General features: G+C 39.0%; 26 protein-coding genes and 2 long non-coding RNA genes across 54 annotated transcripts; 12 read left to right on the top strand and 16 right to left on the bottom strand.

Moving 5' to 3' along the window:
* The first annotated feature begins 5859 nt into the window (after positions 1-5859).
* On the top strand, positions 5860-7001 carry LOC131682696 (calcium and integrin-binding protein 1-like). Its single transcript, XM_058964381.1, has 5 exons — positions 5860-6102; positions 6167-6411; positions 6471-6580; positions 6640-6731; positions 6785-7001. The coding sequence occupies exons 1-5, from the start codon at positions 6017-6019 to the stop codon at positions 6804-6806; spliced, it is 555 nt and encodes a 184-aa protein (XP_058820364.1). The 5' UTR covers positions 5860-6016; the 3' UTR covers positions 6807-7001.
* Positions 6905-7646, bottom strand: LOC131682697 (putative oligosaccharyltransferase complex subunit CG9662). Its single transcript, XM_058964382.1, has 3 exons — positions 7405-7646; positions 7279-7352; positions 6905-7222 (listed from the first exon to the last, which is right to left on the bottom strand). Exons 1-3 carry the CDS (start codon positions 7541-7543, stop codon positions 6986-6988), a joined length of 450 nt encoding a protein of 149 aa, XP_058820365.1. The 5' UTR covers positions 7544-7646; the 3' UTR covers positions 6905-6985.
* Positions 7647-10911: 3265 nt separating this feature from the next.
* On the top strand, positions 10912-23148 carry LOC131678550 (casein kinase I). Its single transcript, XM_058958764.1, has 3 exons — positions 10912-11093; positions 12120-12689; positions 20737-23148. The coding sequence occupies exon 3, from the start codon at positions 20842-20844 to the stop codon at positions 22129-22131; it is 1290 nt and encodes a 429-aa protein (XP_058814747.1). The 5' UTR covers positions 10912-11093; positions 12120-12689; positions 20737-20841; the 3' UTR covers positions 22132-23148.
* An 18166-nt stretch (positions 23149-41314) lies between these two features.
* Positions 41315-43004, bottom strand: LOC131680989 (ribonuclease P protein subunit p30). Its single transcript, XM_058961697.1, has 4 exons — positions 42827-43004; positions 42552-42658; positions 42067-42485; positions 41315-42008 (listed from the first exon to the last, which is right to left on the bottom strand). Exons 1-4 carry the CDS (start codon positions 42915-42917, stop codon positions 41726-41728), a joined length of 900 nt encoding a protein of 299 aa, XP_058817680.1. The 5' UTR covers positions 42918-43004; the 3' UTR covers positions 41315-41725.
* A 4524-nt stretch (positions 43005-47528) lies between these two features.
* On the top strand, positions 47529-151742 carry LOC131681325 (uncharacterized). 11 transcript variants are annotated; one of them, XM_058962070.1, is made up of 19 exons: positions 47529-47612; positions 102042-102239; positions 102505-102822; positions 102967-104201; positions 104327-108045; positions 114993-118150; positions 118210-118297; positions 118503-118656; positions 118724-118979; positions 119037-119126; positions 129149-129355; positions 129853-129956; positions 130058-130239; positions 142627-143022; positions 143247-143422; positions 143480-144732; positions 144790-145341; positions 145935-146166; positions 146229-151742. In XM_058962070.1, coding segments are annotated over exons 2-19 (16665 nt in total). In that variant the 5' UTR covers positions 47529-47612; positions 102042-102237; the 3' UTR covers positions 150772-151742. The 11 variants fall into 11 exon arrangements, with proteins under 11 accessions (XP_058818053.1, XP_058818055.1, XP_058818058.1 ...); XM_058962072.1 differs by lacking the exon at positions 47529-47612 and adding an exon at positions 47619-47776; XM_058962075.1 differs by lacking the exon at positions 47529-47612 and adding an exon at positions 47619-48258 and having other exon boundaries at positions 101839-102239; positions 118820-118979.
* A 7737-nt stretch (positions 151743-159479) lies between these two features.
* Positions 159480-470298, bottom strand: LOC131682974 (tRNA-dihydrouridine(16/17) synthase [NAD(P)(+)]-like). Of its 2 annotated transcripts, XM_058964803.1 has the most exons (11): positions 470077-470298; positions 437231-437269; positions 315667-315702; positions 251140-251175; positions 178184-178783; positions 177332-177502; positions 176823-176982; positions 160673-160868; positions 160361-160609; positions 159827-160301; positions 159480-159773 (listed from the first exon to the last, which is right to left on the bottom strand). In XM_058964803.1, exons 5-11 carry the CDS (start codon positions 178292-178294, stop codon positions 159567-159569), a joined length of 1569 nt encoding a protein of 522 aa, XP_058820786.1. In that variant the 5' UTR covers positions 178295-178783; positions 251140-251175; positions 315667-315702; positions 437231-437269; positions 470077-470298; the 3' UTR covers positions 159480-159566. The 2 variants fall into 2 exon arrangements, with proteins under 2 accessions (XP_058820786.1, XP_058820787.1); XM_058964804.1 differs by lacking the exon at positions 315667-315702.
* LOC131682975 (uncharacterized) lies at positions 189620-190623 on the bottom strand. The gene is made up of 3 exons (XM_058964805.1): positions 190415-190623; positions 189953-190348; positions 189620-189883 (listed from the first exon to the last, which is right to left on the bottom strand). Exons 1-3 carry the CDS (start codon positions 190589-190591, stop codon positions 189692-189694), a joined length of 765 nt encoding a protein of 254 aa, XP_058820788.1. The 5' UTR covers positions 190592-190623; the 3' UTR covers positions 189620-189691.
* LOC131678468 (uncharacterized) lies at positions 296194-331744 on the top strand. The gene is made up of 4 exons (XM_058958645.1): positions 296194-296200; positions 296269-296970; positions 297167-298207; positions 331614-331744. Exons 1-4 carry the CDS (start codon positions 296194-296196, stop codon positions 331742-331744), a joined length of 1881 nt encoding a protein of 626 aa, XP_058814628.1.
* On the bottom strand, positions 332125-388257 carry LOC131678467 (uncharacterized). The gene is made up of 4 exons (XM_058958644.1): positions 382831-388257; positions 382559-382775; positions 382393-382486; positions 332125-332308 (listed from the first exon to the last, which is right to left on the bottom strand). The coding sequence occupies exons 1-4, from the start codon at positions 388255-388257 to the stop codon at positions 332125-332127; spliced, it is 5922 nt and encodes a 1973-aa protein (XP_058814627.1).
* LOC131682973 (uncharacterized) lies at positions 411432-416275 on the bottom strand. Its single transcript, XM_058964802.1, has 2 exons — positions 416170-416275; positions 411432-416113 (listed from the first exon to the last, which is right to left on the bottom strand). Exon 2 carries the CDS (start codon positions 414808-414810, stop codon positions 411970-411972), a length of 2841 nt encoding a protein of 946 aa, XP_058820785.1. The 5' UTR covers positions 414811-416113; positions 416170-416275; the 3' UTR covers positions 411432-411969.
* A 10738-nt stretch (positions 470299-481036) lies between the features above and the next one.
* LOC131683824 (signal-induced proliferation-associated 1-like protein 1) lies at positions 481037-707042 on the bottom strand. Of its 5 annotated transcripts, XM_058966157.1 has the most exons (4): positions 705644-707042; positions 655171-655247; positions 492363-496922; positions 481037-482622 (listed from the first exon to the last, which is right to left on the bottom strand). In XM_058966157.1, the coding sequence occupies exons 2-4, from the start codon at positions 655225-655227 to the stop codon at positions 482137-482139; spliced, it is 5103 nt and encodes a 1700-aa protein (XP_058822140.1). In that variant the 5' UTR covers positions 655228-655247; positions 705644-707042; the 3' UTR covers positions 481037-482136. The 5 variants fall into 5 exon arrangements, with proteins under 5 accessions (XP_058822140.1, XP_058822143.1, XP_058822142.1 ...); XM_058966160.1 differs by lacking the exon at positions 655171-655247; XM_058966159.1 differs by lacking the exons at positions 655171-655247; positions 705644-707042 and adding an exon at positions 561491-561548.
* A 7282-nt stretch (positions 707043-714324) lies between these two features.
* LOC131684290 (protein fuzzy homolog) lies at positions 714325-716225 on the top strand. Of its 4 annotated transcripts, none has more exons than XM_058967019.1 (4): positions 714325-714551; positions 714745-714787; positions 714849-715897; positions 716073-716225. In XM_058967019.1, the coding sequence occupies exons 3-4, from the start codon at positions 714888-714890 to the stop codon at positions 716128-716130; spliced, it is 1068 nt and encodes a 355-aa protein (XP_058823002.1). In that variant the 5' UTR covers positions 714325-714551; positions 714745-714787; positions 714849-714887; the 3' UTR covers positions 716131-716225. The 4 variants fall into 4 exon arrangements, with proteins under 4 accessions (XP_058823002.1, XP_058823000.1, XP_058822999.1 ...); XM_058967016.1 differs by lacking the exon at positions 714745-714787 and having other exon boundaries at positions 714341-714380; positions 714448-714551; XM_058967018.1 differs by having other exon boundaries at positions 714362-714380; positions 714448-714787.
* An 8852-nt stretch (positions 716226-725077) lies between these two features.
* On the bottom strand, positions 725078-788569 carry LOC131684289 (proton-coupled amino acid transporter-like protein CG1139). 6 transcript variants are annotated; one of them, XM_058967014.1, is made up of 6 exons: positions 788089-788568; positions 787670-787775; positions 787526-787602; positions 726456-727206; positions 726089-726398; positions 725078-726028 (listed from the first exon to the last, which is right to left on the bottom strand). In XM_058967014.1, the coding sequence occupies exons 4-6, from the start codon at positions 727192-727194 to the stop codon at positions 725611-725613; spliced, it is 1467 nt and encodes a 488-aa protein (XP_058822997.1). In that variant the 5' UTR covers positions 727195-727206; positions 787526-787602; positions 787670-787775; positions 788089-788568; the 3' UTR covers positions 725078-725610. The 6 variants fall into 6 exon arrangements, 5 of the variants coding, with proteins under 5 accessions (XP_058822997.1, XP_058822996.1, XP_058822998.1 ...); XM_058967013.1 differs by having other exon boundaries at positions 787526-787775; XM_058967015.1 differs by lacking the exons at positions 787526-787602; positions 787670-787775; positions 788089-788568 and adding exons at positions 777510-777633; positions 777697-778243.
* Positions 784238-786373, bottom strand: LOC131684292 (uncharacterized). The gene is made up of 3 exons (XM_058967020.1): positions 785812-786373; positions 785625-785748; positions 784238-785566 (listed from the first exon to the last, which is right to left on the bottom strand). The coding sequence occupies exon 3, from the start codon at positions 785466-785468 to the stop codon at positions 784779-784781; it is 690 nt and encodes a 229-aa protein (XP_058823003.1). The 5' UTR covers positions 785469-785566; positions 785625-785748; positions 785812-786373; the 3' UTR covers positions 784238-784778.
* A 2590-nt stretch (positions 788570-791159) lies between the features above and the next one.
* LOC131681275 (dolichyl-diphosphooligosaccharide--protein glycosyltransferase subunit DAD1) lies at positions 791160-791861 on the top strand. Its single transcript, XM_058961991.1, has 2 exons — positions 791160-791494; positions 791683-791861. Exons 1-2 carry the CDS (start codon positions 791287-791289, stop codon positions 791811-791813), a joined length of 339 nt encoding a protein of 112 aa, XP_058817974.1. The 5' UTR covers positions 791160-791286; the 3' UTR covers positions 791814-791861.
* A 9808-nt stretch (positions 791862-801669) lies between these two features.
* Positions 801670-803707, top strand: LOC131681782 (uncharacterized). Its single transcript, XM_058962813.1, has 3 exons — positions 801670-802616; positions 802667-803492; positions 803552-803707. The coding sequence occupies exons 1-3, from the start codon at positions 801775-801777 to the stop codon at positions 803660-803662; spliced, it is 1779 nt and encodes a 592-aa protein (XP_058818796.1). The 5' UTR covers positions 801670-801774; the 3' UTR covers positions 803663-803707.
* On the bottom strand, positions 803652-804481 carry LOC131681784 (pyroglutamyl-peptidase 1). Its single transcript, XM_058962814.1, has 2 exons — positions 804232-804481; positions 803652-804168 (listed from the first exon to the last, which is right to left on the bottom strand). The coding sequence occupies exons 1-2, from the start codon at positions 804430-804432 to the stop codon at positions 803764-803766; spliced, it is 606 nt and encodes a 201-aa protein (XP_058818797.1). The 5' UTR covers positions 804433-804481; the 3' UTR covers positions 803652-803763.
* Positions 804482-806949: 2468 nt separating this feature from the next.
* On the bottom strand, positions 806950-812640 carry LOC131678935 (palmitoyltransferase ZDHHC3-A). Of its 2 annotated transcripts, XM_058959389.1 has the most exons (3): positions 811862-812640; positions 810907-811608; positions 806950-810829 (listed from the first exon to the last, which is right to left on the bottom strand). In XM_058959389.1, the coding sequence occupies exons 1-2, from the start codon at positions 811975-811977 to the stop codon at positions 810915-810917; spliced, it is 810 nt and encodes a 269-aa protein (XP_058815372.1). In that variant the 5' UTR covers positions 811978-812640; the 3' UTR covers positions 806950-810829; positions 810907-810914. The 2 variants fall into 2 exon arrangements, with proteins under 2 accessions (XP_058815372.1, XP_058815371.1); XM_058959388.1 differs by having other exon boundaries at positions 806950-811608.
* A 3522-nt stretch (positions 812641-816162) lies between these two features.
* On the top strand, positions 816163-847333 carry LOC131678419 (signal transducing adapter molecule 1). The gene is made up of 6 exons (XM_058958571.1): positions 816163-816678; positions 831168-831328; positions 831400-831516; positions 831583-831894; positions 831949-832005; positions 844951-847333. Exons 1-6 carry the CDS (start codon positions 816639-816641, stop codon positions 846502-846504), a joined length of 2241 nt encoding a protein of 746 aa, XP_058814554.1. The 5' UTR covers positions 816163-816638; the 3' UTR covers positions 846505-847333.
* LOC131678420 (uncharacterized) lies at positions 818005-819458 on the bottom strand. Its single transcript, XR_009303655.1, has 3 exons — positions 818825-819458; positions 818687-818765; positions 818005-818628 (listed from the first exon to the last, which is right to left on the bottom strand). It is a non-coding gene; the product is annotated as an uncharacterized LOC131678420 (long non-coding RNA).
* A 15024-nt stretch (positions 847334-862357) lies between the features above and the next one.
* On the bottom strand, positions 862358-864288 carry LOC131683037 (uncharacterized). The gene is made up of 2 exons (XM_058964858.1): positions 862825-864288; positions 862358-862767 (listed from the first exon to the last, which is right to left on the bottom strand). The coding sequence occupies exons 1-2, from the start codon at positions 864208-864210 to the stop codon at positions 862522-862524; spliced, it is 1632 nt and encodes a 543-aa protein (XP_058820841.1). The 5' UTR covers positions 864211-864288; the 3' UTR covers positions 862358-862521.
* Positions 864289-872760: 8472 nt separating this feature from the next.
* LOC131681839 (zinc finger protein 799-like) lies at positions 872761-875515 on the top strand. The gene is made up of 5 exons (XM_058962893.1): positions 872761-872955; positions 873016-873153; positions 873216-874957; positions 875025-875143; positions 875205-875515. Exons 1-5 carry the CDS (start codon positions 872885-872887, stop codon positions 875352-875354), a joined length of 2220 nt encoding a protein of 739 aa, XP_058818876.1. The 5' UTR covers positions 872761-872884; the 3' UTR covers positions 875355-875515.
* A 5935-nt stretch (positions 875516-881450) lies between these two features.
* On the top strand, positions 881451-882410 carry LOC131683029 (uncharacterized). The gene is made up of 2 exons (XR_009304329.1): positions 881451-881876; positions 881936-882410. It is a non-coding gene; the product is annotated as an uncharacterized LOC131683029 (long non-coding RNA).
* A 6186-nt stretch (positions 882411-888596) lies between these two features.
* LOC131681732 (uncharacterized) lies at positions 888597-889277 on the top strand. Of its 2 annotated transcripts, none has more exons than XM_058962715.1 (2): positions 888597-888812; positions 888992-889277. In XM_058962715.1, exon 2 carries the CDS (start codon positions 888993-888995, stop codon positions 889218-889220), a length of 228 nt encoding a protein of 75 aa, XP_058818698.1. In that variant the 5' UTR covers positions 888597-888812; position 888992; the 3' UTR covers positions 889221-889277. The 2 variants fall into 2 exon arrangements, with proteins under 2 accessions (XP_058818698.1, XP_058818697.1); XM_058962714.1 differs by having other exon boundaries at positions 888620-888812; positions 888988-889277.
* On the bottom strand, positions 889256-890961 carry LOC131681731 (coiled-coil domain-containing protein 28A). 2 transcript variants are annotated; one of them, XM_058962712.1, is made up of 4 exons: positions 890626-890961; positions 890382-890547; positions 889821-890123; positions 889256-889734 (listed from the first exon to the last, which is right to left on the bottom strand). In XM_058962712.1, the coding sequence occupies exons 1-4, from the start codon at positions 890767-890769 to the stop codon at positions 889511-889513; spliced, it is 837 nt and encodes a 278-aa protein (XP_058818695.1). In that variant the 5' UTR covers positions 890770-890961; the 3' UTR covers positions 889256-889510. The 2 variants fall into 2 exon arrangements, with proteins under 2 accessions (XP_058818695.1, XP_058818696.1); XM_058962713.1 differs by having other exon boundaries at positions 889821-889898; positions 890626-890960.
* Positions 890962-906525: 15564 nt separating this feature from the next.
* LOC131682971 (vesicle transport protein SFT2C) lies at positions 906526-907772 on the bottom strand. The gene is made up of 3 exons (XM_058964800.1): positions 907262-907772; positions 907033-907184; positions 906526-906974 (listed from the first exon to the last, which is right to left on the bottom strand). The coding sequence occupies exons 1-3, from the start codon at positions 907454-907456 to the stop codon at positions 906704-906706; spliced, it is 618 nt and encodes a 205-aa protein (XP_058820783.1). The 5' UTR covers positions 907457-907772; the 3' UTR covers positions 906526-906703.
* A 5897-nt stretch (positions 907773-913669) lies between these two features.
* On the top strand, positions 913670-918563 carry LOC131679593 (major facilitator superfamily domain-containing protein 1-like). The gene is made up of 7 exons (XM_058960332.1): positions 913670-913827; positions 914308-914587; positions 914704-914980; positions 915039-915773; positions 915834-915946; positions 916015-916114; positions 917373-918563. The coding sequence occupies exons 2-7, from the start codon at positions 914365-914367 to the stop codon at positions 917584-917586; spliced, it is 1662 nt and encodes a 553-aa protein (XP_058816315.1). The 5' UTR covers positions 913670-913827; positions 914308-914364; the 3' UTR covers positions 917587-918563.
* A 16403-nt stretch (positions 918564-934966) lies between these two features.
* LOC131681813 (KIF-binding protein) lies at positions 934967-936985 on the bottom strand. Its single transcript, XM_058962866.1, has 2 exons — positions 935523-936985; positions 934967-935466 (listed from the first exon to the last, which is right to left on the bottom strand). The coding sequence occupies exons 1-2, from the start codon at positions 936836-936838 to the stop codon at positions 935001-935003; spliced, it is 1782 nt and encodes a 593-aa protein (XP_058818849.1). The 5' UTR covers positions 936839-936985; the 3' UTR covers positions 934967-935000.
* Between the last annotated feature and the right edge of the window lie 154303 nt (positions 936986-1091288).

Genomic DNA, 1091288 nt, shown 5'->3' with positions numbered 1-1091288 from the left:
AGTTGGGTTTCGTCGGGGAACAATTTTCGTCTCTATATTAATAGCTATAGGATAATCTGTGTAAATATGGAAATTTGAAACTACCAACTAATCGACTCCGTCCTCGTCAGTCAGCTCCAAAAATCGATTAGCATCTCATACCTGTAAGTTTCCTTTAATTAGCTTTTTTTTTGCTTCTAAAAACATTAAAGCTCATTTTATGAAACCCATATTTTTCAAAATTTTGAGCACTATTACAAAAATCTTTAAATGTTCTGCATACAAGTAAAACACTGTGTTCTAGATAATTCAACTTTCAATCATCGTAATAGAATATGCTATACAGAAAAAGAATAAGGAAGTATTTCACTATTTTGTTTCAGGTTACTGAAATTACTGGATGAATCTTACACGGAGTGGGAGTTGTCCGCGGCGAGCTGCTGCGCGAGAATGTCTATACATTTCAGAGCTTAAAAAATTAATATCCCTATGTGAGCTTGAAAGAAAACGAAATTCAATTGGGTCATTAAATGAGAAAAAAAAAGTCGTTTTTTATTACTTACATCGATAAAGCTGATTTTCGTGATTGCAACAATGTTTTTTCCAACTCAGGAAACGTGAAAATAATATTAAAATTTAAAATAAAGAAATATGTTGACAGTCTGGATTTGACACTATAGGAAGGATTTGATATATCGAATTTCACGACAAATGATGCCCTGTCAGAAAAAATTAGGGCATGTTTTCTCGGTTTTCCCGGAGGGTTATTGTTATTTGACATAAACACCAGAGTGTATGTAAGGAGAGTGACGACAACTGTCATGATTATCCGTCAGTGATATTCCAAATGAACAAACGAGCTGTCAAAATACATGAATTTGACTCGTTTGGAATGACACTGACAAATAATAATTGTTCCAATTTTGACTGTGTCGTCACTCTCCTTATATGCACTCAGATAAACACCATCCATTGCACATAGTTTTTTTTTTTTCATTTTGGGTGTTGTCCTGATAGGAGATGTAAACAACCGCAGTTTTCCTATGTATGGTTGCCAAGTTTACATAAGATTTATTAAAAAAAACAAAAAAATCGTTTTTACGTATTACAACGATTTTTTTTTTGAAATAATCTTATATTATGTAGGGTGATGAGCCTATTTGCACCATGTTTCTATTATCACCCTACCCATTTGAAGCTGTTGGTTAGAGCAGTGTCTGCCATCTTTGTTCAACGCATTGAGTCAAATGGTAGCGCAACAATAGGGGCACTCGATTCGAGTTTTCATTGTGCTCAAACACGAGAATTTTACTGTTTTCAACGCATTTGTGTTATTGTATTGGTTCTTAACAACGAAGCAAAGCGGTTCATGTCAATTTTTACGCATTCCATTGATTGTAAGGCAAGAAATTACCGAATTAGTGAGGCACCTTGCATAGTATGGTGAAAATAGGCTCATCACCCTATATTGGACCTAAAATTTATCGAATGGAACGGAAAACTATATATAGCTTAATGACCCAATTCATGCCCGCTGCGATGAATGAATTTTTTTGGTTCATTTCCCTCGTAATTCGTTCTCCCGATGCAGCGCATTCAAGTTCGGACATGTTCTGTTTCAGAAGCAAAATGAATTTTGTTTCGACGATAGCTCTGAGAGATTACGCAGTTCACTTATGCTCGATAATGTAGAAGAGGCTAACTTCTGCCTTCAAATTGTCCACATAATAACAAATGAATGCTTTGGTTGGTGAATGAATTTATATTTCCTCTGCACTCAAGCATTCGATTCTGAAAAAATTCAGTCAGTTGGAAAGCGAATGAATGAGGGAGCCGTTGAATCTGAATGTCGGTTTCGGTAAATGCAAGCAGAAATAGGTAGCTGATTTTGAAATTTCGTGGCACTGATACATTGATTTATTTTGACATTAAAAAAATTGATTGTGGAGTAAATATATGTTTAAAAACACGCATTTTTTCTCTTGTTGTTTTCATGTTCAAAAAATTCCAAAAGCTCCTGTTTCTGAGCCACTGATGAGGGGACCCCTTAATTGGTAGAAGCAGACCGATTTGAACAGATTTCGTCGGTGATATTTTATCGGTTTTCTCATTGGCAGACGCCAATGCAAAACTCTCATAAGAATCGTTGCAACAATCGACCGGTGGTTAATTGGCTGCATAGTCGACCGACTGTATCGATGCAAGGTGATTTATTCGGTGGTAAAATCAAGAGGATTTTTATGGGGCATGTTCAGACCTAATAGAGAAGAGAAGACAACCGAATTCTTACTCTTCTTAATTTTATTTTCTCTACTAGACCCTTCCAAACATCTGAAGACAACAAGCGACTAGAAAAACCAGAAAATAATCTGTCTCGAGCACATTCATGATGTTATTAAAACCTAACCCTTTTTTCCGATTTTCTAAATTTAGACAATTCAGTTTACAAACTGGCGATTTCTTTTTCAAAAAGTTCGATCTGCTGACATGCGCGTATCCTATGGGAAGATCACTCTAGGAATGTATAATACATTTGCATCAAATTAGAAAAAAATGCATTTAATTAAGTCATTATATGAGAAAAAAATCTTTTTTTATTACACACATCGATAAAGCAACATCGTGCTTACAACAATGTTTTTTTTTCAACTCAGGAAACATGAAAATAAAATTTAAATTTAAAATAAAGAAATATGTTAACAGTCTTTATTTGATACTATCATAAACGTTTGACATATCGAATTTCACGACAAATGATGCCCTGTCAGAAAAAATTAATACATGTTTTCCCGCAGGGTTATTTTTATTTGACATAAACACCATCCAATACATATAGTGTTTTTCATTTTGGGTGTTGTCTTGATGGGCCGGATGTAAACAACCGCAGTTTTCCAATGCATGGTTGTTTATGTTTACATAAGAATTATTTTAAAAACCAAAAACAAATCGTTTTTATCAATTACTACGATTTTTTTGAAATAAAGGTATATTATGTATATTGGACTAGGGGCAGATCACTTGTGATGCATTTTTAAAAATCAGTGAAATTAAATGGATTTCTTTCCATCAAAATAGAAATTCGTAATGTATTTTGCGTTGCGTGCAATGTATTTTACGTTGCGTGTAAGACGTCAAAACTCTACAAAAAACATTCAACCAAACATCGAACAAAGTGGATCAGTGTATGACGATTGTTAAGTGGTCTTTTCTGCGAGGGAGTGCAAAGTAGATGCAAAAATGGAAATTAAATGCATTTTTTCTAAGTTGATGCAAATTTGTTATACATTCCTAGAGTGATCTGCCCCTAGATATTGGACCTAAAATTTATCGAATGGAACAGAAAACTATATAAAGCTTAATGACCCAATTTCAATTTTTGAATCAACTTTGCAATCCCTCGCTGAGAAGATTGTTTAACAAACGTCCTACGCTTATCCACTTTGTTCGACGTTTAGTTGAATGTGGGAGAAGACTACAGATTAAGAAGACTGATATCTCTTTACTTCCCCCATACAAACTAGAAGCGACAGGAGTTACAACGCCTCTCTTGGACGAAGGTAGGAAGCTTAATGTAAAAATGTATATGCGTGTGTGCATCACTATGAGACGTACCACCTTTACCCGCAAGTGGAGTTGCTGTTGCGTCTCAAGATTCTGAACAGAGTTACCAGTCTTCCTGATGTGCAGTCTTCGATGTGGGGCTAGTTTTTTGTAGAGTTTTGACGTCTTAAGCGGACCCTACGCGAGCAGAAATATTGACAATAAATCATATATTGATCAATATATTGATGGTGTAAGGTCATTTTGAAAATATTGATTTAAGCAGTCTTGTTAATATATTTATTGACAATATTTCTGTCTCGTGTAGGGTCCGCTTTACACGTAACGCAAAACACATTGAACGCAATGCACTGCAATCCTTAATCTGTTTGCAATAGCAATGATGATGTTTGCCTACTATAGTGACTCTGACAAGACAGCCTTATGTATGTTAAGTCTTATGGGTTTTGGACATGTATGTTATTTTCCTAAAATGGTAATCGTTTTTACTCCTTTTTTTTTGTATTTTTTCCGCTTTTGAAAATAAAAAAAAGATATTTTTTCTTGAAATAATAATATTTACTAGAAAATACAATAGTCTACATATCTTCAAAGGTCTGTATTAAAGTGCGAATAAGATTGCTGTGTTGTTCGCAAATATTTCCAATACAGTCATAAACTAGAATAAAAGTTTCTTCTTAAATTTCAATTCCAAAATAGGGGAACATGGGGTGACTTGACCAGGTTTTCAGCTAAAACTGCATAAATCTCTAAAAAAGCCTTCAATCCCTCAAAAGTCATTCAGATATAATGCGCAAAGCTATAGGGATCTTTAGGAGTGTGCGGGTTAAGGCATATTCTGATGCAGATTAGTACCGTGAGTTAATATCTCAGTCCTTTTTCAATTTTTTGGCCCGAAACTATTGAAAAAAACATTTTTTAGTTTGTTTCCTTTTAGGACAATAACACATCCAAACCCATGCGACTTGCACGACCCTATAGGTTGCCTTATCAGATCTACCATAGTTTGCAGATGAAACTTGGGATAGCAGGTTGCTAGCGGATTGACAAAGTACCAGATCATACTGTGTGGGGTGCTGTCCCGGTTAACAATGAGGCGAACGAGATATTTGCAGATACATCATTTAGTAGGACAACTGTCAGTTTGCTGGTTGAGTTTAATTTGGTTTTTTTAAATTTAAAAATCATAAAAGAATAATTAAGGTTTAAGAATGATATGACTGTACTCGTAAGGACACCCGCTACCAATACATATGAAAAACTTGCACAATTTTTCCAAATTAAAGATCCCTATTGCGCGTCTTCATGATTTTTTGCAGAATTTTTAATTTAATTTTTGAAAAGTTACCAAAGTTTTTCTGTTATCGTTTTTTCTGGTCAAGTCTCCCCATTGCGGGGAGACTTGACCATGGCGTGGGGAGACTTGACCAAGAGAATTTTGAAAAATCCTAACCAAAAAGTAATGGCATAAAACATACTGTAATTATTTTTTCCTATTGTCGAGATCCTTAAGTAGCAGTAAAAAATATGAAAGAGTTGCACTTGATAAATTTTGATTTTTTTAATGCATTTCTTTTTAAGGATTAACTGTATTGCTTGCATTGCATGTTCACACGTCACGAAATCAGTCCTACTGTTGCTAACTTTGTTTACAAATATTAAAATATAAAGACTTATGTTTGGGGTGGGATTTTTTTATGGCGTGACTAACATTAACAGTAGATACCAAAGCATAATAAATATCAGGAATTTTGTATCTTTCTTCAGCTGATCGCTACTTGGTCAAGTCTCCCCATAAAATCTTGGTAAATTCTCCCCAACATTAGTTATTGCGTTCAATATCATGCAAATTCTAGTAATAACTATTCCAATGTTCCAGTTTATGTTAAATCATTTCACTGCTTCACAAGGATTAAGATGGTATATTAGTACATTAATAGTAATTAGTAGTCGAGTAGATATGCCCATACAAAGTTTGATAAAAAATTACATCATTTAATGTAAATTTATTAATCACGTAATATTTTCTGCAAGGAAAGGATTTTTCACTCCAAACTTTTAAAATTACCTTAAGAGATCGAAATAAGTATAAAAATATTTTTGAAAAAAATTTAAGAATCGAATAGAAGACGCCATAGGGGAAAATAGAATTTTGCGCTTGGTCAAGTCTCCCCATGTTCCCCTATCTAGAAAATGGAACGAAAAATTAAATTTAGTAGGTCTTAGATTCCCGGGAGAAAGTACCAATTAAAAGTGTACAGGTTGAATGTCAAAACTATTTCATGACACTTTCATATAACTACAATAAAAAATCTTACCGTGACAGTAGTAAACTGTGGCACGTAATAAGAATTTAAAAACAAATTTTTCATCTAAATTTATTTGTGTCAAAAAATCATCAATCGCTGCTCAAATTCTCTTCCTATATCAACTGATGTTCTATCCACGACAATAACCACCGACTAAACGTTCCAGAATGGGTCAAGTTAAAAGCCAATTCACCGAGGAGGAATTACAAGACTACGAAGATCTGACATACTTCACCAAAAAGGAAATTCTCTAGTAAGTTGCACCACTCCCTTCGACACACTAATTATTAACATACTAGTTTCGATTGATCTTACAGTGCCCACAAAAAGTTCAAAAGTCTCGCCCCAGAAAAAGTAGGACATAATAAAAACGCTCGTCTGTCGATGAACAAGATTCTCCAGTATCCGGAGCTGAGGGTTAATCCATTCGGCGATCGGATCTGCAAAGTATTTAGTTCTAACAATGGGGAGGTTTCGTTTGAGGACTTTCTCGATATGATGTCTGTGTTTTCGGATGCGGCCCCTAAATCAGTCAAGGCGGAGCATGCCTTCAGGATATTTGGTTCGTTAGAAAAGTATGTCGCAAGATAAAATGAAAATAATCTATTAAAACCTTTGCAGATTTTGATGGCGATGATATGATTGGTAAAAGTGATCTCAAGCAGGTGATACAAAGATTGACGGGGTACAATAACGCTCTCAGTGATGGTGATATCGAACAACTGATAACGGTAAAGCACATGTTGATAGAAACTCGTAAGCAAAACTTTACCCCCTAAAATTATTTTAGAACATACTGGAAGAAGCCGATTTGGATGATGACGGAGCGCTTTCTTTCGCCGAGTTTGAGCATATTATTGACAAGTCCTCCGATTTTACAAAGTAATTGCAACCACATATTTTGCGGCAAGTAACTAACAATTCCATCATTTCAGCTCCTTTCGCATTCGGTTGTAAATGTGTATCGCAAATATCCATCAACTTTAGTTCCAAAAAATCAGCAATCTCTTTTCACTTGGATAGTGAAACATCTCATTAGAAAATGTACTCGAATATTTAGAAAATTGTTTTATTACTGTCCATTGTGTAATGTGTTATTTTAAATAAATGCTAATATTTTGCGTAAATGCCATTTTCTAAGGCTGTAAATAACCAGGCAGTTTCATTCGCATGAAAATCCATGTAGTGAAAAACGACACCAGAATGAAGATGAATCCCATTGCAATGAGTAGGATTTTGTTCAGTTTAGGTTTACCCGGGGTGTGTGTTTGGTCCATGATTATAAAGCCCAGACCGCCAATGGTAAACAGGAAACTGCTTGCAAGTCCCTCCATGATATATTGACCGTTAACACGATACGGCATGAAGGCGACCTGCCAATAGAAAATCAATTACAATTTAGTACCGATATAAAATAAAAAGTACTTACTGGTCGCGAGTGGCCATGTTCATCAGTTGTAGATCCGACACTTGGAGGTTCCACAATCACGTCATATATAATACCTATAGAAATAACATACTTTTACAAGAATTTCAGAAATCGATACAAGTCTACCTCCGGTAACCAGGAAATAAGACAGCAGCACGAACGAAAACACTGTCATCGCCGAAGGTTGCTGAAACCACGACGGCCTTTTAAGTTTCAGGTTCGGAACTTCGAAAAGCATAAAAGGAAGACTGTACAACGATTCCATCGTAATTTCCTATGTTGGAAAGTTATTTATCAGCAAATAATCTCGAAAAAAAACCTAGAAAATTGAAACTCGCTGTTTATTTCTGCGTTAGCTTTATAGTGACGTGCCGCAAACGAGAAACGTAAATAATGCTGGCAGTACAAGGCTGGCAGTTTCATATGAGTCGATTGACAACCTTCTAAGAAAATCGGTACAGATCTTTCATTGGGGCTCAAGTCGCAATGTACTCAAATGGTGAAAAATCAATTTGAATATTCGATTATGCTTTTCTACCTGGTACCTGGAAAGAATTTTACAATAGCATTTACCCTACAAACAATCATAAAACAATAAATATTATAGTTATTACTGGTTCAACATTGTTCTATGCCAAGTTCTCACAGTGGATTTACAATAACATTTCATGTAACAATAAATTTCACTGTTCAGCAAAAAACTGATACAGTGCATTTACAATAAATTTTACTGTTTTCGAGCAAAAGATGTATGGAGAAAAATTGATTTTTTAAATGTTAAGATACATAACCACCCCCCTCCCCCCTTTTCACTGTAAAAGTCTATTTTACATTGAAATTTACTGTAAAAACGTTAAAGTTTATTGTTTTTGTATTGTAGCATAACACTAAAACTTACTGTAAATTATTGTAAAATTACTGTACAGTCACAGTGAAAATCATGGTTTTGTTACTGTACATTTCTGTTCGGGTATGTTCAGGAGAGTTTCAGTTAAAGATGTACAATGTTGACAGTTCTATAATATAAAACTAAAAAATTTAAAACTAGAATTTGCTGTCCCCAGCAGTAGTTTTACCGGGTGATCAATAGAAGTTTAAAATTCTTGTCCCGCCATGCCTTCAGAGTTACTGCATTAAGAATTATTTTTCCCCCAGTCTATCGGATCTAAGTGTCTGTGCTGTGCTGAGTACTCTCCATGTATTTAAAACACAGTTAAAAATAACAAATAGAACGGCGTCGTATAACAATTTTAAAACAAAACTGTTCGAAATTGTAAAAAAACGCTCTGCTGGGGATGTGAATGTTTCAGTTTTACCCAAATGAAGATACAGTACCAAATACAAATACAGTACGAGTACAGCAACCAACAGTCCTATGGAAACATTAATAACTACCGCACACTATTTAATACGTTAACTGCCAGTGTGGCTCCGTAAAACAGCGGCAATGATAACAGCCCAGCCTTGAGCGGGTTTCTGGCATTCAAAACATTACCAACATTTTTTTCAAACAAACTGGAACTTTTCTTGAAAATAACTGGATTCTCGAAAAAAAACTTACTTTACCCTTGTAATGTTTAAGTCAACGATTCAATTAACGTAATTTTAAGTAAACACGTATGCTCCATACCTTTTACTGAAAATTTGAATCGGTTTTTTGATATTGCTGTCCAAATTTTTAAATTTTTTTAAAACATTCAAATTTGATTGTAGTTGTAATAGTTACAGTCGAATTTTACGGTTTGAATCTACGCATGCACAAAATCCTAAATTTTAGACCATTTGCTAAAATTGAGGATGCACTTAAAACTTTCTTACGATACCACTATAACAACTAGTTGAGAATTCAACTAATGTTCTTCAAAATATTTGATATAATGATTAAGTAAAATTTATTTGAAATCGAATCAAAATGTACATTCCCGAACCGTTTTACTTACAAATGGTATCAAAAGAATTCAGGTTACGGTAGATTAAAATCTTATTCTGGGGCACTCTGAATCATCTCATCGCTTGCTTGAAACACAGCTTGAAAGTTCTTTGAATCAAGTTACAATTTGTGAGAAAAAATTAAATAAATGAATATTTAAAAAAAACTGGATAAAACTGGCTCAAACTAGGGGCAGATCACTTGTGATGCATTTTTAAAAATCAGCGAAATTAAATGCATTTATTTCCATCAAAATAGAAATTCATAATGTATTTTGCGTTGCGTGCAATGTTTTTGCGTTGCGTGTAAGACGTCAAAACCCTAAAAAAAACTAGCCCTACATTTAACAAAACGTCGAACAAAGTGGATCAGCGTAGGACGTTTGTTAAACAAACTTTTCTGCGAGGGAGTGCAAAGCTGATGCAAAAATGGAAAATAAATGCATTTTTTCTAATTTGATGCAATTTTTGTAATACATTCTTAGAGTGATCTGCCCCTAGGGCTCAAATTTAAAAAAAACTGGAAGATTTTTTTGATTGTCTGTTTGACTGGATGTTGTAAAAAAAACTGAAAGAATCCAGTTTTGTCTGTCATAGAGTAGTATTATTATTAATCAATTAATTTGGCTGAAGAATAGACTTTCGGTTAAAATGGAGTAAAAGCGGAACCATAAAACTTCTCCTTTGTGTACATTTTCAATCGAAATATTAATTTGTTATTTGGTAACAATATACAATAGAAATATACAGTAACAAAACCATGATTTTCACTGTGACAGTACAGTAATTTTACAATAATTTACAGTAAGTTTTAGTGTTATGCTACAATACAAAAACAATAAACTTTAACGTTTTTACAGTAAATTTCAATGTAAAATAGACTTTTACAGTAAAAAAGGGGGGTGGTTATGTATCTTAACATTTAAAAAAATCAATTTTTCCCAGCATTTTTTTCTCGAAAACAGTAAAATTTAATGTGAATAGTGCATATAGTATCAGTATTTTGCTTAACAGTGAAATTTGTTACATGAAATTTTATTGTAAATCTACTGTGAGAACTTGGCATCTAACAATGTTGAAACAGTAATAACTATAATATTTATTGTTTTATGATTGTTTGTAGGGTAAATGCTATTGTAAAATTCTATCTGGGTATGACGCAATAATAAAAGTGCTTGTTTTTTTCGCAAAGCATCGCTTCAGTTTATTACTAGGCTGTCACTCTGATGGCGAACCGAGTTCATCGAGGGGTCGTATTTTCTTGGTGCTTAGACTTATCCAGCTGCATTTGTTTGAATTGGGAGGAAAACAAATCGTTTACACGGTGAATTGGGAGGAAAACAAACCGCTTCTGGGCTTAAGGGGAGGGATGTAGTATAAAAATGCGAGACCTCAGTGTGTGTAATTTAAACGTCAGATATCTCAATGGTAAATCTCTTACCACTCTATCTTGAGTATATCTTTGATATTGCTTCAATACGTCAATCCCATTTGAAATGTACATCGTCAATACAACTTTTTTCCAGCCCGCTTTATGAAAGTGCGCAATACTCAAAAATTGACAATGCGCTACCCTTTATTTGGGACTCCTTTATATACCGTCTTGGTTTTCTATCTTGTGCAACTATTATAAATGTGTGCGTGAAACATCCAGTTGGTTACCAAATTTCCCAACGTGTGTATGTATATCAATGCAAAGTGAACTACTCAGTCAGCCTCAGCAGTGAAGCAGCTCGTGTTTTTCAAAGGTTTTTTTTCCTGTTCGTCGTGACGGAGTGTCGTATTTTCGCTAGAAACTGTCGCGGAAGCGTTCGAAATGGTTAAAATTCAGTGCATGAGTATTCGCAGATTGTGATTCCGGTGGATTTGGGCACATTTGCGTCTAGGTAAGCAGATATTTTTCCTATTTTGCTAGGTCCTCCAAACTCGAATGGGGTGCTCGTGGTGTTCTTTTCTTCGCCATCAAGTTGTGCCTGTAGCGAACGTCAGCCATCATAGCTCGCTCGTAACACACGCATACTGGTATGTTTAAGGGCACTTGGGTGTGATATTGACAGTATAGCCAAGATTGTAGAATATGGAATACTGATAAAATTATTGGTCCTTTACTCCTTTCTCCTTTGTTTTTCAATTGGCGAAAATGAGACGGAGAACACTGTTCTGGTTAGGAGGTTAGGGTCCTTGTACCAACACTATAATGAAAAGTTCTCTTTACGTACCTGTCAAAGTATGAACGTACACCGTGGAAAGGTTTCCTTTGTGAGTTTTCACCGCGGTGGGCGTTCTGTATACTTTTTCACGAAAAAGTTTGCAAAATACCAATAGGGCAATTAAAACCCGTGTTGTTTTGGTCTTTTCCAATGCAATGCAGCTGATGTTATCGTGCTCAATTAAACTGTCTAAAAAATTAATACTTTAAAAAGACTAGAGATTGTTAAAAATATTTTTTTTGCTTGTTAATTTGCTGCGCAGTGGAATTTCATAGAAAATTCACGTTAATTCGCACAGTTACCCTTCGTAGTAATTGCACATTTTTGTTTCTAAATTATTACTAGTGAAGAGGAACCAGCTAAACAAAAGTTTGTTTACAGTTTATACTAATTTCATCTGTAAAGAACCGAAATAGATAAAAATAGAGTGAATACCAGATTTGGCCAGCCTCATGGAAATTAGTGTGGTTTAGTCGACGACCAAGTCAAATCTGAGTGAATCCTAAATACTTAAAGGAGATAAAAACGGGTTTTTACTGTATAGTTATGTTTCTATTCTGACAGCTAAAACAGTAACTATTGGTTTAAAAATATTTTTTATTGAATTTAAGATGTATTTTAAGTACTCATCAGCATGATACTGAAGAATTTGTTTAACACCTTTCTTATCTCTTATCGTTTTTTTTTTCTTTTCCACTACAGGAACTCCCGCATCATTGTGGCAGCGCTGGAATCGAATGGTAGTAGTGCGCCCCGTTTGGTAGCAAGAGGTTTGCGTTTGTGTGCGGTATCGTCATTAGTTTTTGCTGTCGTCGTCTCGTCGGTCGTTCGATACGTGCACTGCAAAAGAAGACGGTTCACAACCGCACAAGGAATATAGATCGAGAGCGAGACGATTTTCAGCAGAGCAAACTTTGAAATTGAAATTACCTTCGAATCAACCAAATAATTTATCCATTGGAGAGTGGCGACCAGCGAAATTTATGCAGCAGACCGACAGCTATTGAACGAACGCAAGAAAGGCTCCACTTTACGGAGGCCAACCAAAACTGGGGCTTGCTTTTTAGCTTCGCTGGACAAGTTGATTTGACGAGGGGCAATAGCAGCTGGAGTGAATTGCGAAAGGAAACTCGAAACTATCGGGGCAAATTCTTTACCGTCAAGGAGACGTAACAGAAGCAAGAAAGGCTACTTCTCCTGCGTGTTGTGAATCGACGAAGCGCTAGAACTAAAGAAGGCGAATTGGTTCAGAAAAATAGCCCTGAGTACGAGGTAAGTGTTTGCGTGCGTGTGCCCTTCTAGCGAAATTAGTACTGAAGGAATATATATTTTTTCACTCGAGTCCGTTCCTAAATCCATTAGGACGAGTCAAAAAGGCTGTTTCTTGCTGCTGGATGAAACAGCGTAGCAGACGAAGTAAAGCTGCATGTCTAGTATTGGCGCAGACCTAATGTCACTTTTGTGAGCGAGATTGTACAAATGAGGGGCTCCCTTCTGTCGCAATTGTCGACTTTTGGGCTCCGTTTTTTTTGCGCTCTCCATTTTTCAGTTTCCTTTGTTTTGAAGCTAATTCTGTTATGTATTACACTGATTATTTCAATCTGCTACACCACCACTGTCAGGGAGTTTATTTTTGGTTTTTACTACGTATCAGTTATGTTGATTACATATGTCGCTCTTCATACTGATAGAGAAAATTGTACTGCATGGACATTTTCATCGTCCTAATGAAGGACAGGTTAAAGCTGGAGTTTGATGTCTGCAGGATTGTCACTAGAAAATTTCATTTCTATTTATTTATGAGGTTGTGGCTTCGCTCGATTCCTCTTGCATCGTTGATAATTTATTGGTATCGCATAATACGTTGCTTCTAGCTGCGCTTGGCGGTACATGTAGTTTCCGATTTGGTTAGGTCTCTCTGTGTCAGCGGTCTAATGTAACATCCTTCTCGGCACGATGATCGCAGCTGATGCGGATACAGCTGAATATGGGTGCTACGCGACGTAGGAGTGGAATTTACACTGAGGAAAACGGAACACCAAAGGGATCCCTCCTGGCTCCATATTTGCCACACCGACGACACAGTGGTGGTTGTGATGGGAAGGACCAAGGGCGAGGGGCAAGCGCTAAATATTCGATGCGACGCAGTGCCAAAAGTCGTACTTAATTATTTACTTTAAGTACCAGAAAGTACGTAAATTACCGCCAATATTTAAAAAGTACGTGTTAAATTTATTGTAATTTAATTACAGCAAATATTTTAAGTACAGCGTATTCTAACTTTAAATGCGCAAAATATTTTAATTATTGCCAATATGTACTTTAAATACTTTAGGTACTTGCACATTAATTACATTAAGTATCTTATTAGGTACAACAGAAACGCTTTTAAATACTTCCATTGATTAATTTCTTATATAAAAAATTCGTCGGTATTTTCAATACGACGCTCTGAAGGCTGCTAGTGCTGGCCTCTCGACCAAAGGTCGAACTTGCATCAAGCTACAAACCGCAGTCAACGCCATCTTCAAATGGGCAACCTCAGTCGGCTTCTGGTTATCCACCTCTAAAAGCTTCTACACCCACCTTCGCATCACCTTCCATCCATCCCCCGACCGGCCGATCAAAATAGCCGATTCACCAATAGCTTACAAAAAGGATAACTTCTTTTGCCCCCCCACTTTCGGCGGGAGAGGATCGAATGCGTCAACCGCAATAGACTAGTACAAACCGTATGTGGCCGGCACCAGAAGTACAATAGGAATACTACACTCCAAATAAGTGAAGCACTAATGCATAAACGGATATATTATAGAATCAAGCTCTGCGGAAAATATCACAGAAGGAATTAACAACTTCCTGTCACATCCTCTACCATGGGTCCATACGGACCGTATCGAAGTTACTGCCGGCGTCCAACAATTCCGCTGGAAAATCGCCCTAGTGATCCTCCGGTGTGTGCTGAACATCCTCAAAGGGACGGACGGTGACGAATCTGCACAAGATGAAAACAGCTCAAGAATTATACGCGGAATTCGCAGGAAGAAACTACGACCACGATATTCACGGATTCCCTCTGAATATTCCGCGCGCTCGAGAGCAGCCAGTCCCGACGCATCTCTATCCAGACAACAAAGATCGAAGCTGATTCCCTCACCACACTTTATTGGATCCCCTTTTATCTTGCAGATTAACGACCATCTGTTATACGAAGATTTAGGTGTGGGTGACGCTCTGTTAAGGTTGCACAGAGAATGCGCAAAATTCGCAAACGAAAAAAGCAGTTTTTTTCTACACCGTATGTCAGATCTTCATAAAAATCAATCAGCAGTACTGTAACAACATTTTACATACGCTGATTCATTTTTATGAAGATCTAACATACGGTGTGGAAAAAAACTGCTTTTTTCGTTTGCGAATTTTGCGCATTCTCTGTGCAACCTTAACGTCAATTTTCCAAGATTGGAGAGATTAGGCCAGGCATCTTCATCTCGTCGAAGCGATTTTGGACCAAGGAACCAATGATTGCTCGTTGTAAAATCAGGAACTCGAGAAGATTTAGTTTCGTAATCGCTAAGTCTCGCACTAGTCGTTTTGATTTCAAGATTTCACTGGCACGGAATACTACAAACTGTCGGATTTCAGCCACCATAATACATCTTTGGAATCTGTCCAGTAGTATCGCTTACGAATGGCGAATAGAGCCGCTTAGCTTTATAATATGCAGGAATTTCGGGTGCTCTACTCTGGCTTTTGCTTCCAGTAATGGGCATTGGATTACACCCCTTCGTGTAATTTAAGATATTTGATTGCTGCAATGCCGTTCTCGTTTGCAGTCGCGAACGCCGTCATCTCTGCGTTAGGTTTGACCGGAGTCAATGTCCGGTGACATCGTGGAACTTCAACCAATCCCATCTTGGAGAAGCCAGTTTTGTCAGTCACTTCTCGAGCGGAGCGGCTTTGACAAGGTCATCCCATCACCAGAAGTTACAGAAACATTAATAGATGCACAATCAACCCCAAAGGATCGAATATCAGCATCAGTATAGGGAAAACATCTCAGTCCGTTGCCCATCGACTATTTGATAACAAAGCTTGATCGTAGTGAGACAAAACTTTGTATGTCAAACGATCGATTGAAGTATTCCATCACATTCCGAGCGCCTTTTTCTCCTCCGTCTTTACGTTCTTCAGTGTAACCATAATCGTATCACTATCAGTGCTAGATATCCATTTGCTTATTTCGATGTCAGCTTGCTCATGGATTTTTTTCACATTCTGAACCAATTTAACTGCATCTTCTTCCGTTGCCATGCTTACGAACATGTCATCAACATTGTGTTGCTTGATGATAGAATCCACTACTTCTGGATACCTGAACGACGTACACGTTGGTCTCACACTCATTGGTGTTTATTTATTTGTTGTATTAACACTAACAGACCCAATGGTGGTTCTTAGCCTAGTTACATTTAAGGATGGACGAATACTTCTTTGTAATCGTATTGTCCAAGTTGAAGTCAAATCCTGTGGCAACTCGATTGAAGCTTCACTGCAGTCCGGCAACAGCGCAGTACATATAGTTGAGGATAATTATGTTATATTGTTTGAAGTAGGCAACTCTATTTTATATTCTTCTTAATGAAAATTAACGATGAAATGTCTACTTGTTCAATAATGAAAAAATAATTAGAATCGGTCATCAAACCATTGAGATATGGCCTTTTGAAGTAAACATTCCAACTTTTATCCATTTTTTTAAATTTACACATTATATTTAACGTTTGGTAGACAACACACAATCTACTGGACGGATCTAGCTTCGTGCCACCATTCAAATGTTATCCTGGAGTGGTACGAAGCCAATGAGGTCACTATCGTCCCAAGGACATGAATCCCCCCCCCCCCCCCCCCGCCACAGGAAGTTAGACGTACGATACGTACGGGGGTCTATCATTGACATCACGTTCTGCAGTCCTTCACCGAGGACGAACATGGACTGGACTTCAGCAAAGACTTCTTCGTGGAGGCCTTTCGTCCAAACAGCAGGACCAGGAACGTTGATGCGACTGATCTAACAAGTATGATGGCCTGTGGCGCCATAATGCCACAAAAAATAGAGCCACGCAGTAGACGACGTCCAGCTTACTGAGCGAACGAGACGCTCAGTAAGCTACGCACTGTCTGCCTCAGGCGGACTCAGAGAGCAGTATCGGAATCAAATAGAAAGGAGTGCAAGGTGGCGTTTCAAAAAGCTTGCTTTGAAACGATATCAAGCTTAGCAATGCAGATTTGCCATAAGAGGCTGTGCTGAGAAGAAGACGCCAATCCCTGAAGGAACGCGTGCGGTATCGTGACGGTAAAGATCAAGCGCCCGTCGATGCCAGCCGAGCTGTGCCCGGTTAAGCTGAAGATAATCGTTGAGGGTCTCTTCCCGATGCACGATCCAACGACCTGGTCACCGACACCGTACGGCAAAAAAGACAGAGCAGACGATTGAAACTGTACAGAAGCTGGAGTTGCTTTCAAAGCCAGGGAAGCCATCGGGTGATCCGGCCTCGTCTAGGCCTATATGTTTGCTGGATACACTAGGAAAACTCCTGGAAAGAATCAACAAGCTGGTGAAATGCACGGAGGGTAAGCGCGGACTGTCCAAGATGCAGGTCGGATTTTGCAAAACAGTATCGACAGTTGAGGTAATTCGGACAGTGCTAGAGGTGCCGAAAAGGCATCTAAACAGAAGCGAAGAGTAAATCGATACTGCGCTGTGATCACAATAGATGTGAAGAACGCATTTAACAGCGCCAATTGGGAAACCATCGCTGAAAAGTTACTTCCAGAGAAACGAACGAAGGGCAAAAATCAACGCGAGTGACAACGAGTGTCCCTCCGAGCTCCAGCTCTTTTAGACGGGATGTACGGTGAGGTCTTGACATTGCGGCTGTCCAGAAAAGTGAAAATCGTGACTTTCGCGGACGACGTATCACTAACGATGATGCGTGAGACACTTGCAGAAGTGGAGTGTCTGTGTCGAAGACAATAGACGCGATCTAGATCTGGATGCACTTAACCCCGTGCAAATAGCTCAACATAAGACGACATCCCCCAGAAGTAATACCGAGAGGTAGTTCCTGGGAGGAATGATGGCGGAGCCCAATGGAGTTTAGTCGGTATTAATGGCTGGTCACCATTCGAGTCCGACACGCCCCCAGTGCACCCCGTGTGGTAGATTGGACCCTACCGTTAGCACGTGTACTGGGCTAGGACATAAAGGTCTTCTCCATTGTAAAAAAAAAAAAAAAAAGACGGAGGTGTTGTTGGTCAGCAAGTGCAAAATCGCTCAGCGGATGCAGATCGACGTCGGAGGGCACGTGATTGCATCGAAGCGAGCATTGCAGTAATTGGGTTGAGCTTCAACAATCACGTCGCCTACGCTTGTGAAAAGTCGACGAAGGCAACGAACGCAATAGCGAGAATCAGCCAAATGTCGGCGGCCCGAGAAGCAGCACAAGACGTCTCACGGTGCTCCTAAAACCATAAATTTATCATACGGCATTCGAAAGATACAGTATTTAAGCATCTTCTCAGTGAATTTCAAAATGATCCATCGAGAGATTTATGACACGTTTCATAAGGCTACCAGCAAACACCCACGGGTTTGGTCCTATCTCTATAAACAAAAAATATTTGTCAACTTATTTAATACATGGCATTCGAAAGATATAGTAATCAAGTATATCCCCTTCAAGTTTGAAAATATTTCATGGACGGAATCGAAATTTATAACGGTTTGGATGCGGTATGCGGTCATAGATGGGTTTTCTACCAGACTTCAAGCGTGAATCCATGTTTGTTCATTGACTATTTAGATCGTTTATACGTGTCGCGGTTTTTAAAGGACAACCTTACCATTTAATTACATAAATATAATGTACAAAAGGTATTATTTATATGGAACACTGAAAAAATATGAAAATAGGGTTGTCTACCAAACGTATTGCTTCAACAGAGGAAGCAGACGCTTCTGTAGCTGCTGTAATCACGAACGGCGTACTCCGTTTGCCACATGAGCAGATCGCTTAGCAAACTTTGAAAGTTTCCAGCCCGCGACTTTCCCCCGTACCTTTGCCGTTCGTCACGATTTGGAGCCTGCTGAAGTTTGTACGTATACAGTCCCTCCCGATCCTTGGTTCTCTGGAGGAAAGACTTAAACAGATTCAACTTTTTGACCACATCCCTGAGCGAAGCATTGGGATTCCGCTTAAACGCTTTTCCTACACGTTTGTAGTCCTGATCAGAGTTAAAAATATTCAAATTCATTGAATGAAAATTGATCATATTCAGCCGCATTCATTTTCAATATTCAGCGACGCAGCTGAAAACGTCAAACGAACAAACCGCCCATTCATCCATGCAGATTTTCATTCGTTTCCGATTATTACACGAAGCGACCGTGCAGTAACGAATCAAACGCATCAAAGTAGGCCCTGGCACAATGTAAGCGATGATGATTGTTGTTTCAGTTGCTTTACCGGCATTTGAAAACATTTTCCTAGATAATTAGTGAATGAATATATTGTACGATATTCAACTGAATGATTAACATGGATATTTGAATGAATATTTTTTCTATTCACCGCGAGTCGCATCAGGTTCATTTTCAGTCGTCAAAAAACAGATTCGATTATTTTTAACTCTGGTCCTGATCACTAATTGAACAATCATTTTGATCGCTTTTCTATTTCCGTTTGATGCTCAGCAGGCATTGTAATTCTCTCTTACTCACGCGAAAAGAAGCTTATCCGATGTCCAACTTTTCCGAGATAAGATGAGTCGCAAAATTCTCCGTCTCCACAAATGGCGTGAGAAATAATTTTCCGCATAAAATTTATTTGATTTTTTCCTTCTCACCGGAGAAGGTGATAATATTTTAATTTCGTGGAAATCAATAAAAGCGTCAAAATATACATTCAATTTTAAAGAAAGGCGGCAAAGAAGTACGATAGACTTGTTCTTTCGTGTTTTGGAATAGTGACAGCAAGGCAGCAAGCGCCAAAAGGATACCGTGATTAACTCATTCGCTCATTCTCCGGCTGTTTTATTTATCCGGAGAAATAACACGTTGTATTTATCCGGAGAAGTTGTGTGAGTGCCAATAACTTTTCGTGTGAAAATGTGAGTTTTTAATGTCGCAGTAGCAAATTATCTGGACGCATTTACTCATATGAGCGATAAATGCAATGCCCGATGCTCAGAGTTTGCTAGTAACGTTTAGTCGCACGACTCACCATTGATTGCACGATTCCGAGTTGTTTTCCGATGTCCCAATGAGAGAGTTGAGGATTTTCTAGATGCTTACGCAAAATCAATTCGTGACGTTGCTTTTTGGATGACTTCCAAACTTCCTTTATGACCATACGCACTGTAACTGTGTTTGTGTCCTAGACATCGAACAAGTCAATTTGAAGTTGGAATCCCCGGGAATTATTTCGCAGAGTTTAATGTTAAAGCGATCCTTGCCGCGAATTTTAATGCTCATGCACGCTTAATTGTTATAGCGCGTTTTGAAGATTCACTCATACGCATAAATTATATTGATAACATTCATTGCATAAAGACTAACGTAACGTTTATCAGGGGCGACGCAGCGGCAGTTGGTGGGGCGTAAGAGTCGTGGTCAACAGACTTCATCAGCAATACTCCGCAACAAATATCACAATCGTTTGTCCAGGACGGTGATAGAATAATAAGCGTTGAATATGCAGGAAAAATACGCACCGTTTAGTTCAAGCGGAATGATGGCAAATCTTTCATGTTTAAACATAGGCAATGTTTCGGCCATTGACTACATACGTCCATCATAGGGACAAAAACACATGTTTTTATAAAATACGAACATTACCAATAGTTGATGTTGCTGGTTGGTGTTAAGCCTGTGGCTTTCGACTGGTATTCTGGTTGGTTCAGATGCCATCTTGTCTGGCTGGTGGATGTGAATTACTATCACTTCTTTGTTCGAGTCTAATGCCCAACTAGTTCAAATGGATTTATTTCGATGGATTCGTCGTCTTTGGGGGCAGACGCGAATATAACTCACGTATCTAAAGGATGAAGAATCGGGAATGGCCTAGTTCTACATCAGGTTTTGTCATGAACTTTACCAGCATAGTTCATAACTGGTAAATTTTGTTTTTAAATCGATTTCCGAAGGAATGACTTCCACGGGTACCTTTAATACTAAACTTGTAAATTTAATGTTTCTATCATTGAAAAAATGTACAATGTTAATGAAATGATTGTCACATTTCTTCCGTTTCAGCTTCATTGGGATTGGCTTCAAGAGCCTCGCTACTGGCGGTGATACTGGTGGCAACAGAGGGGCATCTGACTGACTGACTGACGATAGACCGATATATAATCGACAATGGAATTGCGCGTGGGCAACAAATACCGGCTGGGTCGTAAAATCGGTTCCGGCTCGTTTGGAGACATCTATTTGGGGACAAACATTTCCACCGGCGAGGAGGTTGCCATAAAACTCGAATGTATCAAAACCAAACATCCACAGCTGCATATTGAGAGCAAATTCTATCGGATGCTCCAGGGCGCTGTGGGCATTCCGACCATCAAGTGGTGCGGTTCGGAGGGTGACTATAATGTGATGGTAATGGAGCTGTTAGGGCCTTCGCTGGAAGATTTGTTCAATTTTTGCTCAAGACGATTCACACTCAAGACTGTGCTGCTCCTTGCTGATCAGATGATTTCCCGTATCGATTTCATACACTCGAGAAGTTTCATCCATCGGGACATTAAACCGGACAACTTCCTTATGGGACTGGGGAAGAAGGGGAACCTAGTGTACATAATTGATTTCGGTCTGGCGAAAAAATATAAAGATTCCAAAACCATGCAACACATTCCTTACCGGGAAAATAAGAACCTGACCGGTACGGCGCGCTACGCTTCAATTAACACACATTTAGGCATCGAGCAGAGCCGTCGAGATGATCTAGAATCGCTGGGATATGTGCTAATGTATTTCAATTTGGGCACGCTGCCATGGCAAGGACTGAAAGCGGCCAACAAACGACAAAAATATGAAAGGATCTCTGAGAAAAAACTTTCGACTCCAATCGAAGATCTGTGTAAGGGTTTCCCACCCGAATTCGGTTCTTATTTATCTTACTGTCGCCAGATGGACTTCATACAACGTCCCGATTACTGCTACCTGCGGAAGGTGTTCCGAACTTTGTTTGCCCGACAAGGATACACGTATGACTACGTGTTCGATTGGAATATGCTAAAGTTCGGAGGTTCCTCCCGTCACAACAACACAAACGATCGGACCAAAGCCGGTGCTGTCGTTCAGGCAAACGATTCCACGCCCATCAATACCAGCATGGTAGTCACCGGTGGAACCGGTGTTGTACCGACTGCAACCGGAACAAATGCATCCTTAGCGAAAAATGATTCCTGTAAACAGCTCGCCAACAGACTGGTCCAGATGATGGCACAAACCCGACCGGGAGTCGATGGACAGCAGGTTCCTGTACCCGGAGCACCTCAGCAGCAGCAGCCGCAACCGACTCACAACAACAACGCCGGCGGTGCAAATCCTGAACCGATTGCGACCTTCTCTCGACACGACACACCGGAGCGCCGTTCGTCCATTCGCTTGCGTGGCCAAAATCTAGACTCACGAAATATTGAATAATATTAAATTCTTTGCTTAAGTTTTTATTTACATATATAATTTTAAATATTATATACGTGAAAATCAGTCTCCCCCGGTAAGGTGAATTGCAGGTGAAAGATAGATCTAGAGACAGCTTGGAATGTTTTGCAATTGGAAGGTTAACCTGTAACTGCAAAAAAACATAGTATTGATCCTTCTTATTTTTTTTTTACTCAACAAAGAAGGATTACTACAACATTATACATAGACTAGCTAGAGTGAAAATTTACACACAAAGCAAAGCCGGGATGAAATGATGAAATAGGCAGAGAAACAGTTTATTATATGTTTAAGTGTCGGCCTGGCCACTCACTAAGGGGGTGGGTTGCTGAAGGAGAAACACTATATGAAAGTTTAGCTATAATTGAATTATTAATTAATTAATCAATTAATTAATGATAATGAGAAATGTAGTAAGTGAAGCTCGAAAAAGGAGAACATAATACAAAATGGAAGCAGATGAAATTGGCAGTTTAACAGTCCCTCACTTTAACAAAAATCGCTGAATAAACAGTCACAGACTGTACACGAAACTACACTATTGTATGTTTGTATTCATACAAGTTCAATATACGCGTGGGAGAAAATGCAAAGTTGGCCGCCAGCTCTCGTAAAAGAGAACATAGTAGAACTATAAGCATATTTAGAGATTAAATCAACAAACAAAACAAAAAAAAAACGGTAACACTTAACGACTTAGTCTTAGGCTACAGTACATCTACTTCCACTAACTGCAGCATAACGACGTGGGAATCCTAAAACAATCCAACACATCATACCAGCTTACTTTTTCTTTTAGCTGGCATTAAATTGATAAAATGTTTTCTGTTGGGCCAATTACAGACATTACAATAAACAGAAATTAGTTAAATGTAATAACCTTGATACAATTGTGACATCCGACGTATGTTTGGTTCATTTTATTAGCATCTACTATTTGGATTGTATATACAAACTTGACAAACACCGTGGCCTAATACACGAAAAAATAACAAACTTTTGTTGTCCTTCGCAAAAATGTACAGCTGATAAAACGTTCTGGATTCGGGTGACGTGTTTGGAGTTCGAAATAAAACGAAAATCCATGACCTTATCGTGTGTAAGAGTTGGGGAAGCTAAAATAAAATCCAGTATGGGGTTGAAATGGGAGTATGCTTGTTTGGAGTGTCTGTGAAATTGTAGAGATTTTGTTTAACCATGCACGCTTAAGTTTATCCTTTCCTGGAGTTGCATGAATGTGAACGTATTGCAGCTTTCTGCCGTAGATTCAAGGTGAATAAAAAGCCGAAGTTATCATTTAAAAGTGGTAGAGGAAGAATTCAACTATTAAGAATAAAAACAATGATTTATTGCTAATCACATACAACTAAGAGTAAATAAGAAATACCTACCAATCGTGATAGTAGAGAAGTAACGAAACAAAACGAACATGCGGAACTGTTTGAAACAACAAAACAAAAAAATACATTTGGGAATGGTGCTGCCAGATCAGCTCGCATCGCAAATATAAGCTACAGAAAACAAACAACCTTTTCAATTGTAAAAATAACAAGAAAAATTGCGAGAAATTGAATAATGTAACTTTTTCTTTCCTCAGCGAAGAAGAAAACACATTTCCGACAAAGTTCTGTATGTTTGAAATCAATATTAATTCATATTGTCATTTAAATAACTGCAAAAAAACAGTAGAAATTTCATCCACTTTTTGAGATAAGGGTAAAAGGTCAGACGGCGGGAGTAAGCGAAGAATAATTAAAAGGAAATCAAAGCTTCTGCGTCTAACTAATAGCGATGTTTACTGATAAAAGAAACAATACCTATAAACATAGTACATTATATAAAACAAAATGATATAATGAAATAATTCTAGAAAAAAAAATACATTGTTTAATGGTAATCTTGCGAATGAATGAAACAGCACTAGCAAACAAAGCAAGCGAAAAGAATGATACATTTTTAGATGGTAACAGTAATTATTGCCGTACATATAGAAAAAATCAACTACAAAAAAACAATGAATGAAAATAAAAATGAGAAAATTCTTTTCTGTTTTATTTTTTCATTTTCATTAATAAATAATTTAACAAAAACAACAGAGTGTTAAACAGTTATGATATATCACAATCCGCATAACTTTCCTCTATGTAACAGCAACTTGTTTGTATATTCCGGGTGTTTCGGAAAAGTTTTCCATGATTTGAAGGTCCATTAAGCGATAAAGCGGATTACTAAAGGTAAGGTGACGAAATGCTTTCGCTGGTTGGGCCGGTAGGTTGGTGCAACCGGCAAGGCAGTCAAAAAGCATTTGGCCAACATGAACATCGTCATGAAGCTCAAACAGCCACCAGGGCCGGCAGAATACGTGGGTAGTATGGGTAGTACTACCCACTCGAAAATTACGGAGGGGGGAATTACCCAGGTAACCAACAAGCATTAGTGTATGCAGTAAAGTAGCGTAAAATTTGCATTTCGGATGCTTCTTGCAGTACGATAGCATTCCTTATGCATAACTGTTGTTAATCAGCATTCAAAAAACTGGTTAAAAACTTCTTGCCAGTAAGCAGCATTCTGAATGCACAACAGCAGTAAAAAAGCATTTTCATGGCACAGCAGTAATGTAGCCGTATATTTTGCCAAAAGCGACTTTTAAATAGCATTTAAAAAGACTTAAGTGCATATCAAGTAGCCATTAAGACGCATTCAGCATGCTTATTGGTTACCTGGGTACCCACTCGAAAGTTTGGAACAAATCAAAACCTGAGATTAACCACGTATGTGTCTCGCGCACAAAACTTTGCGTCTGATATTCTCAATGTATAACAATTTTATATTTTTATTCAGATGCAAATTTATTTGTTTTACAAATTAAATTTCTTGAGAATATGGGATAATAATCTGGATTTGTTTGAAATTTAGAATTATTTTTTTATATTTAAGCTCATGGGAATACATTTTGACACATCTACATCATAAAACAAGGAGTTCAACTATCATAATCCACTTTGAATGGAAATTCCGGACAAACCGTTACATGCCTATCACAGATGTTGGTAGTAAACGAAAGAGAAAAGTTTTCTCTTTCATAAACTGTTGTAAACTGTGTTCAGCTAGTAACGGTTTGTCCGGAATTTCCATTAAAAGTGGATTTTGGCAGTTGGCTTTTAGGCCGTAATCATATGTTTGTCGAGAATTTTACTCAGGCTGGGATGCATTCATGTTCATTTTTTCTGACAAGGCATCATTTGTCGTGAAATTCGAAATGTCAAATCCTTCCGATAGTGTCAAATCCAGACTGTCAACATATTTCTTTATTTTAAATTTAAATTTTATTTTCACGTTTCCTGAGTTGGAAAAATACATTGTTGCAATCACGAAAATCAGCTTTATCGATGTATGTAATAAAAAGAGTTCTTTCTCATTTAATGACCCAATTAGCATAGAAGCTGTTCATAGCTCTCATCATCTGACGAACGTTACGGTGATATGCGCACTACATTGCTCAGCGCGAGCATCTTTGCTGTCAGATAAATTTGTATGTTTTAAGAACAATTTTTACGTTTATATACATTATTATATGTAATTTCATCGCGAAACGTCTATCGTTTGAATGTGAATCTACGTGGAATGCTGTTGTCGCCGATAAATGATTCTTAGTTCCGTGTATTCCGATCAAATGTTTAATCGAGTACACAACGTAGGGCCTAGCTACCAGGCGAAATATTATTTCTCTCGTTAATACGTCGACGAAGCGATGCCAATAACCGCGTTTTTTAACTTTCATCATGTTTTTAGTTTGCGTTTCTAACGTCGCGTATATTCGGAAAAATTTGGGCGATCCTCATACGATCTTTTCGCAAACAATTCTGAGCACTTTTTGCCCACAACGAAGTAGAAAACTGTCCACCGTTGTTTGTGCCTGGTATTCGTGTCGTCTGACCTATAATCGGAGTGTAGAGTATCAAGCCAGTCAAAACGTTGTACAATTCCATCGGAGGAATTTATTATTTTGATTCAATTGTTTCGGATATAGTTGACGCGTAACTCTTTCAAGCAATGGACACACTAATTGTAACGAGATTGAGTACAACGATAAATCTAACGCGCTGGTGGAGTAGGCATTCGTGTCATTTTCACTGTATTCAAGATGGTCATATTGAAATTGTTGGGAATATCATGCAGTAAGATAGATCGGTTATCAGAATGAAGACAACCCCACGGCATACCGTGAGAGTTGAAGTATTCTAGAACCAGCTGAGATACGATGTATATGGAAACAAAAGCAAATCTTTGACTATTAATTGAAACGGTAAACATACTAGCAGTATTTGTCGATTGTATAACATTTCCCCGAAAACCATTCCCCAGAAGAAAAAATACCGAAGCTTTTTCCCCAGAAACACATATTCCAGAAAGCACTAATTCCCAGAAAAATGATTCCCAGAAAGTACCAAAGCCCAGAAAACTTTCACCCAGAAAGAACCATAACCCAGAAAACTGTTCCGCAGAAAGTACCAAAACCCATAAAATTATATTACCGAAAAATTTTTTTCTTCTATTTTTTCAATAAACAATTCGTTACATTCAGATCATGTGTACTTAAATACTTGTTATAAGTTTGCTATTCACAGTATTTTTTTATTATTTACGCATTGTGCTTAAATTTAAACGCTTTAAAAAAGATGGAAATATCTACGGGTGATGATTATATGTAAAATGAAAGCTTTCGATTCCTATTTGATAAAAAAATATTATAATTGGTTTTGAACTATTTTTTGCATTTAAAACCGCTTGCTCCGCATGAGGCAATAGTGGCGCAATTGCTAATTCCGGTTCCTATAGATGCATAACCCATTGATTACTTTTGGAGAATGCAACTCTAGGTACATTTGGCCCACTATAGCTGCAAAGGAGATTAAAAATCAAGGAAAACTCACTATTTCAGTTGTTTTTTAGCAAATTTCTATAATAAAACTTGTGTTACTTTGCGAGTTTAGTGCGAACTACAAAGCAAAAAATAATTAACGGCGGTTGGCATTTTAATCAAGCGTTTAGCTTACTACTGCAACTAGTAGTACACCGCGACTATTGGAGCACCCACCCTATTGTTTGTTAAATATTCAACAATCGTCGATTTTCGATATTTGCGGCATCGCGCCGCGGAAATATCCCAAAACTCTATAATACATTTGAGTTGCAAACACATGTAATATTACCTGAAGATCTAGAAACATAAAAAGAACTCCATTAGGTTAAATACCTAATAGGACATCTCAAATCTATCGCTTTGCGTGCCATTGACGGTTAATGATTGAGCACAAAGCTTTGGCTGCCTAGAGCTAAAAACTAATTTTTTTTTCGATTTCTTGGTACAATGGCAAGCGACGTAGGATTTTGTGAAATGGTGCACTTGTTCAGTGATGGCATTTCACCCTAGTGATGCACTGGCGCGTAAGTGTGATGCCTACACAGAGGATACAATGATCACACACCACAGAAAAAAGCAGAACGCTCTTTCTTTCGGAGCTGTATAGACCGATTTCAAGTGTGCGCTGGTGTTGAGGTAGTTGGGTGCGAGATAACCGTGCTCTCTTGCTCTTTAAATTCTCTGTGGCGCGCTCAGATAAAGTCACCACCGCGCGCGCCCCAGTGTCGCTGTGGTGTATTCACTGGCGTGGTTTCACTGGCGTGTATTCACTGGCGTGTGATCTTTGGTTTGTTTTCGTCTTACAAGCGACATTGCGAGTGAGATTGATTTGATTTGCACAGGTTGTTGCGTTGTATTGTGTGGATGGTGGTGGTTTATTTCAAGCTTATATTATTTTCTACTGAAGATTTCATACAAGTTGCTTGGTAAATCGAACGAGTTTATAAAATATTGTTACACTACCTGCAAAACTAAAAGTACTCGGTCCTCGGAGCAAATTGGGAAAGCTTTTTACGTATCATCGTTTAGAGAGTTTTATAATGACCAGAGGCACCTGATATGCAAACTCGTGTTATAAGTATTAATAGTTTTATTATAACTTAATCCTACAAGTTTAAACGAAATCTTAGATTTCGTCGACAGGCTTGACATATTCAGTAAAATTAGGTATACTTAATTTACATACAACATCACAATTACACCGTTATGCATTTGTTTATTTGTCTATTATTTTGCGTGGAAATCGTTTAAACAGCAGGCGAAAGCGAATGTTTCAAGAGCATAGGAGCTAGGACCGGGAGTCTGCGCGTCAATGAGCGAAATAAATTGGCTCAGTTTCGGGGTCAAGAAAAAAGGCCACTAGTGCTCACGCTTATTTTAAATGAACAATGAATCTTGTGTTCCATAAAAGTATGTTATAAATGGGTCAGCAGCAACAATGTTTATTATACGTATTCTAGATTTTTGCGTCAGTTAGTATTTTAGACCGTAATTATAATGCACGGATTCATTGCACGTAACATCAACAGCAAAACAAAATATTAGGTATCTGGTAGTATCTGTCGGAATCTCTGTCAATCTCTATGAAATTTTCGTATTTTCAAGTAACAAGGTGTTTCCTCAAGTTTAAACAAGCGATTTTTGTGTGATAAATTATTCCTCATTATAACTTTCTTGAATGAGGTGTTTTATCAAAAAGGTAGTGTTGGGAAAATATCAAAATATCAATGTTCACAACAGAATCTTTTCATCGCCGATTTTCTAATAAAAAGTTCACTGATATAAAATATCGCTACGGAAAAAATCGTCAGTGAACTTCAAGAGTGCCGATGTTTGGGAACATTATTCGGTTCAAGAAAATATCGGAAGAAGAAAAGATCGCTTGCGAACTTTTATATCAACGAATATATAGAAAAAAATTCGCCTTATGAAAACATCTTGCACGATCTTCGAACAGGGGATTTCCGAGGGATTTTCAAAGATTCCAAAAACCTGTAGATTAACATGATATAAAAAACTACGTTCTATAATATTACGGCGATAGCTCAATAGGATAAAGCGTCAGGCTACTTTAGTGTCAACGAAGCTTTCTTCAGAAGCCATCGTATAAAAAAAAATTCATCAATCGACAGAATTAAAATGGGAAAGAATTAAAATGGTGCTTGAATGGTATGTTGTCAAAATATATACATGGAAAAAAGCAGATTCTGGTATGGTGGCCGGTTCTTAACAACCCGTTGTTTGTATGACCGAGTATGAAAGTTATATATAGTTGAGCTAATGTATCTATAGTTGCATGTCCCATAGGAGCCGTAATTAGCAATGGCTATATTAATGATACATGGTAGTGGTAATGGTACAAGAAGTTTCACATACATAAATTGGTTAATAAACAATCTTAACATTTTTTATCATTTTTGGGATTAAACGTTTAATATATTGACATCGCCCATAGAACTTTTCATCGATTTTTTAGCAGAATTTTCACTCAAATATTCTAGTTCTTTGCACACATACCAAAGATACGTTGAACGATTTCCCATATTTGCAATTAAAATTCTAGAGCAGTTCATAAGACACGTAGAACAACTTTCAACATTCTGCTTTTATTGCACTATATTATTAGTCTAACTAATGCTATCGTTGTAATGCAGTACAAGTGCAGATTTTCAAAAATTTTATATTAGAATTAGAACGAAATATTTTTTTGTATCTCTACGTCGCTCGAGAATAGCCAAAAAAGCGTAAAATATTTGGCTTTTACTGACCCAAGCATGACTAAAATGCGACTTACAGCTTAAGTGCGGAACTATTAAACTAATATGTATTTACTTTGTTAGCATTACTAGAGCATTCGAAATTGATAAATTTTGAGAAGAATATGGAATATGTTGAGGATAATTAGTATTGTCTGATATAATATTACTAAATATCCATAAAAACTTATTTCATCAGGAATCAAATCCTATATTTCTGCATATCATAAAATTTTAATCACCTAATTGGACTAAGAATAAATATCACGGAAGTGTACTCGATTCGAAGTGTATGTATGAATACTTACAGGTGAATTGATTAATATATGTATAGAATACGAAGTTTACGTTAATTTTTGGGATAAACGTAGATCGTATTCCTTTTTCGGATCGAAATGAAAACAAAAGCACATCCTCATGTCACGAAATCAACTATAGGTTCAAGGTTTACACAAGAAGATTTTTATTCGGTGGGGTCATAAACATCCTCTGATACATAAACTAAATATTATAAGTTTTACAAATTATAAAATCACGGCAAACAGATAAACGTTCTTTGGAACAATTTAGTATGTACTGCAAAGACGGTGGATTTGCCATTTTGAACTTCTTTGCTATACTCGTACCCGAACATGTTAGGTTTCAATTTTAATTCTCTCTCTTATTATACCATCGCATGGAAATTCGAGAGAAAACCAGCTAATTTATTTAAATGATGACACAGAAGAAAAATGCCGTCAAATGATTCCAGAACTAATTATTGAGGGGTTACACTACTATAGAGCACGAAAAATAGGCATATTTCGGGAATTTATCTTGACGCAATAATGAGATGAATCGAGATCTTGTTTAACTTTCCGGCAGTGCACGCTGCTCTGAAAATCTAGCGAACCCGTCTTAAAGCATCAGCGGCTGCTCGTTCAGTGGGCCATAAGCGCGACTTCCAGAGGGTTAATGAGATATATAACATTACTTTATTGCAAAAAAATGATTTATTCGAGTAATTTCGTCACAAGATGGCGGATGTGCAGCACTTTCCCGTCGGGGATTTTTTTTGGAAAGGGTCCACGGCCGGAGCTCCATGTCCCGTAATTTTTGATCCAGAGCCAAAACCAAAGCTTTTTAAACTTCTTAGAACGACAGCAAACAGTATACGTAAGATTTTTTCTATGTCTTGATTTTTCGCGAAATGGCACATTTTTAGTCGAAAAACGCTAAAAATGTGTTAAAAGTGTCGATTTTTAAAATTTGCATATTAAGAAATTATGCAATGAAAAAAATAAATCCCACGTACATCGCTGGAGAAAGTAATCTTGAACATGCTGTAAAAATTTTAGGCTGATCAAAAATCATTTGTTCGAGTCACATTTCCGGCCAGATTAAAAAAAATTATTTCGAGAAAAACACGGTTAACGTTTTCAGTATACTCGAGGTATACATAAGAGGCGTTGCGAAAAAACTTGAATATTTATTTAATGTTTTCGCGATTCATTTTTTGGAATATCATTTTCAGCATCCTAAAGCACCAGTAAACAAAATTCAACTAATAAATAAAAATTAAATGCTTTAAAAAATCTACAGTGCTGTAACCCCTTGAAAGCACTGTACCGGTCAAATAGAAGCGCTTCTAAATTGGCACGTCATTATTTTTAATAACGCGCTACAGAAAAAACGCTTTTAATCCACCTAACAGTGTGATGAGACATTTCTTATAACTCTTATCACTCGCTTCGGATATTATATCGTTTGAGAACATTTAGAACTTGATGCTTCGCGATGTTTATGATAACACATACTACATGGCATAGTGGCAGGACTCAGAGAATCGCTCAAATCAGCATAGGACAACATCAGTGCTAGAAATCTCAAACCAAATCAATAGGAAAGCGAAAAAATGGCCCATAAAATAGACATACCATCGAATTATTGTTAATGCTCTGTTAATAAAATATCTATATTGTGGTGGGAAACTGAATTTTCCTAAAGGGATTATTTATTAATCATTCGCATGTATGTAAAAAGCCTTATGTTTACATTTGTGAGTATCGCCCTTTTCACAAAAAAGCGTTGAAATGAAATCGCAGCTCCTGCTATCACGCTATCTCTGAAGTGCATGCGTGCATAGTTCCAAATTTTACTTCGACATCGACTTTTTCTAAAGGTGACTTCCCAGTAGTATCCTTGATTTGAATTATTATCGTTAATCCTAATGCCAAAGAACAAATAAAAACCTCTCGAAAACGAACCGTTTGGGGAAATCATCATCATTACTGGAATTTTCATTTTCACGAAACTTTTCGATAGCCTTCCGTCACTTGCGTTAATGCACTGGGTGCACAGTGCTCCGAAAATCTAGCGAAATCGTCTTAGGGCACCAGCGGGTCTAATTCAGAGCTATCTGCGCGGCGAGTTAAATCTGTAAAGAACACTAAAAATTAATTTCTATTATTAATTTTCAGTTCAGCAATTCGAGAGATCGTGCTCACCGCAAGCCATGAAAAATAGACTACGTTGTGAAGCGATGGTCACTATTTATTAAAAAATCACGGTTAAATAAAAAATTAAAGTATTAAAAAATTTCAAATAGTTTATAATTTTCACAAACTTATTAGGAAAAATTATTTAATAAGCTTTCGTAATAGTGTGTAGGAAAAAAGCTGAAAATTTCAGTGTTTTCTCTATCTGCAACATATAAACCCTTAAGTATTCCAATTAATTGGTATACGAATTGGAATAGGTTCGCCAAATTTTGGAAGAAGTCTATAAAATAACCCCTTGAAAGCTACCTAAAAATTGTTGTAGTTCGATGCAATAAAAAATCATATTTGGCAATTCATATTTGGCTGATAAAATTGGGGTGTCAATGTATTATAATAGATATTCAGCATTCGAAGAAGTTTCTTGTGAACGAGTGTAGAACGACTTTGTTTCTACTTACTTGAAGTCAGCGGCGTAGCCAGAAATTCGGTTTGGTGAAAATCGATCTTACTGTCCAAACGGCATAATTCCGAAACCATAATTTTTAAAGTTTTAAAATTATGCAGAATTATTTTCCAGAAAATAGTAACAAGGTTCGTGTCTTTAGAGAACTTGTTGAGACTTTATTGTAGTCATGAATATTAACCTGAGAAAATTCACCATAAATACTTCTTGGACGATATAACGTCAAAATTATTTTATCAAATGATGCGCTGTTTAACGTTTGTAAAACTCATTGAAGATACTAAACTTCCGAAATTGACGGTTTCAAAATGATGCTATCTTGACCTTAAATTACTGTTTTTAAACATTTGAATTATACTTATAATTGGTCATACAACAAAAATCAAACGCTTATCAAAATTGATCAGAACCTGCTAGAGTCGAATGGAAATCGTCATTTTTCATAAATTTCTCTCTACATTCGGAAAGTGTTATCCTCGTTATTAATCATATTACGTTTTCGTCTCAACTCGACGCATTCCCAAAATAAAAACCTGTTTTAATCCACCTAGTGGTGCAATTGTGCTTTTCTCATTTGTCCAAACTACGATTCCATGGCTGGTTATGTTCAATACAATGGTGGAAATGAATATTACATGTTCAGTACGATTTGCACATACATACAATGGATCGACAGCCACGATCTTGAGATACTATGTGATACTGAAACATCGCTTGAAACCAGCGGCGGATCATGGAGAAAGATCCGGGAGGTCCAGGTCCTGCCGAAAATTTTCAACTTGTTAAGAAATTTTAAACTAGTTTTAATTTTAAAGTAGCAACCCCTCACTGCATACTCCCTCCGGGCTGGTATGATTGACGATTTTTAGAGTAATTGCATAACTGTTCTATATGAGAAAGGCAAAACTGTACTAAAGTCCAAAAAAGTCCATTTTTGCCAAACTTCTCAATGTTTCATGAATTTTAAAGGCTTTTGGAATCAAAAATACAAATTTGATTTGAAAATTTTTCATTTCAGTTTATATGGGAATTTGCTGTGTGATTGCACTTTTCAACTCGTAACTCCGGAACCGGAAGTCCAATCAATAAAAAATTCAATAGCAGCCGATGGGAAGGTTGTACCTTTCATTTGAGACTAACTTTGTGCAAATCGGTCCAGCCATCTCTGAGAAACAGAGGTCACATTTTTTCCACATACACACATACATACACACAGAGACATTTTCCGATCTCGACGAACTCAGTCGATTGGCATATGACACTCGGCCCTCCGGGACGGGATTAGATTGACGAATTTTAGAGTGAATGAGAAAGGCAAAAACATTTTTAGAAAATGTTGAAAGTTATGCATTTTTTTGGTGAGCAGTACTATGTTTCATTAAATCAATTTTAACTTCGCTTCCTATTAAATAAAGACCCTTATTATAGTACATCTCTACAAAAACGAGCTCAATTTGAAAATTAATCTGAGGATTATGATTGATTACAGAACTCTGGAATTTTCTATTGGAATGTTTTCAGGCAAGAATTTGATATTGATGCTATTAGACAACTGTGAAATCAAGACCAATAGATCAGTTACATATCAGGACCCCATTCCGACAATTTATCAAAAGTCCTCATGATGTTTACAACAACAGGTTATCAATCTACGGATCAGATAATTGTTATTGTAATATTGAATTAAATCAGTCAGCATCAATAAATTTTCAACTTCAATCCAATTTTTTTTGTTGGGTGTGGTGGGGGGGGGGGTGTTGTATGGTGGTAAACCCCAAAACTTTCTCTTGGCTATGCCGTTGCTTGTAGCTATTTATTTCGCTTTTTATTTTCCGATATTTTTCAGATCGATCCGATGGTTATAAGTTAGAAAAATTGCAGTCAGAAGGTTCGTACAAATGAACATTTTTGCACTGATAAGTTATCAAGTTCCTTCCAGACAACTTGGAAGTGTTCGGTGATTATTTCTAGCGGTTGTAGATAGAAAAATGAAATACAAAATTTGTTTTATTGAAATAATGTTTGGCTTAGTTAAATGGATTATTACTATATTGAACAATAAATAGGCGACAAAGAGTAATCCACAAACAACAAGCCATAACTTTCAAAGTATTCAAAATAGATATTTGAAGTCTTCAGTAAAGTTATTCGCAAAAGTAAGAGCTACAAATTTGCTGAAGACATCATTTCGATATAATCACTTCCAAGAAAATTTGTGAAAATATCTCACTCATAGGGGGATTAATCAGCAAAAGCACAATACCAAAAGAAAGGGCATATTGCCTTCATTAAATTCTCCGAAGATACTATTGACCTAAAATAAGCCGTTTTGGCGTTAATAATAGATTACATGTTTTTGGTCATATTTCTGGCAATGGGAAATGATAAAAATCTTTCGCCCGCATTTTATGTTAAATATCTCTTTTGATAATAGTTCGATTTCAACAATCTATAGCTTTTTCTAAAGGTATTCGATAAAGCTGTCAAAAAACATATAAATTGTTAATCTATATTGTCAATTTCGGCAGATAATTAAAAAAAAACTGCAAAAAACGCCATTTTTACGCATTCAAACATTCATATCTTGGAAACTAAACATCAGAATCAAAAACAAATTAATAGCGTTCATACTGTTTTTTAGTTCTTTCATTTAAAATTGGTTTGGATAAGATCGGTTCAGCCATTGCTGAGAAACTCGAATGAGAATTTGTCCGTTACATACACACACACACACACACACACACACACACACACACACACACACAGAGACATTGTCTCAAATCGTCGAGCTGAGTCGATTGGTTTATAAGACTCGGCCCTCCGGGCCTCGGAAAAAATCTTGAAAGTTTGAGCGAATTCTATACATTTCTTTTATAAGAAATGTAAAAAACAAGTAACAATGTGAATTCTCGTGAACGTTATCTTGTTTTATGTGGACTTTTTCTCGGAAAAGTTGGACATCGGATAAGCCTTTTCTCGCCTGAGTGAGAGAGAATTACAATGCCTGCGTATGATAATAATCGAAAACGTGTGTAATACCAGGACATTACTTGTAATGGATCACTTTACTTTTTGGCGTCGCCAAATTCGCAATCAAAATAAGTTAACTTACCATTGAGTTATTCAGTCGAACAAAAAATAGGCCGTACCTAATGTGGATGTACAAATCCCGTCTTACATCTGTTATACGATTAATCTGATACTACAGATCATTATAAAACTTTGTTTATACCAGCCGATACATTGATACGTAAAACGTTTTCCTTGTTTGCCCCTAGGCTCGAATACTTCAGGTTTCCCACGGTAGTGTAACAACACTCTATAAACTCGCAAGCTTTACCAAGCAACTATGAAATCTTCAGTAGAAAATCATATAAGCTTGAAATAAGCCACCGACATCCACACAATACAACGCAACAACCTGTGTAAATCAAATCAATCTCACTCGCAATGTCGCTTGTAAGACGAAAACAAACCAAAGATCACACGCCAGTGAATACACGCCAGTGAAACCACGCCAGTGAATACACCACAACGACTCTGGGGCGCGCGCTGTGGCGAATTTATCTGAGCGCGCCACAGAGAATTTCAAGAGCTCTTCTCCACACTCTAGCTCGTTCCAGTGTTGGGTGTATGAAAATTTACCTCTGCCATCAACGTGCGCTTACACATATCAAATACGGTGGTGTATATGAACGAAAGAGAAGCGCTCTCGTTTTGCTTGCCAGAGTGTGGGGAGTAATTTCAATTTCTCTTTACTGCACAGAGGATAGGGACATCACTGCACTTGTTAATGAAAAAGCGCTGTAAAAGTCATTAAAATCGACGCAAATTTAAAAAAAACTATGTGATAAAGATATAAAATCCTACGTACGTCGCTGCAGATAGCAATTCTGAATACACTGCAAATTTCAAAACGATCCAAAAAGAGTTGTTTGACTTACATTTCTGACCAGCTAAAAAGTGGTTTCGAAAAAAAAATCGTTTTTAAAGTTTTCAGTACGTTCGGGGTATACATAAGAGGCGCTTCGGCGACATATCATTTTCAAAACTATTTAAGCACATTTTCAGCCATTGAAATTTTTTTCGATTTTTTGAAAATTCTAGTAATGTCACCCCTTAATAACTCGATATTTTCAACAACAGAGTACTTAGCATAGATCAATAACAACGTTTTCTAGCTTAATACTACTTCATTGATTGCATAGTTTCAATTTATTAAAAACTGTTGCATACGGACAGTTTTTAGAAGAAATGAAACACTTTTTTGGTAATGGCTTTCGAATTTCACTTTTGAAGACGAAAACCCCATTAGTCGAAATTTTACTCCCATGTAATTTAAACATCAAAGTCACAAATGACGTTTCAAGGTCGCAGAGATGTTTGTTTTCGTCGTTTAAAGTTAAATTGAAAGGCCGAAACATGTATCTTCAAAATAAAAAAAAAACAAGATCCATTCAGTAGATCTTTCGCAAATTATTCCCAAAAAACACCTCAATTTTAGGCCTCGAGAGTAGAGGACCCCTTGAAATTTCGATGGTAGATGATGCAACAAACATCGAAGAATGTTATAAAAAATCTTTAATATGATAGTTCGAATATGTTTTTCCTATTTTAGCCAACTTTTTGCTCCAGCTATTCCATAGTGTGCTGGAAAGAATGAATCAACCCCTATGTTTGAGAAAACCGGTCAGACGAGTGGATAACAAGTTTCATTCCGAGGGCTATTTGGCATATATATTCAAAGAGTTGCTCATGTTTAAAAGAAGGAGTCAACTCCTATGTTCGATTAAACCGAGCATACGTGTTGATCACAGGTCATGCCCTTATTGATTCATCTGCTACATAAACGTTCCTGCCCTTAGTACACATGCTCCTTCCAGATAAATCAGAATTTAAATACAAAAAAGCTCTAGAACTGATAAAAACCACAGCAACCAACAACAATATTATATTTAATCCGTCGATTGTATTGACAGGTTTTAAAACCGCTGAGATAAACGCTATAGCAAGGATTGTTCCCAATTCTTCATGATATGGTTGCTTTTTCCACCTAACGAAACATTGGTGGAAACGGATCCAAAAATTGGGATTATCTAGAATTTATTTGAAAAGCGTGCAAATGCAGATCTCTTTCAGACAAACCCAGGCCTTGGACTTTTTGAAACCTCAAGATGTACCTGAAGGCTTGGGTATTGTCCGTGCTTTAGCTCCGGAATAAATGTATTTCGATTACATAAAAATACGTTTTGGGGAAGCGATGGGTTGGAAAACACTGCGCACAGGCACAGGCCAGATTTTCCCCTGTATTATGGACCATGCGATACAACACCCTCAATGACATACCCAGAACCTCAAACGCAATAGAAGGGTATCACAACCAATTAAATGTACTCTTAAAAGGTACCAGTGACCTTAAACTTTATGCGGTTGTGAAAGCATTCAAAGAGGAAGAGCAGTGCACGTCGGCGGAATATATGCGATATCTGTAAGGAGATATGATAAACCGGCGTCGCTGTAAAAAACAGGCAGGAGACAAAAAATTAAAAGAAGTTCTAATTGCAGGCCAGGAAGATGGTACAACATTAAAAGATACCATTTTAGCAATAGCTCTTATATTACAAAACCAAACCTGAACATTAATGCTAATAAATAAGTCATCTTCAGTTAAAATACCTCAATTTCTGGGAAATGGTTTTTTCTGGGGTATGAACTTCTGGGTATTTGTTCATTCTGGGTAACGGTTATCTGGGCAAAAATACTTTCTGGGAAAAGGTTTTCTGGTGATTGGTACTTTCGACGGAATGGTTTTCTGGAGAATGGTTATTTCTGGGGGAAAAACTTCGGTGTTTTAGTTTCTGGGGAATGGTTTTCGGGGGAAAGTCGTACAACCGTATTTGTCCTTACTCGCGAATACTTTTCCTTCAATGTGCTGTTTCTCCCCTATCTTATAACATAACTCGATTATCCCTGTTCTAGTCAATATACATATTCATTACATTGTGGACCAGGTAAACCCTTAATTTTTCTATTATTATTATCCTGAGTAGCTATACCAGTGAAGGTATTTTAGGATTTCGCAAAAAGAATCTCTGCCAATAAAGGCGTAAGAAATATTTATCCATTATTAATCATAAAGTTTGCTCGAACCGAATGTCCGCCTGGTTCCACTCGAATAGACCACACCGACCCGAAAGGGTTGCTTATCATTTCTGAGAGCCGGTGTGCTTGATCGAGTTTAGTAATCATAAGAACAAGTCCTGAATAATTAACTATCCCTTAGGTGCCAGTCCTGCACTCCTTTCCTGAACTAGCCTCATATTCACGATCAAAAGGGTCGACAACTAGTAGGATCCACATGTCCCCCACCCAAGCGAATTGATCAACTTGCTAGTAGGAGCACATATCTACCAACCAGCCAAGAAGACTTCCGAATCAATGAGAATGGACCATGCCAGTCGAAGGACACAGGCCCAGCGCCATCTCGTACAGTGTCATTGTCATTTCTCAAGATGAGAACCTACAAAGCCTAACTGTTCGTATGCGCTAATCCGTATAAATTTTGGTTTGCTGAAACGAAACAAGAAAAGCAAAACAATTGTGATTAGAATCGTAGCTATAATAAATAAATAAACGATTTCTCCTCTGTTGTCGATTTCCCTGTTCGCAGTCCTCCCTCCTGTTCCTGATCTGCTTGGGCCACTGGCTTTCCGTTTCCTTGGCCGTCCCGCTCTCCCGCACCGATCCGCACACATCGTAGCAGGAGAAACAAATGAAAAGACAAAACAAAACAAAATGAAAATAAATGGACGTCTGCTATCTGTGCCTAAATTGATGTTGCTTCTCAGTTTTGCACGACCCAGGGGGGACTTGGCCTTGATCCCAATGCTCTGTCACCGATGTTACGTGATATTCGTTATGGAATATTCTTTGTTTGGGGGCCATTCATAAACAATGTTGTACGTTTTTTTTATCCCTGATCCGCTGATACGTCTAAAATTCATTTTTAGTTTTTATCTCGTTACGTGACGCTATTCCCCTATTGTCAATAGCCAACATCATTTATGAATGGTCCCCTGGTGATATATTTAGAGCAGACAATCCAATGAAAAATAGGATTGACAGGATTTGAGTGCGCTCTTGGCGCCTTGTGTCACATCTTTATGTTTGTTATACATACTAAGAATACCAAAGCATGCGATGTGATGACCGGAAGATTAGAGAAGCAACTCCTTTCCTCCGACCCACACCAAGCCCCCCCCCCCCCCCCACCCCACCATAAGGATAATGAAGCTAGTATTGATGCTTTAATGAAGTGAAACTAGGGGGTTTCGATTTAGCAAAAAGATTTCACTTGTGAGCTAATTTGATCCAGTCCAGTACGCTTTTAATCGTTTTTTAATCGCCAGCATTTGTAAAATTTATGAAAAAGTTGCGAACACAGCATTATCCGGGCATTGCTACCTTGTAATTTTTATGAATTCCACTTTTCATTCAAATTGTTTAATGGTGTATTTACTCAACTAGAAAAAAAACATTTTTGGTTTAGTGTATCCTCGAGGTATAAGTAACTAGTCCTGGATACATTTTTTAATTGCTTTCTCGGCTGTGAGATATAACATGAGTATTGAAAAAGGTTGTACCCCGCGTATTTGACTGCGCTCATACACACGCGCTAAACATTGAAATCTTGTTTTTTATGGAAGCCTTTTCGTGGGATTTTATTTTTTTTTTTTCTATTCTTGGAGCTATTTGAGAGTTTTTTTTTCGTTTTTATATTACTAATCAACCGATTTCGACAATTTTCATTATCATTATTCCAGAGAGCGAGTACAGGAGCTATAACCTTGGCAGGTCTAATAACCTCTGCCCCATCCCAGGAACTTAGGACCAAAGGAGTGGCATTGACCCTCTTAGCCAAGTCACGCCCAACGATTTATCAAACCCCTATCAAATTGAAACGGTTGTGTACGGTTGTCCACGTTTCTTCCTTTTTCAAGGTTCAAAATGATTCGTTGATCAAATTCTTCATTAAATGAATGATTTGATTGCCGTATTATTTTGAATCATTTTCATTTTATACGCTGCACAGTTGGCCTGCCCGCTTCAATGTTTGTGTCACATAGTATATGAACCACAAACATTAATATTGACAAGAAAAATTGTAGGCGAATGTTTGCAATTTTCCAGGATCCCTACATGTATTGACTGTGTATGTATAGACTAGACTAGACGTGGTGAATTTGGTATACTCAATCTGCACAAAACGTTGAATAACGCAGGCTGATTTTTGGAACAACTTATGGCCCTTCGTTATGCAGTGGTTTTTACATCGTTTTCTTTCATCCGTCCGATAATTATTGTCTTTTTTGCATGTCTCGTATGAAAAAGGCTATACAATCACTCCAAAATTCGACTTTACAACACAGACCTGGAGGGCCAAGTGTTATATACCATTCAACTCAGTTCGTCAAGATCGAGAAATATGTGTTTTAAGCGTATTTCAAACGAACGGTATAACGCTCACATAAGCTACAATTGTATTTTAAGTTGACTTCCGGTTCTGTAGTTAACGGTTGAATAGTGCGGTCATACAGATATATGAACTAGCACCGCCAAGATATCCAAATGATGCAATACATATATATTAGATGCAACGTTACTTAGATTTGCGGGTATAGATCGCTAATGACCAACCAAACTAGCTTTGACCACATTGGACACCATTGATGGTTATTGATGCCTCTGGAGAACTTATAAAGTTCTCAAGTTATTGTCACACCTACGTCTCAGTGAATTCGTGACCGATTTTTACAAACATCATTTCAAATGAAAGATCCAAGCCTCTAATTGACTGTTATTAAATTTCAATCAGAGCTTACGGGTCTGTGATACAGCTACTTCTATGCAAATGAATTGTGTAATAAAGTAACAATTTGAATAACAAACTTCAAAGTTTATCATGTTTAGCCATCTTCCTTGGTGGTTCGACCGTGGCTTCATCTGGCATTGGCTCATCTTCGTCACCTGATTCTTCCTCCTCCTCATTATCATCTATTTCTTCCGACAACTCCGAATCAGAATAGTCGTCGCTGTCAACTCCACTCTTGCGGTAACTAATAGTAAGACCTGCCTTACCGAGTCTTCGTGCTTCAGCCGCAATAAGAATCTTTCTAGGTGCTCCCAAGATGGCGTTCTTCGATTGTTCCTCGCTAAGACCAAAAATAAGACCCCTGAAAGAATAAGTTTGTGCCAAGTAACTATTTTATAAATGAGCGTCCGTGTTCTTACAAATTGGCTACATCATAGGGTCCCCTAACATGAAACCGACTTTTTGCTTCGCTGGTGATAATGACGTTTTTCGATTTACCATATGAGTGGTACCGGTGAGCTCGATTGATGGCATCTTTTCGGTCGTTGGAATTAACGATTGCCGGTCCGTACTTAATCTCGAACATTATGTTCCTACTCACGGCCAGGAAATAAAACTTTCGGCTCATCTTACCCCGCACGGTGTCAGAGTTGTATGAGACGATGTCACAGTGCATCGTTTGGCAGGCATGCTGGAAAGCATCTACCGTGGTGGGTATAACGGACACCAGATTATACCGTCGGAGATTTGCTGAACGATTCGTGACCAGCGTTACGCTACTATCGGCGTATATAATGGTTAGTCGGTTCAGTAACCGAAGATGCCCTTTGAGGTCCTTCTAAAAATGAATGTAATATTATTTTAATTGTGGCCAGGAGGAAAGTAGTCTTAATCATGAAATTACGTTGAATATATTCAAATCTGCTGCTACAGGAATAGGGTCGTTTTTCTTATCGCCAGGATGATTTACATGATCGTACACTTGCTCGATTGCTACATTTTTGTATCCTACTGGAAAAGCGTAGGCGGTTTTGATTAGAACTTAGCTGGAATAATTGATTTTTGTTGTCTGTTATAATGAATATTTTACAAATTATTTAACTGTATCGAAACGTTTGATTATTAAATTTTAACCTCTATCCGCTAGTGACTGAAACACACGTTGAATTTCATACTTACATTCTTGAAGCTCTTTCAGAATTTCCTTCATATCTTTCACTGAACTAGTGAACGGCACACACAAATCGCTGAATCCAGAATATTTGTTCATTATTTGCCAAATTATAACAATTCTAAAATATTAATTATTTTTAATTATTCTCATTGGCAATGCCGGGACTGGTTTGTTTACAAGATCAACAGTATTGCACACAGTAAAAAATTGTCTGTGTCTCATCCAAGTGATATTTCACTTGTCAATTTGTCACAGGGCTGCCAAAAACAATATAATCCCCAAAAATGTATAATCTGTGCTTATACTTTCCGAAAAATCTATGTCGATATCTCCCACACTAAGAAAAATTATATAGTAACACTTACCATATGAGGAGGTTAATTAGACTTTGCGAGTATAGTGGTTTTTAACCGACTATAGCATTAGCTCACCTTAACTATATTCATGCTCACGTTCACTATACTCGAGGTTTGTACCATAATAGTAATATTGAACATTCTATTGCAAGCATGACTATTGTGAGTGGAATGTTCAGTGTAACAATATGCGTAGTTATGTTGACCTAACGTTTTATCATAATAGTGAAATTGAACACTATGTTGTCAAAATGACCATTATAAGTGGGCTGCTTGGTATAACAATAAGCGTAGTAACCGTGACCTAGGCCTGTTTGTAATAACTAAAATATTGGGACTTTGACATTTGTTGACTAGTTATTTTGAGAAAGGATATTGTTATTCTGGAAATGACGCCTGTTAATATAACTAGATGGATGGTAAGGGTGAATTAAAGCGTTCCGTATATTTTTTATTAAAATAATAATTTAGATAATAATCACAGCGGCAATTTACTGGTAGACAATAGATTGTGCCCAAATACCGCTCGACCGAGGATGGCAGAACCATCAATGGTGCTTGCCTTCTGGTGAGCCTAAAGCAAGGCTTCAAAATCCTGCTGCTCTGATCGACGAATGATACGACCCAAATACATTTTCTCCAAAATAGAATACGCAGGAAGATATTGACAGCGCTCATCTTTGAAAAGAGTAGCCAGCATGCGCGATTTTTGTTGACCAGCCGAATATTAGTATTTGCTTTCACCCTCTTCCACAATAGATCGGTAGGACAGTTCATTGTAGCATTGGACAGCTTCGATAAACTTACGACGATCTAATCTAATAATCCTCGCTGATGATCTTAAAAAAGCCCTTTTTAGTCTTCATTTTTCTGCAGTCACGCTAAAAAAATAAATCGAAAAATGTATGGTTTGAGAACGTTACAGTTCATTATCATATCAAATTTTAGTATTTACTCACCTGGTGCAATACTGATGAGTAAAGCAAACTCCTGGTACTGCATTCCGTTGTGACTTTCTGTTTCGTCAGACTTAGAAGCCGGTTCTTAGTGTAGAGACCTTTAAGGCTAGTGTTAACTCCTATTTGGTCACTAAGAACCCTTCCAGGCTAGGACTCGATTATGCGACGGTTTATACGGCCATCGCCTGACCGAATTATTGTAATCGTAAAAAAAATCGAAAAGTCTTTAAAGCACGCCCGTATGTTATGTATACGGTTTTTCACTGTAATGGCCGCGACATGTAGAAATACATTTGGGAACGCCTAAATTAACCAGTTGATAATAATTCAAAGTATAGTCAGCTGAAAAGCACTATATGCAAATGGTGCTTACGACATGGGTCTCGTCCAAATAAACGATGTATTTAGTTAATTCAACCTTTGTGTTTTCATAACAACTATACATTGTCTTCGGGACTTATTAATGCATTGTGCAGAGAACAATGACACAAAAAGTAGTTATAACAATGACAATGATTATATTGAAGATGCTCATAATTTCATTTTAACTTTATTTTAATAGTGATTCAGACTATTCCATGATCATTTTTAAGATGATAAATTTTGTTGGAGTGACCAGGATCAAATTGTCATAAATACCAACATTATAGTTGAGCGGTAATCGATTTTTCTAGTATTGTTTACGATACAGAAGTTTAGTATTACCGATCTCATGGTCATTCCTAATTTTTGGCAAATAGTCAAAACAACCATAAAAGTCTGGTCATATATACTATAGATTTTATCTCAGTGCAGTAAAGAAAATGGCGACTAGACGGGTTAAAATACATGCCGGCGAACGGCAGACTATTGAAACATTGTTCTAGGTAACCCGCCGTAGCTCGCCGGCAATAACACTCCGTAATAGTATGGGCTGTATCGAAACAATTGGGTAATTAAACTTAATACGACAACACGTCCCGGATTCCCAGTGAGCAAATTTTCTGGCAGAGACCGCTCTACTAGATTTCTGCAAGTCTTGGTTTGGCAGCCCTGTCAGATTTCTGCGCGTATCCTGTCGGGTTAGTTGAGCTAGGGCGAACTCGGTTTCGCTCGCGTTTTCTGGCAAATTTTGACAGGAACCGAGCTAAACCCTGGCATAACTCGGACATAAACTGTGCAAAGATCCAGGCAATTCCTACCTGGTAGAATTTAGCACGAATCGAGCAAAACATCTGACAAAGATGTGGCAGAAAGCGTGCAGAGATCTTGGCCGTACATTTCTGACTGGATTCTGGATAAAAGTGAGCAGCATCGGTTGGTTTAACCGCTTCTGTCGGAAACGGTTGTTGCATTTAAGGGAATTCGTTGCAAGAATTCACACACAAATCGCGCAAAATGCTCGCAGAAACTCTGCCAGCATCAATTTCGCTTTGCTCAAGTTTTGCTAACTTTCTGCTTGCCACGCTGACCGGGTTAGACGGGACATTCTTGGATTTAAAGAACTCGTCTCGCTTGACTAAACGTCCCGGAAAGTTTCACACATTTTCCAAAATTATTGAATAAAAAGCATTTTTATTCCAAAATAGCCCAAGAACATTTATATTGTTCGAAGCGCTCATAAAAGGATTCGAGCCGTGGTACATAGTCGCCGTGGGTAACGTACAAGTTAAGCCAATTTATTCTGCTTTCAACGTTACCTTTATCGACTACTAGTAGACTCTAAAATCTCTGCGAATAGTTTGGCTATCTAACTAAAGTTGGACACAAAACTGTTCAAGGGTAATTTAGTAGTGTAAATGTATCTCCCTGATATGCCTACATTTACTCTTGTCACTTGGTTTGTTATAGTAAACTTGTCCTGAGATTTTGACATTCGGGTGGTTTTTACTTGAGCTATGGTCCAACAAGCAGAAGCCTAACTAAATGCGATCTAGTCGAATCCCAGCGACTCTTTAGTTTAGTTCTGAAAATTCTTAGGTCAATTATTCAAATCACCTTCCAAAATAAAAACCTTCATTATAGATTTATCATGTTTGAGTGAAACTTCGTGTTTCGTTAAACAAAATTTTCGTTGAAGTAATAAATAAGCCAATACCGTTGAATATATCGCGCAGAGATCGATTCAATGCAGTCGGAGTGCAGCACGGATTTCCAACGGTTAGCAATTTGAAAGTTTACACAAGTTTTTAGGAAATTTTGTTCTAACCTAAATGTCTGTTATCTGTGGGCAAACCAATAATCTAATATACTTAAATGCCTTACAGTGTTCTTTTAGCTAAACAATCCAAAGACTCCTTTCGGGTCGGAGACCAATTCAAAATTATTGTGTTATTGTATAGATAATGTTAAAAAAGAGTATATAAGCTAGTACAGTTTATTACCGAGTTTATTACATAGTCTCTCCAACCATAACTCTATGTGATGTCTCGGTTTAGCTTAGCTACTTATAGGTTTTCAGTAGATGCAGGATATACGTTGGTGGCGTGGCCAACAATGACAGCCGCCGAGAACAGCTAATCAATAGCGGTCCTTACATGTTCAATATATTGACGGATTGATGGAATCCCCATCAATAGTTATTTTCACTCTAATGGTTCAATTTAACCACAAGAGCGATCCATTCCAAATGTTGACAGATGGCTTATTATTTGGAATTTATAGCTGTAAAACAACAACACGATGCAATTTTCAAATTCGATTTTTCCACAAACGTTTGGCTATGATGCATCAAATTGGTGCAGAGTTGTCTGAGAAAGAAGTAAATTTTATCGTTTATTTTTCGTTTATTTATATTTTTAATTGGTTGAACAAAAACTACGAGTAAAAATATAATGCTGAAAATTTGAAGTTTCTAAAAAAATGTAATATTTGGCGAATTTTAAGACGACCCAAAAAGTACCACAAGCTGATAATCCTAAGTTTATTCTAAATTTCATCCATACAAACCTACCCTTAGTTAAGTTGTGCAAAGAGTTCTAATGCTTATTAAATTGTAATTTCAGGGTAAAATACAAGGTAAAATATGAATGCTTTCCAATGTATCGATTGTAAATCGAAAAAGTATATTTTATATTTTCAACCCCACACAAAGACCTTTCAAAAAACTAAACAGAATTGGACTTTATCAAGTTAACCCAGAGTTGGAGGTATTTTAAGATATTGACCTATTTTTTCGGACAAATTTTCAATGCCCGTTTTGTCCCCCTTCCAGTCAAAGTAGAATATTATTTTACCGAAGTCCATCCCATTATATTCACAAACAAACTTCGTTCCTTTCAGTGCAGGATCCGTCAGGGTGCGGCGGTTGAACCCCTCGGTTTTGGATTGTCAAACGTCACATTTTCAGTAACGGGTTGTGCGTCTGCCATCAGTGCGGGTGCGTGTGTGTGAGTAGTATGCTGTGAGATTTTATCCGCTTTGCATGAAGACTAGCCGACATCAGGCTAAAAGAAAACTAGAATGTGTGTGAAACAAAATGGAGGTGTTTTATAATGGTGCGTAGATTTTCTCCTTTTATCGCTAAGTAGTGTCGGAAAAACGATTCAAACCCGGTCAAAAATTGTGTTAATTTGTTAAGAATGAAACGTGGATCATTTTGCTGGTGTTTGTAGCTACAATTGGACAATTTTAAAGGCATAAAGTTGATTTTGAAAATGGGGTGAAAAGTTTTTCTTTTTTTTAATGCTACGTTTGGGGCTTCGGGTTCAGTGGAAAATAGAAAAAGAAGATAGCCATTGCTCTCAGAGTGAAGTACATGAAAAGAGAGCGAAGGATGTGGAAAGACAACGAAATAGAAACTGATTAGCAAAGTTTTGTCTTGCAAAAACATTTTTATTCGTTGTTAATGTTATGAAAAAAGTACTCTTGTGAAGTCTATTAGCTTTTTTCTAATATTTTTGACCGATGGTTGATCAGTGTTTGCATAAGATAAGAAATTCAATGAATGAAAGTTCGTGTTAGTGGTAGGATTAGCTGGTGACGGAAGTTTTGTCAAGATGGTGTCTGACACGGACTTAAAACTTTAGATTCGATAATGAACAAAAATAGAAGAGAATAAGTGCTGTTGTACTCTGCGTTGTCATAAAACGTTCTGCAGATACAGTACTTGTACGTCAGTTGCGCCATTCTCCCGTTGAACCGGTAAGTAATTAAACCAATATACGAATGTAGCGAAACATTGGTAATCAAAATATAACTTATTAAACAATAAAATACGTCTTCCATTGGCAGTACACAAGAAACAAGTTTCGATGAAATTTTGTAAAAAATACAAGTTTCTGCATAGCACAATTTAGTGAAATATTGGAAAATTTGGTAATAATTGTTTACTTTGGCTACTTTTCCCTCTGTAAGTGGAAAACGTGTTTTTCTTTCGTGAATATGCTATTTTAGTGTTGTAGATTCATAAAAGAGGCGGAAAGCGAAAATTTTTAATAATTCATTAATTAGCTTTAAAGTAAGGGTTATTGTGCTCCCGAAAGTAAGGTTTTTGGCGAAGCTAGCTTAATGTGGCTATGCCGCATAGCCGTAGTCCTCATACTCGTCATCGGAAACGTAAGCGAACCTGTGATCCACTCGTTTACCCGGTATACTCAAACATAGGGCTATCCCTACACCGAGATAAAATAGCTATCGAAATCCATAACAACTACTTATGAATTTGCGCCACAAGGATCCCATATAGAAATCATAAACGTGTCTTATGATTTAGAGGGGAAGTTGGTCATTGGATCACTTACGAATTTCATAAACCATACTTATGAAATTCTGACTATGCTCTTATGTTTTTCATGCCATTATACTTATATTATTCATCATGGTAAGAGATTGTAAATAAGAACACCTTTTATATTTCTTTTTTCTGGTCATATATTTTTAAAATCATTAAACATAATTTACATACGTTTTCAAACAAGTCTCCAGTTCACCTACTTGCCCTTAGTTTCTGAAGCACTATGGTTCGTCTAAGTATCCATTGTAAAAGTTTCAGTCATGCCACAATATTGCTTAGGTGCTGTCAAATATATACAAAGAATATGACACAATAGTCAATGAACACAAAATAAATACTCACATTTACTTTCCATTCGTTTGAAACAGCTAGTTCAGTTCAATTGCAACACACCTAACTTGAAGCTAATTCCACCAATTTTGTTTTAACTTGTGACATTTTCACAATACTAATGTTTATAATAATCTTAAGACTCGTCTATGGATTCAATAATGCGAACTTATGAAATTCATGTATTCGCTTGTGGAATATTTTTTTTTTTTTTTTTTTTTTTTTTTTATTTCAATTATAGAGGTTTTAACCTTAAGGTCATTCGCCTCTTCGGGTTAGAAAAATCTCTTAGGAAAAATTTCTAACCCTATGTGCGGGGTCGGGACCCGAACCCAGGTGCGCTGCGTACAAGGCAATCGATTTACCAATACGCTACGCCCACTCCCCCGCTTGTGGAATACATAAGCGTCTAATGAAATCACAATTGCGCAGGTTCATAAGTCGTGATTTATGAAATTCTTAAGTGTTTTTTCCTCAGTGTAGTTTGAGCGGTAGCGAAGACGGACAGCATGAGTTGCTGATGACAATTGCAAGGAAGGCTCGTCCAGCGGATCCTCAGCGGCTTTGCGCCGCTTCGGATCCTTGGATTCGGCTATGCGGCGGAGCCGCATTAAACTAGCTTCGCCAAAACCTTACTTTCGGGAGTACAATAACCCTATGTGCAAGGTTAGTAGGTAAAACTTATTTTTAGTCTCATAAATGAATTATTAAAAATTTTCGCTTTCCGCCTCTTTTTTATGAATCTACAACACTAAACTAGCATATTCATGAAAGAAAAAACATATTTCCACTTAGAGGGGGAAAAGTAGCTAAAGTAAACAATTACCGAAAATTTCACTGACTGACGGCGTTCTGTACTTAATATTGTATTTGGGCAAATTAATATTTTTTGAGTTCATCTCATTCTTATACCGCAAGCGAAGTATTAAATTATGAAAAGAAAAAAACATATTTCAGTTTATAGTTTTATTGACTTTTACATTCTATCAATTTATACTACATATCATAAAAAACTTCCAAATTAGCTAGCTTATGCGAGTAGCTGGTTTAGATCTTTCAATCTATTAATTAATTTGAATGTTCGATTAATTTGAAGTGTAAATGTTTAACCGCTTGAATATTTGCATTTTTTCAATTCTTTTATTTTTGAAGTTTTGCGTTTTTCGATCATTAAATGTTGCTATACTTCCAGCCCATCACTTCATTTCAAGAGTGGCGATTTAAATGGTCCTAAGTGATAAAGCTAAATAAACTAAGTTATTTGCAGCACAGCACGTTATCATTGCGTAACTAACGTATACCGAAAACGTGATTCAAATATACAGATCAAATTGATTATCCGGGAATTTATAAAAATTTCAAATGCATTCAAGAGTAAAATTGAAATAAAATAGCGTGAATGTTCAGGCCCGGTATATGTAAATGTACCTATTTCGGCTTTAATTGATGTTTCAGAATTCTAAAATGCGATTTATATTTTCAGTTAATTTTCATTTAGTTTATATATTGCTAACGGGTTCATGACACACGGTGATGACCTATTTTTGTCAGACCCATGGTGTGCTTTAGACTACAAAATGGGAACATTGTTTCGTTCTTTTTGTTTAACCAAATCTGCAAAAATATTCTTTAGACACTAGACATTGCCTCATAACTCTGTATTAATACTTAGTATAAATTTTACTTACGGGATTTTTCAGCGCAAAAGAAGAAACTTTTTTATTTTTGTATATTGATACATGAAAGAATTTACTGGAATTTAGATTGCTCGGGTAGTTCTGATTCTTGAGCGTATAATTGTGACAACCGAATAGATGAAATGGGCGATTGAAAATTATGCTCTGTATAAGTCTCCGGGAAAAGAAATCGTTCCAGATTTTACGTGTAGTCTTGCAACAGGATACATTTCATCAGCATGGCGGAAAAATAATTCAAAGTATTCTTTCGTAAGGGTGGCTGCGTTTCCCATGATGATGCTAAGAGCTGTGGATCGATCAGTCTACCCTCTTTCCTTCTCAAATCAGTGGAACGTTTAATCGTCCACTACATTCGGGACATTGACTTGAGTGTTTGCCCGTTTCATACAATGCAACATGCATATCTGCGGAGAAGTCTATTACCACCCTGTTACACAATGTTGTCTAACAAAAACTGTTCGAAAAAAGCAATTAACTTTAGAACTTGACACTGAAGGTGCTTTTGACAACGTGTCTTTTGATGTGGCACCTTTATATATCATGAACTGGATACACGCAATACTTAGCAACCGACATCTATTGGGATAAGTAGAGGTATGGAAACATAGTGTCTGCGGATGTCCTGAAGGTTATGTGCCATCACTGCTTTTTGGGGAACATTGTCGCCGATGGCTGGTTGAGGAAACTGAATTAGCCTTGGTTTCCGACATATGGTTTCACCGTTGATTATTATGTAATGAAAACCGGTATTTGCATTAACATACTTTTTGATATCAAATCAAGCCTTATTTGTTAATAGGCAATAGTGTCTTCATGTTGGACTATCAGTTTATCTAAATAAAACATCCATGGAGTTTTTCATGCAATGACGGATTACAACCGGAGCTCGTTTGGCTTGCAGCTCTTTTACTCTGAAATTACTGTTGCAGATCAAGTTAAGTACGTTGGGTCCTCGGCATGATACCGTGCCTTGACGTGGTCTGGGGGCTTTTCACTAAAGCTGTATTACAGTGATTATATCGCAAAGCAACTTACTACGACGATTTTCTCTTTAGTTAAGCTGCATTACGATCAGATTTAGTACTTAACCTGGCGACCTTAACAACCCACATATACCATGGTCGAAATTATGTACAAAAAGAGTTTAGGGCCAAGTTCTCTCTGGATGAGCCCTGGGTTTGGCAATTAGCCCTGGTTCGGGACACTTTTAAACTTGGGTGTGTCGCATGTTAGGACTCTCGAGGATGAAAATATACCAGATGATCTTTGACAGTGCTTCGCGATCATCCACGCTCGCGATATCGCAAACTTGATAACACACTGGTGATAAAATGAACGTTTTTGCACTTATACATTTACAAACGTGGTATCAAACATGAACCTACGACGAAGAGGACGTAATTTGGCAATGCAACCCCGGCCAAAGGCACCCGATAAGAGACTGAGTAGACATCTGATTTTGTACCGTCATTTGTGAATGATCATGAATGCAATTGCTTGTAATGCAAAATCTTTACTGACTAGAGCCGGGAGTCTTTGAAACAACCAAACTCCAGCAGATCCAAGCATGTCAAACTCAAATCGGTGACTAAGTCATTTATCTCTACTCTGTCATCAACTTGGGTTATACTGGAAACCTCAACCCCGAACTCATTTGAGCGAACTTTCGGTCACGGTCGAATATCGTTCCGTCAGTTCATAGCATGTTCACACGTTGCGAAATTGGGCATATTATAGCTAACTTTGATTACTAGTACTAAAAGATATAGACTGATGTTTTAGGTGGGATATTTGTGTGACGTGATTAACACAAACAGTAGGTACTACCAAGGATGCAAAATGCCTACCTTTTCTGCGGCTGTATTTTTTCTGCCTACATTCTCATTTCTCTTTTGACGCTGCCGTCGTTTGCTATTGCAGGACGCCCAGCGCTGTACGGCAGTCTGTAAGCAAAGCAGTAACATGACAAAGAAATACTGCCCCCAGTACAGCCACCAGACGCGAGCGGTACAGCTTCTCTTTCCTTATTTTACACTTTTTAATATTTTTAATTTATTCAATATTTTCAATCACAAACTCCGGCAATAAATGCGATTCGTTTACGCCACGACCGGCATCATCGCTTTCATGTGCGGGGATCTCCCTTTGACTACGCAGAGAAAAGTGTACAAAGCGAGAGAACAAACTTTACTACGCCACACTCTCACCGAGCAGTCGGAGTACAGCAGCAAAACAAAAATATATTCCACTGCTCTACGGGAAAATGTACTCGGTTTGGCTACCGTTCTGGCAAGAGCTGTAGCGATGCGTCGCTGTAGCGGGCTGTACGGCTTGTGCAAATGTAAATATACCGAAAAAATGTAGTTTACCAGTACCTTTGGCATCCCTGGGTACTACAGCGTAAAAATATCGGAAATTTTGCATCTTTCTTCAGCTTATTGCCACTTGGTCAAGTCTCCCCAACATTAGTTCTTACGTTCAATGTCGTGCAAAATTTAGTAATAAGTTTTCCAATGTTCCGATTAATGTAAAAATATATCACTACTTCATAAGGAATAAGATATGATATAAGTACTTTAAAATTATTAGTCAAGTAGATATGTCCATACAAAGCTTGATAAAAAATTACACCATTTAAATCAATATTATTTACGGAATATTTTCCATACGGAAACGATTGTTCATTTTAAACTTTTAAAGGTACCTTAAGGGATCGAAAGTATAAAAACATTTTTGAATTTTTTTTAACAATCTTATAGAACACGTCATAACCAATAATAAAATTCTGCGCTTGGTCAAGTCTCCCCATGTTCCTTTTTAATCCATAATTAACATGGTCTCAAGTGCGGATAAATAAACGCTCATTTCGACGCGTTCCTACGCTCGCACATCTGAACCGTACACACAATATCACAATCAGAATCACAACCCGCTGCAATTGGCCTTAAGCGGTGTTTTAGTGGATGACATTTCCCGTCTCGTCTGCAATTGTAGTGAGCAACTCTGACGAGGAGCCCTCCCGAAAACCCAGTAGTACAACTCTAAAAAAACTGATATTAACACAATCTATAACCACATCTGTCTCTTACATATAATTCTACATAATGTACAGTATACAACAAATATTCCCAGGATAAAATATTTAAAAAATTTGCTTATATGAGGCATTGGAGGTCGACGGGTCCATTGGCAGGTATTAGAGCTTCCAAAAAAAAAAAAAAAAAAATTCCTGGGAAATTCCGGGAATTTGGGAATAAGAAAAATACAATGGGGAATGAGAAAAATACAAAGAATGACTTGTTTCCTTGAAAAGGAAAGAATGAATTTAAAAGTTTTCAAACCTGATTGATTGCATGTGTATCTGTCCTAAAACAGTTGTCAGAAGATGTCGATTTTACGGACTACACAGCATTGAATCGTTTGATAACTCGTCACTCAGTTTATACAATATCAACTTCTTTTGAATGATTTTTTTGGGTCAACTTTGGATAACCTAAATTTTGGCAATGACGATTATGATTGCGAAGATATTCTGAACGTAGCTACTGGGTTTACACTAACGCTACTGTGAAGAAATACTTCGCTGTAATAAATGGCGATTGATTTTGACATGAAAACATGAACATTCTTTAGCAAAGATTTGCGCAAGGTTTACCTTAAAAAATCACAAAAAAATGTCTTCATATTACCAAGTTCAAAGATATATCGCCCATTGATCCGCGAACCAATTACTACCCACTCTCAAGTGTTTGTCAGTCGAGATATTGCCTGCAGAATTTTTTCGGCCAAAGAATTTTATGGCATAAATTCAAAAATTCTTTTCCCGGGATTCCCGAATCCCAGTAATGAGAAAACACAATTTCCGGGATTCGGGAATCTCGGGAAAGCCAAAAATTCCGGACTCACGTCGAAACAAAGAAATATAAGTCAGGATCAATTGATAATCCGATTCCAAATTCAAATCAAACAGATGCACACGGTCTTGACACTCTACACAACTTTGCTGAAGCTGCGAATTTTCTGGTAAATCAGGATTACCAGATGCAACATGTCCAATAATATGTTATTGGTAGTATCACATATACGCTAGCGCCTCGTGTTGACAGAGTTCCGAGTTAAAATGTTATATGCATGGACATGATCTTTTGAATGATTTTTCTGAAGACACCAACCTTCTACGAGGTTAGAAAAACGAGATAAAACGATCTGCAGTGTACAACTTTAACTGTACACTAGCACCATGTAGTGACAGCATTCCAAACTAAAAATTGCACCTGCCGGAACCTTTGGTCTAAAGAACCACTTTACTGAAGAGATCAAATATGTAACTAATCAGGATTTCGAGATAAAACATCATGAATTCACCATTTCCTAGGCGATGCTAATCTTTTTTGGAAGGGTGTTGCAATATTTAATACGGATGCTGCAATACTTATTGAAGCGATTCCGAAATTATGACGGATGACGGATACTATACAACTCAGAATATTCTATGCACAAATTTTTCAATAATTCTGGCAAAGTAAGTTTTTGTTTTGATTTGTTTTTGTTTTCCACAGAATTAAAGATCACACCTTTTGTAAATATAAGAATAAATTCAACAGTAATAAGACAAAAAATCACACCCGGTACTAATATGTTCGTGTGTGTGTTAACCTTCCTATCTCCCACTAGCTGGTAGTGATTTACAGAAAAAAGATGTTTGCATGTATTTAAACATTCATGCAAATAACTTGGTTCACGGATTTAGGAAGGTGTTAGCTCAATTGACTTTCCGATGACCCATTTCGTGTACAGTGCCAGACATGTTCCGAGGTCATCGTTCCATCAACTAGCCCCGCCTTACTGTAATGTTTGTATCAATTGGATTGTAACATTACAGTAAAACTTTCGATTCCATTTAAGCAGGAAATCGACGCGTATTTATTATAATGGTTCAATTTGTATATATAACATAACACATGTGTACTAGAACTTACCATTTTTTCAGTTTTCTACCTTCATTCCTATCTCCCATTTATGTCTCCTTTAACTCTCATCCACATTTTTTGAATCCCTGCTTATTTAAGAAAGAAAAGGGGAAATAATAAAAAAGAACCGATAGACTCCGTGTTTTCCTCAGCTCTTCCGTTTCTCCTAGTCTGGTGTCACTGCCTGTTGGACTTGTGTAAGTTGTTCCATTGGAGATCTCCAAGGAGCTGTAATTGGAGGAAGATCTGACTTCTATCCAGAAGTATCAGTTTTTCACATTAATAGATTATATGTGTACACTACAAAACATTCCCGTGTATAATGCAACCATTTTTTGAACATTTATATGTACATATACACACATAAACACATACACACATGTATACATAAAACCGATTTAATCGACCCATCAGTGGGATGAGACACCTCTCATATATATATATAACTGTTGTATTATTCATTAAATTGCCAAACGCACGCAAAGCTGGCAAGCAACTATATGTGAGACAAGCACAGCCTCGAGTCCTGCACGTATAACACGTATAATAAACTGAATAAATTAAAAAACAATAACAAAACAAACCAAAAATCAAAACAATTATGAAGCAAAAAAAGTTATTCATAAAATGGATGGAATGATCCATATAAATCAAATTAATAAAACAAATCAAATTAGCTCAAATGAAAATCAGACAATATTAGAAAAGTTATGAAATTAAGAGAGTAAACTAAATTGTTTCAAGCTAACTAACTCTCATCCAATAACAAAAAGAACTGACTAAGCCGAATTAATAAAATGAAGAAACTGAACAATATATGAACTGGGAAAAACTAACAATTTAATAAAATGATTAAAACAAATGAAACAAATAACATGAATAAAACAATAAAACAGTTATTGAATTAATAAGATAAATAATATGAATAATGTGGATAACACTAACCGCCATGTTTGAAAAATGCAAAAACAACCAAGTCCATTGCAGCCGCCAGAAAATTTGTCGTCTAAGTATTGAAATTGCCTTTAAATCGCATTCGCAAATAGCATTTGTTCCTAAGGGCAATTAGCACAGGCGAGTTGAGTCAAACGTCAAACTATTTAAATCGCCTGACGATCTTCGTCCGCATTTTTTTTGACCGGGTACTGACTCCATTCAGATATCCGAACCGGTTCCGGAATGAGTTTAACTGGGAATCAGTGAAATCGTTGCATCAACTAGTCAAGTTCAGATGGCGCTGTCGATGCTAAGTGGAAACATTTTTTTGGTAGCTCGCTCAAGTCGCGCACATACATAGTAAAATAATTGTGATGTGACGATAAAATCACTACGTCAAATTACACTATTCCAACGATATTTTTGCCTACCAACACATAACACAACAGGAGAAACGACCTACCGAGCGATTAACTTCGATTTCCTATTAAATATGGGTCATTCCATGCGAAGTGATCAAGGCACGTGTAATCGACCTCCACGGATTTGAACAAAATTTAGAGGAATTGTTCATCTAGGGCCAATATATAAAAACCCAAATTTTTGTGACAATTGAACCACCCCTCGGGTCATGGGAGCACCCCCCGTTTTGGCAAATTGTCAAAACCCTTGATTTTCTTTTGATCATATCTCCGGTTCTATTTACTCTAGAATCAAACCACAGGATGGCTTTTGAAGAAAATTGTTCAAGGAGTCTATAAAAAATATTATTTTTCGCCGACAGTGTTGCCAAGTATGCAATTTTATCAGTTAAATATTGAAACTTAATTTTTCTCAAAATACGCATATTTTAATTTTGAAAATTTTAATGCCATCGCGTTCCCCAGACATTTTTACATAAAAAACACTTATCATCTCAATATAATATGAGCGCATCTTGAGATACACCGTTTTGAAGAGAAAAAACCGCAATTTCCCATATAAAATCGCAAGCGCACAACACTAAAAAACCAATTTGAGTATTCTGAGTTCAAACATAATTTTTCGTGAAGTAGACGAGAAATAATAAAAAACTACGTATTTGGTTTGCTTTGATCAGGGTCGATTTTTATGACAGTTTGAAGATTTTCTCAATTTTGGCCAATAAAAATGGATTTTTATATGAGAAAATCGGAGTTTTTCCCTTCAAAACGGTATATCTCAGGATGCGCTCATATTATATTGGGATGATAAGTGTTTTTTATGTAAAAATGTCTGAGGAACGCGATGGCATTAAAATTTTCAAAATTAAAATATACGTATTTTGAGAAAAATTAACTTTTAATATTTAACTGAAAAAATTGCATAGTTGGCAACACTGTCGGCAAAAAATAATATTTTTTATAGTCTCCTTGAACAATTTTCTTCAAAAGCCATCTTGTGGTTTGATTCTAGATTCAATAGAACCGGAGATATGATCAAAAAAAAATCAAGGGTTTTGACAATTTGCCAAAACGGGGGGTGCTCCCATGACCCGAGGGGTGGCTCAATTGACACAAAAATTTGGGTTTTTATATAATGGCCCTAGATGAACAATTCCTCCAAATTTTGTTCAAATCCGTGAAGGTCGATTTCAAGTTTGCATCTTTTTTTGATCACTTCGCGTGGAATGACCCATATACTATATTTCACTGCAAAATTTTGTAAACTATGGGAGGAACACAAAATCACTTCCGAGAGATTCGGCAGTGCTGCCACTCTTCACACCCGGTACTAATATGTTCGTATTGAAATATTTATTATGTTTGTTCAAATAGAATGGTCATTTATCTCAGTAACGCTTTCAACCAAATAGCTTTCGGACTTAAATCATTTGGATTCATGACTTATACACCCAGATGACATTCGGCGAAACGTCATTCAGTCAAACGCCATTCGACCTAATGACATTCAACCAATTTGCCCCATTTGGTCTATTGAACTATTGATATTCGCTCAATAGGCATTTTTCTAAGTGACCGGATAGCCTCTGAGAACATTGTGTGTGAAACTTCTCTTATTGTTTACAGATTCGTATCAGTTCTCTCGTGCTTAGCTGACAATCAAGCATGCCAAAATTCGTTGAAAGTAATGATGTTTTTGCATTAAGTTGTAGACTGGTGTGAATTTCAGAATTCAAGAAAATGCTGTATTTGGAAACTTCCACCAAAATGATTTTTTTTGAATATTTGGCATATCACGAAGTTTTTCGTGGTGAAGCCAGTTTCTCTTCTTTCATGGCAGAAGGATAATTAAATTAAATGTTTCACAATATCGCCTAGATGTCAAAGAGAAAGTTGCAGGAAAGTTTACGGACCTTTTGAAAAACCTATTATTGTTGATGGAGAAACGCGACTAATTTATGAAAAGGTCGTAATAAAACAAAATAATTGTGTTGTTAAAACAAAAGTTAAAATCTCTCGAGAACTGCCACATTTTAGAAAATTTTTGTTAAGAGCATTTCGATTTAGAATGGCGTTTAGAATCATATTCAAAAAGAAAATTGTATTTTTGACCGCAAATAGTAAGAATTATAAAAATATGTCAAAAGTTGTTGTTAGGAAAACTTTTTTGTTGAAAGCTTCTCCATGATCCAAATACACTTAAAAAGTTGCTTTTACGTCTTTAAAACGATTAACATTAAATTTTTCACATTTTATGATGGGGTAACGCGAATAACTTTTAAAAAGAGCATAATTACACGAATTAATTGTTTTGAAGTAGCAAAATTTCAAATATCTCAAAAACTATCGCATTTTGGAAGATTTTTGTTAAATGCTTTTTGATTGTAAATGGTGCTTAGAATTATATTCTGTAATAAAATTACAATTTTGTATGTCAATTAGTATGAAATTTAAAAACATGTACGAAGTTATTGTTAGAAAAACTTTTTTACCGATTTTTTCTCTATCATGCAATCACATTCAAAATGTTTCTTTTCTCTTTAGGTTTTTGGTAACAAAATATAAAAAATTACAAAAAATGGGTTTTTTCGCAATTTAAATTTTTATCATAAATTTTTGTTTTTTTTTGAAAAATGACAAAATTTTTTCAGTGTATTTTTTTTTTCAGACAGAAGTATTCATTCCCTGTAACTCGTTCTTCGATAGTTTTGCTGTATGAAATATAGTAATCGAACAAAAAAATTTTGAAATTCATACATGTAGAACCGTTTACGCCCTTTTGAAAAGTTGCTCTTGAGTCAAAATAATCTTATTACCTGTGGAAAATATTTAATCTTCCATGTCGGTGAAACGTGCAAAGTTTCATTGGAATCTAAGATGGTCGGTCACGATTTTAATGATTTTCGGACGGATCTTCGTGGAATTCCTCAATAGAAACATGGCGAAAATGAGCTCATCACCCTATCTATAAATTTAAAGACAAACACTGCTTCTGATATGTGACCAACAATACGCTCTTTTATGCAAAGCGCTTTATTTTGCACAAACTACTCAAAAGAAATAAATTGAAAACTCCCTAAACTAGCCCCAGGCTCTCGTAATTCCTGAGTATGGCGTTCCAAAAAAGCGTTTCATTCCAAAAAATAACGGAAATCTAACCAAATTTCTATAGTTTTTAATAAACTAAGTATCCTTTTTCCCCAATCAACCAGAAAGGCAATATAAATAATTGACATTACCAAATCAATGGTCTCGTTAATATTCATTTATGTCAGCCTGCCATCCATTCATCCATCCACTAGTTTCTCTATCACATTTATATTCCTCGTTCGACCAGTGATTCTACATGATTTGTATTTGTTCGATAACGTAAGCGGTTCATGGCGATTGCACTTATACTTATGTGCCCGCAAAATGCTCTAGATGAACAGCAGCGAAAACTTCCTGCTTGCTTCACATATCTGCCAAATAGGGAAAGAGATTCGGCAAAAGTATAGTCGGTCATTAAATACCTAATGTTGCCATCTTCGGTAGGCGAATTTTACCAAAAACAGGTTTTGTTTTTCATGTATTTCTTAAAGTTAGACTGGATTTATTAGTACCCAATAAACATAAATATGCTGATAAGTAGTACCAATGAGAAACTTCGCAACCATTTATAAGATGCGAACAGGCTTCATTGAACCATAAGAAAACTAATTGTTTGGTTTTAAAATATTCGATTTTTTTTTAAATTTAATTAGATTCTTGGAATTCTTAGAATTTATTCCTGGAATCACATGTTTGGTCTTTTATAATGGAAGAAAGTTTTAACATTATTTTTTATCAAAAGCCTGGATGACAGTATTTGTTATAATACCATTCGAATAGATTCAGAAAGAATGTTTTCTGTACTCTACTGTCGCACTACGCTTAATTGACCTATTGATAAACGGAATTTTAAAGAATACGAGATGGTTCTGTGTATGCCGGAATTTGTAGTTTATTCAATGGTCTTTAATTTATCCCAAAGCTGAATCATTTTTTTGTTTCTTCGATAAAAATATGTCATTTCAAAATTTAGCTCCCTTATTTGGCATAATTTATACCCCCTTTTCCCCTAAAAACGTGAAATACTTCGGATTGCGATGTCAAATAAATTCAAAATTTGAATCACCCTACAATCTAGCAGGTGCGAAATTAGATAAAAAAAATGTGATGATTGAAAATGTGAGGCTCATTTTTTGGCATTTCCAAGAGTACAATAACCCCTACCGGAAAACGACTTTTGAGACAGCGTCCATTAATGTTACATGAGTTATCATCGCGCATCAGTCAATAATTGCTTACTATTACTTTTTCTTCCTCGATTGTCCCAATCCGGTGACGATAGGAGTTTGGTGAGTCCGGGATGAACAATAAATGAAGCGATTTAGTAGCGGCTATAGTGAACCCAGTTTGACATAACACCACACCAATACCGCGCATGAATCTACCTGTGAGTGTATGAGTGTGAGGGTTTGTCTGCTGGCCGTCGATTGCTGATATCCGATGCAAATATTGTACGACCACAGGCACACTTTTCCGCATATTCTCAATGGAGCTACCGACAAGAGTCTGTTCAACCGTGGACACACCAACACAGCTGCAATAGGCCAGTGCCCGTGTGTTGGCAGCCCTCTTTGGTCGGATAATAATTATTGAATTGAAAGTTTTTTTTTCGCCACACTCGTCTCTCAAAGAGGTACAGAGAAACAATGATGTCGGCGTATGTTTTAATTTTAATTGTGAGTTCAATCTTTAATCAATCTTTTGCGAAGTGAAGTCGTGCAAATTCGGCCAAAAATATTGTAAAACGATAACTGAGTGGTTCCCGAATAGTCTAACGATGGATTTTGCCCGATTACAGACCGATTTGGATCGAAAAAGTGATGATGAAAATTAATCAATGAGACAAGTCGAGTGCTCTTCTCGTTCGCCATGATTCGGGTATGTTAATGGTGGAGCAAAGGCAATGGAAGAAAAAATCTGTTCATTTGTTCCGAATGTGAAATCGAATTTCTGTGCTGTTGTGTAGTCGCCCTGTCCGGAATCGTCATTGATTTTTCACGACATGGGGGTTTGGTTATGATGTGCGCTGTAAATTTTGATTGATATTAAAAACCACTTTTAGACTGCATTATTATTCAATACTGCTATTGTGATTGGTTTATTTAAATTTGAGTAACTTGCTTCAGGTATAGGTGTACAAATATGATATATAAAATTTTATTTTTTCTGACTGGTGAGCACTTTTGTTGTTATTGGTTATTTACTAAAAAAATCGTAGAAAAAATGTGCGGAAACAGTGAAGAAAAATTTCATAATCACGCAAGAAAATCGATTGCATGCGGGTGACATTTTTAATTGGAAAAGTGAGTTTTGAGGTTAGAATCATCCAGAAGTGTTTTGAGAGTGTTGGCAACAGCAGAAGTAGCGACACGAAGCGCAAGAGAGAAAAGTGTGCTTTCGAAAATCATCATAAACTTTTATACGTCGTCTCTGTTCGCCGTTGGTTGGTACTACATGGCAGAAGGGCAGCAATAACACCAACAAGAAGCATCCAGGGAAACCTAGCAGCAGTCCGTCCCGAGGCGGTATGGGAAAGGTGGAACAAGATGAAGAAGCCTTTAGAAGGCAGAAAAAATATATCGTATAAATGAGTGAACTCCAGAGACGACGCGCGGCTATGAACCGGAGTATTCTTTGTCAGTGATTGTGTGTAGTGACGAAGTTGAGTTCTAGCTTTGGCCGTGTAAGAAATGCAAAATAAGAAGAGTGTAGCGACAGCACAAGCTCAACTGTCCGAACAAAATAACAACAAAACTACTATTGAAATGATGAAAACACGAAATTGATACCTAGTTCGAGGTGATTTTAAATCTGGAGTTTCATATCGTTCATGGTTGTGACTGCTTGATATTTTTCATAACAAGAACCTTTTTTTGAGTTAGTTTTTATCGATCGAGATTTTTCACCTAAGTATTTCCTATAATTTCTCATTAGTGATACAACTCAGTTTGATTATAAAATTAATTTAGAAACCCTGATTTGTGGAATGAACATTCAAAGCAAAAGTCGCGAAGGACAGGAAGTGCACAAATGGCAAAGAAAACAAGAAACATTGTGTTGAAGAAGCACAACAATAACCAACTGCAATGCTAAAACCGAAACATGGAATCATCACTCGCGGATGTTTGGAGATAATTGTACAAGCAATCATGGCGAAGGAGTTTCCATTTTATTAATTTCTATATATATGGAATAACGGAGGGCAACTGTTGATGTGTGCGTCTGCAAATGAGAGCTTGACACGTTCGGATTGTAGACCTAGAAAAAATGACTCATTTCGTAATCATATTGTTATTGTTGATGAATTTGTCAATCACTCAGGTGACGTTATACACCTTTAGAATGGAGACGAAATCGTCGCGGTGATGTCTTGTTACGTTTAATTTGATGTCCCGCTTGAGAAGCGTACAGAACATAGGTCGTTGTTGATTAGTATCTGGAAAGAATTTCACGTCATACGCATTTCAGAATTGTTTTGTTGAGGGTTGATTTTCGTTTGACTTGAAAATTAGCATTTGAATTAAATTTTTGTTATCAAATATCATTGAAATGATTGAAACAGAATAAACATTCTATTCTTTGAACGGATTTGGAGTTTATAATCAACTTTTCAGCCACATTTTGAAATTCTAATGGAAAATTAATGTCTTGATCTATACTGTGTTATATATCTACACTTCATAAGATTTTCTAGCTGCCAGCTACATTATTCTTTTTTTTGCGTAAGACTTCGCTGCCGTTATAAACTTAATTGCCCCATGTTCTATGGGATTCCCTATATGCATGTGACAATTATGCGTAAAACTCAACGTTTGTTTTCTCAACGCAAACCTGTTTGTTTATCCAAAAAATTCGCTGAAGAGTACGGAAGAATTTTGAAACACTTCTTAGCGTATTATTTCAACCAGAAATCCGAACAAACATTGATAGTAAACTTAAAATTTAACTTGATGTTGTGGGTAATGGTTAAGGTTGTAATCGTGTTTGTCATTTTAATGGTTAAAAGATAAATTCGTGCGTAAACAATATTTTCTTACATCAAAATTATTTCTACCCTTTGAATAATACTGTGAAGACCCGATTTTATCAGCCCCCGATTTTATCTACCGCCGATTTTATCAACTTTTTGACCCGATTTTATCAGCTTCATATGAAAATTGATAGTTGGTAGTGTGATGGGCTCTAGCAGACAAACCAAGTTGAATTCGAGTAAATCCTTTCTTGAGCATATTTTTCTTGTCTTAGAGATCCGAAAAATGCAAAAAAAATTAAATTTTGCCCTGCGTTACTTGCAAGAATTTTTTTCTTATCACGAAGCCCAACTACAAATTTTTTTTCAAGCCAAAAAAAAATTGGGCACTAGTAGATACGTATCCTCTGCGTTGAAAGGACGATTAGTGTATTTATTTTACCATTCAAAATATTTGATTCAATCAAAACTGAAGAGCAAGCACATTCCACATTACATTCCAATTAGCCAAAAAAATTACCTAATAAATTGTTTTAAATCGATTGGCAGAAAGACATGTGCAACGCTCTCATAACTAGCTGAGAAAATATTATTAATGACCGTAATACGTGAAGATGAGAATCTAATCCCAAGTCAAACATCAAAATTACAACAAATTGAAATAATATTTTGATGTCAGCATTAAATTGAAATCTTAGTGTGACTCAATTTATGGTTTTCAACTGTTGATACAGTAAAGACCCGTTTTTATCAGCCCCCTGGTGAATTTTAGGCTGATAAAATCGGGACATATATTTTTTTCTTTCTTTTTATAAAACCGAAGCTCTCTTCTTTAATCCCTAGATATCGCCCCATAACTTTTCCTGATTATTTAGCTTAAACTTCCCTCAAGGGGGTCTGACAGGTACATTAAAACCTTAAAATAAGTAAACAGCCTACAGGCGGTGTTGGGCACCTGAGCGAACAAAAAACAATTTTTTCTTCTAGTTACTTCAACATAAGCGAATACAGATGGTTGCTTATATTTTAGACTTCCTCAAAACGCCAATTTCTTAAACTGTGAGGAGTATTTCTCTAGTGCTGTGGATGTTTAATTCATGACTTATAATTCCAGGGCCTGCTGGATGGTTTCACTTATGTTTGCATTATTGAGTGATTCATTACTCTTAGAATCTGTAACAAACTGAAGCTAATGATTCTTAATTTTCCATGCCTAATTCGCTCTATTTTTCAGAAATGCCTCTTCCTTTGCAATTGAGAGTGCTTTCAAACGTCTGTTTTACTTAGAATGAAGTGATCAAACTTTTTGGGTTTGATTCATTGAATTTTGTAGAGATTTCAAGGTATCGTTCCCATTTATTTTCAAGAGACTGATTCCCTTGAAAACAAAAATAACCAGCTTTGGTTTTTGTAAATGGTAAAATTCTGAAAATAAAGGGAGAAGAGAAAGTTTTATTTTAAATATAATTTTAAATGAACGGAGAATTTTTTGTGTTCTGGAAAACTACATTTAACAAATTATTCACCGTTTTATTCGACAATCTTTTTCTATCTATTAAACGAAAAAAGATGGGTGAGTAATGTCAGAGGCATACCCGGAGTGAAGTAGAATACACTTTAGCCTGTTAATACGAATGCTACAATTTTGACTATCTTCTGACAGGTGGCATTTGAAGCAGTTATTTCGTTATTTCTAACGGAAATACCGAAATACTGGTACTCGTACATCGAAATCTGAAATATTCGAACATATTCATCCTTATACACGGTGTATTTATTAGAACAATTTTATGCAAAAAAATTCAGCATCTCTGAAACTTCGGAATATGAAAGAATGGGCTTTCCCCTTTCATTTGAAACTAAGATCAAAATAATCCGTCGGGGGGTCCAGAGCAACTTTTTTTTTTGAAGTTTTTTTCGTAACAATATAAGTTTTACTACTGGAGATAGTTCATATTTCTGTCCCTAGATGGTGCTTTATATATTCAAACAACACTAAAAGTGAGCATTGTATAGAAAATTTAATTGTCTACAAGTTTGTTGACCACTAAAAATTGATCTGAAATCATCCGGAAAAGTTGTTTAAGATTTTAACAAAGTTATATCTAAGATAGTTTCACACGAGGCCTAGTGGTCTCGCACTTATTATATTACAAAAAAAAATAATTGGGTTTAGTGGCATAAAAATATTAGACGGGATTCATTACGTTGACAATTCTAATTGAACTTCTGAAAATTAGGATGTTTGACAGAGTCAGAAAACTATTTGTGCTTTTGGTTTGTAATCTTTCCCGATAGGTTCAAAGGGACTACCATTCATCGGAAGGTATTGCTTGCTTACAAGGGTTTGCTTACATTTATGTTTTGTTACGCTGGTGTTTTAGAAAGGACCATACATCGTATAATTTAGGTTATGATCGCTTAAGTCAGCTATTATAATTCCGTTCAAGACGAAATGTTGGGACACACCGTTTCTAGTTTAACGCAAACCACAGCAGTAACTGTCCAAATTAGTGGCTAGTGTGAAATGATTTATTCAAATTTTCTCCGCAAAGCATATTGTGGCAGTTGGATTTTACGGCCATTTCCTATCAATTATGCGAGATATCGTTACTAAATTGATCCTAGATTATGCGATATGTATTACTTTTGAAAACAAAATATGATTTGAGCACAACAATAACCTTATATACATAAAAGTCCTAGAATATATCCCAAAAAAAAATTATCTTGATCCAAAAACTCAAAGTTTTTTGTTCACTGTTTGTCACATTGAGTTAATTTTGAAAACGGATAATCAGCGTTTTGAACCAAGCGTTGCAATGAAATCCGCGAAATATTGCAATGGTGCGTTAAAAGTTTCATTGAGTTTGTTCAAATATAAAGGTTGAAGTTCAGGACAAGTCAATTTTATACGAAGATGCTAACAGAGTAGGAGATTCATGTAAGAATAGTTATCAGTCATCCCTGAGAACAATCGAAAAAATGAAAAAGATGGCATACATAATTGAAAAGGCTGTTTCTGCGGGAGGAATCACTTACCATCATGAAAAAGAATATTAATATCATACTAGTTTGGCCAACACTTATCTAAAACTTCTCATCCCAAAAATATGAATGGTGCCCTGTATCAGGGAATTATAATTTTCAGCTAAAAGATGACTTTCCAAGCTCTCAAATTCCGCTGAATTCATTATTGAACTAAACACAACTATTTGGCAAATAAAAAAAGTGCTTGTGAATTAACAAACCACTAGGTCTTCTGTGAAACTAACTTAGACTTAGAATTCGTTAAAATATTAAACTACTTTTCGGGATAATTTCAAATCGGTTTTTAGTTGGTAACAAAGTTGTAGACAATTAAATAATCTATCAGATTCTCACTTTTAGTGTTGTTCGAATGTCTAAAACACCATCTAGGGGCAGAAATATGAACTAGTTCCATTGTAAAATCTATGTTTTCACGAAAAAAAAAACTTCAAAAAAAAAAGTTGCTCTAGACCCCCCGACGGATTATTTTGATTTTGGTTTCAAATGAAAGGGAAAAGCCCATTCTTTCATAGCCTGAAGTTTCAGAGATGCTGAATTTTTTTGCATAAAGTTGTTAAAAAAAGACACCGTGTATATCCTTAACCCTGAATAAAGCATTTAATGAGAGCGAAACAATTCATCTGGCAACAGCAGAGAATCGGATATACTTGTACCGTTATTTCGCTATTTTCATTAGAAATACCGAAATAACTTATTTTAACAAAACTCCAGAAATTAGTAAAAATTGTAGCATTCCTATTAACAGCCTAAAGTGTATGCTACTTCATTTCGGTAATGTCTCTGACATTGCCTACCCATCTTTCTAATCAAAAACAGAAAACCTAATAATTGCATAACCAATTTAAAGCTACAAATTTGTGAAATCCCGACAGAAAAAAAATTTCAACGAGCTTTCTGTCCCACTGTTGTGAATTATGCCCCCTTGTTGTGGTGAAGTTTACCCCCGCGCAAGTGCGTTTTGCCCTGGCAATTTTTCAAAATGTAATTTATAATGATTTAGAAATATTACATACTTTACATGTTTTTGAACATTTTGCAAAGCGTTATGATTGCGATTACAGGGGAAAATATTGGTTGAATGATATTTATCAAATTCCCCCAATTAATGTTCTATAGCTAAGCTATAATCATATTTCGTTAGGGTGCGCGTTTTACCTCGAACTAGATATTAATATGTAAACACCTTAGCCAAGTAGGTTTCTTAGGGTGGATTTTTTTGCGATAACCCTGCCATCATCACGTATGATAATCGACAACGAATGCAGTACCAGGACATGATTGTTAATGGAGCTTTTCACTTGTTCGCAAACAAAATAAGTAAAATGCACATTGCGTCGTCTAGCCGCACATAAACTAAGCCGGTCTTAATGTGGATGTAAAAATACCGTCAAGCATAAACCTCTGGTTTTACGGATCCTTATTTAACTGTGTTGAAACATTGATGATACGTAAAACTTTTTCCCAGTTTGCCCCGAGAACCGAGTATTTTAAGTCTCCCCTGGTAGTGTACAAAAGCCCTATAAACTCGTAAATAAGCTTTACGAAGTAACTCGTATCAAATCATCAAGAGAAATTCATATCAACATCCATTAAACCAACACCATCTCCTTTATATCACGAAATAACCAGTGCTAATCTATTCGTCAATCAAACCCGCACTACCGCTTGCCAGAGGAAAACGAAGCACAGAGCCACTCTGGAACGCGCAACGCGGTGAATTTATATGAACCCGCACCTGACGCCAAATATAAATTAAAAAGCAAGAGAGCGCGGTTCCCTCGCACCAAACCACCTCATCCATTTATTCAGCTCCAAAAAGAGCTTTCAGTTTTTTTCTGGGGTATTTTTGTATCTTCTGTGTATGCATGAAACTGACACGCCAGTGCATCATTAGAATGAAATGCTATTAGCGCCTGGCTGCAGTCATGGGATGTACAGTGGAGACCCGATTTTATCAGCTTTTTGAACCGATTTTAACAGCTTCATATGAAAATTGATAGTTTGATGAGCTCTAGCAGACGAACCAAGTTGAATTCGAGTAAATCTTTTCTTGAGCATATATTTCTAATCTTAGAGATCCAAATAATGCAAAAATAAAAATATAAATTTTTAAAAATTTTGCGCTGTCACACCCCCTTAAGGGGAATCTAAACTAAATAATCAGAAAAGGTTGTGAGGCTATATCTAAAGACCAATGAAGAATATTTTAGCTTCAGTTTATTTAAAAAAAGAAGAAAAATATATGTCCCAATTTTGTCAATGTCACCGTTTTATCAGCTTAAAATTCGCAAAGGGGCTGATAAAAACGGGTCTTCACTGTATTGCCTACCACCGAAGAATGTGAGGCATATGGGGGGAGGGGGAGTTTCAAAATATCTTACAAATTCTTCTGAGGGGGAGGGAGGGTTTGTCCTTTCTTACGTAATATAATAAAACAAGTGTGGGTGGGCGTAGCGTATTGGTAAATCGATTAGCTTGTACGCAGCGCACCTGGGTTCGAGTCCCAACCCCGCACATAGGGTTAGACATTTTTCATAAGAGATTTTTCTAACCCGAAGAGGCGAATGACCTTAAGGTTAAAACCTCTATAATCGAAATAAAAAAAAATAAAACAAATTTAAAAAATTAAATCCATAAGGAAAATATTCTTTTTAATAAGAAAAGGGAACTATTTTTTGATTCGAAAAGTAGGCTTTGCCTCAAGCGGCTGTGAAGATTTTGAGGCTGTCACAATTGTTGAAGAATTTTTAAACCGTAGCTTAAAAAGAATTTTTAAAAGGTTCATTTGCGAAAAGTTGAGTGCTAAATTTCATCGTGATGAAGGATTATTTGTTTAATCTTTCTGGAAGAGGTAACAGATTTTACCCAAGCTGGAAGAGGAACTTCAAAAGATCCGGTAGGATTACTTCAGTGTTTCGATTACCCCTTTTCGGCGGACGGGAAACGCAGTCCGCTCGGCTTAACTATAAAAAAACAGCTGTTTCGAATAAACTTTTGTATCGAAATGTACCACTAATATTGCTAAGTATCTGTACCGTTTTTATTATATATGAGTTTTTATTGATACCATATTTAAATAACGTACGTTATGGCACCGGAAAGAGCAACGACTTGTCCATCTCAGAGTCAGTTGTATTTTGTATATCTCCTTCATCATTTGCCCTTGATTCCTTTGTAAGAGTTTATATTACGGTATTCGATCACTACACCGCCATAGTGCGACAAAGTTGGAAAACAATATGTTTTTCGAATTAACGTGTAAAATTAATGAACCGACACAGAACTCCATATTTTTGCGATCTTTTTGATAGTGTAGTCGATGTGTTAATAATATTGTTGAAATAGTAAGATGAGGAGTGAGGAGGGGCTCCTGATTGCCTGAGATGCCAATAACTTAGGTCATTTCCAACCGATTTTGATACTTTTTGGTGTTTTGGGTTCGGATGAGTTACTTTTATACTTGGTAAAAATGAATCGGATTACTTCATTTGGTTCCCGGGAGTCCGGATTTCCGGAAGCATGTTCCAGTGCTGGGATAGTGTTTGTGAATTTCAGTGGAATACTAGCGGTATGGGTGTCACAATTCTTGGAATTGCATCAGTAGGCTATACCTCGTGGTTTTGGAACCATTTGGTGATTTGACCCCGGAACGGACATTCCGGACATTTTTTAAACTGCCATAGGGTCCCGTAAAAACAAATAACAGACTTTCGAGAAAATTTGAGTTTTGATACTCATGTTGCTGGGATATTATTGAAATTTACGGATCATGCCCTAGTACTGGAACAATGCTCCGGAAAGTCCGGATTACCGGGAGCCGGATCCATTCATCCGGTTCAATATTACAGAATCAAAAAGTGAGTTCCTGAATCCAGAACATCTGAAGGTGTCCAAATCTGTTAAAGGAAGCTATAGTTATGAACATTTTAGTTTGTGGGTGCCCGGGTGTCCTCGTTGGCCTGTTAAAGGTGTTTTTATTTTTTTTTGTTGGACACATAACTGTTAATTTTACTGACACGTTCTAACACATTATTATCCAACTTAAAATTAACCCAATCACTGTTCATTGAGTTTTTCTCAATCAATAAATTTTAGCCAAGAACTCAAACTTCCTAGATCACTATTCAGTTTTTCAGCAGCAGCAGTAGCATTGTTGCAGGCAATAAATATACAGATTAGGGTACGTAGATTGGTGTCCCTAGTCAGAATAATATTTGCAATGACTTCCTAATTCTGAGGAATTATGTAGTTATTGCTAATATTCCCAGAGCGAGTAAAGGCGCTTTAACCTAGGTTCTTTAGCCAGGGCAAGGTGTACGGTTGTCCTCGTTTCTTCGTAGGCCTGGCCGTTTTAATATTTGCGACATATTATAATATGCTTCAAATATTAATGTTGACAAGAAAAACACTAATGAATAACGGCAGTGTTTTCCAGGATGCTTTTCAATGCTGGCTGTGCATGGGTTAGAATAGAATAGCGAATATAATAGAGAAAAGGTAAATATTTTCATTTGTACCATATAATCCTTGTGTATCAAACAATATGAGTAATTTTTTGGCTCTTGGTTGTACATTGTTCTGTTCGGGAAGTGGAGTCACAATATGCCTAACAAGTTAAGAAGTGTTGATACCCTTCGTGTTGTTAGACCGACTTTGTTCTTTTCAAACGTTCGATTCAAACCCGCAAGGTATCTGGAGAATGTTTTCTAACATGCGATTGTCAAAGACCTTTAATGTCGAATATTTCCAGAGTGTGAACTGTATTTTAATTCAAGAAAATTCGAAGATGGTTAACTCGGAGCTATGCGTACGATAAGCGTCACAGCTGGAACTCAGAATAAATTCATGCCAGAAGAGGTTATAAACTCTTTTAAATTCTGCATCACAAGAAAATAGATTCAAAGGAAGTGGAATATAGCAAAGCAGATCATGTGGACCAAATTGGAGTTACTGAATATCTGACAACAGTTATTCTTTCTACTGGCCGAGATTGACATGCAGTTAAAATTCTGCAGATGATACAGGTTAATTTTGTCATGAGTTTTCTTGTAATAATTCTATAGGGGAACCCGGGGCTATTCGGACCTACTTAAGCAAATCGCCCTTTTAGGTGGATAGGTGTGAAAAAAGTTGCCAGACAAAAGTCCTATTTGTTAGTTTGAAACCTCAGCTACATTTTGGTGCCATAAAAGGTCCATTTGCACCACTCAATGGCAGCGCTAGGCGACGATTTGCAAATCTCTACGTTTTTCCATCCATTTACAATGTAGGGGTAGGGACCTCCTTACGGGGCAATTCAGACCGCAATTTTTCTTTAATTTTTTTTTTATAATGGAATTATGTTTACCTAGTTACAAGAGACACTCCTTAAGAAGCAAAAAAATAAATAAATTGTTTTACAAAAACTTCATCTGGTATATCACAGCTGTCGATTGGCGGCCCATGTATTTTCTTTGCTGTGGCGTGTGCAATGGTGTGCGCAGCCGCAAGCCGCTGAACTGTGGTTGACGGAATAGGGGGTCCGAATAGCCCCGTACGCTCATATCGCACAAAAGTGGTGAGCGTCTCGAAAATATATCTGTTTTCACCCAAACAAAAATCATTCCATGAAAAACGAGCCTCAAGCTTTTTAAAACACTTATCTTTTATTTTTTCACTTTTATTTGTTGCTTTAATCACGGTTTTTCCATTATAATGATTTTTGTTTCGAGAATTGCAAAACAACGAAACACGTTGTATCTCCTTTCTACAAAGAATCAACTTCAGCTCTCAAAATTAATGTTTCAGAATAGCGGTTCCACGAATATGTACGATAGTCAGAAAGTCTTGCCATTTTCTGAAAAATCGAGGGGGTCCGAATTACCCCCACTGTCTTAATAGCTCCGGGCTCCCCTACATATCGTTTTCGCTATCTTATTATTTGATAAATTAAAAATTCGATTTTTTTATTACGATAATCATGATAAGATCTTATGTAGGGGGAGGGGGAGTTCACCAAAATCTTACGAACTCTTATCTGGGGGGATGGGAAGGTTGAAAAGCTCTAAAAAGTCTTGCGTAATTAGTGTACGGCCGCTTAAAGGTTTTGTGCTCTTCACGCGCAAAGATGGTTTTAAACAATTTTCTCCTTAATGGAGAAAAAATAGTTTTTACCAAAATTGTTCTCCACTAAGAAGAAATATAGCATAGTGCATCTTGCATTGGCCTGCTAAACCAATCCAAATGTTTCGATTTCATTAGTTCTTATCAGCTTAAAAATGAGCTCCTTCTCTTGCGGGACATTACCCTTGCCCAAGAACACAAATAATGTCTCCGTTTTTTGGAGCTAGCGTCAATCCGGAGCTAGCTTAGTCTGTTAACTAAGCTAGTGTCGGATTCTGATGAGACGAAGTCGAAACGAAAATTCCATAACTAATTCAGTGTTAGCCAGATTGAAATGTTAATATCGTACATATAACCGGGTTATTTGTGTGCCCCGAATTTAAAGCATGCGACACTTTGAACTGACTACATTAATGGCCGCCAATCGTTGGTATCGGCATCGTTTGGCATAATGTAACATATAGCGCACATTCAGCAGGGCATCCGAAAGGCAGGAGAGTAAAAATGTACACGTAGATAAAAATCGTATAATCCAACAAACATGGTCGCACAGACATCATTTTCGGTGAGCATAATATCTGCTTCGAACAAAAACCCAAGCGCGGAGAGAAATCGGAGGGAGAATGAGCAAAAGTATCACACGGTTTGAAGACAATTGGGAAAGAGCGCACTGTAAGACGTACCCTCCCACTCCCCTTGGCGTTTGGTCCTACCTACTTTCATAGTCAAAGGTTTGATTCCATTTTCTCATTTCGTTTTTGTGTGTTCGAAATCTAGTTACCACATGTACACACTACACTGATGACGGCGACTAATCGAACCTCCAGCCAAACGGATCGATGAAGATGGATTCGACTTTTCCCTTTAGCTTTTTTAACGTATGTACAGTGAAACAGTTACGGCTGTGGCTGGCGAGATATGTGAGGTAATACCATTTTCTCATACTACCAGTTTTGCATTTTGCCTGTGCCTTTAGTCTAAATATGTATTTGTGATGGGTTCTTTTTGTGCCGTTGGTATGACTGGCAATTAGCTGCTATGTTGCGGACACGATTTCTCGAACATGCTCTGCATCAAATTAGAAGCTAATATGTTTCCGTTAGATTTAATGCAACAACTGTCGTTTCTGCAACTTCTAGCGAAAAATTTTGCAACCAGAACCACCTAGCCGGTAATATCTGTTTTGTTTGAGTGATGGTCATAAAGTTTTCCATCCACATTTCGAGTACAGTTATGTCATTTAAACTCCCGTTTGGCAGCATTATTCTGATTTTTGTTTAGCTTGTTTTACTCTCGTATACATACTGTCACATACCGACGTCCATTTTAGGGCCGCTGGTTAACTGAAGCACATTAATTTCATCCATCGCGCATCACCTCGCACTGAATGAAAAAAAAATGACGATTCTGGCGACATGTCGCTTCATATCGCTGTTGCTCAGTTTCGCTCTATACCAGGTGCGGTGTGGCGTGGACGTGTCGCGTGCTCAAATCTTCGCAAACACCGAACTTTGAGGTCGTTGCCATTCTCTTTTTCTTCTTTTTTTATATTGTTGCCCATGCCGGTTTCTGGTTGAACGGTGAACGAAAGGCAAACAAACTCGCTTAAGCATCGAAGCAACCAATCAAATGCGTAGGCAGCCATCTTGGCTTCATCAACGCTCAATACACCTGCTGTGGTGTTTGCTTACCGCTTGGTCTGTTGTCTACAATCCAGTCTGTTCCTAGCATAATTTTCAATCAGTTACCATCTCCTGCCCTGTATATGTCATCCAGGCGACCTGACATGACTCGCCCTACATCCACCCAAATGCATGGGTGGTTCAAGTCGCGTGTACTCAGCGCTCAGCTGATTCTTCATCGACTGGTACAGTTGTAGCAGAACAGCGGTTGCACGAGACCTGAACACAACACCAGCGCCATCGTAGACGTTATTATCGCTTCTACCGCTCATCGTGCAAACTCCTCCTCTCCGCCACCCCAATTTCCAGACACAACCGAACAGCCAACGTCCTGCATCGGTGGCGGCGACGGCAACGGCGGCACGTTGCTGCGTCGTTGTGGATCCTGACTGATGATACGCGGGTAGTTGGATGCGGCCCCCTGGCATGACTTCCAGCAGCGGGTCTGCGGTCACCACCTTGCGCCACTGATCTGCCGGTCCTCCTCCGGTGTTTTGTTGGAAAAATTTCAAAAAGTGGAAGTTGTTTTCTCGCCAGCTGCTTTACTACCATCATCATCGCCTCATCGTTTATTGCTGTTCGCTTTTGTACGACGCTGAACGGGCGTCGAGGGTGGGTGCTCTGTTTCCGCTTCGCGCCTGCTATCATCTCCTCGTCTCTACCGAAACGCTGTCAGTAAAGGTTATAGCTGTTCCTCGTGTTTAATACACGTATAGAGAGGTGCATACTCTGGCGTTGTACGTATACATAATGGTTGCCTGCCTGTTTGGTAGTCGTCGTCGTCCTCGTCTTCATGCAAGCAGCGCAACGCCACACATATTTTCTGAAATTTTGTTTTTATTCCGCATCGAATGAAGCCGGTGCCGGCACTGGTTGGCTTTGCTCTGCTACAAGCGGACGATAGGACCGACCGACCGACTGGCTGACTGACTAGGACGGGTGAGTTTTGTTGGTTGGGCCTGTTGGTTGGTTGGTTGGTTGGTTGGTTCGTTGGCTTGCAGAATGACTAAACGGCAGTGACGTCAGTTGAATCGTGTCAGGGAATCTCCCGGCGTCGTCGACGTCGTCATCAACGTGTGTTGTTTGGCTGGTTGGTTGGTTAGTTGGTGGGTTTGTTTTTGTTTTGTTGCTTCTGCTACTCTGACGTTTTGTGTGTACTACCGGAGGGAACAGTTTGCGTAGGGGTGGTAACGTGCTACCGCCGCTATTGATGACAGGCCAGCCGGAGGACTGTGAGGTCGGAACGGAATCCAGGGAGAGTTCTCGAGCACAGTAGCGTGCAGCGGCGTTTCATGCGTGTACGATGGCTAAGGTCAAGGACGTTTCAGGTCGTTGAGCTTGGATTGTTTTTTTTGGTCGACAAACTTTTGGAAATAATCATGCTTTCGAGGATTTCAGAATGATTTGGAAATATTTGCAATTTGAGCGAAACTACGCGCGCTCTAGGTGGTTTACTTTTAGAGCTTCAAACGTCACTCACACCATTTGTGTTTGACTCTTGGAAACCGCCGAGGATGGTAGAAACGACGTCGATGTTGTTGATGATGATGGTTTTTCGTTCGATATAGCAAAGTGAAGCATTGGTACCACCACACACATATACCTTTCGAATGAGAAACAGCGCAGAGAGCACTGAGTGTACGAGTGCGAATTAAAATGGAGGAAATGAAAGTTTACGTTCGTGTTTAAAATGTTTTTACATTTCGCGAACACACAGCCGGGTTTGCCACTGCGCTTCTACAGGGTTGGGTGTCAGCTTTTGACTGATGCTGTCGTATCGATATGAACTGGTGGTCCCACCCTGTGACCGACCGATCAATTCTGCTGGTTTTGCGTTACGTAAATTGTAGCAAGTCGAAAGTAATGGCTGCTTTCAGCTATGTACTTCGGATCTGTGCCATTCTAATCGCAGATTATTACGTTTGCGTTGCATGAGAAAAGAAAGATGTAATGATCGCGGTAATAAATAACACACTAGTCAAGTCGAAAACGTTCGAACTGGCATTTCCAATGAATTGAGTTGAAACATTTTTATTGATTTGGCTTTTAGCAATTGTTCCCTTCTCGAGTGTTTTAGTGTTGCCACATAACATTTTTGCCTCTTCCTCATATACTCTCGGCTCGTTAGCCTCAACCCAGCAAATAAAACACACACCACAGCATTGTGACTGTTAGAGCATGTTTTTTTTTTCGCTTGCTACCTTCCTTATTTCTGATTTGGATGCAATGCTCTCCGCGCACACGGAATGGGAGGCTCACGGAGTGGACTGAAAATGGATTTTGGGCGTTCGATTAGGGTTGCCAATCCGAATTGTTGGTGGCATCGTTTGCGAGAGAAGGGCTATGATGAATCAAAGGCGAATCTGAGCTCCTCTGCCCTAATTTCACGGAAAGACAAGTCGTCCCCATGCCTTCCTCTTTTCATCAACCCTCGTCCTGAGGTTAGAGAAATACTAGGGCAAGTGTGGCGGCGTCGTTGTCTCTTTCGGAACACTCGGGTATCGAAGTTGAGCAATGTCGATGATTGTTATTTGTTCTGAGCCCTGCTAGCGCTGCTGGCAATTCAGGAATGTTCAACCCATATCGGTGATAATTCACCCCTTCGATTAAATTGTGTATTATATTTACGTGTTGGGGGGTGGTGACACTTATTTTGTGATGCCTACTCCTTGGGAAACGGTTTTATGGACCGGTCTGTTTTTCTGTCCTGATTTTATAAGGAAGATGAGAAATCGAATCCTGGATGGGATTTTTGTATCTGAGCAGAGGACACAAATGAATAATTGTGTTGTTAATTTTAAGCATGCGCATCAGTATCTTCTTACCTCCCTTGTGCTGTAGTTTGAGGTAGTGTAATGTTATAACCCAGCACCGCCGTCTACGGGATGTCCGGAAAGCAGTCGGTAAAAAATCGAAATCCTGTTAGGTTTAAAAAATTATAAATGGTGTGTTGTTAGTGCTAATATGATCATTGCATTGTAGAGAATTGTTTGTGTAAAATGGAAGGTGAAAAGGGATTGTAATAGCAAGGATTTACACTTTGACAAATGTATATTTATGTGGCTGATATGATTTGCGTACTTATTATTGGAAACATATTCGTTACTCTAAAAAAAATTAGAAAATGTTAGTTTATCGTCCCGAAATGCTTCTGTACCTATCCCTGTTTTTGGAAGTACGCTATTCTTCTGATGCCTTTTTCGTAGTCGACCAGATGCAACAGGGCTTTACTGCTCGTCATCGAAAATCAGTAGGGGAATTATGGTTAAAACCGACACTTTAAGCTTAACACTTTTTCTAAGTTGCCACAAAAACAATAAAATTATAATGATTCTTCTTCAGAAAATTCTTAACAATACTTAATTTTTTTAGCGCTTCAAAAAATTAATTTCATTAAAAATTATTGGTTGTAAAACTTGGAAAACAAAGTGACTTTTTGTAGGTACTGCGGGTAAACCGACACCCCATAGGGGTAAGATCGACACCCCCTTTAATTTATTTTCTCTCCACTTTATTAAAATCTTTATCTTTATTAAAAATGAGATATATGCGTGATTAATAAAGTGTGAGTATGTATGATGCAAATATGTGCGTTTTTATTGCTTCATCATGTAGTGAGAGGAAGAAAGTTCGAAAGTGTAGTCTATAAATAAGAGTATGTTATGCTATAGGATTATTTCTTGATATCAGTATTTCCAAATATTCCTTGCGCACATCATTGCAAACTTCAGTATCATTTTATTTCGTAAGAGAAGATTTGCAAGCGTTATACGTTCTGTTAATTGGATTCATACACTTCTTAGTAAAACTATCTTTTTCAGGTTTGATTTTTCGGACTCTGATCATCAACGATCTATTTGGGTATACATAAGATCATTGTCTCATTGTGATAAAGTTCGTCTATGACAAACCAAGAGAACACTAGAAATTTCGTTTGATGAGCTTTTTGCAGAAATAGCAAAAGCTTCGATAGAATCAAGTAAGCAAAATTCCATTTTTTGATTTTTGAAGAGACTTACAAGAAATAAACACAATAAAAGTATTTCTGTGTATTTCTGCTAATACTATAGTGTTCTAATAGGCTAATTGAAGTGTCACAAAGATCCCCAGCATTTTGTAATGTATCGCAAGTATACACAACCATCTTGAAAGCGTGTCGGTTTTACCCCAACAGCGCACATTTTTTTATAAAAGCAATTAAAAATATTGAATTTCTCAAACTCCTTCAATGCACCTAGTTGATCATAGGAAAGGCCGATAATAATAGGTACTGAAATTGTGGTGATTTGAAAAGCTTTTGTTCGGTTAAAACCTTAAAATCTACCAACGAAATTTAACATCCAGACGAGTATGAATGCTGCTGTCGTATGTTTTATTTATTTTTATGACATTCGGCGCACTAACGTAAATCCAATTTTTCTTCAAATGCTCTACATAAACGTACTAATAATAATGTGTAATTATGAAATGAATAAAAATTTGATTTCTAGGAAAGTTGTGGGGTGTCGGTTTTACCCACAGTGTCGGTTTTTCCCACAATTTCCCTACCATGTGACATTTCAGCACTTTCGAGATACATGTGGTAGGTTTTATAAAGTGCAACCTATTTGCATGATAATATCTTCATGAAGAAAATATGTTCTATGAAAAAGCTAAAAATTATCCAGTCAGTTTAGCTATTTTTGTTCATTAAAGATAATTCAACCCTCCTTCTTTGCTCGAATTTTTAACGACATTCATTTAGCTAGAGATTATTAAGTAGGGAATGCTATGAATTTTTTTAGAGCCATAGTACTCAAGTAAGAGCAAGGATGTGATGTATACAGATCGGAAAACTAGAAGTGGCAGGATCATTAGAGACAGGCCTTAAATCTTACGGGCTAATCTTTTGTCTTCTGTTGGCAGGAGTCCAGCTCAGGCAGTGTTACTACGAATCGCTAAAGTGTACCAACTTGTCTCACGTCAAAGAACAGACTTGGCCCTCTTTACAATGAGTCCCATTGCGTAAATACGGACCAAGATCTTTATTTTCTCACAGACCTGTTTTTATTTTAAGATACAATCACATTGGCTTAGTCACATGCGTAGTTGTCGAAAGGTGATTTTCGGAACTACAAAGTAAGGAGTTACTATACCAAGGCATGTCATAGACATCGATGATTCGCATTTGATAAAAATGACAAATTATCCCGTCAAAGGGTTTGATCGTCGAGAAACCGTAAGCGTCTTCATATGATCCTTTTCCACACATAAACTGGATGTTTTATTCAAAATTTTGCTTTTGCCTGAGTATTATGGTTTCAAACAAAATTTTCAATTTATTCACGAAACCCTTAAAACATAAATTAGCAATGGAATTTGCGTTTCGCCAATACAAGATGCACTATGCTATATTCCTCTGTAGTGGAGAAGAATTTGGGCAAAAACTAATTTTTCTCCATTAAGGAGCTTAGTCTCGTCACTAAGTTACTAACGGATTCTGATGAGAGGAAGTCGAAATGCAAGTTTCATAAATAATTTTGTTATAGGTTTTGTGCCCTTAACACGCAAATGTTGCGTTAAACAAATTTCTTCCTAATGGAGTTTAGTTCTTACCCAAATTTTTCTCCACTTGAGCTTGAGCTTGTGCGGCCACCCCTGGCTGCTACTCCGTTATAGATCTGGACTGGTTGTAGCTGCCCAGAGATAATAGATAATTGTGCTTGGGAATAGCGAAACATCTTTCAGTGTGACCCTCCTGGTAATCCCAAAGTGTTCATTGATCAATACTGGCGCCGGCCAGGCTCGAACGTAGATCGTGGAAGGGAAGGGAATGAATGTTAGTCCGATCCTAGCTTTTGCTAGAGACCGTATATTTGGATATTTGTTAGTGAGGAGGAGGACATTTGTTACTAAGTATAGGCGCTCGCCACTAGCAGACTTTTTTTTAATCAGTTCGATTATTTGATAGGCGTTAGCTTGGCGGTGCGTATTTTCATTTTTCTACATTTGAAGTACCTTTAAACTAGGAAATAACCATTTTGAAAAAGCTTTCAATGTTTGCCAATTTAATGATTTAAGAGGAAAGGTTTTACAGCTATCTTAAACTAGGAGTACAGTTTGATATACAGGAAGGTGAACACTTGATTTTTATTAGGAGAAAGTGGGGCAGGGGTACTTTTTAAGACTAGTAGTTTAGGTTTTAATCAAGATATCTTAGAACCAGGAAAATACAATCACGTTTGCTTTTTGGACCGAAGGTTTATGCTTGGCAAGATATTAACTAACCTACCGATAACAGCTATCATATCAGGAACAGCGGAGAGAAGGTGGGCAGTGACGACAGGGATGGACTCAAACTTGCAACATTAGAATAAACGGAAGGTCAGCGACGTGAATTACTGCCTCGGCTTGTCTTGACATCATAAACCGGGTTAGCGCGGTGTACTCTTCAAACCCGCCTAATTTTTCTTTACTAAGCGGAAATATAGCATAGTGCCGCAATTTACCACGATCTTTTCGGCACCATTGGAGAATTTTTAACGTTCCCGGACAATAAGTCTGCTTACTGGATTGTCGTTTTTATTCATACTATCATCATTAGCTATTGCACTGAATATCACAGATGCTAGTTTTTATTTCGATTTCCACTTGTTGACTATGGTTGTGAAATCGTCCTCCTTGTGGTCTGTATTCTTTTTGGTGGTGTTTGTTGTTGCTACAAGAATCATCCTTAACGGAGACCAATTCTCCGCTTTGCAACATTAATCTGAAGATCAGGTTACGTGAAGCAAGATTGTTCTGTCATACCTAATCTGAACTATGCTCAATGTACACCGGAAACTTGACCATATCGTTATCAATATTCATATTGTTAAGGTTCAGAAAATAATTTACTTTTGGTTTATTCTCGAAACATACCAGTACCACATTTCGTACATGTTGAAATTGAATAAGCAAGGGATAGAAAAAAAAACTCCTGGACATTTCGACTTTCCGTTATAGTTCTCATAAGCTTGAGGGTTTCCGGTGCGTATGATCAAGGAAGCCATTTCTTTAGGAATCATACACCCGGAGTAGCATCAACACTGTGAACCAAAGTATGATAATGCAGCTTTCATAGATCAGAGGAAAGAGCATCCGGAAAATTTCTCTTTGAGTAAAGACAGTCGAAAGCTTTTTCCATTAAAAGTTCAATTTTCTTATGTCAGACTTATGTCTCTTGCTGTCGGTTTCGAAATTTGTAGTGTTAACTTCTGGAAAGAAATTTGAAAATATATTGCAAATTTCATTACTATTATTCCCTGTAGAGTAAGGTGGGGCAAAAGTGCGCACCTAACAGTTTTCGTAAAATAACTATTGGTAGAAAAGCACTAGAAAATCGGCATGATTACAAATTAATACTCTCATCACACATCTTCAAAACGTAATACTAGATATCTCTTGGTTTTGCTTGTAATCCGAGAAATAGTTATTTTCTTATAAATACTCAAATGCACACTTTTGCCCCATGGTCGGGGCAAGAGTGCGCATAGCACGGGGCAAAAGTGCCCACAGCTTAAATAGCCGATTTATTTCCGCCCATAAATTAAACTAATCAATTTTAGGATATCCATCTCCTCTTACTCTTCCTTCATAACTAAAAAGTACCCCTCCCTCTGCCTCTGTTGATGTTGTTCAGTTTTCCATTATGTTGAAAAAACTTGGATGTTTCATCTTTTAGACAATGTGGTTCATGATCAAATTGTCACCCCTGGTAACATCATTATTTGTCATAGTTGGGTAGATCACTACAAGAATTCTTGCGAATATGCTATTTATATTTATATTGTATTTATATTTATATTTATATTTATATTTATATTTATATTTATATTTATATTTATATAGCATAGTATTTATATTGGAAATACATCTTTATTCACATATTCATAGTTTTTTGACTCCTTTTTAATTATTCTGAGCTGTCGGCACTCTATATTTTTCTTTGGAACCAGTTATGCTGATGCTTTTGTTCCTAAACCGCTCATATCACTCGTGATTTGACCGGTGAGCTCGCAGTTATTGAAGATGCTAGTCCCTTCTTTAAATCATGGAAGAATTAGTTCAATTTTTATATAAAAAGCTTCACTCGCATCTTTTGATTTGGGGCGGATATGCTATGCGGACTTTTACCCCACTGTCAGTTTTTTAACTTATTCAATTGTTACGAAAATTACTGATTTTTTTCATCAAATCAAATATATCTCGCAACGAACCATATGTTGAAGATTTTTAGGGTACTGTAGTTTTATAGATCCTGATTTATTCAAACAGCCAATTTATGATTCCCAAAATTCAAAAAATAATATCAAATCAGCGAAAAATAGCCCTTCCCCCTTAATTTCAAGCCACTATATTACAACCTTTCATGCTTATATGTGCGATTAGTTGACTTAACGATACACTAAATCCATACAGAGTTGCCAGGTTCTAGCGCTTCTGTGCTTCTAAAAGTCCTATGCGCACTTTTGCCCCACGCGCACTTTTACCCCACCTTACTCTATACTTGTCAAACCACATTTGTAAAGGGATATATTGGTACCTCTGCCGTACATGTTCGAATTCTTTATATTGTTTTTTTTTTTAATTTCTTGGGAAGTAACGCCTGTATTAACGGCTATGAAGACTCCACCTACAGCCTTTTTTCTGAGAGAGAATTAGGTTACGGTCATGCCAGAATACATCAAAATGACTTCTAACCTTTCTTCATTTCTCACACTTTCATCCTAGCAGCTTTCGGTTCCAAGAGTAAAACTAAATGATTTTTTTTGTTGGACCTCTTTCATTTTAGTGGAGCTGCGATTGAAATTCTGCCAATATATCCGGAGGGTATACGAGCCCTTATTCATCTTTTTAGTCAGAATGCCACACTATTTCGTTGATAGCTCGACTTACAGTGATTGGATAGCGGTTGAATAGGTGTCATACTCTTTGTTCGTTCCTAAGAGCACCCTTGTTTATCCTAGCATTTGAGCTAATGCGATGAATAGAGATAGCAGACTGCTCTAACTAATGTGATAGGATGAATAGAGGTGCTGAGATGAATTGAGACGCAGTAATCCTATTTATACTCACATTATCATATTTTTCCTCTGCTTTATATGATGAAAGAGGAAACACATGTCGTCGCTGTTGTGCTATCTTATGACAAGCGCCATTTAGCACATTTCGAGAAAAACGATTTTTAAAGTTTGAGATTGAATATTTTGAAACTTATAAATGGTATAAACAATCCAAAGTAGACAATTGATGCTTCTATCTATTCTACATTAATCTCTCAAATATTACGAAGATCGGTTGACTATGTTGCGAGTTTTTACTATGAATGTAAACAAAAGTCGCACTCACACGTGTCATAGGCGTGTACTGATGACAAAATTTGTAGGACGTGTCATAATCGTGCATGGAAAATTTTCCATAGAAAAAAATCATCAATTTTTAACTTTTATTCATATCTTTGCGTTCATATGGTCTATAAACAATCGGTGAATTGCATTTTGAAGGAAATGGGTCAGGGAATCTAGAAAAAAATGTTATTTTTGATTACAGTGTTGCCAAATATGCTTTATTACCAGTTTAAAACTAAAACTGTGTTTTTCTCACAACTCGTGTAATTTTCTTTTGAAAATGTTTATGCCATTGTGTTCCTCAGACATTTTCACACATAAAAACATCTAAAACTTCAATATAACTTGAGCAAATCCCTAGATACAGTGATTTGAAATTAAAAAAACTCACAATTTCTCATCAAGTTTCTCGCTATATCTAACTAACCAAGCAGAATTTCAAAATTCTGAAAACGCCACTTTGTAGAGATTTTTCAAACAAGTAATGTGGCATACCTAACTCAGTTTACCCCAAAATGGCGTTTGTCATAAGATAGCACAACAGCGACGATGTATGTATGATATGATAGATGGTTAATGTTCTTTTATAACCTGCACGCCGCCCAGATCTAAACCTAATAGAAAATCTGTGGAACGGCGTGGAAAACACGCCAAAGCGAAGAAATCCAAGAATTTGAATGATATCTGGGTCTCAAAGAATATGAATGATCATGGTTGGGAGTTAGAGAGCTGTTAATTCTAATAGAGCAATTTTGTAAGCTGGTTGAAAGCGTTGTCTAGAGACTGTGCTCAAGCAAAAATATTTCCCGACTAAATACTAAGCTAAACTTGTTGATTTTTCGCGGTGAAAATGAAACAGCAAATTTTCTCATTTTTACACGTAACGTTTCGGCTTACTATTCTTCAGCCATCGTCGGACGCATAAACTTATATCACGCATCTCCATTAACTCGTACTATCGTTCACTCTCCACCGCTAGGCGGGCGATCACTCTTCGACTGTCTGCGTTCCTCGCTATTCCAACACTAGGTAGATCAAAATTTACAGCAATTTTTAAATATGTGCTAGTTCCGTGTCCAAGCCCCATTTAACTTTCTTGTTAATTTCATTCATATAATTACACATATCGTCTAATACCATGTTATACGATTTATTTTCATATACCCACTAACAGTACACTACATCTCTTGAAACAACTAGGTAATTATCTATTTGATTTTATTACGTTATTCGTTCTATAGGTATTGGCGGTATGATTGTGCTAATTCTGTCTACCACTGTACCTTTCCAAAAATGCAAAGAAAAAAATCGTTTTTTTTTCTAATTTTGAATGAGAACCTGCACTTAACGCGTATTGTACAGTGAAGTGTATGGATTACATACTACGCTGTAATATTCCAGTACTGGTCTGAAGTGTATATTACTTGTTTTAGACTTTTCAAAAGTATAGCGGAAGCGTTTAATAAAGCCCAGCATTCTGTTTGCTGCATTTATTATTGTATTGTTTGAAGTCTAATATTGCGCTTAGATCCCGCAATATTTTACATTTTCCTTCATTTCCAATTCCTAAGTATATTTTTAAGGGATGAATGTTGTTTTTATGTTTAAGGTATTCTGGCATCGGGGTGAGTTGGCAAGATGTCCGTGTCATATGTTCATATCTAAGAAAAATAAATTGTAAAGCATTTTTGGTGAAAAAAATATCGCAACAAAAAAAATTCTTTGACGATACAGAAAATGTTAGCCTATTTAGTCAATTTTCATGCAATAATACTACACTTGAAAATTTTCCCACATTTCCATTGCGAAATCTTGAAAATTGGGCGCAGTGAACAGTGAATCTTCACGAAAAATTTCAGTGCATACCATAACTCAAAATGTCCTCTTATAATCATTCTAAAATTTTGCACAGTTCTTCGCATCATTGCTCGGCTAACTACGCAAGCTTTTTAAAAAAATGTTATTAATATTTTTACAATAACAACCGCTTTTTTAGCGAAGATCGGGTTTCAAAGCGCTACAAAAGGTTCCAAAATCGGGGAAAATATAAAAAGAAATATTGTATTGATTGACGATTGATCTAGTAGATTTTGAGTTATAACGTACAAGTTTTCGAAAAGGCGTCTCCGGAGATTTTCTGTCACTCGTTCAATTTTCAGTATTTTGCAATGAAATTTTTAAAATTGTTCAATTGTGGCACTATTATATAGAAACTGGATTAATTAGCGGACATACTCTGCATCGCCACGATTTAAAAAAAATCTTTTGCCGATTCAACCTCGCATTGTAAAGACAATGTATCAAACATTTAGATTAACTTCTGTGATATAGCAAACAGTCTGCCCTTTCATATGCCTATGATAAGTCAAGGACCTCGTGTCTTCTGAATATAACGCAATCGAAGTACGACTGCATAATCTGTCTCCACATGCACATAATGACACTAATCACCAATTAATGTCTCACTACGGTGAAGTGCTCACCAGTGGAGATTACAAACGAAGGAACGTCTTCACAGACATCTACATCGGTGTTGGAGATGTCCTATTACTTTCTTCCTGACTCTGCGAACTGGCCCTAATGATGCTCGAACCACTCTGTGTACTTATGACGATCAATCTCCTAACTGTTAGTGCTGCAAACAATGTGAACACTACGTGAAACCCTGTGCGGGATTACCTAAGGAAAAAAAACACCTACAACAATGAAAACAAATACAGCGGCCTTTTATATTCAGTTAATTCACAAATTGCTGCCCAACCACCCTCACTTGGTAATACCCAACCGAGATGACAATCAAACACCACGGCTACAGTAAGAGCGCGCAAGTTGTATATAACAGCGATTCTCGAGCGGGGGTCCTCGGACCCCTAGGGGGCCGTGAAGTCGTTGCTGGGGGTCCGCGAAGAGGAAAATCTTTTCCGGACGTAAATTGAAACTTCAAGTATTTTTTATCGTATCAGACTGAAAATTTCGGGTAGGGTAATTTCGAAGGGGTCCGCGACTGCCCAGGATAATTTTGAAGGGGTCCGCGATGACCCAAGGTGATTTCGAAGGGGTCCGCGAAGCAAACAAGGTTGAGAACCGCTGGTATATAACATTGTTGATAACGTCATAATAGACGATTGAACATATGGCAAGGCGGTTATCAAGTACCTCCCAGGTCCAGAGTTTTATACGGCTACCAGAAAAGGGGGAAGGTTAAAGACGAGCTTAAGAAGAAAAAGCCAAAATTTTCCGTTTGACAGGCGATTTACTCATTGCAAGGTGAAATTTTCGTAACAACTGACATGATAAGAAGGTATGATTACGCCAAGGAATGTTAGAGAAATGCTTGTTTTTTTTTAAGAAATACAGTTGTTTCGTGATCTTTTAACCAGCCCACCAAATTCGCCAGCGTTGTGCTCAATTGAAAAATATTGTCCATTCGTTAGACGGAAGTTTAAGAAAACTCAGAAAATAGTTGGAAATGAGGAACAATTCAAAGCAAATTAGCGTTTGGCATTATGAAGTGGACACAATAGCAGTGCAAAAGCAGGTGTGAAACGTAAAGTCCGACAATTTGCAATGTGGACATCGGAAGCTTATTTTTTGTACTTTGTAGCCACTGAACTTTGCAATGAAATATAGTTTGTCCATATGTATAACAACCTAATTAGCGTGCGCGCAGTCATATTTGACCAATAGTTGACCATTCCACTCTTTATTTCCAGAATTATAGAAAATTGTTCACGAACTATAGGTGGTGTCCTGCTTTCTAAATATTATCAAAAACTATCGCTACTGTCTGTGGTGGTTTTTGCAACATTAAGTTGTCTTTTCTTTTAGTCGTTTTCTGTCCGTCACACAAAATAAAATCTGCACTTACGCCATAATAAAAAAAAGTTTATAATCGTTAAGTGGTTGTAGGAATTGTGATACGAATACATCGGCGTTTTTGGTAATCCATCAGAATTCTTATTTATGAAATTTTAGAATAGTACAACAAGGAGTGGTTAAATCTATTAATCATCTTTATTTTTGTTGTTTTTTATTCTAATTGAAAAGTCTACGAACTGTACTAGGAATAGAGACAACACACACGTCACTAATCCAAGCAAGATTATGGTAAGCAGTTTAATAGGTTCAAAGTAATAAAAAACTACTGCAGCTTAGTATTGGTGATTGACACCAGTCGAACAAACGAATGACTAGACAATCCAATGAACGTAAAAATGAAAAAGAAATATGGCGAATTACCGTTCGTTCGGCAGCGCCAGCTTTACCAACCACTGTGGCTGGAAGGATTCCTGCACTGCCAAAGATCATGACTAGCTTGTCATTTATGGAATGGCGAGTGAAGAGATAACAAAGCTCGCGTTCATCAGTTCGCGATTATGAAGCGACAACCGACAGTTTTGGACTACGTGTCCTATCTATTGCCATTCTCAACTCCGGACTATAATATAAAAACAATACATAGATAGATACTGTATTGTACACACAAATGACTAACTGAACACTGTACGGCTATTAAAATGACAAATACTTGAAGCGCGACTCAAGATGGAGAAATTCAAACGCAAAAGGTAGCCGAAGATGAGAAACAAGCGGGAAGAAAACTGGAACGCAAACCGCACCAGCTCAGGCTGGCTGTACTTTTTCAGCCTTTTGTCGTCTTTAATTTAAACTACTGATATGATTGGATGGAAAACAAATTGAGTTATAAGAAATGGTATTTGGATTTTTTTGCGTTTAGGCGGCTTTTGTTACATGGGATTCCAACGTGTTGTATGATCTTTTAAAATCCGATGATTCAAATAAATTAATGAGAAACAACTTTTTTTTATATATTGTAAACTACACAACAACATACATGAACTTCTATCACTTGTTATGCTTTCATTTTACATAGCAGCTCTTCTCGAAAGTAACTAAAAGCTTTTAAAACCGCGTTCAATGTCGATGTCAATGAACGTTTACGCACGAAGGAGAAAATGGCCAAACCGAATGTGATTGCATGGCGAGTTTGTTGCCTACTACAACAGTTCAATCTAATTACATAAGCGTAACGTTGAAGGAGTGCACTCGTTTTTGACTGCCAAACAAACAAAATCGAATACTTCATAGAATTAGATAATGGTTTTATTTGAACCTACGAAAATCACAGAAACCTACGAAAAATATTCACAGTAATTTAACAGATTGTTCAAAGTTTCGAGTTGCAGTGGATTTTTTTTTGTTAAGAACCTAACTAATCATTGCAGGAAACTATGGGATTTATAAGTGAGAATACGAGCAAAAAAAATACAGTAGCGATAACATTGTTTTCTAATTATAATATAATGCTTTGATATCGTTATTATTGTAAAACATATTATTATAAAGCTTTTAAAACAGCCTATGATACAACATAAATATTTTGTATAAAAAACTTAACCTATCATTTGTTTCAAATGTAGTATGCTTTCATACCGAGTTCATTGTGAATGATCGGTGTGTTCACAAATATTAATTATTCGTTCTCCACTTCTCGGCCTATGATCGCATATCAGTCCCATAAAGATAGGAAATCCCATAGAAAACGGGACAACTATGCGTTCGTGGGTAGTTCAAAATATTACATTTTTGATTTCAAGTCCCGGGGACGTGACAGCAGCTCACGAAACCAACCATAATAGAAACGAAAAAACAATAGTCAACTAGCTAACGAGCAAAGCTTGAAAATGTTGAATATCAAGTGTAACAAAATAAAAACTAAACAACAATGCCACGAGATCCCACGCTTAAAAAAAGCTTTGACACACAAAACCTAGCACTTCACATCCTGGCAAACTCTGAAGGGGGAATTCCTGTACGCTCTATGTAGAATTTTAGCAATCCATAAGCGTATAGCTTTTCCCATTCAGCGTTTGTCGCTATCTCATCGAATAATCGAAGGACGACGGCACAATACTATCATGTCACCAATGGATTCCAGTAGCAGCAGCAACAGTGTCATAGAAGAATGAAAAATTGAGACCGTGTAGTAGTAGTGGTTTTTGTATAAGTTTTTATTTGGTGCTTTATTACATTCCACTGACTTTTGTGCGAAAGCAACAGAAAAAACGTTATTAATCCACCTAACAGTGTGATGAGACATTTCTTATAACTCTTATCACTCTCTTCGGATATTATATCGTTTGAGAACATTTAGAACTTGATGCTTCGCGATGTTTTTGATAACACATACTACATGGGATAGTGGCAGGACTCAGAGAATCACTCAAATCAGCATAGGACAACATCAGTGCTAGAAATCTCAAACCAAATCAATGGGAAGGCGAAAAAATGGCCCATAAAATAGACATACAAACGAATTATTGCTAATGCTCTGTTAATAAAATATCTAAATTCCTCAATCAATGCATTGTGGTGGGAAAACTGATTTTTCTAAAGGGGTTATGTATATTGTACTGAACCAAAAAAAATCGATTTGTTTTAATCGATTTAAAGTTTATACTTTACTCAAATTTCCAACGCGACTGAGAATTAAGAAATCAACGCTTTTTCTTGAAAAAACCCACCATTCAAAGAAAATCAACAGTGCATATTTTTAGACTTGGTTTTATTTCCTATTTAAGAACTATTGTGTTTTTTACATCCTAGATTGCATGATTCAGTGATCGAAACCCAAAACTTCATGAAGTATTTGAAATTATTAAATTAAAATTTGTGTTTGCTATTGAAATTGACAAAATGATTGTATATATAGTATATAGTCCCTTTGGCGATTGTTTACTTTTTTGGTCCCACCTATCAGCATTGAAGTATCGCCCTTACGTTTTTTTACAATACCAATTTTACAATTGGTGGGGGTTTGGTGAAAATCGATCTTAATGTCTAAACGGCATAATTCCGAAACCGTAATTTTTGAAATTTTAAAATTATGCAGAATTAATTTTTCAGAAAATAGTAACAAGCAAAAAAGTACCAAAGTCCAAAAAAATCAATTTTTGTCACACGTAATTTTTTCGAGTTTACATCAAATCTCAATGTTTCATGCATTATAATGTCATTTGGCATCAAAAATACAAATTTGATTTTGAAAATTTTTCATTTCAGTTTATATTGGAATTTGCTGTGTGATTGCACTCTTCAACTCGTAACTCCGGATCCGGAAGTCCAATCAATAAAAAAAAATCAATTACAGCCGATGGGAAGATTGTACCTTTCATTTGAGACTAACTTTGTGCAAATCGATCCAGCCATCTCTGATTAACAGAGGTCATATTTTTTTTCCACATACACACATACTCACACATACATACAGACATGCATACACACACAGACATTTTCCGATCTCGACGAACTGAGTCGATTAGCATATGACACTCGGCCCTCCCGGTCGGGATTAGATCGACGAATTTTAGAGTGAATGAGAAAGGCAAAAACATTTTTAGCAAATGTTGAAATTTATGCATTTTTTGGTGAGCAGTTCTATGTTTCATAGACATTAAATCAATTTTAACTTCGCTTCCTATTAAATAAAGACCCTTATTACAGTACATCTCTACAAAAACGAGATCAATTTGAAAATAAATCTGAGGATTATGATTGATTACAGAACTCTGGAATTTTCTATTGGAATGTTTTCAGGCAGAAATTTCATATTGATGCTATTAGATAACTGTGAAATCAAGACCAAGAGATCAGTTACATATCAGGACCCCATTTCGACAATTTATCAAAAGTGCTCATGATGTTTACAACAACAGGCTATCAATCTACGGATCAGATAATTGTTATTGTAATATTGAATTAAATCAGTCTGCATCAATAAATTTTCAACTTCAATCCAATATTTTTTTTGGGTGTGGTGGAGGGGGGAGGGGGGTTGTATGGTGTTAAACCCCAAAACCTTCTCTTGGCTACGCCGTTGCTTGGAGTTATTTATTTCGCTTTTCATTTTCCGATATGTTTCAGATCGCTCCGATGGTTATAAGTTGGAAAAATTACAGTCAGAAGGTTCGCACAAATGAACATTTTTGTACTGATAAGTTATCAAGTTCCTTCCAGACAACTTGGAAGTGTTCGGTGATTATTTCTAGCGGTTGTAGATAGTAAAATGAAATACAAAATTCGTTTTATCGAAATAATGTTTGGCTTATTTCAATGGATTATTACTATATTGAACAATAAATAGGCGACAAAGAGTAATCAACAAACAACAAGCCATAACTTTTAAAGTATTCAAAATAGATATTTGAAGTCTGCAGTAAAGTTATTCGCAAAAGTGAGAGCTACAAATTTGCTGAAGGCATCATTTCGATATAATCACTTCCAAAAAAATTTTTGTGAAAATATCTCACTCATAGGGGGATTAATCAGCAAAAGCACAATACCAAAAGAAAGGGCATATTGCCTCCATTAAATTCTCCGAAGATACTATTGACCTAAAATAAGCCGTTTTGTCGTTAATAATAGATTACATGTTTTTGGTCATATTTCTGGCTATGGGAAATGATAAAAATCTTTCGTCCGCATTTAATGTTAAATATCTCTTTTGATAATAGTCCGATTTCAACAATCTATAGCTTGTTCGAAAGGTATTCGTTAAAGCTGTCTAAAAACATATAAATTGTTAATCTATATTGTCAATTTCGGCAGATAATTCAAAAAAACTGCAAAAAACGCCATTTTTGCGCATTCAAACATTCATATCTTGGAAACTAAACATCAGAATCAAAAACAAATTAATAGCGTTCATACTGTTTTTTAGTTCTTTCATTTAAAATTGGTTTGGATAAGATCGGTTCAGCCATTGCTGAGAAACACGAATGAGAATTTGTCCGTTACATACACACACAGACACACACACACACACACAGACATTGTCCCAAATCGTCGAGCTGAGTCGATTGGTATATAAGACTCGGCCCTCCGGGCCTCGGAAAAAATCTTGAAAGTTTGAGCGAATTCTATACATTTCTTTTATAAGAAATGTAAAAATCTATAAATTCAATTTAATCGCTCCTTTAGTTTCATTCACATTCAATATACGAGAGACTATTAGTTCACTTGTATTTTTAACCGATATTCACAGAAAACAAATTTAACAAGATATCGACACAATTTCCTTTTGCTTTTTTTTGTAATCCAGATCAGACCACAGAAACCAAATGTGAGTGTCAAAATGTTATCCCATAGATTGTGTGGTTGAAATATTGCTTGTTGGGCAATGGTCGGCACATGCTCAATCGAAGCTACTGTTCCGTATTGTTATAATTTGGTTACACATTGTGTAACCAAGAGTCGCATAATCAAGAAATTCGACCTGCTCCTCCAATGTCTAGCCCATGATTGTGGAAACCCATTTCATGTCCTCTTGAACCGTTGTTTTATCTAAGTGCAAGACTTAATGATTACTAATGTGTAAGTGCTTCCAACGGAATGCAAAATTAGTTATTTTCTCTTTTTACTTTCGTTAAATATTTATTCTCGTTAAATTTTTATGAACAAAATGAGTATAGAACACATCAATCGCATTTACATTGAAATACAAAAAAATTATATTTGAACTTCGAAAAATTATCGACAAAACAATACGATCAATTTACAACACTACTGCAAAACAAAGAATTAAATGAGTTAGTGGTCTCATCTGCAGATTCTATTATTAGTATTTTGTAGTAAAGTCACTATTTTTAATTAATTCGGATGGTGGGTCATACTTCTTGGATATTTCTCCGTTATTCTTCCTTTTCTCGTGGTTTTCACAAACAATTTATTTTTTAACGATCTGTCATAATTTATTTGGAATAAGAACCGGAAATTGAGCCAGCCACAACATTACGTAGATGTTATAATCATCCAAGCACTGTTTAACGGTTCGTGTGGTATTTCGTCGGTTTATTATCTTGCATAAATTGACACATCGTAAATATTTACCACTCAGCATATAGAGGTATGGATTCTCTAAACATTTTTGCATTAAGATATTGCCCTATAATACCTTTGATCCAGTAAATTGGACCAACTCCGTACTAAGAGAAAAAACCCTCAACCACAATATTCACTCCTCCATGTTTGAATGTATTGTGACTAACAGTCAGAGATTTTTTGAATTTCGAATCAATCGTTTCCCATCAAATCTAACCTTTTTACAACTTTTTCCCATCAAACCCTAGGATGTTCTACTATTTTTTAATTTTTCGGAACCATATCGCTTTTGTTGTTCTTTGGCGAACTACACACGCGTCTCCATGGTCTAGTAGGACTTCCCTGGGACCCCCACCAACATGTTTATGCTCCACAAGTCTCCACTGAAGAGTGTGACGATGATTATTTCAGATCTTGTATACCGGTTGGAATGTATCCTTAGTGAATATCTTCAAAGCCGGTAGTTTCCTGTGTGTGTCCAGCCATTACACGTGGTTTCGAATTACGGAGAACATTGAAAACATGTTATCGGTCTTTCTAGAACATGAAAGCAATATCTTGCTGCGATTTTCTTCCTTCATCAGTTTTTTTATCAAAATCTTTTCCGAAAAGTATACTTTAAACCACTCTCTATAATATTGCAACAAAGTCGCTAGAAATAGACTTTAAATACAATTTTCAATGCTTCTCCTACTATTTAAAATATTATTTAAATTGCAAAAAAATTGAAGATAACGAAATTCTGATCAGTTACGCAATGTGGTTCTATTTTTATGTTGCGTGGATTTTATGGCATCCCTGTTCAAATGTCAAATCTATTTGCATCACATAACTTTTTCATGCCACAAAGTTGGTAACATTTGCCCGTAAGTATATAGGGTAAAGTGCCCATTTCACCATACTAAGCAAGATGCCTCACTAATTCGTTAATTTCTCGCCCTACAATCAATGGAATGCGTGAAAATTGACATCAACAGCTTAGCTTCGTTGTTAAGAACCAATATAATAACACAAATGCGCTGAAAACAGTAAAATTCTAGTGTTTGAGCGCAACGAAAACTCGAATTGAGTGCCCCTATTGTTGCGCTACCATTTGATTCAATGCGTTGAACAAAGATGGCAGACACTGTTCTGACCAACGGCTTCAAATGGGTAGGATGTTATTAGAAACATGGCGCAAATGGGCTCACCACAACCCTACTGAATTTTTGTCGGTGTTCACTATTCATAGTGCTTCCAAAACATTAGCCATAAATTCTATAGACTTGCAATTTTAAAGGGTTGGTACTGAAATGGTCAATACGGTTTTGTTCTAATTTTTTGTATATCAATTCGAGTCATTGGTTTATGTAAAACTATCATATGCGACTGTACGCTTATCTCCGGAGCAGAAACTTTGATCTAAATAAAATTTAATAACTGTCGATGGGGATAACCAGCCAAAGAATTTAATGTTTTCACAGATTTAAAAAAAAATAAAGCAATCAAATATCTTCAAAGATACTATCTACGCATTCTACAATTCACTCATGTTGTAACTATTATACAATTATTTTAAAGACTTTTGAAAAACTCGTTCAGTTGGTATAAGAGTCCGTCCCTATACCACGTGGACAGTTTAAGGGAGGGTAGAGGGTACGAAAAAGTCCACGCTTGTCCACGGAGAGGGGGTGGTTGTATGTGAATTGTTCACGTGTACTATTGATTTTTTTTTCATTTTTTAGAATGTAAAACAAATTTGCACCGTCATTGGCGTAAGCGGTTGCTTTTTTCCTTCCTTTTTTCCAATAGTAGGACATTTTCAAATCGCACATGAAGTTCTGTAACTGACTTCTTTAACCCTCCGGAAGTCGCGCAAAAGGCTCACTGAACGAGCAGCCGCAGTTGCTCTAAGACGATTTCGCTAGATTTTCAGAGCAGCGTGCACTAGCGCGAAGGTTAAGAACGGCAGAAGAATTTTCTCAAGACTCTCCTGGTACATTGTTGATTGATGGCCAGACCGCTCGACTTGAATCACGGCTTTGAAATTCCTCTGTCCGATATGGCGATGTACAGCATAACGGTTGCATACCATTTCCCCGAAAGCCATTTCCCATAAAATCATTCCCCAGAAAGACATTTCCCAGAATGTACCAATCCCTAGAAAACCATTATCCAGAATTCCCCATTCCCCAGAAAAGTTAAAATTTTATTTCATTATTTGTGGTTAAGCCAAAGGTTTGCGCATACCTAGTTCAAGGAACTTATGCGGTGTTAAGCAGCTGAGGACGTACCGTCGAAAGCGGCGGCCTCTCGCAAGCAAAACTGTTATCCTCTCGTATAACCGGTTTACTCGAACATAGGACTTGGTTCCTTCTTTCAAACATGAGTAGTTCTTTGAATGTATACGCCAAGTGACTCTCGCATGCAAACTTGTGATCTTTTCGTCTGCCCGGTTTATTCAAACATATATGTTGATTCCTTCTTTGGAGCTTTGGTTGAATCCATATTAAAATCGAAATGAATGCATGTTTTGACAAATGGTTTCGTGGGTTTTTAGAGCATTTATCTTTCTTTTGTATTGGGAATGTTTCGTACGCAAATGTACGATCCACCCGTTTGCTCGGTTTACTCAAACAGGTTGCACTAAATACATTCGAAAGTATTTGCATACCTTACGCCAAATGGTACTTATACCACAGAGTTACAGACATAATATTCGACAACAATTATTCGTCAATGTTAGCGGTCATTTTGAATTGAATATATTTTTAGTTGGGACTGTTATCGCATTTGCGATTATGGCGCCACTGACATATGCGCAAGTATACGGGGAATATACCAATTGTTCCTGGGCCTGAGGGTTACCTAATTTGTAAATGAGTGGTTGGAACCGTGTATAAAAGCAATGTCGTATATACAGGTCTGGCAAAGATGGCCCTTTGGTATTCGTAAGATGAATCTTACATGAGTGGTGTGAGTGATCACAGTATAAATCGACTTGCTTTCGTCATAGCGGTCGTTCCGCTCCCATTGAATCGTGTGACCGCTATGACGTCGACCCGTTGTGCTTCTGGATTGTTTACATATTTTTGGTTGCCACCACTAGCAAACCGTGGGTTCTGCCACACCTATATATACCTCATTGGTATAAAAGGTGTGCTTTGTCCGAATTGGTGCAACGATATTTTTGCGAGGAGCCGCCGCTTTCGACGGCTTATCCTTACCAGCTTAACATCATGCATCAGTTCCTTGACTTGGGTAATGTACAAAGTTTTGGTTTCGTCACATAACCTTACTTACATAACACTGTTTCATTCTTTTGGATCCTAGCAAGGGGGCTACCGCTTTCTATAGTTGTTGCCAAATGGCACTGAAAAACACAACTTGTACTGAATTTTGCGATTTGTCCTATATGTATGTTTATATTACAGTAAGATTCCGTTTTTGGCAACAAATGGGTTCCGGCTTTGGCAACATTAATTTTGTTCATAGTAAATCTTTTGAAAAATGCTCAATAATCATTTTGTTGTAATAATGGATATCGCTTTTGACTTTATTTCCAAACATAGGAGTGATATTCACTATATTTTATGGAGGCGGGCAGTAGTGGAATGAGTAGTGAACGTTTGAAAAGATCAAATCAATAAAAAAGTTAAACTTTTCTGGGGAATGACTTTCTGGTAGATGGTGCATTCTGGCGTATGGAATTCTGGGGAACGGCACATTCTGGGAAATGACTTTCTGGGGAATAGTATACTCTGGGGGATGATATTCTGGGGAGTGGAATTTTGGGGAATGATTTTCGAGGGAATATTACACAATCCAGCATAGCTATCTTTTCAAATTTCTGTTTAAACTTATATTTTACATCGAGTCGTGTGGCCGATTCATTTACACAGATCTTGAAATTTACGCGGTTTTCATTTACGCGGATTTTGAAATTTACGCGGATTTTCAAATTTACGCTGTTTTCATTTATGGGAATTTTGAAATTTACACGATCATCATTTACGCGGATTTTGAAATTTACGCGGTTTTTGAAATTACGCGGTTTTCATTTACGCGGTTTTCATTTACGAGGCCTGTATCCCCCGCGTAAAAAAAACTTGAGTGTACTTAAAACGTATGTCATAGCAAAGAATTCGTAATTGCAAGAATGAACAAGCAGAAAATTTTCAAAAATGAAACTCGAAAGAACTGCTCATATTTAAAAGAAGGTAACAACAGTTATAAAATGTTAAAGATTCACTCGAAATATAATCAATATTAGGTAATAGATAACACATTATTATTATTATTGCTTAGTGAAGCTTTAACCCTATGGGTCATTCACCAGATAGACTGCACATTCGTATGTTATGCCAAATGGCTTTCAGTGAGATCACTTAGCAAAATGATGCCAAATGTCGTTTTTCCAAATGTCCATTATGCCAAATGTCCGTTATGCCAAATGACCGTTATGCCAAATGTCTGTTATGCCAAATGACCTTCAGTGTGATCAATTCTCAAAATTATGCCAAATGATCATTATGTCAAATGATCATTATGCCAAATAACCGTTATGCCAAATGTCCATTATGCCAAATGACCTTCACTGTGATCAATTCTCCAAATTATGCCAAATAACCGTTATGCCAAATCCCATTCTGCCAAATGACCTTATGCCAAATGAGCGACCGAAAATAAAAGTCGCAAGGACTGAACATGCTTCGTAAAACCCGTTTCAAATATATTAGAATATAAGAATCGGAAATAAACTTCAAGCATAAAAATCGGACTGGGACATTTCTTTGTAACAGTCGGATAAAAAAATCTTCAGTAAAAGAACCGGAAATAAATATATCCGATTCTTACAAAGTAGCTTTTTTTAGCCGACTTTTAATCTTGAACATCAAGATATACGGATGCTCCTACGAGCGATTTATTTATTTTAAAACGATTTTTATACTGACGGTTCATCCTTGCCGAGTTTTATGGGTGAAAACTTTTTAAGCGATTCTTATGCTGAAGAATTTCTGTCCGATTTTTTTGATTGAAGTTTATTTCCGATTTTTATATTTTAATATGTTTAAAACGGGTTTTGCGAAGTATGTTCTATCCTTGCGACTTTTATTTTCAGTCGCTCAAATGACTATGCCAAATGGCCCGCTCCCGTTTTTGTATATCTGAAAATTCATGTTCAAAAAATAAAGCGAGGTGAAATTTCAACAGAATACCCGACTTGTTGGTAATTCTGAGAGACATCCATAATTTACTTGATGGACCCTAGATAATCAACCACTACCATGCGTCTCCTTTAGACTTATCGTTGAAAATTGCATTTTTATAGTTTGGAGCAAAAAGAGGCAAAACAAGATATTCATTTGCAGTGTAATACTTTTCGATTTTTGCAGACTAACTCATGAGAAGTGCAATATTTCTACGATCACATAATTAAACTGGATACAATTTGTCCACATCGGTTTCAAAGTTTTGTTTGAACCAATTTACTCGAGCTTAAATGCAAAATATAACATTCTCATTGACTGCTATTGAATTTAAATTTTTCCCTACTTCCTGTTCCGGAGTTATGGGATGCTAAAGTGATAACATGAAAAGTGACGATAAAAACAAGTATCACCAAGCTGCTTAAAAGGTAAAAATCACATCCATCGACTACGTAAGTCCCGAGTGTAGTATCCAAGTTCCTGAATTATTTTCACATCCGTTTCTCAGAGACGGCTATACCGATTTGCTTATGATTATAAAAAGGTGCATTACCAACATACGATCCTACTCAATGTCATTTGAATTGAATTTCCGGTTCCGTAGGTACGGTAACCCACATTTTTCATTTGTATAGGAAATGGGAAAAACTTCTACATTTCTAGCTTAAACTGTTTTTTTGTAAAACTACTTTAATTTATTAGTAGTCCATTGGCCCGTTTTCCAGAAAAAAATAAAATCATTGCATGTACAACTTTCCATTTAACAAACATGTTCGTAATTCGGGGGTACCTAGCTTCCAAAAGGGGCAACCTCACAAATTATGGAGTCCTTTCCTTATTTATCGCTAAGGCTGCGCTCTTAACTTTTTAATGATACAAGCTAGGAAGACATTGATTTCGACAAAATTGTCGGACGTAATTTTTTAATATATCTTTTAAAATACAAGCTTTGTAAGTCGAGGTGGGGCTCATTTTTTAAAAGCTTCAAGTACAATTTTCGTCTAAAACATGCTTAGTTTTAGTCTGATCGGGTATCATTGTTCAGCATATTTCTTTACTACATAATTTTAATGTACTGTAAGTTACACGTTCATGGTGGAAATTATTTAATATAAATCTCTTAACTCGTTAGCGTTTGAGGACCGTAAAAGAGTTGCATTATATTTCGGGAATTGAACATGCATTAGAGAGTTGTTCAGCAACCTGAGAACGTAGATTCAGAAGAAGTTTGTGCTGGAAGAAGGCGTAAAAAATATTCGAATTTTATGATTTTTTAATTAGAAATATGTTCTTCCTACACTATTTTAATTCAAAGTTGTTCCCATAACACTCTAATCTATTCTTCCGGATCTAGTGGAGTAATAACAAATATATAGGACCTATAATGTTCGTATCTTCAGAATATAGATCCATAATAAAACAACCTAAAACTTTGCCAAGGACACACCATCTTTCTATTTAGCTGCAAAAACAAGTTAATGACAGCGGGGTTTCTCGGAGATGTCGGTGCGGTTCTACACAAACTTAGGCTCAAATGAGAGATGTAATGTCTCCATAATCTCTGACATTAAATTTTGTTCGGATCGGAGCAGGTTGCGGAAATATAGATTTCTTATTTCGAATAAACCGGCCTGATCAAATTATATATCAAATTGTTTGAATTCGCAGACTTACATTCAAATCAAAATCTGACCATTTTGTCAACTTTCGTCGGCTCTAGAAATGCCAGTAATGCGAAGAACTCGCCAAAAATTAAGATTGGCGTATGATTTAATTAAATAGTGATCAGGTATTGAAAAATCTGTGAATAAAACTTTCCACGCTGGGCACTATTCACCGTACCGTATAATTTCTGGTCTAAGCGCCCTATGACTGATGAACGCCAGAAAAACTTTGAAGCAGACGATTTCGCAATGAGAATGCTGTACATATTTAGAAAGCTGCGGTACTGATAACTGTAACCGATGTGATCGAATGTTGCGTCCCAGAAAGAATGAGTGGGCGGAAGGTGGGCTCGATTATAATAAAAAGAAAAGCACTACTGCGCATATCACCCCAACTGCATTTATTTTTCATTTCATCACTACACCATACAGCATCAGAGCCAAAACAGCTCATTTCTCTTCCTTTTCACACATTCCCTCTAGTAATGTGCCCTGTAAATGTCCCAACCCATCTCACTACAATGCCGAAAGGATATTTTTGTCTGTGTGCTTTCCGTACCGATGTAAATTTTGTCAATTTAATTACTTTTTTTCTCTTTCTCTGTTATTCATTTCAGACTTCAAAGTCCGTCACCAGCACAGCAAAAACGTGATTTTCTAGAAAACGCAATTCATTACTAATGTTGAGAAGTTTGATTTACTTCGAAAAGCTTGAAACAGCTGGAAATGCAATGTTCTGCTATCAAACAACGAATTTAGAACAATACGTTTAAACTGAAACATGTGTTACATATATTTTGCAAATCGATTTTCTACACAGGAAAAGCACCGACATCAGCAAATGAGTCAGTCAGACGCAGCAAGTGAAACCGCTAGCATTTTTTCATTAAATTGCTAAACGTGTTGTACGTCGCGACAAAAAACGGCAGAATAATCTGCTAAGTGAAAGTAGTGTTAAAAGTTAGGACAAGTCGTTGATTGGTCGTCCGGTGTCCAACGTTTTTGCCACTTGAAAAATGTAAGTATCTGAATAGGAAAAAAAAAGCCAGCAATAATTTTTCCACGCTTCTAGTTGAAACCGGAGCGCTTGTTACGAAACAATTCGGACGAAATTGAGCAATTTTAACCTATTTATAGTCGGATCGATTGTTGGTAGATTTCATCCTCGCCTATATGTGGTCATTCTAAAAATACCGTTATATTGTCACGTTCGTCCATGAATCAATGTCTTTAGTCTGACGCTAACGTGCTTTTTGATTTCCATTTTATTTCCAACCTACTAGGGACGCCTACTATCGATATGATCCGACTGCTCCGCGAGGTATGGGGCCACCAGGCAATGCGGGTGGCCCGTACGCACGGCATAGGGCACCTCATCCGATGCAGCAGCAGCAAGCACAATCTCAGTACCCCTCCTACCAGCCTGCCACGGCAGACAATATGTATTCTATGCCGGATCACAACACCGGCATGGCTGGTATGAGTGATGCACTGTGGGGTACTCAACCGCCGCCACCACCTCAGGCCAACCCTTATGCTGCTCCGATGGGCTATGGTCATCCCCAAGCACCGCAGCCGACGCAACGGCAGGCTCCTACTAGGTATGTTCTGTGGTTGTGTTCATAAAGTTAACAGTTTCCACGGAGGATAATTTTACATTTGCTGTTATTATTATCTAAAAATACAGAGCTTACAATTTCGAGTCCTTCCATTTTTTCAACTTATTATTTCTAAATTCTATCCAGCTATCGGCAGCACATGACCGGCTATCCTCAGCAGGATTCATCAAAGCTGCAGTACCCCACACAGCAAGCGATGATGAGTGGCATGATGCCACAGCAAGGTTACGGGTCGTTAAGCCAACCCCAGCAGCCAACTCAGCAGCAACAACAGCCGCAGCAACCCCAGCAGCAGCAACAGCAACGTGTTTCACAGCACTACCCGCAGGCTGGCCATTCAATGTATCCAGGTGCACCGGTGGTTCAGCCCCAATCTGCAACGGCTCAGGCTGGATATGCGTCATATGCCCCCACAATGCAGCAGCATGCCAGTCGATCGAGCCAGCATGTATACACCCAACATCAGCTCGATCAATCGGCTTATGGACAGCATATGGGAGCCGGCCAGGTACCCACGAGTCATCATCAGATGAGTACTCCACAGCAACAACCACCTGGTCAACTTCCACAGCACCCACCCCAGTCCCATTTGCCATTACCTGGCCAATCTCCCCAATCACAGCAACAAATGCATGCTAGCCAGATGCAACCTGTTCAACAGCAGCAAAGTCAACAACCCACTCATGGCAGTCAACCCACTCATCCACAAAGTCATCCGCAGCAACATCCCGGGCTGGCGGGATTGAGCCAGCAGCAAAGCCAACAGCTTGCGAATCAACATCCTGGCATGATTCATTCGCAGCAACCGAACAGTGGAGGTTTGATGCATGGAAGCAGTGCTTTAGGTTCAGCAATGTCACAACCTCAAGCAAGTCAGCAACCAGGAAGTCATCACAGTACTAACACACTGGGTGGACATCAAATGTCTCACGCTGCACTGTCGAGTGTACCCGGTTATGGTGCGAGTGCCCCACAGCAGCAATCGTATCTGCCGAACGCAACAAAGCAGCAACCACAGCAACATGGTAGTAGTCCCCAGTATCGGGCGCCTTTTCCCCAGTTGTCTCCACAAATGTCGCCACGACCACCCCAAATGTCTCCCCACACACAGATGTCACCTCGGCCAGTAATGTCACCCGCGAAACCACCGAGTAGTGTTACATCGCAAGCACCCCAGACGACGCTTCCGACTACAATGTCGCCTCATCAGCATATAGCGAGTTCAGGTGGCAGTATTCAAAGTCCGCGGCCGCAACAGTCTATGCCTGTTACGAAATTGACAACGTCTTCAGCCAGTGGTCCAGTCAACACTCTGCAAGCGCTCGAACAGATGGTGATGCCTCCGTCTGCCTCCGCCACTGGTAAGTGCATTTAATATGAACTGTGAAAAATAATATTCGATGTTAACCGCGTATCATTTTGTAAGAGTAATTGCGATTCCGATTAACTGTAGTCAATCCCAATTATATGCATTGTTTTTCGATAGGTTTAGAATACTCGCAGGCTGCAGCTTATCGAGGGCCACCGCATCAGCAACAAATGCAAAACAATCCCCTGTCTCCGCTCGGACCACGACTGCCGATGTCTCCACAGCACCATCAGCAGTGGCCACCGATGGTTCAGCGGCCAGGCAGTGGGGGAATAAACGGAAACGCTCATCACGGATTGTCACAACAATCTCCACAACAACAGCAGCAGCAGCTGGGCAATCAGCATTTGCCACCAATGCATTCTCATGCACCGCATTTACATGTGTCACAAGCGTCCCATCCACCTCCACCGCACGCTCAGCAGATCTCACAGTTGAACGATATCTCCAGTCTTATACCACCTGTGTCGCAAACGATGTCTGTGATACCGCCGACACAAGGCCCTCCATCCGGGCTGCAGTACAGCAATCTAGACGATAAGAGCCTCGTGGAATCAGTTCCACAGCCACAGCAATCCCAACAGCAGCAATCACAACCTGTACATAGTCTGCATCAGCCCCACCTGTCACAACCGCAACAACAACAACAACAACAGTCGCCACAACAACTTCCATCGATGCATCAACCGCATCAACACCCTCCCCAACATCAGGCACAACAGCCGCCAATGTTGACGCAGCTTCAACCCCCAATGCATCTGCAGCAGCTTCACTCACAGCAGCCACAGCAACCCTCTCAACATCAGTCTCATTTGTCATCGTTACTACCATCGATGGCTCCCCAGCAACCACCTCAAACTCCTTCTGTTCCTTCCTCACATTCGATTTCTCAGCAGCTGCACTCTCCGTCATTTAATGACGAAATGATGATGTCGCCAAGCGGCCAACCACAGCAGCAGCATCAGCAACAACAACAACAACAGCAACAAGTTCAACAACACATACCTAGTATCCCCGCACCCATACCTACATCAGCTCCATCACCAATCGCACCACCAGCAGCGGTGCTACATCAAATACCAATCTCACAAGCGTCGCAGATGAATGATCTTCAAACGATGCAATCTTCTACAACAACGCCATCCATTCATCAACCACAACAACCAAAATCTCATCATAGCCAACCACCACAGCAACATCAAAGCTTGGCTTCATCGATCGAGCTTCCACCTATTTCAACACTTACGGTCGTCGAACCAACTGCCAACAGCGTAGAAAGCGTACCGCCACCCGCCAGTATCGAGTCTCAACAACCGTCGACCGATCTTAGCCTGATCGATAGTCTGACATCGACTAACGCGAACGAAGCGCCATCGAGTTTAGGTGCCGCTGGGTCGATCCCCGAATCAGCAATCAGCGAAACTGATAGTCTACAACAGCGGCACTCTGCTTCAGAACAGAACAGTAGCAACGAAGAATCACGAGATAGTATAGTTCCAGCCCCTGCGGAGTCCAACACCGACGAGAGTAAGTCATCGAGTTCATTAATGTCCGGTACAGATTTCGAAAATATGAATCAAACCAATACCGGGACGAGTGGTTCATTACTGAATCCTGACACTGGAATGGATGAAACAATTCGAGAAGGCCAAACACTTGCCTTGGACAGTATCCCAACGGAACCGTGCGAAAAGCGGGATGATATGTATCATTCGGACAATTCGAATCAAGCGCCAGCTATTGAAGCTAAAAAGACTGAAGTTACAGAAGAATCTGCGACCGTTCCCGATCCGGTTACTTCGGTTGCACTGACTGAACTACAGGAACCAGAAGTGACAACTGCGACAAACACAAGTCCAGAGCAAACACATTCTGTTCCTACGTCTACAACAACACCAACGATTCCAACGACGGCATTGCCATCCTATCCTAATCAAATGACTCCGGAACAAATGCCTGGTGAACCGGTCATTTCAACAAGTACACCCGCCACAACGATTCCCACTAACACCGCACAGATTCCACCTCTGCAGCATTCCCAAATGCACCCACAAATTCATCCCCAGTACGGACAAATAGGAGCCCCAGGAATGCCGCCAGGACAAGGCCAACCACCGCCGATGTACGGAATGCATATACCACCTGGTGCACCGATGCTACATGGTCCCCATGGCCCGGGCATGCATGGTATGATGGGCTCCGATATGATGAACCCATATCAAACACCGTACCAATCGCATGCTCAGGAACGAACTGCTATCCAACAGCAGTTACAGGATATGTACAAACTTCCGATGGCAGACAATCAGGAAAAGATCATGCGAATGCAGGAACGAATCGCTATGCTTCAACAGCATGAAACAACCGACGGATGTCAGGGTGGACCACAGTGTATAATGCAGAATCACTCAATGTATTCGTCCGCAATGATCGATAGTCCTCAGGTTACAAGCACAACTGGTCGCCGGGGACGAGCTCCTTCCAACAAACCGCGGAAACCTCGTTTGAAGAAATCGGAAAAACTAGCGCAGGAAGCAGCAGCGGCTGCTGCGGCCGCAGTGACTACTCCTGTTCCTGGACAGCAACCCCCTCCGCAACAATCTCAGATCACATCCGGCGATGAAACGTCCCAAACACAGACACCCGTAACGACATTGCCCGTTTCGGAGGATGCGGTTACTGCCGGTACTGGCTTGTCGGAAGTTACCTCGGAAAGTTTCAATGAAACTCTGAACGAAACTGAATCTCAAGACAACCCCTCAATTGGTGACTTGGATACATCAACCGATGCTAGCGGTAAAAAGCTGAAGAAACCACGAAAGCCAAGGGAGCCGAAGGAGAAGAAACCTAAAGAAGTAAAAGAACCGAAAGAAAAGAAGGAACCTAAGAAGAAGGAACCGAAAGAGTCGACCAAAACGAAGAAAAAGAGCGGTAAGAAGAATTTGAACACATCCGAAGGGGACAACTCGATATCTATGGATAACACAAGCCAAGATCATGATCAAGATCATTCGAAAGCGACGAGCGAGGCAGATGAAAATCAGACCCTGGCTTCGTTGATGCACTCCCAGAACTCAACCGATGCAACTGCTGCTCCAGAGAAGGATTCCAAAGTGGAGGGTTCTATCGATGGCGAAGTGACTGATTTTGACGACATTCCGGTGTCGAAAATTCCTATTAAGAATTTGCTGGAGGAGAATGATAAAAAAGAACACGAAAATGGTGAAAGTACTGGTGAGGGCATTGAGACTGAGGGAGAAACCCCCAAAAAGAAGAAGAGCAGTAAGAAAAAGGAACCAGGAAGTGGTGAGAGTAAGAAGAAAAGCTCTTCCTCTAGTACTTCCAAAAGTAAAAAATCTTTTGGTAGCTCAAAAAGCAGCCGAACCCGTTACCGACCAAGAATGATGGATGAGTCCGATGGGGAGGGAGATGATTTGATGAGCACTCCGCCACCATCTCCTCCACCTGATGCAGAAATTGACAGCTCCAAGCGAAGGTCTGCACGAAACACTCAGCGCAAAAAATACGTTGACGATGTTATGCTACGGTTTTCCGACGATGAATCGGGAATTATTTCACCAATGCCAACTACCACCCGTAGGGAGAAGAAAACGGAAGCCGATAAGAAAGATGCCGACAGCAGCGGAGAAGGTTCGGCTGCTGTTGCACCTGCGGAAGGCGATGGTGCTGTGGCAAGTTCAAGTACTGCTGGAGTAGAAGGTGAGGAAAAAGTGACCACTACGGACGAGAAGATGGACGTCAGTGCCGAGTTGAAGTTGGACGATGTTAACAAACCTAACTACGTGTATGTGAACACCGGTGATGAGGATTCTATGGTAAGTACCTCTTTGTGTAGTAATGGCAAAATGTTTTGCAAAGAAATTCATGGATTTCTCTTTAGCATAAACTACATTTGACATAACAGAGATTTATCATTATTTTGAAAAGTGATCATATTGCAAGGTCGTTTGTTTCAATCATTTATATCTCAAAGTAAACGGCTATTTGGCAATCATTTTTTACGGAAAAATATTATTCAATATCAATTTTAACTCTATTTAAAAAAGCGGAATTATTGACATATTTAATTATTCTCAAACAATAGGGTCATTGTAATTAAACTGGTTGGATAGAACGATTGTGACTTGTCTTGAGAACTCGATTCAAATATAGAATTAAAAATTGTCAGTATGCAAAAAATATTGAGAATCTTTTTTTCCTGGTGCAAATCTATTTTCCGCTTCGCATTCCAATTTGAACGATATAAAAATACGGATTTGCTTCCAGCTTATGCTTAAAAGAAGGAACAATACCTAATGTGGTGCTTTGGATTACCTGATGTTGATTACCATTGGCGTGAATACACGTCACCTGTTGCTCTCTTTCAAGCTATTTTGAACGCCCTTTTTTATATTATTGTTGCATCTGTAAGGAAAAATAACATTAAATATTCGTTCGCTTGTCGCTTTGCAAAACCAACATCGAACAGAGAAAAAAGCTTGCGATCCATGCTAACCATAGCACTATCTTAATTATCAGAGAGACGGAGAGTGAACTAGCGCAACATTTCAAGAATGTCGAAGCTTGCTCTACCTTTATCTTACCTCCGAAATTCGGGTTCCTGGACGGAAAAAGGATTTTTTTCTTTTCGGCTGCCATCGCCACGAGCTCGTGCTGGATTAGCTCTAAATTTTGTACATCGTGTTTTACTCCCCTAGTTGACGGTTAGCTCCCAACTAAATTACGGTCATTATTAGAATAGATGATCTCGGATCTCCTCCGTAACAACACGAAGCGCATTATTGCGGCAAGGAATGCTCCCGTGTATTGATTTGCCACCACTTTGTAAGCACGGTATATTTCGTAGATTGCAGACTGGTGATTCGCATTCCCATAAAGACTACTTGAAGACCAATGTTTGAGAATAATAATTATCCCAGTCCAAGCGAGAACTTGACCTGAGCGTCACTATTGCGGACCACGACCATCATTACCGTAACTTGGGATATTAGAAAGGAAGTGTTGATGTGGTACTGACTTAACGAAAGGTCCCGACTCAGTGACTCTCTCATAAGTACTACGAATTGGGTAGTGGGTAGGTATTTAGTCAGAATTCATTTCAAGCAAGCGATACGACTGAGAATACAATTTTGTGTTGTAGAAGTTTTGAATTTCTTGACTCTGGATAACCGATTATCGAGAGTAATCTAGATTTGAATTTTTCCTTACTCATGACTGATTTTCGATCAACTAGTCATTTGTACGGTAGTGCTTTCACGCCTATATTCGTTAACATTATACTACTATCGGCAGTTAGCACCTACTTGTGTACGCCCTAAGGACCAAATATCATCAATAGACTTAGACTCACGTGGAGGCACGACCTAGTCGATTTAGATGAGATTTGGTCGAGCAGAAACCGAAACACGTCTTCTCGCGTTAACTATGCTATTCCTAAAGCTTTGATGAAGCCATGATCATATGTATTTTCCCTATTAAAAATTCGGCTTGAATATCTTGTATGACACTGGGATCATTCACCCAGTGTCATACATCATACATCCTCATACATACATTATTAGCTGGGTGGTCTTATCAGATGATACACTGGAGCCACGAATCATAATGTATCGCCAAGTTCGCGTCCACCGTTATCACTTTATCATTGCAGGGCAGATTAAGAGGTAATCCAAATAGATCATTCTATCATTTCTGTGCATCTTTGCTAGTAGAATGGGGGGTTGGCCAGTTCGATTTTCCATGGGACCTCCACATCGTCGGCCTCGAATTTAATGCTCGTCTGGGCGTATAAAAATGAAAGGACGATGGTTGGATGTAGTTGCATTCTGAAGGCATCGTGGCGAGTTTTCAGATTTAATTTTCTTCGAAGTATTGGCCTCAAAATCCGAGATTACAGTTGTGCATAAGAAAGCCCTAGAGTAAGAGCCGCATCCTCCGTTGTACATTCTACTTAACTTCTATAATTCAACAGGTACCTGATTTGTTACCTAATGGGTACTCATTTTATGGTTATCTCGGCTATTGACGTCTTGTAGTTATTGAGGACTACTTGTTGAGGCTTGAACAGCCGGTTCTGTTGCTGATTTCTTTTCCTGAGTAGTGCTCTTCGGGTAGAGTAGGGTATGATGCGGTTTACCACACTCGGGACATTTTCTCTTTGACTGGAATTTTAACACTACTTAGCCCCCGGTCAATACCAAAATGAGATGACTTAGTCAAAGCATGCTACTACCGCCTTACGAGTCTTATGCTCGACAAATTTTGAATGACAGGCGGACTTTTTTCAAGTTCTTCTATACACTCGATCGTGGAATAGACACGGTTCTCTCCTCAATTTCGGAGGCCGTATCCATATCCAAACGAGCCTTAGCAAGGCTTATTACCAAGCCTTTTGCTACACAGTCAAATTACGGAGCTTGTTCGTTTTGGAATTGTTTGGCTCCATGGACAGTGGTGTCTTCTGCATCAATAAGTGCCATGTTTGCTGTACCATTCAATGTGCTTATTTTCTTGAATCTTAGCAATTTTGAAGAATGTTTCTCGTAGAATATATGCTTTTTATTGGAACGCATATCCAATTTGCTGCTTCGGCAAAGTTGGAAGAAATTCCAAGAGTTTCAAATTTATACCGTCCCGGCTGGTAGTGTTCTCAGCAGTCGAAGAGAAACGGGAATTTATCTGTGTCCTCCCCAATCGTAGCGATAGGCCCTTTATACGCCAATTATTCCGTTGGCGATCCGTTAAATCAACTCGTAGCAAGTAATCCGACTATTTGCTTGCAGTTGGAACATTTGTCCCGTCACGTACATGTTGTTTTCGTTATCACTGCCCGATCCGTCAACGGTCCACTCCAATTTCAGGGCGGTCGTGTAGGCTTGCTCATACTGGGAAGCAACGCAGTTGATTCGGGATGCCTTGAATCTCCCACCACAGTCGACCAAACGACTGTCAGTCGTGGGATTGACGAAAGGACCTTCAAATCGGCAACATGGCTTCGCTCTCTGCCGAACCTGATTCATCCTCCAACAACATCGAGGTATACTAGCAGAATGTTGGTGGCTTAAATTCATTAACGGATAGCTATTTGCTCGCGACCATGGGCTGCTTTTATCACGTCATCACCTTGACCGTGACGCCGCTCGACAACCGTACTCTGTCCGCCATGTGCTTGTGAAACACATTCGATGTTCAATAGCCATAAGACATCAGGTGGTGGTCTTATTGCCGTACGCCATAAAACCCGAGTAATCAACGATGACCGGTGGGCGACCTCCTAGCAAGTGTGGCTATCAGTGAAACTTGCCGATCGTAATCCGTGTATTTTTCATTTGATAGAATTCGCGATTCCAATTTGATCGATGTATATCTTTCCTCCGTTTTCGTCAACCCCATCCATCTTGTATGTCAGTCAATGGAGTTTTAGGTACTGATACCAAAGAAATTTGCCAACTGTTCTCCGACAAATTTGCTAGCGTTTTTTTTTCCGACGAGCGTCCTCTACTATAGCAAAGTCGCATTATTGCTGTCATTTTTGCTGCAAAATTCTAGCTGAAACCATCTAGTTCCCCGGGCCCAGATGGCATTCTCTCGATTTTTGTCAAAAAGTAAATCAGCAGCCTTTTTGAACTACTTCGGTAAGTCTTCAAGCTATACTCATTACTGGAATATTCCCTTCCTACTGGTAAGCAGCTCACATGTTTCCAGGTCATAATAAGGAAAATAAATCGAACATTGATAATTATTGGAGAATCTCGTGTTAGAGTGCCGCATCAAAGCTATTCAAGGTGGTCATTTTAGACCCCATTTTCTTTCACTGCAAACACTATATTGCAGACTTACCAACACGGTTTTATGCCTAAACGATAGACGGTGACCAACCTGCTTTCGTTCACAACATATATACTCGATGGATTTGCTGAAGGATTGCAAACCGATGCTATTTACATGGATCTATCTGCGGCCTTCAACAAAATTAACCATGCTATTGGAAAAGCGAAGCTGGACAAACTCGATATTCATGTACAACTTCTGCGCAGGTTTCGTTCCTACCTCGATGTAAGGCAATTCCAAATCAGCAATAAGGTCTGTCTATCTGCACCTTTTTTACTACATCCGGCATCCCGCAAGGAAGTCATCTCGATCCAGTAATATTCCTCCTCTACTTTACTGACGCCAGTATCAAATTATTAGGACCCCGCCTGTCTTTCGTCGACGACATGGATTTTTTTCGAAAAATACGGGATGAAACCAATGCCGAGTTTCTTCAGAGTGAGCCCTAAACAGAATGGTTTGAAACCCGAGTAAATGCTCAATCGGGCAGGTTCATACGGAAACATTGTTCGATTCGATTCACTATCATTTGTTCGACTCCAGCATTCGAAGGCACTCTCACGTCAAGGATCTCAGAGTCATCATGGATTCGGCACTAACGTTCATACCACATACTTCAAACATCGTGGATAAGGCGTCAATAAATTATAGGGGGGTTTACTGTCTAAAATCGTTTTATAGCGTATTGGCTCGCTCAACACTATTCTATTGTTTGGAATCCCTACCAGAACGACGTTTACAGTATCGAGGCTGTCCAACACCTGTTCGTACGCCTTGACCTTCGATATCTCCCATGGCGAAACCGATTTAAACTGCCGAAAACCTTTACCAGTTAATACACCTCGATATACTCTGCATCCGGAGGGATTACCCTCGAACCCCTTTCGTACTAACTGTGTGCCAGAGTGAATTGCTCTATAATTCTCGAATGCCTGGATCTGCAAGCTCGCATTCGAGAACTATATAGTAACACTCCTGCAAAGAGGGTCTCAGGAGAACCAACTATGGTCGTCATGGTTTTCAAAAGAATTATCTCAGCATGTGGCTTCCACTTTTTACGAAATACGATTAAAGCTAAGTTTTTGTCTATAATTAAGTGTAGCTAGGTTAAATCACCACATTGGGACCAAGGAGTCCGCTGATGCAGATACAGCAAAACAGACAAATCTCTGATGAATTGATTTTCTCTTCTGATCGTGTTAACTGTCGTTTTCTCGGTGTTTTCTCTTGATTGTTTTCATACCGCCTTCCATTGCGGCTGGCGTGTTCTTCATCACATTTAAGAGTTCATGATTACATCAAACTTTTACGAGCAGTCATGTCGGTGCTTCCTACTTTGCCTATTTTGCCGACGCTGCACGTTAATTTGGAAGAGCAATTGGGCCCGAGCCACATCGTACCACTCATCAAGCGCACATTCTGTGCTGTCGAGCTTGTATTTGTTGGTGACCGTCGTTTTGTAACACCAAGCCACCGCAAGTAAGGCATTAACAGCCGCAACAAGAACCGATCAACCGAAGCAAGTGACATTCAGGGATCCGTTGCTTACTTTTCAACCGAATAAAGTTTTTTAGTTTCCTGCTCTAGCATCAGTCCTTTATAGAGTCAGCAATATAGTATTCAAGGGTACCTTTTGGAAGTGATAGAGGTGGTGTACTCGTCAAGCACTACATGCTGCTATCTTTTTTATTGTGGACATATAATGGTACTAGGTTTAGCATTGCTTTCAAGCCAATTGCTAGATCCGGTTTTATTGCACCCATGATTGTCAGACAAGCCACTTTTTGATCTTTTGATAGTTACAGACAAGTCTTGTTGCTTTCCACTTTGGATTACCAAACCATTGAAATATATGCTATCATTGACCTTATAACTAAAGTGTCATTTCGGGTTTCAAACCCCATTTTGCGCAAAAGAGGCTTGGACAAACCATCATGCAGTTTGGACTGTTCCGTAGATCTCTTCATATGTTGGTTCCAGACCAGTTTACTATCTATTATTTCTCCAATATACTTTACTTCCGTAGCCAATTCCATAGTGGTCCCATTAAGGATATGGCGAATTGTAACCGATTTTCTTTTGCCTGGTATATGTGGAGATTTTTTGAGGATGCTCGGTTAATATTGTTTCTTTTACATTATTGTCATGTCACCATGAAAGCAACTTGAATATATTCCAAATTCGAATTTTTATCATTGCCTCTAACTATGATGACAATGTCGTCTGCGTAATCCTTTACTTCGAATTCCAGAGTCTATCCCCTACCAGAAACCACAGAAGGGGTGACAGCAATCCTCTTCGAGGACAGCCTCTAGTAGTTCTTATGGTTATGATCTCGCCAGCAACCACGCTATCACAATCAGGCAACAAAACATTTCAGTAATCTATTTGGCAATTGATTGTTTACCCCCTTTCATTCAGTTGATTTCTCATGCCAAATGATAGTTAAATCAATGTTGTATATGCAGGTGGGGCTAAGATGGCATTGATATGAGTGGTGTGTATGGTATCAGAATTAATCGATTTGCTTAAGTCATACCGTTCGTTCAGCTCCCGTTGAATCGTGTGAACGCTATGGCGTAGACCCGTTGTGCTTTTGGTTTGTTTAGTTTTGATTTCAAACATTAGAAAATCGTGTGTTCTACCACACCTATTTATACCACATTGATGCCAACAGCTCATTTTCATGAACATTGCTCAAACCTACACATATATAGTTTCGTCGTTAGAAATCATCCAAAATGACAAAATAAAAATAATGATTATGCCTCAAAAGACCTTAAATACAGTCACTTCTCAAAATTAAGAAAAATGTCCTTATGTAACCGTTATGCCAAATGTATGTTATACGAAGAAACATTCTGCCAAATTCCACAGATCTTAAGCAAACTGCTGATATTTATTGATAATATAATAATTATTCATTCAATAGGTGGTACAATACGTACTAGCCGTACGCATGGGCAGACGAGAACTGAAACCAGATCCACCCCCACCACCACCAAAGGAGAAAACTCCTGAACCGGTGGTAAAACCGGAATCGGAAGAAGGTGAGGAAGGTGCCGAGAAGAAGACCGATCTGGAAGTGGATGCAGAACCAAAGTCAGATGATCAGAATGAGATGAGTGAATCTACGACCGAGGAAAAATCTGCCGACGATGACGCAAAGAAGGAAGAAGATGAGGAGAATAAAGAAGCTAAGCAGGAAGAAAACGAAAAAGAAGAAGAAGAGGAGAAATCCGATCTAGATGAGACAACCGAACAAGATGAAAAGAAAACTTCTGTAAAAATCCAAAAATCTGATCCAGAAAAGAGAGGAACTAAGCAAGAAGTGGAAAAAATGGAAACAGACGAGGCTGAAGAAGAAAAAACGACATGTGAAGTAAATGATTCTCAAGAGGATACTATAGATGACAAACCGGAGGAAGAAGAAGATGAAGAAGAGGCAGCATCAAGTAAGAAGGAGGACGTAAAACAGAAGACGGATACTACTAAAAGCGAGAATGTTGTAGACAGTGAACCCAAGGTGAAGATTTCCAAAGAAGCAGAAACGCCAGCGGAAAAGAAAGAACCGGTATTCATCGACGTCGAAGAATATTTCGTCAAGTATCGTAACTTTTCCTATCTGCACTGCGAATGGCGAACAGAAGATGAACTTTTCAAAGGAGACAAACGAGTTGGTAACAAAATCAAACGTTTTCTGCAAAAGCAACAACAACACCTTAACATATTCGAAAGCTTGGATGAAGAATCTTTTAACCCGGACTTTGTAGAAGTAGATCGAGTTTTGGATGTTTCCGAGCATACGGATGATGATGGTAAAACGGTGAAACACTATCTGGTTAAATGGAAGAGTTTGCCTTACGAAGACAGCACGTGGGAACTGGAAGATGATGTCGATCTTCCCAAAATTGATCAGTACTATCGATTCAACAAAATTCCTCCCAAGAGTGAGTGGAAGACCAAGAAACGACCTCATCCGGATCAGTGGAAACCCCTGCCGGAGTCTCCGATTTACAAAGGAGGAAACAGTTTGCGCCCGTATCAGTTGGAAGGTCTGAACTGGTTACGGTACTCGTGGTACAAGGGAAACAATTGTATTCTGGCAGATGAAATGGGTCTCGGTAAAACTATTCAGAGCTTAACGTTTGTCCATTCCGTATTTGAGTATGGCATTCGAGGACCGTTCCTTGTGATTGCCCCGCTCTCCACAATTCCCAACTGGCAACGTGAATTCGAAGGTTGGACCGACATGAATGTGATTGTCTACCACGGTTCAGCCACCAGCCGACAGATGATTCAAGATTACGAAGTGTACTACCGTTATGAAAACGGCAAATATATCAAGGAAATAAACAAGTTTAACGTACTTATCACGACATTCGAAATGATCGTGACTGACTATCAGGATCTGAAGCCGTACAACTGGAGGGGTTGTGTCATTGACGAAGCCCATCGATTGAAAAATCGAAACTGTAAACTACTGGAAGGACTTCGGCAACTTAATCTAGAACATAGGGTTTTACTTTCGGGAACTCCACTGCAGAACAACGTTAACGAGTTGTTCTCGTTGCTGAATTTCCTTGAGCCTAGTCAGTTCTCCTCGAACGACGAGTTCCTGCGAGAATTCGGAAGTTTGAAGACTGAAAGTGAAGTGCTCAAGTTACAGGCGTTGTTGAAGCCAATGATGCTCAGACGATTGAAGGACGACGTGGAAAAGTCTCTGGCTCCGAAGGAGGAAACTATTGTTGAAGTGGAACTTACCAACATCCAGAAAAAGTATTATCGTGGTATTTTGGAGCAAAACTTTTCATTCCTGATGAAAGGAACAACGTCCGCTAATATACCGAACCTTATGAATACGATGATGGAACTGCGTAAATGCTGTATCCATCCATACTTGCTTAATGGAGCTGAAGATCAAATTCAGTACGATTATAGGCAACAGCATGGTGAGGACGCGGAAGCGTACTACAAAAATTTGATCGTGTCTTCGGGTAAAATGGTTCTGATTGACAAACTTCTACCGAAACTGAAGGCCAATGGACATCGTGTACTGATTTTCAGTCAAATGGTTCGTTGTTTAGATATCCTAGAGGATTATCTTATTTACAGAAAATATCCATTTGAACGTATCGATGGGCGTATTCGGGGAAATCTTCGTCAGGCAGCCATCGATCGTTATTCGAAGCCAGATTCGGATCGATTTGTGTTTCTATTGTGTACGAAAGCTGGTGGTTTGGGTATTAATTTAACAGCCGCTGACACTGTCATCATTTACGACAGTGATTGGAATCCACAGAATGATTTACAAGCTCAAGCTCGTTGCCATCGTATCGGGCAGCAGAAAATGGTGAAGATTTATCGATTGCTTTGTCGTAACACATACGAGCGAGAGATGTTCGACAAGGCTTCGTTGAAGTTGGGCTTGGATAAGGCTATTTTGCAGAGCATGAATACATCACAAGGAAAGGAAGGAACCAACAAGCAGCTGTCGAAAAAAGAAATCGAGGACTTGCTGAAGAAAGGAGCGTACGGTGCAGTTATGGACGATGATGCCGGTGATAAGTTCTGTGAAGAGGACATTGATTCGATTTTGCTTCGTCGCACACAGATTATTACGATGGAAAGTGAGAAGGGATCAACTTTTTCCAAAGCATCATTTGCTGCCGCGGCTAACCGTAGTGACATCAATATAGATGATCCAGATTTTTGGAACAAATGGGCCAAACGGGCTGAAATAGATCCAGCGGCTTGCGAAAAGGACGAGACGGAGGATTTGGTTATTGCGGAACCGAGGAAGCGTACTCAGATTAAACGATATGGCCACGACGACGGCGTTATGGATATGTCTGATGAATCCTCTGGTGAGCATGGCAGTGAAAATGAAGAAGGAGGTATGGGATTGAAAACTAGAAGTAAACGAAATCGTGGAAAGGATAACAAGAACAAGAAGCAGCAAGTCGAGCGGGATGACTACATACCACGAGATCGGGATACACTCGCAGCGCTCGGTTTCGACGAAGTTCAGTATGGGAATTGGGCTCGATCTGAGTGCTTCAAGGTTGAGAAAGGACTGTTGTCCCATGGGTACGTTGCTGAATGTAGTGACTGCAAAAGCTGTAGCTAATATTATTTGATCATTTTAGATGGGCCCGCTGGACCGAGATTCTGGAACAAGGACAATTTAAACGAGGCTGGAGAGAACAAGATGTCGAAGATTGTGCACGTGTCATTGTAAGTATGCGCTCTACGTAAACTAAATATCAGTAAAAGATTCATATAACATGATGATTGCTATGCTAATATTGAGGAAACTTTAGGTTTTCGCTGAGTAAAACAAAGTTAACTTCTCGACTTTAAACTGACGAATGCTCAGAGCAAATATCTACAACTGCTTAGAAAATTGTTTATACGAATCCAAACCCCTTCTTGCTTACAGCTCCTATACTGTCTGGATCGCTACCAGGGCGATGAAAAAATTAAAAATTTCATATGGGATCTAATAGCACCGTCGGAAGGTGGCGAACAACGTGAGATTGCACGCAACCACAGTGGTCTGCACAATTTGGTTCCCAGAGGAAGGAACGCTAAAGGTACGTAAAGCAATTGGATCATTGAAGGATTGGTTGTTTTATTTATGTATCATTTCACATCTGATAGGTCGTAAATCAACCAATCCAGCTTCGGCTTCTGCAACGCCTCGGCGTGAAGGAAGCATTACGGAAGTTAATGAAGATGCTTCGTCAAACTCTTCAGGAACACCGAAGGAAGTGAAGACTACTAAATCCGGTTCAGATACTGGTGGTTCTAATACACCAACCAGTGATCCTCATCACTGGAGCAAGGACGAGAAGTACGACGCAGATAACTTACTGGACATTAACTACAAGAAACATCTGACGAGACATGCTAACAAGTAGGTTTCCATCTATTGTTAAAGTATAAATTATGATGATCATTTTCTCGTTTGCAGAGTGTTACTGCGCGTCCGAATGTTGTACTACATCAGACACGAGGTCCTTGGTGACTTGGTGACGCAGATTCACGAAGGTGCCAATGCGAGGTATTTGTCCCATGGATTGCTTATTTTTCATCCGATTCTTATTGCTAATCGTTACTTCAATCTCAGATTCATTCTTCATTTTCGTGCGCTCTCTTTTTTTCCTTGTTCTAATTGTGTTCCTTTACTATAAGAAAAAGTACTCTGTTTGTTGCAAATAACTGTTTTTATTCATTGACTGTGGTTCAAATATATTTACACTGTGTCATATCAGCATTCAGGCAGCGTTTTGCAGCGAGAGTAAACCAATACAACTAACCCACACGGTAGTAGCTCATTTCACCTGACCTGTCGTTTCATCACAACAAAAATATACACTCAAAACTACATGCCGCCACCATTCAATTCTTGCAGAGAAGTGAATTGGCTAGTACATACATCTACACTTCTCTAGCCTCTCGTGCATCTGTCTTTCTTGGTAATATTTTCGTGTTCCTTTAACTAGTTTCGGCCTTTTTGTCATACAATTTTCGATGTACATTTTAGAGGAATCTTTGAGGTGACTAATATTGATTTGAATTCTAGATTTTAGATGTATGTACCTACATTTTTCATTTTTTGTGTTTTCTCAAACTCTGAACCATATAATGGCGTGTCGGTGGTTGGATGGGATCAAAACATTCTATGGCTGATAGTGCCTTCTCGTTTTGTATAAAAGTATTAGAAAGAAAACTGCAATGATCTGTGATCGATCAACGTTCGTTCGATTTTCCTGTTACTTCTTAAAAATAGACAAAACGATAAGTATACTGAGGTATACAGATACCTCAGAGGGCATTATAATTACTGTTCCGTTGAGCAAAAGTAGTGATATGCAATATTTTCTTTCTCGAGTTAATGGGATTATGATTGTTTTGGTACAGGCCCTTTTTTACACAATAAAGGTGATAGAACTCCACTTTGAGGACATCCTTTAGTTGTTTTCATAGTCAGTGTCGTGTTTCCACGCGTGCTAGTAATTTCAAGGTGTATAAGAATTGAGTGGGTCCAATTTATTGTGTAAATATCAAACCTTTTGTTTTCTCATAGCATTCCACATTGAACTATGAGATACATTTTCAAAAACTCCTTCCATTTCGAGTAAAGCCGCAAGTGAGATTTGTTTCAATAGAATTCTGTAGTTTTTCAAGCCACATGTTGAAATTCTCTAAGTGGAGAATATTGCAAGTACCTTTCTTTAATGTGTAAATCTATGTTTTTCTCCATTATTTTCAGAAATATAGAGGTTAAGCTAAAGGATTTTGGAAGTAGTTTATCGTTTTTCCTTTATTTTGGAAGTGATTTATCGTGCTTCCTAGATTTTGATGTAAATGTTACTCTTGTTTGTCTCAAGTATGTAGGTATATAGTTTAGGGCAAGCCTAATGCTAAAGGTTTTGGTCAGATATGGAATGACATTATTGGCAGTATTCCATCCATCCCCGGCACTTTGAACGGTTTAAAGGAGTCGATCACCCATTCTACCTTTGCGTCTGTAAATATAGCACTGACACTAGAAAGTAGACCTGTACAGCTTATGGGCCTGTGTGAGATAGTTTCGAAGAAAAAAAACAACGCCATCTTAAAATGTCACAGTTCTCGCGAATTTGAAATCTTCACGATTTTTTGGGAAAGATTGGAGTGAACGTGGAGGGCAACAAGTTTAGCCTCCAGAAGCTGAACAACAAAGGCCACGTGGGACGCCCTCAAAGACCATCACTAGAAGGAAACTCGCACCTATAAAGTGTCGCCATTGAAGCAAACCTGCGACAAGCGTTTCGCGGATGACGAGAACGTGGCAAAACATGTATACGCAATGGGGGAATTATTCGAGAGGTTGTCGATGATTCTGAGAAGCCTGCCAACTTCTTACGATACACTAACAACTGCACACAGCTGTGTATCTCCAAAATATTCTCCCGACAAAATCGGTGAAATCATCGTCGAATAAAAACCAATTGTGGAAACTTGAAGATTTTCGGAACCAGTACTTGTGCCGAAAGAATAAATAAAAAAAGCTCTCGGCTACTGCTGAAGCACTTATCGTTGTTGGCTGCTTTTCGAAGTAGAAAATTTATTGTTTTCTGGACAACGAAGCTGGTGATCATTAGACTCGACGCGAAGTTCATCGAGAAGACGCCGAAAACACGAACCAGGGATGTTGGTCAGAAAAAATAAACCGGATATTGTCCCCAACAAAGAAAAGACAATAATATTCGACTAGATTCTGAAGAAAAGCGTCTGCGAAAAACGAGAACAAATAGAATCCAAGTGCGCGACAAACAGAAACGACGTCCGCAATAAACCGGAATCTCAAGGAGATGAGACCTTTCGTTCTGCGCAGTCCGAGGATGCGGACTTTGATGGTTTTACTGACAGCGAGCTAGTGAATTAGGTATACTTGATAGTATACCGAGAAAATCTGGACGAGCAACGAAGAGAATACCGTCGGTACGATTCAAAGAGGTAACAAGCGTAACTAATCGTTGCTTCAACGAGCCACGATCATACGATGGGGAAGTTCAAAGCCCCAAGAAAGCTGCCTGTGCGGTAGCCATGTAAGAAGAGATTGACTCACACACAGAGAACCAGACCTGGGAACTGGCGCTATTGCTGCTAGAAAAAACACGGTAAGCTGTAAGTCGACCTTCAAAACGAAGGAAGACGAAAACGGTCACGTCGTGCAAGAAATTCGAGAATTCTCACAGCGATACGGCACTGATTATGACAAAGTGTTCGCACCAGTAGCCAAGTAAAGAACTCTTCGGACGCTGCTGACGATCGCGGATAGAGACGGTATGATAGCAAAACACCTGAACCTGAAAGGCGCCTACCTCTACGCGGACCTTGACGAAGTCATATTAATGAAGCAGCCTCCTGGGTTTGAGTCAGACTCCAATTTGGTGGGCAAACTACAGTTCAGCCTTCACGTCTTAAAACAGTTCGCACGAGTTTGGAACGCCACAATCGACACCATCACTAAATGGGTTTTCATCCAGGGAAAACGGATTCGTGCCTGTACGTGAAGAGGAACAAGAGTGGACCATGCTTGATGCTGATTTACGTGGATGACATAGTTATTTTTTGCCACGCGCAAACGGATTTCAAAGCTATCCACTTTGGGAGACCATCGTCAATTCCTCGGGATCCATATAGCAACAATAGATGGTCATTTTTCCACGAATCAGATCGACAAGTTTGTCGGGCGGTTCGGACACGAGAACGCGAAACCCTCAAAGGTCCTGCTCGATACAGCCTATGTTAAACAAAAAGAGGAGACAGATCAAATATCGTTCCCTGGGGGAGCACGTCGTTTGGCATAAGTTCGTTTGGCATAACTTCATTTGGCATAACTTCATTTGGCATAATGTTCATTTGTCATAATGTTCATTTGGCATAACAGTAGGTGACACATACGTTCATTTGGCATAATGTTCATTTGGCATAATGGTCATTTGGCATAATGGTCGTTTGGCATAATTTAAATAATACATTGAATTTTCTGTTACTAGTCGTTGACGCCTAATGTGGCTACGCCACATCGCTTTAAACCTGGCGCTGTCCGACATCGCTCCGCTCCGTCGGACTTGAACTAGTTGATATCCCCTATGTTTGAGTAATACGGGCAAACGAGTGGATCACAGGTTTGCTCGCGAGGGGCCGCCGACGCACCATCGGAACCCGGCGGATCCCGCTTCGGATCCTTGGTCTCAGTTATGCAACGATGCCAAGGGTTAATTGGTATATAGGTTCAAATAACTGTTCATATTTGAAAGAAGAATCAACCCTTATGTTTAAGTAATCCGGACAAACGAGTAAATCAACACTTTGCTAGCGAACTTGTTAAACATGCAGATTAAAAGAGCTGTTCATTTTTGAAAGAAGGAGTCAACCCCTAATTTTGGGTAAAACGGGCAAACGAGTATATCACCAGTTTACTTGCGAGGGCCATTTGGTATGCAAATTTAAAGAACAGCTCATGACTGAAAGAAGGAATCAACCCTTATGTTTCTGGCAAATATACACAAATATATTTGCCAGAAACAAGGATTGATTCCTTCTTTAAGACATGAGCAGTTCTTTGAATTTGTATAGCAAATAGCGCTCGCAAGTAAACTGGTGATCCACTCGTTAGCTGAAACTTAGGGGTTGATTCCTTCTTTCAATCATGAGCAGTTCTTTGAATCAATATACCAAATAGCCCAAATAGGGGTCAAGGTGGTCATTGACCCGCCGTCAGAAGCGGCTACCTCTCACCAGCAACCCACTCGTTTGCCCGGGTTGCTCAAGCATAGGAGCTATCAACTAGTTTAACCACCATACTTAAAGTGATGTGGCGTAGCCACATTAGGCGTCAACATTAAATATAACAGAGATTTCAATGTATATTTCAAATTATGCCAAACGACCATTATGCCAAATGACCATTATGCCAAATGAACATTATGCCAAACGAAAGCATGTGTCACCTGCTGTTATGCCAAATGAACTTATGCCAAACGAACTTATGCCAAACGACGTGATCCCGTTCCCTGGTAGGTAGTTTGCTATAACGTCGCAGTATTTCTGGTATGGTATTTCCATTCCGGATATCTCCGCCGCAACTACGCTGCTGTGCCTGAAGGTCTCGAACCTGACCGACCATGACTAGGCAGAAGCCAAACACATGCTGAGGTACCTCAAGGGGACCTTGGGACTCCGCCTACATCTGGGTGAGAGGACCGAGGGTTCCGAGACAATTCATTTCCCATTGTTGTATTGAAAAACAATCAGTCCGGTATTAAAATGGCAAATTCGGATCGCATCGAGGGTCGATCCAAACACAGACATCAAACATGCGTGCACATACATAAACGGAAACTCATAGATTTTCGTTATCTATCAACGCAACAGTTGATTGCGGACATCTTGACAAAGTCACTCGAGAGGGTTAGGCTGCAACAGCATCGCGACTCAAGCGGTGTGAAGGAAACTTCTATAAACTGAGGAGGAGTGTTGGCAACCTTGTTAGATGACATTTTGTTTCAGTGCAACATATAGCAAATTCACATGTTTGTAGAGGAACTGCGTATGTTCTTCCGCCATAATGAACTGCTTATTTGTTTTCCTACAGTAGCCAACTAACTTAGTCACTTCCTATGGAGGGACATCATCTGATTCCCCTGGAAAGTAAGCAGTAGACATCTATTTTACTGTATATTACTATATTCCTTTTAATAAACTCGGTTTCCTGGTGTAAAGTTAGCATTTGGACTTACCAGAATAGCCACACGTGTCATATCCACCGAGTTGAATTGTTATGGCACCAGTTTGTGGAGATATTCGTGGTATAGGGTTTTATAAAGCCCATGGTTCTTGGATTGAAGCTACGTCTATATTTTTTGCTGTGAATCTGGATTCCAGTTGCGCCTTTTTCATGATGCAGTTTCGCTTGGATTTTTTTTTAATTCTGTGAATCATCATTTGAGTCCCAAAACTTGCGAATAAACAAATCGTTCATTGTGTCAGAATTCGCTTTACACAGTACGGGGCAAAGCCCATGACACCCCGTTCGCGACTGGCATACTTTATCCTCGCCAGCCATTCAGTGCTCGACACCGATATAGATCTTGATTTGAGGACTCTGTTTTCAGTCGCCTCGTACGACCTGGGAGCAGGATCCATTTTTGGCTTAGATACTTCAACCCGCCGGATGCCACACGACCTATAGGCTGTTGTTTCCAAAGAAAGATAATAGACTTTCCAACCTCAGAGGATCACAGCTCCCATGACAGGTTCGTCCGTACACACCGAAATTTGATGACTAAAACCCTGTTAAAAATTTCACAACTTTTTCAAGGTTCAAGACACTGGTGTACTGCCCATAACAGCATAAGAGTCCCATGTTGAAAAACAGCAAGCCGAGAAAGACGCTGTTCAAGATTGTCCCATCCATTGAGCCAAATGGATGGGACAACCATGTTTTGGTATTTTTTTGATATTTTCTGAACAAACCCGGTAATCTTATTTGTGCAGTGTGATTCAGTGGTGATACAGAATACAATCCAACGGATAACTCATTTTCGACAAAAATCCACATGGGACTCTTATGCGTTTATGGGCAGTGTAGGAGTTCACATGAAAACAACACAATTCTTTTTTGAAATAACTTTCAACAATGGAGAGTAAATTTTAGTTTCATTTGTTCAGCCGACAAAAATCTTTCTTTTTTTCATTGGAACGAGGGTCTGCAATTTCATTTCATTAAGCATATTAATTTGAATCAACCTGTCCGTTTAAGCACTGAAAACTCACTGGTTCCTGAGCAGTAAGTGCACCGCCATTTAAAACTTTTTATACTCTCGGTGATAGATGAATATAATATTTCAACCCTATCAAAATCATTTATTGTTATTGATTTTATACTATTCCCCCGAAAATTGTTCCCAAGAAAGCCATTCCCCAGAATTCCATCCCCCAGAATGCACCATTTCCCAGAAAGTAATTCCCTAGAGAAGCTTCACTTTTTTAGTTCATTTGATCCTTTCAAACGTATTACTCGTTGCCACTTCCATCGAACGACATTCTTCGTTTTCGATTCGGTTATATTTGAAATGATTTGCATTGTGCTGGAACCGGAAGTTAGGATAACATTATGTATTCCGAATTGAAATAAAGAATTTGCTAATTTTTGTTGTGTTGCGGTAAAGATTTGGTTATACAGGTATACCTCGATAGTACGTACACCTACCAACATTTTTTTTCGCTTGATTTTGTAAACTTCAACAAAATGCGACACATTTTATAGAAGTTTCACGGGTTCCATGTTACTTCTGCATACTTTAGAGAGGTTATGTCAAGAGTTCTGTGCTACTCAGAGTAGTTCTGCAAACTCCAGCAAAGTATTCCAAAGTTTAAGTAAACCATAAATGCATCATGAAATTCTACTTAGTATGAAAAGAATCCTACGAGTTTTAGGGACGTCCTACAAGTATCTTGAAAGTCTTATAAAATTTTGGGAGCTTGCTAACTTACAAGGAAATCCTTAGAACTACAAACAATTTGTACGATATTCCTATCATTCATAGTTTTTTTTGTCAAACATCAGAGAATCTCAATGAACTTTAAGGATGACAATTCGCCGGTTGTATAAAATTTAGGAAAATACCTACTTCAGATTATTTTCATGCACTCAAACATTTTACATAAACAGCAGAGTGTTCACGATATTCACTCATTTTTTACCAAACTCGGAGTAATTCTGCAAACTTCAAAAAATTTTATGATCTTGATCGAAATCTTTAGAACTTCTGGAAAGTTTACGAAATTTCAAGAGTATTTAAAGGATTTATGGAAAAAGAAATTCAAACATCAAGGGGTGTCTTCAAGCTTTACAATATTACTTCAAACAAATAAATTACAACGAACCTCAAGTAAATTTCTAAAACTCACAGTTAACTTCACAAAATTATGAAAGTTTGACCAAAAACTTTTGCATGCTTTATGTACGGTGTCTCACAAGTATCAGAGAAGTATTACTAACTTCGGAGTAACCGGTAAAATTCAAAGAAATTTTTCTGAAGACCAAAAATGATTTTAGTAACTTTTAAGGTATACTATCTAGAGCAATGATAACACGATTTTTGCTAATTGATTTTCAAAATTTATGCACATAAAATGTGAGTGCTGAACTCATTACATTCTAGGAGATACTAGGTTTTGAATGGAATGGGTAAGATTCGGATCAAGTACGCTCAGCGAATTTGATGGAGACTAATATGACTTACAGATCTGGACAAACACAGCTAAACGAGCCTTTTCCCTCTATACTTCTTTTGTGAAACTTGTGCGAGCAATTAAAGGAAGTATTCAACATATTGGCATGGTTCAAGGATTAAGGTATGACAGGGAACTATGCTTTATATATCTGTAAGCTCATATGTTGTCATAAAATATATTTAAAATTTAATCTCCATTGCAAATATATTTAAATATCCGTTTTGCGATCAAAAAAATAAAGGAATAGAAAAACAATATGTTGTTAATGGCATAGCACTCGCGGAAATGCTAACAAATTCAAAGAATTTATCAATAACTCTCGAATATCTCACAATATTCAGAGGCATCTTATTCCTTTCGGTTTTTATTACAAATTCAGAATACTTTATGCGAAATTCAGACAAATCGTACGTAGTCAAGGAACTGAATAAGTCCTAGAAATGCTTTTACATGCCATTTTCAACCATTCTGATTGTAGCAAACCGTTCTTCTAAAACCATGTACACAGTGATTGAACAGTTTATCACTAATGTGGGGATTAATTCAGTGATAAATCTTATTTTTGTAAGTTTTCATGCAATATTAAACATAAAAAGTAATATATTGAAATTTATTTTTGTGATTCGATAGTACGTACGTTTCGATAATACGTACACTAAACGAAGCGAAGGTGTACGTGCTATCGAGGTATACCTGTACGACTTTTCCCTGAAAATCACTCCCCAGAAACTAAAACACCGATGTGTTTTCCCCATAGCCATTTCCCAGACATTTTGGTAAGATGGGGAAAGCACCTATATTGCTTATAATTGGGAAAAATCTTGATGAAAATCAAAAGTCTTATTCAAAATGTTGGTCATTTTACTCCCCTCGAAGAGTGCACTGTTAGCAGCAGTTGTTTTTTACATTTCTTTTAATAAGACATTATACGGTAGTTGGCCATTTAACATAACAGTGGTGTAGTATAAGCATAGACTAACAGACATACACACTTAGTTGACCTCGGCAATTTCCCGCGCATCCGAGTAAATCGGTTATACGAGTGGATAACAGGTTTGCTTGCGAGGGGTCGCCCCTTTCGACGGCACATCCCCAGCAACTTTACACCGCATTAGTTCCTTAAATTAGGTAATGCGCAAAACCTTTGGCTTTACCACAAAAATCAATAAAAAAAATTAACTTTTTTGGAGATGGGGGCATTCTGGGGAATGGTTTTCTAGGGAATGGTAGATTCTGGGAAATGGGTTTGTGGAGAATGGTATGGAATCATATTCGAACCAACAATCGTACAAAATCATTTCCGTCGCACTAATATACTGTGCTCGTCTACGCAATAAAACTGTACATTTTTTTTTAATCTGTTTGCGAATAGCGCGAATCGCATTTTTTTATATTTTATTCCAAAGACAATGTTTTGCATGTCTGTTCTTTTCCCACACTTCAAAGTTTCTACCCTATCACATACTCGGATAGTGTATTTTGCGCTTTAACAAAAATCAAAAATAGTTCTGAGTTCCCTGTCAGCGAATACACTGAGTTTATTATTTTAGTCAGTATTTCTAAAAAAAATAGTTTGATTAGATGGATACGAATCGGTGGTTGAGTTTCCAATTTTTGACCTATTCTCGTTTCATATCCAATTGACCCCTCAAATTAAATTGATTCCCTAAAAACATGTGTATAGTTTTTTCCTCTGAATTAAAAAATGTGAATAGAATGTTCTGAGTTAACAAGACCGAATATTTGCGAGAATCTTCGAACATTTTTTTGACCACATGTGTTTGGAAGGATGTTTCCATAATATGGAAAAGCGTCGCAATGAGTATGAGTTTCCGCTATGATGCGTTTTAAACTAGATAATCATATCTTTTGTATGAACCTTTAATTTCACCTTTCTTCACCAATGAGCAAAAGCAGATGGCGAATCGAGGCGTTCCGTGCTATAAATTCAAAATTATTTGAATGACATGATTACATAAAAACTGATTCGGCCAGTCTTCGCTATATTTTGTGTTGGTGTCTCTTTGAGTTTTTCCCATAAGATAGGGTACAAGCTTTCTTTAATACTGTTGCCAATCTCTTCTCTTACTATGTGCTACTTTATCAGGCAATTTAAGTTCTTTTAACCTATTGATTGAAAAAACGATTAGCAAAATTATTTTGATTACCCTAGAAACAAAACTGATTACCCACATCAATCCCTCTATTTTTTCTCTATTTCTCTCGGCACGAAAAAAAAAAACAAATCGAACGCTCTGTTTCTTCTTCCCCCTCATCCACCGAGTGTAGCGATCTCCCAATTCGTCCACCGCCGACGCCCGACCAGCTGCCGTGCTCATGGTGGAATCCTAATTGTTGCGATCGCAGCCTGTTAGTCGGCACTTACAAACATGGCTGCGAAAACTACCGTGTGATGCGAGCGGATCCAATGCTTTGCTTCCAGATTCACTGTGGTCCTGGCGACGGAGCCGTCGAGGAGACAACGATTGTCAAAGAGTAAGTCAAAATTTTTCACTACCTTCACTCTCTCTATCTTTTTGTCAGTTGCTCCTCGTTACTATCAGTCCTTTTTGCTAACGGATTGATCTGTTTCACTCTAAAGTTCTTGGCTAGAATGTGTGTTAAGATTCGTTCAATTTAAGTGTTCTGAATGTGAGTATCCTGGCATATAAGATCCTCTGAACCTGTACAAATAGAAGATTTAATAGAGTAAGTATACTTCCCAAAGGATTTCCTCCAGTGATTTCGGTTTTGCATGGAGCTTCTCAGTTAACAAAGTGATGACTAATATAAATCATTGCATAATCATGAAACTTCCGCGTGAATTCATTCAATTTTAACAAACATTGAGACTTCCTCTATTATCAAAGCTTTGTCACATTCACATTGAAAACATTCACACACATACATTCCAGCCCTTTTTCGATAAAATTTTATGAACCCACCTATCTGAGAGTCCACATTCGAATAATCTGTTTGTCTGTTCCCCGTAGAACTGATGACGATGCTAACTCAAAGCAAGGTGACAATGAGGACGATCCAGAGGACGGTCCATCGGAGGCCCGTTCCTCGTCCGCTGGTGTTGATTCGAAAGATGGTAAGTTGTTCCCACCCTTTTCCTCCCATCCGATAGAACATATCGTAGTCCTTGTAGTAGGTTTGTTTTGATAACCACTTGCTCAATAAACACTAATCTAGATGATGAAGAATCCACAGCTGGCACCACGCCCAGTGCCGCTCCGACACCGGCCCCTTCCGATACCAATCCGGAACTGATATGGCCCACTATGCAAGATCTCAACACAAGGCTGCGGCGGGTTATCACCTCCTACCAGCGAAATTACAAGAAGGAAGAACTGAAGCAGCAGCAAAAGGCGAAGGTTAGCATTTGTTCCCTAGCTAACGCAATCATCTTGATCATCTGCGATCATCTGTATTGCATTCTTATTTGCATGTAATTTCACCATAACTCATTACACAAATAGTTCAGAGCATGGTAAATGTAATTGTTGATCTTGTCCAGTTTACTTTTGTGTCTCGTCCGTAAAGTAAATGTTGGTGTTTTGTCCTGTAGCGTTTTAACGTTTTATTTTTTATTTTGAGGAATATAGTTATAGTACTTTTTAGCGCCATTAAATTAGTACTACTCTCTATTGTACTTTTAGATAATTACTAAACTGGTACATTTTTGAGCACCATTCATGCACTTTGAACAAGCACATGTTAAATATGAACACGTGCAATAGGTTACACATCCTAACGCAACTTGTTTCTTAGCCGATTAGCTACTAATTTATAATCAAAATAAATATTGGCATTAGACAGATGATTAGAATCTATAATGCTGGGAGGTATAGATCGACAGACTGCAACGATCAACCCTACTTTTGTATGTGTATTTTGTTGATCGCATGTAATTTTCTCGCAATATTTTTCGATTGGTCGCCGCAAAAACTCATGGAAGTGGTGAACTGAACTGAGGCGACTTCGTTTAGCCTCCAGTCATAACACATAAGAGTATACCAAAACATAACTCGTACTGACTATTTTTCCCTAAAATGTACTTGAGTTGAGCCAACAATTCCTGGAAGCAATTGATCTGTTCGCCTTCCCATTAACCGTAGCGACAATTCAGGTTTTGGAGATAAAGATCAATAAGTAATTTTATTATTACCATTTGATTTTCCATTCATTAAGTAGTTTTTAATCGGTTTCATCATCTGGAATTATATTTCTTAGCTTGGTGTGCTTCATTTCGAGTTTATTATACACAAAAACTGCACAAGTTAGTTACTATTGACATCGACCAAGCGAGCTGGATACTGGGAAAGTTACCTGCGACGAGTTTTTGGATTAGTTATGGAATTGGAGTTTTGACTTCATCTCATCAGAATCCGACACTAACTTAGTGACAGGACTAAGCTAGCGCCGGATTGAACCTAGCTCCAAAACCAATTGTGCTCCTGAGCAGAACCCTAGTCAAGCGTGATGTCACATGAAAAGAAGCTCATTTTAAATTGGTGAGAACTAGTGAAACCGAAACGTTTTTTTTGTTGTCTGACATTCCGACGGCATGCACAGTCCTGTGCTACGGAAACGATGTGTGGTTTTCTTCTCCGAGTACGTATCTGCTGGTGTTATTGTTTACAGTCAGCAGAACCCAGATGCAATCCATCGACCCACTCGATATCCTTCGATTCGCTTAGTCCCATATATGCCGGGTATAATTCTAGGTCCGCCATCTTCTCCAAGTTTAGGATTCAGAATAAATTAACTGAAATGACACGTTCCTCGTATACAGTCGGGGTTCGTGCCACTCATGACAAACATCGCCTGTAGTACTCCAGTTATCAACTGGTAGATGGAGATTCTTCCATTCAATCATTCGTAGTCTACAGACTAATCGACTCGATTATCGGTATGCACATTACCTCCCGGCATATCAAGGTGTTAATGTAGCCGTTGACAAATTTTCTACTTTTAGATTGAGGAAGTAAGCATCAAAATCGCAATGAATAATTGTAGAAGAATACAGTAACTTTCTTTTTAGTCTGGTGGGCGAGATTTCGTACGTGTTTTAACGTCACTTCATGCGAATTAAACCCTTTCTATGGCACGAAAATGCATAGAAATGGTTGATTAAGTAACAGCCATTGGCTCGACATGTATTTTTTGTAGAGTCGTATCGTCGTTGTCCAGCCATTCATGGTCCTCAACCTGGTTAGATTTTTACGCTTTTTCTCGTTTAGGTTAACCCATTATAACCCAGCTATGTTAAAACTTTTGGTAATTTATGAAATACTTCGTGAGCTCTCATATTATGCCGAATTAAGTATGGGAAAAATAAAATAACCACTTTGGACCGTTTCGTTGCGAAAAAAACTAACGTATGAAATTTCATACGCTGGGCTGATAGGGTATCAAAAAATCATTACAGAGAAAATTCGGCTAAAATCTTTATACTCAGCATAAAATCGAATAATATCTTCAACCTTGCGAGATCATTCATTTAGCAGCTTTTTTGAATGATTTTAACACTACTCTCCTCTCTCGTGCCGTTTCGTCTCATGATTGGTTCGTTGCATCAAACCATCTTTCCCTCAAACTTAGTAATTATTTTAAGAAAAAGAACATTTTCTTACGAGAATTTACATAAAAAATATTCCGGGTAGAACCAGGTATGATTTGCTACGTATTAAGCATTTGTTAGCCTTGAATGTACTGATTCAACTTTAAAATCAGCGAGAAAGTTGTAAATCTCCTTCTAATCCTAAAGAGGAAATAATTTTGCCTTGCGAAAAAAGATATCGGTTCAGCCTAGCGTGTGAAATTTCATACGTTGAACTACCAGCAGAATGTTTGCAATTGTTTCACCAATTTCTTCCGATTTTTCGCACTGAGCCACATCTTTCACATCTCTTATGGCCATTCGTTCACAATCCGAAACAAGAATTAGTGATTTAGAAGAGAAAATTAATAATATGTATTGTTCACATTTTGGTTTGAATTTTATCCAACTTTGACATTCGAAAACACAATGGAATTTAATAAAAAATGATTATTGAGCATACACATTATAAACTATAGGGTATTAGTTAACATTCACAGAAGACCAGAAGTTTGAAAACGGTTTTATTGTATAACAAGTATGATCCAGAAATGTGTTGTTTTGCGTATGAAATTTCGTACGCTAGGACATAATGGGTTAAAATTGGTGCGACGAAATCAATCCCTACACGTTGTCTCTGCTAAATTACCATACAGCTTATGCTAGCATTTCATGCGATTTGGTTTTTTCGCCAAAAACGTGCGAAAAATTATTCACGTGAAAACGGTAAAGCGTACCACAATTATGTCTTCTGGGATGTTCTATGATAATCCAAGACCTTTATTTGGACGATATAGTCATAGTGATTAATCCCCCTTGAGATGAGATATTTTCTACAAAAAATGAAAAACAAGATAAAGTATTAAAGAAATGCCAAAAAACTTGTTTTTACGAACATCTTTACTGAAGACCAAAAATCTCTATTTATAGTACACTCTAAGTTATTGACCGTTGTTCGTGAATGACCCCTTAAAAGCTTTTATTCGACATAACTTCAGAAATATCGTTGATAAAGCTTCAGCATGTTCAAGAAAGTTGTTCGTTTTATCAAGATGCATATCTTTCCAGAAGAGATCATCAGTCAAAGTCTAGCGACTTAGAAGTTATTGGATATTTTTTGGTAGAATTAGTAAAAGTTTTAAAAGCAATAACTTTTGAACGGGCAGCCAGCACTTATTGCAATTAAAAATGCTATATCAGCACTATAAAATTTACCAGACTTCACTTGTCTCTCGTTGTCTCCGTAGAGTTATAGATGATTTGATAAAACTATTGTTTTTCAAAAAATGTTAAATATCTTCGAAAATACTCGAGATAAGAAAAATTACTCGTTAATAAAAATTGTTTATTTTGACTATTGAAATAACTTTGTGAAATATATGAAACCCGTAGGAATGATAATAGAAAAGATTAAACAAAAATATGTTTGGGGGTCATCCAAATATAACGAGCTATAACTTCTTAAGCATTTAAAAAAGAGACTTCTTGTATTCAGCAAAGATATTCGTGAAGGCATCTATACAACTTTTACCAAAAACGTTAGATCATTTCTTCCACAAAAATTTTTTTTGTTGAAAAATGACCAGCAAATGATAAACCTTGCTATTTTTGTTGAGTAGTCCGAAAACACTATTGACGTAATCTTAGCACTTTATTTTTTCCAAATATGCCAAATCACTTTAAAAATACACGAGATAAATCATTGTTGTAATATAGAAAGTTTTTCAATTTGACAATTCAAAGCCTTTTACTAGCTTGGTCTACAACTTTGCCAGAGACATCATTTTAATATATGTACTTGCCAGAAAGTTGACAAATATATCTCATTTTTAGGGAGTTAATCATTGAAATAACACCACCATATGAAAGGGCTTATAGTGTCAACAAATTCCTCCGAAGACGGCATTGATCCAAATTCAACGGTTTAGACGTAATTAATGGATCGCACGATTTTGGCAAAAAAAAACCCGCTGTGACCTGGTCGGGTGGTTCAGAGGGTACGGCGCTGATCTCACAAGCCGGTCGTCGTATGTTCTAGTCTTAATCTGGAAGAATTCTTAGTATTAATAGGATCGAAACACTAGCTATGTAATGTCCAGTACACTATGAATCGGCAGCGAAGTCTGTCGAAAAAGAAGGTCAAGTTCCGCTACAGAATGTAGTACCACGGCTTTACTTTTTTGTTAGGGTTTCAAAACAATTTTGCTCTAAAACTGTTGGAGTTAAAAAACACAAAAAACAGTGCTATAAGAATGAATTGGATCGAAGAATTTTGACAACCAACTCGATCAAATGGGCCCTTGAAAGATTTATTCCGTATTAGTCCTCGGTACAAGATAGAATCATTGCAGTTCTACTTGAAAGAGGGTATGAACATTTCAAGCTTATTTTTGAAAAAATTCTTACTTTTAGTCTTGCATTAGGGTACATACCATTAGTGTGGCGAAATATAATTGTAAAATTCATTTCCAAAGGTGACGTCACCTATGAGCGACCACCACTGGCTGCTACTCCGTGATCGATCTGGACTAGCTGAAGTTGCACAGGAAATCAGTAAACAATTATGCTTGGGAGTAGCGAAACATCTTTCAAGTGTTTATTGAGCAATACTGGCGCCGACCAGGCCCGAACGTAGATCGCGGAAGGAAAGGGAAAGAATGTTAGTCCGATAGTTACTTTTGCTGGAGGCCGTATATACTACTGCGTACTCCACAAGTATCACGGGAGGAGGATATTTGACCTGCGTTAAGCCAAACCGAACTGAGCGCCATATTTTTTTCCTGGTATTTTTATTGCCAAAATTCATTTTTCGATAATTTACTATTATCATAGAAAGTTTAGGGGTTTGCTCATTTGCTTTCGATTACTATTTGAGTTCTCAGAAATAAATTGACGTAGTTGTTTCTAATGCTACATTGGAATCGACAGCGATTTGTAGGCAGGTACCCCCAAATGGCGCTTGGTCCTCTTTGGCTTAACACAGGCCATTTGTTAGTAAGTATGGAAGTTCTATTCTACTTCTTCATAGACAAAGACCAGAAAGATGACTCCACTATCTGGACTAGATATCGATCCATCTACTCATGCACCGGGAACCAATGGCTTTGCTTTCCTTCCGAAGGAAGGCGTGAACGTGACCACAGATTTTTTTCATCTCAAAAAAATCCCAACGACCTTGGCAGGGAATGAAACCAGATCAACTGGACTGAGTGGCGCCCTCCCAAAGGTGACGTTACCTATGAGGAGACAAAGAGCTTTAGACCGATCAGTCTAATATCCTACCTTCTCAAATCAGTGGAACGTTCAATCGACCACAACATTCGGGGTATTAGTTAGAGCGAGCACCCGCTATAACATTGAAATAAGTTTTTCGCAAAAGCTTAGGAGTTTTTCTTGACATTGAAGATGCTTGTGACATCGTGTCTTTCGAGCCCATTTTGGTAGCAGCAAGCACAAGGTAATTCAATACTCTTATACAGGGTTGGGCACTCAAAGTGTTACTAACTTCAGATCGTTCACGCAGCTGTTCTACTGGCATCAGCTGAATATAAACTGGTTGAATGACAGTTCGGAGTATTGTTTACAAGCGTAAAAAGCATTTTGCCAGTGCGAACGTGAACGAAAAAATGTGACCTATGATAGAATTCAAAAGAAATAGTGTCATTATTTTATATTTAGCTGAAATCACAACCAGCGATTGTTCGTGAGCTCAAACATCTAAATGTTAATAAAGTTTTTGTTTATCGCACCATAACTCGTTACAATAAAACTGGAAGCATCGCAAAACGCCATGGAGGTGATCCGAACGCAGCATTCGACGCATAAAAATGATCTCAAGGTCAAGCCTTACAAGGTCCAAAAGGCCCATAATCTCACACCGAAGTTAGAGTTAGAGCTTCGTTTGACTGAAAGCGGTAAAATTTCGAACATCGTATTTACTAACAATTTTTTTTATTGATATTGAGCAATTCGTAAACCCGCAAAACGATAGGGTTTACTTGACCTACCGTTCATCTGAGAATTTGAATCATCGGTTGGCCACCAGGTGACAACACCCGCCACAAATAATGGTTTGGGTCGCTGTAACCGCAGATGGGCACGCTCCAATCGTTTTAATCGAGTATGGTGTCAGAGTAAATGCGACATATTATCAGGAAAGTGTTCTGAAGGCTGCTTTGAAGTCGTGGGCAAACATTTCGATCGCAAACCATGGACATTTCAACAAGACTCGGTTACCATCTCACAAAGTAAATCAAGACTGGCTGAAGAGCAACATTCCGAGCGTCACTTCGACCACACAAGGGCTCTCGAATTCACCAGATGCGAATCGACCCCAATGGATTATTCTTTCTGGGCCATTTTGGAGAGAAAGGTCCGAAGTATAAAATACACCACTCTCGAGATGCTGAAGAAATCTATTGTTCGTGAATGGTTCGAAATACCGACAAGTCATATTGGGACAGCTTGCGATTCGTTTTTTGAACGTCTCAAGGCCATAATCAAGGTGATCATATCGTACAAAAGTGAACTATTTCTGAATTTTTGATTACTTTCACACATTCTGCACTTTAACGTAAGAAAAATAATTTCCAACCTAAATTTATGGCCTTTTCAATTGGTTACACTTCGAGTGCCGGAATATGTATATTACGCATGGCTTAGCAATTGATATCAGTGCTCATCGTTGAGACAAGTATAGATTAGGGAAGCGATTGTCTGCGAATGTCCTTAAGGTGGTGTGCTGTCACCATTTCTATGGACCTTGTCACCGATGGCTTGTTGAGGAAACTTAATGAGCTTTGGTTTCCGACATATGGTTTCGCCGATGATTATAAATGATCACCGCATTAGCATTAGCACACTTTTTTAATTTGATGCAGCAAGCCTTGTGTATTGTTGAGCAATGGTGTTAGTTAATCAAAATAAAACATCAACGGTGCTTTTAACGCAACGAAGTATTTCAACCGGAGCTCGTCCCTTGACTCTGGCATTATTGTCGCAGGTCAAGTTAAGTACTTTTAGATAATTTAGATAATTCTTTACTCAATTGTTCTGCTTACATCAATTTCAGAATCAAGAACACTTGCATGGCCATCGGCGAAACGATTGATAGGCTTTTCAAAAGATTCGGCCATTTTTTTAAACGCTACCAAAAATGATTATGATTGAGTGGTCGCATGTTTCTCACTGTAGGATTCAATGCATTCCAAAGAAGCTCGCTTGAATTTAGATCAGGTGATTGAGCTGGACAGATTATATTACCAGCATTTCCTGCTGCTCGAAATCATTAATATACCCCTGATAGGAGTGGTTTCTGGAATACTAAATAAAACAAGCTCTAAACGGTCATTATTTTACATGTACAATTGTGCATCATGGCTATAGAGATGCCACGATCTAATTGGGCCGATAGAGAAACGAGATAATTCAAGTTAAAATACTCAACCTCACATTCACACTAGCGCCCCGTAGTGACAAAATTCAAATCCAAACCGTTCATTTACCGAAGCCTCTTGGCTTTTAGAACAACTTTGCTGAAGAGATTCGCTCAGGATTTCGGGATATAGCATCCCGAATTTACTCTTTGAAGAGTAATGTGTGTTACAATACTTAGTGGAGTGATTCCAAACTTTTCAACTACCCTTCAAAAGTTTGGAATCACTTCCTAGTTTTCCTTTTAAAATTTTCAATGTAAGAATTCCTCCTCGCGAGGAATGGCTGCCGCCTGGCTGTATGAAGCGAGAATGTGTAGAATACGTAGTTTGTTACACTCATGGTTCTTTGTTAGAGGGCCTAGCCGGTGCTGGTGTCTATTGTCGTGAAATGAGATTAGACCAATTCCATTCGCTTGGTAGATACTGTATCGTATTGCAAGCAGAAATCTTCGCGATTATGCCTGGCGTGTAATCTTCAACAGAGAATTTCTTGGAAAAGAATTTGCTCTGACAGTCAGGAGGCCTTAAAAGCTCTTAGTTCGGCAGATTCCAGATCGAAATTAGTAAAACGCATGTAGAACTCAAATTGAAAAATTTAGCGTTTCAAATGCTACCTACATTTTATCGGTACCCGGAAATTCCGGTATTACTTAAAATGAATATGCAGATCTTAGAGGCAGGCTAGAGCGGACGCAGCGACTGATAGTTGAAGCACAAGATTTTTCTGCCGGATGTCAGTGCAAAAATGTCAAAGAATTTGCTACATTTTTCCAAGCACAATTGCAGTATTCTATCCAGAGCATTGGGCATTGCAAACTCAAATGTCACATGGCTACTGTTCAGTATACTGAGTATTATTCGTGTGACCTTTGTGAATCCAACTACGGGCCCTAATATTATTTGACATATAACTACCCGACAGTAATGCAATTGCGTATCCAGATTTTTGGTTGTCCATATATAGATGAACCTATGTACACGGAGCTAAAACTCAAGGATATGCTACTGTTCCTAACCCAGTGCGGCAAAGAGCTATATGCCTCATCAGTAGGGTACATAATTTCTTTGGTAGTGAAGCATTCAGGCTGTTTTTTCTTGTGATTGTACTGTGTTGTTATTTTTTTTCTTTCCCTACCTTTTTATTTCAAATTCCATTTCCCTTCCTATTTGGAAAATGATGAGAAAACATGACAAGGTACAAATCTCCAAATAACACTGGGAACGTGTCAATCGAGCCAATATATTCTGATTCCTGAGACGTTCGACTGTTTTTGTATAAACGATGTGAATTTCGCTATAAATATAATTTGATACGAGATCGCGAAAAACCGTCCAAGATGTACATAGTCGGTCAAGCTTTCAGAAGTTTTTTTTGCTGATCGGTTGACACATTTCAAAGTTATGCCATATACTTGCTTATTTTGAGCGATTTTTATTTATTCACCATAAAGTTCTACATATCAAAAAGAGCTTTTCATTTCACAATTCAAAAGTAAGTAAAAACCGGATAGGATTATCCTTGAATTCACTTCCCAGCCAACCAAAAGTTCGTGAAAGAGAGCCGCATAAGTTTCTCGTTTTAAGTAATTTTACTATACTACAATGTGTCCCACATTTTTTCTGGATAACTTTTTCTTTGTTTGAATAAACTGCACCAAATTTTCCTCAGCGTTTGTTTTAAAACTTAATAAGCTATGTTTCTCGAAATTTCGAAGCTCTGGTGCGTTTCATTCGTTTGTTTTGGCAACTTGAGTGAAAAAAGTGGTGTCGCACATTTATACGTTCACCCTACTATTTTTTGGACGATTTTTTTTCTTTTTACGCAAACTGCTCCAGATTTTCAACGTTTGTTTTACAGCTTAATCAACGATTTTTTTTTTTTCGAAGTTTGGGAACCCTGGTGCATCTTGTTCGTTTGTTATGGCAATTTAAGTGAAAAATGAGGCCCTTATTTATCCGTTCACCCTATTTTCTCAGAATAATTTTCTTCACCATTTTTCTAAGTTTATTTTAAAGTTTAATTTATGATGTTTCTCATTTTTGAATATAAGTTTCATTCGCTTCGGCATTTAATTATTACGATTTTTTATATTTCTTGCTCTGAGTTTGTTTTAGAATGATTTGATTGCTTTCTTGAACTTTGCAACTGACGAATACTGCTTCGCGTTGTTATACACATCGGAGGTACTTCAAATATCGCTTTCTCCGGACGTTATCCCGATTGAAAATGTGATGGTTTGTGATGCATATGACAACGCGAAGCAGTATTCGTTAGTTGCAAAGTTCAAGAAAGCAATCTAATAATTCTAAAACAAGCTCAGAGCAAGAAATACAAACAAAATCGTAATAATTAAATGCCAAAGCATTTTTTGGGAAAAAAACTATGTTTTTTCTTAGTAAACGTATTAATACAATAACAACTTTTTTCACTTAAACTACAATAACAAACGAACGAAATGCACCAAAGCTTCGAAATTTTGAGAAACATCGTAAATTAGGCTTTAAAATAAACTTCGAGAAGTTAGTGCAGTACGCTTCAATGAAAAAAAAATATTCTGGGAAAATAGGGAGAACGGATAAATGGTTGGTGTTAAGTCAGACCGGACCAAGTCGCAAAACATTCAACAATGAGTTAATGATAGCACTGGATAAAGAATTTCATCATCTACATTCCACTTTTACCAGATTTGAAATATGAAACAATAAACAAGAATTATGGTAATAATTATTTTCCAATTATAATGTAAAAGATGCTGCGATTCAAACTTTAAACGCGTTTTTCTCGAAATCGATGCACTGTTACTTAGTCCGGTCTGACCTAACACCGACCAAATAAGAGCCACATTTTTCACTTAAATTGCCATAATAAACGAACAAGATGCACCAGGGTTTCTAAACTTTGAGAAAAATCGTTGATTAAGTTTTAAAATAAGCGCTGAAAATCTGGAGCAGTTTGTGTGAATAAAAAAAAAGTTATCCAAAAAATAGTAGGGTGAACGTATAAATGCGGGACACCACTTTTTTCACCTAAACTGCCATAACAAACAAACGAAACGCACTAGAGCTTCAAAATTTCGAGAAACATACTTATTACGTTTAAAAAACGCTGAAAATTTGGTGCAGTTTGTTCGAAAGAAAAAAGAATTATCCTGAAAAAATGGGGTGAACGTATAAATGTGGGACACTGTATAGTTTTATGTTCTAATAGTGGCTTAAGCAGCTTTCAAATTCCATTATAGCTTAAGCAGCTTGAAAGTTCGCTAGAAACTTTTTATGAACTTTAAAGTGTGCTTTTAAGTATTATCCGAACTTCTGGTTGATTGGGTTCCTTTGTACAAAATCGATAAGAAATGAGTCGTACTTTTACGCGGGAGCATTTATAAACAATATGGTAAAATATCCAAAAATGTAAATTTCATTTAAATTTATCTGAAATTAACCTATTTTTTAATATACCTCAACCATTTCAAGTGTAGGGGACGACTGAGAATTGTGAACATTAGACTGGTTCAATTTTTGACTTTTAGCTCCACCAGGCTCTACTGATTCCTTTTATGGCCCTTAGTAATTGTGCAAATTTTGGTACCGATCGGTTGCGTCTACGGACCCTCCAAAAATTTCAAAGTTTATATGGAAATTAGTATGGAAAATCGGTTAAAGTTGAAAAAAAAAATCATATCATCAATCAATTCATGAGAACACTATATATTTCTAAAGGTATTCTTCTACTGAACACATTCGTGGAAGATTGTAAGTTTGTAAAAATTCGCCGAGAAAAGTTATTAACTAAAGAAGCAGCATGACTTCAAAACAAATGGATTTTATTATTAATCATAGCAACACTGTTTGGCCTGGTGGAGCTAAAAGTCAAAAATTGAACCAGTTTAGTGGACATAGTGTTATTTTCGGGGCATAACTACCATAAACATTGGTCGATTTTCAATATTAGAACTGGTCGGTGTTAAGTCAGACCGGACTAAGTGACAAAATATTGATTTCGAGAAAAACGGGTTTAAAGTTTAAAACGCAGCTTCCTTTACGTTATAATTGGAAAATATGTTTTGCCATAATTCTTGTTTATAGTTACATATTTCAAATCTGACAAGAGTCGAATGTAGCTGAAAAAATTCTTTACCCAGTGTTATCATTATCTCATTTTTTATGTTTTGCGACTTAGTCCGGTCTGACTCCTTAACACACCGTGAAGTATTGTATAAAGCTCATCACTGTTCACGGTTATGAGTCGTTCTTGTTTAGCTTTCAATTTTGTTTGTTGAGTTTTGCTTCTCCGGTCAATCGCAGGGAATCAGAAAGCACCAACCACACTCGCCGTGGAGAATAAGCCGAACAAATACTGCACTATTAACCGTCATGGAGAGCAGAGAAGGTAGAACTTCAGCATCTTAAAGGGCAATTAAATTTTCCGTACAGTCATTTATTAAAAAGGCAACTGAAAAAGATAAAGGGATACAGAGAGAAAAAGCTGTTCTGTTATTGTTTTATATTTATGTCATTTTCAGTATATTTAGTATGCTCTGAAATATTTGTTGTGCTCGCTCACTATCGTTACCATGTACCCATTCATGCTACATTCCCATGCGTACTTCTTCACTCTTCATCATATTTAAATGCTGAAAACAATTACGATCAAATCTCCTTTATCCCCGTCTCCGCCGGTGCAAATTCGTTAAAATCACCCTCCATACGCACAATCGCATATTTAGCTCCAAGCAATCGTTCCACCGGTTTCGGCCCTTGGCGGCCAATCGTCGTCATCGCCATCGACACCGTCGACCACACCCGGACCGATTCTAAGCGGTAGCATGACGCCGCAACATCAGCAGCAGCAACAGCCTGGTCAGCTGGGTGTACAGCAGCAGCAGCAGCAGGGCGGTATCAGCATGTCCGGACTCGGCATGGGCAACGCTTCTACGTCGTACGCCGGCACTAGCGGACTGAGTAAAAGCCAACAGCAGCAAGCATCGGCCGGAGCTACCCCAACCGGGGGCATGCCGACGGCTGCCGATTTCAGTCTCATGTTGAGCTTGGGTCTGGGCCTCAATCCGGCCGATGCTTCGCAGCTGGCCAATCTCGATCTGCAGAAGTTGGCCATGTACTTGGTTAGTATGAAATGGTGGGATCGGACCATTGTTCGTATTGTATTTTTTTTGTTTTCTAATCGGTAAAAGTATTCTTAGTTTGTTTTCCTATCACTTCGGTGCTGGTTATTTTAGTTCCTTGTTTCTGGTAGTAGACAGTTCAAATTACTTTTCGAATTTTTGTTTCAAACTAATAATAATACGAATCCAGCAGAGCATCCAATCTAACGCACATTTAATTGTAGAAAATGGAACGACGCGAAAAGACTGAGCAGGTTATGCGCGAACGAGAACGTGTCCGCCTGGAACAGATCCCTAAAAGGTGGACTCGACGTGAAGAGAACGAGTTTATTCGTGTTCTCACTGGATATGGAATCGATCTGATACCGAATACAACCGTTCCAACGCCTGATTGGTCGAGGTAAGTTTTCGAAAAAAAATGAACCCATAATATCTTAACACCATTTCGACATTGCAGGTTCAAAGCATTTGCCAAGCTGGACAAGAAAACCGACGAAAATTTAAGCGACTTCTACAAGGTGTTTATTGCGATGTGCAAACGCCAGGCCGGTGTCAAACTGAACGACGACGAGAAGATTCTGGAAGGGCTGGTAGATGACGTTACCGAGGATCACGCCAAGCTGATTCTCGATCGTCTGGAACTTCTTTCAAAGGCCCGTGAAATAATCAAACATCCGAAACTGGAAGAGAATATCAAACTGTGTGAGAACAATCTGGACACTCCGGATTGGTGGATTTCCGGTAAACACGACAGAGAACTGCTACGGGCGGTGCTGAAATATGGTATCTACCGATCGGAACAGCTGATTCTGGCCGATCCGGAATTTCCCTTTTACGAGTCTGCTAAAAAGTACCTGCAACATTTGGAAATTCAGATCCAACTACAAAATCAGCAGCTAATGAAGATGCAGGCTGCCAAAGAGGAAGCGGCTGAGAAAGCCGAACTTGCGGTGAAACTCGAACAGGGCGATGATTCTACTGTTAAAATTGAGAAGTTGTCTGTAAAGAAAGAATCCGCAGCAATCGATGAGCTTGATAGAGATAAGTTGGACACGGGAAGGGCAAATGAAGAGGGAGTTTTGGTGAAAGAAGAATCTGTTAAAATGGAAGGTGTAGAACTCAAAAGCGAACCTGAGAAGACGGATGAAGCAGAAGGAGAAGTTAAACCGGAGCGTAAAGAGGATGGTTCGGATGAGGATAAACATAGAATGGAAATAGATCAGGATGCTGAAAAGGCTTCAGCTGAAACTACAGATGATGTAGATGAGAATGCTTTAAAGATTTGCGAAGAATCCAAGAGAACGGATGAGGATGGTGGCGTATCTATGGAGGTGGATAGTGAAAATAAGCCTGACGAGGAAGCAGTTGAACAAGATATTGCTAAGCCAGAAGAGGGAAACAAGTCCACAGAAGCTTCGGGAATAGAAGAGAAACAAACAACTGGCGTCGAAGAAAAGGATACAACTCTTACCAGCAAGGATGAATTGGAATCTTCCAAGAAATCCGAGGTAGATCGTGATTCTTCCCCAGACCTAATTATCCTGGACGAACAGAAGATTGCGGATGTGAAACCAAAATCTCTGAGTGAAGAAGAGAAATGTTCGAAACAAGCGGCGGAGCTCAAAGCCCGCTTCCCCGATCTTGAAGTTTTCCAGCCCCTTATGAAGCTGAAGCAATTGGACAACAGTGTTTCTAAAGAGGATTTCAAAAGTGAGTCGCAGTATTATTGTTGTGATTATTAATCGCTTATGGTTTCTATTTTTTCAGATATAAGCAAATTCGCCAGCATGATCGATACATCGATGATCGTCAAGTGGTTCCGCGATTTCGCTCTAGAGCGCCGAGTGGGCCACATCATCTATTGCATTGAACACGGCGAATGGCCAGTCGGCAAATCATACTCTGCCTACACTGGCTGTTTGGGAATTGATTTGGACATTCCCTTGCACGAGACAATTAAACGCATCATTCCGATGGACGGAGATCCGCGGCGATCGACGTCAAGCACACCGGACGTGATTACGATCACGACCGATCACGCCGGTGCTAAGCAGATCAGCCAGGCAGCCATGTCCGCTCAGACGGCGGCTGCTGCAGTGGCTGCTCTGAACGCCGTCGGTCTCGGGGGTAGTGGGTCAGGGATGAGCGGAACGCAAGGCTTGACTCAGAATCAGATGGCTGCTGCAGCTGCTGCGGCCGCGGCTGCAGCTGCCGGTGTTTCGCTCTCTTCAAGTAAGAAACGCAAGAGACACATTGCTATTGATGTTGAAACTGAAAGGGCCAAATTGCATGCTTTGTTGAATAATACTCAGAGTCCAGGTAAACATAATCAATTGGCTTACATTTTTTGTTTGTTTTTTTTTATTCTTAAGTTGACAGTTTAGAGAACCGGTCAGGTTTGGGTGCAAAACCGCAGTTTGTTTTACAGTCATGTGTGCGAACATGCACCATTCAGCTACAGTATGCCGGATATACGGGAACCCATCGGCACCAACCAATTTTAATTATCTTGGTATTTTTGAAATCTGATTCACATTTTTTTTGTGTTTTCGAATAATTAAAATTTGAGTAAAATTAAAATACTAGCTTGTTACGAAAGTAGTTTCTCAGGAGCAATGTCTGATTTGTTTTGCAACAAACCTGACCAGGGCGCGACATGCAAAATTCTCAAATTAGCTGCTTATTTTGTATTATGTGAAAATCAAAATTCGATTGTTGTCGTGTAACTCCTAGCAAATATCGATGTGACCTGAAAAATTATTGTAAAAGTCGCGATATCCACGAACTTGTATCTCTAGACACTACAGCGGATTGACGTTGTGAAGTTGACTTTTGCAGTAATCAGTAGATATATTATCCTCAAAATGATGACACAAAATTGTATAAATACCAACCACTAACCTCAATTTCAGTGGCAACATCAAGTCCAAAAGCGCAAACATCTTCCCTGCAGTCAGCCAGTAACCTATCGTGGAACGAAGACGAGATTGTCGATGCACGCCGAAGCACTTCTAGTTCCACCTCTAATTCGTTACAGCCACCGCCAGCCCATCAGCATGGTGCGCGCAATCAAATGTCCTATACGAAACCGACCCTTATTCCAGGCACTTCCAGCACCCTAACGCCAATCGATTTGTCAGCCAGGTAAAATGTGTATTTTTTTCTCGATTGAATAATTTTAATAACGTATTCTCCTTAAATTACAGCTACAGCCTACCGAAGGTCAACATGGCTGACATATTAAAGAGCCCGATGGATCTAAGCGAAGTGCAGGACTTTTCAATCGGAAAGAAAAACAAAGGTATGGACCCTGGACGAGGTCTATCGGGTACCAGTATCAGTATTACGAGTGCTGTCGGAGGAAACAGTTCAATGCCATCTCCATCAGCAGCGGTAGCAGCTGCTGCGGCAGCCGGCAAAGGTAAACTCAACGATATGCTGTCAAAACTAATGAAGAAAAACAATGTCAGTGTTCCGATCGAGGAACCTCAGCTGGGAAAGGAAAAGAAACGAAGGAAGTTAGATGAAATAGTACTGGGCTTATCTGCTGCGAAGGAGCAAAAGTCAATCTTTGGGGATCCGACCCCTCCGGGAGGCAGTTTCTCTGGTAGTTCGATGAAGAAGCCACAGATTCCACCCAGCGTGTCTGTTACACCAGCCAGTGCTCCGTCTTCTGTCAGTCAGCAGCCACCACAGAAACCGTTCACTATTACGGTTACCAGCGTCCCGGGTACGTCAAAGAGTGGTCAGAGTTCATCAAGTTCTAGCTCTGCTACTGGACTGGCCGCCTTGCAGAACATGTCCGGTATGGGAGCTCTCACATCCAAGGACAGTTTGAGTGCCTTGTTTGCACAGGCAGAACAGGCAGCGTATCTGAAGCAGCAACAGAAGCTCATACAAACGTTGCCAGCTAATTCTCCCCAACGAAAAGCTTACGAAGCTATGCTAGCTGATATGAAACAAGCGGCTGAATTAAGTTCGAAACTAGGTCAGTACGGTTCATCTCATGATGCGAAGGTCAATAAGTGGCTTGCAGAGCAGACTGCTGCTCTGACGGAACATGCCATGAGTCTAGATTACCTTTCACGATCGTCAAGGCGCTCATCTTCATCCACCTCGCAGTCTCAAGCAACGACATCGACTTCCTCTAGGGCGACGAGAAACTCCAATACTCTCCAGCAGCAACAACAACAGCATCATCATGCTCAGCAATTGCAGCAGCAGCAACAGCAACAACAACAACAGCAACAACAACAGCAGCAACAGCAACAACAACAACAGCAGCAGCAACAACAACAACAGCAGCAACAACAACAGCAAGCGGATAGTAAATCGGCCGCATTTAATTGGAACAATTTGACCGGCGAAGAATACGTATCAGTTATCAACAAGATCAACGGTAAACGATTGACCGGTAACAAAGCACCCCAGCTAAAACGACTAACCCAGTGGTTGACGGACAACCCGGCCTATGAGATCGATCCCAAGTGGGCTGAATCTATTACTTTGCCGGGACAATCATCGAAACAATCGGACTCGGGTAGTCCATCGTCGGCTTCTTCGAAACAGATGCGCTCCTCGGTATCCGCTTCCTCATCTATGGCGGCTTCCCAGAGTGGCTTAGCTAACCAGTATGGCAGTAGTAGCAGTAGTGGTGGCCAGCAGTCTTCCTCGACACCGTCGAAGAAGCATAGTAGCAGTAGCAGCAGTGCGGCCAATATGCAATTCCCTGGTCTTGCTGGACTAAACCCGAATCTGTTGTCCAGCCTTTCTGGGCTAGGAAATTTCGATCCGAAGAACAATCCGTTGCTAATGCCGTTTGGTGGAATGCCTGGATTGGCGGGCTTAGGTGGACTGGGAAATCTAAACAACATGAGTTTGTTCGCCAGTTTAGCTGGTCTTCCTGGTCTTTCCGGAATGGACGCACAAAGTCTGGCAGCAATGATGGCAGCGGCTGGGTTAGATCCGTCAGCTGCTTTGGCAGCGGCAACAGGTGGTACCCCAACGAAAAGTGGTGGCGGTAATGCTGGCAAGTCGAGAAAATCAGCAAATGAATCGGGTGGTAACTCGTCATCACAGCAGAGCTCAAGCAAGACTGCAAATCAGCAGCAGGCAGCCGCTGCCGCTGCAGCAGCTGCGGCTGCCAATAGCCAATTCCCATTCTTTTTCCCCAATCCAAGCCTGCTGTACACGCCGCTCGGTTTGGGAGGTCTTAATCCGTACGGAATTCCTGGTGCCGGTTTAGGAACAAGTGGTGTTACGACAAGCACTTCTTCGTCTACCACCACCTCGAGACAGTCCCAGTCTAAACAGAGCAGTTCGCGCGGCATGAGTGGAGGAAGCCAACAATCATCAGCTTCACCCAGCAGTAAATCAAATAGAAATTCTAGTTTATCAAGTCAACAAGCAGCAGCACAGCAAGCCGCTTTAGAAGCTGCACAGTTACAGCAACTACTATTACCACACGACAAACACCTACTGGACTCGTTGACTCGGTCCGCTGGATTAGACATCACTCAGAGTTTGAGAGGTAGCGGTTCAAACTCTTCTGATAAACGAGCTCGGGAAAGTGCAGCTGCTCAGCAAGCCAATAAACAGGCTTTTGAAAAAATTGAACGCGAAAGAAGGAAACTGCTCGAACAGTTACAGCAGGGTGCTTTTCCATCAGAACTAGCAGCTATACAAGCCTTTACTACCGGCAAAATGCCCGGAATGTCATCCGCTTCCTCTTCTGGGCATGGATCATCGTCGAAGAGTAGCAGTAGTAGCAGTGCAGCAGCAGCTGCAAATGCTTCAGCAGCTGCTGCTGCGGCGGCGGCTGCCATGAGCGCTAAAGACCTGCAACTGCCACTACCACCAGAGTTTAGTCAGGCCTTACTTGCCGAAATGACTGCACATGCTCTTTCCGCAAATGCAGCAGCCGGAGCAAGCTCGTCATCGTCTTCTTCGACGTCGAAAAAATCTCGTGAACAGGAGCTTAAAGAAGCATTCGATCAGCTTAGTAAAAATCCGATAGAACTACTGGCACGAAGTTTAGGTGTGGGTCCAGCGATCTCCCTGATTCCAACATCTTCGTCATCGACCTCATCAACACCAGACTCAAAGAGAACTTCGTCCTCTTCCCGACATGACCTTCAACAGCAGCAGGCGCAACAACTGCAACATCACCTGTCCAAATTGGACCCAAAAACGCTGATGTTGGGAGCCTCTCAGCAAGAAGAAATGAAAAGCCCTAGAACGAGATCGTCTACCGATTCTTTGGCCAGTTTGGATAAAGTCACATTGACCCCAGTGGCAGCTTCAAGCATAGCTGCATCTTTGCCGTCGCAAACAACAATATCTTTGGCTTCGCCAATTGGAATGCCGGCTGCTTCATCGAGCGGTTCACTAAATCTTAGCGCTAAGAGCCCGGCATTGTCCACGTCTTCAACTAGCAGTATCGGTGAGCGAGAACGGGAACGAGACCGGGAGAGAGATCGTAGCGAAAGAGTTGAGCGACAGGAACGATTAGAACGTACAGAGCGTGCAGAACGAAGTGAAAGAAGCCTTCGATCGTCAGATATGGCAGCAGACTTAAGCCGAAGCTCATCGAGTTCGGTTTCTGCTACGGTAACGGCAACTGTCGTTTCTACTTCCGCTCCTCAGAATCTCTCAACCTCTACACCATCGCCCAGTTCGGTAGCACCATCGGCCTCCGTAACTGTGGTAGATACCACTCACAATCAAGAGATGGACCTAGAAGATTTGATAGCACCATCGAAACTGTCCAAATCGGGTAACGTTCTAAGCGACGAAGATGACCCTCAAAAACAGATTATGCTACTAAAGCAGAAACAAAAACTGCTACAGCAAGAGCAGATGAAAAAATTACAGGAGGCACAGGAAGCTCAGCGATTACTTGAACAACAGAGAATAGCCGAGCAGAAAAAACTCTTGGAAGAACAACAACAGCAGCAGCAACAGTTGGAGCACGAACAGGAACAAGCCCAAGCGCGCGAGTTGCGACATAAACGACGTAGAGAACGGGAAGACTCGGAGCGTGAAAGCAAACGGCAAGAACTCGAACGAGCAGCTGCTAGTCAAAGCGAATCCGTTCATCGCCAGGACCTTGCCGAACGGCAAGAACTACCAGAAGCAGAGCAAGCTGGATTAGCTGCCAGTGCGTATCAACTTCACGAACATGACTTATCGCGGCAGGAAGATGAGAGTGATCATCATCTCCACCAAGTGCAACAACAGCACGAACAACAACTAGAAGAACTCGAACGACACGAACGACGAGCCTCACGGCGAAGTCATCATACTAGCGAACAGCAGCAGCATATCCAGCAAGAAGATTCGAGTAAATCCGATTTGGAAAAGACACCGGAGTCATCGGTAGCAGCACCGATGCGGAAATCAACCCGTTCTAGCACGGACGCAGCCAATTCATCGGGTGGTGAATCAAATAGTGCACCGCCGACAACACCCTCCACGGGTGGGGGAGGCCGCAGAACTACTCGGTCCAAGAGACGTCGCAGCGGAGATGAGCATGAATCATCGTCGCTAGGTATGCCGGAGCGGAAACGAGAGCTACGTTCCAGTGCCGGACGACAGGCGGCAGCTGCGGCGGCTCGAATGGCAGCGGAAGCCAAAGCGGCCGCAGCCGCAGCTGCAGCAGCTGCTGCCGCTCAGTCATCCTCCGAAGGGTCACTCAATTTGTCCAAGGATCACGAACACTCCGATAGGGACGAATCGCAACCGATTTGACTAAAAATGAGTAAATGACGCTTATAAGTTTAGGTTGAAAGTTACATTTTTCGTTTTGCGTGTAGCAGTTTTAGGCGGTTGATATTAGGAAAGCTATGCATAGAAAATGAGCACCCAACGGGGGCGGAAAGCGAAGTAAATTATACGTTAAGAAGACCGATTAGTGGTAGCGCAAGGATACAAAAAAAAATCAAGAAAAACAAATCAATTCAGAACCAAGAATTTTTTAACTTGCTGAAACTGGTTTGCCCTAAAGAGGTGCTTTTGAGGGCGATCTGATGTTTATTGCTGTGCTGTGGAACATCAGTGGGGGATCGCTTTCAAGACCAAATCTCTTGTCGGTGAGTTTTAACAGGTTCAAAAATTTTTGAGTTCTTTGAAGAAAAAAGATCTATTAAAACAACGCTGTTATATGTGTACTATAATCCCTTGTCTTAGAAGTAGATATGATAGACTACCACTGAAGTTAAGGATACAGTCTAAGTTGTGTAAATTGAATAATTGTCGGATTAGTAGAGAAAATTCGCGACATTGTTTTTTATCAGTTTCTATAATAATAATTGTAAGTAATTGCAAAAACTATTGTACTATCAGTAGAAGTAGACATTGCTAAATCACGATCAGCCCTTTTTATGTTGAAGCACTATCCGCTCTGGATACAGCTCTGCTGCAGAGGCAACGGTCGTTGCTGGGTGTGTGATTCATTAGGTATAGAGATCTATACATACAAAATTAACACTAGATATCAAAACTTGTGGGCAAATGTTTAGCGTATCTAAATAGCATCTAAAACTAAATCAAACTATCTAATTTATTCTCAGTTTTTCGTCATTAGAAACAACATGTACATAGTAAAAGATATTTTTAAAGGATAGACTCTCACTAGCAATCGGCCAATATCGGTGGACAATGGAAAATCCTAATAAAGAAAGATAATAAACACGAAGAAAAAAAAATGCAAACAAAGTAAATCTGTCTTTCTTCGTTAATTTTCGCATTTACAAAGACCATTGAACGAGAAAACAAAGCGACACAAAGAAGAAACTGTTGTTGTAGGCACTTGTGCTGACTGTTGTGGGTTGCTAAAAAAATATCGCTATTGAATGAAGCTCGCCCCTCTTCCTCCGTTGATTGAAACGGAAAATGGGTGACGAAACTTATGAACAACCGTTTTCCAACTATAGGAAATTCAACAAAAAACATTAGATGTGTTGAGCTAGATGAATGAACACGAGATAGACTGAAATTTGAAAATCTTCACTAGAAAGTTTAGTTCCAAATAGATCCCTCCTGATCGATAAAATGAAAGGAGAGCAACAATTATAGCATCCTAGTAAATCGGTAGAGGTTAAACCTGTGTTTCTGGAAAAGTCGACTTGTTTCAGTTTGAAACAAAACAGCAACTATTGTTCATTTCATTACACTATGTAGCAAAATTGTGTAGTGCCGCCCAGCACGCACGATGCTATCTATACATCCCCTATCCTCAAACATTATCTCACAAACACACACATACACCTTCAAAACGCATTAACAAAACCTGGCGTTGTTTTGATTGTAATTGTAAATCGGGATAGATTTCTATACATTACGCTGTTGTTTTAGATGGTGAAAAGTGACGTGGAGGGTGAAGAAGACAGTAGCAACTGCGCATCCAAACATTTTGTGCGAAAACTCTTTTGGTGGCCAAGGGGGAAACTCGCATAGCTGGCTTCTGTCTTTCTCTCATACTTTCTTTAATTTAGAAGTCAGACAGCACCCGTATTCTGGAGTTCGAACGGATGGCTGCATCGATCGAATTGTAGACAATCCCGTTTCGATGTTGCTGTGCGGAACGAGAATACAGTTCAGTTTCGATCGAAGGTGAAATCCGATGGAAATTCAGAATAGGGATAATAAGCCTATCGGGGAGGATAGAGAATAGAACGGTGACTACTTGGAGATCATAAAACAACAAAACAGATAAGTGAAATCTAGAAGTAATAGTAATTTATCTCCCAATACAAAGTTTACAAAAGTATAAATATTATAAACTAGCAAGAAAAGAAAAACTCGTGACAATTATAAATAAAAAATCTGCAAAAAAATCACATAAATATTGAAAAATATAATCAAAGTTTTTTATACTAGATTGAATGTATCCGAAAGCCAGGAAATCATTAGCAGAACGATGTGCTTATTGTTATTGTAATTTACCAGTGTTGTCTCATCAACCAATTACTTCAACCTATGTGCATTAACTGTACACCTACCTTGCTGCCGCTGCACTCGTTGATATGTGCAGTGCTTTATGGTACAGCCTGTATGACCGCGTACCAGACATTACATTACTACTTTGTCCAATCCTACATGTACCATTCTCCTGCCATTGCAATAAAGTAACCGTCATAACCGAAAAAAAACGAATTCGCTGCTGTCTTGTTTTTGGTCTTTTTTTGTCGTTTTCTAGATCTGAAGCGTGTTACAAATTAATTTGTAAATTTCTATGCAAATTGTAAGTCTTTGTCACCATGATTAAGCACTTTTTGAACGTTCCCTCGCCTCGGCGCTGACATTTTTGCAGTATACTTGCTTGAAAATTGTGCCCACCAACAAATTTTATGCAAAATATATAAACCACAGAGAACAGAGTCCATCTTCAGCATTCAACTTGTGTAAAATCTCTAACGGTTTCGAAGGTAGTTTGGATATCTAAACCAGGTGCACTACTGTCGTCATGTTTTTTGGAGGCTGAGTTCGACAGAATTGACAGCGGTTATTCCTCTACCCAGTCAAACTAGTCCGGAACCGATTCGGACTTCCAGCATAAATTCCAGCTCAAATGCGTCAACCGATAGAGTCGGAATCGGTTGTTTTCTTTGAGCTAGATTCCATGCTGAATCCATCCAGGATTTTGAGCCGGTTCCGGAATCGATTTGACGGATAGTTGGGATAGGTTGGTGTGGCGGCGCTAGTGTTTTTCGTATATTAATTCAAATGTTTACACACGTTTTTTAAATATTTTTGTTCGATCATGGATGTCTGTTCTCTATGGTCAAACTTTTTAAATCGCCTGACCATGTTCGTCCGCATTTTTTTGATAGGGGTACTATCCCTTAGTACAGCACTGTTAGCAGTTGTAGATCGCAAAGAGAGTGGCTTCGAGAGTTTCGGCATAGGGTTAAGCTCTGGAACAGAGAAAAGAGTGCGGCATTCAAATATAAGTCCTTGATGTGAATAGACGCAGAATATACGGTGATTCGTTGAACAGTTCAAATGTCTGAGCTATTGTGATCTGGCAGGGCCCTCGAGAGCCACCTCGGGCCCAAGGCTAGTATTGCTGCAGGGTCCTTTTAACAAGACTAATTTGAATCTTGATTAGAGGGATTGTATGCATTCAACTATTCAAATCAAACTGTGTTTGATCTGTTGCTGTTTCTGGTGATCAGAGGCTTATTATATATTATAGAAATGAACAAATTCAAGGAACAAAAACCTGTGACTGCAGAACATTAGCAGAGCAGTGATCAATTTCAGGAACTTTACAAATAGGCAAAAACGAGATCGAAATTGTTTTGACCACAAAAAATGACTTTTGAGCTTAGTGTCCTCAGCAAAGTTTGCTTAAAAAATATTTCTTCTACAAGTATGAATTAGGTGATTAAACTCCCAAAATCTGAGAAGCAATTTTTTGTTTGGTCATTTATGAAAATAAAAAAAAACTATTCAGCAAAGTTGTAGGGAATATAATAAGAAACAACTTTGATGAATAGACTATGTGTCTATTTGTGGGTTTTAATAGACATTTAATGATAACCCCTGAAAGTCACTTTTTTCAACATAACATTTGTTGGTGATATTTTAGAATTTCAAAATATTCTAAGATTTGACCAGCATAAGAAAATATACAATGCAAGTTTTTTTTCTATCTCTTACATCTATGGAGCTATCGAAAGTGTTAGTGTCAAACAGCAACATTTTGACATGAAATAACATTTTAATCTGCAAATTCCCACAGACAAAGCCATATTCAGCCAGGCAAAAAGATTGCCTTGCATGTTGTTACATAGTGGAGAAGAGGAAGGTGAAGCTTTAACATACTGCCTTGAACCATCTCAAAGATATTCCGTTAAAACTTTTAATATAGGAACCATCGAAATATGCATATAGTTACTAAGAAACATATAACATAACATGCTGTTCAAAATAAACAACCGATAACTAGTTACCAGAGAAAACAACACACATCAAAGAATAGCATAGCATGCTCGATTATCAGGGACCCTCTAGTTCAGCATAAGTAAGTAGCTCTTGAGCCATCATCACGTTTTTGTGTCTTTCGTTTGTAATTATGAACATTATGCATAAAAATAATAAATAGGAAAAGGTTGAACTAAATTCTTCTATGCACTTTGTAGGACTTTAATCAAAGAATTTAAATCCACTTACGTTTATTATGCAATCACTTTAATAATCAGAAATATCCTGTAGTCAATGATGCACAAAAGTCAAATCAAAAGTTGTAAAAACACACTTTTTGTCGTTTGAGCATCTCAATGTAGACTAATGAAATGCTGTCATACCACCATAATGATTATTTTCGATGCTCTACACGACAACATTGATATTAGTTCGCGTAGTGCTTCTGATTTTCGGTAACAGAGAGAGGTCGGGTTTACCCAACGGTCGAATTTGCCCCACCTTATCCTACATATTTTTTTATTTCGTCATTAGGGTGTCGCTTTCCACGTTAGACTGGTTCAAAATATCGTGATTCTTCGAAAGTTGAATTTTTTAAAAATTCATAACTTATGAACCGCTGAACCGATTTTCATGGATTATAGGTCAAATGAAAGATATTTAAGTGTAGTTAAATTGTTAACTTTAAAAAAATTGAGTTTTGTACGAACAAAATACGCATTAAATGATTTTTCTTGATTTCTACTGCGAGGGTCCTTGAATACTCCATACTTTTATATTTTTATTTGAAAGATCATACAATTCTACACAACATCTCCAAACATATTCTTGAGTCAGATTTAGAGGTTTCGGAGAAATATTTTTTTTGAAAATAAAAAATCTATGTACACACCCCACATGCATGGAAACGATGAAACCGCATGGTAGTTAACCATACACCTCCAGCGAGTCACAGTAGCTGTGTATAAAGACATCTATGATTTACCTACAAGCTGGGTGCAACATTCGTTTCAACCTGGGAGCTGTCCATTAACCACGTAGAATAAAAATACAAACATTGCAGACCCTCGCGTTCAAAATATTTTTACCGAGCGTCATCTTTGGTTAGAAATTCCACTTCAATAAAAATCCTGGTGGTTTTAAAAGGGTCATATTTCGGCATTATTTATTTTTGTATCACAAATCCAGAAGAAGCACGAATAGAAATAAGTAAAACATTTTTTATTTTTCACAAGGCATTTCATTTCACACATATTTCTTCCGTCGAAAATGAATACCGTTTGACAATAATATAGTTTTCATTTTGAGGCTTAAGACTATGGAACGACTGTGTTCCCGAAATTTGCTTTACACGTGCACAACGATTTTTTTAACTTTTTTTCCATTGATTGTATTCGGATTCCGAAAAAAGTGTATTTTTGAATCTGGCTTAGAAATGACCTTGCAAACTCACTTTCGCAGCATTTCGTTGCAATACTCCTCGTAAAGCATCACAAGGACCCTTTCCATGACAGGTTGCAAAAAAAAAATCCCTACACGTGCAGAAATATTGTCAATAAATCGATTATTGATCAATATATTGATAGTGTAAGGGTATCTTGAAAATATTGATCATGTAGAAACCAAATGGGATTGACGTATTGAAGCAGTCTTGACAATATTTTTATTGACAATATTTTTATTGACAATATTCTTGTCCCGTGTAGGGTCCGCTTATCACCCGTGCGCACGCCATTGCATCGTATGCCACAAGGCGACACAAGCGGCCTTATTCTGTGCGGCGTGTGTCGTAAGGTAACTAAACTCATCTCACTTTACGTGACTTTTTTCACTCGATTCTTATGAGATTTTCGATTGATGTGCACCGGTGTAGTGGAGCGCACTGGTTTTGCACTTTCTAGCAAAAGTGTTATTGGAACGGTTTTCTGCACTTTTGCTAGAAAGTGCAAAAATGGTACAGTTCCAGTGCACTCCACTACACCGAAGTCAATCAATCGAAAATCCCATTAGAGTCGACTCGGGTGAGGTGAGATTCTCCATTGCGGTTAGATGGGCGTCTCACGTCACCCGAAGTGACTCTTCAGAATTAGGTGAGAAAAGTCACGTAGAGTGAGGTGAGATTAGTCGTCTCACGTCACAAGCCGCCCAGAATAGGGCCGAAGAACTTTTGTTAGGGAGTTAAAGGGTACGATCGAGTTTGTGTAGAGGAAGCGTGCTTTAGGGAAATTTGCGGCCTTTCCCCAAGTACACTCTGAAGGGTTGTATACCATTCCCCCAAAAGCCATTTCCCAGAAAGCCATTCCCAATGTACCATACCCCAGCAAAACATTTCCCATACTGTACCATTGCCTAGAAAGCCATTATTCAGAATGCCCCATTCCCCAGAAAAGTTAATGTTTTGTTCATTTTTTGTGATGATGCCAAAGGTTTGTGCATTACCTCAGTCAAGGAACTGATGCGGTGTAAAGCTGCGGAGGATGAAAACGGCGGCCTCACAACCAGGTCAACCAGGAACGTGTCCTTGATATAGTCGTCATATGAATATGACCAATGAAATGCATCAAATAAGAAACTTCGATCGTAGTCACTATCTCGAAAGACCTTAAAAAACATTGCGTAACTTCAAAAGTGTAGCAAAACAAATATTCCAAAATCTGAAAGTCAAAGGAAGAGATGGGAAGCTCTTTTAGGAAATGTATTCAAATGAAAAATAACACTTTAAACGTTGTTCTAGCTTCTGAAAAAGATTACCCTGCTTGACACAAAGCCATTTGGCGTAACATCGCTTGACATGAAACATTATATGGTAAAAGTACCTTTCGAGTGTATTTAGTGCCACATGTTTGAGTAAACCGAGCAATCGGGTGGATCGTACGAAACATTCCAATGCAAAAGAAGGATAAATACTCTAAAAACACATCAAACCGTTTGTCAAAATGTGCATTCATTTCGATTTTTACATAGATTCAGGGAAAGCTAGAAAGAAGGAACCAACACCTATGTTTAAATAAACCGGGTAGACAAAAAGATCAAAAGTTTGCGTGCAAGAGTTATTTGGCATAAAGATATAAAGAACTGTTCATGTTTGAAACAAGGAAACAATTCCTATGTTCGTGTAAATCGGGTATGCGAATGGATAACTGCCTTGTTTGCCAGGAGCCGCCGCTTTCGACGGCTTATCCTCAGCAGCTTAACACTGTATCAGTTCCTTGACTTAGGTAATGTACAAAATTTTGGTTTCGCCAAATAACCTTACTTTCATTCTTTGTGATCCTAGGAAGGGGGCTACCGCTTTCTATGGTTGTTACCAAATGGCTCTCAAAAACACACCTGTACTGAATATTGCGATCTGTCCTATATGTATGTTTATACTATTAAAATGAATGTAAAAATATTGCTTTTGTCTAATGCTGGTAGCAGTGCACTCTTCGAGGGAGCAATATGGCCAACATTCTGATTTTCATCAAGTTTTTTTTCCATTTCAAAAATATCGTCTGGAAAATGGTTATATCGGTGTAACTTCTGAGCATTGGTTCATTCTGGATGTGGTTTTCTGGAGAATAGTTCATTCTGGGGAAACACTTCGGAATTTTAGTTTCTGTGGAATGGTTTTTGGGGAAAATCAGCAAATTCTTTATTTTAATTCGGAATAAATAATGTCCTAATTTTCGGTTTCAACACAATGCAAATCATTTCAAATGTGATCGAATCGAAAGCGAAGAATGTCGCTCGATAGAAGTGGGAAGGAAATAAAAAAATTTCTAGGGAATGACTTTCTGGGAAATGGTGCATTCTGGGGTATGGAATTCTGGGGAATGGTACATTCTGGGGAATGATTTTCGGGGGAATAGTATACAATCCTCTGTAGCCTCATACGGAACAATTTTCTTCAGCCGCCAGACAATATTTAGCTAGAAAAATTGGAAAGGTTCGAACGTGACTGGGCTAGCTCGGAATGCTACATAGCGGATACGTGGGTGATTCGTGCGATCAAGCCAGTTGACGATTGCGTGACGCTGACGTCAACAAAAAATCAGTTGAGCGCGCACACTATTTTCTATTCCCAATTTGAGTCATTGCCTAGGATGCCTGATTTGGTGATTTCATTTCTTTGATTTGGGTTATCAAAGCCACATTTAATTATTGAAAACCGGTAAACTACTGTTGAGAACAAAAGGCACTTGATGATTACGGGAACGTTCGGGATGTTGATGAGAATCACGTCTAGTCGTATGTACGGTTGTAATAGGAATGAAAGTTCGAGTATTTTCGATCTCCTTGCTACGCTTGGAAACACCAATACTGGAGCCATTAGAAAGTCTCATCAGCTTCGGAAGGACAGTTCAGTTCGGTGTGATCAACTAGAAGCCGAGAACCTGCAGAGTCATCTGACGCTGCTAGACCTTGTTGCCGACCGCAATCAAGCTTGACAGGGTTCTACTCAAGCAAGCATTCATCCATTGTTACATTGAGATGAGACAGATGATTGGGAATGTTACGTTCGGTTCAGATAAACACACATATTTGAATTTGGTTTGAAAATACACTTTTCTAATGATCAATTCAAATAATTAACCAAAAATTAACAATTCACATTTACCTATATGAATCCGATATCAACTTTCAGTTACAACATCTGCCTGAGGTAGTTGTTGGCGATCGTCATTATTGCTGCCTTCTCGCTCTTTCTCTGCAGCAGTAAGTGCTATCGCCTTATTTCGCCGCGATTTAATAAATAGTTTATGGCCAACGCAATCTAAGTTCTCGTGAAAACATCGATTTTTGCAGCAGACTCGGCACAGTTTCTCGTCACACTTTAAACCCTAAAATATATTCAGTCATAATTAGTGACCAACGTCTGATAAATCAATCTTACCATTGGATTAGTGCACTCGATTTTCCCGTTTTTGCAAAGCTCATCAAACCTTCGGCCGGGTTCTCGTTCCGGGTCCCCCGGCAGTAGGCCGGCTCGGTTTGGCCTACGCTGCACGCGTCGCATTTTCTTCATCTTTTTGCGTGATATTTCGTTACCTTCCTGATCGTAGAATGCTCTTTTTTCACGATTCGGATCAGCCGCTAGCCGAGATGCTTCCTCTAACTTCTGCCGGTGTACCTCCGGAGCAGCCCGGATGTACGGTTGGCACAGCCACGGTGGTAACGAGAGGTTGCTGTCCAATTTTGGCGGTGTTTCTATCGACGGCAGGTTAGATGCTTCGCCGGTCCATTTCTGGCGGCCTTCATGGAAGGGAAGATATTTTTGTTCTAGAAGTTTAACGATGGCCCGGAATTCGGGTACGTTGTGACAGATGGCCATTTCCTCCCGCAGGGCTGCATTGGATGTTAGATTCATCCTGAAAAGTAGATTGAAATGGTTCATAAAAGGGATCAAAAGACAAATAGGTGTTCTTACAAATGATGAAACACTTTGAAGAGATGCCCCCGGATATAGGAGATTGGAGCTGGATACTTTTCTACGATATCTAGATACTCGTAGGCTACGCTCCAGGCGGTTGGATTGACTCCTTCAAACAAAAAAGGATTGAACAAATTTCCTTCGGCGGTCATTACTCCGTTGACACCCGTTTCTTCCAGACAGCGGTGAATATCCTCCACTGACATGATATTTCCGTTCGATAGAAGTGGTATTTTCAAAACTTCCCTGTTTAAAAAAAAAATCTCAATTTGTAATCTGACCGTATTTTTCAAATGGAAGAAAACGTACCTCAATTTTTTCACATAACTCCATTCAGCCACTCCGGTTAGCGGTCCCTTCTGCTCTCGAGTTCTCCCGTGGACTGTCAACATTTGGCAACCGGCTGCTTCCAGCATTTTAGCGTAGCGGATTGTTTTGTCAATGTCTTCGAATATACGAATTTTACAGGTTACCGGTACGCTCAGATGCTTGTGCAGGGTGGCCACTGCAAATAGAAAAAAAAAAAACGCGCATGGTTCGTGAGAAAATCTGAGTGGGTCTCAGCTAGTCGCTGTTGTGGTATCTTATGACAAGCGCCATATAGCACATTTCGAGGAAAACGATTTTTAAAGTTTCAGATTGAATATCTTGAAACATATAAATGGTATAAACAATCCAAAGAAGACAATAGGTGCTTCTATGTATTCTGTATTAATCTCTCAAATATTACGAAGATCGGTTGACTATGTTGCGAGTTTTTACTATGAATGTAAACAAAAGTCGCACTCACACGTGTCATAGACGTGTATTGAGGACAAAATTTGTATGACGTGTCATAATCATGCATGGAAAATTTTCCATAGAAAAAAATCATCAATTTTCAATTTTTATTCATATCTTTGGTTTAATTTGGTCTATAAAAATCGGTTAGATGCATTTTGAAGGAAATGAATCAGGGAATCTGTAAAAATAGTAACTTTTGGTTACAGTGTTGCCAAATAGGCTATATTTCCAATTTAAAACTTAAAATGTGTTTTTTCCGCAACTCGTGCATTTTTCTTTGGAAAATTTTTATGCCATTGTGTTCCTCAGATATTTTCACATAATATCTAAAACTTGAATATAGTTTGAGCGAATCCCAAGATACAGTGATTTGAAGCAAAAAACTCGTAAATTCTCAGCATGTTTCTCGCTATATCTTAGTAACGAAGTAGAATTTCAAAATTCTGAAACCGCCACTTTGTAGAGATTTTTCAGACAAGTAATTTGGCATATCTAACTCAGTTTGCCCCAAAATGGCGTTTGTCATAAGCACAACAGCGACGAGCTATTAAACGTCGTATTTACTGAGATCTCAACAAAAATTAGTTTGCTGAGTTCTCAGTTGTTGAGATATCGACCAAAGAAACAAAAAGCTAAGATTCGGCAGAATAAATTAATGCCAATTTTGGTTTTAGAATCGAGTCGTTCAAATTACAAAAACCATATAAAATGACTGTTTCGAGTGAACATAGAGCTACTCTGATCTAAAAACGAAATAAGTGTCATTCACAACAGTTATGCACGAAAAGGCTTGCTTTGACCATTTATTTCATTTTCAATCTGTGAAGCGTGAATTAAGACGTAGTATTAAGACGGCCAAATATAAAAACTATTGAAAAGTTTGGTTAAACTATTTTGTTTCATTTCTGTGCCGAGGAAGCATTGTACAAAGCCAAATAGTTTTGGGTTTATCAATAATGTGAGTCCACATCTTTTGAAAAGTTTACAATCATAGTACTGTTAGCCAATAAATATTGTTTTATGGGAAAAGTCATACTCTTCACTACCCCTTCTAAAAGTTAAATGCATTAACTCTATTGGCTATATTGAACACTTTAACATTGCCTCTCATATCAGTCATGTTCTACACTTCCAGTGGGTATGTAAAACACATCTCAAATGACAATATCGTCATAGTCAGGCGTCAGCTCTAACTTTTCACATCAACCGTTCCTAGCACATGACGATGATCAACAGGTTGAAGAAGGATGAGAGTTGCTCCACTTTTTCACACCGTAATAAAATTCGATTTATTGTCTCAAACTTTCTTCGTCATACTCCATCGAAGAATGGGCATCTGTGGTTTCCTATGCTACCATGTTGCAGGCGTATGCTGTATACTGGTCAGGAAAATGAAGCCACCTTCTGCTATAGTTTATCTGCCATGCTTAACCTGGCAATACAACTTGTTTTTTTCCTTTTATTTTATCACGTGTTCCAACTTTATTTCGTAATTCCAAACGAGATTGTCACCACCACTCCTGTATTTGTTTGAACACTTCTTTTATTGCACTTCTAGGTTTTCAATTTAATGTGCACTATCATTTATAACTTTACTATTGCACAGGGTGGCAACAAATAAGTGTATACATACTTGTTGAAATACCGCAAGGTAAGGGGGATAATTTTATTTGATTCTAGTTCGTCAAGTTATATAATGCTAATATGTTCCATTATCGATTGATATATTTCATACACTATTAAGGCGGTCTTTTGCTTGTAATGGATTGCAAACAAACTACTCACGATATTTTACGCGTTTTTTAATTTTGTTAGTCAACTCTTCTTTTTACAACTCTACACCGCAACTCCGCATAAAATTGCACCAGACTTTGTGGCAAGTTTTCTCCGGTTCGAATAGTTGAAACTGGCAAAGAGCAATCTTTCTATAATTGTTATTCCATTGGATATAGCCCGACACGAGCTTTTTGTCAAAAAAAATATTTCGCAGAATTTTAAATGTCCAAACAAAAAGAATCACCCATTAACCTAAAAAGGCTGTTCAAAAGAAAAAAAATCCCAAAAAGCTCAAGTCCGGACATAGCGACACTTCTGTTGAATAAATGAAAACTCATCAACACCTGAAATTCTAAATATTTTGACTTGAGCTTGCCAACACTAACGAAAAATACGATGCGCGAAAAGACCGAAAGTGGCCATTAATGGCTCCACATGTCTCGAGAACTAACAGGTTTTGATCACATCCTTTGTAGTAACGTGTAGATTCCAATCGGGCTGTCTCAACAACCTATTTCTGCAACCGTTGCATCTGTCAGTGTGTACAGTGCTTTATGGTTACACCTATGATCACGCACCCGGCTTCCCATAAGCGTTTTGGCGGCTCAGAGGCTAACCTATTATGTTGCTCAGGGATGCATTGCTCCTATACACATCCACACATACAGGCATACATTCATGGATATTCATACATCAGGAATCAGGAATCGGTTGCGTTTGGCTCAAATGGCACGTTCCCCATGTTGATCTGAGATTTGTGCCTTGCCCAGAATTGTCTTTTCATCATTTCTTGATGGAAAGGATTGGGGAAGTGGTAAGGTTAGTGGTAAGGAAAATAACGACACAGAACAATTAAAACAGACCATTCTGCACCCCCGGAGTGACTCTGAACGATCTGCAGGTGCTACAATAGCAGTAATAAACTTCCAACCCCCGGAGGGATTTAGAATATTTATTTAAGCAGTGAGCAGATATATCAACCCCCAAGGGGATATTGAGCTAACAGAACGACAACACCCCCGAAGAGGTATTGTCATTCAAATACGGCTAAAACTATAGCTGTTTGCCACACTGGGTTAGGAACAATAGCATATCCTTCAGTTTCAGCTCTCTGTACATAGGTTCATCTATGTATGGAGAACCAAAAATCCGGATACGTAATTGCACTACTACAGGGCAGTTGCATATCAAATGATATGATGTTCCGTAATCGGATTCACAAAGATCACATCAATAATGCTCAGTGCGCTGAATAGTAGCCATGATGTCCACTGTGTCAGAGATTCGCTTAACACAGCAAGGGTAAGACCCACTACACTCCGTGCGCGACTGGCATATTTTAGTCCTGTCTGCCATTCAGTCCTCGGCACGGTGAAACACCTTGACTTGAGGACTCCTGTTTTCAGTCGCCTCTTATTTTTGGTTGAGATACTTCAACCCGCCGGCTGGTTTTTTTCCGGAGAAAGATAATAAACTGTTATCAACCTCCTAGTCCACCACAGCCGGTTGCGTTTTGGAGTCCAATATAGACTTGAAACAAATAGAATAAAATTGTGCCCAGCTGATAGAAAGCAGTCAGAGGTTCGAGCAGCAAATATAAGATCTAACTTGTGGATCCTCGAATATCTTTATTGATTTGATGATGCACGGAAAGATATCGACAATTAAAATTCATTACAGATTGACAATTCGTGTTCATGTAATAGTTTACAGATGCTGCCGATCGATTACATTTTTATATTCCAGTTCATACTGTCACGTGAAAAATCCGATACTAAACTTAAGAAAAATTACGAAAATCTTGACAATGCTCGTGGTATCATTTGTATTTGTATTTATTTGTTTATTTAACGGACTTTCGCAGTCTTATTGAAAACTTAAAACTAATGTGAGCACTTTAAATTTACAGGAAGCATAAATACAATATTTACAAAAAGAATTCACATGAAATACTCAATCAGTCACATTTTTTAACACTGAAACAATTCACACAACAATAAATAGAGATCAACTTAAGATCTAGAAGAATCCACTCGAACGGTTGGTATCCAGGGTACATCATGGCGAAGATCCCGAAATTACCTGAATCGTGCTTTTTCAAACTAGTGTCTGGCTCCACTTTAAATGAAACGTAGTCTAACGTCTTGCCTACTCGAAACGAGTTTTTTCACCTTTACAGAACCATTTACGCTTAAGCATTCTATTACAAGAACCGAAATTTCTTGCTCACTGACGTCGTTTTTGATATTTTTTGGAAAAAAATAGCGTAAAACTATCGTTCGCAGCTCCTTTAGTATACATTGTTTCTGAGCAGTTTGCTGTTATTGGAGAAGAATGTTGGGGTTTCGCATTGACAATGGCACTTTCGCTGTGTTGCAAAGAAGAAATCGGTTTTATGCAATCTATAAGTTTAGTCGTGGTAGAATTCAATGACTCGATACTTTGCATTAAACATCCAATCTCATCATCGCACTGTTTCACTCGTATCTCATAGGCAGATTTAACCGAGCTGATCGAATTACGAAATTTTGCGTCTTCCAGAAGGCTACGGCAATCGTCACACATCCATAGCACATTCGAGCCGCTACAAGCGGATAATTTATCTTCCGTTAGGCTGGTGCAGTGTTTGTGAAAATAACGAAATCCATCGCACACGGCTGGGTCAGATTTACCCAATGCAATTCTACACTTTCCGCATGGTTTATCTACTAACTGGTTCATGATCACGAAATAGTATTTCCAACACAGTATGACGAAACAATGGAGAATTTGTTCTCGGCGGCGAGATTAAATTGAATTATTTTGGTTGAGCAACAATTTTGCGAAGCAGCTAATAGAGGCAGTCAAAACGTTGATAGTACAACTACGATTTGGTAGAGTTTAGTGAACGAAGTAAACGGTTTTACAGCGAGATCAAAGTAATTTAGTCGGAACACACAGATTTGCGACGAAGCGATACGAATCACACAAACAACAAAAACTTGAACATGAGTCTCATAATTAAGCATGTTAAATTCGAAAACAAATTCATGGATCAAATAAACGAAAATTATAACTAAACTCCTGAAATCAAGAGCATTGTTTAATTTAAAGTAGATTTGTGTGCTTCGAACTCTCCTCATAAGTAAGCTTGAAGCAGTTAGGCGCTAAATCCAAAAAGCCATATTTCACCCCTCTTCACTTGGGGTTTCGTTTCATAACATTTTTTCTCATTTTCAGAACACTTTTTCAAATGCACTTTAATCACACATCACTGAAAAAATATCCGCGAAACTTTAATCGTTTACTAACTAAACTTCAAATTTTCTGCCAATGTGCAGATGACCGAAGGAAAATGTCCGAAAACTCATTTGTGCGTTTGAATTTTCACTTCGAATTCCATTTTTTCTCAATGTAAACAAGCGCGTCGGTGCCTAGCAACAAGCGTGCGTTCCTGGCTTCCACATATCTTCACCTTAAGTTAGATTTTCGTGTTGCGAATTCATCTCAATATCTAGTGCCAGTTAGACGATAAATCCAAGTCGTCACACATCTTACCTATACTAACAGGTTGACCCAGTCTATTTTCTACTTTTGCCGTAGACCTACAATCGAGCCCAGTGAAGATTCGTTATCGAGACTTGGTGATCGTAGTAGCCAGGCGTTAAGGAAGCAATAAAGTTTCGCTGCCATCATTTCTTAGTTTTTACAATTTTTTTGGTTTATTCCGGATTTTATAAACATACTGCTGATGAAAATTGAAAAAGTGGTTACCATTTAGATGTCTGTTCTTAGAAACAATGTGGCTGTGAATCCGGCTGCAAGCCTGAACTCCAAACATCGTGATACGATCAGGACACCAGGACTTATTAATGACATGGTAAGACAGCAGTGTCTTTCGAAGAAAGTGCAAATTCTCGATGTCCGTCATTCTCGCGCGGACTCTTTAAGTCGGTCGCTTTTCCAAGACAACTCGTCGCTTCCATGATACCTTCCCGAGAACTTCGGCATTTTACTCAGATGAGGCAGGACTAAAAGGCGTGCCATTTTTTAGAAAACATAGTTGAGATATGGAGAAATAGCTATCCAGTTACCCGCAATTTCTGACGCCGTATTTATTCCTGTGTATTTGGAAATTGTTATTGAAACCTATAACGAAAATAACAAAGATCTATGGCAGAATGAATGTGGTGGGACGGTGGTTCCTGAAGCTTGTTCCGGTTGCAGTGTATTCAAGAAAAAATCGGTGAGATCAACCCAGTTTATTGTTATTTCATAGTTAGTGAAGATTGTGTGGGTTCCCCGTATCTTCTAAAGTAGGTATTCAACTAACATTCCCTTCCCATTAGCGATCGTAAGGACATGGCCAGGTGTGCAGTATCACTGTATCAGCCACCCATGATGAGTGCGATCGTTTTTGCAATGCTATGCTATGCTAGACCTACAATCGAGCCAAGTGAACAATGGACGTCTCGTTCCGAGAACAAAGGAAAAATAGGATTATTCTTGTTGTCATGAGTAAAGTTGACGAAAAAACTCTTCTTCAACCCAGCGCCACGTTCGTTTATTTTAAATTTTGTTCAATACAACCGAGTTTTTGTGAAGTAAAATACCAGTGAAAATGCAGTTTAAACTTGTGGAAGTCACGTACCTTCAGTATCATTACCTTCACAATGCGGTATTAATATCATTCAACACGTCAACCAAAGCCGAGCGCTTTGTTTTGCAAAACAATTTAAAACACGTGGTTGAAAGTGACAACGTTGGAATTAAGATTCTCCTTTATATAGAAAATGACTAAAAAGATGTGAAGCTACATGACCTATCACCTCGTATCCCTCTTGAGCCAATTGCAAAATGCATGTCGCAATACGAAGAAGTAGAATCCGTTACACCTCATACTTCGAGAAACATCTTTCCGGGTATTCTTAACGGCGGTTTTGTAGTGAAGATACCGTTCGAAAGACCTATTCCCTCGTACTTGACTATAAAACTCAAAACTCGCGGAACTACAATTAAACAAACTACGCTACGCACCCATGAGGGGCAAACACCTACGTGCAAGTACTGCAATCAGACAGCACATCATGAACAAGATGTGCCGATGATGCAGAAAAGATATCTCAACCGATTGCCAACTCATCTACGGCAAACCTTCCTAATACATATTTTTGAATCATAAACGTTGGCCAAATTTGTGGCAGCTGTTCAGACCATAATGACAACCACAAAAAGCATCCAGTACCCCGAACTAAACTGTAGTCTACATAGACAAGGAAGGTAATAACAATCACGACGACGGGTTTACCCTGGTCAACCTCAAGTGCAAGAAGCAGGGAAGAATATCTGCTCGTGGGCACCAAGACAACTTCAACGATGATGAACAACAAGAGGGAATTAAATGACCTCCCTGAGGCAGTACGCGAGCAGACAAATGTTGCACGCACGAGATCCAACGGATAAATAATATTTGTTTGAATTGTTATTTTTTACATATTGTAAATCTATAAAAGGTCCATGACTCCGTTAAGCTACCGCTACGAGTCCTTTCAAATAAAGGAATTAAAAAAAACTGGCTGATCCCGAGTGAGGCCTCGGGAAGCAAGGACAGAATGTCTGATTTGCAAACGAGAAAGTGAAAACGATCTTTCTTTTGGTTTGAAAACCTTGTTTGAATGCATTGCATTATCAAAAAATTGCACCCAAAAAGGAAAAAAATCGATTAACCAATTTGTGCAGAAAGGCACTAATTTAAATAGAATTTTAGTGTTTGAAATTCATCCTTTTCAGTTAAAACTATTATTTGGAAATGTACCAAGAATTTAATTGATTTTCAGTGTAAATATTATTTTCAATATGTGGTTTAATAAGAAAGTTTTCTATGAGAATGGTTTTAGATTTTTATTAATATCAATTGAGAGGCTGAGAGCAAGTGTGGGTTAAAAATTCGCTGCGAGCAAAAGCGGTATACGTTTTATGTAGAGCAAAACCGGTTTAAGTACCAGTCAGAGCAGAAATGGGATAAAAAAAACCTTAGCGCAAAAGTGGGTTAAAAAGATATACCACTTTTGCCCTGAGAGGATATATATATATTCCATTTTTATTCTAAGAATGTTTTCAAAAATGATTTATCACCAATCAGGGAAAACCATCATCAATATGGGTATCATTTGAAAGGAGGTGGTTAGTAGATATGGGAAATCGATAATTACGCCATTTTGAATTGAGGAGACATTGAAAATTGACCATTACCGCCATTCTGAATTCCAAGATGGCGACTTCCGGTTACCACAAAATAGTGAGAACCACCATCAATATGGGTGTCATTTGAAAGGGGATGGTGAGCAGACACCGAAAATTGACCACCACCGCCATTTTGAAATCCAAGATGGCGACTTCCGGTTACCACAAAATAGTGAGAACCACCATCAATATGGGTGTCATTTGAAAGGAGGTGGTTAGCAGACACCGAATATTGATCATTACCGCCATTTTGAAATCCAAGATGGCGACTTCCGGTTACCACAATATAGTGAGAACCACCATCAATATGGGTGTCATTTTAAAAGAGGTGTCAGTAGATATCGGAAATTGATTATTACGTAATTTTGAAATCCAAGATGGCGACTTTCAGTTACCACAAAATAGTGAGAACCACCATTAATATGGGTGTCATTTAAAAATGGGTCAGTAGACATCGGAAATCGATTGTTACGCCATTTTGAAATCTAAGATGGCGACTTCCGGTAACCACAAAGTAGAGAGAACCATCATCAATATGGGTATAATTTGAAAGCGAGTGTCAGTAAATATCGGAAATTGATTATTACGTCATTTTGAAATCCAAGATGGCGATTTCCGGTTACCACAAAATAGTGAGAACCACCATCAATATGGGTGTCATTTGAAAGGGGTGGTCAGTAGACATCGGAAATCGACAATTAGGCTATTTTGAAATCCAATATGGTCACTTCCGGTTACCAGAAAATAGTGAGAACCATCATAAACATGGGTAACGTTCGAAAGGGGGTGTTCAGTAGTAGCCGTTTTAGATCCGATTTTCTTTCACTGCAAACATTACATTGCAACAACACGGTTTTATGCCTAAATGATCGACAACGACCAACCTGCTCTCGTTTACAACATATGTACTCGATGGATTTACTGACGGATTGCGAACCGATGCTATTCACATGGATCGGTTCGGCCTTCGACAAAATCAACCATGATGTCGCAATAGCGAAGCTGGACAAACTCGGTATTCATGGACAACTTCTGCGTTGGTTCCTCGATGGAAGGCAATTCCAAATCAGCATTAAGGACTGCCTATCTGCACCATTCTTCACTACATCCGGCATCTCAATAGGTAGCCATCTCGGTCCATTAATTTTCCTCCTCTACTTTAATGACATCAATATTAAATTACAAGGGCCCCGCCTTTCATTCGCCCATGATATGAAAATTTTTCGACAAATACGGGATAAAACCGATTCCGAGTTTCTTCAGAGTGAACTGGAGAGCTTTAGTACGTGGTGTGACCTAAACAGAATGGTTTTACATCCGAGTAAATGCTCAATCGTTACGTTCACTCGGAAACGCTATCCGATTCAGTTTAACTACCATTTATTCGACTCGAGCATTCCAAGACACTCTCACGTCAAGGGTGGTGGAGTCATCATGGATGCAGCACCACACACTTCATACTTCGTGGATGAGGCATGAAGACAATAAAGATAAAACAACCCAATGCAAGAGCATGGGAGGTATGAGCCTAGAAGCGCAAGAGCATGGGAGGTATGAGCCTAGAAGCGACCGGGCCCACTATATGTTGGATACTGTCAACGTCTGTACATCAACATACGGATGCCACCCCCTGGATAAGAATGATCGACCCGCGCGAAATTAAAATTTTGTGATTTGTTTCTCGCATCAATAAAAATATTATATATGCTACTCCATATTAATTTTAGTGGTTTTAAAATAGGTTATATGAGGAAAAAAGCGAAAAAATGCTAATTTTCAATAAAATTGCTTTTGGTTCAGTTCAATCCATTTTTGGGTTTATTAATATTCCTTGGATCTTCAAATTTTAAAGGTGTATGAAATGACACCCATACTGATGGTGGTTCTCACTATTTTGTGGTAACCGGAAGTCGCCATCTTGGAATTCAAAATAGCGGTAATGGTCAATTTTCGGTGTCTGCTGATCATCCTCTTTCAAATGACACCCATATTGATGGTGGTTCTCACTATTTTGTGGTAACCGGAAGTCGCCATCTTGGATTTCAAAATGGCGGTGAAAGTCAATTTTCGATGTCTACTCACCATTCCCTTTCAAATGACACCCATATTGATGGTGGTTCTCACTATTTTGTGGTAACCGGAAGTCGCCATCTTGGATTTCAAAATGGCGGTGAAGGTCAATTTTCGATGTCTGCTCACCATCCTCTTTCAAATGACACCCATATTGATGGTGGTTCTCACTATTTTGTGGTAACCGGAAGTCGCCATCTTGGATTTCAAAATGGCGGTGAAAGTCAATTTTCGATGTCTACTCACCATTCCCTTTCAAATGACACCCATATTGATGGTGGTTCTCACTATTTTGTGGTAACCGGAAGTCGCCATCTTGGATTTCAAAATGGCGGTGAAAGTCAATTTTCGATGTCTACTCACCATTCCCTTTCAAATGACACCCATATTGATGGTGGTTCTCACTATTTTGTGGTAACCGGAAGTCGCCATCTTGGATTTCAAAATGGCGGTGAAAGTCAATTTTCGATGTCTACTCACCATTCCCTTTCAAATGACACCCATATTGATGGTGGTTCTCACTATTTTGTGGTAACCGGAAGTCGCCATCTTGGATTTCAAAATGGCGGTGAAAGTCAATTTTCGATGTCTGCTCACTATTCCCTTTCAAATGACACCCATATTGATGGTGGTTCTCACTATTTTGTGGTAACCGGAAGTCGCCATCTTGGAATTCAAAATGGCGGTAATGGTCAATTTTCGGTGTCTGCTGATCATCCTCTTTCAAATGACACCCATATTGATGGTGGTTCTCACTATTTTGTGGTAACCGGAAGTCGCCATCTTAGATTTCAAAATGGCGGTGGTGGTCAATTTTCGGTGTCTGCTCACCATCCCCTTTCAAATGACACCCATATTGATGGTGGTTCTCACTATTTTGTGGTAACCGGAAGTCGCCATCTTGGATTTCAAAATGGCGGTGAAAGTCAATTTTCGATGTCTACTCACCATTCCCTTTCAAATGACACCCATATTGATGGTGGTTCTCACTATTTTGTGGTAACCGGAAGTCGCCATCTTGGATTTCAAAATGGCGGTGAAAGTCAATTTTCGATGTCTACTCACCATTCCCTTTCAAATGACACCCATATTGATGGTGGTTCTCACTATTTTGTGGTAACCGGAAGTCGCCATCTTGGATTTCAAAATGGCGGTGAAAGTCAATTTTCGATGTCTACTCACCATTCCCTTTCAAATGACACCCATATTGATGGTGGTTCTCACTATTTTGTGGTAACCGGAAGTCGCCATCTTGGATTTCAAAATGGCGGTGAAAGTCAATTTTCGATGTCTACTCACCATTCCCTTTCAAATGACACCCATATTGATGGTGGTTCTCACTATTTTGTGGTAACCGGAAGTCGCCATCTTGGATTTCAAAATGGCGGTGAAAGTCAATTTTCGATGTCTGCTCACCATTCCCTTTCAAATGACACCCATATTGATGGTGGTTCTCACTATTTTGTGGTAACCGGAAGTCGCCATCTTGGATTTCAAAATGGCGGAAATGGTCAATTTTTGGTGTCTGCTGATCATCCTCTTTCAAATGACACCCATATTGATGGTGGTTCTCACTATTTTGTGGTAACCGGAAGTCGCCATCTTGGATTTAAAAATGGCGGTGAAGGTCAATTTTCGATGTCTGCCCACCATCCCCTTTCAAATGACACCCATATTGATGGTGGTTCTCACTACTTTGTGGGAACCGGAAGTCGCCATCTTGGATTTCAAAATGGCGGCAATCGTCAATTTCCGATGCCTATTGACCTATACGGATCCTATATTACACGATTTCTAAGGCATCGAAAAATTTAATAAAATTTCGTTTCCCACAAGTCCGAATAAGAAAATTCTGATTCTTTTCTTAGCGCAAAAATGGGTTAATATTCTATACCAGTCTTGCCCTGAAAATTTTGTCGAACCATTTTTGCGCGAATTAATATTTGATCCACTTTTGCCTGAGGTGTGATGACTATACCATTTCTGATCTAACAGAATATTTTAACCCACTTTTGCTCTGAACAAAATTTTAACCCACTCTTACTCTCAGCCTCTCAATTACAATTACAAAATTTCTGAGTTTTTGGCATATTGAGAAGTGGTTTTCAAGAAGCAATGTACTAATACTTCCGGAAAAAACTTTAATATCCGGGAATATAGTTCCAAATAGAGGTGTGCGCCGATGCATTTTTAATCGGCGGCGGCGTAAGCGACATATTTGGCCGGCGGCGGCGGCGTCACGCCGTTGGACCCTATCGGCGGCGGCGCGCCGGCGTGTGTCGGCGTGACGAATATTGACGCCTATGTAACTAAAAACAATTCTAAGCAGTAAAATTCCTTTCCCAAATTGGTAACAGATTTCGCAGCACATACAAACAGACGTTACCAGCTTGAAGAAAATTCTAAAAAAAATCATCGCTCACGATGTACTAGCGACATCTGTTGAACACATTGCACAAAATGGAATTCTCGCAATCATATCAAGTAATTTTTTTTCAACTGAAGCCCCAATAGTGCCCACCTAGGGGCAGATCACTTTCAGAATGTATTACAAATTTGCTACAAATTAGAAAAAATGCATTTAATTTCCATTTTTGCAACAACTTTGCACTCCTTCGCAGAAAAGATTGTTTAACAATCGTCCTACGCTGATCCACTTTGTTAGATGTTTTGTTGCATGTAGGGCTAGTTTTTGTAGGGTTTTGACGTCTTACTTGCAACGCAAAATGCATTATGAATTTCTATTTTGATGGAAAGAAATGCATTTAATTTCGCTGATGCGTCACAAGTGCCCACCCTGCTTGCCAAATGCAAGATAATAAATGAATGGCGGGACTATTTTACAGTTGCAAAATTTAAAGAACGAAATAGAAAAAATGTCGATGTCGCATACTACGACTTCGCATGAAATAATGATTGCAATGGACAAATTTAAAGAATGCAGAGTAACGACTGTATTTCAATAACCCATAATAATTATTTATAGTTCTATGTTTGGGAAATTAAAACGGTAAAATAAAATTAATTAATTCTTGTTGTCGTTTCATTGTTTTTTGTTTCATTTCAGTCTTCTTTACCGTCGCTCTTTAAGAGTCCCACAGATATCGGGTACCCTAACACGAGGCGTTACTAATGGCATTAATTACATTACTGCGCAGAAATGTCACTTTTAATGGTCATGTAAGGACCTTTTACTTCATTTTTCTGGTTGGCATTTACTTTTACTTCTTGTAGGTACAAAATAACGCATACGATTCCGTGACACCACATTTTCTTTCAACTTAAGATTTGCTTCTCTCTAGAGTGCAAAGTATGCTCGATGTGCTGGAGTCATACAGATCTACACCATAACGAAACCTAAATATACAGTTACCATCATTCATAATAATTCCACGACTTGATGTTGGGTTGAAACTGATTACTAAACAAGTCTGATTGAAAATGGTCTGAGCGTATCTCTAGTTTTCGTAGCACCTGCACTCCGCCAATTGCTCCAGCAGATCCGGGGACCAACAAATTCGAATCCATTGCATACATCTAGTCAGATTCGATACACCGAATCAATTAAATTACTAACATCCTATTAAGTGCTTACTCGGCGATCGGCATCGTGTTGTAACTTAAGAAATAATTGTGAAAAACTCCCGCCTTGGGCACTTCGACAAGAATGAATCTCACATTTCCGGCCCATTTTGTTTATTTTGGTTTGCATGAGATTAAAAAGACGGCAACGCTTTTGGGTGGGTGCGGAAACTAAGTAACGCATTTAGCTCTGTGTCAAAATCTCTTCACTAACACCACGCTCGCTGATATGGCGCATTTTTTGTAATGTAAAACGACCGTTTTTTCTACGAGTGATGAAAATTCATCTCGTGTTACGTCTTTTTTGTCTGTGATACCGGGTTGATGCAACTGACACTGAAAATCTTTTTTTGGCTAGATCACACGATGAATAATTTTGAGACCAGAAATCTTACCCTCTGCATCGCCACATCAGTGCACCAGCGTCGCGAAAAGTCAAGATCATTCTGTCCAACTATTCTTCGAGAAAATTTTTTTAAAATAGGTCACGATTCAATCAATGATAAGTAAACCTCGCATTGAAAATAATTTTTGTGTTTTCAAAAAACTAGTTCGCGCAAAAAATATGGCATTATACTCAAATGTTTAGTAGGTGGTTGTGTCTGAATATGCTTAATATTTTTATGATTCTAGTTCATGACTTGATGATACATTAATTTCTATTAACTTTATTGACTAAAAAAGTCAAGAATTGAATGATGTGCAACGATTTTCGTAAATTCTCTTCGTGTTAACGTGATGTTTTAGTCTTGAGTTTATCGTCGGATTTTTTACACAGAGTCACGTGTCTTATAGTTTTCTTAATTATTTCACGGATTTGAATTGTGGCTAAGTAATGTATTTTTGATGCTTAGTGCAGTTTCATTTAATTCCGAACATTACACTGAATCTTAACAAAAGAATAACAGGGTTACAGGTCCTGGTAGTTTCCTTGTATCTAATGCTCGCGCCTATGAGACTGGTTGCTAGCATTTGTACACAATATCTCACATAGAAATTTCAAAACCAAAGAGCATAGCGAATAATCCATGAATAATAGTCTGAGTTCCTTGAAATTGTTTTCGTAAGTATATTAAGATTATGTGGAAAATTAATTACTTCATGAACTATATCATGAACAGTTTCACGAGCTCGACGGGTAATCGTGTCTAGCATACTATAATGAATCGGTTAAAAAATCGATGAATAATACACTGTATTCCAGTGAAATTGATTACGTGCAAAGATTAAGATCAGGCAAATTATCGTAAATTTCATTACTTATATCTTGAAAGTGGAAGTGTTTTTTTTTATTTGTGGACATTTCCACGCGCACGAATGGTGAATTGTAACTTATATGCTCGCAATCATAACCAGTTGACGAAGCAAGAATGGATCCATGAATTGTATTCCGAGTGTCGTGTAATGATTTGCGAGAAAATATCAAGACTTTGCTAATGTTGTGATCTAATTCACAACCACTAATACCAAATAAACATCAATATATGATTAATCATGAATCAGTTAACGTCGTATATTCGGACCATAGACAATGTTTCTAGATTTGTGGTTAAAATTTTGAGCCAACGATTGTCGAGTTCGCGAATTGTCGGCGTGGGAAAAAAGCATCGGCGGCGCGCCGCCGGTCTACCTTTCGGCGTCGGCGTTTGTTAAAATTTACCGGCGGCGGCGGCGTGGCGTGGCGGCGCACAGGTTCCAAATGCTTGCCTTCTATGAGTGTGTTTAGCTTTCTGTTAATGCCTTCATAAATCACACAAAGCATAAACATCCACATCAATAACCATTATTAACTTCAATCTTGAATTCAATTCAATTGCACAGGTCTCTGAACGACTCCCATTCCATCTAATTTGTTTCTGTTGATTGAACTACCTTACGGGGAAGGCGGAATGAGCAGCATGTCGAAGTGGTTGTTCATTTTCCACAACCTAGCTAGCTTCATCAAATGCTAGGGAGTAGAGTTTGCTCTCTCCGTTTGTCGGTATCGACCGCACCATAAACTAGCTAAATCGAATTTTACGCTTACCGATTTCCTTAAGTAGATCCCATTCGTCCTGTAGAAAAGCACCGTAATGGCCTCGTTTGGCAATCGCCTGTGGGCAACCAAGATTGATATCGATGGCGTCGCAGTGGTCCTGGGCGAGCAGTGCGGCTTCTAGCAGCACCTTTGGGTCGTTACCGCAAAACTGTGATGAAGGAAACGACAACGAGTTAAATAAAAAAGTTAGGGGTGTTACGGGGCTACATAGCAGAACGATAACAGAGACAGGTAATTGGCTCTGCGAATAGGTTTTGCACGGCGAGGTAACTTCTTTCAACTTGCTGCTGATTGCTATTCATATTTGTTCTTGGTATTACGAAAAGTTTTCCCGCAAATTTAGTCACGTGCGGTGCCATAATCCTCGCCATAGTCACGTGTTTGTATACGGAAATGGCAATTATACCTCTACCGGTCCAAAACATACCGCAGGGATTTGTTTCTATATTATAAAGGTAGGCGTCTGACAGGGACGCACCGTGATCTATATAACATACCTGTATGATGAGTGGTCGATCTTCCGGACAGCTCTGCAGTGAGTCTTTCCGATACTTGTGGTCCTTAGTGAAGCAGCTGCTGTGGAACATGGGTGAGTAGCACAGCTGGGCTCCGTGTCGACGGCTCAATAGCCTCCAAGCCAGTTCACTAGCGTCCACCATAGGGGCCACCTGTAAGAGTGATGGCGGTTACAAAAGAGTTTAAGTGGGATTTGAGTATCACTTTAGCACCTCTGAATTTCTATAACTGTCTTAGAGGTAGCGATGAAAGGTCTCTGATTAATAGCTATCGTGTTTAATCGGTGTTTGATTGCATGGCATTGAAATAAGTAAAAAATGTAATTCTAATCTTTTTCATTCTAAATAGCTTTTTTCGTATTTTTTAAGAATTTGAGGGTTCCTCGTATCGCGCAATAGATGCACGAACGTGAAAACCTGAAAAAATGCGTTGACAAAGGAAAGTCCGGGATAGGAAAATTACGTAAAGCGATGAGCAACTGAATTGCTAAAATCTCACACAAACCTACTAAACAAAAGACATTGCTTTCATTTATCCAAAAAAACCCTTTCATGTAACAAGTGCCTATTATAGTAAGAAAGAACTTATGGAAAAAGTAATATCAATTGGATTGTAGAGATATGCTTATCATTATAAAAAAGACTTTGATTACTATGGTATGAGATTTTAGCTACATGCAATAAACATTCAATTTTAACCGAGTTAACAGGGATAAAACCCTGTAAATTGATGTTATAAATCTAAAAACAAACTGATAACAAGGTGGCTAAAAGCAGAAAATCTGATATTTTTTTCTCTTTCCCTAACCTGTTTCCATTTCAATTTCAACCTACCACATATTTTGGTGAGCCCAAAACTTTCTCGTAGAAGGCAAACCCTGCCAGCTTCGGCCTACAGCAACCGGAATTGCTAGTAGCTTTTGCTGTCCCAACACCGGTCAACATTATTGGTAAAGGTGTTACCGGTTCACCGCTGATGACACCCGACAATGACGACGACGACTACGAAGATGACGTGTGGAATGGCGAAGATGTCACTGTGCCTGTTGAACCGGGCGTCGAAGATACTCTATTCGTAGTGTCTATCTGTGTCGCGGTAGGCTATGCTGCGGATGGCGATGATGGTGATGGTGTCGGTGACAGTGATGCTAAACTTGTTCGATGTTCCTCTGGATGCCGGCTGTTGTCGTTTTTTGTGACCATAATCTATTGCTCCGTTGGGGCCTGTCGTGCTTTAGGTCTGGGTTTTGCCGGAAATCCTTTTCCGGGGGAAAACGTGTTATGAACAACTTTCGGAAAAATAGGGCTGTGGTTTGTCTACAGGTGCAAAGTTTAACGTTGGTAGTTTCCCGGATGTTCAGCAAGCTCGGTTGCCATGTGACGCTACTGTGATCGATGTTTGCCACATTCACGTGAAAAGTTGGAGTTGTAAATCTGGAAGATAGCAAGAAAGTATAGCATTATTGACCGTACTTGAAAACATTCAATTACAAAAGTTGTTCAGAAGCGTAAAACTGCCTAGAACATTGAAATGGGTGTACTTAAATAGCAAGCGTTGGGTTTGTTTATAATTGAACTAGCAGCGACTGAATTAATGGCATATTCGTTTTTGACAGTGCACTACACCGGTGTAGTCGGTGCTACACTCATACACAAACTTGGGTGTAATCAGTCTATCTCTTTCTTTGCACTACACCAGTGTAGCACCAAGAAAAAACGAAAACGCCATAAGCAAGACGCCCCGAGTGTATTATTAATATATCAGAAGACAGATATATGCCAAATAAACTATTGTCCACCATAAGAAACCCAGCCGGTGTGAAGCGAGCGACAAATAAAGTTACTATTATATTGTGTTCCTTGTCTGAAGAACAAAGGAAACTTCTACTATACTATGCCCTAGTAATCTGTCGAGATGAGTGAGTCGCAGAAGCAAGAAGTGATGCACCGGTGATTCGCATAAGACCGAGTATTTGTGATGAGGAATATTTTCTGAAGGTGAAAATGGAGGCTATACTTACGATATCCACCTTTATTGAGTTCTACCACCTCAGGTATTCTGCGCTCATAGCGTTCAACAAATTAGATCAGGCGAAATCATTGATTTTGAATGATTTAAAGCCATTAAATTTTAATGTTTGTGTGTGATAATGCTGTAATTAAGACTTTCATATAAATGGACGGTGAGAGAATCAATGTTCGGTTACTAGATCGGATACCGCTTACTTGCAGATGCATATCACATATGGGAGAAATGCAGAACAAAACATAATGCGATAGTACAATTATACATAGTAATCTTTGCACATATCAAAGGCAAATTAGTACGTTCCAGTTCTGTGACAGAACGTACCATTACGATTTATTTACCGCTGAACACAAACAATTACCAAATATGTGGCACATGTTCAGGTAATATTGACAACGGAAAAAGCTGCGTCAATATCTCAAAATCTACAGCAAGCACAATCATTGAGGAAATTCACAATCATAAAGGCAACAAGCAAGCATGTTTGCGAACATAAAGGCAGCAATCACGATTATGACACGGAAGTGTTCAATAGCGGGATAGATATGAACGACTCCCTATACGCAGTTGGTGAGGAAAAAATATTTCCCTGCTTCGTAAACAGGTGCAATGGTTAAGAGCTTGCGAGAGATCTGTTGGACAACCAGTAAAACTCATTTTATTATTTTTATTGTTGGAAATAGAGATAACTAGATAACAGAACCACTGTTTCGATTGGCTAAAGCGTTGAACCGAGTTCACTTATGAATTATTTAAAAAAAATAGTATTAGAAGTTTAATGGACAGCTGAGTACTAAAACACTCCAAAAGGGAACGCATCATCGCAAGTGATTGTCCCGTTTAACAAAACTCATATGTAATATTCGATATTGGCAACTCTATTTTAAATTTAAACAACAGGTTTTTGAATTTTACTCAATTTGAATTACTGTATTAGATCTGGGCACTCTGTACTCTTAGTATAAATACTAGCCATCACATTCAAGCGTACTATGCAAAAAAAAAGAATTAAAGCTTTCTTCAAGAAGTCATGCAACTCTTCCAATCTTGATTATGATTTTGAAAAACTTGAGCTAATTAAAAACGAACCAATTACTGAATCGATTGTTTGAATTGACTTAGAAAGTGTAACTGTAAGCATCTTCGCATCACGAAAACTGCCGCTGACAAAAAATTTTGCAAAAGATTCACAGAAATCGGATAAAATACAAAAATTTAAAAACATAGAAATCTGAAAGAAAGTCTCTTCGGTACAGGAGAAGCAAGTGCGAAGTGTTATCTTTGATTTGTCAGAAGCAAGCGTGATGCTAAAAATATTTAGCTCACCCATATTTATAGTTTCGAGTAATTCTAGTGCTGTCATCAATGTTACATTCAGTGCTTCGAAATTTCAAAATCGGTTAACTATTTCTGCTTATCGAAACTGACATTCAGATTCAACGTCTCGGTCATTCATTAACTTTCCAACTGACTGAAATTTCATGCAGAATCGAATGTTTGAGTGTAGAGGAAATATAAATTCCTTCATCAACCAAAGCATTCATTTGTTATTATGTAAACAGTTCGAGCAGTAGTGAGCTGCGTAATCTATGTCTAGTACATTTTCGCTCAATAATCCCTCTCAGAGCTAGCATAGAAACAAAATTCAGTTTGCTTCTGGAACCGAACATATGCGAACCCGAGTGCATTATGTCGGGAGAATGAATGATGAGGGAAACGAACCAAACAATTCATTCATCGCCGCGGGCAGGAATTGAATTTCGGTTCTCTTTCAAGTTCACGCAGGGATGTCAATTTTTTTAAGCTCTGGTTACATTTAACAAAATTTACGTAAATTGCTACAGTAATCAGGGGATTTCCTTTCGATTAGTGAACAGTCCTATAGTAGATAAAATTTCGGCTAGTTTAGTAAATTAATTCATTGAAACATCTCTTTTGTATTGTCCAAAAATCCATGAATTCCAAAATGAAACCTGTAAGCTTCGTGTGCTCAAATATAATATTTGCTTTATCTATGTAAATACAGCTATAGTTCTTATTTGTGCTTTGTAGAGAAATCAGTAGTATTTTTTGTACACTTTTTACATTACAACAAACAAAATTACTGGTCTGTCTTTCGCCATAGTTTCAAGGATCTTGTAGAAGAATTGCCTAGAAAAATAAGCCTGTCTAATGATATAAAAAGTATCAATTTCATAAAAGAACAGGATATGAGAAAAATCTATATACTTACATAGATAAATAATTAGTTGTTCTCACTTGTCTGAAAATAGTCTTTAATGTATCATCATTTAAATTGAAAATTATTATAAATTTGAATTGAATAGGAGTTTTTTTATTCAATTCGTTTATTTGATAAGGCACGTTGTGTTAGCTTAAAGGTGCCAATTTTGTTTTGTTTTACATTTTAAATTGCTTAAAACTAGGGGATTACATATTGTTTTTTTTTTAAATGAAACTAATGCGATTTTATAGCTTATAGCTATCTTAAAAGTAGGAATAACTAGAGGGCATGATTGAATTTTGTAAAGATTAGTAATTAGAGTTATTTTTTGTGGGTAGTAGAGTTGGACATTTTCAACGAGATTATATAATATAATAGTTAAAACTAGAAGAGACAAAATGAGCTAAATGCTTCGTGAAGATATTTGCGGGAGGGGGGGGGGGGGGGTAGGGGTGTTGCTTCTGGGTATAAGAGTCAGGGGAGGGAGGGTAGACAAAGATGGCAGGGAGAGAAAATTATTTCAGTTTCAGGCATCGTGAGATCAACGGATGAATTACAAACTCGGGTGGCCTTCATCAGGAGAAATCATGTACTGGGACGCCGGGTGGTCCTCCTCAGGATGGCAGGGGTTTTTCCAGACGATTTCGTCGTACGGCTCAGATGTGGATCGGCTACATTTCGAGTTAAGCGTGTTATGTTCGTGCTGTAGGTCCCGTGTTTGTTGGCTCATTCGATACAGATGCTTTGATACAGGTGGAAGAGGGTTCTGAGAATGATAAGGAAAATAAGAAGGGGCAGTTAAACTTTTATATTGATGGTTTTCACAAAGGTGTATATAAGGGACATATAGAGGACATCGCGGCTTTCCAGCACATCTCGAACCGGGACGTTGGTTGGTCTTCCTCGGGCCCGCAGGGTGTCCATTAGCCGAGACCTGCCCGAGCAAATACTCATGGGTTCAAACACCACATAGCCCCTTGAAAAGACCTTAAACATGGTCTGTGACAAAATTCACAACCATCAAGACACCATAAAATGGTCTCAATAACCCATAAATACACCAACATATGGTATTTTATATGGGATCTACCGGACCATGGTGATGATGTTTTCATGGTTTGAACCTATTTCAAACACCCATGTCAAACCCCATCACCATGGGGGTATTATGGGCTTTTCGTTCGCTCGGGTGGCGGAACTGTACTCGGTACACGCCCAGACAATGTTCTCGATGTCGTGATAGCCGTCACCACAAGCGCAGATACCACTATCCACGAGCCCAATACGCCGGAGATGTGCATCCAGCGTGTAATGGTTTGTCATGAGTCGGGACATCACACGATGGAAGTCACGACTCACATCCATCCCCTTGAACCAAGGTTTCGTCGATACCTTAGGGATTATCGAATGTAGCCACCTTCCTAGCTCCCCACTGCTCCACGAAGTTTGCCAACTTTCAAGGGTTCTCTGATGAGTAATACTGAAAAATTCGCTGAAGCAAATTGGTCTTTCGTAAACATCACCTTCTAAGGCACCCACCTTAGCTAAGGAGTCTGCCTTCTCATTGCCCGGAATGGACAGCTTTGGGTCCCGTAACAGACACCACGCCATCGTCTGCAAGTTGCCTTAACGTGCAGGAGTTGTCAAGACATTCATCAATGTCGTTGACATAGAAATTGTATAAAAGGGGGCTTAGACATGAGCCCTGGGGAAGGCCCATGTAGCTAAATCGTGATGTCGATAAGTCACCATGCGAAAAATGCATGTGCTTTTCCGACAACAGGTTTAGTAAAAAGTTGTTTAAAGTCGCTGAAAGACCATGCTGGTGCAGCTTCTCTGAAAGAATGTTGATCGAAACTGAATCAAAAGCCCCCTTAATATCTAGGAACACTGATGCCATCTGCTCTTTGCTAGCATAGGCCATTTGAATTTCAGTTGAGAGCAACGCAAGACAATCGTTCGTCCCTTTGCCTTTGCGAAAGCCAAATTGTGTATCTGACAGTAAGCCATTTGCTTCATTTGCCATTTGAACAACTTCCGAATACAGGATAGCATTGCGATCGGTCGATACGAATTGTGGTCGGAGGCTGGGTTTCCTGGTTTTTGGATGGCGATCACCTTCACTTGCCTCCAATCGTGTGGGACAATGTTAGCCTCAAGAAACTTATTAAATAAGTTCAACAAGCGTCTCTTGGCAGAGTCTGGCAGATTCTCTCACAAGTTGAATTTGATTCTGTCTGGCCCTGGAGCTTTATTGTTACACGACAAGAGAGCAAGTGAGAACTCCACCATCGAAAAAGGTGTTTCGTTCGCGTTATCGTGAGGGGACGCGGAGCGGTAGATCTTCTGTGCCGGGGCGGAATCCAGACAAACCTTCTTGGCGAAATCGAATATACAACGGATTGAATATTCCACGCTCTCATTGATACTGTTTCGGTTTCACATACGTCGGGCTGTTTCCCAAAGAGTGCTCATAGATGTTTCCCTCGTTAATCCGTCGACGAACCGGTGCCAATAGCCGCGTTTCTTGGCTTTCATCAAACTCTTCATTCGCTTGTCTAACGTCGCGTACTGTCGAAAACTAGCGGGTAACCCGTCGTTCCGGAAGGTCTTAAACGCGCCGGCCTTCTCCGCGTACACGTCTGAGCACTCTTTATCCCACCAGGGATTGGGAGAACGTTTTTGTATGTTCGCGCCGGGTACTGGTTTAGTCTGAGCTTGATTTACACTGTCGAGAATCAAGCCAGCCAAAAAGCTGTACTCTTCCTCCGGAGGAAGTTCTTGGGTAGATTCGATGTTGTCGGATATCGCGGCCGGATAGCTCTTCCAATCGATATTTCGTGTGAGGTCATACGAAATATGGATTGATTCCAATGGTCTTGAGCTGTTGGTGATCGAGACTACGATCGGCAGATGGTCGCTACCGTGGGGATCAGGGAAAATAGCAAGCGTTGGATTTGTTTATAATTGAACTAGCATCGACTGTTCCGTATACAGAATTAAGCAAGACGCCCCGAGTGTATTATTAATATATCAGAAGACAAATATATGCCAAACAAACTATTGTCCACCATAAGAAACTAGAGCCCAATGGTAAACGATATTCATGTTTTCATGGCAAAATATATCTATGTCCTAGCTAGGACATGCAATTATTTTTTGCGAAAACTTCCTACTGGGCACGGTTCATTCGTAAATCGTAGCGAGAAGTTGAGTAAATCATAGTAGACATCCGTGTTAAAAAACGAAAGTAAAAAAATATCCGAAATAAAACTTTTCGGAACATTCTGTAATTTTTGCATGCAAAAATTTCGACAAGCGACTCTGTAATGAAGCTTTTTGTAGAACGTCTCTGGAAAAAACACGATTTGCGGTGTTAACTGCCATTCAAAAGCTTAACCGATTTATTTCAAACTTAGCATACGCATTCCATGTTTAAAATACCTAACCCCTACGTTGAGTTTTTGAGTTTTTAATGGCTGGTAACACCGCAAGTCATGTTTTTCTAGAGACGTTCTACAAAAAGCTTCGTCCCCAAGTCGTTTGTCGATACTTTGGCATAGAAAAAATACAGCATTTTATTGAAATGATACACTATAATGTAAAAAAAGTTTTGATCAATTCGCTTCACGCAAAGTTCTAAAAACTTGCAAAAAAAACTTAGTCTCAAATGAAAGGTACAACGTTCCCATAGGCTGCTATTGAATTTCATTAAATTCCGACATCCGGTTCCGGAGTTACGGGTTGAAGAGTGCGGACACACAGCAAATTCACATTTTTTTGCCTTTCTCCTATAGAAAGGTTATGCAATCACTCTGAACATCGTCAATTTAATCCCGGAGGACCAATTTTTTTTAACTTACATAGGTTTTCTGTATTTTAACAGGGTCGTAGCTAGGGGGATACAGTGAGCCCACTCCCCCCCACATTACTCACCACCCTTCAGTAAACCGCTCTTCCCTCATCAAGTACCCGTCCACGCGAAAAAAAATTCTAATTCCTCTAGAATAAATTTTCCTAGTTGGTCTGAAAAACCAGTGCAAAATTTGTTTTGAAATGATTTTGAGTTGAGAAACTAATTTAAAATTTCATAACAAGTTGAAAATTTTTGGCGGGGTCCAAATCCCCGAACCCTCCTCCTAGATTTGCCGCTGGTTTCAAGTGATTCAGCGTCGACATATAGCGACTCAAGTTCGTAGCTGTCGATTCATTCTACGTATGTGTAAATCGCATTGAATATTTAATCGACATTTCCACCATTATATTAAACATAACCAGCCATAGAATCGTAGTTTGGACAAATGAGAATGGTACAATTGCGCCACTAGGTGGTGCAATTGTGCCTAAACGGGTTTTTAACCTTATCGCAGGGTACTAAAATCTCCGGATGAAGGCCTGATCATAGGCCCCTGAAGGTAATCTACAGCGATTTAAAACTAATTTTTTTTGATCTTGGTAAAATTAGAACCACACTAACGGTTACTAACAAAAGGAATGGGCTTACATATTACGAAAACTCATCCAAAGACTAAATTGTTTAGTTTTAGTAAAAAGTTAACATTACTGCTAAATTTGTATTCTGGACCCCTGTGCGTTGTGGCACCCTCAACAACACTCTCCAAAGCAATAAGAGTTAAAAAATTGCAACGCTCTTGACGTTTATCGTGAATGTGCCGCCCCTAATCTTGGCGCTCGGGGCGACAGCCTCCTTTGCCCTCTATATCGCCGACACTGTATATGAATATGTCAATCAATTGTCAATTCTGTCGTATGTAAACTCATCTACAAACTACCAGAAATCCGCTTGTATAAAACTATTCCGTAGGTAGTGGTGAATAACTAATGCTATTTTCGGTTTTAGAGTCGAGTCACCCTAGGTTCGCTCTAATGTTTACAATATCCATACAAAAGTGACAGTTCCGAGCGAACCTAGAGCAACTCTGATCCAGTGGTGCAAACTTTCATTTTCAAATCCAAACTTTCAGTTCAATCAAACCCAACCATGATTCAAATTCAAAGCCTCGCTCAATTTTAAGTTGGCGGGATTTTTATGACTAGAGTAGAGTAGAGGCCAGTTTAGTTTAAATGTTGACATGTTTTGCGTGTTCAAGCTTACATGAACAGTAAGAAGTATGTTCGGAGTAGTTTTTCTTGTAAAACCTAGTCAATACCCCAGTAGAGAGATATTCACAGGGTCAATGAAATTGAAAATGAATAGAATGCAGGTCGGCTGTTTGAATGAATGATGCAAACCAACAACTGCGAATTGAACATAGTAAAGCAGAATTTGAGATTTGTTCTTTCTTTAAGTTCAAAACAACGCGTTGAAAATTTGCAGCTCTGCTCTGATCTAAAAACGAAATCAGCATAAGATATAATAAAGTTACCGTTGCAACTAATTTTGAGGCAAGGTGTTTGGAATGTTAATGGAAACTAAAGCAAAACAAAAAGAATCCCTCCTTATTTCTTACGTCCTATCGGTGGAAATTCACTTCAAAAATATGCACTGTTTGCTCGTCGTTTTTTTAATGTAGAATACTTTTAAGGTTTCAATATAGGGGTCCCGTTTCAAAATATCGGCTGCGGTGCCGCGTCAGATTTTGAACGTTAATAACTTTTATCATACTTAACAGAATGATTTGATTTTTAGGCCAATTTGTTGCAAATATGTTCCTCTATGCTGTATTAAAATTTGAAGTATGTATAACATGTACTAATAACAAAAAAAATGTGTTTTGAAAAATCTTTCGAAAACGACTCGGAAAAGTGAAAATTTTCAGCCCATCCCGCACAGAGCCGTCGTTATGGTAGACCAACCGAACAATAAAATAATGAAAAGTTTATATATAGGTCCACTACATGTTTGTTCGTATGGTTATTCGCATTGGGTTGCTTGACGAGAGCACTTGGTGGGGGAAAGACTGCATATTCCTTTGGTTAGGCCATTAGAAGCCGGACGGAAAGGAAAGGCTCATGCACGGCACGAGAACGAGCGAGAAAGCGATAGTAGTGCATATTAGCGCGATTATATAAATATCTGTCGGTCGGTTTTTCTCATCATTCGTATTCGTTCAAGCACTAGCAAGCAGCCAGTCCATCGAAGAAAAGCAGTGGGCGATGACGACGGCGGAAAAAGTGCCCCAGCTACTGGTGACTCATCGCAACCCGATCAGGAACTGTCGCCCTGCAAGAATTTCGCCCCAACTAAAGGGCAACAGAGTAGGCTATCGTTCCAGCGTCTGGGTCGTGAGATTGTGCAGGACTGCAAAGTCGAGCTACGCTTACAAAGCTCAGTCGTAATGATGCCCCGAGAAGCCAACGATGCCTTCTTGGTCGGTTTGTTCGAGAATGCAAAATAGTGCTTTCTAGCTCACCGTGTCCGCGGGGAGTGCGTCTGAATTATGCTCCCGCAATAAAACAATAAACGGTTCTTTACAGAACCAATTAATTGTGTTCTGATAAGAGTTAAACTGAAATTTACATTTTATGGTGTATAACAAATAATTTTCAGAAAGCAATATAAGAAATACGATGTGTGGAAAGAAAGAAAGAGAATTTAAATTATCCTCTCTCGCTCGTTTTCGTGCACTGCTTTTCCATTCCTTTCTGCTGCTAATACCATCATAACTAAAACGAATGTGCGTGTTCCCCCACCATCTCATGGCCAGTGTTGCCACAATTGCATGTCGCTATTACAATTTGAATTATTTTATTGATCCTCTCTAGTATTGATAAAATATAGAACGTGCAAAGTACACTAGTCGCTTGCTTTTATTCGAACTTTTTGGCAGCCTCCTTTGATTAACTGCATAAATCATTAGATTTAAATTAACGTCTCGAAGTGAAGTCACGATGCTCCGGTTATGTTACAGACATTACCCACCCATCTTTTTTTTTAGTTTAGTAGAGCGAATACGAACTATTATCGCTCTCTCGCTTGCTCGTTTTCGGGCCATGCGCCTTTTCTTTCTTTTCTGCTACTAATACTAGCATAATCAAAACGAATGTGCGTCTTCCCACCATCCATTTAGTGAGCAGTGTTGCCAAACGCATTTTCAGTTTTTCATCAATAACATTTCAACAATATTTTCAAAGAATGCTGTAGATTCGAAAAAAGAAAAATAGTTGGTGATGGAAAAGAATTTCCAATTAGAATTTTTAACCATAATTATAACGAATCATTTGAAAATTTCACATGCAAACGTAATTTCGTTGCATATCATTAGATTTGGATTAACGTCACAAGTGTAGTTACGACACTCCGGTTATGTCGCAGACATTACCCACCCATCTTTTTTATTGTGACCACGACTAACGGTTTAATATAGACACCCCATTTCAATATTTCTGAAGGAACAGAAGGTCGAGTTTGGAAAGTTTGTAACTTTCATTGTACTTAACCAAATTACACAATGTTCGCACTAATGATTCAGAAATATGACCAGGAATCTTCTATTAGATTTGTAAGTATGTATAATTTACATGAATAAAGAAAAATTGATTTTCAGGAATCAATTATTATCTGTTCTTCCATTGGCCAGTACTACGCGACTTCCTCATGCTAACAATTAATTTCATCGTTAGCCATCTCCCTCACCAAGGCCAACAACGCCAACAAAACCGGTCCTTTTCAGGACCACCATCATTTTTGTAAAGAATAATTTGAAATATTCCTCGCCCAAATCACCTTTTGTCCGAAAATTCCAATGAGTATCAACATATTTGAAGAACGTGTTCTTTATGTATTCTACATCTCTCCGGTTATGTCGCAGACATTACCCACCCATCTTTTTATACACAGAAATTTATACAGAAATGTTTGCCCACCACTTAATCAAGCTTTCTAACAGCACTTGTGCTGTTTAAGTATTCAAGCTTGCGGCAGCCGCATCGGCACTGGACCTCTCCAGTAGCGAGTAAAATTTCGTTGAAGGTGTTTTCTATCTCGTGCAAAGTGTGATATCAAATTGAAAACTAAATTTGATGTTGTGTTGTTACAGGTAATGATTATTCGTGATAAGATAATTATTTCAGGGAGACTCATTGAGATCTTGGAATCGCTTGTTAATGACAATTTAAACAAAAAATCTCAGAAACTAAAAATATGAAAGCACAGCAAAATGAGGCCAATTTTGATGTCAATTTTGACAATCATTAACTGAGATGGAAATAAGATGAAATTTTGATATTTAACTTTACTCGGGCTCCCAACCACTTGAGCTGATGGTGAAAGATCCGGTGATGTTTTCCACACAGCGATAACGTCACGATCAGATTCTAACTGGAAAGTTTGCTTTTATTTTCAATACGAAATTTCTGAAAACTGTCTTTTTGGTTGAGCAAGTTTTACCGTTCGGTCCGTGGCGACCGCCCACAGTGCTTCCGGTTTCACGCCGAAGGGATTCGCATCGGGTGCACACAGGTACTGATACTTTGGCATCGCTAATTTTTTCGTTCGGTAGCTAGATCGAGGCAGGAGGATTTTTTTGCTGACGCACATGACGTTCTTTTTGGGAAAACAACGAACCACTTCATGATAGTCGAGTTTGGGTCGGCATAGCATTTTGATTCTTCTGGTTGGAACGTAATGGATGGCATCCGGATGAATCCCGCGGATGGGATCGGCGACGTGGCAGTGACATTTGCTCGATGGCAGATGACAGGCGTGCGGTGTGTTGATTGTTTTCGGTTGTGCCAGGGTGTTCATTCGTGGTTTCAGCTGGTTGAGTGGAACTTTTCGTGGAACCTGAAATGTTATCCGACGGTTAGTCATTGAGGCAGACACTAAAAGTGATCAACTGGCTAGACAAACCGGGGTCTTGTAAAAATTTTCTAGCGCGAAATCCTTCTTAGGAACTGACAATTGGGTCAGATAGTGGCCGTGAATTTTCCATTCATCTTGTGTCCAAGCTTTCTGGGTTGGTTTTGGTTTGCATTTTGGTGATGATGGGGGACAAGATTTTTTGGATTTTTTGCCGAAACAGCCCATGATGATATTTTTTGGCTCGATGCCGATTTTGAATTTGGATGCCAACTGACCGAACGTTACGTCAGTAACGTTTTCATAGGCTACTGAGGGTCAACTCGATCAACTTGATTAATATAATCTACAAAATTGGATTGTTTTTTGATGCGATGTAGTGTATATGTCTCAAGTAACTCGTAATTAGGCCGTAAAAACCAACTGTAAAAACGCTATCAGAGGAACTTCGCCAAATACAGTTGTTGAAAGCTCATAAATGAGATATTATTTTTGTCTGCGATGTGATCTCTGCTCTGCTTCCTTAATATAGTGAAAACAGGCACGGTTCATCGTTCCTGGTACGACTGACAAAATTAACTTTCACAGACAAGAGATAATTTATTTTTCACAATGATTAAGGTCCGCGTAGGTTCAACATTCCCCAGATATATCATTGTGTTGTTGCATGACTACAGAAACGACCGCGTTGTTAGTACTCTTCTTCAACGAATTGATTCTGCTGGAAATCGCTTGCCTGTTCACGAATGTGAAAAAAGTGCAAATATGAACAATGAGTAACATCAATCACCAAACGAAGAATGAAACTGTGTGCGTTATTGCCAACAAAGTATGGTATGTGGCACACAGGCAGAAATGATGAATGGGGTACCTTTAACTGAGCAGATAACTTATGACCCTTAGACCGAGGAAATGTAAGTATGTATCTGTATTTTATTCGAAGAAAGAAAGATTAATCGGTCTATGGTAATCCGTTATCAGGCACGCAATCTGACGAAAAGCTAAAAGAATACACATCACTTGAGCAGTTCTATGATTGAATACAGTGATATACCAAAAGATACATATGAGGAATTCCATGAGAAAGTAGAGTATAGAATGCGACGACACGATTCAATAAAAGTGATAAAAGTGAGTAGATCGAATTGATAATTCGATATTCATTCTATTTAATAAAATTTGTAGCAACCAATAAGCACCAATAACCCTGTTCTTTTGTTGCAGAAATATTAACTTCAATCACCCATCAGTGCAAAACGCTTATCAATCTTCAGGACAATCAGATGTTTTAATGTTCCCTACAAAAGTACATTCTTAGTCGTACTTATTGTATGAATAAATAGATAAAATTAGTTGAGGACTCATAGCATTTCTCTTGCTCAGAGTAAATTTTGTACCTAAGAGCATCAAACCGCTAGGTGTCAATTCTGTGGAGTGAATCTTCTTAAAAACAAAGACATAATGAGCATCGTGGCCGAACAATCCTGCTGTTATCAATCATTACAGAATGTATTGCATAATTCCAGGTTGCATGATATTGGGCCGTCACCCTTGAGGTTCTTCTACCATGATTTCATGTAATCAGCAAGTGCGGAATCGTCCTCGACGTTCGAGATTCTCAGTTAAAAATTTCTATGGCGAGTAAATTGATTTAACTTTGGTCGGAAAAGCTTTATTATTGTGCAACATGAGGCTAAACTATGTCGCCATTCTCCTCTGATACAGAACTCCTATCCCTTACCTCCAAACGGCGCCAACTGGGGTACGAGACACCATATGCCGTTTTCGGCTTGGACCCAGGGTTGGGTCGGGTTCTGCCTCAACCGCTACCAGTTCATACATTTTGACAGCGGTTGGGGTTGGATTCTGGCTCAGTTTCACTTCGGACAAGAACTGAATTACTGACGATCTGTGGGTTGTGTGCTGACAGGAAGGGGCGCGCGTTGAACTATTAATGTATCCGTAATACAAAGTAAAGTTTTCCGTACAGTTAGTGCTCATTTTGGCCCGCTCAAAATTATTACTTATTCTCTTCACATCTAAGACCTAGTTGTCTGGTGTAGCTACGGTTTGTTTACTACCCTAACTTAAATTTTTTCGGGACTATTTCATTCTTGTCATTTGCTAGTTTTCCTTCTGTAAAAATATTTAAAAAAAATATCGATTGAGAAGACTCAAGACATTTTCTCATTGATCGAATCTAAATTACCGGGCTTCTCGTATAACACCTACCCTCAGTTTCTGTGCAACGACCTAGTCCGTTTTGTTTGCCGCAGTTTTTCTTCAACATTTTCTCGCATCCAACAGTTTTTGAGTCTTCTTGATGTTCCTTTTGACGAAGACCTCAGCTCTGGCATGTTGGGAGGGTTTCGTTGGCATCACCTGCACGTTGTTGGCGGCAAACGGCTCAATGGCTTTCTCAGTAATGGCAAGATGACAAATCCAGCCGAAACAGAACGGAGTAATCGTGTTGTTTCAGGAATATGAGTAAACGCTTTTCCAGACACTCGTTCACTAAACTTGCGTGATTGGCGGGGCCGGTTGCAATGAAAAAGTTGCTTTACAAGCCACATGTACAGACAGCCTGCCAACTAGATATTTCTTAGCGAACTTCGACAGTTTCTTATACTTGAAAATGTCGACTCCCTTTCTTCTTCCGGTTGCCTATAAAACTTCTTCTCAGGAAGCTGTTTGAAGTTTATCTTGACGTAGGTTTCGTCGTCAATTACCACGCAATCTAATTTGTTATTATCATCGTGTACAGCTATCGAAGTCACTTTTTTGGTCATCTTGTTTTGATTATTGCAGTGGTTTGGTGCCACTGACTTCTCCTAAGTCGACAGTCTGGATTGTTTTAGCTCAATGTACTGTTGTATGCTTGTTTGCGAAATTTCGGACGGAGAAGTTAAGGTATCGCTGGCCTCTCTTTTTGTAGTAGCGGCATTTGGCTTTCGATTTTCCTACGATCCAAACTTTGTGCTTTTATTACGTTAACGATTTTGCCACATTAATCGAAATAAAATAGAAGCAACATTTAGTTCTTACACACCTACAATGCTAGGGGTGTTCGGGTTTTGAGAATGCACGAATTAAATGAATGCGTCAAATTTAGGTCAACTTCTGTGTTGCTTGTTTCAAGATATTTGACTTAGTCAATAACCTCGTACCGAACTTTCCACATCGCAACCAACATAGTTCCAACTGCCTCTTTCTACAATATACCAACCACCATGTCTTATTATAGTTGATTGTCAGTCAGCCTCTTTTTGCCTTTCTCATATAGAAAGGTTATGCAATCACTCTGAAAAACGTCAACCTAATCCCGGCCCGGAGGGCCGAGTGTCATATCCCATTCGACTCAGTTCGTCGAGATCGGAAAAAGTCTGTATGTGTGTGTGTATGTATGTGCGTATGTGTCAAATAATGTCACTCATTTTTCTGAGAGATGGCTGGACCGATTTGCCCAAACTTAGTCTCAAATGAAAGGTGCAACCTTCCCATCGGCTGCTATTGAATTTTGGATCGATCGGAACTCTGGTTCCGGAATTACGGGTTTCAGAGTGCGGCCACACAGAAATTTCTCATATAAACTATAGGAAAAATTAAAAATAGAATTTTTATTTTTGCTGCTAAATGTGTTCAAGGTGCATGAAACGTCCAGATTTGATGCAAACTCGAAAAAAAATTGACGACAATTCACTATTTTGGATTTTGGCACATTTTTGCCTTTCTCATATAGAAAGGCTATGCAATCACTCTGAAAAACGTCAACCTAATCCCGGCCAATTTTTTTTCGACTCTCATAAGGTTTCTGGATTTTAACAGGGGCGTAGTTGATGATTTACGGAGAGGGGTTACATCCCCCCTCTATTGTTCACTCCCCTCCTTTAAAAATCTCCTTAAATCACCCCTCAGACCACCACCCCATCCAGCCCTCATACCCCTCCCTTTCAACCCCATCATCTTTAAACCACCACTATATCACAAAGCATACCAATTTAAGCTGGGGAGTCGTTCGTTCATGGGACTTTCGCCCTCCTCACATACCCACCCCCGCATGACAAAATGAGTTAGAAAGCAGATAACATTGATCTAATGCTGATTAGGCTAATGAAGTATGATATTTTTTTGTTTCAAGTGTTTCACCGTCGACACGTAGCTCATCAAGTTCGTGGCTGGCATGCCATTGTGTATAAGTGCAAAGTGTACTAAGAATGTAATGGTTCTTTTCCACAATTATGTTGAACATAAAAAGCCTGCCATAGTTTAGAGAAATGAGAAAGGCACAATTGCACCGCTAGGTGGATTAAAACAGGTTTTTAAATGGCACAATCGCCTCTATCAAGGTTGTTACGAAAGACAACAAAATATAAACGCGCCAAATCAACGCGAGGTTTCGCGCGGTTCTTAAACCAAATAAATTTTGCATAAACATCTTCAAAACTTGTAATAGATTTTATTTGCAAATCCTAAGAACTTCTTAGTCCGCCTGAACATTTTATTAATAGGCAATAAAAATAGTGTCTTGTTACTTGAAAATAACTCTGAAGGCTTATTTTGAAATATTAAAATCAACTTTGCATATAACCCCTTAACGAATGTAATTTGCATCGAATCTGACACCAGTTTGATTGTGCTATCGTTATTGAGAATGCAAATCTCTTTCGTGCTAAAAGGCGTTCCGTCATTTTAATTACCTTCTTCTTACCGCACTGTCTGACCGCGTACCCACATGCTTCTCATTCGATTAGCGAACGACGAATTAAGCATTTAGTACAAAAATGGATGCGGGACTTACTTCGCTTCCTAATATTGTATTGGGTATCTTAGGCGCACCATATTGACGGCTCTGTCTGAAATAGATATACAAATTTCGAGTTTTTCGCGTCACTTTCGAAAGTTTTTGCGTTATTCATAGAAGTCATATTTTGAAATACAAAATTGATTAATATTTTTTCAACTGATTAGTGCAAATATAATGTAATTCCATTCAGTACAATGAAAGTTACTAACGTTTCTCTTCTGTTTCTTCCACTTCTTTTTGAAAGGTAAGCGACATGACAAAATAATATGAAAAATTTAGATCAGATTCCCTACATTACAAGTTATTAGTAATGGTTGCGTTATTTTAAATATATGCATGGTTCTTGTTAATTCAGTTGACTACAGCTTCGTTGATTGCACAGGAATCCATACACTTAGAGCACATATTCCAGGTTAACCAACTTCCACCTACAAGGTTAATAAGTTGTGAATAGCTCTAATTCAAATTATTGGGCTCCGATCTTGGGATCTTGGGCTCCGAATGTAACCGTGTATCGTCAATTGTGGTCAAACGACATTCGGATATAATTTGGTTAAAAAAATTTCGAGGATGAGCTCGCAAAAAATTATGATTTAGCAAGGCATTTGTTTCTGTAGCAAAAAAACCACCATTTTCGTGAGAGATACCACTATGAATTCGGAAAGTAATGAAAGTTCCCTTCAAGTCAAAGTATGGTCCGTTATGTTTTGGACAGAATAATCCAACTTCCATTACAGCGAGGATGTGCTATAGTAATGCGACAATGGCAGAACCACCAAATTGTCTCCAGCTCCTTTCAATAGCAAAGTGTTGGGCGATAATAAAGCAGAAACTGAAGATGGAACAGTAATTTGTCGTTTCAGGAAAATGAGAAAACGTTTTTTCAGACACTCGTTCACTAAACTTGCGTTGCAATGAAAAAGTTGCTTTACAAACCACATGCACAGACAGCCTGCCAAACTAGATATTTCTTAGCGAACTTCGACAGTTTCTTATACTGAAGATGAAGAGCACATCCGATATTGATGGCAGTGTGTGAACTTCAGTGCTTTTGCATTGGCCTACTAAGCCAAAACAAGTTTCTCTGTGTCTCATCGGCTGAACAGAACTTTTAGTCTAATGGGACACTACGTTTGCCCAGTCGTTCGATTGAAAACATAAACAGTGTTTCCGTTTTGGGATTTGGCGGAAAGCCGGCGCTAAACTACTCCGACGATAAGTTAGTGTCGGTTTCTGATGAGACGAAGACGAAACGCACCCATTATTATTAAGTTAGGATTTTTGATCTTCACGTAGGATTTGTTAGGATTTGTGCCCTTCGCGTACAAAGAGTGATTCCACCAAAAATTTTCGCCTTTGGGAAAAAGATTGGTGTTTATCCAATTTTTCCTGCTTAGGGAGGATTAGCATAGACCATTTCGATGCTTCTTCGATAAACTTTATATTAATTTACAAGTGATTTTACACGTCAGGTTGGGGTCCACTAGGAGGCTGATAACAGTTTATTATCTTTCTCTGGACAAAACCAGTTTAGAGGCCGTGTGGCATCCGGCGGGTTGAAGTTTCTCAACCAAAAATTGATCCACTGGGTCCCTGCTCCCATGTCGTATGGGCCGACTTAAAACGGGAGTCCTCAAGTTAAGCTGTTTCTCCGCGCCGAGGACTGAATGGCTGGCAGGACTAAAATATGTCAGCCACGCACGGAGTGTAGTGGGTCTTACCCTTACTGTGTTAAGTGAATCTTTGACACAATGGACGTTTGTTTCTTCGAAAATTGTGTGATTCAAATGGTGGTCATGTCCCTAATACCAATTTCGGGGTTCGCTATAGACGATTATAAGCCAACGTGTTTGATATCTTCTAGCTACTGTACAACAAATGCTGATGATGAAATGTGTAGTTCTGGGATCGAATATGGTTAGAGCAGCACAAATTAATCTTCAGCATAAACGTACAGCAACTATGAATCCATTCCACCTTATGCAGAAAAGGAAAATCTTCTATAGCTTTGGCTCAAGAAGCGTATTTCCGTAAAGGAGAGTTCTATGTTGGAAAGCTACTTAATCCCGTCTTCGCAGCTTTTAACAAAAATGGCATGACAAATCCTCGTGAAATGCCTCGTGCATGTATTCTTGCGAATAGTGCTATCGACGCATGTCTTATATCCGATCTCACAACTCGCGATATTTGTGCTGTCACAGTCAATATGACTGTGGATAACATTAACAATAAATACGTCTATTGTTCGGCATATTTGCCACATAACGAACCATCACCTTCTGATGATTTCAAAGGCAGAAATGGATTTCCCCTCATAATCGGCAGTGATGCAAATGTCCACCACATAATTTGGGGCAGCTCAGATATCAATTCGAGAGGCGCCGAATTAATGGAATACTTATGCAGTACAAATCTGCGCTTACTTAGTGTAGGAAATCGCTCAACATTTGCACGAGCTGGCAGTGAAGAGGTGTTAGATGTAACTCTCTGCTCTGTCAGTATGGGTTGGCAAACTGGCTCGTGCCGAACGAGCTCGAACCGTCGTTATCTGATTATAAGTACATCGTCTTTGATCATTTAAACGTCTCGCTAGATATCGTCACATATTTCAGGGGTATCTTCCGACGTTTGAATCTCCACGTGACTTGGATGAGGTCGTGGATAAAACAAACACACTCGTAGTAGCAGCATAACAACAGGCTTGCCCGCTTGGTGGAATACCGAACTTGTTCGAATCAAATTATTAATCGCATGTCGAACTCAAGTCGAAGAACTATCTATGCTATCCACCTTCTATGGGTCGTTCCGGTATTACTGGAAATGAATGGGCGGACGAATTGGCTAGAGCGGGCGCTTCGACTGACTACGTTGGTCCAGAACCAATTTTACTACTTTTGATAAGTTCGATAAAGCACAAGATATTGGCTGCATTTTCCCAAGTACAATTGCAGTATTCTAGTCAGGGCACTGACTGGACATTGCAAACTCAATTATCACATGGCTACCATTCAGCGTGCTGAGTATTATTCGTGTGATCTTTGTGAATCCGATTACGGAATTTCTTATCATTTGATATGTAACTGCCCAGCAGTAATGCAATTGCGTATCCGGATTTTTGGTTTCTCCATGAACTTATGTACAGAGAGCTGAAACTGAAGAATATGCTATTGTTCCTAACCCAGTGTGGTAAACAGCTATAGTTTTAGCCGTATTTGAATGACAATATCTCCTTGGGGGTCTTGTCGTTGTGTTATCTCAATATCCCCTCGGGGGTGTTGATATATCTGCTCATGAAATGCAGATCAAGGCAAGGCACAAATCTCCGATCAACATGGGGAACGTGCCATTTGAGCCAGTCGCTACTGAACAGACATATAAGCTAGAACAAACTTTCCCGAAAAACCTGTGTAAACATTTAAAAGAAAATACGTTGAAAATCACCACCGCATACATGTTTGCATGCGTGAGTCACCATTGTATCCAAGTTTGCACACATGTGCAGTATAGCGATTGCTGGCCGATCACAGCGCCGGCCAGTGGCAAGTTGCTACTTGCAGTTGTCATTTCAAATCGACAGTTATATTTCTCACACAGTTTAAAACTTTACTTGTATGTCAGTTCTCAGTGTTCTTTGTGCGTAATTTACTAAAGCGTGCTGAGCTTCTTTTCCGTGGGGGTTTACTCGATCCGCTTCCTTGGTTATCACGTTCGTTCGTGCTATCGGCACTGTTGCTGTCTAGGGGAATGTTGAATGCTTTGATTTGTTTCTTCGATTTGCGGTTCGTCTTCTTGTCGATGGAGCTGATAGTTTTATCGAAAGCAGTGGATGGTGACGCCGCTGATTTGACGTGTACTGATGGTTTCACAAACGTTACTGGTTGGATAACAATTTGTGCTTGCATCTCCGAATTTGTTTTCGTTGTGGTAAATGTTTTTGTTATTGGGTACTCTCACGAAGTGTTTTCCGTAGAGTGAAGATAATGTTACAGTATTGACACGCGGGAGACTGATCCTCTTAAGTACACAGCGTGGTCTGAGAATATGCAGATCCAGGGTCACGAATGGAATGGAGTATCTCCAACGCATTTTCGCCACTCGAGCACCGTTGAGAATCGACATGAATTTGATAATAACGGCATTGAATGAATTATCTTCCACATACACGGAGTTTCTGACTCTAGCGTTGTTGCATCATTTCATGATGGCGTAACGTAAAACAAAGGTTTCTGGTACAACTGAACTGTTGAATTCTACCTGGCGTCCCTGCATCTAACGCGGTCATCATTCAGTGCGTGTGATGATGTTGATGATGATAATGACGACGAGCGCTCATCGGTAGCGACGGTATGCTTGTTTACTCTCGCTTTCACGTATCGTCTTGCTTGTCAATATTTCGTGTCGTTGCGGCAAATGGAAGGAAGGGTGAGTCGACTGAATTTATGAATGTTGGTTTTGTTCTCGCGAACGTAACAATATCATCAGGACACCAGTTCGTTTATGGCGGAATTGAATTGAGCACCTATCCACTTCTCTATCGGCAGGTCTAATTTTGCAGCTCCAGTAAATCTACAATCGTCGTACAGATGCGCCACAGGGAAAAATCATCTTAGTCACAGAAAGTCATCTGAGTCGATGGGTAAACTATTCGAATTTTTGGGTGTAAAATATCATCTGAGATATTGTTTTGCCCGTTGTTACTGAAAGCCCGAAGCAAGCAAGTGCGATTGTTTGCGACAGATTATCATATCTTTATCCCTGCTTATGGCGTAGAGGTAAATGGTGTAATTTCCAAGGTCGCCCTCATCCGTGATGATCTACTGATAAATTCCAGTTGTGAAGGTGCTAGATTGCACGAAATTGCACTTTATCGCAATAAAGAACGACAAAAAAGACCATGTCAATTCGAACTCGTTTCGTATGACCGTCATGACTACATCTTTTGCCATATAAAATTACTGTGTATGAATGATGTATGATGAATGTGACCAAATACAAAAAGGACAACTTGTATTTTCAAGAATTTTTATACCTATATTAATGTATTTCCGAACCCGTTTAAAGCAGTTTTTGTGGTCACGGACACTGTTGACGACCATGTATTTAATATTTAAGTTAGTGTCGAATTCTGACGAGAGAAGCTCTAAACGCATCTTTATAAATAATTTAAATATAGAAATTGTGCCCTTCACGCGAAATGCGGTTTTAAACAATTTTCTTCTTTTTATCCAAATTTGCTGAGCCTAAGCCAAACCAAGTTTTGGTTTCAATAATTCTCATCGGCTTAAGGGGTTACACCACTGTAGAGCACAAAAATAGGTATATTTCGAGAATTTTCCTTTACGCAATAAAAAGTTAAATGGGATTTTTAAATAAGTACATAATGGATAAAAAGAAATGATTTTGAATAATTCCACCACAAGATGGCGTCTGTGCAGCATTGCTCCCCATGAGCGGTCCACGGCCAAAAATCTAATTTATGCCTAAACGTCCATTATACCAATCGTCCATTATTCCTAACGTCTCTTGTGTCTAACGTTAATTACGCCTATCGTCTTTATGCCTAACGGCAACTATGCCTAACGTCCGTATGCCTAATGGGGTATACCCCATCAAAACGTACTAGAGAAACACGAAAACGCCATTCTTTGTCATTTTCTTTCTATTTTCTAATAAACAATTTTCCCACTGATTGTGCGTGTTTTTTTGCGTGAGAAAATCACAAGATTGTTGTTATGACACGATACGTTAACGCATACGTAATGCAGTGATATTTTAGGGCGCTTTCCTAGTAAAACTCTCTGTTATAAGCATATAAGCAATGCGGTAGCTCATTTCACAGCAGCTGGCACACGGCGACTGACAGCCGATGCGATATCATTATACTCAATCCAAGACTTTTTATTATTCGAAACACATTTTTCTTCCGCCCTCCGCTAGCACGTAGACAGGCATGTCTCGTGTGCCTCCTTGTGCGGAACGGCGAATTTCCAATGCTAGGAAGATACGATTCATATAAACAGATAAAATGGAACATTTCTTTCAACCCTGAATGTTTTCCGCAGCGACCTCACAACGAGTGACGGCAATAGTTTCATTCCCTTTCTGATGGTGCCATCAGAGAAGTTTGTGAACCGACACAGCTGCTTGAAAAAAAGATGAAAATCTTGAGGTGTATAATGAAATCGCTGGAATAAAAACATAACATATTTTTCAATTACAATATTACAGTCAACTGTTGCTAATGCTTCATTAGCAGATGAACTTGTTTTAATTTTTGGGAATCATTAGAAGCCCTAAAAGAGTGACCCATAGAAAAGTCTCAATAGACCTGCCCTCTAATCAACAAGAGGAAAATGATCGTAAAATTAGCTATAATTTCGGATATCCTTCGAAAAGATTTTAGTACTTTTAAATTGTTCTTCTTCTTTACTTGGGTTCTTTGCCAGTTCGAGCGCTTGGTATTACATTTTTATGGCGCGATAATGGGGAGAAGAGACTTCCAATGAAAGCCTGATGCCTACATTAGGGAATCGGGCGGAAAATTCTATCGCCTGAAAATGAAGATGACTGTGCTTAACCAAGCGGTGGCTTCGCATTGCCTTGATTTTCTCATGTGTGTGTTAAAACGAAATGCAGAAATAAATATAATACCATTCGCGGATGACGTAATTTATTGGGAAAGAGTTTACCCACGCGTCTCTTTCTTTCGAACTATTTTTTAGATTTCTATACGGTACTGCAGTTCACAGTTGGAACATGACCTTTATCATAAGGTTATAGAAATTTCATAGCAACACTACAGATCTTTTACTACGCATTTTATAGTTTTGTGTAACGAGTATAGAGTAATCAAGAATATTCTCACAATCCACCCGAAACGATTCTTGTCCTTTAATTCAGAAGAAAAGTAATGAGTGTTTTCGGAATCATTTTACTTATTCCAGTCTAGCTACACACTTTACATCTTACATCCAATATCCTTTTATGTCTATATATACTGCTCAACTAAACAGACTAACTGCCAAACCCGACTTTTCGTTATGATGTTTTAAAGTTTATCGTTTGCAGCTGTATATAAAGTATCATCTTCTATCACTACAAAACTACCACCCATCTCATAGCACAGCTCAATCAAAGCTATCCAAAATGTCCCCCCCCCCCTATCTATGTCCAGCTTTTCGTCGTCTACTTGTCACATCTAAAATCTCGATGTTTTTTTTTTTTCTCTCTCTCTCTCTCTCTCTCTCTCTCTCCAGTAGATGACTAGAAAAAGTTAATCGACGAAGTAGGATAACAGACTCAAAGCGTAAAGTCAACGGCAATGACTGACAACAGTGTACTGACGAAAAGTCCGGAAACTGGACGACCGCATCAGCACTTGAATGAGCTTTCTCGTTTCCCTTCAATCTATAGCAGTTCCACTGTTTCGGTGGCGTAGCTAGAAATTTTTTTAGATGTGGCTATTTAAAGATTATCCATATCACATGAAGTATTCCATTTTAGGTCTGAATTGAACGCCGAGTAAAATTTAGTAAATAAATTTTTTTGGAACATTGTAAAATCTTAATATTTCAATTTTGTGTTACGATTACGAAAGTTGTGCAGGAATGATAAATGTTAACGTAGGGGAATTGTGGGAAAAACCGACACTGTGGGTAAAACCGACACCCCACAACTTTGCCTAGAAATCAAATTTTTATTCATTTCATAATGATGCATTATTATTAGTACGTTTATCTAGAGCATTTGAATAAAAATTGGATTTACGTTAGTGCGCCGAATATCAGAAAAATAAACAAAACATACGACAGCAGCGTTCATACTCGTCTGGATGTAAAATTTCGTTGGTAGATTTTAAGGTTTTAACCGAACAAAAGCTTTTCAAATCACCCCATTTTTCTGTACCTATTATTATCGGCCTTTCCTATGATCAATTAGATGCATTGAAGACGAGTTTGAGAAATTCAATATTTTTAATTGCTTTTATAAAAAAATGTGCGCTGTTGGGGTAAAACCGACACCCTTTGGTTAGGGTAAAACCGACACACTGTTAAGATGGTTGTGTTTACTTGCGATTCATTACAAAAGGCTGGGGATCTTTGTGACACTTCAATTACACTATTAGCACACTATAGTAATAGCTGAAATACACAGAAATACTTTTATTGTGTTTATTTCTTATAAGTCTCTTTAAAAATCAAAAATTGGAGTTTTTGTTTATCTAATTCTATCGAAGCTTTTGCTATTTCTCCAAAAAGCTCATCAAACCGAATTTCTAGTGTTTTCTTGGTTTGTCATAAACGAACTTTATCACAATGAGACAATGATATTATGTATACCCCAATAGATCGTTGATAATCAGAGTCCGAAAAATCAAATCTGAAAAAGATAGTTTTACTAAGAAATGTGTGTGTCACTTATAAGTGAATGAATCCAATTAGAACGTAGAACGCTTGCAAATCTTCTCTTACGAAATAAAATGACACTGGAAGTTGCAGTGATGTGCGCAAGGATTATTTGGAAATACTCATATCAATAAATAATCCTATAGCATAAAATACTCTTATTTATAGTACTACGCTTTCGAACTATCTTCCCCTCACTACATGATGAAGCAATAAAAAGCACATTTTTTGCATCATACATACTCACACTTTATTAATCACGCATATATCTAATTTTTAATAAAGATAAAGATTTTAATAAAGTGGAGAGAAAATAAATTAAAGGGGGTGTCGATCTTACCCCTATAGGGTGTCGGTTTTACCCGCAGTGCCTACAAAAAGTCACTTTGTTTTCCAAGTTTTACAACCAATAATTTTTAATGAAATTAATTTTTCGAAGCGCTGAAAAAATTAAGTCTTGTTAAGAATTTTCTGAAGAAGAATTGTGCATTAAAATTATAATTTTATTGGTTTTGTGGCAACTTAGAAAAAGTGTTAAGCTTAAGGTGTCGGTTTTAACCATAATTCCCCTAAATGTCTCCACATATTGATGTAGCTGTATGTAGGTCATTTCCTTCCGAATGGAGCATCATTATCTCTTCTAGTAACTGCTCCACCTCATGCACTGAACTGCCTATAATCGCATATTTGACCCATGTTCTATGGGATTCTCTATCTTCATGGGATTGACTTGCTATTATGGGCACTGCCGAATGGGCAGTGTACGTCAAAGACGATTTTGTTTGAAATACTGCTAGTGGAGTGGATAAATAACAAAGTGTTACTTGGATTTAGTGCTTGCTTTACTGATAGCTAAAGCGAAGCGATTAATAGCTTCTGTATGAGATGAAAAGGTAGTTACTTTTGCTCTGTTCGTTCTCGTGAACTAATAGATTTCTCGAGAATAATATGGTTTAGAGCTAGAATTACATATTTTTCAGCCTGTTTTTAACCATCGAAAACAACGGTACCAATACGCAGTCCAATTTCTGCTTTACATCGAGCCAATATCCTACGAACGATAAAAACAGTTACCTTTATCTTGAGTACATTGCCCAAATAACAAAGAAAACCGTTATTTTTATTCTTGGCGTGATGATATATCGAGATGAGCAAGTCTCAGCAGCAAAACGTTATGTTCCGACCAGGTACGGTATTAGAGCGATTATTCAAACTGTGGGCACATATTGACGATGAAACTGAACCTTAGCCTATATTCAACTGCATAATATCAACATCACAATACTAATAACGTTCAAAAATTGACCCAGTTAATGAGGTAACCTAAAACGCATGATTCAGTAAAAGCGTTCGAACTAAAAATCCATTTGTGTATGGAGAATGGATGTACAGCTATATGATCATGATTCATGTCGCAATTGGGAGAAGTGGAAACGGAGTTACGGAGTATCTGTGGTGTTTTGTCTTGAGAATAAGGTTAGATTAACTTATTACTTCCTACCTGGCGCTGGAATACAAAACACAACGCGGTACTGTTGGACAGACCACTATTTGTCCATATACAATACAAATCAATACATGGTAGTTCTGTAATCAAACAGCACATTGCACATTGATCAGTAACCGCTGAAGAAAACGCTAAGATAGTAGCCAAAGTCGTGATTGCTTTTTAGGTTATAATAACAACTGTAAAAGCTGTGTCCAGTATCTCAAAATCAACAGCCAGCACCATCAGCGAGGAAGCAATTGCGAAAAAACGACGAGTTCACATTCATGATCCGTAAATGTAAGAAGCAACGCGAGTATCATGGTAGCGTGGGAAAGCGTATTTTGTTCAACCGAATGGTTTTCGAAGCCGTACTACCATTATGTGCTAGAACACGTCTCTGAATTTCTCTGCTTTTTATGTATATGTGTGCAGCAACAGCAGCTTGTTGTTTAATTTTGATATTAGCTCTTTAGTTGTGAAAATGGAATCAAATCAAGAAGAGCAACGGTGTAAAATTTTGCTCGAGCATTGCGAACATTCGAGTTGGCGAAATTGTCGAATGTGGCCAGATGAACTTCCACAAACCTAATAAAAGTGTTCGGAAAAAGCTTGTCGACAGCAAGAAAGACTAAATCGGAGAAAAATCGAAAGCCGCAAAAACGACGAAAAGATTAGCCAGCTGTTTCAAGCGGAAACATAACCTTTCCATCCAAGATGTCCCTAGCAAGCTACGAGTGTCATCTACAAGCTAAAAACGAACCAAACTTTCGATTCCAAATCGTGACGATAAACAAAACAAGTCGGTCAGAGAACAATCGTGGAAGCTGTATATGAAGATACTGTCGAAGTTGGGTGGTACAGCCTAGGATGACGAAACCTACGCCAAGGCATACTTTAAACAACTTCCTGAACAGGAATATCATAAGGAAAGCAAAGGCGGCAGAGATTTTCAAACACATAAAGCTGTCGAAGTTCGCAAAAAAAATATCTCGTGTGACAGGTCATCTGTTCCTGCGGATTGAAGAGCGACATTTACATCGCAACTGGGACCATCAACCAGGAAATTTATGTGCAGAAGCGCATGGAAAAACGTTTGTTGCTTTTAATCAAGTAACACAATTGTTCCTATCTGTTTAACCAGATTTACCATCACGGAAAAGGCCATGGAGTGGTATCCCGTGAACAACGTTCAGGCAGTGCTCAAGAACATGGACCAACACACCAGATCTCCGCCCAATAGAAAAATTTTGGGAAATCAGCTAGCAAAGCCTCAAGAAACGAAAGACAGTGGTCAGCGAGATGCAGTTTAAGGTAAACAGTTCTGCGGCAAAAAAAATGATCGGAAACTCGCATTCGTTAAACAGGAAGCTTGAGTGAATATTTTTCCTTTATTCTGTATGAATTGTCTAACTGACAGCAAGTTAGTACCCATTACTGACGAGTGGAACACGAAACATTCTAATACAACTTTTCCCCGTTAGGTCTAGGGCTCTGCTGCGCAAATTAATTCTTCCATTTTTTCCTTTGGAAAAAATATTGCATATTCGCAGGCATTTGGTTCTAATGCCAAAAGACAGTTCGTGTCCCTATACTCGTCAGCAACCCAGAGCTTCTGTGCTTGGCTAACCAAGAAATCACTCGATACCAGCCCGTTGCTTTAGGCGTTCATACATGTTGTGTGAATTGTTAGGATTTAGTGTCTTACTGGCGCCAATTTTGGTGTTAGTGTGGATATATTGTATAATTGGCAGCAAGTTGGTGACAGTTACTGACGAGTGGAACACGAAATATTGAAATCTAACTTTTCTAACAATGTAGGGTTGCCAAATTCAAAGCTATCTACCTTGAATAACATTTTCGAATTCGAGGTATACACTCTTTTTGAAATATCCACTCGCGAGGCATTTCGGCATTTTCGAACAGTTAAACAATAATATGAATGTTACAGATGGACAAAAATCACATTTTCGAAAGTGTGGCAATTATTTTTAATCATACGGAATATTCTCGCTTTGCTGTAAATTGATTTATCGCATCTACTAATTATCTCTCTATCGACTTCAGTTCAGCCCAATGTAGTCCACTGCGACCTTATGTAGCAGCATGACTCGTCTGCATATATCATTCGCGCAATTATAGCACATTTCTGGTTCCTGCTCACCAGCAAATGTGAATGTCATGTCATTCGAAGCGAGTGATAAATGATAGGCAATTTTTGTGTGACATAATGTATGTGAATGGTCAATAAGTCGGTGTTAATAGTCAATCGAATGGACGGAAATCAATAAAATCGTCACTTTAGAAAGTTTGTATGAAAATCAATTTTAACATTATTATTGCTAGATGAACATATTTCAAAATTCAAAAAAATGTTGCAATTACATTCGATCAAATGGTGCAAATTATTAATTCGCGAGTTGTAGACATTAATATTACACACCGAATTTAGAACGGTCTCTTATATTGAAGAAAATTTAAATCTTATTTTCACCCAAAGATTTGCTTTTGCATTTCAGAACCGATTTTTTGATTTCAACAATTGGTCGATATTCCCGGTATTTTCGGTCGTACCATACCACAGCTATACCTGCTAATCAATTATTCTATTATTTACACTTCACAGCTAATTGGGGGGTGGTGGGGTTGAACAAGCATAATAGTATCATTTTTAGCACAAATATTTTGATTTTCTTCTTAGATTTTGTTTTACATTTTAATGACATTCAATTAGCTAGAGATTACTGGGTAGGGAAAGTTATGAAAATTAGAGCCATAGTAGTCAATTGAGAGCAAGGATGTGAAGTATACAGATTGGAAAACTAGAAGTGGCAGGGTCAATAGAACAGGCTTAATCTCTTACGGGCTTAACTTTTGTCTTCTGCTGATGAGGGTCAAGCTTAGGCAGCATAACTACCAGAGGCGTCGCCACGTTCCACCATCAACCTTCAATATACCACAAAGACCATGAAAACGTCATATTTATCTCTAGGACCAATGAAAGATGTTCATTGACGGGTTATTCTGTACGCAAGAGCTGAGCAAAACAAATTTGTTGTCAAAACCAACCGAAGAATTGTCAACCAAACGTCTGGTAGAATGCTTAAAAGAGCAAAAAGTACACTGAGAGAATATATTCGTAAATGTGCTACAAATAGGTTTCGTGCGGTAAACTTTCGTAAACTATACGAATTTTTCGTACACATGATGAATGATTCGTATTTTTACGTAAACGTTTCTATTTTCATTACGATTTTTTTTAACAACCACGAAACGATTTTCGTAGGTTTATTACATTTCATTATTCAAACGAATTGTTTGATAAAATACACGAACGTCTTTATATTTACGAGCATCTTTCGAACCTTTTTTCCCGAAGAATCCCCAAAATAAATATGCACCAAAATTCGTATCGATGAATGAATTTATTTGTAAATCTGCTAAAAATAGATTAGATGCTTTCATTTCGTGAACTACCTAAATATATGGCGACTTGATGAACGAAAATTTCCGTAATTTTAAATGTTTAGTGTATATTGCACGAATTTCACCATAGAAAACGAGACTACGATAATTTCGTGAAAACTTATAAATAATGGTATGATATGAATTAACTTGAAATGTAGAAGCTTATGTTCCACACAGCAAGAAATAATCGCTTGTAAGAAAGATTGAAATATTTGTCAACCAGTTAAAAGTCCCTCAATTCTTTCAAATGATATAGAAATTTGAATGTTCCTCATGCAATTCATTGAATTCAGAAAAAAAAATTCCTCGTAAAATATCGTAGGCATGAGATATTGAACGTCAACCCGTTCATTATTAGAATAGAACGCATGATCATTCGAACAACCCCTGGTTTGAGTTTACGTCCATTTTACAATCTCACCCAGTCAAACCCATTCCAGAGCCGGTTCTGATTTTTGAATGGAGTCAGTATGGATTCCAACTCAATCGGTTTCGGAATAGGTTGTTGCATTTGAGCTGGAATCTTTACTGACTCCATTCAGGACTCCAATATTTGACTTGAACCGGTGCAAAAGGAATGAGAAAAGCCATCGCCTATCACACTCACGCTGCTGTTTAACGCATCGCTCATACAGCTAATCTATTCAGAGCATGTGGTGAGTATGAGATGCGTGCATGTTTGAGGTTGAACTGGTCATGGGAAAACAGAAAATTTTTGAAATTTACTCGCTTGATATGATAGGTTGGTTTATCGTTCGGATCAAATTGTCGAACTTCAAGGTTCAAACTTTCAGTTTAAACTTTCAGTTAAATCAATTTTCGTGCTGCTGCTGATGTTAATTCTAAGTGAAGATAAGTTTGAGGTCGTCAGATTTTGCTTACCTGTTCAATGAACAGGTTGAACGTACCGAGGCGTCGCCTCTGATAACTACGAATCACTCGAGTTCACCAGCATGTGTCTTGGCATAGACAGACTTGTCCATCTTTACCGTGACAACCGACAAAAGAAAAGCCACGCAAGATCACTACTGAAAACCTGTCGACGATTACCATCAATCAATGATGATTGCTGCTGTTCATCTCTGTTTGCCTTTCGAATGCCGGGATAGATTTTTGTTAGACTATTGTCACTGCGCTTACAGTTGTGGCGGGTTTGCTACATTGTGTAAGGTGGTGGCTGTGTCTACAGCGGCTACCCACCGCTGCCGATCTTCTGAGAAAAATTAAGAAAAGTGTAACGCATTGAGCTGATTAGAAGTCAGAACTTCTGTTCTGAGTGTCTTTTGTTGAGATAAGTCACCTGTATCATCTAGGTAGCGACAGCGCAATTTTCAGCTTACTATATCACAGTTTCCACATTTCAGATTACTGCCATTAGACGAGGCTAGTGAGCATGTATTTTTTGACCTGGTGTATCTCATGTTTCTGATTCATTGTAAGGTCGTTATTCTCTATTTTTTTCGAATTAAATCCGAAAATGGTGAACATCTTTAAGGGAAAGAATAAATCAGTGATATTCCGAACATAAGTTCAATAATAATCTTATTGAACTAAACAGAGTAATTGTTTTAACAGTGAGACAATGTTCAAGAAATTATATGTTTTCATGATTTTAGAACATGCATACAGAGGAATTTGGATTATTCATTCACTCGTCTAAAAGGACCTAATCTGCTGCCTAAGTTTGCAGAAAGACAGCAGTGTTCCAAATGATCAGGATCATAAGGTATTCTAAAGGGAAGCGATAAAACTATCTGTGTTGTACAAAATACAATGCGCGAGTTATTATTTCCTGGAATTTGATGTTCGAAATTTGGTTAGAAAAATCGAATTTTGGAACATTAAACCGTTCGAAGTTTCATGTGTGTTTAATTTTATTTTACGTCGATTACTGCGTTGTAGTGACAATTAAAGAAGTAGGGAGCTATTCGGACTTACCCAAGAAAATCGTCTTTTCAGGTTGGTAAATGGGAAAGAATTTAGTATTGGTCAAATGACATTCTTAATCTCTACTTTAGAGGGTATTCATCCTGCGAGATTGTAAACATCTAGACAAGTTGTAGTCAATAACTAATATTTTTCGGGTCAGGACTTGAGTTTTTGAGAGTTAGAAGAGATCTGGGAGCAGTGCAGTAAAATTTCAGTTCCTTCAATCGAAACTGAAGGGACGCAGCTAATCAGTCGGATATGGCAAGATTCATATTCACAGCAACACATCGGTTGCTATTAAACTGATGTTCAGTTCATGGCTCCTCATTCGCCGCCGCTTTCAAATGATTCGCAGTTGATATTCGACCTCCTTCGCTTGATCCTATCAAATGAAAGGATATCGCTTTTAATTGACCCAGTGAACGCCAGTCAAATGAGAATGGGGTAAAAAGTCGAAATCGTCCAAGGTTCAAGGTGATAGCCTATGGAGATAAGTAAAGGAAGTGATTAAAGCCATTTTGAAATCCAAGATGACGGCAATATGGATACCATTTGGAAAATCGTGGTCAGTAGATGGCGGAAATTCATTATTGAGACCATTTTGAAATTCAAGATGGCGGCTTCCGGCTACCACAAATCAGTGAGAACTACCATCAACATGGATATCATTTGAAATAGGCTTGTCAGGATATGACGAAAAAGAATGATTGATGCCATTTTGAAATCCTAGATGGTGGTTTCTGGTAAGCACGAAACAGTGCAAAACATCAAAATTGGTTTCATTTGAAAGGTTGTGGTCAGTACATGCCGGAAATTCATAAGATTGCTGCTTCGGGTTCCCATAAAACAGAGAAAATTACCATCAATATGGATATCATTTGAAAGGAGTTGGTCAGAAAAAAGAAAGAGAAGAAAGAGGATAACGAAAATCGATGTTTAAAGTCATTTAGAATATTAAGATAACGATGTTTGATTCCATGATCGTATAGTTCTCGGCAATTAATTTGGTGTAGCCGCTCTAATTATGTTCAAAGTAGTACATATACAAATTAATAACATTCACTTCATACAATAATTATAAAAAAATATGAAAAAGTATTTTTTTTTTGCATACAGCGCAACGAATAACAACTTAGGTAAATGTTTTGGAGTCAGATACATACAAATTAACATACGAATACGATATCAAATTATCAGACTTATTCTGCATTACGACAGATTGATTTTTCGAACGGATGTGATTCGATCGAATCAGACTTCCGTTTGATTTTGGTATTGTTATTGAGAATACAAATCACATTCATTCGAAAAATCGCTCCGTCATAATGTAGAATAAGGTGCTGATTACCTAACAAATCATGACCTTTCCAATCACGATCATGCACAAGACCTAATTTTTGACCATCTCGTGATAGAATTATAAAACTTTAAGGGGAGGCATCGGAATACGTTCAGCAAAGATTGAGAATATACTCATTCTCAAGAAATAATGGGTAATAAAGTATGATACTTACAGGCATCGTTCTATAGAAAACCTTCTTTCCAATTTCTGTTCAACTATTAATGTGGGTGTATACAGTATGATAATCAAAAGTTGTTACTTTAAATTTACAAATAAAAATTTCCGTCCACTACACACCACCCGATTTTTATTATATATTAATGAGCGTTCTAAAGATTTGCAGGAAAATCACCAATTATGACATCTCCCTTATAAAAACATGAGTTTTGAGTAATGTCTTAAGTGTTGTGTGGTTATTGAAATTTACGATTTTAATAATTCATAATGGACGGACTCATCATTTTCCCTCATCTAATCAAGATTCCCTCTTCAAATAACACCCATAATTACCCAAATTAATATAGTGACGACCAGTTTTCATCGGCCCTGAATTTGTTAGATCGTTTTAATCCGATTTTATTATACTAACTAATTCGACCAAATTTGATGTTCATAAAGTATCAAAACTTCTCAATTTTTTAAAATTGGGGTGAATATAACTATTTTTTCGGAATCCAAAGAGTAGTTCGGGGTTTTATATGGATCATCCATAAACTAAGAAAAAATTTAAATAAGGAGTGTTATTGAGGATTTTTCTCAAGATTGTGGTGGTGTTTTACAGATATCGGAAGCCACCATATTGGATTAATCCATTAATTTTAATTTCGTTAATTTCGTTGCATTAATTTTCCATACCCTGCGATAGATCTGCGATTTGGTGGATACTCAAGCCCGCATGACAATGTTGACTAATGGGAAGGTATTTCCGTCGACCGACATTCTCTCGGGAATAATGGGGGACGATTTGAATATCGAAGGCAAAAATAATGCAGATTAATCTACTTTTCAATACAAACCTACCGGACCAAAGATAAGCCATCCAAACATCATCGATATATCATGTGATCTACCTAAACAACACTCGGACGTGTACGAAAAAGTATTTTGTCTACGTATCCGCCCGGGAAGTAGAGATTGATGGTGTAGTCTCCGAGAAAGGCTTACTTGCGAAATAAGGGGTTAGCTCCTTCGCTTCGCTTTAGGCAGTGGAAATTATATGTGTACAATATATAATATAATATAATATAATATAATATAATATAATATAATATAATATAATATAATATAATATAATATAATATAATATAATATAATATAATATAATATAATATAATATAATATAATATAATATAATATAATATAATATAATATAATATAATATAATATAATATAATATAATATAATATAATATAATATAATATAATATATAATTTTGGGGGACGGGCATAGCATAGTTGGTAAATCGATCACCTTGTACGGCAAAGTTTCAATTTTCAGCTATGGATAAAACATTGGAATTTTATCATTTGTACCCGGGTACCCGTCGGACACATAACGGTTAAAGGTCAGACGAAACGAGTGCCCGGCGCGAACAACCGTGGACGGCCTGTCACTCTGTTGTAGGCAGAGAGTGCTCAGAATTGTACGCGAAAAACTCCTATAAGGACTTTTTGAACGTCGGATCGCCCGAATTTTTCCGAATATACGCGACGTTAAGAACGCAAATGAAAAATTTTATGAAAGCTGAAAAAGCGGTTATTGGCACCGGTTCGTCAGCGGATCAAGGAGAGAAACAATATTTCGACTGGTCACTAGGGCCTACATTGTATGTTCGATTCATCCTTTGATCGGAATACACGGAACCAAGAATATTTTTTCGGCGACAATAGAATTCCATGTAGATCACCATTCTAAAGATAGACGTTTCGCCATGAAATGATAATACTGTATATAAACGTAATGATTGTTCTTGAAACACAAAATAAAATTATCTGACAGCAAAGATGTTCACGCTAAACATCGTAGTGGGAATATCACCGTAACGTTCGTCAGATGATGAGAGCTATGAATAGCTTCTCTGCTAATTATTATGGCAGTAGTGGTGAGGGTGATAATAAACGAAGCTGTGCTGCAAACATTCACCCCCATTTCATTTTTAGTATTTCTTGTCAGAAGACGCTCGAAAATTGGCTAATTTCGTGGGACAATGAAAGTTTAGGAATCCCAAATCTTGGTTAAAGAGGATGGATGAAGGTCGTGACTTCATTCGGGTCTTGTCCAATCATTATACGTTTAATGTGCATCTTCGGAGTATTGGGGTCGTGGAGAGTGGTCGCTTGTGGTGACAGTTATCGCGACATTAAACATGTTGTCTGGTCACGCGGCTAGTGTTATTGCACCAGATCTCCGTTAAACGAATCGTTTCGGCCTCGTTCCAGTCCGAGATGTGCTGGTTATCCTCGATCTCTCATATACATATTTTTAAACACGATAGATGTCCTAATTTCATTATCTTTACTATTTTGGTGGACATGCTAACATCTACCTGAAAATCTGATCCCAAGAGTTCTCAGCGTATTCAAGCAGGTCAGCCACCGATCCGGTTCATGATGTACTGACAGTGATTTCCTGTTTGCGTTGCGTTGCGTTGTGACGATGATTTTGGCGGATTGCACACTGACTTCATCATGTTTGACTGCTGATTATCTAATTAGAGTTGCTTAGGAAATGGTAAGTAGGAATTCATACCAATCCGACCCATATTAAAACCTCAACAGCATGATAGCCATCATTGCCGGCCGCCCCCATCTCCATCGTTCACGGGGAAGGATAAAGGATAAGGTAGACAGGAAGTGTTAATGCTCCACCTACTTAACGGAAGTACGACGATTCATCAGACTCTTGCATAGGTGTCGCGGAGTTGGTAGTTTGGAAGGGTATCAGGTCTAGGATTCGCTCCAAATAAGCGATGCGACCTGTAAAGCATATTTTATTAGCTAGTTGTTTAGTTAGTCTTCGAGTGTACGATCACTCGAAAAAGAAAAGATCTTGTTTAGTTTTTGGTTCTTTTTAAACTCTGGGCAGCCGGCTACCGAGAGTATACTATGTTCCCTAAACAAAAGCAATTTGAACTCCACACAGCCGACCGTGGGAGTATTGCCTAGAAAAGCTAATCTTATCTGTGTAATGTGTATTGCAACAATATTTAGACAGAATTCACATTATATAGGCAAACATAGCGCGAGGTGTTATAAATCAAGGAAAGTATTTCTTATTTCCATATCGGATTGTTTGTGGAATACAAGTATACGAGCGATAATAGCAAATACTGAAGGGAAATATACAGGATTGTTAACCTGATGCACGAGCTGGTTAGCAATAACGGAGCTTGAAATTAGGTTCAAAAAACAGACGCGGCGAATTTTCAATACGTATTGACCCGTGATCATAGATACTAGTCAGATTAGTCGTATTGGGGCTAATTTCCGATCAACTATTGATTTTTACGGCAACGTTTTCTCGACTAAATCTGTTCGCACCCTCTCATTCTGCTACTATCGGCAGAATTCCAGTCGTCGCGGGTCTAAGGACCAAATGTCATCAATAGACTTAGACTCGCGTGGAGGCATGAGATAGGAAACTTGTGAGAATTTTGTTATCCCACCGTTTGACGACCGTACTGACAGTTGTGGGAACTTACCAGAGCTCGCAAAGTAGTCTAACGGTAACGCACTGTTCACGTCGCTAGTTGGATATTGACTGCTTGACGATCGCGTCTTGCCCAGCGTATATACAACTGCCCAAAGGTATGGCAATTCATCGCATGCGTGTATGTGTTCGTCTATCACATCCCGTTTTCCCTCAAGAAATAGTTTTTTCTCTTTGTGGCCACTTATTATTTTATATTTTGTTTTCCCATTAAAACATCAACAATTTTCAGGTACTTATCTCAACGGACTAAATTTAATCGTAGGTTTTGGAGTTCTTTTTGAACGTCGAACAGCTGCTGGCTCCGATGTATTAGCGAATGAGGCTGATCCTATATCCGGGTTGATCTCACTAGGTCCCGAGGCATCGGCTAACTCATCGTTGGTTGACGGAGACACAGTTAGCCCTTCACTTTGACCTTCACGGTTAAGTAGACTATCTACTTCTACCGGAGATACTGCAGGAATAACCTTCAAATGTGAACTATTCCGATCGTATTTGCGGCCTGTGTCATTAGACTGAACAGTTATGTTTGGTCCTTGTCTGTCTGTGACTGTAAATTTCTCTCTCAAGAAATTTGTTGACAGTTTGTTTGTCAGTAATAAATTTCGCATGAGGACTGTATCACCCACGGACATATCACACACCTTCGCTCTACGTCTTACATCCTCTCTCTCTCTTTTCCCAGCATCTTTTTTCGTGATCCCGGTCTCGAAAGTCGGAGCTCGGAGGAATCGTTTCCACATCGTCTATCTGTGGAAGTTTTGAGCGCAGTTTTCGGCTTTGTAGAAGTTCACAAGGCGCTTTACCCGTGATGCTATGCGGGGTACCGTTGTATAGCTCCACATAATGATCAAGTTCCGCTTTCCAATCGTCATACAGCGCATTGGCAATTTTCATCCTCTTCAAAAGAGATCTGTTCTGCCTCTCAACCTCGCCGTTTGCCTGAGGCCAGTAGGGAGAGCTATGGTTAAGATGAATGCCGTTTGTTTTGCAGTATTCCTCGAACTCAACGGAAATGAATTGTTTCGCGTTATCCAGCGTAATTGTTCTAGGTGGTCCCGAAATTCTGAAAATTCGTTTTAGGCGTTTTATTGTTTCTTCCGCAGTTATTCTCGTCATGATTTCCAGCTGCATGTAACGACTATAGTAGTCTATGACTACCAAAATGTATTCCCCAGTAGGCATTGGTCCTAAGAAATCGATGGCTATATCGATCCAAGGCTTCTCAGGTAATCGTCTGCGTATCATAGGCTCAGGGGGATCCGGGATCTGCACCAAACGGCAACCTTCACACGATTCACAGGTTGATATGGCATCTTGGTCCATACCTGGCCACCAGCATCGTTCTCGTAGTCTTCGTTTCATCATCGATTGACCCGGATGACCTTCATGAGCAAGTTGACACATTCGGTGGCGTAAGATCTTTGGTATGACTAATTTTGAGCCTCTCATAATAAGGTTGTTTGCGTATGTATATACTGATTTAAACACTGAATATTGCTTCAGATCATCGCGGGTCCAATTATCGGCCATGATGGCCTCTTTGAACTTTTGCAATTCAATATCTTCGGAGGTGGCTTTTATTACCTCAGAGATATCAATTGCGACGCACTCTTGAACAACTCGTATGACCACCTCGGTGTCTGAATCAAACTGCTGACAATCATTTTCGATGATGAGCGAGGATAATGCTTCAACTGCTGCATGTCTAATAAACACCTCCGATTCCTCTGACCACCCCTGATCATCTACGTGTGAAGCTAGCCTCGACAGCGAGTCGGCCAGATTGGCTGAGCCTTTTCGGTAAACTACCTTAAACTTGAATGCTTGAATTCGCAAGAGCCACCGTTCAATTCTGGCTGTCGGTCGTGAAGTGGCGGCAAATAGAGTTTCCAGGGGGCGATGGTCTGTTTCGAGTTCGAACGTTATACCCAGCAGATATATTTTGAATCTTTCAACGGCCCAAACGATGCCGAGCGCTTCTTTCTCAATAGGCGGATACGTTTTCTCTGTATCGGATAGACTTTTCGACGCATAACTAATTATTCGTGGCTTATTTCCTTTAAATTGTATCAATACCGCTCCTAGGCCCATCCCGGAAGCATCAGTCACCACCAATGTTCGATCTTTGGGATCGTAGTACCCTAAGTACTGTACAGAGCCAATCAGTCTTTTGATCCGATCAAAAGATTGTTGATGTTCATTTGTCCACGCAAATAATTCATTATGTTTCAGAACATCTCTCATCGGTTGACTAACGGTGGCCAAATTAGGAATAAATCTCGAAACCTAGGTCACTAGACCTAGGAAACTTCTTATTCTTCCTTATTTCGAGACGCTCTACACTGTAAAATCGATTCAACTTTTCCGTTTGCTGGCAGCACTCCTTTACCGGAAAGGCAGTGTCCCAAAAAATAGTTTCCTGTTGTTTAAATTTGCATTTATGATCGTTTAATAGAATGTCGTATTGCTTCATAACGATTAATGTTTTCTTAACAGCTGCATCGTGTTCTACTTCCGTCGATCCGAACACCACAATATCATCGATGAAAATTACGGTATTGGCACATTCCGCTAGAATGCTTTCCATCAAGTTCTGGAATAGTTCAGGTGCACAATTGACTCCAAATAATAATCTCTTGTAACGGAAGAGGCCCCAGTTCGTAATAAACGTTGTAATATCACGACAATCTTCTATCAGCTCCACTTGGTGAAATGCTTGTTTAATGTCTAAAGTAGTGAAAAAACGGGCATTTCGAAATCTGGGGAGTAAATCGTCGAAGATGGGCAAAGGATGGTTTAATCTCTGAATGGCTTGATTTGCCCTTCTCATATCCACACATAGTCGAAGTTCTCCATTTTCCTTAAGTATTGGCACAAGTGGAGAAACCCAAGATGTTGGATGTTTTACTCTTTCGATGATGTCCGCATCCAACAACTCGTCTAGCTTTAATTTCACCTTTTCTAAAAGCGGTATTGGACTCCTGCGCAGAGGTTGTATAATTGGATGGACATTCCTATCGATGGGTAGTCTTAGCTTGATTCCTTTTATTTTTGGGAACGCCTTTCGATTATCATCGATATGATTAACGATGCTTTGTTGAAAACTGGGTAAACCGATTCTTAATACTCCGATTTGCTGAGCGGTTATTTTGCCAAGTAATGGCTGTTGACCTTTCTCAATGACGTAGAATGATGTACATGTTTTTAAAGAATTTCCTCCGTCATTAATTTCTAATTCCGCATCAAAAGCCGTGACCAATTTCAATGGAATTCGCCCGTAAGCCAAAAACCGTTTTGCCTTATCGTATCGTTCATTGCTAATTCTTACGTCACGTAACTTCATGAGTTCCCAAGTAGTATCATCAATCAAATTATGTTTAGATCCTGAGTCTATCAGCATAACCACATCAACTCCACCTATTCTACAGGTTATTAATTCGTCGTCGTTTTCTCCTACATTATATACTGGCAAGTTCTCTTCGTCGGATGCCGGATCTTCATCCTGTTTACTTTCCTCGATATTATAAACAGTCCTGAACCGTTTAGCAGGACGTGGTGTATCATCATCAGTAACAAACACTGGTTGCCGCTTTCGATCATTAAAACCCTAGAATTTATGTAACTGTTATTATTTTTCTTCATTTTCTCAGATATACTTACCCCCGTCGAAGGTTTGGTCTTGCATACTGATTGAAAGTGTCCAACTCTCTTGCATCTCAAACAGGTTCTGTTTACAGCTGGGCAGCGATCGCCTTCCCGGTGCCTGCTAAATCCACAGCGTAAACAACGCGATTTTGTCAAAGGCGGTGTGCTAGACTCATATAGACGATTAACGATGCTTCCGGGAACTCGGGGTGCCATTTTCGCAGACTGGTATTTAACAGATTGGTGCGCGTTAATAATCTTGATTGCATCATCTAGTGTCAGCGTTTCTCTCTCCAATAATCTTTGCCGCAAGTCTTCCGATGTATATTGTATAATTTTGTCCATGATAGCGATGTGTCGGCTCTGCCGTTCTGTTTTCCCGAAGAAACACTTATCTGCCTTCTGTTGAACTTTCAAAATAAACTTTTCAACAGGCTCGCCTTCCTCTGGGACCATTGTCCAAAAAAGAAACCTTTCGAAGCTGTCGTGATGTTTCGGTGAAAAGTGTTGGGTAAGTTTTTCTCTCGCATCTAAATAGGGATCAACGCTAGGATTTCAATCATTCTCTGCACCAGGTATTCCATAAAATGCACTTTGTAGCTCAAGGCCACCCATCGCTAGCAGCTGCATTTTTCTGTTGGAACCGTCAACAATGTTGGCTGCTGCCATAACACTTTCAAACCAACGGATCCAAGAATTCCAAGCATTTCGAATTTCAGGTGGTGGCAAATGCTTAAATTTGAAGTGTGGTAAATTGTAGGATGCCGGACTGAAGAACGAAACACTTTGATGAACCACCGATACATTTTGTTCATCTGCACTTTGCCCTTGATCCTGATTGCTCTCCATGTTGAATACTGTCGAATACAATTGTTCACAATATCGTTAGGCAATACAAAACATAAACAAGCAAAACATAAATTTTCTTAAGTATAGTTAATCTCACGTATGTTGCTTATTTCGCTATTTACCTTCGTCAAAAAAAAAACATCGCATTATGTATATATACCATTCATTTTTTTCTTGTCACAACTACATTTGTAGCTCAATGCACATTTACTCTAATCGCAACATCCAAGAGCGAACAACCGAAATTGAATCGGCATTTTCTGGAAAATCTAACTTTTTTCTTTCTCGTCACAACTACATTTGTAACTCAAGGCACATTTGATCAAATCGCAACATCCAAGAGCGAACAACCGAAATTGAATCGGTATTTTCTGATAAATTAATCATTCATGAGCGACATATTCATCTTTTTCTAAAATAGTTTCTTTTTTTTCCGAAATCGAACCGAACTCATTTTCTACAAAATGGACGTCTTTCATTTTGATTTTTTTTCACACATTGTTTCCCAGAAACAGCAATATTTATAATCGTAGTCAACACAACAATAAACAAAATTTGCTTTAAATAATTCTTTTCCCGAGAAAATAATTCATAATGTTAACGTTTCTTCTATTAGGATGATTTAGATCCCATCCTCGTCGCCATTATGTGGGAACTTACCAGAGCTCGCAAAGTAGTCTAACGGTAACGCACTGTTCACGTCGCTAGTTGGATATTGACTGCTTGACGATCGCGTCTTGCCCAGCGTATATACAACTGCCCAAAGGTATGGCAATTCATCGCATGCGTGTATGTGTTCGTCTATCACAACAGTGATTTCCTGTTTGTCAAAATACTGCAAGTTTAATTTTCTTTCTTTCCTGTCATTGTTGTACGCCTCCTCACCTCTACTTATACGGTCTTTTTTACTGATGTTGGAATCAATCCCTCTTGTGTGTGTCTTTTGTCTTCCTTATGAAAAAGCCTACAACGCAACGGTTTCTCCTTGTTTCAATTTCCAATCAAATAATTGTTCTTGTCAAAAAATTACAAATTGTGTATCTAGCCTTTAAAAATATTTCTAACTGCATTAGTCTGAATAAAACTGATTTTTTTTGTATGTCGATCTGAACTTCTTGTTTTAAGATGTAGATATGTCAAAATGTATTCCCTTTAGTATAAATATAAAATAGTAACTAATACCCGTCGCGCGTTGCTGCGACTTTCAACGAAGTAAAAGATAATTTGTTTCGAAGCGCCATCTGGCGGGCAGAAAATTCCCAACCAATAACACACAAACACGCTCCATAACAAATGCCTACTAGGGTTACTGTGCCCTAATTCATCTTAGCACCTCTATTCATCCCACCCATTTAAACACATCAGTTAGAGCAGTATCTGCTATCTCTATTCAACGCGTTAGCTCAAATGGTAGGATGAATAAGGGTGTGTTGTACTCGACTTTTCGCTTTGCTCTACGCGAGTATTTTACATTTTACAAGCCATATTTTTTACTGATCTGCTTCTTAAAAACGAAGCTAAGATGTTGATATCTATTTAAGCCAAATCCAATCAGTGTAAGCCGAGTTGTCAGCGAAATAGTGTGACATCGTGACTAATGAGATGAATAAGGGCACGTCTACCCTATGTGTAAATTTTGACGGCAATCGGTCAAGCCGTTTGGGAATCCATAAATCACATACATACAAACATTGACTTTTATATAGGTTTTGGTTTGCTCCAAACTTTCGAGTGGGTAATTCCCCCCTTGGCAATTTTCGAGTGGGTAGTACTACCCACACTACCCACGTATTCCGCCGACCCTGCTGACAGTTTGTTTACCGTGCATGACTCGCGGTTTCACTTGCAACTCATATTTTCGTTTAAAATTGACATTTTACCGTACTATCTAGGACACTGAAAAAGAAAATCCCTTTATGTATAACAAAATCTCCTATTTTCTAAACTTCTTCAAACCATTTTTCTCAACAATTAATTTTACAGCGATAAATTTTCTAAATTGTTTACTTGTTATATTGAATGATAATAGAAAATATCTTGCTGATAATATGTTTCTAGTGCAAGCCTAGACGATTTCCATCCTCTGTAGTCAAATTCCTAGCTACGCCAGTAGGTGCCACATTTTGTTACTGCAGTATAAATAAACTGCTATCAAATGGTGATAGATGGCTAGACTCGAGATTATTTGAGCTCGATTTACTTGCTGCCGCCGCTGGTTTTCCACCCCCTGATGGAGAACCGGGATGGAAAAAATGCAAGGTAAACACTCCAATCCGGATTGCAATTGCACTAGCTTTCGGTTTGCTTTTTTTTCTCTGCTCCAATACTGTGTACTCAACTAGGTCACTCGGATACGATCCGAGAATCAAAGTTTAGACAACTGACTTTTGGTCCGATAGATACCGAGATTTCAGCTTAATCCAGGATATCAACAAAGAAGTCGATTTCAGTTAAAAAAGTAGGTAATTAAAAATGGAATTCATAACATTTACATTATATTCATTGAATACAAGTGAGTGGCGTTAATTTTTGCCTCCTTCAAAGCTGTCGATCAAATGCCCATCAAAAATAGCAGTTTTAAGTGATCTTAAAATTGCCAATCAAGGAAGCAATTAGAGTTGAAAGTACCAACGATTCTAACGAAGACTTTCCTTTCCTCGCTCCGTTTTGCCAGTTCTACCCCTTCTTTATCCAGTGCTAGCAAATTCCGCACTAAATATTTTATAGGTTATATTGATTCTACGCTATCTCGCTTGAACTCTGCCCGGCCATTCGATTTAACTTGGAACATCGATTTAATTGCTGGCAATAAATTCCAATTTTATCTAGCAATTTCTCAACCAGCACTGCATTTCACTGCCTTCGAAGGTTTTCCGCATTGTGCGATGTGGGATAGTGGCAGGGTAAGAGATGGCAGTGCTAAAGTTTCCACTCTATAATTTAAATCGATCCCGCAGCGGGTAAGTGTTATTGAATCCGAGCTAATATTTCGCAGCATAATAATGAACAAGACCAGACAACTTTATGCGATAATTTTGGGTTAACAACATGTAGCTATTTATTGGTTCACTGTTATGAATGTTGTTTTCGTTGGTGAACATGTGAATATTAAGTCTGTTGTCCATAAGTCGACATGTGATAGAATATCATGCAAGACATAAATGTGGGATGTCATACAACGGATCGAATAAACGAGTTAAAATACTATAAAATCTATACTTACAAACTAGCGAAGATGCGTTTTTTGACCAAGCGAACTGTTAAAAAGCGCATTAAATGAATATGCACATGGAAAGCTTATGTGTTCTGCCGGGATGCCAGTAATTTTCATGGTTGCTAGTTTTACTGTTTTTACCATCATCTATATTTAATTCTAAATTTAGAATGGAAATACATTTGAATACTAATATACTAATCAAGCTCTGTTGGTTTTAAACCATTTTGACGTTCGAATTTGGAGGCAAGCAAACCATTTCTTGGCGTAAGCGGAGTGCGGTAGTATATAAATGCGAGACTTCAGTGTGCGTAGTATAAACATCAGTCATTTGAATACATTAATTCATTCAGACAATTCTAGAATTGTAGCTAATAATTGTTTTGATAACATAGATCTATCATTTACTGAGCATAATCATTGCTATAAGACAGAATGACTCATATTCTTGTGTAAATCCTGCAAAAGTATGTGAATCCGTATAACAAAATTCCATCATTATAATGAACTGTTGTTACCGCCATTGCCATTGGAAAGCACCAGCCTACTGGCACTAACCAAAAGAGATCTACTCAAATCAATGAATATCACATAACATAATACAAAAGAACGAACCAACCCTGCTTAACCACATTTTTCCGTGCTGGACTTTCAACAGATAAGGAAAAAGGCTACGGCCGACAAAGGAAAACCACAAGCTTGTCGAATGAATGCCGACTAACGCCCTGGTTAGCGAAGAAATGTGGCGTTTTTTTTTCTTTTCTGCAAGAAGCCTGAACAAAGAGCCACCACAGAGATGTGAGCAATCCGCTTCAAGATGTTTCCTAGATTGCTAAACTTGGGCACATCGAGAAAGCTTGCGGCGGTCGTTCAAACGCATCGGGTTTCAGTTCTGTGCGGAAGCAGGACTGAGAAAAGTTGAACTGAATAAACACAAAGGGTTATGAATTGAAGATATGGCCAGTAGCGGAACCGAAAAGGAAAATCATTTCCCCATTCTACTGGGGTGTCTTTTAACTGGCGCTGATGTTTCGCTGCGGCCGACTTCGCCAGCCGGAAAAAGCACAACGTACTGGGTTTGGTTTTCCGCAGACAGAAGGTTTTTTGTTGAGGTTTATTTATTCTGAGCAGTTTGCAGTTCCAACATTTTGCTATGTAGTTGTGTTAGAACATTTAGTAGCGCAGACTACTAATTACTGTCGTTGAGCCCTATTTATGCTGATTTCGGTTTGAAATAGGAGTCGATCTAGGTTAGGTTCGCTCTAATGTTTACAAAATCCATATAAAATGACTGCTTCGAACGAATCTAGAGCGACTTCAATCTAAAAATGAAATTAGTATTAAACAAAGTGAACGAATTGTAGTTAATGTCATCCACAAATGTTTTCGGTATAAGCACCTGGTTTTTAAAATTTACACAATCACTTAAAATATCAAACAAATCATTTTAGGATTTTCGGAACAACAACATTGCAGAAAAAAATATTCACGTGAGAGGAATTCATTGAACAAATATGATAATAATCCTCATGATTAAACTAAAATGTATATTCTTACGAAATAACACAAAATATTTTGTAAGAAAAAAAGAAAATATCAATTTTTGGAAAGAAGTGTTTGATCTGGCTGGCAATTTGCTAATGTGGTGAAACGCTACATCAATACTGGGACGAAAACCGGTAAAATACACTGGAAAGATCGTTTGCTGAAGAGTAGGTAGGAGTGAAAACCGATTTGATATCGATATAGATATTAGAATGTGTTACTTTATAATGACAATTTTTCGTAACAAGTTGTGTTAATAATATGGTCTCGTTAATGGTTAAAGTAACAGAAAATATAATATAGATTCCACTAGTACAAATCAAATATTTAGCAATCGATGACAGGCTTCTATCAGCATTATACCAAGTTTTAAATTCTCCCATGATCAATAGCTTGCATTACTCACTGTATAATATCAACGATTTAAGCGTGCATGTATACAAATAGAATTTCAGCAGAATATAGCATACATTAGAACGTTTTTAGTTTGGAAACAAAAAAACTTCACGACGCAAAAGCTTTTCATTGCTTATTCAAGAGTATTGAAATGCTCAATGACAGCCAAGATGTGTCCTTGACACAAAACAAAGGTTGAACTGGAGTTAAAGATGTCTGCGAACTTGTTCCCCAAGGAACTCAAGCTAGCTTTTTATGCGCCACCTCCGAAGACGACCGCTTATCAGGTGTAATTGCCCGGCAAGAGCCCTAACTCTCAGGCCGGATTCACGTAAAGGAACCCAAAATTAGGCAGACCTGGCCAATCATCCAGTGACTTCGGCTCGGACCGAATAGCGCGGAAAAGAAGACTAGGAGAATTCCGTCGTTCAGTCAGTTAAGAAATACCACCAGTCCCGTGCCTCAAATCAATTTTTAAAAGAGGAGTAGAGAGAAAGTAAATGTCTGGAAAGTGCTTGGATATTTACATTACGAACACCAAACGACGTTATTCTTTTGTGAAGATATAATTGATATGCTGCTTGTTCATCGCGAAAAACTCGGACATCTTTGATACAATTAGCTCTGTCAATTGCGGATCCTTCAAGACAGTATTCGATTCGATTTGGCGTTTTTTTTCCTGCAGAAACTAATGATCGTGCATTTTTTAGGATTGAGGGTCATTCGGTTGATTTCACACCTTTCCGAAAACATTGTCAGTTGAGGTTGAAGAAAATTAGCGTCGTCAATATTTCGGATTTCCTTCAAAACAAAAATTGACGTTGAAATACAGGAGAAATATCCAAGGACCAAGAAGGCTGCCTTGCGCAATACCAGATGAAGCTAAGAACTCTTCGGATACACAGTCAAACAGCTAAAGCACGATTATACGATTGCATTCAAAGGACAGCAGTGGTAGAGTAGAAAAGGGTAAAATAGGTATAGGGCATTATCTCGGTTATGTTATTGCAGAGGTCGCTTGTGTTGCGTGAATTGGATACACGGTAGCGAACATAGTTGACGATTGTCGTTTCGGCTGTTACCGTGGACCGTCTGAATTAGTTACGGCGTCGTATATGTTATCGCGTTTTGTTCTACGAACACGCATTGTCTTTCGTCCTCAGTTCGGTACATTTAATCAATGTAAAAAATATCAAATGAGGTTTTTCCTTACGTAAAAATTATGCTGAACACGAATTTTGTGTTGGTTTTTCGATATTTTTGTTTTTGAAAAAAAAATACGGACATCAACATGAAACATACGCTTGGAGGCACGACAGCTCAGGGACGCTATAGGTCACTACTATAATGCATGTTTGAATGATTTTGATAGGAAAATGATAGGTAATTTTATGCGAAATACTCCAAAACAAAGTGAAGAGGATATAAAGAACGTAATTGCATCTGTTCAAAATGGCGCCAGTATTCCATCAGCCTCTAAACAATTCAAGATTCCGTTCGAAGCATCACGTGCTCGTGTAAAAGAAAAGTGCTTGTCATCAATGAAAGCGCGCCAAATATTTCGCGTGAGTTAACAATATAATAATTTAAGGTGTTGTTGAAGCAGATAATCGAAGAAACATGATCGAAAAAGAGAAGGAAAAAGGAATCAAAATTGCCCCGAAGCTCAAACGTGATCCCTGCATAGCTAAGCAACCACGTGAGCCGGAATGCACAACTTCAATTCCACACTCTGGCGACGACGAGGACACTGAAGAAGTCATTCACAAGTACAAAGCCAGACGCAGCTGCTGAAAAACACGTTTTTTCAACATTTCACGATTTTTCACTTCATTTACCTTTCCAACGAGTACCTGTTTGTCAAAATCAGTGCAAACATACCATTGCACGAGCTCGCCAAAGAAAACTGATCTACTGGACCCCACTCTACTCTATCAAAGCAAAGTCTATCCAACTTTGCCGCTGAAATAGCGTGATTATTCTCGTCGATAACAGTTGAAAGGTTCGCATAGATTACGTTAGTTTGAAGGCCGTCAGGCATGGCATCTGTCACATAGGTCGTCAGCGACAGAAGATTCATAGATGTTGACTCATAAAATGGCGGAATTTTCCATGAAAAATAGTAATATTTATTAATTGAAAAATTATCTCAAAAATCAAGGTAGGGTATTTTTTTACATAGAATGTGTATACAAAGTTTGTAATAAATCGGTTAAGTAGTTTTGAATGGCAGTTAACACCGCAAATCGAGACTTTCTACAAAATCGCAAAAAAGTGTTTTTACGCTGAAATCCATAAACCACCCTCCATGCCTCAAGAATAATTGCTGATACAAGAAAAAAGTAAATCTCAGGCAAAAGTTTGTTGCTTGAGATTCGGTATTTTATTCAAATAATCGCTGGGAACACAGACACAACAGACACCATGAGAAACTCGTCGCGAGATAAACAATTGAACGATATCGATTTAGCTAAATATAAGTAACACTCCTCCTAGGCGGCTATTCGGCGTTCAAGTTGCTTATTTCACAAATCTTATTAATACAACAAATGATAAATTTCCAGATTCTCGGCAGCCGGCTGCCCAGAGCAATTATAACATGATCATGATATTGACACACTCATTCCTTCCTTCCTCAGAAGATCGGCATTCGGACGTGGCCGGCGATACACAATCGCACAATCATGTTATTCCCAAGCATGTTAGTCCAATGAACTATTTTCCATACGGCTACCACCATACTTCCACAGGTTTGGTCTGTTCTTTATGAACAAAGAAATATTTGTCTAATTATTTGGTAGTTGGCATTGCAAAGATATAGTATCTAAGTATATTGCCTGCAAATTTGAAAATATTTCATAGGCGGAATCGAAAGTTATAGCGATTGGAATTTGTATGTGGCCATCGATGGGTTTTCTAACAGACTTCAAGCGCGAATCCACGTTTGTTAATTATTTCGAGTACTTGTACGTGTTACGGTTTAAAACAAATACCTTGCCATTTATTTACATAAATATAATGTGCAAAAGGTGTTATTTATATTCAACATTTATAGCAATATGAAAATAGGGTTTTCTATCTAACGTTATAGTTAAACACGTAAATTAAAACAAAATTAGCAAAAATTGGAATTTTTACTTCTAAAGGTCATATCTCAGCGGTTTGTTGACTGATTCTAATATTTTTTTCATTATTGAACAGGTAGACATTGCATTAAAAAAAATTCATGGAGAAAAATATAAAATAGAGTTGTCTACCTCAAACAACGTAGATTACCATGGTATGCTCGTGAACAGATAGTTCATGGTCACCATAAACAGTGTGACGGCAAGGACTGGTCCCTGGTTATAGTTTGGCGTATCCCTTCCCAAAATCTGTCGGAGTCGCATGCCCAAACAACATGCTCGGTGTCGTGATAACCAAATACGCCGCAAATACGCATCTACTGTATAGTGTTTGACCATGAGCCGGTACCTTGTACGAATGAAAGCTCCACGCACATCGCTCTCTCTCTCTGAACCAAGGCTTTGTCGATACTTTCGGGATAATAGTATGTAGTTAGTGTCCAAGGGTCATCCAACGGTGACAGCGATAACATGATTCTCACAAGTTCCCTATCTTATGCCACCAGGCGATCGATGACATTTGATCCTTAGTAGAAATGATCGGGTTCGGGCCTTGGGACCCGAAACCCGGACCCGACTCGAACCCGACGGGTTTCGGGTCGGGTTCTGTAAATTTAAACTTCTCGGGTTCGGGTCGGGCAGATCACACCCAACGTTTTCTTGACGCTGTTTACGTCTATACACAACACCAAGTCTCCGTTTGTAGTATTCAACTTTACTTCATGATACGAATGGATGATACATATAACCGTATTAAATTTTACCACCTTTGAATCGCTAGAATTTGTCATATTTTCTGATGCTCAAATATTGTATTTTTATTCATGTTTAAAATTCTTCTCTTCAGATTCGCAAACTGCCCGAATTATTTTATTCTTTAAACGAGCACTCATGAGCGAGCATTCAACAATAAGTGTTTCGCATCTAAAATTTTTACGCGATTTATTTTTCATAATAATCATTAATAAACCAAGTCAAAGTAAATTTGTCGGAAAATATTGGTTCAAGCGAGTAGAGACAATCTATCAACGATGGTAATGGAGTTCCTTCATGAAAATACATTAATTTCCACGATGTTAAGAAATTTGATCGTAAAAATATTGTGTGTTCTGTTCAAGCCATGAGCAGATTTGTAGAAATTTGAAGTCGTTTCAAGAACTTCATTGGAGATGTGGAAGTATCTACTGGCGCACATACCGTACTAGCTAATAATGTGTTTTCAAGAACGCGCCAGAGAATTTTGATTGACACCTTTCGACACAAGTTTGACTGTACCAAACAATAACGCGGGTGACGTCGTGTAAACTGTCGAATACGAATTGTTAATTGACATAGCTTAAATGAATACATAAAATAAACTATACAAAACTGCTCTTACAGGAATGGTTTTCGATTAAAAATTAGAAATTTTGGTACGACGAGCAGGGTTGTTTGAATCTGTCATCATTACGCCTCTTGTTTCCCCATTATCCTACTTTCCGGTTAAGATATCCACGATTTATAAGTTTCTTAAAACATTACAAATTCGACGTTCTATAATAGCAAAAATAAATGCCAATACCTCTCGCCAGTAATTTGTTTTGCCATAGGCAGATATAATTGGACGTGTATGGTGCTACTTCAGGTTCGAGCCTTGGATGATTCTTTTGGATGAGTCTGGGACCCAATAAATTAAAAATCTTCAGGATCTTTGGTTGATTCTTCGTTTTAACAAGTCCGGTTCAGATCAGGCTCCTCAAATTATAAATTTTCTAGTTCGGGTCGGGTTCGGGTCGGGCTCAGGTTTTACAAAATTTTCATTCTTGAGTTCAGGTTTTGCAATTTTAAAATGTTCGAGCTCGAGTCGGGTTTGGGTCGAGTTCGGGTTTAAAAAAATTTAAACCCGACCATCTCTAGTCCTTAGACCGGTGACGACTGGATGCTATCAACCTTCTGCCGATAGTAGCATAATGAGAGGGTGAGAATGGTCCTAGGCGTGAAAACACGACCGTAGAAATGAATAGTTCATCGAAGATCAGTTCCAATACAACTTTAATCTGATTAGTATTGATAATCGCGGGTCGATTGGTACTGAGGTTTCGCCGCGCCTACATTTTTTAATCTAATTTCAAGTCCCGTTATTGCTAGCAAGGTTAGCAATTCCTTGCAGTTCCCTTCGATGGTCATTATTATTGCTCGAATTCGCGTATTCTACAATTCCATATAAAAAATGAGAAATACTTGCCTTGATCTACAACACTTGACGCTATCATAACTATTTGTCCATATTACGTTTTAATCATTTAGATTCCTAACAAATACACTGTTTGTTGAATCAATAAAAATTAAATTAGTAACAACACTCCCGATGGCCGGCTGTCCGAAGTTCAAGTTCGTTCTGACGGAATGTTTTTTTTTCCATAATTGGTTACCCCGAGTCAAAATATTTTGCATAGATCGGTATATATTTATTCTAATCAATCAATAAACTGTTCGGACATAATTAAATACAAAACTTCTACAATACAAAATTATATTTTCAGTCGCAGCGCTTGCTTAAAGTGATATCTGGATAAATACCTTCCCACTACACAATCCGTAGTACCTATGAGAGTATTACTGAGTCGGGGCCAACCGTTAAGTAAGTACCACAACAGCACTTTCTTTCTAATATACGAACATACGGTAAAGATAGTCGTGACCCGCAACGGTGACTCACAGAGCTAGTTCTCGCTTGAACTGGGTTGATTGTTATCCCCAAACATTGTTTCTCAAGTAAAGACTACTTGAGAAACAATGTTTGGGAATAACAATCAACCCAGTGGGAATGCTTATGCAATGTGAACCAGAGCTCAAATGCCTGGATTCCTTTTATTGCTCGTCTACATACATTCAGAATGTTTTAGAATAGGATTTATTTTGTTCTTTTTCCAAAAAGTGATATAGGTTAGTTTTCAATCTACACAAAACAAAACAATTTTGAAACGTCGCTATACAAAGTCGAACAAAAAAACAACAAATGCGTTACCGATTGTTGTCATTCGCATTTTTTTTCAACAAGGTAAACATGCTCTTCTTAAATGATCATTAGTATCTGTCTCATTTGAAGAAAATAGACAGGAAGAGAATATACCAAAGCCCAATTTTTAACGCGAACAAAATGCTCAAACAGTCGCGAGAATCCTCAATAAATAAGAGCCTCGAATAAAAAGTAGTTAATGGTATTAGCCAAACATGGAAAAAGTCAGGGCAATAAAATGTCCATCAACGCCAAACAGAAGCAAAAAGTGGTACAGAAACTGTAGCATTCGGCCTTTGTCATCGCAGTCGTTGTCATCGTCTTTTTCTTCTTCGTCTTTCTTCTCATCACCGCCGTTGTTGTTCACTTCTTTTTATGAGCCCTAGACTCAACCATGGGTGAAAAGGGCCACTTAAATGATTATACATAATAAATCAAACAAAGTAAGTGTCACTCTTCTTAGCCGCGAGTGGAAACTGAAGTAGCCGGGAACTGGGGTAGTTCCTTCTTCTTCCCAATCTCTCGATGGCTCTCTTTAATGAGCTTTTTATTCATATCGCTATCCATAATCTGCCATTGCTACCTTGAATATAATACAATACAGTAAGAGCCTTTGGCAGCACGTTCAGTGTGGTGAGGGAAAACTGTGAATTTTCGCGCGATGGGTTTATGTTTGCAAGTGAAAAACCTGTTTTAATCCTCCTGGAGGTGCAATTCTGCCTTTCTCATTCATTGTCATTAGGATACCATGATGTGCTACATCCATAAATATTAGAAAAAAAAATTGTATATTGAAGCATACCCGGATACCCGGGTGCCGATAACCATAGAGAATGAGATAGGTTATATTGATAACTTTGTAGAAAATAAAATGTTGGAGGCACACAATTCTGATTTCGTTGATTTACAGAGCTTTGTTCCGAGCAACCTCAAACTCCATATCTTAATTTAACCGGATCCATCTACAAAATCCCAGATTAACGATTATACATAAAGTAACCTCTCAAGTAACTCTACCGGAATTTGACAGCGAACAGAGTAAGTAGTCAGCAGTATGGAGGAAACATTATTTGTCGAGAACACGGTGCCTACACATCTAATGTCTTTGCACGGTTGCGATGTTGTGAGTAGTGACATGGGATTAATGAGATACGAAATTTCCACACGGATGAACGCATCACGGAAACAATGGTTGAACTAATTAGCAACTATTTTGGGGCAGACATTGCCTCGTGTTAGCTACTGACGGGGAGTTTCGAAGGAAGGGGGTCCATCAGAACACGTGTTACCGATCAGCTATAACCATTTTCGGAGCGGATCAACATAAACAAGAAAATAAACCGAAAGCATTAAAGCATCCATTTTCTTTAGGGGGCGGTTATCTGTTTGCTGTCTACGTGAAAATCCTAAACATCGTCTGAACCCGAAATTCGTTCCCCCACCCGCATCGTTTGTCCACACAGGAAAACATTCCATTTCCGCTACATTGAACATTTTTCCTGCAGCCCAAAACCGAAGAAACACGACCCACAAATCTAGCATATTATGGTTGTAGGTCATACGTTGAACAAATTGCTATTGAGTGAAGGGGCCGCCAAAAGTGGAGAAGAAGTAGGAGGGCAGAAGACTCGATTTGGCGAAATTAATTTTCAACTAATTCGATACTTTGTTTCAGGGGAACGATTTTCCTGCACTTGCTGACATTGGCAAACGACCAAATGGGTTATAATTTCATACCCTCCCCCTGATGTTGTTGCCGGAAGCGTGTGTATTGTTTAAAGTTTTATGCTGTGTTTTCAATGGAAATCGGAATGAGATTTGGCCTTTGGGAAGCGAAACAGTTTCATTTGCACAACAATAGGTCATAGAATGTTTGTGACATATAAAACAGGTATCGCGGAAGCTTTTTCTTTGTTTTGTTTATTTGACGTGGTTCAGTGCACTTGACTGGGTCTTTTATTAGTTATGGAATTTGCGTTTCGACTTCGTCTCATCTGAATCCGACACTAGCTTAGTGACAGGACTAATTGACACCGGATTGACGCTGGCTCCAAAAAAAAACGAAAACTTCAAATTGTTAGCTTCAAATTAATTAATTCCCAGCAGTTTAATCAGAACTCCTTTTCTTGCGGGGCATACGCAGGACTATGAGTTTGCTCTGAAAGACAAAGTGTTTTCGTTTCTTAGGGCTAGCGTGAATCCGGAGCTGGCTTAATCCAGTCACTAAGTTAGTGTCGGATTCTGATGAGACGAAGTCGAAACGTAAATTCCATAACAAATTTAGTTATAGGTTTTGTATTCTTCATACGCAAAGATGGTTTTAAACAATTTTCTATTTAATGGAGAAAAACAGTTTTTATCCAAAAGTTGTGTCCACTAAGGAGAAATATAGCATAGTGCGTCTTTTATGTTTTCACAATAAGCAGAAAACAAAAAAAATGAAGTCTATGGTCGCAGTTTGCTACTGCAGGTTGGGATCCTATTTCGAGGCAACACTGTCCACTGCAACTTGAATTATAATTTGTCACGTACATGTGATCGTAACTATTGATTTCTTGGTGTTATCGATTGGAAGATATTACCTTTATGGATTGCTGTTGTTTATACATCTGCTTTGGTATTTGTGGACATTGTTAGCTTTTGGATTTTGGTTGGGTTAGAGTAATAGAGATAGTGAAGTTCCTTTCAGATGAAATTCAGAAAAGGAGAAAGATGAGCGAGGAAGTATAATTGGAGGGGTGGGAAAAATAACAGCACAAAATCGAACAGCAGGTAAGATAAACTCACAAGTAGTTCGAATCGTCTGCGAAAAAGCCTAGGGCTTGTTACCGCACTGGATTAAAAACTTGGTATGATATTAAATTTCAATCGCAATTGCGTTGCGTAGTCGGATTTACAACGATCACATGAAAATAACTCAGCGCGAGCAATGATTAGCATGTGATAATTGAGTTTGCAGTGTTTTTTAAAATCTGTTTCGAGATCACTGGGTGAGATTTTTCCGAAAAAGCTTTTGTTTGACGACAAGATGGATTTATGGATTGCACCAATAGTTGCCCAGGACCGAATCTTTTCTCTTATTCAACTTGTTGAAATGTTCTCAAGGGTGTCCAGTCATTTGGCCAAATGCTGTTTGGCCGAACTCTATTTGGCTGACTGCCACTTGGCCAAAAGGCCCAATTGGCCGAATGCATCATTGGCCAAATACCTATTGGTGGAATGGGCCATTTTGCCGAACGGGTCGTTTGGCCGAATGCTGTTTGGTCGAAGGTCATTTTTCCTAGTTACATTGAGCCGACTGGTTCAAGAGTTATTTAGCCGAAGTATTGATAAACATTTCGAGATTATTAGCATAGTGTTCTAAAAAATGTTTATCCATTATAATGTTATGCAATTGTTATGCGCATTTCCATATAATGGATTCACATCTGATAAATTATTTAGATGCATTTCGAGTTCAGAATCAGAATCCGACACTAATATAATGCCAGGACTAAGCTAGTGTCGGATTGGCGCTACTAGTAATTAATCATGCGTGATGTCCCACAAGATAAGAAGTTTTGTTAAAACTGATATGACCGGTGAAACGAAAACGAACATGGTTCATTGCTAAGCCAATCCAAAATGCAATATATCTTTGCAATGGAATATAAGGGGTATGAATGAGCTTTGTAAATTTGATCAAATCTTGCAAACATTGGATCGTTGCAATAAATTAATTGATGTGCTTGTTATCGGGGAAACGTGGATCAAGTCGGGCAATGAAGATATCTTTAAAATTAGGGGCTATAATGGGATTTTTTCCTGTAGAGAACAATCGAACGGTGGAGTAGCTATCTACGTCAGGAAAAATATTTCTCATAGAGTAGTGCTGAACACTGTTGTTAACGGCTTTCATCATGCTCACATCGAACTCTGCATAATGCAACATTATTTCGATGTGCATTGTTTTTATCGCCCTCCATCTTACGATATTGGTCAATTCCTTGCCAAGCTTGAAAGTGTTCTCGCTTCCGCTTCAAACTCGCGCCCCTGTTTCATTGTAGGAGATCTCAATATACCGGTTAACCTATCGAATAACAATGTCGTCTCACGTTATAAAACTCTCCTGGAATCGTATGGTTTCATATGTACGAACACATTTCCGACTCGCCCAGCTAGTTCAAATATTCTTGATCACGTTGTTTGTAGACTGGAGGATGCTGCTCGCTTACGAAACGACACGGTTTACACCATAGTTAGTGATCACGTTCAAATTATATCTTCATATAAACTTGCAGTAAAAAGAGAACCCGTTAATTTGACGAAATCAATAATCAATCATGAAAAACTCAATAACGACTTCCAAAATTTCATAGAAAACATCGAATTGATTGATGATGTAGATGTATGTCTTACAAATATCATCACAACCTACAATTCTTTACTTGCGGAAAACACTAGAACGGTCTCCAAAACTTTTAAATGTAAAGGCGTTTTTTGCCCCTGGATCAATTTCGATTTGTGGACACTGATTAAAATCAAAAGTAATTATCTGAAACGAGTAAAAAATAACCCCAATGATGAAAACCTCAAAGCTCTTCTGCAACACATAACTAAAAAAGTTAATGTAATGAAAAAGCGGTGCAAAAAGGCCTACTTTGAAAACCTTCTATCCAACACAACTCATTCAAAACTTTGGAAAAATATTAATACCATTTTTGGTCATTCAAAGTCGGATGTTCCCATCAGCCTAATTTCCAATGATATCAGAGTCACTGAGACTAAAGAAGTATGTAATGTTTTCAACGAATATTTCTCTAGTATTGGCAAAAATTTGTCTGACAATATTCCCACGAGTCCCAACTCAAATCCTATTACAAATATACAACACGTCCAAGAAACAATCTTCTTGCGTCCTGCAACCATAAACGAAGTGATCTTTTTGATTAAAGGCCTCGAAAAAAATAACAGTTGTGGTCCTGATAAGATCCCCGCTAGTGTTCTTAAGAGTAACTCTACCACTTTTGCAAATATCCTAACCAAAGCTTTTAATTTAATAATTCAAACCGGGAGGTACCCAGACTGTTTAAAAATAGCCCGAGTAATTCCAATTTTCAAAGCTGGTGATCCAAACCAACCTTCCAACTATAGACCAATTTCAACATTGTGCGTTTTCAATAAAATTCTTGAGAAATTGCTCATCACTCGACTACTCGAGTTTTTGAACAAACACAACATAATTTACAACTACCAGTATGGGTTCAGACAGGGCTGCAGTACTTTAATTGCAATGACCGAACTAATTGACTCCATCATTAGTCAAATTGATAGCAAAAGAATTGTTGGTGCCCTTTTTCTGGACCTAAAAAAAGCATTCGATACTCTGGATCACTCAATCCTGCTTAAGAAGTTAGAATGCTATGGTATCAGGGGATTAGCAAATCATATTATTCGTAGCTATCTGTCGCATAGGAACCAATTCGTATCTATTGGAGACTCGTGTAGCTCTTGTAGACCAATAGAAATAGGAGTGCCCCAAGGCAGTAATATTGGGCCACTGTTATTTTTATTGTATATCAATGACCTAGGTAGACTCGGGTTAAAAGGGACTCCTCGTCTATTCGCGGATGACACCGCGTTGTTCTACCCGAACAACAACTGCCTGGATATTGTACGCGACATTGAATCGGATTTAAAAACACTAACGACGTATTTCAACGAAAACCTTCTTTCCTTGAACCTATCAAAAACTAAATATATGCTGTTTCGTTCATCTAGAAGAGCTATAGGCGTGCATCCAGACCCAAGAATGGGACAGTCTGTAATTCAGGAAACTAACTGCTTCAAATATTTAGGACTTCACTTAGACCCCACACTCTCCTGGATTGAGCATATAACATCTATAGAGAGAAAAGTTGCATCGTTATGTGGGGCTATGCGTAAAGTATGCTCTTTTGTTCCCCAGCATGTACTTCTAAAATTTTATTATGCGCACATCCACTCATTGCTGAACTACCTTGTATCTGTGTGGGGCCGTGCCAGTATTTCGAATCTGAAAAAGCTACAAACGCTTCAAAACAGATGTCTTAAAATTATTTATAAAAAACCATTTATGTACCCTACTATTTTGTTATACAATAATAATGCCCATAACATTTTACCTTTGCTTGGGTTGACTAACTACCAAACAATAATGTATATCCACAATGCTTTGCATAATACTATTGCTCATAATAATCTAGAATTTACGACAGGAATTCGAGCTCACAGCACCAGACAAGCCAATCATTTATTATACTCCAGAGTATCCACGAACCTTGGTCAAAGACGCATTACTTTCATCGGACCTAAGTTATTCAACCAGCTTCCTACTGATTTAAAGCAAATAACATGTCGCACTCGTTTCCAAGCAAAATTGAAACTAATTTTAAAAAATAAAATAGGAGAATTTTTAATATAAACTTCGTTCACCACCAATCGAGCTTATTCCTTTAGCTATAATTGGTTAACATTTTTTAAATAAAAACAATTGATAAATGCATTTTTTATAGCAACAAGTAATAAATAAATTAAAATTATTATGAGCTTCCTGCAAAGCTACGATGGGACCCTTAAAAGGATTCTTTTCCGCTGGGTACTCGCCGTAGCTTCTTGTCAAATTTTGTGTTTTGTCGGTCTCGTATTGTTACATTTCTTATAAAAGAAATGTATAGAATTCGCTCAAACTTTCAAGATTTTTTCCGAGGCCCGGAGGGCCGAGTCTTATATACCAATCGACTCAGCTCGACGATTTGGGACAATGTCTGTGTGTGTGTGTGTGTCTGTGTGTGTGTGTGTATGTAACGGACAAATTCTCATTCGTGTTTCTCAGCAATGGCTGAACCGATCTTATCCAAACCAATTTTAAACGAAAGAACTAAAAAACAGTATGAACGCTATTAATTTGTTTTTGATTCTGATGTTTAGTTTCCAAGATATGAATGTTTGAATGTGTAAAAATGGCGTTCTTTGCAGTTTTTTAGAATTATCTGCCGAAATTGACAATATAGATTAACAATTTATATGTTTTTATACAGCTTTAACGAATACCTTTCGAACAAGCTATAGATTGTTGAAATCGGACTATTATCAAAAGAGATATTTAACATTAAATGCGGACGAAAGATTTTTATCATTTCCCATTGCCAGAAATATGACCAAAAACATGTAATCTATTATTAACGCCAAAACGGCTTATTTTAGGTCAATAGTATCTTCTGAGAATTTAATGGAGGACATATGCCCTTTCTTTTGGTATTGTGCTTTTGCTGATTAATCCCCCTATGAGTGAGACGTTTTCACAAATTTTCTTGGAAGTGATTATATCGAAATGATGCCTTCAGCAAATTTGTAGCTCTTACTTTTGCGAATAACTTTACTGAAGACTTCAAATATCTATTTTGAATACTTTAAAAGTTATGGCTTGTTGTTTGTGGATTACTCTTTGTCGCCTATTTATTGTTCAATATAGAAATAATCCATTGAAATAAGCCAAACATTATTACGACAAATCGAATTTTGTATTTCATTTTTCTGTCTACAACCGCTAGAAATAATCACCGAACACTTCCAAGTTGTCTGGAAGGAACTTGATAACTTATCAGTGCAAAAATGTTCATTTGTGCGAACCTTCTGACTGCAATTTTTCTAACTAATGACCATCGGATCGATCTGAAACATATCGGAAAATGAAAAGCGAAATAAATAACTCCAAGCAACGGCGTAGCCCAGAGAAGGTTTTGGGGTTTAAGACCATACAACGAGCCCCCACCCCCCCCCCCCCACCACACCCAAAAAAAATATTGGATTAAAGTTGAAAATTTATTGATGCAGACTGATTTAATTCAATATTACAATAACAATTATCTGTTCCGTAGATTGATAACCTGTTGTTGTAAACATCATGAGGACTTTTGATAAATTGTCGAAATGGGGTCCTGATATGTAACTGATCTATTGGTCTTGATTTCACAGTTGTCTAATAGCATCAATATCAAATTCCTACCTGAAAACATTCCAATAGAAAATTCCAGAGTTCTGTAATCAATCATAGTCCTCAGATTTATTTTCAAATTGATCTCGTTTTTGTAGAGATGTACTGTAATAAGGGTCTTTATTTAATAGGAAGAGAAATTAAAATTGATTTAATGTCTATGAAACATAGAACTGCTTACCAACAAAATGCATAACTTTCAACATTTGCTAAAAATGTTCTTGCCTTTCTCATTCACTCTAAAATTCGTCAATCTAATCCCGACCCGGAGGGCCGAGTGTCATATGCCAATCGACTGAGTTCGTCGAGATCGGAAAATGTCTGTGTGTGTATGTATGTGTGTATGTGGAAAAAATGTGACCTCTGTTTCTCAGAGATGGCTGGACCGATTTGCACAAAGTTAGTCTCAAATGAAAGGTACAACCTTCCCATCGGCTGCTATTGAATTTTTTATTGATTGGACTTCCGGTTCCGGAGTTACGAGTTGAAGAGTGCAATCACACAGCAAATTCCCATATAAACTGAAATGAAAAATTTTCAAAATCAAATTTGTATTTTTGATGCCAAATGACTTTAAAATGCATGAAACATTGAGATGTTTGACAAAAATTGACTTTTTTTGACTTTGGTACATTTTTGTCTTTCTCATATAGAAAGGTTATGCAATCACTCTAAAAATCGACAATCATACCGGCCCGGAGGGAGTATGCAGTGACGGGTTGCTACTTTAAAATTAAAACTAGTTTAAAATTTCTTAACAAGTTGAAAATTTTCGGCAGGATCTGGACCTCCCGGACCTTTCTCCATAATCCGCCGCTGGTTTCTAGCGATGTTTCAGTATCACATAGTATCTCAATATCGTGGCTGTCGATCCATTGTATGTATGTGCAAATCGTACTGAACATGTAATATTCATTTCCACCATTGTATTGAACATAACCAGCCATGGAATCGTAGTCTGGACAAATGAGACAAGCACAATTGCACCACTAGATGGATTAAGACAGGTTTTTTTTGGGAATGCATCGAGTTGAGACGAAAACGTAATATGATTAATAACGAGGATAACACTTTCCGAATGTAGAGAGAAATTTATGAAAAATAACGATTTCCATTCGATTCTAGCAGGTTCTGATCGATTTTGATGAGCATTTGATTTTTGTTGTATGACCAATTATATGTATAGGTCAAATGTTTAAAATCAGTAATTTAAGGTCAAGATAGCATCATTTTGAAACCGCCAACTTCAGAGGTTTAGTATCTTCGATGAGTTTTACAAACGTTAAACAGCGCATCATTTGATAAAATAATTTTGACGGTATATCGTCCAAGAAGTATTTATGGTGATTTTTCTCAGGTTAATATTCAAGACTATAATAAATTCTCAACAAATTCGCTAAAGACACGAACTCTGATTTTCTGAAAAATTAATTCTGCATAATTTTAAAACTTCAAAAATTACGGTTTCGGAATTATGCCGTTTGGACAGTATGATCGATTTTCACCAAACCCCCACCAAACCGAATTTCTGGCTACGCTGCTGACTTCAAGTAAGTAGAAACAAAGTCGTTCTACACTCGTTCACGAGAAACTTCTTCGAATGCTGAATATCTATTATAATACATTGAAACCCTGATTTTATCAGCCAAATATGAACATATGTTTGATGGGCTCTAGCAGACGAACAAGACTGAATTCGAGTAAATCCTTTCTTAAGCATGTTTTCCTTATCATGAAGATGGAAATATGCAAAAATAAAAAGTTCATCATAATCAGAAATAGTTAACAGACTACATCAAGGGACGGGAAGAATATTTTAGCAGCTTCAGTTTATTATAAAGAAAAAAAAATTGCTCGATTTAGTCAATGTCCCCATTTTGTCAGCCTAAAATACACCATGAGACTGATAAAAATGGGTCTTTATTGTATGTATTATTCACTGTGTTTTACATTAATAGGTACATTTCATTTTTGGGGATTTTTTATTGTATCGAACTACAACAATTTTTAGGTAATTTTCAAGGGGTTTTTTATAGACTTCTTCCAAAATTTGGCGAACCTATTCCAATTCGTATACCAATTAATTGGTATACTTAGGGGTTAATATGTTACAGATAGAGAACATACTGAAATTTTCAGCTTTTTTCCTACACAATATTACGAAAGATTATTAAACAATTTTTCTTAATAAGTTTGTGAAAATTATAAACTATTTGAAATTTTTTAATAGTATAATTTTTTTTTATTTAACCGTGATTTTTTAATAAATAGTGACCATCGCTTCACAACGTAGTCTATTTTTCATGGCTTGCGGTGAGCACGATCTCTCGAATTGCTGAACTGAAAATTATGGAATAGAAATTATTTTTTAGTATTCTTTACTTTACTCGCCGCGCAGATAGCTCTGAATTAGACCCGCTGGTGCCCTAAGACGATTTCGCTAGATTTTCAGAGCACTGTGCACACAGTGCATTAACGCAAGTGACGGAAGGTTATCGAAAAGTTTCGTGAAAATGAAAATTCCAGTAATGATGATGATTTTCCCAAACGGTTAGTTTTCGAGAGGTTTTTATTTGTTCTTTGGCATTAGGATTAGCGATAATAATTCAAATCAAGGATACTACTGGGAAGTCACCTTTAGAAAAAGTCGATGTCGAAGTAAAATTTGGAACTATGCACGCATGCACTTCAGAGATAGCGTGATATCAGGAGCTGCGATTTCATTTCAACCCTTTTTTGTGAAAATGGCGATACTTACAAATGTAAACATAAGGCTTTTTTCATACATGCGAATGAGGGCTTTGAAACGCAACCAATTAACCTAAAAATTTTGATTCTACGATATTGCTTTCTTAAACTACAGCAAAAAATACAACGGGCGAAACTGTATTTTTGTTTGTTTATTTAAAGTTTCGCCCTCCACGCTCCATGCAAACAAACAGGGCGATACTTTTTTTGCTAGCAGTTTAGAAGCGAAACTGTCATTTTCGTATTTTTTTGAGGATTATCAAGCTGATACCAGCTGTAAATAGTAACAATGATCGCTATTGAAAAAAACCCGGACGAAATCGGTGGTGTAGAACGGTAGTTATTGTAAAAAAACGTAAGAACGATACTTCAATGCTGATAGATGGGACCGAAAAAGTAAACAATCGCCAAAGGGGCGATACTATCATTTTGTAAATTTCAATAGCAAAAACAAATTTTAATTTAATAATTTCAAATACTTTATGAAGTTTTGGGTTTCGATCACTGAATCATGCAATCTAGGATATAAAAAACACAATAGTTCTTAAATAGGAAATAAAAGTCTGGAAATATTCACTGTTGATTTTCTTTGAATGGTGTCACTGCTAGTATCGCCCTTTTCAAGAAAAAGCGTTGATTTCTTAGTTCTCAGTCGCGTTGGTAATTTGAGTAAAGTATAAACTTCAAATCTATTCAAAAAATGCGATTTTTTTGGCTCAGTACAATATATAACCCCTTTAGGAAAATTCAGTTTTCCCAGCACAATTTAGATATTTTATTAACAGAGCATTAACAATAATTCGTAGCTATGTCTATTTTATGGGCCATTTTTTCGCTTCCCATTGATTTGATTTGAGATTTCTAGCAATGATGTTGTCCTATGCTGATTTGAGCGATTCTCTGAGTCCTGCCACTTTCCCATGTAGTATGTGTTATCAAAAACATCGCGAAGCATCAAGTTCTAAATGTTCTCAAACGATATAATATCCGAAGAGAGTGATAAGAGTTATAAGAAATGTCCCATCACACTGTTAGGTGGATTAAAAGCGTTTTTTTTTTGTTCTCAGCGTTTCCGCGATTCGTAACTTTGTTTTGTTGTGCTGACCTTTTTTTTTGTACGCTGAGAACTGATGTGTCCACTACCAGGGGGCTCCGTTTGTGAGCTTTTTGGTGTGGGGGTAAGAGGCGGGCTATTAAAAAAAAAAAAAAAAAAAAAAAAATTGGTTGAAATCATATTTGCACGTGATGGACACAAAAACCTATAACTAATGAGTTGGGGAGGTGCGTTTCAAGTTCCTCTCATCAATCCGGCGTTGGCTTAGTCATGGCACTAATTTAGTGTCGGATTTTGATGAGAGGAACTTTTTGCAGCCTCTACGTGCAAACGTGATTTCAACCAATTTTCTCCTTTGGGAGGAAAATTGATTTTCACCCAAAATTTTCTCCTTAGGGAGCAATTAAATCTGGCAATTTTCATTCTTTTAAATCTTAATGAGAATCACCTAGGGATATTAAAATCGCATTGAATACGACGAGTTTCGATCGCTTATTAAATAGGTAACATGCTGTGAACATTCGATTGTAGTCGTTCACTTTAACGAGTCGTGGCATACCGGTGCGTGGTAGTAAGCTGATAATGGTGCCCAATTTGGAGGTGTTTAAAGTTTATCGTAAAATTGATTTCGATTGGAGCGATGGTATCTCGCACAGCGAACAGATATAATTAACATAATGACTGTTGGTGCACTCTTTAATGGTGTTGTGACAGGATGGATTATGGATGTGAAAATTAATTGCCAATTGAGAGGATTGGTTCGGTAATCCGTTTGTAATAAAAATAAGCAAAATTTCATCCCTCTGTCCATGGGGCAATTTGTTCAGTTGCCATGGTTATTCAAAAAATCATAACTTCAAGATAAATAATGATTTTAAGCGTACTGGAGAATTTTTAAGTTCTTTGATAGAAAGTATCTCGCGACTGTTTTGTCTAGAATCAGGAATATTGGCTCGATTGACACGTTCGCCTTGTTATTCGGATATGCCATACCATGCAATTTCAACACAAAACAAGCGGTTGAATTGTTCACTCCCGATGGAATAATGAAACCTACTGCTAAAGCCTATAGTTCTTTACCACATTGAGTTAGTAACAATAAGATATCCATGAGTTTAAGCTCTCTGTGTGGTCAGCAGAAGACGGAAATTGATGATTGACGCCATTGTGAATAGAAAAATGGTGGCACCACAAAGCAGTCAAAATCATCGTAGTAAAGGGGTTCGATTTAGAAATGAAGGTTCACCTAAGTAGCAGTTTTTATTTCAGCAACTATTTCATAGTCAGTTGGCAACCAAAATTATGTGCTGTTGTGACTGTTACCTGACTTTCTTAGTGACTCAAAAAGTGCAATTTTGGGCTGATTTTCAATATAGTTATGATTGAGCAAAACGTTAAAAACTTGTTCCCGTTCCGTAGTAATAACGAGGCGAGAATAGCCGAATGAAATCATATTGTTGTCAAAATTTCACAACAAAATTAGTTTGTTATAGCAGCGCTATAGCTGATTATATTTAAATTAAACACATCTTAAAAGTAACTAATTCCATTCAAAGATGTTTAGATTATGTTCCCAGTGGATATGAAAAAGAGGAACAAGTCCAAATAGATGGTGCTTTTAAATATGAACAGAATTGTAATTCTTCATATCACCATCGTACAGTTGAACGCCTGTATAACACCAAGAACACTCTAGTCTTTGCTATGCGGGGGATACGTATCGCATCAAAAACTGCATTACTTTAAAATCCGCATAAAACAATCGCATCGCTTTGAAATGCATGAGCATGAGCATGATGACCGTACAATTCGTAGTTGCTACTCCGTGATTGACTAGAACAAGCAAAATTGCACAGAGTATCCACGAATGGGGCCTGGGAGTAGCTATCCATTCTCAATGTGCACGTTTCGAGAGTTCTATATTTTTAAATGCCAATAACGGCGCCGGCCACGTCCTTACAGTCGTCGGGGAAGGAAAGGAATGTTAGTGTAACAAACAAGGATGCAAAATGCCTACCTTTTCTCCGGCTGTAATATTTTTGCCTACATTCTCCTTTCTTCTTCGACGCTGCTGCCGTTCGCTACTGCAGGACGCTCAGCACTGTATGACAGCCTGTGTGCAAAGCAGTAACACGATAAAAAATACCGCCCCTAGTACAGGCACCAGACGCGAGCGGTACAGTTTCTCTTTCCTTATATTACACTTTTTAATATTTTTAATCTATTTAATATTTTTAACAACAAACAACGACAATGAATGCGGTTCATTTACGCCACGACCGGCATCAAAGCTGTTGTGTGCGGTCCTCTCTCTTTGAATTGGCAGAGAAGAGTGTACAAACCGAGAGGCCAAACTTTACTGCACACACTCCCACCAAGCAGTCGCAGTACAGCAGCAAAACAAAAATGTATTTTACTGCTGTACGGAAAACTGTACTCGGTCTGGCTACCGTTCTGGCAACAGCAGCAGTGATGCGCCGCTGTAGCGAGCTATCCGGCTTGTGAAAATGTAAATATACCGGAAAATATGTAGTTTATCGGTACCGTTCGCATCCCTGGTAACAAATGTTGTAATGAGGTCCGTGTATACCTCTGCATAATCGCATCGCTTTGAAATGCCGCATATTAAAAACCAGCAAAATTTTGAAAATCCGCATGACAAAACCGCAATATTTTTTTTCACTATGCTATATTTCTCCTTAGCGGAGAAAAGTTTTGGTAAAAACTATGTTTTCTCGATTAAGGAGAAAATTGTTTAAAACCATCTTTGCGCGTGGAGAGCCAAAAACCTATAACTAAATTAGTTATTGAATTTGCGTTTCGACTTCGTCTCATCAGAATACGATTTCATTAGTTCTCATCAGCTTAAAATGGACTTCTTTTCTTGCGGGACATCACGCTTGCCTAGGGGTTTGCTCAGTAACACAAATTGTGTCTCCGTTTTTTGGAGTTAGCGTCAATCCGGCGCTAGCTTAGTCCGTTAACTAAGTTAGTGTCGGATTCTGATGAGACGAAGTCGATACGCAAATTCAATAACTAATTTAATATTTTATTCATTTAATTTATTTTATTTATCTTATTCATTTTATTCGATTTGTTGTTTTTTTTTAATTTTTTTTCTACACTTTATCCGAGGTTTTTGTCGCGAAGGACTGGAGCCTGCATACTACCCTTTTCTAATTGGGTGTGAATTTTGCGTTAATTCCTGAAAATAACAAGTTATATAAAAACGGATTTATTTTACTGCTAGGTGAATTGAGTTAGGTTTTCATATTCATATTTTATCCTTTAAAATCGTGATTGTACTCATCACCCTGTTATTCCTGTTATTTATTGGAAATAGGTTCGATAAAAAAATTCAATGGCGGTCGATGGGAAATTTCTACTAATACAATGTACAGTGGTCCAGAATGCAAATTTGGCAGGAATTTTGAGATTTTATTGAAACTAAACAACATAGCCTTATAAAGTCTTTGGAGAAGTTTTCTTAGTTTGTGAGCCCCTTCTTTTTGTTAAAACTACACTTAGGGTGGTTCTAGTTTTACCAAGATCTAAAAATGTACTTTTTAATGATTCTAGCTAGAGCCAAACGACCTTCAGCGAAGTTGTAGAACGACAAATTTTGGAAAAGTTTGCTGAAGACATGTAAGCTCTATCTATCACATTTTTCATTTTACAACAATTTTGAAATCGAAGGTTAGGGTGTTTCTTAGCGTTTCTAGAAAAACTGTTTTATTCAAATAACTTTTGCGGTATTGATTTAAAAGTGAAGTAGTCTTCCGATAGCTTTAAGATTGTTTTAAGGCGAATAATTTGTTTCATGGCACCACGTGTCTATTTTCCTTCAAAAGTTATGAACACGTTTTCGCCAAATATAGGGGTTCTTTAGAATAACAATATCACTCATTGGGGCAAACAAAAATAATTCTTTTTCAACTATAAATAAGGTCATAATTAAAGTTATAATTGAGCAAACAATGGCGAATACGATATTTTATAAAATTTCATGAAATTGATTTGAAAAAATCTGTTTTTGATACATTAAGTTCTTATATCTTTTTAATATTAGAAGCTAGAGTTTTGATGCTTTAGAAGAAAATGTTCGTCTTCAAAAACTTCTGAAGGGTAGGTTGGGAAAAAAATGAAAACTGAAAAAGTTATATTAAAAATTTGGTTTTTCATGAATTGACCCTTTGTAACACGTTTAAATTACTTTCACGGTTCAATACAAAAAAATTAGTTTCGTTTTCATGATAAAATATTGCGCTTTACAATAATTTTATATTATTTCAAATAGTGGGTAGGGTGGCTCCATTTTTTTTAAATAGAAAAATTAGCTTTTTAATGGTTCGAGATAGAGTCTCGCTGTCCTTCAGAAAATTGTCGAAGACATTGGAGCTCTCTGTCTTGTATTTTTCATTTTACAAGAAATTTACCAAAAAAAATAGGGGTTGTCTTTATATAACTTTTGCAGTTTTGATTTTTCATTAAGATGACTTTAGACATACTTTCATATAATTTGAAGGGGAAACTTTGTCTCAACATATCGAACCTCTAGTTATATATACTTTTTACTAGAAATTAACTATTTTTTGAGTGAATATTGCAAGACATAAAAAAATGTCGTATGTTTAATTTTTGGTGATCTATAATACAAAGCATGCTTTTTCATATGACAGCAACGGTATTTAATGTTAAGTGCCCTAATCGAAGATATTGCTATTTGAAAAAGTTATATTTTTTATATAAAAGTACTCATAACTTTGAAACGGAAAGAGTTTAGTAGTTGAGGTTTTAAAGAAAATTATGAGCCCTAGAATAATCTTCAAGTGTAAAACAAAACCTACAAAAGTTATAGAAATAAAACCATTTTTTCAAGGAGCACCCCAAAGCTCTCATTTGGATTTCTCGTGCAATGGAAAGTATAAAAGCTAGAGCAAATTTGTCCAAAATGTGTTGCTCTACAACTTCATCGAAGACAGTCAAGCTCTATCTTGAACCATTAAAAAGTTCAATTTTAAATATTGCTAAAATCGCTGGCTTCTGTTTAAACAAAAAGAAGAGCGTTGCAAAGTACAACAACTTTGCCAGGATATTGTAAGGCTGAGTCATTTAATTTTAGCAAATAGTTAAAATTCCTACTAAACTCACATTCTGGACCATTGTGCAATGTTGTGCAATAAACTTTCTCAGAAATCGAAAATGCATTGAAAAATAAAATTTACTTGGGGACAATTCTTGAAAATCATTCTGGGACATCGATTTTTTTATTCACAAATTTTCCAAACGAACTGAACTGCGGAACAGAACAAAACCAAAAATTACCAGCGGCTTAGGGTTTCTACTAAATTGTTGTGAAGAAAAAATGTCCACACAAACTTTGGTTTTAAATAATGAAGCCACGTTTCGATTTTTTTAAATTTTTTTGATTATAGAGGTTTTAACCTCTTTTTCGGGTTGGAAAAATCTTTTCGCAAAAATCTCTAACCCTATGTGCGGGTTTGGGAATCGAACACAGGTGAGCTGCGTAAAAAGCAATACGCTATGCCCGCCTATTTTTTTAAATCACATCATCTAGGATTTTAGCATCCCCAAACTTCGGCTAATTTTCATTTGCATTCGCCTCAAAAAAATGTTTAAATTTGGTTTCGGGGAAGGGCGCCTGGCTGTTTAAGTCCTTGCTTGACGCGTTATTTTACAGCGCTCATACACGTTATAAACTCTTAAATTCACTGGAGAACAGTAGCGCTTGTTGAAAGATATAATGTGTATTGCCGATAACCGCTAGAGGTTAGTTCTGTAAACAATCAACACACTATGGCAAATCGTTCAATGCCACCCGCAAGAAAAAAAAATTAACCAGAAACAAAACAAATATCCAGACTTCAACACCATACCGTTTTATGATTATCTACCATATATAAGAAGGGCGGGCATAGCGTAGTTGGTAAATCGATTGCCTTATACACAGCTCACCTGGGTTCGATTCCGAACCCCGCACATATGGTTAGATTTTTATAACGAAATTTCTCGAACCGGAAAAAGAGGCGAATGACCCTAAGATTAAAATCCCTATAATATTAACAAAAAAATACCAAATAATTGAAAATAATCATATTTTTCCACAAACACGCTACTCATGAAACAAATAAGGGAGAGTCCTAGCACGTTTAAATAAAAGTTTGATTATGAAAACACATTTTTGAAAAGAATAAAAAACAATCACGTGAATTTCTCCGCTTTTGCTTAGTTGTTTTGTAAAAAAACTAAGATGGATTGGAAATTATGTTAGTTTCTTTTACTTCGAGCAACCCACCAACTGCAGGGGTGCTTACTGATTCGTCAATTTTGTGATTTTTGTCAAACGATTACATATTATTTGAACTTTTCAAATATGTGTAGGAGGACCCAGGGCTATTAAGAAAGTGGGGGTAGTTCGGACCCCCTCGATTCCTTAGAAAATCGTAAGACTTTCTGAATATCTTACATATTCGTGGAACTGCTATTCTAAAACATTAAATTGAACAGATGAATCTAGTATCCCTAGTTTTAAGATATCTGTGAAATTTCTCATAAATATTTGTTCCCCCTTTTGTGTACGAAACTAAATTGTTAGTTTAGTAAAATATTTCGTAAAATACTATTACTCCCCCTCTTGTATATCAAACTGAATCCCTTGTTTTAAAATTTTTCATAAAAAAATCTTTTGGCCCTCTCTTGTATATTGAATCTTATTTCTAGTCTTAAGATAGCTGTAAACTTTCTTTTCTTTTTTTTAAAAAAAAATATTTCGACATTGTAACCTCCTAGTTTTAAGATATTCAAAATATAAAAACAAAAGAATTTGGCACCGCCAAGCTAACGCATTTGTGCCTATCAAATAAACGAAATGAATAAGAAAAAAAAAACAGATGAATCTAATTCTTTGTGTTTTTTAGAAAAGAGGTATAACGTGTTTCATTTTTTGTCATCCTCAAAACAAAAATCATTATAATGGTAAAACCGTGATTAAGGCAACGAATAATAGTGAAAAAAATAACAGGTAAGTGTTTTGGAAAGCTTGAGGCTCTTATTTTATGAAATGCTTTTTGTTTGGGTGAAAACATAGATATTTTCAAGAAGCTCACCACTTTTGCGCGAAATGAGCGTACGGGGCTATTCGGACCCCCTATTCCATCAACCGCCGTTCAGCGGCTTGCGGCTACGAACACGATTGCAGACGTCATAGCAAAGAAAATACACGATGCAGCAATCGACAGCTGTGACTAACCAGATTAAGTTTTTGTAACGCAATTTATTTATTTTTTGCTTCTTAAGGAGTTTCTCTAATAAATATTTCATAGGCAAATAAAATATCACGTAGAAAAAATTTAAAAAAAATGACGGTCTGAATTGCCCCGTAAGGAGGTCCGAGTTACCCCTTTGTAAAAGGATGGAAATACGTAGAGACATTAAAATGTAGCTGAGGTTTCAAACTAACAATTAGGACCATTGACCGGTATTTTTTTTCGCATCACCAAAAAGGCGATTTGCTTAGGTAGGTCCGAATAGCCCTGAAGCTGGGTTATTCCTTCTCTTCTGCAAAAATCGCCAAAAATCAGATTATGTTTTGCTTCCTAAAGCAGGGTTGTGTTCGATAGCAATATACACGGGATGCAAGGTGACTGATATGTGCATAATTCACAAATATATTCCAGATTTCAAACAGTAAAAGTTTGATTTTCGCAGAAAGTACCGTATACATAGCCTAAAACAATCTGCTGCATTTCACTAATTGAAACAAATCACACCACACGCATTCTGCGGTATATTGTGGCACACGTGCATTAGCATATTTGATTTTCGGCTTGCGGTTGTTAAATTAACAGCAGCTCAGTCGTTTCAATCAATTGTCGGAACTGCATCGACCTGATAACGGTGATGGTGCAATCAATAAATTTGTATAATATCATCCGCAAACAGTATATATTACCAACTATGATTATGCAGTAGGTCAAGCGAACTCAACACTACGCACATTTAATTATTTTGATCACTTACCGAGGTAATCGGAAAACGTTTGATAATCGAAGCCAACTAGAAAAGAGATAAAAAACAGTAATTAGAATTAATTAATAAACGATAGAAAACTAGGAAACTTGCACGTGGTTGCTCAAGGTTCGTTGTTCACACGAAGTCCTAAAAACAGACTATAAATTTTGTTTGATGCCGTACTACCCTAATGAAAGTAATTTTTGTGTCCCATTCAGTGGTAAAAGTTTCCCAAACATATTCAACTGCAATTATCTCCACCATTATTCCAGCATCCTGTTGATCGCAATTTTCCCCATTTATGAATCTTTAAGTGCTGCATAAATTCCCCCGCACACAATAGTGAGCACAAAAAAAAGGTAAATGACACTTATCCTATGCTCACATTTTTGTTTCCTATTCAAACCCACTTATTCGTCAGTTATCATAAAAGTAGTAAGTATATATACCATGCGCATGCAAAAGCGCAGATAGAGCAGACGATAATGGTAGACGACAGCCCTGCCAGGTGCTTCAACTTGTGCACAACACGTTGCAATAGAACAACCACTTGACTTTTCCAACCACTTCGCTAGCTTCTGCTCGTTCTAGTTGTAACCGTTTTTTTCCCACGAGTGCCGCCGCTATGGCAAGCAAGCAACCGACCGGGCAAAAAGACGGGTGGATGAACTTTACACTTTCCCGCGTGGGAAACCTAGCCTTGCCTAGCCCCCCGTCGGGCGATTGGGGCAATGATGACAAATTTGAAGTCGTTTTTCTTTTACTTCGAGACGATCCCTTAGGAAACCCCTTTGTTCTTATCTTGTTGTTCTAAAGGAGGTGTGCAGGGGGGGGGGGGGGATATGCATAAGCTCTCCGAAGGGAAATTATAAATTTGTAATGGCTTAGTGTTTTGCCGTTATCGTAGCAGCTACAGTTGGGATTTTCTAGTGCAGAGCGCAGTGGAATGAATGTTGCACTATGGGCAAGCCAGAAGAATGGTATCTAATGAGATGTTAAGCGAGAATGGATGTGTCGGTTTACATGTGTACGATGATCATGTGCAGATGGTAGAGATTTCAACAACACCAACATTCGATGCAGCGCTAGAGATATCGTCTTTATGTTGCCGTCAGATAAAGCAATCTAAATAAGAGGTCCAGTCCACTGTATTTGGCAACGAGCGTGCTACGAAATGAACAGTGTTAGTTTGGCGCGAAGCCAGAAGCAATAAGCAAAGGGCACAAATGCCTACAATTTTATTATACTAGATAACGCTTAGAATTGAAATGCAGAATTTAATAAAATAAATCCTTTTGCGTTAAATAAATATGCTCAATATGACCGCAAGTGCGCAAATGTGAGACATTTGGTCAAGTTGTTCCAATATGAATGTGTCCCACTGATTATCTCGTCACAAACTTCTACTTAGGGACCATCCATAAATGACGTAGCATTATATGGGGGAGGGGGGAGTTTTGTATTTTGTGATGATGTGTGACGACAGGGGGGTAGGGGGTCATGTCATGCTACGTAGCTTTTTTAAAGGGGAATAGGGGTTGACCTGATGTCACAACAATCTTACCCGTTTCATCTAACTAACATCGTTTTTGACTTTTTTTTAAATCTTTTACGGGGACAAGGAGGGGGGTGAGGGTTACCGTCAAGCTACGTAATTATCAGGGGGGGTATATGGAATTTTGTGACGAAAACTACTGTGACTACGATGGGGGAGGGGGGTGTTAAAAATCACTCAAAAAATGCTACGTCATTTATGGATCATCCCTTAAGAAACTGAAGTTGATTCTGCATTACTATGGATCGCTTTGGTGAAGGAAAGTGTTTCTTCGAAAAATGTCGTCAGAATGTAAAAGTAATTAAATTTTACCAAATCAGTCTTGCAGTTAAACTTCCTTAGTTAGCCTAGCATATGTTAACTGTTAACCTTGTAAAGATGACCACATTTTTAAGGCGAACATTATGTTTAAAGACGCCAAACCTACTTTTGTTTGATTATTTTTGATGAACTGTTATGAACACTTATCGCCCAAAACATAGCAAATCGTTGGATACAACAATACTTTTTCGAAAATTTCTTTCTCTGCTGTCATAGGTTTCTTAACGACAAGTTACTTGTTGTCCTGTCGTCAATAACATTAGAAAATATATACAAATTCCCAAATGGGAAAATTTTTGGACTGTACCAAATTTTTTGTGCATAAGGACACAATACCTTACATAAAGTATGGTTTTTGCCTTTCTCATATAGAAAGGTTATGCAATCACTCTAAAAAACGTCAACCTAATCCCGGCCCGGAGGGCCGAGTGTCATATCCCATTCGACTCAGTTCGTCGAGATCGGAAAAAGTCTGTATGTGTGTGTGTATGTATGTATGTGTGTGTGTATGTGTGTGTGTATGTGTGTGTGTATGTGTGTGTGTGTGTATGTATGTGCGTATGTGTCAAATAATGTCACTCATTTTTCTCAGAGATGGCTGGACCGATTTGCCCAAACTTAGTCTCAAATGAAAGGTGCAACCTTCCCATCGGCTGCTATTGAATTTTGGATTGATCGGTATTCTGGTTCCGGAATTACGGGTTTCAGAGTGCGGCCACACAGAAATTTCTCATATAAACTATAGGAAAAATAAAAAACTGAATTTTTATTTTTGATGCTAAATGTGTTCAAGGTGCATGAAACGTCGAGATTTGATGCAAACTCGAAAAAAAATTTGACTACGATTCACTTTTTTGGATTTTGGCACATTTTTGCCTTTCTCATATAGAAAGGTTATGCAATCACTCTGAAAAACGTCAACCTAATCCCGGCCCGGAGGGCCGAGTGTCATATCCCATTCGACTCAGTTCGTCGAGATCGGAAAAAGTCTGTATGTGTGTGTGTATGTATGTATGTGTGTGTGTATGCGTGTGTGTATGTGTGTGTGTGTGTGTATGTATGTGCGTATGTGTCAAATAATGTCACTCATTTTTCTCAGAGATGGCTGGACCGATTTGCCCAAACTTAGTCTCAAATGAAAGGTGCAACCTTCCCATCGGCTGCTATTGAATTTTGGATTGATCGGTATTCTGGTTCCGGAATTACGGGTTTCAGAGTGCGGCCACACAGAAATTTCTCATATAAACTATAGGAAAAATTAAAAACTGAATTTTTATTTTTGATGCTAAATGTGTTCAAGGTGCATGAAACGTCGAGATTTGATGCAAACTCGAAAAAAAATTTGACTACGATTCACTTTTTTGGATTTTGGCACATTTTTGCCTTTCTCATATAGTTTAGGGTTTCTGGATTTTAACAGGGGCGTAGTTGATGGTTTACGGAGAGGGGTTACACCCCCCCCCCCCTCTACTGTTCGCGCCCCTCCTTTAAAAATCTCCTTAAATCACCCCTCAGACCACCACCCCATCCAGCCCTCATACCCCTCCCTTTCAACCCCATCATCTTTAAACCACCACTATATCACAAAGCATACCAATTTAAGCTGGGGAGTCGTTCGTTCATGGGACTTTCGCCCTCCTCACATACCCACCCCCGCATGACAAAATGAGTTAGCAAGCAGATAACATTGATCTAATGCTGATTAGGCTAATGAAGTATGATATTTTTTGTTTCAAGTGTTTCACCGTCGACACGTAGCTCATCAAGTTCGTGGCTGGCATGCCATTGTGTATAAGTGCAAAGTGTACTAAGAATGTAATGGACATTTCCACGATTATGTTGAACATAAAAAGTCTCCGTGCGATAGTTTAGAGAAATGAGAAAGGCACAATTGCACCGCTAGGTGGATTAAAACAGGTTTGTTTTTGTTTTAGTGTTTCGGATTCTCCTCGTCAGTAACTAGCACCAACTGGGTGTCTAGTTAGACGATGTATCTAAACTAGTACCCAAATTAGCACTAGTTAACTATGGGAATACCATAACAACTCCCCGAGAGTTATATAACTGGGCAGTTGAACAAACTGATAAATCACAATAAATATCACAAATTTCTGCTACATATTCACTGAACAGTACAACAAAACGTCAGAAGAACTCGAAGAGCTGTACAATAAAGCCAAAGCAATAGTTTTAAGACAAATATAATATATAAAAATAAATAAATAATTATGTAAAATTCAATACATAATGTTGAGGTGGTTATTCTTTCTCTGGTTCTTCCTCAGCACAAAACAAGAAAATAAAAAAGTAATAATAGAATATTTGTTTAAGCATGAGCATGATGACCGCACAATTCGTAGTTGCTACTCCGTGATTGACCAGAACAAGCGAAATTGCACAGAGAACCAACGAATGGGGCCTGGGAGTAGCTATCCATTCTCAATGTGCACGTTTCGAGAGTTCAACATTTTGAAGTGTCGATAACGGCGCCGGCCACGTCCTTACAGTCATCGGGGAAGGGAAGGAATGTTAGTGTAACAACCGTTGTTATGGAGACCGTGTATACCTCCGCATCTCCACGGTTGCCACGGGAAGGTGGTTTTGTTAGTGGGATGGGATAAATAGTTACATAAATCGGGATTCACCTTGATAAGTGATATGATCTACGCAACTATCGTAAATTTTATCATGTGTTAATTGCTCTGGGCAGCCGGCTGCAGAGAATTTTTTTTAAGATTTATCGTTTGTTTTATTATTTGGAAACTCGGTATGAAATATGCAATTCAAACTCCGGACAGCCGACCGTCGGGAGTGTTGCTTATATTTAATTCAGCAATATTTGTAAAAGATAGGGGACCGGCAAAGCTCATCAATTCTAGAACAATAAAATAGAATGTCATGAAATTGTCTTTACTAGCTCGAGATATCCATTGTAATGGAATTGTTAATACTTCATTGAATCTTACTATTCTGGTATCTTAGTGTGATTATCGTGATCAAAACGTGTTAATTATATGCTTTCTCCATAAACGAATTTGTAACATGCCGACTCTTTTGCTCTCAATATCCGCGCGCGACATTATGAAATCTCTAAACGAATTGCGTTGATGATAATAAACCAACCGAGGTGATAGCATTGCCATATAAAACGGCTCTCGGCAGCCGGCCGCCGAGAATCTGGGAAATTTATGCCTTGTTGTATTAATATGATTGGCGAAATAAGCAACAAGAGCTAACCGACTATAAGTAGCATTGCTTATATTTTAATCGATATCGTTTAATTTTCAATCGCGCGGCGAATTCTCGTAGTTTTTATCAGTCGTTAATTTTTCCCGGAATCGTCCAAATAAAATGCCATACACTATATAACATATATTCGTGTAAAATTAATTCATTTCTCAAGTCAGGTACTATAGCTAGAATTGAACACAAATAATGGTTTCGTATTAAGAGGAGGACTTTTACTAATACTGGAACGTAAAAATAATAAGAAAATAATGAGCAACCGTGTTACTTCCACGGCAGATGGATGTGTGAATAGAATGTCGATTCTAAGCAGTGGCTTCCGCACGAATAATTTACTATTATGCAAACTACTAGTTATGATAAGGACGTACGTGCAAAACATAAGTGAAACTCGGCCTGGCCACTGAGACACAGCGAGAAATGTGATGAGACACTTTGAGTTTCCCGCTCCAAACCACTTGATCTTGAGATTGGCCCAAGTTACATTGAAATCAGAAATGTTTCTCTATTTAAGAATATCGGAGGAACACAATGACCTGCAAGCAACAACACACGAATTGCGATAAAAATTCAGTTTAGGCCTTAGTAATAATAGAATATTTGTTAAACTCTTTTCAATGGGATTCTTGATTAAGGGGTTACATACCTTTCAGTGATAAAAATGTCAAGAAAGTTTGAATTTACATAAAGGAATAAAGCATTGATTTCATTACATCAAACTTATAATATTTTGGTAGTACATTTTTATTGAAATAAAGTAGCATAAGTTTACAAAAATAAATTAATAATTGGCGGAGTTATGGCTTTTTCCCCGAAATCCTTTTTTATTTAAGAGGTTTGCGGTGATCACGATTGAAGACCAATAGATCATCTAACATCCTAAAATTCAAAAAATTAAATTATTATATGAGTATTCCTCGTACCTTAACGATTAGTTGAATAAATAATATTTTTTTCCTGCATTCGAGAACGTTTTTAGTAAAAAAGAATCGCTGCTTTGAGCTCTAAAAATTTTATTAAAAATTCATATCCATGAAACAAAAATTTATGAATAAAAAAAGAATCGTTATAGTACGAGAAAAATTAATTACGATCAATTGAAAAAAAAATTTAAGAAAATTGATGGAGTAGTTTTTCGGCAATCGTGAGCACGGAAAAACCATTTTTAGTAAGACGACATTTCGAGATAATCGAGTTTAAAATTTCAAATTACCAAAAAAAATGGAAAAACCATTTTTAGTAAGCAGACATTTCGAGATAATCGAGTTTAAAATTTCAAATCGTCGCTGTTGTGCTATCTTATGACAAGCGCCATTTAGCACATTTCGAGAAAAACGATTTTTAAAGTTTGAGATTGAATATCTTGAAACTTATAAATGGTATAAACAATCCAAAGAAGACAATTGATGCTTCTATCTATTCTGCATTAATCTCTCAAATATTATGAAGATCGGTTGACTATGTTGCGAGTTTTTACTATGAATGTAAACAAAAGTCGCACTCATACGTGTCATAGGCGTGTATTGATGACAAAATTTGTATGACGTGTCATAATCGTGCATGGAAAATTTTCCATAGAAAAAAATAACCATTTTTTACTTTTATTCATATCTTTGCGTTCATATGGTCTATAAACAATCGGTGAAATGCATTTCGAAGGAAATGAGTCAGGGAATCTATAAAAAATTGTTATTTTTGATTACAGTGTTGCCAAATATGCTTTATTTCCAGTTTAAAACTAAAACTGTGTTTTTCTCACAACTCGTGTAATTTTCTGTTGAAATGGTTATGCCATTTGGTTCCTCAGACATTTTCACACATGAAAACATCTAAAACTTGAATATAACTTGAGCAAATCTCTAGATACAGTGATTTGAAGCAAAAAACTAACAATTTATCATCATGTTTCTCACTATATCTAAGTAACCAAGTAGAATTTCAAAATTCTGAAAATGCCACTTTGTAGAGATTTTTCAAAGAAGTAATGTGGCATATCTAACTCAGTTCACCCCAAAATGGCGTTTGTCATAAGATAGCACAACAGCGACGAAATTACTGCTGCTCTTGGTAGACGAAGCGCGCTTGGAAGCGCTGTAACTTTCGATCTATTTCTCGGATCTCTATAAAAATTTGAGAAAACATTCTCAAGGAGTTTTACTTTCAGATAAAGTAATAAAAAAATTCGATTTTAGGAAAAATGAAAAAGTATTAACCCCTTAATAAAAGTATGCTTAGTTGCTAAATTTAACAGTATCTTCTCAAAAACTAAGTTTTATTGGATTCTGAGATGATTATGACTTTCATTGGTTTAGTTTTCTATAGAAATACACTGAAGAAAAAAATTCAGTTTGGACAAGGAAAAGTTTTTTTTCATTTTCAAATAACTTTTTTTCCTTGAAAGTGCCCAACTTGAATTTTTGACGGTAGGTAGGGAACATAATTATCTATCTTGGTATTTTTGTTGTAAATCGACTTTTTAAAATCGATTTTTTTAGTGTAGGAGTCAATGAAGATTTTTTTCAATATTTTTATTCGAAAATTTGACTAATTTTGTGAAAACCACTCCTACAACATTTTTGTAAGATTTGTCATTTTTAGACAACAGCTATTTGAAAAAGAATTGGTAATAAAAGTTTGGCCCTTTTCAAAAGACAGTCTAGATCATTTTTGGAAAAACAAAGTATGCAAAGTGGCTTTTTGTGACAAAGTCTTCATGTACAGAAAGTTTCATTAAAATCTGAGAGGGTGCTGCCAACTCTGAATACGATTGAGCGCGAAATCCGTCAATTAATAATTTAAAGCGACCTCTCGAGTTGATGGCCACTGGCCAGCTCAGTACCAAAATTGACATACACGGCATCGATATTTTCTCTCTGTATTTGTTCCCGAAATTTTAAAGAGAGTTGGTTCGAATTCTTTGTTATGAATTCTCTATTAAATAACTGTTAACTGTTGGTTTAGTCTACCTCCCCATCTAGCTCAAAGCGTAAACTAAAAATCGTTCCGTAAGTATTAGCAAAGTAAGTTGTATATACCTACCCCTTTGTTGCTATCCACTACACACAAAGTTCAACACAATATCCTTGACTCTACCTACTCCGTGAAATAGAGATGAGTGTCGAACTACAGACACAATTAGCTCAACTGCAGGGGAATTGTGGTGTTATTAAGTTTTCGAAATAAAACCAGCTATTCGGGAAGTAAATCAATTACTAATGTGGTTTTTGTTTGAGGCGAAACTGAGTCAGTTTCTAACCCAGCAGTTACTGTCAAAATGTATGAACTGACTGCGGTTGGGGTTAGAACCTGACTCAGTTTCAGGTTCAAGCAAAATCGCCATAAAAGTGCAAATGGAGCTTAACCTGACAGAAGTTCTCACTTGAGATTTTCACCGCATCAGGCAAAGTGTGTTGATTACATTTCCCAGGTAGCGCCATGTCCTTGGGTACCGCGTCGGCTTCCTAGCACTCCAGGACAATATTTGAATAGTGACACGAAGCTAGATCCGGTCAAAAGATCGTAGGGCCCCTGTGTTGCTTCCACCGTATTTTTTCGTTCGTCACGATTTCACAGTATTTTAAAACGTCGTTTTCGTGCTCAAAATTATTAGCGTCTAAACCGTTAACTTAAGAAGTATAGTTAGTTGGGAGAAGTTGTTGTTCTTATGATAATGCATCCACAGGAGTATACCGTTATTCACCTATAAGTGATATACGAAATTTATTTTCCGAACTAATTAAGATAGAAACTTTGTGTCTTCAGCAAAGTTGTAGCAAATGTTACTACTACTAAAAACTAATTTTAAGGGGTCTTCCATATAATATGTTCCATAACTTGTAAACTATTAAAGCTAGATATATGGTGCCTTCAGCAATTTCTTTTGTAGTAACATTTGCTACAACTTTGCTGAAGACACAAAGTCTCTATCTTAATTAGTTCGGAAAATAAATTTCGTATACCACTTACAGGTGAATTAATCACTGAACGGTATACACCTGTGGATGCGCACTCATAAGAACAACAACTTCTCCGAACAAACTATACTTCTAATGTTAACGGTTTAGACGCTATTAATTTTGAACACGAATACGACGTTTTAAAATACTGTGGATTTGGAGCCTTCTGCACTTAAGCGTGTGCAGTTTCTTCCGGTGCTTGGCTCTCTGAACAAAAGACTTGAACAGATTGAACTTTTTGGCCACATCCCTAACCGAAGCTTTGGGATTCTGCTTAAACACTACACGCTTGTGATCCTGATCACTAAAAGAACATCCATTCTGACCGCATTTCTCTTTCCGCTAGATGTTCAGAGTTTGGTAAAGACGTTTAATTACACGGCTCACCGTTGACTGCACGATTCCAAGTTGTTTTCCGATGCCCGATGAGTAAATTGATGATTTTCCAGGTGCTTTTTCCAATCTTCAAATAACTGACAGCGATAAAAATACAGTATAAACAATACACTCTAAACTACTTCTTCCCAAATTTTCAAGAGAAAATACCCAATTGATTATTTTCTACAACGTTTTTTTCCGCAAAGAAATTTGATGTGGGACACCCTTTACATGATTTCATGTATCCAAATATTTACAGCGAATACGGTAATGCACAATATATCACTCTATCACAATTGCACATTATAAAACAACGCATTATCACAACCAAGGCAATAGAAGACAAAGCAATACATATTGTCTATTGATGTCTGTTTGCTGTATCGTTGCACCGTTTTCAAATTTACATGCGACATTCATTGGTAGTCATCAAAAGCGACTAAAATGCTAGTGCTGGTTGCAACATTAAATTCAAAATTTTTCGGATGTTTTAGTACGAAACGCATTGCTCTCATAAAAGCGAAATTAAGTATAAACAAAATGCTATAAGCGGCGGAAGAAGTGTAGTTGTTAAATCGAGTGTCTTGTAAGCGCTCACCTGTGTTCGATACCCAATCCCGCACATAGAGTTAAAGATTTCTCAAAAGAGAAAAGAGGTGCATGCAAAAATGCTATTGCGTTAAAATGACGCGAAAACAAAAACTGTTTTCTCGGCTGTATTGTTTTCAGTAAATTATTTTTTTGGTGTTTATACTAATAGTACAGTGTATTTATTTAATACAGAAATTCAAATTAGGTTCAATTAGAAAACATGTCCATTAAATAATAACCTTTATTCTGGTTAACATCTGGCAGTATATCCTAGTTTTTATAAACGTGACAATCACTGGCGATAAAGGGCTCATTTTTTTAAATGTTTTAGTACTAAGTTTTCTATACAATTTCTTCTACTTATTCATTATGAAATTCGTTTATTTGACTCGGGTAAATGCTTTAGGTAAATGGAGTTTGTATCTTTTATATATTTAGATGACAAAAATAATCAAAATAGTAAAACGAATGGTAATGTTTCTCCGGCAGATCTCGTGCGAGCGAATAACCTAACTTTTTTCTCTCACCAACTGCGTCTTGGAGTTCGTTCATTTCTGTCTCATCATTGGACACTTCCGTATCTTCATCGTGTTTGCTACCTTCATGTTCACGATCAGATGTTCTTCTATGCTCCGTGCACGTACGGGTCACGGGTGTGGGCTTCATCACTGAAGGTACTGGCTGTTGATTTTGAGGTACTTGACGCAGCTTTTACAGTTGTCTGTATTATCTGGACAGCTGCACAAATTTTGGGTTGCAGACTGTGTACTGTAATTTATTTCCTTATATGAGCTATCCTCAGCGAATTTCTGAGAAGGGTAGCCCGCGATGTGCCGTCTTTTCACAGAGCTGGCACGTATTAATTTATTCTTGATATGCCTGACATGGTCAACATTTTTACCTTCAGCAAATGTTTCACGAATGTTCGGTCTTATGCTGAAAGTCCGGAAGTCAATGGCCACCGTATTTGGCCGGAGCACTAATCTTGCTTCTGCGATTCACTCATCTCGACAGATCATCACGTCAAGAACTTAAATAATAGTTTCTTTTGTTCTTCAGACAACATACACAATTTAAATGAAACTGAGTGATGTGACCTGGTGGTTGGAAATAGAAATCTTCTTCAACATAGTCTCATCAGTTGGTTTGACCAAAGGAGATACAATTTTTTAAAGAGTCACTGGAAATCGTGTTTTTTCTTGAATCCATGTTTAAAAATTTTCGGAGTGGGGGGCGGGCGGTAAACACTGTTTGAGTAAAATACTTGCCCGAAAAATTCTCGAAAGCATATGAAAATCGAAAATTTGTCGAGTTGCCAGAAAAAAACAGATAAAGAAGCAATCGTTTGATGATCCGAGAATAGGAAGTTGAACAAAGATTGTTATGTATCTCTGCATGTACGTTTGCTCGGTTTGGCTGAGCGTAATTCGCATAACCAATGTGGGAAACTTTGATACAGTCGCAAATTTATTTCCCCAATCAAAGAGAAAAACACGCCTTCTTTTGACTTTCGGAAAACTTCTATCCTTGCTTGATCCGATGTGAAATTTTCCGCCTCGGCTAGAAGTGGAGGGGAAAGCAGTTGCGAATAAGCAGCATTCACAAGCTTCTGAACCTTGAAGAAGCACATCAAACCAGACATAGTGTAGAACTTGATTCACGTTGCCGAGCTTACTCCGCTCGCTGGCCGGAAGGAAGGGCGGAGTTGGGCTGTCTTTTGTTCATAGCAAATTGCGCTTCGATCGTTCTTGAAGAGGCTTGCGATGACACAGACGCAAACGATGACGAGAGAGAGAGACTGCTTGGCGGAAATGTATGCATAAGAGTTCCGGTGGCAGTGGTGTGCTGCTGGTAACAACGGAAGAACAGTAGGGTGAAAGGTGCGAAAACCTTCAAGTGTCGACAGGTAAGGCGGCAAATTTGAAGGGAAAACGTTTTGCACCGGTGGCATATGGTTGACACCTGTGCGATATTTGATGTAATGGGAACTTCTGGCTGTAGGTGCAAGGCAGTTGTTATTACAAGGATCTTTTGTGTAAATTTGAATGGATTGGTTCTGGGGAAATGATAGCCTGTCTAAAGGCAGGGACTGATCCGTAGTTTTGAGCTGTGTCGGAATATGGTTACCCGAAATTGTATTTTAACAGAAGGCCCCCTTGAAGTACTCAGGCCCTTGGAAAACCAGCTGAAGAAATTAATTGAAACGTATACAATTCCATATTTGGGTTATTTGCTATCTTACAAATGCAGTATTCGCGCCCCTTGCCACCTGTGTGATTAGACTATTTCTGTTCATATTGTATTGAAAAACTATGTGGTAGATTTACTTTTACTATTTTTTTAAAATTGTGCAATTCGCTTCGAATGCAACTGTAATTGATTTGAGGGAATTCTAAGAAATTACGCACTCGTCGGGTGACCCATCGAATTAACTTATCTTGGACTAGACCAACTATGTTTGCTTTGTTCGTTTAGGTTTTATTTTACCAACTAGGGTCCTGATCTAAGTTACGTTGAATATGCGAAGAAAATACGCATTGTTTAGTCTGAGTGGAATGTTATGTTCGATATTTGCATTAAATAAAAAAAAACGTTAAAATAGATTAGGCCTTCATTCCACGTGTTCATAATTGTTTCATTTTGAGTAATATCTTCTATTGTCTAGAGAATATAAGACTATTCTGTTGATCCGAGAAGAAGTTATATATAAATTGGTCATAAAAAATTCGGATCAAAATAACTATGTATAATGTAAATGGACGGTCCTACTAGTATAGAACGGCACAGCTCCCATGGGCCAACTGAGGTACCTTCGCTTGCCTCAACTGTTGAACAGAAACAAAAAAGGCCACCGCTTCAAAAAAACGGTCAAACTTGCAAATTAAAAAAACGAATCCCAAATGGAACATTTCCATGGCGGTGGTGTGATCCATCGCCGGATTCCAAACGTATACAATTGCCGTGCGCTGCAAAGGATCACATTGTAGGATGACACCAAAGGTCGAACAATACGGAAGCAACAGCATATACGGCAAAAAAGGGATCTGCATACAATCAAAAAGCGAAAAAATACCAACTATGTACATATAGGCAATCTGAAAATTCATGCCCGGCGCAACGAGAAAGAGTGGAACGGATGCGGTTGTTCCGGCGGTGATTTATGACACAATGAAGTGGGGCCAGTACACGGTTTGGGTCGGATAAATTACTCTACTGGTGTAATAATAGCGAGCGGTGGTTGAGGAATTAAATTTTGGTTCGCTCGATGAATGGGAATCAAGGTTTGCATCGGCTGTTTTGGTTGAACTAGAGGAGGATGAAAATTTCTAATCATCCCAATATTTTAGGGGATCCGGTGCATCAGATGGGCTCTTTTATGTGATATATTACCCAATACAATGATTTTTTGGACGCATCAGCCCAATTTTTTTTTATCTCCTGCGTATTTCCAGCTGTTATACTAGTTTATTTGAAGATACTCTTCGCAGTCGCCCAGTTACATTCGATGGGTCGAAGCTGAGGACAATTTGCTGGATTGATGTTTTCTCAACGAAATCTACACCCTTTTCCGTAAGCCAATTGAGAACTGTTTGGTGTAAGAATACTATGCTCCTCATACAAAGGAAATTGCCTCTTCTATACACACTTAGATCGATAGACTTTCGCATTATAAGTTCAAGTAGTGCAAAAATTATAGATTTCAAACCGCAGGTACATATTGCTTGCCATACCAGAAATTTCAACCCGATTTCTCCATTTTAATCGACCTGTCAACATCGCTTTTCCGGGCCCTTGTTGCAGGTTACGTTGAAGATATCATTTTCTAGTCCAAATTCGGGGTGGACCCTTTCTGGCAATTAATTCAAATGATTGTGTTCTCCAACTCTTCACCTAGCCATGTGTTCAATATCTTAATTTTCACCTCATTTTCAATGCGTGACGTTTTGGGAACGAACAATTTAAACCGTACAAAAAAGTAAACAACGATGAGCACATCAAAATCGTCACAAATACGTGGGTACAACGCAAATGCATGTGGTTGGTTTATTTCCGATACAGCGCTTAGGGAGCATCATAAATTACGTAACGCTTTTAGCGGAGGGGGAGGGGGGTTGTTGGTACGACAAATTATGACATTATTTGATCTATGGGAGAGGGAGTAAGATAGAACTTTACATAACACGCACTTTTACTGAAGCAAAAAAACAATTTTTTAAATAATTTGTTATGTAATAGGGGAGAGAGGATAGAAAAAATCGTAACAATTTTTGGGCCATTTTCGCGTTATGTAATTAGTGAATGGTCCATTATGCTCTATTCATCATCATCATTGCGGACAGGTAATCCGAAACATGACCAAATGTGTTTTAGATTTCCAGGTTACTCGATCTTCGACTGCCAGTCTTCAGCGTCCTTTAATCCCTTTCCGCACGCGCATCTTCCTCGATTTCACACAGCTAGTGAGTGCAAAGTCTGTCCCGCGGTCGACTACCAAAAAAAACCGTTAATAAAGTCATGCAAAAAATCACGATTTTGTGAACTGACCGATTTACGAAAATCGTAATAAAGTTCCGAAAATTATGAATAATAAACCTCGCATTCATGAAGCTATTTATGTTTCAAAAATACCAGAACGCGCCAAAAATTTTCATGGCGGTATGATTCTTGTTCATACTTTGGGGACACACTAGTTTGTAAAAACTACACCAACTAAAAGAACCGGCAGTGATTTCAGAGACTTTCGTTATTTCTCATAAAGATACCGTTATATTTTATTCATGAGTTTGCTATTGGATTTTTCTGATGCGGTAGCGTGGTTTGTGTTCATGATTTCAAGATTTTAGTGACGGTTTTCGAAATTTCTATTCACGTTATCGTGATATTTCAATCACGAGTATAGTGATTTATGCACATGATTTCAGGATCCGATTTTTGAAATTTTAGTCATGATTAGTATTAATTGATTCGTGTTCATGATTTCAGGATTTTGGTCACAATTTTGAATATTTTAGTCGCGAGTAGTGTGGTTTATGCTCCTGATTTAAGGTCACGCTTTTCGTAATTTCTTTTTTCTTTATCGTGATATTTTGGTCACGAGTGGACTGATTTTTTTTCATGATTTCAAGATCTTAGTCATGATTTTCGCAATTTATATGCACGATATCGCGATATTTTTTTCCTGAGTTTACTTTCTAATTCGACACGTGGAATAATGTCACGAGTCATGCTCATTATACAGTGAAGGCCCGTTTTTATCAGTCCCGAATTTTGTTAGCTTTTTGATTTAATTTTGTCAGCCAGCCAGGTCTTCGGATTAAAGAAGCACATTTTTACAGAATCGGCGGTTTATTAAAAGAAATAAATAAATATGTTTTGTCATTGTTTCGATTCTGTCGACATAAAATACACCAAAGGAGCTGATAAAAACGAGTTTTCACTGTATCAATAGTTTTATGATGATATTCGTAATTTCTCTTCGCCTTATAGCGATATATTATTACACATTGTCAGTCAGTGAGTAATTTTTTTATTATATTGTGAATTATTTCACAAGCACGGCTATTGAATAGTGCCTAAAGGTAAGAAATCATGAATTGAAAGGATTCATGAATAATGTTCCGAGCTTCCTGAAATAGCTCACAACCACGAAAATCAGATCATGATCAAGATGTAATAAATCATGAATCAGTTCATGTCCTATAGTTGAAATTTGAACAATGTCGCTAGGTCTATGAATCAAATCACGAATCAACTTATGGTTTAATGAATATTTTCGAGAGTTGTCCTACTGGAGCTGTAGAGCTAGGTTCTCGGAAGGGCTCCCCGTCAGAATTAAGCACTACTGTTGCAGACGCGACGGGAAATGTCACCTACTAAAACACTGATTAAGGCTAATTATAGCGGACCGTGATTCTGCATGCGATATTCATTGTACGGTTCAGATATGTGTGGGCGTAGGAACTCACGATCGCATGTATCACCGCGAACGGCTCGAGCGTTTGTACATTAAAGTGTTCGATCGCGTGGACGTTTGTATGTCGGGCGCGCTAGCGTGTATGTAACTTGGCGTGTATAAATTCGATTTTATAACAGTGGGGTCATTTGCATATTCGTTTGTTCTTGGGTGATTTTTCGGTGTACAGTTCAGATTCTAGAAGAGAGTGAGTTCTTCCCCATCATTACAGTTCCCGGTTATGTCGCCATGGAACGTGTTGTCTAGTGTATATGAGCGTCATTGTTTCTATTGGTTTAATTGAAGGTATGGACCTAGACTGTTGGGGCCGAGGGTAGGGACTTCCCGACGCAACCGATTCATGATCGCGTGAACACGGGCGTTGGTAGGCTCACTCTTGAGACCGCGTTTGTGAATTTATAAGTACTAAAACGTTTACTTAGTCGCCGGGGTGTGTTTCCCCATATTATTAGCTCCCAGTCATGTCGTCATGGAACGTGCTGTTTAGTGAGTATGAGCGTCATTTTATTATTGGTCCAGCTTCGCCTTCAGCTAAGCTAAGACCGAAGGAGAGAATGTTGGACGTGAACGATGCGTCATCGCGAGAATATGGGCGTTTTCACTTGAGACCGCGTTTACAAGTTTATTAGTACTAAAACATTCACTCAATCACCAAGGTTTTTTTCATGTTTACGAGACCGGGATGTGGAGTGCTGGAAAAGAATGGGATTCCCCATATCACTAAAGTTCCCGATTATGTCGCTGTTGAACGTAGGTATGAGCTCCATTTTTTCGATTGGTTCAACTGAAGGCATGGACCTATGCTACTAGGGCCGAGGGTAAGGAATGTCCGGACGTGACCGATTTATGATTGCGCGAACACATGTGTTTGTAGATCCGCGCTCGAGATCTTGTTTATGAGTTTATAAGTGCTAAAACGTTCACTCAATCATTGGGATGTTGTCATATTTGTGAGATCGTGGACGAAGCTCAAGCATTTGTATGTTAACGTGTATGTCGTGTCTGCTAGCGTATATGTAACTCCGGGTGGATGTTCTTGAATGATCGCGTGGTTCGTGAATTTGATGCTCAAGTTTAAGTGTATGGTTCAGATACTAGAAGAGAGACACAGCTAGACTAGACCAGCTAAGACCGAAAGTTGAGAATTACGGACCGATTCATGATCGCGCAACTGGTGGGTTAATGCTTGAGACTGATTAATTATGGCGAGATCGCGTGCGTAAGTATGTGTGGATGATTCCAATTGCATGTTTGAGTTTGTGATCAGGTTAATGTTATCGCGAATGCCGCGGGCGTTTGTATGTTTGGAATGGGAGAGATTGTGCGGATATATGAGAGAATGTGCAATTGATTGTGTTAGTGAGTGAGTATGAACATAATTTAAGATATACATAGAAGGAGACATAACATGCCGAATAATGAAAAAAGATGCAAAGAAATTAAATTAAAGTGTATTAATTGACCGACAATATTTTTTTGCATATTTCGGATCTCTAAGATAAGAAAAATAAGCTCAAGCAAGAATTTACTCGAACTCAACTGATTCGTCTGCTAGAGCCCATCAAACTACCAATTATCAATTTTCATATGAGGCTGATAATATCGAGTCAAAGAGCTGATAAAATCGGGTACTGATAAAATCGGGTACTGATAAAATCGGGTCTTCACAGTAAATAAGGAGTAGAAAAGCAAATACAAGTACAACAAAAACAGACTAATGAAGTAGAAGAAAAGAACACATGTAACATACAATCAAACTACTTGAACTAGTCTAAATGTCAGCAAATGATATTTGTTTACCATAAACAACAGTTGCATTCTGTTAGAATTTTATCATGCTATGCCGACTGGGAATGGATAATTCACGTGCGTTGGCAAATTAATATTACCTTAATTTATCCAATCCGATCTTCCCGCATGAATCGAATCGAATGCACGAATTGAACACCGGAAAAAATGGCCAACGAATTATAGGAAGGAGTACCGACTATTCTATCGTATACGTCAGTTCTGCATCCATTCCCTGACCCAGCTGTCACAAATACTCAGATGAACACATACACAGATAGACATACGACTAGCACAAAACAATTATGTACAGTACTAAAAACTACAATTATTAATTGTGCACGATGACGAAGCCGACCAATAAATCGACCCACAATGACCCCTTCTGCGAGCCGTTTCCACCAATACTGCAATTGGCACAATGTCTACAAACCCAGCAAGAGTCAATCTACGTCGACCCGCCAGTCGGCCGCGCCAGCGTGCACTTGCTAATGGTTGATCGTTGGTTGGTGCAAAGTATGAAAAAACACAAAAAATCGAGGTGTAATGCAATAACGATCTTAAAGCAATTGTCTGTCAGGGGTACTCTAAAACTGATGTACGAAGTATGCTTGCTGATGTTCGTAATACCGTCAAACCCATCAACCTAGGGGAGGGTTAAACAAAAAGAAATAAAATTTGATACAAAAAGTGGCCTGATCAGAAGAGCTCTGCCGATCAGTTGACTGACTGACGGTCATGAACGTTCGCCACGTGATTCTGCAGTGCAGAAAATTTGAAGGCTCTAGAAGAAAAGGCAACCTCTACCACAGTGGTTATCAACCGGGGGTGAATTCACCCCCAGGGATAAATTAGATTATTGTAAGGGGTGAATTGTGCGGGACAAATTTTGACTTCTTATCCTAACATACCCCTCGGATATTCGTCTTTTTATATTGTTTCAGTGTATCAAAAATTGAGATGATTTCTGAAAGTGCTCAGGAACAGGTTCCTGATTGTAAAATGATTTTTTTCTGACAGGATAATGTTGGTAGCCAATTTTCAGAAAGGGGTACATCATGAGGATCAATATTCGGAAAGGGGTACATGGGACGAAAAAGGTTGAAAACCACTGCTCTACCATATGTGCGGCATTGTGCAATGATGTAGACAGCGAAAAACATCTGCTTGATTTCCTGTGAGAAGCTGATCTATAACGAAGATTATAAAAAAGGGAAGATGGACACGAAGTAGAAGAAAAAAAAGGCACGATGGAAAAACCATAGGAAAAACCATGCAGACGACGAGGATTGCGGGAAGTCTGAAAAATGGCAAGGAAACTGAAGAATATACCAAAAGCGCGGATGCATAATAAGAAATTGATAGAGAAGAAGTTTAAACAAAAGAGGCAAACATTATAAATGCAGCAGCTACAAATAAAGCGAACGAGATATGGAGTACTAAAAGTGCTTAAGAATGCGAAGAAAAATCGCAAAAAGCAAATGAAGTGGACTGAATAGAAAGAACAACACAAAAGAAGTACAGAAAACAAGTAAAACTGATTTCGAAATATATAAATGATTGAGAAAATTAGAGATGGCATGCGTACGAATAAAGTGCAAGAATAAAAAAGAGCGAAAAGCAGCGACACCAAACAGATAAGTACAAGTTTTGATTTAATGTTATGTTAAAATGTAATACACTTTTTTGCGTGTAAAGTGTCGTTAATAAAGTTAAAAAAAGAAAAAAAAACTACAAAATCAATTTAGTTTCACCAAAAAATTGCACTTTGGGAAAAATTTTGGTGTTTACCAATTTGTTTCTCTTTAGGGGACAAATATAGCATAGTGCTTTCGCATTGATCTGATAAGCCAAACCAAATTTTTGGGTTTGCTGTGTCTCGTCGGCAAAACAGAACTTCTACTCTAACGGGATATCACGTTTGGACAGTTGTTCGATTTGAAATACAAATTGTGCTTCCGTTCTGGATCTAGCGTCAATCTGGCGCTAAATTATTCCGGCTCTCAGGTAGTGTCGGATTCTGAAGAGACGAAGTCGAACGAAAACCCATGACTATTAAGTTAGAATTTGTAGCCTTCACGCGCAAAGAGTGGTTTCACCAAAAATGTTCAACTAAGGGAGAAATACTGTTGTTTACCCATTTTTCTCCTCAGTGGAGAAATATAATATATTACAAAATCGCTGTATTTGCTTATAAAACCAGATTTTCATCCACATCTACACGAATTCCTTGGGCAAAAATTATGTTTACTTCCGTCGATGCCGCTAGAGCCTATAAAGGTGTGTGACACATATCCTTCCTATGGAAGTGCTTCAGTCTACCACTATCACAAAAAGCATTCCTCCAAAAAAGCATATGCATTATATTTCCAAAAGTTTTAAATTGTTGTAGGGTGTATCTGAACGAATGTCTACGTTACATTCAACATAAAAAGTTGACTAAAAACTGCTCTATAAAATCTTTTATCCGGTTTTTATACTGGAGGTTAATTTAATAAACTCTTGCATCAAAGAATCCTAGTCAGAATACCACGCTTGCATTTTACAGCCGACTTTTATATTCTAATATAATTAACGGATTTCTATGAAGCACGATTTATCCTTCCGTCGGCCAAAAATATCAGTGCCCTTATTCTATTTCCCACGAGATAGGTAATTTCGATGCTCCACGATTATTTTCGTATTACCATACTCAACAGGACTGGTGTTGTGGAGAAGTTCAAGGCTGGAGCTAAAAATAAACCCTCAACACGTTCGTCAGAAGCCCGCGGTATGGTCCTGGTGTACACATGGAAAACCCACGAGTGACCTATGGTGGTGCCATAGGGCATACACCACCCACCGTACACTGCCGTAAATGTGCTCTGCTGGATGGGTTAATTTATTCCATACATCACAGAAAGGACAAGGAAATGAAAAAAAAAAGAATAAATAACGAACGCCATTGGAGCAAGCTGTTGCCTCGTTTCACGAAACACCGGAACTAGTTGCTATCGAATATAGGTTACGAGTGATGAAATTTGCAGAAAATCCATAGGGGACTTTACTTGGTTGGTGGACACGTTTTGTTGCATAATGGAACTGTCAGCGTACATAGGAACAGTTATTTTCAATAGTTATCAATTTTGATCAAATTTAATAGAAACTGGAAGCGAGCAAGACCAACCCAATCCAATGGGAATCAACTATCGCTGCGTCGCCCATTGCATTAATTTGCAATGTAAATTTTTCATATTTACGTATGAAATGTAACTGGTGGAAGTCACGCTACGTTAAACATGGAAGGTTACTGAAAGAATAAGCATAGACTGGTTTTCAAACATTACGATAAAATAATAGTAAAATTTATTTTGTCGAATAAAATGTAAATTCTATAGCGATTGACCAAAGTTTGGAATTCATCTCTACCACCAAAAATCAAAATATGTCCCAGCTAAGGAAATTCAAATAATTGAGCAATGTTGTTTGTTTGGTACTATTTTAGAGGCAAAGTATATGCATAGCTTTTAATACCACGATCGCTTCATTTCTTTAAGTGGTACCAGATCATGTAACTGCACCTCGAGATTCTCATTGTCAATATATATGGGGATTCTTGCGTTGGTTACCGCACAGAATCGCGTGTTTCGTTGCGCATAATGAATCTTTTCGCTTGGGTTAATTTGTTGAACGTTATCAGCACTGAATGCCTGACAAGGTTGAATTGGTAAAGCCGATTTCCGATAGCCTAAGCTAAATTGTTACCTTCAGGAAACTTTCCACAATACTAATGCTCGATCTTACTGGAAAGGAAAGAACGTCAGTGTTTGCCCGAAGTAGCACTGACTCACTCATCTCGATAGATTGCACGGCAAGAATTAAGGAATTAACTAACCTTCATTACTCTTCAGACAATCTATACAAGAAAAATGTAACGGCCTTTGTCGTTCGCTTCGTATTGGCTCGGGCAGAAACAGAAAGCACACTGCTTATCGTGGCCGTTTTTTGGTGGTTGAAAATAAACTGTATCTAATTGAATGGTTCGGTGAGTAAAAAATGATGACCTTTTGATTTTGCACCCAAAAAAACTGTTCCTAAATTCGTAAATGAATTACCAGGAATTTTGGAACAATTCCTTTTGTTACGTTATGAAAAAGGACCGTGAACAAAAATCATTGTCTAAAATTTTTGTTCCGTAACATCTGCATAATGCTTTCACTAGACTATTATTCAAGGATTCGTGAACTGGTTCTTGATCTATAGTATATTATCCACGAATTTGGAAGATACCCCTAATAATCTTCTTTTTCATAATCTCATTCATAGTGCAAGCAACTCAGATCATAATGTAGGTTTCAGATTTATAGTGCATTCCTCGTGATCTGATCTTCGTGCTCGTGAATCGGTTCACAAAACTATCATACGCAGTGCATGTGCATTATTCTTAACTATTTTAAGAAATTCGATATATGATCATAAAATATGCGTGAACAATTTCACAGAACTTAGAATATTATTCATGGAAGCATGCTTGCATCGTGAGCTGGTTCTTGAATAATAGCATATTATTCACGATTTTTCTTCCATGCTCAAGCATTTAGAAAGTATTACTAATAATTTTTACTTTCATGCGTCTCTGGTTCATGAGCAGTCATAAGGTAAAACATATTAGGACCTCGAACATTTGATAAGATTCAGTGTGATTTCCGGCAAGAAGAATTTGCTGAGTGTAAAAAATACAGAGTCACCAATCGTATTCCTGAAATAGTTCACAAAACAAGATAACACTCTCAGGGTTGTTACGAAAGACGACAAAATAAAAACGAGCCAAATCCGCGCGAGATTTGGCGCGATTCTCAGGCCATGTTTATTTAGCTTAAAAACCCCTATACATCTCCAAAACTTTAAATAGTTCTTAAAATTAGTGGAAACTTCTCATGGATTGTGCACCTGAATCTTTTTAGGGTTAAACAAATCGTGTCTTGTCAGTTTAAAAAATTTCTAACTTTCAGAGTTATTTTGACCTATTAAAATTGAAAATACCTTCGACAAAATGTTATAATTGATGTATTAACGAATCTTATTATTTTCTCGAGACAATGTTTCAGCCTTCTTCTCACCGTGCATCATTCGACTAGCGAACGATGAAAGAAGCAATTAGCATAAAAATGCATGCGGGACTCATATAACTTCCCAGTATCCGATTAGGTTACTTAGATGCATCATATTGACGGCTTCGCCAGTTTCTGCACTAGATGCTGACGAAATTCGATGAAAGTGTTTTAATTGTTGATGAGACTTATGCGATAGCCGATTTCAAATAAATTCCGTGCCTGAAATTTTTCGCCAACAAGTTCGCGAAAAAATATGATTAGGCAAGGAATCTGTTCCTGTGGCAAGAAAACCAGCGTTTTCGTGACAGATAGCACTATAAATTCGGATTTAAAGGAAGTTTCTCAACAAAACAGATGTTACCCTTTATTAAGTCTCATGATGGTCCGGTAAATTCTGGATAGACCTAGCCCGCTGCCATTACAATAGGGACGTCCTACAATGATACAACGACAATGGAGTCCAGTTTATATCAAAAGAGCAGAATCCACCACATTGTCCCCAACTCCGTCCAATTGTGAAGTGTTGGGCGATAATGAAGCGGAAACTAAAGATGAAGAGCACAGTCTCCAGCGACACTGCGGGTTGCGGGGTTTGAAATTTTCTGATGATGTCTGACGATATGTGGAATAAAAATATGTGTGATGAACTGCTTGTCGTAAAAACGAGCGTCAATTGCAAACTCTGGTAGGTTGCGAAGAAAATATAAGTCTTCCGGTCACACCTGTAGATTTCCTGCCAGATCATCAACTTACCGGTGAAGTTATTCACAAAAACAAATTGATATTTGTTGGGAGCATTCCAGCGATCCCTGGCAACATAAAGCTTCTGTCTCGAAAAAGCAGCAAAATAAATTTGCGCGTGGCAATTCGAGAAAATCATCCTTGTTAAAAAAAATTTGCGCGAGATAAAAATTTTGTGAACGGATTGCTGTCAAAAGCATTTATAATCGACCACTACGATCACTTCACCGGTCCAAAGAATAGCACCGATTCTAAATATGCATAGCTTTTTTGTTCGATCCAAAGCAAAAGAAAACGCAGCACATTGAGTGCACCAATGGCAATATGGATCATGTTTCAACATTTTCAAATGAATTGGGATATCAAAAATTGTAACTGGAACCTTCTTAAATAATATTCGTAAATTGAGAACATAAAACGCGCTACGTCCGCGAATTCCGCCTAATCCGTGCCACCCATATTTTCATGTACCAGCTCATGTTGTCACGTTACTCCACGTAAAAATGCGATAGTAGGCTCATAGAAAAAATATAACGATAACGTGCATAGAAAATACAAACATCGTGATTAAGTTAAAAAAAATACGAATTAGAATCATATTACTCCGCGCGGAAAATGCAAGCGTGAACTCAATATAAAATACCACGATGGCACACTTATTAATGGAGAAAAATTTAGGTAAAAACTATTTTTCTCCGATAAAGAAAAAAATGTTCAAAGCCAAAATCAAGCATAAAGCATCTTGCATTGGCTTTTTTTTTCTTGCGGGACATCACGCTTGACTAGGGGTTTGCTCAGGAGCACAAATTATATCTCCGTTTTTGGAAATGCGTCAATCCGTGTCTAGCTTAGTCCTGTCACTAAGTTAATGTCGGATTCTGACGAAACGAAGTCGAAACGCAAATTCATTAATCATGACTTGCCTCCAGAAATCATGGATGTCATTTAATTCTAGGGTCTTTTAGTCGATATAGTTAACACAAATCAGTTTGTCCCCTAATTTTAAACCAGATTTCTAAAAAACTAACTAAATATACTCAGAGAACAACCACAGTACTCCAATCAAAGATGCGACTTTAGCGCCATGTAATTTTTGACATGAGCTAGTTTTATAGTAATACAAATAATCTTACGAAGGTTATTTATTTACAATTTTTTCCGTGTGGCGTATTTTATCTGTATTTTGTTCAACGATTTCATAGACATACTTCCGTTTGGAGAGCAATCTATTCAAAAAGTTACTAGTCGTTCCTTTCAATAAAATGTATTTCACACTCTTTGAAAAAGCAACCATGTGCCCATTTCCGTTTAGTGTTCCATCAGAATTCAGCCGTTTCCCATGAATTAAAACTACCGACCATTTCCCAGACTTAATTCCTAAGGATGTCCCGATTTTTCAACAGACGTAAATCTCTTGGATTTATCTGTTCTGATTTTACCTGATGATGACCAAAGTGAACTGAAACTTTTATGGATATTACGTTAACATGGCAACATGCTTCTATACCACCGGGACATCAGTGCAGTGCTGACCAGTTTTACAATGTACACGTAAGTTGCGTGTGATTTTTAAAATTTTAGTATTTAGTGGGCGATCCAGTCAGCCGTTAGCCGTTATTGACGAGAAGAATCCGAAACATACAAAATACCTAGTTTTAGATAGCTTCATGCTAACAAAATTTAAAAAAAAATCTAAACGGCGGATGAATAAGGAAACTAAAATTCTTCTTCGCGGAACATTTTTGAATTTTAGTTGAATGCATGAACTATTAAAAGTTGTCAAAGTTAAGCATTTAAACCACCATCATCATCATAATGGAAGAACGATCCGGGTACCCCGAGTAAGGAACGAATATATTTTCGAGTTTTTCAGGTTACTCGATCTTGGGTCACCAGAATTCCAGTTTCTTTGAACGTCCGAGGTACGTGAATCTTCCTCAATTGCGCAACGCTAGCGAGTGCGGAGTCTGCCTTGAAGTCTACGACCTCTTCCAGGTTCTCTGCTGAGCATAACTTTAGCTGGTCTATATTCCAGCAATCGCACTACCTGTCCAGCCCACTGTAGTCTACCATGCTTGATTAGCCTTCCAATCTCAGCATGTATACTGAGTACAGCTCTTGTTTCATGCGTATGCACCATTCTTCAATTTCAATTGAGCCACCGAGTATTGAACGCAGATTTCTGCACCCACGCCTCATTGCTTACATAGCAACAGGGAATATCAGCGATTTGTATAGATCAAGTTTTGCGAGTGCTACCGGACTTTAGCTGATCACGTAAACCGTAGAAAGTTCTATTCGCTGCCGCAACGCGTGTTTTTACCTCACGGGTCACAGCTTACCGTATCGATCATCGATTTCCACCTCGGAACTAAGATCGTTCGGACTGCCTCGTTCTCTACCAGCTACCATGTACTATGTCTTGTCAGTGTTTATAGTCAGTTCGGTGCTCGCAGCCTCCCTTTTAAAATGCACAAATGCCTCTACCACTGTTCTGCGATCAACGCCGATGATGTCGATGTCGTCCGCGAAGCGATCTTCGGATCGCACCTTCGAGCGCTATGTTGAACAATAGATTAGAGAACTCCAACAAACGAGTCTCTGTTTGTTTCGTTTCACTGAATCGTATGCTACCTTGGAATCCACAAACAGTTCTGTTGCTTTTTTGTTTATGTGGTTTTATTACGCATTTACTTTCTAAGGTAAATGCGTAATAAAACCACATAAACAAAAAGCAAAATTTTTTAACTAACAATGTTTAAAAACATTTCTCAATCATGTTTCAGCATTTTTAGATAGCGAAATGAATTTGTTGGTAAACTCCACCACCTTCTTAAAAAAGTTGCGTGTTTTGACGCTTTTTCCCACTATGTTACGTCTCTTTGTAACGTTGCTTTGTCAACAATTCTAATATCAATATAAAATTATGCAACTGGAAAGGATCGAATATTTGCGCCGAAGTAAATTCAATTGATAAACATAATGATCCATCAACAGGAATATGCTGTTCCGATTGATGTCACATGTATTTCGCGGTTGATTGACGAATGTCTGCTCTGCATACATGCCTCTATTAATTTGAATATTCCACCCTCTCACGCACCCATGGGCACTAGTGCAAACTACAAATTTGCCTTTTCTGTCAGACCCGGTGGTAGTGGTCCTTTGTGTGGGAACAATTCAATTGTTGACGAATCGTTTATTGTGTACAATGCAAAACTGGCCAGAGACATTGCCAATCGTTTCGAGCTGATGAACTAATCCGTTGTCATTGCTCGGGGATGTGGATATATGTCAGCTGAAATTCGCTTTAAATGGCAATTGCGCCGTCCAGTTTGGATTCTACATCGTGCTATGATGCACGGTCGACCGAAACCAGCACGGATGTGTGACTGCCATCATGACAAGTTCTAAACCATAGCTGTTGCTCCCGTACCCATGGGTCCAATCAATATCGTTGAAGCGAAAGGCGACGAGGTGAACGAGGTATCTATGTATAGCATGTATAGTCGGGGACAATTTTCTGGCACACCTGTAAACGGCAATCGCTGGAGGGACGAAGCGTAAGCTCGCGGTCGTTGAAGAAATTTATTGCTGCTCGATTCAGGGTGAATGTGATTTCAGAAACTCCGGTCCGCTGCGGGGCTGAAGTTCATTCTATCATGGAGAGCGTTGGAGAATTGGATTCGCGGAAGTAATTTATACGCATTCGCACGACTCAAAGCGTGCATGGATACGCTGTAAAGTTTGGCAGAATTGCGAGAGCACAATGAAAAGATTTATTACTCCCACCCCACAGATTATATTCCCGTTCGACGTGGGCGCAGTGCGGAAACGACAAATCAATTAGAATGCGAGGAATTGGGATGTTTAGTTTTTTTTCGTTGTTCAACCTTTCTTAGAAATACGTCACGATTTTGAAAATGTTCGATTTCTAATAGAAATTTATTTGTTTAGATGTAAATAAATCCAACGGTCCAGAGTAACCCTATTTCAGAATAAATGTATAAACTTTTTCTCACCTGTCGGTTGGGATAGATTTACAGTTACGTATGTTCAATATTTTAGGTTCCGCTGTTTTATATGTGATTCTTTGGAGCAACTATGTTGTTCTTGAACTGAAACAATTCGATTTACTGGAAAGCTCCAGGAAACAATCGTTTTCGTTACATTTCCCCCATTTCGAAAGAACAGAAAAATGTCATAAAAATGATTGACTGACTCATGAATTATTCACTAGCTAATATATAACGCACCATTAGTATCACGTCCTAAAATATGTACCCAGAGCCGATTTGAAGATTAATATTTATGTGTTCCCGCAGCCGGAGAAAGATGGCGATGTTCTAATTTTAACTCCATGCTGTCGTGTGGTAGACCAGCATATCTCTCATATCTGGAATTTTCTAGTCGCATAGCTTAACTTTTTAATTCCTCCTTCACCATAAATTTGCTCGCTACACTCAACATTCGAAATGAAATTTAATCAAATCACTGAGGTAGCTCCCCGCGTACCTTTCGATTTCTTCGAATGGCAAGCTGCGCTGGAGTGCTTTCGACTGGGCGGGTTTAGATTGCTAAATTCCTCGAAAACGCGCCAGTTTATGACCTGTCCCATTATTTCAACTGATTCATGGTCCCAGCAAATATATCATGGGATGCGTGAAAATGTGCGGGTGTATGCAGATATGGAAGGCGCACGTATTATAGAACCGCGTGGGACCAACGCTAGGAGTAATGAATAATGATGAAATTATAATCTAACGTCCTGTAGTGTACAATCGGATGAGTAATGATGTATGTACAGCTGTTTCAAGTGGCATTAATGATTCTGCTCGTGCAATGTTTGAACAATTAGACAGATGAATTTTAGCATTGCAAGCGTTGTCACGAAATTTATTATTATGAATACTGGGTGGTTGGAAAGAGAGACATAACAAAAACGCACCAGAAATAATTTACAAACTTTTGAAACACTTCAAAATAAATGGTCCTATTATTTACGAGTCATTATATCAAAAGCTTTTAGCATCAACTTCCATTTCAACATTAAGAGTTATTCTACACATTTGTTTGGGAAGACCATTGTTTAAGAAAATTTCATGCAGCCAATAGCACATTGATGGTGGGGGACGACGGTGGGTTGTGAACCTCGTGGTGAATGGTAAACTATTCCAGGATCTCTGCTGAGCATAAGCTTACTGTTAATTGGCATTTGTTGCATCAAACAGTGATTCAAGTGATTTTGCAAATAACAGCTAAAAATAAAGAATCACGAAAAAAAAAATTTTTTTATTTGTTTTTGTAGAAATTTGAGTGCGAGTTTACAATCAATTTAAAAGAAAGTTAGTGCAGAAAACATAGAGAAAATATTTGGGTCGCAAATGTGTGCCCCATGCATTGTAAACCGTACATGATTCGGGACGACAGACAGTAGCGCTAGCATACTATGGTATGAACACCAGAAAGCAGAGAGCAAACAAAAGTGTATATCCATTAACATATCTAAACTGACCAACTCTGACGAAAAAAACGGACTGTGTGCTTGACCGTGGTGAACGATCGCGCTGCAGAATGTTGTACGGACTTTTTCACCAGAGTTGGTCAGGTTAAACATATCTCTAGTAAGTACCTAATACGCTAGTGTGCTGCGGGAAGAATGATACTCAACTAGACTGAGCGACTCAACTAGAGTAACCCTAGTATAATACTTGCCCACGGTACGAATACTGATTGCATTGTCGCGAATGATTTATTTATTTATTCATTTGCCTCTCATTTATTTCAAAAATATCTCAGTTTGCACTTTTTGTTGTACTCGTTTTTCGAAGGTGTTATATCTCGCTCATAATCCACCACGCACTTCCTTCAATTTCACTCTCATTTTCAATCAAGGAGGCGCATGGTTGATTATTAACAAAAATAAAAACGGTTTACGGTACTGAAACGCCCATCAGAGATCTACGCCGGCTCTGAGAAAGGGTAGCGTTGGAGTAACTCTTTCTGGCGGCAAGGCTCCCATAAGTTGCTCAAGATTCGGCAACAAAAGTAGTTTATGCAAGAATGCACCACGGAATCGCATAAGCGAAGTGGCCAAAACTTTTCCCGGACGCATGCTACGAGAAGCTGAGATCCGGCGTGGAAATAGCTTTGACGATAGTGTATTATGATAGCTTTAGTCAGCGAATGTCGTGCTGGCAGGATCATCGGATGTTTCCAATTTCCGGAAATGGTTGCATGTCTTTGTTGACCACGAATGCGCAGAACTCCAGTGTTGGAGCATGGTTTTTCAAACCGATTTTTGGTCCAACCTGGCCCTTGGTTTTTACTGCGATAATATCTTTAGAGAGGGTTCAGACTGTACTAATCGAACCAATATTTTGACGGCTTCATCAACATTTTTTTTAAAAATCAAAACTTTTCGAGCGACATAGTGGAATGTCACAATTAACTCGCTTGAGACAGATGTCTTCCGTTGAATTCCATTATAATAATAATGGAAAACAGTTTCTTTTCACCATCAAAAAACAAAACTAGCATTTTTTTAACTATGACGTATACTACCCATGATCACATAGTTGTTCTGTTTTCTATTGGATTTCCTATCTTTACTGATTACTGATATGCGATCATGGGCAGTATAGTCTTCTTCAGTGTTCATATCTGTCCGAAAAAATCCCATTGCAGCAACCATTTATACAGAAGGCAGGTAGAAAAGGAACGGTAGGTACCTAGATGCGTGAAACTGGTCGTTTTTGCGTTTTTTTTTTATCTCGATTGAGTAATGACAAAGGGGATTGTTTAAAAATTTCCAAGCTTCCAGGGATTACACATTTTCGTTGATTTTTTATATCTTCAGTAGTTGGGTCATGTTTTTTTTCTAAAAAAAGCGACTTTCGCTACCTTAGATTTAAAGTGAAACCTTTATCCGATTCCCTAGAAGCTTTAGGGATTTCTGTGATGTGCTCCTTAAACCGAATTTCAAATGGTCTCTTGGTTTGTTCAATACAAATTTTATCGCAATGAGAACATGATGTTTTGTATATCCCAGATTTGCTTAGTGTCTATTGAATCGTCTATTGACCCTTGTATTGATTTTAGTTGGATATTTCTACTACTGAAAACAAGATCCATACTAAACATTTTTATTTTGTAATGAATGGATAAGCCGTATTTTTGTTGAAATCTAACGCTATCCTTTTTAAACTTTCAGTTGTTGTGGTTAAGGTTGTAAGAGCTTTCGATTATAGAGGTTTTAACCTTAAGGTCATTCACCCCTTCGGGTTAGAAAATCTCTTATGAAAAATTTCTAACCCTATGAGCGGAGACGGGAATCGAACCCAGGTGCGCTGCGTACAAGGCAATCGATTTACCAACTGCGCTACGCCCACCCCCATTGTAAGAGCTTGTTTGTTGATTTTTTATGAATTATTGATTGGATGGTTTACTTTAGATACCCGTTGAGTCATCCTATTCTGAAAATAAATTTTGTTTCTTTGATTTTTGACTTTTCCTCTGGAGGTAACCTTTTTATTTTGGTTCAGTGTATCCTCACCGATTGGTTGTTTACATCAATCGTTCCAGCTATTTTTAATTTTGGACGATATTTGCGAAGCTTTATCATAATTTGTCGTATCAAATGACAGGGAATTTCGTTTTTAAAGTTGTGCAGTGTAAAAGCGTCTCCTGTTTGCTTTTGTATTGTGAAAAAACCAGCAAAGAACGCAATCGAAAGAACTTCTGTGATTTAACCACCAAAATATTCCACCGAGCGCAGCGCCATCTATATCTCATTGTGTGCATTCTCAGATTGGCACGCATTATGGCAAGTGCATGCGATCACTGCGCGAAAACCGTCAAATCGGATGACGACTTTATCGAATGTGTATGGAAAATATCGAAAAATTTGGAATATTATTTTAAATTCAACAGATAAGAAGTAACTATGTTCGGCAAAAATATGTGCTTTAATACCGCAAATAACTTTGTAGAAGATTCTAAAAAGAGAGGAGAGTGTCTAAAAAAGTTATCATGAAAAAACTAATTTTAAGGGGTCATTCATATAATATGTTCCTTAACTTGTAAACTATTAAAGTTAGATATATGGTGTCTTCAGCAATTTCTTTTGTAGTAACATTTGCTACAACTTTGCACAAAGTCTCTATCTTAATTAGTTCTGAAAATAAATTTCGTATATCACTTATAGGTGATAATCACTGAACAGTTTACTCCTGTGGATGCACAATCATAAGAATAACAACTTCTCCGAACAAACTATACTTCTAAATTTAACGGTTTAGACGCTATTAATTTTGAGCACGAAAACGACGTTTTAAAACACTGTGCTATGGTACTACCGGTACAGTCGAGCCCTTGCCGCCAGACTTCAGCAGTCGTCCCGGTCCTTTTTTGACCTATAAAGGCTCAGGTAGGAGTATGCAATGAGGGGTTGCTATTTTAAAATTAAAACCAGTTTAAAATTTCTTAACAAGTTGAAAATTTTCGGCAGGGACCGGACCCCCTGAATCTTCCTCCTTGATCCGCCGCTGGTTTCAGGCGATGTTTCAGTGTCGACACATAGTATTTCAAGATCCTGGCTGTCGATCCATTGTATGTATGTGCAAATCGTACTGAATATGTGATATACATTTCCATCATTGTATTGAACATAACCAGCCATGGAATCGTAGTTTGGACAAATGAGAAAGGCACTACACTACTAGGTGGATTAAAACAGTTTTTTTTAAAAGGAGATACAACATGTTTCATTTTTTGCAATCCTCACAAAAAAAATCATTATAATGGTAAAACCGTGATTAAAGCAACAAATAAAAGTGAAAAAATAACATGCATGTGTTTTGGAAAGCTTAATGGAATGATTTTTGTTTTTGTATGGAACTATTCGGACCCCCTATTCCATCAACCACCGTTCAGCCGCTTGCAGCTATACAACCGGTTTTACACGCCACAGCAAAGAAAATACATGATGCGTCAATCGATAGCTGTGACTAAGATTAAGTTTTTGTAGCGTAATGGTTTTTTTGCTTCATAAGGAGTTCTCCAATAAATATTTAATAGGTAAACATAAATCAATTGTAAAAAAACCATGGCGCAATTGTGCCTTTCTCATTTGCCCAAACTACGATTCTATGGCTGGTTATGTTCGATATAATAGTGGAAATGTATATTACATATTCAGTACGATATGCACATACATACAATGGATCGACAGCCACCAACTTGAGATGCTATGTGTTGGCGCTGAAACACTTGAAACCAGCGGCGTATTCCGGAGGAGGGTCCGAGGGGTCTGTATAATATTTAATTAGCTCAATTAGTAGTAGCTCGAAGTTGTTTTTCGGAAAACTTATTATATCGTGTGTGTGTGTGTGTGTGTGTGTGTGTGTGTGTGTGTGTGTGAAAGGGATGAATAACCCACAACCGAACCACCCCCCAGCCTATCCAGCCTATAATACCTATATTAGGACCTTTGAGCAATAAATTCTTTCACATATATCCACCTAAAAGGGCGATTTGCTTAGGTCCGAATAGCGGGTTCCCTTACCAATCAACACCCTCCCCGGCAATCAACCGTCCTTAGACGATTAAAAACTGCCAAGCGAGCTGCATTTAAAAAAATCTCGAAGCATAAGATACTTGCATTAAGAAACCACTACTTCCAACTAAACCATAAATACAAACAGCAAAGCAGAAGTACCTTTTTCAGATACCAGCGAAACATCAAGTATCAACTGAAAAAAAGTATCCGGCTTACTATCTTGTATGTCATTCAATGGAGCATTAGACTCCTCACTACTGGAACATTCCCTTCCTGCTGAAAAGCAGCGCACATGTTTCCAGTTTACAAAAAATGAAACAAATCGAGCGTTAATAATTATCGGGGAATCTCGTGTTTAAGTGCCGCGTCAAAACTATTCGAGCTGGTTGCATGGATTCGCGGACGGATCGCGAACCGATGCTATTTACATGGATCTATCTGTGGCCTTCGACAAAATCAACCATATGATATCGCAATAGCGAAGCTGGACAAACTCGGTATTCATGGACAACTCCTGTGCTGGTTTCGTTCCTACCTCAATGGCAGTATTAAGGATTTTCTATCTGCATAATTCTTGGCTCCATTCGGCATCTCACAAGGAAGCCATCTCGGTCCAGTGTTATTTCTCCTCTACTCTAATGACATCAATATCAAATTAAAAGGACCCACCCTTTCTTCCGATGACGTGAAACTTTTTCGATAGATACTGGATACTGAGTTAACTGAGATACTGAGTTTCTTCAGAGTGAGCTGGAGAGCTTTAGTACGTGGTGTGACCTAAACAGAATGGTTTTAAACCCGAGTAAATGGTCAATCGTTACGTTCACGTTACGTTTTTGGTGCGAGTTTTTTGGAAACACGAAAAGTTTCATGAATACGAGGTTTATTACTCATAATTTCAGGAATGATTTTCGTCAATAGTTCAGTTCGCGCAATCGTAATTTGTTGTTCATGTATTTATGAACGGATTTTTCGTCTTTCGTGTGTAGTTCATGTTTTCACAGCAGCTCATAACCGGACAAAACGCCCTTCTAGATTCTGGATAGTGTACCTCATTATTCGCCAAACCTGTAAAGCCACGATTTAGGCTTTAAATAATAGGAATACATTTTTTTAGGTGAATAGTTTCCCTACATTGTTTAACCTTCTGGAGCATGATTAAAAATTCAATAATTCGATTAAGACGTGTAACCCCATAGTTGTGGGACATACTCACCGATTGTTGTGGGAAATACCATTTTTTATGTGGGGCATATATTACACTGGAACTGAGGAATTTTGTTTTGGGTGAGGAAAGAAACTGGCATTTAAGCATCATTTAAAAATGTGTAATAATAACCCCAAGCCCAAAAAAGGTTAAGCGGAGCACCAATGCGCGAAAATAGTCGTTACGCTAATTTGAATTGCTGTATCTCCACTATTTCCCAACACATCCTACAGATTATAACACCCATAGACAGGGCCGCAGAGAGAAAATACGGGTCCGGGGGGTCCAACGTACCGGCCCCCACCACTATGTATTGCCTGAGTACAAAAAAGTTAATGTTTGAAATCCATTGGAGTTCACTGATATTATGTATAATACACTGAAATTTTATATTTATGTACCAGGTTTTAGTTCTAGTTGTTTGAAGTGCCAATGAAGGAAAAAAAAGAACGTAGAGTTTTTTATACTTTGGGAGTTTTTTAATACCTCTTCGACAGTATTGGCGACTTTGAAAAGCACCATTTTTGTCAATAGTATTTATAAAAGTAAGGAAATGGAAAGATTAAAAATGTAGCAATTAAAAAAATTAAAAATATCTAAGCGGAGATGAACAGCAAAAGATAAAAACAATAGGAAAATAAATATTAAAAGAATGTACAAATTTGCTAAAAACAACAAAATCAACTAAATAAACAAATTAATTTCAATTGTCAAAAAATGTTAAATCGAGAAAAACCAAAATAAAACCTATAAAAAATTGATAAAAGAAAACAGGAAACTAGAAAAACATATTGCGAAGATTAAAGAAGTCGAACATTGAACAAATGGTGAAAATAATGAAAAATCGATAGGAAAGTAGGAAAATTTTTAAGAATCAATGTCAATGAAAAAAAAAACTACTGAAAAGAATACAAGCATTAATATAAAAAATGCATAAAACTGAATAACTCGATAAATCAAGAATAATAAAATTTATTTACCATTAAAACAAGTAATATTTAAAACAATAGAAAAGTAAATAAATCTATAAGAATGCATAAAATTAAAGAAGCATATATAAAAGACAAGAATAAAATAATCATTGAGAAATTTAAAAAAATGGACTAGCCGAAAAAATTTTAAAAACTGGAAAATTGGAATGATGAAAAGACGAAAAAGTAAAGAAAATTGGAAATATTAAACAAAAACGGAGCAAACAGACAAAGTGGAAAACAAAAAATAGTAGAAAAAGCCGACATCATATACTATACAATCAAAAAAATGGAACATTAACACGAAGAAAATGAATAAAATGGATTAAATTATTTAAAGAACATAAAAAACACTAGAATTTAAATTTGAAACAAATTCAAACAACGAACTAAATGTAAAGTGAAGAACAAGTGCGTATAGTGGCAAAAAAGATAAATCAAATGTTTTTTTTAGGAAAATAAAAAAATTCAATGTAAACGTATAGGAAAATGGTCAACAAAAAAGTACTTTCAAAATAGGTTAAATGGAAACAATGAAGAAATAACAATAACGAATTAAATATGAAGATATTTAAGGTATATAAACAATAAAAAAATATATTAAATGGACAATGGGCAAAAAATAAAGCTACGAAAAACGAAAAGATAAAAACTAGAAATAAGGAAGAAAATAGGAGAAAGGTAAAAAATTAAACAATAAGACAAATTTTGGAATTGATTTGAATAAGTGAAATTGCTTTTGGAAATGTGAAAAATATAAAAAAGGAAATAGAAAAAGGCTATGATAAAAATAAATGTAGTAAACAAACAAATTCTAAAAATTAGATGGTATGACAAAAGAAACAAATAAAAAAGCATGGTATTAAAATATGAAACAATAAGAAAAATAAAATAAAGAAAGAAGAATTTTCTCGAAAAATTGCGAATAAAATGAAATAACAAAGAGAGAACTATAAATTAAAGTAAGTGATAATGATAGCAATAGAAAAAAAAGCAAAAGTAAGGAACGTGAAAAGATGGATAAGATAAAAGTATAAGAAAGGCAGAATCTTGCAATTGTAGAAAAACAAATATAATCCACAACTTGAAAAAATAGATCAATGAAATTTTAACAAAATAAAAAAAATCCATGTAGCAATTAAAAATGGAAAAAAAATGAGAAACATGGATCAAATTTCAAATAAGGGTTGTGGTTGGATTTTACGGTATGCTGGTTTCAAAAACATTCATAATCCTATAAAAACAGGAAAAATCTTTCATTTGTGTTGGTGTGCACACTTTAAAATATATTACAAGAATGTTGTAACTAATTTCTAGTAAATAGATCAAAAACAAAAATAAGATCGGTACGTTCAGGAAGCGACGTTCAAAATCTCACGCCACTCCTCAGTAAACAAACACAGGGTGTGAAATCACACTCCAGTTTCTTTCGAGAATCTTTGTAAAGAACATTGATCCATTGAAGAGAAGGTCCTTAACAATTACAGCCTGCAACCCGAGGATGATGTTTACGAGGACTGGGTGCTGGACGATTCCTGGTATAGAGAAAAGGGCATCCAGGGCAGGGTTGTTAATCGATAATTAATTGTCATCGTCGATAACGTTAACCACCCGTCAACGTCATCGGAAACTCCGTTAACGATAATTTATCGTCGGATTCATCGTCATCGTCGATAATTCATCGGTGGTTATCGCGATACATTTTGCGTTACTTTCCCGTTTATTGGAGTTGAAGTTGATGCGGTTAACTTTCAATTGTTTTGAAATAAATAACTATTGGAGGACATGTTGTTGGGAGTTGAAAATCAATAGTTTTGGACATTTTCTATGCACAGGGGGGTCCTACGATGTGTCAAAATGGAATTTTTTGTCAACTTTTCGGGAGAGTTTTATATTGAAGGGAAAGTTATTGGGAGTTGACAATCAATAGTTTTGGACATTTTCAATACACAGGGGGTTCGACGATGTGTCAAAATGGATTTTTTCAACTTTTAGGTAAAGTTTATTATATTGAAGAAGTTATTGGTAAGTGAAAATTAATAGTTTTGGGCATTTTCAATGTACCGTCGGTGTGTCAAAATAGAAATTTTTTCAACTTTTCGCGAACTTTTTATATTGAAGGGCAGGTTGTTGGCAGTTGAAAATCGATAGTTTTGGACATTTTCAATTCACAGGAGGATCCACCAGTGCACAGTGTTTCCAAAGTGGCAAAAAGGTGAAAGAAATTCTTTGAACCACGAAAAACATTTTTTAACAAAGTTTATTTATATTTTTTGCATTTAAAAAGTATTAGTTGGGTGATTAATCCCTCTAAAGCTGAGCAGCAAGTTTTTGTTTGGTCATTTATGAAAATAAAAAAAACTTTCTTTGGCAAAGTTGTTGAGAATATCTTAAGTATTAACTTCGCTGAAGAGACTATGTGTCTATTTGTCGATTTTAAATTACATTTGTGGAGATTTCTTTGATATACCCCTGAGAATTGCTTTTTAAAAATACTTTTCCTGGTAATTTTGTAGAATTTCAAAATGTTCCAAGATTTTGTTCAGCATAAGAAAATACAGAATTTTTGTAATGTAAGTTTATTTGTATCTCTTACAACTTAGAAGTTATCGAATGTTTTAGTGCCCAAAAAGCAATATTTTGGTATGGAAGCCGCAAATTTCCGCAGATCAATACGAATACCAATACGAATCTGTAAAACAAACACTATCAAAATCGTTTGGTGAGCTCTAGCCTACGTTCAAGTCAAATTCGAGTAAATTCCTTCTTTAGCATATTTTTCTTATCTTACAGATGCCAAATATACAAAAATAATAATACTGTACTGTAAGACCTCCTTAAGGGAAGTTTTTACTAAATGATCAGAACGGGTTATGAGGCTTTGTCGAGGGACTAAAGAAGAATATTTTAACCGCTCAGATTTATTAAAAAGAAATAAAAATATGTTAGTCCAGTTGTTTGCGTTTCGACTTCGTCTCTTCAGAACCAGAAAAAATATGCGCCGATTTTGCCAATGTCATCGTTTTGTCAACTTAAAATTCGCCAAGGGGTTGATAAAAACGGGTCTTCACTGTATTCAAAAAACGACTAAAACTCTATTATGAGGCCGTTCATAAATTACACTACATATTTAAGGGTAAAAGAAGGAAGAATGAAGCATCTTGTTACATAGTGTAGAGAAGAAACGGAGGAGGGGGCTAAAAGCTTCCTAACTAGAAAAGGTAATTAGATATATCTATATTGTCTTCGAATTAAGAATTTTCCGTACAGACTGAAATACTATACTAACTTAAACCTATTTTCAATTTGAACATTTCTCTACTTAAATTAAAGTCAAAATGATGAAAAACGCTATTGAAGAGCTGACAGCAAACATCTACCGGGTTATTCTGGCCGTACTGCGTGCGATGAGTAGATCGCCGAAAGAAGTCAATTATCCGCAGAGATCTACCAGGAACGTTGAAGTCCAGCTTAGCGAGAAGCAGAGGGCAGTCAATGTTGTCAACGAGAAATCAAACATTGGAAATATGTATGTAAATTCTCTTTTTTTAAATCCGAAATCTTCTAGTTTAAATTAAAATTATAATAAAATCTGTTAATCACCACACCACTAAAATGTGTAGTGTAATTTGTGAATGGCCTAATAATAGTAGTTTAGAAGTTTTTTTTCAATACACTACAATTTTGCGTCCTATAAATTACTAATTACACAATAGCTCAAAATTTGTTTTTTTCATGGTCAAAACAATTTTGATCAGCTTTTGCCGCTTGGAAACACTGTGCGCCTGGGACTCTTCTGTGCACAAACTTACTCGAAAAGTTGAAAAATTCAATTTTGACACATCGTCGGACCCTTCTGCGTATTGAAATGTCCAAAATTATTGTTTTACAATTGCCAACTTTCCTTTCAATATAATACACTTTCCCGAAAAGTTTAAATAATTTCATTTTGACGCATCGTTGGACCCCGCTGTGCATAGAAAATGTCCAAAACTATTGATTATCAACTGCCAACAACATGTCCTTCAATAGGTATTTATTTCTAAACAATTGAACAAGTTAACCGGATCAACTTCAACTCCAATAAATGGGAAAGTAACGCAAAATGTATCGCGATAACCGATGAACCGACGATGACGATGAAAACGACGATACAATTATCGACGATGACGATGAAGGCGACGATACATTATAGTTGACGGAGTTTCCGATGACGATACATTATCGTTAACGAGTAACGCCGATAAATTATCGTGAAAAATGTATCGTATTAACAACCCTGATCCAGGCGAATTCGGATTTACCTGAACGAAGACGGAGTTCGCCCCCAAAAACCGCTGTGGCAACCCTAAGCAGGGTTTTTTCTTTCAATAATTACTGTCGATTCTAATCCAGCGCTTTCGAAGATTGGAAATTGAATAGATAAAAAAAATCGATTTCATGTTGGCGAAATTTGAAGACAACTTCATGACTTCTAATCAAACCATTTAATTGTTTAACTCTTACAAGTCTGATCATATTTTTGTTTCGATTATAGACATTTTAACCTTAAGGTCATTCGCTTCTTCATTCAGATTATGAATCTTTCTATAAAAAATCTTTTCCTGTGTTGGGATTCGAACCTAGGTGAGCTGCGTACATGACATTCAATGTACAAATTTCGCTATGCCCGCTCGAGACTGATCTCGTTTCGATGCGAGAATTAGGTTGGGATAAACATAGTTGATACCAAATATGCAGTAGTTTAGAACTTTCGCTAATCTAGTTACCTCATACACAAGATATTGAAGTTTTAATTGCATTCTCAAATAAATTTTGGTCGAAAAAGTATTTGTCAAAATTTTAGTTTCTGGTAAAAATCCGGGCCCCCTTCAGAACTCCGGGCCCGGGGGGAAACACCCCGGTCCCCCGCCTCTCGGCGGCCCTGCCCATGGATAACCCCAAGTTTGTGGATTGAAAATCGGTTGATGATTAGCATGAAAATTCTATTTTCCCGTGACCAGTTGTTAATTTTGGACACAAAATGTCCTGTATTCATGCAATGCACAAAAGATTTTTTTCAGCATTGCCAATGTCCCAGCGGAACATGGGAATTGCATACATGCAGTACTTTTTGTTCGGGTAAAAAAAAACTTGTCACAGGAAAATTCCAGTAAATTATAAACCTTTATAAACCTTTTTTCAATCTTGTGGAATCTAAAAACATTTACAAACTTGGTATTATCCATGGGTGTTATAATTTTCAGGATCCGTCGAATAACAGTGGAGATATAGCACTTAAAATTAGCGTTACGATTAATTTTGAGGTTTGGTGTTAAAAAAACATTAAGGTGATATTTATCGGCACTCATCGACCACTGGAGCGGCGGTGTCTTCATCGGTGATGCTGGGAAAGGTAGTGGCAGTGTTGGTTTTTCCAATTTGTTTTATTACTTCTTCCTTTTTATTTTTATCTCATAATGTCTATAAATGAACAATTGCGAAAGTGGATACAAAGTGCATGCCGTCCTACTATAACCACTTAACACTACCTAGGTCTGTTAAGATTATTCAGCTACAGTTTAACAACTTACAGATTACTTTTGTTCTAACCATGAAACATCTCACACATGGCTTACCCAAAGAACCCTGTGTCATTGTGGAAACGGTTACCAAGATATCGATCCTATCGTTTGGTCATGCTTAGAGCCTGATTCTGATTACAGGAAAACCAAAGCAAAACTTTATGAAATTTTCTAGGCGCAGGGATGCCACTGACGAATATATACTACTGCGATTGAAATCGAATTCCCGCTTTCTCCGAGTTTTTGGTCCTTGTTCGTGTTTTTTTTCTCTTCAGCTACTGTAGCTAGCTGGTTGTGCGACCTTCGCTGTGTATGCGACTACCGCTAATAGCGGAACTTGTCGATATATGAACCAACCCGGAGAAATCGACCAATTTAATTCACATCTCTTCATTTTCCATTTGACGACATTGAAACGAATTTTTACTCAGCTACTGAATTCAACATCCACTCTTCCTTTAGAATCAAGATTGATAATTTCTCTAATCAAGCGAACTGAAGCTCAACAATTAATGAGGCTATGAACAAATATAATTTTCACTCTGGAAAGCCAACGCGTGAGTCGACACTAAACAGTAATTCATCGATTTGTTCACGGGCCAGTGACCATGATGCTCACCTTGGTAAAGCAGGCAATAGTTCGAAGTCCGAACGGGCGAGATTCGCGTGACACAATCCAGCAATGTACATGCTCCGATAAAGTAACTCGGCGACACCAATATCAACAAAAGTCACCAGCTTTCATCCGATAAGTCCAAACCATTGCCATCGCATTAGGATAAGCATCAGTAGGGTAGCATTCCAGATTGGTGGCATATTGTGATGAACTTACTATGCGGTTCAACAATAAGATAAATTACCTTTATTCTGTTCTTATTTAGTATCGTAGAAGAATGGCGGAAAAATCATGTAGTCGATGGAAAAGACTCAAATTTACTTAAAGCAAGTAGCAAAAGATCTCTCTGTTAGACTCAGTTCAGCAGTAGTATACAACATTTTCATTCTGATCAGTCTATGAATGTTGTTATTTAAAAGGAACTAGTCACTATTAGAGAATTCCAGTAAGCAATTAGTCGCAAACCCTTAACGTATAATATTGCTCTAATTCTAAACTTACTAGTCGAACCATGATTCGATTTCGTTACGATCTTATCAGTACCCATAATTACTGTGCATACGGGGCATTATGTGTTTGTGAACATAACAATTATTCTTTTTGGATTCAACGTCTATGTGGTGGCCAAGTCGGCTGTCATATACTGATGAGACTAATTCGAGGCGTTAATCATAACATACATAACATATAAACCATTATGAGCTAATCGACGGAACTTTCTTCGTTGATTCGATACATTCCTTTTTGTAGCGATAATGGTGGGCATGATATTTCTATAATTAATGCACTGATTAATTGGTTCTTTTCTTAACATATTCGCGTTAATTCGCGAATGAAGGATAATTTGGGTAAAAATTGTATTTTTTATGCCAATTTTTGGTAACAAAAGGGTGAATTAGTGACCAAAGCTTGGTTCATTTTCACAATATTCATGTAATATCATGTAACAAATGATTTAGTTTCGTCCAAAACTGTTGAGATTTTCGCGTTTCGTAATTTGTGCAGGCAGGGTACGATCACCGTCGCCAGTGGGATAATCATATGTTCTTTCTGGGATGTCGCCATACCCAGGGATAGCATAAGGGTTAGTGCATTGGGCCGGAGTCTCAAAGGTTGCGAGTTCGAGTCTCGCCTCTGGGGGAAATTTTTTTCACATGATTGCTTAGCTTCACTCACCATTTCCGATCGTTTTTCCCGTTGAATACCACCAGTCCTAAATAAGGTATTGGCACTTAAGTCAAAAAAAACAATTTGAATTATTAGGAGAAAAATTGTAATCGTAAAAAAAACTAAAATTAAATTTTTTTCCGCTAAGGAGAAATATAGAATAGTGTTTAATTCATCCTGATGGATAATCTCAGCACAATTGAAGCACTACGATCAATGAGTGTTGATAATCACGATCCGTTCATTTTGAGGAAGATACGGGAATATCTGAGTAACCTAACACGAAAATGCTATCATTTTACCTTAGTATGGGTCTCCACCCATTGCACTATTTCGAGCAATGAGAAAACTGATAATTTAGCCAAGATTGGTGGTTAAATAGATGACTGACCTATCACTTTCAATGAATGTTATAGCGCTTCTCGTCAGAAGACGCTTGCAAGTTAGCAAACATCTTCTGACAATGGAAATCTTGAATGGTGACTACACTCAATTATCCCTAAAGTATCTACGAAGGCGTAATTCCCAAATTTGGATGTAAGCCGGGACTTCATCCGTGTGATGTCTAGGCAGGTCATTTCCAGTCATTATACGTTGGATACACGACTCCGCCGTATTTTGCTCGCAGAGGGTAATTATTGTACTTGTGGAGAGTGTTCCCACGACATTGAGTATGTTGTTTGGTCGTGCACTGAATGTCGTGCAGTCAGATTCCAATTAGTAGATTAATTACAACTCTGAGGAAGCCCAATCAATGTTCCTGTTAGGAACATTCAGGCTTACCGCGATCCTCTATACATGTCTTATCACATAATAAAAACAGTGTCTATCAAAATTTAATTACATTTATCCTCTTATGCTTACATCCTAGACTAATCACACATCAATTAGATTTTCCTAAAATATCAGATTTGATTAAAATTCAGTTAACAGCAGAAAAAATGTGAATAAATATACTCAAAAATATTAGATCGAAATGAAATACAAGAATCTAAGAAAAAGTGAACTTTAAAACGATGATGATTATGAACGTGCTATGTAAACAAGAAACTTCGGCGTAAAAATACCTACCTACAATATTAGAAAAAAATCAGTTTTTCACAAATCGCCATCTCGTTTGATAGGTCGTACTGGTGTGCTCTGATATTAACATGTTTATGCTTATGCGCGATAAACTTTGGCGAAGTATAAGCTTCTCATATTAAGGGGATGAGGCGTAAACAGGGTTGCCACATATACAGATTATTCTGTATTTTACAGATTTTCTCGAATATTTATTGACACAGAATCTGTATATACAGATTACAGATTTTTATCCAAAATACAGATTTTACAGATTTTTCTAAACCTCAATCGAAATAAAATTCATGAGAAAAGTTTATGACTACCCGTAGGCCGTAACATAATTTTTATTATCCATCCTAATGTCAGGACCAGCTCAGCTCAGCTACTCGCCGCCACGCTGTTGGCTGCCGTACCCAGTAAACAAAAATGACGGATGATTTAAATGCTATCCAGCGATAGGCTATTGGAAATTTGTTCTAGGCTATCCGCCGCAACCGTAACATGCCGTTTACTGTAAAACAGTGTGGGTAGTTTTGATACGTCAAATTCATCTTGTCCAGACCTTTACTAGAGGAACATTGCTGGCGTTGTTGTTTCGTTTGTATTGGTTGTGCCTGTTCGTGCGAAAGTCGATTACTTTGTGAGTTGCAATTTCACGTACTTCCTCCAAAATTCCAAACATTAAAATGGCGAAAAAAACACTCGATGCTTATTTTTTCAAAGGTAGGTTCTGATAATTAAAAATGTTTAAGGCTTTAAATTTTCATCAAATATAATTCACAACCGATGCAACAATAGTTGATGGCAGTACAGTTTCGATTCCATCGATGTCATCAGTTCCAGTTGGAAGAACAATCAGTTCAAACTCCTTAACTCCTCCTCTTTATGTAAATATTACATTTGTAACTTCATTACTGTAACATATATCCATTTTTGGATTTTCGTTTTAGCAACTTTCGATGTCAGTACAGAAGTGCCTGTAAATCCTACTAAGACGACGGTTTCAGTTCCCAGCAAAATATCTTACGAATCTAACGGTATTTTTGACTAACGAAGATGTTCTTAACTCAAAACTGATGTAGAACTATTTCTTTCAGTGGAAGCTTTTGACAGTGCTTCAGAAGATTCAGTGACAGCAAAAATTATGGGCAGAAGAAGCCTGAAAAGAAAAAGAGGCAGAACAACAAAAGAACCAAAAGCAAAGGTACGTCAACGTTTTTCTTTGAAGTGGATTGATTCGCCAGATCTTGTATGTTTTGAGGCATATCGAAATGATCCGTACCACGCCTATTGCAAAACCTGCCTAACAAAAATTGGCATCGCTCGAGGTGGGAAATCGAATCTAGGCACACATATCGCCACGAAACGGCATCGGGACGCAGCAAGTAAAGCGGAAGAGGGATTTGAATCCGAATCGAAGATAGATGATTCCTCTCTACAAGACAATGTAAATGAGGCTGAACTTAAAATCTGCGCATGGGCTTTGGAAAACAACGTGTATTTTACTGCAGTTGACAAGCTCACTGACCTGTTGAGAGGACTCACCATAGATTCTAAGCTCTTGCAAAAGCTAAAGTTGGGAAGAACCAAAACGGCGTCAGTTGTTGAGTCGGTTATTGCTGCGACTCAATATGATGAACTGGTCGAACAAACGAGAAGTGATATTTTCTCCATTATCGTCGATGAGTCTACCGATTTTAGCAGCAATAAAACGCTTGCAATTGTTGTCCGGGTAATGGATAAGGTATCTTTTTGTGCCAAAGACCGATTTTACACTGCGATAGAAATTGAGTGTGCAGACCATACGACACTGCATTCGGTTATAGTTTCGGAGTTTGAGAGAGACAACATCAATTACAAAAAGAATCTTAGAGGATTTGCATCAGACGGAGCATCTGTTATGATGGGTCGGAACAACTCAGTGATGCGTTTGTTCAAAAAAGAATGCCCGAACATGATATCTATAAAGTGTACCTGCCATTCACTTGCCTTGTGTGCTAGCTATGCTTGCGAAAAGGTTCCATCATACGATGAACAACTGATGCGTGATATATATATATATATATATATATATATATATATATATATATATATATATATATATATATATATATATATATATATATATATATATATATATATATATATATATATATATATATATATATATATATATATATATATATATATATATATATATATATATATATATATATATATATATATATATATATATATATATATATATATATAACTATTTATCAAGCAGTACTAAACGATCAAAAGAGTTTAAAAAAATACAGGATATTGTAGACCTCAAACCGTTGAAGGTTCTTCATCCATCCGCCACTAGATGGCTTTCTTTGGAAGCTGTCATTAATCGAAACATGGAAAGATTCGACGAACTAAAGTTTTTCTTCTCGTTCCAAGTAAAATATAACCACAACCCAACGGCAAATCGCATTTTAACTCATCTCAATGATCCTATGACGAAACCGATTATGCTTTTCCTTAATTATATATTACCACTCATCAACAACGCTAACCGAACTTTTCAGTCAGATAATTGTCAGTTTTTTGAAATATACGAGACAAAAACTATGTTGGCTTTGATTTTGGGCAACTTGTGTAAAGAGAATTATGTTCAGCGGTTTACTGGCGATGATGTGGATGTTACTGATTTTGAATTATTTTTGAAAAAACCTGAAGACGTTTACGTCGGTATTAACGCCGAGGAAGCAGAGGAAGCTTTGGGAAATGCTGTTCAATTAACATTTAAATCAATTTGTCGCGATTTTTATATCGAGTTGACCAAACAGATTTTAAAACGATTTGACTTCAAGGATCCTGTAATTAAAACAGCCGCATTAATAAACCCTGGAACTTTCATTAAGCTACCAAACCTAAACGGATTAATGCGGCAATTTCCAAGCTTTCTCGAGGGGATTGATAGGCAAGAATTGGACAATGAATTTAGACGACTGAAAATCAATCTCACACAAGATAAAACGATGGAGATGAATACAACCTGGCCTCAGTTATTGGATACTAAAAGACGCGATGGTTTGTTCTTATATCCAATGTTACGATGCTTCGTGCGAATATTTTTGATTATTCCACATTCTTCGGCATGTGTGGAGAGAATTTTTTCGCCATACAACGCTAACAAATCGAAAGCTAGAAACCGATTGGCTTCCCATACGATGGATGCAATTCTGAAGGCAAAAACCTATGTTATGAACCAAGGAGGTGCAAATAACATAAAACTTACAAAATCAATGAAAGGTAAGTTCAATAAAACAATGTATAAACATCACACAGAAGAAAATTTGAATAAATAATAATTATTTTACATGCTCATAATAAAATGTAAAATCTTCATTGATTTGCACTATTCATTTGTATTGCGTATTTTAATTTATTTGGAATACGCCCCAACAATCGCACGCTCCTCTATTTTTACACGAGTTCCAAATCGAAATATTAAAAAAAACAACTTATGGAACATTTAACGGATTTTTACAGCATTCACAATCCTATAAGTTTGGATGAACCATATGTTTATAAATAGCCCGACATTATCAATTTTAACAAAAACAAAGGCAATCAGTCAAAAATCTGCACTTGGCTATCAACGACTTCGACAAAACTAAATTTTCCGAATTTTCCTTGGAAAGGCATCGAAAATGACCGACATAAATTTACAATCATTCCATTTACCAAATTGTAAAAGAATGGTATAAATATCTGTTGAACAGTTATACCAAAATATTTGTTTCACCGAATAATTAAGATTTTATTTAAGATTATAGCTAAATTATTCATACAGATTTTTAATACAGATTTTTAGTTCAGCGATACAGATTCACAGATTTTCTAACGAAAAAATACAGATTTCAATGTGGCAACCCTGGGCGTAAAACGAAAATAAAAATGTATTCTAGTGAATAGGTCCAAATTTAAAAAAAAACTCTAATTCTGCTCAAACTTGTATGGATGAGTTTTAGGGTACTTTTTGGGTCTATGATATTAACCTAATCTGTTAGGTGTCTTTTGAAATTCGCAAAATAACGCGTTTTTCAGAAACCGTTTTTCGAAACAGAATTGTAACTAAATTCTAAATTCTATCATTGTTGGATTACTCAGACAATTTAAAGATCATCTATTTGAGACTGTCCCCTTAAGCAAAATTCGTTAATAATATTTTTTTCTTTTAAACTTTTTAAAAAATATTTTGCACTAGCTTAGGTGACTTGTTGTCTTTTTTATACTTACAATTCTTCAATATAAAAAAATGTGCTTGTTGAAAACAGCTTGGGATGTTGCATTCGATTTGTTATTTCATGTGGAGACCATCTTACTCTTACACCTAGTCAAGTTTGATGGCCCGCAAGAAAAGATATTCTATTTAAGCTGATGAGAACTCAGGAATACAAATAGGGTTTCCGTATTCGGAATCAAGCGTAAATCCAGCGCAAGCTTAGTCCTAGCACTATGTAAGTGGCAAATTCTGAAAAGTGGTTTTACCCAATTTGGTCCTTAGTAAAAAAACTTGGTTACCTTCCTAATTTTGCTCCTTAGAGATAAATATAGCATAGAATCGCCCAAAACAGCGTGCTCACTGTTTCTGTTTTGTGAGCTCGCAATCTCATACCCAAAAGCAATTCTTTTTGAACATGGATCTATTCCGGCACAGTTTTAGCCCTCGGGAAAAAATCGATGACTCACACTAACACACAAAAAAGGCTTTGTTAATATTTGGTTTCATATGATCGTATCACCCTTCACACGCAATGTTACCATTGCTGTACTATATTTTAGTTTGTTCTACTCACTTCTCCGCTGCAATGAACAACTCATGACCTAAAATTTCTAGAAAAAAAAATCGGCCATCAGATTCCTAAATTAGAACCGACGAACATCTACTCGCTAAAACACCTCTTTATTATCCGTACTATGACGACATGGCGTAAAATCGTGAAATGGCATATACAATCTTCACATTCATGTGATGATTTCGTTTGCCTCCCCGTCTCCGGCCTTCCAGGATTGTCATTGACGTATTTTGATTTATACCATTTTCCTACTGTTATTAATATCCAGTTTGTATGTAATTGTTGGGAACTAAGCCTCACCAGAAAAACATATTATGATTAGTAGCACTTCGAATGAGCTATATATACTTCTCATCGTTGACACAGCGATCATAAGAGGGACAGCATGAAGGCGTTGGTATGTGTTATATAAGTTATATCTGCACTATGTAGCCAACAGCGTGTAGCTATGGGGTTCGATATTGTATTGCACAAGTATGAGGTTGGTTGAACATTAACGAATCATTTGAGAGCTTGTCGCTCTCAGTTCGAGAGTGAAAAAACAGTTGCATTAACGCTCCCGACGATTCGTTTTAGGTGATATGATGACCCGCTTATAAAAATAGCGTATTATCTCGCTACCATCAGATAAGGACAAAAACTCGCTATTATTCTATTTTGTTTCGACACAGCTAACTCCTGCAAGCATGACTGTTAGGTGAATTTGTATCAAGTGGTTTCACATTTTCGTTCTCTGCACTGCTTCTGTTCGTCGTTGGACTTTACATATTGGTGCTCGATTCGTGTACTTGATAAAAGAGCAAATTAAACACCTCCCAATGGGACGGTGGTACCACCGAACCTATCCTATCGTACCGTTTTTGTGCGCAACAATCCCGGTCGTGTCGATGACTGCCGGCGGCGGCGTGGTTGCAGTAAGGGTGTACGGAGAGAACCGATATTCTGGGATATTCCACAATTAGGCTCTCGTGTTTTCACCCACCCGGGGTTTATTTACAAACGGAAATGATAAACGATGACAGTCAACAGATGCAACTGTAGTCGTAATGGATGCATCGGTTTTTGTTGTTGCAGTTGACGAATCGTGTTCGTTTTGTTATACCAACTGTTACGCGCAATTGTTCTGAAATAATAGTTGATTCGTGATTAGTGCTAATGTTGGAATCAGTTGTATTATTTTTTTTTTTTTCGTAACACAGCTTTGTGTGCGCATTTATTTAGACAATCTCTTTCCCATTACCGTGATTGCTATTGGGCACCCTAACGCTTTAATTAAAGCTTCAACCAAAGCCTATTAGTTCAAGAGACTCATGCTATTTTCCCGCTGTATCGTTCCCAGGGGAGAACTTTTGAATACTGTGGCCACTTTGGACACGTCTGCTGCTATTAAAATACCCAAGGGAACGGGTATCACACTTTCGTCGCCCTACAGGGGACGTTTGATGCTTGCTAGCTCCTTGTCGGTTCACTTGATTTGGCAGCTTAACGGTTTTCATAAAACATTCAGTTGATGACGGGTTATCAGAGTCACCCTTTCACTCTAGGTGGTAGTGGCTGGTGTATGTAGAGAAAACAAGGCACTGCTTTAAAGGCAAATCGAGATTGGATTAGGAGCCCAGTTTAAATCCGCATAAACACGGTACGGTGTGACAGAACTCAGCTGGGGGTTGTTGTCGGATGTTGATGATTACCTCTTATTATGGGTTCGTGGGAGGGGAGGGCAGCGTAGCCGCAATCAGTTCACCGTTGGAGATGAGATGGCTGCCGCAGTGAGTTCTTTGCTTGCATATTGAATGAACTTTCACGGACGGACGCTAAGGAAAGCGGGAAGTTTTGCCATTAAGCTATTTACTATGGTTGCTGGTACACACAGCTTAGGACGCTGCTATTTTTCAATTTCAAACTGCTTTACGGTATCGTGCTGGAATGCCATTTCAGTTTATAGGATAGAGGACGTCTTGCACAGAGTGTAAATAAAATGTAAATGTGTAAATGAGTACTCAGGATGTACCATGATAAAATAATCCAACAAACAAAGTAGTAACGTACTAAGAACGGTGAATCATCCTAAAGCATAATCGCGCAAGAGATATTTAAATTTAATTTACTTATAAATGTTGAAATATAATTCTCTTGACTTGCCGGTTCAGATAACAGAAAAAAATGTTTTATTGAATCAGCTTCGACGTTTCGGTTATTTATTTCAATTTTTTCAAGGAATAGAAACTAGGTCTTTATGTTTTGTGTGTATGTAACTTGATGTTATAGCTTGGGAATCCAACATGTGAGAAACGAACACATAAAAAAAATAATTAAAGCATACCATCTATTTTTGGTGCCTCATACCACATTTAAATTAGAACAGTATAGCTCATGAAGTATTAGAATCAGTCTGCTTTCTCATCTAGTATAGATCAGAAGTAAAAAAAGCACCGCTTGAGAACAGCACGCCAACAACCTGCACCGCCCCGCTATAGTGTGTACGTGATACTATAGAAACAGCAAAGTCCCGTTTCCCCTTCGAGTGAAATGAGTAAGTCACAAAATAAATTTCGCCCATTACGGGAGAACACAATCGCGAATGACTGTATGCAGAACTGTCGTAGACAGTGTCGTGCACGAAAAGGAACATTTGATCAAGATGAAAATGGAACTTGTGCTTACGGAAGTGCCTTACATACAACTACATCATAGGAGACAAGCAGTACTAAAAACGTCTAACTGCTTAGCCGAGGCAGAATCATTCGTAGTGAAAAACAACATGAAACACGGTGTTAAATATGAAACGTCAAAACCAATATCCACGTGAATATGGACCTTGATCTGGCAGTACTAGTACGGGTTATATTAAAAGATTCATGTCAAAATAAGGAGAAATGGAATCCGTCAGAATTACAAACGACATTTGGAGAAAATTTTTCCCTGGCATTCTTAACGGTGTTTGGGTGGTGCGAATGCGGCTGAACTAATCTATACCGGTTTCCTTGACTTTCGAGGGCAGGTCATCTCAAGGTGTTAACTACATACAATGAATTTTGTCTACATACCATAGGCAGATTCCCTCGTACCAGTTCAGTAACCAGCACACTACGGTAAGCTATGCGGCAAAGCAACTAAAAAAACTCATCTACATTTAACACCATCGAACAGTCTTCGACATCTGCTGATACACTACAAACAGCAGGCCAAAAATAAATGCTGAATAAACAATATTCCACGGTATCCCCAAGCCAATAGCTAGCATACCTAGGAAGAAATAAACAAGAAAGGCTATTCCAAAGTCACTTGGAAGCACAAAAAGCACCAAACATCTAACAGCGAAAATCAAAACTACTGTAGCAATGACGACATGGATGCAAACATGAGCGAAGGAAAAGACAGACGGACTGATCAGCAAGGACAAACGGTGTATTTGACCATAGCTGACCATAGACAGAAAATTAATACAAGATGTGGAGAGCCGTGCGCCCAGAATAGACGATGGTAAAAATATTTGATTTTTTCTATTACTTTGATGAATTGAAATTTCTTATTTCCTTGGAACTGTATATTATTCCTAAAGAGGCGAATGACCCTGGGGGTTGAAAGGTCAATAAATAAACATTAAATACTAGAAGTAGAAGTTTTGTTTCTTCAGAAAAAAAACTATCACAATAAAAATTTTTTTACAATTTTGAAAAACATTGCGCAGGTTGATATCAAATATCAAAAATGTTTTTATTCGCGTACAACTTTAAAAAAATTAAAAATTCCAGCAACATCCTCTAACAATTGTTTCTCACACATTGTTATATTTCTCCAGAAGAAGAAAAAAAATGGCGAAAACAATTTTTTTCTTCATGGGCAGAGAATTTGGTAACAACAAATTCAAGTTAGATTCCGCGTATAAGTTCGCGTAAAATTTTATGATTTGACAAGGAATCTGTCACTATGGTAAGAAATCAAACGTTTTCGTGGTGGATATGACAATAAACTCGAAAGTATACACAAAAGGATTGACTCAACACATACATAGATTTTACCCATAATTAAGTCCCACGATGATCCAGTTACGTTTCGGTCAGATCTACCCAACTGATATTACAATAAGCACGTTCTTCAACGGTACAACAACCGAGTTCATAGCAAAAGAACTGAATCCACGGAATTGTCTCCAGTTCCGTCCAAAAGAGGAGCACTAGACGAAAATAAAGCAAACCAGTTCACGAGTAACATTGGTCGAATGAAGAATTGGTGGAATCAGCCGCGACTGAAGAAGATGGACGCCGGCTAATAAGCACCATCATGAGCTGAAAAGTGCAATAATTTCTTTGAAATAATGATGAATCATTTGTCAGTTATATTTACAAAATAAAACCTCAGCAAGAATTTCGATTGAAAGAAAGGTTAATAAAAATACATGCATTAGAAATTGCTCAATTTCTAGTTGATCTAGTCTTTAGTTTTGATATTATTTCACACATCACCAATTGTTAAAAACAAATTGTTAAAAAAACTCTACAAACAAATAATAAAGCAATCAATCGTAATTAACAGTTTAAAAATTCTGGAAAATCGTGAATGATTACTTGGACGAGACTCAAGAAAGTCGAAAGCTGAAGCAACCAACTAAAGATCCTTTGTAGGTCTGGGATTTACGTTCTGGTACCGGTAGTACCGATACCGAAAATCTCGGGAATACCGGCCCATTTTTGATACCGAAATGCCGGCACTGACTAAAAATCAGTACGTTTTAAAATGTCGGCATTATATGTTTAACATTTATAACTATTGCTGCACTGAAAGGGTTATTTTAACTTTTTGTTCAAAAATAATTGTAACGATATTGTATTAAATTTGCATCTACAACCAGTAAAAAATAACAGATAATATGATTTTTGTTTAAACGAAGCTCGGATTAGTTCCATTCATTCACGTCTGTATTACTATTAAATCTTTATCTATAAAAGAACGAACACCGATTTAATACCAGTAACCTAATCATTTTGGCAGGCGCATACATCGTTTCGAATGGCGCCATTTGTGATTTGGTTACGGGCGGAAAAGATAGCAGCTTGCAATAAGAGCTGGTGGACCTGAGGAAGGAGCCACGGTCGATGGTAGAAGAAAGATTCATTCTTTTTAACATCTACCAGCGATCAAATTGGAAGGAAGTCGCACTGGTAAATAGTAATCGACGTAGAAAGCAGCCTAAGAATCAAAGAAAGTACCGCATCAGAATTTTTTGTCAATATGTATATATTGTTTATATTGTTCCAAGTAACATATTAAACATGCTTTGTTGATCAGAGTACTGATTAAACGTGTCAAGTTGATCACTAAAATGATGGTTTTGAAGATTTAATTTCACGCTGGAGTATTTCTGGCTCTTCAGATTCAGATACCTGTATTTGATCTTTACTTCCGGTACTTAGGACATCAATATCGTGAAACCGATTCTCACCAAAAAAGATCGGTACTAGGAACCCTACGTGGGATGGCTTAATACATACTACAATTAGTGTGTCAAAATGGTAATCGGAGCTTCGCTACGCTTTGTGAGGCGCAACATCAATGTTAATCTGTTCCAAAATAGCAGGTCAACCCAGATGACTGTACCATATCGTATTCCTTCGCAAAAACAATCTTGAAAGCATTCGCGAAGGGCAGTGGTGGAGTCTTAAGCACTAGATGTACACCATTGAAGCACAGCAGAAACATCAACAGTTCCAAGTGGCTTCCTTGGAGTAGTCGTGATGATGCCCGTCCATTGGACTGAAGACCATATGGCCGAATTGACATTAGACCGAATTGACGTTAGGCCTAATGGATATTAGACCGAATGGACGTTATGTCGAATAGTCAGTAGGCCGAATGGACATTAGGCCGAATGGGAAATAGGTCGAATGGACATTGGGTCGAATTCTCAGTAGGCCGAATACACCAAAGTGAGAACCAAATAGGGCAGTGGAAACTGAATACATGATTTAAAACATTGAGTAGTTTTAAATAAAGAATGATGCAGCGATTTTTTAAATTTCGAAACGAGATGTTTAGCAAATAGTTTGTTCGCCATTAATATATATTTATATTCACGCGGCAAGCAAACCAAAACTAATTAGTTTATTATTCTTTAAGAATTTGTGATATAGGCGGAATGGAATAAATAAATAAAGTTATCGCCTAATGCGGTTACGGCACATCGCTTCTTGTCGTTTGCTGTCTGACATCGCTGCCGATCTGTCGAATTTATAGATTAATGTTTGAGTAATTCGAGCAAACGGGTGGATCATAGATTTGCTTGCGAGGGGCCGCCGCTTCCGGCGGCGCGTCGAACTTCTTTTAGTCCTCATAGTTCAACAATCGGCTTTTTGACCTTCGGCCCAAAGTCCATTCGCCCTAATGTCTATTCGACCCAATAACCCTGCATTAGTCCTGATTAATGCGGGAGGTTGACCCTTGACAATCATTATTCCTCAGCCTGTGAGATAGAACTGAAACCACTGAACATACTTCCGTTCATTCCAAATTTCTCCATTGGGAATATTGTTTTACCGTACCGAAAGCAGTAGATAAGTGGTTGTAAATAAAATCAAGTTGAGCGTGACGTTCCATACTCTCCATTATATAGGGATAGACACAGTACAGAATCAAATTGCATCACTTTCAAATAGCTGTTACTTTTTCCAGAAGCTGTTTTATATTGATATTTTGGGTGAAATTCATTCAATGTTCACATTGTGTAAGTTTCACTAGCATTTTTGCAACCGTTGCGATTAAAGCAAAATATTTCTGCAAAATTAAAAAACGTACAAAGTCCAAAGACCACTGAATCGTGTTGAAAGGCAGAATACAGTGGAGAAATCACGAGTGCTGGAGCTGTTGACGAAACCGTATTGTCTCCTCATGGATAACGATACTTAAGTGAAAGCAGCTTTTCGATAGCTTCCTATGATCCTTTTCTTCACTGCTCGTCATAAGTTCGGCATCCCTGAGGAAGCTAGAAAACAGATTATGTCTAAGTTTGCTAAACAATACATGGTTTGGCAAGCAATTTGCTCGCGTGGAAAGCGGAGCACCCCATTTGTGACATCCGGAACGGCCAATGAGCAGATATACTACAAAGGTGTCTATTTCCTCTCCCGAGGTCTTACAATAGCTTTTCTGGGCGAATTTAGCCTCGTGTCATTTGAGGGGTTCTCCACTCAAAATTAAAATTTAAAAGTCATAAAATGTAACTTTAAAATAAAAATTCAAAATCTACTGAATAGATACTTTGCAATTTATTACCTATAACAACTCAATTTTGGGCCACGAGTGTATAGCATCCCTTTCATCGAAAGATGTTTTGAAGTGGTACAAGACTAAGGTGGTCAATTTCGTGCCAAATGATCTTAATACCCCGAAAGCACTGGAATTGTGGCATCTTGAGGTAGTGAAGTCGTGAGCAAAAGGCAGTGAAAGTAGTGAAGTAAAAATGTGGTAAAAATGGATCTCCACAAAAAACAAGTTGGCCCAAACGACGTACAAGACTTTTTAAGCAGTGTTAAGAGGAAGATTCGTAAATTTGGATATTGTAAAAAATGCACATAAAAAAAGCCAAAATAAAATCCGACCGCTTTCAATCGGAAGTGTCTCAGAATTTTTTTTGATTTATAACGTTATGAGAAGAAATGTTACATATTTATTGTGGTTCAAAGATGCAATATGGCTTTTGCGATTTTTTTCCCTCGAATGAAAATTCAAAGTTTGGATACGGCACGTAACAAGCCATAAACTGCTACACAAGTTGCTAGTCCAATTTTTACAGTTTAGCTTTGATGATACCCCAATAGCTGAGACTGAGGAGACTTGATCCCCGGGGAGACTTGATCCCATCATTGTAACTCAAAGGCGGATCAGAATACATTAATCGAATATACTATAAAGTTGCGTAGTTTTATCTAAACATAAATTTCATTAACACAGAAAAAGAAATTGGACTTTTGTGTAACCGAATTTTTACCGATTTAAAAAAAAGTCTCAGAAGAACTGAAGAAGATTTATTTTTCAAATTTTCAAACTTTTATAAAATTGATCAAATCACCCGCTACATACTCTACTTTTGCATACAGAATTACAGGAGAATGTCAATTATATGAATACGTTATGATTGAGCTGATTCTTTTGTTCAATTATATTTTTACTAAAGTTTGCTGAAATAGATGCTATGGGTTCACTTGATCCCTTCAAATTCGTGGAGATTTGATCCCCTTCGCCATACTTCATACACACCACTGAAAATAACCAAATTCACACCAGAACAATTTGAGTCATTGCACAGTGGTTCCATTCCTTAAGAGAGGCGGTCATAAATATATTTAATACAAATTTTGATACAAAACTGCATTTCTATAGTAAATTTGGGTCGCAGAATTCAAATTTCGTAATAAAAAATCGGTTATATCCACCTAACGGTGTAATACGGCTTTTCTTATTACATTAAGATTCACATTTACTTTTTTTGTTCCAGAATTTTTTTAGTATCGAATAGTACAAGTTGTGCTGCGCTGGTAAAAAAATGAATAGTTATTCATTGAAAGTTCTCTAAATTGTAGCTTCTGCACCTGAACGCAAATATTATAATATCGTCTTCGGTGAGCATAATATCTCGAATTTTAAATAAATCGTGTATTTTTTTCCTTTAAAATGATGGTTTTCGTGAACAAACAATGTGTTTTCCGACAATAAAAATTATCCCATGATAAAAAAAAAACTACGAGTGCCAGCTATTTTAAAATGGAGAAACACTACTTGTACTTGAGAACGTAGTTGTAATACGAAGTGGAGTGAGACATTTGCCTCGTACATCGAATATTCCGTAGTGACATGTGTTTCAAAGAGACGCGTCAAATAAATCGATATAACTCAAGTTCTAATGATCCGATCGATAAGAAATTTTGGGAAAATAACAAAGGATCTTTATAATTTCGAGATCAGTAGTAATTATTATCGTAATATAATTTGACAATCTAATATAAAGTTTTTCGTCTTGCATTATCCCGTTAAACATGTACAACATCTTAGATTTTCTAGGCATTCTGGGCGCAGAGATGCGCAGCTGAAGCCTAGTTTAAGTGGAAGTGGAACGTCTGACGACCATTTTAAAAAGAAGTTCGGGAAGGATATCGAGGGACAAAATTAGTTAAAGTCATGTTGAAAATTTTTAGGTTAATTTTTCTATTACATATACAAATAAATCCATATTTCTGCTCTCTTTACACTCCAAAAACTGAAAATTATCATTTAATATAAAGCTAATAGTAGTGTTAACTGAAAAAAAATGAATAATGAAAATTACAGATCGACAAAAACATTTTTCTGGCGAGCAATCGATTATCGATATTATTTACATTATCGGTAAATAACGAGCCACCCTATGCATTCTTCTATATACTAAGAAAACCAGTTCAGTATTGACGAAATTAATTATGAAACTATAAAATATACATACAGAACGATTTAATCGCAAGATAAAAACACGCCTTCGCCGAAATATTTTTTTTTATATTATTGGCCTATGGGGGAACCACTGTGCATTGTTGTCATAAAAAAATGTCAAAAATGAACGCTTCATCGTAAAGAAACATATCTGTAATTGTTTACTACAGCATACGTAGCAACCATTCATCTCACATTTGACGTTCCTCAACCATAATAAAGACAGCTTTCAAATAATTGCACGGAGATTTGGGGAATTCGTAAAAAAATCAGGTGAGAGATGCGTAATATGTAGTAACAAAAATAACAATATCTAATCATAACAATTTAATCAATACTACAATCCATTTATAAAATTGAATAGGGTAATGTACCCGTTTTGCCCTATTAAAAAGGGTACCATTATTACTACAATAATTTTATTATTTCAGCTTCTTTGATTTGTTATTAAGGTCAATTTTTTATTTCGATTATAGAGGTTTTAACGTTAAGGTCATTCGCCTCTTATTAAGAGCCAATATAATAACAAAATTGTCTTGAGAATGGTGAAAATCTTCTGTTTGAGCGCAGCAAAATCTCTAATCGAGTACCCCCATTATCGCAATACCATTTGAGTCAATGCGTTGAGCAAAGATGGCAGACGCTGCTCTAACCAAAGGCTTCAGATGGGTAGGATGATAGTAGAAACAGGGCAAAAATAGGCTTATTACCCTACATGCTGTTTTAAACACGTTTTCATAAAGGAATCAAGTGTCCCCAAATTAGGGATCGAGTCTCCACTAATCTAAGAATTTTCCATTTTTTTGTTGTTTTCCAGAAATGCTCATAGCTCATGTCCAGTATAATATTTCCATGTAATTTTTTTATGATTATTAGTCATCCCTAGAAACAATATAAAACTACAAAAAAATACATAGTTTTTTATCATTCCACGGAGTTGGACTGAAAAATAAAAAAGGGGATCAAGTCTCCTCAGTCTCCCCTACACTGCTGTGAATGCCAGTAAAAATTTCTTCAATTATCGTTCACCACAGATTCCACTTCGCCGTATTCGGATATGAATTTTTAACGTGTTCGTCTAGTCTAGTATGATTTTAACGTCTTCCACATATACCGGGATCCTGGTCTGAACGTTGTCGCCGTGTTGCTTGTTATTCTTCACAATGAAGTTTTCTGCCTGGGCTAAACTTCTAAACGCTATCAATACACTGTTTCTCACGTGGCGTAGCTTTATGCAAGTGGCTTCCTCGAGATTATGTTCCATTTCCACGTTTAGTGGCTGTTACACATCGTACACTGTTGACCGAAGATAATTCCGCGAAAAGTAGTACGGGAACTTTTGTTTTCTGTGGCTATGACACTGTTTGTGCAGTGGATAAGTAGCAAAACGATAAATAAATTGATTGGTTGCGTTACTGATACAGCTACACACTTAATTTACCCTACCGAATCTCAGTTTGTTTCGCATCGAGATCTACACAATCAAGCAGAAAGCAACCAAAGATTGCAGTCGATTATAATTACATTCTGATCCAGTAACGATCCAATGCGATGTTCCATGCTTTATTACTCCCTCCACCAAACCCTGCTCTGTTTTTGCGCTCACAAACTGTTAGTGAAACGCTCTCAAATGATTTGATAGTGTTCCCTCACACTCATACTTCCACAGTACAGTATCAAAGCATTTCACTTTTCAAATCGTGTGCGAATCGCTCCATATTCAAAAAGGATTTCTTTTGGGCATAAGATCGTGAGTGAAAAACTGAAAAATGCAAGCGCGTTGCTTTGGGTCTAGGGAGAAAATTGGACAAAAATAATTTGTGTGCGTGAAGGTTATATAATATTCTTCGTTTTATCAGTATTTGACACCGACTTCGCACTATTTCTTCGAGCTGTAATAACTTTTATAGCCAAAATATCAGCAAAGTCTAATACAATGCATAATTTGAAACATCCTAGATCATTCAATTTCAACTCTGGGAACTCAATTACTATCTTATGTAGTATTTTCCCAATGAATGTGTGCTATCTCATTCATTCCATTCCATTATCTACATTTCTCTTCGGAACGTTAAACTCAATCAAAATATCTTACAAACGTTTCTTGAACAATTTCAGTGGTTTGGCTCACAAGCTAAAAGAAAAGAGATCATTTTCGCTTTTTCATCGGCAGAAAAAAATCTTCTATGATTGTTTAGTTACACGAGATATCACTCGGAACCAACCTGTTTCTTTTGGCGCTCACATATGTTGCTTGAACTGTTTGGAATTAGTATCTAACTGGCGCCAATTTTGATGCTAATTTGGCTTTATTGTTTAACTGGCCCTAAGTTGGTGTCAGTTACTGACGAGCCGAATTCGAAACACCGAAATCCAACTTTTCTAAGCTAGGTGTTGTGCCCTCATAAACTAGTTGGTTCCTTCAATTTGTTCCTTATAGGGCGTAAACAAAATTTTACTATTGTAATATTGGCGATCTAACAACATCGGTCTATCTCTACAAAATCTAGCTGGACATTTGGTAAATGTCCAGCAAAATTTGCCCCCTTGTTCAATTTTTTCGTAGCTGATTAGCAGAAAAGTATCGTACCAAGAAAGTTTCCTCGGAGTAAATCGTATAAATTTGCTCTGAATATTTTCAGTTCATATCGCAGCCGTTCATGCATGGCAGGGTATAAACCGACGAAGATTGTTTCAGAGATTACTCATGTGCTGAAATTACCACACACTAAAGACTAATCTTATTATATTTTACCCAAGGAAATAGAAGAGAGCATTTTTAATATTCCAGAGCAAAAAAAAAAACAATATTCGAATCATTTCATCAGTACGCCCTCTTGAAATTTTTACAACCTGTTAACTCTAGGATTTATATTTGACTACCGCCCGTCCGGCAGCATCGTAACGAACCAATGAAAACTTATTGTCAATTTGCTCGTTTTCTCTGCGAACACTTACGCAACAAAGCGGTTGTGTTCACGGACACGGTATAATTTGCTCACCGGAAAGCTACACTACGAATTTCGGATGGTTCTACCGCATAAATCAGACTGGCAAAGGGGTGGAAGGAAGAGTTTGGTAAATAATTCACACGATTTCTTTTGTTATACGAAATTTACGTCCGAAAGATTCTTCGCGAGAACTCCTGCATATTGCCTTTGAACATTATGCAATTTTGTTTATTGCTGCATAGAAAGCTGGTGCTCAAATTATTGACCTAAATTTTTGAAACTGCAGCTTAAATAGAACAATATTCAAATTGAAGTGGTTTATTTTATCAACCGTATTAAAGGGTTCCACACCTTTTTGCGAGAGAAATTTGAAGAAAAGTTGAATTCATGTATTAAGTTCATAAATTATTAGTTTACAATAGAAATATAGCATACTGAATCTTACATTGGCTTGCTAAGCCAAACCAAATGTTTCAATTTCATTATTCTCGTCAGCTTAAAATGAGTTTCTTTTCTTGCGGGACATCACGCGTAACTCAGGTGCTCAGGTTAATGCTGTAGAATTCAATAGGATGACTGTTTATATCTTTCTGTATTTATAAATCTATCGATATCTTATTTCTGTACTTCTTTATATCCCAGAAGCTCGTGGCAAAGAACGATATTACATACTAGTTGAAATGTTTCTATTTAATAGCCCACAAATCACTATCATTTGCATATGTTTCGATCTCAACACAAGCAAAACTATATATGTATATGGGAGAAGACTTTTCGTGAGAACCAGCTGCAGCAGCGGCTAACGAATGTCGGTGGTGTTGCGACGCAATATGTCATGAACAGTTCTTCGCCATACAGCCAGAAAACTGCAGCTGACACTTTTCACAGGAAAACATAGACACTGTGTACTGCCCGGAAGGCTTGTTGTTCATTTTCCATCCTCGGTCGCTTTCTACCACTATGTGCTAGCTGTTTGTCAGTTAGTTTTCTTCGTGAACCGGAAATTTTACTAGCGCGCATTAAGCCCGCAAGTGATTTGTTGGGAACGCGTTTCCAGTTTGCTCCGGAGACCGGACAGGGGACAGCGGATTTCAAAAGTTTACTTGCCAGTTTGGAGGTAGACAGCTCTAACGTTTTCGGAAATTGTTCTGACACGAAGAACGAGACGTGGATGGTGGCACATTAATATGGAAAGTGGAGCAACTATTTTCTTGGAATGCTGGCTGGCCGTCTTTTCAGAAGTTCAGAATTCTCAAAATACTCACAAATGATATGTAGACTATCTTGTTTTGTTTATGCCTCAACAATAGGGTTTCGTAATAACCGATTTGCTGCAGTACTGCAACTCGTTTATTAAATTTCACTGTGGTGGGATGAGGAAGCTACATTTTCGAAACTTCATAATGGACAACATAAGAAAATTCCTGTTAGGAACCGATATAACGGATATTATTTATTGTGCTTGTGAATGCAAAAATAATTTTTTTTATTTCGATTAACCTTAAGGTTTTAACCTTAAGCTGCACCTCTTCGGGTTAGAATCTCTTATGAAAAATTTCTAATCCTATGCGCGGGGTCGGGACTCGAACCCAGGTGCGCTGCGTACAAGGCAATCGATTTATCAACTACGCTACGCCCACCCCCTGAATAAGAATTCTTCACTTCCATCGACTTCCACTGCGAATCCGGATACATAAAACCAGATGTTTCAGTTCTTATTTTATCTCAATGTGATTTAGTGAAAATAAAAATATTTTACTGTCCTGTAATAAAAAAAAATATGAAAATAACTCCGACGGCATACGGATGAACTGGCGAACTTTCGTTGCGATTCTCTCTATCATCTGCCTTATCTGGTCAACTGATCAAACTCAGCGGCCATTTTTCCAACATCAATCCATCTTCTTTGCAGCATATTGAGTCATCTTTCCTGCATTGAGTCATCTGCCGTTTGATAATTGTCCAATTCTGTTCGTTTGGACGGTAATATAGGCTATTGGACTGATTGACATCCTTGTCATGGAAATCCAAATTATTGTGGCGGTACCACTACAGAATCTTCTGACTGTAGTGGCAGCATGACAAATCTACCCAACATTCCACTGGAGCATTAATGGAAGGTAATATACATTTCTTCAGGCTCTCTTGATTATATAGATTGAAATTCCTAATTTTATTGATGATGAAAAGCTTGGTTTAGAGTCCGCAGCTGCAAATTCCTTGCCAGATCATTCGTTTCCTGGCGAATTTTATGGCGAAAACAAACATGAATTTGCTGCGAAGATCACCACGCGCAGTGATCAAATAAAACGGGAGCCTACCTGAAAGCCATCACAGTATTATCTGCTGAATAATCCATCGAGTTAAAATTTGGTGAATTCGTTGCCCACTCCAAGCAGGAAAATAATCTTGAAAAGTGCTCAATATAATCCAGAGTTGATCTAGTTTATGTTGCTCTGCAGAGTCCTTTGCCTGAATAAAATCACAGCGCCTTTTGCTTAAACATATTTTGAAGATACCATTTGGTTTAGGCAAGAATCGAAGTAAACCAAAAAGTGAAAAGAGATGACCTGATTGCGTTATGTGTATAACATTGTAGTGGTGATTGATATGCTGTAGCAATTGAATCGCCGGACCCTGTACAACTCCGCGCAACAGATTATGTGGAATAAATTTGATGATGTCGTAGTTTGTCTTCATGAGTTTTTTCAAACCAGCAAAACAATAAAAAAACAGTTAAATCGCGAAATCTTTATTATTACTCAAAAGAACATTCTTTGCCATTTATCGTTTGAAAACAATTTCTTTTAAATGTTGCCCATAGCAGTTGAGGTGATTCATTAGAGTGATTCAAATTTTGTGGACGCGGTCTAACATTTCAAGTGGTATTCGGATAATTACTCGAGTAATGTTGGCTTCCAATGTTTCAATCGTTACAGACATAGCCACATAGACTTTTGACTTTACATAGCCCCAGTAGAAAAAAAAAGTCTAGAGGTGTGATATCGCACGATCTTGGCGGCCAATTGACAGGTCTTCGGCGAGAAATTAAAAGCTTAAGCAATAGCTCCATTATTTGTGTGACACATGTTGCCGTCCTGCTGGAACCAAATTTTCGGGCAGTAACCAGTCAATTAACATGGCGTAACGATAACGGGGGTTATTCACAGTAACGTTGCTCTCACTTGAGTACTATGGCTCTAAATTCTCATAACTTTCTCTACCCAGTAATCTCTAGCTAATTGAATGTCGTTGAAATGTAAAAAAGAAAATGTGACTACATATAGTCGAAATAAAGAAGGAAAAAACTATATTTGCACCAATGGTTCAGGTGTTACTGAATTTTGATTTTTGAAACAGAAATGCCAGAAATGTTGATTATTTTCAATAAATCGCATATAAACAGTTATATTATAATGATTTTGGCGTGGGAGGTGGTATGTAATAGTAATCAATCAAAATCAAGTGGCGTTTTTTTGTGGAAATAATAATAACTTACCTATTTCGCGCTATGTAGTTCAGAAAATGTTGTGTCCTGTAAATGCAAAAAAAAATAATTTTAACGACTTTCACAATTTTTTTTTTCAAATTTCAATCAGATAAAGAAAAACAATACCTAGTGACTTCAACCAAATGTTTTTCTTTGTGAAAATATATTAAAAAATGCTGAAAACACCGATACAATAAGTAATAAACAATAAGAAATAATCTCAGCATCTAATTTTTGGTCGAGGGGTGATCGATTGGGATGGAAATGGATCAATATTTATTTTTTATTGTGATGTAATGGAAAACAAATAACTTGCAACGTGACAGTGAAAATTTAAAAAAGTTTTTAGACGTCTGTGCATTGAATGTATAACCTATATTTGTCACTACTTTGTGTCTACTTTTAGAAACGATATTTTGAAAATAGTTAACTTATATCAATTATGGCGAAAAAAAACTATTATATTTATGTAACAGAGCAGATATTTTGTGCTGTAGAACAGTTCCAGCAAGATTGACCCAATTACGTCAAAAATGGTGACCAATTCCGATTCTGATGAAACTTTACGTGTCATCTGTATAGGAGACTAAGTATTTTCCACATGCAAACAAACCATTTTTATTCGAGAGTAATTTTATAAAAAAGGCTGATAAGATTTTGCATGCACTACTTTCAAAAAAGTATTGTTCGAGAGTCTCCGTTTGAATAGAAAAACCGATTTAATTCACCTAGCAGTAAGAAGAGACATTTCTTACACATTTCACTGTTGAATCATTTATTAGTTAGCAGAATTCATGAAAAGTAGGCGCCCAACTAGAGGTGGAATGAAAACAGTTTCGAGTTCTGCACGAATAAAACCTCTAAAAAACTGAATAAATTATAAAAAAATCAATAAAAGAAATGGATTTAAAAAAAATTAAAAAGAATGACAAAAATTTATCAGATTCATAAAATAATTAGAATGATTAATATAGATCAAATTAATAAAATGAAGGAACCAAAAAATAATTAAGCTCATTAAACGTGAAATCAATAAGTATTAAAAAAAGTGTTACAATTAATAGAGAAAATTAAACTGTCTCCAACAAACGAATTAGAAGAAACGAATAAAAGGAATCACTGAACAGAATGAATAAAATTAATACTATGAACAAAAACCAACTTAATCCACCTAGCAGTGAGATGAGACATTGCTTACACATGTCACTGTTGGATCATTCATTAATTTGCAGAACTCTTTTATTAGTTTGCAGTTTCTGGTCCTGCACGAATAAAACTTCAAATAAACTGAATGGAATTAGAAAATCAATAAAACAAACCAAATAAAAAATAAAGCTAAAAATGCAAAACAAAATGTTTTCAAATTCATTAAATGAGTACAATGATTTGTATAAATCATATTAATAAAATAGATAAATTGGATTAGCTCATTAAATGAAAAATTGGTCATTATTTAAAAATAGTTATAAAATTAATTAAATAAATTAAATTGACTCAAACTAACAAATTGAGTAAAATAAATTAGTGGAATGACTGATTATGAAATATTAAAATTGAAGAAATGAACAAAATGAATCAAATGAATCAAATGAATCAAACGAATCCTATGAAACAAATCAAATGGATAGAACGAATTTAATGAATCCAGTGGAAACAATGAATCAAATGAATGAAATGTATAAATTGAATAAAATAATTGGAATTAATGAAAAGAATAAAACTAATGAAAGAGTAAATGAATTGAATAAAATGAAAAAAAAAACAAACGAATCAAATAAACAAAACGAATGGAATTGATTAAATGAATAAAAAGAAGAAGAAAATGAATTGATCAAAATGAAAAATAAGGCGATGTTCAAAAGTTATAGATTGCTTGCAAAAAAATAGTGTCAAATAAATAATTTGGATGAAATGAATAAATCTGAAATATAGTGAAATTATTAAAATGAAGAAACTCAAGACATGTATGAACTGGAAAAAACAAAGAGAATGCATAGAAGGAAAACAATGAATAAAATAAGTTAAATGAATGATATGAATAAAATGTACATAAAATAAACAGATCAGAGTGAATCCAAAGAATGAAATGAATAGAATAGATTAAATGAACCCAAATGAACAAAATGAATCAAAAGAATGCTGAATGAAATAAATCATTAAAATGCAAAAATCATATACTGAAAACTAGTCAAATATTAAAAATGAATAAAATAAACAAGACGAATAAAATCCATCAAATGAAGAAACTAAAAAAATGACTATTTAGAATGAAATTAAAAACAATTTTTGAATAAAGTAAATGAATAAACCGAATTGTACGAATTTGAGAACTATTGTTTCAGAAAGTTATAAACTGTTTTTGATAATCCCATCATCTGAAAAATGGCTAATTAATATGCAACCAACTTTCTAAAGTTTTCATTCTTTTTTGTTTTCGTTGTTCTTTTTTTGGCGGCGTCGTTTTTGCGATTATCTGATATTTCTACTTTATTGATGAACCTTAATTAGTTATCAGGAACCTGAAACGTTCAATTTGTTTTGAAATTCAAAGTTGTCATTTTGATTAAATATTCCCAAAAAAGATTTTTCTGCAGAATACGTAAATATGCACAACTGGAAATAGTAATGTAAGACAAAGTCACATATGCTTTCAAACCCCTTAAACTGAGAGCGACAGAGAAAGAATGCGATTCGTGAACGAGACAGGAAGAATTTTCAAAATTTTCATTTACATTTATGTAAATAGTGTGAAGTTTCTAGGCTATGTCGATAGCACAAAAGCCGTGCATTCAGTAGATAATAATGTACTCTCTTTCAAGTCATCCTTATAGTGTGTATATTGTTTCGTTCGGAATTCTTGTTCCGGAAATATGGATAAATGAGTCCTATACAAACCAATACTACGAAAAAGAAATGGTTCTACTTTTCAGGATAAGTATTTAATTTGTTGGAAACGCAAGCGCCATTGAAAGTGTCACTTGATATAAAACTGCTCTAGATGAATAGGCTTGATTGACATTAAAAGCATTAATTTTCTGCGAATAAATACGTTTCTTAGTGTTCATTTGTTGTTACACAGTAATGTGTATGACAAAAATGTAGATCAAACGTTTCAGTACACAATATATCCAAAGCCTCTCTTATAATTGTGACTGAAACATCAATTGATTTACTTAGTATAGAGCAAAAATGGGCAACGATAAGTTAGAAGAAACATTGTACTTGTATCACCCATCGAGAATGGGGTCTTTAGGCGACTTATTTTCGCGGATCTAATTCGTGGATATTTTTGGGCTTTGATCCGTTATTCTTCATAATAGTTCATACCAATGCAATGAATATATATTTTCAATAATATCATCACAAAAAGGATATTCTTACTTTCACATGACATATTTGAGCATATGATTCATTTAAAATTCAATTCAGATACGAAAAGTTTAAATAACGCATGTGGAATGTCTCTTCTTAAAATTTTCATCTTCAAACATCCATATTACCCAGTAAAATTAAATATTTTTCTAGAGAGCCATGAATTTCCTTAATTATAGTGTATATAAAAGCTCTGAATAGAACTGAATTAAATTGGAGTTGATGTAGTTTACGAATTTTGGTCGCCTACCAACTCATAGTTTAACGTTTCGGAGGGATACACCTTTCATCTTGAGGGTGTGAACATTTGAAAATAGTTGTAGTTTTCTCATAATACAAACGTTTTGCAAATTTTATCAGGACTATAAAATAATTTACTTACCAAATAGGATGTAATATTAAGTTTTTTTTCATACACTATAATGCAAAAATCTATTTACAGAGTAACGGCAGACAAAAAATATTATTCTCTTCTCAAACCTTCAAAATTACATCGCACACATGATTGAACATTAATAAATGTTTCAGGTTATCAGAAGATCTTATCACACAACATAGAAATGGATTGAGAAACAGCAAGAAATATATGAGTCGTGACAGTTACCAGGAACACGAATGAAGGGAGAGAGAGAGTGAGAGAGAGAGTGAGTGGGAGTGAGAGAGGGAGAGGGGCGTGTGAGAAATGGAAAATGATGTTTAGTGCCGTGACCTTATATTTAAAGGTATATTATGCGATATATTGATTCCTTACATCCTTATTATAAATAACGTAAGTAGTAATTTATATGCCATGACCTGTATAAACAACCTAAATCTTGCAAAAGAGCTAAATTTTCGCTAGAGTTTTGGTATTCAAAAATACAATTGCTTTCGGTGATGTCGCGAGTATAATTATATGAGAAATCTTTTATCTCATTACTAGGTGAATTACTTGATGATCTATGTATTAATATACCATCAACATTTACCTCACGATTGAATGCAACGCCTAATCCAAGGGATAATTAAATGAACTCTAGAAGAAAATTCACTATGAACGCATTATTTTGTCTTTGAAATGAACTTACATATTAATTTTTGAGAAGTAGTTCATTTATTATAGAGGTAATTCACTTTTTTTTTTCAATATCGAATTCCTTGAATCACGTAGATGTGTTTTCATACCCCGATATTCAAAATCGGTTTAGTTTTGCCCCTAAAACACCAGTAAAGCAACACTCTGTATGAAAAGGTCTCCTTTTTAATTAGTGAAAATTAGTAAGGGAGGAATAAAAAATGTTTAATATCTCCGCCGCTCGTAAACTGATTTTGACAATCTATAGCTTGTTAGAAAGGTATTTTCATAAGCTTTTTACTTCTACCTAGTGCATGTGATCGCTTTGTTCGAAAGTTATTCGCTTAAAACCCGTCTTGTTTTGACAAGATCTCAGAAAGTAAACAACATATCGAAAAACAAAAACAATAATGTCAAATGGTACCGTTAGGCCTTTCATTTGAAACTAGTTTCGTTAACATCGGTTCAGCCATTGCTGATATAATTACATGAAATTTTGTACATACACATATACACACACGTACAGACATTATCTCAATTTGTCGAGCTGAATCGATAGGTATATGAGACTCGGCCCACCGGACCTCGGAAAAAGTTTTCAAAGTTTGCGCGAATCCTATACATTTCTTTTGTAAGAAATATAAAACTAAATAAAATATAAGCTGGAAAAATGAATACATGAATAAAACGAATAAAAATGCATGCAATAAAATTCAAAAATAAATAATGATAATAAAATGAATAAATGAAATTAAAACAAAAAAATAAAAATAAAATGAACTATACCGATAACATTAACCTCTTCACAACCTTCCCATTAATCATACAAATACATTGTTTGCATTTTGAAGTTGAATACATTCAACGTTGAAAGTTTAAAATTTGAGGAAAACGAGAGAAAAAAATGTGTGTGGCAGTGTAATATAATTATGTTGTGAACGATTCTGAAATAAAAGTTATTGGCAATAAAATCTTGACTCGTAAAATGGCCATTTTTGAGAGTTAAATGAAAAATCCGTAGCTTTCGTTAGCTGGCATATTTTTCGGCTTTCTCATCACAAAAACTAGTTACAATAGTATTTTTGAGCAAAACAAAAATTTGGGTAGCAGAGGGTTAATAAAATCAATAAAATAAATAGAATGAATTAAGTAAACAATATAAATAGTATTTCCAAACTTAATAAAAAGTAACAAAACAAGAAAAAAGATTAAAAAAATGATTTAAATGAAAACCCAAACGACACTAAAAAAGTTTTAAAATTAATAGAATAAATTAAATTGTGGCAAATTTATAATCAGGATGAAAAAAAAATGAATGACTCGAAAAATTAGTCAGACTATTAAAATGAAGTAACTGAATAAGATGTATAAACTGGAAAAAAATAAAATGCATAAAACGAAAACAGTGAACAAAGTAAGTTAAATGAAAGATATGCATAATCAAAATGAATCCAAAGAATAAAACGAACAAAATAGATAAAATCAACCCAAATGTAGAAAATGAATGAAAATAATGCTGAATGAAATAAATGATAAACATTAAATGATCATATATTCAAAATTAGCCAAATATTCAAAATGAATAAAACTGAAAAAATGGACTAAAACCCATTGTTTTAGAAAGCTCTGACATGTTCGTTATTTGAAAAATGGCTAATCAATATACAATGCACTTCCAAGTGTTTCCATTCTTTTTTGTAGTCATCTATTCGTTTTCGTGCTTCTTTTCTTGACGGCGTCGTTCAAGATTATCTGGCATTTCTACTTTATTGATGGATCTCAATTAGTTATTAGGAAATTGGAATTCAACAATGTCTTTTTCAGATTTCTGAAAAACAAATATTTTTGTGTAGAATAGAAAAAAATGTTTATATTTCATGAAATGCACCAAATATAAATAATGAATGCAAAGCATAAAATGAATAAAATGTGCAAAACAATAAAATGAGTACCATGAACAGAATATTTGTAATAAACAAAATTGAAATACTCGAATGAAATGAATATAGTGCACAAAACGAATAAAGCGAACGCAATGCATTATTGTATCGAAATAAAGAAAATGAACAAGACAAGAAAACGGAGAATGTTTTTAAAATACGTCAAATAAACAAAATAAACAAAAAAATCAAATAAATAATGATAAATGAATAACATTAGTAAACTTGATTATTAATTTGATTAATTAATAAAATAAATGAATAAAGTCAATAACTGAACACAGTCAATGCAATAAAAAAATATATAAAATAAAATCAGTGATTTAAATAAAATAATATATTAAATGAATGAAAAAATGAACAAAATAAAAATAAAATAAAGAAAATAAATTAAAGTAAATAAATAAAATAAATGAACTCAAAAATATGAAGGGCTTGAACATAAATACTTTGCTCCGCACTAAAATGATCAAACTATTAATAAGAAAACATCTAAAGACTAAAAGAGAGTGCGAGAGAGAGAAAGAGAGAGAGAGAGGGAGAAAAAGGAGCTCGGCAGCTAATAATCATCATTGCGTGACCTTCATTTTTGTTTTCTTTTGCATATGTTAATAACTCAGCCGTTTCTGTACGGATTTTGCAATCTTTGGCTTATTAGAAAAGTATTTTTATAGGGTTTTTAAGTCATTGTACTGTCTAAATATTAATTGTCTAAAACGCGTCGTGCTTAGACAAAAAAAACTAATATCGTAGGAACTACAAAACATAACCAAAATCATATTAATAGCGTTAAATTGTCGCATTAGGCGTTTCGTTTGAAACTAGTTGCGCACAGCCATTACTGAGATGAATACACAATAGAATGGGACATGGTTATATGAAAAAAATAAAATTTCGCTCCGAGTAACTTTTTGGGTCCCATTTAGCTCCCAGAACAACTCTGCAAATTTTTAGTTCGATCGGTGAAACTATATTTTTGCGCCCACAGTTTAAAGTTTACATGGGATTTCGTATGGGGAAAACGTCGTTTGCAAATTAATTCTTCCGAGACTCGCCCGTTACCTCCTAAAAATAAATAGATGTCTGATTTTTATGGGAAATTTGTCAAGGAAACAAAATCTACAAGACCACGAAACGATCTAATGCTTGTGGAAAAAGTTATTAAGCAAAAACCGATTGATGCCCTGAAGATTAATGAAAATTTTAATTTTCATGGCATCACTGCTGCTGACGATCGAATTATACACAAAATCTTTAATTTTCTCTTATTATGTACAAAAATTTATCCCTCAAAACTTTTGCGAAGTGGCCAATCAGTATAAGTAAATGATTTAGACACATTAAGAGAAGATCAAAACAAAATTGCATATAATTGGACAATTAACAACAGTGGTGCTAGAAAAAATGAATATTTTATCAATCGGTTTCAGCTTAATAACTTTTTTCTCGAGCGTCAGATCGTTTCGTAGTTTTCGAGATTTTATTTCTTTGTTAAATTTCCTACAAAAGCCACATAACGGTTTATTGTTAAGAAGCAATGGGCGACACGTGGAGGAATTATTTTGTGAAAGTTAATTTTCCCATATAAAATCCCATGTAAACTTTAAACAGTGGGCGCAAAAATATAGTTTCAGGGATCAAGCTAAGAATTTGCACAGGTGTTCTAGGACCCAAATGGTACCCCCAAAAAGTTGCTCGGAGCTGGAATCTATTTTTTGTCCCACCCTAATACACATACAGCTATTGTTCCGATTTGTCGAGCACTTGAAAAATTTTGAACGAGTTCTATACATTTCCATCATAATAAATGCAAAAAATATAATGGCCGGACGAGGATTTTCTATACTAAAATCGAAGATTTTCTTTGAACTGAAAGATAGTAATTCATTGCATAGCTTAACCGAAATTTGTCTATTGCCAGAAGTGAAAGGATAAACGGAAGCCAATTGACGACAAAGTGAAATAACTTTGAGCTCCCTCGTCTACAAGTCTAGCTGAAATTCCCATCAATATAATTACCAAGCCGATTTTTTTTGCTATATCTTATTTTATGACCGAAAAACAACATATTTCTTCTCGGAATTCTTATCCCAGCAGTCCACCTCTCGTGAATTCGGATAGCCTGGGTCGTTTCCGTAACTATTCAACTAAAATGTACAACATGATCCAAGCAAAGGTTAAAGTTTAATTAGAAACTAAAAACTTATTTTCCCGAATCACCGATTTCTCACTCTTCATGCCAGTATAAGCCAAGGTCCCAACCCCATACATCTGATCCGAGCAACACTATATACACACATTTTGCACTTGTTCGAATAGTGGAGAGATGTTATTTCAATCGGATTGAAGCAATTTTCGTCCGTTTTCCATTTTCGAGCTGTTCGTGAAAAATGAGCCGCTCTTGTCTCGGGAGGGGTTCGAACACTTTTCAAGTGCACCACTTCGTACAATGCGATTTTGTGGTAGGTATGCTGTTTGAGCTGAGAGGGATTCATTCATCTTTCAAATGGAAAATTTAACAGCTTCCAGTATCGCTTTCCCCCATCCATTCAGCGTTAGATTGTGGCATTCTGGTATGAATACAACAATTCACGTGAATTCAATGATGAAACACATCGTATCCGATAAAGGGAAGAGATGCTGAAAGCTAGCTGAAAGCCGACAAGATATCCTCTCTTCAACATATTGTGTATTTATACGTACACAAACACACTGTTGCTGCTTCTGCCATGATTATTTAATTTTCCGGAATGACGTCAATCGGACGACTAGGCGTTGGCGAGAAATAATTAAGCTTAACCTTATAGCTTCTGGCTGTCAACACAGAAACAGAATTCGTAATTGTTACGAATTTCATTAGTAATTAAAAATTGATAAAACTACACTTCTTGTAAAATACTGCTAATCACAGGTTTCACACTATCTGATACTTTTAGACAAACTATATATAAACATGAGCACTAGAGGGTTAATTAGCTACTGCGACGCATTGTTTCGCTTCGACCCGGCTTTCTTGAATACATAAACAACCATCCCAAGATGTTATTCATTTGATTGTCCTTTTTGCTGCTCTCGGATCACATCGCTAAGGAACCACCGTATGCTGCTTCTCCACCATACAACCATTCTCAACAAAAAAAAACAAACAAACAAAAACATACAAACACCAGTGACATAATTTACACTCCGCGCACTTCCGGCCGGAGACCCCCTTTTGCCATCTGTTGGAGGTCTCGACCCTAGGCGGGCGGAGGTTGGAGGTAATTTGTAGTAATGTCGTATATCTTGGCACGCCGCCGCACCGTATCCAGCTTCCTTCACATAGCTATTCCAGAGCTGGGCAGCTTCCTTCACATAGCCATGCCAGAGCTGGGCACAAGAGTTTACGAGGGGGCTCGTAGCCGCTCGTGAGATGAGTGTTATCCCCTCCAGGGTAGAAAAGTGCCGGAAAAAAGAAAAGTCATCGTTAGAGTAGGAGTGGAAAAGTGCTTCGTTTGCAATGGCGTGTGTAATTAACTCCGAGATTTAATGAGGTGTGCACTCTTTGCTAACGATTTGTACACATGCTGTGCCTAAGAGAGAATGGCTGGGGTAGAAAGCAGGTACAGGATGAGGTTAAAAGGATGTCCGTCGAGCGATCGCTGTTGCTCTTTCAACGCGCTAACAATGTTTGCTACATTTTGATTTCCAGCCTTTTCCGGGGAGTGTGAGGTACGAAACAAAAAAATATGTTGAAAGGCTGAAAACATTAGCCAGGATTCTTGTTGGAGACTATTCCAAGCTTGCTGGTAGTTTTTGTATAATGATTTAATTACATTCGGTGATGGTATAATAGCCCATTAGCTTGCTTTCTCTTTCACACGACTCGGTAGGGGAGGAGCGGGGTCGGGTAGACCAATAACATTTTGTTTAATTGAATTTGGCACAGGTTCTTAATCGGCAGGTGGGTAGTGAAAGTTTTGTCATCAACAGGTGAGAGAATTTGCTAAAGTTAATTTTAAATATTTTTCCTGAATGCCACAGGAACAGATGAACAAAATTCGGTTTGATGCATGTAAGTGAAAACATGTTACCATCATACTTTGCATATGACATATTCTCGAGCATGTTTCGTGAACGAGAGGAATTGTATTTAATGGAAATTTGAAACGAAATTTTCGTTGTGTGCCATCGTTTTCTAGGTATGTATTTTTGTCTTAGCCAAGAGTAACAACCAATGATATTTGGCCGAAAAGGCATTGTGAACAAAATAGATTTTCATTATTACAAGTAATACGAGCCGTATTTTTCTATTTTTCAATTGTAACGATATTGACGAAAACTGAAATGGTATCTGGAACACGAAAAAAGAGCCAGGTGGTTAAATGACATATGATTATTTATTTATCGTTTGTTGTATTCATACGGAAATATTCGAATCGCAAAATAGGCAACTCAAACTACAAACAGCCGACTATAAGAAGTGCTGCTTATATTGGATTTGAGCATGAGCATGAGCATCAGCATGATGACTGTACAATTCGTAGTTGCTACTCCGAGATTGATCAGACTAAGCAATATTACACAAAGAATCAACAAATGGGACCTGGGAGTCGCTATCCATCATCAATGTGCACGTTTCGAGTTCTATACTTTGAAATGCCAATAACGGCGCCGGCCATGCTCTTACAGCCATCGGGGAAGGAAAGGAATGTAAGTGTAATGAACGTTGTTAAGGAGACCGTGTATGCCTTTGCATCTCCGCCGGAAGGAGTTTTTGTTAGTAGAATGATGTAAAGAGTTACAGTGATTTGTGTAACTCTTTAGCATTTAATCAATTTTAAACAACTTTTTGCTAAACTTGTTGTCGGAACAGCACATGTATTTTTCATACTCCCGCAAGTGGTTCCTAACATTTTTTTATAATAAATTGTGAGAAGTCAACAGCTGTAAGGTGTCTTATATTGACGGATCAAATCTAAAAGGGTCCACCGGTATTTCCAATCAAAAGTTCACTGATTTCTACAAACTCAGTGACCATGCTCCAGTTTATGCCACAGAACTAGGTATTATTCAGTATACTCTTGGAGTCATTGACACATTAACCGCGGACCATTACTTCATCGGTTCGGATAGCCTCAGTTCCATTTTGGTTATTCGCTTGATTAATAACTGCAAGCACTCTACGTATTTTTTTTTGAGAAAACACGGGAGCTACTGAGTGCTTTATCTGAAAAATCTTTCCAGATTCTCTTGGTTTGGATCCGTTTTCATTGCTTCATCTCGAGTAACAAGAGGGCGGACTCTTTAGCTAAGGTGGATGCTTTAGAAGGTGAAATATGTGAACGACCAATTTGCTTCAACGAATTGTTTACTATTACTCATCAGAGAATTCTCAAAAAACATGCTTCGTGCAGTAATGGGAAACTAGGAAGCTGGCTACATACGATACTCCCGAAGAATCTATGACAAAAGGTCGAAAGACAAAAGGTCGAAGGACAAAAGGTCGAAGACAAAAGGTCCAAAGACAAATCCGTCAGCCGGATCGATAGCATCCGTATTTTGTTTCTGGTACGCTCCCCGGAGATCCAACACTACCAGTAGTTACCAAAATTCAAGCTAGGACCTTAACAACACCCTCGGCGCTAGGCAGCGCAAAACAGCCGTATCGTCGTCGAATAGCTTTCATTAAACTTGGCGCAAGAAGCGCGGTACCAGCAGTCGTCAACATTTTAAAGGTTTGAGTGCGCATCAAAAGCAGCAGCGTGAGATGATCGGGTCCCTGCCCGGGTGACGAAAGCTCAAGCCGAATATTAAAAATTAGAGCGTAGAATAGATTCTTCACCCGCACATGCTAGGGCCCCAAACCGGAAAAAGAAGAAAAAATGTTAGAAGAAGAATTATGTTCTTTTTGTAAAATAAACCTTCAATATAGATTGCATGCCCCATTATTCAATGTTAAGGTGTTTGAAGTGATATTTCTGTAGATTTGTTTAGTTGAAGGGTCTCATGTTAAGATTCCTGTAAGACTGACTGCTCGGAAAAACAGTCTCCATTCTGGTTTCGGAAGCTGGCTTATTATTGGTAGTTATCAGCCCAAGTAACAATTTCAGTTTTATAGCACGCTACAAGTGCAATCTAGGTTTTATCAGTAGCTACAAAACTGCCATAAAACCTCAATTGTTACTAGGGAGGGACTCTGCCAGTGATGATAACCTGGAGTTGGTAGTTTAGTCGCGATCTTTTGATTACTGTTTGGTATCGTCCCGCGAGATGGAGTACCCCCGAAATATAGTAAAAGTAACCCACCAGACTGACTCTCTCGTCGGGCAACTTTGAACGTGACCTCGTAAGAGATGGCGCTTAAACCACTTGTTCAGTAATCCGGGAAACGCTAAAGCAGACAAATTGTTTATAATATATTAAGAATTATATGTTTTTCTGTATATTATAGTGGAACAAAACAAATGTTTAGCAATATTATATATAGAATTAAAAATGTCGCATACCAATCATAGTTAGTTCATCATTTTTAAAGCAGAAGAGTAAAATAAATAAATAAATCGACATTGCCGCCTAATGTGGCTACGCCACATCACTTTACTACGTGTGCTGTCCGACGTCGCTCCGCTCAGTCGGACTTAAACTGATTTATCGACCCTATGGTTGAGTAAGCCGGGCAAATTAGTGGATCACAGGTTTGCTTGCGAGGGGCCGCCGCTTCCGACGGCGGGTCGACGGCCACCTCAGCTTGCGCCGCTTCGGTTCCTTGGCCTCGGTTATGCGGTTACACCGCATTACGCTGGCAATATGGTCAACTTCGAAGCAGTTTCGTCCTAGCTTCATCGAACATATTTTGTGCCTGCTAGATTGGGTAAAATTTGGACATTTTTCAGTATTATTTTCTGTATAATTAATCGCGACAGCGATTCAAATATGATGTGTTGTATCCCAAATCTCAAATCATCACTGAGAGAGGAATCATCATACACGTCAATCATCATATAAAGAACAGCTCATGTTATAAAGAAGGAAAAACTCCAATAAAAATTCAATTTGTTGTATTTTATAATTAGATATTTTTGGGGAAATTCAAGTTCATGGTAGGCTTGATTATTTGTTTAGCATTAACATATAAGTTGAAATCGGCTTTCAGTAACTTGAAGAACATAGCTTTATTCAGATTATTTTTATATTTAAAAATAGCCAATTGTTCTACGCCAAGACCAATGCAGGTTTCAAAGTTGAGAAAATACTACCCGAAGAGAGTATCATTAGAATAAGCTGCAATGACATATAACAGACGGTAACAAAGCAGTTAACACAGGTTTCCTATCTAATTGAAAGCTCCCAAATCACCATGAAAACAGAACAACACACAGTCAATAGTAGTCAGAGAAGGCAAACATAAAGAGAAATAGTCTACTCCACTAAAACACAGGACAATCACGAACTCAGCAAACCAAACGACATGGTTATTAATGCAATGCAATTGTAAAACAAAAGACAGTAGCAACAGTAATCGATCGTCTTGGTTGTTTACCCTTAGTTATGCTTCTAATCAAAAAACTATGTTAGGAAATACTGCGATGGAATAAGAAACCGCGTGTAAAACGTTTTGTCCCTATCGACGTTTTGTCCATTTCGGCCTTTTGTTTATTTCGACCTTTTGACCTTCGACTTTTTATCTCTTTCGACTATTTGGCCTTTCGACCTTGTGTCTTTCGACATTTTGTCCCTAAACCACTCCCGAATGAATCGACGAACTTTGGTTCAAGGATATGGATGTGGGTCACGATTTCATGTGATGTTCCAATTCCGACTCCGACGTATTGGGCTCGTAGATAATGGTGTCTGCGCTTGTGGCGAAGACTATCACGATATCGAGCACATTGTCTGGGCGCACACCGAGTATAGCTCCGCCAGGTCTCGGCTAATGGATACCTTTTGGACCCAAGGAAGACCACTCAATGCTCCGATTAGAGATGTAATGGCAAGCCGCGATTTTCGCGTTCTCAGAAGTCTGCTTTTGTGGTGCCGACTCGCACCAGAGCGCTACTATGTGATCGTCATCATTCTCACCACTGTGCTATTCATGACATGGCGACTCTTCATTAAATTCTAATGAATAATGGAGCATTCGTTTCGGCTCACATTCGAAAAAAGGAAAACAATTGATCTTGATAGATTTACAATTAAGAAAAAGAATGAAGAATGCATTGCATTTATTGTATTAATCGAGGTCAACTTTCTAAATGTAGCCAAATAAATTTACACTTGAAAAAAATAAGAATTATAATTAATTTTCTACGACATTATAAATAGAGCCGTGTTTAATACAATCTGTCTTACTTGGGCCAAAGGGCTTGAAATTAAACATGATTGATAATGATTGATAATGATATCAGCGAACTGCTTGAACAGTTCTTCAGTACTACAGATGGAATTCTATCGGGGCCAGAGTTTGACGATGACTTTATCTTAGAACACGCTGTGCTTACCATGTCATATATAATAATAGGATGGGGTCCAATTGCAAAACCAACAGGGACGTTTCTGTCAGCGTCAGAACCCTGTTTACTGGTTAATGTTTCCTCAGTGAAAACACTGCTGAAGCAGTGAACACTGCTTTCGGAATAAGCTGTATATGTCGCGAAAAGTTCCCTATGAGCCACCATGTAACTCACGAAACACTCCGATTCTCGTATTTAAAATGAAAAAAAGGCTTTATAATGTTAGTGTCGTCCACGAAAGCCAGGAGCATGATAAATTACGTGATCATGATTCTGGTCCTTTGACCACCAGATCATTGGACGGCGCACGGCGTCCATATTTCCATCTAACGTTCTAAACAAGTCGGATGTTATTTTGACTAACCTTGCACTTGATTTTGACCAACGCACCGAATAAGCATCAGCTTTGTCAGAAACCCATGTTCTAACATTACCTACACCAGTTCGTTTCATATTACTGAATCATACGCTACATTAAAATCAACAAACAGAACTTGGGTCCGCATGTTGTGTTGCTGAAATTCTGCTAAATAGAATACAAGATATCCTATAGACGGTAGTGAAGGGCATAATGCCCTTATAGTAGTCATAGTCGAGTCGTTGATTCTTCATATGACTTTGGTAAATGAGGCCATCAAATAATCCCAGATCATCAAAATAGCATATCTAATTTGTTTCAGACTTGACAAAGTTCGAAGTCTCACTTCGTCTAACGTATGCGGATCCATCAGCTTGTCCATCATCCTTATTCTTTATATCGTTTGCATCTTTCCTGCAACCTGGCAGCCTGTACTATTCATCAACAGATTCCTGTCCTGGCAATTGATCACAACCGGTGGTTACCAAATAAAATGAGGATTGTCACGCAGGGGTATAAAAATTTCTGCATGAAAATGGAAAAGACAGCGGATTTTCGAAGTTTCAGAAAACCCATTCATGCTTCGGTAAGGAAGTCGATTTTCAGACTGATTGTATATAGGCGTCAATTGCGTGCCTGAATATTCAAGTGTGTCCGTAAAATGCCAAACCTTCCCTTCGCTTACCCTTCGTTTTATAGATCATTAAGCCAACTGTTTGATTTTGAAATTCGCTTTTCAGTTGTGAAAATGGTATCGGAGCAAAAGGAGCAACAGAGCACAATTTTACTCAGGCATCGCGAAAATCCAAACTACTTACACGCCAAGTTGGCGAAATTGTTGAATATGATCAAATCGATGCGGGGTCATTAGGCCGAAGGTCATTCGGCCGAAGGACATTAGACCGAATGTACAATAGGCCGAATGGACATTAGGCTGAATGGTCATTAGGCTGAATGGTCAGTATGCCGAATGGTCATTAGATCGAATGGTCATTCATCCGAATGCAAAAGGCTGAATGGCCATTAGACCGAATAAGCCAAAGAGAGTGATAGATGAAGTGGTTGAAACGGAATAGAATGATCAGTTTTCAATGAAGGGTGATTTATTTAGATTTTTTTAACTTATAATTATAACGTTTAGCATATTTACATCCCATTTCTCGCTACTAATTTATTGACTGCATGGAATGAAAAATAAAATGGACGCCTAATGTGGCTACGCTTCAAACCGCTTCGTCGGACTTAAACTATTTAATTGATTGCCCATATATTTGAATAATCCGGGCAAACGGGTGGATTACAGGTTCGCTTGCGAGGGGCCGCCGCTTCCAACGGTGGGTCGATGGCCGCATCGTTCGGCGGATCCTCAGCAGCTTTACGCTGCTTCGGATCCTTGGGCTCGGTTATGCGGTAAAGCCGCATCACGCAGGCTTCGCTGCATGCGGTAGAAAGTTAAAAAATTAAATAATTAAATAAATAAATAAATATGCGTGTTTCTGGTGAAATATTTGACACGACAGTGTTTTTGTTCGTGTCTTCTAAAAAAAATAAAATTGGTAGCTTAGTGTACAATGACAACTTCTAGAATAAGTCGTGAGCTTTAATTCCCATAATCGAAATAAAAAGAATGAACTTTAGTAAAAGTTGTATTATATGTTTCATGTATGTGAATTATCATCTAGGTCACTTCCATAATTTGACTGGCTGGATAAAAGTAGTGAAATTCACAGGATATATTTTAATGAACAGCTCATATTAAAAAGAAGGATAAAACATCAATGATTTAAATTAATTGAGTTAGGGATATAATTAGAGATTTTGTGAGAGAATGTAGAATAAAATATAAAGGTAAGAGAAAGTGGACAAGAGTGAGACAAAATGGTAGAGAAGGAATATGAAAGAAGAAAATTAGATTGTTTCCATTCCACAAGACTTTATAGTGTATGATTGATTAAATTGTCACAGAACAGATTATTTTGATTACAGATAGATTTTATGTGCGTAGCATCCTTCTGCCTAACTACCTGATGGTCGGACATTGTTGCTGACGCGATGTAAAAAATAAATTGTATTAGTTCCCAACGGCTATCCCTCATCGCTTCAATATGTGTGCTTGTACCCCAAAAGAAATAAAATATTTGTCATATTCACACAATGAAAACAATACGAGATTCGTTCAATCGAGATACGAAAATTTAGCTCATACCAAGAAGCCCCGGAAGCTGTGCAGGATAAGCTTCGATTCCCTTTCCCTCCTCTGAATTAAGCATCCGACCTAAAGCCCATTCGGCCTAATGTCCATCCGGCCTAATGACCATTCAGCCTAACGACCATTCTGCCTAATGTCCTTCGGCTTAGTGACCTTCGGCTTAACGGCCTTCGGCCTAATGGCCGGACACCGATCAAATGAACTGTCACCAACGTAATAAAAGTGTTCGTAAGCCCTTTGAAGGAAATCGAAAGCCAAAAGCTGTAAAAACGATGAGAAGACTGGCAAGCGGAACCCCAACGTCTCCGAGATGTCGCAAACAAGCTGGTAGTGTCGTGTATAACCGTACATCGAACTAAAAAACAAGCGGGACAGAAGTTGTACATGAAGATTCTGATGAAGTTTGATAGCGTGGTACAGGATAACGAAACCTATGTCAAGGCAGACTTTAAACAGTTTCCTGATTCGTCGGCTAAAAGAGGGAAGGTGGCAAAGATTTTCAAACAAATTAAATTGTCGAAGTTCGCAAAGAAATATTTCGTGTGGCAGGCCATCTGTACCTGTGGCTTGAAGAGCAACATTTAAATCACAACCGGGACCATCAATCAGGAAATATATGTTCTGAAGTACCTGGAAGAACGTCTGTTGTCTCCAAAAACGTCAGAGTTTCCCCCAATAGAAAAATATTAGACAATCGTAAAGCGGAACCTCAAGAAATCGTTGTCAGTGCGATGCAGTTCAAGGCAAACTGACGTTTTGCGGTGCGGAAAGCAACCAAGGAGACTGTGCCAAACATGATGAAAGAAGTCAAACGAAAGGCCCGGCAATTCGTATTCGCTAAAAAAAGCTTCAGTGATTTTTTTTTATTCTATAAGAATTGAACTTTCAAAAGAAACATTGTTAGGTTCATTAATAAACCGATTTATACACATACTTGTTTGAACAATTTTTGGCCGATTTATAAGCCATATAATCAATTTTCAGTCAGAAAGAACAACAAAATAGTCCTGTCAGAACATGATTTTATGGACATCTCTCAAAGCTTACTTTACCTCGACGATTGAACTTAAATCTATGCATTCTCACCAGCTTCCCGTTCATTTATCGCTACACTTTATTCTTTCGAACGCGATCAGAACAAATAGGCTGGTCGCTAGTCGCCGCGTCCTATCGTTCGGAAGGAAACAATTTTCACTCCATTTGTTATGCACGTCGAAGCCACATATCCCGACTCGTTTGTCTAGTCCACGACCGGCAGCGTAACTCCTCCACAATGTAGGTCGGTGGTGGCTGGTAAAGCTGCTGAATGTTTTATTCCCACACATGTACATCCTCTATCTTTCCCACGACAATTGGATGCGCAATTGGGCATGCATATAGTTCCTAGTCAGTCACGTCAGCAGCCTGCTGATGATTCTGCTTCTCCGCAAGCACCGTATCCGGTGCTGGAGCATCTGGTCGGCATACAAGTTTTATGAACGTTTTCTCCAGCCATTCATTCTCGTGTTATTTGGTTCATGCATAATTTATCGCTTCTTTGGAAAACGTCATTTGAGATTATCCGCCATCTATGCGTAACAGGAAAGGATTTATCGAGGGCTGTCATGTGCGGGGTACCAATACACTATTATTCATTCAATCTGCCGAACCCAATCTGACATTGATGAGGATGTACACGAATTTCGTCGTTGGCTAACCACCATTTAGGGGAGGTGATGTGCTGTGGTAAGCTGCTTCAAACAAGCAACAGCCAGCTGAAGCTGAACACGTTTCGGAAAATACAAACATTGGTTTAAGGTGGAAGGGGGATATGTTGATAACGGTAAGTAATGGTGCAAATTGAAACATCATATTTGATGATACGTAGTTGTGTTTTAAGCACTGAAGCATTACTGGAGATGGACTAAGAAAGCGTTTATTTTATACCGGAGTGTGCCTGGAATTGAATCTCATCTTATTGCGAAATACGTGAACACCTTTATGTTCTACATTCCTGGAGTCGAAGAAAATTGTTCATAAATTTATTTTGTAACTGTGCTTAAAAATCATAAAAAGTTTCTTTCAGTAACACATCCTGGCTAGCAACGCAGGGTATAATCAAAGCCGATGATTGCAGAGTTCGACCTTTCCGAAAGCAACGGCATATCCCGAATCAAACCGATATAGCACTGAGCCGGATTTAGTTACCCTCGAACTAACCCGCCCCAAGAGCATACGTGCTAATGTTCACATACTGGCCGTTTTTCATATCGCTCAAACATCACAGGCACAACGTTGGAGAACACGTTCGACTTCCTCGTGTTCGCTAGCAATATTTATGTTGATCCGCTCGCTGCTGCAGGTTCACTTCGATGGCACTAGCTCGCACACAGATGACCAACGCGACGGGGTGAGAGCGGACGAAACGAGAAGGAAATTTTTTTATTACACTTCCACCGGACGAATTTGTGCAAAGATTAATTTCGAGCCACATTTTTGCACTCCAACATTCCATTCATCTTCGCCACCGGGACCGTTGAGAAGGTCGAGAACGAATCTGTTAGAAGATGAAACGTTGTAACTGTAGAAGCAGGAAAGGACCTAAACCGAGTGAACGGATGCGAAAATTAAGAGGGACATTAAATGCTAAACGATGTGCGCTTTTTAATGCTCAAGTGTGAAAACCTTCCAGCGTTTAGAGCTGTGGGTGCTATTTGATGGAAACATTTATTGCGTTCTTTCTTGGTATCAGGCAGTCTATCGCTCGAATATCTACGAAGAATGGAGTAGCATGGTGGTCCGTTAAAAATTCGCCTCTAATCATTCTGAGGCAAGGACCACGGATCAACAACAACCACCTAGACTAGGTAAGCAAAATTATACCCATTGATCCTTATGCTAAATAACAACCGGTTTCCCGAGTGCTTTTGGAAAACGCTTCGGATAACCAACCACAGCAAGGAAATGCACAGTGGTCCAGAATGTGAATTTCGCAGAAATTTTAACTCTTTGCCAGGGCAGGAAAAGTTCGAAAAATGAATTGATTGCTGTTCGAAGCTACACGAAGCACCTTCTCAAGCATACCACATGCAATCGATGAGTTTGACACAATCGCTGCGAACATTTAGGGGTAAAACTTATCTCTGCTCGGACGAAGCGAGCTTCGCATCTAGTTCGCTCTTTACAATGTTCGAAAAAGTTCACATTAACCTTAGAAGCACACATCGTCGAACACGAGGTAAGCTCGTGGCTCGTGGTTTTTGCGTTTTTGGAACATTTCCACAGAGTTTCGAAGCGATATTCGGTGAACACATATAAAGCGAATACCTCGTTTATTTGAGAATCGCGAACATCGAAGTTTTATATCGCTTCAAGCATCAGCATCATGAGGCCACCGCGAACATGTTCGCTACGTGACTATCTGTCTTAAAAGCATAAACTGTAAATCTTATTTTGAGTATAAATAAAATGGATTATTTTAAGATTATAATTTAGGATTTAGGGATTAGGTGCGTCGCATACCTTACCAATTTATGAGCCACGAGTTTGAATGAGCGTATTGGTAGTGAAATTCAAATTCTTTTTTTCGGAATACAATTATGTTTACTAGCTACTTTGATTGCAAACTCGTCTTTTCTTCTTCAATCGGAGTATATTTTCCCTGCCAAGGAGTTTAGGTGAAGATGTATAAAGTATGTTTAAGGGGGTAAGGGTTTCAGCGTGAAATTTATTTTTTTTGTGAAATGACTCTTTTGGATGAAATGATACAATATAATGTACAAAAGTTTTGATCAATTCTCTTCGCCCAAATTTTAATAAAATTAAATTTTCTTAATAATCTACCTATCTAAAACAAATTCTTCCTAAAAAGAACAATTTTCGGATGGAATCTCACAGCTGACGTCTGAGTTCAGTTAGACGGCGAACTTCAGTTATTTGCATCCACTGAGGGGTAGTTAGGCGTAGTCCATTGGCCTTTGTTTTCAACTTGTTGCGATTTCTAACGTTCTTGCGCAACATTCCTAAATCGGCTAGTCATATTCACTCAATAATATGCGATGATTTGTGTGTTAAACGTTATTTTTAATTTTACCAAATGAATTTATTAACCTAGTACCTACATACTTGAATCCATTATTATTGTCATTAGTTGAATTATAATGTTGCATTCCAGGCACCTGTACCAAACCAAGAGGAAAGCTTCCAAATGATTTTTATAATATTGTTTTATAAGTTTATTGGTTGATTACCTAATCACAAGAGACAAAATATTTATTTTCAAACATTTTCGACAGAATCTGTTCACTTAATAAATGAAGTGTTAAACTTATTACATGTTCCACTTTTATGAAATTTATTTCCTGACTCCTGTACATGTGTTTTGTTATAAATAATGAAAAGGATATTCCAAATTGTTTGTATTGTATTTGTTAACTAATTACTGATGGAGAAACGCAAAAAACTTACAATGTTCTAGTGATTTTTTTTTTGTTGGAAATCCAAAAACAATTCTGAAAAGGACAAAATTTGGTTTATCTTCTTTATGATGTAATCTTTCCTTATTTGACTTTTACTAATAAAAAATAAATGAAAGAAATACTTAGGGCCCCCTGTATTTTTTTTGACTCAGTTATAGCCGAAATGCTTTATGTAAGGGAAATCTCGGAAAATGAGAAGCGAAATAAATAACTCCAAGTAGAATGAAAGTCGTTCTAAACTCGAACTTTTTCGAATACTGTCTTTCCATTATTATTCGCTTTTTGCCGCATTCCATATTTTGATATATTATATTGAAGACCCATATTTTAGATCAATACAATAGTAATTCTTCAAAAGGGCTAATGAGACTTTTGTAAACAAACTTATTTCGCTCATTTTTCCGCTACAGAGTTGAATTTTATGAAAAATACACATGAATCAACATCTTTGCCCTTGGTAGAATCGATTTCAAATGTTTTCTGTGTTGAAATGATAACAAATTAATGGCGACTTCGCTTGAACCTGAAACTGAGTCAGGTTCTAACCCCAACCGCTGTCAGTTCATACATTTTGACAGCAGTTGGGGTTAGGAACTGACTCAGTTTCGCCTCAAACAAAAACCACATAAGAGAAATCAGCAAAACAAAAGTTTGTTCACAAATCTTATTAGCCCTATTCAAATGTTGATATGGAATAATAAAATCAATCAAGATCAATTTCGATTTTTTTTTTAATTTTGCGGTGGTGTAATCCCTTAAGTGGTTGATTTAACGGCTTCTTTCAAAATTTATCGAACCTACTCCCATTCGTTCATTCGTTAGAGTAGTTTATGTTAAAGAGAGTGTACTAAATTAATGGGAACACTTAAATTTAGGAAGTTATGACCCTCGCTCCACAATGCAGTTTACGACAGAATTGCTCAACTGAAAATTATTAAATGAAATGAATGAAAACAAACATTAGACTATAGCATTTTGTACGCATGCACTTCAGAGGTCCAAGAGTTACAATTTCTGTTCTAGTTCTCGGATCGCCAACACATTTTTTTCGATTTTTTGGCCCAGTTCTCAAGGGAAATCCAGTTTTTAACTTTTTGCATACATATTGCATTGAATAAAGAACTTAGATAATGTATTCATAAAGTATTAGTAATAATTCAATTGTCCGTTCATTTTAAAAGGCTATTTTCTATAACTTTACAACTGATTGAATTTCACTTTCAAAATTTCTCGAAATATCATGTTCTAAAAGTTCTCAACCGATATAATATTCGAAAACAGTTATAAAAACCTGTTTTAATCCACCTAGCGGTGCAATTGTGCCTTTCTCATTTCTCTAAACTATGGCACGGAGGCTTTTTATGTTCAACATAATTGTGGAAATGTCCATTACATTCTTAGTACACTTTGCACTTATACACAATGGCATGCCAGCCACGAACTTGAGTTGACGGTGAAACACTTGAAATAAAAAAATATAATACTCCATTAGCCTAATCAGCATTAGATCAATGTTATCTGCTTGCTAACTCATTTTGTCATGCGGGGATGGGTATGTGAGGAGGGCGAAAGTCCCATGAACGAACGACTCCCGAGCTTAAATTGGTATGCTTTGTGATATAGTGGTGGTTTAAAGATGATGGGGTTGAAAGGGAGGGGTATGAGGGCTGGATGGGGAGGTGGTCTGAGGGGTGATTTAAGGAGATTTTTAAAGGAGGGAAGTGAACAGTAGAGGGGGGGGGGTGTAACCCCTCTCCGTAAACAATCAACTACGCCCCTGTTAAAATCCAGAAACCTTATGAGAGTCGAAAAAAAATTTGGCCAGGATTAGGTTGACGTTTTTCAGAGTGATTGCATAACCTTTCTATATGAGAAAGGCAAAAATGTGCCATACATACACACACACATACACACACACATACACACACATGCACACACACACATACATACATACACACACACATACAGACTTTTTCCGATCTCGACGAACTGAGTCGAATGGGATATGACACTCGGCCCTCCGGGCCGGGATTGGGTTAACGTTTTTCAGAGTGATTGCATAACCTTTCTATATGAGAAAGGCAAAAATGTCTCATCACACTGGTAGATGGATTCAATGCGTTTTTTTTAAATAAGTGCACGAAAAAACATGCGCCCTTCTAAAACATACTTCTGAATCAAAATGGTTTTACTGTTAGTCGAAAACAAGATTTACAAAACGACCAGAACTGCCAAATATGAATCGGGAATGGTCGAGTTTATTGACATTCCCTATTTATTTCTAGGATTAATCATACACATCATGACGTTATTTATTTAACTGATAATCGATTTTTTCCTTTGAATGGATATCGATATCTTTATCCTCAAGAAACTGACATAACTGGTAGGTGACTATAGGAACATGACTAAGATAAGCGAGCCACTCAATACGTTGTGTACATTGCATTTAACTTCATTTTCTAGCCCTAATTTATTTCATTTGAAAATTTATCCCCGCCCTGTAGCGAAATCTTGATTTTATCCCTACTGGTAATATATCAGTAGGGTATCTTAAATAAACTTGTTACGTCACTTTTCAGTTAACCCCAGCATTCATAAGCTACACATTGTCACAATTATTTTTCACCTATTCCATTCTTAATACAAGGCCTCTGTCTAGAATATACTTTTTTTGCATAGCTAGTAGGTAGGTATTTGAATAAAGAAAACTAATATCGTCCGGCGAACATGTTAACGATGGCCCTCGCGATGCTAAATTGATATAATCTTTCGATGTTCGTGATTCTGAAATACTTCGAGGTAATCTTATTTTCTGTGTTCGCGAATATCGTTTCGAAGCTCCATGTAAATGTTTCAAAAATATCGATCACACGAACCAAGAGCTTAGCTCGTGTTCGTCGAAAACTACGCAAAAGCTTTTACATATCTTTCCGAACATCAATGAAATGAACAAGAAGCTTCATTTGTCCTCGCCGAAGAGCATGCAAAAGTATCGCCCAAATGTCCGCAATTACGATGGTAAGCGATTGTGATGCGAAGCTTGTGTATACGAACCAATAACGCAAAGCTTCGTGCTTTGAAAGTATTCGAACATAGGTTCGGTTCGAATATTTCCTGCCCTGCTCTTTGCTCAAACCTTTCAACTTTTTTTTAGTCTTATAATATGTCAAGGAAAGTTGTGGTGCTGTTCATAGCCCTTCTCGTCGTATAAATAGCAGCTAGAGTAGTTCTAATTTTAGTAACATCTAAAATTGAACTTTTTAACGGTTCGAGATAGGACTGGAATGTCTTCAATTAAGTTGTAGAACAAAATATTCTAGAAAAAAAAAACTGAAAATACAGAAAGTCTATCTTTCATACTTTCCATTCCACGGGAAATTTAAATGTAAGCTTTAGGGTGTTCCTCAAAACCGGTTTTATTTAAATAACTTTTGTAGGTTTTACTTTACACTAAAGTAACGTTGCGACAACTTGAAGATAATATCACGGCGTATAGTTTATTCAACTATTACAAAAAATAGAACTTCCTCAAATATCATCATCTTCGATTAGGGCTCTTAAAATTAAATACCATTTCTACCATAATTTTAGTTTTTAGCTGTAAAGCTGAGTTCTCGGAAGGGCTCCCTGTCCCCTCACTACAATTGCAGACGAGACGGGAAATGTTACCCACTAAAACACTGTTTAAGGTCAATTGCATGCGGATCGTGATTCTGATTTTGATATTCAGTGTGACTTTACGCAGTGACTTTACTATCGCGTGGGCATGAGCGTTTATTTGTACGCGCTGAAGACCGCGTTAATCAGCTTATAAGTGTTATAGCCTTCACTAAATCGTTGAGGCGTTGTTGTGTTTGCGAAATCTTGGACGTAGTTATGCATGGATGATCGCGATTGCATGGCTTTGTGTATTATCGTTAAGGACGCGGGCGTTTGTGCGTAAGCGTGTTAGATCACGTGGGCGTTTGTATGTCGCGTGTGCTAGTGTGTATGTTACTTCGGATGTATAAATTCTATATTATAACCGTATGTTCATTCGCATGTTTTTGGATAATCGCGCGCGAACCATAAATCTGATACTTAGTTTTCGGTGTACGGTTCAAATGCTAGAAGAAAGTGAGTTCTTCCACAGTACTAAAGTTTCCGGTCATGTCACCATGGAACGTTTTGTCTAGTGGATATGAGCATCATTTTTTGATTGGTTCAACTGACGGCATGGGCCTAAGCTGCTAGAACCTAGAGTAGGGATTTTCGGACGTAACCGATACATGATCGCGCGAACACGGGCGTTTGTACGTTCACTGTTGAGATGGCGTTTGCTAAAAAGTTCACTTAGTCATCGGGGCGTTATCTTGTTCGTGAGACCGCGGGCGCAGGTGTGCGTGGAGGATCGCAAAAGGCTCGAGCATTTATATGATAACTTGTCTGTCGCGCGTGATCGCGTGTATGTAACTTTACGTGCTTAAATTCAATTTTTTAACCCTGTGGCCATTTGCATAATCGCGCGTATCCTTGAATGATCGCTCCGGACCGTGTATGCGATACTATATGGTTCAGATACTATAAGAGAGTAAGATCCCCCTAACCGGTCATGTCGCCATGATACGTATTGTCTAGTGGATATGAGCGTCGTTTTTTATTGGTCCAACTGCACGTATGGATCTAGGCTTCTAAATCCGGAGATAGAGATTTCCGGAAGTAACCAAAGCAATATCGCGCGAACATGAGCGTTTGCTGGTTCCCGCTTGAGGCCGCGATTATAAGTTTATTAGTGCTAAAATATTCACCTAATCACCGGGGTGTTTTCATGTTTGCGAGACCGCGGGCTTCGGTGTCCGTGAATGATCGAGAAGGTCTTAAGCGTTTGTATGTTAACGTGCTGATCGCTATAAGACAGTCAGTTCTCACATAGCACTAGAGTTCCCGGTTATGTTGCCATGGAATGTGTTGTTGAGTAGATATGAGCGTCATTCTTTTCCGATTGGTTTAACTGAAGGCATGAACCTAGCCTGCTACGGCCGAGTTTTTTTATTCATTTCGTTTATTTGATAGGCACAAATGCGTTAGCTTGGCGGTGCCAAATTCTTTTGCTTTTACATTTTGGATATCTTAAAACTAGGAGGTTACAATGTTGAATTTTTTTTATAAAAGAGAAAAAATTTACAGCTATTTAAAGACTAGAAATAAGATTCTATATACAAGAGGGGGGGCAAAAGATTTTTTTTTGTTAAAAATTTTAAAACAAGGAATTCAGTTTGATATACAAGAGGGGGAGTAGTTTTTTACGAATTTTTTTACAGTTATCTTAAAACTAACAATATAGTTTGGCACATAAAAGGAGGAACAAATATTTATGAGAAATTTCACAGATGTCTTAAAACTAGGGATACAATTCTATTTACAAGATGGAGGACAATAGTTTTAATAAAGAGTAAAAATTACAGCTATCTTAAAACTAGGTACAGATACAAATTTGATTTTTTTAACGAAGACTTATGCTTGGTCAAGATATTCAGAGGGGAGCTTATTTACGGCCGAGAGTTGTAACCGATTCAAACACGGGCCTTGGTAGGTTTACTCTTCAGACCGCGTTTGTAAATTTATATGTGTTAGAACGTTCACTTAGTCACCGGGGTGTTATACTGTTTGCGAGAACGCGAACTTAGATTTGCGTGGATAATGGCGAAGGGCTCGAGCGTTTGTATGTTAACCTGTTTGTCGCGTCTGCTAGCGTGTATGTAACTTCGCGTGTAAAAATTCGATTTTATAACCGTGTGGCCATTAACATATTCGTTTGTGTTCTTGAACGATCGCGCGGACCGTGAATCTAATGCTAAATTTTCCGTGCACGGTTCAGATACTAGAAGAGAGTTCCCGCATATCACTAGAGTTCCCGATCATGTTACCATTGAACGTATTGTCTAGTGGATATGTTTGAAATGGCTGTGTTGGAATCCATCTCCAGCCACTGCAAACAGTATATCTCCGAGACTCAGCATGGATTTATGCCGAAACGTTCAACATCTACGAATCTTCTGTCGTTCACAACATATGTTACAGATGCCATGTCGGACGGCCTTCAAACTGACGTTATCCACACGGACCTTTCAGCTACTTTTGACAAGATTAATCACGCTATTGCAGTGACAAAGTTGGATAGACTTGGCTTTGGTACTAATATTCTCCGTTGGATGCAATCGTATCTCAGTGATCGTCGTCTAGCAGTCAAGATAGGTGATTGTGTGTCCGAAGAGTTCTTTGCTTCATCTGGTATTCCGCAAGGCAGCCATCTTGGTCCATTGATTTTTCTTCTATATTTCAACGACGTCAATTTCTGTTTAGAAGGTCTTTCGCTGACGACCTCAAGTTATACCACAGAATCCGGAATACTGTTGATGCAGCTTTCCTTCAACGCCAACTGGTAACCTTTGCAGAATGGTGCGAAATCAACCGAATGACCCTAAATCTCAAGAAATGCACGGTCATTGCGTTTTCCAGGAAAAAAAATGCCAATTCGTTTCGAATACTGTCTAGCAGAATCCACGATTGACAGAGCGAATTGTTTCAAAGATCTTGGAGTTTTTCTCGATGAACAACTGACGTTTAAACAGCATATCAGCTATATTGTCGCAAGGCATCACGCTGTTTGGGGTTCATAATGAGAATATCTAAGCACTTTTCAGATATTTACTGCTTGAAATCTCTCTATTGCTCACTCGTTCGATCAATTCTGGAATATTGTTCAGTTGTGTGGAACCCTCACTATCTTAACGGTGTCCATCGAATTGAGACAGTACAGCGCAGATTTGTTCGGTTTGCCCTTCGTCGATTGCCTTGGAGCAACCCTCACCAGCTGCCAAGTTACAAAAACCGGGGTTTGCTTATTAGACTCGATACATTGCAAGTGCGGCGGGATCTATTCCGTGCTATGACGTTTTCGGATATTTTGCAAGATCGAATTGACTGCCCCGAGCTTCTCAGTGCGATAAATATGAATATGTTCGCCCTCGCGCCCTTCGCAATAATTTATTCCTCCGATTACCTCTTCGCCGGACTAACTATGGAGTAAACGGTGCCATCGTTGGTTTACAGCGGACCTTCAACAGAGTGTCATTCGAGTTCGATCTTCACATTCCACGTAGCAGATTACAATTTGACTTTTTAAATAGATTAAGAAATTATCATTAGGACCACACTGTGTCTGTTGATATCAATTATAAATAAATAAATATGAGCCCCATTTTTTATTGGTCCATCTGAAAATATGGCTGCTAGGACCGAAAGTAGCGACTTTCGGATATAACCGATTCATGATCGCGCGAGCGGTAGGTTAATGCTTGAGATCGCGTTTGTTTTTGTTTGCAATTGGTTTTGTTAGTGAATGTTAGTATGAATCTAATTTAAGATATAGTAAAACGATAACAACATGCCTAATAAAGGTAAAAAGATGCAAAGAGATTAAGTAGAAGCGTATAAAATGACCGATATTATTGTTGGTACACATGAGTAGTAGAAAAGCAAACAAACAAAGTTTTCTTGTTGCTAATTATTATAACATGTTTTAACTCTGTAGTGTGAACGTAGTATAACAAGAGCAGACTGTAGAAGAAAAGAACACATGTAACATGCAATAAAACTACTTGAACTCGTCTAAATGCTAGCAAATGACTTTTATTTATCATTAACGACAATTGCATTCTGCTAGAATTTTGTCATATCATACTGACAGGGAATAGATGATACACATGTTTCGGTAAATTAATCGTACCTTAATTTATCCAATCCAATCTTCCTGAATGAATCGAATCGAATACTCGAATTGAACACCGGAAAAATGTGACCAACGAATCGCAGGAAGGAAAAAATTCGTGCGAGGCAATAAAGTACCCACTATTCTATCATTTACGCCAGTTCTGCATCCATTCCCTGGCTCAGCTGTCACAGAAACTCAGACGAACACGTAGACAGATAGCCATATGACTAGCACATAGCAATTGTAAACTGATACTAAAAACTACAATTATTGCTACTCTAATACTAATAAGTTTCTACTATTACATTTCAATGGTTGATCGTTAGTTTGGGCTGGTGCAAAGTATGAAAAAGCACAAAACATAAAAAGCCCATAAGCCCTCTCGGTCTGCTCGATGCACCCCTATCGAGACGTAATGCAATAATCATCTTAAGGCAATTGTCTGTCAGAGGTTCTTTAAAACTGCTGCTCGAAATACGCTTGATGATGTTTGCAATGCCGTTAAACCCATCAACCTAGGGAAGAGGAAATTATTTTATATCTTGCAAAACTTATTAAAAAATAATTTAATTTTAGAAAAAAGCAAACTGAACTATAGAACTATAATAACTGTAGAAACTAGAGGTTCGGTATATTGAGACAAACTTTTCTGCTTCAAAATATATTAAAGTATTTCGAAATAATCTCAACGAGAAATCAAATGTTCCAAAGCTACATTAATAAACAATTTTTTAAGAAACCCCCCAATTTGTTCAGTGAATTTCTTGTAAAGTGAAAAGTACAAGACATAGTTTTTTTAAAATTTGATTTTCTTCAGTTTTCTGAAAGGCTGCACAAATCTATCTCGAAACATTTAAAAGTTAATCTGACACTTTTCACTGCATCTCAATAAAAAGTAATAAGAAAGGTTGCCAGACTAACAAGTAGATTTCATAAGATTGGAATACTTCTCACTTCGTATTCCTGCATTATGAACGAAACGAAAAGGTGGCAATATAGTTGCCACTGCCTTATAAAGGGTTAAAGTTGTCTGAAGACTACTTCAATTTTAAATCAATACTACAAAAGTTATTTAAATAAAACAGCATAACTGAGAAACACTAAGAAACACCATAACCTTTGATTTTAAATTTGTTGTAAAATTAAAAGTGTGACAGATAGAGCTTACATGTTTTCAGCAAACTTTTCTAAAATTTGTCTATAATTTCTTACAAAATTCAAAACTTTTTGAGCGACTTAGTGGAATTTGTCGTTCTACAACTTCACATATGGTTTTATCTAGAATTATTAAACAGTAAATTTTTTGATCTTGGTAAAATTAGAGCAACCCTAACTGTAATTTTAACAAAAAGAAGGGGCTCACAAAACTATGAAACCTTTACTAAAGACATAGTAAGACTAATTTGTTAAGTTTTAGTAAAAACGTAAAATCCTAACTAAATTTAAATTCAGGACCACTGTGCAACGTGATGGATGAAAAGGGGGTGGCTTAATTTTTCGTGCAGCTTTTCTACTCCAGATATTTTCAAAAGCATCCAACGATACACGAGTGCAAGAGCTAATGGCAAATATTCGCTTTATCCCTAATAGGATGCCGTGCGCCGTTAGAGTGAATTCAAACCATTTTTTTCCTCTTAAATATTTACTCAACTGTGAAGCTAAGCGCAGCACGAGAGAGAGCGGTAGTGCTTCAACAGGAACAAGCTCGTGTTCGCATAGAAGTAGGTAGACGTTAATTCACTTAATGGAAATGTAATCGTCGGCATATGCATTGTTGGAGTAGCTGAAGTTAGCTTAAATCGAGCGTACCATTTCCTTTCTTTTCGTTCAACAGTTCCGGTGTATGGGGAATTGCGAAATAAAAAAACTCTTGCTTAACCCACAAATTTACACTCGTGGAACATATGATGTCGTAAACCCTGGCGGACATTAGTTGAATAAAAAAAATATTTAATCGTGTAGCGAACTTTTGCTTGAAAAGAATTTTTTTAGTTGGGCGAGCGAAATTTACCAAACATACGAGACTAATTCGTTTTCGTTATAAAATGGTTCTCACAAGTCTCCTACGTCATGTCTCCACGCGCGTCGAATGCTTGATGATATTTGGTCACTGGACAGGCGACGACTGGGTGCTATCAGCCTTCTGCCGATAGTATCAGAATGGGATGTGCGAACGGATCTAGGCGTGAAAACACTACCAAAAACCTGTTTTAATCCACCTAGTGGTGCAATTGTGCCTTTCTCTTTTCTCCAAACTATGAGTCTATGGCTGGTTATGTTCGTTTCAATTACGGAAATATCTAATACATTCCTAGTACACTTTACACCAGACACCAACCTGATGAGCTACGTGTCGACGGTGAGACACTTGAAACAAAAAATATCATACGTTATTAGCCTAATCAGCGATAGTTCAATGTTGTCTTCCTGCTAATTTTGTCATGCGAGGGTAGGTGGGTGGGGAGGGTGAAAAACCTGCGAACGAACCACTCCCCAGCTTAATTTGGGATGCCTTGTGTTATAGCGGTGGTATCAAGATGATGGGGTTGAGAGGGGGAGGGGTATAAGTGTATAAAACCTGCGAACGAACCACTCCCCAGCTTAATTTGGGATGCCTTGTGTTATAGCGGTGGTATCAAGATGATGGGGTTGAGAGGGGGAGGGGTATAAGTGATGGATGGGTGGTCGTCTGAGGGGCGATCTAAGGGAAATTTAAATTTGTGGTGAGGGGGAGGGGGGAGGTGTAACCCTATGGTAAACATATATATGAAAAATAATATATACTTTCCTAGATCTACAATACTTGAAGAATAGCTTAATTTGTCCATATTACGTGTTATCATCACGAGTAATGAAAAATACAAATCCAGATTCCTGAGAAATATACACTCCCGATGGCCGACTGTTGATTCTGTATATATTTATTTTAGTCAATATCAGTAAACTGTTCAGACATAAGTGAATACAAAACTTTTGCAAGACTAATTATATTGTCAGTCGAATAGCTTGCTTGGAGTGAATCCTGACTACGTACCCGCTACGCAATCCGTAGTACTTATGGAAGTGTCACTGAGTCGGGGTCTTCCGTTAAGTAAGTACCACATCAAAACTTCCTTTCAAATATCCCAAGCTACGCAACAAAACGCAATACACCAATAATACAATACACTTTAGTTTTTTCAATATTTACTAACAGACGCGCTTTTATTAGTTTTATTATACTTTTGACATTTGTAGAGCCATGTCTTTTAACCATGTTGCATATGTCTTTGGTCATTTTTCTTAACACTGTTTACCAAGACAAACAAAACACTTCAAGGGTCGATAAAAATAATTGGAGGCTCGTAAAATAAAACTGCTCGACAAACCAGAAAATTTTAAGTGTGCTGAGATCACATACCGATTTTCGGAAAGAAGAAAAAAGATGATGAAAAGTGGCGTTTTCCGTTTGTTTCTAGTATGTCAGGATCGGTTTTTATGAGCATTTGAAGATTTTTGTGTCTTTAAAAAAGTTGTTTTTAATATCATTATCAACAACTTTACCGAAGATAACCAGCCTCTAAATAATATCTTAAGTTTATTCTCCGTAATTATATCCAAGAGGATTAATTACCAAAATTATTTTTTAGGATGCTCTGTATTCTATTGTATTATTTCTTTGAAAACATTGAACCTTCTTGCTAAATAATGTGATCTTGGCCGTGAAAAAAACTGATTTCGAACCTTTATTTCAGAATTCTTTACATAAAAGGTGCATAACTTGAGAACGGGGCCTTGTGTACTAATAACGCCATATAAACCGTTAGTGCTAGACTTTCAGTGTCTTTGGAATAAATTATCTACAATAAGTTCCAAAACAAAATTAAGGTGGCCCTCTCAATTTTTGAAATAAAAAAATTATCTCCTGAATGGAAAAAGATAGGAGAATACAACCTTCTAAAGAAATATAGAGAAATCAACTCTGAGTAACTTTGCTGTATCGATTTTGTTGGCTATTTTCGGCAAATTTGAGACTAAGAGAAACGAAAGCAATGACATTAAAAGACGGATAGGTATTCTAGAGCGAATCAGTTATAAACTTAGAACGGAAAACTAGAACTAGGCAGGCTCATATGGGCATGATCGAAAGGAAATGTGAAGAATTCTTTGCCTTCTGCAGAGTAGGAGTTGGGCGTTGCACCCAAGTCTACCGCATGGTCTATGGCAGAACATAACTCATCATCATATTTTACCGCCAACGCCGGCGGTAGAAGTTGGGTGCAACGCCCAACTCCTACTCTGCAGAAGACAAAGAATTCTTCACATTTCCTTTCGATCATGCCCATATGAGCCTGCCTAGTTCTAGTTTTCCGTTCTAAGTTTATAACTGATTCGCTCTAGAATACCTATCCGTCTTTCAATTTCATTGCTTTTGTTTCTCTTAGTCTCAAATTTGCCGAAAATAGCCAACAAAATCGATACAGTAGAACCTTGCGGCAATTAAAACATAGAAACATATAAATCTAACATATAACTTTGTTGAAAACTTTGTTGAAAATGTCGAAACTTTATCTTCAACGGTATTTATTTTACAGCGGTTTCACTTGTTTCGATTAGGCTGACTCTTAAAAAATCAGTTTTTTTGATATAAAATCTTTGACGATGATTTCTCGTGAATGTCGACCTTTTAAGTTAGCTCTTACAAATGCGCACTTTTCTTCTTCAGGTACCAACTCATTAACTTTTACATAAACAGAGTTATTGACGATTTTCTGCTCAAAATTCGACATTTTCTAAGGTAAATAACTTCGAAGGTGGCAAAACGTGACAACCAATGTTATGACCATCTGATAGTACTTTAAAACGCTACAAAATAAGGGACACATCGTTTGTCTCCTAGCTACTCCTTACGTGAAATGGTTGCATATAAACTATCTTTGTCCAAGGGTCAAAAGTCGATTTTTTGTTGAAGATCCAGTTCTTATACCCCGTAAGTACTAGACATTCAGTGTCTTCAAATGAATTTCTTCACAATTTTTATTTCGGTGTAAAAAATAGGGTTGTCTCAACATTTTTGAAATAAAAATAATTTTTTCTGAACAATAAAAATAGAAGTATAAAGCCCTTCTGAAAATTAAAAAGTGATCGTGTTTGGGTAATTTTATTGACAATTCCCAAACTATTGTCAGTGGCTTTTATTTTACGGCGATTTCCTTTATTTGGTTTGCGTGACTCTTAAAAAAATATAAAAATAGTTTTGAAGTGAATTTCCCAAATAAATTGAAATTTTCTTCTGATAAGTACCAATTTTTTCTTTAGAGACCAACTTATTACCAATTTTATGAACAAGATATTGATTTTTTCAGTAGCAATATTTTTTCTACACGCAGAAATTTATTTATGTATCGATAGCATACTTTTCTATCTGCCTCTCGTTTCTTCTGCTGTAAATTTTATGTATTGGACATATTCGGTCTATCCACTCATTGAATGCTTACTAGAAGTATATTCATGAAAATGCATAAAAATCACAGCAGAAGAAAAGAGACGGAAATAGAAAGTATGCTAACTATGCATATTTTTGTGTGTCGGTGTACGTTTCAACAATTTCTACACTGCTAAAAAAAAGTACCTATTAATGCGTAGAAATTTTAATAAAAGTGAAATAACTCACTTAATGGGTGAAGAGCTTGTACGTCAATCTGGATACGTTTTACCCATTATTTCTTGTAGAAGACTTACAACGCATTGCGTAAAAATAATGAAATTCGGTTTTTCGGAACCGATAATGTGCAGGTTCCGGAACGATTTCTAATGTGTAGGTTATCTCGCTTGAAGTAATTCATAAAGATCCCATTATTAGTCACTTATTATTTGTCTCAATATACCCATTGGCATAGCCTCATCGAAATGATTAAGAAGTACCCAGTATTAGAAACAAAAAAGTACCCACGTTTTTGCCACCTGGAAAAACTTCTGCAAATGAGCAATTCATGATCATAAAATTGGTAAAGTTTTTTTGACGTGTAAGGAAAATAATTACGAAGAAGACAGTCAATCTCATATCCGTTTGATAATACTACAAAATACTATTTAATGAGAGCTGAACAGCTTGTCTTCCAACGTATGTTCACGTGGAATTTTTTATTGTTAATTTCCTCAGCTTGGGTTAAAGCCAAGGCTAGAAATGGCATTTTGGAAAACTATTAGGACAAATAGCAGAGAACTGAAACAGAGGAGATAATATGATTAATAAAAGACAACCAAATCATCAATGCTAAACAATGGGTGCTTTCTATACCGTAAACCTGAGCTTTCAAAATATTGTAATATGTTGATAATAATTCTTCATTTGCCATTCGAATAAAACGCCATGAATATGCCAAACACTCAAAACATTTATTTTGTAAACAGTAGTCTGAAAATCACATGTTTTATGTACAATTTGTCTCCACGAAAGAAGTTTAAAATGTCTGACAAGAATTCTCATCATTTTCACAAACAAAATACAGAAACGATTTTGGTTTGAACGAGACACATCTCCAATGAGTATCATCAAATTTGATTTGCATTCGAGATCCGGATATGTATGTATAAATGAACGGCGACTATGATTAATTTATATTTTAATTTAGATGAATACTGCATAAATTCTTAATAACAGAGGGAGTTTACAAGCAACCATTTCACGTGAAGAGTCGCTAGGAGACAAACCACTTGCCCCTTATTTTGTATAGTTTTTAAAATATTACCAGATGGTCATAACATTGATTGCCACTTTTTGCCACCTTAGAAAATGTCGATAGCTCTGTTTCTGTAACAGTTAATGATTTGGTACCTGAAGAAAAAATGTGCGCATTTGTAAGAGCTAACTGGTGTTCACGAGAAATCATCGTCAAAGATTAAAAAAAAACTACAAGGGGCAGTCCTATGGGGTTGCACGAGCTTTTCTTAGTACATTTATAGTAATAATAAATCAAATATATTTCTTACATATGGTTCAATCACAACCAATCAACATCGAATATTACATATTGAACCAAATCTTGGTGATCAGGTCCTTTCATTTGTAGTAGGTGATCAAATCCGATTAAACTTATTTAAGAAAATCTGAAGAAAGAAGATAGAAAACTGTGACCGGACTAATATCTGGAATCTTTATAGCATAAGATTAGCTTGTAAAAACTTTTCGATTGTGTGTGGTAAAAAACCCAGACCAGTGAAAAATCAAATTTTAGGCAATATAAACACATTTGATGAATAGACCAAGCATTCTAGTTATATTTTACTATTATTGTAACTTGCCTAAAGTACGCATACAAATATAACGAATGCAGTGATCTTAATCATATACCGAAACTATAAATATACAAGAATCGAAAATAATTTTGTATATGGACAAGATGCGTTTTTGCAACGGTTTTTCAAGTGGCAGTGTATTCATTCATAAATAGGCTTTGTAGCATGTACCTATTAGTAGAATCAAAATACTATAGGCTGAGTGAAAATGATTCACGTGAAGGGGAGATGAATTAATGAATTGATCGAACGTAAATAATAAACTTTCGTTGTGCGATTTAGTAACAAATTAGATCTACCTGCCTACACATTCGCCTCAAACATTAAACCCAAGCGCACAAAGCAAAATGAATGAACGCTGATGATGGGTAGAGCGAAAGAGACAACTAATACCACGACACTGTGTTAACCGTGTTTGCAAATGGAGCTCGCATGTACAAAATATTTTGTGTACGAATCAAGAGGGTGACGTGACGTCATATTTTCTTAGCCAACATAAGAACTTTGCTTGTAACAAAATGAACGAAATTAATTTTAAATACGAACGAGGAGCACTTTAGTTTACATAAAATCAGTTAAAGTGTTCATTGTTTTCTTTTGTTTACTGCTACTATTGTTTGTTGATGACATTTTAAGCGATTTTGACGGTGTCAAACTGACTCCCATCGATCGGTGGAAAAACGATGTTGCCTATTGTAAAACTCTGTATGTAGAGATAGGGATGCCAGTTACCTGGTACGAATACATGAAAGAGTGCTGGAAACGAGCACAACATAAATAATAGCATATTGTTTGAACGGACAAGCTCAGTCACATTCACTGGGTAGCGTACCTCCACAGGCAATGTAACGGACTTCTAACACAGTTACACTGGCTGTGAAATCACACGGCGCAGTGATCTGCTTCGCTTGCCGCTCAACAAGCAACTGAGCGTGTTTGGCGAAATCCGTCCGTTTAAATAGTCGATGATGACGTCATTCATAGAAGCGTAGCGCGCTAGGTACACAAATCTGTCGTGCTGGACTAGGGAAGCCCTATCTTCTGTGTGGAAATGCGCGATATTTTGACTAGGTTGTTCATTATTTAAATTTTTAATGCCATTATATCAAAAATCTTTGGGAAATCTATTCTTAGAAGTATTTTGAGACGATATGCGCAAAAAAATTGAAAATTTATCGTGAGATGGCCGAATTATATGCGTTTAAAATTGGACCACGTTACATACCATTTTTATAGAATTTGCAACGTGCACCCCCATATCGAAAACAAAGACGTAGTCCTACGTCAAAACTGATTTTTTAAGAGTCACCCTAAACGAAACAAGAGAAATCGCTGTAAAATAAAAACCGTTGAAGATAAAGTTTCGTCATTTTCAACAAAGTTACTTAAAATTGAGAGAGAGCCACCCTAATTTTGTTTTCCCCAAAATGAAGGGCACATATTGCAGATAATTTGTTCCAAAGACACGGAAAGTCTAGCACTAACGGTTTATAAGTTCTGGATTTTCGATCAAAAAATCGATTTATGGCCCATGGTGCGTGTGACTATTTTTATAATTGATGATACAAAAAATCTTGAAATGCTCTTAAAAACCTATTCTGACATACTAGAGATAAACGGATATCGCCATTTTTCATCATTTTCCTTTTTCTCTCTCCGAAAAACATTATGCAGTCTCAACCCACTCAAGCTTTTATTGAAAAGTAACGTTGTAAATGTTAAACTAAAATGAATTTTAGAAATGCGATAAATGGGTGATTTTTTCATTATTGAAAGTCTCTGATATCAGTATGAATTAATGATATTTCAAAAAAAGTAAATAAAACTTTTATATCGAATTCAAGAAGTGTGCAAAGTAGCCCCAGCTAGCCCCACATAATATTTTTAAACACCATATGAACAACTTTTCTATTTGTGAACCAATTATGTTCATATTCAGCATAAATAATACATACACGATGACGATAAATCTGTGCTGATATGATACAAATCCATCGATTATTAAAGAAGTTACAATTCGTCAAAATTGAAAAATTTATAAAAAGTGCGCAAAGATACGCACCGTTTATTGAACAACGGAGTGGCTAAGAACACTAGTACACTAGTAGATCAAATTCTTTCTAGGGTTTCCAAAAACTGCGCTCTGTCAATGAACAATGCAGTGATTAAATAGGTAGTGTGTTTTATTCATACATCAAGAAATCTTTACGAGCTTTGCGAGGCTATGCGACAAACATTCACGAGTGAAGATTTAACGCTGTTCATAGAATTTCAAGCTTCATCGTTTTTTATGATTCACAGTTAGAAGCAGTCGCACGAGTGCATGAATTTTCCCATGCCTGCTCACAAATGTTCTAATATTCAAACTTGTCGAAACGTGAACTGATCTAGAGACTTCCTTACCAACTTAACTTACATCCCTATCCAACCACCCTAGCAAGGTTTCTTCCTTGGTTTCTTCCACGACTTGTTTCTAGAGTGGTCGAACTCGAATGACATGTTATGTGTCAAAACGGCTCGCAGTATTTTTTTCCTGAACGGGAAGTTAATAAAATTTCAAAAAATATTCAAAACCTTTATGGGAGGGGTTTGAACCGTACTCCGTGTGGCCATGTACCGGATGAAAAAGCGTGTTTTTTCAATATTTTGATATTTGATAAAAATAACGTAAAACTATCGTTCGCAGCTCCTTCAGTGTACATTGTTTCAGAGAGGTTTACTGTTATTGGAGAAGAATGTTGAGGTTTCGCATTGACAATGGCATTTTCGCTACGTTGCAAAGTAGAATTCGGTTTTGTGCAATCTATAAGTTTAGTCATGGTAGACTTCAATGACTCGATACTTTGCCTTAAACATCCAATCTCATCATCGCGCTGCTTCACTCGCATCTCATAGGCGGCTGATCGAATTACGAAATTTTGCGTCTCCCAGAAGGCTACGGCAATCGTCACACATCCACAGCACCCGAGCCGCTACAAGCAGATAATTCATCTTCCGATAGGCCGGTGCAGTGTTTGTGAAAATAACGAAATCCATAGCCGAAGCCATCGCACACGGCTGATTCAGATTTACCCAGTGCCATTCTACACTTTCCGTATGGTTTATCCACTAGCTGGTTCATGATCACGAAGTAGTATTTCCAACACAGTATGACGAAAAATGGAGAATTTGTTTTCGGCGGCGAGGTAAAATCGAATTATTTAGGTTGCGCACAATTTTGCAAAACATGCAGTCAAAAAGTTGATAGTACAACTACGATTTGTTAGAGTTTATTGAACAAAGTAAACGGTTTTACAGCGAGATCAGAGTAATTTAACGCACAGATTTGCAACGCGGCGATTTATGATAATAACAGAAAATAGAAGACCGTGTCCTGAGGATCGCCAGCGTTTTCAATTGGGCAGCTTTGACTTTGGTACCGCTACGTGCCACTGGTAGCAATCTATCCATCTTCACGATAAAATATGCTACAGCATCATACGCCATCTCATCGTCTATGAAGACGTAAATTTGAAAACGAATTTCTTTTTATAAAAAATTTTACATAAATTTCTCTGATCTGATTGTAACGATGAAACGTCTTTCAATTTAGTTTAGATCGAAATTTTTGTTCCTGATATTGATATTATTGATATTGGTACTATATTGAGTGGTTTTCCGAAAAAATGGTAAGATTTGCGATGGTCTAATATTTATTATTTGTAGATTCAGTTCATGTAGAATAAGAAATTATCTTCAAGCAGTTTTTTTTCTCATGTGAAGTACTGTTGTTATATCGTATAGGGTGAAGTGCCTATTTTCACTATACTAAGGAGGGCGCCTCACTGAATCATTAATTACTCGGCCTACAAACAATGGAATGCGTACAAATTGGCATCAACAGCTTTGCTTCGTTGTTGAGTACCAAGATAATAACATACATGCGCTGAAAACAGTGAAATTCTTGTGTTTGAGCGCAACGAAAACACGAATCGAGTGCCCCTATTGTTGCGCTACCATTCGACTCAATGCGTTAAACAAAGATGGCAGACACTGCTCTAACCAAAGGCTTCAAATGGATAGCGTGATAATAGAAACATAGCAATAAAGCGCTCATCACCCTATGTCTTGCTTCACAGCCGAAACATCGAACACAATTAGCTCGTTTTATCAGAGCTGCAACTTTTCATGCTTACTTTGCACGGAATGCCACCAGAATGTGTCTGTCTGTTTCTCGAGAAGTCGTAAAACTTGGAAAACAACAGCAAATATTCTTTATTAAAACATGTAGTCAAGTGAAAGTTTCTTACCGCTAGTTTGCTACGCAGAGTGAGAGACAGAAGAAAACTTCAGCACTTATAAATGTTTAATCTTATCCCAGAAGTTGTCACTCCCAAAGCTACACCTTGATGATTGGTACAGGCAGATGTGCTCTCTCTCTCTCTCTCTCTCTAGGCAAACACTGACAGACAGCTTAAGGAGTGCCTAACTGATGATAAACATCTTGCCTTTTCGATATGAACCAGATTTCTGCAGACTTTCCTTAACGTGGGAGTCTGCATTTCCGCGCCAAGAGGGCAGCAAATCGGTACCTTTTTGCCTTAATCACGCAATATCTTTGGAAATAGACCAAAAATTAAAAACAAAAATGGTATCCAGTAAACTAGGATAATTACCGAAGACATTGGCGAAAAATTTATTTCAAATTTCCAATTACTTCCAAAGTGATCGGTAGTTTTAGTAGAGAAAATCGCGAAAATTTCGAATCCTTTATGATTCCGCTCCCGAAAACAAAATTGCCTCTCCCATTTCTCTGCATTCTCTGGTTTCCACCCCACCAAAACCAGTGTTGTATCAACAAGGATTCCGTCCTATTCCTTCGTAGTATATTACAAGTTCATTTATGGATTATAACTGTTTGTAATCATGTGGATTACCAAAAGATGCAGAATGCGATTTTTGCATTGTTATGCGTTGAATAAAATACATTCAACGCTTGCAAATACATCTATTGATCGAGAATTTCTTTATTTGCGGAAGCGCACGCTACTACGCAGTTACACCACTGTTAGCGCGCCTGGGTCAACGTGCATGTGTATGTGAAAACCTCGGCTTCCTTGCTGCTACCTATAGCACGTGGATACATCTATAGCTATAGCAGCACGTGGATGATCGGAGTAATGAGTGAAATGGACAACTGTTATTTCTAATTACCAAAATAATCTCTCATACTAGTTCCAAAAAGTTTCAAAGGTTCAGGTTTTCCATACTATCGCAACATATTAATTTGCGCCTGAGATATTGAGGCACAGGTTCTGTATTAGGAAGTTATTTGTCGTCTATATAAAGGCTAAAAGAGGACATCATTGTAATTTTTTCTGTATCTGTATTTTCCGGAGGCCATTGTCTGCGAAAATTTTCGGAAACTCAAATGTACATAGTAATAGGACATATTCGAATGAGCTTTTCTCGGAATATGTTTAGTACTGTAAACTAATATCTTAGCTGACATGTTGAAAACAGGCGCACAACTAATTCGTGATCCTGCGACTATAGCGAAAATGTTTTCTAATCTGAAATATAAAAAGTATTCGAATTGATCGAAAATGGAAGCGGTGATGTTTATTGAACAACTCAGGAAATCCTGAGATTGACTCTAAATTCAATTTTCTTGTGCGTATTCTAATATGTTCCAGTTTACGGAGTGTAAAGATATTCTTTCCCGACACTTTGCGCAATTGCACTTTGAGAAAAAAAAATTTATGGGTTAAGCATGCGAATTCATGACAATACGTTTTTTTTTTTAATTGAGAACAATTTTACGTTCAATAAAACCAATTCAACCCGGCTACCATTTTGACCATCTATCCGAAGTTTGGATTACTCAGTACGATGTACCATTCGACTCAGTTCGACGAGATATGGCATGTGTGTTTGAGTAAGCATTTTTGAATATAATTATGGGATGATGAATAAGTATAAATTTCATAACCTATTTGAATGGATATAAATTACTTTGATTTGGTGGTCTAGAACATTGTAGATTAAAAATAGTTTTATTTACTACAAGGTCACTGCTGCCGGCTTCGATTTCTCAGAGGAAGTGAATGAAAATTTGCTCATTCCAAAATATTCAACGGAATATCGACTGACTGTCTGGTATAACGCAGATAGCTGCAATTCAATTAGTACATTGAATGAGACGATTTTTTTAAACATCTAACAATCACAGGAGCGTGGTTCGAAAATATCTTTTCAGTTGAACGAAATTCGGAACACAGTTTTAGAAAAGTCGATTTTCTCACATTTTATCACAAGTACCTGTTGTGGCATCTTGTTCAAGTGGTTTTCGATTCTTCGATTTTGTCTGAGTTACTTGACGTCAAAACCCTAAGTAATATAATTATTGGTAGTTTTCATAGTAATTCATATCATGTTTACCTTATGATGATATTCAAAGCATCTATTGTGCTACGCATCCGCATATTTGTCTACATTTCGACAAACAAATCACTAGAATGTGCCAAATTGCGCTTATATAGTTTGACGGATAATTTCACTTGTAAACAAAATTTGGTTAGTTTGCTAACATCGAACATTTGTTTGCACATTTATATTATGCACAATAAATACTAACTCTTAGTTTGATTTAAGCTACTCAATACTGTCCCAATTACTACTAGTTATAGAAAGCGGGTATTCATGGTATTATGACTAAGCCGGCTATTCCCCACATTTTCCTCTTGTCTGAAAATGCGAATACAGTCCAACCCTAATTCGACGATATCTTTCGACGGAACCATAAAAATATAAAACCTCAGAATGCGAAGCTTTTGAAATACGCAAATGAGCCACCGAGGAAGAATTCATAATCTAATAAGAACTCAATCGTTCTTCGTTAGGATTCGAACACTCAGATTGGGGGAACAGTATCATAATTCCTGTATCATCAGAATTGACAATAGAATTTTATATACGAATTGCTACTACTTTTCGCGATTGCTAGTTTAAAGATTAGCAAAGAACAAAAACAACAGACTCATAGTGTAGATCAGAAACAAATCAACGGCCAAACATCGATTTGTTTCGTTTCAGACACTGGAAGGTTCTTTTATTCTTTATCTATAATGGAGGTTACCAAATGAGTGTTGGAAGTAAATGACGAAAACCACATGCATGGTTGAGCTTTCGTAATATGTAACATAGTTAGATATTTTGTGATAAAATTCCATTTTTAATTGTGCAAGTACTTTTTTCTTAAATTGTTTACGTTCTTTTTAACTTTTTGGTGATATGATTTCGTTTTGATGAATAATAGTGCATTTCAGCTCGACGTTATTCCTGGAAATTGCTAGTTCTAACGGAATTGTGAAACAGAAGGATGAACTAAGGTTTTATTTTAATCAAGGATATAGTTGCTCGGCCAGATAAGTTTCTCGATTTCTTCTATACATGATCTTATTAAAAAAATTTAAACTATATCATTCGACTACAATAAAAGCTTTGATTGGAAATACAATGTCGCTCGATAGATCTCTGATACTTAACAGGATGGGTAAAATTGCAGATTTTTTTTTATTCATTTCGTTTATTTGATAGGCACAAATGCGTTAGCTTGGCGGTGCCAAATTCTTTTGTTTCTACATTTTGGATATCTTAAAACTAGGAGGTTACAATGTTGAAATATTTTTTTTACAAAGGAAAAGAAAGTTTACAGCTATCTTAAGACTAGAAATAAGATTCAATATACAAGAGAGGGCCAAAAGATATTTTTATGAAAAATTTTAAAACAAGGGATTCAGTTTGATATATAAGAGGGGGAGTAATAGTAAAATTGCAGATTGATTTGAGTTACATAAGCAAAGTACAGTTCATCATTTACAATGATTGCAGTCACAAAAATTAGAATTATGTCCTGCTAAGCTCGAAATAAACATTCTCGAGTTTATCTGATACAGTGCAAGATGCAAAATGAATGTTGATGAAGGTGTGACAAAATTGCTAGATGCTTGTGAGCGCTCAGACATGTACACGGAGATGGCCAACGGGCTACCAGCCAGCTGCCGAGAGTACGCGATGGCAGAAACGCACATGAAGAATTTGATGAAAGCCAAAAAACGTAGCTATTGGTGCCGGTTCGTCGACGGGTTAACGAGATAAATGTCGATGAGCACTCTTTGGGGCATGGCCCAGCGCTTACGAAACCCAAACAGTACTTGCTCTCTTGTCATGTAACAATAAAGCCCCAGGGCCAGATAGATTCAAATTTAACTTGTTAAAGAATCTGCCAGATTCTGCCAAGGGACGCTTGTTGAATTTATTTAATAATTTTCTTGAGGGTAATATTGTCCCTCATGACTGGAGGCAAGTGAAGGTCATCACCATCCAAAAACCAGGAAAACCAGCCTCCGACCACAACTTGTATCGACCTTTTGCAAAGCTGACCTGTTTCTGATGATGATCTTGTTTCGCCTCGGCAATTGGGTTGAAGCAAATGGCTTTCTGCCAGATACACAATTTGGTTTCCCCAAAGACAAAGGCCCGAACGACTATCTTGACTTGCTCTCAAGAGAAATACAAATGGCTTTAAAAACAGGGGGGCTTTTGATTCAGTTTCTATCCAAATTCCTTTCTGCACCAGCATGGTCTTTCACGGACTCTAAACAAATTTTTGCTAAACTTGCTGTCTGAAAAACACATGCATTTTTCGCATGGTGATTTGTCGAAATTACGAATTAGCTACATGAATCTTCCCCAGGGCTCATGTCTAAGCCCCCTTCACTACAACTTTTGCGTGAATGACATTGAAGAATGTCTTGTCAATTCCTGCACGCAAAGTCAGCTTGCAGATAACGATGTGGTCTTTGTTACATTTGTCTGCTTTGGCCCTCCAGCTGGGTATCGAGTTCTCCACGGAGAAAACTGAGCTAGTCGTATTTTCAAGGAAGCATGAACCAGCGCAACTACAGCTTCAATTAATGGATCAAACTATTGCTCAGGTTTCAACTTACAAATATCTCGGGGTCTGGTTGGACTCTAAAGGTACCTGGGGTGTCACATTAGGTATCTGAAACAGAAGTGCCAACAAAGGATCGACTTTCTCCATACAATAACCGGAACATGCTGGGGTGCCCACCTAAGAGACCTGATCAGGCTGTACTAAACAACGATATTGTCGGTGATGGAGTACGGGATTTACTGTTTCCGCTTCGCTACGAACATACATTTCATCAAACTAGAGCGAGTCCAATATTGTTGTTTGCGTACTATTTTGGGTTACATGCACTCGACTCATAAGATGAGTCTAAAAATGCTAGCAGGTGTCCTTGCGCTGAAAATGGATTTTGGGACCTCTCATATCGATTGCTCATCCGATGCGATATCTTGAACCCGTTAGTAATTGCAAATTTCGAGAGGCTTGTCATACTCAATTCTCAAACCCGATTTATATCCTTGTACTTCGATTACATGGCACAAAATACCAATCGTTCTTCATATTATCCCAATCGTGTCAATCTCCCCCATGCTTCTGATTCAAGCGTATTCTTCGACACATCCATAAAGTGCGAGATTCGATAAATCCTGAATCACATACATCCGCAAGTGATCTCATGTATCTTTTATAGTAAATTTCGAGAAGTCGACTGCAACAAGATGTTTCACACCGACGGGTCAAGCCTCGACGGCTCCACTGGCTTCGGTATATTCAATCAAAACCTCACAGCCTCATTCAAACTCAACGATCCTGCTTCAGTTTTCGTCGCCGAACTTGCTGCTATTCAGTATACCCTTGGGATCATTGATACTTTGCCCACCGATCATTACTTTATTGTGTCGGATAGCCTCAGCTCAATCGAGGGTCTCCTTTCAATGAAACCTAGAAAGCACATTCCATATTTTCTGAAGAAAATCTGGGAGCGCCTGCATGCTTTGTCTGTAAGATCGTACAAGATTGCCTTAGTTTGGGTTCCCTCGCATTGCCCCATTCCATGTAATGAAGAAGCGAAATCTTTAGCTAAGGCGGACGCTTTAGAAGGTGATATATATATATATATATATATATATATATATATATATATATATATATATATATATATATATATATATATATATATATATATATATATATATATATATATATATATATATATATATATATATATATATATATATATATATATATATATATATATATATATATATATATATATATATATATATATATATATATATATATATATATATATATATATATATATATATATATATATATATATATATATATATATATATATATATATATATATATATATATATATATATATATATATATATATATATATATATATATATATATATATATATATATATATATATATATATATATATATATATATATATATATATATATATATATATATATATATATATATATATATATATATATATATATATATATATATATATATATATATATATATATATATATATATATATATATATATATATATATATATATATATATATATATATATATATATATATATGAAAGACCAATCAGCTTCAGCGAATTTTTCAGTATTACTCATCAGAGAACCCTCGAAAGTTGGCAATCTTCATGGAGTAATGGAGAACTTAGAAGGTGGCTATATTCGATAATCCCTAAGGTATCGAAGAAACCATGGATGTGGGTCGGAATTTCATTCATGTGATATCTCGGCTCATGTCCAATCACTACACTGGGCTCGCAAAAAGCGGTATCTGCGCCTGTGGTAACGGTTATCACGATATCGAACATATTGTCTGGGCATGCGCCGAGTACTGTTCTGCCAGATCTCAACTATTGGATCCCCTTTGGGCTCGAGGAAGATCACTCAATATCCCGGTTCGAGATATACTGGCAAGCCGCGATCTGCTCTATATGTCCCTCGTATATATCTTCCTAAAAACCATCAATATTCAAATTTATTTGCCCCTATTATTTTTCAGATCATTCTAAGAAGTGCCCTCTTCCGCCTACCGTACTGCAACGATGGTTTGATGCGACTCCAAGACAACACAAAATATCTCTGTCGAATGACCCAACAAACACGAGACCTACAGCACAACATCACACGCGCAATGCGCTGTGTTGCCGATCTGCATCTGAGCCGTACTACGAAATCGTCTGGAGAAACCCCTACCGGCTCGAGGAAGACCGCCCGGCGTCCCCATATGGGAACTGTGGGTAAGACGGACAGGTGGGGTAGGACAGACACATGGTTATTTTAGGGATATAACATTAAAACTTCAATTGTATTGTATGTGTACTCTATCATTATGGGTAACCTTGAATTATGAAACACTTAGTAGGCCTTGAATACTGCTAAACGAATACAATTTAAGCAAATATTGATAATCGGTAGTGCTGTTTTGTGCGGATGTAATTTAAAAGTTTCCGATTTTAAGGTTTATCGATGAAAAAATCAATTCTTTCGCGGAGTTTTTCCTTTGTTTCGATAAAGTAACTTTTAAGTGACATCTTCGTGGAAAATAAAAGGTAAGTTTATTTATGCGTGAATAGGTACAAACGTTTAAAAAATATGTATACTGGTGGGGCAAGACGGAGTCTTGATTAATTCTATTGATTCATCCTTATATGAATGTCTCGCCCGTAGAAACGAAATACTAGAAGTCAAACGTGGAGAACCATCCAGTTAGCTGAAGTCTCACATGCAGTAGGCTGCAGGATGTACGTTAATGTGACCGAGGTTCAATACGGGATTCCTAGAAGTCTCATACTCTAGCTGTGTGATCGAGGAACTGATGTTACCAATTACGCATTTAATATATAACCTTCCAGTTTTGTATAATTGATTGTGACTTATCAAATGATCCAATGTTGGAACTGATTGTGTTGCTCTCTTTATGACAACCGCAAAAACGATATTAGAAAATACATCATTTGCTTCAACTCTAAATCGAACCCCAAAACGTCGTTTTTCACCTCGAATTGAACATATATATTAAGAAGAACCACAATCTATTCAAAACATCCGCTCAATATTTTGCATTGTGATCCTTTCTGCCACATGTCCGTCTTACCCCTACTATATGTCCGTTTCACCCGCAGTATGGAAAAAGTGCAGATATTTCTTCGTTTTCCAGTTCTTTAAAAACTGATACAAAATGATTTTTGTAAAATAATCCCCCTGGGCACTCGAAAGCCAACATAAGGAGCTAGAACATAGAGTATTACATGGTGACAAAAACATGCTCTTACCATGTTATATTTAAGTATATCCTTAATATGTCCGTCTTACCCCCAGTTCCCCTACATGATGCATTCGTCCGAATATGTAATCCTTACCGTTGATTCCCGATGCCCGATATCTACCCCCAGCTTTGTCCAAAGAAAAGGCAAACGTGCCTTATCAAATAAACGAATTGAATAATAAAATAAATAAAGAGATTCATAGGCTTCAAATACCTAGAGCAGGAAAACACAGAAGTGATACAAGTATTCAACAAGGAGTGGCTAATGTGGTGAAAAAGGTGCCTGGAGCGGATAGAATCCCTAACGTCGCACTGATAGTGGTAGTCCCGGCATTTCCGAACATGTTTAAACTAGTAATAAGAAAATTACTAAATGAGGGGCCCTTCTCTGATCGATGCCGAAGCTAGTGTTATTGTCAAAGCGGGTAAGCCGCCTGAGAATCGCTTACTGGGTACTTTCAGAAAACTCTTGGAAAGGCACATCCTGAACAGGCTGACACCATTTATGGAGAGCGATTATAGGTTGTTGTAGAAACAACACAGAAGTTACGATCGGGGAGCATTCCGTAATCTCGAAGCAAGCGCTGAAACAACACGAAGTGACGATCGACTGAATTTCAACATCCTATGTCGATTATATCTGTGAGAAGGCGGTCAAAGCTATGAACGCATTAAACAGAAATATGCCGAACAGCGATGAAGCAAACAGTAGCAAGAGGCGCCTTCCGACTAGTGTATCATCATCTATTCTGATGTATGGAATTTCTGTCAGGGTCACGGTGCTGGGGACACAGCGTAATCGAATGAAACCAAGCAGTACATTTAGGCTCAAAACCATGCGAATCACGATCGTGTACATAACTATTTCATCGGATGCAGTCTGTGTCGTCGCCGGAATAATCACTATCTGCATCATTCTAGTGGAGGATAGCGAGTGTTATATATAGAAGGAAACTACGGAAAACACTGATATCTAACTCGATGACCAAGTGTAAACAAGAAGGGGATTTGGCGGATGATTGTTGATGAACACACAGACTCATACCGGTTATCCCGATCTGGCTGAATATGAATTGGATATAAGTAACCTTCTAACTCAGCGATTCTCAACCTGGGGTCCACGGACCCCTAGGGGGCCGTCAAGTCGTTGCTGGGGGTCAGCGAAGAGATCTTTTCCGGACGAATATTGAAACTTCAAGTTTTTTTATCGTATCAGACTGAAAATAATATATACAGCATATAAATCGATGTTAAGCCGTGGGGATCCGCAACCGCTCAGGGTAATTTTGAAGGGGTCCGCGACCGCCCAGGATAATTTCGAAGGGGTCCGCGATAACCCAAGGTGATTTCGAAGGGGTCCGCGGAGCAAACAAGGTACAATTCCTGGTTGGTCATGATCGATTCAGATCGTACCTACGATCAGCAAGTTAGCAATACTAATGAACCGATGGATGTGGATGAATGTTGGAGACGTGGACATCCCTACAACTCAATAGGAATTGCTGGGCTCACTGGTGGTAGAACGCCTGTCACTCAGTTGACGCATCGAACAACATCCGGTTAGCTAATCAGAATATAATAGAGTTCAGTAGCAGTAACACGCGTTTTTATCACTCTGTTTTGTCCGCGTTATATTTTAATAAAGTATATATGTTTTAACGTATGGGTCGTGTAATCTTCTCTATCGATCACCTCCGAACACGGCCCACAATAATGAATAACTCCAACTCGGTTAAAAATCCTGCGAGGTTTACGGTACGAACGAAATGAGAGAGTGCCACAATCAGCGTAAAACCCTCGTAATTCCACATACATGCGCCTATAGACACATATTCCCGCAGATACACACAGAGAAGTAGCCTTGGAAGTAGAGCTAGAGATTACAATGCGGAAGGGCTGGGGTTACAATGAGAGCTTATGCATTGGACAGATAGATGATCTGACTACATTAATGCCATTCACATACTGTATAGCAACAAACCCCACTAATTTACAAGGTACCGTTTTTATGGTTAACGGGACCAAAAATTCATTTATTTGCAAATGACTGGAACGATATATCGCCAACATAACCTAGACTTTACACACTTCTCTATGCAAATTAATACTTTTAAATATATACTTACCTGTCTCATTCACGAATTGCATTCTCTCTCTGACGCACTGTGTTTGATGGGTTTGAAAGTTCATGTGACCGTATCTCTCTGTTTTTCAATTGTACGTTAAAATAATGGACCTGAAAATTCTATTCTGCGCGAAATTTTTTTTTCCGGTTTTTAAATAACTAATTGAAGTCCATCAATTAAGCAAAAACATCAGGTAATCTCAAATGACGCCGCCAAGGAAAGACGAACGATAAGGTCAAAATAAAAAAGGATGGAAACACTAGAAAGTGCGTTGTATATTAATTGTCATTTTCAAATAATGGATTTTTTTTAAATATTTTAGAACTTTCCGAAGCAATGTTTCTCAAACTCGTACAATTCGTTTTACTTATTCATTTTATTATGATTGAATTTTAAAAAATGATTTATTCAGGAAATATGAACCAGTTCACGAATACATGAATAAATCATTTTTTTAAATTCAATATTTTATTCATTTCATGGATTTTATTTGTTTTGTTTATTTTATTTATTTTGAATACTTGACTAATTTTAAATATATGATCATTTCATTTCAATCATTTATGTGATTTAGCATTCCTTTTGTTCATTTTGATCATTTTGGTTCATTTTATCTATTAATTCGATTCCTACTTTGGATTCATTCTGATCAGTTTATTAACTTCATGAGTTTATTCATATCATTAATTTAAATTATTTTATGCACTCTTTTTATTCTATGTATTATATTTATTTTTGCCTTGTATTGATGAAACTATTTGTACAGTCGAACGATATTCATGATTTCGTGATATTTTAAATATGATTATCGTGATATTTTAAATATGAGTAGAGTGATTCCCTTTCATGATTTCAGGATTTTAGTCACTATTTTTTAATATTTTAGTCATGAGTATTGTGATTTATGTTCAATATTTCAGGAACTTTTCCATTATTTTCATAGTTTGAATTCACGTTGTCGTGATATTATTGTCACGAGTAGAAATTTATGTTTATTAATATTCATGATTTCAGTATTCTAGTCATGATATTTTTGTCACGAGTGTGATTTATGTTCATGATTTGAGGATCTTAATCACTATTTGCGTAATTTCTTCCAGAGCTTACTTTCGAATTTGACACGTAGAGTGATGTGACGTATATTTATGATATCAGCAGTTTTATCATGGTATTGGCAATTTTTCTGTCTTATCGCGATCTAATGTTTTGCCTTTCTCATATAGAAAGGTTATGCAATCACTCTGAAAAACGTCAACCTAATCCCGGCCCGGAGGGCCGAGTGTCATATCCCATTCGACTCAGTTCGTCGAGATCGGAAAAAGTCTGTATGTGTGTGTATGTGTGTATGTATGTGTGTGTATGTGTGTGTGTATGTGTGTGTGTGTATGTATGTGCGTATGTGTCAAATAATGTCACTCATTTTTCTCAGAGCTGGCTGGACCGATTTGCCCAAACTTAGTCTCAAATGAAAGGTGCAACCTTCCCATCGGCTGCTATTGAATTTTGGATCGATCGGAATTCTGGTTCCGGAATTACGGGTTTCAGAGTGCGGCCACACAGAAATTTTTCATAAAAACTATAGGAAAAATTAAAAATAGAATTTTTATTTTTGATGCTAAATGTATTCAAGGTGCATAAAACGTCGAGATTTGATGCAAACACGAAATAAATTTGACGAAGATTCACTTTTTTGGATTTTGCACATTTTTGCCTTTCTCATATAGAAAGGTTATGCAATCACTCTGAAAAACGTCAACCTAATCCCGGAGGGCCAAATTTTTTTTTCGACTCGCATAAGGTTTCTGGATTTTAACAGGGGCGTAGTTGATGGTTTACGGAGAGGGGTTACACCCCCCCCCCCTCTACTGTTCACTCCCCTCCTTTAAAAATCTCCTTAAATCACCCCTCCGACCACCACCTCATACCCCTCCCCTTCAACACCATCTTTAAACCACCACTATATCACAAAGCATACCAATTTAAGCTGGGGAGTCGTTCGTTCATGGAACTTTCGCCCTCCTCACATACCCACCCCCGCATGACAAAATGAGTTAGCAAGCAGATAACATTGATCTAATGCTGATTAGGCTAATGAAGTACTATATTTTTTTGATTCAAGTGTTTCACCGTCGACACGTAGCTCATCAAGTTCGTGACTGGCAAGCCATTGTGTATAAGTGCAAAGTGTACTAAGAATGTAACGGACATTTCCACAATTATGTTGAACATAAAAAGCCTCCGTGCCATAGTTTAGAGAAATGAGAAAGGCACAATTGCACCGCTAGGTGGATTAAAACAGGTTTTTTTGGTTATCATCGGTTTTTTTACGCGGAGTAGCGTCACAATATTAACTGTCATAAAAGTTCGACAGATTCGCGGTATCTTGTTCTGTGAACTATATCACGAATATGATTTGATGTGCTCAGCGCATTTTCTATCCAGGCATCACACTGAACTTTATCAAATGAATAACGATGTTAGAGGTCTTAACAGTTTTCTCATATCTACTGTTTGTACCTATTACTGCTCGGTAGCAGCTGGACATTTCATGAAAAAGTGCATTGATCAAAAATAATTCTACGAACAATACTCCAATTTTTTTAAAATAGTTCACGTGAAAATTTCATTATCAAGTTGCATGAAATTGATAATAATTAGGGATATCTTTTAAATATCACAAGCACGCAAAATCAAATGTAAGTCATGTTTAAGGAATCACGGATCATGAATAATATTTCATGAATATGTGAGCTATTTTATAATCCGACGTGACTATTGTTCTAGGAATCAAGAACCAGTTCACGAATACATGAATACTATTTTAGGATTTCGTGAACTATTTCACAGGAATGAATGGTATGTCGTGGTTGTTACACTAATGATGAACATGAACCAGCCCACGAGAAAAAATAATATTTCATGATTTTGTGAACTATTTCACGAGAACGGATTTTAGATCGTAACTATTATACTAGGATGCATGAATCAGGTTACGAATACATCAACAATGTTTCATAATTTTATCAACTAGTTCACGAGCAGGAATGGTCAGTCATGATTATTGTATTAGGAATCATGAACCAGTGCACGAATACATGAATATTTTATAATTTTGTGAATTATTTCACGGGCACACACGGTCAGCCGTGACTATTTCACTAGAAATTATGAACCAGTTCACGAATACATGAATAATATTTCATGATTTTGTGAACTATTTCAGGAGCACTGATATTTGATCGTAACTAATATATTAGGAATCATGAATTAGCTCTCCAGGATTGAATGGATTCATGAATAAAATTCCGAGATTCGTGAAATAGTTCACGAGAAAATATCCAGCATAACTACGAACAAAATGTCTCCTGGTAAAGATAAACTTGTCCCTCTTTACTGTGAAAACCGACGGGATATTTTATTCTTGTGACTTATGTTCATGATATCAGCAGTATTATAACGATATTCATAACTCTTCTTCGCTTTATTGTGGTAGGTTATTTGTGGATTCCTATTGGATGTTTAACTGGGAGAAACATAACAATATGAACTGGACCAAGTGTAATCAATTCGCGGTAACATGTTTTGGGAAATGTGCTGCTAACACGATTTGTAACTCAATAGTTTATTTTGACCGATCAACTCAGTTTTCATTTTCTGCTCGGACACCACATTAAACATTATCACGGGAATAACGATGTTCGAAGTCCTAATAGATTTCTTACATTCACTGCTCGTATATATGGCTGGTCACTACCAGACACAGACCATATTGTATTTCATCATAAATATTTTGGAATAGTTCACTCAAAATTTTCAAGATCATATGTAGAGTTTTATGAAAGTGAAAATGATTATGGATATCTTCTAGATATTTCCAAGCACACAAGATAGATCGCGAATAATGTGCTATGAATCAAGAACCAGATCACGAATGCCTGTTAATTTATGATTTTGTGAACTATTCCACCAGCACGTGGTGAGTCATGACTACTAAGAATCACGAGTCTGAAAATAATATCTTGCGATTATGTGAACTATTCCACGAAAACAATTAGTGAATCGAGGCCTTCTAAAAACTTATTGTTGTTGATGGAGAAACGCGAATAACTTCTGAAAAGGTCGTAATAAAACAAAAGAATTGCACTGTTAAAACAAAATTTAAAATATCTCGAGAACTACTTCATTTCAGAATTTTTTTGTTATGAGCATTTTGATATGAAATGGCGTTTTGAAATATATTCAAAAAGAAAATTGTATTTTTGACTGCAAATAGTATGAATTATGAAAATATGTCAAAAGTTGTTGTTAGGAAAACTTTTTTATTGAAAGCTTCTCCATGATCCAAATACACTAAAAAGTTTCTTTTACTTCTTTAAAACCAGAAGCATATGATTTTTGTCATTTTATGATGGGGTAACGCGAATAGCTTTCAAATAGGGCATAATCACACGAATTAAATGTTTTTGTTGGAACAAAATTCCAAATATCTCAAAAACTATAGCATTTTGGAAAATTGTTGAATGCATTTTGATTTAAAATGATACATAGAATTATATTCTGTAATAAAATTACAGTTTTGTACGTCAATTAGTATGAAATTTAAAAACACGTATAAAGTTAGTGTTAGAAAAACTTTTTTACCGATAAGTTCTCCATCATACAATCACATTCAAAATGTTTCTTTTCTCTTTAGGTTTTAGTTGAGAAAATATAAAAAATAGAAAAAAGTGGGTTTTTTGCAATTTTGATTTTTAACACAAATTTTTGTTTTTGTGAAAAATGGCACAACATTTTTTTCAGTGCATATTTCTTTCGTACATAAATATTTATTCCCTGAAACTCATTCTCAGAAAGTTATGCTGTATAAAAAAATATTAGAGCTAAAAAAATTGAAATTAAGGCACGTAGAAAAGTTACGCCCTTTTGAAAAATCGCTCTTGTATCAAAATATTGCAAGGTTCAGAGAAAATCATGAAGAATCGATTTCATTGTGGTACGAAGAAATGGCCGCTTGATGAACGAAAGTTTTCTTAAATTTTGCTTATTTAGTTTACATTGCACGAATGTAATCGTTGATAACAACATTATTTTTCGTGAATGAAACAAAATGATTCGTTTATTTCAATAAATGTTTGCGTATATTACGAACAATCTCGTTGGTCGTACGAATGCATTTCCTTCATGTTAGAAAAGCTTTCGTATTTAATAGCATGTTGTTTTGACTTTGTTCCGGCAGAGAAAAACTTAAACTTCTTCATTCAAAACCAACGAGCAGTTCGCGATGGCTCAACTGAATCCGTACTGCTCCGGATTCTGGATCAAGCGAAAGAGGTTCAGGAAATCTTCCTGAAACCGGCGGACACGGATACGGCTACTAAATAATCAAACCGAGACCATCGTGATGATCAACAATCCTCTGACGTATAGCAACAATGACTCCATATTGAAGCTCTTTTGACGTTGACGGTTTGACGAATGGTGCTCGTAAATATTAGAAAGATATTCGTATATAGCAGCGAACAATTCGTTTCGTAATAAGCCATCGAAAGTCGTTTCGTGGTTTTCACGAAAAACTCGCAATAAAAAATTAAAGTGTTTCAATAGAACTACGAACGATTGATTATATGTACGAAAAATTCGTATATTTTATTAAAATTTTCTGTAATTCCTAGCGATTTACGAATATATTCTATCAGTGTATTAATTTGCATCTTGCACTGTATCAGATAAACTCGAGAATGTTTATTTCGAGCTTAGCAGGACATAATTCTAATTTTTGTGACTGCAATCATTGTAAATGATGAACTGTACTTTGCTTATGTAACTCAAATCAATCTGCAATTTTACTATTACTCCCCCTCTTATATATCAAACTGAATCCCTTGTTTTAAAATTTTTCATAAAAATATCTTTTGGCCCTCTCTTGTATATTGAATCTTATTTCTAGTCTTAAGATAGCTGTAAACTTTCTTTTCCTTTGTAAAAAAAATATTTCAACATTGTAACCTCCTAGTTTTAAGATATCCAAAATGTAGAAACAAAAGAATTTGGCACCGCCAAGCTAACGCATTTGTGCCTATCAAATAAACGAAATGAATAAAAAAAAATCTGCAATTTTACCCATCCTGTTAAGTATCAGAGATCTATCGAGCGACATTGTATTTCCAATCAAAGCTTTTATTGTAGTCGAATGATATAGTTTAAATTTTTTTAATAAGATCATGTATAGAAGAAATCGAGAAACTTATCTGGCCGAGCAACTATATCCTTGATTAAAATAAAACCTTAGTTCATCCTTCTGTTTCACAATTCCGTTAGAACTAGCAATTTCCAGGAATAACGTCGAGCTGAAATGCACTATTATTCATCAAAACGAAATCATATCACCAAAAAGTTAAAAAGAACGTAAACAATTTAAGAAAAAAGTACTTGCACAATTAAAAATGGAATTTTATCACAAAATATCTAACTATGTTACATATTACGAAAGCTCAACCATGCATGTGGTTTTCGTCATTTACTTCCAACACTCATTTGGTAACCTCCATTATAGATAAAGAATAAAAGAACCTTCCAGTGTCTGAAACGAAACAAATCGATGTTTGGCCGTTGATTTGTTTCTGATCTACACTATGAGTCTGTTGTTTTTGTTCTTTGCTAATCTTTAAACTAGCAATCGCGAAAAGTAGTAGCAATTCGTATATAAAATTCTATTGTCAATTCTGATGATACAGGAATTATGATACTGTTCCCCCAATCTGAGTGTTCGAATCCTAACGAAGAACGATTGAGTTCTTATTAGATTATGAATTCTTCCTCGGTGGCTCATTTGCGTATTTCAAAAGCTTCGCATTCTGAGGTTTTATATTTTTATGGTTCCGTCGAAAGATATCGTCGAATTAGGGTTGGACTGTATTCGCATTTTCAGACAAGAGGAAAATGTGGGGAATAGCCGGCTTAGTCATAATACCATGAATACCCGCTTTCTATAACTAGTAGTAATTGGGACAGTATTGAGTAGCTTAAATCAAACTAAGAGTTAGTATTTATTGTGCATAATATAAATGTGCAAACAAATGTTCGATGTTAGCAAACTAACCAAATTTTGTTTACAAGTGAAATTATCCGTCAAACTATATAAGCGCAATTTGGCACATTCTAGTGATTTGTTTGTCGAAATGTAGACAAATATGCGGATGCGTAGCACAATAGATGCTTTGAATATCATCATAAGGTAAACATGATATGAATTACTATGAAAACTACCAATAATTATATTACTTAGGGTTTTGACGTCAAGTAACTCAGACAAAATCGAAGAATCGAAAACCACTTGAACAAGATGCCACAACAGGTACTTGTGATAAAATGTGAGAAAATCGACTTTTCTAAAACTGTGTTCCGAATTTCGTTCAACTGAAAAGATATTTTCGAACCACGCTCCTGTGATTGTTAGATGTTTAAAAAAATCGTCTCATTCAATGTACTAATTGAATTGCAGCTATCTGCGTTATACCAGACAGTCAGTCGATATTCCGTTGAATATTTTGGAATGAGCAAATTTTCATTCACTTCCTCTGAGAAATCGAAGCCGGCAGCAGTGACCTTGTAGTAAATAAAACTATTTTTAATCTACAATGTTCTAGACCACCAAATCAAAGTAATTTATATCCATTCAAATAGGTTATGAAATTTATACTTATTCATCATCCCATAATTATATTCAAAAATGCTTACTCAAACACACATGCCATATCTCGTCGAACTGAGTCGAATGGTACATCGTACTGAGTAATCCAAACTTCGGATAGATGGTCAAAATGGTAGCCGGGTTGAATTGGTTTTATTGAACGTAAAATTGTTCTCAATTAAAAAAAAAAACGTATTGTCATGAATTCGCATGCTTAACCCATAAATTTTTTTTTCTCAAAGTGCAATTGCGCAAAGTGTCGGGAAAGAATATCTTTACACTCCGTAAACTGGAACATATTAGAATACGCACAAGAAAATTGAATTTAGAGTCAATCTCAGGATTTCCTGAGTTGTTCAATAAACATCACCGCTTCCATTTTCGATCAATTCGAATACTTTTTATATTTCAGATTAGAAAACATTTTCGCTATAGTCGCAGGATCACGAATTAGTTGTGCGCCTGTTTTCAACATGTCAGCTAAGATATTAGTTTACAGTACTAAACATATTCCGAGAAAAGCTCATTCGAATATGTCCTATTACTATGTACATTTGAGTTTCCGAAAATTTTCGCAGACAATGGCCTCCGGAAAATACAGATACAGAAAAAATTACAATGATGTCCTCTTTTAGCCTTTATATAGACGACAAATAACTTCCTAATACAGAACCTGTGCCTCAATATCTCAGGCGCAAATTAATATGTTGCGATAGTATGGAAAACCTGAACCTTTGAAACTTTTTGGAACTAGTATGAGAGATTATTTTGGTAATTAGAAATAACAGTTGTCCATTTCACTCATTACTCCGATCATCCACGTGCTGCTATAGCTATAGATGTATCCACGTGCTATAGGTAGCAGCAAGGAAGCCGAGGTTTTCACATACACATGCACGTTGACCCAGGCGCGCTAACAGTGGTGTAACTGCGTAGTAGCGTGCGCTTCCGCAAATAAAGAAATTCTCGATCAATAGATGTATTTGCAAGCGTTGAATGTATTTTATTCAACGCATAACAATGCAAAAATCGCATTCTGCATCTTTTGGTAATCCACATGATTACAAACAGTTATAATCCATAAATGAACTTGTAATATACTACGAAGGAATAGGACGGAATCCTTGTTGATACAACACTGGTTTTGGTGGGGTGGAAACCAGAGAATGCAGAGAAATGGGAGAGGCAATTTTGTTTTCGGGAGCGGAATCATAAAGGATTCGAAATTTTCGCGATTTTCTCTACTAAAACTACCGATCACTTTGGAAGTAATTGGAAATTTGAAATAAATTTTTCGCCAATGTCTTCGGTAATTATCCTAGTTTACTGGATACCATTTTTGTTTTTAATTTTTGGTCTATTTCCAAAGATATTGCGTGATTAAGGCAAAAAGGTACCGATTTGCTGCCCTCTTGGCGCGGAAATGCAGACTCGCACCTTAAACATATTTCAGACTTTAATGTTGCTCGTCTTGGGGTTGCCCCTTTCCACCGCTAGTTTCTTTGCCAATTATGAGTGTATTTTTTTCGATTTAACCTTGTTCAGATTTTTTACTGAACAACACTTTACCATATCAAGCGAGTGAAAAACCAGGACAGTCCAAAAAGGACTACCACCCTCCATCACCTCTTAATCGATTGTGCCTTCTTCCCACGTGTTCGGCAGCTTAAAACGTTCTATTCGGCAGTAAAACAGTTCTGGGGTCTTACAGGCAAAGCTCAGCCAAAAAGTCTTGCATGGTAATTCGATCACCGAGCTCTTTTTTCGGATTTACACACACGCAGTTCTTGTTACATTACCATCAGCAAATGTAACATGATGTTGTTGGATACATCGGCTATCATCAATTTAGCGGATGATACGAAATATTCTGAAATCATCTGTGCAGCACCGGCGAGGGGTCATTGAAGTAAAGTAGAAACATCAACGGTCCAAAGTAACTTCCCTACTTTATTCTTGATTTTAAGTTAAGTAGCTATGATTTTAAGTTAAGTAGCAATCTCCAATGACAATCATTATCTCTCGATCTGAGAACTATAATCGAAACAGCTGCAAAAACTACCATTGATTAGAAATTCCTCCAGTTTATCAATTGTTATATGAAAATAGCGGATTGGTTGGTGTAAATAATATCAGTTTGAGATCCTCGATTGAAAGGCAATTTAAGCCAGTAAGAAACTCTAGTTATCATTGTTTCATCGGCCAGAGATTGGTCCACAACTGGAACCATTTCGATTTGTTCGGCTGCCAAATTTCCTTGAAAACGGATCACACTGCCGTGATACGCATAAGAGTCCCATTTACTATCGATTTTCTATACATATGGGACTGTTATGCTTATCACGGTAGTACAGGTCATTCACATGTTATGTACGAACGCCTCATGTTTTTCTTTTCATTTTCCACGTAAGAGAAGAAAGTTGAGAAATTAAAAAAGACATCGGATTGTACAATTGAGGGATTCGAGTATTTAAAATTTTGTTTGTCGTATTTTGCTTGAGGGTGAATTTACGTTGCAATTATGGTTGCGATCGGTCATAACAGCGATCTGAACCAGAGAAAATAAAGCGAAGACCCAGTAAAGAAAAATATTTTAGGCTTACAGGGCAAAAACCAGAACAAATCAAGCGTTTTCCTTGACTTCCCAGGACACCAGGACAGTCAGTGAAAAACCAGGACGTATGATCACCCTACTTTACCTATTCTCCCCACTGGCATTCGGACTACTTTATGCGATATGGCATCCATATTCTGTTTTGAATTTTCAAGTGCGCTACGAATTCCAAATATTCGTTTCATTTGAAATTTATGATACGTGTGTGTGTAAAAGGTGAACTCCCTAGAAATCAATACACATTCACGTCTTCCATTTGCCTTAATTTTCTAACTTTAAAGCAGCAAGATTCAAGGTACCGAAAATTTGACAGGCTACAAAATATCTCCTCGAATTTCCTTACGGCAGCACGCATTACCATTTCTTGCCGTTAATAATAACGAATCCGGGTGGATGAAAAATATTTTCCGCATAGATAAGACTGCGGCGATGACAGCTCAGCAAGAAAAGGACAAAAGAACATTGCGTTATGGTTGGGAAAAAATGTATTTTGCCTATAGCGACGCCGAACAGATTGGTCGCCTGCTGTCGCATTTTTGGTAAAAACAGAAATTATGCGTTTCTGTCTTTGTGTTCCAATTTTGTTCGCATCGAAAAGCACAATGGGGCGATGTAGGTGGCGTGTCGTAAGGTGGGTGGGTAAATGGCAATTGTTACGGTCTACTAGGCACACAATGCGCTTGAATACATGAACCAGGGGGGGGTTTGATCAAAATTCATTATTTTGTGTACGCTTTTATTTTGCACAGTAAGCTTTCTATCGGCTAATAGAATCTGGATCCGGTGCACAGTCTGCTTGAGTTGTTCGATGGACAATATTGGTATTTTTTTATTCAGTTCGTTTATTTGATAGGCACAAATGTGTTATCTTGGCGGTGCCAAATTCTTTTGTTTTTTACATTTCAAATACTTAAAACTAGGAGGTTACAATGTACAGATTTTTTTATATTGAGAGGAAGAATTCTACAGCTATCTTAAGACTAGAAATACAGTTCTATATACAAGAGTACGGGGAAAATTTTTTTTTATGAAAAATTTTAAAACAAGGAATCCAGTTTGATATATAGTTTGGTATATCAAAGGGGGAACAAATATTTATGAGAAATTCCACAGATATCCTAAAACTAGGGATACAATTCTATTTACAAGATAGGGGATAATAGTTTTAATGAATAATAAAAGTAACAGCTAACTTAAAACTAGGAATACAGAATACAAATTTGATTTTTTTAAAGAGACTTATGCTTGGTTAAGATATTCAAAGGGGGGCTTTATTTCCATCATCGGTGTAGCAGCAGTTGTATCAAGGACAGGGGAGAGAAGGCGTATATGATGACATGGAGAAAAGAGCAGAACTTGTAACTTTCGGGCAAACGGGAGATCAGCGACAAAGTTCCTTGTCAGTAGGTCGTCGAGTACCGGGTTGGCGGATGGTATGCTTCAGACCCGCGGGGAAGTTATCAGACCATCGAGTCGCTCTCGCTTCAGCTTCCTTCTATGCAGGGCGATGGTGGTCGCATAGCGGCCCTCTGGCGCTGCCGGAGCAAATACTCATGGGTTTAAACACCACATAGCCTCTTGAAAAGACCTTAAACATGGTCCGTGCCAAAATTCCCAACCATCAAGACACCATAAAATGGTCACAATAACCCATAAATACACCACCATATGGTAATTTATATGGGATCTAACGGACCATGGTAATGGAGTTTTCATGGGTTGAATCCATTTCAAACACCCATGTCAAGCCCCATGAGCATGGGGGTATTATGGGCTTGCCGTTTGCTCAGGTGGTCAGGTCTACAAGGAAGGACAGGGAGCTTCTGGAAACGAGAAATAAGAGGGAGGGTCTAAATTGGGATGTTTATCGTTAAATAACTAAATAGGTGAAAGACCATGCTGGTGCAGCTTCTCTGACCGAATGTTGTTAGAAACTGAGTCAAAAGCCCCCATAATATCCAAGAAGACTGATGCCATCTGCTCTTTGTTAGCATAGGTCATTTGGATTTCTGTAGAAAGCAACGCAATGCAATCGTTCGTCCCTTTGCCTTTGGGGAAGCCAAATTGTGTATCTGACAGTAAGACATTTGCTTCGACCCAATTGACGAGCCGAAACAGGATCATTTTCTCGAACAGCTTCCGAATACAGGACAGCATTGCAATCGGTCGATACGAGTTGTGGTCGGAGGTTTGGTTTTTGGAAGGCGATGATCTTCACTTGCCTTCAGTCATGAGGGACAATGTTACCCTCAGATTCTTCAGCAAATTTAATTTGATTCTGTCTAAGCCTGTGGCGTTATTGTTGAATGACAAGAGAGCAAGTGAGAATTCCACCATCGAAAACGGTGTTTCGTTCGCGGTATCGTGAGGAGACGCGGCGCTGTACGTTTTCTGCACCGGGACAGAGTCCGGACAGATCTTCTTGGCGAAAGCGAATATCTAGCGGTTTGAATATTCCACGTTCTCGTTGGTACTGTTTCGGTTACGCATACGTCGAGCCGTACCCCAAAGAGTGCTCATCGCTGTTTCCCTCGTTAACCCGTCGACGAACCGGCGCCAATAACTGCGTTTTTTGCTTTCATTAGACTCTTCATTCGCCTTTCTAACGACGCGTACTGTTGATAGCGAGCGTGTAACCCGTCTTCCCGGAAGGCCTTATAGGCTGTGGACTTCTCCGCGTACAGCTCTGAGCACTCTTTGTCCCACCACAGTGTGGGAGACCGTCCTTGGGTATTCGCGCCGGGTACTGGTTTAGTCTGAGCTTCATTCGCGCTGTCGAGAATCAAGCCAGCCAAAAATCTGTACTCTTCCTCCGGAGGAAGTTCTTGAGTGGATTCGATTTTAACGGATATCGCGGTCGCGTAACTCTTCCAATCAATGTTTCCGTGTGAGGTCATACGAGACATTGATTGTTTCTGATGGTCTGAACAGTTAGCAATTGAAATCACGATGGGCAAACGATCGCTACCATGGGGATCAGATCCACATGTAATCTAACTGTAGCGATGTCGAGCATAGCGATAAATCCAACGCGCTTGCGCGTGCTGGTGGTGTAGGGATCCGCGTCATTTCTCCCGTGTTTAAGATGGTCATGTTGAAATTGTCGCAAAGATCTTGGATTGATGTTGATCTATTATCATCGTGAAGACAACCCCATACCGTACCGTGCGAGTTCAAGTCTCCTAGAACTAGCCGCGGTGCCGGTAAGAATTCCGCGATATTACAAAGCGTTCGGTGCCCTACCGAAGCTCTAGGAGGAATGCAGATGGAAGCAGTGCAAAGGTGTTTACCATTGATAAAAACTTGACAAGCGACGATTTCAATGCCTGATGTCGAAGGTAGGTTAATTCGGTTGAAAGAATAGCCCTTTTTAATCTCCAAAAGTACTCCTCCATAGGGGTTTTCTCAATCCAGACGAATTATATTAAAGTCGTGGAAGTTAAGATTTATATCGGAAGTTAGCCAAGTTTCACATAATGCGAAAGCATCACATTTTATACAGTGATCGAATCGGTGACCTCGTTCGATGACCTAGCCATCGAAGGGCACGATCGCTGCAAGGAGGGGCCATTTAGTAGTCAACTGCTTCTAAAATGTTTGCACTATAGGGAGAAAACGTGTCAGAAGGCTTTTAAGAGGATCAGTAACATTGAAAGCTGTGAAAATTAAGTACACGATGTCAGAAAATTTCATTAGTCCATTACTGGACTGAGTGTCTGTTTGAAAAAGAGGGACACTTCGGGTGTCTGGTGTCCCTCTCTTTGTTTGAATTAAAATTTCCAAATCCGGGAGCAGATTGCTTCGGGTTTAAGGCAGCACTTCCGTTGGATTTATTAGATGTTGTTGGCGCACTCTCAGAGGAGGACATCTTGGGACCCTTACGAGGTAGTCTTGGGGAGGCAAGATTTTTCCTCTTCCTGGACTCCCCCGGGTTAACTAGAGATGTTCCCTCTTGAGGATCATCAGATTCTTGCGCAACGCTAACCAAATCAGCAAAAGGATTCTCGGACAGGACAGATGGCGAAGCATTCTTTAGAATTACTGCATAAGAACGCCTCGAGCGTTCCTGAAGGGAGCACTTAATTTTATCCCCGCGCTGCTTGTACGCAGGGCATGATTTAAGAGCATGCGAAGGGCCCCCACAGCAAATACACTTTTCAGTTTCTTTGACGCAAGAGTCATCTTCGCACTTGCGGCATCGTTTCTTATTTCCACAATAGATGGCTGTATGACCCAACTGCTTGCAATTGCTGCAGCTCATGACCCGCGGTACAAACAGGTGAACTTTGTCAATGAGGATGTAGTTGGGAAGAGAAGACCTGGCGAAGCGAGCCTGATGGAGAGTAGGTAGCTTTACCTCCCTCGGTGTTTGCGGTATACAATTGTTTGCATCCCAAGATCTTAATCTGTTGAAGTGAGGGGTCATTAAAGCAGCCAACCCCGTGCTCCAACAGTTCTTCGCATTTTAGGCCCGGTTCGGACACAACCCCATCGATTTCTACGGCCATACAAGGCATGTGCGCTTTAAATTCCCGTGTAAAGCGCTTGTTCACGCACTTCACCACTCTTCTTACTTTCTGGATCTTTTAGAAAGTTTTTTGCCGTTTTCACCTGCTGAATCAGGACTTTTTCTGCATCCACTGCACTTTCAGCTGTCGCGCGCGAAATGAACGGGTTTGTAGGGAACTTTGGATATCGCGAAAATGAAAACTCGAAAAACTGTTTTTCTGCGACCGACACCAACGATTGCGTTTTACTATCTTGTTTGTTTACATTCGTCGTCTGTTTTATGGTACAGCTGATTGACAGCGGTTTTCGCGATGCAGAATCCATTTCTGCTTTATGCTCGCACAATGGGTTTGAAGTGTGAATCTTATGGTAAGTATCTTAACATTGCATTTGTTTCTAGGGTTAGTTTAGTTCACTTATTCTTAAATCTAGGTAAGTATTTACAAGTATATACAAAACATAAAATTTCATTTTCATTTCAGGTTCGTATTGGAGAATTAGAGGTGAGTATTGAACATTCCGGCCGCCAATGAAATTTTAAGGAATTCAACGGGCATTAGCGGCGGAAGTTCGAGCTTCTTGCGATGACTGACGTTCAACGGGATATGAAGACCTGGATTCGTCTTGCCGGTACAGGCCTCCTTACAGCTTCCAGGATGATTTTTCGAGGTGCGTCGGGTCCGACTGCAGGATACTGTCCAGGAGTGGTGTGCTGTAAAGGAGGAACATCTGTACGCGAACTGTTGGTTTAACAAATTAGGATGGGGTACTTAACTCGAGTCAAGTCCCAGCCGGGGGTTCTAGGAACCCACACGGCGAGGCTTGGTTCTTTACAGGTGAACCACGAACCGCTCGATACCCCCGAGCTTGGGCCAGGATCTCGTCTGGCGACTCATTTCCCCGAGTAGGGGCCGGGAGCTCGTCCGGCGGCTCTGTACCCTGAGCAAGGGCCGGGATCTCGTCCGGCGGCTCTGTTCCCTGAGCAAGGGCCGGGATCTCGTCCGGCGGCTCGGTTCCCTGAGCAAGGGCCTTCATTTGGCGTTGTTGACGTAGGGCTGCTAGTTGGTGAGGGACTCGGTGCTACGATGGGTGGCGCCACTTCAACTGGAAGTAAGCAGAGCTTTGGGATGGCGCGTTGAACGATGCCGAAGGTCGACTTCACGGTGGCGACACGAACAAGGCCGTCAGGGCCGGGATGAACGCTGAGCACGCGTCCCAGGGGCCATTTCAACGGCGGTGCTCTCTCATCTTTGAGAGCGACGATGGAACCAACGGCTAGATTGTCCATGGCTTCTGTCCAGCGGTAGCGATTTTGCAGGGTGGTGAGATACTCCTTGTGCCAACGACTCCAGAAGTGCTGAGTTAGCTGTTGTACTCGTTCCCATCGAGACAACCTGGATTCAGGAACTTCACGGCAATCTGGATCAGGTACCGCATTCAACGGACGACCAATCAGGAAATGTCCTGGAGTCAGAGCAAGCTCATCGGATGGATTGTCCGGCAACGGCGTGATTGGGCGAGAATTTAGCATTGACTCGACCTGAATCAATGCGGTTTGCAGCTCGGATTCGGTTAGGTGGGCATTTCCGAGGATTTTGCGAAGCAGGGTCTTCACGGATTTCACGCAGGCTTCCCAGATTCCACCGAATGTGGGAGAGCGAGGTGGGATGAAGTGGAACTGTATTCCGTTGTCTGCGCATTCGTTTGCTACGGCATCTTGGTGAACTTGAGTTCGGAAAAGCTTCCGCAGTTCTTCCAGTTCTCGCTGTGCTCCAACAAAGTTCGTGGCGTTATCGCAGTAGATATGCGCAGGCTTTCCTCTACGGCCGACGAATCTTCGCAGGCTCGCAATGAATGTGCCAGTGGTCAGATCCGACACAAGGTCCAAGTGCACGGCTTTGGTAGCCATACATACGTATACGGTGATGTAGGCTTTGAAGAATGGCGATCTCTTATTTCGGAGTGACGTTCTCACGTACATTGGCCCAGCCAAGTCAACGCCAACATTCTGAAACGGGTACGCTTGGTTGACCCGAACAGATGGCAGATCCCCCATCAGCTGCTGCAACGGCTTGGGTTTGGCACGTGCGCATACCATGCAGCCGTGAACAATGTTGCGAACCAAGTTCCGTCCGCCGAGGGGCCAAAATCTTTGGCGCAACGAGGATAGTAGTAAGCTGGGACCGGCATGGAGCGTCTTATGGTGTTCTCTCGTGGCGATCATGTCGGTGAGACGATGTTTGGGGAGGACGATCGGGTGTCTTCCGTCGACAGGTATTGCAGCATTGTGAAGCCGGCCGCCGACACGAATAATGCCGTCTACGAGTGTCGGGTGCAGATACCGTAGCTTGGATTTACGGTTTACTTTTCCGACGGTTTCAAGTTGGCGTATCTCGTTGGCAAAGTACTGCTGTTGTATGCGACGGACCAGATTGAGCAGAGTGCGATCAATGTCAAGAGCCGTCAACGGGCCGACAAGAATTGGTTGGTGATTCTTCCGGTGAAGGCAGTTAGCAGCGAAACGCCGAAGAAGTGTGCCGATCCGAAGTAGCTGACGAAGATTGGAATAGCGATCGACGATATCTGACGGTTCTACGCTCACGACCGGAAGGGCAATAGTCTGTCGGACCTCCGGTTGGTCTGAGTTTGAGGTCGCTACGACGACGTACTTCGCTGGCCAAGGAGCGAATATTGGTTTTAGCCACTGCGGTCCGTTCCACCACAGTGCACTAGCGAGGAGTTCATCGAGGTCCATTCCTCGAGAAACGAGATCGGCGGGATTGTCTTCGGATGGGACGTGATTCCAAACGGCGTGAGACGTCAGCTCTTGGATTTCAGCCACTCGGTTGGCTACGAACGTCTTCCATGTCGATGGAGTTGCGGATATCCAGTTCAAGACGATGGAAGAATCGGTCCATAGATATGTGGTGGCGGTTATGTCGATGCTGTCCTGAACTTGTTTAAGAAGTCTGGACAGGAGTTGAGCTGCGCATAGCTCGAGGCGTGGAATGGTTTGAGTCCCCATCGGAGCGACCTTGGACTTAGAAATCACCAGGCGAACTGTACAAGGGCCCTCGGCAGGTATTGACCGGAGATAGATGCATGCTCCATATGCAGACTCTGAAGCGTCGCTGAACCCGTGAATCTCTAAGCGATCGTAATCCGGACGTAACACATGGCGAGAAACTCGAAGGTGGGCAAAAGCTGAAAACTTCTGGTGAAATTCCTGCCATTCGTGAGCGAATCCGTTAGCCACGGGTGTGTCCCAGTCGAGATGGAGCTTCCAAAGACTCTGCAGCATGATTTTCGCCTTTGCAATGGTCGGTCCAATCAAACCTAAGGGGTCGAAAAGACTGCTGATCTGAGAGAGGATCGTTCGTTTGTTCAGAACCGTGCATTCCTTCCAATTCGGCGTCTTGAACGAAAGAAAATCGGTCGACGGTTCCCAGCGGAGGCCAAGTGCAGTCACGGAGGACTCGTGGTCCAAATCGAGTAGTGTTTTCGTCTCTCGGAGCTCCAACGGAATGGTATCAAGAATAGCTTGACAATTCGAAGACCATTGTCGGAGAGGAAGTCCTGCGCCTGCGAGCATTGCAATGAGCTGGTTGCAGGTAACAGCGAGAGATTCAGCATCGTCAGAACCGGACAGCAAATTGTCGACGTAGAAGTCGTGGCGGACAGCGGGTTCCGCCAGCGGAAAATGTTGCCCTTCATCATCGGCGAGCTTCTGCAGCACCCTAGTTGCCAAAAATGGAGCACTGCTTGTGCCGTATGTGACGGTGCGGAGCTGGTAGCTCTTCAGTGGAGCCTCGGGATCTTCGCGCCAGAGAATTCGCTGCAGCGGTTGGTCGGTGGGATGGACCAAAGTCTGCCGGTACATTTTTTCAATGTCCGCAGATATCACGAACTGGTGGATTCGAAAACGGAGGACAATCGTCACGAGAGTGTCCTGGATTGTGGGACCAGGAAGCAGGACATCGTTCAGCGAGATACCGGACTTCGAGCGGCATGATGCGTCGAATACGGTACGAAGCTTTGTAGTGGTGCTGTCGAGTTTCATCACAGCGTGGTGTGGAAGGTAGTATTGCGGTTGCGCGTCGATTTCATCGGGGCCAATCTCCCGCATATGTCCCAATCTCACGTACTCGTGGATGAACTGCTGATACATCGCCTTCTTATCGGGACTCGCACCGAGTGAGCGTTCTAGAGAGAAGAAGCGGCGGGTGGCGTTGTATTTGTTGTCCTTTAACTGCCAAAGCAGCTCGTCACGCTTGGGCAGCTTGACGACGTAGCGGCCTTCGGAGTTGCGGGTGGTGTTCTTCACGAAATGTTCCTCACAGTATCGTTCCGACGGAGACCATCCCTTTGCATCGTGGACTTCTTCGAGCTGCCAGAATCGGTTGACCAATTCATCGATTGTGCAGGGATTACTGAACTGGCACTTGCGTGGATCGCTGTGATCGTGGTTTTCCAATAAACACTCTCCGGAGACGACCCAACCGAACTCTGTATTCTGCAGAAGCGGTAACTCTTCCCCGAGCGATATCCTGCCGTATCGAAGAATTTGGAAGAAATGGGCGGCACCCAGAATCATGTCGATGTCGCCAGTAACAGCGAATGTTGGATCTGCAAGCTCCACGTGCTTTGGAATCGGCCAGTGGCGGGCTTCTACCGTCGACTGGGGCAGCTTGACGGTAATGGAAGGCAGAACGAGCATGGAGCATTGTACGGAGAAGGGAGTGACTCGAGAGGAGATGGTTATCGTGGCCTGGTATTCAACCAGCGTTGTAGTGTTTCCGATTCCGCTTATCGGGATAGCATGCGGCAATCGGATGCGAGGAAGCTGCAGTCGTTCGCAAAGAGCCCCAGAAACAAAGTTGCGTTGGGAAGCACAGTCCAGCAAGCAACGAGCAGTGACGATGCGACCTCTACCGTTACGGATATTCACTAGCGCAGTCGGAAGGAAAACGGTTCCAGGAATCACTTCACCAGTATGTGATACGAGGGCAGTCTGAGAACTCATGGAAGGCGCATGAATGTGGGATAAGTTTGCGATTGAGGTAGAGGTAGACGGTTGCTGGATGGGAGCTTGCGAAACAGACTGGGGTGACAGTGAGTTTGGAGCATGCAGCGCAGATGCTGCGGTGAGAGTCGGCTGGAGGGCAACACAGCAAGTTGATCCGGTGGCTTGACCAGAAGCGGGATTGTCGTCAGAGGGCTCAGTATGAAGAAGCGTGTGGTGCTTCTTGGTACATGTACGGCATCTTGACCCAGAACAGTTCCGGGCATAATGGGAACTCGATCTCAAACAGTTAATGCAAAGGTTTTTCTGTCTTACCAGATCGATCCGTTGGCGAAGGTTGAGTTTCCGAAATTCCGGACAGCTGTACAGGTAGTGACTCTCACCGCACTTGTCGCACGGCTTCGGCTTGCTGGCGCTGGAAGAGGGTGTACTGGATACTGCAGTTTGCTGTGTAGCTGCGACTGGAAAGGCTGCTAGCTTGGATGTCGGATTTGGCTTGCTGCGAGGAGGAGCGGTGTTCGAAGTGGCTGAAGAAACTGCTTGCAAAACTCGAGCGTAGTTCTGGAGGAAGTTTACCATCGTCACGTATGATGGCATTGAAGTTGACGCACCAGTGCTTGTGTCCTCTGATGTGCCGGCGGTTCCTCCCAGAACCGAAGCGATGTTGTCAGCATCGAGTTTGCTACAGTGGTTCTCCCATTCCCGGAGCGTACAAGGATCGAGGCGTATAGATAGCTGGTAAACCAGGATAGAGCTCCATCGGTCTGCTGGTTCACCCAAGCTCTTCAGAACGGAGATCTGCTGCTCGAAGCGATCGATCAGCGCAAGCAGATCTTCAGCTGATTCCTTGCGCATCGCTGGAGTGTCGAAAAGCGTCCGAATGTGACACTTGATTAACTGCCGGTTGTTCTCAAAACGCAGCCGCAACGTTCGCCAAGCGTCCTTGTAGCCCTGCTCGCTTATTTTGATAGGGTCGAGAATGCGCGCTGCCTCTCCTTGAACGAGGCCCTTCAGATAGTGCATCTTCTCGACCGCACTGATGTCGCTCCGGGAACCTACTGCGGATTCAAATGAATCGCGAAAAACACACCAGTCTTCCAACTTACCGCTAAACTTGGGTAGGTTAAGCTCCGGAAGCCTGATGTTCATTGGTCTCGATGGTGCGGGGTTGGCAGAAGGGGGAGAACGTGTTTTCTTCGCCAGTTTGGCCAAGTAGAAGGACCGAAGAGCATAATAGCGACCGTCGAACAACTGCCGTTCCTTTTTCAGGTCGATTGGCTCCTTATCGGTGGAAAACATCTCCAATTTCACCACCGTCCGGTGAAACTCGTCGTAAAATTTCTCCAACTTTTCCGCCCACGCTTCTACTTGGCCCGCAAACTTACTGTCCTTGTCGAACTCCTTCGCATAATATTCCAACAAAGCCATTGAATCGACAATATTCTGCTTCGTCAGCTCCAACTCACTGAATTTCCTCTCGTCGGCCATTATCTTCTTCGGTAGCGCCGTATTCCCGTTCACTCACGCACTTTTCAACCTCCAAGAATCCAAAATGCACCCGAACAGTCAATTTGCAAAATAAAAATTTCACCGCGAAACTTAAAAACTTTTTTGAAAATATTCCTTCAGAAATCTTTATGTTCCAGCACGGCGCGCACCGTTCAGGCAGTAGGTAAACAATGCACACTACCTACGCTATCGTCAGCTGGCTGTGTCTCGCACGCACTACTCGTTGTAACGATGTAAATATTCTGCGATGGTGGATTCTTGGAGGGAACACTATGCGGTTTTGTTTGCACTACCGCGTAAAATGGCTAGTTTGCCGCTTGGGGACGCTACCGAAAATCACCTTTCGCGCACTTTTTCTGGCTTTACCCGTCTACAGCGGGGCCGTTCTTTGCGATTTTTTCGCCTATTCTGGGCAATTTACAATCACTTTTTGCCTCTTCTGGGCACCTTTCGTTCACTTTTTGCCTATTCTGGGCAGTTTTCTGTTCACTCGCGGGCACTTTTCTTCAAGATCCGGCTCGAAGGACCAAATTTATGTTCACGCACTTCACCACTCTTCTTACTTTCTGGATCTTTTAGAAAGTTTTTTGCCGTTTTCACCTGCTGAATCAGGACTTTTTCTGCATCCACTGCACTTTCAGCTGTCGCGCGCGAAATGAACGGGTTTGTAGGGAACTTTGGATATCGCGAAAATGAAAACTCGAAAAACTGTTTTTCTGCGACCGACACCAACGATTGCGTTTTACTATCTTGTTTGTTTACATTCGTCGTCTGTTTTATGGTACAGCTGATTGACAGCGGTTTTCGCGATGCAGAATCCATTTCTGCTTTATGCTCGCACAATGGGTTTGAAGTGTGAATCTTATGGTAAGTATCTTAACATTGCATTTGTTTCTAGGGTTAGTTTAGTTCACTTATTCTTAAATCTAGGTAAGTATTTACAAGTATATACAAAACATAAAATTTCATTTTCATTTCAGGTTCGTATTGGAGAATTAGAGGTGAGTATTGAACAGCGCTTACAGCAAGCAATCGCGTTTGCCTGGCCGAGATCATTCACTATAACACGTATCTTGTTTGCCCGAACACGTGTTATCTGAGTTACGGCCGGGTAGTTAGCGGTCAAATCCTGAGAAAGTTTTAATATATTAACCGGTTTCTCTCCGGTCCGAAAATATACTACTCATGGCCCAGAGGAACCTTGTGGGTACTGCTTTATACGGGGAGCGATTCGAGTGTGGGGGATCAGGGACTTCCATGATGACATCAGATGGTATTTCGCCCTCTGCCATTTAAGCACTAGGGCAGAGCGTTATATGAACAGGAATGTACAGATGTATTTTTTTATAAGATTACAGTAGAGAGGAGGAAGGGAAAGAGAAAAAAGCACACGAAGGGAATGAAAAAGCTAACAAAACTTATCTGTAGTAACGTCGATTGTTCTGCTCCAGCGAGAACAGTGTATTGTATTGTATTTTCCTCTGTTCCTTTCGTCATTTGTCTCATCTGACTTACTGTTCAAAAAAACTCAAAATCAAGGTAGTAATATTTTCATGACCAGGTAATATAAGGTAACTATAGTACCATAATTACCAATCAATAACAAAATAACGTTATTACTCTTCTTGTCCATTTTAGCACCCAAAGCGAAATCTGTTGATTGAGTATTGTCGGAGCGATTCTTCTCTCTCCGCGAATTGTGTGTAAGTGTCTCTGCTTACGAGTCCTCCAAACTTTTCACAAACAACAATAATAGGAAAGTTAGTTGGAAAAGCAAATTGTCCTGAATTCCCACGAATGTTAAAATTTAAAGAGCAACATGTTCAAACAAAGAGTGAATGCTTGTTTATTTAGTGATTCAATCCGCCAACAGACAGCAGCGGACAAAATACATACTTCCGATTCAACTATGGCAAATCCAGTAACATAATGCACCTTGAACACAAACTGCTTCGATCCTGCAGCGGAAGCGACACCATGTAAACAAGGACGAACTCATAGCCAATGGGCGAAAACAAAAGCTGCGCGAAAAAAAAACCACCGCCAGACCTTGTCCTTTCTGCACTGTACAGCAGAATACGTAAAGCTGCTGGCACTAGCTAACCTAGACTCTATCGCTCGGTATTATGCCACTGTGGAAAACATCAACTCTTCCACGCTCGGCATCTAAGGAAACTATCGACTGTTCCAGTGCCATGCATTACGCACCAGGACGCCAGAGTAGATTATTCCAAGAAAAAGTTGCCAGTGCAAAATGCAATCTACAGTCCAGTAAGAGAGAAAAAATGACTCGAAACTATGGTAGAGCTTATGAGCAGCCTGATTGGCTCGGATCCGGGGTCACAATCCTGAATTGAACAGTGTAACAATCGCTGAGTTTGTACGGTAACATCAGAAATATCAGTTCCAATATCATATTTTCGTTATGCAAGCTTATCAGGCGAACACAAATAGCATTTTTTCTTGACTTACAAACAAAATTAAATCACAAGCAGATGCATTCTTATGCACTAGATGAATACAAAATCAGCCGTTCCGTAGGAAGTTCATTGTGCAATCACTGCTCGGGGCATGATTCACTCGAACCGGCACCAGTGCGGAGTAACTTTTTCCCCGTTGTGCATTTTTTTTATTCCGTATTCCTATAACCAACCGACGGATTGATAGACTTCACGGCTCAGCTGCTGCCAAATCGGAATTATTGATGCTGTTTCCCTGTGCCGCTTCCGTCCCCTTCCAGTCAACACAATTTTTGTTGCTTGCAGGTTTTATGTGCTATCGGGAAAATGCATATCGCTATACATTCAGATTAGGGTCCGTACACAAATGACGTAGCTTTTTTTTCGGCGATTTTTGACCCCTCCCTCCCCTTCGTAGCATTTGGTCACAAAATTCTAACCTCCTCCTCGTAAAAAACGTAGCATTTACCTACCCCCTCCCCTTCGTCCCATGCAAAGCGCCCGGGAGATGAAAAAAAATTACAGATGTTTTTCAATTATTTTAAATACATGTCCTATCAAAATGTTTGACGACTTTTATCAACATTTTCATTATAACAGCAAATTGCGTGCAAAATAAGCCCATTTCATGACAAATTTAGTGTTGATAGTTTTGTTTTGAATTTTTTATTTCAAGGAAAGCATGAAGACAAGTTCTCTCAGTTCACAATCGTGCAGCTGCCAATGATTCTAAGAACCATTCGATCACCTAAATTACTAAATTTTGCTTGGTTGAATGCGAAGTGAAAATTTAATTCAGCTTCCAAACTAAGTCTACTAATTAGCAACATTAACTAACTAATGTAGCAAGTTAAATCTTTTCGTATTTTTGCGATCTTGTAATTCCGCGAATCGTAAAATTTACCTCATGAAAAGCCGCATCAAAAGTAACTTGTTTGAAGTTAAATTCATTTCTCTAGGGAATGGAGGATAATTAAATAGTTTTTTCTAAACAATGGGTTTTAAACTTAATGCTACGTCGCACAACTTCTGACCCTACCCTCCCCCTCGTCACACTTCGTCACAAATTTGGTATACCCTCCCTACCCCCCAAAAGGCTACGTCATTTATGCATGGTCCCTTATTTGCTGCAGTATAGATGAGGAACAAAAATTAAAAAAACACGGCAACTGCATAGTGTGGAAAAGAAATTTATTGATTTTAATTTGAAATTCAGTCAAGCCTTGCTATACACTGGATCATCGAGTGCATCGCAATTCTTAGCCGACTATCAGGGCGCACGATGCGGTAGTCACGGTGTGTCCAAAACCGTCATTTTTTGTTAGTAACTGTTGTGGGCACACCGTGGTGGTGGTTTAAATCGTGAACATTTTGAATAAGCGAAGATAGTGCAGCTCTATAACAGTGAGTCAGTTAAGGGGTGATACAATTTACTGTTTTTGATAATTTTCTAAAGTGTACAGTCTCATACGAATTAGGTAAAAAGCATCCAACAGGATGTTTTTGTGTGCTTATACAGGGCGACAAGAAGTAAGTGTTTACAAACTTTTCCACGCGATCCTTGTGATACGGTAGTTTCCTGTATTTTTCACTTTCACGTGCAACATTTTCAGTATAAAAACTTTTCAAATCATCCAACAATTTGACAACACTGTTTTCCAAGCAAGCCAATTTATTCTCAAAAGCATAATTGATGGACCTGATCAGTTTCTCTCTCACGTTCTCTAATGCGATATTTATCAGTACATCGATGTTTTATTGAACATCAGTGAGAGTTTGAGAAATGGAAGCGAGTTTTCCCATATTTTAATCCATCTCAATGATTATCGAACTGACGTCCTGGAGATGGTCGGGGCGCACTGGAGCTGGTCGGGTTTCAGTTTTATTGAAACCTAACCCGAACACAATTTGAAAAATAAAAAACTGCGATTTAACTATTAGAAAACCCGAACCGAAGCTGTAAATTGGGAAACCTGACCTGATCCTGGATTTGTTGATATGCCTAATCTACCTAAACTCTCGTTTTGTTTGAATTTTAAGCACCAGAACTCGCCTCGAGCCCATATAAAATTAAAAGAATCACTCGAACCTGAAGAGCCGTTCACCTTATATCTGCCTAAAATAAAGGGAATAAAATTAACTTTGAAGTGTTCTGATACCCTAATAAATCGTTAAAAACATAGTTATATCGACTTTTAACTTCTATTCTATTCTATTCTATTCTAACCCTTACACAGCCAATATTGAAAAGCATCCTGGAAAACACTGCAGATATTCTTTAGTGTTTTTCTTGTCAACATTAATATTTGAAGCATATTATGTGTAACATGTCGCAAATGTTAAAATAGCCAGGCCTATTGTGCAGAGTTTGGTTTAAAGATGTTTCAAAATTATACGGCAATTAAATTATTCATTTAATGAATAATACAACTAACGAATCATTTTGAATCTTGAAGGAGGAAGAAACGAGGACAACCGTACCGACCATTTCAGTGTAAAGGGGATATGATAACTCGTTGGGAGTGACTAGCCGAAGAAGGTTAATGTCACTCCTTTGGTCCTTTGAGATGCGACAGAGGTATTTACACCTTGCCTTGGCTAATGAGACTAGGTTATAGCACCTTTACTCGCTCTATAGTTATATCGACTTTTAACTTGAGAGTAAGGTAATTGAGGATAGCATCGGTCAACTATACCCGTTGTACTCTAACTTAAGTTTTTTATTGATCCTGCAAGAGCAGATTTGTATAGTTTTTTAAATGAATTCTTCAGAAATCTACTAGCACGCGTGATGATTTATAAAACAAATAACATACACATTTAGAGCTTTGGACAATTGTCAACTCCTATTCAACTGTTTTCACGACACCACCCACATTACTGTTTGATACGGCCAAACTGGTGTCGAAGGGTGTCAATAAACATTGTCTGGGGCGTTACTGACACTCACATCATTAGCAGATAGTTCTATAATTTATTACAACAAAATATTCGTGGAGACCCCGAACCCCTCGTTGCCACTTCTGATCACAGTGGAAACGCCACTAACATCCAAATAAGCTCCGATACTCATCTATCCATCCAAACCGCCAGTTTAATCTCCGGAGATTTCCTGTCCGTCTACTACCAGAACGTTCGCGGAATGAGACCAAAAACTCAACCTTCTTGTCTGCCCTCGCTTCCTACGATTAGCACATTATTGTGCACACTTAAACATGGCTACGCAATGGTATATTAAAGGAGGTGGTGTTTTTATTGCGATAACGAAAAATCTAACTGAGGCTGAACTAAAAAAGCACCGGATGTGAGTATTTGGAACATGTTGTTCTGCTCGTTTCACTGATTAAGCCTCCGAAATGTATACTCAAGGTAGACCGTTACCATAAACGCTTCGTATTAAGATTTGATACGCGCTCTGACGACGGCGAAGTTTTTGAAAAAAAAACTAATGACGTTTTCAATTTTGACTTTACTCGGTACAGCCTCGATGAATTGGTGCAATCAAATGGCGTGATATACCAAAGGGGAACGATTTAGATCAGGCAGTTGCCGCGTTCTACGAGACCATATGCGGGATTCTTCGACGTAATGTTGCTGAAGGGTCAGGCAAACGAAGTGTAACCAATTGAAAAGGTCATAAATTCAGCATGAAAAATTATTTTGATTTACTTTACAATGCAGAACGTATGAAAATAAGCAAAAATTCAGAAATAATTCACTTTTGCTCAATTGACTATGGCTTTGAGACGGTCAAAACGAATCGCAAACAGCCAGAATGTGACTTGCCGGTATTTTGGCCCACTGATGGACAACGGTTTTCTTCCACGTCTCGAGGCTGGTGTATTTTTTATTTCGGACTTTGCTCTCCAAAATGGCCAAGAGATAAAAATTCATTAGATTCGCATCTGGTGATTTCCTGGTTCACTCGTATTCTGTGAAACGGCGTTGAAACGTCCATAGTTCGCGACCGATATTTGTATGCCCACGGCTTCAATGTAACACTTTTCCGATAATATTTCGCATTTACAGCGGCCCAACGGGGTGGTCGACCAAAAAATCCTCTCATTTTCAGAGTTTACGAATTGCTCAATTTGACAAAAAACTCATCAAAAAGCACGATGTTCAAAATTTGACCGGATAAGTGAAGCAACTCCTGTTTTTTTTATTTCCATCACGGATCACTACCTTCACTTTTGGCCAAACGTTTTTGTACGCTTGTAAACAATATTCCGAACTGTCATTCAGCTAATTTATAGACAGCTGATGCCAGTGCCACAGCTGCACAAACGGTTTGAAGCTGGTTTCACTGTCAGTGCCGGACCCTGTACATTCCCGACATTCTACATATTGCACAGTGTTCTTTGTTCGGCCAAAATCCCGATCTATTAATTACGCCTAAATCGTTAAATTTGGGTTAATGATATCTTCGGTGGAATTTATGGACATGAGAAGCCGGAAAGGGAAAGTAATCGGTTTCCGACACCCCCATATAACTTTTGACAGAAAGCAGACATGGTCATTCAGAAAAATATTATTTGTGTGGTATATTAGCATGTTTGTGCTAATTGCTGAAGCAAACAGACTCGTATGTTCTGTTATACAACCAAAATATTTTTTGAAGAAGTGAAAATCCATGCAAAAGTTTGTTTGATCATTTGCTTATTGTTATAGAAAGAAGCGAATCGATCGAAAAAGTATGCGCATAGAATATTTACGTAGTGAATTAACTCTTGTTTGTGATCCAAAAACTGAATGCCACCGAAATGTTCGCAACAATTTTTCATCAGTTTTCAAAATGGATACTAAAATCGGTTGTCGGCACCCAAACATGGTCGGTTATCGTCACCCCATTTTGTGTGGCAAATGCTGAGTTCTCTATAACCTAATCAAAATGGGTATTTCGGAACGGACTTTACGAATAGATGCCAGAGATCGATTGTTGACACCATTCTGTAAACAAATACGGCGACTTCCGGTTTAGCGTTTTTGACAATTTATATGGAGATAACCAATCTGATCGTGTTTCCACCGCTAGGTAACATTATACACACCAGATTGTCATGACCAGAAAGACAACTTTGTTGAAGACAGCAAAGCGATTCGATTTGAATAGAAAAGATATTGAATTTTTTAACGAAGTGGTGTATGAATTTGTTTGGCGCGAGACCTAGCCTCGCGTGGTGGTGGTTCAGAAGTCGATATTCACGAACTTATTTGTTTCACCAAAAATGGTTGGATTTAGTTGAATAATATGGATATAACAAAAAAATTAAATACATGAAAATATTAGTTTCTAAATAAATTCATCAGGCAGAGGACGCCACCACCAACTTTCCAACGAAGATAAATACGCCGTTAACTTGTACAAACGTATTACTCCAAAAAAGCATTTCATACCACTTTGTGGAAGACACCAACTTTCTATCTCACTTTATTGAAAAGATAATGTTAGCATGAATAGCCTTCTTTGTCATGCGAATCTAGTGTATACAATGTCACCTAGCGGTAAAAACGCAACCAGATTGGTTTTCTCCATATAAACTATCAAAAAATCCTACGCAAACTTTCGGTACAGTAGAATTTGATCGAATAGGTATGGGGGTACAATAGGTATAGGGCATATCTTTGAAATGTTATTGCAGAGGTCGCTCATGTCGCGTGAACTAGATACACGGTAGAGCACATCGTTGACAACTGTCATTTCGGTTGTTACTGTCTGATCAGCTGTATTAGTACGGCGTCGTATATGTTTTCGCTTGTTGTTCTGTGAAAATGCATTGTCTTCCGTCCTCAGTACAGCACATTTATTCAATTAAAAAAAAGCAGGTAAGTTTTTTCTTACGTAGAAATCAATGCTGAATACGAGTATTATGTTGGTTTTTCGATATATTTATTTTTGAAAAAATACGGACATCAACAGGACGCTTGGTGGCACGATATGTCAGCCGCTTGGAGGCACTATCGGCACGGAGAACTGACATACAAGTAACGTTATCAACTTGTGTAAGAAATAAAACTGTCGCTTTGAAATGACAACAGCGAGTAGCAACTTGCCACTGGTCGGCGCTTCGATCGGTCAGCAATCGCCATACGGGACTTGTGTGCAAACTTGGATACAATGGTGATTCACGCATGCGAACCTGTATGCGATGGTGATTTTCAACGTATTTTCATTTAAATGTTTACACAGGTTTTTCGGGAAAATTTGTTCTAGGTTATATGTCTGTTCTCTGTGCTATAGGTCGCTAATATTATATAAATTTGAATTTTTTAGACAGGAAAATTGTGCGTAATTTCGTGCGAAAACGCCAAAACGAAGATGCAATTGCATCTGCACAAGAGGGTGCCAGTATTCGATCAGCCTCTTAACAATTCAAGGTTCCGTTCTAAACATTACCTGCTCGTGTGAAAGTAAAGTGCTCGTCATCAATGAAAACACGTCAGGCATCTTGCGTGAGTTAACATTATAATAATATAAGGTACTAGCTAATACCCATCGCGCGTTGCTGCGACTTTCAATGAAATATAAGGAAAACACAATTTGTTCCGAAGCGCCATCTGGCGGGCTGATAATCCCAAACCAATAGCACACAAACACGCTCCAGAACAAATGCCTACTATGTATAAATTTTGACGGCAATCGGTAAGCCGTTTGGGAGTCCATAAATCATATACATACAAATATTGACTTATATATATATATATATATATATATATATATATATATATATATATATATATATATATATATATATATATATATATATATATATATATATATATATATATATATATATATATATATATATATATATATATATATATATATATATATATATATATATATATATATATATATATATATATATATATATATATATATATATATATATATATATATATATATATATATATATATATATATATATATACATATATATATATATATATATATTATTCCTTAAAAATGGTTTTATTTCTATAACTTTTGTAGTCTTTATTTTACACTATAGTACCCTTTGGACAACTTGAATATTTTTTTATGGCACATAATTTGTTTCTACACGCCAACTACTAAACGTTTTCGGTTTCAAAACTATGAGAAATTTTTTTTGAGAGTTGTCCTACTGGAGCTGTAGAGCTAGGTTCTCGGAAGGGCTCCCCGTCAGAATCACATACTACAATTTGCAGACGACACAGGCGAATGGCGCCCATTAAAACTCTGCTTTGGGCCAATTGTAGCGGGCCGTGATTCTGAATGTGAGATTCATTGTACGGTTGAGATATGTGTGGGGGTAGAGACATCGCGATCGCGTGTATCATCGCGAAGGGCTCGAGCATTTGTACGTTAACGTGTTCAATCGCGTGTGCGTTTGTATGTCGCGTGTGCTAACGTTACTAACGTGTCACTACAGTTCCCGGTCATGTCGCCAGGTGTTGTCTAGTGGATATGAGCTTTATTTTTTTATTGGTCCTACTAAATGTATGGACCTAATCTGCTAGGACGGATGGTATTGGTTTCCCGACATGACCGATTCATGATCGCGCGAAGACGGACGTTTGTAGATTCGCCTTTGATACAGCGTTTGAAACTTCGTACACGCTAAAACGTTCACCTTATTACCGGAGTGTTGTCAAGCTTGCGCGATCGTATGTTAACGTGTTTGTCACGTGTGCTCGAGTGCATGTGACTTCGCGTGTACAAAGCTGGATTTTGTAATCGTGTGGCCATTTATTTTTTTGTAATTGTGTTGTCATTCATATTTTCATTCTTATATATAGTTTTCGATGTACAATTCACATTCTGACAGGTAGTGAGTTACCCCATATCACTAGAGTTCCCGGTCATGTCTCCATGGAACATGTTGTCCAGTGAATATGAAAGCTTTCTTTTTTTAATTGGTCCAATTAAAAGCATGGACCTAGTCTGCTGATACCAAGGATAGAAACTTCCGGAAGTGACCGATTCATGATAGTGCGAGCTCGGAAGTTTTTAAGTTCACGCTTGAGACAGCGTTTGAAAATGTATAAGCGCTGAGACGTTCATCTTATCACCGGGATTTATGTTTGCGAGATCGCGGGTGTAGGTGCCGTGGATGGCCGCGAAGGGATAGCGCATTTGTATGTTAACGTGTTTGTCACGTGTATGTGACTTCGCGTGTATAATTTTGATTTTATAATCATGTAGCGTGTATTCTTGAATGATCGCGCGCGGACCGTGAATCTGATGCTTAATTTTTAGTATATGGTATAGATGATAGAAGAGAGACAGTTTCCCCATATCACTAGAGTTGCAGGTCATGTCACCATGGAACGTGTTGTCTAGTGAATATGAGCGTCACTTTTTTATTGGTTCAACTGAAGGCATTAGTCTAGACTACTAGGACCGAGGTCAGATTTCCGGACGTTTACTTAACTACCGGGGTGTTTTCATGCTGGCGAAATCGCGGGCGTAAGTATATGTAGATGATTAGAATTGCATGGTCGCGTTTGTGACCAGTTTTGTGTTATCGCGAAGGCCACGAGCGTTTGTACGTTTGTACCTATATGAGTATATATACACTATAGTAGAGATATACTAATAAAAGGCATCATAACATGCCGAATAAAGAAAAAACGATGCAAAGAGCTTGATCAGAAGTGTATAAATTGTCTGATACTATTTTGGTATACATGAGTAATGGAAAAGCAAACTAATAGATGTACAAAAGAAAGACTAATGAAGTAGAATAGAAAAACACAAGTTGAGCGTTAGTATGCACAGGAGCAGAGTATGAAAAAACATAAAACATAAAAAAGGCACATAAGCCCTCTCGGTCTCCTCGAGGCGTAATGCAATAACCATCTTAAAGCAATTGTTCTTTAGCACTGATGCACGCAATATGCTTGATGATGTTTGCAATACCGTCAAACCCCTCAACCTTGGGATGGGCGGATCTCCATGAAAATTTGGGAAAATATTCTCAAGGATGCACTTTCAGATAAAGTAAAAAAAAATTCAAAATTGCATGTTAGGGCAACTTAAAGCTTGCTAATAATCAATGAAAATAAGCACTTATTAGTTTACATCGAATGAAAATTGTGAAAGTTATTCAAGTGATTGTAGCATAGGATTTTTTTTGTTTCTCTGAGTCAACTTATTGAACCGCCTCGATCTTAATATTTTCTAGGACTTGTACGATAATATGTGATGGATTCTGTATTAGAACTCTGTTAAACGGATCAAGAAATTTGAGAGAACTTAATCTGGAGTAATATTCGACCTTGTTTATCCAAATGATTGAAGGCTGATAAATAGTAATTTCAGCTTCGGTAATGTGATGTCGCATTATATTTACATGGGTCATACAGAATCGTACATGGGAAAAATCCGTTCGTTAATTCATGAAAACAAGATCACGATTTCGTGAACTGAAGGATTTACGAAAACCGTGACCAACTTTCTGCAATTATGAATAATAAACCTCGTATTCATGAAACTATGTGTGATCCAACAAAATAGTTCGTGTCAAATATATACATGGACATGTTTAGTTTTTGTTGTGATCCTTGTTCACAATTTGGGAATACACAGCCGACAGTTAAACGATGTTCATGATTACAGGAGCTTATTCGCGATTTTTTGGTGATTTCTCATCAAATTACCGTGATATTTTATTCATGAGTTTGCTATCGGATTTTTCTGTCAGAGTAGCGTGATTTATGTTCATGATTGCAGGATCTTAGTCACGATTTTCATAATTTCTATTTCGTGGTATTTTAGTCATGAGTACAGTGATTTATGCTCATGATTTCATATTACTAGTCACGATTACTGTGTGAGTAATTTTCATAATTTCTATTCACGTTATCGTGATATTTTAGTCACGAGTAGAACGATTTATAGTCGTGAATTCAGGATCTTGGTCACGATTTTTGATATTTTAATCGCGAGTAATGTGTTTTATATTCATGATTTCAGGATCTTAGTCATGATTTTCGTAATTTTTATCACGTTATCTTGATATTTTAGTCACGAGTAGAGTGATTTATGTTCATGATTTCAGGATTCTGGGTACGCTTTTTGATATTTTTGTGACGAATAGTAGGGAGAGTGGGCCAATTCGGACCCCAGCTATTTCTCAGCTATGGTAGTATTATGAAAAGCGTATATATCATTTTCATTGCTGTCATGTAGCTCTGTTCTATCTTTAAAAAAAATTGCGGTTCTCAGCTCTCGTGTACGTCCGCTAGAGGCGAATGCTGTTTCGGAGCATTCGGAAAAATGTGTATGCAGAAAAACAAGATTTTTGTTGGCAACAACAATTAATTAAATCAAGTGCATTATCGTGATTTTGAATCTGCCGGATAACGTCTTTTATTTAATATCTTGTTTTAGGTGAGACTATGCACTGTTTTTGTTTAATTGATGTTTGAATAATAGAATACGGGTTGGTCCAACTCGGACCTTTTGCCATATATACGATCTGATACACGATCGCGAAAAACCGTTTCAGAGGAAAATATGCGCAGTCAGTCGAGCTTTCAGGAAAACATAAGTTTTCACAAATTGGTTGACAGGTTTCGACGTTATAGCTCATAACCTATTTTAGGTAATTTGGCCCAGCTCTTGCTTTTTTGGTATATTTACTACAAAGTTTTATATATCAATTTATTTCACGATTCGAAATTTAGTGAAAAACAAAAAGAAATAACTTGGACCAAAAATAGGAATTCATTTCTATTGCAAATAATCGATATGAAATGGGTGGTCCGAATCGGAACAGGGTTGAGGTAAATCGAACCTTTCATGTACTTTTGCGCACGGTTATGCACAATATGGTAAAAGATTGGAAAAAGTCGCCTTAGAAAAAAAATGTGCGCAATTGATCAGGCTTTCAAGAAAAAATATTTATTTGTGAATTGGTTCACACTTTCTAGTTCTATAGCTCATAATCCCTTACTAGATCCGAATTGGTCCAGTTCCCCCTATGATTTATGTTGTTGGTTTTAGGATCTTAGTCATGAATTTGACACGTGAAGTGATATGACAGATGTTCATGACATCAGCAGTTTTATTATGATATTCGTAATTTCTCTTCGCCTTATCGCGATCTGTTTTTTGGTTATTATCGGTTTTTGTACTCGGAGTATCGCGACAATATAATCAGGAACATTAATGTGTGACCAATAGGCGGGATCTTGTTCCATGAACTATATCACGAACACGATTTGTGGCTCTATAAAGTATTTAGGATGCTCAGCACAGTTTTTCTGTTCTGTCGAGACATCACACTGAATCTTATCAAATAAATAACGATGTTCTAGGTCCTAATAATTTTATTATGTCTACTGCTCGTGGCACTTGCTGGTTGCTAGCAGCTGGACATATATGACATTTCATGGAATAGTGCATGGAACAAAAATAATACTCTAGATTTTGTGTAATAGTTTCCGTGAAAATTTTATGATCATGTTGCATGAAATTGAAAATGATTAGGGATATCTCCTAAATTTCATGTAGACCAACACGGGTCAGATGAAAAATGAGAAATAAATAAACAAATATCACAAGCACGCAAGATAGATCCTAGTCAAGTACTAGGAATCATTAACCAGTTCACGAATACATATTTCATGATTTCGTGAGCTCTTTCACGACCACGAATGGTATGTCGGGACTACTATACTAGGAATCATGAACTAGTTCACGAATACATGAATAATATTTCACGATTTTGAGAACTATTTCTCGAGCACGGATATTGGATCGTGACTAATATATGAAGATTCATGAATTAGTTCACGAGGATTGTATGGATTCATGAATAGAATTCCGAGTTTCGTGAAATAGTTCACGAGGAAGTATCCAGACTTTTGATTTAGTGAGCGTTTGATACTAAATCTATGGATAACATCGTAAGTCATTATTTGGTTTTATGAATCCTGTTCTTAAAGATGTGTACTAGTTCACGTATAGAAAATCGATTTGGTAATGACATGGCGGAAAACATGAAGGAAGTTCACATAACAAAAACAATTCATTCGTTTTCGAGCTCTCCATCGAGACAGAGGTTGTTTTTTTCTAGTCCGTAGTGCTGTGTGAGGCGATAAAGAATAGTGTTAATCCGCATTCAAGGTTATTTTGCCAGTTCGGTTCGGTCCTCAGTCTTTTGTTCGCGTGTGAGGATTAAACAATAGCCAGCTGTATAAGCTGGATCGGTTCGTCGTTGGACACCAGTTTAAAGCTAAGTGATTTTTGTCATTTGTAACACATTTATTGCTTTCTTCCGTCTGCGCGGGCGCTGACCCCGTGCGTTGACGTTTTCTATGGTTCCCTCTCCGGATGGTCAAATGGAAGTTGAATCGGGTTCAACTTCTAAGGCTCCCCCTCGGCCCAAATGCTATCCAGAACTCTCAACTGGTCCATTTGTGGTCTTCTTTCGGCCCAAGACTAAATCACTGAATCTTCTTCAGATTTCTAGAGACCTGACGGAACGGTTCTCGGCTGTGACCGAAATTTCAAAGGTCCGCTCGGACAAGATAAGGGTGTTGCTAGCCAACTCAAAGCAGGCAAATGATATTGCTTGCTGTGAGCACTTTACGCGGGATTATAACGTGTATATTCCGGCTGTAAGAGTACAATCCGAAGGCGTCGTAACCGATGAGAGTTTGACGTGCGAGGATCTGCTGAAGTACGGGGTTGGCCGATTCAGAGACCGCTTACTTCAGCCAGTTAAAATACTTGAGTGCAAACGTTTGCACTCAGTAGTAGTTGCGGGGGATGGTTCAAAAACGTACCCCCAATCAAACTCTTATCGGGTGACCTTCGCTGGTACCGCTTTGCCAAATTTCGTCCTCTTGCACAAGGTTCGTCTGCCTGTGCGTCTGTTTGTGCCGCGGGTCATGAATTGCACAAAGTGTAAACAATTGGGTCACACAGCCACCCATTGTAGCAATAAGGCCCGCTGTGGAAAATGCGGGGAGAATCATCTAGATGATTCGTGCAGTAGGCAAGCCGAAAAGTGTCCTTACTGTGCGGAGAGTCTGCATGATATCTCGGCATGTCCCGCGTACAAACTACGCGGGGATAAACTGAAACGTTCCCTTGCGGGACGATCCAAACATTCTTTCGCAGAAATGTTAAAGAATGCTACGCCACCATCCTCAGCAAACATCTATACTCACTTGCCTCCTGACGAGGGCGAGGCTGGTAACCCACAAGAGGGAACATCTACTAGGGTGCCTAGAATTTATAGGAAGAGGAGGAACATTTCCTCTCGTAAAGTTCCTTGTAAAGGCCAGAAGGTGTCCCTTGACGGGGCTCCGAAAGTCACATCTATTGGAAGTGTTGCAACCAAACCGAAGCAATTAGCTCCTGGTCTCGGAGGATTAAGCTCAGAGAAGGAGTTCCCAGCACTTCCAGGAACATCAAAAATCCCAAGTGTTCCTCTGTTTCAGTTCGAGAGTAATCACAGTACTGGAATTATAAAACTCTCGGACATAGTGGACTGGATAATAAAAACTTTCAATATTACTGATCCTATTAAAAGTCTTATGTTAGCTTTTCTCCCTACAGTGAGAACATTTTTGAAGCAGTTGACTGCTAAATGGCCCCTCCTCTCAGCGATTGTATCCTTCGATGGCTAACTCATCGAACGAGGTCACGGATTTGATCACTGTTCTACAGTGGAATTGCAGAAGTATCATCCCGAAAATCGATTCCTTCAAAATTTTAATAAATAATTTGAGTTGTGATGCATTTGCATTATGTGAAACTTGGTTAACTTCCGACATAGATCTCAACTTCCACGACTTTAATATTATTCGCCTGGATCGAGACACCCCCTATGGAGGAGTGCTTTTGGGGATCAAAAAGTGCTATTCCTTCTACAGAATTAACCTTCCCTCGATAACAGGTATTGAAGTTGTCGCTTGTCAAGTAACAACCAAAGGCAAAAGCCTTTGCATAGCTTCCATATATATTCCCCCCAACACCGCGGTTGGGCACCGACGGCTACAAGACATCTTAGAATCTCTGCCAGCACCGCGACTAGTTTTAGGAGACTTTAACTCTCACGGTACAGCATGGGGTTGCCTCTATGATGATAACCGGTCTTCCTTAATTCAGGATCTTTGCGACAACTTCAATTTGACAATTTTAAACACGGGTGAAATGACACGGATTCCTGCTCCTCCAGCGCGCCCGAGCGCCTTAGACTTGTCCCTTTGCTCAACATCGCTGCGGTTAAATTGCACGTGGAAGGTAATTCCTGATCCCCACGGCAGCGACCATCTGCCGATTGTAGTCTCAATCAATAACGGTTCAAGGCCATTGAAATCAATCAATATTTCGTATGACCTCACACGAAATATCGATTGGAAGAGCTATGCTGCCGCGATATCCGACAACATCGAATCTACCCAAGAACTTCCTTCGGAGGAAGAGTACAGCTTTTTGGCTGGCTTGATTCTCGACAGCGCGAATCAAGCTCAGACTAAGCCAGTACCCGGCGCGAACATACAAAAACGTTCTCCCAATCCCTGGTGGGATAAAGAGTGCTCAGACGTGTACGCAGAGAAGGCCGCCGCGTTTAAGACCTTCCGGAACGACGGGTTACCCGCTAGTTTTCGACAGTACGCGACGTTAGACAAGCGAATGAAGAGTTTGATGAAAGTCAAAAAACGCGGTTATTGGCGCCGGTTCGTCGACGGATTAACGAGAGAAACATCGATGAGCACTCTTTGGGGAACAGCCCGACGTATGCGAAATCGAAACAGTACTAATGAGAGCGTGGAATATTCAAACCGTTGGATATTCGATTTCGCTAAGAAGGTTTGTCCGGATTCCGCCCCGGCACAGAAGATCTACCGCGCCGCGTCCCGTCACGATAACGCGAACGAAACACCTTTTTCGATGGTGGAGTTCTCACTTGCTCTCTTGTCGTGTAACAATAAAGCTCCAGGGCCAGACAGAATCAAATTCAACTTGTTGAAGAATCTGCCAGACTCTGCCAAGAGACGCTTGTTGAACTTATTTAATAAGTTTCTTGAGGCTAACATTGTCCCACACGATTGGAGGCAAGTGAAGGTCATCGCCATCCAAAAACCAGGAAAACCAGCCTCCGACCATAATTCGTATCGTCCGATCGCAATGCTATCCTGTATCCGGAAGTTGTTCGAGAAAATGATCCTATCCCGCCTCGACAATTGGGTCGAAGCAAATGGCTTACTGTCAGATACACAATTTGGCTTTCGCAAAGGCAAAGGGACGAACGATTGTCTTGCGTTGCTCTCAACTGAAATTCAAATGGCCTATGCTAGCAAAGAGCAGATGGCATCAGTGTTCCTAGATATAAAGGGGGCTTTTGATTCAGTTTCGATCAACATTCTTTCAGAGAAGCTGCATCAGCATGGTCTTTCAGTGACTTTAAACAACTTTTTACTAAACTTGTTGTCGGAAAAGCACATGCATTTTTCGCATGGTGACTTATCGACATCACGATTTAGCTACATGGGCCTTCCCCAGGGCTCATGTCTAAGCCCCCTGTTATACAATTTCTACGTCAACGACATTGATGAATGTCTTGACAATTCCTGCACGTTAAGGCAACTTGCAGACGATGGCGTGGTGTCTGTTACGGGACCCAAAGCTGTCGATCTACAAGGACCATTACAGAATACCTTGGACAATTTGTCTGCTTGGGCTATTAAGCTGGGTATCGAATTCTCCACGGAGAAAACTGAGCTAGTAGTATTTTCAAGGAAGCGTGAACCAGCACAACTACAGCTTCTATTAATGGGTCAAACTATCGCTCAGGTCTTCACAGTAAAATATCTAGGGGTCTGGTTCGACTCGAAAGGTACTTGGGGATGCCATATTCGGTATCTGAAACAGAAATGCCAGCAAAGGATCAACTTTCTTCGTACAATAACCGGAACATGGTGGGGTGCCCACCCAGGAGACCTAATTAGGTTGTATCAAACAACGATACTGTCGGTAATGGAATACGGATGCTTCTGCTTTCGCTCCGCCGCGAACATACATTTCATCAAACTCGAAAGAATTCAGTATCGTTGTTTGCGTATCGCCTTAGGGTGCATGCAGTCGACCCATACGATGAGTCTCGAAGTGCTGTCGGGCGTTCTCCCGTTGAAAAATCGATTTTGGGAACTCTCATATCGATTGCTCATTCGATGCGATATCTTGAACCCGGTCGTGATTGAAAATTTCGAAAGGCTTGTTGAGCTCAATTCTCAGACCCGTTTCATGTCCCTGTACTTTGACTACATGGGGCAGAATATTAACCCTTCTTCTTACAATCCCAACCGTGTGCATTTCATAAATACTTCTGAATCTACTGTTTTCTTCGACACATCCATGAAAGACGAGATTAGTGGAATTCCGGACCACATACGCCCACAAGTGGTTCCAAACATTTTTTATAATAAATTCCGAGAAGTCGACTGTTCTAAGATGTTCTATACTGACGGATCAAACCTCGAAGGATCCACTGGCTTCGGTATTTTCAATCAAAAGTTCACCGCCTCCTACAAACTCAGTGACCCTGCTTCAGTTTACGCCGCAGAACTAGCTGCCATTCAGTATACCCTTGGAGTCATTGAAACATTACCCGCAGGCCATTACTTCATCGTTTCGGATAGCCTCAGTTCTATTGACGCTATTCGCTCGATGAAACATGGAAAGCACTCCTCGTATTTTTTGGGGAAAATACGGGAGCTACTGAGTGCTTTATCTGACAACTCTTTCCAGATTACCTTGGTATGGGTCCCTTCTCATTGCTCCATTCCGGGCAATGAGAAGGCAGACTCCTTAGCTAAGGTGGGTGCCTTAGAAGGAGACGTTTACGAAAGACCAATTTGCTTCAGCGAATTTTTCAGTATTACTCATCAGAGAACCCTCGAAAGTTGGCAAACTTCGTGGAGCAGTGGAGAGCTGGGAAGGTGGCTACATTCGATAATCCCTAAGGTATCGACGAAACCTTGGTTCAAGGGGATGGATGTGGGTCGTGACTTCATTCGTGTGATGTCCCGACTCATGGCAAACCATTACACGCTGGATGCACATCTCCGGCGTATTGGGCTCGTGGATAGTGGTATCTGCGCTTGTGGCGACGGCTATCACGACATCGAGCACATTGTCTGGGCGTGCACCGAGTACAGTTCCGCTAGGTCTCGGCTAGTGGATACCCTGCGGGCCCGAGGAAGACCAACCAACGTCCCGGTTCGAGATGTGCTGGCAAGCCGCGATGTCCTCTATATGTCCCTTATATACACCTTTGTGAAAACCATCAATATACAAGTCTAACTGCCCCTTCTTATTTTCCTTATCATTCTCAGAACCCTCTTCCACCTGTATCAAAGCATCTGTATCGAATGAGCCAACAAACACGGGACCTACGGCACGAACATAACACGCTTAACTCGAAATGTAGCCGATCCACATCTGAGCCGTACTACGAAATCGTCTGGAAAAACCCCTGCCATCTTGAGGAGGACCACCCGGCGTCCCAGTACATGATTCCCCTGATGAAGGCCACCCGAGTTTGTAATCCATCCGTTGATCTCACGATGCCTGAAACTGAAATAATTTTCTCTTCCTGCCATCTTTGTCTACCCTCCCTCCCCTGACTCTTATACCCAGAAGTAACACCACTACCCCCTCCCCCCCAATATCATCACGAAGCATTTAGCTCTTCTTGTCTCTTCTAGTTTTAACTATTATATTATATAATCTCGTTGAAAATGCCCAACTCTACTACCCACAAAAATAACTATAATTACGAATCTTTACAAAATTCAATCATGCCCTCTAGTTATTCCTAGTTTTAAGTTAGTCGTAAAAAATTGTCCCCCTTAGTTAAACATTATTTGCTCCAATAATCTCACTGATAAAATTGTCAAACCATATTGCCACAAAAACTAAATGACCCCCCTAATCTTACGAAAATAATATTATCACCTTGTGTAGATATATAAGATAGCTATAAAATCGCATTAGTTTCATTTTAAAAAAAATCAATATGTAATCCCCTAGTTTTAAGCAATTTAAAATGTAAAACAAAACAAAATTGGCACCTTTAAGCTAACGCAACGTGCCTTATCAAATAAACGATTTGAATAAAAAAAAAAAATAACAAAAACAATTTTTTCTACTAATAAAAGCGTGACGCAGGCGTTACTGAAGGGCAATTAAACATAATTATAAAGGTCATGATTTTGGTTCACGGTCCTGTTTTCATGATTTTTGTTCACGGTTCTGTTTTGCTCCAGAATTCATGACACTTTATTCATGATTTTGGGAACTATATTTTTCCCGTTTATATGTACGAAATACACTGTAAACTGCACGCTCAACAACGCCCTGGTACACATATCGGAAACTTATGACGGCGCAAAATGTTAAATGCTGACACTAGCTTTACGAATGATGACTTATACACCTGTTTCGTCACGTTTTGTTCTACTAACCATTTAGTTTACATTATTAAAACGTCTAGAAGATTGAAATTCGAAATTATATTGGATTCACATGGGCTTCTACGACAGCGCCAGAAGGACGCTATTTCCACAAAACTATGAAAACAATATTTGTGTTTCTGAGCAAACTCCTAGTCCCGCAAGAAAAGGAGTTCTGATTAAGCTGATGAGAATTAATGAAATCGAAACTTGTTTGGGCCTAGCAAGCAATGCAATACAGGGTGTTTGGTTCAGGAGTAAGAATCTCTCGAGGGGTGATTTACTGTATATTTGGAGAAAAAATCTTTCTACACATACCATCAAATCTCAACCGTTACAGAGTTATTGAACTTTTTGTGTAAAAAACTTATCTATTTTAAAATATCTCTAACTTTAAAAGTATACTTTGTATTTTAAATCTTTTAGTTCCATTCAAAAGGTGAAAAAATTTCCTATTGAATGGTGTTCTCATAACTTTTAGTTATTTAGTTTTAATTACCTTTTAGTTGTAAAGTAGTTAAAAGTTAGTGTTTTGGATGAGGTTTTTGTTAATTTTCCCAGAATAATGAATTATGATTGTAGCAATATCTATTATCCGAAAGGTGGGTTTGAGGACGATTCATAATTTGTTCTTCTGCATAATATTCCTATCTCTTCTCCTTTCCTTGTAATTCCACTTCCAAACTTTTTCTGTATCTGACTTGCAAGTTCTTAAAAGTCTCTAATCTAAAAAAAATATGCTTTACATCGCTATTACCAGGGCTTCATTGGAAAGCTTAGAAAATTTCCTTTCGATGCATGTACAGATATCTTTTAGTTAAGTGTACTACATGACTTTTCACTAGTAAAATAACTCAAAATTTGCGTTTTTTGGTGATTTTTGTAATTATTGTAATTATTAATCACCTAAATTTATCGTCACTATTGTTCATTTGGTGCCCCTTAATATTCTCTACAATTTGTTATTTAACACTTTATCCCTATCGCTTTTCATTTCGCTGCAATTTAATAGTTAACACAGCATGACCTCATCACAAATGCAGTGGGTTCGAAATCGTTGTTTTTGCATATGAAACGAGAAGATAAAAATGATTTTGCTTCGAAACTAAAAGAGATAATTGAATGGAGTCAAAGGAAGAATTGTAGAACTTGCTGCGATGCATTAATTCCATGATAATAATGGTGAAGTTTATTATTTATTATTTTAATAAAATAGCAAAAATGCTAATAATAACACTAACTTTAAACTAATTAACTTCTAAAAGAATACTAAATTCACTTAACTGAAAGGTATCAATACATTTTTCTCTGCAAAATTTTCCTGGCTTTCGAATAAAAATAAGAAAAGGTACAATAAGTGCCATACTTTTTCAATAAGAGCTAGTATTAGTGAATATGAGTTTGAAATATCCAAGTTGAATAACCCAAACATATGAAAACAAGACAAGATAAGTGTATCATGTCAAAGAACAAATTATACAACTTTTCAAGACTAACAATTTGAATTATTAAAATAGTGATGTTAACTATTAAGATTTTCGCGAAGTGAACGAAAAATTGATCAAAATTGTTAAATTTTAAATAAATTACTGTGAAAAGATTACTTAACCTCATTAGCTGAAACATTTGAGGACATTTTTCAGTGGAAAATTTTCTCACCTATCCAATGGATCCAAAAGATTTGAAATACAAAGTATATTTTTTAAGTTAGAGCTATTTTAAGACAAATAAGTTTTTAAAACAAAAATTTCAATAACTTAGTAACGGTTGAGATTTCATGGTATGTGTAGAACGGTTTTTTTCTCCAAATATGACAGTCAATCATCCCTCGAGAGGTTCTTAACCATGAACCAAACACCCTGTATATTATTAGCAGCTGTAAACAAAAGTATAAAAGTAAACACACACACGAAGTGCAGAAAAAAAGCGTTGGTCAGCTAACCACTATAAAGCTACTAGAACGCACTGAGTACAATATTTAATATTTTATCTATAACATTCATCGTCCCGCACAACCCCCCTCCCTCTGCCCACCTCACGGTCACTCGTTCCGATAAAAAAATGACAAATTACACTCATTTTATCTTCCTGCACCATTGTCAGCGCACACGCTATGAAATCATAATCGAAGGACGAACGGAACCGACAGAGCGGTGTAGACAACAAGTGAAGCACCATTATCCTGCCATTTCTCGGGAAATCATCATTGCCCAGACACTCAATTTAATTTTCTACTTTTTCTTGAAACAAATATTTTATTACTATATCTTTTCTCGTTTAAAACCTCTCTTCTGCTTTATAAAACAAATATATTTATCATGATAATATATCGGACGAACTTCTCGCGTTTTTTTAATCCTCGAGGAATTGTGTCTCACAATCACTTATTTGTTTAACTAACATTAGTTTAGATATTGGTTTCTCCTCGTTATCAACGGGCTTCAAATTCTTACAAAAAATACTCGCTTTTCCCAAAAAAAGTAAACAATTTGAACGTTTGATCATTACTCCACTTTAAACGTGTTTAGAAATTTCAATTTCGTTGTTTTACAAATATTTGTTTTCACTATACATTTGTTCCTTTTTAGCTAAAACTTGTAACACGACTTCATATTAACATATTAACACATGGTTTGTGTCACGAGAATACGCACACATCGAGAGAAAGAGATAGTGGGAAGGTAGAAGAAAATCCGGTTCAAGTGTATGACACAAGATGAAGCGAGTATACGTGGATACAGTACGGAAACGCCGACACAATGTTCACTGTTATTCAAGCATATCTATCTACAGGAGATCCGCGGGTTCCGCCACCAACGCTGCCGGAACCGCACACATTCACTGCCACCGCACCGGAAGTCAGCGAAGAAATACTGGCAGAGCACGAGTGCCGACATGGCTTCGGCGAAGCTGGATTGGATAGGCCGGATTCGTGGATCGGTGACAGCGTAGGGCTGCGATTACGTATTAGGTTCTTCCGTCGACTGCGACGGTACGACGGGTGGACCGGTATTCGAACCGTCGTCGGTTGAAGTTGATTATGAGAGTTAAATTGCTGCTGCTGCTGTTGCTGTACGAAAGCGAGCGTATCGGCAAGATCGCGTAGATCATCGGTGGTATTTTTGAGCTTACGTCGGGCGGGGTGCGGCAAGGCTGGCATCGTCGGGGGTGCTTCGTTGCGGATTGCCGATGTGGGAAGGATCACTCCGTGATTTAGAATTGAGGTTGATCCTTGTCCGCAGTTGACAACAGCGGATGAACACTCGGTTGTTGACAAAGGTCGCACCTGGTTTTGCTTGATGTTTGCCGCAGCCAAGGGAGCTCCCGGTCGGCAACGTGGTCTACGGTAACGATCTATCATTCTGATCATATGACGGAGACGAACTACTGGCCAAGGACGCACCGATCGGGCTCTAGGACGTTTGGGTACCGGGGAGGCGCTGTTGGACAGTAGCGTTACATCATTGCCGTTAGCGTCGTTTAGGATTCGATTGTTGTTGTCGCTACTAGTCGAGCTGGTGCTAGTGTAGATGATATTGTTATTGTTGATAGCGTTATGCTCTCCAACCGACGTTAGATTATCAAAATATTCATTCCCATTGCTGATACTGCTAACGGTACTATTGTTGCTACAGTTATTGTTGCTAACACAGTTATTATTCCTATTGTTATTGGCACAATTTTCATTATTTGTCAGTTCGTTATGATTCAACTGCTGCTGCTGCTCCTCCTGTAAATGATTATGTTCTACCACATTGGTAATCGTGGGAAACGATTGCGGCACATTACGTTTCTGTTGTTGCTGAACTACAGCCGATATGGATCTCAGTGGATCACCGGGAACATCTGGGCTGTCCGGTACGTTGGAGCAACAATTCCATTTCCTCTTCCACCGGTGATGCTTTGTTAGAGACTTAGCACAACACCGTTTCTCCTGTAGGGCAGCAATTTGTTCGTTCTTATCCAGCGCATTCCTGGAGGGTTTCACCTTGAAGCTACAGAACGTGCACTGTTCGCTATACTGGACGTACGATTCGGACGTAGTCGTCGTTTCGAAGTCTTCCCCATTGACTGTCGTCTGTCGAAACTGGGAACAACAGTGGAATGATCTTGATTCACATTTATCTCGGGGATGACCTGTAACCGCTGCAACGTTACGCTCTTCCAGCATCGAGCACAGATAGAAAGCTGCCTTTTGATGCGCGGAGGTTCCTGCTGAAGCACTGGTACCAACGGTCGTCAACGAGAGCGTATCCAGATTTCGAAGCCCTGCCGAAGTAATGTTGTTGGTACATTCCTTCGAGTTATCACAGCAATGCAAAGTACGAGGTCGCTGTCGGTTCAGATCGTTCAGGGTACCCGATACCGGTAGGATAAGTGGGTTTACGGAGGAACAAACGTAAACTTCCGGTATGGAGTCATTGGGTTTAGTGCAGTTCGTAAGTACTGATACCTTGGAAATGGTAGCTGTGGTTGATGTAGTCGTCGAAGGGCCATTCGCGAGGTTTTGAGAAACCTGAGCATTCGTTGGTACATTGGTCATCACATTTTGGCGGCTGTTGCGGATGTACTCGTAGGTGGTGAGACCAAGAAATGAAATGTAAATGTGAAAGCAACAGAGATGTATGAGGAGACCTGCTGCTACAGCTGCGAGGATCCCGAGAAATCCTATGAAAGCCAAAACTATCGTATTGTTGGTGCTGATTCCAGTGGCTTCAACGGGCTTTTCCGTACCATAGTCGATGGCTTCCGTTGTGTTCTCCGAGGAACTGATGAAGATTGTTTGGTTTAGCAACAAATCCTGAGCAGTGATAGTTATATTTTCCCAAAGTGTCGGACTGGTGGAAAGCGTTTCATTGTTCCGATCCGTGCTCGGGTAATCAACAATAGTGGAGCTGTTTGTGTCACTCGCAAAACCGAACCAGGTGAGGTTCAACCATTCAGGTTGCACGTGATACAGTACAATCTCTAGGACAGCGGCGGCCAAAATGACCAACGCTGCGATGACAGCACTAACCACGCACATAAGGAAAGCCACATAGTTTCGACCACCAACACAGTGATTTAACCATTTGCAATGATGATCGAACGTACCGACGCACTTGTTACAGACACTGCAATGTTTCGTCCGATGGCTGGTTGTCTTGATGTTGCACAGATGGCACCGTCCGTTCTCAATCACGTGCGAATGCTTACTGCGGTCAAACTCGGGCACAACAGTTCGGGTACTTTTGCGTCGCAGTTCGATGTCGGCTGGATCGAGTAGCAGTGCTGCCAGGTGCGAAGCCAGATGTAGCAAATAGAGCGTAGCTAGCAGATAGTACAGCGGTTCCTGCACCGATGGTTTCAGCGCTGGAATCAGCACGGCAAAAGTCGAGTAACCGAAAACAACCAGCGCAAACCAACCGACTAGCTGGAGAGGATGCAAGGGAAGCTGAAGCCCATGTACTCTGCGGTCTTTCCGATACTCGGAAGCACCCAAATTATCTTGGGATGAGCAGAATGGATTCCGTGCTAGTTTGCTGCTTTGTTTGGCAAGTGTTTTGCGTAGTGTTGTGACGGCACCTTCTTCGTGTTTCGGTTGCTGCTGTCGGTGGAGGTGCTCTGTGAGCATGATATTCAATCCGGGATCGATCGTTTGTCGACGCCTTTATGTAGATGATTGCCAGTTGGTCTAGCATTATAACACACTCGATTCACTTCGGGAACTCTCTCACTGACGCACACACACACACACACGAGCGATGTCGTCTACTGTGAACAACGCTGCTGGGCAGGATTTCACGATTTTTGCCTTCTGTTATCGATTGCAGATACTTTTCACACCAGACGCAACTCCCACGCAAAGCAGATTGTCCAACAACACTAGCTACGGCTATAAAATCGCACACTTTCTTCGTTGTTCTCGTCGTCTGCTTTCGAGCGCAATTCAATCAACAAAGTTCGATTATGACGCTTACAGAACAAAGCTTTTATTTTATAATGTCACATTCCGTATTCCGTGTCCGTACTAGCACACTTCCCAAGTAAGCTTGTCCACTATAATTAGCTTCATTTTGTTTTGCTGCTGTTCTTTTGCTTTCGCTGTCGCGAGACGTCACAGTACACTATAGAACAAAGACCGGTATATGGAACGGATTGATGTGCACTCACGATGCGTACTGCTCCAGTGCTACTAGGAAGTCAGTCACGAACCGAGTTGATCGGCTAATTTCATACATTCGATACTCACGCCCCCACTTTGTTCGGAAGGACTCACAATCACAAACACTACTCTGCAATACTAGTTGGTATCATTATATAATGTAATCCAGTAACCCGCTCTCCATCATTGATGGGCCATGTTCGGTTGATGCACATACGTTTTCAAAACTTCTCGTAGGCTCGGTTCTTCGTTACATTTTATTCCAATTTTCTTTGGTTTGCAAACTTCCAATATGCTTTCTAGCTTATGTAACATTAAACATTCATGGACTAATTTATATCCTTCGTTCAGCAGGGTAATCTCGTACTGACGTAGATAATCCGATCACAATCTCAGACGTCTGCAGCAAAAATGACCATCAGCTTAATCCGGACGGGTTTTCCAAGCGGGCATTAACTGTGTTAATCCGAAATTTCAACGTCACTGCCACTTAGCTGCTAACTACGAGAAAGATCACCATAACCCGCTGCTGCTATCACTGCCACCGAGCGCATCAAAAGTACTAGCACACAGCTAAATGCTGTCGCAGTGCCCACACCCGACCGACATCATTTTCCACTTTTTATTATGCTCATCACACCCGTGGTGCTTCCATTCCTACCCGTTCCTCTTAATCGACAATCCCTTTCCGTTATGCGGTTCTGTCGTGGCGTCCTTCCTAGTACATACTATTGCCCTCCTCTGGCACTACCACCGCGACCACCGACAAATACTAATCGAAAAAGGGGTTCAAGGAGTGTTATTTTTAGAATTCTTTTTTTTTCTCACCCTTTCTAAGCACAAAGGACACTACTAGACACGGGTGGTTAGTTGCGGCGGAGGTCTTTTCATTATTACGCTACCGTTTCGGATTGTGACTCAACTATGACTGAGCTTCGTGGTTGGCAACGGTCGACCACAGGATAACTGCGGCCACGAACGAACTCGTGAGTGGCGGAGTGAGTGATAACTACATCGGGTTTTCCCCTACAATTCGCTAAAAACAACTGGGCGATTGCTTATCAGAGCAGGATATCGTACGAAGGGGAAATGATACGTTATTTGAATTGATACATAACAGAATTGATATTACACTGTAGAGCAAAAGAAGACTTTCACACATTCCACGCACTTGAATTGCTTACCTCATGAAAATAAATCTGCTAATATAAGTAAAAGTTGTTCTGAAATATGTTGGTATAGGTTTAAGGCTCCCAAATCATAGATATATAGAAAATCTTTAAAAGAATTTTATGACGCTCGTCAATAAAAACCAGGTATACATTTAAGACTCGTTTTTAATAATTGAATATATCTTCCCGTATCACATCGGTATGTTCGCAATAAAATTAATTTGGAGTAGTCTTTAATGCCATTTTATTGTATACATATTGTACAAAGATTTCATCTTTGGACGCAGATTTTTTGAGTGAATGGATTGCCGGATAAAAGGGGGGGCAAAAGTTGACCATTTTTGCGTGGTCCCCTAACACAAAAATCATGTTTTTTTTTAATTTTTCACGAAAACAATGCACGATATCTATGAAATAATTTCAAAAGCTAATAGTACTCATCAACACCTTTCTAAAAATGTGCTATTTGTGTATAACAAACTTTGAAATCGGGGGGTGCACTGAAGTGTTGTCCCCTAACGCTTTCCGTTACAGTACGGTAAATCCTTCTGCTGAGATACTTTGGGAGCCTACAGAACAGGATATAGACATAAAAGATATAAGCAACCTATTTCAGAAATAGCGCATCGATCGGGGAGCAGAACGAAAAAAAATAGCGAAAGTTTTGGGTCCCAGGAAACCCCGGCACAGTGGATCCACTCCATACAAAAGCTGGACAAAACCTCAAAAGTAGTTTAAAATGAATGAAAATATCATCTAAGCGTAATTTTGGTGCGCTGAACTCGATTTTGATTAAATTAGGACGCTAAAATGAAAATTCGACAGCGTAGGGTGGCTCTAAAAGTTATTTTTTTTTTAAATTTCGAAAAAGTGAATTTTATTAACTTCTCAAACCAGATACTTCGTAAGTAAACAGAAACATTTTGATTTCCTAGGGTAGTCCTTAGTAACGACTTAGCTAAAGTGGTTCCAATTTATCGAAATCTGGCGAATAAAAAATGATGTAATTTTATACATTTGTTTATAGATCTTCAGTCTAATCTGAATACCATCATTGGAAAAATCTTCCCTTCATAGCTCTTTAAGAGATAATCTTCATGTACTAATTTATGAACGTATGCGTTTAGAATAGTTTAGAATAGTTAGAATAGTTATAAAAGATCTTAAGGTGTTTGATAGAATACCTTAATTTTTTGTTTTATTGGTTTATTTATTCATAGTTATCGCCAAAGCTATTAAAAGATGATTTATTTGATTTTGATGAAGATCTCAAATCATGCCCTACTATGCTCTATTCACAGTTGCTCATACGATGCATATTGCAGCTAAGCCGCTTAATACTTTTCCATTGATTTTCAATTCCAATGATGATATGAATATCTCTCCTTGTGGGTACTGACTTGGTTTTTGTACGAAAACATATGTATGTGTATGATTTGAAATAGAGGTATGAGCGTTTTTGCATGAAACTCTCATCAATTTGGAAGTGAATTATTGAGGTAGATTTTGAATTTGATTGTTGATTTTGATAGATTCAATAGGGAATTTGCACTTGAAAACAAATGTTGCATTACTGACCATAACTAAAAAGCAGGTAAAACAGAACACTTCCCACACTCACGTGTTTACCTTACATCGGTCACCAGTAAAGCTAACGACCAATACGTACAAAATAAATAGGATTCATGGAAAGATATAATAATAGTAGCAGTTAGTTTGCCTCGTTCGCTTGTATTTATTTGAATTTTTCTATACTGCAGATAACTGTGAAAATGTAGAAACACGAGTCATAGTTGCAAGACGGTTAAGGCATACTTATATTTGTATCAAGGAAATCGCCCCAAACCTTGAATTTACAAGCAGCATTCAGAAAAAAAACCACCGGTGAATAATAATGCAAAACTTTATGAAATCAAAAAATACCATGTGTCTCCATGAAAAAAAACTAATTTTACAAATGTCCAAATATCAACCTTCGGCGCAATGATTCGTTGTTCGACTTGCGCTCGGATAAGACGTGTGCTAGTGCTTTTGCAGTTGCCTTCCCCGGCTCAGTTTTTATTGTGTCCAGTGCTCAGTGCAGTGTCAAAGCCAGTTGTGATTGCTAGGCCTTTGTTTCGAAAACAAAGTGTGTCGTGCTGGTATTGTCAGCCAGTCCCAGCAAAGGTCATCGGCATCGAAAAGATAAGTACCTGTTTCCCTTCTACTATTATTTTCTGTTTTGCCCTTGATACATTCCGTTACTGCTCTTTTTATCGTTCTTTGCGCGAAGTGCTGATCTCGCGCTAAAATGTCCCTCGACGGTCAGCCCACCGATGATAATATGGATGATGAAACATCCCCTGATAAGCCTCCTACCAAACCCCCTCGCCTAAAAGCATACCCAGAGAACTCGACTGGGCCATTTGTGGTTTACTTCCGGACCACCAATAAATCATTTGATATTTTGAAAATATCACGTGATCTGACAGAGCATTACTCGGCCGTGACCCAGATTACAAAGGTTCGCGCGAATAAGTTAAAAATTGTTGTTAGCGACCTCGCACAGGCAAACGGGATTGCTTCCTGTACCCGCTTTACGCAGCATTATAGGGTGTATGTACCGTGTGTAGATGTAGAGGTCGACGGGGTCATAACCGAGGCGAGTTTGACATGCGAGGACGTGCTGAAGTATGGGGCTGGCTGTTTTAAAAACCCCCTACTAAAGCCGGTGAAAATATTAGACTGCAAGAAATTGCACACGCTCGCTGGAGATAAAGAATCCTATATACCATCAGCCTCGCTTCGGGTGACTTTCGCCGGATCGTCTCTTCCAAATTATGTCCTTCTGGATAGGGTTCGCCTGCCTGTACGCCTGTTTGTACCGCGGGTAATGAACTGCAGCAACTGCAAACAGTTGGGCCACACAGCCACCTTTTGTGGCAATAAAAAACGATGTGGCAAGTGCGGTGGAGAGCATGAGGATGACTCTTGTGACAAAGACACTGAAAAGTGTGTTTACTGCGGGGGCCCTCCGCATGCTCTTAAATCATGCCCTGCGTACAAACAGCGCGGGGATAAAATTAAGCGCTCCCTCAAGGAACGCTCGAAGCGCTCTTATGCAGAAATGTTAAAGAATGCTTCGCCATCTGTCCTTTCCGAAAACTCCTTTGCTCTTTTGGCTCCTGTTGAGCAAGAATCTGATAATCCACAAGAGGGAACATCTTTTGTTAACCCGGGGGAGTCCAGGAAGCGGAGAAATCCTGCCTCCCCTAGACTGCCCCGTAAGGGTCCCAAGGTGTCCTCCTCTGAGAGTGCGCCAACCACATCTAATAAATCCAACGGAAGTGCTGCACTAATGCCGAAGCAATCTGCTCCTGGATTTGGAAATTTTAATTCAAACAAGGAGTACCCACCACTTCCAGGGACACCAGAAACCCCAAGTGTCCCTCTTTTTCAAACAGACACTCAGTCCAGTAATGGACTAATGAAATTTTCTGACATCGTGGACTTAATTTTCACAGCTTTCAATGTTACCGATCCTCTTAAAAGCCTTCTGATACGTTTTCTCCCTATAGTGCAAACATTTTTGAAGCAGTTGACTACTAAATGGCCCCTCCTTGCAGCGATCGTATCCTTCGATGGCTAAGTCATCGAACGAGGTCACTGATTCGATCACTGTTCTACAGTGGAACAGCAGAAGTATCCTCCCGAAAATTGATTCCTTTAAATTTTTACTAAATAGTTTAAAATGTGATGTTTTCGCATTATGTGAAACTTGGCTAACTTCCGATATAAATCTCAACTTCCACGACTTTAATATAATTCGTCTGGATCGAGAAAACCCCTATGGAGGAGTACTTTTGGGGATCAAAAAGTGCTATTCTTTCAACCGAATTAACCTCCCTTCGACACCAGGCATTGAAGTTGTCGCTTGTGAAATAAGGATCAAAAGCAAATACCTTAGCATTGCTTCCATCTACATTCCCCCTAGAGCGTCGGTAGGGAACCGAACGCTTTGTAATATCACGGAATTCCTACCGGCACCGCGGCTAGTTCTAGGAGACTTTAACTCGCACGGTACGGTATGGGGTGGTCTTCACGATGATAACAGATCAACATTAATCCAAGATCTTTGCGACAATTTCAACATGACCATCTTAAACACGGGAGAAATGACACGGATTCCTACACCACCAACACGCGCAAGCGCGTTGGATTTATCTCTATGCTCGACTTCGCTACAGTTAGATTGCACGTGGAAGGTGATCCCTGATCCCCACGGTAGCGACCATTTGCCTATCGTAATTTCAATTGCCAACGGTTCAAGACCATCAGAAACAATCAATGTCTCATATGACCTCACACGGAACATTGATTGGAAGAGTTACGCGACCGCGATATCCGCTAAAATCGAATCCATTCAAGAACTTCCTCCGGAGGAAGAGTACAGGTTTTTGGCTGGCTTGATTCTCGACAGTGCGAATCAAGCTCAGACTAAACCAGTACCGGGCGCGAACACCCACGGACGATCTCCCACCCTGTGGTGGGACAAAGAGTGCTCAAAACTGTACGCGGAAAAGTCCACTGCGTATAAAACCTTTCGGGACGACGGGTTACCCGATAGCTATCGACAGTACGCGTCGCTAGAAAAGCGAATGAAGTGTTTGATGAAAGCCAAGAAACGCAGTTATTGGCGCCGGTTCGTCGACGGGTTAACGAGAGAAACAGCGATGAGCACTCTTTGGGGTACGGCTCGACGTATGCGTAACCGAAATAGTATTAACGAGAACGTGGAATATTCAAACCGCTGGATATTCGCCTTCGCCAAGAAGATCTGTCCAGACTCTGTCCCGGTACAGAAAACATACCACGCCGCGTCTCCTCACGATACCGCGAACGAAACACCGTTTTCGATGGTGGAGTTCTCACTTGCCCTCTTATCGTGCAACAATAACGCCCCGGGGTTAGACAGAATCAAATTCAACTTGTTGAAGAATCTGCCTGATTCTGCTAAAAGGCGTTTGCTGAATTTATTTAACAAGTTCCTTGAGGGTAACATTGTTCCTCACGACTGGAGGCAAGTGAAGGTCATCGCCATCGCAAAACCGGGAAAACCAGCCTCCGACCACAACTCGTACCGACCGATTGCAATGCTTTCCTGTATCCGGAAGTTGTTCGAGAAAATGATCTTGTTTCGCCTCGACAATTGGGTCGAAGCAAATGGCTTACTGTCAGATACACAATTTGGCTTCCGCAAAGGCAAAGGGACGAACGATTGCCTTGCGTTGCTTTCTACAGAAATCCAAATGGCCTATGCTAACAAAGAGCAGATGGCATCAGTCTTCTTGGATATTAAGGGGGCTTTTGACTCAGTTTCTATCAATGTTCTTTCAGAGAAGCTGCATCAGCATGGTCTTTCGCCGATTTTAAATAACTTTTTGCTAAACCTGTTGTCTGAGAAGCATATGCATTTTTCGCATGGCGACTTAACAACATCGCGATTTAGCTACATGGGTCTTCCCCAGGGCTCATGTCTAAGTCCCCTACTCTACAATTTTTACGTGAATGACATTGACGATTGTCTTGCCAATTCATGCACGCTAAGGCAACTTGCAGACGACGGGGTGGTCTCTGTTACAGGGCCCAAAGCTGCCGATTTGCAAGAACCATTACAAGATACTTTGGACAATTTGTCTGCTTGGGCTCTTCAGCTGGGTATCGAGTTCTCCACGGAGAAAACTGAGCTGGTCGTCTTTTCTAGGAAGCGTGAGCCGGCGCAACTCCAGCTTCTACTCATGGGTGTAACGATCAATCAGTTGTTCACATTTAAATATCTCGGGGTCTGGTTCGACTCGAAAGGTACCTGGGGATGTCACATTAGGTATCTGAAACAAAAATGCCAACAAAGGATCAATTTTCTCCGGACAATAACTGGAACATGGTGGGGTGCCCACCCAGGAGACCTAATTAGGTTGTATCAAACAACGATACTGTCGGTAATGGAATACGGATGCTTCTGCTTTCGCTCCGCGGCGAACATACATTTCATCAAACTCGAAAGAATTCAGTATCGTTGTTTGCGTATCGCCTTAGGGTGCATGCAGTCGACCCATACGATGAGTCTTGAAGTGCTGTCGGGCGTTCTCCCGTTGAAAAATCGATTTTGGGAACTCTCATATCGATTGCTCATTCGATGCGATATCTTGAACCCGTTGGTGATTGAAAACTTCGAAAGACTCGTCGAGCTTAATTCTCAAACCCGTTTTATGTCCTTGTACTTCGACTACATGGCACAGAGCATCAATCCTTCTTCGTATAATCCCAACCATGCCCGTTTTCTAGATACTTCTGATTCTACTGTATTCTTCGACACATCCATGAAGGAAGAGATTCGTGGAATACCGGACCATATACTCCCACAAGTGATCCCCAATATATTTTATAATAAATTCCGTGAAGTCGACTGTGACAAAATGTTCTACACTGACGGATCGAATCTCGATGGGTCCACTGGCTTCGGTATCTTCAATAATACTATCACCGCTTCATTCAAGCTCAATGATCCCGCTTCAGTTTACGTCGCAGAATTAGCTGCTATTCAGTACACCCTTGGGATCATCGACACTCTGCCCACAGATCACTACTTCATCATCTCGGACAGCCTCAGCTCTATCGAGGCTCTTCGTGCGATGAAGCCCAAAAAACAATTCCCGTATTTTCTGGGGAAGATACGGGAGTCCTTGTATACGTTATCTGAAAAATCTTACCAGATTACCTTTGTTTGGGTCCCCTCTCATTGCTCTATCCCGGGCAATGAAAAGGCCGACTCATTAGCAAAGGTGGGCGCATTAAATGGTGACATATACGAAAGACCAATCTGCTTCAACGAATTTTTTAGTATTTGTCGTCAGAGGACACTCAACAGTTGGCAAACCTCATGGAGCAATGGTGAACTTGGACGATGGCTACATTCCATTATCCCGAAGGTATCAACGAAGCCTTGGTTCAGGGGGATGGATGTGGGTCGGGATTTTATTCGTGTAATGTCCCGGCTCATGTCTAACCACTACACGTTGCATGCACATTTGCGGCGTATTGGGCTTGCGGAGAGTAGTCTGTGCGCTTGTGACGAGGGTTATCACGACATCGACCACGTTGTCTGGGTTTGTGCCGAGTATTGTGACGCCAGGTCTCTGTTAAAGGATTCCCTTCGGGCCCGAGGTAGACCACCCAATGTCCCAGTCCGGGATATGCTAGCAAATCGCGATCTCCCCTATATGTCCCTTATTTACAATTTCATTAAAACGATAAATATCCCAATTTAGCCCCTCTCTTTTATTTCTTGTTTTTAGAAATTTCCTCTTGCTTGTGGAACCGATCAGCTGCAGAGTGCCACTATGTAACCGCCGTCGCCTTTACCACTACGCCTGCATAGAAGGAAACTGAAGCGAGAGCGACTTGATGTCCGATGACTTTTTAAGGATTCCCCGCGGGTCCGAATAATACCATCCGCCAACCCGGTACTCGATGACTTACTAGACTGAGGCGCAAATTTGTTTCGCTGATCTCCCGTTTGCGCGATAGTTGCAAGTTTTGCTCTTCTTTCCCTGTCACCATATACGTCTTCTCTCCCCTGTCCTCGATACACCTGCTGCTACACTGATGTGGAAATAGGCCCCCCTCTGAAATATCTTGACCAAGCATAAGTCTTCGTTAAAAAATCAAATTTGATTTCTGTATTCCTAGTTTAAAGATAGCTGTAATTTTTACTCTTTATTGAAGCTCTTGTCCTCCATCTTGTAAATAGAATTGTATCCCTAGTTTTAAGATATCTGTGAAATTTCTCATAAATATTTGTTCCACCTTTTGTTAGTTTTAAGATAACTGTAAAATATTTCGTAAAATACTATTACTCCCCCTCTTGTATATCAAACTGAATCCCTTGTTTTAAAATTTTTCATAAAAAAATCTTTTGGCCCTCTCTTGTATATTGAATCTTATTTCTAGTCTTAAGATAGCTGTAAACTTTTTTTTTTCTTGTATAAAAAAAATATCTCAACATTGTAACCTCCTAGTTTTAAGATATCCAAAATGTAAAAACAAAAGAATTTGGCACCGCCAAGCTAACGCATTTGTGCCTATCAAATAAACGAATTGAATAAAAAAAAAAAAAACCTTCGGCGCAAAACAGCGCAAGATGACACTATGATTTTTGAAAACTAGATGAAATTCTACGTTAGTTGTACTAGATGAGATCCTTCAATACGCTTTTACCGATAAAGAGATGACACTCTGAATGTAAATAAGTCAGCGTTAAACAACATAGTTATATTGATTTTATTGGTAACTTTATAAATACTCATTATTTCTCATATCGAAATACACCATTGAATTCCTGAGATGATTTTCTATTAGAAACGTCTATATGTGTTGTTAAATTATCATTGTAGTGCCTATTAAAACGAGATGAATTGGAATGAACAAAAGCTTCTTGTCACTCAAATTCTTGCAGATTTTCAAAACCTTGCACGGTTCAAAAAAATGTAGCACTTATATTTTTCAATCGATTGACTCAAAAATTTGGCGAAGACAGCTTTAGGTAATGTACATTTAGAAAAAAAAAATATAAAAGGTATGAAAATCGACAAAAATTTTTGGAGGTTTTGACCGGCTCGGCCCCACTGTGCCCTGCTGAAGAAATTTTTGAAAAAAATTGGAGCCGGGCTTCACAGTTTAAAACCAAACCCAAAGTTTGTATGGAGAACTACGGGTGTTCAAGAAGCAAGATATCAATAAAAATGGTCATCTTAAATTTTCGCATAAAGTCTTACATAAAATGCTTATTACATCGAAAAAGTAATCTATGCAAGTTTTTAGCGCAATCATCATTAAGGGGGTTCGGCGTTTGAATATTGTTTTCATAATATAAGAAAAAATCCAAATGTCGAAAATCGAAAAAAAAATTGTCGAAATATGTCTAAAAATAGCATGAAACATCAGCATCTAGTCTCAAAACAAACAAAAACCGCTGAAAACAAATTATAAAATTATTTTAGATCCAAGGACTTGGAAATTTTTGAAATAATGAATCGAAAATTTTACTGTAATGCCCTACGATTGAAAAAAAATTCCCATCGAACTAGGCTTGGTAGCAGCACAAATAAAAAGATGGCAGGGATTTGGGGTTCCAACCAAATCACCGTGCAGAAATTTTTGAAAAAAATGGAACGGGACTTCACAGTTTAAAACCAAAGTTTTGTGAATGTTTTGAAAATTTGCATCTTTTAAGTGAAAATGGACATTTTTGATCGAATTTTTCCAACGTATTGGGCTTGGGAGCAGAACAAATAAAAAGATGGCGGAGATTTACGGTTCCAACTAAATCACCGAGGAGAAGTTTTTGAAAAAAAAAATGGAACGGGACTTCACAGTTTATAATTATTGACCACTTGGCACAAACCACGGTTTCGAAATTGACTTTCTTCTACATGAACCAAACATCGTAGTTTAACACAGCTTTTTAATGTTTTTATAGCACGTTAAAGTCAAAATTTTATCGAGGATACGCATTTCTCAGAACTCGCAAATAAAAGATTCAATTTCACGAAATTGTCTAGTTTTCTATCATTTAAATAATACAGTGACAAGCCGGCCAGCTGACCCATAAGACCGCAATTGTGTGCAGATTTTTAACATTTTTTTTATACTGAAACATATCTAAATTTTCCAAAAGCTGCGTCTTTCCCTTCTTTTCCAAAAATCGCGTAAAACGGCTGCATTTTGATTAATTTCCGCAATCATAACTTGAGATAGAGCAGGTTTTTTGATAAATACAAGTGTAGGTTGGAAAATCAATATTTTGCTCTGTTGTCCCCTAACGCGACATTTTCACCTCTCAGAATGAAATGACAACCTGAAAAATATCGAACCCATAACATTAACGTTGTGTTAGTACTTCTAAAGTATTCAATCGATTGTTTTGAGCGTACATCGCAGGATTTTTCAAACGACAAGCTGTTAACAGTTTCATAATGCGTGCAAACGTTGTCCCCTAACGCTGGAATGTGTCTTTATCAGGTTGAGGTCAAACGACGTATTAACACAATATATCCTGGTACTAAGCAATTCGACATTTTGTGTACTTTGTGAGGTAATTGTTTGAGTACCAGATAGAGCGAAATATAAATGGATGATGAAGTGGATTGCCAACCTGAACCATTTGCAAGAAACCTCCCGTTCCCCCTGAAGGTCTCAAATGAGTGAGACGCGCCTTTCTAACAAACAATTAGGCGCGTTCAAGCTGGTATTACAAAATTCTTTATTATGTTTCTGGATGTTATTGTTGGAAAGAGATTCTCTGTTTCCCGCGGAATGCGCGTAAACGTTTCTGTTCACGGGTCAGCCCAACGCTATTTTGGCCCTTCGCTAACAGTAATAAGGCCAGTCGATTTACATCGCAAGAACGCGCAGAAATCGCAGCGCTTTTCATTGAAAACGATCGTTCGAAAGTGAAAAAAATATTTTAATGGCGGACGAAGCTCACTTCACCCTTTACGTCGGAGTAAATAAACAAAAGTGTCGAATTTAGGGAAAACAGAACCCACACGTTATACATCAAACACCACTGCACGACCAGAAAGTAACTGTTTGGGCCGGAGTGTGCTCCAAAACAATCTTCGGTCCTTATTTTTTTCAAAGAGGGAGACGGCGCACGCTCCAGTTGGATTTTGGCGCACTTTGTCTGTCTACACATGCAGAAAAAAGGTCTGAAAAACTTCTACTTTCAACAAGACGGGGCACCTTGCCACGCCGCAGCCGCTACAATCAAGTTCTTAACTCCGCCAGCGAATGACGGATCTCAATAGTAGCATGTCTGTAATAACAACTATTGAGAACCAGAGCTACAGGTCCAAAGCTCTGGTAAAGGAGAATGGTTGTGATGATCTGGGCCGCGGTCACCACGTAAAGCAAAATAGGTCATAACCCCAATTCCAAGGCGTGAAGCGACCCGTGCCGAGGGATGAGTGATTGAGGGGGTGAAAAAGATGCTCGATCGTTAACAGAGCCTGTGGCGTACCTGGGCAACCCCCACAGTAAGCGTCCCTTACCACGTTACTGCGGAGCTCTGGCGTGGCGGACCTTTCTTCCTCGCGCAACTCGTGGGAATCAACATGAATGAAGTGCACAAAAACAAAAACCAAAAAACGGAGGTGCCGAACCCCTTTGCTAGAGGTGGTTTGGCGAGGTCTCCCCCCAAGGGGGAGAGTAGTGGAGCGACGAGTGCTGTATCCGATAGCACCAGTCACCCCCCAGCAGTGGTAGAAAAAACCCTACCAACGCGCTGGATGGGCCACTATCCGCGATGCGCAAAGTGGTGGAGCAGCTTGATGCAATAATCGAGTCCACTAGCGCGAAACAAAATATTAGCAAGGAGCTCAAACAGAGCCTGCTGATGCTCCGGAAGGCTGTTCGTGTCGCAAGACAGGAACAGCAGGCTTACGCCAAGAGGGTGGAATGTCGGGAGAAGTCCGACAGAGGAACCCAGACAGTGGCCTCCAAGAGGGAGCAGCCATGTCGCTCGAAGCGGCGGCTGAGTTCCCCTCGAAGGGCAAAGGCAAGGAGAAGCGCAAGACGGCGTCGAACGCTTAGCGCCCTAGGAGGCCACCAGGCGAGGGTGAAAAAACCAACACCACACGGCGTGTAACCGTCACGGCCAAACGCCGTTTGGTGGAGGTAAACCGGGGCGAGAATGACCCCGCTGGGCAGAGAGAAGGTACCAGCAACTCGGTGCAACCGGGGCAGGGGGACGTAAACCCGTGGACGCTGGTTACCAAGAAGAAGCCGACACCGGACACCGGATGGCCCGCGAAGAAGGCCAAGGACAGAGGCGAGACCTTGTGGTTAAAAACCGACAAAGACAAATACGCCGACGTTCTAAAGTCGATGAGGGCGGACGAAAGCCTCTCGGCCCTCGGGCAAGACGTGCGTAGCGTGAGACGCACCAACACAGGCGAAATGCTTTTGGTGCTGAAGCGAGGCGCACAATCTAGTGCGGTGTATAAGGCCTTGGCCCAAGAGGTCCAGTATGAAGGCGCCCAGGTCCGGTCGTTAGGGGCGGAAATGACTCTCCAGTGCAAGCATCTGGACGAGTTCACGACCGCAGACGATGTCGTCGCAGCCGTAAAGGAGCAATGCGACGTGACAATCGAGCGGGCCTCTGTGCGTTTGAGAGGGGGACCCTCCGGCACCCAAGAAGGCTACCTCAGGCTACTGAAGGCGGATGCCAGAAAGGTTACCGTGAAAGGTAAACTGAAGATCGGCTGGTCGGTATGCCCAATTAGCATACCCCAGCCGCCTTCAGTGGATAGGTGCTATCGGTACCTTGAGTCCGGCCATAAATCTTACGAATGTAAGGGCACAGACAGGAGCAAACTATGTCGTCGCTGCGGCGAGGAGAAGGCTAAGAAGCAATCCCGTAATCATGCTATGAGTGGACCTTCGTGTCCCTTCGGTGAGGCAAATAAGAAGAAGCCGTGAACGTCACACAGCTAAATCTTAACCATTGTGCAGCTGCCCAACAGCTGTTGTGGCAGTCGGTCTCGGAGTCGAGGACAGATGTTGCCCTCCTATCAGACTCGTACAACATCCCTGCGGGCAACGGCAATTGGGTGTCGGACGGGCCTAGGATGGTGGCAATCTGTACAACGGGACGGTTCCCGGTTCAAGAGGTAATACACTCCTCCGCCAAGGGTGTTGCGATTGCCAAGATCAATGGTGTGTTCTATTGCAGCTGCTATGCTCCACCAAGGTGGCCAATAGAACAGTTCAACCAGATGATCGACAGACTCTCGTCAGACCTAGTGGGCCGGAAACCGGTAGTCATAGCGCGAGACTTTAACGCTTGGGCAGTGGAGTGGGGCAGCCGCTGTACAAATAGCAGAGGCCAAGCGCTAATGGAAGCGCTTGCGAAACTCGATACTGTGCTAGCGAACAATGGCTTCGCTAGTACATTCCGTAGAAACGGGGTGGAGGCGTGGATTGACGTAACATTTGCCAACTCGAGTCTGGTTCCGCTATGGGTGTAGACGAAGGCTACACCCATAGCGATCATTTAGCAATCCGCTTTAGGATCAACTATGTTGTGCAGCATCCGAGGGCGGAAAATCCCTGTCAGGTACGCGGGTAGAAGCCCAATCACTTCGACAGCGAAGCTTTCACCGCGGCCCTGGGACTGGAAGCCAACACCGACAGTCTAAGCGGGGATGCGCTGGTAGCCGTTCCATCACGCGCATGCGACGCCACTATGCCGAGGAAAACCCAGCCAAGAAACGGCAGATGCCCGGTATACTGGTGGAGTGCCGAGATTGCAGTTCTACGATCATCCTGCCTCAGAGCTAGACGTAGGATGCAAAGAGCTCGCACCGAGGATGCAAGAGAGAACCGCCGTGAAATGTTTCGAGCTGCGAAATTGGCCCTTAACAAGGCGCTCTCAAGGCAGCGATCATAGCGAACCCGAACATGCTCAGGCTAGCTATGCAGAGATGCCTTGATGAGTGCCGTTTCCCCGATAGATGGAAAAGGCAGAAATTTGTACTGTTGCCGAAGCCCGGGAAGCCGCCAGGCGACCCATCGGCGTACAGACCAATCTGTCTGATCGACACGACTAGCAAATTGCTTGAGAGGATTATCCTCAACAGGCTAACCCCGTACGCAGAAGGTACGGACGGCCTGTCAAGCAACCAGTTTGGCTTTCGGAAGGGCAAGTCCACAGTGGACGCTATCAGCTCAGTGATGAAGACTGCCGAGATAGCAATCCAACGAAAAAGGCGAGGCATTCGATACTTTGCATTAGTGACACTTGACGTGAAGAACGCATTCAACAGCGCAAGCTGGGATGCCAACGCGCTCTCGTTACACCGGCTTAGCCTACCAGTGGGTCTGTACCGGATCCTGGAAAGTTACTTCCAGAACCGCGTACTGCTATACGAGACCGATGCCGGTCAGAAAAGGGTTCCGATTACTGCCGGAGTCCCGCAGGGCTCGATCCTAGGCCCGGTGCTATGGAACCTCATGTATAACGGGGTTCTGAGACTGAAGTTCCCTCCTGGGGTCAAGATCGTTGGCTTTGCCGACGACTTAATCTTAGAGGTCTACGGGGAGTCAATCCCTGAGGTAGAACTAACAGCAGAACACGCGATCAACACGGTGGAGGAATGGATGAGCGCCAGCGGCCTGGAGCTCGCTCATCATAAGACGGAGCTAGTTATCGTCAACAACCGCAAGTCGGCACAACATGCAGTTATCCATGTGGGAGAAGTCGCGATCACCTCACAGCGAAGTCTGAAGTCTCTCGGAGTCATTATAGATGACAAGCTGACCTTCGGCAGCCACGTAGACTATACATGCAAGAGAGCGTAGACTGCTGTTGCGGCTCTATCGAGGATGATGTCCAACAGCTCAAAGGTGTGCGCCAGTAGACGTAGGTTACTGGCAGGAGTTGCCGTATCTATCCTCAGGTACGGTGGCCCGTCATGGTCAAGAGCACTGAGGGTAACCAGTTACCTACAGAAACTGGAGAGCACCTACCGCGTGATGTGCCTCAGAGTGATATCTGCCTACCGCACGGTATCACACGATGCATCCTGTGTGATAGCGAGTATGATGCCAGTCGGGCTGGTCATTCGGGAAGATGAGGAGTGCTTCGAGCTACGTGGAAATAGAGGAGCCCGCGAGCGCACCAGGGTGACCTCGGTCGCCAGATGGCAGCGTGAGTGGGATAAATCCTCGAAAGGTAGGTGGACCCACCGGCTGATACCTAACATATCGAGCTGGGTGGGAAGACCCCATGGGGAAGTTCACTTCCATCTGACACAATTCCTGTCAGGCTATGGCTGTTTCCGACAGTACCTCCCCAGGTTCGGGCACGCGGAGGTCCCAGCCTGCCCGGACTGCCCAGGTGTAGACGAAACTGCCGAACACATATTGTTCGTATGTCCTCGGTTCGACGTCGAAAAAAGAGCAATGCTTGACGTCGGCTGCTACCACCCAGTCTCGGCTGCTACCACCCAGATTGCCTGTAGGCTACAGGTAATTTGGCGAACCGAGCAACAGACGACGGACACGGCTAACTAGTGATTGGTTAGTTGGAGCGAAAAAGGCCGAGCGCAAAAAAGTGAGTGAATGGTCTGTCCATGCTGAGGCAGGTTTGGCGCAGCGACTGGCAACCGAGCAAAGGGGAAACCCAGCCACCCCGAAGCAAGGCAGAAGAGCGAGTGTATAGGCGTATATATGGACTGCCTCATGTCAAGATGGGAGGGTCGAAGCGTAGTATGTTGGGACTTAGCTATCGATACCTCGTGGCGTGGCAGAGGAGTGAAGGGTGAGCACAAAAGTCAGCCTCACATGGTATGTCAGAAGTGGGACCTAAGAAAAAAGTCCCACATGGGATGCCAGGGGGAGCGACAGGGGTGTAATAGAGTGGTAAATATGATTGAGAGTGAATCAGGTGATAGCGTGTGTTCGAGGCGAGCACAAAAGTAAGCCTAGCAAGGTATGAAAAAGGTGAGCACAAAAGTAAGCCTCATGTGGAGTGTTAGAGAGTGAATCAAGGGGTGACAGAGAGAGCACCCAAGTAAGCCTCATACAGGATGTATAAACGCGTGGTTCTACTGTATCGATTTTGTTGACTATTCTCGGCAAATTTGAGACTAAGAGAAACGAAAGCAATAAAATTGAAAGATGGATACGTATTCTAGAGCGAAGCAGTTATAAACTTAGAACGGAAAACTAGGACTAGGCAGGCTCATATGGACATAATCGAAAGGAAATGGGAAGAGTCTTTTGCCTTCTGCTAAGTAGGAGTTGGGCATTGCACCCAAGTCTACCGCATGGTCATTGATAGAACATAACTCATCTTCGTGTAGCCGTAACGTATACATTCTATCGACACCAATCTATCGGCTCCGCACCGATCCTATTGTGATTGAACTACTTGTTGATTTTTTTGTTCCGCACACACGAATGGCTGATAGCAATTAATACCAACAAAATCGATACAGTAGAACCTTGCGGCGATTAAAACATAGTAACATATGAACTAGTTGGTAAAATAGTAGCTAAAAATTCAATTTCTGCTAGCTGAGCTGCGCGTAAACGGCACAAAACCTAAAGCTAAATCAGTTATGGAATTTGAATTTCTACTTCGTCTCATCAGAATCCGACATTTACTGAGTGACAGGACTAAACTAGCGCCGGATTGACGCTAGCACCAACATGAAAACACATATTCATTATTTTTTATCTGTTTTTATTCACGTGACGTTAAATAAAGGGGTTTGCTCAAAAACACAATTTGTGTTTTTGGGCAAACCCCTAATCCTGCGTGATATCCCGCAAGATAATCTTGTGCGCTCAACGCGCAAAGCTGGTTTTAAGCAATTTTCTCCTTAGTGGAGTAAACAGCTTTTACCTTATTTTTCTCCGCTAAGGAGAAATATAGTATAGTGAACCATTTTCATTTCAGCATAGACTTTTTCAATGTTAAATGAACTGGATTTATGGCTATCTTTCATATTTAAATGAAACTTTCTGTACATGAAAAATTTGTCACAAAAAGCCACTTTGCATACATTGTTTTTCCAAAAATGATCTATACTGTCTTTTGAAAAGGGTCAAACTTTTGAAGTTCATGTCATTCAACAAATATTCCATCTTGTTTAGTTCTGAGGAAGGATCTGGGAAACAAAGAAATAACCACCACAACATTATGTATTGAATTTTACATAATTATTTATTTATATTTATAAATAACATTTGTCTTAAAACTATCTTCATGCATGCTATTTTGTATTATTTCTATATAAGGAAAATATTGTTGGTTCATCTTCTGAATTACTGAACGCCTCTACTTTGCCACCAGGAATAGGCACAAAACTGTGGAATTTCTGAGTGTCAGATATCGTTTAGGCGTTATTATACAGTTCCTCGAGTTCTTCTGACATTTTTGTTGCACTGTTCAGTGGATATGGAGCAGAAATTTAATTTAATGGTATTTTTATAAGTTTGTTCAACTGCCCAGTTATATAACTCTCACGTAACTGTTATGGTATTTCCATAATCGCGACTGGCTCTTTTTGCCATTCGCTTGAGAGTGCCACAAATAGCATCACAGGGTCCTTTTCCATGGGATGTTGCAAAAAATTCTGCGCTTAATTCGTACTTTGATTGGAATCAACACAAGCTTGCGAAGTTTTTCTTATTTTTGTTTTGTGCTGCTGCTCCATCAGACATAAAATACATTTTAGAAAAGTTTGTCAATTGTTTCATAAAATTTATCATTTTTGAGATGAACAGTCTTCCATTTTTTCAGTCTCAGTCTTTCAGTCTTCCAGTCTTCCAGTCTTCCAATCTTCCAATCTTCCAATCTTTCAGTCTTCTAGTCTTCATTCAAGTTTGTTATGAATATATACCAAATGCGTTACTAATACTTTTTGCATGTAGCAACAAAAAATAAGGTTTCAAATAATTTTTTTTCCTTGAAAATGCCCAACTTGAATTTTTGACGGTAGGTAGGGAACATAATTACCTATATTGAAACAAATTTTCATCCAAATCAAAGATGGTTTTTTTAGCAAATCGACTTTAAATTTTTAAAATCGATTTTTTTCAGTGTAGAAGTCGATTAAGAATTTTTTTCTAAATTTTTATTCAAAAATTTGACTAAGTTTGTCAAAGTCACTCCCACAAATTTTTTTGAAGGATTTGTCAATTTTAGACTATAGCCATTTGAAAAAAATTGGTAAAAAAGTTTGACCCTTTTGAAAAGACAGTTTAGATCATTTTTGGAAAAACAAAGTATGCAAAGTGGCTTTTTGTGACAAAGTCTTCATGTACAGAAAGTTTAATGAAAATCTGAGAGGGTGCTGCCAACATTTGTTCGAGTTAGTCGTCTATTGCCTTTCAAATGCCTGGTAAATAAGCATCCGACCATAATTCGCATTGGCCGAATGTTTCACAAAACATCAGTAATCAGCTAACCGACGTCCTCATGACTCCGACCGTACGATCAGCGAAAGCTAATAAACTTATCTTTGAACACTTTGCTGATGAAATTCTGGGTAAATCGATCAACTTGCAAACGAAGCCATTGGCAAAAAACAAACTTTAACATGAACGCCAGCCTTGTGATATCTAAAAAAATTTAAATACTAGATTTGATCCTAAAACCAAATCATCTACCACTAACTAGTTACTGCATAATATTCTGTCCAATGTATGAATACAAAATACCACCCTGTTCTAGATGAGTGACCTCGCAGCACTCAATGAGTCCTTTCAACTCTCCCCATCTTATTAATGCGCATGACAGCGGGTAAATGGGTTCAATCGTAAACAAACTCAGTACACCTCAGGGAAAATCGTACCGCAAGATTCAATAGGACCTACAACTTGTCGCTTCTATGGTGACATCCACAGACATTGTGCGTGGTAGCAACCAGTAACAAGTCTGGTTGCCCGATGCGGCTGTATGAGTTGTTTGGGGCAGTAAACAGTTACCTACAAGACTACGATAAGCAAATATTCACCGGTGCTACAGTAACAGAGTACCCATTTGAACAGTTTATTTTTAATTACTGTGAAATATTTAAATTAATCGAGCGCCCTGCTGCGTAAAATATTCATAGCAGTTTGGTTAAATTGAATAACTTGTTACTACGGAGTACTGTAGCATTCGGATTTGCAGGTTAAAGTTTTCAGAAAACTGATTAGCTAAAATAACCAATTTAGTATGAGTTTACGTCTAAACGGGAAATAGAAATGGAAAATAGTATAAGTTGAATGCTACTTTCGTAAATATTAAAAATATTATTCGTGCTCGTTCACGTTCCCTCTAGAATTAAAAAAAACTAATTTCAACTCCCCTTGTTACTTCTTCACCATGGTAACAAGTAACAAGTCCCCATCGGTGCAAGGAAAATCCGAACCAAACTTTCTTGATGATGACGTATATTGTACCTACATCTTCTAGAAGTAGTAAGTTGCAATCGCAGCAGGGAAGCAGATACCCAGCTACGATAGCAAATGAAACTCGCGAAAGTGACGACAAATAGCTCCCACGAGAGCGCTTCACAAATTGCATTTCAAACACATAAGCCGTGAAGTTTATGCTCCTTTGCATTCCACTCTGCCGAACAGCCTGCCCTCGATTGGGAAGAGCTACGTGGCGAAGCACTAATACAATATGTTTTGAGGTGTTCCCTTTTCTTGTAAATTAAACGCGACGAAGCCATTGTACTGAGCCAGCGATTCTTAACCTGGATCCGATAAATTTGCTTGAGGTACTTTGGTGATATAATTTTTGTGATAGGATTTTTTTAAAAGGAAATCGCCATTTACAGGTTATGCGGATAGAAAAATTAAGTCAAAAACCTGATTAACACAAGGGGATGATTTTCAATTTTCAAATAAAATTATATGAAACATCTTCACTGCACTTGAGGTTTGTTCCGCGTGTAAACTTTGTCATTTATCTGATTACAAATGCGCTTAGTTACACAATCAAACTATTCTTCAAACTAGTCCATTGCTGCCGGCTTTAAATGTTAGCAGATCGAAGTTTTTCGGTTGAATTTGTTTAGAAGAACACAAATTTCAAGAGCGACGAAATACGAATGCCCGGGAATCTCGGGAAATACGAAAAATCAATATGTTATCTGTATTTCTCTTCACACGAAAAAAAAAATCCGTTCATGAACACATCCACGATTTCGTGAACTGAACGGTGTATGAAAACCGTGACCAAGTTACTGAAGTTATGAATAATAAACCTCGTATTCATGAAACTATTTGAGTTCACCCCGAATATATACAGGGACTTACATTAGTATGTTTGGTTGGGTTACTGTTGTTGCTCCCAGGACATGTTTAGTTTTTGTGGGATTCTTGTTCATGATTTGGGAATACACAGTCGACAGTCATGATTTCAAGAGCTTATTTGCGATTATCTTGTGAATTCTCATGACGTTAGCGGGATTAAAGTTCGTGATTTCAAGATCTTAGTCGCGATGTTTGTGGTTTCTATTCACGTTTTCGTGATATTTTAGTCATGAGTAGAATGATTCATGTGCATGATTTCAAGATCTATGCCACGATTTTAAATATTTTTGTCATGAGTTTTGTGATTTGTGTTCATGATTTTAGGATCTTAGTCGCGATTTTTGTAACTTATATTCACGTTATCGTGATATTTTAGTCATGGATAGAGCAATTCATGTTCATGATTTCAAGATCTTAGTCACGATAATTTTGCCACTAGTTGTATGATTTGTGTTAATAATTTCAGAATCTTAGTCACGATTTTCGTAATTTCTGTTCATGTTATCATGGTATTTTATTTTAGAGCTGTCTTTCAAAGAGTAATGTAACTTATGTTCATAATATCAGCAATTTAATCATGGTATTCGTAAATTCTCTTTGCCCTATCGTGATCTATTATTTTTTGGCTACTAACGTTTTTTTTACTCGGAATAACGTGACAATATGAACTGGATCATTAAAATTAGACTAATTCGCGATATCTAGTTCTGTGCACTATATCACGCACACTATTTGGGGTTCTCAGTGCAGTTTTCGTTTTCTGTCCGGACATAAAGTAAAGTAAAGTAAGTAAAGTAAAGATAATAGTAAATTCTACCAACTGAATTTCAAATATGCGATTAAGCAAAACTTACACTTACCGACGTTCCTATAGCATGAAAACCGGACCAAATTGAAAGCTGAAATCAAATTAACAGGGTAGAAAATATATTAACAACCGTGAATGGAAACACAGCATTCAAAACAACAAATTCAAACTACAATAAATCCAACCAATAATGCCGTCCGTACCAGATAAACCATTGTTCGCCGAAAGCAACAGAACTCACACACACACACACTACTACGAGATAATAATACCTCCTGAAGTCATGCTCATGGATTCATTTCTCAAAGGGCTCTTCTATGGAATCTGCCTGCACAGTAATTCCAGCCAGTAAACTTGTCCTATTAAATCCTAGTTTATCTCCTGCGTCATTCAATAAACCGTTGTGCGGCAAAACTCGCAGCGTTCCCGCTACCGAGCGCCTTCCTGAGTGCACCAAAATCGGAAAATGAATATTTTGAATTTTATTTTTGCCGAAACGATATGGTAGGTTGTTGAAATATTTTTGGACTAGATCTCAATTTATGACAAATAGCTTCAAACGATATATTTTGCAAATTAACTAACGAACATTCTTTCTTTCGTTATATTTAGTTCTGCGTTATTCATCTACAATTCATCGTTATGTACCTATTTCAGAATTTTACTTTCGTTATCACTGTTTTGATTTTCTAAAGTGCCATCTGGTGATAAATGGATGTGGAAAAACACCCACAACAAAGCAGATAAAACTGCCTGCCTTTTCACTCGAACATAGTAGGCATAGATAAATACGCATGGCGTGGTGATTCTAGTACACCCAAGCGCAACCATATCTGTTGAATAGCGCTGATTCAGTGTAGCTGGTGATTCCTTAGAGTGGGGACCCTAGTAATTATTTCCTTTATGCTTCTATCCTATAAACGGGGATGCATTTCAATGCTTGTATGTATTTTTCACAATTTTTAACCCAGAGGCAGTTCATTCTACAGATTAACCATGCGAAGAAATCATTTGAAAAAGACGTGTTCTAAAATAAAAAAAATTTAATTATATGTCAGTCAGTCCGTTTAAGGTGCATTTTAGTAAGCATTACAATAATGGTGTAAAAATTGTGCAATGTAAATATTTAGAAGTAAAAGTGGAAGGTAAAAACATATTAAATTGGATCTCTCGAAAAAGTTTCACGAGACTGTTATCCCAGCTAGGCCCGCTCACTGAAATCTACCAAGCTAAAATCTAGGAACCTTGGAACATCAACATCGCCACGGGTAATTACCCATTCAGATGGCTTTGGTAGGTGTGTAAATTTTTGCCTCCCGGTGTAGACCAACCCAAAACCGTCGTGTCGGTCTCAAATTGCCGACAACATTAACAACAACAACAACAGCAGCAGCAGCAACGAAGCCAGAATGGAGATTGCACAACAATTGGTTCACACGTACATACCGGATATAGGTTTTCCGAGGCCGTTTGTTGGAACTGCAAATAATGCTCGGCACTAGGCGCACACAGACAGGTCTGCATTGGATGCAAGCTCAATTGCTCCGCTCAGCTGCCATAAAGGAACCATGCATGAAGCTGGGAAATTGTGCATCCGCAGTTGGGACCAAAAAAAACGCACACGCTGCGTCCTGTTTGCACATGTGAGTGATGGAGGGAACACAAAATATCTGTAGATTCACTTATTGTGACTCTAGAGGAAAAACTTCACAAAAAGTTAATCGATTTTGCGCTCGTTGTGAAACCAGAGAAAAAAAGATATGACACCCAGTTCCCATCGTTCCATCTTGATACTATCTGGAGCTTAATTCGAATCCGATAATTAGATCAAAACGGCACTAGGCAGCAAAAATTGTATATTTCGATTTGCAGAGTTGTTTTTGAAAAGATAAAGAGTAGATAAATTACACACATTCAATTCTTCACAGCAAATCCGAAGATGGTCCGGATGAAATTCTTTAGCTTTATCTGTATTTTTAAGCTTAGAAAATCCCGCTGGACAATTAATGCTGACATTATACTATTGGTACATTATAGCCGACACTAAAGGTAACTAAACAAAGAATTAACAACCAGATTTCAGAACAACGATTGTATAGTCAACGCATACAGGTGAATGGCTTATTATAGTATACTATAGTAAGGGAGACTGGGGAGACTTGACCCTTTTTATTTTTCAATCCAACTTCGTGAAATGATTAAAAAATTTAGTATGTTTTGTAGTTTTATATAGTTTCTAGGAATGACTGACAATCATAAAAAAAATTACATCGAAATATTACACTGGACAAGAATTTCTGAAAAAAATGGAAAATTCTTAGATTAATAGATACTCGATCCCTCACGGTGTATTTATTAGAACAACTTTATGCAAAAAAATTCAGCATCTCTGAAACTTCGGAATATGATAGAATGGACTTTCCCCTTTCATTTGAAACTAAGATCAAAATGATCCGTCGGGGGGTCCAGAGCAACTTTTTTTTGAAGTTTTTTCGTAACAATATTGGTTTTACTACTCGAACTAGTTCATATTTATGTCCCTAGATGGTGCTTTAGACATTCGAAAAACACTAAATGTGAGAATTTGGTAGAAAATTTAATTGTCTACAAGTTTGTTGACAACTAAAAATTGATCTGAAATCACACGAAAAAGTTGTTTAAGATTTTAACGAAGTTATATCTAAGATAGTTTCACACAAGACCTAGTGGTTTGGAAATATATTTTCTCGCACTTATTTCACTACCAAAAAAAATAATTGGGTTTAGTGGCATGAAATTATTTGACGGGATTCATTACAACTTCTTCGTTGGCAATTCTAATGGACCTTCTGAAAATTAGGATGTTTGACAGAGACAGAAAACTATTTGTGCTTTTGGTTCAAGTTTGTAATATTTCCCGATAGATTCGAAGGAACTACCATTCATCGGAAAGTATTGCTTGGTTACAGGAGTTTGCTTACATTTATGTTTTTGAAAGGACCATCCGTCGCATAATTTAGGTTATGATCGTTTAAGTCAGCTATTATAATTCTGTTAAAAAATGTTGGGACACACAGTTTATAATTGAACACAAACCACAGAAGTAACTGTCCAAATTAGTGGTTAGCGTGAAACGATTTATTTAAATTTTTCCGCAAAGTATATTGTGGCAGTTGGATTTTACGGCCATTTCCTATGAATTATGCGAGAAATCGTTAATAAATTGATCCTAGATTATGCGAAATGTATTACTTTTGAAAATAAAATATGGTTTGAGTACAAGAAAATCCTTATATACATACAAATCCACGAATATATCCCAAAAAAATATCTTGATCCAAAAACTCAAAGTTTGTTGTTCACTGTTTGTCATATTGAGTTAATTTTGAAAAAGAAAATCAACGTTTTTAAACAAGCATTGCAATGAAATTCGTGAAATATTGCAATGGTGTTAACAGTTTCATTGAGTTTGTTCAAATATAAAGGTTGAAGTTCAGGACAAGTGAATTTTATACGAAGATGCTAACAAAGTAGGAGGTTAATGCAAGAATAGTTATCAGTCATCCCCGAGAACAATCGAAAAAATGAAAAAGAAGATATACATCATTGAAAAAGCTGTTTCTGCGGGAGGAATCACTCACCATCTTGGAAAAGAATATTAATATCATACTAGTTTGGTCAACACTTATCTAAGACTTTTCATCCCAAAAATATTAATGGTGCCCTATATCAGGTGGAATCTGGAATTATAATTTTCAGCTAAAAGATGAGACTTTCCAAGCTCTCAAATTCCGCTGAATGCACTGTTCAACTATACACAGGTATTTGGCAAATGAAAAAAGTGCGTGTAAATTGACTTACAAACCACTAGGGTTTTTGTGAAACTAACTTAGACTTCGTTAAAATATTAAACAACTTTATCGGATAATTTCAAATCGGTTTTTAGTTGTTAACAAAGTTGTAGACAATTAAAATATCTACCAGATTCTCACATTTAGTGTTGTTCGAATGTCTAAAGCACCATCTAGGGACAGAAATATGAACTAGTTCTATTGTAAAATCTATATTTTCACGAAAAAAACTTCAAAAAAAAAAGTTGCTCTAGACCCCCCGACGGATTATTTTGATGTTGGTTTCAAATGAAAGGGGAAAGCCCATTCTTTTATATCCTGAAGTTTCAGAGATGCTGAATTTTTTTGCATAAAGTTGTTAAAAAAAGACACCGTGCCCTAATTTGGGGATACTTGATTCCTCTTTGAAAACATGTTTAAAAGAGCATGCAGGGTAATGAACCTATTTTTGCCCTGAATTCCTATCCATCTGAAGACTTTGGTTAGAGCAACGTCTGCCATCATTGCTCAATAATTCGTAATAATTGGGGCAGTCAATTTGAGTTTTCGTTGTGCTCAAACAGAAGAATTTCATTATTCTTAAGTCAATTGTGGGATGCATGGTTGCTACTTATACTGTAGAAAACAATTGAATGGGCGGCGTCCAAAAGGGGCTAACTCACATTTAGCATTTTTTACAGGAAATGGAAAAAAAATTCCGCATTTCCAAATTAGCATTGTTTTTAATGTGAAAATACATTATTTTTATTAGTAGTTCATTGACTCATGTTGTCTAGATAAAATAAGATCATTACATGAGCTACCTTTCACTTCACGAGCATTTTCTTAGTTCGAGGGGTTAACCTCGGAGGTACCTAGAGTCTAACAGGGGCTAGCCCACAATTCACACGTCCTTTGCTTATCTTTCGTTTTAGAGTTATGGTGCCTTGGGCAAAGTTGTTGTCTGACATCTAGCGCTTTATTTGATCATTTCACATTACTTCGGAATTCAGTCGCTAGGGCGGCACTGATATCAACTTTTTAATGGAATGAGATAGAAAAATGGTGTCTACAGCAAAATTGTAAGTCCTAGTCCTAAACATATCTTCTGAAGTTACAAACTTTGTAGGGATTATCTTGAAATATGGTGCATTTTTTAAAACATAATCTTTAACTAAAACCTTCACTATCTGGAAACATACAGGACCTACAAAGTTGGCATTTTCAGAAGATGTGGTTAAAATGATAGGACCTACAACTTTCTCGCAGACGTCATATTCATATCTAGCTTTATTTAAAAGTTTATAACAGTGCCGCTCAAGCGGCTTCCAAACTAGTATGATTGAACCAAATGAAGCGCTAAGTGCCAATGCTTATGATTGATTCCGCGTTTTTTACATTTCTTATAAAAGAAATGTATAGAATTCGCTCAAACTTTCAAGATTTTTTCCGAGGCCCGGAGGGCCGAGTCTTATATACCACTCGACTCAGCTCGACGATTTGGGACAATGTCTGTGTGTGTGTATGTAACGGACAAATTCTCATTCGTGTTTCTCAGCAATGGCTGAACCGATCTTATCCAAACCAATTTTAAATGAAAGAACTAAAAAACAGTATGAACGCTATTAATTTGTTTTTGATTCTGATGATTAGTTTCCAAGATATGAATGTTTGAATGCGTAAAAATGGCATTTTTTGCAGTTTTTTTTTAAATTATCTGCCGAAATTGACAATATAGATTAACAATTTATATGTTTTTAGACAGCTTTAACGAATACCTTTCGAACAAGATATAGGTTGTTGAAATCGGACTATTATCAAAAGAGATATTTAACATTGAATGCGGACGAAAGATTTGTATCATTTCCCATTGCCAGAAATATGACCAAAAACATGTAATCTATTATTAACGCCAAAACGGCTTATTTTAGGTCAATAGTATCTTCGGAGAATTTAATGGAGGCAATATGCCCTTTCTTTTGGTATTGTGCTTTTGCTGATTAATCCCCCTATGAGTGAGATATTTTCACAAATTTTCTTGGAAGTGATTATATCGAAATGATGCCTTCAGCAAATTTGTAGCTCTTACTTTTGCGAATAACTTTACTGAAGACTGCAAATATCTTCTTTGAATACTTTAAAAGTTATGGCTTGTTGTTTGTGGATTACTCTTTGTCGTCTATTTATTGTTCAATATAGTATTAATCCATTGATATAAGAACTTTATTTCGATGAAACGAATTTTGCATTTCATTTTTCTATCTACAACCTCTAGAAATAATCACCGAACACTTTCAAGTTGTCTGGAAGAAAATTGATAACTTATCAGTGCAAAAATGTTCATTTGTGCGAACCTTCTGACTGCAATTTTTCTAACTTATGACTGTCGGATCGATCTGAAACATATCGGAAAATGAAAAGCGAAATAAATAACTCCAAGCAACGGCGTAGCCAAGAGAAGGTTTTGGGGTTTAACACCATACAACCCCCCCCCCCACCACAATCAAAAAAAATATTGGATTGAAAATTTATTGATGCAGACTGATTTAATTCAATATTACAATAACGATTATCTGATCCGTACATTGATAACCTGTTGTTGTAAACATCATGAGGACTTTTGATAAATTGTCGGAATGGGGTCCTGATATGTAACTGATCTATTGATCTTGATTTCACAGTTGTCTAATAGCATCAATATCAAATTCCTGCCTGAAAACATTCCAATAGAAAATTCCAGAGTTTTGTAATCAATCATAATCCTCAGATTTCTTTTCAAATCGAGCTCGCTTTTGTAGAGATGTACTGTAATAAGGGTCTTTATTTAATAGAAAGCGAAGTTTAAATTGATTTAATGCTCACCAAAAAAATGCATAACGTTCAATATTTGCTAAAAATGTTTTTGCCTTTCTCATTCACTCTAAAATTCGCCAATCTAATCCCGACCGGGAGAGCCGAGTGTCATATGTCAATCGACTCAGTTCGTCGAGATCGGAAAATGTCTCTGTGTGTATGTGGAAAAAAATGTGACCTCTGTTAATCAGAGTTGGCTGGATCGATTTGCACAAAGTTAGTCTCAAATGAAAGGTACAACCTTCCCATCGGCTGCAATTGATTTTTTTATTGATTGGACTTCCGGTTCCGGAGTTACGAGTTGAAGAGTGCAATCACTCAGCAAATTCCCATATAAACTGAAATGAAAAATTTTCAAAATCGAATTTGTATTTTTGATGCCAAAAGACTTTATAATGCATGAAATATTGAGATTTGATGTAAACTCGAAAAAATAATGTTTGACAAAAATTGATTTTTTTTGGACTTTGGTACATTTTTGCCTTTCTCATATAGAAAGGTTATGCAATCACTCTAAAAATCGTCAATCATACCGGCCCGGAGGGAGTATGCAGTGAGGGGTTGCTACTTTAAAATTAAAATTAGTTTAAAATTTCTTAACAAGTTGAAAATTTTCGGCGGGACCCGGACCTCCTGGATCTTACTATGTGATACTGAAACATCGCTTGAAACCAGCGGCGGTCAAGCGATGTTTCAGTATCACTTAGTATCTCAAGATCGTGGCTGTCAATCCATTGTACGTATGTGCAAATCGTACTGAACATGTATTCATTTCCACCATTGTATTGAACATAACCAGCAATGGAATCGTAGTCTGGACAAATGAGAAAAGCACAATTGCACCACTAGGTGGATTAAAACAGGTTTTTATTTTGGGAATGCGTCGAGTTGAGACGAAAACGTAATGATTAATAACAAGGATAACACTTTCCGAATGTAGAGAAATTTATGAAAAATGACGATTTCCATTCGACTCAAGCAGGTCCTGATCGATTTTGATTTTTGTTGTATGACCAATTATATGTATAGGTCAAATGTTCAAAAACAGTAATTTAAGGTCAAGATAGCATCATTTGGAAACCTCCAATTTCGGAGGTTTAGTATCTTCGATGAGTTTTACAAACGTTAAACAGCGCATCATTTGATAAAATAATTTTGACGGTATATCGTCCAAGAAGTATTTATGGTGAATTTTCTCAGGTTAATATTCATGACTACAATAAAGTCTCAACAAAATCGCTAAAGACACGAACTCTGTTACTATTTTCTGAAAAAATAATTCTGCATAATTTTAGAACTTCACAAATTACGGTTTCGGAATTAGGCCGTTTGGACAGTAAGATCGATTTTCACCAAACCCCCACCAATTGTAAAATTGGTATTTTTTTATTTCGATTATAGAGGTTTTAACCTTAAGGTCATTCGCCTCTTCGGGTTAGAAAAATCTCTTATGAAAAATTTCTAACCCTATGTGCGGGGTCGGGACTCGAACCCAGGTGCGCTGCGTACAAGGCAATCGATTTACCAATACGCTACGCCCACCCCCTTAAAATTGGTATTGTAAAAAAACGTAAGGGCGATACTTCAATGCTGATAGGTGGGACCGAAAAAGTAAACGATCGCCAAAGGGGCTATGTACTACATATACTATCATTTTGTCAATTTCAATAGCAAACACAAATTTTAATTTAATAATTTCAAATACTTCATGAAGTTTTGGGTTTCGATCACTGAATCATGCAATCTAGGATTTACTCAAATTTCCAACGCGACTGCGAACTAAGAAATCAACGCTTTTTCTTGAAAAAAAAGCGATACTAGCAGTGACACCATTCAAAGAAAATCAATAGTGAATATTTCAAGACTTGGTTTTATTTCCTATTTAAGAGCTATTGTGTTTTTATAGCTCTTAAATAGGAAATAAAACCAAGTCTTGAAATATTCACTGTTGATTTTCTTTGAATGGTGTCACTGCTAGTATCGCTTTTTTTTCAAGAAAAAGCGTTGATTTCTTAGTTCGCAGTCGCGTTGGAAATTTGAGTAAAGTATAAACTTCAGATCGATTAAAAAAATCGATTTTTTTGGCTCAGTACAATATACATAACCCCTTTAGGAAAACTCAGTTTTCCCAGTTTTCGAGGAATTTAGATATTTTATTACCAGAGCATTAGCAATAATTCGTTTGTATGTCTATTTTATGGGCCATTTTTTGCTTTCCCATTGATTTGGTTTGAGATTTCTAGCACTGATGTTGTCCTATGCTGATTTGAGCGATTCTCTGATTCCTGCCACTATCCCATGTAGTATGTGTTATCAAAAACCATCGCGAAGCATCAAGTTCTAAATGTTCTCAAACGATATATTATCCGAAGAGAGTGATAAGAGTTATAAGAAATGTCTCATCACACTGTTAGGTGGATTAAAAGCGTTTTTAACTTTCAGACCAAAATGTGCCGTTTTCTCTAGATCGCTTATTGCTCGGACATGTAGATGCAGAGACATGACACTCTCAAAATTTTCAAAAAATTATACTCAACAATATACATTCGTGCAAAAAAATACATTAGATTGAAAATATCCATAGCAACTGTGTGAGCGGCCCTCACTTTCAAGAACGACTGTTAGGGCCTGAACGGCAACGTACAATGCAAACCTACTAAAGACAGTATTATATCGAGTTCATCGATATGTGAGCAACAACATAAAATTTACTGATTGCGAATCGATTGACTACTTTTTCTTAAAACCTCGAAAACTAACGAGAAAACTTGAATTTCCATAAGACTCAATGGGGGGTTAGCCCCTTTTGGACGCAAGCTAGTACTGGGGTTACCTCCATGGTCAACTTTGACTGCTAATAGCAAAAAATCTAAAAATTATTTTCAAACTTCTTAAACGGCAGCATACGTGGATTACTTAGAACTATCAAAAAATGCAAGAATGTCGATTTCGGAAAAAAAATTGGATTAGCCCCCTTTTGGACACCAGTTGAGGTTCTGTACGATGAAGTGTTAACTTTGTATTTATTTCCGGCAACAATCATTCATTTCAATAGATTTCAAATCAAATTTAGTTATGTTCGGTGGTGTGCATGAATCATGGCGAAGGGGATCATATCTCCACGACTTTGAAGGGATCAATTGAACCCATAGCATCTCCAATTTCTTTCTTTGCATAAAATAAAATTTATGTTTAGATAAAATTACGCAACTTTCTAGTATATTCGATTAATGTTTTCTGAATCGCCTTTGAGTTACGATGGTGGGATCAAGTCTCCTCAGTCTCACCTAATTGATACTGGAAACAGAAATGTGGAAGAACGGATTATATCGAAGGGTGCTAAGACGGATGTCGAGATTTAACATCTGCAGAAGATTAAAACAACAGATTTGTGATTGTTGTGCTTCGGCAATGAAAGTTGATTTTGAAACATCCCGATAAACAGACAGGAGATCTAGATTGACAAGCTTACAGCAATCTTAGTAATTCTGTAAGACGACGAAAGGCGAATCGGACAAATTTACGTTGGATAAATTCGATAAGTTGACCATCATGTTGATAATAGGGTTTCCAAACAACAACTACATGTTCGAGCGTGAAGCGGACCAAGGTGCAATAAAGTGGCTTTAATAAATATATATTATCGAAGTTCTTAGCAACTCGAAGAATAAATTCTAAAAGCTTGAATGCTTTAGAAATAGTGTAATCTGTGCGCTTTTTAAGACTCCATTTGGAATGCAGCAGAATCCCTAAATCCTTGATAAATAATTCACATTCAAGAACAGTATGTGAAATATTGTAGTCGAACTTGATAACAGAATCTTTACGGGAGAATGAAATTTGAAGTCATCAGCAGACGTTAATTTCATATACATTCGAAGGATTCAAGTCTCTCAGGTAGAGTAAAATAATGCATGAACCGAGATGACTGCCCTGTGGAACTCCAGAGCTTGCAGCAAATGGAGAGGTCGTGCAATCGACCATTTTTACAGTCATTTGACGTCCAGACAGGTACAAGTTGAGCCAATTAGGAGTCATGGTTAAATGTGACAGCCCTATAGTTAATTTTTTTGTCCATGATACAGAAAGAAAGGTGAACACATTTTCTGTACTTAATTGAGGATGTCAATATTTCTCAATTGAAAAGAAAAGCTTTGTTTGGGTTATTTCATTATGTGGATGTTCAAGTTTTGAGGCTACGGCTGTCATACCTAATGTAATAAGCAAAGAACTAATATTAAAATATCGACAAATGTTTACACCTCTACCAGTTCATGGTTTCGCCAAATGGATCACAAACTGAATATTGAAGACGAGTGCGGATGAATATAATGGATTGTCACTCAATGAATTTGAATATTTGTAACTCTGTCTACAACAAGACGGCACACGCACCGACGAACACAGCTGCAAAGATCCGCTCGAATCGGGGGTGGTCGATTTTTATGGCCTACTGCTTTGCGTTGTTAGAAATGGTGGGGTCGTGGTATTCCATTCAGGAAACACCAACTCTGACAACGCCACACCAGCAGTGTACCATCTCAAACCATCTCATTTTGGACAATCAACAGGATTAACTTGTTCGTTTGATCAGGCTGGGTGAGCCAGGGATCAAGTGGTTAGGTTAGGTATAAAACGAAACTCCCCGGTAAATCCAGGCCGAAAATTTTATGTAAATAAGGAACGAGAAAACGAGCAGAATAAATAATACTAAACAGCAAGTGGTGAAAAATAATCCTTTTCGCTGGATGTTCTGGATAGGCTTGGTAGGAAAAATGAATTTACATGATTTTCTCTCACCAGACACCGACTGTGTTATCGACCGTCAGTGGGGATAATCCCGTTGGTGGTAGCCTTGACGGCGGCGGCCGTAGTTTGGTGAGTTAGTCAACGAAAAACGAGCAGCGGTAACAAGGGTAATCTTGTTTATTTGCCGGGATGGGCTGGAACGGATCGCAATAAAAAAGTGAGTTTGCTGACAGAATCTTTGAGTTGGGTTTGGTGCGGTTGTTTTCCCGTTCACTCTTCTTTATAGTTACTTTATTGCGTAGCAGCTGTGCAGATAAACCATTCCAAACCAGAAGATGTTGCAGCGGGGATACGAAGCGTAATGTTTTGAGGATTTACTAAATGGATCAGTTGCTTCATATTTCGTAAATATTACAAGGCTCAGTAAAAAAGGGGTGAATATATTATTGATACGTCTGGTCTCACATGTGCAATATTTTCAACATCACATTTTGATTTGTAAAACAGCTAGAAATGAATTTTGCGAGATTTGTACTATACAAAAGCCGAGTTATCGACATTATTTTGAATAGTTGCCAAAAATAAACATGGCTCATGTACTGATACTTGCCAACCGTACATCAAAAAAACAACATTCGTTGCTCTGGTACAACTTAAATCATTATTCAGCATTTCCGGATCCGATGATAAACCCCAAAAAAAATTTGCTAGGCCTCCTTATTACCGCAATGGAAAGAAATAAAAACTGTTTTGTTCAAGATCAAGCCACACGCCTGCTTAGTTTCGGCGAACTTATTTTATTACCCAAATAAACTCTCAGATTTTATTGAATTATCAAAATCGTAACAAATTTATCGTTCAAACATCACTAATAAAATTGATGGCAGGTCGGCGATGATGATAATAATAATAATACTAAATAAATTCAATTACCGCTGAGATTTTGCTTTCATCTCCCGACACGACGCGCACCGCCCATAAAAACCCTTATTAGGGATGGTGAGGATGTTTTCGGTAAAACACGGCAATGGTGTCACGTTCTGTACACGGAGCTTTGCCGTGTCGCCGAGGGACGTAGGAACGACAGTTAATTAAACAATTCTGACGTGTTTTACTGCTGGTTGAACGTGACAGAGCCCGGCCATGTGGTTTTGCAACGAGTTTGTAGCGTGCCGAACCTGATGATAATTTAATTTCGGCAGATTACAAATTTTTTGCGGGTAACGATGTCTCTATGACAACGATACAACAAGTTTGGCAATATGCACTAACAGAACTAACATTTTAGACAGCATCACAAAACAGTTTCTCATTCAAGGAGGCGCATGGTAGCTTAGCACTGAACGTATCAATAAAAAGGAAGCAATGGTAGACGTTCCACCGTTTTGCTGAAAATTGTTCAATTCAATTAGGAGCCGTCACGGGCAAAAAAGCGCATCAATCATTCTCGAAAACCGTTTCCTTCCCGATTCAGTCACAAGGGGCTGGCAAACAAAGGTAGAAAGCACTCAACGTGGTAGCTAGCCCTTTCGGGAAATTGCTGATATAATTTCCGGTTTGTTTTTTTTTTTTTTCATTGTCGTTTTTCGATGCGGTTCTACTTGCTGCTACTGTATATAAAATGTTTTTCCCGCCCCTATTCCGATACTCCGTCAATGATAAACGGAAACATCGATTGTTGACTGGTTTCAGTTGCCTGGCTGCTCGGATTATTAATTTTCCGTTCTTTACGATGATTATTCGGCACACAATCAATTGCCTATCAATTTTTTCGCTTCGATGATATTATAGTTCAATAAATAGTTTACGCTTCATGCGTTGGTGTACATATTTACATTTTTGATAAACAATTGTTTACTAGTAAAAGGATCGTTGAAAACTGAAAGCATGAAGAAAAATTGACTCCTTTCCGATTCGATTCAGTAACGGTGCACGGATGCCAATATTATTCCATACAATCAAATGCGAGCATTCACATTTGTCCGGGACGGAACCGTGCCGGCGGACAAGTGTGAATGCTCGCATTTGGATTGTATGAAAGAATATTGGTATCCGTGCACGGTACTGAGCCGGCACTGAAAGGGATCTAATAGGCGTAAATAGTGCTTAAAGGATTAAGCACTATTTACACCTATCCGATCCAGTTCAGTGCCAGTTCACTTCCGTGTCCAGACACCAATATTTTTTCATGCAAATCAAATCCGAGCATTCACACTTGTCCGGCACGGCACCGTCCCGGACAAGTGTGAATTCCTTGCACTGAATCGGATCGGGAAGCTATAAATTTGGCTTGATTCTACCCTTCCGTCTGCTTCAAATGACGATGTCCTGGACAGTGAGTAAAAAATAAGGCTGACTTAGCCGGAGCGCAGGATACGAACGAAGAATTCGTGAATGGAAAAGGATCGATTTTTTTTGAAGTAGAATACTTCTAACATTTCAAGATAGGGGCCCGTTTCAAAATTTTCTACCGGAAATTTACCCGATTTTTTAAACGTGAATATCTGCCATTGTACTGAATGGAAAAATTAGATTATTACGCTATCTAGTTGGAAATATGTACAAAAATTTTGTATCTATTTCGGTAGCATGTACAATTACTAAAAATAGCGGAAATAATGGATTTTATGAAAGTAGTAATTATTTGATCTATGATTGGTCGGTACAATTCGCTCAAAAAGCAAGCGTTGCTGGGACTGCCTTTTTTCATCGAATGAACTGCGACGCGTATAAAAAGGGAACACTAGAAAAATACGTTAGTTTGTGTTCTGACGTTGTAAGTGTCATATCAGCTCGCATTCTTCGATGATAGGTAATAGATACTATGACTACCGCCAGGCGCTGATAGCATTTCATTCTAATTTATTTATTTATTTATTTATTTATTGATTTTCCATCTGACTTACATGGTATAAATGAAATATGAAATATGGAATGAGGAAAAGCCCATTTGCAGTTAGTGTGACACCCTCCAAATGTGCGTAAAAACCTCATTATCTTTTCACATATACACATTAAACAATATTGCACGTTAAATTACATTACATGACTTAATTAATAATACATCTAACAAATCAAAATCTAATGCACTAAGTCAACCGCCTATTTCTAAAAATATCACATGAAACAGAGAAGTCAAAAAAATCATACACACTATTAAAAACACTACACATCGCCCTTACGGTTTCGTTCTGTCCATAATTAGTACTTTGATAGTCGAGTCTTAGAAAATCCCACGCACGGTGTCTTTGTCGAACAACTTTATTCAAAAAAAATCGGCATCTATAAAACTTCGGGATATGAAAGAATGGACTTTTCTCTTTCATTTGAAAGTAAAATTAAAATATTCTATCGGGGGGTCTAGAACAACTTTTTATTTTAAAGTTTTTTTTTATTGAAAACTTAAGTTTTTTAATGAAATTAATTCGCATTTTTGCTACTAATTGATACTATATACATTCAAAAAATACTAAAAGTGAGAATCTGATGAACAATCCTATTGTCTACAACTTCGTAGAATGCTATAAATCGATATAAAATCACCCGAGAAAGTTATTAAAATTTTATCAGTTTTTAGGTGTGCGCGGGACCTATGGATTGAGAAATCGATTAATAAGGACTTACAAAAAATGTTGGGTTTAAATGAACAGTAAATTCAGATAAATTTCAATGTATATAAAGTCCCATTCTCAGTCGAAAAAATATATGTTCACATTTCACATAATCGTAGAAAAAAGAACAAAACCAGGTTTCATAATTTCCTTTAAGAAGAAATTCCGGAGTCGTTACTCGTTGTACACGGATCACAACAGAAAACGAACAAGAAAATATCAGGCTGGACCATACATTCAGTAAATTCTCAAAGTAATACAAGTCTGTTTATTGAAGATTTCCCTCATAATATGGGATAAGAGCAAAGACAACATATCAAGAAGACAGCGTTGCCAGTTCAGTTCAGAATCTGAAGACATTAACAGCAACACGTCTTTCGGGTAAAGGTGATACTTTCTATATCTACTTTTATATTGAGATCGCTATCTTCGTACAATTGACAAAACCTTTATTTCTCATTTACTATTGCGATTTCTGTTCGACTCCCAAAAGTTAATAAACTTGAACATAAATCTCATCGAATTATTTTTCTATCCTTCATGAAACTGTCAATCAGGATTCTCAATTGCAATAAAATCAAATGACTGAACACCTAATCGAGTTTGACCAAATATAAAGTTAAAATTTAGGCCAAATATATCCTACAAATATATGCTAACGAGCAAAAAGGTAGATTCAAGATTACATCCAGCATACTCCAGAATGAGTGAAGAAAAAAAGAAGAAACAAATATATATGTGACAGAAAAAAACTGTTTCATTCAGCTGCATTACACAGCATCTTTCAAAAGAGTCTTAATTTTGTTCAAATTTTATCTACTCTTCTCTATATCTCCATTCTCCTGAAATATCATTGGTGCGCAAAAAACGGTGGAATCTGGAATTATGTTTTTGCGCTTAAAGATGGGACTTTGCTAGTATTCAGGTTCCTCTGAGCACACTGTTAAAATAAGGCAATCCATTTTTTTAACAAATATAAACGATTTTGGAATAAAGCTTTTTAACCGATAGGCCCCGTGCGAATCTAGAAACTTTGATAAAAATTTAATAGCTTTCTCTGGCGATTTTAGATCGTAATGTAGTTTTCTACAAAGTTGTACACAATGAAATTTTCCATCAGATTCTCACTTTTAGTAATATTTGAATGTCTAAAGTACTACCTAGGGGCAAAAATGTGAACCAGCTTCATTGAAAAACCTAAATTTTCAAACAAAAAAACATTAAAATAAAAAGTTGTTCTGAAGCCCCCGACAGAATATTTTAATTTTACTTTCAAATGAAAGGGAAAAGCCCATTCTATCACATGCTGAAGTTTTAGCGATGCGGATTTTTTTCGAATAAAATTGTTCTACCAAACACACCGTGCACGATCTTAAGCTTCTAGGGGGTGCGTTTACGTTTATCTGTGAAAGTATATTTGGGGCATCTATTTCACCTGTTAGAACTTTTCCTACAAAGACTGCTCTGGAGATATTTCGTCTTTTTGAAAGGGTGTCCATATCAAGCAAACGACAACGATCAATGTAAGGTGGCAGCTCTATCGGGTTGCGCCATGGCAGAGATTTAAGAGCAAATCGGAGAAATCTAGCTTGTATAGATTCAATTCTGTTAATCCAGATACTCGCATACGGACACCAGATGGTAGCTGAAGCTTCCAGGACAGAGCGAACGAGAGAGAAATACAGTGCTCTCAGGCAATATGGATCAGTAAACTCTTTGGCTATTCTGATGATAAAACCAAGGTTCCTGTTGGCTTTCGCAATGGTGTGGGAATAGTGATCTCTGAACGTCAATTTAGAATCCAGCAGTATTCCAAGGTCCCTGACAACTGATACTCTTTTAAGTGTTTTCCCTGAGATAGTATAACGCCACAAGATTGGATTTTTTACGCGTGAAAGAAATTACTGAGCATTTAGATACACTGCGATTCAACCGGTTTGGAGCACACCAGTTACAAAACTCATCTAGTTGTCGCTGTAGTTCGATGCAGTCCAATTCAGATCGCACAATGAGGAACAGTTTAAGGTCATCTGCATAGATAAGTTTGCATCCTGGTGGAAAGATATAACAAACGTCATTGAAGAATAAGGAGAACAGCAAGGGTCCGAGATTACTACCCTGGGGTACACCTGATAAATTTATGAAATAAGGCAATCCATTTTTTTTAACAAATATAAACGCCAACATTTTCCCTTGTAATCGCAATCATAACGCTTTGAAAAATGTTCAAAATTTGAATAATTCCCAACAACAACGGGACAAAAGGCTTGTTGGACTATCACGTAATTTTGTTTTTTGTCGAGATTTCACAAAAGTGTAGCTTTAAGTCGTCTCAGGTTGTGCAATTATTAGGTTTTCAAAACAATTGTTCTGTTTTAGATTAGAAAGATAGGTAACGTCAACGACATTACCGATATGAAGTCATTTTAAGTTGTTAATATGAATGCTGCAATTTTGACTAATTTACCATATGAGGATAAATATGTTGGAATATTAGGTTTCGATGTACGTGTGCCGATACCATTAGAAACCATTAGAATTAACGATGTAACTGGTTTTAATATAACCTATCAAAAGATAGTCAAAAACTGTAGCATTCGCATTAACAGCCTAAAGTGTATTCTACTTCACTCCGGTTGTGTCTTTGACATTACCCACCCATCTTTTTAATCTAAAGATTTATTTGAAACGGCTCAATGCGTTAGCATAACTGAGCCGTGGGTCTTTTAATTTTTTACAATAAGTAAAAATAAAAAAATAAAATGCTAAGAATGTCGGTCTTCCAGATCTTGTTCACGCAGTTTGCTGCTGCGTGTTGAGACCCTTTTCCTTGGCGGTGAAGCCGCTTGGGGGTCATTCAGTCTGCCTTCTCTCGCGTTATCGTTCCCGTCCATGTAATCATCGGTACCAGTGTTACGAAATTTCAAAATCAGTTACCTATTTCTGCTTGCATTTACCGAAACCGACATTCAGATTCAACGCCTCCCTCATTCATTCACTTTCCAGCTGTCTGAAATTTCATGCAGAATCGAATGCTTGAGTGCGGAGGAAATATAAATTCATTCACCAACCAAAGCATTCATTTTTTATTATGTGGACAGTTTCAAGGCAGAAGTTAGCATCTTCTACATTTTCGAGCATAAGGGAACTGCGTAATCTATATTTGGTGCACTTTTGATCAATAATCCATCTCAGAGCTAGAATAGAAAAAAAAATCACTTTGCTTCTGAAACCGAACATGTCCGTACCTGAAAGCGCTGCGTCGGCCGAACGAATGACGATTGAAACGAACCAAAAATTTCATTCATCGCTGCGGGCGTGAAATGAATTTTGTTTTCTTTCAAATTCAGGCAACGATGTCAATTTTTTTAAGCTTTGATCGGTACTGCTTTCTTGCTGTTCACGATCAGAGGTTCTTATTTGTTTCTTGTTCTTACGGGTCGCTGTTTTAAATCCGTCTTCATCGGTATATTCTTCTTTATTGGCGATGCTAGTTGTTGGTTTGGGAGCGGTTGTCGTAGTCGTTGTACCTGCATTATTGGTTAATTGGATCGTTATTTTTGGTTTATCTGAAGGTGTCGGTGGCTGCTTGTTAGAGTTGGCAGTTTTTAACGTGATGTAGCTGAATGTACGTAACTTCAGCGAGATTAAACTCCATTTTAACTTTAACTAATTGCTCCACTTCCTGAACTGTGGGTCTAACACGAGTTTTATTAAAGTTGATCGAGCACTTTTGTTTCATTTGGCAAACTCCTTTCACTCCGCAGCCGGGGATAACAATACAATATTGTTTGTGCACTGATATGATATGGACTGCTTATGCGATAGGCACCGATCGGCTTGTAGGTAGAATTGACTGTTTCACTTGTGCGGGACGATTTCTAACTTCTGCTCAGGGCGAGATGTGAAGACAAACTGAAAAGGATCGATATTGATGGTTCAGTGCAAGAGGGTGCCTTGTGTTTGTTATTAGAATATGCCAGTGTCGACTAAATGGAAACAAACGAGCAATTTGATCAAGATTTCAGATGATTCGAAATCTATTAACACGAATACCAAACGATGACAATTCAACAATTGAAAAACCTGAAAGTAAATTTTAATTCAACCATTTGGAATTTTTTCCTTGCCAAAAGTTCAACTATTGATGTGTCATGCTGACAGCGTAATAAACGAATTTTCAGTAACCTGGATTACTGAACCTTTCATAATTGAGTTCTTTTTAGTATGTTTATTTAACACGGTTCAATACGTTAGCACAACTGAGCCGTGAAACTTTGTTTTTTTTTACAATAATTCAAGTTAAAATATTGAAAATGGCTATCCGCCGGAACTTGTTTGTGCAGTTTGCAGCTGCGTGTTGAGATCCTCTTCCTTGGCAGAGAAGCATTAGTTGCATTATACGCCGCAGCTTGGGGGTCATTCGGTCTACTTCTCTCGAGTGTTATCGTTTGCGTCCATGTCATCATCGGTACTGCTATCTTGCTCTTCATTCTTCTATTCTCATTTGTTTCTTGTTCCTAGGGGAAAGTAAAACAGTCTTAATCGACATTTGCTTCTTTATTGGTGATGCTGATTGTTGGTTTGGATGCGCTTCTCGTATCCGTTGTCCCTTCGCTAATGGTCGATTGGGCGTCTGTTTGTGGTTTATCTGTAAATGTCGGTGGCTACTTGTTAGAATTGTCTGTAGTAGATGAGTCTTAACTAGATGCTTCGCACCATGTTGTATCATAGTGGGTCGTCTGGTTACAGAAGTGCAATGTAGAGGTATGCCCCAAAGGCTAATCGAGACTACCAACTCATGAAGAAGTACTCTAAATTCTATAGTACATCGTGTACTAGATCATTTGAAGTAATAGAGAAAGAACGGCCCCTTTAGTCTTGCCAACATTGACAAAAAAATCTGATGATCGAACTTTCTATCAAGCTCGTAAAGGTGGTAGCAATTGTTTATTGTTCGTCGCTAAATTTGTTTCTAGGATCGTTGCTACATACATCTGTTATTGTTTAAGAGCAAAAATGAGTAAAGGTTTTTAAATTATGAACGTCACCGAGATAGGAAGAAACTAGCTCGTTCAATAGACTAGGAAAATTATCAGATGATTAGTAAAGCGGGAGGACATTTAGTATTTAAAGGGATATCTTACTTATACTTGTAAAAGGCGAAGAAATAATTAAGTATTTCAAGCTGAACAGTTTTTTCATTGCAAAGGGGTTTTATGACTTGAGCTGTTTTGACGCAGTTGCTAACGTTAAAACTGATAACGAATATCATCGTGCCAGATGCACTGGGGGTACGTTGTAAAAATCGGAAACAAATTTGCGTTGAAACTTAACTTTTTCGGATCTTATGAAACACACATTTTTGGATCTTATGACACACAGCTTGTCCGTATGTTGCATGCAATATAATGAAAACGTAATGGCATCCGTCATCAGCAAATTTGGAAAAATGCTTCTAAATAAATTATAAATAAAAAAACCCATAACAACCGATAGCGAGGAATATATAACACTCCAAAGAAAAGCATTGTCAACACGTTTTCTGTTTGACATTTCGAGGGACCCTCTAGTATAGCATTAGTTGGTACCTTTGTTTGTTCAGCGTTGTTTTTTATAGGTTACGCTTTCTCTCGGTGAGTTGCATTCGATACTAAAATAAGAAGAAATAGGTTTAGTCACACACATTCTCACAACACGAACGCGACACTCAGAGCCAGTCCTGGCGCCCTTGGCAATATCAGTTTGCGCCTCTTTGGAATTTAATTTGCCATTTCTTTTCAGTTCGACGCTCGAACAATAATTTACTGATGTATATTTGAAAATAGCTCACTCATCCCGACATATTCCATAACTTATCCTCACTTAGTTTATAAAATAGATCAAGACTTCAACACTCTCCTAAGGCGGGGGACATCCAGGCCAACGGCACGCTACGGGCCTGAATAGGAAAAATGGTATAATTGCGGCATTTATCAACGGTAGCAATAAGGTAATTTGGGGAGAGATGCCGCACATTTTTTAAAATCGATCCTGCATCGAAGTTAACCATTCAATATTTGATAAAATCATTTTTATCAATTGCGACAAGTTTCAAAAATACTGTGAAATGGTTTTTTTCATGAAAAAAAAATCATCAAATTTCCATGAACATTTTTTAAAAAAAGGTCATTGCGGGAAAGATGCCGCACCATGCTCACGAACTAAAAATTGGTGAACAAAAGTATTTTTAGCTATCATTGATGTTTTTGTGATTTAGGATCTTCAGCTGAATTTCATGAAGTTTGATTACACCTATAAATCGGCCAGCACCTTCATTTTTCTTAAGGGGGTAATACCATTTCTAGAAACATTTTTTTATTCAACATTTTAAAAATATTTTATTTTTGCAATCTTGTGTAACGGTTTAGTTGGAGTAACTTAATTAAGGGTACTGTTTATCTATATGTTTGTACGAGCGATATATTGGTAGGGGTGCCTTAAAAGCAGTTTTTGGTTGCTTCTTCCAACAATGTATTTATATAACTTTGGTATGTTCTTGAAAGATTCATTTTAAAAAGCATCAATTCGTCGAAATTTTCATTTTTATCCCAAGATTGGCATCACTATAAATCAATGCTTTTACTAAAATTAGTGCCTGAAACTTTAAAGAATTAACCGAAGTAACTAATACTTAGATACATATCGCCCGTTCAAATATATAAATAAATAGACTCATATTCCTATATGCCACTGTTTTAGGTCCGTTTAGGTTGTGTATGTACCTTATTAATGATCTATACCTCACGCAAATGGTCTGGTCATATAATGACATTTCGAAGTGAAAAAAATACATTTTAGCTACGTATCCTCCGCCATCGAGTGCGGTATCTCACCCGCAATTTTGATGCGGCATCTGTCCCAATTGTATGGGAGAGATGCCGCACGACGACATTTTCCTCTGAAGTTATGGATGACCGTGCTCATGATCAGAATGCCTTCTAAAAGGTCCCAGCTACTCAACCGATACATGATTTACCAAAAAAAAACCGAACAATTTAAAAAAACGAAATTTTAATGTGGTGCTGAAAAATTTTCGACACTCCGTGATGCAACTTGACGCACATAATCATTAAAAAAATTGGTAGGTTAATAATAAGGATTATTTTGCATCTCCAGCGTTGTAATTCTTCAAAAGACAAACTCACAATATCATATTACCGTACAAAAGTGACCCTATATACGAGATATAGAAAGTGCGGCATCTCTCCTGACGCGGCGTCTCTCCCGAAATTACCCTACAACAAAAGTTGTATAACATTCCACTGACACAAATTTCACTTCGATAACACAAAGTTCATTCGTGAATTAGGATTGCTAAAGCAATGTCACAATGCAGCTGGCTGTTTTCTCATTTAAAGGTGATTACATACAAAGTTTTGCTGACTTGACAAAACAATTCGTTTAAAAACCGTTGGGGATGGCATCGCGGACTTATTATTTCTGCACAATGCAGACAAAATTTAACCAATTTTTTATCAGTTTCCTAGCATGTAAACTTTTATAAAATAAAATGCGAAAACTTATTTTTAGACAATCTTTCGAAAACGACACGGAAAATCAAAATTTCGCAGCCTAATCATCAATATGGATTTCCAGCCACAAAACCATCAATATGGAGGACCGACAAAACACTAAAGTTTTGTGAAATTTTTAATATTAATTCACTGCAGATTTGTCTATAATCTCATCCGAAGTTGTTTGAATGTGACAGACGAAGCATTTATCGGAAAGTTTTATGAAATCAATTGACGCTAGGTATTTGAAGGCGACGGATGGAAGATTGTTTCGGGAGATTGTACGTGCAGATCGGTTTGTCCCACACATTTCCCATTCATGTTTTTGTGCATGCGAGTGAAACAAAGATGCTTTTATGATGCTGATGCCGATGAAGGCTTTCACAAGTTCATCATGATAGTTACCAAAAAAGTCAGTAGTATCCATGCACGTGGCGCCGTTATACATATTTGCATTATTAGCCTCTGACTTGTCTTTCAAGTGATATATCCGGTAATTTCTGTCTCGTGGATACGTAAACTTTCCTGAAACGACTAAATGGTATAAGTGATGTCGAAAAAGTTACATGCAACTCTGACTTCTTGTTCAAAAATATAAACATTAAACTCAGTCCGACCATATATGAGCTTCTTTCGGATCAAACATAATCCGCTAAGATTTCGAAAGAACTGGCGCAGACAAGAATATTGAATAATAGTGACAGATATCATATCACGAAGATTCGCCCAGATCAAAGAGAATAGGGAGAGAGACGAAGAGTGAAAATCAGTCAAAACGGCAACACTCCCTTTATGATGATTTCAACACTAGCATTTTGGCAACAGCTTCCACAGGCTGCACTTTAAATGAGTATATTTTGAAAACAAACCGTATGGTGATCGTTGGATTTGTTTAGGAAATGATGTACGTTTCGAAACAAGAGATGAAATAATTCTAAAGCTTGTTTTTATTAATACATATACTCTAGAATGCAGCTTAGAATCACGATTCAACTAAATTCTAACGAAAATTTAAATTTTTTGATGGATGTGCAATACTTATCTCCACCAACTCAAGCATGAGTAATGTTTATTTACATTGCACAATTGGTCTGCTCAATAAAGTATTTTTGGCATGACACTATTCGTCTCTTTCCCTATTCTCTCTGTCCCAGATAAACTCAAATCTGTGATATGGTGTTCTATTGAATTGTATTGTTTATTGGGGCTTTAACCTGGATGGGTCATTCACCCTGATTGTGATATTCTATCTAAAGCAAGCAAATGGCGTTAGTGGTGACAAGGCTTGTATGAAGGACTACTGCGTATACATGACCATTCACAAAGTTGAGATCGACGGCGGGATCACCGATTCGAGTTTGTCATTCATGGATTTACTGAAGCACGGGCTTGGCTGCTCCAAGTTTCCTCCATTGAGGGAAAATTTGTGAAAGAGAATCGCACTGGACCGGACAAGTATTCCTTAAACTCCTATCGGGTGACCATCGACAACGATCATCTGCCTTTTCAGCTGTTCGTACCGCTCGTCATGGATTACAGCATTGCACTAAACATATAAGCAAATGTAGTCATAATAGAATTGCGCAGAGTAAGGATGATGCTTGCATTGGGAATGTTGAAAAATGTCTGTTATGGCGAGAGATGATCTATTTCCATTCTCTGAGCGCAAACAGGGCATAAGAAATCCGTAGCGTTACTTTCAAAGACGCTCTAAGCACTCAATGGCAGAAATACTAAAAAGAGCTACGCCACTCACCAAGACAAATCATTATACGCTTGGCTCAGGAAGAGTGTCACTTAGACAATCCCCATGTGGGGGAATCTTTTACCGTTCCTAAAACAATAGGTAAATGAGATAAAAAAAAATCTACTACTAAACTAAGAAACGGGCGATAAAGTTTTTTGAAGTCACAGCAGTTGAAATTTACGTTTCATGCATTTCCACCATATTTGTCGTTAATTCTTTTATCTATTTTACATTTCAGAACAATACTATTTATTGTGACTAAATCTGAATGGGACTATGCTCTATTCCTCCATAAGAAGGGAAAATGGGTAAACACAGCGATCCAGTGAATTAAGACTTAAGATTAGTTGCTAAAAAAGGTCGACAAAAAAGATTAAAATTATGTAAAACCTGCATGGTTTTAGAATTTCGTTATAGAGGAAATTGTAACATATGGGAGCAGCAGAGGAAACTAAAACGTGTCGTAGCATGTTTCTAGTAATGATTATATGGTCTGTGTTAAGTCAGACCGGATTAAGTGACAAAATATTGATTGCGAGAAAAACGAGTTTAAAGTTTGAATCGCAGCATCCTTTACATTATGACTGGAAATTAATTTTTGCCATAATTCTTGTATATTGTTACATATTTCAAATCCGGCAAAAGCCGAATGTAACTGACGAAATTCTTTATCCATTGCTATCATTATCTCATTTTTTGATGTTTTGCGACTTAGTCCGGTCTGCTCAATACAATTCTCCTAGAATAATTACAATAGTCCAATTACGTGGAAAACGTAGCCAACGACGGTCTAAATTGATAAGTTTTATCAGTTTTCAATAATATTGCACCATAACGAAGATATATGATAAAATCATTATCGGTCCTCAACGTAAACTGTCCCTGGCAGCACTGCTCCATCGGAATCCAATCAGACTAATTGCAATAACTTCAGTTCTAGAGCTGATCCTTGTGACTGTTAATACTCAAATTAAAGACAACAATCACATTAATGAGCTTTACAACATGAGCATGAATGGGTTAAAAAAAATATCTTCCTATTTCGTTCAACTGTTTGTTCTAGTTAATCCACAGTGCGCTGTTGGGAATGGAAATAAACAAAATTTTCCAAATATCATTCGTAACAGATTTAACATCTCCATATTGTGACATAATTCGTTTGATGTAATTAGTTGTAGTGCGCGGTGTTAGGTCTTGTATACGAACATTTACCATATCATCGTCCACATCTTGATGCTAATGTTATTCTATTAGGCGTCGTGCTGCATGTGCAAAACTGTGTTTGTACGTTGTCCAATACTACTCTTCGTGTACTGGGTAATGGACAAAGCACTTGCTTGCTTCACTGATGTCTATAGCGCAGTAAGTCTTTTGTTTCTAATTTGTGCTGTATGAGAAGATAGACTTATCCTGGGAGGGAGAAACAGACTCAATAAATGTGAATGTCATAGCCAGCCAGAACGAAACTGTCACTCCGAGCCACAAAAAAGTGTTCATCGAGGAAATGAGAGTATTGTTATCATATGCTTGCTTGAAAATGTTTCCGAACGATGAATTTCCTTGATTTTTTGTCTAGATTGGGTGTAGCAGTAAATATTATTAAAGTTTTTTTGTGATTTTAATACCATTTTGAAATTAGCCAGATAAATTTTTCGGTAATCCGTGCTGTCACAATCAAATAAATTGTATTTCTATGTATTCAATGATGAATAAGAATTTAGATGCGTTCAAAAGTTTCGAGCATCGTTTTAAGACAATATTGCGATCTTGCAATAATGTAAAATAAACGCTAATTTTATATGAAAATTTCAAATAATATTTACATTTTAAGCTCAATGAACTACGTTAAAAATATATTTTATGCTTGTTATAAAACCAGTTATGGAAATGTGACGACGCTGTAAATGTTCTCTACTCCAAGAAATGGGAATATGGAATCAAAAAATATGCTGTGACGTGCACGTTTTTTGGTAATTCAAAAATACTTTTTGGTTTAAAATAATTTATATCATCTTTCTATTTAAAACATGTCATAAAAGCTATTTTCATATCTATAGTAAAGACAAGTAATAATGGTGTAAATCGTGCGAAGAAAGTTTTAAAAATTTGTGACTGATTTAACAATTTTAGAATGAGTGACACCTTGCTAGTCAGATTTGATGGTTCTCCAGTTTAAAGTTTCTTTTGAGAGTATACAGCAAAAATGAAAATCATCAACGGCTTAGATGCATGCTAATAAATATAAACAAAGTTTCGAAAAAAATTGGCAAGTTACTTCGACGTGAAGTTTGACATCGACATAATATTTTTAACGTTCGGGTGCTCATGCAGCTTAATCTGATGATCAGAATCATGAAAAAATTCCATTTCTATCTATTAGTTAAAATCTTACACTTCAAAAGTTATTTGCAAAATAACCTTGGCTAAATTTGACAGTTCGACGGTTAAAATTGTTTGATGATGTAAAAAGAAAGGTGGAAACAGTTTTCTGTACTTTATTTAGGATGGCAATATTTTTCAGTAGTAAATAAAGGGGAAATATAAAAACGAAAACATGTTATATCAAACGTTTTTTCGTTTATTTCATCACTGAAAGAAATCCAAACGTTAATTCTATTTGCTTCAAACCGCTTAAAATTCATATGAAGAAGAAATGCTATTGTTATCACGCACACACATACCTTCTATGTGTCAACTGTATAAACTATGTATGCACACACATAAGTTATATGTGCATATTATTATAGAATGGGGTTTTATGTGCCTAATAGTTATGAAATGTGAATGTAAGAATAATATTTCTTGTGAATACACACATTAGGTTTATGTGCCAGCAAATAGTGTCTATATGCCTCCGTTAATTGCAAAAATCTATGTGTAAAATCAATAGGCATAACGTTTACTTTTTTTTGAGTGATTATATGGATATTTACGTTCCAAGGCTGCAGCCGTACCTATATATATATATCTACCTATCAAATACCTATGCATTGGTCAACATTTCACAAATCAGATAAACATGTCTCTACCGGTGAGTTTCCTTATTCAAGGATTCTGTTAGTTAAATTTTTATAAAATTAAATTCTATTTTTCAGATTGAATTTAATGTTGTATCGGTTTTTAATATTCAGTTTAAGCAATTTTTTAGGAAACCGTGGTAGAATGAAGGAGAAGAACGGCACAAAAATCCTATTTTAAAAGTATAAGATTAGACACATCGTTCCGAAATTTGTCCCATTTCACTTGAGTACTGGAAGCAAACTGTCGTCTGACTTTATCTTCAAATCAATGTAAAGCACCCGGGAAAAAAAACTTTCACTGATTTTATACTGTCCCAAGATCCTTTCCATCACACGATTGAAGTCATGTGCCGGTAACACGCTTGCATCAATGACACGCAAAAAGAAATTTGCTCATTTATGCGTCGCCCACCTTGATTGATTTTGGCTGTCGAAAGTTTTCTTGCTTCTTGACAAGTGCTATTATTTACACTTCGTGCGTAGTGTCTGTTTCTCCCTCCCAGGACTTATCGTGCAACTAACTATACGTTTCATTCATGTTTATTTTCTGTCGGCCTCTGTCCACACTAAATCCTCTAAAGGATTTACTTTTAAGGAAGACGTGACCACAGATTTTTTACCTTAGAAAATTTCAACGACCTTGGTTGGGATTGAAACCAGATCCACTGAGGTGGGTAGCGATCACGTCAACCACCGGCACCGTCTACTACGTATGTGGTATGATTTTTGAGCAAAGAGAATTTATCTAACAATTGAATCTAAATTGCTAAGATTTCAGCATTTTGGATTGGAGTTAGTTTTAATCGATTTTGCTCAAATGGTCTCGAGAAGACAAACAAGATTGCTTGCTGGGCTCGTTTTACGCAGCACTATCGTTTCACCGTGACCCCAAGCCAGATTTAAAGTTCGAGGACATGCTGAATTTGGGATTGATTGAGATTAGTTGCTTCAAGAAACCCTCCTTTCACTTTTAAAAATAAATGCGCAGTCTAGTAATGGAACACAGAAAATGTTCTGTTTGCTGTAAGTCGTTTCTACAGATTTCACAGTCACGTCAATATTAGGCCTTGTGCTATGATCCTACTAAGATTAAAAATTGTACCTAGCTGGGGAACGAACATTTGATGAGTGGCTTATATGTATCCAGCGTCTGGCGGAAAAAGAATATGGCACTGGGCTCATAAACCAGTCGTCGTGTTCGAGCGCTGATCAGGAAGAATCTTCAGTGCCAGGATAGTAGTGCTTGATCCTGTACACTAAGAATCGGCTTCCAAAAAATTGACTTCGCTTTTTTTTACGTAGGACTACGTCTTTGTTTTCGATATGGGGGTGCACTCTGCAAATTCTACAAAAATGGCATGTAACGAAAAGTGGTCCAATTTTAATTTTTTTTTTTTTGCACGAATCGCCCCGAAATACTTCTAAGAATAGATTCCAATAGATAAACCCAAAGAGTTTTGACATCATAGCATTAAAAAATTAAATAATATACAACCTTGTCAAAATATCGCGCAATAACACACAGAAGATAGCGCTTCCCAAGCCCTGTACGACGGATTGGTGTACCTAGCGCGCAACGCTTCTATGAATGACGTCATCATCGACTATTTAAAGAACGGACTTGGCCAGACACGCTCAGTTCCCTGTTGAACGGCTGGCGAAGCAGATCATTGCGCTGTGTTTTTTACAGCCAGTGTAGCTGAGTTAGAAGTCCGTTACATTGGCTGTGGAGGGACGCTACCCTGTGTCGTCCAACAGGCGACCGCTCCAACTGCTTCCTAAATGCCGCTGTAATGTTGCCAGTAAATTTTTGGTTTAACTAGCACATGTATTTGCTATTTGCGCTTGAAATTAAGTAATGTAGTGGGAGTAATAAGCTTCCCATGTTGGTTTAAACGCAAGGACAGTTTTTAAAACAAGATTTGATTATTTAGTTTAGCTCATCTAAGCAATTTTATCAATTCTGTAATTTAAAAGGAATTTTACGGAACTTGGTGAATTTGGCCCCACTTGCAACTGGTATAATCAACCTGCACAAAGTGTTGCATAACACAGGGCTGTTTTTTGGAACAAAATCATTCAGCCCTTCGCTATGCAAAATCACGATATTATGACAGATGGGTTAAGCGCGGCCGTTCCTTTCAATTGGGAAAGGAAGCGTGGAATTTTGGTGAAATGCGCTAATAGTGTCGTGGTGGTACTAGTTGTCTCTTTCGCTCTACCCATCATCATCAGCGTTGACTCATTTTGCATTGTACGCTTGGGTTCAATGTTTGGGGCGAATGTGTTGGTAGGTAGGGGAACTGGCGGTAAAATGAACACGTTAAGCAAAGTCATTATTTTCTAACTAATAAGTGAATGAGATATTACAATCACCCTATGTTTCTTGTTAGACATGTTTTGTACATATCTGGTAAAAATACTTCGTCATAAACACATTTTTTCAAACATAATTCTTGATTTCTAAACATGTCCAAAAATGAGACATGTTTATAGCGAGTGGGTAAAATGAACAGCTTCTGGTGACCAGCAAAATGTCTTATATGTATGCAATGCGCAGCGTTGGAAAGCATTTTCCGATCAATGCTAATATCCCAACAAATCATGAGCTTTGCATACACACAGGGCATTTTGTAGGTAAAAAAAATTGTCACGGAAGAATTGAATTTTCATGACGTAATATTAACCATTTTACAATCCTGTGGCATCGAAACACATCTACACTTGGGTGTTTGAACTTTTAGGATCTGTTTGAGAGCAACTAGAAAGCTTGTTCTATACATGAGATGTGATTATATTGTCTAAAATTTGATTTTTCTTCACCGGTCCGGGTGTTTTTCCCACACACTAAGTACTAAGAAAATAAATATTTTACATTAAGTAGTATAGTCCTACATCTACAGTTCGTGCAACCCCATAGGGCTGCCCCTCGTAGTTTTTTTTAAAAAATGTTGATATTTACAAGAAAATGAGACGCAAATTCTATACTGATAGTGAAAATCATGCTTGCGAATTATGGGTGACAAATTGGAATATTAATGGGGCTTAATGCAATCAATCATTTTTTAGGTTCACTCTGCACTGCCAATAATCAAAAGTCTGTCCCATGTTCTATGGGATTCCCTATCTATATGGGATTAACTTGCAATTATAGGCTGTGCAGTAGTTCTTTACATAAAACGCGAGTCTTCTATACATTAAATTCAAACATTTGTTCAGCTGTGAAAAAAAAAAATAAAAAAATTGCCTGAATAAATGTATCCCCGAATGCTGTTGATGCTAACAGGTTAGCATCGATGTATAGAATATTGTCAGGATGTTGACTCTCCTGTTTTTGTTCATTTCTGGGATCCAGGTCATTCATGAAAATACCGAAAAAAATAATTTCAATTGCAATTTCTCTTCTTCCGCGTTGCTATCGCGTTTTTATAGGGTAACTGGTGGTAGAATGAACACGTTAAGCAAAGTCATTATTTTCTAACTGATAAGCGATAGAGACACTAAGATTCCCTTATATGTTTCTTGTTAGACATGTTTGGTACATATTGGGTGAAACTTCTTCGACATAAACACATTCTTTCAAACATTATTCTTGATTTTTCCGGAATTTCCATTCAAAGTGGATTTTGACAGTTGGCTTTTAGGCCGTAATCATATGTTTGTCGAGATATTAACCAAATAACAAACCTGTAGCATCGAAACAAATCTACAATTATGGGGTTATCTATGGGTGTTTAAACTTTTAGGATCTATTGGAGAACAGTGAAGATACAGCAACTCGAAGTTAGCGTTCCGATTAATTTTGAGACTTGTTACTTGGAGTGGCAAGTTGGTTCATATTTACCTCGTACAATCTATTTATTTTACTCTCTAAAACATTTTATTTTCTAACATCTGTTCCGATTGACCCATTTTTTCAATTACTATGACACCATTTTCAGAATTAAATCAAAATTTCACCGCAAAAGACTTTATATTCTACATACCGAATTTAACATCATGGCAGATATGAATGCCGATTTGGGTTTTCATCATATTTAATTCATATTCGACAGCATTTTATCGAATAAATGATTTCAATATTCTTTGAATACTTGACGGGTCAGGTTTCTGTGAAGTATGTTCAAAATTTAACACACATTGAATTGATTTGGCTACCTGATCACTTTATACCTCCCCCGCTGTTCATTTTACCCACTATTCCCTTACATATGAAGGCGCTGCTTTCTGAGCAAACTGTATCCTTTTTGCCTTTCTCATATAGAAAGGTTATGCAATCACTCTGAAAAACGTTAACCTAATCCCGGCCTAATTTTTTTTGACTCGCATAAGGTTTCTGGATTTTAACAGGGGCGTAGTTGATGATTTAAGGAGAGGGGTTACACCCCCCCCCCTATACCGTTCACTCCCCTCCCTTAAAAATCTCCTTAAATCACCCCTCAGCCCTCATACCCCTCCCAATCAACCCCATCATCTTTAAACCGTCACTATATCACAAAGCAAACCAATTTAAGCTGGGGAGTCGTTCGTTCATGGAACTTTCGCCCACCTCACATACCCACCCCCGCATGACAAAATGAGTTAGCAAGCAGATAACATTGATCTAATACTGATTAGGCTAATGAAGTACGATATTTTTTTTGTTTCAAGTGTTTCACCGTCGACACGTAGCTCATCAAGTTCTTGGCTGGCAAGCTATTGTGTATAAATGCAAAGTGTACTAAGAATGTAATGGACATTTCCACAACTATGTTGAACATAAAAAGCTTCCGTGCTATAGTTTAGAGAAATGAGAAAGGCACAATTGCACAGCTAGGTGGATTAAAACAGGTTTTTACCGATGCGTTTAAACCATCCCTATGTCGTAACCAGAGCTATTGCGTCTGCTCTCTCCTTTTCCCTTCCAAAAACTGAAGCTTGATTGTCTATCACAACATCCAAGGTCTGCTAACCTATTCCGTTTGATTGTATTGCATCATGGCAAAACAGCATACAGGTTGATGAGATTTGTACAAATTTCAACAAGACACTGTAACGAATATCGATTTCAATTATTCGTTAAGTCAAAAGTTCAATATTTATTCATGGTTTTATTTATACCGGCTCTTATCCTACACCGTACACAGTCCACTTGACAACAGTCGGTGAAATCGACCGATATTTCGTCAAACTATCTAGTTTTTATTCATTTTTATTTTCTATAACAAATTTTATATATTTTTTGAATGCTGTTATGTCGTTTTTGCTTGTGATCTATCCTCAACTGTAGTCAAAATGTATGAACTGACCGCGGTTGAGATTGCAACCTTACTCAGTTTCGAGATGAAGCCAAAGCGGCATTAATATCATGTACTATGTATCATGTACCACATCAACATGTGCAGTTTGTGCACTTTGTCAGATACGATTTTTGGCTAAAATTACTCATATGCTTTAGCCGATGATAATGATATTCGATACAAGTGTTGCAACTACTAGATACTTTTAGCGAGACGGTTGCGACAATTCCAACGTACACATTGCACATAAAACATTAGATTGGTCAACACTTACCAATTTTGCAGTCCGTGTTCACTTATAACACCATTAGCTCTTCAAAACAACCAATACATCACTTCTTTCACTCGAGTTATTGCTAACTACTGTTACAAGTTATTGTGCCAATAATTATTTACAATAAAAGTACAAAATTACAATTTAATCATTATAATTTACTGAATATTATTCACTGTAAAAGAGCAGGTTTTTGTCCGAGCAACCACGGAATAACAACAACAGCTGATTATTTGACGTTTATTTTGTTGTTTTGCTTTTTGCGCCCTTCGGAAACGAGGTGTCTACACGCTGAGCGTTCGACGCTCAGAATATAGGTTCGATCAACACCTTGGCGGGCTTAAAACTTACACAGCAAAAAAAAACAAAATATTTAGCGTCATTGTATCACAAAAAACCTAACGTCAAGTGCAGCCAGGCGAAACTGTTAAATGCTGCCAGTTCATTTAAAATGTATGAGGTAGAATGAGAGGCTATGCGATATACGAGAGATAGAATGAACAGGCATGCCCGGATAGAATTTTACAATAGCATTTACCCTACAAACAATCATAAAACAATAAATATTATAGTTATTACTATTTCAACATTGTTCGATGCCACGTTCTCACAGTAGATTTACAATAAAATTTCATGTAATAATAAATTTCTCTATTCAGCAAAAACTGATACAGTGCATTCACATTAAATTTTACTGTTTTCAAGAAAAAAATGTATGGAGAAAAATTGATTTTTTTTAATGTTAAGATACATAACCACCCCCCTTTTTCACTGTAAAAGTCTATTTTACATTGAACTTTACTGTAAAAACGTTAAAGTTTATTGTTTTTGTATTGTGCATAACACTAAAACTTACTGTAAATTAATGTAAAATTACTGTACTGTCACAGTCAAAATCATGGTTTTGTTACTGTACATTTCTATTCGGGTGGCAACATGGCTTAATGTGCTTTTACTTATTTTGTTTGTGAATTTCGCGGCTCAAAGTTAAATCAACGACGTTGGTTAAATGCTTTATTAAAATTGATGTACTGGTACAGTAAGATTCCGATTTTGGCATACTCCCATTTTGACACACTCCGATTCTGGCAACAAATGGGTTCCGTTTTTGGTAACATTCTTGCTGTACATAATAAGTCTTTGAAAAATGTGCAGTAATTTGACTTTATTTCCAAATACGGGAGTCATATTAACCCTCAAAGGCGCAAGTCATTTTTTTTTTAATTTTGTGAAAATTGTCTCATAGTTTCAATTCATTACTGTGATAATTTTGAGATGTTTTTCGCAATGTTATGTTGAAACAGCGTTATGCATTTAAGGGTTAACTATATTTTACACTATACGTGTCGTATTTAGTGATTACTATAAGTATAGAAATGTATTATTTATGTATAATATAACTGGTAACAGTGTAACTAGTGTCTGACGGAATCAATTTTTATGATAAGACCCAGAGTCTGTGAACTTTAAGAGTCAAGTACAGAGCAATGCGCTACACTACATAATAAGACTAGTTCTGAAGAAAATTTTCAATAGAACCTTAGTAACATTGCGAGCCTTTTTCTCTTTCGATTATTACGCGTTCACTACAAAAAAATGACACTGAATTTTCAGTACATATCGAAAGCCCGTATTTAGGAATATAAAACTGAAAGCTCTAAAGTAATGTGTTTTAGCTTTATGATGTCTTTGGCAAATTTGTTAGTTTTTTGACGATTCATTCAAATGAATGCCCTTGTGGTTGGGGTTTCAAAGTATCGACTGTTTAGATGTGTGAAGTTTACCTGCGCACACACAATAACATAATAACACAAATAAATTGAAGCAAGTTTACTGAATAAACAAGGCTATCTATAATGGTTAATTTGTCATGATTTTTTAAAAGATTTGGGGTAGGGTGGCTCTTGATAAATTGTTCATAAATTTTCATAAAGAAGAGATAACAGCCCCAGTTGCGAAACCAACACTACCACGCAGCGAATAGGGATCTTTAGGGGTGTGCGGGTTAAGGCATATTCTGATGCAGATTAGTACCGTGAGTTAATATCTCAGTCCTTTTTCAATTTTTTGGCCCGAAACTATTGAAAAAAACATTTTTTAGCTTGTTTCCTTTTAGGACAATAACACATCCAAACCCATGCGACTTGCACGACTCTATAGGTTGCCTTATCAGATCTACCATAGTTTGCAGATGAAACTTGGGATGGCAGGTTGCTAGCGGATTGACAAAGTACCAGATCATGCTGTGTGGGGTGCTGTCCCGGTTAACAATGAGGCGAACGAGATATTTGCAGATACGTCATTTAGTAGGACAACTGTCAGTTTGCTGGTTGAGTTTAATTTGGTTTTTTTTAATTTAAAAATCATAAAAGAATAATTAAGGTTTAAGAATGATATGAGTGTACTCGTAAGGACACCCGCTACCAATACATATGAAAAACTGGCACAATTTTTCCAAATTAAAGATCCCTATTGTTTGAGTTTTGACGTCCAGTGGACCGAAGAAAAGCGATTCGAATTAAATGATATGTTACACCTCCGTAATGAGGGGCATTGTACTCGAGAAGTGCGCGAAGATTGTGAGAATTCTACTGGACGACGCACAGTGTCGCCTAGCCGTACAAAACTTCAACTTTTTATTTTGAATTTTTCATGATTTAACATTTTGAATAGAGTCTTCTCAAAATATTAAGTCTTGAGGACAAAAGATACATTTTTTACAGACGTTCAAAGGTGAAATAGATGATCAATTCTGAAAAAAACCTATGTTATGAATATATTGTTTTAGTTAAGATTCCGATTGTGGTCGAACTGATTTCATTAGTAAGGTATTCGGCGGACTTGTACTTACCATTCAATTTAGTCGATACAAGTCTTTCTTCTCCGTCACTCTTTCTAATGAACAAATAATAAATCGTGCATTAAATTAAAATTATTTATTCAAAGTGGCTGTACTTTTTTCGAAACAGTTCGGATAGATCGCTTGTAGTTCATGACTTTTTAAAATTAGTGTACTTTTCGAAAAGAAATGTCTTGTTTTACCCCTTTCTGCCCCGAGGTATGAAAAAAGGTGATTTTTCATGATATGTCTGAAGGAGAGGCATGGTAATGTTTGATTACCCAGGGTTCGCAATATAATTTATAAATGTCTTTTAGCATTATCAACAATTGAAAAAATGTGAATTTTGCTAAAAATTCCCTAAATCAATTTTTTTAAAAAGAATTTTCAGATACAGGGCACTTTATATTCGTAAATGTTGAATTTTTAAACCACCCTCGGTGCCAAAATTTCGAAGCAAAAAAAATAAAAAATTAACACCAAATATGAATTTAGCTACGGACCCCTTTTGAGGTTTTGTCCTACTTTTGTATGGAAGGTGATCACTGTGCGACAACTGAATTTGATAAAAACATGAATAAAATTCAAATTTCTTATTTTTTTCTTTCATATCATTCCATTTCACACATGATTTAAAATCCTTGAAACATTTTTGAAGTCGTAAATTGAAAATCGAAACATACAAAAATAAGGTTCCATTTTTGGCACGGTTCCGGTTTTGGCAACTGAAAACAATAAAATTGTTGCCAAAAACGGAATCCTACTGTACTACATTCGCTGTCAGTTATTATAATTGCAGAGTTATTGCAAGAATTCCACATTCAATTCAATAATCAGAGCCGATGGATAATGTGGGTAGTATAGACAGTACTACCCACTCGAAATAACCTAGCGGATTGAAACTTTGGAGCAAGCCTAACATTTGAAATTTGCCAGTGTTTTATGTACATTGTAATGCAAACATGCGATATATCCAGTAATAATGTACGGGTACCATTGTGTTTGGATTTCTACTAGAAATACCGAAATAACTGATTTTAATGCAACCATGCAGAATATAGTAAAAAGTGCAGCATTCGAATTAACAGTATAAGTGTACTCTACTTTACTTCGGTCCCAGACATTACCCATCCATCTTTTTCGACTATTTTTCTAATTTATTATATTCTTATTCTTGTGTTGTACATTGCTGATTACATTTTTTTTTTCAAGCTAATGAAATTCATGTTTTCTATTTTATAAACGTGTATACTGCCAGGATACGCATGACAGTCTCATTTTCTATGCATAAAAAGTGAGGATAAGCCATAAAATAATTTCCAGATGCACATTAAATTATTGTTCTAAAATCAAACTGATAAGAATACCAATGTACACATCAAAGGAGCGCAAACCCGAGACTCCACCGAAGACACCAGAGTATCACGCTACGTTCCTGTCAGTGCTATTGTTTTACAATAAATGGTATTGTTCTTGAATATAAAGTGGACAAAAGAATAGATAACTAACATGTACAAACACTTTGAACTAATAAAGAAGCGAAAACTATTGCAAACTGTATCGCTCGTTCATGGAAACATACGTTATACAAATATGTGGTCATGAGTAGTAACGCAAGCCACCTCCTCAAAGGAGTAGCAAAGATCATGATGAAAGTCCATGCCGTACCGTAACAATTAAAGTCTCCTCGGTACTGGCATGAGATTTTTTGTGGTGCTGGAAGCGCTGGAAACTCCTTGTTTGATCTCAATTTTCTAAAACCTATTCTACAAAACAAGATGCGTTCATTAAGGGACAACACAATCGCTAATGACTTTATACATACCCGTCTTAGGCTCAAAGAGCGCGAGATGAAATAGTTTTATAAAGGTGAAAATGGATCTTGAGCTTACGGATGTGTCACACGTGCAACTGCATCATACACGAAATGTTGTACTAATAACGTTCAATAGATTAGTCGAGGCAGAGCTTCATGTTGAAGAATAACATGCAACACGATGTCGAATATGACAACGATGACAAAAATATTGCGAGGTATGGAGACGAAACCTGACGAGACGGTGGTGCAAATGCGGCTGAAATATGAAATATCCTTACAATATATTGTGATTGCAATTCTCAGAAATCAGTTCAGGAAATTTCTAAGAATTGCAAGACCTACTCCGAATTCACGATTTGTTTTACGGATGTCAAATTTTCCATTATGTCAATCACGCTTTGATTCGCCAATTAGAAAGTGGTTTAAGAAGGTCGCAAAGAGGAGGAAGCCGACATTCTTTTTGATCAAAGAATTCTCAACGGCGATGAAGCCTTTTTCCACTTGGATCGGACCATCAACAATATGATTGCTAGACGAGCGAAACCTGTGTAAAGTTGATCAGGGACATCAAGCATATCTTGCTTCCTCAGCTGGTTAAAGGAGAAGTGTTCCGGTTATTTATTTTGTCGATAAACACTCCTCGCACACGCCATGGGAAACAGCAGAATAATGCAGTAAGCTTGTCATTGTTCTTATCTGCTCGTATGCAAACTGCACAAGGATGTTACAACTTGTGGACGTTGCAGTTTTTAAGCCGTTGAAAACGGCATGGTTAAAAGTCACATACGCCTTCAAAATCAGTAGTCCAAAACAACACGCAAAAACGGAAATTTTTTCATGCCTTCTGAAAAAGACGATAGAATCGGTCGATGATCACATCACATTATTCGAAATGGGTTTAAAGCATGCGGATTTATTATATTCGATGAAAATAGCGTGGACCACTCTAAATGTTTCGCTGGCACCGTTTCAGTATGGATCAGAATAATCCATAGAACGGAAACTACGATGAAATGGATGTTAGCACTGTAAGTTGTTCGAAAACTTTTCCAATAAGTCATGTCGATGCGGAAGAAGCACTTGACATGAAGGATCGGTCTCGGCATATCCGATACCGTGGGGGAAATGATATGGAGTCTACGTCGGAGGAAGATCAGATTCTTGCAAAAGTTTACCATATCTTCCAACCAAACCAATGGATGTCGAAAATCAAACTATTGAGGAACATTTTATTGAAAACCTGAACTTTGATTTATCCTCTGCTTGGTGATGTTATTCCATAATACTGTCCCAGATGAATCATTAAACGAAATATATTAATGCAAAATCTATTGCATAACATTTAATGCTGCTTTGTTAGGTCTGCAGTGTTGAAGATAGCAAGAGCAATAGTTTGCCATGATTTTGTAGACACTATGTAAAATAAAATAATATTTCATTCATTGTTTCACCGTTGATTAAGCAAGTTGATATTTCTTTGTCGTCCAATAGGTTATGGGATCAGTCGCTTAGTAACCAGTCAACAAAGTGAAATTTTTTCCTGAAGCGAAACCTAAAATGGAAAAAGTACAAGTAGCGAAGCTAAAAGGATCAAATTATAGCAGCTGGAAGTTCAGCATCGAATTGCTGCTGATTCGTGAAAACCTCTGGCAGTACGTTATCAGGCAACGACCCGAAAAAGAAACTGCAACGGAACATGCTATCGGAAATGCTGCCGTTGTCGAAGCATGGGACTGCGGTGACCAACGAGACGATCAGTCTTTTGATGGAAAGCAATCAACATGGCTTAATCAAACAGACGAAAACGGCGCGCGAAGCTTGGAACAAGTTGAGAGATCACTTCGAAAAACCAACGCTGACATCAGATTTGCGAAACTTGATTGCCAAGCGGTACAGCGAAGGCGAGGACATGGAGAAGCACGTGAACGAAATGGAAATTGTTTTTGAGCGTCTTTCCGTGGCAGGGCTAAAGCTGGACGATAAAGTGCAGGTTGTTCTAGTACTGAGTAGTCTTCCGAAATCGTTCAACACGTTGACGACCGCTCTGGAGAGCCGAGCTGATGATGAATTGACATTGGAGCTGGTGAAGACCAAGCTGATCGACGAAGTTACGAAGCAGGGAAGCTACGAGTCCGTTATGAAAGCTGGATTCAGCAAGAAACTAATTCGTCATTATTGCAAAAAGCCTGGTCATAAGCAAAAGGATTGTCGGAAGCAGGCAAGCAACCTTGAAATGGATACCAAAAGCAGCCAGAAACACCAGAAGAAACCACCCAAAGCAAAAGCGGTACGTGAAACGAGAAGTGAAAATTGTGCATTCACAATCATGGGAACTGGAAAACCGGTAAGCTGGATCGTCGACTCGGGAGCGACATCTCACATGTGCGCCGAACGGGATGCGGTCCGATGAAAAACGTTACGCCAGGAGGATCTCGGTACTATCTCACAGTCACCGATGATTATTCTCGATTCACAATCGTGTTTTTCTTGCGAGAGAAATCTGATGCTGGAGAAAAGCTGAGGGGTTTCGTTATGGAAGTAAAGACGTCATTCGGTGGGCCACCGAAAATGGTGCGCTCCGATAACGGTGGTGAATTCAAGAATATTTCACTGGGCAAGTTTTTCAAGCAAGAAGGAATCAGACAGCAATTTACTACACCGTACACGCCGCAGAAAAATGGAGTCGCTGAACGCAAAAACCAATCACTAAATGAAATGGCAAGATGCATGCTACAAGACGCCGGATTACCAACGAAGTACTGGGCTGAAGCTGTGAACACGGCAAGCTATCGCCAAAACCGACTACCTACTAAGTCAATTGATGTCACACGATATGAAGAATGGTTTGAAGAAAAGCCTGACCTAAGCCACCTACAAGTGTTTGGTGGAGACGCGTACGTTTGGATACCACAGCAGAACCGAACGAAGTTGGATGCAGCAGCGCAAAAGATGACTTTTGTCGGTTATTCCACGCAACAGAGAGCGTACCGATTTTTGAAGAGAAGCACCGGACATGCCATCAACAGCAGAGATGCTCGTTTCGTGCCAACTAGCCGTGTTGAAGAAGAAGAAAAAGACAATGGAAGTACCATTGAATATCGTTTTCCTTCAACCGACCACTTCCAAACTAACTCATTTCCTATCATTGCAGGGGACGTTCTCGATGAGCCAGTAGACGACAATGAGGAGGTGGAAATGGATTCTGAAGAAGGCACATATCAAAATAATGCATCCACCGAATCGTATGATGATACAACACTTACTGAACAGCAAGATGCCGAAGAACGTCCCCTCAACGCACCGAGAGGACCGTCGTCAACGAGTACACCGATACGAGTATCCAGTCGTCCAAATAAAGGAATACCACCGTCAAGATTTCGTGAAATCAGTAGCCTAGTAAGTCAACAAACCGAGCCAACTACACTAGCAGAAGCGCTAGCAAGTCCAGAGCGGGAATACTGGAAAAAGGCGATGGATGAAGAGTATGTTTCTCTACAAAAAACTCCACCTGGGACATTGTCACTCTTCCCCCCAACCGCAAACAAGTTGGATATCGGTGGATTTTCAAGAAGAAAATGGATGAAGTTGGGAATGTTGCAAGATACAAGGCCCGACTAGTCTTGCAGGGATGCAGCCAAAAATTTGGAACTGACTACGACGAGGTATACGCACCGATTGCGAAGCATATTACGTTTCGAGCACTATTATTAATAGTGGCATATTTATATGGAGAGCTCTCAGAGACAATGTACATGCTTCAACCACCTGGATACGAAACCGGAAACCAATCGGAAGTATGTCTTTTGAGGAGGAGCTTGTACGGTTTAAAGCAAGCAGGAAGGGTCTGGAACCATACTATCACCGACGTTCTGAAGCAGCTGGGATACAAAGCTACGGAAGCTGACTTTTTGTAAAGAACGAAGGGGAACTGTCGTACATTCTTCTTTATGTAGATGATATGCTGATCGTTACCAATGGCGTTGAGGAGTACGAGCGAGTACGGAAGCACCTTGAAGAGAAATTCAAAATATCCTGCCTGGGTGTGTGAAAAATTATCTTGGTATCCGAGTTGAGCAACAAAATGGATGCTTCCTGTTAAGCCGAGAACACTACATCAAAAGGATGTTGACGAAGTTTGGTATGGAGCAATCAAAACCATCACCAATTCCTATGGACCCTGGGTACGTCAAGATAGAGCAAAAGGAGGAGAAGATTATGTCTAATACGGAGAAATACCAGAGTCTGGAGGGAACTTTGCTCTATGTTGCTGTATGCACACGGCCTGATATTGCCATTACGGCATCCATTCTTGGCCGTAAAGTCAGCAAGCCAACGGAGAGCGACTGGACGGAAGCAAAGCGAGCATTACGTTATCTGAAAGGTACAGCCGGGTTAAGGTTGAAGTTACGAGGTAAAAATAACAATCTTGAAGGCTATGCTGACGCTGATTGGGCAGGTGACCGCAGAGATAGAAAGTCAAATTCTGGATTTTTGTTTATGCTTGGCGATGGAACGATAAGCTGGACAGCACGAAAACAGGAATGTGTAACTTTGTCTTCCACCGAAGCGGAATATGTTGCACTCGCTGAGGCAAGTAAGGAGTTACTCTGGCTGATAAAGTTAATGCGAGAATTTGGCGAAAGTATTCAGCAACCGGTGATAATCAACGAAGACAACAAAAGCTTCATCAGTATGTTGAACGCTGAAGGTGGATCAAGAAGAACAAAACATATTGATACTCGGTACAATTTCATACGTGATTTGACCAGATCCGGAGTCTTCAGAGTTAAGTACTGCCCGACGGAAGATATGCTGGCGGACGTGCTCACAAAACCACTTGGACGGATCAAACTACAAATGATGAGGGAGAAACATCCGAGGGTGTGCCCCAAAGGGAAGAAGAGCGTGTCAGGATAAGAATAAGAAGAGTGGCAGATTTCACAAACGCAAAACAGATTCAAGATAATTTGCATAAGGTGTATGCATGTGTGTACAATAATATTATTGGTGGCAAACGCCTTGAGAACCTCATAAAGGCAGAAAGCACTAGTTTCTGTATTCAAATCATTGTTTTAATTAATTTCTATTTTAATAACCTCTTTGTTATGGGAAGTAAGGCAGTATTTACGCAATGTAGATGTTGCCAATTGTAAAAATAAAACTCGCTTTACGTATGCATATACCTTATCTGGTATCATCTTGGGTTTTCACGTCATTTGCTGTTTGACAAGACCAAAATTTGACAAGACCATTATTTGATGTTGGAACGGTCTATCCCTGAGAATCATCATAGGAAGGGCAATCCCTCGGAAGCATCATGATGGTTTGAGAAACATCGAACTTGAGGAGGAGTGTTGAAGATAGCAAGAGCAATAGTTTGCCATGATTTTGTAGACGCTATGTAAAATAAAATAATATTTCATTCATTGTTTCACCGTTGATTAAGCAAGTTGATATTTCATTGTCGTCCAATATGCAGCAATCAAACTGATCCGAAAGTTTTCCGTATTATAGTATTGATAGAACTAAAAAAATAATTCATGCAGTGAGCCTGCTATATAAAGAATAATGTACCAATGGAAGAGTTCAAATGTAAAAAAAATCATGCTGTATAGAATCATCATTTTCGAGCTTATGTCATTGTATAAAACATCCGAAAACTCAATCCATTGCAGAGTAAAACTGATAGTCGGACCATATATCTCGACAAACATGTCAAATGGTCCTAAGTGCAAATGAGAGCCTCTCTTTGTTTACTTTCTCTTTCGATTATTACGGCGTCAGCACAAAACTTTTTAATATTGTTTCAGGATATATCGAAAAACGCTGATTTCGACTAGCACATTATGCTAAGAGTTAATGAACAAACGTATAAACGGACGAGTTATTAGCGAAAGAGAAAGTAAACAAACAGAAACTGTCATTTTCACTTAGGACCATTTGACATGTTTCGCTAGAATAATATTCTAGTATATTATACTATAATTTTTTCTTCAGTGTAGCAAAACATCACAAGGTGCTTTTCCATCTATGTGTGACAAATGGAACTATTTAGTGAAGGCTCAAACTACTGTTACTGATGTTCACATACAGATGGCTACCTACTCTATTTCATATATTTAGTTTTTTTTCTTCATGTTGCTTAAATTTAATTAAAAGATGTCTTCAATCATATTTAGCCAATAATTCGCCAAGACACGCATAACAAATCAAGCGTGAATGCAAAGAGTGAAACATTCTGCCTTATTCCGCATTACTATCATTATCATCCATTGAACCACGATGAGAAGAAAACAATCAGATTAACTTTTTACTTTATATTTCAGGATTTTATCGAAGTATAGTATGTACTTATATTTGTATATAATATAATATTATAATAATAACGCACTCTACTACTATTTGTGTACACGAAATGTTGTATTGGTGTCTGGTTGCTTATATTGTGTAACATTGCCTGAATATAGCGCATGAAGATTTCTCTAGCTTGATTCCAACCGAACATACACTATAAAGTACTTAGCAGCGATTGACCGAGTAAGAATGGTTTTCCACACGTTTAGAACTAAGTAAATAGATCATCCTAATATTACGGAGGCGGGAAATAACAAATTATCGTTTGCCGGTTAAGTAACTTAACAGAACAGTTAAGGACGCTATTACAGAACACAATAAAGTAAAATAGCTTACACATTATTCTCTGCTGGAGTTTAACAACAACCTAAGACGATAGTAGCAATAATATTAATAATAAGGATAATTATACACAATTAACACGAAAGTAAAATTCAATCTAACAAATTTTACACAAACTATTTAAGACTTTATTTGGTATGTTTCCGTTTCTGTTCTGTTCGATCTATTTTTACGAGTTTTGATGTGTCTAATGTATTCTTTCTTTTTAAATTCGCATACTTCATAGGTTATTAGTGTGATTTTTGATTTAAATGTTCGTTATGTTTGTGATATTATTTAGAGAAAATAACCGCTAACCGTCGAGTGCGGTAAGTAGAAAAAGTGTATAAATATGTCGATTCCGTTCGACCTAACAATTCTAATAAGACTGGTGTTGCATTTTGTATGTTTTGATTACGGTTTCTTGTATTATCGTTCACTAACATTACATTTTTGGTCACTTAAGAGATACACTTTTGATCATTGATTGATGGTCGCTACAGTTTTTAATTAAATTATTTCGTTAGCTTACTAAGCAGTTTTAAAGTAAATAATTAAACGAAAGATTAGTTTTATTTCGTTAACAGAATGTCGCTTTTAAAAGGAAACAAAGTCGTCACAATAAAAATATTGTCAATAATCGGTTTGCCGATGCGCACAGCTGATAATCGGTGCAAAACTTTGGAAGACGCTATTGGCTAAACACGTTTCAGTCCCGCGAGTTCAGTTAGGACTGCCGATCGATGGTTTGAAAGAACCACTCGGTGAAGCGACGCAGCTGCTGAACGGCGGCCTGACTTTCGTCCTGTAGACGTCGATTTTCCTCGGTCAACCGCCGGACAGCATGTTCCAGGGATCGTCTCCGGCGCTGTTCGCGCAGTACCCGATCGGACAGTTGCGTCACCTGGCTCTGCAGCTCCGGAAGGCTGGAACTGTTCTGCATCTGATGTCCACTGTTTCCGCTACCGATGGACACCGGTGAGGTTGAACTGGAATTGGAGGAGAGATCCGACAGGGCAGGTGTTCCGGTGCCGTTGTGATGGGCTGCAACCGCAGCCGCCTGTTGCAGCTGTTGTTGCTGTTTAAGGTGTTGGAGCTGTTGCTGCTGCTGTTGTAGTTGCTGCTGTTGTTGGACGACCCCGTTCAGGACCTGGCTGATGTCGTCGTAGTAGACGTTTGCCTGCGGGTGGGATTTGGAGCCGGATTCGGTGAGCTGGAATGAGAAATGTACGTATGGTTAGATTGTGGTAAAAAACGTGGTTGATCGCGAATGGCGATAGAACTGCTTTTGAGAAAATAATGATGCATTGATGAGATAGTAGGCGCCGCGCGAAATTTGAAAGTTCAGATTTTATCTGACATTTAAACGCGCACGCATGCCAAATTTTCTGCTGTTTTCGTAGAATGGCCAGTATTGATGCGAAATTTCCTGTGATGAGAGCAAAGGTAAGTGCGGAACTATAATTTTCGGTGGAGCGCCATTAATGAGAATCTTTTTACATACTGTTGGTTCAATAAATCGGAAAAATGTAATAACCTCCGTCGCGAACAAGTCGAACACGAATTTATCTCTTTAAACATCCGGATTAAATCGACAGTGTATTAAAACACGCGTGAAATCCGGATTCGCAATCAAATCGTGGAGAGTCCGTTTGGAAAAAAATCAAAATGTTTGGAGAAGCTCACGTAATCTACCAAGACTCTCGTCAGCGTCGGTCGAAAATGAAGGGTCTGTAAACTTATTGTGACTTATTGGACAAACAACCATACGGGAACTACTCCTCGACGGACGGATACTCGAAACCAACCAGGATGCCTGCAGTCTACCCCAAGGAGCTTTTTTCTAAGCTCCTTGGTCTACTCGGTTCGAACATGGCGGTAGCAAGCGCGAAGGCCACCGATAGTATTAAACGAATTGTAAAGAGCAGGAAAACCAATAGCGGACTTGTCATTAGGCAACAACCGTCTCGGAACAAGAGGTTGGCCAGACAAAACGTTGAACATAGAAATGATCGACACGAAAAAGAATTTTTCAAGTCTTCTAGCGGCTTTTTCAGGGAATTTTATGAGAGGTAAAGACTGTACCAAATTCTCAGAAATCATCAAGCTGGAAAGGTTCCGATTGAAGGCCGATGCCAAGTTCGAAACAGAACTAAGCCGCATTAAGTTGGCAGAAGACAACATGTGACCGTATGATCTGAGAGCAGTAATGCCGAACTTCAGGATACTATGAACATAAAGGCGACAGTTGAAGAACCACAAGCGCCAAAATCCGTTAAGATTTTCGGCTGCAACTTTAGACCTGAGCTGTACATCTCCCAATACACCAATGCAAAAACTGCTAGAAATTCGGCTATGGGGCCCAGTTCTGCACAGCCAAAGCAAGATTTGCCAACTGTGGCATTCAACTGCGAATGGCAATACAGACGCGAAATGTCCAAATTGTAATGTCCAACACGAAGCAAACAACGCCAAGTATCCGGAAAGACATTCAGATTCGGAAAACAATGAGGGACAGACACCACACGACTGAAGCTATTTTCCGGAGTTGCAAAATCCGGTTCAATCTCCTGGATAGGAGACGGAGAAGACGAAGTTTTATTCCCAACGGACACATCTGAACTCATGGTACAGAGAAACAAGTCGCGAAAGACTGAAACCATTTATTTGCAGTAAACCTGACCTCAAATCAATCACATAGCACCCAGAACATCTTGCACGAGATTCTAAGAGAACCCATTCTGAGCAGCCAATTTCGAATGGCTACGACTAGAATTGCACAAATGCAATTCTAACGTTGGGTAAGGACTTCTTGCCTATTGAAGCGGTAGGAATAAAAGTTTCTCTCCTGTCACACGGTGTACGTTCCACCGCGGTAAAACCTTCGCAGAAGAAATTTTCTGGAGGTTTTTGAGACGCTCGAATACATGCAAGAAGAAATTCTCATGGGGGGAAACTTCAATAGCCACCATCAAAGATGGGACCCTAGTTCACCCAACTGTTCAACATTTTTGTACTCTGTTACTATGTTTAATTGCCGCAAGGTTCTACTGTATCGATTTTTGTTGGCTATTTTCGGCAAATTTGGGACTAAGAGAAACGAAAGCAATGAAATTGAAAGACGGATACGTATTCTAGAGCGAATCAGTTATAAACTTAGAACGGAAAACTAGGACTAGGCAGGCTCATATGGACATTATCGAAAGGAAATGTGGAGAGTCTTTTGCCTTCTGCTAAGTAGGAGTTGAGCGTTGCACCCAAGTCTACCGCATGGTCATTGATAGAACATAACTCATCATCATGTTTTACCGCCGACGCCATTGCTTTCGTTTCTCTTAGTCTCAAATGGGCCGAAAATAGCCAACAAAAATCGTTACATTTTTGTACTCTCCAACGATGACACGAGGAATGGGTTAACAAAAACAAATCAGCGAATCTGAACAACCAGTTTAAACCGCAATGCATCTACGACCCAGTGGAAACGTAAACAGTTTTCGAAAAGAGTATCAGGGAAACCAGTTTCAATGTCAAGAGCAAAAAGAACAACTTCCTCAAGCACTAGCGGTCTGAATAGGCCTGGTCAACCAGACCAAGCGAGAAATAGCATTGCCATATCAGACTTCACCGCGATCTACAATGACGAAAACCCGCTCATCTCCACACACTTGGCCACGTCCTTACAAGCGTTTTTGTTTCATTAGTCCTGTCATCTACTTAAGAAAATCGCTCGGAACCCAAACAGTTTTCATAGATGACGGAGATATTAAAAGGCGAAAAAATGTGACCTGGAGATTAATAGAGGTCATATTGCCTTAAAATTTGCAATACTTGGAAAAGATACATGAAACGGTCTCACCGGTATCCAGTATGCGAAGATCCTTTCTATATCCTATGTACTGCCAAAAACTCGTTCTACGTCGCTTCCGGAAGTGTAACAGGCTACACGTCACTTTCTCTCTGCAACTCAATTGGATGACCGGAACGCACCTTTCGCTTGATTTCGTGCTACGAAGCGAATCGTGCTACGATGAAATTACTTGCGTGTGCAGTCGAGGATTGCTGCGATTTGGCCAACAACACCAAACGAGAAATGTTGCAAAACTACAGCCAAATTAAAACAATGACAAACCACACTGGACTCATACGTGTTCATACTGCCAGAAACTCCAAGGCCATGGACGAACACATCTCCCCAAGACAGCTACGGAACATCGTCAAAGGCCTGGACACAGCGCTCACACAACCAGTAAACTGGAAACCGGAGGCGACCCTGGAGGTGAAAGAACAGTTTCTTGCATACTCCTACGATGGCAAATTCAGAGCGGTCCAAAAACCTACATCAGAGTCCCCCAAACACTGGAATTGATATAAAATGACGCAACAGGTTGAGAGATACTAGGTGCATTACAAAAAAGAAAGCTCCTCCAGAAGAAGACGGCATATCCTAACGCATCCTCAAAAACCTCAGACCAGACATGCAAGAAAGGGTACGTGAAATGCTAAACGAAGTCCCAGCACTTAGAAAGAGTTCTCGATCGCCGCGATATGATCACTCAAAAATATCTGAGGATTCGGCAAGGATTAAGCGAAAATGTAAGCATTCATTGGTTGAATCTGCAACTTGAAACGATTCGTAAGTGCAATGAGCAGTCCGAGATGATCTATAATGAAATATGCGAACTTATACCTCGAGTGCAACGAGCCGCGCACACGGAAGAGTATTTCCGCTGTGAGGAAATGTATAATTTTCTGTACATCACTATTCAGACGGCAATATCCAGATTGAAGGATGCAGACAACCAAGTAAAACTTGATGCAAATGCAGTTTCATCCGACCCACAGCGACCAATTAGGCAATCCATTAGACGTTTGTTTGACAATTCAGCGGTGGGTTCTGTCAACAAGTCTGCTCCTGCGAACAGAAAAACTCGTCCGACAAGCATCTTTCGTTAGTCCGATTCGTTTGATGTTGGACCGAATCAACGATATTGTCGGACGTCGCACCCCTCGGATTAACGTCAGAAGAAGTAAACAAGAAATAATCAGCTGATCAGAAACGTCTCATGGATTGCCTAATTGTAGTAAGCTCGTCAGCACCTCACTTGCAAGTACCGTTGCCAACATTTGACGGGAATCTTGAAAACTGGTACTCCTTTAAGTGTATATTCCAGACAATCATGAATAGATACCCAAACGAGTCACCGGCTATCAAACTTTATCATTTGAAAAATTCGCTTATTGGAAACGCTACAGGAAAAATTGACCAGGATGTTATTAACAACAATAACTATGACGCTGCATGGAAAATGTTAGAAGACACGTATGAGGATGAACGCTTAATAATAGACACACACATCGAAGCCCTACTGAATATACCAAGGATGTCTGGTGAATCTCGTGATGAACTACGAAAGTTGATCGATGTTTGTACGAAACACGTTGATTCACTTATAAACCGTCAGTTACCAGTTGAAGGACTGGCAGAAATGATCGTTGTTAATGTCATCGCCAAGCGCTTAGATAAGGACACTCGAAAGCTATGGAAATCTCAGATACCCTAAGAAGAATTGCCAACTTTTATTGAAATGATGGAATTTTTAAGAGAACGATGCCATATCCTCCAAAAGATGAAAGGTTAGTCAGAGCTGCGACCAACCACCGGTGTGTGGAAGCAACGTGGTAAAATGGAGCAGAAAACAATACCTGCAAAGAACTTTGTTCAGACAAGCAAGGAATCCTGTTATGGCTGCAATGGAGACCATACAATTTATACATGTGATGAGTTCAAAAAGCTTTCGGTATCTGAACGATATAGCAAAGTGAAGCAATTTGGTCTCTGCTTTAACTGTTTACGCCGGGATCATCGCACTGTTGACTGCAACTCGGAGCAATCTTGCAAGAGGTGCGATCGAAAGCACACAGGCTACTTCACGACGGAAAACCGGAAGCCCCGAAGAAGCTTGAGAATGAGGAACCAACATCATCGACATCGTGTTCTAGCGACATTCGCGAAACTGTTGAACAAACAAAATCTGTGAATTGTGCTCACTCATATAACGTGACAAAACAAGTACTCTTGTCAACAGCTGAAGTTTTAGAATGTGGATCAGGGAATACAACGTGGTCCTGTAAAGCACTGCTGGATTCGGGCTTCGATTAGAATTTGATGACTGAAGAACTTGCGAGAAAAATAAATATTCAAATAGAAAGCATCAATATTCCCATTAGCGGATTAAATAATACTGAAACTTACGTGAAATATAGACTTAGTACAAAGATAAAATCGCGCGTCAACGCTTTCGACGCTACACTAGAATTCCTGGTTGTACCCAAAATAACCAAACTGCTGATCATTGAACTGGATACCCATGCTTGGCCCATCCCCACTGGTACAGTACTGGCGGACCCATCCTTCAACAGACCCGACGAAATTCAGATAATTCTTGGCGCAGAGTTGGTTTTCGATCTGCTCAAAGAAGGCAGAATGCGACTCGGCAACACCAAACCAATATTAATCGACACACAGTTTGGATGGATTGTCAGCGGACCAGTCAACGTTAGTAATCAAAGACTAAAGAAGTCACAAGGCATATGTCAGTTGAATGTAAGTAATAATGAATTGAACCACACTTTGACGAAATTTTGGGAGCTTGATGCATGCCGCGAAGCGTCATTGTTGACAGTAGCTGAACAAGCTGTTGAAGCACACTTTTTACGTACGTTTACCCGCAACGACGACGATTGCTACTCCGTCAGACTTCCTTTCACCGATATAAAAAATCAACTGAGTTTATTGACATTCCCTATTTATTTCTAGGATTCATCATACACATCATGACGTTATTTATTTAACTGATAATTGATTTTTTCCTTTGAATGGATATCGATATATTTATCCTCAAGAAACTGACATAACTGGTAGGTAACTATAGGAACATGACTAAGATAAGCGACCCACTCAATACGTCGTGTACATTGTGTTTAACTTCATTTTCTAGCCCCAATTTATTTCATTTGAAAATTTATCCCCGCCCTGTCACGAAATCTTGATTTTATCCCTACTGGTAATATATCAGCTCGTGTTAGTCGAAAACTACGCAAAAGCTTTTACATATCTTTCCGAACATCAATGAAATGAACAAGAAGCTGCATTTGTCCTCGCCGAAGAGCATGCAAAAGTATCGCCCAAATGTCCGCAATTACGATGGCAAGCGATTGTGATGCGAAGCTTGTGTATACGAACCAGTAACGCAAAGCTTCGTGCTTTGAAAGTATTCGAACATAGGTTCGGTTCGAATATTTCCTGCCCTGTTTTCATCCCTCCGCGTAGTCCTCATTTTGGTGGCATCTGGTGGAGGCTGGCGTGAAGTCGGTTAAATACTAGGGGCAGATCACTTGTGATGCATTTTTAAAAATCAGCGAAATTAAATGCATTTATTTCCATCAAAATAGAAATTCATAATGTATTTTGCGTTGCGTGCAATGTTTTTGCGTTGCGTGCAATGTTATTTGCGTTGCGTGTAAGACGTCAAAACCCTACAGAAAAAACTAGCCCTACATTTAACAAAACGTCGAATAAAGTGGATCAGCGTAGGACGTTTGTTAAACAAACTTTTCTGCGGGGCAGTGCAAAGCTGATGCAAAAATGGAAATTAAATGCATTTTTTTCAATTTGATGCAAATTTGTTATACATTCTTAGAGTGATCTGCCCCTAGGTTAAATATCACCTGAAGCGCGTTGTAGGGGAAAATAAGCTGACCTACGAAAAAATGACAACTTTTCTAGCACAAACTGAGGCTATTTTGAACAGTCGACCTTTAGTTCAAATATCAGATGATACCAATGATCTCGAAGTGTTGACCCCATCACATTTCTTAATAGGCAGATCGGCACTTAGCATTCCAGAACCATCATATGAGAAGGAAAAGGTTGGACGGCTGAGTCGATGGCAGCATATTCAGCTTATAAGGGAGCATTTTTGGAAACGCTGGTCAACAGAGTACCTGCATCATTTGCAATCTCGCCCGACGTGGCACACCGGAACCACCCAGGTGCCAGTAGGAGCGCTCGTGGTGCTAAAGGACGATAATTTACCACCCCATCAGTGGCAGGAGAGGAAGGTATAGTAAGAGTTGTAACAGTAAAAACAGCAAACGGAGAATATAAAAGAGCCACAACAAAGATATGGGGGAGTATGATCGCAAAGGCTAACATACATTCGAACACCCTCGGTGTTGTGAATGTGTGAGTAATCGGAAATTGAAGAAGAAAAATCTGTGGTTTTGGAAGTTAGTTTAAATAAACGCTTGAAGAGAAAGCGCGCATTTCTTTACTTGCACAAACCCTCCCTTAAATCTAATAGGTTAGCGAAACAGTGAACAGACGCCATCACAGTATTCTTGATCTCTTGGCTCCAAATCGACAAGTTAATCGCAAGATAACAGAGAGATTAGTGCAGATCTTCCGCAACGATTTTTATGGATGCGAACTTGACTAGTTTGCTGAAAATTTGGCTGTGGTATGATTGGCGCTAGTCTAGAAGAATTAAAAAAAAACAGCATATGGCCTTCACAAGAAAGACACCAGCTAAACAAAAATTAAAATAGGTAGGAAAAACTTCAACCTCAACAATACCGATCGTTACTTGGGATTCACAGTCGACAGAACCTGACATCGAAGACAATTTGGGCAAAGCAGCAACGAAACTAAACATCATCAAGATGCTCTAGAAGCAAAGTAGTAGCGCCAACCTAAACACTCTCATCAAGAGTACGGTGCTCAAATCTTTCGAATCTACAGAAACTTCAAACATCACAATTCGTAGTTTCGCAGCGCGATGCGGTATCTAACAATTACTCCATGCGAAAACCGAACAGACGCCGCTGTATATCGGAAGAGCTCAACTGACCCTGAAAGAGGTACTGAAACGCATGTATCACAGAAATCAGCTATATCCGTTCACAGATAGCAACGAGAAGCAACCGCCACAAAATTCAACCTCATCGTATACTAACTGAACCCAAACGACAGCACAATACCCTACTTCAACAGAAGAAAAATGTTCGATTTCAGGTTGGATCACTTCATCGAAAAGTACATGTTCGAACCCCCAAAAAAAATTACAACAAACTAACTAAAATTCTTGGAAATGAAGAACCTTCACGATCAAGACTTTCAGCCTCGCCTCACTACAGCAGCCACCCCAGGATTATCGTATGCCGATACTGTAACCAGTAATGCCGAAAACTCCCCGCTCTCTGCGAACGAGCTAGTTACTTTGGTGTCCGAGGTCATCGTCACTTACGTCGGCGGCCACGTATCTCGTCAACAAGTATGGGCCGCCAATTGGAATGCTTGTTCGCTGAGGAACAAGCCTATTGAGCTGCTCAATTTTCTCAAAACGAAGGAGATCGACATAATCGTCATCACCCAGAGACCCACCTGAAGCCGGATGTAGACATCTACAACCTGACTTCCGGCTCGCAAGACTATAGATCTAGTACTGGAGGATGGGGAGTGGTTGTTGCTGTGTGGTGCAATATCCAGTGCTGCCTGCTGTCGAACTTCGAACTCAACTGCATCGAAGCAATCGGGGTGGAAGTCACCACTTTGACTGGCCCAATCATCATCATCGCGGTCTATTGTTCTAAAGAAACCAACCTCAAGGGGACCTCAACGCCCGGCACGATATGTGCGGTAACAGAAGGTGGACCCGTACTGGAGTGGTTTTAGCTGGCGACGTCAAACCGATAAATACAACATCATCGCACCGGAGTGTCCGATGAGAATTTCCAGACTGAGGATCTATTCCGCATTGGATATTTTCATCACCATCATTTCCACTGAAAATTCACCGGTCGTCTTCAGCGAGTTGTCATTCCACCACTTTCTGGTGCTGCTAACGCTGGGTGAAACAGCCGAAACATTCCCACCTTAGAATCGGCGAAACTACCATTGCGAGACGTTTCAGCAAGTCGTCGATCATCACATCAACATGGATCTTCCACTGGATTTCGTGGTGGACATCGAAGTGAGTGACTCCAAATTGATAACATCACGAAAAAACTTATCCGTCTCCTGAATATTTATCGGAGACAATATCAGCGACCGGGATAACTTTTTAATATACAGTTCTCTATCTAGGATTATTCAGGCGAGAATCCTGGACTTTCGCAACAGAGATTTTCAGAAAAAACTTCAGCAAATCCCTCCTCATTAAAATCGATTCTGGGCCCTGGCGAAGTCTCTCAAGAAAAAACCGAAACCTGATCACGTCTGGGGATGTGGATGATCTCTTCCACCTACCGAAAAGGCATATGCACAGGGACAACATTTTGTGTGTTCTCATAAATTGGGGATTGCGATAGATAGTCCACACCTGGTTTCGACAATACTTTTAACGTTGAGCTAAAGCATTCGAGCCTCAGCTCATTTGCTTTCCTAGCTAATATATTTAACTGGTGCTGGAAGCTTAGCTACTTTCCTTCAGTGTAGAAGTTAGCACAAGTTATCCCAGTGCTGCAACCGGTGAAAGATCGTTCTGTGTCCAAAAACTGCCGACCCACACCAAGCTGTTTGAGAAATCAATCTGAAGTATTCGGCTTTCGCTAATGAACATGATGACTTTCTTGAGGAATGGTTTGGATTTCGAAAGGGAAGATCAACTAACTATAGTTACCAATATCATCCAACGGAATAAGTTGAATTAGATAAACTGTTCCAGGTGTCTTGACTTCAGAAAAAAGCCATAAACTACTAGAAGAACAACAACTACAATGCAATAAAAATGCGTTTTTTACAAAATTTCCAATCCCACTATTACTGTATCATCACATACGTATACTGCCAATAAGCGCGCCACCCAAACTCCCATAGAATATAGGACATACATGTGATTATAGACAGTGTACTAGAATACTAATATAATACACTAAACCAACGCCTAAACTCACCTGCGTCATCGCCTTGGTCGCCGTATCCACCAAACTAGTCCAGTCCATTTCCTTCATATCGGGCAGTGGAATCTTTCCACCAGAAGCCGAACTTCCACCAGCTGCCGAGCTTCCACCACCGCCATTAGCCATCATACTGTTCTTCAGAATGCCGCTAGCCACCGCCGCCGCTGCCATCATTTGCTGCTTCCGGCTGGGTGACATTTTCAGATGATCCTCGTTGATGTGCAATTTGCTGGAATTATTGTTCAGTTCGCTGGCTGGACTGGAACAGTTGCTAGATATAACCGTGGCTGGGCGTGCCGTTGTAAAAATCACATCCGACTCCTGTTCGGATTGATGCCCATTGGCACCACCATTCATGGTTCCATTATTTTTGGCCACCTTCAAATTGTTGGAAGAACCCAAATTTATTCCCTCTCGCGAACGAGACTTTTGCGTTAGCTGTTGAATTGGTTTCAGTCCGCTGGCAGAAGCCAGCGAGGAGATATTTCCCAAACTGTGACTATTCGGGTGACCCTTCTGCATTTTTTCGATTGATCCCACATTGAAGTTATCGTCACTGGAAGCGGCAGCTATATAGTCCGGATTGATTAGTTTCATCAGGTCCTCTTGCAGAGAGCTGCCCGTGTAGTTGACACTGTTTCGTTGGGGAGCTGCACTTTTCTGGCGCAGTTTGGTATCAATGACTCCGCTGTTCGGGCGCGGACTGTTGTTTCGGGAACTTGACGTACTGCTGGAACTGGCTGGGCCGTTCGATGCAGCTTTCTTCCCACCGTTGATCCCGTAGATGTTTGTTGTCGTTGCGGATCGTTTAAGCTGGGGTGAGTTGTGTCGCGACAGGTCTTCATCCTCCGTCGCACTCAGGTGCTGGTTGTTGGCAAGATTTTTCATGGAACTGCTATATAGGGGTTCGGCGGCGGAATTGTTTTCGTGTCCATTATTCTCGCTTATAATTAATCGCTTGAGTAGAGCGATGTTGGCGTTGTTATTTGCGTTGTTCACCACCAGCTGGCGTGAATCGTTGTGTAGGGAAAGAGGGCGGGGAGTTACTCCCGCAAGGGGTAGCGAATTACTGGAAGATGTTAACTTTGGATGATGATAGATGTTTTGCTCCGACGAAGTTGGCATAGACGTGGGAGCGGCTTCTTGCTGTGGATCTAAGACATCATACCAGCGTTCGTCGTTGGAAGAGTGGCCACTGGAGGAGCTGGTGAGTGTTCCCATATCCGGGCAGTACCGGTGTTCGATCGGTGGGATACCATTCGGGTTCAGAGCGGTGAAGGATCTGCTGCTGCTTCCAGTACCGTAGCCGGAACTGTTACTGGACCGCGGCGGCGAGAAATTCCTTACGTATCTTCTTCGGTGGTTTGCCGATTGCAGCTGAGCACTTGGTAAATGTTTCTTTCCATTTTTATCTGTTCGTTCCGGAACACTATCATAATCACTTTCGTAGTTCATTGAGTTAAAGCGACAATTCTGCAGGGAGCAGCCCCTGCGTGGACTAAAGTCCGCAAATGATTCTATCACCGTTACTGTGACCTGGGCTGAAGTTTTCAGTAAATCTACCATCTGATCATGGGATAAGGTAGCCACGGCAACCTTGCAAATTTCCACCAACCGGTAACCTTGTCTCAGACCAGCAGTCCAAGCCTGTCCGGAGATCTCAACTTGTGTCACAACACCATCCGGTTGCACATGGAAACCTAACTGGCCCATCGGATTCCTTCGCAGACCTAGCTCCAAAGCCCCACAACCATTGGTGACAGCTCGCAGCCTCTCAATAACCTCCAACTGCTCATCACGGTCTCCCGAATCTCTCATATTCAGCGTTACACATTCACCCTGGTGGTGATAAACACGAAGTGAATTCTGACTCGTTGACCAACCGAGAACTGCCTTACACGGAGTTACAAAGATGATCTGTCGTGAGCATTCTTCGATCAGTACGAACGTTTCCGCCGAAATTCCCAGGAAGCAATCAACCTGCGTCGATTGGCCACTGTCATGCAGAACGACCTGCCAACAGAAAGCCCCTCTTTGCGTTAGATCTCCGGAAAATCTAGGCTTACTCCTTTCCCGCTTTTTACTCGGGAAAATCGAAAACTTCTGTCCGGTATCAACCAGTGTTGCACTGCAGTAATTGCTCGTAAGATCCTTCAAGTACTCCTGCCTCGTTCTAGTTGCCATCGTAGCAAATTTCTCCGACCGATGGGCTGCATTTTCAGCGTTGATCACCTTCGATAGTAGGAAATCGGCAAAGTGCTTACTTTTGGCGTAGAGAGCTCCCGCTCGAACAGGGGGACCAAACACGGGTACTTCCTTTGACCGGGACACGGCCACCCGATACTGGGTGTGATCCGTGCAGGGATTCACCGCACGAACAATAATAAACACGTGCTGAAACTGGCTACGTATGTTCTTTGGAGTGAAGGGAAGAGCCCCGGGTTCCTGGAAAACGACCGTTACGATATCGTTCCCGATGTGACGTTTGCGCAACAGCTGCTGTCTGTTGTTCGGTGTGAAAGGAAGCATGGTGGAAACGTGGAACATTATCTCGCAATCCTGGTAGTTGGCGTACAGCGAGTGAGTCCCTGTGGAGTCCGTTTTGTTGTCCAGTCCGGCTTTGTAGTGTTCGAAACCCTTCAATCGGACACGTTTTCCGATGGTGTCCAAAAATTCGTTGAACGCGGGACCTGCGTCTTCGTTGTTGTACATGTCCTCCTCGGACGATTGTCCCGCTCGGCAGTACAGAATGCCAACCTTATACTTATTGGTCAGACCCTGTTCGTCAAGCTTCAACAGCTGCTGTTCACATTGTGGCGTATTGACGCCTAACCTCAAACAACTTATTTGTACTTCTGGCGCTACATATTCCAGAATTTCTTTGGTACTAACATGTTTGCCCGATCCGCGCGGGTTCGGAATGGAGTCCTCGATGACTGATCCACGAAGTGTCAACAACTCCGAGGTGCGTACGATCAACCTGTAAAGATGTTGCTGAGTTTGTCCTGCGGCGGGTGTTACATCTGTTCCGTGGATTGTCAACGTGGGTGTTAAACTTGGTGGCAGTTTTTCCTTTTTGATCGAAATCGCCACCGGGCCCAACTGTTCATCCATTCCGAACCAATTTTGATGTTCTTGACCGAAGAAAAACTGATGATAGTACAGAGCACCGTTGTCGATTTGTTCGATGGGACGAGGACCTCTCTGATATGGACAAGTATTTGCCTTCCAGAGTGTTTCATTCGGGCTACATTCAAGTACGGAGACACCGTACGCTAGCAAAGGTCGATGAATTGCTCGTCTCTGCTGACCGACCGGAAGCGGATTTTGCATCCTTGTCAAACTAACCTCGCGTTCCTCTTCTCCACCAATTTCATTTCTGAAGAATGGACAGCTCTCCAGCAACTCGTTCCCTTGCCCATCCCCATAGTCTTCATCTATGCTTTCTCCGTCCGGAGTAGAAGACCTCGTTCCATAAGTTGCTGCTGCCGACGCACCCGTCGTAGTGTTCCGTCTTCTAGCCAACAGCAATCCTCTCAGTTTAGCAGCGTAACCCAAATTAGCGGTTAGCGACTGACAATCGAAATGGGCAAACGCTCTCCTCCGTTGACGTTCTTCGATGTCAGCCGACGAAACCGTCGTAGTCGAGGACGCACTCACATTGGACAGCATCGAAACATTTGCGCTCATCGACGGATCTTCCAGTGAAGCACTTTGTGTCTGTTGAGCACGTCCAGCCTTACCAGTTTGACCACCGGAAGACGACCACAATCGGTTGAATTTCATTCTTAACTTAGGACTCGCGTTACCCCGATCCAAACTATCCTCCCCGGAAGATATACCGCCATTGCGACTATCGTGATGTGTATGATGTCCTACTACATGATGATGTGTGTGATCCATTCCAAACACGGCCGGTCTGTATTCGGCCAGCATCGCCAGGAAACTCTCACCCGTCGATTGTCCCACGTGATGCCGATCGGACGAGATCACATCAATCGAACCGTGACTTCCGTACTCCCTCCGCAAATTACTCCCGCCGGGATGTAGTCCATCGTGGCTACCGCTGTGATCGTGAATTAGCTCCAAGCTTGAGTTACTTCTATACAGGTTTTCCGATGTAGGTGGAACCAACTTATTTCCTCCATTCATCCCGAGATGTCGCTGGATGTAGGGATAACGATCGTGAACTGAGTTTCGCGGTCCAGCAAGCCCGGCACCGACACGAGCCCTTAGCACGTTGCTGTTGTAGTACTCGACGGCATGCATCGCTCGCTCCCGTGCCGTACCACCGGAACGGCCACTACTCAGCTGTTGTTGTTGCTGTTGTTGCTGCTGCTGCTGATGTTGCTGGTGACCTGGTGGAGGTGGTGGTTGAGAAGGATGCAGATGCGGCGGCGGACCAATATGATGGTGAATTCCTCCCTGACCGGGCAGTAGGTTCATGTTTCCGTTCGAAGGAGCACCACCGTTAGTGGCCATCATTGACGATACCGATTGCAACGGTGGACCACCGAGCTCCGCTTGCATTCCCATCATCCCATGGTTGGAGTCCTGTAATAAATTGAAATAGAAAAAAAAAGTTAGATTTTATTTATCACCTATCTCGATCAATCTGTATGGTTTTTTTAAATAAATTTCAATTTCAGGCGCGAGTCAACACAATGCTTGGAACATAAATGAAATACTAAGCGGTTCGAGACAAAGGAACAAAGCAGACAAAGGAAGCGACCAACCTGTTTCTGTAAACGTGAGGGGTAGAAAAAGGAAATGAAACCTGTGGGAAAGTTTACATATTTTTTGTTCTTCCTTCTTTCTAATCTCCTTCGAAGGCCGTAAATTGCTATCCTATTTTGAGCGACTTTGAACGTGAGACAGTTTCAAGGATGCCGGTCGATGCGGTGGAAAGTGTGGTCTTGAAATGATCTAATCATAAATTACCAGGCTTTGCTGTCCTCCTACACGGTTGCAAGTTCTAGGTCCATTCGCACCGGAGGAGGCTCGTTGATCCAGTTCCATCGAGGGTAAATTAATTACTATACCTACATCTTAATGTAGTAATTCGATTGATATAATCGAGAGTAGAATTCGATTGAATGTTGGCCACGTCCTCTATACACGAGAGACACAGAGAGAAAGCAGACACTGCCAATTGACTGCAATTGACTTCAATTTGTGAATCATTTTACAACAAGTTACTCACGATCCGTTACAAATTGCTTCATTTCCCGATGAATCGTCGTCGGATTGACGATCATCAAGGCCGTCGAAAGTGGCCGTTTTTTCTGCGTTATAAAAATTTGAATTCCTTAATGCGAAGATCGTCGATTCCACTCACGCACCAAATTGCTAATCTACCACTGCTGCAACAACAACTCACCATGAACAACGTCTCTGCTGTGCCGAACATCGCGTGTAACCAGCAGAGGCTCATGTTATGACCATCAGTAAGGGGTGACTGATGGCCGATGGTTGATAGATAGCCGTCAAGTTAAAGTGAGAACACCGAACGACGAAACAATCGGCTCATTATGTCGGCAGTAAATAAGAATTATTCAAATTCTTTTGCTTTTCTCCTGCCGGTGTGGTACCTACCGACCTACGGATAAAACATTTCACAAGTGAGTACATGTGCCTTCTCGGGTTTTACTGCTTCTAGCGCGCGAGCGCACATGGGAATTCTTGAATGAATGTGATATTATGCATTTGCATACAAGAGGGAATGCCTGTGAGTAGTCGTGTCGTGGTACGGATACACTTGGCTGAGTTGACCGCTGGATTGAAGAATTTTTCGCGGAATTCCAGGCTGTTAATTCCAAACAAGAACTTGATAAGCAAAAAATCATCCGATTTGACCATCTATTCTGCCGAAGTTGATTCTTGTCGTACAGGGTAATCGCAGGGATAGTACGAGAAGATACTACTGACAATGAGTAACCTTTTATGTAATTCGTTAAAACCGAATGTGCATAGTTATTAGGATAAAAAAACCGTTGCCCCACATCACGGTGTCATATACCACACTGGTTCAAATTTGAGCCAAATCACTTACCATAAATTCCATCTAATTTAACCTTAATCTTGCACTAACCGTGGATTAGACCATATCTGAACTTATTGATCAATCTTTCAGCCTTCCCAAATGAACATTGAATGCTCATTTTGTGTACAAAACCAGTGGGGCAGCCTAATGTAAGTTTATAGTTCAGAATCATAAGTAGTCTCAACCTTTTAGGTATCACGGACCCCTTATAAATCACCCTGGGTTGCTGTACACTCCCACGGATAAACATCGATTTTGTATGCTACCAATATGTTATTTGTTTCCTAACAGGAAACAAGACTTTAAAATTCAATATGCACTCGGAAAATATTCTTCTTCGCGGACGCCCAGCAGCGACTTAACGGCCTGCTAGGGGTCCGCAGACCCCAGGTTGAGAATCACTGGTCTAACAAATGCCATTCCAGTCTACAAACAAGAAGAATCCATATTGATCAGCTTTCAAACATCTATGGATTACTTTCTTGTATAATATGTCAATGAATAAATGTCTGAAAACTTTACTAACGGTCAAGATCACATAATTTCGAAACTATCAACTTTTTAGGTTTAACAACTTCGAAGAAGTTTTTCAACATAAAATGCGCATCATTTGATATAGTTTTGGTGATTAATTCTCCTAGAAGTAATTATAGAGATTCAACTCTTCAAAAAACAGTAAGAGACTTTGTGTCTTTAGCAAAGTTGTCGATACAGGTCGGTTACTACACGCCTTTTTCACACATAAACTGTCATTATACCGACTTTGCTCGGTCCGTTTCGGACACTCTTTTAGGATTTTTTTGATGACATGCTTCTCAGGATTCTGTTTGAATCCTTTCCTAAGTTTTCTTAGCATTCCAATGATTTTTTTTTCAGAATTTCGATTGAATCCTTATCCGCATTTCTCCCTTTTTTGCGTTGAATTTTGATGCAAGATTCTAGAGCAAAGGTTCTTAGAGGTTCGGTGGAATCCTTCCCAAGATAGAACCAAATACAAATATGTTAATACGGAATGCTCGGATGATTTTTCGAGGACACGTTTTAAGCTACCCTGTACCTGAACAGGTAGCGCACTATGATGAAATAATGCTAAAACTGGCTGCCCTTATACATCCCAAACAACTTCATGGTAACTACGGTAACAATTTTGAAACTTTTTCGTAAAATCAACAAACAATAATTATTTAGATTCGGCAAACTGGCATTTTGGTGGAAATTTATATGCTGTTGGCTACCTCTGTCTTATACAGGTTTGATAATATAATTGCCTGAACCAATTGATGTTTTTTTTTTCCCATTTCAGATATTTTTCAGTTTGGGACTACAAACCCAAATATTTTGTAATCACATGAGGGAAGATCTGTTGGTATTGAAAGGATGCATCAACATTTGATACAATATTCATTGACCATCACGGCTTTCGTGCGAAGCAACCACTACTGTAGTCTCGAATATCCAGTAAGTTTAGTCGTAAAATAAACGAGAATTCTGGCTGGTTCTAGCTAGTATTCCGGCTTCAGTGACCGAGCTAGAATCGGTTATCACTGGAGCCGGAATGTTAACTAAAACCAGCCAGAATTCCGGCTCATTTTCCTAAACTTTACTGGGTAGTTGCCAATCAGTTTGGATGATCTTACAAAGTCTTTCTCCAGTCATAAGTGATTGCAAAGATAAAAGGAAGTCCCCACGAAATAATCTTGTTTTGAGAAAGCAGAATATCTTCGACCCAACAACACGCGAGCAAATTCTATGAATAAAGTATCGTTAGTAAATACCCAGCTAAACACATTCAAGAACTAGTTCGGAATTCTGAATGGATTCAGTATCGTTTCCAACTCAAATACAACAACCAATTCCGACTCAATCGGTTGTTGCATTTGAACTGGAATACATACATACAGTATTCCGAATGATTTGACCGGGTAGGTCCAGTTATTTTTAATAATGGAATTCACATATGAATTTTTAAAACGGAAATACTTTTGATTTATAAACGAAGATACTTAAGTAAAGGTTTTACGAACCGGAGCGCCATGTAATGTTCGACAAAAAGATGACCTGTAGGGAACATAAAGAACGCATGAATAGTACGAAGATGGTGCGCGGTAACAAGAAGGTCGGACAGGTCGTCAAAAAATTAACAATGATATGCTTGTACTAATTTGAATTTTTCTCTCACTTGAATAAGATCCTATCATTCCATCGAATGTAGAATATATATTTTATGGATTCAGAATGTTCGTCTGTGAATTGAGTATAGAACCGTCATACGAATCTTTTTTCGTTAACCTCGCATAAGGTGTAGAAATTTAGCCAACCGTCTGGCTAGTTACAGTTATCTAGTTTCAATGTACTTGTAATTTGAAATACAAATAATCGAGCGTTTTCGGGCTTTCGATCCTCGCACTGATAAAACGACAAACAAGAGGCTTTTGATTTCATTGGGTCTTATGAGCGATTCCTCATGAAGTCACAATTTTAGCTTGCCTTTTTGATGGTTAAATGAACTTCTTCAACTTTTCGCCTCAAAGTATTTTTTAACTTCTCGTTTTCAGCCACTTCTAAAAGTCGATCATTCCTCATCGCCAGATCATGTTATGCTCTTTCTTTTCGAAATTCAAGCGAGTTTTACTTTTTGTAGCTCGCGCTTCCTGCTCTTGCTTTGCAATGTCTTCCAACTCTACCGGATCAAGCCATTGCCTGAAGCACTTTATCCTTTATAATTATGCCGACGTTCATCATGCTACTAGTTAATCTCCGTTTCCCTGAGCCACACTGATGTGTATGAAAGTGCGCTCTATCGGACCAATAGGATGCTCCGCCAGTTCCTTATTAGTGTGTACTACAACTGCCCCGAGAAACTAAATCGCGAGAAACTTTACACACGGGAAGGATATTCTACTCCATCCGGCATGAGCTTGCGATTCGATAAATGTAAGCGTTACAAATTCTCAGAAGTCGACGATTTAGAAACAACTGTACGTTTGGAATATCCAAACCGCAACTTGCCACATATTGGGATTCGAACGCATTTTGATTAAAATTGTTTGAGTTAGGCAGCCCGTTCTTTCTGTTTCAAAAAGTCAAATCCAAATCCAATAATATTGAACGTATTTTTTATAGTCGATAAAAATGATAAATGATCTGTTTTTCTCCTTGCACTTCTGTATAATTTTAATCGTATCGGTCATAATCCGCACAAAGAATATACCGTTGATACAATGCATCTTCTGTAGCCAAACGGGTTCTGTCCCCTTTTCACGCTCCTAAAGTCGCGCAAATGGCTCACTGAACAAGCAGGTGCTGGTGCCCTAAGACGATTTCGCTAGATTTTCAGGGTGGCGTGCACTCAGTGCACTAGCGCGAGTGACGGAAGATTAAGCACGAATCTATCGGAAAACAAGTTCTTAGTTCTATACAATTGATCATAGATGATGAAACATACCTGTCTATCACCTCAAAATCTTCTCCACAATGTCCACTGCTGACACTGTCAGCTTGTTCACAATCAAAATCTGTAGCGCTCAAAACGAGTGATTTCTGCACCCAGGCAAACCGTAGTGGCTACAAAACCTTCTACACAAGAAATGTGGAAGATTTTGTATCCACTACGGTAGCTGGTCCGTTCCACCAGTAATCACACAAACTATAAGTCCATTGTCTGGCCTGCCGCCGAGAATTGTTCCGCTATCTATCTCAAATTCATGCATTTTTGTACGCATGAAAAACTACCGGATTATACTTTCCAGGTAAAAACAAAACATCGAATAGCAAATATTTTTCTTTATTTTTGTAGGCTGCTTCGAGCGTTGCCAGTTTCAATATTTTCCGAATACTGTAAACTGTCAAGGCGAAACAGACGAATAGGGTAGAATAATTCGTTTATTCGGTGAGCCATAATTTGATGATGATTTTGTGTGAGACTTTGGCATATTTAATTTGTATTTGATTAAACTCTGCTGAAGCTTCAAGATACGGATAGAATCATGTTAATATTTTCAATGAAATCCGGTGTAAAATTCTGACGATTATCCTGCTCAGAGTTCCAGTGGAGTTTAACAAAATGTTGCACTTCTCCCCTCATCCCCTTCAACAATTGACTCTGTTCATACAAAGTTGTGACAAAATTATAAAAATTGGTCTATATGGCTAAAATTTGTGATTTTACCCATTTTGGGTCGCTGAATCCGTTTCTGCTATCAGTTTTGAAATTCCATATTTCATTTTTTCGACTACTTTTATATTAACCCATTTGAATGCGTTGGTCGTTAAATGGTTAATATAAACATTAATCATAGTACCCAATCACATCGGATAGCAGAAATGGTTCACAAAACTAGTAAAAATCACTAATTTTTCAGTAATATGATGTTGTTTAGGCAACCAGTTTGTAAGGAGATTTATGAGGTACAGGGCGTCTCCATAGGGGTATTTTCAAAAACATAGATATACCAACTTCGGCGCAAAAATGCGCAAGATGAGCCCTGTATATCTTGAAACTACACTAAATTTTGAGTCAGACTCATGATAAGTAACCCATGGGAGACCATCTCAAAAATTGGAAGACGTATAAAGATAAATTACTGATATGATATGAAATTTTTCAATTGGTTTCTTTTGATGCAGTACAAACGTAAATTAGTTTTACCCAAAAAACTCACATTTATAGTTTAGCATATTCATTCTACTTTCCGTTAAACAATAAACTGTAGTTCTTGAGATATCGCCATTTGAAGTTCTAAGGTACTAACAATTCTAATGAATTGAATTGAACAGAAATCCTCGACATCACTTGCTTCAACGACATGTTAAAAATTCATTTTTCGTCCGATTATAGTAAAATTTTGAAATACCATTATTCAAACTTAGAAAAAAATAAAATAAATATTTACAAAAGAATTACAAGACATTGATTTTTGGGGTTTTGTCACTCGTCGTGCCACTGTGCGACAAGTAAGGTTAATAGCTGGGAATAACCTTTCATTTGAGCACTAAGTATTATCAGTAGAACAGAAGTTATTGCAATTAATCTGAATGGGTTAACGCTGAAGCAGTGCTGCATCTGTTAAAGGTGAAAATAAAATTTTGGAATATATTCGTAGTCTGACAATAGTATTAAAAACTGATAAAACGTTCTAATTTATACTGCCTTCATCTACGTTTTCCATACAATTGGACTAGATCGGAATAACTCGAAATTTGTGCTGGGTTCTGAAATGCTAGCAACCATGGTCGATTGCGTCGATGACAACGGATGAACTCGCTCAATTCCAGTAACATTAGCTACACTGTAAATAATGTACACTTTTCTTCGAAAAGATTCGACACATAAAATTTAAGTGTCAGGCCACACTGAAAACTCAAAAACTTTCCACTTGCCCTTTGATAAAATAACACTTGAAAATTAAGTGTGCCACTCTATGGCAAGATCGATTACTATCGCTAATAAATTTTAAGTGTCATCATATTGAATAATAAATAATGTATACTTTTTTCGAACAGATTTGACACATAAAATTTAAGTTTCGAGCCTTAGTGAAACTTCAAGAATTTTCCATTTGCCCTTCAATAAAATTACACTTGAAAATTAAGTGTGCAACACTATCACATGATCAGCTGTCATAAACATTTAAATTTTAAGTGTCAAAGTCTTGAATCATAAATATTTTCCCCATGAAATCTATGTTTGCTGACAATTGCGGCAACATTAAGTGTGCAAACACTTAAATAAAAGTTCACTTTTACCTACATCAATTTGAGTCAAGATGGCTGGTTATAAAGGTTTTGAATGGTAAGTAAATTGATGGAATTTGTAAAATTATCGAATAACAGATATGTTTCCGGTAAAATATTTAATTCATTAATTCATTAATATACTCTATTTTTTTTACAGAATGAAGAAAGAGCGAGGGAGTGCTACGGGAACTCCAACTGGACATCAACTTTCCGATTCCCAAACGGACTAACTTTATGAAGAAGATTTTTAATTAGGTTGTAAGTAAATTTGTATTTGCATAAGCTAAGTTCTATTTTTATATTGAAATAAAAACGAACTGAAAAATCTTAAATGTATCAGTCATTTTGACAAAATTCTCTCTCCTTTTTAAAATTAACTTTTTTCACATGCGTTTTATGGGAAATAATATAATATTCAAGTTGATTCCAACTTGAACTCTATATGAATTACAATCAATAACCATTTATCATGCACTTGATTTTAATACGCCATGCATATGAAACTAAAGTGTGGCGTCTATTGGAAATAACGCGTTTCAAAGAAGTATGTTTGTAAGTGTCTAACACATGAGATCTAAGTGTGAGGACAGATACGGCAAAATTAAGTGTAGAACACTTGAGTTCAATGTGCGGATTATTTGCAGTGTACGTTTTCGGATAAGTTATTCGATGCCGATAATCCCACCAAGCTGTTCACGGATGCGTTCAACTGATCGATACTGGACTGTAAACGAGCAATCTCCTCATCGTGTTTCTTTTCACGTTGTACTTCTAAAGATGACATAGTGCTACGAAATCTTGCATTTTCCAAAACGTCGCGGCACCTATCGCACATCCAGAAAACATTTAATTCTTTGCATGCTTCAATTTTGTCTTTAGATAAACCAGTACATATTTTGTTGAATGCGCGCCAACCATCGCAAATCACTATTTCAGTTTTTTCAATGTGAAGCGTACACTTCCCACAGTTCATTTTCATCTTTCAATGCAAAGCGTAAACAGATGGTATGAGGTGGGCGATCTCTGCTTCTACCAGTCAACTTATAGCAAGAACACAAAAGACAAAAGGCTTCGCCGCTGTTGTTTATTTGTCCCGTTAATTTTGTTGTAAAAACAGGCAAAACTTCCACTTGTTTAGTGACACGATATTATTCAGTTACGGTAAACGATTAACACTACGTAAAACCCCAGCTTGGCAATAGGTTAAATGGACTAAAACGATGGAAACACCAGAAAATTGGGTTTCTTACGGAACAAACAAAAATACCGAACAGCTCGGATATACTGCAACACAATAGTATAAAAACAAGTCCTGAACACAGGTAAACTTCGATATAACGTACATTTTGGTTTAAAAAACGAACGTTATATCGAATTGTTCGTTATATCGAAGCAAGCAAAAAGCTAACAAAATTGTTGTTCATGGTACTTTTTTTTGTAGAATTTTGACAAGGCGTAACTAATTTTTAAAATCTAAGTGTCAAACAACTTTTCTTATAAGAAAATTATGTGGTTCCATATAGTTATTCTTTTTTGCTTACATGAATTAAATATGGGTCATTCCACGCGAAGTGATCAAAAAAAGATGCAAACTTGAAATCGACCTTCACGGATTTGAACAAAATTTGGAGGAATTGTTCATCTAGAGCCAATATATAAAAACCCAAATTTTTGTGTCAATTGAACCACCCCTCGGGTCATGGGAGCACCCCCCGTTTTGGCAAATTGCCAAAACCCTTGATTTTCTTTTGATCATATATCTGGTTCTATTTACTCCAGAATCAAACCACAAGATGGCTTTAAAGAAGATCGTTCAAGGGATCTAGAAAAAATATTATTTTTTGCCGGCAGTGATGCCAACTATGCGATTTTTTCAGTTAAATATTAAAAGTTAATTTTTCTCTCAATACATATATTTTAATTTTGAAAATTTTAATTCCATCGCGTTCCTCAGACATTTTTACATAAAAAACACTTATCGTCCCAATATAATATGAGCGCATCCTGAGATATACCGTTTTGAAGGGAAAATCCGAAATCCGAAACAGTAAAACAAAATTTAATTTGAATGACAAAATGTCCTTGACTTCAAACGAATTATATTTTGACTAAGATCGCAAAGATTCCGCTCGATTCTTTTGATTTTTTCGTACTAGACAACTATATGGTTTGAGGCACAAACCAAAAATATTGATAAAAAACCTGTTTTAATCCACCTAGTGGTGCGTTCTCATTTATCCAAACTATGATTTAATGGCTGGTTATGTTCAATATAACATTGTGGAAATGTCTATTACATTCTTATTACACTTGATGAGCATTGAGCATATATAAGTGCACGACTGTCACGAACCTGATAAGCAACATGTCGACACTGACACGCTTGAAACAAACAAAAATATAATATTTAAATAGCTTAATCAGCGTATGTTCAATGTTGTCTTCATGCTAACTTCATGGTAGAGAATGGAAGGGATATAATTAGTGGGAGGGGGAGGATGCGTCGGGAATCATCTAACTTATTTTAGTATAGTAGTGGATGAAGGCAATGCTTGTAGGAGGTTGGTCTGAGAGGGTGAGGGGTGAGAGATGGGAGGGGGGTTGAGAGGTAGAAGGTGGAGGGGTAGATGAAGGGTTCAAAACCGAACTTCATATTGTACCTTCCATTTGAGACTAGGTTAGTGAAATTTGGTTCAGTCATCACCGAAGTGGCTTTAGATCTGGAATTTGCCCGGAACCCCGGGACTTCCGGAATTATCGATAGTGGACATTACATTCCAATAATTTTTGATTCGCCATCCAGGCCTGCGAATCGAAGCAATTTGATGTTCATTTCAATAGATTTTAAACCTATGAGGTATTACGATTGTACCGGGTTATATGAGAAATTCCTATGTGACCGCAACAACCAACCTGTAACTCCGGAACCAAAAGTCAGAACTGAATGAAATTCAATAGCAGCAGTTATTATATCTTTCATTTGAAATCAAGTTTGTAAACATTGGTTAAGAGTTTGCTGGAAAATAGCTGTGACATTAGCTCGGGAACTCGGCGAGTTCCCATGGGGTATCAAGATCCGTCATAGGTGACCAATGTGGTCAAAACTACTTTAATTGGTCATTACTGGTCTAGACCCGCAAATCCAAGTAATGTTGAATGTATTTGAATATGTATTACACCATTCAGACATCATAGGGTTACCAGTTTATATGGGAATTTGTTGTGTGACCACACTCTTTAACCCATAACTCCGGAACCGGGAATCCGATCAACTAAAAATTCAATAGCGTTTTATGGGAGCGTTATATCGTTCATTTGAAACTGAGTTTGTGCAAATCGGTTTAACCATCTCTGAGAAAATTGAGTGACATTATTTGACACATACATACATACACACTAGAGTGGGACATGGTTATAAGAAAAAAATAAAATTTCGCTCCGAGTAACTTTTTGGGTCCCATTTAGCTCCCAGAACAACTCTGCAAATTTTTAGCTCGATCGGTGAAACTATATTTTTGCGCCCACGGTTTAAAGTTTACATGGGATTTTATATGGGAAAATTGTCTTTTGCAAATTAATTCTTCCAAGAGTCGTCCGTTATCTCCTAAAAATAAACAGATGTCTGATTTTTATAGAAAATTTGTCAAGGAAACAACGTTTAGAATACTGCAAAACGATCTGATGCTAGTGGAAAAAGTTATTAAGCAAAAACCAATTGATGCCCTGAAGATTGATGAAAATTTCACTTTTCATAGAATCACTGCTTCTGACGGTTTTATTATATACAAAAAATTTAACTTATTATGTACAAAAGGAGCCTCAACTTATCCCTCAAAACCTTGCGAAGTGGCTAAATAGTATAGATAAATGATTTAGATACGTTAACAGAGGATTAAAACAAAATTGCGTATAATTGGACAACCAACAGCAGTGGTGCTAGAAAAAATGAATATTTTATCAATCGTCAAAGCATCAATCGGTTTCTGCTTAATAACTTTTTTCTCAAGCATCAGATCGTTTCGTGGTTTTCGAGACTTTTTTTCTTTGTTAAATTTCCTATACAAACCACATAACGATTTATTTTTAGGAAGTAATGGGCGACTCCTGGAGGAATTGTTTTGTAAAAGTTAACTTTCCCATACAAAATCCCATGTAAACTTTAAACAGTGGGCGCAAAAATATAGTTTCACCGATCGAGCTAAGAATTTGCACAGTTGTTCTAGGGCCCAAATGGTACCTAAAAAGTTGCTCGGAGCTGGAATCTATTTTTTGTCCCACCCTAATACACACACAGACATTTTGCGATCTCGACGAACTGAATCGAATGGGATATGAAACTCGGCCCTCCGGGCATCGGTTGGAACATCGATTTTTGGAGTGCTTGCATAGCCTTTCTTTATATGAGAAAGGCAAAAATCCAAATTTTAATTTTATTTCAAATTTTGCGCTGTCTGACCCTATTAGGCGGAATTTAAACTAAATAATCAGAAAGGATTATGAAGCTATATCTAGAGATTAAGAAGAAGAATTTTAAGAGCTTCGGTTTATCAAAAAGAAAGAAAAATATATTCAAAACCTCCCTTAACTAATTTCTAAATACTAAAACGTTCACTTAATCACCGGAGCCTTTTCATGTTTGCGAGATCGTGAGCGTAGCTGTGTGGATGGCCGCGAAGCGCTCGAGCGTTTGTATGTTAAGTTGTTTGATGGCCGATGGATGGATGGGCTTTTGTGAGTCGAATATGCTAGTGTGTATGAAACTTGGCGTGTTTAAATACGATTGTATAACAGTGTGCTCATTTACATATTCATGTGGTTCTTGAAAGTTCCAGTGGACCGCGGTTCTGATGTTTTATTTTGAGTATACTGTTCAGATGCTAGATGAAACTGAGTTCCCCCATATTACTATAATTCCAGCTCTAAAACTTTGTGTCTAGTGTGCTTTGGCTGGTTTGGTCAATTATGTATTCGTCCTTTTCGGCGCTCGCTTCTTTGTTGGTGGTACTGCCTGTGGTATTTTTTTTGTACCACGTCCGTAGATATTGGTTTTACAGTCGTTTGTGGTTTAGCATAATATGATTGCATGCTGTTTTGGAAATTGTAAATTGAAATAGTGTTATTTCCTGCTTATCCATCATAATGAAAAAATACTGCTTTTAAATTTTGTTTTGAAGTAATTGAAAAAAATTGTCTTTCAAATAATTCCCTAGCTCCCTAACAGCGAATAATGAGAAAATGTCAAGAAGTAATTCCAAACTTGCCACACCGTAATTGACGAAATATAACCGTGTTCTGTTTAATTTTACATGAAAGATGTATTTTCCATGCGCAGTGCCATAAAATTACACCCTTCAACATTTTAAACAAACGTAAAACTATACAATTTTTGATGCTCGTATATGTCATGGTCAGGAGACGTAATTTTACACGATTTTTTAGGTGTGTAAATATTAAATATTCGTTCACATACCAAAAAAATAGAAAATTTCATTAAACGGATAAGAAACCATTAATATAGAAAAAAATATCGTTCTTCGTGTGCACAATTATTCACTTAAAAATGTAAAGAGTATTTAATCGGATTTTTCAAACATATAAAAAAAAATTATATATTTTTTTCTTTGGAAATGAAGTACAATTCAGGCAAGTTTCAGAATATTCGAACATTTTAAAAAAGTTATTAATTTTCAAAACGGCGAAAAAATACCTTCTTTCCATGATCCAATTTCACTCAAATTTTACACATTTTTAAACTTTGATTGATTCTAAAATCCCCAAACATTTGCACGATATCGTTAACGTGTTATATACAAATCTTCTTTTACGCATCAGTTGGCTAAACACGCAGGTCAGGGGGTTTGCTCAGAAAAACCAATAGTGTCAATCCAACGCTAGCTTAGTCTAATCACTAAGAAACGCCTCTCCAATAAATAATTTAGTGAGAAACGTGCCTTTGTATCTACTTTGTAGGGCTACCTGCCGCCAACATTTTTCAATTGGTTGTCTGGTGCTCCTTGAACACATAGACTACGGTTGAATGCGCAACATCGATCAATTTACCGATTCATCGATGAGAGACGTTTGATCTTTAGAAATGAGCCATAACTGCAACCCATCGACTAATTTTGATGGAACACTACCGGTGTAAGCATTACAACTATTATTAACTAATTACTGTGAAAATTTAATCATTTTCAAGCACACGCTACAGTTATATTCAAACGACACAAATACAATTATAGTTATGAAAAGGTTTTCTGAAAAGAACTACATTTGTTTCCAAGAAAACGACACATTTTTGTATTTTTCTTAGATATTACCGAATGATTTCGGAAAATGGAAGGTACAATAACCAGACCCGCAACCATATTTTTATTTTGATCTTTGTTTGTTTATTAAATTACCGGATCGTATGTAAGTTTTGCATTTATCGGCCACTTCTAAGAACATATAAAAGCAACACTCTGCACATGTAACTGGTAACCTCAAAGAACTCAACGCATCCTGCTTCAACAACTCGATTAGCACAGCCCCCTTTGCAGGCAGCCGATTCTCATCGAACCACAGCTGTGTTTATTTACCTTCCTCAAAAAGTACACACATTCGTCGAACCTCGGATCGGAACATTTTTTATTAGCTCACTTCAGTATCAACAAACAAACTGATACACAATTGCACCATTGTATAAACCCTTCAATGTCTATATTTATCAACAAGTCGCTCGTATTGCTAGCACTCCATTGATCGGACCGTACGTTGCCCGTCTGCCTCGGTGCACTGCTGGTGGTTTGGTCGACAATTATTGTGGATACGTTTTGAGTCAAACCTTCATTTAACGTGTGAGGGTCGTGTTCCAATCCGTTGCAGCGAACTGCATTGATCAGCTGAGTTCGGTTCCCAATACTCGAAGAATAGCAAAACCGACCATTTGGAAAAGAAGACACAGTTATGAAATGGATACCTACCGACCTATCTGGTTACCGACTGGGGGGTTCACTAGGGACACAAAAAAAAACTACCCGTCCTGCAATCAGCAAAGCAGCAACGGTTGCATTCTGAAGACATACGACGATGATACCGCGACTTCGGTCGGTCTTCCGTGACGTGACGGGCGTCGTTTTCATAAATATGCAATCGAGCTGCTTGAGAACCGTCCGCAAGGGGAGTAATTGTATAATCTGATTAGCGTTTTATTTACTACTACTGCTACTCAGAAAATCACTATTTCTCCGTTGGCGGTTTTCATCATAAAGCATATACGACGGGATCCAAAAATAGGAATCGTTCGGTATGGTCTGGTGGTAGTACAAATCACTGCGGGTCCTTCGCAATTCAACTCGTGACGTTTCAAGTTTATTACTATTCAACTCAATCCGCGGAGAAACGTTTGTTCAAGCTTAGGATTAATGTCACCGCTTTTGCCGTGTAAGCGGTTCGATTTGATATGTGGTGTAAGATTGATTTATATTGCACCCAAACGTTGTTAGGGTTCCGTGGGATGTGTATTTAGCGCCAGCGGGGGACTTCGAGCGATTGATCTTGTCCTAACTTAGCACTATAATGTAGGTGAGCGGGTAAAGATAAATTTCAAGCTGGGCGAAGTGAAAGTTAGTTTTGAACGTGATTGATTAGGTTTTTCTGAAAAGACGTTGAAATACATTAAAAAAATAAAGTTTTTTGCTTGTTGCAAAGTTTTGAATGCAGTTCGATGAAGAAAAATTGTATGAATTACTCGAACATTAGAGTCAACTAAAAAGCCAATCTCGCTAGAAAACACTAAAGCATCAGTGTATTTCAATAGAACCAGTAAACAACATTGTAGAACCAACCGTGGAGGATCCTGGAGGTGACAAACCACTTTACCGCTGCTTGCAATCAACTTTTGGTCATCCCAACCAGCACAACAGGCCGAGACTTTGAACTACAGCAACGTTTTGCGGTTTTTCTGCTGCGGAAAACCGGTTCCAGATAAACATTTTCCTTGTATGAGTTTGTTTACACTATTTCCCCACTCATCTCCCCCCGTTCCGAATGTGCCGTTGATTAAACCTGAAGTTGGCTTGTTATTCTGTTTTCTTTCACTACTTCAACAAACGACGCGCCGAGGAGAGTTGTTTACGCCTCAACTGGTGACACGTTTTTCCAGCTCTCATTAGGAAAAGTAGCGAGGTTTGCTAATAAGTTCGTGTGGATCAATAGAACGTGACATTTTAATAACAAACTTAATCTCGACATATCGTTGCTATAGGAAAGGCAAATGCAATGAAATTAATATGTCATATAATATTGAATGTCTGTCTTATCTGGGCTAACTTACAATCGAACAGTTCATTGGAAAATATTATTATAATCACTCCAGTTTGACCAGCCGATCCCATATTGTAATTTCCGCGAATGTGTCGTTCGGACTCGAATCGACATTCAATCGATTTAGTTAATAGCAATCAATCAATCCGTCAATCACTTCGTCGTGTGATTGCAAGTTTCAAACTTAGTCAATGATCCAGAAAAAAATTCCGAACACGAGTGTACTTTAAATTGGTCTGAACATTGATTGCATTGAACCGATTCAAATTATATGCGCTTTGAACTTGTACGCTAACAATTGGTACCAACACAGGGGAGTCTTCTGTAAATTTACTTCACACCTTCACCTCACCGCGTACCTACCAGACATTACTTCGTTTAACTTTGCTTCTTACAATGTTACCTAATTTTATTACCTTTTCACTGTTTTGCCCCAACGCGTCACGGTTTATGGAGCGTGCAGAAGAGTTTCCCAAAGTTGGTCGGTTGCGGTAGCTCTGTTACTAATGTTTTGTTTGCGTCAATCTTCAGGCCACTCTGGTTGTCTGCCTGCCTACGCCTGCCGCGCTCGATTTACGCTTACAAACAACTTCGTTCCCGGCTGCGGGATTTATAGATCAATTTAAGCGGCTGATGAAAGATCATTGCATCTGATGTATTTCATTTTGGCTCGGCAATACAGGTACACGGGTAATTTGGCGTGAAATTGAATTAGCTTTCAGCTTATTTAAATTTGACTAAGGAGGTAAATTTGGTAATTTCAGGGAATGTTGATCTACTTTGATACAATAGGTTCGATTATTTTTGCGATTGCTATTTACAGTAATCGATTGCCAGATCTATATACCATCGTATTATGATCAATTTTAGACAAAAATTTATGAAACTGACACTACTCGTCATAAGTTTGGAATCGCTTCAATAAGTATTGAAACACTCAAATTGAATATTGCAACACCCCCCGAAAAGTTTAGCATCACCTAGGAAAAGGTGAATTCAAGATACTCGAAATCCTGATTATCTACATCTTTGCTCTATTCAGCAAAGTTGTTCTATAGGCCAAAGTGGCTTGGGAGGTGACAGGGTTGCTATGATTAATAATAAAATCCACTTGTTTTGAAGTCATGCTGCTTCTTTAGTTAATAACTTTATTCAGTGAATTTTCATAAAACTTGAAATGTTCCCCGAATGTGTTCAGTAAAAGAATACCTTTAGAAATAAATAGAGTTCTGATTAATTGATTGATGAAATGATTTTTTTAAGAATTTATTTTCAATGTTAACCGATTTTCCATACAAACTTCCATATAAACTTTGAAATTTTTGGAGGGTCCGTACACACAACCAATGGGTACCAAAATTTGCACAATTACTCAGGGTCATAAAAGGAATTAGTAGAGCCTGGTGGAGCTAAAAGTCAAAAATTGAACCATCTAGTGGAGATGCAGGGGTATTCACGGATTCCACAAGAACGTTTGTTACACTAACATTCCTTTCCTTCCCGATGACTGTAAGGACGTGACAAGCGCCGTTATTGGCATTTCAAAGCATACAACCCTCGAAACGTGCACATTGAGAATGGATAGCTACTTCCATGTCCCATTCGCTGATTCTCTGTGCAATTTCGCTTGTTCTGGTCAATCACGGAGTAGCAACGACGAATTGTTTTACTTGCACTATACAACAATGTCTTTCTATTTTATTTAGCCAAAGACACGAGTTTCACTTGAGTTCTGAAATGCAGTATTTCACAATACTAAAGCTACGAAATGATACAGCTTAAAATCAAAATGATTATCATGTACGTGGTCATGACCTGATGCATAACTTTGTTGAAGACACATTTGCTGACTGTTTGACAGTCGAAATTAAACAAGTTAAAAATGCACCATCTACTATTTATACTAGTGCTACGTAATTTCGAACCAAATATTCCACCTTAGTCATCACAGTATTCGCCTTCTAAACAACTTCGCTGAAGGTGGTCAAAGTCAAGTTAAAAAATTCATGAATTCCGATGTATACAAGAGCTACACCGTGGTAGAATTCCATATCAAACATAAACACTGGCTTTATAATTGATTTCGCCGAAGATGCCGATGGTCTGGGCTGCCAGAATCAATTGGTAATCCAAAATTCATCAGATCATATGTATGTACACTAGTACATGTAGTTAAAAAATTCCGAATCAAACAAATAATATCCACTCGGTTTTGTCTTTCAATACAAAATCTCTGGAGGCGCGAATTTTGTAGGAAGTGAGAATCGCCAGATAAAACATGCCCATTAATGTATTATTATTTCATCATTATTATACATTTGCGCCACGTCTTGACAGAGTTCCGAGTTAAAATGGTTTTTCCAAACACACGGATCCTCTAGGACGTTAGGAAAACAAGATGAAACAAGCTGAAGTGCACAAATCCACACGTACGCTAGTGCCACGCAGCGACAGAATTCCAAACTAAAATGGTCACCTCCCAAGCCACTTTGGCCTATAGAACAACTTTGCTGAATAGAGCAAAGATGTAGATAATCAGGATTTCGAGTATCTTGAATTGATTGATGAGGTGATTTTTTAAGAATTTATTTTCAATGTTAACCGATTTTCCCCCTCCCCAAGGTTTAGGAGTTTGACGGTATTGCAAACATCATCAAGCATCAATTGTTTTAAGATGGGTATTGCATTACGCCTCGATAGTGGTGCATCGAGGAGACCGAGAGGGCTTATGCGCCTTTTTACATTTCTTATAAAAGAAATGTATAGAATTCGCTCAAACTTTCAAGATTTTTTCCGAGGCCCGGAGGGCCGAGTCTTATATACCAATCGACTCAGCTCGACGATTTGGGACAATGTCTGTGTGTGTGTGTGTGTCTGTGTGTGTGTGTGTGTATGTAACGGACAAATTCTCATTCGTGTTTCTCAGCAATGGCTGAACCGATCTCATCCAAACCAATTTTAAATGAAAGAACTAAAAAACAGTATGAACGCTATTAATTTGTTTTTGATTCTGATGTTTAGTTTCCAAGATATGAATGTTTGAATGTGTAAAAATGGCGTTTTTTGCAGTTTTTTAAATTATCTGCCGAAATTGACAACATAGATTAACACTTTATATGTTTTTAGACAGCTTTAACGAATACCTTTCAAACAAGATATAGATTGTTGAAATCGGACTGTTATCAAAAGAGATATTTAACATTGAATGCGGACGAAAGATTTTTATCATTTCCCATTGCCAGAAATATGACCAAAAACATGTAATCTATTATTAACGCCAAAACGGCTTATTATAGGTCAATAGTATCTTCGGAGAATATAATGGAGGCAATACGCCCTTTCTTTTGGTATTGTGCTTTTACTGATTAATCTCCCTATGAGTGAGATATTTTCACAAATTTTCTTGGAAGTGATTATATCGAAATGATGCCTTCAGCAAATTTGTAGCTCTTATTTTTGCGAATAACTTTACTGAAGACATAAAATATCTATTTTGAATACTTTAAAAGTTATGGCTTGTTGTTTGTGGATTATCTTTTGTCGCCCATTTATTGTTCAATATAGTAATAATCCATTGAAATAAGCCAAACATTATTACGATAAAAAGAATTTTGTATTTCATTTTTCTATCTACAACCGCTAGAAATAATCACCGAACACTTCCAAGTTGTCTGGAAGGAACTTGATACCTTATCAGTGCAAAAATGTTCATTTGTACGAACCTTCTGACTGCAATTTTTCTAACTTATAACCAACGGATCGATCGAAACATATCGGAAAATGAAAGTGAAGTAAATAACTCCAAGCAACGGCGTAGCCAAGAGAAGGTTTTGGGGTTTAACAACTTCCCTCCCTACCACACCCAAAAAATATATTGGATTGCAATTGAAAATTTATTGATGCAGACTGATTTAATTCAATATTACAATAACAATTATCTGATCCGTATATTGATAACCTGTTGTTGTAAACATCATGAGGACTTTTGATAAATTGTCGGAATGGGGTCCTGATATGTAATTGATCTATTGGTCTTGATTTCACAGTTGCCTAATAGCATCAATATCAAATTCCTGCCTGAAAACATTCCAATAGAAAATTCCAGAGTTCTGTAATCAATCATAATCCTCAGATTTCTTTTCAAATTGAGCTCGCTTTTGTAGAGATGTACTGTAATGAGGGTCTTTATTTAATAGAAAGCGAAGTTAAAATTGATTTAATGTCTATGAAACATTTGCTAAAAATGTTTTTGCCTTTCTCATTCACTCTAAAATTCGTCAATCTAATCCCGACCGGGAGGGCCGAGTGTCATATGCTAATCGACTCAGTTCGTCGAGATAGGAAAATGTATGTGTGTGTATGTATGTATGTGTGTATGTGTGTATGTGTAAAAAAATATGACCTCTGTTAATCAGAGATGGCTGGATCGATTTGCACAAAGTTAGTCTCAAATGAAAGGTACAACCTTCCCATCGGCTGCAATTGATTTTTTTTATTGATTGGACTTCCGGTTCCGGAGTTAGGAGTTGAAGAGTGCAATCACACAGCAAATTCCCATATAAACTGAAATGAAAAATTTTCAAAATCAAATTTGTATTTTTGATGCCAAATGACTTTATAATGCATGAACTCGAAAAAATAATGTTTGAAAAAAATTGATTTTTTTGGACTTTTTTGCCTTTCTTATATAGAAAGGTTATGCAATCACTCTAAAAATCGTCAATCATACCGGCCCGGAGGGAGTATGCAGTGAGGGGTTGCTGTTTTAAAATTAAAACTAGTTTAAAATTTCTTAACAAGTTGAAAATTTTCGGCAGGACCCGGACCTCCCGGATCTTACTATGTGATACTGAAACATCGCTTGAAACCAGCGGCGGTCAAGCGATGTTTCAGTATCACATAGTATCTCAAGATCGTGGCTGTCGATCGATTGTACGTATGTGCAAATCGTACTGAACATGTAATATTCATTTCCACCATCGTATTGAACATAACCAGCCATGGAATCGTAGTCTGGACAAATGAGAAAAGCCCAATTGCACCACTAGGTGGATCAAAATAGGTTTTTATTTTGGGAATGCGTCGAGTTGAGACGAAAACGTAATATGATTAATAACGAGGATAACACTTTCCGAATGTAGAGAGAAATTTATGAAAAATGACGATTTCCATTCGACTCTAGCAGGTCCTGGTCGATTTTGATGAGAATTTGATTTTTGTTGTATGACCCATTATATGTATAGGTCAAATGTTCCAAAACAATAATTTAAGGTCAAGATAGCATCATTTTGAAACCGCCAATTTCGGAGGTTTAGTATCTTCGATGAGTTTTACAAACGAACAGCGCATCATTTGATAAAGTAATTTTGACGGTATATCGTCCAAGAAGTATTTATGGTGAATTTTCTCAGGTTAATATTCATGACTACAATAAAGTCTCAACAAATTTGCTAAAGACACGAACTCTGTTACTATTGTCTGAAAAATTAATTCTGCATAATTTTAAAACTTCAAAAATTACGGTTTCGGAATTATGCCGTTTGGACAGTAAGATCGATTTTCACCAAACTCCCACAAATTGTAAAATTGGTATTGTAAAAAAACGTAAGGGCGATAGGTGGGACCGAAAAATTAACCAACGCCAAAGGGACTATATTCTATATATACTATCATTTTGTCAATTTCAATAGCAAACATAAATTTTAATTTAATAATTTCAAATACTTTATGAAGTTTTGGGTTTCGATCACTGAATCATGCAATCTAGGATGTAAAAAACACAATAGTTCTTAAATAGGAAATAAAACCAAGTCTGGAAATATTCACTGTTGATTTTCTTTGAATGGTATCACTGCTACTATCGCTTTTTACAAGAAAAAGCGTTGATTTCTTAGTTCTCAGTCGCGTTGTAAATTTGAGTAAAGTATAAACTTCAAATCGATTAAAAAAAATCGATTTTTTTGGCTCAGTACAATATACATAACCCCTTTAGGAAAATTCAGTTTTCCCACCACAATGCATTTATTGAGGAATTTAGATATTTTCTTAACAGAGCATTAGCAATAATTCGTTTGTATGTCTATTTTATTGGCCATTTTTTCGCTTTCCCATTGATTTGGTTTGAGATTTCTAGCACTGATGTTGTCCTATGCTGATTTGAGCGATTCTCTGAGTCCTGCCGCTATCCCATGTAGTATGTGTTATCAAAAACATCGCGAAGCATCAAGTTCTAAATGTTCTCAAACGATATAATATCCGAAGAGAGTGATAAGAGTTATAAGAAATGTCTCATCACACTGTTAGGTGGATTAAAAGCGTTTTTATGTTATATGTTGCTTCATACTCTGCACCTGCGCATACCAACGCTAAACCTCTGGTCTATGCGCGGTGTCGTGGCCGACTGGCGGATCGACGTATATTGACTTTTGCTGTGTGCCGTGTTTGTAAATATTGTTCCATTGGTGGTATTCGTGGACGGGGCTCACGGAGGGAGTCATTGTGTGTCCATTTATCGGTCCACTTCGTCATCGTGCATAAACCAATTAAATTAATTTAATAATTAAATTAATTTAATAAAGTAGGATAAATAGAAAACTATTAGTTGTAACTTTGTGATAATCGTAGTTTTTCGTACTAGTGTACAACTGTTATGTGCTAGTCGTATGTCTATCTATGTATGTATTCGTCTGAGTATTTGTGACAGTTGGGTCAGGGAATGGATGCAGAACTGACGTATATGATAGAATAGTGGCTAATACTTTTGATGATCAATCTGAGCATTTGGTTCTATTCATTCGGAAAAATCGGGTTGGATAAATTAGGGTAAAATTAATTTACCGACGCACGCGAGTCATCCATTCCCGGCCATTCTACTTCATTAGTCTGTTTCTTTTGTACATCTATTAGTTTGATTTTTCATTATTTATGTATACCAAAATAGTATTGTCCAATTTATACACTTCTAGTCAAGCTTTTTGCATCTTTTTTTTCTTTATTCAGCATGTTATGATTTCTTTTACCATTAGTATATCTCTACTATACGCTATCTATACTCATATAGGTACAAACGCTCGTGGCCTTCGCGATAACACAAACCTGTCCACAAACGCGACCATGCAATTGCAATAATCCACATATGCTTACGCCCGCGATTACGCCTACATGAAAACACCCCGGTAGTTAAGTAAACGTGGCATCTTTAAACTTCCAAACGCGGTCCCAAACATTAACCCACCACTCGCGCGATCATGAAACGGTCACGTCCGAAAGTTTTACCAGTTCTGGACTAATGCCTTCAGTTGAACCAATCAAAAAAGTGAAGCTCATATTCACTAAATAACACGTTCCATGGTGACATGACCTGGAACTCAAGTGATATGGGGAAACGGACTACCATCTGTACCATACACTAAAAATTAAGCTTAACATTCACGGTCCGCGCACGATCAAACAAAAATACACACTACGTCATTAAAAGATCGAAGTTATACACGCGAAGTCACATACACGTGATAAACACATTAATATACAAATGCTTGAGCCCTTCGCGATCATCCCCGGCATCTACACCCGCGATCTAGTAAACATGATGACATCCCAGTGATAAAGTGAATGTCTCAGCTCCTATAAATTTTCAAACGCGGTCTCAAGCGTGAACCTAAAAACTCGCACGATCATGAATCGGTCACTTCCGTTGTTGTTTCTATCCTTGATATCAGCAGACTAGGTCCATGCCTTCAATTGGATCAATTAAAAAAAGAAAGCTCTCATATCCACTGGACACCACGTTACATGGCGACATGACCGAGGACTCTGATGATATGGGGTAACTTACTCCCTGTCAGAATGTGAATTGTACACCAAAAACTAACTATCAGAATGAAAGTCCGCGTGACCATCCAAGAACACACGCGTATATAGGAAATGCCACACAGTTACAAATCCGGTCTTGTACACGCAAAGTCACATGAACGCAGGCACACGTGACAAACACGTTAACGTACGAACGCTTTAGCCCTTCGCTATTAACAACGCACACCTACGTTCGCGATCGCGCAAAGTTAACCCAGTAATAAGGAGAACGTATTAGCACTCACGAAGTTTCAAACGCTGTCTCAAACACGAACCTACAAACGTCCGTTTTCGCGCGCTCATGTATCGGCCACGTCCGGAAACCATTACTCTCTGTCCTAATAACTTAGGTCCATACGTTTAGTAGGACCAAAAAAAATTAAACGTTTTATTCACTAGACAACACGTTCCATGGCGACATCACCGGGCACTCTAGTGATATGGAAGATCTCACACTCTTTTAGCATCTTAGCAGTACACCAAAAAATAAAGTATTAGACTCAGGGTCCGCGTGCGATTATCCAAGAACACACGCGAATATGAGAAAGACACACGGTTATGAAATAGAATTTATGCACGCGAAGTTACACGTTAGCACACGCGACATACAAACGCACACGCGATCGAGCACATTAACGTACAAATATTCGAGCCCTTCGCGATGATACACGCGATTCCGAGTCCCTACGCCCGCACATGCCTGAACCGTACAAAGAATATCACATTCAGAATCACGGCCCGCTACAATTGGCCTAATGCAGTGTTTTAGTGGGCTTGCCTGTCTCGTCTGCAAATTGTAGTATGTGATTCTGACGGGGAGCCCTTCCGAGAACCTAGCTCTATAGCTCCAGTAGGACAACTCTCGAAAAAAAATGTTAACCGATTTTCCATACAAACTTCCACATAAACTTTGAAATTTTTGGAGGGTCCGTATACACAACCGATCGATACCAAAATTTGCACAATTACTAAGGGCCATAAAAAGAATTAGTAGAGCCTGGTGGAGCTAGAAGTCAAAAATTGAACCAGTCTAATCTCCACTTTGTCACGGGAAGGAGTTTTTGTTAGTAGGATGGGGTAAAGAGTTACATAAATCTAAATTCACCTTGATAAGTGATACGATCTACGCAACTCGCAGAACTATTATCAAGTGTTCATTGCTCTAAAGGCCCCCCCTCTCATATTGTGACAAATGTAAAAGTAAGCTCAGATGCCAAATTTCACATCATTTGGACGATTCTAGACCCTCGCCCACTTCGCTTGAAATTTTTGAAATTGATGCTATGGGAAAATGTGGAGGAAAAATATATTAAATACTATAACTTTTGAAGTAGCATCAGAAAATTACAATTTATACCTCTTTTTTAAGGAAATAACCTTAATATTAGAATGAAGATTTTCCTGTTCCTAGAAAAATACGGGATTGTGGGGTACTGGGTCATTTTGACCCCAAAAACCGCTATTTTTTAATTTTTTCTGCTCCGTGGGGCAAACCATACATATTTTAAAGTTTTTGTAATGTGAAAAATCTCAGAAATCGAGCGGAACCTTTTAGACTTTTGTCCGAATACGAGAAGTTGGGGTTATAGGGCCTTTTGTCATTTATATTAAATTTTATCATTTTCTCGTGTATATATCTCTATTATTCTTCATTCAATTTTAATAAATTGTACCTTGTTGAATGTGGAAAACTCTTAGAAATACAACAAAAATAGATTCGTTTGCGTTAAAATTCAAAAACATCAATTTTTTGACATTAACTCTACAAACCACATTTTTTTCATTAAATGTCCTAATACCTCAACTTCACCTATTTTTCCAGGTATGAAACATTTCTCATGTGATTCCTAAGCGCATTTTTCACTATAAATAGTAAATTAAATAAGAATTTTGTTGTTAAATGGAATTAATATGTGCGATTTTATGATAAATATGTGAAATCGTGACTATATGTCAGATAATTTGATGTTTTTGAATTTTACCGGTAACGAATCTATTTTTATTTTGTTCCTAAGGATTTTCCACGTTGAACAAGGTACAATTTATTAAAATTGAATGAAGAATAATAGAGATATATGCACGAGAAAATGATAAAATTTAATATAAATCACAAAAGAGGCCCTATAACCCCAACTTCTCGTATTCGGACAAAGGTCTGAAAGGTTCCGTTCGATTTCTGAGATTTTTTCACATTAAAAAAAACTGCAAAATATGTATGGTTTGCACAACGGAGCAGAAAAATTAAAAAATAGGGGATTTTGGGGTCAGTACCCACCTTTCCAGTATTTTTATAGAAACAGGAATATCTCAATTCCAATACTAAGGTTATTTCCTTTAAAAAGAAGTATAAATTGTAATTTTCTGATTGCTACTTCAAAAGTTATAGCATTTAATGTATTATTCCTCCACATTTTCCCATAGCATCAATTTCAAATATTTAAAGCGAAGTGGGCGGGGGTCTAGAATCGTCCAAATGATGTGAAATTTGGCAATATACAACCGATGACGCTAATTTTTACACTAATTACTAGAACTAGTAACTGGCTCATACATGATTCAACAGTCATCACTTCACTCAGACAAGACCATGCGTATTCCCCACGCACATAAAATGCCCAATGGATTAGTTTTCTAGTTGGTCAAAGGAACACTAAACAAACGCAGAAATTAGTTTGATCAGTCCAAAGAAATGTCAGCTCGATTGGCATCAACCGGCGGATACAATATGCCATCAAATCAAATCAAAGAATATTTAAAATTACATGCGACAAAATATGTGCAATTCTGGATAATTATTTACAATAAAATAAGATCGGAAAAATTAGTTGCTTAACCAAGGATCATTCTCAAAGATAGCACTGTTGATGAATCATCTTATAAAATAGGTGATAAGGGACGCGGACGAAAATAGCTGACCACCGCCAAAATTGACTTGTATAGTGCTGCTTGTAAAATGATTTATGGCAATTAATGCTATTAAGACTGACGCTGTTACAACGCTGTACATATGTTTTTTTTAAATGCATCAAACTTAAAGGTATATTTCTCCGAAAATGAAGTGAATCAAACCTGAAAATCCTGTAATCACTAGGAATCTAATTAATATCACGTGAATAGGAATAATTAATTTTCACGTCTCAAGTTGGAATGTCTAATTTGGAATTTATAAAAGCTTGTTTTCTAAGTATTCATATTTTATTTTCCTCAAAATATACTGCGCCAGTATTAATAACTGCCTTGACATACGAAGAATAATCTTTTTAAGAGTTTCTTCATATATACCGCTAGGACATTCTTTTAAACATTGCCAAAAAGGTTTTGATTGAGTGGTTGCCTTTTTTATAGCTGTACGATTTAATGCATCCTAAAGAAGCTAGATGGTATTTAGATAGGATGGTTGAGCTGGACAAATCATATTGACCAGCATTACTTGCTGCTCGAGATCGTTTACATAGCCCCTGATAGGAGTGATTCTTGAAACAGTGGATATTAGAAATTCAAAAGACACATTCCGCGGGGTTGTACACCATAAGGACGTTTTTGTTTGGTCTTATTTTGGTATCACAATATTTTTCCTCGATTCGGTAAACCATTGAAAAGTTATGTAATCCAACTATTAACATTTCGACAAATAGTTGAAAAATATATAGAAAAGTAAGTTGAATTTCAATAAGAGCACACTACCATTAAAACTTTTTACACCTTCAACCTGAAGTATATGTTTGTTTTAGAATAAGAGAATCTTAGAAGGAAACGTAATTTATTTATCTTGGGTAAAAGATTATTTCCCTTGAATGAAAATCTTTAGGGTTAATACGTGCCATCAACTTCTGCACAAACTGCTAGTCAATCTTACCGTCTGCTTTTTCCAGTATCTGGTAATTGAAATCGCGTTTTTGCAATGCTGGTAAGTAGATGACAGGAATTGATTATTGGAATCATTATGAAATCCAAGATGGCGACTTCGAGTTCAGTACAATTTGCTATACCTTATCATTATGGGTTTTTTTCCTGAAAGAACTCGATAAGTTGGAGGTCACTGTTTCACACAATTCTGCAATCTAAGATTGAATAATTTGTTGCGTTTATATAACAGAAGGATATCAGATTTTTTTTACTTGAAAAATACTGTTATATGAAGGTCAATTTTGTTTTTTGGTTTGAGGTTAGTAGATTGCAGATCTTGATACTGCTATGCTAAAACCGTTCCTGCAAATGAACGAAATCGATTGTAAATTTGTGTAGATTTTGGGAAATCTTGGCAATAATTGGAAGCAAATTATAGGTCAAGTCATTGGTGATTGGTAGACTTTACCCTATCTGCATTATGAAAAGCCTGCAAATGTATGTGATCCTTGAAAAAACTTTATAAAAATTCACAGAATCAGCGTAAAACAAATATTTTTTAATGTGAGCTCTGTAGGATTATACGCAAAAATGCTTTTACTAAAATTTGATTTATTTGAGAAAGACAAAAAAGAGTTCTCCAATTTTTTAATATATTGTAGGCAAAAGCACAGCCTTTCAAATGCAATCAAAATTATCAATTTTCGTTTGCCCCCTTTTGAGATATCGACATTTGAAAAGGGCGTATTTTCAAGTGAAAATTAAGTATAACTTTTGAACCAGATACGATAAAATTTTTCTTTCTTCAGCAAAAGTTGGCTCTAATCATGCTCTAAAAGAACACTGAAAGGTACTTTTGTGAGAATAATCATATTAAAAAACTGTACGGAGAAAACTGCTTTTTTGAGAGACACCCTAAGTTATGATATGGAACTCACTATAAAATGAAAACGGTTTGAGATACAAAGTTAGTATCTTCAACAAAGTTGCTCAGAATTGATTGTTCTACAATATTGCAGAAGAAAGTATCATTCTCTCTGAACTATAATTTGAAATAATGTCCACAACTTAGACATTTTAAGGGCCACCCTAAAACCGTTTCAGCCAAAAGATGCAGTTTGTCACGCACAATAAATTTTTCTAAGACACCAAATCTCTAAACCTAAAGATGAATGCGTTAATAATTGTTTCCCGCTAATTTCGCTTGCTGGACCACTGTGCATTGACCTCTGATACCTTCTCATCACCATCATTCCGAAAAGAAACCGATTGGTTTATAGAGTTTGGATAAACCTGAAGTTTCCAACTTCGAATTAAAAATGACGTCATGGCATCAAACATCTTTGGCATCCACTTATCAAAATCATTACGAAAATATCAATATTAGCTGTTAAACCAGAAGTCGCCATCTTGGATTTCTAAGTAGTGCTAAATATTGACCTAGGCCATGCACTTCTCAAAACCATTCCGCAAATACCCATATTGGTTGGGTAAATTAACCCGTGTGAAAAACCTGAGTATGCTGAAATAAATGTTCAAAAATACTATGCTAAGGTAAATATCATATAATTTCGGAAATCAACAACTTCGGCTGCTTAGTATCTTCGAAGAAGTTTTATAAACGAATGCAGCGCATCTTTTGAAAAATAATGTTGGTGATCAATCGCTCTAGAATTATGTATGGAGAATCAATTAACCATAACACATAATTTAGAGACTTGATGTCTTCGGTGAAGTTTTTGAAACAATTTTGTTGAAGACATGAATAATCTGTGTATGCAGGGGATTGAAATATATCCACAGTTAACTATTGCGTTTCGATAATAACCTTAAACACAAGATCTCGTTTTTCAACGTAACATTTATGGTCTCGATATGCAGTCATGAGAAACAATATTAGCGATATATTTATGACAAATTGTGAAGTGTTCAAATATCAAAACTAGTTACTACGTAGTCCAAACTGAGGCATGACCTATAATACTTTCACCTGCCGTAACGAAATGGTTGTTAAGAGCTGTCCAATGATTGAAACGTTGTTTATTCGATACACCCGATATCCGACTATTTTATTGAAACAGTTAATTCAATTATCTGATTAACAAATTACACATACCTCAATTCATTCACGAATTTAAAAAGACTATAAGACACAGCTCAATGCATTGTTATGTTAATTTTTTAAGCAAAGTCAAATCCCAAACAAGAACATTCCATTAAAAGATAATAATCTACGCGAAGATACCACCCCGGCGAAACCTCACCTCGTTGGAATTCGCGCGATCCGGTTCATCACGATTCAATTGAACGAAATTCTTTCCAACTCACCCAGGGAGAATAAAAGATCAATTTTGTTTTCATTAGCGCTCCAGTTCATCATGCAGAGCAAAGACTATCATGGTGGTAGCGAAATATAATGTGATGTACATACAAAAAACGCTCGTCAGTCTGCCAGTCATCAGTAGCCTACTACCGATCTCGCGCGGTTAGGCACACGCAAGCCGAGATCAACAAGAAGGGCATCGAACCTAGCCAGTCCCATATCTGCCTCACGCCTGTCTGCATCTCTTTCCTTCATTCGCGAAACTGTCTGATGATCTCCGTTGTTTTTGTTTTCTTTCTCGTAGTTTGCCGCTAGTTGTTCTTCTATTTCTCATTTTGTTGAAACTTCTATATTTTATAAGCCCGTGCGATCTTTGGTTATTTTACTCTTTCACTATAAACTTCCTCCCAAGTGTGCATTACCCATCCTGTTATGCGCGAGGTAACTTCTCTCTGCACCGTCTGAGCTAGTTTATAGTATTCGTATTTGATTTGAAGTTCAACTCATTTATCCATCATCATCTTCACGTGGCTCTGGTTCGTGTGTTGTTCCGCCTCGACCGGTCGCCGTATTTATAAAACGGGTCTCCTCTATCCCGGCACGGTTTGTTTGCATTCTGCATTGGACGGACGATGACGCTACCTACCTACATACATGACACAAGATCCACGATGCACCGTTCAGCGCACTGATTGGAGGGAAGGGAAATTTAGAAAATCACGCTTTTCAACACCTTTCGCGCCGAACTAAACACCCTCTTCCAAAGCCGTATTTTGGCTGCCGCAGGCAGCTGAACTTGATGTGCTGGAAACTACCAGTCTAGAGGTCAGGTTAGTGTGCAGCTTCATCGGTCTGCTATATGCAGGTTCAGGAAGCATACATGCCATTTGATAACTGTCGGCGGTAATGGGGACATGGGTGGGGCGGCATCTTTAATGGCCAACACACTATGGTTCTCGCTGTAGCGTACCGGGATATTAGATTTCATAAATAGTTTGTTATGATGGGTAATAACATACTGACGAGCCATGGCGTGGAATGACGTGTTGCGCACTTGGTTGGATGTGCTGGGATATTTTGATGTCTTGTACAGTCAGCATGTGCTTGGGCTGTCGCTTTGCGCCACGCGCGGTCTGAAGCGAATCGGAGTTCTTGTGCGGGTTTATTATGAACAAGCGAACATAAAATAGCGACTAATAATAAAATTGTTACTTGTCTGTTTATTTATTGATTGGAAGGTATTCGATCTACCGACAGAGTGTTCATGTTTCTGAGCACTAGCAACATGGGTCTGGTGATAAGGATAGTGCAATAGGTTGTCCAATACACGAGTTATATAAAAAAAATTCTAAAACACGATGTGAAAAAATACTAAAACACAATGAATTCATAAGACTTATATTTTTGGCAACATTTTTTAATCAGAGTTATATATTTAAGTTGTATTCGTGAGTTTTAAGGTTGTACCCGAAATACTGTTGAATATTATTCTTTTATAGTTATTTAGCTAGAGTTAATTGTTTACAAGCACAATCCCATACACACCAAACTAATCGTCTAATTCAGTTGATCCATGAACTTCACAAATCCACTAGTCATACTCAAAACAAATCCAATCGTAAAATACCAAAAACCAAATTATCACCAATTGTACCTATTCCGTTTTGCCAGCCAAAAATCCAACAATCAACCCGTCTCGCCGGTAATGATCCAGTCGTGACTTAGACCGGCGCTTCGAACAGACACTGATCCCCGCTGCCAAAATTGCCAGGGTTTTATTTTTAACCAGCGCATGCCCGCCGCCACCCAGCCAGACTGGAGACCATCTTTGGTGTCTTTGGATTATTTGATCCGTACGGTGCATCACAACATTTGTCGCTTGCTTCTTTGGTGAAAGCGTGCTCTAAAGCGTTGTCGTCGCATAGGCCTGGTCTACATCCGTCTTCCCGCGCTCTTACGCAGTTGAATTGGTTTGGAGTGGATTACTTCTGCCACCAAACAAGAGACATGTGTGTCACGTGTGAAATTACCTAAAATGGCACATCTCGCTTCCATCGTATACACAACGCGGCCTGTACTGCATAGAGTGCGCCCGTTTCCGGATCATATACGACGAATATGAGTGGAAAGTGCACAAAAACCGAAGCTGTAACAAACAAGATTAAACAAAAAACAATCCCACGGAGTTCGGCCAGATGTTGTCAATTTAATTTATTCAAGTAAACGTGCTCGATTTGGAAACTATTAAAAAGAGCTGAAGAGTATAACCGGCCAACACTATCGGTAGTTATACCTAGGAGTGCAGAAACAACATACATAGGTGAAATCACGTTCGGTTACTGCCTCTAACCGTGTGCAGACGCGTCAAGCTGGGCATGAAAGATCCGTCTCGGTTCCAGAACGTGGTGATGGTTGGTTCAAGGGCTATATTTTAACGTACTGTGCTGGGGTAATAACTGTCGCCCGTCTCCCACGGTTTTCGTCAAACTAACCGATTGGTGCAACTTGACGGTAGAAACGTACATTCTAATTTATGTGTGTAATATTTATTCTGAGCTAAAATATAAGTAGTAAAATATTGAAAGATCGGGAATGTAAGTGTCATATGGGGAAAAAAGGTTTTCCCAAATTCATGCTGCAAAAATCGTGTTTTTGGTATCTGGGTTCAATTAAGTTTCTAACACCCGTGAATTTTGATTACGAATTCATTTGTTGTTGACGCGAACTCGTTCACAATTATAGCAACATGAATCTTTTTACCTTTCTCATAGGTTATGTAATCAATCGGAATTTCGACTTTTTAACCGAGGTTCACCGGGCCGAATCTCGTATACCATTCGACTCAGCTCGTCGAGATCGTAAAAAGTCTGTATGTGTGTATGCATGTAAGTATGTGTCAAACAATCTCTCCGATTTCTCTTCGAGCTGGATGAACCGATTTGCACAAACTTAGTCTCAAATGAAAGGTACAACCTACCCATCAGTTATCCGATTTCCAGTTCCGGAGTTACAGGTTGAAGATTGCGATCACAAAGCAAATTCACTTAAAAACTTGTAACACCATGGTGCCCGAATGAAGTAATACATATTCAAATATGAGCGACCTAAATTAAAATTCGCAAGGATATAACATACTTCGCAAAACCCGTTTCAAACATATTAGAATATAAAAATCGGAAATAAACTTCAAGCATAAAAATCGGACAGAAATCCTTTAGCATAAGAATCGCTTAAAAAGTTCTCTCCCGTAAAACTCGGCAAGGGTGAACCTTAAGTATAAAAATCGTTTAAAAATACATAAATCGCTCGTAGGGGCATCCGTATATCTTGATGTTCAAGATTAAAAGTCGACTAACCAAAACTACTTTGTAAGAATCGGTTGTATTTCTTTCCGTTTTTACTGAAAGTTTTTTACCCGACTCTTACAAAGGAATGTCCCTGTCCAAATTTTTATGCTTGAAATTTATATCCGTTTGTATATTCTAATATATTTGAAACGGGTTTTACGAAGTATGTTCTGTACTTGCAACTTTTTTTTCCGGTCGCTCATATGTACCGTAATTAGTCTCATAAGTTGAAAATCTATTGAAATAAACATCAAATTACTTCGATTCGCTGGGCTAGATCACTGATGGTGAATCAAAGATTCTTGGAATAAATTATCCACAATCGATAATTCCGGAAGTATCCGAACCAAGTTGGCCCCCTTCCCTTATCTCAGACCAACTTCCCACTATTTATCCTCTTACCCTCCCCCACCACTGCGCCATTCAAACTATGGTAACATGAAGACAACATTGAGCTCACGCTGATTAACCGAATTAAATACAGTGAAGACCCGATTTTATCAACCTCCGATTTCATCAGCCCCCGATTTTATCTACCCCCGATTTTATCTACGCCCGATTTTGTCAGCTTTTTGACCCGATTTCATCAGCATCGTATGGAAATTGATAGTTGGTATTTTGATGGGCTCTAGCAGACAAAAACCAACTTGAATTCGAGTAAATCCTTTCTTGAGCATATTTTTCTTATCGCAGAAAAAAAAATTTTAATTTTTGTATGAATTTTGCGCTGTTAGACCCCCTTAATAGAAGTTTAAACAAAATAATCAGAAAGGGTTATGAGGCTATATCTAGGGACTAAAAAAGAAGAAACTTTAAGAGCTTCGTTTTTTTTTAAAAAAGAAAGAAAAATAGCCTAAAATTCACCAAGGGGCTGATTTTCACTGTATTATATTTTAGTTTTATCGGGTTTTCACTGTATTATATTTTAGTTTATTTCAAGTATGTTAGCGTCGACATGTTACTCTTCAGGTTCATGGCAGTCGTGTACTCATGTATAGGGGGAGTGGGAATACATGAACCACTTTTTTTACTTGCAATAATTCCTATGCCTTTTGAGATGCAGTATTCTCCGTGCATGAGTTTGAAAGAACAAATAATGCTTTACCATATGTAATACCACTGACAATGAAAGGTAAGGTGTGATCATAATTATTAGTATTTTACAAATATATGTTTGACGCTATCGCAAACACGTGTAAGCTTAGGTTACCGAAAGTGCTAAAAACATCAGGATATGACATAGTATCCTTAGTGGTTCACCTATCCCCGTGGTTTATCTATATCCACTCTCCCCTACATACCAAGTGTAACAAGAATGTAATAGATATTTCCACAATGTTATATTGAACGTAACCAGCTATTAAATCATAGCTTTGATAAATGAGAAAGCCACAATTGCACCACTAGATGGATTAAAACGGGTGTACCCCATTAGGCATAAATACGTTAGGCATACGGACGTTTGGCATACGTACGTTAGGCATAATGGACGTTAGGCATAAAGACGTTTGGCATAATGGACGTTAGGCATAAATTATCATATTGAAGTATCCTTTAAGGAAATGACTTTTTGGTGGTGACACCCTCGGGTGATAAGAGCGCAAATGTTTGAATTTTTTTAATTAATGTGGAAGCTGATAAAACTCGATCACCCTTTTATTCTATTGCATATACTTCAAGAAATCTTTACTCGAATAAATGATGCAAAACGAATGAACATCAAATGAACAAATTGCACATCTCTAAAATAGGCTAAATAGTCTTGTTTAAATCAGTCTATTTTGTATTAAGGTATGAATAAAGTACATCAACCCCTTCATGCCCATGTTGTACGAAAAGAACAACGTTTTTAAATTGCTAAAACTTTTGATTTAGGCAGAATTTACTCACAAAAATAAAGAAGACCTGTAACTGGGACTATTAGAACTTAGAACTGAAGTTATTGCTATTAGTCTGATATAACTTTACTGGAGCAGTACCACCAGAGATATTGACAGTTGGCGTTGATAAATGACATTTTCATATATCTTCATTATTTTCCATTATTATTGAAAACTGCTAAAGCGTATCGTCGACTGTCTTTTCATAGCATATAGAATATTCACAATTTTCTAGGAGAATTGTGTTGAGCACCGGAAGGTAAATATTGAGCAGCTTCCAGCACTACGAAAGAAGCATCTTTCAAAGCAAGTTTTTCGTATTTCTTGAACCGTATGAACGCTAGAAAAAAAGTTGGGCATGTGAGGATTAACTTAGATTAGTTCTTCATGCATGCAAGGTGTAATTTTCCAAGAAGAAAATATATAACCTAGAAGAACAGCTCATGAAAGAAAGAATGATGCATTTTATTATTCATTCAACGAATATACGAATATTGCTGGTTCTATACTGATTATCTCCCATATTCTTAAACACAGTGACTGTATTCTCGAAACCATCACAAATAGAACTAGGGAAACTCTTTGATGTGAGAGTTTATTCCTGTACTGGGATGAGTTACCGAAACGAAAAAGGTATCATCATTGTTCATTTTTTTGGCATTTTTTGTTAACAACCTATTGAGTCAATTTGTTAAATGTTGTAATGGAATTTAATTAGTGAAGGACCAGAAGGTGAAGTATATTTTTTAATCTTAAGAGCCATAGTACTCAAGGGAGAACAAGGAGTTGAAGAAAGAAAGTTTAGAAAAGAGTGAAAAGGGTCATATGAGCAAGCTTAGAGTTTCCCGGCGACTTAACCCTTTGTCTGCTACCGCAGGAGTCAGGATCTTTTGGCATTAGAAATGCGAATCACCTGAGTCTGCTGCATGTCTGGACGAGCGTAAAGTAACTTTGTATTTCATGCTGTTGGAACCGATCTTCAACTCCTTGCTCTTCCTTGAGTACTATGGCTCTTAATATTGAAAAATATACCTCACCTTCCAGTCTTTTGCCAATTAAATGCCGTTACAACAGTCTGTTTATTATTTAGCTTTTTTTAATATTTAGATGCAACTGTATTGGTAATACATCTAAAAGGCTGCTTGTATCAAAACTGAAGGGATATTTTCTTCATCTCGTCTACAGAAAAATAGAAAAAAAAGCTCTACACTTGTAAGAGTTAATTATCTCGCATGCTATTTTTCATTTTGGAGTCTCTCGCTAGAGTTATGCGAAGGTATGGTATAGCAAAGCGTCATTTTTCCAAACCTGAAAAAACAAGCGAAATCTCTAACGAAAGCCTTGCGATTATTTTTATATTTTTGTAAATTATGCCTATCGTCCATTATGCCTAACGTACATTATGCCAATCGTCCATTATGCCTAACGTCCATTATGCCTTACGTAATTATACCTAACGTATGTATGCCTAATGTACTTATGCCTAACGTATTTATGCCAAACGTCGCGCACCCGATTAAAACAGGTTTTTTTTGTTTCTTTGACACGAATTGATGTGTGAGCTCAACGGAGCTGTGTGGCTTTTGGCTTCAGCCGGTAGGCAAAGGGAGGAGATCCCTCTCATCAGTAACTAGCATCATTCACTAAGGATAGGCCAGTTGCTTCAGCCGTCACATATGTCGTGTGACTGTTAGTGTCTAACAGTGCGAATTTGGGTACTACTTAAGTTTAGATACTTCGTTTAATTTGACGCCAAGCTGATGAGATGAATTGTGAACACAAAACTACAATTAGACGGTTTATTCGATTAATAACCGCGTCACTAAATTTTACTATTTTTATCGTTCCACGACATGCGAATTTTGACGTAAAATTAAGAATATTTAGCTTATACATCGAGGTGACTTCAGCTTTGGTGCTGGAATCGATATTACTCGGAAAATCTTAATAGACAAAATTAAACAACAAACGGCACCAGAAAAGGGTAAAAACAAATGCTTACAGTTTTGCTCTTCTTAACTTGGTTTGTTACCCTATTTGTTACGCATATAAGTTGCGGAGAAGAGTACGGGTATCTGTCTTAGATGCATGTTATATTAGTCAACAACTTGCCGAAAATAACCAACAAAAATCGATACAGTAGAACTTTGTGGTAACTAAAGCTGTGTAGCAACATATTTTGTTTATTATTCCTTCATTCGTAACCCAACTTTGTACCGGGAAACAAGTGCTTTTTGTTCTCTCCGGTGTGGTTTAGTTTTTTCGGTGGTACGAAGGTGCTTGCTGTGGCAGAGGCTACAGTAAAGCATTACTAATAAACAGTCCCGCGAGTGATAATTGTTACCTGCGATATCAGTTAAAGTAGTGCAGTGAAGTGCGTTACTAAACATTTTTCTTGCCTGAAAGACGGCTTTGTTTAGACGAACTATATCAGCTCTACTGTGTGAAGGTCACGCGGGTGACGGATAAAACAAACGAAGGATCAATTCACCTACCAGCTCGTCAGGAACCAACTGGTGAAGTATTTCGTTTTTTACTTTTCTTATCGATTTTTTTCTTTTTATTGCTTTTGATTTTTTATTTTGATTTAAGTTAAACAGTGCGGTCGAGCGTGTTGCTCCCGCAACAAAATGAAACAAACAGAAGGATCACCCTCCGAAGAGGAATATTATGAAGAAGAAGAACGTATATCTGATACTGAGACAGATAATGTTATGGTCGATCCACTTCCCCCACTTTCCCCCAATGTCTCACAGCCCCCCCGAGTCAAGGTTTACCAGGATGGATCCGCTGGTCCTTGGGTGGTATACTTTCGGCCCAAAAATAAACCGTTAAACAGTATAACTGTTGCACGGGAGCTGACAAAACGTTACTCGGCCGTAACCGAGATTAAAAAGGTTCAGTCAGATAAACTGCGCGTAGTCGTTACTGACTTGAAACAGGCCAATGATATCGTTAGCAATAGCCTCTTTACGCTGGAGTATCGCGTCTACATCCCTTCTCGTGATGTGGAGATCGACGGTGTGGTAAGTGATGCGGGTCTAACTGTCGATGATCTGATGAATGATGGGGCTGGCCGCTTTAAGGACCCTAACCTTCAATCAGTTAAGATTTTGGAGTGCAAGCAATTGCACTCAAAGTCCATCGAAGATGGTAATTACTATCCATCAGACTCGTTTCGCGCAACCTTCGCCGGATCTGCACTTCCGAGCTACGTTGAAGTGGGAGGAGCTCGTCTACCTGTACGCCTGTTTGTACCGCGGGTCATGAATTGTTCCAATTGCAAGCAGCTAGGTCACACGGCCACCTACTGTAGCAACAAGCAACGGTGCGGTAAATGTGGGGAACGCCATGCGGATGATACTTGCAGTAGCCCCGCTGAGAAGTGTGTTTACTGTGGGGAGAATCCGCATGCACTTTTGACATGCCCAACGTACAAACTTCGCGCGGATAAACTGAAGCGATCCGCCAAAGATCGCTCCAGACGCTCTTACGCAGAAATGCTTAAAAGAGCTGTTCCACTTATCTCCGAAAACCCATTCGCTCGCTTGCCAACTGACGATAACGCCTCTAACGACCCTTGCGAGGGGCATTCTTTGGCTCCGCTTGGAAACTCTAGGAAAAGACCTAATCAAAACTCACCTGAACTTCCTCGTAAGGGTCCTAGGTTGTCCCAAACAAGGGTACAAAATAAAAATAATTCATCAACTGGAAGTGCTGGTACAAATCCGAAGATAATACCTCCTGGTTTTCGGTAATTGAGATACAACCAGGAGTTCCCAGCACTCCCCGGGGCACCAAAAATCCCAAGTGCTCCAATTTTACAGTCAGAAACTCAACCTAAAACGGGATTCCTTAAATTTTCTGACATTGTGGACTGGATATTCACAGCTTTCAACATTACCGATCCTATGAAAACCTTGCTGGTTGCTATTCTACCAACAGTAAGAACATTTTTAAAACAGTTGACTGAACAATGGCCCCTCCTTACAGCGATCGTATCCTTCGATGGCTAACTTATTAGACGGAATCAGGGATCTGATCACTGTTTTACAGTGGAACTGCAGAAGTATTATCCCCAAAATTGATTCATTAAAACACTTGCTAAATTACAATCATTGTGATGCATTTTCCCTATGTGAAACATGGCTAACTTCTAATATAAACCTCAACTTCCACGATTTTAACATTATCCGCTTGGATCGAGAAGACTCATATGGGGGGGTACTTTTAGGGATCAAAAAGTGCTACTCCTTCAATCGAATCAACCTCCCTTCGACGCCAGGCATTGAAGTTGTCGCTTGTCAAACAACAATCAAAGGCAAAGATCTTTGCATTGCTTCTATTTACATTCCTCCTAGGGCCATGATGGGATATCGAAGATTCTCCAACGTGATTGAACACCTTCCCTCGCCCCGCCTGCTCCTTGGAGACTTTAACTCTCACGGTACGGGGTGGGGCTGTCTATACGACGATAATCGATCTTCGACAATTCAAGACCTTTGTGACAACTTCAATATGACAATTCTGAACACAGGGGAAATGACACGAATTCCTAGACCACCTGCGCAAGCAAGTGCACTGGACATATCTTTATGCTCGACATCACTACGGTTAGATTGCAAGTGGAAGGTAATATCTGATCCCCACGGTAGTGACCACTTACCAATTGTAATTGCAATCACCACTGGTTCAAGACCATCGACACCAATCAATGTTCCCTATGACCTCACACGAAACATTGATTGGAAGAGCTACGCTGCTGAGATATCCAAAACTATCGATTCAACACAGATACTTCCCCCGGAGGAAGAATATAAGTTTTTGTCCAACTCGATTCTCGATAGCGCGATTCAAACTCAGACGAAACGAGTACCCGACGTGAACACCCAAAAACGTTCTCCCAACCCGTGGTGGGACAAAGAGTGCTCAGACGTGTACGCGGAGAAAGCTGCCGCGTATAAAACCTTCCGGAACGACGGGTTAGTTGCTAGTTATCGAGTGTACGCGATATTAGAAAAGCGAATGAAAAATTTAATGAAAGCTAAGAAACGCAGTTACTGGCGCCGGTTTGTCGACGGGTTAACAAGAGAAACATCGATGAGCACTCTTTGGGGCACGGCCCGACGTATGCGAAACCGAAACAGTACTAACGAGAGCGTGGAATATTCAAACCGTTGGATATTCGATTTCGCCAAGAAGGTTTGTCCGGATTCCGCCCCGGCACAGAAAATCTACCGCGCCGCGTCGCCTTACAATACCGCGAACGAAACACCGTTTACGATGGTGGAGTTCTCACTTGCTCTCTTATCATGTAACAATAAAGCCCCGGGGCCAGATAGAATTAAATTCAACTTATTGAAGAATCTGCCAGACTCTGCCAAAAGACGCTTGTTGAATTTATTTAATAGGTTTCTTGAGGGTAACATTGTCCCACATGACTGGAGACAGGTGAGGGTCATCGCCATCCAAAAACCAGGAAAACCAGCCTCCGACCACAATTCGTATCGTCCGATTGCAATGCTGTCCTGTACCCGGAAGTTGTTCGAGAAAATGATCCTGTTTCGGCTCGACAATTGGGTCGAAACAAATGGCTTACTGTCAGATACACAATTTGGCTTCCGCAAAGGCAAAGGGACGAACGATTGCCTTGCGTTGCTCTCAACAGAAATTCAAATGGCATATGCTAACAAAGAGCAGATGGCATCAGTATTCTTGGATATTAAGGGGGCTTTCGATTCAGTTTCGATCAACATTCTTTATGAGAAGTTGCACCAGCATGGTCTTTCGCCAATTTTAAATAACTTTTTGCTAAACATGTTGTCTGAAAAACAAATGCATTTCTCGCATGGCGATTTATCGACATCACGATTTAGCTACATGGGCCTTCCCCAGGGCTCATGTCTAAGCCCTCTCCTCTACAATTTTTACGTGAATGACATTGACGAATGTCTTGTCAATTCCTGCACGCTAAGGCAGCTTGCAGATGACGGTGTGGTCTCTATTACAGGTCCTAAAGCCGTCGACTTGCAAGGACCACTGCAAGATACCTTGGACAATTTGTCTGCATGGGCTCTCCAACTGGGTATCGAGTTCTCCACGGAGAAAACTGAGCTAGTCGTATTTTCTAGAAAGCGTGAACCAGCGCAACTACAGCTTCAATTAATGGATCAAACTATTGCTCAGGCTTCAACATTCAAATATCTCGGGGTATGGTTCGACTCTAAAGGTACCTGGGGATGTCACATTAGGTATCTGAAACAGAAGTGTCAACAAAGGATCAACTTTTTCCGTACAATAACTGGAACATGGTGGGGTGCCCATCCAGGAGACCTAATCAGGTTGTACCAAACAACGATATTATCAGTGTTGGAGTACGGATGTTTCTGCTTTCGCTCCGCTGCGAACATACACTTCATGAAACTGGAGCGAATCCAGTATCGTTGCTTGCGTATTGCCTTGGGTTGCATGCACTCGACCCATACGATGAGTCTCGAAGTGCTGGTGGGCGTTCTTCCGCTGAAAAATCGATTCTGGGACCTCTCATATCGATTGCTCATTCGATGCGATATTCTGAACCCATTGGTGATTGCAAATTGCGAAAGGCTTGTCGAGCTTAATTCTCAGACCCGATTCATGTCCTTGTACTTCGATTACATGGCACAGAACATCAATTCATCTACATATAACGTCAACCGTGCTCATCTCTTAGATACTTCTGATCCAACTGTATTTTTCGATACATCCATGAAGGAAGAGATTTGTGGAATTCCGGATCATATTCGCCCACAAGTGGTCCCAAATATTTTCTATAACAAATACCATCAAGTCGACTGCGCCAAAATGTTCTACACTGACGGATCAATTCTCGACGGGTCCACAGGCTTCGGTATCTTCAACGAAAATCTTGCTGCCTCATTCAAACTCAATGATCCTGCTTCAATTTACGTCGCAAAATTAGCTGCCATTCAGTATACTCTCGGGATCATTGACACCCTGCCCTCAGACCATTACTTCATCGTTTCGGATAGTCTCAGCTCCATTGAGGCCATCCGTGCGGCGAAGCCTGGAAAGCACTCACCGTATTTCCTGGGGAAAATACGGGAATATCTGAGTGCTTTATCTGAAAAATCTTACCAGATTACCTTGGTTTGGGTCCCGTCACATTGTTCTATTGCGGGCAATGAGAAGGCGGACTCTTTAGCCAAGGTGGGCGCATTAGAAGGCGACACTTACGAAAGACCAATTTGCTTCAACGAATTTTTCAGTATCTCTCGTCAGAGGACGCTCGATAGTTGGCAAACCTCATGGAGCAATGGGCATCTGGGACGGTGGCTACATTCCATTATCCCGAAGGTATCAACGGATGCTTGGTTTAAGGGGTTGGATGTGAACCGGGACTTTATTCGTACGATGTCAAGGATCATGTCCAACCATTACTCGTTTGACGCGCATCTCCGTCGTATAGGGCTTGCTGAAAATAATCATTGTGTTTGTGAGAACGGCTATCACGACATCGAGCATGTTGTTTGGCTGTGCGCAGAGTACTGTGTTGCCAGGTCCCAACTAATAGATTCCCTTCGGGCCCGAGGTAGATCACCCTATGTGCCAGTCCGGGACGTCCTGGCAAGCCGTGACCACCCCTATATTTTTCTTATCTATATCTTTTTGAAAACCATTGATGTCCAAGTTTAATACATTTTACCCTCTCTCATTCACAGTAGAATCTCACCAACCTATCCCTGTATCTACAATATGGCATTGCTTCACGAGTCTTCGGTGCACACTCTTCTTGATAACCGTCTATCCAGAACATCATGACATACCGCACATGCAGATGATATAGAGTGCCAATAATTATCCGAAATATCGACCCTCCCCTCGCCCCTGCGATTACAGGCTGGAAACTACAACACTACAACAAAGTGTGCATATCCGCCACAATGATCAATCAGCAAACGACGATGTCAATTACACAATATGTATCCCACTTCCTACCTTTTTCCTTTACTTACATAAGAGGGGAGCAAGCCGCCCCTAAATACGGCTTTCCCTTCCCCCACTAACATGTGACATGTAATATATAAAAAAAATGAATTATCGGCCTCGTTAAGCTACAGCATTTGGGCCTAAATAAACGTATTTTAAGATATTATTCCTTCCAACCAAGCATTAGCATTAAGCTATTGCACTATATTGGTTAAAATTAACATTAATATTGTAAAAAACCCTATTCCAGTATTCACAATGCAATCAAGCTCTACATCGGCATTATAAATATATAATAACTCAGGAAAAATGTAGTATTTTTGGAAGTTCAATATGCGTACGTATAGCGCATAAAAACTTTAAAACTTCATAAAACATGTATGTTTTCCATATGCATTTAGAGCTATTATAGAGCAAATAGAAAGTATTTATTATGCTAGTGGGATTAAATTCATTATGCATCTTTTCTTGCATATTATATTCGATATATTTCATTGCATTAGAACATAGCCAATTTAGCCTAACCACAAAAGTAGTGCCCTTGCAATACATGATTTGGAAGGTACGTGTTTGAGGCCCATTGAAGGTAATTTTCGCAGTTGTGGATTTGAGCTCTATAATAGCGTTAGTGATTCAGAAAAGGCTGTCAATCCCTGCACTGTAATAGCATAATATTGAGCCTTTTCTGTTATTAAACTAGCATTAAATCAGCTATATGGTTTAATAGCCTGTAAAGTTTGCTCTATATGTAGATCTAAAGCAGATATAACGCTACATTACATTGCTTATTAATTAATTATATGTTAGGATGGCTGCGACAAATTATATTTTTGCTTTGGGTATATGAAAGTGTTTTTGCCCTTCATCGAAATTTCATTCAAAATACCAGAATTACTCAAAGGCATCCAAATCGAATTAACTATTTTTAACCATTCTAGCAAAAGATAAAATGAAGACAGAATTACATAAAAACATCCAATTTGAAAGAATTATTTTTGAGCAACCCTGTTAGACAGCAACGGTTTGGTTAGTTCATCTTCTGTTCAAATGCGAATAATTGGAAAATGTAGCAATAAGAATCTGTATGAAACGGGATAAAAATAACAAACTGAAACTATTGTATTGAATTGAAAATTAATAATGGTTATGTCTTACAAACCAGCAGATTTCAGGACTAAAATATTGAACTCATAGTATTACAGCTTTTCAAGCAAAAAAACCAATTTCAATCATTTATGTTGCTACAAATAATGTAATTATTTAACATTTATACGATTTTCCGTTTTTCTCAGTGTGCAACTGCTGCCAGTACACATTTAGCGAGGACTGCGTCTAGTAGGTCCAAACGAAAAGTCAGCATCACTGGTGAAAAATCATACGAATATACAATTATAATCCGTAAGTGCTAGAGGCAAAAAAGAACATTCGACCAAGCTACAGCGATGATGACATACGTATATGGCAAAAGATTTTGATTGATTGGATTTTGAATTATTGATCACTTCTAAAATGTTTTCGTGACGCCCCCCATTTGTTCCTCAGCAAACGCCCCACTTCGCGAATAAGGGATCTGGTTTTAACGCAATTGGGAAACCGTTCAAATTTCTACCCATCTAATTTGTGAGCTCTACGTGACCTGAAGTCTTTCACTGGATGTAAACAGACTGAACATGAATCATGATTAATTTGCTGTACCGGGCCCGAAACCTTGAAACTCAATTAGTTGTGGAATTAGCGTTTCGATTTTGTCTCATTAGAATCCGACACTAAAACAGACACATTTTGTGTTCATGAGCAAAACCCTGGTCATGGGTTAAAGCAAATCGCTCTCGAATTAGAGCGTCGTTATCGAATTATCAAAATCGTGTTCTGACTCAATTTTCTACAGGATGAGGCACGGTGATCAGCACTTTCGAAAAGGGGTACATTGGATTAAAAGGTTGAAAACCCCTGCTCTTGATTCTATTCCTTGTTATAGGCGGCTTCTGATCGAAGATAAATCGCCATATTTTCGGCGAAATATATCACGATATACTAAAGCATGATGCTCCTTTGTGTTACGGTTTATACAGTACACTGAATCTTACTAGAAAACATGAAACATCTTACCTGATGTGTTCCTCCAAGAATTCACTAATGACCACTGATATTTGTTGTATTCACTAATGATATTAGTTGCTAAGTTTATTCACTAAATTTCCGAAAAATAAAGCAATATTTTACCAAATTTTCACCGGAAAATATTGAAAATTGTGAGAGTGACAGTGAATCTTTCCGGAGGCACTTTCATAAGTCAAAATTTGCTGGACTTATCGAACGCTGCACATCATAAGGCAAAATCTGCTGGACTAATCGTTGTGATAGTTTGCAAAGTTCTTTGCATAGATCCCCAGGTAACTATGGGAGCTTTTTCCATAATTGTCAATATTAATATTTTTGCAATAACAAATTAGACGATACTTTTGGCGAAAATCGGATCTTGGCTTCAAAGTGCCACGATAAATTCAAAAATCATTATGACGTATACTACAAAACAACTCCGGGGTCTAACCATCTTTTACCCAGTTTTCAATGTGATGGAAATTTAGGAAAATATTGTTCGAATGGTGGATTTTTATACAAAAATTATGAATGTAAAATATTAAAAAAAGACTGACCGAATTAACACGATTTTCGTGACGCATCGTGATTCCTATAATGATTTTTATCTTTTGTTATTATATCATAATAAGAAAATCACGAAAATACGTTCTTTGCGTACAACATTGACAGTCAACTCCATTTAAAATTGCATAGTTTCAAACTAAGCTCATCCAAATTTGCTTACACGATTAAATTACAGTTGGGAATAGAACAAACAGAATTACAGTCTGATAGTTAACGGATCAATAATTCATTATTATGATTGGTCCAAAAAATTATATGCTGCGTAATTTACCCAGGTCGAAGTCAGGATCGAAATGGAAATTGTTCCAGCTGACACAATTTGAAAATGATTCGTCAGAATATTCTCGCATCGAAAGCCGACTACCAATTAATTAACACTTACAACAAATGTAGAAACAGCATGTCGTAAACCAGTGGGAGTATTAATGTTCGTGGAACAGTTGCTTGAGTTGCGCGCTGTTCTTCCAAAGTGGCAGGTGAGGCACGAGTCAGACCCTGAATGGGCCAGTTCAATTATCGTTTTTGTAATAAGCGATCAGTAATACTTGACCGTATGGCGGCATCCCCAACCGAAACTGAAGAGCATTATCGATCGTTATCGCAAGATCTTCGCTACGTGATGTTCATCAGCTACTTGTGGCGTGATTAATGTTTTTTGGGAGAATTTCATAGAACCTCGGAGTAAACTGTGTAATTGGTATTCTTGTTCTGTTACAATTGCGTTCAAATCCGCTCTAAACGGTGCAAATCTTTACAGAGGTTGATTTCCTCTCCTTCCTAGCGAAAGAGTTGGATGTTATGAAACAGCCTACAGCGAAAAATTCGAAAAAAAATTTCAATGATCCAATACAAGTTGAATTGTACTCTAAAAAAGGGAAATACAATCGATTCTTTCCGCTCATTCATCTAGTGGATCAATACCGGAACCCGGTTAAGCCAATTATTTCTAGTCTACAGTATATCTGTACGTTCTATATCCATGCGATCAGCGGTAATGCTCAACTTTACAAATAAAAATTATGCACACCAATATTCCTACTACTGAAAGGAGGCGGCGGCGCCTGGTGGAAAAGGAGGCGGGAGTGAGAATGATGGGCCAGCCAAGCGATGATCGGTTTTGAACTTTCCTGGGTCTGAATCTTTGCCTGGCGGATGTAAACAACGGATTCGATTCGAACAAGAGCAAAACGGCCCAACTTCTCCGACAATGAAGGAAAACCAGTTTGTTTCGTAATTTTCCTGCGCTGCGTATAAATGAGGCTGAGCCCGGGCAGCGTATAGGTACGGGAGCTGATGACCTGAAACCTGAGCGAGAGAGAGAGAGATAGAAACAACCAACGAACGTGGCGCTTCTTTCCTTTCCATCAGTTACTGCACCAGTAAGCCTTCGTCGGAAGCCACCTGAATATTAATTATAAGACGTACAAGAGTAATTCGGGTGGCAGCTCTGCACGCCGGGCATCGAATGGGAAGGATTCGGCAGGAAATTGGTTCATTAACAAATTTGGGCCCTTTCTTTCGTGGAACATCTTCGTCCATCTTCAGTTGTATTCTGAATCAAGTTCTTTGATCAAACTAGTAATAATAAAATTATACAGAATTACACCTTTTTAGTTCAATGTCTGTAGGAAATCTATTCCCACGGTGTGCCAGTGGTGATGATACTTTTCGTACATGTGCATTTTGTATTGTACTTTCTGACGTTTCTAATTCAAAATTATCGTACAGAAATCACTGAAGATTACTATTTGTTCGATTTCGAAACACATTACAGCGGCGTACCGTTCAGTTCAGCGAATCTGTACACAAGAAAGTTTGTGATCCTATCATGCCAGCAAACATACCAACAGAACGCCAAACCAAAATGGGGGGGGGGGGCAAAAACTGTTCAAGGAGTTGTAAATACGTTCACGTTCTGACTTAATATAACGGTTGTATTTAGAAGGTTGATGAAGGTAACGTCAAAGTGGGCTTTGGACAAATCCCGATTCAAGACTTCTGCCTTATTAAACGGTGCTAAAGGTAAATTCAAATTAGTCATTGCAGATGTATCTGTTCACAAGTTGATGGTATGGTAAGGCATTTGAAGTTGCGGAAAAGAAACAAAAATTTCAATTATTGGAGTGATTATGTCTGTACAGCTTATTACGCGGTGGGGAAATATTTGGTTCCACGTCATCTGATATTCGCGATCAGATGTTATTCCTTGCTTCTTGCCCTTACGGGTCACGAGTGTGAGCGTTCCATTCTTGATAGTAGCTTCCATACTGAAAGTGCTGGAGGTTTATTTTGAGATACTAGATGCAGATTTTGCAGTTTTCAATATTCGTTGGAATTTATTCCGTATTTCCTCAGCTGTTCCTAAGCAGGATTGTCCGTAATGTGCCATTCGTTCACAGAACTGATAAGTATTGATTTGTCTTTGATATTTGCCAAAAGAGTTCTGTGCGTTGATACTACCGAATTGTGTTTTGTAATGCGTTTTCATCACAAACAAACTATATGAATTACCTGGGAAGTCTCCCTATGCCCTGCGTAATTGAATCCACTTCTCCGAATTGCAACATAAATCTTTTAATGGTCACTTTGAAAGTAAGTGATACCAGATCATATAGCCGTGCCTCAATTTGTCCATTCCATATAGATGAAGGTCTTTATTGTTGCGTTTTCACGGACAACTACGTGTTTTAAATTGTTATTCAAAATTAATCTTTTCGCCTCGGTCAATTTGTTGAACGTTATCAATACAGATTGTCCAAAATGGATGTTCCGTAGGTCTAGAGCTATATAAAACCAAAGTGTTATCTGACGAAAATGATAGAGAATCGCTTCACAGAAACGGCATTTGACGAGAAAGCAAAATATTTGAAGGCAACCCACGTAAAAATTCGGGTTTTATAATATTCTTGAAGTCCCTCTTAAAACTTAGAATACACTTCAAATTTTACTTCGTTAGCAACATGCTGACAGAATAAACACTCAGTAATGGGAAACAAAGCGAGATAATTACGATTAGCAACTTCAACTTGACGCTTTTTTTTCATCGCGCATAAAAAATACCTGAAGAAGTATGTATGTTATATCATGTCTACTGTTTGATTTTGACGTTTGCTCTTTATTTGTGAGAATGGAATCGAAGCAAAAGGAGGAACAGTTATAGAAATGGTGCGACCTGCTTTTTCAAGCGGTACCCCATTTGTTATATAATTCGTTTATTTGACACGGCTCATAGCGGTAGCTTAACGGAGCCGTGGATCTTTTATATGTTTACAAATGTAAAAATAAAAAAAAAACAAATATTATTATAATGCCGGATCTCGTGCGCGCAACTTTTTATTGCGAGCGGGGACCTTCTTTCGCGGGGTTTGCTGGCAATCTGCATCTGGGGGGTCATTTAATTCTTTTTCGTTTTTCACGTCCAGGCCGAAGCCGGTTTGATGTCCGCGATCAGATGTTTTTCCCTGTTTCTTGCACTTATTGTTGACCAGCGTAAATCCGTCACTGTTATTGTTATCCTTGCCAATGTTGCTTACAGTTGATTTTGCGGCACTGGATGCTTCTTTTGTGGTTGTCATTATGGTCTGTGCAACTGCTGCCACAAATTTGGCCACCGTTTGTGATTCAGGCATTGGTATTGAAAACTCTGTTTAGGGTTGGTTTGCCGTAGATGAGTTGGCAATCGGCTGAGATGCGTCTTCCTCTGCATCTTCCGCGCAAGGTTGTCCATGATGAGCTGTCTGATTACAATACTTGCACGTAGGAGTTTGCCCCTCATGGGTGCATAGCGTAGTTTGCATAATTGTAGTTCCGTGAGTTTTGATTTTTATTGTCAAGTAGGAGGGTATAGGCCTTTCAACCCGCATCCTCACTACAAAAACGCCGTTAGGAGTACCCGGGAAGAAGTTTCTCCAAGTATCAGGTGTAACGGATTTTACTTCTCCATATTGCGACATGCATTTTGCAATTGGCTCAGGAGGGGTACGAGGCGATAGGTCATATAACCTTACATCTATATAATAATTCTCAATGTATACGGGTATCTTAATTCCAACGTTGTCACTTTCAACCACGTGTTTTAAGTTGTTTTTCAAAACGAAACGCTCGGCTTGTGCTAACGTGTTGAATGATATTAACACTGCACTGCGAAGATGATGATACTGAAGGTACAGCACTTCCGTAAGTCTAAGTTGCATTTTTATCTTCAGAAGGTATTCCACTTCACTAAAACTAAGTCGTTTTAAGCAAAATTTAAAGTCAACGACCGCAGCGTTGGGTCGGAGTAGAGCTTCTTCGTCAACTTTACTCATGATGACAAGAATAGTCCGATGTTTCCTTTGTTTTCGAGACAATGCACACTAGATCGAGAGGCCTGTTGTTCACTTGGCTCGATTGTACGTCTGACTGCGGCAGAAGTAGAAAGTAGACTGTGGTACCCAATTCTCTCCGTCCGAGATGCCGGACTGTCTACGGTAAAGAAGGTGGTGACTCCAGATCGTGACGATAAGCAAAACAAGTCGGCCAGAGAACGATCCTGAAAAATGTGCATGTAAGATGTAGACGAAGTTTGATTGCGAGATGCACGTTTACATTACCTACGTCAAGGCATACCTTAAACGGATTCCTGGAGAGAAATATTAAGCTGTCTGAAGACTAGAATTTTTTTCTGGCTTGTGTCCTGTTGCCTCGACTACGGAAGAGGAAAGATGGTAAGGATTTTCGAACATAATAGCTTGTTGAAGTTCGCATAGAAATATCTCGTGTGGCAGGCCATCCGTTATTGTGACTTGAAGAGTGACGTTAACATCGCAACAGGAACAATCAGTCAGGAAATTCGTGTGCAGGAGTGCCTGGAAAAATCCTTATCCTCGAGCAACACAATTGTTTTGGCAAGATTTTTTCCTTTGCAATGGCTATGGAATGGTATACCGCGAACTACGTCCAAAGACATAAACCCTCCCAAGACGCCAGAGCTCCGCTCAATAGAAAAATATTGGGCGATCGACAAGAAGATGCGAAAGACAATAATCAGCGGCATGTATTTTAACGGAATCTGACTTTCTGCGTTTTTTTGGAGAAACGGAAAATGTTAGTCTATTCTGTTAATTTCCAGTTAATAATTCATATGTTACTATGTTTTAATTGCCGCAAGATTCTAGTGTATCGATTTTGTTGGTTATTTTTGCCGGCGTCGGCGGTAAAACATCGTAACGGTTTTCAATTACGCTACCAAACAACCCAACAGGACGTTGAAACAAAATTTGGTTGCCGAAAAACTTTAAAGGAAGTACAGTAAGATTCCGCTTTTGGCACGTTCCGTTTTTGGCATGCTCCATTTTTGGCAACAAAAAAGTTCCGTTTTTCTCAACAAATAGGTTCCATGATGATGAGTTATGTTCTACCATAGACCATGCAGTACACTTGGGTGCAACACCCAACTCCTACTTAGCAGAAGGCAAAGAATTCTTTACTTTTCCTTTCGATCATGTCCATATGAGCCTGCTTAGTCCTAGTTTTCCGTTCTAAGTTCTAGAATACCTATCCGTCTTTCAATTTCATTGCTTTCGTTTCTCTTAGTCTCAAATTTGCCGAAAATAACCAACAAAATCGATACACTAGTTAATAATTCAACATTTGACATACATTTTGCGAAAATTTCATTGCAAAATATTGAAAATTGAGTGAGTGACAGTGAATTTTCAGAAGGCACCTAGAAAAAATGCGTTGTACACCATAACTCAATATTTTAATGAACCAATGGTTTTGAAATATGGCACAGTTCTACTTTGCATCATTGCTCATGTAACTACGCGAGCTTCCCTTTTAAAAAATATGATTTATTTTTACAATAACATGTTAATAGTTTTTAGCAATAATCGGATTTTTGGCTTTAAAGTGCTACGAAAAGTCCAAAAATCTACCAAAAAATGCGCAGAAATTTCAAAACGATTAATCTAAAAGATTTTGAGTTCCGATGTACACCGCAAAGGATGTTTTCGACTTTCACGCTACTCTACTCGTTCAGTCGGATGCCGATCACATATCAGTCAGTAACTCTTATAAGTATGTATCAATATTTGCTTCAATTTTTCGATTTCGAACAATAGTGTTGCGAGAAACTTAATGTTACAACTAGTAGCAACATTGTAGTCGCTTGATGTGATTGATTATGTACATGTACGTGTGGTGTGAAATGAAACAGCAGCGAGACAACAAAAGTTTATAAGTTTGCTTCCAACAACCATATGAATATGCTCAGGACACATTAATACATAGTTCTGTGATCACATTGCACATAACGAGAAATCATGCACAGGAACAGTTGAAAATACCTATTTTGGGGCCATCCAATACGACACGCAGTCATTTGAACCAAAAACGCTAGACTAATTAGTGGCTGCCATTCAGGCAATAATGACAACAGCAAAAGCTGCATTTGGTACCTCAAAATTAACAACCAGCACATTTATTGATAAAGCTAATACCAAAGACGGCAAGTTTAAACTTGTGATGCCGTAAGTGGAAGAAACAAGTAGGATCATCTGATCACGATCACCATGTCAGCATTAACGATGACGATAGCGGCTACAACAGTGAAGTGGATGACCGCCAAGAAACAGTAGATGAGGAAGCGCATGGACATCCATTAACATTTAATTTTTTTTTAATTTCTTAAACATAGTTTAAATATATGGAAGCTTACAGCTTATTTTTAATTAGTGTTGCGAAATGTTTATTTAGTAGTGAATTTTATCGAAATTCATAAATACGCAAGATTCGAAAAAATCTACACCAATATTAAAAATAACAATAATGTTGATAAGAGGAATGATCGTAACGGTTTTCAATTACGCTACCAAACAGCCCAACAGGACGTGGAAACAAAATTTGGTTGCCGAAAAACTTTAAAGGAAGTACAGTAAGATTCCGCTTTTGGCACGTTCCGTTTCTGGCATGCTCCGTTTTTGGCAACAAAAAAAGTTCCGTTTTTGGCAACAAATGGGTTCCGTTTTTGGCAACATTTTTTTTGCTCATAGCAAATCTTTTGAAAAATACGCAATAATAATTTTGTTGTAATAATGGATATCGCTTTTGACTTTATTTCCAAACATAGGAGTCATATTTACTAAATTTTATGGTGGCTGGCATAGCGAATAAAGTTAAATTTGTTGATTTTTTCTATTATTTCATTCCATTTCACATATTCTTATATAATTAATATTCTTGTAACATTTATGATGTCACAAATTTAATATAAAAGCTTTTAAGGAAAGGTTCCATTTTTGGCACGGTTCCAGTTTTGGCAACTGGAAAAAAAAATATTATTGCCAAAAACGGAATTCCACTGTAGTAAATACGAGCAAATTCTGACCAGGCGCAACCGATTCATTTCTATGGTAGGTAAAACTTACGAAAAGTGGACTTTTGAAAAAAACTCGAGTTAAAAACTTTATCGCACTAAACGAAGTAAATAAGTTGAACTCACAAGTTGAAGGTTTAGGTATCTTGTGTTGTGGAAGAAAAACCAAACATATGACGTTAGAACGAAAAGGATAGAAAAAACTGGCTTAACTCAACACACCGTAGAAAATGGAAATAGAAATGTTTTTAATTTCGACAAAACAACAATTTTAGATTAGATAACAAACAGCAACACATTAAAGGAGAAGAAAATGTAGTTGACAAATAAACTGACTTTATTTTATTTAAAACGATATACAATTCTATTATCCAAAAATAGAGACCAAAAGTGACAAAAGAAATTACAAATGTGTCCCACATCAAATTGCATCACCGAAAAAAGGCTGTAGGAAATAACCTATGGGGTATATCCTCTTTAAAATTTGGGTAGAAGTAGTTTAGAGTGCATTGTTTACACTTCATTTTTATCGCTGTCAGTTCTTCGAAAATTGGAAAAATGGCGTCACCCGAAAAGCAACGTCGCCAATTGATTTTGAGCAAATCTCATCGGGACACCGCAAAACAACTCGAAATCGTGCGATCAACGGTGATTCGGGTGATTGGACGTAAATACCAAAATCGGAACAGAAGGATGCTTTGGTCAGGGTAGTGGCCAAAATGTTGAATTTGTCCAAGTCTTTTGTTCAGAAAGCCAAACGCCGGGAGGGACTGCATACGTACAAAGTGAAGAAGGCTCCAAATCGTGATGAACGGCAAAATACCGTGGGAAAGTCACGGGTCCCGAAACTGTACAGATACTGACGAAGCTTCATTGTCCCCTCATGGATGATGAGACTTACGTTAAGGCGGACTTCCGGCTGGTTCCTTCCGGAAATCAAACTAAGTAAGTAAGAAGTAAGTAGTAAGGAAGTAAGGAAGCATAAACTTTCAAAATTTGCCAATAAATGCATGATTTGGCAAGCGATTTGCTTATGTGGAAAACGGAGTGCGCCGTTCGTGATTACCGGAACCGTGAACGGAGAAATTCACCTCAAGGAGTATCTACAGAAGCGTCTACTTCCTCTGTTGTAGCAACACGAGAGCACTACGATCTTCTGGCCGGATCTAGCTTCGTGCAACTATTCAAATGTTATCCTGGAGTGGTACGAAGCCAACAGGTTCACTTTCGTACTCAAGGATATGAAGCCCCCTACGCACCGGAACTAAGGCCAATCAAAAAATAGGAAAATGAGGAAGACATGAAGGAAAAGTGGGTTGCTGTATAGTAGAAGCTGCAGCCAGATGTTGTACACAGTGGCGGATCTAGGGGGTGGGTCCTGGGGGTCCGGACTCCCCCCCCCCCGAATTTTTTTGACTTTTGGCTTTTGAAATTTCAAAAAAGTTTCTATTTTAAATTCCTTTTAAACTCAAAATCATTCCACACCTGATTCGACCACCAAAACTGATTTTAATTAAATGATGGGTATAACATATTAGGTATTGTGCAATAAACATTTCGAAATCGAAATTTCGTATCCCCTCCGAATTTTTTTTCTGGATCCGCTCCTGGTTGTACAGAACCTAATGAGTTGTACGGTTATGGTATTGAAGTTGAATAAAATAAATATGTCAGAAAGCTAGATAAGGGTCGGTTCACTAGGTAATTTTCTACATCGTTATTTCCGTGATTCAATTTGATGTGGCACACCCTTTAATACATACCCGTTCTGTGATCAGATTGTACATTACGAGAAATTATGCATAGAAAGAGTTAAGAACAACTTATCTACGGCTGTCCAATACGACACGCTGTGATCTGAACCAAACAAGCTAGACAAATTAGTGGCTGTCGTTCAGGCAATAATGACAACAACAAAATCTGCATTCGGTACCTCCAAATTAACAATCAGCACAATTATCGATAAAGCTAATAAAGGTTTACACGTGTGACCCCTAAGTTGAAGAAATAAGGAGGATCATCTGATCACGACCACCATGTCAGCCTTAACAATGACGACAACGGCTACGAGAGTGAAATGGTTGACCCGCAAGATACCATAGATGAGGAAGCACTACCCAGGCCAACGATGGATTGTATTCTTTTAAGAACCAACCGATTCAGAAAAATTTAAATTCAATATTGTTACAATACACTTTATTTTAGTGTATGTACTATAACAGTACACACTTGTGCTTTTTAAACTTTGACTGTTTATTTTTAATTAGTATAGCGAAGTGTTTAGTGGTAAAATTGATCGAAATTCATAATTACGTTCTCAAGGAATCGTGTGAGATTCGAAAAAATCTACACCAATATTAAAAGTAACTATAATGTTGAGAAGAGGAATGATCTGAACGGTTTTCAACATTCCAAAATCAACTGTAAGTACAGTAAAAATTCCGTTACCGAACAATTTTCAAGGAAGTGGTAAATGCGAGTAAGTTCTGACAATACGCAACCGATTCATTTCGATAGTAGATGAAACTTGCGTAAAAGTGGACTTTGGAAAAAATTCCCAGGATATTTTTTTTTATCTCACTAAACGAAGCAAATAAAATTGCTCACAAGTTGACGATTTGGCAAGGCATCTTTAGTTGTGGAAGAAAAACTTGCTATTCACTTAATCACATTTTGCTATTCACTTAATCACATCCGTAAAGTTCTGGCCTAACTGCCATTTCAGCCAGGATGTTATAAAATGGTTTAGGTCGAATAGTAGCCCAAAATTTCAGGACTTTTTCGGTGGCATCCAGCGGGGAAAACATCGAAATGATGAGTTGTCGCCAATGCGATAATCATGTGTGCTTCCTGAGCCGTCATCATGGCCCAGGGATAGCATAAGGCATTGCCTTAGTGGGAGTTTTTTCACAATTTCTTCCGTTTAACTCACCATTTCGATCTGTCTTGTGTACCAAAAAAGTCTAAAACAACGTATTAGCACTTACGTTAACACCCAAAAAATGAATTTATTGTTTAATTCGAACGGCGCGTTCGCTTCCGTCATACCTGTTTACTGGGCAAGGGACCAGAAATCGATAGTCTCCATTAGCTCTGTCACTCACCGTAGTACGATGGGTAATGAACTTAAATTAGACATCAGACGATAATAAAAACCCCGGCCTTGGTATCCAGCCGGGAAACTAAATAGATCAAATGTGTTGGGTGGTAGCGGCGGTTGTGAGTGATCTCTTTCTAGCGGCAGTGATACGATCACTGTCGCCAATGCGATAATCATGTGGTGTATTACATCTTAGTATTTCTGTAATACATTATAATAGTCATTACTATAATTATATGCTTTTAATTTATATTTATTATAATCATTTTATATATAATCTCCCCACCCATTGGGACAGCTCTCTATATAATGACTTGCTTCACAACTTGAAATAGGATTTTGTCATTGGAAGGTTAATCTTTATAACGCCCGTGAAATGCGCGTTTCTGCTTACGGGTCCACCCATTTCCCTTTTGCCCCCTAAGACAATGACAGGCTAAATATAACGAGTATGTGAAGCATGAACAATTTATACTAGAGAGACTGTCTATTGCTACTGGTTGTTTCCTTGCTACAATGAGTGGCAATCATATCATAACATATCATCATGGGCCGGAGTCCCTAGGGTTGCAGGTTCGAATTCTGCCTCTTAGGGTAATATTTTTCACAATTGCTTTCGTTTAAGTCACCATTTCTCTTTTCCCCTTTCTTACCACAAAAATTCTTAAATAAGGTATTTGCAATTTCGTCAGAATCCAAAAAAGTGTATTAATAGTCTAAAATTTTAAATTTATTATTATTTTAACTTATCCAGATTTTTGACTTGTCGAAACCACCAACGCTCCAATTGACAAAAAAAAATGGGGGGAAAATTGCCGATAACCGAATTTATGTGGCCAATTTAATTCTATATGGTTTTAATTTATTTTCAAATTCAGCTCACTTTCAATAATTTTGGAATACTTACCAAGTGGTATTCATAATAGCTCCGCTATAAAATTCACGTTGTTGATGCTGTACCATTCCAACATGCTTCGATCGTTGTTGCAGGATGCAAGATCAGGTTAAATTTTCTTAATCATGCTCGAGAATTCTTAACTCGGACTGGACCGTAGAAAAATTTCCTGTCTCTGGAGTAAAGAGAAGTCGATTTCGGCGCAAATTCCATCCATCACGATAGAAGACGCTTTGGAGAGTAATTGCGTGTAAAGTTGCCGGACAATAGTTTTTGGGATGACAATTCGGTTTGTCGTCTACTGCACCGGACGGATTTAATTTTTTTGTTTATCATTATTTCGAAATTGTTTCCATTAAGAGAATTTTCCATCACTCAGTTTTCATTAAGTATTTGGTCGGTTATCTCTAGTTACCAAAACTATTCAAAGTAATGTAGACGGGACTTTATTCATCTCATTAGTCAGGATGTCATACTATTTCGATTGTAACTCGGCTTACAGGAATTGGATCGCTTAAATAGGTATCGGCATCCTTACTTCGTTCCTAAGAAGCAGAAACGTAAAAAATCTGGATTGGAAAATGTAAAATACTCGCGTTTGAGCGAAACAAAAAGTCGAGTAATACGCTCCCTTATTCATCGCACCATTTGACCATATGCGTTGAATAGGGATAGCAGACACTGCTCTAACTAATGGGTGAAACGAATACCGGGACTAAGATAAATTAGGTTTCCCAACATTTTTCAACCCACCCCGAAACAAAATTCTTGTTACGGGCCAGACCTATCAAAACGAAAACATTCTCACAAATTACTAAATGTGGACACCTTTCATAGTACACCTTGAACCGAGCTGACTCATTATTTCAGAAAATAAATCTCTCAATAGCACTTCCGTCATTCTAAGATTGTTTTCAAACCAAAACGTAACAGCTTCGTTAACCTCAGTTCAACAATGGATTATTGCTTAATTGGTCTACGACTTGAGTATTTTCGCAGATTATTTAACGGTTGATTTGTCACCCTGCAGCAGCCGACTATTCCGATTCAGTTGTAGGGTACTGGTAAACGACTTAAGAGGTGCTATTATTCTTATTACGTGAAAATGCTGGCGTGCGGCGTGCCGTGGTCGAAACAATAGTGAACCCATCACTTAACGGCCAGTCCCGGGAAAAATAAAACAAGATCCGCCTTAACTGTCGAGTAATCATAGGAACTCAACCAGCAGCTGACAGATTCGTACATTGACCGGTCACATGTTGGCGATCGTTGCTGTATAAGCTGTGACTTTGGTTAGCAATTCATTCGACTTGTTTTATGGTCTCATTGTATTCGGAATGTTCATCTCGCGGTGGAATATTTAATAGACAGACGCGAGGGATAATGTCATTTCAAAATATGGCTTCAACAACTACTTAATTACAGCTTTCATTGCGCGTTTTCAATCCGAACGTGGAGGCGAACGAAATGTACTAAAATAAGGACATCTCACTCCAAATAGAGATGTCGTGACATCAGATGAAAGCGTCGCAACGAACTGATCTCCCTAATCGAATCGCGTAGCGTCGCAAAGTAACCGGATTTTATTTAGCAAAACGTATAAAAGAAATTATACAACTTTCTGATAGGTTATGAAACAAATGTCAGCTTATAAATGAATTCCACTATCAGAATTTCAACCCAACGTCAGCCTGCCACTGTTCTCATAATAGGATGTTGTACTGTTCCCATTTCTCTTCCTCCCGAACCTTTCTGTCTGTCCCATATTTTTTGTTGCGATCAATAACAATAAGTGAACATGAAACTCTTGGCAGAGATCCCATCCGCCAGTTCTGTATTTTTTCCCTTCTGGACCTCATATCTTGTGCGCTCAATCGATTCCGTTACAACTACCGAGACGTGGTCTCTTGTTGTATAGCACACGACGAACGACGTCAGCACGGGTCCCACCATGCACTGTGTGATCGAGGGTTTCAATTCGTCTCGCCCTTTCGAAGTTTGGTTTGATATCCCAAAGTTTCCTTAATGTGGTCGCGACGGACGTGCCTCTGTGTTGGTACCTCGTCATGACAAAAACAAACCAAGCAGCTCAGCGACACTCATACAGCCACGCAGCAGTCCGGCAGGCAGATCTGTGCCCTCAAGAGAACCGGTTTCGTCATTGATTCTTCAACCAGCAGCGTATCTCCGTTCCTCCGACAGCCTTCGGCACCTTCTTTCCAGGTTCCTTTATACATTTGTACTTAACCCGTTTCAAACTACTTTTGTGTATGGACACGGAGAAAACGTGCTACATCGAGTGACGCGCTTTGGATTTTATGCTTCCCGGAGACCCTCTCGCCATGGCTAGGAGGTGGTGGAACAAGAAGGGTCTGGAACGAATTAATTCACTGCGCAATCTGTCGAAAAGCAACTTTCCGAGGCTTCTTTGTTGTTGTTGAGACTTGAAACGTTCAAATCTAACAAATTTTCGCCAAATTCGCGTGGCTCTGAATCACCCGAATACTGGGGTCTCGTAATTGCTGAGCCCCCCACCCCCCCGCCAAACACAACTCCACGCAGTTTAAATGCCCGCATAATCTGCGGGTTGAAATCTCGCTCTCGTTGTTTCAGTTTGCTGTGGGCTCCGGTCGAGAATGAATCACTTTTTCGACCCAGCTTGAACCCAGGTGTGCCTTTGGGGCCTCTGAGAGAAACGAAACAAAGCGGTCGGTTGGTAAGCTGCGCGAGGTAGAAGCCACAATATCGGTGGAAACGCACATGAATAATTATTATGTAGAATGTTGGATGGGAGGGAAGGAAGGAGGACGTCATGCTTAAATGCGTAATAATAGCGAAAAAAAGTTTCTGCGTGTGTGAGAGTGAGAGAGAAAATTAAAAGGTTTTTTTCGCCTCATGGAGGTGGGATACCTCACCTAGTGAGCGATCTTTCCGCCGGTCTCCAAAAACGAGGCTCGCCCAAAATCCACCAGTTTGGTTATCACAATTCACCCGATCGAACAGAAGCAATACGCAACATCTAACGGCGAGAAAGTTAAACTTTGAATGAAAGAATGAATTTTCAACCTCCAGAACAATACTGGTTTTCAGCATAATTTAACGTAACTTAGTTCTTTCAACTCTACGCATTTTAATGCGCAGGGGGCTTCCTGTTGCTGAGTCTGTCGGTTGTTAGTATTTTGGGGATCGCTTGGGATTGGATGGCAGCAGAAAGAGCTGAACAAATGAGATTGGTATTGAAACAGATCTGTATTTTTTTATTTAGAGAAAAGTGGGATCATTGGAAAGATATTCGCTTAATATGTTGTCGATAAGCATCCCCCGGATATAGGATTTGATACGATTTTGATGAGAATTTAAGAGCGTTATATGATTCAAATTTTTAATTCATAATTTAACTTTATATAACCTGCTCATCTATTTTAGAGTAGAAGCTAAAAGAGCTATACCCAAGTAACCATAAGCATTAAGCCATCGCACTATGTTGGCTATATATTTGAACTAATGTTGCATTGAAACTCCATTACAGCATTAACAATGCAATGAAGGTCTATATTAGCATCAATAATGCATAACTGCACAGCCGACATATAGCATTATCGCTTGCTCTATATGCGTATATAAAGCTGATATAACGCGTACATGCTTCAAGGATCTTTAAAGCATGTAAACTTTACAAGTGCATTTAGTGCCATTATAGAGCAAATAAAAAGCCGATGTAGTGCTATTGTAATGCTGTTGGTTTATTTGTTATGCACCTCTTCTCGAAGATTATATTCGGCATATTTCATTTCAATCGAACATGTGCAAAATAGTCTAGGGAGCAAACGCAGCGCACTTACCGTGAAGGACGAGGCAAGGTACCTCAGTTCGAGACTGACTAAAGGTAATTTTCGTAAAACATTCATATTATGTAAGAACGAAAACCCATTAAGGATATTCATTACAATGCATTAGAAGCGAGACAATTACGGTTTTAAACAGAACATGTTATTTTAAAATTTTTCCTTTTTGCTCATCTTACCGAACATAAGAAATGGTTTCAAAAACAAGGCGGACAATGACAGCCAAGTAAAACTTTTTAATAGCATTAGTATTGCCAATATAAGGTTTTCAAAATTGACATTTGTGCGCTGGTGCTATATAATAGCATTAGTACTGCAGAAACGAGCTGTCAATCTCTGCACAGTTTCGGGTTTTCTGGCATAATATCAGCATTATATCAGTAGGGCTTCACGGCTCTTTAAGACAGCTTTATATGTGGATCTAAAGCAGATATTAGGCAACGTTATAATGCTTATTGGTTACTTGGGTAGCTATCAGCAAAGCAAACGATCAATTCCATCAACCGCTTTGTTGCTAAATGATTTTCTCTGGCAATTTCAACATTTTGATGCAAAAGCAATTTTTCAAAAGGGCGTGAACAGCAAAACTATCTAAGAAAGAGTTTTTCGGTGTAATTTTTTTTTATGCTTGTTCATTCCCTGGAACACACGAAAAAATATACACTGAAAAAATGTGCTATTTTTTGAAAGTATGAAAAAGCCATTCTGTTCTAATTTTTATATTTTGTTAACAAAAACCTAAAGAGAAAGAAACACTTTAAATGTGGTGGCATGGTGCAGAACTTATCAATTAAATAATTTTTATAACATGATTTTATTATATTTCATACTAATTGACACAAATTTTATTACAGAATGATTCTAAATGTCATTTCAAATCAAAATGCATTTAAAAATCTTCCAAAGTTGTCGAGATATTAGGAATATTGTTCCAATAAAAAATAATTCGTGAAAGTATGCCCTTTTTATAAGTTATTCGCGTTCCTCCACCATAAACTATCAATAATTGAATATTTATCGTTTTAAAGACGTAAATCATTCGACCATAGGGTCTGATGAATACACTACATAATTGAATCATATTTTTATTGTTAAATCAACACTCGGTAAATCAAAATTGAAAATAATGGGGATGAGTGATCGATACTCTGAGGAAGTCTTTAGTGACTTATTGAAAAGTCAGAATGAGGGGATTGTAATCGAACAATATCTTTTAAAATACTGTCTGAAAAAACTGCTGTGCCGTTCGAAAAAAATGCTTTTCAGTCGAAATGATCTCATTAATTGTGGAAAATGTTTAGTCGTATAAAATTTCATCGAAATTGAAGATTTTCGGATGAACTTCGTGGAACTGAAGCGTTCATGAAAATCCTGATCAACTCCCTGAAACCTTGTATTCATGAAACTATTTTTGTTTCCAACAAACTAGTTCACGTTGAAATTATACGTGGCGTTATATTCGCATCTTTGATTGGGTAACTGCGGTTGTTCCCTAGACATGGTTAGTTTTTACTATGATTCTTCTTCATAATTTGGGAATACACTGGTTTGTATAAACTATGATATAGAGCCGGAAGTTAAACGATGTTCGTGATTTCAGAAGCTTGGTCGCGATTTTCATCGTGATATTTTATTTATGAGTTTATTACCGGATTTTTCTAGCAGAACACATGTGATCCATATTTATGGTTTCAGGATCAGCACAGTTTTCGTTTTTTATCCGGAGGTTTAAGGTCCTAATAGTTTTCTATTGCCTACTGCTCGTACAATAATAGTAACTGGATACTACATTATATTTCATGAAATCCAAGGTGATTGCAAGAATAATATTACTATTGTTGTAAAATAGGTCATGTCAAAATTTCAGGGCCATGAAATTGAATTCTAAATAGCACAAGCATACAAGATAGATTGTGGATAATGTACTATGAATCAAGATAAAGTTCACGAATCCATCAATAATATTTTCTGATTTTGTGAACTATTTCACGAGCACAATCGTGACTAACCTACGAGGTATCATGAACCGATTCATGAATACATGAATAATAATTTATGATTTTTTTTAACTATTTCACGAGCATGAATGGTGAGCTGTGACTAACATACTGGGAATAATGAATCAGCTCACGCATCCATGAATAATATGTTATGGTTTTGTGAACTCTCATGAGCACGGATGGTGGATCGTGACTAATAATATTAGGTATCATGAGTTAGTTCACGGGACATGAAAAGATTCATGAATAATATTCCAAGTTTTGTGAAATAGTTCATGAGAAAATATCCAGACTGTTTTGATTTTGTGAACTATCTCACAACCACGAAAACCACGTTTAGGCTGTAATACACTATGAATCAACTCACGTCTTATAGTCGAATTCTAAACAGTGCTCTTAATTTTATAAATAAAATCAAATTTATAGATCAACCATTGGCTTGTGAAAGATGACAAGACAAGAAAAACACTATAGAATAACTGTAGTGTTTTCCAGGATGCTTTTCAATACTGGCTGTGTAAGGGTTAGAATAGAATAGAATAGAATTTAAAAAAACACATGATTTTTGTTCGTGGCCCTGTTTTCATCACTCAGAAACGTGATTGTTTCAGAATTCATGGAACTTTATTCACGATTTTGGGAACAATTATTTTCCGTGTAAATATGGAACTTAAGCTTGTGGAAGTCATTTCATCCAACACGACAAACGTTAGAATCAAGATCCCTGTATATATGGAAGATGACACAATCGAAATACGACTGAACGATCTGGCGCCGTATATGTATTTCAGCTATTATGTCATTTTGTGGACAGGTGGAATTCGTTACGAATGATATTTGGAGTAGCTTCTTCTCAGGTATCTTCAACGGAGCTCGGGTGGTGGGAATGCACATTTTAATCCCTCCTACCATTAGAATGGTTCGTCATATACAATTTCTCAGCATAGTACTTTTTGAGTTTCTTCTGTGGTCCCAAATGACCGCAAATTTTGGGGGCGATTTGTTGCTCCTCGCATTTGCTCATTTCACTTTAAAATTCGTACGGAAATTAGTATGGGAACATCTACTTTTTGTATCTATGACCGTTCAGATCACTCTAACTGAAATAGTATCCTATGAAAATGACAAATATATTGAGAAAATGCAGATAACACATGTGATTACCAATATCACAATAGTTTATTTTCATTGTTAGGTGAACTAAAATCGATTTTTCAACTATATTTATGTGACTCAGTGAACCATTTTGTATGATTTGTTCGAGAATACCAAGTCTGTGCGATGAATATTCTGAGATACTCAGGTTTGAAGTGTTGATCATATATTTGCAGTGTTGAATTGATTTCACTCTTCTATCGTAACCTTCCTTGGCTACTAACTTAAAAGGAAGCCAAAAAGTGCTCTGCTGGATAATTAATATCAATGTCTATTTTTTCACACAACCAAGATCTAGCTTACTACACATCCCATGCATACATGAGCTGATCCGGGCCATTGGACAGAAAGCAGGCAGGTCGAATGTCATTCGGTCGAATGCTATTTGATAATATTACAGTTGCGGTCCCTTCGCAGCAACCACAGTTTTGCAAAAATTGAAAAAAAAAACAGCTCATAACTCAAAGAAGGTGAAATACACAATTGATTTTTGCAGACTCTCATTAAACACATGAATCACGAGATAAGTATTGCAATATGATAGTCCACTGATGTGGCTAACTGCTACAGGCCGCTCGAAAGAATACTTTTACTCTCGAAGTCAAACTATCTAATGATGTTTGTTAATCTCATGAGACTTGGCTTATTTAGCTTAATACCAATTCGGCTTAATGACTCATTCGGCCTAATGACCCATTCGGCCTATGTAAAGATCACATATTGATGCAGCAATAGCAGCCGAACAGCAAACCTTATCTTATAGTGCATTGTATTGACTCACGATTCGAAATAAACATTCATTTCCTTGAAGATCCATGTTCTTGAAGATCCACACTTACCTAGAAAAGAGAAGAGAAAATGAATTAGAATTAAATATGCAAGTTTCCGAAAAGAGAAAAAATCTTTACAAACCATTTGTGTTCATTTTATATATAACCGTAATGATTATAGTGGTATGCTCAGTAACAAAATGGTTTGCAACTTATAGAAATAAAATCTACTGAAAAGGTTCTAACGCACTAATTAAATTCAGAAAATATCATATTTAAAATCGTGGTTATAGTGGTTATATAATAATGTTGTTTGGTTATAAAATATGTTCTTCTCTCGTTTATTGGAGATGGCTCATAGCCTAACCGAACCGTGGAACAAACAAACAAACATTTTGTGACCGTTCATTGAATATTGCGCCCACGATTCGCCATTGGCATACTGTCACTTATACAGGCTTCAATAGTGTGCAGTTTGTTTACAGAGTTGGCGCGTGGTGATCTGACTCTCATACGTACACAACATGGTTTGAGCATAGCATATACGCGATCCCGAAATATGAACAATGAAGACGAAATAGACGATTTCTCACCACAAGTACAAATGTTATGGGATAAGCCTGAAAAGAAATTCATCCAAGTCTCATTTGTCACGGAACATATCACTGCACTGCGACGTGAATTTTGTAAAGGAACTTACAGTAGTATGCGGGGACAAATTTTGCTGTAGTTAATATAAGTGGGAATCAAGACTAAGTTCATCGCATAACGTCAAATGTTCCCTGATTCTAAAGTTGAGTTCGAATTGGCTGATATAACTTCGTTATGTAAATATTGAACGTACACTCTGTGTGATTATAGTTAACATCTCGGGCAAAAAATAATTTTGTTCGATAGTTACGCGTTCATTGAATATCGACTACTGTTTCATTTATTTTACAAACACGATTTTAAAACTAATTTTCAGGCGAACCCCACTTTTCGTACATCACACGAGCTCACTATTGTTTTCTTTGGAAGTTCAAGTCCACATACCTTCAAAAATTTATCGCGCTTTATAGGATTAGGATTCTCTTTTTTCATCAATATCTTGATGGAAAGAATGCGACTTATCTCACAAATTGTTGTTTTGCTATACTCACTTACTTGCGTAAAGCTATACACTCCAAAGGTTATATAGATAATTTTGAGTTGAAAATAGATTAAAGTTTTGATAAATTTTGTTGGAACAGCCAAGTAAATAAAAATTGAAGGATAACTAAAGCTTTTGTGCAGAATAGTTTAACAGTTTTGAGAAAAAAAATTATATAACTCGATGTTATTACATTGCTGCAGCAGATTCATCTTTCGAGATAACAAGTTCCATTTTCCAATAAACGATCAAATTAGATGGATTTATCAACAAACTCTTCCGCCTTTAAACGATTCTTTCGCAAACCGTGCAATGGATTGGACCAATTTATCACTCATTTCCTCCGTTCATACCTCTTTAAAGTGGAAAACCTACGGCATGAAACGATTTAATTGTTCCACTTTCAATTGCTCTCCGCTCGGAAGCTCTCACAAGAGCACTTTTGTGATCATTCAAAAATTATCTATTTACACACATCGGTAGAGACGTGCGTATTATTCTCCGTACTTTGTACCAATTCAACAATCAGAAGCGGCAAACAAACAAAGCTCATGGCTGTAATTTCTCGTGGTACGTTAAATTTCAACCTAACGCGAAAGAAAAATGGGTAAAATGAAATTTTGGCTGAAACCGCCCGGCGGCGTGCCCATTGAACGAAACCGAGGTAACGTGCGTACAGCTAGGTCGTTAGTAAGTACACAAGTACATACACAAACTGGTACGGTAGAAATATGTTAGGAGAAAAAAAATAAAATTCGAGGATGAATTGTTTGGAAAAATAGCAAATTTGTACGCTACATTTGAACGGCTGAGGCACCGGCGCTAAACCTAACCAATAGAGTAATCTGCTCTCTCAATGGGTCTTCCCGATGCCACAAAACGTCTCGTGTGATTTATCTAGTTGTTTATATTGAAAACATGATCCAATATCTGAATCCCACTGAAATAGAAATTCTTGGTTACATGTGGTAATTCATATATACAGCATGCTATATGCCACCTAGCGTGGAGTAAGCTAACGAAATTTGCTTTTTAGTGATTAGCCTCATCAGTAACTATCACCAACTTGAGTACAGTTATGTGATACGTCCAAACTAGTTCTAAATTAGCGCCAGTAGATACTAAATCCAAAAAGTTTCAAATCTTGCGTGAACGCCCAAATAACTGGCTAGTTTTGAGCGATGTTTCAAGTAGCAAAGACAAAGGTGCTGGCTGGTCCTAGGCCGTATTATTTCTCCCTTGCGGACTGTGGATAGTGGCACTTCTTACGCTCAGACCACGGTATGTACGTATGACAATCAGTTTACTACTCATGATCGCATAGTTGTTCCGTTTTCTATGGGATTTCCTATCTTTATGGGACTGATATGCGATCAGGGGCAGTATATTACCTGTCAAATCTGTAAACAACCAAACTAATACCAAATTGGCAGTCGAGGAACTCGCGTGAATGCCTAAAGGAACTTGAGTGATGTCTTGGGAAGCAAGCTAAGAAGCTCTGGTTTGCTGAAAACGAAATCTTTTTTAACGGCTACTACCAAACGTCTGGCAGAATACAAAATTTATTTCCAGAACAAATATAATTTTAATAAGCCAATTTTTGCATAAGGGCACAGCACCTAACACGAGCATGAAGACCGTACAATTCGTAGTGACTATTTCGTGATAGACCAGAACAAGCGAAATTGCACAGAGAATCCGGCCTGGGAGTAGCTATCCATCCTCAATGTGCACGTTTCGCGTGTTCTATACTTTGAAATGCCAATAACGGCGTCGGCCACGTCCTTACAGTCATCGGGGAAGGGAAGGAATGTTAGTGTTTTTTATTCAGTTCGTTAAAAGAAGTTATTTGAAGTCAGTTGAAAATCAATAGTCGAAATGGTAGAATGTGTCAACTATTGAGAGTTTGATAACTTTCTGTAGATTACACGGTGCTACAGTCATTTTGAACTTTTGAAATGAAATAGTACAGCAAATGCGGTACAAAATAATGTTGTACACACAAAATCTTGATTTATAGCAAAAAACATCCTTACCAACGAGAATGGATCATGCCAGACGAAGGCCACAGGTCCAACACCAAATCGTCCCATCTCAGTAAAAAAATATACTTATACCTGTCTCTGCCTCTTTGAAAGCTTTATTTAATCAGAGATCACTTATTGGTTGATAATAAGAAACATCAGTCGTTATCTTACTCAGACCAAACAATACGTATTTTCCCTGCATATCGAAATGTCAGCTATCAATTCCTAGCTTATCAAACCGAACAAGCAAAATTGATATACTTTGTGCAGTGGGTTGTCAGTTTAGCACTACCCGGGGGGGGGGGGGACTTAGCCATATACCCATTGCTCTATTGGCGATGCGATGTAATATCCGAATTAGAACATTATTTGATGATATCTAAAAACCACAGAATCCTATGAAAACCAGGACTGTCAGGTCATCAAGTGTTACATTTCAGTCATACGTATGAAGTATACTTATTACATCAATTTACTTTCTATTTCTATCTGAGTCAGACGTACAATCGAACCAAGTGAACAACAACTAGCAACCTCTCGATCTAGTGTGCATTGTCTTGAGAACAAAGGAAACATTTCATTTATTCTTATTTATTCTCAGCTCTGACGTTGATTTTAAATTTTGTTAAATATGACTGAGTTTTCGTGAAGTGGAAGATGGAGCCTAGGCTTAATGAGGTTATCTATCTTCAGTATCATCATCTTCGCAATGCAGTATTGATATCATTCAGCACGTTAACCCAAGCCGAACGTTTCGTTTTGCAGAACAACTTAAAGCATTTGGCTGAAAGTGATAAAGTTGGAATTAAGGTTCCCGTGTACATAGCAAAAGACTGTATAGAAGTAAGGCTACATGACCTATCACCACGTACCCCTTCTGAACTAATTGCAGAATACATGTCACAATACGGAGAAGTAGAATCCGTTATATCCGATACGCGCAATTTTTTTTTCTCGGGTGCACCTAACGGTGTTCTTCAGGATGCGCACCGAAAGACCTATTACCTCCCACTGGGCTATAAAACTCAAAACCTACGAAGCTACTATTAATCAAACTACTTTATGCACCTATGAGGGGCAAACTTCTACGTGCAAGTATTGTAATCAGACAACGCACCATGAACAACCTTGTACGGAAGACACAGAGGAGAACCAACCCAAAACAGAGTTTTCAATGCGAATACCTGAACCACAAACGGTTGCTAAATTTGTGGCAGCTGTTCAGGTCATATTGACATCTGCAAAAGCAGCATCCGGTACCCCAAAAACAACTGTAAGCAACATTGGCGAAGAAGTATAATAATGACGACGTATTTACACTGGTCGCCCGTGAGTACATGAAGCAGGAAAGAACATCTGATTGTGAGCACCAAGACAACGATTTAACGATGATGACCTTGGGGTGAAGGACAGGAGAGAATTAAATGATCCCCATGACGCAGTAGGCGAGCAGACAAATGTTTTCACGCCACGAAAGAAGGTCTCCGCGCAATAGAAAGGGTTAAACCCTCTATAATAAAAAAAAACAGACATAACACTCCGTTAATTGTATTAGAATACTAGCTCCGTCTTTTATACACGGTCCCAACCACTCATTTACAATAGGGTTATCCCTCAGACTTGGGAACAATTGTTCAGAAGTGGTCTAATCCCCCGTACACTTGCATATACATCAAAGGCACCATAATCGCACAAGCGGCCACAGCTCGAACTAAAACATATATTTAAAATGACTGTTAAAGCGGGCGAAGAAACGTTTTCGAGTGTTATGTCTGATAGCCTGTGGCTACAGATAAAAAACAATTAAAGTTGGAACAAAATTTATTGAAAAACCTTTGTGAACTTTCAAAATGATAAACGTTGGGAGTCACAGTTGCACTCCAATTGCATTGGGTCGATCACTACGCCACCAAGCGCATTTCAGTCACCCGCGCTATTCGAAATGTCAGTTGCGGATGTTTAGACACATTTCGAATCAAGCCAAAGCATCCATTATCTGTGGCTTGAATTGTATTTAAAAACTTTTTTCTGAGATGTTAAAAAAGGAGCATTTTGATATATAGGCAGACCTCCTCGTGTATCTAAACTGTCGAGAACTATTGATTTTCAACTGACGTTAAATTACTTTTAAACTAAATTTTTTTTCTAAAAAAATCATTATTTTAGCACATTGGGGAACACCCTTGTGCACTGAAAATGTCCAACATAATTGATTTTCAACTATTATAACTTGAATTTTGATTGATAAATCTTTTCCAAAATTAGAAAAATATGCGATTTTGACACATTGATGGTCCCCATATGCATTGAAAATATCCATATTTTCAGCTGCCGTTACTAAATGCCTATTCAAAAAATAATTTTACATGGTTTATCAAAACACACGGTGTTTTTACACGATTTCTCGCAATAGCACGGATTTTTTTGGACGGTTTTCTTTTCACGGGATAATCGAATGATTAAACCGGCATATCGAAATAGGTATTTTATACAGGGTGTTTGGTTCATGGTTAAGAATCTCTCGGGGGGTGATAGACTGCCATATTTGGAGAAAAAATTGTTCTACACATACCATCAAATCTCAACCGTTACAGAGTTATTGAACTTTTTGTGTAAAAAACTTATTTGTCTTAAAATACCTCTAACTTTAAAAGTATACTTTGTATTTTAAATATTTAAGTTCCATTCGAAAGGTGAGAAAATTTCGTATTGAGTGATGCCCTCACATGTTTCAGCTGAGTTTAAGTAGCCTTTTAAAAGTAATTTATTGAAAATTAACCAATTTTAAACGATTTTTTGTTCGTTTCTTGAAAATCCTAATAGTTAACCTCATCATTTTAATAATTCAGATTGTTAGTCTTGATGAGCTGCTTAATTAGTTCTTTGACATGATACACTTACCTTTTCTTATTTTCACGATTTTGGGTTATTCAACTTGGATATTTTTATCTCATTTTCACTAGTACCAGCTCTAATTGATAAATTATGGCACTTATTGTATTTTTTTTCTTTTTATTCGAAAGCCAGGAAAATTTTGCAGTAAAAATGTATTAATACCTTTCAGTTAAGTGAATTTAGTATTATTTTAAAATTAAATTAGTTTAAAGTTAGTGCTATTATTAGCATTTTCGTTAATTTTCTTTAAATAGTAAATAATAAACATCATTATTATCATGGAAATAATGCATCTCAGCAAGTTATACAATTCTTTCTTTGACTCCATTCAATTATCTCTTTTGGCTTCGACGCAAAATCGTTTTTATCACATCGTTTTATATGCAAAAATAACGATTTCGAACCCACTACATTTGTGGCGAGCTCATGCTGTGTTAACTATTAAATAGCAGCAAAATGTAAAGAGAGTGTCAAATAAAAAGTTATAGAGAACATTATGGGGCATCAAATGAACAATAGTAACGATAAATTTTGTTGATTAATAATTAGAATAATTAAAAAACTCCAAAAAACACAAATTTTGAGTTATTTCGTTAGTAAAAAATCATTTAGTACACTTAACTAAAAGATATTTGTACATACACTTATAGGACATTTTCTCAGCTTTCCAATGAAATCTTGTAAATAACGATATAAAGCATATTTTTTAGATTAGAGTCATTTAAGCACTTGCAAGTCGGTTACAGGAAAAGTATAGTAATGAAATTACAAAGAAATGAGAAGAGATAGAAATATGACATCCAAGAACAAATTATGAATTGTCCTAAAACCCAACTTTTGGATAATGGATATTGCTATAATCATCCTTCATTATTTCGAGAAAATTAGCAAAAACCTCCTCAAAAACACTAACTTTTAACTACTTTTCAGCTAAAAGGTAATTAAAACTAATTACTTAAAAGATATGAGAACACCATTCAATAGGAAATTTTCTCACCTTTCGAATGGAACTGAAACATTTAAAATACAAAGTATACTTTTAAAGTTAGAGGTATTTTAAGACAAATATGTTTTTTACACAAAAAGTTCAATAACTTTGTAACGGTTGAGATTTGATGGTATGTGTAGAACAATTTTTTTCTCCAAATATGGCAGTCTATCACCCCCCGAGAGATTCTTAACCATGAACCAAACACCCTGTATAAAAATCGTGTTATTTTGCAAAACCGTGCAAAATAGTCGTGCAAAAACAGAATCCGGTGTATTGGCTTCTTTTTCTGCGGACGGTTGCTTTTTTGTTATAATTATTCGCGAGCGTTGTTGTGCCACTTGCGGCGCACTTTAAATGGTATAAAATATGCCCAACCGAAATACCTGACATGACTAATTTTGTATATCGGAAATACAACCGATGAAATGTGCGTGTTTTTTACGCTAATTATCAGGACAATAAGAACGAAAAGAAACCTACTTGTCACCTTTTGCATCAATATTCAAGCTATTTATTTATACTTATGAAGAAATATGGTTAACATGACAATAATATAGTGCATGTACTACTCCAAAGCATATGAGCGTACTAAATACAATGAGAACAGTTAATATAATTGATTGATGATTTAATAGACTGAAAGTAAATCAATGAATATGACAACAAAACATTTGTTCTTAGTGCTTATATGACTGGTTTTGTGTTCTTCTTGCGAATTGTCAATTATCAACCCTCATACACAATTCAAAAGTTATTATTCACTCAGACAAGACCATGCGCATTCCCCACGCGCATTAAATACCCAGTGGTTTAGTTTCTTAGTTGGTCAAATAAACACCAAACAAACAAAAAAGTTAGTTTGCTCAGCCTTAAGAAAAGCTCAGGAAGTTAAATCCGGCCTAAATGGAGATTTTTTCTATTGTGCTGCTCCAAAAAAGGTAAAATCGCTTATGGAGGCATTCGAAAGGCAAACAGAGATGAACAGCAGCAATCATCATTGATTGATGCTAATCGTCGACAGGTTTTCAGTGGTGATCTTACGTGGCTTTTCTTTTGTCGATTGTCACGGTAAAGATGTCTGTCTATGCCAAGACACATGCTGGTGAACTCGGATGATTCGTAGTTATGCTGCCTAACCTCATCAGCAGAAGACAAAAGTTAAGCCCGTACGATATTAAGCCTGTTCTAATGACTCTGCCACTTCTAGTTTTCCGATCAGTTTACTTCACATCCTTGCTCTCACTTGAGTACTATGGCTCTAATTTTCATAACTTTCTCTACCCAGTAATCTCTAGCTAATTGAATGTCGTTAAAATGTAAAAAAGGAGGAAAGAGTGTTGTAAATTGCACCATTAATGGTGCTTGTTTCGACAAAAAACTCACATCGCTTTCCATATGTGCAGATCGCTTGCCAAATAAATCATTTCGATATGTTCGTCTTGTTGAAACTACCATCCACTTAAAAGATATCTTTTCTGGTGTAAAGCTCCTGTCCAGATATTTGTTGTTGAAATTCAGTTTTGACGTACGTTTGGCTTCCCAAGCGAGTCAACTTTTCGTTCACTTATCTCCAATTGACTCATTTACACCTTGGCCGCAACAAAGCACACAATTAGGCAATAAATAGGATGTCATGCATTAAAATGATACAATATTCTAAACATTGTATAATACTTGCGCACTTTTTGAATCTTATTAGCATGTTTAAATATCTACACACCCCGAAAATTAAATTAATCGATATATTTGCATAGCGTGTCACTGATTAATCAATTTTGTTCCGAAACATGTTCACGCCAGTTTGGTCCAACCACAAGACCAGGCGAAAACGATCCAATCGCTCAGTCTCGATTATGTTTTAAGCGTCAGCTTCGGCTGACAAGCTTTTACAGCTCTCATCGATCGTGAAATTGAATTATAAATTGATTTTTATTATGTAAACTACGAAATTGATATTGGTCCATAAACGTCAATCGATCTATCTATCTCTTTCGTCCACTTGATGAAGTTTGAGGTTTTGCTGTGGCTACGCTGGTTGCAATAGGTGCCAACTAACTATTCCTGTAAAGGCAGTAGTGAGCGCAAAATTAATTCGTTGATTGAACAAGGTGAAAATGTTCAATAAACGCAAGCCTTCGTGCCATTAGTCGATGTTTATAGAGGAGAAATTGGGTAATTTACGATTGTTTGTAGGTAATATATGAAACCGATTAAGAAATTAAACCGTGAAGAGCACGTTCTTCTCAGTTCAAGGAAACCGTGTATGATTGGTAGATATGGGAGCTATTATGGTTGCTGGTATGAATATCGCGTCTTGTCCAAAGAATTATTCTAACATTCTGTAGTCGGCAATATAGTGATAGATCGGTTAGCTAACATGACATACTCTCAAAGTTTATACAAAATTACAGACATAACCTAGTTTTTTGATATCATTGTGGACTTGCACCACTTTCTGGCGCCTCGGCAGCCTTCGCGTACGCTAGGTTGAATTTCGTGCTCCACAGATTTGATATTCCTACGCATTTCAGTTACCTTCACCGATGGTGTTCATGTTAGTTTTCGTTTTGCCTTAGAATGTAAATATGTAGAAACCTCGATTCGTTACACCAGCAGCGTCGAGACTGGGCGCCACTATAACCACCACATCACCGCCAGCTTAGCTAAGGCTACGGCTGACACACTGTCTGTCTCGGGTCGGGGTGTATTGCTTCGTGGACTCATAGTGCGCGCGAACGGCCAATTACTTTCGAAACTGCTGGCCATGCAACGGTTTGACAGGCGGCACACGCTGGCGGGTGTGTTCTACGGTTACCAGATCTCTTAACTGACTCATTTGACCGTGGAAGGTTCATTTTTCTCGTGAGACTGGAACTAGATCAATACCGGTTACAGTGATGGCTGGCTGGCGGCTCGAGATGGTATGATGTAGTGAGGTACTATTGGGCGTGAAGAATCTATCTTTTATGGGCTCTTTATTGTGAGAACTTTTTGAACTATAGGCCCATTGTGTGAACCGAATTCTGGTTTTCGATTGTCTCAGATAGGTTTTGCAACGAGCTAATTATAGATTTCAATGACATTTCCGAGCAGACAGTCCGACTCTCCGAAACACACAAAAAGGAGGCTTATCTTATCGAATTTCTATTTATCAGCGACGACCATTGTTCGCTGTCTGGCGTCATGGTCGCAGGAAAAAATAATAATATTCTTATCAAAAAAATATAAGCAAACTAAGTTTGACGTGCTAAGGGAAAGGAAGTCCGTTCATGTGACGGGTTTAACGACAGAACAACCGATAATTTCATCGATCGAATAAAATGTACGTCAGCTATAGGTGGTTGGAAAAAACGGCCGAAAATAAAAATCGAAATAGCATACATTGCTTTGTTAAACCTGTTTAGTTTTATTAGAATGTAAAAATTGACAATACTCTTCAAGCGTAACACTCGGACTAAAATCCGGTGAATAAATCGTTTCAAAAGTTCTACCCCGAATAAGTCAACTTGGATGAACTGAACCTCCAGAAACCGGTTAAAAATAATATATCCGTACGCAATAAAATCCGTATAACGTTACAGTCAACATTAAAAGTCGACTACAAAAAACTAAAAACGACGCTTATCCGGGTTTACGCTGAAGGTTCTTTCCTCGAAGAACGTCAGTGCGAATCAAATGATTGAAGTTTATAACCGACTTTTAAATTCTAATGTGACTAAGTGGGCTATACGAAGCTTGACCCCGTCGACTTTTACTTTGGTCATTCAAAGGTTGTTATAAAACCGACCTTTTATTAATTCCAGCAATTGTTGTTGGACCATTCAAGTGAAAAGATTTCAGCGATTGAGGATATGCACCCACATTGAACTCCCATGCAAAAAAATTGCGATACGCATTCGAACTCAACTCTCTTTTTATCTACTGAACCACCACCGAAACATTCCACATTCGATTCAAGATCAATAGCAAGCCGAAAATTTCGTTCCATTCCGAATGTCCACTTTCCTTCCCCCTTGGGGCACAGTCCGCGCCCAAAGCCGCCACAAACACGCGAGGCGTGGAACTGGGTTAAACACCACGGCATACTCGGCCCGGCAAGCCACCACCAGTGAGTGAGAGTCGTACACACATTCACTATCCATTTCACATATTTTCCTATATGTACAACCTACCCGCCACCTCGATCGACCTCACACATGCCAGCCGCACACCGCCCGGCTTTATCCCGGTGTGGATATTTTGTATTGTTTTTACTTTCGCATCTAGCAGCAATCGGTCAGCCAACGAACGGATGAAAGAGCAAGCCGGGAATTTCACCATGGGTGTTTTGGGTGAAACTGAAATGTGTGGTTACTTAGAATTTCGAATTTCTCCAGTTAACAGTGTAATGCTATGCAAGAGGCATACATGCATACATATGTAGTCTCGAACCGACAGCGTGGCGGTCACGAAGGCAAATGACCAACCGGGGGCTTTGCTTGCGATGCGTGCTGTATGGTGGTTTCGAGGTACACGTGTCCGTTCGGGTGAGAATCAGGCATGCTTCGTTACACTGCTGTTTTTGTTTTTATTGTTGATATAGTGAATTGTTGAATGCTCGAGCCCTGGAAAAGGTTTCGTTTTTTTTACATATTTGAACATACTAATCCGACTGAATTGTAAATGAATGAGCGTGAAATTGTGATCGTTGCTGCTGAGGTAGCTACTACCACCGTGTACCCCCTGAAGGCTACGTTTTTCATGGGACACTGAGCGCTACGAACGTAAAGCATTTGGCATGAAATCGTGGTTTTGGGTTCGTTGTTCCGAAATCGGATTGGTATTTAAATTGGTTAAATCGGCGTCACTCGACCAGTTTGGAGTCACAGTTTGGAATATTGCTTACAAATAGACGCACAGTGGTCCCAAACCGAAAAAAACGATCAAAAAACGTTTGCTATCTTTTGATGACCTTTCCGAGCAAGAGTCTTCAGCAAAATTTCATGAAACTAAATAACTCATCTAAATCCAATAGCAGTTTGTGCTATTCCATTTTAATTTTTTTTTAAAAGAATAATAAAACTTTTTTTCTGCATCCTCGTATAACAGTTAATTTGGAGTAGCTTTGCTGAAGATGCTATATAGACTAGTAGACGAGCCCTTATTCATTCATATTTCGTTGATTACTCGACTTTCAGTGATTTTAATGCGCTTAAAAGTATATTATCATCTTCGCTTCGTTCCTAAAAACCAGTTCAATTTAAAATCTGGCCTGAAGAATGTAAAATGTAGACAATCGAAGGCATTTTTTGGCTTTCAAAGGCGTTGTCGTGACTTTTGGCTTTCGATGACGTAGCCGTGACTTCAGCAAAGTTTCATGAAATGCATCAAAATTGGTTTGCTCACACACGATGAAGATAATATATAGGGGAACCCGAGGCTATTCGGACCTACTTGAGCAAATCGCTCTTTTAGGTGGATAGATGTGAAAAAATTTACCGGCCAAAGGTCCTAATTGTTAGTTTGAAACCTCAGCTACATTTTGGTACCATAAAAGATTCATTTGCACCGCTCAATGGCAGCGCTAGGCGACGATTTGCAAACCTTTACGTTTTTCCATCCTTCTACAATGTAGGAGTAATTCGGACCTCCCTACGGGGCAATTCAGACCGTCATTTTTCTTTAATTTTTTACAGTGGAATTATATTTACCTATGGAATATTTATTAGAGACACTCCTTAAGAAGCAAAAAAAAAATAATAAATTGCATTACAAAAATTAAATCTGGTTAGTCACAGCTGTCGATTGGTGGCCCATGTATCTTCTTTGCTGTGGCATGTGCAATGGCGTGCGCAGCCGCAAGCCACTGAACGGTGGTGGACGGAATAGGAGGTCCGAATAGCCCCGTAAGCTCATTACGTAGAAAAGTGGTGAGCGTCCCGAAAATATCTGTGCTTTCACCCAAATAAAAATCATTCCATAAAATAGGAGCCTCAAGCTTTCCAAAATACCTACTTTGTATGTTTTTCACCTTTATTTGTTGCTTTAATCACGGTTTTTCCATTATAATGATTTTTGTTTTGAGAGTGGCAAAAAAAAACAAAACACGTTGTATCTCCTTTCTACAAAGAACAAAGAATCAAATTCAGCTCTCAAAATTAATGTTTCAGTATAGCGGTTCCACGAATATGTACGATAGTTAGAACTGTTTGCTATTGTCTGAGAAATCGAGGGGGTCCGAATTACCCCACTGTCTTAATAGCCCTGGGTTCCCCTACTAAATGTATACGATACTAAATGGATACGCATTTAGTATCCGGTCACAAAGTTTCACAAATTTGAAATAGTTTATTTGGAAAATAAGCATTCCCCAAAATGAACAAAAATGTATATTAGTAGGTTCAGGAATTTTTTTAATCCGCTAGTGTCGAAAACTTTTTGGAATAAACAAAGTGATAAAAATTCATTCTATGGAGAACACACGAGCTTTTATTATAATTTGCTTGTTTGACCCGGTTAATATTTACAACAAATATCCTTTAATGTGTGTCAATTGAATTATTCGCAAGTAATTTACCACTGCGTGCGGAGATTCTTTTCGCCGTCGCCTGATAGAACCTGAGGGTCATTCGGCCCGCTTTTTTGATTTACTCTTTCGTCCACTGCTGCTGTCTTGGAGGTTTTCTCGTTTCCTGGCTTGTGGTTTACGGAGCTGTTCTTTGTTTAAAAATTTTCTAGCTTTAGTTGTAGATAATTTAACATTCGTTGATGGTTTAACATGTGTTGGTAGTTGGAAAACAATTTGTGAATTAATGGAAGAGGTTGTATTTGTTTTAGTTGTTGAATGTGTTTTTGGTGATCCAGCGCAGGGTTCCCTGTAGTAGTGCTCCACTTCTCATATGGGTGGTCTAACTTTGGAACCACGAAAATTCACTGCGGCAGTGCAAACGCACTGTAATGACACCTTCCCATTTCCGATCAGTAACACATAACAGAAATATCTCAAAACTATATCTCTCATTGTTACTTGTTATAAATTTGTTATTTCAACTACTAACGAGACCTAATTTATAACAAAATATGTTACAAAAATTGTGTTCTGTTATAATTTTGTTATTTCATTCTGATCGGGTTATCACTGAAGGTCATCTCGGTCGATACAATCCTTACTGTCGGAATGAAAATAGCGGTACTTGACTTAGCGGGTGAATTTCTACGGTGCAGTTCACATGTACCTAACACTATATATTGCTCCGGTTTTCTATTCGTGACCAATGTCTGTGCTGGTTGGAAGCATACTGACAACACATAGATGTATATCGCCTATAAAGGATATAGTATCCTCAGCAACATTACTCCAAACTATCTGTTATTTAATGTTAAAAAATATTTTTTTATATTTACAAAAATGAGAGTACCCCTATGAAGACACCTAAACACAAGCACGTCATCTAAAGCCAGTAAATACTTTTCACCGTCTCCTTTTAGGTTTGAGACGGTGTAACTATAGATATGCAGAATGCAGATGCAAACATCAACAAACTCAGCCGAGAAATGTGCCTGTGAAACATTTTTTTTAAAAATTTCACCAAGAAAAATGTTGAACCACTAATATTATCGATCCATTCCAGGACAGTATCACTAAAAACATATATTTTCTAGCCAAAAACGACTCAAATAATGTACTAAAATTACTAAGAATACTGTTCAGTCGAATTGTCACATAAATTTTTCTCCATAGGAAGAAATACAGCATAGTACATTTTGCATTGGCTTGCTAAGCCAAACCAAGTTTCGATTTCACTAGTTCTAATCAGTTTAACAGAACTTCTTTTCTTGCGGGACATCACGCTTGATTGGGGGTTTGATCGGGAACAGAAAATATGGCTCCGTTTTTGAGCTAGTGTCAATCCGGCGATAGCTTAGTACTGGCACTAAGTTAGTGTCGGATTCTGAAGAGACGAAGTCGAGACGCCAAGAAGTACAAAGTTGGTATCGAAAAAAAAAAAATTATTGAATATTCTAACAGTACATACTTTGGGAAATATCTGTGCGAAATTTCATCGAGATCGGAGCACTAGCTTTCAAATTGCTGGTTTGCAGCGCGCTGGTTCTTCCACGAGTGAGGTTATTCAAAACTCAAGTTTATTGTAAAGTACCGTTGCGGTGAACGTGATATCTCAAAAACTATTCATCCGATTTTCATAAGTTTTTTTGGAATTGTTTGTATTTACATTCTTGTGTACGTGAACGGTTCATTTTTCATCAAAAAAATTCGATTCTTTACAATGAATTTTTGTTAAAAATTTTGGACATCACAAACTCAATTTTTTGGCCAACATGTTATTTTTGTAAGAAAAAAAAATTATTGGGAAATCGAATTGTTCAAGTACACCACAATACATTTTTCTTCAATAATCTTTTTAGTTTTTGGATTTCAGTTGAGCGGTTCGGCATGGAGAGCGTTCACTGCAAACCTCTGCTAAAAACATGGTTTGGGGGATGGGCCTTAACTCAGCCAACCTTGAATATTTGTCTTTCTCATACAGAAAGGTTATGCAATCACTCTGAAAATCGTCAACCTAATCCCGGCCCGGAGGGGCCGAGTGTCATATACCATCCGACTCAGTTTGCCGAGATCGGAAAAAAATCTGTATGTGTGCGTGCGTATTTGTCAAAAAAATAAGTCATTTTTCACAGAGATAGCTACCGATTTGCCAAAACTTAGTCTCAAATAAAAGGAACAACCTTCCCCATGCTATTGAATTTCGTGTCGATCTTAATTCCAGTTCCGGAGTTACGAGTTTAAGAGTACCACTATGATATCAAAATGATGCAAAACATTTTAAAATAAATGCAAGGTTAAAATTCTCGATATTTGATGCAATCTTGAAAAAAATTTGGCAAGGATCTACTTTTTTTGATTTTGGCACATTTTTGCCCTGTCTCATATAGAAAGGTTATGCAATCACTGTGAAAATCGTCAACTTACTCCCGGGGGCGTAGCTAGGGGTGTACGGAGAGGGCCCCCCATCTAATCCCCTGTTAGATCACCCATCAGACCACCACCCCATCCATCCATCGTACCCCCCCCCCCCCCCCCTCACCACTTTACCACATCATCTTTATACCACTGATATATCACAAGGCATACCAAATGAAGCTGGGGAGTGGTTCGTTCGTAAGTTTTTCACCCTCACACATCCATCCCCGCATGTCAAAATTAGTTTGCAGGAAGACAATATTGACTAACTTAGGCTAAGTATAATATTTCATTTTGTTTCAAGTGTGTCACCGTCGACTACGTCAGGTTCGCGGCTGGCGAGCCAATAACTATAGGTGCAAAGTGTACTAAGAATGTAATAGACATTTTCACAATTATATTGATTATTAGTCATAGTTTGGAAAAATGAGAATGGCACAATTGCACTGCTAGGGGGATTAAAACAGATTTTTTTTAATTCAACTCGTTTTTTCTATCTTCGATAATGCTATCAACGAGCTGTCTTTCGCTTTTTCAACAAAAAAAAATCACGAACTTATCTCACTTTGTCGCCACAATTTTGTATATAACTTCTTAATAATAAGTAGTATACATTTCTCCAAGTACTCTTGCCTGTACAGCTTCGAGTTCATCGTTTTGCCAGTGATGTTGGTTTAAAGGCTACAGCTATAAATTCCTTGCCAGACGATATGTTTTCCAGTGTAATCGTCGGCGAACACAAACTTGAAATTGCTGGGAACATCATCCCGTGCTGTGGTCAGATGAAAATTTTGTCCTGGGACTTGCATAAATTGAATTGACCACGTCGCATAGTGGGAAGAGCCCGGACTTAAATCCAAATATAAAGCTTATGCGATGTTCTCGCTAGTATTTTTCTCGTATTAGCTGAGCAGAGACATTTCCGCGAGATTTCAGGTTATTTGAACGTAAAGTGAATTTTGATAGGTTTTTCAAGAACAATACTCCAGTGTTTTTGCTTATTTTGATCATATAGGAACTTCATCTGGCTATTCTCGTATTTCAAGAACGCAGTTAATTTTACAGCATACATTACTTCAGCAAACTTATTCATTTGATAAAATTACATCTTGAAATAACCAAAAATAAGTCACTAGATGGATTAATTATTATTTAAATAGCCGATTGTCATAAACTTTTATTAATCACGAACTTTTGATGCCATAACAACAACGACGCACGCGAATACTGCTATTGCACTATACTCATTGAAAGCTTTTAATTTTTTCTATAAAATGAACCTAAGCAAGTTTTGCAAAAACTTGCGATAAGAAATCAAAATTAAAAAAATGCCGATGGAGACGCACGGTTATTACTGTTATAATTTTGAATAATCACTTTATAGTTACAAAAAGGACAAGAATACATGCACAACTTTCAAATGACATTGAGAGGATGATCTACGAGGGTTTCACTAGGAGCCGAGTGGAAAGGGTGTTGTTTTAGATAGTGAATGTACCCGTCTGGGCAGTTGGTGGTCTCCGAACTGGATCTTAACTGTGAAGATCCGTTAAAGTACGGGATTGGTTGCTTCATAAACTTCTCACTTCAAGAGGTGAAGATTTTGGATCGCAAGCAATGGTTTTCAGCAAAACTATAAGTTCAACTCATTCGTTTCGTTTCGGGCAAACATCGCGGGATCTTCTCGTCCTAAATATGTCGAGCTGTTCGCTTGTACAACTGTACTGGTACAACCGCGGGTCATTACCTGCAAAAAAGTAAACATTTGAGCCGCACAGCCATCTGTTATAGCAAAGAGAAGCAGTATGGCAAATGGGGTAGGGTAACGTGAGGAGGATTTTTGCGAAAAACAGACAGCGAAGTGTATTTATTCTGAAGGAATTTCGCATTATCTTTAGTCATGCCCATTGTACAAGTACTCTTATGCCGAAATACTGTCATTTTCGAAAATCTTTATGCTTTCTTGACTCCAGCTAAATTGCTCCTTTTGCAGCGAACTGCAAAGGTATCCTCATAAAAATCGAATTATTATACAGTTCGCGAAAAAAATTTACTAAACAGCTTGAAATGTGGTGCACATGCTTTAAGCGATTATTTTATTTTATTATATTTTATTATATTATTATTTTAAGATTAAATCTAGAAAACTGTTATGCGATCAAATTAACACCATTTCAAGCTCAGAAATTGATGTTGTCCTTTGTCAAGTTCTAATCAAGGACAACGAAATTTTGATTGCTTCTATATACATTTCTCCTGGAGCGTCGTCAGGACATCGAACGCTTCATAACATCACGGAATTCCTAGCCGCGACTAGTTCTAAGAGACTGAAGCTCTTACGGTACGCCATAAGATTGCCTTCACAATGATAACAGATCAATATGACCATTTTTAACGCAACAGCTGAACAGGAAGGTCTCCACGATAGCAACTATCAGCCTATTGGGAATTCGATTGCTAACGGTTCAAGACCATCGCAAATAATTAATGCCTCGTCATACTAAACATTGTCAAGTAGTGTTACGTGAGCACGATATCCGAAAAAAAAACAAATGCACTCCAGAACTCCAGATGAAGAATACAGACGGCAGACTTAATTTTCAACGCCGCGAATCAAGCTCAGACTAAATAAGCACCCGGTGCGAACACCCCCATACGGTCTCCCACACCGTCGTGGAACGAAGCATGCTAGGACATGTACGCTAGAGTGGCTCGAAAATAACATTTTTCAGCACAGCACTTTTTGAGTTCCTTTTGTGGTCCCAAAGGCCTGTGCAGAGTTTGGGAGCGGTCGGTTGCTTCCCGGGCTTGCGCATTGCGTTTAATGTTTGTATGGGATTTTATATGGGGAAATCAATTATTTTGCATTTACGTTAATAAAGATCGCTATTTTACTCAATATGAAAAACCAGCTTTATAAAACGATAACTCAAACCTTGGTTAACAACTTTGTCGAAGACGGTAACTAGCTGCGAGTTTTCAAAAAATAGTTATAACAATTTTAAAACTTATGGTTCAATCCAAATGCAGAAATTAATTCTTTCTTCCAACACTGTCAGTACACCACGACACCGATACTTTAAACTTAAATAAATGAGAATATATTCATCGAAGAGACTTGGTACCTTTGAATGAAATGTTCAGAATGAATTGCAGAATAACATAGACGTAGTCAGAAAATGACAACAAGAGGGGGTGTGGTTTGTGTACTCCCCATTTCCCTGTTTAGATAGTTTAGTATAACATAAGGAACACATCTTCAACGCAGGTTTAAACCGTCGAATTAAAAATTAATCTTACGTGTTTGAGTGCTACTATTTAAGGTCTCTACTGTTATCTCATTTAAAATGGAACAGCGGTTTATAAGTTTTACATATTTTAAAATCCTATTTCTTAGCCGTTCAGAGTCAGAATTTTAAAAAATGCATATCCTTAGATTCCTTGAAGCCTCGGAATTGTTTCTATTGACGTTTTCGTTTGAGAATCTAATGAAACCAGGATAGTTATTTCAAACAAGCGTTTTTTGATGAAACTGAGTTAGGTTCACGCAAAACAGAGGTGATGTTGGCGAACCAGAAATATACTTCAGGTTAGAACCCGACGCGATTTGCAGACCTGAGTTAGTTTTTGCCCCAAGCAAAAACAACACAAATTTGTAGGTGTAAATTCTAAATATTGTAAATGTTATTTCCCACAACAAAGATTATAGTATGATTCATTTTTGGGTCTATCAAAATATTAAGAAAGTTCAGTCGATGACATTTACAAGAACGTAATGATTCTTTGTCTTATACAAAACAATCTAAACAGGGACTGGGGAGTACACATGCACATACCCCCTTCTTCTTTTCATTTTCTGATTACGTCTATGATATTCAGCAATTCATTCTGAACATTTCATTCAAAGGTACCAAGTCTCTGCGATGAATATATTCTCATTTATTCAAGTTTAAAATATCGGTGTCGTGGTATACTGACAGTGTTGGCAGAAATAATTAATTTCTGCATTTGGAATGAACCATAAGTTTTAAAATCGTTATAGCTATTTTTTGAAAACTTGTAGCTAGTCACCGTCTTTGACAAAGTTGTTAACCAAGGTTTTACTTATCGTTTTATAAAGCTGGTTTTTCATATTGAGTGAAATAGCGATCTTTAATAACGTAAATGCAATATAATTGATTTTCCCATATAAAATCCCATACAAACTTTAAACGCAATGCGCAAACCCGGGAACAACAGACCGCTCTCAAACTTTGCACAGGCCTTTGGGACCACAAAAGGAATTCAAAAAGTGCTGGGCCCGTTAGTTTAAATCATTTTGAAGTTTTCCCATACAACTGCGAGCCACTCTATTAAACCACTTATTAAACCTTCCCGAACGATGGAACACCCGACAGTTTCAGAAAATACGTGACGTTAGAAAAGACAAAGAAGAGCTTGACGAAAACTTAAAAAGCAGTTATTGGAACCAGTTCGTTGATGAATTAACGAGAGAAACATCGATATGGCCTATCTCTAGGGCATGGCCGCGTAGAATATTCAAACTGCTGGATATCCGCTTTTTGCAAAAAGGTCTGTTCGGACTCTGTTCCGGTACAAAAAAAAACTAACCGCGAACGCATCACCGGTATACGGTCAATCCTTGTCGTCATATAGCACTCTAAAATACTGGGTGGCTGAATTCAAACTGTGCCGTACGGACCGCCGATACTCGAAATGCTTCATAGTTTGACGAAGTGCAGAATATATCAGTTTCAAGAGGCACAAAAAAATTCAAAAAATTCATTCGCCTTCAAAAATGCTATTTATCAAGTGATAAGTTTTTTCAGTAACTGTAGGGGAGAGTGAGGACACTTGATCCTTGGAGATACTTGATTCCCTGGCCATATCTCATAATCTATACGCTTAAAGTTATAAAAATACAAAAGAAAATGACATATTTGCTCATTCATGATGTTTAAAAAACAAATCTGATGTATTATATTTGGTTTGGAAAAGTTGTGTAATATTTTCGAAAATATGTGTTTAAATCCATCTCAAAGATCTTCTTACAATTTTTTTGAACGGTTGTATGAGATCGTCGAACTGAATATTTTTGAATATTTTCAAGTACGATTACTTTCTAAAAGCTTTTGTCTAGAAAAAACGCGTTTTTCGAATAAAAACTTTCACAACACATATAAAAAAATTAAATTTTGTGCACCTCATACAACAGGTATCTTTGATCCCTGTAACACTGGGTCTTGATCCCTATCATTAGTTCTCTCAAACACTTTCAAACTGTATAGGAAGAGAAAAAACATCATTTTCATAAAGTACCTGGCACTATTGTTTGATCTAAAATATTGTTTCTTTGAACAAATCATGGTATAAGTTATTAAAGATTGGAAAATCCAGTTAAACAGCACTAATTTACCGCAAATACTTTTCTTGACTACTGTGGTTAACGTTTGTCGTGTATCTAAAAAGGTAGTCTTATTAATTAATTTGCCAGGATAGGTGGTCAGCTAAACTTTCGTAACTATAGGTCATAGCGTGCTTTGTTTCTTTAGCCCTAGTAGATGGGGGATCAAGTTACCACACGTTTTTACAAAAACCTCATTTTGGCATGATTTTCAAAACTGTTCATATTACTGAGAGGACATAGTATTCGGATTTACACATTATTCATATCTCTTACAATTCGAATTGACTACAAAATGGTGAATTTTTCAATTCAAATTTATATTTCATTGAAAAGTTATGAGAAAAAGACAAAAGTGGGATCAAGTTTACCCACTCTCCCAATTTTATCACTTATTTCAGGTACTTTCCAAACCACCCTATCTGTAATCTACACCACTACTATAATCCTCTGTTGCATAGCATAGCGAATAGGTGAATCTCGTGAAGTTCGCACCCGTGTTCTACACCACGGCCAACGTAGTTATTAAATATGTATACTGCATAATCCCATGCCAAGATCATAGATGATAATCGGATGAATCATCCGAATGTAGCTTAATACTCCTACCTTATCCAAGCTGTGTACGCTTTGACTCATCGAAGGCTCACTACTAACGGAATCGTCCGGCCAAACGTACACCTTAAATTGTACTTCTTCCTCGCTACACCTTAAATCTGTTTTGCTGACACACCTCATTAGATGAGCAGAAATATGTTTGTATGCATCTGTCAGAGAGTTCAGAGGTGTTTGCGGATTCATAACCTACCGGAGAAGTCATTAGCTCGACTAGAACTGTGACGTGTCCAGTTCGTCTGGTAGTTCTATAAAAAGCCACCCTGCTGCTCGATGAGCACAGTGTGAAAGCATTTAATTGTTTCAATATAAAACTGTTCCTACTGTACTCAAAACGAAACACAGAACAGTGTGTGGTCAACTGCATGGTCGAATAAAATAAGAGACGAGCAGGCCCATTTAGAAGTTCCTGTTTGGGAGTTAATTACGCAAAACTCCTACCGCCCCTCTTTAACCGTTCCGTCAGCACAGCACACTCGACGTAGGTCAGAACAACAACAAAACCTTGTGTACAAGTTAGGCATACATAATATCAATCTGATTAACGCTGCAGTTGCGGTGACAAATGGATGGTTTGTGCGAGAGAGTACCGTTTTATGTTGCTGATGTTGCACAGCAAAATGAGCGCTAGTTCAAACTAATAAGCGTAACTGTTCTTATGTTTAGGTTTCCAGCTAGTTCGGTGACACCGGTAGGCATCAGACAGAAGTGGGTCAACTAGGAAATAATAATGCGTATGTGGTTAATGCATTTGCGCCTTTGTTAGTTACTACATTAGCCGTGATGGAAATGGAAATTGTCCCTCGAGTGTGCATTTTGTTTACAAAGGGTGGGAACTGGAGCAGAAATTTGTACAACATACTGTATGTCGCGATGTAAACAGTAAGTTGTCTCACCTTACGAAATAAACGAAAATGGATTTCGAGGAACTTTTTGGTCGTTTTTCTCACTTTTTAATATAATGTCAAAGGTTTTGCAGAGAATAAAAACCCCGTTACTATTGTCACCATATCAATTTCACGACAAATATAGCACCGTTCGTAATACATTATATTATACATATATCGCATGAGCATTTAGTTAAATGGCGGAAATAACGCAGAAGTTGCAAAACATGATCATATCCATCAAGCTCACCTTACGAAGGTTTCGACTGTGTGTTGAAATGATCCCACAAAGGTCAAACCAAGCAAAACCCTAGGCAAGGCAAACGAGCTAACAACTTGACGAGCCGAAACACACCGTTCTGCTTGTTTGTTTGCTTCAACCCGCAGACGAGTTGTTTTGGCTCCGGTGCGCTTACCACCCGGCGCAGTTTAAATATACAAACCTTCGCCAAGAACAGTTTGATTGGCCTTGAACAGGAATTGGCCACCGAGCGGTCCGTACTCCACTTTTAAACGCTTGACCAACTTTTCTATTTTATCCATCGGCTATTGAAGTTTTGATGCCAACTGGAAAAAAACACCACCAGCTTTTATTTCCCCAATATTGACCGATACTCCACTAAACTGTTTTATTTATATATTTAGCCAAGCAATCGGGCACCCGCCTGGAAAAGTTTAATCGATTCAACCATCCTTGGTCGGGAGCCAATAAACACCGACCTACATTTGCTTCGCCTACGCTTGCGCCTCGTTGTGTTGGCTGACTAAGCAACAATTTGCAAGCCAGCATACCGAGCCGGACCACTGGTTTAAGACGTTTTCCGTCCTATTAATTTTGCAAAATTGTTAATAAATCGGAGAACTTGTGTGCTTCCCTTTTTCTAACTGGTCTCGTATGGTCCCGGATCAATTATTGAATCTCTTGAATTGCATCAGCCTTTGATGAGGTGTAAAACTAGAGCTATATAAAGTTTTTTTTTCTGTGAATCAAATGCAATTTTCAAAAATGAGAAAATTCTTGAAATAAACAACAGTGAAAACAAACAAAAGCCGCTGCGCATTGGACCGAACAAGGGTCAACAACCTGCCTGCCACCGGTTGCTGTTGGGTCCAGCGAAGCGAAAAAATCAACCATTGTTCTTGAATCAAACATAATTCTGCGAGATCCAACAGTGACTATTCATACTCAGCAGAAGTCAGGTCAGCGCGAAGGTGAATATTAATAAGTTTACGCGAAGCTACTGCTGCTGCTGTTGATTGTGTTAAGGCTTGTTCGACGGGGTCTTGGATGGGAACAGAAACTACAAATGGCTTCCTGCGGTACGTCTGAATAAAGTTCGTGGTCCACGATCAGTGTCACACCAAAAAGCACAAACCAACAATTGGAGGATGCTGTTCATTGGGTAGTGACTGGCAATTATCAGGTGAGAAAACTGCAGCAGTTTTGGAGGTGTCGGAAACCACCCTCTCAGTTTCTCTTATTCATTAGCAGCATGCAGCTGAACTTAGAGCGTAGGGGAATTGTGGGAAAAACCGACACTGTGGGTAAAACCGACACCTCATAACTTTTCCTAAAAATCAAATTTTTATTCATTTCATCATGATGCAATATTATTAGTACGTTTATTTAGAGCATTTGAAGAAAAATTGGATTTACGTTAGTGCGCCGAATGTCATAAAAATTAACAAAACATTCGACAGCAGCGTTCATACTCGTCTGGATGTAAAATTTCGTTGGCAGATTTTAAGGTTTTAACCGAACGAAAGCTTTTCAAATCACCCCATTTTTCAGTACCTATTATTATCGGCCTGTCCTATGATCAACTAGGTGCATTGAAGACAAGTTTGAAAAATTCAATATTTTTAATTGCTTTTATAAAAAAATGTGCGCTGTTGGGGTAAAACCGACACCCTATGGTTAGGGTAAAACCGACACCCTGTTAAGATGGTTGTGTATAGTTGCGATTCATTTCAAAATACTGGGGATCTTTGTGATACTTCAATTAGCCTATTAGAACACTATAGTATTAGCAGAAATACACAGAAATACTTTTATTGTGTTTATTTCTTGTAAGTCTCTTTAAAAATCAAAAATTGTAATTTTTGCTTATCTGATTCTAACGAAGCTTTTGCTATTTCTGCAAAAAGGTCATCAAACCGAATTTATAGTGTTCTCTTGGTTTGTCATAGACGAATTTTATCACAATGAGACAATGATATTATGTATACTCCAATAAATCGTTGATGATCAGAGTCCGAAAAATCAAATCTGAAAAAGATAGTTTTACTAAGAAGTGTGTGTGTCACTTATAAGTGAATGAATCCAATTAGCAGAACGTAGAACGCTTGAAAATCTTTTCTTATGAAATAAAATGACACTGGAGGTTGCAACGATGTGCGCAAGGATTATTTGGAAATACTCATATCAATAAATAATCCTATAGCATAAAATACTCTTATTTATAGTACTACGCTTTCGAACTTTCTTCCCCTCACTACTTGATGAAGCAATAAAAAGCACATATTTACATCATACATACTCACACTTTATTAATCACGCATATATCTCATGTTTAATAAAGATAAAGATTTTAATAAAGTGGAGAGAAAATAAATTAAAGGGGGTGTCGATCTTACCCCTATGGGGTGTCGGTATTACCCGCAGTGCTTACAAAAAGTCACTTTGTTTTCCAAGTTTTACAACCAATATTTTTTAATGAAATTAATTTTTTGAAGCGCTGAAAAAATTAAGCCTTGTTAAGAATTTTCTGAAGAAGAATTCTGCATAAAAATTATAATTTTATTGGTTTTGTGGCAACTTAGAAAAAGTGTTTTGCTTAAGGTGTCGGTTTTAACCATAATTCCCCTATGCGATTTAGTTTCCTTCGAAGCGATAGTCTGTTTACGTTGTCGACCAGTGGTCAAACCAACCAACGCTGGCATAATTCTTCACAGTTGGGTGAAAATGGCAGCATGGCGAATCGCAAATGACAGCGCGGTCAACATCAGGCGGGGGTGAAGTACATACAACATAATTCAAAGCTACGGTTCACGGCTCGGAAGGTTTTAGCGGAAGTGTAATAATCAAATTTGCTGATTTGTGTTTTGCATTCAATTGCTGCTCAGAACGAGGAATGATGGATTTGAGACGGCGATCATAGAAGTAATGGTTGTTTGTGGCAGTGACGCCAAAATATACTATTAATGTTTCCTGGACATATTTAGTTTTTGTTATGATTCTTGTTCATAATTTGGGAATACAGAGCCGACAATCCAATAATGTTCATGATTTCAGGATCTTTGTTGCGATTTTTGAAATTTCTATTAACGTTATCGTAGGTAGAGTGATTCATGTTCATGATTTCAGTATCCTAGTCACGATTTATATAATTTAATCACGAGTAATGTGATTTATGTTCATGATTTTGGGAACTTTATCGTGATTTTCATAATTTCTATTCACGAGTAGATATTATGTTTATTTATGTTCACGATTTCAGAATCTTAGTCACGATTGTCACGATTTCCGTTCACGCTATTGTGACATTTTATTCTAGAGCTTACTTTCGTATTTGACACTTTGAATAATGTGTCTTATGCTCATGATATCAACAGTTTTATCGTCATACCGGCTTGAACCTTCGTTCGAACCGGTCACAAATCTTGATAGCTCCTGGTTTACCTAGTTTTTCAACAGCAACAGTCTTTCTCGAGGCTACCTATATTTTCGCTCGATCAATCTTTCTCAAGACTACCAATTTTTTTCGACAATTAGTCTTTCTCAAGACTACCTACTTTTTCTACTCAATCAGTCTTTTCCAAGACTAAAACATTTTTCAAGAACAATTCAGCCTAAAGAAATATTCAATTCTTCCAACATGCCTGGATCCTCCCAGAAAGGCCGTGTGCCAAAAATTAATGCTAAACGGAAAAGGGTATCTTCTCCACCCGAAAATTCAATTGACTGCAGCAACTCATTCGATGTTTTATCTGAATGTGAAGCTGATGAAATTTCTAAATTTCCTCGCATTGTGCATAATGCCAATGAGAAGAAAACGCAATCACCTCCGCCTATAACAGTGATGATCTCCGACTTCAAAGCCTTTCGAACTGAGCTTTCGACGTTCCTTCCGCACGTGAAAGTCTCTTTTCAGATTGGCCGAAGAGGAGAATGTCGAGTTACAGCGGAAGAATTGGTTTGTCCACAAACGACTACTCCAGTATCTTACGGAGAAGTTATATAAATTTAATTCATATGATTTCAAGACAGCTAGACCATTCAAGGCTACCACAAGGTCAAAGTTTGGATGAAATATCCAACGAATTGAAAAATTCACTTGGCTTTTCACCTTCACAAGTTATCCTTATGAAGAGAAAGGCTAGCGGCGATAACAGTACCAGTACGCTCTGGAATTATCCAGGAGCTTTATTTAATTCATTTTAACCGTAATGAGGTTAATAATTTGGAAGTATTTGAAAAAGCACGTTTTATGTTCCAGGTGCGAGTAAAGTGGGAACATTATAGACGACATGGGGGCAGAATTCAAAATCTGACCCAGTGTCGTAGATGCCAAGGCTTTGGGCACGGTACAAAAAATTGTCATTTGGATTCCAAATGTATGATCTGTGGTGATAAATCGCACACGAAAGATACTTGTCCGGTGAAAAAAAACCACAAAAAGTTTCAAATGCGCTAATTGTAGCGAAAATCATAAATCGAATTTCTGGGGTTGTCCTGTTCGAGAAAAAATTATAAATTCTCGTTCTAGACAACAAAAACAACAAAAAAATGTACCTACTTCTTCAGGTACACTTCAAGAAAACACGCCCAAACGTGTTAATCCGATTCAAAATAGATTAATAACTTCTTCTACCTCCGTCACACCATCTTACAATGATGTGTCATCTTATGCTTCACTGGCAGGTAGCAATGCCAAAATAACGGCTACAACTACCACGCCCTCAATCTCGTTTGCACCCAACGCTTCCTTTAGTCCAATGGATCTAGGTAGCGTAACGGAAGAAAAATTAAAATACTTGCAAGACTCTATGTTACCTATGATGATTGCCATGTTAAATTCTACCTCCATGTTTGAAGCTTTTCAAGCTTGTTCAATAGGGATGAAAAGTCACCACTTGTGGCTGAACACCCAATATACTAAATTAGAAATGTAATGCAAACAAAACAATATAATCAAATAGAAAATAATATATATAAAAAAAACAGTTTTATCGTGGTATTCGTAATTTATTTACGCCCGAGCACGGGACAATATGAACTGGATCGTAAAAGTGTGACTGATTCGCGGTATCCTGTTCTGTGAACTATATCACAAACACGATTTGTAGTGCTCAGCGCAATTTTCGTTTTCTGTCCAGACATCACACTGAACCTTATCAAATGAATAACGATGTTCGAGGTCCTAATAGTTTTCGTATATCTACTGCTCGTACCTATTACTTGTCGTTGGTGAAACAGTGTATGGAACAAAAATGCTTCCACGAATAATACTCTAAATTTTGTGAATTTTTACGTGAAAATTTCATTACCATGTTGCATGAAATTGAAAATGATTAGAGATATCTTCTAAATATCACAAGCAGGCAAAATAGATCGTAAATCATGTATTAGGAACAATGATATAAAGATGACTGGAAAGAGAGTGCATTATAATCAACTGAATGCACGGCTTTTATGCTATCGACATAGCCTAGACACTTCACATTATTTACTTCAATGCATATGAAAATGTTGGTCATTCACGAATCGCATTCTCCCTCTGTCGCTCTCTGTTTGAGGAGCTTGAAAGCATATGGGACCTTGTCTCACTTTATTATATTCAATTGCGCGTTAAAATACTAGACCAGAAAATTCGATTCAGCACAAAAATCTTATTTTTCCGGGAATATGTGACCGAGCCGACAACTTTGAATTCCAAAACATATTGAACGTTCTAGGTTCCTGATAACTAATTAAGGTCCATCAATAAAGTAGAAACACCAAATAGTTTCAAACGACGCCGTCAAGTAAAGAAGTACTAAAGCGAAAAGATGAAAAAATATACTGATACATTTGAGAACCAAATTCGTTCAATCCTGTTTAATCATTTACTTTAATCAAAAATGATTTTTTTTAATTTCATTCAATTTTTTCACTTTTTTCATTTCATAGATTTTATAAGCCTTGTTTATTTTACTCATTTTGAATATTTGACTAATTTTAAATATATGATCATCGCCTTTTAATTATTAATTTCATTCAGCATTTTTTTATTAATTTTGTTCATTTGGGTTCATTTTATCTACTTTATTCGTTTCAGTTTTTGGATTCACTCTGATCAGTTCATTTTTTTCATGCATTTTACTCAAATCAATCATTCATATTATTTCATTCATTTTTTAAATTTTATGCATTCTATTCATTTTTTACAGTTCATACATGTTATTCAGTTTATTGATTTTTTCAGTTTCATTTATTTCATCCAAATTATTCATTTGCACAATTTATTTTTTCTTTTAATTTATAACCTTCTAACATCGTTTAATTTTTCATTTTAATCGATTCATTTTATTCTTCTCATTTTCTTCTTTTTGTTCATTTGATCAATTTTATTCGCTTTGTTTAATCGATTCGTTCCTTTTATTTATTCATTTCATTTATTTTTTATTTTATTCATTTCATTCAAAGCAATCTTTCAATTCATTTGATGCGTTTGATTCGATAGATTAATTTGATTCATTCAATCCATTTAATTAATTTGATTCGCATTTTTTTTATTTTTCGCTTTATTTTTTTATTTTGTTCGTTTTATTGATGTTCTATAATTTATTCGAGGTATTTGTGCGGAAAAAAATTGTTGTGTGACTACTTCGCATGAGTTCTGCAAACTCATAAACGATCCAACAGTGTAAGAAATGTCTCATCTCACTGCTAGGGGGTTTAAGTTGGTTTTTACCTTAAAAAATGACAAACGTTATAGCTCTTTGCAATAATCTAATTAAGCATAGGTTTGCATGGATGAATTTTAGAGTAAACTTACGTTTATAACCTTATGGTGGTTACTGTTTAAAGTATCTGGAGTATTTTTTCTATTGGACAATGACGCTGTATTTGATTTTTATTACCTTTTTTGTATTTGTGTGTTATAAAGGGCGAACACGAAATTATTGCGACACCGAAAATGTCATGCCAATTTTCTTATAATGTTTAAAATCAAACCAAAATTTTAGGGTAGTTTTATACAAATATTTACATCAAAAATCAAAAGAAAAGTTAATCGATGGAGCCTTGAGTGTAAAATTGAACGTATTTTCGCTTGATGCCCTCCATCAAAGTCTTTACAGTGTCATCCGGTACAAGTTTCTCAGTTTTTTCCATTTTCTTAACATGTCCTTCTCGTATTTGATTGTCTTCTTGCTCTTCCGAAGTTCCCGCTTCATCATTGCCCAGTACTGCTCCACTGGGCGCAGCTCCGGACAGTTTGGCGGATTCATGTCCTTTGGAACAAAATGGACAGAATTGGCCTCATACCATTCCAGGACACTTTTAGAATAGTGGCATGATGCCAAATCTGGCCAAAATAGCGGAGCTTCGTCGTGCTGCTGCAAGAACGACAAAAGGCGCTTCTCGAGGCACTCAGATTTGTAGATCTCGCCATTTACTGTGCCCTTTGTCACGAAAGGCTCACTCCTCAGTCCGCAAGAGCAGATGGCCTGCCAAATGAGATATTTGGAGGCGAACTTCAACATTTTCTTCTTCTTAAATTTGTCGTCCACATAGAACTTGCTCTTGCCGGTTAAAAACTCCAACCCCGGAATTTGCTTAAAATTGGCTTTTATATGCGTTTCGTCGTACATCACACAGCAGCCATATTTTGTCAGCATCTTCTCGTAGAGCTTCCGTGCCCGAGTTTTAGCCGTCGATTGTTGCCGCTCATCGCGGTTTGGGACGTTCTGTACCTTGTATGTATGTAGTCCAGCTCTTTTCTTTGCATTCTGGACGTAGCTCTGCGACATGCCGATCTTTTTAGCCAAATCACGGCTTGAGACGTTGGGATTTGCTTTAATCATCCGCTTCACCTTTCCCTCCGTCTTTTTATTCTCCGGTCCCGGTTTTCTTCCAGCTCCTTTGCCGTGGTCCAACGTCAACCGCTCCTGAAACCGCTTCAACACTCTGGAGACGGTTCAATGGTGATTGTTCAACATTTTTCCCAACTGCCGGTGCGACAGGTCAGGAAATTCCAGGTGTTTGGAAAGAATTTGTTCTCTCGACTCGCGTTGGTTTACCTCCATTTTCGTTGAATCGAAAAACACGACTTTGAGATTGACAGCATGTAAACAATACACATCAATGAGAGTGTGCAAAATTTGGTTGATTTACCCAATGGTAAAAAAGTTATGCCCTGTTGAATGTGTCGCAATAATTTCGTGTTCGCCCTTTATGAACTGGATCATAAAAGTGTGACTGATTCGCGGAATCCTGTTCTGTGAACTATATCGCTAAAACGATTTGTAGTTCTCAGCGCAATTTTCGATTTCTATCCAGACATCACACTGAACCTTATCAAATGAATAACGATGTTCGAGGTCCTAGTAGTTTTCTTATATATTCTCTTCGCATCTATTATTACTGGTCGTTGGAGCAGCTGGACATTTCATGAAAAAGTGCATGGAACAAAAATGCTTCCGCGAATATTCCAAATTCTGTGAATTTTTTACGTGAAAATGATGAACACCATGTTGCATGAAATTCAAAATTTTTAGGGATATATAAAATAACAAGCAGGCAAAACAGATCATAAATCATGGTCATGGAACTATGAACCAGTTCCCGAATCCATGAATAATATTTCATGATTTTGTGAGCTATTTGACGATCACGAATGGTCAGACGTGACTATTGTAGTAGAAATCAAGACACATTTCACGAATACAGGAATAATATTTTATGACATCGTGCACTATTTCACGAGAACGAATGGTAAGTCGTGACTATTGTACTAGGTATCATGACCCAGTTCAGGAATACATGAATATTTCATGATTTGTGAACTATTTCACGAGCACGGATTTCGGTTGGTGACAAATATATTAGGAATCATGAATCAGTTCACGAATAGATGAAAAATATTTGATGATTTTGTGAACTATTTCCCGAGCACGAACAGTAAATCGTGAATTGTACTAGGAATCAATAACCAGTTCACGAATATATGAATAATATTTCATGATTTTGTGAACTATTTCACGGGTACTCATTGTCAGTCGTGACTAATATACTAGGAATTATGAATTAGCTAACGAATACATAAATATTATTTCGTTATTTTGTGAATTATTTCACAAGCACGGATATTTGATCGCGACTAATATGTTAGGAATCATGAATTATTTCACGAGGAATGAAACGCATCATGAATAAAATTTCGAGTTTCGTGAAATAGTTCACATGGCGACAATATTTCCACTAATAAAAGCGTTATGCGAGCGTTACTAAAGGGAAATTAAACATGATTTTTTATCATGGTGCTGTTTTCGTAACGTAAAAATATGGTTGTTCCGGAATTCATGGCACTGTATTCACGGTTTTGGGAACATTTTTTACGGTTCATATGATGTCGGACCCTCCAGCTTGGAAAATGTCCTTTCAAGCCACCGTTATCAATATTTTATCAAAACCAATTTACATCTTTCTACATCTCCCAGGTTCAAAGTTGAAGTTTTTTTCAGACTTGAGATCAGTCATATAATAAATATAAACTAGCACTAACTTGGCACCAGTTAAGCACTAAATTTCAACTGTTGCACAACTTGTGACAATACCTCAAGCAACTGGCTGGTCCCTGATGATGCCTTGGTTTGCCACTGACACTGTCAAAAGATTCTTCGAAAATCCACGCCTAGAAATAATCATGCGATTAAAGGACGATTCAGACGATGCATCAGCTTCCGTCACCGTTCCGTCAGGATAAGTTTGATACTTTTCTCTTGTGCCCGTTCACACGTGCCGTAGGTCGAAACGTTCCGTGCCGTTTATGTTGTGTGTGAATGCTTCCATGTAACTGCATGTAGCTAATCTTGACGTTCCGCACCGGTGACGGAAGCCTGATGTATCGTGTGAATCGTACTTAGTATTCCCCCATTGCTAGCGGCAAGCCGTTTGCGTTTATTGTCAAACTGGCTCCAAGTTGATGCTAGTTACTGATGGGATGAATCCCAACCAAAATTCAACTCTATCCAAACTAGGTGCTGTGCAATTATGTTGTAGAAAATTATACTGTTTGTACACTAGTGCCATTAGCAACAAAGCGATAGGTAGAATTGAACTATACGTTACTATAGCTACTACTTTTGACAAGATGATAATCGACTAATAAAGAATACAATACAATGCAATATAAATCGCTATAGTACAGTAAAAGCAGTACTGTCAACCAAGAATTACTCCCTACAATTAATCGGAATGTTATCATGATCTTTACCTCGATAGAAAATGAGTTGGAAGTTTCCTAAAGGACGTCAAGTTTTCTGGTTATGAAAGTATTTTTAAATTCACAAGAAGTATTCTGCAAATATTGTTACAGTACTGCTGATTGGTTTTTGTGAAGATCTAACGCATGTTGTAGAAAAAAGCTGCTTTTTTGGTTCAACCTTAAGGTTCAACTGAGAAAGCTTGAAAAAGCGGGAAAACGAAAAAAGCAGTTTTTCTCATACCGTTTAAAAAGTCTTCATGAAAAACAATCAATATTAATCTACCAATGCCCCGAATACATTAATTTATTTTCATGAAGATTTTTCCAACGGTGTGAGAAAAAACTGCTCTTTTCGTTTTCGAAGATGGCTGCTTATTGAGGCATTCTCAGATGAACCTTAAGACTCAACGACGATAGGTTCCCTAAATGAACGCAATCTGCTCGACCCGAATTCACATCTGAACAAGCTGAACACTAGACTGGTTCAATTTTTGACTTTTAGCTCCACCAGGCTCTACTGATTCCTTTTATGGCCCTTAGTAATTGTGCAAATTTTAGTACCGATCGGTTGTGTTTACGGACCCTCCAAAAATTTCAAAGTTTATATTAAAGTTTGTATGGAAAATCGGTTAACATTGAAAATAAATTCTTAAAAAATCACCTTATCAATCAATCAATCAGAACACTATATATTTCTAAAGGTAAGCCTTAATATATGAACACATTCGTGGAACAATAAAAGTTTATGAAAATTCGCTAAGAAAAGTTATTCACTAAAGAAGCAGCATGACTTCAGAACAAGTGGATTTTATTATTAGTCATAGCAACCCTGTTTGAATAGCTGTATTTGCCATACGCGAGCGGTGGGTGGCAAGTCTCGTTTACACTGGTATAACGATGTAGCTATTCAAACAGGGTTGCTATGGTTACTAATAAAATCCACTTGTTTTGAAGTCATACTGCTTCTTTTGTTAATAACTTTTCTAAACGAATTTTCATAAACTTGCAATGTTCCCCGAATGTGTTCAGTAGAAGAATACCTTTAGAAATATATAGTGTTCTGATTAATTGAATGATGAGGTGATTTTTTAAGAATTTATATTCAATATTAACCGATTTTCCATACAAACTTCCATATAAACTTTGAAATTTTTGGAGGGTCCGTAGACACAACCAATCGGTACCAAATTTTGCACAATTACTAAGGACCCTAAAAGTAATCAGAAAAGCATGGTGGAGCAAAAATTCAAAAATTGAACCAGTCTACTGAACACTTAACTTCAACAAATCACACCGACTTCAGGGATCACTTGCCATTTACAAGTGCCAGCGTGATTGAAAAATCACTGATCTTATTTTATTGCGTATAATTAAGTAGGTTTTATTTTATTATATTCAGAATCGCACATATTTAATCGAATGTAATTTTAAATTTTCTTTGATTCGATGGCATTGTAAGGGAACACGTATTCGCCGGTTGATGCTAATGGAGCTAACATTTCTTTTGACTGATCAATTCTTTGTTTGTTTGGTGTTTATTTGACCAACTAGAAAATTAATCCACGGGGCATTTAATGTGCGTGGGGAATACGCATGGTCTTGTCTGAGTGAAATGATGACTGCTGATTCATATATTAAGGGTTGAGAATTGCCAGCTCGTGAGAAGCATCAGAAGCTATTTGCACGAAGAATATATGGTCGGTGTGGAGTCGGACCGGACAAAGTCGCAAAACCCTAAAAAATGAGATAATCATAGCACTGGATGAAAAATTTCTTCAGCTGCATTCGACTTTTAGCTGATTTGAAATATGTTACAATAAGCAAGAATTATAGCAAAAATTAATTTCAAATTATAAGGTAAAGGATGCTGCGATTCAAGCTTTAAACTCGTTTTTCTCGAAATCAATGTCACTTAGTCCGGTCTGACTTAGCACCGACCATATGTTCTATTGTCATATTCATTGACTTACTTTTCGTCTTATTAATTATTTTAATGAAATCAAATTAACTAATTGCTCTCATTATATCGAATGCTTTCAAAATATTCTAGCTTGATTATTCACGTAAAAGGTGACAGGTTACTTTCTTTTCGTTCTCATTGTCTTCAATTTTGTTCTAGTATTTAGTGTAAAAATTAGCGTCATCGGTTGCATATTCGATATACAAAGCTAGTCGTTTTAGGTATTTCGGTAGTGCTTATTTTATACCGCTTAAAATGCGATTCAGTTAGCTTAGCAACGCGCAATATATAATTTTCATTTTATTTGCTACATAAATATCAAAGTTTATACACGATAAATAATACTTGTATTATGAAATCTTCAATTACATAGGGATTGCCATATCTATATCGACCAATGTCTCGAAACACTAAAGGTAATCGCTTTTCATGGTATTGTATTATTTTTTAGAATGTCGTTATTCGCCGGAATAAAGAAACAAGAAATAATGAAATCGTGAACATATCGTGAGATTCAATTAAACATGAGCAACACTCCGGACTGTCAGCAGTCCGGAGCTGGAGTTGCTTTTTTTACAAACCGATCATTTCCAAATAAATTCAACAAACGATATCATAAATTCTCGGCAGCCGACTGGCAAGAGCAATAAACGCATGATAACACTTCTGAGAATTGCATAGATTCTATCACTTATCAAGGTGAATTCAGATTTGTGTGACTCATTACCCCATCCTACTAACAAAAAGTTCTTCCCGTGGCAAACGTGAAGATGCAGAGGTATACACGGTCTCCATAACAATGTTTGCTGCACTAACATTCCTTTCCTTCCCCGATGACTGTAAGGACGTGGCCAGCGCCGTTATTGACATTGCAAGGTATAAAACTCTCGAAACGTGCCAATTGTGAATGGATGTGCAATTTCGCTTGTTCTGGTCAATCACGGAGTAGCAACTACGAATGGTGCGGTCATCATGCTCAAAAGTTTTGTCCGAACGTGTCCTCTACGAGGGGGTCTCGTACATAAATTATGTAGTATATATCGTCTGTATATTAAAAGCTAGTAAACCAATCGTCATTATATTAGCAAACGACAACATATTTTTTCCCTCAATGACTTAGGAATGTAAAAATGTTAAAAATTCATTTTCAGAAGCATTTTTCATGAAATGCTGTGCAGCGCCGTCTGCGCACATTTTGTAGCATGAACGTCTTCAAAGCATATGCCGCAAATGCCAAAGCGATCAACTTGCCAGAAGAAAGTTTTTCGCTAAGATGCTTCAAAACCAAAGTTTTGAAAAATATAGCCCAATTTTATCTGAAGTATTTTACCGAAGACACCAAACCATTAGCATGCATATCCAGAGTTCTAATGGTTATTATCGTCGATAGTAGCTTCCTAACCCGCTATGCGAGGATTGAAAGGATTCATGAATAATATTCAGATTTATGTGAAATAGTTCTCGAGAAAATATCCAGATTATTTTGATTTTAGGAACTAATTTACAACAATGAAAAGCAGATCCTTAATCTATTAATGAAATCACGAATCGACCTTTGGTTTATGAAGAATTTTCATAAAGTTGTGAACTAATTCACGTACAGAAAATCGATTTAATATTGACTTGATTGTGAAATGCAAGGATATTTTATGATTATTACTATTATTATAGTGGAATTAAATGAAAGACATCTGTCTTAAGAGGGTTTTAATATTCAACTCTCTCGTTGAAACATACGTAGGGTCATAGCCCACAAAAGCTCATTGATGTTTCTCTGGTTAAACCATCAACAAACTGGCGTCAATAACTGCGTTTTTGGCTTTCATCAAATTCTTCATTGTCATTTCAAAACGTCGCAAACATCTTGAAGTTGTCTGGTGTTTAATCGTTCAGGAAAATTTTATAAACGAAGGATATTTCCAAGTACACATCTGAGCATTTCGTGGGTGTTTGTGCCGGGTATTTGGTGAGTCTGAGCTTGATTTGCGATGGCGACTATCAAGTCTGTCAAAAACCTGTATTCTTCCTCTGGAGGAAGCTCTAGAATGCATTCGATTTTTTCAGGGTTACGCAACTCTTCCAATCAATGTTTCGTATTAGCATTTAGCAATTCAAATTACGATAGGCCTTGACTGAATTGGTGGTATAGAAATGTATAGATGACTTTAGTGCTGCATAAAAATTTTGAATTCAGCAGTGTTTTAAGTCGAATTGAGACTAATTGTACCATCGAGAAGTTGGTCAATTTCTCCTAAAAATCTTGTCAATTTCCTACGATATATAGTACCTGATTTGTAAAATACCATTAAGAGCGGTTACTCAAATAAATAGTAACTAGTCGACTTGATAAGCAAATAATAAACAGGGGATATACCACAATAGATAAAAACCCTGGTCGCAGTGGTTAATGTACCGAACAATAGAAAAAAGTGATGTTTGTGACATTTCTGGTTTTCAAAATGGCTTTTTTTACTATCGATTTTTGTAACATCAAAACTCTTCGGGTTTCCTAATATTCATAATAAAATAATTTGTCCATTCAATCTGCATAATTCAATGAATATTCTGACCCAACCGTTTCGTTATTGTAACAACTAGATCTCTGAGAGTTTAAACGACCTAAACATTAGAAATATTGCATCCTTAATTTCTTCGTTACATCAGAATGCAACTCCGGCGCTCGTCGACCAGTCCGAGCAGCGCCAGTGTCAAACATACCACCACAGATCGATAGAGAAATAGGTTAACGAGAGCTAACCACTGAAGCCTCGCCTGATCCGACTAATCTCAATCCGTTTGCTTGTGACGCTACCAGTATCATGACATTTGCATGGTTTCCCCCCAGAGGGAAAAAGTTATGTAAATGCGAACGGCTGCGAGTCTGTCATCCGAAAAGGGTTTCGAAGAAGCACGTTATAACATTCTTGAGGTCAAGCTTATTATGGCTTATTATTGCGGGAGAAATTAGTTTTTGATGCGGATATGACTCGCAAACATTTTTTTCTTCTTCTTCCAAGCGTTCAACTTCCTTTCGATCGCCACAGAAACCACATTATCAAGAACCTGTCCATATTGGGCAGCTGCAATCAATGCGTTTTTTGTTTTCCTGATTATGGTGGTATAGAAATTGCACACATCAACAGAGAAAGGGAACCTCTTCATGCCCGGCACATAGCGGTACTTTGCCTTGACCAGAAGAAGACGCATCTCGTCGAACCAGGAAATGTGTGGTTTCTGGTTTGTTTTGTGGCAATCGATCACCACGTAAAACAACACACACTCCATACGATGATTGCCCGTCGTTAAAGAACGACATTTTTAAAGGGATACGATATTATTAGTGTATTTACTACATCCCATCATCATCTCATTCTCATCATCAACATTGGATTGGATTGAACGAGTTTTTGCAACCTCTACGGTTGAAGGATTGCAGCAAGGGGAATACAACTTTCTAAAGTTGGAAACGTCATGAAATGATCGTCCACAACATAACAACAGCAATAACGCTCTCGCGGAGAAAGAAGTTCAGCGAAACCGGGACAGGTTTTTCGAAGATCTTTTACTCGCCAGTTTAGACTGTCAGTGTTGGTGTGTGCCTTTGTACCGACTAGAGATTGGCGGCAACTCGGTCCCCCGCGAACTCGCAGCGACCGGAGCGACCGCTTACCCTTGCTTTGCTTCTGTTGGCATATTTTGGTGATGTTGTTGAACACCGAAAAATCAAGTTCAATGGCGCACGCGACTGACGCGAGCGTTTGTTGGTTATTTTGGACAGCGTTATTCGAGGTTTCATTTCTGCAAGCGAAAGTGTTTCGTTGTTATTGCTGTGCGGTGAAGGCGAGAGATTTTGTCTGTGATGCAGTCGACGTCCGGCGGATCTCGTGTGATCTGTGGTCTCTACGCCATTTTCTGGTTCTTATGCAATTACGTAACGATTACGCAGTATCTGCTTCTTCAATATATCTTATCTACAGTTGCTGCAGCAACTGATTTCGATACACGCTGTTATCTACCAGCAGCCTCAATCAATAATCGACCGACAAATAAGGGCAAAAAGGTTGCCCTTTTACTCAACGATTCACCATCAAAATTTGTGTCAAGCTTGCGGTGCTCCTTCTCTACTATCAATTCAACAACCTTCACACAAAAAAGAGATGGGGAACATAAATTATGCACTGCCTCGACGCAGGTACACTATTGTTGCTCACTGGAGCCCAAATCCATTGCATTGTTCTACCAAGGTAGTGCACTTCGAAACATAAAAAAGTACAGTTCTTCAGTGGTTGGATTGGGCTCCCCATCACACTGAACACATAAGCATGGAAAAGCTTCCCACCGGCGTTGGCAGGAGGAGGGCCGTGGTGTTCTTGAGGTTTATTGTTTGGTTATATAAAATTTCCTCTTCGATTTGATAAAGTGGTTATTAGAAAATTAGCATACAATCGGGAACACCCGTTGCCTCTCGATTCGAACACAATCGTAACATGCATCAGCGCGTAGGGAAATAGCTGATTTTGTTTTCATTTCAATAAAAGCAAGAAAATGTTGCGAAAAAAAAGAACGGAAAGGAAAATTTTGCTCCGTTCGTAGCACACCGTTTTCCTACCCGCAAAAGGTTTTACCGTATCAGTGAGTCAGTAAGTCAGTTACTGCATCGCAACACGAGATGCAATCTCGGTTACTCTATTTGAAGAATGGAAAACACGAGGAAAAGTGAAAATTTCCTCTTCGGTTGCCGGTTGTGCTTTTTGTTTTACCTTGAGGAGCGGGGGCTTTTTTTCGCTTTTTATTAAACGTATTAATGAAGCGTGCTAATGAGATACCTCTCACAGTTTAAGTGTTTTTTTTTTGGTTTTGCATGCCTCTAGCATCTTGCCACCGTTTTTTTACATAGGGTATGGCTCATATGGCCCACGGTTCAAGCGGGGCAGCTCTAGGTGACCAAGAGGGGGAAAATAGTTTTGTTACGCGTCGAAGCATCTGTTACGCTTGTTACCGTCCTCGTGCACCATGACTGTATTTTAAAAGATTATGCAATCATAGTTTTCTTAGACCTACAGCCAAAGGGAAGTGCACAAATTGTCGGATAGTTATTCAGTTCCCTGAATTCCTACTAGAGTCAACAACGATGTCTCGTTTCTCAATAAAAGTGACGCAATAGTTGATCCGCCAAGAGCGATAGCAACCTGAGGTGTATTTCCTCCGAAATTTCTTGAGTTAGTGTTTCGTTGCGTTACGTTGCGTGTGAGGAAGATTTTAGATTGTATGCAAATTTCATTGTGTTTTTCTACTAATTATCTTGCAAGAGTAGCTTAGGAAATGGTACTTTTGGATTATTAGGTTTTAGGGCAGCTGGATAGCAAATTAGTACAAAATATTATATAACATGGTTGACATTCTAATTATTTCGAAAGGGTTGTATCATACTGCGGCAGAAATGGGCTTCGACTTATAATCGATGGTGATGCAAATGTCCATCACATAATTTGGGGCAGCTCAGATATCAATTTGAGGGGCACTGAATTGATGGAATAGTCAAGCAGCACAAATTTACATATACTCAATGTAGGAAAACGTTCATCATTTGCATTATCTGCCAGAAAAGAAGTTAGATCTAACCCTCTGCTCCGACAGTATTACGAATGAGTTAGCAAACTGGCTCGTACAAAACGAGCTCGAACCGTTTGATCAACTTCGATCATTTAAACGTCTAGCTGGATATCGTCACATATCGTAATCCCGAATCTACAAACTGGGTTTGCCCGAGCAAAGTCGAACATCAAAATTACAGTATACAACATACTTTGATCTCAATAGTAAGGCCTAGAATAACTTATGCTTCATTAATATGGGGGCCTAAAACTAAAGAGGTGACCGCTCAGAAAAAATTGAATAAACTGCAAAGACTAGTATGTATTGCAACAACTGGGGTGATTCGGAGCACACCTTCCGTGGCTCTAAATGCTCTTCTAAATCTCCTACCGCTTCATCAGTTCGTGGAATTGCAGGCAGAAAAAAGTGCCTTGCAATTAACTCGATCTACCAAAATTTTAGAAGGCGATATGACAGGACGATCCTCAAAAAATTCAATATAAATCCTATTTCACATTCAATCATAGACTGGATGCAGACGAAGGCAAACCATGAAATTCCCCATAATGTGACTGTAGCAAGTAGACATGTGTGGGAAACAGGTGGGCCAAATCTCCGTTCAGGCTCTATTGTTTTCTTTACGGATGGTTCAAAAATGAGTAGCAGTACAGGAGCCGGGGTGTTTGGACCCGGGATAAGAACAACTATCCCGATGGGACACTACCCAACTGTATTTCAGGCGGAGATTCAAGCAATTCTTGAGTGTGTGCATATCTGTCTCAAGAGGAAATATAGATTTGCAACGATCTGTATCTTTTCAGACAGCTTAGCAGCTCTTAATGCTTTAAAAGCCTCAACTTGTCAGTCGAAGTTAGTATGGGAATGCATTACTTTACTTAAGCAACTGGCAAGGAATAATGAAGTAAACTTGCTTTGGGTGCCGGGTCACAGTGGAATTCAAGGAAACGAATCAGCTGATAGTTTGGCAAGACAAGGTTCCGAGACCGAGTTTATAGGCCCAGAACCTTTCTGAGGAGTCTCAACCTGTACTTTAAATATGGAACTTAGGAAATGGGAAATGTCTATGGTAGAATCGAACTGGAACGCCACAGATACTGACTGCAAAGCATGCAAGGAAATTTATAAAGCCGAGTGCCAAAGCCGCTCGAACTTTACTTAATCTAAGTAAGAGGAACCTTAGAATAATAACTGGTTTGTTTACCGGTCACTGCCCTAGTAGATATCATCTACATAAAATGGGAAAAATTCAAAGTCCGATTTGTCGTTTCTGTCAATTTAAGAATGAGACAGCGGAGCATCTACTTTGTGATTGCAGCGCTCTTGTTAGTTATAGATATTCAATTCTTGGAAAAGGGCTCCTACAGCCCTCTGAGATTTGGCAATCAAATTCTAGTAAGGTAATCAGATTCATGAAACGAGTTGATTCTAACTGGGATAATATGCAAAATCAGACAAGGCCCTTCGTATCTCAATTATGAAGGGAAAACTGAGGTGCATAACCTCAAATTGAGTCATACCACAATATTCCTTTAAATGGTCGCAGTGGAATCAAGGCTCTACAACTTAAAAAAAATACTTTGATCTCAGTATTAAATTGAAATCTGATTTTCATCGCTTTTCGAGTTTTTCAAAATATAACATCTAATTTTGATCTCATGTTGCTAACCTTACGTACTCTGTGTTTTCAAGAAGGCTTTTTTTTATTTATTGAAAAAAACATGCTGAATACTTCTTTTGTTATCTATAGGAAATTCAATGAGCTTTCAATTCGCATTTAGGTTGCAAACAACTGCGCAATTTAAGGTTAACAAGAAGTTACGTGTCACTAGTGCATTGGTAGACATTTTTGTGCTTGTTTATTCAGTGTAATAAATAAATTAGTTATGGAATTTGCGTTTCGACTTTTTCTCATCAGAATCTGACACTAACTTAGTGACAGTGCTCAGAAACACAAATAGTGTTTTTGTTTTTTTTTTGGAGCTGGGGTAAATCTGGTGCTAGCTTAGTCCTGTCACTAGTTAGTGTCGGATTCTGGGCAGATGAATCGAAACGCAAATGCCATAACTAATTTAGTTATAGGTTTTGTGCTCCTCACGCGTAAATATGGTTTTTTCTCCTTGATGGAGAAACAAATAGTTTTTACCCAAATTTGTCTCACTTTATCACTTATTTTTATAAAGTTATTCATCAGCAGTGCTATCTTTGAAAATGAGCCACCGGTTATGCAACTATTTTTTTCCGATCTTATTTTAATGCAAATAAGCAGTCTTCATTTCGTTATATTCTGAATTGCACCTATTTTGTCGTGTGTAATTTTAAATGTTCTTTGATTTGATGGCATCCACTGGTTGTTAACAATCGAGCTGACATTTGTTTTGTTTGTTTAACGTCTATTTGACCAACTAGGAAACTAATTCCTTGGGTATTTAATGCGCGTGGGGAATACGCATGGTCTTGTCTGAGTGAATGATGACTTTTGAATTATGTATAAGGGTTAAGAATTAACAATTCGCAAGAAGAATTCAAAACTAGTTACCAATTTTCGACAATCATATCAACACGAAGAAATTTTTTTTGTCATATTCATTGGTTTACTTATAGTCCATTAAATCATCAATAAATTATATTGATTGTTCATATTGTATGAAGTACTTCCACATGCTTTGGAGTAGTACATGCATTATATTACTGTCACGTTAACCATATTTCTTCATAAGCATAAAAATAATGTAGCTTGATTATTGGCGCAAAAGGTGGCAACTTAGTTTCTTTTCGTATTTATTGTTTTTGGTCTTCTAGTAATTAGCGTAAAAACCGCGCACATGTTATCGGTTGTATAATGTATATGCATTAGATAGCATAACAACTCGCGCGAATAATTATAACATAAGAAGCAACCGCCCCACAGTGGGACCAATCCAAAAAAGGTGGGACAAAACCTATTTGAGGCCTTAGATGTCATTTTAGAGCCAGCATTTCTTCGTAGGATATGTTCACAATATTATTCTGCAACTTTTTAAATAGAATATTTTGTTGTTGGACTAAAGTAGAGTACCCGAGCAAAAAATTTTTTTTTCGAAAAATTGTTTTAGAGGGTCGATGTCTTCGACAAAGATGTAGAATATTATGTTTTGAATAACTTCTTCTAAGATACCACAGACATCAGACCTCATATTTGAGGAAAAATTGTGTTTTTTGGAAATATGACCAAAAAATCAGTTTTTCGACTTTTCCATGCTATAAACCTTAATTGATTGATTTAATATGTTCTACAAACTTGCAGGTAATATTAAAGTACAACTTTTTGTTGAAGGAACTAATAACCTAAAATCAATATTTTGGCTTCTAAAACTATTTTTCATATAAAGTTTAAATTCAAAATTTATATTATTTTTTCACTTTTCCATATTGTAACCGTAATTGATCAACTCAATATGTTCTACATGCTTGTAAGCGCGTGCAAAATATAAGATTTTGTTAATAGCTAATAATGTATATAAATTAAAAATAACATAAGCACATTTATGTTATAAACAGTCGTACATGAATGGTCACTCAAACAACGCGTCCAACTATATCCTATTTCTATGTAGTATTAATTTTATTCTACGAATAATAGAGTGTCGGAATAGCCAAAGTTTGGCTGCACAAAAGTGCACCTAAAAACAGAAATCTTTGATGAAAATAGAGTAAATTTATATGAAAAATAGTTTTAGAAGCAAAAATATTGATTTTAGGTTATTAGTTCCTTCAACAAAAAGTTGTATTTTAGCGTTACCTGCAAGTTTGTAGAACATATGAAATTAATCAATCAAGGTTTTTGGCATGGAAATATCATATTTCCAAAAAACAACAATTTTGCCTCAAATTTGAGGTCTGATGTCTGTGGTATCTTAGAAGAAGTAATTCTAAACATAATATTCTACAACTTTGTCGAAGACATCGACCCTCTAAAACATTTTTTTGAAAAAAAATTTTAGTCTAACAACAAAATATTCTATTCAAAAAGTTGCAGAATAATATTGTGAACATATCCTACGAAGAAATGTTGGCTCTAAAATGACATCTAAGGCCTCAAATAGGTTTTGTCCCACCTTTTTTAGATTGGTCCCACTATGCGTCCGTAGAGAAAGAAGCCAATACATTAAAAATAATATCAAAATTTATGCACGATAAATAATGCGTGTAATACGAAATCTTTAATTACATGGACAAATTCGTCGAGACACTAAAAGTAATCGCTTTTTATAATATTGTATTGTTTTTGGAATGCCGCACGGTGTCTCTGATAGAAAATATTTTAACAAAAAAATCAATATCGCCAGAATATTCACTAATCGAAAGCTTTGATGCTCCTCTTTCATATGAGCATAATTTTGAAATGTTCTATCGGGGGGTCTAGAACATTTATTTTTTTTTTAAACATTTTGATGAATTTTTTAAGTAATTTTTCAATGAGTTGCTCAAAACATACATCTCCCTTTTAGGAGGTTAAATCAGTGAGCACACACAGTCAGAGGAACGGACTTGTAACGTTAATGAAATGCTTCGAAGGCACCATTTAGCCAGCTTCGCGTTGGTATTGAGGGGTCTTGAAATTTACAAAACAAATCGTTTCCTTCAATTTTTTTTCTTCGGAATATAATTCTATCATTGTTCTATGGTTTCTTCGAACAATTTTAGTTCGATTTGATTTGCTTTAGTTTTTAGTTTCCTTGAAAATTACGAGCTAAAACACGATCGACAGACTCTCCCTTTAAAAACACATAGCAGTGGTCCACATTTTAGCAGAAAATTATATTTTCCGCGAGATCATTTCATACTATCTGATTTGGAGGGGGCGAAAAAATGTTTGAAAGCAGTGGGATGTTTTTAGGGATTGTTTATTGGTTCAAAGTAGTAATTCTATTATAGCAAATATGGGAAAAATGAAGTTTTAAAGTGCACTTTATGAAGTATTTTGATTTGAGTAATCAACAAAACAAAGGATACATCAAATAAAGGCAAATTGTTCTGAGGAATCCAAAAATGATATAATTTTGAGCAAAAAAAGGATCGGAAAAGAAGCCCGAACAAAAAAATTCAATTATCATAAAATATAAACAAAAGGGTATTGTTTTGCGAATTTAAAGAAATTATTAAAATTAAAAAGTTATTGTAACAGGTTTAAACCCTATGTTGGCCCAAAAACTCAATTATGTAAAATTAATGAGTTTAAATTTTTTTTTTAATATTTTCACAACTTGGTAGATGCGAAAAGTTGAAACGTTTTCTAAATGGTAGCATTTTTAAGGCAAAATATAGTAATATTTAGTGCGTTGATTGCAAATCCAAAAAGAAAGTATTCAAAATTCCAGCCAATTTCGGAAGATTAATCTACCAAGACAGTTTCATTTCACTTAGCATGGAAGTAGGAAGCGGATATTAGTAAATAGGAAGCAAATATTAGACCAATGTCCTTATAATAAGTGTACTAACAAACACTGTAATCATTGAAATTGGTACACATCAAAATGACTTCTCGCTCAAAGGGATGCACGTTTGTAAAAAATGTTCTAAAGTTAAGTATTAAACAATACATACACATAACTAATTGAATTCAAAGAACACAAATAGATCATTAACTAAGAAATCATTTTCTGATACTAATTATTCATCAATTTTCAAAAAAAAGTTAGTTTCATTTATCGACATATAAACATAGATATTTACTTTTTTCATATTAAAAAAAAGTTCTAGGAAAAACAATTCAAAACTTGTCTCGTTTAAAATAGAAGCAAGTTTCCGGATAGTGAGTACCTCAGTGATATTGATTTGTTTGTGGTAATATTGTTCTGCTAGAGACAAAAAAAATGCCCCGAGTAAATTCAAAATTATTCAAATTTTAAATTTAAATCAGTCCGAAATTGGCTAAATGTCGGACATTGGTGTCTTCGGAGGTATTCATTAACGTAATAAGCCCCTCCTTCTGATACTGTATGTCCAAAGATCCATCCCCCTAAAAGTGATATATCTTCTAAGAGCTTTTCATTGAAACGCGATCTTCAAAAATAATCATCAAAATGTAAAAAAAAAATTATTGTTCTAGACCCCCCGATAGAACATTTCAAATTTGATCTCAGATGAAAGAGGAGTATCTGAGCATTCAATTAGTGAATATTCCAGCGATACTGGTTTTTTTGTCTAAATATTGTTCTAACAGAGACGCCGTGTTTTTCAAGAATGAAGGTGCAAGGAATAATGAAATCGTTCACCTGCCGTTTGATTCAATTAAGCATATGCAGCACTCCCGACTTTCGCTGTCAGGAGCTGTCAGCTGAAGTTGCTTTTTTACAAACCGAGCATTTCTAAATTAATTCAACAAATGATAAATCTATCATAAATTCTTGGCAACCGGCTGCTCGGAGCATTAAACACATAATAAAAATACTGAGAGTATCATATAGATCGTATCACTCATCAAGGTGAATCCAGATTTGCCCAACTCTTTACTCCATCCTACTAATAAAAAATTCCTTCCCTTGCAAACATGGAGATGCAGAGGTATGCACGGTCTTCATAACAACATTTGTTACACTAACATTTCTTCCCTTCCCCGACGACTGTAAGGACGTGGTCGGTGCCGTTATTGGCATTTCAAAGTACAGAACTCGCGAAACGTGCACATTGAGGACGGATAGCTACTCCCAGGCCCCATTCGCAACTACGAATTGTACGGTCGTCATGCTCATGTTCATGCTCAATTTTTCTCCACTAAGGAGAAATATAGCATAGTGCATATTACCTTGACTTGCTAAGAAAAACCAAGTTTCGATTTCATTAATAATCAGTTTAATCAGAATTATCTTGCAGGACATCACGCAGGACTAGAGGTTTGCTCAGAAACACAAATAGTGTCTTCGTTTTTTTGGAGCTAGCGCCAATCCGGCGCTAGCTTAGTCCTGTTACTAACTTAGTGTCGGATTCTGATGAGAAGATGTCGAAACGCGAATTACATAACTAATGTAGTTGCAGGTAATATTTTTATATGTCACGGTGCGGTAAGCTTGACGCGCTCTGCTTAGACAAACCTTCAGAATCAGAAGGGAATAGGAGTGTGCATTTAGTGCAAACGGAATTCCTACTATACTGCTTTTGAAGTGACTTAAATGCATCAGCTTCGAGGTAATAACACCCATCTCGTTGTGCAAAAACTGCTTATTGTGACTCTCACACCCCAATCAAAGCCCTTTCTTCGCTGGAAGGATACGGCAAAGATGTCGATTCGTGGAAGGCATGTCGAGAGAAGATGAAAAACGCCTCAACGAACAGTTCGCGATGGCTCAACCGAACCCGACCGAATCCGTCCTGTACCGAATTCTGGATCAACTGGAAGCGAAAGAGGTTCAAGAGATCTTCTTAAAACCAGTGGACACGAACGAAGTTACTATGACTATTCGATCGTCGTGATGATCAAAAATTACCTGACGCGCAACAACAAGGACACCATATTCTACCTCTATTGAAGCTCTTTTGAAGTTGTTTTTATGTTCATTGCAGGTTGGTAGTTAATTGTAGTCATGAGATGATAAAGAGGGTACGTGGGGGGGGGGGGGGGGGGCGATGACGGATTCTTCGGAAAAAATAGTTCATATTACCAAAGATGCCTTAAATATTAAAAAGACTTTCGCATATTTCATCGAGCAATTGGTTGCTGATGAATCCGATTCGTAATAAGCCATACGAATCGGTTTCATTAGGCAAATTAGGCAATTATATGTACGAAAAATTCGTATATTTTATGAAAATTGTCTGTACGAAGCTAATTCGTAGCATTTTAAGAATGTATTCTCTCAGGGCATTACCATGATCTTTTGAACAACATTGCTGAAGGAATGGACAATGACAACATAACACTGATAATATAGGGGAGCCCGGGGCTGGTTGGCGGTTGGGGTAAGTTGGCGGAATCCCTTTTTCTCTGTTTCTATTAGACATATAGTGCTGCCTCTTCTTGTGTACCTCAAGTTATGTGAAACTCGTTATCCAATGCGTTTTTGTTGCAAATTGATTTGTTTGGTGGAAGTTGTGGGTGATATTGTGTTTTTGAGCATACCATGTAAATTTTCTAAATTTTAAATACTTTGCGTTATTTGGCGTGATTTTCAATCTATTTCCCGAATGATTATATTTTTCGATAGCGCTTGAAAAGAGCTTTCAGTATCCATATAGATATTACGGATACTGAAAGCTCTTAACAAAAGTTATCTCTTAAATATTTTTTAATAAAATATGCGGTTGGGGTAAGTTGGCGGTGCTGCACGCGGGGCAAGTTGGCGGTACTATTTATAATGCAAAAAAGTCATCAAAAAATTTTATTCCTGCAATTCACTTCAAAGTAAGAAAATCTTTTTCTTGTGTCTCGGCAATGTAGGAGACATTTATTCCGGCCAATCACATGAAGAATTTTGAAAATTTGCTTTTGAATAGGAAGTACGCGTCAAATTCAAAATGCAGGGGTATTGAAACTGAAGACATTCAGCTCGTTCCAAAAGGACCCTTGAAGTAATTGCATCTCCATTTGATTGCTTAGTTTTTGGCGTATCCTTACGTACCGCCAATTTACCCCGGGGCGGGTTTTCCGCGTCTCATATTTTTGTCTTTAAAAATTGCCAACAGTCTGCTCTTTCATGCCGCGTGTTCTATTTTGCAAGATCTAGCTACATCGTAGCGGTAAAAATTGAAAACTGAAAACACCGCCAACTAGCCCCGGTCTCCCCTATATTCGTAAATATAATAAAATCGATCATGCAATGCACGAATTCATTCGTCGTTTTCTGCATCGAAGTATTTTCGTGCATTCTAAATAGTAGGTTTCGTTCATTTCATAAACAAGAATGGACGCTTGGTGAACGAAAGCTTTCGTAAATTTTACACATTTAATGTACACTGCACGAATGTTATCGTTGATAACGACATTATTTTTCTTGAATGAAACGAAATGTTTTGTTTATTTTAATAAATTGTCTGTATATTACGAACGATTTCGTTGGTCGCACGAATTCATTTCGTTTATCTTAGAAAAGTTTTCGTATTTGTTATCCTCTTATTGTTTTCAGTCGATCTTTTGGGATCGATGTTTGACAACATCGATTTTTTTTAATTTAAAAAAATCGATGTGGCCAAATCGATTTTATTGTGGTACGAAGAAATGACCGCTTGATGAACGAAAGTTTTCGTAAATTTTACTTATTTAGTTTAAATTGCACGAATGTTATCGTTGATAACGGCATTATTTTTCGTGAATTAAACGAAATGTTTCGTTTATACTAATAAACGTTTATGTATATCGAATAATGTCATTGCTCTCACGAATTTATTTCGTTCATCTTAGGAAAGTTTTCGTATTCATTAGCATATTATTTTTTCAATCGATATTTTTGGATCGATGTTTGACAACAACGATTTTTTTAATTAATTGAAAAGATCGATCTGGCAAAATCGATTTTATTTTAGCCTACTCACCTCCATTGAGGACTATAAAGATTGTGGTTTGAAGTAATGGCCGCTTGATGAATGAAAGTTTTCGTATATTTTACATATTAAGTGTATATTGCAGGACGACGTTGATAACGACTTTATTTTTTGTGAATGAAACAAAATGATTGGTTTATTTCAATAAATGTTTATGTAAATGATGAACGATTTCGTTGGTGGCGCGAATTCATTTAGTTAATCTTAGAAAAGTTTACGTATTTATTAGCCTTTTATTGTTTTCAGTCGATCATTTGGGATCGATGTTTGACAACATCGTTTTTTTTTATTTAAAAAAATCGAGGTGGCCAAATACTTACTGTGGTATGAAGAAATTAGCCTACTCACCTCCATTGAGGACTATAAAGATTGTGGTTTGAAGTAATGGCCGCTTGATGAACGAAAGTTTTCATAAATTTTATTTATTCAGTGTACATTGCACGAATGTAATCATTGATAGCGGCATTATTTTTCGTGAATGAAGTAAAATGTTTCGTTTATTTTAATAAACGTTTATGTATATTACAAACGATTTCGTTGGTCTCATTCGATCTTTTAGGATCAATGTTTGACAACACCGATTTTTTATTAACTAAAGGGATCGATCTGGTAAATTCGATTCTATTTCAACCTGTTCATCATTATTGAGGACTAGAAAGATTGTGGTGTGAAGAAATGGACGCTTGATGAACAAAAGCTTTAGTAAATTTTACTTATCTAGTGTACATGGCACGAATGTTATCGTTGATAACGACATTATTTTTCGCGAATCGGACGAAATGAATTTCAATAAATGTTTGTGTATATTACGAACGACTTCGTTGGTCGCACGAATTATTTTTGCATTCGATCTTTTAGGATCGATGTTTGACAACACCGATTTTTTTTAATTAAAAAAACAGATCTGGCAAAATCGATTTTATTGTGGTATGAAGAAATGGCCGCTTGATAAACAAAAGTTTTCATAAATTTTACTTATTTAGTGTACATTGCACGAATGTTGTCGTTGAAAACGACATTATTTTTCGTGAATGAAACGAAATGTTTTGTTTATTTTAATAAACGTTTGTGTATATTACGGACAATCTCGTTGGTCGCACGAATTCATTTCGTTCATCTAAAAGAAATTTTCGTAATAAGTAGCATATTATTTTGGCTTTGCTCCGACAGAGAAAGCTCAAACTAATTCATACAAAACCAACGAGCAGTTCGCGATGGCTCAACTGAATCCGTACTGCTTCGGATTCTAGAAGAACTGGAAGCGAAAGAGGTTCAGGAAATATTCCTGAAACCGACGAACACGGATACGGCTACTAAATAGTCAGACCGAGACCGTCGTTATGATCAACAATTATCTGACGTATAGCAACAATAATTGAAGTTTTTGACGTTGACGGTTTGACGAATAATGCTCGTAAATATTATAAAGATATTCGTATATAACAGCGAACAATTCGTTTGCCGAACGAAGCTGTTTCGTAATAAGCCAACGAAAGTCGTTTCGTGGTTTTCATGAAAAAATAGTAACAAAAAATATATGTGTCTCAATAGAACTACGAGCGATTCATGATATGTACGAAAAATTCGTATATTTTATGAAAATTTTCTGTACGAAACTAATGCCTAGCCATTTTAATTTCGTCGTAGAGTCCACGGTTGTATGCGGTGACAGATCATGTAGTCTTACCCCGATTGTGTCATTGTCCATATAAACGAGGAACTTGATTTGATCGTTTTCATACTCAATAGTTTAGATGTGTTTTTTGGAAACAGCGTATCGGTGTTGAATAACTCGAAGTAATTAATATGTTTTCAAAAGAAATCTTTAGCAATATATCACAGTCCTTCTTAATTTCCAAGACAAAACTATTGAAAAATATTTATATTGTCTGTAGTAAGTTAATTTTCTGCTTAAACCGATCTCGCGGATGATTGTAAGTATCCAGAACCAATATCTGGGCATAATATCCCATAAAAAAAAACAAAACCTTGTCACTAGAAATCCATTGCTAATCACCTTTTATTTTAACGGGCATCTTTCCTGGTCATGTCTCGAACAAATGACAACTAGCTCATGAGACCAGCGCCCAACAATGGTCAAACGAAGCCGAACTCAAACCAAATACTTACTGCTAGAATTGTAAGAATAGATTTCAACGTACCTGCAAAAAATAAGAACAATACATTAGTCATCACGCTTTAATCAGAGCATTTTTAAGTACTAGCAATCAAGATATCGTAAACCTACTTCAGATAAAAGTTTGCTACAGGCCATAAACCAAATAAACACAACGACACCACCAACAAGAACCAACTTCCAGGAAATTTTCAACAGTTACTGAATACGTAATCATCACCGAAAAAAGTCGATTACCCCAAACATTTTGCCATCCGCAGGCAGAGCACAAACTCCTCCCGAGAAACGACAGCTGCCCGGTGCCACAATTAACCAATCTACTTCCTCTCCCGTGCGGGATGGACTAAATCTAATCGTTTCTTCACACGACGACTCTATTGTTCCCGTGCCGGCGCACAGTGGAGCATCTTCCGGTCAGAATTCACTGACGATGTTTTAAGTTATCGGAAACCAAAGCGACGTCTAACAATAAATCAAATTTGGTGTTAGTCTGACAATAACGGTATAACTTGATATGCTCATCAACTCTTTGGAAGTCATAGTGCATCTAGTCCGAAAATTCTAGCGAAATTGTCTTAGAATTTAATAGGGTTTTATATTGATGCATCTTCCGGAGACTTAAAAGAAGAATTGAGATCAACTATGACTACTCTGAGCCTAGCTTAATTAAACATTGCTCACTGTGCAAAAAGAGCGAGCAACGCAACGCTGACGACGGGTCTGCTGATTGCATCATCCAGAGCAGGGCACGGATATCTCTAATGGCGCCGCCGCGACTTTCGGACGCTTATTTGCCACGAATTTAAGTGGAAAATGATACGCCTTAACAGTGCGCAGATCATCCTCCTTCGCCAACCTTCCTGGCTGGGTTTTATAAGCGCGGTTTTATTGCCCGTGAATGGGAAAGTCCGACCGAAGGCCTAATAAACAACAAAACAAAAGCCTCTTACTTTTTCGTTGATGTTTTGGATGTTACGGACTCCGAAAAGTGATGGACTATTGCGGAACAGGAATTATTTATGACGATTTTTTTTTGTTGCTTTCAAAGTGCTAATTAGCTTTAATAATCGACCAGTTGTTGGTGAACGGAGCCCACGACTAGAGTAAGTGTCTAAAAGGGTAGCATTTTATCGCGATCTGCTTGAGTAACGTTGTAAATTGCATGCTTCAATGTGTAATGGATAAAATATTAGAAGTTGGATATTCGACTGTTTAGGCGATAGTGGTAGGGCAAGCAATCACTACGAGCGTAACTGACCTTATTCATGTTGAAGCTCATCGGTTGAACGAATCAAGGGATTACTCGTAATTAACTACGAATCGTAAGAGCCTTTAATGAATAGAAGTCGTCGATTTGTGACTCATTGAAGATACCGAAGCGATTCATGAGACAGCTTCGTGCTTCAAGAGGAACTATTTGAAGAATGTTTAACATCAGTATCTCAGATTCTCACCATACTTCTCTTTAGTGAAAAACGGCTCATTAACCCGTCAGCCGCATCGCCGTCATTAGCCTCTCCGCAGTAACGCCTCTTCGCAAAAAATGTACTTCCTTCGCATTTCTCGCACCCCCTCTCTCACGGATATGACCCTACGGTGCAATTCACTCTGCAAAGAAAACCATAAGATTCCACAGTTTTGTCTTTACATGAGGATACAATTTGTATTTCCCTTATCCGGCCCTCAGCTCGTAACGTAAGTCTGGTCCGAAATGAAGGCAGGCCTTAATTTCAAGTGTTTGACTTTTTAGTGCAAACACTTTCATGATCATCTTCAAAGAGGCGAAAAATGGTGGGACGGGCCGGTCGGTCGGGTCGGTTGATTTGGCGGCTGGGAAAAAAAGGAAATGAAATTGCACGCAACTCCGCACTCGAGGCTGGGGCCGCTGTGTGGTCTTCCCGCCATCAACGCTACCATAAAAATACTTGCGCTCTTCATTGCACTGAAGCGATAACACTTGAACTTTATTTGCATTTGCATAGATGTGGTGAATCGTTAACAATTAATAATTTGTTTTTTTATTAGGTGTTTTGATAAGCGTCGATTGCCAGTAATAACAATGAAAGTTATGCGATATTTTATTAACGTCGATAATTGAGAACGTGAGCGATTGTCAGTTTTTAAAATAAATCTCTGTATGCATGATGAATCTCAATTTTTTCCTCAATTCTTGCCACTTCCGATCATGTCTCGACCATCAACAGCATCATTACAAACACACAGAAAACTTCAGAACAGTGTCAGGCCGTTGACCCAAAAAAGTTCGCTTCTCCCAGCTTCTTCCAATGCACTTCTGAACCGCATAACTCGATGAATCAAAACAAGTTCACAACTTGCCACCGACCGGTCGACCCGTTTTTTGCAAATTATGAGCTGCACCTATATTTCGCATCATCGTCATTTTGAAACAAACAGAACCATTCATACCTCCAAGGATGATTCATCCAGCCCCAGCGAGAGACCTAAACAACAACCTGCGATCGTGCCATGATGTTGTGCGGCACTTTTGACCTGCCTACCCATTAACTGTTTCGTTTACGTTGCCCGTCGTGGGGGGAGGAGGGGTGGCAGGAGAAGTGCGGGCGGTCGAGCTTTAGGAAATCTGGTTTCGCTCCCACCTAAAACCAGCACCGGCGGCAGCGTTGGTGCTAACCGGTGCCGATGCCCATGGTTTGGGACCATGTTTTGGCAGCAGTTGGGTGTAGTCGACAAGCGGCAGATTTATTGTGTATATGGCTATCATGCGGAAAAATCTTGCCACGGTGGCCTAATTGTCTGCTGCTTCCTGGTGTCATATAATTTCTCGTGACGTCGGGTATTTTGATGATTTGGCTAAATGCTTTAGTTATTATTAGTCATAAACAATTTTACTAGTCTTGTGAACAAAGGAAACCTTCGGTACCGACAATATAAATAGGGAATTGCAGTTTAGGAAGTTTCGGAATTTAACATACAAACCATATGTACTTAAGTTTGGGATCGAACTAGGGTTCCTAGTACCGACCTTTTTTGGTGCGAACCGGTCCCCCGGTATACCGCAGTACTGATAGTATCGGTAAAATACCGACACTGGAATATTTGTATCCAAAAACTAAAAAACAACGAAACGATATAAAATGCAGAAAAATATGCTTTCATATGCTTCAGCCAACCTTCTATTTATAATCTCGCCGATATCAGAAGAAAAAAATACTGTGTCATAGCTGTCAATTAACTAAGCAATCAATTTCTACTGTTTTGTTGCTTATCCACTGCACAAACAGTACGGTACCATTCCTCTGGCTGAGCAGTGAAATTAGAGAACCACAGCAGTGATTAGGTCGATTCGGGGTACCCATTAACATAGTTCCTGAACCTTTTTTGGCATAATTTCATTTCCCAAATACTCGCGTCTATTCCCAGCTGCTATAATTATTTATACAAGCAATAAATGGTGAGACCAGTATTTCCCTGAAATTCGTGTTGATAGCTTCCGGTTGAATATAGTTTCACTAGTTAACATTGCTGCAAAAAATGAAGTTGGCTAGAAATGCACTCTATGTTCCAAGGATTAAAATTATTTACTCCAATATCTGGCGTTGAGAGTAGCTCTAAAATTTCTAATAAATCAGTATCACGAAATTATGCCAAAAAGTTGCTAATTGAAATTTGCATCCTTAAAATTGAGTATTTGAAAATCTCACCTATATTTCTAACGTCAGTTTTATGCCTCGCTAAATGAAAGAAGAGTGAGGATTTACAATGGTACAATTTCAAAGCAAATTAAAATGATCATAAATGCGTCACAGATATAATACATGAGGGACCGTATTCTCATGTTACCTAGTGCGAACCGGGACATCAGTCTCGATCGGTCGTTTACTGCACACATAAGTTAAGTGTCATTTTTTTGGATCCAGTGTCTAGCTAGCGTCCCAGTCAGCTGTTAGCTACTGACGAGGAGAATCCGAAACACAAAAATATGACTTAATTTGATTTTGGTTATATGCATAAATACAGGAGTTTACCCCAATTTAGCATCTGCATTAGAGTTTGTATCGTTTGTACTTCAGTCACAATCTTTACTATACAAACAGAGTCCAGAGTGGATTGGAGGATGATAGACAAATAATCACAACTTTACTGCCGTGACTTATGTTTAGCATTACTGCGTAACTCTTCTGATGAGTCTCTCATTACATTGACAAAAATACCCAAACTTGACACCCCCCATGCAATGAATTGTCACAAATTTCTTTAAAATCCGTTCATGAATTCATGAACAGAAAATCACGATTTTGTGAGCTGAACGATTTACGAAAAGCTTTAGTTTTTGTTATGATTCTTGCTCATTATTTGGGGATACACTGGTTTGTATAAAGTATATCAACTAAAATAATCGACATTTAAACGATAAGGTAAGGTGGGGCAAATCCGACCTAGTAAATGGTTTTGGCTGTAAAATGCTCATTTTACATCGGATCAAGTCGGTTCATATACCAAATTAAAAATTAGACTCCTGAGCAACTTTCTATATAAAGCATTTTATTCGGATCTTGGGAATATTTTGAAATACAAGCGTTTTACGAAAATGCTCATTTTTGCTGTTTTCAAAAATGGTGGGGTAAACCCGACCCTCTATGTTTTTGTTGATTTGATGCAGATATTACCCAAATTTTATGGTTTTACATTTCTTACAAAAGAAATGTATAGGATTCGCTCAAACTTTGAAAACTTTTTCCGAGGCCCGGAGGGCCGAGTCTCATATACCAATCGACTCAGCTCGACAAATTGAGACAATGTCTGTATGTGTGTGTGTGTGTGTGTGTGTGTATGTGTGTATGTATGTATGTACAAAATGTCATGTAATTATCTCAGCAATGGCTGAACCAATCTTTATGAAATTAGTTTCAAATGAAAGGCCTAACGTTGCCATTTGACACTATTATTTTTGATTTTCGATATGTTGTTTACTCTCTGAGATATGGGCGATTTTGTCAAAACACAGCAGGTTTTTGGCAAATAACTTTTGAACATTACAATATTGTCCAACAAACTGCACATAAAAAGAAAGCTTGTTAAAATACCTTTCTAACAAGCTATAGATTGTCTAAATCCATGCACGAGCGGCGGAGATATTAAACATTTTGTATTTTTAGTCCTCGCTTACCAATTTCCACTAGCTAAAAATGAGATTGTTTCATACAGAGTATTGCTTTACTGGTGTTTTAGGGGCAAAACTAAACCGTTTTTGAATATCGGGGTATGAAAACACATCTACGTGATTCAAGGAATTCGATGTTGACAACATTTTGTGAATTACCTTTATAATAAATTAACTATTTCTCAAAAATCAATATATATAAGTTCACTTCAAACACAAAATAATGTGTTGATAAAGAAACAGTGAGTTCTAGTATTTATCCCTTGGATTAGGCATTGCGTTCAATCATGAGGTAAATATTGAATGTTATATCAATACACAGATCAACAAGTAATTCACCTAGTAGTGAGATAAAAGATTTCTCAAATAATTATACTCGTGGCGTCACCGAAAGCAACTGTATGTTTGAAGCCCAAAAATCTAGCGAAAATTTAGCTCTTTTCCAAGATTCAGATTATACTGGTTATGGCGCAAAAATTACTACTCACATTAATTATGACAAGAATGAAAGGAATCAATATATCATAATAATATACCTATAAAAATAATGTCACTGCATTAACCATCATTTGCCATTCCTCACACGCCCCCCCCCCCCATCTCTCTCTCGCTCTCTGTCTCTCTTCTATCGCATCTATCTAGCTATTTCTGTATCCATTTCTAAGTTGTGTGATAATCTGCCAATCTGAAATATTTATTAATTGTAATTGCGAAGGTTTGAGAAAGCAAAACTATTTTTTGTCTGCTACTACATCAACTCAATTTTAATTCAATTGTATTCAAAGCCTGTATCTACACTATAATTAAGGAAATTCATGGCTATATCCGAAAAATATTTGGCTTATGAAAGTTTGACGATGAAAATTTTCAAAAGAGACATTCCACGTGCGATATTTAAACTATTCGTATCTCTATTGAATTTTGAATGAAATATATGCTCAAAGACTGAAAGCTGAAGCCAGCAGGATTGGTCTTGCCATCAACGTTTGGAAGACAAAATACATGAGAGGAAGAGGTTCTAGAGACGACAATGTGAACCTCCCACCCGAGTTCGGATTGACGGTGACGAAATCGAGATGGTCGACGAATTTATGTATTCGGGCTCACTGGTAACCGACGACAATGATAACAGCAGAGAAATTTAGAGAGGGATCTTGGCGGGAAATCGTGCCTACTTTGGACTCCGGAGGACGCTCCGGTCGAACAAAATTCGCCGCCGCACGAAGTTGATTATCTACAAGACGCTGATTAGATCGGTGGTCCTCTACGGCCACGAGACCTGGACTATGCTCGTGGAGGACCAACGCACCCTTGGAGTTTTCGAACGAAAGGTGTTGCAGATGGAAGACGGAACGTTGCGCAGGCGAATGAACCATGAGTTGTATAAGCTGCACATTCGTTGTATTGGTACGCACTTTCATGAAAAATAACGGATCAAGGACCAAAAATATCCACAAACCAGATCCAGGAAAAGAAGTCTCCCAAAGTACCCACTCTCGATGGGGGATGCAACTACAATGTGTCTTCTAACTTATCGTCGTGCATATCTGGATATACTGAGTAGTTTGAACCATTTATTTTTCACAGTATTGGTCTGTATAGGACTTATTTATCCATATTTCATATAACAATATGAAAGCTATAAGGATGAATTGAAAGAGACGGCATTGCAATCAACTGAAGGCACGGCTTTTATGCAATCGACATAGCCTAGACATTTCACACTATTTACTTCAATGCAAATAAAAATTTTGAAATATCTACCTATCTCATTCACGAATCGCATTCTCCCTGTCGTTCTTTGTTCAAGGAGCTTGAAAGCACATGTGACCTTGTCTCACTTTACTATATTCAATTGCGCGTTAAAATACTGGACCAGTAAATTCTATTCTGTACATTTTTCTTTTTTGGGAATATGTGACCAAAAAGTAAACTTCGAATTCCAAAGCAAATTGAGCGTTCCAGGTTCCTGATAAATAAATATGGTCCAACAATAAAGTAGAAACACCAGATAATCTCAAAACGACGCCGTCAAGTAAAGAAGCATGAAAATAAAAAGAATAAAACCAAAAAAAGATGGAAGCCCTAGAAAGTCTACTGCATATTTATTAGCCTTTTCTCAGAAGATGGGATTTTCAAAAACATTTCAAAACTTTTTGATGCAATGGTTCTCAAATTCGTACCGGATTGGTTTATTCATTTTCTTAATTCAAAATTATTTTTAGCTTCAAATATATGACCATTTCATTTTAATTAATTATTTCATTCCGCAACATTTTATTCGTTTTGTTCATCTGCGTTCATTTTACTTACTTTATTCGTTTCATTCTTTGGATTCACTCTGATCAGTTTATTCTTTTTGTGCATTTTACTCATAACTCATTTAACTTATTTTATTCATTGTTTTCATTGTATGCATTTTATTCATTTTTTCCAGTTTAATCATTTTGTTCAGTTTCTTCATTTTAATAATCTGACTATTTTTCAGTTTCAATCCTTTCTTCCAAATAATTTATTTGATTCAATTTATTTCTTTATATTAATTTATAACCTTTTACCATTCTTCAATTTTTCATTTTAATCAATGCGTTTAATTCTGCTAATTTTCTTCTTTTTATTCATTTTATCACTTCAGCTCATTTTGTTTATTTGATTCGTTTGTTTTATTTATGCATTTCATTTATTTTTTACTTTATTCATTTTGTTCATCCATTCTTTTTATTCATTTGATCCATTTCATTAATTTGATTCATTGTATTCACTGGATGAATTAAATCAATTTGATTAATTTGATTCTTGTTATTCATGTGATTCATTTGATTCATTTGATTCATTTGATTCATTTGATTCATTTGATTCATTTGATTCATTTGATTCATTTGATTCATTTGATTCATTTGATTCATTTGATTCATTTGATTCATTTGATTCATTTGATTCATTTGATTCATATGATTCATTTGATTCATTTGATTCATTTGATTCATTTGATTCATTTGATTCATTTGATTCATTTGATTCATTTGATTCATTTGATTCATTTGATTCATTTGATTCATTTGATTCATTTGATTCATTTGATTCATTTGATTCATTTGATTCATTTGATTCATTTGATTCATTTGATTCATTTGATTCATTTGATTCATTTGATTCATTTGATTCTTTTGATTCATTTGATTCATTTGATTCATTTGATTCATTTGATTCATTTGATTCATTTGATTCATTTGATTCATTTGATTCATTTGATTCATTTGATTCATTTGATTCATTTGATTCATTTGATTCATTTGATTCATTTGATTCATTTGATTCATTTGATTCATTTGATTCATTTGATTCATTTGATTCATTTGATTCATTTGATTCATTTGATTCATTTGATTCATTTGATTCATTTGATTCATTTGATTCATTTGATTCATTGATTCATTTGATTCATTTGATTCATTTGATTCATTTGATTCATTTGATTCATTTGATTCATTTGATTCATTTGATTCATTTGATTCATTTGATTCATTTGATTCATTTGATTCATTTGATTCATTTGATTCATTTGATTCATTTGATTCATTTGATTCATTTGATTCATTTGATTCATTTGATTCATTTGATTCATTTGATTCATTTGATTCATTTGATTCATTTGATTCATTTGATTCATTTGATTCATTTGATTCATTTGATTCATTTGATTCATTTGATTCATTTGATTCATTTGATTCATTTGATTCATTTGAATCATTTGAATAATTTGGTTCTATTTATTCATTTGATTCATTTTATTCATATCTTTAATTTTATGCATTTCATGTTCTGTTATTCGTTTTATTTCATCAATTTGTTAGTATGAGTCAATTTATTCTATTAATCTTATAACTATATCTAAATATAATCTTAATTTTTATTTAATAACCTAATCTAATTTGATTCGTGTATATTATAATTTTGATTTAAATTATTTTTTCTACTCATTTTATGAATTTAAAAACCTATAATTTCATTTTTTGCTTTACTTTTTTATTTCGTTCGTTTTGTTGATTTCTATAATTTATTCAGTTTATTCTAGATTTTATTCGTGCAAGACTAAAAACTGTTTTCATCCCACTTCTAGTTGGGTGCATACTTCTCGTGAGTTCTGCAAACTAATCCAATAGTGAAATGTGTAAGAAATGCCTCATCTCACTGCTAGGTGGATTAAATCGGTTTTTTAATGATAAATCAATGAATGTTGTGTTATTGAATTGTAACATGAAGAAAATAGAGTTCAATGTAAGTAGCACGTAATGATATTCCCATTTGTATCGGAGCAATTGCTCGACGAATACTATAATCATCACGTTTTTGTGGCTTTCGTTTGTAATTATGAACCATTTTGCATAAAAATAATAAATAATAACAATAAAAATATATTTCAAATAAACATATTCTTAGCAAAAAGCGGTCGGATTTACCCCAATATTTAGAGGTCGGATTTGCCCCACCGCGTCATTTTTCATTACGATGCAATTAAAAGAAATATGAAAAAGGTTGAACCAAATTCATCTACGCACTTTGTAGAATTTTAATCGAAGAATTTAAATCCACTTACATTTTTTATGCAATCACTTCAACAATCAGAAATATCCTGTAGTCAATGATGCACAAAAGTCAAATCAAAAGTTGTAAAAACTCACTTTTTGTCGTATGAGCATCTCAATGTAGACTAATAAAATGCTGTCATGCCACCATTATGATCATTTTCGGTGCTCTACACGACAACATTGATATTAGTTCGCGTAGTGCTTCAGATTTTCTGTAACAGAGGGGGGTCGGGTTTACCCAACGGTCGGATTTGCCCCACCTTACCCTATTCATGATTTTAGGAGTCTTGACGCGATTTTCGTAATTTCTCATCACATTACCGTCGGAATTTTCTAACAGGGCAGCGCGATTTATGTTCATGATTTCAGAACCTTAGTCACAATTTTCGTAATTTATAGTCACGTTATCGAGATATTTTATTCACAAATCTCGTATCGGATTTTTCTGGTAAAGTAGTGCGATCAATGTTCCTAGTTTCAGTATCTTAGTAACGATTTTCGTAATTTCTATTTACGTTGTCGTGATATAAAATATCACGATTTGTCAATGATTTGTTTTCATGATTTCAGGATCTTAGTCACGATTTTTGATATTTCAGTCACGAGGAGTGTGATCGTAGTCACGATTTTCAATAATTATATGAACGTTATCGCGATATATTATTCTTGAGCTCATTTTCGAATTTAACACATATTGCTAATCGCTAGAAGAAGGACATAATGTGATTAGATATTTCATAAAAGAGGTTTTTTTGCGCGGTATTTTTTACGCGGTTTTTTACGCGGATTTTGAAATTTACGCAGTTTTCATTTACGCGGATTTTTTTAATTTACGCGGTATCCATTAACGAGGTTCCCATTACCGCGGATTCCTAAATTTACACGGTCTTCATTTACGCGGATTTTGAAATTTATGCGGATTTTGAAATTTACAAGGTTTTCATTAACGCGGATTTCGAAATTTACGCAATTTTCTTTTACGCGGATTTTGAAATTTACGCGGTTTTCATTTACAAGGATTTTGAAATTTACGCGATTTTCATTTACGTAGTTTTCATTTACGCGGCCTGTATCCCCCGCGTAAAAAACTTGAGTGTAGTTCACTTGAAAGTTCCATACCCATGTGCAGAATTAAAATAGAAAAATAATTAGAGATACCTTCTAAATATCACTCAAGATAGATCGTGAGCCCTGTACTAGGAATGATGAACAAGCTCACGAATCCATGAATATTTTCCGATTTTGTGAACTATTTCAAGAGTAAGAATGGTCAATCGTGACTATTATACTAAGAACCATGAACTAGTTCACGAATGCATGAACATTATTTCGTGATTTTGTGAACTATTTTGCGAGCACGCATGGTGGGATGTGACTAATATACTAGGAATAGTGAACCAATTCATGAATACATGAATATGTTATGATTTTGTGAACTATTGCACGAGCACGGTTATTGAACGGTGACTAATATATTAGGAATAGTGAACTAGTTCACGACTGTTAAAAGGATGGATGAATGATATAATGGAGTTTCGGGAAATAGTTCACGAGAAAAATGTTTTTATTTTGTGAACAATTCCCAATTACGAAAACCAGATCATGTTCAAGATGTAAAATGAATTAGTTCATGTCGTATAGTCGGACTCGGAATAATGATGCATTACTAAACCTTTGAATAAAATCACGAGTTAACCTCTGGTTTTACGAATATTAAAGTTCATAAAGTTGTAACCTAGTTCACCTACAGAAAATCGATTTGGTAATGACATGGCGGAAAACGTGACTAAAGTTTCCAAAACAAAAACTAATAATCCACTAATAAAAGCGTTGAATTAACGTTACTGAAGAAAATGAACATAATTATAGAGCACACGATTTTTGTTCATGATCCTGTTTTCGTAACGTAAAAAGGTTCCACAATTCATGGCAGTTCATTCGCGATTTTAGGAACAATTTATTTCCGTACAAGCGGACAGACTCTCTATACATGATTCGGATTGTTATTTCAAGCACGCCATTTATACACTCTATCGCACAGTATTACATATGGCTGAGTGATGGGGACATGCCCCCCCCCCCCCCCCCCAAATTAAGTTTTAACTCCATGTACGAAGGTTCGTCTATGTGCGGGGAAACAACAATTCGGATGCACAATTGCTTTACTGAAGACCAGTTATATATCAGATGAGAAAATTATCCGTAATCCGATTCACAAATATTACACGAATAATACTAAACATGCGGAATAGTGACCATGTGATAATTAAGTTTGCGACATTCAGTCAGCGCCCTGACTAGAATACTACAAATTTGCTAGGAAAAATGTAACTATTTTTTTACATTTTCGAATTCGCATCCAACCAAAAACGTTTTGTTCGAATCTTCGCCAGTGATTGACATGATAGAATGAAGCCCAAGAGCGAATCATATACTTCATCCAATTAATCGACAATTATAGGACTGGATCTTGGGTAGCGAAGTCAGCCGCGGTGCTAAAAATTTCGAGTGGAGCGAATTTTGCATTCCATTCTTTAGAAGCGCGCACAGTCCGAGGTAGATGAACCTCTTTGTATGCTACTGCGAGTGGGTTTAGATTACGATATGTGGCGACATCCAGAGAAAAATTTGAATGATCTGGTAATGCACTTGATTATTTGTTGTCACCAACATGATCCAAGTATCAATGATCGAATAACGACGGTACGTGTCAGTTCGTCAACTTATGCACTGCATTGTCGGAGCAGAGAGTCACATCTAACACCTCGCCCCTTCCAGATCGTGCACATGTTGGACTTTGTGCAGAATTCGATCAGTTCAGAGCTACTGAAATTAATATTTTAGCTGTTCCAAATGAGGTGATAAGCATTTGAATCACTGCTGGTTTAGAGTGGAAACCCAGTTTTGTCTCAGTACAATAAAACCGTTTCGAAGCCACGTATTGCCTATCTATGATATTAACAGGCAGACTGTCCGTGATAGCAATAATATCACGAGCTGTGAGTTCAAATATGATGTATGGTTTCGCAAATATGAAAGCGAGAAGCATTCCACGTGTAATCGTTCATGTCGGTTTTATTAAAAGTAATGGAGACTGTTCAGTAGCTTTTCACCATAAAAATGTCCTTCGTGGAAATACGATTTTTGAGCCAAAGCCGGATCAGATCCATAGTTTAGGCTGCAGATTAAGTTGTTCTACTCCAATACAATACAAGATGCCACACATGTTGGCTTATAATCTCCTATAATGAACACTAAAAGACATATTAGGGACAACCAATTTCCACTGGGCCAGAGGTCCACTTGACACAGCGACAGTAATTATCCGTTTACGGCTCGCCTGTTTTGGTCCCTGTAGCCATCGGCACGGAGCTACACCTTGACTTAGGCAGTAGGAAATATTTCAACCGACCAAATACCACACGGTCCTGGTAGACCTTTTAAAGCACCGCCTACTGCTCCTTGCAGGGGTTTTCATAGAACACCATTTGTTTGTCGTTCGCCGACGTGACAGACTGTGACAACGAAAACAGCATAATTTTAGCATAGTGTATATTAGACTGCCCAGAAAAATAATGAAATTTTGTAAACTCAATCGGCCCACCCCTGATTCGATTCCTAGTCCCACCAGGAGTTCTTGCACCAAATTTGATGCAAATCGGACAAGTCTAGCTACCGGACCAACGTGCCTGAAGTTTGTATGAGATTTTTCGACAATTTACATGGAGAAAACCCACAAACTCGCATTTTTGCCGCCAGGTGGCACTGTATGCCTCGTATTATCACTGTAAGTCTAAATAAGAAAGATAATTTAATTGTCTACAACTTTGTCGAAGACTGCTAGTCATCCGGCTTTGTTAAAAGAAGTTATTAAAATTTTAACGAAGTGATGTCTGAGTCAGATTTCCATGGGGCCTAGCAGTGCATGGTTGTGTATCAGTACTCGATTCCCAGGAACTATACATGTTTGTGAAATAACCGTTAGATTTAGCTCAATAGTATGTTCAGGAGAATTATACCACATAAAACGAGTTATGTTTTGGTTGGAAAATTTTAGTTCCACATGTGACCGCATAGAGGGCGCCAACACTAACTTTTCATAGAAAAAAGATAGAATATCGAGATGTTCGGAAGAATTATTGCAAAATGCTTGTTCTACAACTTTGTGGAAGACACCTAATTTCTATCTCTCTCCGTTGAAAAATTAGTGTTGGCGCCCTCTATGCGGTACAATGGGGAACCAAAATTTTCCAACCGAAACATGACTCCTATTATTTACTACAATTCTTCTGAACATACTATTGAGCTAAATCTAACGGTTATTTCACAAAAATGTTTAGTTCGTGCGAATCGAGTACTGATACACAACCATGCACTGCTAGGCCCCGTGGAAAACTGACTCAGACATCACTTCGCTAAAAGTTTAATAACTTCTTTTAACAAATCCGGATTCACTAGCAGTTTTCGACAAAGTTGTAGACAATTAAATTTCTTATTTTCACTTACAGTGATAATACGATGCATACAGTGCCACCTAGCGTCAAAAATGCGAGTAAGTGGGTTTTCTCCATGTAAATTGTCGAAAAATCTCATACAAACTTCAGGCACGTTGGTCCGGTAGCTAGACTAGTCCGATTTGCTTCAAATTTGGTGCAAGAATTCCTGGTGGGACTAGGAATCGAATCAGGGGTGGGCCGATAGGGGTCATTTTTTCCTGTCACTCTAGTGTATATGGTTCAAAGGAAGGTGCACGGAATACCCGAAGAAAAATCTCATTCATTAAAACTCATCTCGATGGTGTGGTCAACCATATTTACGGCGATCGAGATATTCACTAGCAAACGTTATTCAGGGAACTTCAGCATAAAATTCCTTTCCTTTTAATTTTCTTTGAACGCACGCAAATTCCTCAATTGCATACAACTAGCGAGCGTGGGCTCTGCCCTGAAGTCGATTATCTCCTCCAGGTTCTCTACTGAGCTTAACTATAGCTGGTCACACTACTGTTTTGTTGATGCCTATGAGTCATAATCATACAGAGCAACAGGGAGTATCAGCGATTTCTATACAGCAAATTTTATGCGCGTCTGAAGGTTACAGGACTTTATCTGACTATGCAAAACATACAAAGTGCTATTGGCAGTTGCAACACTCCTTAGTACTTCGCTGCTAACATCAATAACACATGTCCCGAGTGCTCAAAGATGCGGGGAGACATGGGTCAATTCGGACCCCGGAGTAGGTTCTCAGCCATGGTAATACTAAGCAAAGCGTATATATCATTTTAATGGCTGCCATGAACGCATGTTGCTTCCGAGCACTTTTATGCAAAAAATTATGCGAAATAGCTAATTTTTTGTTGGTGACAACAATTAATCAAATCAAGTGCATTACCATGACAGTGGATGGATATTTTTTTCATCTCATATCTTGCTGTGGGTGACACTATCAACTGTTTTTGCATAATCGATTCGGGAATTGTGAAATATACATTGGTTCAATTCTGACCTTCATCTATATTTTGACGCTTGATTTTGATCATCAAGTTCAATCAGCTGAATCAGTTAGTGACTAGAAGAAAATTTTCTTCTAGTCAATGGGTGTTGTGACTGTGAGAATCGGGTCCCTGGTGTAGAGAGCTCAAAAATAATAAACCTTGTGTGCCAACACCCGAGTTGCTCCCTTAAGTTTCATATCAATCCCAAGCTTGGAGCTGAGTACAGGGGCATTATTAGGCAACAGTTTGACGACACAATCTTTATATATCTCCAATAATTTTTAACCGACTTTCGAAACCTATGAAACTATTATAAACAATAGAAGATTCATGAACCTTGAGCGGATATGTTTTTGAATTTACGTAAATATGCATTTCTTAAATCTATATCTCTAAATTGAGGCATTGTACACAGGCTTACATCGTTTGACTCTCACTTATCAGTTTAACCCTCCTGCTATCGCACAATTATCTACATTTAGGCGACCGCCTGTTTCGTCGAATTTCGAAACGTTGTGCACTCTATATCTACTTAGTGTAAAAACGATCTACAGTTCATATTTCCAATATAATGTTTAGCAACCACATATGACTGACGCTTACTTCACAACCATGTTACTTTTCTTTTGAAATCATTGGATATCTTTATTTTAATGATTCATTTGACCACCAGAAACTATGTTCGCATATGTTCTATCGGGGTTTGTTTATGTTCTTATTGCTGAACAGTAAAGTTAACAGCATTTTTTGCTACTTTCCAGCATGAACAGTTGAACTCTTATTCCAATTTTTCCGCCAGATGAAGAAAGTTTCAAAATAAACATAAAAACTAAAACCCGCTGCCAATGCGTACGCTGCGTCTATCAATTATGATTTTCTCGCACAACGTATGCAAAGTCATCCTCATTAACTTAATAGGTATAGAACAGGCGAGCTACCCGCCAAATAAGAATTAACTCGCTTAAAAATTGCTGTATGAATTTTTACAAACCAGAAACGTAATTTTCATAAAATCGAAATCGCTTCGAATAACGTAGGCTGCACGGACGATCCATACCCATACGTTTTTTTCTCCCGTGCAACCTCGGAAAAAGTGCTTTGTTTACATTTGCATTCAGCATCAGCTCATCCGCCGATGCTCATACCGAATATTTAGGGTTTATTGGCTTGTGGGCCTTAAACAAATGTATTTCCTGCTTCTGATGTGTGGGTCGGCCACTCGGTATAATTTCGCTGTGTACATATGTATGCAGGTTCAAGCTGCACCTCACTCCATCTGCTGGCCAGACACGTAGCACAATTATTGGCCAGAGAAGAGTACGAATCAGATACATATACGAAAATAGTTGAGATGTACACAAAGCGAACGTATTTTATTGTACTTGCCACTATAACTAGGTACACATGTGGATTCCCAAGCGACACACGTTTATGCGGGATATTTACACCAGACTGCTCTGGCAAGTGTGTCAAAAAGCAGATTTTTGGGTTCCGATTGTATGGTAGAGTGGTCCCAACAGGTCTGTTATTATGTGTGATCCGGCAGTCGTGACCAGGTTTGGAAAGTGAGATGCGAATGGCGGAATGAGTCACACGTGAGTGAACTCGAAATTGTACGAAATTCGTTTGGGAGTTTTCCACCATCGCTCATTTTGATAACATCTGAAACATCATACTGAAATGACAAGTCCATTTTGGGCTTCGCAATGGTGTGTGAGTATAGAAAAATATAGTTCGGAATTAAGCCTTTGTTCGAAGGTTACTTTTCGCATTTTGTTACGAACAGTCGGCCACCTTCTGACGGAATACGTATAGAATCAGTGACGCGCGAGCCACAATGTCTGATCCGTTTAATCCCGCCGAATGTTACAACCGAAAGGCAAGATAAGATAATCCAAAATAACACTACGTGCATCGGATACCCACGCCGCATCGAGCAAACCCTGATCTCGATGCATTTGTTTATTTTCGTCCCAAAGTTTATAACCATGTCGGAAGATTTAGCCGTAAGAGCATCACGGGTCTAAACATTCCGGAGCATCGCAGCAAATATGTAGTTGCGTGTCTATTTGTCTCCTACACAGTGACAGTTTTAATTACCCGTCCCGGCACAACAAATCCACGCCCGCTCGGAGCTGTGGGTATCCATAAAAGAATCCGCAGATTTTTTTTCCTTCTGCAGGTCACATAAATCCCAGCGTTTAAGCTAACAGTCAACAACAAAATAGTTGCGAGCTCGCCACGGACGAAATAAAGTAATTAATTAAATACTGAGAATTTGTATTCTCGGGGTTAACATCTTCACTAGCAGCAGTGTGTTTTACTTTCGGGCGTACCGATTCGACCGCCTTCGACCAACTAACATACAACGACTAGCACTTAATTACTTCTGAGCAGAGTTGGAAATGCAAACATTCTCACGTCATTCGGTGATCTAGACATCTTAGGCATCCGCTTCTCCCCGCGTCGCAGTGAAGCAAACGACAGAAAATTGGCCGTAACCCAAGGCGAATAAGGATGTGCAGCACGTGAGAATTTCTTAAGCGATGTTCGCTGCTCCTATCAGCACCACTTATTTACTCAAACAGGATATAAAATGATGAGACTGAGTCCAGGGTTTGGATTTCATCGGAGAAACCTCCGGTTTCGTAACTGCAAACATCAAACTCAAATTCAATCGATTTTTCAGAGCGTTACAATTGCCCATCATCTCTTGAACGATTCCCCGTAAACCACAATTTATATTTCATCATCACTTGCATCTAAACTGCTACCAATTGTCTGGATGAATGACTTACAACACATTCCGTTTCTCGACTGACACAGAACCAGCACTCACAGTTTTCTAAACAAACATGCAAGCCATAAATTAAAACAAATATTACATTCCATCAATGCCGATCAACGGAGCTGCATGCAGACGGTTTTCATCGCACATGTGCATCGTTTGCTTTTACAGCTCCAGTTCTCGACCATACCCAGGCAAACAATTCGTTCGAGTTCTACATCATGAAAGCCCCACAATATGCTTCGAGAACATAGTGCAGCAGCATCGATATGTAGCCTAATTATGTCATCCTTATCTCTAGTAAGTCATCAATCTTCTAGTTAGCTTCCAGCGATTCTTCGTTTTCCTTACTGAAAAGTCTATAGTAGTACATTGTTTTACGCTCCTCATCAAGAGCGAGGCGAGAGATCTATCTTGCAACACTTGACACCCACTTCGCCTCCAGGGCACGGTAGCCACCAACCGTAAAAGTGTCAGCGATTCCATTATACACAACCCTATTGTTCCTGAATGATGTACGAGCGATATCTTAGATAATTTGACCCATAATTCACACTTTTGGCCGACGAACCCACTCAGCTAGCCACTCGATTCAGATTTCCATTGGAGATTTCCGTTCCTTTTCTCTTGCTCTTGCCCATATACCTACGTCGTTTTCGTGCATTCTTGTAGTAGTGATATAATTAATATGTTCTTGTCTTTCCTACTTGCTCGGCGCGCCAATCTCATAAAGTTCACTCCGGGTTCGGGTCCGGGCGGAACCCCCGAGACTTTTGATGAAGCGAGGAAATACCGCTTATCACAACGTACACCACCCTGGGCAGGAACTCGTGATCGAAAAGTGGAGAGAGGAGATTTTTTCTTTCGTTCTTAATTGAAGACGGAAATGTTTAATTTAGATTTGCTCTGTTGTTGTGGTCTGTTATGCTGTGGGTTAGGAGTGGAGCCAACAAATCAAGCACATTACGCGGAAAAGTGATTTCGAAAAACGTGATGATTTGATTTGTCTGGATTAGTTTTAGGACGAATATGGTTTTGTTTGATGATTTTGTTCTAACACGTCATATCACTTCAATATATTTAATCCCTGATTCTCGAATTATAAATACCTTGTGAAATGATTAATGTTATTGTCACGAATCTATGGAGTTACGAGACTTTAGTTGACTACACTAGCATATAAAACCAACCAAGTTCACAAACACGCTGATATAGGAAGGCTGGTAGACCACAGCACGAAAGTGGCGAAAATTGGCATTCGGAAAAGAACATGAAAGAAATCGTCGACATCGTGGCATACTCCGCACTCGCAGGCTATGTGTAATCGAGAATGTTGAGCGTGTGGAGGGCGTACAATAGGATATCGCCCAAAAAATTCTAAAAGGTTCCCTTCATGTAGAGGCAAATGTCAAATTTCACATCGTTTGGACTCAGATGCCCAATTGCCCGTCGTTTGAGCAATGTTTGACCCCAGCCAATTGATTTTTTGCCACCACCAACTATATGGAAAAATATATGGGAAAAATACATTAAATGCTATTACTTCTGAAGTAGCATTCAAAAAATTATAATTGAAACCTTCTTAAAGGAAACAATTTTAGTATATGAATGAGAATATATTTGTTTCTTGTAAAATACCGTACCCATATTTGATCATTTTCCTAATGCGAAAAAAAACCAGAATTAATTTCACTAAATTTGTTAAATTTGTTTCATAAGATATAACATAGTTTTGCCCAGTTGATAGGGACCTGTCATAGGTACGATTAGAACATATTACACAAAAAAAAACAACTTAATCCACCTAGCAATGAGATGAGACATTTCTTACACATGTCACTGTTGGGTCATTCATTAATTTGCAGAACTCTTTTATTACTTTGCAGTTTCTGGTCCTGCACGAATAAAACCTCAAATAAACTGAATAGCATATAGAAAATCAATAAAACGAACCAAATAAAAAACTAAAGCAAAAATGCAAAGTTTTCAAATTCATAAAATGAGTACAATGATTTGTATAAATCAAATTAATAAAATACATAAACCAAATTGGATTAGCTCAATAAATGAAAAATTAGTCAATATTTAAAAATAGTTATAAAATTAATTGAACATTTAATAATATTCAATTAATCAATAATCAATTTAATTGACTCAAACTAGCAAATTGAATGAAATAAATAAGTGGAATGACTGATTATGAAATTATTAACATTAAAGAAATGAAATCAAATGAATCAATTAAATCAAATTAATCAAATGAAACAAATTAATTAAATGGATAGAACGAATTTAATGAATCCAGTGAAAACAATGAATCAAATGAATGAATTGTATAAAATGATCGGAATGAATGAAAAGAATAAAACTAATAAAAAAGTAAATAAATTGAATGAAATGAATAAATAAAACAAACGAATCAAATAAACGAAACGAATAGGATTGCTTAAATGAATAAAAAGAAGAAGAAAATGAATTGATTGAAATGAAAAATAAGGCGATGGTAAAAAGTTATAAATTAATTGAAAAAATAAATTTTGTCAAAAAAATAATTTGGATAAAATGAATAAATGTGAAAAATAGTCAAATTATTAAAATGAAGAAATTAAAAACTGGAAAAAACAAAGATGCATAGAAGGAAAACAATGAATAAAATAAGTTAAATGAATGATATGAATAAAATGTACAAAAAAAAATAAACTGATCAGAGTGAATCCAAAGAATGAAATGAAGGAAATAGATTAAATGAACAAAATGAATAAAAAGAATGCTGAGTGAAATAAATAATTAAAATGCAAAAATCATATACTTAAAACTAGTCAAATATTAAAATCAAGACGAATAAAATCCATGAAATGAAGAAACTGAAAAAATTGACTATTTAGAATGAAATTAAAAACCATTTTTGAATAAAGTAAATGAATAAACCGGATTGTACGAAATTGAGAACTATTGTCTCGGAAAGTTATAAATTGTTTTTGATTACCCCATCATCTGAAAAATGGCTAATAAATATGCAATCAACTTTCTAAAGTTTTCATTCTTTATTGTTTTAACCTTTTTGTTTTCGTTGTTCTTTTCTTGGCGGTGTCGTTTGCGATTATCTGGTATTACTACTTTATTGATGGACCTTAATTAGTTATCAGGAACCTGGAACGTACAATTTGTTTTGGAATTCAAAGTTGTCATTTTGGTTACATATTCCCAAAAAAAAAGATTTTTCTGCAGAATACGTAAATATGCACAATTGGAAATAGTAAAGTAAGACAAGATCACATATGCTTTCAAACCCCTTAAACAGAGAGCGACAGAGAAAGAATGCGATTCGTGAATGAGGCAGGTAGAATTTTCAAAATTTTCATTTGCATTGATATAAATAGTGTTAAGTCTCTTGGCTATGTCGATAGCACAAAAGCCGTGCATTCAGTAGATAATAATGTACTCTCTTTCCAGTCGTCCTTATAGCGTGTATATTGTTTCGTTCGGAATTCTCGTTCTGGAAATATGGATAAATGAGTCCTATACAAACCAATACCACGAAAAAGAAATGGTTCAAATTTTCAGGATAAGTATTTAATTTGTTGGAAACGCAAGCGCCATTGAAAGTGTCACTTGATATAAAACTGCTTTAGATGGATAGGCATGCTTGACATTACAAGTCTTAATTTTCTGCGAATAAATACGTTTCTTCGTGTTCATTTGTTGTTACACAGTAATGTGTTTGACAAAAATGTAGAACAAACGTTTCAGTACACAGTACATCCTCACTACTAATTGTGACTGCCATTGAAACATCAATTGAATTTTACTAAGTATAGAGCAAAAATGGACAACGATAAGTTAGAAGAAATATTGCACTTGTATCCCCCGTAGAGAATGGGGTTTTTAGGAGACTTATTTTCCCGGATCTAAATCGTGGATATTTTTGGACTCTCATCCGTTATTCTTCATAATAGTTCATACCAATGCAATGAATATATATTTTCAATAATATCATCACAAAAAAAGATATTCTTATTTTTCACATGACATATTTGAGCATATGATTCATTTAATATTCAATTGAGTTACGAAAAGTTTAAATAACGCATGTGGAATGTCTCTTCTTAAAATTTTCATCTTCAAACATCCATATTACCCAGTCAAATTAAACATTTTTATAGAGAGCCATGATTTTCTTTAATTATAGTGTATATAAAAGCTCTGAATAGAACTGAATTAAATTGGAGTTGATGTAGTTTTTGGTCGCCTACCAACCCATAGTTCAACGTTTCGGAGGTATATACCTTTCATCTTGAGGGTGTGAACATTTGAAAATAGTTATAGTTTTCTCATAATATAAACATTTTGCAAATTTTCTCAGGACTATAAAATAATTTACTTACCAAGTAGGATGTAATAATAAGCTTTTTTCATACACTAAAATTCAAAAATCTATTTACAGAGTAACGGCGGAAAAAATGGTATTGTCTTCTCAAGCCTCCAGAATTACATCGCACACATAGTTGGACATTAATAAATGTTTCAGGTTATCAGAAGATCTTATCGCACAACTTAGAAATGGATTGAGAAACAGCTAGAAATATGCGAGTCGTGACAGTTACCAGGAACACGAAGGAAGGGAGAGAGAGGGTGAGAGAGTGAGTGAGAGTGAGAAAAGGAGAGGGGGCAGGTGAGAAATGGAAAATGATGTTTAGTGCCGTGACCTTATATTTAAAGTTTTGGGACTCAAAAATACAGTTGCTTTCGGTGATGCCACGAGTATAATTATATGAGAAATCTTTTATCTCACTACTAGGTGAATTACTTGATGATCTATGTATTAATATACCATCAACATTAACCTCACGATTGAATGCAACGCCTAATCCAAGGGATAAATACATCAACTCTAGAAAAAATTTCACTATGAACACATTATTTTGTCTTTGAAATAAACTTGCATATTAATTTTTGAGAAATAGTTCATTTATTATAGAGGTAATTCACAATTTTTTTTCAATATCGAATTCCTAGAATCACGTAGATGTGTTTTCATACCCCGATATTCAAAATCGGTTTAGTTTTGCCCCTAAAACACCAGTAAAGCAATACTCTGTATGAAAAGGTCTCCTTTTTAATTAGTGAAAATTAGTAAGAGAGTAATAAAAATACAAAATTTTTAATATCTCCGCCGCTCGTGAACGGATTTTGACAATCTATAGCTTGTTAGAAAGGTATTTTCATAAGCTTTTTACTTCCATCTGGTTTGCGCGATGTGATCGCTTTGTTCGAAAGTTATTTGCTTAAAACCCGTCTTGTTTTGACAAGATCACCCATATCTTAGAAAGTAAACAACATATCGAAAAACAAAAATAATAGTGTCAAATGGTAAGGTTTGGTTTTTCATTTAAAACTAGTTTCATTAAGATCGGTTCAGCCATTGCTGAGATAATTACATGACATGTTGTACATACATGCATACATACATACACACACACATACAGACATTGTCTCAATTTGTCGAGCTGAATCGATTGGTATATGAGACTCGGTCCTCCGGGCCTCGGAAAAAGTTTTCAAAGTTTCAGCGAGTTCTATACATTTCTTTTGTAACAAATGTAAAAAATGATCCCAAAATTGTAAATAGAGTTCCATGAATTCTGGAACAATCACATTTTTACGTTACGTAAACAGGACCATGAACAAAAATCATGAGTTTTATAATGTTCAATTTTTTTCAGTAACGGCTACGTAATGCTTTTATTAGAGGAGATATTTATTTTTATTGTGCGAATTACAGTCACGGTTTCCGCCATTTCATTACCAAATCGATTTTCTGTTCATGAACTAGTTCACATCTTTATGAACATTTATTTCGTGAACATTATTCATAAAACAAAAGGTTGACTCGTAATTTTATTAATAGATTTAGGAAAAATATTTAGAGCCCCACGTGAACTGATTAGTAATTTATTACATCTTAAATTAGATCTGGTTGACGTGGTTGTGAATTAGTTTACAAAATCAAAACCTATGTCTTGTGAACTATTTTACGAAACTCGGAATATCATGAATTATTTCAATCATCGTGAACTAGTACATGATTCCTAATATATTAGTCACGATTCAATATCAGTTCTCGTGAAATAGCTCACAAAATTATAATATGATATTCGTGAACTAGTTCATGATTCCTAGCGAATTAGTTGCAACTGACCATCCGGGCTCGTGAAATAGTTCATAAAATCATAAAATATCATTCATGTATTCGTTAACGTGGTCCATGATTTTTAGTATATTAGAGACTATTCATAAATTACGTAACGCACAAATTTCCCAAAATTTACTCCCCCTCCCCCATGAAACAAATTGTCTCTAATTTCTCTATCCCCCCCCTCCCCTATTACGCAAGAAATTCCTCAATTTTTTTTCTTCTCTAAAAACATGTTACGTAACGTTCTAACCAACTCCCACTCCCCCATATGTCACAATATGTCACAATTTGTCGTACCCCCCCTTAATCACAACTCACCATTCGTGCTCGAAAAATAACTCACAGAATAATGAAATCATATTAATGGAAACGTGAACTGGTTCATGATTCCAAGTAAAATAGCTTGACAATGGACGCTTGACCGGGAAATAGTTCACAAAGTCATACAATATTATTCATGTATTCGTCAATTGGTTCATAATTTCAAAAACAATCTTCACGACAATATTCGTGCTCGAGAAACAGTTCACAAAATCGTGCAATATTTTTCGATTATGTGTGTATAAATTACGAAAATCGTGACTAAGATCCCCATATCATGAACATAAATAGCGCTACTCTGTCACAAAAATCCGATAGAACACTCATGAATAACATATCACGGTAACGTTATGAGAAATTACGAAAATCGCGACAAAGCTGAAATCATGAACCATGTGAGCAACAAACATAAATTAGAGTCACAATTCGTGTTCGTGAAATAGTTCACAAAACCATAAGATACTGTTGATCGGTTACGTAAAAACCTAATAGTAATTTTTTTTCGAGAGTTGTCCTACTGGAGCTGTAGAGCTAGGTTCTCGGAAGGGCTCCCCGCCAGAATCACATACTACAATTTGCAGTATGAGACAGGCAATGTCGCCCACTAAAACACTGCATTAGGCCAATTGTAGCGGGCCGTGATTCTGAATGTGATATTCATTGTACGGTTCAGGTATGTGCGGGCGTAGGAACTCGCGATCGCGTGTATCATCGCGAAGAGCTCGAGCATTTGTAGTTAACGTGTTCGATCGCGTGTGCGTTTGTATGTCGCGTGTGCTAACGTGTATGTAACTTAGCGTGTATAAATTCTATTTTATAACCGTGTGCCTTTCGCATATTTGCGTGTGTTCTTGGATAATCGCGCGCGGACCATGAGTCTAATACTTTGTTTTTTGGTGTACTGCTAAGATGCTAAGAGTGTGAGATCTTCCATACCATTAGAGTGCCCGGTGATGTCGCCATGGAACGTGTTGTCTAGTGGATATGTGCTTTATTTTTTTGGTCCTATTGAATGTATGTTATTGGGACAGAGAGTAATGGTTTCCGGACGTGACCGATTCATGAGCGCGCGAAAACGGACGTTTGTAGGTTCGTGTTTGAGACAGCGTTTGAAACTTCGTGAGTGCTAAAACGTTCTCCTTATTACCGGGGTGTTATTAAGTTTGCACGATCGCGAACGTAGGTGTGCGTTGTTAATCGCGAAGGGCTTAAGCGTTCGTACGTTAACGTGTTTGTCACGTGTGCCCGCGTTCATGTGACTTCGCGTGTACAGGACTGGATTTTGTAACCGTGTGGCATTTCCTATATACGCGTGCGTTCCTGGATGGTCACGCGGACCTTCATTCTAATAGTTAGTTTTTGGTGTACAATTCACATTCTGACAGGGAGTAAGTTACCCCATATCACTAGAGTCCTCGGTCATGTCGCCATGTAACGTGGTGTCCAGTGAATATGAGAGCTTTCTTTTTTTAATTGATCCAATTGAAGGCATTGACCTAGTCTGCTGATATCAAGGATAGAAACATCCGGAAGTGACCGATTCATGATCGTGCGAGTGCGGGAGATTTTAGGTTTACGCTTGAGACCGCGTTTGAAAATTTATAGGAGCTGAGACATTCACTTTATCACTGGGATGCCATCATGTTTACTAGATCGCGGGTGTAGATGCCGGGGATGATCGCGAAGGGCTCAAGCATTTGTATATTAACGTGTTTGTCACGTGTATGTAAATTCGTGTGTAACTTCGATTTTATAATGACGTAGTGTGTATTTTTGTTTGATCGCGCGCGGACCGTGAATCTAAAGCTTAATTTTTATTGTATGGTACAGATGGTAGTCCGTTTCCCCATATCACTTGAGTTCCAGGTCATGTCACCATGGAACGTGTTGTTTAGTGAACATGAGCGTCACTTTTTTGATTGGTTCAACTGAAGGCATTAGTCCAGACTGGTAAAACTTTCGGACGTGACCGTTTCATGATCGCGCGAGTGGTGGGTTAATGTTTGAGATCGCGTTTAAAGATGCCACGTTTACTTAACTACCGGGGTGTTTTCATGTAGGCGAAATCGCGGGCGTAAGTATATGTGGATTATTGCCATTGCATGGTCGCGTTTGTGGCCAGGTTTGTGTTATCGCGAAGGCCACGAGCGTTTGTACCTATATGAGTATAGATAGCGTATAGTAGAGATATACTAATAAAAGGAATCATAACATGCCGAATAAAGAAAAAAATGCAAAGAGCTTGACTAGAAGTGTATAAATTGAACAATACTATTTTGGTATACATAAATAATGGAAATTAAACTAATAGATGTACAAAAGAAACAGACTAATGAAGTAGAATAGAAAAACATATGTAACATGCAATCAAACTTATCTACATGCAGCAAATGTTGTATATTTATCATTAACGACAATTGCATGCTATTAGACTTTCATCATGCTATGCTGGCCGGGAATGGATGACTCGCGTGCATCGGTAAATTTATTTTACACTATTTTATCCAACCCGATTTGAATAGAACCAAATGCTCAGATTGATCACCAGAAGTATTAGCCACTATTCTATCATATACGTCAGTTCTGCATCCATTCCCTGACCCAACTGTTACAAATACTCAGATGAATACATACATAGATAGACATACGATTAGCACATAACAGTTGTACACTAGTACGAAAAACTACGATTATCACAAAGTTACAACTAAAAGTTTTCTACTTATTTTACTTTATTAAATTAATTTAATTGTTAAATTAATTTAATTGGTATATGCACGACGACGAAGTCGACCGATAAATGGACACACGATGACTCCCTCCGTGAGCCCCGTCCACGAATATCACCAATAGAACAATGTTTGCAAACACGGCACACAGCCAAAGTCAATCTACGTCGATCCGCCAGTCGGCCACGACACCGCGCATAGACCAGTGGTTTAGCGTTGGTATGCGCAGGTGCAGAGTATGAAAATACATATAACATAAAAAAGGCGCATAAGCCCTCTCGGTCTCCTCGATGCACCACTATCGAGGCGTAATGTAATACCCATCTTAAAGCAATTGATGCTTGATGATGTTTGCAATACCGTCAAACTCCTAAACCTTGGGGAGGGGTAAAAACCTAATAGTAAACTTAGAACTAAAATATCACGGTAGCGCACAAAGAAATTACGAAAACCGTGACTAGGCCTTTAGAAATCATGAATCACAATGCTCTGTCAGAAAAATGAATGAAAAAAATATCACGATAACGATAATATCACGATGACACGAAAATAAATTACGAAAATAGTGACTAACCTGCTGAAATAATGAACATTTCGACTCTTTGAATTATTATGAATTAGAATTAGATTATGACTCCATTATCCAACTTATGTGCAGCTACCAGAACTCAAATCAAAATTAACAACCCTACAAACCTATAAAAATTATAGAAAAACAAATAATATAAATATTTCTACTTGGTTTCATAGAGTTATTCCAATATTAGATTTTTAATTTACGATAAGTTTACTGTTTAATCGTTATTTGCCTTTTCAGATTTAAATCCAAGAAATTCCAGCATCCATTCGCAACCTGAAAATTCATACTCAGTCAAACTTACAACATCGCCGAACATAGCTTATGTGGAAACAAAATTGATGATATGGTAAGCGGGGGCCTATGGAAGACCTTCTGGATTTTTTGCATCCCGTGATGTTGTATCATACTGGGGCAGAAATGGGGTACCACTCACAATGGGCAGTGATGCAAATGTCCACCACATAACTGAGGCATATCAGACATCAATTTAAGAGGCACCGAATTGATGGAATATTTAATGTAGGAAATCGCCCAAACTTTTTCACGATCTGGCAATGAACAGGTGTTAGATGTAACTCTCTGCTCAGACGGTATTACGCATAAGTTGTACCACTGTTGATAAATTGGATAAAGCACAAGATTCGCTCGTAGGCTTCATCCGAACATGCCAACTATTGGTGTAGATTGAAACCTTGCGTTCAAATAAAAACTTTTCTTTCGGGTGTAAGTCCGAAAATTTCAAAGAGTTTGTTGCAGCACAATTGCTGTATTCTAGTCAGGGCACTGGACATTGGCCACCATTCAGTTTACTGAGCATTATTCGTGCGATATTTGTTACTTCGATTACGGAGCTTCACATTGCTATAAGAGCTATAGGCTTTATCAGTAGGATTCATTATTCCTTCGAGATTGGAGAATCCAGGCTGTTTATTGTTTTGTGTTATGATTGTATTTTCCTGTTTCCCTACCATTTTCTTCTACCTCGCTTTCCATTATAATCAGGAAAGAGATGAGACGACATGCCAAGGCACAAATCTTCGAATAACATTAGGAACGTCCCAATCGAGCCAATATATTCTGATTCTTGATTTCTGACCTTCATATATTGCGTAGAAAAAAAGCCCAAAAAAGAACATCAGTTGTCGATGACTAAACATCTGGTTCGTGGCTCATCGCCTTTCTCGTTACCCGCTCTGGTTGTTTAGTTCGAATTCCAGTTCTGATAGAAATGAAGATATCCATGCTACTTATACACTATAAACGACACATAAACATACTACTTGTAAGCTATGGAACGGGTTAAAAACTAGTTAAGCAATTTGCGTTTCGACACCGTCTCATCAGAATCCGACACTACATTACTGCCTGGACTAAATTAGCGCCGGATTGACGCTAGCTCCAAAACGGAGACACAACACTTGATTAGGGTTTTGTTCACAAATTGTGTCTCCATTTTTTTGGGAGTCCACTGTCAATCCAGTGTTAGCCTAGTCCTGGTGCTAAGTTAGTGTCGGATACTGGTGGGACGAAGTCGAAACAAAATTTCTATAGCTATTTTAATTATAGGCAGCAGCATGGTTTACAGACTAGTTAGTTGGCATATGTTTCTGGACAACTGTCAAAAATATCATAACCTCAATTTTCAGAAGTTTAGTTATTTTCATATAACTCAGAAATGGTTCAAGATAGGTTCAACAATAAAAATTCGAATCAAGTACTAATTACAAACTATTACCGTTAACATCGTCCCCTTACCATCTACGACTTTCAAGGTCCACTAAAAAGCAGTAAAATTTCGACCCATTGTCATAAAAAAAACCGCCAAACTACTTGATTGCGTTGCTTCGCGCCGTTACAACTCCAGTCAAATCTCGTATCGGCGTCTACACACAAAGACGAACCTTCGGGTAGAGTTATTAATATCCATCTTCTGCTGTGTCTGCTACGCGCGTGTGACACGAACTACGGTGGGTAGTGGATTTAAATCATCAGATAAGTGAAGCTAATCTTTTTTTTCCGTTGGCCAATTCTATTCAAAACAGCCAGCCGCCGGGACGCGACGCGCCAGCCATTATCGGACTTCTTTCATCTGGCCTACCTGCTCAGCTTGGCAACGGCTTACAGCTGGATGAACAATTCTACTCACGTTGCGCGCTAGTCGTCTGTTCGGAAAATTGTCTATCAACTGACCAGCAATGAAGTCAAAATGAAGCAGCGAATTTTCACGTCATAATCATTAGCTTCATCTACCGCTACTAAGGCTACATTAATTAGTTACTTGGGCGAAGGCTTCGGTATTATTATTTGCGATGACAATTTGGTGCATGAGCGAAAGTTTGCTCACTCAATTCCCCCGATGGACATTATGTGAAAAGCGCTCATTTAGATCAAATTACTCGGAAAAGTTGTCATTTTCCGCCTAATATACGGTTATGTTGAAGTAGGCTCCCGCGGGGTCTTCGACTCACTAACTGGAAACATGCACAAATCTTCCGTGACTGCTGCTACGAACACTAATCCTAAAAACAATGCTCGACCATGGTCGACAGCAACTGGAAGTGATCTCCACGCGAAATAAAACCGACTTGACGGATATTATAATTCCATATCGTAGAAAACGTGACTCTCGTTTTGAGCGACTAAAGTTGCTGCCTGCATGTATGTATGCCCACGAGCAAGCGAACGAATGAAAACGTGAATCATTAAGTACTTGCGCGGAATTATGCTAATTCCCTGGTGAAGCTTTTGAAAATTGTGAATTATTGATTGGAATGAGCATTGATGAACTTGGTCACGCGGTATAACTATTTGCAGGGGAGTGAGAGAGGGACGTTTCTTTATTTAAAACTTCATCATATATGCACTGAAATATTTTAATGCTTCAATATAGTTTTACATTTTTATTCGAACTTTTTAACGGTTTTTTTTTAGAGCGGCTCATAATACCCGCATAAAACAAGACTTCAGTATACTCCACCCCGACATCGGCCGTCAGTCGTCATAGGCCGATGGTGACGATGAGTTCTATTGCAACAGGTACCACTACCCGGTGGATGCGCTGGTGTTTAAGATATGAATGGTAATGGGATTGGGACGGTTGAGTCATCTTTTGCGAGATGACGAAGTTGTACAATGCTAGAAAATTGCGCTGCAGGTTATCGCTTTGTGGGTGCTAAACGGATCTTGATGATGTCATGATTTAAATAATTATTAGTCGAAAACGAATTCAAGGTGTTATATTGATACTTACTATGTTTCGAAATCTATAACTTTGAGATATCTAACCCCCAAATGGATTTACAATTCGGAAATTGGAAATTTAGAAATCATCAACAATTTGTTTCATATTAATAGGCTTTTAACATAACATGTGGCCGGTGTTAAGTCAGAGCGGACTAAATAGTAAAATTTAAAAAAGTGAGGTAATAATACCATCGAATCACGAATTTCTCAAGCTACCTTTGATAGGTTTAGAAATTTTGTCATCAATAAGAATTATAGAATAAAATCATTTTGAATGAACACTGAAAAACGATCATAATGTTCCCACTCTTATTAATTTACATGTCATTTAAATTTAATTATCATTGGTGTGTGTCAAGATGAATAAATCCAATAAACAAAAAGTAGAGCATCAACCAAATACGGTGGCCATTGATTTTAGGCTTTTTCGTATTAGACCGTTTATTCGAGATTTTGAACATTTACTACTGGTGAAAATGGAGCAGAGATTTACGGAAGTCACCTTAATTCAGTTCCACCATATCAATCAGATAGTGCTGAAAACTTTCAATAAATTGGTCCAACCAAAAAGAATTATTCTACATAACAACACGAACCGGTACATTAAGCTTATCTACGACGCACTACTGATCCACAAACGGTAGCCAAATTTCTGACTGAGATTCAGGCAACAGAAAAAGCTGTGTCCATTACCTCCAAATCAACAGCCAGCACCATCATGGAGGAAGCTAATGTCAACAACGGCGGGTTCATACTTGTAACTCGTAAGTTCCAGAAAGAAGGAAGAACATCTGATCGCGAATACTATAACCGCCTAACATTGACGATAACTACAACTAGATGTGAACGACCCCAAGATACATCACGTAGAGCAGCATTCTGTTCAGTTATCCGTTAAGTTTCATAGTAGTGACATAATTTGTTTGCTAAAAAGATGAAAACAATATGTGTTTATTTGCATGGAAAAAATCTTTCAAACTGGTTTTCCTGGGCTTGGTAATGAGCTTTGGTCTGGGATTCCTCTTTTAAACTTGAGTGTTCCAATATAACAGATGATTTTTGGCAGCCCAATAGAGCGTGCTCCGGGTGATGGATAGGAGCTAAGGAGGATGAGTGTTGGTGCTGCGTACCGTTGCATCCTTCAATTTGAAGAATGGTTTGGAACCCTCGTTTTTGGAAACAAAATGCCTGCTTGGCGGTGAGGCGGGAACCATAAGGGTGATCATTCTTGCTGATCTGACTGACGGTGGAAACCTTGAACTGGTGATGCGATGGCATGCAAACAAAACTTCCAGTATTTATAACAAAAACAATCAAAATCTTAAGGCCTATTTGATTGTCACTCCTGTTTATTGCTTGAACAAATCTTCCATGGACAGAAATTCTTCTACTAATCCGCACTTAAACCATAGCGACATGATCGGGAACTCCATTGGTACGGGCAAACTCACTCTCTTCTAGCATCTGAACCGCACACTGAAAATTAAATATCATATTCACGATTCGCGTGATCATTCGTGAACACACTCGAATATGCGAATGGTCACACGGTTACGAAATAGAATTTATATATCCTACTTCACATACACGCTAGCATACGCGACATGCAAACGCCCACGAGATTGAACACGTTACCATACAGATGCTCGAGCACCTCGCAATGGTACACAAAGACGAACATGCTATCACGTTCATACAACTACGACCAACATTTCGCAAAAACAAAACGCCCCGATGATTTTGTGAATACTATAGCACTTATAATCTGATCAACGCGGTCCTGAGTGCGAGCATATAAACGCTCATTGTCACACGATCGTGCAGTCCCTACGCCGGAACATCTGAACTGTACACTTAATGTCACAGAGTCATGCTTCAGTGTTTTAGTGGGTGACATTTTCCGTCTCGTCGTTGATTGTAGTAAGTTATTCTGACATAACCCATCTCTTGTGTTGATGAACTGATTCATGCATTTAAATTACTGTAAATTACTGTCTATTATCTATTCCGCAGGGCCGTCAACTCTGATCAGTCTTATAAATTTTACTCCTTAGAGACATGGTCCGTCAATGTTACGGAACAATTTTTACGTACTACTGTGTTTGCGAACTGTCGGCTCAGTAAGCTTAAATGAAATAGATATCAATGCATAACGCATAACACGTTTGTCGCCCTTCTGATAGATATAGCATATGAGGCCAACCAACCAATCCGAAGGCATTTCTTCTGCCCCCCTCCCAATTTCTACAGTAGTATTTGATTTTTGAATCATACAGTGGAGATAAAAATGAACATATTAGCTTCTTGTGTATCTTAACACCTGGCTCCGTAATAGCCCAGTATGCCGACTACGTACTCTCCCGTGTTCTAATTAACAGATTGCGTTCGTTGGAAGAATGGTCTGTCAGCTACTACCAAAGCGGATTTCGAGTAGGACGATCAACGACGGGTCATCTGCTTGTGGATTTCAAGGCAGAATACGATTCAGTGGAACGAAACGAACTGTGGTGATTATGTTTGAACATGGGTTTCTGACAAAACTGATTTGTCTAACACTGGATTGATCAGGAAAATTAAGCGTCAAAATAAGCGGAGAGATATTCAACTCGTTTATGGCGTTATATTGATGAAAGACGATGTACTTTAATCAAATGTTCACCATAGCGGTGTAATGCGATGACCCAATTTTCATGAGATCTCACATGCATCTTGGCTTCGCAGACGACACCAACATAGTGATGTACGTAGATCGCAGAGCTGTGTAAAAGGCATTTGCACCTTTTAAAAGAAAGACAACGAGAATTGAATCTGACAAAGTGCATAGTAGCGGGTAAAGAGCAAAGCAGCCTGAACGATGTTGGTTCCAGGCTGAAAATGGATTGTCAACGAATTCATATATCTTGCAAAATTAGGGACATATACAAACGATGTTAGTCGCAAGGTAAAAATGCGTGTTTTACCTGCCAATACGGCTTTCTATGGTTTGCGTAGTCAGTTAAAATTCCATACCCAACAGACACGCACAAAACTTGCTCTATGCAAATCGCTGATACTCCCGGTGGCTCTGTATGGCCATGAGACATGAGTTTTGAAAAAATACTCGGTGGGTTTAACCCTCCGAAAGTCGCTCAAATGGCTTACTGAACGAGTAGCCGCAGCTGCTTCGCTAGATTTTCAGAGCGGGATCATTCAAAAACACACGCGATATGCGAATGGTCACACGGTTACAATATCGAATTTATATACGCAACGTCACATACACGCTAGTACACGCGACATACAAACGCTCACGAGATCGAACACGTCACCATACAGACGCTCGAGCCTTTCGCAATGAAACATAAAGACGAACATGCAATCAGGTTCATCCAACTACTCCCAACATTTCGCAATCAGAATCACGGCGCGCTGCAATTGACCAATTGCTCTATGCAAATCGTTGATACTCCCGGTGGCTCTGTATGGCCATGAGACATGAGTTTTGAAAAAATACTCGGTGGGTTTAACCCTCCGAAAGTCGCTCAAATGGCTTACTGAACGAGCAGCCGCAGCTGCTTCGCTAGATTTTCAGAGCAGTGTGCACTCAGTGCACTAGCGCGACTGCCGGAAGGATAAGAGAACAATTCTGCGTTGAATAATTAGTGACATAGTAGAAACTAGAGAATGAAGCAGATGTTTGAACCACGGCTGTACCAAATATATAAATGTGTTGACACCAGAAAGCCTATAAAACACGGCAAGCTACAGTAGGCTTGACACGTAGTGCTAATGCAGGAAGAGAGGTCAGTTAAAGTTATGCTCAGCTGAAATACTTGGGAGAGATCGTCGACTTTGGGACAGACTCCTACCAAGGACGGAAGGTTCACTCACACTCATGACATGTGGTAGCTAGAAGCAAGGAAGAACAGCTGAACGCGAACATCGAGTCAGTAACTACGATGATTATGCGGACGTGTACAAAGGCGAGAGAGAAAGACGCAGTTATGTTGTTACCCCGTCCGGTTAAAAAGGTTTCACTCGAGATCTGACGGACGACAAATAATAATTATTGATTTTATTATTTACATCATGTAAATATATAAAAGACCCACGGCTCCGTTCAGTTAACGCATTGATTCGTGTAAAATAAACATATCATAAATATTATAAATTATCATGAACCTGGAATAGGGGACACGATAACCAAAAGCTTGATAAATAACCACATCGAATCATGTACCGTTCACAACAGCCGTGTGACTGGGATCTACAGTATGATTTATTGCGATAAAAATCATGTAAACGCGAAAAACTAAGACATGATTTGGCGACGAACTGAAGTCAAATGTTCCGTTTTTAAGAGCTCAATGAATAAAAATTACCTTTTAAAATGTGAGACCAAAAATTTTCATTTCTATCAAAAAAATCATTAGTCAAATTCCTTTTTCCTGAAACTTGAAACTGAAAACAGTAGTCTAGTGTCACCACACAACCTTTAAAGGAAGTGTGAATACATTGCGACCTCAGAATGTACGTGTATGGACAGCCTTTTTTGAAATAGGTAGTTGGATGTACAGTAGAGCTATCACCTTCTATCTCCAGGCCTAAAAATGTTTACATCTAAGACTAGAAACAAATATTTTAATAAGTTTCTTCCATAAAAACAATACAGATCAGTGGACGATAGATTGTATGTACACACATCCAGCACGCAGTATTTTGACGATATGGGGCTTTTTATATTATTAGAAATCTTTCAATGAAACAAGGGGAGCGGGGGTAACCAATTCCTACCTCCTGACGGCGTCAGCTAGCGAACCTGCAACCTTAGTGCGGAATAGTTCGTCGAATTCTGATAGGTACAGGAAAAATCAAATAGTGTATGTCATCTATATTAGGAGCGGCTCGAAACAGCGTTATTTCCGGAACTGGTGGTCAAACCAGAAATACGGTATTTCGGTAGTGGTATGCCAAGCAGATTCTCCTGGGTTCATACACCACACAACCCCTTGCGCGAGCCATAAAATGGTGTCAATAACCATTAAGTACACCAAAATATGACTTTTAGGGTTAAACCCATCTCAAACACCATGAGCATGGGGGTGTTACGGACTTGACGTTCGTTCGGGATGGTAATCCCATCACGCGATTACGTTTCGTAGGCTTGGTGACGCGAAATGGCGAATTTTCAACAACAATCCCAAAAAATACCAATAAACTTGACGGTTTAAATAATCTACTCGGGACTTTCAACGTCAGCACTCTATTAGAACATATGTGAGTCGCTGGGCATTCTCGAGAGCGGCTAAAAGTGATGAGTAAGATGGCATCCCTTCCGAAAATTAACGAATGATAATTAATAATCATTAAACCCAGTTGAGAGTACTTCGTTGAAATAAGTTGAAATACACTTTCTTCATCTGTACATAGATCACCACGTACCAATAAACGACAAATTTGATGATGTGAAAGGTCAATTCTGCGAACGTCTAGACCTACAGAGTGTGTTCAACACATGACATGAGAACGCCAGGACATGACATGACTTGAGGAAGCAAAGCATCCAATCCACCAAAAATGAAAATGGCTACTATACTAATCTGTAGAATTTATTTTGCACGCTCAATATACACACCCGAATAATGAAAAGTTCTACAAAAGCCATGTTCTGATAGACAATCATATCGTCTCGGGGCAGGGTAGTACCGAAAAATATGCGTCGAATTTCGCCAAAAATCGATGAACGGTCAACTAGGAATAACCTGAATACAACATGGCAGCAGGCCCACGAGGTAGCCTGCAGAACAGCCACCTAAGTGTTAGGCATCACACGACGAGCTAGCCGAATGGTTGGTTAGACGTGGAGTGCCTAGGAGCAAAAATGGAAAATAAAACTAGGAGCCGCATGCTTGCAGTGGCTACATGCCAGAATAGAGGATAGCACATTAAGCTAATAGAAACGCATAAAAATTACGTCGAAAAGATACTTGTGGTACTAAACAAGATCAGAAATAGAAGTCATCGGCTATGATCAACGACTGGAACGGGAATCTGTTGACAGAATGTTAAGAATAAGCCGCCAAGTAGCAGGAACACTTGCAGTTGTTATGAAGAGGATGGTCTGTTTTACAACGCAAAAAGGACACATTTTCACGATTTTTTTCTCATGGGAAACTACTTAACTTTTTGAACTTTTAAGTGGATTTGCATAAGGAGCTCACTTCATTAAAAGTATCACAAAATAACCGACTTTTGAACCCACCAGCCGAAACTGGACTGGCCTCGTCATTGTAATACCTAAACAATAAAACTAAAAAGATTTCAACTTTGGCTTTAGATCCACTGATTGCATGTACTTAGGTTTGAGTCCTCAAGATTTGCCGAAAACCCGTCTGTATTAGCCGAAGATCATGCAAGCTCACTTGATTCGATGTAAGCAGACCAAGTGAGTTTCAGTCAAGAATTACCCCAACGCAATTAACTTGATCTGTGACAATAACTGCACTGAACCGGACGAACTCCTGCTGTAATCCGTCATTGTGTGAACAGCACCCTTGATGTTTTATTGAATTAAGTGATAGTCTATCATGAAGACACAATTGCTCAACTACATATAAGTGTGTTAATGCAAATACCGATGACTATTATATGGTAATCATCGGCGGAAAACCAGACTGTTCCTTCAACAAGCCATCAGCGACAAGATTCCGTAAAAGTGGTGAAAGCACACTATCTTAATAACATCCGCAATCTCTACTTGTATTAACGATGAGCATTACAGGAGTTTTACAGGACAACAAACAGAAGAAATATGGCAGATGTTTTCAAGCGTATAAAACTACCGAAGTACGCTACGAAATATCTGGTTTGGCAGGTTATCTGTACCTGTGGCTCGAAAAGCGACATTTTCCTTGAAACTAGAATCATCAACCAGAAAATTAATGTAAGCAAGTATTTGATAGAACGTCCGCTGCCTTTTCTGTGCCGTCCGCTGCTTTATTTTAGCTGCATTTGGCATCCGGTCGTTATACAAAAAAGTTATGAAGTGGTATGTCGCTAATATCATACCAGAGCTCCACAAAATCGAAAAATGATGGTTCAAACGTAACCTGAAGAAGTCCCAAAAAATTGTTAGAAGCGAGAAGCGGTTCAAGGTAAAGTGACGATCTATGTCAAACAAAGCGAACGAGGTGGCTGTACAGAATCTGGTTGCTGAATATTTGATTCATAATTCATACTAATTGAAGTTCAGAATTAAAAATAATTATATTTAAAAAAATCAAACTTAACGTATGCTTATTTGACCAAGTTTTGGTCGTAACAGTATTTACTAGTAGAATAACTTTTAATTAAGACTGATTCGTATGACGCTGGATCAAACGTTAGAATAGCCGGAAAGACATCCGATTCGTTTGTGACTTTAGAGCAGGACGATCCACTCACTAATTAGTTGTTCAACATAGCACTCATAGGTGCCATGCGAACACTTCGATAGTATTAAAAATGACTCAGTCAGTCTGTTAGCATAAATATGTGAAATGAATATAATTGGTCCGAGATTGCATCAGTATAGAGACTAGAATTAGCTAATGCGTTGTTTCCACCTTTCAGATAATTTGTGACGATATAATCTAATACTGATTAATTAGGAATAATCTTCTGGTTCCGATTGATTTTTGATTGCTTGTTTGTGAATGATTTATTAGGAGAACTATTTTTTTTAAACTATTTTCGTGAATAGACTTGGCTTCCAAAAGTGTACCCTGTGAGGTTTTGCATATTTTTCGAAGGATACCAAAAGCAGTCGGATCATACAAAGTGATATTCCGAACTCAAGTGATTAAAACGACCCGTGTAAATTAATTTAAAGTTTTGAATTGTATAAAAGAACCACTTCCGAACCACCGCCGCACAGCTGAACAACACACCAGGAAAAGGTTAAACAGGGCATTCGCGTGCCATGACGTGATTTCCGCAACCACAACATGACCTATTGTAGCACTTGTAAGTAAACACAATGGTGAGACCGTAGAACTCGTATATTCCCAAGAGATTTGAATGGTGTTAAGACCTTATGTTTCCCGCCCAACGCTGAAACAAAATAATTCTACTGTGGTGCCGTGCATTGTCTGTGATATTGGTACACAAATCTACCTCCAGCTATTGAGTGCGAACGTGTTTCTGGGGTTATTGAATTAATAAACAAACGTAAAAAAAACAACTGCAAATTGATTACCCATCCACCGGAGCACGACGGGGGTTTAATTATTTTTATAACGTAGGCCACTCATTGTCCTATATTGTCCTAATCAAAAATGTCCCACAGAACAAAACATCTGTCTGTCTAAAAACAACAGTAACAACATAAATACAGCTTAAAGACCTTTAACTCAGAAAGGCAGGATTCGCCAACCCACAAAACCCAATAACCAAGGTAACTCATCTTTAAAAACGACGGAAGCTTCATTTCATTCATCAAATGAAACACACTGTTCTGCTTCTGGCCATTTGTATCCAAGCTCCAAGTTATGACATCCCGCCAACATACGTGTCGTCACTTTTTTTTCGGCGAACAAGCAAACAATGTGACATTCGTGTCATGAATCAGTAGAACGCCCCCGCGAAGCAGCCGCTCACTTTAACAGTTCATCAAGAAAGGCATTTGGTCGACACGACATTACTGCCAATGATGTGGATGATTTACCGATGCTTCCAGCAGTTCTGGCCTAAAAAACCTTCGAATAGAAGAAGGGGCAACAAATCCAATTGAAAAAATAAATGAAAATTTATTCACATCTGGCAGGCAAGATAGAGGGTTAAGAGCTAAACTATCAAGCTGAGGAAAATAAAAAAAATGAAGCCATCATCGACGTATGAATTTGTCCTCAGCAATAAAAAAAATGATATCCGAAAACGGAACGAGAAATGTAAATGGCCAGTCTCTATGGCTGCCGGTTTTGGCTGTTGCCTTATGAGGCACTAGAATATATTGCTACCAGCAGCGACGAACGAAACTTTTTGTAGGCCACCACCAACACCACCCACCACGAAGAAAGTAGGTCAGTTCTTTCAACTAGATGTCACAAGCTTGATAACGGATGAATGTTGGACAGTCCAGCAATTCTGCAAAAGTCTCTTATTCATAATATGATACTTTTAACTTATTTATGAATGTCTTTACAATTTTGAAATGATATTCTTACATTCTTTCAGAACTCTGAAATTCGTGTAAGACGCATCAGTAAATAATGCACCTAGTGCGGTCCCATAACCAGCCCATATTTAAAAAAAAATGACTCACTTCTGAACCAACAATCTCGTGTCGTACAATGCATTAAAATCTGCAGTCACATTCCCTGTCGGATCAAAAAAAAATCCCGTCTTGAAGAAACCGCAAGAAACTAATCACTGATCCTGGAAGCGGTTTGATCGGATTTTGGGTTAATCCTTTCACTCAAATTGCCATCAGGAGATGGCGACGAATATGTGATCCTCACCCCGAGCTACCCACGCGGCTTCAACAACCTACAGGTGCCACCGCCACCACATCATCAGCACGAGCGGTTTCCTTTCGAAATGGCAAATGAGAATATGGACACGAAAAGAAAACGGAACGGAAATGCTGGTCGTATTTTTACGATCCCTCTTTCTTTTATTATTTATATTCGATAGCACAAAAGGAAATCTACGCGATGAAAAGATGAAACCCGCACGCAGCGAAAAAGATTGAAACTACTAGACCGTGTATGACATTTAGAACCTATAGAAGCGTCGAACGGAAATCATATCGTTAAGAAATACCTACAAGGTTAGAAAATACATTTAAAAAAAAAGATCAGAAAGAAGACCAAGCCAAAAGATTGAAAAAATAGGACGCGAGATACGGTAGATTCTCAAAGGATTTAAAGCGAAACAGGATGAAGAAATAGATGACGAAAACCCGATAGGCTAGGAAACAACAACAGCAAAATACGAGAAGACGCCAGAATAATGACAAAACTAATCATGGATTTACCTTGGTCTTCTTAGCGATCGGATAGTGAACGGAGGATGCTCTGGTCCTATGATACATGCAAAGGTGGTACCACTTACCTAGAATGAGAGGAAAAAAAAACAAAAACGGAAACACTAAATTAGCTCCTGTTATTATTGTGTATGTAATTTGCAATTTAAGATATAGATAAACTGATTTTGCAACTATCAAGACAAAACAGATGACTCAACTGAATCCAAAGGGGCAAAGCTGATGTCAGGTGTCGTTAAATTCAGCTTCCCACAAGCCGGGAGCTGGAAACACGTGAACTGAGGTTCGCGTGTGCGTTTAAAACGGAATATTGACATCACAGCGAGACGACACACAGTGCATCTGTTTCAAGTGCGCCAGGCTGATAATTATGCATCGTGCACTGCACTACCCTGACTGGAAAAAAAAACCTGCTTCTACAATGCAACCACTCATGTGTAACTGATATGGATACGTTTGCCGAGGGTCTAGGTGTACTTCGTTGCGACACTTTATTAACTGTGTAGCCTAGCAAGCAGGTACATACGTAACGCTAGTATTATACGAAAACGACGTAACATACCGCGATTGTTGTTCTGTTTCGTACAAAGATTGCAATAGTGGCACCCGTTCGGCGTGCCTGTACTGCACTTGTCGTTTAGTTGGTGCACAATTAATAATAAAACGCTTCCGGCTGTTGATTCTGAATCGAACTAAAGCACGATTCTTTACCACAGTATGCGCGTCATCAAAAGGGATTCTTTTTGCATTTTTATAGCGCATACCGGTGGGTTGATTGACCTTCCGATCGGTCGTCAAAGGACGTATGGGTAAAGAACGATAAAATAAAAGATGTAACGGTTCAAATTTGATCATGATTGGTGCACGCAAAATATATATGGTGTAATATAAATGGACAATCTATATTTTCCTTTTGAAGTTCAGAGACTGATAAATACAGCACAATATATTGTGATAAAGCTGACAATGTCGCCATTTCAAATTGTCGGGCTTTACATTTAACACCTTCCACCAGACTTACGCGTTGCTGGAAGCTGGACGTATACCATTCCTAAGCCATTTTCCAGTAGTGATTGGATGCAAATCTTGATTAAAACAGCAACTGTGGTTCTTCCTAAAAGACAATAAGCATTTCTACAAACATTTCTTGACACAAATCTCCCCAGTTGTCATAAAAATATCACTTTTCAAGTGCAAATCGCCTGCCAAATCAAGTATTCTTTCGGAAAATTAATGATATCACACTAAACAGTATGCAAAATTCCAAGAAACGAGCCGTGCTGTCTACGTATACGGTTACAGTGACACCCAATCTAGATGACAAGCAAACACCACAGCTGCACACTGTTAAGTGTGATATCATTAATTTCTGTAGTTAACAAACTTCAAAAAATTGTGGTATCTTCAACATTTTCGTAGTGAAATGGCTAGCTGAACTCGAAGATGTCGTAGAAAAAAAAATATGGAACGGATTTTACAATATTACGAAAACATCATTTAAAAAATTGTATCTTCACTTCACCTGCGATATCTTACGTTATAATAAATATATTACTCATCAATTCATATAACATTTTTGATTGCAATTACAGTTTGTTCGCTTTTTGCACATGTACTTAAAATATAGTAATTTGCAGCCATTTGTTGCAATTCTTCTGTTTAACTGTAAATTGTCAATGCGCAATAAAAAGTAACCTGCATTACAGGGTTCGGCACTCGAAGTGTAACCAATTGAAGAAGTCATAAATTCGGCTTTTCCAATCTTTTTTTTTGAATTTTAAAGTGCAGAATGAGTGAAAATAATCAAAATTCAGAAATAATTTTGATATTTTGGCCCACTCACTGACAATGGCTTTCGTGAGCGTCTCGAGGCTGGTGTATTTTTTACTTCACATCTTTTACCTTTTTACATTTTCACCTTGCTCTCCAAAATGACCCAGAGAGAATTATCCATTGGATTCGCATCTGGTGAATTAGAGAGCCATTGTGTAGTCTAAATGAAGTTCGGAACATTGGTTTTCAGCCATTCCCGACTCACTCGTGCTTTATGAGTCTTTTTGAAACGTCCACGGTTTGTAAACGAAAAGTTTATCTGTCCACGGCTTCAAAGCAGCCTTCAGAACACTTTTCCGATAATATGTCGCACGCCAGACTCGATGGAAAGGATTGGAGAGCGCTCGTCTGCGATTACAGCACCCCAAAACGTTATCTGTGGCGGGTGCAGCCTTCTGGTGGTCAACCGATGACTCGAATTCTCATATGAACGAGGGGGCAAGTAAATTTGAAAAAAAATCTTGCCAGAAAACACGATGTTCGGAATTTGACCGCTTTCGGCCAAGTGACTCCTTTATTTGAATTCCATCACAAATCACCGTTAATTTTTAGGAAAATGCTTTTGTACGGTTGTAAACAATACTCCGAACTGTCATTCAGCCAATTTATAGACAGCTGATGCCAGTACGACAGTTGCGCGAACGGTCTGAAGTTTGTTACAGTGCTTCGAGTGCCAGACCCTGTAAATCTCACGGACACTAATAGTCGTTTGATATAAATACTAAAGACCCGCGACAGCGTTAAGCTAGCGCAAAGAATTGTCTTAAGGAGGCCTCTTCATCAGTGTCTCATGGAAAAGATGTTTTTTGGGGATTTTTTTGAACATGAAGGCAACAAGAGAAAATCTATCTACTATCTTTTGCGTATTTTTCAACATATTTTTACTCAACAAAAAAGTTTTTTGAATGTCAAAATAAATTAAAAAGACTCAATGCAAGATTCAGCCCGTAATTTTAACTTGAAACAAAAAATTGAAATACTCCCTTAATTGGAAGGTTTTTCTGCCCTTTGCAGACTAAACTATTAAGATTGTTGAAAGTCGAAATTTTGAATATTTTAGCCGTAATAACGTTGTAAAATGAGATTTTATTAATACATTTATTTTAGTTCAGTCTGTGCAAAATGAAAAGCATGTTTTTCGTGAAATGGACTTTAAAGTTTTTAGAAGGAACAAAACCAAATGAAAGGAAACTTACAGATTTGAGATGTTAATCAGCTATACTCTGAAACTTTGTAAGAATATTCTTTGATAATAATTTTGAAACCGACTGACGAGGAGACCCCCTTAATGAAACGGAATAAAAAACAATACAAATGATAGACAACGCAAAAGGATGCATAACCCTTTAAAAAATACAGCTGTAAAATTGATACAAATCGAGTTTAATCAGATGCGGATTAATTTAACTGCTAATTTCATTTTTCAATTAAAGATTTTAATTTGTATAAGTGCAAATGTGTAGCCAAAATAGTGCAATGACTTAATGTTTATGGTTACTTCGATATCCTTTCGGCAACGTTTTTTTTTCGATTATAGAGGTTTTAACCTTAAGGTCATTCGCCTCTTCGGGTTAGAAAAATCTCTTATGAAAAATTTCTAACCCTATGTGCGGGGTCGGGACCCGAACCCAGGTGCGCTGTGTACAAGGCAATCGATTTACCAATACGCTACGTCCACCCCCTCTTTCGGCAACGTCATTCCATACGAACAGGAAAAATATTGTAAAAAAAATGGTAGATGGAACGAAACAATCAAATAGAAACAAAGCTAACCCATTTAAAATCACCCGGAGCGAATTTCCAAAAGGACTTCTAATCAGTAAAAGGAAAAGATGATTAATACGTTCTTGAAAGAATTGCAATTTATTATCTATGCTTTTCTCTCTTATTTACCTTATATTTATTCATTTCTCTATTTTACATTCTAAAACGAACACAAAAACAATCGATAGGTGATACTTAGCTACGTGTTGCGCACGATAACTTTAGGATACAACCAGCTGCAACATTTTATTCACTTTTTAAAATTGAATATCTTTCTGTTCGCATCGTATGTAGTCTTACTTGGACATCAATACGCAATGATAGAGAGCGACTAAAATGTTGTTGCTGATTATAGCTTGAAGTTCCTCGTGAGACCATAACCTAAGAGAGTAAAATGAAGGTTAAAGTGTAAACACAAAATTATGTCATCCACCTCCTATAGTTTTTCAATCACTACTTTATACCTTACATTATATCAGCAAAAGCCGTTATTTGAAAAATGAAAATAGCAATTACATGAATCCGCATCTCATTAAACCCGATTTCTATCAATTTTATAATTGTTTCTATCAATTTCACTTTTTATTTTTATTTCGTTTACTTAAGAGATACGTTAGATTAACACTACCAAGGGTCTCCAATTTATATTGAATACTAGTTAAAATGTATAGCCAACATAGTGTGGATGTTAAAGTGTACTCGATTACGAAAAGTACACCCATTGAAATCGAAACAAGTATAGATAAGTTATGAATATTTTTGCAAAATGTCAATTTTTCTGCGTTTTATGATACTGACTATTGTCATTCCACAAAATGTTCAGCTAACCAGCACGATGATAAATAACCAAGAAGCATTATAACGTAGTCATATATCTGCATATTGGGCAGTCATCAACAGCACTTAAGGCCTATATGGCGATTCAATGCTAATATAATGCTGTTTTGCAACTACAGTGCTGAGATTGACAGTCCGTTTACTGCATTACTAACGCTATTATATAGTACCAATGTAGAGCTGTACAAATTGAAAGCCTGTTATCGGCACTGCTGATGTTGTTAGACAGCATCAATTCCCAAGTAACCACGACGCTTCCATTGATGTAAAGTTAACAGTCTTAAATGAGTCGTTCGTCGAATGCGATAAAATGCTTCATTGCTGTAAATGCAGCACTATTTTAAAGTGGAAAAGTGCGATTAAGCGACTGATGTAAGAGCTGTCAAAGAAAGCATATATTTTACATTAGTAACGCTCTAATAAAGCATTTGTCCGCTAAAAGCATAGCTAGATGGCTGAAATAATGCTTGTTTCGTTTTGACAGATCGATGATGTATAGCACAAATTAAAGCTGATGTGATGTCAAAATGAAAAAATGGAAAAATGAGGGTTTTCCAAGAGTTTATTAATCGTTGATCTACAGGAAGCACCTAAACATCGCACCAACATTTCTATTACTTGATTTCTTTTATTTTTTTTTTTTTGCGGGAACCATGAACCATGGTCATCTGACATTAGCTTCATACGAGGTAGAACGTTAGCACTCCTATCTATGGAGGATACTTGCCGAAAGAATATTTGCCATATATAAATTACTCTTTACATTATACAGCCTTTGTTAATGCAAAAGAAAAGCAAACGACGCTACGAAGGTGTAAATATTTGTAATTTTTGAATGTATTAGTATTTTTCGCGTAGCTCCCCGGTTGCGAAATACAGTAACATCAACAAACAAAACAACTATCAGTTATAGAACTGCGTTCGTCGTGCAGATTTCGAGACATGATCAGCATTTACACCTGTTAACGAACATGCAGCGGTTGCAAAAGTTTAATATAATATCGATGTATGTGATACACAATTGTATTTCTCAACAAATTGTGCAGAGTTAATAGTGAGTTTGCCAATTGAATCATTCCGGTTGCTCTTCAATGAAGGTTTCCTGCGGATGTTATGTTCTATACACCAATTTCTTAAAAACGTTCGTCATTTCCTTTCACATATAATCCGCATTCTCTATAGTATGTTTCATATGAGTAAGAAATTGGAAAGATGCATACTCGTGTTGTGTAATTCCCAAACCTAAAAATAGAATAGTTCCGATAGTGCTGCGATACCTTCGCACCTTTTGCCGAAAATTTTCCTTTTGCAACACTGCTCTCCATTTTGTTGCAGGTTGATTTTTTCAATAGATCATTTACTTCATAAACGTCAAATTATTTTAATGTCGCATAACTTTTAGTTCAATCATTATATGCCATTCAAGTGCAACGCAGTAGAGCGACAAAATATTTGTAAATGCAATGCAATCAAACACTAAACCGTTGCTCTAAAGGTGTGTATAATGCCTGTTATATTGATTATAAGATGCAATGTCTTGAAACATTTGTGATATTGCATTATGGTACCCTTGCTTCAAGAATGCAGTTAAAGAGGAAATAAACATCATCATCAATGCTTCAATATAATGTATGTGGTTTGGGTTGGCTGTCATTCCCACTATGATTTGCAATACATTTTTGATGTTTACTTTTCGGTATCATGAACAAAAAGAAATTGTAAATGATACTCTTTCAACGATATGAAATAAGTATTTTAATTTAAACGGAATTTATTTTTACTCGACATTTCTAGAGCTTTTATTCAAAACGACATAACTTTGTTTACTTTCTCCTTCGATTTTTACGGCGCTGCTATGAAGCTTTTCACTTATTTTAAAGTACAGATCGAAAGACGGTGGTTTTGACTAGCATATTATGCAGAGTTGAGTTGATGTTAAAACGACCGAATTATTAACAGAAGAGAAAGTAAACAATGAGAGTCACTCATTGTAGATATGTCTTTTTGAAAAAACGCTCAAGATTTATATTTTATGAAAATTACCTCTCGAATCGAGGTATTCTGCGCTCCTTTTGTTGCCTCCGTGCAATGAAATATGTCGAATAATATTTTAAGGTGACATTACATTAGCATTATATTGGTGTTATATTTGCTCTATAATAGCACTAAATTCATATATAAAACATACATACTTTAAAGTGCCATGATGCTTGTATGCGTTATACATAGTTTATATACGGATATATGTCGATAATGTCACATTTTTCCTGTTCTTTCAAGCTAATGTAAATAAAGCTTGATTGCATTGTAAATGCTGAAATTGGGTTTAACCAATATAGTGCACTGATCGATACTTAGGGTTATTTGGAAGCTTTGCCCCAAAATGTAACAAAATATAAATATCGACTAATTTAAAAGTGGGTTACATCCCAAGTAACAATTTAAATTTTACAGTACACTACAAGTTCTAAGAGCGACTTCAATAATGCCATAAAACTTCAAGCGAACATCGCTGGTTCTGTGCCCAAATTGAACCACATTTTGTGTACGAACTCGAACACGATATTTCGTACCAAAAGACGAGCACTTGTTTGCCTGCACAACCGAACTCCATGTACGTACACGGTGTGCGTACACCTCTCATACACACAAATTTGTGGCACCAATTTTCTCCTTCTCACTTTCATCATCACTAGCGTTGCCTTTTTTGCCCTGTGTGAACCGTTCTCGTGTACGCACACGGATGTTTGAACTAAAGTTTGAACATCGTTCATTTGGTTTCGACGTTCGAGGCTAACATGTACATCGAGACGAAGCATATTTGAGGTTGAATGCGCGCTCGAAATTTTGTATACAAGCACAGACTTGTCGATGTTCATGGAAAGTCTGGTTACTAGGGATCGGATATCTTTGAATTAGAAACCAGAAACTGCTTATCATTTCTCCATGTCACAATCCTTAATATCGCATTTTTATGGTTTTCATTTGCTGTATATTCATCTCTTTCGTCTTCATGATTTTCCGTAAAAAATCAAAAGACAACACAGAGAATACATTTTCAAAGACTTACTAGCACTTATTCTAAGGGAAAAGTAATATAAAATTATAAAATGCGTGCCTATCTTCTTGCAAGTAATTAGTAAATCTATGACGATTTTTTTTATAATTCTAATTTCTTGAGTTACCCCATAAGCCACAAAAACAGAACGAAATGAATCCCATGTTCATATGCATTTTTTTCGAGAGTTGTCCTACTGGAGCTGTAGAGCTCCATGGAGAGAGACGGGTAATGTCACCCACTAAAACACTGCTTAAGGCCAGGGTTGCCAATGTTTTTCAAAAATATCTGGCAGATCATCTAAAAATGTCTGGAAAAATCTGTCACTTAATAGCGACCTCAAAGTCATCAAAATTTATCAATAGATTTTTAATAAATTTGGGAAAATATGTCCAAATTTCCAAAATGTGAGTGCAAACACTTCTATAATTCAAAAATCTGGCAGAATGAGAGGTTTGTCTTTTTGTCTGGAAGCTGCAAAACTCTGGCTGTGCCAGATAAATCTGGTATAATGGCATCCCTGCTTAAGGCCAATTGCAGTGGGCCGTGATTCTGAATGTGATATTCACTGTACGGTTCAGATAGGGTAAAGTGCCTATTTCCACCATACTAAGGAGGGTGCCTACAATCAATGGAATGCATACAAATTGGTATCAATAGCTTTGCTTAGTTGTTAATAACCAAAAAAATAACACAAATGCGCTAAAAACAGTGAAATTCTCGTGTTTGAACGTAATGAAAACTCGAATCAATTGTCCCTATTGTTGCGCAACCATTTGACTCAATGCGTTGAATAAAGATGGCAGACGTTGCACTTCAACGGCTTCAAATTGGTAGGGTGATAATAAAAACTTGGCGAAAATAGACTCATCACCCTATGTGAGGGACTTTGCAAGCGCGTGTATCATCGCGAAGTGCTCGAACATTTGTACGTTAACGTGTTCCATCGCGTGTGCGTTTGTATGCGGCGTGTGCTAACGTGTATGTATGTGTATAAATCCTATTTTATAACCGTGTGCCTTTCGCATATTCGCGTGTGTTCTGGAATAATCGCGTGCGGATCGTGAATCTGATACTTAATTTTTGGTGCACGGTTCAGATTCTAGAAGCAAGTATATCCTGGAACGTGTTGTCTAGTGGATATGAGTTTTATTTTTTGATTGATCTAACTGGATGTAAGTTACTAGGACGGAAGCTAAAGATTTCCGGATGTGATCGATTCGTGATCGCACGAACATGGACGTTTGCGACCGCGTTTGTGGCTTCGTAAGTACTAAAACATTCACCTTATTACTGCGGTGTTATCAAGTTTGTGTGGTCGCGGGAGTAAGTGTGCTTGGTTGATCGTGAACGGCTTAAGTGTTCGTATATTAACGTTTTTGTAGCGTGTGTGACTTCGCGTGTAAAAATTAGATTTTGTAACTCTGTGGCCATTTACATTTTGACAGGGAGTGAATTACCCCATATCACCAGAGGTTCCCGTCATGTCGCCATGAAACGTGTTGTCCAATGGATATGAGAGCTTTCTTTTTCTTTCTTAATTGGTCCAATTGAAGGCATGGGCCTAGACTGCTGGTACCGAGAATAGAGACTTCCGGAAGTGACCGATTCATGATCGCGCGGGCGCAGGAGCTTGTAGGTTCACGTTTGAGACCACGTTTGAAAAATTCTAAGTGAGACGTTCGCTTTGCGACCGGGATGTTATCATGTTTCCGAGATCGCGGTTGTAGGTTGCGTGGATGATCGCGAAAGGCTTAAACATTTGTATGTTAACCTGTTTGTCGCATATGTGACTTCGCGTGTATAAATTCGATTTTCTACCGTATGCCTATTCGCATATACGCGTGCTTGTAGATGGTTGCGCGGACCGTGAATCTGATATTTAATTTTCAGTGCACGGGTTCATATGCCTGAAGAGAGTGAGTTCTCCCATATCACTAGTGTTCCCTGTCATGTCGCCATAGAACGTGTAGCTTAGTTGATATGAGCGTCATTTTTTGTTTGGTCCACCTATGCTACTAGGGCCGAGAATAGAGACTTCCGGACGTAACCGGTTCATGATCGCACGAACACCGGCGTTTGTAGAATCACTCATGGGAACGCGTTTGTAAATTTATAAGTGCTAAAACGTGGTGTTACCCTGTTTGAGAGATCGCGGGCGTAGGTGCGTGGGAATGATCGCGGATGACTCGAGCATTTGTATGTTAACGTGTTTGTAGCATGGGCTAGCGTGTAAGTAACTTGACGTGTATAAATCATTTTTCCATTCGCATGTTTTTGAACGATCGCGCGCGGACCGTGAATCTGATACTTGATTTTCAGTATACGGTTCAGGTGCTAGAAGAGAGTGAATTCTTCCATTTCATTAGAGTTCCCAGTTATGTCGCCATGCAACAGCACAGCGGCTAGTGTATATGAGCGTCATTTTTTATTCGTACAACTGAAGGCATGCGGCTAGGCTGCTAGGACCTAGGGTAGAGACTTCCGGACGAGACTGATTCATTATCGCGCGAGCGGTGGGTTAATGCTTGAAACCGCGTTTGTAAATTTATAAGTGCTAAAAGATTCCCTTAATTGCCGGGGTGTTTTAATGTTGGCAAGAACGCGGGTGTAGGTAAGAGGGGGTGATTGCAATTGCATGTGTGCGTTTGTGACCAGGTTTGTATTATCGTGAAGATCACGAGCGTTTGTACGTTGTAGAGATTGTGAGTGTATATGAAAGAATATGCAATTTATTGTGTTAACTCACGTTGTTTGTGGACAACAACGTTTTTAAACAGCTATAACTTTTGATTGCGGCAATATTTGCTCACAAAACCAAGTATGGCTAATAAATGTGACTATTGCCTTTCATTTGAGTAGTTACAAGGATCAGCTCTAGAACTGAAGTTATTGCGATTAGTCTGATTGGATTCCGATGGAGCAGTGCTGCCAGGGACAGTTTACGCTAAATAGTTTTGAAACCCTACATGCACTAGAAAAAAGTACGGCATGAAAGGGTTAATGTTAGTATGAATCTAATGTAAGATATATTAATAAAAGGAAAAATAAGTCAAGCAAAGATAGATGGAGGTAGAACACAAATATAGTTTAATTTTAGGATGCATGGATAATATTAAGGCATAGTAAATTGATTTATAAAGTGAGGAATACAAATCCTCATCCAGACAAACAAACTTGCTTCCAACTACAATGTAATCTGGTAAATTGTAACATGTACACTACACATGATCGCATATTTGTCTCATTTTCTATGGAATTTACTATCTTTATGGGACTGATTTGCGATCATAGGCAGTATAAGTGCTATAAAAGATAATCTGAACAGTAGTCGCATTGGCAAAGTGTTCCGCTGAAGGCAAAAAGTATCGAAATTAATTTCGGTAACTGTACTTGCTATTTAGATTGGGATAACCTATATTCCATCTTGTGCGCCCATAATTTAGTCTTGAGAGAACATTTCCAACTGCCACCCTGCACGTGATTGATTCGAGTTCATTTCTCATAATTGCTGTGACTAATTGCAGACGACTTTTCAATGGCAGAATATTGACAACAGAGTTACTTGAGCATCATACAAGGCTTATACGATTTAGAACATTGCTTCAGTCAATACATTAAAACATTACAAGTTATATCCTTATAGACCCTGAAAGGAATGGGATTCGGTTCCGTCGTGCCTGTGTTTAATTGGACCCTCTACAGCGTCAATCCCAAAGTCGAAACTGGCAAGTTTAATCGTGACCTCATTATCTCACCGTGTTCACAAATTTCCAATTTTATTTACGTACTTTCAAGCCGCCTCAAGGCAAGCGGAGAGAATGCGCGGCAGCTGGGTATCTCAACACTGCACGGCACTATTCCATCAGAACCCGTTCCGCTGCGGTGGTCCTTCGGGCGGACGTACGTGGATTCCAGCCGGTTTTCATCAGCGCGATGGGTTTCGTATTTTCATACACATCTCCAATTTCATCTGCGAACGTCTTTATTTATATTTTAATCATCATTCCATCTCGGTTTACGGTTTAGGTTGAAAGAGTGGAAGAGAACCTACAGATTCCCTTTAGATGATGAAAATTTGTTACGGCAGTGAGCACTTGCATCTGTGTATTCGAGGATGGATACAAATGCCGAGGAGGTCTCCCACACGAATTGCGCGATTCTCCGGCTAGAATCGGGATGAAATGTGCACATGATGAAAAGTGACACTTCGCCACTCTGACAGCTCGAACTGAAATGCCCTGGCTGAGACGCGCGCGGCGCGTAGATGAAGAGGATCCATTTTGAACGGGAATGTACGTGACTTTTTCGCGGAACAGCGCGTTTTTTCATTCTTCAGCACGAATGAGGACAACGCACTTTGACAGATTGAAGTGTTGTAGGGCGATTCCTTCGGGCGCATTTCTTCAGTGGTGATGCATTTGTGTTATTGACAATTTGCATAATGGCGATAAGGATAATCATCAACTCAGTGGGAAGGATATCCGATGTTTGAAATGTTCCTATTCGTTTCAGGGTTGGATGAGTCATATTGAATTTTATCATCTCGGACTAGGTTTATCGCTGCAGGATACCATTTCAATTTTATTTCTGACCGCAGTTGCAGAATTTTCGTTAGATTGTGCAGCCACCCTTCTATTTCTACTCGTTCTTCTATGTTCTCCAATTTAATGTAGTACTAGCAAACCGTGAATAGAGGGGAAAAATGTCTGCAAATAAAATATCACCCCAAAGAAGAATCTAGAACATAAACTAGATATCATTTTGGGCATGGAATCTTACTCTTTATAAAGAGACTTCCCCTACCTTCCTCTAACATACTGTCGTAGCTCGTAATAGGATGAATAGAATTTTCAAATTAAATTCCATTACCTACTTAAATAGCTTTTAAATCTTTACACATGTTACTTATTCCAAGTATAATTCCCATGCCGTTCAAAGCTGACAAATAGTTTTCGCGCCATTCGAACCATGAAGATACTACCCGACTTATGCGTGGCTTAACACCATAAGTTATCTCTGTCGGGGACCTGAACCCGACCGTACAAGCGATGGGAAATCCATGCTCATTTTCCATCCAAGGTAAAACGGCCTGTTTTAAAATTCATATATTTATGCGTAGGGTATGAACGCGCTGGCGCTCCGTTGCGGCTGCTGGTTCTTTCCTTCTCGATTTGTGGACCCGACTAGTAATTAGTTAATTTGAATTGTTAACAACTCACAAATACACAACCTAATAATGCGAAACGAAGCGCCCATAGCAATAAAAGCTAATCGCATTATTAGCCCGAACCAACCATCGGTCCATGATTTATGATCTTAGCGCTCCGGATTAGGTGCGATGTGTAAATAGATTTGTTTGCTAAAAGTTTTTACATTTCTTGTTGTCTCGTTGCCTTGAGTCCATTACCACCGGTAAGAGATAGTGCAATTTGCACTTTTAGACCAGCTGCTGCACGTCGCTTGTGTTTTCCCAATTCTCGTTTTTTGGCTACATGACAAACGATATTATAAATATACAATAAAAACACAGCTGGTTTGTGGAAAGTTTATGAACCATCAAGCCTTATCGAACATAGTTTTCGGTGATAGTGGCATATTTTTTTTCGGTTTAGTTGAGGCGATAAACAAGTTTCATTCGATTGCATCCGGATGGGAAAGCGAAAGGCCAACGATAAATTTGCCGACACCCAGGGGGAAAGACGACAAAGCAGATAGAAGATAATTTATCTTGGTGAAAAGTCGGACATCTGATGACCAAAAACCGAAGTCACGCAACTGATGCTGTTGCTATCAAACAGTTTTGCGATATAGGAAGGGGCGACTCTTCTGTACGACGAGTATTACAGTATTTTATCAGTAGTCGTTCAGGGCACTACTATTGTCTCAAACAATAGCCAATTCCGGTGTAAATTGAGCAGTTTCAGGGTAATTAGCTTTGAGACAACGAAAATGGAGAACAAAGTTTAGTTATAATGACGTGGTTATTTTCCGTAATTTTCAAATTTTGATGTGAATGTTTTGTAAATGAAACAATTTCACTTTGCTAATTGTGATGAAATGCTGTGGTCGGTACTCATCATACAACATACAATCAAATGATTTGTTTCTTTTGATATACACAAAATGTACGCTTAAGGACGCGCTCAAATAAAAACGATGATTGCAAGTTGGCCATTGTCATAGTTTAGAAAATCAAAAAAAAAATCGTCTGCTAGGGTAAAAGTTTCACTAGTTGGATCAGAAATTGTGGAGCTTCTGGTTAAAGACACGAGATTAGGTAAAAAGAAAGCTGATTGAAAATGTTACCCTGTTAACTAAACTCTAGGTTCATTTGTGGAATTGTGACTTTCTGAAAATATGCGAATTATCAGGGATATATACATATCGAGATTTGCATTGATTTTTAGAAGAACAAATAGACAAAGGCTATGGAAACAACATTTTGATTTTTTTATTACTGTAGTAGTCGATCTAAAAACTCAATGAGTCCATTCGTTAAATTCATGTCATGATTCAAAGATTCAAAAATAGAAAAAAATTAAAGATTCATAGATTTAAAGACTTAGAGATTCAAAGACTCAAAAATTTAATGATTCATAGTTACAAAGATTCAAAAATTCAAATATTCAAAGATTTAAAGATTCAAAATTTCAAAGATACGAAGTTTCGAAGAATCAAAGATTCAAAGGTTCAAAGATTCAAAGGTTCAAAGATGCAAAGATTTAAAGATTCAAAGATTCAAAGATTCAAAGATTCAAAGATTCAAAGATTCAAAGATTCAAAGATTCAAAGATTCAAAGATTCAAAGATTCAAAGATTCAAAGATTCAAAGATTCAAAGATTCAAAGATTCAAAGATTCAAAGATTCAAAGATTCAAAGATTCAAAGATTCAAAGATTCAAAGATTCAAAGATTCAAAGATTCAAAGATTCAAAGATTCAAAGATTCAAAGATTCAAAGATTCAAAGATTCAAAGATTCAAAGATTCAAAGATTCAAAGATTCAAAGATTCAAAGATTCAAAGATTCAAAGATTCAAAGATTCAAAGATTCAAAGATTCAAAGATTCAAAGATTCAAAGATTCAAAGATTCAAAGATTCAAAGATTCAAAGATTCAAAGATTCAAAGATTCAAAGATTCAAAGATTCAAAGATTCAAAGATTCAAAGATTCAAAGATTCAAAGATTCAAAGATTCAAAGATTCAAAGATTCAAAGATTCAAAGATTCAAAGATTCAAAGATTCAAAGATTCAAAGATTCAAAGATTCAAAGATTCAAAGATTCAAAGATTCAAAGATTCAAAGATTCAAAGATTCAAAGATTTAAAGATTTAAAGATTCAAAGATTCAACGATTCAAAGATTCAAAGATTCAAAGATTCAAAGATTCAAAGATTCAAAGATTCAAAGATTCAAAGATTCAAAGATTCAAAGATTCAAAGATTCAAAGATTCAAAGATTCAAAGATTCAAAGATTCAAAGATTCAAAGATTCAAAGATTCAAAGATTCAAAGATTCAAAGATTCAAAGATTCAAAGATTCAAAGATTCAAAGATTCAAAGATTCAAAGATTCAAAGATTCAAAGATTCAAAGATTCAAAGATTCAAAGATTCAAAGATTCAAAGATTCAAAGATTCAAAGATTCAAAGATTCAAAGATTCAAAGATTCAAAGATTCAAAGATTCAAAGATTCAAAGATTCAAAGATTCAAAGATTCAAAGATTTAAAGATTCAAAGATTCAAAGATTCAAAGATTCAAAGATTCAAAGATTCAAAGATTCAAAGATTCAAAGATTCAAAGATTCAAAGATTCAAAGATTCAAAGATTCAAAGATTCAAAGATTCAAAGATTCAAAGATTCAAAGATTCAAAGATTCAAAGATTCAAAGATTCAAAGATTCAAAGATTCAAAGATTCAAAGATTCAAAGATTCAAAGATTCAAAGATTCAAAGATTCAAAGATTCAAAGATTCAAAGATTCAAAGATTCAAAGATTCAAAGATTCAAAGATTCAAAGATTCAAAGATTCAAAGATTCAAAGATTCAAAGATTCAAAGATTCAAAGATTCAAAGATTCAAAGATTCAAATGCAAATGTTCGAAGATCCAACCTTCCGATAATCTTATTGCAAGCATCACATTGAAATACCTATAGGGGTGGTTCGACACATTTCTGAGCATACAAGACCACATACGAAGTGTTATTAGTTCTCAGATCACGTTGCATATCGAGACCAAACCCCAACGTGCCAGTTCTCTAATCAGATGGAACACTATATAAAACTCATCTACGTTCATCAAATGAACACACAGAAATTTCAGGTAAACCACAAAAGATTGCCCAACCAGTAGCTTCTGTGCAAGCAGCAACGAATTGTGAAGCAACAAAGACTGCGCTGTCTACCTCCAAATCAACAGCCAGTAGCACCAACGGAGAAGCAAGGGCCAAGTTTCCTTAACCTGGTATACACATACAGTATATATTAGGGTGGCAGTTATGTTTGCGTTGTTGAAATTTTGACTAGCGCCAAAAAAATAATTATTGTATTAAAAAATAGACAAAATTTGAGTGAAATGGTCCATATTGTTGAATAGATTTAAACCGTGATTCAAGATGAAAGGTTGAATGATTTTATAGCTTAACGAATCGCGTTTCCTTGTGCGTAAAAATGCCTGTAATTTCAAAAAAACTCGCTCTATGTCAAATCATGTTTATCTAAATCCTTGTATTTATTTGACTTTTATCTGACTTGGGGTGGGCAGTGATGATTTTCAACAACCACTGTTTTAGTACATAAAAAATTGAAAACGCGATATCAATCGCGAACATACGAACGCCCGTTTCCACGCGATCATGAAGTCTCCACGCCCCCAATCAAAATCACCGCCCGCTACAATTGGCCTTAAGCAGTGATGTAAAGAGTGACATGTCCCGCCTCGCCTGTAACTGTATTGAGCGAGTTTTAAAACAATAATAAAGCCGCTTTAAATATATTATGCAAAAAACATTCCAATTGTGATATAATCATGAAATAACGTTCACCATTTTACCCGATGCAGAACACACTACTGAAAACAACAATCTGAGAGACACGTCATCGAGCATGAGAAAGTTAAATACTCGATTTCCGAGTACCTCGATAACAACGCACAGAAGAGCGGCTAAACGATATCCTCATATTAAAGTAAAAAATATACTCAGGAGATTCGCACTTTAAATGCCAAAATGTCCTGGCTCCTGCGGTAGCAGACAAAGGGTTAAGTCGCCAGGAAACTCTAAGCTTGCAAATATGACCATACTCCACGCTTTTCTAAACGTTCTTCCTTCAACTCCTTGCTCTCCTTTCAGAACTATGGCTCTGAATATTGAAAAATATCTCACACCTTCCAATCCATATCGCTATGCGGAGTTCTTAACCGAAAAAGAGAAGCGTCTTCTATTTGAATAGGTTTTGCAACCAATGTTTAACATATATAAAAAAAATCTGGGCCACTGCAATGATTTTACTGGTGCTTCAAATGCGGACTACAACGTATAATAAAGGCTTGCTAATGCAAAGTGAATTTATTCTAATGAATAATTTTGGATACAATGATAATAAAACAACGCAGCGACGTGTTTTTCTGTCAGATAATAGAATTTCACATGTTTCGAAGTGTGAAAAGCGAACTGCTCACATATTTACATGTAATTGCGCATCTTTCTAGACGTAAAGCTACAAGACTTTTTGCTGTATACGATATTATAGATTATTATCAGATCGAACAACCAAATATCATTTTATGGCCTCGATTCGATATGTTGCGAAAAATAGCACTGCAGTGGCTATATTACAGAGTTCCAGAAATTCACAACCAAAGGATTTCAATATGAACAAAAAATCTAATCGTTTGACCAAGTTTTAAAGTTATGTCTCCTGTTGCAAGGTTAATTTAAATGACCGTGCTATCTCGTGAATTAAAGAATAATTTACAGATGAAGAATATCTGAGCAATAAAGTACATTGAAATAAATAAACATTTCTTTAAAACATTATGCTTAAAAACCCGAAATGTATACATGTCGTCTACCAACATTCCTCTCTTTGTGTCTCTCTCTTTCTCTCTCTCTCACTCTAAAAATCTGAAATCAGCGAGCTCTATGCAAGAAAAGGAAAATGTTAGACAATACTCTTGTACATCTTTATCAAAGGAATGTATAGTAAGGGCAGCTCATGATAAAAAGAAGGAAAATATCCACAGAACATTTCAACTAGTAACTACGAAAATTATAAATACAAGGATGAATAATCAGTATTTATTAAACTAGAGTAAAAAAATCACATTCATCACTAATTAATTCATTTTTATGTATTTCTCTAGTATGGTTGTTTAGAATAGCATTCGGCCAAATGACGTGCGACCAAATAGCGTTCGGCTTAAGTAAACTTCTTAAATAAAGCAGTCATGCAAAAATCATCTTAATCTAAAGTAGAAAGGTTTTGTACGTATTCATGATTTTTTTGCTGATTTTTTATTTATTTTTTAAAAAGTTATTGAAGTTTTTCTGTAATCTCTGTAATCTGTCCAAGTCTCTCCACCGCTCTAAAATATTACTTTCAATTAGGAAATGTAGAATGCATGGATTTAGCTAAATTTTAGCAAATGATTTCTTTTTTTAACTAATCGCATAAAGCAGTAGAAAGTTTTTATAAATATCATTCCATTACATAGTTTCGTAAAAATACATCCTTGACAAAAATTCTTTAAATGCGTGCTCAAACTGAAATTATTTTCACCGACAAATCTTCCGCTTTGTGCATTTATTTCGATACTAGCACAGATCGAGGGGTGACGGATTTCATTGGAGATCGCTAGGCACCCATATTCACTTCTGCGTTAGGAATCTACTTGGGACCGTTGATATTTCTGCTTTACTGCAATGACGTGTATTTAGTGCTTAAGACTCCTTGCCTGTCTTTCCCAAATGATCCCAAAATATTTCACTCACTCAGTCAAGGTCAGATTTCCAGATTTCTCCAACAACATCATGAAACCTTCGCTGATTGTGGTGAATCAAAAAATGCATGTGTGTAAATCATCGGAAATCCTCGAAGATCAAATTCTCACGAAAGACATTCTGGGAGAGCTCTGCATGCTGGACCCTCAAAAAATCCAGTACGACTGCAAAAAGCCTGGCGAGAATTTTGCCAGTCACGTTCAAGCGAAGGGTGACGGGAGAAGCTCTCCTTAAGCCTGTCCTAGGTTTTTTCGCGTTTGGTATGGTCAGTGACCATTGGTCACCCTACCCAAAGCAACTATGTAAGAACTCATGTGAAAATTGAAGAAGCTTAAGTAGGGGTGCGAAATGTTGCTATAAACCGAGCATCTTATGATATCTTTTTATGAAGCTAATTTTAAAACATCATTCACATTGCAAAGTAATAGTCAAACTACTAAATAGCTCTACTATTTTTTATTATAAATGAATATAAAAAGTATTATCTTTGACAATATTTCAAATTTGTTGATAGAATGGACACTGCACAAAAAGATTACACGGAGGATCCATGTGGTGATGGTTTTAATACTTGTAATAAATCTGTATTCTGTGCAAATCTATATTTGTGCTCAACAGTATGTATAATAAAGAAATTTGTTTGCCTAAATTTGTAAAATTGAAAGTCGCTGATCTAAAAATACTTCAATATGCCTATGGGTGGGGAGTATGTAAAACAATCAAATAAAACTTTAATAATTAGTTACAAATTAATAGTTCAACTTTTCAAACACTATTAAAGTTCCGCCACACTGTGTGGCAATGCTTCGGAAATTCTATGTCAGAAGATCATGAAACATCGTATCTCTTGAAACTGGAATGTGTTTACAACCAACTTGATGTTCAATTATAAATAGATCTAACGACCAATAAAATTCCCATTATGGTTTTTTTTATAGCGATAAGCCAAGATCGCCGGAAACCAATTTTATTATACTACCAAAAGGTCGAATAACTCTTATCTCTAGTAGAAATATGTTTTGTTGTATAACTAAGCTAGTTTGTTTAGCCGTTGATCGAATCACTGACCATCATAACATTGCAAAAAGGTACACCCAATCTCATAAATCGCCGAAGGTACGAATCGTCATTCCTTTTCATAAAAATTCCTTCCTAGCGGGAAACAGAATCGCAAGTCGAATAAACCTTCACTCGTGAGCTGAACAAAAGCCTACTCAACTGTATCCGTTTTGGTGGCTGTGTGTGTACCGGTAGCTGTATGTGGTCCACGAGTGTACATGAATGGGTTCGATTCATTGAGGTTCCTCTCCTGAAAGGCAATAAAACAAAATGCTGGAAAAAGATGAACCGTGAGGTTTCTGAAGAATTCGAATTCAGGTCCCGACATTTTAGTCGCTTCCCTTCCTACGGCATGGCTGTGTTGTGGCATAAGGCTTCCTTCTTTTTGTTCGCTCAATTCGTCTCGGTGTGTGCGTGTTCACACTTGAGATCTGTTCGTTTCTCCGTTAGCGCTATCGCTTTGTTTCCCATCATAGGTGAGCTGCACCTATCCTTTTCGGTCTGATCTTGAATTGAAACAGCTGCCAACCGATCATATGGCCCTACACGCCTGGAATGGAAAGATCCAGTTCAGTGGCTTGTTAAATAATTGTGCATTTTTTCGACCTTTTCAGGTAACTTGCATCGATGCACTGAATAAATGCAATCGCATACTTTGCACCGATGACTCAGGGACATGCAGCTTTGGACGTGTGTGTGTTTGCGCGCTGTCCCTACGCTCATAAGTTGATTTCTGATCTGTACAAACTTGGAAAGGCTTTGGCTTTGACTTCCAGAGGCACGGCATACGAAAACAACGCGAAGGTTTTAAGCTGACATTGAATCACCACTGGTGGACCTTTATGCCGCGCGATTGCATCTTATGATACCGATGATGGGATCCAACGGTGCATGGCCCAGTCCCAAAGTGGCGAGACCCACCCAACCTGCAAGGTTGGTATTATAGTGACTATGCCGCTACGTAGGTCAGAGCAAAAAGCGAAAGTCACCTTCGTCGAAGTGCGTGCGTGTGATATCAAAAATGTATATTTATAGCGGTCTGAATATGAACAGGGGGGAAAAAGTGAAAGACCCGCTTAAGGTCACACTTTCCTTTCCAGGTGTGTTGAAATGCGATTTAGTCAATTTGTAAAAATTGCAAAACCGGTTCCGTACAGTGCCGGGGATAAGCTGCCATATTCGTCAACAGAGTTGGAGAGACATTTATGGATGTTTTATTGTTTAAGATGGATTATATGAACGTCGAAGGTGATGAAGCTGTTTTCTTAAAATTTGATCATAGAGCAACAGCTTAAATAAAATAGGATTTTTATGTTATTCATCGATATGTTATCCTGAAAATTTTAAGCAGAAATCACAACAATCCCTATAACATTATCCGTTGCTTTCTTATCAGAACTAAAACGGAATACACTTTTCCTGCTGACCTGCTAAAAGTGCAATGAGTCGTGCAAAGTTACAATTGGCATGAATCTAAAAATATCCATCTACTATTTCACTAAATTTAGTTCAATGTGCCAGGTCAGCAATTGTTGCAACTGCCAGAGGCCGGTAATATCTAAGGCCGCATGAACAGACCAACGGAAACGAAAGGGAAACACATGACATGCTATTCCTGTCATATCAGTTCACTAGTTTGCGAGGTACGTACTATGTACTGATAACGAAGCGAACAGTCAGACTAGAGACGAAGTTCCGGTGGTCTGACGTGTGATACTTGTCCGTCTCGTCATGACGGTTCAAATGCCGGACGTGAGTGATTATCGGCTTCAATCAACGAGAGTTGATCGAACTGTTGCTATTTGATATAGAGTTAACAACTACGAATTATTTCGCATCTTCGTAATTCGTCGTCGATTTTGAAACTGTCCCGAATTTGCATACGCGCGGTACTTCTACTACAGTACATGTATAAGCATCAGCAGCAGCAGAAAGTCATTTTACATCAGACTTTTGTCTGCTCTGGAGTGAGTATGAATATAAACAAGTAAAAAGAGAAGGGATTCCGTCATCAAGAACGTCGTGTCTAGAAGTGGATGCGGGAGCCATCAATGACATTTCATTATACTGAAAGTGCATCGACAGCATAATCCGTGTGATTAAAGCATACTTGGTGTGTCTCGGTGGCTGTGGTCTTCGATTGAAAATAAGTACTTATTGCGTCGAAACGTGCGTGTGCAGCTGATATACATGTTCTACTTCAGCTCTTTGATCTACTGGCAGACTGTAGGCAATCTTCAACACAGACATTTTTGTTTTACCAATCATTATTTTTGAGCGCGGAGAGAAAGTTTGCAAACTCAACACCTCAGCAAATATGATGGAGGATATTTCTTTCACTTGACGCAAATATGATGGTCTCCAGTTTTATTGATATTATTTATTGTTTTTGTCCAGCTAGGGGAAAGTCCCATTGAGTAAAAGGCCTTTTCGTCCAATACGACTTTAATCTGACTAAGGTCGATGAAAGTGAGTCAATACGGTAGATTTGGCGCGATTTCATTTCTGATTTTTGTAATATTCGAATTACCATCATCTCGTCAGTAACTAGCACCTACTTGGGGCCTAGTTAGACGATGTATTTAAACTAGTACCTAAATTAACACTAGTTAGACACTGAATTTCACGACATATGTGAATACTGACTAGTCCCGAGTGTTGTCTCGGGAAGCTATGACAGGAGCTCTGGTTTGCTAACGAGAAAACAAAAATGACCTTTTGTTTTTTGGCTAGGAAATCAAACGCCTGGCACTATACATTTTGTTTAGGTGTAGTGACATTACTGCACAAATTGGTTTTAGTTCCAGTTCGTTTATTCAGATTCAGATAATTTCTTCCCCTCGATAATCGGTTTTACTATCTGTAAGCGGTCGCTATTGTCGCTTGTAAACGCGTATACTAATAGCGCCCAGAGTTTGAAATGCCCTTAAAATAAACTAGATCTTTTCTTTTCCGAATGAAGAGTAAACAGTCATGAGCATGAGAATAATGACCGTACAATTCGTAGTTACTACTCTGTTATTGGCCAGAACAAGCTAAATCGCGCAGAGAATCAACGAATGGGGTCTAACAATAGCTATCCATCCACAATGTGCACGGTTCAAGAGGTCTATAATGTAATGCCAATAACGGCGCCAGCCACATTCTTACAGTAATCGGAGAAGGAAAGAAATGTCAGTGTGACAAACGTTATTATGCAGACCGTGTATACCTGTGCATCTCAGCATTTGCCACGGGAAGGAATATTTGTTAGTGGGATGCCCGAACCCGATCCGAACCTGAGAGTTTTAAAATTGAAAAACTCGGGTCCGCATTATGCAACATTAGTTATTGCGTTTAATGTCATTCAAATTCTAGTAGTAAGTATTCCAATGTTCCAATTTATGTAAAATCATTTCACTGCTTCACAAAGATTATGATGGTATATTAGTACATTAATAGTAATTAGTAGTCGAGTAGATATGTCCATACAAAAAAAATAAAAATTTACATCATTTAATGCAAATTTATTAACCACGTAATATTTTCTGTAAGGAAAGGATTTTTCATTCCAAACTTTTAAAATTACTTGAAGGAATCGAAACAAGTATAAAAATATTTTTGAAAAAAAAATTAAAAATAGAAGACACCATAGCCAAACATAGAATTTTGCGCTTGGTCAAGTCTACCCATGTTCCCCTATTTATATTTTCACGCTTGAGAGCACGTTTTTAAGTTTATGAGTGCCAAAACATTTACTTAATCAGTGGGGTGTTTTCAAGCTTAAGAGATCGCGGGTGTAGGTGCGTGTGGACGATCGCGAAAGCTTCGAGTGGTTGTATGTTACCGTATTGGAACACATGGACATTCGTATGCCGCGCATGGTAGCTTGCATGAAAGTTCGCGTGTATACATGCAACTGTACAACCAACCATGTTATTTGAATATTCAAGTGGGTTCATGAATGTTTGCGTGACGTCTGATGTTTAATTTTGAGCTAGAAGAGTGTTATCACTTGAATTATCAGCAAATGTCACACTGTAACGTGTGGCCTAGTACATGAGGCTAATTTTTATTCTTTTTTTGAGAAAGGTCCAACTAGAGGCTGCTAGGACCGACGGTAGGGGATTCCGTAAGCGACCGATTTAGATTCAGTAACGCGCGTTTGTATAATCGCACTTGAGAGTGCGTTTATAAATTAATAGGTGTTAAAACGTTCACTTGATCACAGGAGCGTTTTTATGTTTGCGAGATCGTGGACGTAAGTTTGCGTGGATGATCCCTATTGCATGTTGGCGTTTGTGACGAGGATTCTATTATCGTACAGAGCTCGAGCAATTGCATATGCACGAGTTTGATCGCGAGGGCGTGTGTGTCGCGTGTATGTAACTTCGCGTCTATAAATTCGATTGTATAACCGCGAAACCGCTTGCATATTAGTGTGAGCTTTGGAATGTTCGCACGAACCGCGGTTTTGAGTGAGCGGTTCAGATCTGGAAGAGAGTGAGCTTCCCCATATCATTAGAGTATCTGACCATGGCGCCCTGATACTCCTAATGTATATGAATTTGGGTTTAGATGAAAATTGCAAGCATGGACCTGGGCGGCTAGGACCATAGGTAGGGACTTCTGCATGTGTCCGATTCATGATCGTACATAAACGGGCTTTGGCATTGTCGTGTTCGAAACCGCGTGTATAAACTCGTAAGTTCTAACATATGGACTTAATCACTGGAGCATTTTGCGTATGTGAGAACGCTTGCGTAGGATGATCACGATTGCATGATAGCATGCGATGACTTTGATCGTGTGGGTGTTTTTATGCTATGTATACTATCATGTGTATACCTTAATGTTACTTCAATACGTTTGTATAACCATGTAGCCGTTTGCATATTTGCGAGGACTTTTCAATTTTTGCGCGGGTCGTCATTCTGATGAGTGTATGGTTCAGATGAAGGAAAAAAGTGCGCTCCGACATCACACTGCAGGCTTAAACCATGACGCCCTTAGACTTGTTGTCTAGTGTATATAAGTTCCGAATTTCAGAATGGAAGCTTCCGGACAAGTACGATTCTTGATCTTGCGAGTGCGGTTGTTTGTAAATTGGTGCTTGAGACTGCATTTTTAAATTCCCACGTGCTAACTAAATTGATTTAATTCATTCACCGCGAGATACAAAAGAAAAGTGCTTTTTCTCAGCATTTTTTCGCTTACGACATGACAGTTGAGCAAATTGTTATGTATTAGCATAAAAAACAGCTAAATCAACGTGTTCGTCAAATACAAGAATTAGTTCAAATATGCTTAATCAAGCTATTACGATACAATTGCACGCGTCATATCTGGTCATGCCGCTTGGCATCACGCGCGGGGAATGGGTTAATCTCCTGAACATTTTCTATGATTGCAAGATCGTGGTCGTAGGTTTGCGAGAATGGTCGCTTTTGCGACCGGGTTTGTATTATCGCAAAGGGGTCAAGCGTTGGTATGTTAATGAGTGCGTTCTCTTTGTCGCCTGGGTGTTTGTATGTCGCGTACGCTAGCGCTTTTGTAACATCGCGTGTACAATATGGACGTGGCTTCGGCTAGAATTTCGATTTGTCGGTATATTTTACATAATCTGGCGTTTCTTCAGCGTTGTCAGTGTAATATCCGTCATTTTCACTTAATTTATGGTGTGAAAATGTAAAGCACGGTTCAACAAACAAAATTGTGATTTTTTTTTTCATTCGTAAAGTGTTTACGGTGAAATGTATGACAGCAAATTGGAATTTTTTCTAGTTATTTCTCTGTATATTTTCGTACTCTAAGCGAGCAACGTGCATGATAAATCACGTTGTTTTACTTTTATTTCGTAATTTTTATGCCAATATGTTAATTGTTTAAACTTATTTTTGGTAGCTGACAGAACATTTTTCTTTGTTCTGGTACTTAGTTTTGTTGAATGGTCGCATTTCCTTTTGTATTATTGATTGTTTGTGTTAGGATAAACACCTGAATTCAGTTTAAAAACTTTCCGAGCAAATGTTAGCAATTCACGTTCCATATCTTTCTATTATCAACGAAGGCATGGTTCAAAGGATTGGATGTAAGGCGGGACTTCATCCGTGTGATGTATAGGCTCATGTCCAATCATTATACTTTAGATGCGCATCTCCGTCGTATTGGGCTCGCTGAGGGTAATCATTGTGCTTGTGGAGAGGGTTACCGCGCCATTGAGCATGTTGTTTGGTCCTGCACTGAATATCGTGAAGGCAGATCACAATTAGTAGATTCTTTACAAGTCCGAGGAAAACCAATCCATGTTCCTGTTAGAGACATCTTGGCGTATCGCGATCCTCCATACATGGAACTTATCTATCATTTTCTAAAAACAGCGTCTGTCAAAATTTAATTAAATTCATCCCCTCATACTCTCATCCAAGGCTAATCATTCACCAATTAAAGTGTCCTAGAATATTCAGTTTTGTTGTAAGTTTAGACAATAACAGAAAAAAGTAAATAAATACACTCGAAAATACAAGATCATTATGAAATACAACAATGTAAGGAAAAAAGCAAACAATAAAGTGATAACAGTGTTAGTTTTAGACAAATTACTAGTATAGTTAAAATTAGTCTTAAGGATTTTTGTAACATGCTATGTAAAAAAAGAAACTGGCGTAAAAAGCTATTGCAAATGCCGTGTCAAATAAATGAAAAAAAAATCTTTCTATGGTTGATGACAGGAATTTATCAGTTTCAATAACACAAAGTAAATTGAATACTTTTAAGTTTAAAAATATAAATGCTTTGCTTTGCTTTTATAATTTGCAAGATGGGAAAATGTTAAGTTGGTTCCCATTTTGAAGCCAGTTAAAAACCTAGCAGGAGCTTCCAGTTATCGAACAAATTATTTTACTCTCTTCGTTATCAAAACTCAACAGCTCGTTACAGTTATAAACATTATAAAGGCTCTGAGGATTATTCTGCTAAAGTTGCTTCTCTAGAAAAAAAATCTACCTAGTGCTGCTATTGTGCCTTTCTTATTTACCCAAACTACGATTCCATGGGCGGTTATGTTCAATATAATAGTGGAAATGTATATATTCATATACGATTTGCACATACATACAATGGATCGACAGCCACGAACTTGAGATGCTATATGTTGACGTTGAAACACTTGAAACGTGTGTGTGTGTGTGTGTGTGTGTGTGTGTGTGTGTGTGTGTGTGTGAAGGGGATGAATAACCCACAACCCAACCACCCCGCCCCAGCCTATCTTGGTATGCCTCCTAGGTGAAGGTTATTGGGACGAAAGAGTGGTGGGTCTGGAGAGGGTGCATGAGGTGGTTCGTTTGAGGAGGATCAGATGAGGGTCTTCGAGGGGAAGTGGCTTGATGGGGGGAGTAGTCCTTCGCGAAACCCCCTCCCACCCTTAAGGGGAGGGAAAGAGTTTCGCGAATGGTGTTGTGTAATGTGGGGGGCAACCTCCCACCACATAGCAATGTTCCTGTTAGAGTACAGAACGCCTCAAAAGCAATAAAAGATTAGGTTGACGATTTTCAGAGTGATTGCATAACCTTTCTATATGAGAAAGGCAAAAATGTGCCTAGCCCAAAAAAGTCAATTCTTGTCAAAAAAAAATTTTCGAAATTGCATCAAATCTCGACGTTTCATCTGTTTTGAAGTAATTTGGCATCAAAAATACAAATTCGATTTTGAAATTTTCCTTTACTCCCCCCTCTGAGTATTTTTCAGTTCAGTTTATATGGGAATTTGCTGCGTGGCGGCACTCTTCAACCTGTAACTCCGGAACCGGAAGTCCAATCAATAAAAAAATTCAATAGCAGCCGATGGGAAGGTTGCACCTTTCATTTGTGCAAATCGGTCCAGCCATCTCTGAGAAACAGAGGTGACATTTTTTTCCAAATACATACATATATACACACACATACATACACACAGACATTTTCCGATCAAGACGAACTGAGTCAAATGGCATATGACACTCGGCCCTCCGAGCCGGGATTAGGTTAACAGTTTTCAGAGTGATTGCATAACCTTTCTACACGTGAAATGCAAAAAAGAATTGGACAGTGTTTGACATTAATTGCTGAATAATTGAATTAATTGCTAGAAATTATGATAATGCTGACTCACAGCATCGAAACAATATAAATTACGACAATTTCCGACAATCATCTATGTATTGCAATTGAAGAACCGTTTAGCTTCTTGCTTCAGTTGACAAGTACAACTAAATCACTTTACTACGAATTCAAAGGATAATTTAATTGTAAATACGTTACCTATATTTACCTGCATTTAAAGACATTGTGCCAAATCTTTCATTTCAGAACATTTCAAGATAGTATAAGTTTGTTCAAAGTCCATTCACTTCAGTAAATTGTTCGAGGTGCATCGTTTCCATCTTTCTATTCAATTTTCACATTACTATCATCTTTTCGAACAAAAAAGTAAAACGTACAAACATATACACTCAGGTTTTTTTTACGCGAGGGATACGAGCCGCGTAAATGAAAACCGCGTAAATGAAAACCGCGTAAATTTCCAAATCCGCGTAAATGAAAACCGCGTAAATTTCAAAATCCGCGTAAATGAAGACCACTTAAATTTAAGAATCCGCGATAAAGGGAAGCTCATTGATGGATACCGCGTAAATTCCAAAATCCGCGTAAATTTCAAAAACCGCGTAAATGAAAACCGCGTAAATTTCAAAAACCGCTTAAATGAAAACCGCGTAAATTTCAAAATCCGCGTAAATGAAAACCGCGTAAATTTCAAAATCCGCGTAAAAAAAAACCGCGTAAAAAAATACCGCGCAAAAAAAACCGCGTAAAAAAAACTTGAGTGTACTCATGATATATTGTTTCCGCTGGAAGATTTACTGCTAATCAAGCTTCTTCGTTCAGTCGAACACATTGAAACACCGAGAACACAAAAGACAAGAATTCTGCCTACTCGACAGGAAAAAAAAGTTGCACCGACTGTACTTTGTGCGGAAAAGCATCATCATATGTCATTTGTGCAATGTAACTTCGGTTCCGAGAAAGAACTTCGTCTCACTACTGTGCAAAAAAAAAGAAAGACAGACAACAGCACAATCACAGAAGACGACACTCTGATACGGCCTGAAATAGGGGGGTAAACTCGTTACTTCGGGGCGTTCGGGCCGAACAATCAAGTGGATAGTCGGTCGTCCCCATTCTGTGGAGGACGGGGCTTTTCCATTGTCTCCCATCATCGCCGTGTGTGTGTTCGCTGCGTACCAAAAGCCTTAGTTCATGTAGGTTTAAAGTGCAACTGCAGCTAGATTTTCCCAAGCCACCGTAGCGTAACTTCACAATCAACGAGCCTAAGTTTACTGGGACCAGTAACAATTCGCAAGACGTTCTTTTATAAAATATAGTGTGCCCGCATGAAGGGGATGGAGGGGTAACACCACCGGCGGTATACAGGTGGATCTTTCTTGCGTGAGTTGACAGGGCGAACCCTGCATTGACAAACCAGTCTGTCTGGGCAACGTACTGCTGTGTCTGTTAATTGGTGTGGGGTGAAATTGGCACTACTCACTCGGCGGTAGGTTCATATACAAGCAGGTGAACTTATGGTCCATTGTATCTGATTCAACAAACAGCAAAACAATCTTTGCTAAATGGTTTCGTAGGTTTCGCAGTTTTGTTTTGTTTTATCGTCGTACAGCTCACACCTTTGCGTAACATCAACGCCGGCTTGTTTGTAAAATCAGTCGACTAAATTCAGAGGTAGCGCAGCATGGCGTGGCGAACAGGATCACACAGAAGCGTGCTCGGTTTCAGTTTTGGATTAATTTACGCCATCTTACGAAATTGATGTTTGGTTGAATGCTTGTTAACTCCCCAGCAGATGTGCTAGATCGATGGACCCTAGGTGTCGGTGTACGAATAGCACGAGCAAATGATGCCGCCCATTGTTACCTTCAGCTTCATTGAGCTGATGAAGTTGCTAAAGCGATTGACAGATAGCTTTGTTTTCCGTGGTAATCAGAGAGCTGATTGTGCGTATCTTTCTTTTCTGGGTCATGCAGTCTGCGCTGATATAACACAATGATGCTGCAAACTAAAATGGATGTGCTTTAAAACTCTTAGTAGCTGTAGACTTACGGAACGGTCAATCTAATGCTCAGAGCAACCGTATCACATGCTGGTTCCTAAAATTAGCAATATGTCTTTTTGGGTGGTATCCAACGGAAAAAAAATCCCCCACAGACTAAATTCGAACCCGCAACCTTAGAGACTTCGGCTCAATGTACTAACCCAGGTTGCGGGTTCGAATCTCGCCTCTGGGGGATTTTTTTTCACTTATTTGTTTTGTTTCACCCACCATTTCGATTGGTTTTCCCCGTTGGATACCACCCAAAAAGTCTTAAATAAGGTATTGGCATCTGAATCATTATCGCCAATATGGAAATGGAATGTTTAGTTACGTATCAAGATGATGCTAATTATTACTGCGATTTGTTTCGAATTGGAGGGTGCATCAATCTTGGGCTGAAAAATAGCGCTAATAAAGACATAAAAAACTTAACTAATCCACGCGAAAAACAGCTATTAAAATTGCTAAACATTGAAGTAAAAAATATCGCACTCGTGGGCTGAACCAACAAACAGTCCGCCTTGGTGTGGTTTAAATAGCTTTCGTCATTAATTTTTAATGTGATCGCGTGTATCTTTCCCCTACTTAGAATTTGAAACGCACACGTGCTGATGATGTGTGGGTTTTACGTTGATCGAAATGGATAATGAACGTTTAAATTGACTTAAATGGAAGCATTTTGCTGCTTTTGATTTGTTAGCTTTCACCATCGTAGTTTATTTGTTGCAATTTGAGGACGATGAAATAATTTTGTCCATAGTATTTGCTATTGATTATGCATATTTTTCAACCCAGAAGGAGCACACTTAAAAGTCAACCCCATTCTGGCAGCTTCTCTTTAAAAAAAACGAAAACGCCTCTTTCACTACTCTGCGATCAACACCAGCGATGTTGATGTCGTATGTAACACCAACAACGTCTAGAGATAAGTAAATTTTATCATCTGATGCAATGTTCTCTTTCCATCGGTCGGAATTGAAGGAACATGGTCAGTCGTACACCTCGAGCACTCGATAGTCTGCTTCCTTAAATGCCCATGCCTTATGGCGTACAAAGAAACAGGGAGTATCAACGATTTCTATAGAGGAAGTTTGTGTGTGCGTCTTACGTCTACTGGACTTTAGCTGACTATGTAAACCATAGTTATCAATGTCACTAGTATTCTAAGATATACTAATTTGTTCACAACCTCATATCGCTTCATTGATTTCCACCTCGGAACTAATACCCTCCGGATTGCTCTATCAGCTACCATGTACTTTGTCTTGTAAGAAATTATAGCCCGTTTGATTCTTGTAGTGTCCCCCTTATAAGGCATGAAGCACTACTCTGCGATCAACGCCAATGTTGTCGATGTTGTCTGCGAAGCCAAGAAACGCGCAAGATTTCAAAATGATGGTTTTATTTCTTTGTACATCAGATCTTCGTATCGTACCTTCGAGCGCTATGTTGAACAATAGATTAGAGAATGTATCGCCCAATTTCAATCCATCTAGCCTCACAAACGAATTTGATGCCTCTCCGGCTATCTTGACTCTTGATTTTGACCCATCCAGCGACATACGAATCAGCTCAATTAGCTTTAATGGTTTTAAATAATTTTCTCTGCCTCCACATTTGTCTTAAACATTGTTTGCACGAAATGTCGCAATGGAAAAAGTTGTACTAAAATAGAGGAATTCCACGAAGATCCGTTCGAAAATCTTTAAAATCGTGACCGACCATCTTAGATTCCAATGAAACTTTACACGTTTCACCGTCATGCAAGACTAAATATTTTCCACAGGTAATAAGATTATTTTGACTCGAGAGCAACTTTTCAAAAGGGCGTAAACGTTTCTACGTGTATGAATTTCAAAAATTTTTTGTTCGATTACTGTATTTTATACAGCAAAACTATCTGAGAACAAGTTCCAGGGAATGAATACTTCTGTCCGAAAAAAATATACACTGAAAAAATTTTTGTGTCATTTTTCAAAAAAACAAAAATTTATGATAAAAATTTAAATTGCGAAAAAAACCCATTTTTTAATTTTTTTTATATTTTGTTACCAAAAACCTAAAGAGAAAAGAAACATTTTGATTGTGATTGCATGATGGAGAAAAAATCGGTAAAAAACTTTTCCTAACAATAACTTCGTACATGTTTTTAAATTTCATACTAATAGACATACAAAATTGTAATTCTATTACAGAATATAATTCTAAGCACCATTTAAAATCAAAATGCATTTAACAAAAATCTTCCAAAATGCGATAGTTTTCGAGATATTTGAAATTTTGCTCCTTCAAAAACAATTAATTCGTGTAATTATGCTCTTTTGAAATGTTATTCGCGTTACCCCATCAAAAAATGTCAAAAATTTAATGCTTATCGTTTTAAAGACGTAAAAGCAACCTTTTTAGTGTATTTAGATCATGGAGAAGCTTTCAATAAAAAAGTTTTCCTAACAACAACTTTTGACATTTTTTTATAATTCTTACTATTTGCAGTCAAAAATACAATTTTCTTTTTGAATATGATACTAAACGCCATTTTAAATCGAAATGCTCTTAACAAAAATTTTGTAAAATGTAGTAGTTCTCGAGATATTTTAACTTTTGTTTTAACAACACAATTATTTAAAAAAATGGGTTTTTTCGCAATTTAAATTTTTATCATAAATTTTTGTTTTTTTGAAAAATGACACAACATTTTTTTCAGTGTATATTTTTTTCGGACAGAAGTATTCATTCCCTGTAACTTGTTCTCAGATAGTTTTGCTGTATAAAATACAGTAATCGAACAAAAAAAATTGAAATTCATACACGTAGAAACGTTTACGCCCTTTTGAAAAATTACTCTTGTATCAAAATATTTCAATTGCCAGAGAATATCATGGAGATTCATACAGCGAACACACCTGCAAAGTTTCGTTCGAATCGACGATGGTCATATTTTGCGGCCGGCCGGTTTCTCATGGAATCCCTCAATAGCAAATGTAAGGAGGTTTCCATAGAAAACGCTTCATGAATAGATAACCTTTAGTTCTATAAGTTCAAGTTCGTCAGCAAAATTATTTATTGTGAGTATTTCTAGAACTTTGTCGAAGACTTCAACTGTCTATCTCTTTAGATAAAAAAGTTATTTTTTTAGTTTGATCGCAGTAAGCTTGCATTTATTCAGAGACACCCTGTGGATATATTCGCTGATTTGGCCTCTAATGAATTAACGTTTTTGGCGCGTCCAACCATTGTTCACGGAGAAGGATTAGAGATAAAATTGATGAAACTTTGAATTTTTTAAATGTATGTAGCAAAGATTTTATTGCATCAAACTTGCAGTTTTATATAGTACTATTTCTGTTGAGAAAAAACAAGCATTAGATTATAAAAATAATTGGGGGAGCCTTCTCCTCGAAACCCCTTTTTGCCTTTCTCATATAAAGAAAGGCTATGCAATCACTGTAAAAATCAACTTTTTAACCGAGGCCCGGAGGGCCGAGTGTCATACACCATTCGATTCAGTTCGTCGAGATCGGCAAATGTCTGTGTGTGTATGTATGTGTGTGTGTATGTGTGTGTGTCATTTAAACTCACACAATTTTCTCAGAGATGGCTGAACCGATTTTCGCAAACTTAGTTTCATCTGAAAGGTATAACGCTCCCATAAGCTGCTATTGAATTTTTAGTTGATCCGACTTCCGGTTCCGGAGTTACGGGTTGAAGAGTGCGGTCACACAGCAAATTCCCATATAAACTGGTACCACCATGATGTTCAAATGATGTAAAACATATTAAAATTGATGTAACATTACTCTAGTTTGCGGGTCTGGATCACTAATGATCAATCAAAGTAGCTTTGACCACATTGGCCACCTATGACGGTTCATGACGCCCCCGGGGAACCCGCCAAGTTCCTAAGCTAATATCACACCCATTCCTCAACGAATTCTCTACCGATTTTTACAAACTTGATTTCAAATGAAAGATACAGTAATGCCATTGACTGCTGCTGAATTTCATTCGGTTCTGACTCTTGCTTCCGGAGTTACAGGGGTGTTAGTAAGGATACACTGGAATTTCCCATATAAATCGGTACAATCGTAACACCGCAGAGGCTAAAAACTATTGAAATGGTCACCAAATAACTTCTAATCGGAGATCTAGATCACTAATTGCCAATCAAACATTCTTTGAATATATTGTCCACTATCGACGATTCCGGAATTCCGGGCATATTCCACAATTAAAGTCAAATCGGTTCTTCGATGATGACTGAACCAATTTTCTCAAACCAAGTCTCAAATGGAAGGCAAAATATGCAGTTGAGTATTGCGTCAGCGCCCCCCCCCTCCCCCCCCCCCGTCTTGCCCTTACGCCTCCCTCCTTCATTACTCCCCTCCCCTTGGACCACCCTTACGCCCGCATTTCCTTCATCCATCCCGTATACCGAAATAAGATGAAGGATTTCTGACGCATCCTCCACTCCCACTCTACTAACCCCCCATTCCCTACACGTTCAAACCCATTCCAACAACCTTTCCAAATTATAATCAAATGAAGATAACATTGAACTCATGCTTATTAAGCTAATTAAATATTATTCTTTTGCCTTTCTCATATAGAAAGGTTATGCAATTGCTTCAAAAACCGATTTTCTAACCGAGGCCCGGAGGGCCGAGTCTCATATAACATTCGACTCAGTTCGCCGAGATCGCAAAATATCTGTGTGTATGTATGTGTGTATGTATATGTGTATGTATGTATGTATGTATGTATGTATGTATGTATGTATGTATGTATGTATGTATGTATGTATGTATGTATGTATGTATGTATCTATGTGTGTATGTGCGGATTTGTTATCAAAATGTCCACATCGGTTTCTTGGAGATGGCTGAACCGATTTTTACAAACTAAGATTCAAATGAAAGGTATAATATTCCCATAGGTTGCTATTGAATTTCATTTTCAACCGACATCTTGTTCCGGATTACGAGTTGAAGAGTATGGTTACAAAACAAAATTTGTTGATTTGTCCACATCGGTTTCTCGGAATTTTCTGAACCGATTTTGACAAACTTGATTTTAAATGAAAGGTCCATCAGCTGCTGTTGAATTTTGTGTGGATCCGAGTTCTGGTTCCTGAATTACAGGGTGATACGTACGATCACGCAGCAAATCCCGATTCTAACGAATTCTGCGATGAATTGGTGAGGTGATTTTTTTCCAAAATATAAACACAACTGTTGAATTTGTAGATCTAGGTCACCAACAGTCATTCAAAGTCTTTTTGGCCACACTGGCCACCATCGACGGATCCGGAAGCATCCAAATTCAGAATAACGGTTATATTGGTTTTTCGAAAATGGCTAGAACGATTTGATCAACTTAGTCTCAAATGAAAGGTGTTGCGTCCCCGGAAACTGATATTAAATTCCATCTCCATCCGACTTCCAGCTCCGGAGTTACGGGTTGTGGAGTGCGATCACATAGAAAACTCCGATTCAAACCGATACCTCGATGAATGCAAAAAGGTGCTCTTATATATACTTACCAAGTGTAATAAGAATGAAAGACATTTCCATAATGTTATATTGTACGAACCAGTTATTAAATCATAGTTTGGAGAAATGAGAAAGGCACAATTGCACCTATAGGTGGATTAAAACAGGTTTTTAAGACAGGGTTTGCGATGCTCACGATGGAAGTCCAGCAGATCAACTAAAATCCAAAAACTCGAAAAAATTTTTAGTGTATGAGTAGTGCTCGTACCTTAACGATTAGTTAAATAGATATTTTATTTTTTTTTCTTCTCAAACTCAAACATTTTTCTAAAAAAACGATGTTTTGAGCTCGAAAAGTTGTGTTAAAAAATTCTTATCCACAACATTACAGTGTATGCATGCAAACGGAATAAAGTTAGGTAAGGGCACGAAAAAAATAATTTACGAATATTTTTTTGCAAGAATTGTCCTGCTGGAGCTGTAGAGCTAGAGTCTCGGAAGGACTCCTCATCAGAATCACTCACTACATTTGCAGACGAGACGGAAAATGACATCAACAAAACCACTTCTTAAGCTCAATAGCAGTGATTCTGAATGTGATATTCAGTATACAATTCAGATATGTGCGGGCGTAGGGACTATCTGATCGCGTATATCATCGCGAAAAGCTCGAGCGTTTGTACGTTAACGTGTTAGATCACGTGGGCGTTTATATGTCACATCTGCTAACTTGCGAGTATGGATTCGACGCCATTCACATATTCGCGTTTATTCATGGATGATCGCGCGGACCATGAATCTGAAATTTTCAATGCACTGTTCAGATATTAGAAGAGAGTTAGTTACCCCATACCACTAGATTTCCCGGTCATGTCGCCATGGAATGTTGTCTAGTGGATTTGAGCATCGTTTTTTTTTATTGGCCAAAGGCATGGACCTAGGATGCTAGGTCCGAGGGTAGATACTTCGGGATGTGGCCGATCCATGATCGCGCGCACACACGGACTATGAAGGTTCACGCTTGAGACCACGTTTATCAATTTATACGGACTTAAACGTGCACTCAATCAACGCAGTATTTTCATGTTCGCGAGATCGCGGGCGTACGATGATCGCGGACGTAGATGTGCGTAGACGATCGCGTTAGCTCGAGCGTTTCTATGTTAACGTGTTCGATCGCGTGGGCGTTTGTATGTTGCGTGTAACATAGACTATATGTAACTTTGCGTGTATTAATTCAATATTACAGCCATGTGGCCGTTCGCATATTTGCTTGTGGTCTTGAATGGTCGCGCGGACCGTGAATCTAATACTTAATGTTCAGCGAAAGGCTCAGATACTAGAAAAAAGTGAGTTACCCCATATCACTAGAGTTCCCTGTCGCCATGGAATGTGAATTTAAGCGACATTTTCTTGATTGTTCCAATTGAAGGCATGAATCTAGTAGGCTACTAAAACTGAGGGTCCCAAAAGGAAAATTGCGCATCCGAAGAAAAATTTGAAGAGTGGCAGATTTGACAAAAACAGAACTGATTCAACATAATATGCATAATGAGGAGGAAAACTTCAGATAGTTTGACCATGCTAACTTTTTATAGTTAGATTAATTTGTTTGAATTAATTTCGTTTTCATGATTCGTTTTTTTTTTGAGACGATGTAGTATTTACGCCATGACGATCCTACCAATCGTAAAATCAAAACTTTTGCGTTACATATGTCAACACCTTATCTGGTATCATCTTCTAATTTCACGCCATTTACTGTTTGACAAGACCATAATTTGTTGTTGGAAACAATCTATACCTGAAAATAATCAATGGAAGGCTCTCGACTAGAACCGAGGATAGAGTCTTTCGGACACGACCGATTCATTCATTCATTGTGGGTTCGTGCATAAATCCGCTGTTTATTTGTGTTAATATGTTCACTTAATTACCGACATGTTTTTAATGGTGGCGAGTACGCGGGTGACCACGTTCGCCTTATCGTGAAGGCCGCGAGGGTTTGTACGCTTTGAATGAGAGAAATTCTGAGTGTATATGAGAAAATATGCAATTGATTGTGTTAGTGAAAAATAACATGCCAAATGATGATAAAAAATGCAATGAAATGAAGTAGGAGTGTATAAATTGACCAAAACTTTTTTTGGTATGCATGAGTAGTAGAAAAGCAAAATAATATACGCATAAGAATGCCAGCAAATAAATTTTGTCAGACTATACTAAACGAGAATAGATAATATACGCGCGAGGTAAAGTAATCGAAACTTCCAGAATGTATCGTATCGAATGATCTAATTGAACACCAGAAAAAAGTGACCAAAGAATCCTAGGATGGATAAAATTGCGCGCGAGACAATAAGTTACCCACTATTCCATCATATATGCCAGTTCCACATCCAATCGACAATAGAGAGTGGATCAAATCAAACGTACTGCCCATACCAACTTGCAACTTCTATAGACAGATAAACATGCGGTATTACTTCGTTTGGCTTACTTTAGAAAACCATAGGTTATAATGTATTAATACAAAAACTGAACAACTAGGTAAACAGCGTTCCAGTAAGCATGGAAGAAATGCAACTACTTATATCACAAACGTTTTCCAGCCCACAAAAAGCAGGAATTCCACGCGAAACACGTTCTTGCGCGATAACCTTCAATACGTGACTAGACTGCACTACAAGCGAAAAAAAATTCTTAGATAATATAGTTAAGTGCAGTACGAATACACGAGCTTCCCATTCGAGGTGAGCAAAATATTCCGCTTTCTTAGTTGAATTTTATGATTACAGGCCTTCGAATCCCCTGCTGATCTAATTAAATTTAGGAGTAAAATTTGAGTCACTCCCCTCCATATATAGTCAATCATAAGTCATTAACACCAAAAAATAAATATATAAATTAGAAGGTTGATAATCGAAATCCGACAGCCTTGTCTCTGCGTAAAAGTCTAGCCCAAGCCGGCGCGAATTCCGCAACCGATCTTGCTATCACACGATGTCAAGGATATACGTAAATATAAAATTCCAATACGCCACCGATCGGATTGGAATCTCCGTACAGACCTTTCTAGACTGACTCGACTCAACGACGCCGTCTGTTGTTTGCATGTATGTGTTAACGTTTTGTCTGTTTAATACAGCCACAACGAATCAATCGATCAGTATGCAAAATCTGGTTTTCTGTGAGGAATTTCACTCGCCATGACTCGCAACTTCTTGGCTGGATGGATGTGGTGCGATCACACCCGACGAAGGCGACAACGACGTTGACGGTGACGATGACGACGACCACTGCTTATTTTGTCTGCCATTCCAACTTCTGCTACCATCACCAGTACCACCACCATCACCACGGGTTTAATTTAACCGAAACAAAAAATACTTGATCCATGAGATCATTCACAAGGGAAGCCAGGGGCCGGGTTTTTGATCGGTAAAATGATCGGTTTGGCTCACGAAATTGCTACCGAATTAACAATTAATCTGATGATTGACAGCTTCTGGTGACCTTGTAGTTTCAATTAGGATTGTTTGTAGGTGTTTAAATAGTACTTTTGAGAGCGTTTGCGGAAAGTTTTTTTTGCAGCGTAAAAGTGAGACATGATTATTCTATTTATATATGCATAAACCAAGGGTACACAGTACTAGGGACAATATTATTTCATAATTTTTAAATGGCAAACTTTTCTTCTTTATAAGGAGAGAACCTCTGAACGCTATAAAGTATCAATTTCGCCAAAGCTCGATACACAAAAGCGCTGTTACTATTATTTGAATGTTTCAGCGAGCGAAAAAATCCACGATGGAGAAAGCTAACCAATCAAAAGTAGCAAAAGGCGTCCATTTACTCTCTAACGTAAAATATCTATTTCATTCTATGAAATATCCATTCATCATCATCATCATCACGCGTGCATTTCGAAGTGAGAGAAAGATACACGCGATCACATTAAAAATTAATGACGAAAGCTTTATAAAACACACCCATACGAAATCGTTGGCAGCTCAGCCTGCGTGTGCGATATTTTTCATCCCAATAATGTTTAGCAATTTTAATTGCTGCTTTTTCTGTGGCAAGTTTGTATTGTTTCAAGTTAAAATAAAATAGATAGCTCGTCATTTTTCAATAATTAGTATCTATCTTGTTGCAATTTCGCAGAGGACTGTAAATGACTTTGACACAAAAAAGAATCAGTGTGGTTTGAACTCAGATGCGTCTTGAAATGTTTACGCAGCTCGATAGTGTAAGATGGTAGAATTCATTCCATGTAACGAAACTTAAAAAAATGTTCAAAACAATCACTACTTAAGAACTTAAGAGACATATGTTTAAGGTTTCGAATATTGTCCGAAATCAGAATCCTACAATTAGAATTTCCAAACAAATCGTGTATAATGCAGGACCCATATTCAGTCTTCGTAAATTGAGGTTTTGAATTTAATATTTATTTTTATTCCAAAAGGTTTTAATTTTAATTTTAATTAAAGTATTAATTAAATTATTTTGTTTCAGCAGCATAAGCCTGTAACATTTTGTTTTTCCCTAAAGGAAAAAATGGTTCAACCAATTTCCGCATGACGCCAAAACACCTAAGCTAGCAAAGTTGAATTTGAATGTTTCGTGTGCCACCAAATTGGCACCAGTTTGACGCTGACGAGTATAAGGAAACGAACTCTTATCAGCGACCCAAAGCTTTTGTACTTGGCTAACCCAGACATCACTCGGTACCCGCCACGTTGCTTTCAGCGATCACATATATTGTGTGAACTGTTTGTATTTAGTGTCTAACTGGTGCCAATTTGATGTTAGTCTGGATATGTCGTCCCCTAACTGGTAGCGAGTTGGTGTTTGCTTGTGTATTATCTTCTGTTGGGTAATCATTTATTTTCTTGGCATTAAAAGGTTCTTTCTAGAGTTAGCATACGAAAATATAAAAATATGTATGAATATTTTTATCATTACCAACAATTATATGTATTTTCGATGCTTAAAAATTTGCGAAATATGAAATGTTAAAAAAATCTGACAAAGCTGAATATCCAATTTTTTTTCAATTCGTTTATTTGATAAGGCACGTTTGCGTTAGCTTAAAGGTGCCATTTTTTCATTGTTTTACATTTTGAATTTTTTAAAACTAGGGGGTTACACATTTCAATATTATTTTGTTTTATATAATGAAACTAAAAAAAACTTTGCAGCTAACTTATACATATACAAGAAGGGGATAATATAATATTCTTAAGATTAGGGGGACGGGTCATTTTGTGTGTTCTTTTTATAGTAATGGACTTTATGATTTTTAGAACGGAGATTGTTGGAGCAATTCATTATTAACTAAGCGGAACGTTTTACAAGCTTATTAACTATAGAAATAACTAGAGGGAGTGGTTCAATTTTATTAATATTAGGGGGAATTAAGGGGTTATATACAAAGTTGAAACTCAAAAAATCGGAAAATTTTTATTGAATAGCCTGAAAGTACATGCTTTTGAAAGTATCTGTGCAAAATTTCATCCAGATCGGAGCACTAGATTTCAAATTACAGCAATTTGTAGCGAGTTGGTTCTTCCACGAATGAAGTTAACACAAAATTTTAAACGCAATTATCTCGGAATGAAATTTTTTGAAAAGTACCGTTGCGATGAACGTGATATCTCAAAAATTATTCATCCGATCCTCATAATTTTTTGTAATTGTTTGTATTTACATTCTCGTGTACTTGAACAGTTCCCGTGGTAATATGAGAGAGGGTAAGTTAGCGTTGGGTAATCTTTGCGTGACATAATTTATGAATGTTCCACAATACCACTTTTAAACTCATTGTTTGCGGTCCATTTTACATTGTCGACAACACTCCCGACAGCCGGCTGTCCGGAGTTCAAGTTGTTTTCGATGAAACAATCTCGATAAACGATTACCCAGAATTTAAACGCCTAGAATATAATAACGTATCCTACAGTCAATAAACTATTCAAACATCTTATGTACGAAAGTATATTCTCAGTCGCATCGCTTGCTTGAAGCGAATCCTAACAACCCACCCACTACCCAATCCGTGGTACTTATGGGAGTGTCACTGAGTCGGGGCCTTCCGTTAAGTAAGTACCACATCAACACTTCCTTTCTCATCCCAAGTTACGGTAAAGATGGTCGTGGCCCGCAATGATGGCTCTCAGGCGAAATTCTCGCTTGGACTGGATCAATTGTTATTCCCAAACAATGCTCCTCAAGTAGTCTGGCTGGAAATGAGAGTTATCAGTCTGCAATCTACGAAGTATACCGTGTTTACGCAACGCAACATTCTCGTGTACTTGAACAGTTCCTTTTTTATCAAAATTTTTTCGATTCTTTGTAATGATTTTTTTTTTAAATTTGCAACACCAAAAAACTCAATTTTTTGGGCCACATGTTTTTTTGCAAGAAAAAAATTTTCTATTAGAAAACCGATCCGTTCAAGTAAACCACAATACATTTTTCTTCAATAATCTTTTTAGGTTTTGGAAATCAGTTGAGCGGTTCGGCTTGGAGAGCCTTCACCACAAACCTCTGCCTAAAAACACGCTTCGGGGGACGGGCCATAGCTCCGACAACCTTGAAAATTTTTTAATTCATTTTGGTTTTTCTATCTTCGATAGTACTACCAACGAACTGTCTTTCGCTTTTTCAAATAAACTTTAGCATAAAACACTTTTAAAAAATTACGAACTTAGCTAACTTTTTCGCCACAACTTTGTATATAACCCCTTAATTAAAGCTATTTTAAAGTAGTGGTACTGTTGGGCATTTCTTAACGAGATTAAATATTGATTAACTAAAGAAGATAGTTGTCCATTATGGTAGAAACTTCAATTGTGGAATATTTTTGTGGCAGCCAAAGAATTTTTGGTGCATATTTCCAAACCCCCTATCACATAAGCTATATCCATACTATATTCGTTGCTAATAAGGCATCTACAGTTCAACAGTCAGTGTTGTTCAGATTAATTTAGACCAAGATATTAGTTGATCAGGTTGGAGTGTTCGTTGTTAAGGAGAATTCAATTGATTTGTTCCATCGTATGCGGTATTTGAAGTACCAAATCCTGTCATGGATTCAAATATTCTATCATTCTACTTGATGCTGATTTTATAGATATCTGGCTATAGTGGCCGTGAGATATCTTAATCAGGGGTTATAACATTTCTGCCTTTCTCATATAGAAAGGTTATGCAATCGCTCTAAAAATCGTCAACCTAATCCCGACCCAAAATTGTTTTGGCTTGTATAGGCTTAGGTAGGAGTATGCAGTAAGGTATGAGTATGCTACTTTAAAATTATAACTAGTTTAAAATTTCTTAACGGATCTTCCTCCTTGATTCGCCGCTGGTTTCAAGCGATGTTTCAGTGTCTACACATAGTATCTCAAAATCGTGGCTGTCGATCCATTGTATGTACTATGTGCAAATCGTACTGAATATGTAATATACATTTCCACCTTTGTAATGAACATAATCAGCCATGGAATCGTGGACAGGGACAAAAATGCACAATTGCACCACTAGGTGGATTAAAACAGGTTTTTATGTATACTATTTCTACAGTCTGTTATATTTTTTGTTACTTTAACCATTAACGAGGCCAGAGTTATGACACAACTTGTAGCGAAAAATCGTCATAACAAAGTGACACATTCTGTACTAATTTTGTTATTTCATTCTGATCGGGCGCCCATCTTTCCTCATGAATAATAGGAACATAAACGTTTTTGTAGTTGTCTTAAAGCAGCTAGCACTGATAGCTAGAATAATTTTATACACCAAGTGCGCAGTATGCCCATATGTAGAGACGGTACAGGTTGCCTTGCTTATAACCTGCACAATATGTGTACCTCGCTTTATTTTTTTGAACTGGTATTAATTCCGATTGCTTTATCCTAGAGAACATTTCAATTAACGTTCCTTCGAGCAAAAGATTTGATCTGGAATTTGTGTTAAATGATATTTTGTTGTTCTGGAAACAGTGACATCTTTTTGACTTGGATTTTATTGTTTAAGACTCAGCCATTAGTTTCCTTCATTAATTAGTAGCTTGTCCACTGCACAATCAGTACAGTGATGGTTTTATCCTGCTGTGAAATCAAAAGAGTGAACCAGAGAAGACAACAGTGTGGTAATACGAGACGAATACAGCTTAGCAAATTTGTATTAGATTCACAGTGTATCATTTGATTAATTGAAAATTTATCTCAAAAACTCAACGTAAGGGTTAGGTATTTTTTACATAGAATGTAGATGCAAAGTTTAAAAGTAATCGGTTAGGTAGTTTTTGAATGGAAGGTAACACCGCAAATCATGTTTTTTCCAGAAACGTTCTACAAAAAACTTCGTCACCGAGTCGTTTGTCGATAATTTTGCATAGAAAAGTTACAGAATGTTATTGAAATGATACACTTAAATGTACGTTTTGATCAATTCGCTTCACGCAAGGTTCTAAAATTATTTGAAAAAGAATTTTTTTTATACTAAAACCCTAAGCCCTCCCCCGCCCCTTAATTTGATGCATATTGCATGAAAAACCGATGTCTCTAGAAAACGCAAAAAGTAGGTTTTCCCATATAAATTCACCTAAAAATTTTAATCGCAATGCGCTACGCCGAGTCATAACCAATCGATCCCTAATTTTGCACAGCTATTTTGGGACCTCGAATGGAATAAAAAGAACCATCATTTTGCCCAATCCTAGTGAATAGGCTTAAGTTTTCATTCTTTTCGATAGAGTCGTCGATGTCGATAGAGGAGGTTAGAACATGAAACAAAAATCAAGGACATACGATCAGAACTCAACCGCATTAGAAGAATTCATGAAAAATATAGGCATATGAAACATTTATACAAAAAATAGGTTGAACATTATATTTGTTACTTCGTTTTAATTACCGCAGAGTTCTACTGTATCGATTTTGTATTGCACTTGCATATTCTCTTCTACGCACTAACAATCTTTCTCACTCTAAACGTACAAACGCTCGTGACCTTTGCTATTACACAAAACTGCAATTGCAATCATCCACACATACCACGATCTCGTCAACATCAAAACACCCCGGTAATTAGGTGAACGTTTTGGCGTTTATAAATTTACAAACGTGGTCTTAAGCATTAACCCACCGCTCGCGAGATCATTAGTCGGTCACGTCGGAACCGCCCAAGCAGCATTGACTCATGTCTTCAATTGGACCAATTAAAAAAAATGTCGCTCATATCCACTAAACAACGCGTCCCATGGCGACATGACCGGAAACCATAGTGATATGGGAAATACCACTCTCTTCTAGTATTCAGCGCGTTAAATACAAACGCTTAAGGCCATCGCGATCATACACGCACACCTAAGCCCACGGTCCCGCACACATGAAAACACACCGTTGTTTAAGTGAATGTATTAGCTTTAATAAACTTATAAACGCGGTCTCAAGCCGGAACCTACAAACGCCCATGTTCATGAGGTTATGCATCGGTCACGTCCGGAAATCTTTACCTTCGGTCTTAGCAGCCTAGATTTGACTAAAGCAAAAAAAAAAATGACGCTCACATTCACTGGCGACATGACCGAAATCTTTTGTGATATGGGGAAACTTACTCTCCTCTAGCATCTGAACTGTACACCGAAAATTAAGTATCAGATACACTATCCGCGCACGATCATTCAAGAATACACGCGAATATGCGAACGGCCACAGGGTTATAAAATCGATTTTATGCACGCAAAATTACATACACCCTAGCACAAGCGACAAACACCTTAACATACAAACACTCGAGCCCTTCACGATCATCCATGCACACTTGCGCCCGCGATCTCACAAACAGGATAACGCCCGGATGACTAAGTGAATGTTTTAGCACTTATAAATTTACAAACGCGGCCTCAAGAGTGAACCCACAAACGCCCGTGTTTGCGCTATCATCAATCGGTTACATCCGGAAGTCCCTACTCTGTGTAATAGCAGCCTAGGTCCATGCCTTAAGTCGGACCAGTAAAAAATTACGCTCATATCCACTAGACAACACATGGCTTAGATCTCACTCTCTTCTAGCATCTGAATTGTACACCGAAAGTTAAGTATCAAATTTACGGTCCCGCACGCGATCATCCAAAAACACGCACACGAATATGCGAATGGACGCTTACAAAATCGAATCCATACACGGGAAGTTACGTACACGTTAGCAAACGCGACATACAAACACACGCACGATCGAACACGTTAACGTAAAAATGCTAGCGCGATGACACAATGGTACGCAAATCGAAAACGAGAAATGCATTTTATTCCACACCGTGTGTTAGATCTTCGTGAAAATAAATATAAATTATTGTTTCAGTACAGAGCTAAAATCCCGTTCTACTTAAACCCATTTTTTCATGAAAATAAAATCTCGACATTTCACGGTGGTTTTTTTGCCAAAAAAGCGCGAAAAATTATTCACGCGAAATCTGTAAAACGTACAGCAACGATGTCTTCTAGGATGTTTCATGATGATCCAAGACCTTAGTTTTATTGATATAGTTATAGTGATTAATCCCCCTTGCAGTGAGATATCTGCCAAAGTTTTGGTCGAAGTATGAAAAACAAGATGAAGGAATTGTTAAAGAACTTGTTTTTGCGAACATGTGAAGACCAAAAATCTCTATTTACAGTACACGCGAGGCTATGGACCGTTGTTTGTGAATGACCCTTCAAAACTTTGTTTTCAACGTAACTTCTCAAATATCGTAGATAAAGCTTCAGCATTCCAGGAAGTTGTTCATCTTGTTAAGATGCATATCTTTCCAGAAGAGATTAGGGGTCTATCTCTTACGATTTAGAAGTTATTCGGTAATTTTTGCTGAAATTAGCAATATTTTTAAAAGTAGGGGAACCCGAGGCTATTAAGACCGTGAGGGTAATATAGACCCTCTCAATTTCTCAGAAAATCGTAAGACTTTCTGACTGTCGTATATATTCGTGGAACCGCTATTCTAAAACAATTATTTTGACCAGTCTTCCCATGAACATCGAAAAGTTTACACCCGTGTACAAAATTTCGTGCATGCGTTCAACCTCAAACATACTTTGCCTTTGTGTACAGGTTTGCATCGAACACCGAACCCAAGCGAACGATGTGCAAACTTTGGTTTAAACACAGTGTACGTACACCGTGTGCGTACACAAGAATGGCAAGCACAAAACAGATTGAGTCAACGCTAGTGATGACGAATGAGAGAAAGAGAAAGCTAGTATCAAGATCCTGTGTGTACGAACACCGCGTACGTACATGGGGTTCGGATGTGCAGACGAACATGTGCACGTGTTTTGGTACGCATTAGCGCGTTCGAGTTTGCACACAAAATGTGGGTATAACATGAGCACAGAACTAGAGCGAACATGGTGTTTAATGTTCATTTGGGAAGACTGATTTTGACAGATGAGTCTCATTTTTTGTTTTTTTTTTTAGAAAATAAATACAACGTGTTTCATTTTTTTGCCATACTCAAAGCAAAAATCATTATAATTGTTAAACCGAGGGGCAAGCACTAAATCTTCAATACGACGCAGTGCCAAAAGTCTTACATAATTAGTAACTTTAAGTACCATTAAGTACCATAAAGTACATGAAGTACCGCAAAGATTTCAAAAAGTGCGTGTCAAATTCATTGTACTTGAATTACTGAAACGATTTTAAGTACAGCACCTTCGTACTTTAAATACGCAAAATATTTTAATTACCATCAACATGTACTTTAAATACTTTAAGTACGCACACATCGATATTAATTACATTAAGTACCTTGTCACATCTCTTTGTGACGCGACGCACCTTCCTTTTAAACATCTCCGATATATGTGTGCCACAGCCCTGTGAACTGGGCGCACCTTTATATTTCAACCGTCGATCTGTGCGTGACTCAACACAACCCTGAACTGTCATCCTACCAGTCGAGTGTAAGTAGAAGAAAAGTTGCAAGTCAGCAGTCAGTGAAATCATACGGTAGTGGAAGATAAAAAGCTATTTCAGTAAAGCAGTCAGTAAAGGCAAAGTGGAAGATTTCTAAAAGTTAAATTGAGTAGCTTAACACTAAATCCTGCAGTATCGGGTCAGTCAGTACAGTTTATTTATTAAAACTTAAAACTACATACATACAGAAGGTAAAATTAAAAACTGAAATCATGCAATAGCTTAACCTAAAATCTTATGTTATAGAAACTAAATTTAGTACGAAGATAGTACGGGCCGTTGTGTCTAGTACGGATAGAATAGCAGCAGAAGAAACTAAACGTGAGTACTTACTCTATTTATGTAAAATCAATATTAATTTGCATTTATCCCCGAAGGGATTTTATAACTTCTGTCATCAAATATATTAGTTACAAAACCGGAAACTATTTCTATCTGTCCGATTGCTAGCGCAACATACCTTATTAAGTACAACAACAGAATTTTTAGTTCATTTTTTTCTTTAATTATATTCAAAATACGCTGGTATTTTCGCCGCACTTAAACCAGCTATTGCTCGGGTTAAACCGTGATTAAAGAAACACAAAAACTGAAAAAAACTAACAGATAAGTGTTTTGGAAAGTTTTATGCAATGATTTTTGTTTGGGTGAAAATGCAGATATTTTCAAGACGCTCACCACTTTTGTGCGAAATGAGCATACGGGGCTATTCTAACCCCCTATTCCATCAAGCATCGTTCAGCGGCTTGTGGCTACGCACACAATTGCTCACGCCACAGGAAAGAAAACACATGATGCGCTAATCGACAGCTGTGACTAACCAGATCAAGTTTTTGTAACGCAATTTATTTTTTTGCTTCTTAAGGAACTTCTCTAATAAATATTTTATAAATGACGGAAAAGGATGGAAAAACGTAGTTTTGCAAATCGTTGCCTAGCGCTGCCATGGAGTGATGCAAATAAACTTTTATGGCCTCAAAATATAACTGAGGTTTCAAACTAACAATTAGAATCTTCGGGCGATTATTTTTTCTTAACTATCCACCTAAAAGGGCGATTAGCTTAGGTAGGCCCGAATAGCCCCGGGTTCCCCTAATAATTTTGAGCGGGCAAAAGCGGGCAGCCAGCTCTAGTTTCAATAAGAAATGTTACATCAACACTGTAAAACTCAATAGAGTTTACTTGTCTCTCGTTGTCTCCTGTAGAGTTATAGACGATTTGAAAAATAAACCATATTTTTTCAAAAAAATCCAATACCTTCGAAAATGCTCGAAGAATTTTTTTCGAAAATGCTCGAGAAAAATTTAGTGCTAAAAATTGTGTATTTTGACGAATGAAAGAGCATCGTAGTATATATGAAAACCCGTAGGAATGATAATTAAAAAGATCTTTAAGAAAATATTTTTAGGGGTCATCCAAATATTACGAGCTATATCTTCTAAAGCATTTGAAGTAGAAGATATTTAGCGTAAGCGATCTCCACAACTTTTCCAAAAACATTCTTTTACCAAAAAGGTTGTTAAACAATCTCACTTATAAGAGGATTAATCCCGAAAATCATAGCAGAAGATAACAAATCTTGCTAGTTTTGATGGGTAGTCCGATAACACTATTGATGTAAACTCAGCCGTTTCCACAATAATAACCAATCACCATTTGAAATACTTTATGTTTCAAAATTGCCAAATAACTTTGAAAATACACGAAATAAGCCGATCTTGAAATATAGAAAATTGTCAATATTGATAAATCAAACCTTTTACCGAAACACACCGAACTTGTCAGAATAATATTCAAAAGTTATAGAAATGAATTAGCTTTCATCCACAAACAACCAGCAATAATGTTGAAAAAATTGAAGATAAAGATGTTGTGTCTTCAGCAAAGTTGTTGACGAAAGCTTGCTCATGAAAACAACAACACCACAAGAAAATAATGTCCACAAACTGACCCAATTAAAAGTTTTAGGTGTAATTAATAGATCGTACGGTTTTGGTAAAAAAATATCACTGTTCATTCTGGTCACCAGATTGCCAATTAGTTTCATTCAGAGGGCGTTTACAATTGTAAAGTAACAAAAACTGGATCTGTAAAGAGACATCCAGAAGGGGTAAAATTTGACTTATGCCGTTTTTACTTGACCCCAACTATATATTTCGACAGCCATCGGGGAAATACTGAAAAAGTTCTCTATTTCGGAGAAAAAGGATTTCCTGTAACTCATCTGCTAAGCAAACGCCAGCTTGGATTGTACTGCAAAAATCGTCACTATTTGGTTGACTTTCCTAAATTCCAAAGCAATGAAAATGGCATCGAAAATGTAATTCGAACTTGGCAAATCAATGAGAAAGTACAACAAACTCTTTAACAATTCATCATCTTGAACCTAATTTATAGAAAGGTTCACTGAATAAACATCGTTTTCGAAAGTGAAACATATTAATGTTTTTTAGCACCCCCGTCTAAGACTAAAACATGAAATATGTACAATGCACATTCAACCTACCGCGCAATGTATTTCAAAAAACGAAATAAAGCGCTACCGAACCGATAAAATGTGCAAAATGCAGCCGAGGGTTTGCCTTCGTCCGAATTCCAGTGCTCATCAACGCGCTTTACTCCCTACAGTTAGCTAAAAGTAGGCAGGCTCATCTTTTCGCTGCATATATTTTCTATGTGACTGGTCAGTATGCAGTTTTTTTTCTTCGTTGCAAAACGCAAACCGCTAGAAATGTAGCTTGGCAGCAAAGCAAGTGCAGTAAAATTGTACAACTATTCACCGCGCAAACATGCACTTTCGAATGGCGTTATGGAATGCTCGCGATTTACTGGATGGTGGATCGATGTTCGCCACACGGCGTTAACCCGTTCAAGCCCGTGTTGTTGTTAACTAGCTGTGTAACGATCAAATGTTTATTTATTTCGTTATCATTCTGAAGATCGAAGTAATTGAGCCAATTATGTTCATCAAAGGAATAAACAACAAATTACAAAGGTTTGCGTTCATATGGTAATTCATACTACATGATCAGATTATTGCATTTGCAGTTATTTAGTAAAACTCTAGCGTTTAGTTTGGTTGTAAAGTCAAGGGCAAATATAAGTTACGGTTAATGTGCTTTAAAATATGACAGTTTGTTTTCAAACAGTCGACAGTTTTCTGATGTTCATTGGTTTTAAACAATACTATAAATTTGTAAAGAGGGCAAATTTATAAGTTGATTTGCGTTTCCATCCCATTAATTTCCAAACATGTTTCTTTGATTTAAAATTAAAACTATAAATTTTACTTGGAAATACTTTTCGCTACTCACATTCACATCCGAAGAATCAGAGGACAAGCGTTGTTTCCCCGACACACAAAAAAACGCCAGATTGCTGGGCTCTGCTGGTCCTTGTTCTCTACCGGCAGTTTCGGTCTCTTATTCTTTATTCAAACAGCTCGCGGTTTGAATCTATTCCACTACCACCGGTTTTCACTGCTCGACATCCGGTACACCTTTTTTATATCGAGGCACTTTTTCCGTTTATTCTTGCTTACCAGGCACCAAACAATTTCACGGAACTGTGCCCAGCTTGATTGGCTCGAATATGATAGGGTCTCAGGGTCACTTTGTCGTGTTCCTGTTTTTCTCCCGTTAACATACGTTCTTGTTTTTGACGATTCTACGATTGGCTCAGACTCAAAAAATGTTGAACCAAGCCAAACACTATCGAATAATCAAATTTGCACTGTCGTTCTAGCGACCAATATTTATCTATGACAAAATGGTTTTACTTCTACTGCTCGGTTGTGTATTGATCGTACGGTCCAATCACCTTTTAGAAATTCCCTAATTTCAACTTGATTCATCAGTGGTTCGTTGACGGAATACTAACACCATTTGCGCACATAAATATGTTGATATAATCAAGAAACGAGTCGGAGTGGAAGAACGCAACAAGTTTTTATTTGTTGTTCTATGCCTTCTCACCACACTACCAGGTTTGCTGCATGGTAGAAAGCTCAAACTCGCATGTGACGCGATCGCCTTGTCTGCTGTTCTACTGTGTGATGTTATTCATTGACATTTACACTGGTATGTGTGTACAATTCTTGTAGCACATTTAACTCCACCACAGCTGCCACAACTTCGCTAATAGTATGCGATATAACGTTAAAAAGCATAACTAAATGCCATTCTCTATATTATATCGACGATGGATCACTCTGATATCCACGCAAAGAAAACTTCACATGCGGTTAATCAATATTCATCAAAATGCGTTCACTTTTTTCGCACAAACCTAAAATTTCATGTATCCTCTCCACGGTCTAACACAGCAGGCCTTTTAATTATTTTTTTCGAGAGATCAAAAATCACTTTCCACTCTACACTTTAATCAAGTACTCCACCAATAGCAGGATTTCCGGAATTCTATCCCAATAGCGCAATTACCAATTATTACCACCTATTCCGTAGCAGCAGAAAAATATCAATCCACAAATTCTACCACCGAGAAGCAACATCTCCTTTGCTTCAACTTTCTTTTGATACACACTCTTTTTCTTTCAATACAGCACGTAAATAGTAGTAGGTACCTATGTACGAGCGAATATCTCACACCGTTCTTGCTCTGTGTGATATGCTAGCGGGTAGGAGTTCAGGAAGAAACACGCAATTTGCACAGCACGCGGACAACGAAACGTCCACCCGCGATCAAACCTCGACTACGAATGATACCGCAAGCGAAACAACAAAGCGAACACAGTTAAACTCACCACAAACTTCACCCGAACTCCGCTTCGTGAGCTGAGGGCCGAGTTCGGTTCGTAAAGATGAAAGCATGAATGAAAGATGAGTAAATAACGTGTTTATGTGTGAGAGCAATTTGTTTCATTCAAAAGCGCTGTTTGGCTGTGATGGGAGCTTTGCGGCAAAGATATTCGCAGTTGTCATATTTTTTTCAAGCGACTTGTTGATTCGAGGGGTGCGTCGGTAGTGGATAAACCTTTGTAATCATCGGTTGGTTGTGTGTAGAGGCAAATATGATAGGGCATCTGGATATAAATTAACAATAGAATTTAGTCTACAGCAGAATAAAATTTTTGGATATGTGGTTCTTTTCGCACCGGAATGAGAGTGAGAAGAATGTCAAATGGAATGAAATTATCAATAGGAAAACGATGGAATCTTGATGGGAGCTAAATACGGAAAACACCTATGAGGATTGCATTTGTGAAAATAGTATTCAAATCAACGATATCTCGAATATTCTATTCATGTATTGTTGAGTGCAGAAATTACTACATCTAAATAGAAAGACTACTTTTTCGGAAAATATATAGTAGATACAAATGAAGCAAATTATGATTTTTGTTTGGAGAACTGTTTGTATCCGTCATGAAATATCCGAGCATATCGTTTCTAGTGAACATTTACAAAGGAAATTAAATCCAGAAAAGGCCAAGCAGTTACTTCTTACTGTAATATTTTTTAAAGGGCTACAGATTTTGGACCCGGCAGACTGACTCATATATGGATCTTTCCAATCTGTAGTGGCAGCCGCAAAATGAAAACGAGAACCGAAAAGTACTTTTCAACAGTCACTTTCAGTATACTTTTGTCGTGACTAACGACTTACCTTTCAATATAGGGGCCCCTTTTCAAAATTTCGAAAGAAAAATGATGTAAGATTTTGAACGCTTATATCTTTTGTTGTACTGAATGAATTAAATCAATTTCTTCGGCATTTTGTCGAAAATATTTGTACCAATAGTTGGTGGGGAAAACCGGCATATTCGTTTTGGTTATGCCATTAGAAACCGGACGGAAAGGAAAGGCTCATGCACGGCACGAGAACGAATGAGAAAGCGATAGTAGTGCATATTAGCGAAAGCGTTACGAACATTTTGAACCTTAATAACAGGTTTTTGCAAATCCTTCCAAGAAAATCAGTGAATGTGGCAACTCTATCACTAAGCGAAAGCTACACCAAAACGAATGATGAAAATATTTTCATTTATCGCACAAAAGGAGGTCCTTTCATCTGCATCGAAAAGTTTATAAATAGGAACGCCTTGATGCAAAGCGTGCTCATTCGGTGTGAGCTGCGAAAGGGGAATGATCATATGTGTGTACGCAGTAAAAACAATCGTCGGCAAGGTTTGAATTGTTTCAAAAGATTCTCGTCTTGTATCAACATAGTTATCTACAAACCGTCCTTATTATCCTAATAAAAAATGGAAAAAGATGGGTTGGTAATGTATATGACATAACAGGGGTGTCGTGACCACACTTCGAAGTTATTTCAAATCTTGCAAAGCATAAATTGACATAATTTCAATGATTATTCCTATATGAATGAAATGACAAATTTTCAGGTCAACGCGGCAAAAATTTTACAATTTATAGAACAATTTTATATTTTTAGTTATCATATATAAACTGTCATCTCTTCCAAACAACTTAACCCTCTGCTGCCAACCCCGTGGTTTTGCAGGGTTAAGGAGAATAATTGTAAAATGTCCAATACACGATTTTATGTTGTTACCTCCAATAAAACACTTCAGAACCAGTGTTACGAAATTTCAAAATCAGTTACCTATTTCTGCTTGCATTTACCGAAACCGACATTCAGATTCAACGCCTCCCTCATTCATTCACTTTCCAGCTGACTGAAATTTCGTGCAGAATCGAATGCTTGAGTGCAGAGGAAATATATATTCATTCACCAACCAAAGCATTCATTTTTTATTATGTGGACAGTTTCAAGGCAGAAGTTAGCATCTTCTACATTTTCGAGCATAAGGGAACTGCGTAATCTATATTTGGTGCACTTTTGATCAATAATCCCTCTCAGAGCTAGAATAGAAATAAAATTCACTTTGCTTCTGAAACCGAACATGTCCGTACCTGAAAGCGCTGCGTCGGCCGAACGAATGACGATTGAAACGAACCAAAAATTTCATTCATCGCTGCGGGCGTTAATTGAATTTTGTTTTCTTTCAAGTTCAGGCAACGATGTCAATTTTTTTAAGCTCTGTTCAGAACACTCCCACCTGTCATACATGTACATTGTCTGCTTGTTGAAATCGTTATATGAAATTATTGACATGAATTCAATGCGGAGAACTCGGTAATAAAATTGTTTTGCTGAATATACTAACGAACGGGATCCTTAGAAAAATTTCGCTGAGCCCGGTGAATCGAACTTAATGCGTAAAATTTAGCCATTTGAAAGAGATACAAGCAGAATTTTAAGAATATGATCATCGTGGTTATGTCCCGGACATTACCCGCCCCTAGTTTTTCGCTAAGTGTGTTCGTTTCTGTACGCTAGGAAAAAGATTCCGATGGTCGTTTCGAGAGATTTTTACATTGATATTTCAGAGCAAGAAAATATGAAATTTGTTCATTTCATGAATGAATGTCTCAACGAGCTTAGAATCCAGCGCATCCCCGATCAACGCAGACGCCAACAACAAAGGTTCTTTTCAGAACCACCATAATTTTTATAAAGAATAACTTGAAACATTCCTACATATTTCATTGAGTATCATTCGATTTGAATTACAAGTCAAAGGAGTAGTCACGACACTCCGGTTATGTCCTAGACATAACCCACCTATCTTTTTCCAGTTGCTGTGCTCCTTTCTGTTTGATGAATTTGTTTTTATGTGCCATTCTCTTCGCTCTCATGTCGGTGCGAACAAAATGATATTTCCAAATACGCCGAATCGAAGCTCTTTTTTGATGGCTGAAAATGATCCTGATGCGACTCATGGTGAATAGAAAAAATATTCATTCAAACATCCATGTTATTCATTCAGTTGAATATCGTAGGATTTTATTTTTTTTATTGCTTAAGCTTCTTTAAATGAACAATTTTGTGTCGATTTTAATGACATTTTTGGCATGTTTTCACTCAAAAGTACGCCACTTAGTGAAAAATCATAATATTAAAAAAATGTCGCCGCTTGCTATTCGAAGGAATAAAAAAAACTTTGTTTCTAGATCAAAAATTACGGGAGATAGATTACCGGCCGTGGACCCCATCCAACAAAACGTACATAGGGGAAAATGCTGCCCAGCCGCCATATTGCGATGAAATTACTTGAAAAACTTATTCTTTGTTAAATCCCATTATGGTTACCATAGATTCTGTTTATTATTCTGAAAATCCGATAGTAATAAATTTTAATATTATTCGGAGGAAAAAAATTAAATAAGTTTTCACAATTATTCTGAAGGTTGTATATAATTGTTGGAGTGCTGGTTAGCATAGATCGTTTCATATAGTGTTTCAAAATATATAAAAAATACTAATGTCCGCATTTCGTTCTTGGCTGTTTGTTTTCGTGCTGGTGACGCTATATTGCAAATGACTCGCCGGTGGCATTTTTATCTAATTCCCAGAATCCAGAATATCCTGGAACCAAATAATCGGAAAAATATTATCAATTTGTGTGTAAAAGTTTCCTCTGTTATATAGGTCCGGACTGCAAAAACCTTAAGGCTGTTCGCAACGCTGATGTATTATATATGGGATATTCTATTTTACATCGCCGACTAAAACAGCTTTCGAGCACTTTTTTGGATCAGTTCTCGATAAACATATGATTACGGCTTAAAAGCCAACTGTCAAAATTCTCTTTGAAAAGAAATTCCGGACAAACCGTTACTCGCCAATCACAGATGTTGGTAGTTAATAAAAGAGAAAAGTTTTCTCTTTCATTAACTGCTGTGAACTGTGTTCGACCAGTAACAGTTTGTCCGGAATTTCCATTCAAAAAGAATTTTAACAGTTGGCTTTTAGGCCGTAATCATATGTTTGTCGAGAGATTTAAAACAGCTCGACTATTCTGTTTTGAATTTCCAACAATTTAAAACACGAATAGAACACTGTTCTAATTTTTTTCATTGGTATATGTGACGACTGACAGCAGAAAAAAAAACAATATGTGTCACATAAGACACAAATAATAACAAAATCAAATAAACAACATTTATAACATGTGGCTAAATCATCGCATTGGGAACACTGTGTTCTAGGTGTATTTTGACAGATTCAAATTATCCGACGGCTTGTCATTTTGAAATAAATTTACATCAGAGCGTTGCGAACAGCCTAACATTAGCCAATGCAGCATCGATCATATGATATCTACAGTTATGTTTTCATGTCAAGTATGATACAATTATGTTTTCAGATTTAGTGGTGTCAGTTTTCAGGAAAATTTATCGAACTGCGCTGTCGCTTTGACGCTGTACCATTTGAGTGTAGCGAGTTGCTTAAAACGAGTACTCTAATCTTGTCAAAGCTTCTCGTATTAACATATTTGTATTTGATCATATCATCGATATAACTCTGGAACTAGGGGCAGATCACTCTAGGAATGTATAACAAATTTGCATCAAATTAAAAAAAATACATTTAATTTCCATTTTTGCATCAACTTTGCACTCCCTCGCACAAAAGTTTGTTTAACAATCGTCCTACGCTGATCCACTTTGTTCGAAGTTGTGTTGAATATAGGGCTAGTTTTTGTAGGGTTTTGACGTCTTACTCGCAACGCAAAATACATGGCACACAACGCAAAATACATTTTGAATTTCTATTTTGATGAAAAGAAATGCATTTAATTTCGCTGATTTTTCAAAATGGATCACAAGTGATCTGCCCCTAGCTCTGGAAACAACTGTCGATCGATTACAGCTTGCATCATTCAATAGGAGCCCTTACACGTGCAATAAAAGCGTCATTACTAAGTAGTGTCATTACTGGAACTGTATGGGAATTCCATCATTACTCGCCCTACACGTTCATTAAGTGACATTACTGCTCAGTAATGACATTACTAACGCCTCGTGTACGGGGTCCTAATGAGTGTAAAAATTTGCAGTGAAGAAATCAAATTAACCCAAAAACTGGGATGGGAAGGCGCGTTTCAAGTTTCTTCAAAACTTAGTGTTCAATAGGGACCCTTACACGCGCAATAAAAGTGTCATTACTAAATAGTGTCATTACTGGAATTGTATGGGAATTCCATCATTACTCGCCTTACACGTTCATTAAAAGTGATATTACTGCTTAGAAATGATATTACTAACGCCTCGTGTACGGGGCCCTAATGAAAACAATTTTCTGGGACCCAGTTTTCAGTTCGAAACCCAGTTTGAAGGTATATAGTATGAATACCAGGCATCCGAAAAACGATTTGAACCTACACACTCAATTCGGTTCGGCAATTTCCCAACATCCGTGTAGTCAGTAAATTTTAGAAATTGATATCTCAGTAATGTGAGATTTGTTTGCTGATTTTCAGTGAAATATTTTCCGAGTCTCAGCTATGAAACGTCACTTTTACTGAGCTTTCACCCAAAATATAAAAATATGCAAAATATTTTAATTATACCCAATATGTACTTGAAATACTTTAAGTACTTGCACATCGCATTCAATACGACGCACTCGAGCCTGCTGGTGCTGGCCCCGCGGTGATTATATTTTAATTTTATGAAAATCAATAAAAATGTCAAAATATACAGTTCATTTTCAAGAAAAACCACAAGACGGCGCCGATGGTTGGGTGGTAGATAAGCGTGACCGCCACTCACCCCAGTTGGTCTGGGTTCAATCTCAGTCGAGGTCGTTGAGATTTTGCTGAGGTGAAAAAAATCTAAGGTCACGCCTTCCTTCGGAAGGGAAGAAAATCCGTTGGTCCCCGGTCCATGAGTTGAATGGTCCTTGAATAGAAATGTACATTGTACATTATTTTCGGCAAATTTGTGACTAAGAGAAACGAAAGCAATAAATTTGAAAGACGGATAGGTATTCTAGAGCAAATATAAACTTAGAACGGAAAACTAGGACCAGGAAGGCTCATATGGACATGATCGAAAAGAAATGTGAAGAATTCTTTGCCTTCTGCTAAGTAGGAGTTGGGCGTTGCACCCAAGACCACCGCATGGTCTATGGTAGAACATGACTCACCATCATGTTTTACTGCCGACGCCGCCATTTCCTTTCGATCATGTCCATATGAGCCTGCCTAGTCCTAGTTTTCCGTTCTAAGTTTATAACTGATTCGCTCTAGAATACCTATCCGTTTTTCAATTTCATTGTTTTCGTTTCTCTTAGTCTCAAATTTGCCGAAAATAGCCAACAAGATCGATACAGTAGAACCTTACGGCAATTAAAACATGGTAACATAACAAGTAAGTTTTAGTGTTATGCTACAATACAAAAACAATTAACTTTAACGTTTTTACAGTAAATTGCAATGTATAATAGACTTTTACAGTGGTGGTTACACACAGAAAAAAATGTTGGTAAAAATAAGTTTTTCACTCTTAGCAAAAAACAACCAACGCATACTCTTAGTTTAAAAATAAAACTTTTGTTTTGAGTACTATTCTTCATTTGATTAAAAGGAAAACTTTTACTTTGATTATTATTCTTGATTAATTTAAAAGTTTTACTTTTAGCCTAATAGTTGGCGTTGGTTGTTTTTTGCTAAGAGCGGAACACTCTTACTTTTACCAATATTTTTTTTTCTGTGTGTATGTATCTTAACATTACAAAAATCAATTTTTCTCCATGCATTTTTTTCGCGAAAACAGTAAAATTTATTGTGAATGCACTATATCAGTTTTTTGCCGAACAGTGAAATTTATTGTTACATGAAATTTTATTGTAAATCTACTGTGAGAACTTGGCATCGAACAATGTTGAAACAGTAATAACTATAATATTTATTGTTTTATGATTGTTTGTAGGGTAAATGCTATTGCAAAATTCTATTAGGAAACGTAGCGGTGATCCAAATATTTAGAGGGATCAATCTAATAATTTAATGTTAATTGAAATAATCGTATTTAGACAAGCGGAAGACTCCAGACAATGAATCACCCTAATAATTGATCAACAAAACAAGACGAAGACGACAGCGACAAGATTGATAAACCGTGATCTTTGTGGGTGGCAAAAAAGCAAACAAGCAAATGTCACGATGAAAACAAAAACAAACGACTGCTGAAAATATTCAGATATTTTATTTTTAAAGCAGTTAATTATTATAACAATTCGAATATTGCATTTATCATTAAGTTTTATGTATTTGAAATCAGTATAGGTTGTGAAAGATCTACATAGCACATCATGTCCATTCACTTATTGTGTCTCACATCCGATGGTGGAGTACCGATTTTTTCCAAAAAGAAGGGAGAGTGCGAAAATGTAAGTTTATCCGGAAATTACTGCACAGTAGTTAGATGATATTGTAAATAAAGTAGAATTAACAAATAACTTGGACACAAATATTATTTTGTATCTTGATGTGATTTCCTAAACTTATCAATAAAACAAATTGCAAATAAATCTGGGATATGAATATAACATTTAACGCTGGGTACTACTGGCTAATATGAAGTGGTGTTGGCACAGTTTATTGGAAGCTTTAATCCGGACGATGGGTTAGTAACTACTATGTGAAGAATTGATGACACTATGTAAGTACAAACTTTTAAATTTCAGCTACCATTCTCTACGATCGCATCTTTGAACGGGGTCCACATGTTTTGCAAATCGCAGAATGTGGACCTTTCAATTACCCATCTGGAGGAAGGGATGATCATTTGGAAGGAGTACGACAACACTCTGATGATGATTGGAATTGCAAAGGGTATCCCGGAGAAGGCGCTTCGCAATTTGATGGACTATTCCTATTATGCTATGGTGTTTTGCGTCGGGATATCTGCTATTAATAAAATAAAAAACATTGATCGCTTCAAGAGGGAACTAAAAAATTGCTATGCCTTGATTGATCAACTTTTAGAGGCCATTGAGAGCGATTTATATCGATTCATTGAAGCCGTTCTTTGTTCGGAGAGCTTGGCAATGCTCGTCAAGCTGAACGAATTCAGTCTCCAGATTGGATCTCCCTTTTGTTCGATACTGGTACGACAAAAGATCGCCTGTGGAACAGAAGGATGGTGGGATCTGGACATAGTAGATCGAAAGTTGCTTACGGTGCTACTGAATGCTTCCAGCACGATTCAACAGGATGTGCCGGTTTTCCTGCCAAAAAAGAGTCCTGGAATTGCGTATCGCTTTATCAGCATTCCCATCACGCAAGGAGTTAGCATTTGTGCTCTTTGCGGTGCGGAACCACCCTACGATAAGTTGCAAACCATGAGCCAACAGTTTTGGATGAACGAGATCGATTTACTGATCACGGCCGAGCAAAATTACCCCAAGAACTACCCTGCCACAATAGAGCTGGACTCTAGCATCCTGGGATTTTTGCTGCTCAACAAGGAACACTCGAAGTTTGTAATATCGAGAAATGTGCACCTGACCAGCGCCGGAAAGAGAACACTGTCCGGCAACCATCGGTTGGATATTTTACGAACCTTCTACCATCAATCGGTGGAAGCGATGGATGATTTGTTTCGCGAGGGTGAAAAGATTGTTAACCTGGAACAGTACTGGTGTTCGGACTATCACAAATGTCATGCCTTGCTGGAAGGGCCGAACATTCTCTGTGTGCTATATACATCGGCAATTCCGACGCCTATTATGAGGTGAGAAGACTTTCGGCATATTTTAGCGTGAATAATGAATATTCTTTTTATTAAAATACATTTTTTCATTTCAATTCCCTTTAAAGTTTTGCTACACTTGTATAATTATTATCCTTCGGTTGCTTGTTAGCCTGGGTATAGTAGTTGTATTGAATATTCTTAACTTCTCTTTTAGGTTAGTAACACAAAAAACACTGAACACGCTAATATCGGATAAGGATGTCTGCTGGTAATTGATTACTATTTCAGCCAAGTGTTTACACATTTTGAGCTTCCTTTTCAAGAGATTATTATTTTAGGTAAGTGTGTCTGTGTAAATTGGAATGATGATAGCAAATAAACCGAGTTGTTCCATCCAGTAACACCTAAGTATGTTTGATTTCCCATCCGGGACTCCTACACTATATCACACGTTCAAACGGAAGAAATACTTTCGATAGTTTAATAACAACCTAAGCGAAAGGTGTTTATTGTCATAGCCCCGAAATTAGAACAGATAGTGGCAAACATTAACAGGAAGAGAAAAGGAACGTGGAAAATTTAACAAATTTGATATTATGCTAAATATTGTTTGATCGTTGTACTACATTTCCCGATCAATTTGATTTCGTCGTCCAACAAATTGTACTAAATTTTTACATATGTATATGAGCTAGTTCCAGGTGAAGGGAGAAAATAGTGATAGATGTAAATAGGAAAACAGACAACGTATCGAACATATTACTACATTTACTAACATGTCCTCTATTTGGCAATATTTTTGATTGATAAATCAATAATACGTTAGCTACATGCTTTTACTTAATGCTTAATGTTGATATATAGATTATTGTCATGCTTAAATGTATCGATAAGTAACCAGAAAATTCAAATATCGTAGCCTGCGGTCGCAATTTATCACTTTGTGTTATGCTCGAAATTTTCGGTAGGTGATGCTATTCATTAAACTTATTGACAAATTATCGATTGGCGTCAAAATCACAATCACTTATGTTCAGCTTCGTTCTTAAGTAGTAGGAATGAATGTTCAATATCTGAAGATAACGTTGTGCGTTCAGCAAACAGCGCAGGAGTTTTTACAGTTATATTATGAATACAGGGGAAAATCAAGGAATTATTGCTTATTAGCATTAGAAAACCGAGGGGATTGTCATAAAATGATATCTAATCTTTCTTATCTTAACAATCGCTGAGGAGAATAATTAGCGTCAAGATTCGCAATGGGGTTTCCGCGGAGGCACGGCTAAAAATGTTTGGTTTGTGTTGCCCTCAACAGAGAGTGTACATTTACAAGCAGGGAAAGTGAAGAATGTGAGCATCCTGAAGATGATGACTATTATATCTGTAGCAACACAAATAAATAATCCAAAAATGTACCACTGAAAAATATGTTGGTAGACAAAATATTCTTCACATTCAGTTATCCAACGTGCTGAAGAATTTTCAAATCCTTTGAAAATAATTATTGCATGTATGACGTTGAGGGGTCATGCGATCAAACTGCATGAAAGTTATATTCTGCTTACAAAATGCATGCTATAGTTTTTAATAGCATTTCAGGATCCACTAAACGGCTTTGATTACTATTTCAGTTCTCAAATAACTGATGTGGATGGTTCTTGTAGTACATTGGGTGTAATAGCGTGTTTTTGTGTGCTGAGATCGAAGTTGGCTTTGATCAAAACTGGACGTGATTTTTCCATCTGTCGTTTTTTTTGCCAAAAAAAATATTGATGCAACGGTTGAGAAAGCGAAGCTCGTCAGCCGTTGCCCTCGCCTTGGTTGCAGCTGCAGGTTCTGTCTTAGCCTCAATTACCTAACAACAATCAATACATGAACATTACCGGTCGGAGAAAACAAACGAAAGTCACCGGATCATTCAAGAGTATGTGGAGAAACATTTGAATTTGGTAAGAACGTTTTAATATATCATTACTACCCATATTTTGATACTGTACGAAATACATGCCAGAATCATCATCCGAAAACCATAGTTCATTTCCTTCCCTACAAATAAAATCCAACGTCCCAAGTACATATGGAGACTGCGTGGGTTACCCGTCTCTCCTCATTCATTCAACTAACATTTCCTTCCCTCTAGCTATTGTAAGAACATGACTAAACTATTGTATAAAAATATTTCACTGTATCAGCCACCCATGATGAGTGCGGTCGTTTTTGCTGCAGAGTTATTTTTGCAGAAAATACAAACTCTCGGTAAAGTATTTTCATGTTTTAAATAGATAGAAGTGAAATATTCCAGGGATGAAGATTTGTATTACATTAAGGACATTATACATGCGAGCCACAACATAGCTGCTACGCCGCACACACCCCTCTCCCCTGCCTAACCATGTATCTGACATGAGCAAATATAAAAAACGTTTTTCAACACGCTAACCTTGCTGGTGTGCCACGAAACTGCTACTTAAGGAAGCTAGAACATTTTCCTATACAATCAATCCGAGTTTTTGTCGGAATGCCATCTGTAGCTCCTATATTGTGCGAAAATATCACCCCTCTTCACTTGGGGTTTCTTTTCGAAACACTTATTTTTCTTCTTCTCGTTTTCATTGTACTTTTTCAAATGCACTTTATTCACACACCACTGCAAAAACACTCGCGAAACTTTAATCGTTTACTAACAAAACTTCAAATTTTCTGCCAATGTGCAGATGACTAAAGGAAAATGTTCGGAAACTCTTATTTGTGCGTTTGAATTTTCACTTCAGATTTCAGTTTTTCTCAATGTAAACAAGCGAGTCGGTGCCTAGCAACGTGGCTTCTACATATCTTCACCTTAACTATTGATGATTTGCGAACCATTCGTGCAAATAAAATATCGATAATTGTGCTCAATTCGCCCCACATGGCGATATTGTCCCATTCTACACGAGGAGTGGTGATGGTCTTTTTCTTCACTTCTTTCAGTGGTCGTTTGAAAGATTTACTGCAAATTTGCTTAGCTTCAAAAAACCATCTGGAAAGATGACCACTAGGCAAGATCAAAGGCGTCTGCAAATCCAAGCGGATCCAATTTGATCGGACCATTCAAGGAAATGCTTCTTGGTAATCGCATTTCGTTCAGGACCTTCGTTTCATTTCGGAAACTCCGCCGCTCGAAGCCATTACATCGGTTAATTATTGTATCCTGTTAATTCCCAACAATTATGGTTAACTTTTAGGGCAAAATACAAGTCACGTCTTACTTAACCTCAGTCGTGCAGAATTCAACTCCTACACGTACTGATTGAGTGTAATTCTTGGCCTGCTGCTACCTGTTTGTTTGTTTTTTTTTTTTTGATTCCAGGATTAGTATTTACCAGAGCTTGGAAAACGAATCAGCTGAAAAAGAACGAACACTCTTCATTCGTTCTTCGCTTCACGAACATACCACCCATTGAACCATTCACCACTGAGCTACGGAGTTGACGGCTTTGGTGCACCACCACCGAGGCTGGTGAACCATTGCTGTTCTATAGTGTAGGTATACGAGCATAGCGTAATAGTACCCGTTGCTCATTCTCTCCCATTCGAAGAGATACCAAACGTTGTGCTCTGTGCATCATTCGTTCTCCATAGCAAGCTGTACATAGGCTAGGCACCCAGATTCTCTTTGCTTGCTGAATGCGAATGTAGGTACGAAAAATGATGCCGCACAGCTGCCCCGGAGGACAGCGCTCATAACGAGAATGTGTTTGTTGTCTTTTATTATTTTTATTCGAGGTGGGTACATTAGACTTCTCCAAATTTTGAAAAAGTTTTGAAATATACATGGGCCAGCTCAGATTTTTGTTCTAGGTGTGAATTGAAAAAACTTTCACCAAATATAACTTAATTTGGACATGATTTAGAGGTTTCTCCAATCAAAAATCGTGTTTTTGCTATGTTTCCATAGTAACAGCTTACACTCTGATTTAATAGGTCCTACATGGCTACATATCATCAAAGGTTGTTCCTTAAACATATCTTAACTTGTTTTAACAGATGAACATAGATTTAATCGCAATAGAAAATTTGTTAAGTGGATTTTTATATAGAAAAGTATATCAAAACCAAGAAAAAATACTACTGATTTTCCTTGGTTGACTGTTGTGCTGTCTTATGACAAGCGCCATTTAGCACATTTCGAGAAAAACGATTTTTGAAGTTTGAGATTGAATATTTTCAAACTTATAAATAGTATAAACAATCCAAAGAAGACAATTGATGCTTCTATCTATTCTGTATTAATCTCTCAAATATTTCGAAGATCGGTTTACTACGTTGCGAGTTTTTACTATGAATGTAAACAAAAGACGCACTCACACGTGTCATAGGCGTGTATTGATGACAAAATTTGTATGACGTGTCATAATCGTGCATGGAAATTTTCCATAAAAAAGTCATCAATTTTTAACTTTTATTCATATCTTTGGGTAAACTGCGTTTTTCTCACAACTCGTGTATTTTTCTTTTGAAAATCTTTATGCCATTGTGTTCCTCAGACATTTTTACACATAAAAACTTCTAAAACTTCAATATAACTTGAGCAAATCCCTAGATACAGTGATTTGAAGCAAAAAACTGACTATTTCTTATCGTGTTTCTCGCTATATCGAAGTAACCAAGCACAATTTCAAAATTTTGAAAACGAGATGCTCAGACAAGTAATGTGGCATATCTAACTCAGTTTACCCCAAAATGGCGTTTGTCATAAGATAGCATAACAGCGACGATATGTGTTGGGCTGAATCATCTGAGGAACCAACATCCAAAAGAACTGATAAAATGCATATCGATGTTTGAATATCCACGATTTCCCTAAATTTATAAAGCATCGTGAACGCAAGTTCAAATTTTTTCCCCTCAAACCTCAACAGAATCAAATTAGCGGTACCTGTTGCCTAATGTCAGTTCCACAAGCCATATGTTCTTAAGGTTGAACAGAGAATAGGCAAAAATCGAAAGCGAAAAAAGTAGTTTTTCCCCACAACGTGTGTTACATCTTCATAAAAATCAATCAGTTTATGTAAAATGTTGCTAAAGTACTGCTGATTGAGTTTTATGAAGATCTAACACACGGCGTGGGAAAAAAACTCCTCTTTTCGTTTTCGATTTTTGCCCATTCTCTGTCCAACCTTAACTGACGTAGCGAAGAACGCTGAAAACCGCTAATATGTCCAGATGAATTTTATATTCAGATTCAGCATTACACAATGAAATTGAATGATTTAACAGCTTGTATGTTCGTGAACCAATTCCACCAAATAACCAACCAAGCAAAGAGGGAGCACTATTCAAGAGAGAAGAGAATACTGATATACTCTCTTTCAATGGTACTCACAACTGTTCATTGTAATGATACGTGCTTATGCAAGCATGTGTGGATATATTCGTTCCTGTTTCTGTTTCCTCGTGTTGTTGCTTCGGTATCCATAGCGGCAATTCATTCGGTTGGGGTGAAGGCAAGCGTTTTACTGAACTGTATTTTGGTTCGTTCGGATTGAATTTGAATGAATGGTGAAAGCTCTGGATTTACGTAAACTCTTCTTCTTTTCTTCTATTTTAGCAACAAATCTGTTTCAAATTGAGGACGGTTGGTAGAAAGTTGAATCACCTCAAAATTGGCTGGGTCTCTAATCACCCAGTGGTTGCTTCGTCCTGGATAGACTTTGGAAAATAATTGTTAATGTTTACAAGTTAAAGGTTGAAAATAAACTGAACTTGACCTTACTAAGGGTGCTTCTTTTATAGCGTTGGTGGTGGTAGTTGGTACCAGTACATTCAAAGGTGGGTTTACCTTTCGGTGGGCTCACTTAACAGATGATACAGATTTCGGTTGATTGCGTTCAGTGGGAAGAAGGGAGATTTTGTTGATAGGGCGGCGATAGGATGAGTCATCGACGAACACATGGACCGATCTCACTAGCCCATCTTCGCCTGGATTAACATCTGTGGTTTTCCCCAACTTCCAGTGGAATGGTGAGAGCAGAACCATCATGTCGATGCTGAATTGATTTTGACGTTCTCTACAATATGTTTGAGATGTTTTGGCGGGCTTGACCGCCGCTTTCCAAAGTCATCCAAACTCGCGGGGCGTCCGGCGGGACAAAGTGCCACTCGATTTCTCGTGAGTGGCAAAACTACTCGATGCGTTGGACCGCTTGCTGATCACGAAACTGGTTGTAGAGCTCATGCGTCTCTTGTCGCCAGCCTCGCAGTCTTCGAAGGGTCCGCAGGTCGTCCTCTATCCGGTCGATCCACCGTGCTCGCTGTACGCCCCGTCTTCTTGTTCCTGTAGGATTGCCCTCAAGAACCATCTTCACCGCAAACGTCCCATTTTTGCGGTATGTGCGATGGATGGTTCTTCCAGTAGCTGATGCAACTCATGGTTCATTCGCCTGCGCCACGTTCCGTCTTCCATCTGCACGCCACCGTAGATAGTATGCAACACCTTTCGTTCGAAAACTCCAAGGGCGCGTTGGTCCTCCACGAGCATAGTCCAGGTCTCGTGGTCGTAGAGGACCACCGGTCTAATCAGCGTCTTGTAGATAATCAACTTCGTGCGGCAGCGAACGGAGCGTCCTCCGGAGTCAAAAGTAGGCACGATTTCCCACCAAGATCCGTCTCTGAATTTCTCTGCTGGTATCATTGTCGGCGGTTACCAGTGAGCCCAAATACACGAATTCGTCGACCATCTCGATTTCGTCCCCATCAATCCGAACTCGGGATAGGAGGTTCACATTGTCGTCTCTAGAACCGTATCATGTATTTTGTCTTCGAAACGTTGATGGCAAGTCCAATCCTGCTGGCTTCAGCCTTCAGTCTGATGTACGTTTCCGACATCGTCTCAAAGTTCCGTGCCATTATGTCAATTTCGTCGGCGAAACCAAGAAGCTGGACGAACTTCCTGAAGATCGTGCCACTCGTGTCTATCCCCGCTTTCCTTATTACACCTTCTAACGCAACGTTGGACAGCAGGCACGATAGACCATCACCTTGCCGTAACCCTCTTCGAGATTCAAAGGGACTCGAGTGTCCCTGATACTCGAACAACGCACATCATCCGATCCATCGTCGCTTTGACTAATCGTGTTAGCTTATCCGGAAAACCGTACTCGTGCGTTATCTTCCATAGCTGATCTCGATCGATTGTGTCATATGCCGATTTCAAATCGATGAACGGATGATGTGTTAGCACGTTGTATTCGCGGCACTTCTTCAGAACCTGCCGAATCGCGAATATTTGGTCCGTGGTGGCGCGGGAACCCATGAATCCCACTTGGTAGTGCCCCACGACCTCCCTTGCAAATGGTGACAATCGGCGGCAAAAAATTTGGAAGAGAACCTTGTAGGCGACGCTAAGTAGTGTGATCGCGCGGTAGTTGCAGCCATCCAACTTGTCATCCTTTTTGTAGATTGAGCAAACGACACCCTCCATCAATGGCTATCCTCATCGTGATCATCCTTTTTATTCCCGCCATCATTCACTAAAAATGAATGATCAACCGGCATTGTTTTGCGAATGCGTCATTTTTCCGTACAAAATGGCAAGCGATGTTGTGCCCAGGAAGGAACACGTTCGAATACGTCAGAACAACATAAAGCTTCTTTCCGTCTGCTCGGTATGTATAGAAACGAACAGGTTCCGGCACATCAGCACAGGTGGCATCTTGTCGTAGGCGATAGGTACAGAAACAGAGCTAGTTAGGATCGGTTGACACCTCAATCGGCATTATCGTGGCCGCATAATCATGTATTTGTTATTTTCAGGTTACTCGATCTTACGCCGCTAGTTTCTAGTTTCCATGATCGCCCGCCACCGCAGGTTCTCTGCTGAGCATAACTCTAGCTCGTCTCTCTTCCAGCATTCACACTACATGTCCAGACCACTACAATTTGCTGTGTTTTATCAACATATTGATATACTTGGTACAGATCGTGGGCCATGCGTCTGCATCATTCTCCATTTTCTACTGTGCCGCCAAGTATTAAACGCGGAATTAATTTCTCAAACACACCAAGCACTCGATGACCTGTTTCCTTCAATTTCCGTGCCTCATGGCCATATAAAGCAACAGGGAGTGTCAGAATATACGCCCTTCGCATCTATGTAAACAATGTAAAATCCCAATCGAAGTCGCAACACTCGCAGCTAACATCGTTATCACATGCCACTAGTTTATCGATCGACTTCCACCTCGGAACCAACACCATTCGGACTGCCTCGTTCTTTATCAGCTACCTTGTACTATGTCTTGTCAGTGATTATAGTTAGTTCGATTTTCGCTGCCTCCTTTTTAAAAGGCAAAACTACTCTTCCACTGTTCTGCGATCAAAGCCAGTGATGCCGATGTCGTATGCAAAGCCAAAGTGCGTGTGAGATCTGATGATGAAGATCCCATTCCTTTGTACACAAAATCTTCGTATAGCACCCTCTAGCGCTATGTTAATAGATTACTGCTTCAAACCCTATTTTGACGCTTGATTTTGACCCATCCAGTGTCACACGAATCTGCTTAATAAGTTTTGTCCGAAAACCATGCTCAGGCATTATCTGTCACAGTACGTTTTCTTTCACTGAATCGCACACCACCTCAAAATTCACAAACAGATGGTGAGTCCGCAAATTATCCATAATTTGTCACAGGGTTAACATTTGAACGACGGATCGTCCTTCTCGAAATCCGCTTAGTATCCGCCAACAAAGGATCCTGTCAACCGGCGCAGTCTGCTAAACAGAACAGGAAAGAATACCTTTTATGCAGCATTGAGGATCCTTATGCCTCGATAGTTATTACACAGTTTGTGACCCTTCTTGAAGATAGGGCATATGAGACAGAAGGACTCTCGATCGCCTCGAAAGCTGCTGATATTTGCAGCAGACTTGAGCAGGTAAGTGGAACGTTGGATAGTGACCAAGAAACATAGGCTGCGAAGAAAAACACGAACAATTAATAGAAAAGAAGAAGTGCAAAAGCACTGTGCCACCTGAAGCAATATGTACTGTTTTGTAATTTTCTTCTTCTTAACCCCCTGAAATGCATGTGATAGACAGATAAATCTATTAGAAATTCCGACAATGCACGCATGAAAACAGGTAAGAGTTTTGACCCACTGAATAACATAATTCTTCAGAGAGACAAATCATCCTCGCGGATAATGTTCCTGTAGGAAACGTGTCCCCAATCGATATGTCTGTAGCTGATACAACACAAAAAGTGCTGCTGATTCTAATATTTTATGAACACTCATTCAACCTACTCGAGTTTATAACACATCAATAACTACATAGCTTCTTTTGAATATGTTGGCTTTTGCGGCCAAATAATGCTTATATTTAATACTAATTCCTTGATAAAGTAATTCACTGAGTTACGAAATCATTGCATCACTTGACTATGTACATACAAATGTATATTTGTAAACTTTCTACGCTCACTTTCATTGAGAACACTCATCACTAATGCAGTTCATTTCTAACGCATCGCTGTCTTCTGCATACCTCATAATGAATACATTAAAATCAAACTAAAATTTATAATCACACTCAGAGTTTGAAATGTCGCACATTTGTTCCACTTCGGTCTGAACTGCATCTACCTTTCTACTTCTCCTTTTGTGTTTGCTCTAAATGTATAAATATATAATATATGTAGCAGCATACTGTACAATTTTCGATTATCACAAATCGAAGAAAGCTCCCCTGCAACCCTGTGCAGAGTCCTAGTTTAGTGCAGATTCGGGTTCAAGATCTGCGCTACGCTCGTGTACGTCCCGAACACGAACCCACAGATACCGAATGCCATGATGGCGATATCCTTCCACAGGATCCAGTACCGTTTGCCCAAACCATCAGGCCAGAATGTGACGATTTCGATCAGTGGCGGAAAGATCAGTGCCAGAGTTGAGCTACTTACCGCTCCGACCAGAGAGATCACTGCACCCAGATTGGGGATCATGGCCGCGAGGAGAAACGTGAACACAACCAAACCGACACGTGCCAGATACTCACCGATCTGTTGCGATTGTTCCGAGTGCAGACGGCGCTTGATCACGGGTTGCAGAATAGTCATTGGTACGTAGAATTGCAAACCGTAGGAGAAAAAGATGGCTAGGGCCATCATTATACGCACCAGTTGGGCAACACTAAAAATGAGATTTGTTATTAAAACATCGATTCAGATTGGTTTCCATAGTTATACTTACAATTGATCCCCGGGTAAGTTAAGTGTGATGCTGCCCTGTACATCTTCACCGTATTTTAGATAACCGAAAAAGCCAACGGCTGTGTAAAGGCAGGCCACGATCACCATTCCTGTGTTGAGAACACCCGTCATACCGCCAAAGTCGTCCGGTGTTTTCATATTATTTTCTAGCGGAAGCACGATTCCGATGCCCTCGAAAGCATACACGGCTGTACCGAAGTAGAGGGGAAGTTGAGCCCAAGATGAAAACGGTTTTACGGTGTGAGTGTTTGGTAGATCTTGGAGGATGTAGTAGAAGGTGCATGTAAGGCCTAGAATAAAAATTGTTATTATCAAATACAGACTATGGTCACATTTACCGAAATTACCTGCAACAGTCAGGAAGGTTGCTATCAGCGAAATTGGCGTCAAATACTTAAGATTCTTAACCAAGTTCAACAGTACCATCGGTATCAGCATTAGCAACAGATAGATCCTTGTGTCCAGATCGAAGTAATAATGCGCCACAACTTCGCGAATGTTCGCTGCCACGAACACGAAATACACGCAGCAAAATCCGAGCTGGGTTATCACCAGGAACATATTGATGATATTTCGCGCCATCGATGAATACCTCCGTAACCCAATTGGTCCGCACTCGAACGAACGGTGGCAAACCTCGGCAAAGCTTAGCGATGGTACCTGTAACCGTCGGCACAGCTCGTGGGAGCATTTCACCAGTATATGCATACAGTGGGTACAAATCACACCCATCATCAGCGTTCCGAACAGACCGACATAGAGACCGGCATTTTTGAACGCATCCGGCATCGCCAGGATGCCGGTGCCAACGTTACCCTTCAGCAGGTGAATCATCGTGTCCAGATTGGTCGTCGGATGTTCCAACGTTCGGTGCATCGACGGATCGTATGTTTCATTGGACGATCCGTACGTCTGATCGTCCTTGTTTAGCGTCATGTTATCACTGTCGTTGATCACATCGATGATCATGTTCTCCGGCGAAGATCGCATGTCCGGCCGGGCCAACAAATGTTGATGCTCATTTTGCGAAGAATCCAACGAATTGTCCGAACCGCCCAGCAGTGGCTCTCGATCGGTGGGTTTCATCCTTCGCGAACTCTGTGCGGGAGGAATATTGATTAGGTCATACGATTGCGATAATGCAAAGTAGGGGTATAAGGTACGGTTAGGTTGAAAACCATTGGAAGGGTTGTGCATGTTTCACCGATGTGTTTAGTCAATAAATTCTGGCGTTAGCAGGTTCAGGCAGGTGTTAGAAGACTATACCAAATCTAGTTGTTTAGTGACTACCATTAGCGGATTGTGACAAGTGCCAGGTGATTTCTAAATAGATATAAACAGATTTTTTTTCGAAGAGTGACTTGAACGGCACAGTACTTTATATGGAAACTGGTTATTAGTGCTCTATCCAGCGAGGCTACTGACAAAATGTTTGATATATGCCCTAAAGCGAACCGTTTTCGAGATATTCCATTTTTTTTAAGAAAATATACTTATTGATTAGCAAAATACTCAAAATACCCAAAAATAAAAAATAAAAAAGCCATATATAGTCGTCATTTGACAACTTTCTGCGATATTTCTTTGACTGATAAAGTAACATACAAAAATTTGTACATCATCCGACAGCCAGTTTGCTGGACGATATCGTTTGATCGGGTATTCGTAAGCATAAACATGACACGTGCCTTTCATATTTGTTACCGCATAGTAAAATACTCGGTACTATGATATTTTTGTCATCGATCACAGCAACCGAGCAATGTACGTGCCTTGTTTACTTTTACAAGCACCCGGATTCCATCAAAACCTATCGTACAGTGAAGTTTGCATTAGCTAGGAAGAAATTTACCGAAACAATCATTGTAAGAATTTGAAAGAAGATATGAAAACGTGTATTTTTTGTCTGCAGCAGAAGTTCGGAGCTTGATTTGAGTAGCATCTGGAAGGTCTGCCTTAACTCATTCACGACGGTGGTGTGATTCTGATGGTGGTAACCTGGGAGGGAGAAACAGACACTACGCACGAAGTGTAAATATTAGCACTTGTCAAGAAGCAAGAAAACTTTCGACAGCCAAAATCAATCAAGGTGGGCGACGCATAAATGAGCAAATTTCTTTTTGCGTGTCATTGATGCAAGCGTGTTACCGGCACATGACTTCAATCGTGTGATGGAAAGGACAGTATAAAATCAGTGAAAGTTTTTTTCCCGGGTGCTTTACATTGATTTGAAGATAAAGTCAGACGACAGTTTGCTTCCAGTACTCGAATGAAATGGGTCAAATTTCGGAACGATGTGTCTAATCTTATACTTTTAAAATAAGATTTTTGTGCCGTTCTTCTCCTTCATTCACGGTTTCCTAAAAAATTGCTTAAACTGAATATTAAAAACCGATACAACATTAAATTCAATCTGAAAAATAGAATTTAATTTTATAAAAATTTAACTAACAGAATCCTTGAATAAGGAAACTCGCCGGTAGAGGCATGTTTATCTGATTTGTGAAATGTTGACCAATGCATAGGTATTTGATAGGTAGATATATATAGGTACGGCTGCAGCCTTGGAACGTAAATATCCATATAATGAAATAAACGAAAAAACGTATGATATAACATGTTTTCGTTTTTATATTTCCCCTTTATTTACTACTGAAAAATATTGCCATCCTAAATAAAGTACAGAAAACTGTTTCCACCTTTCTCTTTACATCATCAAACAATTTTAACCGTCGAACTGTCAAATTTAGCCAAGGTTATTTTGCAAATAACTTTCGAAGTGTAAGATTTTAACTAATAGATAGAAATGGAATTTTTTCATGATTCTGATCATCAGATTAAGCTGCATGAGCACTCGAGCATTAAAAATATTATGTCGATGTCAAACTTCACGTCGAAGTAACTTGCCAATTTTTTTTCGAAACTTTGTTTATATTTATTAGCATGCATCTAAGCCGTTGATGATTTTCATTTTCGCAGTATACTCTCAAAAGAAACTTTAAACTGGAGAACCATCAAATCTGACTAGCAAGGTGTCACTCATTCTAAAATTGTTAAATCAGTCACAAATTTTTAAAACTTTCTTCGCACGATTTACACCATTATTACTTGTCTTTACTATAGATATGAAAATAGCTTTTATGACATGTTTTAAATAGAAAGATGATATAAATTATTTTAAACCAAAAAGTATTTTTGAATTACCAAAAAACGTGCACGTCACAGCATATTTTTTGATTCCATATTCCCATTTCTTGGAGTAGAGAACATTTACAGCGTCGTCACATTTCCATAACTGGTTTTATAACAAGCATAAAATATATTTTAGGCGTAGTTCATTGAGCTTAAAATGTAAATATTTGAAATTTTCATATAAAATTAGCGTTTATTTTACATTATAGCAAGATCGCAATATTGTCTTAAAACGATGCTCGAAACTTTTGAACGCATCTAAATTCTTATTCATCATTGAATACATAGAAATACAATTTATTTGATTGTGGCAGCACGGATTACCGAAAAATCTATCTGGCTAATTTCAAAATGGCATTAAAATCACAAAAAAACTTACTGCTACACCCAATCTAGACAAAAAATCAAGGAAATTCATCGTTCGGAAACATTTTCAAGCAAGCATATGATAACAATACTCTCATTTCCTCGATGAACACTTTTTTGTGGCTCGGAGTGACAGTTTCGTTCTGGCTGGCTATGACATTCACATTTATTGAGTCTGTTTCTCCCTCCCAGGTGGTAACGCTCGTGATAGTCTTATACGATCAGCCCTGTGACGTGATGGTCCTTCAGAAGGATAGTCGGATTCTTAGCATCCATGGAAGCGTACTCACATGCTCTGATTCTGCCGTGTATTCGTAGTATGTGTTGCTCGTCCAGGAACGGATTGAGTGTGTAGATCGAGCTTGATTTGAATAGCACCTTGTTGCCCACTTTAGCCCATAGAATGCCCATTCATTCGGAAAGCCTTCTGTTTGAGTCAGTCGGTACAGATAGTTGGCGGCCTGCTTCAATTCTTCGCACGTGAGAGATCTTTTGCTGCCTTCTGCTTCTTTCGTTGCTGCTCTTAATGTTGTGGCTGTGGCGCGAAGCATCCGCTCACATTGAGAGTAGGTTCAACTCGATGATGAAATAGGTTTGCACGTAGTTCTTTCTCGGTATGCTCATCTTCGTATGGATTTGATGGCCAGTTATCGCTGCGCTCCCACAAGCATTTTGGGCCTTTGAACTATTTGCTGTTCTCGGTGAGATCGGGAAACCCCTGCTATTTTGTAGCATCGTCAGCAACGTTCTCTTTCGAGCACTTGTATCTCCAGTCAGTAATTCCCATTGTTTCCAAGACTCCACTGACACGGAAAGCAACAAATTGTGCGAATATCTGCGATGGTCTGACCGGATCCAGCATAAGACGTCCCTCGAGTCACTTCAAAAGAACCGCTGGTGATGGTTGAACGACAGTAACTTTGTAATTTTGTCAGCTGTGACTACAATGGCTGCGGCCTGTAGTTCCAGCTTTAGGACGGAAACAAACTTTATGGGAGCTACTCGTGTCTTCGCACCTACTGTCGCACACTGCACAGTACTGCCCTGTTCGAAACATAGGTTGACGAACGTTGCGAAACCCGATAGGCTAGCGTCGACGAACGTGTGTAGCTGGATGTTGGTTTGCGGGCCCAACCGCGTTGCAGACCGGTTACAGTGAGGTATGCTGATAGTCTGCACCTTGGGTAGAATCTCCAGCCATTTCTTCCACTTTTCGTTAAGAATTCTGGTATCACCTCATCCCAGCCGATTCCGAATTGCTATATTTCCTGGAACAGAACTTTTAGGTAGATCATCACGTTGGATATCAATTCCAGTGGATCGAAAACAGCCATGAGTGTTCTGAGCACCGCTCGCTTCGTAGGTTTGCGATTCCCATCAAGCAAATCCCGGTCGTGCTTCGCTGAACGTTTGTAAATGAATGAATCTGAAGCCGTACACCATCACATTCCTAACCTTCTCGGTCGTCAGCTCTGCTCCGATGTTTAGACTGATTTTGTCCTTGTTATTCTCCTTCAGGGCTTTCATAACTGCAGGGGAGTTGGAAATCCAGTTTCGCATGTCGAATCCATCCTGGGCGTGCACGAATTTCACATCCATTGCTAGCTGCATCACCTCCTGTTCAGATACTACGCTCACCAGCATAGCGTCCACGTAGTGCTGTTTGATAATGGCTTGCGCGGCTACTGGATACTGCCCTTCGAACTTGCTTGTGCTGATCCTTCTTGGACATTACCATTTGCAAGTACATCTCCTTCACATTACCACTAAGTCCCACGCGGAACTCTAGTCTAGAGGCGTCAGTAGATCCGGCCCTGTCAGTAGCATCGAGTTTAGCGATACACCATTGGTTTTTGCAGCCGCGTCCCACACAATTCTCACTTTTCCCGGTTTGTTTGGGTTGAATACTGGAAACAGCGGGAGATACCACACTCGTTCTTCTGGAACTTGCAGCTCTTCGTCCGACAGCTTTCTGATGTACCCCTTCTTACGATAATCTTCGATATTCCCCCGTAATACTTGGGCCAACTCCGGCTATTTCTTCATCCTAATCTCTAGACAGTGGAAGCACCGTAGAGCTACAGGTTTGCTGTTGGGTAATCGGAATTCGTCGAACTTCCATAACAGGCTAACTTCATATCGCCCACTCGCTGTCTTTGACGCTGACTTCACGTACGGCTTGGTGCAACATACCGTCGGATCGTTCGCTGCATGCACATGTCTGAACGCTATCCGGGTCGCGTTTTCGTTGCGATCGGCTCGTACATCTTGGCTTCCCTTCCCTTCAGTGGGAATGTCAGGTTGGCATTATCGATTCCAATCATGATTCGAGGCTGTACATTTCTGTATGATTCGATTCGGATTCCTCGTAGATGGGGGTATTCTTTGCACATCAACTCCGTGTCTACCGTTTGATGAAACAAATTCAAGCTAGCAACAGTATGTACTTTTTCTGTACCTCTCCCGTTCCAGAAACTTCGAGATCCAACCTCATTGAGTCACTTTCCATCCGCCGCTTGTTACCTGTCCATTTAAGGCATAACGGTTCCGGCGTTCCTTGTAGCTTCAGCTCTTGCACTAGCTATGCGTCCACTAGAGTTAGTGAGGACCCATCGTCGAGAAATGACAAAGTTTTGATGGATTTAACCGAACCATGGATGACGATCGAAGCAACTCTGAACAGGCCCTTTTTCGTGGCCTTATGATGAGCGTTGCATTCGCGTACAGATGTGTCTTGTGCCACCGTGGCGGAATTCGAATCACTACTACCGATACGCAGCGCTTCTGATTTTTTCCCTTTCCTACTAACACCATTCCTTTCCCGTGATACCCGTAGAGATACAGAGATAATCTCGGTCTCTATCAACAGAGAGTGACGAACTAACATTTTCTTCCTTTCCCCGGTAGAACAGCATGGATCGTAGCCGGCATCGGTATTAACCATTTTATGAAAATTTGAGATAGTGAAACATGCAAATTGAGAATGATTAGCTCCTCTCATCATTTTTTGGTTCATTGTACAATGTGCATTTTCACTCATTCGGTCAATCACGAAGTGCAACTAGGGGCAGTCTACCTGAGCTAAGCGAAGCTAAGCTGAACGGCAAATTGTCTTTTGCGAAATGAATTTTTAATTATTCTTTGTACGAATCCAAACAAATCGAAGAAATTTCACGGTGTCTTTGTCGAACAACTTTATTAAAAAAAATCGGCATCTGTAAAACTTCGGGATATGAAATAATGGACTTTTCCCTTTCATTTGAAAGTAAAACTAAAATATTCTGTCGGGTGGTCTAGAACAACTTTTTATTTTAAAGATTGGAAACTAGTTTTTTAATCAAATTAATTCGTATTTTTGCTACTAATTTGTACTATAGATATTCAAAAAATACTAAAAATGAGAATCTGATGAAAATCACATTGTCTACAACTTCGTACAAAGCTATAAATCGATGTAAAATCACCCGAAAAAGCTATTAAAATTCTATCAGTTTTTAGGTGTGCCTAAAAATGTGCCTATGGATTAAGAAGTCGATTAACAAGGACATACAGAAAAATGTTGGGTTTAAATGAACAATAAATTCAGATAAATTTCAATGTTTACTCCCATTCTCAGCAGAAAAAATAATGAAATGAAGGAGTTGTACGTAAAATTGTGCAGAAATTTAAAGCAGGACATGACAAAAAGGAAGAAAAATCCGTGTGTAACCAGACGCAAGATAATTTGCAACTAAACGTTAGTACCGTAAACCGGGGTGACATTGATCACTTTTCGAAATAATCATTACATATTTTTAGACGCAACACATTTTTCTTTCAAATTTAATATTTTTAAACCATGTACTGATGTATGGAGAATAAGATTGGATGGTTTTACCTAAAATGGTCCGCTTACAGCTATTTTTCCAAAAATGATTTCAAGTTCAAGTCAGTTTTCGTATTCCGGGGTGACTTTGATAATCTGCATGTTCACCCATATTAAGTTATTGATGTCAATGTTTTTCATTCAAATGTTTGTTTAAACTAATTCTGGAAAGATACTCATTGTTAAATAGATGTTAATTGGTATTTTACAAAGTATTTCAATGTACTGTAAAATTCGAGTAACCAAAATTCGTATAATTTGTGTCCAACTAGAATAAAAGATTCTGAAAACCTTTAAAACTGCAAAAATGGTTTTATTTCAGTGCTTAATCAATGTACAAAAAGTTCCATCCATTTTAACACGTTGGAATATTGTATACTAAAAACATGTTGCGAATTTTGGCTTAAAATAATTTGAAATAATTCCCAACTAGTTTCACAAAAAATGTATTTAAAATAAACAAACTCTTGAAACTAAATTTGACACAACCCAATGTAAAGGAAAATACAAACTCGCTTGTAATTTATTACTCTTGCTCAAATCTGAGATTTATTTATTTTATAAAAAATAGACACTTTACGAAGCTTCATAAAAATAAAGTAAAGTTAAATTTCGGTGTTTTGTAGTTTTTGTACCCAAAAACCGAACAATATACTCAAAAAGTATAACAATTCTGTATTTTATAAGTTTAGAGTAAAAATCATTTCAAATTAAAATAATTCGGTAGACTATTCTGGTCTAATAAGTGTTCTACGAAAAAAGTTTCGAGTGATCAAAGTCACCCCGATGATCAAAGTCACCCCGGTTTACGGTAACTACAGTTCCGATAGCATAAAGCTCTAAGTTACCACACTACATTCGGGCACGCCGCAGAATCAGGTGATTGGTGATTTGATAAAAATGAGAACACATTCCTGCAGCAGGAGACAAAATGGTTAAGTCGTTGGGAAACTAAGCTTGCACATATGACCCCATTTCATGCTTTTCCAAACTTCCTTCCTTAAGGGACCATTCATAAATTACGTAACGCTTTTAGGGGGGAGGGGGTACGACAAGTTGTGACATAGGGGGAGGGGGTGTTTACTAGATCGTTACGTAACATGTTTTCATCGAAGAAAAAAAATTTTTTTCTTGGAATTTGTTACGTAACAGGAGAGGGGGGATGGAAAAATTTGTGACAATTTGTTACATAGGGGGAGGGGGAGTCAATTTTAGGCAATTTTTGCGTTACGTAATTTATGAATGGTCCCTAACCTCCTTATTCTGCCTAAATTGCTATGGCTCTTAATAATAAATGTTTCATATCATCCAGTCCCTTGCTAATTGGAAAACTGGCTCACTATTAGTCAGTCAAAGGAAAAAAACAAGAAAATGTAGTTTTGTGTACTCTATTTTGTCGCGCACTCTATATTAGAATGCAGAAAATCTAGAGAAAATTTTCAATAGGACGTAAGTAACATTGAGAGCCTCTCTTTGTTTGCTTTCTCTTTCGTTTATTACGACGTCATTACAACACTTTGTACTAATTTTCCAGTACATATCGAAAGCCGACGGTTTTTACTACAATTATTACCTGCGCCATTTCGAGCAACACGCACCCTGATAAAAATTGAAAAGGTAACACCCAAAGGCTGCAACCCTGTGACGACATCGTATGACAGTCGTGATAGTTGACAGAGGCAAATTGTCATCAAAGCGATTAAAAAACGTGCACGGCTTGATCGTAAGACAATCTTAAAATTATAAAATTACCACATTCTTCAAGATATTAATTGGATTAAATTAATAATTAAGTTATTGAATTATTGTCACTACCGAGCCTTAAAGGTAACTAAAATTATTAATTATTAACTGAATTAAAACCTAATTAAACTACGGTTAGATTAGGTAGCTAGACCGCAGATCCATCTGCTCCGAATCCGCATATTGGTAGATAGTGCAAATATAGGCAGAAGAAAATCGGGAAGAGAAAGGTGACCGAGGATTACTAAACGTAAGTCTAAGCATGAACGAACAACACTGAACTCAAAGCTGTCCTATTTCAGGAGATTTTTATTTCTTCAATAAAGTTATACGAACACGGAAAATTCTCGGTCTACTGTTTGTTGGAGCGCCAACAATATAAAAATCTCGTTTATCAGTATGCCTAGCACAAGCTCGAAAAATGCAAATTCGAAGCAACTCGGAAGAAAGAATCCGCAAGGTGATTGCGATCTGTGCAGAGAACCGAATACTAGCGACATGGTTCAATGCGATACTTGTGATAGATGGTTTCACTTTATGTGTGTGGAAGTGACCGGCGGAGTGGCTGAAAGAGATTGGAGCTGTGGACAATGTGAAAACGCCGATAAAGCAGACCTGAACAAACGATAACCCGTAACATACGATCCTGCAACAAACAAGGCGATTTCACAATCCTCACGTCGATCTAGTAAGCTGAAACTGGAGCTGAAGCTGCTCAAACTAGAAGAAGAAAGGAAACTTAGGGAGAAGTTTGCCTTGCGTAGATTTGAAGTAGAAGAACAATTGGAGCAGCAATATCAGGACAAAAAGTTCAGTGTCCTTTTGGAAGCAGCCGACGCTTCATCAGGTGCAAGCGATAATGGGACCGAATTGTCGATGCCAAGGATAGCATCCAGGACGTGAAAAGATGCCAAAGCCCTGCGGGTGTTACGAGCGAAAATAAGAAAGAGCGATATTCGTTCCACGATCAACGGAAAGTTGACATTCAAGGAACAGCGGCCATCTCGCGGAATCAAAGCCATTCTTATACAGTAACCACACCCCAAGGTAACAGGAGCGTCACCAACGACGATCCTTTTATTCCTGGTCAACGATCTACACCTAATGATCGACAAGATCAAGGAAGGTTAGGACAGAAGACCGCTCTATCTGAGACAGATGGTTTTGTTTTAAACCGAAGTCAACTCGCCGCAAGACAAGTTGTTCCTAGAGATCTACCAGAATTTAGCGGGGACCCCGAGGAATGGCCGCTATTCTTCTCAATTTTCAACTCATCTACTCAAATGTGCGGATTTTCTAACTGTTCCGACTGGAGGAACGTTAGTGGAACGTGGAGGGCTGAGTCACTACAAAGAAATTCTCTGGATTCTTCGCGTTCTTCAGCTGGGGTTCTTTTTCCTTCCGGGTGGACTGTATGGTTGAGAGCAATCGCAATGGCCACTTGAGGACCGTTCCGGCGATGCTCAAACGAATGACGCTGACTGGTGGCGTATAAAAACTAAATGAAAAACCTTGTTTCGATGACACTAATTTACTCCTTTATTAGGTTGCTGCTGCTTCGTGGTTGAAACTGAATTGATGATGTTACTGCTTTGCAGCGCAAATTTATATGCTAGCAGGAAGGAAAATAAGTCACATCATTATTAATACATTAATACAGCTACGCTGATACACGAACAGTGCAGTGCGACACCGCTCAATTATCGTTGCGCAAAGGGGAAACAGTATATGCTGTGACGGATGCAACACTAACGAAGAAAACATTTTGCGCTTGAGAAAGAGTCTTAAAGGTCAGGCGTTAAACGCGATACGTTGTCGGCTTCTACATCCATCAAACGTTACAGGTGTAATGTCGACGCTAAAAATGCTATTTGGGAAACCAGAAGCAATCATCCACGCAATTACAAACAAAATCCGAGTATTGCCACCTCCAGATATCGAACAACTTGATACCATCGTTAATTTCGCGCTGGCAGTTGAAAATCTGTGCGCCACGATTGAAGCATGTGAAGTAGAAGAGTTCTTGTACAATGCCGCCCTCCGGTACGAGCTTATTGAAAAGCTTCCATCTAGTCTGAAACTAGACTGGGCAAAGTTTGCCAGAAGCTTGCGGTGTCCTAAGCTATCCGACTTCAGTGCGTGGTTGTACTCGACAGCGGAAGACGCTAGTTCTGTGCTGGTCACCCCGGCTAGTTATCCAAGATCTCGTGGCATCAAGAAAGATCACCGGTGTGTAAACCTTCACGACAATAGCCGGTCGTCATCGCAGGCATCTTCCGTTAAGTTGAAACACCAGCAGTCCCACTCCACTAGTGACCTACAACAATGTCGGGTGTGCAAAGAGAGTTGCACATCCATCGTGAAATGCAAGGTTTTCGGCGAGCTTAGCCATGACTCGAAGTGGGCGGTAGTGAAAGAGCAACATCTGTGCAAAAGGTGCCTTCGCCGTCACAATGGTAGCTGCCGGCTACAGAGAGAGTGCGGGTATGATGGCTGCAAATATAAACATCACCCACTTCTGCACAATCCTAGTCAAGCAACAGGTCAAACACACCCTTCACCAAACGATTCACTTTCGCAAACCTGCAACCTACATCAAGTACATACTAATAATGTCCTGTTTCGGATTGTTCCAGTCACCCTGTATGGGCCGAGCACGGAAATCGAGACATACGCCTTTCTAGACGATGGCTCTGAGTTAACCCTAATCGAAGAGGACCTGGCCAGTCATTTAGGGCTTGAAGGACCCCTGCAACCGCTTTGTCTCGAGTGGACGGGGGGAACGCGACGGTTTGAGGAAGGATCTCGTAAAGTTGACCTAAGCATTTCATCCACTGCAAACTCAACCACTAAGTACCGACTTGCTGGTGTACGCACCGTAAAGGAGCTGAAGCTGCCTCATCAAACGATGGTTATGGAGGAACTAGTGCAGAAGTACGAACATCTTCAAGGGTTGCCGATAACAACGTACCGTCATGCAATCCCTCGAATTCTCATTGGCCTGGACCATACCAGCCTCGGTCACGTAATGAAGAGCCGAGAGGGTACACATAATCAACCGGTAGCAGTCAAAACACGACTCGGATGGACAGTGTACGGAAATTTCAACGAAAATCACATTTCCAACCCCTTCGTGAACCACCATTCTATTCGTGCGCATAAGTGCGCTTGTGAAGCCGACGATGAACTTCACAAGGCCATAAAAAACTACTTTTCACTGGATAGCATGGGTGTGCGAGAGTCTACCAAGATGTTACTATCTGGCGAAAACCAACGAGCTCTGGACTTACTAAAAAACCTGTCGTGTGAAAATGAAGGTCGTTTCGAGACAGGACTCCTGTGGAGGTATGAGAACGTTAGACTACCAGATAGCAAACCAATGGCATTGAGGAGATGGAAATGCTTGGAGCAGAGATTAGCGAAAAATGAGTCTTTAGCAAGGGTATTAGACAACAAAATTCAAGAGTACATAGACAAAAACTACATCCGGAAGCTATCCGCCGCAGAGCTTGCCATTCCACATTCGCGTGTCTGGTATTTACCAACCTTTCCCGTATTTAATCCGAACAAACCGGGTAAGATCCGCATTGTTTGGGATGCAGCAGCAACTGCTTACGGTATCTCATTAAATTCTATGCTGCTGGTTGGTCCAGACCAGCTAACATCGCTTCTGTTAGTCTTGCACATGTTTAGAGAATTCCGAGTCGGTATCAGTGGGGACATCCGTGAAATGTACCACCAGATCCTTATTCGGGAGGAGGATCAGCAATGTCAGCGATTTTTCTGGAAAGACGACAAGTCAAAAACCGAGCCCAGTGTGTTCCTGTTGCGTGTCATGACATTCGGCGCCTGTTGTTCGCCGAGTAGTGCGCAGTATATTAAGAATATGAATGCTATGGAGTACGAAACGCAGCATCCCGTTGCAGTCGACGCGATCGTTCGAAGGCACTATGTCGACGACATGCTAACGAGTGTTGAAACGGAAAGTGAAGCGATTCAACTCGCTCGAGATGTAAAACAAATTCACAGTTTCGGAGGATTTGAGATGAGAAACTGGGTTTCAAGCTCACCTTCAGTGCTTGAAGCGTTACAAGAAGCGGAAACAGGAGAGAAAAATCTGGACGTTGGAACCGGAATATCAAATGAAAAGGTTTTGGGAATGTATTGGTGCACATCGTCCGACACATTCACATTTCGTCTATCTTCTCAACACGATCCTGAATTGCTAACAGCCTCACGACAGCCGACGAAACGAGAAGTCTTGCGCACGCTCATGATGCTATACGATCCATTGGGCTAGATCGGGCACCTACTAATCTACCTGAAGGTACTATTGCAGAAGATCTGGAGATCGGGAATCGGATGGGATGAGAAGATTGAAGAGTTACTGCGAAAATGGTACTTGTGGTTAAAGATCATACCGAGCGTGGAAACGGTAAAGATTCCTAGATGTTTCCGAGTAACAACACCCATGTCCTAAGTTACCTCACTACATTCGGGCACGCCGCAGAATCAGGTGATTAGTGATTTGATAAAAATGACAACACATTCCTGCAGCAGCAGACAAAATGGTTAAGTCGTTGGGAAACTAAGCTTGCACATATGACCCTATTTCATGCCTTTCCAAACTTCCTTAACCTCCTTATATTGCCTAAATTGCTATGGCTCTTAATAATAAATGTTTCATATCATCCAGTCCCTTGCTAATTGGAAAACTGGCTCACTATTAGTCAGTCAAAGGAAAAAAAAAACAAGAAAATGTAGTTTTGTGTACACTCTATTTTGTCGCGCACTCTATATTAGAAGAATGCAGAAAACGGACATAAACTTCAAGTGTAAAAATCGGACTGGAGCTCTCCGAAGAAAAAGCCGTGCCAAAGACCTGCACTCTGCAGTATATAAACCGGACAAAAGCGTAACCGGTTCTTATAGTTTTATAGCCAACTTCCAATCTTGAATGAATACCGATATATACAGATTTCTGCGAATGAATTATTTTTTAACCGATTTTTATACTAGAGGTTTCTGATCCTTGTCGTCTTTTTCGGGTGAGAATTTTTTATAGGATTCTGATATATCTAATATACATTCTAATATAAATAAAGAGTGTTTTACGAAGCTTGGTCTGTCCTTGTGATCTTTATGTTTGATCACTCACATGGATACATTGACTTCGCTATAATACAATAGTGTATCAATAAGTCAGTTTACATCCGATACCCATTTGTAGTTGATATCGATTGCAGATAAGACATGTATGAATCTCCCGTTGAAAAGAAAACGGCTGGTGCCAATAGAACTTCCTGTAATTATCACTGACAACCACTGGTAACCACTGTTTCGAAAAATAAACTAACATAAACACATTTGCAGGCTGCATAAAAAGCTTATCAAGCAAAACAAAACGATTATTTACATCAAACACCTCGAGTGCAACCAACCAACCAAACCAAAACACTAAAACAACCAATTCAATTTACCGATCCGCCTGCATTCTTCAGTATTGTCAACACTACCGCTAGAACCATAACTATTGCACCGATTCACTGCCTCGTTAAGGTTGATGACAGGAATCCTATCAGAACACACAAAAAGTACAGAGTTCCTACAACGCAAACAACAGTAATTCACAATAAACTGTCTCCTGAACTTCGATGTTCTCGTAGTGACCGATCAGCCGATACTGATCGTTCAGTGCTCCTGGAGCGATCGAAGCACCATTTCAGCTGATCGAAAGGAAAATGTAAACACTACACAGAGGAGATTTTGTTTACAAAAGCCTCTGCCCCGGCGCGGCACGGCGAAAGCACAGGACGAAACCAGTAGTCTTGTCTGGTTTGATAAGGGTTGTTGTCGCCTGTTATGTGTTCGAGTAAAAAAATCGATCGCGTGCGTTGTTACGGTATGAGTAAATCACGTTACTTGGCCCTGATGGTACTCTGTTTACTTAGATAAGTGTCGGTCGTATTCTGAATTGTGTTGAGTTTTTGATTATCTGTAAGATTCATTGTAATCAAGAATAACCCAAAACAATCTCATAGCCGGAAAATCGTTAACTTGTGTACTTTGGCTAAGTGTAGTACCAGGTAAAAGCTTTGCGTCTATAACGTCGAGTTATCAAAAAGTTATTATTATACAAAATATGCATGTTATAATCGCCTGTTCTATAATACTAGCTACAGGCTCAGACAAGATTAATAAATACCGATTGATTAGAAAATCTTTGCTAATTTTAAACTGTTCAATCTGGTGGTTTTGGGCCTATCTCAGCCACACACACTATACTTTGATCACCGAATATCAGTAAAACTACCAGCAAAAAAAATTCACTGAAATTTTAAAATTTGGCATTGATTTTCCGAAACTCATCCAAATTGTTCTTCTTTTCCTGATTATTTCAGTAATCGAATTCTATAGATTGAAGGTTTTTTTCGACTAAACAATTGGCTTCACTGAAAATCAGCAAAACAAAAATTAAAAGACTGAACTGTTATGAATTCCTATTTCAGTAAATTCATTTTTTTAATTCAAAATAGCGGCTTCAAAATTGCGTTTTTCTCGAAACCAAGTTTTTCTTGCTAAAGTCAAGAACAGGTCTTGTTCTATTGATCTGATTTCCTTTATTCAACTTTTTTTTTGAAAGTATATACTTTTTTGTCTGACTTATACCTACCATTGGCATAAAAAATTAATATTTATAATTCTTAAACGAGATTACAGCAAAAAAAAACAAGAGACAAATTTCACTTTTTTTCTTTAACGTGTATAAAATTTTTTTTTTCATCAAAATTTATTCAAATTAGGTATAAATCATAGGAAATTTTATCCATTTTAATAAATTATGTTCATTTCACATTAGAATAAAAGATCAAATGCAGAAATTCGTATGTCTTTTCGTTTTTCCGTGGAATCCAGGAGGTCCCCTTAAGCAATCATTTTTAGATAGCGCAACGATCGGTCTTAAGTAGCTATCAAACTGTTTAATAGATGGCAGTAATGTACCATTCCTGCTTCAAAAGCTTTTACAGAAGTTTAAATAAATTTTGTTCTAACCTGGACGGCTGTTGTCTGTGCTAGAATATGAAAGCAGTTAGACAATTTGGAAACTCGCAATCAAATCGGGACAACGTCTAGACTAACCCAGGTTGACATTCTAATGAAGCCCGTTTAATCCACATCATTGAGAGATGGGATCGAACGAAAACTTTCCATTGTCTCGAATCCAAATGCTGTCAGCATCCCCGCAAAGAGCATCCAAAAAAGAAGACACGAACGAGACAAAGTCGAAGAATTACAATAAATATAATCTTCGGTCTTTACTGAGCACAGTGGAAAATTCCATTGGTACAGATAGGAACCGGCGAACTCCTACTACAGGCAGTTATACACGTAGAAATGCGAAAAGGAAACGTGAAACAACGTCACATCACGTACCGGCATCATGTACCGAAGATAGGGACAATGCAGGCGGCAACTGCCGGTAATTCGGGAAGCTTTGTCAATGTTTGTGTATGTTTTGTGACCGCAATCATTTTATCTGGGCTGGTGGGATGCGGATTCAACAATAACAACGACGTTCAGAGGGTCAATGTTCGAATACCTGGATCAGTACGAGAATTGAAGCTTGTCCGCGTTTAAGCTAAAATAAAATGACCTTAGTAAACTTTCGTCGTAGGTTAGAAACCAGCGGCTCACTACTGCCATCTACTTAACCATTAGCTACACATGAATTGAAAGTTGCGCTTCAACGCCATAGTGTCGATCACTGCGCCACCTGAAAGCCTCGCTGTGTTATCCGTGGTGCGTACGATATTATTTGGACAATTGTTCATATAATATTGTACGTTTCATTGGAAACGAGCCATTCAATCATTTTGATGCGACGAATCGAATTGGCGCATTTGATAATAAATGCTCAAAACGTCGAAAAATGTGCATTACCCCCCTCCCAAAGGTTGAGGGGTTTGACGGTATTGCAAACATCATCAGGCATATTGCATGTATCAGCGCTAAAGAACAACTACTTTAAGATGGTTATTGCATTACGCCTCGATAGTGGTGCATCGAGGAGACCGGGAGGGCTTATGCGCTTTTTATGTTCTATGTTTCTTCATACTCTGCACCTGCGCATACATACGCTCAACCACTGGTCTGTGCGCGATGATGTGGCCGACTGGCGGGTCGTCGTGCATTGACTTTTGCCGTGTTCTGTGTTTGCAATTATTGTGCCACAATTTGATGGCGGTATTCCTGGACGGGGCTCATTTATCGGTCGAATTCGTCATCGTGCATATACTAAATAAATTAACTTAATAATTAAATTAATTTAATAAATACATAAGTAGCAATCTATTAATTGTCGCTTTGTCATAATCGTAGTTTTTCGTACTAATGTACAATTGTTATGTATGTCTATCTATGTATGTGTTCGTCTGAGGATTTGTGGCAGTTGGGTCAGGGAATGGATGCAGAACTGGCGTAAATGATAGAATCAAGCTCTTAACATCTTTTTTTCTTTATTCGGCATGTTATGATTCCTTTTATTAGTATATCTCTACTATACGCTATCTATACTCATATAGGTAGAAACGCTCGTGGCCTTCGCGATAACACAAACCTGGCCACAAACGCGACCATGCAATTGCAATAATCTACACATACTTACGCCCGCGATTTCGCCTACATGAAAAAAAACCGGTAGTTAAGTAAACGTAGCATCTTTAAACTTCCAAACGCGGTCTCAAACATTAACCCACCACTCGCGCGATCATGAAATGGTCACGTCCGGAAGTGTTACCTCGGTCCTAGCAGTCTGGACTAATGTCTTCAGTTGAACCAATAAAAAAGTGACGATCATATTCACTAAACAACACGTTCCATAGTGACATGACCTGGAACTCTAGTGATATAGGAAACGGACTCTTCTACCATCTAAAATTTAAGCATCAGATTCACGGTTGGCGCGCGATCAAAGAAGAATACACGCTACATCATTACAAAATAGAAATTATACACGCGAAGTCACATACACGTGTCGAACACGTTAATACACGTTAATATGCTTGAGCCCTTCCTGACCATCCACGGCACCTACACCCGCGATCTCGTAAACATGATAACATCCCGGTGATAAAGTGAATGTCTCAGCTTTTATAAATTTTCAAACGCGGTCTCAAGCGTGAACCTAAAAACTCCCGCGGTCGCACGATCATGAATCAATCACTTCCGGATGTTTCTATCCTTGATATCAGCAGACTAGGTCCATGCCTTCAATTGGACCAATTAAAAAAAGAAAGCTCTCATATCCACTGGACACGACGTTAAATGGCGACATGACCGAGGACCAGGCATGCACAAGAACGGTGCTGCTCCGTGTCCTATTGCTGTGCACTGACTCATAATGTGTTAGAGCTAAATTCATTGAGCTAGTGCATGCGCTGGTTTCCGATGAGCTAGAGTTAGCAAGTAGCACGAGCAGCGATGAGCGAGAGCTCTCGCTAGCACGGTGATAGCTAGCACGCTGCATGGAGCTATAGCAAAGCAGAATAAAAAACAACGCGTTAGTGTGAGTAATGATGCCTGCGCCTGCATCGTTTTTTCAGCAACCTGTCGCACATTCACCAACGCATATTTCTTGCTTTGTCCTATTCTTTGGTTCCATAGCTTACACTACTGCACCGTTCTAGCTCATCGGACAAGCTTACCATGCCAGCTCATTGAGTTAACTCGTGCTAGCTCACTGAGTTAGTTCACCGAGCTTGCTCGTGCCAGCTTACCGAGTTAGCCCATGGGGCTAGCTTATCGTGCTAACTCGATGTGCTAGCTCTTCGAATCCTACAGCTCGAGCACGAAGGTTACCTAGCACGAGCGATGTCAGTGTCAGTGCTTATTGCTTTTGGTTCGTTCAAAGCGGCCGCTCAGCTCGTGTTAGGCTCTCGTGCTGTGCTTCATGCATCCCTGCCGAGGACTCTAGTGATATGGGGTAACTTACTCCCTGTCAGAATGTGAATTGTACACCGAAAACTAACTATCAGAATGAGGGTCCGCGTGACCATCCAAGAACGCACGCGTATATAGCAATGGCCACACGGTTACAAAATCCATTTTTGCACACGCGAAGTCACATGAACGCGAGCACACGTGACAAACGCGTTAACATACGAACACTTAGGCCCTTCGCGATTAACAACGCAAACCTACGATCGCGCAAACTTAGTAACACCCCGGTAATAAGGAGAACGTTTTAGCACTCACGAAGTTTCAAACGCTGTCTCAAACGTCCGTTTTCGCGCGTCACGTCCGGAAACCATTACTCTCTGTCCTAATAACTTAGATTCATACATTCAGTAGGACCAATCAAAAGATAAGGCTCATATCCACTAGACAACACGTTCCATGGCGACATCACCGGGAACTCTAGTGATATGGAAGATCTCACTTTCTTTTAGCATCTGAACCATACACCAAAAATAAAGTATTAGATTCACGGTCCGCGCACGATTATCCAAAGAACACAGGCGAATATGCGAAAAGCATCGGTTATAAAATAGAATTTATACACACGAAGTTACATTCACGTTAGCACACGCGACATACAAACGCACACGCGATCGAACACGTTAACGTACAAATGCTCGAGCCCTTGAATATCACATTCAGAATCACGGCCCGCTACAATGGGCCTAAAGCAGTGTTTTAGTGGGCGACATTGCCTGTCTCGTCTGCAAATTGTAGTATGTGATTCTGACGGGGAACCCTTCCGAGAACCTAGCTCTACAGCTCCAGTAGGACAACTCTCGAAAAAAACATCGAAAAATATGCATTACCCAAGTTTAATGTGTGCTAACTATTTACTTGAACAGTATTTGTCAATAAAACCGACTGAAACTGTGCGTTAAAAATTTCAGGCTTTCGCATGTTTTATTTACAGTAAGGTTTTTACACAAAATTGCACCACCTTTTATTAAAGTGTCATACACCCCATAAGAAATACATTGCGACAAATCGTGCGCCAAATAGCGCTACGAATCTTGCTGGGGCGAAAAATAATCGTAGCATCTTCTTTGGAAAAGTACGGACAATACTGTAAGAATATTGAAAATACTGTATCGTGGGACATATATGTCCAGTGACATCGGTGAGGAAGAAAAAAGGGTATGTACATCTCATGGGTGAGAGCTTTAAAGTGCTGCTCGAGTCGCGTCGCGTAAATCATCGAACACAAGTCCATTAGAACAAAACAAAATAAATGCGATTCAGTCAACATAAAAATGATATTCGTTCCATTGCATTGTCTCAGCACACCAGCCCACAAATCTCCTTTAATTACTAAAACCGTCGGCCCGGCTGATAAGAAGAAATTAGAGTCGCGTGTCTCAAGGCTGAGAATTTTTTTTAGGTTACACATGTCGCAATGGAAGCATAATCACCCGAATGTCCGCATTAATTAACTGCGAAAATGTTAAATCGCATTTCAAAGTAACACGTCATCACAAATTCCAAACAGTATTTGGAGCATACATTTGATTGGGCCGTTCAACCTTGAAATCGCAGCTGATTAATAAATATGCAAAAGCTAGTACCGAGATAGATTGCCGAAGTAAATGCGATTTCGAAAATGGAACTTTTGTTTTTTTAATATACAGGTTTAATATTAGGATCATTCGCCTCTTTTTCAGGTTAGAAAAATGTCTATCATTATGTGCGTGGTTGGGAATCGAACCAAGGTTCGAATCCTGTATTCTGATGTCGGAATTAACAACTAAATTAAGATTCAGAACATATCGGCCCGATTGGCACGTTGCCCGTATAAATCGGAAAGTTGTGCACAACACAAAACAGTAAACAGCCTGGATTTATAAATCCGGAAGGAATTATATAGCATACTGATGAAGCCTATAGCTCTTTGTAACACTTAGAAACAATAACATAGCCTTGACTTTAAGCTCCCTGTACAAAAGTTCGTTTCTGTATAGAGAATCAAAATTCCGAACACGCGACTACTGCAGGGCCGTTACATGTTAAATGATATAACGTTTCGTAAGCGGATTCACAAAGATCTCACGAATAATACTCAGCACGCTGAAAAGTACCCATGTGATAATTGAGTTTTCAATGTGCTGATCAAAATACCGCAATTATCTAATAAATTCTTTGACATTTTCGAACTTACATTCGGCAAAAAAGTTTTTGTTTGAGCGCAAGTTCGCAAGCTATGTTAGTATGTTCCGATGCAGCCCAGGAGTGAATCTTGCTATTTATCCAATTAATCGAAACTGAAAAAACTAGTTCTGAACCAGCGGCTGCCCTAATCTATTCATCCTACAAATCAATTACAGTTATGCCAGAATGACCAAGTACCCAGTAAAAATAGATACTATTTTAAACACTGAGTTCATTGATTTGAGTTCGCCATGCAATTTCTAAATTCTTCTAGAACAACCCGACAGTCAGAGCAAAAATAAATTCTTTTATCGCAAATTCTCTGTTGTAGTGGCGATTGTACGCTACACAGAATCGCGACGATTTCCACTTGAATTACTGTGCAATAGTTACCAAGCGAATGGGATTGATCTGATCTAATTTTGCGACAGTAGACACCAACGCCAGTACGGTCCTCAAACAATTGAGCAAATTACGTATTCTTCAAGTTGTCGTTCCAGACAGTCATTCCTCACGAGTATGCATTCCGAAAGATAACATTTCGTATGTAGTGGTCGATTAAACGATTCGTTACGTAACACGACTACCCCTGCAAAAGAAAATGAAATTTTGAAGTAGAATAAAAATGACATTCCTCTTTGAAGTAGAACTTAAATGACTCCATCTCTTGCATTCGGAGGTTCGTGAAGAGATCTTCCAAACTTCCCAACTCAGATGCGTATTTTGGTTTTAATGATCATCCTTTTGGTTTTCAGTATATCACCGGGTCCGTCTACTACCAGAACATTCGTAGAATGGGAACAAAAACTTTTTGCTGCTTTTCACCTCCTGCGACTACGACACGATTGTTCCCACCCACCGAAACTTGGCCACGCGATGATATATTTAACTCCGAGCTTATGACAAACTACACAATTTATAGAAGCGATCGTAATTCTTTGCGGATGTGGTTTTCTTTTTGCGAAAAAGAAAAAATTAACTGGGACAGTACCAAAAATGCCTAGATGAGAATATTTGGAACAGGTTGTCGTACCCGTTTCACAGTCAGGTCGATCGATTATATGTTTGCTTCATTTGTCTTAAGCAGAGCAGCGATCCTGACCGTGTACAACATTTACTCCTCTGTGGTCCAAAGCATGGTTGACGAGACATTTTATTTGTTATAAGTGATTACAATCTTCCTCAACTCCGATTACTAACCAATCATCCTGAAGATGCAACATCGAAACAAGAGCCGGCTATCACAGAAACGTTGATCGCCGGCTGCTTGTATCAAATCTGATCGCTTAGCAACGTGAATGGACGGACCCTCGATATAACCCTTCGGTTGATAGTTCGATCATTAACAACCCTCGCCATAAACCCTTCGGTTTAAGATTTAATACACGTTCTGAAGACGCGTCTGTAATGTTTTTGATGCAACAACAAATGACGACCTCAACTTTAACTACCTGCAACCTTGATGAAATCCCAAAGACCAATGGTGAAGCCAAGATTAGACAGTTACGACGTTCTACGAGACCATATATGAGTTTTTTCGCTGTAATGTTCCTAAAAACGTGTCACTTCCGGGATGTATTTACCAGCTTAGGAGGGCTCGATCCAATACCTTGAAACATTGCCAACGTATTATATCAGTCTCTCTCATCCTAACGTAAATGATGCCGATGTATTCAGCGCTCTGTCTAGCGTTGACCCTTTGAAATGGCCAAGTCTGGATTATTTGCTTCCTGCGTTTATAAAACATTATGCCCGAGAACTTTCTGCATCAGTAAGCATAATTTTTAAGTGCTCAATCACGAAAAATGCTTTCCCAAGTGTGTGGAAAGAAGCTATGATAGTTCCTATTCGTAAAGCTGGAAACGCACACCATATCGTAAACAATAGAGAAATCTTACTACTAAACTATCTGGCTAATGTTCTGGAAATGTTGGTTTATACTGCGATGTACGCTGCATCTCCCAACATTATTGATGAACGTCAGCACGGATTTGCACTTGCATTAGATATTGCTGGTATGTGGCAATATGCAGCAGGTATGCAACAGCGACTAGGATTTCCTTCCTGGATAACCAAATGGCATTCTTACCTATTCGAACTTTCGTTAACACCACACGCTACATCGCATTTGAAACGCCAACCCTCGCATTTGAAACGCCATCCCTCAAGGAAGTCACCTAGGGTCACTTATCTTTCTTTTATTCATCAACGATCGCTGCAGCCGCACCAAATCTGCAGAGGTGGGAAAATACCGGTTGAGTACCGGTACGGTAAACCAAATTTTCTCAAGTGTTTATGTTTCCTTTACATTGTGTGCGGTCTTATCGCTGGTTGTGTTTATACGAGACACGAAAACCAAACCGAGTTTCGTTTACACAGCACCGCGGTTTGGTTTTGATTTTCGTTTACCGGTTTACGAGTATGGGAAGGAAACACGAGAATAACGAAACCAAACTTCGGGTGTGTTGCGGTTGTGTATTCGGGTTGATGTTCATCGGCTGTGCTAGTGCTGCTAGTATTTTTATTAAGAATTCTAAACAAATTTCTTTATAATATAAGGTATCTTTTCGGTAATTGAAAAAATGTCTTCAGACATATTTCTGTTCAAATAAATTATGTTCGTGGTCATGGATGGCGTTCCTTAACTCAATATTGCGACATTTTCATAATGATTTATCATCAGGAAGTTTGCAATATGGGTATGTTTGGTATGGGAAACTGCCCAAAAATCGAAAGTAAAAGGAAATTTAATAACCTCCGCTATAGCTATGATAGCAGATCAAAATTTAAGATGACGGTATATTCAATATATTCTGTCATCTAGAATCACGCAACATGGACATTACAAATATAAGAAATATGTCAAAAGATCGCAAATTGATGCCTGCCGCCATTTAAAATCTGAAATGGCGAGCTATATTCAATACTACTGGTATTCAATAACGTTTTAATGGTAAAAATATCATGAAACAAGGGTATTTTTGATATCAAAAAGTTGTGTAGAGATTAAAAATTGTTATTCGTCGTCATTTTGCATCCCAATATGGTGTTATTTTCACGACGATTTAGCATTTAAAAGCATGCATATTTAAATAGGCATATATTTCCAAGGAAACGAAACTTGAATTGCGTCGTAAATTAGAAATTCAAAATGGCGGCCTATTCATGATGATTTAACAACTAGCATGGTTATATTGTGGACCAATATCCACATTAATGATTGAAGGTCGCTTTACATGTTTTGTTGTAATGAGACAGACAACTTCGTGATTGGACACAATGTGAACAAATTATTTTTATTCAAATTATTGCGCAACATTTTTTAAAAATTTAAATGTTCTGCAGTAGATTTACATACACACATCGACTGGTATCGCCGGAAATATTTATTCCTTAAAGAAACTTAGTTTTTAATGGCGATCTATAAAATGAAAGTGTTTTTGCTATTCGTTAGTTGGTTGCTGTTCTCAATGAATTAAGTTTTTTTGTAATTGAATAATTTAGTGGTAGTTTTCTCTAAACTCGAATGTTCGCGACCAAACCTTCAAAATGTTTCAAAACGATGTACAGTAACAGCAAAAATAACAGAAATACGTATTATCAGCACTCAGTAAATAAGAACCTAATCGTGAGTTTCCCCCCACTTGCGTCTGAGTTGCTTAACATGTGTAAATAACACACACATACACGCAATTGCCTCTGTGATAGGATATATGTATCAATACGATGCGCCGTAGCAGTAATAATTAGAATATATGTATACAAAATGCGAGTGTGTGCTCGAGATTATTCGAGAATCGTCTAACCAGCGCAACCAGACGTGGATTAGATCTCATTGATACGACTATTGGCGATATAAATACAGGCTACTTTGAATGCATTAATGTGCGTGTTAATGTGAAGTTTCAAGTGATTCAAGTCATGTTTAATCGATTTAATTACATTGATTGATTTCATTAATTTAATTGATTTTATTGTTTTTGTTATTTTATTGACATTGCTGATTTCATTGTTATCTTTAATTTCAATTTGAACAATTGTTGAACTTTTAACAACTGCTCGGAACCAGCCATTTCGATATTACCTCATTGACTCTCAACAACTAATTGAACTCAATTCAGTTGTCTATTCGGCAGCACTGCAGACGAATTTACTGCTTCTTCTTTCAACCGAAGCACCGTGTACAGAAAAACCAGGCTCGGTTTTCTAAAGCCAAACCGAAACCGCTGCTGAGAATACATCAACACAAGTTGAAATTCGTACACACATGTAAACGGTGCTGAGTGGCTCGGTTTGGTTTTATAAACTGAGAGTCGGTGGAGGTTTTTCTTTCGTTTACCGTGTGAACGAAATCCAAACCGAATACGATGTGCATCACTCGTTTACACGTGTTGCGATTTTGAGAACAATACCAGTGTATGTACGTACCGGTTGGTTTTCTTACCCACCTCTGCAAATCTGGAAAACTACTCTACGCTGATAATCTAAAAATCCTTCGTTCAATTGTCTCAACCTTATATGTTGAGGAGTGGAGCTCACTGAATGGTATGCAGATCAAATTCGATAAATGTAAGGTGATAAGTTTTGGCCGCTCAACAATTCTAAAGCGTTGCGAATATACCCTTCAGCCTGTGTCATCGGAAGGTGAATTCTATCCGTGACTTGGGAGTGTTATTCGACCGAAAACTTTGTTTTGCCGACCATATCACAGCAACAAAGGCGAAGGCTTTTGCAACATTGGACTTTCTCAAACGAAACACTGTAGATTTTGTGGATTTTTACGTACTGTAATCTATCTACTACGCACTGGTCCAGATCATCTTGGAGTATGCTGTACAAGTACGGGCTTCATACAAGGCCATTTATCCATCTCCTGATGTGTAATAAAAGATACATATTGCTAGAATTGCAAACGCTGGAATCTCGCTGTGCTTTCTAATAAAGAATATACAGATTTGATGTATAGTCGAACAATATTGTCTGTCCCGACATTCTTCTAAGGATTTTTTTGTTCCTCTTCATGATATAAAGAATAGTTCACTTCTGTGGATTCCTAGGCACCGTATGGCATATGGCCAGAATAATATGTAGGTAGATGTTGTAGCAAATCCAAAGTTCTCCTCCATACTACTGAATCTAGTCGTAAGATAGCAATTAAAATATTTAAGGCTTTAAAAATAGAATTAAGTGTAATCTGTACGGCAACGGTTGAAGATAATAATAAATAAATAAATTACATAAATAATTCTAGGAGCAAAGACCCAAGAATCCGAGCTCCCTTAAAGCTCAGATTATGACTCCGTACAGTCTGGAAAGTGTCTGTGGCAGACGAGTATTCGCTATTAGCAGTTCTAATTAAACTGACATGAAAATCTTTCGATTTCGAAAGTACCTTATTTAATCTGCTAGCCTCGTTGAGGAACCGTATTTCGATTAATATAACATTCATTATTAGCCCCAAGCTCTGGGCCAACCTGGCATGTAATTTTATTTGATTTTGCACATTTTACATTCGAAAAAATAGTGGTTTTTACGAATCTTTGATAGGGGAGGCCAACTCAAACGAACTTTTTCCCACCCAAATCATTTAGACTATAATGTCCGATGATTAATAAATAACTAAACTTAATAACTAAACACTATCGCATTATAAAGCATCGTTTTACAAATCGTATCAGTAACCGTGAAAAATCCAGGAGCATGTATTGATCGATTCGTTAATGTCGTTCATTATTTGCTACAAACAATATTCAGACCGCTTGGCTTCATATTTCCGCCACGATCGAGTATATCAAATGACTCACAATGGGATTGCAGAACGCGTCGTCATATAGCGAAAAAGCTTGTTTTTTTTCTTCACGCTTTTATGTGATTCTTTTACACCATCACTTTTATCGCGGTTTCACACGAACTGCATGACTGTTTTACTGTGCTCACAGCAAGAATAGAGTATCGTAATATGGAGTGGTGATCATAGCTGAAGTTGGGTTTAGCTAATGTACCTTCACTTCCTGGTAAATTTTATGCCTTGAACAGAATTCTGCAGAACGTGTTGTATATGTAAATGTTCAGATTTTATTTAAATCATTAACAAATAATGTTTTCAAAACAGCACCATTTCGTGAAAAATCAATTCATTGAAAAAGGGTGTGGGCATAGTGTTGTTGGTAACTTGATTGCCTTATACACAGCTCACCTATGGCATCGATTTCAAACCCCGCACATAAGGTTAGAAATTTTTCAAATCCGATAATCGAAACAAAAAAATCATTATATCGAGAAACGTCCGTTGTTATTGTTCTAGAGGACCAGAAAAGCTTTAATTTTAAGCAATAGGTCAAAAATTGCGGGAGATGGATTTTCATCCGTGGTTCCATTCGGAAAAAAACCCTGGTGGGAAAATGCTAAATAGCTGCCATTTTGTGATTAAATTTTCTTTAGAAAATATGTTGTGTACTTTACAGTAAGTTAACCTCATACTAAATAGCGCAGGTGAGCCAGCCATAGCATTAGTGTCAGTTCTTTATCATAGCTGAACTAATAAGCAAATAACAAAAAATCAAAATGGTCGGTGTTAAATCAGACCGGACTAAGTGACAATATATTGATTTCAAGAAAAACGAGTTTAAGGATTGAATCGCAGCATCCTTTACGTTATAATTGAAAATTTATTTTTGCCATAATTCGTGTTTATTGTTACATATTTCAAATCTGGCAAAAGTCGAATGTAGCTGAGAAAATTCTTTATCCAGTGCTATCATTATTTCATTTTTTGATGTTTTGCGACTTAGTCCGGTCTGACTTAACACCGACCAAATTAAGACAATAAACTTCTGTATGTGGCACATATAAAAAATCTCTATTTATGCACACAGACATTTAGTCAAGTAATTGTTAAAAATTGTATAAGGACTCGACATCTCATTTTTTTCGTTTACCATATATTGGTCAGTCTCACTTCAATCGAGCACGCAACCTATCAACAATATTCTACTCGAGGAATATTATTCTTCGAATCCTTCTCGAACGAGAGCCTTGATAGATCTCGTATTTGCTTGGAATGACACACAGATAAATGGTAACCAAAAGATTGAGATGTCAAGTTTTTCGAGTCCACGAACACGTTCGTCCGTGCCTTTCCATACCTGTTTGACGCTCCTATGTGTTAGGTTCTAAATGTACATTCTGTAAATGTTGTAAATTTTTAGAAAATTTATCTAGGAGCTAAGAAGAGGAGACGGAAAAAAGCATTTCCATGATTTTTTCAAAGATAACTTTTTCGAAATCTCGAATCAGATATTTTTCGAAGCATACAAATTTAAGAAGATGTATAGAAAAAAAAGAAAAATGCCGAGCGGAACGAGAAAAAAAATCTGCATAGACTGGCGTTTTTTTCAGAAATCACTGGAAACAGACAAACCAAAAAGATTATTAAATTAGATATTATAATATATGGTGTTTTCGGTGCTATGCTCATTTCTAGGATGGGTTTTCAAAATGAACTATTGAAATTTTGCTCGAACAGAGAAAATTAAGTTTGAAGTATGGCGAAAATTTTTTCAATTCTTATTTAGGAACTGAACTGTTTTAAATCGTCTATGGTTTTTTCCTTGCTTTACGGTTGATGTGAAATTTTGGCGAACCAATACACTAACATTTTCGGTTGGAAAGGAATGGTAATTATTCCTATGCAAAAGCCTTACATGTTTTTATTCGAAAAACAATTACGAGAATAATAAATTTTTCAAGGACGTTAGTGAAATGACATTCATTTAAAAAAGTCGGACATAGCTCCCTTTAGCTGTAAAAATGACCTAAAAATGTCGCTTACAACTTGTCTAATATTTATGTTTATACGACCGTGGGAAATCAAAAGCACGTATACGTTGTTTGAAAAAATATGGTCGATAAAACATGTACGGCGTTTTTTAATTTAATCAATAATTTGGTAGTAGTAAGGTTAGGAAAGAGTGGTGCAGTGTAGATAACTTACTTAGTTTACTTTTGTCGCTTACGGCCTTTCGAAAACCCACCCGAGATTTAAACATGGACGTAATCACTTTTTTACACTACGTCGGTGTAGCACCACGTAAAAAATCCGCTATAATATTGTGACAATGTTTATCATTCGCGAATTCCTATTCTTATATTCTAGCGAACTTTCATTTTAATCTGTTCATAATTCATCCATCCATTAATCCTTAACCCTTGTGGAGGCAAGCTCAACTCATATATTAATTTTTATTACTTAGCAAAATACACTTTTAAATATGTACTCCTATATCTCCTAACGTATGACTTATTGGGAAGTACATTTGCCTCATTTGTCAGTAATTGATTAAGGTTACATACCATTTTATTTGTCAAAACATGGAGAATTTTTATTTTTGACATTGAAAATGTCTTACTGCACTATCTGGGGCAGGGTGTCATTCTAAAATCTAAAATTAAACGATGTCACGGTTTTGCGTCACACTCACGCCAATAACTTTGTTATTTATGAACGGATTTCCGTCTGGTTATCACCAAAAATTCGGAATTAACTGAAATTATGTTTTATTGCTATAGTGTTTTCGTATATCAATAGCACACTATTGAAAAACAAGCAAAAATGAATAGATCTCAGAAAACGTGAAAACTACCATACATCAGTCAATCTATATATCCCCGGCAGAGCCGTCAATAGGGAGCACCTTAGTGACTCAAACGAACACGAAAAGTTGTAAATAAATGTGCCGCGTGCCTGTTTGAATCAGTTGTTGCTCTTTTGCCAGACAAGTAACATCGTGCCTATAGCGTCTAGTACGACAGATTTGAGCACCCAGCACACTACGCTTCTACGAATGACGTCATCCTCGACTATTTACAGAATATCATTCCTAGAGCGAGTTCATTCTCCCGTCGAACGTCGGGACCGTAAAGAACAGCAGTAGCAATCAGGCATGTTGACAATGCGCTGCGATGAGTGCTGCTTTTGATCACTGCTACCGCTGGGGGTGGGCACGACGACAGGTCTAGGCATCCAGTGGCCAAGCGCTCGTGATGTCTCCTTTTCATAGCTCTGATTGGTTGTATTTATTTTGCCGATGACGTCATCCTCGAATATATAACTTCCAGCATTGCTCGGGCGAGCTCATTCTCTGGTCGAACGTCGGAGCGGAGACGATAGCAGTAGCCGACAGATATATTTAAATTATGCAGTGCGCTGTGTACTGCTTTGCACACCACAACTGAAGAATTACGGCACTCAATGCCAGTGAAAGTCAGCATGCCGTTGCGATGAATCTAATACCGCGTTGCTTTTTGCGACACTAGAGTTTTTAAACTGACAGAAAACAAATCGAAGGTTCTCAAATTTCAAAAACCGATTGTTTTGAGCTTCGTGGAACACCTTGAAACTCGGCGTATTTTCACCGGCACATTCTCTTGCTCATTTTGATTTATTTAGGTACTCGTTCCGCATAAAAGATTAAAATTTGTACGTATCGAAAATGTTGAGCCCTAGTTAGCTCGACCCATATCGTAACCCTACCAATTGGGGCCGTACACAAATGACGTAGCTTTTTTCGTCGTATTTCGACCCCTCCTTTCCCCTCGTAGCATTTTGTGACAATATCCCCCCTCGTCACACATCATCACAAATCACAACCCCTAAAGTGCTGCGTCATTTATACATGGTACCTGGCACCGTGCTGGTTGTTGTTTTAAACGATATGCATTGATCGAAATGGTAAAGCGAAAATCGAAGCGTGAGCGTGTTACTCGCTAATTTTAAGTCATTTAAACAAAACGAAAGAAATATATTGTAATTTAACTCGAAGTTGACTCAACAAAAGTAGGTTTCAAAGCAATTGGTTAAATAAGCAATAAACATTTTTTAAATAAATGCATATCATATGCATGGTTTCGCACTATCTAAGTAATTCTTTTTGGCTTTCGTATATATGCGGAAAAACTGTACATACTTTTAACATGATGACAAACGATGTAAAATGTTTGAAATATAACGCTGTTTTTTCCATTTCATGTAGATTAATCCACGTATATATCCAAACACATAGAATATGTGCACGTTTCGTTGGCATCAAATAACTCAATTGATGTTTGACAATCCGATTGTCGACGACTATTCGACAAAATGAATACTTTGTCTGACCATATCCGTGAAGAGAGTAAACGTTCGATATTTCGATTATTGTATCGATTATGTGGGCTGTTTTCGGCAAAATTAAGACTAAAAGAAACAAAAGCAATGAAATTGAAAGATACCTATTCTAGAGCGAATCAGTTATAAACATAACACGGAAAACTAGGACTAGGCAGGCTCGTATGGCCATGATCGAAGGTAAATGTGAAGAATCCATTGCCTTCTGCCGGTAGGAGGTGTGCTTTCCAACCACGTTTACCGCATGGTCGTAATAGAACATAACTTATCATCATGTTTTACCGCCGATGCCGCGAATTATATTGCACACTACATTTTCAATGTCGCCGTGGTCGTATCCTGCACACAACTCTTAATTTTTTCCAAAAGTACAACTCCTTGAGAATGTTTCCCAAATTTTCATAAAAATCCGAGCAATAAATCGAAAGTAACAGCGCTTTGAAGCGTGATGAAGATTATCTCAAAATGTTTTTTTTAAATGTTTTTTCCATGATCACGATTGTAGATCGTCCGATCTTTTTCTTTTTTTTTTAATTGTTTGTAATTATTTTTCCTCGTACCTTAACGATTTCTTTTTATGCATATTTCTTTGTTTCGTAGATAAGAATGTTTTTAATCGAATTTTAGTGATCAAAACATCAATTTTTTGGGAAAAACGTTTCCGCATGCAGAAAATTATTATTTATTCAACTTTTAATACTTTTATACTAATAGCTTTTTAAGTTTTTAGATTTTAGTTGATCTGCTGGATTTCCATCGTGATCAAATGAAAATGGTTTCGGGGAAGATACCATAACTCCACTAATTATCGTTATATTTTTATATACTAATACTTGTTTCTTCGCTAAAAAATGCACTTTGGTGTGATAACATTATTGCAACATACCTCGACAAACAAATGATTTGGGTGTATAAGCCAATTGTCAAAATTCACTTTGAGTAGAAATTCCGGACAAAGCGTTACTTCCCTAGTAACAATTGAGGTTTTATGGTAGTTTTATAGCCACTCATAAAACTTAGATTGCACTTATAGCATGCTATAAAACTTCAATTGTTACTTGTGTTGCCAATCACAGATCTAGGTAGTAAACAAAAGAGACAAGTTTTTTCTTTCATTATCTGCTACGAACTATGTTCGGTCAGTAATGGTTTGTCCTGAATTTCCTTTCAAGGAGAATTTCGACAGTAGGTTTTTACGCCGTAATCATATGTTTGTCGAGATATCTTAAAAAAAATTCAAACGTTCCTCAATTTTTTCTCGCAAAAGGGTATGCAATCCCTTAACAGAAACTCCTTTAATCATAATAAACAAACGTAAAACGCCTACCAGTTTCTCTCCACAAATCGAAATCCTTGTTAATGGTCATAGCACGCACTTCAAACTTCGTACAAAGTCCCTCTCACTCAAGGACCGGCTCTCTCTATACGGGTGCAAATCCCTACCACTATCTGTGAACCGCTTTTGAATATATTTGATCCCATTTCGTACGCTTTTCCGCTTTTGCACCAAGGATGATGGTTTCCAGTTATTCAGTCACCCTTCTAACAAACATGTTTATCGGAATCTGTCATCTGCGTCACAACAGGTTTAGTAAGGCTTCTCTAAACATATTATATATATCATAGGGCAATGAGCCTATTTTCGCTCGGTTTTTATGACCTGCCCACTTGAAGCCGGTGGTTAGGCCAGCTTCTGTCATCTTGGTCCAATGTGTCTCAAATGGTGATACGATAAATGGGGCATCGGATTCGAGTAGTATTTCACAATTCTCAAGTCTTTTTTTATAATTATCTTGGTTTTTAGCAAAGTTGCTGATGCCAGTTATATCACGCGCAATTCATGAAATACTACGGCACTCTTCCTAATACGGTCAAAATAGATGCTTTACCGTACATACATGCCTAAATAGCAGAAAATAAATGGAAAGTGAGGGACCGATTCCGCCGAAAAAGGAGGAAAGCTCAAATATGTGATAAAACCCGGCAAATGTCTCAACGTTTGCACCGTTGGATGTCCTGTTCCTGACAACTCAAAGAATTGCTGCTATTTAATATTGCGCTCTGCTACTCGAAGTTGACAGGACGAAAAAAGTAACAACGTTTGAACCGGCCTAACCAAATACGGTGGCGGGGGTGGCAGAGATAGAATGGAGTCAACTGTAGCAAGTGAAAATTGAAGAAAAACTACGAAGTTGTACCACAGATAAAAGACGTTTGGGCTAAAACTTTGTCATCCAGCGCAAAATTACATCAAAAAGGATGAGCAAATATTTTCGTTTTTATGCAAAAAGATATGTCAGAGACATAACCGGAGTGAAGTAGGATACACTTTAGTCTGTTAATTCGAATGCAGCAATAGTTACTGTCATGTGAATACAGTTAATATGGTCAGTTCAAAACTAATTGTCAGAAAATTAACAATTGCTGAATTCGAATTAGCAGGCTAAAATGTCTAATTTGATATCGTTGGAGAAAAAGAATACGTACGCATATTGCTTATCACTTTCTAGCTATTCAGTGCCTGTCTATCAATACAGTTAGATACACAGTTGATTTTAAACATGGAGGAGAGCAAAACAAAATCGCTTCTGACTTGAAGGGGAACACGGAATTTGTATAATTAATTTCATCCATTCGCCTGTGAAGCCATTGTACGCTACGGAATATATGGCTGTTAAAAATTCAAATCCATATTTGCAAAAACTACAAAAACACAATATTTGATTGCATATTATAATAACTGCTGTTTCAGTCCAACCACGTTCATCCCTCTTATCAACATTCTCCAGACTACTATAACGAATAATAAAAACGGTATTCCTTCTTTCTAGGAGTTTCATTAGAAAAAAAACTTCAACCATTCGTGTGCGGCAATAGTGTCTTGAATGCAAGAACACAGTCATTGGTTTAATGCTACTGCAAGTAGAGATAGCTAGACGACGGAAATGATTTCCGTTCTTTTGAGGACATGTTCGCGATGTACGTGGCCTAGCCAAGGCGAACTATTTTGCTGACTCTTTGACTCCCCTTTATTCAACAGTGATGTCCCTATTTTGCCACACCCATGCTGAACCTTGGGCTGATAAAATTGGGACATACTTTTCTTGTTTTTAAAATTGCAATCGTTATTTTTAATAGTGAAAATATGCCTAAGACGGACAACTGAAAATTATATAGCAAATTCTACTAATTTATTAATGCATTGCTCGCAAATTGTACGCAAACTGTGACTTGAGATTATATTCCATCAATATAGTAACTCGCACTAATGAAATTTCAAAGAGAAAAATGTTTAAAATAGTTGTGAAAAAGAGGCCAAATTCGTCATTTCAGAACTGGGATGAGACAGACGGACATCTGGCAGGGGTAAGATGGACATTAGGCTGTCCCAAAATAACATAATGTTGAAAAAATCGTCGGGTTCACTTCCTAAATGAACGTTAGAGTATTAGGAGCACTTTGTTCTTTGGAGTGAATTTGCAAAAACGCTCCCTACTGGTGGCGACTTTTGTTTTTTGTGCCGATTTTGGGTAACACTTCAAATTCATGCCTGTTGAAGTGCTCCTGAGCTGTCTTAGATTTTTTTCAGCATTTTTTTATTTTTCTGGAGATCTAAGTGGAGAGGCTTGGCGAGTTAGTTTGTACAATTTTGGGTTATATGAACGGCAGAGCGATTAAAACTTAGCCAAAAATGCAATTTTTGGTGTTTTCCATTAGTTTTTCAAAACTGGGTATCTACAAAACGTTAAAATTATAGAAAACACTTAAAATAGTTGAGCCCAATACAAGGGTGTAATTTTGATGAAAAAAGTGTGTAGCTACCAAAAATGTGGTATGAGCTGGAACAACTTCGTCAACGGCATCCACCCGGACTCCACAACTGCTGAACTGTGGACATGAGTAAACGGAAAACGCCGAGAAACCGGTAACTGCCTATGGATCAACAAACCCAACATCACGATCTCGAGGAAATAGGTGACAGAATAGAACGCCACTTCCAATCCTTATCCGCCGATAAAGCTCTACCCGCTGCCATCATCCAGCGCAATAGGAGACTCCAAGCCTCACCGATCGCCTTCACGTCCAACTCCTCAGCCACCTACAACAAACACATCACTGGAATGGAACTCGCAGCCGTCCACAGCACCACCTGGGATACCCGATGCTTCGACACCTTCCTCCCAAAGGCAGAGCCCTCCTGGACTGCTTCAACGCAAGCTGCGCTATTTAATTCATGCGGAATGGTACCTGCTTTCATCATTCGCACTGTGACTCTCGGATAGTTTTAACACAGGTTATCAAAAAGGTGTAAAATGTATTTGTATCGTTGCTAAAACATTCATAAAACTAAGCAAGTGAAATTTTCCAGGATTAAATCATATTTGAATACATCATTCGTAGCCAGGTGTTTGAACGGATAAGACGCATTTTTCATCCGCTGTATTTATCGGCTTCGAAGCTGTTTTGCATAGATAAGTCTAGCGCGATAACGGTGCATTGTTTCTAATACAATAGCGCGTGTGTGATCGATCAGCGACAGCAATGTACTAGTAGAAATCCTGTAGCGGTACAGTTCTTTTATGTGCAACCGGAGCTGTCCTCACCAGCACTACAGATAAGTACCCATGTGGTCCATTGCTTAACTTTCCTCTATTACACTTTCTCTGCTATTTTCGCGCAAATAATTTTTTTCACGCGGTATACCTTAGAAACGAATAGTAAAGCCTGTCTTGTCCTGATAACTCAACTGAACCATGGACGGCCAAAAAACAAATAAAAATGGACATTTCAAGCATCTTTCGGCACTTGACGGTATACTGTTCGGCCAATCTAGCCGCTGGTGCATTGTTGGTGGAAACCTGAGGCAAACGAACGTGATTTATTGCAACAGTTGACTTACAAGAAAGTTCCGTGTCTATGTCCCTGCTCGTAGTGTGCAGATAGATGGTGCATTTGCCAAAACGGGTCTTACTTGTAATTTGTTTATTTTTATTTTCGTCAAGCATATGTAGACTACATAGAATGGTTTTACAATATTTACTTATATACTATACATTATTTCTACGGTTTAGTTCAGATTTGATTTGTTTTCTAGACATGGAATTATTACACAATTTTCATTATAATGACGCATCATTCTATTGATGGGGCTATTTTTAGCATAGTTTGTCCTAAAAGATTGTTCTTGGAATAAATTACGAGTTCTTAGTTGTCGGCTAGGTACATAAAATTTTATTTGCGAAAGTAATGATGCGGATTGTACACGTTGAGAAATAATGTCGTTGATAAAGCAAAGCATGGCAAATTCGCGGCGTTCTTTGAATGTTGGTATATTAATGAGCATGCAACGTGCTTTATACGATGGAAGAGTTTAGTTTACGAAGCGCGCACATAATAAATTGTTTTTGGACTGATTCGATGCGTTCTTCGTACAGGACAGTGTATGGGTTCCATACTATGCTGCAATATTCTAAAATTGGCCTGACATATGTATTGTATCATGATTTTATTGTGTAAGGGTCTTCAAAATTATAGGTGAAACGTTTAATAAAGCCCAGCATGCTATTTGCTTTATTGATTATTGTATTATAATGTACAACAAATGTGAGCTTGGAGTCTAAGATTACGCCTAAATCTCGTACAATTTTGCATTTTTCTACAAGTTGGTTGCCTAAGTGTATGTCTATGGGAACATTTGAAATTTTTCTGCTGAAGGTTATTGAGTTGCATTTCTTTACATTAAGTTGGAGTAGACCTTTGCTACACCACGAGTGGAATATATTTATTTCGTTTTGGAATATTTCAGTGTCTTTGACATTTCTTATTTCCATGAAAAGTTTCATGTCATCTGCATATATAAGTACTTTAAGAGGTTTGAGTATAAAGGTAATGTCATTAACGTACAAAATAAAAAGAAGAGGGCCTAAGTGGGAACCCTTGGGTACGCCAGAGGTGACAGAAATTGGTTCCGAGAGTATATTCTGAAAGCGAACTGTTTGTTGACGTTTCGTTAAATATGATTCGAGCCATTTCAATAGTTTATTTTCTATGCCATATTTTTGCAGTTTGAAGAGTAATAAAGGTATGTCAATACGATCGAATTCATCATACGTCTCCCAACCTTTGAACGGAACGGATCGTTATATTTCACAGTGGTGCTCGGTGTGTAAATTTTAGTGAGTCAAGGTCATCCTTTGTTCGTTCGTTAGCAGCCGTTCTGCTGGTGCCGACAGTAAATCCAGTACATTGTTTTCGCTGGTGCGGAACAATCGACGTTGTTTGCAGATAAGTTTTGCTTTATTTTTTTTTTCCTCGTTTGCTTTCTTTCCTTTTCCCTACTTTTACTCTACCTTGTAATCAAATAATAAGACACATTCCCGTTTATATAACGCTCTGCCCTCGTGCTTAAATGGCCGAGGGCGAAATACCATCTGATGTAATCATGGAAGTCCCTGATCCCCCTAATACTCGCATTGCTCCCCGTATAAAGCAGTACCCAGAAGGTTCCTCTGGGCCATGGGTGGTATATTTTCGGACCGGAGAGAAACCGGTTAATATATTAAAACTTTCTCGAGATCTGACTGCTAATTACCCGGCCGTAACTCAGATAACACGTGTTCGGGCAAACAAGATACGTGTTCTAGTGAGTGATCTCGGCCAGGCAAACGCGATTGCTTGCTGTGAGCGCTTTACGCGGGAATTTAAAGCGTACGTGCCTTGTGTGGCCTGTGAAATCGATGGGGTAGTGTCCGAACCGGGCCTGAAATGCGAAGAACTGTTGGAGCACGGGGTTGGCTGCTTTAAGGACCCCTCTCTTGAACAGATTAAGATCTTAGAATGCAAACAATTGTATACCGCAAACACCGAGGGAGGTAAGACTACCTACTCTCTATCAGGCTCGCTTCGGGTGACATTCGCCGGGTCCTCTCTTCCCAACTACATCCTCCTTGACAGGGTTCGCCTACCAGTTCGCCTGTTTGTACCGCGGGTCATGAGCTGCAGCAATTGCAAGCAGTTGGGCCACACAGCCACATATTGTGGAAATAAGAAACGATGCGGCAAATGCGAAGGAGAGCATGAGGATGACTCTTGCGACAAAGAAACTGAAAAGTGTATTTGCTGCGGGGGCCCTTCACATGCTCTTAAATCATGTCCTGCGTACAAGCAGCGCGGGGATAAAATTAAGCGCTCCCTTAAGGAACGCTCAAGGCGTTCTTATGCAGAAATGCTAAAGAATGCTTCGCCATCTGTCCTGTCCGAAAATCCCTATGCTGGTTTGGCTAACGTTGAGCAAGAATCTGACGACCCACGAGAGGGAACATCTTTGGTTAACCCAGGGGAATCCAGGAAAAGGAGAAATCCAGCCTCCCCTACATTGCCTCGTAAGGGTGCCAAGGTGTCGTCCACTCAGAGTGCGCCATCTACAACCAATAAACCCACCGGAAGTGATGCACAAAAGCCGAAGCAATTTGCTCCAGGACTTGGAAATATTAATTCTAACAAGGAGTACCCACCACTTCCAGGGACATCCAAAACCCCAAGTGTCCCCTTTTTTCAAACAGATACTCAGTCCAGTAGCGGACTAATGAAATTTTCTGACATAGTGGACTTAATTTTCACAGCTTTCAATGTTACTGATCCTCTTAAAAGCCTTCTGATACGTTTTCTCCCTATAGTGCAAACATTTTTGAAGCAGTTGACTACTAAATGGCCCCTCCTTGCAGCGATCGTATCCTTCGATGGCTAAGTCATCGAACGAGGTCACCGATTCGATCACTGTTCTACAGTGGAACAGCAGAAGTATCCTCCCGAAAATCGATTCCTTTAAATTTTTACTAAATAGTTTAAAATGTGATGCTTTCGCATTATGTGAAACTTGGTTAACTTCCGATATAAATCTCAACTTCCACAACTTTAATATAATTCGTCTGGATCGAGAAAACCCCTATGGAGGAGTACTTTTGGGGATCAAAAAGTGCTATTCTTTCAACCGAATTAACCTCCCTTCGACACCAGGCATTGAAATTGTCGCTTGTCAAGTTTTAATCAAAGGTAAAGACCTTTGCATTGCTTCCATCTACATTCCTCCTAGAGCCTCGGTAGGGCACCGAACGCTTTGTAATATCACGGAATCCTTACCGGCACCGCGGCTAGTTCTGGGAGACTTTAACTCGCACGGTACGGTATGGGGCTGTCTTCATGATGATAATAGATCAACATTAATCCAAGATCTTTGCGATAATTTCAACATGACCATCTTAAACACGGGAGAAATGACGCGGATTCCTACACCACCAGCACGCGCAAGCGCGTTGGATTTATCGCTATGCTCGACATCGCTACAGTTAGATTGCATGTGGAAGGTGATCCCTGATCCCCACGGTAGCGATCATTTGCCTATCGTGATTTCAATTGCTAACGGTTCAAGACCATCGGAAACAATCAATGTATCGTATGACCTCACACGAAACATTGATTGGAAGAGTTACGCGACCGCGATATCCGTTAAAATCGAATCCACTCAAGAACTTCCTCCGGAGGAAGAGTACAGATTTTTGGCTGGCTTGATTCTCGACAGTGCGAATCAAGCTCAGACTAAACCAGTACCCAGCGCGAATACCTATAGACGGTCTCCCACCCTGTGGTGGGATAAAGAGTGCTCAGAGCTGTACGCGGAAAAGTCCACTGCATATAAGGCCTTCCGGGAAGACGGGTTACCCGCTAGCTATCAACAGTACGCGTCGTTAGAAAGGCGAATGAAGAGTCTAATGAAAGCCAAAAAACGCAGTTATTGGCGCCGGTTCGTCGACGGGTTAACGAGAGAAACAGCGATGAGCACTCTTTGGGGTACGGCTCGACGTATGCGTAATCATAATAGTACCAACGAGAACGTGGAATATTCAAACCGTTGGATACTCGCTTTCGCCAAGAAGATCTGTCCGGACTCTGTCCCGGTACAGAAAACGTACCACGCCGCGTCTTCTCACGATACCGCGAACGAAACACCGTTTTCGATGGTGGAGTTCTCACTTGCTCTCTTATCGTGCAACAATAACGCCCCAGGGTTAGACAGAATCAAATTCAACTTGCTGAAGAATCTGCCTGACACTGCAAAAAGGCGCCTGTTGAATTTATTTAACAAGTTTCTTGAGGGTAACATTGTCCCTTATGAATGGAGGCAAGTGAAGGTCATCGCCATCCAAAAACCAGGAAAACCAGCCTCCGACCACAACTCGTATCGGCCGATTGCAATGCTGTCCTGTATTCGGAAGTTGTTCGAGAAAATGATCATGTTTCGCCTCGACAATTGGGTTGAAGCAAATGGCTTACTGTCAGATACACAATTTGGCTTCCGCAAAGGCAAAGGGACGAACGATTGCCTTGCGTTGCTTTCTACAGAAATCCAAATGGCCTATGCTAACAAAGAGCAGATGGCATCAGTCTTCTTGGATATTAAGGGGGCTTTTGACTCAGTTTCTATCAACATTCTGTCAGAGAAGCTGCACCAGCATGGTCTTTCACCAATTTTAAATAACTTTTTGCTAAACCTGTTGTCTGAAAAGCACATGCACTTTTCGCATGGCGATTTAACAACATCGCGATTTAGCTACATGGGTCTTCCCCAGGGCTCATGTCTAAGTCCCCTGCTCTACAATTTTTACGTGAATGACATTGACGATTGTCTTGCCAATTCATGCACGCTAAGGCAACTTGCAGACGACGGGGTGGTCTCTGTTACAGGGCCCAAAGCTGCCGACTTGCAAGGACCATTACAAAATACCTTGGACAATTTGTCTGCTTGGGCTCTTCAGCTGGGTATTGAGTTCTCCACGGAGAAAACTGAGTTGGTTGTTTTTTCTAGGAAGCGTGAGCCGGCGCAACTCCAGCTTTTATTAATGGGTGCAACGATCAACCAGGTTTTCACATTTAAATATCTCGGGGTCTGGTTCGACTCTAAAGGTACCTGGGGATGTCACATTAGGTATCTGAAACAGAAATGCCAACAAAGGATCAATTTTCTCCGAACAATAACTGGAACATGGTGGGGTGCTCACCCAGGAGACCTGATCAGGTTGTACCAAACAACGATATTGTCGGTGATGGAGTACGGGTGTTTCTGTTTCCGATCCGCTGCGAACATACACTTCATCAAACTGGAGAGAATCCAGTATCGTTGCTTGCGCATTGCCTTGGGTTGCATGCACTCGACCCATACGATGAGTCTCGAAGTGCTGGCGGGCGTTCTTCCGCTAAAAAATCGATTTTGGGAACTCTCATATCGATTGCTCATCCGATGCGACATTCTGAACCCGTTGGTAATTGAAAACTTCGAGAGGCTCGTCGAGCTTAATTCTCAAACCCGTTTTATGTCCTTGTACTTCGACTACATGGCACAGAGCATCAATCCTTCTTCGTACAATCCCAACCGTGTCCGTTTCCTAAATACTTCTGATTCTACTGTATTCTTCGACACATCCATGAAGGAAGAGATTCGTGGAATCCCGGACCATATACGCCCGCAGGTGATCCCCAATATATTTTATAATAAATTCCGAGAAGTCGACTGCGACAAAATGTTTTACACTGACGGATCAAATCTCGATGGGTCCACTGGCTTCGGTATCTTCAACAATACTATCACCGCTTCATTCAAGCTCAATGATCCCGCTTCAGTTTACGTCGCAGAGTTAGCTGCAATTCAGTACGCCCTTGGGATCATCGACACTCTGCCCACAGATCACTACTTCATCGTTTCGGACAGCCTCAGCTCTATCGAGGCTCTTCGTGCGGTGAAGCCTAAAAAGCAATTACCGTATTTTCTGGGGAAGATACAGGAGTCCTTGTGTACGTTATCTGAAAAATCTTATCAGATTACCTTTGTTTGGGTCCCCTCTCATTGTTCTATCCCGGGCAATGAAAAGGCCGACTCATTAGCAAAGGTGGGCGCATTAAATGGTGACATATACGAAAGACCAATCTGCTTCAATGAATTTTTTAGTATTTGTCGTCAGAGGACGCTCAACAGTTGGCAAACCTCGTGGAGCAATGGGGAACTTGGACGATGGCTACATTCGATTATCCCAAAGGTATCAACGAAGCCTTGGTTCGGGGGGATGGATGTGGGTCGGGATTTTATTCGTGTAATGTCCCGACTTATGTCCAATCACTACACCATGGATGCGCATTTGCGGCGTATTGGGCTTGCGGAGAGTAGTCTGTGCGCTTGTGACGAGGGCTATCACGACATCGAACACGTTGTCTGGGTGTGCGCCGGGTATTGTGACGCCAGGTCTCAGTTAAAGGAATCCCTTCGGGCCCGAGGTAGACCACCCAATGTACCAGTCCGAGATATGCTGGCAACTCGTGATTTCCCCTATATGTCCCTTATTTATATCTTCATAAAAACGATAAATATCCCAATTTAGCCCCTCTCTTTTATTTCTCGTTTTTAGAGTTTCCTCCTGCCTTGTGGAACCGATCAGCTCCAGAGTGCCACTATGTAACCGCCATCGCCCTTACCACTACGCCTGCATAGAAGGAAACTGAAGCGAGAGCGACTCGAGGTCCGATGACTTTTGAAGGATTCCCCGCGGGTCCGAAGAATACCATCCGCCAATCCGGTACTCGACGACTTACTAGACTGAGGCGCAAATTTGATACGCTGATCTCCCTCCCCCCCCCCCCCCCCCCCCGCCGTTCGAGCGAAAGTTGCAAGTTTTGCTCTTCTTTCCCTGTCTCTCCCCTGTCCTTGATACAACTGCTGCTACACTGATGCGGAAATAAGCCACCCTTTGAATATCTTGACCAAGCATAAGTTTTAGTTAAAAAATTCAAATTAGTATTCTGTATTCCTAGTTTTAAGATAGCTATAATTTTTACTCTTTATTGAAACTCTTGTCCTCCATCTTGTAAATAGAATTGAATCCCTAGTTTTAAGATTTCTGTGAAATTTCTCATAAATATTTGTTCCCCCTTTTGTGTACTAAACTATATTGTTAGTTTTAAGATAACCGTAAAATATTTCGTAAAATACTATTACTCCCCCTCTTGTATATCAAAGTGAATCCCTTGTTTTAAATTTTTTCATAAAAAAATCTTTTGGCCCTCTTTTGTATATTGAATCTTATTTCTAGTCTTAAGATAGCTGTAAACTTTCTTTTCCTTTGTAAAAAAAAAATATTTCAACATTGTAACCTCCTAGTTTTAAGATATCCAAAATGTAAAAACAAAAGCATTTGGCACCGCCAAGCTAACGCATTTGTGCCTATCAAATAAACGAAATGAATATAAAAAAAAAAAAATACGATCGAATGCTTTACTAAAGTCTGTGTAGAGTGTTTCCACAGGGTTGCCATTGTCCATTGCATTTACAGTAAATGTTACAAATTCTAAAAGGTTTGATGTTGTTGAGCGGCCTTTATAAAAGCCATGCTGCTTGCTTGTGATTTGATTTTTGATTTGCTGAAATATTTTGTCATTTACTAGTTTTTCGAATAATTTTGGAATGCATGATATAATGGCAATCCCACGATAGTTTCGGATGTCCGATTTAGCGCCTGATTTAAAAATTGGCACTAAAAAGGATTTCCATATTTCTGGGAATGTTCCATTTTTCAGTGACATGTTGAAAATATGTAGTAGTGGTAGAGTGAATTCTTCTGCTAGATTTTTTAAAAATATTGGTGCTATTCCGTCCGGTCCAGGTCTTTTTGATACGTCAAAGTTTTTTAGTGCAGTGGTAATTTCGTGTTCAGATAGTTCGTGGACGGCAATGTCATTTGAAAATTCAGGTATAAATGAAAAGTAGTCGCGGTCGCGGTCTGTTTCGGAATATGAAGTATAGACTTCTTGAAAGAATTTTCCAAATAAATTGCAAATTTCAGTATTGTTATTTCCTACATGTTCGTCAAAATGCATTTGGGATGGAAAGTTGCTACTTTTCAATTTCGTTTTCACGTAATTGAAGAAATTCTTTGGATAGGTCTTGATTTCAGTCTCGATTTTACGATCATATTCTTCATGTGCAGTGTTAATGGCTATGTCGAGTTGGGAGCAAATATCCAGATAGTTTTGCCGATTTGTAATGCTATGTTCTTTCTTATGAAGGGTAAGAATGATCTTATGAAGGGTAAGATTGGCCGATTTAAAAATTCATTTCTTCATTCGAAGGCAAGTAGTAGCATTGAGCCGTAAAAAGAACGGCAAAAAGACTACGTTAAATCAGACTATTTTCACGTAACTTTCGCTGGGTCAGCCGTATCTAGCTACGTCACGATGGAAAGGCTCCGTCTACCCGTTCGCTTGTTTGTACCGCGTGTCATGTACAGCCACAACTGCAAACAGATGACTCATACGACCAGTAACTTTAGCAACAAACCACAGTTTGACAAATGTGGAGAAGAATATGTAGATTCTGCTTGCAGAAAAAATACTGAATAGTGTATTTACTGTGGGGATAGTTATCATGAAATAAAGTCATGTTTGCTTTCAAACTACGTGGGAGAAAGTCAAGCGCTCCGTTAAGGATCACTCGAAGCGCTCGTTTGCAAAATTATTGAAGAATGCTTCTCCAGTTGTTTCTTTGGAAAATTCTGCCTTCCAAAGAGAATGGAAAGTGGCCCACATAGTCCGCATTCCCAAAAATTGCCAGGGCATCCGTACCACTTACGACTTCCGGCCAATCAGTCTGCAGTCATGCACAGCCAAAACTCTGGAAAAAGTAGTCAACCGGCGACTAACTACGTGGCTGGAAGACCAAAAACTCCTTGACCCTCGCCAGTTAGCCTTCCGAAAAGGACTCGGTACTGAAACGCACCTGGGATCCCTCGGGGGCATACTCGACACGGCCATATAAGAAAATCTACACGGCGACATCGCCATCCTAGACGTAGCAAAAGCCTACAACACAGTGTGGCGAGAAGGCGTGCTCTAAGACCTCAAACGATGGAGCCTGTCTAGTTCTGTATAGGCGGGACCGTACTCCAAGAGTTCTGTGAGAGCAACGGAATGCCGCAATGCTCAGTGCTTGCCTTGACTTTATTTCTCATCAGGATGAACTTGCTCTTCGCAGCGCTTCCCGGAGGTATCTACGTGTTCGTTTACGCTGATGAAATCATCCTGGTTGCGCTGGGGAAAACCGTCGCACGTACCCGGATATCACTACAGGCGGCCTTCAACGCCGTCGGGCGATTGGCACTCGCAACAAGATTCAACATATGTGCCATCACTCACTGCAGCGGCTACACCACCTAGCGAACTCCAGGCCAATCCAACTCATTCTAGGAGTCACAATCGACAGGAAACTCACGCTGATACCCCACGTCCGACGAATCAAAAAAGGATTGCGAAAGCAGAAAGCGGCTGGTCCGCATTATCTGCTCCCGGCATTCCAAAAACAACCGTAGAACGGGCACTTAACATCGGACGATCTCTAATAAATAGCACAATTTTCTACGGGATTGAACTCACGTGCCGAAACTTGGATAGGTTCTCCACCATCCTTGGGTCATAATTCCACGAAGCCGTACGATTGTCCTCCGGACTACTACCAAGCACCACTGCCGAAGCAGCCTGTGTCGAGGCCGGAGTACTCCCTTGCCACTGGGAAGTAGCCAGGGTGATCCTCAAACGGGCACTAAATTACCTCGAGAGGACAGCGGGTGACGAATGCCCCCTCCTCACCATCGCAGCCAACATCCATCTGGAATTCACCAACAAACCCATCCCAACCATCGCTCGATTACATCGCATAAGACCACGAGCCTGGCATGACCCTAGACCTAACATTGACGACAGTCTCACACGTACAATAAAGGCCGGAGACCCTCCGAGCAGTATCATATCAAAATATAAAGGGAGTCCCACATCAAATTGCATCACGGAAAAAACGCTGTTAAAAATAACCCATTAGGTATTTTCTCTTGAAAATTTTGGTAGAAGTAGTTTAGAGTGTATTTTTACATTTTTTATCAGTTTTTCCTAAATTGGAAAAATGGCGTCACCCGAAAAGCAACGCACAGTGGAAAAATAAAGTATCAAAAACGCGACTTTACTCAATAGCTTGATAGAAGGCTAAGTGTCGTTATTAAAAATGCATACTTCTTAAGTGAAAATGTCTGGGGAATCTATTGCAGGTATTTAAAATGACCGTAAAGTACGCTATCATGCCCGTTTTGCCCTAATTCTCCTATTCGTTTGAGTTTATGTTCAACACCTGTTTTGCCCCAATTCTTCACGTAATGTATGTGTGAAGTTATATCTTACTCATCATTTCAGCAAGAGGCTGAACACGAATTTTTTGTTCATAAGAATTACTATTTGTCATCAGTTGCATTCAGCTTCTTTCGGAGAAGTATAGCCGGGTTTAACTTCATACTTGAGTTATGAAAGGAACTTAGGGTAAAACGGGTACACATGTTTCGTGCGGACATTCTATCTACCTTCAATTGATTCCCTGAAGTATTTAACATAAAAAAATACTTTTTATCAACCGCTTTCAGCCTATTTCTGAAATGTTGGGTAAGTATAAGTTAACACTTGTGTAAGGGAAAGAATTGGGGTGAAACGGCTAGACACGTTTCGTGTGGTCATTTCAAGTATTTTCAATCGATTCTCTGAACTGTTTTACATAAGAGAAACTACTTTGGTGAGACGCTTTCAGACTCTTGCTTAAATGATAAGTAAGGTATAACTTCACAATACATTATGTGAAAAATTGGGGTAAAACGGGTATAAACGGTTCGTACGGTCATTACAACTATCTTCAGCCGATTTTCCAGAAGTTTTTACATAGGAATTGCTACGTTTCATCAGCCGCATTCAGCTTCATTCGGAGAAGCACAGCTAGGTTTAAGTGCACGCTTGAGTAATGGGAAGAATTGGGGTAAAACGGATGTACACGTTTCGTGCGGTTATTCTATCACCAATCGATTCCTCGGAATTTTGTACATAAGAATTACTACCTTTCATCAACCGCATTCAACCTCTTTCCGAGAAGAACAGACAGGTTTAACCTCACACTTGAGTTATGGGAAGAATTTGGGGTAAAACGGATTCACATGTTTTGTCCGGTCATTCGAACTGTCTTCAACGATTTCCTAAATTATTTGGCATAAAAAATTACTTTTGATCAACCGCTTTCTGCTTCTTTCTAAAATATTGAGTAAGATATATCACCGCACTTGTGTTATGTGATTAATTGGGGTAAAACGGATACAAACGTTTCGTGCGACCATTCCAACTATCTCCAACCGATTCCCCAGATTTTTCTACATAAGAATTACTATTGTTCATCAACCACCTTCTTTTCGAGAAGCACAGCCAGGTTTAACTTTCCACTTGAGATATGTGAAGATTTCGGGTAAAACGGGTACACATGTTTCGTGCGGCAATTCTAACTATCTTCAATCGATTTCCCAGAATTTTTTGCATAAGAAATACTACTGGTCAACCGCATTCAGCCTCTTTCTGAAATGTAGAGCCAAGTTTAACATTATACTTGAGTTGTGGGAGGAATTGGGGTAAAACGGGTACATACGTTTCGGGCGACCAGTCTAACTATATTCAAACGATAACCTGGATTTTTATACATGAGAATCATCACTTTTGATAGTCTTTTACCAAAATAGAAAGCCAGGATTAACTCCAAACTTTAGTTTTGCGGAGAATTAGGGTTAAATGGGTGTATACGTTTCGTGAGATTATTCTAATAATCGATTCCCTGGACTTTTTTACATAAGAAATACTAATTTTTGTCAGCCGTTTTCAACTTTCTTCCGAGTTATATATTCAATTTTCAACATAAACTCAAACGAATAGGGGAATTGGGGCAAAACGGGCATGATAGCGTACCGTGCAGTTTTTGTAAATAGTAGCAATCATTTTTTCAGACCTTTTTAGATAAGAAAAACCTTTCCTGGTAAACGATATCCAGCCTTTTCAAAAAAAGTCGCGTTTTGGGTCCATTTTTCCCACCGTGAACGTCGCGAATTGTTTTTGCGCAAGCACCTGGAACATCCAGAACTGTCTCATAAGGTCATCGGAAAATAACTCGGAATCGTGCAGTCAACGGTTATTAAATGTTGCTACCAAACTTTGAGCATAGTGTGGAAAGAGAAATGCGGGCAGAATATATGTTCTTTTAGTGATCAGGATCACAAGTGTGTAATGAAAGCATTCAAGCGGAATCCGAACGCTTCGATCAGGGATGTGGTCAAAAAATTGAATCTGTCCAAGTCTTTCATTCAGAGAGCCAATGATACATACGTACAAAGTGTAGAAGGCTCCATATCGTGACGAACGACCAAATACGGCGTGAATGTCACGGGCCTGGTAACTGTACACTCAGATGCTGACGAAGCCTTATTGTCTCCTAATGGACTATGACACTTACGTCAAGGCAGACTTCCGGAAGCTTCCGGGGCTATTGTTCTTCACCACCCAGTACAAGTTTCATGTTACAAAGGAAATAAGGAAGCAGAAACTTTCAGTTTTCCAAAAAATACAAAATTTTGCAAGCGATCTCCTCATGTGATAAACGGAGCGCGCCGCTCGGGACCGTAAACGGGGAGATCTACCTCAAGAAGTGTCTACAGAAGAGTCTGCTTCCTCTGTTGAAGCAATACGAGGTCCCTACGATCTTCTGGCCGGATGTAGCTTTGTGCCATTATTCAAATATTGTCCTGGAGTGGCACGAAGCGAACGGGGTCACTTTCGTTCCCAAGAACATGAACCCCCCAACGCACCGGAACTAAGGCCTATCGAAAAATACTGGGCAATTATGAAGCAGGCACTACGGAAGCATTGCAAGAAGCTTAATTCTGAGGAAGATATAAAGAAAAAGTGGGTTTCCGCAAAGAAGATGCTACGAAATACCATCAGAGAATTCAACATGAACCTGCGGAACGGATTCACTAACCACTGGCGGAGATTCCGAGTCCACACACAGAAGGTCAAGGGATCTGCCGACTGATGGTCTGCCCGGATTATTTGAAAGAACAACAAATACTCGACTTCGGGTGGGACACACGAGAGTTACTCGTGTAACTGTCGGTAACTCGAGAAACTCTGGCGATAGTATGATCTTACCAATTCAATCCGAGACGTGCTGTCCAACGACCCGGTGTGGGAGGAAGTAGTTCTTCTATTTTTAAAGGACACCCGCCCATACGACCGCATCTGAATCAACTAGATCAAACTTGTGTCATCTACCACACCTTCACCGGCTGGTGAAGAAGTTTTCCGCGGCCCTCACCAGTCAACTACAATCAATCCCACCACTTGCGGAACGCATCCGTCTGTGGGCCCTCTGCTACACCCCCAAATACCAAAGAAAAGCTAAATTTTAGACCAAATTAAATGTAACTATTACCATTACAACCTTTATTATGCGGGCGAATGACCAATCGGTGAAAACCCCAATGAACAATAATAATAATTATAATTCTTTATCGGGCAAATTACGATATATTTGTAAAAATAAATCATAGTTCAAATCAAGGTTGGCGAACACGTTGGAGTGATAAACTAAATTCTTTGAATTCCCTTTAAAAAGAAACTATATGTGCCCACATTGTATCAAAATTAAAAGAGCGAAGTGAACATACATACTGTGATTTCGATGTGTGAAAATCATCAGAATTACTTGAAATAGCGACGTTTGTATTGCTAGTAAAAATCTAATCACCATTCAGTGGTCACAATAATATGTTAATCAATGTATAAGTAGCCTAGAAAAAAACTTAAAATATCAATAGTTGAAACATAGCTTTCTTAGGCATTGTCCGGCTTTCGGCCACACACTGTGCGGCGGGCCGTCGGCCACCTCGCCCATACACCAATAAAATGTCATTTTTTAAGTTATATGGATAAAACTGTTAATTATCGTCTGGATCATAGGTGTACCGTTTGGTTGACCGGATAGAATGTTTTGCATTCAAAAGAACAGCTCATGATATAAAGAAAGATAATAAGAAAATTTTAATTATCATGGAACCGCAGATTTAGAAAGCGACAACTCACTGGTAAATAGAGAAATTTCATTAGGTAGGAGTTTTCGTGATCTGGAGAAGTGGCAGGTTTGCGTACAGCGGGTGCGTCCTCTATTACCGTTCCCTGCAAATTCTAAGAATTATACCAATTGTCCGCTTAAATGTTAAATGCTTACATATCATGTTATTGCTTATATTTTAAAAATCCAGTTAGGGGATTATCGCACACCTACTACTACTACTACTACACACCTAAACTACTACTCTTCGTCTTCCTAGAAACTACCAGTGCGTCGCATTAACATCCTAGGTTAGTTTTCTATAAGTACACCCTTATTCTTGTTTACGACGAATGCCAATCGCTTTCGAACGAATCTCGCATTCGTCACAAACAAGATTATATTTGATGTGATATTCCCCGCCCCCTTACAAACATACAAAACATTTCCAATGCAAAAGAAGGATAAATACTCTAAAAAACCCAACAAATCATTTGTCAAAATGTTCATTCATTTCGATTTTAATATAGATTCAAAAAAGGCTCGAAAGAAAGACCTATGTTTGAAGAAACCGGCGGAGGAAAAGATTATAAGTTTGCGCGCGGGAGTTATTTGGCATAAAGATTCAAAGAAGTGCTCATGTTTGAAAGAAGGAATAAATTTCCATGGTCGAGTAAGTCGGATATGCGAATGGATAACTGACTTGCGGCTCATCCTCAACAACTTTACACCGCATCAGTTTCTTGACTAAGATAATGCACAAAGTTTTGGTTTCATAACATAACGTAACTTGCATAACACTTGTTCGGATACGGAACTAAATTTTTTGTAGCAACCGATTGGTTTTACGGTAACGCTCAAACTGTAAATAACATTTATTATAAGCGGTATTTTGGATCACTTTGCAAAATTACACTTACAAGAAGTAGTTTCTCCCTATTTTCCACGCTTCCTGATTGTCGTATCTACCGCTATATTGTTGTATTTTAGGTCAAGTTAGGGTGAGATACCTTAACTGCCGAATCGCAATTTCAGGTCGCCGTGCTAAGGGGAGGCAAAGGTGTATGTTAATCGATTTTCTCACACTGCTTTTCTCACTGTACTTACAGGTTTGTATTCTCACAACTTGAACTGTTTCGTTCTCCCTGTCGCAATCACACACAGTTTAATTTTATTATCTCCTTTAAATATTTCCAACTATCACTATCCAAAAGCTATACTTTTCCTTTCTACCGTAACTAATCTTTTTTTTGTTTTCTATCCATACACGCTAACTGTCAAACTTCTATGCACTGATTTTATGTTGCTTTAGAGCATCCCCAGTGGTGTCGCAACACCCCAGCCCGTAACATCCGGTACTCCCGGATTTACTCAATCTCTAACACCGCTAGATTCACCACGCCACGTCTCTGAACACTGCCATCAGCAGTCCTCACATCTACCTGTCGCACTCGTCCGTCTATGCCTTGAATAATTGCCTCCACGATGCCTCGTTTCCAGCCTTTTCTATTCTTTCCGTCGACCACGAACACCAAGTCTCCCATTTTCAGCGGTTTCTGCTCGTCGTGCCATTTCGAACGTGGGTTTATTGTTGGCAAGTATTCTTTACGCCATCTTTCCCACATTTTTTCAGCAAGGTACTGTGAGCGTTTGTAAAGATTCTGCAGTGCTTCTGCCGAATTGGACGGTCCATCTTCTAGGCACGTATCCGCACCGGTCACCGTTCCCCGTAAGAAGTGATTTGGGGTCATTGCTTCTGTTTCTTCCGAGTCTTGTGGCAAATAGGTCAACGGACGTGTGTTTATCATGTCCGCCACTTTAGCCAATGTTGTCGACAAGATTTCATCCGTCAGCTTCCGCCCGTCATCGAGCGCCCGCATTGCGTCTTTCACAGACCGCACCATTCTTTCCCAGATTCCCCCCATATGGGGTGTTCCCGGAGGATTGAAGTGCCAAGATGTTGCAGGACTAGCCAGACGTTCGGCGCACTCCCCATTTATCTTCTCCATTTTCACTACCTCGTTGTTTGTACCTCGAAAACAGGTTGCATTATCTGAGAAAATGTGATTCGGCTTGCCAAACCTGCTGCGGAAACGACTGATAGCCATCCGACATGATTCGGTGGTGAGACTGTGAACCACTTCCAAATGCACCGCGCGTACTGCCAAACAAGTAAATATAGCCACCCAACGCTTTTCCTTCCGTCGACCAATCATCACCTCGAGCGGACCAAGGTAGTCGATGCCCACAGAACTAAATGGCCGCATGCTAGAACTTACTCGTTCTACGGGCAGTGGGGCCATCCTTGGAGCTCGTGGACGGCACTTGTTTACTTTGCACCAAACGCATCTCTTCACCACACTTTTGATAGCTGGCCGCAGCTTCGGGATCTGGAACCGCTGTCGCATTTCATTGAAGACGGTCTCCGAATTCGCGTGTCCAAACTCCTCGTGGTGATGCTGAATCAATTTCTGCGTGATTTCGTGTGAACGCGACAGAATTATTGGATGCCTTTTGTCGAAAGAACACTCATTCGCATTCGTCATTCTGCCATCCATCCGCAGCACACCTTCTTCATCCAAGATTGGAGAGCTCTTGTAGATACAGCTTCCCTTTTTCACGGCTTCTAATGGCTCACCCGGTTGACGTTTTAAATTGTTGGAGAGCGCACTCATTTCATCCGGGAAACTGTCCCACTGGACCTGCCGCCATAGAACTACTTCAGCTTGCTGGAATTCTTCTTTTGTAAGTGGTCCCTGTACCGTCGCACACTTCATTACAATTCTGTCGATCATCTTTTGTTGCTTTGCCGTAGCTTGTGATGTCATTATTGGCTCACCTTTTTGCTTGCGTCGACAATTAGCAACAAAACGAATAACACTCGCTGTCACCCTCAGCAGTCTCGTCCAGCGGGAAACCACCTCGGCGTCGATCAATCCGTGGAACAAGATAGCACCTCTTACTTCCTCTTCTGTTTCGTCAAACGTGGCCTCTTCCGACGGCCACTGGTATTGCGGAAGGTACAAAAACGCTATTCCGGTAAACCACTCTCCATCGCTTTGCAGTGGTGAGCCTTGTCCCCACTTAGTTAGCACATCCGCAATGTTGAGTTTTGTCGGGATCCATCGCCAGTCTTTCACATTCGTAAGCTCCCAAATTTCTCCTACTCGGAATGCAACAAACTGTTTATATTTGTGTTGGTCTGAACGAAGCCAACTGCACACGGTACGAGAATCTGTCCAGAAAACAGTACGAGCGATCTTATGGGTGTGTGTGCTCAAGATTGTTTGTGATAGCCGAGCCCCCAAAACCGCACCCATCAGCTCCAAACGAGGAATTGACTGGCGTTTCAGAGGTGCTACCTTTGCTCTAGACATAATAAGACTGCATCGCACTACACCTCGAGCGACCACACGCAAATACGCCGCGCAACCGTACGCAAGGTCGCTGGCATCGGTAAAGATGTGTACCTCCAACGACTCAATTTCGTCGGTTTTGGCCTCGCCGATGTAACAACGTGGTATCCGTATTGCTTCCACATCAGACAGGAGATCGGTCCAGCGCTTCCACAGGTCCCAGCAATCGGAATCGATTTCTTGATCCCAGTCGCATTTCGAACGCCACAGATGCTGAATAATAATTTTGCCGTGGATAGTGAACGGAGACAGCACCCCGTGTGGATCAAAGAATCCCATCACACAGCTTGCGACCAGTCGTTTTGTTGGTCGTTTGCCTTCGTACAGGTATTCCAACAACTCCTCGCGATGTCGTGTAGAGAATGAAAACTCATCCGTTTCCGGATTCCATATAACTCCTAGAACCCGCTCTTGGAATGTTTCCTTATCGCGGTTGAAGTGTACCGGTGCGACGGGTTTCTCCTCTCCCAGGCACTTAAGAAATTCCGGTGAGTTGGATACCCAGTTACGAATCTCGAAACCGCCCTTCGAGTGCACCAAGCGGATCTCTGTTGCCAGCTTTGCTGCAGCTTCAACCGTGTCGGTACTGTCGAAGTAGTCATCTACGTAATGTCGGTTTATGATAGCCGCAGCCGCTTCTGGATACTGGACGGCTAGCTCCTCGGCATTTCGATTTTTAACGAATTGAGCCGAGCACGGAGAGCTAGTCGCGCCAAATGTTGCTACGTCCATTACATAGACACTTGGGGGATCGTCTGAAGACTTTCTGAAGATGAAACGCTGTGCTTGTTTATCCTCGGCACGGATTTTCAGCTGATGGAACATCTCTTTTAGATCCCCGCCAAATGCTATTCGTCGTTCACGCAAACCGATGATGACCTTCACCAACGGAACAAGTAAGTCTGGCCCTTTAAGCAGTTGTGTATTGAGTGAGACTCCTTGTACGGTTGCTGCAGCGTCCCATACGAGCCGTATCTTATCAGGTTTTTTCGGGTTTCGGACGACGTTGAGCGGGAGGTACCAGACCTTTTCAGGTGCAGTCTGGGCCAACTCGTCGGCAGTAGCTAGGTGTGCATAACCTTTTTGCTGGTACTCGTCTATCTACATGTTAACGTTCGCGCATAATTTCGGATTCTTTTCCAATCGTTTCTCTAGCTGCTTCAATCGTCGCAATGCCATGGGATAACTGTTTGGGAAGTGTGGATCATCGGTCTTCCATAAAAGTCCGGTTTCGAAACGCTCGCAGACTCGTTTTGTAGTGTGCTCGAGTATTTTCCGTGCCCGTCGGTCTTCCTCCGTTTCCCGTGGTACTATTACAACCGACTCTTCTAGCGCGTAGTGGCTTCTGAGTAATTCATGCAGATCTTCGTTGGTAATCTCCTTGTGATAACCGAGATAATTACCCACTGAAGCTGTAATAGGGTTTTTTGGCCCGTAAACCGTCCATCCGAGGTTGCATTTTACTGCGATGGGATCTACAGGTGTGCCCATTTTAGCTTCCAGCGGAGCAAATGAATGGATGTTGTTCAACCCAATGAGCAACTCCGGCTGTCCATCGTAAGACTCGATTGTCAAACCCTGCATATGTTTGAACTGTGCGATAAGTTCCTGGGAGTCCAATTTTTGGTACGGCAATGTCAGCTTTCCTACCGTGCGAACATTGTGTAACAGAAGCTTGTTACCTGCGCTTACTCCGACACCCGATACCCAAATATTCATTCGTCTCGATTCCTTCTCTTCGCGTGTCACGTCAGCCGTCCATCTAATCGTCAGCCGTTCCTTTACACCAACGATGCCTAGCCGGTCAGCTACTCTTTTCTCTAATAACGTGACAGAGGCGCCTTCGTCTAGAAACGCTAGCGCCGTTACCGATTGAATACCCCACTGTAGCTGGACCCGAACCATCCGAAACAAGATTTTCGAATTCGATCGGATATGCGCGCTCATACCGACCACATTTCCGACCGGATGCATTAGCGGGTTATGGCGCTCCCTACATTCACCTACGTTACAGCGGATTTTGAACTTGCACTGTCCGCTATGCTCGTTTAGGCATACGATGCAGAGCTTTTCACGGGTTGCTAGCTTCAGTCGGTCGGCATAATCGATTTTCCTGAAGTCCTCACAATACCTCAAGCGATGATCCGTCCTTTCGCACATTTTGCATGGCTTCAGTTTTCCCGGGTCGCTTGAACCTGCAATCGAGGTACCAGTTTCGCTGTGGCTGTATAACGCGCCTTTCTCCTTTACTCTTTTGTTTCCCGGTTGTGCCCCTCCTTTGCGCTGGAGCGCCGGTTGCATGTCGACATCTACATCGCACGCATCATCGACGATATCCATCAGGAAATCTGTCAGTGTTCGCAATGTTGGCTCTCCTGAAGCGTGGATTCGTTGATAGTGAATCCAATCACGCTTGTCGCGGTCTGGTATCTTTGCAACCAGAGATTTTATTAGCAGCGGGTTGACAAGGTGTTGTCGTAGTCCTGCGGCCTCGAGATGTTCGCAGAGTTGTTCCACAGTGTTTCCGAATGGAATAAAACTCCGCAGATTGTCAGGTTTTGGTGGTTCTAATTCGTCGATTTGATTCAAAAACTCCTGGAGAAGTTGTTCCGGACGACCATAGTGTCGATGCAGTTTTTCAATAACTCTTGGGACCGATTCAGGAAGCAACAACTGACCGGATACTAGCTCCAAGGCTCTTCCTTCCAGACACTCCTGAAGTCGCACCAAGTTTTCGTGGTTCATGTACCCGCAGGTTTCGTTGGACGCTTTATACGACGCATAGAACAACGGCCACTGTTTGGGCTTACCGGAGAACTTGGGAAGTTTTGTTGTCAATCCCTTCCTCGCGGCCATCTGGGCCTTTGTAGGTCTAGTTTGCGCCTGCCTCAGTCCATATTGGCTCTCCTCGACGACCTTCTCTTTCATTCTTGGTGAAGTTGGTGGAGTATTGTTCTCTTTCTTGTCTGACAGTCGTCGGGAGTATTGACTCTGGTGGTCGGAATAGTTGTCGGAATCGCTCTCGTCTTCGCACATCTTGCCGACTCTAGAGCAGAGGCGACGCGTGGTTCCACCGTCAACCTGTTCAATATACCATAAAGGCCCTCAAAACGTCACAGTCATCTCTAAAACTAATTCGACTCCATGGGACGTTTTTAGATCAGCTGATTATTTTTCGATTATCTCTTCTGACGTTACTCGGGTGGATTCGACGTCCGACAAAATCGTCGAATCCATCCAACATCATAGGACCAATGAAAGATGTTAGTCGACGGGTTTTTCTGTTCGCAAGAGCTGTGCAAAACAAATTTTTGTCAAAATCCACCGGTAAATTGTTAAATAATCTGGTCTGGTAGAATGCTTAAAAGAGTAAAAAGTAACATATGCGAGATGCGAAGAATTTGAAAAGATTTTCGAACTGAAGCAAAACAATCATGTATAAAAAATCATTGAACAGAGTTAAAATAATCGAAGCTTTTTTTGGACGGCTGAAAATGAACCTGATGTGACTCGTGATGAATAGAAAAAATATTCATTCAAAAATCCGTGTTTTTCATTCAGTTGGATATCGTACAATAGTATTCAATTCACTTATTATATAGGTAAATGATTTCAAATGTTAGTAAAGCCTGTAAAATAATAATTATCATTGCTTACATTGTGCCACGAACTACTTTGACACGTTTGATTCGTTGCTGCACGTTCACTTCGTGCAATAATCAAAGACGAATGAAAACCTGCACTAAATGTTTGTTCGTTTGCGGTTTACGGTGCGTCCCTGAATATTGAAAATGACAGCGATTCAATATGATCAATTTTTATACAATGACTTCGATTATTTGTAACTCTGTCATTGAATACTTATAAATCATAGCATGATATGAATTAACTTGAAATGTAGACTCTTATATTCTACACACCAATAAATAATCGTCGTTCTGTATAACAATGATTGAAAGACTTGTTTAGCGGTTTATAGTCAGCTCTCAATTCTTTCAAATGGGATAGAAATTTGAATGTGCCTCATGCAATTCATTGAATCCAGAAAAAATATTTTTCTCGTAAAATATCGTAGGCATGAGATGTTCAACATCAACTCGTTTATTATTACAATAGAACGAGAAATCATTCGAACAACCCTGATTTGAATTTATGTCCATTTTACACTCTCAGTAGACAAGTTATCAACATGTTAATGCAAAGAGTAAAAATTTCTTTGAAGCAAAAGTAGACGGTTCATTATTATCGTTGAACCAACGGAATACATACGCGCCTAAAACCAATATGCCCCAAGTACAGCAACATTTGTTCAGGCTACCAAAAAACAAGCGTTCGACCGACTGCTATGAACGTACGGCGACACGCGCTCAAAAATTATAAATCGCTCTCGTTTGCACACAACTCTGACCCCCATATGGATATCGCACCAATGTATTTGTTCAATATTAAAATTGAACCGGTGCAAAAAGAAATACAAAAAGCCGGCGCCCATGACGCTCACGCTGCAGTTACAGCCGTCGCTCATGCAGCTGCTCTATCCAGAGCGTGCGGTGAGAGTACGAGATGCGTACATGTTTGAGGTTGAACCGGTCATGGGAAGACAGAATTTTTTTGAAATTTACCCGCTCGGTATGCTAGGTTGGATTATCGTTCGGATCAAATTGTTGAGCTTCAAGGTTTGAAGATTGTTACTTTCATTTAAATTAATTTGCGTGCTGCTGCTGTTTATTTATTTTAACTGAAAATTCGGGTCGTCAGATTTTGCTTACCTGTTCAATGAACAGGTTGAACGTACCGACGCGTCGCCTCTGCTCTAGAGGAACAATGCGCTTGCGAGCTGTAGTCATCTGTTTTCGACGCACCTTTCATGACCGCCAATGCTTTCAGCTCATCGTCCAGCTCGGCCATTTTATTTTCAAATGCCTGACGATTCGCCTTCATTCGCTCGATCTGCGCCTTCTTTCGCTGCAGCATCTCCACCTGCCACGCCTTTTCTTCTTCTTCGTCTTCTTCACGCCTTCTCATCTCCATCTCCATTTTCTTCCTTTCGAATGCGCGCTGCATCATTCTCTCCTTCTGCTGCAGCATCATCTCCGCCTCCAGCTCCTCAGTCTGTCGCTTCTGCTTTTCCTCCAACGCTTTCAGTCTTTGTTCCACGCTGGAAGTACCTGCCAGCGTACCTACACTGGATTTATCAGATTCGCGCCTTTTGGCATCCTTCCGCTTCTGTTGGTACTCCTGGGCCTGTTTCCGGCAGGCTTTGCTTTGGCAGTACCACTTATCCGGAATTGAATCCTCCTTTACTCCCACGCAACGAGTGTGGAACCATTTTAAACAACCGTCGCAACCAATCATTTGTTCGTCACAAGTCGACGGACCGCAGATTCCGCATGGAGTTGAGGTCAAATCCATTTGTGATGCAGATTCGAAATCGGAAGGCGTATCGTGGGGTAAGTCCGACATCCCTAGTAAACACTACCTGTGTTACTTCTTTTTGAGAATGTTCGGATACGGAACTAAATTTTTTGTAGCAACCGATTGGTTTTACGGTAACGCTCAAACTGTAAATAACATTTATTATAAGCGGTATTTTGGATCACTTTGCAAAATTACACTTACAAGAAGTAGTTTCTCCCTATTTTCCACGCTTCCTGATTGTCGTATCTACCGCTATATTGTTGTATTTTAGGTCAAGTTAGGGTGAGATACCTTAACTGCCGAATCGCAATTTCAGGTCGCCGTGCTAAGGGGAGGCAATGGTGTATGTTAATCGATTTTCTCACACTGCTTTTCTCACTGTACTTACAGGTTTGTATTCTCACAACTTGAACTGTTTCGTTCTCCCTGTCGCAATCACACACAGTTTAATTTTATTATCTCCTTTAAATATTTCCAACTATCACTATCCAAAAGCTATACTTTTCCTTTCTACCGTAACTAATCTTTTTTTTGTTTTCTATCCATACACGCTAACTGTCAAACTTCTATGCACTGATTTTATGTTGCTTTAAAGCATCCCCAGTGGTGTCGCAACAACACTGTTTCATTCTTTTGGAACGTAGATTGTTGCCAAATGGCTCTCAAAAACACACCTGTGCTGAATTCTGCAATTTGTCCTACATGTTTGTTTATATTTTTAAAAGAAATATAAAAATACTACTATTGTCTCATACTGCTTGCAGTGAATTCTACGGGGGGAGCAAAATGGCCAATATTCTGAATAAGATTATTGATTTTCATCAAGATTTCCCCAACTTACCAAAAATGTTTGGGAAATGGTTGTATTCTGGAAATGAACTTCTGAGCATATGTTCATGCCGGATAAGACTTTTCTGAGAAAGGGGACAGTCTGGGATATTGTTTTCTAGGAATTGTTACTTTCGGTGGAATGATTTATAAGGGAGAGTGGTAGTACCAAATCTTCATTGCAATATTCAACACAACATGAATTAGCGAATTCGTTATTGTAATTCGGAATAAATAGTGTCATTCTAACGTCCGGTTTCAAAACAATGCAAATCATTTCAAATGTGATCGAATCGAAAGCAAAGAATGTCGTTCGATGGAGATGGGAAAGAGTAGTACGTTTAAAAAAATCAATTCAATAAAAAATAAAACTTCTGAGGAATGACTTTCTGGAGAATAGTATATTCTGGAGGGTGGAATTCTTTGGCTTTCTCGGAAAGGATTTTCTGGGGAATATAATACGATCGTTCTATCCATCATTTTTCTTGTTCCGTTATCTTTGGAACCCTTCTACTCCTATTTTCGGGTTAGATAAATCTCTAACCCGATGTATGGGGTGAACTGACTCACAGTTCTTCTTTCATCCACATCATCGTCATCATCGTAGCCGAACAACGCGTTGCACGTTATTAAAAACCACCCAAAACATTCAAAAACTATATACTCATATAGAGGACAGACTGCGTGGCGTCTGCTCTGAAAACATAATGCAATTAGATTGGAATCGTTAAAGTTCTCCCAAAATCATATTTTAAACGCCGTACGTCAGTAGTTGAAAAAATGTCCATTTTTTATATCTAAGAAGGTGCACCATCTAATTTCCAATGTATGCCAATAAGATGTATATAATTGAATAAGGGAAATAGGCTTATTTCCATAACCTTTATTTATTTGGTTCAAGGTCGGAAACCGTTCGATGATAATAAGAAGAGGGAGAAACAGAATTATCAATGAACATAAATGCAAGCAGTGATATTTGGAAGGGCTAAAGGGTTCACAAGTTGAATACACTACAGTGCTTAGTGGATAATCGTGTAAAATAAATATTAATAGAAAAGATAAATTAGTTGATCTAGTCATTTGTGTGCGTGTGGATATACTGATGTTAATTTGATGTTAGTTCTGAAAACGTTCAAAATGTCAGAGAATAAAATTCAAGCACTCCTGCATATTGTAAAATAAAACAACTTTAACCTAAATATCTTTTATCAAATTTGTTAGTGCACAGTGTATATAAAAAGAAAAACGGACAAAAAAAATAAAATCAAACTTACAACAAAAAACTCAGCTTTCTTCGATTGCTATTTCCTTGAAGGCGGAAGAACCGCGCAAGTTTCTGGATTATTACACCCTAAACGAGGGGGTTGTAATTGAGATCACAGTTCCGGTTGAGAAAAAGAATGGAACACTGCCTTTACCTCTCGCTATCACGAGTTCCTTTGAGTGGAAGCAAAAAATCGAACCGAGATTTTTTTGCCGGTTACGGGAGGAAATGAAAAATCCTTCGACGTTACTTCAACGATGCTGTGGCGGCAATTTGAGACAAAAAAAATATAAAAAGTAATGAAATAGGTCGCGAATTCCTGGAATGAAACAAGATTGGCTAGGAAACTCTAGGCAGGTTTTATGATTTGAAAAGAGGCATATGTAAAAAAAAGAGAATGCCACCCAAACACATAGCTAGGGGTCTTTTTCATCATTTATATTTTTCAAGACACCGTGGGAGGGATCAGAACCAACCTATGCTTTCAAACCAAAATTAAAAAATATATCGTATTTTTTTAGAAACCAAACGTAGACTTCACTCGATATCATGTCAGATAGCATAACTATTTACCTGTAAGTTAATCAAAGGTGTAAAATCCTCCATCCCCAGGTTAGATGATTGTTGATAATCGAAATCCTGTATTGGCTAGCTGTAGCTGGAAAATTGAAGCGAATCCAGACACTTTTTTGGTATCAATAAGCTGGGCGAGTTTATATGCTTTGTTCTGAGACGTATCTCGACCAGGGCGTAATCACACAAACACACAATCGAAACGAATTACTCAGCACCAACCACACAACTTTTTGTACGATATAATAATCGCACTTTGTTAGTATCGCTTTTTCTTTAACGATTTAAGCACAATTTATTTACTAGACAGCAAAGTGTTTTCAAACATGGAAGAACTTCCCGATGCAACCGAACATGATTAGAAGACGATGTAAAGTGCAGACAATTGTTTGTACAATCACACCACGACGATAACAAGCCTTTTTCTCGTTTGTGGGCTATCCAGTAGGAGCTTTAAACAACGAAGAAAACAAACAAAATCCATTCGTCCTCCATTGAGTGTCAAGTGACAGTATTTTTGATGTTGACGCTGAAGTATCGACAGCTTGTTACAGCATAGCCGTACTATTCCGGCTAATTCGACATGCGATCGAAAGCCAATAAAATATTTTTTTTAGGAAAAGTGTATTTTTATCTCGCGATTATATCGTTATGAATGGATTGTACGTTCCATTGGAAACGCGCCTTAAAGTAATTTTGACACGACGAATTGACTTAGTGCGTTTTGTTCCATTTCCTTTTACAAATATCAAATCAATACCTTATCTGTGGTCTTATGTTCTCATGCATGAATTCATGAACAAGCAATACATTACGATTGAATACCTCCATTCCATAAGTATATTTTGCTATTGGAAGTTTGGAATATGTTATCACCGGAATGGTATTTGGACTTTAAAAATTATTATCTGAAGTTTCGTCTTATCTTTTACAAAACGATAAACCAACGCTACGGGCAATCATATTGACTATTCCACGTATGATCAGCACCACTTGTACCATTTACCGAATAGGTTGTTAAGTAACGTTACCTGGATAGAAATCCAATAGCGTTTACCCTACAAACAATCGTAAAGCAATACATATATTAGGGCTATTACTGTTTCAACATTGTTCGACGCAGAGTTCTCGCAGTAGATTTACAATAAAACTTCTCATAGCAACATATTTTACTGTCCATGATACAGTACATTTACATTAAATGTTACTGTTTCTGAGCAAAATGTATGGGAAACGATTTTTAAATATTAAGATACATAACCTTTATAGTAAATTAATGTAAAATCGCTGGACTGTCGCAATAAAAATTAGAGTTTCGTTACAGTATCATTTAAAAATGCCAATTTTCTTGAGCAAATTTTAGGGCATCTTATAAGACGAATTGTGGTCCTATAAACCATTTTTGCGGTAATACATTGCCATTGGATTATATATAACATGGTACATTAAACAGTACACTATACGTATTTCTCTAACAATCTGCACGAATAGTATAATCTCAAATCTGTATTGCTTCAATATTTTTTTTGCAATCTGACAAATCGTAACACCAAATAAATATGCCATGCCACAAGCCGTTTCGATCATTTTGTGTGCTGTTCCCACTGTTCATTTCTTAAATAGTACAGTTATGGTTTCCAAGAGGTCTGGTCTGGTCAAAATATAATGAGTGTGTATAAAAAATTACTTCATCGACGCTGTAACGAACACGATCGTTACGATTTGTTTAATTTAATTTCAAGTAATTTTCTTTCGTCTCCGGTATAGACCTCCACAATAGCAAGCATATTTAATTTCAAATAGAACCCTATGGAGATAAGATTACTTACCGCGCCAGCAGAATCAGGGATAAAAGTCATAAATGCATTTTTTAGTTTTCTCTAATCCTATTCCTGGAACATGAGCGGCATAGATTAGGACGAAAGGCATTGTTTGCACTTTCTGCTTTAGGCAATTTTGAAGTGCCGTCTAGACGGCAGAAAGATAAGGAAATAAATAGCAATAGCACAGGTCTCCTAAATAAACTTTGTAATTGCCGCATCATACATAGATTTAGAAAGCTAGGGATTTTGTTTCTCTCTGTTACATGAACAAACCTTATTAGTTATTAAGAAAATTTGTATATAAATTTTATTTTTTGAATATAATAAACAGCCCAATTGTAACAGTGGAACGTGCTAGTTGTGTTGTCCGAAATCCGGAATAAGTGTTAAATCCGAAAAGTAGAAGCAGGTTGTATCTATCCGAAAGGCCGTAATATCACCATTAATTCAATAGGATCCTTTCGTTCTCATCGGCAAACCAACGCCTTTTCCGAAGGAAATCCGATTTGAATTAATCTTATAACGACGTAGCCCGGCCAGCTACAGACGCTGTCAAATGCGGCAATTGTAAATGGAATTATATAAATGTTTGATTTTTTCTGATTCACACAAGAGTTTCATTTCAAAACATTAGCTTTGGTCCATGAACGCAACCTGTGTGCTAAAAATTAAATTTGGGCTGGTCTTGTTTCTCGCTAACATTTTTATCCAGCCTAAACAATGTGATTTCCACTCGATAAGAAATAATAATAAAATAGTAAAGCACTTTACAGCTCATTATCGCATATTTCTCCAATGTTCTATGGGATTTCCTATCTTTATGGGACTGATTTGCGATCATGGACAGTTTGTTCGTAGCTAAATTATTCAATATTTTTTCCCGAATATATATGTGTAATAAACGAAGATTTGTGATTACATTTTAACAACACATTTAATTCAATATGAACGACTATTGAAAACTATAACAAAACGATGCGACTTGAGGTAAACATTATGGTTATCGTGAAAAGAGCTTTCAACTTTACAGGAATCCATACAGAACTATATGACAACGACTACCATCATTGTGACTTCAAACCAAATAGTATTCTTTTACAATCCTGCGGAAGCAATGTGTAGTAATTTCTATTCGTGATTCCTATACAAAAACGCGAACATAGAATAGGCCAAAAAATCGAGACTACACTGTAATTCGGGCACAGCCCTGTTTTCCAGAAAAAACCAAAATGAAGAAACGTCAAAAGTATCGATCATACGTGTCTGATCCATCGTTTTCCAACCAGTGAAGTTTTCATAAAACATCCATAAGGTTTTCAGCATTTTTTGCTAATTTCTATTGTATTTCGTGCTTAAACCACACAAAACAGCTAAAATGACAAACATCAAAACCGTCCTGGTAAAATTCTACGATGAATATACCAACAATACGCCCAAAAAGTTGAAGATCGTTGACGCCTATCTGCTGTACATTTTGCTGACCGGCATCACGCAGTTTGTTTACTGTTGCCTAGTTGGAACATTCCCGTTTAACTCGTTCCTGGCTGGGTTTATCAGCACCGTGAGCTGCTTCGTGTTGGGTGGTAAGTCCTTTCATTTTGAAATTTATTAAATACGAATATCTGTGTACACTATCAGGTCAAGTAAGAGTAGTTTTGGTTAGAGTTTACGTTAGGAATGAATAATCTTCACACTTGTGCAAAATTTTTGCAGAATCGTTTCATATATATATATATATGTACAAAATAATTCAATATTGCATTTTTTTCAGTATGTCTACGGCTGCAATCGAATCCTCAGAATAAGTCACAGTTTTTGGGAATCTCTCCGGAACGTGGATTCGCTGATTTTATTTTTGCCCACATTGTACTACATCTAGTTGTGGTCAACTTTATTGGTTAAGCTTCGTATATTAATATTACAATGAAATGTCTGTGTATGCGCATTTAACTTAGAGTGCCTCTTCTATTTCAAATATCCGACAACTACCGTATCGCAGAATTTTTTTATGTAAAATAAGGGGTGGAATAAGCACATAAAAATGATACTTTCCCATCAATTCATTTGTGAGTAGGGAACACTACCATTGTGCAGTATTATTTCTTCAAAGGAAACGATACTTCGGTTGACACATGTGGTTACACAAACTATTTGCTGCCGGCGACAATGGATTCGAGTAATTTGTAACACGTATAGCAAACAGGAGAAGCACCAAAAGGTAATAAGAATAGTGATCAAAGTGGCGAAATTTCTCTTAACAGCAAAAAAACAAAGTAGAACCACAGGTATCAACCAGCTCTAGCAATTAGGAATTATGTAAAGTTACCAACCATTCTGATTTTTAAAAAACATTTCCTTGATTTCCACGATTTTGGCGTCTTTACTTCAAATGTCCTTTTAGTATCAAACCTTGGTATATTAGTAAACTTTCAGATCATGTCGAGTCCGAGAGAAAGAAACTTTTCAATTGTTACTTCCTTCCAGCACTGTTTTTTTTATTAATAAAGTTGCTTACATGCATACTAGAAAAACTCTAGTAAGAGAACTGCGGAGAGAAAAACAGCATTTTTGGCAACGTATGCCCCGGCATTGTATGGCAACACGTCCAATGTTATAAGGATAGGCAATGTTCAATTGGATTCGTTTTTTGACAGCTAAACGCGAAACCAATCGATCCAAAATGGAGTCTCCGCAGTTCTCTTTCTAGAGTTTTTCTAATGCATACTATATACGAGCCATTACAACAAAAATCAATTTCTCAAAGATGAGCAAAATTTCTTAGATCGCTCAATCTTCATTCGTCATTGTAATACTGCATCATTCTAATCTTGGAGGGAGAAACAGACACTACGCACCAGGGTGGCCAGACCTACCGATTTATCGGTAGTCCTACCGATTTTGGTCTTCCCTACCGATTCACAGACGACCAAGGCAAAACTACCGTTATTTTGTTATTCCTACCGAAAACTACCGATTTTTATTGATTTTGGACACATCCTACTCAACATTAATTTTTTGGGTTGGATTTGGTCTGAGATCTGTGTTGTCAGTATTTTACAATTCTATGTCAATACTACGTTTTTGGGACAACAACCCGGCCTACCGATAACTACCGAACTTTTAGTGACCCTACCGATATTAAGGAATTCTATCTGGCCACCCTGCTACGCACGAAGTGTAAATAATAGCACTTATCAAGAAGCAAGAAAATTTTCGACAGCCAATCAAGGTGGGCTACGCATAAATGAGCAAATTTCTTTTTGCATGTCATTGATGCAAGCGTGTTACCGGCACATGACTTCAATCGTGTGATGGAAAGGAGCTTGGGACAGCATAAAATCAGTGAAAGTTTTTTTTCCGAGTGCTTTACATTGATTTGAAGATAAAGTCAGACGACAGTTTGCTTCCAGTACTCGAGTGAAAAGGGACAAATTTCGGAACGATGTGTCTAATCTTCTATTTTTGAAATAGGATTTTTGTGCCGTTCTTCTCCTTCATTCTACCACGGTTTCCTAAAAAATTTCTTACACTGATTATTAAAAACCGATACAATATTAAATTCAATCTGAAAAATAGAATTTAATTTTACAAAAATTTAACTAACAGAATCCTTGAATAAATAAACTCGCTGGTAGAGGCACGTTTATTTGATTTGTGAAATGTTGACCAATGCATAGGTATTTGATAGGTAGATAGGTACGGCTGCAGCCTTGAAACGTAAATATCCACATAATGAAATAACCGAAAAAACGTTTGATATAACATGTTTTCGTTTTTATATTTGCCCTTTATTTACTACTGAAAAATATTGCCAACCTAAATAAAGTACAGAAAACTGTTTCCACCTTTCTTTTTACATCATCCAACAATTTTAACCGTCGAACTGTCAAATTTAGCCAAGGTTATTTTGCAAATAACTTTCGAAGTGTAATAATTTTAACTAATAGATAGAAATGGATTTTTTTTCATGATTCGGATCATCAGATTAAGCTGCATGAGCACCCGAACATTAAAAATATTATGTCGATGTCAAACTTCATGTCGAAGTAACTTGCCATTTTTTTCGAAACTCTGTTTATATTTATTAGCATGCATCTAAGTCTACGTTGATGATTTTCATTTTCGCAGTATACTCTCAAAAGAAACTCTAAACTGGAGAACCGTCAAATCTGACTAGCAAGGCGTCACTCATTCTAAAATTGTTAAATAAGTCACAAATTATTAAAACTTTCTTCGCACGATTTACACCATTATTATTTGTCTTTACTATAGATATAGAAATAGCTTCTATCAAATGTTTTAAATAGAAAGACGATAGAAATTATTTTAAACCAAAAAGTATTTTTGAATTACCAAAAAACGTGCACGTCACAGCATATTTTTTGATTCTATATTCCCATTTCTTGGAGTAGAGAACATTTACAGCGTCGTCTCATTTCCATAACTGGTTTCATAACAAGCATAAAATATATTTTAGGCGTAGTTCATTGAGCTTGTAGGCGACGATACAAATAAATTACATAATTCAAACACTATAAAGACTTATTAAGATTTATAAAAATTCAAGTGAAAAAGACACTTTTGTTGAATCCCCCTCCAGTTGTTTTTTATAGTGACCATTTCCTCTTTATGTTCATAAACTGTCGTTCTTTCTGGTATTTTGATTAATTCATTAAAATGTAAATATTATTTGAAATTTGCATTTAAAATTAGCGTTTATTTTACATTATAGCAAGATCGCAATATTGTCTTAAAACGATGCTCGAAACTTTTGAACGCATCTAAATTCTTATTCATCATTGAATACAAAGAAATACAATTTATTTGATAATGGCAGCACGGATTACCGAAAAATTCATCTGGCTAATTTGAAAATGGCATTAAAATCACAGAAAAAACTTTAATAATATTTACTGCTACACCCCATCTAGACAAAAAATCAAGGAAACTCATCGTTCGGAAACATTTTCAAGCAAGCTTATGATAACAATACTCTCATTTTCTCGATGAACACTTTTTTGTGGCTCGGAGTGAAAGTTCCGTTCTGGCTGGCTATGACATTCACATTTATTGAGTCTGTTTCTCCCTCCCAGATTCTAATTATTTAGGGCTGCCACATTTTGCTATTTCGTGAGCGACATCCGGGCGTCCGGATCGAGTCAGACGGTGGATAGTTTCAACTTTTGTATGTCTGAAATTAATTGCTTTCGAAAACTTTGCCAACAAAACCGTTCACAAATCAAATTTATACATATATGTGAACACGTAAAAGCGATAAGCCAAAATGATGAACTCGAAGGCAAATAAGAGTAAAATTGTATAATTTTTCATCTTGTGCTAAATTGCAACTCAGTGATTTTAATAAAATTCAAAACAAAATTTCAAGGAATCATTTTGATTCAAAATTTTGTCTGGTTTCACCGAATACTCACATTTCTCTTGAAGTCAAACTCGAAGTCAGTAAAACATAATCTCATCGCCTAACCCAACTTGTCTCGGTCAAGATTCTACGTGTTCTTAATTGGTTCTTAGACTTTTTGGTAATTTCAAATTATGGTAGATAAAAAGAACGAAAAGAAATTCAAAATCATTACAACATGTAAGCGGAACACAGTGGATTAATTCCTGGCTTGAACCGGACCGACCGGGTGCTATAAGTATATCGGAATGTATGTAATAGACTGGTTCAATTTTTGACTATTAGCTCCACCAGGCTCTATTGATTCCTTTTATGGCCCTTAGCAATTGTGCAAATTTTGGTACCGATTGGATGTGTCTACGGACCCTCCAAAAATTTCAAAGTTTATATGGAAATTAGTATGGAAAATCGGTTAAAATTTAAAATAAATTCTTAAAAAATCACCTCATCAATCAACTCATGAGAACACTATATATTTCTAAAGGTATTATTCTACTGAACACATTCGTGGGACGTTGTAAGTTTGTGAAATTTCGCTGAGAAAAGTTATTAACTAAAAAAGCAGCATGACTTCAAAATAAGTGGATTTTATTATTAATCATAGCAACCCTGTTTGAATAGCTGCATCTGGCATACGGGAGCGGTGTGTGGTAAGCCTAGTGCACACGATGCTTCCCGACCGATCAGTGGCTATTTTAAGAGCGCGTTTAGTAGCGACTATAGTTACTATATTCATAGTTAGGCGGAGACACTGAGCGGAGCCAATTGAACACGTCAAATGGCGGAGCCAATCGAGCATGACGTCACATAACATGTTCTCTTTGGATGTATATGGAAAGGTATTGTAATTATGGTCATAATTATTTTACTCTTTTCTTGTGTTATCGAGAGTAGAGAAACGAGAAGATCAAGATTTTTTTGTAACACAAAGAGATATTCGCACAAGTATGAAATCATATCATCAGATCTTCGAATTGGTTTTCTATTCGTACATGTAAAGTTCGTACTCACGACGACAATGAAATCATTAAGCTAGAGCTTGAACATTTGCATGGGTTGCTAGTGTTTTCTTCCTGGAATAAGAGCTGCCAGTTTTCCGGCTTTTGTGTCCGCCTAACTCTATATATAGGAACTCTAGTAGCGACCGGTGTGGGATTATGGTATGGTGATGCGTTGCCAAATCAGGTTTAGTTACGCTCCGGTACGGTTGCTCTTATATTTTGAAAATAAACCGTATGTCGATCGTTGGATTTGTTTCTCAAACGATGCGGATTTCGAAACAAAGACATGAAATAATTTTAAAGCTTGTTTTTACTCATACATATACTCTAGAATGCACCTCACGATTGAACTAAATTCTCACGAAAATTGAAATTTCTTTTTTGATAGATGTACAATACTTATCTTCTCCAACTGAGGCGTGAGTAATGTTTATTTACATTGCACGATTGGTCTGCTCAATAAGGTATTTTTGGCTTCACTATTCGTCTCTTTCCCTATTCTCTTTGGGTGTTATCAGTCTATCTCGTTTTTTTGCACTGCACCAGTGTAGCACCAAGTAAAAAAACGCTGTTAAATGTCAGTAGAAAAACACTGTGTAAACGCAGGTTTTTAAATAAATTTAGTTCTAGCCAGAATGTCTGTTTTCTGCAGGGGGGTGTCACTGGGTCCATATTATCCAGCTTTTTACGTTCCACAATGGCGGTCTAAATTGTTCAGTTCGTAATACGTTTAATGGCCCTTTTTTGACAATAATCGTTTTCGTCAACCGTCCAGCGAGATTAAGTCATCCTACGTTAGTCCAATGCGTTGGATGTTTATTCAATGAACGCCCGACATCTTCAACTGGGCGTTGCTGTCAAGCTGGCGTAAACGGTTATTGTCAAAAAGGGCACTTAAACTTATTACGAACTGAACAATTTAGACCGCCATTATGGCACGTAAAAAGCTGGATTGGCTCGAATCAAAACTCGTAGAAATGTCAATTGACGATAGGTTCATCCGGAGTGTTCATTTGTGTTGACATTTTGCTAGCGTTGCCAATAGAGATCTATAATTTGGAAAAAATTGTGCCAGTTTTTCATATGTATTGGTAGCGGGTGTCCTTACGAGTACACTCATATCATTCTTAAACCTTAATTATTCTTTTATGATTTTTAAATTAAGAAAAACCAAATTAAATTCAACCAGCAAACTGACAGTTGTCCTACTAAATGACGTATCTGCAAATATCTCGTTCGCCTCATTGTTAACCGGGACAGCACCCCACACAACATGATCTGGTACTTTATCAATCCGCTAGCAACCTGCCATCCCAAGTTTCATCTGCAAACTATGGTAGATCTGATAAGGCAACCTATAGGGTCGTGCAAGTCGCATGGGTTTGGATGTGTTATTGTCCTAAAAGGAAACAAACTAAAAAATGTTTTTTTTTCAATAGTTTCGGGCCAAAAAAATGAAAAAGGACTGAGATATTAACTCACGGTACTAATCTGCATCAGAATATGCCTAAACCCGCACATCCCTAAAGATCTCTATTTTATTTTGTGTCCACCACCAAATATGGCTACGCCACATCTTAAGCTAGGGATAGCCCCTATATTTGAGTAAGCCGGGCAAACGAGTCGAAATGGTACCCCTTAAACATTTTAACTAGAATCGGTTGTGTCACCGGAGCCGGAATACGAATTAGAACCAGCCAGCATTCCGGTTGAGCTTAACTGGGAAGTTTAGTAAAATTTAATCTGGAAATAAAAATTTTCTGGCAACGCTCCAGCACCCCGTTGAATTCTAACGATTTCACCACCTGGGCGCCAGGTTGACGATATGAAATGAACTATGTTTATTTTCGACAAGTTTTGATTGAGTTCTACAAGATGACGACACGAATGAACTCATGATGAATGAAGTTCATGTTTGACAATTCTCGGTGGTTTATTTACTTTGTCAGTTGCGTGAGTTCGAGTGCAACGGTTGCTCATCTGTCCCATTCGAACTCACGTAACTCCCATGTAAACAAACCACCGAGAATTGTCAAACTAAGTTCATCCGGCTCATTTTGTGGGGTTATGTCGGTTCGTGTTAAACCTAATCCGAGCCAACAACATTCAGCCCATTGGGCGGCGAATAAAATTGGCAACGCTAGCAAAATGTAAACACAAATGAACACTCCGGATGAACCTATCGTCAATTGACAATTCGACGAGTTTTGTTTCGAGCCAATAATACGAGCCCGAACTATGCATATCCATATTAAATTTGCAAAAGGGCGAATAAGATTTGTAAACAAACTTTTATTTTGATGGTTTCTTTTAATTTACTATAATTTCAAAGCAGAAAACAATTGAAATTACTTCTACGAAGGGTAAAAATTTACATTAACGCATATTTTTCACTCTGCAGCAGACTAATGAGCGAAACAAGTTTGTTTACAAAAAACACTTTCGCCTTTTTGACTTTTGTTTCTCCGTGTACACGGTAAAAAAAACTTTACCCATTTATGTATTCAAATTGCCCATTTTCGGAAGTTATTCGAGCTGTCAAAAAATGGGTATTTTTTGTTTCTAACAATGAATACTTTTTATCCATTTCACAACTACTCGATGAGGTAATGTCAATGGGTATATTGATCTTGATAATGGGGGATAAATCCTTAAGCATTATAAAAAGCGAGTTAACCTGCAAACTAAGGATCGTAGTGGAACCTGCAAATTATCGCCCTGCATCGGAGTCCGTGGCGGAAACGGAACATTTCGGCAATGCTCTGAAAACAACGTCTGTTTAGACTACTGAGGGTGTTGAAAATATGCGCCAGTTCGGCATTTTTAGAGCAGCCAAAAGATCCAGCCATCAAAAATATATCCAGTTGGCGGTTTTATTTTGCTAAGTAGTTTTAGAATAGGATTTCTATCTAGATTCCTATACTTTTATAAGGAAACAATAATGTGAAAAGAATGTTATTTTATGCTTTTTTTTTTAAATTCAGAAATAATTCTATTGATAGTATTTTTCATTCTGGCGCGAATTTCATGAATGGGTATTTTTTACGCATTTTGTTGTAACAGTTCTGCGAAAAATAATGGGTGAAACATACCCAGGTTGACGTACAAGGTCTGTACTCATTTATGGGTACAAACGCTTTACCCATTTAATGGGTTATTCCACTTTTGAGTAATTTTCTACGCATCAATGGGTACTTGATTTTATCAGTGTAGTTTTCACGTGATCGTTGAGTTACTTTTTGGTATAGCGTGCACGGAAACGAAAAACTACCTAAAATTGAGTTCCTTTGACTCAATCTCGTGGTATCGTGGGGGAACTTAAAATTAGGTAAACCGTGTTGAAGGTAGTTTCCATTTAACCACGGCAAAAATTACAACTAATTGATAGGTTTTTTATACTCAAATTTAAGTTGAATTTACCTAATTTTGAGTTCACCCCAAACAACTCAAAAATACCTTCCTCCACGGAAGACCTCGACTGAGTCGAATCTCTCTTTTTGTTTTTGACAACACTAATAAGTGCGAAAGCGACGCACAATAGAGATGGTCGGGTTTCAATTTTTTCGAACCCCAACCCGACCCGAACCCGAGAGCTTGAAAATTGAAAACCCCGAACCCGACCCGAGCCCGAAATTATAAAATTTGAAAAACCCGAACCCGACCCGAGCCCGAAAATTTTAAAATTGAAAAACCCGGACCCGACCCGTACCCGAGAATGAAAATTTTGTAAAACCCGAACCCGACCCGACCCGGAATTGAAATTTGAAAACCCGAACCCGACCCGAAAATTTAAAATTTGAGAAACCCGATCCGAACCCAACTTGCTACTACGGAGAATCAACCAAAGTTCTCGAAGATTTCTACTTTTAGGCACCCGAGCTGGACCCAAGGCTCATCTAAGAGTAGTAGAATCATTCGAATCACCATACGCATTGAGTTATATCTGTCTATGGCAAAACGAATCACTGGCGAGTAGAATTCGCATTTATATTGACTAGTATTGAACATCGAATTTGTAATGTTCTGAGAAACTTATAAATCGTCGATATCTTAATCGGAAATCAGGATAAATCGGTGGCTAACTCAAGGGGAAACTAAAAGCCTAATGGTGACAGGTTCAAACAACCTTGCCCGTCGCACTTAACCAAAATTTCTAATTCTTTATCAAAAACCACTCTTGAAAAGGCAGATTTGTATAATTTATTACTGGTTGGTACGGCCAAACTTGTGTCGAAGGGTGTCAATCAAGATTCTCTGACGCGTTTTTTATGTAACATCATTAGCGTTAGGACTATCTATGAAGGGGGAATCTAAATTATATTATGCTTCAGCTTATACAGTAAGCGCGCCAGTAGAGATGCTTCGACATCTCCAACGGAGCTTTCGGAACGACTCCAAACTTTAAAAAATCCGTCAATGGCTTCAACAGAACACACAATTTGCGATTAATTCCTCAAGAGCGTGGTAATTCATATATTTTCATATATTTTTTTTGCTGTAGGCTTTAGCCGAGTTTCACGCGTTTACTCTAACCGCGGCCTAAGTATCAGTTTTAAAGTACCTATCGAAATTTATAATAGAAAGTTGAACCAATATTTTCCGAGAAATTTCTGTGGACTTGGTTTGTTACTAATTATCATGAAAAATAAATTGCAAAAACATTTTAGATTTGAAACGTATTGTTGAATACTCTAAAATGAATGTTCTTTAAAAAAAAATAATTCGAGTAGCTTGCGAATCTGAAGAGAGGGAATTTTATACAATATTTGAGCACCAGAAAACAACGACGAATTCTAGCGATTCAAATGTGCTAACATTTAGTACGGTTATATGTGTCATCCATTCGTATCAAGAAGTACACTACTACGAAAAGATACTGGGTTTTGTGTACAGACGCCAACTGCATCAAGAAATGGTTGGGTTGTTTTGTTCAAAACCCGAACCCGACCCGACCCCGATCATTTCTAATTTGAAAAACCCGAACCCGACCCGAGTCCGAAAGTTCAAAATTGCAAAAACCCGGACCCGACCCGAACCCGAGATTTCCAAATTTGAAAACCCGGAACCCGACCCGAACCCGAGAAGCTTAAATTTATAGAACCCGAACCCGACCCGAAACCCGTCGGGTTCGGGTCGGGTCCGGGTTTCGGGTCCAAAAACCCGAACCCGACCATCTCTAACGCACAACTCAAAAGTAAGTTAAAAGAACTTTTCTGCAGGTTGTTTTATTTAACCGTGTGTATGCCCCGCCTACGTTCTCGAAATCGGCCATCTGGGCTGAACCTAAATGTCAAAGTCACGTGGATTATGTTTATAAACAAATTTACGGTCATAAGCTTTGAGTGATCCGCATGTCCATTTTGTTGTGCAACTACTCCAGTGAAGTTCGCGTGTTCAGTAATATTTTTTCCATTAAAAGTTTACATCGCAGAGATAACAAAAAATGTACAAAATTTTGAATTCAGTTCTCCAATCGAGCAATTCGATTCTAAAGCGGTACGGCACCCTCCAATTACCGGCATTGTACAGCACATTTCATCCACGGGATTTCCAGTTCGATACATCTTTCGCCGATACCGGAACACTGATACATCGATTCTCGCGGCACATTGCTCTTACCAAACGAGATTGGACAGATCCGACGCGATACGATTTCAAATTTTCCTCGTTCTATCCTGTTTACCGACCGGATCAGTTCATCGCAAATCTGCAGACCATTTCAAGTCACGATCTAAGCAAGTTGATCTGTTTAACCGCGGATATTAAGGGGAAAACGGACCATCGTTTGTTTACCGATGTCGTCAACACTCTGGACGAGGAAACCGAAGGTCGAATAGAGCAATGCAACTTCAACGAACTCGCTCGGATACTGCACGGCTACATGTATCTGCTGAGAAGTAAGATAACCAGACTTGAGACCTACCGGAAAGTCCTGCCACGAATGATTGCGTTGTTCGAACAGAACAAGAACGAGAAAGATTTTATGACGCTTGTGTTTTTCCTGGGACTGTGGAAGAAAAATGCTGCTGGCAGTAAACTTCTAGAACAGTTTTTAAAGCAACATCTGGAACAGTTTTTGGATGATCGTTTGGGACTGATGGATTTTGTAATTTTGGCCAATGCTAGCTTTCAAACTAGTGTTAGGCTTGAAAATCAAAAATTTCAAGATCGCATAGTAAAAGAGATCTGTAACTCCGAGAATGACGACACTGCCTTGATTGTGACATTGGTGAAGTGTGCTCGAATGAATCGTATTCGGTCGGAACTAATAGTAGAGAGACTAAGGTAAAAACAGCATGTTTTCAATATTGCATTGTTTAATAATAATTTTTTAGAGACTTGATGCAAACTGGTGCTACTGGATCAGATTTCCGCGAAATGTCGCATTTGTTTGCTTATATCGCAGACAGTTCGATAAAAGACGATTCACTGATCCAGATGTTCCTGGAGCAATGCGCAAACTGGATAGAAAAAGAAGTTACAAACCCATCAACCGAATACAATTCGCCAATTTTCCGACCCAAAGACCTGGCCAGTTTCCTCTGGAGCTGCTCGAACTTATCTATTCCTTTGGCAAACATTGGAGTTGAACCGAGCGAACTTCTAAATATAATCTTTAAAAAGATTGAACACGGAGAGTGTCGTTTCATACCAGATACTTTGGTGGATATATGCCTTTCACTGTGGATTATGAATCACCCGTCGGTCGATCTGCTTTCAACGATTTACGGCGATCGTCAATTTATGCAGCACTTTATGAAGGATCGAGTGAAGATTGAATCCCGTAGGGATTTATTGTTAGCGTGTGCCGAGATCGAGCGACCAGAAGCGTTCAAAATTATTTCCAAATTACCGAGGGTCAATGCAGCTGACCTGACCAGGCAACCGCCTGACTATCTGGTGAAGAAACGCGTAGGTCTTCAACGGGTAGCATCCTGTTTGGATGGATTGAAGGAAAAACTGCTTATCAGCGAAGTGCAGTATAATTTGCCGATCAAGTTTTTAAACATCGCTGGATTGCTGGTGAACATGCAGGACGGCAGGCGCATAAGCTTAGATGTTCTAGAGAAAGATCATTGCCTTTCAGATGATCAAACGCCCATTGGTTTGATGAATTTGAAGACACGTTTGCTTAAAAAGCTTAACATTGAAGCTATCACGGTAAACTCAGTACATTTTCTTTCATTCGTAAATGTATTTAATGTGAAACACATTTGCAGATTAACTACATTCGAATAGATTCTGACGACGAGCTAGTGCACGCATTGGAGGAAGCTATTGCCAATGTTACCGAATCCAAAGTATCGAAACAAAAAAGACAAATGGGTTAATTATAATAAAACTATATGCTAATAAGTTAAAACATTCATATAATTAAATCCAAAGTTAAAATGTGGCAATTCCATCTGAAAAAAACTCCGTAGGTAACTTCTCAGAGTTTCCCATTTGTTTCCAGCTGATTCATGCATCGAACCAGCACCTGTAAGATGACATCTTTTGTCTGTTCGGAGCTGTACGGTCGATTGACATCCGGTACGTGTATGAACAACGTTCGATCTGGATCCACGTCCAGCGATTTGAGGTAGATATAGCCGCACAGGTAACTGCCCACTTCCGTCGAGCAGCAGCACTTGGCAAGGGTGCTAAGCTCACTAGCGATAGCTTCTACATCTAGGTTCGTCTTCAGAACTGAGCACTTTACATCATTTTTGAGAGTTATCTTATCGCACGGTAAACATTTGTTGGTGAAATCCGGTCGACAATACCCAGACGAGTATGCACACTTCTCCAGATTAATCGTTTCGATACGACCATGAACCCCGATATGGATGACCAGCTGCAAATACACAAGCACCGAATTAACAAAGTTCTAAGGTTCACTAGTTGGGCCAACTAATACCGCTGGATTTTGGTTCCAAATCTTCGGCACTGCAGCATCCACCGCTTCATATGTAACCGGAATCTGCAACTTTTGAATTGTATATTTTACCTTATGGTGCTGGTATGAGTCGGGAAGTAGTTTGACGGCCTCCCAGCTGGCATTACGTTCTTCGTGGCCAGCAAACGGACCGAAACCGGTCACGAAAATGGTCCTTGACATAGTTGGCTATCCACCACCCACAGGCAAACAATCGCCCACTGCTTATGAGCTCGATGTTGACATTGTTGATGTTAAAAAATATCAGCGGCAGAGTTGCCAGATTTGAAACTTAACATATAATTTTCATCTTTTCGAGTAGTTTATCGCGTTTCCTCAATTTTCTATTCGAGCAGTTTTTTTGACAGAGCTCAGCAAAATGTTTGCTGCATTATTTGCAATCCTTTATAGGACTACAAGAACAGAAATATTGACAATAATGTAATTATTGATCATTATATTGTTGGGACACGGTGAGGTTATTCCGCGGCTTCGAATAGGAGTTTTAGCGTAGTCACCTGAAGTCCCGAAGCCTTCTCTACATAAACCCGGATGATCGGCCATTAATGTCAGCTTCTTTCTCCGAACAATCTAGATAAGCCGTGTAGTGGCGGTAGTGATTGTTTCAACCGGCTAAGAATTATACCACAGACTAACAGACATAACACTATGAGGGAATTCCCTCAAAAAACATCGATCCGACAATTTTCCCAGAACACTAGCTCCACCTTTTATTCACGGTCCCAAACACTCATTTACTGGTGTCGCAGCTTTTCTCAAAGCCAGACGTGTGTAAAACGCAGTGCATAACGGACGTGCGTGCTAGGTGTTCGGTCGTCCATTGAGAAGCTGCATCGGACGACCAATCAAATCGGCTACCACTTGAGAGAAGAAGAAAAACGTTGGTGGCGGTGAGAAGACCAAATAGCCAAAGGCTGCTGCTAAGAATCACTGAAAAGAAGGTAGCAACTGCCACTAAAATGCCACCAAAACATCGAAGGCTGCAGCGAACAAGCCGAAGACTCCAGAGCCAAAGAAGGCCGCCAAACCTGCCAAGAAAGCTGCCCGAAGAAGATAAGTAAATTCACGCGTCTCTAATGTTGCCAACAGTCCTTTTCAGGACTGACAAAATTCTTGTAAAGAATTAGTGGTGCTTATTTTCCGTTAGCGCTGTTAATTGTGGATGGATTTGTGTCGTAGTTATACGCAAACCGTCCTTAGGATGAATATATAATGGAAAAAGAATTTTATTAGGAAGTTCCTTTTATTAATTTGTATAATTAAAAATAATTATCATATAGGAAAATATTTTTCAAATTAATCTACAAACCGGAATGTTTTTGCAAATCCTTCCAAGAAAATCAGTGAATGGGGTAACTCTACCACTAAGCGAAAGCTACACCAAAACGAATGATGAAAATATTTTCATTTATCGCACAAAAGGATGGCCTTCATTCTGCACCGAAAAGTTGATAAATAGGAACGCCTTGATGCAAAGCGTGCTCATTCGCTATTAGCTGCGAAAGGGGAATGTTCGTACGTGTGTACGCAGTAGCAACCAATCGTCGGCAAGGTTTGAATCGTTTCAAAAGATTCTCATCTTGTATCACCTTAGTTATCTACAAACCGTCCTTATTAGGACGAATGCACAATGGAAAAAGATGAGTGGGTAATGTCTAGGACATAACCGGAGTGTCGTGACTACTCGTTTGACTTGTAATTCAAATCGAATGATACTCAATGAAATATGTGGGAATGTTTCAAGTTATTCTTTATTATAATTATGGTGGTTCTGAAAAGAACCTTTGTTATTGGCGTCTGCGTTGATAGGGGATGCGCTGGATTCTAAGCTCAATTCATTAAATGAACAAATTTCATTTTTTCTTGCTTTGAAATATCAATGTTAACATCTCTCGAAACAACCATTGGAATCTTTTTCCTAGCGTACAGAAATGAATCACGCTTAGCTAAAAACTAGGGGCGGGTAATGTCCGGGAACTTAACCGCGTTGATCATATTCTTAAAATTCTGCTTGTATCTCTTTCAAATGGCTAAATTTTACGCATTAAGTTCGATTCACCGGGCTCAGCGAAATTTTCCTAGGGATCCCGTTCCTTAGTCTATTCAGTAAAACAATTTTATTGCCGAGTTCTCCGCATTTAATACAGGTCAATAATTTCATATGATTACAACAAACAGACAATGTACTTGTATGACAGGTGGGAGTATTTTGAAGTGGTTTTAGTGGAGGTACCAACATAAAATCGTGTATTGCACATTTTACAATGATTCTCTGTAACCCCGCAAAACCACGGGGTTGGCAGCAGAGGGCTAAGTTGTTTGGAAGAGACAGTTATTATATGATAACTAAAAATATAAAATTGTTCTATAAATTGCAAAGTTATTGCCTGAACCTGAAAATTTGTCATTTCATTCATATAGGAACAATCATTGAAATTATGTCAATTTATGCTTTGCAAGATTTGAAGTAACTTCGAAGTGTGGTCACGACACCCCTGTTATGTCATATACATTACCAACCCATCTTTTCTGTTTAAGCTCATGTAATAATCACTGCTACACAAAATTTGAAGGAATAGAAGTGACTCTCATGACAGCTCATGATCGCTAGTTAAAGTAGATTCCTGAAAGTCGCTATCTGAAGGAGTTCTCATAATTTTCTACTGAAGTACAACTACCTTGTTACAAGTTATAGCACATCTCTTTCACATTTTCACTGTTTCAATAAACGGGGACTTTCTTAGATCGCTGCATAGGACAGTGCATGCGGTTGTAGTACGCATTATTATATGAGTATGTTTATTAATGCTATCTTTGCGTTATAAATATAAAAAAGATGTGTCCATTCAATCTTGGCCTGTTATGCTAGATCTCTTTTCTATTTGCAATTTCTTTTCAAATACTCAGACTCGATCGTTTTATTATTAGATATAAAGACTTGGAACTCTACACTTATGTTTATCATGCTGATTATAACACTCAAGTTGTTGCTATTTTAAGTTTCCAAACGTTTTTTTTTTCTTTCCGTCGTACCCGGCCATATATTTTATAAATGGCGACCGAGTGTCTACAATCATGTTTCAACCATTCTCATGGACATTTCTTGTCTCTTGTTGTGGGTGATAGCATGAATATTTTTTAATTTAATTACGATGACCGACATATTCTTAAACATAATTGTGTTAATATAAGTCAGAACTGCTGTTGTAGCCGGTGGTTGGGTCCTAAAATGCACATTTCTTTGATTGGCTACTCATAAAATATATACAAAAGCTAATTTTAATTAATACATTTTTTGTTTCCTATTGCTTAATTCATGATTTATCACCGTCTGTGTTGTGTTTAATATATACGTAAATTCGCGAATCTGGTCAAAGCTGTTATCAATCGAAAAAAAAAACACCCACCAAAACTTAAACTCGAATCCCGATCCCTTTTGAATGAAAAGTATGTATAAAAAATATGTACAACCGAACGACACTTAAAATTAATCAACAACTTAAAACATATAAGCTCACGGTCATAAAAATGTGAGAGATTTGTAGTTACTACGCCTACTAGAATAGACACTATAATAGTAATAATATAGGGTGTTTTTATGTGCTACTTTGTTTTGTGCAATATGTCGAGAGGTGAGTGTCGAAGTGCGAAATCAGGTAAACGTGTGTTGGTTGGTTCGGTTTTCTTTAGAGGTTTCAAACCGGATATTGGTCAGCTTGCTGGGGTACCGGTCTTAGCTGTTTGCCTAACAATTTCTTATAACATAGGATTATTTCCGGGTAAGAAATTGGTTGATATTAGAAAAATTTCTGGAGAAAAAAACTACTATCTAGATTACCACCTGCAATTGGGGTGTCTTGTTCGTAACATTGAAGCATCCTCTATTTTGACAATAATATGCATCAGTTTGCACTTGAAGAACATTTGTGGCGGAACCTCAGCGGCGTCGGACGGTATACCTAAAAGCGATGTGGCGTAGCCACATTGGTCAGTTTTTGGTTTCTGATGCACTGTCCGGCTTTAAACTAGCTATAGCTCCTATGTTTGAGTAAACCGGGCAAACGAGAGGATCACAGATTTGACTGTAACTCCGGCGACGGGTGGATCAACGCGTCGTCCAATGGAACCTCAGCGGCTTTGCGCTGCTTCGAATCCTTGTCCTCGGATATGCGGCCAAGCCGCATCACACTAGTTCCTCTACATAAGCTCACTTTTTATTGTTCAGTGTATCAAACTAAAAATTTCATATTTCCGCTCTCGCATTTGGTTTATTTGGGTTAAAATACACCCTTTTGGCAAAAACCGCATTAAAATCGGACTTCTATCACTAAAGTCTCTAAACTAGACAATTACCGATTTTATATTATGCTTGAGTGAATGTGATATTCGTGTTAATGAAATGCTAGAAACACTAGATATGAGAAGAAGAAGGGTAAAACGGGTTTACACATTTCATGCGGCCATTCTGACTACCTGTAATTGATTCCCAGAACCTTTTTACAACTATTGATCAACTGCATTTAGACTCTTTCCGAAATATATTGCCATATTTAATTTTCCTCATTAGTTTGGAGCGAGTAAAGGCACTTTAACCTAGGCTTATTGGCTAGGGCATCCCAAAGGACCAAAGGAGTGACATTAACCTTCTTAGTCAAGTCACTCCCACCGATTTATCATATCCCCTTAAAACTGAAACGGTCGGTACGGTTGTCCTCGTTTCTTTCCTTTTTTAAGATCCAAAAGGATTCGTTAGTTAGATTATTCATTAAATGAATAATTTAATTGCCGTAGAATTTTGAAACATCTTTAAACACTCTGCACAGTAGGCCTGGCCGCTTTAATGTTGGCGACATATAACACATAATATGCTTCAAATATTAATGTTGACAATGTTTTTTTTTGCAGACAATCCAACTATCTTCTATATAATCTTTGGACTACTTTGTTCTTAAGAAACACTAACTATGGTAGCCCGCATTCAGTTTTCTTCCAAGTTATATAGCCAGTAAAAGAATTAAACACTAACAAAAAGGAGAATTAGGGCAAAACAAGCATGATAGCGTACTTTGCGATTATTTTTGTCGGAGCTTCGCTGCTGTGCCGGAAGGTCTCGTACTCGATCAACCGTGGTTGGGCGGAAACCAAACGCATGCTGAGGTACCTCAAGGCGACCGAGAGACACCGCCTACAGCTGGGTAAGGTGACCGAAGATCTCGAGGGCTTCGTTGATGCAAACTGGGCCGACATTGAGAATGGTCGAATTCTGGACAGGTGATCAAATTCGGCGGCGGAGTAGTAAGTTGGACCAATCAAAAGCAGAACTTCGTCGCTTTATTGTTCACCGAGGCCGAATTCGTGGCATTGTCGGAAGTTACTCGACGATTTCGGTAAGGATAATTCGTATCCCATGGTCGGGTGGGAAGATAATCAGTGCTGAATTGAGCTTGCACTTGTGCGACCACCACTGGCTGCTACTCCGTTATCGATCTGGACTAGCTGAAGTTGCACAGGAAATCAGTTGATAATTATTCTTGGGAGCAGCGAAACATCTTTCAATGTGCAACTCCTGGTAATCCTAAAGTGTTTATTGATCAATACCGGTGCCGGCCAGGCCCGAACGTTAAAACGACAAAGTCGGATCATTTCGATCGTCGATCCAAACACATACACACCAAGCATGGGTTTACAGAGGACCTACATCAACGATAAATCATAGATCTTCGTTATCTGTCAACAAACCAGTTGATCGCGGACATCTTGACAAAGCCACACGAGAAGGTTAAGCTGGAATAGCATCGCGACTCAATCGGTGCGAAGGAAACTTTTATACGTTGAGGAGTGTTGGCAACCTTGCTAACAACGAAAGAGGTTGGAGCGTTGGATTCTCTTCTTGGAAGTAGACATATTCTTTATTCACTGCGTACATTCTTCCGACAAGTCGACCCTCCGAGTTTCATTTGAAGACTTAAGAAACAGAGTAATTGCATAACATTTCTGTATACGAACAAGACAAAATAGAACTGATTTATAAACTCATGATAATCCGTACCAGAAAATTTAATTACCCATACATATCCCCGAAAAATCATTCTCCAAAATTGTATCAGAGTAAAAATTCCAAAATACGTTTATGTATCTAGGTAACATTCAAAGTACAAACAAATATTTTCTAAACTTTCTTGACAGCAAAAAAATATCATTGCCTCCTAAGTTTTATATTTTCTACATTGATGTTGTGAAGTTTCCCAGTAGCAGCCGGTAACATGAAACTACTACTGCGTTCAGAGATAATCAAAACAAACCTAAACCATAGTCCAATTTTGTATACCGTCTAGTCACTTTGCCTTTTACTTATTGTATAAAATTCAAAAGGAAGCCTTATAACTATTGCTCCCCACAGCACTTTCAAATCCCCAACATTCCTTCGTTCATACATTTGGTTTTATGTATTCCACTCAACGACTCCCCAAATGCCGGCACTCCAGGTAGCATAGTTCGATTAAGTATCCATTCAAGAGAGACATTGATATCCGCTCGATGCAGGTAAGCAAAGCCAAACCTATCAGAATTATGTACTGTCGTAAAATCTCGGAACATAATACCCACACGAAGAATAAAGATATATAAGAGACATACCATAGTGCTTAAACATCGTGACTAAGAAGAGGTACGTCGTGATGTTTCCTGTTAAGATTGGTACACGGCAGCAGCCACATTGCCGGATGACCCCTGCCGCAAACCTCAGCCAGTAGAGTCATCTTCGGTCGATGCATTCGGTAGGGTCCCTTCTGCTGAACAGCTTCTACGGCCGTTTCGTCGTATAGAATGGCGTGCATCTGGTCAACCATTATTGCTATCACAAACAGTCCAAAGAGGGCCGATTCCAGCAGCAGGAGGACACTGTGCAGCATACGGCTCTGCGTTTCCGGAACCGTGGTTGAGCAGTTCTCGCAGGGGTACACCCAGGAGGCGATAATGAGGAATATTGAGTACAATGCCAGGGCGCACACGTACAGTAGAAACTGCAGGAAATACTTCTGATTTCGTTCACCGACGCAATTATTGATCCAAGGGCAGTGATGGTCCATTCGGCGGATGCAGCGCTTACAGATACGACAGTGATGAGCGCGTGGCGGTCGGTACGTTTCACAGCGGGTACATACGGTCCACTCTTCGTGCTCGCGGTTATAGTTTCGCTCCGAGTGCAGATCGGAAAAATCGATGCGTGTCTGCGGTAGTGGAACTGTACCGGGATCGAGCAATACTGCCTTCAGATGGGCCATGGCCAGCAGGAAAACAATCGTATTGAACAGTACCACGTGAAAAGGGGCCCAGAGGCTAGAAAGAAAAATGTACATTCAATAACCGGGACACTGTCAATGTAGTAAACGATTGAGTCATTCCAAAAAATCCCCAAATAATCCCTTTACCAGATACACCAGATTGCAGACATCGAAAAACTTTTCGCGTCAAACGCAAAATATTTCTAGTGCGCTCACATCAATATCTTCCTCAAGCTAACATCGGCTCATCAGATAAGCAAAAACTGATAAATCACGCAAAAAACAAAAATCTCCTCTTTTCATCGTACCTGTTTTGCATGGTTTGCAGGATAATCCATCGGGTCACCACATAGTCAGCGTAGATTACTGCCAAGTAGGTCACCAGTACACAAACGATTCCGCAGGGGTCTTTGACAAATCCCATTCCGTATAGTTCCAAGAATACTTTCTGCCGAGTTCTGTGCTGGCTTTTAAGATAGTGAAACGATGTCGCTTATCGGTTATCTACAATGTTGTTCCGTCTCTATATATCTTCCTTTTGTGCAGACAGCCGTCTCATTACTAACCGAATCGGTGCAGCAGTTCCACCAGCCCGAGCATAATTAGTTTATGCATTTTCTCACTTTCTGCATTGCGGTTGGGTTTCTTTGTACGCTGGTAATAGAAAAAGGGTACACTTTGCACTTATACGGCTGCTGGTACAAGTTAGAATAGCAAAAATCTAAGGCTTTTTCGGAGTTTTTCACCTTGTCCGATAGGATCAAAATCAAACATCCACTCTACACTCCTAAAAGGTTACCACAGTTCACTGAAGCATCGCACACACGGAACTTTGTACGGGAAACACGAAAAACACCAATACCATTTGCGCAAGCCTGTAAATCGACCAAATTCAAGATTTGCCCGAAGTCAGGGATTTATGGCATAGTACTATAGCTGAACTATGCATATTCTAATCGTAATTTGAAGTTTGTAATTGCTTTATAATGCACGGATAATCACTTAAAATGTTTGCATACACGATTCAACAAAGTAATCGGCAATTTTTGCCTTGCATCCGTCGGTCGAGTCAAAACAGCTGCTGCTGTGTGGGTGCAGATAGAAAGTGACAGTGAAAGTTGCCGAAATAGTGGGCTGTCAAATTTGTGATGCTCGAAAAGTTTCAGGCTGCGATGTACACGCTTAACAAATTCTTCTCAACCTCTGGATAACGTACATTTATTCAAAAAGGGATAGTTCCGAAATCAAAAAGTTTGTGCTATTAGCGCATTTCCCCAAAATTCCACGCGGCCCCTTAATAAACATCGTATGATTCAAGAGCCTAACGACCTGTTCAGGGTATCATCCAAACAATATGTGGAATCGTTGCACTATATGGGGTAAAGTTCGTGTATAATTTTGTTTTATTAGGGCCTTTTCTGATCAAAACGAACGGCCGCGCTTCATGAAAAACTGCGCTTGGCCAATCTGTCATAATGTTGCAAATTTACATAACGAAGGGCTGAATGAGTAAACTTGTAAGTTGTTCCAAAAATTAGCCCTGCGCTATGCAACGTTTTGGGCAGGTTGAGTATACCAGATGCAAGGGGTGCCAAATTAATTACGTTCAGTAAAATTCAAAGAAGAAATTACAGAATTGATAAAATTGGTTTAATGAGCTATACTTATCATTCAAATTATGTTTTAAAAATTGTCCTTGCGTTTAAACCACAATGGGAGGCTTATTACTACTGTAAATAGCAAATACAAGTAGCAGTTACACAAAAAACTTGCTGGCAACCTTAGAGTGGCATTTGGTAAGCAGTTGGTGCGGCGTGTACGTTTCGGTGAATGTCTCAATACATCTGTTCGAGTTCAATCTTTCACGGAGAACTTGTATTACCTAGCAGTAGGTAATCTGAAATAGGTGCATCCTACTTCCTTCAACGAAAAACGAAAGAGAGAAGCCAATTTTAACAAAAAATAATGAAATATTCCCTAAAGCCGACTTAATTTCATCACATTAATTTTGAGTAAAAAACGTATTCCCTCTCCCTCGTTTTCCGGCCGCGAAATAAGAACAGTAAATTAAAATTACCTACTGGTAGGTAATTTAACGTAAGTGCGTTGTTTAGCGAAACGTTGGTCAGGCGTCATAGTAAATTTCTCAGTGGGCAATAACCATTTTTGGTAAGCGCGCTTTCAGTTGAATGCAGTAGATTTTACGCAATTGACTAAACCACTAAGGGTCAATTTGTTTCCCATCGCTCAACCTTTAAACCAGGTTCAACGGTACGTTTAAAAGATAAGCCTAGACGAAGAAATCGATGCTAAGATAGTTGCATCGACACACATTCAATGATCTATGAATATTGTTCTCGATATTGAGCAGATGTTGTAACAGACGAGAACATAACAACATATCTTTGCTACTTTGAATGAGGAAATCGAAATGCGTATCTCGGCGGATTCTAGCGTGTACTATAAACACATCTTTCGGCTAGAAGATTATTCTAGTATTAAAAAAATCTATTATTTGGTAAGTTCGTTCAATCGAACAAAACAAAATCGCAATTTTAGTTGGTCACTGATTTATTATGGTCAGATTAATGATTCAATAGCATTGATTCAGTTTATTGGTTAAAGTAATGTTTCAAACTAAAACATGTTTCTTATCTTATTGAGTGTTGGCAGAAAAAACGATTTTGTCCTCTAATTCGAATTTTGACCAACTATCCTTTACTAGCAAAGGGTTCTATTTCTCAGGGTAGTCATCTCGGACTATTCATGTTTTTGCTCAATTTAAATGACTTAAACCATTTGCTGAAGTGCATGAAACTTTCGTTTTCTGATGACCTCAAACTATTTCATCTTATCAGGAATGCGAAAGACGCGGAATTCTTGCAGTCCCAGTTGGATGTATTCACCAATTGGTGCTATGCCAATAAGACGATGTTAAAGTGCTTCCATATGTTCGGTTATATCTTTTACTCGCAAGCACTCGAAAGTTAATTTCGAATAAAATATTTTACAAATCTTTCTCAAACGTCTGTTAAAGATTGAGGAGTCTGCTTAGATCCCGAGTAAACTTCAAGCACCACATTGAGCACACTATTTCTAAGGCCTCTCAGCTTCTAAAATTCGTTTTAGAGTCACTAAAAACTTTACCAATATACATTTTTTAAAAGCACTCTATTATGTTTTGTTCCGTTCTACACTCGAATACAAGTCTGTGTACCTTATAACCAAAATGATATTCAACGCATTGGAGCTATTCAGCACATTTTTTTTCATTTCATACTTCGTCAACTTCCATGGAGAGATCCACGGGACCTACCTTTGTCTCGTAATGCTGTCAAGAAATCGTTTCTGGGCTCATTATCTAGTTAGCTGTAGTCTAGTACTAGTTCCTAGTTATTAAGATTATGTTGTTAGTTTTAATTGTAGCTAAAAGTGACGAAATGTATCATTTGGATGTTTGTTATCTGTTGATATAAAAGATGAGATTTTATACCTGCTAGAGAGCGAGTCAAAGCAAAATTCAGCTCCAGCGGATTTTTCACTGTTCCCAAATAAACAAAAATGGACTATACTTTAAGCAATAAGTTGTATACTTTAGGAAAAACTTTGGTTTTTGAAAATGGCAATGGCCACCTGCTTTCAAGGTCAGCAATCAAGTCACTAATACCAGCCTATTTAAAATCCATCGAAAATTAAAACAAACGGTGAACGGTGACAATTCTGCTTGTTATTCTGGGTGCGCGTCCGGGACTCACTCCACTGTTGTCAGCTGATAAATGTGGTCTCGCCAACAGCTTTTTGAACCATCCTCGGCTATTCCAAACCATTATCATGTAATGTTAGAATTTAGAATTCATTCCGAACTAATAAATGCCAATATTTATCAACCTAAACAGAATTTTAAATCATAAGTTCATTTTATTCACAAATCACAGAGTATCATTCCCCTCTGATTTTTCTACAGCGAAAATTCGTTAGTTGGGTGTTCGTCAGTTGGGTGTCCGCTAGTTGGGATATGCCCCATCTAAAAGACACTCTTATATCAAAACTGAAAATCAAAAAGCGATTTGAAAGTCATCGATTTCAAGGGGCTCATTTGTTGATTTCTGTAGCGATCTAGAAAAAGAAACATACTTTGAAATCCAATGGAACTTTATTTTTTGAATTCATATTCAGGATTGTTTTTAATGAAATAAATGTGTTAGATGTTGACGCTTCTTCTATTCAGCATCGATTAGTGTGTGTCGTTGTTTGTTAGTTGCTAACTTCTTGGATGTCATCTCTAAAGTATCAAATCACATTATCTAACGGCAACATAGTATGTGTGCGTTTTATAGGCTTTTTCCGGCGGTGTGTACCCATTTCCACTTTTATGTGAAGCAATTATTCAGTTGCGACCCAACTAACAAATTTGCACTGTGATAAAATAATTCAATATTGCTGTATTGTCGCAGTTTTTCTATTGGGCATTATCTTTATATTTTAAATAAACTTTAGATTTGTTTTTACTTCAGTGCAAAAAATACAGTGTCACACATTGTAATCCAACCCTGATTGCAGTGTCAAACCAACCTGCGCTGACATATCGATTCGAGCAGTTTTTGATTTGATTCATCATTCCCCATCGACGTCGATTTTTCAAGGAAAGTCATAAAGAAAAATCTGTATCAGCAGTCTCACCGTCGTATATTGGTGATTTAATTCGATTATTTGTGTTGAAAATCCTTCACTACGCTTTCAAAATTGCGTGCATCGCGTAGTTTGCATCTCGGTACACCGTTCGGTGAATAACTTGCGACGGGAAACATACCTCCCATAGCTAAAATTTGATATTGACGAAACAATTTTTTTTACGGAACACGAAGAAACGGAGCGGAGGTGGAAAAAGTAGCTGATTATTATTTTGCTTTCTCTGGTTGGAGCTCGTGCGGTCGGGTGAATAGATCGAGGCGGAGTCGGTTTTCTACTCGAGAAGGGAACCTCATCGGTCTGTGGTAGATAGACCTTTGTGTGTTGGAACGTTTGAAGGATACTACGTTTCTGTAGTAACGTTGGTGACTAATCGAATCCGGAAGTTTAATCACAATGGGAATACTCGGACCATCGTCACTGACAACTGATATAGGTAAGTGTTCATTGGAATGGGTGTTTATTCGACTGGGACGAAATTTCTTCATTATCGCAAAAAGCGAACGATCAGTGACGGGGGGAAGCCCTAGAAGTGATTACAGGTATCAGTCCGGGAGCAAATTTTTGGTTATTCACACTTAAATCATTAATTGAATTAGTAGATTGCGGTTTACCGATTTGATAAAAGACAACACTTAAGTTGAAATTTATCAAGAAAGAACTAATAGGAATGAATCCATGAATGCAATATATGTTGTGATACAAAAAATCGATGCGATGTTTAATGCTTTTATTATTGTGTTCATATAACTTGTTTGCTCTATTTGATTAAATAAGCGATTTGATGTACTGAAGCCATAAGTGTAGGTTGTATTCTAGTAAGTTTTTCAAAAATCATTAGTTTTCTTTCAAACCTAAAACGGAGGCTTATCAACCACGTCTAGTTTCAAATTGATAACCTGTGTGAAATCGTCATTTATGGTCTAACTTCGTATATTTCCGTTTCAACTCTTCCCATTTACAAAATGAATTAGTCACTCGTTTTTTTTTCATTTTGCGCATTGAAAAGTACTAAAACCGTTTTGTGTAATACCATCTACACTGCCGAACTGGCAATAAAAAAATTAAGAAGGTCTTACAGGTCACGTTATCAAATGTCAGTCTGGACTGCCTTGAATGTGTTGCGTTGAGACGTTCGCAGCTAATGTCGCTTGTGGACTGCATAAAGTATTGTGGTAGTCGATGCGCTAACATTAGATTTTTTGCTGCAAATTAAGGATGATTGGGTATGTGTATACTTGGGTTTAGCAATAAAAAGGTAGCCCAATTGTAATTGTCATTTTATTGGATACGATATTCTGTCAGTTTTCACCTAATATGAGCACAAGAAAATTTATTTGGGATGATATAATAATAATTTACATAATTGGAGCGAACATAATTTGATTTTCCAGGTAACATTAGCTTCATTTAGTCAATTGTTATAGCTATTGTTCGTTGGAATGAACCTAGATGCTCTTGTTTGATAGCTAACGGTAGTGCATTCCTGCTGGATACCTTATGCACTTGCACACGTTTGCCGGTGGATTTCGTTCGCATGGGGACGATGAAACTAGCAGAGCGTTTCTGTGCTATCGGCCAGGTTTTATGTGCTGCATGATGTAGCCATGCAGGGACTCTTCTTAAGCATGTTTAATAAAACAGCATTATCGAGGTCGGCAATTAATCGATAAGTCATGTCCTAGGATGAAATTCCTCACTGCAACTCTTGTGTCACGACGTCAGCAGTTGTGCACGAAACAAGTGGCAGCTTTGAAGCAGCGCTGCAACCGATTACCCAATAATACTATCTAATGTAAAATACTTGAAGAGCTAATATAGCAACGCCTTCGTGGCTCAAAACACGCTTTTGAGGAATGCCAATTTTTGTGATCAAATCAAAGTGGCTATAGAAATTCTATTGCACGGATATAGATAGCGCTTCGCCAATTTGGACAAAGTTGAATTTTCATGAACTCATTTTTTTACTCATAATTAGGGACCATTGAAAAAGCCACGCTTTTAATGGGTTTGGCGATATAACAAATTGTGATAGGTGAAAATTAAAAACGTCGTGATGTATTAAAGAGAGGGAAGTGATGAAGACGGAATGCGTCAATTTTGGGAAATTTTTGGGTGACATCATTTATGGATGGTTTCTTTTCGATGCATGGAAAATTTTCTACTGAATTCTTATTTTTACTTACAACATTACAGTTTCTCATTTCTTGCTTTAAAGGTTGAAACCCTTTATAATCGAAATAAAAAAAAATTGTCTTGAAACTCGACTACAGTTTGATTGCTCCCCTAGGTTGAGGGTTTTGACCGTATTACAAACATCATCGCATGTTCGGAATCGCCGTTAAAAACTCTTTTGTAATTCTGCTTTTTGGTGTAACAGATCAAACTGAAATATATTTTAAAGTGTTACAAATAATGTTAAGTTTTAACAATAGAAATCTTACATTTAGTTTTTTACTCCTTCCTGCTGTGATTTTATCCTCAATACAATAAGATCTGTGATACCGTGACCGTACTAAACACCTAATTTTAAGCCATTTAGTTTTAATTGATTTTAATAGTAATTTAAGTATTTTACTCACGTTTAATTAATAGCACGAAACCTTCGTAATGACGTTTAGAATATGTCGGAATCTAAATAGCACGAAATTCAATTGACTTCCAGTTTTCTTCATGTAATATTTTAATTCGCGTTTGATTTGTTTTAATTTTTACCTGTACTGCACCGTATTTAATCCGCTATTGCCGAAAAGATAGCTCAACACCGTAAAATACCGATAACTTTCTATCAACTCACTCGTAATTTTATATCAAACTTTAATCTGGTTTCTTCCGCTCTACGACTGACGTTTATGCTGCTGCCCTATTAGCGTAGTGGTACGCGCCTCATCGGCCAAACGTTAGTGGCACGGGCTCTGACAGGGTGCTGCAACAATCGCATATTGCGTGCATCTACGCTAAAGAACCTCTGACAGACAAATGCTTTAAGGTTCAACTGAGAACGCCTCAATAGGCGATCATCTTGGAAAACGAAAAAAGCAGTTTTGTCTTTGAATCAATGTCCCAAGTAACCAAAAGCATTAAGCCATTGCACAATATTGGCTATACATTTGCACTAATGTTGCATTGAAACTCTATTGCATCATGTACAATGCACTAAAGCTCTACATTAGCATTATAAATGTAGACCGGTGCAGCCGAAATATATCATTATCACTTGCTCTGTATACTTATATAAAGTTCATATAACGCGTACGTGCTTCAAGTATCTTTAAAGCATGTATGCTTTACTTATGCATTTAGTGCCATAGAGCTAATATAAAGCCGATATAATGATATCGTAATGCTGTGGATTTTAGAGGTGTGCGCCGATGCATTTTTAATCGGCGGCGGCGTAAGCGACATTTTTGGCCGGCGGCGGCGGCGTTGGCGGCGTCACGCCGTTGGACCCTACCGGCGGCGGCGCGCCGGCGTGTGTCAGCGTGACGAATATTGACGCCTATGTAACTAAAAAAAATTCTTAACTGTACAATTCCTTTCCCAAATTTTCGGTTTCTATTGTAACAGACTTCACAGCACATACAAACAAACGTTACAGCTTAAAGAAAATCTAAAAAAATCATCGCCCACGATGTACTAGCGACATCTGTTGAACACATTGCACAAAATATAATGCTCGCAACCATTTTTTAATTTATTTTTCAACTGAAGCTCCAATAGTGCCCACCCTGCTTGCCAAATGCAAAATAATAAATGAAAGGTGGAACTATTTTTACAGTTGTAAAATTTGAAGAACGAAATAGAAAAATTGTCGATGTCGCATACTACGACTTCGCATGAAATAATGATTGCAATGGACAAATTTGAAGAGTGCAGAGTAACGAACGACTGTATTTCAATGACCCATAATAATTATTTATTGTTCTATATTTGGGAAATTAAGCAACGGCAAAACAATTTTTGTTTTGTTTGAGGAAATTAATTATTGTTGTCGTTTGCATTGTTTTTTGTTTCTATTTAGTCATCTTTACCGTAAGCCCGGGGACAATTGACAGCTCCCATATATTGAATTCATAAGCAAATTTTGGGGGTGATTTGGTGATGTCATGGCGGCTCGAATGGAGCAAAATTTGAGAAAGGCGTATCCCATGTATTGTTTTCCATTTCTGTGGAAAATAATCAGTTTAAGCATTTCTACCATTTTTTTTGCTGCTAAAATTCTGATAAAAACACAAATTCTATTCAAAACGAATTGTTAAGCTTGGTGGTGATGTACTTTCATTGGCCAAAATGTTTTTCATTTACAATTCTCGAGATAAAAAGCACCAATGATTTAACGATTTCAAACTTCACACAACAAGAAAACCAAAACATGTTTAGGAAGGAAGAGAGCCGGTTGTTAAAAACAAACTTCCAGCTAAATATTAATAAGATTTATGTAACTTTGCTGACGGGTTTCAGTTAGGGATAAATTTATTCTCTAATAATAGTTTTCTTTATTCACATTTTGGAATAAGCTTTTTCTAAATGTTGTTCTAGCCGCATTGACGGCGTTCACAACACACGTAACGAAACACGCTTTTCTCTTGGAAACTTTTTCGTTTCGTTGTTCGTGGTACTCATACAGAGAAGGCATACTAGCGCCACCATCAAATCGGTGGTGAATATATGAAACAAGCACTATCTGTCAGGTTGTCCCTGGGTTGTTTACCATCGCTCTGTTAGAATCCCGCAGATATCATGTACCCTAACACGAGGCGTTATTATTGGTATTACTGCGCAGAAATGTCACTTTTAATGATCGTGTAAGGACACCTTTCAAGGTAGACACATTACTTCATTTTCCAGGCTGGTGTTTACTTTTAATTCTTGTAAGTACAAAATCGCCACAATGATAAGGAATACATTTTCTTACAACGTACGATCTGCTTCTATCTTGAGTGCAAAGTATGCTCGATGTGCTGCAATCATACAGATCTACACCCTGACGAAACCTGAATATACAGTTACTATCAATCATAATCATTCCACGACTTGACGTGTTAGCTCCTGTTAGGTTGAAACTGATCTGATTGAAAATGGCCTGAGCGTATCTCTAGTTTTCGTAGCACCTGCACCCCGCCAATTTCTCCAGCAGTTCCGGGGACCAACAAATTCTAATCCATTGCATACATTCGATACGACGAATCAATTAAAACTAACATCCTGTTATGTGCTTGGTCACCGATTGGCATCGTGTTGTAACTTAAGAAATGGTTGTGAACAACTCCCACCTTGGGCACTTCGACAAGAATGAATTTCACATTTCCGGCCCATATTGTTTGTTTTGGTTTGCATTAGATTAAAAAGACCGTAACGTTTTCGGGTGGGTGCGGAAACTAACTAACGCATTTAGTTTTGTGTCAAAATCTCTTCACTAACGCCACCGATTTGCAATTGAAATCGACCGTTTTTTTCTATGAGTGATGAAAATTCATCTCGTGTTACGTCTTATTTGTCTGTGATACCGGGCTGGTGCAACTGGCACTGAAAATCTCTTGAGTGGGGCTAGATCATACGATGCATAATTATGAGACTAGAAATCTTACCCTCTGCATCGCCACATTTGTGCACCAGCGTCGCGAAAAGTCAAGATCACTTTGCTCAACTATTCTTCGAGAATTTTTTTTAAAAATAGGTAACGATTCAATCAATTATAAATAAACCACGTATTGAAAATAATTTTTGTGTTTTCACAAAACTAGTTCACGCAAAAAAAAGATGACATTATACTCAAATGTTTAGTAGGTGGTTGTGTCTGAATGTTAAATATTTTTATGATTCTAATTCATAACTCGATGAAACATTGATTTGTATTAACTTCATTGACTAATACAGTCAAGAATTGAACGACGTGCAAGGATTTTCGTAAATTCTCGTCGTGTTATCGTGATATTTTAGTCTTGAGCTTACCGTTGGATTTTTTACACAGAGTCACGTGTCTTATAGTTTTCTAAATTATTTCACGGACATGGATTGTGGTTAGGTAATGTATTTTGCTCAGCGCAGTTTCATTTGATTCCGAACATTTCTCTGAATTTTAACAAAGTAATAACAGGGTTACAGGTCCTAGTAATGTCTTTGTATCTAATGCTCGTGCCTATGAGACTGGTTGCTAGCAGTTGTACACAATAGCTCACATAGAAATTTCAAAACCAAAAAGCAGAGCGAATAATCCATGAATAATAGTCTGAGTTCCTTGTAATTTTTTACGTAAGTATTATAAGATTATGTGGAAAATTAATTAATGTGTAGCATATTAGGAATTAAGAATCGGATAAAAAATCAATGAATAATACACTGCGTTCCAGTGAAATTGATTAGGTGCAAAGATTAGGATCAGGCACATAATCGTAAATTTCAGGCACATATATCTTGAAAGTGGAAGTTTTTTTTTTAATTTGTGGACCATTTTACGCACACGAATGGTGAATTGAAACTTATATGCTCACAATCATAACCAGTTGACGAAGCAAGAATGGATCTTTGAATTATATAACGAGTGTCGTGTAATGGTTTTCGACAAAATATCAAGATTATTTTAATTTTGTAATCCAATTGACGACCACTAATACCAAATAATGATCAAGATGTGATAAATCATGAATCAGTTAACGTCGTATATTCGGTCCATAGACAATGTTCCTAGATTTGTGGATAAAATTATGAGCCAATAATTTTAGAGCTCGCGAATCGCCGGCGCGGGAAAAATGCATCGGCGGCGCGCCGCCGATCTACCGTTCGGCGTCGGCGTACGTTAAAAATTACCGGCGGCGGCGGCGTGGCGCGGCGGCGCACAGGTCTAGTGGATTTATTCGTTATACAACTCCTCTTGAAAATTATAATCGGCATAATTTATTTCATTCAACCATATGCAATATAGCCTAGACAGCAAAAGCACCACACTTGCCGTGAAGGCGAGGCAAGGTAGCTCTGTCCGAGACTTAAGCTATCAGTACACTGTTTGTCATAACGTAAAATATTTGATTAAGCAAAATTTGATCAAATAAACGTGTTTGACAAACAAATTTGACAAGGCCAGTACACGAGATCAACGGTTCAACAAACTTTTTTCATCAAATATTTGCATTGATGATTTTCCGGACATTACGCCTAATATTGTTTGACAAACATAATAAAACAAGTTTGATGGATCAGTACACTGTTTGTTAAATATAGTCAAACCGGCGTATACTGCAAACAAATCGCCATACGAAAAAAAAATTTTGTGCTGTTTGAACTTCATGAAATTTCAAGAGTGCAAACACATGAAATATTTGTGTTAGCGCAGGGATGTCAAATGATTTTTCAGAAAATTTGTTTTATTTTTATAAAAACTGGAATTGTCAAAGCAACTATATCGCACTCCTTCCCGGTCAAACCATTCGGTATTTGTTTTGGAATTCTTTTTTTATATAACTAAGTTTATTTAGGTCCAAATACGGTAGCTTAACGAGGCCGATAATTCATTTTTTAAGGTACATCGCACGTGTTAGTGGGGGAAGAGAAAGTCGTATTTAGGGGCGGCTCCCCTCCTGCTTAATACCTCAATGAGGTATAATACTTTATTTTAGTATTATTTATGTACTCCAGTTATTTTTACAAATACCAAACCAATACCTTATTGAATATCTCTATAGCGAGAATTTTATTATTGGAATGTTGAAAAATGTTTTATTATTCAGGTATTTCGTTTCATTATCAAATAGTTATTTGTAGAACATGTTTGTGTTATTTTTTTGGTATTTTACCTCTTATGTAGAGCTCATTAATACCATATTGTGGTAAACAGTCGTTGGTATTGATACCTAAATTTAGTATTCCGCAGTTATTTTCTTCTGCTCGGGTATGCACACTTTATTGTAGTGGTTTCCATCCTGTAATCGCAGGGGCGAGGGGAGGGTCGATATTTCGGATGATTATTGGCACTCCGATGCTGTTATGATGTTCTTGTGACATGTGTCATGATGTTCTGGATAGACGGTTACCAAGAAAGGTATGCATCGTAGACTCGTGAAGCAATGCCATATTGTAGATACAGGGAGAGGGTAACGAGGTTCTACTGTGAATGAGAGGGGAAAATGTATTAAACTTGGACATCAATAATTTTCAAAAAGGTGTAGATAAGAAAAATATAGGGGTGGTCACGGCTTGCTAGGACGTCCCGGACTGGCACATAGGGTGATCTACCTCGGGCCCGAAGGGAATCTATTAGTTGGGACCTGGCAACACAGTACTCTGCGCACAGCCAAACAACATGCTCGATGTCGTGATAGACGTTCTCACAAACACAATGATTACTGTCAGTAAGCCCTATACGACGAAGATGTGCATCAAACGAGTAATGGTTGGACATGAGCCTTGACATCGTACGAATAAAGTCCCGGTTCACATCCAAGCCCTTAAACCAAGCATTCGTTGATACCTTCGGGATAATAGAATGTAGCCACCGTCCCAGATGCCCATTGCTCCAGGAAGTTTGCCAACTTTCGAGCGTCCTCTGACGAGAGATACTGAAAAATTCATTGAAGCAAATTGGTTTTTCGTAAGTGTCGCCTTGTAATGCGCCCACCTTGGCTAAAGAGTCCGCCTTCTCATTGCCCACAATAGAACAATGTGACGGGACCCAAACCAAGGTAATCTGGTAAGATTTTTCAGATAAAGCACTCAGATATTCCCGTATTTTCCCCAGGAAATACGGTGAGTGCTTTCCAGGCTTCGCCGCACGGATGGCCTCAATGGAGCTGAGACTATCCGAAACGATGAAGTAATGGTCTGAGGGCAGGGTGTCCATGAGCGATCCGTACGGAGTATACTGAATGGCAGCTAATTCTGCGACGTAAATTGAAGCAGGATCATTGAGTTTGAATGAGGCAGCAAGATTTTCGTTGAAGATACCGAAGCCTGTGGACCCGCCGAGAATTGATCCGTCAGTGTAGAACATTTTGGCGCAGTCGACTTGATGGTATTTGTTATAGAAAATATTTGGGACCACTTGTGGGCGAATATGATCCGGAATTCCACAAATCTCTTCCTTCATGGATGCATCGAAAAATACAGTTGGATCAGAAGTATCTAAGAGATGAGCACGGTTGACGTTATACGTAGACGAATTGATGTTCTGTGCCATGTAATCGAAGTACAAGGACATGAATCGGGTCTGAGAATTAAGCTCGACAAGCCTTTCGCAATTTGCAATCACCAATGGGTTCAGAATATCGCATCGAATGAGCAATCGATATGAGAGGTCCCAGAATCGATTTTTCAGCGGAAGAACACCCGCCAGCACTTCGAGACTCATCGTATGGGTCGAGTGCATGCAACCCAAGGCAATACGCAAGCAACGATACTGGATTCGCTCCAGTTTGATGAAGTGTATGTTCGCAGCGGAGCGAAAGCAGAAACATCCGTACTCCAACACTGATAATATCGTTGTTTGGTGCAGCCTGATTAGGTCTCCTGGATGGGCACCCCACCATGTTCCAGTTATTGTACGGAAAAAGTTGATCCTTTGTTGGCACTTCTGTTTCAGATACCTAATGTGACATCCCCAGGTACCTTTAGAGTCGAACCATACCCCGAGATATTTGAATGTTGAAGCCTGAGCAATAGTTTGATTCTTTAATTGAAGCTGTAGTTGCGCTGGTTCACGCTTTCTAGAAAATACGACTAGCTCAGTTTTCTCCGTAGAGAACTCGATACCCAGCTGGAGAGCCCAAGCATACAAATTGTCCAAGGGTATTTTGCAGTGGTCCTTGCAAGTCGACGGCCTTGGGACCTGTAATAGAGACCACACCGTCATCTGCAAGTTGCCTTAGCGTGCAGGAATTGACAAGACATTCGTCAATGTCATTCACGTAAAAATTGTAGAGAAGAGGGCTTAGACATGAGTTCTGGGGAAGGCCCATATAGCTAAATCGTGATGTCGATAAAGCACCATGCGAGAAATGCATTTGTTTTTCAGACAACAGGTTTGGCAAAAAGTTATTTAAAATTGGTGAAAGACCATGCTGGTGCAACTTCTCATAAAGAATGTTGATAGAAACTGAATCGAAAGCCTCCGTAATATCCAAGAATACTGATGCCATCTTCTCTTTGCTAGCATAAGCCATTTGAATTTCTGTTGAGAGCAACGCAAGGCAATCGTTCGTCCCTTTGCCTTTGCGGAAGCCAAATTGTGTATCTGACAGTAAGCCATTTGCTTCGACCCAATTGTCGAGGCGAACAAGATCATTTTCTCGAATAACTTCCGGATACAGGATAGCATTGCAATCGGTCGATACGAGTTGTGGTCGGAGGCTGGTTTTCCTGGTTTTTGGATGGCGATGACCCTCACCTGTCTCCAGTCATGTGGGACAATGTTACCCTCAAGAAACCTATTAAATAAATTCAACAAGCGTCTTTTGGCAGAGTCTGGCAGATTCTTCAGCAAGTTGAATTTGATTCTATCTGGCCCCGGGGCTTTATTGTTACATGATAATAGAGAGCAAGTGAGAACTCCACCATCGTAAACGGTGTTTCGTTCGCGGTATTGTAAGGCGACGCGGCGCGGTAGATTTTCTGTGCCGGGGCGGAATCCGGACAAACCTTCTTGGCGAAATCGAATATCCAACGGTTTGAATATTCCACGCTCTCGTTAGTACTGTTTCGGTTTCGCATACGTCGGGCCGTGCCCCAAAGAGTGCTCATCGATGTTTCTCTTGTTAACCCGTCGACAAACCGGCGCCAGTAACTGCGTTTCTTAGCTTTCATTAAATTTTTCATTCGCTTTTCTAATATCGCGTACACTCGATAACTAGCAACTAACCCGTCGTTCCGGAAGGTTTTATACGCGGCAGCTTTCTCCGCGTACACGTCTGAGCACTCTTTGTCCCACCACGGGTTGGGAGAACGTTTTTGGGTGTTCACGTCGGGTACTCGTTTCGTCTGAGTTTGAATCGCGCTATCGAGAATCGAGTTGGACAAAAACTTATATTCTTCCTCCGGGGGAAGTACCTGTGTTGAATCGATAGTTTTGGATATCTCAGCAGCGTAGCTCTTCCAATCAATGTTTCGTGTGAGGTCATAGGGAACATTGATTGGTGCCGATGGTCTTGAACCAGTGGTGATTGCAATTACAATTGGTAAGTGGTCACTACCGTGGGGATCAGATATTACCTTCCACTTGCAATCTAACCGTAGTGATGTCGAGCATAAAGATATGTCCAGTGCACTTGCTTGCGCAGGTGGTCTAGGGATCCGTGTCATTTCCCCTGTGTTCAGAATTGTCATATTGAAGTTGTCACAAAGGTCTTGAATTGTCGAAGATCGGTTATCGTCGTATAGACAGCCCCACCCCGTACCGTGAGAGTTAAAGTCTCCAAGAAGCAGGCGGGGCGAGGGAAGGTGTTCAATCACGTTGGAGAATCTTCGATATCCCATCATGGCCCTAGGAGGAATGTAAATAAAAGCAATGCAAAGATCTTTGCCTTTGATTGTTGTTTGACAAGCGACAACTTCAATGCCTGGCGTCGAAGGGAGGTTGATTCGATTGAAGGAGTAGCACTTTTTGATCCCTAAAAGTACCCCCCCATATGAGTCTTCTCGATCCAAGCGGATAATGTTAAAATCGTGGAAGTTGAGGTTTATATTAGAAGTTAGCCATGTTTCACATAGGGAAAATGCATCACAATGATTGTAATTTAGCAAGTGTTTCAATGAATCAATTTTGGGGATAATACTTCTGCAGTTCCACTGTAAAACAGTGATCAGATCCCTGATTCCGTCTAATAAGTTAGCCATCGAAGGATACGATCGCTGTAAGGAGGGGCCATTGTTCAGTCAACTGTTTTAAAAATGTTCTTACTGTTGGTAGAATAGCAACCAGCAAGCTTTTCGTAGGATCGGTAATGTTGAAAGCTGTGAATATCCAGTCCACAATGTCAGAAAATTTAAGGAATCCCGTTTTAGGTTGAGTTTCTGACTGTAAAATTGGAGCACTTGGGATTTTTGGTGCCCCTGGGAGTGCTGGGAACTCCTGGTTGTATCTCAATTTCGCAAAACCAGGAGGTATTATCTTCGGATTTGTACCAGCACTTCCAGTTGATGAATTATTTTTATTTTGTACCCTTGTTTGGGACAACCTAAGACCCTTACGAGGAAGTTCAGGTGAGTTTTGATTAGGTCTTTGCCTAGAGTTTCCAAGCGGAGCCGAAGAATGCCCCTCGCAAGGGTCGTTAGAGGCGTTATCGTCAGTTGGCAAGAGAGCGAATGGGTTTTCGGAGATAAGTGGAACAGCTCTTTTAAGCATTTCTACGTAAGAGCGTCTGGAGCGATCTTTGGCGGATCGCTTCAGTTTATCCGCGCGAAGTTTGTACGTTGGGCATGTCAAAAGTGCATGCGGATTCTCCCCACAGTAAACACACTTCTCAGCGGGCCTACTACTGGCATTCCCCACATTTACCGCACCGTTGCTTATTGCTACAGTAGGTAGCCGTGTGACCTAGCTGCTTGCAATTGGAACAATTCATGACCTGCGGTACAAACAGACTCACAGGTAGACGAGCTCCTCCCACTTCAACGTAGCTCGGAAGTGCAGATCCGGCGAAGGTTACGCGAAACGAGTCTGATGAATAGTAATTCCCATCTTCGATGGACTTTGAGTGCAATTGCTCGCACTCCAAAATCTTAACTGATTGAAGGTTAGGGTCCTTAAAGCGGCCAACCCCATAATTCATCAGATCATCGACAGTTAGACCCGCATCACTTACCACACCGTCGATCTCCACATCACGAGAAGGAATGTAGACGCGATGCTCCAGCGTAAAGAGGCTATTGCTAACGATATCATTGGCCTGTTTCAAATCAGTAACGACTACGCGCAGTTTATCTGACTGAACCTTTTTAATCTCGGTTACGGCCGAGTAACGTTTTGTCAGCTCCCGTGCAACAGCTATGCTGTTTAACGGTTTATTTTTGGGCAGAAAGTATACCACCCAAGGACCAGCGGATCCATCCTGGTAAACCTTGACTCGGGGGGACTGTGAGACATTGGGGGAAGTGGATCGCCCATAACATCATCTGTCTCCGAATCAGATACACGTTCCTCTTCCCCATAATATTCGTCTTCGGAGGGTGATCATTCTGTTCGTTCCATTTTGTTGCGGGAGCAACATGCTCGACCGCACTATTTAACTTAAATCAAAATAAAAATCAAAAACAATAATAATAAAATCGATAAGAAAAGTAAAAAACGAAACACTTCACCAGTTGGTTCCTGACGAGCTAGTAGGTGAATTGATCCTTCGTTTCTTTTGTCCGTCACCCGCGTGACCTTCACACAGTAGAGAGCTGGTATAGCTCGTCTAAACAAAGCCGTCTTTCAGGCAAGAAAACTGTTACCGCACTGCACTGCACTACTGGACACAATTTAACGTTTATAATGTTTATACTCCAGCCCTTGCTGGGATAAACACCTTCACCGATATCGTCTAACTCAAGGTAATGTTACAACGAACAACGCGCGTGTGTAAACTGAAAGGGCGCTCGGTTACGAATCGAATATGCCTTATTTCTCTGCGTGTATGTATGTATGTGTGTGTCAAATAACGTCACTCAATTTTCTCAGAGATGGCTGAACCGATGTACGCAAACTCATTTTCAAATAAACGGTATAACGCTCCCATAAGACGCTATTGAATTTTTAGTTGATCGGACATCCGATTCCGGAGTTACGGGTTGAAAAGTGTGGTCACACAGCAAATTCCCATATAAACGGGTAACCCTATGATGTCCGAATGATGTAATACATATTCAAATATGTTCAACATTACTTGGATGTGCGGGTCTAAATCACTAATGACCAATTAAAGTAGCTTTGACCACATTGGTCACCTATGACTGATCTTGATGCCCCCTGGGAACTCGCCAAGTTCTCGAGCTAATGTCACATCTATTTTCCAGCAAATTCTTAACCGATGTTTACAAACTTGATTTCAAATGAAATATATAATACTCCCATTGACTGGTATTGAATTTCATTTAGTTCTGACTTTTGGTTCCGGAGTTACAGGTTGGTTATTGCGGTCACATAGGAATTTCTCATAGAAAATCGGCACAATCGTAATACCTCATAGGTTAAAATCTATTGAAATGAACATCAAATTACTTCGATTCGCAGGCCTAGATCACTGATGGCGAATCAAAAATTATTGGAATGTATTGTCCACTATCGATAATTCCGGAAGTCCCGGGGCTCCGGGCGTATTCCAGATCTAAAGCCACTTCGGTAATGACTGAACCAAATTTCATTAACCTAGTCTCAAATGGAAGGTATAATATGAAGTTCGGTTTTGAACCCTCCATCTACCCCTCCATCTTCTACCTTTAACCTCCCCCCTCCCCCTCTCACCACCACCCTCTCAGACCAACCTCCCACATGCATTCCCTTCATCCTTCCCGTATACTAAAATAAGTTAGATGATTTCCGACGCATCCTCCCCCTCCTACTAATTATATCCCTTCCCTTCTCCACCATGAAGTCAACATGAAGACAACATTGAACTCACGCTGATTAAGCTATACAAATATTATATTTTGATTTGTTGCAAGTGTGGCAGTATCGAAATGTTGCTTATCAGGTTCGTGACAGTCGTGCACCTATATATGTTCAACAAGTGTAATAAGAATGTAGTAGACATTTGCACAATGTTATATTGCACGTAACCAGGCATCATAGTTTGGATAAATGAGAAAGGCAGAATTACACCACTAGGTGGATTAAAACAGGTTTTTAATAGGACGTGAGTAAATTCGAACCATTGATATTAAAAGAAGCACCATTCCATATGCACAAACTTTTTGAATACATCACCTAATTCAAATGTACCATTTTCCCGTCATTTCTAGAAAAAGCCACAAATGAAACGAACGCCCAGGAGAAATGGGGCCTGATCATGGAAGTCTGTGACAAAGTGACAAACGGGGCGGCCACCTCCAAAGAATGTCTTTCTGTAATCGTGAAACGATGTAACCACAACGATCCACACGTGGTCATGCAGGCCATTACGGTAAGACAACTTTTTTACTGTATGTGTATTAACTTACCGAATGAACGTGATTTTCCTCCCCCTCCTTTTAGCTACTGGATGCATGCGTGAGTAACTGTGGAAAACAGTTCCATCTGGAGGTAGCCTCGCGAAATTTTGAAATCGAATTCAGAAAGCTACTGCAAAAGAGTCAACCAAAAGTGAACACGGTTAGTAGTTGGTTGTCGGTACGATGAAGAACTTATTTATAATATCTGTCTTTTTCAATCATACAGCGTCTCAAGCTCTGCTTGAAAAAGTGGGCCGAGTCCGAGTTCAAAAGTGACCCACAGTTGAATCTGATTCCATCGTTATATCAAAAGCTGCGCTCTGAAGGGCACGACTTTACCGATCCCTCCGTGGTTCCCAAAAGGGAGATTCCGATGAGCACAAATCCCAATGTGGTCTCTAGTCAGCAGGAGGAGGACGATATTGCGAAGGCGATTGAGTTGTCGCTGAAGGAAAGCAAGAGCAGTGGTGGCGGCCCGGGTAGCAGCAGCCAGTCACCGAAAATGTCAAGTGGAGGTGGAGGCACCACCAGCAGTGCGGTACGTTTCATTGGTGATAGTTATTTGGCGGAAGCCTAACCGATTTGTTTTCAGGGATCACTGTACCCATCTGCTTTGCTGGCAACGGTACCGGTTGTGGAACCCAGAAAGGTTAGTACTGGAACATACTGGTGGGAACGATTACCGTATTCCGTTTGGTAAAAAAGCTTAAAATAGAAAAAAAATCCTCTCGACATCACCAACGTTTACACTTATTGTAGTGCGAAAATAGGTTCAGCACTTCCTGTTAGTGGTTATTATGCGTTCCAAACTGCCAGAGGTTTACTACATACGACGCACATGTACGCTGAGACTTAACATGGACTATGAAATAATTGTTCTGCGGAGACATTGCTAACCCAACAAAAGAGTAGTTTAGCGTGATTACTCTTGAGGATGCCTACAGCACAAAGAACACACACTAAGGAAATCTGTCATCTGTTTTCCGACAAGTTGTCAAGTGATTTTCTCAACGAGAGCCTTACACCACCAGTCTCCGTTGCCGCGAATTTGACCTTTTCTTTAGTATGATCCATCAACCGAATTTGCGTTGAAAATCTACCATTCTTGCAGTAAACTTGAAGTTGAAGGTATCTAGTACCCCGAGTCCAGGTGGCGTACCTTTAATATTGGTCAAAATCCGCGGGCCTCTTGAACCACTTCGACGAGCTTCAAGCTATCTCTCATTATTGGAATCTTTTGGTGCACATGTTTCTAGTCCATAAAAAGGGCAAGAAATCGAAGATCGATTATTATCGAGAAATTTCGTGTCTACGTGCCGTATCCAAACTTTTCGATCTTATTTTTTTTTCATTGAGGGCACTACATCGCAGACGACCAACATAGTTCTATGCCTTAACGTTCGACAACGACCAACCAATGCATGTTTTCGATGGATTCGCCGAAGGACTTCAAACCAATGCTATTTGCATGGATCTATTTGCGGCCTTAGATAAAATTAACCATGGTATTGCAATGGCCAAGCTAGAAAAACTCAGTATAGTCACGAACAACTTCTTTGCTGGTTTCGTTCCTATTTCAGTGGAAAACAACTTCAAATCAGCACTAAGGACTATGTGCAGCATTTCTCGCTACATCCGGCATTCTCGGCCTAGTAATATTTCTCCTCTATTTTAATGACGTCAACATTAAATTACAAGGACTCCGCCTCTCCTTCTCCCACCACATGAAGACTTTTCGACAGACGCGGGATTCAACCGACGCCGAATTTCTTCAAAGTGAACTGGACAGCTTCACTACGTGGGTAAAATTGTTGAGGTGGTTTAAAATATTCTCAATGGCGAACGGAGCCTGGGAAGAGCCGGGCGAACTCCCCAGTAACTGGCTGTGGTCCACTAGGAGGTTGATAATTATCTCCGGACAAAACCAGCCTAGAGGCCGTGTGGCATCCGGCGGGTTGAAGTATGTCAACCAAGAATTGATCCACTGGGTTCCTGTACCCATGTCGTAGTAGGCGACTGAAAACAGGAGTCCTCAAGTCAAGGTGTTACTCCGTGCCGAGGACTGAATGGCTGGCAGGACTAAAATATGCCAGTCGCGCACGGAGTGTCGTGGGTCTTTCCCTTGCTGTGTTATGCGAATCTCTGACACAGTGGACGTTCGTTTCTTCGCAAATCGTGGGATTCAAATGATGTTCATGTCCCTAATACCCATTTTGGGGTTCGCTATATGCGATTATAAGCCATTATGTTTGGTATCTTCTAGTTGCTGTACAACAAGTGCTGATGATGAAATGTGTAGTGCTGTAATCGAATATGGTTAGAGTAGCACAAATAAATCTTCAGCAAAAACGTACAGCAACTATGAATCTATCTCGCCTTGTGCAGGAAGGGAAAGCTTCCATAGCTTTGGTTCAAGAACCGTATTTCCATAAAGGAAACTTCTATGTTGGAAAGCTACTTAACCCCGTCTTCGTAGCTTTCAACAAAAATGGCATGACAAATCCACGTGAAATGCCTCGTGCATGTATACTTGCGAATAGTGCAATTGACGCGTGTCTTATATCGGACCTTACAACTCGTGATATTTGTACTGTCATGGTAAATATGACTGTTGACAACATAAACAAGAAATACGTCTATTGTTTGGCATATTTGCCGCATAATGAACCATCACCTTCTGATGATTTCAAAAGGGTTGTATCATACTGTGGCAGAAATGGGTTTCTTCTCATAATCGGCAGTGATGCAAATTCCCACCACATAATTTGGGGCAGCTCTGATATCAATTTGAGAGGCACCGAATTGATGGAATAAGTAGTACAAATCTGTACATTCTTAATGCAGGAAACCGCCCAAATTTTGCACGAGCTGGCAGAGAAGAGGTGTTAGATGTAACTCTCTGCTCTGACAGTATTACGCATGAGTTGACAAACTGGCTCGTACCAAACGAGCTCGAACCGTCGTTATCTGATCATAAGTACATCGTCTTTGATCATTTAAACGTCTCGCTAGATATCGTCACCTATCGTTGGGATTACGAACTGGGACCTCTACGAAGAGGGCTTGGCGACTAGGTTTCATGGGTATCTTCCGACGATTGAATCTCCAAGTGATTTGGATGAGGTCGTGGATAAAACAAGCTCACTCATAGTAGCAGCATACCAAGAGGCTTGTCCGCTTGAGTTATGCGTGCTTCTAGAGGAACACCTTGGTGGAATACCGAACTTGCTCGACTCAAAAAGTTATGTAGGAGAGCTTGGAATCGCAGACGCAGGGACGGGTCGGAGGCATTTAAGTTGGCTCGCAAAGCATACAGAAATGCCCTTCGATTCTCTGAGCGAAGTGGTTGAAAAAGCCTCTGCACAAATGTCTCAAGTCTCAACGAGACTAGTAGATTAAATAAGTTACTTTCGAAATCGAAAAACTTTCATGTCAGTTCCATTAGAACTGCTAATGGTGAATACTCGTCTGACGAAGATGTAGTACTCAACTGTCTTTTTGACACACACTTTCCAGGTTGTACGGAGCCATCACTGACGACTGCCCCTGAGTTCTTTTCAGGCAGTTCTGATTCTTGGGCATTCGCTCGTAGAATTGTGACAACCGAATCGATCAAATGGGCGATTGAAAGTTTTGCTCCGTATAAGTCTCCGGGAATTATTCCAGTTCTACTACAAAAAGGATATGAACACTTCAAGCATATTTTGAAAAAGGTTCTTACTTGCAGTCTTGCAACAGGATACATTCCATTAGCGTGGCGGGAAATAACTGTCAAATTCATTCCCAAAGGTGGCCGCGTCACTTATGAGGAGGCAAAGAGCTTTAGACCGATCAGTCTGACCTCCTTCCTTCTCAAATCAGTGGAACGTTTAATCGACCACTACATTCGGGATGGTAGCTTGGGCGAGCACCCGCTGCATGCAATGCAACATGCATATCAGCGGGGGAAGTCTACTACCACCCTGTTACACAATGTTGTCTACAACATTGAAAAAGCTTTTTCACAAAAGCAATCAAGTTTAGGAGTTTTTCTCGATATTGAAGGTGCTTTTGACAACGTGTCTTTCGAATCCATTTTGGAAGCAGCACGAGATCATGGAGTACCTTCATATATCACGAACTGGATACACGCAATGCTTAGCAACCGACATCTGTGCTCATCGTTAAGACAAGTAGAGATGAAGAAACTGAGTGTCTGCGGATGTCCTCAAGGTGGTGTGATGTCACCACTTCTATGGAACCTTGTCGCCGATAGCTTGTTGAGAAAACTTAATGAGCTTGGGTTTCCGACGTATGGTTTCGCCGATGATTATCACATAATGATTACCGGTATTTGCATTAACACACTTTTTGATTTGATGCAACAAGCCTTATGTGTTGTTGAGCGGTGGTGTCTTCATGTTGGACTATCACTTAATCCAAATAAAACCTCAATGGTGCTTTTCACGCAACGATGGATTACAACCGGAGCTCGTCCATTGCAGTTTTTTCACTCTGAAATTATTGTCGAAGATCAAGTTAAGTACGTTGGGGTAATTCTCGACTCAAAACTTAATTGGACAGCTCACATCGATTTCAGGATCAAGAAAGCTTGCATGGCCTTTGGCCAATGTAGACGGGCTTTCGGCAAATCATGGGGACTCAAACCCAAGTACATTCAGTGGATCAACACAACAATTGTTAGACCAATACTGACATACGGGTGCCTTGTTTGGTGGCAGAAGGGAGAAGTCATGACAATCCAATCAAAGTTAAACCATCTTCAGAGGATGGTCTTGATGGCGATGACTGGTGCGTTCTCGACAACACCTACTGCTGCTCTCGAGGCACTCTTGAACATAAAACCACTACATGTGTTTCTGAAACAAGAAGCACTTTCTTGTTCATACCGTCTTAAGGTTACTGGGCTCTGGAACAGTAACCCAATAGATCGTGTAACTAGCCACACAAGACTGTGGCCCCAAATGGTTACTTGGGATGAATATACACTTGCTCCCAGTGACCTTACACTCACATGTAGTTTTCCTTCTAAAACTTTCAATGTGAGAATTCCTCTTCGTGAGGAATGGCTGTCTGGCTGGATGGAGCGACAACTTGAAGAATACGTAGTTTGTTATACAGACGGTTCTTTGTTGGAGGGCCGAGCCGGTGCTGGTGTCCAGTGATGGTGATTGATGAAAATATTGTTGATCTAAAATGATGCATATCAACGTTGAATGTTGTATACTGAACCAATTGTCCTTGCCTATCAGGCCATCCTATTTGTAGTAGGCGATCAAATCCAAATACATAACGCACCAAATAGAACTTTTCATTCATCAATAAATGCTGTACTACGTGTTGTCAGAGGCAACTCAGCATTGAGTGAAGATCGGGCCAATATGGATACTTTCTCATCGCAATCGATAACTTTCGATGCTTGATGAATGAATCAAATAGCATTCGTTGCAATTTTTTTGGGCATGAAAATGAGGATGTTTTGGCATCAATAGTACTATCCGAGGCTTTAGTACCATAAAGGCCCGTAACTATAGGTTTCAAATGCCCTTCTTATGCATTAGAGCACCAAAACTGTCTCAATCACTTCGATTGAATTTGAAAAATATTATGCATCTCGTGCCTCACTTCTGAATGAATAAGAATCGAACATAGTGAAGCATACTCAGATTAAAAAATGATCACGCGGAATGAATGAATGGAGGGAATGCAAACAAGCGAACTTGGTTACGCATTTCATCGATACTGATTTGTTTACAATTTGAAAATAGGTTACCATGGAAGGTTTCCGTCCGTATACATATTCGTGCATCGAAACCATGGATTACTATCAGTTTTGATTTGGTGATGAGTGTTAATTTTGATGAAAATTGGCTTCACTGCTGGTGTCTATTGTCATGAGATGAGATTAAACCAATCTCATTCGCTTGGTAGATACTGTATCGTATTCCAAGCAGAAATCTTTGCGATTCTGTGTGGCGTACAATCCGCGCTTCAACGGGGAATTTGCGGTAAAAGAATCTATTTTTGCTCTGACAGTCAGGCTGCCCTGAAAGCACTTAGTTCGGCAGATTCGAGATCGAAATTAGTAATCGCATGTCAAACTCAAATCGAAGAACTTAGCATTTCAAATGCTATCTACCTTCTATGGGTACCCGGTCATTCCGGTATTACTGGAAATGAATGGGCGGACGAATTGGCTAGAGCTGGCGCTGCGACTGATTTCGTTGGTCCAGAACCAGTTCTACCACTGTCAATAAGTTGGATAAAGCACAAGATTCGCTCTTGGGCTGCATTCGAACATGCCAACCATTGGCGTAGCTTGCAAACTTGCGTTCAGACAAAGGCTTTTCTGCCGGATGTGAGTCCGAAAATGTCAAGAAATTTGTTGCATTTTTCCAAGCACAACTGCAGTATTCTGGTCAGGGCACTGACTGGACATTGCAAACTCAATTATCACATGGCTACTATTCAGCGCGCTGAGTATTATTCATGTGATCTTTGTGAATCCGATTACGGAACATTATATCATTTGATATGCAATTGCTCTGTATTAATGAAATTGCGCATCCGGATTTTTGGTTCTCCATACATAGATGAACCTATGTACAGAGAGCTGAAATTTAAGGATATGCTTTTGTTCCTAACCCAGTGTGGTAAAGAGCTATAGTTTTTTAGCCGTATTTGAATGACAATATCTCTTCGGGGGTGTTATCGTACTGTTATCTCAATATCCCCGCGGGGGTGTTGATATATCCACTCACTGTTTGAGTAGAGGTTCTAAATCCCTCCGGGGGTTGGAAGTTTTATTCCTGCTGTTGTAGCATCTGCAGATCGCTCAGCATCACTCCAGGGGTGCAGAATGCTCTGTTTTAATTGTTCTGTATCGTTGTTTTCCTTACCCCTAACCTTACCACTTCCCCAATCCTTCCCATCAGAAGAATGATGAAAAGACGATTCTTGACAAGGCACAAACCTCCGATCAACATGGGGAACGTGCCATTTGAGCCAGACGCTACCGATTCCTGATTCCTGACGTGGTGTGATCTGAACAGCATTATTCTAAACTCGAACAAGTACTCAATCGTCACGTATGCGCGGAAAAGTTATCCAATTCGGTTCAACTGCCGGATTGTTCGACTCGAGCATTTCACTATGGATAAGGTACAAGACGTATACTGACTTAAATCGCTTAATTGCGCGATTCTTAACATTAGAATATTGTTCTGCTGTTTGGAATTCGTACTACCAGAATGGGATGGATAGAATCGAAGCTATCCAACACCGGTTCATACGCTTTGCTCGTCGACATCTCCCATGGCGAAATAGATTTCAACTGCTCTTGAACCTTTTTCGTTTAGGACTTACTGTCTGCTAGCGTTGATTGCTCTATAATTCTTGAACGCCTGGATGTTCAAGCACTACATAATCAGCCTTATTCTGTAATACGACGGATCCCATTTTTATTAGTTCTAAAATGGTGTTGATGTGGTTTTGATATCCCAAATACATTTGACTAGAAAAGGTGAAGGTGATCAACAGGTGGAAATAGTCGGCCCTATTCTGCGCGGTGTGTGACGTGAAGTTTAGTCGTCTCACGTTACACGCCGCGCAGAATAAGGCCATGTAAATGACAAACAAACGCTAATTACTGCTCTTGAAAGCCGTGGTGAAGATCAACTTAAGCTGGATTACGTGAAAGGACAATTGTTAGACGAGTGGCGCAGAAGAAGCGGGTACAGTGACAGTCCTCTACACTCAGAAAAAGTGCTTATAACAGGTGTTAAACCGAAAAGCTGGATAAAAATCAAACAGTGCCATTATTGTAAACAAAAAGGGCACTTTCGTTGCGATTGCCCCAAGTTTACTGCTGATCAAATGAAGAAGCAGGGTGATACGAAACACGAAAAACATTCGAAAGCAAAAGTGTGTAAAGAAGATGAGTATTGCTTCACTGTGGGCACTAATACAAATGACGATTTATGGTATCTGGACTCAGGTGCGAGTGCTCACATGACGAATAATAAGGAACAAATCGTCGACCTCGAAAAGTCACTTAGTGGTACAGTTTGTATGGCGGATGGAAAGAAGTTGCCAGCCGGAGGTAGTGGAATCGGTAAACTTATCGCAATGAACGATAATGGTGAGAAGAAGAACATCACGTTGAAGAAAGTGTTGTATGTACCAGAACTTGCGAGCAACTTGTCTGTTGATAAAATAACTGATGAAGGTTTTGATGTGGTATTTTCGAGATCTAACTGCCGCATAATGAAGAATGGTCGAATACTTTTTGTTGGAGAAAGAAGAGCTGGTTTATATAATCTCAAACAGCCACAATATCAATCGTTGTTGTCGAAAGTGTCGCATACCGATAACTGTCAGCATATGTGGCATCGCCGGCTGGGGCATCGACATGTGGATGCTATAAAGCGAATTATAATGGAAGATCTCGGTGATGATTTGAAGTTACGTGAGTTAGATCGGTGTGTGCTGTGTGCTGTGAGGGAAAACTGGCGCAGAAACCATTTCCAAAAGCAACTAGTGTCAAGTCTTCCGCTTTACTAGACTTGATCCATACGGATCTAGCTGGACCGCTAGAGGTAAACACACCACGTGGTAACCGTTTCGTTATGACCATGATCGATGACCACAGCAGGTAGACCATCATATATCTACTGAAACATAAGTTCAAAGCATTCGAGAGGATACGTGAGTATGTGCACCATGTGCAGAACAAATTTGGACGGAAACCGAAAGTACTTTGCTGCGTTGGCGGTGGCGAGTACAGTAGCACGAGTCTGCAAACATTCTTGAAGTACAATGGGATATCTTTGCAGCAAACGGCCCCCTACAGTCCACACCAGAACGGGACAGCTGAACGGAAGAACCGCTCTCTAATGGAAATGATGCGGTGCTTGCTGTACGAGAGTAACATGGATAAGAAATACTGGGGAGAGACAGTGATGACTGCGAATTATTTACTAAATCGTCTTCCGTCTGCTTCCATTGAACGTACCCCTTACGAGCTGTGGCACGGTATCAAGCCTAAGTATGGTCATTTACGGGTACTTGGTTCGTATGGATCAAAAGCGTCAAAAGCTGAATAAGAAGGCTGTTCGTTTGGTCTTCGTGGGATACGAAGAGAACCGAAAGGCTCAACGTTTTCTTGATGAGACAGCCAACCGAATCATTATAAGTCGGAATGCTGTGTTCCTGGAATCGGAAAAGAAGGTGCAGGAATCGGTTTGTGGCATCGATGTTCCGAAACAAGCGGAAGTAACGGTGGATTTTGGTTGTGAGCCTGAGAAACTTGAGGAGGAGCTGGAACATCATAGCGACGGTAATGAGATCTTGGATTCAGATGATGACTCAGAAAATACGTTATTACCTGCAATAAATGAGAGTTGTTATGATAGTGCTTCTGAAATGTTGGGTGAATCAATCAGTGAATCGCTGTTCAGAGGATTTACGGAGGAAGAATCTCAGCGGCGGTCTCAGCGAATGACAAAAGGAGTTCTACCAGTCCGTTTTGGAGATAGGGCTAATATTGTTTGAGCAAAGGATGATCCCGAACCACGAAATTTGCAAGAAGTGAAATTGTCGCGAAACTCAAATGCTTGGCAAGGTGCCATAGAAGCGGAAATGGAAAGTCGCTCCAAAAACGGAACATGAGAGCTAGTGGCACTACCCAATTGAAGAAAACCAATCGGAAGTCGATGGGTTTTTAAGTCAAAGAAAGGTGCAGATGGGAATGTGGTCAGATACAAAGCGAGGCTAGTAGCGCAAGGTTACTCACAACAGTATGGCGTAGATTTTGATGAAGTATTTGCGCCGGTAACAAACCAGACGACGTTTCGTATTCTTCTCGCTATAGCTAGTATGGAAGGGATTACATTGAAGCATCTAGAGGTGACAACAGCTTACCTTCATGGTGAGCTAGAGGAGGAAGTATATATGAGGCAGCCACATGGATTCGAGGAAGCTGGACGCGAACATCTTGTGTGTCGACTGAAGAAAAGCATATATGGAATGAAGTTCAAGCAAAGCCAATCCGATGCCTGCCTCTATACTAAAATCGTTGATGGAAACATGGGAGCACGTCGTTTGGCATAAGTTCGTTTGGCATAAGTTCATTTGGCATAAGTTCATTTGGCATAATGTTCATTTGGCATAACCGTAGGTGACACATACGGTCGTTTGGCATAATGTTCATTTGGCATAATGGTCATTTGGCATAATGGTCGTTTGGCATAATGGTCATTTGGCATAATGGTCGTTTGGCATAATTTGAAATATACATTGAAATCTCTGTTATATTAGACGTTGACGATGCCTAATGTGGCTACGCCACATCGCTTTAAGTGTGGTGCTGTCCGACATCGCTCCGCTCCGTCGGACTTAAACTAGCTGATAGCCCCTATGTTTAAGTAATCCGGCCAAACGAGTGGATCACAGACAGGGTGGCCAGACCTACCGATTTATCGGTAGTCCTACCGATTTTGGTCTTCCCTACCGATTCACAGACGACCAAGGCAAAACTACCGATATTTTGTTATTCCTACCGAAAACTACCGATTTTTATTAATTTTGGACACATCCTACTCAACATTCATTTTTTGGGTTGGATTTGGTGTGAGATCTGTGTTGTCAGTATTTTACAATAATAATAATTATTATTCCATTGTCAATACTACGAATTATTCTATGTCAATACTACGTTTTTGGGACAACAACCTGGCCTACCGATAACTAGCGATAAACTTTTAGTGACCCTACCGATATTAAGGAATTCTATCTGGCCACCCTGATCACAGATTTGCTTGCAAGGGGCTGCCGTTCTGACGGGGGTATACAGATTCAAAGAACTGCAATATATATATATATATATATATATATATATATATATATATATATATATATATATATATATATATATATATATATATATATATATATATATATATATATATATATATATATATATATATATATATATATATATATATATATATATATATATATATATATATATATATATATATATATATATATATATATTGCAGTTCTTTGAATCTGTATACCCCCGTCGGAACGGCAGCCCCTTGCAAGCGAATCTGTGATCCACTCGTTTGCCCGGATTACTTAAACTTAGGAGTTGACTCCTTCTTTCAAACATGAGCAGTTCTTTGAATCTGTATACCCCCGTCGGAACGGCAGCCCCTTGCAAGCAAATCTGTGATCCACTCGTTTGCCCGGATTACTTAAACATAGGGGCTATCAGCTAGGTTAAGTCCGACGGAGCGGAGCGATGTCGGACAGCACCACGCTTAAAGCGATGTGGCGTAGCCACATTAGGCATCGTCAACGTCTAATATAACAGAGATTTCAATGTATATTTCAAATTATGCCAAACGACCATTATGCCAAATGACCATTATGCCAAATGAACATTATGCCAAACGACCGTATGTGTCACCTACGGTTATGCCAAATGAACATTATGCCAAATGAACTTATGCCAAATGAACTTATGCCAAATGAACTTATGCCAAACGACGTGCTCCCTGGAAACATTGTGTATGTTCTAATTTATGTTGACGACATAGTGGTAGGCTTCAAAAATGAATCAGAATCCATGAAAGTATACGCAACCTTGATGAAATTTTTTGATATTGCGTATCTTGGAGAACTTACCTATTTTTTGGGAATGCAGATTGGCCGAAAAGACGGGAAGTATAGCATTAGTCTTGGTAGCTACATTGACCAAGTAGCTGATCGCTTCGGGATGAAGGATGCGAAACCAGCAAAGACACCGATGGATAGCGGTTATTTGAAGCTTAACGCTTGTAGTAAACCCTTCGCTGATCCAACAATGTACCGCAGTTTGATTGGAGTTTTATTATACACTGCAGTCCACGTCAGACCGGATATATGCATTAGTAAATCCATTTTGGGGCGCAGAGTTAGCTGTCCATCAGAAGCTGATTGGGTTGCAGCGAAACGAATTGTCCGTTATTTGCAGGGAACAAGAAATTGGAAGCTTGCGTTTACGGGAAAAGGTGATCTCGTTGGATTTTGTGGATTGGGCAGGTGATCAGAAATCACGAAAGTCTACAACTGGATATTGTTTCATACTGGGAGCAGCAGCAATTTATTGGGTGAGTCGACGACAATCAGTTGTTACGCTTTCGTCCATGGAAACAGAATATACGGTGCTAAGTGAAGCATGCCAGGAAGTAATTTGGCTACGGAAGCTGTTACACGAAATGGGTTACGTGCAGGCGAAACCAACTTTAATCTACGAGGACAATCAGAGTTGTATTGATTTCGTTCGTTCAGAAAGGCCATCAAAGAGATCGAAACACATCGAAACTCGGGAACATTTCGTTAGGGACATTTGTCAGCAGCAGCAAATACAGTTTGTCTACTGTGCAACCGAAGAAATAACTGCGGACATTTTAACAAAGTCGTTGGGCGCATTGAAGCAACGGAAATTTGCCAGCATGATCGGAATGAGTGTTACTCACTGAGGAGGAGTGTTAGAACAGACAGTGAGCACCCCTCGTCAGGTGCAGTGTGCTAAAACGGTAGAGGAGTGAGCGCTATCAACATCACAAACTGGTAGAGGAAGTGGCGTACATAGACACCGAAGCGAGTGCATTCTCTCTCATTCGTGAAAAGACGTTCGTTCAGATAACACGTTTATATTCTCTAACATAATATTATCTTAATTATCTTGTTTCTAATCAATTTCTTATTTGTTGGCCACCTAATCAATAGTAATCACATTGCAGAACACTGCCGACAGGTACAAGGAAAAGCGATTGTGAGCATGATAGGTATAAATTTGCGTTTTTTTCGAGACTGGCCATGGATAGCCAAGAACCGAATGAGCTGGAGACGACTTCTTGGCACAGTAAAGCATATCGCGAGTTAAGACTGAATGGTAATGGTATGGATCTGAAATGTACCACATGCAACATATGGAAGCAAGTGTTTGGAAATGTATAACTACTCACCAAACAACAATCAGGTTTCAGAATTATAGTACCGCCACTGCATTGACGATAGCGGTCCACGATATCTATAATTATACATACGGTAATGGTATTGTGGCTACGAATTTCGGTGGAATGTTTCCATTTTTTTGACAATCCCGCTGGCTGTTAGTGGTATTACAAAAAAAAAAGATTTCTGCATATGGTCCAATCACCCCATGCAAACAACTTTATCTCGGGATGTAGTAGGTGTTAGCTCTACCGACTTTCCAATGACCCATTTCAGAATGACAGCTCCACGTTATACGTATACCTGTATTAGAATCAAACTTTCAATGGCTTGCCACGAATGCATGTTCAAAGAATTGTCGCGTAGTTAGTGTATCATATATATTTTTCTAATTGGGTTTAATACATATATTTGTTAGGAATCTCAGCTTTTACCTTCTACATACCTTTGTGATGCGGCAATAATTTTAATCAACTGAAACTGTAATTTTGCTGTTTTCGTTGAACAGCTTAAGTGTTCATTTCATAAAATTACGACAAATATCGTTTTGTTTAGTGAATGATTGCAAATGTCCATTTTCTTTTCCAAGGTTCGTGCCCTGTACGATTTCGAGGCAGCCGAGGACAACGAATTGACGTTCCAGGCCGGTGAAATCATCATGGTGTTGGATGACAGCGATCCGAACTGGTGGAAGGGCCAGAACCAGCGAGGCGAAGGTTTGTTTCCATCTAATTTTGTCACATCGGATCTGAACGCCGAGCCGGAAAGCGATGCTGCGGGAGGGTCGTCAGGGGGTAAGAGCAAAAAGAATGTGCAATTTTCGGACGAATCCAAAAAGGAAGAGGAAAATGGAATCGCCAAGGAGAGTACTGTTGAAATTAATGAGGAAAAAATTGATCGTTTGCTGCATCTGCTGCACGAAGCAGATCCTGAGGACCCATCGACGGACAGCGAAGAGATGCTGCAGTTGGAACAAGTGGTTAACCAGATGGGGCCGTTGATTGATACGGAATTGGAACGGGTTGACAGGAAGCATGCTCAGTTAACTCAGCTAAGTAGTGATTTGGTGGAAGCAATCAATCTTTATCACACGTTGATGAGGGAACCAGATCGTTCGATGATGATGGGGCTCGGTCCGACCGGATATGGAATGCCGGGTTTTCCGGGACCATCCACTATGCCTGGAATGTACAATATGCCAGGCATGTATAACCAAAATATGCCAGGCATGTTTCCAGCAATGAATGGAATGCCTGGAAATGTGCCACCTTACGGAATCCATCAGTTGAGGCATGATCTAGGCCAAATGAGTGTCAGTTCTGTACCGCAGTTTCCTTCTCCACAGCAAGCAATGCCTACAATGTCTCAAACTGGTCCAACTAGTTTATCCTCGCATCAATTGCCTACAAGTGCAGCTGCTGGAGTCAGTATTCAGAGTCGTGGTCAGCAGTCTCAGGTTATCGGACAGCCTACTATGCACCCACAACATCAACAACAGCAGTCCCAACACATGCCAAATATGCCGATTCCATCGCAGTTGGTAGGACCACCCCAACAACAACAGCAACCACCCTCAGCTAACGTAGTTCCCCATACGGCGATGAACATGAGTCACATGCAATCATCATTACCACCAAATTTCTCGAATCCCACATCACCGCCTCCATCCGTAAGTTCGGCACCTTCTTCTCTGCCACCGCAACATACGCCACTAGCAGCAGCAGGTGCAAATCTGTCTATTGCACGACCACCACCACCACCAACGACCCAGCAACATCAACACGCCGGTAACTATCCAAACTACGCTCCACCTCAACCGCAGCCACAGCAACTACCACAACCATCATCGGCTGTAAATGGTCCAGCACCTCCACAGCAGCAACCAACCGCAACGGCTCCGCCTCCCAACAGTATCAACCCGCACCATAATCACAATCAGATGGGACCTTTGCCACCTTTTCAAAGCACCACCCTTCCCCCGTACATGCAGATGCCCCCAGGAATGGTTCCTGGCAGCGGCGGTGTTGGTTTCGGCCCCCATCATCACCACATGCTCGGCATGATGCCACCTGGAGGACCCCTCGCTATCAATACAGCCAACAATTCGCCGCAGAACATTCCAATCTACCAGCAGCAACGGTAAACCATTATTGTTTTGTTTTTTTTTGTAACCACTATTGATTGATATTTAGCCTACCGTTTTAAATTTCAATCTTCAACCGCCACCCGGTTGTCGCACTAATCGTGTACATACATACATACATACGATCATGAAACAAGCGGGCCCTAATCTCTATGGAATCCTAATCAACTCGTTGCAATTGCGAAGCCAACATTGTTTTAATCTAAATCTTTTATTTTCCAAATGAGCCATACGCATGCTGTGTTTTTACCTTTGATAATACTATATTTTAAACTATCTTTGCTGTCCCGAAGAGCTCCTGATCAAACGACAGCAGAGCAAATGTCGACTTCGAGGCGACGTTCGAGTCATTCTAGAGAGGTGGATGGTTAGGGCGAGAAGAACTTGAACTGGTAACGATCGCAAAACTTTTTTGAAAAAAGCAAGAGCGAAATAATTCTATGTAAGTTTCTATGGAGTCGCTGTTTACGTTTGCATCGTGACTTCGTCGTTCGTTTGTTGTCTTGCTTCGAGGAGGACATGGGAACATGGATTCATGAAGAAACATTATCGAAACACTCCTGAGCATGTAGCTAGATAACACACGAAGTGCGAATTGTTTGCTTTGGCACCTACTAAGAAAGAATAGATAAAACAGCTGCTTGCTAGCGAGAACATATGATTATGAAATGCTACTAATAAACGAAAAATATGTATTTATGATTATATCTGGTAACTACATTGAAATTTGCGAAGAGACACAGTCTACTGCTATGCGCCTTGCGGATGAATGTGTAATATATTTAAATATAGAGCTGGCGGTAAATAAAGTTATTCAATAAAACTCAAACTAACCGTCCGTTTATTTGTATCCGAAAAGCTTCACTGTTCAAGTATCGAATGTTTTACCTTTTTCAAAAGGACCTTCTCCTGGATTTGGCGGAAATTCCGAGCAATATTTAATCGAAGGGCAAGCGCAAGACGACGTCGAACGCGAAGCGCCCTAGGAAGTCATCAGGCGAGGGTGCAAAAACCAACACCATACGGCGTGTAACCGTCACGGCCAAACGCCGTTTGATCGAGGTAAACCGGGGCGCAAATGACCCCGCCGGGCAGAAAGAAGGTACCAGCAACTCGGCGCAACCGGGGCAGGGGGCGTAAACCCCTGGACGCTGGTCACTAAGAAGAAGCCGACACCGACACCGGATGCACCGCGGCCCGCGAAGAAGGCCAAGGACAGAGGCGAGGCCTTGTGGTTAAAGACCGACAAGGACAAATATGCCGACGTCCTAAAGTCGATGAGGGCGGTCGAAAGCCTCTCGGGCAAGACGTGCGCAGCGTGAGACGCACCAATACAGGCGAAATGCTTTTGGTGCTGAAGCGAGGCGCACAATCCATTGCAGTCTATAAGGCCTTGGCCCAAGAGGTCCTGGGTGAAGGCGCCCAGATGAGGTCGTTAGGGGCGGAAGTGACTCCAGTGTAAGCAACTAGACGAGTTCACGACCGCAGACGATGTCGTCGCAGCCGTCAAGGAACAATGCGACGTAACAATTGAGCGGACCTCTGTGCGCCTGAGAGGGGTGTTGGCAGAGAATTTCGGTGAAATGAAAGGCGGAGAACGAGAATTGGTTAAAATTAAATATATTTAAGTTTAAATAAAACGCAACCGTTCACGAGTTCAAGCTAACGAATGATACTACAAAATGGCTGCCCACGCGCGCTAAGCTATTGCTGTGCAGTGGTGCCAGTTTATAATGCAGAAAATAAGCAGCTTCTACACTGAATAGCAATGATCGTTGTTTCTCAATACTCCTCCTCAACGACGCTGCCACGCTCAGATGATAAACCAAGCATCTTTGAGAACTTAAGTTGTTCGATTGCATACAACGGTTTAGTGAGAATGTCTGCAACCATATCCTCGGTCGGACAGTACTCCAACAGCATCAGGCCATCTTCGCAATACTGCCTGATGAAGTGACCCCTAGTTTCGATATGCTTAGAACGACGGCTGCATCTTTCGGATCCTATGAATTTTATGCAGCTCTGGTTATCTTCGAAGACTTTTACAGGTTGCTTCATTTGCTCTCCAAAATCGTTAAGAAGACCCCGTAGCCACACTAGCTCTTGAACTGCCTCACTAAGTGCCACATACTCCGACTCCATGGACGATATAGCAACGCAGTTCTGTTTTCTACTCGCCCATGATACAGCAGCCCCGCTGTAGTGGAAAACGAATCCGGTCGTTGACTTCCTGGTTTTAACATCGCCGGCCCAATCCGCGTCCGAATGACCAATCAGTTCTCCACCAGTATCGCCGTAGACCAATCTCCAGTCCTTGGTCTTTTTCAGGTAACGCGCGACTCGTTTCGCAGCCACCCAATCCGCCTCTGAGGGCGAACTCACCTTCCTTCTCAGAATTGTTGCGCTTACCGCTATGTCTGGTCGTGCACAGACGGCAATGTACAAAAGTACACCAACAAGACTTCTGTACAAGGTTCCGTCATGAAACGGCGGACTTTTATCATCCACCTTCGCATAATCCACCTCCATCGGTGTTTTAGCTCCCTTAGCGTCTTTGAGCCCAAACTTCTCCAATACTCGGTCGATATAGCTTTCCAACCCAACACTATATATTCCGTTTTCTCGGCGCACTTCCGATCCCAATAAGAAATTAAGATCACCAAAATCCGTAATTTTGAACCTTTTCTTCAATTGTTCGTTCACTATTCGAATTTCTTCTTCGTCTTCACATCCAATCACTATGTCATCAACATATACCAACAAATACACTGTCATTTTCTTCCCTTGCTTTGTGTACACACATGGGTCAGTCTTACCCTGCTTAAAACCCATTTCTACCAATACGCTATGTAACCGTTGATTCCAGCATCGCGCTGATTGTTTCAGCCCATAAATGCTCCGTTTCAAACGACATACCATGCTTAGAAAAACTCTAGAAAGAGAACTGCGGAGACTCCATTTTGGATCGATTGGATTCGCGTTTAGCTGTCAAAAAACGAATCCAATCGAGCATTTCCTATCCTTATAACATTGGACGTGTTGCCATACAATGCCGGGGCATACGCTGCCAAAAATGCTGTTTTTCTCTCCGCAGTTCTCTTACTAGAGTTTTTCTAACCATGCTTTCTTTACCAGCGACCACATGGCCAGGTGGTTGACGCATGTAAAGCTCCTGATCTAGTGTGCCGTACAAGTAGGCCGTTTTCACGTCCAAATGCTGAAGTGTCATTTTCTTTCTGGTCGTCAAGCCTAACAGTACACGAAATGACGAGTGCTTCGTTACGGGTGCAAAAGTTTCGTCGAAATCTTCGCCATGTTGCTGGGAATATCCTTGCGCTACCAGCCGAGCCTTTTATTTCGTGACATCCCCTGCTGCATTTCTTTTGAGTTTGAAAACCCATCGGCATCCGACAGCTTTCTTACCAGCAGATAAATCAACCAGTTCCCAGGTAGTATTATCAGCATGAGATTTGAGTTCGTCTAACATGGCCTCTTGCCATTTCTTTTTTCGCTCACAGGCCAGTGCCTCGCGAAACGTTCGTGGTTCCAACTCCTCCTCAAGCAATAATCCAACAGCAAAAGTCTCTTCGATCAACCTCGTTGGCGGTATTCCTTTCGTGACCCGCCCAGAACGTCTTGCAATTTCATCCAAGGGAAACCCTCTGAAAGAGCGATCGCCATCAGTCGCACTATCGTATAGCGCCAAGATCCGGCTCGAAGTCAGACTGCTGCTCACTGTCTACATACCCATTTTCCTCCTGCTCGCCTAAACTAGGTATAATTAACGGAACCTCGAAATAATTTTCTTTCCTAGCACCTCCGGTCTCTATGGGATGCTGTCGCACAGCTTCTTTTACCTCACACAGCTCGAGAAATGTTGAGATGGTACAGCCCATCTTTTCGTTGTCCCACTAACACCGTTTTCCCTCCTTTCAACACTCGACAACCCATCTTCTCGAAAATTACAGTAAAACCCAAATCTGCGATTTTACTCACCGAGAGCAGGTTTCCAGCAAGCGTTGGAACATGAAACACGCTGTCAAGCCTAACGTTGATGCGGGCACCAGCTTCGTTTTCGGAAATCAACATACCTGTACCACAACCAGCCGATTTGATGGACCTTCCATCCGCCAGACACACAGTGGACATTCTTGAACTGTCCACATCTTGCAGCATTGATGCATCGTTCGTCATGTGGGAGGTAGCACCAGAATCAAGGTACCACAAACCACCTCCAGCTACACCAGCCATCAAACACAGCTCCTGTTCACTAACGGTACATTTAGCAATGCGCGCCTTCTCCGACGTTTCTTTTTCCAGTTGGTCTTGCACCAAATTCCGGCAGTCCCGTCGAAAGTAGCCTTCCATCTTGCAGTAATGACAAACATTTTCCTTCTTCGCTTTTAGGTTTCTCACTCACTTTTGGTTTTCCAGATCCAGTAACAAAAGCCTTTTCGCCAGATGAAGCGTTCTCAGCACGACGGCGCCTTTCATCCAGAAGCTTACCCATTACAAAATCCACCGTGAGATCCGCGTCAGGGCGACTTTCAAGCGCAACAATGAGGGTGTCGTACGACTCAGGGAGACCAGACAGCATCAGAGCAACAAACCAAAAATGTTTTACTTCTTCTCCTAACGCAACCAACCGCAAACGCAAAGAAGTCATCTCCTTCAGATGATCCGCCATATTCCCACTTTCTGGCATCCGCATAGTAATCAAACGACGCACGACGTGCATTACGTTAGACAGAGATGCACGCTCGTAATAATCTTTCAGCGCATCCCACATTCCCTTTGCCGTTGTCTTTTGCATCACATGCACCAATTGACTATCCTCAAGAGCCAAGCCAATTATCGCTTGCGCCCTCTCGTCATTGGAGTCCCAATCTCCAGGAACAGGTTCCGGCTTCACACCTGTAACCACATTCAGCAGATTTTCGCGTGTATCTAAAGTCGCATCTTAAACTTACAAATAGCGTAGTTGCTGTCGTTCAGCTTTTCAATAAACGCCTTTGTGTCCGCCATCTTTTCACTCGAGCACGTTTAAACACGTTTCAACAAGCACGACAGAAAATAATGTCTATTAATCACACCAATTCGCGTTAAACAAAAAACACTCACGTACTTTCACCGTTCTCTGGGCCCATAACCTGTTGGCAGAGAGTTTCGGTGAAATGAAAGGCCGAGAACGAGAATTGGTTAAAATTAAATATATTTAAGTTTAAATAAAACGCAACCGTTCACAACGAGTTCAAGCTAACGAATGATACTACAAAATGGCTGCCCACGCGCGCTAAGCTATTGCTGTGCAGTGGTGCCAGTTTATAATGCAGAAGATAAGCAGCTTCTACACTGAATGGCAATGATCGTTGTTTCTCAATAAGGGGGACCCTCCGGCACGCATGTAGCCAACCTCAGGCTACTGAAGGCAGATGCAAAAAAGGTTACCGTGATTGGTGAACTGAAGATCGGCTGGTCAGTATGCCCAGGTAGCATGCCCCAGCCGCCTTCAGTGGATAGGTGCTACCGGTGCCTTGAGTCCAGCAATAAGTCGTACGAATGTAAGGCCGATGACATGCTTACGCGATTTGCGAAGCGGTAGCGGTAAGCGAAGCGAATGCGTTTGACCTGTCTCTTTGGTGTGTGCATGTAGAACGCGTAATACTGTCATAGTAAAAGCGGGGCGAACACGGCAAAACACTATGTAAAGTGATCAGACGCGTCCGCAAACGCTTCGCTTTCCGCTTCAGCTTGTCATCGGCCTAAGGGTACAGACAGGAGCAAACTATGTCGTCGCTGCGGCGAGGAGGGGCATAAGGAGCGGGACTGCACTAAGACGCATAAATGCCTTATCTGCACCGCTAAGAAGCAAGCCCGTAACCATGCTAAGGGCGGACCTTCGTGTCCCTTCGGTGAGGCAAATAAGAAGAAGCCGTGAACGTCACGCAGCTAAATCTTAACCATTGTCTCAGTCGGTCTCGGAGTCGAGGGCATAAAAACAATGTTTTTTTTTCATTAAAATTTATTGAAATTAGGTATAAGTCATAAGGATCATTCATTAATTACGTAACGCAAAAATTGGCTAAAATTGAGCCCCCCTCCCTCTCCCCATGTAACAAATTGTCACTAATTTATCCATCCCCCTCTCCTACTACGTAACAAATCCTTCAAAAAAAAAAAATCTGCAGTGAAAACATGTTACGTAACGTTCTAGCTTACTCCTCCTCCCCCATTTGTCACAATATGTCACAAATTGCCGATTTTTCCGCTCGTACATGAAAGAGGGATTTCTTTAAGGAATATTTCTTTTACAGGGCTGTAGATGTGAATTCTTCTAGAATGTTACAATTGTTTAAGTTGATTTGTACCAAGTTGTTACTATTAATGGAATCTGGTTGATAGTATGAACACAGGCTAACAGACATGGCACTATGAGGGAATTCCCTCAAAAAACATCGATCCGACAATTTTCCCAGAACACTAGTTCCACCTTTTATTCACAGTCCCAAACACATTTACTGATGGGTTACCCCTCAGGTTTGGGAACAATTTTTCACTAGTGGCCTATCCCCCATATGCTTGTTCATATGTCAGTGGCGCCATAATTTCAAATGTGGCCACAGTCCCAACTACAAACATATTTAAAATGACCGTTAAAGCGGGCGAAGCATTGTTTTTGAGTGGTATGGCTGTTAGTCAGTGGTATGAATTCATATATACATGCACACTTACACATTTTTTCGAGAGTTGTCCAATGAATGTTGTGGTACCGGAGTACGGGCCTGGCAGAGAGGAGTTGTGACAGCTGATGTTGGTGGTCGAGAAAAGTCCCAGTAAACGAAATGGCGGACAGGCAGGTTAAACTAGATGCTGTCGATCGGTAGGCTATTGAAACGTTGTTCTAGGCTATCCGCCGTGACTTGCCGTTTACTGTAAAAGTAGTAGGGGGTGTATTACACAAATGAGACAAAGGAATAATAAATAAACGGAGTATTACATTGGCGACGAAGATTAATCCATTAATTAACACCAGGTAACGAAAAATTGATTATACTGGGTTTTGGTGTGTTTATTTTCCAAAAAAAGAAAAAAGAAAAAAATTGCATAATTGAGGTTATATGATGTTTATTTTCTGTTTGTTCACACTGAAAGGTGTCGGAGTAGTAATCCGCAAAAGCGGAAAAGAAAAGACCGCAGAGGCGGATAAGATTTATAGACCGCAGAGGCGGATGAAAATTGAAGACCGCAGAGGCGGATAAAAATCAAAGACCGCAGAGGCGGATGAAAATTCAAAACCGCAAAGGCGGACACCAAGAAAAAGCCGCAGGGCGGACACGTTACCCTTGCATAACGTGGAGGTGTTGGATAGTCGATTGGCTTCTAAAACAGCGATTGCAGTGGTGAATTTCCCGTCAATAGGAAAGACAGAGGTCTTTTCTTACCATTAGCATCTAGCGAGTAATATACAAAGAGATATGTTGAAATTCATTAAACGTGTAATGAAATTGCATGGTAGTAAAACTACATTTCTCCTAGGCAAACACGATGGAAAAGTGGGACATTTCCCAATTTAAGTTTAAATCTTTGCCTCGCAATACCGTTAAGAACGAATGGATCAAGTATAAGAGAAACCTTGATTTCATAATCGCGGCTACAGGGGAAACTGATCGCACCCGAATCAAAAACATTTTTTTTTTGGCGAAAGCAGGACCGGATTTGCAAGAGAAATTGATTCCATTCCCGGGGCAGATGTACAGGAAGGTGAAGCGAAAATAGTCGATCCATTTGCGGTGGCAATAAGCAAGCTGGATGAATACTTTTCGCCAATGCAACATGAGACATACGAGCGAAACATCTTTTGGACAATGAAACCACATGAAGAGGAGCCACTAGGAACACTGCTCCGATGTCAAGAACAGGCTACAAAGTGCAACTTTGGTAATAATGCCGAAGACAGCCGAACTATCAGCGTAGTTGACAAGGTAATTCTGTATGCACCGAGCGACCTTAAAGAACAGCTGCTTCAGAAGGAAGTTTTAAAACTGGACGATGTCACAAAAAATGTCAGCTCCTATGAATCTGTAAAATTGCAGGTGAAATCAATGAGTCTTCCGGGACCGAGTTATTCCAGTGCGCCGGATTTCATATCATCATCGAATATCAATAAGATCAAACTCTCGAATAATGTATGCACACAATGCGGTCGAAATGGTCATTTCGCGAATAATTCGGTTTGCCCGGCGCGGTCCAAAGAATGCATTAAATGCAAACGTATCGGACATTTTGCTGCCCAATGCCACTCGGTCTCTGTACTGAAACGCAAACCGTGTTTAAGGCAAGAATCGCTAAGACCTAATAAACGATTCAAGTCTCATCGGATAAACGAAATCGAAACCCCAAATGATGTGAAAGGCAACAATTTTCTGTTCAGTATTAGCTATAGACACTCATAGTAATAGACCAGCGAAGGTACTTTTATCGAGCCAAACGAACTGTCAAAATCCGGAGCCAAACGAGCATGACGTCATTCAATGCAAACAAGCAGAACAAGTATTACGATTTTATTTAAAAAAAAAATATTTTTATATTCACAGTAGGCTTCACTTTTCGTGTTCGTATTAGTATTTCACAATGTTATTTAGAAAGATATTTATTGTGTTCAACATAACTACACAAAAAGCATTTTACTTATGCTCTTTTCCATCAGCTTTGTGTTTCTGAAGAAATTGGATTTTTTTTCTTTCTTTTCTCAATTTCTTGTTGCTCAGTATCAAACATATAACTTATCTTTTGATTCATATATTAAACCACTTGAAAAATTATTTTGATAAAAACAGATGATCGAGTACAGTCGAGCACGTTTGAGCTTGCACATTCTTGGGTGATGCCAGTTTAACAAGCTTGTTTTTCTAGTTGCCAGTTTTGCGGTTTTTACATCCGCGAGTCTATTACTATGAGTGTTTATAGTATTAGCGATGGTGGCGAAACGATTCGGATCAAATTGGGTGGCGTGATGTTGCAAGTACTCGTGGACTCTGGATGTACGAAAAATATTGTCGATGAAGGGTCTTGGAACTATATCAAAGCGAACAGAGCAAAAATATGGAACCAGTTGAACAACTGCGATGAAGTGTTCCTTCCATATGGGGAAAATGCGAAACCCTTAACGCTCTTGGGAAAATTCGACACAACTGTATCAGTTGACGATGCTGGTAGGATTTTCGAAAAGGACGCTACATTTTATGTAGTCAAAGGGGGTCAACAGTGTTTATTAGGGCGGGTCACAGCTACCGACTTGGGCGTTTTAGTTATCGGGTTACCGAGTACGTACGGGGTGAATACAATTACACCCACAGGAGTTCAACCATTTCCTAAGATCAAGGGTGTCCAGGTGAAAATTCCGTTCGATGAAACTGTACCACCGGTCTGCCAACAACCGAGGAGGCCTCCAATCGCACTCATGACGAAAATTGAAGACAAATTAAATTCGTTGCTTGCCAGTGAGATCATAGAACGGGTGGAGGGTGGCTGCCCATGGGTCTCACCGTTGGTAGCAGTGGTAAAGGACAACGGAGATCTTCGCTTATGCGTGGATATGCGTAGAGCGAATGTGGCTATCATACGGGAACGGCACATTATGCCAACAATAGTAGATTTCCTACCGAGATTCATGTCTGCGAAGTGGTTCAGCCGGCTTGATGTCAAAGAAGCGTTTTATCAAGTGGAGCTTGATAGTGAGAGTCGCTACATAACCACATTTATTACCCACATGGGACTTTCGGTACCAACGCTTGATGTACGGGGTTCTAGAATTCTAGAGCAAATCTTGAGTCCTTTCAGTAAGAATGTGGTCAACTTCATAGACGATATCCTAATTTTTGCTAGTACGGAAAAAGAACACGATGAAGTACTCCATGCAGTGCTGTCGACGATGAATGAATTCGGTATACTACTGAATCAGAGTAAATGCGTGTTCAAGGTTGCCCAACTGGAATTTCTAGGACACGTCGCATCATCGGACGGAATCTATCCTTCGAACAACAAGGTAGAAGCTCTTCAAAGATTTCGAGCACCTACAACCACGGAGGAAGTTCGCAGTTTCCTGGGTTTGGTTACGTACATCGGTCGATTTCTGCCAAATCTGGCGACAATAACTGCTCCGCTCCGTGAATTAACCCATGCTGGGGTTAACTTTGCCTGGGGATGCGAACAACGTACGTCTTTTGCTAAACTCAAGGACAGTATCATCGATAACAGTATGCGAACAAGGGTTGTAGCTGATGCCTCACCAGTTGCTCTTGGGGCAGTTCTTTTACAATTTGAAGGGCCCACCGATGATATTCCCCGGCCAATCGCTTACGCCAGCAAAAGTCTGACAGCGACAGAAAAACGTTACTGCCAGACAGAAAAAGAAGCTCTCGCTTTAGTCTGGTCTGTGGAGCGATTTTCCATCTATCTCATAGGACGCAAGTTCGAGCTGGAAACAGACCACAAACCTTTGGAAGCGATTTTCAAACCCACTTCAACACCATGTGCACGAATCGAACGATGAGTGCTTAGGCGTCAGTCGTTTTCGTTTGTTGTGAAATACCGTAAAGGCATAAGTAATGTAGCCGATCCATTGCCACGGTTGGTCGAGGAACAAGAACCAGAAGAGTTCGATGCTGAAAGCAAGTTCATGGTACTAGCCGTTTTAGAATCAGCAGCGATCGATGTGCAGTTGCTGGAAGAGATGTCCAGTACTGATGCTACTTTGGAGGCTGTAAAGCAGTGTTTACAAACTGGGTGTTGGGATGCCCAACAAGTTAAGTCGTTTGCTCCTTTCAAGAACGAATTGGGACTCATCGGGGAACTTGTAGTTAGGGGAAATAAACTGGTAGTTCCAGATTGTTTGAAATCACGTATGTTGGACTTGGCTCATGAGGGCCACCCTGGCGAATCGGTGATGAAGCGGCGGTTGCGTGACCGGGTTTGGTGACCCGGAATGGACCGTGATACCGAAAAAAGGGTTAAATCATGCGATGGATGCAGATTGGTGAGCTTGCCAAATAGACCGGAGCCGATGAGCCGTCGTGAAATGCCTTCGAAACCGTGGATTGAAGTAGCCATAGATTTTCTCGGACCCCTACCCTGTGGAACTTACTTACTTGTTGTAATCGACTACTACAGTCGTTATACGGAGGTAGAGACAATGACTAAAATAACAACCAGGGAAACCGTAGAGAGACTTGACAAAATATTCAGTCGGCTCGGTTATCCACAAACAATCACCTTAGACAACGCCAGACAGTTTGTGGGGTCTGAATTGGAGGAGTATAGCAAAATGAAAGGGATTATTCTCAGACACTCAACCCCATATTGGCCACAGGAAAACGGGTTGGTCGAACGTCAAAATCGCTCCCTTCTAAAGCGTCTACAGATCAGTCATGCGCTGGGTCGGGACTGGCGTCGGGACCTTCGGGAGTATTTACAGATGTACTACACCACACCTCATTCGATCACGGGTAAAACTCCGACGGAATTACTACACGGAAGAACGATCAGATCAAAAATACCGGCCTTGGATGATATCGAGACAATACCGTTGGGTGATGTTCGGGACCGAGATCGAGTATTGAAAGAGAAAGGGAAGCAGGCTGAGGACCTCCGACGCCGCCCAAGGAAGTCATCACTCTCCACAGGCGATACAGTACTTATGCAGAACCTGCTGCCAGGTAATAAGTTGTTAACGACGTTCAACCCGAAAGAGTATGTTGTCACGCATCGCGCAGGACCGCGTGTAACCGTCGAAGATCCAGCAACCGGTAAATCGTATGATCGCAACGTAGTTCACCTGAAGAGACTACCCGAGAGTACAACAGAGCCGGCAGAATCAGTAGCAGCTGCTGCGATGGACAACGTTGAAGATCAATACCCCGAATTCAGCAGTTCAGAAGATAATCTTTACGAGCCGGAAATGGTTTCCATAACTCGACAGCGTCGAGTCGTTAAGAAGCCTTCTAAATTTGCAGACTACGTACTTTAATCTTCAGAAAAAAGGGGAGATGTGGTACCGGAGTACGGGCCTGGCAGAGAGGAGTTGTGACAACTGATGTTGGTGGTCGAGAAAAGTGTATTACACAAATGAGACAAAGGAATAATAAATAAACGGAGTATTACAAATGTCATATCCATTGTACGGTTCAGGTATGTGTGGGCGTAGGAGTCTAGTGTTTTGATGGTAGAGTCGCCACTCTGGTGTCGGTGATAGACATTCAGTGCAGAAGGAGACCGAAGGAAAAAAATTTAATAAAAACAATAAATAGCCTTTTCACCATTCGAATGTACAAATGTTCAAACCTTTATTGTTACGCAAACAAATGAACATAGCGAAACATCGAAATTACTCAAACCTATTAATATGAGCAACACAATTCATTTCACTACCACAGTTTTTAGGAGTTCATTCATAATCAGCCACAAACAGAAATGCAAAAATTTACCAACATAGCACGTCAAAGACGAAAAGCAAATGTTATATCACTTAGACTGCAATATTATACAAAATGTTAATAAATGAATAAAAATTTAAGATAAAAGAAATTATTTCAATACCAGTCATATAAAACAGTCGAACTAAGAAACACATCAAATGCACGCTGCCGTGAGGTACAAATACTCGACTTCCTACGGGATATGTTCTATTTGAGCCAGTATATTCTGATTCCTTATACTGACGGCCTCAAATATTTTTGATAAGGCGAAATTTCGTACAAAAATAACATAATTGGTACTATATCAGACTACGACGGCATAGTGGAAAATGCCTAATCTGGCCGCGAAAGTATTGTGAGACCTCAAGAAGTCCAGGAGTCATTTTTAGAATGATTCGATATTCATTCTAAGTTGGGGGCCCCTGGCCCTGGCCCAGTGTGCCCATGCGTAAAGACGGAACTGGTGCTCGTCCGTGTACTCGGGGGACCGAGTTTTCTTTCGCCAGATCATGTTCTCCATCTCGAGGATTCGGTGAATCAAGGTATGGGAGTGTCAAGCAAACCCGTTCCGTCCTTGTTGTCGAACAGCTTTTTCAACGCTTTCTCCTTCCGCTCAGGGATGCCATGATCCGGTAAACTGTACTCACGGGCATGTTTTCGTCTCGAAAGTGGTCTACCGTAACCTTTTTTTTCCACGATGACCATGGATTTCGTAAAACGGTACAACACGCTCGCGGAGTGCTTGTTGTTTCGACGCCATCTTCGATTGAACTGACAGCACCCGAGCGAAAATAAACATGCTACCCATTTCTAGTGAGCTCGACTCAATTCTTTTGGAGAGAAAAAATACGCTCTTTATTTTAATTACAGAAAGGTATTGAAATCATTCTCATTTTTTATTGAACACCCGTTATTCGATGTCACGAGTGCGGTCGGGTGGAACATACAACACACACAGGTACAACTTACGGTCGCCAAGCTCGATAATCATCCAAACCTGCTCAAGGAAATCCCAAGAAATGTTCTCGACGGCTCTTGCCTTCAGGCTGGAATCAACGTCGCCTCCGGTGGATTTTTGGCTATTGCTCGGGCTCCGGTCACAAATAAACACCTCGTAGCCGGTACCGAACACCTGACCGGAAAGCGCGTCATCGTTCATCTACGTTTCAACGAGGACAATGATGTCGAAACTCTAATCAGAGACTGCGAGGCGATATTGTTCAACGGTGGAGTTGATTAAACCAACATTTTGGTCGCATAACAGCAGTTTGTCTTGTCGTTGACCAAGGCTGTTTGTACGTTAACGTGTTCGATCGCGTGTGCGTTTGTACGTCGCGTGTGGTAACGTGTATGTAACGTCGCGTGCATAAAATCCATTTTATAACCGTGGGCCTTTCGCATATTCACGTGTGTTCCTGGATGATCGTGCGCGGATCGTGAATCTAATACATTATTTCTGGTGTACGGCTCAGATGCTAGAAGAAATCCTCCATATCACTAGAGTTCCCGGTCATGTCACCATGGAACGCGTTGTTTAGCGGATATCAGATTTATTTTTTGATTGGTCCTACTGAATGTATGGAGCTAAGCTATTAGGACAGAGGGTAATGGTTTCCGGGCATGATCGCGCGAAAACGGACGTTTGTAGGTTCGCGTTTGAAACTTCGTAAGTGCTAAAACGATCAACTGATTACCGGGATGTTATCAGGTTTGCGCGATCGCGGGCGCAGGTGTGCGTTGTTAATCGCGAAGGGCTTAAGCGTTCGTATGTTAACGTGTTTGTCACGTGTGCTCGCGTGCATTTGACTTCGCGTGTACAAAACTGGATTTTGTAACCGTGTGACCATTCCTACATTCGCGTGCGTTCTTGGATGGTCACGCGGACCTTCATTTTGATAGTTAGTTTTCGGTGCACAATTCACATTCTGACAGGGAGTGAGTTACCACATATCACTGGAGTCCCCGGGTATGTCGCCATGGAACGTGTTGTCCAGTGTATATGAGAGCTTTCTTTTTTAACTGGTCCAATTGAAGGCATGGACATTGTCTGCTGATAACAAGGACAAAAACTTCCGGAAGTGACCGATTCATGATCATGCGACCGCGGGAGTTTTTAGGTGCACGCTTGAGACCGCGTTTGAAAATTTATAGGAGCTGAGACATTCACTTTATCACCGTGATGTTATCATGTTTACGAGATCGCGGGCGTAGGTTCCGTGGATGGTCGCGAAGGGCTCAAGCATTTGTATATTAACGTGTTTGTCACGCCTATAGATATAGTTTTCCCGGGCCCCGTGGTGGTGGAGGAACGTTATGTGGGAAGCTGAGCTGCAAGCAACCGGGCGGGTCATAGGTGGTGGATAATGCTTAGCAACTAGTTGTGATTCGCGACCCGAACCATGTAGCGGGGGCTGACTGCGGGTTTGGTAGGACGAGGTAGTCGGCCCTACACGTTCTAAGCCTAAATACCACATGCCCTAAAGCAGCCCTGACAAGACGAGCCAAGTTCTTCAAGAAGCTGAATGACTCTCGCAACGGTTTTGTGCCGCGGGCCGAAATGTGTAGAGACAAGGAAGGTGGCATCTTGACGGATGAACGTGAGGTGGTCGAAAGGTGGAGGCAGTACTACAATGAACATCTGAATGGTGTGCAGGAGGACAATCGGGCGCTCGAGGAGGACGATTATGTCAGTGTCGCATCCGACGGGGATGTACAGCAGTAGTGTTACGATCGACGGCGACGAGTTGGAGGTGGTTGACGAGTTCATCTATCTATCTAGGAAGTCGTGCTTACTATGGGCTCCACAAAACTTTGAGATACAGGAAGCTTCACCACCGCACGAAATGCGCCATGTACGACACACTGATTAGACCGGTGGTTCTCTACGGGCACGAAACGTGGACAATGCTCGTGGAGGATCTGCAAGCACTCGAAGTCTTCGAAAGAAGGGTGCTGAGAACGATCTTCGGTGGTGTGCAGGAGAATGGCGTGTGGAGGAGAAGGATGAACCACGAACTTGCGCGACTCTGTGGTGAGCCAAGTTTTCGGAAGGTAGCTCAAGCTGGAAGGGTACGGTGGGCGGGGCATGTTGTGAGGATGCCGGACAACAACCCCACCAAGTTGGTTTTCACCTCCAACCCGGCTGGTATAAGACGGAGAGGAGCGCAGCGTTCCCGGTGGCTGGACCAAGTGGAGCAGCACCTGGCGAGTATCGGGCACCTGAGAGGTTGGAGACAAGCAGCGACTGACCGAGTGACGTGGCGGAATATTCTGGAACAGATTAAATCATGATATGATATATAATCAGGAAATATAATATAAATAATATAAAATATAGTTTTTTATGTAGTTCTAAAAAACCTGAAAACATGAAACTAAAATTAATATTTTCTCCGCAAATGTAACACACTTATAACTTTGCTTCTCAAAAACGAGTTAACAATTCGACCCGATAATCTCATCAATTCTAAATTCAGAAGAGCATTATCAACAACAATGCTGCGATGAAATCTGGTAACAAACATGAATAGTACCAATCTCGTATCTACCACCGTAAATATGTGAGATAATCCTCTCGAGATTTTACGACACTTTCATCCCAGTAGTGAGTGCTGAACACATTGCCGTCTGCCAGCGATAGAATCATATCCGTTGACGGATAGAGCACCGGAAAGACTGTAATGTTCTTCGGTATTTTAACGTTTCGAACGAAGAAATGCTGCAGCTCGGAGAAATGCAACGGTTGGTTGTCCGCCGTTGTACTGAGGGCACCGTCCTGCAAGACCAGTGTCTACAAAATAAAACTAGGGTTATTTCGAATTCTGCTAAATTAAATACTGAATCTAACCCGCATTTTGTTTGCCTTTTTTATTCCTACTAGAAAGTTGTAATCCAAATCGAAATCTCGAAGATGTAGATACCGCAGGTTAACGAAACTAACTGCCAAAAGAAATCCACTAATGTTGACGGGTGTTCGCTTATCGTGCAGAACGACCGTAAGGCGAGTCAGATTCGGGAATTGGTGTAGACACTCGGAAAGCAGTATTGCTGGAGGGTTTAGGCCAAAGATTGAATTCGATGCAATGCATGGTACGTCCAGGTAGAGTATCATAACGGATTCGAACAAGCGTGGCCGCGGAAAGTTGAGGTAAAGACCAAAGATAATCAAAGACCGAACGGTGGCGTAATTCGTCAGTTCTAACATATTCAAATTAAGGTTCGTTCCCTTTAGTGTCATCAAGTGGGGCGCATTGATCTCCAGTCCATACTCAACTTGCCCTTGTATATCATTGATGTCGAGTATTTGAAGTGAAGGGAATGTTACAACTTCCGGTCCATGGGTATATTTAACATCGAAAAGACGCAATTGTTTGAGATTGCTTAACGAATTAGCAATGACACTCAGGTTTATTGGGTTAGTCTGTTCTGTTTGTATTACCAGTGTCTCCAGTTTTGGGAAATTTCTTATAAATGCTAATGAGTGACTGTTTACTATACATCCGCACAATTCTAATGTTGTCAACAGTGGTAGTTTGCAATGCTTAGTGCCCCATTCGAATGGTCTTGTTGAGTTATAAAGCCTCAAACAATTCAGCGTATAGAGTCCATCTGGGCATAAACTTCCCACCATCTTCGGAACGAACAGTCCAAGTGACTTGAGTCTTCCCGTATTTTCCAAGACTAGTGGAGTGCGATCTACTTCTACGCATTCTACAAACGCATCTTCAAGTAAGGGAGCGTTTAACCGAAACACTGGAAGTGCAGTACTACCTCCTTCTGTGTTGTAGGTCCACGACAGTATACGCAATCTTGGCAGATCTAGCCGCACATCAGTTTCACTCGAATCTACTCGGTTGGATACGGTCACCGATAGCTGAACCAAACTACGCAGCCATCCGCGGTATTCACCAACAAAGCTGACCAGAGCATACGTTTGAATGCCGTCCAGGATCAACTTTCGCAGGGCAAACTTTTGTGCACAAATAGCCAATCTCGATCGTATTTCCTCATATGACTCGCTGAATTCAACCGAAAAGCAGCAGTAGCCACGCGCCGTTCGACGAAGTATCCGTTCGCTGATCAGCTGGTCACCATAGGCCAGGATCAGATATGTTTCGCGCAGTACCAGCTCATTCCAGCGATGGCTGATGCGAGTTTTCTGTAGCTGCTCAGATCGCGGTAGGTAATCGAATATTTTCTGGAGGATCTCTGCCGGTAATGCAGCGATTGACATTTTCAAAGATTGTAGATAAAACTTATCAACAAAAATATTGAACTGAACTGATTGCGCCGGACAACACTGTTTTGAAGATCGCACATCACATAAATGAACTTCACGATGAATTAAGATAAATGGACACCTATTATTAGCTCGAATCAAAACTGGTCGAAATGACAGTTGACGGAAAATTCAGAGTGTCCATATTGTCGTTTTTATATGGGTCATTCCATATCAGATTTACAACCAAAATTTTAATTTCTTCCAAAAAAATTTCTTGCATTCTTTAGCAGGGATGTTATGCACCTCAGAGCTAATAAGGAGAAGAATAACAAACGCTCTTTGCACTTTTCATACGAACCACCGCTCTTCTCTTTCACAGTAAACCTCTTCACTCCGATGCTTGTTGCTTCCACACGTGTATTCTACTCCATGGCTGCACGCCACAAAGAGTAGAAATAAAGAGGCCCTTTAGTGTGTATCTTGGTCCCACGCGCACGTAAGTAGAGAAGGCAACCATAAAACATTTTTAAAACGTTCTTCCGATCTAACTTTATCTGAATTGTAGTTTGATTCGCCTTCCTACCTGCTTGCCAGTGGGGGGAGGCACAAAAAAGTGGTTCTTCAAGGTGACTCTTTGAACGAAATTGTGCAGCTCTTGGTGCACAGATCTTACTGTTTTCCGTTTTCAAGTTTCTCTTTGTGCGGTCTTTCTGCACATCGCAGTGTTTTTGTGCTGCTCTATTTTTAATCGGTGTATTTCGCTCTTTGTGGCTTATTGTGTGAGCAAATAACAAGCCTGTTCTTTAGCTAAAAGTAGCTGACACGTATTTTTTGTTTAGGGTCAATATGATATTTTGTCAAGTTATTAGTTTTTGAACTTTTGAGTTTCATAAAATTAATAACCCAGAAACTATTTAATTTGCAGAAAAAATATTAATTTTTTATTTCATATTTTTATCCATATATCGAATCGTTTCTAAATTATCAGTAATGAGAGGTTCGATTTTATAAACTTCAAAAGCTAATGACATAAAAAATTATGATATTCAGCCACAACAAAAAAACGAACCAATTATTTTTAGCTAAAGAATGCAGGAAAATTTAAATTTTGGTTGTAAATCTGACATGGAATGACCCGTATATTATGCGTTTACTCCAAAGGTATTACCGAAGTATAGATAGCCTACCACAATAGATCTACATACTGGTCGCAGTGGTTCGTTTCGTACAAAATAAAACTTGCATCAGTCATTTGGTTGCCTCTTCAAAAAAATTTCTGCTAGTTGATTCCATTACTTTGTTAGTGCGACTTTCATTCTTTTTCTTCCACTGTTATGAAAACAGATCCGGTACAGTTTCTGAAACAACGTTACAAAACAAAATTCCTGCTATTTAAAAAACATTCAATCTGTTCCGATTTTGTACGATCGAAAAATTTTAAACGATTTGAAAATATTGATAATTTAATAATTTCAGGTACGACGAAATGCTGTAGGGCCAGGTCCTATTTTTGGCAAAATGAATCTATAAATATGTGCACAGGCGTCGCTTTTCTTCTCCCTTTTCCACTAATCAACTGTTCATACAACGGGAAAACTAAATGTGTTCACAAAGATCATCTTGAAAATACTAGTATTCGGAAGGATATAGAAAATTTTTATTTTTAGATCATATTAAGGCATAATATAACAGCATTAGCCGCGATAAATAGTTTTAGCCAGGATTCGATCCCAGTTACTCCTCTGTGCAGCGGCGGTCTTCATCCCCGCAATCGATCTCCGAGGAGGACGAGCTGTCTTATAGATTTCGACACATTTTAAGCTGAATGGGAATATTATGCAACATATTAAGAGCCGAAACACGACTGCCAGTTTATTTCGTCTCAACACATTTCGACACCGATACTTTCAGCCTCGTACTCCGTTGAACGATGTTCATCGCGAACACGACTGTGTTTGCTTAGGCATAAAACAATTATTTGTATATTCGATTTCATACTTATCCATACAATGTTGAAACTTCAATCTGATTTTATTCTATTAATTTCAAACTTCTTCTTTAATCCTACTCTATTGTTTCCTTTAGTCTCTTCTAATTAATCATCTTCTCCGCATGCGTAACCATTTTAATCTTCTCAATCCTGTAATAGAATTAGAATTATTAGATTCCATTCGAAATCTCGTATGGCCGGAAAAGGTCTCCTTTGGAGTTCCAGCAAAATCAGGTTCATCATCAGAATATTCTTTTCTTCCCTTGGGCACAACATCTTGATCATCACATTCCTAATCAAACTTTTATTACAGACTAACAGACATAACACTATGAGGGGATTCCCACAAAAAACATCGATCCGGCAATTTTCCCAGAACACTAGCTCCACCTTTTATTCACAGTCCCAAATACTCATTTGCTGATGGATTACCCCTCAGGTTTGGGAACAATTTTTCACTAGTTGTCTATCCCCCATATGCTTGTTCATATGTCAGTGGTGCCATAATTTCAAATGTGGCCACGCTCCCAACTACAAACATACTTAAAATGACCGTTAAAGCGGGCGAAGCATCGTTTTCGAGTGTTATGTCTGTTAGTCTGTGCTTTTATTTCCTTCTATTCTTAATTGGTTGCGATGCGCTGTCGTAATATGCCCTTTGATTGAAATCTGTGCCATATTAAGAAACATCCTCTATGGGGTATTTTACAAACGTCACATGTTTTTACATATTGTTGAATGTCAGCATTAATACCGAACCAATATACTGTTCTACGTGCCAACTGTTTAATCTTAACTATACCAGAGTGATTTGCATACAGCACGTTCAATGTGTTCTGTTGCGATTGTTTCGGTACCACTATTCGTCCACAGAAAAGAAGACCCAAGTAACCACTCAGCCGTAAAAATGGCATCAATTCGGTTCTATAGCCGCGTATAGAACAAAGGTAACTGAGCTTATAGGTATCATATTGTACATGAGTGCTGTTCAAAAGCCACTTTTGGCGAAATATTCGGCTGATATACAGCCTACTCCCACTTTTCCACCGCGCTTATGGAGGAATGTTAAAACAATTTGTGTAATGGGTAGAAACTACTGGTTGAAAAAAAATAAACACAAAATGAAAATGGAGGAATAGTTGTTTTTCTTTCTTTCTATCTTTCATGATCAATCTGCTACATGTGTTTGACTTGTTTCAATACAGCGTTTGATCCAGGTTCGAACTTCTGCTTCTAGAAGCTTTGGGGATTAAGTGGTTCCAGTGCGCTTGCTGTTTGATCCATTTGGATATTTGGTTATATGAATGATATTTGTCGTTCTTAAATCGAACGATTTTTGTTTTGATTAGAAGTTGATTTCACTCACTGACGAACAGAAGCATGGTTTTGGTAATATTCTATTTTTCAAATTACCTTCCTTCCTACACTAAAATTTATTAATCGCAGTTTCCTATCATTTTATGGCTCAAAGATTTGGTTCCCTTTAAATTGTTTGTGACAAATCTCCGAAGCCGATAAGCTTTTTCTTGTGCTTACAAAGTGCGCCATATCATATTTGTTTTGATTTGGACTGAATTGTTTTAGATTAATAAAAATGTCAACCATTAACGGCATTATAACGGCATCGCTGACTACCGCTTACGGCTTACAATTACAGGGTTTTTAGGCCCTAAAGCATAGCTTCATATACCCATACAGGTCTATTTTAATGCTTAATGTTCGTAATGCTTATAAACATTCGCAAAGCTTGTATAAAACTTATAATCATTTACAAAGCTGATATACAGCTTATAAACATTTGTGAAGCCCATATAAATCTTATAAACATTGGATATCTCTTATATAGTCAATATGCTGCGCTACTTTAGTGCTTAGTGGTTTACTGGTTACACCTGGTCCATGACTCTTTGGAATTCTGCTGGAGATGAAGCCGCTCCTTGAGGCGGTCTATTGTACGTGTACAAGCCTTGAATAGTATTAATCGTCACGTCACGTTGTGTTAATAGGTGTTTCCTCTTTCAAAATGAGCTCACCTTTAAATCCCACAATGGGATTTGAAAAATCTTTGTTGAAGGAGGCTGGCAGCACGGCGGCGCGATAGCTGGCTTGTTTTTTGTATTCGTTAATTGAACCGTTTTTTCGAGTGTTAACGTGGCTTTCGAACGCGAAGTGGTGTTTTGTTGTGTGGGAGGGAGACCCCTGCGAATGCTGAAACTGGAGCTTGATTGAAATACTCCAGTGGGGGGATAAAACCATTAATTTCCGAAATGTCGAAAGTGTACAGTGACAAAATAGTATCGTCAGCAAATTTGTGTGGGGGCGCCTATTAAAAAATTTTGGTTTGTGTTCCTAAATCCGAAATATATAGGCGTACATGAGGCTGTGTGTTTACTCCCGATGTCTCTCGGCCTTATCAACGGCGATAATTGGCTCCATTAAGTGCCAGAAAAACGATAAGTACACGTTTATTTCTCATATTAACATAATCTCATATCAACAATATTGGCACCGTATCAGTGCGAGTTACTTCAACAGAAGGAGATCGCCCCTCGGCTCAATCGATGTGAGTGCTTGGAGTAATGTGTGTATCGTGTTGTTTTTTATATACGTGGCGCATGCGAGTGTGTGTGATACCAGCGACAGTGTGCAGCGACCATTTTCGAGTCATCCAATCCTTCCTTGTCGTGTGGTGGCACACACACACCCAGCCCTTTCGTGTCCCAACTTGTTGACTGGTACGTTCTCTTTTACTTTCTCTTCCGCTGGCTGTTCGGCAGTGTGTTCATTTGCCTTCGACTCTGCATGGTGTGAACCATTTGCGAATGCTTGATTGGCGATTTGCGGCAAAACCAAAATTAGTCATGCGATACCTATGATTCAGCTCATGAACTGGCAAAGTGATACAATTTGCTTTTTTTCACCCGTAAGTGAGTCGTAGCTTACAACAAAATCTTCATTATCTTCTCGGAAAAAGCTAACCACTGCCAAAATATGAATGAAACGAGTAAGAAATTTAGTTTTATTTGCAATTACTCTGAAAGTACAGCCATTTGCAACTATTTGACTCATATATTTCTTCGAAATGTAATCGGGGTATTATTGTGGTTATAAAAAATAGTTCCATAAATAAAGTTCCAACTCGAAACCGAGACCCAATCAGCACCATTGTCAAACTCCTATATATTTTGAACTACGTAGGAGATTCAGTGAAGACTATCGGAGAGAAGGATCGGCTGTGCATGATACAAAGCTGACACTTTCCTATTAGCCGGATATATTCTTTCCTCGCGTGATCTGGAGAGTTTCATGAATTTACACCATCTCATGAAGGTTTAGCTTAACTTAGGACGAACGGGAAATGCTGTTGCGGCGGCTACGGTGCTCAACAAATTACATTTCGAAACAACGCGCATATAGCTCTGCGAATAATATTAGAAACCACTATGTTTTACACTCTTTTCGCAAGATGTTTACTCATCATCTGATAAAATGATGATTTTCCTCCATTTTCATAAACAATTATCAACAAATTGATCGGTAATTTGGCGTTTAAAAGTCATTTTTTTACCAATGTTTACAGAAAATATATGCATTATGACAGAACAGAATAAAATCAGCAACACTTTCCTTCCAGCGCTATCTGCGAGCGGTTTCAACGTAGAATCGCCAATTGAATGCTTGATGATTGAGTCGTGGTGGCTAAAGGGGGTGGGGAGCATGGATGGACTCTTGTTGATTGTGTGTTTGGCGATCATCGGCACACTTGCCGTTGGATTTTACTGTTAGACTCAATCGACGTTTGGTGTTTGAAAACGATGTGTTAAGCGGGCCTTACACGTTCAATATTTTCGTCAATACTAGAGAGGATTGACAAAAGTATTGTACGTGTAATGGAAAAAAAATTATTGACGATGTGGATTTCAAACGGGACTGAAATATTGTAAAAATATCGTCAATACTGGTATTGACGAAAATATTGAACGTGTAAGGGCCACTTTATATTGAATGTGTGCTCGGACGGGCTTGGAGAGTGAGTCTCTTTCACTCTCCCGTTGCAGGTTCGCTCGTATATGTGTGCGTTTCGAATCATTCGGCATGGAATGCTGATTGCTGACTGTAGTCTGATAAGCATTGTCTGTGCGCGTGACAGAACGAAGGGATGCATATGAGGTTTTTTTTCTTTTTCTTTTCGTTGATCATTTATCAACACACTCGCAGTTGGCTATATTTTGCGGTACTCATTTGTCGGTTGATTTCGTGTATGAGATGGTAGATGATAGGTTACATAGCGGTGCTTTTTGGACCCTTGTTTGGCCGGGGTGACACTTGCTGCTCGATAGGATTTGTATAGAGTACTAGCTAATACCCATCGCGCGTTGCTGCGATTTTCAACGAAATAGGAGGAAACCACAATTTGTTCCAAAGCGCCATCTGGCGGGAAGATAATCTCCAACTAATAGCACACAAACACGCCCCATAACAAATACCTACTGTGTATAAATTTTTACGGAAATCGGTTAAGCCGTTTGGTAGTCTATAAATCATATACATACAAACTTTGACTTTTATATATATATAGACTTGCCAATCTGTAACTGTATTAGTATGTTCAACGGTTGTTTTCCTCCACCTGTCATAGATGGAGCAAAATAAATCGAAAATAGCTTTTCGGTCGGATTATTTTCATGTTGGCATATAACCAACCGGAATTGTACGTCCCCCGAATAAGTTTTACGGCGAAATAGAGCATTTCAACACCATTATAAATACTTTACGAGAGCTATTTCTAACGTTTAAATTGGCTGACAGTTTTATATATGACAGCTGGAGGAAAACAAACCTCCAATTAGTGTGTGTGAAATGATTTGCATAGAAATCTATTGTTTATAGCCTACCATTTCGGTACGGTACCGTGTCTCCTTAGTTAACCGGATCGTCATGTGCAACTCGCCCAGGTTAAAATGCAGCTTCAGTTCACCTTTCAGCTCGTGCACAGTCCTGATATCATCCTGGTCTCTACACATAATCACTGTCTACGGGCTTAGAGCTTTAACTTCTGCCCTTTCACCCAGTGATGTGGTAATAATCTCTCGTATAGTTGAGCTGTTAATCTTGGGGTCCTCCTTCAACTCGAGTATATGTATGTAATTGTGTATATGTGTGTATGTATGTATACATGTATTACAATGCGTATATGTATGTAGGTATTTGTATATGTATGTGTGTATGAATGTATGTGTATATTTTTTATGTATACATGTGTGTATCTACGTATGTATATATGCACAGGAAAAAATGGAAATTTGAATTTGTTTTTATGCACATGTTTGGAGCGTGAATATAAATGTAGAATTGCGTTCCACCACAAATACACATAAATTGTCGTGCTTTCTTCAACGAATTTCATTATAGTTTTACACGTTGATTGAAGATTACAGTTGCATTAAACGGGATGCCAATGCACTTTAGTGTATTTTTGATCCAGTGTTGTTGTAAAGTAAATGACATGTAATATTATACGAACGAGGGTGTAAGGTCATATGCTTTTTGATGCTCCCATTGGGTGCATCGAATTCAATTTAATTGTCAATCAAATTTTTGATTCAAGCTTTGTATGTTTACATTCGTATTGATTTACATGTCGTTTAGATTTCATTATTTTTTGGTGTGTATGTGTATATGTGTGTATATGTAAATATAAATTTTCAAAAAAATGGTTGCATTATACACGGGATTGTTTTGTAGTGCACACATATAATCTATTAATGTGAAAAACTGACACTTCTGGATAGAAGTCGGATCTTCCTCTAATTACAGCCCCTTGAAGATCTCCAATGGATCAACTTACACAAGTCCAACAGGCAGTGACACCAGACTAAGAGAAACGAAAGCGCTGAGGAAAACACGGAGTCTATCGGTTCTTTTTTAGTATTTCCCCTTTTCTTTCTTAAATAAGCAGGAGTTCAAAATATGTGGATGAGAGTCAAAGGAGACATAAATTGGAGATAGAAATGAAGGTAGAAAACTGCAAAAATGGTAAGTTTTCTAGTACACATATGTTATGTTATATATACAAATTGAACCAACATACTAAATACGCGTCGATTTCCTGCTTAAATGGAATCGAAAGTCTTACTGTAATGTTACAATCCAATTGATACAAACATTACAGTAAGGCGGGGCTAGTTGATGGAACGATGACCTCGGAACATGTCTGGCACTGTATACACGAAATGGGTCATCGGAAAGTCAATTGAGCTAACACCTTCCTAAATCCGTGAACCAAGTTATTTGCATGAATGTTTAAATACATGCAAACATCTTTTTTCTGTGAATCACTACCAGCTAGTGGGAGATAGGATGGTTAACACACACACACATGTAATTTTCATATGACTCATGTAAAATTTATGAATGAGTAATTTGTTTTTCCACATAAAAATTAGAGTTGGTTTTTTACCGTGTAAGATAAATTTAGTCAACAGTCATTTCGACCAGTTTTGGTTCGAGCTAATAATAGGATGCCCTAACTTTATCTACATTCGACGAGTTCGTAGTCGAGCAAACCGCATTGGCCTATCTGAGTTTAACTTTGTTTACCTTCTTTATTTTGCTGTTTTGAAATATCAGATCAATTTTTACTAGAAATTTAGCCATAGATGGTTTATTTTATGTTCAACTTTTCGTAATTAAAAAATGCCAGCATCATGCACAGTCCTGGATTGCGAGCTCAAATACAACCATGCAGTTGACGTATCGTATCACAAGTAAGTTTCTGGTATCGATTAAAAACCTCACGGTTCTATATACATATTCCCTGAACACAGATACCCACTGAATAAACCAGAGCTGCTAGGCCAGTGGATTGCTTTCGTAGGTCGAGGCCCGGAATGGCTTCCGACCAAGTGGAGTGCGATTTGTAGCCGACACTTCAAACCTAGTGATTTCAAAGATTGTGTCTACAGGTTGGTCGATATATTGTGAAAGCGTCAAGATAAATTTTTGCTGATTTAACGAATCATTTCAGAAAGAATTTGATTAGTACAGCGATTCCATCAGTTAGAATCAAGCACCAAACACCGATCGCTGAACTTATCACCGAGAAGGTGGACGAAACTAAGCAGTGGGAATCCGGGTTACATCGCGAGTCGCATGTTGAAGGGCCTGAAACGGAAACAGATCCAGAAGATCTTTCCGGAGGAGAAGAGACGCAACTATTGGATATGACCTGCAGGCTTTGTGGTATTGTTTTCAGCAAGTGGTGCAAAGGGTTGTTATCTGATTTCCACCAACATGCTTCACTGATTGCAAAGTGTTTGCAATTCATCAATTTGGATTTGGTCAATTTTCCCACAAAAGTGTGTGCGAAGTGTTTAAAAACGTTGAATGGATTTTCCGCCTTCCACGATAATGTAGCGAAGGTTCAATGCGATTTAGAGCGGAAGTACAGTACCGCCTACGAGCACTACTCTACGAATGTGCCTATCGTGGAACCTTCCAGAGTGTTGAAGATTAAGCAGGAGCCGCTGATGAATATTAAAGAAGAAACAATCGATTCCGCAGCGAAAAGTAAAGAGATACCTGAGATAACGGAAAATACACTGATCATCAAGAATCCGAACATTACAAATGACAAGAATAAGATTCTTTTGTTTAACAAACCGTCGGGCGATGTTCAAAGCACAAAACAAACTCGAGAATCAAAAAACTGCGAGATTCTCGAGATAGTAAATCTGTATCCTCCGATCGTGGACATTACGAGTGCAACAATCCGAGAGGTGCAACCGTACGAAATCACTTTGCCCTCGTCCCTATCCAACTTTAATCCGGTAGCACCACAGATTGTTCATTTGAAAACGGAAAATACAAACGAAAAAGAGGAAGATTACGAAGGCTATACCGGATATTTTCAGGACTTTCTTGCAGGTTTTGCAACCTGGGAAGAACATAGCTATTCCAAACTGCCCGTCCAGGCAGATGACAACAAGGATGAAGTTTTTCCATCACATGAGCTAGAGCCAATGGAATCTATTAATTTGGATGAATCGGCAACCGTTAGGGTGATTCATGTAGAATTGCCATCCGTTTCGCCACCAGATTTAAAATATCTTTGTTCCCTGTGCAACCAGTACAAATTCCAATCGCGGAAAAATCTGCTAAGGCATCGAATTGTAGTATGCTCTAGTAGGAAAAGAAGTCCTTATCGATGTTTGTATTGCCAACAAAAGTTTTCACGGTGGATTAATAGACAAACCCACCTAGCAGTGTGTCATCGAAGAACATTCCATCGATTGCGCAAATGCGAGAAAGCAAGATTGGTTTTAGCGGGCAGATTAGCACAAAAATTGGAAATGCTACCCTCATCAACAGCTGATGGTACAACAAGCGTACATCAACAGCAGCAGCAGCGATCAGATCGTCACAATTGCACCCTGTGTGATAGATCGTATTCCAGACTGTATAACCTTAAGCGGCATATGGGCAGGCACAGACCGAGGGATCAATGGAATCACAAATGTGGCGTCTGTCAGAAAATTTTCGACAAATTGTTTGATCTGAAGAAGCACTTTCAGCTTTCGAAGTGCATGGGAAGTGGCGAAGAGGCGAGTGTTGGATATTCGGCCGAAAATTTGGAGGAGTGCAACGGAAGCGACCGGATGCTACAGACTAGTGGTGGGGCACCCGATCGGTTGCTGTACGTTTGTTCCACGTGCAACAAGCAGTTCAAGTCATACAACAGTTTAAAAGTGCACGAAAGCAATCATACAGGTAGTTTTGCATGGCAAAAGAAACAAAACATGTTAGTTAATATAATTTTGATGGTCTCTTTCCGTAGGTCTTAAAGTGTTCGTTTGCGAAACTTGCGGGAAACGATTTGGTGGCCAGGTTAACCTGTCTCAGCACAGGATGACTCATGTGGATGTTAGGCAGTTTGGCTGTAAATTGTGTCCCAAGGTTAGTTTTGAATGCTGAAAAAATCAAAATAGTTTACCCTGATTTCTGGACTTTTTTTTAGGTTTTCAAACGAACCGGTGGCTTAAGTCAGCATGTGAAGGCATTCCACATGAAAATCAAACCGTACCAGTGCACCGTGTGTCGTAGAGATTTCGCCCTTAAAGCGGATATGACTCGGTGTCGTCACTCCAAGTTGAAAGACTTTGGATGAACGTACGAACGTTATCCGCGATAACCGAAGACGTCAGTTTATGGGCAGGAGAAATTACAAGGAAAGAGTATTTCAAAAGTCGTTTTAATATCGTGGTAATTTAATTTAATGCTTTGTTCACTCTCAAATACCATAAATAAACTACAAGTAGTGATATTTAATTTTATGTTTATATAATATGCACTTACCGATCACCAAAATCGATGATCACCATTTAAGAGTTCTCGAACCGAGGCTTGGTACTGGTCGCATTTCTCCAGTCCGTTCAGTGTAACGTTATAAAGAATACTGCTAATACGCTGCCAAGGTTATCTTGCGCATTCTACGCCTAGCCGAGTAGTTTTTCCTTCTTTTGCGTTTCTGTGCGTTTGGAGTGCAAACGTTTGCATTTAGCATCAGTCGCAGCTGAGGGAAAGGAGTTCCCAGCACTTCGTGAGACATCGAAAAAACCCAGGTGTCCTCATATCTCAGAAACCAGTGCTGGCTTAATAAAATTCTGCTACTGTGGTCCGAATTTTCACAGCTTTACATCCACTTGGGTTTAAAGTTTTTTTTTTAAAAAAGAGGAGGCAAATAACCCTAAGGTTGAACCCTCTTTATTCGAAATAAAGAAATGTTCTCAAAGGTCATCGATTTCGGAGCAGACGCCGCACTCGCTGGCTGTTTGCATATAAGAAAGTTGTACGTGGGGAAGGCGTTCAAAGAGACTCAAAAACGAAAACCAAGATCGTGTACCTGAAAATCTAAAATCCATTCGGTTACGATTCCTGAATTGTTCGGCGACGATGATGATAATTGGTTGGCAATGACTGAGCAGTGCGTAAGCCTCTTGTACCTGAAGGCATAAAATAGACCCCACTTGCGGTCCTTAGCTTCCTGCCCAGTAACTCCTAGCCCTGGCCTCCTCGTGGCGTCGACTGGGATACGTGTAACCTTAGTGAAGATCGGGTAACCAACCCCGGTGGGAACTTTGGTCGTATGCTGGCAGGGAAGGGGGGGGGGGTTACCCTTCTTCGGAAGGTGTAAACCTGTCCTGGTGCCCAGGTGGGACCTTAAGCAGTCCTGGCACGATGGCCCACCGGCGAGACAGGTGGCTGGCGTAGGCCCTATAAGCCGCCCCTTAAAAAACCCACATAACGAACAATACAGAAAAGAATACGACCCAGAACAATCACAAAAAATCAAATCGACCACGTTCTAATCGACGGTAGATTCTTCTCGGACATCACAAACGTCCGCACTTATCGCAGTGCGAATATAGATTCGGACCACCACCTGGTTGCAGTATGCTTGCGCTCAAAACTTTCGACAGTGCATAGCTCTCGTCGAAGCCGAACGCCGCGGCTAAACATCGAGCGGCTACAGGATGGCAGAGTGGCTCAAGAATACGCGCAGCAGTTGGAAGTGGCACTACCAACGGAAGAGCAGCTAGGCGCAGTTGCCCTTGAAGATGGCTGGAGAGATATCCGATCCGCCATAGGTAGCACCGCAGCCACTGCACTAGGTACGGTGGGCCCGGACCGAAGAAGCGACTGGTACGACGGCGAATGCGAGCAGTTAGTCGAAGAGAAGAATGCAGCATGGGCGAGAATGCTGCAACACCGCACGAGGGCGAACGAGGCGCGATATAAACAGGCACGGAACAGGCAGAACTCGGTTTTCCGGACCAAAAAGCGCCAGCAGGAAGACCGAGCTGTACCGCGCTAAAGACACACGGAAATTCTACGAGAAGTTGAACCGCTCGCGCAGGGGCCACATACCACAGGCCGACATGTGCAGAGATACAAACGGGAATCTTCTCACGGACCAGTGTGAGGTGATCCAGAGGTGGCGGCAGCACTACGAAGAACACCTGAACGGCGATGCAGCAGACGACGAGGATGGCACGGTAACGCACCTGGGAGCACGCGCGGAAGACATTACACCATCGGCTCCGGATCTCCAAGAAATCCAGGAGGAGATTAGCCGGCTCAAAAACAATAAAGCCGCTGGGGTTGACCAAATACCAAGCGAGCTACTAAAACACGGTGGCGAGCCACTGGCTAAAGCGCTGCACTGGGTGATTACCAAGATTTGGGAAGAGGAGATTTTACCGGAGAAGTGGATGGAAGGTGTCGTGTGTCCTATCTACAAAAAGGGCGACAAGCTGGATTGCTGTAATTACCGAGCAATCACCCTGCTGAACGCCGCCTACAAGGTACTCTCCCAAATACTATGCCGTCGACTATCACGAATTGCAAGAGAGTTCGTGGGGCAGTACCAGGCGGGTTTCATGAGCGAACGATCTACCACGGACCAGGTGTTCGCTCTTCGTCAAGTACTGCAGAAATGCCGCGAGTACAATGTGCCCACACCATTTATTCATCGACTTCAAAGCCGAGTACGACACTATCGATCGAGATCAGCTATGGCAGATTATGCACGAGTACGGATTCCCGGACAAACTGACGCGATTAGTGAAGGCGACGATGGATCGGATGATGTGCGTAGTACGTGTCTCAGGGACGCTCTCGAGTCCCTTCGAATCACGCAGAGGGTTACGGCAAGGTGATGGTCTCTCGTGTCTGTTATTCAACATCGCGCTGGAAGGTGTAATAAGAAGAGCAGGGATCGACACGAGTGGTACGATTTTCACAAAGTCCGTTCAGCTACTTGGCTTCGCCGATGACGTTGATATTATTGCACGAAACTTTGAGAAGATGGAGGAAGCCTACATCAGACTGAAAAGAGAAGCCAAGGGCGTCGGACTTGCCATCAACACGTCGAAGACAAAGTACATGATAGGAAGAGGTTCACGAGAAGAGAATGAGAACCGCCCGCTTCGAGTTTGCATCGGAGGCGACGAAATCGAAGTGGTTGAACAGTTCGTGTACTTGGGCTCACTGGTGACCGCCGACAATGATACCAGCAGAGAGATTCGTAGACGCATCGTGGCAGGAAATCGTGCTTACTTTGGCCTCCGCAAGACACTTCGGTCGAACAGAGTTCGCCGTCGTACGAAGTTGACCATCTACAAGACGCTGATTAGACCGGTAGTTCTCTACGGGCACGAGACCTGGACCATGCTCGTGGAGGACCAACGCGCACTTGGTGTCTTCGAACGGAAAGTGCTGCGTACCATCTACGGTGGAGTGCAGATGGAAGACGGCACATGGAGACGGCGAATGAACCATGAGTTGCATCAGCTGTTGGGGGAGCCGCCCATCTGTCATACCGCGAAAATCGGACGACTACGGTGGGCCGGGCACGTAGCCAGAATGTCGGACAATAGTCCGGTGAAAACGGTTCTCAATTGCAATCCGACCGGTACAAGAAGACGTGGCGCGCAGCGAGCACGATGGATCGACCAGGTGGAAGACGATTTGCGGACCCTTCGCAGACTGCGTGGCTGGCGACGCGCGGCCATGGACCGAGTGGAATGGAGGAATCTTTTGTATACGGCACAGGCCACTTCGGCCTTAATCTGTTAATAAATAAATAAAAGATGACAATGGGGATTCGACAATTTAAATAAAAATTGATGTTCTTCAACAGTATTTCTAGTACGAAATTTTCTTGAAACTTATTGAATATATAGTTTTTGTAGGTATTTCTAAAAAACCTGAAATCATTTAACTAAAAATTCTCCACAAGTGTAACGCAATTATAACTTTACTTCTCAAAAAGGAGTTAGCAATTCTACTCGATAATATCATCAGTTCTAAATTTAGAAGAGCATCATCAACGGCAGCAATGCTGCGATAAAATCTGGTAACAAACAGGAATAGTACTAATATTACTAAACTATCCGTCATATCTACTACCGCAGATATCTTGAGCGTTTTTTTCAAAACGTCATATCTGCAATGAGTTACTCTCTGTTTATACTTTCTCTTTCGATTTTTACGGCGTCACTATAACACTTTTCACTTATTTTACAGTACAGATCGAAAGACGGTGGTTTTAGCTAGCATATTATGCAAAGAGCTGAGGGATAAATGTTAAAGTGACCGAATTATTAACAGAAGAGAAAGTAAACAAAGAGAGTAACTCATTGCAGATATGACGTTTTGAAAAAACGCTCAAGATATGTGAGATCCTCTCGAGATTTTACGACACTTTCATCCCAGTAGTGAGTGCTGAACACATTGCCGTCTGCCAGCGATAGAATCATATCCGTTGACGGATAGAGCAGCGGAAACAATTTCTTTGAAGCAAAAGTAGACGGTTCATTATTATCATTGAACCAACATACCAATACATACGCGCCTAAAACCAATCTGCCCCAAGTACAGCAACATTTGTTCAGGCGACCAAAAAAAAAAAAACAAGCGCTCGACCGACTATTATGAACGTACGGCGACAAGCGCTCAAAGATTATAAATCACTCTCGTTTGCACATAACTCTAACGCACCAATGCACACTGGTCCAATATTTGACTTGAACCGCTGCAAAAGGAAATAGAAAAAGTCGTCGCTCATGACACTCACGCTGCTGTTCAAGCCGTCGCTCATGCAGTTGCTCTATCCAGAGCATGCGGTAAGAGAACGAGATGCGTGCATGTTTGATGTTGAACCAGTCATGGGAAGACAGAATTTTTTTGAAATTCACCCGCTCGGTATGCTAGGTTAGTTTATCGTTCGGATCAAATTATCAAACTTTAAGGTTTGAAGATTATTACTTTCATTTAAATTAATTTGTGTTGTGCTGCTGTATATTTCTTTTAACTAAAATGGGTTTCGGGTCGTCAGAGTTTGCTTACCTGTTCAATGAACAGGTTGAACGTACCGACCCCCCTCTGGTATCTGCAAATATCTCGTTCGCCTCATTGTTAACCGGGACAGCACCCCATACAGCATGATCTGGTACTTTTGCAATCCGCTGGTAACCTGTCATCCCAAGTTTCATATGCAAACTTTGGTAGATCTAATAAGACAACCTATAGAGTCGTGCAAGTCGCATGGGTTTGGATGTGTTATTGTCCAAAAAGGAAACAAACTAAAAAAAGTTTTTTTTTAATTGTTTCGGGCCTAAAAACTCACGGTACTATTCTGCATCAGGATATGCCTTAACCAGCACACCCCTAAAGATATTTTTGCATGGATGCAAAATGGTGATATTTTAAGGGGTTTTTATTTTTTTTTTATTATGGGGCCGTACACAAATGATGTAGCTTTTTTTCGGCGATTTTTGACCCCTCTCTCCCCCTCGTAGCATTTGGTCATAAAATTCTAACCTCCCCCTCGTAAATAGCGTTGCATTTACCTTCCCCCTCCACCTCGTCCCATGCAACGCGCCCGGGTGATGAAAAAAAATTACATATGTTTTTCAATTATTTTAAATACATGTCCTTTCAAAATGTTTGACGACTTTTATCAACATTTTCATTATAACAGCAAATAGATCTTTCTCGTCAAAAAAATTTATTTGCTCACATGCTTCAATTTTCATCCTTGAATCGATTCTGCCTATTGACGCGACGATTTGGGGGCTCTAACTAATGAAAAAAATCAAAAATTCCGAGAAATGCCCAGTTAACCCAATATTCTCATGCCTCATCTTACCTCGCTTCCCCATACTATTAGGTTTTACACCAACCGACGTAACCCCACAAAATGAGCCGGATGAACTTCGTTTGACAATTCTCGGTGGTTTGTTTACATGGAAGTTACGTGAGTTCGAATGTAATAGATGAGCACCCGTTGCACTCGCACTCACGCAACTGACAAGGTAAACAAACCACCGAGAATTGTCAAACATGAACTTTATTCACCATGAGTTCATTCGTATCGTCATCTTGTAGAACTCAATTACACCATTTGGATGAATTTCGCGTGGGGAAAATAAAAAAAAGGCACGATGTAAGAAAAAATGGTGGTAACGTTAATAGTATTCGAGTGTGTCAGTTTCTTGACGCGAAATTAAGCATGATGGCCGGGTCCGCGAAACGGAAACAGTTACATTATAAACCTACTAGAACGAAACAAGAAACTACGTGTTTTTATTTTCCTTTTCACTCTTTATGCCGGTTTGAAAAAAAAATCTTATACATTGTGAATGTTTCCACCTTTCTATACTACACCGTGTTGTGGATGAACTCGCTCTCAAGAAGTAGAGAAGACCACAGATATGAGGCTTATGTAGAGATGCGCGATGCACATACATACATTCTTCATAAATATTAATTTTGAATGACACTTGCTGCGAACAACATGTTCATCGGCTCAAGAATCAAGGCGTTTTCGAAGTTCATGTTTGTGTATAGTGCGAAATACTTAAAAAATGCATTCATTAAAACTACACGTTACTCGATGTTTACAGAAAACTCCTGATTGTCAAAACTAGCAGACAAGATAAATCCCGTGTAATCAAATTTATTCTTTGTTTCTTTCCGCGCGTCTTCATATTTTAATCATCGTCTTTGGAGAAAACAAAAACAATCTACTGATAAATGGTGGAAAAATTCGATCGTTGTCGGATTATGTCGAAAATCACTCGATTTTGGAAGAACACCGATTGATCCTACGTTCAACAATGTGCAGGTATGTTCTTTTAGGCATTACTATATCGCGCAAGATGTCTAATGAAATGTTAATTTCAGGATCAGCTACACACGGCTTTACGTCGATTCGCGTTCCCAAAGATAATCATGACTCCGTATGAGCACTATAGTCCTGGAATGAGTTTGTGAGGTCTTTTAATGTACAAAGTGTACTATGAACGGAATGACTACTGGATGAGTGCAAACCGTCATTCACGCCTACATCCAAAGCTAAAGGTATAAAGTGTCGCATCGGATTTTACATCAAGACCTCAACCCGTAGATCTTACTGGTGGATCATAACGGTCACGCACAGCTCGCTTATTTTGGCCTGGCACGGTCGTTCAACTTTACTATACTGACTTATAGCAACGAAGAATAAACTCTTGTGCGGCGCTGGGGATTTTTTTAATGAAATTTTACGCCACGGAATCTATTCTGGCAACCGATGGTTTGCGATTCTACCAAGCGAAAGGTACTGCCGTACTTCGATAAGGCGGAGTAAACATTGAAATAAACATGTTCTCTTTGTTAATTTTTTCACTGCTTTTGGGAAAATGTCCGTTATGCCATTTATCGTAAAATTTAAAAACTTGGATTTATTTTACTATCTTCATTTAGATATCTAGGTATTTTTATTCTGATCTTAGGGGAATCGTATGCGAAAAAAGAATCTCTGTCATAAAGGAAATAAACGGAAAATCGTTTAATTTGGGATAACTTGTTTAGTAGGTATTCTTGTAACTTATTATTTCTAAGACCGCCAGAGATCTTGTATCTTTCTTAGCCATGATTGTAGAAATAAATTGTCTTTTGAGAAAATAAATTTAGTCACTTGCGGTCAACGGAAATAAATCTTGGCTAAGTGGAAAACATTTTTTGTGTATATATTTCTTCCTTTTTCTTGTTACCTTTCTCTGATACTAGTCGTACACTAGCAAGATACTGTATTAAAGAATCACTATTACAATTTTCATTGTATTGTATCCATTGAATGGCAGACTATTTAAACGAAACAGAAAAATAACCAAAAGCTTGTTTATCCTACTTCAACTTATTCATTTTATTCATAATATTATTTCCACCCAGCCATTGAAGTATCAAATCACAATTGTTCCGAACGGTTTAACATCGTTTGGTTTTTTGTCGACTGACTCCAACGACTTTCGAGCTGATTCTTGGCGAGTGACAGTTCTTGCTATTTTTCATCTTCCTCACGAAACTTCTCAGCCCTGGAAAACATTCGGGGCCCTATTCTCACAGTCACGTCACTTGGTGACTAGAAGGAAATTTCCTTCTAGTGACTAGGTGACGTGACTATGAGAATAGGGCCCTCGATAGCTATCAGCCCGGCCGAATTGGCCTTGGTCATTCTTAATCGTGATGTTCTTGTCCTTGCTGGTACTTTCTTCCCTAGCTGACTCGTTTAGAATTCCATTGGTGTATAAGAGGATGTAACCTCAATCGTGGATCGCGATGCTTGGTGATAATGTGCGCTTGGTTCGATTGCATGCTGTTATCAAACCTTTTAAGGGCTGGATTTGTCAGAGGATCTTTCCTAAATTTGCGCCTAAATTCTCCTACGAAGTATGTTCGATATGATTACCTAAGTTCACTCGTCCCAGATGAGTATCTCCGGCAGTAGATCGTACTTCGAGCTATGATATTCCATCAATAGTCAACTTAGGAACGAATGCTCCGCTATCTACATTTCGTTCTCCGTTCAAATTCTTTTCCAATCCGTAGGCTAATGCAGCTGCCGTCGATCCATTAAAAATTTATTCGCATTACATTCAAACTGGCGATTGTTTCAGTATCCCTTGTAGTCTTTAGTATTATGAATTTTATTACTCGCTTTTAATCCTGTTAGTTTACACTTCGGTTTTTCGATTGATGTGCACCGGGATAGTTCTGTGCACTGGTTTTGCACTGCACCGGTGCACTGCCATCGAAAACGGCTTGTTCGTCAAGTCACATTATATGGATTGACTACTTACTCTTAGTCGCCAGGGGTTCCTCGACGGCCTCATCCCAGTCAGCTTTTTGATTAACACGTAAATCCTTCGACACAATTCACCGCCAGTGCCATTGGGCGCAAATTCAGTCCTTGCAGCGTTCCGACCAGAGAAATTAGTAAGGAGTGAGTGCAGCCCCTCTCCAGCAAGTCCCTCTGCGGCACTTTTCTAACTGTTCAACATATTCTTCTGTTGCTGCTCAGAAATACTCTGGATAATTCTTCGTTAGCAGTTGTATCGGTTCGAATAAATTCAACTGGAAACGGTTGGTCAAAATATCGCTGATCGGACAAGACTAGATGTACACCAGATTTTGGACAACTGTGCCAATTTGCGGTCCTGGGTATTGACTCGACTATTTTATAAATCGGACGCACTCTTTAAGAATCGTAGAAGCACACTATAGGTTCGGTTCGTTTCCTTTTTGAAGCGGCCGGATGATTGCGTTGCAAAAATGTTTGTGTGGCTGAATATGATGTCCAAGGAATACTCAGCATGGTCGGTGGGTTGTTTTTCTGCATCTGAGACCAGGTCTGTGATGCTGCGCCCACACTCTTGCTTTGGCACTGAGCTGATAGTCTAGCTAGATTTTTAGTCAATTCACAACTTAGCAACACCGACAGGTAATAACACTAGCACAGAATTCAAACTGGTATTAGGTATGTGAAACAAATACGTTTTAGTTGAATCCTGACAACCACTGACCGTAACGTGCAAAAGGCCAGTTTGTCGCTGAAAAAACCCTAAATTGGCTGGGAAAAAAACTGAACTTGACGTCGTTCTTTTGTTTGTTGTAATCGTGGATAGCGGTGAACGGGTTATTTGATGTCAGATTGAATCAAAAGGTCGTTGATTTTGCGGCCAATTTAGCAGCAAACACTGTTCCGTGGTTTCATCGTAACCTGGTTCTTTGTAATATTGTTGTAATATTGTCGGAAAAGGACACATAGCTGGGAGTTATCCGGTTTCCTCGGTCGTTGGAATTTTGACTTTGTTGACAAAAAGTTAAATTTGACAAAGCGAGGTTCACTCAGTTTGTTAACAATTAATAATGAATGTGGTATTGCTATTCACCCAGCCTCCTGGCAACCCTATACCATCATATGGAGTTTGACAGCGACCGACATATATGGGGCGTTATAGCTATAAAGCCCCAAACAAAGAATTATGTTCGGCACTATGCTCGATATTCAAGCATTCCACACGACGGTTTGCATCTTGTGGGATGATTTAATATCATATCATTCAGAAAATCGACATTTTGTAACTAAATACAGCTTCTAATCATTCGGTTCAAAATCAATGTTTTGCCTTTCATGGCAGCGATGCTGGCTGTACAGAGACGTCGTCCTTGACAGGGAGCTGTATTCACCACTTCATTTACAGTGTTCCCGATAAAATTATCGAAGAAAATCCAAACAGTGCTGCCGAAACGTATATTTCGCGTCTCACCATTCTTGAATTGGTGAAAAAAATATTCAACATCCTTGCATTTTGAAATTTTTAAAATTTAATGAAAAATCCAAGGATCGTCCTAAGAATCTAATCTGATCGAAAATGTTTATAAAAATAAGAAATCTATTGATAAAAAATAAGAAAAAGGGGGGTTAGGTCTGACGAGAAAGGTCTATTGCGTGCAAAATAAGCCCATTTCATGACAAATATAGTGTTAATAGTTTTGTTTTGAATTTTATATGTTAAGGAGACAAGTTCTCTCAGTTCACAATTTAAATTCATTTCTGTTGGAAATGGAGGATCATTCAAAGCAATATTTGAGATTTTTTTGTGGCAAAATGAAAAGACATGCACAGCTTCGGCTTTTGATCTTTTATTCGCTATTTATCGATAATTATGAAAATGATTTATTTTTTCGAAAATTCAAAATGGCGGCTTCAAAATGGCGTTTTTCTTGAAACCATGTTTTTTTCTGCTAACGTCAAGAATAGGTCTTGTTCTATTGATCTGATTTCCTTTATTCAAAAAATGGTTGGAAGCATGGGGCCGTACACTAATTACGTAAGACTTTTTTAGAGATTTTCAACCTCCCCCTCCCCCCAGATAAGAGTTCGTAAGATTTTGGTGAACTCCCCTTCTCCCTACATAAGATCTTATCATGATTATCGTAATTATAAAAATCGAATTGTTAATTCATCAAATAATAAGATAGCGAGAACGATATGTATAGAATTATTACAAGAAAACTCATGACAAAATTTAACTGTAATCATCTGCAGAATTTTAATTGCATGCCAATCTCGCCCAGTAAAAAACTGTTGTCAGATATTCAGTAACTCAAATTTGGTCCACATGATCTGCTTTGCTATATTCCACTTCCTTTGAATCTATTTTCTTGTGATGTAGAATTTAAAAGAGTTTATAACCTCTTCTGGCATGAATTTATTCTGAGTTCCAGCTGTGACGCTTATCGTACGCATAGCTCCGAGTTAACCATCTTCGAATTTTCTTGAATTAAAATACAGTTCACACTGTGGAAATATTCGACATTCAAGATCTTTGACAATCGCATGTAAGAACATTTTCCAGATACCTTGCGGGTTTGAATTGAACGTTTGAAAAGAACGAAGTCGGTCTAACAACACGAAGGGTATCAACACTTCTTAACTTGTAAGGCATATTGTGACTCCAGTTCCCGAACAGAACAATGTACATTAGAGTGGGACATGGTTATATGAAAAAAATTAAATTTGGCTCCGAGTAACTTTTTGGGTCCCATTTAGCTCCCAGAACAACTCTGCAAATTTTTAACTCGATCGGTGAAACTATATTTTTGCGCCCACGGTTTAAAGTTTACATGGGATTTCGTATGGGAAAATTGTCTTTTGCAAATTAATTCTTCCAAGAGTCGCCCGTTATCTCCTAAAAATAAACAGACCTCTGATTTTTATAGGAAATTTGTCAAGGAAACAAAGTCTAGAAGACTGCAAAACGATCTGATGCCCTGAAAATTGATGAAAATTTCACATTTCATAGCATCACTGCTTCTGACGGTTTTATTATATACAAAAGTTTTAACTTTCTCTTATTATGTACAAAAGAAGCCTCAATTTATCCTTCAAAACCTTGCGAAGTGGCCAAATAGTATAGATAAACGATTTAGATACGTTAAGAGAGGATTAAAACAAAATTGCGTATAATTGGACAACAAACAGCAGTGGTGCTAGAAAAGATGAAAATTTTATCAATCGTCAGAGCATCAATCGGTTTCTGCTTAATAACTTTTTTCTCAAGCATCAGATCGTTTCGTGGTTTTCGAGACTTTTTTTCTTTGTTAAATTTCCTATACAAGTCACATAACGATTTATTTTTAGGAAGTATTGGGCGACTCCTGGAGGAATTATTTTGTACAAGTTAACTTTCCCATACAAAATCCCATGTAAACTTTAAACAGTGGGCGCAAAAATATAGTTTCACCGATCGAGCTAAGAATTTGCACAGTTGATCTAGCACCCAAATGGTACCAAAAAAGTTGCTCGGAGCTGGAATCTATTTTTTGTCCCACCCTAATGTACATCCAAGAGCCAAAAAAAAATACTCATATTGTTTGATATACAAGGATTATATGGTACAAATGAAAATAGTTCCCTTTTCTTATTAAAAATAATATTTTCCTTATGTATTTAATTTTTTAAACTTGTTTTATATTACGTAAGAAAGGACAAACCCTCCCTCCCCCTCAGATAAGAATTTGTAAGATATTTTGAAACTCCCCCTCCCCCCATATGCCCTTACGTAATTAGTGTATGACCCCTTATATACTTTTTTGCCTGACAGATTACAGTAAACAAAGAGACAAATTTAATTTTTTTTAACGTGTATAAAATTTGTTTTTTTTACATCAAAATTTATTGAAATTAGGTATAAGTTATAGAAATGTTTATCTAGTTTTATAAATTACATTCATTTCTCATTTCAGTTTACTACGAGAGGCCATGCACTTGACAAAGTAGGACGATGTTTCGTGCGCAGGGGCTGACGAGATCCGCCATTTTGAAGCCGACATTTTAAATTTTCCTCAAAAAATCATTTTCTAATTATCGATAAATAACGAATAAAAGATCAAAAGCAGAAGTTTGTATGTCTTTTCGTTTTTACACAAAAAATTCTCAAATATTGCTTGATTTTCCGCTGTGTCAGAACTTTGCGAATAAGGGCAAGTTCTTTTCATAATCCGTTCGCGGCTGACATGTTTTAGTCTCTCTTGCCATTCAGTCTTAGGTACGGAGATATGCCTTGATTGGTGGCTCCGGTTTCTGTCGCTTTCTACGACATGGGAACTACAGTGGAACAATTGGCCGAAATACTTCAACTTGTCGGCCTCTAGGCCGATTTAGATTGTCAAATGATAATAAATCGGGGTTTTCCACCTTGTACACACGTTATGAAGCACATCAGATTGATCGCATAAACTGCGTTTTACTGCTCATATTTATAGATTCGATTAATTTTGATGTTTCGCTTAGACAGCATTTTGTACTATAATAAAACTTGTTTACGTATTACTTGAACTACTTTACATTCTATTTGACAACATTAACCATTAACAAAACTAAAATGTTCGCATCATACATCGTTGACGACGGACGTAGACAATCCCTTCTCACGTCTGATTGATAGAAATAATTAATTGCATTTAGATCGCTTTCGCAGAAACTGCAGTAAATATCCTCTAGCACTAACAGAACGTGAAATACACTCACATTTTCCCATCCGAGACGTTATTGCACCGCTGCCAAAATACACGACAGTCGACAGTGAGATCCGATACGAAAATAGCACGTGCAAAATAGTTTAGCAAAACTGCAACCGATTTTGTCAATCATTTTCTCATCCATTTTCAACTGTGACCGTACATCGCGTGCGTGATTAGCTTTAATTTTGAATAGGCGAATTTTTGAACGAAAGTGAGTTGAACTGTATAAAAGTTTACAAACGTGGAACTGCTTCATAAAATTGCGCTATATTCCTAGTAGGACTAACGATTTTCATCGTAAAACTATTGCATGATTGCATAACTATCAACGAGAGCCGAACTAGTATCAAAGAAGTAAAATTTGTTATGATTTGAATTTATTTCAGCCAGCATGGGCCATCATCCGGAGCCGAAGACGTACATCTCGGACAAATTGCCAGAAGGGTTGCGTAAAAGCATGCAAACCTTCCAGGCCAAAAGTTCACTACCGGTGTTCCTGAAGGGAGGTCCAGCTGATAGAATCCTTTTTCTTAGCACTTGTGCTCTGTGTGGCGTTGGCATTCTCGGATGTCTCAAATTCATCTACCAGATGGGATTCACCGGTAAGAAGAGTGATTGATATTATCGTTGAATATAGGTAATAAAACAGATTCGTCATGTATTATGAAAACTTAAACGTTTCATTTGATTTTCGTCGAATTGTTCCTTTTGATAAATTATGTAATTGCAGAATAATAACTTAAAAATAAACTTCGAACGTTTTGAAACCAGAAAGAAAGAACTTGGTTGATTGCGTTTCGATTATAATAGCACCTACTCCAACTCGATTGTTGTTTTTCTACTATTACGGTTATTATTATTACGCTTATAATGTTACCCTAAATGCACCGAAATAAAACATCCGATGGTCTACGGTTCCGTCTTGCTGGAGTGGAGTTTCTCGATAGAGAAAGAAAGTTGTTCTAGTTTGGCGACCAGCTTTTTCATGTTGTTTTGGGACTGCACCTCACTGTTGCCGGCATTGTTTCCGACGGCCGCCGAGGACGACTCGTTGCCCAGGTCAAAGTGGAGTTTAGCGAGACTTTCTTGTTGCTCGCGAATGCTTGTCATCTGTTCCATTGTGCAACCGGAACCTACGGAAGAAGCACGTTGAAATGAAAGCATATTTTAATTTATTCGTTGCTGGATGAGATACTGGGAAATGAATAACTTTACTCACCGAACGCTTTCAGCTTGCCCGAGTGAAAGTCGTCGAGCAGTCCGAGCAGGGCTCGTTCCATGTGCCGAACGTCCGGTACTTCTGAGACGAAAGAATGGTGCTTTAGTGGACGCGAGGTAAAGCTGTAGCTTTTATTCAAACTAATCGAACTGCTGTTGGCGGTAGCTGCATTCGAAGAAGCTTGCCAACTGCTGCTACTGGCCAGCGACTGATTGGACGATTTCTGCTGTTGGCGGTAAAGCCGCGAGCTGATCGGAAGACTACTACTGTCGATAGAACTGATCACACTGGACGGTGTGAGATCTATCACATCAACGCACAGAATCCGAAATTAGCCAGGAAAACCAAGGGCAAACGAGCATACGAGGTGCAGAAATCATAATGTGGCGATACATAACGAAACATGAAAAATAAGAGAACAGAGGAAAACCGAAAATTACTATTACAAAACTTAAAATGTAACAATATTAAGCCAACATAACGTCCAAGCTGTTACCGCTCAACGTAAGTGATAAGGATCATTAAACTAGCGTAACAAAGATTGAAGTATGCACAACTCACCCCTTTGAACCTTCTTCGGTTTTGCTTTTGCATCCTGCCCAGCTCGACGCTCGTTGACATAGTTCAACCGGGCTGTAGGATGGGCATCACTTTGAATCGCTTTCCCGATGCTGGCCGTGTAACTGGTAGAATTGTGACTGCGACTCGTTTCACTGCTCGAGAATACCTACGAGCAGAAAAAGTCATCAGTTTAAATGTCGCACTAATCCAACAAAGCGAATGAAAAACAACAACGATGACTCACCTTGCTGCTGAGCACGGGAGAAATTGGTGTTTGGATGGATTTTGCCTGTCCACTTGAGGATAGATTGGTGATAGTTGCCTGGTCGTCCTCCTCGTCGTTTGAGACTAACTTCTGACGTTCGACTGCCGCATCATCGCATTCCATCGCTGTGGTGGTCGTCGTCGATGCGGCCGCTTGGGTGGGGTGAACACGAGCAATTTTAGTGGCCACTGATCGTCGGGTATATAATAATCACACAATTTTCAACATTTTTTCCGTCACGCAACTTGCAATCTGGCCTGACGATGGAGCACACAGAGATAACAACAAAAACGTTGATTTTTTTTTTATTTACCAAACTTGACTGCCAAAATTGAGTGCCTCTCTCTCTCTCTCCCTTTCTTTGTGAGGCGCGGTGAGTGCCTATACTTAAGGGGCAAGTAACCATTAAAAATCAACCATCTTTGAAATAAAAATTCCGTTTTTTCCACTGTGCTATATTACTCTGTGTATGGTGAAAATATTGGATGAATTGAGTAATTTTTGGGGGTGAAGCGCGCCACAAACCTTTTTAGGCTCATGTATGTATACGATCGGCTCTCTGCTGATGAAAATTAAAACAAATCTTGAGCGTTTTTTCAAAACGTCATATCTGCAATGAGTTACTCTCTGTTTATACTTTCTCTTTCGATTTTTACGGCGTCACTATAACACTTTTCACTTATTTTACAGTACAGATCGAAAGACGGTGGTTTTAGCTAGCATATCATGCAAAGAGCTGAGGGATAAATGTTAAAGTGACCGAATTATTAACAGAAGAGAAAGTAAACAAAGAGAGTAACTCATTGCAGATATGACGTTTTGAAAAAACGCTCAAGAAATGATAATTTTGTTTGGCTTTGACATAACCACCAGATGCGCTACTGAGTTTGACTGCACTGACCAGGGTGGCCAGACCTATCGATTTATCGGTAGTCCTACCGATTTTGGTCTTCTCTAGAAAAACTCTAGAAAGAGAACTGCGGAGACTCCATTTTGGATCGATTGGATTCGCGTTTAGCTGTCAAAAAACGAATCCAATCGAACATTGCCTATCCTTATAACATTGGACGTGTTGCCATACAATGCCGGGCATACGTTGCCAAAAATGCTGTTTTTCTCTCCGCAGTTCTCTTACTAGAGTTTTTCTAGTCTTCCCTACCGATTCACAGACGACCAAGGCAAAACTACCGATATTTTGTTATTCCTACCGAAAACTACCGATTTTTATTGATTTTGGACACATCCTACTCAACATTCATTTTTTGGGTTGGATTTGGTCTGAAATCTGTGTTGTCAGTATTTTACAATTCTATGTCAATACTACAACCCGGCCTACCGATCAACTTTTAGTGACCCTACCGATATTAAGGAATTCTATCTGGCCACCCTGGCACTAACGGCTGATCATAGATACTTCATGGCTTGTTAGTATTCTGCAGTGCAGTTGAAAATCGAAATAGTGAACTTGCGCCTTTCGGTTTTTCTCCTATTTTCAGCTTGTGCAACTAAAGCGCAACTGGGGCCCTATTCTCACAGTCACGTCACCTAGTGACTAGAAGGAAATTTTGTTCTAGTCACTAGGGGATGTGACTATGAGAATAGGGCCCCTGGTGCAGATGATGCGCAAGTTGATTCTCTAACATGTACACAAGAGGCGCATTAGTTGTCCACTCTGCAAATAGGGAAAAAAGCGAAAGGCGCAAGTTCAATTTTTCGATTTTCAACTGCAACCAGAATATTGTAAGTACAGTCATGATTCGCTGGTTGGACACTTTGTAACTGGACCGCTTTTTAGTTGGACCTCCGCTAGTTGGACCATTGTCCAACTAAAAAGCATCTGAACGTCAAAATCTCTTGTCAAATTTACTCTGACAATCAATCTGACAATATTTAGGGATGTGCACAGATGCATTTATTCTGCCAACATCTCCTTTGGAGAGTTTTTAACATTTTTCAATCGGTCCAACCAACGAATCAAATTCATTAGTTGGACAAGGCTGTGGCCCAACCAGCGAATCACGACTGTATAGGGACGCATTGAAAATATGAACGCGTGTAACGTGGTCAAAGGTTTATTAAAAAGTACAAGATGAAGAGGGAAAACCTATTTCACGCAGGAAAAAATTGTAAAAATGAGCAAATTCTGGTTTTAAATAATAATATTCCTGTTTGATATAGTGACAAGCAAGATTCACGTTGTGATTCAATCAATACTGTTGGTTGAAATTACCAACAAATTCATTTGTTGGCTCTTCAGTAGTTTCAGTAGTTTTCGTTTGAAACAACAAAATCATGATAAATTTAACTGAACAAACAAGTTCGAAGAAACAAAAACAAATCTTTTGTATTAAGCAAAGGAGAGAACAACTCAAATTTAATTGAAATTAAACAAAGATTCTGTTGGTTTTTAACAAAGGGATCAGTTAGATCTAACAAATTTTATTTTGATTCAACAATGTTTCTATTTAAAATGTGAACAGAAGTATTTGTTGAACTAAACCAAATACATGCTTTCGAAAAATGCCCATTTCAGTTTGAAACAGTCATTCGCCACGTTTTAGATTCAACTAAACGTTTTGTTGATTCAAAAAGGCCTGCGCCTGATTCTTCTGCGTATCCTACACTGATAAATAAAGTACCCATTACGCATTTTCAATAAAAGTGGAAGAACCCATTAAATGGGTAAAGAGTTTGTACCCATAAATGAGTACAGACCTTGTACGTCAACCTGGGTATGTTTTACCCATTATTTTTCGCAGAACTGTTACAACAAAATGCGTAAAAAATACTCATTCATGAAAATCGCACCAGAATGAAAAATACTGTCAATAGAATTAATTCTGATTTTAACAACAAAAAAACATAAAATTACATTCATTTCACATTATTGTCTCCTTATAAAAGTATAAGAATCCAGATAGAGATCCTATTCCAAAACTTCTTAACAAAATAAAACCGCCAACTGGATATATTTTTGATGGCTGCATCTTTTGGCTGCTCTGGTGCATATTTGCAACATCCTCAGTACCCTTCAAAAAAAATGCGGACGAACATGGTCAGGCGATTTAAAAAGTTTGACGTTTGACTCAACTCGCCTGTGCTAATTGCCCTTAGGAATAAATGCAATTTGCGAATGCGATTTAAAGGCAATTTCAATACTTAGACAAATTTTCTGGCGGCTGAAATGGACTTGGTTGTTTTTTGCGTTTTTCAAACATGGCGGTTCATGTTTGGCTTAAGCTTAAAATTGTTTTTTGAACAATTGGTGTGTTCTCCCTTGTACTTTGTTTGTCTAGTACACTTAATTTAGCCAAATAATCTGGGAAATTGTGCAATCGTGTGTAAGTTTAGTAGAACAAGATCTCTGACCTAAAGTCTTAATGAACGTCAGATTGTGATAAGTTTTGGTGTGCAATACCGATTTCACCTTTGATTCTGCCTATAAGTTGGTGGTGATTACCTAGTATAATGTGTTAGTCACGGAAAAGCCCACAAAATAATTATGCTATTCCATGTACTATTTCTCAGGGTTGTATTTCGACTCAAAAAAATATGGAAAATAATTGGAAATAATGCTCTTTAACGTACTATATTAAGCTTGTATTCTAAATATTTAATGCTAACCTAAATTGCTAATTGTGACCCTAATCTAATTTATGTACAATCTACTTACTAGTGTTTTGTGTAATGTGTTCGTTGGGGCCCAGAGACGGTTTCCTGCGATATCCTGCGGTTACTGACTCCCCGGTTGTTGGGACGACTCTCGGGTAGGTTACCCTATAGCGGAGCGGTGCTGAGAATGAGCGCGCCTCGTTGCTCGGTGAAACGATTCGGTGCGGCAAATTGGATTTTAGTTTTCTGGGAAAATTGTTCGCCGGGAGATGGGCGCACTCGGACTCGATGGAGGTAATCAGATGATGTTTTATCCGAATTCATCATTTACAATTAATCCGCAGTGCATACGAACCGTGACACTGCAATATGGTGATGCTATGGAGAATATGGTTTAGTTTACGATTTGGCTATAATTTTCCGTGCCGTTGGTGTTTAGTTACCTTGATCCTTCTTACACTCTCTCTCCAAATTTGTCGAAGGCGGAGAGTTCCAAACACTGCGGATTAATCGAACAATTTACACTATGGCCTAGCTTTGCTTCCACAATTCGGTACTACTTCGGAAGATTAGCCACACGTAAATGAACGAGACATTCATCTCCTGATAGTCAGTCACCTCCGGGAAAACTTTTAGTACTTCCCGGTTTAGTTTTTTTTTATTGTTGGTAGCAACTGAACGATGGGTAGCAGCAGGTAGCATCGGAATGTAAGTGATGTTAAGTGTGAACCAAGCTGAATATAATACCTACCAGTCTATAATTTAATTTGATTTTTATTTTGCTCTATTATTTCCATTTCGTTTATTTATTTAATTCATAAGTTCTCTTAATTTCAAATATTCTATGCTCTAGATTTAGTCGGAACCAATTCCTGGTTACGTAGCATTAGAGTAGCATAATTTTAAATGTTTTACTTCGTCTATAATTGTGATTGCATGTAAATCCAAGAGACAGACAGTCATCGAACCATTGTAAACGATTTGGTCGGTTACAACTGGTAAGTATATGTGAGTAGATAATGAATCCGAAAATAAGTATTATTTTTAATTTCCATATTAGGCAATTAAGGGCGATTAAATGGCGCGTTCCGTGGGCGATTTGGGGGCGATTAAATGACGGTGGCAAATCGCCCAAATGTTGCATTTGAAATAGCCCCCTATTTGCCAGCAATTTGCTGGCAAATTGAAGGGCAATTAGCGCATCCGAGTTGGCAAATAGCCCCTCGTTAGCCAGCAACTTGCCCTTTTTGACTGGGAGTATTCTTGATCGATGTGTAACATGAGCTCACAGATATGCGAATAAACGAGTCGCAGCTTATTCTCCAATACACCCCCTTAAGCTGACGTGCTAATCCCCATCGCTGTTCGATTTCGCTCCAGCTTAATACGTTCGAGAGATTTTGCCAATCTGTCCGTCGTTCAAATCAGTGTATCCTACAAGCTCGGTCGTCGGTGTATCCTACAAGCTCGATACTTCTTTGTTTCTTGTATTGCTATTTCATTGTAGACAGTTCTCGTAGGTATCGAAGCAAATGTTTGACTTGATTTGGTTCCAGCGTTCGAGTTGTAACGGCTTAGTTGATTAACTCCATACATAATATCTGGTCTGGTACAATGAGCTAGATACAACAAATTCTTCATGCGGAATGTGTCACTCAACTTCACCTTGATCTCATTCATAAGCGCTTCGTCATTATATACAACGAATACGTCGTCAACTCAACATAGATAGCTAGATAAACATTTTTTTTTTCCTTTTGCGATCCGATAGTGGAGACATGGATCGAACTTCGAGGATATTAAACCGAAACGCTTCAAAGCTGCATTTAACTTTGCGTTCCAAACGCGGCTAGACTGTTTCAGACCATAAAGAGCCCTATTCAAACGACATACAAATCCTCGCCGATTTGGTTTCTCGAGGCAGGGTGGCTGTTCCATAAAAAATTCCTCATGTAATTCGCCTTGAAGAAACGCAGTAGTGGTATCCATTTGGTTCATCGGCAAACTATACCTGGCGGAGAGTGTAAACAGGTATCGCAGAGAACTGTGACGAACCACTGGAGAGTAGGTTGCGTCGTAGTCCACCTCCTTTCGCTGCGAATAGCCTTTCACAACTAGACGCGGTTTGTGCCGATATATTTATTGCCATTTGCGTCTTACTTGGTCTTATAGACCCACTTACAGTTAACAGCTGTCTTTTCGTTTGGCAATTTAGTCTATAGAGTACTTTACAATCTGTAACTGTATTAGTGTGTTTAACGATTTGTTTTCCTCCACCTGTCATATGTGGAGGACAACAAATCGAAAATAGTGTTTTGGTCGGATTATTTTCATTATGGAACCTGACCAACCGGTATTGCACGTCTCCGGAATAAGTTTTCTTTCATTTCAACACTATTATAAATACTTCCGGCAGGCAATTTCGAATTTTTAAATTGGCTGACAGTTTCACATGTGACAGCTGGAGGAAAACAAACCCCCAATTAGTGTGCGTGGAATGATTTGCATAGAACTCTATGTCCAAGTGTTGTTTGCTAGAAGCGCCTCGTACTCGTCCAACATAGCCTTTTTCCAGTTTGCTGAGTCCTCCCGAGTTAGCGCTTCGTCGTGAGAAAGAGGATCGCCATCAACCAACAGACTCCTGGCTGTCGATACTGCACAGTTCAACTTGTGGTTGACCTGACTCTGGGAATTGGGTCCCTCAGATGAATCATACTGACTCTCGTCATCATTGGGAACATCTGAGGTTTCCTGAAACAAATTCAAAGGCAGCAAATCTCTGTATGAGACTTCAAAGTCATCGAACTTGCGTGGACGTGTTTGTGCTCCCGACCACCGTGCCTCAACACCGGTGACCGCGGTTGATTTGAAGATGTTTGCGGTGGGAGCATAACGGAGTAACTGAAAACTGCACCAGTTGTATCATCAAACCCGCGGAACTCGATTTCTCCAACACATGTCGGTATGAACTACTTCGAGCACCTCGAACGCACGCGAATTTGTCTTGCTAATTGGTTGCTGACAGTGTTTATCCATCGGGCACACCTTGCAATTACCAGGATCAGCTCCTATAATCTTCACACCTTTCGCTATCCCACTAGCCAGTTTACGTACACTGTCTAGATTCAAGTGACCTAGTCGCTGATGCCAAACCTTCAAGTCGACCGCAGACGAACTAGCTAATCTGATCTTGGTATCTTGTGGCCGTTGTTCAAGTTTGAAGAGGTCGTTTTCACGCTTACCTGTGGCAATGATATCACCATTCCGGTTAATTACTCGGCATCCAGCGTTTGTAAAGATAATTGTGTATCCTTTCTGAACAATTTGGTTCACAGAAAGCAAATTTACTGACAGATCCGGAACCAAGTGAACTTCATTTACCGGAAGTTCCCTATTCAGACAGATAGGTCTCATAATAGCGGCGCCCTTCGCAGCCACTAGCATGTTTCCTCCGTTTGCAGCTACTACTGTTCCGGACGACAGCTTTACATGTTGTAAAAACTCGCGGTGGCTAGTCATGTGCACACGCACCTGAGTCAATGAACCAGTCCGTTTCCTGTCCAGATGGAATCATCGAATGTAAAGTGCACAATGATTCTTTCGGCAAGTTGGCCTGCTTGAAACTTCTGTAATCGCGAACAATGGCCTATCATTGACACTTCGGCTCTTGGAGAAGATCGTTTTGTGCTTGCTCCCGCCGCTGTCTGGTGGATCGTATAGTTGTCTATTCTAGCTGAATTTTTGTCTTCTGTTCACTATCAGTGCTGAATCTTGCGTCAAAACTTTCCCAGAGTTTTCGAGAGCCATTATCATTATACGATATTCCTTCGGAAGGCTGGCCAACAACAATGTTCCGATCCACTCCTCTGATATAGCAAAACCGACTCCTTCTAGTCGATGTGTGGTGGATACAATCTGATTGACGTAGTCATCCATGGATGAGCAGGATATCTTAAAATACGTTTATTTAGGCCCAAATGCTGTAGCTTAACGAGGCCGATAATTCATTTTTTTATATTACATGTCACATGTTAGTGGGGGAAGGGAAAGCCGTATTTAGGGGCGGCTTGCTCCCCTCTTATGTAAGTTAAGGAAAAAGGTAGGAAGTGGGATACATATTGTGTAATTGACATCGTCGTTTGCTGATTGATCATTGTGGCGGATATGCACACTTTGTTGTAGTGTTGTAGTTTCCAGCCTGTAATCGCAGGGGCGAGGGGAGGGTCGATATTTCGGATAATTATTGGCACTCTATATCATCTGCATGTGCGGTATGTCATGATGTTCTGGATAGACGGTTATCAAGAAGAGTGTGCACCGAAGACTCGTGAAGCAATGCCATATTGTAGATACAGGGATAGGTTGGTGAGATTCTACTGTGAATGAGAGAGGGTAAAATGTATTATACTTGGACATCAATGGTTTTCAAAAAGATATAGATAAGAAAAATATAGGGGTGGTCACGGCTTGCCAGGACGTCCCGGACTGGCACATAGGGTGATCTACCTCGGGCCCGAAGGGAATCTATTAGTTGGGACCTGGCAACACAGTACTCTGCGCACAGCCAAACAACATGCTCGATGTCGTGATAGCCGTTCTCACAAACACAATGATTATTTTCAGCAAGCCCTATACGACGGAGATGCGCGTCAAACGAGTAATGGTTGGACATGATCCTTGACATCGTACGAATAAAGTCCCGGTTCACATCCAACCCCTTAAACCAAGCATTCGTTGATACCTTCGGGATAATGGAATGTAGCCACCGTCCCAGATGCCCATTGCTCCATGAGGTTTGCCAACTATCGAGCGTCCTCTGACGAGAGATACTGAAAAATTCGTTGAAGCAAATTGGTCTTTCGTAAGTGTCGCCTTCTAATGCGCCCACCTTGGCTAAAGAGTCCGCCTTCTCATTGCCCGCAATAGAACAATGTGACGGGACCCAAACCAAGGTAATCTGGTAAGATTTTTCAGATAAAGCACTCAGATATTCCCGTATTTTCCCCAGGAAATACGGTGAGTGCTTTCCAGGCTTCGCCGCACGGATGGCCTCAATGGAGCTGAGACTATCCGAAACGATGAAGTAATGGTCTGAGGGCAGGGTGTCAATGATCCCGAGAGTATACTGAATGGCAGCTAATTCTGCGACGTAAATTGAAGCAGGATCATTGAGTTTGAATGAGGCAGCAAGATTTTCGTTGAAGATACCGAAGCCTGTGGACCCGTCGAGAATTGATCCGTCGGTGTAGAACATTTTGGCGCAGTCGACTTGATGGTATTTGTTATAGAAAATATTTGGGACCACTTGTGGGCGAATATGATCCGGAATTCCACAAATCTCTTCCTTCATGGATGTATCGAAAAATACAGTTGGATCAGAAGTATCTAAGAGATGAGCACGGTTGACGTTATATGTAGATGAATTGATGTTCTGTGCCATGTAATCGAAGTACAAGGACATGAATCGGGTCTGAGAATTAAGCTCGACAAGCCTTTCGCAATTTGCAATCACCAATGGGTTCAGAATATCGCATCGAATGAGCAATCGATATGAGAGGTCCCAGAATCGATTTTTCAGCGGAAGAACGCCCGCCAGCACTTCGAGACTCATCGTATGGGTCGAGTGCATGCAACCCAAGGCAATACGCAAGCAACGATACTGGATTCGCTCCAGTTTGATGAAGTGTATGTTCGCAGCGGAGCGAAAGCAGAAACATCCGTACTCCAACACTGATAATATCGTTGTTTGGTACAACCTGATTAGGTCTCCTGGATGGGCACCCCACCATGTTCCAGTTATTGTACGGAAAAAGTTGATCCTTTGTTGGCACTTCTGTTTCAGATACCTAATGTGACATCCCCAGGTACCTTTAGAGTCGAACCATACCCCGAGATATTTGAATGTTGAAGCCTGAGCAATAGTTTGATCCATTAATTGAAGCTGTAGTTGCGCTGGTTCACGCTTTCTAGAAAATACGACTAGCTCAGTTTTCTCCGTGGAGAACTCGATACCCAGTTGGAGAGCCCATGCAGACAAATTGTCCAAGGTATCTTGCAGTGGTCCTTGCAAGTCGACGGCTTTAGGACCTGTAATAGAGACCACACCGTCATCTGCAAGCTGCCTTAGCGTGCAGGAATTGACAAGACATTCGTCAATGTCACTCACGTAAAAATTGTAGAGGAGAGGGCTTAGACATGAGCCCTGGGGAAGGCCCATGTAGCTAAATCGTGATGTCGATAAATCGCCATGCGAGAAATGCATTTGTTTTTCAGACAACAGGTTTAGCAAAAAGTTATTTAAAATTGGCGAAAGACCATGCTGGTGCAACTTCTCATAAAGAATGTTGATCGAAACTGAATCGAAAGCCCCCTTAATATCCAAGAATACTGATGCCATCTGCTCTTTGTTAGCATATGCCATTTGAATTTCTGTTGAGAGCAACGCAAGGCAATCGTTCGTCCCTTTGCCTTTGCGGAAGCCAAATTGTGTATCTGACAGTAAGCCATTTGTTTCAACCCAATTGTCGAGCCGAAACAGGATCATTTTCTCGAACAACTTCCGGATACAGGACAGCATTGCAATCGGACGATACGAATTGTGGTCGGAGGCTGGTTTTCCTGGTTTTTGGATGGCGATGACCCTCACCTGTCTCCAGTCATGTGGGACAATGTTACCCTCAAGAAACCTATTAAATAAATTCAACAAGCGTCTTTTGGCAGAGTCTGGCAGATTCTTCAATAAGTTGAATTTAATTCTATCTGGCCCCGGGGCTTTATTGTTACATGATAAGAGAGCTAGTGAGAACTCCACCATCGTAAACGGTGTTTCGTTCGCGGTATTGTAAGGCGACGCGGCGCGGTAGATTTTCTGTGCCGGGGCGGAATCCGGACAAACCTTCTTGGTGAAATCGAATATCCAACGGTTTGAATATTCCACGCTCTCGTTAGTACTGTTTCGGTTTCGCATACGTCGGGCCGTGCCCCAAAGAGTGCTCATCGATGTTTCTCTTGTTAACCCGTCGACAAACCGGCGCCAGTAACTGCGTTTCTTAGCTTTCATTAAATTTTTCATTCGCTTTTCTAATATCGCGTACACTCGATAACTAGCAACTAACCCGTCGTTCCGGAAAGTTTTATACGCGGCAGCTTTCTCCGCGTACACGTCTGAGCACTCTTTGTCCCACCACGGGTTGGGAGAACGTTTTTGGGTGTTCACGTCGGGTACTCGTTTCGTCTGAGTTTGAATCGCGCTATCGAGAATCGAGTTGGACAAAAACTTATATTCTTCCTCCGGGGGAAGTATCTGTGTTGAATCGATAGTTTTGGATATCTCAGCAGCGTAGCTCTTCCAATCAATGTTTCGTGTGAGGTCATAGGGAACATTGATTGGTGTCGATGGTCTTGAACCAGTGGTGATTGCAATTACAATTGGTAAGTGGTCACTACCGTGGGGATCAGATATTACCTTCCACTTGCAATCTAACCGTAGTGATGTCGAGCATAAAGATATGTCCAGTGCACTTGCTTGCGCAGGTGGTCTAGGAATTCGTGTCATTTCCCCTGTGTTCAGAATTGTCATATTGAAGTTGTCACAAAGGTCTTGAATTGTCGAAGATCGATTATCGTCGTATAGACAGCCCCACCCCGTACCGTGAGAGTTAAAGTCTCCAAGAAGCAGGCGGGGCGAGGGAAGGTGTTCAATCACGTTGGAGAATCTTCGATATCCCATCATGGCCCTAGGAGGAATGTAAATAGAAGCAATGCAAAGATCTTTGCCTTTGATTGTTGTTTGACAAGCGACAACTTCAATGCCTGGCGTCGAAGGGAGGTTGATTCGATTGAAGGAGTAGCACTTTTTGATCCCTAAAAGTACCCCCCCATATGAGTCTTCTCGATCCAAGCGGATAATGTTAAAATCGTGGAAGTTGAGGTTTATATTAGAAGTTAGCCATGTTTCACATAGGGAAAATGCATCACAATGATTGTAATTTAGCAAGTGTTTTAATGAATCAATTTTGGGGATAATACTTCTGCAGTTCCACTGTAAAACAGTGATCAGATCCCTGATTCCGTCTAATAAGTTAGCCATCGAAGGATACGATCGCTGTAAGGAGGGGCCATTGTTCAGTCAACTGTTTTAAAAATGTTCTTACTGTTGGTAGAATAGCAACCAGCAAGCTTTTCATAGGATCGGTAATGTTGAAAGCTGTGAATATCCAGTCCACAATGTCAGAAAATTTAAGGAATCCCGTTTTAGGTTGAGTTTCTGACTGTAAAATTGGAGCACTTGGGATTTTTGGTGCCCCGGGGAGTGCTGGGAACTCCTGGTTGTATCTCAATTTCCCAAAACCAGGAGGTATTATCTTCGGATTTGTACCAGCACTTCCAGTTGATGAATTATTTTTATTTTGTACCCTTGTTTGGGACAACCTAGGACCCTTACGAGGAAGTTCAGGTGAGTTTTGATTAGGTCTTTTCCTAGAGTTTCCAAGCGGAGCCAAAGAATGCCCCTCGCAAGGGTCGTTAGAGGCGTTATCGTCAGTTGGCAAGAGAGCGAATGGGTTTTCGGAGATAAGTGGAACAGCTCTTTTAAGCATTTCTGCGTAAGAGCGTCTGGAGCGATCTTTGGCGGATCGCTTCAGTTTATCCGCGCGAAGTTTGTACGTTGGGCATGTCAAAAGTGCATGCGGATTCTCCCCACAGTAAACACACTTCTCAGCGGGGCTACTGCAAGTATCATCCGCATGGCGTTCCCCACATTTACCGCACCGTTGCTTGTTGCTACAGTAGGTGGCCGTGTGACCTAGCTGCTTGCAATTGGAACAATTCATGACCCGCGGTACAAACAGGCGTACAGGTAGACGAGCTCCTCCCACTTCAACGTAGCTCGGAAGTGCAGATCCGGCGAAGGTTACGCGAAACGAGTCTGATGGATAGTAATTACCATCTTCGATGGACTTTGAGTGCAATTGCTTGCACTCCAAAATCTTAACTGATTGAAGGTTAGGGTCCTTAAAGCGGCCAGCCCCATCATTCATCAGATCATCGACAGTTAGACCCGCATCACTTACCACACCGTCGATCTCCACATCACGAGAAGGGATGTAGACGCGATACTCCAGCGTAAAGAGGCTATTGCTAACGATATCATTGGCCTGTTTCAAGTCAGTAACGACTACGCGCAGTTTATCTGACTGAACCTTTTTAATCTCGGTTACGGCCGAGTAACGTTTTGTCAGCTCCCGTGCAACAGTTATGCTGTTTAACGGTTTATTTTTGGGCCGAAAGTATACCACCCAAGGACCAGCGGATCCATCCTGGTAAACCTTGACTCGGGGGGGCTGTGAGACATTGGGGGAAAGTGGGGGAAGTGGATCGACCATAACATTATCTGTCTCAGTATCAGATATACGTTCTTCTTCTTCATAATATTCCTCTTCGGAGGGTGATCCTTCTGTTTGTTCCATTTTGTTGCGGGAGCAACACGCTCGACCGCACTGTTTAACTTAAATCAAAATAAAAAATCAAAAGCAATAAAAAGAAAAAAATCGATAAGAAAAGTAAAAAACGAAACACTTCACCAGTTGGTTCCTGACGAGCTGGTAGGTGAATTGATCCTTCGTTTGTTTTATCCGTCACCCGCGTGACCTTCACACAGTAGAGCTGATATAGCTCGTCTAAACAAAGCCGTCTTTCAGGCAAGAAAAATGTTTAGTAACGCACTTCACTGCACTACTTTAACTGATATCGCAGGTAACAATTATCACTCGCGGGACTGTTTATTAGTAATGCTTTACTGCAGCCTCTGCCACAGCAAGCACCTTCGTACCACCGAAAAAAACTAAACCACACCGGAGAGAACAAAAAGCACTTGTTTCCCGGTACAAAGTTGGGTTACGAATGATGGATGAGCAGGATGTCAAATCTGCCCTAATAAGTTTATCAATGAGCCCTACATTTGGCGTCATCCCTCTTTCTTCGAATGCGTCCTCGAGTTTTAACCAAACATCTCGAGCTGTTGTCGCTTCTTTGACGTGCACATAGTTGATCGGATCGAGGAGTAAAAAAATGTTTGCGCTCGACGATCTTTCGCGACATCAACCGCTTGTCTGGTTCCGTTCGCATTTCCGTCGGTTTCACCACACTCCAAAGGTTCTCTAACTCTAGGAACGTTAGCGATACAAACTTCCACGTGGATCAGTTGTCGTGACCGGCGATTCTTTCGATTCCGGGAAGATGGCAACTCATGTGAACTAATCCGGTTTCAGTTGTATCCGTAGCACTCATTTCGAACGCGAAACTAAAAAAACGACCGAAAGACTTTTTCGTCTTGACTAAACGTGTTCGCCCATAACCTACTGTAAGTATAGGGACGCAGTGAAAATATAAACGCGTGTAGCGTGGTCCAAGGGTTTTTGAAAAGTAAAAGATGAAGAGGGAAAAACCATTTCTTGCATCTGACGGCGATGTACGCTTATTCGAATATAAGCAGTATTCTTGATCGATGTGTCTTTGAGGTCACAGATATACGACTAGACGGGTCGCAGCTTATTCTCCAACAGTTAGGATATGATGGAGTGCACTAGGCTATATTCATCCCTAGGGGCCGATTTTTTCACCTTCGCTTAACGTTTAAGCCGGGCTTAAACCTACTGGTAAACCTGGTTTAAAAGCTAAGCGAGGGTGAAGAAATCGACCCTAAGGGCCGATTTCTTCACCCTCGCTTAACTTTTAAGCCAGGTTCACCAGTACGTTTAAACCTGGCTTAAGCGCCAAGCGAGGGTGAAGAAAACGGCCCTAAGGAAGAAAAATTGAGTAAACACCCAAAGTCATTATATAGGAAGGTTCTAGCATACGTCAAAACGAAAACTGCATCTTTGTTCCTATATGTGTCCAAGGTGCTTAGAGCACAGAGAACAGACATTTAAGCCAGAACAAACTTTCCCGAAAAAACTGTAAACATTTAAACGAAAATACGTTGAAAATCATCATCGCATACAGGCTTGCATGCGTGAGTCACCATTGCATCCAAGTTTGTACACCAGTCCGGTATAGCGATTGCTGGCCGATCGAAGCGCCGGCCAGTGGCAAGTTGCTACTTGCTGTTGTCATTTCAAAGCGACAGTTTTATTTCTTACACAAGTTGAAAACTTTACTTGTAGGTCAGTTCTCAGTGCTTAGAGCTCTAAAAGAGAATAAAAGCTCCTTGATGTGACAGTTTCTACGGGCGAATGGTAGCGTCTACATCATCAATAGGGATCTTCAGGAGTGTGCGGGTTAAGGCATATTCTGATGCAGATCAGTACCGTGAGTTAATATCTCAGTGCTTTTTCAATTTTTTGGCCCGAAACTATTGAAAAAAACATTTTTTAGTTTGTTTCCTTTTGGGACAATAACAAATCCAAACCGATGCGACTTGCACGACTCTATAGGTTGTCTTATCAGATCTACCATAGTTTGCAGATGAAACTTGGGATGGCAGGCTGCTAGGGGATTGAAAAAGTACCAGATCATGCTGTGTGGGGTGCTGTCCCGGTTAACAATAAGGCGAACGAGATATTTGCAGATACGTCATTTAGTAGGACAACTGTCAGTTTGCTGGTTGACTTTAATTTGGTTTTTTTGAATTTAAAAATCATAAAAGAATAATTCAGGTTTAAGAATTATATGAGTGTACTCGTAAGGACACCCGCTATCAATACATATGAAAAACTGGTACAATTTTTTTCCAAATTAAAGATCCCTATACCAATGTTTTATAGGCTGTCTCTGTTCACTATCACTAAGAGTTTCGACGCATGTAATAGGTGCGTTTCGACTTCGTCTCATCAGAAACCGACACTAACTTTTTGCCGGAATAGATTAAAGCGTCAAGCCGGCTAAATCCCAAAACGGAAACACTATTTATGTTTCCAATCAAACGGAATAAATAGTGTCTGTTTTGGGATTTAGCGTCAAGCCGGCGCTAATCAATACCGGCGATAAGTTAGTGTCGGTTTCTGATGAGACGAAGTCGACATTTTAACCTTTGGGTTATTCGCCTGTTTTGGATTAGAAGAATTTCTAACCCTATGTGCGGGGTCTGGAATCGAACCCAGGTCAGCTGCGTACAAGGCAATCGGTTTACCAACTACACTATGCCCGCCCCCTGCTGGCGATAGTGTTTAAAGGGTATTAGTTCAAATGTTTATGCTTTACATTTCATATAAAGTCATTTCGTAGAAAATGCGTAAGACAAGAAAGTATTAAATATAAATGTTACACGGTTTTAGGACAAATATTTATTGTTTAATGAATATAAAATACTTAATCTGATAGTGTTATTTCTTTTTTTCCTTCTTTATCACCATGTGTGCGGCATAAACACATAAGCAATGCCTGTTGATGAAGCATGATTAATCCTCTCGATTACGCTCCACACCAACGAACCAACTTAAGCACACACTTATACTGGCAGTTGGTTGGATACTGAACTTCGGAACATTTGACCAAAAAATTTAACACCCGTCATACCGCCGGGTACCGCTCCCAGGATCATCCAGAGCAGCGATATGATTTGTGCCACCGCAAACAGAACCGTAAAGGCCGTGCTCTGTTCAATCATAGCAAAGTACAGTGTTGCCACTAGACAGCAACTGTAGGAGATCGATAAAGCGAGCCGATCACGGGAGAATAACTGCCGGAACATGGCTCCGAATCCGCTCAGAAAAGCGAAACTGAAAATCCTTTGTCAATAAGTAACAAACATTAGGAACGAAATTGCAACACACAAACCTCATGATGAAAAATATACTTCCCAGCGTATATAGTAGAGCAAATTTTCTTGCTTTGAGAATCAGCAAAGGGATGTAGAATGTGGAGACTGTCATGCAAAACACTCCCAGACCCATACAGGTCACGAAACCAACAATTCTTTGTATTCGGCTCTGTAATAAAATTAAAAATCAAATACGTACATCAAAAATATTAACTGATCGATGTTAGTTCAAGCAACACTACGAACCAACTTTGGACAGCAAGAGTCCTGTGTGTCCTTAAGCCAGCTGTTTGCTTCCGGTTCCTGATTTTTCCCGAAGAGCTTTCCCACTAGCCCGGGAGTGGGGATCGAGGGCATCTTCGGCATTTCGAGTTTGAAGCTTTTCTTCTGATCACTTTGTAGCAGCAGATACTCGTCAAGGTCCTTTTTGAGATCAGCCATTCTGGAGGACTTAGCTTCGCAGCTATGTACAAGGATTAAAAAGAAATGTACACTAACTAACTATGTTTTCCAGCAACCCACGTATCTTTAACATGTAATAATGTTATGACAGCGAAAGCAATGTTTATGTTAAATAATCGATCATGAATCGACCAAAGGGCCGAAGTCGCAATGATATCGAATCGAGAAAAATAGCTTTGAAAATTCGGTTCAGAAAATTAAATCGTATTTTAACAGTGTTTGCATACTGCGCCTTCAAATGTATTGAAACACTTTGAAACAATACTAGTTTTCGGAAGCATAACTAAAATGTTTTATATAATAACGTTTTCGTTGATAAAATTGAAAACAGATTATTTCACCGAGTGTTGTTATGAAATGTTGATTAGGCCATTTTTGAGTCGCCCTCTTGTTTTGACGACTCTCAATTTCGCCCTGCAGTGTCGCCAAAAAACAAAAATCAAATGTGGCTTTCGCCGTGCTCGCTGGAGGGGAAAATTTGTTATTCTTCCTGGGCGTAACAAGCACTTGGTTTTTGTTTAGGGCGATTCTGTTTACGGACCTTGTAAACAATGATGCTGTCAATTTCGCCTGTATACACTACCTTAGAAATGCAGAGGCGTAACCCGCCTGGCTTTTTGTTTACAGTCGAAAGTCGGATCCGCCGTTTTGTTTTTTATTGATTTTCATGAAGTGTGAAATATTTATAAATGAGTTTTTATATTTTTTATAAAGTATTTTTACTCCTCTTTCAGATATTAATCAAATCTCTGTTTGTGTACATTTGTTAATTTCGCCCATTTGTCGGTTCACGATCGAAGTGTCAAAGTAAATTATACGGTATTCTCTGCGATGGTCGAACGAAGGGTACACCGTTATCATGCATGTCCAGTTAGGCCTTCTATTATTGGCTCGAATCAAAACCCGTCGAAATGAGAAATACATCTGGGCCTGAGACAAGACATGCAGTTAGCAAAAAATCGAACATCAAATGCAGCCAGGGGGTACTGCAAATGCAACGAGTCCATTTAAACTATATGAGGCAAAAAGAGAGGCTAAGTGAGACAAACGATAGAATGAACAGAAAAAAAAGAAAAACTACTAAACTAGGAATATCCCATAGAAAATCCTCAAGGTGTTTTGGCGCTCGGGGCCAAACATTAAATTTGCCACCCCTTTTACAACGAATTTTCAAAAGAGTTAAACTATTTCCCACCTTTTCACATGAAACGAATATGATAAAGGTATTAGAAAGGGTGTACACAAACATGAACTTTTTCACATTTTATTGTCAATAATTTGTCCTGGCGGTAGTGTTGCGCATAAACTTTCTCGCGAAAGGTGTGGCTACGACTCGGTTCACATGTTCGCTCCGCGCTCATGTCCTTTAATTATGGCAATAGTTGGTGCCTAAAATTTTCTTGTTTGAGCAAAGGGCAATCTTCAATTGGTTTATGACTACTGGTACACCTTCTATAAAATATTACATATTTAAAAAAAACTGATCAAGAGATACTGGCGATCAACCTTTTTTTTAAATTCTCTAGCTAAACTTTCAGAGAAACATAATTTTCTTTTAACCCCTATCAAACCCATTTTATTTATAAACAATAACGTTTATCAATTTTTGGCTAAGGAAAGACTAGCTTACAAAACTATAATTATTGAGACTATTAAATTTCATTTGAGCACTAGCATATATAAGTAATATTTATAGAACTGATGTAATTGCAATTTGTCTGGATAGATCTCGGTGAAACAGTGCTGCCAAGGACAGTGGGCATAACATAAATTTTCGATATCTTCATGATGGCTCGAATTATTATTGAAAACTGATAGACTCAATTAAGACCGTCTTTGACTACCTTTTCCATATCATTTGATTATAGTAATCATTGTAGGGGAATTTATTGAGCTTCGGATGTTAAATTTTGAGCAGCTTGTAGCACTGCGAAAGAAGAGCCTATCTTAATTAAAACAGATTTTTATGCTCCTTGATCGCGACAGTTTTGATGAAAAATTGTTTTGGAGCCTTATATGCACCAGGGAAAAAGTGGAACATGAATGGGCTAATGTATGTTTTTTAAATATTAACTTTTCATATTAAAGTATCGCTACGTTCAATTTTTTAATGCCTTTGGAGTATTGCAAATAACACGGTGCAATAGTCATTCTGTACTTTTCAAGTGACCTAGGTTATAGATTCCATCAAATGCAACATAAAATAATGTATGAGAAATGCTGTATACCTTCAAAATCTTGATTTATAGCCAAAAGTTTTCATATTTTTTGGGACCTTCGCCGCTGAAAGATTTTCTACGCGGTCATTTTTAACTGATTTTCAATTTCTGGGTTCTGCAAAGAAGTCGAAAAGACCTTTCCAACGGTATGTTTTGTTATGTTCTTTTGTTTAAAATACTCTGCGGGTTTAGGACATCAACTCGTAAACAACCAATATTTTGCGATTTTTTCATGAAAATTAGGAAAATTACTCAACAATTTTATAAAAAATTTGGAGAGATTTAATTCTGCATCTAACGACCTGTTTATCTGCAAATTTGGCTACAATCTTCAAACTAACTTTAAAGTTTATACACATGCTTCCAAATGTATACGCAATCGAGCAAAACAAAAAATCGATTTTTTTATGGGGACGGCCCGTTGAAAGATGATGCGAGCAAGTTTCTAATTTGAAAACGCTTTCATTCACCAATTGTGATTGAAAATACCGCATAACACTTTTAACAAAAGAATATAACATAGCATACCGTTGATAGGGCCATTTCTTCCTCGTTACAGAATTCTCAAAAAATTTTAATCCGGTTGAAAAATGACTTCGAAACTAATATTTTAGACTCGAAAAATAGTTTTTTTTTGCCATAAATCAAGATTTTGAGGGTATATTAATTTGATCAAATGTGGCTTTGTATTGTATTTTACCTAACCTAACCTTTACTAAATCACTTGAAAAGTACATTCTTTTTTGTTTTGTAACCCCGTGTAATTATTCATTGTGGTACAAGAGTCGACAATTTTTTTCATAGTATTTGAAATATTTGTAGTATTTGTATACTAATAACAAGGTCGTCGTATACTTGTGTATACTTCCATGTGTTCGCCAGCTTCTACCTCGTGCCTCAGCTTCGCAAGTAATTGTTTGTCACAAATTGGGTACTATGTATATATATGCTCCCAAACAACCCCAGATGAAAGAGCGACCAAAAAGCTTCTACCATAATTTCAAATTTGCGTAAACAAATTAATAATCGTCATCATTATCTTAGTGACCTAGTGACCGAACAATCCGGATAACCGAATCATAATTGAATGTATTTTAGAGTTCCAGGTTACTTGATCTTGAATCGCCGGTTCCCAACCTCCATGGACGCCCACAGCACGCGCATCTTCCTCAATGCACCGCCAGCGATAGCGGGGTATACCGCGCAGTCCACGACCTCTTCCAGGTTCTCTGCTGATCATAACGTTAGCTGGTTCTCTCTTGTCATACAAGCTCAGCTCACTGTAGTGTGCCGTGCTTTATCAGCCTTCCAATGCCAGCATGGTTGTATACTTGGCACCGTTAGGGGTTCATGCGACTGTGCTATTCTTAGGCTGTGGGGCTTTAGCTGACTACGTAAACCACATTCGCAGCAGCAACATGCATTGTTCCTTCGCAGCTAACATCGTTATCATATGACACTAGTGTTCTAACATATATGAATTTGTTTGTACCGTACCGTACCCTATCGATTTCCACCTCGAACCCACCGTTGTGCTGTCACGTTATCTACCAGCTACCATGTACTTTGTCTTGTCAGAGTTTATAGTCAGTTCGATTCTTGCAGCTTTCCTTATGAAAAGCAACAATGCCTCCTCCACTGCTCTACGATCAACGCCAATGATGTCGATGTCATGTTCCTTTTGCACATCACATCTTTGTATCGCTTGATTTTATCTTACCCACCGTCATACGAATCAGCTTAATAAGTTTTGTCGGGAAACCATGCTCAATCAGATGGTGAGTCCGCAAGTTGTATTCCCGGAATATGTTCAGAATTTGTCGCTGGGTAAACATTTGGTCCGTCGTTGATCGACCCACGAAGTATTCAGCCAACAGGCGCAGGCTCCTTAATAGAACACGAGAGACTACCTTGTAGGCGGCATTATGATATGCCTAAGAAGATAATATGTTCGAATTTGTAGCCCTTCTTGAAGATAGGACATATGAGGCCATTCAACCAATCCAAGGGCATTTTTCTTCCACTCAGATCATCCCGAGAACGGAGTGGATTGCTTCTCACAGGTTTCCTAGACTTTAAGAAATTTATTCGGAATTCCACTCTTCCCAACGGCCTTATCGTTGTTAAGCTCTCGGATACCCTTCCGTCTAGCAATCAGTGAACAAAAAAATGCTGATTTTTTACCCCTTGCTAATCGCCGGCTCCACTCACTCAAAACAAAATCCCTTCGGTCGATTAACGTGCGCTACCGCACGAAACTAACTTCTAAAGAGCACTCATTAGACCGGTTCTCTTATCGACTATGCTGGACCAACGCACCTGATATTTAACAGGAACGGAAACACCTTTCTAATGGAATTAAAAGATTGAAAATGCAAAGTATATTTTTTGAGTTAGAGACATTTAAAAACAAACAAGTTGTTTACAAAAAAAGTTCAATAGCTTTGAAGTTGAGTTTTGATAGTTTGCGTAGAACGATTTTTCCCCCAAATATAATTCTCTATCACCGCTCGAGAGATTCTTAATCATGAACCATACACTCTGTATATGATAGAGTTCCCTGGTTTAATCCCAGCAAATGAGTCTGCATACTCCCACTACTTCAAGTGCGTTCGGAAACTCAACTCAGTTGAATGTTTTGAGACTGAGCAAGATGTATATAATTTTGTTCGATTGCATCCGTCGTCTTGATCCCCTACTTTTTAATAGTCAATCGCCAAAAAAATATATATTCAAGCGTTTCACCCACACTTGATTTTGATCGTGATTATTGAAACTTGAAGAATTATTAAAAAAATGAAATAGAAATTTGTTTAGTAGGAAATGCCACCCCCTGATTTTGCTGCTCGGGGTGGTTGCCCCCTTAGCACCGCCACTGTACGATGCAACAGAAGAGCATCAATTCGAACCATGTTAGATGCACTGCAGTGGCTTTTGGTGAGGTAACGTGTTTCATTTCTCACTCTACTCTTGATTCGTAAAGTGGTAAGTGAGCTTGTGTTAGAATATCTGCATTCACGAATTGTACGGGGTAGATACCTTCACCAGTATGACACCCGATCTGCAAACGATATAAGGCCAGCTTATTATCTGTTAGCATCCACGCAAAATTCTTTGTTCTACAAAGAGTCAAAATTTTACAATACACTGCTAAGAGATATTAAGGACGAGACTACTGTGAATGTGTTCAAAAGAAAATGTTTGTTTTTGTTTAAAATGGAATAAAAGTATAATTATGTATTTTTTGTGAAATATCTACTAGATAAATAATTATCAATCAATCAATCAAACTACCTTCCGCCTTTGGGTTAGCAGCGTTGATATTGAATCTAGCAAAAGCATAGGCGTTTGAATGGAATGGAACTACCGCGTAAATTCTATCACCTCAAATAACTTTTATTTGTCATTTCACTTATCTATCTTTAACGCTACTGCATCGGAAAAGACCAAAAAATAACCCGAAACGAAATGTAGAACAACAAAATCATAATTTTCCCGGTGCAGTAATTTTACCATACTATAAAGTTAAATGTTACGATACAATACTTAAACAATAAATTTTAACGCATCTATAGTTAATTTTATGTAAAATAATTTTACAGTAAAGATAAGTTTATATATCTTAACATTAAAAAAATCGAAACGAAGGACCCATTTCATATGAAATTGCTGTATAATTTTTCGCTGGCCAGTAAAATTTATTGTTACATGAAATTTTATTGTAGCATAAAACAGTAATATTGTTTTATGATTGTTTGTAGGGTAAATGCATAATGCATGCATGCAAATGCATTGTAAATTTCTATTATTGTAAATTTCTAACACATACGACCCGATTAATATTGCACATACACTGTTCGAGCAGTTGAGCTGAACCCACAACCGCAACTAACCTATAGCGTATTCGATATGCTTGTCGATACCCGTTCTCACGCCCCTGAATTTTATGATTCATTCTTTTTGTTTACTTTGTGCAGATAACATCAGTCAGCCAGTGACAATATACATATTCCCGTACGTCCCGTTTTTGCAATTTTCGACTGATTTGTTTTTATTGTTTATAATTATTGATTTCATTGGTAGCAGATAGATTTTCTATCGAAAGGAACGTTTAACACAGAATAACGACAGGTAAGTAGCGAATGTTTTTTATTTTGTGTGGAATAGATCGATCCAATTAGAGGAACTGCGATGCTGGAAAATGGTGGTTAGCTGGAACATAATTTTTCATCCAGTTCCATCCAGTAAAGACGATTCTCGCTTTTTGTTTGTCTTTCTCCACTTGATAAGACCTCTCAATTATGGTAACATTTCACGCTTGGTTTTGGCTGGAATGCCTTGTTTGAAAAGTTATTCGCAATGCTTCATCAGTAGAATGTAGCGGAACGAATGGGCGGTGATCGGAGAACGAGGAGTTTTTTTGCTACGTCAATCATGTTTTATGTAGGACAACTGATTCATCGTTGCTACTGATTGCACATCACCATAAGCGTGCAAAAAAGAAGGCGTCATAATTGTTAGAATCGTTCTTCCCACAGCCCGCATTTGTTTTCCTTTGTCTGTGCTTCCCCTGTACATACCCGTGATTTATTATTTTCCTATCCCAAACAGAAATTGAAAATCTGCTGGCTGGAAGAACGGTGTCAACGTTACGAGGAAGGAAGTGGAATGCCGAGACTGTACGATGATGATGAAGCACGAAGGCCGATCCTGGAACAAGACACGGATAACGAGGATCCGCCGAATGGGCTCCGGGGGAGAATTTTGCACCAATCCGACGACGATGAGCTGAGACAGGAACAGCCCGGCTGTGGGTCGAGTGTGTGTTGCAATCCCACTTCCGCTCTGCACAGGTTCATAGCCCTGATTCTGATGTGTCTGGTCGGATTCGGTGAGTTCGGAGAACTTTCAGTTTTGTTTTCATTTTGTAATTCTTTGTGGTTCAAGTTTGATTTATATAATTGCTTGAGATAGTGATGAAATAATGAGAGTTTGTTTTACGCGCAGGATCGTACTTCTGCTACGATAACCCGGGAGCACTGCAGGACAAGTTCAAGTCGGATCTGGATCTAACGACAACACAGTTTGTGTGGCTATATTCGATTTACTCGTGGCCGAACGTGATACTTTGCTTTATCGGTGGTTTTCTGATCGATCGGGTGTTTGGCATCCGGCTGGGGACGATCATCTACATGTTTATCTTACTAATTGGTCAGTTAGTTTTTGCCACCGGAGGACTGATTAATCAGTTCTGGCTGATGATACTTGGACGGTTTCTTTTTGGGTTAGTATTTAGGATTAAGATTATGAAGATATTTTGGTAAATTTTTATTTGATTCTAGAATTGGTGCGGAATCGTTGGCGGTTGCACAGAACAATTATGCTGTACTTTGGTTCAAGGGCAAAGAGTTGAATATGGTCTTCGGACTGCAGTTGTCGTTTGCCCGTGTGGGTAGTACGGTTAACTTTTTGGTAATGGTTCCGGTTTACAACTACGTCCGAAGTATGGGCTACAAGGGACACCAATGCACGGGGGTGGTACTTTTGATGGCTACACTAACCTGTGTTATGTCGATGCTCTGCGCGCTGATACTAGGTTGGATGGATAAACGAGCTGCTAGGATCCTTCAGCGAAACGACAACCCACCGGATGGAGAAGTGGTCAAACTTTCCGACATCAAAACGTTTAAAATTAGCTTCTGGATGGTGACGGTTATCTGTGTCGCTTACTACGTGGCCATTTTCCCATTTATTGCGCTAGGAAAGGTATTTTTCATGCGAAAGTTTGACTTTTCCCCTGAGGACGCAAACACGGTCAATTCCATTGTGTACATTGTTGCTGGCGTGGCGAGTCCAGTGTTTGGGCTGTTGGTCGATCGCACCGGAAAGAATGTTCTGTGGGTATGCGTGTCGATTGTTGTGACAATGATAGCACATGGTTTGCTGACGTTCACGTTCTACAATCCGTACGTGGCGATGATTACAATGGGAATGGCTTACTCGATGCTGGCCAGCAGTCTATGGCCACTGGTGGCACTGATAGTGCCGGAGTACAAACTCGGAACGGCCTATGGAATGTAATAGAACTCAGAACATGTTTTTGATGATCAAAATTAATAATTTTCATTATTCTACAGCTGCCAATCGGTACAAAATCTAGGCCTGGCGGTGATTTCCATGATTTCCGGATTGATTGTCGATAAGGGAGGCTACTTCATGCTGGAAATTTTCTTCATAGGTTGGCTAGTCAGTAAGTATCTTGTTGAGGTGTTGGTATTGCAAGTTAAAAGAAACTATTATTTGTTGTTGCCTGAGCAGTTTCCCTTTTGGCGACCATCGTCATTTGGTTGTACGATGCGAACGATAGTGGAACCTTGAACATGACTCCGGCGGAACGTCAACTTTACGCTAACAAACTGTAAGTATCTTTTCTTTGATTGAGTTTTGGTTCACTTTAAGAATTGTCTACTGATTGTGATATGACTAGACGAGCGTTTTGCGTCTTGAACAAACTTAATGTAGGATTTAGGTTGGGTTTTAGAACTGTTAGGGACAGACACGTTTAATAAGCAATCCAGAGGCCAGACTTCAGATCGCCACGCGACCGAGTTCCCGTGTCATTATCAAACTGGAATCATCCTGATATGAAAATTCGAATCATTTTAGAGTCTATAATCAACATTTGTTTGTCATCAATACATCCCTAAAATGACAGTGAGAGTAGTTTGTTCTCATTTTCTCTGACTGACGTCCACCGACTACAAATATTAAAGAAAACCCTGATTGAAGAGAATATATAGATATAGATGGACTATGACTTCTTCCAACGAATTTCTACAAACGTTTACAACACGTATTTCAAATCATTCCAAACAATTGCACATATGCGCGGCATGTTTGTTCTATACACACGTCGCTATCAACGGTGCTCTGTTTGCAATAGATGTTTATTCCAAATTGAATCTCGTTCTCAGGTCGGGTCCAAGGTTTATCGACTATGGCGCTCTCAGAGTGGAACGTTGAGAAACACACAACCGATGGGACCTTGGTGGACGAATAGCAAATTTTAGATAGAATAATAAAATAGGAAATCGTAACAAGTAATCTTCAGTGTACTCATTTTATCCCTATCTTCATATAACACTGACTTGCTATGATGTTCTACTAGGCGGTTCGCTTGGTTGAAGGATACTTTTCCAGACAGTTCAAACAGTTATCGTGGGTTAAGTTCAGTTAAGTCAGAGATGGTTCTCAGTCAATGGTTAGGTTTTGTAGTTTGCTAAAACATGACTTATCAGATACGCGCAGTCGCATTTTTACACGACTGTCTTATTCGGTTTACGATCATTCAATTTCTTTGATTTCGCATATCCAAGATTTTTTTGCAAAACTGTTGCTCGGGTATTTGATGGCCTCTAAGAAATTAGAAGTTTTATTTGTTGGGTATATTTTCAAGCAAGAAATTTGTGATTTAAGATTGAGGAGAAATTTTTGGGATAATTTGATAACAACAATGAAATTTAAGTAAAGTATCTATCGAAACTAAAATACCATAAACGTATAACTGCAATCAATCGCTAACTTTTCCTTCTAGAGTGAAGCCTTCGGTACTAGATCTTGCCGAACTGAACGAAATGATGCCTGAAATACATAAAAGTTTTCCCACTACTTTTCAGCCTACGGGAGGACACCAGGGGTCGTTCCTCACTGGACAACATCCTGTCGGTGGCCCCGGAGGGTTCACTGAATGCCGATCACGAGGAGCAACTGTTCTCAACAGCAGCAGCAGCAGCAGCAGCAGCAGCAGCTCCGGAATCCATTCGAAATCGGTACGTCAGTCGGGTGCTGGACGGTGCCAACCAGAGTGACTCGGAGCCGCTGATCGAGTGAGACGACTAGCTAGACTAGCACTCGGGAGAGGTATTTTGTATTAGCAAAGTGATTTCGAAGCCATTCCGCCGGCAGGGAGCGTTTGATCGGTTTCGTGTTTTTCTGTTTTTGTGATTCTTCGTTGTTTCAGTGTCGGACGGGAGCTGAACAAATTTATCTACATGTCTTGATTATGATGCAAATCAAAAGATATATTTTATAGGTTTAGACACATTTAGAAAAAGAAAACTGTTTAGGTTTAGCATCGATTATGTTTAGCACAATTTACAATAGTGATAGGAGAAAGTGAAAATCAAACCGAAAATCTATGAGTGTATACAAACTAATTGTTAATCCAATAATCGTGTTAAAAAGTATTCGGAGATATTTTCAGAATAAAATAACAAAAGATAGATGTTTCTAATTGTTATCAGTATAGTCTGGATAAGTGTATATTTTACTAGCAGAGTGTAGTCGTTATTTCGATGGGATTTTTTATTAGCATGTAACTAGAAATGAGGGAATATGATTAAAGTGCTTTCGAGAAGAAAAACTGCTCTTGAGCTCGATTTGGCCATAAATATCGAAATTGATCCATTAAATATCACAATGAGCGGAAATATGCATTTGAGACCTTCTTAAAAGCACTGATATTAAACGTAAGATTGACTTATCATATACACCTAAATAAACATGAAAACATATCCTACCCGAGAAGAAAAACATCTCAAGCTGTACATGAAATTGTTTAATCTAGTATTCGTAACAATACAAAAACCGACAGAATACTGAATGCCAAATTCAATTACCTAGTTATTGCTGAATGTTTAGCCGATACAAGGCTCGATAACAAAGACAGATGATTAAGCTCCATAGAAGCATAGTTTGAACGAAACTGACATCCGATCAAATCTGAATACTTTGGAAAATGAGAACTACTTTCGCGATATACTGTATAATGAGGATAAATTTGAAAATACAAGCTGTACAAGCATGAACCACTGTTTTTGTTTTATTAAACATGTTCAAAGTAAGTTCTGTCGCTTGTTTAATTTTTTTTTAAAGCGATAGGATTCCATAAAAGTGGTGACGGCACACCACCTTCAAGACATCCCCGGGAAATCTGTTTCTTGGTCTCTTTTTGTCTTAAAGATAAGCATTGCGTTTTTTGCCCACGAGTTTTCCGCAGCTACCTCGGAACCTCACTTGATCCATGAAATGGCTCGACCTTTGAGCCGTTTAGCTCTCGAGTCTTCTCTTGCTTTTCGTCTTCATCTATTACGTCGCTATTTTGCTCTCGTCTCAGTGAGCCGTTTAGCTTTCATGAGCCATTAGGCTCCTGTTTCCGTAAATCATTTAGCTCCCAGCCTTATCACGATCTACTCGGATAGTCTCCGGCGGGGAACTCGTCCTACTCCAATTGAGAGCTCCCCGACGAAGGAATTTATTCCGACACCGATACCCGTTTTCTTGAGCCATTTAGCTCCCAGCCTAATCGAGATCTACTGGGATATTATACAGCGATGAAACTACCCTACTCCGATTGATAATTCCCCGGCGGCGGAATTTTTCTATCCGATGTCTATTTCGTGAGCCAATTAGAATCTTCTCTACTGGTGAATTCCTCGGGAGTAGATTTATTCAAATCCCGATGCTTGTTTTCGTGAGCCATTTAGATCCCGACTTCTACTCGATCTAGTCCCCGGCGGTGGACCTAGCCTACTAAACGGGCCGGCCAGTAGGTGCCGAGCTCTGTCCAGTGATTCCGGGTGGAGTGTAGCTTCCGTTTTACTGGCGCTCCGACGACGCTGCTGGCTTTTTGACGCGGTCTACTCGATCTAGTCCCCGGTCTAGGCTACTCACGAATTGCACGCTAGGGTGTCGAGGACGGTACGGCGATTCCGGTGGAGTCTGACATCCGGTTCGCTGGTGCTCTGATGACCTGAACCTGGTGCGACGTTGCGCACTACTCAATTGGTCCCCGGCGGTGGATCTAATCTACACCGACGAAGAGTTCCTCCGGCGCCGGGAGTTCTTCCGAGACCCGATTTGTGGTTTCACGCTGGCTTTCTAACCGGTCTTTCGGCCCTTCATCTGCAGCTCGGAGAGTATACTCGTAACCACTCTGTTGACAGCGTCCTAGATATGCTCGTCGTGGTACATCTCTTCGACGATATTGACCACTGTCCAAGCATAACCCTTCGAACTTCTTCGAACCTAGGGCTGTTTCGGTATCTTGCACGTTTACGCACTCCGGGCAAAGGGGTGACGAAGCGTGTCCAAACCGATGCAGGTACTTGGAATGGAAAGTTCACCTCTCCATGCTTCCTATGTATCCAAGCAGACCCATTTGGAATGAGTCGGTGGGTCCACCTTCCTTTTTCGCGTTGTCCCACTCTTACTGCCACTTAGCCAACGAGTCCGCTCGGACCAATCTCCTTGCATTACGTGCATATCTTCGCTGGCGCTGATCAGACCTCCGTCTTGTGGTGAGCCAGCTGTCATCCAGGTTTCCACGATGCCTATTATTTCTGCCGTAAACATCTCCACCTCCAGTGTCAACACTCTGTTGTACATTATCACGTCATTGTTATCACCCTCATTCTTGTTTACGACGAACACGAGATTCGATCAAAAGCAGATCGAATGAATTGTAAGCCCATTTGATTTTACTGTCGTAAACGAGAATAAGAACCGCATTTGTTCGACACTCGCATTCCGGAGCGTTGGACCGTGTGCGGAGCCTTGAGGTGACACTAATCGACCTCTGTTCCATGGTCGTCTCATCGACCAGTACTCGGTTCTGAAAGTAACTTTTCAGAACCTTGTATAGATAGTCCGGAACCCACATTCTGCGCAGCACTACGGCGATAGCCACTCAGCTGACGTTGTTGAACGTGTTCTTCATGTACATGTATATATGTTATGTTTTTATAGAGCAGAACATATCTCCAAAAGGATCCTGAGATCAGAGTACGGGGTTGGCGCTCCATTACTTCGGGAAGTGGTTATTTTATGTGTATAGCGCCCACGCTAGTCTAACTACTTTGTAGTTAATTCCTCTAAAATTAGTTCCTTCAATAGAGTGCCACTTCTCGACACAACAATAGTCTCCGTCCATCTACACAACGTGGGCCCAGGCACATAGCTAGAGGGGGGGGGGGGGGGGGGGGCTAGGGGGCTACAGTCCCTCCCGAAATGTTTTGAAAATAAATTTCAAAAACATGATTATCAACGACTTAACAATTTTGTAACTCGTTTGGTGTGAACAAATCATTGAGAAATAGTCAAAGAAGATTGTTGTTTCCAACTACCAATGGTCACGAAGCTCAGTGTGGTTTATAATTCTGCCCGAGCCAGTGCAAAGCGAACCACAAAAATAGCTACTTTTATGTTGTGTGCCTTGTCTTAAGAACAAGGGAAACTGCTACTATACTTCTTGCCCTAGTAATCTGTCGAGATGAGAAAGTCGCAGAAGCAAGAAGTGGTACTCCTGCCAAATACTGTGATTATTGATGACCCGCATAAGACCGAGTATTCGTGATGAGAAAAAGGTTCTGAAGGTGAAATTTGAGGTTAGACTTACGATAGTTGCCTTTATCGAATTCTACTATCTCAGGCATTCAGCGCTCATCGCGTTCATCAAATTGGCCCAGACTAAACCATTCATTTTGAACAATATAAAACACTTAGTTGTATGTGACAATGCTTTAATTGAGAGCTTGAAATATATGGACGGTGAGAAAATCAATGTTCGGTTACAAGATCGGATACCGCTTACACAAGTACAGTACAAAGCAGTACAAAACATAATGCAGTAGTACAATCACACATAGTATTCTTTGCATATATCAAGGACAAACCAATTACAAATACTAATATATTTGGACAAACTATTACGTTCTAGTTCTGTAAAAAACGGCACATTATGGTTTACCCTGATCAGGAACCGCTGAACACCAAATATATTAAATTTGTGGCACCTGTTCAGGTAATATTGACAACGGTAAAAGCTGCGTCAAGTATCTCAGAAGCTACAGCCAGTAAATTGAGAAAATTCACACTCGTAAAGGCAACAAGCAAGAAAGAACTCATCTGTTCGTGAACATAAAGGCAGCAACCACTATGATGACACGGAAGGGTTCAATAGCGAGATAGATATGAATGACCCCAGTTTGTGAGGATAAAATATTTCCCCGCCTCGTAAACAGGTATTCACGTACAATGCCTAAGAGCTTGAGCGAGATCTGCTGGACAACCATTAAAACTCGTTTTATTATTTTATTGTTGGAAATAGATTGAAATAGATAAAAAAAACCACTGCTCCGATTAGCTAAAGCATTGAACCGAGTCCACTAAATGAATTTTTAAATTTATTTAAAAAATAGTAGAAGTATTATGGACGACTGAGATCTAAAACTCTCCAAAAGTACGCTTCATCCCAATTGATTGTCACGTTGAACAAAACTCAGATGTAAGACTCGATATTGGCAACTCTATTTTCAATTTAAATGCAAAGTTTTTTAACAGCACCCAATTTGAATTTCCGTATTAGGTCTGTGCACTCTGTACTCTCAGTATAAATACTAACTATTACATTCAAGCGCACTACGCAAAAAATATTTCAATTTACCGAGAACGATATAGCCGAGACGACAGTTTTTGTTTTTACGTCATTTTAACGCAATATCATTTTCATTGACATTTAATTTGATTTTCATGGGAGGAATCCGTTCCGTATTAAAACACTGTTGCGACTAAAATGTTGTCACTGGTTGAATTTATAAGTCCAACAAATTCGATTTCATATTTTTGGTAGAGTAGAATGCGGTTAAATAGGTATGGGGGTACAATAGGTATAGGGCTAATATAATACAGAGCTCTGCAAATAATGTAGCAAAAATAAAGTTACATTATTGCAGACGTTGCTCATCTTCTGTGAATTAGATACACGGTAGAGTACATCGATGCCGACAGTCATATCGGCTGTTACCATGGATCAGTTGTATTAGTTATTGTTCTGCGAAAACGATGTAATACATCTAATCACCTATCTCTAGCTCATTCAAATTAACTACCTCGGCTCGGTACACGCCTTAGCGAAACCGTCCATATGGTTCGCATGTGTCGTGAACGCCGAGAAACACCCAGCTAAAGCAAAATATATTCAATTGTTTATTGATAGAACCTTTCGCTTTACAAGCGTTTTTCCCTACGTCCAGTGCTATCTATGGGCACACACCCTCTGCCCGAGTAGCGACCAATTCTAGGTAGCCTCTCTGTCTCTCTCCAATTGGCTTTACTCAGAATAATCAAAAATACAAACATGTCGCGCAACATGCCAGCGCATATAAAATAAGCCTTGGGAATTAATAAAAAAACATTCTTAGTCTTACCTTATACACAGCGAGCAATCCTTACCTTCGAAAAACCAAAGGTAGCCAAAAGCTACCAGATGGCGACCGTGAAAAAGAAAAAGTGAAAACGGTGCAAACCAACAAACGAAAAACTCAGTTGCATGAAATCGAGCAAGGGTGCCACAGAAAAATAGCCTCTAACTGAATAATATACTTGGAAATGTGAATGTATCAATTTTGAACAGGAGTGATAAAAGTTCGTTATAAGGATGTTTACGAGAAGTTAAAGTTGATCCTGAACGTGATCGGTTTGTTGATGTCATTTTTTTGAACTATGAATCGAGAAAAGTTCGATTCCGAACAAGTGACGTTTTGAAATAACTGGTTATACCTGGATAAGGACATTCAAGTGTTTGACAGTGGCAACAAATTCAGACTACTGATTGGTGATCGATAAGCATGCAAGTTTGCTTTTGGCAATGAAACAAACGTGTGAAATCATCCACACCGAAGAAGAATTAGTGCCACACAGAGAACTAGTGCCACGTAGAGATTGACTAATCATGAACCAAGGAAACGGAGACACCCGCATAACACCATGAGGAAGTGAAGCAGCTGTACGGCAACAGTTTGGTAACTATGCCACCACCACCGCCGCCGATGATGGCCCCGTCGTCACTGAAACCAGCTGCGCCGGTGGCGGATCGGGAACCGGGCAACGCACAGGCAGACCGAACCAGCCTACATGCCTACACACCCGCCACAGGCCCACGAGTTGTTACAAATTAATTCGACACGTAGCAGTACCTCTCCCTACTCGGACGGTTTGGGTGCATGACTGTCGGAGAGTAACGGTGATACTAGCAACAGCAGCATAATCCGGAGGTAAGAGTTCGATGAACAGAAAACGCTGTTTTCTTTCCAATGCATGAAATACAGATGTCACCGGAGAAGATGTAAATCATGTAATTAAGAAGGCAAGGAAATCGCTTGCAAGTATAGATCAAGTTTAGAATGCGCATAAATTAGAGATAAAACAGACAAACAGATAGACAAGTTAACATACGCATTTGTTTTTGCATGCTCATGCAAAGGTTACGAGAAATAGACTCGCACCTTTGCAGGATACAGCTAAATTTAAATAAGAGCAAGGGCAGGGCTAGAACCCTACAAGGTATTCTAGAGAAAAAGGAAGAAATTTCCGATCTCTATAATGAATACAAAAGCAAATTAAATAAATTAAAACATCGGATATCGCACGAAGAGTGGAACATCGAATGCGATAAGTTTCTAAATTTAAAAACAAAGTACCAAGCATCATTAGAGATCTTGGATACAACAACAATATTAAAGAAAACTACTTTAAAAACTCTAGCTAAAACAGCCATATTTTGCAGACGGCTATCGGCAGGTAAACCAAAAATGCCTGACTTTGATATTAAAACTGCGACAGCCATCGTACAAAAGTACGATGGAACTGCTGACGAGTTGGAGGCATTTATCGACTCGGCTCAGTTACTAAAAGAAATGACATCGGCAGAACATATGCCGATGGCAATAAAATTTCTTAGAACTAGATTAACGGGTAAGGCAAGACTTGGCCTACCCATTAACTTAGTATCAATTGATGCACTTACAGCGGATGTAAAAGCCCGCTGTGCATCAATCAAAACCCCAGACGAAGTTCTCGCTAAATTGAAATTTTCACAACAGCGAGGACCTCTCAACAAATTTTGTGATGAAGTAGAAGAATTAACACTTCAACTGCAAAACACTTATATAGAAAGGCAAATTCCAGGTGATGTAGCAGCTTCAATGGCTACAAAAGCTGGAGTTAATGCCCTAATTCACGGTTTAAAAAACCATGAAACACGTACTATACTTAAAGCAGGAAATTTTTCCTCAATAAAAATAGCCACACAAAAAGTATTGGAGAACTCGGAGCACGAAAGCCACAGCGTACCAAATGCACAAATTATGCATTTCCGGCACCGTCAACACTACGATCGTGTTGACAACACACGAAATTATCGTGGCAATACACGTGTTAGAGATTTTGATAGGCGACGTCCCAATGCACAAACTAACCGATATAACACATATGGTAACATGCAACACAATACTCCTAATAATACACAAGCTAACCGATTTAGCACAAACGGGGACACGCAGCAATTTTACCAAAACAATAACAGAGGACGAGGAAGAAATAATTCGACTCCTCAGCATAACAATTACCGCAGTAAGCAAGGTCAGGGACGATATATATATGTCACTGACTCAGCACCAAGCAGCCTACCTGATCAACCAACAGCGGACCTGATCCAACCACCGCCCAACCATCCTTTTTTAGGAAACGGGCAGTCTACACATTAAACGTAGCTGCCTCGAATTTCATAAAGCTCAAATTGAACAATTCGAGCAAGATGTGCACTATCCTGGTCGACTCAGGAGCTGACATATCACTCATTAAAAGCGAATGTATCTTGCCAGGTACAAGCATAGATACAACTCGCAAATACAAACTAAAAGGGATTATTCCTGGTGAACTGCAGAGCCATGGAATTACCAAATGCATCTTTTACATGCAAGACACACCTATTGAGGGTACTCTGCATATAATTAACGATGATTTTCCTATACCAACCGATGGTATTATTGGAAGAGATTTTTTGGCAACATACCGATGCTCGATAAATTATGATGCATGGTTGCTGTCAATGCATGTACATAACATAAATATAGATATACCTATACACAATAATCTAGGTGGCTCAACCTGGTTACCAGCTAGAGCAGAAACATATAGAATAATTAATAATTTTAATCCAGAAGGAGACGTTGTGTTAATTGCCTCAGAGATCGCTCCTGGAGTATTTAGCAGCAACGCAATTGTAAATAAAGAATCTCCTTATATAAAGATTGTAAATACCAATAACGAACCCGTTTTAATCAAACATTTGTTACCACAATATGAACATTTAACCAATTTTCAATTGGCGACGATCAGCGAAACTGATTCTCGGAATATTAAACGAAATGATGCTCTCCAAGAGGAGCTCAATTTAAAAAAATTTTCGGCATCTGCAAAAGATAGCCTTATTAAATTATGCAATAAGTATAACGATATCTTCCACCTAAAGGACGACACACTATCTGCAAGCAATTTCTATAAACAAAAAATACACCTGAGTGACAAATCACCAGTATATATAAAAAATTATAGAAACGCGCATAGCCAGCGTGAAGAAATGTGCCGTCAAGTGGACGACTTAATCAAAAATGATGTGATAGAACCATCTGTTTCTAATTATAATTCACCCATTATGCTTGTTCCAAAGAAAACAACTAGCACAGAAAAGAAATGGAGACTAGTTGTAGATTTTCGGCAACTAAATAAAAAATTACTAGCCGACAAATTTCCTCTACCAAGAATTGACGACATTCTTGACCAACTTGGCAGAGCAAAGTATTTCTCTACTCTAGATCTACAGTCCGGTTTCCACCAAATAGAAATCGAGAAAAAATCTAGAGAATTCACCGCATTCTCCTTACAGGAACGCGGACATTTTCAATTTAAACGATTGCCATTCGGACTCAATATTAGCCCGAATAGCTTTCAACGCATGATGTCAATCGCACTTAGCGGACTAGGTCCCGAGTGCGCATTTCTCTATATTGACGACATCATAGTCATCGGTTGTTCAATCAACCATCATCTTGCAAACTTGGAAAAAGTTTTTCAGAAATTAAGAAACCACAATTTAAAATTAAATCCATCCAAATGTAATTTTTTTCGAGCTGACGTAACTTATTTAGGTCACCACATTTCTGAAAAAGGAATTCAGCCAGATAAATCCAAATTTGATACGATCTGCAACTACCCTATACCTAAAAATGCAGATGACGTACGACGATTCGTCGCGTTCTGTAATTATTACAGGCGTTTTATAAAAATTTTTGCTCAGATAGCAAACCCTTTGAACAAATTATTAAGGAAAAACACTACCTTCGTTTGGAATATTGAATGCCAAAATGCATTTGATATGCTTAAAAATCAACTAATTTCCCCAACAATTTTACAATTTCCTGATTTTAACAAAGAATTTGTTCTAATAACAGATGCTTCCAAAATTGCATGTGGTGCTATCCTAGCACAAACATATGACAATATTGAATTACCAGTAGCATTTGCCAGCAGAACCTTCACGAGAGGCGAAGCAAATAAATCTACTGTAGAACAAGAGTTAACAGCCATACATTGGGCTATTAACTATTTCCGACCATATTTATACGGACGAAAATTCACTGTTAAAACTGATCATCGACCGTTGGTCTATCTTTTTTCAATGAAAGAACCATCATCTAAATTAACTAGAATGAGACTAGACCTAGAGGAATTCAGTTTTACGGTACAATATGTACAAGGTAAAATGAATGTAGGTGCTGATGCTCTTTCTAGAATAAATATCGACTCTGAAAAATTAAAACAATTAAATTTATACGTGGTGCAAACTAGAGCAAATACTCGCAAACAAACAAATTCAAATATAGACGCGATATCGAATGATGCTGAGCCCGATCAACTCAAAATCTACGAGTCGCTAAACAATGAAGAGGCATATAACCTCCCAAAATTAATGTTAACACAAGAAAACAACAAAATCCATATACAAATCATGGATAAAAGCTACAAGAGGGAATTGACTCCAGCGTTAACAGTCCCTAGCAAGCTATCAAAAAACCTAGGTCACATTTTACAAAATGTGGAATTACTGGCAAACAATAAAAAAATTACCACTTTAGCTCTAGCGCTAAATAGTGAGATTCTCAAGGATATGAATATTCAAGAATTTAAAGATAAAGGCCAACAAATATTGAAGAATGTATCAATAATTCTATATACTCGCCAGCAAATAATAGAAAATCCTGAAAAACAAAAAGCAATTATCAAAGCCAACCATGACACACCGATAGGCGGTCATGTTGGATCATATCGATTATATAAAAAACTTCGTTGCCAATACTATTGGCCAAAAATGAAAATACACATAAGAGAATATGTAAAAAATTGCCTAAAATGTAAACAGAATAAACATACTTACAAAACTAAAGAAAACCTCATACATACTCCTACACCTACTAAAGCACTAGATAGTATCTCAATAGACACAATCGGTCCATTTTCAAAATCAAACAGTGGTAACCGATATGCCATAACAATACAATGCGATCTGTCAAAATATGTAATAATCCAAGCGATTACTGATAAACAAGCAAATACGCTAGCAAAGGCACTTGTCGAAAATTGTATCCTTGTATATGGCGCACCCAAATTAATCAGAACAGATCAGGGAACAGAGTACAAAAATGAAGTATTCTTACACATGAATAAATTGTTAAATCTCAACCATCAGTTTTCTACAGCATACCATCCAGAAACAATTGGAGGTTTAGAGAGGAATCACCGTTGTCTGAATGAATACGTAAGACAGTTTATCAATCACGCCCAAACGGACTGGGATGATTGGCTGCCTTACTATGCGTTCTGTTATAACACTACACCTCACACAAACCACCAATACACACCATTTGAATTAGTATTTGGTAAACAGGCAAACATCCCACAAAATCTCATGTATTCCGAAAACACTCACACACAACCCATATACAATTTTGACCAATACCACGCAGAACTAAAATACAAACTACACTTAGCAGCACAAAAAACAAAAGCAATATTAGATAATACAAAGCAAATACGAAACTTAAGTCAAGAGAAAATAAGTAACCCAATTGATGTAAAACCTCTAGATAAGGTAATGTTGCAGAACGAAAATAGAAGAAAGTTAGATAAAGTATACCAAGGCCCGTACACAGTTATTTCAATTCAGCATCCAAATATTACCATACAAGAAGATACCACAGGTTTAAAACAAATTGTTCATAAAAACAGGATAATCAGATTATAAAAAAAAAAAAAAAAACACATACCACAAATGTACATCCAAAATATAAAAGCTATCTGGAGAGAAGCAAAAGCTACAAGTTTTTTTCGAATAATTTCACTTAGTTACATTATTCTTCCAAAAGGAGGGTGGTGTAATACATCTAATCACCTATCTCTAGCTCATTCAAATTAACTACCTCGGCTCGGTACACGCCTTAGCGAAACCGTCCATATGGTTCGCATGTGTCGTGAACGCCGAGAAACACCCAGCTAAAGCAAAATATATTCAATTGTTTATTGATAGAACCTTTCGCTTTACAAGCGTTTTTCCCTACGTCCAGTGCTATCTATGGGCACACACCCTCTGCCCGAGTAGCGACCAATTCTAGGTAGCCTCTCTGTCTCTCTCCAATTGGCTTTACTCAGAATAATCAAAAATACAAACATGTCGCGCAACATGCCAGCGCATATAAAATAAGCCTTGGGAATTAATAAAAAAACATTCTTAGTCTTACCTTATACACAGCGAGCAATCCTTACCTTCGAAAAACCAAAGGTAGCCAAAAGCTACCAGAACGAATTGTCTTTCGTCCTCAGTACAGTACATTTAATCAATGCATCAAATGTCAAGTGAGTTTTTTTCTTATGTAAACATTAACGCTGAACACTAGTATTGTGTTAATTTTTTGATAATTTTGTTTTTGAAAAAAAAAATACGGACATCAACATGAAACATACACTTGGGGGCACGATAGGTCAGCCGTTGGGGGGCACTGTAGGTCACTACTGATCGTCTCACAACTAAACAACCAAGTGAGCCGGACCGGAATTATCAACTTCAATTACACACTCTGACGACGACGAGGACACATCATTTGCAACATCTCATTTTCTTTCCTGAATGACGCCAATTTAATTTTTAAATAATCTGCAGTATTGATTCCCTTCAAATAAAAGTTGAACCGGTGATTTTCTAGACGTGTACATAGTTTAATTTATTCTCGAATATAGTGACCTATCGTACCCCCAGATTTTAAAAATATCGAAAAAGTACCTTCGTCTTATTGGATTTAGCTTGAGAAATATTTGGCCAGGCATAAAACCATTATTGCCAAAAAATATAATATTGGCTTAATTAAGGTAATCTTGTCGAGTCCCAATGGTTTTGCAAGATTGTATGTCAATAGAGCGAATGTTCTAATTTCTGCCTTGGCCTTGTAGAGAAATGAGTAGTTTTTTTTGCACGCACTTCACATGTTAACAAGCAAAATTACTGCTGTGCCTTTTGCCGTTGTTTCAAGGATCTAATTGCATAGAAAAATCAGCCTGTCTAATGATATAAATAGATAAATAATTAGTTGTTCTCACTTGTCTGGTAATATTGCCGAAAATAGTCTTTAATGTATTATATTATTGAAAATAATATAAATAAGCCATTTCTACAAATCGCCTGCCAAATCAGATGATTTGTAGCGATTTTCGACGTTCTCTTGTATTTGTATTTGAATAATTGAAGTCCAACTGACACTGAGTCTTAATAAACTAAACTAAAAAGAAATGACCTAAAATGGCAAAAACGGTTACGAAACTGTGTAGAATTAATAACGAAGTCGAAGATGTCGATATAATCGTTGAAGCGACGGGTCTTTTCTTATATCGGTCCGTTGGCAGCGTAGTTAGTGTGGCGCTGCAGCAGTGTTCGAGGACGGAGGACACGGTTGGTGCGTAGAGGAATTTTCCGGCGAGTGAAGTTATCCCGATATCGAGACACCCGACGTTCCGCTACTAGTAGCGTATGTTACATTCCCTCATGACCTATAAGGTTAAAAAATGTTAAACTCTAAATGAGAGATAGGGAGAGAGAAAATAAATTAGCCAAAGCAACAGGCCGTTTCAAATATCGAGTGTCGCTACCAAAGGCTAAACAACACTTTTTGCCAGGAATCCTCTCACACAGTGCGCCTCGCTCTTGGCGTTTGGCTCCATCCGCCCCAATTGGTAGCCACCAGGGTTAGAAAGGGCTCATCGTAGGCCTAAAAGGAGATATATAGATCTGCCGCATGTGTGGCCGAAGGACCAATACCAAACTGTAGAACGGGTGAGATAAATAAGCCGGGAACAAAGATCCGTGTCGTAAGACCGGAGTGCATATACCGGTCCGGAGAAAGAAGAAAAGTGTCGCGAGTAGCTCAGGCGGAAGAGTGGTTCCGTGTACCCAAACCCCTATAAACGGTGTTAATTATCTCGCGCACGAGGCCGGCTATCGAATCATCCGCCGGTAGTGTCTTCCCTACTCCCGTTTTCTACCCGGATAATTCGTAATATCTCACCCCGCGGTCCACAAAAGTTAACCGCACGGCTTCCCCCAAAACAGCCTGAAGATGCAGTGTCAGTGAGAGGCATGGTGAGTGTTGCACGATCGAGAAAAGTGGCGTGAACTCGGATCAGCGTGAAACGGTGGTCGGCGGAGAAGAAGAGTAGCAGATAGGTGCACCCCGAGGTTGTAGTCGAAGGTAAGTCGCATGCCTGTGCTACACGTATCGTCACGATCTACTTAATCTAGTCCCCGGCCTACTCTGGCGGATAGTTTCTTGGCATGATTGCTCTCCCGAAACCGTTGCTTGCTGTTCATCATGCCATTTCCACTGTAAGGTGGTCATGATCTGCATACCCACTCTGTTGATCGCGTTCCATGTGATTAGGTTGCTTATCATGTTGTGGACATTATTCTGGTTTCTGTCCGGCCCTCTCTCGATGCGAACCACTAAACAGCAGACGTCTCGTACTGCTTCTCGGACCGGCGACGTTTGCCATGATCCTCGCTGCCCCGGTCGTTGCCTTCTCCGAAATTTCGCAGACGTAGCCGACGTGGTTCTTGAAGCTCAACCGGTCGTCGATTATCCCTCCCAATTGCTTCGGTGTACGCTTCAATGCAATCACGTGGCCTCTGACGTCGACCTGCATCCACTGAACTGCTGAACGCCCGCCATGTCTCGCATTGACTTCTGCCCTTCGTTCGTCTCGCACAGCATTCGCAGACCCTCATTCTGTGCAGTGCTCCAGCGATGACTTCCCAGCTGGCGCCTGTTGAACGCATTCTTCATATCAATCGTAATATCGCTTCTGTTTAGATGTTTTCCCAGCACTCTCGAGCATTGTCCGAATTGTCTCCACTGTCGATGCTTCTTTGTAGAATCCGAACATCGTAGAATCGTCAGCCTGTTAAGGATAATTATTTCCTGGAGTTTTCCGAATGTATTCAGCAAACATTTAGGCCTATACGCGGCTGGATCTCCCGGTGACTTCGGCTTTAGCAGCAATACTAGCTTCTGTACCTTCCACATTTCGGGGAAGTTTCCATAATCTACACACTTCTGCAGCACATTGCGTTAGAAGGCGTAATAAGGAGAGCGAGGATAGACACGATCTTCAGGAAGTCCGTCCAGCTTCTTGGCTTCGCCGACGACATTGATATAATGGCACGGAACTCTGAGGCGATGTCGAAAACGTACATCAGACTGAAAGCTGAAGCCAGTAGAAGTGGACTTACCATCAACGTTTCGACGATAAATTACATGAGAGGAAGAGGTTCTAGAGACGACAGTGTGAACCTCCTATCCCGAGTTCGAATTGACGGTGACGAAATCGAGATGGTCGACGAATTCGTGTATTTGGGCTCACTAGTAACCGCCGGAAATGATACCAGCAGAGAAATTCAGAGACGGATCTTGGCGGGAAATCGTGCCTACTTTGGACTCCGGAGGATGCTCCGGTCGAACAAAATTCGCCACCGCACAAGACCCCCAAGCAACCCGAACTTCGGATAAAACTTAAAAAGTGCACTTTAAAGTTCACATAAAGTTCTTTGCGAACTTTACAGCTGCTTAAGCTTTAATGGAACTTGAAAGCTGCTTAAGCCGCTATTAAAACATAAAACGTATTGCAAAATTACTTAAAACGAGAAGCTTATGCAGCTCCCTTATACGAACTTTTGGTTGCTTGGGCCTGGACTATACTCGTGGGGGACTAACGCACTTTTGGAGTTTTCGAACGAAAGGTGTTGAGTACCATCTATGGTAGCGTGCAGATGGAAGAAGGAACGTGGCGCGTGCGAATGAACCGTGTGTTGCATCAGCTGCTGGAAGAACCATCCATCGCGCATACCGCAAAAATAGGACGTTTGCGGTGGGCTGGACACGTCGTAAGAATGTCGGACGACGACTCGGTGAAGATGGTTCTTGAGGGCGACCCTACAGGAACAAGAAGACAGCCAGCACGATGGATCGACCAGATAGAGGACGACCTGCGGACCCTTCGAAGACTGCGAGGCTGGCGACAAGCAGCAATGGACCGAGTGGAGTGGAGACGGTTTCTGCATACAGCAAGAGACAACAAGGCTCTAGCCTGAACGGTAAGGTATGTACGGATATGCAAGCTTTCAGCGCAACGTTTGCTATTACATTCGAACCTGAAGTTTTCTTTGCTTTTAGTCGCATCAACGCTTCTGTGAGCTCGTGGTTATTCACTTCCCAATAGTCCGTGTTTGCTCCATCTTATTCGCCGTACAGTATTGGTGGCCAGGTAGTTGGATCGTGCTTCGGGAAGAGACCCTCAACGATTATCTTTTGCTTACCAGGGCACATTTCAGCTGGAGTCGACGGACTCTTCATCTTCGCCATCAGGAAGTGCCGTCTACTTCTCGGCACAACTCCTTATGGCAATATGGCTTGCTAAGCTTGATCTCGCGTTTTAAAGCGTCCTTAGCTTCCCGAAACGCTACCTTGCTATCTGGTTCCGATGCTGTTCTTTGAGCCCACCTTATGGCTCTGAGGCAAACAGTGCATAGCGTACTGAGCGTCTTGTTCCACCAATCAGCTGGGGGCCGGTTGCTGTGAGGCTTCAGTTTTCGCGGCATTGTGGCGTCACAAGCCGTCGCAATACGTTATCGGTCCCATTGTCTAGCCGAAGTTCCTCAACGAAGATGTCTTTGTTGAAGGTTTTCGTTTTCTACTTTTGCTCGTCGGTCGTCCTTCCCCATGCTAGAGCTTCCTGCAGGATACATTCTCTTGTGTTGGTTAGTCTACTGCCCCACTCCGCAACCCAGGCATTGAAGTCACCACCAGCGGCACATGAAGACGCCGTTGATTTTGGCGATAGCGAAGTCTTTCGTTTACAACTTTTCAACAGTTAACTCGGAGCCTAACTTGGTCCATGAAATGGATCGACAATTTAGTTCCCGATATTCCTCTTGCTTTCCGTAATTCTCTGCGTACTGCGCTAGCTATGTAGCTGTGGTTTCTGTGAGCCATTTAGTTTCCAGCTTCGTCACGTTCTACTCGGATAGTCCCCGGGGTATAAACTTACCCTAAACCGCCTTCCCGGGCAGCGGAATTACTCCCGAAACTGATACTCGTTTTCTGGGGGCATTTAACTCCCAGAATTTATCAACATCTACTCGGATATTTCCCGGCGGTGAAACTATCCTTCTCTGACTGACAGTTCCCCTTCGGCGGAATTTCTCTCGGCATGGATGTCCCTTTCGTGAAATAATTAGCTCCTAGTTTTGTCACGATACAAGTGAATCATTTAGTTTCCCGTTTCGTCGCGATCTATTCGACGAAGTCGTCGGCGGTAGACCTAGCTTTCACAACGAGTCAACCGAGGTATCGTGCGATCCCAATTTTTTTAAAACTAATGTCAATTCCGAGAAGTCAACTGTGGTAAACTTTTCTACATCAATTTAATTTAGATTTAATCTCAACGGGTCCATCGGTTTCAGTATCTTCAATGTAAATATCATCGTTTCATATTCAATTCAATGATCCTGCTTAAGTTGATGGTGTAGAATTAGCTGCTATCCAATAATTCCTTGGGTCATTAATATTTTATTCGTCATTTCAAATATCCTCAGTTCCATCGAGGCTATTTATTGAATGAAATATGAAGTGTTTAAGGGAGTTCCTTAGTTTTTATCTGAAAAAGAATTTCCGTATTACTTCGGTTTGGTCTCATTGCTCCATTTCGGGCAATGAAAGAGTGGACCCTTTGACTACTCTGACCCAGTTTTCGAATCAAATAAATAAAAATATTTAACTATTCACTGGCATGCTAAAATCTATTAAACGCTTTTATTCGTTCAACTCATCCGTCAATTTTTTAATTTTCAACGGCAACAGTGTGTTCATTTCTTTACAAACTCCCATTTCCGCCTTAAACTGAGCACCAACGGTTTCATACTGTTCACAATGCTTGACAAAGTTATGATAGTAACGGAAGCTGTTCTTCACGTTGGCAAGCTGTAGTCGTTTGTCGGGTGTGATGACCTTATAATACAGCCGACCGATGTGGAAGAATGCGAACAAAATTGGCTGCAGCTCGGATTCATCGATGCCGGTTGGGACTTCGAGCGTATCGAGCGGTACCTTGTACGATTCGAGAAACTTCTGAAACTTGCCGATACTTTTCTCGCACAGTTTATTGATTTTGTTAAGAGCATGTGGCGTAGGTCTTTCATTTGATGCGAGTGATTCCAGCTTGCTCAACTTTGCATCCAATATCTTAGAATAGGTTAGTCCCAGCTCGTACCAAATTTCTCTGAAAAAAATGCAGTTTTGAAATCACAATCTATTTGGAAACAACTCTCCTATCACCTGCAAATAGTCTGGTAGTATGTAGCATTCAAGGTCTGATCAAGTTCCTCTAGCTGATCAATGCATCGTTTGTACAGCTTGCACTGGTTATCTTCGTTGTCGTCGAAAAACGCTAGCTGCTTGTACAAGGAGGCAACATCCTGAATAATTTTGGCGTATTGCGAAGCTTCCGTTTCCTTGGTGTAATATTCTTTGGCTTTATTCAACCACGCCAATCCATTACACATTACAAGTTTTGCATCCTCGAACGTCAAACAGAACTCGTCCGTTATTTGATCCTCGTAAACCGAGAGTCCCTCTAATCCAATAAATCGATCGATGTCCCTGACTGGGCTCAAACCATCTGTCGACTGCGGCTTCGATGCACGTTCATTGTCATCGTCGTCATCCCTACACAATCGTTCCTTCGATGCTGTTAGAATGTGAATACCATACTTGGCCCAGCAGCGGGCAATATCCGCAGACCGATGCCGGTGCGTTTCAACTTTCTCTGCCTTGGCTGTAGGATTAGTTTCCTTCGGGATCACTTCTTCCTCGAAGCGGTCCAACATGTACGAGGCAGCGGCCAGTAGGTGCCTTGCTTGGCTTAAATAATCCTTCGGGAAGTAGTACTGTGACAAAGTGGCCGAGTTCAGGGCCCAATCAACGTGTTCGTAATCATTATAATCTAACTGTCGCTTTAATGTAAGATGACAAAAGTGGGCCGACTTGACAAGGTCTTCCAAATAGCCATAAACCTGTGCTAGATAGTACAAGGTTAGGGTGTGAATTCTCTCTAATAATTGCAGTCCTTTCCCTTTTTCGATTTCGTCCTTGGTTCCGAACAGATCCGACATCGTCAATGGTTCGATTTGACGGCGCTTCCCTTCCTCGTATGCTTCCTTCGCCTTGTCCAAGTACCGATTGGACTCTTCAAAGTTCCCCCAGTTGCAGTACAGGATCCCAAGTTGATTGAGCACCTCGATATAAGCATTAACGGCATGGGGTTTCTCGGTATCATCACTTATCAACTCCAGCGCTTCCTTCAGCGATAGCTCTCCGTTACTTAATTCCTCAGTGAAAATCGAAATTCTGCCGATATCCTTCAGAACATTAGCCAGTATGCAGCGTACCGTAAGTGCAGCATCCGAACCCACATCAAGCACTTCAAGTAAATCCTTTAGCTTTCGTCGTACATTCTGTAGAATATCCCTGGCGGCGTAGTGTGACCGGAATGGTTCCGTCGGCGGGTCATTCTTGCTGTCCTCATCGATTTTCTTGTGGGCCTTTTCGTACTCTTCACGAATATCGGAGAGACTTTCCTTGGTGATAACCATTGCACTTTATTGCAACCTAGGCACTCGATCGATAATCAATACTTTTTTGCGCACAGCAGCACTAACTGCATGCAGATACACTGTGGGTGGTTGGGAGTGAAATTGCAACCCGTCGTCGTTGCGGGAATCAAAACAACTTTATATGCTGTCGGCGGAGTTTGACAGCGAGAGGGGAACCCTGCTGATGAGGTCGAATCGTCATTACACCGCTTGCCGAAATTGTGAACACGCTGCGCACAAATACACAAACTACGCGAAATAAATATTTACTCTCACAGAATAATAAATAATATGATGGATATTACTGTACTTATATTGCTTTAGATTTATATAAAATTTGCAATAGGGGCAAGTGGGGAGTTCTGAGCATTATTTTGTGATCAAAGAATAATTAATTTACCTTCAGACAAAGAAACGTCGGTCTACTAATTCTCGAGTCAAACATCAATAATCATTTAGTATCAATTTAGTCATTAATTGAAGCATAAATTTCTATTTTTATTTCATAAACCTGTAGAACTTATCTTTCTAAATTTAACAATATATATATGTTCAACCTTCAAAATTTTAGAATGATTTTCAATTGATTTACCGAAAAAATGTAAACACGACATCGTTTGACACTATCGATCTTCCTTGACAGTGAATTGAGCCACATGGGTTAGCATTTTTGACAGTTTTCCTAGCAAAAGGATAGAGGTCAAGGTAGTTCAATGGAAGGCGTGCTCGTGATAATTAAATTTTGTAAAACATGATTTATATGCGCACAAAAAAGTAAAAAAAGTTCGATTACGTATCTTTAACCCTCCGGCACTCGCGCCGTTGTACTTAGTGCAACACCATCTGAAACTCTAGCGAAATCTTCTTTCAGCACCAGCAGCTGCTAATTCGGGGAGCCATTCGCACGAGTGCCGGAGGGTTAACGTCAGCTGCATCGGAACAAATCGAAAACAACATATGACCCAATTGCTACAATATTGTGTTGTTGCAAATTTCCATTTCCATCTCGCACGGCATTCGAAAAAATTTCAAGAAAATTCGTAGCCATTGAGTTATTTGGCGTCGTCTTAGAAAATTACCTAGTGGACCGGTCCTTTTCAAACTTTTAGGCAAAGCCGCGATTGAGCGAGCTAAAACAGGAGGAGCCAAAGCCGCAGCCCGTCAGCGCTATTCGGCTCTAGAGAAGGAAGTGAAACGCTCATGTAGACGGAACAAAAGAGCGTGGGGAGACTTCACAGCCGACGCAGGTGAGAAAGCCGCAAACACTGGCGACATCCGTCTCCTCTACGATATCTCACGCCGCCTTAGTGGTACAAAGATTAATGCTGCGATGCCCGTGAAAGGCACGTCTGGACAGTTGTTAACCGACCGCGCTGACCAGCTGAAACGCTGGCTCGAACACTTTGAAAACCTTTTTCAAGTGTCGGCCACGCCACCAACAACTCGGCATGATCCGCCAAGGATTCGACGTATTACCCGCGTCAACACCGAAACTGCATCATTGCAAAAGATAGAAGCAGCCATCCGGAGCATGAAATCGAACAGAGCCCCAGGGGTCGATCGCATATCAGCAGAGATGCTCAAAGCTGACCCCGTAGTATCTGCACAACTGTTGCATCAATTATTCTACAATATCTGGGACACCGCGACTTTTCCGGCCGACTGGATGCAAGGTGTCTTAGTGAAGGTACCCAAAAAGAGTGACCTGACTGTATGCGATAATTGGCGGGGCATCATGTTACTGTGTATCATTCTCAAAGTTCTCTGCAAAGTGATCCTGAACCGGATACAGGAGAAGATTGACGCAACTCTCCGACGGCAGCAGGCAGGAATCCGTGCCGGACGATCCCGTGCGGACCATATTGTCACGATCCGTATCATCCTGGAGCAAGTTAATGAATTCCAAGGGTCTCTCTACTTAGTGTTCATCGACTACGAAAAAACTTTCGACCGTCTCAATCACGAAAATATGTGGGGAGCCCTGAGACGCAAGGGAGTCCCTGAGAAAATCATCGGTCTAAATTGAAGCACAGTACGAGACATTTTCGTGCAGAATATTGCACGATGATGTCTTGTCTGACTCCATCCGGGTCGTGGCTGGAGTTAGGCAAGGATGTATTCTCTCACCGCTACTGTTCCTCATCGTAATCGACGAGATCCTGGTAGGAGCGATTGACCGTGAACCAAATCGTGGGTTGCTTTGGCAACCTATTACTATGTAGGATCTGAATGACTATGAATTGGCTGATGACGTTGCTCTCCTAGCCAGTCTTCCCAAATGAACATCGAACACCATGTTCGCTCTAGTTCTGTGCTCATCCTACACCATCATTTCGTGTGCAAACTCGAACGCACTAATGCTTACCAAAACACGAGCACATGTTCATCTGCACAACCGAATCTCATGTACGTACGCGGTGTTCGTACACACAGGTTCTTGATACTAGTTTTCTCCTTCTTTCACCCATCATCACTAGCATTGACTCATTCTGTTTTGTGTGTGCCTTTCTTATGTACGCACACGGTGTACGTACACGGTGTTTAAACTTAAGTTTGCGCATCGTTCGCTTGGGTTCGGTGTTCGATGCGAACCTGCACACAAAGGCAAAGCATGTTTGAGGTTGAACGCGTGCACGAAATTTTGCAAACATTGGGCAAACTTGTCCATGTTCATGGGAAGACTGCTCCTAGCACAATGGCGCTCTGACATGCAGAGTAAGCTTGATGATCTTGCCGATCGCTCCTTAGCGATAGGTCTCAAAATCAACGTCAACAAGACCAAATCGTTGGATATAAACACGGTCAACCCTTCCAGCTTTACGGTAGCTGAGCAAGTAGTGGAGAATGTCGAAAGCTTCCAATATCTTTGTAGCCAAATGGCGTCTGATAAAGGCACCAAGATCGACATATGAGCACGGATCAAGAAGGCGAGGGCTGCTTTTGCGAGTTAAAGAAATATTTGGAAAAACAATCAGATTAGTAGACGCACCAAAACCCGAATATTCAACTCGAACGTGAAATCTGTACTACTATGTGCTGGTGGTGTCGGGCCATTAGGCCGAAAGCCGTTAGGCCGAATGCTGCAAGGCCGAACGCCATTAGGCCAAATGGGTCATTAGGCCGAATGGCTCATTAGGCCGTATGCACCATTGCGCTGAATGTCATTTGATTAAAAGCATCGTTTCAGAGACTAATTGAGATGACGGGTTCACGAGTTTTCCATGGCTAAAAAGTTATGTTGTACTAGAGGGTCCCACGAAATGTCAAACAGAAAATGCGTTGATAATCGAAGGTGCTTGGCTTTTCTTTGGAGAGTGCTGTATATTCCTTAACATCGGTTGTGATGGGTTTATTTATATGGTTTATTTATTATATTAGAAGCATTTTTTTAAAATTTGCTGATTGCGGATACGTATTCATTAGCATCGCATGTATCATCCGGAACATTAAGATACACAAGCCGTATGTCATAAGATCAAAAATTGAGTGTATGTCATAACGTCCGAAAAATTAAAGTTTCAACCCAAATTGTTTCCGATGTTTACAACGTACCCCTAGTGCATCATAAGGTCTCTCTGGCACAATGACGTATATTCGCTATCAGTTTTAATGTTAGCAAGCGCCTCAAAACATCTCGTCATCAAAATTTCTTTACGAGTACAAGTGGAACCTCCCTTTGAGTACTTAATTCCCTCACGCTTCACCAATCTTTTGACGATTTTCCTAGTTCATTTAACGAGCTACTTTCTCCAAATCCCGGTGGAGTTGCATGATTTAAAAATCTTTACCCATTTTTGCTCGTAAAAAATAACAGATGCATGTAGCAACGATCCTTGAAAACTTAGCAACGAACAATAAACAATTGCTACCAGCTTTACGAGCCAGATGGAAAATTCGACCATCAAATTGGTTTGTCAAGGTCGCAAAAACTGAAGGGACCGTTCTTTATTCTTTACTTCAAAAGATCTAGTATACGATGTACCATGGAATTTGGAGTTCTTCTTTGTGAGTTGGTAGTCTCGATTAACCTCTGATCGTTAGCTAGTTAGTCTCCGCAGCGCTGTCTTCCTATATACCCTCCGTCTTTTTGATCTGTATATTCCAATGTATTGAATTATCAAGAACAACAAACCAGGTCGAAACGTGGCATAGCCAGTCGAAACTTGTTGGAGCACCGCATGTGGGAACATGGAAGACGATTGATGAACTTCGTTTGGACAAAAAGCTGGTAGTGTGTGGGCGAATGTGTTCCTTATTGGAGGAAGAACCGCACAGAGGAATAAATACGCTCAGAAGAATGAACGACTCCGCAAAGTCGTTAAAATTTTTAATACCTATGCAATTAATGAATATATTATTATATTATTTTGTAGCAATCATTCCCGAAATAAAATATACGATGTTAACTGCAATCAGATGAAGTCCAACGTGGTTCTATAAGTTTTAGCTAAACATACCAAACAAAACCATTCTGATTATAATATCAATATCCGGAAATAATTTCTCAGAATGTACCGTTCACCAGAAAATCAACCCCAAAGTATATTGCCAATGATTGATATTTCAAAATAAAATCCTATTTATAAAAAGCATAGGTAATAAATGAAAATTAAAATAAAAAAAATCAGTTTAACTTAATATAACCACTAGCCACAACTATTTTTCGGTTGTTACACTGCTTTAGCGCATGCGGTCTAGCCGCATAACCGAGGACAAAGATCCGAAGCGGTGTAAAGCCGCTGAGTATCCGCCGGACGAGATGGCCGCCCACCCGCCGTCGGAAGCGGGGGCCTCTCGCAAGCAAACCTGTGATCCACTCGTTTGCCCGGATTACTCAAACTTTTTTTTAGTTTAAGTCCGACAGAGCCAAGCGATGTCGGACAGCACTTGACATAAAGCGATGTGGCGTAGCCACATTAGGCGTGGCTTTCATTTATTTGTTCCATTACAGCAACGAGAAAGGTGTTGCAAATATTCTTAACATTATTGTAAGTTTTAAAAAATCGTAAAATATCACCCTTCATTGAAAGTTTTCAGTTACAACCGCAATACATATTTACCAAAGAGAATGTTTGGTCCTTCGGCCTAATGACCCATTCGGCCTACTGACCCATTCGGCCTAATGACCCATTCGGCCTAATGACCCATTCGGCCTAATGACCCATTCGGCCTAATGACCCATTCGGCCTAATGACCCATTCGGCCTAATGACCCATTCGGCCTAATGACCCATTCGGCCTAATGACCCATTCGGCCTAATGACCCATTCGGCCTAATGACCCATTCGGCCTAATGACCCATTCGGCCTAATGACCCATTCGGCCTAATGACCCATTCGGCCTAATGACCCATTCGGCCTAATGACCCATTCGGCCTAATGACCCATTCGGCCTAATGACCCATTCGGCCTAATGACCCATTCGGCCTAATGACCCATTCGGCCTAATGACCCATTCGGCCTAATGACCCATTCGGCCTAATGACCCATTCGGCCTAATGACCCATTCGGCCTAATGACCCATTCGGCCTAATGACCCATTCGGCCTAATGACCCATTCGGCCTAATGACCCATTCGGCCTAATGACCCATTCGGCCTAATGACCCATTCGGCCTAATGACCCGTTCGGCCAAATGGCCTTCGGCCCAATGACCCTTTCGGCCTAATGGCAGTCGGCTTAACGGCTTTCGGCCTAATGACCCAGCACCATAATTCGTGCATGGTGGCCTCACAACTGGATCTCTAATGCTGAGCTCCATCCACAGACTAACAGACATAACACTATGAGGGAATTCCCTCAAAAAACATCGATCCGACAATTTTCCCAGAACACTAGCTCCACCTTTTATTCACAGTCCCAAACACTCATTTGCTGGTGGGTTGCCCCTCAGGTTTGGGAACAATTTTTCACTAGTGGTCTATCCCCCAAATGCTTGTTCACATGTCAGTGGCGCCATAATTTCAAATGTGGCCACAGTCCCAACTACAAATATATTTAAAAAAGACCGTTAAAGCGGTCGAAGCTTTATTTTGAAGTGTTATGTCTGTAAGTCTGTGCTCCATCGCCGATGTCATCAGAAGTCGATAGCGACAGAAACTCGGGAAAGAAAGGGTCGGAGTCGGCCACACCCTGCGCAGGGGCGGAAACGAAATCTGCAAGCAAGCGTTCGACTGGAACCCAGCAGGACATCACAGCAGAGGCAGACCCAGAGGCTCATGGCGGCGCAGCCTCAACAAGGAAATAAAAGAAGTCTACGAAAGTTTGACCTGGCAGCAGGCCAAGGCGATGACGGGCAATCGCCCAGGATGGCGATCTTTCACAACGGCCCTTTGCACCACCAGGGGCGCGCAGGAATATAAGTAATAAGTAAAGTTTAGGAACCTTGATTTTATGGACGATTAAGCATTGTCAAATGCGCACCTAGGGGATTCCAAATTGCTATACGTAAGGACGAAATGATTGGTAAAGGAGATATTAGGACAAGGTGAAGTTAAAATTAGCTTTTTTGTTAGGGGAAACTTTGCCACTGCGACCACTATTCAGGTTATCTTTTGTGGCTGCCCCTGTTTGCTCTACATGTTACAAATTGCCCGAATCCAATGTAGTTGGAAGCGAGTTGTTTATTTGTCCACACGTGTTAAAATTAGCTTGTTTTCTTTGTGTTTTCTTTGTGGCTACGAAAGATCAAACTTACCGGTAGGAGATAACTTAGCCGCTCTGTGAATTAGGGTCCCCCTGGTAAGGTTATATTAAAACCCTAGTAGTGGTTAACCTATACTTACAATTGATGAGGTGAAACATGCATGTGAAAATGACATTTGGAAGATGAATGGCAAATATAGGGGGAATTTTTCAGAATGTACAAATTAATGCAGTTCTCTGTCGCCTGATAATAAGGGCCAAGTTAGTAGATACTGAGGAGACGAAGAAGTCGAAAAGTTAATTAATGATTTCCCAATAGGTATTTACCCATCATGCACAATATAGTTTCAATTCAACTTAGAAATATGGCCAAGCGCAATGTGTTGACTTGATATCTAAACCATATTTCGAAACGATTTCTTCAGTAATAAGAACTTCTTTTCTTATGGTACATTATCCAGGGCCAGTTGCTTATAGGATCATCATTATTTTCATGACCCATGGCATTCCCTATATACATGGAACATTTATACGTAGAGCCTGGGATGGAATGCACCTCAGAGCGAATAAAGAGAAGAATAAAAACGCTCTTTGCATTTTTCATGCGAGCCACCGCTCTTCTCTTTCACAATAAACCTCTTCACTCCGATGTGTGTTGCTCCCATGTGTGCATTCTACTACCTCAAAGAGTAGAAATAAAGATAGTCAAAATACTAGTATCTATTTTGACAGTCATTTTTTTTTGAATATATGTGATTTGAATATTTTATGATCAAGTCGTCAGTAACTGACACCAACTTGCTGCCAATTAGACAATATATTATCATCTAACTGGCAGCAAGTTGATGTCAGTCACTCACGAGTGGAACACGAAACATTCAAATACAATTTTGTTAAGTTAGGTGCTCTCATGCGCAAATAGGTTCATCCAATTTTCTTTTTCCCTTTAGAGTGAAAAAAGGCCATTTTATAATAATTATTATTATCGAATTGAGATGAAAAATAGTTTTTGACTAAATATTCTCCAGTAAAAAATATTGAAACGAGACCACTGTATTGAATGATAAAAGCTCACTTATCTAACACGTGTTACCTTCTTTTTTCTCTATTCAATTCGCAATTTAACATGACAGCTGTCTGTGAAAATATGTCTACTTTGTCCGTCACAAAAAAGTCACCGACAAAAGATGCGAAAAATGACCATCGCATGAGACAGCCGCTTAAAATCTTTATTTGAAAAATGCAACTAATCAATTCAAAACTGGGTCCGAAAAATGATTTGTAAAGGTAATTTCGCCCAAAGCTCCTATTTTTGCTCTATTATTGTTGTTTTGGCAGCCCACCAATATCTTTGGCAACGATCATAATTATAGGGTGGACCGTAGTAGTAAAGTTGCCCGTGCGATGCAACAGCACAGTAGAGAGGGGATTTCCGAAAAGGTGTGGCTTGGCTAGATGCCTGAACGAATTTACCGCCAATTTTAATTTCCTAGAACGATAGAAATGACACGGTTCGGCAATTTTTACGAGAAACATTTTAATTGTTCGCCGTAAACAAGCGTGTAATTGCCACCGTACTTATGATTGGTGTAACGCGTAAAACAAACTGTAAATGTCTCAGAAAGCGGATTTTACGATTCCCAGCTACATTTAGACTGGAAACATTGTCACTTGTCGGACGTCGTTGTTCGAAATTATCTGCGTTGAACAAAATAAATTATTTCAACCACAGTCCGACAATACAGTATGAGTAGTATTGCGATTTAATTATGGGAAATGGAAAATTAAACACTTATCTCATCGGTAGAAGCGTGTATGCCATACATTGTTTAATGATCTATTATGATAGCAGCTCTTCAAAACACACTGCAGTGCACGGTTTACCTTCCTAATACAAATGTATTTAATTCCCTGTTTAAACCCCTTTACTTATTGAGTAGGTATACGTAGGGAGATCTACCTGCACTTTCATACGCCATAAATTACAAAACGAATGAGCCCCTCTTTTCATTCAATGAACGTGAAAGTATTTTCTAGATTGCGCCATTTGCGTTGCTATGTTTAATCATTTACCTATACACGTGTTCCATCACTTCCCTAAACGTTAACCTCTATTTGTATTTACTATCGCCGGTTGGAATCGATTGTTTAAAAAGCGTGCCAAATTAGATGCACACATACACACAGTAGGCGATGCTGAATTGTATTGCGCAAACCTACAGGCGTTTGTTTATTCATTTCGACTGTTGATAACCGTTCTCCCGGAGATAATGTGATAATGGATTCTCGAGTATATAGAATGAGTTGTACAGTACAGTGTAGTGTAGAATAATGACTAGTAATAATTCGTAGCAATGTTTGCAAAACAATCAGGAAAACAATGTTGCAAAATGTTCCTACTTATTCCCTATCAGCACACTGTTTGGGGTGAGATCGCGGGAACAGGTGCAATGTGTCAGAGGGGATGAAGTTGTCTCAAAACATTGATTTTAGAAAATAATCAACAATCGTTCGCTAGAAATGAAGATGGAATAACTCAATCCTAGCAGGTTCGGAAATTTGGCGTATTGAAGAGATTTCTAAATCATTTTTTTGGCTATCGGCTACAATGTAGAAGACGACCTCCCCTCGTGCCGCTGCCTGGAGCCGTCAGTCCACCTTTGACATTGGTAAAAGGTTTGATCGAAGGATATTTCTGGAATCGTAAACTGTCGTTACGATGAATCTTTAGTTTTTTCGGATATTACGATTCCGGGAATACTTTCAACTTTTTGACCAAAGCCAACACTAGTGTTGTCCAGTTTCCAGGATTTCTTTGACTTTATGTAACGCGTTCCAGTGGTTTTTTTTCTCTCGGCCTACTTACAAACCCGTCACAGTCAGCCTCGTAGATGTTCTACAGCGACTTGGTAACTCGTCTATATTTTCTTGTTAGTTGGTTTGGTTATCTCGCTGTTCATTGCGCTACTTTTGCCGGAGTCCTATCGTGTCATCGTCTCGATATATCTCACCATCGATATACGTCACGCTAAGTGATGGCATCATGCTTCGCGCTGCTACAGATCAACGACAGATAAAGATCACGTGGTCCGACTTTTCCCGAGATTTCCATATTCTTGACAGAAGAAGGAGGAAGCGTGTCCGAACCGATAAGGATCCTGTTTGAAGTGACCTTGACAAGATAAGAACTGCTTCAAGAAGAAGTTTACTTCTCTTCACTTCATCTTTTCCTTTTTCCGCCAAATACCAATCATACTACCGCTTGCCCCATGCATCAGCTCTTAACGATGTCCGTGTTCCCTTTGTCACCTTCCGCTTGTAGCAACATTCCGGCGACGTGATTCTTCTTGATTTTTGTTCCTGTTTGTCTCCTTAATCAAAACCCAGCTTTCGAAACTCTGCAAAAGGACAATCATTGAATGCATTCTGGACAATGTAACCCCTCAGGGTAAAAATTTAGCACTGGGTGGAAATATATCTATTTTTGACTATTCACTTCGTAGAGTGTATTTGTTTACATAAATTATGCTCACCGCTGTTTTGTACCGTTCACGTTAAAGTTGTAAATTTTTGTTCATTTTCGCGTTTGTGAACGATTGTGTGCGTACAGATGGGTGTAGAAAATTTTGTTTCACATTTGTGTATAATTAACATGGGGTTAGATAGGCTCCAATTCTCCAATTGCTACAAAAAGAGGTGTATGGATTATGCTGCCGACTGACAGCTTCCAGCGGCAGTGCGGTTTCGTGTTTTGTTTTGGTCGTGAGGCCCTCGAGTTTTGATCGGAGAGTGACAGACCACGATGAAGAAAACACATCCGCGATACGCAGTTTCGGGACAAGTGGACAGCCACAACAGCAATTGAGTGAAGTGAGCGTGTGTGACGGAAGATATCCGTCGGAAAGTGCCGGCCCGTGGTTTGGTCATAGTGTTTCTGGTGGTGGATCGTCGTTGGGGGAAGCTAAATATTAAGGAGTTTTCGCTTTCCCGGCTAACCGAATATATTATAGCCGAACGAGCCTTGCTCTCCTTCCCGGCTAATAGCCAAGGAGGACGAAGCAGGGTGGACAGCGGCTCCCCCTGGGAAGAACACTGCGGTGTCTTCCGGGATTCTTTGCGCGGAGCAAAGAATCCGGTGATTCGTCACCACCGTCGCTAGGGAGGTTCTGACAAAGGAGCAAAGCTCACCTCCCTGGTTAATTGCTAAGGACCACTGCCGGAGCAGCCAACGATACCAGTAGGAGAACACAGCCGTTGGAGTCCCGGCCGGTCGGAAAAAACCGTTGCCTTCCCGCCATCGTCAGCAACAGCGGAGTATAAGGAACGACCAGCAGAGTAGAGTTTCGGGAGAATAAACGGTAAAAGTAATTTATTTGTTTGTTTACCTTTTGTTGTGTTACGAAAATCCGAAATTCTGTAGAGGCTCCTAGGCCGCCGCGAAAAGAAGGGTCCGCCGGGCAAACAAGAACCCGAGTAGTGGGCTAACCATTACTTACAACACCCATTGTTGTCAGAGCATAATGTCTATTTATTCCATTTTTCTGCTTGATCTTTGTCCGAATGGCGTCTTTTGTAGACTTTCCTTTATAGAATCCGAATGGGTTATTCTACAAACCGTTATCGCTCTCCGTAAATGTTGGAGAGGAGAATCCTCCCCAAGAGTTTCCGGAAGGTATCCGGCAAGCATATCGGTCTATACGATGACATATTCGCAGGAGACTTACTTGGTATTGGCAGCAGCCCTAGCTTTCATATCTTTCATATGCCAAGGGAGTGACCGTGATCTTGAATAATCTTTATTCTGTCAGGGCACAACTTCAGGAGTGTCATGGAAAACCAAGCTCCAGTTTTATTGACAGGGTTGTATCACATGCGCTCGCTAGCGTTTCTATTAGCTCTTCCGCATTTAAGTCAGAGCAGTCACTCTCTGCACTTAGTGTTTGCCACTAGCACGAGCCTTGAGCAATTTGAGCTTCGAGATTTGTTTAAATCGGTTTTTTCGCATTTCGACCCATCGTCGATCGAGACACATCCATTCAGTTTCGTTAGCACCTAGTCGCAAATGGTTATGGTTGGGTTGTTTATTTTTTCGATAACATTTGTAACCTTTTCGGAGACGAATTCGCAATGGTATAGCAGTTAGAATTTAGTTTTTTGCCTAATTATTATCAGATATATTAGGATCACCCTTGATTTTTCGAATGACCTTGGCTTGTTCGGAAAGTGCAGTTGATGTTAAACTGTTCCACTCCGACACATCAATTGCACTTTGCAGGCAGAGTTTCCTACTGCTTTTTAATCACTCGATTTACTGTTCTTGTATAATAATTCAGAAGTTTCTTTTCATGCTCACTCCAGAATGGATGGAATAATTTAGTTTCTCGCAAGCGTAGCAAAAATCACACGTTTCACAAAAAAAGCTTTTTTCGCCTATGAAGTATTCTGCTTGCATAGAAAATGATGCAAAGCAGGCTGGCACACCCGAGTCGAAGCTGCGAAAAGAAACGAAGAAGTAGGTCAATTGCCTTTTTGTTATATCCATTCCCAGCATGCATGGCTCGTGGTTTGCATCGGATTTTCATCAAACTAACAATTAAATAATTTTCCTAAAATACAATAAATAAATTAGTCATTTCTCTTTTACTGGATATTCGATAATCGTAAAAGGCTCTGGTTTCTACTAGGAAGTTTACATCATTATTATTTTGTTCCGGACAAATCCAGCCTGAAGGCCGTCTGGCATCCCGCACAGAAGATAATTGATCTATTGGGTTCCTGCTCCCAGGACTCTCTTTGTGCAATTTCAGCTAGTACCAAGCAATAATGAAGTTACAATACGTGGTGGTCGCACAAGCTCAAGCTATTGGATATCCGATTCGCTCTGTTAACGGAAGTATTTTAACATGTGAGCAAATTTCTAGTATGACTACGAAAAACTACCTGAAAAGCGCATCGCCCATTAAAATTCTTTTTATAAACATCTTGCATGTTTTTCATGTACATTTAACCTTAACTGGCCATTACAGAGCAGATGACGCCTTAGGTTATTGAATGAAATGGCATCAATATGAAAAGAAGGCGTTCGGTTTTGTCATGAAAATCCCGCAAACTGAGGGAGATTTTGCATTTGAAGGTTTGTTGCGAGTTGGAATCAAATACGCTTTATTACAACTTTTCCAAAGAATTATCTTCTAATGAAACTGTTTATTTCTGTTTTCATTACGATATGTATATGTAGCGTGGCCGGCTCATTCAAGTGTCGTAATAGAAAGAGTGACTAATAATCTATAAAAATATTGTAGCTTGAAACAAGATTTTGAGGAACTTAATTATATAGTGCCAAAAATATACATATTTGCGAATTGACATGTTCTACAACGTCCATGTGTTTAAAAAGCGTAATCTTTTAGCGATATTCATTTTTTAAGGAATTGATCAAGTAGGCTATAGAAAATCAATTTTTAAATGGAAAGAGATAGCGCTCGTCTTCGAGAAAGTTATAGACGAGAGTATTTCCACAATTTTTTCTGAAAATAGCTTTTCGCTGTCACTTATAGTTAACGATTTATGGGACATTTTCTATAACGAACTCCTTTCATTTAAAATCTTGTGGTTTCTCTAATTTGTAATGTTCAAAGAGATATTTTATACCGTATACAACTTTATCGAAGAGACCAAATATCTGTGACTTGTTTGAAACCTATAAATTTACTATGAGCAAAACTACAACTGTATCGTACTTTATTCTAAAAAAGCTGGTTTTCCTCTTCCAAACAGTGAAAAATACGTGTGTCCGTAAGTACCTGTTCAGAAATGAGCAGTAAATAAGCAATCCACCGTTGGTCAGCAGGATTGTAACGTCTTTAAAAAACGATGTGAACAGCAGAGGACCCAAATTGTTTCGTTGGGGCACGCCGGGAGTATCAGTCGTGATGGTTGGGAGTTGGCTGTACTAAGCTGTCCACCGTGTGATCGGAATGATCTGGATGCTAGTAGAAATGCCTTTGGATTGGTTTGGTAGCCCTATCTTCAAGCAGGGCAACAAACTCGAGTCTAATAACTATCTGGATATAACGATCCTTAATACCGCCTCTCGTGTTCTGCTCACGGCAGACTACACTGTGTTATAATAATAATAAAAGAGCTACAAGAAAATCGTGCTAAGATTGAACTCGAAATTGAGTTGTTTCAGCTGTCTATCACACAGTTTATTTAGATATGCTAACCGATTTATGTGGATCTTGAAATTGATTCTGCTATTGACAAGTAAAGTTCAGCCTGCGAGGAACCTCGAGAAACAACGTCTGAGACCAAATCAGAAAACGCTAGTTTTCGTGTTATGAAGTTACCATGGATGTGAGTGCCCGAATGAGAATTTGCGAACGACCTGATAATGCGAGAGAACTATTTGAGAGAGCAAAGGAAAAACTGGAAGACCGGAAAAACGAGTCTCCTGTAAAAGTTGGCGTTGCAAGATATTTTCTGTCTCTCTGAGAACAATTCGTTTGCAAACGGACGCGTTAGAAGATATTCTCGGTGGAAGCAGAAATTGCGTTTAAATGTATTTCGGAAATCATGCCCTCTGAGCGTCACAACAGTCAGTCTTATCGCTCTTTTTCTATATAGACATTAGACAGCATATATGATAACTTACATGCTGATTGAAATTGTTGAAGCTGTAGAGATTTGGTGAAAATATACAATAAACCTTTCTATTCCTGTTAAAAAAGAAACATCCAAGTCTTATCCAAATACTCGTGAGTTTTCAAACAGGTGGTCAACCAGCCATGTGCACCGTACGGGAAAACATTTTCATATAAGTGAGCGATCATACAAGTGAACCATGTGCTCGTACATATGCGTTTTCATGTGGGTGAGAGGCGGTTCAAGGGCATAGTGTGTGGTAAAGATTATATACTGAAAACGGTACTAACCGTAAAAATACGCTATTGTAGGGGAGACCGGGGCTAGTTGGCGGTGTTTTTAGTTTTCAATTTTTATCGCCTTGATGTAGGTAGATCTTGCAAAATAGAACACGCGGCATGAAAGAGCAGACTGTTGGCAACATTTCTAATTTTTTTTAAAGTGTTTGATGCATTGTCTCCATTTTTTGAGACCAAAATATGTGACGCGGAAACCCGCCAACTTACCCCGGCCCCGGGGTAAGTTGGCGGTATATGAGTATACGCCAAAAACTAAGCAATCGAATGGAGATTCAATTACTTCAAGGGTCCTTTTGGAACGTGTTGAATGTCTTTTCGAGAAAACTGTAAATTAACCGATATTTACTATTATATTTCAGTTTCAATACCCCGGCATTTTGACTTTGACGCGTACTGCCTATTCAAAAGCAAATTTTCGAAATTCTTCATTCAATTGGCCGGAATAAATATCTCCTGGCGAGATACACAAGAAAAAGATTTTCTTACTTTGGAGTGAATTCCAGAAATAAATTTTTTGATGACATTTTTGCACTGTAAATAGTACCGCCAACTTGCCCCGTATGCAGCACCGCCAACTTACCCCAATTGCATATTTTATTAAAAACTTTTCAAAAAATAACTTTTGTTTGTGGATAGAATTAATATCTATACGGATACTGAAACCTCTTTTCACGCGCTATCGAAAAATAAAATCATTCGGGAAATAGATCGAAAATCGCCCTAAATAACGCAAAGTATTTAAAATTTTGAAAATTTACTTGGTATGCTTGAAAACACAATATCACTAACAACTTCCTCCAAACAAATCGTTTTGCAACAAAACCACATTGGATAACGGGTTTCACATAACTTGAGGTACACAAGAAGAGACAGTGCTATATGTCTAATAGAAACAGAGAAAAAGGGATTCCGCCAACTTACCCCAACCGCCAACTAGCCCCGGGCTCCCCTACTAGCGAAGTCACTCCGGAGTAAACAGGAGCAAAAAATCTTTGCTCCTTTTAATGTAGAATACATTTAAGGTTTCAATATAGGGGTCCCGTTTCAAAATATCGGCTGCGGCGCCGCGTCAGATTTTGAACGTTAATAACTTTTATCATACTTAACAGAATGATTTGATTTTTAGACCAATTTGTTGCAAATATGTTCCTCTATGCTGTATTAAAATTTGAAGTATGTATAACATGTACTAATAACAAAAAAAATGTGTTTTGAAAAATCTTTCGAAAACGACTCGGAAAAGTGAAAATTTTCAGCCCATCCCGCACAGAGCCGTCACTTTGGTAGACCAACCGAACAATAAAATAATGAAAAGTTTATATATAGGTCCATTACATGTTTGTTCGTATGGTTATTCGCATTGGGTTGCTTGACGAGAGCACTTGGTGGGGGAAAGACGGCATATTCCTTTGGTTAGGCCATTAGAAGCCGGACGGAAAGGAAAGGCTCATGCACGGCACGAGAACGAGCGAGAAAGCGATAGTAGTGCATATTAGCGCGATTATATATCTGTCGGTCGGTTTTTCTCATCATTCGTATTCGTTCAAGCACTAGCAAGCAGCCAGTCCACCGAAGAAAAGCAGTCGGCGATGACGACGGCGGAAAAAGTGCCCCAGCTACTGGTGACTCATCGCAACCCGATCAGGAACTGTCGCCCTGCAAGAATTTCGCCCCAACTAAAGGGCAACAGAGTAGGCTATCGTTCCAGCGTCTGGGTCGTGAGATTGTGCAGGACTGCAAAGTCGAGCTACGCTTACAAAGCTCAGTCGTAATGATGCCCCGAGAAGCCAACGATGCCTACTTGGTCGGTTTGTTCGAGAATGCAAAATAGTGCTTTCTAGCTCACCGTGTCCGCGGGGAGTGCGTCTGAATTATGCTCCCGCAATAAAACAATAAACGGTTCTTTACAGGACCAATTAATTGTGTTCTAATAAGAGTTAAACTGAAATTTACATTTTATGGTGTATAACAAATAATTTTCAGAAAGCAATATAAGAAATACGATGTGTGGAAAGAAAGAAAGAGAATTTAAATTATCTTCTCTCGCTCGTTTTCGTGCACTGCTTTTCCATTCCTTTCTGCTGCTACTACCATCATAACTAAAACGAATGTGCGTGTTCCCCCACCATCTCATGGCCAGTGTTGCCACAATTGCATGTCGCTATAACAATTTGAATTATTTTATTGATCCTCTCTAGTATTGATAAAATATAGAACATGCAAAGTACACTAGTCGCATGCTTTTATTCGAACTTTTTGGCAGCCTCCGTTGATTAACTGCATAAATCGATTTGTTTGTGCAGCTCCTTGCTAGTAGCAAACTAAATAGCCTTTATCAGCGCTAACAAATAAAACAAAAGAATTTAAATTTGTGAAAATCTTTTCCTTCCTTCTTTTCAAATCTGCAACATTCTTTGAAAATATTGTTTGAATGTTGTTATTGAAAAACTGAACATGCAAGTTTGCTAGCATTGGCCACTAGATTGAAGGCGATGGAAAGACAGAATATTCGTTTTGGTTATGCTAGTATTGGTAGCCGAACGGAAAGGAAAGGCACAGGAATGGCACGAAAACGAGCGGGAGAGCGATAGTAGTGCTTTCTTGTGTTTTCATATATGAATATTGGTCGGTCGGTTTTTCTCATCATTCGTATTCGTTCAAGCACTAGCAAGCAGCCAGTCCACCGGAGGAAAGCAGTTGGCGATGATGACGGTCCGCAAAAGTGCCCCAGCTACTGGTGGCCCATCGCAACCAACTACCGATCAGGAACTGTCGCCATGCTAGTATTTCGCCCCAACTAAAGGGCAACGGAGCAACTAATCCGCTGGCTAACATTCCAGCGTCTGGTTCGTAAGGTTGTGTATTACTTCAAAGTCGAGCTACGCTTACAAAACTCAGCCGTAATGAAGCCAGTGATGCCGGTCGGTTTGTGGGAGTGGGCGTAAATTACAATAAAAGCAACGGTTCTTTTCAGGACCAATCAATTGTGTTCTAGTGAGAGTTAAACTGAAACTTTTATTTTAAGGTGTGTAGCAAATTTTCAACAAGCAACATAATACGTTGGGTGGAAAGAAGTAGCTTGCACAAGGAACAAAAATTTAAATTATCCTCTCGCTCGTTTCGTGCACTGCTTTTCCATTCCTTTCTACTGTTATTATCAGTATTACCAAAACGAATGTGTTGTTGCATGTGTTTAAGAGAAACGTTGAAGTCGCATGCTTCTATTCAAGCTTTTTGGCAGCCCCCGTGAACTAACTGCATTAAATGATTTTTTGTGCAGCTCCGTGCTAGTAGCAAACAAAATGGCCCTACCAGTATCTGATTCGTGAGATTGTGCAGGATTTCAAAGTCGAGCTAAGCTTATAAAGTTCAGCCGTAATGGTACCCGAAGAAGCCAGTCTTGTCGTTTTGTTCGAGGCTACAAAACAGTTCGCCAGGCACGTAACTATCATGCCAAAAATATCCAACGATCCAGCGCATCACCATCAACACCAACGCCGATACCAAAGGTTCTTTTCAGAACCACCATTATTACCATAGAGAATTATTTGAAAATTGCCCATTCTAACGTGATTCTGTTGAATATTATTAGATTTAAATTAACGTCTCGAATTGAAATCACGACGCTCCGGTTATGTGACAGACATTACCCACCCATCTTTTTTTATTGTGACCACGACACCCCTTTTCAATATTTCTGAATGAACAGAAGGTCGAGTTTGGAAAGTTTGTAACTTTCATTGTACTTAACCAAATTACACAATGTTCGCACTAATGATTCAGAAATATGATCAGGAATCTTCTGTTAGATTTGTAAGTATGTATAATTTACATGAATAAAGAAAAATTGATTTTCAGGAATCAATTATTATCTGTTCTTCCATTGGCCAGTACTACGCGACTTCCTCATGCTAACAATTAATTTCATCGTTAGCCATCTCCCTCACCAAGGCCAACAACGCCAACAAAACCGGTCCTTTTCAGGACCACCATCATTTTTGTAAAGAATAATTTGAAATATTCCTCGCCCAAATCAGCTTTTGTCCGAAAGTCCTAATGAGTATCAACATATTTGAAGAACGTGTTCCTTATGTATTCTACATCTCTCCGGTTATGTCGCAGACATTACCCACCCATCTTTTTTTTACTCCGGTTTACTACCAGAAGAAGAAAAAAGAGAAGAAGAGAGTACAGGGACGATTTTCTCCGGAGTACTTCCAGTTTCTCCTGGTACTGGAACAGACCTATAATTTACTCCGGGATCGTTGAACGGAAGCTTTCCAAAAATCGAAATTCCGTTTAAATTCGAGTAGCTGCTGACGAGCTGATCTCATTCTTACCTTCCTGGCAGTTCTAGTAGTTCCGGAAAACAGTTCCAACTACAGACACTTTATACACAGACTAGCGAAGTGTCAAAAATTGCAGCCAAACGAACTGTCAAAAAGTGCGGCCAAACCAGCACGAGGGTTTTGAGAGGAGAAGTGCAAGAGGAAGCCCATGCAAAGCTTATGGGAGCTTCTGTGATGCCAGTTTACATCTATGGTTGCTAGTTTTACTGTTTTTCTCTACGCTAGTCTGTTATATAAAGTGTCTGTAGTTCCAACCCGTATGAATAACAGCATTCAAACGACGAATTTCTTCGTGATTTGAGTTTTGGATGACCACGGTTTCAGGCATCGTAGATCTTTTTTTGGACGTTATAATCGGCCGGCGAAATGCAAGCTTCATTAATGTAAACGAATTTCCACTCAGTTAATCCTGTAATAGACAATTTTGATCCTCTGTATGGGATACGGCCACGTTGTTGACCTAGTGGTCCTCCGGAAAAAACCTAACGCCAATGTAAAATTTTCCAGCACTAGTAGGCTTTGATTAACTTTGACTCCATCACTGTTCTCCGGTGGCTTGAGTTGTTTTTAAGTCGCTTTGATGCAAGTAATTATACCTGGTAATACTTAAAGTTCATGATCGAAAGGATTTTTACCCTTCATCCGATTCGTGCAGGATCCAGCAGGCCGTCGACTGCTCCTTCCAGTGAATTGGAATTTCATGTTTCGTAGCACAATATGACTGATCGATTTCCCAGGGTTGTTTATCTTTCTTCGACAGCAGATCGTACAAGGTTTCCTGGCACAATTCCAAGAATGAGCCACTGATTCTAACGCCAACATCGTCGTTCGTTGCTTTCAAAATTCCGCCATCGTTGAATATTTCTCTTCTTCTGCCAATTATAAAAGTTTTCCAGCGAACGAAGCATCAGAATTGAATCCCACTACTACGATTAACAAATTGATATAAACATAACATATGGTTCCTCAGCAACGGAGAATCAAAAAAACAAATAAGTGTTGCTGGAAATAATAGGTGTGTTTCAGTGCCAGGAGAAACTGAAAGTACTTCGGAGAAAATCGTTGCTGTACTCTATTCTTCTCTTTTTCTTCTTCTGGTAGCAAACCGGAGTAAAAAGGGGCAAGGCCCCAGTTTACACCGGAGTGACTTCCGTGTACTGGCACAAACCTAATATTATCTACTCCACATCGAGGGGTCACTCAATGTTCTAGTAACTGGCTAAAGATAACTCGAACACTTTTTTTCGGCACATTTCACTAAGTTTCTGGTCGTGTCGTTCCAGTTCTTCAATAGAGCTGTACAAGTTGCATCCTGATAGCATAGCATAGCAAAAACAACCGCTCATAACAGTTTTTGCAACTGGCCGAGACGGTTGTGCCTCCAGGTGGAAGGTTTTGTTCTCGAGAGAGTGACGGAGTGCGAGACGCTGTATGCGTTTTTGTGGGAGAGAGAGACCAGCTTGTTAAGTGTGAGTCGACAGTTGATACGTCGGAGGCGTGGTCAACGGCATCCTCGACAAGTGGTGTTTTGACAGCAAACCGCGGGTAGACGAATTTGCCTACCGCGGTGGCAGAAATCGACAGTGATCGTGCTTGTACACACAGAAAAAATATATTGTATTGGTGTCGTCAGGCAATTCTAATCGACGAGCGTCACAGGTAGACCCATTTGCTCTATTTGTCTACCGCAGAAGTGGTACGACGAATAAGGAAAACAAGTGGCACCGAAAAGTGCCGCATCGACAGTGGGATTTTTGCAGCAAGCCACAGGTAGCCACATTTGCCTACCGCGGTGGTGGAAACGGAGAGGGCGTGCATGTGGTGGTGATACCGACGAACAGCTTAACCGGAGAGAGTTTTGAAGTGTTGCAGGTAGGCTTATTTCTCTACTGAAGAAGCAATGCGACGAAGAAGGACAGCAAGTGTCACATTGTCAAACAACGGGCACCGAGTTTACAACGTAACACATGAGGTGTGTTCTACCGGTGTCTTCGTCACCTAAGAGATAGCAGATAACAGGTATATTTTTCATTCCTAAATATCATTGAAATTTAGAAAGATTTGACTTCACGATTCTCGGATGCAAAAGAGATCGTCAAAGTTAATAAAGATAAAATACGCATTGTAGTTGGTAGTCTCAAACAAGCCAATGCAATTGCTTCTTGCGAGCTTTTTACGCGTGAATATAGAGCGTATATTCCTTCAAAGGAAATTGAAATTGATGGGATCATCACAGAATCGAGTTTGACTATTGATGACTTAGTTAAGCATGGGGTTGGTCGTTTCAAAGACACCATACTTAAAGACGTAAAAATACTTGAATGCAAGCAATTGCATTCAGTATCACACGAAGGAGATAAAAAAGTCTATCGACTGTCTGACTCGTTTCGAGTTATTTTCGCTGGGTCTGCGCTGCCCAACTATGTCATTATCGATAAGATTCGTCTCCCTGTTCGCCTTTTTATCCCTCGTGTAATGAATTGCCTTAATTGTAAACAGCTTGGCCACACAGCCGCTTACTGTTCCCATAAGGCACGGTGTGGCAAATGTGGGGGTTCTCATCAAGAGGATACATGCAATGAAAATTCAGAAACCGAAAAATTCCGATTCAAAACCGAAATCAATTCCGCCCGGTTTTGGGAACGTACAATCCAAACAGAACACCATTACTGGAAATAATAAATTTTCGACTTCCTCTGAGCCTCAGCCGGGGGTAGTATTATTGAAATTTTCTTAAATTGTTGATTGGATTTTTAAAGCATTCAATATTTCTGAACCACTAAAGAGTATACTTTCAGCTTTCCTCCCAACAATTAGAACATTTTTAGAGCAGCTGATTGCTCAATGGCCCATCCTTGCAGCAATTATATCTTTCAATGGTTAATTCAACTCCTAAGGTGAAAGACTCCATCACTGTTTTACAGTGGAATTGCCGAAGTATCATACCAAAAATTGATTCCTTAAAAATTTTACTGCATAATTTAAAATGCGAAGCTTTTGCTCTATGTGAAACATGGCTTACCTCAAACATTAATTTCAACTTAAATGATTTCAACATTATTCGCCTAGACCGAGACACCCCGTATGGAGGAGTGCTTCTAGGAATTAAAAAGTGTTATTCTTTCTATAGAATTACCATCCCCATGATTGCTGGCATTAAGGCTGTAGCAGTCCAAACGAATATTAAAGGCAAAGACATGTCTATCGCTTCTATATATATACCACCCAAAGTTCAAATTGGACAACGTCAAATTTTTGAGGTAGTGGAATCCATGGCTGCTCCCTGTCTGATAGTGGGAGACTTCAACTCGCACGGAGTATTGTGGGGTTCCCTCTACAATGATAATCGATCCTCTTTGATATACAATGTTTGTGACGAATTTAATATGACAGTTTTAAGTACTGGCGAAACAACACGCATCCCCAGACCTCCTGCACGTCCAAGTGCATTAGATCTATCTCTGTGCTCGACATCACTTCGGTTAGATTGCACGTGGAAGGTTGTACCTGATCCTCACGGTAGCGATCATTTGCCAATCGTTGTTTCAATTAACAGTGAATTAGGCCTTACGAATTCAATCAATGTTCCTTATGACCTAACACGAAATATTGATTGGAAAACATACGAAACATTAATTTCCATTTCTCTTGCTTCGACAGAAGAGCTACCCCCTACCAAAGAATATGAATTCCTAGCGGGTTTAATTATTGAAGCAGCAGAACAAGCCCAAACGAAATGCAATCCTGGAATGACAATAAATGAGTACTCTTTGGAACACAGCCAGAAGAATGAGGAATCGAAACGTGACTAATGAAAGCGAAGATTTTTCGAATCGTTGGATATTTAATTTTGCCAAGAAAATTTGTCCAGATTCTGTTCCTGCGCAGAAAATCATTCGCGATGCTCCCTCAAGTAACGATTTCATAGATTCGGCTTTGACAATGATGGAATTTTCAATTGGACTCCTCTCTTGCAACAATAATGCTCCGGGACTAGACAGAATTAAATTCAACTCGGTGAAGAATCTGCCTGACCTAGCAAAAAGACGCTTGTTGAATTTATTCACTTATTCGATGTGAGGTTATGAACCCACTGGTAATTGAAAAGACTTGTCGAGCTTCAACCCCAAACCAGATTCATGACAGTGTACTTCAACCACAGGTCACAAGAAATAACGCCTGCTAGGTATGTTCCCACATACGCCAATATACTAGATACTCCTGAATCCACTTTATTCTTCGACACGTCCATGCAAGCAGAGATTCGTGGAATTCCGGATCATCTACGCTCGCGGGAGATCCCTAAAATATTCACAAGTAAATATCAACACATAGACTGCCTTAAAATGTTTTACACTGATGGGTCACGAATCAGTGAGGCCACTGGTTTCGGTATTTTCAACAATAATTTTTCAATTTCTCTCAAACTTGCAGAACCCGCCTCTGTTTATATAGCGGAACTAGCAGCAGTTCACTATAGTTTGCAAATAATTAATACTTTACCCCCGAACCATTACTTTATCCTCACTGATAGTCTCAGCACAATTGCAGCTCTACGCTCAAAGAGGATGGATAATCACGATCCATTCTTTTTGGGGAAGATACGAGAATCTCTGAGTAACCTAACAAGAAAATGTTATAAATTTACCCTTGTGCGGCTCCCTGCCCATTGCTCTATTGCGGGCAATGAGAAAACTGATAATTTAGCCAAGTTTGGTGCACTAGATGGTGAAATATATGAAAGACCTATCGCTTACAATGAATTTTATAGCGCTTCTCGACAGAGGACACTTGCTAGTTGGCAAACATCTTGGGACAATGGAGATCTGGGACGATGGCTACACTCAATTATCCCTAAAGTATCAACGAAGGCATGGTTCAAAGGATTGGATGTAAGTCGGGACTTCATCCGTGTGATGTCAAGGCTCATGTCCAATCATTATACTTTAGATGCGCATCTCCGCCGTATTGGGCTCGCTGAGGGTAATCATTGTGCTTGTGGAGAGGGTTACCACGACATTGAGCATGTTGTTTGGTCCTGCACTGAATATCGTGAAGCCAGATCACAATTAGTAGATTCTTTACAAGTCCGAGGAAGACCAATCCATGTTCCTGTTAGAGACATCCTGGCGTATCGCGATCGTCTATACATGGAATTTATCTATCATTTTCTAAAAACAGCGTCTGTAAAAATTTAATTAAATTCATCTCCTCATACTCTCATCCAAGGTTAATCATTCACCAATTAAAGTGTCCTAGAATATTCAGTTTTTAAATTTAGACAATAACAGAAAAAAAGTAAATAAATACACCCGAAAATACTAGACCATTATGAAATACAACAATGTAAGGAAAAAAGCAAACAATAAAGTGATTTCAGTGTTAGTTTTAGACAAATTACTAGTATAGTTAAAATTAGTCTTAAGGATTTTTGTAACGTGTTATGTAAAAAAAGAAACTGGCGTAAAAAGCTTTTGCAAATGCCGTGTCAAATAAACGTATGAAAAAAAAACAACCGCACTCATTATTGGTGGTTGATACAGTGAAATATTGTTATACAATACTATAGATCGCTACACACCTGGGCAAGTTTTTACGATCGGTAGAGGGAAGGAAATATTAGTTGAATACCTACTTAAGAGGATAGAGGAACCCACGCAACCTCCATTGGTATTATCACAGATAACAGACGTTTGGGCTCGATTTGAATCGTGTGTAAATACCCGTTACTGAGATTCCGAATAAATCAGACTTCTGAAGCACGTTTGGCAAACGTTTGTAGATGGCGCAGTGATCAATGCAATGCAGTTAGAGTGCAGCTGTCAAACACGTATGGCAAACAGCAGTACCGTCTTTACGCATGGGCACACTGGGCCAGGGCCAGGGGCCCCGGGATTTTAAGGGCCCCGCACTTAAGATGAATATAAAATCCTTCTGTAGACTATATTTCAAAGAAAAGTCGCACTCAATTGTTCATTACTTTTTAATATGTGGGTAATAATAGATCAGTAGCAACTCGGAATCGCACATTGTACTGTATTCCAGGTGAACAAGATGTTTGAAAAGCATCAGAGCAGCAGGAAACGAGGCACTGCATGCCTATTGAGCCAATTCAAGCGTAAATCCAACATTTCGATTCAAGTTTCAATTTATTTTCAACAACAGTAATGAAACGTTTGGTACACCCTCTATAAAAAGTTTGGAAGGCTCCGGACGTTAGCCAACCAACCATAAAATCTTGTTTGGCAAGCGATCTGTGGATGTGGCAAAATATTAATTATATTTCTTCGTTACATCTGAGTCTGTCAACGAAAAAATCCACATGGAAGCGTCCAAAAGAGACTTCTCGAGGTCTTACGAAGAATCAACACTTTTTGGGCGGATTTGGCATGTTTCCCTCTGTTCAATCAGTCTTAGACTGGCACAGAACCAATAATGTTGTTTTTGCAGTATACTCCATCCTATCACAACCATTTAATCCATTTTGAATACAAACGTTCATGAAATCCCAAAAAAGAAGTTTAAAATGCCCTTGTGAAAGTATCTACATGTATCAAACCTACCTTTCTCCTAGATTTGACTAAATGTGTCACTGTCAATGTAAGTGCATTTGAGGATATTTGTAGAATCTTGGACATTTATTAGCGTCAATATTTTTAAAAATATTCGAGTATTGTGGTGTGTCCTTAAAGTATGTTTCACACAAGTAGAACATTCTTGTGCTATTGGAATAATTTGATTTTCAAAATTCAGTTTTTCCTTGCTATATTCAAAGCCTCAATTTATGGACAAATGACGAAAGCATTGAAACGAATTATACAGATGATATTGATAGATTCGAGTATTTTTATGTTTCGTTTTGAACGCAATTTTAAACGAACGAAGTTAAAGTATTGAATACCTCTGGCATTGAATAGTGAAAATGTTGGGACGCAGAAAAAAGTATTTTTTGTAGATCCGAATTGTTTTGTACGAACGGAACAATACCTAACTTAAAGTTATTTTTTAACGTTTGGGATTCTCCTCATCAGTAACTAGCATAATGTTGGTGCCAGTGAGATGGTTTTAGCATCTAAGATTAATCATCTAACTGGCACCAAGATGGTGCTAGTTACTGACGAGGAGAATCCAAAACGCTAAAAACTAACTAACTAATGTTAATACTCACATTTCTTTTCCATCGGTCCCTCTTCGCACTGGGAAGCGATTCTACTAACTGAACCCTAGATATCACACCGGTCGGCTTTACTTCTCCCACGTAGGAAGATGTAGCCAGAGAATTTTCAAATCAAAGGATCTCAACGGGTTGTACTGGGGATGAACCCAGACCCACATTCCGGCTTGTCGCTCAACCACCAGAGCAGTCTTCAAAACACCAATTAGTTGAGTAGGGATACTATTATTATTACTTTAAATGCTACGCCTCCCCGAACCGGTCACAATAAATGAATGCACAACACGTCTGTCGGAATATATAACAAAAAGCAACTTCACCAACAATTCGTACAATGAATAAATAATATTTTAAAGAACCGTAATTTCTATTCCGGCTGAAAGTAATGAGAATAAAATGAATGAATTTCAAGGCGATTCGCGCGCTTAGATTGATTTAAAAGGTTCCCGAATTCAACCACCTGTAAGTAAATTCACAATATTCGATTAAAAGAAAAAAAATGTGCATTTTTCCAAAGCCGGTAGTCGACTCTGTTTCTATTCATCATATCAAGAGCATCAAGAAGCTATCAAGATCAACACTAAACGAAACAATGTAAATGAACATGTGCAAACTACACCAAGTATTCCAAAAATCATGAACAGCAGTGCGCTTCGTTTTTGGTTTAATGGACGTTTAACAGACCATGCTCCAACATCGCTCCTTCTTGATTGAGGCACTTTTAATCTTCAAAGAACGTCTTACAACTATGAAAGTCAGATTACATCGTCTAGGAAGACAATTGCGTCGTTGGTGAGTCCATTACACTATACGTCACCTGAGATCGAACTCACACCACCGCTTTTAGTGATTTGGACATCAGCAACGGCACCTGGTTGTGAAAACCTGCAATACTCTTTGTTCTCAATACATTTTGAGTCCCGCTTTATTTTTTAAAACATTTTCAACACGGTTGACTGATTTGGCACAAATTTAGAAAAGAGTCTCAGGGTGACATGGAGTAGAAATAATTATGTAATGCTGGGAATCATTTTTTGATCATCCTACTCTGCAGCTGTTTACTAGAGTGAGACACGGTTATATAAAAAAAATTAAATTTTGCTCCGAGTAACTTTCTGGGTTCCATTTAGGTCCCAGAACAAATCAGCAAATTTTATGCTCAAACGGTGAAACTATATTTTTGCGCCCACAGTTTAAAGTTTATATGGGATTTCATATGGGGAAATCGACTTTCGCAAAACAATTCTTCCAAGAGCCGTTCGTTACCACCTAAAAGTAAATAGATCTATAGGCAGGAAATTTGCCAAGGAAACAAAGTCTCAAGGACCGCGAAACGATCTGATACTTGTGGAACAAGTTATTAAGCAAAAACCTATTGACGCCCTGAAGATTGACGAAAATCTCAATTTTTATAGCATCATTGCTGCTGAAGGTCGAATTATATACAAAAATTTTAAGTGTCTCTTATTATGTACAAAATAAGCCTCAGTTTATCTCTCAAAACTCTTGGGAAGTGGCCAAACAGTTTAGATAATTGAAATAGACACATTAAGCGGTGATCAAAAAAATTGCATTTAATTGGACAACCAGCAGCAGTGGTTGCTAGAAAAAATTAATACTTTATCAAACGTCAGAGTATCAATCAGTTTCTGATGCTTAATAACTTTTTTTTCAAGCATCATATCGTATCGTTGGCTTCGAGACTTTGTTTCTTTGTTGTATTTCCAATAAAATCCACGTAACAATTTATTTTTAGGAGGCAATGGGCGACTCCTGGAGGAATTATTTTGTGAAAGTTAATTTTCTCATACAAAATCCCATGTAAACTCAGTGGGCGCAAAAATATAGTTTCAGGGATCAAGTTAAGAATTTGCACAGTTGATCTAGGACCCAAATGGTACCTATAAAGTTGCTCGGAGCAGGAATCTAATTTTTGTCGCACCCTACTGTTTACACCCTTTCAATTATTGGGGCCCCTTAGCTCAATAGTGCCCAGGGGCCCCGTGTCGTCTTAAGACGGCCCTGGCAAACAGTTGCGCAGATGGCAATAGTGAAACACGGATTTCCAACGTATATCAATTTGAAAGTTTACACAGGTTTTTGAAGAAATTTTGTTCTAGCCTAAACGTCTGTTATCTGTGGTATTATGAATGTAAAATTTTGTTAGTGGGGAAGGAAATGAAGTGTGGTTTTGGGGTATAAGGTACTAAGGTGTATTTAGTTCAATCAACATATAAAAATATGAGCAGTAATGATGTCCCAGGTAATCACCATTGAAAGTCATTTTCATTGCAGCAATATTTCTTTTTTTTCGGAAAAAGATATGACAGATGGAAAACACGTCGTTTTGATCAAGGCCAACTTCGTTCTCTTCAGATGTACAAGTTGCATCGTGATGTCTCCAAATTCGTTCAACGTGTGCCGATATCACTGTACTCAGCTGGAGAGCAGGTATTTAAGCATTATCGATGGAGCGTTCACAGAGCTGCAATTTTGACAATTGTCATGAACAGAAAGTCGGGTAACACAAACAAACTTCTTGCGAATGAAGGCTTGAAGACCCTATAAGATGCCATAACAATTCTATGCAGCATTCCATGAGCTAGATACCATTGAAGGGGATAGTATTTTAATCGTGAGACAGATTGCGTCAAAATTCGGAATTCTTTCAGAATCCCGAGCAGGATGTTTGAATCAGCATTCATCAGTATCCGAAGCAAATGTTAATTTTCATCAAAATATCATCTTCATCTTCTTTCTTTTGCTAAGGATACTTCCAGAATCCGTCGGAAACCTGAGTAGAAAAACGGATAAGGTTTTCATCGGTATGGTAAGATTTATCAGAATCCGAAACAGTCTGCCAGAATTCTCCCAGTAGTATCAGAGTAATCGAATTCGATCAAATAACATTGTAAGTGTAAAAACGACTTGCAGTGTTGAATTTGCTCTGACCATAGCTGATATTTGAGTGAAATCACGGAACTAAATCGGTTTAATTCAACGGTTACCTGTTGTATTGGCTGTTGTTTTGTTATAGTTATTCTCCATGTATGTACAATTCAATTTAACTCATTATTAAGACGCTAAAAGACAAATAAAACAAAAGCAAAAGTGCAGTTCTATCGGCATGCAGAAAAGAGCTGACACATGCTTCGATTCTACGGAGAGCTCGGTACACACTGCAATGTATGCTTCAATTAATAATCACATTGTGAGATGATGTGAATCAATTGCATTAATTTACACAATTTTATTGAGAGGTTTATAAAATAATGAATACAAGTGAGATATCTTGCTATAAGATACACTGAATGGTAAATCAAACCGCAACATTATCAGTGGCAGCGGCGGGGCCCTGAACCAGTCCCAAGCCAGCTGTGAGGCTACTTCCCTGAGACCACCTTTTCGGTAATACAATGCTTCACTTACTGTTATTCTAGTAAATTTAAAAATATGTTGTAAACGTATTAAGCCTCATTTAGAATTCATTTTGAATTTCACTTACCAATGAAACCTTCAAAAGAGCATTATGTACCGTACGATAATTGAATTGCGCGTTGTGAGAAAATTACGAAATTGCTGTGGAATTATATTTCCATGCATTGAATAAACGACAAATGTTCAAAGGATTCAATAACATACCACAAAACGAGAGTGGGGCAAGGAGCATCTAAAAACCACTACCACGAAGCGAAGAACAACTACCTCCTCAAACCACTGCAGTTTCCAACGCGTTGTCTCATTCTCAGGGCCAAAGCCTCGGGAACAGCTGCACTATACAGCGGTGAGACCAGTAAGAAACTATGCAATTGTGTACAGAGCAGAATAACAACCACGCCCTAAAACAGCTCCCCACATGCTTGAGTAACAACATCTTCTCCATCTCTAGCATCCTCACGAGCGTGAAGCCAAGAAAATCAATAGTTTTACAAAACAGCAGTTACTTGGAAAGGTTCCCATTCTAACCAAAAACCTTGCAATGAATATTTAATGTCGTCTCGCCTTGCTTCAAAATAGATGCCTTTCGTTCTGGGAGCTCTCACTCCCCGCCTCGGTCGGCCCTCTTTACGCTACAATAAACATTCCATTGTCTAGCAACTGTCTGCGAACAAAAGATCAAAGCCCCAAAAATATCCTGTCAGCGATTAAGTTAGAGCCATAAATTTTCAACCCTGCTGATGGGAATCTGTTTCGACGCGACATCCTAACGACATCATCATCAGCGTCATTGTACACGCTTTTCATAGAAAAAAACCAACTGAATACAAAACAACTGAACTGAATAAAGGAAAAATATTGATTTTGTTCTCGTCCTCCCTCTCTCTTTTTTTCTCGCTCGGTCTATTCTAAGTCCCATCCCAGTGGATCTGGCTCTATTGAAAAGCACATTACCACCCACTGGACCACCCAGCTTCCTCCCACTTGTACCGCCGAAACATCGCATCCAGGACACGAAAACGAAGCTCCTTCTTCGTATTCAGCACAACACAACACAGAGCCATTCTACGGCTCCGGTTCTGCGCTCTGTTTTCCGTTGTATTGAATTGTAATGAAAATAAATGCTCCGAACGAACCGGTGAACGAACGAACGAACGAACGGGATACTGACTGGTGCTGCGCTATACTCGTCCACCACGATCCTCACCGACCGACCGAGGAACAACCATCGAGGAACAGGAATAGGATGTGTATTCATGCTACAGTGCTACCGTTGTGTATGATTGTATAGTCTTACTCGACTCGCTGCCCCTAGCCTACGATCCACGGAACCATTCTGCGAGACACGAGAAGAAGACAGAACAGAAAAGACCCCATATATACCAGCACAACACAACACAATGAACCTCTCTCTACTATAATACTACACTGTACTCTACACACATTCAGTTCCACCGAAGCCACCCAGCGCAGAGTAAAGCGGAGCAGAGCACACAGCAAGCTCTGCACCGTATGCTTCATCCATCCAGCACATACAGCATCCTTTTTGTGTTTGGAAACGAGAAAAGCATGCTTTATTTTCCCTCCGCTCGAGCTGCACCCCCCTCCCCAACACACCATCGCCACAACTTCTCCTCACCTACCGCGCACCCGTTCATTCGTTCGCACACTTTCTCGCTCCCGGCCAGCAGAGCAGCACGGGGCAGTGGGTGGGAGTGGGTGGCCTTTGCTTTGGTTTTGTGCAGGCAGAGTGTATGGCAACCAGCTCAGCACATCAGTCGACACAAAAAGCAACCGCCCATCCGCCTACTTCGTTCGGGAAAAACCGGATCGGGTGGAAAGCGAAGCAGAAGCAGAAGCAGAAGCGGCCGCGTAGCGGTTTGAGGATTTGGGAAGAGGTTTGCTAAAAAAAACGAACAAAACGAATAAAACGAATAAAACACAACACAGCTCCCACCACACCGGGCTCCATTCAACTATCGGCTGTAAGGGTATGCTGGAGCTCATAGTCACGCAGTAGAGGACCGTAAAGCGGTTTGTTTTTGGAAGCGAAGGTCGGTTTTCTGCTGGAATTGCGGTCCATGTTACGTTCGAGAAAGGCTAGGATTGATTGTTTTTTTTTGGATTTAAGCAGGAATCGAAGTGGTACTAAGGTTTTATGATTTTTTCGTCCTTAGTTAATGGTTTCATAAGATGAGTGATGAGATGTTAATAATTATTATTTTGTTTTTTGAGGACCAAGTCGTTAGTGAGGCTGGAGTGGGGAAATGACCAAAACTGTCAAATCTTTCTGATCAAAGCATGCCCTTGGATTTTATTTGTTCTCTTTTTTATTTACCATGTTTATTTGACACGGCAAATTAGCTTAAGTAAGCCAAAAATGATGATTTGAATCTTTATTAGGGGGATTGGGTTAGTCCGCTTTAAATCATTTAAGTCGGTAGAGCAATAGCATTAGGACTACTTCTTATTGTGCCAGTGAACAGCACCTCGATTGATATAAGCGAATCCAAAGAACAAATGCCTATGTGTCTAGAATATTAACGCAGCAGTAATTCATTTCCAAAGCCTTTAGCGGCCCTTACACGTTCAATATTTTTGTCAATACTAGAGATTATTGACAAAAGTATTGTACGTGTAATGGATAAAAGTTGTATTGACGATGTGGATTTCAAACGGGACTGAAATATTGTAACAATATCGTCAATACTGGTATACAAAAATATCGAACGTGTAAGGGCCGCTTTTCACGTTAATGAGTAAAGTTTAACCATGGTCAGACATTCGACCTATTTAAACCATACACGTAAGTCATTTTTGGATTAGTGTCTAGTTAGCAGCTCGGTCAGCTTTTAGCGACCGACGACGAGGATCAAAAACAAAAAAAAACAAACTATGTAAGAAAGACAAAACGGGAAAAATTAGTATAAAACAAGTATTTATTTGGTTCCTGTATTAATTTATGATTTCACAAAGATGACTACAATCCTTGTCGGGCGGCCTTACTGCAGCTGGCCTGAACTTTGACCATATCGGTCGAAAAGAAAGATGCTAGCATATTCTTCAACTTCAAGTTTTCGGATTTCGCCACAATTTTTTCGAATAGATCGTCTGGGTCAAGTACGCATGGAAATTTTCAATTGGCGTATTCGGGGACGACTGGGATCGTTAAACACTCCATCTCTTCCAGCGATCGCTTCACGTAATATACGGAGGCCAAATCCGGCCAAAACACGATCTCGTTCTTCGGGTAGTGTTTGTTAATGAAGGCCGCAACTTCCGGTAAGCACGTCGTGCTGTGCACACCCGTTGACTGCAAGTTGCGAAGAAAAGAAGACCGGCTTTGCCATCTCTTCTCACTGATTGTCAGCCCCAAGAGGAACTTCTTTGGAAATTTCGTATGAGAGTTGTACTTTACGTCTGCTCACCTGCTTCCTGGGGGACGTGAAATAACCTGCCAGTCATTGGCGTCGAGCGTCAAGTACGCCTTAACGTCCATGATCACAACTACGTTGGATTCGCACGGAAGACATCCTTGATGAGCACCTTCAACCCCTGTTTTTGGGCGGTCGCTTGAGCTTCTGACACGATCGGTCTAGACTACCACTTCCTCATGACGATATCCATGTTAGCCAAATACTTTTTGACCATCTGGTCGACCTGCCAGCCTTCCGTCTTTAGCTCTACCATTTGTTGCACCTTCCGGTCACGGAACCCGGCTTGCGTTCGATGCTCTCACCTTTATCCAGAAGCGCCAGGACTGTATCCGCCTGTGACGATGAAGTACTTCTTTTCTCCGGTGTGACACCAAATGTAATTACAAACCTTCGATCGTGCTTCACTGTTTTCGTAAACGAACTGATAGCACTGTCAAATATTTTCCGTATATGGCCTACTTATGTTTATTGGCGATTCTCCGATGTACCCACCACCAGGTGGCAGTATGAAATTCAATGAATTTTGTCAAATCCAGCCGGTGGGAAGGCTCTCCCCAAGAAGTCGGCATGAAAACCGCTGGCAAAAATGTCCCAACCAAGGAGGTGTGCAGAAACTGCACCGTACCTAAAGTATTGTATAACAACAAACTCTCCTTATCAGAACAATAACATCATTCTATAGTAAGAATTTATTTTTCTATTATGGGTGCTTGATGATGACACCTGTCCTGATGGATGGTGAGAACATAGTATCACCGAGTTGCGTAATACGATCAGAAGCCGTGGTGAAACAGTGCGGCTATTCGTGGTTCTCGTAGGGCATCCTCTACTCCTGATTGGGTGGTGCGGAGAGCTCGTATTATACGCCTCAATCTCTGCAGATAAACATGGTAGGCAGCTACAAGAGTGATGGAGTGGAACCATGCGAAAACTCCCCAGAGTGTCGAGGGTCCACAGAACGTTAGAACGTTATAAGAAAAATTAAGCTTGTAAATATCGCTTAAGAGTTCGCTCGGAAATAGGTGTGACATTAGCTTAGGAACTTGACGACTTCCCTGGGGGCATCAAGAACTGTCGTAGGTGGCCAATATGGTCAAAACTACTTTGATTAGTCATTAGTGATCTAGACACGCAAATCCAAGTAATGTTGAAACCATTTGAATATGTATTGCATCATTCGGACATCCTAGGGTTACCAGTTTATATGGGAATTTGCTGTGTGACCGTACTCTTCAACCCGTAACTCCGGAACCGGAAGTCCAATCAATTAAAAATTCAATAGCGTCTTATGGGAGCGTTACACCGTTCATTTGAAACTAAGTTTGTGTAAATCGTTTCAGCCATCTCTGAGAAAATCGAGTGACATTATTTGACACACACACACACATACACATACATACACACAGACATTAGCCGAACTCGACGAACTGAATCGAATGGTGTATGATACTCGGCCCTCCGGGCCTCGGTTGAAAAGTTGATTTTTGGAGTGATTGCATAGCCATTTTTATATGAGAAAGGTATATCATGACTCACGTCAAGAACACGGAATGTATGTAAATTCCATCAACGGCTGGATTTGCCGTTACCATCTGCAGATATGCTTTGAGAGCAGACTTAAACATGCTCCTCCATAGCTCGCAAACAGTGATGATAATATCTCAAGCGCAGTCCACTGGGCCTAAAAATAGATAACGAGAGATATTTGCAGGTGACGATTTGCTTATAGGATACATTGGGGGTTGATGGGTTCATTAGTAGGTATTGGGGCTGTGGCGGTGATCACGATACTGTTGGGAATCCGTGAAGACATCATCACATTCATCAATAGCGGAGTGGTTAACGCACCCAACTAGAGACTCGGTTCGATTCCTGCTTGAGGACATATCTTTTCTCAGTGTTTCCAATAAAAAGGTGAATTTTCACAGTTTCTTCAGTCTCGCCGTTTCGGTTATTCTTTCACTGTCTATTTTCCAGTGGACACGTTCCTAAAAAACCTTGAAAAATGAAAAAAAAACCAGACTCACGTCAGAAACAAGGAATATAGGTTTTGTTAGCTATGTCCTGGATCGTACAGTCCCCGCCGGATATTCTTTCAAAAAAAAAAAAAAACTATAACCCACCTTAACGTGACTATTGCCATCGCTCTGCGACAAGAAAGGACGCCGGTTTCCATGCAAGCACTCCCCGCGGCTGAAACGGTCTAGAATTGATTCTGAGAATATTCACAATTTGTGATTAACCCACTTTTGATATTATTGGGCCGTTCTTGCACTGTGCTTTTTTTGTTATTTTGGATGCATACATTGCTTGCAAGTATTCCTAGAAATCTTTTCTGATTCTCTCCATTCAAACATTTATTTTAAAATGTGTTTAGAGCTGAACCAAAATGCTTTCTAAAAGCATATCTGTTGTTCCATCTTATGTTTCTTAATTTCCTTTGAAAATCAAACGGGCTGCCTTTGTTGTAATTTTTCATATTATAATCGATTGCCTCCGAAACTAAAAATAAAACTGCCTTCTTTTTATAATTTTTAACGCTAAAACATCTGTGAATACTAGTTCTGGTGTTGTATAATTGACTTTATATCTGTGTTTAACTACATTTGTAATCCAATCCCAAACAAGTTTTGAGCCTTTACATTTCTTGATTCTGTGTACATTGTTGTCTACATCTCTGCATGTTTCACACACAAAATTGCTTGTGTTATTAACATGCAATCAATCGTATATTGTAACCTAACCGCATGATGATCGGAGAACATTACTGGAATCGCTTCAAAATTCTTCACCCTTTTAACAAAATCTGATGTGGCATGGAAACGATCCAATCTAGATGCAGAGTAACCTCTAATAAAAGTGAATTTCACGGGAACAGTTTTGTTGACTTCTCTGTCTAAATCTTTCAAGCGCAGAAGTGAAATTAAGGATTTCTGTCCTGTGCTGATGTTATAAGCATGGTTTTTTGTATCGCTTTCATCGACTACACAATTGAAATCCCCTCCAATGACATGATATTTTGCACCAGGTCTGTTTAGATGTATCGCTAGTTCATTTTTAAACATATCGTCTCGCTCTGATCGATACTGGCTTCCCCAGTGGCCATAAATATTTATGAAGTTAATATCATTGATTTCTAAAGAAACTATCCGTCCTGAAGGGTCCAGCAAAGGGTTTTTGACTGGTATCGATTTTCGAACTAATATTTTGTTTACTAATATTTACGTAAGCCGTATATTGTGGCAAAAATGAAAAGTTTTCGAAACGAACTTCTTGGATGAAAACTACATGCAAGTCCGAATTAAGCACAAAGTTTTTAAACAGATGTTTTTAGCCACAATTTTAATAGCATTGATGTTGATTGATCCAATTTTTCGAATCAAATTCATGATGTTTGAGCTTTAGTACTGCGTCCAGTTGCTCGCTTCGGTCTAGTTTGGCTTTTTTCGTACTGCGTTGTGGTTTCAACATCTCCGTACATGTCCTTGGGAATGTTTTGGATAGATTCCTGTGGACTGGGGTCCGCTGCCTGTCCTGTTGATTCATCTTTACTTTTCTGCCTCTTGGATGTGCTCTTCGTTATTTTTGTTATCTCTGCTTCGTTCTGTGACTCATTCGATCCTACCTCCGACTGGGAGGTTGTGCTGTCGGTCAATGCTCGCTTCAGCCTCAATCCCGCATTGTCTACGTTCATTTCTTCATTGCTTATATCGGTTTTTGCATCCTCCACGTGTTCCTTACTAATTGTGACGCCATTTTGAACACCGCCATGTTCCTTGGACAACTCAACTGATGGCTGCTCAACGGTCCGGCTGGACCCGGCTGTAGGTTTAGCAGATGTCCCCTGACCTTCTATTATAACCTGAGCATATGTCTTTGTGTTTCTATTTCAGCTTCATTGCTGCTGTTTTTTTACGCTTGATTCACCCAATCTTGGACAATTGGCCTTCAGGTGATCATCGACTCTGCAGAAGAAGCAGCGATTCTCATTTCCTTAATAATAATAATAAATAAATAATAAATCCGTGCTTTGGAATTACGGAAAAGAGCGAACCGGAACCTCTCTTTGAATGTCCATATAAACCCCGCGAATTCCTGAGTACAGGTCAAGCTCACATTCCGGAGGAAACTTTTCTCGCACGTGTTTCTGTACCTTACCATAATGTGATAATACTCGGCCGATGTCGTCGTCATCTACCTCTGGAGGCAGATTAAAAATACGAATATATTTGTAGATTCCTCCCGCGACGGGCATCTTAACTGTGGTCGTTTTCCCATCACCATACCGGAAAGTGACGATATCCGGATTTCGTAGTCTAGCTTCCTTGAATGCTTCAGCTGATTTGAAGCGAATGAAGATGCATCTATTATCAGCGTTCCGGTAGCATGTGTCCATTTTCGTCGGATCGACGTATATTTTCACAAAGCGACTCATGTCGGTTAAAGATGGTCCTGGAGCGTCAATCGGGAATTCGTAAACCAACGTGTTCTTCTTAGATGTCTCCATTTTTTTATTCCACTCTGAAAACTGAATTGTTGGTGCCCTTTTTCTGGACCTAAAAAAGCATTCGATACTCTGGATCACTCAATCCTGCTTAAGAAGTTAGAATGCTATGGTATCAGGGGATTAGCAAATCATATTATTCATAGCTATCTGTCGTATAGGAACCAATTCGTATCTATTGGAGACTCGTGTAGCTCTTATAGACCAATAGAAATAGGAGTGCCCAAAGGCCACTGTTATTTTTATTGTATATCAATGACCTAGGTAGACTCGGGTTAAAAGGGACTCCTCGTCTTTTCGCGGATGACACAGCGTTGTTCTACCCGAACAACAACTGCCTGGATATTGTACACGACATTGAATCGGATTTGAAAACACTAACGACGTATTTCAACGAAAACCTTCTTTCCTTGAACCTATCAAAAACTAAATATATGCTGTTTCGTTCATCTAGAAGAGCTATAGGCGTGCATCCAGACCCAAGAATGGGACAGTCTGTAATTCAGGAAACTAACTGCTTCAAATATTTAGGACTTCACTTAGACCCCACACTCTCCTGGATTGAGCATATAACATCTATAGAGAGAAAAGTTGCATCGTTATGTGGGGCTATGCGTAAAGTATGCTCTTTTGTTCCCCAGCATGTACTTCTAAAATTTTATTATGCGCACATCCACTCATTGCTGAACTACCTTGTATCTGTGTGGGGCCGTGCCAGTATTTCGAATCTGAAAAAGCTACAAACGCTTCAAAACAGATGTCTTAAAATTATTTATAAAAAACCATTTATGTACCCTACTATTTTGTTATACAATAATAATGCCCATAACATTTTACCTTTGCTTGCGTTGACTAACTACCAAACAATAATATACATCCACAATGCTTTGCATAATACTATTACTCATAATAATCTAGAATTTACAACAGGCATTCGAGCTCACAGCACTAGACAAGCCAATCATTTATTATACTCCAGAGCATCCACGAACCTTGATCAAAGACGCATTTTTTTCATCGGACCTAAGTTATTCAACCAGCTTCCTACTGATTTAAAGCAAATAACATGTCGCACTCGTTTCCAAGCAAAATTGAAACTAATTTTAAAAAATAAAATAGGAGAATTTTTAATATAAACTTTGTTCACCACCAATCGAGCTTATTCCTTTAGCTATAATTGGTTAACATTTTTTTTTAATAAAAACATTTGATAAATGCATTTTTTCTAGCAATAAGTAATAAATAAATTTAAATTATTATAAGCTTCCTGCAAAGCTACGATGGGACCCTTAAAAGGATTCTTTTCCGCTGGGTACTCACCGTAGCTTCTTGTCAAATTTCGTGTTTTGTCGGTCTCGTATTGTTTTTTTTTTGTTCTCAGCGTTTCCGCGATTCGTAGCTTTGTTTTGTTGTGCTGACCTTTTTTTTGTACGCCGAGAACTGATGTGTCCACTACCAGGGGGCTCCGTTTGTGAGCTTTTTGGTGTGGGGGTAAGAGGCGGGCTATTAATAAAAAAAAAATAAAAAAAATATTGAGGGTTCCGTTTATTGTTTAAGGTGAGCAGAACAATAAATATTGTCTGCGCACTGATTTTTCAGATTTAAACCAGCAGAGAAGCTTTTGCGCCTGATGTGTATGAAATCAACTGATTGATTCTGAGAATATTCACAATTTGTGATTAACCCACTTTTGATATTTTTTTGACTTGGGCCGTTCTTGCACTGAGGCCTTCATATTTAAAATTAGTCAAATATTCAAAATGAATAAAATAAACAAGATGAATAAAATCCATGAAATTAAGAAACTGAAAAAATGAATTTTTAAATGAAATTAAAAAAATTGAATAAATGATGAAATTAAAAAAATTGAATAAATGAAAAAAATTGAATAAATTGTACGAATTCAAGAGTTATTGTTTCAGAAAATTCTGGAATGTTTGTGAAAATCACATCATTTGAAAAATGGCTAACTAATATATAATGAACTTTCTAGGGTTTATTTTTTTCGGTTCCGACAGCATGAAGTAACAAGTTACTTTTCGCTTGTGCGGACATGCCGTAGACTCAGGTGATTCGCATTTCTAATGCCAAAAGATCCTCCTCCTACGGTAGCAGACAAAGGGTTACGTAGCCGGTAAACAGTCCATTCTTAAATACCTTTTTGTTTTCGTTCTTCTTTTCTTGACGGCGTCATGCCAATACAACGAATACGTATCTTCAATAATATCATCACAAAATGGTGTTTTTAGTTTTATCAAAACATATTTGTGCATATGGTTTATTCAAAATTCAATAGAGCTACGAAGATTTTAAAAACCGCACGTGGAATGTCTGTTTTTTCAAAATGTTCATCTTCAAACATCCTTATTATTCAGTTAAGTCTAATATTTTTTGAGATTGCAAGGAATTCTTTAGTTATAGTATACATAAATGCTCTGTAAAGAACTGAATTAAGTTGGAGTTGATGTAGGTTTCGATTTTTTATCACTTGTCGCTCTATAGTGCAACGTTTCGAAGTGGGTATCATCTTAAGAGTTCGAATATTTGAAAATAGTTATAGTTTTCTCATAATACAAACATTTCGCAAAATTTCTCAGGACTACAAATATTTTATTTTTCAAGTAAGATGTACACGAATGTGCGAAAAACTATTTATTGGGTGACAACAGACAAAAATAGTTTTGTCTTCTCAAAGCAAAATCTTATCACACAATTTAGTACAAGATAGAGAAAGGCGTCGGCGGTAAAACATGATGATGAGTTATGTTCTACCATAGACCATGCGGTAGACTTGGGTGCAACGCCCAACTCCTACTCTGCATAAGGCAAAGAATTCTTCACATTTCCTTTCGATCATGCCCATATGAGCCTGCCTAGTTCTAGTTTTCCATTCTAAGTTTATAACTGATTCGCTCTAGAATACCTATCCGTCTTTCAATTTCATTGCTTTCGTTTCTTTTAGTCTCAAATTTGCCGAAAATAGCCAACAAAATCGATACAGTAGAACCTTGCGGCAATTAAAACATAGTAACAGATAGAGAAATAGTAAGAGAGATGTAAGTCGCGATAGTTGTCACAAACACGAAGAGAGAGAGAGAGCGAGTCAGTGAGAGAGGGGGCGTGTTATGAATGGCAAATGCTGGTTAGAGTCGTGACCTTATTTTGGTAGATTATGCAATATTTTTATCCCTTACATCAGCGGTTCTCACCCTTTTTCGTCTCGCGGATCCCTTCGTAATAACCCAGGGTTGTTGCGGATCCCCACGGTTCAACATCCATTTTGTGTACTATTAAATTTTGTTTGCAGTCTGTTACAAAAAAGCTCCTTCCGGGATAAATATTTTCTTCGAGCACCCCTAGTAACCGAATCCCTGGGTTGATAATCGCTGCCTTACATCCTTCTTAAAAATATTGTAACTGGTAAGTTTTGCGCTATGATCAGTATAACCTAAATCTTGCAAAAGAAGCGAAATTTTCACTAGAATGTTGGGATTCAAAAATACAGTTGCTCTCGGTGATGCCACCACGAGTATAATATGAATATAAATTTTATGAGAAATCTATCTATCTACAATCTACAAGGATGATTACTTGGAGATCCGTGTATTTATATAAGACCCAACATCTACCTCACGACTTTACGCAATGCGTATTCCAACGGGTAAATACATCTCTCTCAAACTCTGAATCAATTTTGACTTTGACTTTGAAGGAACTTTACAAATTAATTTTTAAGAAATAGTCAATTAAATATTAAGCAAATCCACAAATTGATTTCGGAATTCATTTCTTTGGATGACGTAGATGTGTTTTCATATCTCGATACTCAAAATTGGTTTAGTTTTGCCTCTAAATACCAGTAAAGCAATACTTTTTATGTTCTGGTCTCATAATTATTGGAAATTGGTAAGTGAGAAATAAAAATATAAAATGTTTTATATCTCCGCCACTCGTGAACGGATTTTGACAATCTGTAGCTTGTTCGAAAGGTATTTTATGAGCTTTCTAATTATACGTGTATTTGTATTTTGTATGTTTATTTGCAACGACAGCTTGTTAGCATATGCTTTATATTAGGTTAAGGAAATATTACTTAATGAGAGATACATTTAGAATGTGAAATAATTATATGCACACAGCATGACTAAAATACTTTGTTTGTAAGTTATATACTTAGAACATATCGTGTTTTGACAACATCCAAAAACAAAACTAATAGTGTCAAATTATCACGTTAGGCTTTTCATTTGAAAACTAGTCTCGTTAAGATCGGTTCAGTCGTTGCTGAGATAATTACATGACATTAGTGCGCACACATACATGTACACATATTAAGACCTTGTCCCAATTTGTCAAGCTGAATCGATTGGTATATGAGACTCAGCCCTCTAAGCCTCGGAAAAAGTTTTCCAAGTTTGAGCGAATCCTATACATTTCTTTTGTAAGAAACGTAAAACATATGACAACCCTGTTCAGCAATTGGCTACTTTGTTTGAATTGTTCTGTAAAATAAAAATCTATTCACACAAACGAAATGAAAAACCAACATCATTCGTTAGGGGCACTGTCTGTCTGTCTGACTGACTGGCTGGTTGGCTGGCAGGTTGGAGAATAAAAGAACCGACTTTTCAATGCACCCATTTTGCTCGTCAGTTGTGTGTATTCTGCTTTGTCTTCAAACCTCTCCAGCAATGCTGCGGCATACAACAAAAACCACACTATCCCTTACGTTTGATGAGAAAATATGTACAACTGGGTGGAAAAGCTTGGCAATGCATTCACAAACCGACACACACACACATACACCGGATGTAGGGAAAAGCTTCGTTAGTGGAAAAAGCCTTTCTAAAAGAAAAATAATAAACATAACTACACGAGAGAACGAGAAAATGTTGTGTACATTGGCATGACGATGATCGTCAACATTTTCCCCGTAGCCTGCTTGGATTCGGTACAATAGTTCGCTAGAGGCTCTGATAAGTTTTCTGTTTTCCCAGAACCCGACATCTGTGCTCTTCTATTGGCTCAATGGACCGGCAGCATTCAGCATTGATGCTGACCTCTCTGAATGATTCAACCACCCACAGAGTTCTCGCTTTATTTTCTCTTCTCTTCCCCACCGATTCCGATCCGCATCCTTTTCCGCAGCATCCGGCCAACAACATATTCTATACAGTCGTACACCCATTCTGTTGCTTTTATTCGCAATATTGTGTGCCACCAGCATCATGAGCGAGGAGGACTTCACGTTATCATTCTACTGTCGACCGTCGCTGCCCAAACCCCCGCGTGCACCGGGGAATCCACCACCAGTGACGGAGAAAAGAGGGTTTCGTTGCTCAGCAGATGGAATGGAACTCTACCTAGCTATGGGGAAAAAGCATTTACCCAACTGGAACCTTTCCGCTGATGATGCTTTTTTACTTCGCATGATGATAATACATATGTCATGGGTTTTCAGTTTGTTTATACGTTCTTTTGGATGTGCGACTATGTTTTGTTAAAAGTGGTTGGGTTTTTGTGTGCATATACGTGTGTGTACGTGTCCGTGTTGAACATTTGAGTGTGTTCGTGAATCACATTTTTCCACACATGGCTTTGTTTTTTACTTATAATTTGAAGGAAGTTACATAATTTAAAAAAAAGGGTCAGCAAAAGTTTTGGATAAATTAACCAAAAACTCAGATGGTAAAAATAATGCCGATAAGTCTCTTTTTCGATACAATTTATATTCATCCAACTGGCCATGAAACATCATCGATACATGCGTAATATATCTAAACAACACTCGGCCGTGTACGAAGAAGTAGCGTCTATGTACCCACCCGGGAAGTAGAAATTGATGGTGTAGTCTCCGACAGGGGCTTTCATTGCGAAGTTTAATGGGAATGGCTCGTTCAGTCAGCAAGAATTTTGCTTTGCAAGCAATTGCGTTCATCAAAAATCGAGGAATATAAGAAAAAAAATTATTTTCCACCAACCTCATTTCGAGCCTTTCGCCGGATCTGCTCTTCTAAACTATGTTCTTTTGAACGGGGCTTGTTTACCTATTCGCCTTCTTGCGTCGCGGGGCATGAACTGCCGTCATTGCAAACAATTGGGCACGGTGTGGAAAATGAGAAGAGAATCATGAAAAACCTTCATACTGTAGAGAGACTTCGCATGATCTCTCAACACTTCCCGCGTATAAATTATGCGGGAGGAAATTGAAGCATTCTTGCAAGGAACGCTCCGAAAACAAATGCTAAAGAGCGTTATGCCACTGACCACGACTAATTTCGTTTGGTGGCTAGGCCCTATGTTATGTATTCGATTCAACCTTAGATCGTGCTGTTTTGTCCCAAGTAACAATTGAGGGTTCAATGCACTCTTGAAGATATTTTTAAAACTTTGATTGCACTTGTAGTATGCCATGAAATTCAAAATGCTATCTCGGGTGGTAATCTGAGACCGTCATCTTGATTTTCACAATGGCGCCAATCACTAATTACCGTCGTCTACTGACCACCCGCTTTAAAATGAAAAATTATAATGGTTTGTACTGTTTTGCGGTAACCAGAAGCCGCTACCTTGGTTTTCAAAATGGCGTCAAAATCAATTGCCGATGCCCATATTGATCAATGTTTTGTAGTAACCTGAAACCGCAATTTTGGTTTTTAAAATGACGTCAATCACTGATTTCCATCTTCTGTAGATCACGCACTGTACAATGACACCATTTCGTATAAACCTATCTTCGCATTTCGTGTAAACACATGAGTCCAAAAAGCTGGAGTTATCGAAAAGTAGGTATATAGTTTTCGAAGGCTCTTCCGGAACAGTTTTCCGGTGGACAAGATTGGTCCAATTAATGTCTATTGATCAATGTAAAATAGTAAAATGTAAAATTGGCCTACAAAATTAAAAAAAAATCCGCTTGCCTTTATGGGATGTTTCTTTCAAACTCGTCCGTTACCCCACTTGGATGCTGGATATACCTCACGGGGTGTTAACAGCGCCACAACGAGCCGGCAGGCCCCTCGTTTCTCAAGTCAAAAAGATCGACGATCGACAGACAAGCTCGATTAGGCGCACCCGTCACACATTCAAAGGATCGCCGCATCAATGACAAAGGTCGAGTGGAGTATTAAAAGTATATATTTCGAAAGCTATAGATTATTTCATTTTATTGTGCTTCACATAACTAGCTGTGCTGAAACTAGAGTCTATACGACCGTTGAGTTGAGAATCGGCGCTGGGTTACAGCAAACCGGTAATACCGAAGATAAGGTGAGAAAGCCGACAGTTAATTTAGATAATTTATAATTTATAATTAAACACTGAAACATGAATTCATTTAAAAATAGGATCTTGAGCGTCACGTTGCTCTAAAACCTAACGTTGCTAAGGTTAGGCAATTTCTCAATCCCAGAAGAAGTAGAAAGATCATTAAAAGTAAGTCCTTTATCTAGTTATATGTTTTGCCCTGTACTAATTTATATATGTTCAGGAATTTATAACTCTACTGTTACTACGCTGGAATAAAGGTGCTCATAAATTCACATGATCACGTTGCTGCTGGCAACATTTTATAAATTCTTTTACTGGATTTGAGATGCCACGCAAGATACTCAAAAACAAATCCAAGAAGGCAGACAGAGCTGGAAAACTCGCCGCTGGAACTAGTGGACTCAACACTGGTGGTGCCACAAAGAACGATCAAGTTCTCGAAAAAACATCAGTACCCACTTCTGGCACTCAGACGTCAGGTAACATCACTCCTATGTCTAACGAAGCTACGGGATCCGGTAGTGGCAGACCCAGGAGCCAGCTCAGCGGAGCGAACAGTGACGTCAACAATGAAGTTCCTTTGCGTCGGTTAAAACGGAACTACCACTGTTCACTATGCGACGAACGGGACAACAGCAAAATGGTCCAGTGCGATGCCTGTGACAACTGGTTCCACTTTTCTTGTGCAAAGGTGACTGAAGCAGTAGCGGAAACAAGCTGGAGCTGCCCGTTCTGTGGAGTTGGGAACAGTACTAATCCTTTTCCTGCCGATGAAGTGGGCTCTCCAATGCAAGGAATGGATAAAACGCAGCAAACTATCCAGAAAGATGGGCAAGCCGATGACATCTTATCTGTGCATCGTAGCAACACGAAAGCCAGCTCAAGCACCTCTACTAGCAGAAGTCGAAGAAGAAGAGCGATGGAACTTCAGCTGCGCAAACTGGAGGAGGCTAAAGCCTTAGAGCAATGGTTTCTGGACATGAAATTCGAAATTCTGCACGAATACAGAAGCGGTAGTGACGAGGACGAAGCTGGATCGATAGTGGACAAAGCTTCGCAGGTAGAGGAGTGGATTAGAGGTACCGATCGCTTAGGTGAAGGAGGAGAAACTCGTGTGAAACCCCCACTGATTAATAGACAGCAGCCGAGCAACTCGCAGCCTGTAGAGCACGCCGCTCAAGGTCAAGGGCAACCACCGAAAGTTTACTACCAGACAATGACGTCCCAATTCCCCTTTGTCGATCCAAACCTTCCTCCAAACTCTAGGAGATATCCAATACAACACACTGCAAATCGATGGTCCAATGTTCAGCTTCCTCGCCCGATTGCTCACAACTCGCAATGGACACATCCAACTATATTAAACCAGAGGATGAGTGGTGTACCCGACTTCGTCCCCGAGCAGGGTTCAACACCAAATCCCCCTCGATACCAACTTGAAACCATGGACAACAATGGTAACGACACCACGTGCCTTCTGAACAGAAGTCAATTGGCGGCACGTCATGCTGTCCCCAAGGATCTGCCGGAGTTTAACGGTCGAGCCGAAGAGTGGCCATTGTTCCTGGCTATGTTCAATTCCTCGACGCAGATGTGTGGTTTTTCAAATGAGGAAAACATGCTTCGATTACGCAAATGCTTAAGAGGTGAGGCACTGAATAGAGTGAGATGTGAATTACTGCACCCTTCCAACGTAGCAAGCGTGATGTCAACGCTCAGAATGCTGTATGGAAAGCCTGAAGCGATCATTCAAGCGGTCATTCAGAAGGTGAAAGATTTGCCAGCTCCTAGAGTCGATAGGTTAGAAACGCTTGTCGATTTCGCGCTTTCCGTAAAGAATCTCTGTGCCACAATCCAAGCGTGTGAAATAAGCGACTACATGTATAGTTCTTCACTGAGATACGAGCTGGTAGAGCGCTTATCACCTACATTGAAACTAGAATGGGCGAGAGCTACTAGAGGAAATGCTGTACCAACATTGCTAGAATTCAGCACATGGTTGTATACCATGGCGGAAGATGCCAGCGCAGTGTTGGGAACACAGGATTACGGGCAGAAAAACGAACTAAAAACCCGTAGCAAGAAGGAGAATTATCTCAACGTACATCTCGAGTCGGGTAAGAGACAGGTGGATGCCCCACCCCGAGGCAAGCAGGAGCCTTTGGAATTGTGCTGCGTATGCAAGGGAAACTGCTCGTCGGTGGCCAGGTGTAAACGATTCTCAGAGCTCAGCTATGACTCTAGGTGGGCCACAATTAAGGAACTGAAACTATGTCGGAAATGTCTCCGACGGCACAACGGTTTCTGCAATCAGAAGAAACCATGTGGAATCAGTGGATGTACCTATTTACATCACCCTCTTCTCCACGGTACCAAACGGATCGAATCCGAAGCGGCAACCTCTGGTCCACCCACTTCATCAACCTCTGGCGTAAAACCTGAGGGCAGTGTTAATTTTCATCAAACAAGAACCAGCGGCATACTGCTCCGGTCCGTTCCTGTGGTTCTATACGGGCCCTTGAAAAAGGTGCTTACCTACGCATTCATTGATGACGGCTCTGAATTAACCCTTTTGGAACAAGGGCTGGCTGACGAACTAGGAGTGTCAGGACAGATAGCTCCCCTGTGCCTGAAGTGGACTGGAGGCACAAAGAGGACGGAGTGCAAGTCTCAGAAAGTCAATCTAGCGATTTCGAGCGAATCGAACCAAGCGAAGAAGTATGCAATGTCGGATGTGCGTACCGTGGACAAACTAGAATTGCGCCCACAAACGATGATCATATCTGAGTTACAGAAGCGCTTCCGGCACCTGGAAAAACTTCCCATCGAGTCTTATAGTGAGACCACTCCACGGATACTCATTGGTGTCGACCATGCCAAGCTTGGTCAAGTGACGAAGAGCCGCGAAGGCAAACCAAAGGAACCGATCGCCGTCAAAACATGCCTAGGGTGGTGCGTTTATGGGTGTATTGCAGGAAGTTCACTCAGTACCAGCGCCACAAATCATCATATGCTCGACATTTGCTCCTGCAATCTTGAAAACGGAGACTATCTACACAAGGCAATGAAAGAATACTTTTCTCTCGACAGTATGGGGGTGGCTAAACCGGAGAGGCTGCTCATGTCCACAGAAGATGAGCGCGCGCTACAGATGCTGAACACACTAACTCAACGGAAGGGAGATCGCTATGAATCCGGTCTTCTCTGGAAATATGACGGTGTGCGCCTTCCCAACAGTAAACCGATGGCGTTGAGACGGTGGGAGTGCCTAGAACGTCGTATGCAAAATGATCCAACACTGGGAGAAGTTTTGAACAAAAAGATAGCGGACTATCTCAGCAAAGGGTACATCCGAAAGCTTACTAAGGCCGAGCTTACAATACAACATCCAAGGGTGTGGTATTTGCCGGTATTTCCGGTTGTGAATCCCAACAAACCTGCAAAGACAAGATTGGTATGGGACGCCGCCGCCAAGTCTCACGAAGTCTCGCTCAACTCTATGCTTTTAAAAGGACCCGACTACTGACGTCACTGCTAAGCGTGTTGATTCAGTTCAGAGAACACCGGATAGCAATTTGCGGAGACTTGCGGGAAATGTACCACCAAGAATTTCCGGCAGCCGTTCGTGCCATAATCAAGCAGCACTACGTCGACAATATGCTCGTTAGCGTAGAAACCGAAGAAGAAGCAGCTTGTATCGCACAACAGATCAAATGGATTCACCACGAAGGCGGGTTCGAAATGAGAAATTGGCTTTCTAATTCACCGATGGTTCTTGATCTGCTGAAGAAAAGCCCAACGACCGAGAAAGACCTGAACGTGAGCGATGGCCTATCTACCGAGAAAATACTTGGCATGTGGTGGGACACTGAAAAGGACAGCTTCACTTTCAAGCTCTCGATCAGGTTGCAGGACGACCTTCTATCCGGCCGACGGAGACCAACCAAGCGAGAAACTCTTCGAATGTTAATGCTAATGTTCGATCCCTGCGGATTTATCGCACACTTCCTTATGTACCTCAAGGTTTTGTTGCAGGAAGTATGGCGTTCTGGAATTGGATGGAATGATGAAATCGGAGAAAAAGAGTTTGAAAAGTGGTTGCTCTGGGTAAAGGTCCTTCCCAGTGTAGAAGACATTGAAATTCCCAGATGTTTTCGTCAACTGACCTCCGTTAACGTTCAGATGCAGCTGCATACCTTTGTCGACGCTAGCGAGAACGGATTTGCAGCAGCAGTGTACCTGCGTTTCCAACAAGGATCTAAGATAGAGTGCGCAGTTGCAGGCGCTAAGACAAGAGTGGCGCCCTTTCGCTTTCTGTCAATTCCCCGGGCCGAACTTCAAGCAGCTGTCCTAGGAGTGCGGTTAACGAATACTATTCAGCGTGCTTTGAATGTCAAAGTCAATCAGCGTTTTTTCTACACCGATGCCAGAGATGTGTGCTGTTGGCTGAACTCCGACCACAGACGATATAGTCAATTTGTCGCCTTTCGGGTCAGTGAAATTCTGGAGAGCACCGAAGTGTCTGAATGGCATTGGATACCAACAAAACAGAACGTTGTAGACTTAGGCACCAAATGGAAAGGTTTTCCGGATCTTACCCCACAAAGTCCGTGGTTTCGTGGACCCTCCTTTCTGTGGACGCTCGAGGAAGAGTGGCCAATAACGTTGCGGCGGTATGGAACAACCGACGAAGAACTCCGTCCACATGTGCTAGCTCACTTTGCTGCGCCAGAAACATTGATTAAGCCGGAACAGTTTTCAAGCTGGATAACGCTGGTGCGCAGAACGGCAATGTTCACTCGATATGCTTTCAACTGGGAAAGACTGGCGAAAAAGGAACGACCACTCAGCGGGCCGCTAACTTCCGACGAATTCGTTCGAGCTGAAAACTATTTGTATCGCATTGCTCAAGGAGATGCGTTCGCGGACGAATTAGCCATCCTGAATATGAACATCTCTTCCGAAAACAAGAAGCAAATACCTAGAAGCAGCTCAATTCACTACGTCTGCCCTACCCTAGATAAGCAGAACGTACTCCGGGTGCAGGGTCGGACAGGAGGATGTAAATTCATCGATGTGGACGCCTCCAACCCGATTGTACTCCCCCGAGAACACACCATAACAAAACTCGTGGTGGCACACTTTCATCGCCGGTTCCATCACCAAAACCACGAAACCGTGGTAAATGAACATTCAGTTCACTTCGAGATACACCGAGTGGAGATTCAACCCCCCTGCGTCCCCACATATGGGTGGTGCGTGGGAGCGTCTCATCAGAACAGTGAAGCAAAACTTAATCAAAGTGATAGCTACGAGAGTAGTGTCTGCAGAGGTGCTTGAGAATGCACTAAATGAAGTTGAAAATACGGTCAACTCCCGACCGTTGACAAACATCCCGATAGATGGTGACCTCTCTCCAGTATTAACTCCCAATCATTTTCTTCTATAGTCCTCCAATGGGCTGAAGCCTTTCGTTTCCTTCGACGACAGTTCTCGCGCCCTAAAGAACAACTACGAGTTCTCTCAAATTCTGGCCAATAACTTCTGGAAACAATGGCTCAGAGATTATCTGCCGACCATCACCAGAAGATCCAAATGGTTCGCAGCAACGAAGCCTATTGAAGTCAACGACATAGTCATCGTAGCTGATCCTAAACTTCCACGAAACAGTTGGCCAAAGGGCAGGGTCATAGCAACGAAACCTGCAATGGATGGACAAGTACGATCAGCAACGATACAAACTCCCAGCGGTGGGATATACGAGAGACCAGCCGTGAACCTGGCGGTGCTCGACGTTGGCGTAGGAAGGAATACGTTTCGGACGGAGCCTCAATGCATTCCGGGGGGGGGGGGGGAATGTGAACAGCGCCACAACGAGCCGGCAGGCCCCTCGTTTCTCAAGTCAAAAAGATCGATGATCGACAGACAAGCTCGATTAGGCGCACCCGTCACACATTCAAAGGATCGCCGCATCAATGACAAAGGTCGAGTGGAGTATTAAAAGTATATATTTCGAAAGCTATAGATTATTTCATTTTATTGTGCTTCACATAACTAGCTGTGCTGAAACTAGAGTCTATAGAATTTATACGACCGTTGAGTTGAGAATCGGCGCTGGGTTACAGCAAACCGGTAATACCGAAGATAAGGTGAGAAAGCCGACAGTTAATTTAGATAATTTATAATTTATAATTAAACACTGAAACATGAATTCATTTAAAAATAGGATCTTGAGCGTCACGTTGCTCTAAAACCTAACGTTGCTAAGGTTAGGCAATTTCTCAATCCCAGAAGAAGTAGAAAGATCATTAAAAGTAAGTCCTTTATCTAGTTATATGTTTTGCCCTGTACTAATTTATATATGTTCAGGAATTTATAACTCTACTGTTACTACGCTGGAATAAAGGTTCTCATAAATTCACATGATCACGTTGCTGCTGGCAACACGGGGATTCCGATTAATTCTGGAACCGGTCAACGGATTCCAACGCTATTAGCGGCACAAACGCCGGACTAAATTCGAAATCTTTTAAAGGATCCATCCAAATCGACAGAATGAGAGCATTAAGGCTCAGGTGTACTCCAAAGTAAGCTGAATGAAGTGACGTCCATCATAAAATGTAGATATTGTGAATATATCCGAAAGCTGGATTTTAACGGCTACTTCTGCAGGCTCTGAAAGTGCGTTCGAATATAAGGGATATGCGAAAGGTGTATGCGATTTCTCACTGTATCGGGCATTGGATCACTTCAATTCGTATCGTCTGTAGAAATAGCAGTACTTTCAAAATGCTAACAAACGATAAAAATATTTGCAAAATATTATTTACATATATTATATTTCCTAGAAAATATTTCTTTTATTCATCACCCTTCTTCTAATTACGAGTTTTGTGATCCTCAGTGCGGTAGAAGTCAAACTAAAACAATCATCATGCACTCGCTGTCTTTTACTTTATTTATGCTTTTCATAGACATCAATTGGCTCAGTTCAACAGTCGACAAAACGGTTGACTACGAAGTAGCAGCAACTACTCCACCGAATGGAAGGTGTTCTGGCATCACTGGTAGTTGCACCGTTGCGACCTAACTGTCATACTGACAGACGACGAAGTGCATCGCGAATGTAGAACGATAGAACTGTCAGAGGAAACATAAGTAAACAAACAGCATAAGAGGGAAAGCAGAATAAAAATCATTTTGAAAGTGTAGAAAAGTACTTGGGAGTAGGAAATTAGAATTGTGAGCAAGAAGATAAATTATTCGGATAGTGGATAGATTGCTGATTTAGCTGCACAATTGAAAAAGGCGTATTTTCAAAAATCTTGTTTTCGCGTGCCATCCGAACAAAATCAAAAATTGTTTGTCGGAAAGTGTGCAGGATGGCTTCTTCTCCTTTGTAGCATGAAAAGTGTTTGTATTGCAAGCTAGCGGAATCCGATGGCATTGATTTGGTTCGTTGCGAAGAATGTCAGTATTGGGCTCATTCCTCGTGCGCAGGTGTCAACTAAGCAGTGGCGAACGTTACTTAGCGTTGTCCGCGATGCTCTCCGCAAAGTGCTCGGCGTCTGAAAGTTCCACAGACTACGGCTAAGAAGTGGGGGAAGAAGTCCGCCCCGAATAGCGATACAGGGTCCGATCGTGGAGCTGGTTCCGTCTTAGATCTGACTGAATACCAGTTGGAAGAGGAACAGATAGCAATGGAGATGGCCTTTGCAAAGCAGATCGAGTTGCGGAAGCAGCGTCTTGCTAAGCAGCAGGCTTGGAACAAGAGGCGGATGGCGTTGCTTCTGCCTACAAACCGGGGCAGATGGTGGAAGACTGGATGCTGGATTATCGCGGAGCCTATCCAATGAAAGGATATCGGCAGACGGCTGATGAACTCGTGCGTCCGAAGAAGGTGACGTTAGAGGAGTCGTTCGTTCTCGAAACCGGTCGGCCAATTCGAGCGAAATGATGAAGATGTGAGTGACGGTGAATGCAGTCGCAACAGTCTTCAAATGTGCGGGAAAGGAAACGTTGGTCGAATCACAAGAGATCAGCTAGCTGCTCGCAAAGCGGTCTCTCAGAACCTTTGATCAGGAATCTTCGGAATCTGTTCGGAAAACCGAAGAAGCTGCTCAGAACGTTGCTGTCGAAGGTGAGGAACGCGCCGTCACCGAGAGCTGATCGATTGGAGACGTTTATCAGCTTCGGGATAACGGTGAAACATTTATGCGACCACCTTGAAGCATCGGTACTCTGCGACCACCTAAACAATTCGATTCTGGTACTTTGCGAACGATTCGAGGAAGGTCGAATTGATGATGTCGGCGAAGGGTTCGAAGGAGAAACGCGGAAACAAGGATCTCGGAGACATCATGGATTCGGCACTAACGTTCAAACCACATACATCATACATTGTGGATAAGGCTTCAAGACAGCTTGGGTTCATCTTCCGAATAGCGAAAAACTTTAAGGACGTATACTGTTTAAAATCTCTCTATTGTGCGCTGGTTCGCTCAACACTGGAATATTGTTCTGCTGTTTGGAACCCTTACTACCAGAACGGTTTCGACAGAATCGAGGCCGTCCAACGCCGGTTCATACGCTTTGCACTCCGATATCTTCCTTGGCAAAACAGATTTCAGCTGCCGAGCTACGAAAACCGTTGTCAGTTAATACAGCTCGATACTCTAAGCATCCGGAGGGACTGCTCTCGAGCCCTGTTCGTCTCGGACTTACTGTCTGCCAGGGTGGATTGCCCTACAATCCTCGGACGCCTCGACCTTCAAGCTCGCGTTCGAGCTCTGCGCAATAACTCTCTTCTGCGAGTCCCATCCATGAGAACTAACTATGGGCGCCAGAGCGCTGTTACCGGACTCCAGCGTGTGTTTAACAGTGTGGCGACGGCGTTTGACTTCAACCTGACAAGGAATTCGATAAAAACTAAAATAATTCGTATTCTGAAATGTAATTAGTTTAAGTAACCACCATTGGGGCCAAGGGGTCTGTTGGTGACGGTACAACAAATAAACAAATAAACAAATGTAGAAAGGAGAAGTTTCCGCTGTTCAACACTCGAACGGTATCAGAGTTGGTTCTGCCGAAGCAAAACGTACGATTCGCTTACGTGGTGAAAAAAATATTCCCATCTAGTAGGCGTTCCAGTGAAAGATTACCCATTGGGAAAACCGAGAATCCTACTCGGGCTAGACAACGTCCACTTATTTGCGCCGTTGGAGTCACGGGTCGGTAAGCCGAACGAACCGATTGCCGTGCGGTCGAAGATTGGCTGGACAGTGTATGGTTCGGAGAGCCGAAGACCGAGTGCGCACACTTACCTGAATCGGAATCAAGCAATCAAGATCTCCATGACATGATGCGAGAACAATACATGCTAGATGAGACAGCGATTGCGACGTTCGCTGTACCGAAGCCCGTGGAGGAGAAAAGAGCTCGAGAGATGCTTGAGACGACGACGAAGCGAGTGGGCGATCGCTTCGAAACGGGGTTGCTATGGCGATTCCCTGACAGCTATCCGATGGCTGTACGCCGGATGATGGCTCTGGACCGTAAGATGGACAGGAATTCAGACATGAAGAAAAACGTGCGCCAGCAGATCGAGGACTATCAAGTCAAACACTACGCGCACAAGGGGAGTGATGCCGAATAGAAGGGTACGTCACAAAACGCTGCGTGGTATCTACCGCTGAATGTCGTGGTGAATCCGAAGAAGCCGGGTAAGGTGCGCTTGGTTTGGGATGCTGCAGCGTCAGTGGATATGCATGTACCATCAGATCCGAATCAGACCTGAGGATAAGCAAGCGCAACGGTTTTTGTTCCGAGCGAACAGTGAAGATGCTCCGCAGGTGTACGTTATGGACGTTGCCACCTTTGGTTCCACGTGTTCGTCCTACCCAGCTCAATTCGTGAAGAATTTAAATGCAGTGGATTTCGCGGAGAAGTACCCTGAAGCAGTAGAAGCCATCGTGAAGCGTCATTATGTGGATGACTGACTACTACGACAACGTGGATACTATCGAAGAAGCGATCCAGCGAGCCAGCGAGGTGAAGTACATCCATCCGTGTAGAGGATTTCGGATCAGAAACTGGGTGTCGAACTCTGCTAGATTTCTCGAACAGATGGGAGAAAGGAGTGTCGATTCCGCAGTGCATTTCAACCGGGACAAGAACACCGAACAACAAAAAATTCTCGGAAAAATGCTGGTCCAGGATCTTTGGCGGATGGGCTGCGACTGGGATGATACGATCGATGAACTGTCGTTCAGGAAATGGTTGCGGTGGACCAACATTCTCGCAGACGTACCGGTGTTTAAGCTACCTCGAAGCTATTTCGGAAGTGCGAGGACCTTTGCGATTCAAGCGAGACGGCGTACGGATGCGTGGCATACTTCCGTGCAATCGTACGGGGTAAGGTGGTGTGTTCACTAGTGATGAGTCGAGCGTAATTAGGACCCTTGAAACAGCTGTCGATTCCGCGCCTAGAACTGCTGGCAGCGGTTCTTGTGGCAAGGCTGACACGAACGATCGGGGAGAATCACAACTTCACAATCAGTAGAATGGTGTTCTGGATCGACGCAGAAGTGGTGCGGTCTTGGATTCGGTCGGATTAGCGCCGCTACAAGCAATTTATCGGTTCTCGAATTGGCGAAATTCTTCATTTGACTAAGCTGACAGATTGGCGATAGGTTCCGACGAGATTGAATGTGGCGAATCTGGTAACCAAATGGAGTAAAGGTCTGGATATACACCCCAACAGCCCGTGGGTACGTGGGCAACAATTTTTGCACGACAGTGTGGAAAAGTGGCCGAAGAGAGAATTACCTCCAGTTAACACTGCAGAGGAACTTTGGGTTCACTTGATGCTGCCAATCGCTTTTCTAAGTGGACAGTGCTGGTGAGGACGATGGCGTGCGTAATCCGGTTCGTGTTGAACTGCAGACGGAAGAGCAAAAGGCTGCCGATCGAGACGCTAAGTGCAACGAGCAGACACAGCAGAGTTCTACAATCGATAGCAGCTACGTCAGTACGTGTTGCGCTTCAGCAAAGTGAGTACGAGAAGGTGGAACTGTGGCTGATGAAGATGGCACAGGCGGAGGGTTTCAGTTGAAGGTATTGGTCAGGAATAAGGATCGACTGCAGTTTTTGGAAACGTTGGGTTAATGAGTACGTTCCTTCGCTGAACCAGAGGACAAAGTGGTTCGGTGAGTTGAGATCGTTACGGATCTCACGTTCCGGTGGTATGAGCCCATCAAACGAGATAACCCCACAATCCAAGGTTTGAAGCGACCCGTGCCGAGGGATGAGTGATCGGGGGGTGAAAAAGATGCCTGACCGTTAACGGAGCCTGTGGGGTACCTGGGCACCCGTCACAGTAAGCGTTCCTTATCACGGTAATGCGGAGCTCTGGCGTGGCAGACCATTTTTTCTAGCGCTACTCGTGGGACAAAGTATGAGTTGTGAAAATGAAAATAATAATAAAATGAGTAAGGTAGGAGATGACGAGGAAAAGATGGAGGTGGTGAACCCCTTCGCCAAAGAGGGGGAGACAGCGGAGCAACCGGGGCTGCAACCAACACCACTGGAGGCTCTTCAGGAGTGGTATGGGATAACTCTACCACGCTTGGCGGGCCACTACCAGCGATGCGGGCGGTAGTGAAGCAACTCGATAATATCATTGAGTTTGCAAGCGGAAATCAGAACATCAACAAGGAACGGAAACGGAACCTGCTGGTGCTCTGCTAGGCTGTTCGAGTCGCAAGACAAGAACAGGACGCTTACATCAGGCGGGTGGAGGGAAGAGAGAAGGCCGATAAAGGCATCTAAACTGAGGCCTTCTCCTTCATTGGAGGAGCTATCATGGCCCAAGAGGCGATAGATTTCGCCTTGACGGCCACAAAGAATTTAATTGAGGGCAAGACTGCGAAGCGGCCCAGGCAGTCACCAGGCGAAGGTGCGCGGAGCAACGCGAAACGACGCGCAACCACAAAGGCCAAACGTCGTTTGGAAGGTGCAGAACGGGATGCAAAGGATTCCGAAGGGCGTCGACCCAAGAAGGCCTAATAAGGCGAAAGGCACCAACCGGGCGCAAAGTGTCGGGCCACAAGTAGGTATCAGCCAGCCAGTGCCTTCGGCACAAGAGGGCAAAAATTCATGGCTGCTGGTCAGCAGGGCTAAGCAGAAGTCGAACGGACCTCGACCCGCAAAGAAGGTCAAGGAGAGAGGAGAGGAGAGGAGTTCTCGGTTGCAAGTAAAATAACACTTTTCAAACCACAGGTACAGAAAGCCTGCCGAATCAGACATTTCTGTGTGAACTTCGATAGCTTCAAATGCTTGAAAATATCGGCCACTTTTCCCTTCCGGTTGGCATTATGCTGGTTGCAGTTCATTAGGCTACTTTTAAAGATTTCGCTAACTCGGCGTGCAAGTAGTTTGGATTCAGGTGATACATGAGCAAAATTTCGCTGTGTTGCTCCTCTTGTTTGGACGGCAGTTTTATAGCTGAAGAGCAAATGTCAAAATCAAAAAAGAGGCATATTTTTGGACGCAGACGAATTGGGATTTTTCGGATTTTTTTGAATATCGTGTAAAGAAATGCGTCAAGTCGACCATATTTTGATCGTAAAACCCTTTAAATATCTTTACGAAATTTTGAAAGGATCCTATTTACCAATAATTCATTTGCATGTATTTGTATTGCATAGATTTGTTCGCATCTTCGTCTAATTTCACCTAGAATTCATCAAAGAAAAAACACATTCGGACAAGTCGGTGCGCTACAACATTGCCAGCTTCTGAAAATATAGCATCTGATTTGCCCGATAGTTTAGTTGACTTTCGTCGGCTTAGGGGAAAACTGATTTTAGCGATTTATATATTTGGAACAGTATCATTAAAAACTCACAATTACAACATAATGTATATTGTAAATTGAAGTAGCAAAATAGAAACGCAATAAATTGAAAAAAACAACAAAAAGAACATTCAATGGAGGTAGAATATAAAGAGAGAGAAAAAAATAAGTAAGAAACAAACGATATAAAAATAATAAGTAGATAAAATGAAACAAAACAAAAAAGCTGTGACATTTAAAATAATGGAAATAGATTAATAATATGCATCAATATAATTAATCTATTTCCATCTATAATAATAATAATCTATCAATATCCACAATAAAAAACCAAAGCGGAGAAACAACACAAAATGAACAATATTAAGACAATGGAAAAGTTGAAAATTCAAATTTAGTAAATTTTTTTGAATGAATATAAGCATAAAATAGATTGAATAAATGAAACAATCAAATTAGACGAAGGAAATGCAAACTAAAATTGAATATATAGAAAAAAAATTTGCAAAATAGCGAAAATAATGAGAAACGGGTAAACGACAAAATGAAAAATAAAATATCATGAGTATGGAAAACAGGAAAAACGACAAAAGGAAGAAGAATGAATACAGTGAAGATCCGTTTTAATATTCTTCTTTAGTCCCTAGATATAGCCTGATAACCTTTCCTGATTATTTAGCTTAAACTTCCCTTAAGGGGGTCTAAGAGTGCAAAATTTAAAAAAAAATTAAAAATATTGTTTGCATATTTCGGATCTCCAATATAAGAAAAATATGCTCAAGAAAGGATTTACTTGAATTCAACTTGGCTCGTCTGCTAGAGCCCATCAAACTACCAACTATCAATTTTCATATGAACCTGATAAAATCGTGTCAAAAAGCTGATAAAATCGAGGGTAGATAAAGTCGGGGATTGATAAAATCGGGGGATGATAAAATCGGGCCTTCACTGTATAACAAACAAATAAAAACGAAGCTACAAAAAAGTAAACAAATATAAAAATGGATCCACTGAGTTAGAGGTAGAAACATCAATAAGACAAAATGTTTAAAATATAAAAATTTGCAACAAAATAAAAAATAGAAAGAATGAAAACAGGAAAACAAAAAAAAATGTTCAAATATTTCAAAGAACGACCATGGGATAAATACATTTTTTTAGCTTCGAAAAATTTAAAAAAATCGACATTTTTTTCAGGTGAACTTATTTAGAACTGAATAAATGCCATGGAATAATAGAAGTAGAAATAAATGGAAACAATTGGACGGATTTGACTTATCCTGCTGAGTTGGTATTGTGCCGTTTCGACGTTTGATCTGGGAGGAAAACAAATTGTTTACACGGCGAAATGGGAGGAAAACAAACCGCTTCTAGGCTTAAGGGGTTGGCGGTAGTATAAAAATGCGAGATCTCAGTGTGCGTATTTTAAGCGTCAGATATCTCACTAGATTGGAGGAAAAAAATAGAAAACAGGAACAAGTGGAAAGTTTGGGTAACGGACAAAAGTGAAATCATAGAAAACATGAAAAATTAAAATGATGTAAATGAAATGAAAATCCTAGGCGACCTGGGAAAAGTGGGAATATTGCAGTAAAGAAAAGTAAGAGAAAACTAAAAAATAAATGAATTCAATAAGAAAAAAAATCATACAAAGTAAAACTTAAAAATAGATGCAATGGAAACAGAAAACATGCACAAAATGCAAAAGGATTCAAATAAAATAATGGGAAAAATGTTCAAATTTAAAAATGAAAAAATCCGTACAAAAGAAATACATAAATTTCAAAACTGATAGATAGAGAACAAAAAAATGCAACACAATGGTAAGAAAGGAAAACGAAAAAAAAAGAAAAAGTGATTATTTTTTGGAAAATGAGAGAATAATAATAATAAGAAATACGGAAAAATGCGGATGGAGAAAATACTAAAATAGGTTTATTGAAAAACATGAAAAAATACAAAAAATATTGTAAGGATTCAAATTTTGTGAAATAAATTCAATAAATTTAATTGAACAAACAAATGAAAAAAAAACAAATAAAACGACGGAGAAGACATGAAAAGATGAAATGAATGGGCCAAATATAAAAAATCGGACGAATTTGAAAAAATAGCAAGAATTGTAAAAATATAGAAAGAAAAATATGAAGCAAAATATATAAAACAAAATGTAAAACAGGAATAATGAAAAAAATGGAAAGACTGAAAATCCTAGATCAAATGGTAAAAGAAACAACAAAAATGCAGAAATTAAAATATGAAACAATAGAACAAGACAAAATATTTAAATCGATAGAAACTCTAGATTATGTGAAAAATTTGAAATTTCTCTCTTGAGAAAGTTGCATAAAGATGGAAAATATTTTCGGATTCTCGTATTTAATTAATACATTTTTTAAGCTAACATGAGAAATTAATATGAATCGTTTTCTTCGTGGATTTGATGTTCATTTTCCAATAAATTGTTATTGAAATATTATTTGTCAGAATCATTCCTTCTGTTCAAAGTCCGGGCCCCTTCCACAATTCCGTTATCAGCAAAAGGTAAATTCGGGCAATTGAAACCATTGCTATAAGTTAAAGGCATCATTCGACTTGTATCCTTAGTGCAACGCTTCGAAGAAATAGCACCTTATTTTCTGAAGAAAGCAGGGTTTGACCATAAATTAAGGAATAGTTTTCTCATAATACAAATATTTTGCAAATTTTGTCAGGACTACAAATATTACAAGTAGAATGTAATATTAAATTTGTTTCCGCAAGTGGTTCTGTTCTACACTAAATTGGCAAACTATTTATAGGGAAACAGAAGGCAAAAACTGATTTGTCTTCTTAAACCTGCACAAATATATCACAAACAATAAATTAGCTTGGACACTCACAAATATTTCAGATTAGTTGAAGATCTTATGACACGTCTTATAAATGGATATTAGACCGGCAACAATTTTGACTTTTTTTCGGAACACTGTTAAATCAAACGGTAATTGGCTTCACATACCATTTGTCAAATATGAGCTTTTTCTGATAACTCTAGTTTACTCACAAGAGTTTTCAAGTTTGTATGCGGAAATATATGAAAAATTTGCAATAGAAGCAATAAATTCAGTAAAAAATGACAGTATCATCTTGTGCATCCCAAAATCTGTAAATATATAGCTTCAAGTGTAAGGATCAACATTGCTGAAGACTGCCAATCAGGCATTGTAATTCTCTTTCACTCACGCGAGAAGAAGCTTATCCGAGGTCCAACTTTTCCGAGATAAGATGAGTCGCAAAATTCTCCGTCTCCACAAATAGCGTGAGAATGATTTTCCGGATAAAATTTAGTTGAGTTTTTCCTTCTCACCGGAGAAGGTGATAAAATTTTAATTTCGTGGAAATCAATAAAAACTTAAAAAATACACTTAATTACAAAGAAAAGTGGAAAAGAAATATGATAAACTTGTTTTTTCGTGTTTTGGAATAACGACAGGAAAGCAGCGAACGAAAAAAGGATACCGTGATAAACTCATTCTTTCATTCTCTGGTTGTTTTATTTATCCGGAGAAGTTGTGTGAGTGCCAATAACTTTTCGTGTGAAAATGTGAGTTTTTATTGTCGCAGTAGCAAACTATCCGGGCGCATTTACTCATATGAGCGATAAATGCAATGCCTGGTAGGGAGAAAAGCTAACATAAGGCTTTTAATAGGATCAGTAATATTGAGCCTAATCCTTCGAGACCAGGAGCTACTTACTTCCGTTTGGTTGCAACACTTCCAATAGAAGTCACTTTCGGAGCCCCGTCAAAGGACACCTTCTGGCCTTTACAAGGAATTTTAGGAGAGAAAATGTTCCTCCTCTTCCTATAACTTCTAGGCACCCTAGTAGATGCTCCCTCTTGTAGGTCACCAGCCTCGCCCTCGTTAGGAGGCAAGTGAGCATAGATGTTTGTGGAGGATGGTGGTGTAGCTTTCTTTAGCATTTGTGCGAAAGAATGTTTGGATCGTCCCGCAAGGGAACGTTAGAGTTTATCCCCGCGTAGTTTGTACGCGGGACATGCCGAGATGTCATACAAACTCTCTGCACAGTAAGGACACTTTTCGGCTTTCTTACTGCACGAATCATCTAGATGATTCTCCCCGCAATTTCCACAGCGGGCCTTATTGCTACAATGGGTGACTGTGTGACCCAATTGTTTACACTTTGTGCAATTCATGACCCGCGGTACAAACAGACGCACAGGCAGACGAATCTTGTGTATGTAGTATGTAGTTCGGCAAAGCGGTACCAGCGAAGGTCACTCGACAAGAATTTGATCGGGCATATGTTTTTCAAGCATCCCCCGCAACTACTACTGAGTGCAAACGCTTGCACCCATGTATTTTCACTGGCTGAAGTAAGCGGTTTCTAAAACGGCCAACCCCGTACTCCAGCAGATCCTCGCACGTTAAACTCTCATCGGTGACGACGCCATCAGACTGTACCTTTACAGCTGGAATATACACGTTATAATCCCGCGTAAAGTGCTCACAGCAAGCAATATCGTTTGCCTGCTTTGAGTTGGCTAGCAACACCCTTATCTTGTCCGAGTGGACCTTTGAAATTTCGGTCACAGCCGAGAACCGTTCCGTCAGGTCTCTAGAAATCTGAAGAAGATTCAGTGATTTAGTTTTGGGCCGAAAGAAGACCACAAATGGACCAGTTGAGAGTTCTGGGTAGCATTTGGGCCGGGGGGGAGCCTTAGGAGTTGAACCCGAGTCAACTTCCATTTGATCATCCGGAGAGGGAACCATAGAAAACGTCAACGTACGAAGTCAGTGCCCGCGCGGATGGAAGAAAGCAATAAATGTGTTACAAAAGACAAAAACCACTTAGCTTTAAGGCTCAAGTTACCTCAAGGCTTGGTAGTGTGCGTAAGAAAAATTGTGCTCAGCTTTGCCACCAGATTATCCATTTAAATCTTTTCAAAACTCTAAAAGAAGAATATCAGTCGATTTATTAGATCATCACGATTCAATTCATGCAAAATACCTGCCGGAAAAGTTATCGGCTTAGCTGAATGGTGCTTTTGAAAATGTGGCTGTGGTTTTTTCATTGCGCTGTTGTGTTGCATGCCCCAGCACGGTGTGGTAGTGTGACAAAAAATCACAGCCACTTTTTCAAAAGCACCATTTAGCGAAACCGATAGTTTTTCCAGCAGCTATTTTGTATGATTTGAATCGTTGTGATCTGATAAATCGGCTGATATTCTTCTTTTAGAGCTTTGAAAAGGTTTAAATGTATAATCCGGTGGCAAAGCTGAACACAATTTGTCCTACCCATACTACCCAGCGTTCAAAACTAATACATGCTCAAAAAAGGTAACTTGAACCTTAAACTGGTGTCCAACGACGAACCGATCCAGCTTATATAGCTGGCTATTGTTTAATCCTCACATGCGAACAAAAGACTGAGGACCGAACCGAACTGGAAAGATAACCTTGAATGCGGATTTGCGCTATTTTTGTCGTTATACACAGCACGGACTAGAAAAAAAAATTCTGTCTCGATGGAGAGCTCGAAAACGAATGACAATACATTTTCATCGAATTGGTATGAACTTTTAAGAAAAATAGCGGATCAAAGTCCAAAAATATCCAAAGATTAAATCCGGGAAAAAAAATCTCCCAAAGCTTCCCTGAACTCTCGATGACGGATGCAAGTTTAATGATTCTTATAACTTATAACGAAGGTTTTAGTTACCCATATTTTCTCTATGCTGGGAACGCTACAATCGAAATTTCAACAGTAGTCACAATAAGTCGTCTTTTTGTCGTATTCGTTTGTATAGGACGCATTAATCCATATTACCGAAACTGAATGAAACAATTTGCAAGCGATAAGGATGACTGGAAAGAGACTGCATTGTAAACGTCTGAATCCACGGCTTTCATGCATCGACAAAAACCTAATTGCCAACATACCCTAGACACTTCACACTCTTTTCTATTTACTTCAATGTAAATGAATATTTTGAAATATTTACTTGTCTCATTCACGAAAAGCATTCTCTTTCTCTGTCGCTATCTAAAAGGAGACACAAAAGAAGTTTGTTTTCGTGATTTTTGGAAAGGGAATGAATAGTATTAGCTCTTTGAAAATTTATGTATATTTGCACACGTTTGAAAAGCCGAAACTGAAAAGCGCCTTAAAAAACTTCACTAAATAGCGAAGTTCCTTACTATTTCGTTACTATAATACCTAATTGGCGGAAAAGTGCAACTCGTAATTCTGGTGGAAATCAATGAAACAACAAAGATTTCCGATTTACATAAGTATACCTTCTATTTGATTTTCCATAACGTTTTTCTGCGGTTTTCTAGAAATTACGTATTTTTGGCATGAATTTTTGATTTCAATGTGCCACAGAAATGGTTAAAATCGGTTTGGACGTCATCCAACGTTGGCCCAACGAACGTCCTTGGACGATTTTGAAACTAACCGTTCTTAGGGTCCATACTCCCGTTCTGCTAGGTGTATAGGGGTTTAATAATTCCGTTTCCAATTTGTTCCATGAAGCAAAATACGCTATGTTACAAATTGATACTTTCCAAGCCCCAACTCAACTGGTATTTTGTTTTTGTAGGGTTCATGTGAGTGAAAAAATAATTAGTGTTAGACTCGCTATCCGAATCGAAACAATCAATTGGCTTTGCAAGAAATCAATCTCCATAAATGTTAAATTGGAGAGCGGTGCTACGTATCAGATATAGAATATTATTATTATTGGGTTTTTATAAATAGAAATACTCAAAATCCTTAAAACAAAGAAAAGAATAAAGCTTTAAGTTAAATCATAAAAAACAAGCAAAACAAAAGAAGAAACTACTGGAAATGAAGGGTCAAATGATCGAAACAATTCACATGTACAACTTGGCGCAAATTAATAATTTCATATCAGCTGCGGCACAAAACACTTCGGAATATAAAAACTACATTACGCGGTTTGAAGAAAGCCGTCGGGACAAAGTTTGAAACATTGGACGATGCCGGAAGGTGGAACCTATTGAAAATCAGAAACATACATAAACCATAAATTAGTTATTTTAGTTATAATTAATATAATAAAAAAAATCTTTCCCATTTTTTTCCTGATTTATAACTACCCCAATGCATAATGTTTGTGCCACGCCAATGAATAGTTTTTATCTTAATATCGTTATTATGCCCCTAACATCATCCTTTTTTTAGGAAAAAAGACAATCGATGTTGTAATTAATCATACGATCACACAGAAAGCAAGCCATGAAGCTGATATGTAAAGTGCTTATCACCAAACAGGCGACAACGATGACACAGTTGTTTCTTCTACACTACACTACACTTCAACTACCACATCGCGCCGCCGTTGCGACCGGGATCGCAGTAAACATGTGGGAGTTGCCTGATGGCGCAAAAAATAAAACTGCACAAAAAGTTTACTGTGATGCTTCTGGTCGGATTCTTGGCCTACTTAGATTGGTAGGTACACGTGGGGTGCGAACGTCGCGACGCGACGTCAGGTCAAAAAGGTTGCCTTGTGTTGAATGTTACCTTCTTATTCGAATCCACCACCCACACGTTTTGATGTGGTGGCAGGAGAAGTGGGATATCTCTTTGCAATAACATTTCGGCGCTGCTGATAGCGCGCCTCGTTTGCTGCTGCCTGGGTAGGTATTGTGTAAACATGAATGTATAGAGTAGACAACTTTGTGTGCTTTTCTTCTGGCATGCTGAGTGAAAACGTTATCATTCTAGCTCGCTAGCTGGATGAAAGTTCGTACGCCGGTATCTTCGTTTAGTCGACGGTTCGTTTGCCGTTCGTTCCTCGTTGTCCCGTGCGAGTTGAACCGAGTCAAGCGCAATCGTTGCTGTCGTCGTTTTATTGGATGGGCGCTAAGGGGTGCTTCCTGTGCTGTACCGAAGAGAGAAAAGCAATGTCACTTTTCCCAGGGTTTTGTGTAAACAATACGGAACACATGCAGAAACGAGCGCTTCTTGCTGGTGGTTGTGCCCGTTATTCCCAGCCTGTATGTATGTGCTCGGGGGGCCCTTGTTGCAGAACTGGAGGATGTACGGATTCCCGGGTTCATGTATGCATGTAAGATTAACATCCGAGAAATGGAAAATGCATATTGAAAAGTTTTCCTCTTCCTTTCAATATATAAGAAAAGCGCAGACGGATGTAGAACGAGAATGCAAATGCAAATACCAATTTTTCTTCAACTTCTACTCTTGAGCTTTTCTTTCTTTTTTTTGCCGCACGGTTCTTTTCAATAGCCAAGTGGAAATCGGCAAGAAGTTTTTATTCTATTTTGGTGGAAATATTAAATTGAAATTTGCTTTCTATTTTCCAGTGAGACAACTTAAAATTTGATCATGATACTGACTCGATTGAAAGTTTCAGGTATTGAATGAACTTGAATGAGAGTTAGGTTATGTCACCGTGAGACAGTCGTAGACTTATTACCACTCAATGCGCCATATACTTGAATAATCCAAAGAAAATTTAAAGGATATATTCAATTATCACCAATTCGGTTCGGTTTGAAATTACGCGACACCGACGTAAAGCTGGGAAGGCTAAAACTCCATTCACTATTTCTGTAAAGCAGGCGACGCACCGACACACACACACACGCATGCACGTTAGATCGACCTAATTTCCGCCAGAAATTTTGATTAATCGAATTGGTCACGCCGCATGACGTCTAAACGCTTTAATAATCCAAATTGCGCTGATTGCAATTTATTCCTGCGTAAGCATAACATCGTCACTGAGGCCACAACCCGTCACATCGCATTGCGTCGATCGGCTCGGTGCATCCTTCTATCTACCGTGCAGTGCATTTCGTTGCGTATCTTCAAAAGTATTGCTAAAACAAGGAAGGGAGGTAAAAGACGACGAGACCCGCTCTCGGTTCTCGGTGCGTTTTTGAAGTGGCCATTATGCGACGCTCCTATAGCCGTGCATCGATCCAAGCAGCCCATGCTGATCATGACGTTGCGATGGCCGATGTTCATTCACCATTCATATAATTCACAGTCCGCTTGAACCGGAAATGTCATTTAATTATCTATGTATAACACGGTGCTGATGTTCTTTTGGCCCCTGCCGAGCCACCTCGACGCACGCATGGTGCGGCTGTGTCCAACTTTTACTTTCACTCCCCCTGAAGTCAGCTTGCACATTCGAAGTATGGGTTTTCCGTGAAATAAACACTTGAGCTGCGTAGCATTCTCGCAATGATGGCACAAACGCATCGAGTGCACTGATATGTCGCTTGCAGAGCCATATGCAGCTTAATCAGATTACAAAAACAAACTCTCGACTAACTGAAGCCAACTGTCAAAATTTACTTTGAGGGAATCTTACGGATGAATCAATACTAAAAGGGCAAATTCATCTCTATAAATTCAAGGCACACTCGATCCGAGACAGTCGATTGCATACTGCCCTGACTGCGTGATGGCTTGACAAATCTCATCACACCAATTTTTCAGCCGGGAACATCATGAACGAACTGCTGTGTGAACGTTGCTGCCCGCTACATTACCCAGTTGCCTTTCGCTTGAAGCTCCGGCGGTTGCTACAAATCCTATCCACCACTTATTCCATGTCGCAAAAAGACCACTACGTGAACGGTCAAGTGAGGCAAGTTTCTTCTCTTCGCGTGCGTCGTCGTTCGGCGTTTGGGTTTTCGGTGGTTTCGGCCTAAATGGGAAAACGGCGGAAGAGCAGCTCTCCTCGATTGATATAGTGCACGGCTGGAAAAGATGTGCAAAATTTTCATTCACTACTCTCCACTTGCCGCGCTTGCTGCGACGAGACGATGGCAATGGAAACTGCAGCTCGGCATCAGTACGTGTATTTATTATACCCGGATACTTCATCACAGTGCACTGCGTGTGATTGTGTCGTAGGGTGCTGCGATTGAGAAGCAGAAAGGGGTAATCTCCCAGACCCCGGGCCGGGGATAGAGACAGGCATTAAAAAGATACTTTTAATTGGATCAATTTCTAAATATACAACCACACCTGTTTTCCGTTGTGTTTTCTGTGCTCGACAAATTTCCCGATGGCATCCCGACCTGATGGTGCGGGGAGGCAAGTGCGGATCAAGAAGACGACGCGGCACCGAGCAGGAAGTTGCACAAAAATATTTTTAATCAATGTCTCGAGACCGAAACCGTGGACGGCCGTTACTGATGGGAATATTTTAATGTTTAGATGAAATTAATGCTTCCGTCGACCGGATAGAGGTGACAGGAGTTCAGCGAGAATGGGTTGGAAAAGTAGGCATTGGTTTCAAGAAAAGAAATCTTAAATTTCGAAAAACTTGTTTACTTTTTCAAAAGCGAGTGCTTTGTTGTAAGCTTTAAAACTCATAACAGCAAAACAAAAACAAAATATGAGTTGGGTTTCGCAAACGTATTCTGACGAGATTGCAGATGCTCTCCCATTGAAGGGCGTAAGTTGGTGGAATCCCTTTGTCCTTTGTCTTCGTTTCTATTAGACATATAGCGCTGCCTCTCATTGTGTACCTCAAGTTATGTGAAACCCATTATCCAATGTGTTTTTGTTAAAAAACATTTTGTTTTGTAGAAGTTGTGGGCGATCTTGGGTTTTCGAGCATACCAAGTTTTTTTTAATTTTTAACACTTGTGTTATTCAGGGTGATTTTAAATCTATTTCCCAATTTATTTCATTTTTCGATAGTGTGTAAAAGACCTTTTAGCATCCGTATAGATATTAAATCTATTCATGAATTAAAGTTATTTTTTAAATAGTTTTTTGTAAACTATGCGGTGGGAGTAACTTGGTGGTGATGCACGCGGGGCAAGTTGGCGCTACTATTTACACTGCAAATATAGTCATCAAATATTTTTATTTTTGGAATTCACTCAAAAATAAAACTTTGTGTATCTCGTCAATGCAGGGGATATTGACTTCGGCCAATCGCCTGAAGAATTTCGAAAGTATGCTTTTGAATATGGAATACGCGTCAAAGTAAAATATAATGAATGAAATATATTGGCAATTCTCGGTTAAGGCAGTACCGGAGCGAAAAAAATCGGATGGCGACCTTGTGCTGGTTAAACTCATTTTTCACAAAAACTATAGCAAATTTCTTCTCCAGAATGACTCATTCCCTAAGTTAGTATATTGCGCAATTTTTGAGATCTTTTCCGCATAGATTGGTTCAGTATAAGTCCCGGCGTGTTGTCGCGAAATTTGAACATCAATAGTCAAAATCCAAAATTCTGATTTTGTATGGCAAAACAGGACAGCGCTGTGTTCCGATCGCCCTAGTTAGTAAACGGCAGCTCAGATCCACACCAAAATACTTCATTCCCTAATTGAGACATTGGGGAATTCGATAGAGTGAATATCACATCGATATATTGTTCAGAATTCAATATTTGTTGTCGCGAAATTTTGTAATCAATAGTAAAAATCTCTGCGGACATTGGCAACCATTATTTCAACAGATTTTGTTGCGAGCACCATGCGTGAATTGTGATAAATTGGTCAAAGAAGTAATCAGCCAGAGCAAGTCGTGCTTTTTATCGCTTAGTTTAGTCATAACAATGCACGTTTATTTTTGATTGTATGTAACTAGTGGAAGGTGGGATATGGCATCCATCACTGACTTGAGAAACATTGATAAAATAAAGAAACAGAAAACATTTCTGTTTGGCCAATTGTACAGAATTGATGTTGGTGTGCAGATTATGTCAGATATCATGCATGCTACATTGCAGAATAACATTGCGCAGTTGTTTACGTCGCATTGCTATGTAGTTGCTGTGCATATGACTAATTTTAGGAGTAATTTCTCGGCATGAACGATAAATAGAAGTCATTTAGGATTTTATCTGCATTTACATAGAATATTTTGTGAGTAGGCAAGATTGTTATTGTACATTATGTTGTGCATATCAGTAAATATTAAATGATAGCTGTCATTGCTAAAAACATTTATTCAAGAACAATTTCAAAAATTCGAAAGTGATTATGATGAATTCGTTATACTAATATTGCACGGTGAAAAAAGTAAAAATTAAAAAAAAACAGGAACAAAACTATAATATTATATAACTATTATCACTAGCACATACAGTGTATTAGATTTTGGCCACTTCCGTCAAGCATTTTGAAAAAACCTGAAGTAGCTAGCGAATAATTAGCTGAAGTAGCTAATGTTGAATAATTTTTAGAGATTTCCAAGAAGTAGAAATAATAACCGACTGCAATTTTTTTGACTAGTTCTAGAAATTTGTTAAATTTATTGATGCAGTGTGTTGATGACACAATGATTCACAAATTTTTGATAAGGGAAGTTATGAATCGATCTGACAGACAGCAGCCCAATCGGCTCTATCGATTACATACCCGCTTGCCCCTACTGACTATTACATTGACGGCAAGAACATCGAGAAAAGACGGAGGAATGTACGTTCATCATGCTTACGCATTCCAAAGCGGCGTAGCAGGTTGGTCGGCCGAAGTACGAATGTTGGTCCTTCGTAATCGTTTTATTTTTTCATTGCAAATCAGACTATTTTTCATCTCTTGTTTCATATAGAAATAAGATGATTGCATCCTATTGCTCATAGCTTTTTATTCACCCTACCTATTTGATGACAACAACGCGGTTCAACGCGGAACAAATTTTCGAATCAAACCCGATTAAATATCTTACATTTTTACGCCAGTTTCATTATCACGCTTTCGTTTCCACCTGGCGATACATAGACATAGATACAAAAAAGCGATAGACAGATTACACCCTGGTTTGAGTGAGTGTAAGATCGACTACACCGGTGTAGTGCACTGTCAATAACGAAAGTGCCATTAGATATTGATTTCGATTTATGCTATGTATACATTTCACCGAAAATATGCTAATAAATCATCATCGAACTACATGCCCGCCGATCGTAACGCTAGCTAATTTTAGATAGCTTCTTGTTGCTGATATTTCAAAACGACAGTTATATATCTTACACTTATTGAAAACATTAGTCCTTAGTATAACTTATACTAGTAAAAAAATCTGGGTTTTTTTCTGAACAATGCTCGAATGCATTACGCATTTCCTGGTCTTGTGTCACCACTCCCTGCATTCCTGCATGCACGCGCGACCACCTTGAGACAGTGCGTTCAGGAATGAATGGTAAGAAGCTTCAACACTCTAATACTTAATTAAAACTCAGTCGAGCACGGAACGTGTGGAGCACCATGGCACACTTTACAGTATCTTTGTCTTTACCCTTTCAAGCGGGACTCTGACGTGTTTTTTCTTGTTTATTTGACACGGCTCAATTCGTTAGCATAACTGAGCCGCGGGTCTTTTATGATTTTTACAATATGTAAAAAATAAAAATTAATTTTCACTAAGGCTATCCATCGGTTCTTGTTCACGCAGCTTGCTGCTGTGTGTTGAGATCCTCTTCCTAGGCGGTGAAACAGCTGCATTGTCTATCGCAACTAGACAGTCATTCAGTTCGCTTTCTCTCGCGTTTTCGTTCACGTCCATGTTGTCATCGGTGCTACATTCAAGTTGCTCACGGTCGGATTTTCTTATTTGTTATTTGTGCTTGCGGGTCGCTGTTGTAGATCGGTCGGCATCTGATTTATTTTTGGTGGTGTTGGTTGTCGGTTTGGAAGCATCTGGTATAACCGTTGTAATTTCGCTGTTCGTAACGGTAGTAAGTTTAGTGGTCCTGGACCATATCATTGAGTTAGTGTTTGTTAATGCGCGGTCCGCAGTCGTTGGTTTACCAACCGGTTGTGGCTTAGCATACGACGACGGTGTACCGGTCTTGGTCGTAGCCTATGGACTTTCTTTAGGAGCCTCCGAGCAAGGTTTTCCGTGGTGTAGGGGTTGATCACAGAACTGGCACGTAGGAATCTGCCCTGGGTACGTGGCCAATGTTCGCTGATCAAATGTAACACCTAGTGTTTTGCCATAAATGGTCAGATATGAGGAGATAGGTTTTGTCGGCCGCATTCTCACCACAAGAACTCCGTTGCGGAGACCTTGGAAGAAGTTCCTCCATGTGTCTTCCGAAATGGTTTCCAATTCACCGTATTTTGGCATGTGTTGTTTGATAACAGCAGGATTAGTACACGGAGCCAAGTCGTGCATTTTAACTTCAATAGTGTCATGGTCTACGTATGTTGGGATGCTGTATAAAATGTCATTACATTCGACAACGTGCTTCAAGTTGTTCTGCGTAGCAAATGATTCTGCTTGTTTTATGTTTTGAAACGTAATCAGTACGTCATGACGTAGATGATGGAATTGCACAGCATTGACTTCTGCTATGTTAAGCTTCATGTTCACCTTCAACAATTGCTCCACGTCACGGATCGCTGGTCTTACCGGACATTTCGAAAAGTCAACAGCAGCATAGTTCGGCCGAACTGGGCTATAAACTGGCATGGCATTGTCACTCATTGTTTGTTCACGTTTCACACACTAGGTAGTAGATATCGAATTTTGTTTTTGCAAATAGACAATGCAGCGCTCGGGTAAAATTTGATTGCCTGTCCTGCTATAGCAGTGGAGCGATTTTTAGCTTCTAAACTGCGCAAGATGAGAAACCGAACTGATCTCTGACGTGTTTGACTTTATTTCCCTAACTACTTGTATTCGTGGAAACTAAAGGAAAAAAACCCTGTTGTAATCCACCAAGCGGTGCAATCGTGCCTTTCTCTTTAATCCAAACTACACGGAAAAAATTGTTCCTTAAATTGTGAATAAAGTGCCATGAATCCTGGAACAATCACATTTATCGTTATGAAAACAGGACCATGAACAAAAATAATGTGTTTTATAATTATGTTTCCCTTTCCCTTCAGTACCGCTTATTTCAGTGGAACTATTTGTTTTTATTTTGTGAACTTCAGTCACGGTTTCCGCCAAGTCAATTCCAATTCGATTTTCAGTACGCGAACTAGTTCACAACTTTATGAACATTATTCATAAAACCAAAGATTGACTCATGATGATTTTTTGATATAGGAGCTGTCGTTAACAAAATCAAAATATTCTGGATATGTTCTCGTGAATTATTTCGCGAAATTCAAAATTGTGTTCATGAATCCATTTAATTCTTGTGAACTAATTCATGGTTTCTAATATATTAGGTGCGATCCAATATCCGTGCTCGTGAATATGTTCGTTTCATATTTTTATGATCCAGTGTCATATTGTCGATAGTAACCAAAAAGTAATAAATCGCAATTAGGCGAAGAGAATTTACGAATACCATAACTTCTGATATCATGAACATTAGTCATATTACTCTTCGTGTCAAATTTGGAAGTAAGTTTTAAAATAAAACATTACGATAACATGAACAGAAATTACGAAAATCATGACTAAGATCCTGAAATTATGTACATGAATTGCTCTATTTATGACTAAAATATTACGATAACATGATAAGCAGTTGCAAAAATCGTGACTTAGATCCTGAAATCATGAACATGAATCACTCTACTCATAACTGAAATCATGAATTTAAATCCCGCTAGTCTGACAGAAAAATGCGATAGTATACTCATGAATAAGATAGCACAATAACGTGATGAGATATCACAAGAATCGCGAATAGGCTCTTGAAATCATAAACATCTTTTGACTGTCGGCTGTGTATTCCCAAATCAAGAACTAGAATCACAACAAAAACTAAACATGTCCAGGGAAAAACAATAGTACCCTAAACAAACATTCTAATGTAACGCCATGTATATATTCGGGGCGAACTAGTTGAAAATACAAATAGTTTCATGAATTCGGGGTTTATTATTCATAATTTCAGGAACTTGGTCATGGTTTTCGTAAAAATGTTCAGTTCATGAAATCGTGACCTTTTGTATATGAAATTATGACTGGTTTTTTCATGTACGATTTCATGACTGGTTATGTTCAAAATAATGGTTGAAATGTTCATTACATAATCAGGACAATTTGCACATACATGTGTCGTAGCTGAAACACTTGAACCCAGAAACGGATCCAGGAGGAGGATCCGGGGGGTCTGGACTCCGCCAAAAAGTTTCAACTTGTCAACAAATTTTAAATTAGTTTCAATTTTAAAGTAGTTTTCAAACTCAAAATCACTTCAAACAAAAATTTTCACTGGAAGTTTATTTTAGAGGAACTCGGAAATTTTCTTCCGGATGGGGGGGGTGTAATTGATGAGGGAAGGTGGGTTTATGGAAGGATGGTGTGTGATGGGTGGATATACCGGGGTTAGGTTGACGATGTTCAGCTTGATTCCATAACCTTTTTATAGTAAAGTAAAGTGAATTTATAAATATGGGACATCACTTTTTTCACTTGAACTACCATAACAAACGAACAAAACGCACCAAGGCTTCTGAATTTCGAGAAACATCGTTGATTAAGTTTCAAAACAAACGCTAAAAATTGGTGCAGTTTGTTTGAATAGAAAAAAATTATTCTGAGAAATTATGGTGAACGTATAAATATGGGACACACTGTATTTTTTGTATTTGTAAAATTGTCCAAATGATATGAAATTTGGCATCTGAGTTTACTTTGGTATTTGTTACAATAGGACCCTTTGAGATTTCAAAAATGTGTGCGAGGGTGACCAAGGTAGGGGGGTTTATGAATGGTGGAGGTGTTAGGGTAAGTGGGGTGCGATAGTACACCAATCTGCATATTATACCTTCCATTTGAGACTTGTTTGCAATTTGTAACTCATTTTAATTATTTTTGCATTACTTATACATATATTGATTACCGGTATGGAAATTTCGTATGTGGCCGCATACTTTAAGCCGTAACACAGGAACCAGAACTCCGCTTCAAAGGTAATTTAATAGCATTCAATAGGAATATTCTAGCTTTCATAAAAGACTGATTTTGTGAAAATCGAGTCAGACATTTCTGAGAAGCAGATGTGAATTCAACTCAGGAACATAACCGCTTTTCCGAAGCTTGTGGTTCCTTCGAAGATGTTCAATGTGGTCAGCGTGGGTTTGACTGGGCATCAGTGAACTGAAACTATAAATACAAAAAATTTCGAGCACATTTTATGAAATTTTCATCTTTTAGATATCATGCTGATTCCGATTTATATGGAAATTTCATGCGTGATCCCACTCTTCAACCTGTAACTCCGGAACCGGAAGTCGGAATTGAATGAAATTTAATAGCAACCTGAGTAACCGACATGCTTATTTTTGGTCACATACATACGTACACACGCACACACACATACATACGCACACACGCACAGACATTTGCCTAACTCGTCGAACTGAGTCGAATGGTATAAGAGACTCAGCCCTCCGGGCCTCGGTTAAAAAGTTGGTTTTCAGAGTGATTGCATAGCCTTTCTATAGGAGAATGGCAAAAAACAACGGAGAAGATAAATTAAGGGATGATTGCAACGGTTGAGGTAGAAGAATTACGCGGAAAAATTTGTTGAGCTAAGTTTCTAAAGAACACCAGAGATGCGATCAAGCCCTGGGAAGGCGATATGTTGGAGGTTGTTGAAGCTACTCAGATTCCAAAACAGGGGCATTTGCACATTGGTTATTTTTCCGGTAGCATCGACTGGTCAGACTACTGAACAGAAGCATAGTCCTCAAAACTGTAGAGCCCTGTTTCAGTAACACTGGTAACTTCCCAGAACTATCGTTTTAGGAAGGTCAGAATGCGCCAGCTGAAGGGAGCGCCGATCTTCGCCGAACTAAACTAGACTCTCATGGGTGGCCAAATACGGACAAAACAGATCTCTGATCATGGCAAGCTTGCTGCAACGGTGAGGAGTGTATCAGTGGCAGTTCGTATCACGTGCAATTTACAAGAATCTCTTACCACATGCGGCTCGCGAACTCTAACGCGAGGTGATAATCTGGATGTCGTTGTGGGGAAAAGAACGCAAAAGAAGTTAAATAAGGCAAGAACCATATCGAGCAGCACACGGGCTACGGCTAGCCGTCAGCATAGTGAAGGGGACCAAGAAGTGGCCTCGATGGCTAGAAAAACACTAAAGGAGCGGCCTTTGGATGAACACAAAATAAATGTGATGCCAATGAACATTAGACAATATGGATAAATTGGGATTGCGCCTATATTTTTTTGAGAGGAAATCCTCAAAACCTCAACACTCGCATTACGCCTAACGGAAAACTTCACCTTCCTCTTGTAAACCATAACGACGTACTTTATTCAGCCTAGCCTAGCAGCCTTCCCTGCAAAACCGATAAAGCTCCTTTGCATATGTTGATCCTTTTAGCTACCAACTTTGACGGATAATTCCCGGCGGCGTATCTACTCCAATGAAGTTGAAAATTTTTATGGAGACCGATAACAATTTTTATGAGCCTAACTTGGCAGTCTACTCAGATAGTTCTCGACGACGAATATTCGACTTTGTGTTGTTCAATCGTCTATGTTTTCACTTCTCGTTCATATGTCCTTGATAGTTGAAGTTACTAATGCTGTTCGTTTCGCCATTTCCGCCGGAGTTTCGATAGTATGAGTGTCACTATTCTGCACGAAAAAAATGTTCTCAAAATCGCGAATAATGTACCATGCATTCTGGAAAAACCACGTTTTTACGTTACGAAAACAGGATCACGAACAAAAATCATGTATTTTATAATATTGTTCAAATTAATTTCAGTAATGCATAACGCTTTTATTAGTGGAAACATTTGTATTTGTATTGTAAGCTGCAGTCACGGTTTTCTGTACACTATTATTCATAAATACTTACATTCCTCGTGAACTAATTTATCAGTCCTAATTAGTCATGATTCAATATCCGTGCTCGTGAAATAGTTCATAACATATTATTCATGGATTAGTGCATTAGTTCATGATTCCTAAAGTATTAGTCACGACTCACCATTCATGATCGTGAAATAGTTCACATAATCATAAAATATGAATGAATTAGTGAACTGGTTCATGATTTATAGTACGTGATTCACGATCTATCTTGCGTGCTTATGATGTTTAGAAAATATTCCTAATCATTTTCAATTTCATGCACCTTTGCACATGCTCATGGAATTTTCACGTGAACTATTTCACAAAATTTGGATTATTGTTCATGGAATCATTTTTGTCACAAGAACTTTTTCATGAAATATAATATACTTGTCTCCAGCTACAGCGACCAGTAATAAGTACGAGCAGCACATATAAGAAAACTGTTAGAACCTCGTTATTCATTTAATAAGGTTCGGTGTGATGTCCGAAAGAAAACGAAAATTGCACTAAACACCAACAATACATTAAAGAACCACACGATTGTTCGTGGTAAAGTGTACAAAAAAGATACAATGAATCGTGATCTACTTCCGGGCCAAAGACTCCAGCCTTGCTTTAGTCAGTGAAGACTCTTATCGGGTGACCTTCGTGGGTCTGCTCCCCTAACTACCTCCTCTTTCTTAAGGTTCATCTACCTTTTCGCCTTTTTGTGCCGCGGGTCATGAACTTTACTGTTTGCAAACAATTGGGACCCACAGCCTTCCATTTTAGCAATAAGGCTTGTTGTGGGAAATGCGATAGGAATCATGTGGATGATTCCTGTAGAAGAGATGTCGAAAAGTGTCTAATGTGGGGGAAATTCACTTGATCTCCCGACATGTTCCACGTAAAAACAGCGCGAGGTGAATCTTAAGTTCCCTTCAGTAACGCTCTAAGCAATCTTTTGCAAATATGCTAAAGATAGCTACGCCACCGGTCTCTACGAACATCTATACTATCCGGAATCAGGAATCAGTAGCGTCTGGATCAAATTTCATGTTCCCCATGCCGATCGGAGATTTGTGCCTTGCCAAGAATCGTCTTTTCATCATTTTCCTGATGGGAAGGATTGGGGAAGTGATAAGGTTTTTTTTGTTGGAGACGAACCACTGCGACCAGTATTTAGATCGATTGTGGTATAAGTGGTAAGGTTAGGGGTAAGGAAAACAATGACACAGAACAATAAAAATAGAGCATTCTGCACCCCCGGAGGAATGTTGAACGATTTAACACCCCCGAGGGGATATTGAGATAACAGAACGATATCACCCCCGAAGAGATATTGTCCTTCAAATACGGCTAAAACTATAGCTCTGGGTTAGAAACAATAGCATATCCCTCAGTTTCAGATCTCTGTACATAGGTTCATCTATGTATGGAGAACCAAAAAATCCGGATACGTAATTGCATTACTACAGGGCAGTTGCATATCAATTGATATGATATTCCGTAATCGGATTCGCAAAGATCACATGAATAATACTCAGCGCCCTGAATAGTAGCCATGCGATAATTGAGTTTGCAATGTCCAGTCAGTGCCCTGACTAGAATACTGCAGTTGTGTATGGACAAATGCAACAAATTCTTTGACATTTTCGGACTCACATCCGGCAGAAAAGTCTTTGTTTGAAAGCAAGTTTGCCAGCTACGCCAATGGTTGGCATGTTCGGATGCAGCCCAAGAGCGAATCTTGTGCTTTATCCAACTTATCGACAGTGGTAGGACTGGTTCTGGACCAACGAAGTCAGTCACAGCGCCAGCTCTAGCTAATTCGTCCGCCCATTCATTTCCGTAATAGCGGAATGACCGGGTACCCATAGAAGGTAGATAGCATTTGAAAGGCTAAGTTCTACGATTTGAGTTCGACATGCGTTTACTAATTTTGATATCGAATTAGCCGAACTAAGTGCTTTCAAGGCAACCTGACTGTCAGAGCAAAAATAGATTCTTTTACCGCAAATTCCCTCTTGAAGTGCTGATTGTACGCCACACAGAATTGCAAAGATTTCTGCTTGAAACAAGCGAATGAGATTGGTTTAATCTCATTTCATGACAATAGACACCAGCACCGGCTCGGCGCTCCAATGAAGAACCGTCAGTATAACAAACTACGTATTCTTTAAGTTGTCGCTCTATCCAGCCATTTGGTGTCACAGGCTTGTGTGGATAGTTGCACGATCTATTGAGTTACTGTTCCAGAGCACAGTATCCTTGGAATGGCATACTCCAGAAAGTGCTTCATGTTGCAGAAACACATGTAGTGGTTTTATGTTCAAGAGTATCTCTAGAGCAGCAGTAGGTGTTGTCGAGAACGCAACAGTCATTGCCATAAAGACCATCCTCTGAAGATGGTTTAACACTGAATGTACTTGGAGTCCAACAGGTTGGGCGAAAGCCCGTCTACATTGGCCGAAGGCTATGCAAGCTTTCTTGATCCTGAAATCGATGTGAGCTGTCCAATTATGTTTTGAGTGAAGAATTACCTCAACGTACTTCACTTGATCTGCAATAATAACTTCAGAGTCAAAGAACTGCAATGGACGAGCTCCGGTTGTAATCATTCTTTGCGTGAAAAGCATCATTGATGTTTTATTTGGATTAACTGATAGTCCAACATGAAGACACCATTGCTCAAAACACATAAGGCTTATTGCATCAAAGCAAAAAGCGCAAATACCGGTGATCATTAAAGGAGAGCGAGGAGGGTTGAAACATTTTTTTTGTTTTTGCTAGATAATTCGACAAAAAATTGTCATTCAATGATTGCAAATTTTTAAATTTCTTACTTCTTTTTATGCTTTATCAAATTACATCAAAATAACTGGTACAAATCAATAACATAGCATCAATATATTGATTTTTGTAACAGTGTTCTCTTTGTTTCAACTCTCCTTATACCGAGATAAGTTGAAACAGCAATGAATGTGAGTTGGAACAAGTAACCAATTATTTTAAATATTATCAAAACGTTTTCTAAAGCATCAAATGTTACAACTGTGTCATTTTTATTCGTTCGTTCGTTCCCCCAGAAGTAATACCGAGAGGTAGTTCCTGGGAGGAATGATGGCGGAGCCCAATGGAGTTTAGTCGGTATTAATGGCTGGTCACCATTTGAGTCCGACACGCCCCCAGTGCACCCCGTGCGGTAGATTAGACCCTACCAATAGCACGTGTACTGGGCTAGGACATAAAGGTCTTCTCCATTGTAAAAAAAAAAACGCTTTTAATCCACCTAACAGTGTGATGAGACATTTCTTATAACTCTTATCACTCTCTTCGGATATTATATCGTTTGAGAACATTTAGAACTTGATGCTTCGCGATGTTTTGCCTTTCTCATATAAAGAAAGGCTATGCAATCACTGTAAAAATCGACTTTTTAACCGAGGCCCGGAGGGCCGAGTGTCATACACCATTCGATTCAGTTCGTCGAGATCGGCAAATGTCTGTGTGTGTGTATGTATGTGTGTGTGTATGTGTGTGTGTCATTTAAACTCACACAATTTTCTCAGAGATGGCTGAACCGATTTTCGAAAACTTAGTTTCATCTGAAAGGTATAACGCTCCCATAAGCTGCTATTGAATTTTTAGTTGATCCGACTTCCGGTTCCGGAGTTACGGGTTGAAGAGTGCGGTCACACAGCAAATTCCCATATAAACTGGTACCACCATGATGTTCAAATGATGTAAAACATATTAAAATTGATGTAACATTACTCTAGTTTGCGGGTCTGGATCACTAATGATCAATCAAAGCAGCTTTGACCACATTGGCCACCTATGACGGTTCATGACGCCCCCGGGGAACCCGCCAAGTTCCTAAGCTAATATCACACCCATTCCCCAACGAATTCTCTACCGATTTTTACAAACTTGATTTCAAATGAAAGATACAGTAATGCCATTGACTGCTGCTGAATTTCATTCTGTTCTGACTCTTGCTTCCGGAGTTACAGGGGTGTTAGTAAGGATACACTGGAATTTCCCATATAAATCGGTACAATCGTAATACCTCAGAGGCTAAAAACTATTGAAATGGTCACCAAATTACTTCTAATCGCAGATCTAGATCACTGATTGCCAATCAAACATTCTTTGAATATATTGCCTACTATCGACGATTCCGGAAGTCCGGAATTCCGGGCATATTCCACAATTAAAGTCAAATCGATTCTTCGGTGATGACTAAACCGATTTTCTCAAACCAAGTCTCAAATGGAAGACAAAATATGCAGTTGAGTATTGCGTCGCCGCCCCCCTCCCCCCCCCCTCCGTCTTGCCCTTACACTTCCTTCCTTCATCACTCCCCTCCCCTTGGACCACCCTCACGCCCGCATTTCCTTCATCCACCCCGTATACCGAAATAAGATGAAGGATTTCTGACGCATCCTCCACTCCCACTCTACTAACCCCCCATTCCCTCCACTTTCAAACCCATTCCACCATCATTTCAAAATATAATCACATGAAAATACTATTGAACTCATGCTGATTAAGCTAAATATTATTCTTTTGCCTTTCTCATATAGAAAGGTTATGCAATTGCTCCAAAAACCGACTTTCTAACCGACTCATAACATTCGACTCAGTTCGCCGAGATCGCAAAATATCTGTGTGTATGTATGTGTGTATGTATGTGTGTATGTATGTATGTATGTATGTATGTATGTATGTATGTATGTATGTATGTATGTATGTATGTATGTATGTATGTATGTATGTATGTATGTATGTATGTATGTATGTGTGTATGTGCGGATTTGTTAACAAAATGTCCACATCGGTTTCTCGGAGATGACTGAACCGATTTTTACAAACTAAGATTCAAATGAAAGGTATAATATTCCCATAGGTTGCTATTGAATTTCATTTTCAACCGACATCTTGTTACGTACGATCACGCAGCAAATCCCGATTCTAACGAATTCTGCGATGAATGTAAAAAGGTGAATTTTTTTCCAAAATGTAAACACATTTGTTGAATTTGTAGATCTAGGTCACCAACAGTCATTCAAAGTCTCTTTGGCCACACTGGCCACCATCGACGGATCCGGAAGCATCCAAATTCAGAAAAACGGTTATATTGGTTTCTCAAAAATGGCTAGACCGATTTGATCAACTTAGTCTCAAATGAAAGGTGTTGCGTCCCCGGAAACCGATATTAAATTCCATCTCCATCCGACTTCCGGTTCCGGAGTTACGGGTTGTGGAGTGCGATCACATAGAAAACTCCGATTCAAACCGATACCGCGATGAATGCAAAAAGGTGCTCTTATATATACTTACCAAGTGTAATAAGAATGAAAAACATTACCATAATGTTATATTGTACGAACCAGCTACTAAATCATAGTTTGGAGAAATGAGAAAGGCACAATTGCACCTCTAGGTGGATTAAAACAGGTTTTTGATAACACATACTACATGGGATTGTGGCAGGACACAGAGAATCGCTCAAATCAGCATAGGACAACATCAGTGCTAGAAATCTCAAACCAAATCAATGGGAGAGCGAAAAAATGGCCCATAAAATAGACATACAAACGAATTATTGCTAATGCTCTGTTAATAAAATATCTATATTCCTCAATCAATGCATTGTGGTGGGAAAACTGAATTTTCCTAAAGGGGTTATGTATATTGTACTGAGCCAAAAAATCGAATTTTTTTTTGAATCGGAATGAAGTTTATACTTTACTCAAATTTTCAACGCGACTGAGACCTAAATATCAACGCTTTTTCTGGAAAAAAGCGATACTAGCAGTGACACCATTCAAAGAAAATCAACAGTGAATATTTCCAGACTTGGTTTTATTTCCTATTTAAGAAATATTGTGTTTTTTACATCCTAGATTGCATGATTCAGTGATCGAAACCCAAAACTTAATGAAGTATTTGAAATTATTAAATTAAAATTTGTGTTTGCTATTGAAATTGACAAAATGATAGTATCGCCCCTTTGACGATTGTTTACTTTTTCGGTCCCACCTATCAGCATTGAAGTATCACCCTTACATTTTGTTTACAATACCAATTTTACAATTGGTGGGGGTTTGGTGAAAATCGATCTTACTGTCCAAACGGCATAATTCCGAAACCGTAATTTTTGAAGTTTTAAAATTATGCAGAATTAATTTTTCAAAAAATAGTAACAGAGTTCGTGTTTTTAGCGAATTTGTTGAGACTTTATTGTAGTCATGAATATTAACCTGAGAAAATTCACCATAAATACTTCTTGGACGATATACCGTCAAAATTATTTTATCAAATGATGCGCTGTTTAACGTTTGTAAAACTCATCGAAGATACTAACCCTCCGAAATTGGCGGTTTCAAAATGATGTTATCTTGACCTTAAATTACTGTTTTTGAACATTTGACCTATACATATAATTGGTCATACAACAAAAATCAAATTCTCATCAAAATCGATCAGAACCTGCTAGAGTCGAATGGAAATCGTAATTTTTCATAAATTTCTCTCTACATTCGGAAAGTGTTATCCTCGATATTAATCATATTACGTTTTCGTCTCAACTCGACGCATTCCCAAAATGAAAACCTGTTTTAATCCACCTAGTGGTGCAATTGTGCTTTTCTCATTTGTCCAGACTACGATTCCATGGCTGGTTATATTCAATACAATGGTGGAATTAAATATTACATGTTCAGTTCGATTTGCACATACATACAATGGATCGACAGCCACGATCTTGAGATACTGACCGCCGCTGGTTTCAAGCGATGTTTCTGTATCACATAGTAAGATCCGGGAGGTTCGGGTCCTGCCGAAAATTTTCAACGTGTTAAGAAATTTTAAACTAGTTTTAATTTTAAAGTAGCAACCACTTACTGCATACTCCCTCCGGGCCGGTATGATTGACGATTTTTAGAGTGATTGGATAACCTTTCTATATGAGAAAGGCAAAAATGTCCCAAAAAATCAATATTTGTCAAACATTATTTTTTTCGAGTTTACATCAAATCTCGATGTTTCATGCATTATAAAGTCATTTGGCATCAAAAATACAAATTTGATTTTGAAAATTTTTCATTTCAGTTTATAAAGGGAATTTGCTGTGTGATTGCACTCTTCAACTCGTAACTCCGGAACCGGAAGTCCAATCAATAAAAAAAATCAATTGCAGCCGATGGGAAGGTTGTACCTTTCATTTGAGACAAACTTTGTGCAAATCGATCCAGCCATCTCTGATTAACAGAGGTCACATTTTTTTCCACATACACACATACATACACACACACAGACATTTTCCGATCTCGACGAAATGAGTCGATTGGCATATGACACTCGGCCCTTCCGGTCGGGATTAGATTGACGAATTTTAGAGTGAATGAGAATGGCAAAAACATTTTAGCAAATGTTGAAAGTTATGCATTTTTTTGTGCGCAGTTCTATGTTTCATAGACATTAAATCAATTTTAACTTCGCTTCCTATTACATAAAGACCCTTATTACTGTACATCTCTACAAAAACGAGCTCAATTTGAAAAGAAATCTGAGGATTATGATTAATTACAGAACTCTGGAATTTTCTATTGGAATGTTTTCAGGCAGGATTTTGATATTGATGCAATTAGACAACTGTGAAATCAAGACCAATAGATCAGTTACATATCAGGACCCCATTCCGACAATTTATCAAAAGTCCTCATGATGTTTACAACAACAGGATATCAATGTACGGATCAGATAATTGTTATTGTAATATTGAATTGAATCAGTCTGCATCAATAAATTTTCAACTTCAATCCAATTTTTTTTGGGTGTGGTGGGGGGGGGGGGGGGTTGTATGGTGTTAAACCCCAAAACCTTCTCTTGGCAACGCCATTGCTTGGAGTTATTTATTTCGCTTTTCATTTTCCGATATGTTTCAGATCGATCCGATGGTCATGAGTTAGAAAAATTGCAGTCAGAAGGTTCGCACAAATGAACATTTTTGCACTGATAAGTTATCAAGTTCCTTCCAGACAACTTGGAAGTGTTCGGTGATTATTTCTAGCGGTTGTAGATAGAAAAATGAAACACAAAATTCGATTTATCGAAATAATGTTTGGCTTATTTCAATGGATTATTACTATATTGAACAATAAATAGGCGACGAAGAGTAATCCACAAACAACAAGCCATAACTTTTAAAGTATTCAAAATAGATATTTGAAGTCTTCAGTAAAGTTATTCGCAAAAGTAAGAGCTACAAATTTGCTGAAGGCATCATTTCGATATAATCACTTCCAAGAAAATTTGTGAAAATATCTCACTCATAGGGGGCTTAATCAGTAAAGGCACAATACCAAAAGAAAAGGCATATTGCCTCCATTAAATTCCCCGAGGATACTATTGACCTAAAATAAGCCGTTTTGGCGTTAAAAATAGATTACATGTTTTGGTCATATTTCTGGTAATGGGAAATGATAAAAATCTTTCGTCCGCATTTAATGTTAAATATCTTTTTTGATAATAGTCCGATTTCAACAATCTATAGCTTGTTCGAAAGGTATTCGTTAATGCTATCTAAAAACATATAAATTGTTAATCTATATTGTCAACTTCGGCAAATAATTCCAAGAAACTGCAAAAAACGCCATTTTTACACATTCAAACATTCATATCTTGGAAACTAAACATCAGAATCAAAAACAAATTAATAGCTTTCATACTGTTTTTTAGTTCTTTCATTTAAAATTGGTTTGGATAACATCGGTTCAGCCATTGCTGAGAAACACGAATGAGAATTTGTCCGTTACATACACACACACAGACACACACACACACAGACATTGTCCCAAATCGTCGAGCTGAGTCGATTGGTATATAAGACTCGGCCCTCCGGGCCTCGGAAAAAATCTTGAAAGTTTGAGCGAATTCTATACATTTCTTTTATAAGAAATGTAAAAAAACACTAAAATAATTCCTTAGAATGGCATGCATTCTCATCATTATTTTTCACAATGTATATCTACCTATAAACTGACACTTTGAAAATTAATGTTAGATTTTGGTTATAAATGCAGAAATTTCTGCAATTATCCCAACAGTATTAACAGTAAAATACTTTACCTAACCACTAATTAACTATAGCCGTAAAATCAAGAAATTTGTTACCCATTTTTCATACATTTAGTTATGTATTATTTTCCAACCACTTCCCCTAGAACCTTCTGCATTCATTAAAATGGTTGATATGACCAGTGATACTATTTATGACTACAAGTGATACGGGTTTATGGAAACAGGTAAATTGGTATCCATGTCGGTAGTATTTGATTCATTTTGAATTATGATCACTTCACTCCAAGCTTCAGAAGCTGATAGGAGTAAACAATTAGAACAAATGCATATTCCGTGGTTATAAATGACCAAGATCTAATAGATTGAGAACGTTGATCACTGTTGTCAATTCAGGAATCTTGATTTGTATTATTTGTACAGGAACTTTAACGTGATTATAACATTACCATAAGAATACACGTTCATTATCGAGGAGAGTTGAAACAAGGTGTTTCAACTCTCCTGGGTCGAGATGTAAGGCTTGATCCACAATTTACAATTTATACATCGCAAAGATAGAAAGAAACGTATACAATTCATAAATGTTAACTCTTAGACTATACAATAGTGATATTTTCATAATCGAACATTACTTAATATTTTATTTATACCAATTTTGAAGAAAATAATGAAAACTTACTTTTACTCATTTGTTGTAGTGTGTTTACCGTAAATACTCAACCATTTATTTAACGTAGTTGGCTTGTGTTGGAGGGTTTATGGGCACGATATAAATAAAACAAATGCATTATTGTTTTATCCCTAACGGTACTGTCTCCTCTGTTTCAAATCTGCTCGATTTCCCCTATATGATAATTATCGGCGAAACCATACGTTGGAAAACTCAGCTCTTTAAGTTTCTTGAACAAGCCATCGGCGACAAGGTTCCATAGAAGTGGTGACAGCACACCACCTTGAGGACATCCGCAGACGAAATGGATTCGAATGACACGTTATCAAAAGCACCTTCAATATCGAGAAAAACTCCTAAATTTGATTACTTTTGTGAAAAAGCTTTTTCAATGTTGTAGACAATATTGTGTAACAGGGTGGTAGTAGACTTTCCCCGCTGATATGCATGTTGCATTACATGCAGCGGGTGCTCGTTCAAGCTAACATCCCGAATGTAATGGTCGATTAAACGTTCCATAGAGTTGAGAAGGAAGGAAGTCAGACTGATCGGTCTAAAGCTCTTTGCCTCCTCATAAGTGACGCGGCCATCTTTGGGAATGAATTTGATAGTTATTTCCCGCCACGCTAATGGGATGTATCCTGTTGCAAGAGTATAAGTAAGAATCTTTTTCAAAATGTGCTTGAGGCGTTAATATCCTCTTTGTAGTAGAACTGGAATGATTCCATCCTTTACAGGAGCAAAACTTTCAATCGCCCATTTGATCGATTCGGTTGTCACGGTTGGTTGTTGAGCAAATACCCAAGAATCAGAACTACCTGAAAAGAGCTCAGAGACAGTCGTCAGTGATGGCTATGTACAGCCTGGAAAGTGTGTGTTAAAAAAACAGCTAAGTACTACATCTTCGTGAGAGGAGTATTCACCATTAGCAGTTCTAATCGAACTGACATGAAAGTCTTTCGATTTTGAAAGTAACTTATTTAATCTATTGGTCTTTGAGACTTGAGACATTTGTGCAATGGTTTTTCCAACCACTTCGCTCAGAGGATCGAAGGGCATGTCTGTGTGCTTTGCGAACCAACCTAAATGCCTCCGACCCATCCCTGCGTCTGCGATTCCAAGCTCTTCTACATAACTTTTAGAGTCGAACAAATTCGGTATTCCACCAAGGTTCCTCTATGCTGCTACTATGAGTGAACTTGTTTTACCCACGACCTCATCCAAGTCACTTGGAGATAACGACGGTTCGAGCTCGTTTGGTACGAGCCAGTTTGCCAACTCATACATAATACCGGCAGAGCACAGAGTTACATCTAACACCTCTTCTCTGACAGCTCGTGCAAAGGTTTGGCGGTTTTATGCATTAAGTATGTGCAGATTTGTACTACTTAAGTATTCCATTAATGCCGAATATTTGTTGTTTATGTTGTCCACAGTCGTATCTACCGTGACAGCAAAAATTTGCGAAGAAACAAACGTCAACTATGTCAGAGATTCGCTTAACACAGCAAGGGTAAGACCCACTACACTCTGCGCGACTGGCATATTTGAGTACTGCCAGCCATTCAGTTCTCAGCACGGAGAAACACCTTGACTTGACGACTCCTGTTTTCAGTCTCCTCTTACGACATGGGAACAGGAACCCAGTGGATCAATTCTTGGTTGATATACTTCAATTCGCCGGATGCCACACGGCGATCTTTTGCAAATATGCTAAGGATAGCTTCGCCACCGGTCTCTACGAACATCTATACTAACTTGTCTACTGACGAAGGCGACTATGATGAACCCCAGGAGTAAATATCTCCTGCCGTGTCTTGAAGCAATGGAAAAAGGAGGAACATTTCCTACCCTAAGCTTCGTTCTAAAGACCAGAAGGTTTCTCTTCAAGGTCTTCCAAAAATAACTACTCGAGGAAGCACTGGTGCAAAACCGAAGCAAGTCGCTCCCGGTCTCAGAAACATGAGCCCAGTAAAGCTTTCTAGGACATTAAAAACCCCGAGAGTTCCCATACCTCATGCCATGCGGAGAAAGGAACCAGGGCTGTATTCATAAAATTCTCTGACATTGGAACCGCATTTTTACAGCTATAAATAGCTCCGACCCTCTTAAAAGCATCTTGACAAGCTTTCTCACCGCATTAAAACATTCTTGATGCAGTTCACTGCAAGGTAGTCCCTGATCCATCTGCAATCGTAATTACTATTGCAATCGGTTCAAAGCCACCGAATACAATCAATGTTTCATATGACTCAACACGAAATAGTGCTTGGAAGAGTTATGCGTCCGCTATATCTAGCTAAATCGAATCCACACAAGAGCTTCCTCGGGAAAAAGAGTGCGGGTTCCTGGCTGGAAGGACTATTGAAAGATATCTTGGACAATTTGTCTGCTTCGGCCCTCCAGCTGGGTATCGAGTTACACGGAAAAAACTGAGTAAATACTGGTTGTTTTACTACGTGGGTAACAATTAGTATTAGGGTAGACGAGCCCTTATTCATCTCATTAGTCAGGATGTCACACTATTTCGTTGATAACTCGACTTAGAGTGACTGGATTGCGCTTAAATATGTAACATCATCTTTGCTTAGTTCCTAAGAAGCAGTACAGTTAAAAATTTTGCCTGAAAAACGTAAAATACTAGAATCATTTGATTTTTTTCAAATCGTTTGAAAATTCGCAAATTTATAGTAATTTTTGTGAAAAAAGTCAAAACCGCGATTTTTTCACTTTTTTTGTTCAATCTAATTTATGTATCATTGATTCAATAAATTCCGTACATTCAATTTCACAGCTATTTTCGCAATTCAAAAAGAATAAAATGATATATATTGCTTCTGTTTGCATTTTTACCTTCGAAAATTGCAATCAAATGCCCCCCGCACGTTTGTACCCCAGTGCAATGTTCTAAGGTAGAAAAAGTAAGTGTAACGTTCTTGTGTTAAGGATTTGTAACAGATATGCCAGCAAAGAATCAACTTTCTCCGTACAATAACGGTTACATGGCAGGGTGCCTATTCAGGAGACCTGATCAGGCTGTACCAAACTGCAATATTGTCGGTGATAGATTACGGGTGTTTCTGTTTTCGTGCCATTGCAAACATACACTTCACCAAACTGGGGCGAATTCAGTATTGTTGGTTGCGCATTGCTTTGGGTTGCATGCATTCGACCCATACGATGAGTCTAGAAGTGTTGGCGGGCGTCTTTCCGCTGAAAAATCAACTTTGGGACCTCTGATATCGAATGCTCATTCGATGCTATATCTTGAGCTTGTTAGTAATTGCAAATTTTGAGACGCTTGTCGAGTTCAACTTCTACGACGACGCTTGTCGAGTTCAACTTCTACACCCGATTTACATTTACGATTACATGGCACAAAATATCAATTCCCAACCGTGTCAATCTCCCTCATGCTTTTGATTCAACTGTATTTTTACATCCATGAAAGATAAGATTCGTGTAATCCCGGATCGCATACGTCCGTAAGTGAACCCAAACATCATTCATAGTAAATTTCGAGACTGCAACGATATGTTTTACACCGATGAGTCAGGTTTCGACGGCTCCATTGGCTCCAATATATTCAATCAAAACCTCACCGCCTCATTCAAACTCAATGATCCTGCTTCAGCTTACGGCGCATAACTCGCTGCAATGCAGTATATCCTCGGGATTATTGATACTTTGCCCACAGATTATTATTTTGTTTAGGACAGCCTCAACTCAATAGACTCTCCGTTCGATGAAACCTTGAAAGCACATTCCCTATTTTATGGAAAATTATGAGAGCTTCTGCGTGCTTTGTCTGTAAGATCGTATAAGATTACCTTAGTTTGGGTTCCCTCGTATTGCTTCATGCCAGGTAATGAATATTCTGAAGGAAGGCGAAGCTTACAGATTTTCGGTTCAAGAATATTTCCAAAAGGAAATCTGCAGTAGCCTGCTATATTTGGGATCTTACGACAGTTTGACAACTTGACCCTTTTCTGATGGTGGTGTAACATTCGCGTAAGACTGTCCAGCGCCACCGGTTCCAAGGACTATTTGATGGTTGACTTACCAAGCCAATGGCATGGTTCCGTGTAATCTCATGTGTAAGTTCGGATTGATCCTATGTTCCTCTATGTTTAAAAAAACATATTCCAATATTTTTTTTAAACAGTGTCTATTAGTAGTTCTGGTTCATGTTTTATACGTGATCGTAATTAGAAATCCTTATTCATGGAATAATGATTTTCCTATAGAAAAAAAAAAACAATTGCAGCTTTCGGGGTTGCTATAATACTCATTTGTGAAAATATTTTTTTGAAGTCACTAAGTAAACTCTACATTTTCAACAAATATTATCCATTGACCGTTTAGAAATGATTTCTCAACAACGTGCTTGTGCAGAGAAACTAGTTTGCCTCTTACAGTCGTTCTATACTAAGTCATTCCATACTAAGTTGGGTCAATGGACTATGGAGTGCCACAAATTTCTGACCAAAGGCTATCTTTCTGTGACGTATATAATATATTCTATATTGTGCTGCGAGTTTTCGTAAAAATATTCAGATTGCATTTTGATATTTTTGTACAGGTACGAAACATTAGCATATTTCCGTACAATCATTGGCCAAACTAAGTGCAAGCTTATTGTATTTCTCACTGCGTACGCAACATTAGCGCAACATGTACTAAATATACATTTAGGCGTTTATTGTTAGCAACATTTTGTTTGAAGATTGTTCTGTATTAGCATATTCCTAGCAATCTAAGTATGTAAAATCTCTGAAGAATTATGGAGATTTGATAGCTACAAATCAATATGAACATAAATCATTCATGATGAATACAAAATTTTCCAAAGTTTTTTTTTCATTTTACACAAATGCATCTCCTCTTCGTTGCAAATTTTTGGGTCAAACTGAAGAGTGGGCACATGACTATTGGTTCATTGAGCATGTTTACTCATTCGGTAAATCACGAAGTGAAACTACGGGCAGTATACCTAAGCTAACCTAAGCAAATTGAAAAGTGGGCACATGGTGTTCGGAAATTCTGAAATCGTCTATATTCAATAAGAGTTATTTAAAAAAAATGCCTATAATCGCTATACAGTCCCATGTTTTACGAGATCCCCTATCTACATGGGACTGACTTGCGATTATAGGCAGTGTATCGATATACTTACTAAGACACGCAGAAGACGTATAGGTGCTAAAACGAAGAGTGTACGCTTCCTGGTCTGATAGTATCAAGGAAAAATGATCTTTTTTAGTACCAATAGGATTATCAGGAGAAGATTGGAGTTTTTTCGATGGATTTGGTGAATCAAATGTTGGCTTTATCTCTGTGATAGTTCCAAATTTGGTAGATCAACTATTTATCTGACCGATACACCATACCTAATTGTTTTCCTGCTAGCAATCATGATTTACTTAGAATCGCTGCTGGAGTAGTTCATACATTGGCGGATTATTTGGGTTCTGATATAGTATACTTTGTAGCAGATGAACCTTGTGTAATGAAGTGACTCTACTAAATCGATGAATCCTTCCTAGTCGTTGCATACATATAATACTCGGTTTGTGTAACCAATGGTTTACCTAGGAGCCAGCACTCATAGGGCGCCATCATCACAATATTGATTCCTAAATAACATAACGACATACTTTTTGTAAGCAATTCAATTCATATTTCATAAAATCAGAAGAATGCTGGATTATTTCTGAATAGTTGAAACCTTGCAGTAGGTGCGTATTTTACTGATTTGTTGCATAGAAACATTATAAAATAACGCTAATCAGATCAGATGAATGAAACTATGTTATCGAGCATATTGCATTTACGAAAGAAGACTATTCATGGGTCTCTATACCACTGATAAAAATGTGTTATACTTGTTGCATTCTTGCTCTTTTTACTCACGACATACTCTACAACATTTAGTACGTTGCGCAACGTGTCAAGTGATGCTGGTTTATTTTATTACTTTTTATGCTCATTTCCCACTCCGGTACTCCCTTAATGTACAATTTTATTGAAAAGACATTCAGCACAATCCTTTGATATAATTGAATCTGCATTTTCCGGCGTATTCATACATACCGCCAACTTACCCCTGGGCCGGGGCAAATTGGCGGGATTTCCGCGTCACACATTTTTGTCTATAAACACAAAGACAACAAACACTTTGATAAAATTCAGGGATGTTGGCTACAGCCGCATGTTCTATTTTGCAAGATCTATCTACATCAAAGCGGTAAAAATGGAAACTAAAAACACCGCAAACTAGCCCCGGTCTCCCCTATACTTTTTTGTTTTAAGTGAGTCTACTTTCGTGGCAGTCGTGGGATACGTGCTACGTGAAATTAGAATGTAATAGACATTTCCACAATTCTATTAAACAAAACCAGCTAATGAACCATAGTTTGGATAAATGAGAAAGGCGCAATTGCACCACTAGGTGAATTAAAACAGGTTTTTTATATTTATTTTTAAAACATTGGGGGGGGGGGGGCTTTCGCCCCTTAGCCACGTGCCTGTACCCGGGTCGGCCTGTTTTCTTTTTGTTGGACACAATGAATAATCTGTGGCCTTCAGTAGCGAAACCTAGTGGTGCAATTGCGGACTTCTGAAAATTGTTAAGCAGCCGAGTCGCAAACCTGTCAGAGGGAATGTGTTGGGCCCTGGATTGCAAGACGATAAAGTATATTAGACTTTTTTCCTCGTACTCCGCTAGAGAGTGAGTTAGCGTTGCAGTTGTTGTGGCGATCGACCGTAACTGCAAACTGGATCAGAGTAGATAAACATCAAAGAAAACAAATATTCTAGGATTACTGAAAAAACAGGAAACCCCCGACATCCCAGAGCACCAGGACATTCAGTAGTAAACCACTACTTGTCCTGGGAAACCAAGATGTATAGTCACCCTAATTATGATCGTAATTATGGTCTAGTTTATTCATTATGATGGTCCATCAAGAGGATGGCATGACGTCATATTGGCGTAGTCAACATAAAAAACATTGTTTGTAACAAAATTAACGAAATTTATCTAAATATAAACGAGGAGCACTTTAGTTTACATCAAATTAGAGAAAGTGTGCATTGTTTTCTATTGTTTTCTGCTGCTGCTGTTTGTTGATGACATTTCAAGCGATTTTGACGTTGTCAAACTGACCCCCATTGATCGGTGAAATAACGATGTTGCCTATTGTCAAACTCTGTATGTAGAGATAGGGACGCCAGTTGCCTGTGGTCCATTGATTTGATATTTATTTTCTCGGATTTGAACAAGGCAAAGTAATAGGTAACGGTATACTGAAACGAGACAAAACTAGACTGGTTCGGCTTATATAAGCCAGTCTCAGTCTAACAGCAGGGTAGAAAATTAAACGTATCTCATCATTATATATTTACCGACCCCTTCAAAATATTTTTCACAAACCATCGCCTGGAAACGGACACGCGATCATTGTTGCATCGGTTTCAACCAGTTCTTAGATTGAAAGTAGAAAATGTATGTTCTTCGTTGGATAGTATTACAAATTTAGGCAACCCGACTGGCTACATTGCAAATGTTCTTTTCGGGACAAATGATATCTGCATCTGCTATACGTTCTAATTATATGATATCTTTAGTATCCTTATTCACTACCCAAGCAACACCGTTTGTTGTTGTTGCTGTTGCTAATTAGTTGAAAAGAAATGTACATCAACCATTATTCAACTGATTTAGCAATCTAAAAAGCACACCAACAAAAGTTAATGGTTATGCAACAAACCGTGGCCATTACATGTTGCAAGTGTTGCTTGGGTATTACATATCGAGTTTTAATATAATTATAACTGTCGACTAATGTAATTTTTAATTTTTTGTCGCATCGATTCCAAAAAAATTATATAATCCCTTTTCAGTTGGCTCGCTAGCTAAAATGTTTGACAGCAATGGAAATGATAACATTAGTGTCAACAAATAAGCGAAACTATGGGTAGATAGCAAGAGGACATGACGTCATATTGGCGTAGTCAACATAAAAAAACTTTGTTTGCAACAAAATAAACGAAATTTGTCTAAATACAAACGAGGAGTATTTTTGTTTGCATCAAATCAGAGAAAGTGTGCATTGTTTTCTATTGTTTACTGATACTGCTGTTTGTTGGTGACATTTCAAGCGATTTTGACGTCAAACTGATCCCCATTGATCGGTGGAAAAACGATGTTGCCTATTGTAAAACTCTGTATGTAGAGATAGGGATGCCAGTTACCTGGTAGATAGCCATGCGATATAATTTTATGCAACGAGCTTTCACACTGTAACAAACGAACTACTATGAATGGCCAATTATGTCGACATATTTCACTCATTTGTTGAACATAAATAAAAGGAAATTAGAATCAAAATTGTTTTTTCGTATCAAAACGTACTATTGATGCGTTGGTTCATGTATGTGCACAATAATCTTTCAATATTTATGTCTCAAAATATTCAATATTGAATTTTGACCACGATGCAACAAAATACACACAGTGCGCACTAACTGTTTGAATGTAAACAAAAGTTTACTTTCACAAAATTTTCAGACAGGAAATTTAGATTTTTGGATCGTTTGGCTGAATTCTGTTGCAACGAAAAGCTTCCATTGGGTGTTGCAACGGGATCAAGGTGAGTTGGGTACTATCTTTTCGGTAGAGGCTTAGATAAACTATCCAGAAAGCTGCAACGTCAGGAAACGCCGTGGTGTTCCAATCTGTACTAGGCCTCTGTTTTTCTGGACAGGATATCTTTGCTAAGAATTAATACAATAATTTCACATTCATTCTAAAATATTCTCTATGCTTTGTTTTAGGTATTGAAGTAAATTGAATGCAGGCCGCGCAGTATATATGATGGAAAAAATCTCTATATGTAGTATATTAATAGTTTATTGTGAAGTGGTCCGTTAAGGAAGAGATTTTACCGGAGGATTGTTTGGTGAGCATGGTGACCGCCGATGAGCCCACCAGCAGAGAAATTCAGAGATGTATTCTGGCAGGTACTTTAGGCTCGGGTTTTCGGTCGAACAAAGTACGATACGGTACGAAGCAAACCAGCTACAAAACGTGCATTGAACCGGTTGGCCAATGGGCTATGCAGACCCGTAGTGTGCGGTTGGTCAGGTTGACCCCCGCCAATCTTAGAGGGACGCTGAAATCTGCTGTATAAAATAAGTAAGGATAAATACTAAAATAAGTAGAATAACTGCGTTATACACTAGACTGGTTCAATTTTTGACTTTTAGCTCCACCAGGCTCAACTGATTCCATTTATGGCCCTTAGTAATTGTGCAAATTTTGGTACCGATCGGTTGTGTCTATGGATCCTCCAAAAATTTCAAAGTTTATATGAAAATTAGTATGGAAAATCGGTTAAAATTGATCGGTTAAACTATACACGCTTAATTACTGTTCGTGACTCGAATTGAAAATGGGGCAATAAACTGGAATTCCACCAATAGTGTTAAAAGAGTACGCAATGGCCCTATCTGAATGGAACTAGATTCATTCTTAATAAATAGCACTTCAAAAAACCAATCTGCAGTGAAGTTATTTTTTACATGTCTTCAAACTTTAGTGATCTGTTGGTACTCTATATTGATGGTTTCGATTTTCCGTGTCACTTTCCAAGGATTGTTTTCTTGCTTTTTTGTGCTTTTTTATAAAAGTCTTCATATTTCGGTATCTTGATTTACTTTATAAACTAAGTGCAGATAAATCATAAAGTAAGTCACGATATGTGTGCACACTAGACTGCCCAGAAAAATAATGAATTTTTGAAAACACAATCGGCCCACCCCTGAGTCGATTCCTAGTCCCACCAGTAGTACTTGCTCCAAATTTGAAGCAAATCGAACAAGTCTAGCTACCGGACCAACGTTCTTGAAGTTTGTATGGGATTTTTTTGACAATTTACATGGAGAAAACCCTCTTGCTCACATTTTCGCCGCTAGGTGGCACTGTATACATCAGATTATCACCAAAAGTGAAACTTAAGAAGATAATTCTATTGTCTGCAACTTTGTTGAAGACTGCAAAGCGATCCGACTCGAATAGGAAAAGTTATTAAACTTTTAACGAAGTGATGTCTGAGTCAGTTTTGCATGGGGCCTACCAATGCATGATAGTGTATCAGTACTAGGTTCTAACAAACTAAACATTTTTGTGGATTAATGGTTAGATTTAGCTGAATAGTATGTTCGGAAGAATTGCAGTACATAATACGAGTTATGTTTTGGTTAGAAAATTTTAGTTCAATCTGTGACCGCATAGATGGCGCCATCACTAACTTTTCAACGGAGAGAGATAGAGTATCGAAATGTTTGGAAGAATTACTGCAATATTCTTGTTCTACAACTTTGTAGAAGATACCTAATTTCTATCTCTCTTCGTTGAAAAGTTAGTGTTGGCGCCATCTATGCGGTCAGATGTGGAACTACAATTTTCTAACCAAAACATAACTCGTATTATGTACTACAATTCTTCCGAACATACTATTCAGCTAGATCTAACCATTATTCCATAAAAATGTTTAGTTTGTTAGAACTTAGTACTGATACACTACCATGCACTGCTAGGCCCCATGCAAAACTGACTCAGACATCACTTCGTTAAAAGTTTAATAACTTTTCCTATTGGAGTCGGATCGCTTTGCAGTCTTCAATAAAGTTGTAGATAATAAAATTATCTTCTTAAGTTTCACTTTTGGTGATAATCTGATGTATACAGTGCCACCTAGCGGCGAAAATGTGAGCAAGTGGGTTTTCTCCATGTAAATTGTCGAAAAATCCCATACAAACTTCAAGCACGTTGGTCCGGTAGCTAGACTTGTTCGATTTGGCTCAAATTTGGAGCAGACACTCCTAGTGGGACTAGGAATCGACTCAGGGGTGGGCCGATGGGGGTCATTTTTTTCTGTCACTCTAGTGCACACTCAATTATTGTTCGAAAGTCGTACAAAATAGGAAAGTCAAAGTGGTGTTCAGGGCACAAAACTGAGATTCCGCCAAGGGCATCAGAAGATCAATTTGTGGCTCTGGGACTATACTATCCATCGTTCAAACAGTAAAATATGTGAGGCTGTGGTGAGTTGGGCACGTCGTTAAAGTCGCGGACGACAACCCGGTAAAAATGGTTCCCGAAACTAATCCGACTGGCACAAGTAGCTACAAGCATAGGCGTGCGCAGCCTTTTCCATTAGGGGGGGGGGGGTCTAACGGCTTAAAAACATTCAGTTGGATTTCTTGCAAAGCTTCGATTGTAAAACAGTTATTTTATTTTGTTATTGGAATTCACGTTGTTTCATTTATTTCTTAAATGTAGAAACTGGTTTCTCAAAAAAGATAACCAAAGTTTGTCTGTATCTTATTATCATCCCATTTTAAGTAGGCTTAAAAATGAACATGAATCACTTTCAACTTCATCGAAAAAAATTTCTCGTGGTATTTGACGTAAAACAATTCTCACGTTTTTTGCCATTTGATTTTTTGAAGTTAATAAAATTGACCATTTTTCAGTCCCACATAACTCTTGTAAACTATTGATGCATGGAATTTTTTTTACGAATGATTAAAGTTGTGATTTCGTATGAGTTGACTGGAGTTTTTTTTTATAACATTTGCCTTGTGTATTCTGCAATAAGCAAAGCCAATTTGACGCTTTCAATTGGAAGTATGCTTTAGCATAAAACGTTATTAGAAGAAAATAATGCGCATTTATTGTAGTTTAAAGATACATGCACAGTGGTCCCCCATAGTACAATAACACAGACTATTTAATAAGACATTAGGATCTCCTCAATAGTGACTGGTTTGACAATTCTAATATGCTCTAATACTATGTTCACACTACAGAGTTTAAATTATAACGTGTTTATTATCAACAAGAAAAATGTCATCAAGATAGCGTTAAAACACGTTTGAACTAGTAGCGTGAACGTAGTATAACATGGTTTTTGAGCAAAAACCTTGGTGAATGAATAAGCGTCACTTTGAAATTAAGCCTTTTGCATAAAAATTCTGCCAATTTAATATTAGTAATTGTGAGAGGTTAATAAATTTTAGTGAATAAATTATAATTGAATTGATTAATCCATAATTTATTTTCAATTTCATAAAATAAATTGACAATTTTCAGAAAGTTCATGTTACCTGGAATCAGAATCGTCATTAAAACGCCTGAAATTATACTCATCGACGAAAAAGAGTAACGCATATACTGCGTTACGGACAAATAGTTCATGACATGATGCACAGAGATCATGGTGTATTTTCATAACATGAAAAAACACTATATTCCGAAAATCATGAGCCAGTTTTCTCATTTAGAGGAACAGATTTGTTCCCGTGCGCCATCGACAGTCCACCAACCAGGTCACAAAGTCCTAATAATGGTTTCCTCAGTCATCTGGAGAGATGCTCAGTCCGTCGCTTCCAAACACCTAGCATTTCTTATATAAAACTTATTCATCCATTAAAATTGAATAAAAATTTGGTTACAATTTCTCAGATTGATGTGTTCATTCTTCCCAATTTCCCATCGGTGTATTTCGTCGTCAAAGTGTGAGGAAATATGCAAACATGTTTTTAACCGAAGTTACCTTCTTAAGTCAACAAAATTACTTAGCGATAACCTATAAATAAGTAAACATACTTTTACTGCGCCTTCTAATTCACAAATGAGCTTTTTCGATATCGAAGTGAAAATTCTGCTCACCCAGTTTGTGTCAATAAAATATTATACAACTTTTGTTGCATCCGCACTCGTTCTGTGACTTTCGGACCGATCGGTCTATCTTTCCAGTCCGTGCAGTGTAACGTTAAAAAGAATAGTGTAAATCCGCAGCCAAGGTTATCTTACGCCGTATCGAGGTTTCCGTATTTTTCCCTTCTTTTGTGTTTCTGCGAGTTTACCGTTATCAGGCTAGTGACCAGTAAAGCAATTTCTTCCTAGTAAACCGTCTGGATACCGTTATATACACAAGTCAAGTATCATATAATACGCTATGATATGTCGACTTGGCACAACAAATTCAGACAATGTCTGTTATCGAGAAGCAATCTTGATCAGATACCAACGCCTGCTTGTTCGTGGTAGTGTTGGATTCCTACTGTGGTGATTTGTAATGCGCCTTCCGCCTTCCTGGGCCACCGTTAGGTACTACTTCAGGAGGGATTGCGCTCTTGCTCTTTTTATTTTGTGTTAATCGTTCGTGTTTTTCCATTGACGCTGTTTTTTGCTTGCTATCCAACCTTCGTGGTGTAACTGACCTGCTCAGATCAGCTGCAAATATCATAACCTGCCGAGATGCGAACCGATCCAGAGATACCGAACATAACGGCTTTTTTTAGAAGACAAACCACTGCGACCAGTATTTAGATCTATTGTGGTACATAACGACGTACACCTTTTTACAACTATCTTCGCAGGGTTTCTTATCTTTCTTTGCGAGACTCGTTTCTAATTATCTACTAGCTGATGCTGAGAGTTTCCCAGTGGCGGAATTTCTCCCGATACCGATGCCCATTTTAGTGAGCCATTTAGTTATCAGCCACTCTTGTGCAGAGATCACCTACGATCAAATTTCTCTAGGCAATGATAACCCGATTTTATCCGAGCTCGTGTTGTTCGTTCGTTATTTTTCCTCCTTAGCTGCTATTGCTAGCTAGCTAATCGAACATTGCAGTGTAACTGATCCACTCAGAACTGTTGTTAATATCGAAACCGAGACGTGAATCGATCCAACGGTGTCGACCAACTTGATTTACATCTCGCTCGCAGTATAAAATTTTTGATCCTGATCAAAAATAATTCAATGCTCTCATGGGAGGGATTTGAACCACCAAAACCCTCCCCTTGTACACGGGCCTGCTCCGGGCCAAAAATAAAAAATGTTTGAATCTATTGTAGATTTCTCGAGTTCTGAGGGAGCGATATTCGGCCGTGACAGAAATATCGAAACTTCGCCCGGATAAGCAGCGGGTAGTGGTAAATAGTTTGAATCAGTATATACGAAAAAGTACCGAGTATATATCCCAGTTAACAGGGTTGAAGTCTGCAGGGTCATTTCCGATTCGAGTTGGAATTGCGAGGACCTGCTGACACATGGAGTTGGTTGTTTTAAAGGCCCCATGGGTTAGCTAGTCATGATACTGGAGTGCAAACGTTTGCATTCAGCATCAGTCGCAACTGACGGAAAGAGGACATATATCAACTCAGACTCCTATCGAATGACCTTCGGCGGGTCTGTCCTACCTATCTAGCTCTTCTTCAACAAGGTACGTCTACCTGTTCGCCTTTTTGTGCCGCGGGTTATCAACTGTACTAATTGCAAACAATTGGGACACACAGCCTGCCATTGTAGCAATAAGGTTCGTTCTGGGAAATGCGGTGCAGGAATGCTAAAGATAGCCGTGCCACCGGCCTATACTAACATATCTGCTGACAAAGGCGACTGCGATGAACTCCAGCAGGGAACATGTTCATCTGTGCCTATAAACAATAAAAAAGGAAGAACATTTCCTCCCCCAAGCTGCGTTGTAAATGCCAGAAGTTGTGTTCAGGGTCCTCCAAAAATAAGCGACATGAAAAACCTTAAGTGTTCCCATATCTCAACCAGAGAAAGAAACCAGCGCTGACCTAATATTTTTTCCTGATATTGTGGACCGTCTTTTTACAGCTTTAAATATTTCTGACCCTCTTAAAAGCATCATAATAAGTTTTATTGCCACATGTTTTTATATTTGTGGTGCAGTTTACTGCGAAATGGTTCCTTCTTCGATGGCTAATTGAGGTCACAGATCTGATCACTACTCTGCAGTAGGTTTGCAGAAGTTGTCGCTTGCCAAACCGAGGGTTTTGCGATATTGCGGAACTCCTCCCCGCACCGAGGCTAGTTTAAGGCGATTTCAACTCCCACGGTACAGCATGGGGATGTCTCCAAGACGATAATCGGTCTACCTCACTCCACGAGCTTTGCGACAACTTCAATATGACCATTATGAAACGGGTGAAATGTCACGGATTCCGGCTTCCTCAACGCGTCCGAGCACCTTGTACTAGTCTCTGCCCGACATCGCTGTGGTTAGATTGCTTGTGGAAGGTTATCCCTGATCCCTACGGCAGCGACCATCTGCCAATCCTAATTACAATGTTTCAATGTTTCGTATGACCTTCAAATGCTACCTCCGGAGGAAGAGTGAGGGTTCCTGGCTAGTTTGCTTCACCACACAGTGATTCAAGCGCAGACCAAACGCATACCAGATGCGAACTCTTGCGGACTTAGTCTCAACCCATAGTGAGACAAAGAGTGCTCAGACGGCTGGTTACCCAATAGCTATCGACTATACGCGACGTTTGAAACGCGACTGGAGAGTTTGACGAACGCCAAGAAACGTGGTTACTGGCGCCGGTTTGTTTACAGATTAACGAGAGAAACATCGGTGAGCACTCTTTGGGGCACGGCCCGGCGCTTACGAAACCGAAACAGTACTAACGAGAGTGTGGAATATTTAAACTATTGTTTAAATGGTTTAAATATTCCACCGAACGCACAAAATTTAACAGGTTCTGAATAAAGGAAATTGTAATTTGTATGTGTAAATATGTAGAAGACCCACGGCTCCTCTGAGCTAACGAGATAATCCTTTAGACACTCATAATAATAGACTCGCGGATGTTAAAATCGCAAAACTGGCAACTAGAAAAACAAGCATGTTAAACTGACATCACCTAAAATTGTGCAAGCTGTATTGATCATCTCTGTTATTATCAAAATAAAATTATGGTTTCGAGAAAAACGCCATTTTGGTGCCACCATTTTGAATTTTCGAAAAAATGAACCATTTTCTAATTATCGACAAATAACGAATAAAAGATCAATCGTTTAAGTTCGTATGTCCTTTCGTTTTTCCACAAAAAATCTCAAATATTGGTTTAATTTTCCGTCGAATCCAGAAGAAGGTTCCTTCAAAACAAAGAACTCTATTTTCCGCATAGCACTTCGCTGAAATCTCTAAACACCGATAAATCGTCCAAATAATCGAGTCAAGTCTAATTAATAAATCGTTTATGAATAATTGAAATTTTAAAACTCCTCCATTTAATTATGAAAAAATCTGCCTCCGAAATTAATTTCGTAGAATTTTAATAATTCATTTCCTCCTTCCGCTCAGATTCCATCGTCGCAGCGCTTGTGTTTTGTGCAGATACCGCTCATCGCAGCATGCGCCTCGTCGCACACAGTCACAGCAAGCGAGCCAACTCTTTCGACATTCTGGATTCTACTACAACTTGCTACAATGTATCTTTTTTTCTCCCCAAACCTTTACCCACTCGGTCCAAATGGTTCGACTGACTTACCTTCACTTTGGCAGTTTTCCCACCACCTTCTACCGAGTATACGTACGTATATATCAGCCTATCTCTCTCTCTCCCCCGCTCTTCATGATGCGGCAATTTAGCCCGCCCGTTTGCCACGTTCAGCAGCAAACAGGGGCGACCCGTAGAAGAACGGAGGAAAACTCATCCATCCTGCCTGGCATGGCATGGCCTGGCCTAGTGCGAACGATGCAAGTGATATTAGAGGTGCGTTTTTACCGCTTCCTCCATTCCGCACGAATCTTTCCGAGCAAGCAAAACGGACCCCGTCGAACCGGTTAACTGGTGATGCTGCTGATGATGGTGCATCGGTGGGTTTTCCTCTAGTTTCCTCCCCCCCACACAAACATATTGCTTTCTACCAGATACAAACTTTGACTGTGAGTTTGTTAGACATTTCGACGACCGTAAATTTCCACCAGCAACAGACGTAGGCACCTACCAGAAGTTGAGTCAATTTTTTAATATCTTTTTAATATTGTCGCTGCCATTGCCGTGTTTTGGTTTCGTTTTGATGAATAATTTACGGTGATAAAATTTGAAGTGTTAAATTATTAATCGTTTCAACTGGTCGTTCTACTAGATTTTTACGAGCGTAAACTCGACGAGCAAGCTGTTGCTAGAAGATAAAATTCAATTAAAATGTGAGTAGGAGTAGGCGAGGCATGAAAAAGCACAATTCTCGACTCATTTGCGAAAACTTCCGAGACGCAGCAGGCCGAGTTCAGTCCACTTGGTGAGGAAGCCAAGCGAAATGCGTGATCCCCGCAAAGCGGAAGAAGATAGAAGAAAAGCTGTCCGAAGTACGTACAAGCGAATAAGTTTTAAAAAACCTGAACAATTTAATATCGCTTGCAACTTAATTAAAAATAATTTTTCCTTTCTTCATGTGAAAATAATTAGAGGAAGAGGCGAGTTACTTGAGCGATAAATGTTCTGGAGTGAGCACCGACTCCCCGCTGCTGTATGCGCATTTTACCACCGCCTGCTTCGTTTCGCCGGGTTGCTATATCACACTTGAAGGACTCTTTGACGCTATTTTCCCGCCCTACGCCCATTCGCCCATTCGGCCTGGAAATGTGCATCGTCAGGATGTTAGCAGGAAAATAAACGCTTGCAGCCTGATTATGCAGTCCACAAGTGGTTTTACCTCTGCCCTTAGTTGTTCGTTTGATGCACCATGTGAGCAAAGGGTGCACCCTTAACAACAATTAATTGCACTGCAAAAATTATCTCTTCCGGAATCAACTCATTACCATTAGCAGAGTGCTTGCGACGTGATATATTTAATGATTACTGGTTTGTTTGGGTTTATTACTTATTTGATATACGGTCTATTGACAGAGACGAATCAGATCCTAAATCGGTCCATTTAGAACATGGCTGCGCTAAATTAAAAAATTCTTCAATCTTAAGTAATGTAAAGAAACCTTAAGGGTATCTATTTTATTAAGTCAGCTTTTAGGATACATTCTCGCAGAATACTACCTATTATTTCTTGAAGAATTGTACATACTTAGAAAAAATGAAAATTAAACCCAAAAATAGCGACGACTTTTTCTGGCTGATAATAGAGGTTTACAAGTGTTGACATCTACAATACCATATTATGTCACTTTCGATTTCATTGTCAAGCTCTGGAGTTCCTCAAGGTAATATACTCGGACCACTGCTATTTTCGCTGTTTATTAAAGACGTTGGCAGTACGTTAAGTCCAGGTGGCAAACTATTTTTCCTTGACGATCTTAAAATATATTTCGTAATCTCAATAACTGGTTCGCGGAATATGCAGGTTTTTAGCATTGAAAATGCTTTACTCCACTATATGGGGCTGGGGCTAGGTGTAAAACTAAAATTCTGTCAGCGTCACGAAAATGTGGCATAATTTTGAATGACTCTAACGCTGTTAATTGTTGATGGATTTGCGTCATTTGAATATCAATCAATTCAGAAAAATCAAACTTAAAAATTGATTGCAACTTTAAATTGATATTTCATCTGTAGACTATCGAAAAATTCGTATTTTTGTAAAACCATTGGGGAAATGTAAGAAAACAGAAAAAGATTTCGCTTACGTTTTGTTAATTGTTGATGTATTTTCGTGATTTGAAAACCAATGTATTCAGAACATTGCCGGTTAAAAATTGATATCAAATTTCTCTGCATATTTTATTGGCACACTATTGAATAATCCGTAAGTCTGCAAAAAAATAGGGAAAACATATTCAATTTTCATTATCAAATTAGCGCAAGATTTTCCCTAGCACAGACCTCATCTCGACACACGTAAGTGTTCATCGCTTGATGTAAAAGGAATGTATCTGACCGAATTCCTTCGCTGCCTTGCCTGCTCTGCTGGCAGAACCACTTAGATTATCGCTACTACTGCCGTTATATCATTGATTCGACACGAGCCACTGAAGTGGAGAGTTTGTTTGTGTGTACCGGAAGGAAGAAGCGAGATGGCGAATTGCTGATTTATGCCGTGCGTTTAGTCGTGCAGGCAAGACTCAAATCGTTTCATAGGATTCTCGTCCTGTATCACCTGACAAGTTGTCAGCAAACCGTTCCTATCAGGACGAATATCTAACGGAAAAAAGAATTGAATTTGAAAATTACGTTTATTAACTTGTATTAAGTTTGTGCTCGTTAATTCTGTACCTTTACCAGTGAATCATAATACATAAACCTGTTTTAAACCATCTAGTGGTGCCATTGTGCATTTCTCATTTCTCCAAACTATGATGGAAATCTTAGTGACGTTTCGGCTTCGCCTCATCAGAAACCGACACTAACTTATTGTCGGAATAGATTAGCGCCGGTTTGGCTTTGAAAGACGCAAATCCCTTAAAACTAAAACACTTGGTGTTTCAATCGAACGACTGATCAAACGTGATGTCCCGTTCGAGCAGAAGTTCTGTTTATGCCGATGAGACACAGTGAAGCCGAAGCTTGTCTTGGCTTAGTAGGCCTATGCGAAAGCACTATGCTATATTTCACCCTAAGGAGGAAAATTTGGTAAAAACCAAAATTTCTCTCCAGGGTGAAAATTTGTTGGTAAAACCAGTCTTTGTACAGGAGGGCACAAATCCTTATTTCATACTTAGTTGCGTTTCGGCTTCGCCTCATCAGAAACGATCAGATTTGCGTCAAGCCGGCGCTAATCTATTCCGACAATAAGTAAGTGTCGGTTTCTGATGAGGCGAAGCCGAAACGCAACTAAGTATGAAATAAGGATTTGTGCCCTCCTGTACAAAGACTGGTTTTACCAACAAATTTTCACCCTAGGGAGAAATTTTGGTTTTTACCAAATTTTCCTCCTTAGGGTGAAATATAGCATAGTATGATGGAAATATTTATTACATTCTTAGTACACCTATATACAATGGCTCGCCATCTACGAGTTTGATGAACTACTTGTCGACGCCGAAACACTTAAAACAAAGAAAATATATCATATTTAATTAGCCTAATCAGTATTAGTTCAATGTTGACTTTTTACTAAATTATTTTGTCATGCTGGGTTGGGTGTGTGAGGGATGAAAACTCAGAGACGCCACTCCACTGGGTGAAGGCAGGCCAGATGAGAGGGGGAGGCAGCCAGGGCAATTGCCCTGAGGCCCGGCTCGTATTTGGGGGCCCGCGGTTTTGCTCGGAAGATGGGCGAACACGTCCGGTATTCATAGAAGAGCAAAAAATAGCAATAGTAATTTCTTTGTAATCATTCGTCTTATTAAATTGCTAGATCATGAAAGCGTAGAAAATGAAAACTTTATTTGATAGTTGACATTTGTTAAACCAAACGTTCTTCAGGGAGTTGTCTACTTTGTGTACAAGTTTAAAATACGAGATTATTGCTTGAATCGACGGAATAAACTACAAAAAATTGAGAAGCCAATTCAAAGTATTTTCGAAGCAAGCAATAGAGCGTCAAACAGAAATGCGAGCCAACGAATAAAACGCATCCGTCCTCTTCTACGTTCGCTTCTTTGCTGGTGGTGCCGGTTGTTGGCTTGGAGTCACTGGGTGTGATTGTTCTTGAGTGAATATTTGTTCCTGTCACACTCGTAGGTATTTGTTTTGTAGCCGTTTGTTGTTTGGCATAAGATAACGGTGTGCTGTTTATGGTTATAGTAGGTGGGGTTTTCTTAGCTGCTTTTGCACAAAGTTTTCCGAACTGCAGCGTCTTTTTGAGGAATTCGTGCATAGGAATCTACCATGGCTCTTTTTGAGGAATTCGTGCATAGGAATCTACCATGGCTGCATAACCAGTATCGTCTGATGAAATTTGTAAATCACGACATCAGGTGCGTGTGTAGATAATTCGTGTAAGCACATTTCTCTAGAGCCCTTACCTATAAATACGTGGCAGCTTTCGTTGGTGTGCTGCACGTTGTTCTGCGAAAAAACGACTAATGTTTGATATGGTGCATTTGTAGGGCTTTAACTTCTCCCGGATTGAGCACAAGCTGCATATTTAGTAATTGTGGCACTTCCCGAGTAACTGATCTTACAGGACATTTCCAAAAATCAATAGCAACACAATTCGTCTGCAGTTGTTTTTGCCGAGTATCTATAGCGGAACGATTTTTAGTTTCTACTCTGGGCGAGATAAGAAGGTAGACCGACCTTAATTAACCGGTGATTAAAATGGATAATTTTTGTGGTTTTATAGCAAGCTCAAGGAATTTTTATTCTAGGTAGAATTAGCATTAAACCAAGTATACATGCAAATGTGTTTGCAGATCAGTGATTAAACGCGTATACCAAATTGAGACGAGGTTTTCGACTGCGATCGAATCCCATTTCTAAAGGCACTGAATCGTCAATTTAAACAGTCGGCATGTCAAACGAAAGAAGCGAGGAAGGGTGGGTACGTTATCGAAAGCTATTTTTTTCTTTTGCTGTGCCGATAAAGAAGGGAAGAGTTACTTTTAAAAAACCTGTTTTAATCGACCTAGAGGTGCAATTGTGCCTTTCTCATTTCTCCAAACTATGATTTAATAGCTGGTTCGTACAATATAACATTATGGAAATGTCTTTCACTCTTATTACACTTGGTAAGTATATATAAAAGCACCTTTTTGCATTCATCGCGGTATCGGTTTGAATCGGAGTTTTCTATGTGATCGCACTCCACAACCCGTAACTCCGGAACCGGAAGTCGGATGGAGATGGAATTTAATATCGGTTTCCGGGGACGCAACACCTTTCATTTGAGACTAAGTTGATCAAATCGGTCTAGCCATTTTTGAGAAACCAATATAACCGTTATTCTGAATTTGGATGCTTCCGGATCCGTCGATGGTGGCCAGTGTGGCCAAAGAGACTTTGAATGACTGTTGGTGACCTAGATCTACAAATTCAACAGTTGTGTTTACATTTTGGAAAAAAATCACCTTTTTACATTCATCGCAGAATTCGTTAGAATCGGGATTTGCTGCGTGATCGTACGTATCATCCTGTAATTCAGGAACCAGAACTCGGATCCACACAAAATTCAACAGCAGCTGATGGACCTTTCATTTAAAATCAAGTTTGTCAAAATCGGTTCAGAAAATTCCGAAAAACCGATGTGGACATTTTGTTAACAAATCCGCACATATACACACATACATACATACATACATACATACATACATACACACATACATACACACAGATATTTTGCGATCTCAGCGAACTGAGTCGAATGTTATATGAGACTCGGACCTCCGGGCCTCGGTTAGAAAGTCGGTTTTTGGAGCAATTGCATAACCTTTCTATATGAGAAAGGCAAAAGAATAATATTTAATTAGCTTAATCAGCATGAGTTCAATATTATCTTCATGTGATTATATTTTGAAATGTTGGTGGAATGGGTTTGAAAGTGGAGGGAATGGGGGGTTAGTAGAGTGGGAGTGGAGGATGCGTCAGAAATCCTTCATCTTATTTCGGTATACGGGGTGGATGAAGGCGTGAGGGTGGTCCAAGGGGAGGGGAGTGATGAAGGATGGAGGTGTAACGGAAAGGCGGGAGGGGGGGGGGCGGCGGCGCAATACTCAACTGCATATTTTGCCTTCCATTTGAGGCTTGGTTTGAGAAAATCGGTTCAGTCATCACCGATGAACCGATGAGACTTTAATTGTGGAATATGCCCGGAATTCCGGACTTCCGGAATCGTCGATAGTGGACAATATATTCAAAGAATGTTTGATTGGCAATCAGTGATCTAGATCTGCGATTAGAAGTAATTTGGTGACCATTTCAATAGTTTTTAGCCTCTGAGGTATTACGATTGTACCGATTTATATGGGAAATTCCAGTTTATCCTTACTAACACCCCTGTAACTCCGGAAGCAAGAGTCAGAACCGAATGAAAATCAGCAGCAGTCAATGGTATTACTGTATCTTTCATTTGAAATCAAGTTTGTAAAAATCGGTAGAGAATTCGTTGGCGAATGGGTGTGATATTAGCTTAGGAACTTGGCGGGTTCCCCGGGGGCGTCATGAACCGTCATAGGTGGCCTATGAGGTCAAAGCTGCTTTAATTGATCATTAGTGATCCAGACCCGCAAACTAGAGTAATGTTACATCAATTTTAATATGTTTTACATCATTTTAACATCATGGTGGTACCATTTTATATGGGAATTTGCTGTGTGAGCGCACTCTTCAACCCGTAACTCCGGAACCGGAAGTCGGATCAACTAAAAATTCAATAGCAGCTTATGGGAGCGTTATACCTTTCAGATGAAACTAAGTTTGCGAAAAGGGGTTCAGCCATCTCTGAGAAAATTTTGTGAGTTTAAATGACACACACACAGACATTTTCCGATCTCGACGAACTGAATCGAATGGTGTATGGCACTCGGCCCTCCGGGCCTCGGTTAAAAAGTCGACTTTTACAGTGATTACATAGCCTTTTTTTATATGAGAAAGGCAAAAAGGTCCCAAAAAGTCGATTTTTATAAAAAAGAAATTTTCGAGATAACATAAAATCTCGACGTTTCATTCATTTTAAAGATGTTTGGCATCAAAAATACGAATTCGATTTCTGAAATTTCATGGGGTCCCCCCTTTGAAAAAAAAAATTGAGTTCCTGCTTATATGGGAATTTCATATGTGACCGGACGGTTCAGTCTATATTTCCGGAACCATACAAGCGATCTGTGCGAAATTTTACAGACATCTGTGGGGACTAAGTTTGTGAAAATCGGCCCAACCATTTCCGAGAAACTTATATGAGTTTGCTAGTTTTGAAAGATGGCCGCTTATCCCGGGCACTTCCGGAACCGTCTATGATGGTCAATGTAGTCAACGAAAGTTTGTTTGGCCGTCGGTAACCTAGAACTGCAAATTTAAGTTGTTTGAGAGACATTTTAGCGAAATTTTTACCTTTTTTGCTTTCATCGGAGTATCGGTTTGAATCACAATTTGCTATGTGATCGCACGCCACAACCCGTAACTCCGGAACCGGAAGTCGGTTGCGGATAAAATTTGCGTAAATGCGGATTTACGGGGACGCAATACCTTTCATTTGAGACCAAGTTTAGTTGAATCGGTCTAGCCATCTCCGAGAAACCGATGTGACTGTTATTCTGAATTTGGATACTTCCGCCGGGGCTTCCTGAACCGATGATGGTGGCCAATGTGGCCAAAAAGACTTTGAATGGCTGTTAATGACCTAGTACTACAAATCGAAGCAGTTGTGGTCACATTTTGGAAAAATTTTCACCTTTATACATTCATTGCAGAATTTATTAAAATCGACATTTTCTGCCTGTTGGTACTCATCACCCTGTAATTCCGGAACCGGAAGTCGGATCCATTAGAAATTCAATATGGGAACGTTGCACCTTTCATTTGAGACTAAGTTTGTGAAAATCGGTTCAGCCATCTCTGAGAAAAGTGAGTGAGATTGTGTTCGCGTACACACACACACAGACATTTGCCGAACTCGACGAACTGAATCGAATTGTTTATGTCACTCGGCCCTCCGGGCCTTCGTTAAAAAGTCGGTTTTCAGAGAAATTGCAATACCTTTCTATTGAGAAAGGAAAAACTCGTAGCTATGGAAGTTTTACCCGATTTGGATACCACGGAATAAGAAGCTGTTGAAATTCACCTATCTGGCACGCTATCTGTGGATGTGGCAATATGAGTCAACCGGAAACCAATAGAAACCTAACAAGTTTTCCATGGATGAAGAGGTACTAACTCATACTGAACTAGAGGGCTTAGGTTTAAAAGGGCCCGCAATACAGTAATACAAGCCTTGGGGCCTGACGCGGCTCTCGGCGGCCCTGGGTGAAGGCGATGTGAATGAGAGAGTTGTGGGTCTGTAAGAGGTGGGATGGGGTGGAAGCCTGACCGAGCCGGGGGAGGGTGATGCAGAGAGAATTTAGTAAGTGAGGGAGGAGCGCTATAGAGATTGTGCGATATGTGGGGAAGTAACCCCTTGCCGCATAGCCCAATTAAAATCCAGAATATTAATTTAAGTCGAAAATTTTTGATTGGATTAGGATTTTCAGGGTAAAGGCAAAACCAAAAGTATTGTGATGAGACGTACAGGTATTAGAGTCGCGAAATGTTTTTTTCATTTGCCAAAATCAGGCGAAACTGACGAAAGAACAAAGCTTCTTTCCATACCACTAGCACTTTGCGAAATCGAAAATGAGACAACGGGCTAGGACAAAGCAAGCATGTAGCAGAGCGTTTTCATTATTCTCTCCGCACGCTCGTTTTCGCTTTGAGATTCAGAATGATATTGGTAACTTCGATATTGAGCTTACTGCTGGGGAAACGAAAGTACACTACTAATGATATTTATTTGTCGATGCTCGATTCTGTAGATTTGCGAGCTAATGATGGTATTGTAAGACGGAAGCCTGATCGGTGCGCATATTTCTCATTTTAACTATGTTCTATTTGCATTATTAGATGCACATTGCCTTATTTTCATATAATGAATTAGATTCGCAAATTACTGAGCATACATCAAAACGAAATTGAAATCTCGGATTTTCATAGGAAAACGAAATTCGCTGCTGCTGCTACTCGTTTTCGTAAGAATCGAGAGAGGAGGGGACATCGCTTTTAAGTACGGTTCAGACGATACATCAGCTTCCGTCAACGTCAACGGAACGTCACCGTTCCGTCAGGATAAGTTACATGTAGTTAAATGGAGGCATTCACACACAATATCAACGGCACGGAACGTTTTGACGTACGGCATGTGTGAACGGGCACAAGAGAAAAGTATTAAACTTATCCTGACGGAACTGTGACGTTCCGTTGACGTTGACGGAAGCTGATGTATCGTCTGAATCGTACTTTATTGTTTTATTTTTTCATGCATTTAGCGACGAAAGCGGCAAGGAAAGGACGAAGATGAATTCTCTGAATTTCCTCGTTCATTGAATAGGTATGAGAATTTTAGACTCTGACAGGCATATAGGAAATTCCTATGAGACCGCACTAATCAACCTGTTTTTCCGGAACTGAAAGTTAGATTGGGATGAAATTTAATGGTAGCCAATGGAAGCACTGCCTCAATCATATTTGAAAAATGGAGGAAATCGGTAAAGAATGTGATAAAAGCGGCTACGTGCCTATAAATGAAAGTAATTTAAAATTCATTCTAATAAGTTTTGCATCATCTGCATATTATGATGGTACCAGGTACTGTATAACCGCAGATCATTTGAGACTAAGTTTGAAAAAATTGGTTCGGTTATCTCCTATTATCTATCATTTGATTTGAATTCCCAATCCAAGTGCCATCGTGATTTTTAGGTTATGTCCAGACACATGCGAGTGAAACAGAGATGCTTTTATGATTCGTTACTAATACAGGTACATATTTCTTGTGCCAATTTTGACTTTGCTCTGGGCTCTAGGCCTGTACATAAAAGGATGTCGAACAAGATTCGCTATCCCGACCTCGGCGACTTCCCGCTTAAAATCATACACATTAAACTCGGTTGGACCATATCTTCTTTCGGATCAATTCTAATCCAATATTTTGAAAATTTCTAAAGAACTGACACATAAATATTCAACCGTGATAGATATCTCGAAAGTTCGCCCCGATAAGCTCGGAATTGTGATATCCTGTCCAAAGCAATCGAACTACGTTACCGGCGACAAGTCTTTTATGAAGAACTATTGCATCTTCATACCCACTCATAAAGTTGAGATCGACGGTGTGGTCACTATTTCGAGTTTGTCGTTAGTGGATCGACTGAAGCACAGGGTTGGATGTTTCAATGACACATTGCTCCAGTGAGCAAAGATTTTGAATGGCGATTACACTAGGCTCGTATTGGGTGATCTTTGTATGAGTATGTTTTCTTTGACAAGGTTCGTATGTTCGTTTCACTTCGTACATTTCACTAAATTCAAGAAAATGAGTCATTGTAGCAATAAGTACACAGAAAACCATGAAGATGCATTGAGAATTCTGAAAATGCGCCCGGAAAATTTGAAGTGTTTAGTCATTTGTAGAAATCATTTCGTGCATCTCAAATATACGCGTTATTTATTCTTCTATCCATTGCATATTTGAGGATATCATCATTTATTGTGAATACATCTGAATGGGTCTTCTGGCACTCTTATTCTAACTTATTTAATAACTTATTCTCACTTATTTTATAGGGCAAATCAAGAATTCAGCGCCCCCTTAAAATAAGCGTCCTTAGCGAGGTCCTACCCACGTTACGAGCCTAGCTATAGGGAGAACAGGATTTTAAAGAGGAATTTTTGAAAGAAGTAAATATCAAGTTTTCTCTTCCGAAAACTCTTGGGTACAATAGGAGTTCCTGGAATGGGTTCACTAGGGTGGCACTCTACCTTAAGCTGAGAATCATAAAAAATACGCTTGGTAGGTAGCACAGTTCTTGTTAGCATTCCAGCAAATGAGGCTTCAGCCAACGCTTCTGATTTTCCTGGCGCAATTTGTACGCAGGACATGTCGAGCGATCAAGTGTAGCCTCCCCGCACTAGGGACATATTTCAGCATCACTACTGAACGAATCGTCTGCATGATTCTGACCGCATTTTACACATTGAGCCCTTTTGCCACAATACTTATAGTTTCCTTATAGTACATTTTTGGTGTAGATCCGGTCTGATCGGCATTTCTGCCCTAAGCCAAAAATGCGTGCCCCCCTCAATCCAAATTTTAAACTAGGACGAATTAGCGCATGGGCGCCATTTAAACACCTTTTTCAATATAAAGAATGTCATTTGGTATTATTTGGTATCATTATTATTATCATTGGTTCTTTCTTTCTTACCTTTCCGCTTCCTTAATTTACCTTTACGCTAATATTTACCGCCTATTTTTTATCATCATTCCTTGTTCTTTTGAGAGTATGGATGCTATTTTAGATTTTAGATTTCACCTTCTTTCTCTGTAAGGTACGAATGGATTAGCACATTTGATATTACCTTAATCCCCGGTTATGTCGGCGTTCTCTGCCTGTCATGGGTCAGTTGGTACTTTCCCTTCGTTCTTTCCTCTTTCTTAGTCCTTTTTTGTTAGTAAGCTCATTGTGTCCACGATTTCATGGATTATTTTTTCTTATCCTTTGTACTCTACCCTTTTTTTGTTTATTTCAGTGCATTCAGGAGTCTCCGGCGTTAGTGCACTTGTATATTTATTTTCCTTTGTTTTTGCTTATATTCATGTGTGCATATATGTATGTGTTTCTTAGTTTTATTAAATGTTTCCGAATCTCCCAGGATAAGAGATGTCAGCAGATCTTTCTTACTTAGCCTTCCGGTGGGTGCGTTGAATTGTGCGACATTAACAAGCAGTAAATATTAGATATTTTTAGAGCTTATTTCTCAGCATTGTGGAATCGAGGAATCGAATGTTGCTTGAGGCCCAGTATTATGTGTACATATGGTTGTAGATTCTCGATCAGCGATATACTGAGAGCTATCATCTTTTTGTTCACTCTTGATAATCCTATGCATGAGTTTTTGCACATCATTAAGCTTTAGTAAATCTTATCCGCTTCTCCAGAGAAGAAAAAAAAAATAACTAAAACGATACAGAAATGAAAAAGGTGAGTGTTACGAATAAATACATTTATGTTGGCCACTCAGAATGGTTCAACGGACATGAAACAGGAACATGGTTAGTCATATTTTGTGATAAATACACTGCGTTTAAATATATTATATTATAGTTTAGTGACCCAAATTGTTGGCGAATTGTACCTATGTAAACTGAACCCATTTTAATGACGTACATGTTTCCATTTCTAAGTCTTCGATTGATCCCTGGCAGTAATTGCAATCGGCTCAGGCTCTTTTGTGCGTCATGCATTCACTGACTCACAATCGAATTGTGCCTCGACCAACCTGACACAACGCGCCCATTCCCCTTACTGAGCAAAAGGGCAGTGACATTGAGCCCTTTTGCCACAATACGTAACTGAATGGCACAATTGTGCAGTTTATTGCCTGCGCCACAAAAATACGAGCCCGATCCCAAAAGACAATGTTCGACAAAGCTAAACCGGCGAAGTGCAGCCGAAACGAGGCCGATGAAGGATCAGATATCAGTCGATTTACAACCACCAGACACCGGTCACGAATTCTGCCGCTGTCTGAGCCAGCGCAAAACGAACCACAACACAGTACTGTTATCTTGTATGCATTGTCTTAAGAACAAAGGAAACCGTTCGATCTACTTTTACATCTGCCAAAGTCCCTCTAATCAAGAGTAACAAACGAGCAAAGTGAACGACAGTTAGTGCGTCTAGCACAAAAGAACCATTGTATGTACTCCTGCCATCATGAGTGAATTTGATAAAAAAGCGCTGCTTCGACCCACCACAGCGGTTGTTGACTTGAGATTTTGTTCTACACGACCGAGTCTCCGTGAGCTGGAACATTTTCTGAAGGTGAACATGAAGCTTAGGCTTAAGGACGTCACCTATTTTCAATATCATCATCTGTGCAGTGCAGTATTGATATCATTCACCACATTAAACCAAGCAAAGAAGTTCGCTTCACAGAACAACCTGAAACATGTGATTAAAAGTGACAGTGTTGAAATGAAGATCCCAGTGTACATAGAAAATAATTTTATAGATGTGAGACTACATGATTTATCACCGCGTACTCCCCGTGAATCAATTACAAAATACATGCCGCAATTCGGAGAAGTGGAATCCGTTACACCTGATACTTGGAGAAACTTCTTCCCGGGTACTCCTAACGGTGTTCTTGTGGTGAGGATGCGAGTGGAAAGGCCTATTCCCTCCCACTTGACTATACAATTCAATTATAATGGAACTAACATTAAACAGACCACGCTATGCACCCATGAAAGGCAGACACCTACGTGCAAATACTGCAACCAGACGGCACATCATGGAACACCTTGTGCGGAAGAGGAGAATTCATCACAGCCAATTCGCCACACATCTTCGGAAAACCAATCTGAAACACAGACTTCAATACCATCACCAGAACCACAAATGGTTACCAATTTTGTGGCAGCTGTTCAGGCCATAATAACAACTATAAAAGCAGCATCTAATGCTTCAGAATCAACTGTTAGCACCAGCGACGAGGAAGCCAATACCAATGACAGCAGCTTTACTCTCGTAATCCGTAAGGGCATTAAGAAAGGAGATACATCTGATCGTGAACATGTAGACACCATAGACGATGATGACATCGACGCAAACAAAAAAAAAAATAATCCACCCACAAGATGCACTAGGCGAGCAGACAAATAGTACCTTACCACGAAAGAAGATCTCCCCGCGCAATAGAAAGTTGCGTGGACGAGACCCGAAGGATACTTCATAATATTTTTTATTCATTTTTATTTTTACATATTGTAATAATTTAATAGACGCACGGCTCCGTTAAGTGGTAACTTAGCCGTGTCAAATAAACGAAATACAAAAAAAAGGATTAGATATTTTTCTATCGTCAACAATTTTTGTTGATCACAATTGCTTGCGATTCAGAAATCTAAGCTCCATACTTCAACAGATCATCGCATGTCAGCCAGGGGTCGATGAATACCCCATCAATTTCAACTTCTCGTGCGGGTACGTAGACATGATACTTCTTTGTAAATTGCTGAATTATCTTCAACCAAGGACTCTTCGATATATTTCGAGAAGCTAGAATTCAGATTTATCTGGAGCGCGCTCATCGTTTCACCACCTATGCCAAACGTTTCCAATTTGTTGTTTATCTTTATCTATGAGAAAACGTACTTCGATTTAGTGCACAATTATTTTGGATACCAAACCGCACGGCAAGAAGAGTGATTTGTTGATAATTGGAAAAAGCCAGCCTGCAATAAGTTATTATGTATATAAGAGAAAGGAGCCACGGAATGCAAAGAGAGTATCAACTAAACCATACTGTGCAGCAAATTGCACTGAATTGTGCTCGAACGAAATGTGGTACCAGAGGGAATCCTATCTAGCAAACAGAAGATACCTTGTTAATTTATAGTTGAAAATAGGGTTTCTAGTGTCTACCAACTTCGAATTTGAAGGATGCAGCACTGTTACAAAGTAATTGTATCGAAAAATGTACCAAACCGAAATAGTAGGTGTCGCGAAACACACATTAAACATGTTTTTGATTAAGAATGTTTGTTAGGCATACAAAATTTTATTTAAAAAATCACGATTTTGGACGTCCAAATTAAATAGAAGAATTTTTCTTGTTCGGGTGTTCGTACTAAAAAAGGTTCTTGCAGCAGTGCCGATTTTAGCAACAGCTCAAAACTAGAAAATGGTGTAATTTCAATAATAATGTTACATATAATTCAATAATAATTCTTACATTTCGTTTTCTTTTAGCACAAACAGTCCTCTCCATATCCGAACAAATCCACGATTGGTTTCCGGTCGCTTTGACGTTTTAGCACCTCTCGACTTGGGTTTCCGCTGCATTGACATCTGTCACATCGGCAAACTTCACGTCGATTGGTGTTCAGGGTCCTGGCGATCGAATGTCAATTTGGCAAGTGACACAGTGCTGCCAGGTTCACTGCCAGTACCTACTTCCATCACCGCTAGCTTCACAACTGGTCGTTTCAGTTTCCCAGATGACGTTCGTACTATCGCCTGTCGCACTCTGCCGTCTTTCGAAAACATCACCTCCTCGATCCTTCCTTGTACCCATGTCCTTCTGCTGCCTTCAGCGACGTAGACTAAGTCGCCAACCTGCACCGGTTTCGATTCGTCCAACCATTTCGAACGTTTGTTGATTGTAGGAAAGTACTCCTTGAGCCATCGATCCCAAACTGCATCTGCTATGTACTGTGACCGCTTGTAGCTGCTACTGAGGGCTTCACCGAGATTAGTTGGCAATTTCAACGCTTCATGAGCACCGGACGAGTTGCCCAGCAAGAAGTGGTTAGGGGTGAGCGCCTCATAATCTGCGGATTCTTGAGGCATGTAGGTGAGTGGTCGCGCGTTGATGAATCCTTCGAATTCTCCGAATACAGTCAGCAAAATTTCGTCGTTCAATTTACGGCCGTCATTAATAGCCACCATGCCTTCTTTCACGCTACGAACCATGCGCTCCCACGCACCACTCATGTGTGGTGCAGAAGGTGGGTTGAAAGACCAACTCGTTCGGGCATCCGTGAATGTTTCTGCACACTTCTCGTTTATCTGTCTAATCTGCTCTCTCAGTTCGCGACTGGCACCTACAAAATTAGTGCCGTTGTCGGAAAATATCTCCACTGGTGAACCTCTCCTCCGCACGAAACGTCTGATTGCCATAATACACGAATCGGTCGACAAGTTGAACGAAACCTCCAGGTGAATTGCACGTACGACCAGGCAGGTAAACACGACGATGCGTCTACCAACCGTAACTTTCAAAGGGCCCATATAATCCACGCCTACATAGCTGAATGGCCGTACGTGTGATAGCAGTCGCTGCTTGGGAAGGGGTGCCATTCGAGGGAACCGTGGTTTACACCCTTTTACTTTACACCATTGACATTGTTTGATAATTTTATCAATTACAGAGCGAAGATGGGAAATATGATACCGCTGGCGCATTTCGTTCACAACCGTCTCTCTATTCTTGTGCGCACATATACGGTGATAATGCTCGACAATTCGTAATCAGATGGTCCGTTGGTAGTATGACTGGAAATCGCGCATCGAATGGCACGTAGTCAGCTTCAGCAGTCCTTCCCTCAACTCGCAGCACTCCGTATTCATCAACGAACGGAGAGTCTTTGTAGATGGGACTGAATGTTTCAATTCGCTTCCATTGTTCCAATGGTAGGTCTCGGTTATACATCAAAATCTTAACTTCATCAGGATAACATTCCCTCTGAGCGATGCGCCACAGCCACTGCTCCGCCTTGAGATATTCGTTTTGCCGCAACGGAATTTTCACAGTCGGCACCGATGTTGTCACGCCCCACTTTTGAGAAAGTACAACAGTGATTGTTTCTGCTGGTAATCCCTTTATACGTAAGCGACAGTTAGAAATGAACCGCAATACTAGGGTGATTGTGCGAACCAAAACATTCCATTTGGAGAATCGACTTACGTCAACTAGCTGTTCCAGTGTCGATATGTGGTGCAAAAGAAATCGAGCTCGAAGTTCTTCTTTAGTGTTGGCGGGGACCGTCTCCTGCACGGGCCAATCCTTTTCCAGTCGTTGGATGATTGACGGCCCCTTGAACCACCTTCCGTTTGAATTTGGTTCTGTGTCTCTTTCCCACTTTGTTAGTACATCCGCTACGTTCTCCTTTGATGGTACCCAACGCCACATATCAGGATCTGTTAGCGACTGTAATCGTCCATGTATGTTTTTTTCTACAATGGCCGTTACTGCTTCTGGGAACTCTGCGACAAAATCTTCAGCATTCCTCTTCATGATGTGTTGGGCGGAACAAGGCGAGCATGTTGCCCCAAAGGTTGCGACATCCATTATGTAGACATCGGGGGGTTGATTTGGGTTAAAGCGGAAAAGAAATCGCTGGGAGTGTTTGTCCACCGATCTGATTTGTATTTGGTGAAACATCTCCCTGATACCTCCCCCAAACCCAACACGGCGTTCGCGAAAATTGCAAATTACGGAGGGAAGCGACGTAAGAAGGTCTGGGCCCTTTAGTAGTTGAGAGTTTAGTGAAACTCCGTTGACTTCTGCAGCAGCGTCCCAAACGAGTCGCTTCTTGTTTGGCTTTCGTGGATGGGACACAACATTCAGCGGAAGGTACCATTTGCTTATGAACATTACCTTTAAGTTTGCTTATGAACATTACCTTTAAGTTCAGGGTCTCTCTCGAGTTTTGTTTCTAGACTCTTCATTCTTCGGAGGGCCATCGGCAGGCTGTCGGGAAAGCAAACGTCGTCGAACTTCCAGAGGAGACCTGTTTCGAATCTGTCGTTTGCACGCCTTGTTGTCACTCTTAGAATGTCTCGTGCTCTCTTCACCTCTGCGGGCTCCGGCAGCGATGCTGCGGAAACTCCGACATCCTCCAAGATAAATCTTTGACGGACCATCTCATTCAGTTGCCTATCGACTTTGCATTCACTCTGGTGATGATTTATGAAATGTTGGGCTTTCGTTTCTATACCTTTCGGTCCGTACACAGCCCAACCCAAAACACTGCGTACCGCGATTGGGTCGCCAGGTTGACCCACCCGACTTTCCAGGGGAGCAAATAGTTCCAAATTTTGCAATCCGATTAACACCTTCGGTTCTGCTTCAGAGTAAGACGAAACTGAAATATTCCGTAGGTGAGCGTAGCGACCACGTAATTCTTTGCACGAAAGACTTTGTTTCGGAAGGTTTAGATCGTTGATGGTATTCGCCGCTTCCAGAGCGTAACGCTGCTGCTGACCCCTCGCTGCGATCTCTACGTTGACCCGCCTCGAGTTTCTTTCGCTCCGCACTATGTGCGAAGTCCACTGTAGCTCCAATGGCTCTGGATGACCTTCAAGCCCAAGACTACATGCAGTACTTTCTTCGATCAACGTAAGCGAAGAGCCTTCGTCAAGAAAAGCGAAGGTATCTAAACGACGGTTTCCGTGGAACAGTGTCAGCGGTACTACTCTGAACATCAAGGTCCTCTTTTTTTTTACAATGGAGAAGACCTTTATGTCCTAGCCCAGTACACGTGCTATTGGTAGGGTCCAATCTACCACACGGGGTGCACTGGGGGCGTGTCGGACTCGAATGGTGACTCTTCCATTAATACCGACTAAACTCCATTGGGCTCCGTCATCTATCCCCAGGAACTACCTTTCGGCATTACTTCTGGGGGGATGGCCGTACTTAGCGTACGCTCTCACTCGTGCCTTACATTCGCGCACACTCGCTCCCATCTCGGCATGGGTAGACCATACCTCCGTCTATCATCCGCCAATTCACTCACTCTAACTCCTCGCCTGCTGCTCGGCGCTCCATGCTCTCTGCAGCCGGCAGGCAATCTGAGTGGTAGCAGTCGAAACTGCGTTCCACTTCTCTACCGCTTGGCACATCCCCTGTACAAGCGTATCAGGGGTTGTGTCCAAGCCGCAGACGCCTAGCATAGCGCCTCTTTCGACGTCGAAGCGGGGACATACGAATAGTACGTGCTCCGCAGATTCGTCGACACTAGGCAGTCTGGGGCCTCAGCGTGCCCAAACCTGTGGAGGTACTGTCGGAAACAGCCATGGCCTGAAACGAATTGTGTCAGATGGACGTGAGCTTCCCCATGGGGTCTTCCCACCCAGCTCGATATGTTAGGTATCAGCAGGTGGGACCACCTACCTCTCGACGAGTTGTCCCATTCGCGTTGCCATCTGGCGACCGAGGTCACCCTGGCACGCTCACGGACTCCCCTATTGCCACGCAATTCGAAACAATCTTCGTCTTCCCGGATGACCAGCCCGACTGGCATCATTCCCGCTATCACGCAGGATGCATCGTGTGATACCGTGCGGTAGGCAGATATCACTCTGAGACACATCAAGCGATAGGTGCTCTCCAATTTGCGACGGTTGCTGGTTACTCCCAGTGCCCTCGCCCAGGACGGTCCACCGTACCTAAGGATAGATACGGCGACACCGGCCAGTAGCCTGCGTCTACTGGTGCACACCTTGGAGCTGTTGGACATCATCCTAGATAATGCCGCGACAGCCACCGAAGCCTTCTTGCACGCATAGTCGACATGGCTGCCGAAGGTCAGCTTTCGTCTATGATGGCCCCAAGAATCTTCAGACTCCGCTTAGAAGTTATCTCGACTTCTCCCGCTTGGATAACTGCTTGTTGTACCGACTTGCGGTTATTGACAACAACCACCTCCGTCTTGTGGTGGGCGAGCTCTAGGCCTCTCGCGCTCATCCATTCCGCTACTATGCTTATCGCGTGTGCCGCCGTTAGTTCTACCTCGGAGATTGACTCCCCGTAGACCGCCAGGGTGACATTATCGGCGAAACCGACGATTTTCACACCCGGAGGGAACTTTAGTCTCAGAACCCCGTCATACATAAGGTTCCATAGTACCGGGCCCAGGATTGAACCTTGCGGAACTCCTGCGGTAATAAGAACACTTTGCTGACCGGCATCGGTCTCGTATAATAGTACACGGTTCTGGAAGTAGCTTTCCAAGATCCGGTACAGGCCCACCGGCAGGCCAAGCCGGTGTAACGAGAGCGCGATGGCATCCCAGCTTGCGCTGTTGAATGCGTTCTTCACGTCAAGTGTCACTAACGCGCAATATTGAATGTCCCGCCTCTTCCGTTGGATCGCTATCTCGGCAGTTCTTACCACTGAGTTGATAGCGTCCACCGTGGACTTTCCCTTTCGAAAACCGAACTGATTACTTGACAGGCCCTCCGTACCTTCTGCGTATGGAGTTAGCCTGTTCAGGATAATCCGCTCAAGCAATTTGCCCGTCGTGTCAATCAGACAGATTGGTCTGTACGCCGATGGGTCGCCAGGCGGCTTCCCGGCCTTCGGCAACAGTACCAGCTTCTGCCTTTTCCATCTATCCGGAAAACGGCACTCGTCAAGGCATCTCTGCATAGCCAACCTGAACATGTTCGGGTTCGCCATGATTGCTGTCTTGAGAGCGCTGTTTGGAACTCCATCAGGCCCTGGAGCTTTGTTCACCGCTAGAGAATTAGCTACTGCAAGTAGCTCTTCGTTCGTCACCGGGGCCACCATGTCGTCCGTACCCACCGTGCCTTGCGGCGCTGGGGGCCAGGGACTTATGGTTCGGGACGGGAAGAGTACTTCGATAATTCTCGCCAACCGTTCTGGCGACCGTTCAGGAGGTGAGGAGCCCCCTTTGGTCTTTGCCATCACGATCCTGTAGGCATCGCCCCACGGATTCACGTTGGCCTCCTCGCACAATTTGTCAAAACATGCTCTCTTGCTGCGCTTGATGGCCTTGTTAAGGGCCGATTTCGCAGCACGAAACACTTCACGTCGTTCCACTCTAACCTCCTCAGTGCGGGCTCGCTGCATCCTACGTCTAGCTTGTAGGCAAGCTGACCGTAGGGCTGCGATCTCTGCACTCCACCAATATACCAAGCGTCTGCCATTTCTTGGCAGGGTCTTCCTCGGCATAGTGGCGTCGCACGCGCGTGATAGAACAGCTACCAGCGCATCCCCGCTTAGACTGTCGGTGTTGACCTCCAGTCCCAGGGCCGCGGTGAAAACTTCGCTGTCGAAGTGATTGGTCTTCCACCCGCGTACCTGACAGGGATTACCCACCCTAGAATGCTGCACACCAAAGTTGATCCTGAAGCGTATTGCTAGGTGATCACTATGGGTGTAGCCTTCGTCTACCCTCCAGTCCATGTCTGGGACCAAACTTGGACTGGCAAACGTTACGTCAATCCACGACTCGACCCCATTCCTACGGAATATGCTAGCGGAACCATCATTGACTAGCACTGCGTCGAGTTTCGCAAGCGCCTCCAGAAGCGCTTGGACCCTACCATTTGTATAGCGGCTGCCCCACTCCACCGCCCAAGCGTTGAAGTCACCCGCTATGACAAACGGCTTTCGTCCCACCATGTCAGACGAAAGCCTATCGATCATCTGGTTGAACTGTTCTATTGGCCACATAGGTGGGGCATAGCAGCTACAATAGAACACACCATTGATCTTGGCAATCGCGACACCCTCCGCAGAGGACTGTACTACCTCCTGGACCGGGAACCGACCCGTTGCACAGATTGCCGCCATTCCAGACCCGTCCGCCACCCAGTTGCCGTTGTCGGCAGGGACGTTGTACGGGTCGGATAGAAGGGCGACATCTGTCCCCGACTCTAATACCGACTGCCACAGCAGCTGCTGAGCAGGTGCGCAGTGGTTAAGATTCAGCTGTGTGACGATTGCCATTGCTTCCTCTTTCCCGCCTCCCCGAAGGGACAAGCAGGTCCGCCCATAACATGGTTGCGGCCCTGCTTCTTGCTAGCGCAGATTGCCCTTGGGTGCCCTCTCGCATTTCAGCGCCTTGTGTCCCTCCTCGCCGCAGCGACGACACAACTTGCTCCTGTCTGGGCCCTTACAGTCGTATGACTTGTGGCCTGGCTCCAGACATTTAAAACACCGGTCCACTGAAGGCGGCTGGGGTATGCTAACTGGGCATACTGACCATCCGATCTTCAACTTCCCTTTGTCAGTTACTTTCTTGGCTTCCGCGGCCGGTAACTTGAAGTAAGCTACCTGCGTGCCAAGCAACCGCTCCCTGATACGTACAGAGTTCTGATCGATCTCGACGCCGCACTGCTGCTTAACGGCCGAGACGACGTCCTCTGCGTTTGTGATCTCGTCCAGTTGCTTACACTGGAGAGTCACTTCCGCTCCCAACGACCTCACCTGAGCGCCGTTTCCCAAGACCTCTTGGGCCAACCTCCTATACGTTGCTCCATTGGATTGTGCACCACGCTTCAGCACCAAGATCATTTCGCCATCTTTGGTGCGTCTGACGCTTCGCACATCCTGACCTAAATTCGAGAGGCTTTCGGCCGCCCGCATCGATTTTAGGACATCCGCATAGCTGCCCCCGTTGGTTTTCACCAGCAGGGCCTCTCCTCTGTCCCTCGCCTTCTTCTTCGCGGGTGGAGGTGCGTTGGACTTCCGCTCCCTGCTGACCACCTGCCATTCGCCATCTTGTGCCGATGGCGCCGGCAGGCTGGTGCCAGGTCGCTCCGCAGTAGGTGCCCGATTGGCGGCTTTCGCCTTTCCAGGCTGAGAAGTCGCATTCTCGGGACGCCGCCCTGCGGGATCCTTCGAACCCGGATCCGCACCTCCCAAGCGACGTTTGGCCTTGTTGGTTGCACGTCGTTTGGCGTTGCTGCGCGTGCCTACATTAGGCCTAGGCCGCTTCGCAGTCTCCCCCTACATTAAGCGTTTGGTGGCCGATAAAGCGAAATCTATCGCCTCCTGCGCCATCGTCGCTCCGCCGTGGAAGGAGAAGGCCTCGGTTTGGATACCGCGATCGGCCTTCTCTCTTTCCGGCAACCTCTCCATGTAGGCTACTTGTTCTTGTCTTGCGACTCGAACGGCCTGACGAAGCACCAGCAGGTTCTGTTTAAGTTCCTTGCTGATGTTATTCTTCCCGCTTGTGAATTCGATAATACTATCCAGCTGCTTGACCACTTCCTGCATCGCAGGTAGTGGTCCGCCAAGCGTGCTGGTAGTATTGTCTCCTACCACAACCATTTCGCCTTCGGTGCCGTTATTTGCGGCCACCTTCGCTCCGTTGTCAGCCCCTGTCGGGGGAGACCTCGCCAGACCCCCTTTGGCAAAGGGGTTCAGAGCCGTAATCGCTTCCGCCTCCTCATCCCATACTTTTTTATTATTGTTTCTACAAGAACTCATATTAAGACCCACGAGTTGCGCGAGAAAATAGGTCCGCCACGCCAGAGCTCCGCATTAACGTTGTAAGAGACACTTACTGTTGGGGGTGCTCAGGTACCCCACAGGCTCCGTTAACGATCGGGCATCTTTTTCACCCCCCCCGATCATTCATCCCTCGGCACGGATCGCGCCTTGGAATTGTGGTTACCCTGTTTGGTGGGCCCATATCACCGGAACGGGAGGTCCATAGCGCTATTGTATGCCGGCAACTACACGGCCCCCCTTCCCTGTCAGCATACGACCATAGTCCCAACGAGTTGGCTACCCGAACATTCTTATGGCTACTCGTATCCCAGCCGGCTCCGCGGGGAGGTAGAGATAGGAGTTCCTGGGCAAGAGGCTACCCAAGCAACATATGTAACAAGTCAAACAAAAATTTTAATCTATTTGGTTGAATATCAGTTGTAGGAAAGTATCAAAGCATTTTTTCAGACCATGGATTGTTGCTAATAGACCACAAACAAGTTTGTTGCTGCTAATCGAACCGTAAAAAGTAGTTTTGTTGACTAAATGAATTATTTTCCTTTTAACAACACCGACGCTAAGCGATAGTTAGTAGGTTGAGCCTATTATGTTTGATAACTGTTAGTTGAATGTAACTCAACACTATAGTGGAAAGCAGCTGTCAGCGTTTGTTTACAATTAGTATCATATAAAGAACATAATACTTGCAAAGTTGGAACATACTTGTCGACACTTTAACAAAACAAATTTGCAACAACGAGATGGCGTTATCGATGCATTTGTATTCGTGTCCTTTTCTGTCAACGAATAAGCCACAACGAGAAGGCCGCCATGATGCTTTCATAAATTTTAGCACTATATTCGAATTGCATATTGGTAGGCGCAATCGAAAACTGCGTCATTTGTCTGGAGCGCTATATCTTATTGTTATATTTTCATCCATTCCTGATTTTATGTGAGGGCGCATTGAAAATATAAACGTAAAATTGAAAAATTCACAGTAAATCTAGATGCGCCGGTGAAATTTAAGTATACAAGAGCAAAATATTTGCTTTCAAATATTCCAAATTATCTTGCCAAAACCACATCGCATTATTTCAACGCCGAAAATTTTTCAAACATAATTGAACTCGATTTGAAACTAGGTGGCAAAATTGATTTGCAATACAGCGTACGTTTTCATGACAAGTTACAAATAGACTCCGCCTTGGGCTTTTTTGGTGATGAAACAGTTGAGATCATGTTCACCTCGGCTAGATTATTACATGTGATTTGGTTTCATTATTAGTTGTTAATATTATTTTACTACAAAATATGTTGCTTGGGTAAGGACCACTGTGGCTAACCACCGGGTCTGTATTGCGCATTGCCCAGGCATTTGCCGGCCACATCACGGCCCTCTGCGTTCGGTCATGTGTGTGGCATTCGGCGCGAAATGCTCTATGAAGCAATGGATGGTGCGGAAGGCGACAGCTACCAACATTGCATCGAAACTTCGACTTACACCTCCATTGACCATGGTCGAAAAGGCAAATTTCACATAGTTTCCATCGTGCTTTCAGTCTTTCTTCGAGACTCATCTGTTGGAAATTCACACAATTTCGCACTCGGTGGTCCACCTTTCCGCAAATTGGACAGGGTTGTCTCTCGCCGCTATCTTTCTTCAAAGTGTTGGTTTCGACATGGGTGTAAAAATGTCCCTTTTCCCGTTGCTTTACCTTCTCGTATTTTGAAGTGTCCGCTTTCGGCTGTACTAGAGCCGTAACTTCACTCCATAAATAGGCCAAACTCCTTAAGTGATGGTTCAGGATAGGCTCGCCTTAAACTTACCCAGTTTAGCTTAATTGCAGCCGGCAGCTTATCCACTAACTCTTCCAGCAGTGTTGGGTTGGACAGATTGTTCTGTAGATTTGCTGCTTGTAAATTGTCACACAGCTACTGCACGGCCATCCCAAAACCCATCAGCGTATCCAATCTCTCCGGTTTCGGTGCTTCTGTACGACGAACTTTTGCTAACAGATTTTTAATAAGCATCTCTGGCCTGCCATACAAACGTCGTAATGTTTCCATGATCGATGGGACACTGTGCGGAAACATAAGTTTTGTCACAACCGCGTCTCGCGCCGGACCGGACCTCGCAGGCATTCTCGCAGACGAATTATGTTTTCAACGTCTGAAAACCCGCAAGCTACGTTTGCGGTTTCAAAGCTGCTGCAAAATATCGGCCACTCATCGGGCTCACCAGAAAATGTGGGCAGCTTTCTCGGCCAAATTTGCCGCGCAGCCAACTGATTTGTAGTTAATCCCACCTGCTTGCCTTTCTCAGCGACTGCTATTCCGGCTTCTGACTGTGTCACAAATTCGTCGGCTACCAGCGGCTCCTGCGGTTTTTCGATCAAATTGGCAAGTTCCAGTCGGCACTGATTTTCTAGCCAGGCCTTGGCTTTGCTAGTTCCGCTTGAGACACTACTTTGAGAAACGCCGTCTTCGACGTCCAGTTGCTCTTCCAGTTCCCGTTTTTCCCTTAGGTACTTTTCACGGGCTTCTATCTCCTTGGCTCTAAGCGCCCGCTCCTTCTCCTTCTGTATTCTTTCCTCCTCCAGCCGTAGGCGCTCTTCCTCCAACCTGGCCTCTTCTAATAAGCGCTCTTCCTCCAGTCGCTGTAGCGCTAGCTGGGCTTTAGCAAAGGTACTAGAAGTGATTGATTGGGCCGACTTCCTATCGTAGTTTCCAGGTACTTTTAGTCCCGGGTTTTTCTTCGGTGTTTCATCGATGCTCTTTTCCGCTCCTCTCGACGATGTTGCTCCGGTGACGTTTGGTCCTTTTAAACTAGGGCCACTTAGAATACTACCCTTCTCACTTTTTCCAGCAGTGTTATTCTCAGCTTTTTGGTCTGCTTTTTAATTGTGCCGGCTGCTAGGGGCATATTAATTCTTATATTTAGTTTCCTTTTAGCACGAACAGTCCTCTCCATATCCGAACCAATCCACGATTGGTTTTCTGTCGCTTTGACGTTTTAGCACCTCTCGACTTGGGTTTCCGCTGCATTGACATCTGTCACATCGGCAAACTTCACGTCGATTGGTGTTCAGGGTCCTGGCGATCGAATGTCAATTTGGCAAGTGACACAGTGCTGCCCGAACATTCTAGTTCAATTATTTTTACATTATGTATTCGTCCTAATAAGAACGATCTGCCGGTGGGTATGTCTTATGATACGAATCGAGTATCCTATGAAATTAATGGAACCTTGCCGGTATGGCACATACGTACGCTCATCATCGCTACGGAATACGCTTTGACGAAGGGAAGGAACAACAATTCGGCATTTCGCTATGTTTTGTGCAATCATCGCTGTGAAATCCTACCATTAGCAGCCGCAGCAATCATCTTACTCATTCTGCCAGCATAGTAGGCGCGATATTTAAGGAGTTCGGTCAGAAACTCTGTCTGTTTTCTCACTTTTGCATAATTTATTCACAATACGGATTGTTCAACAGTAAACAGTTGAAATACCAAAATAAAGTTGGTGAGTTGGACTTTTCTGAATCTGATTGGTGGTTGAATGTCGCAAAGCCATCAAAAATTATCAGCGCTATAGTCGTGTAACATGATGCCACATTTCGGTGACGGGGATCGAAGTTTAAATTTAAAGCATTTTTATTGTTAAAAAGTCGAATTAGGAAGACCATGAAATGAAGGAGTGCCACAGCTGAGAAGTCGATGGAGATTAATAAGTATCGGTAGTAAAAGTGTTGAGAAATTTTAGAAAAAATCAGTATATAAAGCAATACAGAAGAAGTACAGAAAAAATATAATTTTTTTTTTATTTCAATTATAGAGGTTTTAACCTTAGGGTCATTCGCCTCTTCGGGTTAGAAAAATCTCTTAGGAAAAATTTCTAACCCTATGTGCGGGGTCGGGACTCGAACCCAGGTGCGCTGCGTACAAGGCAATCGATTTACCAATACGCTACGCCCACTCCCAAATATAAAAATTGTATTTCAATATGCGATTAGGAATAACTGAGACGAATGAAGTAGAAGAATCAATTTAAAGAGCGACAAATTTGCTAAAAAACGATTGAAACATTACATGGAAGCAAATGAGTGAACTTAGTGATTTATTGTAATGTAAAAATATAACTCTTTGTTTTGGTTTATCTGACACGAATACATCCTTTCAAATAAATTTTATACAATCCGAATTCCTAAAGCTATGTTCATATCATAAGCATATATGAGAATTCAAATTGTATTTAGAATAAGAGAGATATCGTTGATAGATGAGTTGAAAAGAAGAGATCACAAGTGCAAACCTTGGGGAATCACAGCTGCAACATTAATTTCAAGTAATTGAAATTGACTATTTTTTGGAGATCTGTTAAGTGCGACTTAATCGGCAGTGTTCGTTATTTTTTTTCCTGGTTGAACAAGCCGATTTTTTGTATGTTAATTGATTCTTTAAAAATAACCAAGAGAGCTACTGTCAATTCATTGCAAGAAGAATGGAATGGTCATTTTACGAAACCTAAGCCGCTTTAGATATAACCTCTTAAACCAATTTTTAGATGATTAAACAGAGCAGTCCTTCTCAGCAGAGCACCCAGAACAGGGATGCTGGTTTTTGTTAAGTTTTTCTCTCGGCACAGCTCATTACTTTGATTTACTAATGTTCCCAATCGGTGGTCAGTCCGACCGATATCGCCACGCGAGATCAGAGAATTTGTTTTCCCTAGCTTGTTTCCCCATTTTCCACCTCCCCGCTTCGCATTGTGTTTGTTTAGATAGTGAGGGGAATGAAAAAAATGCGATTCAATCAATTATGTCTAATGGTTACTGAGGCAAAGAATTGGGTTAACTAATTAATCCAGAGTAAATTCAAACGAAGTGGAATAAAGTAAAATTTCATGAAACCGGAGTAGTACACCGAGCGTCTCCATTCATTCATACAACTCCTGCTCTCAGTGTGATTGCATCGCCTACTATTACGATCTAGCAAAGCAAGCGTTCGCGCTTGCTGCTTATAACAACAACAACAACAACAACAACGAAGAAATTTTCATTGCAATAAAGATGAAACACAGCATACTTAGATATTCGCCTGAAGCCGTACCGTGAACGGTCGCCGACGCCAAAAAGGCCGATCCATCATTCCATCGTTTTGCACACTACTTTCTCCATATTTTGCAGGAAGGGAAGCGGAGGGAAATAAAACAACGACAAAATTTATTGTTTTCTTTGAACGCAGCTCATCCTCAGTCCATCAAAGTAGGTGTTTTTTTTGTTGGTTGCCTGCAACCTTCACCGAGTCAATCCAAGCAACATCCCGATCGTAAGCGTAAGCGAGGGGGAATGTGGAGCTAAACAGTACATTTATGCACATACCTTCATCCCGTGTCGGTTGGTCGACCGGGAACGGATGGAGGAAACGTAACGCGTGTGTGCGCTGTTGAATTTATTTCTGACTCCTTTCTTCTCTTTAATCTTTTTACCGCCCGCGGATACCGGGACTGAGCGCTTAGACGGAGACTGCTCCAGGTTTTGTTCTTTCCATGCACCGACTGTTGCCTTCAGTTGGCGGTAAATATATTTACTTAAGTAGATTGATTATAACAATAAATTAAATTTATTTCTGTTTCGTCGAAGCTAGTGGTTTCAGAAGTGTGTGTGAGTGTATGTGACTGCGTCGGTGAATGTTTTTGACTTAGGAAGATGAGTTTTCAATAGGCTGGTTTGCGCTTCCTGGTTTGCTGGAGGTGAAAACACGTTTGAAGCGTTGTTTAGAATATTGATGTTCGGTTTGGAAAGTACTTGCAGAGAGTGTTTTGTTCTGCGTCTTCGGTCTGGATGATGGTACTTGTAGGCAGTGTAGATTGGAACAAGTCATGATTTATTTGTTTCGTCTTCACTTCGTTTGCTCACTCAATCACTCAGATCATGCGGGATTCGAAGTTGCGGTCGAGCTACACGAGCGGATGATTAATTGAGACGAGTCGGATGCACGGCTTTGTGGGAAACTGTTATTGTAAATGATCAATTATGATTTCAAACAAGAATGCAGAAATAGATATTTTTTCTTTTATTTATCTTAACAGTTCGTAGTCGTATGTTGCACGCAATATCAATCATGTAATCGACATATCATTCAGTACGTATCGCACCTCAAAACAACAACTGTCCTCACGCAGTTTTCCTAACGCAGTAGGCGTGTTCCGGCCTCCGAACGCTTCGCTAAACCCTTTTCACCGTGTCGTCAAATGACTCCCACCTGCTTGTGCCACCCGCCGTAGTGTTCAATCATCATCGCTATTATAAACACCATTTATGAGTGTTTCCGCCTGCCTATCCTCCCTATGCTGAACAGACGTCAGAACAGGCGGCGTGCTGCCAGAGGCCAGCAGCTGACAACATTATGTTATTCATACTCCACGAACCTGCGACATTGCTCGAGTTCGGCCCACAGATATCGAATCATCGCAGCAGGCCGGACGGACGGGCGGAGACCAACTTTTCTCGTCGTCGTCGTTTCCATGCATCGTTGTCATAGTAGCGAAATGAAACGAAACAAGCTCCGGGACGGTATTGTTCCATGTTATTTTCATGTAACTTCGTGTGAGTTGTCTCATAAACAGAACGCGCATTCAGCGAGCATAAATCAAACTACAGATATCTTTCATAATTTCACACTCCTTTCTTCTGGCAAAGAGTCGTGTTTTTCTTTTTTTTTTGTTCGCCTTTTTTCCCTATTTTATTTTCGTTTGAATGGATGACAGTACTTTAGTTGGAACATCCAGGCAATCTCGTAATATCAACATTCGACAAATTTTAGATGCCATCATTCAATGAGCCATTTCTGTTGGGTTGGAAAGCGAAAGCAAACAACTTTTCGGCATGTCAAAGCAAGTCCAACCCGAGGTGCAATGAGAAAGTCATGTGAAGTTGTTTTTATCTGTCTCATAAAATGTGAGAACGATACCTTGCTACATTAATAAGCAAACATTTTTATAGCCTTTGAGCAACGGGAAAAAGGGGTGAGACCGAGTGAAAGCGAAACTGAAAATCTTTGAATAACATAATAATATCGGATAAATTCCGAATGGACAGATTAATTTTTACGGTTGACTTATTTTACTGCGCCATTTTGGCTCCCTCTCAGTTCCGTCGTCAGAGAATAGTTTGTGTGTTTGTCCGGAAAATCGAAAATAATAATAGCACAAAGCAGTCGTAATCTCACACGCCTGCCGTGTTGTTGTGAAAATAGCTGTCATAAAAATATTAAGAATGAAAGAGTTGCTGCCAAAAGTGGTCCCGAACTATTGGGCCATTATTCATCGTCAGCAGTAAACATAAGATTGTCGCCTACTTTGCCGGGACGGGGGAGTATCCGAACAGAGGCAATAAAATTGGGTGAAGAAAAATTCTGACAGAACGGGTTTTTCCACGGTTCACGTCCGGTTCTTACTAGGTGGTATATTGGTTGTTTTTTGCAAGTTGCACAGAGAAGAAAAAGAGTAAAAGAGTAAAAGAGTAAAAGAGTAAAAGAGTAAAAGAGTAAAAGAGTAAAAGAGTAAAAGAGTAAAAGAGTAAAAGAGTAAAAGAGTAAAAGAGTAAAAGAGTAAAAGAGTAAAAGAGTAAAAGAGTAAAAGAGTAAAAGAGTAAAAGAGTAAAAGAGTAAAAGAGTAAAAGAGTAAAAGAGTAAAAGAGTAAAAGAGTAAAAGAGTAAAAGAGTAAAAGAGTAAAAGAGTAAAAGAGTAAAAGAGTAAAAGAGTAAAAGAGTAAAAGAGTAAAAGAGTAAAAGAGTAAAAGAGTAAAAGAGTAAAAGAGTAAAAGAGTAAAAGAGTAAAAGAGTAAAAGAGTAAAAGAGTAAAAGAGTAAAAGAGTAAAAGAGTAAAAGAGTAAAAGAGTAAAAGAGTAAAAGAGTAAAAGAGTAAAAGAGTAAAAGAGTAAAAGAGTAAAAGAGTAAAAGAGTAAAAGAGTAAAAGAGTAAAAGAGTAAAAGAGTAAAAGAGTAAAAGAGTAAAAGAGTAAAAGAGTAAAAGAGTAAAAGAGTAAAAGAGTAAAAGAGTAAAAGAGTAAAAGAGTAAAAGAGTAAAAGAGTAAAAGAGTAAAAGAGTAAAAGAGTAAAAGAGTAAAAGAGTAAAAGAGTAAAAGAGTAAAAGAGTAAAAGAGTAAAAGAGTAAAAGAGTAAAAGAGTAAAAGAGTAAAAGAGTAAAAGAGTAAAAGAGTAAAAGAGTAAAAGAGTAAAAGAGTAAAAGAGTAAAAGAGTAAAAGAGTAAAAGAGTAAAAGAGTAAAAGAGTAAAAGAGTAAAAGAGTAAAAGAGTAAAAGAGTAAAAGAGTAAAAGAGTAAAAGAGTAAAAGAGTAAAAGAGTAAAAGAGTAAAAGAGTAAAAGAGTAAAAGAGTAAAAGAGTAAAAGAGTAAAAGAGTAAAAGAGTAAAAGAGTAAAAGAGTAAAAGAGTAAAAGAGTAAAAGAGTAAAAGAGTGAAAGAGTAAAAGTGTAAAAGAGTAAAAGAGTAAAAGAGTAAAAGAGTAAAAGAGTAAAAGAGTAAAAGAGTAAAAGAGTAAAAGAGTAAAAGAGTAAAAGAGTAAAAGAGTAAAAGAGTAAAAGAGTAAAAGAGTAAAATAGTAAAAGAGTAAAAGAGTAAAAGAGTAAAAGAGTAAAAGAGTAAAAGAGTAAAAGAGTAAAAGAGTAAAAGAGTAAAAGAGTAAAAGAGTAAAAGAGTAAAAGAGTAAAAGAGTAAAAGAGTAAAAGAGTAAAAGAGTAAAAGAGTAAAAGAGTAAAAGAGTAAAAGAGTAAAAGAGTAAAAGAGTAAAAGAGTAAAAGAGTAAAAGAGTAAAAGAGTAAAAGAGTAAAAGAGTAAAAGAGTAAAAGAGTAAAAGAGTAAAAGAGTAAAAGAGTAAAAGAGTAAAAGAGTAAAAGAGTAAAAGAGTAAAAGAGTAAAAGAGTAAAAGAGTAAAAGAGTAAAAGAGTAAAAGAGTAAAAGAGTAAAAGAGTAAAAGAGTAAAAGAGTAAAAGAGTAAAAGAGTAAAAGAGTAAAAGAGTAAAAGAGTAAAAGAGTAAAAGAGTAAAAGAGTAAAAGAGTAAAAGAGTAAAAGAGTAAAAGAGTAAAAGAGTAAAAGAGTAAAAGAGTAAAAGAGTAAAAGAGTAAAAGAGTAAAAGAGTAAAAGAGTAAAAGAGTAAAAGAGTAAAAGAGTAAAAGAGTAAAAGAGTAAAAGAGTAAAAGAGTAAAAGAGTAAAAGAGTAAAAGAGTAAAAGAGTAAAAGAGTAAAAGAGTAAAAGAGTAAAAGAGTAAAAGAGTAAAAGAGTAAAAGAGTAAAAGAGTAAAAGAGTAAAAGAGTAAAAGAGTAAAAGAGTAAAAGAGTAAAAGAGTAAAAGAGTAAAAGAGTAAAAGAGTAAAAGAGTAAAAGAGTAAAAGAGTAAAAGAGTAAAAGAGTAAAAGAGTAAAAGAGTAAAAGAGTAAAAGAGTAAAAGAGTAAAAGAGTAAAAGAGTAAAAGAGTAAAAGAGTAAAAGAGTAAAAGAGTAAAAGAGTAAAAGAGTAAAAGAGTAAAAGAGTAAAAGAGTAAAAGAGTAAAAGAGTAAAAGAGTAAAAGAGTAAAAGAGTAAAAGAGTAAAAGAGTAAAAGAGTAAAAGAGTAAAAGAGTAAAAGAGTAAAAGAGTAAAAGAGTAAAAGAGTAAAAGAGTAAAAGAGTAAAAGAGTAAAAGAGTAAAAGAGTAAAAGAGTAAAAGAGTAAAATGCTGAATTGTTTAGAAAAATAATAGAATGGAATGTTGCCAAACATCAGAAATGGATCCACTTTAAAAATAACCATTTCTTCAACCTGACCAGTCCATCAGCATTAAATGGGGCGTCATTATTCTGTCCACCGGTTGAGTGCAAAAGTGAGATAATTATACTATCCGTAATACGCTCATTTAGGCAAAGGACTGGAACCTTTACTGTACGGGCGGAAGCGGTTTTCACTGAACTAAATTTGGACCGGTGTGTATTTAATTATGGAGAGACAAATGGGAAAGAGTTCAAAATTTATTCCCTCCATTAACGTGCTACAACCGAGCAAGGCAGGCGTAGATCTTCTTGGAGCGGCTGACAGCTTGATTTCGCGATGACATTTTACTACTGATCCAGATCGCAGCAGGCTAGTACGCTGTACCTACTTCCGCGTCGTTGTGCATGATGGATAGATGGGATTGGAAAATCAGAATGTTAAGTTTTGCCGTAGATAAGAGAGGTTTCTGTCTATCTGTCTGTGTTCTTCCGATTATTGTCATTGAAACAAAACTTTCCGTTTTTGAAGACAAATAAAAAAAAAAATTAAATATGACGGCTAACATTTTATTTATTTTGCTTTTTACCTTCCTCAAATAAAATATGTGTATAATTAGCTTCGTCTTTGAGAACTTTTTCCCGAAGCCTGGAGGACTGAGCCTTTTTTCAATTCACTCGGCTCGACGGCGACTTTCGCTCCTAGGGACGGCTGGGATCTTCAAATGCTCCATCTCCACTAACGACCGCTTCAAGTAATGCGCCAAGGCCAGAATACGACTTCGTTTTTTTTTGGGGGGGGGGGGTTTCTTATTGAAGATCCTAATTTTCGGTAAGAATTTCGTGCTGTACACCTCCCCGTTGACCGCAAGATGCGAAAAAAGGAGTTCAGCATCAACATTCACTTCTCATTGATTGTCAATTAATCAAGGACCTTCGTGTGGGAGATGTACTTTACGTTGCAGCTCACCTCCTTCCTGGGTGTCGCGAAAAAGCCACCCGTCTTCCACTAAAGCGGTTGCTGTACCTTCCGGTAACGCAAGGTCATCGGACAGCCGCTGCCCTCACCTTTCACCCAGGAGTGCCAGGATCCGGTATATGGGCGCTTGGCTGTATCCGGTCGACACAAAGCCGGACACGATAACGGACTTCTTTGCTCCAGGGACGGGCACGGGGGGCACGTGCCCCCCCCCCCCCTTTCGACCAGAAACGCTTTTGGTAAAAAGATATTTACATTTTCCTACTTCAACATGCTAATATTCTAGAAGTGATCAAGTGATTTTTAACCAAGTAAAAGACAATTAAAATTGGTAAGATACGTAATTTCGAATTTTTGTTAGTAACAAGCAAAGTATAGTTTTACAAGGGTTGTGGTACCGGTAATACCGGTAACGAAAATCCGGGAACCCCGACGGGCTCGTTGTTGTCCATCTATAGGACGTTGTGTCCCGTTTCGCGCGCGTCGTGATTCTGTAGAATATCACTAACGTAGAGTTGAAACTTGACGAGAATCAAAATGCCATCGCCTCCAGAAATCTATCCGGTGATAACTGAAGTTAAATGACACACTGATCTGTAGAATGACGCAGTATAAGTAAACAGTGGTTACACTGGACGTAGAAAACGCCTTCAACAGTACTAGTTCGGGTACAATCGTTGATTCGCTGTACAGACTGAGAGTTCCCGAGTACCTCTGTAGGATTCTGAGGAGCTACTTTCAGAATCGGCAACTGATCTACGAAACTGATGCCGGAAAAAGAAGTGTAACCGAAACGGAACGCCTGTCCACAGGGTTCAATACTCTGCCCAACTCTTTGGAATGCTATGTACAACGGAGTGCTGAAGCTGAACCTCCCCAGGGCCGTGACGATTGTCGATGGCGGTGGCCATATAGTTGGATCGTGCTTCGGGGAAAACCTTCGACGATTATCTTTAGCTTGCTCGGGAACATTTTGGCTGGCGTCGTCTGGGCCATCACCTTGCTGACCTTGGCACCTAACCGATCAGCCTGTAAACTGGAAATCAACCCTCCACCCAGAATCGAAGGACCGACCTCGGCATATGCCCGGGTAGCATCGGTTTCGGAAAATCTTCCACTGCCGGGGAACTCTTCGTCGGAGTAGGAATAAATTTCATCGTCGATCAAGGCACATCAATCAATTTTCGTCAGCACCTTGCCGTACAGCTAACGGGCCCGGGCTCTGGCCAGTTCGTGTTGTTTGGGGCTACTGTTAGTTCGTGACATGGCTGTTCGGCCATCTATGGAAGCTGTCCTTCAATGTCAGCTTCTTTCACCGAACAGCCTAGACAAGCCGTGTAGTGTCGGTAGTGGTTGTTTCAACCGGCTAAGAATTACACTACGGACTACCTGTTCCAGTGGTAAAAATTCACCAAACAGGGAACCCCAATTCCATAGTGTTATGCGACCCGTGCCACTGGGTAAAATTGTTGAGGGGTTTAAAATATTTTTTATAATTCGTTTATTTGACACGGCTCATAGCGGTAGCTTAACGGAGCCGTGGATCTTTATATGTTTACAAATGTAAAAATAAAAATATAAACAAATATTATTATAATACTGGATCTCGCGCGCGCAACTTTTTATTGCGAGCGGAGACCTTCTTTCGCGGGGTTTGCTGGCAATCTGCATCTGGGGGGACATTTAATTCTTTTTTGTTTTTCACGTCCAGGTCGAAGCCGCCTTGGTATCCGCGATCAGATGTTTTTCCCTGTTTCTTACACCAGCGTGAATCCGTCACTGTTATTGTTATCATTGCCAATGTTGTTTACAGTTGATTTTGTGGTACTAGATGCTTCTTTTGTGGTTGTCATTATGGTCTGTGCAACTGCTGCCACAAATTTGGCCACCGTTTGTGGTTCAGGCATTGGTATTGAAAATTCTGTTTTGGGTTGGTTTGCCGTAGATGAGTTGGCAATCGGCTGAGATGCGTCTTCCTCTGCATCTTCCGCGCAAGCTTGTCCATGATGAGCTGTCTGATTACAATACTTGCACGTAGGAATTTGCCCCTCATGGGTGCATAGCGTAGTTTGCATAATTGTAGTTCCGTGAGTTTTAAGTTTTATTGTCAAGTAGGAGGGTATAGGCCTTTCAACCCGCATCCTCACTACAAAAACGCCGTTAGGAGTACCCGGGAAGAATTTTCTCCAGGTATCAGGTATAACGGTTTCTACTTCTCCGTATTGCGACATGCATTTTGCAATTGGCTCAAAAGGGGTACGAGGTGATAGGTCATATAACCTTACATCTATATAATCACTCTCTATATATACGGGAATCTTAATTCCAACGTTATCACTTTCAACCACGTGTTTTAAGTTGTTCTTCAAAACGAAACGCTCGGCTTGTGTCAACGTGTTGAATGATATTAAAACTGCACTGCGAAGATGATGATACTGAAGGTACAACACTTCCGTAAGTCTAAGTTGCATTTTTACCCTCAGAAGGTATTCCACTTCACTAAAACTCGGTCGTTTTAAACAAAATTTATAGTCAACGACCGCAGCGTTGGGCCGGAGTAGAGCTTTTTCGTCAACTTTACTCATGATGTCAAGAATAGTCCGATGTTTCCTTTGTTCTCGAGACAATGTACACTAGATCGAGAGGCCTGTTGTTCACTTGGCTTGATTGTACGTCTGACTGCGGCAGAAGTAGAAAGTAGACTTGGTTTAAAATATTCTCAATGGCGAACGGAGCCTGGGAAGAGTTGGGCGAACTCCCCAGTATGCTGCATTACGCAGCGGAACGTACACTCTACGCACCGAAGTTTTTTTTCACCGATGATCCGCTTAATTTTGCCGAATTTTTGTTGGCTGGGGGTTTGCTGAGACTCTCGGCTGATGGTAGTTCGGTGAAGTTTTGTTGAGTTTCGAATATCAAATTTCGATGTGTACAGATGAACCTGCCTAGATGCCGTGTGGTATCCGGCCAAGAGTTAAGCCACTGGGGTCCTGCTCCCATGTCGTAGGAGGCGACTGAAAGTAGGAGACCCTAAGTTAAGGTGTAGTTACGTGCCGAGGACTTGCTGACTGAAGGGTCTAAAATATGCCAATCGCGCACGGAGCATTTTGGGTTGTGCCCTTACTGTGTTATGCGAATCTCTGGCACAGTGGACTATTATTTTCTTCGCAAATCGTTGGAATCAGATGATCGTGTCCCATTTAAACCTGATATGGCTCGCTATATGCGTTAACATCCCAACTCGCTTGGTGTCGTCTAGTTGTCGTGCAATTTATGTTGGAGATGAAATGTACAGTTTTCTAATCAACAATGGTTAGAATAGCACAAATCAATCTCCAGCATAAACGTACAGCAACTATGAATTGCAGGAAGGTAACGCTTCCATAGCATTGGTTCAAGAACCGTATTTCCATAAAGGAAACTTCTATTTTGGAAAGTTACTTAACACTGCCTTCATTGCTTACAACAAGACAAGCATGACTAACCCTCGTGAAATGCCTCGTGCTTGCATTCTTGCAAATAAGGCTATTGACGCGTGTCTCATATCGGAGCTCACAACTCGCGATATCTGTGCTGTTACAGTTACACTGACTGTCGGAAACGTAGACAAAAAATATATATATTGTTCAGCATACCTACCGCATAACGAATCATCTCCTTCTGATGATTTCAAAAGCGTTGTATCATATTGTAGCAGAAATGGGCTTCCGCTCATTATCGGCAGTGATACGAATGCTCATCACATCATTTGGGGCAGCTCAGACATCAATCTGAGAGGCTCTGAACTGATGGAGTACATAAGTAGTACAAATCTCCATATTCTGAATGTGGGAAACCGACCAACTTTTGCGAGGTCTGGGAGGGAGGAGGTGTTAGACATAACACTTTGCTCTGATAGAATTTTGCACGAACTGGGAAAGTGGCTGGTTCCAAATGAAACTGAACCGTCTCTATACGATCATAAATATATATTTTTCGATCATTTTGATGTCACCTTTAATGTGGTGACATATCGTAATCCTAAATCTACAAACTGGGACCTCTTTTTGGAAAACTTGGCGACTAAATTTCATGGATATTTTCCAACAATTAGTCAACTAGACGACTTAGATGACGTCGTGGATACGACAAACTCATTCATATTACCATCCTACGAAGAAGCTTGTCCACTTCGTACTGTTAAATCGACTAGGGGAACCCCTTGGTGGAGGGCTGAGCTTGAAAGAATGAAGAAAGTTATGAGAAGAGCTTGAAACCGGCGTCAGCGTGATGACTCCAGGGCTTTCAGGTCAGCTCGTAGTGCATATAAGATATGTCTTAGATCTGCAGAACGGGCTGGCTGGCAAAGCCTATGCACTAATATCTCTAGTCTGAACGAGGCTAGCAGATTAAATAAAATTCTCTCCAAATCGAATGATTTTCAGATGAACTCCTTAAAAACCAGAGATGTTCTTAATTGTCTCTTCGACACACACTTTCCAGGTTGTATCGATCCGGAGTTGAACAATGTTCACAGATCTCATTCTGGTGATTCGGACTCGTGGGCGTTAGCACGCACATTGGTTTCCACTGAATCGGTCCAGTGGGCAGTTGATAGCTTTGCTCAATACAAATCACCCGGAAAAGATGGAATACTTCCCGTGCTACTGCAAAAGGGATTTGATATTCTTAAACATGCCTTGAAAAAGCTTTTGCTTTGCAGTCTTGGTATATCCCGAAAGTATGGCGAGAAATAACTGTTAGGTTTATTCCCAAAGGGGGGCGCTCAAGCTATGAAGAAGCCAAGAGTTTTAAGCCTATCAGCTTAAGTTCTTTTCTTCTGAAAGCTTTGGAACGGATAATCGATCATCACATCAGGAACGTTAGTTTAGTTGAATATCCACTGCACAAAATGCAACATGCATATCAGTGTGGGAAATCCACGATCACTCTGCTTCACGATGTTGTTTACAACATTGAGAAAGCCTTCTCGCTCAAGCAATCTAGCTTGGGTGCATTCCTAGATATTGAGGGTGCTTTTGACAATGTGTCCTTCCTGTTTATTCTGGAAGCGACGCGCGGTCATGGGATACCTCCATGTATATCGGGTTGGATAAAGGCAATGCTTAATCGCATTCTTTGTTCGTCACTGCGACAGGCAGAGATACGGACGTTTGCTGACGATTACCAAATACTAATTACTGGACTTTGCATCGGATCAATCTTTGACTTAATGCAACAAGCATAAGAGCTGTCGAACAGTGGTGTCGACAAGTTAAATTATCAGTTAATCCAAATAAAACTTCAATGTTTTTTCACGAAGAAGCGAATAACACCCTTGAAGCTCTTAACGTTGGAGTTATATTGGATTCCAAACTGAATTGGTCTGCTCACATTAAGTTGAGAGTCAAGAAAGCGTGCATGACCTTCGGGCAGTGCAGACGAACTTTTGGAAAGACCTGGGGTCTCAAACCTAAATACATCTACTGGATTTACAAGACAATTGTACGTCCAATACTGTCATACGGATGCCTTGTGTGGTGGCAGAGGGGAGAGGTGGTGACAGTCCAGTCAAAGCTAAACCATCTGCAAAGAATGGCGCTCATGGCGTTGACTGGTGCTTTCACCACGACTCCGACTGCTGCTCTTGAGGCACTTCTAAATATCAAACCATTACACATACACTTAAAACAAGAAGCACTATCATGTGCATACAGACTGCAGGTTACTGGGCTTTGGAACAGTAATCATGTTGATCTTGCTACCAGTCATATACGATTGTGGTCCCAAATGGTTACATGGGGTGAAGATATTCTTGCTCCCAGCGATATTACACTCACATGTAGTTTTCCTTACAGGACATTCCATGTGAAGATTCCCTCTCGAAAGGAGTGGTTGTCTGGCTTTATGGAAAGACAACAAAAACACAAGTAGTCTGTTACACTGATGGTTCTCTGATGGAGGGACGTGCTGGTGCTGGTATCTACTGTCGTGAAATGAGATTGGAACAATCTCACTCACTAGGTAGATACTGTACTGTATTCCAAGCAGAAATCTTTGCGATTATGTGCGGGGTACAATCAGCCCTTCAACTGAGTTTGTCCGGGAGAGTTATGAAGTTAGTGTTAGTGATCGCGTGCTGAACCCAAATCGAAGAACTAAGCATTGTCAACACTATCTACCTTGTCTGGGTGCCCGGACATTGCGGTATTACTGGAAATGAATGGGCTGACGAATTGGCCAGGGTAGGTTCAGCGATTGACTTTGTTGGTCCTGAGCCCGCGCAGCCAATTTCGACAAGTTGGATAGGGCTTCGTCCGAGCACCGCAATTATTGGAGAAATCTACAAACGTGTCGCAACACAAAGGCGTTTCTAGAACAACCATGCCCAGTAGTTTCGAAAAATCTCCTACATTTTTCGAAGCTCCACTGCGGCATGCTGACCAGGGCTTTTACCGGCCACTGCAAACTCAATTATCACATGGCAGCTGTTCAGCGCGCTGAGTCTTTTTCATGTGATCTTTGTGAATTCGACTACGGAACCTCATATCATCTGATATGCAACTGTCCAGCGGTAGCGCAATTGCGATTTCGAGTCTTCAGCCGTCCTTATATAGACGAAATGTTTGGACGACTGAAACTCAGAGACATACTAAAATTTCTTATCCAATGTGGTAAAGAGCTTTAGGCTTATTCGCAGGCAAGTTGAACTACTTGTGAGTTTAACTTACCTGTTGTTTATTTTTGTTTTGTGCTGTTATTCTTCTCACCCTTCCAATTCTACTTCCCCACACCTCCTTGTCCTTTCCTTCCGCTCAGGAAATAATGAAAACACATGGCAAGACACAAATCCCCGACTACATACGGGTAACGTGCCATTTAAGCCAATATATTCTGATTCCTGATTCTGGCCAGTTCGTGTTGTTTGGGGCTACTGTTAGGTTGTTTATTTGCTCGGTGACATTTAAAGCCTCCTCGAAGACGGATTTGCGCACGGTTCAGTGTTCAGTTTTTTCGCTATAATGGCATAGATTTTTAACGAATAATCCAAAAATCAATTGTCCTAAGTGACTTCCTTGTATGAATTGTCCTAAGTGACTTCCTTGTATGTATTCCTTGTAGGCATTTAAACTGAGATTGATCGAGTTATTCTAACCCTGCATTAAGATATTAGATTTTAATCAATTATGGTCAACGAGTGAGAAACGACGCTTCTCAACAGGCTGACCTTTATTTAATGTGGTTGAATCAACAATTCTACTTAGACTTGTGCTAGTTGGTCCCTGATTTCGTTTTCTGCGGTTATTCTGAAAATACCAGCTCCAATATGAATGCGATGTTGGTCAGAAAAATTGCCCCTTGACATCAAACAGAATTTCTATTTGTGTAATCAGTGAAAGTAAATTGAAAATTCATTGAGATGTTGAAATTTCTTATTGATAATAAAGCAAGTATTCAATTTGATGTTTTGCCGAGGAAAAATAAATAAACAGAAAAAGCGCTACAAAATGAGAACAAACTTTGATATCTTATATGTCAATCATAAGCTGAAATTAAATTAACATTTAAATTTGAAGCTAATATTAAAGTATTATTTCGTTTTTCTATAAATTCTTTCTGAGTTTGTTTGGCTAACAGACCTACTATAGTGAACCCCTTCATATTGCCCATTGTATCCTGATCGTTTGCGTAAAATTGGACTTGACAATCTCGAAAACAAAAACATTCACCACGTGTTGTATATGTTAACAAAATCAATAGCGAAATGGACTCCCTGACGATTAGTAGAGAAAAAAGAATCATTAGCATTCAAGGATGATGTGATTCGTCTAACTATTCGTATATCTCTAAATACGAATCGCTTAAAGAAATAAGTTTCCAAAATTCGACAGTTTTTTGTCAGTGTGCCCCCCCTTTTGCCAGCCGGCTGGAGCCGCCTATGCAGCTGTCAAATTTTGTCTGTATATAGCATACTTATACTGACGATTCCCCGGCGGGCCCACAATCAGGTGGCAGTATAATCATTTTATTTATGTTCTTAATTTGATTATTTTATTATTTTTTCCAGTTCATTCATTTTATTCAGTTTCTTTGTTGTTTCATCTCACTGTTAGGTGGATTAAGTAGATTTTTATGAACAACAATGTTTTTAAATAATGATAAGTTTTGTTTTAGGCTAGATTTGCCCACAAAACTAGTAAGGCTCGTAACTGTGATCATTATCTTTCATTTAAGCGCTTAAAGTTATAAGTGCTATCTGTAGAACTGAAGTTATTGCTATTAGTCTGAAAGGATCCCGCTGGAGCAGCTTCTTGCGCATTGAGGGAAGCACCTATCTTGATTGAAACTGGTTCTTCGTGTTTCTTGTCCCCGTTAGTCCTAAAGAAAAAATTTGAGTATTAAAGGGTAAAAAAGGTCGTTCTCATAACTGGAACACACAGATTTTCGAGACGAAAAATTGAGTTTTAAATTGTTATTTTGCATCCTTAATATTATATAAAGCTATCAAATGTAATACTTATGGATAAAAAATAAATAAATAATGAACACTAGTAATAAATTGTCTCTTTGAAGCAGTTCATTTTGGAAGAGTGGAACTCCCACTACTTGAAATCCTAAGCAGTGACAAGAAAAGCTGTCCTCGTTTCATATTATCTAAAGTTCGCAGGGTGTGCTGTGATAAAAACTATTCGAAGGTTTGCAACATATATTTTTCCCAAATAAAAAAAATTGGATGTACCAATTTGCGCATAGGGGCACACAACCTATCTTCGAAAAGTTATTTAAATTTAAATTTAAATATACTGGTACCCAGATATAGAGACGTGGAAGCTAAACTGCGGATTCATTCTCTGTGAAACTGCCAATAAGAGATATCTTAAAATCGGTATGTTTGTTCTTTTTGTACTCTCATTAGAATGATTTAGCCAAAAACATCCTCAAAAAAGTTTTGAATGCAGGATGCAAAAAAATGAAATTTCCTCAAAAGGAAATAAAATAACCCTAATTCATTTACCACCCGCCAAGGACGAGAACGACAATGATTCCGCTACCTTCCTTCAACATAAAAAGATGCTGTGCAACTTTTGCATACATACTCACAGAAACATATGTACATTCTAACATAAATGTACCAAAATTCTAAGAAGCACAAAGCTTCCATCGCCGAAACTTCTTCCGAGCTTCCTATCTTACCTTTACCACAACAAACCGTCAAATGGTGCTTTCCAGACCCAGAAAACTCCAACGATGAAAACAGTTCCTATACAAACTCCAACGCACATAAAACCTCTCCCTTGCTTATCACCGCAGAAGGCTAGTGACGTTGAAAGGATATAATTTTATGTCGAAATGACGAGTGTCGAGGTCGCTAGCCTACTATGTTGTGGGATGGACCGCTCCCCTAGAACGAGGGATGAGGGCTATAGTAATAATAATGAGAACAAAAAATGATTAAATAAGGGGCAGAATCAGGTGGCTGAAAGCCGGTGGGTGTTTTCCATTCCGAAGCAGATGAAGTGGGTGAGGTTGCTGAAAGCACACAACCTGGCAAAAGAAATTTCTACGGATGAATAATTTATCAACGATTTTTATTTGTTTTGCGATGTATTTGTGTTTAGTCGCTCGATTTTCATCTCCCAACCCATCTGTGCATCGAGATCATGGGACGGCGAAGTCGTTGCCATGTGTGTGTGTGTGTATGTGAATGTTTATCTTTTCCTGTAGGATGTGTCTATGGGATTAATAATCTAGAAAGGATTCCGTTCTTTGTGTCGTTTTATTCAAAACAGTAAACTGTGTAGAGCGAACGAGCGCTTTTCCCCCTTTTTACCGATTGTTGGTAAATACCCTTCCCTTCCATCGTCAGTCGCATTTCCAATCAGCATCACACAAGGAAGTGTAACCTTTGCCTTTTCATTCTCGATTCATTTAGATAATTACTTCTAGCTGAACAAACCCGGTCGTCGTCTCGAGAAGCCAGAATTAGGGCGACCAAAAGAGACAGACTAGACACTATAACCGATAATTCCTTCTTCACCCTTGCAGACGCGTTGTTCTTCTAACAACCTTTAGAACGAAGAAGAGCGGGAAATCTATCCTCCGTTGCAGAAATGACTACTTACTTCTTCGTATGAAATATGAAATCTATAAATAACGTCCAGAATAAATTCAGCTCTCCCGATGCTGCAGCTCCGTCTGGTGGCTAAGTACTCATACGCGTACCGAGCGCAAATAATTTCACTTGTCAAAATATATTAAAACGTGTAAGTGATTGTTTCCGGTGGATGACACAATAAAAAGATTATGAGATGGAAGAAAGCTGATGCTATTTTGCGCTTTTAGCTGCTACCGAGACAGAAAGAGATGGACTAGGAAACACTGCCGCGAAAATAACGCGACAGGTGAAGTGACATTTTTCACTCATCGTTTGTTTGGATGAATGACATTCTATTACACATGACGAAATTATTGTTTTGGCACTTATTGAGGTTTCATTTGCATACTTAATTAAATTGATGAAAAAATAAATCTCAAAACAATCAAAATAACGAATTGGGATTTCCCCAGAATTTATTTATCCTTAGAAACTGGAAGCACTAACCCGCAGGCGAATGGCAATAGGGACTGGTGCTGAACACTTCTTTGATGACTATTCGTAGGTTTTTCCTTCCGACGAAGAAGAAGCTGAAAACATAAACCAACTCGAACCGTCGTTTGAAACCGTCGACAGTCTGTCTTCTGGTGCACGTCCCGCGTATTGCTCTGTGTACCAGCCAGAAGCGAATTATAATTATTGTATAAACAAACATTCAACAAGAAAATGGGAAACTCCCCTACGAGTAATTATGGATTATGAATTGAAGAGAAATATTTGTGCAAATATAATTTCGAGAATAATAATAACTCAAATAGAGGTGAATTGGATAACGAATTAGTCCACCAAAGCTGTAGTAGGCTATGGCAATGCGTGTTACCGGGGCAACCGCTGTCGCGATGACGTGTATCGGGCTTGTACATGGTAGCACCGCTACAGGATTTCTATAGGCTGTTAGAATTGAGAGAAGCAGTTGATAATTGTATTTTATAGAGTTGACATTCGAAATAAAATCGTATAATTTTGAGCTTCCACATTATTAATATTTTTTTGGCAATTCAATTGTTTTCAAATTTCAAGAGATTAAAGATTTTTTGATTTTGCTTGGTTCATCTTTTAAGGGATTGTATATGACACAATAAGACATTCTACATGTATCATCAAATCTTAATCATTACAGAGTTATTGTAATTTTGATGTAAACGACTCATCGGTCGAGAAACGCCTCTAATTAGTGATGTGATTTGATGAAAATCTTTATGAAACTAAGTCATATGCAGTCAACAACGAATATTACAATCGTATATGCTTACTGAGGAAAATTTATTTGTAGTAAAGGATCAAATTGGAATGCATAACATTCTGAAACGAACCTTTTATTTCATTAAACGGTTTTATACTACGTATTGGCCGAATCAATTCGGCATTAAACGAACGTTGTGCAAACCTTGCAATGGACCCATTGTAATAGAATATCTATGATTTATGGACTTCAAAACGGCTTAACGGATTGCCGTAAAAATTTATACATAGTAGGCATTTGTTATGGAGCGTGTTTGTGTGGTACTGGCTGGAGATTATCTGCCCGCCAGTTGGCGTTTCGGAACCAATTACGTTTTTCTCATATTTCGTTGAAAGTCGCAGCAACGCGCGATGGATGTTAGCTTGTTTCTTATATTTGTTGAATCATTCGTTGCACAGATTTGAATAAGTCATAATAATTGATTAGAAAATACCTAGTCGTTTGATCTTTTTCAGTACCTTTGGATACATTCGTGAAAATATTTCACATGGCGTCTCCCAATTCCGAATTAACCCAGAACGAATATAAAGTTGCATGTTCTGTGTGGAAATGATTCACGTCAAATCAGTGAATGGAATGAATGGGAACAGTGGCCATCAATTTACGTTTATTTGTTTATAGAAAACCGTTGCTAAGGAGAGTATCCTTTATACTTTCTTTGCAACGAAATCACAGATTGCTATAAGGTTTGGTATGATGATTAGCGATAATTTTCATGAAAATTTGCTTCACTGTCTCTAACTTTGCTATTTGATATTAAGAAAAAATATGGAACTTTATGAAAAACACCTACTTTACTTCTAAAAGTTCTCTTAATATTCTTAGTTGAAATATATTTGGACACAATCCCTGAACGTAATTGCTACGTGTTGTGATCACCACATTATTGTTTTTCTGATTTAGAAATAATTGTTGCAAATTTTTGGTTTAACTACCACATGTATTTGCTATTTGCGCTTGAAATTAAGTAATGTAGTGGTAGTAATAAGCTTCCCATTTTGGTTTAAACGCAAGGACAGTTTTTAAAACAGGATTTGATTAATTAGTTTAGTCATCTAAGCAATTTTAGCAATTCTGTAATTTAAAAGGAATTTTACGGAACTTGGTGAATTTGGTCCACTTGCAACTGGTATAATCAACCTGCACAAAGTGTTGCATAACGCAGAGCTGTTTTTTGGAACAAAATGTGTTATCATTCAGCCCTTCGCTATGCAAAATCACGATATTATGACAGATGGGCTAAGCGCGGTCGTTCCTTTCAATCGGGAAAGGCCGCGTGGAATTTTGGTGAAATGCGCTAATAGTGTCGTGGTGGTACTAGTTGTTTCTTTCGCTCTACCCATCATCATCAGCGTTGACTCATTTTGCATTGTACGCTTGGGTTCAATGTTTGGTGCGAATGAACACGTTAAGCAGTCATTATTTTCTAACGAATAAGTGAATGAGATATTACAATCACCTTATGTTTCTTGTTAGACATGTTTTGTACATATCTCGTAAAAATATTTCGTCATAAACACATTTTTTCAAACATGATTCTTGATTTCTAAACATGTCCAAAAATGAGACATGTTTATAGCGAGTGGGTAAAATGAACATGTGGCGGTGGTAAAATGAATAGTTTCTGGTGACCCCCAAAATGTCCTGTATGTATGCAATGCGCAGCGTTGGAAAGTCGGATTTTCCGATCAATGCTAATATCCCAACAAATCACGAGCTTTGCATACACACAGGGAATTTTACAGGCAAAAAAAATGTCACGGAAGAATTGAATTTTCATGACGTAATATTAACCATTTTACAATCCTGTGACATCGAAACACATCTACAAATATGGGGTTATCCATGGGTGTTTGAACTTTTAGGATCTGTTTGAGAGCAACTAGAAAGCTTGTTCTATACATGAGATATGATTATATTGTCTAAAATTTGATTTTTCTTCACCGGTCCGGGTGTTTTTCCCACACACTAAGTACTAAGAAAATAAATATTTTACATTAAGTAGTATAGCCCTACGTCTACAGTTCGTGCAACCCCATAGGGCTGCCCCTTGTAGTTTTTATATTATATATTATTTTTGCTTCAGGTAGTTGCTATTCGAGCTTGTAGAATCCCTTGAGCGTCTCATATACGAATTCCGACGGAAATTGAGGACTCGATGAAAGAAATCTCTTCTATGAGACGGTCGACCGAGGGCGTCGAAATGCCGAAAGAGACGGGCAGCGGTAAGCGAGTTGAGAAATAAGTTTCTAAATGTGTACTACTAATGTCATACAAATCAGCGCATTCGCCGGAAGGTTAAGTATGGAAGATCTTTTGAGTAAGTGAATTTTATCATTAATGATACATACATATTTATATATATTTAAATACACTAAATACGCGTCGATTTATTCCTTCCGGAAAGGAATCGAAAGTTTTACTGTAATGTTAAAATCCAATTGATACAAACATTACATTAAGGCGGGGCTGGTGAATGGAACGATGACCTCGGAACATGTCTGGCGCTGTACACGAAATGGGTCATCGGAAAGTCAATTGAGCTAAGACCTACTTAAATCCATGAACCAAGTTATTTGCATGAATATATTCAAATACATGCAAACATCTTTTTTTCTGTAAATCACTACCAGCTAGTGGGAGATATGATGGTTAACACACACACACACTATCTTCGGTATCGTCTTTCAATTTCTTATATTGCCCGTAAAGAAATGAAAATGGCTCTAGGGTCATGCTTAAATGAACTAATCTGAAAGAGAATTATTGATATCAATTGAAACTAATTTTTAGAAACAAAATAGGAGAATTTTTAATTGAAACTTCGTTTACCACCAATCGGGCTTAATCCTTGATTAATAATTGGTTAATATTTTACAATTGAGAAATGCATTTTTTTCTAGCAATAAGTAATTAATAAATTTAAATTATTATAAACTTCCTGCAAAGCTACGATGGGACCATCAAAAGGATTTTTCCCGCTGGGTACTCGCCGTAGTTACTTCTTGTCAAACTATGTGTTTTGTTGGTCTCGCATTGTTTTTTTTGTTCTCAGCGTTTCCGCGATTCGTAACCTTGTTTTGTTGTGCTGACCTATAAAAAAAAGAGCTGACGCGGAAATCTTTAGTCGCGAAGAATATAACTAAAGTGTGTTCAAATAAGCTCAGCTGTCTACATTCCCGCCTTCAAAGTAGAGATCGGCGGCGCGATCACCGACTAATTTTAAGTACTTTTTGAAAGCCGCCTTCGGCAAAATATTCGGCTGCTTTACTGCACTGTGATTAATTTTTTCTTGTTGTTGTGCACTCAAAATGCTCTGTACTAACTACAAATTTTGAAATAATGTTTGAATGCTGATTGACAGCAGTCAAGCATACAAAAACTGAAGAGAGCTACACCATTCACCACGATAAAATATTATGATCTCTTGGTTCAGGAAGAGTGAGACTCTGACATCCCTTTGTTACTGACCCTAAAAACTATAGGCAGGTGAGGTACCTTTAAAAAGCTATATTTTTTCTACTGGAACACCAAATATAAGAGCTCGAGTAAGCGCCGATTCAAAGCCTAAGAAATCCGCACCTGTGACCTGATCCTAGTAATTCTAGACCAAACGAGGAGTTTCTAGCGTTTCCAGGTTCATCATTTCTACCAGAGATTCAACTTAGCGCATGCTTGGGTGGGTTTTGGAGGAGACTTCAATTCTCACGTTATGATATAAAGTCTCGCTTCTTTATCGGAACTCTGGGAATAATCTCTAACCCTACGAGCGGAGTTGGGAATCGACCTATGTGAGCTACGTACAAGACAATCGATTTATCAACTACGCCATGTTCGCTTCCAGTCTTCTCGATGATGATCAATCTAGCATGATCTTTGCTATAGCTGGTCTGTCCCATTCATGTCTCTACGAAATTGAGAAAACAATCGCTTGGAAGTGATTTTGTTTTCGTCCCACAGTTTTCAAAATTTTGCAGTGACATTTATTCAACAGTAAAGCGAAGTTGATCGCTTAGTAGGTCGTTTCTTTTAATTATTTTGCTACACAGAAAAAAATATTTGGAGCATGAATATAAACGTAAAATTAAGTTCCACCACCAATACACACGACTTGTCGTGCTTTCTTCAACGAATTTTATTATAATTTTACACGTGGATTGGAAATTACAGGTACTTTAAACGGAAAACCAATGCACATCAATGTATTTTTACTCGAATACTGCTGTAAAATGAATGACATGTAATATTACACGAATGAAAGTGTAAAATTGTATGCTGTTTGATGCTCCAATTGATTTTAACGTAATTTTCAATCAAATTTATGATTCAATCTTTTTATGTTTACATTCGTATTGATTTACATGTCGTTTAAATTTCATTATTTTTTGGTGTGTATGTACGTGCATGAATCAAGCCACCAAAAACTACACTTCCTGGATGTATTCGCGCGGGGCTTATTGTGTATGAAGACAGCCTCAGAATGTACGTGTACAAGCATTCTTGAAATGGGTCGTTGGATGTACAGTAGAGCTATCGCCTTTCATCTCCAGGGCTAAGCAGGACAAGTTTCTTCCAGGGGATGGGCGAAGCGTAGTTGGTAAATCGATTACCTTGTACGCAGCGCCCCTGGGTTCGAGTCCCGGTCCCGCACATAGGGTTAGCTATCTCGGATCAGCTATAATGACTACATCCCCTACCTGAATCGGTCGCGCTGGTGCGAACCATTTTGTTCGTCGTGTGATCTCAGGCAGATATTCGACCAGCCATTTTTTCCAAAACATATTAGCCAACCTTTGGGATGATTTCCATTTTCTTCGAAAAGCTGTGCAGCCGTGGATGGTTCCCAGTAGGAAACTATTCGGTGTTAGTGCTGGATTGGATTCGTCGTCTATAGGTACGTATGTCAGAGGGCGACTGTTAATTATGTTTTCGATTTCAATTAGTGCATTTCTGAGAATCTCATCAGTTGGCAGGCGTTGTTTTGGGAGAATAGTCATCAATATTTTTTAACGGATTGAATGAGTCGTTCCCAGCTTCCTCCCATATGTGGGGATGCTGGCGGATTAAACGACCACTTAGTGTCTTCAGTCGTGAACTCAGATCAGGAATCAGGAATCAGTAGCGTCTGGCTCAAATGGCACGTTCCCCATGTTGATCGGAGATTTGTGCCTTGCCAAGAATCGTCTTTTCATCATTTTCCGGATGGGAAGGATTGGGGAAGTGGTAAGGTTAGGGGTAAGGAAAACAACGACACAGAACAATTAAAACAGAGCATTCTGCACCCCCGGAGTGATGCTGAACGATCTGCAGGTGCTACAACAGCAGGAATAAAACTTCCAACCCCCGGAGGGATTTAGAACCTCTACTCAAACAGTGAGCGGATATATCAACACCCCCGAGGGGATATTGAGATAACAGAACAACAACACCCCCGAAGAGATATTGTCATTCAAATACGGCTAAAAAACTATAGCTCTTTACCACACTGGGTTAGGAACAAAAGCATATCCTTAAATTTCAGCTCTCACATAGGTTCATTTAGGTTCATCTATGTATGGAGAACCAAAAATCCGGATGCGCAATTGCATTAACACAGGACAATTGCATATCAAATGATATGATGTTCCGTTATCGGATTCACAAAGATCACATGAATAATACTCAGCGCGCTGAATAGTAGCCATGTGATAATTGAGTTCGCAATGTCCAGTCAGTGCCCTGACCAGAATACTGCATTTTGCTTGGAAAAATGCAACTCACATCCGGCAGAAAAGCCTTTGTTTGAACGCAAGTTTGCAAGCTACGCCAATGGTTGGCATGTTCGAATGCAGCCCAAGAGCGAATCTTGTGCTTTATCTAACTTATTGACGGTGGTAGAACTGGTTCTGGACCAACGAAATCAATCGCAGCGCTAGCTCTAGCCAATCCGTCCGCCCAGTCATTTCCAGTAATACCGGAATGACCGGGTACCCATAGAAGGTAGATAGCATTTGAAATGCTAAGTTCTTCGATTTGAGTTCGACATGCGATTACTAATTTCGATCTCGAATCTGCCGAACTAAGTGCTTTCAGGGCAGCCTGACTGTCAGAGCAAAAATAGATTCTTTTACCGCAAATTCCCTGTTGAAGTGCGGATTGTACGCCACACAGAATCGCAAAGATTTCTGCTTGGAATACGGTACAGTATCTATCAAGCGAATGAGATTGGTTTAATCTCATCTCATGACAATAGACACCAGCACCGGCTCGGCCCTCCAACAACAACGACCACTTAGTGTCTTCAGTCGTAAACTCAGATACCAATCGATCTTGATTCATTTCTTCCAACGCTTTCTTTCTTCTGCTCCAACTAGATTCGTACCTCGGTCACTGAAAATGTTGATGGGTACACCGCGACGAGCGAAGATATTTTGCAAGCTCATTATACAGGAGTCCGCACTCAAAGAATGTGCAACTTCAAGATGTATCCCACGTGTCGTTAAACAAGTTGCCAAGACACCCCAGCGCTTTTCGATCCGACGGCCAACTGAAGCTTCCATTGGTACGAAATAGTCAATTCCTACATATGAAAAGGGCCTGATAAATGCAGCTAAACGAGCTTTCGGTAATTCAGCCATGGAGGGAGGATTTGGCTTCGCTAATCGTATTTTGCACTCTTGGCAATTCCGACGAACTTTTCCGTATGCTACACGTAACCGGGGAATATAAAATTTCTGTTGAATCTCATTTAATACGGTTTGATGGCACTGGTGATGATATTTTTGGTGAGTGTCTTGCAAAATTAATGAAGTAACCGGATGGTTTCGTGGTAATATGATGGGATGCTTGTAAGCTTCGTCGATTAAGTCGCAGCTGCCGATTCGTCCTCGCATCCGTAACAAATTCGCACCATCTATGTATGGATCCGCCTTGTACAATGCACTACCTTTAGTGAGGGATCCTTTACTTGAAAACTCATGTTGTCCTTGT

The sequence above is a fragment of the Topomyia yanbarensis genome, chromosome 2 (assembly GCF_030247195.1).
Source record: "Topomyia yanbarensis strain Yona2022 chromosome 2, ASM3024719v1, whole genome shotgun sequence".
In the NCBI taxonomy this organism is placed as follows: Eukaryota; Metazoa; Arthropoda; class Insecta; order Diptera; family Culicidae; genus Topomyia; species Topomyia yanbarensis.
The sequence above is the reverse complement of the archived record's forward strand: the minus strand, read 5'-3'. Positions and strand labels throughout refer to the sequence as shown.

Coding starts and splice junctions, on each gene's coding strand:
- LOC131681839 (XM_058962893.1), top strand. CDS start 872,885: ATGCCAGCATCATGCACAGTCCTGGATTGCGAGCTCAAATACAACCAT. Junction 872,956..873,015: donor GTTGACGTATCGTATCACAA/GTAAGTTTCTGG, acceptor CCCTGAACACAG/ATACCCACTGAATAAACCAG. Junction 873,154..873,215: donor TTCAAAGATTGTGTCTACAG/GTTGGTCGATAT, acceptor GAATCATTTCAG/AAAGAATTTGATTAGTACAG.
- LOC131684289 (XM_058967011.1), bottom strand. CDS start 740,802: ATGGTTCTAGCGGTAGTGTTGACAATACTGAAGAATGCAGGCGGATCG. Junction 727,207..740,754: donor TGAAGAATGCAGGCGGATCG/GTAAATTGAATT, acceptor CCTCCCGCACAG/AGTTCGCGAAGGATGAAACC. Junction 726,399..726,455: donor AACCTTCCTGACTGTTGCAG/GTAATTTCGGTA, acceptor TTTTTATTCTAG/GCCTTACATGCACCTTCTAC.
- LOC131682971 (XM_058964800.1), bottom strand. CDS start 907,456: ATGGCTGATCTCAAAAAGGACCTTGACGAGTATCTGCTGCTACAAAGT. Junction 907,185..907,261: donor ACTCTTGCTGTCCAAAGTTG/GTTCGTAGTGTT, acceptor ATTTTATTACAG/AGCCGAATACAAAGAATTGT. Junction 906,975..907,032: donor AGTATATTTTTCATCATGAG/GTTTGTGTGTTG, acceptor AAGGATTTTCAG/TTTCGCTTTTCTGAGCGGAT.
- LOC131678468 (XM_058958645.1), top strand. Junction 296,971..297,166: donor CGATGAACAACTGATGCGTG/ATATATATATAT, acceptor ATATATATATAT/ATATATATAACTATTTATCA. Junction 298,208..331,613: donor ACTTACAAAATCAATGAAAG/GTAAGTTCAATA, acceptor TTCGCTTTTCAG/TTGTGAAAATGGTATCGGAG.
- LOC131684292 (XM_058967020.1), bottom strand. CDS start 785,468: ATGTCGGACTTACCCCACGATACGCCTTCCGATTTCGAATCTGCATCA.
- LOC131681732 (XM_058962715.1), top strand. CDS start 888,993: ATGGGCCATCATCCGGAGCCGAAGACGTACATCTCGGACAAATTGCCA.
- LOC131681731 (XM_058962712.1), bottom strand. CDS start 890,769: ATGGAATGCGATGATGCGGCAGTCGAACGTCAGAAGTTAGTCTCAAAC. Junction 890,124..890,381: donor ACCGAAGAAGGTTCAAAGGG/GTGAGTTGTGCA, acceptor TTGATGTGATAG/ATCTCACACCGTCCAGTGTG. Junction 889,735..889,820: donor GGGCAAGCTGAAAGCGTTCG/GTGAGTAAAGTT, acceptor CTTCTTCCGTAG/GTTCCGGTTGCACAATGGAA.
- LOC131682697 (XM_058964382.1), bottom strand. CDS start 7,543: ATGGAATCGTTGTACAGTCTTCCTTTTATGCTTTTCGAAGTTCCGAAC. Junction 7,353..7,404: donor TTATTTCCTGGTTACCGGAG/GTAGACTTGTAT, acceptor TTATTTCTATAG/GTATTATATATGACGTGATT. Junction 7,223..7,278: donor AACATGGCCACTCGCGACCA/GTAAGTACTTTT, acceptor TTCTATTGGCAG/GTCGCCTTCATGCCGTATCG.
- LOC131681784 (XM_058962814.1), bottom strand. CDS start 804,432: ATGTCAAGGACCATTTTCGTGACCGGTTTCGGTCCGTTTGCTGGCCAC. Junction 804,169..804,231: donor TTTGGAACCAAAATCCAGCG/GTATTAGTTGGC, acceptor GTGTATTTGCAG/CTGGTCATCCATATCGGGGT.
- LOC131681275 (XM_058961991.1), top strand. CDS start 791,287: ATGACAAACATCAAAACCGTCCTGGTAAAATTCTACGATGAATATACC. Junction 791,495..791,682: donor GAGCTGCTTCGTGTTGGGTG/GTAAGTCCTTTC, acceptor CATTTTTTTCAG/TATGTCTACGGCTGCAATCG.
- LOC131684290 (XM_058967016.1), top strand. CDS start 714,474: ATGTCCATTCACTTATTGTGTCTCACATCCGATGGTGGAGTACCGATT. Junction 714,552..714,848: donor AGAAGGGAGAGTGCGAAAAT/GTAAGTTTATCC, acceptor TTTAAATTTCAG/CTACCATTCTCTACGATCGC. Junction 715,898..716,072: donor ATTCCGACGCCTATTATGAG/GTGAGAAGACTT, acceptor CTTCTCTTTTAG/GTTAGTAACACAAAAAACAC.
- LOC131681813 (XM_058962866.1), bottom strand. CDS start 936,838: ATGGTTATCACCAAGGAAAGTCTCTCCGATATTCGTGAAGAGTACGAA. Junction 935,467..935,522: donor TACTACCAGACTATTTGCAG/GTGATAGGAGAG, acceptor CATTTTTTTCAG/AGAAATTTGGTACGAGCTGG.
- LOC131682975 (XM_058964805.1), bottom strand. CDS start 190,591: ATGGGCTGTTTCGGCAAAAAATCCAAAAAATCTTGTCCCCCATCATCA. Junction 190,349..190,414: donor AAAATTTTTACAAGACCCCG/GTTTGTCTAGCC, acceptor ATAACATTTCAG/GTTCCACGAAAAGTTCCACT. Junction 189,884..189,952: donor CGGTCGCCACGGACCGAACG/GTAAAACTTGCT, acceptor CAAACTTTCCAG/TTAGAATCTGATCGTGACGT.
- LOC131678550 (XM_058958764.1), top strand. CDS start 20,842: ATGGAATTGCGCGTGGGCAACAAATACCGGCTGGGTCGTAAAATCGGT.
- LOC131681782 (XM_058962813.1), top strand. CDS start 801,775: ATGTACAAAATTTTGAATTCAGTTCTCCAATCGAGCAATTCGATTCTA. Junction 802,617..802,666: donor CTAATAGTAGAGAGACTAAG/GTAAAAACAGCA, acceptor ATAATTTTTTAG/AGACTTGATGCAAACTGGTG. Junction 803,493..803,551: donor TTAACATTGAAGCTATCACG/GTAAACTCAGTA, acceptor ACACATTTGCAG/ATTAACTACATTCGAATAGA.
- LOC131682973 (XM_058964802.1), bottom strand. CDS start 414,810: ATGCTCACAGAGCACCTCCACCGACAGCAGCAACCGAAACACGAAGAA.
- LOC131683824 (XM_058966156.1), bottom strand. CDS start 497,387: ATGGAACTGGATCAACGAGCCTCCTCCGGTGCGAATGGACCTAGAACT. Junction 496,923..497,309: donor TAGGAGGACAGCAAAGCCTG/GTAATTTATGAT, acceptor AATTTATTACAG/GACTCCAACCATGGGATGAT. Junction 482,623..492,362: donor CGACCAAGGCGATGACGCAG/GTGAGTTTAGGC, acceptor TTCTCATTCCAG/CTCACCGAATCCGGCTCCAA.
- LOC131678935 (XM_058959388.1), bottom strand. CDS start 811,977: ATGGGATTTGTCAAAGACCCCTGCGGAATCGTTTGTGTACTGGTGACC. Junction 811,609..811,861: donor CTGCAAACCATGCAAAACAG/GTACGATGAAAA, acceptor TTTTCTTTCTAG/CCTCTGGGCCCCTTTTCACG.
- LOC131682974 (XM_058964803.1), bottom strand. CDS start 178,294: ATGTTGACCGGTGTTGGGACAGCAAAAGCTACTAGCAATTCCGGTTGC. Junction 177,503..178,183: donor TGGGCTCACCAAAATATGTG/GTAGGTTGAAAT, acceptor TCACTCTTACAG/GTGGCCCCTATGGTGGACGC. Junction 160,302..160,360: donor TTCAAAGTGTTTCATCATTT/GTAAGAACACCT, acceptor TCTACTTTTCAG/GATGAATCTAACATCCAATG.
- LOC131681325 (XM_058962070.1), top strand. Junction 119,127..129,148: donor CACGAAGGTGCCAATGCGAG/GTATTTGTCCCA, acceptor CACCGAGTGTAG/CGATCTCCCAATTCGTCCAC. Junction 129,957..130,057: donor TGGTGTTGATTCGAAAGATG/GTAAGTTGTTCC, acceptor ACACTAATCTAG/ATGATGAAGAATCCACAGCT.
- LOC131678419 (XM_058958571.1), top strand. CDS start 816,639: ATGGGAATACTCGGACCATCGTCACTGACAACTGATATAG. Junction 831,517..831,582: donor GTCAACCAAAAGTGAACACG/GTTAGTAGTTGG, acceptor TCAATCATACAG/CGTCTCAAGCTCTGCTTGAA. Junction 832,006..844,950: donor CGGTTGTGGAACCCAGAAAG/GTTAGTACTGGA, acceptor TTCTTTTCCAAG/GTTCGTGCCCTGTACGATTT.
- LOC131679593 (XM_058960332.1), top strand. CDS start 914,365: ATGCCGAGACTGTACGATGATGATGAAGCACGAAGGCCGATCCTGGAA. Junction 914,981..915,038: donor CTTGGACGGTTTCTTTTTGG/GTTAGTATTTAG, acceptor ATTTGATTCTAG/AATTGGTGCGGAATCGTTGG. Junction 915,947..916,014: donor CTTCATAGGTTGGCTAGTCA/GTAAGTATCTTG, acceptor TTGCCTGAGCAG/TTTCCCTTTTGGCGACCATC.
- LOC131682696 (XM_058964381.1), top strand. CDS start 6,017: ATGGGTCAAGTTAAAAGCCAATTCACCGAGGAGGAATTACAAGACTAC. Junction 6,412..6,470: donor GCATGCCTTCAGGATATTTG/GTTCGTTAGAAA, acceptor AAACCTTTGCAG/ATTTTGATGGCGATGATATG. Junction 6,581..6,639: donor ATATCGAACAACTGATAACG/GTAAAGCACATG, acceptor AAATTATTTTAG/AACATACTGGAAGAAGCCGA.
- LOC131683037 (XM_058964858.1), bottom strand. CDS start 864,210: ATGTCAATCGCTGCATTACCGGCAGAGATCCTCCAGAAAATATTCGAT. Junction 862,768..862,824: donor AAAAGGCAAACAAAATGCGG/GTTAGATTCAGT, acceptor TTTATTTTGTAG/ACACTGGTCTTGCAGGACGG.
- LOC131680989 (XM_058961697.1), bottom strand. CDS start 42,917: ATGAACAAATATTCTGGATTCAGCGATTTGTGTGTGCCGTTCACTAGT. Junction 42,486..42,551: donor CAGATTTGAATATATTCAAC/GTAATTTCATGA, acceptor ATTCATTTTTAG/AAGGACCTCAAAGGGCATCT. Junction 42,009..42,066: donor CCCTATGATGTAGCCAATTT/GTAAGAACACGG, acceptor TTATTCTTTCAG/GGGTCTTATTTTTGGTCTTA.
- LOC131678467 (XM_058958644.1), bottom strand. CDS start 388,257: ATGGCCGACGAGAGGAAATTCAGTGAGTTGGAGCTGACGAAGCAGAAT. Junction 382,776..382,830: donor TTGAAGTGGCGCCACCCATC/GTAGCACCGAGT, acceptor CGCCAAATGAAG/GCCCTTGCTCAGGGAACCGA. Junction 382,487..382,558: donor AAAGAACCAAGCCTCGCCGT/GTGGGTTCCTAG, acceptor TTAAACCAACAG/TTCGCGTACAGATGTTCCTC.